This window comes from Sturnus vulgaris, chromosome 11 (assembly GCF_052056855.1).
Source record: "Sturnus vulgaris isolate bStuVul1 chromosome 11, bStuVul1.hap1, whole genome shotgun sequence".
NCBI classification, from domain to species: Eukaryota; Metazoa; Chordata; class Aves; order Passeriformes; family Sturnidae; genus Sturnus; species Sturnus vulgaris.
Genome location: NC_142253.1, coordinates 17,132,387 through 18,183,280, shown reverse-complemented (window position 1 = coordinate 18,183,280; position 1,050,894 = coordinate 17,132,387). Strand labels below are relative to the sequence as shown.

Genomic DNA, 1,050,894 nt, shown 5'->3' with positions numbered 1-1,050,894 from the left:
CAGCTTTAAAATGCGAGCAGCGTTTTCCCAGGCAGCACAAAGGGGGAGGAAAGCTCTCCCCAGATGGATTTAATTGCTCCCTCTGCTCCCTGGCCTCGCTTTGTCCCCAGAGCTGAAGGAACTTTATGGCAAAGACAATAATTCCTGGTGTGGAGATGCAGGTGCCACAGGAGGATGGGGAAGGTGGAGAATTTTCTGTCGTGTGCCTGGTCCCACAGACAGCATGAAATGAGATCTCTGTTGTATCTGTCACCCTGCAAGTTCAGGATTTAAGCTCCACCTTCCTCCTGGCTGAATTTTTCTGTTTGCTGATTCCTTAACAGTTTTGTGCCTTGAGGATTTTGAGGTTTTCAAAAAAAAAAAGAGCTGGACTTCTCCAAGGCACGTGGATTCCAGGCTAGTGGCTGTGCTGCAGATAAATTTATTTAATTAAAAGAGGAAAAGAAGGTGCTGGAGACCTTTGTAAATAAAGAGCTTTTGAAGGGGAAGAAAGAAAGATTTTAGCTCCTGGGTTAGGAGCTTTCCAATCTGAATTTCATCACCTCGGGAGGCTGAGCCTTGCTTTGCCTCCTTCCTCTTTATTCAGTGTATTGAAGATATTTAATAAATTTCAGCATTCTTTTCTTCAGGTTAAGCTTTCTGTAGGGTTTTATTTTGGTGCTGCATATCAAACCAAACTCTGTAGGCACTCCTCCTTCTCCAAAGCTCATCATTTTGATGCAGTATTTTGGCTGCAGAGTTCTCCTGGGTTTGATGGGTGTATTTTGCTTGGCAGTTGTAGGAGCCATATGGAGCCCTGCTGAAAGCTGAGACAGGCTCGAGACTTGGGGAGATACTGGGAAAAAAATGAAAATCTGACACAGCTGCTACTTCTACTTGGAAATTGGAGAGAATTTCTTACATGGCACTGAACCTCGAATCTACATGGCAGTAGTGAATTAATTGAACTGGAATATATTGAAATTTATATTTCAATGTATGGTGGAGCACTGCATTTCCAGTTCCTCTGGTCAAAGGTTGTTTCAATTCTTTCTGTGTGAGCTTCATTCATTATAACTTCATTTATTATAACTTCATGGCAATCTTCAGTATTTTACTCCAAGCAATGACAGAATTAGTATTTGCTTTAGACAATGGTACAATGTGGAGAGTGTTGGTTAACAGTGCTTTTTACTTATTTATAGTAAATTTATTTCCTCTTCCTCTTCTGTTTTTTTTTCCTTTTTTTAAGTATTTCTGGCTCAGAAAAAAATGCTGAATCCCAAAGACTCTTTATTAACACGTAGTTCCTTTTATATTTATCTGTTCCACCCCTCTCTTCTCTGGAAATAAAATTCTCTGTTCCACAATAAGGTCCAGTGTGAGCTTAGAGCAAAACTCTGATGATGTTAAAAGCATTAAAGAAATTTAAAAAGGAGGTGTTTGGGTCTGAGGGACAGAAAAACAAAGTGGTGATGCTTTGGGATTTCCTGTCGCTGGTTGTTGGTATCTCCTGCCCCCTCATTTTCTTTGAATCTTCCTGAAAATTGGGCAGACATGAATGGTATATCTGAATAATGCATATAATCAAAATAAACTGAGAGAATTACGGTTCTGTAGTGTTTGCAGCTACTGAAAGACACTAAAACCCCATTTTTATTTGGGTAAAAACTCACCCACATTTGTAGGATTTCACACTTCCCACCAGCAAGATTGCTTCTGTTGCATGTTGGTGCTGTTATTTTGCACATATATCAAAACAACAATTGCCACGTGTCCTCTAATGTTATGGATATTAAATATTTTTGGTCTTCTGTAGTAATCTAGTGTATGGAATAATTACAGAGAATTCAGAGTTATGGGTTAGGGCTTAACCTTCCAAATTTACTCTTTCATTTTGAGAAGATAAGTGAAATATTCGACTTGTGAGAGTAAGGAAGCAACTCTAGCAAAGCTCTAATAACTTCTGAAAATAAATATGTGCATGTGTGTTATATGGAATAGAAATGGAGTATCTGTGATCTGTAGCTGAGAGCCAAAGGTGATCACAGGGATGATTGATTTTGCCACTTCAGAGGGTGATTATTCCTCTGAGGAAGAGGATATGGGGCATGGATAGATCAGAGATTAGGGAAAATTCCTGAAGGAGCTGATAAAGAGGAGCTGCTTTGAACAGATATTTGTGTTTTTCATGTTTGGACACATTGGGGCTTAAGAAAGAGGGAATTGTGAATGTTACCTGTGGAAAGGAGGGAATAAATGGGAATATTCATATGCACATCCAGGGAATGATCCTGCTGATGGGGGCATGTCTGTGATGTGTGCATCACATATAAAAATCAGTTTTTATTTTAGATAACACTCAGAATGACTGGGATGTAGGGAGCTGGTTCCTATTTTTCTCTCTGTTGCCATGCTTGCTTTCCCATTTATTAGCAGAAGGAATGATGGTTGTCTCTCTTGTGGACACTTGAACGTGACACCTGGAGAATTTAAGCGATTTTAAGAGAATTTAAGAGATAAGCACTTCCCCCTTACTTATTTTGTGTCATTAATTTATTTCTTCTGCTCCCTGGAGTTCTCTTTCTCCATTCTTCATGCTCATCATTAAAAGCTCCCACTCTATTTTTTTGCCTTTATATTTTTTTAAAATGGAAAGTATGGAGCAAATTCTAAATGGCCTGCATTGTCTAACAACAGAAAATTTTCCCTTCTTTTCGTGTTTCACTGTAATTTTTGTAGCTGTTTTCCTTCACACTCAGTATTTTTAAAATGAGCACTTTGAGAGGCACCTTGGTGAACTTTCCAGCCCTCCCCATGTACAGCTGCATGTATTGACCAGAACATTTAAATGATGTATTTTGGCACATTCCAGTGAGCCCTGACCCTGGAATTTTTGTGTTTTCTGAAATCAGGATGGCCAAGGAAGGTGTCATCCTTCAGCTCCAGAGTAAGGATGAAAAGTTCACCTTGTCTTGGTCTGAATCCTTCCTGCTCTGAGTGGGAGTGTGCAGTAGAAAATGACATTTATTAACAAAAGTACAATGTCAAATGAATTTTTTTTCCCCATTAAAACCGACTTTTCCCATCCCAAGGAGCTGAACCATCCCATCATGGTGTGTCCATGGTATTTCTGAAAGTGGTTTTTAGTCCAATGCATTCCTTCATCTCTTTTCAGTTCAATTTCACCCCGATCTTGAGGATAATAAAGATGATACATGTTAATTATGCACATAAAAAGTAACGTGTCTTACTTTAATTAGTTAAGTGATCAGAAGCAGCAATATAAAAATATACAGTCTATATTTACCAAGCTGCTTTACTTAGAAAAAAGCCCAAAAAACCCCCACAAGCTGGTGCTGAAAGACACCCAACACAAATTAGTTTATTTCCATGAAATAATTTTACTTGTAAATCCACTGCTATTGCTTCCTTTTCAGATTTATTTCCTGGCTACTTATTTCTCCTTGATTAAAATATATCCTGATTAATGCTGAACTGAAAGGCTTTGACTGTTCAAGAGCTGACATTGCAATGAGTTTTTCAACTTGCAAAATTGCCTGGAGGGGATCTGCTCCTTCAGATTGTGTTTTTTTCCCCCCCATGGTAGCCTGATTAGAATATCCAAACGCATCTTTCCTCATGCACAGGCTCTCCTGCTCACTTAAAAAAAAAAATAAAATAAAATTAGAATGATTATTCATCAAGGTGCACAAAATAGAAATATTTATGTGTCATGCAAGAGCATGGGAAATGTGTGTTCTGCTTCTCCCACTGAAGAATTCTATGGCTCTGGCCCTGCCAAAATCCATGTCCCTCATTTTCCAAGCTCAGCTCTGCCTGGTGAAGCAGACAGGATCACCTGGAGTGCATCAGCTTGGAGCAAGTGAGGGGATTAAAAACCCCAAAGCCTCAGATTCCAGAATTTACTGCCATAGAAAATGCTAACCAGCAGGGATTTATTTACAGTGGTGTCAAGGAGACAATATTGAGGCTCTTTTCTTAAGAAATGTGTAAGTAAATAAATAGAAACTCGATGCAGAATGTAAATTAGGGATCAAATATACAATTTATTGGGTGCTACACGGATTGAACTTGGTGAATTTAATCTCTGCAGCACTGGATATCAGGCAGGTCCTAAACAGTGTGTGTCTTTCAGAGCATTAATGAACAAATTATTTATTTACCAGAAGATGTTTGGGAATGTTTCTCTTGGCAATCCTGCTGTGTTGTAAGCCAATATATTCAAACATCTGCAGCCCCTTCCTGTTCTGGGGAAAGGTTTTTAATTCCTCTTGCTTGGGTCTCTCTTTAAGAAGAGTCATTATGCCCCATCACAATAAGAGCATTAAGACAAAGGAGATTTACAACATTTCTAATTATTGAACTTTACTAGAGAATAAAGCAGCAGGAAATAATTTCCTAATAACTGGCTTTCACCAGCTCTGCATTAAAGCTTAATGAGGTGATCCTTTACCTGAAACCACTCAGTTTTTAGCTCAGGATAATCCTGAATTGAAACTGGATTCCACCAGCAGCTCCTGCCTCCCTTGATCTTTTTTAGGAGGCATTGGTTTGGGGAAAGTTGTTATTTTTGGGTGAAAGGACATAAATGTATGGAATTAATGGAGCTTGGACAGAAAACATCACCTGAGAATCTGCACCTTTATATTTAATTATCACAGTGATGTTTAATTCTGTTTGTCTGAAGCAGGCTCTTGCCTTTCTAAAGGAAAATTCACCTTGCTCTGCTTTGCTGTCACTGGCAGTGAATGCAGATTTCCACCCTGGCAGGGAATTTTGGGCAGCTGCTTCTGCCTGGGCAGAGCTGTGTGGCTGGGAATGGCTTTGGGCTTCCAAAACTGACCCCTCAATCCCAAGAGCTGGAGATTCAGTGTCTTGTGCAAATTCCTGAGTTGTGTCAGGGGTTTGCTTTTTGTTGTTTGTTGTTTAATTTTGGATTCTTTTTTGCATTTTGTGTGGTGTTTTTTTTTCTTGTTTAGTTTTTAAAGGTCACTTCGTTCACCTGGCCAATCGTTTCCCCAAAGGAAATGTAAATTTGAGCAGCAATTGAAACATATTCTGGGTGTCTCAGGCTGGACCAGCAAAGCTCTTCTCGTTCCTTCCAGAAATGGGGGAAGGCTTGTTTGGCTGCAGAGTACATGAGGGGAAGGTGTGAAAAGGAGTTAAAACCAGGAATTTCATTGTTATAAATGATGGGATCTTGAGTTTTGTTACATCAGATGCCCCTTTTGTAAGTTAATATTGAGAAGTGAGAACAAAAAGTGACCAGGAGTTGAAGGGATGTTATCCCAGAGAGTGTCAGCTCTGAAATTTGCTTGTGACGTGCTCATTTGAGCTGTTTTGGAAACTTTTCACTGATTTATTAACAAGCAATTTATTCACAGAATTATCCATTTATTAGCAAACTGAGAGATGCCTCACAGCAAGTGCAGAATTACCTGTAAAAATTGGATTCACACAAGAAGAGGAAGGAAATGCATCTTAGAAATGGCTGGGATTATTTCATAAATTGGAATAAACAGCCATCGTGGTGAGGCAGTCCTGCCCAGTGAGTGACATGGTGGAATATTGGTGTCTAAGAATAAGCAAGTGCCTTTTTTAAAAGAACGTTATTCTTACTGAAAAACAATTTTAAAGTAGTTATAAAAAAGTTTGGAGTTGGAATATAAGGCCCTAATATTTTTATTTGTTGGATAGGCAAAGGTTAGGAAAACGAGTGATGGGTTAGGGTGGTTATGTTTCCATGTGCAGGACATCCTGGTGGTGCTGTCAGAGGCTGCTGTGTGCCACAAGAGCTGGAATTGCTGCTCTGCTTAAACCCATCCCCAGCAGGGTCACAGGGAGCCCTGACTGATACCCCACCATGTCAGCAGAGTGAAAGTTAACTTCCTTCATTCCAGAATAATAAATTAAAAAAATATATATTAATAATAATAAGACCAGAAGTCAAAGTTTCAACGAATCTGCTTTCCTGGAGCATGAAGGAGTGCCTCTGGAGCCCTGGCAGGTTCTTCTTCTTTGCTGCTGCTTTCTGTGCCCAGTCACTGGGAGGGTGAGGGGTGGTTTGGAGCTCAATTTTTCCATCCTTTTCCTCTCCCCATCAGCAGAGGATCATCAGCCTCCAGGTTAGTGCAGTTCCTGCTCCTTCTTGCAGGAAAACATCTCTGAAGAAGCAGTTAATTCCCTCCCATTCATTATTTTATTGAGGAATTATGGGGGACACCTTGCTTTGAGGCAGGTAGGGACAGACCTGGACCTTGAGGACATCTCCTCCTCTCCTAGAAGGGGGCTCAGTGTCCTTTTAATTCATCCCCCTCAAATGAAATTCTCAAATGAACATTTCCATTTAAATTAGAGGAGGATATGAACAAGGTGGATTTCAGTAGAATTGACAAAACTGAGTAGTAGCTCTCTATCTCTAATTTTTTTCCTGGTTTTAGGACTAATCTAACTCTTAATATGGGAGGCCTGGATTGTGCTTCTCTTTCTGTTTCAGGATGTTTCAGCCAGCATCTCCAGAGGCTCCCTGGCTCTGCTCTCCTGTGCAAACTCTCCCACTTTGCATGGACCATGCAGCTCCTGGTCACAGGAGCCTCAGGGACAGGACACCCTTTTGGCAGACTCTGCCTTCATCAGGGATCTGATTATTTTTTATCCTCTTGGTGCTGGAAAGTTCCTCTGCAGGGCTGTGGGTAGGAAGGTATTGCTGTTTCATTTTCCTCTCCCTTCCTCATCCTTGGCTTCCTGGACCTGTCCCAGTGAGTGTCACTGGAGTCCTTTCCTCAAAGGCAGAGGTGACCCAGCAGCAGCCAAGAATTGAGTGAATTTTGCCTCCATTTCAGCTGTTTTTTGGGGCTGAATGCTTCACGAAGAGCATCTGATGATCTCTTGATAATCAAGTCTATTGGTGAGCAGTGCTTGGCTGCAGGAGCTGCTGCTGCCTGGTTGGATAAGCACTGCTTTCAGTCTGGAGGAGACTAGAACTAAAAGTGGCAATTAAATAATAATTATCAAACATTACCTTTCTGGATGATATCTGCCTGGCTTGCTTCCAGAAAAATACATTTTCTGTAGGTGCATTCACTGTGTACAGAACCACCCTTTGGGGATCACTCTTGCAGAGAAAACTGGGGCAAGCAGGCAGGAGAAGAGGCAAAAGGCTGAATGCTAGCCCAATAATAATTTTGAAGCGTGTTCCAAGTCCCTGTAGAGCAGTCTGTAGGTATTTAGGAGCTGTTTTGTCAGTAGCACCTGTACTATTCATGGATAATACCTGTATTCGTGAAAACAATTCATGGATATTCTGAATATGCAGAACGAGAAGTCTCTGCTCCATGGGAGCTGGACACCAAAAAAACCTTATTTTAAAATAAAAAGGACCTGATTCAGGTCCCCCATGTGCTGAGGGAGCAGAGGTGCCTGGAGTGCTTGGTACCAGTGTGTCCCAGTTTGTTCTGGCACACCCCTGCTCTGACCTCCCCTGCAGTCTCACCATCACCACCTCCAGCACCTCCACTGCTGCTTCAGCTGCACTCCCAAAATGCCTCAAAATAAATGGCAGCAACATCCTCAGTTAGGGTGACTCCAAAAAACCCCCCAAAATCCAGGCAAACACCTTTAAAAATCAATACCCAGCAGCTGGCACTGAGCAAAGCACTGGGGATCTCTGCTGTGGTTTCCACTTTGCTCTTTTCCTTTGGGAACACTTGATGGGAAATTGCTGCACGGCTTCCATCCACAAAAGCTGCTGTATTTTCCTCCAAGTGTGTTATTTCCTCAGCCCATTTGTTTCCCTGAGTGCACACATCACTCCTGGCAGGGAGATGCTCTGAGCAGCTCTGCCAGCCTGGCCCTGCCCAGGGGGGAATGATCCCCCCTCAGAGCAATGCTCTCCAACAAATCTGAGCTTCTCACCAGGAACAACTCCTTCCTGGAGACTGATTTTCATAGGGCACAGTATTAAACGGGCTGAAATCAGGATTTGATTCCACAAAAGTTCACTCCTTGGCCTTTTCCAGGTGAGGTCTCAGGGCTGAGGCAGGGATTGCTGCTGTTCACTCATGCTGCTGTTGTGATTTAAACATGAAAACAACCCCCCTGTATCCAAATGTGTCACGCTTCTGAAGATATCTAACTAGTTTTGATCTTTTTAAAGTCAAATCCAGCTTTTAAAATCTCATATCCTCCCAACAAATGGTGCTTTTGGGGAAGAGTTGCTGTCGAGGAAAGCAAAATATGAGCTAGAAAATGAACAGGGAAAAGACCTTCAGGAAGGATTAGCCTTGCAACTAATTTTGTCCTTCAGATATTTTCTTCTTCGTTTCCATTTCCAATTAATAGTTATGAATCAGGAGTTTTTCATCTTGCATACTATACTAAGCCATCCTCTGGCTAATATATTTGTAGCCTGCTGTTTTGTCTCCTTTTTTTTTCCAGTTATTTTTTTTCTGATGGAGATCCATGCTTCTGTTGCTGGGAAGAATCTTGCTCTCCTGTATATGTTCATTTTATGTGTTTTATATCTTCTGTCTGAAATGTCTTTTGATCATCACAAACCTCTTTGAACCCATCTGGGCAGTGAACTTTTGGTTCAGAGCTGATCCTGGCCCACAGTATCATCCAGAGCTCACTGTTTATTCTTTATTTCAATTATCAGACTCTACACAAGGAGTCATTCAGCACATCCATGCCGTGTATTAAAGTTGTTTAAATGTCTTGTGGTACCTTGAGTGAGGCAATCACAAACCAGTCTGTGATTTACCTTTCTCAGGCCCCAAGTTTATCCTCTCTGTTAGTCAGCCTCTCCTAAAATGTGTTATCACCTGAGGAGCTCCTGCCCCTTGTAGGGTTAATGGGCTCAGCTTGGATGTGGATAACATCAATAATTAGCAAGGATATTAACACAGATGTCAGCACTGCACAAAGGATGACTCGGATTTTTAAAAACTCGAATGTGGTGTGAGGGAGAAAAAACAAGAAAATGACAAATACTTTGGTCTTTATGCTCAATGGAACAACGTGACCATAGAGAAAGAAAAAAGTTCCTCCCTATTCACAAGAAAATGACAAATACTTTGGTCTTTATGCTCAATGGAACAACGTGATCATAGAGAAAGAAAAAAGTTCCTCCCTATTCCTGTCTTGTTTATGGGGCAGAGCTAATGAAAGCTGCATCCCCTCACCACACCCCCAGAAGGAGACTTCCTGAAAATATGATTTCCAGGAGTTCATGTCAGAGTCTGAAGTTCTTGGAAGATTGTTTTCCCTTGCAGCAAAGCTTTTGGGAGTGATTCATCAGATCAAGGTATTTTTTGGATGCATGGAGGCAGGTGCAGCTGAAGGCAGAGTCACTTTGGTGTGTATTTACAGGTCTCCTGTTACAGATGTGCTCTGTGTCCATCCAGCCTCGCCTCTGGAACAGAGAAATCCCAGCCCTGGCACTGCCCTGGGTGCAATTTGCACACGCTGGAGATGATGAGGATTCAGAGGGCTCAGAACGCTGATAGCATCAGCCCTGGTGCAGCCCTGACACAGCAGCCCCGTGACGGATGGCTCCAGGAGCAGCAGAAAATGCCTCGTCCAGAGCTCTTAACGTGAGCCTCTCCTTGCTGCTCCTCCAGCCCCTGACGGAGTGGTGGCTCTGAAAGCCATCGTGGCTGGCCCTGCAGCAGTGTGCTGATCGGGGGCCTTTTGGGGAGGTTTATTTGTGCCCATTCTGAGCACACAGCAGCAGGGCTGTGCAATGTGACACATCCCATTAGGCTGAGCCCTGCACGCAACGGGCTGAGCAGAGCTGCTGCAGTGATGCTAATCCTTTGGGAAGGTGCAGGGCTCTGATGGGAACACCACTCTAGGGAAATGTTCTCAGCTCAGTGGTGCAACAGATAGGCTGTGCTGTGCTACAGACAAAATTCACAGCTGCTGCCTTTGGTGCTGCCTGGACTGGGACAAGAAGAAGTGGTGGCAGAACTGCCCAAGTGTGGAAAAGCATTTCTCCTAAAGGGTTGACTTCCAGGTCTGGAGAAAAGGGCTGCAGCACTTTAGCTGGGGCTTAAATCAGCTTCATTTTAGCTGTGATTTGTGATTCCAGAGCAGGACAGGAGGGGCTCCCTAATGATCTAAATATTGGTGTGAGAATCCAGCACAAGGAAGGAGGAAGGTGTTTTCCTCGGTATGAAGTTTCTACTCTAATTTCTGTCATGCTCTCCCAATAAATTGTGCCAACAAAAAGCACAACTGAAAGCTCAGCAAGTTCTTTTTTTTTTTTTTTTTTTTTTTTTTGTGCTTGGTAGTACAGAGGTAAAAGAATCCCAAATTGAGAGCTGTGCTGTAGACATCAAGGTGAACAAGATCCAGAGGTGTCCAGAAGCATGCTAAGGGAGATGTCCAGGGCAGTGAAAAGGGAGAGTCCAGGGCAGTGAAAAGGGAGATGTGCATTTTTCAGCTGCATTCCTGCTGAGGCTGTGGCTGCCAGCCCTGGGATGAGCAGATCCTGCTCTGTGACACACCATGGATGTGCTGCCATGGGAACATCACTGGCACAATCAGGGGTGCACAAAACCAGACCGTGGTCCCAAAAAGAAGAAAAAGCAGTGCCTGTAGGATGTGCTGTTTGCCATACAGAGCACCCAAAATCTCTGGAATGCAGCGCATCCCACCTGTTGCACTCAGATTCTTTCTTGGCATTCTGTGGGGTCTGTGTGGCACCTCCTTTCCTCCAACAAACTCAGTGGTTCTGAGTAAGGTGAAGAAAACACCTTGCTGGGCCTGCAGAGAGGCTGTCTGGATTTTATTCCTCTCTTAAAAAGCAAAATAGAGGACAAAGTGATTTAGAAATTGTGGACCTTCTGTAGAATAGGAAAGATTTTGTGTTTTTCAGTGGGATTAGTGGGGGTGGTTTAGTGTCTGAGGGACATGGGCCATGAGCTGATGATATTAATTTCAGGTTTATTCACTGCTGACCAGGTTCTCTCTATGGTTTGGCAATGCAGATGTGCTGTAGGACTCAGAAGAGCCACATGGGACAGGAGCCTGCATGTTCTGAGTTGTAAGGAAATATTTTGGCCACATGTCCCCTCTCAAGTGCTGGGGCTGCTGCAGCAGAACTCAAACCCCTGCACTTCCCACTGCAAAGCTGGGCCACTGCACTATGGCAGAAAAAAACCCAACTAACAGCAAATCTCAGTAAAAATCCTTCTTCCCTGCCCCCCTTCCCCAAAATCCCCAACTGCTACAATAGAAAAAGCCAGGACTTTTGTGGGTTTAAACACCTGAGGCTCTCCTTTTACTGCTCCTCAGGTAAGGGAGAGGTGGGCAGTGTTCCTTTCTTCTGGTGTAAAATGTCACAAGAGCTACAACAGTGTGAAAAGCAGGAAATCAAACATGCAACCTGGAAATAATCGGACCCCTCAAATATTTCAGCTCTAAATTGAAATTGAGTGGCTGCAAGCTGCAGTTGGTTATTTTTAGATTGCTTTGATGGTTTGATGATTTAAAGTCCCATCACTGCCTCCAGTATTTATCCCAGCAATCTATTTTAAATTTGATCAGAGACTGCAATCCTCCAGAGTTTGTTCTTGTGTTATTTAGGAGTTGGCTGGTGAGGCAAGAGGCTGCCCAGATTTCAGTGTTCAGCACCAGTGTATGCCATGCAAAGAGGAATTTTGGATAAATCCCTCCCTGATTCCTCACTTTCACCTGTTGCATTATTCAGGGGATACCTGTGAGAGCAGGAAAGCTTCAGTGATGGGAGAGTAAAAGCAGAAGGGCTGCTCTGGCTGCAGCACAATCAAAGGCTGAAAAAAGATGGAATGAACGGGGAAAGGTAGGGAAGGAAAATCCAGCAGAGCTTGGGAGAACTCCTGAAGTTACAAAAGGTGTGCCAGGCCTTCATGGTAATGCCAGGGCTCCTCTCTGTGGCCTTCTGAGGAGGCCAGCAGTGATTTATCAACCTTGATACTCAGATGAAGGGTATATCAAAAATAGCGTAGCAATTTCCAGCTCTCATTGCCAATGACTTGAGAATCAACCCTTAGATTCTTCTTAAAATCACAAAATTATAAAATCACAACTGACCAAGTTAAAGCAGAGGACTTTTCCTAGTCCTTGCTGGGCTCTCCTGAAGGGAAGAGGCACACGGGGAACTGACTGAGTTTCAGGGCTGACTTTGATTTAATAAACTTAATTTTATAAAAGAGAAAACAGGGAAGTCTTGCTGCTGGTGGGAGCTTTGGGTTCCTGTTTGACCAAAGGACCAGGCTGAATGGTGTTTATTATTGATGGGCAATCAGTGCACAGAACTTGTTTGTACACAAGCCAATGTGAAATAATTTTTCAGTTCATTATTAAATTCATTATTATTCATTATCAAGATTCATTATTAAATTTTCCTGTATATGTATGAAACACAACAGAGCTGTAATAATTGTGAACTCCACCAACAGATTTTCTTTGATTTGTTTTGTTGTTGTTTTTTTTGTTGGGGGTTTGGAACCCGAAGATCTTTGAGGTTCCTTCCAAAATCATTCTGTGACTCCACAAAAATCCCATAAAATCATTTACTCCCACAGTTATTCTGCTAGAAATAACCATCAAGTTCATGACATTTTCCTGCTGCAAGACTGTCACAGGCAGCTCCTTTTGTCCAAAGCTGCCATCCCGAGGTCAGCCTTTCCAATCTGCCACTACTCCAAAATTGCCATTTTTGTCATTTATACCTGCTGAAGCTGTGCTCCAGCTGGAAGCAGCTGCTCCAATTTTTCCTTTATATATTTTATGGCCACTAAAGAGTTGACTTCTGCCACGGGCTTGACTGGGGACAAATTTGTATTTCACTGCTTTGCAATAGCTGAAAAATGTACAAGGGAAGATTTGTGCTGGGCCAGTGAGAAAATCCAGTGAAATAAATATTTAAGGAAGCATTTATCAGATGAGTTTAATGCTGGATTTTACATAGGCTGGAAAACTAGGAAAATATCCAAGACCAGAAGGGATTGTTTATGTTCCAAGTGTAAGTTCAGGTATGCTAATGTCTGTATGAGCAGTAGGATTTGTTAAAAAAGGATGGAAGAGCTTTTTTTTTTTTTTTTTGCTTTAAGCCTTTTGGCTGCAGAAGATTAGGATTAGAGAGGGTCAATGGCTCTGACTTAATTTTTGGTGTTCAGGGAACCAAGAATTGCCTTTTTTTTTTTTTTTTAATTATGGGTGGGAGCAGGTTGGTGGGAAGAGGACAGATTTTCAGGTTTTAGTACAGTGAAGGCTATTCAGAAGCAAGTTGGGGTTTGATTGAGAAATCCCAGAGGTGGAGAACATTTTCTCTTCATTTTCTCTTCCATTCCTTGTTGTGTTTAATCTGTTCAGCAGCACCCAGGAATTTCTTTAGCCTAATGACAAGAACACTTTTCTTGGGTGGGTGCCTCTAGCAGAATTTGTTTCCAGCTTCCTCAAGTGCTTTCCACACTCAAAGGTCTGCAATAAAGGATGAAATGTGGCCTTCTGTTTTCTTTTTCACACCACATAAGAAGTTAATGTTGAATGAAATAAGTTCTTTCCAGTTAAAGAGAGAAAAGACAAAATTTAATGTAATTTATTGGTTTAATTGGAACATGTATTTAATTGGAACATATAAAAAATATTTAAGCTTTTTTGTCTCATTAAGCAACTTAGTTTGGATTTTATATCCGAAAGGTTTTTCAGTTTTGCTGTTTAATGAAGGAAACAAAATATGACATCCTTTGGAAAGAAAAGAAAAAATGTTTGCACTCTGCAACTTTATATATCCATAAATAGAAAGGGTAAAAATATATATAATATGAAAAGGGTAAAAGTATAGAATATGAAAAGGGTAAAAATAGAGAATATGAGAGCCAAGTGCTGCGTGAGGAAAGCCGGGCGTGGCTGTGCTGCCTAAGGGAGAGAGCAGCTCCTTGCCCACCTTCACCCATCCCCTCCCAACAGAGCCCTGAGATCCGAGATGGAGTCGAGGCCTCCCTATTCCCCTCCCTGCTGCCTCTCTGTCTGTGGGGTCAGGACTCCATGGCTGCAGCAGGTGATTGTTGAATTTCCAGGCACACTCTGGGTTTCTCGGGAGCCAAAGGCGCCCCTTGCCCACGGGGCCGTGGGGCTGGTGTGGAATGGGGCTCTGGGGCCGTGTGTGCTGCCCCCAGCACGTCCCTGATGCTGAGGTCATGATTTGGGTGACATGTGAGGTCATGATTTGGGTGACATCGGGGGGTGTTGCTAAGGAACAGGCAGCAGCTTGCAGCCCACATTTGTCCCTCGATTTCGCGCGTCGGATCCGTCCTGACGCGTTCGTGTTCCACACTCGGCTCGGGGTTTGTTCTGGGTGGGTTTCCCACAGGCAGGAATTGTCCAGCTCATCAAACCCAGCCCTTTGGGACGGGGTGGACTCCAGCAAAGCTTTGTGGGTTGAGATCCCAGCACAGACTGTGGGGAAAGGAAACAAAATAAAGCACTGTGGAAAGAGAAGATGGAGAAATGAAGTGATAGGAAGGACTAGAGAATGTACCCACCGAATCCTCTCTTGGATAACATCCCAGCTGGTCCCACAGACACCTCTTTTGAAAACACATATTTATTTAAAGCTGCATAGTATTTGTCCTCCTCCACACAGAGCAGGCTAAAAATGTCCTTTAAATTGTGCCAGGCATAAGCGGAAAATGAGATTCATGACTGCATGCCCTACATTCTGCATTCAGCTTTGTTTGGAATTGTATATTCTCCCCATTATTAGTCCTTTCTGTTGAATTCCACATGAACGTCAGGCAGTAGTTCATAAATGTTAATTAAACTTTACTATTCACCAGTGGGGAATAATTCTTGTTTGATAGGCAGGAGCACAAAGTGGATGAGTATGACCTGTGTAGGTGGGGGACCAATAAACAGAATGCACTTTCCCTGGTGGTTTTGGGGTTTGAATTAGCTCTGCCAAGCCCAAGAGAATGTCAGGGACCTCTTCCCACAGTGTCTGAGGTCTGTGTGACCATGGCCACATAAAATTGACCTCTTCAGAACACCCAGCTGAGGTCAAGCTGCCTTTCCCAGCTGCAGCCCCAAATTTCTAATTAATTTTCCCTGCCTTGATGTGCTAATTTCAAGCACGTGGAGTGAGGGTTGCCTGAGCTCTGAAAAACATGACAGGCAGCAATTTTTTTCTCCCCAGATCTCAATCTAAGGAGGCAGGAGGGGGCTGTAAGCTCTGCAGGGTGCCCAGGGCAGGAAGCACCAGCGAGATCAGTGTTTGCCATGTCCCACAAGAGCCAGGGCTGGTGAGCAGCCACCCCAAACCCCCAAACCCCACCTGGCTCCTCCAGCTCAGCCCCTCTTGTTACACCCTCAGGAGCAATGCCAGCTGAATTTTCATGTGTAAACACCACAAAATGCAGTTGTTTGGGAGAAGTGTCCATGGTTTGGATTTTCTCTTGCTCTGCCTTGAGGCAGCTTCTCCCCCCTTTATGAATCTTTGCACAGCAGCACTCTGCAGGCATTTCTGCTCCCAACAAACGTTCCTTTCCAATGGGGATTTGCTTTTTGCTCCCACTTGGAGTCAATAAAATGCATCCATGTGCTTTATACTCACAGTGGCTTCCTTCTCTTTACCCCACTGAGGGCACTGCACCAGTGCAGCTGCATCACTCCACAGCTCACCCAGCTGCAGATTATTAAATCTGGGGCTTTGGGTAACTAGCAGTTTCACTTTTTTCTTTTCCAAGAAACCTGCTGCAGTCCCACATCTTCCTTATCAAATCAACCAGGGTTCATCAGCCAGCCAGAATGGAATATTTGGTTCCCAGGTTACATCAAATCCTTCTGGGGTGGTGTTAAAATCTAGCAGGGCAATATAATCCTCTTTTTTAGCCTTCTGAATATCCCTCTTTCTCAGAAGGTTTCTCATTGTTCCATTCCATCTTTGTTCCAAGCAGATGGTTTGCTCCTTTCACGTATTCTGCATTCTTAGTTAAATTCTAATTATTGTCTCTCTCCCCAAATGCCTCATACTTTGTGTGCTGACAAGCACACATTTGTGTTATCCCAGAAGTGATTTTAATTCTGTTTCTTCACAGCCAGTGTTAAATTCAGTCTGTACAATTAATGTTGTACAGAGAATAAAGCTCTGTCTGGGCTTCTTAAAGTCACTGTGTGTACTTGCAAAAATACCTGAGAAATCACAGCACCTCTGCTGCCCAACAGTATCAGGATTTTCTACTAAAATAAGGAGCAGGTTTAAAAAAAATCATAAACCCTAAGGCTTTGGAAGCTGATGGGTAGAGTTTCAGAAGGTCACTGCTCAAGTGTTGATGGATTTTGTGAAATTCCAGCTTCTCACATCATGTGCCTAATTAGGAGATTGGAGGCTTTTGGAAAATGAAGGCCACAAAGTTCAGTCTCCTCCAGAAGCAGCAAAAAGAGCAGAATTAGGATGCTGAGAAGAGACCTGCAGGCTTCAATTAAAGAGCCCTGAAAATCCCTGTGTGTCTTGAAGGGCTGCGTGGGGGGAGCAAGGTCAGGCTGGAGCAGCAAGGGAGGGAAAAGGCTGAAAGGGAGACCACAGGAAATGCTCTCCAAGGGCTGGAAAATAATACAGGACTGAAAGGACATTGCCAGAGGAAATGAGGGAATGTCAGGGAATGATTTGCAGCAAGTGGAGGAGGAGCAGACTGACCCCATGCTGGTAACTGGAGTTGTTCACAATGCTGGCCCGAAACACATCTGGCTTTATCTCCCAACAGAAAAGGCAGCAAAGGGGTTAAAAGGAAAAGCCAATTTTCACAGATTAAATCAAATCTAACTTTTCTTAAGTATGCTCCAACATTTTCCAAGAAAGAGGTGAAAGAGTGAAGAAGAAAGTTATTTTCTTCTCGTGCTGATCATGCAATCCCCAGAGGAAAGGACAATTCCAGAGAGCCAACAGTTGTGGGAGCATAAAGCTGGGTGTGGTGGGAATTTGTCCATGTAGAGCATTTGGACATCACCTCACTGGAGACCTGAAAATATTGAAATATCTGCATTGGTTCCAGAGCAAGAACAGAGAGAAATGTAAATATGCAGAAATATCCAGTGTTGGTATCATCACTGGCACGGCTTGGTGGCACTGATCCTCAAAATGACTTTGTGTCTCTGCAGAGGAGCCAGATCCCAAATCCCACTCCTGAGATTTCCCTTGGAGTGTGGGAACCTGTCTACATACTCTGCTTTTTAAAAATTTATTTATTTGCTTTTATTTTATCTGCAGCCTAAAAGCTCTTCTTGAATTATTTTCATGTTAATTTGAAAATAGTGTAGCAAAACCAGGTTATGAGCAAGGCTTCCTCTGAACTATATGTCCATATAAGAATGGAAGGTGATTCATTTCCAGGTGAAAATAAATGAGAAATGAATGATTTAATTGATTAAATAAAATAAAATTAAATTCCCTCTATTGGGAAAGGGGAATTTAATGCAGTGAGGCAGCTGGAAAATAATCAGTGCATGGTGCTCATTTGGCCTCACAAATCATTGGGTACCATTTAATTCTTTGGATATTTTTGGAAAGAAATCTAAAACACCTACTATAATATATATACAATATATAATAAATAATAGAGAATATATAACATATATGATATAACATCTAACATATAATATTGAAAAAACGTATTGGTTTTTTGCTTAATGAGCAATTATGACCAGGTGATGTTTTGTGGTCTCTTGCCATTTTAATTTGGGAAAACCCAAGAATTCATGCCATGAAAAATGGCAAAATGTGGGAGCTGGTGGCAGATGACAAGGCAGCCTTTGCTTGGGAAGAAAAGGGGCAGTGAGCTGAAACTGAGGGACCCAAACACCTTCCACAGCCCAGAATGTTTGTAGATCATTTTTCCCCTCACCTTTGGCACTGACATAGGGTGATGGAGGGAAATAAATTCCATATTTTCATGACTCAGCTGAGGAACTGATTGAAAGCAGATTTTTAAAACGATATACAGTGAGTAACAATATTATTTAATGTTGAAAAATCATAATTATAACCATTTGTGGGGGAAAAAGAATCATATCAGAACTCCAAAGGCTCACCTGTAGCAGCACTTTCCAAGGTGAAGCAACAATCAATTATCAGGAGCAATTAAGTGAGGAATAAAGCATGGAATTATCTGGGTGTGGTCACTGGAAATCTGCTCTGTCAGGGCAGGCTGAACTTTGCTGTTCCCTGACTGCAGCTCACGTGGATTTCCACCTTAATAAACCCAGAACTCACCACAGATACAGGCAGACATCAAAATGCCTTTGTGAGGAATTGCTGCAGGAAAATCTCCAGTATTACAGGAAATAAGTGTATTGTATATGCCAGGACTTGACAGAGTCCAAAACTATCCAGGAAAGAGATGGAAATAGCCTGAGACATGTCTGGGATGATGTGGAATTTGGGAGAACAAGTCAAAGGAGCTGATTGAAAGAATCTGTCTGTTAAATAACACTGATGGAAGAAAAACCCACTGGGTTTGTAGGGCATGGCTGGGACTGGACAGCAGAACCTTCAGCCCTGCAGGAATTCCCAAAGGAATGAGCTTAAATGAGGAGATTTTAAAAGTCCTTTTCTGTCTTTATAAGCATTTTTAGAGGAGAAATTGTCTTTACTGGTTCTTGAGGATCTGTCTGGGGTTTAATTTTGGTTTGGAGACTTAAGAGAGAGAAGTGAATAACCCAACCCTCACTGAGTAGCTGCACCACAAGCACTTCCACTTCTGCATTTTACTAGAAAAATAAGGGTGTTTTTTTTCTTTTTTTTAATTAGAAGGTTTTTTAATGAGTTTTTGGTTTTTTTAGGTTTTTTTTTGCTATGAGGTTCACCCTTACCTTTAAAAACTTCTTTTATTCCAGTCTTAAAGAAGGCTTTACACGTACAAAATGAGCATTTTTCTTTATTCTGACTCTGTTGGGCAAAACCTGAACAAAACCACTTTTTCTTCTCCCTAAAATCCTTGCTTCCCTTAAATCAATATCGATTAAATAACTTTATTGTGTCAGCTTTATGAGCTTTCTATAGAAGGGGATCACATATTAACAGTGTGATTTGGAGTTGTTGTGTGTGAACCAAACCCAATCATTATTTATTTAACTACTGGTGAGCTTTGCACTTGGGTTTTCCAGCATCAAGGAAATCTTATTGACTGAGAATGACTTTGAGTTGTTTAAATTTACCTAAGCTGCCAATTCTGGCAGCAGCTAATAATTCAGAGCTGCTGTAAATCAGTTATTTTAGGCTTTATTGATTTGTACCTGTAAGCAAGCATTCAGTTATTCGAGTTATTTCCCCAAACTGATTTCCAAGCTTTTCAATATATTTTGCTGATTTGTTCTGTCAGTTCAATCCCTTAAAACTTTGGAATGAAGGCATCTATACCTACCTAGGAGCTTTAGTTTTATTCGTGTTCCTCTTTTTTTTGTGGAGAGGAAAAGAGAGATAAACTAATTCAAATAGAATTAGGGAAATTTGCTTGACTGGTGACCAGAACAAAACGGAACCAAATTTTTTTTTCAATCACTTCATTAGAATTTCTTTTCCCTGTGCTTCGACATTGGTTTCCCACTTTCTCTTCTCAGTGTTCACACCACGAGGTGATGACAGGATGACAAGCAGGAAGTTGTGTGCTGCAGAGAGAGGTCACTTGGGCAAGTGAGTCAAACATGGGCTGCCAAAACCCTGATGGAGGCACGGAGGGAACATTAGGTTAATGAGGCCATCAGGAGTCCAGAGGAAATCTGGAGGAAGAACAGTCCTGATGCTGCAATTACCTCCCAGGGTTTCAATTCCCTTCCACAGCCTCAGCCAGGGCTGCTGAGTGTAAATGAGGATGAGTGTGAATGATCTGAGTGTAAATGATGATCTGAGTGTAAATGATGAGGAGTGTAAACGATGATCTGAGTGTAAATATGATCCCAGTGTAAATGATGATGAGTGTAAATGAGTGTAAATGATGATGAGTGTAAATGAGTGTAAATGAGGATGAGTGTAAATGATCCGAGTGTAAATGCTGATCCGAGTGTAAATGCTGATTATCAGGGCTCTGGGGCTGTAGGGGACTCATGTTTGAGGCTGAGGATGGCTGCAAAGCTGGTGGTGCTCCCCTGCAGAAATAAATGTCACTGAGGGAAGGCTGAGTGACCTCTCCAGAAGGGTGAGGAGCAATGGAAAGTGAGGCTTGGCCCTTGGTACAAACTGGAATATTCCAGTGGCCCTAAAAGGACCCTGCCTGTTTCCCCATCGCCCTGATAATCATCATTTACACTCGGATCAGCATTTACACTCATCATCATTTACACTATCCTTACTCTCTCTCTCTCTCCTTTTCTAGAGCAGTAACCACACACAGGGAGTGGATTGAATTATTAAGGTTATTAAAACTATTAAATTTTGCAATTTAAAATTATCATGTCTCTCTCCTGACATGAAGGAGATGCAGTCTTGCAGCTCTGGATGTGTTACAGAGCTGATTCTTGCACTCAAGCTGGGAAATGCTGCTGCTCCAAAGGGAGCTGCCCTGATCCTGTGAGGGGATTTAAAATCCAACTCTGCAAAGGGAACTGAGCACAGAGTCCTCTGGAGAAATAAACTTTCTGGAGATTCCTGTCTGATGCTCCTGTCCCAGCATGGCTAAAATTGTTTTTTTCAGGATCTGACCTGTCTGATGCTCCTGTAGAAACCTCTAAAAGTCTGAATTGCCTGCAGGGAGTTGCCCTCTGTAAAACAGTGACATAAATCCTGTCCTCCCTTCCCTAAATTAGGAAAAGCATGGAAGATGGAGCCCAATTTATTATCTCCACTTCATTAGTGCAGCCTGTGTTGTCCCAGCACACACCTGGGGGCTGCCTGGAGTGGAGGAGGAGTTGGCTGATGTCAGTCTGCCAGCAGGATTTCCCCTGCTCCCACAGCTTTAGCATCAGTGCAGGAAGGAGCCGGGTGTCCTCTCTCCTGCCAGCCCCACCAGCTTTGGGAAGCAACTTAAAGAATGAAATAAAGCCCAAACATCTGATCTGGCACAACCCTGTGATAGAAATTTATCACCATGATGACTTTTATTCACTGGCTCAGAAAGAAATCCGCTGGTAAAATCACTTTTAATGTTTTAATCTTCTTTTTTATTTATTTTTTTTATTTTTTTTTGAGAGGAAGTGCCCAGTTAGCAGCATTCCCCAGCACTGCTGTGTTTGCAGCTGGACCAAGGCACGCACAGCAGTGCCATGTAGCTCCAGGTTGTTTTCTGGGGTCATGGGACAAGGACATGGATCTATTTGAAGATGAGAACTTAACACTTTCCTAACTCCTCTGGAAGAATTAAACCAGCCCTTAAGAGGGGCAGGTTGGAGTTCTATTTAATGTGTGTTAATCATCAGTGAATATTATGCTCTCGATGTAAAGGCTGCTCTTGCACAGAGGAAGTTTAGGAAAGTGAAGTGATTTATGAGGAATAACGTTTGCATTAGCAGTTTGATGTTATAACTCAAGCAATCCATCAGATTTTACTTTGGTCCATTTATTTTGTACTTGCCTTGCCCAAGGCCTTGTTTCTCATTGCAATAAAAGGTCAACTCCCAGCACTGTGCTAAGCAAGAGCAGTGCAGAAGAGAGTTCAAAGACAAGGTAACACACAAACCAGAAGAATCCAGGCAAGAGTTGATATTTAAAATCCATGTATTTGAAATAGAAATACACATAAAATCAATACTTAGGAATAAATCTGTCCTGGCTTTTAAAATCATCTGCCTACAGCTTGCATTTGGTGTGTCACTTTGGGGACAGCAGCTGCTTTGAAAGCCACGTGTACACATCAGTGTCACATCATCATCATCATCTGTCAGGTACCACAGATCCTCCTGAAACTTCAGAGGCTGCAAGAATCCTCTGTGAGCCCAAAAATCCTTCCTTAAAGCCGAGCTGGGCACAGGGGTGGCATCAGCCTGTCACAGTGTCCTGTACCCACGGTGATGGCATGTGAGCACTGCTCAAAATGAACCCGTGGGAATGGAAACCAAAACGGAACCAAATGGAAAAGCAGAGTTTGTGTGCACAGGAAGATCAGGCAGCAATCCTGGTTTTGTAGTGAAAATGCTCATCAGGATTATTGCTGCTGCCAGGTGAGACTGAGCCTGAGAGGAATTAAAATTCAAATAAGGCTTAAGAGGAAGAGAATGTGGAGAGGGATGTGGAGGAAGAGGTGGAGGAAATGTTTTATTTTGCACTGCTGGTGCACTGGAGCTGTGTGTGGCCACCAGAAGAGCTGTGGCTGTGGTTTCTGGACACGAGGGACAATGGTTGTGTCACATCTGCTTGATTTGCAAAAGATTTTGTGCCAAATTAAATCAGAGCTTGCTGCAGCAGCAAGAGCTCATTTTCACCTGTTGGTGCAGCTGCCACCTTCCCAATAAATGTCTTTGCAGGGCAGCAGAGGCAGTTTTTGTTCACTTGTGGGTTTTTTTCCTCTTCCAGTGGCTGGGTAAGTGTCAGGGGCAGGGCAGAGGTCAGAAGGAATGAAATGTTGTCAAGCCTGGCTTTGCTGGAGCTGCTCCTGTTTGCTGGGTGCCCAGCCCTTGCTGTCCCAGAGTGTCCCCTCAAAGTGGCACCTGCCACTTCCTTCATGTCTCCTGGGCTGGAGTGAGACTGCACAGCCCTTCTCTGGCAGCCTTGAAGGGTTCAAACCAGGGCACGTTTAGACATCAAAAGGAAAATAAAAAAGGTGCCTCTGGATTGTAGCTCCCTGGAGAATGGCTCTCCTCTGCACCCTGCCTCACTTCCATAGTGCCACTGTGGATTTAGATTTGCTTTTTCAACTCTAAATACATCAACTACTGACAATGCCTGGTGCACATTTAACAACAGAAATCTATGAATTAAATTGCAAATTAATGCATATTGACATATGAGTCCTTTGTGTCAGCCAATTCTTGGTTTCCAGTTGCTGTCTAAACAGTAAATATATATTTATCTAAATATAAACCCCACAACTTCTTGGCTTTATCATTCAATCCATTATACAGATAAAATCCTCATCTGAGAGAATCAGAGGGAGAAACTGAAATTAGCTGATCAATGAATGGGGATAAGTGGAGAAAAAAACTGGTGTGGAGCTCACAGGAGAACATGGCAAGTGTCAAAAGAGGCAATCATGGTATTTACTGACAAATGAAATAATTAACACTAAAAACTTGGTGGATATTTCTGTGCAGAAAAGGGTTGGGTTGAATTTCCGTTCTACAGTTCTCTGGTTTGCATATTAAGGCATAATTGCTGCTCGTGATTAGTTATGTTTTGTTAAATTTTGGAACAGTAGCACTACTAAAAAACTATTGATTTCACCCACTTTGGAGCATTTCAAGTTGTTCAAGTTTGGAAAGCAGCATCCCACCAAGAGATCCAGATCTGCACAGAGGGGGTTTTAATCGACCAGCTGAACATCACAGTACACTAAAATACACAATATTTAGGCTGGAAATTAGTTATCTAAATATTTTTCAGGTCAATACCAAACAAAATCAGGAGTCACACAGTATTTGAGGTAAGAAGGGACTTTTTTAAGTGGCAGCCCTAGAGAACAGCTGGCCTCACCTTGGACATGCTCAGGCAATAAGGGATAGACTGTAGTTTCAAATATTTACAGTAAAAGCCATTAAAGAAGGAAGAAAGTGCTGGAATAATCTACTCTGGGACTAATTCCTGGTGCCTGGGAGCTCCTGTGGTGCTCCAGGTCTGAACCTGCCAGCTGGGAGCATCAGTGGAGCTGAACTCGGGGTACACAGCAGAATATCAGTGTTTTTAGGGGCTGAACATGTCCTGATACAAACTGCATCAGTGGGATGTGACCTTTTTATGGGAAATGCCATCCTGTGCCAACGACTGCTGCCACCCCAAGTGGCATCAGGGGATGGAAGGACAACTCCAGCCCCACCACCCAGCCCTGGCTGGGCTCCCACAGCTCTCCCTGGGACACTGGAGCTCGAATTCAAAATGCTGTCTGCAGAGAAAACACCTCCAAGCTTGGAGCTTGCCTTGATTGTGCCCGTGTTTCGTTTTCCCCTTATGCTGAAAATCTGCTCAGCACCTCCCAGGCATCCTCGTTTCCTTTGCCCTGGAATGAGAGCCCAGGGAAGCTGGGAGCTGGAAGAGGGGCTTGGAAACCCCTCTGCCAGAGGCCAGGGAGTGTTTAGGCTGCTAATTGTCTTGGCCAACATTCCAGGCTTTAATTAATTTTAGCCCATTTTCACCTCCCCTGTTATTTCTGGGCAGCACCTGTAGGCAGCATTTGTTGGGAGATTTTAAAAATGTTTTTCTGTCTGCATTCATTGCTTGGCAGTCCCTAAGAGATGAGAGATGCCTTTTTAATACAGAAATATAAAAACACACACACTTTCTCACCCCCTGCCCTGTGCAGTGCACTAAACCCATTAATGAGTGCAGCAGCCTCGAAGAATAAGATGAAGAGCAAAGGCTTGGAGGAAGCTGAGGAAAACCCTCCCCACGTGCAATATCCACCCGGTTTTGTTCAAGTCAATGGAATAATTCCATGGCAGCACAGATTTCCTTGATGATATGATGCAATTAAGGTGAAATAGATGCATTTAAAGAGAGTTAACCTCTGGTTTCTGAGGAATGGAAAGAGAATTCAAATATCTGCCTGCTGGAGCTGCACGGAGTTTCTCTAGGGCAGGAATTCCCTGGAGTGCAGCCCCTCACACCCCTGCCCTGGGGGCTCCTGCAGCTTTGCAGCTGCTGCTTGCAGAGGTGGAAATGCAGATGTGGGGTTTGGGGGCACAATTCTCCTCCTGTGCCTTTTGGGCTATGGATTGTTGGCCACAGGGACTCTCAGCTTCCATCACACATCCCAGATTTTGGGCACCAGAGTTGCTTTGCTAAGAACATGTGGTTAAACCAGACTGACAGAACAGAGCAGAGAAACAAATTCCAGATTTAAGTCAAGGTGCTTTCCTTCATTTTTTTTTGGAATGGAATCCAGGATAGAAGATGCTTTCTGCCTTGCCTTCTTTCCCGTGTAAAATGTGTGTGCAGGGCTGGGGGCGGTGTCACAGCCCTGCTGGGTCCTTTGGGAGGATTTATTGATTTATTTCTGATGGGATTCTCACTAAGGATGTGCTCTTATACACAGGTCTTGTGGGAATGCCTTCACCTCTGGAATTTAGCAGCTGCTTTGCCTTCTAATTTTTTTTCAGTGTTGCATGACACATAAGAAAGTGGCTGAAGAAGTCAATGGGGATTTCTTCCCCCATTAAAAAAATCCCAAACCCAGTCATAAAATTATCTTTACCCCAAAGCCTAGGTATACTTAATAAATGATGCAAAACTATTTAAAAAATCTCAGTATATACCTCAAGAAATTTAACCTTAAAATAAGACTAACCTATAATGTAAGTTATATATTACAAAAGATAAAACAACAAAAAATGAGCTAACAAAAATAAATTTTGTGAAAACAAAACAAAACAAAACAAAGATAAACAGAACTGTGTCAATATCCAATCATCAACCCAACCATCAAATGTACTATTTCTCCTGTCCTAACCCCACATCTTACTAAAATAAAAACCACCTAAAAATATTAAAAACCAAGCAATACTAATTAATAAGATTTATATTTATTATAAAATAATTTACTAATAAATTAAATACAAACATGATGCAAATAATATAAAATAAAACCTAAAAATTATGTTGAATCTGACCAAAATAAACTTCACAGCCCTTACAGTGCTGCACTTTACATGAATAACTGAAAACAAATATTAATAAGAAACCAATATTTTGAGTAGCAGTGACCAGCACTGTCCCTATGAGAACTGGTGAGAGGTCTGAGTGAGGAAGAAGTGTCTCTGAAATTTGATTCGAGAGCATAGTTCAGACAGATATTCATATTTTGTTATGCTGATATAGGTGGCAGTTTTAAGAAAACTCAAAATCTGCTTTCTTATGTATTTCTCAGTTCTGCCAACCTAAAGCCACTAATCCTCTCATCACCTTAAATGAGCTCTGAAGGTTTCTTCATCATTGAAACCCTTTGGAAACTTTTAAGGAGCATTCTGAGCAGGCTGCACCAAGCACTGCACCCCTGTTTTCCTGTGAAAACACCTTTTTTCCCCTGCAAACATCCATTTTTTAGCACGAGGCTCTCAGAACTGAATGCCTCTCTCGTTTCTCTCCGGTGAGATTGATGCTCCCCCTTCCCTGGATGAGCAGGGAGGCCCAGCAGAGTTGTCCTGAAGAACAATAACCACGACAGAATTCAATGTTTCTCTGGCTCTGCAGGCTGAGACTGCTCTGTCAGCAAGGCTCTCAGTCTGGTTATGGAAATGTCAACTTTCAATCAATAAAATAAGAGTAAGACCTGCTGATCTTTGGAAAAGAAGGAAATAAAAACCAAATCAGACTGTACTGAACTAAGTGAAGGTATTTGTGTTGGATCTCATGTAAATGCCTGCAGGCTGAGCCCACCATCCACAGCTGAGAACAAAATATATTCATTTTATGACTGTGGGCAAACCACCCTGAATCTGTCCCTGCTTCTTTCCCCCGTTGTTTGTTGTGCAGAAATGGAAGTGATGATCCAGCCCCAGCTGGGAATTCTCTGCACAACCTCATTTTCTGTTCCTGGATTTGTGTTTGCAGTGCTGTGGATCAATACAAGGTGATATTTCCCCTGGTTGGATGTGACAATGCCACCAGTGTCACATCGGTGTCACAAGCCACGAACCTGTCCTGTCACACAGGGTTTGGGTATGAATGGACCAAGAAATCTCAGGGAATGCTGAAGGTCTCATGGAGTGGAAGTGCAGGGAACAGACCTGGGCTTGGGGCTTGGTTTGGGGGAATTTTGGACTGAGAAGGACCCTGCGAGGCAAAGTGATGTTGGGAGAGGTGAACCCCTGATATCTTCAACCCCAAAATCACTCACAGGTCCCTGCTGATGCATTTAGAGAGAAGATTTGACCTGGTGACCAGCTGCTGTCCCTTCATACCTTTGGAGGTTCTTACTTTAGGACTGGGGAGATTTGATAATTGTAGGAAGGGTCAGGGGGATGGAAATGTGCCATGGCCATGCCAGGGAATGTGGGAGTGTGGGCAGTGGTTGGTTCTGGAATCCACATCAGTGATTCTGGCCCTGGTGGTGGCACAGACACCAGGCTGGAAGCACTGGGGCAGTGGCACAATCCCTGCTCTGCCCTCTCCTGCTCTTTTTTTGGGAAGTCATTCCCAGCCAAAATCCAGTATTTCATTCAGCCATGGCTGCCTCACCTTGAAATTCCAGAAGATTTGAAAATCTCATAATTTCTTTAGAAAATTGCAGCTTGAATTAGATAAATTTGTCTTTGGGTCTTTGTTTCAGGAGATGCTCAGTTGGCTTCATTCTGAAATGAAATATTTGCTTATTTTGCATATTTTTTTTCTTTTTCTTATTTTTTTTTTTTTTTGGCAAAAACCTGCCACCAAGTTTGACTTTTTAACAGATTGTTTGGATGGCAAATATGTATTATCTGATGGAAATGGAGCAGCTGCTGTAGCAGCCCAAGTCAATCTCTCCGCTGACCAATTTGAATAAAGGAGGGAAGCAAAGGACTCCTTGTGTTTTACTGATGGTAAAATGAGGCTCAGAGCCAGAGCCATGCTCCAGCCTGGGGTCTGAGAAAAGGAAAAGTGTTCTGCTGGAGGGATCAGCACTGGTGAGAAGCAAAGCACAGAAATATATTGCATTTTGTGGTACTTTTAAAGGAAGCTTGGAACTGTGGTGGTTTCCAGGAAATCCTGAGGGTTGGGAGTGAGGTGTGGACCTAAAAATTGGGAATCAGTATTGCTAAAGGAAAGCAGAGCAGTGCAATTGGTCTTTTTCTAAACAAATATATCTCTACATATGAAGTTGTAAACTTATTTTTTTTTTCCAGCTGTAGTCCTGTGAGATTCCCCTCGAATAATTGGATTACACAGGAATAGAGGAGCATATAAAGAGGTTAACGTTGAATTTGCTGAACAGCTTAAGTGAATTGTATTTTTTATTATTTCTTTAGGATGTTCATAGTCTGTGTGGGTGGATAACAGGAGAGAGAGAGAGAGTTCAGGCAGCACTACGACCTTGCATTAGGAATAAAATGCAGCCTGGAGGAGTTCTGCTTTATGGTCAAATTTTAAAGCCTTTGATAATAAGAGAAGTAAAGAAAATGGATTTGCCATTGCTGCAGAATGCACAAAGCTCTGTGTCTAGAACCTGTCCTAGATTATTGTGTGCAGGATTTGCTGTAGCAGCAGCCTCCTGTGGGAGCCCTTCGTGCAGAGGGAGCTCAGCAGGAAGGGATCTGCTCTGGGAGCTCTCTGCTGTCTGGGGTTTTCTCAGTGCCCATCCCGAGTGTGCTCGGGTTTCCCGAGGTCTGTGCTGCTCTGCAGAGAGCAGAAAAGAGATTTAATGTGCTGTGAAAGGCCCTGAGCATGGCAGGGAAGGGAGGGAGAGCAGCAAAAAGTTTACACTCCCGACTTGTCAGCATAATTTTGCCCCTGCAGGATCTTTTTTTTTTTTGGGGGGGGGGGATGCAGGGCATGTGAGACAGAAATGTTGCCTGGCAACTGGAGGGGAGCTACCTGTGCAGGGAAAGAGAAAGGAGAGGGAATAGATGTGACCCTTATTGCTCCTTTCAGGACTGAGCCAGGAAATCTTTTCCTGAAGCTCTTTTTTTCTTCTGCATTTCTTTCCCCAAACAAGTGACTTCTCTCTCTCTCTATATATATATATAGGCAGGATGCACCCATCTGATGAGTTGTTGTGATAAAGGAGGTTGGACATCTGGAAATCATAAAATTTTAGAGTTCCCAGAGTGAATAAAATGCAAGAGTGCACTGGAGGAAACTCAGGTTGCTGGAATGGAAAAGGTTTAGGCTGCTTGGGCTGAACTCTGCAAAGTCTGGAATGAATTGGGGTAACAAAGGGAGGAGATCCCTCCCATCAGGGAGTGGCATGATGCACTCAGGTATTAGAGGAGATGGAATCCCATACTAAGAGTCAGGACTGGGTCTGGGTTTCAGGGAATTATCTTCATCACTCTCTTCTGGTTTGTGTCCAGTACCAAAGAGAAGGGTGGTGTCACCCTGCCAGATTCTGTGGGCACAGCAAAAAATCTGGCTCACTTCTTAGGAATTTTAGGGGGAAAGCCAGGGAAAGTATCTGTTCCAGGCTCTTTGTTTGCAGATAACTTTAACTGTAGAACCACAGCTGAGACCATCCAAACCACACTTGGAGCATAAAATTCCCCTTACCTCAACTTTTATTCTACAGGTGTAAGCAGAAATAATAGGTGAAAGTTGGCTTCTGATTGCACACAACATCACTGGTTGCTTGTAAAGCTCTGCAGAAATAGCTCTAAAATGGATTTTTACCAGCAGGCTCTATGAGCAGTGAGTCCATGAAGCACAGCTGTTTGAAATTCGTGTCTTTTTGGAATGCAGGAGCTGAAATTCAGGTGCTCTCCTGCAAGAGGCAGGAGCAGGAGGTGGGAGAGGAGGCTGCCCAGAGGATTGATTTGCATGCAGGACACTGGGTGCTGACAGAGCTTGGGAGAGAGCAGTGAACAGATTAACAATTGCCCGTGCTTCAGCCCCACTTCTTCTTTGCTTGCTAGGAAGTGTCAGAATAATTTTTTTTTTTTCCCAGAGAGTCTGGAATAGTCCCGTGATTGCACAGATGAGCTGCACGTGATTTTCATGGAATCATAGGAGGGTTTGGGTTGGAAGGGACCCCAAAGCCCATCCAGTGCCAGCCCTGCCATGGCAGGGACACCTCCCACTGTCCCAGGCTGCTCCAATCCCAGTGTCCAGCCTGGCCTTGGGCACTGCCAGGGATCCAGGGGCAGCCACAGCTGCTCTGGGCACCCTGTGCCAGCCCTGCCCACCCTCACAGGGAACAATTCCTGCCCAATATCCCATCTAACCTTAATCTCTTTCAGTCTGAACCTATTCCCACTTTTCCTGTCCCTCCATCCCTTGGGAATTGTCTCTCTCCATGGTTCCTGCAGCCCCTTCAGGCCCTGCACACACTGAATCACAGGTCAGTGACCCCAAAGCTTCTCCTGTCCAGGTGAACAATCCCAGCCCTCCCAGCCTTTCCTCCCAGCAGAGCTGCTCCATCCCTGGGATCATCCTGGAGCCTCCTCTGGGCTCTCTCCAGCAGCTCCAGCTCCTTCCAGGGCTGGAATTTGTCTTCACACGTGGAAAGCCCTGTGCTGCCTTTTGTGAGAATCTTGGAAGGGCTCTCAATGGAGAGGCCAGTGCCTGTGTTTGGGTGGATTACCCCAAAATTGGTCAAAATCCATACCAAAACTTTTCAAAGGAAATAATTTTGTACTTCACATCCTGAGAAGACAACGACTGGAGCTGCCCGCATTGTTTATTTTTGTTTTGTTTTGGGGATTTTTTTGCGTGTGGAGGAGGGAGGGAACTGGAATTCCAAGACTTTAGAGAACGTCCAGCAACTGCAGGGAAAGGAAGATTAGGATGATGTCCTGCTGCCCTCTAAATTCAGGTTTGGAGGCAGCCTGAGCTCTGCTTTGGTGCTGGACAGGAGCAGGGTGGGAGGTGAGGAACTCCTTCCCCTCCAAAGCTTTCCCTTTCCAGGGAGAGCAGCAGGGCAGCATCTCACCAGGAGCCAAAGCCAAGACATTTCCCCCTCTCCCTCACACAGCTTTTCCCTACAGGCTGATTTTTGAAACCAGGGAATTCTCACTGATGGGAACCATTTGATTTGGGAATTGCCAAAGGGGAAAGCACAATGGTGTTGGGTTCTTTCCTGGAATTTTGGTACAATTTAAGGATTCAGGAGGAGACCAAACAGATGTTTGGGAGGGAAGGCAGAAGAGAGGGAGGTGGACAAGGACAGGAACTGCCCAGATTTGGGTTGGCACTTTGGGTTCACTGCCTGCCTTGGAGCCCTGAGCTCAGGCAGGGTTGGAGTTTTGGGAAGCAAGGATTTGTGTGCAGAATGTGATACCTGGGAGAGGCTCCCAGAGCTGAGGCCAGGCCAGGCTAAGAGAATAAAGTGGGGATTTATTGGAGCCTTCCATAGGCACAGCTTGGGCAGGCAGAGCCTCCCAGAGGCTGCACCCAGGGGGGACAATGGTCACGAGTTTATCACACAATTATAAGTTTGGTCCATTTACATATCAGGGCTTAATCCTCCAATTACAGTGCAGGTCATGAAGTCATTTACCCCCAGTTTGCTCCCCTCAAATTCACTTTTGTTTGTATTCTGTGGGGCCTGAGGCAGTGAGGTGTCCTTGAGTTTCCTGGAGAGGAATTGTGTGTGAATAAAATGTGAAGACAGGAACTAACAGGCAATGGAGTTCAGAGTTATGCACTAGAGCAGTACAGGAACTGAAACACATAAAAGCTAAAATCCTAAGGCATGGAATGGACCAGGGGCTGGCTGTACCCAGCTGCTGGTCCTGCAGGGCTTTACCTGAGTGTTTCTCTTTGCCCTCTGACAGATTCCTGCCCCAACCCCCTTATCCCAACATAAACCAGGCACAGCACCTGCAGAGGGCACAGAGCCACTGACTCTGGGCCATGTGAAAGCTGTGACATGACATCCAATGTCATTAACGTCTCAAGTTGCAAACCTCGCTTGTTAAGATTTTTTTTCTGCCAGATTTACATATAAACAATTTAGATTTAAACTCAGCCAGTGCATTTTCAGAAGTAACTCCAGTAAATCACTTTAATCCCCAGCGTGCTCTGTTAAATAGAGTTGTTGTTAAAGCTGAAGTTGATATCATTAAAAGATTTAGCTGAATGATGTCATACTCTGCTTTATCCAAAGTGCCTTTTGCAGTTTAAATAATTAAGCACCAAAAATTTTTCTCAGAGGGCATCCTGAATCCGAGACTACCCAGACACATCCTGTTTTTCTCCAGGTTTTGGGATTGTTTGTCTGCAGTTAAATACTTTAACAGAGCAAGCCCTCGCTGGTACTATTTTATTTGGTTTTTTGGGTTTTTTTTTGTTTTTTTTTTTTGTTTCCCTCCTTTCTTTTGACCTTGGTGTGTCCTTAATCTTTGCTGGCAACGCTGCTGGATTGCTTGGAGGCTCGTCTGAGCAAAGAACCTCGTGTGTGTGTGATGTCAGCTCCATGCCAGAAGGCTTGGAAGGTGAAGAACACTTAGATTTTCCTCTGAAAGGCTTTCTGAAAAATACGCTTTTGTGACAACAAAAATTTCTGTCGCTGGGTTTTGGATTTTGTTGACACGGGAAGGAGGAAATCAGCAGCAAAATGGGAATGGGGGAGAAAAGATTGTAAGGAAATATTTGTAATTACTCTTCAAAGTATTTATGATTTACTTAGCAGAAGAGGTTATAAAACACAAAAGGCTTGTGATTAAAAATAATAAAAAAGAAAGATGAAAGGAGATGCAGTAAGAAGCTGCAAGTGTTGTTCTTTGAGATTAAGTTGGCTGATCAAATAAGGAGCTAAAAAGTCTGATCTGCTCTGTTCATAAATCTGTCTTGGATTAATTAAATCTGCCATTTATTTATTTTATATACATGTCACATTGCCATATTAAGGTTTCTGCCTAAAACAAAAGGGTTGCCAACAAAAACAGAACAATTTGGTTTAAAATCAAAGACATGAGCACAAGCTGAAGATCAGAAGGTTTTATAAATTCCACGTGTGGCTGCCTGATCCCAGCATCCTGGAATTTCTCATCCCTGGGCAGGGCCCATCTTCTCCTGGAGCTTTCTGAGAACATTTTAGGAAATTTCACTTTAGTTTAGAAGGTTGTGCTATTTAATTTGGTCTCTATGGTCTCTGCTAAGCTTCTATGAAACAACCAAATTATTTTCCTCTCATCATCCAGACAAATTGTGGTGATGAGGAAACCCGAATTTGTGCTGAACTCTGTGGAGTTGCCTCATCGTGAGCAAGCCCAGAGATGAGTGTGAGGCAGAATTCTGGTGTTGGGGCTTTACAGAGCAGCAACCTGAGCAGAAAATCAATGTTTTATCTCCACTTGTGCTGCCCTGGATAAACAAACACAGCCTGTCTGATGTGGGGAAAGGGAAGAGTCCTTTCAAGAGTCCTGAGCTGCAGGTGCCAGGTGATGCTTTGTGAAGTTATTGTCCATGAATTTTATTCCACAGTCTGGCTTCAATGGAAATGCACTTTGTCCTGGGCAAATATTCCCAATCATGGGGAAGTATTTGTGAAAGAAATGAATGTTAAATATAAAAACAGTGGAATTTGGACAAAGTCTGAAGAACCACGTGCTTTCCTTTCTGTGCCCGTGCACCAGGTCACCAGAAACTGAATTTTCAATGGGAAATTACTGCAAGTTACAGGGAAGTGACCCAGAGGAGTCTTAGACTTCCCTTGCTTGGTTTGTGTTTCATTAGGAGTTTAAAGTTCTCAGATTTTCATAGAGCTCATGAACATTTCAAAGTAATCTGTGCCTTCCTGTGGATGAATGTGAGTTTGAAGCCAAGATTTATTACAGAGAGGGGGAAATTAATGGAATTCATCACTTCAGCAGTTTCAGGGGGTAGTGAAGCCACTGCCACTACAAAAATGCAAGTTTATATAAAAAAAGGTGTTTTCTGTGAGAGGAAATGGTGTTTTCTGTTTCCCTCCCTGCCCTCCACACAGATTGTGACTTTCATTTGGTGCATCTGAGAAAAGCTGCAGCACAAATCTTGTGGGAGGTGCCTTTAAACCTGTCCAGTCCCAAATCCAGAGGTGCTGCTGGAGCTGACTGCAGGACCTGCCTCAGCAGGTTCCTCCTCTCCTGCTCCCAGCGAGGCAGAAAGGGCTGGGGGAGCTGATACTGGACTGACAGAGAAAATATCTGAATATCCCAGGAAATATCCCCGGTCAAAGCACAATTCTCTGCTCTCCTGAAGAGCCTGGGATGAGTGCAGCTGCCTATAGCAAGGAGAAATCAGGAGAAAATGGAAATTCTTCACCTTTTGGGCTCATTTTCAACTCCAGGACAGAGCTGATGGAGGCACACACTCCAAGGAAGCTTTTGTGGGGTTTGGTTTTCATCTCCAGCTGCTTCCCAAGACCTCCAATTTGTCCCAGCTGCAAAGCTCATATGACAGGGTGATTATCTTGATTGGTAGGCAAAACAAGAAGGCTCTGAGACAGACTAATGAAGTCAATTGTGCTGCTGCAAGGGCCAGTGGAGCACACTTTGTGGGAAATAGATTCACTCAGCTTCTGCAGAATATGTGAAAAAAATCAATATTTTCCTAAATTCCACATCCTCCAGATTATTCTGAACTTTAATCATGTTTAGAGCCATGATACATTTTGAAATAAGAAGTTCCAGGCACTCTTCATTTTCCAGTAGGGAGGAAGATTCTGGTCCCTTGCTCACTGCATTTTGAGGAAAGGGATTTTCCCTGTGTGTCCTTCAGGGTGTGAGCTGGGGAGGGAGTCCCAAAGCAGAATTCATTCCCCAGGGAATTCCACACCTCTGCAGTGCTGGCCTTGGTCTGCAGCTGGGCAGTGATGGAGCTGCTGCCCTGTAAATCCTGTTTATGGCTGAATGGGATTCCTACCCTGAATACCCAGCCCAGAGGGTGCTGCTGGAACAATTGAAACCCCAATGGTCTCATTCAAGGGTCAGTAGCAGCCTAGAGGGAGGTGATGATTTCTTCTACTTCACTCTAGGATTAATTTGTGGTCATTTTTAATATTTGCTAACATGTTTTTACATTTTTATTTCCCTTCTTCTCTGAACTGCAGCTCCACAATTCATCTGAATTTACTACACTTGGGGCCTTCCACATATTTTAAATGGCTTTTTTTTGTTTTGTCCCTCTCAAGGTCTGCATTTCTCAATATTGATGAGCTGTTTATTGCCTTGGAGGTCCCCTGTGGCCCAGATTTTACCATCCCATGTGTGCATTCCTCCTCCCGTGGCTGCAGTTCTCACTGCTGCACCAGGCCTGTGTTTCTCTGCGTTTTATTTTTGCATTACAGTCATTAAAAAGTTCATTTCACACAGAATTACTGCTGTGACTATAAAACTATGTTTGTAGCACACCAAGATAACAGAAATAAACCAGATTATCCATAGATAACTGGTCATTTAGAGAAATTGCTGTCACAGCTAAACCAAGTAAAACAAACTGTGGGCAGGTCAGGAGAAGTTCAGGCTGAGCAGCCCCGAGGTTCTGCAAACCCTGCATGAAACTGATGGCTTGTTACTAACACAGAAATTCCAAAAAATTCCAGTTCCTAAGTTCCAGTTCTTCCTGCTGGTGAAGATGATCATGTTTTACACAGAACTTCTATTAGTGCCTAATATTTTTTTTCCTCTGCCTTTATTTTAGTCAGAGTCAGGATTGAAGCATGAGAGACAGGAATTTCGTGTTCAGACTCAGTTGTTTATTAATTTTTATCTATAGTACAGTGAGTTCTACAGCACTTCTAGCTAACATGCTAAAAGTGGAAAATTTTGATAGATCTCACTAGTTACAAGATTTTTTAAAGGCAAACAGTCCAATTAAAAGCTGATATTTATATTGTTTATACTTTTGACCCAATGAGCAAACACCTGTGACTCTCAGTGCAGCACCTTTTATCCAACCAAAAACTACTGCCTGAAACCAAGAAGGAGGAGGAACAAGAAGGAAGAAAAGGACAATGCCCTAGAATGTCTATTTTTTGTCCCATAGCCATTACTATATCCTAAAACCCCAAATTCCAAACCCTTCACCCTGTGATATTACACACTTCTAACTCCACACAGTGATCCCAACTCCATCACTCAATTCTGGAATCCTTCTCCAAGGGCTCAGGTCAAAAGCAGTGTTCCCCAGGGGTCAGTGCCTGACAGCACAGAAAGATCAAAACTCCCAGGGTTCAGGGATCCAACAAACTTCCAGTGTGTTTTCCCAATTTCCTTCCAAATCAGGGTTTTTGGACACTGAGTTTGCCTGCACACCCCCCTCTCACCCCTCATTTGTACAGATGTTTTTTAGGGGTGTCACCACTCAGACTACATCCACCAGTGTGGGGTTTTATAACAAGGAATTCCAAACTCCTGTAGATGTCCAAACTGGAATCGTTCGAGGCAAACCCTGTGAAAAATCTGCAGGTGGGAAGATGGATGGAGAAAACATCCAAGGCAATCTTTAACTGTTCACAAATCAACCCCAAACCACACGGCCTGGTCTCAAGGAACAAGTTCTTTATAGGGATGAGTAGCTTTGCTCAGTGCTGTCACAGCCAGGAGGATCCTGGAGCAGATTTCCCTCCTCCTCCTCCCTGATTTTCTGTTTCTCAGGAGGCTTTGGAAGAGCTGGTGCTCCCCTGTGTTTGGGTTTTGCTGTCATCACCTGCCCACACAGCAGATCCTCTGCAGTCAGCACAGAAAACACTCTTACCCTGCGAGGGGGAATTTCTGGATGGAATTCCTGCTCCCTGTTTAGCACAGGTGAAATTTTCCAGGTTTAAAGAGAGAAGTTTTTTTTACAAGCTGTTAAATTCAGCCCTGCCTCCCTCTCTGCACTCTGTAGCTGCATTTTTCCCCTTTCCTCTGAGCTGTTTTGTATCCCAGAATGACGTGGTGCTCTGTTAGAAAGCTCTTGGAATTAAAAATATGCTTTTTAAATTAAAAATTTCATAATTCTCCTCATCACTAAGCAGACAGAAAAATCAGAAAATCACTAAGGTTGAAAAAGACTTCCAAGAACCTTCAAACCAACACCATGGTGCAAAGTGCTACATATATTAATTTTTCTACATTTCCAGGGATGGTGACTCCACCACCTCCAAAGGCAACCTATCCTAATAAATACCTGAACAATTTGATTTTATGGAAATAGATTTTTAACTTTGAAATGAGGATGTGTATCAAAAACATGTTTATCTGTGATTCTTCAAGGGAAAAGAAAGTAAAGGTTCTTTTTAGCCATTAATAAATATTTTAAAAAGTAAAAAGTATGTCATCTGCAATAATTTATTCAGAATATTTTTGTTCTAATTAATTTCTCAAGTGTTGGGAAATATTTGCATAAGGAAATCTTTGTAGTTTTGACTCCTTTAAAAAGTAAAATCAGCCATTCATGATGTAATAATTAGTGAGAAGTACAAAGTGATCTAATAGCCATTCTTCTGCATCAAACTGGCTTTCATTTTTAATCATAAATGCTGCCATTCTTAGCTCTGGAATAATTACAATTTCCATCGAGCTGCCTAGGGGATGTGCTCAGCCCTGGGAGAAGGAAAACAGGTCACTCCTTTGTTCTTTTTCTCAAAAACCCCAAACTTTTCCAGCCATGGTGGGAAAGGTGTTGAGAACCTCATCCCATAAACACAGCCACGCTTCTCCCTGAGCTTCTGGCATTGCTGCTCTGCCTTCTGTGCCAAATGTGGGCCTGGAGAGCCTCAGGAAATAAAACCATAAAGATCTGTCCCTTTAGTGTGTCATTAGGAAATGCTTATTACTCTTAAATCAGCTCATTACAGCCCCTTAAGTCCAGCAGGTGCCCCCAGGTTAAAAATCAGCCCAGCAGTTCCTGCAGCAGTTTTATTTTGCATGTTGTGTGTAGAATAATCGGGCTGCAGAATCAAAATTCATTGCTGAATTTAGGGGCCGGGTGTTGGTGCTGGTGCCTTTTTGGGGTTCCCTACAGAGGGCAGACAGAATGAAGCAATAAAAGAAGTTCTATTTATTGTTCTGTTTATTGAAGACCCTTCAGGTACATTTGGGGCAGACAAAGCCCCCCAGGGCTGCACCCAAAATGGACCCTGGGTCAGGGGTTTGCACACTTTGATAAGTTTGGTCCATTTGCACATTGGGGTTAATCTCCCAATTCCAGCTCCAGGTCATGAAGTCATTTACCCCGAGTTTGCTCCCCCCAATTCACTTTTGTTTCCATCTCTGGGCCCTGGGGCAGTGAGGGGTCCTTGATTGCCAGGCTGGAGAGGAATTGTTGTGTGTGAGCAGAATGGGAAAGCAGCAGCTGACACTGTGTGTGGAGTTTAGAGTTCTACACTAAAGACCTGCAGGATTGCAAATACACGAAAAATAGAAAAGCTGAAATCCTAAAGCATCAGTGCCTTTTTGCTAAAGTCTGCTGGGCAGTTTGAGTGGCTAAATGAATCGGTGCTTTTGCAGAAAAACCTGATGCTCCTTTCAGAGTGATGGAAGGAAAAAGGAGCTGGTTTGAGTCATCACAGCCACCAGTGATGTCTCTGGAAAGGACATTCCCTTGAAAGTGGGAGGTGTGCAGTAATACTGAGTGTTTGCCACATACTGGTGGCATAAATCCCGTGGATTTAAAAACATTTCATGGAGGAATGTGTGTGAAAATGATTTCTTGTCTGAAAGAACAGGATTCAAAGTCTAGGGAATATCCCTGTGAAAAACAGAACTGGAAGCTGGACCTGGTGGGGTTTACCTTTTAAAAGATGCTGAGCACCTTCTGTGTTGAAGCTTTTCTTTCCTTGTCCATTAGGATGTGGGAATGTCCATTAGTTGGTGGGAATGTCACCTGCACCTGTCCTCACCCAGACTGAGATGTCCCCCCTGCCATGGGCACTGCAGAATTTGGATTTGTTATTCACAGATAAACAGAGCTTGGTGAGGGAACCTTTTGGCCGAGGTAAAACACCAAGTCCTGCTGACAGACACAGGCTTTGTGTCTGTGCAGGGTTGAGGGAATGAGAGCTTGGCTTAGCCAAGACCCCTGGGCTGCTCCATTGGCAGTGGGAAATAAGGAAATAAGCCAGGGAAATAAGGAAATAAGCCAAGGAAATGAGTCCTTGAGCAGATAAAGACAACGACCTTACAAGTGGTGGACTTGTAACTCTAACAAGAGTTAAAACACAACTGATTGAGCTCTGATGCAATCATACAACCTGCAGTTTGCCACCCTTTAAAAGCCATCAGGACGTTCCCAGGGCGCTGTGAGGGCAGTGTGTGGCCAGAGCTGGGAATGGGGTGAGCTGAAATGGGGAATGTTGTCCCTCTGCCCGAGCTGAGGCTGCTCATCCCTGGGATGCAGGAGAGGAGCACGGGGTGCTCCCACCTGGCTCCCAGCAGATGGACTCACCAGGGACCCAAAGGGAGGTGAATTTTCCTCCTCTTTTGCCTCCCCTCTCTCCCATCAGTCCCTAAAAGAATGTCCCTGGCTGGTTTGAAGGCTTAGGCAGTTGTGGCATTTGTACTTGCCCTGACAAAAAGCTGGGCAGCGCAGAGCGGAGCGGGAACATCGTTGTGACAGCCCAGTGAGTTTTACACTCCCAAACTTTCCTGGTTAATGTACCATGGGCTCTGGCCTGCTCCTGCCTCCCTGGGCTCACTCCTGGCCCCGGGAAATGCTGGCACACGTGCCCTGGGATGGATCCTGGATCAGCTGGGATCACCCAGAGGGAATTGGAATGGGAATGGGAACAGGATTTTTCTGACACCCCCTTTGCCAGGGGAAATCTGCATAGGGATGATGAGGGAAAAGTGGCCTTTGCAGGAGTGGTAAAATGCTAGAAAAAGACACAATGAAAAGGTTGGAGTGCTCCTTGGGAAAAATGGGATTTCCAACCCTTTGACAGTGGTGTGGTGGTGATGTTCTCTTATTTGCATTTTTGTGCTAATGAAAGCTGCTAATGAGCTACACTACTCCTACAGCAGTGACTTATCTAGGAGAATTTGGAATGAAATGTTTCCTGAAAAGCCAGCAGTAAATAAAAATAACCCCCCATCCATGAGTCCCAGTTTCATAATCTCGGAGAATCAAAGTTCATGAGATAAAGAGAAATCAAAGCAGAGCGTGGAAGCACAAAACAAGAGTGCCAGAAACCCCTGGAGAGGAGTGTGGCTTACAAAGGAAAAAGATGAGCCAAACCTACAACAGATCATTAAATATTGAATGGTAAGTAACACAGAGCATGTAAAGAACAAAGAAAAAAGCTTTTCTGAGCATATTTGAGCAAGTTTTCTGTGAAAGTGAGAATCTTAAAAGTGACACACACAATGTTTCACGCTGACACCTGAATGTCTTTGAGTGATGGAGCCGAGCAAAATTCCCCTTCTCCACCAGCACAAGGCCAGTGGATTGGTTCCTTGATGTTCTCCTGATTTGTTTTATTGTGCCATAAATTGCTTATAAGCTGGCATTTTATGATTTCATTGCAGATATTCAAACCTATGTATTTTTTTCCCCTCAAAACCCCCACAGCAGTCCCATAAAATAATGTGTAAAGAGAGTAAGAAATGAGAGCAAGTCCTGTGAGGGTCCGAGGGAGCTGGGAAAGGGGCTCAGGCTGGAGCAAAGGGGATCAGGGGGAATTTCTGGCTCTGCACAACTCCCTGACAGGAGGGGACAGCCAGGGGGGTTCCAGGAGGAGAGGGAATGGCCTCAGGTTGTGCCAGGTTGGACATCAGGACAATTTCTCCACAAAAGGATGGTTGAGTTGGGCAAGAACAGGAATCTCTTCTCTGGCTCATTCCCAGCTTGCATTTCCTTATCCCAGCTGGGCTGGGGGTGGCTGGGAGCAGCTGTGGGAGCTCAGAGCCTGCAGTGGGAAGTGCACTGGAACTCATTTCCCCCCAGCACCACAGGAGCAGTGAGGCAGGATGGATTTTAATGCACATCCAAGTCCAAATGTGTAGGTTTGAAGCGGATCCTGACAGGCAAGTTCTGTCACGATACAGGGTGCTCAGAACAGGAGGAACCAGGCTGGGAAAGGTCACCCTCAGCCCCTCAGAGTGAGGCTGGATCTGGGGAAAAGCATCAGGAAAGGTCATGTGCTGCTGCTGTGTGACAGCTGGGGAAGAGCAGGTTAAAAATTGCTGAGCTCTGTCACTTCCAGGCAAAGTTTGTTGCCTGCAGTGTGAGTCGGTGTTTCTCCCCAGTGTTTTGATTAATTATTTTGGTCATTCATTCAGTGAAGTGTTTGCAGTGCAGTGCGGTGAACTGAAATGACCTAGAAATAATTCCCTAACACAACCTGACGCTCTGGCTTATATTCAGGGAGAGATTTCTTGTGTTACTCACGGGGGCATCTTCCTCAAAGCTCCTCAGCCATCCCAGGAACGCTGGTGCCCTTCCTGCAGGACCAAACAGCTTCATATCCACCAGGTGATGTTTAGTGGCTTCCTGCCCCAGCACTGGAGTGTGCTGCCACAGAATTTTTGCCCGTGGAGCTTTGGAGGAGCCCTGTGGGACCTGCCCAGGGGCTGAGCCCCGGCAGCAGGAACTGCAGCTGATTTTTGGGAATCAGCCCTGGGTTTTGGGAATCAGCAGCTCCTCAGGCACAACCAGGGGTTGGGGGAGCTGCTGTTTGTGGGGTCTGGTTAGGGTTTTATCAGGGTCACTGCCCTGCAGGAGCTGTAGTTCATTTTTGGTGACTTTCCATCCACTGGAAGCACTGGGATGCAGCAGCAGCTCTGGGTCTGCACGTGGTGTGGCCAGTAAATTATAGTGCCAGTGGGGCCTGGGAAATCTTTTCCTAGACTAAACTGAGCCTTCAAGTCTTCCTTTTTTGTGTTAAACATTTTTAGATGTTCCCAGGTTGTTCTAGAATAATTAAAAGGAACAGGAACTGCATGATGTAAGGGAATAAGGCAGCGACTTGTTCCATTCAGTTTTATTCCCCTTCCAGCACTAAGTGGGCCCCCAGTTTGGTAAAGTGCACAGGAAGCTCCAGACTCCAATTGAACATGTACATTTTGGCTATTTTCTACCCTCTGTTGCTTTGTTTGTGGCCACCTCTCATCTGCTGATCCCCAGAGGCACGGCAGGCAGATCTTGCAGCCTGATTAAAGCACCATTGCTGGCAAAACACATTAATTTCTGTCCTGGTGACAATGCCTGATCCATCCTGCTCTTCTCTTAGGCACTGCTGGACACATTTAGCACCAGCATGTACTTATGACTCACAAATAACTCACAGGATTACTTCAGCCTGCTTGAGATTCCAAAATAATCACTCAGGATTTGCCACTCAGTTGAATGTGAGACCGTTCACAAACCCGGGGGGAAAAGTGATCAGATATGAAGCTGCAAAATCACGGAATTGTGGAATCACAGGATGGTTTGGGTTGGAAAGGACCTTAAAGATTGTCCCATGGTCAGGGACACCTTCCACTACCCCAGGATGCTCCAAGCCCAGCCTGGCCTTGGACACTTCCAGGGATCCAGGGGCAGCCACAGCTTCTCTGGACACCCTGTGCCAGGGCTGGAATTCCTTCCCAATATCCCACCTAACCCTGCCCTCTGTCAGTGGGAAGCCATTCCCTGTGTCCTGTCACTCCAGCCTCTCATAGATAGCCTAAAAATTCTCTCCCACCATTCCATACACTTCAAAAATAAGGTTAAAAAAAATAAATTAAAAAATAATGACAAATCCTGAATGAAAGTGCTGGTGTAGTGCATGGTCAGAAGGAAGAACAAACCACAACAATACAACTGTAAAAGTTACCCAGGTTTCTGTGAAAACAGAGGGATTTGCCCATTCTCCATCAGCAGGAAAGAGTGATGTAATATTGACTGGCCTCAGACTGTAAAGGCAGAATGAGAAGTGGCAATACTTGGACCTTCTTGGACCTTGGAGCTTCTTAAGAATACCAAGCTCTGTAGAGGGATAAATATTTTGTTTCACATTGCCCATTTGTGCTTTAATATTTTTAAAATTTTATTTTATTTTTTTTAACTTCACCGGAAGAAGAGAGGAAGTAATTTAGATAGCAGGAAAAAAAAAAAGGTATGTGGGCAAATCCCCTCCTCCCACCTCATTTTTACTGGGTTCATTTCAAACACCCTGAGCAGGGCAAGAAGCTGGGAAAGAAGAACGAGGGGAGAGTAAAAAGAGCCTTTGGGATGTTAAAAGCTGGTGCCTTCCTTCCTGAGCAGTGAGAGCGGGTAATTGTGGTGCTTTGGCAGAGCCAAGGAGGGGCTGGCAGCTGCTGCAGCTCCAGCTGATCCCTTCAGGCTGCTGGGAATGAGGATTTGTTGTTGCCGTGTCTGTCCGTGGGTGTCTGTCCGTGCTGTGCAGCCTCTCCTGCCTCCTGTTCCTGGGAGTGGAGCCCATCCATCCTGGAGGGAAAGGCATCAGGAGGTGGATGTCCAAACGCTTTATGCAGCCCCTTTTTGCTGGTGCCTGCTGGGCAGAGCCCTGTGCCATGGGATCACCCTGCCTTGGGGCTCCAGCCCCTGAGAACCAGCCAGCAGTGGGGGCTGAGCACTCCTAATAGTTAATTGCAATGCTATTGTGGCCCGAGCAGAACAAAACAGAAATAATCAGGCTTAAAACAAACAAAAAAAAACAACCCAAAAGCAACACAGTGTTATTTTAGAATAAAAGCACATGCAGCTGAACTAATACTCCTGACGAGCAAGGACATGGATTTCTCCCAGGGCATCCTGCAGTCCTGTAGGGGAGAAGTGACCTTATTTGCATTTTTCTTGTTGAATTGCCTTTGGGATTTCTGCAGCACGGCAAGAGCAAATTCCTCCAGGAGAACATGGAAATATCACGGCACTAACGCAATATCCTCCAAGGAGCTTCCTGCTCCTCAGCCCCTGCTGCCCCCCTGGCCTGCCAGCACCCCCAGCCAGCAGCGACAGCCCCAGCCTCTTCCTTCCCCATTTCCCTCTGTATTCCCAAAATTGCTGCTTCCCCTTCTCCAGAACAATCTGGGACCTGCCCTGGCCGCCGTGCCCTCGCCGTGCGCTCCTGCTGAAGGTCAGCACTTGGCACTCGAAGCCTGTGTTTCCAGACGCCTCTTGGGAGCGTTTTCCATCCTAATCAGGTCCTCTAAATCACTCAGGCTCTTCCCAGCATGAAGTCCTGCTCCAGTTTCGCAGGCAGATAATTAATTCCCGAGCCCAGGAGCGGCGGTGCAGCTGCGCCGTGAATTCTTCTCCGCGTCTTGTCCGCATCTTCTCACCCTGCCAGGGCAGCTGGCACAGGAGCTGCGAGCTCTGGAGCCGTGGATCACCTCCCCATGGAGTGCCCAGCATCGGGAGAGCTCCTAAATCAGGGAGTGCTGCAGCTCGCACCCCAAAGCAGCAGCAGAAGTGCACCCGAGGACCGTCCAAAGCATTCCAAAAATCCATATTTTTTTTTTTTTTTTCCTTCTCCCAGAGCTCGCCCTGCCATCTTGCCACAGCAGAATGGAAGCAGCAGGATGCCAGGAAGGGCTATTAACTGGCACCTCTTCAGCTCCCCGTATAATGTATGCACATACTAATTACATTGTAGGAATAGCATGGATTAATTATACACATCACAAGTGGGATACAGCGTTTTGGTGTTTAAAGGATATTTTTAATATAAATGGCACATTTGGAACTTGAAAATAGCACAGATTGGGTTTGTCCAATGAAAGACTGCAAAATTCTGAATTTAATGTATAATATAACCTTTATTCTTTTTCCTCTAAACTCTTGGAAACTTACATAACAATCGTGCTTTAATTATGACACCGTTTATAGACATTTAAAATGCATCTTAATTTATAAATATTTTACATTTGGTCCATAGAACAGGTTGCAATTTACTAAATAATACTGTACTCTTTTAAACAGGCTCTGTATATATTTTTGAATATGTATATATTACATATATATTTTTATATAGAGATAGATTTGCTTGGTGTTGGATATTTCCTTATTGCAAAAAGCATATATGATCATACAATAATCTTTCTTTTTCAGGGCAAGTACTACAAAAAAGATACAGCTATTCACAGTTTACACACAGTAGTTCTACAACACTAGTTTGTGCTATGTGATAACGTTTGTACAGCTTTTTGCTAAAGAGCAGGTCTGTCAAACATCTGTCATAATTGTTTACAATCAAACATTAAATACTGCATTTTTCTTAGAACAACATGGGACTCGGTTACATTAAACAATAAAGAGAAAGTTGGAGTTTTTATCCTTAGTCTAATGAAATTCACAAGTATGATGTATCATGTGTGATGTCTGTGTAGGATGTGGGGGTTCCTCTAAATCCCAAAGACTTACAAGACGTTTGCATCTCAGCTATGGCCGTTTAGGATGGAGCTTAGATCTCGTAGTATTTTACATTTGACCTAGGTATGAAACAGTTTAGAACCTATCCGACATACTCTGAGAGTTTAGGATGTAGTTTGAAATACATGTGTATTATATATATATATTATTTCTACATAATGTGCTTGACATTCTGAGAATAATACCTTATTGCAAGAACATGTTTGTCACCTTCAGACGAGAACAACGAAAAACCCAACATTCACAGGTAACATTTTTTTTTTTCCACGTAGTAGTTCTACATAAATTGTGCTATCTAACATTGTACGGTGCACAAAAAAAGTTTGCTGAAAAGCATGTTTTCATTGCACAGTTCTGTCACAGTCATTTACAATCAAACATCACCCTCCCAAAAAAGAAAAAAAAAGAAAAAAAAAAGAAAAAAAAAAAAAAGCCTCCGTGCCTGTCTTATAGCTGCCAAACGAGAAATGCCAAGCGGGGCTCCCGCTGCATTCCCCACACAGGGAAAACTTCCAGGGGCTGGCCAGGGATTGCTGTGGCATCAGAGAACTCTCCCTCGTGCCCCCAGCACCAGCCAGCCCCTGGAAATGGAAATCCCACTGCTCTCAAAGTGCTGACCATGCGGGGTTTGTGCTTGGGAACTGGGGAAGTTCTGTAGCAGGATCAATCGAGCCCGAAATTGGGACTTACAAGGAGAAGCTTCAATCTTTTCTGTTTTGGTTTCTATTTCGGTGGCAATGCAATAATAGTAGAGTGATAACAGCATGATGAAAGCTCAGGGAGTCTGAGCTTGAATGGCAAATACTTTGTATTTTACTCCTGGGAATCTTTAAGAGCTCTTGGCTATTACTCTGCTAAAAAAGTTAAAAGTTGTATTCCTGCCTCTAACGTTGCTTCTTGCTTCTTTTATAAGAAGCAAGATATGTATTTTTAAAGAAATGTATGACCTTGTTTGAAAGTCACCCTGAAAGGCTGAGCATAGCCAGTGTGTTTGGCCTGGGCTGCTCTGCCACAAAAAACTCAATTTTTGCACTAGGAATGTTTATAAAGGCTGTGCCTGCTGTTAATTGAAGGAAGAGACTCTTCCCCCCTCAAATGGCCTCAGCTGGAGCAAATTTTAAGGGCAGACTTTTGCACTGGAAATCACTTGTTTACAAAATACTCCGTTCTTTTTGTACAAAACAACTCCAAACTTAATTTTACTCCTGCAAAGTCAGAAATAACAGTCTTGGGATTCAGCGGTAAGAAATAGTGATCAACTACTAAAAATCAGCAGCACAAAACTTCAAATAGTCGTGCTAAAAGGTAGATTAAAAAGGTCCTGGCACATCAATTTACAAATTCCAAGGTATGCAACTATCATTGTGAAAGGATAAAAACATTAACAGTCTGTGGATTGCTGGAGAACACAAAAACACTGTCAAACATCTGAGCTCGCGACGGCTGGATCGAACCCATGGCGATTCCCTCGGAGTGGAGATGACCTTGGTGCTTTTTTTTTCTTTTTTTTTTTTTTTTAAATGTGTATTTTCTTTTTTTTTTTGCCACTAGAGGTAGGTAATTATATTCTCAGACGTGAATTTGTGGTCATATTCAACCATATTTTTTGTTTTTCTGGAGGAGGAGTGGTTCTCGGATGAGAGGAGTTTAGATGTAGGCTTCTTTGTTGGCAGAGTTGCTCTGTTGGGCCTGGTCTGGCCCGTTCTCAGGGTGGGTGATGTCTTCACTGGGCTGAATCATCACCTGGATGCGCTGTTCAAAGGACAACAATAAATGTGAGGCAGCCAAAAAAACTCTTTCTAGGCTTACTCTTAAAAAAAAAAAAATTAAAGACAATTCTTTACAACAACCTATCTTCCCAGGGACCAGCAGTGAGCCATTTCCACTAAACAGAATTCCAGCTCTGTCCTGGACGTGGCAGGAGCTTCCCTGGGGACAAGGAATGAGGAGAGGCTGTGCTGTGAGCCCAGGGTCCAGCACAGGGCTGCAGTGGGCAGCAGGGCTGGTGCCAGAGTGATGAGCATCTCCCCAGCAGAGCTGAGAGCTCCTCCCAGGACAAAACAGCTGGAACACTTTTGTATTTTAGAGTGGTTTATTCCTATTCTGTCTTTCCTCGTCCTTTTGTCCTCTCTGGTCCTTCAGCTTCTCTGCCCAGCTCACATTTATGTCTCAAAAGAAATCCCAGTTTGGCTCCTCAGGGCCTCTCACTGCTGCAGCTCCTCCCATCACTTAATCATCACTGCTCAGTGCTTCCAAAAATGAGACCCTAATCCACAACGAGGCTGAGATGAGGAACTTTTACCGTGGTCTCCCACAACCCTGCTGCATTTTAGGGCAACAGTTCTCCTTTGGCACCTAAAAGTTTCCATAAGACTAAGGGAAATCTATTCAACATGTAAGAGCTAAGAACAGGAAACAGGGGAAACAAAAAAAAAAATCAAAATCCAGTTTGTTCTTTTTTTTTTTTTTTTGCAGACTTCTTTGAAGCCTCACTGAGTCCTTCAAAATTTGCTGAAGACAAATATTTGGATCAAGATCCGAGTATTTCATGAGACATCACTCGTCAATTCTGCTTAAGATCACCCAGCCCTTTGCAAAGATGGCTCTGTCAGCTGATTTTAGAATATTCCAGAAGTTCTGACAAATTCCTTTTGACAGTCTTTGGCTCCCACAGTCAGAGTGTTTCAGTAGCTGGGCTGGAGAACTGGCTGTGATGTACAGGAGGAGCTGGAGAGGGAAAACTGAGGATCCACCCGGATTAAAAAAAGGAGGTGTGGTGATTGTAGGTGCTTCCTGAACAGTGTGTGGGGCAATAATGTATTAATCAGTATTTCCCACTCCTTTAGCAGCACATCTCTGAGGGCCTCAGAACTGAAATAGAAACTGCCTGAAATAAAAACTGCCTGAAAAAACCCCAGACTCTCTTCCATGAGAAGTGTTACCTCCTTTTAAAAAATGGGATGAGCAATCAGGGAGAGGCTGAGAGCAAGGAGAGAAAAGCCCCAAATGTTCTCCCCGAAACAGAAATCCCTTCAATAAAAGCTAAAGGGAAGTGCTCCCCAGACATTTCGTGTCCTCCCTGCCAGCTGCAGCAGAGCAGGGCAGGTGTGGCTGGGAGCAGGTGAAGAGCAGGAGCTCAAGCCTTGGGGCCATCAGGGAGATGCAGGGCAGGGTCACTGAGCAGATTCCTGCAGACCCAGAGTTGTGTGGATTAGTCCCCGGCTTTGATCCCAGCTCCCCAGAGCACCCCATGGCCGTGTGTCTCATATTCATCAGGACCAATTCCCATGTTTTACAAACTGCTCCTCTGTTGTCGAGGTGTGGGGAGCTGGAGTGCCAAGTGTCTGCAGCTGCCAGAGCAGAGATGAGGAGCCTGTGGAAGGTGGGAATTGTGTTCAGCAGCAGATGGCTCAGACACTCTCTTGTCTTTTGGCCGCCACTTTTATGTATTTTTAGCTCAAAGCAAAATAACTGAGGGGGAAATAGATGTCAGAAAAGAAGTGCCCAGCACTCTTTGATTGCACAGGTCCCAGGGGGGTGGGGACAGGCAGACTTACCTGTTTTAGGGAGCCTTTCAGGGTTAGGAACATGTATGCCATGTAGCCAGGTATCAGCACCATAGAGGACAGGGCCATGAACCAGCCGACCCCCTGGCCCCATTTTGGGAACACGTAGCTCCCCATTGTCAGTGGGGTCATCTGCACAGCACTGAAGATGAACACTCCCTGCAAAAAGCAGAAGGGAGGGTTTGGGGTGAGGTTCCCACAGTGTTCTGGCTTCAAGAGTTTTTATGCAGCTTCCCAAGATGCCTCTTACCAAAAGGAATGTTCCATGTTAACACTGTGTTTTCACTTATAAAGCTGCACCTCAGGTAATCCAGGTGTGCTCTGGTACCACTAAATTCCTTGGATAACCTGCACAGAGCCAGAGGGAAGGGGCTGCTGGGATCCTGGGAATGCCTGTGGGCATGTACGTGGTGCCACTGAGCAGCAGCACCCACGCAGTGCTTTGGGATGTTCTCCAGTGATGCCCTGCAGCCATGGAATTCCATAGGCTGTTCCCGGGAAAATCTCCCATCCTGGCCTGACTCAGATGTCTAAACCAGCCAGGAAAAGCTGCTCAAGTGAACCAGGAGAGAGGGAGGCTCGTTCTGGTGCCAGGCTGAGTCCTTGTGCAGGGCAGATTCCCAGAGGAGGATGCAGAGGCAGATTTTTATCCCTGCTCTGAGCTGGGCTGGGCAGCACATTCTGCTGAGGACTTGCCAAATCTGGCCAGTTTTACAATGCTGGCCATCCTCCTCCTGTGCCACTAAAACAAAATGTGTTTCTTACACCTTCCTGAATGCTTGTTTCTACAGAAATCTGGGAAGGGATGACTCGAGGACCCCTCAATGAACACATTTCTGTGTCTCTTTAGTGCTCCTCGTTTGCTTTTGTCTGGTTAAATGCTGGCTCATGTGTAACAGTGGCTGCTTGATTAGTTTGTTACATCACAGCTGGGTTCAGTGTATGTGCTGTAAATTTACATTTCTTTGCTTATTACTTCACAAGGTGCTGAATGGGATTAACTGGGTAAAGTTTAGAATCAAGAAAAGGCTGTCCTGTGGTTTCCAGTACAGGTTTCTTGCAGAGTTAGCCAGAAAACCCACAGCAATGTAGTATAAAATAATTAATATATCCCATGAGGGAAGAACACAAGTATAGAACCCTGCTCTGTCACCAGCAGTGCCTGTGGAGGAACTCAGTTTACAAAATGCTGGTATTTTTGTCTATGTGGAAAATGTAGATTTTAGATTGCTAAATCCTATTTTAGAATACAAAAAAAAAAACAAAAAAGAAAAAAAAAAAGTCAAAAGTTTTTCCTTACAGTTTTCTAACTCTGCCAATCCATTTCCAGAGGTCTAATAAAAACCTTGGCTTCTCTTTTTGTGGCAGAAGCTTCCCCTAATGCCCAATAAGCTTTTTGCTTATTGCCTTCAATGGGATTGCACACATCCTTAAAAAAAGAGTGAGGGCAGAACTAATGTGAACCTGTGGGGGTGGGAATGACAGGGCTGCAGCACCCAGGCCACTCATTTACATCCTTTCAAGCAGAGAATAAAAGTTTGTTCCTTACTGCCACAATGATAGGAGTGAAAAAGGACCAGCAGAGCTTCCACCAGATGCAGGGTCTGTATCCCACCATCTCTTGGATGTTGTCATAAAATCTATTAACACCTGCACATAGAAATAAGAAACAGCACAGAAACATATCAGGTAATGGAGTTGACTGGAAGCTCAAGGGTTCTGAGAGACATTGTGATAAATTATGATTATATTTGGAAGCTCTACAAAGATCTCAAGATAACTTTTCCTCTGTCTGGATGAGAAAAAGTGTGCCAGCTCCAAAGCACCAAAAATCACTTGTTCTCACTCTTCCACATCATAATTAATTAAATAGAGACCAGCAAACTTATTCCCGTGCAAAATGAGGAAGTTGTACACGGGAAGGTCAGATGCAAGAAACACCCTGGATTGATTTCAACCCTAGGTCATATTAGGATGAGAAATTTGGGGTGTATTTTACAATTATAAAACCCCCCAACCCCTCCTAGCATGAGCCAGCTTTGTTCCAGTGCACTCCATGCACGGGCACCATGCAGGGTCTGAAATCAGAGAGACCCTCCTGCCACTGCTGCTCTGCACCAGCTCCCCAAAGCTGGGTCTGCCACATATTTATGGCTTTGATTTCTTCGTGGGCAGAGCCTGGAGCTGATAATTCCAAGGTGTGGTTCAAGCCCTGTATGAACCATCCACTTAAGCTCCTTGCTGGGTCCCTCCCAGCTCAGAATATTCTGTGATTTCTGGGATAATTTTGGTGTATTTTTCCATTTGCTGGGTTCACCAGCAGTGCCTCTCCCCTGTCCAATGCTGCTCCATCCTCTCAATCTAGCAGGAGAGCTCCAGTTCTCCAGCTCAGGAGCAGCTGGAGTGCCCAGGTGAGGATGGGGGCAGCTCCTCAGAGGAGCTGACACAGCTCTGAGGTCAAAAACACCCTGTGACAATATCTCATTAATCCTTAGAGGCAGAGACTGCCAGTCTAGCATTCTGGATATTTCAAGGTGATTATTCCCTAATTGACCAAGGAGCCTGACTCACTGCAGGACCCCGGAGTGAGAGAATTTCTGGAAAAACCAAATATTACAAATCCCAAGAGCCCTGAGGCAATATGTACCCAACACCTCTGAAGATCCAGGCTTTCCAAGGGATGGGACAGGAAAAGAGATGAAATATCACCTTGTGAATATTCCTGAAACATTTCACAGCTCCCAGACCTCTAGGTAAGGTGTTTAAAAGGCAGCAGCACCTCCCACAAGCCAACTTTGAATTATCCTTTCAGTGCCACCCCCAGCAGGTGCACACTCAACCACAGATCAGAGGATGAATTATCCTCGGGGTGTGTAAAGCTTAGGGGAAAATGCAAACAGGCTGTTTACCATAGCACCAGGATATCGAGATGCACTCAAAGAATACAAGGAACAAGAGACTCATTCCACTGGCAGAGTAGTAGTCAAAAAGCTTAAACACATAGATTCCACCCTAAAACAGAAAAGAAAGTATTAAAAATAGAGCAAGGCCTCCAGCTTCAAAATGTAAGGTACAAACTAACAGTGGTGGACAGGTTAGGGGCCTATTAAGGGAAACTGAACAATAAATCCTTTTAAGGCTTGAAGTCAATCCTGACAAAATTAAGATTGCTGCTGCATAAACAGAAAAGTTTAGTTCTGCTTTTTTAGTTCTGTTTGATAATTAATCATAATTGAATCATAATTTCCCTCAAAGGGTTTGCAAAGTCAACATCTCCAGCTGCCACTTTTTGGGCTGTAAGAGGATGGGGATGTGCATTTTGCTGTCCCCTGATCCCTGCAGGGGACACCCAGGTGATGCCTTTTTGGGCTCCCTACAAACAGAGGGCAGACAGAATGAAGCAATAAAATCAGTTCTATTTATTGTTCTGTTTATTGAAGACCCTTCAGGTACATTTGGGGCAGACAAAGCCCCCCAGGGCTGCACCCAAAATGGACCCTGGGTCAGGGGTTTGCACACTTTGATAAGTTTGGTCCATTTGCACATTGGGGTTAATCTCCCAATTCCAGCTCCAGGTCATGAAGTCATTTACCCCGAGTTTGCTCCCCCCAATTCACTTTTGTTTCCATCTCTGGGCCCTGAGGCAGTGAGGGGTCCTTGATTGCCAGGCTGGAGAGGAATTGTTGTGTGTGAGCAGAATGGGAAAGCAGCAGCTGACACTGTGTGTGGAGTTTAGAGTTCTACACTAAAGACCTGCAGGATTGCAAATACATGGAAAACAGAAAAGCTAAATATATAAAAGCTAAAATCCTAATACAAATAAATCAAATATAAATAAAAAGATCAAAGCTGAACTCCTAAAGCATTGCAGGGAGCACAGGGCACTCTGCACTGAAGCCTCCAAACTCCTGCGTGGCGCCAATCCCTGCCTGTGGCTGGCAGCGATTCCTGGCTGGACTGGGCAAGGGAGAGTGCTGGTGGCAGACCCAGGTGCCCCAGGTGCCCCAGGTGCCCATGGCAGTACCTGAGTGATGTTGGACAGCCCTATGACGTAGGACACGATGCACACCACGGCGATGAAGAGCTCGCGGCGGTTGCGCAGCAGCTTGGGGAACTCATCCACCAGGGCAGTGATGAAACCTTCCACGGTGCAGAACTGCAGGGAAAGGCACACAGAGCACAGTGCAGAGCCCTGCCAGGCCAGCACGGCCTTTGGGGGAGCAGTTCGTGCTTGCACTGGCCTAAGGCTGCAGCTGTCCAACGAGAAGTGAAAATTCACTTGACTGCAGTGGAAGCTCTGCTCTTGAGCATCCTTGTTTCTGTCTAAAGAGATCTGTGCAGAAAGATTGCCAGCTCGAGGAACGCTCAAAATTCTAAGCTATGCACTGTTGCTTTTGCTCTGTGAACAGGAACTGCTCTTTTTTTCTAACAAAGATGATAAACCTACAGTTGAGGGCTTTGATCCCTCAATCCTAAAAAATAAACTTCTTTTTTTATGTGATTTACTCACATACAAGAAAGCCAACACTCAGAGAAAGTCTAACCAGATTGGTGCTTCAAGCAGAAGGTTAAAGATTCTCATATGATTCTCATATATAATAAATCAAATATTCTGTTATTTGTATCCCCAGAAAACATTTTTGTCGAGGCCGTGTCCTCCAAATGGAAATCATGGCCACACTCCAGAATCCTTCTGTGTCTATATATTCAGATAAATGCTATCATTATGCTGGCTGAAATAGTGAAAACCAGAAGGTAAGTAAAGTTTTATTAATTTTCAGCAGAGCAAGTAGATTTCAACCAATGGTTACAGCTCTTGTAAATTACCGTGTATGAAATGTTTCAGTGACAGACAGAAATGCAGAAAGCATGACAGCCTGTAGATATATATTCTTTTTAATACTATTAGACCACCTTCCTCAGCTGTTAGTTGCCTGGAGACAAGTGCTTTCAAGAATATTTTTGACCCAATTAATTTCACAGCAGTTTCCCCCCAGACTGAGCAATGGGTTTTAATGTCAAGCCTGAAGCTCACTGAAAAACAAAGAAATAGAAAGTGTAAATTTTCCTCCTTCTTTCATCTGCCAGGATAAAAATGCCCTCTTGGTCTTTTTGTGTTCACAGACTGAAGTCAGCTTAGATTTATAGAAAATGATGGATTTTCTGTCCTGCAAGACTGGTCCAGTGCTAAGGCAGTAAATCCCTTATTCCTTTATGTGCTGGGAGGGCTGTGCCAGGAACTGGGAGGTGCTAGTTTGCCAACTGCAGCTGGTTGCAAGTGAATTAACACATCTGCCTAGGATTGGTGTCATAAAAATGATCCAACAGTTCACCAGCCCTGACCAAGCCCTCCAAATATTCCTTGCAAAATAAGCAGGGTGCTCTCCTGAGTGCTGCCACTGGGGTTGTTCTCTCTATTAAAATTAGCGCTGATTAACAAAAGGTTTTGTTGGACATCGTTATTTCTAAAGGGTTTTCTCTTGTGCTGTGTGCTTTTTTATTTATGTCACAATCAACATTTCTAGTGATTCCATGTCTTAATTATGCAATAGTTTAATCTAGGCAGAGAATGTCTTGGATTTGCAAAACCCCAGGCTTGAGCCTCCTCATCCATCTCCAGTTGTCAGACACCACCCAGAGCTTAGGTAAAGCCTGAACCAATACATTTGTGATCCTTTCCCTTGGGAAGTGATTTCAGAACACATCAAACCACAGAATATCCTCAGTAATGATCCCATTGCCCACTGAATTAACTCCAGATATTAAAATGAAATGTGTGCTGAGTTTTTCACTCCAGTGGTGAGTTCTGGAGCTGCCTTTCACAAATACCTGTGGCATCTAAATCTTGTAAAATACATCCCAGCGTTTTCTACACAGCTGAATATTGCATAGGTATTTTTAATATTGTGATTTAACAGGAGGTGTTTCAAGGGTAAGCTCCTTTTTGCCTCCAGAATAAATTTGCTGCCTGTTTTTCACGTGCTTTCAACAGTTCATGAAAGAGCAAAAGTGTCTAAGCATCAATATTTTACTCAGTCTTTCCTCAGTGCCTCCTACTCTTTATGTGATTATTCCAGGGACCATCCTGCCCCACTTCCAGCTGGCAGTGGAGAGCACAGGGAGAGCCCAACCCCGTTCCAACCAGTGGCACAAAATGTGCATTTTGATTTGTTTTCACCCCGGTTTTACCTGACTGTCAATGCCAAGCATGAGCAGCATGGAGAAGAAGAGTATTGCCCACAGAGGGGAGATGGGCAACTGTGTCACTGCCTCTGGGTAAGCCAGGAATGCCAGTCCAGGGCCTGGGGGAGGAACAGAGACACAGCATCAGTGGGCAGGGCTGGGGCTGGCACTCTGCTCCTGCTGAGCTTTGTTTGGTGCCTCTGGACAGCCCCTGAGCAGGGATTTCAGCTCTTCACTCTTCTCTGACCACGAGGGCACTGCAAGGACCTGGCTTCCAAAATGAACCAGCCAAAAAATCACCACCAAAAAAACCACCCCCAAGACCCCCCAAAGCCAACCAACCAGAATAATGAATGCAGTTCAAGTTCAGAAGCTGCTCCTGAGACCCCCCTTGGCACAGCCAAGGCAGGAATGTTATCCTGGGCTAGGCTTACATCTCCAGGCACTGCTCAGCTCTCTCCCCTCAAGCAGGTTTGGACAGCTGCAATCTCTGCTTTGCACCGTGCAGAAGAGAAACAGACACAGCTCAGAAATGGAGAACACACTTTCCAGCATTTCCAGTATTCCCATTTGCTGTCCCATTCCATTCACTCACTCAAAATACACATTTTAAGAAACTCCATAGCTGTGGACAGCCAAACTGTTTAATTTTTCTTCTTGCTAACTGCTGATGGGGGGCAGAGAGTTGGGAGGAGAATATAAATTCCTATTTAAAAGGAGGGTTTTTTTGTTCTCATGGCATAAATGGATGTCAGAGTCAGAGAAAAACTAGCAGATTTAATAAACACAGAAATAAAGCTCATGTGCTTCACCTAAGCAGTGCCTCTGATTTTTCAGTTTCCATTAAAAGTCTGGCAGTGACAAGTGCTTGGTCACAGCTCCCAAACCAGTGGAGCAAGGGTGACATCAACACCTGGATTGTCAAAGCCTAATGAGGATTTGGAAGCAATTAACTGCTAACAAGAGCAGATATGATTGGAAACCAGTTCAGAAAGCATTCCAAATAGCAGTGCCAGAAGCAAGATTAACTTCAGACAAATATGTTAATTTTACTCTGCTCTGCATTCCACAGAAATGCAGCTACACCTTTTAACAATATTATTTGTTTTATAAGGCTGTATAAAAGATGGCAGAACAACCCCTCATGGTGGTAAATACTGGCACCAGCCTCCGAGCTTGCTAGGAGAAATAGAAGCCTTAATTAAAGGGTCAAATTTTCAAATATCCTTTGCAATTAGTGGTCATAGGCGTCTCTCAGAGGTCTGTTATCAAATGTACTTAACACGATGTAAAAATATTGTTGTGTTTGCAGGTGTAGCCTTTATACAACTCTATCTGTATCAAAGACATAAATCCAAAAAGCTTATTTCACACACCACTGCCTTTCCAGAGCAGCTTTTAATAACAGTGCCTGCCATCATCATTTTGCACCTAATCTCCTTGTATGTGTAATTTATTGAAGATTATTTTTAGGGCTTAAATTCTCTCCTTTTCCAACTGAGGAGATATTTCAGTGGGTTGTGTTTGCTAACACAGCCATCCAGATTTTGTCCACCAGTGAGTTCCAAGCAAGCTTTGAGTTATGAGATCCCTCCCTGTGGCCAGAACTGCTAAGTGAGTATCTGGTGCACCAGCTGGGTTAGGGCAGCCATCTGCTCTGCTGCTTTAAGCTTTTTCAGCTGGAAGACAGACAAGAAACTGCAAGGAATAAAAGAATCCTCCCATGGACATCTCCTTGCCCTGAATAAAACATCTTTCATGTGAAATAGGTGTAGGTGTGAATGGGTGAGAAATGGATCTGCCTCAAAGGGCTTAACCTCAAGAAACGGGAAAAGGAGTTAAAACCCAACTGAACCGGAAAATGTTAGCTTAAAAACCACCCCATCATGACCAGCACTCCTCCTGCTGTGCCTGGAGTGGGCTGGGACAACACTTTTCCTTCTGCCATGGGGAGACCGAGGGGACAGGGAGCTGAGGAGCTGTGAGGATTTCGAGCAGTTGCACGAACAACCTACAGGCAAAACAATAACTGATGGACAGCTTAGAGGAAAAGAGATCAGGTACCTGATGCTGCAACATCTGCAATTGGCCTCTTTGTGACATTGGCCATGAATCCCACAATGGAGAAGATGACAAAGCCAGCAAACATGCTCGTGCATGAGTTTATGCAGCACACTATGATGGAGTCCCTGAAACAAAGGGAAGGGGCTTTAAGCAGCTGGAAAAGCAAATTTATTATTATTTTTTTTTAATTATTATTTTTTCTTTTATTTTGTCCTGAGGAAAGATTTCACAATTTAGGTTTCACGATCTAGGATTTCATGATTTAGGATTTCACAGTCTCCATTTCATGCTGGGGAAATGTCTCCCACTGGTGTAAATGCAGTTACACATCTCACCCCCAGCCAGATAGAACAACTAATATTCAATATTAAAATTTATTTCAATTATCTGTACACAGAGACAGAGCCCAGCTCCAGCTGAGACAGGCAAGTGCCACTGCAATATGTGCAGTCATCTGCTTACCTGTAAACATTATTGTGGAAAGGGTTGTAACTTCCAAGGGCAATCAGTGAACCAAGACCCAAACCATAGGAGAAGAAAATCTGTGTGGCAGCATCCAGCCAAACCTGATTGCAGGAAACAATTTTTAAAAAAATCTGTTTCTGCACTTGAGGAGCAGGTCATATGTCTGAAAGGGGAACAGTGAGGAATGAAACTTTTGTTTACCGGGGGGAATATTTACCTCAGAGTCTGAAAGCTTACTGAAGTTGGGAGTTATATAGAATAAAATGCCTTCCTTTGCTCCAGGCAGTGTTACACCACGGAAGAACAAGATAAGCAGCATAACATAGGGATAAGTAGCAGAGAAATATACCACCTGATGTGAAGAAACAAGACAGTGTAAGTGTGCAAGGAAGAATGATCAAAAATATTGCTCCCTGAAAAATACTCTAGCAGCAACTGAGGCTCTTAAAATTGAGGCATTTTTCAATGAAAAAGCTTGGGAAGTGCCTACAGCAAAATCCCCTAAACTCCAGGTCTAAAGGCAGGTGGCTGTTGCCTATTTTACTGCAAAGAGTGGATATTTTCACACTTTTTTTTTTTGGTATTTAACACGAGGAAGTCCCAAAATCACAAGGATCATGGCACCAGGATCCTGCTCATAAAACATCTGGCAGTTTCTTTTCCCACTCTCTCCTGCTGTATATTACAGGCTCCTACAGTCTTGCCTTTTCTGAGGTCCCTTTCTGAAGTCAGACTCAGCTCTCTTTTTGCCCTCTCTGTCCCTTGGAGACAGGAGAGAGGCTCTGGTTTGCTCTGAGCTCAGCTGAGCCCTGTTCAGCACAGTGTGAGGTGGGTCACAGTTATAACCTCTTGTCCAAAGCCAACGATCCTTTCCTTCAGTGTGAGGAAATCCCAGTGCTCTGCACCGGAGCTGAGCTCTTCTAACCCAGCCCTTCAGCTGACACCAAACCCCGTTGCTGTGGCTTTTCATTTCCCTGGGATTTGTCCTGACAGGGAAAGGCATGAGCCAATGTCAGATGTGGCTGCCCCTTCATTCACAAAGGTCTCTCAATAATGTAATTTCCTTTCATTGATTAGTAAATCCCAATTTCCACTGAGACCCCAAGAAGCACAGTGTGAAATCCTATGAAAGGGCCTCAAATGTTTCTCACTCACATGAGGGAAGGTGGGAGCAGCTCTTCCCTACACCTCCTCACATACCCAGGTCCAGCAAGAGCTGTGCAATAAATGTACAATTCCTACTGAAACCAAACCACTTCACCCTCACTCTATTGCTGCCCTGGAATATTCATCCCAGGAACAAGCAGGAATATTTTTAGCTGATTTTATACCTGGCCAAGCCAAGAGGTCTGTAAGTGAAGTATCTATGGCTGTGGTCTGACCCAGCTACAGAGGAGCCAGCTCTCTAAAACATGGGGCTGTATCAATTCAAAAAACCACAAATTAAATATTTCCCAGAGCTCTGATAGCCAAACTGCCCCCAGTGCCTCTTACCTCAAGAATTTTCAGAATATTTGAGCAAAATGGGCATTTTTAATTGAAAGATATTTACAGTACTTTTTAATCTTACCTTTCCAGTCCAGCCTACCCCCTTCCAGATACAAAAATACACCAGAATCCAGGCGATGGCCAGGGTGATTGCCAGTGGCCATCGGATTTGCCCGGGCTTTTCCAAGCCGTCGGTCATTTGGTGCATGTTGCGTCTGCAAGGAGCCAACAGAACGGGGCATTTGGCAAGGAATTCACAGGGTGGGATGGGAAGGGTGACAAGGTGGGCCTGGACCATGCCCGGGAAGGAGGGAGGAAAAGGATGAGCTTACTCCCAGAACTCCACCACGGCACTTGTCATGTTGGTGGTGTTTGCTAAGGTGTAGTTGGAGAAGCAGCGCTCCGTGTTCCAGGGGTTCTCACAGTGTTTCCAAGGAAGGGTCTGGTGGAGGAAGGGAACCACAAACCTCAAGTCAAACACTTTTAAAGCAAGAATTACCTCAAGTATCTCTTTCTTTGCTAGAACTGACAGCTGAGTGCAGAACTAAAGCACCTGGAGCTCTGCAGACATTGATCTCCCCAGGGATAATTGAAAAGTTATTTCAATTCCTATCAGTTGTGGGAGGCAGGTGTGGAAATATTCCTTCTTTTCTTGAACCTAGCAGCCCAAACGCTCTGGATTCAATACTCTCACCATGAGATTCTATTAAAGCAGCAGGAACGACCTCCTGGAGGTCCTGGTACCTCTTGTTGCACAAGAGACAATAAAATTGGCATGGTTATTGATCAGAGATTTTCATTTTCCCCTCAGGTCAGGGGATAACTAGAAAAGATAAAATTTCTCTTTGCTACGTGCATGTTCTGCATGTGTCCATCCCATCTCTCAGAAGTTCTGAGGAGCAGAACCTGTTTCCCATGGTGTCCATTAGAATGGGCCTCATTTACAGATAATTTATAGATCCTTCTGATGGCAATTGTTGGAAAATCCTGTCACAGAACTGTTGTATCAGGGCACTGTGTGCTTTATGCACAGGGATAAGAGGCTTCAAGGGAATTAGAAGTCAATATTCATTGAACATGGGCCACAAGAAACACTTCCAGACTCTGCCTGACCTTTCACATCAATAACAATTCTGAGGACAACAAAGCAGAAATGGTCATGTCACTCCCAGACAGTAATTAATGCAAATTTGATCAAGGCAATATTCTTTAAAGCCAAGAACAAGCAAGCATGAGCAAAATTTATAGAAGAGACAATTGAACAATGATGCATTAATTATATGCAACTTATGTAAGAATGCTTCCTCAGATGGCCAAGCCCCACAAATCAGACAAGACTTACTCAGCTGATGAATCACCCTTGAGGGGGAAAAAAAGGCAGCTAAAAATAAAGTAAACAGGAAAGAAAACAAAGCAAAAATAACAGCAATGAATGGAAGTTCAGAGCTAATAAAATCACAGACCTTCCATTCCATGGGGGTTTCTTTAATAAACCCCTCCATCACTAAACCACATTGCAATGATACTACTTCCCAAAAAACTCATGTTTGTGTGGCTTCTACTGGAGAAATAAAATAATTAATTGTACACTAGAATTGTTCTTGGGAGAGTGACTGGCCTGTAAGCTCAGTTTTCTTTCTAAATTTCTTGTGGAGAGAAAAAAAAAGGGGGGATTTTTACAAAATAGTTGGGTTTTTTCAGTAAGAATGGATTATCCCACAGATTTCTGTGTGTGCTATGTTAATCTCACACATCTACACCGAGGCAGATTAGTGATGTATAAATATTTTACTTGGCTTTACATCCAAGAAATAATTCCCCATCCCCTGTGACACACACTTACAGTGGTAAAGGAATTATACAGGTAGTATATGGCCCACGAAATAATCACAATGTAGTAAATATTTAGCCAAAAGGACAGGACTGCAGCAGCCAGCCCCACACCTGGAAGGAAAACAAAGAGAAATAAAACAAGAGAAGAGCTCAGTTCAGGGCAAACCCATCACATGGGGCAGGCAGCACGTGGGAAATGCTGCAGGAGTGAGCAGTGCCAAGTGCCATTCCACAAAGGGGGATTTGGGGGATGGCTCAGCCACCCACGAGCTCACTGCCAGCCTTCAGCTCTCTCTGTGGTGCACTCCCACCTCAGAGCTCCCAGGAAAAAGAGGGAAATCAGCTCCTTGTCTGGAGCAGCAGCCCCCAGAGCCCGTGGCAGATGCACACACAGTGAGGATGTGTTCCAGGGCACTCAGGACACGCAGCAGAGTGCCTGGTGCTCAGGCTGACTAAAGGAATGGCAGGGTTCCATCGTGAGGATGTCTTCTGCTCCACACGGGCACTCCAGGGCTGTTCTAAACTCTTCAGGACAGCTGTTCCATGACCCTGAGCAGGAGGGAGTGCTCACAATAATCAGGATAATGCAAAGCAAGGTTCTACCAACCCCTACCAAAAACTCTTCTCTGTGAGAAACAATTTCATCTCTCCGCGTTTTCCCAATGCAAAACCTCCCAGAGCAAAATTCAATCTCAACAAACTCTCAGCTCACCCTGTGCTAATTGCCAGCCCTACTGTGTGAGGTAATTTGGAACAGCACAGCAGCTCTGCTGGGCCAGGACTCAGCTCAGCAGCTCGGAAGTGTCAGAGGATTTGGGATGAGAAGGGAGCAAAGAATCGTTTGAGAGGTGTGTGGGTCTGTGCAGAATGGGGATTAAAACCCTGGGGTTCTGGTAATCAAACCTCAAAGTGTGGAGTGAGTTTGTCTTGAGGAATTCAGCATGAATTCCTGGCTTTTCAATTTCAATTTAAAAAGCAGTTGATACCAATCTCTGTGAGCTCAGAAAAATTTACCAAAGTTTACCAAATTGCTGTGAACCGTTCCAAACCTGCTCAGACAACTACTGCTGGATATGCTATTTTTAAGTCTTTACACATTTCTTCAAAAAACCCCAAGAGTTTTTGAAGTTCAAAAATAAGTTTGTTGCAACTCTAATGCCTAAATCCTACTATTTTTAATGGAAAACAAAAAAAAAAATCCCAACATGTTTCAAAGTCATCAGTTACACCTCAGAAAATCAGTGTTTTCTCTAGAAAAATCATGGTTTAAATATAAATGAAAGGCACCAAGAAACATCCTTGCCGTGGCACTTTGTGAAACTTCTGCAGTTTGGAAACAAATGAGGAATAATTGGAATCCATACTGCACCTTTGAACATTGGAGCAAGCTTCCACACTCCAAGGCCTCCTATAGATGTATACTGACCAAGGGAACACTCCAAAAGGAACAGTGGCACTCCAGCAAAAATTAAAGTAAGGAAATAGGGAATCAGGAATGCACCTAAAAAGAAAGTCCAAAAAAAGTCAGTTAGGGTGGGGAAAAACACAACTGAATTTCCAGTTTCCATTTCTGTTGTATATGAAAAGAAACCCACAGGATTTTTTATTTTTCTCTCAGATGTAACATTTCAGAAATGCTAGTGGAAATCACATGTGCACTTCTGAGCCAGCACCTCAAGTGGTGAAAATAAAGGGAGAAACATAACTCCTCATCATTTAAATGTTTTCTGTTGAAGTAAAAAGCTGAAATCCAAAAGCCTGTGGACTTTGTGGCCTTCACCTCTCATGGAGAGCACAAAGGCTTTAACCAGCCCTGGCTGCTTTCCAGCCTTTTATGGGGAGCTCACAGTCAGCTACAAACCCCATGAAATCCTCTCAAAACTCAGCCCAAAAAAGAGGGATCTGCAGGGTTGGGTGGAGGGCAACGTGCTTTAGTTCTGCTCTGATACTTTATGGTCTTTTAAGTGCAGCTGGCAGATAGGAGTGAGAATAAACTTCAGGGCAGAGCTCAAAGCAGAGCTCCACACTCCAAAATGGCTCTGAACATCCTGGGAAAGTGGAAAGCAATAAAACCCAAACAGCAAAACAAAACAAAACCCAAAAACCAAGCCAAAACAACAACACCAACAAAACCCCCCAAACCCAAAAGAAAACGACAACCAAACAAAAATAAACAAACAAAAGCCAAACAAAACCCCCCAAAACCACACACAACCAACCAAAAAAAAAACCCAAACACAGAAAACATCACAGCAAACAGTCAAAAAAACCAAAAAACAAACCAAACCAACAATAAAACCCCAAAACAAAACAACCCCTCCAAAAAAGCCCCCTAACCCCCCACAGTCAACAAACAAAATAACAAAAAAACCCCTCAAAACAACAACAAAACCCAAAAAATCCAAAACAAAACAAAAACAAAAAAAAACCCCAAAAGACTCCATAGCAAACAAACAAATGAAAAACCAAAACCCCCAAACAACACAACAACAAAACCCAAAAGACCCAAAATAAAAAATTAAAAAAACCCACCAAAACCACCACAGGAAATAAACAAAAAAAAAAAAAAAATCACAAAACAACCCTCCCAATAGACCAAGCCAAACCAACCAGCCACTCAAAAAAAAAAAAAAAAAAAAAAAAAAAAAAAAAAAAAAAAAAAAAACCCACCAAACGAAAAAACCCTAAAAAAATAAAAATTCCTGCAACTCCCCCAAAACACCAACAAAAAAATCCCCAACCAAAACCAACGATGTGTATGAAAAATCTATTCAAACCAGGTTTTGATTAGTTGGCACACACAAACGTACCTCCACCGTTCTTGCCACACAGGTAGGGGAATCTCCACACATTCCCTAAGCCAATGGCATAACCTACACAGGACATAAGAAAGTCAAATTTCCCTTTCCAGGTGTCTCGGTCGGGAAGGTCCGCCTTCTTCTTCTGCACTTTTACTACCAAGGTTTTGGGCTTGTCGTTGGTGATGGAGGCGTCGACCTCGGTGGAGATCTGTCCGTCGGCCACCTTGGTGCCGTTGGTGGCCATGTCTCTGGGCTTGGCTGGCGAGGCTCTGGCGGCGGCCGGGCGGGAGATTTCAGCACCAGTCCACGTGGACAGCAGCTTTGCGGCTCGTGGCGATCCACCCGCGAGTGGGAGCGATGGCGAGGGCAGCGCCGGTGCCCGGGGCCGGGACACGGAGCCTCAGCGCGCTCCGGAGCCACCTGCGCGACACGGCGACACTCACACTCGAGCCTCCACATCTACCTCTCGTGCTTTCCACATTCTGCATGGTGCATAACGCTAAACTTCATCTCGAGTGTTACAAGTTCTCCTCACAGCTCAGCCAAAACTCCTTTTCCAGCCCCAGAACCAAGGACACGCTACAGCTCCAGCCCCAAAAAGTGCAAACAGCAGCGAATTGAGGAGAGAATCTGGGAGGGTGGGACTGCAGAACCTGGAGCTGGGATTGGACAATGAACCCTGCGGGAATTACTGCGCCGGGACAAACTCAGGCGCTCTCTGTATTCTGGTGTTGAAGTTTGCAGTTTATTTCGTAGGGTGTGGGTTTATATGAGACCCTGCTGGGAACTGCAGCCACAGCTCAGAGCACGATGGAAAAAGAGAGATAGAGCGAGAGTAGGAGGAAAGAGCGAAAAAAAAGTAAGAACATAAGAAAGAGATTTTCCCCTTTACAATACATTAAATCTTCTTCTATGTTGAATATTCTAATTTCCACTAACCAATCTAATACAAGATACAAATTCCCTAACATTTGCATGCAACCTATAGGAATCACTATATTACCATGTTTTACTGCTTTTATTATCTCTAAATTTTATCTGGGACCTTCCTGCCATGCCTAGGGAGGATGTCTGTTTGCTTCTTGGTACTGGCAGCATCTACCATTATCTAAACCAAGGCGCCTCCAGGCATTCAGTTGCTTTCAGTCGAAAATTTATTTAGCTTATATTTTCCATATTCTCAAAGTCTTTTGCTAGGCACTCATATTTATAAGGTTTCCCTAATTCATCCTTCCCAAGAGAACCCCAATGTGGGAATCGAGCCAAACTTATAAAAGTGTGAGAACTCCTGACCCAGGGTCCATCTCGGGTGTAGCCATGGCCGGGCTCTTGCACTGCCCAAGGTGAATCCCTCGAAGGGCTTTTAATAAATCCCTGCTTTATTCCTTTAACTCTGTCCAGCCTCTGCTCTAGGGAGCCTCTCCAGGCACCAAGACACTCACAGCAACCCAAGGCCTCATGGAACCCCTGGGCTCTGCCCTAGGGGTTTGTTCTGGACTCAACAGGAACAGGGGAGAATTCCTACAAAACAGGCTCCAAGATCCACTGATTACAATTTTCCCTATAGATCTCCTATGAGGCTACAGAAAAAAGATTTTTAAAAAAATCAAGGAATACCAGTTGCCACGTTTAACAGTGGATCAATACTGAGTTTAGAATGTTTATAATTAATCCAAAACAATCTCTGAGACCCACTTACTATATTTTGTCCCTATGGATTAATTACAAGTTTACAGAAAAAAGAATTTAAAAAAAACCCTGAAGGAATAGCAGTTGCCACCTTTAATCGTGGATTTAGAGAGTTCCCTATTAATACAAAACAATCTCTAAGACCCATTTATTGTATTTTCTCCTATAGATCTCTTATGAGTCTACAGAAAAAAGAATTTTTAAAAAATTCAAGAAATAGCAGTTGCCACGTTTAATAGTGGAATAATAGAGTTTAGAATGTTGACAATTAATCCAAAACAATCTCTGAGACCCACTTATTATATTTTGTCCCTATAGATCACTTACAAGTCTACAAAGAATTAAAAAAACCCTAAGAAATAGCTGTTCCCACCTTTAAGAGTGGATTAATACTAAATTTAGAATGTTTGCTATTAACCAGAACAATCTGAGACCCACTGATTATATTTCATCCCTATAGATCTCTTATGAATCCACAGAAAGAATTTAAAAAAACAGAAACAAAAACAAAAACAAGTAACAGCAATTGCCACTGTTAATAGTGGATTTAGAGAGTTCACTATTAATACAAAACCATCTCCAAGATCCACTTCTCATGTTTTGTCCCTATAAATCTCTTATGTGTCCACAAAAAGAATTAAAAAAACTAAAAAACAAAAACAAAAGCAAAACAAAACAAAAAAAAAACCCAAGAAATAGAAGTTGCCACACTTAAGTGAGTTTAGAATATTCACTATTAATCCAAAACAATCCCCAAGACCCACTGATTATAATTTTTCCTATAGACCTCCAATGATTCTACAGAAAGAATTTAAAAAAATAAAACAGCACCATTAATAGTGGATTTAGAGTGTTCACTATGAACCAAAACAATCTCCAAGACCCACTTATTATTTTTTTCCTATAGATCTCCTATGAGTCTACTGAGAAAAGAATTTAAAAAAACCCCAAGAAATAGCAGTTATCACCTTTTATAGCAGATTAATACTGAATTAAGAACATTCACTATTAATCCAAAACAATCTCCAACACCCACTTCTTATATTTTGTCCCTATGAATTTCTTATGGGTCTACAGAAAGAATTAAAAAATAATTAAGAAGTAGCACTTGCCACTGTTAATAGTGGGTTAACAGTAAATTTTGAAAGTTCATTATTAATCCAAAACAATCTCCAAGGCACACTGATTACATTTGGTCCCTATGGATCACTTACAAGTCTACAAAAAGAATAAAAAAACCTTCAAGTAATAGCAGTTGCCACCTTTAATAATGGATGACTAGTGAATTTAGAAAGTTCAGTATTAATCCAAAACCATCTCCAAGACCACTCATTATCCTTTTCCCTAGAGATCTCTTATGAGTCTACACAAAAAAGAATTCAAGAAATACCAACCAAGAAATAGAAGCTGCCACCTTCATTAGTGGATTAATACCAAATTTAATGTTCTCTATTAATTAAAACAATCTCTGACCCACTGATTATATTTTGTCCCTATAGATCTATGAATCTACAGAAAGAATTTTAAAAAGTAAATCAAGGAATTGCAGTTGCCACCATTAATAGCAGATTCATATCTCATAGTAAATTTAGACAGTTCTCTTATCTAAAACACCTTTCCCTAAAATGCTCCCAAAGGAATTAAACAATAAACCAGATCAAGCAACGGGACTTAATCCTGGGTGGTGATGTCAAGTTTTACACTGGTTATAATTAGCTGCTAATGGAAGGCAAATGTTTCATGAAATTTAAATTCTAAGCACGGTAAGATGAGAACCTGCAATGATCACTCCTCATTTCTGTTCCCAACCATTCGTGGACCTTTTAAAACACCTCTGCTGTTGTTAGGCACACTTTCAAAACCCAAATAAAAGAATAATCGAGGAAGCCAATATGGATTATGAGAAATGACCTGGGGTATTTTAGTCAACTCTGAAGTGCCTGCAGCTCCCCAAACTTCCACAGCTCTGCTTCAGCTGAAAAAAACACACTGAAATAATGCTTTCCATGTGTCCTGTGACCCCCCACAATCCATTTATTGTCGGTTTTCTCTTGATAACCCCTTTTGGCCACATGTCAGCCCAGTGCTCAGACCAGAGGCTGCAAGCCGTGAAACGCTGGCCAGGGTGAAGAGGCTGCACCTTGTGCTGGTAACACTGGCCACGAGGTCAGGCTGACATCCACAATCATTTAATCACAGAGTTTTGTAAGGGAGGATTGAGGTTATTAGCCATTCACTTCTACTTGAAAATTACGAGAAAATAAACATAAAAAATACGTAAAGGCTGTGTTTTTCTTTGAATTCTCATTTCTGATCACTGCATTATTATTAAGCCTCACCCAACTATTAAAAAGAAAGCTTTTGGTTGGAAGCTGTAGAAGAATCAGCTGTAGGTGTGGTTGGGGTGAGGAGAGAACGAGGTTGGTGCTTGTAACCTTCCTTCCTCCCTGTTCCACTTCGGGATGGGGCTCAGAGAGGGAAAATCCATCTCTGCATCCTCACAAGTCCCGTGTGCAGGTACCTCCCTTTTTCAAAACCCAGTTTTCCACATTCCCAAGCCTGCCCAATTCCCTGTCCCAAGCCCCACCGTTCCCAGCTGCGCTCGGTATTCCAGGCACTGCATTTCCCGATGCAGGAGGAAATTGGGATCACGGTGGTGGCAAAAGGGGGCTCCTCTTGTGAGACCCCCCGGCACTGGGAGCTGCCCAGACCCAGTGCCGTGCATGGGTGCAGCCCCAGATGTGCAGTTTGTCAGCCCCATCCCCAGATGTGCAGTTTGTCAGCCCCATCCCCAGATGTGCAGTTTGTCAGCTCCATCTGCTGCTCAGCAGCCTCAACTGAACGTGGCTCCTTTCAGCCAGCACAGCCTGGGTGAAAAAAAAACCCACCAGGGTGTCCTGGGACTCTACAAACAGTCCTGCAACAGGTTAGATTTGTTGTTGTTGCTGCAATTCCTGTTTGGGTTGGGCTTTGTCACCAGCAGAGTTTACAAGTATTGGAAGAGGCTGAATGTGTTGAGGATGAGTGGAAAAAAAAAACCCAAACCAACATAAAACCCCCGTGCAATAACCCAACACTGCATGGAGAGATCTGCATGGACATCTCTTGTTTGGTTCACAACGAGGGAGAAGTTCCAGCTCCCAGGGGTCTGACCTGAGTCAGAACTGAGCAACCAAGCCAGGAGGAACAGGGATTGGGAGAACAGGGATTGAGAGAACAGGGATTGGGAGAACAGGGATGGGGAGGAACAGGGATGGGGGGGAGCAGGGATTCAGCCCCTCAGGTCTCCAGACAGGCTCTGCAGGTGAGCCCTGGCCATGGAGCCCATCCTGTTGCTCCAGCCCTCCCAGGCTCTGCAGAGCTCTGCTGGGTTTAAAGCCTCTGCTGACTGCAGAGAGAAACTCAGCCCAGTTTAAACAAGACTCCATGACAAAGACAAAGCAGAGGGTTAGTTAGGAAATTTTCAGGAATAAAGCAAGGAACCTCCTGGAGGAATGAGGCCAGACGTGTTTCAGCAGGTCTGTAATGCTGAGACTTCTCAAGACAGCCCAGCATGTTTGTGTCAAAGGTGAGGGGTGGCTGGAAGGCAGCTTGGGGCTTTTTAATATAAAAGACATTGGAAACAGTGGTTCAGACAATCACCTGGGGACGTGCTGCAATTTATGATACAACACAACCACTGCACACACCACAAGTACCCCAAACCTTGCCAGCAGCACACCCAGAGGCTCCTTTTGAGAGGATGGAGGTGGGGATTGATCAGATTGCTTTTGTGCTGCCCTACCACTTCTGGTGCCATTAGTCCAGGTTTTACTGGCCTTGGCATCAGTGCATGGACATTTGTGTATTTATGGTCATACAGCACATCAGCATCAGACAATGAACAAAGTCTTCAATTCCACAGTTTGGAAAGCAGGGGTTTTTTCAGACTATGAAAAGCAGCTTTTCCCAAGCCTAAGAAATAATGATAAGAAATTACAGCAAGAGAAGTGGAGTCTCACCTCCAATCCACACTTTCCATAAACTGCAGTGCTTTATGACTTACAAAAACCTAGAAGAACTGGCAGTGCAGCAGCAAAGATCCAAGGTACACGCTCTCTAATCAGATTAGGCACTATCCCACAGCACTGGGATTTAAATTTCAAATTGCTCTGACATGGAATGGGACAGAAAGACACTTATGTAAGTTCTGTGGGCTGGCCTGAGCAGGAGGAAATACAAATTGCAGCTGTCAGGCAGCAGAGCAGGTACAGCCCTCGCTCTCCAGCGCTGGCTTTGCAGGAAGGAGATGGAGAAATCCATCAAACAGCTCAGTCTTTGCTCCCCCATCCCTTCACACCAACCCCGAGTGTGCTAGGAAGGGCACAGCAGCTTCCCACCACATTCCTCAGGGCACAAAGGAGCCTCCTTGACTTCAGTTACTAGGGCTGCTGAGCCAAGGGCTGCCAGCCCTCTGCAGCAGGACCTCGGATCCCAGCTGGTTGTCCCGCAGCACCAGCAGCCTGGGCAAGAATGGCCTGGGAGAGCCAAGCTCACATAGCAGCCAAGGGCATGGGCACTACCAGGGAAACTGCAACAAAGGCACGGCCCCTGCACAACAGCATTCTTCTCTCTCCTGGGCTGCACAAAATTGGATGGGAGGAGCTGAGCTCATGGAACTGAACAGCAATATTGCTGTCATCTTTCACAAGTTTTCTTGCTTGTGGCAGCAAAAAGCAGGGAAATCTCTGTTAGTGCGTGGCCAGTTGTGCAAACATTTCTGCTCAGGATCAGGCCAGGAAGTGCAGCAGTCGAAGGAAATGCATCAGATGCACTCTCCAGACTGTGGTGCCTAAAGTAGGACGTGGAAACTGATTTTTAACAAGTCTGTATGAATGTTAGCATTGAGAAAAGCAGAATTCTCCATTTTGGAAACTTCTGAAGAGCAGAGATCCACTTCTGGAAATGCCAGCTCATTGGTTTCAAAGACACCTGCAAAACATCACCTCACCAAACTCCAAAGAGTACAAATTTGTGAAATAACCAGAACTGCAGACTTAAACCTGGGAAAGCCTTGTCTCTTCTGGCACAGCTTTTTAATCCAGTTATGCTGACAGAAAAGGCACCAGAAACTCAAAATCAGATCCCTGTGCAGACCTGTGCCCCAAGCCCTGCAGAAAGGAACCTAACAGGGCAGGTCAGTGACTCAGTGTCACAGGCAAAAATGCTGGTGATGGGTGGCCAAATATTCATCAGAAAGGAGAAGGCACCACCATGGTTTGAGCAGCAGAGAAAGCTCTTCTCAATTAATTCTCTACTGATCAAACCCCCAGCAGTTCCAAGGCATCTTTGCCCTTCTTCACACAGGACACACTAAAACAGGAAAGGCTCCAGTCTGAGGCAGATGTCACAGGCCAGAAAGGGGCATTGGGACAACTTGGACAAGGTTTGCCATTCTCATATAAATTATAACCTGTTCTATTGCCTGCTGCTTCTGCAAGCTTAGGTTCCAGATTAATTAATATTATTTCATAATAATTGTTTCATTTATTTTATGTGACCATGCAAGTCTCTGCACAGTTCAAGCTGGATGGCAGAACCGAGCTCTATCCAGCAAATATTTTTATTTAAACAAATTCTACATTGACATGGAGAATCCACTCCCACCTGAGCCCAGTTCCTTGGTGCCATCTGATGCCACAAAGAGCAGCACAAGGAGGACAAAGAGGGAGGATCTGGCTCAGTTGGAGCCTGGCAGAGGGGAGCCCATGCTCAGGTTTCACTTCTTGCCAACTCTCCTGATCTCTGTGGCTGAGCTCCCCACTGGGGTGGTGTTAAATCACACCCCATCCTTCCCAGGCTGATGGGCTGCACTTCCTTTATAGCCTGGTCCCTAAATCCTCCAAACAGCATTTTCCCCAGGCAGCCAGAGAAACCCAAATGAGCCCTGGACTGGAGGAAGGGGCCAGTTCTGAGGTCAGGGTGGAAAATGAGGTGGAAGCAATGCAGGGACCCCTTGGCAGCAGCTGGAGGCTCCTTCTGCCACAGCAGGGGCTGATCCAGCTGCAGGGGCTGATCCAGCTGCTGGGGCTGATCCAGAGCCAGCACTGAGGGGACAATTCCTGAAGAAATTCCTGCTGTGGGGACCCCCAGGTCAGAGGAGTCAGGCAGGAGGGAAGTTGAGACTTGGAGCATCAACTTTTCCAAGAAAGGAGCCACTGGAGTGGGGAGACAGCTGGGGTCAAACAATGGGTGAGCCAAAGCCTGGAAAGGAGCAGCAGAAGAGGCCAATGGATTTCCATCTCTCCCTCCTTCCCCACAAGTGCCTGGCACAATGTGGGCAGAAAACACAGGAATATGTTGAGAGACACAGAACTGTCATGGAACGATTGAGGTTGGAAAAGCCCTGTAAGATCCTGCCAAGCCCACCACACACCTCTGTCCCCAGGTGCCACATCTGCACATCTTTTAAATCCCTCCAGGAATGGTGATTCAGCCACTCTCCTGGGCAGCCTCTTCCAGTGCAGGACAACCGTTTTGGTTAAGAAATTTTTCCAAGTCTCCAATCTAAATCTGCCCTGCACACTTGGAGGAGTTCCCTCTCCTCCTGTCCCTGTTCCCTGGGAGCACATCCCAAATCCCCCCTGGCTGTCCCCTCCTGTCAGAGCCAGAAATTGTCCCTGATCCCCTTTTCTCCAGCCTGAGCCCCTTTCCCAGCTCCTCTCCTGCTCTCCAGCCCCTTCCAAGCTCTGTTCCCTTCCCTGGACACCTCCAGCCCCCCCAGCTCCTTCTTGGAGTGTGGGGCCAGAGCTGCCCCAGGGTTTGGGGTGGTGCCTGAGCAGTGCCAGCACAGGGGACAATCCCTGCCCTGCTCCTGTGGCCTCTCTGTTTCTGAGCCAGCCCAGGGGCCATTGGCCTCTGCCCACCTGGGCACCCCTGGGCTGGTGTCCAGCTGCTGTCCCTGCACCCCCAGGACCTTTCCTGCCAAAAACAATTTCCCTTCAGGCTCTAAGACACGTCATGAAAGCTCATCTGCTTACTCCCAGTTCTAGCCACCCCTAAGGAAACAAATTTCCCCTCCAACCACACAGCAGAGCCTGCATGTGAAGGGAAGAAAGAAAATAGTTTCCTAAAAATAGCCTGTCTCCTTAAAGGGTACCTATAGCACTTATAGTCTGTCATGGGATGCACAAATGGCCACCAGAATCCAAGGAAATTGTGAGGATGTCATATTTAACTATGGCTTGGAAACAGGCCCACCACCACCAGGAAGGAAAAGCAGCTGCTTTGTTGTTTTCCAATCTTCACCTGCAAGGATAACTCAGCACTCCAGAAATGAAGAGCAAACCCAAAAGCCACAAAGTGTGACCAGAACTGTCCACATTTCTGTGGCATACAGAGATTCCTGGGGAGGCACCTGTGCAATTTAGAGCCCAAAGAGCAGATATTTAGTCTCCAAATCCAGCTTCAGCTCAGTGATGAGATTTATAATTTTCTGTAGCTCTCCTGGCATGAAATTCCCTCTTGATGTAAAGATACAAAGGTCTAACCTGCAGAGAGAGCTTGTCTCTTACACAGTGTTGCTATCAAGGATACATCCTGGTTAGATCCTTAAATAAATATTAATCACTTAATTAATCCTTGAAAAAAAAAACCCAAAATTTCATATTTCTAAAGAATTTACTAGCAAATGTGTAGTTGTGCAATTATAAGGGATTCTGTAATTAGTCTGAAAAAATCACAGTAAAATTAAAGAAAAAAAACCCACATCAAATTAGAGAAAAGAGAAACAAAAAAGAAATCCAAGATACAAAATCATGAAAAGTGCTGGCCACGTAGCCCATAGCAAGGTTATTTCTGAAAGACAATGGATTGTGTTATTTTTGTTAACATCAGGGTCAGGATACAGCAAAACACTCAAACCACGTGTGCAAAATGATCCTGACCATCTTGGCAACCTGCATGAGGCTCATTCCAAAATCTACAATATTTTCTTGTAAACATGTAGTGATAGTCCTTTCCTGATCTGGTAAGTTTTGTTTTTTTTTTTTAAATAGACAATAGATGCTGGAAGGAGAAGCTTTTTCCACTCATCATGGAATTATATCAAAACTAACTGATAATCAGTCCCTTACAAAGATTTTACAGTAATTAACATCAGTTCCTAATCAATCCCAGGAGCTCTAACAAGGCTGGGGGTGGTCATAAACTATTTTGAGTGTGTTTTTCCTCAGCTCACATTAGCACCATCTGCTTCTACTACTTTATATTTACACACCACAATATTTTGGGCCCAACTTCAGATAGAATTCTAGCAATTCACAAGAGAACCAAATGGCTCTGGGGTACCTGCTTGCTTTGGTGACTCTCACCTTCTGGAATGGTGTTTCCTTTGCAATAAACTCTTTGTCACAATTTCTATCTTTAGCTTCTAGACTGATTAAATATAATAATCAATAAAAATGAATATAATAGAAGTTAATAAGTATAATAAAATATAATAATCACCATCTACTGCAACCACACATTCACTTCTAGCTCCCACACAGTAAATAAGATGTGCTTTAGAAAAGCAAGGACAGCATTCCCATATTTATTTAGACTCCTGATTATACTCCCATCCATCTGAAGTTTAATGGAGCAGGGTGATAATACAAGTTACTGCTGCATAAAAATGGGTTTGCTCGTTGTTCATTACATTGATTGGGTGTTATTCTTTAGCTCTTATTGGTGTTAATTTTTGTTGTGCATTCCCCAAGTCCTTCCCTGGGAGCCCAGACTGGTTTGGAGGGTAGAAAATGCAACACAGAGAGGCTCAGAAAAGGACATAAGTGGTGCCTAGAAAATGCAGCATCTGGGATCAGGGAGAGGCTCAGAAAAGGACACAATGGCACCAGGCAGCATTGGGGTTGATGTTACAGCAGGTTCCATTATCCCTCTGCTGACACCCAGGAAATAACCCAACATTCCCAGTCCTCCTTGGCCACAGAAACAAAGCCAAAGCCAAATTTAGTGGAGCAATGGATTTACTGCCCTGTGCTGAGCTGCAGAAATCAAAGGTTCTCACTCATAGCTGTTGGATCTCAGAAATCTGGAGTTTTTGAGCTTTCTGTGCTTCCAGGCACAGACCCCCTGGAAAACACTGCTCTGGACCTGAAAACTTGGAGAAGGCTTGGAAATATGAATAATGAGTTAGTAAATATGAATAATGAGTTAGAAATCACCAATGTGCACTGGGTCAGATGTGTGTGTTTTCACTGAGTGATGGGTTTTAAATCTGAGGTTTTTGTAATATAGTGATGGATATAGGAGAAGATGGAGAATTTTGGGTGGTGTCTTTCTTCTTGTTCATCTTCTTCTCTTCCTTCTTCACAGAACTCAGGCAGTGACCTTTGGTTGGTCAGTCAATGTCACTCTAAGGGTTGTGAGAATCTATTATTGGGTCAAATGGATAAATAATGTAGGTGTTAAACTTTTATTGGTGTGTTTAGCTTTAAAAGGCCTTGAAGGCTCAGCTGGGGCCATTTTTCCCACTTCTAGCAAGGAGCTGGAGGTGCTGTCACACTTTCTGTAATTCTTTGATAAGAATCCAGGTCTGAACACGAGAATTGTCCCAGTCGTGTCTCCATTAATCCTGGCTCAGAGGGAAAACAGAGACTGCTGACAAACCACAACGAGTGGTGCAAAGCCCAGCTTAGACCCCACACACACAGGTACCACCAACCACAAGATTTGCTTCCCTTCTCCCTTCCCCTTGCCTGGGAGGAGTTGAGGGTGGTAAAGAGCCCACCCAGCCCTTTCCCCTGCTGCTCTGCACCTTTGATTTTTGGGTGTTTTTGGAGTGGGTGCCCCGGGGAGCTGCTGTGGGCAGGAGTTGGGCAGTTCTGACTTCCTGCCTTAGGGGCACAAAGCCCGTCCTTGGAGACACACCAATGCAGGAAGCCAGCACAGAAAAAGGGAGCAGCAAGTACTCAGAAAGGCAAAGTAATTTGCCCAAGCAGGAGGCTGGAGCAGAATTTAGAGCAGAGTTTCTTTGCGTGCCAGTGCAATGCCTGAACCTTCAATAATGCTGCTACACTCTCCTCACGGCCCCTTTTCATCTCCAGCATGTACAAATGACTAAGTATGAAAGACTTTTTGCCTTGTGGAAGCAAATAAAAGCAAACAAAAGCCCATAAAAGCTCCAGCAAGGATCACGGTCTCTGGGGGAAAATAAATAAAAATCTCAGTGTAAGTAATTGGGGGTGGTGTTTGTAATTTAATTTTTACCAATCTCTGAGCTCTGTGCCATTTCTCTTCCCGAAGAAGAGGATGCCCTGGCACGCCAGAGCCAGATTTGCTGGCAGGCAGCGTTCCATGAGGGAACAGAAATGGAGAAGGTGGTCCTGCTGCCCCAAACCCTGCAGCCCTGGGCACCCAGCACGGGGGGGTCACCCGTGGTTTTGGAAGCTGTGAGAACCAACACGCTGCCAAAATCATCTGGAGGTGCCACATCCCCCATGTCAAATATTTCCTTTGCTGAGAACATGATGTGAAAACATGACATCAAATGCTGTGTCTGCCTTCTGTGTGTGCTGCTCGAGTCCCCCAGGATTTTGGTTTGTTTGAGGACTGGAGGCAGCTCCCATCTGTTGCTGTGTCATTTTGTTAAAGTGTCATTGTTTTGGGTGAGAGTAGGTAGAACCACATGTCAGAATGCAGCAGAGGGAACATCACTGCAGCCCGAATTTCTCATATTTAAGGGAAACATTGAGAATTGATCAGCAGCCTGTGAGTGGCTCCTGGCTTGTGTCAGAGCCCAACGTCGATGGGGAGCAGCAGCCGAGGCAACACTGAATGCTTTGACCAAGATTCCAAGGCCAAAATTCACAGAACCTGACCCAAACTCCCAGATTTTCATCAAATGCTTGGTTTTCCTCAACCTTTAATTTTCCATATAGCTCCCAGTGCCCAACCAGGCTGAATTTAGACCCGGCACTGTCTTAAAATGGATCTCTGATCTGAAAAGGCTGTTGGCTCTTAGTGCTTAAAAAGGGGCATCTTCACCTTTGTGGGGGTGAGGTGCAGAGAGACAAAATTTTAAAAGTGTGTACAATTCTCTTTATTAGATTTAAACACATTACCCGAGATTCAATTTCATGCTTAAGAATGAAGCCATAAGGAGAAGAAAAACATTTCTGTAAAGCTGTGCTGAAGAAAAACTAGAGCTTTGAAGATCAATTCAAACTCAAGTGGAGCTTCAAAACGATTGATAAAACCAACAGCATCTGGGCCACAAAAATACAACATTTTTGTTCTGGATGTCTCCCTTGTGCTTCTCCTGCCACTTACAGTGAGTGCTTCAGATTTTGGGGATGTTTGAGTTACTCTTAAACCTGAGAAGGCTGCCTGAAAGTGCCAGGGCTGAGTTATTGTTCAGGGGATGACATCTCGGCACATCTGAGAACAGATTTTGTCTGTGTGACTGGGCAAGTCACCCTGGGTGACATCGGGAGGGGGAAGGTGTCTGCAGCTCCCAGACCCACCCACCAGGCAGGATCCACAGGGCTCCAGCATCAGAGTGAGGGCTGGAAATGCATTCTGACAAACAGAGCTGAATTAGCTATCTCCTTTTTTTTTCTGACGTTGGCTGTGCCACCTTCGTGCAAGTCGAGTTTCTTTCAGTTTCTATCATTTTATTGTAATTATTTCTTTCCCCCCACAACTCCCACAAAAGTCCTTCTCCAATTTTAGCCCAACTCAAGGCCTGCCCTTCCCCAAGCCTGGTGGAGAGGGGGCAGCTCTGGCAGATGCTGTTCCCTGGTTTACAAAGGCTCTCCACTGACAACAGCAGCTGCCAACACTGCTAAGCCAAAGCATTCTAATTTTGGGGCTTCCTCTACGTTTTAGCTCCTGGCTTCTTTTAAAGCCCTCTTCTCTGAATAAGAAAAGATTTTACATTTGTGATTCTTACATGCAGTTATCATACAGAGCAAAGCAAACAAAAAAATGCTGCAGGCACATGCACATGTTAATGCAGTTAAGAATCTTGGCAGGAGAAATTGGAAAAATCAGACCATTTTGGAGGGGGTGCAGTAGAGAGAAGAAAAGCCCTGAATCTGAGGTTACCCTTTTCAGATATAGCTCCAAGCTAAAGCCACATTTTCTATCTGTTCTGTTTTCTTTGATCCTCAAACTTCAATCCAAACCTTCAGGTTTAAATGGGATTTCAGTCTGAACTAAAAGCAGTTTAAATGGAAACAAGAAATTCTTCCCCCCTCACCCCTCCTGCCAAACCAGGAGTTTGAAGCTGCAATATCGAGGTGCTCTGCAAATCTATAAAACTTTCTGGCTTGAAGTGATAAGGACAAACAATCAGGGCACTCACTCTGAAGGTAGGAGATAAATAGAACAACTTGTTTTCTTTACAGTTGAAAAAATATACATATAAAAATAATAAAAAGCTTAAGGGAAATTGGAGCATTCTGAAGTGGTCAAAAGCAGTCCTTGCTGGTTTTGGCTGATGGCTCAATTGCAGGGCAATGCCAGCAGGGCAAGGCTTCACGCCTGTCCCAGAGCATTTCCAGCCTCCCCTGAAGACAAGCACCGGGGTCAGAGTCTGTTCTGAAAGGCTGGCACGGCTCTGAACCGGACACAAACGCGTTTGGGGGATTTGGGAGCCGTGAATCCCAGCCCTAATTCCCGTGACAAGGACCCAGCAGCACCTCAGCTCAACTTCCTGGAACGAATTGGCCTTTAAGAGATGCAAACCTCGTGAATGCCCAGAGCTCATGGCAGGAAATCTCTGCTGGGCTTTGGGGCTCACATTTGGATTTGTCAGGTGACACCTGAGGTCTGGGAGCAGCCCCTGCTCACATTTCCCTGCATCTGTCTGCAAAGTCAAGCCCTGGGTGAAGGGACTTGGGATCCCTTCCTGGAGGCATCCTTTGCTCCAGGGCAGTCATATCTGTGCTCTGGCATTTTATTTATAAGGTTAAAAGTGCACCTGAGTGGTTTTTACCTGACTACTGTGATGTTAAAATAGGTTTATTTTGAATATATGGAAGTATCATACAAAGATTTCCAGTGTGGAGGACATGCATTGAAAACCATCACTAGAATTTTGGTTTTACCTGTCTGGAGCTTTCAAAGAAGCTTTTCTGCTTTGGTCAAAATAAATATCTTGAACAACCTCCTCAGGCATGCCTTGAGTATCCACTAACAACTCTCCTCACTATTTACAAATATCTGCCTCTCACAGCAAGTCAGGTATTTCAGATATAAAACAAAACATCCACTTTACTCACTGCAGGGTAAACATGGGGAAATACTCCTTCCAATTCCTATCTGTTACAGGTACTGAATTCCTACAAACAGCCCTTCTTTCCACCATGGGGCTCATGCTTTCCTCATCAAAGAATACTGCAAACTGATGGTGGAAATACAACAATAAATCAATAGCTGATGTTTTACTTGCCCCATGCCTTTTGTTCTGAAACATTTGGGGGCTTATTTTTTCCTACTCTAACAAGCATCAAGCCAAATGCAATAATGAAGGAGTAACAATTTCCTGCCTCAAGAAGGAATTGATTTGTGGGTTTGTTTTTTTTTTTTTATTTATTTTCAGCAAACTTACCAGCAGTGCCACTGCTCAGAGAAGCAGCTGAAAGGGTGACGAAGGCACCCAGCACCAAATGCTGTTTTCTGCCATGGCTCAAAGCCTGCTGCTCTTACCAAACACACAGAGAAGCTTCACACCATCGGGTCAACTCAGGGCTTCCAGGGGAGCTCAAGACAATCTGGAAGCAAAGGTTAATTCTGCAACCTGAGAGCCACTGGCAACATCTGGGACAACTGCCCCTGGTCTGTGTCCCAGAAGTGCTTGGAGTTCTGGAACTGCTCTGTCAGGGATGCTGAGATCACCCTGGGACAGAATTAACGGGGCTAATTGATCAGGGTTTCAATCAGCGAGCAGGAGAAGCAGAAAAGCTGCAGGTCCCATCTGGAACAGGTGACTTGGGTAAGTTCAGTGCCAGGTGTGCTCCTGCCCAGGGCCAGGTAAATGTTCTGAGGACAGCAGAGGTTCTGGGGAGCCTTGCTGGTGACATGGCAGGGCTTGTCCAAAGTGTTAAATCCTCCCTTTGAGCCCACTGATCATCTCTGCTCTAAGGGGACAGCTGCTCATTCAAAGGCAGAAGTTAAATTATTTATTCGCAGACACTATAAAACACATTTTCTTTGATCTCTAGGGCATATTTTTCAGTATAAAGCCTTAGGAGGCAAACACTTTTCTCGAGGAGGCAAGGAGGGAGTTATCTTCTCCCTCACCATTTGTTTGAATAATCAACCATCTGAGGAAAAATATGACACAGGAGAGGTGTCATTTTTTTTTCCCCTGGAGGAGATTAGGTTAAGCTTGCATTTTTTTCCAAAGGTACACAGTTCATCAGCAAGAAGTTTAAGGAGGAAAAATGTGTTTTCATATCAGGTAGGAGTGCACACAGTGCTTGCCTTGCTCTCAAAATGGATGAGTCTGCTGCTATCTGCAGGACTGACAGCTTTATTTTCATCTGCCTGCCCTGATAGAGCATATCAGGAAACATTTTTCCAGATCCACACTTGAGGATTTGAACATTCATACTGATACCACTTTAATCTCACTTGACTTTATAGAAAAAAAAAGCGCCCAACCTAGTTATATGCATTTAGTTACATCAGATAAAATCTCATTTGCTGCAGCAAATAATTTGGCTTGGTGTTCCCCTCCACCCTTTTTTTTTGGGGGGGGGAGAACTGCTTTTTCTCCCCCTCAGACTTTCACAGCCTTCCAATGGCAAGGTTTGTGGCACTTGCCAAGGGTGAAGGAATCTAATTTGCTAATCCAATCATCATTTGCAAATTAATGACTGTGAGCACATAGAAAACCAACATTAAAAGATCTGAAACAGCAGCTATGGTGGGGAATACATTCTCAGAGTAAACAAAACCACCTTGCAACTGCAGCATTTAAAGCCTGAGCATATTTCTGGTTCAGGAATTCAGTCTCTTCCTGGACAGCAGCTCTATTATTAATGAAATTAGCAGTAATAAAAACACAGCTCAAACCTTCTCCCACAGCTGGGCTTCTCCAAGAACTCCAGCTGGACTGACTTTTGGGTTAAGGCAGCACAACAGGAAGAGTAATAAACCCCCTTCTTCTCAATCAGTGCTTCAGATTCACCCAAGAAATGACATTTCTTTGTGTTTATCTCTAAAATTCTTCAAGCTCCCTAAATTCCAACTCATAGTAAAGGACACATGTATGAAAATAAACAAAAAGCTCAATGTGACCCAACAGCAACATTCAGTTCTCTCTATTGACGTTGCTTTGGGCCAGACCTGCAGTTGATAATCAGTAAAAATTCACTTTCCTGAAGCACATCTGGAATTCCTGCCTTTAACCACCTGTCAAATCTGCCTGTGACCCTGAGCTGGCAGAGAGGATCCTCCCTGGAAAAAAAGGATCCCCCATGGAGCACACTCCTGCCATTCAGGTGCTGCAAATGACCCATCATCTCAGGGAGTCCAAATTAGATTATTGTGCCAGAGTTTCTCCAGTGGAGATGTGAGAAGAGAGCCCTCAGGCCAGCACAGATGCAATAATAAATTCATTTCTTTGAGAAAACAGCCTGGAAACGGGTGTTTGTTTGGACAATCAGGGAAATGTGTCCTCTCAGCTGCTTTTGGATAATAGATGAGGAATGTTATTTATCAGCAGGCATCCAGTGATACTGAGGATGGATTAGCAGCTATTCCTGTGCTGGCACACTGTAGTACATGTTCTCCATGCTTTTCCCATCATGGGTTTCACTTTTCCCCACCACAGGGGGTCCTTGGGATCGATGCATTCCCCATCCAGCAGCATCTCAGGACTTCCCAGACAACCTTTCCAAGCAGGAGAGGAATTCCAGGTAAATCCATGGAGCAGATCCTAGACAAACACGTGTTTTCACACTGGAACAAATGAGGGAGGTATTGATCTCGCATGGTGCCTGTGAGTTCTTTCAGCAGCAGCAATTCCTTCCTGCCAGGAAGTTACACAGAGCAGCTTTCAGAGAGCAAAAATCAATCGAGGAACGTTTGTCTGTTTTACAGCAAAGGCAAAAAAACTAAAAGAAAGGTGAAATGGCCACAATTATCTAACAGGAGCTGATTAAGCTGGAACAGGAACCTGGTCCTCTTCAGGAAGAGCAGGTCTGGCTCTAGAGCACAAAGTTTTCCACAATTCCACTAAGTTTTCCCTGGCCAACAGGCTCTGGAGGATCGGGTGGCTGCAAACACCTCCAGGGACAAACACCTCCTCTTCCTGCACAGAGCTCCCGTGGAGGGGAACATCCAGCTTTCCAAAGGCCACCATGAACTCCAAAAGGGAAGCTGGCACAATGCCTGTCCCCCTCCCCGCTCAAAATCCGAGTGCAATTTGCAGCATCCAAAGGATTTGTTTCACCAATTCCCACGTTTTGGAGCCAGCATTTCAGCAGCAATTGGGTATCCAGATCCTTGGGGAGATTTCAGCATCTGAAGACTGACTAGTTTGATCAAAAGAGGGGCAGACTAGAAATAAGCCAAAAACCGAACCAGTGCAGAGAATAAAGCTGGAAGGACATTGCTAATCCCAGCTCCAGTACAGGATTCAAATGCAAAGCAAAAAGAGCCTCCATTTATTATCAACCACCATTTCTGCTTTTCTACATTTTATTTTACGGATTTGGTTGAAAATCCTTCATGGTAGACCGAAGGCAGGGTGGTCACCACTTCCAATTCTTCACAAAAACCCCAGAGTGCAGGTGGGAAGAGGCCAGGTAGCACAGAACCAGCAGCAAGCAGGGCATTCCAGCAGGCAGGCAGTTAAAGAGGCTCAGAAAATGCCAGCTCAGCTGCCACACACAGCTGAGCTGTTGAACAAGCTCATCAAATTCCCACTGGAGCATTTCCAGTGGCCCAGCTGACTTGCTGAGCTCGGGGGATTCGCTGGGCTGTGCTGGCACAGGGAATTTCAGCCCCTTGTGCAGGGCCACAGCCCGTGGCATCTGCTCCCTCCATCACCAGCTGCCTCTTTGTCACGGCAGGGCTGTGGTGGGACACAATTTCCTGGTGGAATGGGGGCAGCCAGCTGGAAAATGCCAGGGCAGGAGCCCTCGGAGCCCAGGGAAGGGAGCCTGGCCAGGCTGCAGGGAGCAGGCAAAGCCCAGGCTCTGCTCAGGGATGGTTGGGACACTCTTGGTGAGGACATCCCTGCTCCCATTCCTCACCTGCCACAGCACAAAGGGGGAAAGAGAGGGCACTCTGCCAAAGGCAAAATAAACACCCCCCTAACCTCAGGAGCTGTGACTATGGACCACACTTCTGATCTAAAAAATCCATCTCGTGCTCTCTTTCTCAGGCCTCAAGTATCTGAAATGTCTCTGAATTACACTTCTCCTAAGGGCAGGCCGCTTTTCCAAGAAGTATTCCACACAAGAAAGAGAAATATGACTATTTTTCTTTATTTTTCTTCTCTCTTCTGTCCCTTTTGCCATGCAGAAATGGCAGATTTTTGGATGCCAGGCTCTGACATACTTACTGAGGATCAAAAATTAAGGTGAGCACCACACTGTGTCACAGATCTCAGCTACCAAAATAAAATATTTGGGGGACTAAAACCCTTCAAACCCTGAAAATCCCAGCCTGTTCTTAATCCCAAACAGACCTGCTTGCTCTCTGTTGAAAATGTAGCTCCTGGGTTGGTTTTGACTGTACTTCACAAGCCTGACAAGTGTTCCACACATTTTGTGCCACTTCTTAAATGTCTCCATTCACTTGCTGGTGGGACCAGCTTGTTTGGAAAGGATTGCTCAGACCCAGAAATGGGAATTCTTTGCTGCCCTCTGATAAGGCAGCAGACAGCCCCAGCTCAAAACATTTTTCAATTTCATTATAAAACTAAACAAGTGAAAAACCAAGCGAAATTTCCTTTTCCTAATGGGCTTTATATTTAACCTTCAATTATATTAACTGTGCCATAAAAGTGGATGTGCTACTGTAATTATACACTCCAAAAAGGCTGCTCAAAATCTGAAGTGATTGTATTGTTTCATTACCTCGCTGCTTTAGAATATTTTCTTTTCCAAACATCTCCTACCCTCAGTCCAGGGGAAATGTTAAAGGTGACAGGATCTCTCAGAGCCCTGATTATCCATCAGAAAATTGCACTTTCAGGTCCTACAAAGCCAAGAGGAGCTGAATTGCCTGCAACTGCAATTCCAGCCACTGCAAATCATATACAGCTCTCCCATGAAAGCATTAAAGAGCTAAGACTTAATTAGCATCCCTGATTAAATAGCAATTCATCCAGCCATTATATCTTCCAGTTAGGCAGCACAGTGCTCTGGAAAAGCAGAGAAGGAAGTAAAAAAAATAAAAATCCACACACGCTCTTCCTCTCAATCAAAAAATTCACCTCCACTCACTTTCTCCAAACTTTATCCTGGGAAATGTTCATTATTTACGATGCAGAGGCCACTGCCAGGCACACTTTGAGGGCTCCCAGGCAGAGTTTCCCTCTGCAACCTCGGCCTGTGTGAGAGACCAGAGAGCCCCTGAGGAGCCCTGGCAAAGGCAGGCACCAAAACAGCTCAGGGGCAGCAGCAAGGACAGAATCCCACAGGAGTCACATTCCAGCAGCCTGGGAGGGAATGGGGCTCTCCCAGCACAGAAACCCCACGGAGATGAGAAAAGCCTCCAGAGCAGGCACTGCTGAAACTCTGCTCCTGCTCTCCCCTGCTTCCCCTTCCCAATTCCCAACACAGCACGGGAGGAGAGGATGAACATCCTGGGGCAGCTGGGGTGGAAATTCTTCACCCCCCCGTGCTGCTGGGCAATGAAGGGATGGAAAAAGGGGAGCAGAGCAATACTGGGAGGCAGAGACACATCCAGAGACCCCCCTCTGTGCTGGGATAGCACAGCCAGGGGTGACTTTATGCTTTAAGAGCTGTTTTGAGGTGGAGGAAATGCCTTGGATTATGAATTTCCGCTTCTGAATATAATTATTCACCTGTTGGGTCTGCCCCCAAGGTGCTGCCCTGTCCCTGCTTCTTGCTGGATTTGGGAAGATCTCCAAACAAAGAGCATCTGTTGCATTTTTAACCAAGTGGATAATGCAGCACAAAAACCAAACTCCTTCTCCCCAGCCAGCTCCCAGCCTGGCCATGCTCTCCAGGCTGCAAGGATCGTTCCAGCCCCTTGTGAATCTCATTTCATGAAGCCAAGCAGGAAAAATGTACAAGAAGCAATGATGAAACAACAGCAACAAAGAAGTAAGGAAAGGGAGCAAAAGTAAATTTGCACCAGACAAATTTGCAATTTCCATCGTGGAACAACATTTTATCAGGATTAACAACACTGATCCTCCACTACAGCAGAGTCTCAGTTTTCAGATCAGGAGGAGAGATGATTTGGGCTTTTAATGATAAGGCACAGGGTCAAGAACTGCTTTGGGGTACTACCACACTGCTCCAGGAGAGCACATTGGGATTTTGGTAGTTTATCTCTCAGACAAGTGGAGAATTGCACTGCAGCAATATTCCCTTCCCTCAGCCAAACTGGACATCTTAGATACATGAAATAAGTCTGTGATGAAGAGAAATAAACTGTCACATGACCAGACTCCAGTAAATTAGCCAGCCAGACAGAACAATGACAGATGAGATATAAGAGGAGAGGGAGTTGCTGTATTTAGTGTTTGAAATGTCATTTGGATGCTGCTCACTGCTAATGTGCCCCCTGGGCCTTGCAAAGTCCTGCTCCATTGGCCTTCAGAAAGCCAGAGGTCAAATTTACATGGAATAATCTGAACCCTTGCTCATATTTGAACATTCCCTGCTTCCTGCTACAAACATTCTCCAGTAAGTTTCAGGAAAAATGTGTTCTCTGGAGCACAGTCCCTCACATGCACCACACTCCTGTGCTGCCTCTGGCATCCCTCATTTCTGCCTTTAGTCCCACTCCACACTATTCCCTTTCCAGAGATCTTGGAGCAGCATCCCTTCCATGGAACTGAAGGAAACTCCTTTTTCCATCACTCCTAAATCTTATCCAGGTATTTGATGTCAATACTCAAGGCACTGTTGGCTCCCTGGTGCTCCACAACCTCACCAGCCCCGTTCACCTCTGCCTGCTTTCTCCAGCTTAGCCACTGGCTCCTGCTGAGGGCACAACCAAGATTTCTGGATTTTCACAGCCCCAAAGAACTCAAAGCCGTCACTGAACACACAAAATAACTCAGAGATGAGTGTGGAGCAGTTTCAGCTGTCTGCACTGTAATACATGACCGCTCAATTGGGGAAAAGCTTGGAACAACATATGGTCCAAATTACCTCTGTCCTCCTGCAACCAATGCTTTTCTTTTCCATGTACAATTTATCTGTGCTGCTTGGCAGCTCAGCTGGCTCCCCTTCTTCTCCTGAGGAACACAACCACATGCAGATGCTATTTATACACCAGGCAAATTATTTCTGCAACCCTATTTTCCCAATAAAACCGGCCTCGTGTCCCATCCAAAAGGTGAGAGTCGTGATCTGTGACTGTGAAAGATGCCTTGGCACTTTCTGAAAAGTAAATCCAGAGTCCTGGCAAGGTGTCAGCTTTGCAATTGCATTCTGTGGCCCTGTGGTAGCTCTTTCCTAACAAACAGCTGATGAATTCCACCCCAGGTGTGACTGGGAGTCGGTCCCAGGTAGCTGTTAAACCAAACTTCATAATGAGCACCATGACCACAAGCCTTCCTTTCCTCATGGATCTGTCCTTACAGGTATTTTCATGCTCTTTTTCAGCTCCCACAATCCCTTCACAATAGCTGGGCTCAATAGGAATCACAGGAGGAAATCTCTTCCTGGCTTTCTCTTTGAAATGCTGCTCACAAAGCCAGGGGAATACAAATGGCACACGAAACCTCACTTCCCTCACTCCCTCCAGCAGCAGCTTGGGAGTGTTCAGCTACTTCCCATTTAAAACTTTCCAAGCCTTGGCTGAAGGGAGAGTCCCACACGGGTGCCAGTGCCAAATACTGACAAACAGATCTGAAGGGGAGTGAAATGTGTTTTGGAATAATTTGTTTCCCTTTGCACTGGTTTTCTAAGGTGCATTGTCGTATTTAGGAGCAAAAGTAAACGAAAAAAAAATTGGATTTGCAAAAAGCCAGTTGCAAAACAGCTTCTTCTAGGTAAGAAAAAAAATCCCATCACACATGAAAACTGCTACAGAAATCCCCACAAATACCAAATATCTTTCTATCCTATATCTTAGGGTCCATTTAACTCATACAATTTGAAAATGAGCACAACATTCTATCAAAAGCACTAAAAAAACCAACCAGAAACCCAAACCCAGCATGATTATGAGGCACCATATTTATTGTACACCAATGGAATATCAGCTTATCAATGTCCACAAAAAAAAAAAACAAAAACAAACGGGGGAATTCTGTAGCCCAGCTCTGCAAGCTCAGCCAGAATGTGGAAGAGAAGAGGTGTTTGGAGCATCTCCTCTTCTGTCACCACCCCCAGGCTGAACACTTGTCACAGTGCCATGTGCTGCCAGGTACCCAGCAATTGCAAAGCAGAGAGCTGGATGCTCAGTAACCCTCCTGAACTAATTTTTCTCACTCTCTGGGAACAATTTTCTAGGCCATCTATCTGGGAATGTCACCTTCCTAATGGGAAGCAAATAACTGCTGCCTCCTCCAGCTCCAGGAGAACACAGCTGAGCTTTACTCTTCTTTTTATTAACAACCTACAGCAGTGATGGCACAGGAAAAATGTGTTTTATTCAAGACTTTAATCAACACTTGATGAGAATTATGTGCTTTGCTTCTTTAAATGTAGCTCTGTGGCTTTTTTTTCTTTATACTGAAATGGAAAAGTTTTGCTTTAAACTGGTGAGATTGACTGAAATTGAGGTAACAGCCTAGAAGTTTAACATAGATGAAGAGCAGGAGGAAAACTTTGAGCCATGCTTCCATGAGAAACTTGGCAGGGAGGAGATGGTTCCATTATTGGAAATGTCTTTTTATTTGCCTCACTACAGGTGCTTCCATTAAAAAAAAGTAAAACATAAAAAAAGCTGAGATGTTCCCAGCTGGTTCAAGCTTTTACAGCAATTGAGAGAACCCCAGTGAACTTTTCTGGGTCCTGTGACTGGGAACACTGAGAGAAATATTCAAAATGTGATCTGGTTTTGATGAATTTTTAAGATAAGACGAAAAAGATAATATTTAATACCAACATTTCTGAAAAAAAAAAAAAAAAAAAAAGCTGAGCCTAATGCCCAGAGCACCGAGCAGCACTGCCCTGAGAGAGCTACAGGAACAGGGAATAGAGAAGAAAATTCCCTTCCACTCCCTCCACTATCCCCGAGAGAAGGAAGGAGAGAAGTGGGGAGCAGGCAGAATATTAGATATATTTATACATTCCTTACCTGGCACAGAGAATCCCAAGGCAGCTCCTCATTCACAAGAGGTGTCACAGCTTTGAGCCCAAACCACCCCTGTGCCCCATCAACCACGAGCTCACAGAACCCTGCACTGCCTCCTTTCCCAAATTATTTTCCTATTCACCAATTAGAGACAATTCCCCAGGGGCTCATGCAGCTCCTGAGCAGCAGCAGCAGAGCTCGGGAAGCTTCCCTGGCCCCTTTGTCCCCGGATTTCCAGCTGGAGCACCGTGGTGTCCCAGAGCTGCTGTGTTTCTGCAGCAGCAGCAAACGTTGCTGAGGCAGTGCCCTGGGAGCCCTTCCCTCTGCACTCCGGACGAGGCTCCCGAGGCTGGGCAGCCAAATTCTGCTTGTGAGAGCCGAAATGAGGGATGCAGGACTTCAGGGTGCTCTTTAAAATGCTGTTCATTGTATCCAGATGATGCAGAAATTCACGGGTCATGGGTGACAGAGCCCAGCCCACAGCCTGTCACCTCAGCTCGGGGTTTGTGTGAACCCTCTCTGGTTCTGGTTACAATGCACGATGTACTTTTTGGTTTAGAGCATTTTAAAACAGAACAACCAATCAATACTTTCATTAGTCCTTACAGCCTATCATAACGACCAATTAGTAGTTACTAATGCTACTAATTAGTAGTACTAATATTACTATGTTCATGTTACTATTTTTCAATCACAAAAAGTTAGTATGTTGCAGTTTAAGCTAGAAGTTGTTTTTTAGTTTTCTTCTAGAAATTTTTGAGACTTTTTCTTTCTACTTGCAACATTGGCGTTTATATTTGCCTGTGAAAATCTTTTTGCTTGGTAAAAACATCTTTTGTTTAAAGTGAATTTATCCTTTGCTCTAAGTCATAAAAACCTTTTTCAACTCGTTTTACTCTTTAGCTTCTTAGTAATCTAGTAAAACTAGCTCAGCAATTCTTTTATATCAAAGCTTACTATTATTTTTATTCCTTCTTCAAATTTTACATTTAAAGATTTTTCTGTCATACATACATACATATCTGTGAAACCTTCTTGTTAAATCCTTATTTTTCCCAACAGCTTGTCCAGGGTGTCACAAGTCCCAGGGGAGGGGAGGCCCCCAGGAACAGGGGGAACAGCCCAGGGGGGGTTGGGGGAACAGGAACTTTGTTTGGGATCACAGCATTAACCTTGGCAAGGTGAAGCGTTCCAAAAGCTCAGGACTGTCCCAAACCAACAAATATATCCATATATTCCCTATATAATAGCATGGGTTTTGTTTGCTGAGGGGGGAGCAGATACTACTCCAGTGCTCTAAGTGAACAGGCACAGTGCCAAGGCTATCAATGGAATTCTGTCTGCTTGTGCTGCTGGGAAGTTCTGCTCTTTGCACAGCATTCACTGAGGTGTAAAATGAGCACTTCATGTTACTTGCTTGGACTCATTTCAAAAGCAATTGCTGCACCTGTTCATACCAAGGCATAAAGTTCTTTTATTTTTTACCAGAGGCCAATGCCACAAAACCTGGATTGAAATAATAACACTGTCTTTTATATTACTCCACGTTTCTTTATTCTTTACTAATCACCTCCTTTCCAAAATGCATTTTCCCTCAAAGAAATCAAAATAAAAATCGGTTTCTGCCTATTAGACAGCAAGCAATTCCTTGGCTCTCCAGAAGAACAGAAATCTTTCTGTATTGCACAATATTGAGTTCAAACAACACATCCCAGCTCCCCTGGAGCTTCATCTTCCAGGCATTAACCAGGCCATGGGGACTCCTCCAGAATAATGCACATTATAGTTAATTCCATAGCCTCTGAGTGCAATAAAATAACAAAACAAGTGCGTTTTCTCCACAGAAAAATCTCAGTTCTTATCTGCATGGCACAGACTGAGTGAAGAGTTCTCCCCTGTGACTGAGCTCTAAGCCAAGCTAAAGCAGCAGTGGACCTACTCCAAATATCCTGCCAGACTGCATGGATTGTGCTCTGGAAGGCAATGAATATCCTCAGCCTCCACTGGGAGCCCCTGGTACTTGGAAGGAAAAGGGAATTTCACCAAAGGGAGAGAATTTTAACCCAAACAAACAAACAGCACACCGTGGTATAAAGTTATTACAGCAAGGAGAGAAATCTTCTGTAGCTACAAACATTTGTGTGCTTGGATGAAGAAGAGAAAGTGAGAGATGTGCATAATTTGTTGATTTATTGCCATTTGTCTATAAGCCAGTCAAATGCAGACAAACAGCCAAACCCAGCTCCTGGATGAGCCTGATGGTCTCCAGAGGCTCTTCCCAAGTTTCCTGTGAAGTGCACCATGAATTTTGGAGATGTCCATCACCTCTAAAGGTGGCCCAGAGATCCTGGGGGAAGCCAGGCCCATGGAGGAGGCTGCTGTGATGAAGCTTTCCTTCAGGGAAGGCAGAATAAATCCTCCTGCCTTTACTGATTGATATATTTGCTTGTTTATTTATTTATTTTAAATAGAGCAAATAGGCCCCAAATACTGTTTCTTCTTGGTGTAAACATTGGCTGAAGTGCCTCCCAGCAGCAGAGGCTGCATTCAGATATCTCCAATTTTGCAATTCCATCATTCCCATCTTCAAACCACAGGACCTTTATGTTTTGTTACCAACACAAATATGAAACTCTCCCAATAATCCTGAAGGGATAACAACACTCAGGGCAAAGCTGGCACGTTGCTTGAGGAGGCAAAACCTGGTCACACTCCAGCAGGGCCAATGCTGTTTGCAGATTTTTATGGTGCTCTGTTTCCTCAGGTTTGTTCAGGATAAGAAAACTTGTGCAATTCACAGCAATTCATTGCCTACCTCAATGAGAGGCAAGGAGGAAGCTGAGGAAAATTGGGTTCTCTTGAGCTATGGAAGCACTTGTGGGTGTCAAGTGGTAAAATTAAATAGAGAGAAAAAAATAACTGTGGGAGCATTATTGTTTTAAAACACTACATGGGCAATGGGAACGTCACATAACAAATATTTGTATGTAATTCAGAATGTGTTGATAAAAGATCACCATTGGATTATATGAAATAGTGTGGCTGAATGTTTCAAAAATACACACGTGTGCATTTCAGTGGGATTGAGGTGTCTGTCTTCCTTAGACTCCCAAGAAAAATTAAAAACCCTATGCTGAGTGATTAATGCCTAGTTTGGGTCAGAAATACCAGGTTTAATTATGTTTTGGTCCAATGGCTGGCTCAGTCTGGGGAGGGAAAGACGTGGATGGGGCAGGAGAGAGGTTCCAGCTGCCAACCACATCCACAAACAGCAACAGCATTTTTAGGATCCATCAGAGCAGAGCTTGAAGCCTTGTATTGGCCAAGAAATTCCCATTAGCTGCTGCACACCTCCCATCGTTCAATGATCAATACACAGCCGTGTGCCCAACGCTCCCGTTTTCACTGTGCCCCCATCCTGCAGCTCCTCCTGGGGCTCCTCACGGCAGATGACAAAGTGGCAGCTCCCAGCTCCCCTCCCTGTACATGCCAATCTGAGATCGCACAAGGCAGGGCAGGCTCGTGTTCTATCACATGTCAGGAGCCAGAAACAACAGCCTGGAGGGCGCCTCTCCCCCCTCCACCCCTGTAAACAAAGGAACTCTTATCCCTGGAGTAGGAGATCTCGCAGGAAAGCTGTGAATCCTGGCTGCTACATGGCACAGAGAACTGCTGCTCCTGCTAAGCAAAGCTCCTACAAACAAACCCTGGTGCTGCTGGAGATGTTTATTTGCAAGGCAGGTTAGACAGCCTCACTCACAATCCCTTCTGTGTGTGGCAGAGTGATTCCAGTGATGCAATTTCACTCTGGTTTTAAGGAAGCTGCCACCGTTACACAAATAAAATATAGAGCCTTGTGTTAAATTGGATGGAGGTTATTTTAATTTCTGTTCCAGAACTGGAAACATTTTGTGGAAGCAGCAGGGACATTAAGTAGCTGGGACTGAATTAAAACTGTAAGAAGAATAAATGGAAGCAGCATTCTTTTGTGATTCCCATCCTCCAGAGAGAACAATAACCAATTCAGCTTTTCTGGGGAAAATAAGGACCCTCCCACACAAAAAGTCACAGCAGCCCAGCTGCCACCCAGTCCACATTTTATGCTCCCCATCACCATCTAAAAGCACAGAACTGCATTGTCCACTGCTGGAAGAGGATCCAGGCCAGTGGAGCTATGGCTTTCTGCAAAGATCCCATTTCTCTCTCTTCCAGCTGCCCAAATTCCACTCCAAGAGCTTCCTCTCATTTCCAGCAGCTGTTTGCAAACCCTCCATCGTGAAGGCAGGAAAACCATGGAGAAAAACCTGCTGTACAGCAAACATTCCAGCTCAGAATAAAGCTCAGAACAACCTCTTGCCATCAATTCATACACAAAGACGGAAAATGCCTTTAAAAATAATAAATAGAAAAAGCAGTGTGATCCTAACCAGCCCAGCCCAGCAGAAAAGACAAGGGGATGTGGCAAATCCACAACTGGCTTCCCATAGAAACCATCCCAGATCATCATGGATGACACAAGCCCAGCAGAATGGATGGAAATCTCCTTCCAGCAGCCCAAATTGCAGCAGCCCTTCTCTGCAGGAGTGCATGAATGCAGCCCTGATGAGCAAATCAAGCTGCAGACAGACATTTCTTTTATTTCCACACATGACATTAGCTGCCACACGTGCGGGTGCTAATTGCTCGTGTCCCAGTGCTGCTCCTTAGACACCAATTCTTAGGGGTTTTGCTCTTTGCCTGGTTCGTTTGGGGATTTTTAGATGGTCAAAGCATTCTGCAGAATGTTTTTTGCTTGTTTATTATGCTCCTAATCCAGAAGCAAGCAGTGAGCAGGCAGAGGTGCTGCAAGCTGAGCTTGTTCCCTGCTGCTCTTCAAACTCTTCAGCTGCAAACTCCTCTCCTGGACACAGCTCCCAGTCCCTGCACCTGCTGGGGAGAGCTGGATTGCACGGAGCACCACTCCTTGTTACCCAAAATTAGCAGACCAAGTGGAATAAAATGGTGCACGAGGGCAAAAAAATGCCCAGGCTTTAACTCCTTGGCCATCCTTTAATCCCAAAGGATGCGAGAGGGAGCAGCCACTCCTTCAGGACCAAGCTGCAAATATTTCTGCACTGCTGCAAAACCTCCTGTGAGCAGCCAAGGCAGGCAGGGAGGGTGGCCTTGATGGTTCCCATCTGCTTCCCAGGGAGGATAATTCTGCTAATGCCCTCATCGAGGCCACGTCTTTGAAGAGTTTATTATTTCCATGTGTTCCTGTCTCAGCCTTCAGTCTCCACACCTTGGTCACCCCCAGGGACAAACGTGCCCAGGAATCAGCCCACTGTTATTCTGCTTGCTTTACTATCTGCTCATCATCACCAGTGTGGTGCTCAGATTGTCTGCATGGATGGAGGAAACAGCTCATTTTGACTCAAATTAATGAATCCCCACAATAGGTTGTGGCCAAAATGAAGCTACACCAGCTTTGGAGGGAGTCTGAATGAAAGAATTCAAACAACATCTGTTGTAAAAAAGCAGATTATTGCCCTGCCCCTCCATCTCACCTCTAACATCAGCACATCTATAAATGAAAATAATTCACTTGTGGCCAAAACACACCTGGATTTTAACCACCAAGCACTCACATATTCACCTGCCGTGCCTCAAGCCCCTCTCAGAATCCTTTTTTTAGCCTCTTGAAGCAAAGCCCAACACAAGCAGCTCTGTCCTTGCAATGCAATTCTGTTGAGGTTTTCTACAACGCAAAAAATAGTGGCCAAAGGAAAATTTAGTGGCCTCATGACAGGAAAAACAACCCCTTGAAGGGTTTGCTCAGCAAGTGTGTGTTCCTTGGAAATAAAACAGTTTTTGTGGTGCCCAGAAGACAAGGCAGTAAGTTCTTATATAAAGAACAAAAGGAACTAAATGGGGTTGCCTTTCTAGCACTGTCAGTGCTGGCACTGATGTGAGCTGCACATAATAGTTCATGTGATTTTTTTTTTAATAGACTTAAAAAATTATCTAGGAAATTTTGGAATATATTTGAATGCCTATATAAGCATTTTCCAGGTACACATTTGTCCATTACTAAACCACTTTGGCTGACACACAGGCTCTTGTAAAATAAAAGACATTCTTGGAGAATTTTTGTTTGAACCTTCCTCTTCCCCAAGATATTACCTCCATCAGCTGCTCATTTATTTGTATGTAATCTGCATAAAGACAGGAGCAGGCTATCATGCTGAAGCTCAATTTTCAATATGAAAAGGTATAAAGCTGTAATAAATCCCACCAGTCACAGTTCAGCTCCCTTCTGTGGGAGGCATCACACTGAGACAAAATCCAAATGTTCCACGGCCAAATGTTCCAAATTGCTTTCGAACTCTGTCCTTGAGCACCTCCAATTCTTTATTATTTCCATCAAACCCAATTTCCACTGGGACTACCCCAGCAGTTTATCATCACTCTATAAACCTGTCAAGTCCCTTGGAGACCCCTGGCAACAGCTTTTGTCACTCCAGTGCCTCCTTGGAAACTTTCGTTGTGTAAAAGCAAAATCATCCTCGTGCTCAGTGCAAATTGATATCCTCAGAGGGGCTGAATGCAGATGTGGGAGAACAACCTTCCCAGGGAAGCACAGCCATCCATCTCCTCCTCCAGCCAGCCATGAACATGAAATCCTGCCACGTGTCCATGCACTGGCAGGAAAAGCTGCTGTGAGCACTAGGAATGGGAATTCTGAGTGCTAAACCACAGCCTGACCCCTTTGCTGGTGTTTGAGATCCAGCAAAACCCTCCCTGTGCTCCTCAGGGGAGGGCCAGGATGCCAGGACCAAATTCACAACCATGACAAACTCCTGTGGGTCTGTTCAAGCCTTGCCCTTTCCAAGGTATACCCTTGGCTCCCTTTTTCCCACAGAAATATTCCTTTTATTGCCCTCTCAACACCACAGGCTGATCACTGGGACAATATCGTGCTCAAACCAGCAAGCAGAGCTTTTGTGGGTTTGGGGAGGGGGCAGCAGCCACATCTTTTATCACACCTGCTCTCCTCAAACTTGGCCAGCCACGGGGAGTTAATTTAGCTTCTAATCCCATCTTTAGTGCAGTGAACAAGGTGGAATTACAGAATGTTGTGCACCACCCCCCAGCCATCAGCAGCAGCTCTCAGGGTCAGAGATGCTCAGCCAAGAGAGGTCAGCTGGGGGGTCAGGAAGGTGAGCACTGGGACACTGGATGGTTTTCCATGGAACAGCAGCACCAGACTCCCTGCCTTTCACATGGCTTTGGTATTAATGCCCTCAAAATTTAATTTCAGAAAAATGGAAGCTGAGCAGATATCATAATGTAAACACACTTCCTGATTTTATCAAATTTAACACAATTTGGCACCCAAAATTCCTGGGTGCAGAGCAATAGGCTGACAGACATCAACCCCATAAAAGCCCATAAAAGCCCATAAAAGCCCATAAAACCCCACAGGCACACTGCCAGGCTGTGTGTGTGGTTATAGACATTTCTGCTTGTCCCCATACCTAAAGCTGAGCTTAAGGATGCTGCTAGTCCTGGACTAGCCCAGATAGCCCAAGGACAAGCTGTGACAAGCAATGTCTGTGCCACTGCTGCAGGCTGGCTCAGAGCCAATGTCAGTGTCAATGTTGGTGACATTGTCACCTCGTTTTGGTGACAAACCACTCCCAGCCGGGTCACAGCACAGGCCAGAGCAAAAGCTCCAGTTTGCTCACTCTGAACTTCATAACCCCAGAAATCATCTCCCAGCACTGCCAGGTGAGGACAGGAGGCTCCCTGACACTGGAGGAGGGGACAGTGTGGAGTACACTCATTGTCACACACACAGGGGATGGTGGGCTGGGGATTTGTACATTTACAGGCATTTTTTGACATTTACAGGCTGATCCCTGCCAGCTGGCAGAAATCCCAATGCTCCTGTGCACAGCAGCTGCACATGGAGGGGTGGATCTCAGGACACGTGAGGAATGCTCCTCCACCAGCCAGGTTTCACTCAGGCAGAAGTCTTACTGATATTAAAGCCATGCCTAACGTCCAAGCTCATTCATTAGTTCACTTCCTAAATCCAAAACATACTTTGTTTCTGAAAAAGACTATGATTTCCACCTGCAAAATTATTACATAAACTCAGAAAACATTAAAGCATTACAAAAAAAACCCCCCAAAATCCTGACCAAAATGTCTTTAATTAGACATACCAAAATCCACTAGTGTGTTTAGGTGCTCTGAAATATAACTTTCTGTACATTATAGAGCAGGGGTCCTGGTTATCAAAAGGTGTCTTAGATGATATCCCAGTTTGTCCTGGCTGTACAAAAATCCCAGAAGTCCAGAGGAGACGATCCTGTACAACCAGGCTTTGGAATTGGCAATCAAACTGGGAACTCTGCTGGGATGTGGTGGCAGGATTTAAACCCAAACTGAATGTCTCTCTGAGCACCACATCGGACATGACCTGGACTGAAGAACAAAGTCACACAAACCTGCAAATCGTGCCCAGAGGGCACAACAGCCCAGAATTTCTAAATCCGTCCTCCCAGACACATTTCTGACAAATAACACCTTAGATACTTTTAAAGTTCACCATCTCTGCCTCAAGATAAGCATCTTATTAGAGCTGCCACAGAAAACCTCTCTAATTCACATTTCCTAAAGGTCCAGCACTTTTGAGGCTGATCCAGACAACACCAGGAGGTCAAAACAGCACAAGGCAGGTATGAAAGAATTCAGATAACTTCCCAAAACCTGCTAAGCTCAGTAATTACACAACATTTTCTCTAACAGGGGCCAGTTGCCAGCAATCCTGCTGAAGGCAAGCAAGAGTCACCCTTCCCGGGGGGGAAACATGAGAAGGACAGGAATTTAATTTGCATTACCTCATCTGCACAATCCTCCCGAGCAAGTGGCCCCAGCTGCCTCTTGCCAAGTAGATAAAGCACTGAGAAAGTTTTGCTGGCTTTTGTCACTGAGGATCTGGGCTAGAGGAGCAATAATTAGAGTTTCTTTGTCATTTCAGGAGCCAGAACTTCAGGCTGCAAAATTGCAGCAGAACCAGTCCTGCTTTGTCCATTTCTATGCAAGAATCCCAACCTCACCTAAAAAACAGAACCGAGTGTGATCCTGCTCACAGAGAATCCTCCAAGTTAAAACCTTCATGTTTTACCTTGCCCCAAATTAAAACCTTCATGTTTTACCTTGCCCCAGCTTGGCAAAATGGCCAACACTGCCATAATAATAATGTTTGGCTGCCAGTGAGTTGATGTTTCTTAATTCTTCTTCTATTTTCCACAGCTCTGCCACTGATTAGACTCGTCCTGGGACAAAAATGAACTTTCCTGTGCTACCAAGAGGAGCAATAAAGGGATACAGAGGGGAACTGTGACCCTGTGCAGGTGTCCAGGTGATAACCACCACAAGAGACGTCACACAGGTGAGGGTTCAGCTTCCTGGGGTGTTTTATTGTCACTTTAAGTCACCTGGAGCGCCTCAGTTCCAACTCTTCACTAACTCCAGCTCAGCACCCAGGACTTTGTGAGCTCCACAAGCAAAGGCTGTGACCCTGATGATTCTCCCCAGGAATTCCTGCATTCCTTCTTCTCCCACCCCGTGCAAAAGGCAGCTCTGCTCACAGGAGGAAATTCTGCCTGGCCCCAGCCCAGCTGATGAGCTGCTCTGCCTTGCCAGGTGGAGCTCCCAAGGAATCCAGGAAATCTCAAATCAATATTCAGCACAGATCCCTGCACCACAGCACTTACATTATCTTGTGTGGCACATGCACCGTTCCCATGGCAACCAGCATCCTTCATCCAGCTCCATTATTTCTGCTGTTTGAGGCTCTCAGAGTCTCTGGTGCCCCAGCCACGGCTCAGAGCTACTTTGTGCTAATCAGCCTCAAGAACAGATACAAGGAGAAAAGAAGAAAATGCAGCAAAGTCTGGTTTTTCTAATCTATCAGCGACATGGAAAGCAAGAAGTGGCCTGGGAAATGCAGCTCCAGCAGCTGAGGGGAAGGGACTCTTATGTAACCACTTTCATTAGGCGAGACTAACGTGCTGCAAATCCACCCCAGCCTTTTAATTCCACACATTTCACAGCCTGCTCGGCCACTTTGTTCACCAGGAACAGCTTTGTAAGAGGTGTTAGCAAATCAAATCTCCCTGCACATCTATTGTAACATTAATGCCTCTATAATTGATATCACACAGGTCTTTATTTTGACAAAGGGCTCAGCTTGTAAGCACCAGCAGCACAGTCCAGGAAAATAATTTGATTTTGACCTTTTTATGATGTCTGCTATTAAAATTTTAAAGGGCTATTATCAAAATCTATAATCTTTATAGTGTAATCTATATTTGCTTGATATAAACTGTCCCTAGATACCTTAAGCAAGCTCTATCAATAACACCATTTCTTTTTCTTTTTCTTTTTTTTGGGGGGGGGGGGGGCATTTAAGCATTTCCACATCAAAGCATTACAGCAACCTCATTATGCTCTGCACAGCTTAATACAAAGTTTCTCTTAGTCACCAACCAGGGAATTTCAGGCAGAAAATAAATAACCTCACTTATTAAAGCAACCCTTGACAAATCATCCCTAAGTTGCCAGCCCGGGGTTTATCCCTGGGAAATACACATGGGTCAGTAGGAACACACACAAATGCTTTGAAGTTGGAGGGCTTGAAAGCTCCTAAAAAGAGATGTTGAAATACATAAACGAGGCACTATGCCAGAAAATGTGACAAAGGAGACTGGCAGGCTGCTGAATTAAGCTGAGCTTAATTGTGCTCAGCACCTGTTGGGAAGAGCAGGAATTCTCTGAGTGTCCTGAGCAGCATCTCTGACAGCCACGTTCCCTGCCAGGGCAGCTCTGGGGTCTTCTGGAGGTGAGCAAGGTCACAGACAAGTTCAACCATCCCCACTGGGAGCAGGGAGATGGAGGGAAGCAGCTGTGCCCCTCTCACCACCCCCATCCCTCCAGAGCATCCAGGCAGCCCCAAAGCCCAATTTCCTGGATTCAAACAGTGCAGGAACGGGGCTGGCTGAGGTGGGAGCCATCCTCCTTTCCTCTCCAGCCCCAAAGCAAACATTCCAGCACAAGCAGAGTCCAGGAGGGGTCCTGGCAGCTCCTGCTCTTCCAGCCTGGAGAGCTGACACCGTGCTCTGAACACAATTTTCAAACAGAAGCGATAAACACGGAAAATAAGACCCCAAAAAAGCCCTTTTGCCACTGGCTCATGAATGTGTCAAGCACTGAGGGGTAGCAAATGCAAGAGGAGTGGGGTGTGCAGCTGCTGCCAGGGCTGGTGTCTGGGCTCCCAGAGCTTTGTGCCTGCCCAGCAGCCAGGCTGAGCCCCTGCCTCCCCAACCCCAGGGCTGCTGCTGCTGCTGCTGCCTGAGCTCAGCTCAGGACAGCACAGAAAGCACAGAAAACCATCACCCCCATGCCAGCACGGAGCTTCCATGAGATTTCCGTGGTTTCACGCTGGAGGTGAAGCCCTGGGACAGGTTTGGAATTGTGCTCATGCTCCACAGCCAGCGAAATCGATGGAATTAAATTCAGGCCATTTGTACCATTTAAGCCCACAGAGAAGCTTAGCATATTTAATCATATAGCTTCCTTCCATTAAATAATTTGCCAGAGGAAAAGGCATGGAATTTTCCATCCCCACTTTCCCTTTGGAACATGCATCACTCATGTGCATGGCTCCATTTTTCCTGCTCATGGGATGGAGAAACTCTGCTGATGACCCAGGAATGCTTGAACTGCTCTCCCTTTTTGTGTGCTCCAACCCAGGGGTGGCTCTTTCCTTCCAGGCTCTGTGTCACCCTCCTGGACATGAGCAGCAAGGGATGCTAAAATGGGAATAAAATGGGATTGGGAGGTGAAGGGAGCAGCACATGCAGCTGAGGAAGATGACATTGTGTTACCCTGGAGCCCATCTGCTGAGCCAGAGAGGCTCTAGCACACAAGAGCAGCAGGATCCTTGAGGAATGATTTTTTTTTTCAGAGATGTTCAAACCCCGTTCAAATAATCCCAGTTAATTTTAATTTCGGAAGGTTAGATAGTCCTCAGAATTTTCTCTAATTGCATATTCCTCAGAATAGACTCCTCTGGTTGCTCTGTAATCAAATCATAATTAAAGCATCTGTGTCGTTTTATCCAACCCTTCCTGCTATTTGTAGCATTTACAGAAGGCAACAAAGATGCAGAATGCAAAATTTCCAGCACCGAGGCTGGGCAGCAGCAGTGCAATAATGGGGATTTGTGTCTGAGTGTCTCCTTAGGCTTTGGCTGGCCTTTAAAAACAACTGAGGAGGAGAAGAGCACCAAACAGTGCCCCCCTTGTTGTGGCCACGACTGGAGGCTGTGGTTTATTCCTGGGATCCTTGTTTTAATCCAGCTGCCCTGGGCAGACAGGACTGGGGGAGGCAGAGGGGGCTGGAATTCAGGGAGGTGTCAAACAGCAGCATCACCTGGGCAGGGGACAGGAATTTCTCTTTGGGCACCTCTTTGTGGCAGCTGTCAGATGAGTCTCCACTCATCCAGGGAAAAAAAAAAAGAATCTCCAGATGAGTCTCCACTGATTTCCAGCCAGGAAAAAAACCCAAACTAAAACAACCAACAGCAAAGCGATTCCCTGAGCTTTGTCACAGAATTCAGAGTAACTAATTGGATTATTGGTGGTGCCCTTTGCCTTCCACAGCATCTCAAAAGTCATATTTCAGATGAAAAGTGTTTCCATAAACCTTTCACCCACTGCTGTGAAGTGATGAAAACACTTTCTCTTTGGGGAAAGAGTTTGCAGTTTGAGTTTTGTCTGCTTTGCTTTAGAAAGACAGGGGAAAAAAATCATAATTCCTTACACAAGCAGAGTTCAGGAACAGACTGGGGTAATTTCCCTAGGAATTTGTAGTTCGTATTAAAAGGAATCCATTGATTGGCAAATGAAAACATCTATTTCTCAAAAGAAAATTTTGTGATGTATTTAGGCACCACTACCATGGCTTTTTCCTCCATCCTAGATTTTAGTCCTGTTACACAATTTTGTAATGCTCAGCTCTGTTGGCATCACTTGATAAACTCCTGAATACAACTGGTATAGAAAGTACTGATTTTTCATTGTATGCTTTCCACTGTAACATCATTCTAATGAAACATTAAAAGAATTGTTATTTTGCACGGAAAATATTCCATTTACACAGAGGTTACTCTAAGCACTTCAGACTAAAATCAGCTCTGAGTTTGCTCTCAACATCACTTTCCTTCTGAAATAAAACTCACAGATAAAGATCAAAACTGAAATCAAATCAAAATTTGCTTAACAATTCACTGTAGGAATCATTTTTAAGTAACTTCTATTTTTGGACAATAAATCCTTTCAGAACTGGCTTTGAGTGGAAAAGAAATTTTGGAAAAATTGATAGCTCAGGTTGCTTAAGTCTTAAATATAATTTTCATAACTATTGGATAATGTTGGCTACGATATCTGGGGTGATTTTATTCGTTTCAGGGGGTGTTTTATTTCATTGGGATTGCTGCAGATCACTGGGATTGCTGCAGATCACTGAGCTTATTAATTATTTTACTTCTAGTTTATAAGGGACAAAGCCTGTCCATGTTCTGTCAGATTTTTCTCCACCAATAAAGAAGATCCAGCTGTAGATGAATTCACTTATCACACTACACACTTCAAATATGCAGCTGCCAGTCTTGCCCTGATAAAAGGCTCACACAAGCAGTCTGTGAAGCTGTTACACATATTATTTTCCCCCTAAAGATCTCAATTAAAAAAGCAAAAAAGCAAATCCCATGATGCAGTTGGTGTCTCGTCCTGTCCCCACGCAGAGCTGAGGACGGGAGCAGAAGTTGGCTCTCCTCACCCTGACACTCACAGGGCTGGAAGCAGGGGGACAAAACCTCCCCGTCAGGTTCTGCAGCAGATTGATTGCGGTTTAAAATCCTCAGGACCGACTTTCTCATCGCTCCTGGCACAAGCAGAGGCTGAGCTGCCTGGGCTGAGCTTTGCTGAGCCCGTGTATGTGTGTGTGATGTGTCCTGCCGTGAGCACAGCCCTGTCCCCTCTGCCACCTGCTCACAGGGCTCAGGGATGCTGCAGCATCTCCGCTGCCCTGCCAGCTCTGGGGGGGCTCTGAGGTGCTCTGCTTTATGTAACCAAACGTGTCACCACATCCACAGCACAGCCCTGCAAATGTCACCGCTGACCCTCGAACGTGCATTTGGAAGGCACAGATTTGTCCCCGAGTCCAAACTCATTTCTCGTCTCCAACGTTCAAGGCAGGCATGAGTTAGAAGAAATCATGGTAAGTAAAAAAATCCTAAGATAACTTGAAAAGAAAGTGTCACCAAGGATTCTCTTCAGAGATAATATTTTTTTTCCAAATCACTTGTTCGTAGTTGAGTCATCCCAGAGAGAATCTAAAGCTTGTGGAAATTTGTCACTGTGTGTGGTATGAGGAGTGCAGAACTCTTACAGATTATTTAGAAATTTCCCTTTTGCATCTGGAGCTTGGATTGCACTTACAGGGTGAATAGATTCAAACACACAGCCAAAAACATCCTCCCCCACCACCTTCCCACTCGTTCCCACTCCTCACGTTCAATTACTACTCTGTTAGACTTAATAGTGCCATCAACACTGCAGCTCCCGAGCAGGAATAAAATCAGCAATCAGTGCCTTCAGTAAATACATTAACACCAACTCATCCTCGCTAACAAATCATTGTTTACTTCTGAAATATGTTTTAGCAACCCACGATATTCATCAGGCAAGCGAGACTGAGCTGTGCAGCCTCTGAACGTTCTGAGACAGGCTCAGCTTTTCACTTCACCAAACAGAACCACACGTTCCACAAAACAAATGGAAATGGCTTCGCTTCTCCCTTTTCCACGTGTGAAGCAGGAAGGGTTGCACACCTAAAATATACACTGCCCTGACTGGGATCTTTGAAACTCTCTGTCTGTGGAGGAATTCACCATCACAAAGCTGTTGAGGAGGAAAACACCTAAAATTCACGCAGACCACACTCAGCTGGAGACACACAATAAAAACCAGCTGTAAAAACCAGCAGTCCCTGCTGATCATCCACAAATGACACCACTTATGCCTTTAACCTCAGAAGAAAACAAACCCATCGTTCTGTACACATCCCACACACTCTCAAGATTTAAAACTCTTACAAGGAGTTCCCTGCCATGGCAGTGTTGCTATTAAAATCCTTCAAACTTACCAATTATGTTGCCTAATTAGAAAGATAAATAACTTCTGAGCTGTCTTCAGTACCATTCAATACCATTCTTAGCATGGCAATTCCTGACAGATTTCATGCATTTACCATTAGAAGTGCGATTTATTTTGGCAGCTGAAACAGCTCCTGTTTTCTCTGTGCCCCCTGCAGCACCCCCAGCATTCACTCACACACATTAAGTGACTTGATCCTCTTTGAAACCCGAGCCACTTTCACACCTGCACGCGAATTTAGTAAGTCCGAGTTTTAAATCACTGCCCTCCATATCCAGAACTCCACATTTGAAACACAAGCTGCCAAGTTCCTCAGCTTTTGAAAAGACCAGAAGCAGCCACTGTCCCTTTAATGTTCCACCTCGTCTCCAAAAGAAACGTCTTTTTACTAGAGCTCAGTGTGATTCATTGGAATTTGCCAGGCAGGTCAGGAAATCCCCCGAAGCAGAGGAAGAATATTAAAAAGATGGGACATGTATATCAAATCTCATTACTGTTCTCTTCTGAGAATCAATCAGGTGAAAGGATGTGATGATGTCATAATGACATCATTGACTTTGAGATTAGCAATTCAGAGCTACTTAGCAACCAAAGCTGTCCAATACAGAAGTAAGAGATCCAGTGGAAGATGTCATCATCTGACCCACTTACTGCAAGATAAATATTTGTCAATCCTGGTTTCGAGACTTTATAAGAGATGCAAAAACTTAAGAACAGCCTTGTTTCAAGTGCAGAATATTTGAAATAAACCTCTGAACCTTTTCCATGAATGTCCAAGCGTATTCTTCACCCCATAACAGCTCATATCCATGTTCCCTCTCAGTCATCTTCTTCCTCACCTTCCCATAAATCTAAACCCTAAAAACGCACAAAGAAAAACCTTGTGCTAAACAGACTTTATTATTTTAAGAACTACTAGCACTATCAGAAACCCAAACGTCGTATAGTCAAGGGAGACTAATATAATTGCATCAAAATGCAAGCTTAGAAAGCGTGCTTATTTCATTAAAGTAAGCTGAAAATATCCAGTTGATGAGGTCCGGTATCCGTCAGAAATTCCAACCAAAATAAAAAAGAAAAAGCTTTGTGCATGGAAAAAGAATTGGTCACGCTACTTCTGTGGCTATTTCTGGGACCTGAAAGGGTTTGATGCCCGGAATCTATGGCTGACCTGATTTTCTTTAAAGTTCACTCGTCTCCGTTGAAAACACAGTTTCGAACGAGTTCTAAAGCAACCGAGCGAAGCTCTCAGATGCACTGAAATTATAACTAAAGCTTTAAATCCATTACCAACCAGCCAGAAACGGAGCACTGGGCTGACACTTGGCGTTCCTGCAGCCGCGCTCCGCCACGGGCGAGCGGAGCATCGGGACGCGCTTGAGGAGCGATCGAAAGAAAATGAACCACTCCGCCTTCTGCAAATAACTTTTATTATCGGGGCCAAGCCGGTCCAGCTTTGCACGGCGCCCAGAGCCCCGCGCTGCCGGGAGCGCCCGCGGACCCCCGAGACCCCCGAGCCCCGCACCGCGGGCTCCGCCGCCGGCACGGAGCGCACCGAGCCCGGCGGAGGCTCCGGGAGCCCGGCGGAGGCTCCGGGAATCCGGCACGGCCACCCGAGCCCCCGAGCGCCGGCTCAGCGCCTCCCCGAGCTCCCACAGCCGGCAACAGGCGGCTGCTCCCGGCACCGCTCCGGCCGCTCCGCTCCCCGCGGGGCTCCGAGGAGACACCGGCTCAGCCTCCATCCCCCGGGGGCTGCCCTCTCTGCGCCTCGGCAGCATCCCGCTCATCCCCGCATCCCGCACATCCCTGCATCCCGCACATCCCTGCATCCCGCACATCCCTGCATCCCGTATATCCTTGTATTCCGTACATCCCTGCATCCCGCACATTTCTACATCCCGCACATCCCTGCATCCCGCACATTCCTGCATCCCACAGCATCCCTACGTCCCGCACTTTCCTACATCCCATACATCCCTGCATCCCGCACATCCCTACGTCCCTCACACCCCTGCATCCCGTATATCCTTGTATTCCGTACATACCCCTACATCCCGCACATCCCTACATCCCGTACCTCCCTGCATCCCCTTCATCCCAGCATCCCATATATCCCTGCATCCCGCTCATCCCTACATTCCACTCATCCCTGCATCTCTCAGCGTCCCGGGCGCGCGTTTCCCCCTCGGGGCTCGGGGCCGGGCTGGGCTCCGCGGTCCAAGGCGCACAGCCTACCTGCCGCCGCGGCCGAGGAGGACGAGGAGGAGGAGGAGGAGGAGGAGGAGGAAGAAGAGCTGGAGGTGCCGCTGCCGCTGCCGCCGCCGCCGCCCGTCCCGAGCCACCGGCGCTGCCCTCCCCGAGCGATATTAATGTTCATTTAAAGCTCGGCGCCCGCCGCTCCGCCGCGCCCTCCCCGCACGGCAGCGCCCGCTCGGGCTGGGGGCCGGGCCCGCACCGCCCCTGCCCGCCCCCGGACCGCCCCTCGGCACCGATGGGTCCCCTTGGGGATGGCAGAGCCCCCTCGGCACCGATGGGTCCCCTCGGGGATGGCAGAGCCCCCCCCGGATCGATGGGTCCCGTCGGGGCTGATGGATCCCGCTCCGGGCTGATGGATCCCCTCGGGATCAGCAGACCCTCCTTGGGGCTGATGGATCCCCTTGGGGCCAGCAGATGGATGCTTTCGGGTTGATGGATGCTTTCGGGGCTGGCCAATGCCCCTGGCGCCCGGCGGGTCCCCTCGGGGCCGGTGGCAGGCAGAGCCCCGTGCCGCAGGGTCAGGTGGCACCTGTGACCAGCTCTGCCCTTTCCCCTCATCCTCCTCCGGGCTGGCTCCAGGATGGTGCTGGGCAGAGCCAACCCAGGGATCTGTTGCCCTCAGCTGCTTCCCTCCAGGCCCCAGTGAGCCAAAGTTGACCAGAAAATTTGAGAATGGCAACCCTGGAGGCTGAGAGCTCTCTGGCTGGGTCTGGGTCACGAGTGTGGAATTGATTTCAAACAGGAATGCTCAGAACTGTGTTTTGAATGTGCGGAGACACAGATGTGTTCCCAAGCCTCCTCAAAAGTGTGGCCAGGATGGTCTCGTTTCTGGGGTCCTGCTCAGTTTGGTGCTCCCTCAGTAAGATCCAAGTCAGACAGGGACAGGTGGGGTCACCTGAGCCACCCCAAGGAAGGCCCAGCCCAGGCACCCGGGGAAGGTGAAGAGCAGGGAGAGGAAACGTGGAACTGAGCAGGAATGTCACAGCAGCCCAGAGGACAGACCCCAGGGAACACCTGCTGGAGGGTGAGCACGATGGCTTCTCTTGCAGCAGGATTAAAGCAGCCACCACAGGGATGGAATCAGTCTTGTCTAGTGCTGTGCCTCACTGCATGAAAACACAGCTTGGAGAGTGAGGTAACACAATGTTGGTGTTCAAATGCACCAAATCAGTAACAAAACAACAGGAACTGCACTGTCAAACACATGTTGAGGGTCTGGCCTCCTTCTTTCCATCCCCAACAGGCCTGAAGGGTTTTTTTACTTTTATTTACCCCATCAATGGATCATGAACTCATTCCAGATGTTCATTTTCTCAATGTCTACATTGCTCAGTGTGAATTTAAGGATGACATGTGAACCAATGTGATAATCACACAGCAATAGGAACATCAGCACTGATGTTTTTTAAGACACAAAGATCAGGAGGATACATCCCATAAAACGGGCTAATTACCATTTCCAAACCCAGCTAATTGTGCAGAGGTCGCCAGATTGCTCAAAATCTTCAATGACTTGCTCACAAGTTTTAATGGAGAAAACATATCAGCAGAGTTTAACTCTGTTGCCCATTAATTACAAGGAGTATTTATGCTGAGAATAATAATTGGATTGCCCTGTAATCCACCATAATAATCAGGAATTTTCTTTGCCCATGTGGCTTGAAAAGGTAATAGCTAATGATACTTGAGCTGATTTCTACAGCAGCAATGAGTAACTCCTACCATTACTTCAGGGTTATAGGTTTTGCCACTGATTAACACTTGATTAGGTCTTGTCTTCATCATAGTGCCATTGTCCTTGCATTGTGGTTAAGGATTGGTGCTGATTGACTCAGCTTTTTTAAAATACAGGATATATTCAGCTGCTCAGACCTGCTCTCAGAGCAGCACAATTTGACTCTTCATTTTCCCTTGAGGCTGGATCTGGAACAGGAGAGGTGCCTTTCTCTGGGCTTGGACTGCCATGAGCTCTGGTGACACTGCAGTGGGGCTGGCTGGCTTCTGCCTCTGTGACAATCTGCTGTGGATAGGTGAAAACGAATGGAAAAGGTCAAAACTATTGGAAAAGGTCAAAACTTCTTGACCTGGGCACTGGCAGCCATGGGCAGAACCACTTCTCACATTTTTGATGCAATGCTTGAGCCTAGATGTATCTATACCAGAAAGCTCCAGTTCTGCAGAACAAACCGACAATAAGAGAATTAATTCTATGAGGGAATTAAGGGAATAAACTGCACTTAGAGCCACTAAAGTTCAGACCAAAATCCCCAAAACCCTCACACAGTGGGTCCCAAATTCTCCTGGCCAGTGCTGTGAACTGCATTTCAGCACTGCACCTGTATTGAGACGTTAGATTTCAAGTTCACCTGAATTCATCGTGGTCTGATCCCTGCATAAGAAGTTTGAAAATCTAAAATAATCCTGTTGTTCTGGTATTAGAGAACAAGTCTTAGGAGAAGGAGCTGAGGGAGCTGGGGTGGTTTAGTCTGGAGAAAAGGAGGCTCAGGAGAGATCTTGCCTCTCTCTACAACTTCCTGGATATAGGGACATGGAAGTCAGTCTTCTTTCCAAATAACAAGGGATAGGACAAGAGGATACAGCCCCAAGTTGTGCCAGGGGGAATTTGGAAAGGAAGAAATCTGTGCTGTGTTTTGGAGGCAGTGCCATAACCTCTCTCTCAGCCTTACCTGTGATTAGAGCTGTGCTATGCTCCAGTGGGAAGATCTGTTTGAGCTTGGAAGCCACACTGCAGTTCATTGACTTGAGAAATATCTGCAGCTCTTCCATCCTAACTCAGAGATTTGGGGGCTTGGAGAAGTGTCCAAGCTACCTTTAAACCTACAGCCACGAGGCCAAGGCATGGATTTCAGCACAGGCTTGTGCTGCTCTTGGTACCTACAGGTGGAACCCTGTCTGTCCCCTGAATATCCTGATTTGAATTCCTTTGTGTGCTGCAGAGATCCTTAAAAATATCTGAAAGGAGCTCCTGTTGCAAGCAGCTCTTGTGAGGGAGGAAAACTCCGGTTTCCCCCGAGTTTCCCCCAGATTATTTATAAATGTGCCAGGCTTCTCCTGCTGTGTTGGCAAGCTGGTGACTCAGAAGCACAAATCTCTGGGAATCTGCTGGGTGGAGGCAGGCCTGGCTCCTGGGGGCTGTGGCTGGGTGCTGGCTCCCCTGGGGGATATTTTGGGGTGATTTTGGGGTGGCATCAGCCTGGCTGGAGATGCTAATGAGAGAGAGAGGGGAGTCTGGAGCATCCCACTGCCAGTTCAGTGCACAAACCTCACATTCCACATGGGACAGGGCTGTTCACAGGAGCAGGAATTCAGTGTCACCTGGCACGAAAAGTTAGCCAGCCACTGCCTTAGCAATCTAAGGGAAAATTGAGGGCTCGAGGGCTGAATCCCTACACATCTTTTCAGTTGAAAAATGAGTGTAAAGTGGGAGCTGCTCCCTGCAGGCCTGAAGGAAGACAGCAGTGGTGCTGACAGGCACAGAGCAGCTCAGCACTGGCTCTGGCAGGTGTAAAAACTATTGCTGCCTCTGTCTGCAGCACTTATCATGCTGCTGAACCCCCCAGCTCCAGTGCTGAACTTGTGATGCTGTTCTGGATGACACACGAACAGGCTGGTGCTTTGATCAGTCCATTTGTCAGCCCCTTAAAAAACTCACAGTGACATCTTTTATCCCAAAAGGTAGCTGCTTTTTCTGCCAAAAGGAAAACACATCCTTGTGGTCAGTGTTGGTTCTTTCTTGGTTTTGCTTTTTGTTGTGTTGACATTGCTGCTTTTGATGTCTGGAGATCAGACAGACATTTACTCAGAGCAGATAAAGATCATGCCCTGAATAATGGACCGGATTCAAGCAGTAACAATTAGCCTTTGCTGCTGATAATTTGCTAAATTGTCAAGGCTTGTGGCCATTGTGGGTTGGAAGTCCTCAGATCTGAGCTCAATGAGGTCATGGGCAGCCTGGCCTTGGGTAAAGGATGTCACCCCACAGGTGTGACACTGCTGGCTGAGCAGAGAGGAGCTTGTAGGGAAGCTTGGAAAGGGATCCAGTGAATCCCAAAGTCCTGCTCAGCATTTTTCATGCAAGGCCCTGTACATGCTGTCTGTACAGCACTGCACTCACACACTTTCCATCTGAGAAATAATTGCCAAACATTCCTGTTGAGTTTTCCAGAGTCTTTATTCCGTGCCCTTCTCCTTGCACAGAGAGCACACGTGTGCTCAGGACAGCAGGTCCAATCTTTCCAGTCTTCCTCCAGGAAGTTCTCTCATGGAAGGGGCTGCATTGCAGAGGTTAAAGAGCACCCACCCCCATTTGAACTTGCAATTAGGCACAGCATTTGGCCAGCTTTTATCAAGAGCTCTCGGAGCCTTTGATGAAATATGCTATTATGATTGTAATTTGCTCCTAATTATCTGTTGATTAAAGCCAGCAGGAATGTGTGTCACTATCTCCAGCTCCCAGTTCTCGGGGTCAGGCAGCAATGAAATCTTTCTGCTGCTTTGGGACAGTTGGGTTTGATGGGGAAATATTTCAGCTGTCACAATTGAATCGGTGCTGCTTACCCCGTCTATGAAGGTTTATTGCCATCACCTCCCCTCGTGGGGCTGGGACACAGCAAGAACAGGAGCTGCATTGAGGCTGGGGTGCAGAAAGGGACAGAGCCAGAGGAGATAACAAGGAAAGAACTGAGCTGTTTTCTAGCACAGGTTACCCAAACCCCCCAGGCAGTGCTGTGCAGATCTCTGTGGCTAACATCTCCACCAGCAGCACCCTCTGTGCTTATTTTGCCTTTGGGAGGAGCAAAGGCAGCCTCTGCAAGCTTGGCCGGTTTGGAGCCTGATCCAAAGTACCCCGAACTCAGTGGGAAAAGTTTCTCGTTGACTTTGACAATGGTGTTTGGAGCAGGTCCCTGGTGATGACAGCGCTGGAGCCCAGCCACAGTGACTCTGTCAGAGCTATGATTTGGCCTTGAGGGATGATGAGAAATAATCGAATGGTTATTACAGCACTTATTTCTGCATTTCTATAGCATTAAAAGGCATTCATAAGGCTTTGTTGTATTTTTACATCTCAAAGAAAGAAAGTTGGCTTGGATTGGGTTTTAAAAAATAGCTTACATCTGTCTTGGCTCCACAGAGCAGTTATTGGACTTTGATAACATCTGGAAGGGATATAAAAGTTGCACACAAGGAGGGGGATAAGTATAGCAGGGACAAAAGACTTGAACCTCTCATCAGAGCACTGAGCCAAGGGAGAGAAGGGACTAAAGAGGCCTTGTGTGGCTGAGGAAGTGGCAAAAGCCAGCTCCAGCAGGGACAATGGCTGGGAAAGCTGCTGCCAGGGCCAGCCTTTCCTGTTGTCCAAAAAAGTTTTCAAAATTTCCTCCTCCAACACTCTCTGCTTCCAAGCAGCCCCTTGCATTCAGCCTGGTTCTGCAGTTCATTGATGCAGTGGGGAGATTATGTTTTAAATGCAGTTAACATTATTTTCATCCTGCAAACCATGTCGGATTAATTTGGGACAAGCTGTGTTTGTTTTTATTTTTTCCCCTCCTGCCAGAACAGTGTGCTGGGCACTTTCTGGAAGCCAGAGGACCTTGCTGTCTAGGAAGATGTCACACAGAGGTGGCCGCAGCCACATGTCCCAGTGCCACACAGATTCTGGGGAGAAAATCTTAAAAAAATCTATAAAATTTGTTTATAGCAGGAAAGCAGAAAACTCTTCATGGACACAGGGAGAATTCTCTCCTCAAAGTCATGGGAAGAAGAGGACAGTTCCACAAAGGGTTTGTTTTTTTTTTTTACCCCTTAATTCCTTCTTAGGTTATCAGTGAACAGCACGAAGGGATCAGTGACACCTCAGACCTTTCTGCACACCAAACATGTAATTTGAAATACACAATTTCCTGATTGCAGGATTCTTCTGCCAGGATTTGGGCTTGTGCAGACCCTTCTTTATTATTTTTTCCAAAATCTTTCAAAAACAACTGTTTCAGAGACTGAAAACCAGAGAAACCCAAAGGGCTTTGTACTCAAGTCATTGATTATTGTCCTCTGGGGGTTTATTGGATCTCATCCGTGGGAAATGGGCTCAGGAATGCACCGAGTCAATGGAGTGAGTTCTTTTGTACCATTTAATTGAATCTCATCAGCATTTCCTCCTGGTTGTGCAACTGATAGCAAGCTGTGTTCAGGCACTGTGATTTTCTGAGGAGAAACTTAAACTTTATTAATAAATAATTTATTTATTTTGAAATATATATATTTCTTGGTGTGAATGAGGTTTGCTTTCTTGATCATGCAGAGGGGAAATAAAGCATTAAACCCCTGGAAGGATGACTGCAGAAGCACCAGATCCATCCTCCACCTGCTCTTGAACAGGTTTAAGGATGCAAGAAGCAATATTTTTATTTTATTTTTATTCCCTCTGTCAAGGAGCTTGAAAGCAAATCTGTCCCCACTCCTGTAACTCTTCTCTGCATCCAAGTTTATGGTGCTCCTTGGAGATGAACGTGGTGTTTGTTCAATGCATGACTGACAAATCTGCCTCCAGATTTCACAACTCAAGGAGTTGGATATCACCACAAAAAACCAAAAACCAAAAATCAAAAACCCATAAAACTAACACAACAACAACAACAAAACAAAACAAAACAAAGCAAAAAAGATATTTAGTTTTTCTCTCAAAGCATCAATGCATTTTATTTTTTTTTTAAGGTACAGCAAGGCAGGTGATGCAAAGGATTATAAAGTTTAAATAGAAGAGTTTCCATCAAACCAGGAAGGAGTATCCCCAAGTACCTGTCTGAGCACAGGGATTGATTTTCTGAGACAAAGGCATTTCTAGGGATTAAATCCAAGGGGCTGTGGCACTGTTAGGGGGAGTTTTGTGAATAAGAGAAATGAGAAGGAACATTTCTGTCCCCAAGTCAGAGGAGATCTCTAGAAAGTGTCAGATATCTGAAACCAGGACAATAAATCCTGGTTTCAGGGGCTCTCCGTGGGGTCTCTGTTATTCAGCCAAACAAAACTCAGATCCTTCTCCACAAAGAATTGAGGTAATGTCATCCCCACTTATCTTCTAACGAGCTCCCAGCTTTATTTTATTTTAATCACTCATATCACAAATATTTAACATCCCTTGGAAAAGTCCAGTCTGTGCCAATCTCTTTTTCCCCAAAACCCACACGGGCTGTGCTGTGTGAACTTGTTGATGTGCAGAACTGAGTAACACTCAAAGCAATGCTAGACACTCAGAGGAACGCTAAAAATGCTAAAAATACCCTCAGTTATCAACCAAACACACCAATATATCTGTTTGGGAAGAGATTAGAAACCATCAGAGATTTAGTTCAATTGGAATTACCAGGACAAAGCCTTGCCCAGTGGAAGTTCTGCCATCATCTTGTGGTAACTGGATTCCCTCATCCATGTGTCAGCCTCAATGTCAGCTCAAAAACACAAATATTAAAATATTAGCAATGATTTTGTATGCAGAGCCATTTAATGGACTTATTGCCATTTTAGGAGCCTGCCAGCATTTTGTATTTTCTGCTGGCACTGTGACTGCACTCAGTGGTGTGTTTGCAATGTCTGTTCAGGATAGTTAGGCAAATTCATTAGTTCAAGCTCAGTAGTGCAATATTTCCAATATTTTGATGTTTCTTTTTATTACTCCGTCTCTAGTGTGGTTTTTCCTCCAGTAGGATGTGCAAACAACTTTGAAAGTCACCTGCAGGCTCTGGATTGCCAGCACCCTCCTGTTCCAGTGGTGCTGTGCCCTAAAGTTTGGCAGCAAATCCCTTAAAATCACCTCAGTGCCGTGGGGTTTGTGTCTGAATTCATTTGGCTTTTTCCCCCAAGGCAATAAACACAGAAAGCAATGGGGACCAGGTCCCTGGGTGGCTGCAGTGCCCTGGGAGTGCTGTGCTTCAGAAAAAAACCAAACCAGATCCAGGTGCTGCAGTAAAAGTGGTTTTTGTTCTTCCTTTCATAAGAAGAAGAACATTAAGCCCCGATGTTCTGGCCTTATTCCACCTCATTCTGCCTGCCCCAGGTTTTCTCTGCAGCTGGGACTGCTCCCCATGTCCTGCTTTTGGCTCAGACAGGTTCATTTTCTTCACAGTTCCTGGTATGAGGCTCATTTTTGGACTTGTGGCCAAACTTTGACAACACAGGGATGTTCAGATCACTGAGAACAGCACTTTTATATTCTCACATCAAAGCCTTCTGTGCTTTGGAGCCACCAGGAAGGAAACTGGGGGTGCAGGAGAAACTGGGAGGGTGCAGAGCCAGGACAGCTGATCTCAGTTTTCCAGAGGGATATTCCATGTCCTAGGGCATCAGGCTCAGCAATAAAAGCCAGAGAAAAGGAGGAGATGGAGTGGGAAATGTTCAGGGCTGTGGTATTTCCCTTCCCAATAAAAATCATGCAAGACAGAGTTTGGCTTTCCTGGGAATGGCCAAACATCTGGAATGCTGGGAGTGAACTCCTTGTCCTGCTTTTTTGTGCACTCAGCTGCAGTTTCACCTCTGAAATCATCTTCATCTCAACCTTATTCTCACTTTGCTGCCTTGATCCCAGGCTGCAGGATGGGAATGCCACAGCAAAGCCACGATTCCAAGTGAGGACTCTGTGGATTCTGATGCCTTTTTGGGCTCCCTACAAACAGAGGGCAGACAGAATGAAGGCAATCAAAGCAGTTCTATTTATTGTTCTGTTTATTGAAGACCCTTCAGGTACATTTGGGGCAGACAAAGCCCCCCAGGGCTGCACCCAAAATGGACCCTGGGTCAGGGGTTTGCACACTTTGATAAGTTTGGTCCATTTGCACATTGGGGTTAATCTCCCAATTCCAGCTCCAGGTCATGAAGTCATTTACCCCGAGTTTGCTCCCCCCAATTCACTTTTGTTTCCATCTCTGGGCCCTGAGGCAGTGAGGGGTCCTTGATTGCCAGGCTGGAGAGGAATTGTTGTGTGTGAGCAGAATGGGAAAGCAGCAGCTGACACTGTGTGTGGAGTTTAGAGTTCTACACTAAAGACCTGCAGGATTGCAAATACACGAAAAACAGAAAAGCTGAAATCCTCAGGCATCATTCCCACTGACACTCAGGAAGTCACTGCTTAATTTGGAGTAAATATGAGCTCCAAGGGGGATTTGTGCTGTGTTTTTTCCTCTCCCACACGTGTGATTTCTGTGTCAGGAAGTCCCACAAGCAGGAGCACACAAAGCAGGGATAAGAGCAGGCGCTGCCACTTGGTGCAGCTTCTGAGAGTGGCTGCTCAGCCACCACCACTTTGAGTTTGAGGTTCATGTGAGCAACATCTACAAGGGAGGAAGTGAACTCCAGCAGCTGGAAATATATTTTGATTGCACTCTGATTAATTTCCTGGGGAGAGGGTGAGATGCTCTCGTTTTACAAAAACGTGGCACAGTATTTTTTGTCCTCCTCTGAAGTTTTCCAAGCTGTATCCTTGCAAAGACATTGAAGTCCTCCACAATGGGTTTTCAGTTTCAGTTTACTTTGGGATTAACTCGAACCCCAAAAATGGGATATCTGTAGACGTTTTATGACCATTCTAATGATCTCTTTCCTACTGGCCATGGGTGTCTGATAAAGGGGAGCCCCTTTGAAAAAGCAGTTCTAAAATCAATTTTAGGTAGAACAACAGGAGGGAGAGGGCAAAAGCAATTAAGCAGCTACTAGAGAATTGATTTTCACTCGGATAATAAACAAGTATTCTGTACTTCTCTGCTGAGTTGTGTTCTACTGATGATGGTGATTGTATGGTCCAATAGCACAGTGTCACATATTTTGCTGTCTGTATAAAGTTATTAAAAAATAATTTCATGTGTTGGAAACCCCCCAAACAAACACCACATGTGCACACACTCAGGAATACATATCCCAGCAGGAGTTAATGTTAAAAGCACACTGACAGCTAGCACTGCTTTTCTATGGATGGTAAAAAAAAAAAAAAATCAATTTTTAAAAGTCTCTTCAATCCTTACCCTGTAATTTCCTGCTCTCCACACACTCCAGCCCTGTAGCAGAGAGAGAAAAGCAGCAGCAGCAGCTTGGAAAAGGAAATTTCTATTCCCCAGCACCATGTCATCACTGCCCCATCCTAACATGGGAAGAAGAGGTGCAGCAAGAGCAGGAGTGGCACAGATGGGTGAGGAATCTTTCCAAAGTGACACCCTGAGCTCGTTCCAGGACTTCTGACTGGGATTTGCAGACAGAAATGTTTGTGTCTGTGCCTGTGCAGACTTCCTGGAGCATGAGCCATGTGACAGCCACAAACTGGCTCTGCACAACCAGGTGTAACCCTGCCCGAGGCTGGAAACCCTGTAAAACCTGGTTTAAGCAGCCTCAAAACACTTCCACACTCACCCAAAACTTTTTGAGTATTTTCTCTGGCCTTCATTGTCAATACAGCTCCCTTAGCCTCATCCACCACAGCCAGAGTTGGAGTTCAAACACGTAAAATATAGATTTGATGGGGTATCCCAGCCGCTGAGTGTGTGGGGAAAGAAATGTCTTAAGGACCAGAGAAGCCATGAAAAAATGCCATGAATTTCAGCACAAACACCATCAGAGCAGCCAGCTTTCCCCAGGCCTGTTTCATCATTCTCCCTTCACACACAGCAGCTCCTACTCACAGCTGTGACCCCTCCTCTGCCGTTATTAACAATTCTGAAGTGTTTTAAAAATCACCAAACTGCGTTCCTACAACCCCAAATATTCATTAACTCCACCCTGCAGGCTGTTCCTGCCCTGTGGGCTGCCCAGCATGGATGGTGTGGATTGTATGGGTTAGACAGCAGGGATTGAAGAGCCCTGGGGCTGGAAATTCCAGGAAGTTTCCAGGGGTGGCACTTCCAGCAGTCTCAGCCATCCACTGACTGGTCCCAGACCATCCAGGAATGCTCTGGTAGCTGATTTCTCCAGCTCATGGCAATTCCATGGCACGGGACACGCTGGGGATGCTCCATTTCAGTATTTAATTCCAGCAGCTTCTCCACTTGCTTAAATCACACTTGATGGAGTTCCCCCTTAAAACTCCTTACTCCATTCTACAAACCAATTTAATCACTAATGGGCATTTATTCCAGTTCTTGCCAGGGAAGCATCAGTGGAGCAGTAGCTGTAATGCAAACTGAATTTGTTAGTGAGATAGGGAAGCTAAGATTGCTGAAATGTGTGATTTCAAGTGCCTGTCCTCAATAAATGGGAAAAGGATTTCTCTCTGGGAAATGCTGAATAGCAGTGCTCTGGAAACCTGGTTCCAGTCTCTCAAACTGAGCAGCCAGAATTACCAAGTTCTTCTGAAAAGATATCCCCATGTCATTTCAGAAAGGGCCAAAAAGGCTTGGTATCTTTGTTTTCTGTCTTTTTAAATAAGGACTTCCCAAAAGTTTGGATGCAAAGTGGTTTTTAGGAATTATTTGAGGAAAACGGAGCACACCTTATTAAAATTTGTTTTCAGATGGAAAATAGAAATGTTTTCACCACACTAAGAGATTGCTGGTGTAAAGATAATTTTTGCCTTGCTCTGATAAGAACATTTAAAATAAAAGCCCTGTAGGTAAGAGATAAAGTTGAAAAAAACAAAACTGATAACATTAATTAGCTATTCATGTAAAGAAAAAGGACACAGAACTTGAACACAAAAATATGCTTGAGATTCCAAATTGTTTTCCACTTTTTATGAGGTGGCATAAAATCCTCATGAGACTGGTTTGTTTGAAGACTGATGACTGAGATAAAAATGAGCAATGTAATTCTGGGTTTGAAAGTCAAAGAGTTTGGGATTGATCCTATCCCTCAGAGAGATAAACACCATCCATCTTACACTGCAATTGTTTGTATCCTTACCAGTGGGCAGGAACACACAAAAGTCTTGGAAACCCAAAGCTGGAACTTCAAAAGATTTGTGATTTCCTTGGGAGGGTGAGGGAAGGGAATGCAGGCAGCACAGCTGTTTCTGCAAATGCCTTCCTGCTTCGTAAAAAAATGATTCAAACACAAATTACATTTATATAATATATATATAAACTATAGCTCCTGCTGTCCAGTGATGTTTGGAGTTCAGAATCATCTCAAACCTTCTTGTTTTGATGGTATTTTAATTCTCTGCTGACTTTCTTCCATTCTCCTGCTTGTCTCTGCTTTCATCAGCCATAAAAAATGGCCTGGCAAATGCATTCTGAGGAGGTTAAATGTTGTCAAGCACCTGCTCCTCTTGGTTAATGTCTGCAGGAGTTTATTCCCACCTCCTAAAAACGCTCTGCAGTGTGTGATGGATGGTGTCTAACACCAGCTGTCAACAAATCTCATCCCATAACACAGTAAATATTACTCACCCTCCCCTAAAATGAAATAAATTAACCAGCTTCCCGTTTTCCTGAGGCGAACTGGGAACCTAACTCTGCTTTTTGTGGGAAGCAGGATCAGGAGGATCAGCAGGATCAGGAGGATTCTGTGGCAGTGCTGCTTTGGACAAGAGTTTTTCACAGCTCATTTTATTGTCCTGTGGCCTCAGAGGTGGCAGCAGCAGCCAGGGAATGTCACTCCAAGTGAGAGTGGCTGCAGTGCTGCTGCCCTGGAGCTCTGCTGGGAGAGCTCAGACTCCAAATTCCCCGTCCTGGCCTGAGTTTGCTGCTCTCAGCAATGGGAACCAGCAGCTGCCTGCATTTTACTGCTGGACTGGTCTCACCGAGGTGTCATTAGGAGAACACACAGGGGTGAAGGAAACACTTCCCTACCTGCCAGCATCTCCTGGAAAATCTGCCAGGACAGAGGTGGTGGCAGCTTCTTAAACAAGGAGCAGCAAATCATCATCATCATGTTGTATGTGAGAGGTGCCAGTGAGGAGCTCTTTATTCCACGTGGGTTTTAGATTATTAACGTTTTTAAAACGTGGGGTTTATATTATTAACTGTGAGCTCTGGAGGTGAATCTGAGGAAGGTGAGAGGTGCAGCTGCCCTGGAAACCTTGGCAAATATCAGCAGCCTTTGGTAGCCAGTCAATATTCCTGCTCGTGGTTGAGACTTTTTTTTTGTGTGCTACACTACTCCAGGGTCCAGCAGGATTCGTGATAGCAAAAATCAAAGCAATTTTTAAAGTTATTTCCATCTATAATTATTTTGTAGGAAGTATCCTGAGCTCACCCCAGATTAAGGAGTCGTTTCAGATGAAACTCCAAGTTTTATTAATGGAACTTTCATTTGATAAAAGAAATAACCCAGTTTTAGCAAAAAGCTGCTGAATGCTCTTCCCTTAAAGAAAATTGTCTTGAGGCTGGGTCCATTCAGGAGCTCTGTGTGTGGAAAGAAAGAACACCACTAAACCAGAGTCCCCTGCAATGCTGGTGCTCTGCTTCACCTCTTTTTATATTGCCATCATATGGATTGGTTTCCTTTAGCCAGGGAATTTGGAACTGCAGATATTCAGCTGTTAAAAATATTTCAGTTTCCCCTTTGGTGACCTCAGCAGCTGCACACACAAATGCACTCATACGTGCACGTGTGATGAAAAAACAAATGTGAGAACGTGGTAGTTTTTTTAAAAAAATAATATCAAGGTTGAGAGGGTTTTTTTTTTTTTTTACTGGATGTCAGAAGTTTGTGAATTCCTCTCCAGATGTCTCAGCACTTGGAGGCAATGATATAAATAAGGTAAGGGATGTTTGATATGGAGTCAATGGCTGGAAGAGCAGACTGCAAGAACAGTACCAGGAAAAAACCCAAGAAATGCTAATCTGAGGGCTGTGAGCAAAAGCACAGGAATATTTAAATTCAGCACCACTGTAGTAAGAGAACCCATGTGGAGAAGGAGAGGCAGAATCACAAGATTTAACACTCAAGAGCAGTTCTGGGGTCCTGCCAGGCTCTGGAGACAATAGCAATCATCAGCTTCCCAGTGGAGATGTTCTAAAGATGGAAAGGTCACGTTGGTGCTCGTGGTGCCTCTCACATCTGCACAGATGCTCTGGAAGCTGCCCTGGCACCCTGACAGCATTCCTGGAGCTCAGCAGAAGTGCCCAGGAGCATGGAAGCACTCGGATATTTGGGAAGATGATGTTCTGATTGCTCTCAGTTCTGGAAGTGATGCTTGTTCACTCCCCACTCAGCATCTCCTGGGAAAGCAGTGAAATTAGATAACAAAAACAGGCTAAAGAAATATAATTTTTAATGCTGGCTTCTTGCAGGGCTGCTGAAGACACCCTGGTTTAGGTTTGGGGAGATACATGAAATTACTTTCTGCTGCGACAAATTCGAAATGCTGAAATCAAAATTGGAATTTTTCAGAGCTGTTTTAGAAGGCTAGATAGGCATCTGCTATTCAAATTAATGGAATTATTTAAAGCAGGTTCTATAGCTGTGTGTCTTGGAAGCTTTTCATAGATCTCACAGATAAGAAAGTTAGCAGTGCTTCATCCTTCTCTTTGAGTGTGCAACCAAGCATTTAATGGTCTGTCATTTCAAATTCATTGCAAAACATAATTTTTAATCTAACGTGTAAACTACTCCTCGGTAGTGTGAGCTGGATCCTTTTGTAAAAGGGAAATATTTGGACTTTACTTCAAGCAAGGCAGGTTTGGGGATAGTTTGCTTTCAAAAGGACACATTCCCTAAGATCTTTTGGAGCTGTCAGTTAAATGGTTTTGGTTCTCTCCAGTCCCAAGGGAGCAGAATGTGGGTTCTGTACATGCAGAAAGGTGATGAGGCTCCTCACAGGCACTGAGGCTTCTCAGGGTGAATCTTTGAGATTTGTGAGATTCAGAATGAACAACTGCAGGTGAGATAACACAGAACAAGTGAAAACCCCACCTGCTCCAGCTGGATGTTCATCCTCATTGGTCCTGATATTTAAAAGAAAGAAAATTTGAGTGAATATTTTCTGTTACTGTCGTTTTCCTGAGGAAATAGGTGCAGCCTGGAGCCCTGTAATATAAGCTTTGGGATAAGAGGATTGCTTGTCTGTACATTACTGGGGCTGGAAATGCAGTTCTAAGCTCTAAGTAATGAGATATTAGAAATCCTATTAGGAACCCTATGGTTAAACATTAAACAGGAGTCCCATGGTACCACTGAGCACACAGCTGCTACAGAGCCACTGAGGCAATTTCAGTGGCAAAGCCATCTCCAAGCTCGCTGGCAACTGAAACAATCAGGAACAAATTTGGGAGTTAAACCACTGAACTCTGAGAGGAAAGGCAGGTGAGGCTGCTCAGTGGATCAGACACAGGGTGAGGGATGTTCACCACAGAGGAAAGGAAAAGCTGTTTTAATGTTGTTTTTGGGAATCCCTTTGCACGGCAGTCAGGGCTGCACTTCCCCCTCAATGGTGAACAAGGTCCAGCCCCTCTCCTCCTCTGGAGAAGGAGATTTCAGCTTTTCTGTATTTCATGTATTTGCAATCCTGCAGTTCTTTAGTGTAGAACTCTAAACTCCACACACAGTGTCAGCTGCTGCTTTCCCATTCTGCTCACACACAACAATTCCTCTCCAGCCTGGCAATCAAGGACCCCTCACTGCCCCAGGGCCCAGAGATGGAAACAAAAGTGAATTGGGGGGAGCAAACTCGGGGTAAATGACTTCATGACCTGGAGCTGGAATTGGGAGATTAACCCCAATGTGCAAATGGACCAAACTTATCAAAGTGTGCAAACCCCTGACCCAGGGTCCATTTTGGGTGCAGCCCTGGGGGGCTTTGTCTGCCCCAAATGTACCTGAAGGGTCTTCAATAAACAGAACAATAAATAGAACTGCTTTGATTGCCTTCATTCTGCCTGCCCTCTACTTTTAGGTAGTCCCAAAAAGTCATCAAAGGGAGTTCCCATCAGTGATTCCAGGAACCTGCTGGGCTGTTCCTACCCTGCCGTGTGTCCCTCCAAGGGACACTGGGCAGAAATCCCCCACAGGGATCAGGGTGTGAGGTGAGGCTGCTCCTGCAGAGTGTCCCTGGGACAGAGTGTCCCTTTGTCTGACAGCAAACCCCACGGCAATGTCACCTCACCTGTCTCGCCCTCCCTCACTCCTGATCCTTGCTGGTTCCTCATCCATCCCTGACACAGAGATGCCACCACGTTCTCCTGTCCCCTGCCTGTCCTTCCCCCATCCTTCCATCCCAACACTGCAGCCACGGCAGCCACAGAAAATACAGAAATACAGAAAATACAGTTTTACTCTGGAATGTCTTGGTACACGGACATGCTTTTCATTTTCTGCCCTCCTTCATGTGAGAGAAAACTCTGCTGTTCGTGGTAGAATGGAAATGTTTCCCTAAATCCAACAACTGTCTCCAGACTCACCTCCTTTTCCAAATGTAGCCTCTTGCTGTCAGTATTGTCCTGTGGCTCTTCAACAAAATGCACACTTCTATTTTAAATGAATAAACCTAATAATCTTCAATTTCCTTAGACTGTCACAGCCAATGAATAACTTGCTGCCAAGCTGGGGGTAACACTAGAATTATTTGGTGCTGTATGGGATGAGCAGGAGCAGCTGACAGAAGGAGAGCTGGTTTTGTTCCCGATGACTTTTTGGAATTCAGTTCTAGGCAGTGTTAAAATTTAACAGGAATTGCCTGGATCTCTGGTGCAGGTGGAGAGAAAAGTGTGCAAGGTTTTGATGTCTGAGATTGAGCATAAAAAAGGGTCAGGAAGAGCAAACAGATTTAACAGAGATCCCTGCCCTGGCTGGGATCCCAGGAAATTCAGGAAAAATAAACATAAATCTTTTCTAAGTATGGAGAGCAACCCAACAGAAACTGGGAAGTGCCCTAAGTTTGGACTTTTTTAATGTTTAGCATAAATTCTCTGAGCATTCCCTGATCACAGTTGGTGACTGGATTGTGCTCAAAGGTATGGGACTCCAAATTCAGGTGTAGATGCAAAAAATTGCCAGTTGACTCTTATAAAACCATTTTTCTCAGCCCTGCTTGTTACAGGACCTTAGGTTTTATGTGATGCCTCTGCTGGATCTGTTTTTATTCTTCTTTCTGAGCCTTTTCCAACCAGTTTTGGTTTCTGACAAATAAAAGTTGTTATCACCGGGCTTTACCAACATTTATGTATTATTTTGGAACACTGATAATTTCTCCTAAATTGAATTGTTATTCAGAATATGAAAGTCAGTGCCTGCTGAGAGAGTTTGACAAAACCAGGTATATTTTTCTTGAGTGATGTTTAGATAAAAGGGGTTCTAACATGTTGAAATGTAACTTTCTTACAGAAATATCCCATTTTTATTATTTATTGCAGCAGAAGAGGCCTGAATAAGGTAAGGCATGCTGGGAGACCTAATATCTTTTATTAGGCCAGATGATCCATCTGGAAAGGAGTCAAAACTGTTTCTGTTTCAGGCCTGAAGCAGGAGCTGCATGCTCCAAACTCTGCTGTTTACCAATAAGAGCAGCTGGTACAATAAAAATTATTGCCATTTCCTCCTTCCTTACCTGCCTCCATTTTTTATTTCACAGTTTTCAATGTGCTCCTTTGGATTTTTTATTACTTTTTGTTGAAATTAGAAGAGAAGAGGCTTTTTAAAGGGCCAGATTCAGGATAGGATTTAAAAATGGGAAGATTTTGTTCCATTTAGAAGCAGAGCTGGAGTGTTGAAATCTCACAGTCCATCAGAGCAGAGAATCCAAGTCCTGCTCTTTTGCCCTCAATACCTGACTTCTCAGTGGGACAATCCCTAATTCTGTCTTTTCTGCATCTTTACCAAGAATTATGTGCAGGCTGATGGTGCAGGCTTTAGGGAACAGTCTTGGTGAGAAGAGCTGAGGCCAGCAGCAGGGATTTGGGATGGGATGAGCCTCCTTCTCCTGGAAGGGATGATCCAGGAGGAGCAGAGCAGCCCCAGGTGAGCACCAGGACAGCAAGGTGGACACTCAAGCCCTGCAGGCTCTTTCCTGCCAAGGTTTTCTCTCCCAGGTACCGATTTGGGTCAAAAGAACACATCCATAGCATTGCCCATAAAAATCCAGTCTGGCCCTTGGGTGGAGAACACGAGGATGGAGGAAAAGTGGACACAGGCCCTGCAGGCTCTATCCCCCCCAAAGTTTTCTCTCCCAGGTGCTCCTTTTGGTCACCTTTGGGGCCATCTCTAGTAGTCCCCATAAAAATCCAGTCTGGCCCTTGGGTGAAGAACACAAAGATGGAGGAAAAGTGGACACTCAGGCCCTGCAGGCTCTTTCCTCCCAAAGTTTTCTCTCCCAGGTACCAATTTGGGTCAGAAGAACACATCCATAGCATTGCCCATAAAAATCCAGTCTGGCCCTTGGGTGGAGAACACGAGGATGGAGGGAATTGGAGCAAGTTTCAGCAGAGTAGAGCAGAGCTCTCAGGGCTGTTTGCTCTGCTCAGAATGCTTCCATCAGCTCTCCTCCCAGGACTGGGACACGCTGTGTGCTGGGGGTGCTGGGCTGGGAGAGGAGCAGGGAAATCAGAGGATGCTTTTGCCCTGGCAGGGGGCTGTTTGTGCACTGCTGGGATGAGAAAAACCCTATTTTCTTCGTGGCAGGGTGCTGCTTGTGTAGTGAGCCGAGGGCCTGGCCATGGGGAGAGCAGGGGCTGAGCAGCCCCAGCTGCCAGGGAACTTTGTTGTTCTTCCCATCCTCGGAGCTGAAGCATGGAGAGAGGCAGCCTAACCTTTTGTTCCAGCTGCATTTTTCACATTTCATGTTGCTTTGTGGTATGTTGAGTGAACTCCTGACATCTGGAGTCCCAGCAGTGCCTGGCCCCCGAGCACAGTTTCCATTACAAGCCAGACCCCCCTCTTTGCCTTTTTATTTGCACAATAACACAACATTTATTTGCACAACAACACAACACCCTGGCTCTGCATCCCTCTGTGCAGTGGCTGGCTCCCAGAAAACCACAGACACTCCACATTCCACCTGGTTCTCTGCTCCTTTGCTGCATCCTGCCATTTGCAGGGTGGATTGACTGTTACCAACTATTTTCTGCCTATTCAAGAACTTTGTTTAGAAATTACTCTAATGTATAAGGCTGGAGAGAAAGCCTCCAGGAAGGGATTTCTATTTTGCTTCCTTTGCATTGGTATCCCATTCCTTTAGCTTGATCCAGTTAAATTTTGTCACCCTGCACTGCCCAGGTTGGGAAACTGAGGCACCGAGGAGTTAAGGAGACATGGAAAAGTCTACACCCCTGTTAGGGTTCACATTCTGATCCTTAAATCCATTTCTCATTTCCCAAGGACATCAGGTGACATTAGAGTTCTGGTTTGACAGGAATGGCAGAATCAGCATCTCCTTACAGGAGTTCTCCAGCAAATCTAATATTAATTCTTCCTTGTTATGGCTAGAAACTGAGAGCAAAGCAGTTTTGTCAAGTGAGAAGATGTGGAATTTTGATTTGTGGGGTTTGTTGTGTCTTTGCTGAATGGTGTGAGGCAGACAAGGATTTGGGACTGAGTTCCTCCTGCCCATCAATGCCCCTGGAATCACCAAGTTTCTGCTGCCTTGGCACTGGCACACAGAGGTGCCTGACATGTCCATCCCTTGCAGAGAGCATAAAATCAGATTTTAGTGATAACCCCACCACCTGACTGCCCTCAGCATGGACAGCAGGAGCTGCTTGTGGGACTGGGCAATCCACACAGATTAAATTATCCCCTCTAATTACAGGGCAGAAATTCAGAGGCTGGGCAGTGGGATTGTCCCAGAGGCAGGCAGAGCAAGGCACAGCACACAGGAGAAAATAGAAAATGTGCTCTGAGCATGCAGCCCTTGTACCCAGCCAGGAGCACTGCAGATACAGAGCCCTTCAAAACATAAACCACTCTGCATGTTCCCCCACAAATGCAGCTGATGAAATCTCACGGCTTCTTTCTTTTCCTCCTTTTTTTTCCTCCCCCTACAGCTGCATTTTGTGAATAGTCCCGAATTCTGTTTTGTCACTTGCACTGTGCTCTCCCAATTAGAACCACAGAATCATTTAGGGTGGAAAAGACTCCTTAAGATTGTCGTGTCCAAATATTAACCCAGCACTGCCAAGTCCACAAATCCCTGTCCCCGAGTGCCACATCTGCACATCTTTCAAACCCCTCCAGGGATGGTGACTCAAATACTGCCCTGGGCAGCCTCTGCCAGTGCTTGACAACCTTTGCAGTGAAGAATTTTTTCCAATATCCAATTTAAGTCTCTCCTGGGGCCACTTGAAGCTGTTTTTTCTTATTTCATCCCATGCTCCCTGGGAGCAGAGCCTGATCCCCCTGGCTGTCCCCTCCTGTCAGAGCCAGAAATTGCCCCTGATCCCCTTTTCTCCAGGCTGAGCCCCTTTCCCAGCTCCTCTCCTGTTCTCCAGCCCCTTCCCAGCTCTGTTCCCTTCCCTGGACACCTCCAGCCCCCCCAGCTCCTTCTTGTGAGGGTCCCCAAACTGACCCTGGGATTTGGGGTGGTGCCTCCCCAGTGCCCAACACAGGGACTGCTATCAAACACCACTCCTGGTAACTCTGAGATTTTCTCTCTTTAAATACACTTGAGTGGTTAAAAAACCCAAAACCTTTTCCTGTGTGTCAGGCAGCACAGGGGTTACCTGGTGATTTCAACAGTTTGACCATGGACTAGTTGAGAATTTTCTTTTTTTAAACCCAGCAGACCAAGAAATAGTGAGAATCACCTCAGTGAAATCTAAAAGTCGCCAGGAGTTTGTCATCACAGTCCCTCTGGTGCTATAAATTTAATAGACTTTTCTGACCAGAGCATAATTCAATCCAGCAGGATTCCCACATTTGATTGGTGGAATGAAAGATGTGAAAAGAGGTTCTGGCCTCAGTGTCTGACACACTACACTCTTCCATGGCTACTCCATAAAAACCACAAGGAGATTAAAAGAATTCTTATGTTATTCAACCAAATTTTCAAAATAGGTAATAACTTCTGAGGTTTTCTGTGTTTCATTTCTGTTGGTAGTGGAATAGCTAAACCCAGAAATTACATTATGTTTCATTGCATTTCTTTTATATTGAGTTTTGGGTTCTTGCCATTCTTTTTCTCTTGAGAAAAGTCACCATATTTTCCCTCCCTACTGAAATTCAGGTGAGCAAAGAGCAGCTCATTATTCTTTGGCAGATAAAGAGCTGCCCTTTATCCCCATATGCTAGGCTTTTACCTACAGAATTGCACTCCCAAATTTTTGGGAAATTAAACCCCAAATGCAGTTGAGGACACTCTTTGCCAACAGAAGGATATTTTATATCCTCAGTCCATTTTTGTGCCTATTGGTTATGAGCTGCTCCTATCACAGATTTACCAGACAGATGTACCCACTCAGTTGTGTCTGCAGAAACAGAAAAACCCAAATAAAAAAGAAATAAAAAAATTTAAAAAAAAAAAAAAAAATCAAGGCTGGAGTGTTAGCCCTGATTTTGCTAACTGAAACAACAACTGCAACCCCAAATTTTCCCCCTAATTGCATCATTATAATTTGTAATTATTCTGAAATTGCATCTCCAAGTGATTGGAGGTGGAATCCTGTCTGGCTTTGTGGGATGACGAGTTACACACACACAATTTTCCTGAAGTGATGACAGATGGCAAACAAATGAGGGATAAAGTAACCTGCTCCACACCAGGAAATGCAGCATTTAAATTCCCATCTGGAATGCCTTTCCAGTCAAGTGCTCTGCTGCCCTTTGGCCGTGGATTGGTGTCCCCAAGCCCCCCGGTGTCACTTTGGGTCCCTGAGCTCTCCTTGGCTGCTCAGGAGGCTCCAATTTCACCTCTCCCAGGGGTTCATGGCCTGGGGCTGGGGCACATCCTGATTTTTGTAGTGCAGGAAACTGGAAAAGAGCAGCTCTCCTCAAAGCAGCCCTGATTCTGTCACCACATCTGGATTTTGGTGCTCACCAGGATTCCAAGAGTTCCTGTTCCCTCCAGCCAAAGGAATTTAGGTGCACTTTAAAACCATTTAAATCCTGGTTAGAGAAACCATTTTAATCCTGGCTAGATAAATAATATAAATCCTGGTTAGATTTTTCACAAATCCATGATCCACATTCGAATTTTGGTGCTCCCTGGGATGCCATGATTTGCTGTTCCCTTCATTGTAGGGAATTTAGGTGCACATTAAAATAATTTAAATCCTGGTTAGATTTCTCACAAATCCACATTTGAATTTTGGCTCTCCCTGGGATTCCATGATTTGCTGTTTCCTTCACTGAAAGACATTTAGGAGCCCATTAAAATAATTTAAATCCTGGTTAGATTTCTCACAAATCCATTATTTTCTCTGCAAATCCAGCTATCACCTCTATGGGCCTTGCATTTTGCTCCAAAGTGCCTCCTGGAAACCATGGATGGTCACACATCACCTGCTCAGGGGTTCTGAAATGTGCCAGTGGTAATGTGTAAAAAAAAAAAATGAAAATAACCACACACACACACAGTTTTTAGAGGAAATTCCAAGTATTTCTAGAGAGATTTTTTCAAAATATTGTCCTGGGACAGCCTCTCATTATCACTACCAATATTCAGGGCTTTGTTTCCATAGATTCCCCACTTTAAAATGCTGGTTTATATATCAAAAATAATATTTATTCCATGTAGTATATTCCATTTTGTTACTGCAGTACGCTCAGGCTTCTTCCTCCCATTTTTTCCACAACAATGGTGACATTCCTTATGATTTATGCTGGCTTCAGGGCTGATTATTTAGGAAAAATTCCATCTGTAATGTGTGGCAGGACCCTCATGTGCACAGAGCACAGCCCAGCTAAGCCTGGCTCAGCCTGACGTTGCTGCACTGAAATTACAAAAAATAAGAACAGCAGACTAAAATCATTTAAAACCCACCAGCAAAACTCCCAAATCCACTGGCACATAGCTTGAAAAAAAAAGTGATTAATACTTGTTTTGCTTTAATTAGTTTTGGATTGTGTTTATATTGAGATTTACTGAGAGAGATAGTTGCTTTTGTTATTGTCATATTTTCTGCAGAACAGTAAAAATTACTGAATAATCCCCTCAAATAGGTCTGTTAGGAACTTTGTGTCTACATTAAATTACAAACACACAAAGTTCTTCTAGACTAATTCTTTTAGCTTTTGAAATGGAGTTTAGTAATTTCATATCTAAGATTTTACCATTAGTATCACATGGTCAGTCAGCATTATATCTAGAAATATAACAATTGTCCCCTTGATGCAGGTTTTTGGCACAACTGGACCTTTATTTAGGTATTTTACATGTTTTCATGAAGGATTTTGTGACTTCCAGGCTCTCCTTGGTGTTCCTGCTGCAGTTACCTGTGGGATTGTTTTCCTGGCAAGGAAAGGTGAGAACACACCTCACTTTAGGAGAGCTTTAGGACTGTCCCTAAAAAGAGACAATTTACACTCATCTCTAATTAATTCCAGGACTAGCCAAGAGTATCAGCCCCTCCTGGTTCTGCTGGCTGTTTTTCCCTAGTTTAGGGCTGTCTAAAATTATCCTGTTTATATTTTTGTCTTATTTTACCTCCCCTTTCCCACACAGCTGTCCCTGGTGAGGGACACAGCTGTATTGTCTTTGCAGAACAGAATTCCCCAGGGCCAGATCTTTCCCACATTGCCTATCTTTAATCCTCCTATATTTCATTTGAAGATGAATAAATAAACAGAACATACCAGATAATATCAACAGAATCGTTCAACCTGCTGGACAATTCTCTTTTGGGACAAAGCTGTCATTTTTCCATGGGGCTGCTCTGAGGGACATAAAGCTCCCCTTCTATATCCATTTCTGGAGCATCATTTGTGAATATCAAAGCACTGCTAATGACTGTGGTTTAGATTCAGTTAAATTCACCATTTTCAGGGAAATTTAGAGCATTGGAGCTCTGTGCTGTCTTTAATGAGAAACTTTCTGAGAATTGATGCTTGAAGGTGAATGTGGCTCTCAGTGTGGAGACAGCAAAAAAAGCTATTCACAAATTTATTTAGACACTGGGTGTCCAGAGCTGGAATTCTCTTCTAGGACCTGCTTTGCCAGCCCAGCTCTCTCTCCCTGTTCAAAGGAGAAGATTTTTCCTCCTAAAAATGAACTAAATGGTGAAAACAGGACACTGACACTCAGGGGTGTTCCCTTCACCTACATCCTTCATTTATTTTCCATTACTATCACAGGAGATGGTGTGAAACTCTTGTAGTGAAGGGAAATTATTTTTCTCTGTCTAAAGATTTGGGAGAACCTTCCAAACAGCCTCTTAAAACATATTCTACCCTTGAATCTGAATTTTGGACCCTGTTGTTGTGCTGTAAGGAGCCAGCTGCTGACATAAATCCATGTTCAGGCCTTCCAGTGGGTCTCAGAAAAACCTAAAAGTTAAATAAAGCACATTTCCACTGAAATCACAAACTCATCCCACCACAGGAATAAATATTAGATGAATTTAAGATCAGAGATTTTGTAGCTGCAGCTGAGGCTTCCTGTGCTGTGCAAGTGCAGAGCCTGGGTGACCTCCAAACCATGGAAATGAGGGAGCACAGTTAACCCTTCACACACAGGGAATGTTTCCATCCACTGCTCCTCCACAGGGCTTTTGCTGCCCCTGAAAGCTGTGCCTGCACTGCCTGGGGGATACAGGAGCAGCACTGAGTTCAAATTTATCAGGGGCAGGAGGTGCCCAGCCAGGCACAGAGAAGAAAGTACAAATGCTCCTCTTTTTAAAGCTGTGGTTTTGGAACTTGCAGCAGCAAGGCCTCTGTAAGTCTAAGTGAGGACTGTGACCCAAAGATATTATTTTTGATAGCTTTTCAATCTCCTTGCTGTTATTTTCCTTGGTTGCCCTTTGCTTGCATTCTGGGGATGCTTTTTTGCTGCCCCAGCTGACCTCCACACCCATGGGGATTTTCTTGTTGTGCCATCCTTCTCTGATTTTTTTTCCAAGGTTTTCCAGGTCTTAGTCTATGACTTGTTCTTGTGTGGAGACCAAATCATATTTTTCACCATTGTCACACTTGTTGTCTACATTAACACATGAGTTTCATCATGGGCAGATGAACTTCATTTTTCAGTCACACCTTCAAGTCACAGATGTGCAGATAGTGAGAATCAGACACAAAACCTAATCAGAACTTAAACAGTGAGGGCAAGAACTCAAAGAGCTGCCTGTCCACAATGTTCCACAGCTTTTCATCAGACAACAACCAGGATTAACCCAGCCTGAGCATTTGATCCAGTCACTTCAGAGCTGGACCTTCCAACTCAGAATATTCTGTGATTCCCTGTTATGATTAAAAAAAAAAAAAAAAAAAAAAAAAGACAAATGCCACATTAAAGACCTTCCATGTCCTTTTTTTTTTTTTCCCAGCATATAAAAGCAATAATTTTAAAACCAGACATATCAGTGTCTGAGCTCATTATTTGTTGAAGAACAGAAATGAATTCGCTGTGGTAATTCAAAACCTCAAGGCAATGAGGTTATGAATTGACAAGGAAAATGAGCCTGGCTCACCAAATTCTTCAGGCTCTGAAAGCAAAGCCTGTAAGCTCAGGGTAAGATCAGAGCTGGCCATTGATTTCTGCCCTGGGAGATGCCAGAGATCCCAGCAATGAGTGCTGCATCACCTGCACTGCAGTTTTGCTGGCTCCTGGAGAAATTCCAGTACTATTGTTGGGTCCCTGAACCCTGGGGGGGTTTTGAGCTTTCTGTGCTTTCTGGCACTGAGCCCCAGGAGAACACTGCTTTTCACCTGAGCCCTTGGAGAAGGCTCCAAATTTGAGTGATGGAGTTAAAATCACGGGTGTGGAGTTAAATAAAAGTGTGTGATTTCACATGGTGAAGGGTTTGAAATTTGAGGTTTTATAGGATAGTAATAGGTATGGGACAAGATGGAGGATTTTGGGTGGTGTCTCTGTTCTGTGTTCCTCTCCATGGGTTTCAGGCAGTAGTTTCTGCTTGGTCACTCAGTGTCACACTGAGGGTCATGGGAATCTAGTGGGTTAAAAGTATAAAAAATATAGGTGTTAATTCTCTATTGGACTGTTTGGCTTTAAGAGACCTTGTAGTAGCTGGATCTTTCTCCATTTTACTCACTTCTAGCTGGTGGCTGGAAGTGCTGCTAAACCTTCTGTACTTTTGGTAAAATTTAATAAACATCCAAGCCCAAAGATGAGAAAATCAGTTTCCTTTGTGTATTTTTTAATCCTGGCTCTGAGTGAAGACAGACGAGACTGCAGAAAAATCACTGATTAAATGGTGCAAACACCCCTCACCATTACATTTTCTGCTTTTGCTTCCAGCCCCAGCAGATTGAAGCTCTCCCTGCCTTTCCTTTCCTGCATGGGTGGCAAGGATCAGCCAGGCAGTTTTCCTCAAAGCTCCCCTGATTGCAGGAAGGTTTCAGTCCAGCTGCAATACATTGAATACATCTCAAAGATAACCCAGCCATTTCTCCAAAGGAGCTTGAGGCATGGGCAGAATGTGGGATGCTGGGGAGTGAATGATCATAGCCAGGCTGGTTTTTGATGTTGTCAGTGAGAGTCAGTGTGTCAGGGGCTGTCTGAGTGCCTGTGGCACCCCTGGGAGATCACCCAGCACAGAATGCTTCTCCTCCTTGCTGAGCTCCTCTCTGAAAGCTGCAGCCCTGCTGATCCCTTCCCTTTGTTTCATTCTCCTCACAGGCACAGCTGAGCCTTAGAGCAGCACACTTTATAAAAAGGGGAAGATTTTTTAAAAAAGCAGCAAAATGTGTAAAAATCTCCAAGGGGCTAATTTAGAATGACACCAGGAGTGAGGAGGGGCAGAGCCATAGGAGCAGAGCTGGGTGTGTGGAGCCCTCCGAGCTGCCCAGAGGGGCAGCACAGACACAGCCAGGCTGGGGCTGGGAGTGTGGCACACACTGAGCTGAGCAAACGGGCACAGAGGGAAGGGGGAAATCTGTGAGCAGCAGAGCACAGAGGTGTCCTGAGGCTGCTCCAGCCCATCCCTGCCCTGCTCTCTCTGCTGTGGGCTGGGTTCTGCCACCCTCACAGAAGAAAAATCCCCTATAATTCCATTCAACCCCGTTTTGTGCAACACATTCTCCTCTTTCTAGCACAGCTGGGGGGCACCATTAACAAAACTCCCTCCAAAGTGGGCCAGACTGCAGGGAAATGAGCCAGGCTTTGCATTCAGGCTCATCTAGCTCTGGTGTGACTTAAGGACTTCAGGAAGAAAAACTTCTATCATTTATTTATTTTGCATTCTTCATCAGGGTTAAATAATTTTCTCCTTTCTTTTTCCTCCCCTCCCCTTCCCTGCCCCCAAATTGACTCATCCATCACTAGAATCAATATGAATGCAAAGATTTTTGGTGGATTTGTTGTCATGGAAACCACTTCTCCTCTCTGATATTCCCTTACAGGCTTTCCAGACCTCCTCTCGCCTCTAAATTACCATTCTGCCCTACATTCCCAACACACTGGGCTTGAATTCCACGTTGTGAGCTCCTTTTGGAAACAAACTGGGCACAAGCACAACAAAACCAACTGGAGAAACAGGAGAGGAACCATTCCCTGCTGGAATGAGCACCAGGGATGGTCCCGAAATGGCTGCAGAGGAAAGGGATGCTGCAATCCCCCTCCCTGCAGGACCTGTGTGAGACAGGATTTCTGTTCCAATTCTCTCTCTGGAGCTGCCAGAGAAAGGCTCATTTTGTGATCAAGGCAGCAAGGCATGAAATGAGGCTCTGGACCAGTTAGAATTACTCACATAAATAAAGTTTGCAGGGTTTAATCTTGTGAGTTGCTCTCTCTGTTTCCACTCAGCACAGACTTGTGTCTTGAAGAAAACTTGGTTTTTCTCCTGCCATGGCTGCACAGACACGAAGGTGATCCCTGCACATCCTGCCAGGTGTGCTGGGAGCCTGGGATGCTGCAGGAGGCACCAGGAGCAGGTAGAAAGCTTTGTAGAAATATTAAATATTAAATATCAGGGGGCTCAGCCTGTCATTCCTCCTGCATCCACAACCCACTGTCAAGTCCCCAAGCAAACTGCACATTCCATTAGGGGAAAATACAAAACTCTCACATTTTTAGTAAGTTTTTATGCTAATTTAGAAGTTATGTTGGAGCAAGTTTTCCTAGAAAGCCCAAGAAGTTTTATGGCACGTGGTTCCTATTTAAAGCGACTGCAATCTGTGCTTTTAACATGGATAAATGTAAAAAAAAACCCAAAAAACTCATTAAGAAACCACCATCTGAGCAAGGTGATTAAAGAGGGGATGGAGAAACAGAACCCCAAAAATGTACATTTTTGTACATTCCCAAGTTTATTATGGAGGGGCTGGCAGAAAGCCTCAGTGTGACAGGAGCTGGGGAGGGAATTTGATTTTTAGGTTCCCTTTGCTCTGCCCTGTTCTCTAGACAGTTGCTTTCACTCAACATAATTTGCTCTTGGTTGCCATCCATTGACATCACCAATATTTTAATAAAAAGGATTTAAAGTGTCCCAAAATGCTCTATAAAGGTGCTGCATGAAGCACTGTGAATGTGAAGAGGTCCTGTCTTCTCACAGAGTCTGCAAGGAATTTCTGATTTATTACCTGCCCTGCTCAGCAAAGTCTGGATTAGGTCAAACTGGGTTTTTTTTGGTTCTGGGAAGGTAATTTTTTTTTTTTTTTTGGTGGTTTTGGGTTTTTTTTTTGAGCACCCTTTACAAATCTAACTAAATCTTCTAACTGAAACATCTTGAAAAGAAAAAGTCCAAATGAAATTTTACAACATTGACAGAATTCAGTTCCTCTGACCCCTGGAAGAAAAAATAATCTACTTTTCCCAATTTGACAAGCAACTTTAGGCTGAGCAGGGCACTCCCAAGCAGATCTGATGGAAAAAGTCTTGCCTGCCAATAGCTCAGTAGTTAAAATCAGAAGCCTTTACAGGCCTGCTCATCCTCTGAATGGAGGAAGAAACAAAATGCATTTAGCAATCAGAAAACTACAGTCGTTTCTATGCATAAAAATACGAGTTTTAAACATTTAAAGCCAAGAATTCTTTTTTTTTTTTTTTCTTTTAAATTAACGAGACCTTCAGTTCAAATTCTGCCTTTCTGTTGGAAGCTTTTCTCTTTCCATGTCCACCTGTTGGGGATTTGTTTATTCTTGTTCAGTGCTTCTAAATTCATTTATTGGATCAGGTCAGGTGCTGAAAGAGAAGGGGTTTGGTTCTTTTACTCTTTCATTGTGTAGTGAATATAAAGAGTGGACAAATCACCACACTTGCACTTTTCCCTACATTTGTCTATTAATTGACCTGTGAAAGCATGGATCATCCTGAAAAGAAAATAAATTAGGGAAAAAAAGTCTCCTAGGAAGGAGGGGGAAAAAAAAAAGATGGCAGCAAATGCAAAAAGATAATTCTCCAAATAGAAGACAAAGTCTGTTCCAGTTATTTTTGTAAGGGGTTGATTGCAATTTGCATCCTGCTCAACCAGCATCTGCCATCAGCAGTGCTCTGTAGTCTTTTCTCTCTCTCTTTTTTTTTTTTTTTTTTTTTGTATTTTGCCTGTGAATGTGGCTTGATGACATTTCCTTCCCAAATCCTTGCACAGTGATCACCCCCCCTTCTCCTTAGACCTGAACATATCTTGCCCCAAGGTACAGGTGATTTGCAGCTTTTATTTCTACCACATCCTATTTATGGCCCAGGGGGCTCCCATGGAGCCCTTGGGGTGAGCTGGATTGAATTTTATTGGAAAATTGGATTCCCCAGGGAATACATCTGGGATTTGGGAGCTGTGTGATGCAGAGAATGAAAGAAAGAAAACAGATGGGGAGTGAGAGGGGAAAACCAACCCCTGTGAATTCCACACCTTCCTTCCCCAGAGGTGCACCTGGAGAACAAAGCACTGCTGGAGGGAGGACAAGCCTCCAAAAACGCCTCCAAAAACGCCTCCAAACCCTTCCTGCTGGAGGGGCCCCCGTTCCTTGGGGCTGCAGGAGTCCCCACATGGCTCACAGGAGCCAGGTTTGCATTCCCCATTCCCTGGGGACAGGCAGCATCCCTCCCCAGAGGCTGGAGCTGCCAGGGAAGTGCCTCTGAGCAGGGCAAACAAGGACAGAGCAGCAGCACATCTGACGTTCCTGTGCAGTTTGTGTTTTTAACTCTTCTTGCTTTCACGGAGTAATTCGATCCAGATGTTGGTTTTGTTTATCCCTCTTGCCTTTGAGTCTTGCTCAGGGAGTTTTGATGAGTGACAGAGGGAAATTCATCTTTCAGCAGCCATTAACCAGAGGGAACCTACAATTCCTTTCCCTCACAGCTTGGGGGTCCAACCTGCACCTTCCCTTGCTCTGAGGCCAAAGAATTCTCTCTAAAAAGCACTGAGAAACCCTACAGATTTATCTTGAGGATGATATTCCTGGGAATGGAATATTCCTGGGATATTCCTGGTAATGCCCAGTGCCTGGAAATTGCTGGGAGAATAGAAACCCACCCAGGCAGGGGGAGGCAGCAGCTGCTGGGTCAGTGAGAGAGGAGCAGCTGAATGACAGAACTGGGGATGGATTTAGGGAGATGCTGCTCACAGGTGGGTCAGTGCTCACAAGTTGCCAGGGAAAGGCAGTGAGCACAGCCCTGATAAGCAGGACATGGCACAGAACTAAGCCCAACCTTTCACAGCCAGCGAGTAACATCACTGTTTGTGTTTCATTACACTGCAAATATGAACAAACCCCATGTCCTGCCCATTAAATGCACTCTGCTGGTGGGCTGGAGCTGCTTTGCTCAGAACAGAGTAGGAGATAAAAAAGGGGGGGCAATAATCAGTGTTAGAAAGAATGATGGTGCTGTGACAGCAGGGATTTTGCTAACATAAGCAGCATAATATGTCAAAAAAAAAAAAAAAAAGCAGAATTCTGCCTGCAGTTCAGCTAACTACAAGCATGTGTAGCTGTAAATTTGATTTAACTATGGCAAGTCAACTGCTCAGCTTCAGGTAGCTGGGGTTTGGAATGTTAAACAGCACAGCAAAGATGTTATGGGCAGGGGCAGGAGCAAAAGAACACCACAAATTGCAGCCTGGTGGGAAAGGAAGGAGTTTAAGGTGTGAATTTTCTGTTAGCACTGATGGGACTCTTGCACCTCGTTCTGTACACACTGAACCAGTACAGCTGAAGAAAGGAATACTGTTTGTAATTGGGTTTTCCCCATAAAATTGAAAAGTAAAAGAGAAGCAGAAAAAAAAGCAAACAGAATGTTTTTGCATTTCTCTCATGACACAGAAGCAGCATTTATTGAAAGGCACAGAAGACAAAGATCCAGGATTCCAAACACTAACACAGAAAATCCATAGTCCCAGAGAGCCAGGTCTGTGCAGAAACAGCCCCAAACCACCTCGAGAAGCAGCTCCAAGAGGCCTTCTGGGAGAATTTATTTCCAACTGCATTTCAGTTCAATTATGCAGCCAAAGTCTCTCCCACTTGTCAACTCTGGTTTCAACCCAGCTGTGAACGGGATTGGTAAAGAAATAATTGCAGCAGAGCAATTGTGCCCTGAGCAATGGCTGGGATGTGCCAGCCCAGACATGGAGAGCACTGCAATAATCACTGGTTCATGCAGCTGAACAGCTCTGGCCACAGAAATGCCCTGAGTGTCTCACAGGATTCTGCTCCAAGCCCTGGGTGAGGCTGAGTTGGGCACAGCCCTGTGCCAGGGGTGGGATGTGCCTGCTTGGCATGGGGGGGTGATCTCTGGGGGTTTCCTTTGTGGTTCCATCCGTGATTTCCATATGTGATGCCACTCTCCCCAGCACATCTGATGGTCCCAGTGATGCCTTAGGGTTTTATATTTTTAAATTTTAATATCTTTTTATATATTTGTACGCTTTATCTTTTATATTTTGCAGTTCCTGTGCTGCATTAGTGCATAACTCTAAAATAGAGTGTTACAACTCCACACTCTAACATAGAGTTATAACTCCATTTGGAGCATTATTTACTGTCTTCACGTTTTATTCTGACACAACAATTCCTCTCCAGGAATCTCAAGGACACCTCACTGCCTCAGGCCCCACAGAATACAAACAAAAATGAATTTGGGGGAGCAAACTGGGGGTAAATGACTTCATGACCTGCAGTGTAATTGGAGGATTAAGCCCTGATATGTAAATGGACCAAACTTATAATTGTGTGATAAACTCGTGACCATTGTCCCCCCTGGGTGCAGCCTCTGGGAGGCTCTGCCTGCCCAAGCTGTGCCTATGGAAGGCTCCAATAAATCCCCACTTTATTCTCTTAGCCTGGCCTGGCCCCTGCTCTGGGGAGCCTCTCCCAGGCAGCCCCTGCACCCTGCTCAGCACGGGGTGAATGTGCCACTCCGTGCCATCCCCGTTAGATGTGACTTTAACTAGTGTGAGCAGCTTAATATGCTGATGGTTAATGAGCCATTCAGGGAGATCCAGCTTTCTGCTTTGTTGGCTTCATGAATTAATCTCCATTCCTTAAAGCTCCTCCTTGGCTTTGGAGGCTGCTGGATCCCAGGAGAGGCTCTGGAGGGCCACTGGGGCTTCAAACTGCAGCCCAGCCATAGGTGGGGACGTGTGGATTGCTGACCAGATCACATCCATCAAATACCAGAAAATAAACCTGCTCACTGAACCAGCTCTCTCCATAGAAAACACTGGGAATTGTTCTATAAGCCTCTCTAAGTTTCAAATTGGTACAGGACTCTTTCAGGTGGCTCTTTTCCTTTATTTTCTCCTTCATCTCTCCTTTATTAATTCCATTCCTTTTTTTCCCATTTAACTTTTTTTTTTTTTTTTTTCCAGTGGAAACAAACAAACAAATACTCAAATACTTCAAATACTCGTTTGTTCAGAGAAATCAAATGCTGGAAAAGTGTTGGGTATGGCAGAGCCCAGAAACCCCACCCAGGTGAATGTGAGCCCTGCACAGTGAAGGGAGGGAAAGCAGAAAATCCTCACACGGGGTCAGACTTTTGGAGAAGGTTCCAATGAGCAACTGAGATGCTGAACAAACCCATGGAAACACAGAGCTACAAAGAGCAGGATTTTGGATTAATTAGCCCATGTCCCAAACCACCCAAAATCCCAGAGTTTCTCTCTCAAAGGAATCCACAATTAATCCCTGGTTGTCCTGGGGAAGGGAATGGTCTCCTGGAGGATGTGGAGCCTCCCAGATATCTCAGGCACCATTTACCTGAGCAGCCAGAGCTGCAGGGCCTTGGAGCCACTCACACCAAAGCTGGTGAAGGAATCAGTCATTCCAGTCCCATCACACATTAAATCAGAGGCTATTCCAGTTATTTAGAAAATAAACTGAATATGATTGGAATGCAGTTGTGGTAAGTTTTGTTTAAATCATGGAGAGCTTTTAATATTTTTTTTCCCATGGCTGAGAGACAAATTTATTTATCAGGCAGAATTTTCCAGTCAGAAAACATGTGCATCTCTACATGCAGATGCACACAGGCCTGCCCACATTTACATGGATTTATCCATGAGACATTCATGCAAAACACTTGCCAGAAACATCAGAAATGGATTTGAGTATGCAAAACCCCGAGCATCCGCTGCAATTACTGAGTGTCTGCGACTTCCTCTGCCTTCCAGAGGGGAATAAAGACATTCAGCAGCTGCATGGAGGATGCAGCCACTGCCACCACTGCACAGAGCTCTGAGAAATGCTCACATCTCACAGTTTCTGCTTAGAGTGGTGAGAAAATCAATTCCAGACCGAAAGGGCTGGAGGCAAAGGGATAAGATGAAATGTGACTGACAGAGAGACAGCATCCAGTAATGCTCAGCCAAGTGAAAAGGCAGAAGAACACAGGAATAGTAAAACCTCTCCATTTTTTTGTTTTAATTGGGAGGGGACTTAACAGGCAGTTCTAGTGCTCCAGGCAGCCCCTGGAAATGTTAACTGTGCTCTGTTCTGAGGCAAAACATGCAGAACACACACAGGGCTCTTTGCCTCCAACACTGTGCCACGGGAAAATGAGACTGTGATTTCCTGTGACATTGGGATGAAATGAGGTTGTCAAATCAAGTCAAAGTGAGGTGGTGAGGAAATTTTCCTCTGCTCTCTGGTGCCAAGGTGTTTTTTTCAGTCAGTGTCCTGTGCCTTTGCTTCTCACTGGATTTTGCTCTGATATTTGTGTTCTCTACACACACAGATACAAATACAAAACAGCCTCTGGAGTGGGAAAGACAAGGCTTTTCTCCTCAATCCACTCCATGCTCTGGAAAGGAATTCAAATTATTGAATTCAAAATATTGAACCCCGAGATTTTGGCTTTATAATCTCAGATGTTCAGCTTGGCTTCTGTCCCCACAGCTTCAGTCCCCCCTCCCAGGGAGCACCTTGAGAGCAACATCCTCTGTGGGCTGTGAGAGATTGCAGGGATTAATGAACACGAAAATGTCGGGCTGAAATAACCCCATAATTACAAACCATTGCTACTGCAAGAGTCAAACTGATGCTTTTGAAAATCGTGCAGCACGGAATGGGAAATCTCATTTTTGGGGGCTTTTTTCCTTCTCTGGTCCTTCCAGCATTTTGAAGAGACTGAGGGGAAGGAGCAGGTGACAGACACCTAATGAGTGGTAGGAAATGTCAAGCTGAAGGAGAAGACACCCTCCAAGGCAGCAAATCTGTCCTTTGGAGCTGTTTTATCACAGAAATCCCACACATCCTGACCAAAGCCAGCTCAATTTGTTTATTTATTCATTTATTTATTTGGGAGGTTGATCACATTTGTTTGTGGTGATTTTAGAGAGGAAAGGCAACTTCTCCTTCCTGTCCATGGCAAAGAAATTGTCTCCTCAGTAGCACCTGGCTTTTCTGGGAGTTTCCTGCCCTGTGTGATCCCTGAGCCATCTCCATTCCTGTGCAGATGGGAGAGCCTCAACAACACAGGGAAGAATTAGGAAAGTTTAAGCATTACAAATGCAAGATGGGGAGAGCTGGAAGCAGAGCCAGAACAGCTCAGAAGCAGGAGAGAGAGCTTGGATTGCAAATCCTGCTCACTTTCCCAGTGGAATCAGTGGAGTTTACAAAGGAAATGCTTCCTAGGGAGTGGATTTTTACCAAAATCTTCCCTGTGTGGAGATTAATTCCATGTTCTGAGGATCATGTGGTGAGGCCATCACACCACCCATGTGCTCCAAACCACAATGTCTGACTGGCATCAGCCACTCAGGAGATTTTCTGTCCTGTCTGTGGCCAGCAAGGCAGGACTGCAGAGTTCCCGTGTCCCCACAGGGCTCAGTGGCTCTTGCTTTGCCACACACTGGTCCCGCTCTGCCTCTGGAGAGCCCCTCTGCCCTGGACTCGTGTGCATGGTGGTCCTGGAAGGATGGGAGCAGTTGGAAATGCCAGGGCAAGCTCTTGGTTAATAGCCTGGAACACCAGGGTGTTTAGAAGAAATCCAGCAGACATTTCCTAGGTCAAAGCAAAGATAGGAGAAGTGGAAACATGGAAGGAAAAGCTTCATTTAGATGCAGTAAGGTGCCTTTGGAAACCTAAAAGTGGCTTTTCGTTTTTTATGTCAGGCTCTGAGTGAGTCTCTGACCACCCCTGAATTGTCCCTGCCTGGTTTTGTGCTGCCAGCCCAGCTGGGCTGGGGAGATGTCCTGGTGTGTTCTGAGCTGTTCCTATCTGGGAGCACTGCACAAGTGGAGCTGTACAAATCTCAGTCCTCCTCCAGGGGTTTGTCCTTCCAGCAGTGAGGAGAGAGCCACTGTTGGGGTGCAGATTAATGAGATGTTAATGGAGCAGTGGGTGAATTCCAGTGTCAGTGCTGTGGGGGTTGAGCTGAGCAGTTCACTTCACAAAAGAGCTGTACAAATGTGGAGTGCTCTGAGCTGAAGCGAAAGCTGAAATAAAAAGTTTTGCTCAGCCAGGAGAGCATCATTAAATAACCATATTTTGTGATATAGGCAGGCTGGGAAGAAAGGAGTCCTGCTCTCTGCTCTGCACTGCCAGGATTTCACAGGCACAAAGACAAAGGGTGGGGTGAACAAAGTGCAAGTGTGGCTCTAAAAGACAGAGTGGGGCAGCAGAATATATCAGAATATCACACCACTTTTTAAAGCAGTTATCACTTCATTACATGTGGAGAGAGCTGAAAAGCATTTGAGAGAGTCAGAGAGTTACCTCTGGAAAAAACTGCAGGACTTGACTGACAACTCACTTCTTACAACTGCTGCACTGCCTGGACATCAAACTGCACAAGTTCCATCAATCCATGAGAAAATCGGGTAACTCCATGGGCACTGTCACTTTGGCAGTCCCCACAGTGCCACAGTGAAAGCTGAAATGAGGAATACTCTGGGTACAAAAGGCAGGGGAAAGTTTTATTTCTTAGAACTCTTGTGGGGGGGCTTTGGTGATGGGGACAAGATGCTCCTCACATCTGGGACCTGATGGCACCCTGAGACTGCTGCTTCTTTATCTGCTTCAGTCTGACTGTGCAGCACTGACATTCGCAAGGATTTAAAGGGCTCAAAACAACCTGGCCAGGCTCTACCTTGGTTTCCTTTTCAGAGGTAGAGAGCTGTTAATGAGTTGTGACCTTCCCAGCCCAAAACCAGCCCAGAAAAAAAAAAAAAAACAAACCACAAAAAACCCCCCAACTCCCTGCAGCTTTTTAAAGTTTATTTTTAAGGGAGATGATAATAAAATTATAGACTGGTTTGGGCCACTCAGGGACACGTTCCACTGTCCCAGGCTGCTCCCAGCCCCAGTGTCCAGCCTGGCCTTGGGCACTGCCAGGGATCCAGGGGCAGCCACAGCTGCTCTGGGCACCCTGTGCCAGGGCCTGACCACCCTGACGTAAAGAATTTCTCCCCGATATCTGGTCTAAATCTGCCCTATTATTCCATGAAATATCAGAGTTCTGCAAGAACCATGGAATAGGGTTTGGCCCAAAGAAAGGAATGGATGTAGAGGTAATGGCATTTGAGGTGATGGCATCACCTTCTGTGTCATGGCACAAGTGACTGACTCTTGTCCCTTGAGCCCTGGGAATGCACCAGTGCCACCAGTGCCACCCCAAGGGGCACAGCCCCTGCTTTGCTGACCCAGGGCCACCAAACCCCCCCAGAGCTGTCCCTGGCTGCAGGGACAGGGGCATGGCAGCGTTTGACTGCGATTTCTGTGCAGCACAGCTCAGTGACCTCCCTCAGTGTGGGCACAGGGGACAGCAGGGGAGGGCAGGGAGGTCACCCTTCCCTGGGGGACACCTTTCCTGGGGCTGGATCCTCTCCATCCTCCAGGAAAAACGCCCGTGGGGTTGTGTGCACATGGGGCACGCACAGCTGGAGCCACAGCAAGGACAAATGTCTGTGAGAGAAGACAAACAGAGAATAAAGCTGGATTAAAGTGCAATGACACCACACGGAGCTAATCACCCTCTGCAGCTGCTGGGGCTTGGAAAGCAACCAAGGGAAAGGCTTTTCAGAGGTTTTACTTCTGGCATTTCTCTCCTCTAACACTAACCTGCTTCTGAAAGGAGGCCCCCACTTTGTGTCAATCACCAGGAAAAAAATAGGCCTGAGAGTGCTCTGTGCAGAGCAGGTAGCTCATTTCCATGCAGAATCAATATAATTGCAAATGGAATCGTTGCTGCCGAAGGTAGCTGGGTTTAATTGTGTGTATACATGCAGAAATATGTGTGGGCTCGGCAAAACGCTCACAGGGCTCAGTGTGACCTCTGAATTCATCGAGAGCCTCTCTGTGAACAGCAGCCTGTGTCAGACTGTGTCAACCTTTCCCCTCAGTCACCCACGGACCCAGCTAGCCCAGGGCCACTGCTGTCACGAGTGGGCTGCCCTGGGGACACCCGGGAGCCAAGGTGCAGCCAGGGCACTCAGCCCTCCTGGCTGCTCCCAGCGCCCGGGAAAAGCCAAAGGATGAGGAGGAGCCCTTGGATTCCCTAACAGGATTTATTGGGGAGGAGGAGGGAGAACACCAAACGCATCGGAGAGGAACCCAAAAAGACAAGGACGAGCGGTACAGCGACTTAAATAGGGGCCCTCCCCCAAGGGAGGGTACAAAGGGACAGCCAAGCAGGGAAAGCGATGGGCGTAACATGAGGTGGGGCTGCAGAGACACAGAACCAATGGGGGATACCAAAGGCGGGGATTCATACAATAAAACCAATCATGAACAGAGCCAGGGATACTTGACACAGAACTTTCTGGAATAAAGGGAGGGGCCAAGAGGGATGGGCATCTTGTGGGGCAGGGTTTAGGGTGAGGGACAGGGAACGTTCTGGATAAAGGGGAGGGGTTTGGGGTGACGGACAAGGGTAGACGCGGGAAGGGGAAAAACCATTTTACAATCACAAAGGGGTGTAACAGGGAAAAACCATTGCAACATGAACATATTACAACCAAACAATATTTAAATAAAACAACGGCCACAACATCTCCCCCTTTTCTTTTTTAAAGGGGGGTGGGAGAGATGGAGCCCTCGTCTGAGGTGGGCCTGTCCTCTTCTTCCATGTATGCTGGAGGATCTTCATCTCCTAGATTCCATTCTGGATCAGGCCTCACCTCAGCACGGTTTACTCTGGGGGAACGGGAGATGCTGTGGACTATTATGGTTTTGAAAATGGAGGGCTCAGTGTGACCTCTGGAATTCATCAAGAGCCTCTCTGTGAACAGCAGCTGTGTCAGACCTAACCACAGACACACGCCCCAAATATCCTCCTGTGTCACACCAAAGATCCCTCCAGCCCTGTGGGTATTTCATACAGATGTGCCAAACTGTACAGAATTTAGGTGTCTTGATTTTAGGTACCTTGAACTGAAGGTTGATGAATCCTCACTGACCAAATGTCAGCTTTGTATGAAACTCTGTGAATTCTGTGAATTCCCATGGCCCATTTGTGGATCCGTAAGGAATGCTGCACAGCTTGTTCAGCTTCCCACAGCACAAATGCTACTGGAGGGTTATGAACTGTGAGTTCTCACCCCCTTTTTTGTCCCATCTGCCACTTTCCAGCCTTGGGACAATTACTCAGCACCATCAAAAGCCTCTGAAGCCATCCTGGTTATTCAAGGTGAACATATTTTACTGATCACTGCTCTAAGAACCCTCCAGTGGGGACAACTCCTTAAACCAAACAATTCCCTACAAGCCCTGTAAGAAGGACTTTGGGAGCAGGAAGTGCCTCTGTAGTGAACAACAGGGGTGCTTCAGCTTTTCTGTAATTTTACATTTAACCATAAACTGTAGGAGGAATTAATCAGCAAGAGCTGCTCCATCAAAGACAAGACAGCTCTGTCCACCACACTGGGCACCAAAATCTGCTTTGGATTGAAAGACAGGTGTCTGCTAAGGAAGGCAGGAGCCCCTCTTGAAATGGAAAATGTAAACCCCCCCTCCCTCTGAATTATTATAGTTTTGAAATTAAGGGGCTCTCAGGCAAAGCTAAGGGAATAGGAATAATAGGTTTTTTACTAGGAAAATTAGGAAAAAATATAGAGCAATAAAAAAACCAAACCAAACCAACCAAACAAACAAACAAAAAAACCCAAACAAAACAACCCCCCCAAAAAAAAACAAAAAAAAACCCTCCAAAAACAAACAAAAAAGGCCACAACAACAACAAAAAACACCCCCTCCAAAAAAAAAACAAACCAGACAAAAAACCCCCACCAACAAAATCAAAAAACCCCAACACTGACACAGTCAGAATCCAACCTGACAGCTGTCACTCAGTGTTGGTAGCAGCCTGATTAAATGGTGGCTGCATCCTCCTGGAGTGACAGATGTGGTTCGTTTGAAGCAATAACCCTATAAAAAGTGCAATTTTCCTCTGAAAATCCAGTAGAAAAAGGCTGCTCTGATGTTCCAAATCTCAGATTTTATCTAGGTAGGGAATGCTTGGCTCCTCCCCCTGAATAAAGCATCTCACAGTGAGATGATATAATTATTTCAGTCATGCAGTAAAACTCAATAGCCCATTAATGAAAAACATCTCTCTAGACAAAAAAAAAGTCATAAAAGAGATAAAAAAACCTGCCCCACCCAGTTTTAGCAGCTGGCCCATTAACAGAAGCTATCCCTCTGAAAGTTATGAGGGATAAGTCACAAAAGAAATGAAGAGCACTGCCCCACCTAGTTTCAACAAACAGTGATAAAATACATCCCTTTAATCACATATTGCATGGCAGCCTAACCCAGCTGCTGCTCAGCCTCAGTCCTGGACAATGTTCACTCTGCTCCTAAAGGGGCAGAGACATCCCCACACCCCTGATCCCCACCTCGTGCCTGAGGATGCAGCCAGAACCCACAGGAGTGAGAGTGGGGATGCCTTAGGCAGGTCACAGAAAATCTCTAGCTTTTCATGTTTGAAACACTTTGGTTTCCTTGGTTTTATTTTCTTTGAAGTGGATTGTGCTCTGAAATTTCCTAACAGAGCACTGCAGCACTCCTCCTGAACTTTCCTAAGATATTTTCCTAATCCTCCAGAGGGGATGCTTCACCTTTCCACCCCTCTTCCTCTGTGTTTTAAAGGGAAAACTTGATGTAATTAAGACCTTTTATTTGTGAAATTATAATTGCAACCCTCAAATCGATTAACAATAAGGAAAATCACACAATACTTTGCAGTTTTGGGTCTGTGGTTATGTTGTGCCTAAAGCTGAGGATGAAGAGCCATTCAAGAGAGAATTGGTGCAAAACAGCCCTGACTTTGCTCTGTGTTTGCCCCTAGTTAATTTGAAGAGTTTTTTAGAAAACAAATCATGCAATTGCAGGGGTCATGTTCATCCCAGTTTTGTAGCTGGAGTTGCAAATAATTTTACAGAGTTCTTACACTGCAATCCAAGGGAGGGGATTGGTGTTCAGGACTGGACTCACACGTTGCTGAGTGGATTTTAGTGGGCAGAGAATGGTGGAAGCTGCCCATGGCCAGTGTGGGAAACTGAAAGGAAAACAGAAACAGCAGCAACAACTCCTCAGAACTTAAAGCAGGCATTTAACAGTTAATTGTGTACAATATTTGTGAATTGGGGTTCACAAATATTAATTCTAAACCTGTAGAGCCATTTACACCAGGTGTAGGCTTTGCTCAGGAGTTCATTCCTGGGCTCACTGTCAGCCTCACACAAGGATTGCATGCATGAGCCCACATTCCTGCCTAGATCTATAACTAGAAATGCTTTAAAAGTTTCTATAATTTTTTTTTTTTTCTACTGGCCATGGACCTATGGCTGTGTGGCAGGCTCAGAGGAAGGCTGGACGTACTTGAGACATGGGTGAACTTTGATTTTTAGGGCTCAGATTGTGGGTTTGACTGAGACACCACACTGGGAAATGAGTAAGAGCAAAATTCCTGCAGTCCACTCTGGCAGCACTGCCCTCATCACATTCCCAAAACATCCCCCATGGAATACAACCACTGGCTCTGGTGGATTCCAGTAATATCCCTTAAAATTCCATGGAGGAGAGCAAAGACTTCACTGCCAGCTGAGCTCTCTGCTTGTATTTAACATCCAAAAATGATAGAAAGTCTATTTACTACAGAAAAAGGAGAGGGAGTCTATCTGCTCTCATCAAACATATTTATTGATTGACAAATATATAAATTGAAAATCAAGATTTAATTTAGCCAGAGGAGCACCAAGTGCACATTTTCAATGCATGAGAAATGCTGGTATAAATCAAACTTAGAACTGAAACCTGCTATTACTTGAAAATAACTGTCCAATATCTCTTTGATCTACAGGCAAGGAGCAGAAAGAAATAAATGTGCCTCTGAGGAATCAGGACAGCCCTAATTATTTTCTTGTAAAGGGTGTATTTCATTGCAGTGCAAGCAACACATTCAATAAAACAAAGAAATGCAATCATTCAGTGCTCACTGAATTTATTTATTTATTTATTTTGGACTTACAGGAAGCATTTTGCACAACATTATGGTAGGCTTTGGTTTCTCAGGTTACCTGTGTAGTCTCTTGAGTTAAACACTTATTAGTGTGGAAAACTGTCCAGAAAACATCAGACAATGCCTCTGAATACAAATCAATTCATAAATATGCAGGTGGTGCCTCAATGTGACACTTGGCTTGTCTGAGGAACACTGATAGACTTAAAAAAAAAAAAAATATAAACTCCATCGAGTGTGAACACAATTTAATTTAATTTAATAATTTTTGTGCTGAAGGCAAAACTAAGAATTTTGGGGGTTTGTAATGTTTCAACTCACAGATAAAACAGAATATGCATAGCTTGACGTGAACAGGGTCAAGGGCAAATATTTGGGGGGAAAATCAAGATCAGGGCAAGGAGCAGAGTTAATGATGTTGCCACAGTCAGAAGAAGGAGGGAAAAAAAATAGAAGAAAAAAGGAAAAAAAAGAAAGAACAAAAAACCACCAGGTAAGGGGGAAAACAGAACGGATTGGGGGTCTCACTTTGGTCTGATTCATTTAGAAATAGTGAGGAAAATGGATTTTTTTCCCTGGAGCTGAATGGGTGACTCCTCCCAGGACAGAGTGCTGTGCACATGGAGTGGTCAGTGCTGATCCCCATGGATCACAGCCTGAGTGTGAGGAAAAACAACTTCAGGAAAGGGAGGGAAAATGGAATTGCACTGCACTTTTCATTATTTTCCAGAAATTAATGGACCAAAACCATATTTAGGAACCAAATCTCCCTCGAGCTCAACTTCTCTCCCTTGTATCCACTTTATTGTCCAATACACTCCCACAAGAAATAATTTTCAATGTTTCACATCTACAAAATCGCTTTGGAAGCATCAAAAATGACATTTTCCTGGTCAAGCCTTATTGAACATCTGAGCCAGATTCTTAATTTAGTCTTGGTGGATTATTTTTATGCTCAAAGATTTTTTTACCCTTCTCAATCTACTGCCAGCTCTATAATTCCTTAATTGTCTTCATTTCATCTTGGCAGTCACTGCAGGACCACGGTGAGATGCAGACCTGTTGGGAAGGAAATAAGCAGAGAAATGTTCTTCCCTGCTCCAGAACACAACTGAAACCTGCTCTGCAGAGAAGAACACACAGAAGATACAGATTTAAATCACATTATTTGGCTTCAAATAGGATATTTTACCCCCAAATGAGCGTCCACAGAAGGCCCCAGACTTGTGGAATCACTATGCAACTCAAACACAGGAACAGGCACATTGAGGAAATTGATTTTCCTTATCTGTGCTATTATGAAATTAAAAAAAAAACCTCAATCACCACCAGGAAACATCTTATACTCTCAGTGCAGTTTTGTAGAGTTGCAGAGAATTGAGTGCTAAATGACCTGGGTTTCTATTTCCTGGCATTTTCTGTAGAAAACTGGGGGCTAAATTACTCAAGTTTCTATTTCCTGGCATTTTCTGTAAAAAATTGGGGGCTAAATTACTCAAGTTTCTATTTCCTGGCATTTTCTGCAGAAAATTGGGGGTTAAATGACCTGGGTTTCTATTTCTTGGCATCTTCTGTGCCTGTCTCTGAACACTGGTGTCACTTTATCCTCACCCTGACCTTGTCCCAGTGCTCAGCAGGGCCCCAGTGAGGTGAGTTCAGCTGGTTTGGGGTCATTATGTTGCATTTTTTCCCAACCTGGGAACGAAACTCAAGGTAATTTTGGCAAGGAGGTGATATAAGAGTGGATCTTTAACTGCAGGACTTCAGGGGCAGTTATGGAAAGATGCCCACAAAAGCCCATCCCCACAGGGATGAGTATATTTTTATAGGTTTTAGCAAATTAGGAAATTAGGAAAATTTTAGGAAATTAGCATAATTAGAGTAATTGATAAAAAGCACCAATTAGGAGGATGAGTGGTGATTTAATTTCTCCCCATGTTGAGACCCTTCTCTGGAGCTTCTTTTCTTGCTATTAGTTGTACTTTCTTTGTGAAAATGTATTTTGAAGAGTTGTTTTTTGTTTGGTTCCCAAGATGGCATAGGGGCTTTGTATTTCCTGGGGCTTGGAGTTCTGGAATTTGTTTTGGTTTTTTTGCTTAGGGAAAGGCCATGGAAAATTACTGGGAAAATTAGCTCCTAATACAATAGGCTACAGAGCTACAAATATATGTGCAAAGAATACAGGGAAGATGTTAAAAAATGGCATAAATGGCACCAGGCTCACACAGAAATCACAAACAGCATCACCAAAGGCATCCCGAGACCTGAGGGTGGCTCCTGATGGCAAAGAGTGATGGATAAATTTCCTCCTCATTAATTTCCATGTCTGTGTTTGGCAAAGAGAAAGCAGGAATTCAATACTTCAGCCTCTGAGCACATCCATTTAAACTCCTGGGAATGACTTGGTGTTTGGACTTTGCACTTGGTGTTTGCAGCTGGAATTTCAGATGAAGGGAAGGAAGGAAGGATCTTCTCCCTGTGCTGTGTTTGGGTGGTTTGGTGCTAAACTGAGCCCAGTGATGCTTCTCTCTCACCTGTTTGTTTGGTGGTGTCACAAATGGGTTTTGGTGTCTGTTGTGTTGAGTTTTACCTTGTAAAAACTTGAGATTTACCAATTAGAAGACACAGCAGTTAACAGTGCTGGTTCCCATCTCTGAAACACAAGGAGATATTTTAGGGAGAAATTGGGAGTGAATCTGAATGTTCAGGTGTTGCCATAAAATCAGTGATACACCTGGAGGAGGGTGTTAAACACGGGGGTGCAGAATTTCCTGTGGCACTGCTGGATCAGGTCTTGTTCTCATGCCTGAGGGGATCTGAGAGGGAATTAATCCTCTTCCCCTCAGATAATTTCCTGTGCAACACCTCAAACCCAGGCCAGGTGGGTGTGTAACACCCAGAAGGTGTCTGAGGTGAAATCTGGAAATGCAGATGTGAAAGGACAGGGATGCATTTCCTTTCTGACCTCAGCCCACCTCAACACTTCCCTCAAACACCAGGGGGTCGTTCAGCAGTGTCACATCCCATTATGCAGCTTCTTCACTCTGGGACATATCCACTGGCATTCCTTCTCTTTTTGTATCTGGTTCAAAATCTCAGCAAAAAAAGGATATTGAGAATTAATGCACAGGCAAGTGTAGGTAAAAAAAATTACAGAAGAACCTTAAAAAGCAAAATAAAGCTGGAAGTTTTTCACAGCTGATAAGACAGAGTTTTCCTTTTGCAATCATTTAAATCTAAGTGAGAAAAGGTTTCATATACACTGCTCTCAGCCCAGGTGACCAGAAAGCTTCCACAGATAAAAGCATAAGGCTTTCACACTACATTGCAGGAGTATCTGAATTTCTTTTTCCCTCAATACATTTCCTATTGATTCAATCAAGTTGCCCACCATCCTATTTTTGACCCTGTAAATACTGCTTTGAGAGCAAATATGCACTTGACCTCTAAATCATATGGCAGTGAAGAATGTTTTAACTTTTGTTTTTGTCAGGGGCCATAAAAACTTTGGAAAGTCATGGAATTATCTATTAAAAATATGAATTAGCTTATGTGAATATTAAGCCTCTTCCATCCTCTAGAGTGACCAAGCCATCCTCATTTGTGGAAGTTAGTGCTGAATTATGAGAGAAGTCAACCTTCAGAGCTGCTGGCAATGTAGAAATAATTATCCCAGCCAAAACTATTTATTGGGAGCCATGAGCCAGAGGAATAAGTGTTGATTCATTTATTTATTTTTAGGAGACACACAACATGAAAAACATCCTGATTCCACCCCAGGGCAAACCTTTCCCTCGAGTGGAGCAGCACAGGAAGGTATCCAAGGGGAGAACAAAATAAACAGAGCCAGCCAAGAGAAGGCTCCTTTGTGCTGCCCCTCCTTTATTTCAGAGCCAGCCAGCCCAGGAGACTTTGCTCCCTTATCTGCAGCAGCCTCTCACCAGGCAGAACTCTGGCTAAATGTGTTTTTTGGCAGGAGAAAACCAACCCTGCTCTTTGCAAAGCCAGACACCAAGCTTAGAAAAGCTCTCGAGGGTTTGGACCAGCCAGGCTGCTCACACAGTGACACAATCCTCTTTTTTTTTGGCCCAGTCACAAAAATAAAACACATCTCAGCACCAAATTCCAGGGTGGCTTCAGCTCCCACCAGCTCACTGCACTCAGAGCCATCCCAGATTTATGGTCAAGGGATTCCAGGGCTGGGGGAGTGTGGGCAGCACAAAGGGGCAGCTGGAATGAACCACAGGGAATTCCAGTGCTCAAATGCACCTGAAGGACTTTTCATTGCTTGTCTCAGGAGCACACTTCCAAGTTTTGTCTGTTTTTTCCTTTATAAAATCATGTCTTTGAAAATGTTCCCCTGGACAGGGCTCTGCTCTCTCCATGGCAGAGCAGCTTTGATATTTTTTCCATCCACCGTGGGGGAGTATCTGGGATTTTCACAGTGCAGACATGGCAGATGGCATTGGACATGGGACTGTGCAATAAACAGAGCACTGCAGAGATTTGTGCCATCCAAAACCTGCCCAGGATATTTTGGTATCACAGTTCCCAGTAAACTGGAAGGGAATTGCAGGAATGAACACTGGCAGCCCAAATCACACACCACAACCAAAAAATATCTCCCCAAAAGGCACAGAATGGAATCAAACACTCTGGGAGAAGTTTTTTCTGAACTGAGGGATGACTTTTTCAGTGAGCCCTGCCTCAGACAGTGCACTGAGATAAAAATTGTTATTTCCAATACAATATATTATCTAGCAGTGTATTTACATAGAAGACTTCATTGCACTGCCCCAGCAATTGTTTTCTCACACATAACTCCTGTATAAATGAAACTACATAAAGATTATGGAAATATGGGTGAGAAAGTGAGAGCTATGAGATTTTTGGAGTTTCTTTTCAAACCATATTGCTGTTTGTTGAAGAAGAATTAATTTTGGTTAATAGGTAATAAAAAAAGAACAAAAAAAAATAAATTATTGCAGAAATCACTTTGGAAGCAAAACTTGGGCAAAACTCCTGAGACTATATTTTTTATTTTTGTTTCTATTTTTATTTCCATTTTTATTTTTATTCCCTTGGAGAACTGCCATTATAGTGTACATTTTGTGGATGTACATGTGCTCAAGGGAGGGCAGAGACAGCACAGGAAATACACATTTTTTTCACTTTAAAACCTTTAGAAACTGCAAGCAGCAGCTGGGTAATGCCTAGAAAAACCTTTTACTTTCTTAAATCCAAAGCAATAAAGAAATAGTCCATAAAGGTGGCCAAAGATGATAGCTTAGTAATTTCTTAGGGTTATTTTTAGGATGTAAAATTGAGACATTTTACAGAAAGACTCTAATGGAGAGTTTCATTTCATTTGCAGTCCTGCTGGCTTGTTATCTGAGGAGAAACAAAACCTCAGACGTGTAGCTTAGCTCTTCTAATAAAGCTAAAAATTTGAGACCTGAAGGCCACCACAGCAGAAAGGTTTTAATTTCATTATTAGATACAAATCCAAATGCAATTTCTTTGGATACAGCTGTTTCAGGGAGAACCAAGCATGACAAGAGAATGGCTTTGTTAAAGGCTTTAATTAAGAAGGCAGAGCGTGAAAGAGAAGAATGGAGAGAGGATTTTGCTGAGTTCTCCTGAAAAGGAGGGGTAGAAGCTACACAACCTCCACAAAATGATCAAAACCACCCTTCTGGTGCAGCCCAAGCTGAAATGCCAGAGCAAGAAGCCCTGGAAGAGTTTGGGACACAGCAGCAGCAGCAGGAAAATTCCAGTGACCACCCCAGAGCAGCTGAACCATCAGAACCCTTCACAGCTCTGTAAAATAAGAATTCCCTCCTCATGCTGTGGTAATCAGCAACAAAATGCCAAATTATCTGCCAAAATAACATGAAGAGGTGCAAAGGAATGTGAAATAGGCAGTGCTGGGTCTGAATAAGGCTCTGGGAAGCCCAGTGTCCACTCCTTCTGCTTAAGAGCAAATTTACCTGCAGAAAAGTTGTCCCACTTGCCCCTTCAGGAGCACAGGCTTGGTTTTCACACCTGTATTTCAAAGAGCTTAGATTGATGTCTTAGGACATTGTGGGAAAACCAAACCAAACCCTTTTCAGAGAACTGTTTCAGTTCCAAAATCATGAGCTATTTTCCTTCCAGTCACCACCTCCCTGCCCTGCTCTTGCAGCTCCTCCACCCCAAAGCACAGGAACCCAGAATTCCCCGATTAACAACCTGCCTGTGCCCCCACCCCAAAGCACAGGAACCCAGAATTCCCCGATTAACAACCTGCCTGTGCCCCCACCCCAAAGCACAGGAACCCAGAATTCCCCGATTAACAACCTGCCTGTGCCCCCACCCCAAAGCACAGGAACCCAGAATTCCCTGATTAACCCCCTGCCTGTACCCCAGCTCCTTGTAAATCCATCAGTGTGGAATTCCAGTGGTTCTGGATCTCCTTTCACCACCAGCACACAGATAATTAACCTCCAGGCTAGCAAAGGACCCACTTTTATTCGGTTTTCCCCACAAAAGCTGTTTGGAGCACAATTTAACACAGCAAACATCTCAACCTGCTGTGTATCACCTCCTAAACAATCAGCCTGGTGGATCCTGCCCCTCCTCTGAGGGATGATGAAGAACACAAAGGGAGCCTTCATCTGCCGTGGTTAAAAAGCTTTTGGGATGAGGATTAATTAGCACGTTGAGCACACATCTGGGGACGAGCAAGTGAGCTGCAAAAATCACAAAGAAATTTCTCTGTGCTGGCCTCCTCTCGGCTTTTCAAAAAAAATCTCACACCAGTGAATTCACTGAGAGTTTAACCACTGACCAATAATTTCTCAGGGGAATGTCCCTTTTTAATTATCTAAAAAAGGGAACTGACCTCCTTTAGTGTCTGCTGCAATTTGCTCTCTCAAAGAACAATTCCTGTTGATGAAACCTAAACCAGAACAATTCAAACCCCAGGAACTGCTCAGGTTCTGCTGAAAGCTGGATGTAAAACTGACAGCAAGAGCAATTATATTTGTTTATTCATATCTGACAACCAATCACGAGCTCAGAGATCTTTTTCAGACCCAAAATTTTGTCAGGATGGAGAAAAGTTCTCCTGTTTGTAGATTCATGTCCCAATAAAAAAAACAAAACCTCTGTCCTCTATAAAGATTGTGCTCAGAGGCAGCCCAAGCACTAACAAGTGTTGTTAGAACTTAATTGCATCACATAGCAGAGAAATTTTAGCTCAAAATAATATCTTTGAATTGTACACAGAATAGAAAGACTTTTTTTTTCTTAATGTTTGGATCCCACCAAACTTGGTTCTTAATTCCAAGCTTGGTGAAAATAGCACCAAGAAAAAAAAAGACACTGATGTGAGTCAGGTTTTGGGTTTGGAGAAAAATAAGTTTTTCTGTTGGTCTCTGATCTTTACCATAATTTAGATTCTGTGGAATTAGAGCAGAATTGTGCAGCTTGACACAAGGATGAGCCTGGGTTCAGGAAGCCTTGCCTCTCTTCCTTACATTTAATATTTTAGCCAGCCCACACTGTTGTACAATGGAGGGATGCAGTTGTGTTTTCTGCACCAGAGGGTTTTCTCACCTATTCCCAAGTTCTATTGCAGGATATATTTAGCTATAACTGCACTAGAAACAAGAAATACTCCTACTTTTGGAATTTACTTAGTTTTCCTCCCACACTGATGTGAGGAGGAATTACAGAGTTTGATCTGTGACTGAGGGCACATCCAGAGGTGACACAGCTGATGGCAAGTGACACTGCTGAGGACAAGGGCAGTGTGCAAACCCACACATTTCTGTCCCTCTGCTTCACCTCAGAAATATTTTATCAAGTAAAATAAACTTTCAACAGCAGAAACAACATTAAGAAATAGAGTTTAAGGGCTTAGCTTCCTTTACAAAGGTCTTCCAAGCTACCACCTCCTCAAATAAAATGTGCACCACAGATATTGATGTTTAATATTTATTTAGCACGTGCATTGTGTTCTTTTTACCAGTCTGGAAAACTTGTGACTGTAGGATGGAAAGAAAAACATTTGAAATCACTCACAGCACTTATTTATCCACAGAAATTATCCCCATTTAATCTCAGAGCAGGAATACCAACAAAGAAGAGACTCCAGCTGTGAGTATGGGCATGGAAAAATGACTGAGCTGCCAGAGAATGGGGTGGTGGAACAGAGAACCCTGTGGGGTTGTTGACGTGCTGAAATGCACACAGAGCCTGTTGTCCTTTCTCTCTTTAGCTGAATTATTCCTCTGATATTTTGCTGAATTATTCCTCTGATATTTTGCTGCACTCCCCAAAACCCTTTAAAAGCAGGAGCATTGCTGGGATCTGGCAGATGAGAATAGAATCACGAGCAACACTCAGTGAGGGTGGGCAGGAACAGAAGAATCCCATTGTCTAATTATTAAATCTATTCACCAGGCTGGGGAAAGGTGTCAGAACGCTCAGGAGAATTCATCCCAACAGCAGTGCTGCCTTTAGGGAGATGCTCCAAGGACTGGGGAGAGACAACAAAATGGGAATCACAGCTGGGGGTGGGGGACAGTCCATTTAGGGTCCCCAATTCTGTCCCCAGCTCTTTCTCCCAACAGGGCTTCTCACCTGCCTGGGTGGGAGCAGCTGCAAAGGGTCAGGAGAGGCCTCAGGAAAGGGAATATTGGAGAATGGAGATCCCAACCTGTATCAGGGAGAAAGTCAGTGCAGCCAGAGCTTTGTGTGGCTTTTCATGGAAGGAGGAGGAATTCCATGGATTCCTGGCAGTGGGGGTGAGTTTTTGCCAGCAAAGAGATGAAAATGCTGGGGTTGAGCAGCAGCCAGCAGGGATCTCCTCCATTCACTCCGAGCCTTCCCTGGCCTCGTGCTGCACCCTGAGTTCTGCATTGCATTTCTGGAATGATTCTGGAAGCCCCTCTGCAGGAGCCAGGGGATTACATGGGAATCTCAGCTTCCATCAAAGACCTGACATCAATTTTTCTAATCATGCTAATTGCAATTTCAAAAATGTGAAGGCAACGTCTTTAGAAATTGCATCCTCAAAAAGTCCAGCAGTATTTTTAAAATTACCAACATCAAATTTTTGAGAGGCACATTTTGAGAATTCACGATTTTGAAATTCAAATAGTGATGCTCTTTTGCTGGATCACCCCATCTGACACGACCTATTTTATTTTTTGTTCTATGTCGAAATTTTAATTTGACCAATAAAATAGAAATTAATGAATTTATTTTCATTTTGAAAAGAGTTTCATGCCTGTAAACGCACCCATGATACTTTAAAAAATGAAGTTAAATATAAGTCAAAGCCCCTTTTATCTATTATGATCTCTTATGCAATGTGTTATAGACTAGCTACATTCAATGTGTTAAATTATTTTTTTTCCACTTACACAATATCCAGATACAGAAATCAGAACTCCTGGTATTTCTCAGATACAGAATCTGAATTCAGATTCACACAGAAGAAATAAAAAGAGGCAGCCAGGAGAGAGCAGATACTGACTCAAGAGAACATTCCTTGAATATTAACCATAATTTTGAATAATGTCTTTACAGTCTTCCAAAATTTTGTTTGCTGTTCCTCAGTGCAAATATTTACAGAAATAACAGAAGGATCTGCTGGGAACAGCACAAAATATTCCCAGCATGGTGCTGCAGGAGCAGTAGGAACTTCCTCAAAGCATTTTTGTGTGTACCTCCAGCTAAAGACAGAGTGTTTACACTGCAAACAGCCTCGTGGAGCATTTCAGAGAAAATTCATCCTCTCAAGGAAATGCAGAAGGAATTCTCAGCTGAGCCTCCAACAAGCAGGGAAATGTCTTTATTTGTGTGTGCTCTGGAGAGCATCCTGTGCTGGACCAATGGATAATCCAGGGATGTCAATTAGACACATCTTGGAATACTCAAAAATCCAAAATGCAGAATTTCCATGTTCCTGACATGCATGGAAATGAGCAGAAAAACAACAATTCAGAGAAGATTAAAATGCCACACAGAAGAGCAGGAATTCTGCAGGTCTGCTGGTGATGGGAAACTCCCTGTGCAATTTCATGGGTGAATTCTTGTCTTTTGGGGCTGCAGGCTTTGGGGTTCTTGCTGTGGCCAATGGGGATAGGCCTTAAAGCTGAAACTTAAGGAAAGTCCAAGATCTAAACACAAAAAAGGCTTCTTAATAATTCCACTTTTAAAACCCTGTCAGAGACATTGCAGTTACCAAATTTAGTGATTTTTTTTTTCTGTTTCCATTCTTGCCTTCCCCACCAGCTATTCCAGTTAAGAAATGGATCCTTTATCAGCTTTCCATGTGTGCCCTAAATAAGTTTGGTCCTCCTGGTGTTGGAAGCAATTTGGCTGGAAACTTTTCCTGCTTTTCTGGGAGCTGCTGGAACCATCCAGCACAGCACATGGCCCACTGCTGAAAGGATTTTAGTGGAAAGAATGGAGAAAATGGGCAAAATATGAAATATTTTAGAATCAAGCTTATAACAAATAAATAATAATTATAATAAAGTCATAAATTTATGATAAATTTACAATAAATAGTATTTTTAATACAATCAATAGTATTTTAAAATAAAATGTCCCTTGATATAACAAGCAACTCCTCTGCATCTCCTTCCAAGTGGTGACCAAGCTGCCTTGACAAACATCATCTTCTCTTTGATTTATGCTGATCTCCCCCTCGACATGGAGAAATCCTCATTCCTCCTTCCTTTCTTTCCTTTCACTCAATCCCAACTCAAAGGAGACAATTTCGTTTTTATCTTTAGTTTAATTCCTGTCTTAGCACCCAAATGATACCGAGCTGGTGGAGTTGTACAATTTGAAGCTGGCCTGGGGTTTCCTGATTTCACAAAAAAACCCCAAACCAAACATCCTGGGCTCAAAACTCCACAAGTTATGAACAATTTGAGGCAGACCCATTTCATTTTTTCAGTCACAGCTGTCTCACTCTGCCCTTCTTTTTCTGACTGGCACAGAAAATGTTCCTGCATCTCTGTTTAAAAAATGTGATTTTTGTATTGGGATTCCAAAGCACAAAATGCACAAACCCCCTGATTTTGGGGGTTTTTTTCCCCCACTTTCCAACCCAATACAAAGTTGCTGCTGGGAAAACTCAGTAACTTTTGCTTCCTCTGCCTCACTTCACCTTTAATAGGTGCAAACCTTATTAATGACTAACAACTCACAGCAAGGGGCTGTGGCCACAGACAATTCAGCAGCTCAGTTTGCCATGGTTGTTATGAATAAAAATTTTTTAGAAAGACATTAGAAATCTCTTTCAGGTTACAAAGTCAAGCACCAAACAAAGAGGAAGAGCTGGAATTAAAACTTGCCTGCAAAACCTTAATTTGGCCCTTTCATGCACAAGTATTATGATATAGACTTTAATTACATGAACACAGCCTATTTTTTCCACATCTAAATGCATAGATGTGCAAATTCTCAAGCAGTTGACTTGATTACAAGGATGCATAATATAAAAGTTCAATAGTCTATTGATATTTAGTCAGATTGCAGAAATTCCACATATTCATGGCAGCAGCTGACTATACTGGGAGACTATGCCAAGAGCTGAACAAATGAAATCAGATTACTGCAAATGACAAGGAACAAATAGCCAGGAAAAAAAAAATAGAATAGTAGGGCCACAGGAAGAAAAACAAAAAAAAACCAAAAAAACCACCCCAGCATGGTGAACAGTAGACAACTGAATTAAGTTCAGCTGAAACAAAGCAAGAATTCTAAAGCAGCCCACAAATAATATTTAGTCTTTCCTCTGGTCCCAGGAAAACAGAGTAATCAGCACAGAGCCACTTGATATTGGCTAAGTCCAGAGACTAAGCCATGAAAATAGGGTCAAAGTAGAGGTTTGAAATACACACAAAATATTCGAGCCGACATCTTGGCCTGTAGGTCTTCTTCTGGCTGCAGAAAAAAAATAGAAAAAGGTTAATTTGAAGGTTAGAACTAACCTTGTTCTGGATTTTTTTTTTCCCCAGAGCCCAAAGCAGAGCTCATGGCCAACATGTCACCTCGAATATCCTTTACTGTCTCGACTGTGAGTTTTCTATTAACCTTTTCTCTGAAGTTTGCCAGTCAGGATGCCAGTGCTCTGCAGGTTTTGCTGCAGTGTGAAGAAGCTTGGCTTGATCTTCTTTTAATCACTGGCCAAGCATGCCCAGAGCCTGGCAAATGTTGGTGGCAACGTTTTTGCACCTCAGAGAGCATAAACCAGGGCAGAGCTGGGCTCATAGCTCTGCAAACAAAAGCCAAGGAGGCAAAGGCTTCATTATTCATGGATTTATTTCTCTTGTGATATCTGAGGGACACACTTGGAGATACAGGAACATTTTCATGCTCTTTTCCTACATGCACATTATGATGCTCAGTAATTAATGCCTGGTCCTCTCGAGGTTTGCTGGAGCAAAGTTCAGACCTCAACACCTGGCCTGGTAAATTCTACACACTGCATATATTCTGTGGATATTCAGATAAGATTGAATAGTCAATCCAATTTTCAGCAAAAACACATTTTCCTTTAATACATCCTTTCTTGTTTCTTTTTTATTTTTTGCTACTCTAATTCCTCAGCTGATTCTCTTCAGTCCTGGTCACATCCCTTTCAATAAACAATAATCAAGGGATTATTCAATTGATTCAATAATTTTATCAATAAATAATTTTTAATCAATTCAATTGATGCAATAATCAAGGGATATTCAGAGCTAATTCCAAGCTAAAGCTGGTCCGAACAACAGGTTTACTCACAGGGAAGTCTAGAGAGGTTTTCAGTATCTTCTTTAAGGTTCTTTCTGTGCTGATAGCTTTGGTGATGTGAGGGTATGGCAGAACTTTTTTTATTTTCATTTCCACACACAACTTCCCACATCCCACCTCACTCAGCCCTGATACCCAGAGCAGAGCATCCCATTGGAAAAGCCTGTGTCACTGAACCTTTTCCTAGGCTTTTCCGGGGCATTTTACACCCCTGTGGCATCAGGATTGCAGCAGCACTCACCTCTGGTGGCAGGGGTGAAAATACAAAATGCAGTGCAGCCTGCGTGGGTGCATTGATGTTGGGGTGTCTGCCTGCCTCTTCTTGAGCAAAACGTGGGATATTCAGCTTTTAGTTCAAATTACTGAGCTGAGCCTGCTGCTAATTTCTCTGTTACATGAGGAGAATTTCACGTTGCAGATCCTTCTCAGGGCTCACAGGCTGGGGTGTACAAATATAGTGCACAGGGAGGAAAAGCTGCAGGGAAAAGCTGTCAAAAGCAGTGCCAGTGCCCTGGTACAGCAGAGCCAGGCACAGGGAATGCCCAGGGCATCGCTGGGCTCCATGTGCTGCAAGGGGATTTTATCTGGGGCAATTAAAGCCAGGAAGAAAAGGGATGAAGGTCAGGAAAGAGCCAGCAAATCTTGCTACCTAACCACGTTCCTGTTTGGCACAGAAATTGTTCCTGGCTGTGCTCGTGGAGCTCAGGTTTCTCTGGTTTGAAATGGGGTGTTTTGGGAAGAGCAGCACAAATCCAGGCACACCAAATGTGTGTGTGTGTGTGTCTTATCAAAGAAAAAAATTCTTTGTGGGTGACAGAGCAAGAGCAGAAATCATCAATTTAGCTGTGCTGGAGAAGAGTCAGGCTGGTGACACAGACACAGGGCTGGATCTGCTCCATCAGCAGTCTGACAGGCACAGCTTTACAGCCCCTGCAAGGATCTTTATTTATTCCTTTCTCTAGAGATGGGATGGCTGCAGGCTGGTGTAACAAAGCTCGGGGCTTATTTCTGACATGTTTCCCTCAGCTGAGCCTTCCCTCCTCCCAGAGAGATCCAGAATTCCATGGACAGCTCTGACTCAGTCTGGAGCAATCCCGTGTTCTCCTGGGATGGCTGGTGGCACTAAAGTCTCATTCAAGATGCCCAGGAGCCAGCTGGCCGTGGAGCTGTGCCACAGCCCCTTGGCAAAGCCATGCCAGGCTCCCTCCAGCCCAAAGAGTGAGCTAAGGAACTCCAGGTGCTCCTGCTGCTTTCCCTCAAAAGCAAGGAATGGAGTCTGAAATCACTTTGGATTTCATGGAGTCAGAAATCACTTTGAATTCCTGGAGTCAGAAATCACTTTGGATGTCATGGAGTCAGAAATCACTTTGGATTCATTCTTGGGTTGGTGTTTGAGAGGGGACTCTGTGTCCAGCCCTGCAGGGATTTTGGGTCCATGACTTGCCAGGCAGGGAACAAAAAGTTCCTTATTCCATCAGGAAAAGCTCTGTCTCTGCAGAGGAAGAGATTGCAGCTCCTATTCACTGGAGCAATGATTTCTAATCTCATTTCAAAGACCTGGAGTTAAAAGGATGAAGAAGAAAATATCTCAAGTATTCCCACATGCTCTTTCTTGTCACCTATAATTCAAATCCTCTGTCCTGCCTGTGGGTTCCAGACCACACCACAGGTACCCAAAGGCTGCCACACAATCTATTTTTCTATATTGCAGCAGGAATTTTATTACTCTGCCAAGACAAGACTTCCCAGAGCTTTCCTAACTGAGAATGACATTTTTATGGGATTAACAGTTGCAATAAAACTCACCCCAGCTCTAAAACTCAGTTAAGAACAAGCATGAACGAGATGTGACAAAAAGAAAATATGAGATATTAAAAAGATGAAGAAAACTTCAACTTCAGCCTCCCACAGCTCCATGAAACGCTGAGAGCCATGTGATACTCAGTGTCCTGTCCCACCACACCTGTTGGGCAGGTTTTTTAACACATCACCTCTGATTTCCATCCCAATCCAATCCTTGGAGGGTCTCAGAGCCAACATCAGGGGTTGCCTAGCGACAGCACCGAGCCTGGTGGGATCATCCTGCTGCTCATTTCTGCACTGATATTTTGGTTCCCAAGGATGCTTTGGAATAATAAAGGACACTAATAACCCCCATTTTCTTAATTAATGCTTTTGCTGGTGTGAAAGTCACTGCCTTCCCAAAAATCAAACTATTTGTCAGCTCTCTCAGGGAATTTGGGAGCAGCACATGGCACTGGGTCCAGCAAAAGAACCACAGGTTTCAAACAAACAGCATCTGGAGATCTCTACATCCACACAAAACTCACCATTTGCCCTGAATTATTGCTGGGTGTGACTTCTGAGCCCTGAAAAAAAGCATTTCAGGTTGAGGAGATGACTCCAGCACCACCTCAGCTCAGTGAAGGTCTTTTTAATTAATTCTATTCCACTCTTGCAGCAGTGGAAGGCCCAGGAGCTGTTTATTATCTACAAATAGATTACTTTAAATCCAGACCAAAGGCTAAGGCAGCAATGATTTTTGTCTTTAAGAAACCAGAATAATACTCTTGGGCTAAGTGGCAAATTCCTGTTCCATCCTGCCCAGCCCTAAGGCATTACCAGCTCCAAGATACAAATAAAAAGCCCTCAGTGATCGAGGACAGGACTTTATTCCCATTTGTTTCTGCTGATCTGAACAGAGAAGCCATAGCTGTTAATACAATAAATATTTTTCTTCTATTAATATTAAAATGTAAAATTTGAACAAGAAAATCCCATGGCTCTTAAATCCCACGGCCAGCACAGTAAGACTCAATGAGACAGAGAATTTATAGACCTGCAAATAAATCAGCAAGGTGTGAAGTACATCCTAGAAATGACTCAGCCTGTGTTTGGGGAAATTTTTAGGATTTCATCCCGTGGTGGCTGCTCAGATAAGAGGCAGTTTCAGTTCTGGAGTTGGAGGATTCTTCTTCCAGAAGGCTGAAATGTGCTGCTGTGCAGCTCACTCCAGACAGGATTTTTAAGCCCCTGCTTTGTGAAGCCTCTGGCCCTGAGCAGGCCCTGGGACAGCAGGGCAGAGAGGGGCTGGGAGCTGGGATCTGAGGAGGGTGAGGGACAGCAGGGCTCCTGCCAGCACCATGGGCCACGGGCAGGCCTGGTCACATTCTTTGTGCTCGCTTTCACATCATGTTCACGTTATTTGTACTCCTGTCGTGTGCAGTTCTGGGTGAATGCCAAACTCCTGAGCCCAGACTAAAGCCTAGACTAAAGCCCAAACCTTGCCCAGGTGCTCCTGTACAAGCTGGTATCAGACTTCAAGGGTATTCCATACCAAAACCCCCCAAAGACCCTGCCCACACTGGATTTGCAGTAGCACTGATGGGAGCATCCCAAGTTTGATGGGAAGCAGAATTCCCCTAATTCCACATGGGAATGAATTAATTCTCACTGAAAGTGCCTGTCCATCCGTGCCCTTACACCTGAATTTCAGTCTTTGTGATCTGCAGGGCTCTCCACACACAGATTTTCTCCTCGAATTCAACTTTTCCTCTCTCCCTCTGCTGTGGCTGCCAGGAAACTGCAATGGGACCTCAACTGGCTTTGGGGAAGGCTTCAACCTTCATCCCAAAGAAACCAGCTGGCACCATTCCCTCTATTTTCATGGCAGAGGCAGCTCTCTCTACCCAGTGAATCCCAAGCAGAACGAGCCGTTTGACAATTATCATTTTGAACAAATATTTCCAGCTCCGCGCAAAACACCGTGGCACAAAAAAAAGCAAACTTTCAATAAACAGAAAATAGATGATTGTTCTCAAATGACAGCTTTCATGCTGTTTATCCCAAAGGATCCTCAGAGCTTATGGAGTATGAAATAAATTTGCCACTGGTTAAAAATGTAAATTCTTTAAATACATAAAACCCTAATGAAAAGGCTTGTAACATTTCCCTTTTCCTGATTCCCACTTTTCTCTTTTTATCTTCCTAGAAGAAGACGTTGATTATAATTACAGTGGAGACTAAAATGTAGGCTTGATTTTGTGTTTAAAAAAAATTCGGGAAGTAAAAGGAGCTCTTGGTGTGATTGGGTGTGTGCATGTGCTTCCACACATGCATGTGTGCCTGAATTGTGTCATGGCATTACAAAATACATAAAAGAACTGATAAATTTCATATTTAAATGCACGTAATTTGTGGGGAGCACACAGAAGAGAGGCTCTGCTGATGGAGATGAGAGAGAAAAGCTGCTCTGAGCTTCCAGCTCCTCTTTAGTGCTTGTAAAATGCACGGGGATGCAGAAGGCAGGGGCTGACACTGCTGTCCTTGGGCACAGTGGGGATGGAGGGAACAGATCCCTGGGTTATGGAAGAGCTCCAGTCTTGGTCTGGAGTTTGCAACCAAATCCTCCTCTGCTTCATTATTTTTTAGTGAAAACAGCACAGGCACAAGAACCCCCCCAACAGCGAGTTGTTTGTATTTTTAGTGAAGTGCCTTGCAAACGCTGTTTTTTTTTCTAAAAATAATACTATTTTTACAATCAAATAAACAAACAAACAGTGGGGAAAAAATGTACCATCACCTTCCTTTAGTTGTGACAGAGAGAGAAGTACAAAAGGAGCTCTAATGTTCATGTGGGCTTTAATTCAGATTCAAATTGTGCTTTATGTAAAATTTAGGCATTCTTCACATTTTATAAGTTCTTCATGAGGGAACTTTGACTTACGTGGTTGTCTAAATTTGCTCTGAGCATGAAGCTCACGCTGACTCTGGGACTAATTCAGGCAACCAAAGTAAACCTCAGTCAGGTTTCACCCCAGGGTCGTGCCAGGGGAAACCAAACTGCTTGAAAATGCAAACCCACAGTCACGTTTCTGTGCTGGATAAGGCACTTTTCATAGCATTGTTCAATGATATGAAACTCATTCAATTTTCCATTGCATTATTGACACAGGAGTTGGGAAAAGTGTAAAATAGTCAGAAGCAAACTAAAATATTCATTGCCCACTTCACATTTTTCTGTGTCCCTTTTTTATTAGGACTGGAAATGCTGAAAAGTTTTTTGTTTTTCTCTCTAAGTGATTTATTTATATGAAGAATAAGAAGGAAAGGTTTTTCAGAGAAACAGATATTCCCAATATCCTACTAATACTATTTCATGGATTGAAACTAGTGGGAAATTGCCATGAAAGAGCTATTGCAAAGCTACAGCAATTCTAGGGCTGGGATTTCCAAAGGCCTTGTTCCAGCTTTGACTACTTTGAGCCCACAAAAGGATTCCAGAGTTTCCCCTGACTAGAAATTCTCAACATCTTCCTTCTGTATTGGTTTTCTTCTGTCAAAACACAACAGTGCAGCTTTTCCCTCTGGGAGAAATGAGATTTAATTCCTGTAAATGCAGCACCTCTCATCACTTGGCTCTTCTCTCCTTGGCCACATATTTTCAGAAACCTTTTTGTAGTTCATTGTCTCAAGCCCTCTGTTCCCTTCTCTCACCACTTGAACTTCACCATGTGCAAAGCTGCCTTGAGGGCACGAGGAGAAATGAGTGTCAAAACCCCCCAAGATGCATTTCCTCAATGATGAAGATGAAGATAAATCAGTTCTCAGATATTTTCAGATGAATTCCTGGCTGGAGAATCTGGGAGGATGCGACTTTCCAGCCGTGCCTCTGGGCTCTGCTGGGAGCAGTGGATGTGGAGTTTCTCAGGCTCCTTCTCTTCCCACATCTCATTGTTCCTGTGCCAAAATAAAAGAAGCAGAGATGTATTTTTAGAGTAGGTTGTTCCAGCTAAATCCATCCATCATCCTCTGAAGTTATTGTACGTGGGTGAACCTTCTCTTTTCATTCCAAACTGGGCTACATTTTACAAAGACCAGTTGCAATTCAGGCAGGGACCAGCAGCTCTGACAGTTCAGAGGGGATCTGTGAATCCATGGATCCATCCTGCCCTTGGGTCTGCTGCAGACTGGAGGATGGAAAGCTGGGAAAGGTCCTGGGGGTGCAGGGACAGCAGCTGGACACCAGCCCAGGGGTGCCCAGGTGGGCAGAGGCCAATTGCCCCTGGGCTGGCTCAGAAACAGAGAGGCCACAGGAGCAGGGCAGGGATTGTCCCCTGTGCTGGCTCTGCTCAGGCACCACCCCAAACCCTGGGGCAGCTCTGGCCCCACACTCCAAGAAGGAGGTGGGGGGGCTGGAGGTGTCCAGGGAAGGAAACAGAGCTGGGAAGGGGCTGGAGAACAGGAGAGGAGCTGGGAAAGGGGCTCAGGCTGGAGAAAAGGGGATCAGGGGCAATTTCTGGCTCTGCACAACTCCCTGACAGGAGGGGATGTAGCAAAGTGGAAGTTGATCTCTCTCAGGGAAGAAGAGGCAGGACAAGAAATGGCCTCAAGTTGCACCAGGGGAGGTTGAGGTTGGATATTGGGAAACATTTCTTCACTGAAAGGTGGTCAGACATTGGAAGGGGCTGCCCACGGCAGCGCTGGAATCACAATCCCTGGAAATTTTCAAAAGACTCTTGGGCATGGAACTTGTGGCCATGGTTTGGTGGTGCTGGATTAATGATTGGATTCAGCCCTCAAGGTCTTTCCCACCCCTGCCCATTCCATGATTCCATTCCCCAGCACATCCCTGGAGCTGCACACAGGATCCTTCAGAGATCCTAAATGACCCGATTTGCCCTTCCAGTTTCTATTGTGGACTCACAGGAAAGAAGCAAAGGGAACTTTGCACGCTGCTGCTGCTGCTTGGAAGTCTCTGCACGATGGATTTGTCCAAGTTATTTCTGTTAAAGGCAGCTATAAATAACCTGCATAATGCCTCAAGGGTGTTACGGAATTATTGGGAGTTTTGCCTGATTAGAAGAAATAAGAAGTAAAAATCTCTGAGGAAGGAGTGCAGGATTTTACACAGCAATAAAGAACAGAAAATGAAGGGCCATATATCTATTTGTGGGCTTAAAAATTGAGAATACACTCAAGTATTTTGCTCAGCTGGAGATAATTTGGGAAATAATGCTGGTCCTTATTTATCCAATACAAAAATGGCCACAAGATGTCTTATCTCACACCACGTGTGAGTTTCATCAGAACTTTTAATTGCTATCAAACAATTTGTTTCAGTGCTCTCACCAAAGCCTCACTTATTCAGTATGTTTGGGTTTCACTTTTCTTTTCATGCCCAGGATCCAGAAGCAATTCCTCAGGAGCTGTCTAGAGAAAAAAGAAAAGGCAGTTTTAAGGTAGAGAATAAACTGCCAAAGATTGGTTTTGGGCACTGCCAGGGATCCAGGGGCAGCCACAGCTGCTCTGGGCACCCTGTGCCAGGGCCTCAACACCCTCACAGGGAAGAGTTTTGTCCTAATATTTAATCTAGACCCACTCTGTCAGTTTGAAACCATTCTCCCTTATCCTGTCACTACAGGCCCTTGGAAATATTACAAAAATGCACTAAGGAAGGCTCTGTTTCTCCTGGAGCCATCATTTTGCTCCAGTTGGTTGTCCCCATCCTTCCCAATGTTTTTTTATGGATTCATTGATAGATGTGAGTGTCCATCTCCTCGCTCTCAGGTGAGATCTCTTTGGAAATCCGAATTGCAGGTGAAACAAGAATGCTCCCATGGTCCTTAGGCTGCCACATTCACTGATGGTTTATTTGGTGAACAGAAATTTAGGGCCAGATTCGTGTCTCTGAAAACCTCTTTACATTTCTTTTTCCTCAGAACAGAGTTAAAGCTCCTCACATTCCTCCTTTTTCACCTGAGTGGTGTTGCAGAGTGATTTCAGTCTGTGATAACAGGATTAGATGAATGTCACTCATTTCCACAAACCCCCAGTCCTTAATTCTCCATTGCTGCAAAGTCAGTGCAGTGGGAGAAGCTTTTATCACCTGGGGTTGTGAGCTGCTGCTCTGCTTGGAATGTCAATGATACTGGATTTTGGGAAGGTGGCTCCCTACTGGAATAGTTTCCAAAGAGGGTCTTGCACTCCTGTGCCAGAAGCTCGGGAATTTGGCTGAGCTGAAAAGCTTTCTGATAAAACCCAGCTTTTCATTAACTCCTGTAAATGAGGATTCTCAGGAGGAGCTGACCTGCTGCCCTCTGGAGACCCCGACCCAAACCTGTGCCTTGCATGGATATTTGATGAGATTATCCATCCCTGAGCTGTCCTGCAAAGACAGACTCCAGCTCGGTCACTGGTGCAGGACCATGCCACGTTGTCATGGAAAATGTGGTGGTTTTAATATGGCCCAAAAATGCTACAATTTATAGTTAATCCAAGCCAACCAAGAGCATCAGTGACATAAAAGATTCTGATCTCTAGATTTACTCAGTTTGCTGAGGTGACCATTGTTTAACCACGGCCCAGTGAACATTTTTCTGTATAAATTTGAACAGTTTAATCACCCATCAACACCACAAGTAAGAATTCTCCTATTTTGTCTGACTCAAGGCCAGAGTTCAGGAGCTGAGGGACGAGTGAGCACCGAGTTCACCTTCCCAGCCTCCAGAATTGCCCAAGAAATGCCTGGAGAGAACAAACTCCACAACCAGCAGCATCCCCTGAACCCAAAACTTGGAACATTGATGAATACATGAAATATCTCATTTCCAGAGAAGAGGGGTTTGGTTTCAGTATGAGAACCTCCAGAAAGCTGCCCAAGGACACAGCCAGCAGCTTCTCCCAGTGCTCCCAGTCCCTTGGGAGCTCAGCACCTGCTGCCCAGCAGCTGGGGAGGCAGTTTGGGAGCAGGCACTCTCTCCTTGCAGACCTGTCACAGCCCCAGGCACCGAGTGCAAATAATCCTCTGCACAAAGGCACGGCGTTGATGTAAGAAGATTATACATTTCCAGAAATAAATCTGCTTCAACACTTCTCTAATCTATAGTTAGGGGATGCTCAGTGTATAATTTTCCTCACAACCACTGGATACTTAATGCAACAACTGATCAGGCCAGAGCTGTTTCTAGGTCAGAGACACAGTTTGGGGAAAGCTTTGCAGTGAATTCATCTCTTGGTCAGCAGTTGTTCTTCTTGCTTCCACAGCTCAGGCTTGGCTGCAGGAGGGCTTTGTCCTACTTGAGAAACTCCCAATAATCTCAAAAATTATTCCTAAACACACTTTGTGTGGATCTCCATGTTAGATATTGACTGATTTAATGTAAGAATGATCTCACTGTGCATCACTCTTTGAAGATATATTTCAATTTACTGTGAGAAATACCTGGCTTGTGGTGGGCAGAGGCCACGGGCTTTTATGGGAAGCTACTGGAATATTTACTATGAGAAGGGCAGAAACCTCTCAAGTATTGCCAGTGAAAACTGCAGGTAACATCTGGGATTTAAGCACCAACACAAATAAAATTATATTAAAGAAGTGATGGCACTCAGGCCAATACACAGGCTCAGACAAGTGGAAAGCCAAAATACCTTGGGTCATTAGACAAGTGACCTTTCCCTGCTCAAACACCCTTTTACCTGAACAAAATGTACACATCATCTGAAAGGAGACTGGCTAAACATCTTTTACTATTAATTTACTATTTTTTCACTATTTGTTGCCAATTTTGAATGGTTGGGTGTGCTCAGACATGCAGACATTTCACCAGGTCAGCACTCAGGCAGTGAGACGAGCCTAAAGGAACAATTGCCAGCAGAATTCAAAAATTCAAATTACAGGGTGGTAAGGGCTTCAGACAGCGAGCAGAAATCAAGTGAGCATCTCAATTTTTCCACCATGCACAGTGAGTCAGGGCTTGGGAGGCTTTCACTTTAGAAGTGTTAGAAGAGGGCAAGAGGTGGCCACAATCTCTCAAGAGAAGTTGCTGTAATTTGAAGTGTTCAATAGGATTCCAACACCACCAAGTGCTTTCCCAAAAACAATATTTGTGCTCTGCAAGAGCTCAGTGTGCTGCCTGTTATTGCCAGCCTCTCACTGATAAGAGCTGCAGGAAATCTTTATCTAAACCCACAGATAACCGGACACTTGTAATGCAGAAATGAAAAAATCAGGCAGTCAAGGTCTAATCTTGCCTGACTTTGAGTTTAGACTGAAAACCCCTCACATTTACTGAGCTGTGTCTCCCATCAGTGACAGCACAATTAGATGTGAGCAAACCACAAAAGGAAAAAAAAAAAATCAGCCCAAACCTTCCACCTGTGCCTAAGCTTTGAGTGATATCCAGAAAGATTTTTAAAGGATGACTTTTTTTTTTCCATAGGTGTACACGTCAAGGACCTAAAAATAGGTTACCTCTGCTCCTAATACTGATAATTTTCTGCTTTTATGAAATGGGACATCCAAACACAACAGGGCTGTGCTGGGGTAGGTTTGAACTAACTCAGAAGTGTTCCAGAATTTTTCTTATCAGAGGCTGCAGAGGCTTTGATTCCTGGGAACATCCCAGAGGATGGATGAGCTCTGGGCAGCCTGGTGTGCTGGAAGGTGTCCCTGCCCATGGCAGAAATGACCTTTAGAGCCCCTTCCCACCCAATCCAGGCATTCTTGTGCACAACAGGCTCTGGGGCTGGGGATCTGCCCAGATTTCTGCCATTATAATGCGAATTTAATTGTGAAAACTCCCAATCTGCATGAGTTTAAATAGGTACAAGAAATCAAAAATCTTTTGACCACATCAGGTTGAGGGCAAAATTTGCAGCTCCACCTGTATCCAGGAGAGCTCTTACAAACCCTCCACAATAATTCACTGCAGATACCAAATGAAACTCAGCCCACAAAAACCATCTCCCCACTTTAAGAGCTCTGCTGAATTAAGCAGGAATATTCCCATGAAATCTCTTAAGCAGATTTTCCTGAAGTCACCAGAAACTTTTCACAGGAAAGGCTTTTTCTGGACCACTCACCAATTGCAAATTTCCTTTTTGGATGTGTCCATCTGGATTTCTGGGGGTTATGAAACTGCCCAGGTGCAGCAGGACAGGTGCTGCCTGCAGAGCCACCCTGGGAGCACAGAGCAGCCTCACCTGCCTGGGAGCCTTTGCCCCAACCCTGCTTTTGTGTGGAATCCCAGCCCAGGGCGTGTTTATATGAACTGCAAACCTGTTTAGGTGGAGCTGGGGGGATTTAAGGTTTGGTGTGACATTCACACACCAGAGTTGAGGAGGCCAAGCTTTAGGAAAGCCTCTCACGTTCCTTCTGCACCCACAATCAACCACAGCAGGTCCCATAAAAAAAAATCCCAGACTCTGTAAGGTTTTTGCATGGCAAGAATGCCAAAATAATGTAAGGAGTTGATCCCTTTCCTAAAAGGACTTCCAGAAAGGGATTTCATTGCTACCTCAGGCACGTGAGTGATGAACTGGAGCCAGCTGTGCTTTGTAAAACTCGCAGTAAAATGCACCAACAATCAGCCAGTGTAATCAAGCTCCTAATCAACCAAAATAGCTTCAAATGCACCACCACTACCTGCTGGAAATCAGTTTTTGTTTTATTTGTATTGCTGTTTTATTCAAACCTTGGGGCGATGCAGTGAAAGAAAGACAGAAGCAGACAGGGAGTTGCCAAAGCAAGGCCAGGTATAAATGTATTTATGGCTAAATGAGGCCAACACTGCTTAGGGAATCAAACAAGGCACCCCTATGGTGTTATAACAATTAATAATCCAATACAAAAAAGGAAAAAAAATTCACTGTGTCATCGTTGCATCACAAGAACTTCTGTTTCCCACCCCACCGCCCCAGCAGTTAAAAAGAGTGTCAGGGAACCCCAAAAAAGCATCACTGCTGTTGGACTCCTTTCAGAGGAGTTTGCAGCAATCTTTGATCCCTCCAGGCTCAATTTTGGGGCAGAAGGTGGAGCCTCATCAAAGCCCCCAGTCCCAGAGCACATTTCCTCTCTGGCTCTGCTCTCTGCAGCCTTTTCTCACCACAAGCCTGGATTTGAAACTGAGCTGAGCACACCCAGCCCTTCTCCAGGGGTGGAAATGGGGTTTTGGCTGTGGCCACACCGACCCAGGGAGCCTCTGTAAGGGGCACCTCATGGCCATGAGTTGGCACAACCCAAAAATAAGAAATAAAATGTGTGGGAATATTTTCAGAATAACAGGCACGTCCCCTCTTTGATGACAGCCCTCACACATGAACAGAAAGAGAGAAGAATTGGGTTGTTTTTTATTTCCTGGGAAGGAGGTCTGTGCATCTTGCATTTTGTATTAATGAGCCTTTGGAAACATCCAAGGGCTGCGTTTTTCTGCCCATTTAAATGAACATTTAAAGAGGCACACGGGGGAAATGAAGGCCCTTCCCTGACACTTGTTTAAAGGGCTGAGCTATTTATGTGTCACCAGGGAGGCATTCATTGATTTCCCAGAGATGAGCTGGATAATAGAATTCAGAGATTTTCACTTGGAGTCACTGAGTCAAGTGCAGGTCATTAATGACACGAAAGAATCACCCCTTGGAGCTGTCTGACACTGCTCATCTCACCCCAGCTTGGATCTCCTCTCCCACAAGAGCCCCAAATTACAATTTCTAGGGTGATCCCTCTGAGGTTTCCACTGCCATCAAAATTCCAGAGGACCATCCACCAGGAAATCGCTTCCTGCTTGCCATAGCCCTCCACAGCAGGGCTCGAGTTAAAAGAGAAACTTGTGTGGCTCAGTCAATTAATTATGTAATTAAAATTTTGTACAGTGCCCTGACATCCCATTCTATTGTAATATATGGGGAAATGATCCAGCTCGCCACAGAACTTACATTTTGAACAGCATTTACTGGATTTTCCAGCTATCTGTATCTGCTATTAAACATCTTTTAGGAGTAATTAGCGAGTCCATTTAGATTTTCAGCACTGTCTGCAGCCTCTGTGCAATTATTTCAACACCTTTTGTCACACTGGGAGTAAAAGGATGTGGAAGAGGGAGGGAGAGCCAGCCCAGGCTGTGTGGCAGTGAACGTGAGCAGTGGTTTATAAAAGTTACTCAGGGTGGGAAGGGCAGGAGAATCACAGCAACTCTGCTCAGCAGAGGTCAAGATGTCACACCTGGAGAATTGAAAATGTATTATCCAAGTTATTCCTGCAGCAGTCCATGAATGGAGAGGCTCCTCTGGTGCCCTTAAAGCTTCTCCACGCTCCCAAGCACCTGAAAGGATGATTCTCTAACTCTCTTAGGAGCACCCATCCTCAATTTATAATTTTTGGCTGATTTGTGGCTCAAGTTCTCTGTGCAGCAATTCAGCCCCGTTGCTTGTCCTCAGGAGAGTCACTTCTCTACAGAGACATTTTATATTTGAAGTTTGTAATGGGCACCTTGCATGGGCTCTGAGCTAAATTAACTTTTGCCTTCTTGTCACTCTTTGTTGAGGACAAGGTTAGATTTTAATGATTTTTGATTTGAACACCCGACTTCCACACTGCTCAGAAACTCTCAAACATGTAAGGAAATGGGACAGAAAAAGTCAGAGTTGACATTTTCCTTCTTTCTACACCTCAAACAACCCCTGCAGCACAGTGAGGCTCTAGAAAGAAATCATGAAACATAAAAAACCCAAAATGAAATCTGGGATGCTTTTGCCTGATATAATGTTTGAATTACCCACGGGTTCCACATGGGAGCTTATGAATTATTTCACTCCCCTTTTGCTGAGGAGCCTGGAGTTTAAGATGCCCTGATTTACAATGTAAAGATTTGGGTTGCCAAAGCACTTTGAGCTTTGTTAGAGTGACATCCAGTGGCATTGAAAGTTTTCTTGCTCGTGGCAGCATAAACCAGAAATCTCTATTTGAGCAGTAGCAGCTGTGCAAACATTTCTGCTCAGGATCAGGTCAGTGACCAGCACAGGAGAAGCAAATGCAAAAGCTGAACTCTCCACGTTGAAGTAGGACATGGAAATTCATAATATAGTTATATAAATTACCTGCTGGTGTTGAGAAAAGCAGAACTCTCCGCTTGATTATGGAATTAATGGAAATTTCTGAAGAGCAGGATCTGGCAATCCCAGCTCATTGAGTTCAGACACCTTTAAAACATCCCCTCACCAAACCCCATTAATGCAATAACCACACACTCTGCTGGGACCTGCAGCCAAACCTGGGAAAACCTTCTCTCTTCTGGCACAGCTTTTTAATCCAGCTGACAGAAAAGGCATCAGAACCACAAAATCAGATCCCTGTGCACATCCTGCTCCAAGTACTGCAAAAAGGAACCCACCTCAATTAATTCTTTAATGGTCCAAAGACCAACAGAGAGATGAAACACTTCACACAGGACACACTAAAACAGGAAAGGCTCCAGTCTGAGGCAGAAAGGGGCATTGGGACAAGGTTTGCCATTCTGATATGAATTATAACCTGTTCTATTGCCTGCTGCTTCTTCTGCTGCCTTAGGTTCCAGATTCATTCATTGTTTCATTTATTTTATGTGACCTTGCAAGTCTCTGCACAGTTCAAGCTGGATGGCAGAACCGAGCTCTATCCAGCAAATATTTTTATTTAAACAAATTCTGCATTGACATGGAGAATCCACTCCCATCTGAGCCCTTGGTGCCATCTGATGCCACAAAGAGCAGCACAAGGAGGACAAAGAGGGAGGATCTGGCTCAGTTGGAGCCTGGCAGAGGGGAGCCCATGCTCAGGTTTCACTTCTTGCCAACTCTCCTGATCTCTGTGGCTGAGCTCCCCACTGGGGTGGTGTTAAATCACACCCCATCCTTCCCAGCCTGATGGGCTGCACTTCCTTTATAGCCTGGTCCCTAAATCCTCCAAACAGCATTTTCCCCAGGCAGCCAGAGAAACCCAAATGAGCCCTGGACTGGAGGAAGGGGCCAGTTCTGAGGTCAGGGTGGAAAATGAGGTGGAAGCAATGCAGGGACCCCTTGGCAGCAGCTGGAGGCTCCTTCTGCCACAGCAGGGGCTGATCCAGCTGCAGGGGCTGATCCAACTCCAGGGGCTGATCCAGCTGCAGGGGCTGATCCAACTCCAGGGGCTGATCCAGCTGCTGGGGCTGATCCAGAGCCACCACTGAGGGGACAATTCCTGCTGGGGAGGGGACAGACAGGGTCAGTGCCAGGCCAGAGGAAATTTGGTGTTTTGAGCACCAACTTTTCCAAGAAAGGAGCCACTGGAGTGGAGAATCAGAGCTGAGGTCAAATGGGTGAGACAAAACCTGGAAATTAGCAGCAGAACAGGCCAGTGGATTTCCCCTCCTTCCTTTCCCACACAGCTCTTGGCAAAACAGGGAGGAAATATAGAAAAGGTATTGAGAGATGGCAGAGCTATCACAGAATCATTTAAGTTGGAAATGCCCCCTAAGACTGAGCCCAGCACTGTTGGCACATCCAGCTACAAGTGACAGCAGAATTTAGGCTCAGCCTCCATCAATCTGCTGGGATGAACAAGAAAATAAAATATTTCTGGTTTAACAGTTACAGGACACTGTCCTCCAGCTGGTGCTTCAGACACTCTTTGTCCTGCAAGTTTAATGGTGCTGAAGAGCCAAAAGTACAACACAAACACAGCTTAACATCCAACACAAAAGTTGCTTCAAAAGACAAAATTGCTGGAGCAATTTCAAACATTTTTCCGAAGCAAATGTTGCTCAGACAGACAAATCTGGTTCTGACATGCTCCCCAAAAATAGCCATGTCAGACTCAGAATTTACATCTACATAAAGAAGGTTAATGAACCAGGCAAATTGTACTGCACAGGAAACAAATGCCAAATATTGCTCTTAGCTTTTTCTTGTGAGTCAGTGGCTGCTCTGGGAATGGGGGCACTGAAATAAATAGTACCACATCCTCAGTGCACTTGGAACATTCCAAAATGCCATGGAGCTGTCAGTCTGCATGTCAGAATGGATGTGCAAGCTTGTCAGGAGAAAAGCAGGGCGAATTTGGGGCTTGAAATAGTCACCAGCTACTATGGTTTATTAGGAGTAATGGAAGCAAGGCCACCTCAGGATTGTAAATCAGGCTCTTTGTGCAGAACTGTGCTGTAGTAATTAACTTTTCGTGTGAAATCATAAGAGATACCTATTTATTCCTGTCTGAAAAAGAAATACTGTAGTCAGAAGTGACAAGACAACTAGACTTGGAAGCATTGACAAGGTTTGGGAAAAGAAGGGGTTTGAGAAAGCAGAATTTTGACTGATATTGACAGAAACTCAGCAATGCAGCTCCTTTGCAGGATCCCAGAATTCCCAGGGCAAACCCTGAGGGTCCAAGCTGGGGGGTTTCAAGGAATTCCCATAAATTAGAGCTGAAAGGCCTCGATGGACCAAAGGACCAAGTCCTGAATGGGAAACCTCCCAGTAAGCAGTAACTGAAGCCTCAGTGGGAATTATTCCTCTTTTCCTCCTTCTAGCCATGTCCTGGCCCATCTCAGGGGGTTTTTCTCTCTCACACATCTGCTTTCCAGCTGTGGTACAAAGCATTCATAGAGATAGGGAAAGCTTTGCTTAAAATGCAAGAACAAACACAATTAAATACAAATTGCACTTTGTTCTTATTTTCCTTTGCCTGCTGGTTTCCACCTGCACCTCATCACCTCACACCTGGATACAAAACTGTCTACAAGTGTTAATTACACCCACTTCTAATTAAACAGGAGGTTTGTTTCAACTATTAATGCTCTGACTTCCAGATATTCAGTGAGGAACCTCAGGCCCAGGATGGGCTGACAATGGGGACATTTTAGTTGTGCAGACTGGATGTTGTGTGATGTTCTTCAGAAATATTGGGCAGGATTCAGATAAAAGAGCAAGAAAACAAGGGAGGAACAAAAAAAAAAAGAAGTTAAATTTAAATTTGACTTTCTAGGTTCATGTAACCTGATCAGTGCAACATGAAATGTATGGGAGTGGCCTTTCCCACAGGATGCTTTGTCATCATTTTCCCTCACACCACACATTATTACCCATAATTTAAACATCTATCCCAGTCTCAGTGGCAGCTCAGCTTCAGCCTGAAGCTTTATGGATATTGAAGGAAGAATTTTCATAATATCTTCTTGTAAAGACTCGCTGCATTCTTTGCATCACGATTCAGATCCAAGGAAACCTCTCCTGACCCTCTGTGTTCAGCTCTGGGGACAAACAGATTTTGTGTTGGCATGTGCTGCCACCTAATGATATGGAAACCAAGACTTTGGAAGAAAAAAACCTCAGAATTGCATTTAAAAAAACAAAAACAAAAAAACAACAACAAAAAGAAAAGCAGCTGCAGAAGGGATTTGTAAATTTGATCATCTGGAACAGGGAAGGATTGGGTGGGAGGTGGGAACTGGATCCAAACCCAGCTTCAGACTGCTTCTAACCAAAAGGTGTCCCCAGAGCACCACAGAAATTCTGTGCAGAGGTTTTTCTGGAGCACCTGCAGCCCGGGGCTGAGGTTACCCTGCAGCTTTTCTCTCTCCCACAGCAGCACAGGAACCTTCCCCAGGGAGCTGCTGCCCCTGCACAGGGCACACAGCACTTCCTACAGAGACTTCCTACAATTTCTGGTCTGAAATATGGAACTGACAGCTGGGAAAATCAGATTTTTGAGTCAGATTTCACTCACTTATATCCTCGAGAAGAAGATATAATCTGTCTCAGATAATCCCATGTAAATGCAGAGTGGTGGGTGCTGCAGGAAGCAGAATTCCAGTGTGCAGTTCCCTGAGTTCGAGGGTTCCTCAGTTCTATCAGCTCATGAAATATCCACTTTTATGTATTAGTAACAAACCCAGAGAAGCAGAAACTCATTTCCTGCCCCCAGTGCTGCCTCTTCCCTCCATCCTGCCTGCAGATTCCTTCCCAAAACAGAGCTAACAACACAGCTTCCCACAGATGGGAAAATGTCATACAAAAACCCCCAAGCTCTGTTAAAATATAGGTAAATTGAACTCCTTCAGCTGAATAGATAAAAATTTATTTTACCTTGCTACAACAACTCAAAGGACACTTAACAAACCAGCAATGCACAATAGGATTAGTGCAGACTAACACTGCATTCCCAAAAAAAAACCACACTTGGCTTTGTCAATATCTGCTGAAAAAACTCCTTTAATTCCAACAATTTTAAACCACTTTACTTGAATTAGACAAGTAATTAAGATTTTTTTAATTAGCAAGAGCACTGTAACACACAGAGCAAGCTTACAATTCAACCTGCAGGGATGGGGTGGATAAAACAGGGGTTTGAGGAGGCTCAGCTTGCCAAGGGTGGGAATAATTGAGGAAGAACTTGTACATTCTGTGAATCTCAAACCTGCAAAAAATCTGCCAATTCGGATCACAAAAAGGCCTCTGAGAAAACCCAGAAACACCTGAAAAATCCACAAACTCAGAAGTAACAACACTGGAAAACTGGTTGAAAAATAAAGCTGCCACCCCTCCTTGCTGTGTGCTCAAGGAAAAGAGAGCACAGCTCTCCCACAGGATCTCCTTCCAGCTTCTTCCCAAAAATCCAGCCTCTTCCCAAAAATCCAGCTTCTTCCTGCCTTCTCTCCCTATCACTTCACTCTCCTTCCCCAGTCATGGTCATCATGTGCAGCCAAATTCTTTTAATTAATCCAATTAGCTAATAGCCCTTTCCCCTTCTGCTCCAGGAGCAGAGGCTGCACTGGCAGCTGAAGATGTTGAAGGGAAAGGACAAAAGTGGTGCCTGCAGGAGCTGGGAGAGGAACAATCTGTGCCCCAAGAACCCAAAAAGTTTCCTGTGAAGTCTCAGGAAAGAGCTTTGCAAACAGGCAGAGACTTTTAAATATAACCTGGGCTGGTTTGGTAGAAATAATATCTTAAAATAAGCAGGGAAAAGTAAAAGCTGATTTAAGTGTCACTTGTACCACACCACGTTTTTATCCCTGCAAACAGCACACAGAGGTTCCTTGTTCCTGTTTTATCTTGATGGCCTATTCTGCTCTTATTTCTGTTTTCTGAGCTGGTCCTGAGTTCTTTGGCTTGTGATTTCTTTCCTGCATTTCAACCCAGGCAACAAAGCTGATTTCACTGGGGAAAAAAAAACAAAAACAAAAAACCAAACCACTGAAACCAGGCAAGCTGATAAAGCCCAAAATAACCCCCGGTCAGGTTTCTGCTGGAGTTTATATATTTGTTCTTCAAAGGTGATGTGGGGACAGGCTGGGGGGATACCCAGGTGTCTCCAGAGCAGGCAGAGCTCAGCTCCTGCTGCTCCACAGAGGGCTGTGAGCACAAACACAGCCCTGTCACAAGTGAATAACCCACAGAAAACCTGGTTTTGTCAGGAAAAGTAATCCACAAACACCGGAGGTTTATGTCCAAAAAGGAGGCAGAGGAGTCTTGTAACTTTATTTGAATAAAGGGAGAGGCCATGGGCATTTCCCATGGGGTCTCTCAGATTTTTGGATGACACAACCTCCTTTGTATCCTGATTTCCTGGCCCTCTGTCTTTCCCCATGGGCTGAGGTACCTGAGACGTCCAGAATCCCCAAATCACCTAATACAGATGTGTACCCCCCTTTCTATTTTCCTATGGAATTTCTCCCATTACTTCTTTCACCTCTCAGGATCCTGCCTTACCCACAGTTTGTTTGTGAAGACAGATCCTTCTCATTCCTTTCACTGATTAGTGGAATCTTTCCCACTGTTTCTTTCATCTCTAGCTTTATTTACCAGCAGACCCCAGTTTGCTTGTAAGGACAAATCTCTCTCATTCCTTTCCCTCTGAGTGCTGCTGAAGGCACAAAGGGCCATGGCTTGGCTGTGCCCCGTGTGGGATCCCAGAACCCTGGGGGGGTTTGAGCTTTCTGTGCTTTCTGGCACTGAGCCCCAGGAGAACACTGCTTTTCACCTGAGCCCTTGGAGAAGGCTCCAAATTTGAGTGATGGAGTTAAAATCACGGGTGTGGAGTTAAATAAAAGTGTGTGATTTCACATGGTGAAGGGTTTGAAATTTGAGGTTTTTATAGGATAGTAATAGGTATGGGACAAGATGGAGGATTTTGGGTGGTGTCTCTTTTCTGTGTTCCTCTCCATGGTTTCAGGCAGTAGTTTCTGCTTGGTCACTCAGTGTCACACTGAGGGTCATGGGAATCTAGTGGGTTAAAAGTATAAATAACACAGGTGTCAATTCTCTATTGGACTGTTTGGCTTTAAGAGGCCTTGTAGTAGCTGGATCTTTCTCCATTTTACTCACTTCTACCTGGTGCTAGAAGTGCTGCTGAACTTTCTGTACTTTTTGACAAGATTTAATAAACAACCAAGCCCAAAGATGAGAAAATCAGTTTCCTTTGTGTGTTTTTTAATCCTGGCTCTGAGTGAAGACAGAAGAGACTGAGACAAATCACTGATTAAGTGGTGCAAACCCCCACCACTGTTACACCCCTGTTCCCTGCCCTGCTGGGCTCCATCCCTGCCCTCCCATGTCCCAGCCAGGGCAGTGACACCAGAGCTGAGCAGAGCACGGCCAGGTCTCACGTCACTGCTGCTGCCAAACTTAGCCTGGCCCTGGAGGTGCCTGCCCAAACAGCTGCTCTTTGCTCTTTGAGCATGGCATGCCTCAGTTGCAGACAGTTTCCAGCCCTTTGGGAAGAGGGCAGGGATGATTCATCCTTGAGCATCCTTGGCAGCCCCGGCTCTCAGCCTTCCTCAGAAGATGTTTCACAAGAATATTGAAGCAAAGCTGCTGTGCCTCTTGCAGAGTGGAAGGGAGAGGGGATTGAGGGGCTGGATTCACCAGCACACCCCAATATTCTGTCATTAACCACTGCTAGCAAGGAATTCTTGACTATCCTTAGGCTTCTCTTCTTGTTTAATTGGAATACCCCAAGGACTCCCTAATTGTAAAAACCATGGAGCTCATCAGAGTCTGGAAGGAGCCTCTCCATCAGCTGATAGCAACATCCTGGGACAAACAGGGGCCTGGCTGTGGCTTCTGGCACAGAGTGAAACAGCACAGAAGCACCCAGGAGTGGCACAGTCAGAGAGGAGTGGAAAGGTTTTGTCAAATCCATAACATGTTTTCCTTATTAGAGCCAAGCTTGGGTAGTCAAGATGAGAAAGAGCCTTTAAGAAAAGAATTTAATTTCCTGTGTTGCAGGCTGCTGTATAAGAGGGTGCCTCAGGGGAGCAGAACTTTTCATGAGTGTGTTGTGGATTAGAGCAAGAATTTCTCCCTATACGTGGGCCAGAGGTATAGGAAAGGATCACTGAAGAATTTGGGCTGGAAGGACCCTTAAATCTCACCCAGCTCCACCCCCTGCCATGGCAGGGACACCTTCCACTGTCCCAGGCTGCTCCCAGCCCTGTCCAGCCTGGCCTTGGGCACTGCCAGGGATCCAGGGGCAGCCACAGCTGCTCTGGGAATTCCAGCCCAGCCAGGAATTCCTTCCCAATATCCCATCCAGCCCTGCCCTCTGGCACTGGGAGCCATTCCCTGTGTCCTGTCCCCCCATCCCTTGTCCCCAGTCCCTCTCCAGCTCTCCTGGAGCCCCTGCAGGCTCTCCAGGGGCTCTGAGCTCTCCCTGGAGCCTTCTCCTCTCCAGGTGAGCACCCCCAGCCTGGCTCCAAAGCTGCTCTTTCATCACTTTTGTGGCCTCCTTTTGACTTATTCCAACAGCTCCACATCCTTTTTTATGCTGGTGGCCCCCGAGCTGAGCACTCCAGGCACCCAGAAGAACATAAAAGCATCAAATCAGGGCACAAGAGACCTTAGGGGGGACAGAGCACTGGCTGGGAGTGAGGCTGTGGCTGGGAGGGTATTTCAATTCAGCAGCTGCAAGATGCAATTCCCCTCCCTGGGGCATCTCCCTCCAGCACCAGCTTCTGTCTGGGCAGGGAGCTGGAGGCACTGGGAGCTTGGCTTGGGCAGGGTTTTCATCCCCAGCAGGTCCTGAAGCCACTCCCTGCATGGCTCTGACACTGCCAGTGACACACAGGGGCCCCAGAAAAAACAGCCAGGAGTGTGAGGGAAGGGGCAGCAGCAGCAAAGTGGTGGCTGTTCTACATTTATATCTATTTCTATTTCTATTTCTATTTCTATTTCTATTTCTATTTCTATTTAATATATTTCTTCTATTTATGTTTACTTATGCTTTATATTTTTACCTATATTTATATTTTATATAGATATTTAGATATTTATATTTCATAACAGTGACATGAAGTCGTGACCCCAGGGAACCTGAGTTTCTCTGAGCCACAGATTTGCTGCATGACCTCAAACAAGTTTTGTTAAACCTCCTCTTGTTTCTCAGTTCCCCACTTCACATCAAGGGACATTTGTCCCCTCTACCAGGGTAGCTGTGATTATTTAATTCATTAGGGGAGTGCCATGTAAAGTACATCAATATAAACTAAAATACACAGAATGGGGTTTGCCCATTTCCTTTAATTTTTGAGAACAGAGTAAGTAGACGAAATCTTGTGCCCTTCAAAACCAAACAGAATCTTTCTTTGTGTAAAATGTTACATAAACCTTAGAGGTTGTTCATTTTTATTGTATTATTTTAATAATTCTGCAAATATTTCAGAAAAGGGCAGTTTGTTCCTACTGCATAAAAAAATCATCACCACAGAGCTGGGTTTTTTACATTTCCCCCTCATATAATTTCAAAAAAAACCCCCCAAACACAATAAAGAAATTTACCCTCCCACTTCCCTCCCCACAAAAAGAAAAAAAAAAATCTGTTGTTTTTTTTTTAAAATCAGTAAGGTGTTAAAGAAGTCAGATATTAGGAGCACACAGAGCACAGCACATCAGTAACACTGGGGAGGCTTTAGACCACGCCAAGCCCTGCACAGAGCACAGTGAAATGTTCACAGCAGCAGCTCCTGACCCAGCACAGCCTTCCTGGAGGGGCTGGCACAGGCACAGAGCCCAGGGGAGCTGCACAAGCCCCAGGACTCCTGCTTGTCCACAGCAGCGTTTATCCTCAGCCCAATGATGCCTTAGGATTTAACTTTTAGAGTTTTCAATTCCTGTTCTACACTGGGGCATAACTCTAAACTCCATTGCCTGTTAGTTACTGTCTTCAGGTTTTATTCTGACACAACAATTCCTCTCCAGGAATCTCAAGGACACCTCACTGCCTCAGGCCCCACAGAATACAAACAAAAGTGAATTTGGGGGAGCAAACTGGGGGTAAATGACTTCATGACTGCCCTGATATGTAAATGGACCAAACTTATAATTGTGTGATAAACTCGTGACCATTGTCCCCCCTGGGTGCAGCCTCTGGGAGGCTCTGCCTGCCCAAGCTGTGCCTATGGAAGGCTCCAATAAATCCCCACTTTATTCTCTTAGCCTTGTCTGCTCTCTGATCTATGGAGCCTCTCCCAGGCAGCAGCAGTCTCCTGTCCCATCTGGGGTGCCAAAATCCCCGAGGCATCACCAAGGGCTGCCATGGCCTGTGTGGGGTCACTGTGTGCCCATGGATGGCCCAGGAGCAGGGGCTGCACCTCGTGGATCCTCAGGATCCTGATTGTGCAGGGAATGGCACTGAAACCCAGACCAGGCACAACCTAAACGTCCTCAGGAGTCTTAAAATCAGGGCTAAGCACAACCTAAGGGTTCTCAGGAGTCTGAAATCAGGGCCAAGCACAACCTAAAGGTCCTCAGGAGTCTTAAAATTAGGGCCAAGGACAACCTAAAAGTCCTCAGGTGTCTGAAATCAGGGCTAAGCACATCCTAAAGGTTCTTAGGATCCCTGAAATCTGGGCCAAGCACAACCTAAAGGTTCTCAGGAGTCTGAAATCAGGGCCAAGCACAACCTAAAGGTTCTCAGGAGTCTGAAATCAGGGCTAAGCACAACCTAAGTTGCATCTCCCTGATCATAAAATACCCTCACATTCTCCCTGGCAGGGACAATAACCTCCCCATGGGTGGCTTTGGGGCCTTGGTTCTTCAGTCTGGGTGAGTGGAGAGAAAGCCCAGGAAGGGACACTGGGTCACAAACGTTGCTGACTTGTTGGGACTTCCAAAAATGTGAATTCCTAGATTTTGGAGTGTCAATGTCAATTCAGTTTCTTCATTGCATATAAATCAATGGTTTCAGTTCTGGGAACATTTCTCTCACAGTATCATTTTCCCATGGGAGTGAGTTTTGGCTCCCTCTGAGGGAGGCACAAAATGATGGTTCTGTGCCTTCCTAAATCCAGTTTCTTCCAAATGTCCTACCCCAAGCACCTCACATTGGAAACAGCCAAATAAGACTTAGAGGATTTGAAGTCCTCTGCTAGGCCTCCACCTTGCCACACGCAAAAGAAACCTCTACAAATAAGATAAAGTAAAAATGAAATGGCTCTATTAGATTTAATGAAGTGACTTGAGACAAAGCAGTATCATAAAAATGCTTTTTTTAAGAAGTAACAGCAAGAGCTCAGAGAAGTGCTGACCGCAGGTACAGTTTTCAATATTAAGATGGATTTAGTGATTTCTAGGGAAATATTTCCTTGGTTGAAGGTCAGGAGCCATTCCTGTTGGTGACAACTCCAGGTGCTGTGTCTGAGCTCCAGTGGGTTGGAGTTGCAGAGAAGGCAGCAGGTTTTATGACATTTCTTCTGGGCTGTTTCTTGTCTCTCCCTCCAAATCCTGTGCAGTGCAGGATGCTGTTCCTCCACAGGCTTCTTACACAACCATCAAATAACAAAAACAGGCCAAGAAAAAGTTGTCCAGAACAAATTATAGTGTTTGGAGTATTATCAGGTGAAAAACCCACATCCTGAGACAGAGTTTAGGAGTTTTGATACTGGGCCATCTGCACACCTCCTGGAACAACCATCCAGCAGCTGGATCCACGTACAAAACCAGCTTTAAACCCAGGGAGTCAGTCCAGACCAAAGCCTGATGTGGCAAACCCAGCCCTGCTCCCTCTGAGCCCCTTCCCTCAGCACACAGCAATGACCTCCTGGCAGCCCTGCACACATAAAGGACCCTGCCCAACCCTGTGCTACAGAAATGCCTGCTCTGACTGCAGCCAGCCCTCCATGCCATGCACAGCCTGACCTGAGGGGCCTGGAGAGGAGCTTGGAGAGGAACCAGAACGCCCTGAGCTGGAAGGACCATCCAGTCCAGCTCCTGGTCGTGCACAGGAGAGCCCAGACCCCAGCCTGTGCCAGCAGAGCAGCTGTGCCATGTGCCATGTTCCATGTGCCATGTTCCATGTGCCATGTGCCATGTGCCATGTTCCATGTGCCACATGCCACGTGCCATGTTCCATGTGCCACATGCCATGTGCCATGTTCCATGTTCCATGTGCCATGTGCCATGTGCCATGTTCCATGTTCCATGTGCCATGTGCCATGTGCCATGTGCCATGATCCATGTGCCATGTGCCATGATCCATGTGCCATGTGCCATGTGCCATGTGCCATGATCCATGTGCCATGTGCCATGTGCCATGTGCCATGTGCCATGATCCATGTGCCATGTGCCATGTGCCATGTGCCATGTTCCATGTGCCATGTGCCATGTGCCATGTTCCATGTTCCATGTGCCATGTGCCATGTGCCATGTGCCATGATCCATGTGCCATGTGCCATGTGCCATGTGCCATGTGCCATGTGCCATGTGCCATGTGCCATGTGCCATGATCCATGTGCCATGTGCCATGTGCTGCACGTTGGCATTGCAGGATCCTGGGCTCCTCTGGAGGGGAATGACTTGTACAGACAGAGCCCTACACCTGCTCTTTCCCCCTCAGAACACCTGCAGCTCTATGAAATAACCTTCCTGTCCTGTTGGAGGAGCACACACTAACACAGGTCACTCCAGGGAGTGGGAAGTGCCAGCCAAAATTCGGGAGGGAAATGGAAAGGTGTGGGAGGTCTCCTGAGGAGCACATCCTCTCCGAGACCAGGAACTTACAGCAGCAAAATTCAGAGCCCTTCAGAACCAGCCTCTGTCCAATCTCCAGGAAAACAGGGGCTCAGGATGGGCCCATTCCACATTCCCAGCCCTGTTGAAGCCAGTGGAGGGTGAAGGGAAGGAGGTGGGAGCAGCTGAGGCGTCACCAAACTCGCCCTGAAAGGAGATTTCTTCCCAAGCAAACCACAGGACAGGCTGGTCCCCTTTATATACACACATGGACAGCTGAAATGGTCTGAAATGCTTACAGGTTAGAAGGTCTATACAACATTACACCTGCCACAAATCAAAGTAGAAAAGTTTTACAGCACATTATACAGGTCCCTCTAAAGTCTAAAAAAAAAAAAAAAACATTGACTGGAATCACCATATTACAAGAAGTCATCACTAACAGACCATATAATACTATTTCTTTTTCTTTTACAGAATCATTATGGATAGAGTAATTTAAAAAAATCACTTTTTAAACAAGTATACAATTTTCACTTTAAAATTAACTGGTTAATAAAATTCTGTGCAAAACAAGCCAGCCTCTATAATTAAGTGATTTTATTTATTTCTTTATACAAAAAAAAAAAAATAAAACAACAAAAAAGAGTTCTTTCAGAAATGTGTCTCCTTTTCTGTGATGGTGGAAATGGTGCCATCTCCTTTCAGTTTGGCATCGCAGTCATTTATTGCTGCAATGTAGGCTCCTCCTCCGAGCTTGCCCCGCATTTTCAGGTCTGAGCTAGGTGTAATCAACTTCCTGAATTTCTAGAAAATTGGAGAAATTGGAAATCATTACGGTTTTTTCTCGGTCACAGACACACCTCTCTTTAACAGATCCATTATAAAATGTCTGCTTCTCATTTATTTCCCTGTTGTGGGCACATCCTCAGACCTGCAGGCTGCACAATTCTGGAAAAATCCCACCAGACCAAAAAGGCAAAGCTCAAACCAAAGTGAATTTTTATGCTGATTTAATCATCCCCTTTCACAAAGACACTCAGCACTGTGTCTGTTCTACAGGTACATTTTGTTTCTCATTTTATCATCAATGATGCCCACTGGAAAAAAGCAAATAAACCAGAGACAGCAAAGGTGTCTTGAGCTGTGAGAAACAAAAATATACTTTCTCTTTTCTAGCACTGACATCCAGAGCAAGGTTGCTGCTCACAGCAGGGAGCTGGCTCCCCCAGCAGCTGCCAGCTGTGATTAAAACAATCCTCTTGTCATCCTGGCAGGGAAAAGATAACGACCTGTCTGCAGTGCTGCAGCTCCAGCAAAGCCTGCTCACCTGCAGGGACAGGTGGGGCTGGTGTATTGAGGAAATATTTAATGTTTAGATTTGTGCAAACGTCCTTTTTTGACTCTCTGAGACAACTAAATCATGGACAATTCACTTTTAGTTTATATACCCAGTAAAGATTTCCTAAGAAGTCTCCAGGCTGTTTTTAATCAGCTGAATGGAGTCTTTGCAATATGGACAAAATGAGGCTTTTCTGCAATGCTGAAATCCCAAATGGCTGAGTAAGATTTGTATTTTTGTTTCTTCCACTGTTGCTTCCTTCACTGCATTTCTTTGGAGCTCCCACAGAAATGAGCCACATTCCAAGCTTAAATTTCATAATAACCTCAGCCTAGACCTGAGCTAACCTGGCACCAAATGTCAGAAAATTTCACTGAATCTCTTTATTTGCCTGAGTTTCTCATTCAGAAAACCGAAATTAGGAAAACTGTCCAGAAAATGGGAATGTGGGCAACCTAGCTCCTGGAGAAAATCCTGACAGTGTGAACAAAAACCATGGGAAAAGGCAGCTGACCTGAGGGAATGGCTGGTACAAACCTTGAGGGATTTGGGTGAAGTTACAGACATTTAAAACTACAAATTGTGCTGGACAGAGCACCTTAAATCAATAGTTTTGATTAGTTTCCCACTGCAAAAAAAACCAAGAGGATTTCAGAATGAACCAGAGAAAGCCCAGAATTCTCCTTCCACTGGCGACTGAGAGCCCTAAGGCAGGGAACAGGGATGTGGCACTGCTGCTGTGATTAAAGGATGCAGGTGAGGGCTCCCAGCCCCTTCCCAGCTCTTTTTCCAGCATCACTGATCTGCAGATATCTCTCACCTCCATGAAGGTGCCTTCTGTCTTCCAGAGCTTGATGCAGATCCACAGAGGGATGCAGACCATGGAGGACAGTGCCATCATCCACCCGATGCCATAGCCCCAGTCAGGGTAGATGTACACATTGTTGTACTTCAGGGGCTTGTATTTCACCAGGAAAAAGATGAAGATGCCCTGAAACAAGCAGAGATATAGATTATTATATTATATTTGGGCAAAGTCTGCATGGGTAACAAGGATTTGGCTGAGTGTTGAGGCCAGGCCAGGCTCCCTGAGGAGGGAGAGAAGAGGGAAGCTCCTCACTCAGAGAAAAAACCCACCAGCAACATCCTCTTTTCTGTACAGCTTAAATAACACATGTCAGAGACTCCTGCAGAAACGAGCAACCTTTCAAGTTTAATCCTATTTGCCTCTTGATGACAATAAACCCTGCACTTTGATGGCAAACAGCACCTGGGCAGGAGAGATTAAGTTTTGCTACAGTGAACCAGCTGAGATTAAGTAACACGAGCTGGGCTCTTTCCAACCTGTCAGAATGAAAAAGGAAAGCCAAAATTTTTGAAGTTGCTTTAATCCAATGTGTGTATCTGCAGTTTTGCAGGCCAATGCTTTCATCCTGCCAAAAGCCCTGAAAAATCTGTCTAAATTTCTAATCAAGCAGCTTGGACCATTTCAATGTATGAAATAGAGAAGAGCTACCATGTAATTTTCTCCAAAGTGGTGAAACGAGTGCACAAGAGCAAATGGTACAGAGATAAATTCAGATTTGGTGCAAATGAGCCAGAAATTTTCCTAAATTTGCAAATGAGAACCTGGATCTCGAGGTACCCCAGCTCCTGTGGTTTGCTGTTCCATCATTGGAGTCTTACACAGCTGGAAGAGGTGTTGGCATCTAAAACTCAATTTCAAGGGCGTTCAGATCATGCTGCTTTTGGAACTTTGTCCCTGGGACACTGCCACAGGTCTGCAGAGCTGGCACCAGCTTCCTTCCCCTCCTTCACCCCTGTGGGACTGGCTTTTGGCCTCTCCTACTACTTTTAAAAGATGTCTTGTGTCCTTTGGAAAATGTCCACTCGCCCAAAGAGAGAGGAGAAAGGAGGAGAAGGGAGGAGAAAGGAAGAGAAGAGAGGAGAAAGGAGGAGAAGGGAGGAGAAGGGAGGAGAAAGGAGGAGAAAGGAGGAGAATGGAGGAGAAAGGAGGAGAAGGGAGGAGAAAGGAGAAGAAAGGAGGAGAAAGGAGGAGAAAGGAGCAAAGGACCCAGCACAAGCCTGGAGGGTCTCGAGCTGTGTGTTGGCACACAGGGTGCAATAACTACAGGGAAAAACATCCCTCTTGTTCTGGCAAATGTTCATTTAGGGCCCTGGCATTATTTTTGCTCCTATGTTTGTACATACTAAGATTTTTCACAGAATATTTAACGACTTTTACAGATCCTACAGAGTGGGCTTTTATTTGAAATACATGCTACACCTCATCAGGCGTTTTTTCTCAACTACTAGCAGCAGCAAAATTTTTAAAAAACATGTAGAGCACCCCCTCTTTATATCCAAAACAAGTTATTTTGGACAGTCTGTACTTACTGCACAAATACCTGGAGTTAGGACCATCCAGCACCACTTAATCAACGACACAGGTTTGTACCCAATCATGTCTTCAATGTTCTCATAAAAGCGATTGCTGCCTGCCCAAAAGACAAAGGAAAAGCAGATATAGAGTGCACCTGGAAGGGGTTGTCCAGGTCAGGATTTAGAGCAGTGGAGAGAAAGCACAGACAGAGCTGGGAAGGCTGAAGCTGCTCCTCTTTTCCCTGGAAAACTCCTCCCTGCCATCTGCCCATGCTTGTGGCAGGGGTTGATATAAAATTCCTGCTGCTATAAAACTTCTGGGGCTATAAAACATTTGTTTCATACAGATCATTTTATCTCTTCTCAGAGAGGGAGATCTGATTAGTGTGGCACAAGCTGTCACAAAAATATTAACATTTCATTTAGTCCTACTCTCCTTTTTCCTCCACACCTTGAGTTTTGCTTTCCTTCAAAGCATGTCTAAACCTAATATATTCTGCTTACTTGGTTTATTCTCTTCGTTGTAGAATCAGGTTGTAAACAACCCCAGCCTAAGAGTATCTATTTTATAAATAAATATAATTATATAGATGTTACAAGCTCATGTGTGAACCCAAGGATAGCTGGGCACGTGTGGTCTGCAGTTCTGTGTTGCTTTACAAAGTGAAATTATCCAGAGTGTGCATCTTTGTGGAGAAAAAGGCATTTATGACTTTTTTGGGGAGGCATGGGACTGTGGAGGGTCCCATCCATAAGGGTACAAGGTTTTCTCTTTTCTTTTATGCAAATAGGAAACTTGGATAAGAAAACAGATCAGTTTTTATCACTCACCATACACCCAGCCTATGCAGACACACTCAAATATGGCAACAAAGAGCAGGCACATCCCACTGGCTGCATAGGAGTCAAAGAGCTGAAAGACATACATCCCACCCTGGAAGAGAAAATAGGGAAGGGAAAAAAAAAACCTTAGGATGGCACCAGTGGGGATATTTCATAGCAAATCTGTTTTAATTACACTGTCAAGCTGTTGGCTCCCTGGCAATCTTCCTGCTCGAGTTGGTTCTTTCTTGAAAAAAGAATATTCATTTCTTGAGGTTTTTTTACTCTGCACTTCCTTTGGGGTGTTAAATCTGGAGTGAAGTAAATTTGGTTTTTTTCCAAAAATTCTCTCCCACTGCCCTGTTTTTCCCTCGGTTTTCACATCAAGCTGTAGATATTCCCAAGAGCTTCTGGCCTCCAGATCCTGGTTCTGTGTCTGTGTTATTAATATGTAAAATAATTAGTGAAAATGTGGTGAAAGAAGGTAAAATCTGTAGCTATCAAAATCCCTCTCTGATGGTGTAGGGACCACAAAATGAGTAAAGTGACCTAAAAAGTGTGAATGCAGCTCACAGACTTTAAGGCATATGACTGAAACAAGTCTTTATTATTTGCCACAAAGAAAAAGAAATAAGGATCATCCAATCAAGAACATTATGGTTAAAATAATAAGAATAAGAATGATTTACAGGTAAATATAAAGTATATATGTATATAAAATATCTGTTCAATGCATTATTTCACACAGAGCATCATATCTCTTATCAGAGAGGGAGATTTGATTAGTCTAATTAAATATTCATGTTCCAAGTTCCAGATTAGTCCAAGTAGGAAGGGACAAAAAGTTTTGCTCAGAGATTGGCTGCACTGATTGACATGGCCTGGTGATCTGGAAACCAAAGATGGTTTAATTTTCTCTTTTCACTTTATTTAATTTTCTTTATTTTTCTTTCCCTACAAAATGTGGTTGTTCCTGCCCAGGGTAAGCAAGCAGAAACCACGGTCAGTGTGTGTGGTTGGCTGGTGCAAAGCAGGGGGAATTTCCTTGGCAGTGCTGTGTATTTTCCATTAAAACATTTCTTGGGCTCAGCTGATAAAGCAAAGCCACTCTTCCCATGTCAGATGTTACACAGGAGCCGAGAACAATCTCTCAAGCATTGTGCTGTCACATTCCTGACAGGGAAATTTGTCTGTGGCAAAGATTCTGTAGCTGTGGAAAGGGCTTTTAACCCTTTAAGTGAGGCAGAAATAAGATGCACAGCTACAAGGTTGTCTGTCATGACAGGAAGAAAGAGCCAAGTTTATTCACAAACACACTTGGTTTTATAGCAGGACTGCAACTCCAAGAGTAAAGAAAAGGTGATTGGTTCAGAGAGAAGACACCCCATGGCCAGGGCCTGGGCACACACCACAACAGGGGTTTGATTTTGTTATTAATTCCTTTTTATTTTGACCAAATTATCACCCTGGGAGAAATTCTCCCTAGCCTTGAGCTGGACCAGCTGATGGGCTGGGAACAGAGCTGAGAAGCTCCAGCCTGGAATATTATTCAGGCTGTAATTTTCTTCCTTTCTCAATGTGTCCCACAGATTCCTGTGCTTTATGTGCTGTGGTTATGCAGACCAGCTCCCCTGCTGAAGCAGGCAGCTCTCACCTCAGTTAACATGATGAGGCCCAGGAAATAGGACACGATGGAGAGGCCGAGGATGAGCAGCTCCCTCCTGTAGCCCCTGCGGAACACCTTGGGGTACATGTCCACCACAGCTGTCACGATGCTTTCCACACACACAAACTGCAACAAAGCACAGCAAACACCCAGTGAAATCTGTCTCCTCTGCTGCTGGGGCTGGGATTTGCCACCTAACACTTGAAATATCCTCCTGTTTTCAGCACACAGGATCTCTGGGCATGCTCGGACTGGGAGGAACATCTCCAAATGTAAAAGTCCAAAGTTATGGATTTCCACCAAATTCAAACAGTTGGATTCTCTAATATTATCCCAGACTGCATCTGCCCTGTAGCAGGTGGATTCAATGAAAATGAAACCTTCCAAATGTGGCTTGAATGGGAATTAAAAAATGTACAAACCCTCCATGAGATCAAGTCACTCCAGGAACTTTTGCCAGTTTTGCCATGCATCCTCCAACCTGCCAAAGGAGCAGCAGGGTTTGGGAGAAGTTCTCTCCATTTACCAAAAGAGAGAAGTTCCCTAGAGCTCTTCAGTGCCCAAGCCAGGTACTTCTAACAAAGATGGGCAGGAACATGTTCAGTGTCTTTAAACATCAAAAAAAAGCAAAAGACCTGAGCTTCTGATTCAGAGCTCTGGAGCAAGGTTTCTAAAATTAATACCCCAAAATAGACATTGGAATAGTGAAGAGCAGAATCCAGGAACTGCTCACTTAAAAAAAAACCAAAAAAACAAAAAAACCCAGACTTTTAAGAACCTGTTAGATCATTAAAAAGAGCAGTTATTAAAAGAATTAAATTTAATGACTGAAAATGTCATGCAGAACAAGCACTGCTGAGCTTTAAAATAAAAAACTTTCTGAACCCAGTCATGCCAAGGGCTGAGCTGCATGCTAAAAATCCCAGGCACTTCACATTTTTCTTCAAGCAGTTTTTGCAATTTTTACAGTCACACAGGGACAATGACTTCAGTGCTGCCCCTTTGCTGCAGGATATGACTACACATTCCTTGCTATGGTATCTTGCAGTAAAAATACACCATAGAAAATTACATTATCACTATCTGATATTCAGCTTCAAATTTCACTGCAAAGTGCTTTAAAAATGGGCTGGTATTTTACTGAAGCGTGAATTTCAATCAGCCCTGTTGAAGTTCAGACTGATTTCCATGTTAATAATGAAAACTGGAGCCAGGCTGAACCAGCCTTTGCAGTGAATCATGAAGGAATATCCAGCATCACGACTAAGATTTGAAATAGCAGAGAATTAAGTTAGGGTTCAGTGTTTCATCAGGCTGATGCTGTTTAGATATTATTTCCACCTGTTGGGGAGGCTAAAAAAAAATCATAGAAATGGGTTTTGCTTCATACCTGACTGTCCAAGCCCAGGAAGATGAGCATCATGAAGAACAGAGCTGCCCACAGAGGAGACAGAGGCATCATGGTGACAGCTTTAGGGTAAGCAATGAATGCAAGTCCTGGTCCTGGGAAGGAATAAAGAAAGGAAAAGTTGATACTTGTGTGGGAGTGTGAGATGGAGTTCAGCTCCTCCAGAGCAGCCTGAGCTGTGGGAGAACAGCATTGCTGACACCCAAAGTGTGGCTCAGGCTGAGCAGGGCTCACTCTGCATCACTTATCAGACTCTTTTATCTGGACACACTCATTTTCTCACTTTCCCTCTTCTGCTCCCTTCCCCATACCCCTGTGGAAGCTGAGTGAGCTGACAGCAGTGTGGATGCTCAGCTGCTGGTCAGGGTCAGCCACCACAACCTGATTCTTCTGTCATGGCAGGTAAGAGGAACTGAACCCAGGGCTGAACACCTTGACAAACTCTACATCCCTCATAGTCTGAACAACTGGTGCTGAGGCTTAGCAGGAGTGGCACAACCCTGCCTGCATCCTGGCCAGAGGATGCTCAGCTTCTGTTCAGACTTCCCAGAGCTTTCTGTTCCCCTTTTTTTCTGTGTGGATGTGCAGCACTACAAACATCTCTGAATAAATCATAGTGTGTGCTCCTGTGATTGCCTTATATAACTTAGGAACATATCCTGGAGTCTTTATTTTTTTCCTAACCTGGTGCAAGGCAAAAGTTGGTTCCCATCCTGCTCTGATTTTGGGTGTTGCTGCTGCTGTTGCAGTGTAACATTGGCTACAAATTTAGAGAAATCTTCAAAATACAACATTTGATTACTCCTCAGATCTGCTAAGACACCTTCTCACCTTGCTCATATTTTCCTGTTTTAATTTACCAGCTGCTTTTTCAGAAGTCAGCCAGCTTTGAAAGCAGGGGCACAAAGGCCCTCCCCCAGACAATAAAGGAGAACTCTGTGCTGCTGCTGCTGCTGCAAAGACTTCAGCTCAGACCTGTCACACTCTGCTGCTTCTTCATTTAAAGCAGCATTTACAAGCTCCTATAATGAAGTGCAAGACAGTTGTATTGAGGGATTTAGGAGAAGATAAATATTTTCCATGAGAGCATCAGTGAAACCCTGCTTGTTTTGCAGTTTTCCTGAGATTAACTCCATGAGAGTAATTTCTCTTCCTTGACAGGAATTGCATTGCATTGGGGTTTTTTTTTCTGTTATTTTTCTTCTGCTTGAGGGTGCTACAGCCACAAAAGTGTGGAGTAACTTCCATTGGATGCACAGCTCCAGTGGTGGTTGTGGATGGTTAATTTTTCAATAATCTGGGCCTGTGTGCCTGTCTGGCTTCTCATTTTAACAGCTTTTTTTCTTTAATATCCTATTTCTTTTTTCTTTATTTTTTTTTCCAGAGGGAACAAATATTTGTGGATTTTAGTCTGTCTCATTGAAAGTAGGTGGAATGCAGATGAGGATTAACACAACTGAGTTTGTCTCTGCTAAACAACATTCTGGATGCCCAGCTGCAGTAATTTTGTGTAGCAAGGGCTCCTTGAATTCATGAATTTGGTTCTATGCACAGCAACATTCATATTTCTCACACACAAATATCTGGCCACAAAAATAGTTCAGAACTCTTCCTGCAGCAGTTGTTCCATTGAATCATCTCATCCACAGGCCATGGCACAGACTGTGAACTCTGACCACATCCTCTGGGCATTTTTTTGTTAACTCAGAAATCTGCTTTTGGAACTTACCTGATTCTGCAACTTCTGCAATGGGCACGCCTTGTTCATAAGCCATAAATCCAAGAACTGAAAAGATAGCAAAACCAGCAACAAAGCTTGTGCCACTGTTCAAGCAGCAGAGCATGATGCAGTCTCTGAAAATATAAATAAAAAACACTGCAGTTGATCTCCAGAGCTGGGGATTCTTTCATCCACTGTGCCAGAGGATTGACAGAACCCTGGGCTGCAGGAATGGAAAGCAAGTTGTTCATTAACAGTAAGGTCCCAACTCAAATTATTCCTGAGAGCAACCAGGAATTAGCACGTGCAGGAGGACACCATCAGAATATCAGAATCAGAATTCCTTGCTCGTGTTTTAACTGCTGGAGTTGCAAACCTGTTGCAAGTCACTTGCTGTTTTCCAGTAAAATCTTTAAAAAACATGTACAACTATGTAAAACATGTAGTAATTCTTAAGAACAATTTCTCCATAATAATTATTCTAATAAATTCCAGAGAGTGTGAACTCATTAATAAACTCTATAAAAATGGTAACATTTGTTTCCTGGGTGGGGAAATCCTGTGGTCAGATCTCAGCTCCTTCTATCCCCGTTAAAGAACATTGGCAAAATATATCCATGCAAAATAGAGCTGCAGCTGGGTTTCTAGACATATTTAAGAGGCTGTGGGAATGAAAAGCACCGTACATAATCTGGAAGTGTGTGCATGCCTAAAAAAAGTGTGTAAAAAGAGGCAAAGGCAGTGCAGGGACAGAGATCTCTCAGACAAACACATCCCACACTTCAAACCACGGCAAGGAAAGGCCAAGGTGAAGAAGGATTTCTTTGCCCAGACTGGAAACGTCACAAGAGTAAATCACTTTAAAGAAAGGGAAGATCCTGTTGCAGAAAGGTGTGATTTCCCCCAGAGGAAGGGAAATATTGTTCCTGCTGCTCTGAGAGCTCTCCAGGCGTGACAGATGATGAGGCTGTGATGATTTATGCTGACAGTCACTCCTTGAAGACTGTTTGCCACGAGAGACAGCTGTGTACTTGAGAAAGTAATAATCTAACCCAGATGTCTGAGGTAAATTAGGGCTCTAACCCACAGAAACACGAGCCTGGAGCTGTCTCGAGCCATCCCTTAATCTGCTTTTTCCCCATCCCACTGTGGCTCTGAAGCAAATTTTTGTGCAAGTTATCAATAAGAAGAAAGGATCTTGTAAAATCCAGCAAGTTCTGAATTCACAGCTTCAATAATTCAGTAAAGAATCACATCTTTGTCACAGATTTGCCTTGAGAATCAGAGACAATTCCTACTTCAAAGTCCTGGCAATTATTCCCTCAACATTTCTCTGCTAATCTCCCTGCCTTGCCGTTTGTCTCATTCAGTTATTTTTATCCTGTAACATCATCTCATCGATTTTTGGAGCTCAAAGTGAGGCGAGCACTTCCAGCACCTTGTTCCCTCACTGAAGAGCCCAGCAGTGTCTCCCACATCTGCCCAAAGCTCTTCTGACACCCCCGGGACCCACCTGAGCCCCAGGGACACACATTCCCCAGCCAGGGAGCACCTTGGCATTCCTGAGCTGCAAAGGCAAGGATCAGCCCAGCCTCTGGGCCATGGGAGGCTTGGGCTCCCTCTCATCACCTCAGCTATGCTTCATTTCAACTATTGGTTTGGGAAGGTTTTATTGTTTTCACAGCAATTTCAGAGTAAAAACAATCTCTGTGGCACACCATCTACAAATTGCTAATAGATGCCCAGCAATGAAAAAGAATGAATATTCCCATTTGTAATGGACACTCAGACAGGGACAAGTGCAGTGATGTTCACACTTTTTGCATGCCTGGACTCTAACTCTGCTCATTTGCAGTGAAATACTTGCTGAAAATACAATTCTAACCCTTATTTATTGACTTTTCATATGAAATTCTCTTCATAATTATGCCCAGCCAGGTCAGTTCTACATTTTGGACGTTTTAAAGTAAAATATCAATCCACAATAAAGGACTGAAGAGCACAGAGGCCTTTGTGCTTTGCAGAGATACAAAACAATGAAAAATCAGCCCTTTCCTGACCTTCTCAGTGAATTTCAGCTCTAAAGAGCTCTGGAGGGACTCTCACCCCACCTCTCTCACCTCAGGAGCTGGTGAGTTCAACACTGAGAAATTAAAACTGAGTGTGACGAAACCCTGTCTATAGGAGAGGTCAGCAAGATGAATTTTATAATCCTTTGAGGGGGAAAAAGAGAGATCCTGCTTTGGGGGGATGCAGCCAGATGATGGGCACAGGCTGTTTTCTTCAGATAAGATTTGGTTTCGATAATTCCCTGCTTCAAATGCAGTCTGAAAGAGATATTTCCTACTGAGGAAGGGCTGGAGCCCCTGGCAGGATCTGCTGCTCCCTCCTCCAGCAGGGACAGAGCCCAGCTGGACAATCCCACAGAACCAGAGGATCCCAGGGATCTCCACTCTCAGGGAAGTCTGGCAAACCACAGCACCACGGTACAAATTATCTGCAGGATAAGAACTCATTTCTCCAAGGAAATGAGAAAAAGGGGATTTTCATCCCCTCCAGCCAGTGAGGTTCCTGTTCTTTTCAGACACCACCACCTCAGCTGAATGGGTTCATCCCCAGGGAGGCAGTCACAGCTTTTTGGGGACCCTCATAAAAATATAACCTCCTAAAAATATAACCTTGAAAAAATACAACCTCGTAAAAATATAACCTCCAGCTGCCCTTCCCTTGGCTTTGCAGAAGTTCTACCACCCCCTCAGCTCCTGGTTTTTATCCCATAGGCAGAAGTAACCTGTAGTTCAGGGTTTGCTTTTTTCTTCTATGGGAAGGAAAACTGGAAGGAGGATCTGGATCCATTGATTGTGAAACCAATGAGTTTTAAAACACAAGTGCTCAGGAACCATTGGAAGGGCAACATGAATTTTTTATGTGCACCCTTGGCAGGAGGACATCAGAGCCTGACTGAAGCTCAGACTGATTTCAAGTGAAAGGAAAACTTCAAATTTTTATGAAAACTTCACATTCTTCCAATTTAAACTCCTGCCAATCACCTGAATAATTCAAGATGTGCATCACTTCTCCTCTCCCTGCCTGACAGGCAGGACACTTCTGAAAATTCATCCTGCCTTCCTTAAGGAGCTTCTCTGAGCCCACAGAGCCCCTGGCACCCCTTCCCTGCATTTATGGATTCCTCAAGACCCAACTGAGAAATTCCCATTTATCTTTTCCTCCCAGACTAAAAACTTGACAAAGGACAAATTTTCAGGTCATAAAAGTTTTGTCCATGTGTGAAATCACTCCTTTATCTCCTGCTCCACAGGGGGAACGGGGGAGCTGATCCTGGGCTTGTACCTGGGGATGGATTTGGGATTCTGAGCTGGGCAAAAATCAGAGGGAGCATCATCATCCCTGTGGGGAAACACTGCCTGCCAGGGCTTGCAGCTTCTCAGAGGAGTCACTTGGGACACAAACTCTGGGGCATCCAGGGAGGAGCTGGTTTTGTGGTTTTTTCAGTGAAAGATACGTAAGGATGATAAAAACTCATTTCCTGTTCAAAGACACGAAGTGACTTTTGCAATTCATTTACCACGTTAATGAATTAAATCAGGTCTAAATCTTAAATTCACAAGGCCCACATGCAGTTCAGACTTTCCCATTTCCCACTGAAACACCCCTTGCCATTATTTTCCACTGCAATTTTCTCTTAGGGGGAAAAAATGGAATAAAACAGAGCAGAAAATAACAATGTTATGATCAGACTGTGGGGATTGCAGAAGGAAAACCCCCAGCTTGATTTCATTTTTTTTAAAGTTGTAACAGTTTTTAGTTAATTTTTTTTAAGGTTTAACTTTTTAAAGTTTTTTAAAGGTTTCATTTTTTTAAAGTTTTAAAGTTTTTTAAAGCTGGTTAGAATACAAAATAGTGGTTTTCACATCAGAGCTCAGTTTATGTCTTGCCCTGCCCAGCTTGGCCAAGTTCTGCTCTTCACATCTGTCCTACCCCTTCTCTCAGACTCGTTAAAAATCACACATCAGGACCCATCAACATCTGTTTCTAAGCTGGGAAATTTGGGAAATGTGAAGGGAACTGTGGAGCCTGGATGGAGTAAAAGGTGCTCAGCTGCAGCATCCTGGATGTTCAGGAGCTTCAGAGCAGAGTTTCACCAGCTGAGCTCCAGGGTGAGGGGGAAGGAAGGAAAATTCCATAAGCACACACATCCAAACTCCTGATTTTTCTAAAAGAATAAACACCTCAGGAAAAGCATTCCTGCACTCCTCGAGGCACTGACAATTTCTAGCTGGGATACAACTGGAAAGAAATAGGAATCAAGCTGAATAAGAGAGGAAAGGAGTGGTGCCTTTGCTAAAGCATCACTTGTGCTAATTAGGGAAAAGGTTCATTACCAGCAGCTCTGGAGGTTGTGGGACTCACACCACTTTCTGCAGCAAAACATTTTGTCTTGCTAAGACATGGAAAGAAGGAGCATTTCCTAAAACTTTCTCCTAAACTATGGAAGTAAAAATGTAATTTAGATTTTTTTAAAAAGTGGTTTGTTTGGGGTTCTTTTGCTTTTGGACTGTGTTATTTCCTTTATAGAAAAATGAAATTTTAATTCTCTGTCTGGAGATCATAATGGAGTCGCTACAACCAAACTGTCCCTGTAGGAATTTTAGGAAAACTAATTCAATAAGCATGGATTCCAGAAGAAAAGAGCAGTGCTCATATTGCTGCCCATGCCAGTAACGTGGAATGGGGGCTCTGAGTAAATCATATCCTTTGGGCATTGACTCAGGACAGATTAAAACCTCCTGAAGTCATTGGTAATTCCCTCCTTGGGAATATGGAGGTAAGCCACGAAATGCTCCCCATACCCCAGGGTTGGGGCTTGCAAACTTCCCAAAAAATGGGGAAAAGTGGCAGTCAGAGCACAGACCAAACTGAGGTGATTTTTAATGGCAATTTTCGGTAGTACTTTTAAAAAGCAGCGTAAGTAATGCACAGACATTCGATTATACCTGCCTGAAATCCTGTATTTTTACATGAAATTTGTATCTCTGTGTGTACTGAGGGGTTGTAGAAGGCTCAGATTTGACCAAAAAAAGGGTGAAAACACCACAATTTGGAGCAGAGTTCCTCTGGAGCAGCTCCAAGAAACACTCCAGATCTCTGCCCTACAAAACCCTGTGTGTGTGCTTATGGTTCTCCACGGAGGAAAGGAAAGGGAAGTGATTCCAAAAGCCAGCCCAAGGGCAGAGCTGCAGCGTGGGAGGTGTTACCTGTAGCAGTTGTTGTTGTAGTTGTTGTAGCTCCCCAGGGCTGTCAGGCAGCCCAGGCAGATGGCGTAGGAGAAGAAGATCTGTGTGCCAGCATCCACCCACACCTGGGGACACAGAACAGCGAGAGCTTCACAAAAGCAGCCAGGAGAAATCACCCTCCCCGAAAACATGGGCTGCAGGTCTGCACAGGCGGCTCTGCAGGGTAAGAGGCTCTGGCAAAGCTTTTACAAATCACAACTTTACAAAAAAAATGTGCTGGGAGGGAAATTCCCCTCCCCATCCCAGATGGTCTTTACAGGCTCAGCCTAAAGTAGAAAGGGAGATAGAATTCCTAGAGAAGAACCTCACCCATTAAATTCATTAATTGTTTTTAGATAGTTTTAGTATCACCTGCATTTATCTCACTCCCACTGGACAGTTATTTATTAACATTTAAAAATTTAACGTGAATAAATGCTCTAAAGACAAAATTCCTAGATAATACATCAATTAAGCTGGGAAAGAAGGGATAACTTCTCCAGGGAAAGAATGTTTTTAGCAAAATGTAATGGATCCAACAGGTACAAAAGTACAGTTCTGGTCGCTGTCCAATCAACAAGTAAAAGTTCTGTAGAGCTTAACGAGTCAGTAGCTTTCTAATGTCATTGTGGGAACATTTATATCCTGAAGTGATGCAAACAATTTTAAATCAGAGAAAAGGAAGCGTGAGTTAACACAGTGAGATTCTTCTCCTCAGAGCAACCTCAGAACATTAATGAGCAGGTTCATTTTACTTTAAAAGTACTGCAACAAAGCAATTTATTTCACTTGACCAGTGTGGATGTGTTCCCACTGGAGCTGGAGGTACCCTTGAAGTGCTGGTTTTAAATGGGAGTGATATGGAGAGCCCAAACCCACACAGCAATCCAATAAAATCCTGCTCCTGTTTCCCTGGGATAAACGATCTCTTTAAGTCCTTTGTTAAAGCAGAGCAACCAAAACACCAAACCCTGAGTGATAATCAGAGAGGGAACACAGGGAATGATTTCAGGACTAATAACAGCCATCAAATCCTCCTAAACACACAGAGGGGATGTGTTTGTTTTACATCTGATCAAGTGAGACCTTGCTCTTTGGAGCTGTTGAGTGTTTCTGTTTAGAAATAACATTAAGATCACCTTTGATTTACATCAGAGGCTTAAAGGGTTGCATTGCTGTCACGCTGAATAAGACACAGCTGGCAGAGCTTCACCACTGCTGAGGAAAAGCTGCACACACGGAGGCTTTTGACAGACAGGCTCTTTAACAGGACTGGAAGCTCCCAAAAAGCTGTGAGGAGCGTGGGTCAGCTGAAAATGCACCGTCTGCTGGGGCCCAGACAAAAGCTGGGAAACTGGAAACTGGATCAACACATGGATCCTTCCCTTCCTGTCCTCCCACAGCTGCAGGGCAGAGCACTCCGAGGAGCACAGCCCTCCCTGCTGGCATAGGAATGATTATCCCAGCCCTGCTGGAAGTGGGGACACAGGAGAACTGTGCTGGGAGGGTGTGGAAGGGGCAAACAGCTGGTCTGGAGCCAGAGTTAACTGATAAGGTTTACTCCTGAAAGGAATTTGATCAAGGCCATTGGTATGGACACCGAGGAGAAGAAGATGAGCAAGAAGAATCCTGCAGCTGGGAAAAGTATTTCTTGAAAAGTTTTGTGAAAAACAGTGGTGGTGACTGCTTTGCACCAATGAACAAAGTGTAAACTTTGTAGAGTGTATAATAGACAGCGTGCTGCTGTAATAAACAGAAATTAGCCTTCTGAAATGTAGTGTGTCTATTTGTGTTTTATGTCTGCCCCAACAGGGACAGAAGGGACAGAAGGGAGCAGCTCCAGAGCTGCTGGAGCAGAGAGCACAGCCCTCTGGAACTCCTGTGCCCAGACAGGAAAGCAGATCAACTCTGGCCACAAGTGATGCTGTTTCCTTCAAAGGAAACAAAGACTGTCACATCCTACAGGGATTCAGCCGAAAAAGTGACAAACACTCTATAAGAAACATCTTCTGCAAGGAAACATTCACATATCCTGGAAAACTGGAACCAGACTGAAGAGTGTTTTTGTTGCACTCCATGACATCAGTCTAGAAATTCCCTCAGAACTTAGGGCTGATGTTTAAATAGGAATGGAGAAGCAATTTTATTTGCTGAATGGAATAATAATGGAATGGAATAATACACAGCTTCTTTTGGGTTGTATACTCAGAGGACAAGTAACATTTAATCTGTTCAGGTTTCTAAAATGACAAAAAGTGATCAGCAGAGTGGCAAACAGGAACATAAATTCAGAAGCCATAGGTAGATTTTCTGTGGCTGAAAAAACCCGAGAGCTGGACTAACCCTGGTATGTATTGCCAGACACACCAACACTTTAAACCTTGAAGGTGACATTTCAGATCAGCTCTCCATCTCCTTGCCCCAACAGCCAGGGACCATCTGACATTCAGCCTCAGACTGCAGCACTCAGGTCATGGCTGGAGAATTTGGGGAGGTCTCAAATTGTTTATTAGTCTATGTCACCCCAGCCTGGCCATTCACAAAGGCCACCTCAGGGGAAGTTGTTCTCATTCCAACCTGTCATGGGCACAGATGGGCTCTTGAAGACACCAATCCCAAATCCAGGGGCAATCCAGGGTTTGTGGCTCATGGGCACAAAACCATTATGGGATATTTCTGAGAGTGCTGAGCCTCTTTCCAGGCAGAACAATGACATTCTGAAGGGCAGGGACACAGAGGCAAACTTGGGGCAGCAGCTGGGACAGGAGAGGACATTTTTCTGAAAGGTGACACAGCTTTTCTGCCTTTTCTGACCTTTTCTGCCATGACTCCAGACCAGAGGAAAGGACTTTACTCATGCACCAGAGAACGCCCTGTTGGTGCTTTATGAACTTTGGACCTTGAAAACCCTTAGGTTAGCAATAATTAATTCAATTTAGCATTCACAAATTTGGGATTGGAATTGTTTTATAGCTTCTATCAGCTCCTACCTTGAAGGATGGAACCAGACTCTTTTAGCTTTTTTGATCTCACATAAAAAGCTTCCATGCTGAAGCACGATTAAAATTGAAGCACAAAAATTTTGATAACTAACCCTAATATTTGGAAAATCGCAATTTCAAAGGACAGAACCTTACAAAACAATAAACAGCAGCATTCTCTACAAAAACCAGAAAGTGCTGCTCTGCAACATCCAGCTCTCAAATCTGGCAATGCCCCCGTTTTAATCTGTCTGGGTAACCTCAATTTGGCCTTCTTGTGGCAGGTCTAGGACACAATCTCCATTTCCATGGGTGTTTTCTCTGCCCAGGGAGATGAATTGAGCTGGCCAAACACAGGATGCTGCTGTCTGGAGGATGCCCTGCCTCCTTTGTAGCTCAGGCAATGAAAGCAGGGTGAGGAAGGAAGAAGGGGGATGTGCTGTAGTGCAGACAACAAAACCCTGCTCTGGAGAATTAAGTTCTTTTCATGTCCCTGCCATAAAGTTTCTGTGGGATGTTATGTCCATAAATCACTTCAAGCAACCTTTTCTCATATGTTCCTTGACTTGGCTATCCCTTAATGGGGGTCCAAAGCAAAGGACAAAGTTACTGAGCACTCACTGCTGCAGATAAAGTGAAATAAAGTCACTTCTTGAACAACTAAAAAACCCCCACTGCTTAACAAACCAACCTCAGACTGAAAACCTCCAGAAGAGTGACAGGCCCTCATTTTAGTCTCAATGCAAATGTCTTTCTGTCAGTAAGATGGGGTCATGCCATACACTGAAAATAAAATAAATGAGGTGTCTGAAGCATAGGGCCAGTGCAGAAATAAGTCCCTTTGCAGGGCTATTTTTTTGTGATGATCAAGCCTTAGGCAGTGAATTTAGAGGGCCAAGCAAGGAGTGAGAGGGTTAAAACAAAATCATGCACAACTGTCCTGAGATGAGCTCAGTGCCTGAACAAAGCAGAGACCTCGGGGACACCCTGTGGGATGTGTTGATGTGGATTATTTCCATCATGCATGGAATAAAAAATACTGGTGCTCACCTGAAGGAATATCTCAGACTCCAGGGGCTCCTCTAACCCTGTACCTTCCCTTTGCTTTCTGTGCTCTCTGGACATATTTTGAATAAGCTGCAGTGCAGCTGTTATGGAATCTTCCTGTGGCTGCAGGAACATCTCCCAGGACACTCTGACTTTAACTGGCCCTTCCTCCATGACAAACAGATGAAAAACTCAAAATTTTGTTTGTAGTTGTGTAAAAAAAAGTTGTGTAAAATTGTTCCACGTGTGGGGAACATGGGAAAATCAGGCAGTTATTTTCAGTCTGATCATCCCAAAATATAGTCAGGGCTTTTACAAAAATAAAATATATTCTGTTGTCACCTGAGAAGGTTCATTTTACAGCCCAGGGGTTGATGTGCAGCTTCTCTCGTGAGGGTAAAGCAGCACACAGGTCCCCCCTTCTCTTTAGGCAGCATTCTAAATTTCATTTCACAGGTTTCTCAGTGGCACCAGGTCCTTGTGACACTGCTCAGGTGACATCTGGGGTTCCAGTGTAATGGCTGAGCCGAGGGAGCTGCCACATCCAGGGGTCTCCATATAAACAGGAACAATAATGGAGCACCAGGAGGATTCTCCCAGTAAATAAAATTAATATCTTGGTTTTCTGTGTGTCCCTGGCCTTTCCTACAGCCCACACAGCTCTGGTTGCTTCCTTGAGAATTCCTGTCAAAATCAAAGGCATCCATTTCCCATTGAAGCCCAAGCACTGGCTGGAATCTGTAACATCATAAATACCAACTTCTTTTTTTTTTTTTTCTCATTCTTAACAGTGAGGTTGAACACCAAAGCTCAAAGCAGCCTTAATTCCAGAGTGTTAATGACAGTCCCATCATGAAGCACTGCCTGAGAATATGGGAGAGCTCACAGACCCATTAAAACCTCTGCTTGCTCTTTAAAACGTGATGTTCCAAATGCTGACAGTCATTTATTTCCCATTTTGTTATCAGAGAACGAGCAATCACTCCAGATTTTCTTTTAATTTAAATTATTCATTACTTTTTGATGAATCTCAGCAGTTGTTTGTATTTTAAAAGGCAGTTTGCCTTTGGTTTCAAATTAGAATTTTAAAAATAAAGCCGTGTCTGTCAGGAGATAATAAATGAAATTTCAAGGTTAGGGCATAGAATAATTGCAGCATTTTATCACAAATGCCTGAATAAAACAACCTGTTACCAGACAGGTTTAGGTGTGACAGGACTGGAGGAAATAATCAAAATGTCAGGTCTTGACCCTGGGGTAACACCTCCACTTAGAGTGACCCCATCAGACATGGGACAATTAGCAGCAGGTTTAATTACAAGCACTAACAGAAGCTTGTGGAGAATCAAAGGGTTTCAAAAGTACCTGCCAGACCTCTCCCTAACAAAGGCTTCCTTCTTCTCCTCTGGAATGGGGGAGAGGTTCTGGGAGTGCTGCCTTTGGCAGCTCCAAGCCCTGCTGGAAGAGCTCAGAATAATTTCTGACATAAACGATAGGAAACCCTCAAAATAAATAAATAAAAAAAAAAGCAGTTTCTAACAGCTTTGGGAAAAAGCCAAAGTCCCAGTTTCACCTGTGCTTTCATCTCCAGTATCCTGGGAAGTTATTTTCTATCAGTGGGTCATTCAAGATGCTTTCAGTGCCCAGCTGGAGCACCTGCCTGGGAGGAGCTGGGATTGGAAACCAGGGGAAATTTCTGTTTTCACCCCACAGAAAACATGAGGTGCTCGTGCTGTGAACCTTCCCAAAAATTCAGGGTTCACTCACATGGAGAAACAGACCCCACCAGGGTGTTCTGACCTTGCTGAAGTTCCCCACACAGAGAGCTTTAAGATTTTCTATTTACAGCACTCCCTTTTCCAGTCTTAGGTCCCAGGTCTATCTAATAAAGGACAATTTTATTCCCAAGATGAACTTTTGGTGACACCAGGGAAGTAAGAATTATTCTGCTGTAATGTGCAATGAAAAGAACCATTCCCTAAATTACATTTTATTACACTCTTCTGCTCCAAATCCCATCTTTATGTATATATAAATGTATTTCCAAGAATAATACTAAAATACGTAGTAGTGGAGGACTGAGCATTTTACCTCTGATGTTATTCCAATAAAGTGATTTTTTTTTTTTCTGGTTTTTCATTATAAAGAACATTCAAGCACATCACAGCCTCCTCTGTTGGGCCTGGTGTGGCAGCAGGGGGGAGCGTGGATGGGAAATTGGCAGCACACACTGGGAGGGAGGCACCACATCTACACCTGGCTGCTGCTTTTAACACTTCCCGTGTTCCTCAAGCTGAAAAATGTCATATATTCACATGAAAGCCCCCCACAAAGGCAGGCAGAGATGCAGTTTGGGCATTTTCAGTGCAGGATGTTTTGTGAAATGGATGGAGAAGAGGCTGGGGCACCACATCTGCCCGGCCACGCTGTCACCTTCAGATTCTGCACCGAGTACAAAACACAATTCACAAATCCCTGTGCAGAGAAGGAAAAGAAAATGAGCCAGCCTGCATTTACTCTCTAGTCACTCTCTTGCAATCAAGTGAAATTTTTTCTTAAATAGCAGCGAACACAGAAATCAGCTGAGTGTCTGGGCTGTGCAGCTGCCAAAATACAGAATTCAGAGGTCAAGGTTCTGTTCTATTTGCAAAACAACCCAAACACTTGGAGGATGCAGACGTTCAGAGGGAATAAATCCATTCCTTGCACGCATCCTGCTGTTCCCTGACTAGCAGGACACTGATTAGCTCTCATTCCTATCAATCCTGCAGGCAAAATCGAACAGGGAGCAATAAACTTTATTATCTTCATTTTCCCACATTGTCAACACAGTTGTTGTACTTGTGTAGTTTTTCGTATTTGACTAAAAAAATAGTCAAATATGAGAATTTGACTATAAAATAGTCTTGGTATATGTTTAGTTTTTTTAAAAAAACAACTACAAATCCTCTGAACACAGATAATTTAAAAGACATTTTGTGCTTAAAAATCAGACAAAAGAAATTATTTCATAAAATTAAGCCAGTTAATCCCTGGGATCCCAATGAAAACCTTTTTGCTAAGTACAAAAATACATTTTTCCACTTGGAACTAGAATCTTGGAACACCCAGAGAGTAAACCAGACTGCAATAACACAATTTGAAAACAGAATATTACTTCAGCTACGGACACAGGCTAAATCTCAGAAAATTTTTAGGATGTTCTTCACAATAAACGACTCTGGATGTCGCTGCCTCAACAAATACAATCTCTGATCCAACTTACTTCTGATATATTTATTTTCCAATGAATATAGCCTTTTAAAAGTCAGCTTTCAATGCCTTTTATCCTCTCGGCATTTATTGAACCTCTGCTAGGAGTGTGAATGTAGAAAAATAAGGCTATAAATCAGACTATCCACTGAAGATGTGCCTCGGGCTGCTTGAAGTGGCAGCGCTTGTGACAGCCATTGATGTAAAAGTGTTTGGTGAGATGCTGGCCAAGTGAAGCTCAGCTCCTCCAGGCTCCTCCAGATGGCAAGAATAGCACAAAAATATCCCTCAGTTATCTCCAAGCAGCCTCAGCTCCAAGGAGTTGTGGCTGAGGGCAAAGCTGGGGTGCCTGGCTGGAGAAAATAAAGGAAAAATCCCACTGGATCCAAGCAGCCTGGCACCAACCATGTTACCTAAAATAAATAAGCTTTTTAGCCCCTGCCCCCTGTCCCCAGATGCCTTCTTGGAGGAAAAAAAAAAAATAAATGTATCTCTCCCAACTCAGTGGGAAAAGCCATTAAATGGGGAGCTAAACCCAAACAAAATATGAACTGTGCATTGTGGGGAAGCAGCAACAAAAATGGTGCTTTTTGGATGCAGGAGCGAGTTTGTGGCTGAAGTTTACTACCCAGGGCTTTCTAAACAACACGGCTTCTGAAAGCAGAGCCTTCATTAGAGCAGGAAAACACCACTTAAACGGCCAGGCAGAAAATGGCTGAATTAAGCTCTTTTTCTCTCTCTTTAATGGTAGTGATTCTCAAAAGATTCAAAGTAGGTTAGGGGAAGAATAAAACAGCTATGTTTCTAGTGTCTACCTGACAACAGCTTTTGTAGGGGTGAATAATTACATGAAAATCACTTCCTTTCCACCTCTCTTTGGGATTTCTGTGGGTTGCTAGGCAGTCTCTCTGCTACCTTCTGCTAATGTCACTTCCAGAGGGCTGAATACAGTAAATTCATTGGGAGAATGGAAACTCGGGAGAAGAAGGACCTAAATACTCGGAGTTTTGTTTATTCATTGCTGCCTTTGGAGCCCAGCACTATAGCTGGGATCACTTTACAGGTATTGAAATGCTAATTTCCCGGGGGCTCTTTCCAGCCAAGTACCACCCAGTTAAAATGGGACAGGACCTTCCTCCATACTGGAGCCACACCAGTCGCATGTTCCTGTGGCAGCATCCAAGGTGGAAAACCAAGTGCTGGAGCAAAGCAGGCTGAGGATCCTTCAGGGACCTACAGGAGCAATTCTGGTCCTCCCTCTCACTGCTGTTCATGAGTAAAATGTTCCTTCACTCCTTAAGCCAAAGTTTAGGGCTAACTTGGCTGCCTTGGTGTGATTCCAAGAGGAGCAGCCACAAGGTGCAGTTGTACATCCCTGAGTAAATCATGAGGATGTTCACGGAGAGGAGGGGGCAGGAAATCCTGGCACAGGGTGCCCAGAGCAGCTGTGGCTGCCCCTGCATCCCTGGCAGTGCCCAAGGCCAGGCTGGACACTGGGGCTGGAGCACCTGGGACAGTGGGAGGTGTCCCTGCCATGGCAGGGGTGGCACTGGGTGATCTGTAAGATCCTTCCCAACCCAAACCACTCTGTGCTTGTGCATAGGTTAAAAATAGAAATGAACTTTATGCAAATATCCCTCTCCACTGCAGAGTGCTGGCTGAGAAAGCTGCAATGCTCCCTGCAGAGAGCAGGGATGGGGGGCTGTGGGAAGGGCAGCAGCCAGACCCAGAGCAGGGCTCTGAGAGTTCTGGAAGTGTCTTTGATTTCCAGTTTCAGTCTCCCGAGCCTCTGCTTCTCTTTGATTCTGGCCTTATCTGCTTTCATCCTCAAAGTTCCCTCACTCAGCCTGGCACAACAGGACACAGGGAAATCCAGAGCCTTTGAATTCACTTCCCTGTCAGCATTTTCTGAGGACAGCATTCAAAGCCTTTGAAATACGTATCAGCTTTCCATTCATTCCGCTCTGGAGCATGTGGAAGGAAATACCTGGCAGTATAAGGTACACAGAATATCCCAGAGATATTATTCATATAAAATCATTTATATCCTTATGATAACATGGGTTTTTGGGAGGGAAAAAATAGTATCTGGATCAATTTTGTGTCTGAGTGATAGGAAACAAAAATTGTCTTCAGTGCTTAACTTTGAGAAACTGGCAAGATGGAAATATTTTTGGAAAGGTATTGATATTTAATCACAGTATCTCCTTTTAAAAGGTATCAATAAGAGGCAAAGCATTAAATCCCAATATCTCTTGGGAGCAGCACCTCTTTCTTTACTTATTTCTTTTAAGTGCAAAGGTTCAGGGCAGGAGGATGCTCTGTAAAGTTCTTGTGGGCTGTTCTTGGGTATGGAAAACCATCCCATGCTCTGGGAAGGTGAAATCCCTGATTGCTGAGCATCCCCTTGGTGTGCTGGAGAGCCCTTTTGCTTTAAAAACATCAACTTTTTTTTCTCCTACTTTTTTACTATATCATGCTTCAGGCATTTAGAAATAAAAGAATTTCATTTCCATTCCGTGTATGATATGGAAAAGTAAAAAGAATAACCATCCTTTTCTTTCTCTTTTCATATTCCATGTATTTCCATGTATATTTCATATATTTTCAGTGTTTCAGAGACACCAGAATTTACCAGGTCTTTTAGGCATCCTGTTAATATCATTTCCTATAAATGATAAATAAAGATGCTCAATTTTTAAAAATAAATGCAGGAAGTGCAGTCAACTAATTCTTAAAATGAGGGTGTTGATTAGAGTTCCACTTTACTGAGACACTACCAACAAGTGCTCTCAGGATGAGAGCTCTGACAGCTCCCACATCCCCAGAATGCACTCACAGGGGTTTCAAAATATTGACACTAAATTCAGCTGAGGCATTGATGGGAGAGGTGACTCTGAGTCATTCCTGCACTGCTCTGAATCCAAACCAAGATGGTTTTAAGGTGTTTTTTTCTTCAAATATTCTGTTTGTGTTACATTTGCCAGAAAGCAAATGGGCTCTGGGGTGAGTTTGGATTTGAGGTTTTCAGGGGGGGGACACAGGAGATTTAGCAAAGGCAGTGAGGTTCCATCTCCTCCCACCAAATTGATGGCTTCAAAATATCCAATTTTTATTACAGTTTTGCTCAATTGTAATATCCCAGTGACAAAAGCCCTTCTTGAGTGGCTTTTTTGTTAATTCCTCTTACTCTCTCTGGTGTCTGCTTCAGCCTGAGGAACACTGGAGATGCCAAACACAACATCCAGCACTGATATTTGAAATATTTTGCAAAGGGGAAACGTTTTGGTTATGATGATTATTCAAAGATTGCACTCACAAATGAAGAGGGAGATATACTTGGGTTATATAACATCGGGTGAAATGTTATTTAATCTAATTTCTTTAAAAATAATAATTCTCAAGGATTCTTTTTAAGCCACCTGAAGAATATTTACCTATAAACTGAACTGCTAACGAAGGATCTAGAAAGAACAGCTCAAAACCAGAAGAAAACAGAGTTAGAGAAGCATGAACATAGTTTGATCTTAAATTCTTCCTGTTATTGAAAACAGCCTCAACCTTATATAAACATCTGGCACCAGAAGATCCTCCCAGAGGATTCTGAACCCAGAGTGGGTTCAGTTGATGTTGGGAAAACAGAAGTGCTTTGCACCCACCAAAATCATTGTTTTTTCCCCAAAACACTGATTCCCTCCCTTCAGAGGAGCCTGTTTCCTCTCTGTTTCTTATATGAGGAATGAAAACCACTCCGTTGGGGTTTTTCCTGCTTTTCAGGAATCCCCAGTGATTCTCAGTGAGCCCTGAAGATCCCAGACCACTTCAAAGTCCTGCAGGTTCTACTCGAGCTCCATATTTCACCTCAAACATCTTTAATGTCAAATTCACCACATGCAAATGTCTCTGTGTAAGGCAAACTTACATCTAGCACTGAGCACTTCTAAAAATTAAAGAAAAGGATGGTCAGAAAAGAATCTGCTGCCTCACTACTGAATGCTTAAAAATTTTGCATTTTTGCATTTCAAACAGGTGAAGCTTCTGTGATGTTAGGGCACAAAATTCAAAGGAAATTTTCCCATCAATTTCCAGGAGCCTGGATTTTACCTTGCTAGATATTGCAGAATTGGAATTCATGAAAACAAGAAATGCAAGTAAAAGACTCCTTTATCAGCTTCTTTTGCTTGCAGGAATATATCTTAAGCTAAATTAAACATGTGAATACTACTCTAATGTAGTATTTGGCAAATTATGGGCTTGAAAGCACAATATGCAGAGTAAAAATTAAAAAAAAAAATCTCATGCCCTACATTATAAAGACCTTAAAATTGAGCTGGGTTGGCATAATCAAATGTATGCTATAAATACTCATCTAAATAAAAAAAACAGCCTGTAGGGATATATTTAAATTTTCTAAGCAGTAAATCAAAGTTTGTCTCACCAGAGCTTAACTCTGTTCATTAGAGCTTTGTTCCCCCCAGAAATCCCTTAGAGGACAAAACAATTCCCTGACTGCCAAAGGAACCCTGAAGGTGGCACTGGGGTATTAGGCCAGTTGGAGAAAACAGGGAAAAATAAACTTAAACAGAGACTGTCCCCTTGGATAAACTGTCACAGAGACAGAGAATTTCCCTGCTGAGATCCCTGCACGACCTCAGGTCACCCGAGGTGTTAATTGTGACTTAGGGTATGCAACAAACACCTCTTAACTCCTGAAAAAAAAAGAACTGTCTTCAACTGGACAGTTTTGTCAAGGGATATCTGAGAGTGCTTTGGTTTTGCATACCAATAATCCAGTTTTTTTCCTGCAGTGAGCTCTAACAACTCCACTTAATTCCCTGGATGAGGATGTGATGGATCCAACTCCTTGGATTGAGAGGATGTGGCAAGACCAGCCCTGGATTGTGGGAACAGCTCTCCTGAAATGTGCCCTTCATGGTTATACTTTTTTTTCTTGTTTGTTTGTTCTCACATGTTCTACAGCAGCAGCTCCAGCACTAAAGGCTGTTTGGAGCAGTAAAAATTTTATTCCCGTTTTCTCAGATCAGATCCCTCCCTCAGTCATTCCTCATAGGGCTTGAAGGAGCTGGGGTTGTTTAGCCTGGAGAAAAGGAGACTCAGGGGTGACCTTGTCACTCTCTACAGCTCCTGAGAGGTGCCTGTGTCAGGTGGGGCTTGACCTCTGAACAGGCAGCACTGACAGAACCAGAGGACACAGTCTTACCTGTGCCAAGGGAAATACAGGTTGGACATTAGGAAAAAGGGTGACAAAGTGCTGGAATGGTCTGCTGGGGAGGTGGTGGAGTCACCATCCCTGGATGTGTTTAAAAACAGACTGGATGTGACACCGGGTGCCCTGGTGTGGAGTTCAGGTGTTGGGCTGGCTTGGACTCAATGATCTTGGAGGTCTCTTCCAACCTGGTGGTTCTGTGATTCCTCTGTGGTGGGGAAGATGCCATTGATGCTGAGCTATGTTTGTCCTGCCTGCAGTTTCTGCTCACACACCTCTGCTGTCAGAGCCTGCAGGCAGCAGGTGATGGTGAGGAAATCTCTGTGTCCCCTGTCTCCATGGAGAGCACTCCCAGAGCACAGCTCCCAGCTCCAGCTGCCACCAAAAGCCCAAACCTGAGGGTGAACAGAGCTGGATTTGGCAGCCTGGCCCTGCCCAGAGGGCAAGAACAGATTTCCCCTTCTCAGCTACCCTGGCACAGTGCCCTGGGTGGGCACCTCCAGCTGCTGGAATGGTGCCACTGGCAGCTGCATTCCAAAAATTAAGAAAGCAATGGAGTTTCTATAGCACTACCAGTGCAGAATTCACCTCTCTCTCTCTCCACAGCCTGTGCCTTCTGTGCCTTCTATACTTGGAATTGAAACCCGGACAGAAGCTGCTGGTAAAGCTTAGAAACTGCAAACAAAAAAGATAAACGCCCCCCAAGAGAGATTATTGTTCCTAAGGGGTTTTTTTAAGTGGTCAGCAACCACGTGGTTGAAGGTGAAGGAGGCCTGGTTTTATATTCAAAAACACTTTGGAAAAAATCTGTCACTAAAAGCTCTTTAGAAACTTCAGCAACTGTGGTTTAAGAAAGTCACTGCTGGAAAAATCTCTAGGGAACAAGCTCCTGGAAGGTCCTCGGGGACTGGTGACCATGAGCCAGCAGTGTGCCCTGCAGAAAAGACCAGGAAAGACCTGAGCTGAGGATGAGGAAGAGTTACCAGCACCCCTTTCCTCTGCCAAACACCACAAATTCAGTGCTGGCATCCCAAACCATGAGAAAACAGAGTTTTACCAGAGCCCTGTGAAGGGCTACAGATATGGTTGAGGGAGTGCTGCATCCTGAAAAACGTGAAAAGTTTGAGAGGCTGAGAGAGCTGGGACTGCACAGGTTAGAGGAGAGAAGACTTGGGATTCTTGAGTACAAATAAAAGTGTATAAATCAATACCTGGTGGGAGGGAGTAAAGGACAGGGAATCAGTGTCCTCTCAGAGGTGCTGATAGAAGGACAAGAGGCACAAACTGAAACACAGCAAATCCCATTTAAATGTAAGAAAAACTTTTGGAGAGAGTAGTAAAACCCTGGAAAAGGGTGCCCAGAGAGAATTTGTGGAGTCACCATCCTTGGAGAGCTCAGAACCTGACTGGACACGATCTCTGGTGGGGTTTGCAGTGCTGGGTTCAGGGTTCTTTTCCACCCCAAGTGATCCTGGGGTTGTTCTGGTGGAACCTGCTTTGGGGGATTCTATTCAAACAGGAATTTTCTGACCTGCTGCCATTCTCTTCACTTTAATTTACACTTTATTTTACAGCAGGGACACAGACACTGCCCCAGCAGGGTGGACAGCCCAGGACAGGGAACCTCCCAGTGAAAGCTGGGCAGAAACCAGCCAGAACCCCAAGTTAAATCTGGACTCTTGTGTTTAACAGTTCACAATTGGCCCATCCGTAATTAATTGAATTAATTGATACTTTCAGCCTCCCACATCCTCCAGCAGCGAGTTCCACCATTTAGTCATTCATTGTGTGAAAAAGCACATTCTGTTGTATTTTTCTAAACCCACTCCATCTCCATTTTTATAGACTTTTGCCAAAGCCAAGGCAGGGTTCCAGGAGGACCTCCTGAGTTCCTGGCTGAGTGCCACCCAAACAGGGAATGGTGCCTTGGCTGTGCAACCAGGAGGGCTGAGCACCATTCCAGGTCTGACAGTGTGTAAAAGCTTTTTTTCCTTTTTTTTTTTTTTTTTTTTTTTTTTTGCCTTTGCACAGAAAAAAAACCACCAGTGACTGTTGGGTGTAGAGTGCCCTACACTGCTCTATAATGAGTATCACAAATAAATGCAAATCTCTGAACAGCCACTCCAAATACTCAGTTTTCACCAAAACCATGGCTAAGCTTCCAGTTATTATCCACTAAGTCACTCTATGAAATTTGATTCATTTAAAAAACCCAATTTATTGCCCAAAGACCAAAAGGAAAAAGGGAAAATGTTTTTAATTTAACGGAAATGTCTCTAGAAAATCCCTCAACTAAAGCCAGTGTTTAATAAACCCATTAAAAAGGCCAAGTGACAGCTTCTGACCCACCACAGCCCAACACAAAGGAAAATTTAATTGAAGGCAGCATGGATCTCATGCTGCCCACAGAACAGTCGAAATATTGCCCTTCACAAGCAGAATGAAAACTGAGTGCTTAGGCAGAACAAATACTAAAGACACAATTAAAAGTTAATTATCTTTTCTAAAGTAACCTCAAAACAGAGAAATGAAATCTGGGGCAACACATTGCTTCAAATATTGGTAGTGACAATATGGGTCAACAATCCAAAAGGACGGACAAGGAAGAATTTAATTTTATTCCACTTTAATCCCATTTCAGTCACCCAGCCTTCCTCAAAGCTACTGATGTGGATAATACCATGCTAACTCAGCAAAAACTGGCCCAGAAAACGATGAACTCCATAAAGTTAACCTAGAGCATTCACCACTTCATTAAAACATCGTTTTTCATTTGAGAACTATCATTTTCTGTGTAATAAGATTTAATAGAATGGAAGGGTTTGAAATTACTATCAAGACATGGAAATAAAACCTTTTTTTTTTTCACTTTAGCTGCAAGGGATACTCACTTAGCTATAAAAACATAACAAAACCATGTTCAGCCAGTGCAGAGGTCACACACTGTCCTTTTTTTATTGTTGCCAAAACCAGATGTTTGGGCAAAGATTACAGCAACAAATCCCAATTTTAATCTGGGCAGTTAAAATGCATCCCAATTCCAATGGCTGGAGCACGATGCCATGGGAGTGCTCCCCACAGGTAAATTCTCTCTCCATTGTCCCACAGGGAGTCTGGGGGTCCCAGTGGGTCAGGGACACCTCGAGGAGCAGCCAGAGGTGCAAAACCAATAAATGTCTGCAAACACCCCTGAAGGGTGGATGGATGTGTCCCCTCTGAGCACAGCAATCCCAAAAGAGTTCCACCATCACTCAGAGCAGATCCAGGGAGCAAAGGCAGGAATCCACCTCAGCACCAAACCCTCAGCAGATCAATTCTGAGGCAGCACAAGCAGTGAATCGCTTCAGAATCATTGCAGAGACACTGAAATGTACTCACAAAACCTTATACATTTATTTACTGCAGCCTCAAAGACTCCAAAGTCACAAACACAAACTCTGCTTCTTTTTTTCCTGTAGCCTCATCCTCGAATTCCACCAATAATAAAGCATTGAACAAGCTGTAATTAACTTTGGCATTGTACAGAACTGTAGAATAATTAAATCAGTTTTAAATTCACCTCTGCCCATGCTCCCAGCCCTTTTGGTGGGAATTCCACAAGCACAGCTCCCGAGGCTGTGGGAGCACAGTCCCCAGGAAGGAATTTGGGGTGGCACCTGAGGACAAACAGGGGTTTTGTGGCTGGATGAGACAGCAGGGCAGCCCTGCAGAGATGATAACTCGGGGTGGCCCAAGGGCCTCTGCCTCAGAGTTAATTGCTGGTGAATGGTGGCTGGAATTTGCTTGGAACCAAACCAAGAGCTTGGCACCCACCCAGGATTATGTGCCAAGAACCTCCGAGATTACTCCAGCAAGCTCAGAGCAACAATTTGTCCAATCAATCTCTGATTTTAAGAATTAATTTTTTTTTTTTTTAAAGAGGCATTTGGGATTTGTGGTTTTTCTCAGTTGCAAGGCACTGAGAGTCCCCCTGACAGTGTAGGGAATTTCACATTCCCTGCTAAGGAGCTACTGACAGCACCCAAGCAGAAAAATCAGAATGAGCTCCCCAGATAATTTTTATAAATAAATACCAGGAGGGATCAGAAAAGACAAAGCAATAAAGCAAATTTGGTTTAGACCTTCAGGCATAAGCTTGTGTTCTCTTTCCTGTGACAGATCTGTCTGTGTGAAGGGAATTATGAAAACAAACAAAGCACTGCTCATGTCCTGGGCTGTTTTTAAAGGCTTATCTGAAGTGTTCCAAGAGCTGACTTAGGGGTGGTTCCAACCCCAAACCATCCTTGGGGCAGTGTCTGTCCCTCAGAATCACTCCTTGCATCTTCTCCCTCCATATGAAGGACCTTTGGCTTCTGTCTGCTCCCTCCAACCTCCAGCACAGAATGGAAAAAGACAGAAAGGGACCCTGGTTTGGCTTCTTTCTTTCTTTCTTTCTTTCTTTCTTTCTTTCTTTCTTTCTTTCTTTCTTTCTTTCTTTCTCATTCCCACTTGCTGCCAGCTCACTCAGGGTTGCCTTCTTCAGCTCAATATTTTGGGAATATGCCCTCATCTCTTACTTTAACTTGTATATGTATGACCATGGAACTAAAGTAAAAATTTAAGCCATAAAATTAAATAAATAAAAAAACCTAAAAACCAACCAACCAAAGCAGCAAACAAAAAACCCCAAACCAAACAAAACCAAAAGAGCAAGCCAAACCCAACAAACCAACCAAAAAACCCCACCTAAACTATTTAAAAACCTAAACAACTTAAAAATCTGCAGGTAAATGGAGTTCTAGAAATACAAAAATATATTTACCAGCAATATACCTGTACTGAAAATCATTGTCTGCTCCGTGTCAAGAAAGTCAATTAAGCCCTGTGTTATTTCATTTCTGCCTGACTGACCCCAGCTGGGTGCTCTGGCTCTGGGGCTCCCCAGGAGCAGGGCACAGAGGAATTTCTGGGACTGATGGTTTACAGGAACCAAAGCTCACTTCCAAGACACCTTTCCCTTCTCATGCTGGAAGGACAAGCCCTGTTCAATAATGTGACCATGGACCACCTCACCTACTTTGTTGTGAAGATCAAATTACCAAACAGAAAATGTAAATTTGTAATCCCTCCTCCTCTGCCACGTTTTCTGCCTTCATAACCAGTAACTCACTGAGGGCTGCTTCCCCCACTCGATTTTTTGGTGCTGCCATCATTTCCCACCTCTGTTGTGCTCCCCTTCATGGCTGGATTAACAAATTCCCTGAGCCCCCCCAGGCTGGAAAGCACCAGGAGCTTTTTGTGAGCATCCCTCAGAGCGCCCATGTTGTTTTATTATTTTACACAGAGGTTTTTAGAGCATTTTAAAAGCCTGAGTTGTTTTCAGAGTGGCAGGAGCCGTGTACCCAACCAGTGAATTTTTAGTAAACAAGCCACTCAACACTCACTGGAATTCTGCTGTGAGCCTGGGCGTTTGTCAAGAGAGCTGGGCAGTGGAAAACCTTGCATTTGTGCCACAGAGCTGGCAGAAACAGAAAGTAAAACTCAGATCAAGACAAAAAAAATGCTAGGATAAAAAAAAATGCCATTTAGAAGCCGTGTTCAGGACCTTGCTTCTTGACATTTGGGCCTACTGAAAGTACTGACATTGATCAAATGTTTAATTTTGCAGATGAATGAAGCTGTAATTTATAATTTCATTTGCAAATTGGTGCGAAACATAAAAGCATTTGGCCAAAAACTGGAAGGTTATTTTGAGAAGCCAAACGTTGTTGCCTCATTTTTAAATGAAGCATTTACTTTTTAATTCCTAAAGGATATATTGTTTCAAAATGCAATAATAGGTAAGAATAAAGAATTCAAGCTCTGGTGTATGTGAAATATTTTCTGTTTGTTTTGCTAAAATATCAGTGTGCAAACAGAACTTGAGTGCAGAATCACCAAGAACCAGATCCCATTGCCCATTTTTTAGGGGTTCAGCTGCACTTTTTGATTCAAATAATCTCTGGAACTGACCACAAACAAATGAGAAATCAGTGAACCCTTACCCCAAGCTGCACCAATATCTGCAGATTTCCTGCCAAATTTATAACACATTTTCTCAATGCATTTCACATTTCATTCCCTCTCAGCTTGTGACACCCAAAATTTTCTTCTCTTTTCCTTATTTGCAGACCCCAATTGCAGCAGCAGTGAGGGGCTGGCCCTGGTGGGACAAAGCCAATTTTATTATCTCTGTTCCCCAGGGGCATCAAGAGCTGTTCCTGCAGCCAGGATTCTGAGGAAAATTCTGGGAAAAGCTCAGTTTATTGAGCCTCAGTTTTTAAAGCAGCTGCCAATAAAAATCCACGTGGGAAAATCTGTTTGCATGGGGAGACTGCACACAGCTAAGGAAGGTTTTCCTTAAAATATTCATGATCTTTATAGGAATTCCTGTATTACAAAGTTTTCTGAGATTTGATGTTAACACATGGAAATTTCTCTCTTTAAAGACTCATTTCAGAGGGAAGAATATGAAGTCACAGAATGCACCACAGCCAAATGTGACATTAGGAAAATATTGATTTCCCATCCTGTCATTTATCCTCATGAGCCAATTCTGGTGATGTAACATCAGTGGGAATATTGAGTGTGTATTTTATCAAGCAGAAGGGAGAAACAACTGTGCAATGGGAGGTAAAGAACTAAAATTGGAACAATAACCCAACAAATAATTCAACAGCCTACACCAACCCCACACCAGCACAGGGGAGTTCCTTTATCCATAGGGAAGGAAGAGGCAGCAAAGCAGTAAATCCCATATTTAAGCACAAATGGCACACAGATTGTAGTGGATACCAAAATCATGGCAGTAAATCCTGAGGGAGCACCTTTCCAGCCTCACCCCAAGCCCAGAGCCTGGCACCTGTCCCAGGACAGCTTTGGGGCTGCACACTCTGCTTTCCAGCAGATGTTTGCCCAGCCTTCTTTCTGTTGGGTTATTTTGAGAGTTCAGCTCTTAACTCCAGTTCTGGGGTGGAAATGAAAGTAGTTTCAGAAATGCCAAGGGAAATACGAAGCATTTTTTTACACAGGTCTCAGACAGAATAATCTTTAGGAGCACTCAACTTTTTAAAGAGCAAATTCCAGATTTTCTGCAATAAGCACATCATTCCACTAGTGTAGCAATCTTATCTTTTCCTTTTTTCTCTCATACCTCTGGAATAAAGGGATTAAGAAGAATCCTACAAGCAATTCTTAAAATAGCTCTATATTTCCTGTGCCTCTATTTATAAAGCATCATAAACCCACTTGTATCACAGAAATAACATGGGATATTCATTTGCTTCACTTACTGACTCCCCCCACTGTGTGCAAGCTCCCTTCTTATTATTTCCTCATTAATATCCATCTGTCACTTCGCATTTTATTTTACCAATTCTGAATTCCATCTGAAATATGTGCTTTTAACAACAGCTTTTCTCTGCTGGAAGACTGGACTTCTAAAGTAGCTGACAGAGTGAAGTCATTGATATTATTTATAATCCTTTAAATGTTCCCATTTAGGCAAAAAAAAAACCCCACTCTTTAAGTTTCTCTTGTATTTCTTTCCAGGTTCCATTATGAAAGCAGTGGGAAATCTCTGGCTGTCATGCCCAAACTCTGAGTTAATGTGTGGATCCCTGTCTCCCTCCAGTGGCAACTGCACCAGCCTTAAAATCTGATATTGAAGTGCAATTAAAGCCTCTCTGAAACTCAAATGATGCCTCTCCACTGCCAAGGTTGCTAAGGGGTTGCAGGGACAGCTGGAGGAGATTCCATATGGCCCAGAAATCCCAGAGAAATCCCAAAATGAGCTCATTCTTTCAACAAGTCTCTCCTCAGTGCCCAAACCTGCTCAGCTTGCTGCAGCTTGTGTAAAAAGGGCAAGAAACACAGGGAGAAACCATGGGGGGAAGGAGGCAAATTATTTGTTCAGGGCTTGAAATAACACCCCAGAGCCATAACTGGAGTTCAGAAAGCACATTTGAACATAAAATTAACAGTCACGACATTATGCTGTTGAATAAATAAACCAGAGTTGGCTGGTGAGCCATGAAAAGGTGAGTTATGTGCACTGACACACCCCGAAAGTCTGGAATTGTATGGAATTTATTGGAAAGTTTGGAAGTGCATGGAATTTATTGGAGAGTTTGGAAGTGTATGGAATTTACTGGAGAGTTTGGAAGTGCATGGAATTTATTGGAGAGTTTGGAAGTGCATGGAACTTAGACTGAGCCTTTTCCACAGAATACTTAAATTTACCCAAAACCTTTCCACTTAACTTTTGCACTTAAATATTCCCAAAGCATTTGCACAGTATAAAAGCTGTTGTGGTGAGCAAATGCTGAGCTGCTCCAGGCATCACAGTTATTTTTTTGCCCCAGGAGGAGCCTCTGGGAGTTGCATCCCATCCTTTTGGAATGTGTGTTCCCAACCAGATTCCTGCCAGAGAATGGGAGCAGTGAAAATGCAATGTGCTCCCAGGCTGGCCCTTCAGGGGTGATTTGGGAAAAATGGGAAATCCAATCCACGAGGGATTTCTGGCCTTGTTCAACACCTCTGCCCTTGCACTGCATTTGGGATTGGTTGCTCTCCCTACTCTTTAAAGCCACAGAATCTGTAGTGCAAAATCTGCAGGATATGTTAAATGAAATAATTCCTCATTGGGGAGGAATTATTTGTAGGAAAAATATCTCGAAGCATCACACTGGGCTGTATCCTTTAATTTAATTCCTTACAATTTCAAACCTCAGTAATTTGTAATGATTGTGCAAAGAGCAGACCTGGAGAAGAATTAATTATTTTCCCAGTTTAAATTTGAAAAGTTTGGGTAGGAGATTCCTACTTAACAGCAGCACAAGAGCCTCACCTGCAGCAGCAAGGCTTTTTCCTTTCCCTGAGAGAAAAGTTTGAAATTTAGATTATTGCTTGTTCAAAGGTTCAGATAAAGGGGCAGTTGTAGTTATACAGATAATAAATTTGGCTGAGGATTTTCATCCTTGCAGCCTCTGTATGGATAGCTGACTCTCACTCTTGTTTTAATTTACTGCAACTCACCCCTGGTTCAGACTGTGAATACCAGCTGAGGGAAACAATCCAGAGAATGGGAAGAAAATGGGAGAAAAAGAGTAAATTCTACACCCTTAGCAGAACTGCACGAGTGTGATAGGAGCTGGACATCATCCTCCTTTCATTGCTACTGTTTTTTCCCAGTAATTTCTTTTTTTTTTTTTTAATTGTTTCCTAAACTCTTATAAAAGTCAAAAATGCAGTAAATCACTGAGGGGTTTACTAACTTATTGGTGCCAGAATTCTGCTAAGATTCAGGATGTTTGACCTGTCTCTGAAGCATTTTTCCAAGTGCTGTCCTTAAGTATTGAAGTATCCCATGGAGCAGTTTCTCATTCCATTGCAAGTTTTTTATTCAGGGAATCATGGAATCATTAAAGTTGGAAAAGACCTCTAAGGTTGTCACTTGTCACATTTCAAAAAAATAAAAATATCCAAAAATTCTCCTGGATTCAGAGATAATTTCATTGCCAACATCTGAAAATTCCAAGGTTTCTATTGTAAGGATCAGCAGGTTTAACTGCAGGACAGATCTGAAATCCACTGCTCAGCAACCTGGATTTTCTGAGCATGAAAGCACCCACAAATGAAACCCCAATTTCTTTTACAACCTTTTATTTTTTAGAGAAAGCAGAGCCCTAACATTTATATTTGAATGCAGCAGTTTGCTCTACTCTCAGAGGCAGAAAAGAGGATTTTCCTCTGCCTTAGAAAAAAGGCTTCACTGGCCTCGAGGTGGCGATAGGATTGTGGATTCCAGGGCTGCAAATCCTAAAATTGAATCAATTTGCATTATTTCCTCTTCCTAGAGCAACTCAGCCTCCCTAACTCTTGGAAATCAAAAAGTTAAGGGAAGAGACATTCCCAAATGCTTCTGCAGTTTGGGTTTTCAGATCAGGATTTAAGGAAATATCACCTCCACACGGATTCAGTATTCCCAAACTTCTCTCACTTGTATGTATATTGTAATTAGACTAATTGGAAAGCAATTGTTTGCAGTTTGGGTGAGCAGCATCTTTTTAAAAGAATATTGTTATTTATGTGCTGAAACAGATTAGTATCATGTTAAGGAGGGAAAACCCCCCACTATAAACTCACATTAATACAGAAACTAAGGAAATGTAATGGAAAATTACAATTTCCAGGGGGATAAAACCGATATGTGCATTTATTTTAGAGTGACTTTCTACCAGAAAAAAGTGTTTTCTCTGAAAGAGATGTTCTAACATTCTCTTTTTCTCTACAACCACACATGAAAACAGCCTAAATGCCACACAGGAAAAAGCATTTTTTGATCCAGAGGACAATGTAAGGGAGAGAGAGATGTTAGAAGTATAAATCTAGCCAGAGTAAGTGGGTTTGCAGGTTAAGCTGATGCTCATTGCTGTGATTGCTGTGCACTCATGTGTTGGTACCCATTTTCAACAAGGAAAATCCAGTGGGCTTCAAGCCAATCACCAAACCTCAATGCCAAGGAAATTTATGGGAAAAGTCCTTCTGGAAGCCATTTCCCAGTTGTCACCTGCACATCACAGCTGCCTAAAAGTGAATTCTCCTGCTGAGCTCCCAAAGAATTGCAGAAACGTTTCTGCCACCACAAATCTTATTGCAATGTTAACATTTTCCCATTGCAAACAAAAGAGCTGAGAAACCTAAAACCAATTTACCTGTCATGGCTATGCTTTGCCTGTACCTGATTAATTTGGCTTTTTTCCTCAAGCTCAACATTCCCATCAGAGTTTATCAGAGATGAGGTACAACCTGTGTTATTTCCACAGAGAAATGGAAATTTGTCCGAGATTTTGGAAATCAGCTGTTCAGGGGAGTGTGCAATTGTGGCTGTGTTGATAGATGCTCTTGTGCATATGTTCATTAAAACAATTCACAGCTTTAAAATTAAAAACAACAAAAAAAAAACCCCAAAAACCAGCAACTTGACCAATTTTTAGCATACAAACACGCAGCAAACAAGAAAGCTTTATCCTTATTTTCCTCCCCTTTTTAACAAGCTGCTGTTACAGCAGGGGTTAAATTGCTGTGATTTTCCATAAGATTATCCACACTGTTACTTCCTGACCCATCAAACTGCTACATCTGCTACTCCCTAAACTTCTTCCAGGCATGAATGTTTGCAAAATCCTCTTACAAAGAGCCAAATGTTTTGCCCAGAAAGGCTTAGTGAGCACCACACACAAGTAACAATCACATATTGAGTGCCTTAAATCTGTCCAGGGACAAGCAGAACCATATTCTGAGTCAGGCTTGCACACAAACCCCATAACAATCCCATTAACTTGCTGAAGCACTGCTTTTGTGGGAGTTATAACTCAGCAAAGATCCCTTATTTAAGCTATAAACAGCACCTGTATCTCCCAGATTAGGGCACAGGGATATATTTCAAGCCAATTTGAGCATGAAGATTATTGAGACCTTTTTGTTGATGAAGGAAAACACTTCTGAGGCTTAAATAGAGCTCCAGACTGTTCCAGCTTCCACTGATGCAAAACAAAGTGATTGCTATGAGCTCTACCCATGCTCAGGACAAAAAATGGCATTTTCAGAGTGAGAGGATTGGGTCTGCTGGAGAGATAGAATATAAAAATGAAATGGAGACCACTGCCCTTGGAAGCTGAGGGGAGCTGCAAAGATGAATAGCTGCTCACAAAGCTCTAACCCACCATGGAATGCAAATTGCACAAAGACAAAAGAGTCCAGAACTTCAAATTGAAGTGAGCCTTGAAGAGAAACTTGATTTATTTAATCCCCAGTAAACGTGGCTGGCTGTGGGGCTAAAATACCTCTCTCCTAATGCAGACCCAGCACCCTCCCTGAAATATAACTGAAACAGGCCTGCAACTGAAGAGGAAACAAATTCTGCTGGTACACATGATTTATGCTTTGGCATTAGGGATAAATCCACTGAAATGAGTAAACATGGAAACTGGAAGCACAAATCTCCAGGTAGTTTCAGTTGTGCTCCTTGGCAAAAAGGAGTCAATTTGACAAGAACAATTTGACTTGAACCAATGGACAAGAGGTTTATGGGGTGGGGGAGGTTATCCTAATATTTGTGGGTTTGAACATTAAATTCTACATTTCCATAAAATGGAGAATGCCTTTATATCCATCTTATTACCACTATAAGTCGCACTAAAGCTGAACCCAAGGCTATTTGTAAAATAAAACCAGTTATGTCAAATTCTAGCCTGGAGAACTAAGCTTCCTCTCTTTCCTCAGAAGTGACTAGAGATTGCACCCATTAGCCTGAAAGCTTTCTTCAAGTATTGAATTAATTTTTCCCAACAACATATTTCAGTTTTGGAGGAATGACATTTTTTTTCAACACAAAAATAATTCTCTAAATCCAATGAATACTACAATTCAATTACCTGCATTGGTGTTCACCACCACTGTTTGTTATGACACATTTTACACATTTTATTTCAGCTTCTTTCTACTAAAAGGTGTTTAAAATACAACTGAAGGACAAGAACACGTCAGTGAAAGTCTCCCTGAGCCTGAGGAGTATTTGGCTCTTTAAAGCATTCCCAAAAGGAATTCCAGCCCCACACGTGTGGGACAGACAGACACACCCCAGTGCCTCCAGCACTTTGTGCTTCCCAGGCTGCTCCCACCAACCCATGGGCTCTGCAAATTGTCTTGGCAACGATAATTTCTTTACAAGTGGCACCACGATAGTAAATAGGCATATAAACCCTCCTTGGAGCTGCCAATAATGTCCCTAAAGCTGGCAATAATGTCCTTTAAGCTGGCAATAATGTCCCTTAAGCTGGCGTGCCCTCCCTCAATGGCAAACACAGCAAGGGTGTCAGTGGCACGTGGGAAATCCACAGGCAGGGCAAAATCCTGTTAAGAGCCTCTGGAAAAGCAGTGGGCAAGGGAAGGAACCAGTTCTTAAAGAGCAGGACTGAGCCCTGTTCGTGCAAGGAGTTCAGTTCTCCTGGGGGGAAAGGGTGGGAGAATTGGGATTGTTCAGCCTGGAGAGGAGAAGCTTTGGGGTCACTGAACTGTGGCCCTGCAGGGCCTGAAGAGGTTACAGGGAAAATCCAGAGAGGCTCTTTCCAAGGGATGGAGTGACAGGACAAAAGGAAATGGTTCCACATTGCCAGAGGGCAGGGATGGATGGGATATTGGGCAGGAATTGTTCCCTGGCAGGGTGGGCAGGGCTGGCACAGGGTGCCCAGAGCAGCTGTGGCTGCCCCTGGATCCCTGGCAGTGCCAAGGCCAGGCTGGACACTGGGGTTGGAGCAGCCTGGGACAGTGGGAGGTGTCCCTGCCATGGCAGGGTGGCACTGGGTGATCTGTAGGGTCCCTCCCAACCCCAACCATTCCATAAATCCACACAGACTCTGCAAGGGGGGCAGAGCCCAGGGAGTGGCACAGGAGCAGAGCAGCCAGAGCAGGGCTGGGGAAGGCAGGGGCACCTGCAGCTCCACCCCACACCCAGGGCACAGACTGCAGCTCAGACTGGGCTGAACAAAGTGATGCCACCCACAACCACAGCAGTGTCCTGGCACCTGGAGCCAGCCTGGATTGCTGGATTCACTGCACTCTGAGCCTGCTGGAAGGTGCAGACAAATACCTGGGAGTGTGCCAGAGAATGCTGGTGTTCCCTCTGTCCCAGGGCTCATTTCTCAGGTGACCTGAGGCCACCTCTGCTGAAGGTGCAGCTGGAATTCTGCAGCCAGCACTGGCACCACTTCCACAGCTCTTTCACTTCCCACCCGTGCTGACACATAGCACGAACATTGTTAATTTTCATCTAAAATTTTCAATCTTGTACAAAAATGGTTTTTGTTCTTTTTTGATTTTGTTTGTTTGTTCGGTAGGTTGGTTTTTTGGTGTTTTGTTTTTTTTTCCTGTAGAAATATTACTTGTTTAAAGCAAACATTTACAGGTATTTCAGGTGCCCCAAGAAAATTACCTGAAGGAGTTCCTGTATTGTCCTTTGTATCAAAATACATGAACAAAAAGATCAAAATACATGTTTAAAATAAGCAGAGATTAAAAAAAAAATATGCTCTGACACCTCTTTAGTAAGCAGATTAAAAAAATTCATTTTGACAAATATTCCCAAATTCCTTTCTGCATCCTTCTCAGGATCCATTTAATCATGTAATAGCCTCAGGAGAAACACTGTGTAATGTCTTTTACAGTGCCAAAGCAGATCAGTAAAATGCTGTCTGCAACCTGTCAGGTTCTATAGAGATTTTGTCATTTCCCCCTTCAATATCACACAGATGATGGACAATACTGTTTTATTGCAATCCTCTGTCACTCGAAATAATAATAAAAAACCAACTTAATCCATTATTTCCATGTTCTGCTTTACATTGGAAACAACAAAACAGGCAGATTTCCTGGTCTGAGCACTTCATTCCTCCTCAGTTCATATTCTGCTATAAAGACAGCAATTATCTGAATGGGCAATTTCTCTGTTGATTCTGCATGAGATTTAGCTTTGGAGCGAGCAAAGAACCAAAAATTGGCCAAATACCAGTTAAATTTGTCCCCATCGAACTGGTGGCAATGCTCTTGTCCATCAGTGGCAGAAGCACCAACAGCAACTGGCTCTGAAAATCCTCATTTATCAACCAAGGTACTTCCCAATTTAAAAAATGATCTGTCCCAACACACAACATGGCTTCACAGCCCTATCCCCAATCCCACATCTGCAATGAGGAGCAGCTCCCCTGCAGTCTGCTGTGTTCAGGTTTCCAGGGCAAGGAGCTCTTGCCGTTTTTCCCAAAGCAGCCCCAGGTCCTACCTGTGGGTCAGAGAGGCGGGAGATGTCGGGGTAAAGGTAGAACTTGATGCCCTCGGAAGCGCCGGGTAACGTCACGCCCCGGATCAGGAGGATCATCAGCATGATGTAGGGGAACGTGGCTGTCACATACACAACCTGCGGGAGAAAACAGACAGCACAAAGGGATTTTCTTCCAGCTGCAGCCAAAACACCTTGATTTCACATCCTCGGCAGGTAAAGTGCATTGCATGCCTTTGTGCAGGGGATTTTTGTCCTCCAGCTGTGGAGAGGCTAAGAGCTGGCCTGAGCCAGAGAGGGTTAATGAATAAGGGTCATTTCTGAAAGGTATTCTACCAAGGACGTTGGCTTGGAGATCAAGAAGAGAAGAAGGACATAAGCAGAAGAAAACCTCCAGCTGGGAAATGTATTTTTAGCAAAGTCTTGTGAGAAACAGAAGTGGAGATGGGTTTTACACCAATGAACGTTGTGTTGATCTGGTGTAACCAATGGACAAAGTGTAAAGTTTGCAGAGTGTATAAAAGACAGCGTGCTGCTGTGACAAACAGAAATTAGCCTTCTGAAATGTAGTGTGTCTATTTGATTGTCACACCCACCTCTACAACGACATCCAACCATATTCTCAACTCTGGAGGTTTTGGGGGAGAGGTCAGCACGTTTTTATAGAGATTGGGAAGTTCTCTCTAAGTGTATGATTTCCAAACACAGGTACTCATGATAGCAAGGAATTAATTTTATATATTTTAACAATACAAGCAATGGCTTCTCAGTCACCCCGGGATTACTAAACTGATTTCTCTTCAGACTGCTCTGCCTGCATGTCTGGGTTTCAGGAATAAGCATTTCATCAAGCCCAAAGGTTAAATTTTATCCATATTTCCTTGGGATTTGATAGAGAGCCTTTATCTTATAAAGAACCTTCAAAAGAACCCCAGCAATTTCTGTTTTCACATACATGGCCACACTTTTTTTTCTCCCAGAAATCAGTTTGTTTTCTGCACGGGGAGCAACAGGAAACCTGCAAGAAGTCACATTTTCCAAAGGAAAAATGGAGCAGAATTGGTCCTGTTTCACAATCCCAACCCTGAGAGCAGCACATGGCTACTCAAACTCAGAGAAGGATTAAATGATAAATTCCATGGCACTATCAATATTTTCTTCATGTGACAACCACCTCTGTACAAATTTAACTCTCCTTAATTGCTGATGGCCATTTCCACCTGTGAGATGTTACTCTTACACCTGTCTTGCACCAGTAAAAATTAGTTAAGCTGCAAGAATGGAAAAAGTCATTTAGTGAAAAATACAACCTCAAAAATTATGCATTTTAACCTCAGGAGTCCAATATCTGTCTCCTATGTAAATGAAAGGGATACATCAAAGAACAGACCTGTGAAAAGATTCTCAGACATATTTTTTTAATTAATGAGCTGAAATTGGATTTTCAGACTATTTAACCCCAAACATTAAATGATCTCATATGCCTCATCAGGTACCCTCAAAGATGGAGGAACTTGAATTTCCCAGGAAATGGAGATCACCATTCTGTTTGGGACCTATAGGTCCCAGAAGCCTGAGCTGATGAATTCCTAGGTCAGTACAATGCAAAATGGGAACTTTTATCCCAGTGCTTACATTTGTTGACTGTCAGTGGGAATGCAAACTGCCATGACTGGCTGAGTTGAAATAGACCTTGTCTTTCCACATTTGGGTTTCAAATATAAAAATGATCAGCAGCTAATGAGAATTAAAAAATAAACACATGGGATGGACACGGTCCTGCCCTGAGCATTAAATTAGCTGGAAAGGATGAAGTAGCCAGCTAATGGTTTTCATTTATTTACTTCTGTGCCAGCAATTTTTTTCCTCCTTGTTTTAAATCAAAAGTTGCATTGAACAGAGGGTAATCAGCAGTGAAGGCCTTGCACCTGAATATCTGTAATATTTCCTTGCATTTCCTTCCTTCCCTGCACTGCTGTGCAGCACATCCACGGCATTCTGCACATCCCACAGTGCCTGGAACGCTCTGCCTGAGCAAACGCTGTGATCTGGCAGAGGCAGATTCCTCCCCACCTTGTTTTGGGAGGATTTCCTCTCTCATCTGCATCAAGGAAAAGCCAAACCCATTCATCCCTGCAGCCAGGAGAGGCCAGGTACAGCATCTGTGCAATCCCACAGCTGCAAGGGCTGCAACCACAACCTCTAATGAACTTTTTGGCCATCAGGGCAGCTCTGCCCCAGCTTTAGAGGAACAAGGGCTCTCCCTGCTCTCTGGCTGCCACGCAGAAAGGGAATAAAAATAAAGCTCAGTATTTCTAGCAATAAACACCAATGCAGAGATCCAGAACCTCAGTGAGAGGGAAACCAAGGGAGCAGGGCTGGCAAAGGTGGAAAGATCCCCACTGACACTGCTGAGAATTGATCACACACCTCCCGAGGCTGGAAAGCTCCTCTTTCACCTCAACAGGTGAGTGCACTGTGCAGGGACACAGCCACTCATTCCCATTTTCTGCCCCTCCCCAGGAGCTCCCGAGGTGAGGCAGGATGGGGGATTTAGGAACCAGTGCCATTATTAGCATCATCATCACATCTGTCGGGCATTAAAAGTTTCCAGAATTGTTTTCTTTTCTTTCAACACATCGAACCTCTCTGAATATCAATGTGAACACAACTGTTTCTAATTACACCACATCCTGTTTTAATTGACTTTAATTGCTTAGTATGTTAATTTGCATCCCAATGCTCAAAATGCTTTTTTTAAACCCTTGTCAGAGCCATGCCAATGTTTAAGCAGTTGGAAACAAAATAAAAATTTCTGGCAGGCGAGTTTTTGCACCAAGTTCTCTTACAATGTGGTTGAAAGAAAAATTTACAATGCTATTTAGACATTCAAGTAGGTGGAAATGCAACTCTGAAGTATACTTGGGTTCTTTACTGAAAGTACCTTGGAACCAAAGATCCTGAGAATGGATATTTTATTGACTGCCACAAGCTTTAAGTATCAAAGAATAGGAAATAAGTTGAGTACCAAGTACTGGAAATGTAAATACCAAAACCTTAAAGAAGCTTTGATGTCACTCAGGGTTGATATACAGATATTGAGGTACCTATGAAATGATTTCCTGAGTGAGGCACCATAAAGATTTTGAGATCTGAGCTAGATTTCAGTTTCATCTTTTCACACCTAAATATCTTATTAGCACAAATTTGTGCCTGTGTTCCAATTGTCTCTGGGACTGTTGAACTCCTTGTCCTGAACAAAAAGGTGTTTTTCTGAACACTCCAGGCAGATCATACTGCAGGGTGAGAGGGATCTGCCCTGTGAGAATTAGAAATTCAGGATAACCCTGTAGAGAATAAGAAGGAAGATTTCCATGCACTGAACTGAGACCAACCCATGGAAATCTCCAAGCCCCAAATCAGATTTCTCTGGCCAAAGCTCCTACAGAACAAACCATCCTGAGCTTCACACATTCCTCACAGCAGCATGAGGCAGAGAACCTTCCTGCTTTGCTTGGTTCTTGCTGAAAACACACAACCAGAATTCCTGAACAAAATATCCCCTGGAGGCTGAAAACACACAACCAGAGTTCCTGAACAAAATATCACCTGGAGGCCAGCAAGCTGATGGAATGCTTCCCTGCAATCTGCAGTGTTTGAGCTTGTTTGCACTGCAATGAAACAACTGCATTTTATAAATGGGATAAAATTTATCTTGATGCTTCAGGAAATTACTGGTTTGTCAATCCCTGTCCCCGAAGTCCTCTATGGCTCCACTGGGCTGTAAACACGGGGAATATCAATGCAGCAATTGCCAGAGATTTGCCAGAACTCACTATTAAAGTGTTAATGGAAAATCAGACCTGCCCCCATGCTCTGCTCATCTTGTTTTCATGGAGTGTTTTAATGCTGGTGTCATTTATATTATTTATTTGTTTGTTTGTTTGTTTATTTGAAACCATGACCATGGAGAGCCAGAGTGAAACCCCCAACTGTGCCCACACTGCACTACACTCCTGTGTGGAGAAACTGCTCAGGAACCAAAATTTCACCAAGTGATGTGAGAGGGAAAAGAGTCATTTTTATCCAGGAGGACATATTGGCACAAATACAGAAATATAATTATCATACCCCTGCCTGGCAGCTCTGCTGCCTGAGTCAACACACCCAGGAACCACTAATTTGGGCAGGATTTACATCAAAATTTTTAAAATTGTCCCATAAGCCACAGTCAAACCAGAGTTGACCTCACTGATATTTGCCAGTTTCACAAATTCTGACTTCCTAGATGATTCCAGCAGATGATAAACATGATAAAAGATTTTCTTTTTCAACTGTCCTGGGAGAGTGTAAAATATTCCATGCAGCACTGTTTGGAGAAAAAAAAGCTTTTGTTCATCTGACTCTACACCATCTATGGAGCTACGAGTGACAACTGAAAAGGGAGATTTTCCACCTTAATTGGATTTACAAGAAAAATGATGGAAATTGGTATAAAACAGTATAAAGGAATGACAGCAGATTCACAAGGTTTTTAAAAGCATGTCAAAAGGGGGAAAACATTTGAGGTCCACCAACATTTTAAATTTCATATGAAGAGAAATAAATTAAAGCAAAATCCCAAGAGAACACCAGGTAAGTGGATTTGTATAATTGGCATGAGGGGAGGTGGTTAGAATCAGCAAAATGGCTGATTAGAAAAAAAGATTTTTTTTCTATTTTCTATTTTCTCTGTTTTATTCAGCATCTTCTTATAATTTTTTTTTTTTAATCCACAGAGGGAATTTTGCTCCAGAATAATTCTAGTAAACCATCCTTAACTAGATTGCCTGTGAACTGCAGAATTCCTTCTAAGTTACCACTGAATCATGTGTGAGTGCAGAGAGCTTCACTCTGAGCAGGAATAAATTCAAAACCAAACAGCTAAGAAAATTTAATGAGATCTGAGGGCTGGGAAATAAGTAGCAAAGAGGAAAAAATTCACTGGGAATAAAAATTCAACGAGATGAGCCAGAAAAGAGGGGCCAGGAGAGGACACTCAGTGAAGAACCTGAGTGATCACAGGAAGTGCAAGATTCCCCATGAAATAAAAATTGCAGAAAGGAATGATTCCAGCACCTCATCTCACTGAGGACATTGCTGGGACACAGAAAAATCCCTACCTGGCAGAGCTGTGCAAGTCCCAGTGGTTTTCCACATGGTGGTGAAGGCAATAAATAAATAAATGAAAGTCTGAGCCCTGCTGGAATGGTTTCCTTCACAGTGAAATGGAAACTTCACTCCAAAATTCATTGAGTCAATTAAAAAAGAACCAAAAAGACCCTACAAAATATTCTGTTTAATTTTGATTTGGCATTCTTTTAACTGAATGGGTGGAAGGGAGATCTCTCTTGAATGAAAAATGCTTTATCAAGACAAAGTTGTTATTTAGAAGCCTTAATCCCATGTTTAAAATGGGTGAAAAAACCTATTTTCCATATTTTTTGCAGCACGAATTATTCTTTACATTGGGTCTGATTTTATACACTTTTGAGCACTTCCCCCATTCCATTTCAAATCTTCTATGTTCAAAAAGCTGCTTGCCTGTAGTGAAAAGTTCCAAAAGAAAGAGAAGTTGTGGTGCAAGGCTGAATCAAAAGTGCTCTATTAGAAAGGGAGGGATGCAGCTAAAATTGGAAAACAATGAGAAAGCACCGAGGGCAGACAATATCCAGGCACAGCAGCAGCTCCTTTTCCCAGCTGAACTGAGGGAACAATTCACTTCCACTTGTGCCCATAAATATTCCTTAAGCAGCAGCAAGTTTTCTAAATCTGTGTTATTTCCCAGCTCCTTGCAGCAGCTGGGTTTGTTTCCAGCTCACCCAGGAGCATTAAAATCAAAATCTGGTTTCTTTTTGCTAAAATTGCTCTTCAGGCTTGGTGGTTCTTTTGATGAGGTCTACAGACCTGCTGCTTAATTAAAAAAAAAAAATAAAAAATTAATTGTACTGTCTAGAGTTAATAAAGATAGATTTCCTTGTATTTGTGTAAAAATTCTCTAATTAGCAGATCCTGCCTCTAAATATTCATTTGCAAGAATATCAAGAACAGAATATGCAGACATATCCAAAAATCCCACTCATGGAGATCAGAACACACAGAAGGAACCCACAGAAAATGTAGAAACAGTGAATTTTATCCCATTATTGCAATCATTTATGTGAGCTCCTGCATTTAAACACTATAATAAATTAAATTAAGAATAAATAAGCAATAATGGCAAGAACAGAATATGCAGACATATCCAAAAATCCCACTCATGGAGAACAGAACACACAGAAGGAACCCATAGAAAATGCAGAAACAGTGAATTTTATCCCATTATTGCAATAATGTATGTGAGCTGCTGCATCTAAACTCTATAATGAATTAAATGAAAAATGAATAAATAATAATGGCAAATACGCTTATTAATAATAAATTATTGAGAATAAATAAATAAATAAATAAATAATGGCAAATGCAGATAACCAGATTAATTCTTGATACATGCACAGCTTAATAATGAATTAATTAGTGACACATAATATGCCAACAGCTTCTAAAAAAAGGGGGAGTGATTATAAATTATGGGCTGGATCCCAAAAAAATGACTTTAAGTCACAGTTCTTTTTATTTCAAGGATTCATTCCAGCCTGAATAGGCCTTGGTCAAGTTCATAGAACCAAATTCACAGTAAAATTTACACACTGTACAAATCAGTGCAGACTTTTTGACTGCTCTGAAGTGTTTTTAAATGTTCACAAATGAGTCCACACTAAACAAGGATCAGCCTGAACTAAAAACTGAGCAACTACTGGAAATGTTTCTTTAATGTTATTACATTTTGGCTGGCATTAAATGCCAAAAAGAAAAGCATTTCTCCATTTCATAGATCAATACCCATAGTAAATACAGCTCAGGAGCTCAGTGCCTCCTCCCAGTGCTTCCTCAATCTCCAAAATTACATTTTCCACACTCAGCATTAATCCTTCACTTCCCACCTGTTCCTAGAGGATTATGGTGATGGAAGAAGTGAAGGCTGCCACAACCCTCACCACCACCACCACCCCAAAGAAGTGCTCTCCCTTTGCAGCAAAGTGTGTTCCTCCTGCTGCTAATGTGCTGTGAGCACGCTGCTCCTGCAGAAACCCCAACAGCTGTAACACAGCGTGCCCAAAATAACTCTGGGAGGCAGGGCAAGGTCTGTGTGGAATTTCTCAAAGGCAGAAATTGCAGAAAACCTTGAGCAAAACGAGCACTGCAATTTTGGCAAGCAGGCACAGCCCTCCCAGTGCAAATACAAAAGCAGATTTCCAATGTTAAAATCATGATATTGCTGTCCCTGGCACCTGGAATGTGTTTGTTGGAGATTTTTCTTGAAAAGCAGTGGAAGTTTTGGGGTTTGGTGGGGTTTTTACCCTGAAAACACGATTGATTGAAGTTTATACTAATAGTAGTGATAAACCAGTGAACTAACAGCACCCTATTTAACAATAATTTGATTTTTTGTTTGACATTCAAAGGCACAAAGAACAAGAGCTGCCCTCTGCTTGTGGGAAGGGAGAGGAAGACTGATGGGGAGGAAGAAAATTTCAGCATCTGGGCTGAGCTCATCACTGCAAGCCAAGTGTTTATGTAGAACTCCCATCAAGGAGGGAATCTGCAGAGCCACAAATACCTCAGAATTAAAGACTCCTATTTAATCAAGTAAAAGTCAACTTTAAAAATCAGTCAGGAAGAGTTTTAAATATAAATTAGGACTAATTAATCAACTGAGGGTTGGTTTTTTTGTTTGGTTTTTTTTTTTTCATTTTGTAAAGGTCTTTAAAATGTACAAGCTTTTATAAAGCAAAGCTGTTCCTTTCCAGAACCTTCTAGGATTTTCAGACCTCTCAATGCTATCTAGTTTCCCCAGGTAATATGAGTTACACATATTTCCAGAAGTTTGCATTTTGCTTAAAAAAATGTGTATAATGGGATGACTATTCCTCATAGCAACCCCATTTCTGTGAAAATAATTCAGAATTATCCCACAGTAGCATCTGGATTTCCAGTTGTGTAATTGATTTTTCATGTGCAGAAATAGGGGTTCACTAAGGCACTACATGAATTAGAATTTTTACTTTTTCTAGGCAGACTTTCCAATTCTCACTCCTCAGGTCCTGACCCATCCTAAAAATGTTTAACCTTTGAGCAGATAGAGATGCAAAGTTCACAATAGGGCAGGAGGTGATTTTTCCTGTCACTCCAAAATGTGTAAGATCTTAAATGTGCATTGGAATGGACTCAAAATTTTCGGTTTCAAAACCAAAAGTCAAAAAATATTCAGCTCCTTCTCCTGATTCAGGGTTTGTTTGCCCTCTGGCTTATTGGAGAACATGAAACTGGGTTTCCTGGAGGAGTGCTGTCCTCATGGAATTATTAGATTGCATAAATGATTCATTTCAGTGAAACATTTCCCAGTAAAAATCAGGATTTATCAGAGCATTCCTTATCATCTCCAGCTTAGATTCCTGCTTGATTTTCCTCACTTTAAAAAAAACCCAACAAACTCAAACAAACAAAAACAACACAAAAATGCACACCCAAATGAACATCAGATTTAAAAAAAAAAAAAAAGCTGGATGCAGCCTGGGGAGTGGGAGCAATGCTATAGGATTACATACAGCAAAAGGATTATAGGGCAGGTTTTCCAGAACTCTGTGCAGGTGGCCTCAAAAGGTAAAAGCTGGAAAAGGTCAGGGTGTCAGCCAGACTCTGCTGTCACCTTGCAGTGACAAAAAGGTGAGGAGAGAATTAGGAATTAGGAACTGTAGCCAGCATTTGAGATGTCACCAAATAAATGCATGATATTTCAAATAATTGCAAATATTAAAAATATAAAATGTTCATTCAATGGTAATAAGAATTTTTGCACCAAAACTAAGCATATGTGTGACTTTCTTTAAAAATGATTCTATCAATCCTCCAAGCACTCCAGCAGGTTTGTTAGTGGCCTTCTCAAAATCTGTCAGTCAGTTCTGCAGTTTTCTGGGCACTACATCTTGTGCAGTAAATTCTGGGGAAAAAAAGATTTGTAAACTGTCAGGCAAAGATATCCTATAGCACACCCAGACCTCTCTATTTTTTTGGTGATTTTTTTTAATCATGAAACTGAAGGAAATGGGTCAGACCTCACTGGGTCTGGGGCTGCAGCTTCCTCAGGAGGGGCAGGAGAGGAGCAGCTCCAATCTCTGGGACAGGGACAGGAGCCAGGGAAGGGCTGGAATTGTGTCAGGGGAGGCTCAGGTTGGGTCTCAGGGCGAGGTTCTACCCCAGAGGGGGCTGGCACTGCCCAGGCTCCCCAGGGAATGGGCACGGCCCCGAGGCTGCAGAGCCCCAGGAGAGTTTGGACAATGTTTGGGAGGGATTGTTGGGGTGTCTGCAGGGATGGGAATTGAACTGGATGGTCCTCGATGATTCCACTGTCTTGTCCCTTCCAACCAAAAGCATTCTGTGATTCTATTGGGACGTTCAGGACTTTTTCAGGAGAATAAAGAGCTCACATTTACATGGGAAGAGGTGTGTTTGTGTGCCCCAATTCCTGTCAGCCACTGAGGACCACGAGCCCTCATCTCCATGGTGACAGCTGAGCGATGGATGCACCACCAAGCATTTGCAATACTACTGGTGCATCAAGTATAATAACAAAGGTATAATAAACAGCCTCACCAGCCACACTGACAAACGTCCCCATCATCCTGACCCTCATTGTCCACACTGCCCTTCCCTGGGGCTGCTCCACCCCTCCTAATGCAGTTAGTCACACCTTGACTGAGGCTTCATTGCTCTGTAACTTCCCTCTAAGCAGCCTCTTACTGTAGCTGCTAAATCACCTCAAGGCTGATTTGTAGGACACCGATCTGACACTGCTGCAATTAATTTGTGGGTTTGAGCAGATTTTCAGGTGAGAAGAAAAGGTGACATGATGCATAGAAAAAATGAGAGGGATCACACGATAAAAACCTTGGGCTGGAAGACAAGGTGACTGAGGAGGATGTGACTGCCACAGATTTATTTTTCTCTCCTAGGGCCATGCTTTGATGTCTCAGCCGTCCCTTCATGCCCTCAGCTCAGCAGAGATCCCTGAGTGGCTGCTCTGTGGATGTCCAGGGTCCCTCCCTGGGGAGCAGAGACCTTTCCCTGTGCTCATCCCACACTTGGAACACTGAGATTCCAACTTCAGCAAGGCACTCCAGGAACAAGGGACACACGAACCAAAGCACAAAAATCCTCACTGACCTCGACCACTGAAATTCTCTCAAATATATTTTACACCCACAGGAAAGAACCTAGAATTTTAATTACAGTTAATTAAGAGCAGTGCCTTACACTTTCTACAACACAACTATCTACTAATTGTCTAAAGTGTCTACTTTCCATGACACAATCAAGCTTACACAGGATGTTTTGAGTTTCTTCCTTTCTTTTCTGAAGCACACAAGTGTTTTTTTTTCCAGCAGCAGGAGTGAATAGCAGGTGCACAGCAGCCAACTCCCTCCTGGGGCTGTGTTTTAGTTACCAGCCCAGCACCAGCAGCTGCCTGGAGCTGCCTTTGTTGCTCCTGAGGCAATTTATTTCATTAAAGCTTTGCCATTCCTGGGAGTGAGTTTGGATCCGAGCCACAGGAGCTGACACTGGGGTGGGATGCAGGGCTCAAGTTTGTAAATCTCACAAGAACAGCCTTGTAAACAAAACTTGTACTACAAAGACATCTTCACATTGTAGATAAAGGCAGAAATCTGGACTTTGCTGGCTGCAGAAAGCAGAGACTGCCTTCCCACTGGCAGGAATTTGGTTTAATATAACCCTGGCATACAGGCTCGTGGGGATGGATACCCAAAATTGCAATTAAGGAGCCAGTCTTGAAGCTGGAGGGACTGGCAGGAGCTGAGGTCAAACAGCCTGTGTGAGAATAGGGGATTGTAGCTATTCTGCTTCATGGGAAGAAATATGAAATTGGAGCAGCATTAGGAAAGTCAGAGCTGTAAAAGTTTGTGTATCTGAACTGAGGGACCCTTTATGTTCCTGCAGAAGAAAAGGTGCAAATAATATTCCAAATACACATAGCAAAACTCAAGAAAAGCAATATTCATTGCCATTTCCGTGCAGAAATTCTGTGCACACACACAGACCAGGACGTGGCAAGCACAAAATTTTGGGGAAGGCAGCTTTGGAAACCCCTCAGTTGTAAATCCCAGCCAGCAGCAGGGCCATGCACACGAAGGGATGATGTTTTAGCCCTGACACGTGCATCTACAATGATAACAAACAGGAAATGTTGTATTTGGACATCCTGCTGGATGCTCTGCTGCAGGGAATGCTTCTCTGATTACAGGGAGGGGAGGAGGAGAATGGGTGAGGAAGGGCAGGTTCTAGGAGAGAAGTGAAGCATGGAGAGATCACACAGGAATAAATGCCTGGAACTCTCACATTTCTAAAGTCTCCTTGGTGGGTCAGTGTAATTTTGATCACGAGCTAAAAGTTCCTGGTAACCTCGATGGCCAAAATAACCTTTATTTGTTACCTTTAGCCAATCAGTGCATTTTCCCCACACAGATTGCTGTTAATCTGTGCCTTTGGGCTTTCCCTTCAATTTTGCAGCAAATTTTCCCTGCACTGCCACAGCAGCTATCACAGCTGCTTTCCACCCTCTGCTCCTCCCTACCCCTTCTGATTTTTCATACTTTCACAGACCAGGAGATTTCTCTGCCCAAAACCTCTCTCTCTCTCACACCTGTATGTGCCCTGAGCTGTCCCTCAGTGCTCTGGAACGCTTTTTACTCTCTTCAGCATTGGACCAAGGCTTAGATCCGCCCTAAATATTCACATAAAAGTGGTTTTCCCCCCTAAGGTGCAGCTGGGAAGGACTGAAATCCTGAAGACAGGATTTTGATGAAGTTTCCTATATGATCCCTTCCCCAGCTGTCAAACAGAAGATCAGGAAAACCACTGAGAAGCACAAAAATCTGTTTTGTTTTGTTTTGTTTTTTTTTTAACAAACCCGAGGTGTCCTTAAATGCTCAGAGCACAGGAGAGTGGAAAAAAAAAAAATAGTTTTGAAACCTCACACAGAGGAGGCGGAGAGCAGGAACTCTGCATGCATCTCATGAATGTTCTACTTTCCCCCTTTGAATGCAGAGATCAGCCTTGGCCAGAGTTAAAGCCTCACCATGAAGGGCCATTCTTTGCTGTTACTTCAGCCTCAAACAAAAGACACTTCAGGAGATACAATCATTGCTGCCCAGTTCCTTTTCCTGGGCTCCTACAATGGGCCCTAGTTCTTTCTTTCATTTTTTTTTTTCTTTCTTTCCACACATCTTTCTCTTATTTTTTTTTTTTTGTTTCTGTCCTTTTGCTCCTTCTTTCTGCCTCATTGAATCCATTAAGGCCTTTAGATGGCCTGCTATTGAGAAATAAATTTTATTTGGGACTAGTGACTGAGTCTCACTCTGCTGGCAAGCAAGGCTTAACTCCTGAGGGGAGGGAAAATGATGGCTAAAATATATGAAAAACCCACCTCAGAGTCTGGGCTCTCCAAGCACACTGGATACCTTGCAGTGTCTTGCTCCTCAAGGAAAAGGAACAACCTAATGCCAGAAATTCTCCCACTTCTCTCATGCATTCATCTTGACACACTGAGCTCTCTTTCTGCTTGTATTTTCCAGCAGAGCAATAAATTCTCTTCTTTTAGGTCCATTTCCAGTGATTTGTGCACTACTGGAAATTATGAGATCTCCAGAGAAGCTGAGAGAGGTGCTCAATTAACACAAAATTAGCCCCAGTCAGAAATACAAGCACTGTTCAGACCTGCTCATGGTGAGGGGGTTATTTCAAAGCCTCATTCAAACCAAGAGAGCTGAAATTCACCTCAGAACCAGGACAAAAAAACCTTGGGAAGGAAAGATTAAACTTTCAGAGTTCTGAGAGTGACATGAATCATCCACAAAACAGAAAGAAATACGAGCAGGAAGGGCAGGGGGTGCAAAAATAATAAATGATGTCTGGATAATGAAGTTTTCTGGGGATGCACAGTGAAACATCCATGAACCATCCCCTGCTGCCTTGCCCTGCAAATGCAGGTGGAGGAGGGAGCAGAACCCTAAAAACAGAGCTAAGGGGGGAATATTTGGAGTTCAACAGTGAGAGGTGACACCACAGTCAGCCAGTAAGGCCTGGGAGCTCCCATTTTGCATTTTAAATTGTTCACAAAAACAATTCTGGGCATTTTCTTCAAGAGCAAAATGAAAAATAAATTATAAACAAATGTTAACTACAGTTGCAGCTTTATTTTATGTATTTATTTTAGTAGTGCATAGTCTAGAGTTTAATTTGTTGCAATAAACTCCCAACAGGTCAGGTGTCTATGTTATATTGAATTATTCAGAACTGCAGCCTGGGACAAGTGGTCCTCAAAGCATCATAAAATGAAAATAAACCAAGCTCTCTACCTTTAGTTAGACCTTGTTGAAGTGGGAGTGTGAATTAAGGATATTTAAGTACATTTCCTTGGCCACCTCATTTATTCATTATAAATGGTCCAGTTTGCAGTGACTGGGCAGAAAATCTGTGATTAACAATAATGTCAAAATCCCTTTTCAGAACAATTTTTTTTTCTGTTATTGTTAATAGGATTCTATGTCAAGATGTCCCAGCAAACAGGCTGTACCTGTTCTCTTTCATCTCTGGTTTTTTTTTGACAGGTATAATTAATACAGATTTCCAGAAATTTCCTGACACTTAACTGGCCCTTCACTGCCTTCAGCTCAGCAAATCAAAGTGATCAATGGCACTAATTAACGAGTGAGCAACAGTGCAGCATTGCAAAGGACAGCAGCTGTGCAGCTGGAAGATGCATTTCAGAGAATCACAGAATAATTAAGTCTGTAAAAGACCAACCCTTAACCCAGCTCTGCCACAGCCACCCCTGTCCCCAAGTGCCACCTCCACGTGTCCTTTGAGCACTTCCAGGGATGTCATTAGACCCTGGGAGCCTCTTCCTGTGCCTGATCACCTTTTCAGGCAAGAAATGTTTCCTAACATCCAACCTAAACCTGCTGCAGCCTGAGGCCAGCTCCTCTCACCCTGTCCTTTGTTCCCTGGGAGCAGAGCCTGACCCCACCTGGCTGCACCCTAATAATAACAATAATAATAGTAATAATTTGATAATTTGAGGGAGCAATAGGATCCTCCATGAGCCACCTTTTCTCCAGGTTGGACATCCTCAGTTCCCTCAGCAAATTCATTTTAAACTCCTCAGGCTGATCACTGCTTTAAATGCACTCAGCAGCCTTTACAGGACTCTGGGCTAAGTTTTGTATGGAAAGGTTACATTAAATGCTCAAACCAGGAAATATCTGGGGGTCTGAATGGAATCTAATTAATTTTCCTAAATGCAACTTTTAGAGAACATTACAGGTTAAGGCAATAGGCACAATTGCAGGAAAAAGAGAAAAAAAATCAGCAGCAAAAGAGTGAAAAGAGAAATGATGCCCTCATTAGCACATATTCAACCCCAATCCTGCTTCTTGTGGTAGCTACAGAAGCAGAGTTGCTCCTTTGAGAAAAAAAAATAAAATAATTCTCTGCTTTGCTCTGGTGTTTGTAACTTTTCCTGTGGGGTTGTGGTAGAAAGTGCAACACTTTAATGAATAATAAAGGTGACAAGAATGATATCAGAGCCCCTCACCCTTTTATGTTTGTATTTAACCACACCACCAAGAAACCTTGCAGGTCATTTCTGAGGGTTTACAATGATGACTGCAAACTGAACACAGCCCTTCCAGACATGCAGTGGGTATCCAGTGACAAATCAGGGGAAAAGCCACAAAGGAGATCCTGTGCAATCATGAATCTGTTCTTTCAGATTTTGACTCACAGGACTATTTAATCAAGTATCTCAGCTCATGTTTATGGAGAGAGAGAGAAGCTCCATCAGAGCTTTTGCTCATGGAGCACAACAAAACCTCCCAGCAGAGCTCTCTGGGCTATGGTCAACAGAGCAGCTGTGAGTGGAAAGGGTAAAAAGTGACAGCCAGAGCCACAAAATTATCAAAAACTTGAGGAGAGGGGTAAAAAGTGACAGCCAGAGCCACAAAATTATCAAAAGCTTGAGGAGAGGGGTAAAAAGTGACAGCCAGAGCCACAAAATTATCAAAAGCTTGATGAGAGCATGCAAGACATTTGCAAATTTGATTATGATCTGAAAAACCAAGCAGATGTATTTTAGAGCAACAGCTTTTTTAGTTGTGACATCTCTGCCTCTTGGCTCTGGGTCTACAACATCCCTGCTCCCACCTCTCACCATCACCCTCTGCATTTATGAGCCTCTGCTCCTGAGGCAGCTCCAAAATAGATCAAAATATAGCAAAATAAATCAAAATACATCAAAATAAATCAAATTGAGAGGCAGCTTAAATTCAACAGCTTCTAACATCAGCATGAAGTGCAACTTCAGGGAACTGAGCACAAAGAGAAGGAAAGTGTCCAAATATTCCGAAGTCAGAATCAGATGGAATAATATTCAGTGATTATGGTATGTAGAGCAGTTGCAGAAAATGTTGAAGAATGGATTCCTGTGAGATTTTTCTCTCTTGCAGCTGGTTCTGCACAATGAGAAGAATTTCTCATCACTTATTAACCAGTAACTAGTGGAGAAGTAAAAATCACTGTGCAAGAACTATTGGAGCTTAGCTCTGGCAAAAGAATATTTTCATGATGTTAACAAGAACTCGTACAAAAAGACCCAAAATATGAGAATTGGTCTCAGTGTTCCTGCAATCTGTGTGATATTCTAATGCTCAATAAAATCCTAGAGGAAGAATATTCTTTTAACACTTCACATCAGAAAATGCTGGCTTGGTGTTGAGTCATAACATGACAAAAACTTCATCTTCAGTTTAATTAATGTGCTGTGGGTGGGGTAAAATGTTCTAATACCAATAAATTAAAAATTATACAAAAACTGTGAGGGGATTTTAATACTTTTGATTCAACTTTTTCCTCATCTACAGCACAAAAAGCTGAAGCACATCAATGCTGATTAGCTCTTATTTCCACTCAAGATGTCCAGGCAGGAAAGCTGGGTTATTTTTTTTAACTTGAGTCTACTAATTTAGATTATTGATCCAAAAGTCTTTTCAAATCAATAATTGGAGATACTCAAACCCATGCTCTGCAGTCACACAGATGATATAAAAAAATGGGCTTTGATTTGGGCTGGATAGCAGAAACGTAACAAGTTAATAAAAAAGAAATCATTTATTAAAAAATATTGTAGTGAAGCAACATGTAGGAAATAATTGATTAATGAGTCATATCACGAGGGGAATTGGGCACTGGGAGAGACATGAGCAGTCCCTGTCCTTGGAGGTTTTTAAGGTGCAGCCAAACACCAAGACAGCAGCTCCAGGTTCAGTGCTGAACTTCTCCAACCCAGAAATTTCACCTGAGACATTCCCAGGTCCCTCCCAACTTTTGCAATTCCAGAAATCCAAGTCCCTGCCAGGGTTTCAGACCAGGAATAGCAGCACAAGAAAGGGATGTGTTGATGTGTTGACCCAATAATTAAGGAAGAGCAGGAAAGAAGATTGAAAATGCTTTTCTGTAATTTGAATCCAGCAGGCTCCTCCCTTCAAAAGGAATTGGGCAGAAGGTGCAGCAAGACACGACTGAGCTCAGGGGAATGCTTTGTTTGCAAAAACTCCCATGAAAATAAAAACTAAAAAGGAAAATATTAGGGTTTCTGCCTTCAGCAATTCATTTAGGAAAAATATATTGGCCACTACTGGTGTTGCTCTCTCAAAGTTTAAAGTACAAGGACATTCAGTTAAATTAATAAATGGATAATCAGGATCAATAAAAGAATAGATTCCCTTCTTCCTGAAGATTTCATTAATGAAATAGGAAGATAAAAAAATGAGGAAGACTCAGCAGCTCTATGTACATAATAGAAAAACTCAGAATTTTCATAAACCAGAAATCAAAAAAATTTTGGAAAAATCACATACTGAACCAAACTTAATGATCAGAGACTGGAATGATCATTTAAATGCTTAAAAAATTAACTTTCTTCAGTGTTCTAGGTAGTTCTTACCTCATCTTTGGAAGCATTTGACCTCAACTACTGAAAACTCTTCTCCATGAGATGGAGATCAGATATCACCAAGCAAGTTTCAAAATACAGATGAAATTATGGTAACACTGCATTGGCACGTTTTTCTCCGTGTGATTTTGAGTTTCTCATTGAAAGACCCTGCATTTTTCATTTTTGCAACATTTAAAATGTGAAAGCTGGCACACAAATATCTTTGGATCTAAGACTGGATAATTCAGGGCAAGAAAACTTGAATAATTAAGGACAAGAACCTCTGAAAGGGCACAAATCTATTTCACCTGAAAGCTGCCAGAATGGCCTGGATTTATTCTGCTATTTCACATCTGTTGAAATGGAAAATGGAAATGCTTTGTGAGAAAGTGATGAATTTCAAGAACAGTAATGGAAAAGTTGGGAACATCCTGTTAACAGTGTAATAAGCACTTCCTCTGGAGTTAAACTTTATGTTAGTCTTAATATATTTAATATCCTGAAATATCAAATATTCATGATCTGTGGGAGTGCTGGTTGGAGAATGATGGGGTTATTTTATAACAGCTTTTAAGGCTTGGATTCTTTTTCCACCATACATTAGAATGCAGAGTAAAAAAAGAGGAAAAGAGTGAACCAACATCCTGAATATTTCACAAAGCACAAGGCTGTGGAGAGCAGGTCCCTCCTCACCTTCTCCATCTCACCTCTGTTTTCCCTGTCCTCTTTCTCTCCACTAGAGAGAAATTTGTCTCACAGACACCTCCTTTTGAAAAAGTTGCAAAGGTGATAAAACTTAAAGAAGTTTTTTGCTTTGAATAAATGCAATTTTTCATTGAAATTATTCAATCCAATTAAAGTATGTAATAAATTTAACAGACAGTTATATTATTATAATTTAAAAACCCAGAAGTCAATTTTAAATGTTTCCTGGAAATGAGCATATAATAAATTCAATTTAGTGGGAAGGCTTATGGATGTGCTTGAATATGAATTTTAGAAATGGCACTAGATTTGAAATGGAAACTTCAGCCCAGAAATCTGCTGCATCATTTATATTTCAGAACATTTAATCTGTCTATAGCATGAGTGCTAACACCTTTTTAAGCTGGGAATATTGTTGCTCTGGGAAGGCAGTGCCATGGCCCAGATTTCCAGAGATTAGGCTGGAAAAAGTGGCAAGTGGAAGAATATTGAATAAACAGTAAATCAGTATATTAACAAATTAATAAACAGTACATGTATGCCCAGGGAAACAACCTGCAGCACAGGACCAGAGCTGGAAAAAGAAATTATCAATTTTGGGTGGGACAGATCCTTACTGAGAGCCTCTGGAAATGCAGATTCATGGATACCACAGGGTCCCCTGAGAAATGTGGGAATTTACCAGTCCTGAGGAATTCCTCAGGATTCTGGAAACAGAACAGCTGCTCAAACTGATTTCAATGGTGCAAATATATCACGAGTCTGCCTCTTACAGAACTCTCATCTAAATGTTTTAAGCTTGAGACCTATAAAGCTGAATATTGGCTATTAATTCCCTTTTCTTCCCACTTTGGTTGCAGGACTAGAAGTTATTAAGACTAGAAGTTGTAAAGTTTATTACCCCATTTCATGTGTCCAAGACAGGCTGTTCTTTTCTAGGCTGACCTCATCAGAGAGGTGGTTATCAAAATCACACTGAAATGAAATCAATTTATTCCACCTACCTAAAGCTGAGGGTTTAGCTAAGCTATCAGAAAAAGAAAAAAAAAAGAAGTTCAGACAGGTTATCTACCTTCAAAGCACAAGATCTGTTTCTGGGGAAATGGTATAAACTAAAAGAATGGAAGAACAATCAAATCCTGGATGTAAACTTCAGAAATGTAAAAATAAATCCTTTTTAAAGTCCCTTCAGCCCCTTCTGAGCCCAGGGCTGCTCCCAGGGCTTTGTGTGAGTGCACACACGAGCAGCCACGGAGTCTTCCCTGCACCCCTGAGGCAATTAAACCACGCTGGCATACATTTCCATCCTCAGCCATTCCTTCTGATGGAGAAAAAAAAAAATCATTTTTGCTCAGTTTCAGTTCCTCCCTGCCAGCTGCAGCCCCTCAGCCAACTCCAAAGGGCTCCTCATTCCTCCCTCTGGCATTTTCCCCTCCCCTAACCTACCCCGTGCCCATCCCTGGGCAGCATTTCTCAATTTCCCTGCAGTGACTCGAGGAAATCTCTGTGTGGAAATACAGGACAGGGAAATGCAGCAGCAAATCGAGTGGCACAGCTGGCAAACACACCCAGGACCAGCCACAGGGAGCAGCCAAAATGTTGAAATATTGACGGTATCAGAGATGTGTGCAGTTGAGATAGCTGAAAAATTTCACTCTGGGGTTTTCTGAATTTCAGAAAATCCAGTACATTTCAAAGATTTCGTTTATAAACAGAGGCCGCTAAAACAGAAACAAACAAACAAAAAAAAACCCCAACCCAACCACAACCCAAACTACGCAAGAAACAACTGAAAATTAAAAGTTTCAATGCACCAATTTTGTTCCTGGTTTCCTTTAGTTCCAGCATGAGGAACCAGGGCTTTTTTTAGATCCTCCCTCCAGACCAGTGGCTCTTTTCCTGTCTCAGTGCAGTTGATTATTTACAGATTCCACTCAGAATTATTCAGATTATTCAGAGATTCTATTCAGTGGCTGACACCACTCCGGGGGCAGCTTCTCCCTCATCCCATGGCTCCCTCTCCCTGCTCCCAGTCAAAAAAGTGCTAAATATTTTTCTTTTTCCCCATAATATGCCTATCTTGCTACTTCTCTGAGTGCTTTCATTATTTCTGCTCTTCGTATTCAATCTGTATTTCTAAATTATCTTTTCATTTGCATCAAAACTCTCCGTGGCTCTTTTGTGGGACTGAGAATTTTGACTTCTGACAATTTGGGGCAAAATCTAAATTTTGCAGAATTTGTGCACAGAAGTCAACCCAACCTGCCAGTAAAGCTCATTGCTAAATTAACAAAAATAAACCAAAACCACCCAGCCTCACCTAAGAGACTTAGGAGAAAAGCAAATCACGAAACCAAAAGGAACAAAAAAAAATGCAAACAACTCTTAATTCCAATTAATTTTGCTCTTTATACACCCCTCGAGGGTAGGAATTCTCCCGTTCTGATGGCAATGAATACGAATGGCAGCAGAGGATTTCAGCCTCACCTTTCCAGTGGATTTGGTGCCTTTCCAGATGCAGAAATAACAAATAGTCCAGGCAGCCAGGAGGCACAGGGCGAGCTCCCAGCGCAGGTTCCCAATGTGCTCGATCCCATCGGAAATGGCCAGAACCCTGCGTCTTCCATGGGAAAAAAAACAGGAGAAAAAAATGATAATATTGAGCTAAAACAGCACTGCATGTGAAATACGGGGATAAAAATGAATTCAGTATTAAAAAAAAAAATTATAATTTTGAGCTAAACCAGTACTACGTGTGAAATAGTGGGATAAAAATGAATTCAGTACAAAAAAAAAATATAATTTTGAGCTGAAACAGCACTACGTGTGAAATACTGGGATTAAACCAAATTAATCACAAAAAAAAATTCATTATATTAAGCTAACACAGCACTACATATGAAATACTGAGAAAAAAGTGAATTCAGTACAAAAAAAATTATAATTTTGAGCTAAAACAGGATTGCATGTGAAATACGGGGATAAAACTAAATTAATTACCCAAAAAATTATAATTTTGAGCTAAACCAGCACTACATATGAAATACTGAGAAAAAACTGAATTCAGTAAAAAGAAATTATAATTTTGAGCTAAAAGAGCATTACATATGAAATACTGGGATAAAAATGAATTCAGTATTAAAAAAAATTATAATTTTGAGCTAAACCAGCACTACATGTTAAATACTGGGATAAAAATGAATTCAGTAATTAAAAAAAATTATAATTTTGAGCTAAACCAGTACTACGTGTGAAATAGTGGGATAAAAATGAATTCAGTACAAAAAAATTTATAATTTTGAGCTAAACCAGCACTACATGTTAAATACTGGGATAAAAATGAATTCAGTATTAAAAAAAATTATAATATTGAGCTAAAACAGCACTGCATGTGAAATACGGGGATAAAAATGAATTCAGTACAAAAAAAATTATAATTTTGAGCTAAAAGAGCACTACATGTGAAATACTGAGAAAAAACTGAATTCAGTACCAAAAAAATGATAATATTGAGCTAAACCAGCACTACATGTGAAATACTGGGATAAAAATGAATTCAGTATTAAAAGAAATTATAATTTTGAACTAAACCAGCATTACATATGAAATACTGGGATAAAAATAAATTCAGTACCAAAAGAAAATTATAATATCGAGCTAAAACAGCATTGCATGTGAAATACTGGGATAAAACTGAATTAATTACAAAAAAAAGATTATAACATTGCAGAAAAACAGCATTACATATGAAACACTGGAATAAAATTAAATTAGTTATTAAAAAAAAGGTGGTGGTATTAGGAAAAAATAGCATTACATATGAAAACGAGGATAAAACTGAATTAATTACAAAAATAATTGTAATATTGAGCTAAAACACCACTACATATGAAATACTGGCATAAACTGAATTAATTACAAAGAAAAGATGATAATATTGAAGAAAACAGAATTATAGATGAAAAACCAGGATAAAATTGAATTAATTGCAAAAAAAAAAAAAAATAATATTGGGCTAAAACAGCACTACATATGAAATCAGGATAAAACTGAATTAATTATGAAAAAAATATTACAGAAAATCAGCATTATATGTGAAATACTGGATAAAACTGAATTAATTGCAAAAAAATGATAATAATGAAGAAAAAAGCATTACTTGGGGGGTTAAAATCGAATTAATTTGATTCAAGGCCTCCTCATTACTTAGTAATGAAAATATTCTGTGCTAAGGTGGAAAGGAACACAAAAGAAAAAAAGCCAGAATATTCTCAGTATTTTGTATCTGGTTATAAATGAACAAATTTTTCCCCTTTTCAGATCAGCGACAAAAATTTTAATTTTAGAACAACTTTTCCTTAAAGTCAAACAAAAAGAAATTATTTGATTGAGTTAGCAACACATATGAGCCAAAAATAAAACACTTCCTAAATAAACGGTTTTTTCAATTTGATTTTCCCCCCTTAAAAAAAATTCCAACCTTTATTTTCACCTGTGAACCTTAATTTTAATGAATTTCCTTTTGTAACTGGAACTATAACATTAAAATATTTCTTTTCAAAACCTCAACATTTTGCAGCAACTCAAAGCAGCAGATGCACAGATAAAAACTTTCACATAAATGTTTTTAACACTCAACCTCAAATAAACCATCCTGAGCAGAGATTTCTTTGAAAACTGTATTTCAAATTAATATAAATTAGAAATTATTACAACCTATAACAATTATAAATTATTATAAGTTATTACAACTCCACATTGTGAGTAGAAATGAATTCATGGATTCTCACTGGTTTCAATTGATTATATAATTAATGTCTACATAGGTTATACACATAATTTAATTACAATTTAGTAGAAAGGTTAAGTATTAAATTTAAACCAAGCAAACTACAGTTAAATACATAAAATAATTCTTCCTCTTGTATTTGGTTCACTTATTGTCCCAGGCAATAAATTCAGGGATATAAAGTCTGATCTTGTAATTCCAGCCAATAAAACATAATAGTTAAACGGTATAGAATATTTAGATGAAAAATAGAATATTGACATGAAATAGAAATATTTAAATGAAATAAAATGAAATTTTAAAAATGAAAAAAAAGGAGGAATCTGCTCTGTCTCATGCAGCAGGTGAGGATGGAGGGAAATCCCTGTAGTGGAGGGAGTGGGAGGCTGGAGATGCCAACAGAGGGAAAATGGAAATATTGAAGGAAATATTGAACCACGCCCAGGTTTTCCACATTTCACACCTCCAGAGCTGCAGCTGCTGCTCCTGAGGGATGCAGCCACTCATAAAATGTGTGTTTAAAATTTCCTCTTTAGCTAGGGAGTAACAGAATTAACAGGGTAAAGAAAAATCACAATTAAAACCCCGAACCCCAAAATTTATCTCCATATTTCCCAATTAATAAAGACAGATCTTCCCAGTCAAAAAAAAAAAAAAAAAAGGGGGGGGGGCAGGAAGTCAACACAAACTTTTTGAGCATTATCTGCTGAAATTAAAATTGCTGCCACTTCATCCATGTTTGCTCTCCATCCAGGAATTGGTTTTTATTCTTGAAATTCTTTATTCTTCAAGTCGTTATTCTTTAAATCTTTATTCTTTAAATCTTTATTCTTCAAATCTACGAGCAGCTCATTTGGGAGAGAAGTGATCCAGCATGGAGCACCCTCAGTTTGCCAAGAGCTGCCAAGTGCCTGGAGTTCTGTCATCAAAATGCACCCAAAAGGAGAGAGGAGGCTTTTAATGAAGGGTTATTTTAATCAAGAAGAGGAAGGACATAATTGATACCTGCAAACAACATCACTGAGGCATAATTACACAGAGAGGTGATGAAATACAGCGTTGAAATTCCAGTTCTTCTAAGCTGTTCGACAAATGAATGTGGAATTTTATCTAGGATGAAGTCCACCGTCCTTGCAAATTCTCATTCAAAACCCAAATGAAATCTTTGAATTCATAGATCACCCAGAAGAGGAATTAATTGCAAGTGAAGCAGGACAAAAATTGGCATAATATGATAAAAAAAGGAATAAGTAATATAGGGCAATAAATAATAAAATGCCTATTAAAATAGTACATTTTTAAGATGAAAACTGAGACAATATTTACGTCTGGGCAACAATAATAGTGAAATGGATACCTTTTTCATTTTGATATATTTTCACTGTAAAATAATAATGAAAAAAGTTCCTTATGTTTTAATCAAACCGGGGGTTATATGACTATTTGAATTTATTTATGTACATGTGAACCGGGGGCTTTATGACTATTTGGATTTATTTACGTGTGAACCTAAACATGAGTAAGGTTCCTTTTCCAAAATGAGATTCCGAGTCACATCAATCCCTACGCTGTTCTTCCCTACCCACAAAACAACTTCAGCAATAAATGTTCTCTCTCTCGTGACTGAAATATTTCACACACCAAAAGACGCCTTTGCCTCAAGAACATCAATTTTAATGAAGGCTCGAGATGAAGACTTTTAAAAGCAACCAATTCCTGGGAGCACAAACAGCTCAGAGTTTTCTGGATGCTCTGGGGAGTCCCAAAGAGCAGAGCCACCTCCTTTCCCCACCCAGGACTCCGGGATACTTTTGTCAAGCGTCATACAAAGCAAATGGCAAATTAATGGGCTCGCCACAATTAATTATCCCTGCGGGTCCTATTGAAAACAGACACGTGGTGCCAATCAACGGGAACTGTCAGCACCATAATGAGGATTTAATTACCCTGAAGTGCTGTAAATAGGTTTGGCTTCCCTTTGTTCTGCTGGAACAAAGGGTTGGTGTTTCCCTCAGAAAGGGAGCAGCAACAAGTCCAGAAATGGTAATTAAAGTAGAATATAAAATATAGGCAAAGGGTGGGTGCGAGGAGGGCAAAGCCCTGCCCAGAGGCCAGCAGGGAAATCCCTCAAGCTGTCCCCAAAGCCACACCTCAGTCCTGCTGCTGGAACCGTGTGAGGAGGGAGCAATCAGAACATGAAATTCTTCTCACAACGCTTCAGTTCAGTCCTATCTACCCCTATTCTTTTATTATTCGACTGAAATAAGAGGAAAATGGGACACGTTTATATATGATTGTCCCCCGTGTGTGAGAAGTGAGGTTGATATTCAGGGGTCAGATCACAGCTCTGCAGCTTCTGTCTAAAAGCTGCCATGACCTCGCATAAAGCACTGACAACAACAAAAAATGTTCTGTGAATTCCTCCAGGCCTTCCTCCTCCTCCCTTACCTATCAGAGCCCTGCACTCCCTCGTTCTCCTCAAGTCTTCATGCACAGCACACAGAAACAAGCAGTAAAACCAGCACTGAATGTGCTCCTCTCTGGTCTAAAAAACATTTGAGGAAAAGTTCTACAGTGAGTCTATAGCTCAGCTGCTTCACATCACACTTGGGTGAAAAGAAATAAAGAATTTTATCCTGTACATCGAGACTTGTTAAAGCTGAGCATCTCTAAAAACCCCTTAAATGAGAAATAACTGGTATTTCTTGAGAAATACAGAAATATCTTGACTCTTTCTCATTAGAATTCACTGCTGCCACTTCTTTATTTGAATAAATGATTATCAACAACATTCCTTGATAGATAACAGTCCAAGAGCCTGGGAGACCACTGTAGCTGGCAGTACAACTGCAGGTAACCATTTGCATTACTCCAGAACATCAAATCCCTGCTTGGTACAAGCCAGTTTAAACAGAATTTGCTGGCAACAACTTCAGGCTGTGTGAAACTTCGCTGTGAGAAAGAGTTGTCCTGCACTGAAGACACAAATTATTCATTACTGCTGGATCTCATTGAAACCAGAAATTGATGGGAGTTTGAAAGTGTTTATTGTAGGCATTGAGCTTGTTTTGCTGTTGTAGCTGTTTGAGGGGGGTGTTGTTTTGTTGTATAAAAATACTCAGCACTTCAGCCCCTGAACCCACCCAGAGCCTGGGAGAGAGGCCAAGGGATTTGGTGGCATTTGAGCTTCTTGAAGAGAATATTGAGGGAAACAAACTCCACTACATTGGGGGGGAGTTTGGAATCCAAGGTTAATTCAAACCAGGGCAAGGTTTTAATTCAGTAGTAGCAAAGTGTTAATTCTCCACAGCATATCTTACTTGTAATTAGAATATTAAACCCCAGCCAAGGTGGATTTGTGGTATCTCCCACTGTGCTTGAAGGTCTCATTACCTCTGAACACACACATCTAAATTGGCTAAATGTTAGTGAAGACTGTTACATTTCTTCCTGTAAATAACACAGAATAGAAGTGGCAAAAGATCCAGGAATCTAATGAATAAAAGATAAATTTGGGTGGAATAATAGGGCACATCTCCAAAGGGTGGCTGTCACAAATGCTGAGGTTTGGTCACAAGGGTCTGTGCAGTTGGGCTGAACAAAACCATGACAAAATTACTCCAGTGTAGATTAATTCTACTTCGAGTAACAAATACTGTAAGCCTGGCTTAAATCTCACTTGAATCTAAATATAAATGTGGATCAGAAAGAAAATAAAAATGGATAGTCAGGAACATATAAAGATAGATTTCAGCATATTTTCAGTACACATAAAATAACAAACACATTATTAGCAATTAGACAATACAATTAGAAGCAATTAGACCCCCTGCAAGGACCTTGTGCTCCCCACATGCCAGGGACACCCCTTTGCCAAGGGTCACCTCTGTCCCTTCCATTCCCATCACTGCACGAGCAACATTTACACACAATTCACACAGATAACATCCCCCTGGGAGATGGTTTTGACAAGCATTAGATACCTACTGAAAATGGGACTGATTTGTGTGGGAAAGCACCAAAACACATTTCAGTTTGGTGCCTCAGTGCACGGAGAGGAAGAAGGGCCCCCCTGTTGGAATTGCTGGAGAGGGAAATGTTATGAGATAATTGCAAAGCAACCTTTCCACACAAATTTGAAAACAAACACATTCTGAAAGCTTACACACTATTTATTGGCTATGGGAACACTGGATTTTCCTGGGAAAGTGTCTTGAGTAAAGTTTGAGGAGCTGGACCAGGCTCTTGAATAGAAAGAGGATTAACAGCTGCCAACACGTTGTTGAAAGGAATGTCCTGGGGTGCTTCATGAGTTATTTCGTGATTTCAGAAGCTGAAGAACAGCTCCAACCTATTCGAAGAAGGTCCCTTCATGTTCCCACTTTGATTTGGAGCAGTTTCCAAGATACTTGGCTTTAAAAACCCCAAACAAACAGCACCCAAACAGAGGAGCCTCTTGAGGTGCCTTGTCCATGGGCATGTGTCCAGCCAGGATCTCAGGGGGCAAAATTCCCTTTTTCCCTGGGCCAGGCCCTGCCCTCTGAGCATTCTGAGGGGCTGAAAGGACAACAAAACCATGGCACTGAGCAGTGGCCCTGTACAGAGCCCTTTCTTAGTTTATATTTTGTGCACTTTTATCCCTGCAGTTGTCAAAGCCAGCCCATATTTACCTTGTGAACTCATCACTGAGCTCCTCTTTAAAACACATAACACACCTGAGGGCCAGTGCTGCACAAATTCCCCATCAGGTTAGGAGAAAAGGATTGAGATCTTTGAGACATCCTCTATTTCTGTGAGAAAGTGAATTCAAGTTTCTATCTAAAGAATTTCCTTAAATCACATCTTTCTTCCTCTTGCACTTTATGCAATGAACATTCATTTGTTTCTGTGAAAATTTGTTGGTTTGAATATTTCACACCCAAATGCATTCAGGTATCCTGTGCAAATACCCAGTTTCTGACTCAGAAACTCGAGCAGATATTACTGAATCCTGAAAATTGTAGGATTGCAATTCCATGCAGCAGAATCCTCTGTGGATGCTTGAAGAGCCAGGAGATTTCCCATGCCAAAATACCTGTCAGGAAGATGAAACATTTCCCTTTGGCTGTCTAATGTGAGCTAATTGCTGCCTAATTTGGGAGAGGCAGATCTATGCATCCAGACTGCATAACTCCAAGGTGGAAAAGAAACAGCTGAGAAGGAACAAGTTGTTTTGAGAGAACTAGAGAACACGAGATATTAAAGATTTGAGATATTCTCCACTGCTTTATCTACTTATATGATAACTTGGGAAAATGATACTGATAAACTTTAAAAATCTATGCTGAATGCTAAATATAAAACTGTGAAACCAAAAGATTGGCAGCTAACTTTGTGAAATTCTCCGATTTTTTTACTTAAGATAAACACATTTCATATAGATCAAGGTAAAAAGAAAACTTATCCTTCAATAAAATGAACCTAAAAAGACTGTTGTTAATTCTTCAGTCAATTTATTACTGCATTTCTCGTGCTGGTTTGCAAGATTTCTCTTCTCTGCTGTGGTTTGTTATCTTTACAATGAAAATGTAAAGAATGGTGCAATATTGTCTTAGAGAACAGGTCGAGAACATTCTATGTCCTGGAAATATCAAAGCTGGGAAACATTTTTCAACTTTAACACTTAAATATTCTCTTCAATACATTACAGGACTGTAAAGGAGAACTGTCAAATTAGAGACTTTTTGAGTCTCATTGCATAAACAAAAAGTAACAGTTAAAAGATCACACACCTCTGATGAGGGACTTGAGCAAAAATGTGTTGGAGACCTCTCCCTTTTCCAGGAAGGGAGCACATATTTGGGCTGTGATAACCTTTGAGAGTTATAGCCCCAGAGTAGCACAGAATCACAGAATGGGTTGGGTTGGAAGGGACCTTAAAAATCACCATGTTCCACTCCCTGGTCTAGGCAGGGACATTTTCCATTATCCCAGGCTGCTCCCAGCCCTGTGAGCCTGGCCTTGGGCACTGCCAGGGATCCAGGGGCAGCCACAGCTGCTCTGGGCACCCTGTGCCAGCCCTGCCCACCCTCACAGGGAACAATTCCTGCCCAATATCCCATCTAACCCTAATATCTTTCAGTCTGAACCTATTCCCACTTTTCCTGTCCCTCCATCCCTTGGGAATTGTCTCTCTCCATGGTTCCTGCAGCCCCTTCAGGCCCTGCACACACTGAATCACAGTTCAGTGACCCCAAAGCTTCTCCTGTCCAGGTGAACAATCCCAGCCCTCCCAGCCTTTCCTCCCAGCAGAGCTGCTCCATCCCTGGGATCATCCTGGAGCCTCCTCTGGGCTCTCTCCAGCAGCTCCAGCTCCTCCCTGTGCTGGTCCCCAGGGCACACACTGAATCAGTGTCACAATGCAGCAGGACACAACCCAGGCTGCATTTACTTGGTCCTGACCTTTCTTCCATCCAAACTCTACCATGTGGATTAGCAGGAGAGGGGGAGAAGCAGAGACACTCTGGGCACTGCTTGGCCCTGCTTCGTCTTGCTGCCCTGAGGAACTTGGTGACATGATGGTGACATGGGCAGGAGTGGCACAGTGACAGCATGGACACCCTGTAGAGAGCAAATACCTGACACAGAAAATGCCAGGAAAAGGGAAAAGGGAAAGGGAAAAGGGAAAAGGGAAAAGGGAAAGGAATTACTCCTTTCAGACTTTCTTTCCCCCTCTAGAATCTGATATTTGGGAAACTAAACACGGGCTGGTTGTGCCAGGTGTTTTCCCAGGGCAGCAATATGGTAATCACTGAAACACCTCCAGAACAAGCACAGCTACAACTGCGAAATTAAACAAATCCCAGTGGATTTTTTGCAGATTTAGTCACTAAAAGTGTTTAAAATCAAGAGAGAGAGTCTGGATGCCAGACTCTCCCTGCAAGTCAGCATGAGCTGGCACTTTGGCTTTTCTGGAATATTCAGAACAAGAGCTACAGGCTCTGTGTCCAAAGCTCTCTTTTGAAGGTTTCATGGAAACTCTAAAATAGGAAATACACCCAGAGGTTTCTAAAAGAGCTAAAAGTGGTCATTGACAGATATTGCTGGATGGCCACTTGTGCTCCCCAACCATAGAGCTCAAGGACTAGGAAGAAGTAGTCCAGCTTTTAGAAGATAATCCATGGGTTACAGATGGAGAGAAATTTATTGGAAATTCTTTAAAGTTAAATTATTTAATTCTTCATTGCAGGATATCCACTTGATTCCATACTTGGCTTGTTTCTCAAAGCAGCAGACAGACAATTCCCAGTGGTCACATTAGCAGGAGTCCCTCAGCTACATTATTCTGAAATATTTACCTCTTCCAGCAGATCCCCAGTGAATTACACTTAACAGATTGAATCATTCCTGGCTGAGCCACATTTGCTGCTATCCAGCCTGGTTCCTTCTCCTCAAATTCCTGCTAGGGTTCAATGTTGTTCCATTCATTATCCATTGCTATGCACATCCAATTTAAAAGTGAAATTAGGTTTTCCTCTGCAGATTTTTCTCTGAAATTTCTAATAAAGCTTGCAAAAAAATGAAAATAATGACACATTTCTTGTGTCATCCCCTGTGTCATTAAGGTTATTTGATTGCTAGTGTGTATATATCTATTATTTTTCATTTTTTACACGTGTGTGTCTATGTATCTCTCACACAGAACATCCCATTCCTGACCTATTTTCCTCACCCCTCTTTCCCTGAAGTCATGGCAACTTCTCTAACCAACCCCAAGGGTTTAATCCTGTTAAATCACTTTTTGTGCTGTTCCACTCACCTCTGCTTTACAGTCTTTTTTCTCAATATATCCAATGACTCTTTCAGGATTTTTTTTTGTAATTTTCCCTCTTCTCCTCTCTGAAGAAGTCATCCAGCAACAAAAATCTCCCTTTCTATTCACCTTGAGTGGTATAAATTAGCTCAGCACACAGCACCAGCTGTGAACTGAAAGCACCCAGAAGAAATGAAGTCAAGCTGATGCCTCTCAGAATTTGTGTGCAGCCTTTTAAAAAAACGGTACAGTTATACTTAGCTTTTCACTACTAATTAACTGTTCATCAAATGAGAGCTACTGAGCACAAAATATTGAGAATTACTGCCTGATCTTGTAAAACAGGCCTTCAAAAGTGAGGGTTTGGCTAAAAATTCATGTAACAAATGAATGGTGATAGGCTCTCATCTCTTCCTCACAGAACAGGCCAAAAGAAAACCATTACCTGAATGGTAAAAAATTTTTAATTTTAAAAAATTCCTCTGCCTACATATTTCTTGTCTCACTTGCCTTGGACTAAACTCTAGTCACAAAAAAACCCCTAAAACATGAAAAGGACCAGGGGCACAAGGAGTAAAGAATAATTTACAGCCCAAAAGGGAAAAAAGAAAGCTGCAAATGGACAGGAGCTATTTTGGGAGGTCTCAATGCTTTGTCCAAATTTGCAGCTCCTGGGTCTTCATAAAACATCCCTCTGCTGCAGCACTTGCAAATTACAGAATTATTAATTAAATCCAGATTAATTCTACTGGCTCAATCTTTCATTTATGAACTAAAACCCATGGACATCAGATATGAAATAATGAAAGAAGAGCTGTAGAAAGGATTTGGGGGAGGTATCAGTTATTTCCTTTACACCCAGAGGACAGCAGTGCTCCTATGCTGTTCCAAGGCTGCACTGATGGATGTTCTGAAGCCTTTCCAGGAATTCCAGTGCAATATTTAATGACTTTCCTCAGGAATTCCTCCTGACACAGCAAAGCTATTTTGCTGCCATATAAGAATATAGTGCAAAACAGCAATTTTTTTTTTTAATGAAGTATGGTCGTTTTGTTTTTCCAGCCTGTGCTCACTGTAAATTTTGCACAGTGAAGACACCTCTCCTTTGAGCATTTAATTCAATTTGAAATCCCAAGCAGCCACTCTCTCTGTTAACACCCTGAATCTACAAAGCCTTATTTGGAAATACTCTTTAAATAAATGTCTAAATATTTAATTTTTCTTATGATTATATTTTTTCAAGTGCCAAAAATAGACAGAGGCTTGATGAATTGTATGGAAAACCATCCTTTACACAGTATCCATGCTGAGATAACCAAAACCCAGAGGAATGTGATTCCTGCTAAGTGATGTTTTCAGTTACTTGTGCATCTCTAAAACCCCTCTCACCAAAGCCCTTCACATTCCCAATTCCAAGACAGGGAATAAATGTAATGGACACATTCCTGGACAGCTGGAAATAAAAGTCTCTTATTTACTTGGATATTTAAGGGATTGCAGAGGTAAGAAAAAATATGCCCTGGAAGAGCTCCATGTGGTTTGTTGGCACATCCAGGCTTGCACATCTCCTTCCTGTGGTCAACCAGTCAAGAAAATAATTCCTGGGGTGGGAAATTTTGTCAAACTTGGATGGGACATTTCAGCTTGTCCCATGAGGAGCTACTGCAGGGGAATAACTGATTTCAGGCAGTAAATGGCACCAGAAGTATCCTAATTTCACTTTTCTAGCTTTAAAATTTTGTGTAGAGGCTTCCCACTTTAATTTTTCTAGATCTAAAAGTTTGTGTAGGTACTTCCTATTTTCATTTTTTTAGATTTAAAAGTTTGTGTAGACATTTCCCACTTTAATTTTTCTAGATTTAAAATATTGTGTAGACACTTCCTACTCTCACTTTTCTGGGTTTAAATGTTTGTGTAGATATTTCCCATTTTCATTTTTCTAGATTTAAAATATTGTGTAGACACTTCCTACTCTCACTTTTCTGGGTTTAAATGTTTGTGTAGATATTTCCCATTTTCATTTTTCTAGATTTAAAATATTGTGTAGACACTTCCTACTCTCACTTTTCTAGAAGATTTAAAAGTTTGTGTAGATATTTGTAGGAGGCTGTACATAGCAACTCAGGAAAAAGGGGATGAGCTGATTTTATAATGGCACAAAACCAGATATAGCTGAAAGGGGGCCTTTCAATGGAGGGGATTTGTACATAAATTAAAAAAAAAAAACATTAAAATCCCACACACAACAAACCCAGCAAACCAAAAAATTATGAGAAACCCCCTGTTAAAGGCAGTTTTCTTCACTCCTGGTTATTTTGGCCGTGCTGCTCGTGGGCCAAGCCCATCCTGGCACAACTGAGGTTCTGCTATTTTAGATCTTTCACTTTAATTTCACCTCTTCAAGAAAAAGAAAATGTGCTTCTCTCATGTAATTCTTCCCCTACAACAGCAAAAGTGCATATATAGATGTACAAGTCTGTAAACCCACGTTCCTGCATTAACTGGAATAATGAAAATGCCCTTATTGCTACAAATAAAAAAAGATTTACCATCTTTCAGCAAAATTGGATATCTAAGCCAGCAGTTCTAAAGATCATAGTTTTTAAGCACCTCTCTCCATTTCTGTGCATATTTACCTACCACTAGTAGCAATAATAGCATTTCTAGAACTTTAAAATTTGTGCAATTAAAGGATATTTTAAGTAGATCATGTATGAGTTTTGCTACAAAAAATTCATTTCTGGTTTTGACACCGCTGCAAGCCAAAACTTGACTGTATTTTAACAGGAACCAACCAAATGCTACAAATTCCCAAAGCAGTAGAAAGCCAGGAGAATTTGCAAACTTGAAGGTCATTTTTGCACCATCCATTGAGAAAGTGTTATGTACAACAAGAAGTGGAAAAAATCAAAAACCGTGGAAATTCTTCCACCTGGCTTAGGGTCCAGCCTTCAATACAGGAGGAATTGGCAGCATTTTGGCAGAAAATGTAAAAATCAAAAACTGTGGAAGTTCTTCCACCTGGCTTAGTGTCCAGCCCTCAGTGCAGGAAAAACTGGCAGCTTTTTGGCACAGTCCCATTTGCTTTTTTCAGCCGAAGTCAGGCAAAGTCAGTGCTCTTGAGGGGGAGCTCACAAAGCTCCAAGCAAAAAGCAATTTTCACATTATGAGCTGGGCAGCCAGAGGAGAGTCTGGCACCTCTGAATGTCCTACAAGACACCCCCAAAGGGGCTGGCTGGGGGTGCTGCTGGATCCCCCGGGCACTGAGCAGGAGCAGGCTCAGCTCAGCCCTGACTTTTCAGTGTGCTGGGGATTAACCACAGTGTGACTCCTGCACTCGTTTGTAGCCTGAATGAAACAGGAAAAACCTCTTTTATGACTTTGCAAGGCAAGGGTTTGTGCCTTTTCCTTTTTGCTGAGAACAGCCCCTTTTCTTTTTGCCCAGACAAAACCAATGCTTTTTTCTCACTAGGCTTTACTTGGAAAGGCTGGGGATGTGTCACCCCCTCCAGAGAGTGACAGGCCAACAAGCAGACCTCCTTTAACTGAGCACCAAGTTGTTGCTACACAGCCAATAAAAAAGCTATTGAGGTGGAATCGGCCACAAAACCATGTCTGGTTGTGTCCAGCTCCCTTCCCAGGGCACGGAAAGCTCCAAATCCTGCCCATGGTGACAGGCTGGAGCAGCAGGCAGAGGAGCACACGGGCATAGCTGCAGCCCCCACACCTGCCTGGCAAACTCCTGTCCTAGGGAAGCAGAAAAATGATGGAGCAGAGCATGTCCCCTCTGTTTCCTAGGCTGCAAACACACCCTCACCTACAGCCATTATCAGTAATTAGCAGCTACTACGAACTATTTAAAGTTTGGACACTAAAAAGTCTATGTGCCACACATTGAAACTGTGATTATTATTTTTTCCCTAGAAAATCCCTAAACAAACTATACCATTGGGATGAGGGAAAGGCCATAAATGGGGGAAAACAGGTCAAGTCTCTGAATGCTGGCACTAGTATGAAGGGAAACGTGGAAATTCAGGCTCTTGTCTGCCCTTTGGAACACAGCAGCAGAGAGTTCGAGGAACAAAAAGTGAATTTTTATCAGTTTAGCTGCTTCCCTTAGAGACTGTACACACAGAATGTGGAACTTCTCAAGGCTGTGGCTTGCAAGGCCTTTTTGAGCAAGAAATCCCTTAATCTCCTAATTTTGATCAGTTGTCAGTGCTGTCTGCTTGCTCAAATGAAGTCTTAAAACACCAACAGGCATAGATATTTCTAAGCAGAAAAAGCAGAAAAGAGTGTCCAAGCTGCCAGATTTTGCTGCACCTCCAGTAGGATCAGCCCATTTTCCCTGTGTAGCTACAAGGAAGTGGTTATCTATTACAGTCTCAGAAAAATATTTAAAGTTTTGAACTTTCATGAGGTTATTTGGAGGGTACCAGAAAGAAAACAGCACCTAAGACCTGCTGCAGGATTTCTCTGTGAATCTTTTTTTGGTTGGTTTGTTTGTTTTAACAAAGAAACAATCCATGCAAGACAAAATTTAAACTTTCACCCTCTGTGTGAGGCAGCTGTGAAAGCAGGGAGAGAAGGATGAATAGTCAGAAGTCACGTTCCTGCTGAGGGAGCAGGGGAACAGCATCCTCTGGGCACACTGGGGAAGAGGAGCTGGAAAAGCTTCCTGGCACTGCCAGGTGTCCTCTGGCACCTCAGCTCACGGGTCAGTCCCTGCCTGCCTTGAGCCACGGCTTCAGGAGCTGCCAAGGCTGCAGAAGCAGCAAAAGCTGCAAATATTTCAGCAGAAAGGCTGGAGCTTTGGTTTGCAATCCTTAAGCCAGCTGAGGATTTGGATTTACTTCCAGTCATGAGTAAGGGCTGAGCCTTACAGCCTAGTTAGTGGAAAAGACAACAGCACCAGGTAAAAGAGAAAAAATTCCTTTGCAAAGCCAGAAATAAAGATGTTTTGGGCCTGGTGTATTCATTTACACACTTAAACCCAAATCCAACTTGTCCCCCCTGCTCCCAGCCTCTGCTGGCACTGAGAGAATGGAAATCTTGTGTGAAACAGCAACCTGAACCTCCCAGTATGAGGAACTCTCAGATGGGAGCACTGGGCTTGAGAGCAACTGCAAAGCACTGGGGAATTCCTGAGTCTCTTCTTGTTAGGCTGGGTTTAGTTAAAACCATCTGAGGAGATTGTGCTGACTCTAAAAGGCTGTGGAAGGAAAGCTGCAGCATCAGCCTGACACTTTACAAATGCAGGATTGAGCCCCACATGTAAACAAGCTCACTCACAAAAAGCAAACACGATCTCTGTGCACAATAATTACCACTCTAATCCACAGATTAGCTCATCAGCCAAAAAAAAAAAAAAAAAAAATCCCACAAAACCCCAATTTTTTTTCCCCCACAGCCAACCCTTCACACAATAAATTGGCTTTATGTGGCCACAACTTAGAGGAATTTCAGTGGCAGCCTTGGCAGTGCAGGGAGCAAAGTGGGAAGGTTCTGAAGGGCTGTTCTGAAGAAATCTGAAGCCTCCCCCTTCCCTACTCCAGGAACTCGCCTCTTTACTATTTGTTTCCACAAGTTTACACTGAGTTTATGGCTCCTGGCAGCAGAATTTACAAAATAATAAAGCAGCAACAGGAAAACACCACCTCTGGCTGAGGAAATAACATTGCTGGTGACAGTTATCTCCAGACAAATTAACTCTGCTAGTAAGATTTACTTTGTGTTAACTGCTCTGCCGTCTGCTCTTTATACAGAAAGACCCTGCTGTGCTTTTGTGTCTGATATTTAAGACAAATAATTTAATTATTATCTTAATTCCAATGAGTTATTTCAAGGCAAAAATCAAATCTTGATTTTTAATAAGGCTCGTTCTTCCACTTTGAAACTAGTTTTTTTATTATTATTTATTTTGAAGCCATGCAACGCCATAAACTAAATTTCAAACAAGGCAAACACCTTCCTTAGCAGGAAGAGAGTACATTTATTTTCCATGTGCAAAACTATGCAGCTCCAGTTTTGCTTGGACAGAAAAAGTAGATAAGTTTAATATCTTAAGTTATTTTGGCCAGCAAACTCTTAGTATTGCAAAAATTTTGTCTGTGACACAATAAAGAAAGACGTTTGAAATAAATAATAGATTATGTAATTTACCTTTTTAATTTTTTTTTAATTTGATGTTTGTGATTTTAAAAGGTTTGGAATGTGTATTTTCAACTTTTTATAGCCAAGACTGTAAAACCAGATAGAGAAAAGGCTGAATCTGATTATCCCTTCTGGTTTCATAATTTATTCCTGATTTAGCCAAAATCAGGTAGGGAAATATGCCCCAAAATTGAAGGCTTTTAAACCCACTGCAACTTGATTGCAAGTTGAGCTTACACAATCTTGTTTAGCTTCATTTCCAGAGATTTCGGAGAAGGGATGTGCTTAAAATGGATTTGTATGTGCTTCAAAATAACACCAACACAGGAATTCAGGCAATCCAGAGATGAGCACTAACACAAAACCCACAAAACCATAGAAATATGAGAGAATAAAACTTTGTGCCCTCCACAGAATTGAGAATAAACATTTCCTACTTCTCTGGATAACTGGAGTTACCATCAGCAGCCAAGCTGGGAATATTGCTGAAAAGCCATATAAATGCAGGGGGTAAATTGGCTAATACTTGAGAAAATATGTTGTTCATTTATTCTACTAAGACTTAATTCTCGTTAGCCCAAAGCACCATAAGAGATTTCTGCTAAAATAAAATGTAATTGTAGCATTAAGAGATGCCACCTGAGAAAGTCTTGTTTATTCTGAAACATTTGAATAAATAGATTTCGATTTAAGATGTAAGGTGCCCAGATTATTGAAAATTTTAACAGAAAATAAAATTTCAGCTTTACCCAGAGAGTCCCTGTGTCTCTCATATTGTTCAGGTTTAGTTTAGTTGAGGGAAGGAGCATTTTACTTTTATAGAAAATCTGCTGAAACAACACATGAAGCCTGAGTTTACTGATGTAGCAAGAAAAAGAGATTCAGGCAGACCACAGCATGTCCTAAGATTCATGGAAATTATGTCAATGTAGAGCTCTCCCTTCAAGGAATTTTAATTCCTGGCTCTTTAAAGTGCAGCTGCCCTGAACACAAAACAACCTCAGAATAAGGCTCTGTCTTAAAAATAAAATTAATGGGTCCTCAAGAAATTGTAGTAACCCAGAATTGTGTAACAGGCTTTGAATTGTGAAGTCACTCAGAATTCAAAGTAACATTCCATTTCTCTGATTGGTTTAACACACACTACACCCTGCAAGGAACAAATGAGAGGTTACACTGCACTGATTAAATATTTATAGTCAGAAAAAAGATGTCACCACAAAAGCAGATCATCTTTTGCAAACATCTGATTTTCTTCCCTTAGTCTGACTAGAAATCAGAGTCAGGGGGACAGGAGAGAGTTAAACTCTCCTGTTATTCTGGCTGAATAACTAACACTTACACAGTCCTTTAAAAAATAATGAGATCCAGAAGCCAGAGTATTTAGTTAGCTGAAACAAGGATGAGGATACAGCTCTCAAACTCCTAAGGGAAGAAACATTTGGGGGGAAAAAAAAAAAAAAGTGGGGGGGAGGGAAAAAGGAATATTGTAAATCATCTTCTTTCTTTCACCTTTGCCTCCTCATTAGTATGGGTTGGAGGCTCTTTCCTCCAGCAGCAGGAGCCAAGCTCCCGAGCAAGTGGCACACTTTGTTCTATGTCCTTTCAGGATATGGAATTCCTTTCCTTGTATCCCCTAAAAAAAAAAAGAGTTAAAAACTCTCCTTCTGACTGTGGCTGGATAGGAAAATTTCCAGCTGAACTCACATCCTTAAGTGCTATAGGGTTACGAGGTGTAAAGCATCGAATCATTGCAAGGTAATGAATAGTCTGATCAAATAAAAAGTTTTTGTGCACTTACTCCCAGAATTCCATCACTGGAGAAGTGGCATTCTGTAAAGAGACTTGGCTGCAGTTGCTCATGTTAAGTTTTTGAAATTCCACACAGTTTTCTAGGAAAGAACAAAAAAAAAAAAAAAAAAAAAGAGTTTGCTATGTTGACATGCAAGCACAGTTCTTGTTCGTGTCCCAGTTTGTGCACCTTGGAAAGCCCCCGTTCTACCCCACATTTTCTGGGTGGGGTTCAAGGGTTTCTGGGTGCACTGAATGCCACAGCTGCTACTCCTGCAACACCAGGTTATGATAACCCAGAAAAACATCCATCAGGGCTCTCCCACAACACTTCCCAAAGGCACAGGGCCAAAAAATCACCTCAGGCAGAAGAAAGAAACGTTGAGAAACTGAGCATTGGGAATTACAACGTGCCCCTACTGCAGCTGCTGGTGCCATGGTTTATGGCTACAAACAGCTCATGGAACATGGCCAGCCATAAACTCCCACTAGGGCAAGTGGATATTTCCCCTGGCTCATCATGATTATTATTATTATTATTATTATCTCTAACACAAAGGCCAAAGCAGCTCAGCATTGTGCAGAGTTTGAGCAGTGACAATGCTGGCCAAGCTCCTCTGCAGGGCTGCCAGAGTTGATAGCAAAGCTTTCCACATCCACTGGGACCAAAATTACCTCTCTGACTGAAAATAAGATTTCAGACAGCTTTAGGTGTGCTCAGAGAACACAACAAATGGCCAATTAGTGAAAACTATGAAAGGCAATATAATGGATACTTGATTTGAAATTGGACTGTATATACAGGATAAATGCTAAAACTTCAGGAATGTGGGAACAAGGGCACTGGGATGAGATCCTCCCCATGGATGTTGGGGATCTACAGACTCAATAAGCAGAGAATGACAGATATAAATATCAATGAGAGGACAGATGCAGAGCCCTACCCCACAAACCCTTCTGAATGCACACCTCATCCTTCATGCAGGAGGCTGCTTTACATGCAGCAAGGATTATTTATGAGACTAAATTTCCAGAAGTAGCTTGATGAACATTATCCCTCAACATCTGGCATTTAAAAGAGCAAATCCAGAGATTCACATTTAATATTTTTCCCTCTCCATTCAAACTCCTCCTGATTTCATTAGAGTGAAAGAGCAAGATTGCAACCTGTCATCAGGTCATTCTCTGCTGCAGAATTCACTCACTGTGTTCACAGAGAATAGATATGATTGCAAATGAGAGTCTTGGGATTTAGCCAGAAGATCTTACAGAATTAACAAATCCATAGTCTTTTTCTGCTGACATTCTATTCTAGAGGAGTAAATGCTTTACAATGACCTAACTCAAAAAGGTCCAAGGCAGTTTCACTCCAGATTTCCTTTCTCTTGCTGTAGTGGGATGAGATTGGCCCATTTCCACAGACTTTGCTACACCAATAGCTTTATTCAGGACATTTCAATATATGAATCAATCACTTGGCAGGATTTCTATAGTGGGGATCTCTGCTGAGGTCATACCTGTATTCCATTCGTGGCCACAGGAAGCCCAGGGAAGCTCTGTAGTAAAGCAGTTGAACAAATAGAAGATAGCCCATGCTAAAATGATGATGTAATATACATTTAGGTGTGCCTCTATAACTTGGGTAGCATAGCCAATGCCTGGAGGAGCAAAAGAAGAAGTGAGATACAAGACTTCTGCTTTTCAGGCTGTATGTAATTTAAAAACAAAAGCTTACTCCTAAGTACATCTTCAATTTTGATTGCATTCAATTTGAAGTAAAATGAAATAAATGGTTTCTCTTGCAGTAGAACACAGAACTGTTACCTTCAAAGAGAGGGCAAACTTTCCTCCAGCATGTGATGCCTCCTTCACTTGTAAACTGTCCCAAGGCTGTCTCCAAGAAAAATACTGGTATTCCACAGCAAATAAAGAAGACCACGTAGGGGATGAGGAAAGCACCTGCAGGTGAATATTGAGAGGTGTTGGTTACAATGAGCAGGGCTCCTCAGCAGCACAGTGACGATTTTCCCAGCAAAGGAAGGATCAGCTGTGAGGCACCAGTGCAGTGCAGGAAAGGTTTATACTCCTGCCCCAAATATCCAAAGTGAACCTGTAAGCCAGGGCCAGGGACTAAAACAGACCAGATCAAAGTTCCTCAGCATAAAGTCAGCTCAGGAGTCTCTGAAACACAGAAAAGATCCCAGCCATGCTCAGCTCAGCACCATGTCAGTCTGCTCCACCTTCCTTGCTTTTCCAGGGGTGAGGAAACATTACAGATATTAAATCTGAGAAATCCTTTTTGTGTTATTTATATGAGCCTGATGATAAGGATTGTGAAAAGGCAATGAGCAAACAAACTTCAGAACTACTTATAAGGACAGGGAAGCAGGGCCTGGCCTTATCAGCCAGAAATATTGATGTGAAATTCCAGGAAAATAACAAAGCATCAGTATTTTTGTTGGATGCTGACAGTAAATTCCAACACAAGTAGTGAAGCACAGCAAAGCCCAAACACAGCACACCCAAATCCTGCAACAGCTGAGCTGCTTCAGTCACCTTGGTTAGAAGGTTGACACAACTACATCCACCTGCTCTGACTGGCAGTTCTTTCATCACCAGGAGTCTCTTCCCTCAGCCAGGAAATTTGCCTAGAGATGAATGCCAGGTGTCTCTCCAGCAATCCATAGGGATTCCATAAATAATGGAATACTTGCATGGCTTCTCTGGACAATTTACTGGCCAGTAGCAAATCCAGCTTGGCCCTCTCATACACACAATCAGTGGGAGTTTAACATGGCAACCTGTGGAAATCCAAACTATCAACTTGGACTCTTTTTCCAACACTGTATTCCAAGAAATACCTAATTCTAAACACACAAAGAAATTCATTTTCATCACAACCTGAACATCCACAACCTAAAATTATGGATGATTATTCCTACACTCCCTGTTATGACTTGGAGTAGGTGCCAGAGAGGTCACACCTTCACAAGTTCCAAACTACAACTTGTAGATTTGTTCTTTAAAAAGCAATTTATTTCACAACTAGCTCAGATATTTACCACTGTCTTCCCCTAGCACACACCGAAGGGTTGGATGTATCAGTTTTAAGCACTAAAAACAAACTCTGCTCTAATTCCAGCAGGGGGTTACAAAGCCACAGGTCATAGACTGAGCCTTCATTGACTAAAACTGGTCAATGGCAAATATCCCATGGTGCCAGGACACGACCAATTAAATCACATTCTATTCTTAAGGAATACAGTGTTGATTAAATATGATATTTAAGTAATCACTTTTTCATCAAATCACCCAAAACCAATGAATAAAATATTTTCTACCTTGTGTTACAGCTTTAAAAATGATAGCATCACCTTTTGACAAGTTGGCACACACCTACAAACGGGCACCTAAAGGTGGCTATAGGACCCAGAAAATTACACACCAAAAATACATTCCTGTCATTTCCTCTGCCAAAAGTTTTCTGGGAGCACTTTGACCATCAAGAAAGGGTTGAGAATATGATGTGCAGCGTGTTAATATTCAGGATTTGGTAGCAGCATTCTCTAAAGAGCTGAACTCTCGTTACCTAAGTTTGGCCAAAATACAGAGACATAAACAAAGGAACTTCCAATGATAAACACAACTTGCAGTGCAGGACTTGTTTTATAGAAACAGCACACGAAACGGGCTAAAAAACCACCCCTGAGTTCAGATAAGGAGGGACAAGGAATGGAAATTTGGCACAGCAAACAAACCCATCAAAAAGCAGATCAGTGCTTATCACAGCCCTGAACATCCTATTTTTCTTCCAGCCTCTGTGTTTACAGTGCCATTGACTCAGGCCTTAAGTGGGGAGAATGTTGAACCCAGTCCACAGAATTCTAAACTGAGTTTGTAATTTACTTTTCTTTCTTAATTGCTGCCCAAGTCACAGCTGATGTGCTTATTCTCAACTGTCATTTATCTTATACAGTTTATAGTTGGCTATAACCAATACATGCCACATGTTATACTCCTGCAGAAGTCGAGCCTGCTCTTTTCTCTCTCAAATAACATTCATATTTTATATTTATTAGGGCTTGCTCTCTTCTTTGAGTAACCTGCAGTTTTATATCTTCCCCTACCTTGCTGCAGGAATTGGGAAGTACCGAGGGGAAAAAAAGAGCATTGAGGTATAAAAAATTTAAAGAAAATATATTGAGTCTTTGTGGCATTATTAGAAAAAATTATATTCATCCTCTCCAAAGTAGACTGTTGTGACAAATAAAGTGCTGCCTTCGTTTCTGTGTCAGACAAACTTAGTTAAGTATGCCAGGGTGTGTATTCACATGCAGAAGACAGCGTGTGCTACTATAACAGAACACTGGCTTCTCCTGCATGTAAAATGCTACTGAAAAAAAACATGTCCATTTACTAACGCAACAGAAACTTGTAAAAATAAACCACACAGTGTTTGGAGGGAAGGAAAGAGAAACACAACGATTTTTCTTAGTTGTCAGATGTTTAATGCTTCCCTGTCTGCACATGCACTGAAATCCTGACCACGTATCTCTTACTAGTGCAATAAATCACTGCAAGGCATTCTTAACTCTTTCATTCCCGTGCTTAATTCCCATGGAAATCCACACGTGATACCATCTTACCTCCTCCATTCTTGTAGCAAAGATATGGGAATCTCCAGACGTTTCCCAACCCAATAATCTCCCCTGCCACAGAAAGCACAAATTCAACCTTATTATTCCAGTGGCCTCTTTCATGAACTTTCTTATCATTGCTGTGGACGAGGTTGGTGCTTGAGGCTTCTGGGTCCAAAGCGTCTTCTGGCTTGCCATTAATTATAGGAATAGTCTTTTCAGCTGTCATGACTTTTCAGCCTAGTGGAGAACAAAAGAAAAACACACAGGTGTGTTAAGACACTTGCTGGTACTGATCTTCAACGACTGAAATCTCCCAGGCTGGCATTGGCTTCTTGTTACCCATGGAAATCTGCGGGTGAGAATGAGGGAGGCAACTCCACAAGGCTGGAAAAGTTATAAAGCAGGGGGAAAAGGAAAAGAAAGGGGTGGGGGAAGAGAGAAGGTTCTGTGCAGAAGAAGGAGTTATTCCAAGTGGATACAGGTAACTTCCCAGCAGAGAGGGAAGCCTTTCAAAAATCCCTCCCCAGGCAAGGATCCCAGCCCGACTGACCTACCAGAGGACAGGCATCTGCTGCCCGTCCACCTGAGCCCGGGCGCGCTCGGGGATGTGCAGAAGGGCTGGGATGGCCGTGGCCTGCCCGGAGGAGCGGGGGAGCTCCGGGATTACTCACCCAGGGCTGTGCCCGTGCCTGGCGCCGGGGACAGGGGCCGGGCTGCGCTCAGCGCTGCCTGCGGGCGGATGCTGCGGCTCCGGGAGCGCGGGCAGGGCACGGCCGGCCGGGGAGGAGGCGCTGGGGATCCCGGGGAGCCGGGGAGCCTCGTCGTGCCCTGCCGCTGCTGGCGGCCCGGCGTGCCTTGTAGGATGCTCCCCGCGCTCTGGAGCCGGAATTTGCAAATGCTCAGCCCTCCCCGGAGCGATGGTTTAACACCCGCCTCCCCCCTCCGCCCACCTCAGGCTGTCCCGCCAGCTCCCCCCTCCTCCTCTTCCTCCTCCTCCTCCTCCTCCTCCTTCTCCTCCACCCAGCATCGCCACCGAGCATCAGCACGGATCATCCATCCCCAGGCTGCGCTCCCCGCCCCGCGGGCAGGGCCGAGCCCGGCAGGTTGGCAGCCGCGTTCCGCATGCCCGGCGGATCCTGGGCACGCCTGGGTGCCCGCATTGCCCGCCTGGGTGTCCCCATGCCCCACTGGGTGCCCGCATTGCCCGCCTGGGTGTCCCCATGCCCTCCTGGGTGCCCGCATTGCCCGGCTGCGTACCTGCATCGCCCGGCGGATCCCAGCCCCGCTCCGCGGCCGCCGGACAGGGCTGGGTGTCCCCATTGCCCGCCTGGGTGTTCCCATGCCCAGCTGCTTGCCCACATTGCCCACCTGGATGTCGCCATTGTCCGGCTGGGTGTCCCCATTGCTAACCTGTCTGTCCCCATGCCCACCTGGATGTCCCCATTTCCCGGTTGTGTTTCCCCATGCCCACCTGTCTGTCCCCATGCCCACCTGGGTGTCCCCATGCTGCGGGCGGGGCGCGGGCACAGCCCCACACCTGCGGCGCTCCCGGGCTGGTGCAGCCCCGCGAGTTAAAAAAAGGAACCCGCCGGGAACAGATGACACAAACTTCAGCTGGAAAGGGCGGCAGGGGGAGCCGGGGGACAGACGGGATGAAAAAATAAACGGAGGGGGAACATTTGGGAAGTGTGGAAACAATGTGGGCGCTTTCGAGTTCCAGCAGGGAAATGCAGCAGCAGCCCATGTGGGAATTGCTAGCTGGGGCTTGGCTTCAGACTCAGGCTGAAAAAGAGGCGAAAATAGGGGAAAATTATTACAAATGGTTTTGTTTCAAGTTGCATGAAATATTTCGAATAGAGATTTTTTTTCTATCTAACCCTCTCCCTTTTTAATTTTTTTTTTGTAGGTCAGTCATTTTCATCCTAAGTTTCCAAACCCCAATTAAATACCTCTTCTTTCTTCATCTCTGCAGCTTCTCCTTGGCAAATGGCAGCACCCAAGCCAGGCTCTTGCTTCAAATCTTCCCTCAGCTCCACACTCTGCTGCAGTTATGATCAGCAAGGCTTTGCTCTGCAACTCCAGGGGATGCACTTTGGAACTCACAGGCTCCTAAATCCAGGATTCTCTGCTGGAAATGTCCCAGAGACAGTCAGATCTTCTTCCATGGCAATCCTCTGCCTCTCACCCTCCAGCTCCAAGGACTTCTCCCACTGCCTGGCCACCTGTTAGCAGTGCTGTGGAAGACAATGGAAAGATGCCCATGGATAGATTGGAAATTAACTTGAGCTGACTTTGTACCCGGCTTGTACATTACACATTGGAGCTTCTGCTGTGCTTAAAGTTTTCAGGATTTCATTTCAGTGATGTCTGTCACAAGAGTGGGTGCTGGGGCCTCACCCTGTCAACCCTCTGTCACATCAACCCTTGCACCTAACAGGTGCAGGATGAGCCTCTCTCTGTTCTTGATGCCAGCTTTTATACTTTTAGTCAGACCTATCTTGGGAAAGGAAATCTGCCAGTGGTAAAACTGAAAAGAATGCAAAATTCTTGTATTTTATTTTTTTTAAGTATCCTCACCACAGATATTACCAGAGCTAGGTTTGATTTTGGGTGGTGCATTTGTGGTTTTTGTTTTTAATGCAGCTGGTATTCATTAATTGAGGATGGAATAGATCAATTTTTCCCAAGCTGACTTTGCACAAACTAAACTCCACTTGGAAGGTTTTTTTGTTGATTTATTTTTGCCTCCTTCTTCATCTTGTTTTCAGCAGGGATCAAAACAGACCCTGTTTTTCTGCCTCCCAGCCAGGCCTAGCAGGCTCAACAGGATACACTTGAACATCAAAGCTGACAGTAAATTCTCATTTTATTCCTGAGAGTAATTCTAAAAATGGAAGGAAGCTGAGGGACAGTAAACATTGGATGATTGAATAGAGAGGAGAGACCAACCTTCATCAAGTAGATTGATGATCCCAAATTGAAGGGCCTGCTGCAAGGGACAGCCTGCAGGCACATGCTGAAGGTGTTTATTTGCTGATTTATTCAGTATTTGAAATTACTAATTCCTGGTGTCAAGTGTTTTACTCACTGCTGTATTCCTGCACCAATTCCCATTCAGTCTCCTACCAGCTGAAGTGTTTATGGAAGCAATTGCTGGCTGCTAATCCTTGTGAACACTTCCCAGTGTCTGCAACAAAAATGACACATTTTAGAGCAGGCTGAGAACCTTTTTTTTTTTTTTTTTTTTAAATTCTGATGGAGCCTTTGCTATTGCAATGAGGGGAATTCCCTGGATTACAGGCCAGGTCTCAGTTTGTGCTCTCACTTTGTCTCTGGTGCTCCTCTCAAGAATTCCTGCCTGTTCCTCTCAGCCTTTTGGGAGACCCTGCACAAGTTTCCTGGCCATGCTTTTCAGGCCTCACATTAAAATGACGTGCCCTAAAAAGCAATTCAAGTTCTGCTTTATTCAGGTTTATCTCCACACTCCCAAGGAATCCTTTACAACTCTGTGCAGAAAGTACAGGGGTGGGGGTGGAAATCAGATGTTTCTGCTCACCACAGAATGGTGCTGTGAAGTACCAAATGTTCCAAGGCTACATTTATTTAGATTTATAAACTAAAATTAATCAAGAGAAGCCATTCATACCTAGAGTAACTTGGGAAACAATCTCCAAGAAAAATCCACGTCCACAGGATTCTGCCAGGCTGCCAAAATTAATGTCAGCTAAATTCATGGGATATAACTTTGGAAATTAAAAACCGGGGTTGGCTCATTTCTTTCCCTTATTGTAACTCTGAATTTCTGTGTTGTTTCTGCAATACAAAATCCTCTGACAATATAATTGGGAGTGAGGGAGGGGGGGAGAGGGAACAACAATCCTCTCCAGATTTAAAACCTTCAGTTTAGATTTGCTATAAGCAAAATCTGCACAAGCCTTCTATAAAGATTTCATAAAGTTGGACTCTTTGTGGGTAAATAGCTACACAAAAGCAAAGAAATACAATCAGAATTTCAGCAGTGATAACAATCTGACAATATTTTGGATCAAAAGCCTAAAATCACAAAGCCATTTGTGAACAAGACCAACACATTTAACTGTTCTATTAGAGGCTAACTTCAATCAAATATCGGCTGATTTGTGCCTAATCAGTTTTCTGTAAAGGGAAAAAAATTTCTTTGTTGCAGATAATTTTAAGTAAAGCACCACCTGATTGTTTGGCTTCTATTTAGAAAGGCTTAACCCCTATCATTGTAGATATCTCTCCATGCAATTTATTGCCTCACAATGGGTGAGATGCTGAGTTTTGGGTTGAGGAGAGCTGCAAAAATCACTTTTCCATCTATTGATGTTGCCCTTCCCTTGTTCCCTGCTGTCAGTCTGAGACCTGTATTTTGTTACCTGCATTTTATCTTCCACACCCTCTTCTAGACAGGAGTGGGTGACAATATTCCACTGCAGAGGATCTCTGCTGCAGACTTTTGCTGATCTCCTGGAAAAGGTGGCACAAATTAGAGTTTCCTTGAGTTAATTCATCCATTCCCACTGTGCTTTAGGGACACACCCCTCTGCTAATGGGTAATGGTACCTTGAGTTTGTTAAACTTTAATTTTATGTACAGACAACACTTGGAGAGAACTTCCAATCCTGGATTATCCACAACTCCCAAGAGTTAGCAGTCACCCATCCAACTGTAGAAAACAGTAAATAAATGACAGTACTAAATGAGAAGACATCTTTGGAATGTTTTAATGGGACTTAAAAGTGAGACCAAATAAAATAAATACCAAAGAGACCTGAGAAGAATTTGATGTAGAACACCAAAACTGTCTATGGTCAATCATTCTTCCAGATTAGAAGCTGAATTTGCAGTCTTCAGGCAATAATATATAATATATAATAAATATATAATATATAATATATAATTAATATATAATATTATATAGGTATAATCAGCATGCCTAACTAATAGTTGCTGGGAGCTGCTCCAGCCTGGAAAAGGAATGAACTGTGAGGAGAGTTTGTGCTCAGCTCCTCTGGATGTATTTTCAACTATATGAAAATATTTTCTGTTATTAAAGGTACTCAGTGAACAATGTCAGAATTTAATGCAGATTGCAGAAGCTCTCTGCAGGCATATAAAATCTTTTATCTTATCCCAGACACTCTTTCTTCCCTCTTGCAAAGTAGGGTTAGGGGTTGCTTTGTGCACTGGGTGATCCAGATCAGTATGGGAAGATTATTGGGAATTACACAAGGAATTCAATTTTAAGGAATTTAATAACTCTCACACCTCTGATAGGAGGAAGCATTTCCCCCCACCCTCAGGTAGGGGTCCAGTGCCCTTCCATTCTACAGGCAGCCCACTGAGCTTTGGGTTAATCCTAGAATTTCACAAAACCAAGTTGCCTTTAGGTTGAGTCTATAGCACAGCAATTAAAAAAATTAAATTCCAGTTTATAGATGAAGATGATCATTCCATACTGTGAAGTGTCAGCTCAGCAGTAAAAATGGGGTCAAGAGGGAGGGAGGACGATGATTTGAGTGATGGCATTTGTCCTCCCAAATATCCCATGGGATGAAGTCCTGCCCTCCTGGAAATGGCTGAACATCCACCTGCTGCTGGGAAATAGGGAATTCACTCTCTCTTTGGCTTTGTTTTACACGTTCAACTGTCTCTATCTCAGCCCCTGGGCTTTCCCATCCCATGAGTTTTCCCACTTTTCCCTCTCTGATTCTCTACTCTCCCAATAGGGGAACCTGTGCAATATTCAGGTTCAGTGAGGGGTGGCAGCAACACTGCACACTGTGCCAAGTGTTGCTCTAAAATACATTAAAATCAAAAGCAAGTTACCATTAGAAACACAATCATGGGTGGGAAGGAGGGAGAATTTGGTTCTGTGCCAGATGTGAAATAGGAAAAAGCTCCAAACCACAATGAATTAAGATAATTTTTCTCCCCAGTGTAAAATAATAAGAAATATATATGACCCCCTAAAATTTCAATTTAATCACATTTCATTTTTGAACTAGAGTGGAACAGTAATATATGGCTTCAAAATTTAAAAAGAGGTCCCATATTTTCAGAACATTTCCTTTATTGAAGTCTTTTTGGCTGAAGCTACATGTCAGTAAAGCAAAGTAATTGCCTGGAAAATATTGATTAGCTCTTGTCAAACAGCCCCTTTGCTATTGAGAATTTCCATTTCAGCACTGTCAGCACTGATCAGTGGCCCAGGAGTTGAACTGGTGTGTGTGAGCTTCTCCAAACAGCCCCAGTACAGCCCCACTGAGCCACTGCAACTGCTCTGCCACGGGAATTCATTGACAACTTGGACTAACTCAGCAAACAATCCTTTCCTGAGCTGCCTGCTGGCACATTGCTAATTAACAATTAATTGCCTTCCACAAGACTCCTGCAGAGCAGATGATGTGATACTGCAGATGTTTCAGCCAACTTGCATTTCTGTGCAGTGTTGCAAAGGGCCCAAAGATTTCTTTTACTCTTTTGCTTTTTGTAATGGTATTTTTAATCAGACATATATTCCTTTTGTTATTTTTTAAAAATATGTTGCAGTACTTTAATACTGAAACTCCTCTTACTAAAATACTTTCTTTCCAGCTGTGAATCATCAATTGTTGTTGACACCTGTAGGTTTATAAGTTGAAAATTGGGTCAAAATAGAACTTAGCTGGCTGACCAGGAGAAAAAAATCTTGGATAATAAATTCAGGAAAACAAATTATTGTGAAACTCTACCCAACTATGCCCAGCAAAAGCAACATCTCTGCTTCAAGAGCCAAAAGAGAAAATACTCCCCAATTTTATTACATCCACTCACTAAAAATGCATGGACTTGTGTGTCTTTCCCAGCTAAAAGAGGGAATATTTTATTGTAGACTCTAATCCATTGGGAAGGCAAATGAAGACACAAAGGCACCAGATTATCCAGAATTTCATCTCTGCTGGACAGCTGTTTTCCCCAATGACTCCTTGAAGGTGAACAAAGAAACTCAGTGAGAGAAGAACCCTGCAGCAACAAGGCAAACATCACACTGAGGTGCACAGAGCTGGGCCTGGAGGGACAAAGACCAGCAGGGAGATCCTGACTTTGCTGGCACACATTCCAGGAGCCTGACAATGGGTATGGTGGGAGGGCAGGAGGAGATGTGGGAATTGCTGCTGTACTCCTCTAGAGCTGGATGAACAATTCAGGCACAGAGGACAAAAATAGAATGCTGAAAGTGGGAAAAGCTTCCCTGGAAATTTTCAGAAAGCTCTGAGTTGATTTTAGGTTCTTCTCCCAGAGGATGCTGGGCACTGCCCAGGCTCCCCAGGGAATGGTGACACTCCCAAGGCTGCCAGAGCCCCAGGAGTGTTTGGACAGCACTCCCAGGGATGCTCAGGGTGGGATTGTTGTGGGGTCTGGGCAGGGACAGGAATTGGACTGGATGATCCTTAGGGGTCCCGTCCAACTTGGGATATGATTATTTTTATGTCTCAGGATATTTCTGACCATTCCTACTCCCTCTCATCTCAGTTCCTCTCCTATCCACAGGAAAACTGAAACTGATCCTACAGAGTTTGACTGTGTTGTAAAGAAAAGCTTAAAATACACTTGCCTCAAATCCTTTTCCAAGTGTTTGGCATTGAGAAGAATCACCAAACTACCAGAAACATGGAGTCTAATCCATGGAAAACTGAATCCAGGAGAGGAGAAGGAATTTTGCTGGAGGAGGTCATTTTATGTATGATTTTTGCCAAAGGCCTGTTTTTGACTCCCTCAACAGCCTGATGTTTGTAGGGTGAGTTACAGGTAATAAATCAGGCAGAGAGGAGACATCCCATATTTCCTGAGACATGGAGTTCTGGCTTCACAGCAGCAGCAAAAAGAAGTTGGGCTCGTTTCTTTTTGCAGTCTGTAATAAGGAAGGCAGTAGTAGAAATAATCAGTTGAGATTCTGGGCTCCCACCATGTTTTAATTTAAGCACAACGTCTGTTGAATGGAATTCCCAAAGGAGCACCTATTTCTTTAATTATTTCTCTAAAATTTACTTGCAATTTATTTTATAAGAAAAATTCCCTATGCTGAGGAAGGCTAGGCATCAACTAAAAAAAATACAAAACCACAATTTCTTTCAAAGTTTAACTTTCTCTGAATATTGTTCTAGCCATCATTTCCTCATGACTCGAAGTGTAGTTAACTAAAACAGGAAGAACACACAAAGATCTCCTTATTCAATGTCACTTTTACTTGTCCCACCGGGAAAGGAAGACTTTGCTGATGGAGTCAAGGCAAATAAAGCTCCTCTAAAATGTCAGAGCATGAGTGACAGTGACACATCCACAAATATCACATCTTTAACAGCCCTGGTATCACAACCATACAATTTTTGGGAGCATCTTTGTATGTTTTGCAGCCAACTTCTCCACCTGCCCCTTGTGATTAAATATCATTTAAGAGTAGAAAAATTGCACCCAGAAGAGGAAAATTTCTTCAGCAGAGGTGTCCATAATCACAACCTTTTAACTTTATGCTGCAAATAAACACAATAAAATTTTCCACCAGTGCATCATTTACAAAACTTTCAGCTTATTCAGTCTGAAATTAATTTCTAAAGAAATGAACTTTGCCATAAACTTTGCACAGACCTGGGGCCTAAAGGTCAAGTTTTCAGGAGCTAAATTACTGAGGTGGCCTTTTCTGCTGAAGAGGGGCAGAATATGGCACTTGATTCATTGCTTGCAGTTCAAAAGGGGTTTGTGCACCTTAGACATTGCTTGTTTGGATGATTAAAGTAGCTGAGACTAAGGAGATGTGGCTTTATATCTGCAAGTGCTTTTATCTTTGCAGAAAATTACTAACTTTACATGCAGAAAAAAAGAAAATCTGTAATCCACATAGTAATAGAAATAAAGGTTTAAAATCAGGCAAGGTTTTCTTCTGAGGTTTGTTTTTAAACCAAGCAGGGAAGGTGTGGAGCAGGCAGCTCTTAGTGCAATTAATTTTGGGTCCTTGTTAGTAATGATAAGAAAGTATTAAATTTCAGATGATAAGAAAACATTACATTGCAGCTGCTTGTGTTACATGGATTTTTGATTCTAACTTGATGCCTATTTTAAGTCTCTTTAAGCTTATTAAGAGTTTCTCAGTTGAGCCCTGGGTTTTACAAGAGCCTTGAACCAGGAGCAGAACAAAGTGTCCCTCTCCTCCAGCTGAGCTTGTCATCCCTTGGACACACAGGGATGGTTCAGCTGCTTCCAGTAAAGACAGAACTTACAGGTGCAAGACCTGATTTTATACAGAGAGACTTTACAAAGCAGCTTCTTTCTCCTGTGCTGTTTTATACTCAAAGAAATAACAATTTATGTTCTTTTGCTGCATGGCCAATAAATCAGCAACAGACCTCACGTGTTAAACATGGATTTTGTGATCTGTAACACAAATCATTCTCCACCAAATATTTCCATACTCTGAAACGTTTCTGCACACTGAAATGCACAGTGCTGGGGTTTGTGCACTGACCTTTCAGCAGGGCTGTGGTTGTGTCACAGCACACTGACCCATGGAAGGCAGCACCATCCCTCAGCAGGGCAGACTGAAGTTTGTGTTGATTCACGAGGGGGAATCACGGAATTGTGGAATATTCTGGGCTGGAAGGGACCCACAGGGATCATTGGGACCCACAGGGATCATGGGGTCCAACCCCAGCACAGAAACCCCAACAACCCCACCCTGAGCATCCCTGGAGCTGTGTCCAAACTGTCCCGGGGCTCTGCAGCCTCGGGGCTGTGCCCGTTCCCTGGGGAGCCTGGGCAGTGCAAGCCCCCTCTGGCTGAGGGAAGAACCTTTCCCTCATCTCCACCCTAAACCTGCCCTGGCACAGCTCCAGCCCCTACAACTCTTTGTTCACCCTTTATACTCTCGTGCATGCAGAATGTTTTAAACACGGGGCCCTCCGTGATTTCTTGAATTGTTTCAGCGCCCCTTTGCTAACAGCATCCTGAAGTCCTGAGTCCCTTTTTCTATTTGCAAATCAGAATCCTGGCCAGACACAGAAAACAAGCCATCTATGAGTCCATTTGATTAAAACAAAATTTGGCTGCTGCCTAATGGCTTGCTCAGGAAGCGTTTGGGTTGCATTAAAATGAAGAGGCCAAAGCAAGTTCCTGAGCTGCATTCAAAATCCAATGGTAAAGGTCAAAATACCAGAGTGAATGGCACCTCATCTGTGGAACAGCTTTCAGGAGCTCTTTTTACCACCTTCAACATTTACCACTCTATTCTTAGCTGAAGCAAATGTAAATTACAACTTCTTATTGAAACAAATGAGATATTCAAGAAAATTTCTTTGAGGAAACTGGAATAGTTAAATGCAATAACCTTAAGACACACTTGAGTGCTGTAATTAATCTTATTTTCCCATAAGTAGTTTAATCTTAATGAAGATTGTTGTTTTACAGGCTATTACTCTAACATAGATATTGTTATTACCCTTTGTCAGGTGCACTAAGGTATCTGAAACTCTGTCCAAATTACCACTTCAACTCTACAAATATCACCCTATTCCAATGCTAGGCTGAAAATAAATTCTCACTCTGCATCTACAACTGTGAAGAATCTAAAATAATTCATAGTGCTAAATATATATTATCAAATTTGGGGGGGGAAAAATGTATTTAAGCTTTCCATGTTCCAAGTCCTAATTTAATTTTTTTAGAATAAATGAAGGCCTCTTTCACCAATGTTTGTTTAAAAAGGGTTACATTATGGTGTATTTTACTTAGAGTTGGTTTTTTCACATCTTCCCCTTATGTTTGCAGGCTTTAAGATTACCAAATGATTCCTCATCAATTGTTCCTGAGCCTGTGATACCCCTCTGCAAATCCTTTATAGCAGGGCCTTAATCAAATGGAAGGATTTCCACACAATTGTAGCAAATTCATCTTCTTGTTTTATTTAAGGACTTGGGGAGGTGGAGTGTTTAAAAAGCAGCTCCTGGTAAAATTTCCTTTCAATAACAATAATGGGCTTTCTTTTCTCATTGGTGCATCCCTAAAGGATGGAAAAATGAGTCCCTGCAAACTCCAGCCCAGTCCTGAATACAACACTGAAAATTAAATAGCAATAGTAGGGCATTTTAAAATATTCCTAAGACTTTATAGAATACTTCAATCCCTTTTATAGAAGGCAAGCCTTATTTTCCTGGGATTTTCTACAGCAAGACATCAAAACCCTTGCACACCTAAAACTCTCCTGGTAAATTAAGGCTCATTTTCCTTCTGCTTTGAATAAATTTTTCTCAAAGCTTTTGGGTTTTTTTCAAAGTAATAACTTGCAAGATTTTTCAGTTCACAGTTTTGAACTAAATGGTTTGAATGGAATAGTCCAGCTGGATTGCCCTGTCAGCATTTTATCTTTATTTCTGTTAATGACTCTCTAAACCAATTTTTATTATTGGTTTGCAAGGCAGAATTACCTGAATGTAATCAGATACAGCTTTTCCATTAACTGAAATATGTCTCTGGGCCATAAAGAGCTCTCTGCGGTTTTACAACATTCTTTTAATTTATTATTTAACATATTTAATGTTATTTAATGCATTATTTAATATTTTGATATACAAATTAATGTTATTTAACATATTACATAACATGAGAATAACTTTGCTTAGAATCTATAACAATTTTATAGGCCATTTTTAACTCTAGCATTGTAATTTTGACATTATTGTTCAAGTTGCATCTTGCATTTAGTTCCTTCACTCTAGATTACCTTAAAATATATTCACAAATGCAACAAAAAAAGAAAAAAAAATTAAAAATCCCTACTTTTAGATATGATTAATGACTGAAAGTTTCCTGTCCACGGCACAGGGTAAGAAAATGTAATTTTGAAGGTCCTTTCCAACCCAAACCATTCTGAAATGCTCTGAAAATCGGCCTCCCATTCTTACTGTCCTTTTTATTGGTATTGACTGATTTTCTAATTCGTGTTCCAAATCAGGCTGTGTTTGCTCCACTTCTGCAAGAAACAGGTAACTATTTATAAGGAGTATTTCTGATTTTCTATCTTGTTCCACACTGTTTCTACAGGTGCTTTCTAAAGACTGTAAAAACGCCATAAACAGCAAAGGTTCCTTGCTAAGGAATGGATTTCCTCCATTTATTTCTGTCATTAACTTGGAAGAACTGTGCCTAATTGCTGCAAGGAGGGATCCACGGAGCTGAACAAAATCTTGGCACTTCAGAAAGAACCCGAGCCAAGCTTGTGTGTTTTCCTGAGCAGCTCTGAACTCTGCCCAGATGTGCTGTGATCCAATAAACTCCTGAGGGGATCACTGCAAACAGAACATTCCGGGTCACCAGAGGCCTCACTGCACTGCCTGGAGCTGTTTTCACAGCACTGCTTGGATTCTAGCAAATCAACTGATTAAAAACCTCACCTAGATAGAAATAAATGTAGATACAAAATTCTTAATTCATCAGGGAAGATGTGCAGCAGTGGGTCCGTGAGAGGTGCAGCAGCAAGGAGGAGAGAGAAATCTCCCAGGAATTTTTTATTTAGGGGGACCATGGGTGCCCCAAGGTTACACCAAGGAGGACAGAGAAATCCCCCAGGAATTTTTTATCTGGGGGGACCATGAGTGCCCCAATGTTACATCCCTGTTTTGTTAAGCTTGGTTCAATCTCCCACTGACTCCAGGAACAGCTTAGAAATTTTTTTGTATGACTACTCCCCCAAAGGATTCAGATCTATGATTTATAGCTGAGTCTTCATGGCATGACTTATTTTTAAAAGAAAAGCCTGCTGTTGTCACCTTGTCCTGTGTCAGCAGAACAGAAGGGTACCAAGCTTTTAAAATGTGATCAGCAGCAGTGAATTTGAGCACACAGCTATAAAACCTGCTCCTGTCTCCCTGGAACCTGCTTGCTGCAGCTCTGACAGGTATCCCAGACTGCTGGAGATGCACAAACTCCCCTGAACTTGCAGCTATTGAAGGAGAGACCTTTCCAAGGAGCAGCTTTCCTCCACTGCCTCCCACCCTCCAGTGGGCTCTCTATTTTCTACAAAATGGGTTTCTCAGCAGGAGCTGCTTGACAACAAAATGGGCCCTTGGCTCAGGCACTCGATGTTGTCAGAGCTGAATATCTGCCTGGAACAGGACTTGATACTCCTTAAAATAAGTTCATTAACTGTTTGACCTTTTCTACTTCCTAGGAAGATAAAAGTATCAATGCAAAGCCAAAGCACGGCCCTGGACCACCTAGGATGCTGTGCCATGGTTTATAAGCAGGGACGTGGGTGAGAGCAGAGCCCAGGCTGCCCGGAGAGCACAGGGCTCCAGTGAAACCAGCTAAAAGTCATTAACATTCTCCAAGACTTTGCTGGGAGCTTCAGTGCCTCGGAAATGTGGTGTCTGCCGAGCCAGGGCACAGACAGTCCCTGTGCCCAAACATCCCCCCCTCGTGCTGGATTCCCCAGCTGCCAAGTTGCCTCTGTGTTTATCACTTTTACAAGTGAACAAAATGACTGGGAAGCAGCAATAATTCTGCTCGTGCTCCAATAATGCACGTTTTGTCGCTGCTGTTAATCTCGGTGACAGGGTAAACTGAGCAACTGCAAATCCGGGGATTCCATTAACTACAGGGCAATGATGGCAGTAATTATGTTCATAATAACATCACACTTCCACATCCAATTACGTCACTGGTATATGAACAAAAAGGTACCAAAAATTATTTTCACCCTGACTGCTTTCTTGAATTATTTTCCAAGGGATTTTCATGAAGACCATTATGAATTTGTCAACAACCTCAGCAACCAAATGACTGTGTGGGCTTGTTCTATATAAATCCCATCTTTCCTCTGCCTGCTCATTATCAGTATTCCCCAAAACATCAGCAACTGCAGCCTCAGGCCTCCGAGGCCTAACCCATGCTTAGCTTCGAGCATTTAAGAATTCCAAATAAGCACCATCTCTTAACAACCTAAATCCAAAATTGTGGTTTTACACAATGATTACACACAGACGTAACCAGTTCTGGCCACCCACAGATCCTCTTTAGCCTCTGGAACCACTCTGCTAAAACAAACCGAAAATGAGTTTTTACTGGTGGCAAATCTGTGTCATTTTGATCTCATTTCCAGTTGAAGAAGAGATTGTTTTCATCCTGTACCAAGTCTGCATGATTAAACATTTACACAGTTCCAGAGAGACTTCAGAATAACTTCTTCCAGCATCAACAAATCAAGGTTTTGGCTGAGTGTCAGTTTAAATGACAATTGAGAAGATCCTGGAATTAAAAATGACAATTGAAAGGATCCTGGAGTTTAAAATAGTTTGGATACAAATATTAGAGTTGTAATAGACACTGATTAAGCACAATCCTGTAGCCTAAAGTCATTGATCTACCTATGGCAAATTTGTGTTGTGCAAATAGTGTTGATAAAAAAAGGAAACTTTTTTTTTAAATCCACAATGCTATTTCAAATTGCATTTCAAATTGATTTCAAATGCAATTATACAGAGAGCAGTTAGGAATTGGGGTCTGGACTTTACCTTGTAAAATGAATTTGAGAAGAGGCCATCTGGGTAAAGCTGGAGTCTCCTAAAGCACTTTCATCTCTAATGCAAGGAGAGTTCTGTAGCACAAAACACCAGCTGTGGGGTGGTACAGTACCAATACAATAAAATATCAGCAAACAAAACCAGGAGAACTTGCCTGTGCTTAAAAATAAATAATTAGAGAGATCCTAACTCTACTCCCAGATTTTGTATATAAAAATTCCAAAATCAACTTTAATCTAAATTAAAAGGAAGAACAGACAGGAATTCAGCAGCACTGTCAAAACTGGGAGTCTTGGTGCCATCCCTGGGTTTGAGTGCAAAGGGAGGGGTGAGAGCAGGTGATCAAACCTGTGCCTCTGGATTAATTCAGTGATTTAATTCAGGAGTGGTGGTCTGACCCCAGCTGGCAGATCTAAATTGCTGTATTACCTTGATAAACTCCATTTGCATGCCAAAGAAATCATCTGTTTCTTCACAAATGTCTCCTCTACTCTCAGAAAATATATTTTTATGAACAGATTTAAACTGACTTCATGATATTGTGGTTTATGGGTAAAAAAATACAGCTATTCTACCTCTAGAAGGCTGCAATATATTCTTTCCATCAGAAGAGGAAACAGGCAGAACAAAGTTACTTCTCAAGCAGAAAATTGCTAGATGAAAAATGCCAAGCAAAGCCAAAACTCCAAACATGACATGTATATCAAACATTGCTCATAAATGTCACCTGATGGGAGGATAGGGATTCATATCCTCTACTAATTTTGTCTATTTATCTTTCAGTGGAAGCATCCTGTCTTCATCTGCTCTGGAAAACAAAAAAGGTTGAAGTTGTTATACAAAAAAGATGTTAATTCTTATAATACCAGCCAGGATATGTGATTGCTTTTATTGCCACACACACCAGACTGAGCAGTCAGTGCTTTGGAGCCCCTTTTTTGCACTTTGAAAAGGGACATTCCTGCTCTGTCATAGGGGGCTTGCCCAGTAAAGGGGCAAAACCAGCAGTAATTCTCAATAAAAATTAAAAAAAATATTGAAAACTACAATGTGACAGATTCATTTGGCTTTATCCTTCAGAAAATGTCAATTTCTCCCTGGCAAAATAAGAAGAAAAAAAGAATTTTGTTTCCTGTAATCACTGGAACATGTTGAGTGCTCATCCTGCTAATGCTGAGCAGGACTTGGGGGACATTTTCTTTCTAAATCCACACATTTGCTGTTATACTCTCAGCCCATTTATTGTATATTTGAGTAGCTTGCTGAGGTTTACAAGTAATTATTCCTTGGCCCAAACTCTATCCAGCTCAATTCTCCATAGGACAATAAGGGACTATTTTTGGTCAATAAAAACAATTTGATCTGTTTATAATTTCATTGCATGGTCCCATTTATCTCCTTACATCACAGTCAAGATAATTTGTGACTGGTGCAATTGGTTTGATTATTTTGGTAAAAGTCTTCTGAGTTATCAAAACTCATTTTCCCACAGCACAATTATTTGAAATCCACAGGAATCTAATACATGCAGATTTTTTAATGTCTATGTTATATATTTTTAATATATATACTAAAAAAGTAGCAATATGTGAATAAAATATCTCAAAGAAGAAATGGAATTTGCTTTTTTTTGCCTTTTTCAAACATGATTGAATGCAACAATTGTTGAGTGAGGACTCACTGGGTTTTGTGACTACTAGGGCACAGATTTTCTACACACTTGGTGAAGAAATTACAGCAAAATAAACTGCTTAGAAAAGTTTAGCTGAGGTATAATAAAGGCAGTTAAGTTTTATGGTTTGGCTGATGAACTCCTCATGAAAGATAAGGACCCTTGGCCTCCTAGGACAGATTTCAGTCTACATCAGCACACAAACTGCAAGAGAGACTTTTAATAATTCATCTGTAATTTCACATCACTGCAGAAATATTTCTAAATGCTGTTGCTGTCCACAAAGAAAAATGTTATAATCACCCTCGTGATGTCCTTTGCAGGTTATAATTTTCCTTGCAGCCAATAAATAATGGCTGTAATAGGCAGTAGGTGATGGGAAGGCAGAGAGAGGTTTCCTTGTATTTATTTATAGCATTATTTAGACAATGGTTAGAGCAAGTTAAGAAAAGATAACTTGGTAAGGCAGCACCCCATCACAGATAAACATTTTGGGGAGAAAGGATGTGGGAAATCATGTTCAACTTCAAAAAAAAAAAAAAACCACTGAATGGGGTGGCACTGCTGAGCTTTAATGAGTTAAAAACTCCACTATTGATTGCTTTGGAAACCCATCATATTCCACTGCAGTAGCAGCAGAAAATCTGTGGGTGGAGGTGCAATATCAACTGTGATCAAAGAGAATAGCCACCACAAAAATCCCAGGCTATTATAAATCAAAGCCTAATGTTGGCACAATGGAGGAGCCTCGTTTCACCTATTTAGAGCATCTATATGTTGCTCTAAAATATTCAGCACATTCTGATTTTACCTGCAGCTTGTGCTGTGAATCTCAAATAATCCTGACCTCAATCTGGGCTAGAGTGAGCAGCTTTCATCTTCTGTATTTTAATTGCTTCTTAAAAAAAACGAAAATTTTTTTTCTTTTCCTTTTTTAAAGAGCTCTTTTTTTAAAGAGCTTCTTCCCTCTCTGTTTTTTTCCCTGAAGGTGCTGGTACTCATTTAAGAGTCCACTGTTACAATAACAACTACAATGTCTTTCAGATTTCATTTACAGGATTTTAGTTTGGATGTGAGCATTTTGCTTAATTATTTTGTGAGTTGTTTTCCTTGTGCCCAGGGAAGAGCAGGGTTGGCTTGTGGGAATTACTCTGTGGTAATACTCAGTGTACAGACCCAGGTTCTCAGAATTTATCTAACATTTCTTTTCTAGTTTTGGCCTACAGTAATATTTGGAAATTATCTAAGCCACTACACAGATATATTCATATTTTCCTTGTGGCTCCTGTGTGGGTCTTTGAGCACCAGCACCCCAAATCAAAGGATTCTCCAAAGGTAAAAATAAAGGGTAAAGATCATCATGGAACTAGAAATCAACACTTTTTAAATATGGACTGTGAAAAGAAATGCTACATTTCATATGAATCTTCTCTGGAAGAGCAAAGCAGTACAAAACCATTTGAAAAACAATTTTTGTATACCCACAGACAGGAGAAAATTCATAACTAAAGTTACCCACATTATGGAAAACTCCACATCTGCTGGCCTTATGGGAAAAGTACATGTATCTAGCACAAAAAAGATATCTTCCAACATTCCTTGTTGAATAATCTGATCTTTGAATGTGGGAATCAAGAGCTGCAGCCTTAAAAAAAAAATTAAAAATTAAGAATCTTCAGGGAAACACAAAAGTTTGTGAGAGGGTACGTTCACTATAAGAAGTGAATTATTACTTAGCCTTGGTACACATGACCAGACTGTAGAAACATCAAATCCCAGTGAGTCAATTAAGCTTTGTTACTTCTCCATAATTAAAAAGCACGTGGGTAGAAACTTGTATTACCAAAGATTATTCGAAGACTGTGTCTGGTAGACACACACAAAATTACTCAAAGTTAAAAAAAAAATACATTAGCATTGTTCCTAACTTTTAGAATTTTTTGGTCCCAGTCTGGCCAACACTTTGTTTTATGGGCATGAGACATGTGAAGTAATCTATATTACATGTACTCATTTAATTAAAAACTAATTGAGTCACAGAGTTAAAAAATACCTGTTACAACCAGAAATACCTTAAAGGAAATGGTCTGAAGCTAAAAAAATTATTCATTGCCAAGGTCCTAGAGCTATATTCACCTTTAATTTTTTTCCTTCCCCATATGATTCTCCTTTCTTAAAAGGAGAAATGGAGTATCTTTACAGTGATCTAGTGCATCCTGCTGCCCGTTCTTGTGCTAGGTCTTGGCCAAGCACTGCTAGCTACCTGGTGGAGTTATTTTTAGGAGCTGAACACATCCCCAAAGTCTGTTCTGCAGTGGCAGAGCCAGGCCCAGGTGTCACACGGAGCCTGGATGCGTTCCTGACGCCTGTGGGCAGCGATCCAGCCGTGACGGTGCAGAGCAGGCACGGAGCAGCAGGGCTGCAGGGAGCGCTGAGAAAATGCTCCAGGCAGCCACAAAACATGCTGGAGACAGGAAAATGCTGGAATGGCTTCCTTTGTGCTCATCCCTGTACTCCTTACTGAAAAAGAAAGAAAGGAAAATATTGGAATGGCTTCCTTTGCGCTCATCCCCGTACTTCTTACTGAGAAAGGAAGAATGGGAATGCACTACTAGGAGTTTAATTTCTGGGATAAAAGCAGAGAAGCTTAATGGGGCTGATTAGAGGAACAGAAGCTCACAGACACTTTGTCCTCTGAGCAGGAAGAGCACTGCTCATCCAGAGGGCAGCCACCATCACTGCAAGGCATTAAAACCAAACAAAAAATCCCCTTGTGAGGCCTTGCTCTCATGTTATAGGTCAGGCACTCATGGTGGGCCCCACAGTGCAAGCCTCGGTTCCCAAGAAGCAAAACTACTTCAAGTACAACACAAACACCTGAGGGAATCAACCTGACCAGTACTTCAGGTCAGGCAACCCTCACAAAATATAGGTTGTATCCCAGCCCTAAACCTTGGGAGGCATTTGTTCAAGTTGTGGTGACCCCAGAAAAAAGTTCCAAAGAGTTATGGGATTGCCCATATGAATACCTCATACATATTCCTAACCCTCATTTCCCAGTTAATTATCTCCACTCCCAAATCCAGAATGTTCTCCCTTCCTTGTGTTCCTATTGGCCCTCAGTTGGTGCAATGTTCCACCCCACCTACCCCACTGGACCCTACTTTCCCTTATCCCACCTCTGCACCACTTTCCCCTATACCCGTTGGACCCTACCTCAACTCCACTCCTCTCCTACCCCATATTTATACCCTGGACCTCCCTTCATCTTGGTCTTTGACCACGGCTCCTAAAGAGACCTTGTCCCCTTGGATGTTGTATTTGGATTTTTGGGCCTTGTCCCACATTTACTTTCATTATTATTAAAGTGTTTTATGTTGCTAAGTCGTGGTCGTTGTGGACGCTCTTCTTTTATTTTTGCCACTTTTTCCCTAATATCCATGAACCCTAAAAAGGATTGTCAGGGCCCACCCTCGACCCCAATAAACACCTTTGAGTGCTGCCAGCAGGACACCAACTATATCAGAGTGTCCTGAGTGGGAAGGAACCCCCAAAGACCATCCAGTTCAATTCCCATCCCTGCAGACACCCCAACAATCCCTCCCAAACATTGTCCAAACTCTCCTGGGGCTCTGCAGCCTCGGGGCCGTGCCCATTCCCTGGGACCCTGGGCAGTGCCAGCCCCCTCTGGGGTAGAACCTCGCCCTGAGACCCAACCTGAGCCTCTCCTGACACAATTCCAGGTCATTCCAAATCCCTGGTCAGCACACCATGGTCAGCACACCATGGTCAGTGTCTGCTCCTCCTCTTCCCCTCCCGAGGAAGCTGCAGGTCCCTGAGGCCTCCCCTCAGTCTCCTCTGGATGAACTGCCCAGCGCCCTCGGCCGCCCCTCACACCTTCCCCTCACAGCCTGCTGCCATCTTCCTGTCCCTCCTTTGGACACTCTCCCATACTTTAATATTCTTTTCATATTTTGGCACCCAAAACTTGACACAGTACTCAAGGTGAGGCTGCCCCAGCCCAGAGCAGAACAGGACAATCCCTCCCTGGCCTGGCCAGCCATGCTGGGCCTGCTGCCCTCAGGACACCGATGGCTGCCAGGACACACTGCTAGAGCCTCGAGGGAAATATTTACACCTATCTAATTCACAGATTCCTGCTCATAATCCTCCTCTGGGACCTGTGGTCAGTCACCTTTCTCCCTCACCCTTGGGATTCTTGGTTCAGATGTCAGTCCTGTTACGAGCATTGGAAGCCCTGGGATGAAGGCTGTTGTAGGAGTGACGGAGGTCAGGACGGTCGGGACTGACGCAGAGATCTCTAAGCCAGGTGTTGGAATCTGTGCTTTATTGCCAAGGCACAGCCACAGCTCGGAGCAGGCTGTGAGAGCAGGAGGGCAAGAGAAAGAAGAGTAAAGAAAGAAGTAAGAGAACAAAGAGTAAGAGAGCAAGGTGTACGAGGTAAAAAAAGAGAGAGAGGTTCCCGTTATAATACAATAAATCTTCTTCTGTGTTGAATATTTGAATTTTCACTAACCAATCTAATACAAGATACAAATCTTATAGCATTTACATACAGCCTATAAGAATCATTACATTACCATACTGTGTTACACTTTAAAAACTACTCTTTGGACCTTTTCTGCTCAGCTAGCAGGGTCTTCTCTGACCCTTGGACCTGTCTGCAGGCAGAGGGGATTGTTCAGTCAAGGGGGGATTACTTTCAGCTGGCCATGCTATTGTTTTCTAGTTGTTCAGTAACTGAGGTTTGGTATCTCAAAGATGGCTTTCATTTCAATCTCGCTTATAGTTTCCATATTCTCAAAATCTTTTGCCAAGCAATCATATTTATGAGGTTTTCCAGTTTCATCTTCCCCAACAGGCTGTGCTCCAGACTCACAGTTGCTTTTGGGGAGGAATCTTCTCTTCCCAGCACAAGGTCAGGCTGCCCTAGAGGGTGCAAAATCCTACAAACATCCAGCCAGTGCCACTCTCTCCAAAAGGCAAACTGGAAGGGTATCAAAGCCATATGTGTTGTGGCAAGATGAAAGGAAGTCTAATTTAGTATAAAATGTTGATCTTTGGCAATAGTTAATCTCGACATTAATAAATATGAAGAGGAATTGTTCGACTGCCTGTCCTGTCTGCAATCCTGGTAGTCTTAGATGAGATGCTCTGGAATTGCATCTTTATGGAAATGATCCTGATAGAACTGCTGGTGTGAACTTGTGAAGAAATTATTCACAGCAAACATTACATTAACTGCTATAACCACATAAAAAGGATTAGTACAGCAGTACCAGTCTACCTTTCTTGAGCCTTGAAATTCAAGTATCTTCAGTACAAATATGTGAATGAAGCACAAGATTACAGGTTACCTCTGTATCCTCCACTCCACAAAACCACACCAACAATTTCTGGCCACATATTCACAATTAATAAGAATTAAAATTTTGTTAATATAGTGAATTTCAGTGTGGTGATATAGGCAATTTTTTTTTTCAGTCAACGGGTATTAAAAAGTGCATTTCCTATTAATGAACTGCAAAATAGAGGCTTCCAAACTCAAAAAAGCTGTGGCTCTTTTACATTCTAGCATTTGATCTTCCATTTATTTTCAAGGAATTTATAAACACATACTATTTTAGCTTTTATACCTCAGAGCTTGTTTGAAGGCAGTAATTTGGTTTAAAAGCACTGGGGCAGTGATTGACTCCTGTCAATCACACGAGCACAGGCAGTGCTGCAGGATGAGAGAGGAGCAAGTCTCCAGAGGGCAGAGCTGAGACTGTGAGGATGATCAGACTGAAGGGCTTGCTGCTGTTTCCCTGATTTTAGCTTTGCAATCCCCTGAAACAGATGAAACATTTGCCCTTGGAAGCAAAGCAGAGTAAGTAATGAAGTATTAACGAGGTAGTAAAAGCAGGAAGGTAAATTGCAGACTCATTTAAGAAGCCAAGCTACAGAGAAGGGAAGTGCTATCCCATTCCTAGAGCTGCCAAAGAGTAACAGGCAAGATGTTCAACAAAAATTCCTTTTCTGACTGCCCTCCAGATTAGGGTGGTCTACTCTGTGTGCTCCAGAAATACTTCCTCTGCTCACCTCTGGCTCCAGGTCACTTGCTCACCCAGCACAGTGGCCTGAGTGTTAAAAATAAACCAAACTTAAAGTTAAAAATCAAACCACTATGTTTCCAAATCCCTGTGGTTTTTGTTAAGTGGCTATGATATTTAAATCGCAATTAATGGCCTATTGATTATAAAGCCTTGCTGGACAGGGTTATATCCCAATTTATAACTAAGAAATGAAGGCCAAACCACTAGTCAGAGGTCCTGTGCATAACTGAGTGATCAGAGTCTCTCGAATTCTAAAAATGTTGTGGAGAACAAAAGATCTCTCACTCACAGAAAGATAGGCAGCTCTTGGCAGTCCTCACCATCATTTGTGGCAGCAGTAGAATCCCAGCAACCATGCTTGGAAAACCACGTGCTGAATTTAGTGAGAAGTTCCAGCATTATTTAAAACTACTATGAAAATGGAAGGGTTTATCAGCCACATTTGTATGTGCAATGAAACCTCAGTGGGTGTTCCTAGAAAAGGCTGATTTTCCCTGAACTTTAGAAACATAAAACACCCAGAATAACCTCCATCCTTCTTTTGATTTTTCATGGGGTACCAGCCTAGGAGATTCAGCATTTTCAGTTCTCAGACTGGAGAGTGGAGGCCCATTGTTTATCTAGTCAGACCAGGATCCCTGTTTGGTTTGGATGAATTGCATTATGATTATAATCAGAATTTGGGGTTGGTTCATAGATAGAAAACACAGGCAAAAGCTTTTGTTCAGCAGTAAGTGCTGGTAATTAAGTATCACCCATTCTTCCCTTTATTTGGCAAAACTACACACAGAATATAAATTAAAATTCCCAAAGTAGCCACCGTGGAATTCAATTCTCCCCCTTCAAACAAGGTGACCTAATTTGACTCATCTCAGTTTTACTTTAATCTCCACAGTGCAACCAGACCCATCCAGAAAATGGGGCAGGACATCTGGTAACACAGGGACATGTATGAAATCCAAACTCATTACAGATGTTCACATTTGTCTTTTGTAGCTGGATTAGGAAGGAGTTTCCTTACACAACCCATAAAAGTTGTTTGCTGGTGAAGATAAAGATGCCCGAGGAGCTGATTGACAAGTGTGAACTGAGAGGGGCTTTTGGAAGACATTGTTGATGTATTTGGTGTAAAGACAACAGAAAGGGAAAGTTGGATTATGCTGAAAGCTTGCCAGGAAAATCCTCACCTCGGGTCCCTGGGAACGAGAGGAGACTCCTCTTATTGAGGCAATGCTTCCCCAGCCCCAAATCCCTGCCCCATTTCCAGGGAGCAGGCTTAGGAAGCAAAAGATTTCCTTGTTCCGGCTATGCAGGTACATGTATTTATTTACGGTAAAGTTCTCTCCTGGCTCATTTGTCCTTCTGTCCTCAGAGGGGCCTTGGCAACACTTCCCTGAGCATGGCTGGGTGGGAGCTGCTCCCCGGGGCTTGTGTGAGCCTGAAAAGAGAGACACAGCTCCCAACCTCAGCTTTTATCTCCTCCTTACACTGGTTTTTAAGCACAAGTGCTGTGGATTAGGGATAACAAGGAGCTGTCCCTGTGCTCCCATCCCACGGTCCCCTCTGGTGCTCCATTTTCAGGTGTCTGATTGCAATTACACCAATTAACCTCAGGAAAAGATAAAGGCTTGATGAGGCTGGGAGATAATTTTTCTGAAGCCACAATGTAAAGGTGTGACTTTGGTAGTCTCTTGTACTGTGCTCTTGGAATTTACCAGCCCTACAGCAAAGGAGTTTTGAGCTCTAGGGCAGACAAACAATGGATCTTGGTGGAACAAGCCCTTTAAAAAGCTTCTCAGTGCAACCTTTTCTTGCTGTAGTCCTTATTAAATATACCCTGTGTATTAAATACATAAATGTAACCCATGCCCTGCCTTCATGGGCATTCCTGCAACACACTCCTTTTTTCCAAAAGATACCTTGAAAAACATGTGCAACCCCTCTGGCACTGGCTGCTGTTCCTGGCTAGCTCCCCATAGCACTCCCAAGCTGTTGGTTTAGGAGCAGCCCAGGAACAGCCCTGGAAAGTCCAGAGCATCCAGGAAACACGGGATGGAGATCTGGGCAGGGGAGTGGGGCTCATTCCTGAGGGTGGCACTTGTTTTACCAGCTGAGAAAGGCAGAAGTCTAAACTGGGAATAGAAAAGGGACAATTATCCAAATGTTACCACCAACCGCTAAAACCAGCTGCTACTGATGTTGTCAGTATGGGAAGCATATTTAACACAAATCCATTGAGCTGAGTGCAAAGCTGGTTTGACTTAGGGGTTTTTCTGTTTTTGGTCTGGGTTTTTTGGGGGGGATTGTTTTGTTTTTTGTGAGGTTTTTTTGTTTGTTTGATTGATTGATTTGGGGTTGACTTTTTTTGTTTTGTTTTTTGGATTGTTTGGGTTTGAAGTTCCTAGAGAAGCACATCTGTACCAGCACAAGTACAGGCTCCCTCTGGTGGCTCGTTTCCATAAATGACAGGTTTTTTCCCCAAAAAACCATTCTGTGCAGTCCAACCAGTTGGAGTTGGCCGGATGAGGTGGAACCTATTTGAGAGCACGTAGGTTCAGGACACTCTAAGGTTTTTTGTAAAGCACTGAACAATTAATTCTCTTATTATGAGTAAAGACTTGGGGGATATACAAGCTCTTTGTTGTTGCTAGGCAGGCTGTGAAAGAATAGAGAAATCTTCATTTTTAAAAATAAAAACCTATTAAAACAAGTATATTAACTGTGAAACAGTCTAATTTTATTTAATAATGCTTAAAATTATTAATTCCACCCCCGCTTTATTTGAAAAATTACCATCCTTGTAATTACTTCAAAGTTGATAGTTGCTAGATTTTGGGGGTACAGGAATAGAATGAGGCTTAGAATAGATTGAAAGACTTTAAAAGAAACAAACCAGAAGCACAAACACTTGGAAGAACTGATATTGGACATGTACATGTCTTTTAGCTCACCGAGATATCAAAATTAAAAAAACAAAACACATCCCACCTTAAAAAATAAAAAGCCAAAGGCCCTGTGATTGTATAATCAACATCATTGCTCAGCTTGCAGCACTTGCACTCGGCTATTCAGCCTTGATCCCATGTGGTCCTACCCAAGACCTACCAGATTTTGACTGAAGTAGTTAAAATTTCATATGTGCCTAAATATAGCCTGCCAGTCAGGAAATGCTGCATGGATGGAACCTTCCAGCAGGTCAGGAGCAGGAATAGGTAACCCAAGCACATCCAGAACATTTTCCACCAGGCTGGAGCTTAGTCTGGTCGTGTCTGACAGCTGCTGGGGCTGTACCTGCAGTGAGGAGGAAATGCTTTCTGTTCATGCCTCTCAATGTTGTGTTATTGGTATAAACTCATCAGAGCTTCTGCAAAATCCAGGAGAATTTTGATAGCTCCTAATTCTGCCTGTAAATATTTTGGCTGCAGCAGAACAAACTGGGTTTGAATAAGCTTCAACAATTTTTTATTGCTTCAAGTTTTGACCTCACCAAATTTTATCCTAAAGGATTTGTCAGAGTCTCCACAGGGAATGATTCCTAGTTCTGAGGTAGCCCTTTGTGAAGCATAAACCCTTCTTCAGTTTAATAGAGTTTTTAATAGAGTTACAAACTTGGGAGTTATTCCAGGATTGGTCCTCTTGTCCCCTTTCCCTTAAAACCTGTCGGAATTGTCAGAAGGGTACTAAAGACAATTGTGCCTTTAAGAAATGTTCTTCTGTCACTTTGTTTTATATTTTAGGCCAATCTCTCCAGAATCCTTACCTAACCTTTACAGTGCTGGAGAAAGGGGAGGGGAAAAAAAGGTTGCTAGGATACTTGCAAAAAGGCAAATTAGCTGCACTAGAAATAAAACAAAAGGATTAAAAATCTCTAACCTTTTGAGTTAAACACCCAGTTCCAGCAACTGCCAAAATTTCATGGTCCTTCTTTTTGTAACAAAGGAATGCAGAATGTCATAGAGCCCCAATTTCACAGGCATACAGGATTTTAAAGCATTGCCTCAGTGCATTAAGTTTAAGATATGATGAACTCTATGGTAAGTTTTTCCTACTGTTTGCAGAAAATTTGATAATTATTTATAAATTTATATATTTCTCTTTCTGTCCATGTTTGGCAGTGGAACTTTGGAGTTTTAGATATTCCCTAACACACTGAGCTCAGCTGAGCAGAGCTGACTCCCTAAAACCAGGTACAATCTCAGGCTTCAAGGAAAGACTTACTTTTGGACAGAGCTGTGGAGTTCTCATTTTATATCACTTTAGTTCTACTGAACTTTTCTCCATTTATAGCTTTGGCAGAAAAGAATCCACAAGAAAAGTAAAGCTGAAGATGGAGATTCTTTCCCTTCATTAAATATGCACCACTGATTGAAACACTTGCAAGAAATCAACCCTTGCATATTTTACTTCATCTTAAGTGTAGTAAAATTTCTGCTTATTTCAAGAAAATCTCATTTTACATATTCAAATCCACTGCAGCAGTGAGCTCCAATTGCCACTCCCTGCATTAACTCTGAGGCAGAGCCAGCATTCATGGAAAGCTGTTGGGATTATCAAAGCACATCATTTTCAGGGCTCTCTGTTCCACTGAGCTGAGCAGGTTCTGATCAGATCCAGGCAAAGGATGAAGCCATCATTGCTCTGGCCCCTCCAGAATTTGGATGCAGTTGTGATTTGTAGGCCAGCAAGCACATCTGCATTGATGACTCTTTCTTCTTCCCTTTTGGCCTGAATAATGCCTGAAGCAAAACCCCTGTGTCCATGGCAGATTCTCAGGAACACTCCACAGCTGGGGCACCTTTGGTGTTTCAGCCCAGAGAGATTCTACACGATATTTACCTCGAGATATTAAGAGGAAATGCAAAGCAGAGGAGCGTTAAGCTTGAGGAAACCAACATTCCTGATGAAAATGGAGCAGGATTTGTGTGGTTACTGAGCTGCAAAGAGAGAGAAAGGACAGCAACACACACGGAGCTCTTTGGGGAAAAAAGGCCAATTTATTGTACAGACAGCCTGGATTTAAAGTGTGTTAGTGCAGCCAGGACAGGACAGGAGCTCATTGGACAATTGGGAAAAACATCCTTGGGACAGCACCTCAGGATGTGTCCCACGGGAAAGACACCAGGGGTTAATGTTGGTGATGAATTCCACTCTGTTTGTCACCATGTTCTCACCCTGGGAGACTCCTCCCTAACTGAAGCTGCAGTCAGCTTGTCAGCCTGGGAATGGAGCTGAGAGTCAGAAGAAATCCAGGCCTGAAAAGAATTTCCAAGCTGGAATTCCCCAGCTCTGTGAATGTGTGTGTCCACAGATTTGCTCCTTGCTCAGTCCCAGATGGGATGAGCTGGCCTGGGTGTAGGATTGAGGGAGGGCAGTCCTGCAGGTGCAATGGAAGGCACCTCTGCCTCTTCACATTGTCAGAGGCTGTCAGAATTATCTTTCCCTGCACAGCCAGTGAGAACTTTTAAAACTTTCAGTGAGGTAGAACGCTGCCAGTTCCATAATCAATTCCCATGGCTCTGCCATTCCCATGTCTGATGCCAGCAAGGATTGGTCCTGCACCCCTTCTGATGCCACATAAGTCACAGATGGAAGGTTTGGGTTTCCTTACTTACAGGAGGAGCTGGAGATCATTATATTGCTCTGGCTTGACCATTTCCTTTCTCCAGCTGAGTCAATGCATAATATTCCAGACAAGAAAATGTATACCAGGAGCCTTCCCTTGATGTATTTTCTCATTTATCTCTTTGACCCTTTTAAACCATGGATTTTCCTTCCTCTTCTTCCTCTCACCCTAATGTGTCACAAGAATTTTCAGGTTTGTTTTTTAAGTTGTTTTGTTGGGGTTTTTTTTAATAAAAAATAAAAAAGTATAATCTTTGCATGCATAAATGGAACTGGAGTATTGACAATCTGAGATGGCAAATTGGGCAAGAATCCGAATGCAGCTGCATAAAGAGAGAAAACAGCAAATTGGAATGGAAACACATTTGGATAATTACAAACTTGCCAAATCAGGAAATGTAAATCTCCCTTAAAAAAAAATAAAGGAAAAAATTTAATACTGTTGTGTTTCTGCAGTGCTTACTGAATTAAAAATGTGGAGGCTGTGCTATTACAAAGCTCAAGATTTACAAAGGAAAATGAGTTGTAGGAATTAAGGATTACTGAGATCTAACAGGTCTTTTTAAAAGAACTCCAAAAGAGCAGATCCAGGGCATTCCACAGGCACATTACTTCCAAAGGAATAGGAAGCAAAACCCCCAAGGAAAGAGCATCAGCAGCCAGAGCTCTGCCCAGAGCAGCCACAGGAGGCAAGAACAGCCCCAGAGTTGGTCCCAGGCTCAGCCAGAAAACCAGGGCTGCACACAAGCCATGGAATCCTGCACTCAAAGGATCCCAGAATAAGCCATGGAATTCTCCACTCAAAAGATCCCAGAATAAACCATGGAATCCTGCACTCAAAGGATCCCAAATCGTAGAGGTTGGAAAAGAGCTCCAAGGTGGAGTCCCAGCTGTGCCCAGTCTCTTGTCCCCAGCCCAGAGCTCTGAGTGCCACATCCAGGAATTCCTTGGACTCTCCAGGGATGGGCACTCCAAACCTCCCTGGGCACTTCCAAGGCCTGAGCCCCCTTTCCATGGGGAAATTCCTGCTGCTGTCCCTCCGGGCCCAGCCTGAGGCTGTTCCCTCTGCTCCTGTCCCTGTTCCCTGGGAGCACATCCCAAATCTCCCCTGGCTGTGCCCTCCTGTCAGGGAGTTGTGCAGAGCCAGAAATTGCCCCTGATCCCCTTTGCTCCAGGCTGAGCCCCTTTCCAGCTCCCTCAGCCCCCCACAGGCTGACCCCCTGCCCCTTCCTCAGGGTCACCTTTCTCAGGAACTCAACAATCTTAGGAAAAATATTAAGGCAATTTAGAAACTATTAGGTATAAAACAAAACTTAATTAATTTTTCTATTCTAAAATCCATTAAATGTCTTTTTTTTTCCTTTTTTAATTTTAAAGGGGGCAGATATGGTGCAAGATGGCAGTTCCTGGAATACTTTGTTTAATATTTTTCTGTGGTGATCCTCATTTCATTGACCATGCTTTTGAGAGGGCATGAAATAGAATAAATATTCTTTACAGGATAAGTAAACTTTTAATATGCCAGACTTTTTTTGGGGGGGGAGAGGCGTTTAATATTAATAATTCAAGCCATCACAGTACTTGATTAAGCCTCTAGGAATTTTAAATTATTTGTTAGGTAGCTGGAGTACTCCTTCAGAATATCTATTTCTGTTTAAGAATCTTAAGATTCAAATGACTGGTGTTTCTCTTGTTCACTCAAAAACATTGAAAGATGAATTTATTTGCTTTTATTCAAGCATATAGAAACCTGCTGGAGAAAAGAAAAAAAGTGAAAATATAGTAGGCATGGGCATAGATAAACTTTTTAGTAATAACTTGTGTTTGGTCGAAAAAAAAAATCAAAATTGGGCGTGTCTTGGGGTAAACAAAAAAAAAAGGCATTTATAGTGTGAATCTTTCTCCAGAACTGAATTCCTGATATTACAGCTTTATGATGATTACAGTGAAATGCAACAGAATAGATAAAAGTGAAATAATTTCTGGGAGGATCCAGCACTTTGCATTTCAGTGTAAATGAGACAATTAGAAACCTAATAGGAAACATAACTTAGGGACGCCTTTGCTGGTTTTGTTAGTTTTTTTTTCCTGTTGAAATTCCTCCAGTTTTTAATCACCCTCTAAATCTTCTCCAAGCAGGGTAATTAGTGAGGGCACTGAACCCTAAGGGAGGCAGGCTGCAGTCACACATATCCAGAGGGATAATCATTCCCATTGATTATTTTCTGTGCTACCCTTGATTTCAATGCTGCACCATTGTCTTAATCCACATTTAAGTTTAATAGAAAATGACAAATTGAACTAATTTGCACCTAAATAGCTTTTCAGTACTGCTTTTTCATTTCCCAAAAATGTGCAGCACAGGTATTAAGTCTCACTTAGCTTTCAAAGCACAACCCAGGAGTTGTAAACACCTTGGTGAGAAAACTCTGGCAGGTGAATAATGTGAGTACATCCTCCCACAGGAAAGGCATTTGCAGGGTGCTGAAAGTCTGGTGGTTCACACTCCAGCTTGGAAAGTAAAAATTGGGCTCCTCTTAGGAGCTGCTATTTTGTACAACCCGTGCAGAAATGCTGCATTAAAGCACTTCAAAATATGGGGCAGTGATCCCACAACTCTGCACTATAAAGAGTTTTTCTGCTGTAATCAGAATGGGATGCAAATCAACTCTTTGGTGGTAATTTTTGAAGTTTCAGGTTTTATTGGCTGATACTTTTTTAAGACATGTTAATAAAACATTTTTGCTTTTTCCAGTCATGTGCTGCACAGCCAAGAGTGACAGGAGGAAGGGGGAATGCCTGCTGGGATTTCAGAATTTATAGCATCATTTTAGAAAATATAATGTTCTCTGACAGAGACAACTCTGTCAATTCCTACTGGACAAATTCCTACTAAGCTGATACCTTCCCATTCCCCAGACACAGCTAAATTATTAAATATAGCTTAAATATATAAATAAACATATTTCTATAACATCTGTGGAACAGGGGAAGTATTAATACTGATCTGGTCTCAGTGTTTCACGTTTCCAGCAGGAATTAATTCCATTTTAATTCCATTTACAAGTTGGTATGAGAGCTTTGCAAAGGTCTGAACAAGTCATTTAACACTGAAATGTTTTCAGGGGTTTCTTCTTCAGGGATGGAAAGTTTCTTTTTTTCTTCTACAGCCAAACAGGAGTTTTCTGTACTTTTTTCCTTGAAACAGGAGGGCTGCAAAATGCAAATGCCATCAAGCTGTCACCTCAGTCCCTGCTCCATGTGGATTGCACATCCTGTCCACTTCCAGCAGGGATGAAATCTGCACACTGAGGAGTCTGTTCAACCCTGCCCTTGGGTTGTTGTGACCCCCAGCACCTGCCAAGGTTTGGTTCCCCCTGCTCCCAATCCCTCTCCTGAATTCCCCTGGCAGGTTCATCACAGGACAAGTTGCTCAATTCCTCCTTGCTAAAATGTCCCACTGGTGGGATGTTCTCATTATAACCACACAACAGGGCCAGAATAAATGCATTAATACCTCGACATCTCTCTTGTTTAGGAGATGGAGCTATGCAAGCAAAATATAAAATAAATATTTCAGAGGGGCAGTTAAGAGGCAGAGTGTGTAAGACATGAAACTTCCGTTGAGTTCCTTCCAGAGACTTTTAAAAACATCCTTCTTCCTCTAACAACATATTTAACTTGTTCCTCCCCTCTGTGTTTGTTGGGGATTTTGCATAATGCAGTGTCACTAGAAACTTTCTGTCTAGCTGAATTAAGAACCACCAAAAGTCTCTCTAGAATGGAGTTCCTGAGTGAAACTGAAAGGACTAAGTGGCTGAATAACTTTTTTAATTAAAAAAAAAAAAAAAAAAAAAAAGAGGATATGGCCAGTTGCTTTGGAAAAAAAGGCCATTCACTTGCCAGAGGACTTGGAGATCTCCAGACCACCCAGAAGGCAGGGACCCTGCCAAATCAAAACCCCAAGGACATCATGCAGAAAGGGCTGCAGTTGGCTCCCAGGACTATTGGGATTTTACCTTTTATACTTCAGTGTTAAGAGCCATAAAGGAGATCTTGTAGCTGAAACTTTGTATTTTATCATTAATAAGTCCCACCTGTCTGAAAAATGGGTAAGAGCAGAAGCAGAGATGAGGTGCTCACTGGGAAAATCAGATTAGCAGCTGAATGGGATTGGGAATGGCAGGAAGGCCGAGTTTTCCTTGCCCTACACAGCACCCAGGGGTGCTGCAGCAGGTGGAAGAAGAGACCACAAGGACAGAAACTTTTGTACCAAACAGGGACATCACTGGTGCCACTCAGTGAATTTTGGGAGCTGGCTCATGAAGTCACCCAGAGTTGAGACTTCTGCTTGGGGTTTTGCATTTGTCACCCCTGAACTTCCATCTCTACCATTGCTCTGTCTCTAATTCCCTTAAACACAAATAAAGCAAAGCAAATGATGAGTATTTGTCAAGCTTTAGAGACATCTGTTGTGAAACCAATTGTACAGTTAATAAATGGAGGAGTAGCACTGTCAGGAATGTTGCAGGGTCAATATGGTGGCAGTGGTTGTTCTGGGAATGTCTTCAGAGTTCCCATTCTGCTAAAATCAATATTAAATTGAAGAATATTAGAGTGATGCCTTGCTGGGGCTCCCTACAAACAGAAGCCAGACAGAATGAAGCAATAAAATCAGTTCTATTTATTGTTCTGTTTATTGAAGACCCTTCAGGTACATTTGGGGCAGACAAAGCCCCCCAGGGCTGCACCCAAAATGGACCCTGGGTCAGGGGTTTGCACACTTTGATAAGTTTGGTCCATTTGCACATTGGGGTTAATCTCCCAATTCCAGCTCCAGGTCATGAAGTCATTTACCCCGAGTTTGCTCCCCCCAATTCACTTTTGTTTCCATCTCTGGGCCCTGGGGCAGTGAGGGGTCCTTGATTGCCAGGCTGGAGAGGAATTGTTGTGTGTGAGCAGAATGGGAAAGCAGCAGCTGACACTGTGTGTGGAGTTTAGAGTTCTACACTAAAGACCTGCAGGATTGCAAATACATGGAAAACAGAAAAGCTGAAATCCTCAGGCATCAGAGCATAGCTCACACTTGCACTTTAAGACGTGATAATCAGATAGAAACTCTGTAACATTTATAAATGAGCATTCCATTCTCACGAGCTCGTTTCCAAAGAGCATTGGTAAATGATGTTTGAGTTTGCATGGATAGGTAATGCAGCCTGCCCTGGTGTGCCATGGAAGCAGAGCCTGGCGTTCCTGAGCTGGGGTTGTGTAACAGCACCTGCCCAGCAGCACCAACCTGCCAAAAACCAGGGACAGCTCATGGCACGTGCCTGAATGTTCATTATTTCAATTTGTGTTGGAATAAGAGCAGTAACTAGTGATGGCAATACCACAAAAACGCAATTTTAGTGATTTGTAGGCGCTGGTGATAACTCAGATTTACAAATTCTTTTATTATACTTGAAAAATGAAACTGCACATGAACTGGAGGCACAATAAGGTCATGGCAGGGAAATTCACTGCTCTGATGGATGTGACTCCACCTCCTGCACAGCACCTCACTCAATCACATCAGGAGCCAGCCCAGGCATCCACTGAGACAAAATTATAATTCCTCCCAAAAATATTCCTGGAAGTTTTCCAAGAGAGAAAACATTCCTCCTTCAAGTTTGTTATTTGAATGTTCTATTTATATAGTGAAGTGTTAAAATAATTCAATTTTTTGGCCAGACTATGATAATCTCTTGTGACAACCTAAGTGGGTAGCACAGCCATACTTTTTTATTTCCTGGTAATTATTTGAGTTCTAGACCAGCTTTCAGGAAAAAAAAAATCCTATTACAGTGTAGAAATGGAGGTGTAAGAGAGGTAGAACTTCAGGAATTTGTCACATGTGGGGTAATATGTCACTGGCAAGTTGTGCTTTTATTTGACTGCGGGGTTTTTGCAGGCCCAAATTTAGATTTTCATTAATAAGTCAATAAATTTCTTTTCTTCAGGAGTAAGTTCCAGTATAATATTTCTGAATGCAGAGAAAACCTGACCACTCCCAAAAACCAAGGAGGAGGGAAAGATTAAACCTCTGTGTGAAGTTGATAGGAAATAATTTTTTAAAATATTTTTTAAACCATATTTTGGGGGAGGGGGTAATATTTTTTCAAGTACATACATAATTTTTCTTTTTTTACAATATTTGATGAGTTGACTTGTCAAGCTTATTTTTTTGCTAGGCCTGATCCTAAACTATTCATTTTAGTCCGAGCATTCAGTAGAATAATCACTGAATAAAATAGAGAAATGTTTTCCCAATATTTTTGTAAGATATACCATGAGCAAAAGGAACATTTTGTGGACGAAAGATATTCATAAATTGAGGCAGATTTGTACCATTGCAGAGAAGGTCCTAAATGTGGGCCCTTGTATTTCACACAGTGGAGCTCTGCAGGACTTTGAGGAGACTGAGCAGTCCAATGAATGAAAAGATTGTAAATTATTGTCAAATTATTCATTTTTTTTTATACAGAGGTGTTAAAGAGAGGGTCCCAAGAGTTCCTACACCACATAAGGACTTGTAGTTTTTGGTTGGGATAATACATCCAGAAAATAAAATTTCATCCTTAAAGACATCTCTGTTATCTCATGGTGCACATGAGGCTTTCAGCTGGATAATATGAATATTTGAGGGATATGGAATATTTAATATTCCTCTATTGCAGCCACAAAGTTAACGTTTGTCACAGCAACGTTGATTCTGTCTCTTGTGCCTGTTTTCTTCACAAGATCACAGAATAATCAGGCTTTTTCTTATTTTTTCTTACTCTATTCCAAGATGATTTAGAGCAAAAATCTGCTCTCTCCTTCACTTTGAAAAGGCAATAAAGCTCATTTGGATGTTCATTGTGCACAGGTGTAAAACTCCATCAGAAATTAGGAAAGGTTTTCTTCACAGCATCAGGAGGTTGGAATAATTTAGAGAAAAAAATTATATTGCAGAAATGACTTGCACAAAGCATACTTTACTTCAAAATATATTAAATTGCCTTTATAGATGCAAGTACTAATTCCAGTGTTATTTAGTGCAAAACCAGGTGCTTTGGGTAGGACTAGGAAAAAAAACAAGTCACTTAGCTCTAATTGCTGAATATTCTTCTTGAACACTCAATTTAAAAAGCCCAAAAGACCAAACTGTTATTTGAAAACTGAAAACATTTGATTATTCAACTGGATAAATTATCTTAGACTGAGACAAGGCTGGAATGAACTGCAGATATTACTAAAGCTCCCTGAGAGCAGGCTACGACCATTCCATTAACTGAATTGTTGTGCTACTCATTCTCAACAATCCATTTCATTTGCCTTTTCTTTCCACTTGATGTAGTGGAGATCACAGCCCTCCAACATGTGCAATTTAAGTTTTCAGTGCTGATGACAAGTTGAAATTGAAAGTAGTTTTGTAAAATTACGAGTGTCAGTGCAGGCAGAACAGAACAATGTAATTAACTGCAGAGCAAGTCATTAAAGAGAGAGAAGAAATGAAACTGCAAATCAGCTGCAAAGGCAGACTCTGAACTTTTGGCATCACAAATTGCTAATTCATTATCAGCATTGTTGTTATCAACCCTCTGAAATATTTGGCGACCTTTAATTTTAGAAATGGAACTTTGGGGAGTTTGAGAAACTCAGAAAACCACTAAAACTGTGCCTTTTCTTTTTTGCTTAATTGAAGCAGAGTCATATAGATCAGGATTTCTATTTAAACACAGCAGCAGTGCCCTTCAGACAATCAGTTTTGTGGGACCACTGCATAAATTCACAGAAGGCCTTTACAAACTGCAAGAAGCAAATCCATAAATATAGTGGGGAAGTATTTCGAGCCATCACAGGCAGAAATTTTTTAACCAGAATCTGCAATTGCTTCTAAAGTAATGAGTATGTAATGCTAGAGCAGTAATTATTATTTTTTAATTTCTGGAAATGAACAGACAGAAAGCAGACAAAACCAAACCATTTGGTTCCTCATTTGAAAAAAAGAAAAAAATTAAAACTATTGGGTTTGGCCATAGATAGTTCAAGTCAATAAAATGCTTTGGAAGGATGGGAAATAAGGACACCAAGGGAATTATGGGCTCATTTCTCAGTGTTTACAGAATTTGCCAAGGACGGTTGCAAACCTCCCTGCCTCGGGAAATAAAATCAAGCTAGAAGTCATAAAGTTACAGAACTGCACTTTGTACAGACAAACAGTTGCTGCATTTGGGACCAAAAATCAGACAAATTTCACCTCCCAGGAGGAAGTCCAGCCAGAAATGCTGTGAGGAGTTTCTGCCTTAGCTGTGTCCAGGACAGTGATAAATGTTTATCCAATGTGAGACCATTCCAGCAGAGACTTCAGAGCTTTCTCCATGAGCAGAAAATTGGGAATTCCAGCATCTGCAAGAGGATCCCATGGTGATGGACTTGCAGAATGCACATTTATGATTATTATCCTTACTCCTCTCTCAGTCAGGAATTCTGGGATTTTGTTATCAGGAGGATTTGTACAGCCTGCTATTTTAACTGACATTTATTAGGAAATTTGAGTCTGAAAAGAGTATTAGAATAAATCTTATTTTCTTGCAAATATTCCCATTCCCTCTATTAGTTACTGGGGACAGGAAGAAAAACACTCAGAATTTCCCTCAATTACTTTAATCCTGGTCTATATTTTATCTATAAAACTCTTCCCTTTGTATCCAGCTGGAGAGCAAATATTTTAAGGCCCAAGGAAGAGCTGAACAAGAAAAAAATTCAAGAAAAATAGTAATTATCTGTCAAGTAAAACAAAGTTTTCTCAGGAGCTCCTTCTTAATTTCTTCATTATGATCCAAGCAGATGAAATGGCAACTTTAAGAGTTAGGAAAGAGTGACAACAACAGCAACACCACCATGAGCCAGGGACAAAGAAACCTTGACCTCAATCTTATGTTGTTTTTTATTTTTTAATGTATTTTTTTTTTACCTGTCTGTTGTTTACATTAAAATATATAATTATTTTTATATTATTTATAGTCCCTCTTTGGGCTATTTTTAAAGTCCCATCTACCTCTGTTGAGCAATGAAAAACAAGTGTGATTCAAGAGAGCTCCAACAGAGGTCTTATTCTTTAGGGAAATCAGATTGAGTGTGGACTTGAATAAATTCAGGTTGCAGCTCGAGCAGCCTGTGGGTGTCTGTGAATGGCTCATTTTGTATTCCAGACACACTGGGAGCTACAAATGCCAACCACCAGAGCTGCACTGCACAGATCAGGCTCTTTCTCCATCTTAAAGCAACCACTTCCTTTCTGAAAACGCACTAAAAAATCCTCTGAGGGCACAGGGCTTTAATCTGGGAATTTTTCCTCATCTAATGTTGGCGTGTTTTGTGATTTCACCTCCAAAGGCGAGGCTGTAAACAAGGAAAAGCAGCAGCTCAGGAGCAGAGCTGAAATGGGGGAGAAGAATTGGAATTTGTCTGTTTTGGCAGATAAGAGCTCGCTGCTGTGATCTGTCATTTGGGTAATTTTCCCCTTCAAAGTGGGAACTGAAATTCATTTTGCTGAGATTTCCTTTGACTCTCTGCATGCAGGGAGGCTGAGTTTCCCCACAGGACAAAGTGTGAGTTCTTTCACTCCACCTTCATCAAGCCCCCCCCGCTCTGCCCAGCACCTGCACTCACTCACACACCAGGCAAATTCAGGCAGCAAACCTGGGCTGGGTTTCAGAACAAAAGAAGCAAATTCACCCTGATTTATCTGTGCACTGAGCATGCTCCTCCTGCACTGGGCATCCCGTGGCTCCTTGTTTCCAAGGAAACAACCGTGATGCTGAGCACATCCTCTCCTATCAAGAACTGCAGGAGGGTTTGGGGATTTTTTTTTTTTTTTCGCCCCCTCTGAGAATTTTTTGAAGACATCAATCTGAAATAATTTGCTGCACTTGATTGGCATTGATTTCTATTTACAAATATGTAATTCTTCCCAGGAGTAGAGGAGATTATCTAAACCTACTCTGAAATGAACTGCAGGAAATACATGGCACGGGCAAATTCATTTAATTATATTTGGGATGGGATTGCTGCAGTTTACAGGGGAATGGAGATGTTACACAATTGTGATCCCTAGATGGGGCTTTTACTTTGATTCTTGGGAGGCATAATTTTCATTATTGCTGATTTGCCATTAAAAAAAAAAAAATTAGAGATTGACAGAGCAGCTGCTTCCTGTGATCGTGCCTGGAGCACCTGGAAAACACTGAGGAAAACAAGGGGGAAATGGGGAAAAATGGGCACAAATCTGAAAGTGTGGCACACCTGAGGGAAATGGTGCTTCTGCCTGTCTGTGGATTGGTAAAATAAAGAAAAAAAAGGATTTACAGGAGCTACAGAAAACCCTTCAGTACAATGATAAGGGATTCCTGAAGGATGCTCTTACCCTTCTACTTAGTGGTCTGGACTTTTGCACCCAGGACAGTTTTTATGGCATCAAAATTTGTTAAATAGGACTGGAGAACTGCAGTAGTTTGGTTTCCAACTTGAATCCACACTCTAAGTTAGGAACTGCAAGTTTTCATTGCTTTCTTTCTTTGTGTGAACAACATTAGTACAATAAATGACATTATTAAATCCCCCACATAGTATCAAATTAAATTCTAATTAAAGTGAAGAAATCCACTGAAACAGAAAGAGGAAGTTCAAATAACCCTTATTAAATCTATAAATCCAAAATGATACAAATTTAGGCAATTTCTAATGTCTATTTTTGGGAGCTTTTGTAAGAGGGTTCAGAGCTATGCAGACATTAATTTTTATTAATGAAAACAAACATTCAGGAGATCACCAAAGCACCAAGAAAGCACACAGGAATTTTTCTGTGCCAAAGCAGGCAGAAACTCCAGGGATTTTAAGAGGCTGAGCTGGTTCTGTTTGGTCACTTAATGAAAGGAACATGATTTCCTCTGCCATGATAAAAATCCAGCAAGACATTACAGAGTTTGTAGTTAAAATCTGCCAGGCCACCAAGAGAATTTCCAGGTTCTTGGAGACCACACTGTGCTTATTTCCAGTGGGAAAGCTGATAACTTTAGTGGCCAATATTAACTGTCCCCTATTAACAGGCAGGAAAAAAGAGAATTGGGTTTGTGCTCTAGGAAGGGACATTGAAGTGCCAGGATTGAAGCAGGTAATTTCATCTAAACACGTGTAATTTGTTGTGCTGAGGAAAGAGAATCAGCATTCAATGAGGCAATTTATTTACATCCTTCTGTCCTGAGAAAAGAATCCCTCACCAAGCCTTTGTGGTGTCATAAAATCTTCCCCAGAAAAACCTCTTTCTTTACTGTGTTGTGTTCAAAAGCACAGAAATAGTCACATGTTCCTCAAAAGGAATATATATTCTTTCTATTCCTTTTGGAAAATATCTCTGTGGAGGTTTCCAGACAAAAATATTACTCCAGTTTCAATCAACTGGTTTTACTGGAGGTTGGAAGGGAGCCTCAAAAACGAGCCCTAGCAGTAAGGACTCCCTGAAATCCAATTTACCTATAAAATACTTCATGAAAAAAAATTCTTCATGAATGGAAATGGAAATTAAAATTAAGAGCGTTTTTTCTAGTAGAAACTATCAACAGATTGTTTGATCAGACTCCAGACTGGAAAGCAAATGGGGAATTTCTATGGATTTTACAGAAATTAAGGATGTTTGAAGGCCAAGCCCAAGGCCATGGTGAGTTCCAGACTCTTCATTGTTACTCTGTTAGAAAGGGTAGAGTTGATGAGCTTTTACTCTGAATTCTTTCTTATGCAATTCTCTATTAAAATGGAATTAAAAGAGACCAGAATTACTATTTACATTTATATCACACATATTTAATTGAAAGAGGATTTTTTTTTTTTATGCAGCAGCATGAAAAGCAGAAATCCCTTCAAAGTTTGAAACTCTTTTCCAGCTTTTTTTTCTTCTTAAAAATTCAAAAACTGATACTTGCAAGTTGAAACCTCCACAGGAAACCTTGGGGAGTTTAGGATAAATTATTTCTGCTCAAAATTGATTTGGGGGGAAAAATTTAAACATTTCTTTATTTGTCCCTGCACAGTGCAATATAAAAAAAAAAATTTCTTTTAGAAGATCTCATGAGTGGATGTAACACAGTAAAAAGAAAACTTGAGAAATTAAAAATCCCTTCCTCCTGGGACTTATATTTTGTTTTGGCTTCCACCTTCTGATATCCAAGTGTACTTAAATTTAGAAGGAATAAAATATCCTGAGTATTGTAATCAAAGATGTTCCTTATTAACCAACAAGCAAAGAAATGTTGCAAAAATCAACATTTTAAAACAGAGCATCTGATCTTAGAAGCTCTGTTCTACTTGTACCTTTCAAAGCTCTAAAAGCCAAACCCCTAATTTTTCCAGACTTAAAAATGATCACTCTTTCAAGATTTTTGTAACAGCTAGATCTAAATCTGGACATGACCAGCTTCATTTTAAATGAAAGCTCTATGGGGAAAGCCCAGGAATATAAATCTCTTTGTATTCCAAATAATTTCAGAAACCAAGGAGAAGGTTTTGCTCTGGGATTGCTTTTGAAGCATCTGGAGTAAACATTACTGGATTAATTTATTGGAGTAAAGCTGAAAGGTTGTACTTTTTCTGAACCCTATATATGCCTTCAAACCCTAAATTACCTTTTTAAATTTGGAAAACTCTGCTTTTGACAGAAAATGCCAAAGAATTAAAAAGAGCAGACTTAGGATGTTCTCTTGAAATCTGATGAGGGCAGAGGCCGAGCTCTCAGGCAGAGGAACTTGCACAGAGCCCTTTGCTGATGGCAATTAGCACAAATCATTGAGGTGGCTCCTGCCCAAAATTTCAGCAGCACCTGGGCAGCAAGACTTGGCTTCAGAGGTGTTATCCAGGATGAAATAGATTCACCTGGGAAGTCGCTGATTTATTTAGAACCTTTTTCAAGCCTATTTCCAGCACAACTTTGCAAAGCTGGGGCTTTGGTTGAGTGCCTCTCATTAGACTTTGTGATGGTCTAGGGTGACACTATGTGGCTAATCCGAGCACTGAAGGATCAATTGCAAGTCAGCTCTTGGAATCGTTTGGGAAGAAACTGATCTCACCTCCTGAATAAAATCCTGAGCAGGAAAATGTGGAGCTTCTCAGGTTTTTGGAGCGTGTCACATGGAGTGGTGAGCATGTCTGAACTGTTGTTCTCGACTTAAACCTGCACAGAGAATCACCTGACATAAAACAGGAATGATCACACTGGAAATGCCTTCACTCTGCCTCAAAAAGGACAGGAGAGCTTGGCTATGGGATAGAAAGAGAAAAATGATTTATGGGATTTCTTTGTCAGGGTCTTATCTGCCACCAGCTGTGTTTTCCTAAGGGTGCTAAGGGACAAAGAGCAGGCCATGCTCACAATCCATCACCTTGATCTCTCTCCTGTTAGCTTGGAGCTCGTTTCAGTTCCCTCCTCTGGCCCCATCACTGCTTCTGTCTCACCCACCCACGTGGATGTGCACACTCACAATTCATTGTGCAAACAACACCAGAGCTCCCCATTTCCATGGATTCTCCTTTATCCCTACAGTTCATGGCTGGCCTCACACAGGTTTGGGGGACAGTTTATTTCAGCTCATACATCTTGAAGGAAACGTAGCTCAGAATTCCACAAATTTCAACACAGCTTCACCAATTCTACCCTTAACCCTTTACATAATAAATCCAAAGTCATCCACTTGTGAACTCAAGGAAAAATCCCTTTATAGGAGTCAGTGGTGGATGCAGCCATAACTTCTCATACTGCTAATACACCAGTTCTCATTTTAAATTTTCCAGCATGCACCCAGCTGGGAAAAACAGCCCCAGTGTGCCACCCTGTGCAGCAGCCTCCAGGTGAGGGGCTCAGCCCGACAGAAACCACCACTCTGGATTGCATTACCATGCTCTGAGAGCATCTTGGGCTGTCCTTCAGCTGCAACTCCATTTTCACTTGTAAAACTTGGGCTAGAAGAGTTGGAGGCTGTTACAATGTGCAGGTCTCATCTATTGCAGCAATGAACCAGGGATTTCATAATTAGTTCAAGCACTTTTGTATCATCTCTACATAATTAGATCTTGCTCTTGACTTAAACTCTGAGTGAGGCTATTTTAGCAGTGTTTACCCTGACATTTCTCCAAAGGCCTGCCCTGGTCCCAGTTTGCAGCAGTGTTTCCCTCAGAACTAACGTGAGTCTGGCTGGATTTAGGGACCATCCTAAAGCAGATTGTCTCCTTGGCTGCTCTGGAAGCACAGCAGGAGCAAACCTATTTGTACTTCTGGGAAAGGTCCTCCTGTGGTGTCCCTTCACAGCTGTTTGGTATTCCAGCCTTTGCCACAGCCACATGTGCAGTTTGGGCTCACAATTCCAGTCCCACTTCTTAAGTGCATCCATCCTTCCTGCAGAGCCATGGAAGTTTTGCTGGTTAAGGACCACCAGAGACATCGATGCTCACAGCAGATTCCAGCCCCTTCCTGAGCTATCACTGCTGCTCTTGGAATTTCTATCCCAAAAGATGACTTTTACAGCAGAACTGGCCTTTTCCAAACAATTTCTTTATTCAAAGGGAATTGCTACAGTTACTTTGCTAGACACTTTCCTTTGCATTTATTATATAGTAAAGACCAACCTGACAATTTTGGTTTTCCCTCACTTGAATTTTAACAGTAACCCATTAATTTTCCTAAATGCCTTCATGGGTATATCACTGTTGAGACAGAAGTGTCTCAGTGGGTTTTCCACTGGCAGGATGCTGCAGTGTCCCTCTGTTCCCTTGTCACAATGGTTTGAGCAAACAGAGCAGCCCGACTGCCCCTTTAAAGGGCTGAAATCAGAAGTGTGGTGTTAAACAAAGCTGTCATCATCTGCATAAATTGGGGGTAGATTTCAAAGTCTGCGTTTAAAACTACGACAAGAAAATGCAATTAAAAGATCAGAAGGGATTTAATCTGTTTAAATGATTAGAAATTAATTCAGACCTGCTGGAAGGTGCTGTTCCCCTGCTTGAACAGGGCTCAGAAGAGCTCCCAGTCTGAGTTTAGCCCTGCATTTAAAAAATACGTGAAGAATTGAGTTCTTGTACCTGGGGCTCTGATTATAAAACCCAATTTACAGTTTGAATTCCTGCACACTCTGCAAGCCCATAAAGAATTCTCTACTCCAGCTCCCCAAACTCCTGGGTACACCCTCCTTGTCAAGCCTCTGAGTGTTCTTGTGTCCTTTGCCCTGTGAATTCAGCAGGGGAGTGACAGAATTCCCCCTCTGGGGTGGGGTTTGTGATGTGTGGGATGCTCCTCTGTGCTTCCAGCAGATCGAGTGCTCCTGCACAACGCTGTGAATTCCACACAGGAGCTGCTGGATCTGGAAAAGCCTCCCCTTTTATCTCAGTGGAAAAAGAAAATTATTGGCTGAACTGCTACCCTTAACCTGAATGATTTCATTAATCTTTGTGAGAAAAAGTTTTAAGTATTATTTCTTAAAGATTTAATATTATATTACTCGGTCATTAGACTATCATGAACCTTTTCTGCAGCCACACTGAAGCCAAGTGGAAAAGAAGAACCCTAAAAAAAGAAACAAAATCAAAGAATTTGGATCACCACGTGCATTGCTATTGACCATGGTTTGGGTTTTTAATAAAAACCTCCTGAATAAGGCCATAATCTACTGATAGGATTTTTGGTTGTCCTACTTTGATAAACCAAAATCAAAATTCCACTAACAGCAGTTTAAAAAAAAAAATAAAATAAAACAAAAGCCACCCCAACAAAAAGAGGTAATAGAAAAAGAAAAGAAGGAAAAGTGATCAGAAAGCAAAAGCAAGTCTTAGAAACAGCTCTTCCTTTTGATCAGAACAACTTCACATGGAAGAGTCTGCTTCAAAGCTCAGCAGTTTTCTGGGAATTATTGAAGCTCGAGGAGAGTGTTTCAAGTGATAATCTGCTCTTTTCGTGGTGTGCACTGCACAAAATGGCCCAAATGAGATTCAGTTCTAATGTCACAGGTCTTTCATAGCTGCATTTTAATCTCTGCTGAGGGCACCCAGGATGGCTGAATGAACAGCATTTCTATTCGAGAGAAATAAAAATTCAGTTTGAAGATGAGCTTTAGATAATTTGTGCATTTCTTCTCCACCCAGAAGTGCTGCTGTGGGGGAAGGAGCAGGAATGGGGTGTCAGGGTGCTCATTAACCCCTCAGAGGGACACACAGTGGTGGCACTTTGGTAACAGAGCCATGCAATATGGGCTGGAGTGCTGGGGAATTGAATAACCCCTTAGCATTTCAGCTTTTCTGTTTTCCATGTATTTGCAATCCTGCAGTTCTTTAGTGTAGAACTCTAAACTCCACACACAGTGTCAGCTGCTGCTTTCCCATTCTGCTCACACACAACAATTCCTCTCCAGCCTGGCAATCAAGGACCCCTCACTGCCCCAGGACCCAGAGATGGAAACAAAAGTGAATTGGGGGGAGCAAACTCGGGGTAAATGACTTCATGACCTGGAGCTGGAATTGGGAGATTAACCCCAATGTGCAAATGGACCAAACTTATCAAAGTGTGCAAACCCCTGACCCAGGGTCCATTTTGGGTGCAGCCCTGGGGGGCTTTGTCTGCCCCAAATGTACCTGAAGGGTCTTCAATAAACAGAACAATAAATAGAACTGCTTTGATTGCCTTCATTCTGTCTGCCCTCTGTTTTAGATAGTCCAGATAAGGCATCAGGATCCTCACTGATTTCACACTTTTGCCCTCTGTTGTTATTCTGAACCTGTTCTTCCAAGCTGGGATGCCTTAGCTCCATTTGAAGGAGAATTTCTCCCAGCCTGGACCACTGGCATGGTGACAAATGTCCTGTCCCCTCACTGGTGCCACCATCAGGGGCTGCACCCTCAGCATGAAGTGAGTCAGGGGAATCACCACAGTGACCATCGCACACAAAGCCTTCAGCACTCAGCCTGGGCTGGGCAGGATTCAAACCAAAGCAGCTGCTGATGGTTCAAATTCCCTCACTGTGGCACTGCTCCTGCACTGCTGCAGAATGTTTCCCTCCTGTGACCCTCAGATCCAAACACAGCCTCTCTGTGATGTTAGAGCAATCCAAATCTGATGTCTGAAGGATGCTGCTCTGATTCAAATTCTTCCAGTGCCCCTCCTGTCATCCCTCTGCAGCAAATGTTTCTCTGCAGATGTGCCACCGAGGTTAATGGCCACGGCACAGAGCTGACAGCTTTACAAGCCTCTTGTCACACTGCTCGTGTACAAGATCAGTTTTTCCAGTCCAGAGCCTCTGAGGGTTTGTCAGAGACTGGCAGGACAAGAACAGATCACCATTGCTTCTGAAATGTGACATTGCTATTTATTTTTTGTTCAGCTTTCCATATCAAACAGCACATCTGTGTACTCTGGCTGGAAATCAGCTCTTTTTCATTCAGAAACCTGGTCCTGGCATTTCCCCGTGTCTGCATCCAAAACATACAAACCTGTGCCAACAATTTGTTGCATTTCTATGGCATCATCTCAATCTTTAATGCCACAAGAAGCACATAAAAATGAGTTGCATATTTTCTTTCTTTCAGTATTATAATCTGAGGAACACATTGAAAAATCTAACACATAAATTACCCCAAAATATAATAAGACAAGGAACTGTAATTAAAAAGTATCACTGCAATGAGAAATCCACTATGAGGAGATCCTAAAAAAAAAACCCAAATCCCCCTCAAACCTCCCTTAAATCTAAACCAACACATTATTGTCCTTTCTCTGTATGAACAGATTTGAAAATATTTCACATCAATCCTAAAAACCCCTACTGCTTTCATTGTCAGGGACAGATTAAGCACAAGAATGAGCAAAAGGAGTCTGATGAGATCAGGTTTTTTCAGTGACTTTTAAGATGTATCAGAAGAATCTTTGAAATCTGAGATTCATTTCCACTGTGGGTAATCAATATCTGAATTCTGCCTCCCTGTTTAGACAGCAGTAAATCATTAATGTTAATTCATGCCTTGCTTATACTCCAGGATTATTTTTAATCACTGACCCTGGCTACCTATCAGTGGGGAGAGCCTAAAATACCAAACATCTCCAAAATTAAAGTGCAAATCCACAGTTCCTGTGCTCCCTTTCCTGGCCTTGTTTTCTATTACATAACACCCATGGACACTGATAGGAAATTAAGGATGATAAATAGGAAAACCTGGGGGAACTCAGAGCAGGGAAGAGGTAACTCCTGAAATCAAAGCTATTTGTGCTCTGTCAGTTGAAATGAGAAGCAAAGATTAACTGAGATACCAACAGCTACAGAGCACTGCATTAACTTTGGAACACTGGAATTTTTCATTATTTATGGAAATGTTTTCAATTACAGTCTCTAGTGCAATTTCAAACCAGCAGATTAGAAGCAAAAAACAACATCAATAACTGGAATAATATTCCAAAGAACTGAGATAATGTTTGAAGATCCAGACTAGGAGGTTGCAAACACCTCTCATTGCAATCAAAGGTAATCATGATTTTGGGATGAGAGAAGAAAAGCAGGATTTCCCCACGGGGGCTTTGCTGCATTCTTCTGCCCATAAAACCCAAAATTTTACCAGGAAGTTTCCTAAACTCTCTAATGGCAAACAGCAGAATAAAGGGGGGAAAAAAAAAAAAAAAAAAGGGCAAGGATGTTCCAGATTATAAATCCCAGCAGGGTGGGTGAGGGATGCAGCAACCAACCCTCACTATTCCCCCAAAAACTCCATTAGCAACACCCTGCAGGACACAACAGCTGAGCAGAAGGGAATCACTCCCCTGAGCTCCCCAGGAAATAAAATATTCCCTCCCTTCACTCCCTGCTCCTCTCCCCCACTTTACCTTGTCAGCAATGCAGGCTGAGCTGCTCACAGCCCTCACCTGCTGCAGCCCCCCAGCCTGACCTTGCATTTCCCCCACGCTCCTTAGAGATGCAAATTAGATAAATCTGTCACAGTGAGCAGAAACGCTGCAGCTCCCAGCTTTGGATTTAATTGCTTACATACATTACAGTTTCTGGGTACCTTTAAGAAATTCCCTTTTGGCCCCTGCTGTTTCCTCTGTCTGCCCAGCAGTCCCCTCATCACAAGATTTCAAACACTTTTGTGCTTTTTTGGCTTAGCCTGGAATTGAGCTTCAGCTACTCAAGTCTTGAAAACATTTTTAAATTGTGTCACCTACAGTTTTCTTTAAATAATAGAATCTTTTCCTGTGTTGAAATTACTTGATAGGTGTTTCAGTATTTGACTTTTCTGCCACTCTGACACCATTTAGTTGCAGCCTCAGGAGAAAAAGCAGTATTTTTAAAAGCTGCTACCATTGCAAAAGGCAAGATTTCTTATCTTTTCCTTTCCACATTGCCTGCAAAGTCTCGATATCAGAAGTAGCTGTTTTCTGGGCCCAGGATAATCCAGTAGTTATTTTCTTAAAGCCAGCCAGATTTTTTCCTACTTTGACAGCATTTATGGAATGATATTCTGTGGAGCTAATTTACAAGGAGAGATCATTCAGGATGTTTAAGTATCTCCCTGTTTTCCCTACTAAATCTCAAATTGCTGGGGAACCTAAATAATGTTTTTGGTTGATTTTTTTTTTACTAAATCTATGATTTGTAAAATGTAACTTGTGCACGAACTACTGAAGAAAGGGAACTCAAATTGTGACCACAGCTTTGTCCCATTTCAGGATTCAATGACACAACCAAACGCTTCAGTGTGGTGAGACTTCAGAGGTTCTGCATTGATAAAGAAATTAAATTAATTCTTGATTATAGGTAGCAAAGCTTTCCTCTGCTGTGAGGTGATTCAGGGCTGTCCCAGCCATTCTTTTCAGTGTCTGCTGTTTGGAAGGATGGCAAATTTCCACCAGGCTCACCATTAGCATATGGATGCTCTGCCAGTGGCAGATCATAGACCAGCCTCCAAATTTTCAGGAACAAAATGTCCCGGCAGGAACACTGAGGAGACAAAATGCTTTGGCATTATTGGGGAGTGCTTGTGTCCTGATACATGAAAATGAAAAGAAAGGCAATTGAATCATCCCTGCAGTGTGCTCAGCCAAAGTGGGTTTTCTCTGTGTTTTCTCACCCAGTGAAAATGCAATTTATATCCAAGAGTTGTGGGATACAGGAGGCTGTGGGGTTTAATACAAGGAAAGAAATCAGAAGGAATATTTCACTGTGGCCACTTTTGTCACCTCAGGCTTACAGAAAACAGCACAGAAAATGTAATAGAGAACCACTGAAACCATCCAAATCCCTCACCCCACAGACAGCAGGATAATGAAACCAGCTAGAAGGGACTTTGTTTCCTGGTAGTAGAATAAAACCTCCAGAAAGGTCCCTATGGCACCAGAAGCAGCTTCCCAAGGAACAGGCAGAGCTCGGTGTCACCAGCCTGGCTCGCTGTCCCTTCCAGGAAGGGCGATGGGTTTGTCACACCCAGGGATCCCTCCTGCTCTGCAGCAGCCACCCAGCACCTATCTGTGCCTCTGCAGCTTTGCCTCTGAAACCAAAATCCTCTCTGATAGGTGACAAAACACAAAGTGCAGAGCACTGAATGCTCTGCTGGGGAGCTCTGGAGGTATCTGTTCAATCCCCTTCTTTTGTAGGCTTGGTAGAACAGACATTTTACTCTGAATTAATTATGGCTTCATTCCCTAATCAGGCACCACTCCTCACAGTGACACCAGGCCTGGAACTGGAGGAGAAAGACACTGAAATCCCCCAGCAACATCCCAAACAGACAAACAGTGGAAAACCAGATGTCTCAGGCCAGCAGCTCCAGTGCTCTTCCCAGCCACGATGGTTTTGGGGGAACAGCCAAGTTCCACCTTGGTCCTGCATGGTCACAGGGCCATGCAGCACTGCTGGGATTCATTTGGGTTCATTTGGGACAGGAAGGTTTCTATTCCATTCCCTTCCTTCCCACAGAGCACTATTTATGTGCACTGTGCCATCTCCTATAACTCCTGGAATCTTTGTCTTCTAGAAAATAATTCCAGACATGATTCAAATTAAAAATTGTAATTAACTCTCCTTATGCAAAGAAGCATGAGACAGCTTTCCCATTTGACGTGCTATGGTGAGAAAGTATGAGTAACTCATTCCTGTGATTTATCATCCCATAATTCTAATTAAATTTTCTTTAATAATTTTAGATAATTATTTTAAATGCCTCTTTTGAAACTCGAAGCTGGAATAATTTTAAATAACTCACTGATGAAAGCATTAGGAGGCTTCATAAATCCATGTGTCACCTTCTCTGGAGACATTCCAGACCCACTTGGATGTGTCCCTGTGCCACCTGCCCCAGATGACCCTGCCTTGGTGGGGGTTGGACTGGGTGACCTCCAGAGGTCCCTTCCAACCCTGGCTGCTCTGGATTCTGAGATAAAAAGCCATCTTTAGCAGGTGCCAAATGCTCTCTGAAACTTTCCAAGAAAGCTGCATAACTCATTTTTCTAATTTTCATAATCTTGTAAGAGCTGTTTGCCATGCACCAAGAATGGTGATTTTATACCAGCTCAACTCCTACAGATTCTCAAATGCCCACACACAAGGGGTAGAGGGAGATGCTTTGTAATTTGCTGGAAAAATCAACCAAATCCATCAGAGAGAGAAGTGAAGTACATGCCCTTCCTTGGAATTTAGCACTTCACTTATTACCAGGCAAACGTGGGCTCCCAGATAGACAGAAAAACAGAAAATCAGTTTGTTTGATCATATGGGAGAGGATGTTATTGTAAATATTTCCTTGGGTTTGTGTTTTTCAACAGTCTGCCCTGTTTAATAAATGAGCTGTTTAATCATACTTCTCTTCAGTTCCCATCAGGTGAGATCATAACATGCCTGTTAAAACCTGCTTGTAAAAAGAAAAACAGGATCAGACACTTCCCTATTTTTCCCAGTACCTCCTATAGCAGTGTGCTGGTGACCAAACCCGAGCATTCCCTACACGGATTTTATAAAATGAGAAAAATGGATTTGTATTTATAGCCCAGGGTGATGCACACGTGGACCCTTGTGCAGATTGGAGCCAGGAATACATTTTATTATGTAGTTTTTACTACTATTATTAATAATAATAATAATATTACGTTCCACCCTGCCAATGTCTCACACAGCTGCAGGAATACAAACTCAAATGGCAAATACCCAGTGCTTACCTTTTGTGGTTCCTCAAAAGCCACTCTAAAAACGCTGGGATACCAAAAGGGGGAAGGGTTGAGCCCTGGTGCTTCCCCTGTGCCCACATTTGCTGGCCCAGGGAGAAGCAGCAGCACAGGGGGTGCTGGCACAGGAGAGCAGCAGGTACACAGGGATGCTGGAGGCCACCTGCTCACAGCTGCTCTGGGAATCTCTTAGACTCCACTGGACAACCCTTCAGACAGGGAATACTCTTGGATTGGAACTCAGCGCCAGATCAAGCCAGTTACAAGCAATTACAACTCCATTTCAATTCAGTATAGAGCAAATTATAAAGGCACCTGCATTTTCTTCCTCTTTCTCCCTCATTTCCCCTTTTTGCCTCTCCTTTCACCATTTCCCCCTTTCTTTATCAGCAAATCACCACCTGGTTTTCTCACAGAGGTCAAAATGTTTACCCTCATGGTCATGGCATAAAACAGCTAAAAACTCCCAGCATTCCTATTTTGAATCAGGGTATCAGCCCTGCTTGTCCCTCATGGAGTAAAAGCTTCAAATATGTGCCTTTCTGAAGCCTCAGTTTGCTGCACAGAACAGCAATTTAGTGCTGTGGGGAATTTCATTCTTGCTTTTTTTCCCAATTTGCACCTACAACTCACATCCATCCCGTGCTCAGAAGTATTTCACAAACTCCCCTGAAAAAGTAAAGCTCCTAAAATACATCTCCGAGGCTCCAGCATTCCCAGAGTGTTTAAAACACACTGAACAACAGCAGAATTTTTTCTTCCCAACACCTCCTCCCAGACACTTTGCAGAGATGAAGGGTCCTGCCAAAAGCACTTGGACTGAGGCTGAAAATAAACTTATGTGTGGAAGGAGGAGGTAAATGAGTGACAGAGAATTAAAGTAAAAATATCTTCTGATTATTACCTACCCCGAGCTCCCAAAATCAAAGCAGAAAACAGTTTCATTCCAAAGTAGCTGTAAAGTTCCATTACTCCAAGAGATCTGCTGTCTAAATAATTGTTTTCTGTAGGGGTTTTGTTGAATTCACTGTGTTGAGTACATTTTTATTTGTTGGTAACTTTCCTCACAGTGTAGAACTATTTCATTTTGGCCTCTATCAAGTATAACTTCTGATAGAGAATTGGTGACTAAAAGTTTGAAATCAAGATGAGAAAAGAGAAAAATCTGCAGTTTGAAGCATTTTACCTTTACAAATGAGATTATCTGACAGTGACTCACCTCACACCTGGCCAGCTTGGCTAACTCCTAAAGCAACAATATTGTGTGAGCACAGCTGCATTGCAGTCCATGAACAACTGCATCAGTCTAAGCTGGAAAAAAAGGGAAGGAACTTTTCTGGACTCAGGGCTTGAGCACTGGAAGGAGAATTCCCTCCTTCTTCCCTAGGTCTTAAGTGGCAGGATGAGTTCTGGAATGAACTCCCCAGTTCTAGGAAGATTCAAAGTTCGTTTTTCTGACCGTGACAGAGGGAGAAAGAGCTGAAAAAAATCAGTGTAAGTGCAGAGCTGCCATCCATGACAGGAACAGCTCGGAGAGCTGCTGGTCTTAGGGCCAAGATTAAACTGCTTGTTTCCTGAGCAAATTCACTTCATCATTTGACTTCTCTGTGCACTCATTCCAGCGATTTCCCTGCAGCATTCCCTGGAGCCTTCCCTCCTCCATCTCCTGGCCCAGCCAGGCAGGAGTTACAGCCCTGGGGGCTGCTCAGCCCCTGGGCAAGGAAAGCAAACTCTGCCTGGGGAGCAGGGTCCTCACTGCCAATCCAGATTTACATCCTCCTGCACATCCGAATATCCCAGTGGGAATCCACAGCTGCATCTAGTGACTGCAGGTGAGAATAAAGAAAGCTGTTACATTCAGACCATTATTGTTCATGCTGCTTTGTGAATTTATTTCTTTAAATTTTCCACTTGTGCTCCTGCCAAGAGAGATCTATTAGACAGAAAGCAGCAAGAGTAAATCTTTATCATTTTGTTTCAAACTATAAAATAATTTACATCACATATTTTACTTACTTTTGTCTTTTTTGTTTGTTTTTTTTTTGAAACCACAAACATTCCAGCATCACACTGTAGGAATAAGAATAACAATAGAAAGCATAACCTTTTGCATAGTATTAAATGAACAGACAGAGTAAGTTCTTTATTTACAATTATTGTCTAGATAAAAAAATTCATAAAAACAGATGAATGAACATATATTAATAACCCCTAGTGGGATGGATTGCCAATGTACCACTGTATTGTTGTCCACAAATCTCATGCTGCTAAGTACAGTACGTAGAGAGCGAGCATTTATATATTGCAGGGAATTTTAACAAACTGATCATTTTGGTTTTTGATCCATTGTTCCCATCACAGAGAGGTCAAGCAATAAAAGAAAGGAATTGTGATGCACGACTTGTAGTTGAAAGGTCATAGCTATTCTGCTTTAAAAAAAAAAAAAAAGTCTATCATTTATCATATACATAAAGCACAGTCTCTGCTCACAAAAGCCCAAGTTTTCTATGCATCTCAGTTTATATATGTTTTACTATATATACACAGAATGCAGTGTTCGTTTTCTTAACAGTTTTCAAGTCTGCGAATGGTACCTTAGGGAGGGGTACTCCTACAGGAAAAAAAACTTTAAAATTAAAAAAAAAAAAAAAGAAAAAAATGGAACCGAGAAAAAAACATGAAGAGTGTTTGAAAACAAAAAGGCAAACAGTCAGTGTGTTAAGATGCTGAAAAGAAACTGTTCCAGTATTAATAGCTTCTGTAGATGTTCAAGTCCAAAGCTAGAGGCTTCCCTGTGAATAGACAGACTTTAGTCTTCTGACAGAGAGCCCATCCGTGGTGTACGGGGGAGCACGGTCCCGGCTGGCTGCCCAGCCCTGCTCCTGGCAGCCAGCTACCACAGCCAGGGGGGCTGCAGGTGCCTCTGCTCACCTGGGCACCCTGCTGGGCTCCGCCTGGAGCACCGAGCTGAGCCTAAAGCAGGCAGCTCCTACCCCAGAGTCCGGCAGCTGGCAGGGGAAGCTGCTTCGAGCTTTACCTGGCTGAGAGTCCTGATGCACCCTGGAAACATCTGCGTTCAGTTCTGCAGTTTGGCCATGAGTCTAAGCTTGGTTTGGAGAGTTCTGGCTTGGTTAAGCTGCTGTGACTGCAGAGATGCACCACTGTTATGGAGCCAACTTTAAGACAACCAGAAAAACACCTTTAACAACTCAATTGATCGAGATGGTTGGAGGGTGTTTTGTTCCAACACGCCTGGCATAATCGATTGTGTAATTCCAAATGTCTTTTGCACTGTACAGTTATGGAAAAAATCATATGCTGAAAAGTCTCCAAGCAAACTTTATATTAAATACAAAAATTATTTATGAAAAATCTGTGATCCACAAAGTGCTTAGCATTCAAGTGGTTGACATAGCAATTGTATAAGCTCATAATTTTTACGTTTTTAGGGCTGTTACCATCTTGAAAAATGTTTTTCACCTTCCGTACTGCAGGTTTTCAAAGCAGCTTTCTTGGTAGAAAGCTCAAGGTAAAATGATGTATTACTGTGTTACTACAGGAACACAAGCTTGGTTAAAAAAATAAAATCACACAAAGCACATCTCAATACACAATTAATAAAGATTCGTTCAGTCCTAGTAGTGCAGAAATTATATTTTTCTTTAAAAAAAAATCAAAGCAACAACCTACAGTGATTTTCATCCAAAATGCCAACAGCCCATACTTTGTAAATAATAAGGAAATAAATGCCTAAAGTACTAATTGAAAAGGATTAACACAGTATATCACAAGATTTTAACATTTGTTTTATCTCCATATAGACAAACCAAATATAACTTATTTTAAATTATAAACTCATTTAATGTTTTTCTAAAAATAGTTTTTGAAGCCATTGCTGTATGTCTAAAGAATGAAATAGCCTCCATTATTGTACGTTGCACCAAAACGAGTTCAAGCAGATTATCAGAGGGAAGGAAGGAAGGAAAAAAAAAAAAGGAGAGAACCTGATCATTTTGATTTTTATTTGAAACAAAGGAAGCCTGGTTTACCTCCCTGTATATAGGATCACAATGCTACATCCAATGTGTTATATTTTGGCTTCTTTTGTTATTTACTAGCAGTATCTACATTATTAACAAAAAAAACCCCAAAGAACAAGGAAAAAAAAAAAAAAAGAAATCAGGCAGAAATCAGAACACGGTTGTAATAAAATATCCAGGGTGCGAGAGTACAGACATTTTCAATGAGCTGAGCTGAGCCATTTTTATACTACTTCGGCAGGAAGTGCTTTCTTAACCCTACAAATAGTTAAGGATATTATCTACAGGTTTGTAAACAAATTACATTCTTTTTTAGGACATAAATAAGTTAAAATAGTCAGAGCAATTTGAGCAGAAACAAGGCAACATGCCAACAAAGAAACTTTATATATATATAACTATATATATATAGATAGATATATACATATATATAATTAATTATCTATATACTTATATGTATATATCTCTATATATAGTCTCATAAATGTTTAAGTTCCTCTGTCCAACTGGTGCAAATCTACTGTGCAAGATAAGCTTTGCAACTTCAAAAAAGTTATTTAAATTAATCTATACAATTGAGTCCATGCCACACAAGCATTTCAAAAACTCACAGACCAGTGAATTGGATAAATAGCCTCAGAAAGAAGTCCTCTGCAGTTCCTGCTTAAGGAGGAAAAAAACAAACAAACAAACAAACAAAAAAAAACCAAAAAGGAAATAAAAACAAACAAAAAGAGAGAAAGAAGGGCCAGCAGTGTACAGTACATTCATGCAGGAGGATTTTTTTTTGTTTTTATTTTTCTGAAAGGGAACGGGGGTATGTAAATCAGCCATTCATTCTTTCCCCAAAACCATTGTGATCAACAATTCATTCACTTGTCTCAGAGTGAATAAGAGTTCAAACAGCTTTTCAGCCAGCAATGTTTTTAATATATATATTTATATATCTCGGTTGCTGTGGGGTTTCTTATTTTATTTTACTTTAACTTTTTATATTTCTTTTTTTTTTTTTTTTTTTTTTTTTTGCAGTGACCTTTTCAGCTAAAGTGATGTCTCCAGGCTATGTATTGGGCTTCCTGGACTAGAAGAGGTAGCTGATTTACTTGTATCAGTTGTAAGATTGATTCCACTGTCGATAGCACTGTTGTTCTTGTTCAGCGAGGACGGTGGACTCGAGTTTTTCTTGAGAGCAGGGTCTTCTTCTAGGTCTGTGTCATCAATGAGTGGGATGTGGGGCTGGGAATCTTCTATCCTAAATTCAGGATGAGTCATAAAGTTGTGAATAGAGGTTCTAGATTCTGGTTTTTCTAAACCTTCATAGAGAGAGCTACGGAATGCCTTCACGACGCGGATCTGGGGGGAGAAAAGGAAAGGGCTGTCAGAGGGCACCTCCCCAGCCAGCAGCAGGGCAGAGAACACTTGGTGAAAAATGTAGCACATGGTTAGGGCAGTGCAGGCAGCTGGAGTCCAAAGTCTCTGGATGTTATATGCATAAACGAGTGGCTCAGTTATGTGCATTTTGTATGTCTGTACCAACTGCAATATTAAAATAAATCAAAGTTTAAAGCCATCAAAGAACTGATGGGGAGGAGTGGTTAAAGAAAGCCAAGGTCCACTCGTGTGGTACATCCCTAGTAAAAGACAAGCCATGTTAATTGTAATGCAAATGTCAAACCATGCATGTTGATAGTTTTTTTTGCAGTGAGTAAGTAGAAAGGCTTTTTTTTTTTTTTAATTAAAAAGTCTCTTTTGTATTGTTGTTAAAAAAACCATTACACATAACATATCACACTTCACAAACAGAAAAGCACGGAACACGGACACGGTTGGATGGGTACGTATGAGACACACACAGGAGCCAAGTGTAAAAACTAGAATATCAATGTTTTAAAGCAAAATCTAAATGGATGCAGCCAAGAGCACAAAAAGCCAAGCAGACAAAGTACTAAGCGTAATCATGCTACCACAGGGGAAAAAAAAAAAAAAATCACAGTTACCACATAAACAGAGATAACTTGCACACAACAACTACACTTGGAAGCCTGGATAATGTGAACATAGTATAGTTGAACCAAGTTTTATTTGTCCTTCATGCAGATGTGAGGTAAACACTCGAGTATAGACCCACTGTTCTAGCCATTCAGCTTGTTCATAAATAGAAGAACATGTAAATAAAATAATGGATTGGTTGTTGGGTTGAATTGAGTCCCATTGTTAACAGCGAGCTGTTTGGATTTGGTGTTTCAGTCGTGCAGTTAAATGCTGACAGCCACACGATTTATGCCATTTATGCAGTCTTTAAAGCAGGTCAGTGACCTGTGCCAGGGGCCACCTAATGCCAGAAACCACCTGGCAGTAAGAACAGAGGTGAAAATCAACTCAAGACTCAGCCCAGCGATTCTCAGGGATGGTGCCCAGCATTTGCCCAGTAGGAAATGGGAGGAGCAGAGTAAGGAGCAGGGACACTATGTCCTCTGTGGGTGGGCAAAGGGAGGGATGCTCTCTACGTCCCAGGGACCTACCAGTTCTCAAAAGAAGTGAAGGGTTGTGCTGGGTTACTGCTGAAAAAAACAGAACTTTTTGGAAGGGGGTGGAGGGGCAGAGAGGAAAAAACGGAATGGCAAAACGTGATCTGTTGGCAAATGTTTCATGACTAAGTATGAGTTCTATCCCTCTACTTCCATGTAGTCCATGAGAGAACCTTGAGCATTTCTCAGGGGGGAGACTAAAACACAGGCAGAGGCAGAAAAGGTGCAAGCAGGTACTGTGAAAGCTTCTCCACGCACATTTGAAATGGTTTGGTGGTTGGCATGTGGATCTTTTTACATGTAAATATGCTGCACATTGTTGGTTGGCCTGATACACCACTGCTTTGGAAAGCTTTCATTCCTCTTTGCCTTGGCAGACTGCACTTCAGTAATGGCACAGGGCCACAGGGTTCCAGCTGTGGGGTCCAGCTGATCCCGTGCTTGGAGCTGGCCAAGTTGTACAGAATTTCAGCACATTTGAGGAAGAGGCTGACTTGGGTTGTTGTTTTTGTTTTTTGTTTTTTTTCTTTGAACTCAGTTTATGCTCTCTGAATTTGGATATTCATCACCAGCTGAAGTCCTGCCACGTTCAGATCCTTTGGTCAGCCCAAATTCTCTCCCTTCCCTTCACAGATACATTTGGTAACAGCAGGGCACAGTACAAAAAGTAGTTCATGTGACTGCTCATGCTCCAGGTAAGAGGATTGGAGTGGTACAGAACAGCTCAGCCAGACCCTGGGCTGCGAGAACATTTTAGGTTGGCAGAGGTGCAAGAGAGAGATTGTCTTGCACAATAAAATCCACAAATCAATTTCGAATCGGTTTTACCCACTGCAATCACACAGTGTACCTAAGAGAGCTCCTGGAAATAAAAGCCAGGGGTTTATGAGAGCTGAATCTGAGCTGTGTGAGGGCTCTGTAGAGTCAAGAGAGGGGGGTAAGAGATTCCTCTGCATTGCTAAAGACAAAAAAGGTAACAAATTCCTTCTCTATCTATGCCCTCCAAGCTTGTCTTTTAAAGTGCAGAGTAATTAGTCTAAATGATGAAAAAAACTGTATGATTGTTGAGGCAGCCTTAAAACCACGTTCCCATACTGCCCTATTTTAAATCAGGAAACTTTTTGTACTGGGGGTACTTTAGAGTATGGGCTGATGAGGTGACATTTCTGCAAACCTCCCCATTATTTCGGCTTTTTAAGCACAAATTCCAGTCACCTCCTCAGCTGCAGCTGGATGCTACAGCTTATCAATTAACACGATAATTTCATTAGCTTGGAAACAGCCACTTCTTATAGCATAGGCTTCAGTTCTATTTATCAGCTGGATTCTTTATAGCAAAGGTAAATTTTTACATAAACAAAAGAGTTTGATATTATCCTGAACAGATCCAGCAGAATCCAAAGAAAGGAAAGCTTTTCTTCATCAACAAACTGTATTTAAGTTTCCATGGTTTAGCAAGGGTGAAACTGATCTCAATTTGTGAGCTCCACATCCCACCTAGGGAAACATTTATATTGCTTTAATACCAACATTTGGCACCTCATTTGGATTTAATTCCCAGCCTCTAGTCAATCCAGGGAAAGCTTTGTGTTTGACAGGCAAACGTGCCTGCCACGACCTGGATCTGGGGCTCTGCAGTGCCTCTGGAATTAATTAATTAATGAGCCATTGCAGGGGAGCACTGCAATAATTATTTTTAGCTTCATGATCTGAAAATAAAACTGCAGCCTCTCACTTTGGGTGAAGGTGTGTGGCAACATTTTTGGCCAGGACTGTTTGGGTCTTGCAAGAACATTGAGGTGTTTCTAGAATGGCTTCCACCTGTTCACATTGGTTGGTTCTGGAAATGTCAGCTTAGAATTGCTTCAGCTCTGCTGACACCTAAGGTAGTTCATCTTCTGAAGGCAATGGTAATGGAAGGGCCAAACTTGACAAGTCCCTAAGGCTGACAATAAATCAAATTAGATTTCTAAATAGTTTTCCTCACAAGGGAGCTGTAGAAACCTCTATCTTCACTTAAAATTTCTCTATGGAGATGTATATTAGTTTTGCATTAATTTTTCGCTTTTGAGGAAACTCCCCTCTCTACTTAAAATGTTGCACGTTTAGCTTGGCAACCAGAAGAAAACTTTAATTCTTTTTTTAATGTCACACATCATTCTGTGACAGAATTTCTGCATTACAATAAAATTCAAAATCACTTCCAAAGTCTGTCCCCCCAATGGATCAAATTATTGCTTGCAGGGACAAAACTTAGTGGAAGCAAAGGCAGAGGGTTTTTTGAATATAAAGGTGGCATTTTAATTTCTCTACCATAATACTACAGTATTTAATCTACCTATTATAGCTGATCCAACTCCCAGATTTAAAAATATTTATATTTACCCTGAGTTACATGGCCCAACAGCTACAAATTCTTTTAACACACGCTTAAATTCAAGATTCAAGAGGTAATAGTTGGTGTAAAAACGTTTCGGGGCTCTGCTGAAACAAAGCTCAGCCAGGTTTTTTTTGAAGATAAAATAAAGCAGATGTACTTGGGATGTTGTTATGGCTGTAAAAGCATGGAAAAGCAGGGACATCCATGATGGATAGAGCCTGGGAAGTGTTGGTTTAGTATGAACTATGTAGAGTTCATGTAATGGTGTTTCTTTATGAGACTGACAATGCCAAGGGAAGACAAACAGTGAGATACAGCTCCCTTTTCTCACAGTAATGGAGACAACAGAAAAAAATGAACTGCTTTTAACAAAAGACTGCGGGGACAACACTTCAGGACATTTTTGACATTGCTATAAGTTTCCACTTCTTTCTTCTCTGGAGCTGTAACAGAAAAAAACTTCAGCTTCATCCCACCTTGAAAGTCAGATTTATTATACTGCATCAGGCAAGAAAAAAAAAAAAACAAAAACAAAAACAAAAAAAAAAAAAGGAAATAGAATTTCAGATACTACAAATTTTTTCCCCATCAGAAGAAAAAGGTGATATTGAGAATGTCAGTCCTAAATACAAGCATCTAGGCAAAATCTCCCAAGCCTTGTAAGCACCAAAGCTGTGTTCTGGTTGGTAGTGTGTGGGCTTATACTCGAATGTTTACCTGGCTTCATCTAAGCCAAGTATCTGGAGTTTGGTTCACATTCATTTCAGGCTCAAGGTTAAAGACTCACAACCTCTTTTTATTTCACTCTCTCCTGCTGAACCCTTTTGTCCAATGTTCTCTAGCCCTCTGGGAAAACAAACACATTTAATATTCAGACAGTAGAGAGTAGGGCACTGCAACAGCAAATAAATTCAATACTGAAAGGTCAGTAAGGTGATTAGTATAAAATTGTAAACAAGAGGTCAATTTTGCAAAGAGATGCCAACTCTTAGGTGTAACTGAGACTACTCTAGGTCAAGACTAAACTGTACAAAGGTAAAGGAGTTTGGACAAGGACTATTGCAAATGGAAAGCTTTGAAATAGAAAACATCTTCAGGATATTGATATTTCTTTTTGAATCCTCCCAGTTTTAGGTGAGTAAAATCAGAGTAGGTTTCCACAGGAGATGCTGCATGAATTGGGGTCACCTGTAAATGTTGTGCCTTGTATGTTCTGGGGAGTAGGATGCAGAAGTTGAGCAAATTCAAATATAAAGTTAAAAAAAAGTGTATAAAAATTAGAATTTCTAGTTTTCTGCTTTAACAAGTGAAATAGATGCATAACATTATCTGTGCTACTCTCTTCCCACATAAAGATGCAGCAAATCCTGCAAGTGCTGCTCAAAATTCAAACCATGGGCAGCAAGGAAAGCAGAGCACCCACACAGCCTGATTCTCATTCCACAAAAGGTTGAATTCCACTGGATTTTAGAGTAAATGGGCAGAGCCTGTGCAGGGCTTCCACTTTCCACAGCAGGATCACTGCAAAATTATGGAGTTTGACGTTTTTGTATCAGATTTCAATAAATCACACAAGCCTTTAAAAGAACCTGTTTGTGCTTTAGGATCTAAGCCTTCCTGCCATGGCACATCTCCACTTGAGGGCTTGGGTTTATGTTTGGGCTCTAAATCTGCTTCATTACACTTCAGGGAGGAGTTCCAAGAGTTGAGTTTGATTTTTTGCACATCCCAGGAGGGTTTTGTCAAACCTTGGTTCTAGGCTTTACTGTGGAACCCCAGTCTCTGGTTCCATGGTGTAACTTTCATAAATATAATTTTAGCTGTGGGTTTTATTTAATTTCTGTTTGTTCCATTTCTTCCTTTGATGGCTGTACCTTCCTGTACAGAAAATGCCCACTGGGCTTGGTCTGTGATCTGAATGTAGATCCATACTGGGCAGCAATCTTTGCCTCAGTTTTTATTAAAGTAGATGATTTCTTTAAAAGAAATTTATTCTCATTTTTCTTTATGAAAAATTCCATTCAAACAAGACTTTATTTTAAGTTTTAGCTCTGAATTCTGAATTATTTCCTTCACAGAAATTTTGCTATGTAAATATTTAAAAGTTCTTCATACACAACAGATTGCAAACAGTTAAATGAAATCTTTAAGATGATCTCTTGGGAAATGAGAGCCACTGGAATGGAGCTTGAGTGCCCCACGTTGGTGTGACACAATTTGCAGATGCTGGTGGCCTCGTGCCCTGGGTGACACCTCACCCTGCAAATAAATGACAGCTCCTGTCCTTGTGCCACCCCCAGCCAACGCTGAACGTCCAAGCCTGCTCCCTACACATCCTGGCACATCTCAGAATGCAAGGACTCTTTACTCACAGGGCAATGGGAAAGGTTTGCTTGCTGTGCACATGAAGCCCCAGCTGTGGCCGTGGCCCCTCCAGGAATGGAGGCTGAGCACAAATCCAGCCTTAAGGGTGCTGTGCTCTGCTCCTGCATGGACACTCTGCTTAAAAACCAACAACCAATCAACCAGACAAAAATAATAAGCCAAAAAACCCTTCTGAGATCTGTATGATGGACAAATACCTCTGAGACCATTCGGTGATTGATTGGTGAGGTTTGAACTGCTGCTAGAAAATTTGGAGTCATAACTCTCACCATACAAGTGGGTCACTTGAGGCCACTGTTGCTGGGTTCATGTAGTAAAAAGTTTCAAGTGATTCCATTAAATATTCACTTCTAAAAACCTCTGACAAGACAGTTCTCATGAGAACCAAGGAGAAGGAACTCTGGGAGGTCTCCTTTTGCTGGGGTTTGGTTTGTTTCTTGTTTCCCTAATGCTCCCTAAACTTAAAAATTAGAATATTTTCTGAAAGAGAGATTTTTTTTTTTTTTGAGGGACCTGCAGTTCCTGACTGCTTGCACTTGGGAAGAGTATGAGCTCCATATGAGAATGAGAGGAAGAGCAAGTAAAAAGGAATATTAAAGGTGTGTCCTTCTTGGAAAAATCTGAAACAGTGTTCTTTTGCAGGGGTTACCTATTGCTAACATAAACATCTGAGAACCAGGAATACACAGAGTGGGATAAAGACTTGGTTACTTTGTGTACAGTTAGATATTCTCACCCTCTATATAACTAAAAAATTTAATGGTAAAAGCTTTAATCACATGGTAGATTTTAGGCAAAATTTAATTTTTGGTGTTACTAATTCTGAGCTTCAAAAGGAAAAAAATGATGCTCCACTGCCCCAAGGTTCTGGGCTTCCCCCCCCTAAATAAAGCATAGAAAGAAAGACATATAAAACACAAACCTACCAAAGGTTGTATCTGAACCCACCCTCAAATCTACAGTGGCAGAGTTTTCTAATGATAGAAATTTGTGTGTGTAAATCTGTGTCTGAGAAGGTCTGAGACCACCTTGCTTCACTTCCCCATATTTTCATTTTCTGTAGCTTAAAGGCTTACATATTAAACAGCTTCACATATTTAGTGTGCATTTAAATGAATTTCCTAATTTTATCAGAATATACAAAATGCCAGGTTTTAATTTGCAGGAATTTTTACTCTGCTTATTTAAAGCTGCAACATCTTTCAAAACAGATAAGGGACTCACAGACCTCACTGTTATCCATCAAAGGTGACATCCAGAAATTTCTAATTTGTTATTGGTAAAAACACCCTGATAGCTCACTAAAGAAACTTTAGTATTTTATTAAACATTCCCTTGTACAAGCTGCTTTTAATTAAGGATTTTCACATCTCTGAATGGGCCATATTTGTAAATAGCTGCTAATTACAGGTAATAACTTGCTAATCTGTTTCACAAACCATTGTAGGAGTGGATGCATTCCACAGGCAGATTTCTCTTTTAGCAAGCACTGAGCTTTGAATCAAACATTATTTTGCCCAAAAATACTAGAAAAACATTCAATTAAAAAAAAAAAATCAAAAATGTTACTATAAACCTGCAGGAGACATCTCACAGATTGGGAAGGTGTCACAATGAACTTTATATTAAAAAGCAACACAATTAGTAAAGAGCTTCATAAATGCTCTGTTAAATTAGACTGACATATTAATAGAGCATCACGTGATTCCTATTTTTTTAATTAAGTATTAATTGATACTGGACCTTCTCCATTTTGGGCACCCAAAATGACACCTGAAATATCCCAATTGTTGCAACATCCTGAGCAAGTTTCAAGAACTAGACCCTGTTTTCCTCCCTATACTCTCAAGGTTTTCTCTTGATACTCTCCATGATATATTTATATGTATGTTTAACGATCCTGAAGACTGGGAAAGGCTTCAAAATCAGAAGTAAAATTATCTCATTTTTCCTTCCCACCCCATAGGAAGAAGAAAATGGGTTTGGGCTGTCCTGAGCAGCTCAGAGGAAAGCAGCCAGTCCTGTGTGCCCACACACATTTTAAGCACAGAGCTGAAATGCAGCCCTAGGTGAGCATTTAGCAACTGGGATTTCCTCAAAAAAATTCCAACTCACAAAAATTTCTCCCATTTCTATGACATTGGATTAGGAAAGGTTTTCCTTTTGCTCTTGAATATGAGCAACCCACTGTAAATAAAAACCATTTAAAAATAAAAACCATGGGGGTTTTACCTGATGAGGTTTTTTCACTGCCATTGCTAAATTTGTGTTTTTGCATGAATAAATCAAAACTTTCCCTAAGTGTTATAGTTTCTGATTTAATACCAGCAGACATTCTGCTGTGGTAATAAACAGTCCAGAATAACCACTTGAAAATCCCAATCTCTAATTGCCCTCTGCCATAGAGATCCTTATCTCTGAGAAGTTTAACAAATCAATCACCTGGCTTTTATTTTATAAAACAAATATATCTTTTATTTTATAAAATAGAATATATAAATTTATGTAAAATATAAAATATGTTATAGCCACTGAAGAAATGTGGTTATAACCATAAGCAGCTCTGGACACCTGTTGTATTTCTCCAAATGAAAGGTGACAAAGGCTGAAGCAGATTCTGCTTTTCCCTATTCATTAACTTCAGCCCATAAACGAGTGAGGCCCTTGTCAAAACACAAGAACATCCAATTCTCGTTTCTTTGCTGCAGTGGATAGTAGAGAGGGAAGATAAATTGTCTATTCAAATTTTATTAGATCTTTCCTCCCAGAGTGCTGGCTACAGCACATTAAGGAAACATTTACCACAGCACAACGAGCTGCTCCCAGTTTCCTACTCAAATGGAGAAATTCTATCCCAGGCAGTCATTCCCTGGATTAAAAGTTGCTTTGGAATTTGGGGGTTTGTACCCTGCTCAGTGTGGAAATGAGGGAACCTGGGCTCAGGAACCTCCATGACTTCACTTCCCCTGATCCTGCTGCTGCCCTGGAATAACTGGGGCTCTTGAGATGAAAGTTCTCATGCCACACTTCCCAAGACAAAAATAGGAAAATATAGAAAAATCTCCAAGAAGTAATTGCCAATGCTGGAACCAAAATAGCTTTAGCAAAAATAAAGTTTCTCCTTTAAAACCAACAAAACTTCTGGTGCTGTGCTCTGCTGTTGCATGAAAACACTTTAAAAACCAACCAACCAATCCACCAGACATGAAAAAAGAAAAAAAAAACCCTTCAGAGATGTGTCTGATGGACAAATACTTCTGAGACTATTTTGTGATTGTTTGATAAGATTTTAATTGCTGGTATAAAACTCCTGTCTGAATGTTTGGTGTGCAAATACTGAGGGGGTTTGCACTCAAACAGAATGGAAAGGTCAAGCTTCCTTTTTTCTGCAGGAGCTCTGGAATTTGATGCCCATCTCTGTTTGCCTTCCCTGGCTCTGTTGGCCAGACAGATGAGAGCAGTTTCTTCTCTGTTTGGCCAACTACTAAAACTTTTATAAGGAATATAAACCAATTATCTTCTGAAGTGTGGGACAAGCTTGTAAACTGAGTTTTACACATTTAAATATTCTTTTAATGCTGTAATAAAAAATAGCTACTCATAGTCCTGAATAAATAAAACTCTAGAAACAGAGTTAGATTTTTCTGAGCAATTTTTCTGTTACTGAACCAGCTCTTCCTTATCAGCTGTCTCAAAGATTTTTCATTCATTTCAGTATCTCTTCACTGGATATTTTGCAGCTAAAACCAAGCTGTGTCAGGATTTTAGGGTTCAGAAATCTGTTTCTTCTAAGGAATTTGTTACCACACCAATTTTGTTGTTTCAACACTGTCCTTTAACTTGTCAATGTCCCTCCTGCTTCAACGCTTACCTGCCAGTGAATTTAGAGATAATAAATCTACACCTAAATAAGACAGAGATAACAAACCTAAATCTAAATAAGGTAGAGAGAATAAATCTAAATAAGAGATAATAAATCTAAAACTAAATAAGAGAAAGAGAATAAACTTAAATAGGTATTTCATCTTTCATGTAAAGTTTAAGCCTGGCATCATAAACCTGATTCCCTGCTTCTTGTTCCTTCCTTTCCATGTCTTTCCTGGAAAAGTTACAGAGTCTTCCTGGTGAAAAGCTCTGGAATCATTAAAAATCATTAAAGCTCTAGAATCATGTACACTGCATTTTATAAACAGTAGGAAATATACCCAACGAGGCAGAGAGCTCTCAAATAAAACCGAAATCTCCTCCCAATGAAAAGAAATTGCTGTGGTGACTGAGAGTCAGCAAAGAGGGGAGGAGAGAGCAACCCCTGGGGAGCATCTACTGTACACAGAGTAATCAATCATGTGCCAGGCTCGGGGGCTGGCTGGAGTGGGAGCGGGGCAGAGGGGCTGGCTCTGAGGCCACTGTGGCTAAGTTGGCATCTCTGAGGGTCGGGTGCAGTAAGAATTCACACTCACGCCCAGCCGCAGCAGCAGAGGTGCTGGTAGGAGAGGAAAGAGCATTGGATAACGATACGTGACTAGGGCTAGAAATATTGGTTACATCCTGGGTCTGGCTTGTGACGGAGGACTGTCTCCTGAGAGCCCCCTGAAAGGAAGTGCCACTCTTGAAAGTATTGACTACTTCGATCTGTAACGGAGGAAAGAACGAGACAAGTTGCTTAAAGTATGGACACAGTTGCATAACTGACAGGAATCATCATGAAAAAAAACAACAAATCGACCGTGCACACGCTTCTGCTTGCCTTGGAATCAAGGTGTTCCTTCTCAGTGATTTTAGAAATTATTCAAATTCTCTGGCTGGGTAAAATGAGGCAGCTCCGTAGGAGGCAGTGGAGCTGCATCACTTTAAACAGTAGAAAATTTGAAATGACAGTTTTAGCGAAGTTTAAACCATTTTATTTAGAGGTAAATCAAATCAGGTGGAATACTTGATATAACTAATCTCCACTCTTTTTTTCCTACCGAGATTAAAATTATGTCTCTCCAGGGGGAGAAAAATTCAGTCACTCAATTGGAATCTGGGGAAGGGGGACGGGAATGACACTCAACCAAAACAGAAAAACTTTAAAATTCAATATATGACTCCATTTTGTCTACAAACCCAGGGCTGTCAGTACACTAGTTTGACAAAATAAATCTTCCAATATTTTAGATGACTTTTTCTGTAATGAAAGTTTGTATAAATTTAGCTTAATGATAAAGAATCTTGGAGTTTTATAACTGGAGATTTAAGATATTAATATTTTATCTTTATACAGAACACTTAAAATCACTTGGAAAATGACATGGAACTGGATTGACTCTTACAGCAAACAACATGACAATTTTCTGCTTGTTTTCATATGCCTGCTGTACTCCCTGTTTGACAGATCTATCTTCCTTTCACTCCCCACCACAGTGGAGGAGTTAAAAACAGAGCTGAGTATTTCAAGGCATCCTTTGGCACCGCTATAAACTCATTAAAAACAGGCTTTGGGTACAGAGGGAAAGCCAGGGATTGGCAGGAGTAAACCCCACAGATCCCTACACCCCAAAATGTCCTCTCTGTTGCATCAGTGCAACCCCAGCAGACAAAGCAGCAGAATATGCCTGGGAGGAATTCAACCAACTACTTGTTTGAGTAACCCACTGTTACCAGCTCATGCAACCCACATTTCTGGAGATTCCCAGCCTAGAAGGAGGTAAATTGGTGGTATTTTTATCCATTTAAACAGCATAAATTTTGGTGCAAACCCTGCTAAATTTTCCAAGTGGGAAGCACTAGAATGAATTTATGATTTTGTGCTGTGGTCAGACTCGGGAATAAACCAATTTATAGGGCTGCAACTTTAATAATATGGATGTTTTCCCTCTCTTAACCTTTTTCTGGCCATCATTGTTTACTTTCCTGCATTTTTTGATGGGAATAATCAACCACAGCCAGCTGGAAAAAGGATCCCAGGTTACTGCTGTACAATTACCACAGTGAATTTTCCTCCACAAACCCAAGGGGCTGATTTGTTCTGTGTGAGCCCTGGTACCATTTCACTGCACACAGCCAGGGCTGGGCAGTCTCAGCAGTGCCCACAGCATTGGAGAGTTTTGGTTTTGGCAGCAGAATTACATGTCCAGTGCAAATGTCACATAATCAAAGGACAATGTGAGGTGAGTTTGCACGTGGGATAGGGGACGAGGGGATCTTCAGCTCAGGGTCATGGAAAAACCACATGGCTCAAACCACTGAATTAAATACTCACCTGAAACACTCTATAAAAGTAGAATTAAATACAGATCTTGGATTGCCAGGGTCTAACCCAGGTGAAGAGCACTCTTCAAAAGAGACCATTCAAAAAAGACTCGAAAGGCCCTAAGTGAGGGCATGGAATGTGTATTTGTGTGATAAACCCTGAGCCAAAGGGCTTTTCTAGATGTGCAAAAGCCTTCCTAACAAACTGAAAGCCTTTGGTGCAAGAGTGAAAAGATGAGGGGAGATCTGCATTTAATGGTTTCTTCAGAGAAGAAGAATTAGAGCCATGCAATTTGCTTTTCTCCTGAAAAAAGGAATTCCAGCTCTTCGTGGATATAATTCCTGGTGGGAGGATGCCAACCTCTCCAGAATCCTAAGAGCTGAACACACAGCTCTGACTGAAGCCAAGAAAGAAGAGAAGAACTTGTTCCAAAAGTTTATCTTCTCCAAGCAGAAAATAACCAAGAAGAGCTCATGGAAACAAATAGTGCATTTCGAATTCAGATGGAACCTTTTCATGACAAAGGAATGCATTTGTTTAGAACAAGCTGGTAAGGAAGAGAAAGGAAACAAAAATTCATAAGTTTAAACAAATTTCCAACATAATATAGGATGCAATTATGTTTTCATTATAGGCCTTCAGGTAGAGAAAAAATGCTGTCCTACATTTGAAGCTTATCCATAAGGCTGACATTTTTCCCACCTGTCTCATGTTTCTCTCTCTTCCATACTCTAGAAGATCCAATTTTTTAGGTGTGCACAGCTAATAAAAATATGTGACTAGCAATTTAAGAAAAAAATAAAAATCTGATAGTAGCAGGCTAGTCCTGGCAGAACAGAATTTTTTTCCTGATTTTTAACACAGAACAGATTTTCAGAAATATTTCTGTTGCCGTTAATGTAAGATCCAGGTATCATTCCCCTAATCTCCAAACAGGATATTAATTTAAAAATTTAAAAAAAAAATAAAAAGCCACCTTTCTGTATGAAATAATCAGTTCCCCTTCCATTTACACAGGGCTACCGTGATGTTTTCTATATGAAAAGCTACATGGAAACCATAAAATGAGGTGCTGGCTTTTTGCCCAGCTTCAGAACTTCTTGCCAGGAGTGACTTTCACTGCTGGAAGGTTTGAGTTGTTCAAGAGAACATTTGAACATTTGAACGTTCAAGAGCAAAGTTTTCATGTTTTCTACAAGAAAAATGAAGGGTGAAAAATGCAGTCCAGCACCACATTGTGGTTTTTAGTATCAGAAGAGAAACAACCTTCAAGTAGCAGTTACCCTCTCACCTGGATTTTTTTTTTTCAGCTTTTCCTTTTATTCTCAGAACACTTCAGACAGTTGTTCCCATCTGATGCAGATAAAGCAAACTGAATTTCAGGATGAATGAAGCAGAAGAGGAAAGAATCAGGCTGGGGGTGTAAAATCCTGACAAACTTGAGAAGTTTTTGAATCTCCTCGCTTCAGAACATTTCTATTCTCAAATGTGAGGCAACTAGAGAAACTTTCAATATACAACTAGAAGAGGTGAGATGCATATTTTTTTTCCTGTTTTTTACTCAGATTGTGCAGTTTGGCCTGAAGATGAACTTGGTGAACTCCCCAAAGGCTGTCAGGCATTCCAAGAGAGCATGATCAATCCTGTCTTCCTTCAGAATGAAGGATTTGTGAGAATAGCAACAAAAACTTGGCAAAAAATGCAGAAAACTGTTGGAAATTCCTGTCTCTATGCAATTTCACACCCCTTTTAGACCCTCCTCAAACTTGCATATCTAAGAGAAATCATTTTTGAAGCTTCAGCCCTCAGTGGCCATCTGAGAGAGGTTTCCAGGAAGGAAACACATCTATTCAGAGAAGGGGAACACACATGCATTCTGAGATTCCCTATTGCATATTTATCAGACAACAAAATATCTAAATGGACAAAAGGAGGCTGAAAAGAGCATCAGAAGTTGATAGTCTCTGGCTTAACTATGTGCATTTTTCATACACTTCTCTTTCAAGTAAATTTATGCATGTCCTCACAGAAACAGAAAAATCCTGATGGAAAACTTTCCTCTGGGTTGAACCCTCTGTTTGAGAGAGGATGTAGACAAAAAAAAAAATCTCTTTAACACTGCAAATTTTGTCAGTTTGGAGGGGTTTGGATGGCAGCACTCTAAGGAAGATGTGTTGGTTACCTGCAAACAACCCCCAGCCTGTTGGAGGTTCTCTGTTTCAGCAGTGAAGTTTTACTGGCAGCTGTGGCCACCTGTCCAATAGTGACTGAAGAGAAAATAAGGGCAAATAATTCAATTTACAGCTGGTGGAAACTGGTGGTGTTGGGACTGAATGACCAAGCTGGTCCTGAGCCCAGAGTTCCATCCTAGTCTGCCATCCTCAGAGATAAAAAATGAGGGGATGTTCTACCTTCTTCCACATCTCCAGGAGTGCATTAGACAGCAGAGGATTCCTGCAAATCCTCCCAGGGATGCTAAAGACATCCCAGTCTTCTTCCAGGAGCTCTTCTTTTGTTGGCCTCCTGAGGAATGTGCTATAAGGGAATGAATCCACCTGGATGGGCCCCACAGCAGGGATCAAATTTGGCCTAAGTCCATCACTCTCCACTGCACACCTGGGCAGTGCTTTGGAATCTGTTGGTTTTTTGGTTTTTTTTAATCTTCATTATCATTCCACAGATGTGAAATGGATGCAAAAACAAAAAAGTCATTGAGTAAATAAAATGAGAAGAAAAATCACAGTGGAGGGAGACATCCTACAAGAGGTGCTTCTACAACTAAGAGCAGAAAGGAAACCAAGATGGATGTTAGCAAAGAGATATCATTAATGTTCATTTGGGTTTAAGCAGTGTAAAAGAATCATTTCTCTGTGAATTAAGTGGACAAAGAGTTGCAGAACTAAAAGCTACCTCTCAGACTAAGAAGAGAACTGCAAGGATGTAATTTGCTTTGTGTTACTTGAAGTCGTTTACACTCACCCCAACCAGAAAGACATCGTGACAGAAGTGCCAACAGGCAACACTCCTCCTACAGGCACCAGGGAGAAAACAATGCACATTAAAGCTCATCTGGCCCTGAAGATCACCAGTACCTGGGCACCTGTTTGTCACAACTGAAATTTGAATTTTCTCTAGTGATGAGTGCTCATGACTCAATGGAGTCAAGACACACAAGCTCAAAGCTGAAGATCCGTATTTAATCTCTTACCACAGAAGCCTGGGAATTCCCCAGCTCTTAATCTCTCTGCCACCAGTTTCTGCCCTCTTTATTTATGCTCTGCAGATGCAGCCAAATGACCTCACTGCCCTAATTTGACTTCTTTCCATCATTTTTTAATAAACTCATGGCTGCATCTTCCCCCCTCCCAAAAAAAAAAAAAAAGTATCAATTTGCAGATGTGAAAAAGCAGAATGTGCTGTTTATCTTGGATGAAGACAAAAACCCCAAATCTTCTGAGACAAAATTGTTCTTTAGAAGATTCTTTCAAGAAAAAAAGATCTTTTTCTTAATTATTCACCTCTTTTTCTTGTCAGGCTCATGTAAAACACACACATCTGATGTGGTGATGTCTGTTCTCTGCTGCAAGCTGGCAGAAATACTTGATCTTAGAAAGATCAAGCAGAGCACACCTGAGTGCAATGAAACACTTCACTGCAATGGAAAAGGCAAAATACTTCACATGATTTTCTTCAGCACTCCAGGATAAATTTCACAGCTCCTTAACCTGCACTATATTTAGCACCATGATTCAGTGCAAAGGTCTGGTATATTAAAAAATGCCATGGATTTTTGTGCTTGGCAAAAGTTGGGGAGAGATATTTCTCAAGAATTGTTCCTAGTAGCCAACTCTTACACCTCAATATTTAATGGCAGCTTAAATCCTACTAAAATCCAGAACCACATTTTTCATTACCTAATAGGAAAGAAAATCAATCCCTTTTAATCGTGATTGATGTGTGGCAGTGCCAGAACTGAACAGATTTCTTTTTTTTAATCAAATTCTACATCATACTTCAGACTCAATTTCAATTATTCTGTTAGTGCAGCAATGGCAGCAACAATGTATTTTTTTTCTTTTTAGCAAATCAAAGAATACATTTTAGAAAGCTTTCAGAACACTCTGCGAGCTGACGTTGGCCAAGCAGCACAATCTTATGAGCTGTCATCACTCCAGGAGAAAAAGAACATCCAGTCATGATATTCTCAAATCACAGATTCCTGCTTTTACATTTTAGCATTTTATATCTTTCCAGTTTATCTCTTCTGCTGCACACACCCCCTTTGCTCAGTTCCCCTATTTTGTTTTTCACGTTTTTCCTTCAAGAACAATTAACCAGTGCCATCCTCCACACACACAAACACTCCTTGGCTTTCCTGTTAATATTATTTCTCCTTCATCTCACATGAATCATTTCTTTGGCTGTTTTTGGACCTTGTGGGCATTTATTTTTAACATACCTGGGTTTGGATTCTGTTGAGCCCTCGGAACCAGAGGATTTGTCCACGTCGGAGTTCTCTCTCTGCATGATCTATTTCTTCAACATCTTCATTGAGTTCTTCCTCAGGGACCTCCTCCTTCTCAGTGAGCCTCCCTGCCTCCTTTAAAAACTTTAGCCTACTTGTTGGGATGGTTGCAATGACCTAAAATTATAAAAAAATACTGAAAACATAAGCCTCATTCAAGAGCAACAGCAGAACAATCTGCTAATTACAAAAGAGCAATCATATTTTAGTCAGATCTATCAAGGTGAGCTAAGTCTGTTCCTAACAGCACTTTGCACTTGGACAACTCCATTTTTGTCCCAAAAAGCTTTAATTTACTGTGTAAACAATTAGCATGACTTGCACCACTAAACCAAAATGTGGAGCAGGTTCAAGGCTGGGAAAAGTCTTATCAATAAAACAAATAGAAGATAAAACAAGATGGAAATATTCCAATGCCATTATGTAAAGAAAACTTAACCAGATTGATAGCTCTGCAATTAGAGTTTGGGTATTTCTAATGACTTATGGTAATGGGAGGTGAAAATCCACTGTAGCTCATGCTGATAAATCTTCTCACCCTCCCTTGGTTCATGGATTCAGCTTCCCTTTGTTCCAGCAGCTGAAATGCATTTCTGGCATTTATCAAAATTGAGTTTTCTGAAAAGTTGGATCTGATTGTTGGATTTCTCATGGGGCTCTCTCTCACTCTGTGTCCTTATTACAATAAATTCTGATTAAATTAACCTCTCTTCTTATTCTGTTTGCCCAGACAAGTGGTCCTTGGAAGCAATTAAGAGAGGAGAAAAATCTTTAAAAATTGCAGATACTGTAGCTGGACAATTATTTTAAATCCATTTCAGTATTACCCTGTTGGGCAGTCAATTTCTCTTTGTTCTGATTCCTTGCATAAAACCAGGAGCAAATCATGGCAATTTAAACAAGACATTACCTGGAACATACTGAATGCTTCAAGTAAATCTACAAAACAAATTATTGGACCCACTTAGCAAAAAACTGCTGCAATTTTCTCTTTTTTGTCTTCATTTCAGCAGTGAGCTAGCACAACTGTGAAGCTCAGATGTCTGAAAAATGAAGAAAGAACCAAGACAGCTGCAGGAAAATTGGTGAGGAGAGACTTTTTAATTTTTTTTTTTTTTTGTAAACTGGAATGGATGCAGTGAAGACACATGGAAAGGTTCTGGATATTTTCATGGTGAAAGCAAACCTTTGAGTTTGCTGAGGGTCTCCTTGAACTCCACAGGACCAGTTTTTATTACACTGTTTTTAAAGATAGATTGAAGAAAAAGAAAATACAGTTTCTACACTATTATAAAACCTTTTTAAAGGGAGATTGAAAAACAAGATGTGAGCCTGGAAAATTAATGGTGTGACATGAACAAAGACAGAAGAGGAGAGAAAAAGAAAGGGTAAATTCTCATCCATTAAATACTTACTGAAAGTCCTTCAGCCTCCCAGCTTTCAAACTACAGTGACAGAGAAACTACTGGAAACTCTGGGATCTGATGAAAGTGATGGTGATAAAGGATTTTTAAGCTGATATTCATTAAAATAAGTGTATTGGGTCAGGATTGTGTGTGACAGAATGTTCCTCTCTTGCAGCACCTCAGCCAGGCTGATGAGACTCTGCTCTAATTCTTTTCTTAAGGTGTTCACATGGCTTTTTTGATTATTCATTTATTTTCTCTGTCTGCCAACACCCAGCCAGTGCAGGACACAGACTCAATAAATGCAGATTAAAGAAGCAAATATTATTCCCAGAAAAATGAGCACAGTTTGTATAAGTGATCAGTAATTCTGGGAATGGGATATGGAAGACTTTAAACGAGCTTGGTTTTCAGAAGAGATGGGAGCTGTTAGAAAACTGGCCCTCAAAGAATCTCAAAGTGCCTTCCTGGAAACTTCTCCCTAAATTCCTTTCAGAAGTGTCTGCTTTGACACCAAAACTTGGAAATCTCGATTGCTTTCCATGGCTCACAAGAACAGCAGGTTCAGGATGTGGATTTTAAAAAAAAATAAATAAATAAAATTTTGTTTTGTGCTGAATTAGAATGAGTCACAGCAGCACAGAAAAGGCTGAGGCAGAAGAGAAGCATCACTGCTAAAGGAAAAGAATTCTCTCTCACTGAAAAACTCCATGAAGACAGACCTTTACAGACTGTAAATCATGGAAAAAAATTTTCTTTTTTAGAGTCCTTTTTATTTTTCTGATCACTAAATATTGACTACAAGACAGATTTTTCTTCCCCCCTCTGTATTTGCTTTCTTCTCAGTGATAAAACTGGGGAGGTGTTCCAACAGTAGTTTTAATTTAATGTCTAAGATCTCACAATAAACCTGGGGCAAATAAAGTGAAAAAAAATGCTAATATTAGTATTAGTTCTTGATGGTTATGTATAAGCCACGGAGAACAAAATTTAGAAGCCAAAAAATTGACCAAAGGCTGTGGGAAATTTTCACAGCTGAATGAAACACTTTGGATTCTTCTCCCTCTCCCTGCTTGACTTCCCCTTTCTCCAAAAGTTGATATATTTTCCAAACAGTTGGAAAAACACCCAAAAAATCCTTCCTTTCTGAGATTATCAAATTGATTTTAGGTCTTCCTCCTGCAAGGCCTTAAGTCAAATCCCAACCTCAAGTAATAATTACAGCAGAATCCTCTAATCGTGGTGGTTTTCAGCCAGATATGCATTAAAGGCTGTTCTGATTCTGAGCTTATTTCTAAGGAAAAATGAGACAAAACCGCCAAAAAAAGTTGTTTTTTTTTTTTTCCTCAGAAGTCAGGTTTGAAAGCAAGCATTTATTCACTACAGGTCCAGCAGAACTCAGTTGCAGTGGGCAATTTCTTGACTCTTCATAGAGGCAAACTGTGGATCTACAAATCCCTTTACATCTGAGAGAAAAAAATGTAACTTCACTTTTTCTTTACTGCACCAGGTGGCAACAACTTAAATACCCTGTCAATGCATTTAGAGGTGAAAAAATATTAATAACTTTGGAACCTGTGTTTGCACATAAAAGAATAATGTTGAATGTTAACAATACTGATTGTGTCTGCATATCACTTCCAGAGAGTCAATCCCAATCTATTTAATATCATCTCACTGACATTTGTTTCTTCATCAATATATAATTATCTATTAGCCAATGATCACAGGGGATATAGCAGAAATTGAAAAGGACACGTTAATTTAACTGCCATTTTCTACAATTGTTGAAGGCAAAAAATTTATTTTTTTTCATTCCCTCTTCCATCCTTCACACACAGAATGGGGATGGGGAATCACTGCAGGAAGATTTTAAGGGCACTGGAATTTTCCCTATGACAGTGGCCAGAATGGCAATTTCAGCAAGGGAACTGAAACTTCATTTCAGCTCCAAAACTTTGCCACATCCTACAGGAGGAATTCTGTCCCAAGGAAGGTCACAGTGCATTTGCCTTTGCTGCATTTTTTTATGACTAAAGGACTTGAGTTGTGATTCAACATCTTTCATAAAAAAGCCTAACTGAAGATGGCCCTGATGACAGCACACCCTGCTAGATAGGAAAGATGTCAAAATTAACAAAAAAACCCAAAGGAACAAAGGGATGAATTATCCTTATTAATAAATCTCTCCTTGAAGCTCTCTAAGAGCACCTTGGGTTTCAGTGAGGGCTGCAATGGGCACTGAGAGAGAGCAAGGAAATAAGAGGAATATTAACAATATCACACCTTTGAATGTGCAGCTTCCTGAATGCTTACCTGACCCCACACCAGCTCTCCTAATCCAATAAATACACACCACATCCACTGGTCCAGCTGCAGGGGAGAGCAGCTGAATGGCTTTCCTCCAAACTGGACAATTACTATCTACAAAGAGAACACAGAGGAAAAGGGGTCAGTTTTTCAGAAGGAGAAGGCAACAAAACAAAAACAAATAAAACCAGATTAAAAAAAAAAAAGCTGCAGAATTTTGGTCCCCAAAGAAACCTCATCAAACCCCACAAACTTCTGCATCCCCAATTAAACATGAGAAAAAGCCAGGCCATACCAGCTCAGACTAAAGTTCCTCAGCCTCATATTTAACAGTGGCCAGATATGAATGGTCAGGAAGGAAGAACAGGACAGGCTCCATGTGCTCTCCCAGCTCCTGAGTATTCTAAACTGGGGATTTATTGACCCTGATCCAGTTTATTTTGGGATGTCCATTGCAAGAGAGACTTTTCTTTCTGAGTAACACTTTATTTTGTATTTACACATGTGCATCATAGAGAGAGAGGCTACAAAACTCGAGATCTGTTGGAGGAAGAGGGTGGGAGAACCCCACACCTCCAGCAGGATAACACACAGCCTGAGAAGGTTTTGCTAAATGAAAATCAGATAGTATTGATATTTCTTGTTAATAGTGCTGCTGCAAAATCAGGGTCCTGAAATCACATCCAGAGGTTTAAATTGTCCAAGTTTTAAACTCATGATTTTGAATTAGCTGTTGAAGGCCACCACTGAAGTTCTGCTCCTATCACTTCTGCCCTTCCTCCAACACTGAGTTTATTGAGGAGTTTCCCTTTTCCAATCACTGTAGCCCAAGTTCAAACTGCTCTTTCCTCCCCCTCCCAGGAGAAAAGTGCCAATAGTGAGGTGCCAATGCAGAGCTGAGCAATAATGACAAGAGAAAAACAGATTTCTAAATGAGAATATCAAATAGCATCAAGTACAGGATGGATGCAAGCAAAAAAAATGGATGCAGAAGCAGAAGGAATTCTTACAGAAGAAAAATTTTGGAAAAGTGTGTATTACTGTGATTATGTTCACTTGTGATGGGACAGCAAACTCAGGAGAGGAACATGAGGAATCCCAATCCAGGGGCATGATTGCTGGGAATACTGAGCAGCACTGGGCAGTGGCATTGAACAGAAGAACTGTTCAACATCAGCTATTTGAAGGTAAATTTGTCTTTTCATGGGGTAATAAAGAATTGTAAAATGCTTTGTTGCTATGCTATTAAACAATTTCTTATTTAAAAACTAGTTACAATATCAACAATGGCTGTTATTACCGTACATGCTAAGATTAATTTAAGAATTAACTCAGTTATAAGGATCAAAATTTCAGTTTTATTAGTATGGCTACATAACATTTTCCATTATTAACACTTATATTGATTGAGAAAATACATGAAACCAGGTGCTTTACTATTAAATGGGTCTCCTGCAGGACACAGATATAAAATTTAAAAAAAAAAAAAAAAAAAAGAAAACACAAAGAAGAAAAGCCCCAAACAGCTTAGTGTGGATTTTTGATGAACAGTAACTGATTTGATGTCTTATGTTTTAGCTTTCATATTTTCCAGACTCTGGACTGCATTGGTGTGGGACTCTGAATTTCATATCAAGTGTTACAAGTTCTCCTCACAGCTCAGCCAAAATTCCTTTTCCAGCCCCAGAACCAAGGACACGCTGCAGCTCCAGCCCCAAAAAGTGCAAACAGCAGAGAACTGAGGAGAGAATCTGGGAGGGTGGGACTGCAGAACCTGGAGCTGGGATTGGACAATGAACCCCAATGTGGGAATGGAGCCAAACTTATAAAAGTGTGAGAACTCCTGAGCCAGGGTCCATCTCGGGTGTAGCCATGGCCGGGCTCTTGCACTGCCCAAGGTGAATCCCTTGAAGGGCTTTTAATAAATCCCTGCTTTATTCCTTTAACTCTGTCCAGCCTCTGCTCTAGGGAGCCTCTCCAGGCATCACCTTCCTGCCCAGAGCATTACCTGAATAGCAAATGTACCCAGGACAATAGTGCAAAAAATGGGATTTCTGAAGATGCCATCGAAGACGTTCCTCTCGCCGTGGATTTTGCGGGCGTTGATCTCGTTGAAGAGCTGCATCATGACAAAGGTGTTGAAGATGATGGTGTAGTGCTCAGAAGGAGGGGAGTGAAGCGGGGCATTCCTCCCACTGTCAATCTTAAACATTTTCTCACCTAGGTGTAAGATAAAAAAGAAAAGTTTCCTCTAGAATGAAGCAAACCAATTCATATTCCCCTTGTTTTCTTTACCCTGCTGCCTTCTCTGCTTTAACAGCCTTCTAGGTAAAACTTTTCTTGCACCAATGAGCAAAATACATCTCAAGTGAGCAGGAAGCTTTTCCAGCACTGCCTCCTATCTAACAACTCTACACCTACACTGGCATTGTCAGTCCTACTCTTACCTACCCAAGCAGGAATTACTGTCAGCACTCAATTCTTTCAAGTGTAATAAAATCTTAAGCTCATTGCCAGTGTGTTTGAATTCTCTACAGTGCTTGGAAGCCACCCCTCTTCATCAGGTTTTACCCGTTTACCAATCCAGTAACTTCTGCCAAGCATTGAAAGACATCAGTGATAAAAACCACAGACATTCCTGATTTTAAATAGATTTGGAGTTGATCAGCAGCAGGCACTGCTGTTTCATTCGAGAATTTGGCTTTCACTCATTGATCTGACCAATCAAAAAGCAAGATACAACCCATGGTGAGTAACTGTAAAAATGTGGTGAGTCTTGAAAAAATAAAGTTTTTTTTGTTATTATTCCACAGTCTGACAGGATAAGACAGTGAATTCTGGATTTCTGATGTCTCAAAGACATTTACTGCATGTTCAAACATAATGTATTTCTAAAAATAAAAAAACAGATAAAAACTTGATGTGCTGGTCACTGAAGAAACCTCCTACAAAAAAAAAAAGGAAGTATTATTTGATTAAAATAGAAATAATTCTCATTAATTTGAAATTTAATTATGGAAGCACTGAGTTTTGCACATTATGGCACTGCAAAGCTGAGCCCTTAGAAAGGAAAAGGATATTTCCAAGGCTTATCAGAAAATTGTCTGGGATGTGTGCTTCAAAATATGCAGGAGTTTTCCAAAGACACACAGGAGCAATCAGAAGAGGGGGGAAAGCCTGGTTTGCTTTCATCTGGCTCAGTATAAAGTCTTTTCAACCATAAAACTCATCAAAAAGCCATTCTAACTCCCCATAAAGTTCACAGAAGCTCTTGGTCCAAGATTCATATCACATGAATTACCAAGAGTTTCTTCACTTGTTTCAGAGAACCTGAAAATCCAATTTCCTAATGCAGACATTCTCAAAATTCCCTGTAAATCTAACATTAGAGGCCACCTCTCTTCAGAAACCTGGCAATTCTTTTGGTTTAATTCCACTGTGAACAGATCATCACCTCCTCTTGAGCATCCCAAATAAGCCCAGATGGCCATAAAGTGGACAAGGCTTTCACAACGGAGCTCAGAAATCTCCTAAAAACTATAAATTTACATTTGCAGCTTATCTGGAAGTCTGTATATAAGGACAAAAAAAAGCCCCTGAAAGACAATACACGTGATTTAACAGCAACTACAAAGTGACAAGAAGGCAGTACCCAACTGAAAAAATCATCTGTCCTTTGAGAGGGTTCAGTTATTATTGTGGAGCAATAGAATCTATTTTTAGCTCCTACTATTCCCTGCAGCAAGAAACATTTCTCCTCCTCCCCTCCTCTCTCCAAAATACAACCTATAAAAAGCATCCATTGCCAGCAAGGCCTGAAGAAGAATGCAGTAATCCAATAAATTAGACTTCTTGCCCCCTTTTAATCTCCATTCCAGAAATTAAATGTCAAAGCAGAGTGTTATTTGTATCACTTAATGCTGATTACTTACTTTCCATACCACTTAAGATCAACATTATTTCTGGACTGTGGACAACATTTTGCTCTCGGTAAAATGGATCTTGATTTTTTCTGTGGTTTGTTTTGTTGGTTTTTAAAATTTGTTTTTATGTCCCTACTCACCACGACAAGTCACACAATGAAATTTTGGTATAGGAGCAGCAGGGTGGAGACTCCTATTACAACATAACCTCCTACACTGTGCTTTGATAGAAACTTTTGCCAAACTTTGCAGGTTTGCCAAAGCCCAAACCTGTATTTTATGAGGGGAAAAAACTCAATGAGGCCATTCCCAAGGTAACAATATTTGGAAAGTGACTACAAGACGACACCTGCTCTGCTTCCATCCCATCACCCAGTGTTGGGAAGGATGAGGGTTTAACAGAGGAGTTTTGGAGATACACAGAAAGTTCTATAGGAATAAAAGTAAGTTTTAATATAGAAGGAAAGAATTGCTGAGCCAGTCTTACTGGGTAACTAGAAGGCAAAGAGTAAGAAAGTTGGAAGGGGCTTTTATGGCTTAGGGCAAAGGATAAATCCATCTTAAACAAATGATGTTTTTACCAAACAAAAGAATTTTCACAGGCAAACAAGAATGCCAATGTTGCAAGTAGAGAAAAAATTTTAGAAAATTCCACTGCAGAACAAGTCCTAAAGTTTAACATGTAACTACTAACTCTGATAATTAGCTAGTCACTAACATAATATGATAATTTTAGCAGTTTTAATGGGTTGTATGTAAATGTAAAAGACATTGTGTATAATGTTAACTGGCAGCCATGTATTAAGATGCTCTGTAATAAAAAGTATATAATGCATTGTAACCAAAACGAAAGAGGCTTCAGGACAGCAGCTCTATGCTCAGCCACGACCCCCAGCTGCTGTAACCTCGTGTATGCAATAAACAGCATTTTAAAAGCTGCCTGAAGCCTCCATCAGGCTCTTACACCCCAGGATAACGAAACAACAAACGCACATCAATTCATTGTATTTAAAGCATTTCAACCCTTTGGCCGCACAGCCCAGCTGTCTGTGAGCTGAGCCCGAGTCGGGGGGAGCCTCTCACCGACAAAGAGCAGGGTGAAGATGAGGGTGAGCTGGTAGACGGCGTGGCCCAGGATGTTCTTCATCATGGTGCGGGAGATGAGCGGTTTGTTCCTCCCGTAGGGTTTGCGCAGCAGCAGAGCCTCGGTCGGCGGCTCCGTGGCCAGCGCCAGCGAGGCGAACGTGTCCATGATCAGGTTCACCCACAGCATCTGCACGGCCTTCAGGGGAGAGTCCTGACGGGCAAAAACAGGGGTTTGTGTTTCCCAGGAAAAGCCACACCTCGAGGTCGTTTTTCCCATAGGACTCAGATATGCCCCCACTGAGCTACCAGCTACTGGATCCCAGAAATCTGGAGTTTTTAAGCACAGACCCCCTAGAAAACACTGCTTTGAACCTGAAGCCCTAAAAACGGCTTCTAGATATAAGTAGTAAAGTAGAAATCACAAGTGTGCAGTTGTTGGAGTCAATAAATCAGAAGCCTCTCTGAATTCTTCAGAGAAATTGAATTAAAGCCTTTGGATGAAGTGAAGTATGTTAAGCCACTCACACAAAGTAGAGGAATAAGTTTAAGTTTTAGTATAAGCAAGCAAGTAAGTAAGTAGAATGGGTTTTAAGTGCTTTTAGTAAGTAAAAGGTCTTAGATACCAGTGTCGAAGTTCGAGTTCTAGTGAAGGTTGAAAAACATAATCTTAGATACTAGGAGTTCCATGCAGGCTCCCAGAACATAGTTTTAGACATAATATTGCTTACATTTTTCAGATAGAACAAGATAGACCAATATACACAGTTTATACATAGCCTGGTGTGATAAGTAACTAGAATTCCAATAGGTTAAGAAGTATTGGCCTGAGTTTGTGTCTCAGCTTGTTGGGAAGTTTCTGTATAAGAACATGCATTAGGGAGAGCTGGTGCTTTTTGCCATTTGCTTTGTTTCTGCTTCTATTTGAAACTTCATACCAAAACTTAGCATGGACTTTAGTGCCTGTGACTTTTGCTTTTGAGACTGATGTGCTTCTGCAATAAACAACTTTATAGCAGCCATGAGCTGCTTGGCTCATTGAAGAAAACAACCCAAGTTGGGTGCTTAAGAGCACCCAGAGGTTTAACCTCACATGCAGTGATTTAAAAATGTGTACTTTCACAAGGTAATAAGTTTTAAATTTAAAGTATTTATAGCATAGTAATAAGTATAAAGCAAAATGGAAAATTTTAAGCATTGTCTCTTTCTTTGTTCATCTTCCTTCTTCTTCCTTCTTCATGGTTTTCAAGTAGTAGTTTCTAGTTAGTCAGTCACTCTAAGGGTCATAAAAATCTAGTTATTAAGTCAAAAGTATAAGTGTTAATTCTCTATTAAACTGTTTAGCCTTAAAAGAGCTTGTAACAGTTGTCTCTGCAGCCATTTTTCCTCACTTCTAGCAAAGAGCTAGAAGTGCTGTCATACTTTCTGATAAAACATAATAAATATCCAAACCCAAACACAAAAAAACTGCTTCAACCGTGTTTCTGTTAATCCTAGCTCTAAGAAAACAAACGAAACTCATTAACAAGGCACTAATTATGTAGTGCAAAGCCCCTACACCACAGCCCACAGGAGCCTTCTTCTGTTCCTTCTGCAGGACCAGGAGCACAATGAGCTGAGCAGAGGGAAATGATGTCCCTGCAGGCATTTAACCAGCACCATCTGCAACCACAAAACTCACACCATGCACGACAGTAACTCTGTGTAACACCTATTGCAATGCTCTGCATTCCTTATGCATCGTGCTCGCATTTCCAGCTGCATTTAGATATAACTAGAGAATCCAAGTTTCTCTCCTGGAAGAAAAATTATATTGAAACAGAACAATAAAATGTCACTTTAAAAGTAAGATTGCTTTTATACTAAAACCTACCTGTCTTTTTTTTTTTTTTTCAGAGACAGCTTGAAATTCTTGAAAATTTATGTAACAGTTACAGTGATGTCTTGATACATCACGCTTAAATAAGATGTTTAACAGTAGTGACATAATAAAAAAAGAGCCTGATATTTTGATAATAAAAATAATCTGAAACTTATTAAACTTTCAAATGTGCAAAAGCAAGCCAACCTATTATTTTACTAGTAAAAGGAAAGCACATTTGGAACTATGGAAATGGAATGGAAAACCCCACATATTGGTATTTGATGCAGGCTGTGGTTTTTGAAGCAGCTCTCCAGTCACTAGAAGGAGCTCTTTCCTCACACAATCCCATAAAGTCTGTGGTCATAATACAGAGGACTTGAGGTCATGTTTAAAAACCCCAAATTAAATAAAGCAAAGTTACACAGATCTCAGGAGACTGCTGGACAACTCTTAGGAAGTTTTGATGTGTAACTCACTGGGGCAGCTGTAAGGACAGATGTTTCAAGGAGCCAGTGGAGGAAAAACAAACAAAAAAAACCCCAAACTGCTGTACCTTTAGACTCTGTATAAAACAGGCAGCATTTGCAAGGTCTGCTTCCTGCTCCAAACTGACCAGTTTTATGAGGGGAAAAAGAATCACCAAAGTAACAAGGCATCGACATGACAAATTTCATCAGGAAATTGAGTTACTCTGCTGTGTGAAAGCTGGAAGAGGGAAAACTATTTTTATGTATTTCATTACCATGGTGCTGCAGCAGTAAAACAAAAAGAAAAAAAAAGTAGAAGGCAGGATACAAACCAAAGCAAAGCAAAGAAACTCCCTGAGAACTCTGCCTGTTTCTTCAAAGGGTTAAATATTCATTTCTAATGAAATACCATAAAAGAACAAGGACCAACATGCATTCAGTGTCCCAAAGACTGATAGAAAATAAGGGTAAGTGCTTTGGTCTCTTGAGCATCTGGTTTAGATTCCAACTCTCCCTTGAGACAAAATATTATTTCCCCTTAAAAACAATTTTTAACACACTTACACAGATTTTGATGTATTTAATTAACAACAACAAAAAAAAAAACAACAAACAACAAAACTTTTGGCTTATTCAAAGGGATGGAGAAAAGTAACCTCCTGTTTCTAAGTCTTGCAGGTTGGGTTCATGGTGGCAAGGAGGACAATTAGCATTAATTGATTCTTGAGCTCTTGGTTATGGGTTGCATTAACTGTGCTTATCTGGAGAGCTCAGCTCATTCAATTGAAATGCAGCTGCAGAAACAGGAAATGCTTTGTCTTTAGAGGTGGCTAAAAAACTAAAAGTGATCAGGACAAACTTCATCCCAAATCGAGACCTCATTCCTTTTTATTAACACTAATGGCTCCAACAAAGAGAGCACTTAAGTAAACAGCAATTTGTGGCTGGGGCTCACAGACCCTCAATGGGACACAAGTAAAAAGGAAAACATCTTTTCTGCTGAAGAATTTTCCTTGTCATGTTTTTGCCTGTCTTATTAATAAGTTGGAGCAGCGTTCTCTGCTTTGATCTAGTTACAATTACCCAATTTCCACTTCACATGCTGACTTCTCTGTCAATAAAACCAAATTTCCCTGTTGCATTTAATAGATAGAGTCAGAGATTCAGGTGTCTCTCAGAGCCTGCCATATTCCCAGCAGAATGGAAAAGGCAGGTTATTTCAGTCTCTAAATCACACAACTGTAATTGGCAGTCATCAGTTTTGGCAACAACATGTTCTCACCATTTCACACTGCCAATCACCTTGGGTGGCTGTGGTGCCCCTAATAATTATCTATTATTGGCAGTGCTGCACTGCTCAGTCGAGTGTGAGAGCTCATTCCAGGCTGAAGCCAAAACATTAAATACACATTAGTCTGGGCAGGCAGTGGAATGAAATTTCCACTGCAACTCTATCTGATTTCTGATTAGTTGGTGGAAACTGAGGAAAATATATATCAGCTAAGGAGCTTAGGCTTCCACTGCAGATTTTAGTCACTTATGCAAGTGGGATGCAAATCAGCCTTCTTTTCTGTGTGTTTTAGCCAGAGAGCAGCCAACTGACCAGCCAATAACTCTTAATCCCCTCCCTGAAAACTTTGGGCATGTGAAGCACCCAAAATCACCACTTATTCATCAAATTCCTTTCACTTGACCTTGGAATAGGTTAGCCTTGGCCTAGAGGTAAAAGGAAAATGTCCCTTAAATCAAGTGATGTTACACTTCATCTTGGAAACACTTAAAAGTACAAATCGCCAAAGGCTGGAAATAAACTACAAATCTTTTGTGACATGCAGAGCCTCACAAATTTTAGAGCTTGTTACTTTTGATTTAGATGACAAGCTGCAAGAGAACAAAAAGGTATTTTCACCTTTACCTCTTTACTCCCATATGCCACAGAACACATGCCGGGATTCATAAAAAATGAGCATTTCTGGGAGTTACCTTTCTATACGTTAATGCAAAAAAAGTCACTGTGCTGCTAGATCACACTGTCTGCTAATTGTATGGAAGTGGCATCCTCAATTCCATCCCAATGCCTTGACAAAACAATGCTAAACAGTGCAGACTTTGATTTTATATTACAGCTTTTTCAAGTTTGCCAGTGCTATTATTTTAGAATTTGCCAAGTACAGTTCTGCAGTAAAACATTATAACCACGTAAATTACTGCCTTATACATGTAAGTATAGATCATCCTCATTTTTTTGAACAAGACCTGTAAAAACAATCAGTGATTCATGCAGCAGTTCATTGCTACAGTGCCTTTTAATTAACATTTAATTTTCCAAACATAATGTCCTATGGAGTCACTGTTTTCAGCTCCTAATGTCTGCTAAAACATTAAGTCCCTCTCAAAGTGCAAGAATAATAATTTGAATGTAAAATGTTAAAACACAGCCTTTGTCTTCCCTTTTTTCAGTGCAACCTTTCTGAAGAGTCCAATTGCCTCAACAGTTGGAGCCACAGCCCGAACCTGGCACGGAGAGAAACCCGCTTGCTCCATTGCTCCAGTAAAAAACTGTTCCCATTTGACTGAGCTGCATTTTAAATAATCTTCATTTTGCTCCTAGCCAGATCACTTTGGGCAGCTCCAAAGGGAATGAGCTGATATCCTCTGGGTGCTGTGGGTTTGCTGGGGCAGGGAGTGGGGTGAGCCCATACAGAGCTCTATAGGACACCCAGAGATGTGCAGCAGTGACTCACTGCAGGCACAAACCTCACAAGAATCGTGGGCAGAGCTCCAAAGAACCACCCTCACTGACTGAATCAATCAGGGGCTCTGCAAAACTGTTATTCAGAGAATGAAGTCAGAACATAAAAGTTTGTAGCTCATAAATCCGCTGGAAAAACAAGTGATGGGTTTAAGCTGAGGCAGTGGCTGCAGAAGGGGAAGGACAATTCTACACAAACTGGTCACACTAAAAGTGTGCAATGGGCACCACAGGGAAGGCAGCAAGAGGAAACTGAATTAGATTAATTAAAAATAAGTTGAACGAGCCCAGCTCAGCTGCACTGAGCCACACAAACCTCTCTGGGAGTAACCAGAGGTGTGAACTCCCTGGGGGTTTGTGCACACACAGACACTGAGCTAAAACCACCCCTGCACCCAAACTGAGGGCTCCTGAGTCACCTTCCCACCAGGGACTTCTCCAAGCTCTGTCTTCCTGCATGACCCAGATCCCAGAGCTCCTTACGTAATTACAGACTCACAACACAGAAGTTCATTATTAGCTGCAAATTCAGATCTTGTGGCTCATAGATGGAGCTGCTGCAAACTGAAACAGGGCCCCGTGTAAGTGAGATCCCTTGGAGGGGTGGCTGTGGCAGCAGCTGTGCTAAGCTTGTCAGCAGGTGACACTGGATCTGTAATTCTTGTGCTGCTCAGAATATGATTGCTGTCACCTTAACATGACTTCGTGCTGGGAGCCAGGGGAGACAAGAGAAACAACCATTTGCCTTGGTCTGTGCATAGCAAGTTCTTTGACAGCCCACTGTTTGTCCTGCATAAGCTTTATCTGGCACTGGAGCAGCACAGAGGGTCACTTGTTCACATCACTATCTACTGAAACAGCAAACCAGGACAAAACAAAAATCAGAGATATGGCAGATATTCTCCAACTGTGCTACCTCCTTGAAGCAGGCATTGGGTAGATGAAAAATAAAACTATATTTGCTTAAAATTAACAGAATTAAATAAACAGCAGTTCCCTGAAGTGTAATTGGCAAGATCCCTCACTTCATTAATCTATTTGAGGAAAAAAGCAGCAGATTATTAAAATGTCCACTAATGGTCCCAGGTTCTGCCTAATGTTTTTCTTAAGCCTCTCCATAGGCCTCCCAAGGTGCTCTGGACCAAACAAATCATCTCCTGGGTGGGCAATGCACTCTCTAGGTACCCCCAGGAGGGCTGGCTTCACTCCCACCACACTCACAGAGTCATTAATTAATTCATTAATACAGAATTGCTGTGGTTTCACTTGGAGTCCTGCAGGGAGATGACCACATCCTCATATTTACATGTACACCAGAGCAACTGCAGGATCAAGACTGAATAAAATTAAGCCCATTAAGTTGCAAAGCACAAGCCAAGTGTTAAAAAAAGATTAGTCCAAGCAAAGATTTTATTATCTTTGTACTTTCTTTAAGCACAAACCAAAAAGAGTGGGTGAGTGTAAAGGCAGCTTCATCCTGAAGCATCCCAATGTGCTGGTTTCAAACAGGTCATTTGAGAGGTGGCATGAGAAAGAACAGAACAAGTGTTATTACCTACAGAGAATTTTTCTCATTCTAAATATGAAATGTCACCAAAAGAACAGCCTGTGTAATGCTCATTAACCCAAATATTAATGATGGACTGAAACTATATTCTGTGTGTCAGAGAAAGCCAAACTGAGCACCTAAATCAGAGGAAAACTCAGTCCAGTGTGGACTTCCTTCATGCTCATTTTGAAGGTCACAGTAAGCTGTGCTGCCTTTTGGAAACGATAGATTTAAGCTCTGTTTGTTAAGGACTGAAACATTTCAGTCAAAATCTGTCAGCCAGACCTATGCACAGCTCTGCAGATTTGGATGTACATGTGTGCACCTAGACTGTTGCAGGCAAGATTTCTCTGGTAGAGTCCTGCACTTTGTGCTGGAGCTATTTTCATAGCAACCAGAGGGTACAGCATGTTCCCAAGTGCAATTTTTAGCAAAGCTTTCAAGCCAAACAGAATGTCCTTTGGCTGGCTGGAGTCAAAGCCTAACACAATAATGTGCATTTGTGAGGCAAAATCCTCCTTGAATGAGACAGAACCGGGAGCAGCTCGAGATTATTCACACTGAGTGTAAACAGTGGCAAAGGACAGCACTGCTGCCTTTCTGCTTCCATTTCCACTTCAGCTTCTCCCACACCTTTCCTCTGGGTTTGCATCCTGACTGCCAAATTAAGGAATTGCACCAGAATCTGCTTGCAAAGCAGCCCAGGAGTTCCAGGGGGTGCCCACTAAAACCTGAGAGCAGGGACAACATGCCCAGGGATGGTCTCACAGACCCCTGGGGCAAGAGAAATGCATTGGGCCTGATCCAAATCCTTCCAGAAGCCAAAGGAATGATACAAAGGATGAAAAAAGCTCCAGAATTAAAAAGGGGAATATGCTTGTACTGATAATGCACTTCACATTCACTTAGACTCAATTTAAACTAGTCCTTGCACTGATCCAGCAATATTTAACTTCTTCAGGCATAAAAAATTATTTGGTTAACAAATAGAATGAATTTCCCTTTGTGTTTTCACAAAACAACTGAAGAAATGCTGAGCATTGACCAAGAAATTTCACCTTAAACAAATGTTTATAGTCAGACACTAAAATAGTCAATAAAATCAGTTCCAGTGATGGTGCTGTCACCACTCTGCTGTCACCCCCTTGTTCTGACTGGTTTTGTACCACCCAGAGTTTCAGTCCTTATTCCTGTGTTACCAGCAACAATCATTTCACAGCTGGACATTTTCTCAAGATCCTGGCAAATATTTCCAAAGGGAAATTCATCCAACTTTGCTGCAGCACCAGGAATTTTGTCCCTCAGCACAGGCTCAGTGGTGACAAGAAGGGACCTCCAAGGCCTCTGAATGTCAGCCAGGGCGCAGGAGAAGTCTGACCTCGTGGGTTTGTCAAGGTACCTGGGTTTCTGGTTGCAAGGATCAATTCCATGATTCCAGTGTAAGTTTAGCCTGGAGCACAGCTGATGACTTATTCATTGCTTTGCTCAGGTGTGCCTGGGCTGAAATGTACCTGCTGAAACAGGTATGGGCATCTGGGTGATGCACCATGAGGGAAGCATCAGCTTTCCCACACTGCATCCCAATCCAGGGAGGCATTTTGTGACAGCACCTGTCTGCAGCATCTAAAATATACATTATTTTAGGACTGACAGCACGAAAAAGCACATTTTTTTATTTTCTCATTGAAACAAAAACCTTACACTGTACTGCATATATCCTGTTTACTGTCTAGAGGAAAAAAATATTTTTATTGCCCTAAAATTTCTCGAGGAAAAAATATGCTTGCTTTGAGATATGCTTCTTGCAAATGACCTGGACATGTTGCATGTGCACCAGGATTGCAGTGAGGGATTCATGGAGTGGAAGAGAGATCAGATCAACTCTGTGTGTCATTTAATTGGTCTGTCATCTGCATCTGGAATTAAAAATAACTGCCTGAAAGCAGTAAAATAATTTTATCAGGCAAAAAGATTAGGGTTACTTCCATGTGTCAGCACTGTTGTCTTGAAAATAACCTCATTCCAATAATGCATAAAAACGAGGTACTTATTAGTGAAGTATTCTGAGAGGAAAAGGCAAATTCATATAACGTCCTCCTTTCCCAGTCCATGGTGCTTTCTGTTGGACCATCACAGGCTCAAGGATGACAACACTGAGGGAGGCAAAAAAGCTCCTAAAAGCGAGTTCCTCTGGGAAAAAAGTCAGATTAATCCAGCCTGATGTCAGCAGCTCTTGCCTGGAATGCTCAGGAGAATTCCCAAATGTTTTGATGCCATGACAATTTTTTCCCTTTTCTTTTATATATCTTTATGTATTCTGAGAGCTCTTAGCATACATACCTGTAATTCCTGAAGTCTGATCACTTAGCACAGTCCTGATATTCTATTAAGCCACAAAACCAGACATCCTAAAGGCCTCAGAGTTAGAGGCCAGAAAACCTTATACTAACTTGAAAAACCAAGGTCCCCTCTAAAATACTACCTGTAAACTTAGATTAAGCTCATCCTGGAAAAAATACTTCAAAATAAAAAGGTATCACACTATTCATTCCAGCATCTCACTGGGGCATCTTTGTTAGACAAGCTCATTTGCAAGGTCCATAAAATTGTAGACACAATCTATCGTGTGCACACATTTCAGCGTGCTCCACCTTGGTGGAGTGTTACACCATAAAAATCCTTATTAAATACCAAGGTAAGAACCTTTAACTGTGTCCAGCTCTTTATTTTAGGACCAAGGAAGTGTTGCAGTTATGTCGAGACAGACATGGCTGGTATCACCACCAGTCCTTTAGCTGCAAACTCTTCGTGTCTTCTTCTCTTAACAAACTTCTCTCAAGCAACTCTCACTCCTTCTTTCATAAACCTCTCTCAGGTAACTCTGACTCCTTTTCTTACAGGCAGCTCCACATAGCTCTGACTCCTTTCACTCTGCATGACTGGCTAACCCCCAGCTGTCCCTTTCCCAGCCACCCTGCCCTGACTGTCCCTCACACAGCATCTTCTTACCTTGTCTGTCCCTTGCACAACCACGTGTCCCTTCCTCCTCACAGCACAGCCAGCAGATTCCTCCTCTTACTCCAGCAGACCCTCAGCCTCAAGATCCAACTCAAACTGCAAATGGTGCCAACTAACCCGCTCTTTTATATCCCCCAAGCTGATTGACCAGGCACAGATATTTCCACTCCTTGGTAATCAGTTCAGCTGCAAGTCACTGGGAAAGACTCCCTCCTGCCCTGTGCTTTTAGCCCAGCCCTGCACAGGGAACAGGCCTCAGTTTACCTGTGTGCCAAGCACGAGCCAAATGCAAGGCCCCATCCACGGAGAGCGACCGGATCGCGACAGGATCCCGGCAAGATTTCGGCAGGAATTGGGCAGGAGTTGGGCAGGAATTGGGCAGGAATTGAGCAGGAATTGGGCAGGAGTTGGGCAGGAATTGGGCAAGAGTTGGGCAGGAATTGAGCAGGAATTAGGCAGGAATTGCTCACCTGGGTGATGCAGGCGCCGGTGAAGGCCACGATGACGGCCACGATGTTGACGGTGAGCTGGAACTGCAGGAATTTGGAGATGCTGTCGTAGACGTTGCGGCCCCACATGACGGCCTTGACGATGCTGCTGAAGTTGTCGTCTGTCAGGATGATGTCCGAGGCCTCCTTGGCCACGTCCGTGCCAGCAATGCCCTGGGGAAAGGGGTTGGGAATGAGATTCCCTGCTGGGCAGCACAAATCTGCACAGTCAGTTTTATATTTCCTGGGATTTCGCTAACTCGGCCTGGTTTTGGAGTGAAACAGGCCACAGGAAAGGGAATTGATAGAGAGCAGAGGAATTCATGTGGTGATGGCTCTGAGTGTGTTATCAGATTAAAGACTGCTGATCATCAGAGTTACTTTTGTCATTGATGATGTTCTTTTGTTATCCATGAACAGAATTGGTAACAAAAATGAGAATTAAATGTCTTTATACATAGTCAGAGTACACATGGAAGACACCTTTCCAATTAGTGGTGGATTTTACCACAGCAAAAGAGAACTCCAGTGTTGGGAAGAAAAAGTTCATTTTTCTGTATGGGCACAGGATTCTGCATAAATCCAATAACTAATTTGACAAAATCCTGAAGAAATATGAAAACAAGCAATGCCAGTGAATCCAAGTGAATTAAAGAATTCTGAGTCAACATAACTCGTTCCCACCAATATATTCCTGCACCAACAAGTAATAACTAAGCAACTTCACATTTAATGAATGGAAAAGCTCTTTCAGCAAATTCATAATGGCACAAACATCAAGATTATACCATTGCAAAGCCAACATCAGCTTTTTTGAGTGCTGGTCCATCGTTGGTTCCATCCCCAGTCACAGCTACCACCTGCCTCTGTTCCACCTGTGTGCTGTCAATAATACCTGCAAAAAATGTAAATATAGGTGTGTGTTTACAGACATTTAAGGGCAGTAATTAGCAAGATAAAATGTCCCTGTAAAAAAGCAGGGTCTGTATAATACAGATTGGATAACACCACACAGGTTTACAGAGATTTAAAAGGCAGATCTGTAAGGAAAATAATGATGAAAGCACCACTACCCACTACTAAACATCACCATTAGAATTTACGTGGAAAGTTCTGATCCTGCATCATCAACACATCAGCAAAACCTGTACAGGCTTCAAAGGGCATGAGAGCAGCTCATTCTGTCCTTTTGTCAGATTCCTGGTATTTAGTGTTTTATGTCACAGCCCAGCACTGATCAAACATCAATGGATAGGATTTACCAAAAACTTAAGTTCGTGTTTAGGACTCTCCTAAACTGAGACCCAGCTGTAATATCAGCTTTACTACGAGGCCTTCTTAACCTAAGGATGACAAAAGTCATTGATGAATTTTCTTTAGCTGTAGAATTTTTGCAGCCGTGTTCAATTCTGCCAAACAATGATTAAGGAGATGTAAACTAATTCTTTACATTCTGGGCATTTTAATAAATAGATATAATAAGATAATTTCTACTTTCATTTTGAGATCATTTGGGAGAAATAAAAAACACTTTTCACTTGGTGAATCAAGTTTTTCACACAACAAGGCTGCAGGGAATTACTTTCCACTTATGCAGATAGGGAAAGTCAGGAAAATAATAAAGAATTTTTCAGAGGCTACAGAAGCAGCCCAGGTTTTTATAGGATGAAGATAATTCACCACTCATGTTTCTATTTCCATGTCAAGGTTCCTTAGAGTATGAGTCCAGAACACAGGATTGTTTGTAGGATACAAGAACACCTTTCCATATTGATAACTATGGGGAGGAACATGACAGAATTCCTTTTGCTAACACATTTTGCACAAAGTCGTTACCTCCAAAAACAATTATCCAAACCTACCCAGTGAGAAAAGCTTTCATTCTGCTCTGAAAAAAAAAAAAAAAATCCCTCCCATATCAGATAACCAAGGAGAAATAGGAAATTGCAGATTACAGAGCAATAGCTGCCTCTTGGCAAGGTTCAGGCTTATCAGGCACCAGAAGATTGCAGTGCCCTGTGCAAGCAGTTAGTGCCCTGTATTTTCAGACTTATGAAAATGAGAAAAAAAGCCTTATTCACTTTCCACTGGTAGGATGATCTCAGAAAAATGGCAATTATTCTGATAAGATCTTACAATTAGAGCTTTCGGTTTGTTGGGGTGATTTGCCTTTGGAATTACTAAATAAACAGGAGCATCATATGTCAGTACTGTTAAAAGCATTTACTTGGTCTTGTTATTAACACATCCTTTGATGTCAAATTAATAGTTTAAGCTTCTGGAAAATAAAGTCATTAAAATCTTTGGCTCATTAAGGTATTAACTGCCCCAAAGAGGTCGATAGTGTCCGCTCACAACTGGGTTCCAAGCGGGAGCAAAACCCAAATGAAGTTGAAGAGGCTCGAATAAATGATCTCCTACTAGAGATAAATGGATATAAACTGTGACTGTGTTGATGGCTGTGCCACCAACTGCCCTCCATCAGCCAATTCCTGTGTGCTGCCAAGTCATTCACAAGGTTTAGGAGACACTTTTATCCCAAAAACCACCTAACTCTGCAACCAGGATGACCCAGCACTGCCCAGAGCACAGACCTGAATACAGCCGTGGAAAACCAGACATGAAAAGGTCTCAGGTGTCATCAGCACCTGAGCCCCAGATCTCCCTGCAGTGCCCACTGGGAGTGACACAGGAAACACGTGGAATTCTGGGGATGGATTGCAGTGCACCCATGGGAGAGAGAAGGACTTTGCAAAACTCCTGTCTGCACGTCAGACAAACTTCTAACATGGAGCAGCAGCAATTATTAGGGATCCAGAGGATTTATCACAGCTCTACTGACACTCCCTGACTTGTGCCTGCTCCTTTTAATCTGTTCCTCCTCCCTGCTTCCTCACATTGCTGAATGTTTGCCTTCTTTCCAGCCTCCTTCCAAACACATTCAGGTTTGTTTTTAATATTCTGTTAATGGCTGTGATAAGATTTCACCCCAAGAATTTTCTTCATTACTGAGAGTTGTGCACAGACAAAATTCACAGTGTGAGGAGACCAGAGAGAAGAAGGATGCTTGGGAAGGGCTCTCCCTGTGCAGTCCTGAGCTGTGGGGATCAGGGGCAAATGTGACTGAGGGCATGAGCTGACAGGCTGCCAGTAAAGACAACATTCCTTGGCCTTTGCACTCAATCCAAGGGGCTGAAAAGAAGCTCCAGTATTAATTAATCACATCTAACAAACAGGAAATTTCTTCCAACTGTACAGCTTCACTCCAGTTGAATGCTTAAATACAGAATTCTAATAAAAACAGGTTTTCACAGGGAATTCTACTCTCAGCAAAGCTTCCTGCCAAAACAGCCTTTGCTCTTTCATTGGCTCTTCCCTCATGTTGAGCTGCTTGGCCATGACTTCCTCTGCCAGAAAGAATTTCTTTCAGCAGTCCTGGGAGCACACCTAGAGCAGAACATGACAGTGTGCTCCACACAGGGATCCTGCTGATGTGGCAGGAATTTGGGCAGGAATTTATCCTCCAGCTTGCATAAGACACAAGTTTCTCAGAGCAAGCAGCTTGTGTCAGATGAGGGCAAAGATCAGATTTAAAACAACCATGCAGAGCTGTCAAGAAGGGTTCTAAATGCATTAGCCTGCTATAAAAAGTAGAAAATACGAGATACAAAACTGAAATATATCCTACATCTCCCACCTTCCTCCCATTTAACACTAAGCAAGCATTAAATCAAATCCACTCAGGGTAAAAATTTAGGGAATATCAACCAACAATGTCTCTTCTGCAGCCATGGCTCAGCTCAAACCCACCCCAGGCAGCCCCAGGTTCTCCCTTTGTCACAGCACAGATGCTGCTCTATTTAAACAATCCTTGTTTGTCACCCTTAGAGTTGCATCAGTAAGAAGCTCCTGGGAGAAAGAAAATTCAGGTTTAGAGATTTCTTTCTGTCACAACTCTTAAAAGAGGCAGGAAAATGCAGCCCCAGCTAAGGATTTCAGAGCTGAAGCCCAGTTCAGGGTTAGAGAGGCAGGGAAGCTGATCCTCCCCCAGGCTCACACAGATTTGTGTTTCTTTGACAAGCTAAACATAGGTACAGACATGTATTTTCATAAACACGTCCTCTTCAAGTTAGTTTTTAATACTTCCAAACTTCTGGAAGCTCCTTCTTAATAGAACAAGAATTTGCAAAGTCTGTCTGAAGGAGAAAGCTCAAATTTATTTCAGTTACATGCTTGGGCACCTGCCTGGATAGAAATGTAAGGGTTAATATAAAAATGTTCTAGATGACATTACAGACAGCATTGGGATTTAAGTGAAATTCCTTCCCAAAGTTCAGGGTATCAAGAAATACAATTTTCTGTATTTTTATTATTCTACCCATCTCGTGGCTTTCCACATTAATGAGATTATGAACATACTACTATGCCACGCAATAATAATTGAAATATTTTAGTAATTAAGAGTAATTTCTAAAAATCTTTTCTTCCTAAAGTTCCCTTTCTGTTTGATAACAAATTAGCCCTACATAAGAATACTTGTTTTTAATGTCACCAAAAAAATAATTCCAGTCTAATTTAAATATATTGGGAGGCACCACTTCTTCAATTGGTAAACGGAATATTTCTTTGATCTTTCATATACCTTCTGATTATATTCCCCATCCATGTTAAAAAGCTGTTTCCCACAGTGTTTTTAAAAGATAAACTGACAATTTTGATTTATTTTAGCAATAACACTGTAACCTCACATCAGTATAAATGATACGTGGTTTTATTTATTTTGAAATAGAGTTAAAATATGAAATAAAATCAACAAGTGTCTTAAAACCCACCCCAGGTTGTATTTCAGTGAGATTTTGGTTTCACTGAAGCACTTTGTGATGATAAAGCATTCTGATGGGTGTTTTTCCAATCTACCCGTACTTCAAAGCCATAAATATTTGACTGCAAGTGTGTGCCCAGGCTGAAATGCTGAACCATGCCTTTCTCTGGTCCCTGAGCAGCACTGAAAACAAAAGTGAAAAATAAAAATGATCCTTTTGCTGGGTGGGATTGTGCTATGTTAAGGAGAAAAAAAAGATTCCCTCCAGCAGCTGTATGTCATTAAAAATTAAATATAAAAAAAAGTTTATTTTCTGATGTGTGTTTTTAGCCTAGAGCAGATAGAATACATCAAAGGGGAGAAAATCCTCTCAATCCCTCAAGTGTGTGAGAAAAACATAACATTTTAACAAGAGGCCCAAAACTAGTGAACATTTAAATAGTTTCTTGTAACTTTTAATGGCCCTTGGAGTATTACCAGCCAAAAGATTCCATCATGATTTCCACAGACTCATTCTTGAACTTTGTTAAGACACTTAATTGCTCTCTCGACCTTGTCACATTTTTGAAACATTAATTGTGGTACTTGCATGTGGCATTCGGTGAGAGTAAATATCTTTTGGGCTGTCAAAGTGCGTGTGCTACAAACCATCAACAGTTTGTTGTTCCTTTTTTCTCCAGCTCTCTATTGATTTCAATTTCCCTGGCAAACGTTTCCTTCTCCTCTTGAGGGAAAATCCTGAATGATTCAGACGAGCAGTCCTGAGGGACTTGGCTAATCCACCTAATGAAACACAAATTGTTGTGTTTCTGAAACAAATCAGCTGTTGGGCTGAGCAAGGGCTGTTCTCTGAGAGCTGGAGCACAGGGTTTGAGATGCCCTGCTGAGGAGAACTTCAGCTGACCTTGTGCAGGTCTAACACTGACCCATGGAGATAAAAATGCTCTCCAAACCTCTCCAATCCTGAACAAACCCCTGCTGGAAAACTGTTTTGGAGCACACCTCCCCCAGAAATGTATATTATTTATTAATTGCACATAGGTACTGCCATACTAAGAAATTGTGCACATTATAAAAGGGTGGGATGGAGATGATACATTTTGTCTCCAGCTGTCCCATCCAGCACCATGCCAGAGGTCCCTGGAATGATCCATGTTTCCACCTGGTCTCAAGCCCAAAGGACCCAACAGATGCAATATTCAAATTCACAATGGAACTTCTGCTCTAAAGTCATGTAGGCATTTTTTAAAATTGCATGATGCTCAAAAGCCTTTGTAATCAGTCATGTATGGAATCACAGAAATGAAACCTAAAGGATTTCCTCCCTAAATGTGGATTATTATTGGAGTAGTCAACCAGCTGTAAACAGGTAAGTGATCAGCTGGATCTGAGCCTGAACTTTAGCTGCTCCAAGAATTGCTAAAATGGGCTCTCCAGATTTTCCAGGGCCCTAGCAAAAGACTCCAGCTCTTTCTTCATCAGGAAGTCAGAACACAGCAATCTGCTGATGGGGCTTCCACCTGAACATGGCCAAAAATGAGGCTATTCCTGCATAAGACATCAAGTCATCCAAAGAAAAAAGTAAATTGCAAACAATGGGAGCATTCCATCTGCAGGCAGTGTGGTGAGAGAATGGAGTTTGTGTGATGCAGTTCCTATAGGACAGATTCTAAAAATACAGGAATCTAAAGGAAGCCCATGCAAATGACACAATTAGATGAGCCTATAGGAAAAATGGATTTGGCTGAAAATCTCCATCTCCACTGGGCAGCTCCCAGTTCCACCATCCCAATAACTGCTGTTGTGACAGGAAAAGGGGTTTTTTTCTTGGAATAGTCTTTAAGATAAGTGTAGGAGAAGAGATGCACTGGAGTGAGTGGATTCACTCTGAATGAGATTCCTCTTGTTTCCTTCATAAAGCAGTACAGGCAAAGATAAAAAAATCTATGTCCCTTCTTGTTTATATCTTGTTTCCCAGCAATATTTGCTTTCTGCCCAGAAAATGCACATTTTCCCTTCCCAGCTCAAGCCTCATTCCAATTAAAAGTCACAATGCAAATATGAGATTGCCTAAATCCACTTGCCAGGCATCTTATTGGTATTTCTCTTTTTCCTGCCAAGGAGTTTCCTATTATTTTCCATGTCAAGGCTGAGGTAGAACACAAACACAAGAGTGCAAGAAAACTTCCTTGTGCGGTGTGGGGATGTGCAGTTAAGATGACAACTCAGGTGGATTTGTAACAGTGAAATCAAAGCAGATGCTGTGCTTCAACACCTTTATCGTTGATTTCCACCCCCACAAGAGCAGTTTGCACCCACCTTTCACCAGAGTGTGTTTGTCCGTGGGGGAAGAGCGAGCAAGCACCCGGAGCTTTGGCCAGATTTTGTCAATCCGCTCCTGCTCGATCTGCAGGGGGAGAGCACAAAAAAAAAAAAAAGAACCCAAACAGTAAAACCACGGGCCTGTGATGAGCAGAATTTATATCAGAAAATTCCCCTCATTGCTCAAACATGCAGCTTTTCTCCACAAGCACAGAAAAATTCCAGCAGCCATGGATGCTGCAAGTGCAGACAAGGCTGGTACTAACAGGGCTCAGCTCCTGCCTAACACAGGTAAATTTTTCCACAATACCTAACCAGCCTTTTTTATCCTCTTTAAGGATAATTCCAGCCAGAATCATCACCCTGCATAAAGGCTGTTGGAGTTTCTCAAAGCTGATCAAACCTGTTTGTGAGTTTGTTGTTTTACTCCACGTGAGAACCCAAATCATTTATTACCAATAATGGCAGGATTTTCTTGTGTAGCAACAGGAACAAAGCCAAACCTGTTGCATTTATTAACATTCCCAGGATTCCACCTATCAGTGCAGGGAGCAAATAACTGTGTCCACTCATTTATGATGGACTCAAGAGCCAGCATAGAATTTACTTTTTTAGAACTGTGTGTGAGCTCCATCTTTGATGAGGAGTTAAAAATCTTCCAAAGGATAGATTTTTTTAATGCAAATCATTGCTGTGAGTACATTAGAGGAAGTGGAATAAATTAAAGACATGAGAGGAGCTGGTTCTCAGTACAGATTGCATTTTTAGGAGCAAAATTGCTGTTGAGTTCCTTCACCTCCTTGCCATCACCCTGCTTTAAAGGGCTTAGTTTTGATTTCTTGTGGAATAGTGCAGTGGTTCGAAAAACTGCAGAATTAGTCCAGCACTAAGCTTATCCTGGAAGAGGAAAGACTGGAATTTCACCACTGTTTCGAATTGCAAAAATGTAGTGGGAGAAATAAAAAAGGGATTTTTCCAAGCAGTCTTTACCATTATGAGGCACACAGCAGCGCAGGAGAACATTTCGGTGTTTTCAATGTTTTTATTTACCTCTCCCTTCTCATTTCGGATCCTCCTGTTGAACTCCTTCCCCTCGAGGCACAGGAAGTCCTCTCCCGGGTGGATGATGCCACACTTGATGGCGATGGCACGGGCAGTGTTGATGTTGTCCCCGGTGACCATACGCACGGTGATCCCGGCCCGCTGGCACTTCCGGATGGCTTCTGGCACCTGCAGGTGATGCCTCGGGATTTTAGCTTTTATATTTGTCAATAATCCCTGTTCTGCAAGTCCTATACTGCATCCTACACTCTCATTGCACATGCATAACTCTAAACTCCATGTGGAGCGTTAGTTAGTTCCTGTCTTCACATTCTGCTCACACACAACAATTCCTCCCCAGGAATCTCAAGGACACCTCACTGCCTCAGGCCCCAAAAATGAATTTGGGGGAGCAAACTGGGGGTAAATGACTTCATGACCTGCAGTGTAATTGGAGGATTAAGCCCTGATATGTAAATGGACCAAACTTATAATTGTGTGATAAACTCGTGACCATTGTCCCCCCTGGGTGCAGCCTCTGGGAGGCTCTGCCTGCCCAAGCTGTGCCTATGGAAGGCTCCAATAAATCCCCACTTTATTCTCCTGGATCAGAGGTAAAACACAAGGCAGGTGTTCCCATCCAGGAAAGTTTCAGGCCAAGAAGTGTCTGAAGCAGAAAGAGGAATCAGATGTGTTTTATCATTACTTGACTGCTGTGGAGTTGGGGTCACTCCACAGGCAAGGCAAATCTTGGATCAAGAAGCACAAAAAATATCTTTTAGATCAAAAATTTCTTTTTTGAATATCTTTTAGTTCCAAAAACTTTTCTCCTGGCTTGAATAAAAATGAGTGCTCTGCAGCTTTTTTGACCTTTAGTAAACTTGAACATAACTACTCAACTCGTGTAAATATGGAGAATACAAACATTTTGTACAAAAAATTATTTTACTTCAGATCCAAACTTTCCTTTCAACAAAATCTTAGAAGTTATTGTGATTCAGCACTACTTAATTCATTCTTATCAACAGGTGGAATTCCTAAACACAGGAGCTTAAAATTAGTATTTTAAGTGTTTGAAAATCATAAAAATGAAACCTGATTTTACTCATGCCTTTTTCTGCATGAGATAAACTTCTGCTGCACAGGAAATGTATCAGGGAGAGAGGATTCAGGGTACAACAGGGGCTGTGAGATTCATGTAGGGGCTCCATTCTCACTTGGCATCATACACATCTTATTAAAAGAAAAATACAAAACAGGAAAGATTTCAGGATTGAAAGAAAAGATTGATTCCTAAGAATTAAATAAAGCTGTTTTAATGCAGGTATTTCTGTAAATGAAGGCTGCAGAAAGGTTTCATGTCTGTAGCTCAATTTCAGATGGGGGATAAAATTCTGTTCCCTTAAATTACGTCCTAATTAATGATAATTTCTAAGTAAATATCACTAATTAATTCAGTCTCATTACATCTTTGCATCATTTTGCATTATTCTTATGAAAGCATTTTTTCTTCAAGAGAAAAATAGCAATATTATTTAAAGTGGGAGAATAAGGAAGGTGTTCAACATATCCAGAACAGCCTGGATGTTGTTCTCCCACTTCCCTAAATTCTCTATTTACCTACAAGAGTCTAGAGCACCCCAGGAGTCATCATGAAGGCTGAAGCCCTTCACAGAGCTACAGGGAAGTGAAGTGTCCTACTCAGAAGATGACAATGCACAATTATTAAAATATATTTTAAAAACTCACAACTATTTAAGAAAAGGTATCAAAATGGATATTAGTGTCTGTATTCAGTGCACCTGGCTGATCACAACCTCCAGCACAGATATAAATGTGTTGTGAGACTCAGTGCCAGTTTGAGGGGGTTCATCTCATCCAATAGTGCAGAAAATGCTGAGAAAAGGAGACACCATCTCCAACATTACACTGCTAATTTTATGCATTTTTAGATACTTTAATTTCCTCTGTAGCCACAAGCAGGGGACACTGCTGAGGGCATTAATGATTTGCCCTGAGCCAGTGTGACAAATATTGGGCTTTGAGGGATTTCCTGGGGCCAGGAAGGCTCTGGGTGTGCACTGAAAACCTGAAACCCCTACACCACACCACAGATCATGGTTCCCCCAATCTGGAGTGATTTCACACCATGCTTGTGAATATTCATTAAAGGCAGTTTGTGGAGCTCCTTTTTTCCAAAATGCCTCCCTAAACCAATGCCTCAGTGAGGACCAGAGCAGCACTTTTCCCAGGATTCCCAGGAAAATCCTTCCACCCTCAGAGGGTGACCACAGGACATGCTGTTTGCAGGACTCTGTCACACAGAGGTACAAAATCAAGGGCAGAATTCAGGGACAGAGCTTTGTCTTGCCATTTCTTCACCTCTGACTGGAAATATTTTCCCCACAAATTGTACACCCTGGAAAAATCATTTAGACCTAAAGCCTTTTAGTGATGTGAAATAGGTTTCTGTAGGGGAATGTATGATCAGGTTAAATCTGTTCCTTAAGCAAATGGCCCCTGATCTCCCCAGTTTCCACATTCATAATCCTGCCTAAATCCCATTTGTCAATTGGAAATGCTTTTGGTACCCACTGGAGCTGTGGTGACCCTCGTGCACAGGACAGGACAGATATAGATGGAAATCTGCAAAACCAGCCCAGTGGATTGACCATGAAGGAGAAAAATAAATTACAGTACAAGCAGCAAAAAAGGGTTATTCCCATGAAGTGTCAGTCCTATTAAACAAGGTCAGGGGAGGACAGCCCCAGTTGCAAACACGTCTCAAACTCACATCTAACTGGAGAAATCATTCTGTTTTCCTCTCCTGTCATTTTCTGGACAGCTGGTGGGTGGTATCTGATTTAATAGTGTGTACAGTAATTACAGTTAAAATATTGTTCATATTTTTTTGATTGCTGTAAGGGAGAGAGAGTGTTGGCAGACTGAGTGGGCAGAGGAAGCAGATATTTTCCATCAGTTTTGCAGAGCTTACGTACACATTTCACAGTTTTTTGGTTCATTTTCCCTCTGCAAAGCAAAACTTCCAATGCAAGCACGCATGAACAAAGGAATCCAATGCAGGAATATCTTTCCCAATCAGGTGACAAATAAATAGGAGATATTTGGAAGGGATTTACATTTGTCTCTCAGAAATAACAGACTGGAGGCGGTTTTTGGCAAATCAGTGTGAGCCAGTTCAGGCTCATTAAAATCAAGCCAGAAAGAGTGTCAGGATCAACAGAGAATCTCTGCAGGAGAAGGGCATCACTCTGCTTGCTCTCTTCCTGTGTATTTATCAAAGAAAAATAAAAAACACGCCCACAAAATATAAATATCAAGCAAGTAGTTCAGTGCCTGCTAAATCCAGCAGCTGCTGATGACTAAGCTGGTGTCTGAATTAACCTGGGAATATGGAAAAGCCATGGGTGGTGGGCATTCCAGAGAAAACTGGCATGTCCGACATCAGTTGGACGTCAGTGTTAAATAACTCATTCAAATTGTTCTTTTTAGTGTGTGGGGAAGAGGTGAGTGCCAGAAATCTCCCTGAGTATCCCAAGAATATCCCTGGAAGCAGGAGGGAGGAAGGACTCCTCCAAAACAGCTGGAATTCCCATCCATGCAATCACTCCTTGGCTGCACAGGAGCTCCCTGCCCAGCAGCCTTGGGGCAGCCCAACACCACCTCAGGGAAAAGGAAAATCCTGAGCCTTCCCCAGGAAACACAGAAATGCAGCTGAAGGGAAGCTAAAGGCTGCCAGGATGAGGACATTTTTTTAATTGGAATTACCTGGTCTATCACCTCCATCTGAATAAATCCTGACACTCGTGAATACTGAGAACATGGATAAAACAGCACTTCTAGTAACATTTCCAGATTTTGTATTCTTTTTTTTTTTTCCCTCTACAAAAAGCACTTTGAAAATGCATAAACTCCAGTGGGGAGTCGATTTAATGAACAGATTCCATTTTGGCAAAATATTCCCTATAACTGCTCAACAATTTGCATCAGCAATGGGAATTTCACATATGCACATTGTAATACTCCAACCAAGTCAGATATTCCAAACCCAGAGAGTTTTCTGAACTTTATGTTTTTCTCCTGGCTCAGGGTTTATTGGTTCATTTCTTTTCCCTAAGGTACTGCTTCTTATAATGTGCAGAGTAGTAATAATTTAAACATTGGTTTAAATATTTTCATGATGTTATTGCTACTCCAAAACAGTCAAAAGGGACAAGGTGGATAAAAATCAAAACCACAAGTCCCAAATCTCCAAAATTTGCTAAAATTCTGAAATTACAAATATTTTATTGTGTGTCTTGCACTAAAGTAGAAATGTTCCTGCATGTTCTGGTGTTAACCTACAAGAAATTCAATACAATATTCAAATGTTTATTTAGAAATGTTTTCCTGCCTTCATCTCTTTGATTCTTTACACAGAAGTCAGATTTGCCCTCTATTTTTAGCAGAATTATTCACTTTTACCTCAAGCTCCCAAGAAATGATTCCCTGCAAGATAAGAGCAGTTTTCTTGTAAAACACCGTCCTAATAATCACATGAAAGGAGAGTTTGCAGCTATTTTCCATAATAACTGCAAATCCCACTGCTCCCCAATCCCTCAGTCTGTCACACCACACGGAACCTGACTTAAAGCTTTTTTCTAACGTGGATGATTTAATTTAGGAGAGGATTGATTCACACTTCCAGTGGCCGCCAACAAAATATTTCTGAAAATATCTATATTTTCTGCAAAATGTCCATATATGTGAGCTGGAGCATTAAAGGAACACTGCAGACAGACCTCCTAAAGGACATTTTCCAACATTTTGACAGCATTGCAATGTCAGGCATGGGGACAGATGGATTAGCAGCAAGAGACCATCTGATGGCAGATAAAGTGGATGCTGTTTATCTGCTCTTTGTGCAGATAAGGAGTTTATCATCCAGTTGTCACCTAAGCAAGATTTACTTTATATTTTAACCTTCATATTGAGGGAAAAAAAAAAAAAATCCATTCTAAGGCAAGGCACAGTTGTGCCATTGGTACCTGGGGTTGTGTAGTGTTAGTTCCAAAGTTACTGTCACCATTTCTAAACCCTAACATGGAATTAGTAACTCTCCATTAATTTTCAAGCACCAAATAGAGAGATCAGAATTCTCTAACTCAACCCTTTTTATTTCTGTAGGAATATAATTTACAAGTGTAGAAGCAGAGATGTTCTTCCCATGTGCACACCTACTACTGATTTACTTAGGAGAGTTGAGCTGAAGTTTTACATGTTTGTACAAGCCATGTAAATGTGATATCCATGACAACTGCAGCCTTTCCTTGTTCAATACAACATTAAAAACAAGTTTTCCTGAGTAGTCACCAGGTACAACGTTAAGTAAAATGACAACTATTACAATAAATGGCAAAACTCCAGTTTCTCTGGAAACTGCCATTATAATCACAGCAATTTTAATCACTGCACTTGTCTTCTCTACTTTCAGAGTTGCATATCACTGCACTGCTTAAAGGAAAATTCTTTAACATGTGGGAGCATTACAAAACCTCTGCTGATCAAGTTGGTCCTGCAGTGCTAAAGCCCTATATTACTTTATTTAAATATCAGCTGACTGATAGTTGAATTTTATCACTTTAATTATTTGGATTTTATCAAGTCAAATCCATTTCTAAAGCTAGTTTTCAGCTTCATTTGACAGAGATAATTTAAAAAAATGAGATAAAACTTGTAAGAAACCTACCATTCAGGTTATATCCAGTTTTATATAAGATAAAAATTGGATGTACCTCTGGCCTTACTGGGTCTTCAATGCCAACGACACAGATGCAGGTCAGGTCAGACAAGATGTCGTTCTCGTTGTCCCAGTCGGGCTCGGGGCTGCTGGGGAAGTCTCTGAAAGCCACACAGATGGTTCTCAGCCCATCACAGGCCATGGGCTCAATCACTTTCTTCACCATCTCGTCCCTGTCACGGGGCCTGAAGATCCGAGGTTCCCCAGCTGCGTTGAGGATCCTGGAACACCTGGTTTGGGCAAGGAAAAGAGAATAAAACTGAGTGTGATGCCTTAGCATTTCAGCTTTTCTATTTTTCATGTATTTGCAATCCTGCAGGTCTTTAGTGTAGAACTCTAAACTCCACACACAGTGTCAGCTGCTGCTTTCCCATTCTGCTCACACACAACAATTCCTCTCCAGCCTGGCAATCAAGGACCCCTCACTGCCTCAGGGCCCAGAGATGGAAACAAAAGTGAATTGGGGGGAGCAAACTCGGGGTAAATGACTTCATGACCTGGAGCTGGAATTGGGAGATTAACCCCAATGTGCAAATGGACCAAACTTATCAAAGTGTGCAAACCCCTGACCCAGGGTCCATTTTGGGTGCAGCCCTGGGGGGCTTTGTCTGCCCCAAATGTACCTGAAGGGTCTTCAATAAATAGAACAATAAATAGAACTGCTTTTATTGCCTTCATTCTGTCTGCCCTCCGTTTGTAGGGAGCCCAAAAAGGTATCAAGTGTGCATCTACATGACTGCCAAAATATTTCCTGTATAAGCTCATGCTTCCCTTTTCTGATGTCAGGTTTTAAGTTTTTGCTGTAAATTTCTAGAAGATTCACTACCGAAATATCAGAGAGAATTTGTAAATTTTTGCACAGACACCAAGAGCCCTTCACATGTTATCTTCTCAAGAACCAGTGAGCTGACAGCTCACAGGGAAATTGAAAAGTGCTTCTTTTCCAAATGAGTTGAACGTAAGGAATCCATTCGTAAATTACCAAAAGCAGACGCAATTCTTTGGTAAGAAAAACACGCCCGTTTCCCAGAAGCACTTATAACAATTTCAAAACGTTTGTGGTGCAGGCAGCAAACCCCCAAGGCCAGAATTCCCAGGCATGAGTGTGGGGGTGCTGTGCATTTGGCAGCACAGGCCGTGGATCAGAGCTCTTACTTCTTGAGGACGATCTCGGAGGCGCCTTTGCTGTACATGCGGAAGCTGCCGTCGGGCAGTTTGATCACCGTGCTCATGGATTTCCTGACCGAGTTGAAGGTGTAAACTTTGTAGAGCTTCTCCTCGGGGATGAGGCTCCTCACGGGCTCGTAATCCTGCTTCAGGTCCAGCACAAACCCCAAGAGGCCACACTCTGTCTTATTGCCCACCTGGCGAGGCAGCCCGCCCTCTTTTTCTGGTGGCTGGAGAGAGGAAGAAAAAGTTGGAGATTAACTTCACAATTCCTAAATTACAGGACACAGTTTCATATCTGAGCTGTGCAGCCACGAGTCTTCCAGTTTTTAAAAGCAAGGTAAAAATTCCACCTGAAGCATCCCTCACAACAAGAAACATTTCTTTACACAATATTTGCCACGTTTGGTCTCTTGTGTTCCCTTTTTCCTAAATTAGCCATTGGCAGCTTGTGATGGTTGGGCAATCCATTAAAGAGGAAATAACTTTCCTTAGGCTGAAAACCAAGCAATTCTCACTTGTCACAGACACAGGATCTCCTTTCTCTCTTGCTCAGAATTCCATTGGTTTGCTGATTTTCACAGCTTAAAAAGTGACTTAAAGAAAGCTCTATCTTTTTTTTTTCCCTGCCAGGCATTTTTTCTATAAAAATAAATCTCCATCCAACCATAACAACAAATCTTAGTGAAAAAAATCTATAAAATAGTAGTTCTGGGTCTAAATGTACCCATTTCTTGAATGACTTTAGTCTGCTGCTTCAGACAAATAAATTCAATGTATGTTAGAGAAAATGGAGTAGGATGAACACTGTGCAACTTCTACCAGTTCTCAGTCCTTCTGAAGGAGAGAAGGAAGGACAAGGAAGACTTTAAATTCCCTTTCAAAATAGAAATAAACAGTTCATTTACAAACTTTCTTGAAAGTGTTGTACACACCAAACAAAATATTCCTGTGCCAAGACCTCAGACTTCAAGTGGCCAAAGTGTGAACAATAAACCATTGATAACTGACATTTTCTTATCTCAGCAGAATTAGGGAAGTGTTCCTTGAGTAATTGCTAAATTCCCCTTATGGGAATAAAAGTAGGAAATCATCTCACAGCTTGAATTTGCACTGAAAACAGATTTTGATTGGCTCAAGCCAAGACTCTAAGTCATCATTTTCAATGGGAGTTAAACATTTACCTCACATTCTGCAGGATTAGGACTGCAGGACTGTATTCAGAACCCACATTTAATTTCACTTTAAAATCCAGTTTACTTCAGAAATGGGATTCCTAAGAGATGGAATTTCCTGCATTGGCCCTCAGTGGGATGAGGGCACAGAAAGAGAATGATTAAAGCTGCAAATCAGCTGTCCTACTAGATTTGAATTCTTGCAACAAGTATGGCCACAGAAAGGGAAAAGGGGACTTTTAAATAAGCAGTAGTAATTAATTATCCCAGAAAACCACTGATTACAGCTGGTTTTAAAAACGAAAGTCAGATCGATGATAACAGACTGGTCTAGAACTGAAGTAAACAAATAAATATTATTTTTCCAAAAGAATTATCTCCCTACCAGCAGAAAGATTGATACCTGGTGACATGTAGATTAATGTCTTTTTTTTTTTTTTCAGAGAGAAGCAGCTATGATGAACAACACAGAATAACCCAAAAATCTCTGTCTGAAAGTGATTTATCCTTCCAAAAAGGATTCTAACATCTTTCTTTTATGTGAACCATCATTTTTCCTGACTAATATGGGTCACTCTGGTGTTGCTATGACATTTTAACATCACTCCAGGGTCACTGTAAAACAATGACATTCAGAAAAAAATGCCAGTGTGATACATTGATTTTATTACCTGCTATAACAACTTGTCCTGCTATAACCTCATTATATTGTGATGTAACTTCCCTCTGGATTCTCAAATTCACTTAGGATTCCCTAATTCAAAATGCAAGTGCTCATAGTGAGGCATATCTGGAATTCAGTGGACGTGAAAATCTCAGGAGTCAAAAAAATACCTTTTAAAATCCAGTTTTGTTTCCTTAGATAAGCTTTGTTTTCCTGGCACTGCAGGCACAGGGCTCCTGAAATCTGCCAGGAACTTCAGGTTTCTCAAAGCAACAGAGGAACCAACTTCAGTGCCTGGGTAGTGATGGCTGCTAGGGAAGATCCATTCCTCTGGGCATATTAAATCCAACTCTACTCATTTTAGATCTAAATCCTTATTTATGCTTCTCTTTGCCACTGAACTCAGTGAAAATTATCATTGAATTAAATGGGAATGTGATCAGGCCAGTGGAACACTCCTGGAACCCAAAGGAAGCCAAAGTTTTCCATCAAAGTCAGACAATCCTAGACAATAATTAATTTAGAGATACGTTTTCATCATGCCCTGATGTCAAGAAAATAAAAACCTGCCCACATTTCTCAATAGAAAAACGCCTAAATATCAGAGTCCTTCCAAAATTACCTTTATTTCAACAAAAAGTAGATCACGCTCCCCTGTCCCTACTGCAGCCCAAAAATAGATTTCTTTCAGGGAACATCTTTTGAATGCAAATACGTAAGCAAGGAGGGGAAAAAAAATACCCGTGAAAAGAAAAGGAACAGACACTTCGGAAAGGTTTCAAAATCTAACAAGTGGCCACCTCCCTGCAGAGCAGCTGCTGCCTCCATATTCTTTGTGCATTACATTAGGGGCAAGCATATGGTGCTGAGAGCTGGCACAGAGCACTTCCTTCCCTGCACTGTTCCAGCTCCAAATCTATATGCCAGGAGCAGCCTCCTTGCAGATTGTTCTTGACAATCCCTTGCAGAAGCTGCTGCCTCTGAAACTTCCTGCTGGGCTGGAGCTAAATTTATTTCTCGCTGAATTCTGCGGTTCATGGCACCTGGAAAACAAGGACAGCCCGATGGGGTCACTCTGGAAGGATTCTCTGGGAACAGCTTCAGTGGCTCCTCAGAGGATGGAATTGATCCTTAGCATTTCAGCTTTTCTATTTTTCGTGTATTTGCAATCCTGCAGGTCTTTAGTGTAGAACTCTAAACTCCACACACAGTGTCAGCTGCTGCTTTCCCATTCTGCTCACACACAACAATTCCTCTCCAGCCTGGCAATCAAGGACCCCTCACTGCCCCAGGGCCCAGAGATGGAAACAAAAGTGAACTGGGGGGAGCAAACTCGGGGTAAATGACTTCATGACCTGGAGCTGGAATTGGGAGATTAACCCCAATGTGCAAATGGACCAAACTTATCAAAGTGTGCAAACCCCTGACCCAGGGTCCATTTTGGGTGCAGCCCTGGGGGGCTTTGTCTGCCCCAAATGTACCTGAAGGGTCTTCAATAAACAGAACAATAAATAGAACTGATTTTATTGCCTTCATTCTGTCTGCCCTCTGTTTGTAGGGAGCCCAAAAAGGCACCAGAACCTTTGGAAGAGGGAAGGGGGAGAGGCTTTGAGCTGAGATTTACCACGGGGAGCTCCAGCAAAGACCTTCTGCTCCCCAAAGTCCCCTGCAATCTGTTCCATCACCTGCTTGGAAGGGACTGAGCCAGGACCTTCCCTCAGTCATGACCCTTGCAAAACTGTTTTCAAACATTTCTCCCGAGCCTTTGGATTCTTTACCCACAGCATTTCAATGGTGAGCAGCTACTCACAAATGGAACCCCCAGGCAGATGTTTAAAGAGTCGTGGTTACACCCAGCAGATAGAAATAGGTTTCTAGGTCAATGTACAGCTGCATTACCAAGGCTTAAAAACACCAATCCAAAGCCAGTATTGACCTGATACCGAGTTTGGATTGCAAAGGGAATTTTCAGAATTGCTTCACTGGGAAATGATTGACTAATAAAAGGTTTTTAGAAGAAAGGTAACATTCTGGGCATGACTTAAAGAGGTGCTCCAGCTTCTAAAATTAGATTAGGAAATAATTCCCATTTTTGCCATAACTCCTTACTAAACCTCCCTTTCCTCACTGCCCCTTCTGATGTGAGAAAGGACTCTGCAAGAAGAGCCAAGTAGTCCTAAATTAAAATGTCAGGATTTCCCACATTACCTGAAGTCTTCATTTGTTGTATGTAACTCTCCTGTGTTCTACAGGTTGAACTACTCCTTTAGAATAACAATGACATTAAATATTCTAATTTATGAACATGAAAAATGAGCTTTGCTAGAATACTACATCACTATTGAGCGTTCTCTTTCAACCCAGCATCACAACAGGAAAACAGAGGGAAACAAAAACTTTTTAAAATTAAATTGTGAAAGATTTCCACTTCATACTCTAATTACTCAAACAAAACACAAAATGGACCAGAATGCACAGGAATTTTCTCTGTATAATTAAGCATATTATACGTAAAATTTAAAATAACCAAGAAAGATTAATGCTGTTCAAACCATGATATATTTTTATTTTTTAAATTCCTAATACTGCAAAAAGAACTAGTAAAGAACTGTGGCCCTATCAGAGATATTCCCTTGCTACATAATTGTAATCAATATTTTAATGTAAGACATCTAAGGCAAGATTAAAACATCCTAATTTATAACCAAATGTTTCAGCTTTTTGCAGATCCAGCTTCCTTCGACTGACTTCAAGCTAAAACAACAGATTTAGAAATGCCTGTTTATCTCAGAGAAAAGCTGCAAAATGAAAGGGGTGAGTCTTTTTTAGCCAAGGATTAAGAACTGAAAACTTTACTCAACTAAAGAAAGTTTCCTAATGCAAAATGGGAAATGGTTCCAGAAGCTCTGTTGGCAATAGGAAAGCAGGGAAATACCAACCCTCAGCTGCTTTAGTTTGTGTTTGGAATTTCTCTGGGATCCTGGAGCCACAGCAATGGTTTAATCCCAGCTGCAAACCAGAGATGGAGCCTCCTGCTCACTCCCCTTCCCCCTGAGATGGGATGGGGATGAAAATCAGAAATATATCAACCCCTGGACTGAGATAAGAACAGATTCCCTACAAACACCTGGCAGCAGCTGTGCACCCTTAAAATGCTGGGAATTTATTTCCACAAGGTCTCTATGTAGGAACAAAAATCAGCTTTTTTATCTGTGCAGACTCTGAGCTTTGCAGCCTCGAGGGCAGACCTGGAATAATATCATTGCTCACAGTTTGTCCTTGCAGGGTTTGGAAGTTTCAGGGGTGTTTCCACGCTAATGGTGAACAAGTTGCCAGTGTTCTCCACAGAGCAGGATGATTTTGGTACCACTCAGCTGCTTGCCAGCTCAGAACCAGCACTGCAAGGTACAGGCTGCTGAAATCCAGTTAAAATAAAGTCAAAAGTCACCTTGAATTGGGGTCAGCAGAAGGGATTGGAGAAGAGCAGCTCTGAGCTTGGGGCTGGTTGTGTAACCTCTCTGGCACCAGCACACCCAGGACTTTCATTCTGCCCTGAGCCCCCTCGCTGCATTTAAAGCCCAACATTTCAAACTTTAAAGCTTTGAGGGTTTTTACTTACTCTTTAGCACAGTGCTGAGTAGATTAACATCAGTGTTCCCATTCACTTATATTTACCTGTTCATCAGAAAGTGAATTTATCTCCTTTTAATCTTCAAAAGATTAAAAAAAACTTTTACACTGAGGTGATACAGATCTCTCCCTCCACTTCATTTCAATTCCCAAGAACTGGAGGTCCACAACCCTTAAGGAGAGCGAGCCTCTGAATCCCTGACTTGGATCAGTTTGCACCATTTTTTGGGTCCAATGATTGCACAGCCATAATTTCAAGCCCTGTGGCTCATACATTTGGAAATTAGCTCTAAACCAGACAACAAAAAATGCTTGGAAACCCTTTAGCAGATGCTTTACATGCCCTGGTACCTGAGATTGGATATATTTCCCAAATATTATTGGATTTGTTACATGTGGTACATAATGGTGTTACACAGCACTTGCACAGAAGACAGAAAAATATTAAATATATTAAATATTAAATGTTTTTAGAAGTGTTAATACAGGTTTTCTAAAATAAAATCATTATAGGCTAAAACAAGAACTTTGACTGTGAAGAGCTTCTGTCAGAGAAGAGGGAAAAAAAAAAGGCAACATTCACCTCTGCCAGTGCCACGTATTTTCAGAGAGAAAGAATCAAACAGAAGGTGATGGGAGAAGGAAAAGTGGTTTTTTCTAATTCCCCCTGTATTAGCAGCTCTCTCCCTTTTCCCCTCCCATATTTCCTGCATGATTTAGACACAGAAACATCTCTGTAGCAGACAGAAGGACACGGAGCTGTTGTATCAGCAGAAAGTCTGAATTCAAAATTGGAGGGAGGAACTGGATCAAGAGAAAAAATTGGGTTTTACTGATTGTATCAGTAATCCAGCACATCAGCAGCATTCCTGGGCATCAAACAGGACTGAACCAAAGGAGAATGCAGAGAGGTAAATAATAAATAATCACACACATAAATAAATAGCTAAAATTTCACCTAAATAAACAGCAAAAATTTCACTAGGGCTGCCCTTCATTGATGTCTCCCATATTTCTAATCTGAAAACACAAGAAAATGGGATATAGAAGCTAATTCCTTCCACAAAACCTCAAGATCCACAGGAGTTCCTTCTCTTGGGAAAATGGCACTGAACAAATCACCTCAAGTTCTCACTATTTACTTCAGGCACCAGCAGCCACCACCAAATTCTCTCAAAAGCAAGGCAATTTATCCCAAATCCTGGCTGACAGGTAAGGAATTGCCAGCTCATTCCACATCTACACAACCTAAAATGAAAGCACAATGAATGAACCACTCCCAAAGGATGTCCAATCTGAAGACTGGAATCAAAAATGTAAACCAGATTATTTCATAACAACAAAGTTACACATTAAGAGGTTGCTCTAGTGGCTGGTGAGGCTCCTGATTTACCCCATGTTGAATATGCCTCATGGTTATTAAACCTACTTAAATTTAAATTTTAATGCCCAAACTTTCTAGGAAAAGGGTAGCAGGAATTTTTGTCTCATTCTTGTCTCAGTTCCTGTGTGCAGCAGGCAGAAGGAGGGAATTATCCAGGTACAACTGGCACAATCAGCTCTCCACGACAGCTGGAGAACATTCAAAGCTTCCTGCCTCAGATTAGCTGGGATGCAGGGTAATTATTTCGGTTTTGGGAGGATAATTATTTAATGGTTTTCCCTATGCTGTGGCTCTGCATCATTCCCCTGCTGGTGCTCGAGGTGGGGACGAGTTTGGTCAGCTATAAACTGATATAAAAATGGTGATTTCAGCATCTTGCCTGCAAGTCCAGCAAGGCAGTCCTGGCCTGAAAGGGGCCAGCTGGAATTGTGCCATGGACCAGGGTGACATTTCCCAGCAGCAAAGCTGAGGGAGCAGTGCTGGTGTGGCTCAGTGAACCTGGGCTCGTGCTCCTTCCAGCTCCCAGAACAGGACAGGGAAAAAAAGGGACACAGCCCATGGATTCCCCCACGAGGGACTCTGAAAAAAGGGAAAATCAGGCATGAAGAACAGACTGAGAGCCTGGTGTGACAGCCCCCAATTCCCCTGACTTTGAATCTCAACTATTTTTACATTCACGGGGAGTTTTTAATAAAAAAACATTAATTTTAATAGCAAATCATTTCTCCTCTTAATTTGAAGGATGTATCTGCCTTTGATTCGCTTTAAAAAAAAAAAAAGGCAAAAAATACTGCCACAAACATGAAAATTGTTGATTCTTCTCACTGGTTTAAGATCACTATGTCAGGTTTGCACACAATTTTTGAAAAATTAGAAAGTTGCTCAGTGCTGTGTCCAGTGGGATTTTGAATATCTGCAGAGAGGGAGACTCCACAACTTCCATGAGCAACCTGTGCCAGTGTTTGACCATCCTCACCAATAATTCAAACAAAATTTCCTATTTCTTTCAGCTTCACAACCGGATAAGAAGAGGGATAGCTCTAACAGAAGTAGTTAACAAAGCTAAATTTAACCCCATTTATCTATGAGCAAGGTTTTCTGATTTCAAACTATAACTTATACAACTGATAACTTTTAAAAATTAAGAATATCTCTTCATAAGTTCTTGCACATGTAATAAGTAAGGAATCAAACACTGGCAGAGAAGTTACATTTGTACATCACAGTTCAGCAGTGACTCCATAATCTAAAGATATGAATTATTCCTCTCCATCTCCTAACCCTTTCTGATTCCCTAATTTGAACTTTTTGCTTTTGTAATAAATAGCCTGCATTCCAAGACAAAAATAATTAAAGCAGAAGGCTGGAAGTCTTTTAATTTAAAAAATACAACTCGTTTTGAAAAATCTCTCCATTCCAAATGACAATAATTCATGGCTGGATTTAGCCACGGGTGCATTAATGCACCACACCACAGTGCCAATAATGAACTCTGCCTTATTATGAAACTACTGATTAATTCTTAGTTATCATTAGGATCCTCCAGCCTTGGTGTTTCCAGATGAGATTGAACTGAATTTTACTGGCACAGATTTTTCTCCACATTTCCCTCAGAGGAGTCTTGGCATATTTATTGCACCATAAGACATTATTCATCTGTATTTAGGCACCTTCCTATTATTATTGATCAAACCCATTCCTACACTCCCATAAAACGAGCCATGTCATGACAATTTAGCTCTAAATTTGGAATATTCCCTATCCTCTTTCCAGATATGGCCACTAAAAATCTGCCCTCTTGTCCTTTTGTACAGCCCCAGGGAAGGGACAATTGTTGGATTTATTCTGGTGCCATCCCAGCTTTAAGTGCAAGGAGAGCTGTTGAAAAGTAACCTATATAATCAAAGTAATTAGACCTAGCAATTGTTATAAACTTGCTTTAATCAACAACTAATTGACTTTAAATATAGTCTGAGTACAAGGATTCTGTTTGAGTTTGCTAGAAAGAAAACCTCAGCATTTCCCCCATTACCAATATCAGCAGAGCCCAGACCAGAGTGACAAAGGCACAATTCCTAAACCAAACTGGCAAAAATTAAGATCAGATTAAGAGATTTTATAAATTTCTCTTCCCAAATTGTCACGAGCAACAACCAAGCTGAGCCTTTTTCATTTCAAAAGAGAAATTGCACTTAATGGCAGGGCTGTAATTGGTGCCACCTCAATGGCTCCTTGGGTTAGAGCTGTTAAACTCAGGTTTTACTGTAGCCTGTTGGGCCTGGACTGGCTCTGTGAGAGCTGCAGACACAGAAAACAGGACAGAAAGTGCCTGGGCTGGAGCCCATCAAGGAGGAACAATCCAGTTCCAAGGCAATGTCCCCAGTTTAAAAATCATATTTCCAAATTACACCCAGCTCTGGGATTTACATTTTTAATGTTGCCTTAAAGCATCAGCCTTGGGGCTGAAACCTCACCTTTTAGGTTTTTTTCTTCATTCTAAGCAGCACCTGTACCTTTGGAAAATGTCCTTGGAGCCACTCTACTACACACTTCAGTCATTTATCACCAGATTTTCCCCTCACATCTCAATCCTTTCTCCCACCAAGCCAACAGTGATATTCAATGATAGTGACCATGTGATCCTCAAACTCCTCACCACTTATTAACTACTTAACTCTTGTAATCAGAATTAATCACATTTTTTTAAAAACACCTCCACTGGAAGCCTGAAGTGCCTCTCATGCTTGTTTTTGGCCTGGCCATCGTGCACAAATTTGAAAGTGTGAAACCCATCCCCTATTCCATTATATCTACATATACCCTCTCTCACTTCTATTTGTATTGCCTCCTCTGTGCTTTTTTTCACTAATTAGAAGTGGAAAAACCAATCAACTAAACATCCCCTTGCACAAAAATCCACCAAAACCCAGTCCTACCATCTGAAAAATACTAACTGTGATAATAACCATAATGTGCAAGAATTTAATCACGCGTTAAATAACAGAAAATGCATGACCTTTACAGATGTGCATCAAAAACCTGAATTTCCATAAAAGAAAGAGAATTTACAGGTGGCTGATCTGTCCATCCAGTTTTCACATGCAGAAAACTTATCAATACTCTGGGAATTGTCTGTTTTTCTATTAAATAGAGCCAGATAGGAAAACTAAATTTCTAGAAAGGCCAAACCAAAGCAAAGATTAATCTTAATACTTGCTGCCTTTCTGGTGGCACCACAACTCCAAACAATTTGTACAGTCAAAGGAGCTAAATTTAGTGAGTGCAGAGCAAATCTAGCCACATGAAAAAAGGAAGTTTTTTTCACTTGATTGAACTCCTGATTATAGCCCATCATAATTACAGATCTCTGCTAATAGTACTCATTTCCAGAGTAAAGGAGAAGGTTCTTCAAGCACCCATCTCCAGAGGAGTCTAAAAACACCAAGAGCAGATATTTCACTGCTGATACAAATTGTGCTCCTCTTTACCAGCACGTATCAGCTGCAACTATTTTTAAATTGCTTTTGGCTTGTTCCATTTGGGCTTTGGGAGGCAAATGGATGAGCTCAAGTGGATATAATCTGTCAGAGCGATGCTTAGCTAATATATTTTCTCAGAGGGATTTTTTTCTTCTTTTTTGTATGATTGGTGGGATAATGTTTGGGATGCATTCTAATTTCAGTCCTCTGGCCAGGCCCTCTCCTTGTCAGGACAGCAGGAATGATGCCTTGGCTGGCCAGAGCAGCAGACAGAGGCTGCAGCCAATTTGTGCCTGATTATTCATTCAGGAGGAAACGGGACAGCAGTGATGGAGAGTTGGAACATCCTGTGCTTCTTTAGAGAAAAATCCTCCCACAAAAAAATCTTGTTTCTCACCTCTTCCAAATGCACAGCCCCTCTCACACCAGCACTGAGCACTGCCAGCCTTTGGAGTGAGGGGAAATGGAAGGGGATGGGATAAATGGAAATGACAGGGAAAAAAAAACAAACAGTGGTGGAAAAAATCTGCAGTGGAGCTGTTTAACATGCTCAAGACTTTCCTTAGGTGCTGTGGCCAATGAGCCACATCTTCTGCCCAGTCTCATCCAGAATTTCCCAAGGACAAGGTGTCCCAATGTCCCCACAAGGAGCCAGCCTCACTCTGCTGCTCTGTGTGTTTGCAAAGGTAATGCAGGCTCACAGATTTATTCCATTTATCCCATTCCACTCATTCCATTTGTTAAAGCAGGCTCACTCTATTTATTCCATTTATGTTTAACTTTTATAATTTCTAGAAGGTTCTTTTCCATGCAAGGTGTTTGCACAGCAGCTCTGTCATTTTTTCAGTGATGCTGAGGGACTGGATGGCTTTGACTGAGTTAAAACAATCCAAGAGCCTTTCCTTTGAAAATTTCCTGTTGCCTCTGCAAGGCTCCAGCTGGGAAAAGGATTTTGTGGGACACATCTCCTGCCCTGAGAATCTGCATCCATCACATCACCTGCCTTTGAGGAGCCAGAGCTCCCCATGGTAACAATTCTCCAGGATCCCACCCAACCTGCAGGTTTGTGTCCCAAAAACACCTCTAAAAGCAGAAAGGCCCAGGATTTTTGGACAAATTGTATCCCAAATCCGTTGTATCACACACAAGATGAGAAAACTGGAAGCTTGACAGAAAAATGGGCTCTACCAAATTGAAGCATAGATTTTGCTTATCATATAATACCAATTATTATCATTTAATACCAATTGTTGAAGTTATCTGTGACTCAAAAAGAATGTACAATTTGGCTTATATTAAAAGCAAATTCATAGATCTTGGGATGTGCAAGGTCAGTCACAAAGAAGAGCAATGAAAGTCAAATTAAAGACTTTCTCAAGTCTGCAAATAACTCCTGCCATTTATGGCTCTGAAATCAACACATTTTCTGTCATAGACTTTATTCCTGATCCAGTGTGCTTCAGATCTTGTACCATTTGCAGTTCTTTGGTGACTGGGGACTGTTTTTTTTTCCCCAGAGGAATAAACCACATTGGAGCCGTGAGAGTAAAAAAGAAAACATACTAAAACTACATTGTAAATAAAATATATATTTACACAATATAAATCTGAAAGGAAATTAATTTCCTATTTCATGATGAGGTGATTCACTCACCACATTGATTTCTAATCAGCCTGTTTGTGCACCTTATAAAACCACCCCATTTTCTGTGAAATTGGTATTAAATCATCACATTGGAAGGTATTACCTTCCTGCTTCTGTGACTGAGAGCACAAAGAAAACCCACATTAAAACAAAATGTGCCTGAAGTAATTGGTTTACACCAAGTCATGTAAAAACAAAAGCTCCCATCAGGAAAACATGCTCCCTGAGAATATTCCCTGCAAAGTGTTCACCACATCCCCAGCAGCACCTCAGTCAGCCCCAGGCTCTGATGGCTCCACCTCGGCAGGGTGCCAGAGGCAGCAAAAGGAGCCCAACACCCTCAAATCATTCACTGTGACAACACAGCTTTTAAAAAAGGAAAAAAAGTCCTAAAATGCTCAGACAAGAAGCAATATTTATAAACCCTGGTGAAAACACTGTGGAGTACATTGCAGGAAACAATGATTTCTAATTTTTTGGGAAAAGCTTGAAATTATCCCCACAAGTGAATCTTCTCATGCAGGACAAGATTTGTGCAGAATTATAACATAATAATGAACAGAACAATGAACATAAAAATGAACAAATAAGGACAGAATAATGAACATAAGATAACTAACATAAAAGAAAATTCTATGCAAGGCAATAGGAAAAACATTTGTTGCATCATAACAAGTTCAAAATCTGATTTACTCATTTTCATACCAGAAAAAGAAAAAAAAACAAACCCAAAGTATAAAGTGATATTATAATAACAAAAAAACTTCCAAGTGATTTTAGACTGACTAAAACCTTGCAGTGAATGTTGATTCCAGCAGGAATTAATGGAATCTGCATGTCCCAAACTGAAGGCAAAGGAGGGCAGGATGAAGGAGATGTTTGTTACCATGGATTCTGTCACTGGAGGAAATGTGACACAACAAGGATGGCGAAATGTGACGAAAATGAAGAAAGAGAAGTGAAACTTTTAGTTACTATGGGAATAACTTGTCAAGCAGGATTATTTATTTATCCATCTCCTTTTCCTCTGTCCATTGGTTGCTGGGGCAGCACAGTCAGCCCTTTGTGGGCAGAAATTAAGGATGAAGGGAGGGAGCTGCTGGTGCCCAGTGCAGCCACAATTCCAGCTCAGCGGGGAGGGGTGAGCTCTGTCCCAGCACATTTATCCCACATCCTCTGCCTCCAACACCTGTGCTCCTCTGCACGGAACCTCCCCTTTCCTCTGGCAACCAGGCCACCAAATCCCATAGCCCTGGCTACATGGCCCTGCTCCCAAATCCCCTCTCTGCTCCCACATCCCACCTCTCTGCTCCCAAATCCCCCCTTCTGCTCCCAAATCCCCCTCTCTGCTCCCAAATCCCCCCTCTCTGCTCCCAAATCCCCCTCTCTGCTCCCAAATCCCACCTCTCTGCTCCCAAATCCCCCCTCTGCTCCCAAATCCCCCCCTTCTGCTCCCAAATCCCCCCCTTCTGCTCCCAAATCCCCCCTTCTCTGCTCCCAAATCCCCCCTCTCTGCTCCCAAATCCCCCCTCTCTGCTCCCAAATCCCCCCTTCTGCTCCTAAATCCCCCCATTCTGCCCCTAAATCCCCCCCTTCTGCTCCCAAATCCCCTCTTCCCTGGCAGCTGACTTCATTCTACTCCTCAAAACTCACAAAAAAACCGAGATTTTATTAAAACTCGGCTTTTTTTGGCACAGCAAACCCTCAGGCCAAGGGCAGGAAGGGCAGGATGGGATAAGGGCTTGAGCCAGGCTTTACAAATCCAGCCTTGCCTAAACACAGTTATTTCAATTATTAAGTCAGCTGCTAATTCAGGGAGAAAATTTGGTTTTGTACCTCTCATTCTCCTCAACTCCAATGGCAAGTGCTGCGTGAAGATCATTACTTTCTGCTAATTACCACTCCTAGAAACACAGACAATTAACTACATCATCCATTATCCTTAATAATTATTATTTACACAGTAAATAAGATGGACACTCTAGGTTGGGTTTTTGCCCTGCCTAATTTATCCTGAGAAAATGCTTACCAAGGGTTTTATAGAAAGTTTTAAATATGTTGGGGGGGATTTTTTGGGTGATGATTGTCTTGCTTATATTTAGAAAGATGCTCTGGCCTGAGTTGTCTGTTCCCATCCATAATTTATAGCTGCTTACACACTTGTGTAACACTGGGAACAAAATATAAAAAAGCAGGTTAAGATAAAAATTTACCTAAAATAGCAGTTGTTTCACCTAGGAAATAAAACCTCTTACAAAACACACAAAATTTATTCATCAGTTCAATCAATTTTCAATCTAATCAACAAAATTTTTCATTTTAAATGGCTGAAATGCACCACTTAGCTGGAGATACAGACAATATTTTAATGCTGTCACCTGAGCTCTTCAAAAAGAAGAGCACAGGCAGTTTTCACAAATTTCCAGTGCCAAATTAATGTGCTGAAAGCAGCCAATAAATGTCTTGCAGCACTATCCAGAAGTTGTTTGATTCCTGGGATGCCTTTCCTGATCTAAATCCACCCTCCTGGTGCCACCCTGAAAATCACACAGGGTATCAGAGGCAGGAAAAGAAGCCAAACACACTCCAATCATTCACTGTGCCAACATATTTTCTTTAAAAAAAAAGAAAAAATATGGAAAAAAGGGGAAGAAAAAAGGTCCTAAAATGCTCAGACAACAAGGAGCAATATTTATAAATCCAGATGAAAATACTGTGGAGCACCTTGCAGGAAACAGTGATTTTTAAAGCCTGAACTTTTGGGAAGAGCTGGAGGTTATCCCCAAAATCTGTTAAGCAGATTTTTCCTCTGTGTTTCTCCTGGTATCCCATATTTAATAACTCATTGCACCCCAAAGGCTGCAGGATCCAAACTGTAAAATCTGGAGCAGTTTCAGGAGTTCCTCCAAATTCCCTTGGTCTTTTTCAGACAGGGAACAAAATGAGGATCCTTAAATTTCTCTACCAGTTCCTCCCAGTACATTTTTGTGAGCCATTTTCTGGGTGATTTAATTGCACAAGGAGAGGATTTTAGGACTCCAAATGTATTCCACAGTGCAGGAAGGTGATTCCAGCCTGTTTCTCCTTCCTCATCCAAAACCAGTGGCACCAACAAGGAGCTGCTCCAGTGCCACTACAAGGGCTAAGATGAAAAAATGAGGATTTGTTACTGTTTACTGATTTCCTGTATTATTATATGAGGATAAAACCTTCGACAGACCTATCCTTCCATAAAATACTGTTAAATAGCACTTCTCCTCCTCACCAGCCTTAAAACACAAACTCTGAAGTCGTGACAGAGTGTCTGAAGGGACAATTTACTTTTGAGCAGTGCTTGAGGAAAGAAAGCAGAGATAAACAAACATTCTGAAGGATGAATTGTCACCAAGATTCCCTCAAGGCCCTCGGTACCAACACTGGCACTGCAAAGCTCCCTGTGGACAGAGCCTGGATTTTGGAGCACACATGGTGCAGATAAACAGGATCAACCACACTGTAAATAGAGGAGCACAGAGTGGAGAGCTCAAACAAACTCTTGTGCTGCCAATTCTCAATGAGCCCTTTCCTTTCTTCTCCCCTTTTCCCTTTCCTCTCCTTTCCCCTTTCCTTTCTTCTCCCCTTTTCCCTTTCCTTTCCCCTTTCCTTTCTTCCCCTTTTTCCTTTTTTCCTTTCCCCTTTCCTTTCTTCCCGTTTCCTTTTTTCCTTTCCCCTTTCCTTTCTTCCCCTGTTTCCTTTTTTCCTTTCCCCTTTCCTTTCTTCTCCCTTTTCTGCCTTCCCCTTTCCTTTCTTCCCCTGTTTCCTTTTTTCCTTTCCCCTTTCTTCCCCTTTTTCCTTTTTCTCCTTTTCCCTTTCCTTTCTTCCCCTTTTTCCTTTTTCTCCTTTTCCCTTTCTTCCCCTTTTTCCTTTTTCTCCTTTTCCCTTTCCTTTCTTCCCCTTTTTTCTTTTTCTCCTTTTCCCTTTCCTTTCCCCTTTCCTCTTTCCTTTTCTTTCCTTTTTACTTTTCCTTTTCTTTCCTTTTCCCTTTCCTTTTTCCTTTCCCCTTTCCTTTTTCCTTTCCCCTTTCCTCTTTCCTCTTTCCTTTTCTTTCCTTTTCCCTTTCCTTTTTACTTTTCCTTTTCTTTCCTTTTCCCTTTCCTTTTTCCTCACCTTTTTCCTTCCTTCTTTTTCCTTTCCTATTTTCCCTTTTCCCCCCGGTTTGCCCTGCAGCTCTGCTTTTGGGGTCCTCACTCCTTTTCCCATCATTTCTTTTGCTCCCAAAGCTCTGGCACAGGCAGCTCAGCCTGGACTGACCACTGGCCCACCTGATAAATGATAAATGACTGATAAATGATAAATGACTGATCTCTTCCAAAGATTTCACATCAACAGCTGGAGCTGCCACCTGTGCCTTGATGTCAGTGGCAGGGAAATACAGGAGGAATAAACAGGATTTAAGCAGTGCCAGTTAATCTGTTGTCATTTAAATTATCAGAAATGAAAGCTTTCCTCAACCTATACTTACTAATTTTTTTACCACTTCTCTGCCCGTTTCTGTCCTCATATTTTGTGTCTGGAGGGGTCTTTTAAAGTCTTTATTTTGACTGATTTTTAGCAGCAATGGGGGAACTAAGCTGGATGAAATAAGAGATGGCTTGAACCTTCAAGTGCAGAAAAAAAAAATGGGAAAATCATCTGTACTTTAACACAAGAAACAAAGGGCTTGGGAATAGGTTCTAAGCAAACCATACCTGAGAGTAAAAATATCTTTGCAATTCCATACGCCAAAATAACTCACAAAGGCATTTTGGAGGTCAAAAGCTGTTTTCTTATGGCACTCCTTGGAATAAAAAAGGGAATTCTAGTGACAGATAACAGCAGTTTCATTTAGCAGAGTGCCCTTGGCAGAATGCTCTGCTGCTGTAGCCTCAGGCCACAGAAATTCCCTGATTTTTTGTTGATAGGTGTGGACTGATCTCATCTGTTGGGGCTTGAGCTTTTGTAAAAATGAAATTAAAAAACCTTTCCTAAACACTCAGGGTTTCCTTCTTCCTTTCCATTTGCAAAGCAAAACTTAAAATAAATACACAGACACAATTTAAAAAAATAAATATATCTATAACTCAAGGTAGCCAGATAAAGGAAAGGTCTGTTCTCTGTCAGAAGAGCATTAGGGAGCCACAAGCAACCACAGTTTAAAAAGTGACATTTCAATTGTCCTTCCAGTGGCTAATAACTTTACAGATTAATGTGGGGAAATGTATGGAAAAATCCATAAACATACCTACTACACCTCAAGTTTTGAGATTATTTGGTAAGAAACTTCCAAATATCCATATTCCCCAAAACAGTTTAAAGATTTTTTTTTTTTTTTAAGAAGACCTTTCTATATTGAAATTGTTGGAATTATGAATGGCAAAAGGAAATGGCAGGAATTTTCTGTTGGCTAAATAATATATGTATGTAATTATTGAGACCATTTTTTAATCTGACTAAACAAATTTTTTAAAATTCAAGATTAATTCAAGTATTTGATGAATAAAATTCAATCTTTGAATAAAAAAATAAATAAATCTCAAAGAAAGAAGCGTATTCTGCACTTTGCACACCTTCTCAAAGGCTGCTCCTGACAGGAACATTGTGTCTCCCAACAATCAGAGAGCTCTTCTTGCTTGGGATGCAAATATATTCTCCCAAATTAAAAGAACTTTCACCAAGCTACCACATCCATGCTCCCACTACCAGCAATGGATTTGCATCAATTCTTGCAGAGCAGCTGTTGTGCTAAAATCTTATTTTCTATCCATTCACCATTTCCCTTTTGTAGAATGTCATTGTTTCTTTTGGCTTCTCTCTATTATGGGTGTCTGATATATTATTATCTACCTGCCCTGCCTTTCAGCTGCAATAAAATTGTCTGTACTCTTTGTGTTTTATTCCATTTTCTCCTTTAGGTTTTATCCAACAACAGCCTTTTTGTCCCAAAAGCTTTCCCAGCTCACATTCATAACTTGATGAATATTTACCAACATACAGACCAACATATTTTTTATTTTCTTTCCTCTGGGAAAAGGGAGTGAATGTTTTGTGCTTTTCTGTGACATCTCTTCCTTTGCTTCAAGGTTTGCCACCACATCCTGCCACACTCTGTGCAAATGCACCAAACCACAGCCAGAACAGCACTAAAAACTCCTCCTGGAATTCCAGATATTCACCCAGCACAGGCAAAAGGAGCCTTTAATCCCTCAGCATCCATCAAGCAGCAAATAAAAAGTCGGTGCTAGATGCTCACAGTAACAGCTCCAGCTGGGACTTTTCCACTGGTGCTGAAAATCCCTCATCTAAACCCTAATTGTGGTGTCTTCTTAATCAGGCACATCACACCCAGCCAGCAGGAATCACACCCAGCCAGGAAATGAAAAGAAGAAAAACTTTTCTAATTAAAACTGGAATTATGAAAGCGAGAGCCGCACAGAGAAGTTCAAATCCGCGGTTTTGGTGTTTGGAGTCTCTGTTTCATCACTGCTCCTTGATGTCCAAGATCAATCTGCTCCAGCTCCAAGTGCCATCAAAGCATTCCCAAAATGCAGATTTTGCTCTCAGAGTGAGAGTTTTTGCAGTCCCCAGCACAGCTCACAGGCAAAAATGTACTAAGGCTGATTTTATTTCCATGTGGAAACAGGAATAATGAGCAGAAAGGTTTGCTGGAGAACAGCTTCACACAAACAGCAGAAAAGTTGTTCTGAAGCTAAAGGGATGCAAAATCAGCTCACCCAGCAACTTAATCTTGGAAAGCAGTAAAAAGAGCTATATTTAATGATGCTATTGTTCAGTTGGAATAATTTGTGTTTAATTTCTCAGGGAAATTCAAATCTTTTATGCCAAGCACTGATATTATTCCCTTTTTATATTTTTATCAATGGTTCAATTGCCCCTTAATCAAAAGACAATGCAAGAGGGAATATTTCTCATTCAGCAGAGCATCTTGACTAATTTTATGGTCCCATATGTGATCCCTCTGAACAGAAGTTCACACAAAGAGCAATTTACAGCACACACGTAGCTGGAGAGCTAAAAATAGAATATGCAAAACTCAGTCTTGGCAGCAGAACCCTTACAATGCCCTTTGGGTTTCAGCTGATATTCACAATTTGATTAAACATGCTCAAAGAATGAGTGCACGAGCGTGCATTCCCTATTAGCAGGAAGGAAAATAATTCTGTATATTTATCCTGGAAACAACTCCCTCAGGTATTTTTTTACTGCATTTATTTGAGATGCAAAACGGGCTATGGAACAATATCTTGTGTCTCAAAGTTCAGCTTCATCTTGTTATAAACTGTGAATAAAATGAAATCCCCTGAGGTTGGAGCTGTGGCTCTCGTGCAGTCCAGACTGCAAAGCTTTAGCTCATAAACCTAAAAGATCACCGTTAATTTTGAACAGATAAGTTCCAGCAGTCACTGATCTGCATCCAGAGGATTTCACCCCTTTATCAGTTTAGAATCAGCCCCTGTGCAAAGCTAAAAAAGCACTGAAATGGTGAAATATTGACTCTTTTAAATAGGCACAGAGAACTAATTCCAAAAGGAGCAATGAAACCAAGTTGGAGTAAGGAAAAAAAATAAAAATTATATTAAGACCATTTTAGAGCTAGTATTGACCAGAAATGTTTCTGTAAACCACAAGAAAAAGACAGATTATTAAACCTAATGTTGCAGATGGGGAAAGTCTGGTGATTTCCCATTTGCTCTGGGATTCAGGGGGGTGATCTGGTGTGGAAGCTGAGCAGAAACACTTTGGTACCAGCTTTGATCTCAAAATGAACAGCAAAATATAAAACTCTGTCTAAGCCTCTGCCAGTCACACCTGGCTGAAAACCCAACCAATTCCCTGGGAATGAGGAGAATTCTGCTGGCACTGGGAACATTCTCCCAAAGCCTCCCCTAAGTCACACTCCATGCCTTGTCTCCCTCCTGGGTATTCAGGGTTTTTCATTCTCCAGGAGGAAGCACCTAAGCTGACTAAGGCTGTAACAACATTTAAATAACCAAGGAGTATTTTCCTCTCCCCAGCAATCAAATCTTACATTGATTTGTGAGAGCAGGAATCACCCAGCAACAGCAAACTGCTCTTGCTGCTTTAGAAGAGCACAAAGGAAATTAAAGGAGCTGCTGCCATAAAATATCCACTCTGAGTTACCACACAGTATTTGTTTTCTCTGATTGTGTTTTAAAAGACCTCTTTCAAAACAAACATGAAGTACATGCTTGACTTTATTCTGCAGCTCAGCACAGACCTATAAAAAGGACAATACATATATTCATAAACCAAAAAGAAAAAAAATCTATTTGTTCAGCAACGTTAACATTCAGCTTGACCTTTCAAAGAACAAATCTATTGGAATTGCAAAAATTTTCAGCCTCTTAATTAGCTCTGTACAGAAGAATCCAATGCCACAAGCAAACAGGGTATTTCCATTCTGGCCTCCTGTACAGAGTGAATAAAATACTTCAGGATGTAACTCACTCGAAATCAGAATGAATACAAGTCATTAACCTTGTTTATTTAACCAATCCAATTTGTGCTCTTGGAGCATTAATTGAAATTTCTTAGACACACAAAGATAATTTTGCACATCTGAAGGCTGAGTGAATACCAGATGTGTTACCACACATTTGTGTTCCCAAATTTATTTGCACCACAACGGGGCCACCCCAATCTAATGACAGCAGGAGTTTTTTAAATGTCTCATGGTCTTGTACTCTTAAACAAATCCCTGTCCTTGAAAAAAAACCCAATAAAATATGCAGCTTTTAGAGCACCTGTTCTCATTTTGAGGATGTCAACAGTCATGTTGAATTCATTATGAAGTTCATTATGAAGCTAATGCTTTGTAATCAACAACAAGACGTTAAGGAATTAACACTTCTCAAAAATGAAAATAAACAAAAATTACACCTCCTTCTGCCAGGCCTCACTTAACTGCCCAGAGCAGAGCCCAGGTACTCACCAGGATTTTGGTGGTGTAAGCACTGTTGATAGCAATGGCATTGACCAGCAGCTCCATGGTTTTGGCAGGGATGGAGTCGGGCTCGGGGATCTCCTTGTAGTGCACGTCGCCCACGTATGCCTGCACCACCGTCATGCGGTTGGTGGTCAGCGTGCCCGTCTTGTCCGAGCAGATGGCCGTGGCGTTGCCCATGGTCTCACAGGCGTCCAGGTGCCTCACCAGGTTGTTGTCCCTCATCATTTTCTGGGGGGAAAAGGCACCAAAAGCCGGGTAAGGAACCCTTTGTGGTCGGCGTGGCCGAAGCGACGCACGGCCGGGCTCGCTGGGCAGGACGCGACGCTCCCCAGGCCACGGCTTTGGTGGGGGGCAACAACCCCAACCCCAGTTACAGACAACCGAGCTTTATCCCTGAGATAAACTAAAAGAGTTGCAGCATTTTGCTGCAGTAGCTTTGCATCTTAAGGAATAGCTGGAACTGCAAAGATGAACCAGAGATAACGGCGTTTTTTTAAACATTATCGTTACAGCAAACGTTTGGGGTTTTTTCTTAACACTGCTTTTTCTTAATACTTGCTTAACACTTTTCTTAACACTGATAATATGCCAGGATATTATCTGGCAGCACGCAGATGGACCACACATTTTGGGGAATGGGAAAGAAAAAGCATGTCAGAGGAAGGACATCAGGAGAATGAGAAAACGTTTTTAAAGCAGCTACATTCTTTCTTAGCAAAACCCCATTTTGAGACTTTCTTCTTTTTCCTAATAGTTGTGGTATTTGGCTACATAGAAGACAAGAGGTTCCTTCCTAAACTTTTCTTTAACTTCCTAAGTTACTTTGTTTACATGTCAAATGGAAATAAACTTTACACCATCCTCATGTAAGATTCTCAAAATGTTTAAATCATCTGATTAAACTGTTCAAGCAATCCCCAAGTCCAGGATGTCAATCCTCTTTAATTTCCTAATAGAACCACTTACACTGACTTCAAAGAACTGCAACTACATTTAAGAAAAGTACATGAAAGCTTCAGTGAAACTCTTAATTTCTTTGAGAACCTCCAATTTCTCTGAGAAGTGTTCCTGACAACTTCAAATCCTTGTCAAAACTTTGTACAATTGCACGAGGAAATTTGAATACAAAATTATTTTATATCAAAAGACTGGACTATTTTCAGAGCACATTCTGCTCAATAAATTCCTCCTTCCTTGGAAATTAAGTAGGTTTTTCTACTGCTTGATATTCCTGCACTGTGCAGTTTTAAGGAGGTACGTTGGAAGATGTATTTGCATTTTTGTTAGAAATACTTTCAATATAAGTTTTCTTTAAAGCAATTTCATGAACATTTTGAGCACATAATTTTCAGACCATTTTTCATCCCATCTGATAAAACCTGAGAAGCAACTCAGCAGAGAACTCAAGCAAACAGAACTTTTCTCCCTGAATTATTTTGAATGTCTCTTACCTTCACAGAATAAGCCAGAGAAATAGTGACAGCAAGTGGGAGTCCCTCAGGAACAGCAACCACGAGCACAGTAACACCAATAATGAAGAATTTAACAAAATACTGAACGTAGACAGGAGTGCACTCAGGCAACCACTGCTTCTTGTTGACCACAAAGGTGTCAATGGCAAAATACAGTACCAAGATGATGACAGTGATGGCAGACATCACCAGACCTGGGAGGAGAAATCACCAGTTACCATAAACCCAAACACCACTGAGAACACGAGCAATTAGAAATTGGGGTTTGACAGGTAATTATTTCTTTCTTTGTGACATTTTTCACCGGTACCAATAACAATGATAAACTGTACAATGAAGAAAAAAACGTTGCCATACTATATTTACAGCAATCATACATTCCAGTGCACCAGAAATTCTAGGGAATTCATTTTGAAGCACTTACTGCTGCCTTTAAAGCTTCCCAGGCAGTGCAGGAGTTCTGCTGTCACTTAAGCTAAGTTTATTCAATTTGGCACATTACTTTGCCTGGTACAACATTTATCCGTCCTTTTAACCCCCACCTTTTACAAATTACTTGTCTATCCATATTTAAACACCTTTCTTCTAAATCAGGATGTCTTTAGAGGCTTGAGCAAAGGAGTCTCCCATAGTTTATGCTGCTGTATAAAATACTGTAGAAAAGCCCTACAGATGTGTCTGGGTGAATAGAAAGAGGCAATAATGCAGAATTACCCACAGGACATCTTTTCACTGGGTGTGTTTAAATGTGACTAATACTGCTGTTTCCAAAGTGTCCCTTTTCAAAGGAACATCTGCAGAGTGTGTTTTTTCATGAGCAGAGGTTCCAAAGAGACAGAGACACCAATAAATATTCCACAGAATTGACAAAATATCCCAAGCATTCCATCCACTCTCCCCATGGCACAGACTGCTGGGATAGCAGTCCTGCTCCACAGTTGTGTCCCTGGGTTTGAGTACACAAATAAAATTTCCATTATAGCCTCAGCTTTGCCTTGCTCTGAGCAGCCCTGTCTGGCAGGTTTGTGTGCAGCATTTAAACCTGCATTTTGGAATAAATTAATTTTTCCCTAATGAGATCACACAGTAGAAGGAGAATGCTGTGAATTTCATGTCTTGATTGCAGTTTTAAAAAAAATTGGTAAAGCTGAAGGATGCTAAGGTTGACAGGAAACAGATGAGTCAGGGAGATCATTCTGTGCCAGAGGATAAAGGAAAACCCATTAAAATATTGTACAGGCAAATACTCCTGACAACACAAGACATCCCTATAGATTGCTCAAAGCCAAAGAAAAACCAAATGAGGCAATGATTAATTAATTTAATTCCCGTTCCTTGCCACATTCTGGTCAGAAATCTCTACACAATTACTTTAAGGGTAATGTTCACGTGCCTGCCAAAATCCCAAAGAGGGCAGAAGTCGAGGCAGTGCAGAAAGATATTTAATCCAAGGAATTAATCATCAGGGCAAACAAAGGAGAGAAGCTGGAGGAATATGAACTGGGGCAAGGCATTAAATTGGATATCAGGGGTGATTATCCCAGCCCCTGTTCAGGCAAAGGGAATTGGCATCAGGGGGTTATGGCATCAGCTCCTGTGCTCAACTTTAAAAGGGATGGGAAGGGGAAAAACCAGACTGGGGATGAAGGCTGAGGGAGGAAGAACAGAAGCACAAGGATCTTGCAGGGCTTCAAGCAAGGAGCTGAGATCAAAATCTCTTTAACACCATGAGAAAAAACAAACCTAAGGAACTTTAGGCCCTTGTGGAAGATTTCCACTCTCTACCTACATGTTGGAAAAGTGCTGCTTCCAGCACCAGATGGTTCTGGATACAGGAGTCAGAAGATGTGTCATGCTTGGGGAGAAGGCAGGAACACGGATATTTGGGGAGAATAGAATGATTTCAGAATCCATGAGAGGGAAATACCGTGTGAGTGGTATTTTGAGATGGTATTAGAGATTCTGAAACTGTGTACTCCCAAGTTCTGAGGGGAGAGGAAATTAAATACATAATTACTGCACTCGGGAATATTAACTCTGAGAAAAGCTGCATTTCATTTTGATTCAAATATTCATTACAATCCAAGTTGCCCAAAGCTCCTTGACAGTCAAAGCTGATTTTTGGAAGAATAAAAGATCTTCAGCACCACATACTCTCCTCAGAACAGCTTTGTGATGACCCAATTCCAAATTTTGCAGTAAAAAAGGGCGTGTCCCCTTTCAGAACCATTTGCTCTTTGCCTCCTGTGACCCAGAGGGCTTTGGCGTCACCCAGCCATACCTGCTTTGCCAATCTGCACTGCCAGCTTGGTCAGCTTTCCCTGAAGGACGGATTTTTCTTTCTTGTGCATGTTGGATTTCTTCTTGTCCTTGTCGTCTCCCTCTCCCCCTTCTGCGCTCTTCAGGGGCTGCATCTCCATGGCAGCAGCCCCGTCCTGCTGCTTGGCTGATAATCAGAACAAAACTGTTACTCCAGAGCTTCATCCCTCCCTTTTCTCCATGCTCATCCTCTCTGGATGCAGCCAGCATCACAGGGGCTGGCTGGCACCGTCTGTGCCAGGACACCCTGGGCTCCTGTGCCACCAGTGGGGCCCTGCAGGGCACAGCTGTGCCACCACATCCCTCGGGACACCGGGGCATTTGGGCAGGAAAACCATTGGATTGGGTTTATCCCTCGTTCTTACCCCCACCCACGACACCCTGGGCCATACACATTTATGTCACTGAATGTCTTGCAGGTGACTTGGCAGGTGACAGCATCAGCACTGCAGGATTCCCTGGAACAGCAGAGCTCAGGTGCTCTGACACATCCGTGTTTCTGTGAATTTTGGGATGTCTCTTAGAATGCAACACCCCCTCATAACCATATTTCCAGTGCAAACATTCTGAAGGCAATGTGGCTGCACGGATGGCCCATGTGTCACCTCCCTGGGCTGCAGGGGCACCTCGGTGACCAGGACACCTCACTCTGCCATCAAGTGTTCCAGAAAATCCCTGGGTTATAAAACTTCCCCAGCATTCCGTGACGGAGTAACTCAACCCTCGGGTCTGGTGGTGGTGGCATCACCATTCCCCAAAAAAACCACACAGGGGCTCAGGGCTGATCCCTCCTTTCCTGCCAGAATGCCAACCCAAGGAAGCTTTATTTTATGTGTTTCTGAGAGGCAAAGACATTGCAGTGGATATATGTGCATGTGTCTGGCTTGTACTGAGCACAATAAATAAAATAGGATGAGATGAAACAGCTTTGCTTTCGTGAAGAGATTGTACAAGACCATGCTTGTTTGACCTGGAAATCTAATTTATCTACCTAGCCTGAATGCTTATTATTTAATAGCATTTTATGTGGCACTTCTGTACCATGAACCACTGAGTTTCTCTATCCAGTTTCTGAGCCATCACCTTGGCAATGTTCAATATTATCAGAGAAGAGAAGATTATCGTTTCATTTGGTATAACCCAAAGAATTCTTGATAGCTGTGTCTTATAATGAAAAGGGAAAGCAAAATATTGATTCCAATTTCTCCCTGACATTGTATATTAAATAAGAAACTTCTATGAGTCTCAATCTTCCTGTTGTTTATCCTTATAAAAGGCTTTTACACTGCTAGATAACACCTTGGCTTAAAGGTTTCCTTTTTTTATTGCCTTGCCTTTTGCCTGCAAATGAAGAGATGTCCAGACAATGCCATCAGACACCAGAGATGATGAGACATAAAAAAAAACTGGGCTGGAAAATCACTAACAGTACATAGGATACACAACTGACACAGGAAAAATTAATTCAAATGAGCTTTGTGAGACGAAAGCAACATCTATAAATGGTTCATTTAAAACACTCCTCTCCTAAATGCCTGCAGCTTGTGGAAGTTTCATTCTCTCTGCTGGGTTTGTGGCTGGGGTTGGTTGTTTGGGGTTGTTTTGGACATTGTGCATGAACAAGAAGGGCCAGTCTCACACACAGGCACAGAGGACAGGCTCTCACTGCACTTGGGGACAGGACTGAACTACATGCTAACAATACAATCCACAACCTCCTGAATAGGAAAGAGCATTACCTTTGTTCTGGTTGTTCTCCATATTCCCATCCTGCATCTTGCCTAAATGATGAAAAATTCCAACAGACAACAGACAGTAAACAACCTTCAGCCGAGACAGAACACGAAAAATGGGATTTTCTATCAATGGAGACAAAAGCCATGAGCACATCACGGGCACCTCCCCTGCCCTCACACCTGCACTCACTGAGGGGCCAACCCAGCTGGGCACATCCAAGGAATTCCAGCCAAGCCCAGGGCTGGTACACCTTCAATCAGAAATATCAGCACTTTTTTTTGAGGTATCTGCATAAATTTGCAGAGGGGGAAACTAATAAAGTGGATCTGGTGGAAAGATGAATTGGAATAATATTCCTGAGCTGGTGTTTCACAGGGTTGGGACTTAAAAACTCTGGCACAGACCAGTATAGAGTATGACTTTCTTAATGTATTCCAGAATTAAATTAATCATGTTACCAAATTGAGAAAAAATAGAAACGATAGTGTAAATAAATAGAAATAAATAAATAAATAAATATGCACATCAGCTCTTTAAATTTCATCTTCCTCACTTGGTTGTACTTTTCAGCAAATTTCTTTTGGAAATACAAGTGCCAAGTGACCTAAATTCAGATTTATCCTGAACACAGATTTACCAAGTGCCTCTTTAATTTCCAGCTTGACATTTTATCCACAAACAGTTTTACCACAGCAAGGTCCTTATTCTTTTGTGCCTTTTTTTAACTGGAAATGTCATTTGAAAGTGTGTATGAGATAAAAATAGCAAAATGGACAAATCACATAGAAAACTTTGGTATCCAGAATAGCAACTAATTATTTTCTAATGTATTCAAAATTTCTTGGTGGGATCCCTTATGAAACTTTCACAGTAATTATATGAATTTATGGCAAAGACTTCAACAAATATTATTTCAGAATGGATGACAGTGTCTTTTGGTAGTTATATAAAATAATAAATAAAAAATAATGCTAAGGAAAATTAAGTTAAAACACTATTACAGGATTGTGGACACATTCTAATAAGAAATATCATCAGAATTTATTCAAAAATGTGCCAGCAGGTACATCTTGTTCCTCTGACTGCTATGTGGATTCACTTTTTCACTCTGCTGTGAATAAATAATAACAAAATGGAAAAGCTAAGATGCATCTCTTGCCTGTTGGTTTTTGCACTAAGTGGGAGAGCAAAAGTGACCAACTCAGTCCTGTGTTTGTCAGGAATCAGAAACAGGTCCCAGAGTCACCCTGGGACATTCCAAAGGCCAGAAGCAGAGCCAGGGACAGGACATGACCTGAAATCAGCTCAGAGCTCAGGTGAATTACTGCAGCACACCACTGGCCATTAGCTGCTTGGCCATATTTCCAATCCTATTGCCACCCTGGCAATAACAGGACTTTTAAAAATCCAGAATCCACCTTCCAGAGCTTTACACTTTGCACTAGAGATGAATCCATGAAGCTGAGCAAAACCAAGCTCATTTTCCCAGTGAAATTCCCTAGAAAACCTTTGCCTGTGGGGCACAGTTGGACTCAATACCTGCCTGGTGGCTGTTTTTCTTAGAAGGGCTTTTAATAAAGTTACTGGAAGACATAAAATATCTCTGGAGATTGGGATTTCTGGCTGGAGCATGCAGCCTTCCCTAAGAACTGGAAGGCATTAATTTAGAGCAGGCAGTCTGCTCCATTTCCTGCTCTAGAGATCCTTTTGCTGAGTGCAATTCCAAACCTTGGATGGCAAAAAATTGAACGATTTTCAACTTTCAAAAAAGATAAAAATCACCAGCAAAACCCAAACGTGACTGTCCCAACTGGCAAACACATCATAGAGATTATTTTCCTTTGTAAATCAAAACATGTACTTTTAGGACATGTATTTGCTATTTAATGGCATAATTATCATAATAAATTACACTAACAATTGACTGGCTACCTGAAAATAGCAGTACACAACACAAACAATCATTAACAACAGTTTAAACTCAGGTATTTAAAAAAATACATTCTCAATATTCCTAATTATTGCATTCAGGTTATTGAGTGGGGGAAGTCATCACAGGGAGTTACAGTTCAGTTATTTAGACAGAATAACAGAGAAAAGGTAATTTGGGTAATCAAGATGAAGAAAAGGAAGCTGAAAACGATTTATATCCTCCTGTGCCAAATAATTTTCAGGCTGCACTTTGCTATAAAATATGAACAAGGAAATGAAGGCAGAAAGAAAGGTGATAGAATCACCACTGCTGAGAGATCCTTCCTCCTTCCAGGTACAAATACATCCTTTGCTCCTGGGTGCATTGTTTAGAATCATCAAAAGGATGAGTATTTGTCAATATTTTGCTAGTAAAATGTGAAATAATTCTTTTAAAATATAATATTTTTTAACATAATTCTGAAAATATTTTCTTCTTTTCTGTTTGGAATAATAAATAAAATAAATGTTGTTTGGGCTGGAGAAATCCAGCTGAGTTTATCACTTTTCTAAGAAAGGATGAAAAATCTGAAAATTTAGAATAGCATTTCTAACACCACCTGCATTCTGCAGCTGATTGGAAAGTTCTGAATTTAAATATAAATATTTTTCACATGCTTTTGCCTCGCTACAATTCCTATATTTTGGAAAGGACTCGTGGCACTTTCACGGACTAAATTCTTCCTATAAAAGTCACAGACTTGACCAAATAAAATTCCCAAGAAAAGCCTCCTCTTTACCTGCTGCAGCCCTGGAGGAAGAGCCAAGGACACAGAATAACAAAGTCCTAGCACTATTTTGGAAATTATTTCCCTCATTTGGAAATTATTTCTAAATTGGAAAAAGTTCTTGGAATCAACCAAAGAAAATAATGGAATTTTGTTCCAAGTGCTGAGAGGGAACCACTCTATTAAAAAGGAAGTTTTAGATAATCCTTCTATGCATTCAATAAGTAATTTCAGAAATATATTAAAATGTAAATAAAATGTATTAAAATAGAAAAATAATATTTTTTAAGTTCAAACTGCAAATTGCTTTGCAGGAGCTGAAGTAGCTCAGTACCTACACAGGGATTGGCTGTAGATGTAAAATATTCCAGCAGAGATTTCTCTCAGTCTGGTAAGACATTTCTATATTTTTTATATTTTCTGAACACACATTTAAGTAGCAAATTCTCTAGGTTACAAATGCTAAAAAAATCTCAACAACCCACCCTGGAAATCCTGATTTAGGAAGGTGGCAGTGCTCTACTGGAAGGAAATCAAATTTGGGGTAATTTGAGCTACTAGAAGGAAATCAAATTTGGGGTAAACAAGCTGTAAACAGTGATTGCTGCTTCCCTGATTTTCATTTTTTAAAATTACCTTTACTAAATATAATACTTTGGAATGAGATGAATTTTCCTGAATTACTACCTTTCTGCAAAATTGCCTTAACTGGCAACCTTTCAAAAACTGAACATATTGTCCATAGCTCTGACAATGAGATCAGCAACAATTCTCTATTTTGATCTCAACTCCTGAAAATCAATGGAATTTATGAGAGTTCCTTTTGTACAGCACATAACACACAGGCTGGGTCACAAAGTAAATGAATTTATCACTACAGGCTCACTGGCTGAAAGAAAACCACCTTTTTTCTTTTGTGTCAATTCTGTATTGACAATTAAGAATAAAAATACTTTATCTAAAATGTAATTGGTTGATTTTCAACCAAAAACATTTCCTAAACTTGCTACTTATTCAAATATATAATTATTTTTTCTTATTTTAAGGTATTTTCTTCACAAGGGTATTAGACTTTAGGTAAAATTCTTGTTTCAATTCAGGAAGAATTTTCAGATTTTAAGAAAATATTCATTTTATCCAGACCAAAGGAGTATATAGATGAATTTAGGCTCCTTGCTTTGTAATTTATCCTCTCCCTCCTTTCTCCCCTCCAAACCATATCTACATTTTAAGTGTTTAACTCACCACCAATGCTAAGTGAGAAATCATCAGAAATCTGGCATTGGCCATTTCCCAGCTAACTGAGACCTGGGTCTGCCTGTGTGAGTTCCCCTCTGAGCAGCTGGATTGTGGAAAGCCTCTCCAGGACCAGAATTACTGAACTGCCTCATCTCAGAGGAGCTAAAATCCAAAACTTCCTTAACTGCACCAAAAATCCACTCCACACTGCAAAGCCCCGAGTTTGTGTGTCTCAGCTCCAGGATAAACACGGCCACTAACTCTGTTCCCGACTGGAGAGAGGATGATGGAAAATCACATCCCTAATTCCGACACTGATCTAATATCCCCTGGAAGTCAATTTCCTCATTAAGCTCAGCATTAAGGCCAAGCCCAGCAGGGATTGAGCAGGCAGCCCCGGGCTGAGCACCAGCAGAGAGGGGCTGAGCTCTGCTCCCAGCCCTCCTCTGCAGCTGCCAGGGATGAGCTGAGGATCCAGGGGGATGCAGGGGAGTTTGTTTGTTCCTTGTACACTCACCGAAATGGAATTATCACAGAATCACAGAATGGTTTGAGTTAAAATAACCCTCAAAGCCCATCCAGTGCCACCCCTGCCATGGCAGGGACACCTCCCACTGTCCCAGGCTGCTCCAGCCCCAGTGTCCAGTCTGGCCTTGGGCACTGCCAGGGATCCAGGGGCAGCCACAGCTGCTCTGGGCCAGGAGCTCAGCACCCTCACAGTGATGCAGAATAAAACACTGATAATTCATTCCCTGGTTCTTGGTCTCTACAGAATCTGGAAGCAGGATGATGGAGGTCCCTGCCATGCAAGGAGATGTAGGGATTGTAAATCTTAGTTTTCCAGAATGGGTTTTAAATCTGCTTATATGTTTCTTTTAAAAATTTTGAAAATAGGCTCAAATATTTCCTGTGTCACTGTTTTAAATAAGATCCTCCAGCAGTAAATCCTGGCCCTTGTTTAGCACTTGATATTGCTGTAAGAAACTCTCATTTCACATGTGAAATGCAACCTGCATGGAAAAAAAATCTTCTTTCACCAACATGATGAAAAGTAGAATGACTACTTGGTATTTTTGGCACTGCACAGGAGGAAAAGGTTGCTTGGTAAATAAAGGCTCATGTATCTGATTAGCAGCAAAATACAGCTGATGCCTACACTAATATTGACCTATTCAATCCCATTTAATGCTGGAATTTGACTGTTAGGAGAGACACTGAAATATCTGTGTGCTAACCAGCGAGGTCAGGAGCTGTACTGGGACACCATCAAAACTGCCTGCAGGAATGGTTTGGTTTGGGGTTAGTTAGGACATCACTGAGGGCTCACACCAATGTCCACAAAACTCCTCAGTCCCCACTGAAACACACGCTGAAAACAGCAGAAGTTTTTCCTAACACAGCGTTGGGTTGAAGTGGAGGCAGATCCCTGAGCCCAGCCCTCTCTCAGAACTGTGTGAAAAATTGTGAGAGTGAAAAAGAGGAGAAGCAGAGAGAGAATCCCTTTGTCATGGTGCTCCTCTCCAGACCTAGGCCGGACAATGAAACTTTATAACAAAACTTCAGGTGAATCCACCCACAGGTTTTGAAAGTGGCCTGACTTATCTGCTCCTTTAACTGCACTTTTGATGGCAAATAGATCACGATTCCAAACTCTGCCAGGCTGAATTCAGTGGGAATAAAGCTGCAGCATCCCTGGGCCCCTCTGGCAGGCTGAATTCAGAGGGAATAAAGCTGCAGCATCCCTGGACCCCTCTGCCAGGCTGGATTCAGTGGGAATAAAGCTGCAGCATCCCTGGACCCCTCTGGCAGGCTGAATTCAGTGGGAATAAAGCTGCAGCATCCCTGGGCCCTCTCTCAGGCTGAATTCAGAGGGAATAAAGCTGCAGCATCCCTGGGCCCCTCTGCCAGGCTGGATTCAGTGGGAATAAAGCTGCAGCATCCCTGGACCCCTCTGGCAGGCTCCTGCAGAGCGTGTGGAGCAGGATCTCTCAGAGTGCAGTCACACACACACAACATCTGTGCGGGTCAGCCAGGGGAGAGGCAGTTTGACACAGTCAGGAGAGAAATCCATCAAATCAGACAAGCCGGGGGTTGTGACGTACCATTGACTAAGCTGGCATTTGCATTATCAGTGGCATTTGCACCTGCTGCACCATCTGTGGCTGGAGGAGGGTGGGAGGAGGGATGGGAAGAATCTACTGAGCAATAATGGATTAAAAAAAAAAAAAAAACAACACAACAACAACAACAAAAAACAAGAAACAAACAAAAAAAAAACACAGAAAGAAAACAACAAATAATGAATAAATAATAACAACAACGCGAGCGAACGCACGTGACAGAGCGAAAAGCCTTCGTGGCTTTGTTTGCTCCCAAAATCAAAGAGCTCGAAATTAATTAACACAAATTTCCAAAGCAACGTGGCATTGGGAAGGTGTCACAAAGTAAGCTGAAAACTCAAATAATAACAACAACAATAATAATAATAAAAGATAAATAAATATGAAACACGTTTAGCAAAGTTAAAGGAGTAGGTGAGAACTGTACACAGTCCTGTGTATATTGCTTTAGTCCTTTTATGTCTTACTTTTTACACTTTAATGGAATTTATGCATTTTTTTAGGTGGTTGAAATATTTCCTTTGGAGTTAATTTACACAATGCATGGGTAGCTTTAAAATTTGCATTTAAAAATGCATTGTATCTCTATCTGTACCTACTTCTACATAGTAAAAGGGTAAAAACATATTATTTAAACATTTTATGTTTGAAATAATTTTGCACTTTATGATTTATCATCACTGATGCATCCCAGTCTAACAGGGCTCAATCCATGTCCTGCCATCACACAGGAAAAATACACATTGAGCTGAGTGGAAACATGGAATTTTCCTGTATTTTATGTGGAAAAGGCAAATATAATCTTGAGGAGAATAATGGGTTGTTTTAAATCCAGATAATGGACATTACATATTTCCTGGTTTGTGGTGACATGAAAGAAGAACCAGAAAAGAAAATCCTCTTTTTCTTTTCAGCAATTACCCATATATTGGAGAAAACTGGACAAGAAATCTTTCCTAACTGGAACGTGAAAAGCTTGAAAAATGTTTTATCATTTCACTATGTTTTTAATAGTAAAGTTCAATAAAATTAGTCTCTGCAAATAATAGATAAATTTATTTTGTTTTGTTTCTGGTGGTTAATTGCTCACAATAGAACCAAGTCCTGCCATGAATCCTCTCCTACAGGGATTCTTTCCTGCTGCACTGGGTTGGTACTGCAGAAGAATGGGCTGATTTTATTTACAAATGGCAAATTGGGAGAAGAAAATAAACAGCTCCCAGGATTTAAAAACACACCCTGTGCAACTGCGTTCAGGAAAATTTCAATTGCAAATTTGATTACTGTGGTGGCAACGACTTAAACTGTTTTGGTGACTCGTGCTTGTTCTTTATTCCGTTTGGATCCCCACCCCAACCAGCACAGCGTGAGCTGCTAACAGCAAATCAACTATTCCACCTTAAATACTTTGCAATTTGCTTCTGGAAAATAACTGATTATTCCAGCTGAACGGGGAAGATTTGCAACACCAACAATGCCTGCACACCAAAAGATTTGGCACCAGCAATCTTGTTGATTTGAAATCATTCTTTAATTTCAGCTTGACTGATTCAAAGGTGATTATTTCAATCAGCAGTTCCCCCCTGATTTGCACATTGGATGGGTACAATTCTTACTCTACCTGGAAGCTTCTGTTCCTCCTCCTGTTTCACACCTGCATGATGATTTTTAAAGTGTTAATGAAAATAAAAGCACACACCCACACAGACTGAAAGGGGCAGGGTTTCTGAGAACTGCAGGTTTAGGTACCAGAGGTTTAAATTTGAGTTGGTTCCTCCATCTGCCACCAGCATCAGAAAATGTGGAGGAATTCTCTCTATTCTGGATTTTCTATATTATAGCTATTTCTACAGAGCCATATTCAATGAAATTCCGTGTCTGCATCCTAATTCTACCACACCTGTGTAAGGATCTCTGGATAAGTTACAGCCACAGTGTGGGGAAAACTCCCTGATTTCTCTTCTCCTGCCTTTCCAGGCTCTCCCCAGTGAAAGCTGAGAGCTCCAGCAGTGTGCTGAGCTCAGCCTAGGGAGGCCAGCCCAGTTCAGCCCAGCACGGGGCTGAAGCTGCAGACCTCACAAAGGCTCTGAAGGACAGCAAGAACAAACTCCGAGGTGCTGCTCTGAACTACTGTGGCATAAAAGAGTTTTGCTTTGTGAAGTTCCAGGCTCCCTCCTTTCAGTTCTCCTGGAGCTCCCCAAGCCTGGCAGCTACTGTGCATTTCTGTGCAGAAATGAAATGATAAACATTTCATTTAGTAAGCAGGGATTTCCTCAAAGCAGCAGGGAGTCAAAGGCAGTCACTTGTTGAACATAGTCAGAAATGGAAATGGTAAGTCCTGAAAACCATTTGAATTTGGCCTTCCTATCTGCAGCTTCATAGAAAATGATGGAAACAAAAAATGGTGGAATCATATTGCTTATCAGATAGCAAATTAAATGTACACTAAAGCTTTAACTGCTTTTTTTATTAATAGTGAAAATCTCTAGAAGAGCAGAAATGTCTGAAAAAAACTGCATTAATTGGCCCTTAATTATGTCTGAAAGACAAATATTCTTAGGACGGACTTGGAATGAAATTGTGGAAGCAGAACAATTTACATGACTGTGTGAAGAAAAACTGGAAAGGACAGACATTAAATCACATTTCTGCTTAGTCTGCAGCCCATAAATTAGCAAATGCTTATGACATCACACTGTAATAAGGTGAAAAGTCTAAAGAGGCTTCTTGATTTCATTAACTGATACAGGACATGAAAGTAAAACTGTCTGCTAACATTTACTGCTACATTCTTGGCTTGTACTATTCTTAGCTCAACCTTTACACCTGAAGAAATTAAAATGCCTCTCAAGTCAGTCACTGACATTAAACAACCAGGCTAGCAAAGAGCCACAGCTTATCTTTATTTTAGTCCTGGAGCTCCAAGACAGATGCTATTTCCATGGCCAAGGGGTTTTTTTCCTGGGGAAAAAATAATAAATTGATAGAAAAGCACAAAATCTTAGCAATTGTAGGTGAGCATGGATTCATGTTGAGAAGCCACAGCACCTGGAGCATGCCCAGGTATTCCCTGGCATTTCAGTATGGACTGAATGGGAGCCTGCAATTCCACACTGGAAAAACATCTTGTTATCCAATGGATTTATTGGTTAACAGCTTCTGCTGTTTTTCTGTGTGACATGTGATGATAAAAATGTGTCATTAAAAAAAAAAAAAAAAAAAAAAAAAAAGGCAGATTGAAAAATCGCATTTATTTCTCAAGAGTGGAGGAGAGCTCTGGCTGCACAAAGCCCAAGAGCTTCCTTTGGAGAGTCCTGGTGCTGGGAGATTTACCTTTCTTGTCTTTCTTCTCCTCCTCTTCTCCCCCAGCTCCCAGCAGAGTGAAGATGATGCCAGTCTGAGAATTCACCCCCACAGCAGTCACCAGCATCCGCCCAGAGCCTTCCATGACATGGGTGCCTGAAAAGGTTACACAGAGCTAAAATAAATGTAAAAAATGATGCAAGGCTTTCCTGACCTTTTTTCTGCCTTTTTTGTCAGCCTTCTTTATTTCTCTCTCTCTCTGAGAGATATTTGTTATGCTTTATAAACCTATATTGAGGGAAATATTAGCACATAACCAAAATAAACCCTGTTGTGTGTTATTCTCAACCAAGAATTGATGTTTCAGCACAAACCTCAGGCAGCACATCCATCACCATCAGATTCTCTTTTTAAAGGAAATATTGTCATTAGCCAAGTTTATCATTTCAGCAAAACATCACAAATACACAAATTAGGTAAGACACCCCAAAAAAAAACACCCCAAAAAGAAATTCCATTCAAACCTAAAGATCAGAAAAGAGCTTTAAAAGCCAGCAGAGACTTGGTTGGTTCAGTCAGAAAAGAAGAGCTCTGAAACCGTCCTCAGAAATTTATCAGAGCCTCCTCTAAGATGTGTCACTATTCCCAAATACCCTTTCATTAAGACCATGCTATTTGTATCCCTGTTTTGTTCTGGGGGAATCTTCTGAATTGGACGACAAAGGTGGATAAAAATATCCTCCAAAAAAGTGGCATTCACTCCTACACCCCCAGAGCAGCTTCCCAGGAACACAGGTGTCACTGGCTGGGTTTTTGGGGTCCCTTTGGGATCCCTGAGGCTGCTCCTGCAGCCCTCAGTGACAGAGCACGTTCCCCAGCCTTGCCCAGATGGAATTTTGGCTCATGGGGAGCTCTCAGACCAGCAGGGAAAAGAAACCAGCACATGCAGAGAGGCACAAATCCATGGTTTATTCTATGAAGGCATCCTATTTATCATATACCAACGGCTATTGTTTTACAGGGGGTTTTATAACTTTTGAGGGTTTTACAATTTTCACCAATTACCAAGTGAATTCTACTTTCTGACCAATCCCTGAGGGATTTCACATTCAAAGCTGGCCTATGGATACTAAAAGAAAATGAACCACTAATATTGAAGATAGATAAGAGGGTCTTCCAAGGGGGGGGAAGCTAAATTCCTTTTGTATTCGTCATTTCACAGCCATTTCTTATCTCTAAGCTATAATTTTCCAAGGAGCTTGTTCTGAGGATGCAAAGAAACTTTCTTCTGTGTTTTCTGCTCCCTCCACAAACAGGCACCAGCACAGCTCCAGCTGAGCTCTGCACACCTGGATGGGGCAGGGCAGGAGCCCCCAGGGGGATGGGGATGGGGCAGGACAGGAGCCCCCAGGGGATGGGGCAGGGCAGGAGCCCCCAGGGGGATGAGGATGGGGAAGGGCAGGAGCCCCCAGGGGGATGGGGATGGGGCAGGACAGGAGCCCCCAGGGGATGGGGATGGGGCAGGACAGGAGCCCCCAGGGGATGGGGCAGGACAGGAGCCCCCAGGGGATGGGGCAGGGCAGGAGCCCCCAGGGGGATGAGGATGGGGAAGGGCAGGAGCCCCCAGGGGGATGGGGATGGGGCAGGACAGGAGCCCCCAGGGGATGGGGATGGGCAGGACAGGAGCCCCCAGGGGATGGGGATGGGGCAGATTTTACCTGACAGCAGCATCGGGTCCTTGTCCACCGACTTGCGGACCTGGTCGGACTCTCCAGTCAAAGAGCTCTCATCGATTTTGAGATCATTTCCTTGAATAAATATCCCATCAGCAGGTAGAAGGTCACCTGTGGGCAGAACATGGCAGTGGAAAAGCACCATGAGATGGCTTTTGTAATTGCATGATGAGTTTTGTTATAAAATCACAATTAGTTGCATTAAAAGGTGGAATGGAAGCAGAAGGGAAGGAATTACTCTGGATTCTGTCCACATGAGCCACAGCATTGCACTCCTGCAAGGAAAGGCCTTTTATTGCAAACATTTGCTGCTGAATGCTATTCCAGAATCCAGATGTATCACATTTAACACACCATGGACATCCCCATCGTGGGGGTTTGACAGGGAAGTGCTCTCCACATCACCTGAGGGTTTCTCCGTCAGATTTCATAAGAATTAACAGCAGCTAATTAACAGCTGAGCTGCCCTTTCCCCTTCCCCCCTCAGGCAGTCCTTAGGTAAGTCCAGGAGAAATGTGATGGCTGATGGAAGAGGGATCTTGCTGGAATTACCAACTCCCTCCAGAGGACACAGAGCTCCTGCAGGAGCCTTTCACTCCACTGGAGCACAGGGCTTTCCCTATGGCATGGAATGCTCAGGCACCTGATCTGCACCATCAGTCTGGACCAGTCTGCATCTGAAGCAACCAGTGAGGTGATCACAGAGGCCCAATTCCCTTCTGCACAACATTTAAAAATACTTTCTCTTATTTCTAACTGGACAGAAACAAAAATCTGAATCATGTAATCCTCCATGATAGAGAATTACCTTTGTATGAACAGTCCTGGTGAGTGGAAGAAGTTCACACCAATTAAATTGATTTCCTAGTGCAGGTTATTAGGTTTTCCTCTTGCCCTGACAGCTCAGTGTCACCTTGCCATGGCCAACACTGACTCTGATACCACATAAACCTGACATAACCCTGCCTTTCCAGCGAAGCCTGCCCATCCAGCAGGGAAGGGCCAGCAGAGCACAGGTTCTGGAGGTGCTGCACTCACCATATTTGACCTGTGCAATGTCCCCCACCACGATCTCGGCCACGGGGATCTGGATGACCTGTCCCCCTCGCACCACGGTGAACTTCTGCTCCTGCTCGATGCGGCTCTGCAGCCCGCGGAACTGCTTCTCCTTGCTCCAGTCGTTGAAGGCAGTGACCAGCACGACGCAGATGACAGACAGGAGGATGGCAGCACCTTCAATCCAGCCAGCTTCGGCCTCCCCCTCATCCTCAGCTCCCCCTGTCGCAGTCCCACACCCTGCAGGGATGGGAAGGATCGGCTTAGGGAAGGTCGGGTGCAGCACAAGAAATAAAATTTGCCGTGATGTGACAAGGTGAGGCAATGGAGCTGCTGCTTTGCCAAGCCCTGCCTGCTAATGAGAGTGAAGGAAAAGGACAAGTAAAGAGAAAGGAAATAAATGGACAGAAATCATGGTCCTTTTAATTTTTCTGCAGAGGAACCCATCCTTGGTGAACCCGGACTGAACAAATGGAAAGAGAGAGCTCCAATTCTGTTATGTGATAGAGGACTCAGAGCTTCACCTGAGCCACCAAAACCTGCAGGATAAGAACAAAAATAACACTGAAAGTGACAGGAAGGACCAAAACCAATGAATGACATTAATCAATGCAAAGCAATGGCATTAAATTAACATTAACACCCTGCCAGATTAAATGAAGCAATTTTAACACAATTTTAAAAACCATTTTCAACACCATTTCTAAATGTTCTCAACTAAACACACTTATAGGGAACATTTGCTTAAAAAATACTGGGTTAAACTGAGTTTATCAGCATTTCAACTTGATAATGAATGCATTAAGGAACACTGAGTAAAAACAATTCCCTGATATTAATTCATCAGTCTTCCCTACAGAGAAATAGAGTGGGATGCTTCTAGAACTGCAAGTACAAGAATTATTCCTGCCACAAGCAAAACAGTATTAAGAGAATCACTCTATTCTGAGCTGTTAATTCTGAATTGCTTTATATACATCTGCTAATGACTTATTTCAAAGTTGGATGCAATTAAAATTTAAACAGACTTCCTAGGTAAAATTCACCAAAGCAAAGTGACATACTTCTCCTTGTTACTGAAAGAGCACCTGGGAGAAATGCTGGACAGCCAAGGACACATTCCAGAGTCACAAGGCAGAGAAATCCCAAGTGATGGGAGAGAGCAGAGCCCAGCAGAGCCTCCTCTCCTGAGGGACCTGACAGGAATCTTTGCCATGTCCCATGAGGAATGGGAGCAGGCAGGAATGTGACATCACTTCTCCACCTGCCCCAGGTACCCGGGGGTCACAACTTCACCTCCACCTCTGACTGAAGCTCGATTTTGTTTAAATCATCACCTGTCACTAGAGGGAATTAACAACCAATGTGATTTCTAGTTTTAATTTGCAAACAGGAGCATCATAATCCATTAACCAGCTGAGTAATTACTCCTGCCTGTGAACAACAACAAAACTACCAGAAGTCAAAGGAAGAAAGATGAGCCTGAACGGCCACTAAGAGAGGAAGGAAATGAAAAGAAATGGAGTTTTTAGCCAAGTTCTCTGTAGTTTACACTGAGATTTCCAAGGCTGCTCCCAAGGCAGGGATGTCCTTCCCCTGCTGGCCCTGAACCTGAACCTTCAGCACAAGAACCTCACTAAAAGCACTCAAGGAAGAAATTCAGAAACTTTCTAAGTTCAGAACCTTCAGCTGCTCAGCACCAGCCACAAATGCAGCTCAGAAAACAACCCTGCAACTTCCTCCTGCAGCTGAATGGGATTTTGGGAAGGACTAATGAATTTTGCTCTGTTTAACCTTAATCTTCTTAATTAGGCTGTGTTAGATTTTTTAGATTCCTTTTCCAAATCAGCACATTCACTTTTGTCTTGATTGTTTTAAATGGTTTCCTAGTGCAAGTAATTCTGTTTCAGCAGACATAACACCAGAATTCACTCTCCTTTTTTCATTAGATATGACTAAGAATTAAATATGATGAATATTCTGATTTTTTTAACAGCAAACCTCTTCTTCTATTTCTACAAAATTTCTATTTCTACAAAAGAAACATGGCCTGGTTTAGCCACAGTCAAACACTCATTTTATTTCCTTTTCAGATGGCTGAAAATTAGTCCAGCTTGTACAAAATCATAAATTGCTGCTGCAGAGTAATATTTCCAAGACCCTTTAGTTTAAAAAAAAAAAAAAAAAAGAAACCTTGATTAAGCAAAATCAGGAAAAGAAATAAATCTATTCCTTGACTTGAGCAGTGAGGTTAATTGGTTAATTTTGTGTTTGTGTTGTCAGAACTGATCTCCATGTTCACACAAATGGTACCATGGAGCATGCAAATAATACAAAATATCATTAACATAAAAGGAATTACCTATAGATTAAGCACAATCAAATAAAATAATTCACTTCTTCAGCTGAAAAATTTGCTTTATTCCAGCTGAAAAATTGTTTGTAAGAACAAAGAAAGAAAATTTGAAGGAAACAGATTGAACTTAGATAGAGCTCTTGGAAAGTGTCCCTAAATCTGACAAGCTTCCACACTGAATAAAAAATCATGTTTATGACTTAAAATCATGAGACAATCCCCCACAACCCAATTTTAAATGCATTTAATACAACAAAACAACAACATTTTAAATGCATTTAATTTTTTTTCCTGTTCCTTTCATCTGACAATGACAAATTCAGCTGGAACAGAGGCGTTTGAAGGGAAAAAGGAATTTTAGGAGTAGAGAAATTAATTGCTAGACCTCATCAAAACCTGAAGTCTTTTAGAGGGATGGAGGAAATTCTGAGTTGATTTTTGGATTTTTGAGTGGCTAATGGTTGAGATTCTTTGTGGGCTCTCTAAAACCCCAGGAGATGCCCAGGTCCAGGTTATGGGACACACTGAGAAGTCAATCAGACCATCAGAAATTCCCAACATTTTCCTTTGTGTTTTACACTCCACAGAAAGGAGATGGGATAAAAGTGCTACATAAATTAATGCAAAATGCTCTTTTTATAGGAATAAACTCTAGCAAAAAACTACCTGCTTCTTACAAAAGCAAGATTTCCAAGCAGATTTTTTAAATATATGAAAAGCAGGATTTTAAAATGCAACCTCTGCCTTTTACAAGATGACCCATCTGTCTGGAAACATTTTCTTGAACTATGTGAATTTTTTTGAATTATCTTGAAACTGTTTCAGAGGTGTTCCTTTTAATAAGAAAAAAAAGAAAGGAAACCTGAATCTCCATTGGTTTCAGTCTGCCTAATGTTTTCTTACGTACTTAAGGAAAAACAATTGTGTTTTTAATTCTTTTCTCTGCTGTTATGGTTTTCTAGAAATTATAGAATGACTTATATGTATTTACAGGAAGAAACTTTATGTATTTATAGGGGGGAAAGACACAAACTTCTTAACTCTATATTTAGATAATCTGTCCTTATTGCAGTGCAGAGGGACCCAGTGTTGACCTTACAGATAAGGAAAAAATAAGAAAGATTAATAAAATACATAGAACACATCACATTAATACACCTAAGTAGCAAAATTGAGTTTAAAGCATCTAATATTTATTTTAAGTGTTCGTATAAGCTTGAAAAATCCATGTTGAGATATAAGATTGCTGAGAGCACGTGGCTCTCAATGCTACCCAAAAATATGCCTGAGATTATTGAAATGCACAGAGTGAAAAGCATCACAAAAGAGTTGTTAATATGCAGATGTGATTTGTGGCAGGGTTTTATTCCAAGACAGCGAATTGTGATGTTCTCATCTTAAATTACATTTAACAGAGGCCCTGTCTGTCAGAAAATCCAAATCCAGGGAGGTGAAGAAGTTTGAAACATGGAGCTCATTTCTACCACAGCTCTGGACGTGTCATGGCCAAAGTCTCACAGCACAGAAAACGGGCAGGGCTTGAATCTGAGATGCTGAAAATCTGCAGGACAAGAGCTGGGACTCCTTTGGCACAGAAAAAGCAGATGGAGCCCTAAAATGGATCAATTTATCCCAAAAGGAACACCCAGGTGAGCTGGAACTGCCCAGGAGAGGGAGAACCTGGCAGCACAGCCTCAAAGAATGCTCAGAAACACAAAAGGGGACCAAGGTGACTTTTGTGCCCATAAAATATCTGAAAGGGCTTTACCAGAACCTTGTGGGAGGAGAACAGAACTTTAAAAGATTAAAACTGGGCCAGAAATTGATCAGCAAAGCTGCTGAAAAAGTTTTCTACAGAGGGGAGATGAAAAGAAGGAAAAAATCCAAAGGAAAGGAGGGTTGAGGAAGGAAAGAACAGGAAAGTTCTGCCACCCATCCCATGCAGTGAGCCCAGCTGAAGTGGCTGGATTTCCATCTCAGCAGGGACTGGGGGGCTCCAAACCTGCCCAGAAGCCCCAGAAAATCCAAAACTGCCCTGAGAAACCTACCCTGCATGAAGAGAATTTAATTATATGGAACGGCTTAGAAGGGGGAAAAAAAGAAGAAGAAGAAGAAGAAAGGCATAGGGTATTAAAGGGAAAGTTAGAAAAAATTTGAATGTGCTTGTGGTGAAAGGGGAAGGGGAAGAAGGAGAGGAGGAGACACAAGGACAGGTTAAAGCACTTCAGGAACAGTGAGCAAGAGGCATCACGAGGTAATAAATCTGGCTGTTATTAATCATTTCAGCTTAGTGAAAGCTAGAAAGCAAGAAAGAGAAATAATAGGAAAAGTCCACAAAAAGCCAGACAGCATCACCTGACAGCTTGCCAGGCTCATGTCCTGTTGGATCTGGGATTTTTATACACCATTTCAATATTCATTTCTCGTGATATCAACCAAATCTGGGCAGACACAGGAGGAAGCACAAGGGCTCAGTGCAGCTAAAAGAATATCTGCTTAAAATTTCCAACAGTTACCAGGAGATTCTTAAAGCTGCTTTGAATAACATAATGATTATAATTACAAACTATACGGTCCTGAGCTGCAGCCTGGTAATTTTTATATCAGAAAAAGTACATTTTTAAAAATCTGGGAACATCTGTATTCCTAAATCCCAACCTACAGCACATACCTCTCAGCTACTCATTTCAACCTACACACTGCTATTTTTAAGCTGAGAATACCTTGTGGCATTTAAATTCCCTAGGAAAATCTCCTCACACCCCCAGAGGTAATTTTTTTAGTCAGTCAAACTGGTTTTGTCATCAGAAAGACAACAGTTCCCCTGATAAAAACTTTTTATTGAGTCGCTTTCTCTAAAGACATTTTTCCCCTCGCTGCAGCTCCAGCGCTGATGTTATTAAAGCAAATTGAGCAGCTCCAAGTTACAGCTTTGTCATCAGCAGAGCCGGGCTCTGCTTCCCAGCACCACCACTGATGATTCCTGCTTTACAAACGTACTGAGCTGTGCAAGAAAAGGAACAACAACCCAAAAATTATGCCATAAAAACCATCAATTCCCCTCCTTAACAAGGCTTTTAAAGCTGTAGCAGACACTGCAGCGTTTCTTTCTGCAGATTCCTCCTTGTGTGGTGTCTTTTGCTACACAATCAGTCCCAGGAGCGATTGCCACCACCATTCCTGCCCCAAATCCTCCAGTGCGTGGGGATGCATCAGCAGATGTTGAATCCCTTCCCAGGAGGGCAGAGCAGGAGGCACAGCTGGCTCAGGAAGAGGGGCAGAGGTTACTGGATTTTCAATGATTTCTGCCTTTCTCTCACTCCCTCCGAGGCTTTAGCCAGCCCTGACAAACATTTCCAAGTTTCCTGCAGGAATCAGAGCTCTCCAAACCCACACTCCATCCTGCCCCACCGAAGGGATTTATGAGTGTGACAAAATTACCCCACAAACTCTGAGGTTCAGGGGCTCTGTTCATTCACCAGAAGTAAATCTGGACACGTATTTGAAGCCAATATTAGAATTCCTTGCTTTGTGATCCATCAGTTTGTTATGTAAGGGCTCCAGGGGGGCAGGGAGGGGAAGCAAAGAGCTGCTGTCCCTGTGGGTTTGTTATGTAACTGTCAGCTCCACAGCCTGCTATTAAATATTTACACTTTTTTGGCATCTATATGCAAGGAAACAAATCTGGGGGCCCTGCAAGCAGATATAGATAGATAGAGATAGATAGATAGAGATACAGATATAGATATATAGATTATATAGATATAGATATAGATATAGATATAGATATAGATATAGATATAGATATAGATATAGATATAGATATAGATATAGATATAGATATAGATATAGATATAGATATAGATATAGATAGATAGAGATGATAAAGATATAGATAGATATAGATAGATTAGATATAGATACATTCACACATTCCTCAGCCTGATCACAAGCATTTATGAGCTCAGGAATGTTAATTGAAATATTCCCCCCACTTCAGGGGATGGGATGTGTCAAGCAAGATTCTTTTGGAAATGCATTTTGGAGAGATCAGACAAAGGGATGGCTTCTCACTCCATCAAAGGTCCAAGCAACTATTTCTACAATGTTTAAATTCAATTTTGTTTCCTCTTGTTGCCACAGAAAAAAAGAGAGAAAGGCAAAAAGGGAATTTTCATTGCAAGTCCTGCTCTTAGGGACTGCAAGAGAAAAACCTTAACTTTGGGTTGTTGTAGCTTCACTTGCACTGCTCTGAGCTAGAGATGTCTGGTAAATACAACCTCACATTCCAAAGGTAAAACATGGGCTCCAAATGCAGGAATCAGACCTTGACGAGTTGTTCTGTGTTTATTAACAAGGATTCAAGTGCAGTTATTCAACCACTTGATTTACAGAGTCACATCCTAGCCCAGTCCTACTTGCAGAATTAATATTTCTGGAGGATCTCCTCCCGGAAAATATGTGAGAAGATTTTTTTCTGCCCTCCCAAAGTTCTAAATCTCATTCCCTCTGTGCCCAGCCGAGAGCTGAGTGGTGCCTGGCACCCTGGCCATGTGTGATGAGCAATATCCCAAAGTTCTGTCACAGATCTGCACATCCCTCACCAAGGAAAGGCATCTGGGGGCCCAGCACAGACTTTAGAAAGCAGATGTAGGTCACCTTGCACTAGGAAATAATTCTTTAATCTGCAGGTCCCACACGACAAAAAGTTCACATTTTGCACTTTACAGGCTCTCAGTGGGCTCTTACTGACCCCAGCTTGGGGCTCAAACTTCTGTCATCCCAAAGCTGCCCTGGTGTGGGGAACCCCACAGAGCAGAGAGGGTGATGCAGTGGGGCAACACCAGATTGTAATAAATAAAAACCAATATAAAATAAATGGAAATTAAAAACTCCACATTGCAATAAAAATATCAATTGACTCAAAAACCCCCAAGCAGTGCTGGATGAGCAGGACCTCATTTGTTCTCTCATTCCAAAGGTGATGAGTTCAAAACAGGGGAAAGAGAAAGTCTCAAAGACAGCCAGACTGACTGGATATTCAGCCAGGAAAGCAGGAAATTAAGAATCAAGGATTTTATAATGGGAGGCTTCAGAAAAGATAATTTCTACTAATAAATTTTCATGCAATCTCAATCTAGAAGCAGGTATTTGTAAGCATTTTAGAACATGGTAAAAATCAAGATGGGCACATTCTAAAATGACCAGTGGAATATATCTTCATCAGAACACCTAGAAAGGAGCAAATTCATTCACTTAAATATCAGCAGCCCAGAAGGAATTTGCAGAACAAGTGTTTTGACACAATGTTTACCCCATAACAATAAACAACTATAAACAGCTTCACAGACATTACAAAATAAAATAAAATTAATTAATTAATTAAAATAAATAATCATTCTTCTTTAAAATTCTGTATCTAAGAATTATTTGAGGGATTAATTGTGAGCCAAAATTACAGGACAATATATTCCATAGTGCAAGGAAGGTTGTGCTGGGATCATTGTAACAGTGACTTTCTCTCAAAAAGAAAGAGCTCTTAGTATGTCCTGCAATTATTCCATAAAGAAATATTATTATTCAACTCTCTGTGTAGAAAGAGTGAAAAAAAATCAAATATAAAAAATACATTTGTCAGTAACAAGTGATTCTGATCTTGCATTTTCATTTTCTGCATTTTCATTTCCTTGTAGACATTCAATGATAAAATGTGGATATTCAAGATATAAAAATAGAGCTACAAAATTCTTCAAATTTAAGTCACTGTTCCAAGAAAGCAGAACAGGTACACGTGGTCTTAACCTTAAATAGTTTTGCTCAGTTTAGGCTCTTTCTCTGAGGGTTTTTAATGGAAAAAAGTTGGAAGACTTGAGCTCAGTTCCAGTGCAGAATAAAAATACATTGAGAAATTTGGTTTAGCAGCCAGCCTTGATACCCCCAGAAACTCTACCTGGAGGTAACCTGGTTAATTTAACTCTACCAGAAAAGTGTTTTAAGTTCAGACTTCATCAAAAACCAATTTACAGCAATGAAGAACACATAGCACAAATAAGGGATCCTCTTCAGATTAGGTTGTTTAAGAGTCATAATGATGAAAAAAATCAATGGAAAACACAAACTCAGTTTGCAAGATGCATGGACTAAATTGAATTAGCAACCTAGGGAACTGTGATCCCAGAGGTCTGGATGGAACATTAATAAATGTCACTGGTTAATTCAGAGTAAAAGGAGGGAAATAAATCCCTTTTTTTTTCTCATGATCACATGCTGCAAGACCACATTTAGAATAGGCTATTGTGCCAATGCAAACAAATCATTAGGAATAAAACCAATTAGAAATTAGAATTTCTGTTAGCTTGATATTAGCAGGGAAGTGGCTGTCCATATGTTGACATTTACTCACTTGGAAAACTTTAATTAAGTTTGATTTAGAATTCTAACCTTGCTATTAAAAAAAAAATGGCAGAGGGAACACTGCAGCTCCTGGGATAAAGTTGTCTTATTAAATATGTATGGATCAAGTAAAAAAAATACATATAATGTTGGGAAAATCTGCTAAGTTTGGAGCTGCAGCTAAGCAGCCATGTCAGAGATAAAGCTGCAGTTGGGTTCTAACAGGAATAATACTCCAATTTCTCATGGAGCAATCCCTGACAACTCCTGGTGCCTTAGCATTTCAGCTTTTCTATTTTTCATGTATCTGCAATCCTGCAGTTCTTTAGTGTAGAACTCTAAACTCCACACACAGTGTCAGCTGCTGCTTTCCCATTCTGCTCACACACAACAATTCCTCTCCAGCCTGGCAATCAAGGACCCCTCACTGCCCCAGGGCCCAGAGATGGAAACAAAAGTGAACTGGGGGGAGCAAACTCGGGGTAAATGACTTCATGACCTGGAGCTGGAATTGGGAGATTAACCCCAATGTGCAAATGGACCAAACTTATCAAAGTGTGCAAACCCCTGACCCAGGGTCCATTTTGGGTGCAGCCCTGGGGGGCTTTGTCTGCCCCAAATGTACCTGAAGGGCCTTCAATAAACAGAACAATAAATAGAACAATAAATAGAACTGCTTTTATTGCTTCATTCTGCCTGCCCTCTGTTTGTAGGGAGCCCAAAAAGCATCCCTTGGGAAATGCAGCTGGAAGCAGAGAAGGCTCTGAGCACTTCCTCAGCTCCCACTCAGATCACTGAGCCCCAGGAAACACAGAAACTCGGGCAAAGAAAGAAATGTTTCCCAAAAAGCAGCTCTCATTGGGGCACTCAGCTTTAAATAGAGCCCTGAAAAACATTTCACATTGACAGAGAACAACAAATAGCTCATAAATACACGATCAGATGAGAGCTGTCTGTCCTGTGCTTATCCACAGAGCCTCTTCCCTTTCTGTCTGAAGCACAGGGATGAAAAGAGCAAATCACTGAGGAAGGGTTTTGGGGTGGCATCTGCCTCAGTAATGGATGCTTGTGCTGTTCCATCCCTCTTTGACTGTGTTCTGATAGAAATAAAATGTGCTGGCTTCCAAAAATATTCTCCTCCTTTTGTTTTTTGATGCTTTCAAACAAGATATTCTAACAGAGAGGTTTTAACAGCAATCCTACCAAAAAAAAAATTTGCAAAAACAAAATTGAAAGAAGGTTGACTTTGCCTGGAAATCTTGACAGATGTTTCACTGGAGCTTCAAAAACCCCAGGAGGAGCAGGGGGTGGAGTGGTGATGCACGACCACACTCACACAAACATTTATCTGAAACCTTCCCAGGTGATTGCAGGTGCTTTGGTTGTGTTCTGTGCTAGCAGAAGCCTTTTCCAAAGTCTGACACACTTCACACACCCAGACCATTTAGAGAGAAATTGCCAATTTTTTCCACCCTGCAGAGAGAGGTTATTGAGAAAAGGTGATTGATTTAACAGGTCCTTAAAGAGTCATTCAGAGTTTTCAGAGGTTCAGAGCTGGAAAGGCACTGATAAAGGAAATTTGCAATTGAGGAGCTTAAACAAAAAAAAAAACCAACCCAAACTTCAATCCCAGAAAATTCAAGGAGTGCCCTTGGAGCCAGTCCTGGAGCACCTGGGCTCTGGTGATGCTGTCCCTGCCTCACTCGGGAGAAGGGGAAAACCTGGCCAAAGGAAACAGGGAAGATTTGTAGAGCTCAGCCACAAAATCCCCTCATAAAGTGCAGTGTTTATTGCTTTCATTCCAGCTCTCATCTCCATCCCTTCGTGCTGGAAAGCTTTAAGGGCTGAGGAATCAGCTCAGGAAAGGATTAAAATTCTCTCATAATGTCTTACAGCAGAATGCATCAAAAAGTTCTCCCAATATTAGCATGGCCCTATAAAAGCATTTTACAGTGCAGATCTCTGTGCTAGACAAACACGTCCTGGACTGTGGTTTACAGTTTAATTTCACCCCAAAGGATGGGATGAAATCTCCCCTGAATGTACATCCAAAAACACCTTCAGTGTGAACCCCACTGGGGACAGACAGGAGATGGGATTTCTGACGCAAATTCTCAACTAAAATGTTCACATGGATATATCCAAAGCTGCAGGAAATTAGGATAATCTCTATTTAGAATGTACACTCTATATTTTCTGCATATTAATTATCCCCACTAAACTGAAACAAGAGGAGCAGCATCTCCTGCAGAGAAAAAGCAGAACTTGTGCAAAACAGAAATTAATTGAAATTACTTATTTAAATGCTATTTTTCTAATAGGACAGATATATGTGCATATATATACATACATTAAAATATTCATATATGCAAAGTGCCTTCCTGTTCAAAAAGGTATTTCTGGCTTGTTTCTGTGCTTAAACTTTTTTTTTTCCAGGTAATAATTTTTTATTCTAATTCAAGCCCACCAACAATGAGGAACTGTAAGCACAGGCAGACTTTGGGATGTAACACAGTTTGTCTCAACTTCAACTGCAAAATAACCCAAGAACCTGATACAGAAATATTTCATTTTAAAAAATTCACATCATAAAGATTCTGCAAATTTGAATACTAATTGGTATCCTAAAGCTGCCAAATTAAAAATTATTTTTAAATCATGATGAGATAAGAAAAAAGTCAATATTCCTGTATTTTATTTTCTATTATTTTATTTCATAAACTATTAACTTTTGACAATAAAGATATTTTCTGAGCTTTTGGGTTCCCATTGATTTGAGGAAATTTTGAGTTGTTTTTTTTTTTTTTTTTTTCAAAAACCAGGAAAATATTTTTAAGGTAATATTTTGGCTCCCTTTGTCAGCTTCAGTGCAATATTTGCATTTTCTGTACTACTGCCATGCTGCTCACATTTCAAATTCCCACTGAAAGGAATTCCCATTTGTGGGTAAGTCTCCACAAACAGCTATTCCCTGGTATTTATCATCAGGCTGTCTTCAAGCAGACAAATTATGGTTGGAAATAAAACACCATAAATGGGTCTTTACATCCTCACCAAACACAAAATGCAGCTTTGTGTTTAAATTCTTACAAGAGATACCCTGGTTACACACCAGGAATTAAAGTTTGGTGCAGGGACACTCAGATTATCCAGGGAATTTGGAGGATTTCCATCAGTGGAATTTTTTAAAGATAAGTTTGATATCTGGATCTCAGAAACCTGAGTTTTTGAGCTTTCTGTGCTTTCTGGCACTGAGCCCCAGGAGAACACTGCTTTTCACCTGAGCCCTTGGAGAAGGCTCCAAATTTGAGTGATGGAGTTAAAATCACGGGTGTGGAGTTAAATAAAAGTGTGTGATTTCACATGGTGAAGGGTTTTAAATTTGAGGTTTTTATAGGATAGTAATAGGTATGGGACAAGATGGAGGATTTTGGGTGGTGTCTCTGTTCTGTGTTCCTCTCCATGGTTTCAGGCAGTAGTTTCTGGAACACCACCCCATTACAAATGCCTGCCAGGAAGGGTTGAAGTATTGGTGGTGCTTTTGAGTTTGGGATGGATAAATCCCCTCCAGCATCCCCTCAGGTTGGGTTTGCTCATCATGCCCTGCCTTAGGCTGGTGTTGCCAGGCTGGGATTAGCCAGGCCAGGCTGCAGTGCTGTCTGATTTATCACCCAGCATTCCTCCTGCCATCATTCCTAATTCAGGGAATGTTGGGGAGCTCTGGGCAAACCCAGCCTGGCTGCCCTGGGGTCAGGACCATGCCCAGGTGAGCCCTGGCACCCCTGATCAACCCCACAGGGGCCGGGACCTCCCCAGATCCCCAGATCCAGCCAGAAAACCCCACGTTTATCCCTCTCCAGCCCCACCTGGCTGACAGGCGCTGGGGCAGCTGCTGAGGCACTGCCTGGGCTCCAGGCTCTCTCCAGGAGCATCGTCCCAAGCAGGGAGGCAAAGCCCCAGGAGAGGCTCTGCAGGCTGGGTCTGAGCCCTGGCTGCTCCCATTCCCCACAGGATGCTCCCATCACCCCACATCACTCAGGGCTCTCACCCGTGGAGGAGCCCCCAACCTGAATTTGTGCTTTCTTTTGAAAATCAAACAAAAGCAAAAATGTTTCAGGAATTCAGTGGTGTCTCCAGGGAGTGGTGACCCATCTTCTCCCCGGTCTCTTCCCATCCTTGGACTGGTGACAGTGAGAGCTGAGACACAGCACACACACCCCGAGCTGTCCTGCTCTCTCCTGGATATTTACACCCTGCTTTGAAATTATATTTAGATCAGTAATTAAAAAATCAAATTCCCACAAGAACTGAATTTCTTTAGCCAAGCAGACCGGGGTGATGTCTCCAGAAGCCATATGCTGCTTCACCTCATCCACGCTTTGGGAGGAAGGAGGTTGAATGGGGGGTTCTGGCAGAACAAGCTGTTTTGAAAAGGGCAAATACTTCTGTTTCTCCTATTTCCCAGGCTGCCAACTGCTTCGTCCCCTTTGTGCTCACAGACTGTTTAGACTGGTTTAAAAAATCCTTCGGGAATCTCACAGTTTGATTTCTATGATGAATGAGAAGAGAATTTGAGCGTGTGCAACGACTCTTCTTAAAAGTTGTGCTTTGCTAACTCTGAACAACAATCTATGCTTTTGAGATTAATCTATTTTTTATTTAAAAATGTTATTTTCTAATAGCTCAGTCCATCTTGAGAATGCTCCTCCCTGGGCAGCACAATAAAACCCTCTGGTGCAGGGACAGCTGGGTCAGTGTGATTTGTTTAGCAGCAAAGATGATGAAGGATTCCTATTAGGACACATCAGCTTTTAAGGCCGTGTGGCCCTGATATCCCCTGATATCTATGATTTTCCATGGATTCCTTATTGCTCAGTGCCTGGAGAACATTATGTAACACTCTCTGTGCAGACTTAGAGAACGAGACAAACACATCAGGAGCTGGAAGATGAAACCACTTGTTTCCAGCACCTGCAGCAAAGTTCTGCAAATATTTTCAGTTCTTGTTGGGGATAGTTTGCTTTGTACTGGCACAGGCCATGAAAAGGGATGAAATTTAGGCTTCAAAACACTGCAAAGTGTTAAAATGAATGAATTTTGGCTCACTTTCTTTCGAAAAGGCTTCATATTTTCTCCAATACGTTTTGTTTAATGGAGAGGACTTGAAGAGATTACAGATTTTCAGTGTCCCAAAATTTTACTGGGAGACACTGGTTAAAGTGCACACACACACGAACTGTGGAGTCAGTTTTTCAACTCGATCTTGGCTTCATAACTGGGAGGGCTGGCAAAAGACTTGCAGTTGTTTATTTCTATGTCCTGCTATGATTTTAGGAGGGTTGCAAAATAACATTAACGTTGGCCTTACAAACTAGATTTTTGTGCTGCCTGTGTTTGTGCATTTTTAATGCAATCTACATTACCACATGTAAAATGCTCTTAAAAAAAAATTAAGATGTAAAGCTGCCACAAAAGACTAGAGAATTAACTTTGTTCAGCTGACTCATTTCTGACATTTCTGAGTTTTTCACTCATTAATCAAATTGATTATCTGCATACTAATGAAACTCAGAGTGGCAGATTTTTAGAGACAGGGACATACATGCAACATTTTCCTGTGGAAAATGTCCTGGGATCTTGAATGGGCCCTGCAAGAACCTCAGGATGGAAAAGTCTGGCAAAGGATTTACAAAATGGATGTGCTTCATTATGCATTCAACAGCCCTCCTGAATTAAAATGCTAGGGGAAATGTAGGCTGGGCTGAAAAGGTAAAAAATTGATAAATGCTGCATTAAAACATTGAGTTTCTATTCAATTGTGCCTCACTAGGAAGCAAACGAACCGAATTCCTCAGAGGATGGCACCAGACCTTCATGTGGCTATTTATCTCAGGTTACTATTAATTCACTTTAATTAAATTTGGTTCAAGTTCCTCTGCAATCAGTGCCTTCCCTTTTTTGAGCCATCCCCTGGGCCATTTCAGCCAGGGGGCACAGGAGAATTCCCTGTGGCAGTGAACTCTGGAGCCCGTGCTCGTTTCTACTCCCGAATCCACACAAACCGCGACAAAGCCAAACCCAACAACCCCGACCCGTGTGCTCTTGGCAGGAGCTGAACGCTCTCCCCAGAGGATGTCACAGCTCCCAGTGCCATTTCCCAGAGCAGATGAGGTGGCAGAGGCCCTGCAGAGCCAATCGTGCCATGGCTGGTGGAGCCAAGGGTCACCTCCTGCCCCGGTGACACCTGCGCCGCTCCCGAGCCAAGCCACGGAGCACGCACCATTCCATTTCCAGGCTCCCCCACCAGGCATCTGCTGTGCTTGTACAATCTAAGAACAAGATGATTTCATCACAGGGATGGAAGGTTTCTAAAATCCCCGGGGAAAAAAAAAAATATATCCACCAGACCCTGTTTCCTGAGACATGACGCTTCTTGGAAAGGGAATAGAAGAAGTTTTTTGATTGGGCAATAAGTGTGAGAAAGGAAAAATGTTGCTGGGAGAGTGAGAAGAAAATTGTTGAGAATTGGATACAGAAGGAGTGAGAAATTCCAAATATCACCCACCTGAAATTACTGAAATGAGTGCAGCTCTGCCACAATTATTGGCAAAGAAAGCGAAGGGAAGAAAATCACAGTTTAAAAACTAGGGGAAAAGAAGAGAAGAATTTTATCCAATCTATGGTCAAGCAGTCCTGACACATATGGCAACACAGAATGGACCTTTTCCTGCCTGTTTCACCTTCCCTGAAACCCTGGCATTCCCTTCAGCAGCCTAAAGCAGGAAAACCACAAACTGACCTAAGGAAAGGTGAGAGCTGGAACCACAACCTGACACAGCCACAACAACAACATCTTGAAGTGTTTTGAGGGAGCAATGGCTCCATCTCATGTTATTCCAATGGGTTTTAATTTTTTTTTAGGAAAACCCGCACTGAGTGCTGGAGGGTTGGGACAGACATCACATCTTTGGAACAGGACATTGCAGTTGAGCCCAGCACACACTCATTATTGCAGGTGTTCTGCTCCAGCAGAATTCCAAGGTAGGGAATTTGCATGGAGAAGAATTAGACTGTCCAAATTGATGGGAAATTTTTTTTTTTTAACATACATCAGTACAAACTGCACAGAAATTCAAGGTAGCTGGTGTTACATTCAGTATTGTCACTCCTAACTAAGAAAAAGAAGCTTGTTGCCAATCGCTCTGTATTTTTTCATAGGTTGATATTGTTTTTTATAGTATTTTTTCTAATATCAATAAAATTTTTACTTTTTTTCACTTTCTCCCAGAGACACCCATACTAACAGCTGGTCAAATCTTCCTCACTGTACCTCATTTCCAAAGAGATCTCAAAGACATGAAATGCCAAAGACACATCTCGAGCTGTACTCCATAGGACTCTGGGAGAAGGTGGGAACAGCACAGCACTTCCAACCCCACACAAGAGATCTGGACAAGGAGATGGGGAACTTGTTTGTTTGGCTTTGGGATTTTTCTCCTCCTCTGACTGATTTTTACAGAGTTTTTTAATCTAAAGAGCCCTTGGCTTCTGCAGGGAGGACCTTTCCTGCTGCCTGGTGGCTGTGGCTCTGCTGCAGGTCAGCTCTTGCCTTTCCCTGGTGTCCATCCCATCCGTGCAGGGATTTGCCATTCCCACAACTCCTGTGCCACGAGGGCTCAGCACAGGAACAGGGTAAGGCAGAATCCTCACAGGAGCTGTAGAGCAGCTGCAGCTTCTCTCCAGTTTCTGGATGTCCTTTCTGGCTTAAATCTCCAGCTTGAGTCCCCACTGAGCAATGTGGCACGTTATAAAAATGATAAGAAAACACCTGAGTGGTGAACCCCATGGAATAAAGTCTCTTTTAGGTCATGAGAGGCCAGCAGGAACCCCAGCTCCAGCTCTGGGCAGCAGCAGCATCATAAAACCACCAACATCTCAATGCAAGTGGCTTGGGAGGCCCAGATTTCAGGGGACCGTGTCCTGTTCCTGTATTTTTCCAACTTGCTGTATGAGTAAGGGGAAGAGTAACCCAGCCAAAGCCCTGCAGAGCAGCATTGAGCAATGCAACTGATCATTTAACTTTGTTTTCAATCCAGACTTCTGCCTTGGGAATTTTAACAGAAGATGCCTGAACCAAAAAGACTTTTCCTTTTTATTCCACCTTTAAGCTGCAAAAAGCTGTAAGCTGGAAAATAGATGTCCTGCCTGGGGCTTCCTGGTAAACACTGGGATGTTAAAACATCTTACCCCAGGCTGCCTTCTCCCCTCTTTGCAATCCAGAAGGAAAGAGAACTCAAGGAAGAGCAGATAAAATGTTAGTTACACTCCTGTAAACAGCAGATGATTGTCAGGGCTTGACATCAGCAGTTTTTGCAAGAGGATAATAAGATCCACATGTGATACTGGGGCTGAAGATAGAAACAAGGAGGAGGACTCGAGGGGGCTCAGAAATTGCTGCTGAAGGTGTCTGCAGAAAGCTCTGGGAATTTTTGACCAGTTCACATGGATAGAGATGGGGGAGGCACCAAAGCAGCAGAATCCTGCTGGGAGACTGGGGGAAAAGAGCTGCAAAATGCCATTAGGGCATTTCTGCCACAAGTGACTGCTCCAGCAGAGCTCCGAGAGAAAAGAGTGAGGAAACACCACAGCAAACCAGCCAAACTAACAAAAAAATCCCTAAAAAACCCACAAACAACAACAACACCCCACCAAAACCAACAAAACACCAGGCAGAGGAGAGGATTCTTGCATTTCTGCAGCCACAATAAAACAGATATTTGGGGATGGCCAAGAGCAGCCCTGCCATCTCCCATTCCCTTGCTGCATCTGTGAGTCCAGCACTCTTTCCTGAAGGATGTCCTGATTCCTCAAGCAGTGCAGTGCTCTGAGTCCAGTGCTTGCTCTCATGGAGGAGCTCCTTCTACTCATACACAGCCTTTAAAAACAGGGCAGGGCATTTCTTTACTAAGTGTACAGAAAAATCATTTCACCATACACTGATATACAAACATGTCCATTTTAGTCCTGGACAACCTCTTATCTACATTACAAAAAAAAAATATTAAAATGAAGCCAGGACCTCACACATTGATCAAATCCTCTGAGGTATCTTAGAGCCCCTACTCTGCATGGCAGAGAACACTGTAATCCACAAATCCCGGGCATAGAAGGGTTTTTTTCTGAGGAACAAAATATTTTATTGTCTATTTACAATGTATTTAGTGATATATTTATAAAATAAATCTTTATTTACAAATTTTATTATTTGCCCCGGCCACACCCCTGTGTGATCCTCACTGTAGTAGAGGCCACACCTGCACTGGGAATTTTCTCTCAAGATGCATTTGCTAAAATGCAGTAATGAGAGCAGCAATTGCCACGGGGCTGACAATAATTTATGCAGAAGATCTCAATGGCCTGTCAGGTGGTGGAAGGGAATGCAAAGCAGATCATCCAAACTCCTGAGAACAACACTCTTGAAACCTCCACTCGTGCCAAGGAATATGGAAAGGAAGAACTGGAGTGGCTTCTGGAGAAGCAATAAAAGTGCACTTTAATCCAGGGATTCCTCTAGATCAGATCCCCTGATTGCAGCAGAAATGGAAATCATGTTCTCCAGACTCACCCAGGTCTGAAATGAGGATGTGAGCACTCACATCCCTGAGGCTGCACCCTCACACAAGGCTCCTGAAGCAGTTCATGCACTCCAATATTTACTGGATGTGTGGATTTTATCCTGAATTTCTCCTTCAAAAGCCTCAGGAGAAATATATTTTGCGCTTCTAAATGCTAATTCTGTCACAGCATCAAAAGTTATGAGTGGGTTTCAAGAGTCAGGAGAAGAGTTACAGTGATTTTCAACTTGTATTAACCAGTAATGCCATTGCTAGATACAAGTTTAGGATGTGTGAAAGGCAGATATAAATATATTAAATAAAGGCAGATAAATGCTCAGTTAGAGACACGAGTGGTGTTTCCCTGACATTGAATTCTAAAATCTCTTGTTTCCATGTTATTATCCTTTAATCCTCCAAAGCAAGACTGTCACTTTTAGGGGGTGACAACTTTTCAAGTTACTCCAAGCAAGAAGTTGACAAGTTCAGAATATTGGCAGTGATGATTGAACAAATCAGTCTGGAAAGAACAGTGCTGTTAACTCCTTTTCAAAATGAAAATGTATTTCATTTGGAAAAACAAAAGAAAAAATTAGAATTTAAAAGAGAAGGCAAGATCAAGAATAGGGAAGAAAATGTGCCAGCTCTATTTTCTAGCCCCTGGCTGGACTTTCATAAGTAAATATATTGTTTTCAAGGGAAAAGAAACCACATAAAAGTTGCAAATAAGTGTATATTTCAATGAAATTTTCATTCTGGGGAGAGTCGGGAAAATAAAATACTGAAGACAAACCCATTAAAATCCATTTCAAGTGGGATTACTCCCCACTTCACCAAGGCAAAATCAAGCTCAATAAGTCAATTTTCCAGTGTTTAGGACTTTTTAAAAAAAGTCATCTACCAATAAATTAAAGCTACCTTTGGCAGCAATTTATGATATACTAATTTTAAAATTGAAATAAATTGTTTATACAACTGAATGTATTTTTTAAAAAAGTGGAAGACCTTTACAATGTGTTCCAAAAACTGGATTACAAGATATTCACTTATTTGATTTTCTTCTTGTGCAAACCAGGGCAAAACCTTTCAGGAAAGCAATTCTTAAAGCAGGGAAAACAGTGACTATTGAATAAAATGCTGTCTGTGGGAAAACACAAACACATTTTCCCAGGCTGTGCTGCTGAGCTTTCCAGACTGCCTCAGAATCTCAGCTGGCTCCTGTCTTCCCATGGGAAAAGAAACATTTTAAATGCAGGATCGAAATAATAAGAATAACAATTTGAAAAAGAAAGAAACAAACCACCCCTGCCTGATGACACATCTCCCCTCTTCCTAAACGCTGGAGAAATCACGCTTTCAAAATTCCTTCCCTCCAAAATAAAATAAAATAAAATAAAATAAAGTAATATGCACATTTAATCTAAGATAAATCCTAATTTTGTAAAGAATCTCTCATGGTTTATAATGTCCCCGAGGTATCCCACCAGTTACGTGAGGTAATTCCAATAAACAACATTTTCTTCAGCTAAAAAAAAAAAAATAAATTACTCCTTTATCTTTTCGTGCCTACATCGAGCACCTGCTGAATCAATAGCCACAAATTCAAAATTCAGTGAGAAAGCAACGAAATATTCCCAATAATTTATCAAGGAATGGCAGAATCCCCAGCAGGACCCAAGGGCTACGTGCTGATTGTGCTGCTGAATGGGGAGGGAAGGGAAGGAGGAAGGGGCTGCAAGGAAAGCAGCCAAAGGAAACTGCAGCAAATGTAAAAAGCATTTCAGGGCTATATTTAGAGGAAGACATTCTTCCTACATTTGCCAAGCTGCTCACGTCATTTCACACAGCATGTTTGATCCAGCTTTAGAAGTCTAGGAGGGAGCAGGAGAGGGGGGGGAGGAAAAAAATCTGGATCAGCTGCCAGAAATGGAAATCTTGCATTTATGGAGAGGAACAAATATTTTAAGCATGTGAATTTCAAGAGTGCTTTCCAAAGTGATGGGGGGGGGGGGAAGGGGAAGAAGGAGGAGGGCAGGCAGGGTGGTAAAACTTCCTGCAGCCAGAATTCTGCAGAATATGGAGAATATTTATCAGTAACAGCACTTTGCTCCAATACTCCCTTTGGAGCCAGGCTCACAAGCCTGAGCTGCACCACTAAAAATACTGAAATGTGTGAATCTCACTGAGTTCAAGCCTCCCTCTGGTGTAAACTGGAGCCTCGTCCGTGCTCCTGCAATGGCATCCAGCAGTTACATAAGCAATTACATCTTTCTCATCCATAATACGTGATAAACAACCACAAGGGATGAATCAAACACACTCCAAATGCAGGCTCAGAGGTGAAAACTCTATCAAATACACTCCAGTTTCACAAGAACGTTATGATTTTCCTTTAACTCACGTCATGAAGTTCAGGATTTGCATAAAGAAACGTCAAGATGAAAAGAAAAATATGTCAGGAGCAGATGTAATGGGATCAGGAACAAACCACGTGGAAATTTCCTGTTAGTGACCTTCTGGAGGGTGGTGATGGAATTGATTTGAGATTTAGGACACGCTTTGCTTAAACTGAGATGACTTCTGTGAAAAGTTTTTACCTTCATTCCCTTCTCCAGGTGGCTGATAAAACGAAAGCCCCAAAGATATGATGGCTGCAATTTCCAAGATTATAAGAGTCACATCCTGCAATGCTTCCCAAACTAGCTGTATGAATGTTTTTGGCTTCTTTGGAGGTATAAAATTTTTTCCAAAAATAAGCTTTCTTTTTTCTAGGTCTGCAGCAGTGCCAGCTAATCCTGTAAAGAAAACAAAATAAAATAAAATCAGGTGAAATCGCCATGAAATAGAAAATGCATTCCTATACATTACTTCTCCAAGAAAAATTCCAAGCTGTAGCACCTATGGCATATTAACAAACATAAATATGGCACTTAAATTGTGGTTTTGCAAGAGGATTTGTCCTAATATTCCGGACAGAATTCTCATGAGCTCCATTCAGCACTAATTCTTGCCAGTTTTAATCATTAAAAAGTCTTTGAATTCAGAGGTTTATATTAATAAGACCTATGTATATACATATACACAAGCAATGACTTCTGAAAATAGATCCTAAAGCACAAAGAAATTATTTTTGGGATGAAGCTGGAACAGGTGATGGAAGCTTTTGGTAATACCTGTAGCAGATCACACAAATCTTTGTTCTGAATGCAAAGGATAAATCAATAAAGCCTCTCTTGTGCTACTTCAAAGCAACCTCAGGCTGCAAATGGACTTCAGCACATCCCTGGAACGAGCTGCATCACGTTTTTGTCACGGGAAAAAGGCAAAGTGACAAGTTAAATATGCACAGGAAGGCAAAAGGAAACAATATGGCTCCATGTATTTTACATGATGCTTCAATTGAAGAGCATTTCAATTTAAGGACACAGGATAACAATGGGTGGTTGTGCTGAACAATCCACTGGGGTGGTTTTTTCCCCTCCTTTTTAATTATATTAAAGGATGCACGACTGGTGCCTTTCCAGAAAAACAAAACAAAAACCAAAACAAAAACCCAAAACAAACAAACAAAAAATTACTTGCAAGCATCATCAGGGTAAAATAACTGAGCCCAAATATCCCTCTGAGCAGCATAAAAAACTGCAAGAAGTGTTCCACATTTCTGCCAAACAATGCCTGATATCACAGGATTGGTAAGATTGGAAAAGCCCTTTAGGATTATCAAGTCCAGCACTCCCAATCCCACCAGCAGCCCCTGTCCCCAAATGCCACATCCACACCTTTTAAATCCCTCCCGGGGTGGTGGCTCCAGCACTTCCCTGCACAGCCTGTTCCAGTGCTGGCCAGCCCTTCCCATGCAGAAATGTTTCCTAATATCCAATTTACAGCTCCCTTGGTGCACCTGAGGCTGTTTCCTCCTGTCTTGTTTAGAGAAGAGACCAACCCAGCTGGAACATCTACAGAACTTCAGGTTTTGAATGTGATCAGCAACATAAAGTTATTTATGAGAGGAGGAGACTCAGGGGTGACTTTATCACTCTCTACAGCTCCTGAGAGGTGTCTGTGCTCAGGTGGGGCTTGGCCTCTGAACAGGCAGCACTGACAGAACCAGAGGACACAGTCTTACCTGTGCCAAGGGAAATACAGGTTGGATATTAGGAAAAAGGGTGACAAAGTGCTGGAATGGTCTGCTGGGGAGGTGGTGGAGTCACCATCCCTGGATGTGTTTAAAAACAGACTGGATGTGGCACTGGGTGCCAGGGTGTGGAGTTCAGGTGTTGGGCTGGCTTGGACTCAAGGATCTTGGAGGTCTCTTCCAACCTGGTGATTCTGTTATTTATAATTATTTATGATGATCCATCCTTGCATGACCCCGGGAGAGCCCCAGAGCTGACTTTGGAGGAACAGAAAGGTGTGAGGAGGAACCACCAGCCCCACACTGAGGATTCCTGGGCTCGGGTGGCTCAGGGCAAATCCCTGCCTCCCCCAAAGCATGTGGGACACCTCGGCAGTGGGGAACATGGCCTGCAAGAGAGAGGGGATGCTGAGAGTCCCCAGCCTGTGCCTGGCTCCCCCAGCCCCTCCCTGGGGAGGAAAGCGATGCCGGATCAGTGATCCCCACTGCAGGCACATCCTGACTCACCTTTCCCTCCAGGTGTCTCCTTACAGCTGCTGGGCAGCTCCTGGCTCTTGGTTAACTCATCAAAGTTTCATTTCCCCTTCAGCTGCTGAGAAACACGAGCCCCTCCTGCAGACCAGGGCTGCTGGTGTTATTATTAATTACCTCGGTTAATTTGCAGGGCCTCGTGCTCAGTGACACTGGGACAGACGGGTTCCAGCATCACCCTCCAGCATCCCAGCTCCTCTGAGAGCTCCCAGGCAGCTTCCAAGACAGGGAAAATCTTTTCCCCTGTGCCACAGGAATTGCTGCCTTTTTTTCCCCCCCCAGAGGTTTGGGGAACACAGGTGAGGCATCAACCTCCAGCACCAACCAAACCAGGGCACTCTGAGCTGCACCAGAGGGCTGCCAAAAGGGTTTGCACTAAAAATCAGAGAATCATGGGATCGTTAAGGTTGGAAAAGACCTCTAAGATCATTGAATCCAACTTTTAATCCAATACTGCCAAGTCCCCCATGGCCCCAGGCACATCTGCATGTTTTTGAATTATTCCAGGGATGGTGACTCCATCATTCCCCTGGGAGCCTCTTCCAGTGCTTGACAACCCTTCCATGGAGAACTTTTTCCTAATATTCAGTCTAAACCTCTCCTGGAACACCCCAGGCCATTTCCTGATCCCCCTGGCTGTCCCCTCCTGTCAGGGAGTTGTGCAGAGCCAGAAATTCCCCCTGATCCCCTTTTCTCCAGCCTGAGCCCCTTTCCCAGCCCCTCCTGATGGGACTTTTACAAAAGGCATCCACAATTTACATCATGCCCCCAAAACCACTCAACCTCACACATGAAGAGGAAATTCCATGGGCACCGTTGACAGGGAATTGGGGCAGAAATTTTTATGCAATGCAGCTTCAGGCAGCAGCACAAAAATCTGGAAGGAAAAACTCAAAGGATGGAAGGAACAGCCATGTGAACCATGCCTGTTTTCCAAGGCAGAACATTTGTGCTCAGTGGTGGGGCAGCTCCAGCAGCTCAGCACGGGACTGGAGCTCTCCAGCCCAGCAGGGATGGGACAGCACAGGGAAAACTGCAGGGATTTTCAATAATCCCAATCTCATTTACAGGGACGTGCTGCATTCCTGAGTTTGGAATGATGCCCTGTACCCCCCTGCCAGCAGGGAACACAAAGCACAGCTCCTGTCCCAGCTCCTGTCCCATGTTTTTGGTGTGTAAAATACACCTGAGGAGCCTCCAAAGCCAAGGAGAGGCTGGAAATTCAAGAGCTGCTTTTTGTCTAAGATAAAATTTGTCCATTTAGACACCATAAGGCTGAGGAACAGAGTGTCTAAAGTCTTGGTCATCCTTATTTTCCTGACTATAGTCCATGTAATGCTGGAATTCAGACATCAGTCATTCAGACTCTTCCATTTTTGTTAATATCATTTTCTTTAAGAACCACAAAGGTAAATTATGCAGATGATTTTATTCTTTTCTCTAAGTCTTGGTGAAATTACTTACCCACTCAGTCTCATCTAAAAACCAGAGTATATTCATCTTTAATAATGAGATTTATTTCCTTGTAAATCATTTAGAAATCCTGGAAAATGACATCCAGTGTCCAGTTCAAACCAAAAGTTTTCCCTTCTCCTGTGACCCAGCCATCACTCAGAATCCTGTCTAGCAAAATTTTGGGGCTTTTTTTAACTCCCACTGAAAGGCAGAAATGAACAAACTCTTCAAACAAGGGAGAGAAAGAGAAAGGAAAGGAGACAACAGAGAAACGTGATGATATTGGATTTTAAGAGTTCTGCAGAGATAAGGTCAGAAAGGGCAAAGTGCATGGAAATGACAAAGATGTGGGGAAATGGGGCTGAGCCTCTGAGGCAAGGCAAGAAGTTCCCCATAAACTCTCAGAATGCACAAGCAGGTACAAGAGGAGCCCTCCTTATCTTCCCCAAGTCAGCTGCTCTCCTCAGAAAAGTCATTTGCATTATTCCTGGGGGTTCTGCGAGCGAGGCTGGGCTGCCCAGATGGCACAGCCAGCAGAGAGCACAGCCAGGCCAGCACAGGACATCTGAGCCTGCACTGCCTCTGCTGCTGCTCCACTCTGCATTGTTGGCTTTTTATCGTGGTAAACACACCGGCTTCATCTCCTGAATTTTACTGTTTTATTTCTCCCCCGAGTCCTGTGACAACAGTGAAAGAGCACTGCAGATGAGGGCAATTTAAAACATCATTTCTGTGCGAGGATATAAAACATCCAAGGATGTGGAGAAGAACCAACAGGGACTAAAAAACATGAATGGAAATAGCAGCTCAGTAGGACTTCAGATTTCTCACATTCCCAGCACATCTTCTTCTTCTTCTTCATCCCCCCATCTTCTGCTCTGTGTGGCAATAGAAGTCACAGACTGGCTGGGTTTAGGTCCATTTCTCCACACAAGTATGAATATTTTATTTAAGTGCTTTTCCAGGTCAAAGCTGTGCAGTACAACTTTGCTTGACCCGAGTGTTTAGAAACAGATGTGCAGATTTGGGTTAAATTTACACACAAATATTGCACATGAGTTTAGGAAATACTGTGAAAATTTACTGATGCTTCCAGCACTTGAGTGATTTCTTAAGGCTTCATTTTCCAAAAGTTTTCACCAAAATTTGTGCGAGAATGAAAGCAACTGCATAGAAAACATTTTCTACAGTGTCGTGCAGTGTATTAAATTCATTTATGATTTAATCTGGCATTGTTGCCTTTTTGGAGGGAGAAAAAGAACACAAAACTGGAGAAATGCCACTTAATGAATTTTCTCTGTTCCTTATCTACATCTGCCAGTTCCTGCACACTGAATATAAAGCTATTTTTTCAATTAATGCCTGGAAAAATGTATTTCTCTGACAGTCATCTCTACTGCAACCAAATGGAGCATGACAAACACAGAATGATTCTGATGCTGCAAAAATAGCAAAAAAGCACAGCACTACTAACAAAACAATGGGAAAAAAACACCATAAAACTTTTAAGAGAATGTTTGAAATTGGCTCAAAATTAGGAGCTGAAGGATGAAGAATTTACATTTGCATTAATTGAACAAATAAAGCAGTCGTTGCTTATTAAATTCCTTCTGTCCTTTTTCCTGATGCAGCCAGAAAAGGAGATAAGAATTTCGAATAGCAAAGCCTATAAATGATGGTATTTTAAAAATCAAATGTGAGATTTGTTCAGCACAGAAATGAAAGGATTCTAGGGTTGGTGTGGAAATGAAGGGAGAGACAACCATTTTGGTTAGAGATCATTAAAAATTAGATATGACACACCTGAGTTCTTCCTATGAGAACCAAGACCTGGGTTTTATCTCTGAAGCCCAAATCCCCCTGGCCTCAAACTCTCTTCTCCCACGATGAGCACTCCCACCATGACAGAAATTAAAAAATACAACACCCCAAAGAATCAGCTGGACAGTTATTTCATTTTCTTTGCCTGGTTTCACCCATTCCATGTATTTCCCATGGAGCTCCCTGCCACTCCTGCTGCTCCATCACAATTCAGGAGACCCTGCCCCAGGCCCAGGGGCTCATGGAGCTCTTGCAGACTCTCACATCCTCCTGATGAACATGAATTAGAAACATCAGCTCGGCTGCTGCTGGGGTAACCAGGACAATTCAAGTCCCACACAATATTTTTAGTGGGATTTGACTCTCTGCCTTTGGGAGCAGAGTTTTGCTCAGCTTTTCCCTCTCCAACAAGCAAGAAATAGCTCAGCTTTTTTTCTTCCATTTCCTCAGCAGCAATCTAAGCAGCATCATCTCTGTAACAGTGACTGAAAGAGCTGGAAATGTCACATTTTCAATTCAAATGAAGAGCTTGGAACCAACAGATTCAGTTCCTCAGGTCTGCCTTCGAAAACTGCCCCAGTGTGGCTGGGGAAGGCAAGGGGACACTCCCAGGAAACTGTGATCACTGTTATGGTTTGGATCAAATGCTAAGGAAGGTCTGGTTTGTCCCTAAGGTTTAATGATGTCACGGCTGTGATGTAATCCAGCATCAGCCTCCCTTAGGTCAGGAATTCTTCATGACCCTTGCTTATCTAAGGAAAACAAACACGTGGAATACCAGAAAAGCACAGGTTGCATTAAACTGACACAGGAGGATTGGTTTCCCAAAGATGGGAAACACAAAGTGAAATATTCACCCCTGGAATGGATTCCTCTGTGACCTCCCAGTTTAACCGAGATTTTCCACGCAGTACATCGAAATTCTGATCAGGTCATATTAAAATAAAGTCAGTTGAGAGAATGCTGCCCATCAATAAGAGACAATTTAATGAGAGCACCTTCTAATTCCAGCAAGGTGAATTGGAATTTCACTATTGAATGAACCTCAACAAATAATAATTTCTTTCTAATCTCAGGATTACAAAGCTGTCTCTAAGTGTAATGAATCTCATTACCCTTTTTCATTAATATCTCTTGAATACTTTCTTTTACATAAAGGTTAAGAAATACATCCAAAAATGAAAAGCCTTTGGCATCACAGTCATCTAAGCACGTGTCCTGTAAGCTCTGTGCTGCTGCTGGGACTATCCCTGGCAGCAGAACCTGCAGGACTCAGATCCTCCTGGTCCCAAACCCTTTACAGCCACATCCAGACAGCCAACACAGAGAAAAGAGGGCACAGAAACAGGAAATTAATTACCTCCCTCTCCACTTCCTCATTAATCATCCTCACTCTTCACATCTGGCAGCAACAGTGGCCCAGGCACCCTGTCCTGTCCTCTGAGCTCTGCCACCCCTCAGTGTCCCAAATCCAACGACCTGACTCCAAAACCCCTCCCAGAAACCTTCCCTCCGACAGGGTGCAGCCCAAGCTGTCACTGAAGTCACACCAAGTATGCAAATCCCTCTCGAATTCCGTGACCTTTCAAGAAATAAAGGAACTGAAGAGCTTAACAACTGTTCTTACAGACTGATTGTCTAATGCAAATGTTAGGAACAGGTACAGAACAACTTGCACTTCTGCCACGAATTCCCATCTCTCCATCTGTAGAAATTCTAGAAAACTTCATCTCAATTTGGTGAGGCAGGGAAAGGCTGAGGTTCCTGCCCCAGAGAGGCTGGAGGCATTTCAGGGGAGTGAATTCACATCATCTGATTCACATTTATACCAGGCAGGGTTTGTTACTGCCCAGGAGCACTGAATGCTCCATGACATCTCTAATTCCCTTCCCCATCCAGCCATTTGGGCTTTTATTTCTTCCTTCATCTTTTAATTCCTTTTTAAAGTAGAATTGCCCTGAAATGAAGCCACTGAGCAGGAACAAACAGTTTACATAATATGAGTAACAACAGCAGCACCAGAAATGGTTCTTGGTAGTGGCTGAAAACAGCCCCCAAAAAAGCCACTCATGTGAAAGACGTGCCACGATTTCATAATAATCTAATGACTGGACTTATGTGCAGCACATGAACACGAGCCAGGACTGGGGCAACACATGAGACATCAAATATTAAAGGCAAGACATGTACTGTAGCAGATGACTAATGGTTTTCTGGCCTAAACAGAGAGCAAGGAGCTTTCTGCAAAGGCTGATAAAGCACTCAGTGAGAGCTCAAGGTCCGGGATGAAGAAAGAGGAAGCAGAATTTTATTTTTTTTTTACAAATGTTCTGCTGTCAGTGGGAGTGTGGCTGCTGAGAGGGAAGAGAATTATCCCACCAGAAATCATTTCTTCAGCTCTTACTCCATCTGATAATCATGAAACCATCCACACATGTCTCACCTTGGTACCCCAGGCTCCCAGAAACATTTTCATTTTGCTCTATCATGATATATAGTACCAAGTACAATAAAACCATTAGATTCAGGGCAAGGGTTGTAATAAGTACTAATAATCTAGAATAAACACTAATAATCTAGAATAAATACTCATCATCACAGCCATCACTAACTAGATGATAAAATGCCAATAAAAAAATCCTTTTTGCATTAGATATGTAAATACGAGAGCGGTGACAGCACAGATTTCACCCAGCACTACGAGACAATTAAAGTAAAGGTTAAGGGAGGGTTTGGCAGCCAAGGCAAACAACCCCAAGGCAGTGGGAGAGCCCACAGGCACCAGATACTGCAGGTTTGCTCAGCATCACAGACCCCCAGCCTCTGAATGCTGCTGGGGCTTTCAGGGAGGGATAGAGACACAATGAGGGAATGGGAGGTTTTCTTTCCCCCAGTCCCACTTTCCAAGTACTCAAAACCTTGAGTATGAATTCTTCAAACTGATTTTTTGTTTATTAAAAACAAGCCAGATTTACCACAGAAGGTAATGTTAGGATTTAAAGTGGACCATACAAATGCCCTCTGCACATTTTATATTACCTACAAAATTCTGATTTCCTACTGAAACACAGATGTGTCATGTGGGACCAGTTCAATGATGTTGACTGAGAGTATGAAGGAAATAGTATCAAAAATGTGGGGCTACAGTGCTGAATCATAATAATAGAATTGTTCCAGATAATATGGAATCTTAATATTTGAATTCAATCTACATCCCTGGGTCCATCTTGAGACACATTAAGTGGTTGTTCTGGCTTGGAAAGCACTAACACATAAATCAGGTCATGGCAAGGAGCAACCATGGAAGTTTAACAGAGGAGATCCAAGGTGCTTGTCAAGAAAACAATCACAGAATGAATGACATCATAATGTCAAAGTGGAAAGCCTTCCTTAATTAACACATCTTCATAACCTCTTATCATTGCTCTTACTGGATAATACAAAAGAAATAAAAATCACCCCTTTCACAAAAATCACCAGTGGCAATTTCAGGGGAAAAAAAAAAGACCCTAAAATCCATGTGTGAGTCCCTGCTCCCCCAGCACAAGTGGGAAGTGCTGCTGCCAGAGGCACTGTGCCTGTCAGTGTGGATCCAGCACAGCCTGGGGATGCACGGCTCCCAGGGGAAGCATTTCCATCGGGCACACTCCCCAGGGAGCACTGGCTGTGTGGCACAGGGGAGGCACAGCTCACTCCTCCAGCCCTGCAGAGCTGCAGCCATCAGGTGCCAGCACCCCTGTTGGGTCCCTGAACCCTGGGGGGCTTTTGAGCTTTCTGTGCTTTCTGGCACTGAGCCCCAGGAGAACACTGCTTTTCACCTGAGCCCTTGGAGAAGGCTCCAAATTTGAGTGATGGAGTTAAAATCACGGGTGTGGAGTTAAATAAAAGTGTGTGATTTCACATGGTGAAGGGTTTTAAATTTGAGGTTTTATAGGATAGTAATAGGTATGGGACAAGATGGAGGATTTTGGGTGGTGTCTCTGTTCTGTGTTCCTCTCCATGGTTTCAGGCAGTAGTTTCTGGTTGGTCACTCAGTGTCACACTGAGGGTCATGGGAATCTAGTTATTGGGTTAAAAATATAAATAATATAGGTGTTAATTCTCTATTGGACTCTTTGGCTTTAAGAGACCTTGTAGCTAACTAGATTCATCTCAATTTTTCTCACTTCTAGCTGGTGGCTGGAAGTGCTGCTAAACTTTCTGTACTTTTAATAAAATTTAATAAACCACCAAGCCCGAACAGGAGAAAATCAGTTTCCTTTGTGTGTTTTTTAATTCTGGCTCTGAGTGAAGACAAACGAGACTCCAGACAAACCACTGATTAAGTGGTGCAAAACTGCACCACCTTTCCACACCCCCTGGGAGAGCAGGGAATGCCACAGGGGCTGTGCTCAGGTCCTGGCAGAGCCAGAGAGGAGAAGGATGGAGCCACATGTCCCTGTGTGAGCAGGACACTGAGCCTGGCGACTCCAGCTCCTGGGTGACCCCACAGAAACCCACAGTCACACAGCTGGCACAACCCTGAAAAAACCTCTGGTTTCTCTCCTGCCTTGTCACAGCAGTGACTTCACATCACTCGAGTTTTGCAAGTACAGAATTGTGTTCAGAGGCTGTTGGTGCCACTGGAATGTCCCAGGAGCTGTGGCCAGGTGACCAATTCCATACAGCTGAGGGTACCATGGAGAGCCTCAGCTGCCCTCTCACACCAGAAGGTGCTTTCAGGGTGATGTGGCCTAAATTGCTAAAGACATCCCATGATTTTGTGTGCCCACTCAGGGTGACACTCCTGGCAGTCAGAAAACAACCAAGGAATAAAGGAATAAAAGACATGAACCTGGGAAAGCACGGCCTGAGGGAGGGAGACATTCTGCAAGACACATCAGACAGACTTTTAAATCCAGAATGAGGCTCTTGGGCAGTATTGTGAAGGTCTCTTTTTCAGGGAGGGGAAAGAATCTCTCCTGTTATTATTTGTCACTGCAATCACCACAGTTTCTGTGGCATCAGCAGTTCTGAGGGTCTGGAGCTCATATTTATTTGCTGAAGCTTACTGAAAAGGTTAAAAGTAACACAGCATAACAAGAGATGCTCTGACAACAACAGCATGGGAAGAGGGGGCTTCTGGTGAGGCCAGGCATGTGTGGGTTAAGTAGTTAATTCCTCACAGGGTGCTTTAGTCTTTAACATAAAAACACAAAACAGAAAAATAAAATTATATTCCAATGGGACACATCTTTGTGAGGTCTGTAAGGAAGTTGAAATGAAATATCAAAATCCACTTTGCCCAGGCTGCTTCCTTGGCATGATTCTTTCCCAACTCGCTTAGAAAAAAACAACAAATAAACCAAACTGCATTTTCCTGAGGTGTTACCTCCAAGTGCTGCTGCTTGGCAGCTCTTAATGCCTCTGTCAGTGCCACCCAGTGCTCCTGTGAGAGCGTCACTGTGTCACCTACACAGGGCTGGGCTCTCCAGCTCTGCAGGCTGAGCATTCCCTGCTGGGCATCCAGCAGAGGGGGAGCCAAAAAAAGAGTGAGAATGCTGAAAAGACCCAGGGCTGTGATCATGATGGCATCTGCAAGCAGTGCTCAGCACTGCTGTCACTCCTGCAGGCACAGTGATTTCCCTCTGAGCACACTGCCCAGCCTGGCAGGTGCTTTTGGAGCATCCAAGGGATGAACTCCCAGAGCCCAGGAGCAATCACAGCAATGAGATGAGACCTGAGAGCACTCCCAGGAGCAATCACAGCAATGAGATGAGACCTGAGAGCACTCCCAGCACTCCCAGTGCTTCCTCTGTGACCCTGCACCCTCTCAGCCCATTGTCTCATGGCACTGTGTGTGGATCAGCTCCCAATTTCCATCCCATGGGAGAGCAGGGGCCAGGCTCCAGCAGCACCCTGGACATGCTCAGGTGAAACTCAGCCTAAGGGACTCACCTGTTGTGAGCTCTGCATCTGTTCTGGGATATCTGTCCCCTAATCACCACCATGGATTGACTCCTGGAGTGCAGTTCTGCCTCTGCATTCAGAGACCTCTCCCCAGGATGAAGCAATGAATGAATGACTGGGCTGGAAGGCAAATGAGATGGGTGGCACAATATAAACACAGGGAATTGCTGTGCAAGGGAATGGTTGCAAGCCATGAATGGATTAAATGAGTTCTCATTGGAGACCTTTTCACTAAAAACCTAAACTTCCCCAAGTACAAGGAAGGTTAATTAATAACTCTTGAGGTTAATTGGGGTGCATTAAGACAATACAATATTTGTTTACTCAGTGAAGCTGCCAAAGGATGGTTGTTAATGAGAACTTGGTGTTTCTACTACGATACAAAATAATACTTTGTTTTCTGCTGATGTGTCTAACACAAATGTGTAAATATTTATACACCCTTCAGATCGTGGGCCTTTCCTGCAGACTTAAATGCAGCCTTAGAGGAAGAAGAGAAGTGGAAGAGGCTGTAAAATTCCATCCATTGATGCCAACATGAGCTCTCCTACCGTGGCCAGCCCAAATCTGAACACAGATGTGCACTCAAAGCTGGCAGTCACTGGGCACTGATAATTCAGGCAGGCAAACAAGCTCCCTCTTGCCCCATTTTCCAGATTAAATGGAGAAAAGATGCAAGCAGAGCCTCAGGACTTTCATGTCTTGTGGTAATGAGTTCACTCAGTGCACAAAAGGAGTGCAGGTGTCCCAGAGCAGGGCATTCACCATGAGCAGCAGTGTTTTACCCGGGATATGGCCCCACTGGAACCAATAGAATGTTATTATTCCAAAGAGCTCTCAGCCTTATTTAAAACTAATAGAAATACCAGGGAAAGTGACAATGTTTTCTCGACTCCTGCTTCATTTTTGAGTGATGAGAAAACACGAGCTGTGACCAAATCAATCCCAAGATGTACTGAGGGATAGAGCATTATTTTATTCCTATACCCCCATGCAGCAGAACTCCACCAGGAGCACAACACCCACAGACATCTCCCAATTTAGCACCAAAAAAAAAAAAGCCCAAAAGAATAGATTCTCTCTTCCATGAAGCACAAATTGTCAATCACCTTGATTAGCCCTCCACACAATTAACAGAATCTGAATGCACTAATCACTACTGAACTTCTCCAAGTTGTTTTCTAGGGCAAATCAAAGATTAAATTAAATTATAAAGTCAGCCAAGAGCTCCATGGATTTTTTTATGGCCATCAAATTGGGCCCACTTCAAGTCCTTCCAGTTCACAGTCACAACAAAAGCAAAAGTGGGAAACACTTGTGGGGTACAAAAGATGGAGTTCCAGCAATCCAAAAAACCCCTGAAAATCACTGAGCTCCAGAGGAATTCCATTCGAGGTGGCCAAAGTGGGAAAATGTCTCTGTTCAAATCTCTTCAATTTTTTTAGTCACAATATCTTTGTGTTTGTGCTCTTTACCTTAAGAATGACCTTTTCCTCCATTTTAATTTTCTGCTCTGTGGTTTGAGAAATTAAAAATGTTATGTGTCCTTTGGCCAGTGCACATTGAGGATTTGAGGATGCAGTTCTGATCAAAGCCCTGGCAGAAGCGTCCTCACATTGCAAATGTTTGAATTTGTGATATTTGTGAAATTGTGAAATACTGTGAAATTTGTGAAATATTGTGAAATTTGTTGAATTTTGTTATAGACATCAGCAGAAATCAAAATATTGTATTTTATCATAGTAGAAGCACCAAACTCCTATAAAGAGACATCCTTGGACAGCTTCACTCAATAAACAAATATTGCATTGTCTTAATGCCTGCCAAATAACCTCAACAGTTATTAATTTATTAATTAATTATTTAACCTTTGGGAAGTTTAGGTTTTTAGTGAAAAGGTCTCCAATGAGAACTCATTTAATCCATTCATGGCTTGCAACCATTCCCTTGCACAGCAATTCCCTGTGTTTATATTGTGCCACCCATCTCATTTGACTTTCAGCCCATTCATTCATTCATTCATCACACAATAATTTACATTGTTAAATTAGAAACAAATTCTTGCAAGTAAAAACAAACAAAAAGCAAAAAAAACAAGAAGCAAAACAGTGAATAATAATAATAAAAAATAAAAAGTGAATAATTAAAAAAAAAGGCAACTAAACCAAACATTCTTATTTCACCAAAAGAGAGCAGAATTTCAAGCACTTAATAATTTTATCATGTAACACAGAGGCATAGATTTAGGTAACAGCCACTTAAAGAATTAATTACATTCTTTACACCAAAAGAGATGGAAAAATGAAGTTATCCCAGTTATGCTCACCCCAAGGAAAGGAACACTTAAAACATTTTATGAACTTAACATAGAATTGTTCACTTGTCTCATTAGTAACTTAATTGGAAATTCTATTTTGATTTTCTGTAGGAGAGTAGGTTTTGCTCTGCTCTGTTCCTTGACTTGTCAGGTTATTTTTTCTTGTGCGGTTCCTGCCTCTCACAAAATATTTTGGGGAAAGTCAGTCCAAATTCACAATCCAAAATCTTATGCAAATTACTACGAGCCAACTGCTGTACAAACATTAGGAAACAGAAGTCTCCCCAAGTCCCTTTCAATGGCTGCTGAACACAGCAGGATCAGACACTTTCTATTTTTATTGAAGCTCAGGTTTCCAAGTTGGTAGAATAGAAGACATTGGAATGAGCCTTTCTGAAATAGCAAAAAAAAAAAAAAAAAAAGATTCCGTGCCTAAGAAATAATGCTTTGGGAAACTGGCAATCTTCCTAAAACCCAAAATGTTCCAGAAGCACAGCCTATGATTCAAAGGCACTTTGTCATCTGTACAGTTTTGCTTATAGCTGCATTGCAGCATTCTCTTCAGGACTGCTCCCTGCTCTTGGAGGATAAAATGACCCAAGTGCCTCCTCTGTTCCATCATTATTCATTAATGAAGAGCCTGGGCCTGCAGGATTGGCATTGCAGGAGCAGGAGGCTTCATTAGCACATCCCTTCAGCACCACACACATGAACACCAGGCACGAGGCAAGGAGAGCAGACACAATTCCAGTGGGTGCTCCAGCAGCATTCAGAGGCTGTTATCAGTTTAAATGGCTCTGATAACGCTGTTCTATTAAGAAATCCTCCTGAAGAATGCACAAAGTGCAGAGATCTTGAACCAACAGGGCTGAGGATGAAGTCATTGCTTTCAGCCAGACATCTTGAACATGCATCTGTTTTCTCCAGGTTATGTAAATGATGCAGAGAGGAGCTGAATGCTGAAACACTCAGGGTGCTCAAAGGCAGACTTTGTGTGTGTGTGTGTGTGTGTGTGTTGCCTAATTCCAATATCCATTTTGTTGAACACATTTATGTTTTTCTCTGCCTCCCCATGCACCTTCAGTGCCTACTGTTCTCCCCAAAGACCACCTGAAGAGATCTCCCCTCCCTTCCTTTTCCATGTTTCTCAATTTCCCCTTCATTTTCTCTTTCCCTTTCATTTTTCTTCATTATGTCAGAGAAACTGATAAATGCCAGGCAGCTCTTCCTCCTTCCCTCTGAGCTCACCCTCTCCTTCTTAATCCCTGCACTCTGTCCTCTGAGGCCACAGCTCTGATCTAACCTCACACACCTCTTTGGGAGAGATTTTCACTTATTTGCCCCTTTTAATCAAGCAGCAGGAGCACAAGGTAAGCAAAATTTTGGGAGGTCAGCATGGAGCAATATCCATATCCTGTCAGGAGTGTCTTCAAAGACAACCATGAGTACCACACACTCTGCAGGCTTATTTCTTCTTCAACAAACAAAAGCCTCCCAACATTCCTAACATTGTAAGACTTTGAGAATCTTAGCAAAAATCTTCCATTCATTTAATGATTACAAAAACCAGCAGACAACAGAAAAATTCAGAAGTAATTACGTGAGCCTATTAATAGCAAGTGCCAATAAGTTTCCATTTCTGTGCCCCTCATTAGAAAAATGAACAATTTCTGGTATTGTGGAAACAGGCTTGCAGAACATAAAAAGACTCTAACAACATTAATCTTTTAGCTTCCTGAGCTTTGTCTGTGCCACAGCCTTTATTTGCAATCAAGCTTAGTGCACATGAAGTTCAGTGCCTGATCCAGCCCAGGCTGGGTAATTCAAGCTCCTTTTCACTGACCTACCAAACTCTGACCTGTTGGACCTGGCTGGTAAAAGTGAGAAGGGATTACAATTTCATTCAGATCATGATATCTGAGCAATTCATTCAACAAGGGGACCAATTATGTCTGATCCCCTCACCTTTCCCCCTGCTTCTGGGCTGGACTGATTTGCCAGGATGAGGTAATCCTGAGTCAGGGTGAATTTGATCACAGTGACCTGAGATGAAAAGTGTTGGATCTTGAAAATGGTCTCTAATTCATCCAGTTTGTTCAGCTGTTATAGACTGATGCCATGAAAGCAGAGGTTCTTTGCCTGGAGATAAATATCCAGCACATTTATTTATTTATTTACACACAGTCAGGATGATGCACACGAGACCATCATGTGCCCTGACAAAAACAGGGAATGTTTCACAGTGCTTCCCTGGTGCTCTAGTGTATAAAACCATTGCATCTATATAACACGACATCCTCTGTCACAGGCTGAAGGCAACAGATGATCCATTAACTCATGCAAAACCATCAGTCCAGTCCACCTAATACCCTGTTCTCTTGTTAACACAAAATTAATTAATAGCCATGTTCTATAACCAAACACAGCCACTAATGCAGTCAGCATCTAACCAGAACCAACAGAGAGCAAATTCCTCCACAGATGATGCTTGGCACGCTGCTGGATTCCGTGGCTGTCTCACAGAAAGGCTTTGCTCTGCCTGCTGCAGCACTGGCCACTTGATGCCTCTGACTTCACCATGCCCAGAGCTCACCAACCCTCCTCATCCCAATCCCGGGAGGAAGGATGGCAAAGCCCCAGGAGCCCGGGGTGCAGCCCCAGCAGGGCCCTGTCCCTGTCCCACAGGCTGGCACCCAGAGCTGGCACCCAGCTGCACCCATCCCTGCTGCCAGCAGGGATTTCCAGCTGCAGGGAGGATGCAGATGCCTCCAGGAGCAGATTACTTTATCAACACCTAATTTAGAGCTTGATCCCACCCCGAGGGCAGCAGCAGTTTTGCTGCAGGGAAAGCAGAGGGCTCGGAGCCCAGGGATGCTGCCCAGCACCAGCTCTGGCTCAGAGGTGACCCTTTCCCAGCAGAGCTGCCTCTCCTCCCCAAAAGAGCCACACTCTGCACTTCTCAGGGCTGACACATCACAGAAACCAGATGCAATTGCCCAGTTATAAATCCTGCTGAAAATCTCCTTACACATTAAAAAGCAGCAATGCCAGGCTGAGGCAGCTATTAAGCTCCATGTCAGCTCCCCCCTTGGAAATTCCTTACAATATGCCTTTAAAACATCTCTCTGGGCTCTGGCACTCTGCTTTGCTTGGCCACACGCTGTCCCCCTGCCCCTGAACGCAGGCTGCAGCTGCTGTGCTTTATGTAACCCTGCTTGCTGCAACGTCACAGGACCTAAATCCAACATTTCCACACAGAAACGTTTGGCTTTTGTTGATTTTGAGTGAGTAGCTCCTTCAAGCCATATTCCTTGAGGCTGGAAAGCCCAGAACTGGTCCTGAATCCTGGCTCTATCAAGCTGCTGCCTCCAACACCCTTGGCTTGCCCTTGAAGAGGCTTTCTGCAGCCATGACTCACTGCTACAGCACAGAGCCAGCCCAGCCAGGCAGTTCAGCAAGGAGGGACATTTCCATGAGAGAGGGACAGCAGGGACCTGCCTGGGGCAGGGGGAGGGACCGCTGAGCACCCACATCAGGGCTCTTGCTGTTTAAAAACAAGAAAAGAGGCACCTACTGTTCCATTTTCCTGGCTCCAAAGGTGCATTCTGGAGTCGCAGTTTCATTCAGCTGCAGGAAATAAAATGGTGCAGCCAAGCTTTGGCCTTGCAAGCAACCACTTAAAGGGGGGGAAAGTGCCCAGCAGGAAGGATTTGAATCATAGAAGTATTGGGAGAAAATAAGAAATGGCAAACAGGCAGGTAATGAAGCTGTTTGCAGCCAACTTTGATTTTCAAAGCCCACATCACTGGATATTTGCCCTTCAGAACAAAACTCCTTTAACACTCCATGTATTTCTGGAAACTTCGAGGTATAATTTTCCTAATGGCATAAAATAGAGCCCCAAGTGTTCTGGTGCTGCAACAGACCAAGAGGATTTTTTGTTAATAGTAGAATTCTGTCTGGAAATTGCCTTTGGATAGATGAAACAAGCTGCCCAAAAGCTGCAATTCCAGGAAGGGTAACACAGGATGATTTCTGGAACATATTTATTTACCTGAAAACCATGTGTGGTCATTAGGCTGCTTGTTTCCCAATAAATATGAATAATCTGTGATCTGTGGGATATCATCTGAGCTTCCCTTATTCTCCCCCTCTCCTATGCCCACTCAGTGCTTACAAATTGTGATGAGACATCACTGCACTCTCTGGCACAGTAGGGATTTGAATTCTGATTGAAGACCAGCAAAACACAAACATATGGAAAAATGGAGCCATTTACATCTCAATCTGGCATATTCCATGCTGTATACAACTAATTATGGATCTCTGAGCTCATTAATTTTCCCTGGAATTCCCATGCAGTGGTGGCACCGAAGCCAAGTGTGAGATGCCCTATGGCCAGTCCCAAGCCAGGCAGGCAGGATTCCAGATGTATTTCCCAGCACAGCCACACAAACAGCTGTGCTGACACTGGGAGCTGGAGAGAGCGACAACAGCCCCAACCTGGAGCATCCAAAGTGCTAAAAAACCATTTAACACCCCCAGCGCTTCCCCAAAGAGTGCAGAGCACAGGCACCCACCTAATGCAGGAGCAGGGCTGCGAAAATTCCCGAAATCCAAAGGATTCCTGTGCAGCAGTGCAGGGGCAAGCAGAGCTTCACATGTTAATGGTCTCCACAAAAGGCAGTGATGGTCAAAAGGTTGTGTTTATCCTCGTAGCAAGGATTGTTTATCCTCACAGCAAATGCAGCCACACTCCCGGGCTTTTTACAGCTCCAGTGTTTGCATAACATAATGCTCAAGCCATTAACAGCAGAATCCTTCTTGACCCTTGCATGCCCAGGTATTGCCAGTGTTTGGCCTCTCATTAATCCCAGGAAGTTTTATTCCTGGAGAAAAGAGAAGAAGTTAATCCAACGTGGATTACAGACAGTTGGTGCAATACGTGTCACGCCATAGATCACAAGTGTTTGCTCTTGCTCAGCTCGCACGTATCTGTCACATAATTGTGCCTTTATGTAAACAGAGACCGAGAGAATGTACACAAAGCACATCCACAAAGGTAGGAACCGTGTCAGGAACACCACAGGGATGATGCAAGGGAAGGGGCGAGCTGGCAATGTGAACCCTGACGAGAAACATGAAACACAAACTCTGCTGCACGTTCAAAACATAAAACCCACATAAGTGCATTTAACTTCTTCTTTTTCTTTTTTTTTTTCAATTATTCTTGCACCAAAAAAATATGATCTCTTTGCAACAAGGGATCAGTCTGATGGAAACCCATCTCCAGAGAATGGAGCTGCCCTGTGGGGCTCACACAGGTCTAAATCAGCTTTTCCAGAGCCGAGATTCCATGGCTCCCTGTCAGCACAGGGATTTCATGGAGAAATCCAAAGCAGGCTATTCCCAATTAACAGGCACGCACAAGGAGGGCACTGCAGTGGGCTTTTGAAAACTCTCATTTCTAATGTGCAACACAAAATCAGGGATGAGTAAAGGCACTGTTTTCATGGCCAGGCTGGATCCAGTTTGTCACTTCTGTCGTGGAAGGAAAGGATTTCAGAAAATTAAATGGATCCTAACTTCCAGTCACTTCTAAAATTACAGAGTTGAAAGATCACATTACAGGTCGTTCATTTTAGATCTTCTCATACCATAAATTTCCAGATCTGGAAAAAACATTAGTCCTCTAGGAATAAGTACAAAAGCATTATCTCTAAATACCATCAAAAAATAAATAACCACTGACTTGTGGATCTGAAGCTGAGAAATCAACAGATATGCAGACAGGGATTTAAGCAATTGTGGGAGGATTTTTAATGTTGTAGGGGGTTTGTATTAATTTCAGTCTTGCTGTAAATCTTACTGCAGTGATAATGAAGATTTCTAATGACTGATGTTTTGCTGGTTGCTCTTGCCCACAGCTCACACTCATTCTTATGGCAAGAAACAAAATGTTGCAAAAGCAACTGAAAGTATTTTTTTTCCTTGAAAAAACTATAAATAACCTGGCCTGACAATAATTTTCTTTTATTATCAACAAACTAACAAAATACTTGAATCTCAAGCATTCTTTGCAGTTTGCAATATAGAAAAAAACACCAGAAAATACCATGAGCATGCTTATATTTAGACTTCATACTCTCACACACAAAAAGTCACAATCTGATCTCAACCACAGGAGAGCAAACAGGCTCCTCTTATTGATGCTCCCCAGTTGTTCATTTTTTCACCCCCTTAGCTGTTTTCAAAAGTTCTGTGTCCTACCTGAAGGGAGCCCACAGGAAAGATGGAGAGGGGCTTTTTACAAGAGTCACAGGATAAAGAGGAATGGATTCCCACGAAATGGAGAGTGGGTTTAGATGGGAAATTGGGAAGAAATTCCTCCCTGTGAGGGTGGGCAGGGCTGGCACAGGGTGCCCAGAGCAGCTGTGGCTGCCCCTGGATCCCTGGTAGTGCCAAGGCCAGGCTGGACACTGGGGCTGGAGCAGCCTGGGACAGTGGGAGGTGGCACTGGATGGGCTTTCCAAGCCAAACCTTCTGGGATTCCTTAATTACCTTTCTTTTTAGTTAACTATTATAAGCTGGTGTTTTAATTCCCAATTTCTAGCAGACTAATTTAAATTCAAGTATGATCTTGAAGTTAACTTCCATTTAGCTTCAAGTACGATCTGCTCTGAAGCCAGGATTTTTCAGTGCTACTTCAATCATAACCTTAGAGATCCCAATAAAAACAACTTTGGGAAGCACAAACTGTACTTACAACTTACTAAATTGTCCTGCATGACTAAGCTGATTTCTAAATAATGACCATTCACTCTTTTTTCAATAAAAATAATTACAGGGTTGTATAAAAATGTTTATATAGGCAAGGCAAAAAGCTGCAACTGACAAGTAAATTATTCATCTATTCTAACTACACTGCTTACAAAAATTGGCTCAAAAAATTAAAATAAAAAAACGGTTTCTAACAAAAAACCCTGAGAAGCACTTGAAAGTTAAAAGAGTTGTGGTGTAAAGTTCACTCCTAATCTTTCTTACCACTCAGTTTTGGTCCCAGTGCCTGGGAAGATTTCTGTAAGATGTTGTAACTCGTCTCACATGGGATTTTAAAAGTTGTAGCACCAGGGAAAAAAAAGCCATTTCCTAAGATGTTACAAGTTGAACATAACAGTGAAATCCTGTAGAGCCCAGAAAGGAGGATGCTGAGTCTGCACAGAGGGACAACCAACACACAAACACTGCAATCCTGGAGTGCAGAGAACAACTGACTTAGCCCTGTCACCTAAACCCATGGGCAAGGGGCCTCAAGAACACAACAAATCAAAAATAACAATGAGAACCACCTAATGTTTGTCCTTAGCTCGTTTGGTGCAGGCAATGAAAAGGATTTGAAATATTTTTGTCAGAACTCCGACTGATATTGGCTTTTCCTTCCCTTCCAGCACTAACTGTGGGAATCAAACCTAGCAGAAAGGAAGGCCAAGTTCTCTAGTGCCTGAACACTGATAAATGTCAGAGAAGTCTGGAAACTGGGGGTCAGATTTCTCAGAATATGTTACACCAGGTGTTACTGCCACAAAATTTCCCAGAAATCCAGGATGTAGCAAAAGAGCAAAAACGCAAGACTCCTGCATAGAATCATTTGGGATCCTTGGAGCAGACAGGTGTGGTGAAAGGAAAAAGACAGGAAATACAAATAAATGAATAAACCCACATTATTTATAATGGAAAATAAATACCATCTAACAGGTTTAAGTTCCCATATAGATGTTATTTAGACAAGATGTTTTATCAGCCAATTTGAGTTCAACTTCTCCATTGAAAACACAAGATATAAGCAGCTGATTTACACTCTTGGGTTTCCAAGCCAAGGATGAACACCTGAGTGCAGGTGAAGAGGAGCCAGTGGAGGTGCAAAGCCAGAGATTCCCACGAGGGTGCTCGAGGCACACAGGAAGAGGGGACTGTGCTGGAGCAGAGGCAGGTGCCCTTCACAGCACCCAAAAAAGGGCAGGGAAACCCTGGTAGATCTCCTGGGGTTGAATCAGCATCCCTGGAGTTGCCTGAGCTCCCTCCTCGTTTCCAAAACACCCTCCAGCACTTGCACTTTAAAGGCTTTTATCGTTATTAAAGATATTCCTGGATATTCATCCCCTTCATTCAACCCCCAGCAGCTGATGGAAGGGTGGAAGATGATCCCTGAATACAGAAGCAGGTAAGTTACACCTGCTTCCCAGAGTGACAGGAATACTCTCCAGAGCTGCTGCAGCCCCAGCAGAGCAGGCAGAGGCTGGTTTTGACACATTGTCTTGGCTCATGCAAGTTCCATTTGATGTTTCATAATCCCAAGAGTGCTGAAAACTCAGTGAAAAACACATTCCTCCTCCTACAGATCTGTCTCATCCAGCAGGCACCTCCTCTGCACAGAAAATTGATCCCCAAGAGAAGGGAATGATGGATGGCTTAAAAAGGGTGGCAGGAGGGATGGCCAGAGCCAAGGACACCAGTGTGCCCATTCTCTGGGTCACTGTGGTCACCTCTCTGGGATTGCTCAGCATTAATCTTGGCACACTCCCAACCAATCATTTCAACTGCACTGGTTATAATTAGTGACAAATAACTCGCAAATAATGAGAGAGAGAGAGAGCTCGTCACCAGCACTCCCTGCTCTCAGGACTGCCAGGAGAGGTAAATCACACGGCACATATGGATAGATACTCAGACTTCCAAACCCAAAAGCCTCCCAAAACCAGACAGAAGTTCTCAAACGATGCAAACCTGACCTTTCTGCACACATCTGTTTATATTCCCACAAACATAAACTGGGGAGAAAACCCCAAGCCATTGGGGTGTATCACATACAGCAGTGACAGGGCAATGTTTGCTCAACTGAAAATAACACACATTTATGTAAGTGTATAAAATGCTTTTATACTGAGAGCCAGACTGGATTCCCAGGTTAAGAGGCACAGCTGATGGGAAATGTGCAGAATGCCAAAATGTGGGGAAGTCTGAGAGTTCCACACCTGGAGCTGAGGTGGGGAGGCGGGGAAGTGGCTCCAACTGGGACCCTTCAAACACCCCCACATCCTTTTGAAAGGGATGCAAAAGGATAGGAACAACTTAGGGTGAAAGGAATTCCTCAGCTGAACCTGATGCCTTGCTTTTCCAGCCTCTGGAGATAGGAGCCCAAGGCTAAGCACAGCCTGTGGAAGTTAAAGCAGGTCACTGCTGGGGGAGAACATTACCAGCTCCAACCTCTATAAAAACCAACATCCTGAGCATTTATCTCATGGAAACCAGCAATTCCCAAGGCTTTTCCTGCAGGGAAGGTGACAATCAGGTGGCAATCTCTGGATTCTGGTGGCAGGAGGCAGCAGATGGGATGGGAGCAGTGGGATGGGAGCTGCCAGTGTCTCCATGGGCCGGATAACGTTACCTGCACCGGGGGCTGGTAAACGGAGACACGGCTGCAACCTGAGCTCCTGGAAATTTCTGCTGCTGCCTTCAGTTGCCCAGGTTTTGCTGGAGAAGAAAACTTGGGCACAGCCATTTCCTGGGCCACCATTTCATAGGTGTTTGCTGCATCCCTTCAAATCCCAGCGAAATTGGAGGAAACAGCGCGCGAGTATTCAAAGCTTCAGGTGGTTTTTAAAGGTGATTCCACGGTAAGGAATTTGTGGGAGATGTAAGGATGGAGAGGATTGCTCTGCCAGCAGCACTCCCAGCGAAGGACTGGCAGTTTGCAGAAGAGATCTTGAGGAGAATCCGTGCAGTTTTAATTCCTTCCAGCGGAGGCCAGTGGTTTACAACAGAAGGAATTGGCTGGCTGCCTTTCATCTGGAATTGCGTTTCCCACGGTGCCAGTGCAGGGAACGCACCTTGCCCAGGTTTTCCATGAGCTAAGGATGGAAAGCCCCAGCCTGGCCTCTACCTGTGTTGCTCCAAACACCAAATTTGGCTTTAAAATTCCCCTGGAGTTCCCAAACGATCCCTGCAAGGGCGAGCTGATGTCAAAACCCCAATTTATCATCACATTCCTAAGCAGGGACAACTGGAACCAGTATGCAGAATGCTGAAATATTTTAAGAACTTTTTTTAGAACTATTTGTAGGATTCAGGATGTGTTCATTTAACTGTACAACACAGATTTTCTGGCTGAGACTGCACCTCTATAAAGGCTTGATTTCCACAGGGAAAAATCTCTTATGTAATATTTAATATTTGAAATAAAATGCTGAGAAGGCACGTATCTTAATTATTTAGCTTCTGACACATACCCTGCCTTTAAAAATTCAGCGTCTGACTGCAGATCTGAAAGACTTCCCTATAAATAAGTTATCTTCTCTGAAGCTGTAACAAATTTCAAAAAGTATTGCAATGGTTCTTATCTGATCAGAGGAAGCACAGGACTATTAAAATGTAAAAAAACTCACGTATTTGAATATTATTTTAAAGCAGAAATCCATTCCACGTTGCTGGAATTCTACAAAAAAGGCTCAGGGAGAGCAGCTTGAACAGAAGTAAATTAATTTCCCTGTTCCCAAGTACTTTTTGTCCAACAAGTCAAGCACGAGATTGAAGAAGTAGTTACAGTTTCTCTTATCTACAACAGACCTGTTTCTGCTGCAAATATCTTCTAAATGGAAAGCATTCTAAATTAATTAAACAAACCTCAAGAGACGGTAAACTAATTATTCTGGGCATACATAAGATGCTGTTGAGTTAATCTCTATGAACACAAGTGAGTTAAGTTTGTATTGACATATTGGGCCAAATTTATTGTCAGAGAAATTAACTTCAGGGGAGTTAAGCCAAGAGCGAATTTTTCCTCATTAAGGAGAAATAGGTCTATTGTCTGAAGTGTGAGGACTTAGAGCCTCTTGGGAAAATCATATTTCACTTCAGTTCTATAAGTGATGAACTCTTGCAAAGAGTTGTGCTTCAAAATGCACAGAATTCTGTTTAACCACCTCCGAGCTGGGCTCTCACATGGGACCTCTTTCATGTGAGCCCTGACCTGAGCATTGGGGATGCAAAGTGTTCTGCTAAGCTGTGGAAATAATTATCCCTGAAGCGTCCCTGCAGCACTCAAAGTGCTTGTACAAGCAGGAGGCACAACCCTCATACCTAAATTTAACACTAAGTTCGTTTAGTTACCACGAAATGTCTTTGCTGTCTACACTTAACCTAAGTGAGATATTTTTGAATGAACAACTCAGAGAAATTTTCATCTACTGCAATTTTTCCTGTTTTAAAAATAACCATTCACCTAAATTTTATAACGACTGTGCTCTACACAGGGGCCATAGAATGGCATGTATTAATATTTAAATTATTTTGTGCAGTGGAGCAGAACTCAAGGAAGTAATTGCTAACACTAATTAAGAAATAGACACAGTAAGGACCCAAACTGGCACGAAGATCATGTCTCAAGATGAGCAGTGCGAGCCTCACCTGCTCAGGAGATGGTCCCCAAACTCCTTCAGTTCTAAATGGTCACCTGAGGTGACCCCAGAGTCCTTCCCTGTGCTAATGGGACAAATCCCATCACATGTGGCAGGACAGCATTCCCAGCATCCTGGGGGACCCTGTCCCATCCTTACTGATCCTTAGCATCACCCTTCCTGCCAATCAATGGGGTTTTTTTGAGCTTTCCATCTTCACAGTTCAGCAATACGATTCAGCACTGGGTACTAAAGGTAAAACAGGATTCTTGTTTAATTTATCATCCTCTCTTTCCACCAACCCCTGGCTCACACAAGCATCCCAAAGAGAAATCTCTTTTCAGCATGGCCAAGAGAAACTCGAGAAGTGCCCGAGGGTGGAGTGAAGCAGGCTTTGGATGAGGCTGGAACTATTCAGAAACATTTGTGAGAACTGGCACAGCTCCACAGAACCCAGGGAACTCCCTCGACACAAAGCAGAGGCCTCCAAGTGCCCTGAACACTTTCTGAAGTGTTAATAGTTCACCTCTTCTCCTTGTGGCAGTCATTCTGGAGACGTCTGTACTAAGTGCTATTAGTGCTGTCACCTCGACTTGGTTTTCAAGAGTCCTTCCCTCAACGTGAGACAGAAAAATTAACCAGAGCTCAGCCTGACCTGGGTGATGGGGGCACACAGCAATCAGCACCCTGCATGTCCCAGAAGCAGCAGGAGAGAGGAGAGCTCGGGCAGGGAGGTTCATCCCACTGCCCTTGGGGTCACAGCCTGGCACCTGCACCTCCTCTGGCCCCACACTTCCTGAGCTCCACTTCACAGCAGGGCAAACATCAAGTTTCAATTTTATTTAGACTTTCTCACCGTTATTTTGGCAAAGGCAGCCTGAGCGTGGCTTTAAATACCTCTGGAAAAAAAAACCACGTTAAATTACATTAGGGAAACATCCCAAATTACTAGTTTTAAAATCAAAACCCCCAGTGCAGAGTATTATGGTGATGACTGAGAAAATTGCTATAAAAGCCAGGAGGTTGTTTTCTTAGCAATACCAAGAGGATCTTTCCCATTGTTCTGCCAAGACTCACAGCAGTGCCAGAAATATTCAGTTTTCCTGAGGTTCATCACTGCACTACAGCTGCTGCTTCAGCCACAGAATTGTGGCAGCCTCCTGGAGAGTCTTAATTAAATAAAAGGCAATTTTAGAGGGTGGGGAGAGCATCACTGCTATTTGGATATCAATTGACACAAAGCTATATTTGCTCTTTGATTATGTTTTATAAATGGCATTCAAATCAAAAGCAAAATTATTGCTGAATGATTCCATTTAAATTGTTTGTCACCAGAATTTAGGCTGAGGTGGTCACTAATTTAGATTATTTTTCAGCACATTTCCTCCAGGAAAGAGTAAATCCCCAAACTTCAAGCGTGGGGTCCTTTTATTCTTGGATGAGTATCTGATGTTACCCCATTCTCCAGTGCTGCTCCCACTAGGGGATGAAGCACAGTGCCATTTTCCTGGGATGGCACAGAGGAGGAATTGGAAGATGGTGCCCATTTTCCTGGGATGGCACAGAGGAGGAATTGGAAGATGTGCCCATTTTCCTGGGATGGCACAGAGGAGGAATTGGAAGATGTGCCCATTTTCCTGGGATGGCACAGAGGAGGAATTGGAAGATGTGCCCATTTTCCTGGGATGGCACAGAGGAGGAATTGGAAGATGTGCCCATTTTCCTGGGGTGCCATGGAGGAGGAACTGGAAGATCCTTCTGCTCACGAGGAGGAAGTGAGGCCCAAGGGAAGGGCAGCTCTCACCCAAGAAGCAGCAGTGCCCCCATTAGAGTTTTATTAAGCAAAATATTCCCAATTATAAATGGCTGTGAGCACCAGGACTGAAACCTTTCCCCATGTCTGATGTGTCAGAGCTCCAAGTGCCAGTTGACTGTACAAAATGACAACTATCCAGGCTCATCCCTTGCAACAACTGGCATCTGCTCTGGAGTCGTTTGAGTTGGTTTGAATGGCACTAATTAGGAGTAGTTACACATAAATGACATCCCAAAGACTTGACACAATAAACATTGCTATCTAGTGCCATTCATTTGCTCTCCCCATTCAAGCACACACAGTATTTACGATAATTTCCATGTTCACTGCCACCTTTATCCCACAAATAAGGTCAGGAGACAGACAAACAACAAATATGGGAAGCACCACATGGATGTTGAATACATAATAAGTTATCAACTGCTCTTTAAAGCATGTGGGCCGGGATTTGGATTGCATCTGGAAGGTGGATGAAAAGGCTATCTCCTTGTTTGACCTTGCAGAGAAGCATTAGGATTCCTCACAACCACCAGGCAGCTTTATAAACACTATCAGAATTCCCTATGTCCCTCTGCTCTGCAGGCAGAGAACAGCACTAGTGAAAAATAAAGATATTTCTATTGTCTCATGGCTACAGACTGCTAGGAAAGATGATGGACGTACCAAGAAACTTCTCAATTTTCCTTTTGCTGACTAAAATCCTCTGTTTCTGCCTCAGGAAAAGGCAGCAACCACCAAGTGATTTTCTTTGATTTCCATCACCCTACATTTTTAGCATCCCACTGTCTGCTTTAGACTTACAGCTTTTCTTTATCCCCACTTCATTGCACATGTCTTCAACGCCTCATACAAACTCTCTCACAGCCATAGTGGCACAATGTTATTTTCAAGCACATTTAAATAGTGCTGCTGATTAAATAACTCGTCACTAATGTGATTCCAGGAATCCAGAGCATCTCCTAAGGTGTAACCTTTACCACTAATTGCAAATATAGAACAGAAAATTAAGTCAGACTGACAGAATTAAATCAGGAGCTTTCAATGCAATGTCAAATTTCTGACAAACTGCATACTACCAAAGAACAAACTATTTCCCAAGTGATGACAAATTTAAATTTTCTTAATGATGTTTTGGGGCATCACGTTTTGTGTACAGCTTTGTAGAAGATGGAAGGAGAAGAATCCCAGTGGATTTAGAACAGAATGCTCATCAAAGGCTACTGGGACCTGTCAGGTTCTGAATCCCTTCCACCACCTTTGAAAACCTGGCATGTGCAGCTTCATTTCCATTGTTTCAGATCTCGGGCAATAAATGGAGACTTTTTTTCCCCCAACTACTCCCATTCCCAGCTTTACATGAGCACACACTTGCAACAGCCTGACAGGGAGGCTTTGGAGTCTTCCTTTGCTGGAATCACAGCATAAAAGCCAAACTCTCTGTGCACTGAGCAGCGTCAGCACAGAACAAAGGAGGATGAATAGAGACTTGATTGGTGTCCCCGCTCGTATCACAGAGCAGGGGAGGCTCAAACAAAACCTCCACAGACCAACCATTGCTCAGGCACTAATTAATTCTTTTCCAGAGCAGAGCCAGTTAACTCACAGCCTTCTTTTTACTTAACAGCCTGTTTAACTCTCCCTGTGGATGATCCAACTCCAGCTGAACTATCTGAGCACACACAGCTTTCCTGGAGGTGCTCGAAATGACAAAAATGCTCAAAACCTTTCTGAGGGTGTCCCAAGGTGTGTCCAAGGCACTGCAGAGGGATGGGCTGTGCCTGAGAGATTCCAGAGGTTCCCAAGGACAACCCCATGGCTTTGGGAACCTGTCATGGTTCTGTCCCACAAATGCCACCCTGCCTGCAGCACAAAGACCCGTGGGAGGGTTTGACAAAACCCAGTGTCCCCCTGCCTTTCACCAGGGCACAAAATGGTGCTCTCGACTCTTTTACTCACATCAGCTCTTTAAAAAGGTGTTTAATCCATTTTCACCAAAACTGTGTAACCTGCAGAGTACCAAACTTATGAAATCTCAAGAGGAAAGATGTTCAGTGTAAAGATTGTCCTGTCATACACCATGAGATGAAGCCCACTTTTACAAACTCAGCACTATACAAATGCCTATCAGGCCATACAGACATTCCCAAAACCAGACAGGTACTTGGGCTCCTGCCTCAACACTGGTGCCAGAACTTCAGCATGTTTTACCAAAGCAGGAGTCAAAGCAGGCTAAAAATTATGCAACATTCTTTTTCATTCAACTCGATGATTATATAATCAGATGCTTTTCAATATCCCAGCAGTATCTCTGTGCACGGGGCCCTGAAAAAGATATTCTCAGTCCATCCCTGCCCACAGCAGCTGCCTATTCTTTCTTTCCATTAAAAGACCAGTCTGGAGCAAATGGATCTGTCTTTTCCCCTCAAGGTTCTCTGTTTTGACAAAGCAGTGCCATTCCCCAGGCACAGCTCCCCAAGACTATGAAAATCATTATTTCATTAAAGCAGCTGCTGGGATGAGAACTAATAACTAGGTTATTTCCTTTTTTAACTTGTTACCTTAAAAGTTCTCTCATCTAACCAACTAGAAAGTTATTTATCACAAATGCACAAATTATGTCTGAGATTTGTAAGGATATTCTTAGTAACAGCATTATATTTTAGGAAAGAGTGGGTCAACTCAGAGTTTTATGTCTGCATTCACCAATCTGTTCGGAAGATGGAAATTTTTTTAAGAAATTCTTTTATTCACTACATCACTTTTAGCAGCCTAACTCTTAGGAATGACATTAAGATAAATTAATTTCAAAATCCTTTGCTTTCATTTGAGACGGCCAAAGGAGCAAGTGAATCAAGAAGCAGTTGCAGCACACAACAGGATGCAAAGGTTAAGGAAATAGAGCCAAGTGTCAAGGACGAGGTAAAAGAGTTACTCACTCCTTTTTATCACTAGGAAATGTGTAGAAGCTCCAGAAAAATCTTTGGAACTGTGAAATAGGAGCTATTTGGAGGATTCATTTGCACAGCAACCCGCTCATACCTAGATGTTATCCCATCAAACCTGCTCCATACCTGCTCTGTGGTGCAATCAGCACTTTATTCCCTGACAGGAGGTTGTGAATCAGTTAAGAGCCAGAACATTGTGTTCCACGTTGATTATTCACCCACACAAATGCAATAAATGCTAAAGAATATCCAAATGCAAGTGTGAATGACCACATTTCACTCTGGCACGAATTTTTTTAATTGCACTTCAAATTGTGAAAGTGCTGTTCTAAAAAGCAGAATAAAAGCACCAGGCTTGAGGTTAAGTTGTAGACAAGACCCCAAACTCTTCAGAGCAATTTCCATATGGACACACAATGTCCTGCACTGCTTTTCAGACCAGTCCATCCACAGCACACACACACACCTACAAAATGGTTGTTTTTCCAGCAGTTGCTAGTTACTCTGATTAACCCCTAACTCATTGTCTTTCTTTGTGCCCTGGAAAAATCAAATTCGAAGTAAAAATAAGTAGAAACTCAGAGCAAAGCACGTCTGTGATCAGCCCCAACACTTCCAGGCACAAGAATCCTTCTTAAACTTTTTCCTAGCAGCACTTTGCTGGGTTGGGCTTTCATGGTTGGTTTTTGGGGGGGTTCTTTTGTCTTTTCAAACGGGATCTCTGGAGTTAGAATGGCTATAACCACCACACAAGTGTTTCCCTGGAGGCCTTGGAGAGAAGTCCTGACTCCTGCACACAACACCTCCTTCCTATTCCTAAAAGCAGCTGGATTTCCATGGCCAAGCTTTCCTCACTGGTGGTCAGGCACCTCTGCTCTGGAACCTCGTGGATGTGTTCAGCTGTGAATTGTGCTTGGAACACCCTCATCCTTCTGCATCCTGCACTCACAACAGGGAACGAGGCACTGACCTTGCCACTGCACTGAATAAACTCTAAATATAGCTGGATTTCTAAGTATTCCAATGTTCTTTCACCAGTTAACTGTTAACTCATGACAACAGGCAAGTTTTGTCCCGAGGCAGGCATTTTTTCTTTGTTGTCCTCTTGTTCCAGGTTAGAATAAAATTGGTAAAGAGTCAAGATGACATTCAGGTTGTTTCTCGAGGCAAGTGCTTGATGACTTCAGGGGGGGAAGGCAAAATGCACCCAGGACTAGTGATGTACCAACAGCTTTGATTCTGTGAGTCAGATCTTATTTATCACTGCCTGGGCCTGGGCTTTGGTTTTGTAAGTCACCACAGAGGTGGTGTTGGGCTGTTTGAACTCACATGTATGGATGTTTCTGTGGAAAGATCTGCAGAACAGGTTGGGTCTCCAAAATCCTAATGGAGAAAGAAGGAAGGAGGGAGAGCTGAGGAATCCTCCTTAGCAGAGCCCTGCACAGGAGTGTCCAGGGGAGCTTTGCACATATTCAGTCCCATATATCAGCACAGGATTTACCAAGCACTGGTGTGACTGTACAGGAACAGCTGCTGCTGAAAGGAGAAAACATCAACATCATTCCCCCTCCCTTGACCTTGTCAGTAGATTTAGAAAAACCTCAGCTCTGCTTTAAGAAATTTCTAATATTTTCTCCTCTGTTGGAAAAGTTTAGAGACATTAAAATATTTTTTTTTCTCTTGTCTTCACCCTTCAGCTGTTGCAGAGCACACCTGAAATGCTGTGAACACTGGGGGAATCCAGATTTAAATAGTGGCCAGCCTTGGACATAAGAACTATGTGGGGAAAAAATCCATCTCCTTCACCTTTTTGCAGCATTTAATTGTCCTCAACAAACAGCTCTTCTTTGAGGCTCAGCTGTACCACATTTTCCCTCACCAGTATCCATGAAAGCCCTGTTAGGAAACACCTCCTCAAGCAATGCCCAACACCTGCTGGAGCCTTTGCTGCTGCTGGGGATAGGATTTGTCCATGCTCACCTGCACTTCAGCTTCCTTTTGGGAACTCTGCTTTGGTGCTGTTCATTCAGCATTGCCTGGAGATGAAGCTGGTTTGGATGAAGACTTCAGCAGCAAGAGAGAATTCCCTGTTTGCTGCATGCAGGCACCTTCCCTTCCCCTGTCAGATGCCTTGGAGCACATGGATATTCACCCAGGATGCTCCACACAGGACACCTGAGCTGCCTTCCCTGCCCTAGTCCAGCTATTTATAGCAAGGGACTCAAGGTGAATGGAATGGATGCCCAGGTATTCCAGATTCTCCCAGCCTGGGAAGGAGTCCCAGGTTTGTGCTGGCCCAAGGCACAGATCCCTCAGCATTCCCCAAATACCCTGAGCTGTGAAGAGCAGCATCTGGCCCCAACAGAGCCTGGCCCCACACACTCCCTATTTGATCTGAAAAGTGTCCTTTAACACCTCAGCAAAAAATGCTGAAAGGATTTTAAATTACCATGTCCTAGAATATTAAAATTCCACAAAAAGAATCCCCTCAGGAAATGTTGTGCTGCCTGCTCAGTACTGATGTCTCAGAATTTCCATTTCTCATGATTCAGGATTACAACTGGAATTCTCTATTATTTTAGCCCACATGTTAGTATCAGCATGGGGGCACTAAAAGTACCAGATCAGAGGTTGCTTTAAAATGAGGATTTATGGAGGGCTATAAATCAAAAGATATAACAAGGAAATTTAATAAAGATAACATTGTTATGTCAAATGCAACATGGATTCTAATACACAAAGAGCAATTGTTTTTCCACACAAAAAGCTCTCAGCAAGAATTTTGCACACAGTGTGAAGCTAAGAATTACTGGAATCATAATAAGTTGTTCTTGGAAATTAATTTAACAAATAATCTTTTTTATTATGAAGCCTACAAAAGATAAATACCCATTTACTGAAACAGAATCTTTAACTTCATTCACCTTTGTACCACATTGTTGGCATTTGCTTTGCCTCTTGTCTATAAACAACGAGGATTTGGGGAATACATCACAGAATAAAAGAATATTAGTACAGGATTCATCAGAATTTCATCTCACACATGTGTACAGAATTAAAACTTTAAAGCAAAATCAAGTGCCAGAACAGGAACTGCCATCAGATCCTGTCTCAGTTTGTTGGTAACTATGATGATGCTGAATATGTGATGGAAAAAAAATCACTTTTCCTGTAGATACCATGGCTAATAATAATAATAATTAATAATAATACACAAGGCTTCTATTCCCCAGTAATTTCCAATACTGCTAAGGGGGCTTCTTGAAAGTAATTCCATATTTTGTAGTAAAATGTAAACCTATGGATCTCTTTTTTACTGAGCAACAGAAATGTTTGTGTGAAAGAAGGCAACATTTATGTCTCATATCCTAACAGATGAATGGCTTCCTTTCTTCAATGAAAAATTTCTACTTTCCCTCCAAAACCATCCATGATCTGTGTTTAAGACATGAACAGAAACTTTTCCACATAAATTACTGCAAATGCTGATGTCCCCAAATCAAATATTATTGGAGGAATAGAACCTGACTGAAAAACAGCAAAATGCTCAAACAAAGCAGCTGTGGACAGCCTTGAGAGGCACTAAAATGCTGTTCCCACACGAGACCCCAGATTCCAGAGCATCCCTGTGGTACCACACACTGCACACAATGCCATCCCAGTTTCAAGAAGTAACAAGCTACAGTCGGTGGATATTCTGAAAAGACTTTACAAAAATCCAATTTTTTGCCTTGCAGGAGAGCCCTGCAGCTTCCTCAGGTGGATTCAGGGGGAGTTGTCCTGGACATTCCCAACCATCCTGCAGTAGCATTGACGTTCTGCATGCCAAGGACACCTCGTGCCCAACCCAGCCTCCTAAATTAATAAAGGCACCATTTTCTTCAAGCAACTTTTTCATCAAAAAATTCTGGGAACAGACACCTCAGCCCTCTCAGGTGCTCTTATCCATAATTCACCATCCCAGATTCCAGCTCACAGAATATTTGCAGGGAAAACCACAACTTGGCACAGTCTTTGTACAAGACAAGTGACAGAAGATGGGGGCACCACATCAGGGGCAATTCTGGCTGAGCAGAAGCAGAAGGTGGAGAAAAAACCAGGACATTTAAACATGAAGATCTGAAACTCAGTACACCTCTCTTCATAAAAACATCATTTACAATTCCAGCAACTAATCAGTTACTTGGAATAAAGAAGAAAGTGAAGCTGCTTGGAGTTTTGAAACAACAGATGAAAAACATCATTTCAAATACGATCTGATCTTTTCAAATAGGATCAAATATGAGCAAAACAGTCAAAATACAAGATTCTTCTTCCAGGAAAGTCTCTTGGGAGTAATTCCCAATCACCACATTGCTGAGTTTGTAACAACCAGCATCTATGAAAGCTGGAAAACTTTAATGTTTTCCAGCACTTCTCTTATTCCCTACCAAGCCACAAAGTAAAAATGACAACATCTTGGAAAGGGATGCCATACAGATCATCTGCTCATGCAGATGTGTAATTTGACCATTTTTCCTTTGAAGTCTTTTCAGATACAAAGCCTCAGACCAGTCCCACACAGCTGGTGTGACTCTGAGAACGAATTCCCAAAGGCCTGGAGGTGTAGTGGATGTTTCCAGACCTCAGCACCACAACTGCCCCATCCCTGCTGATCCCATGAGATGAAAATCCCACCTGTAAATGGCAGGAAGGTCCCTTTGCTGTGTGTGACAGCAGAAACTGCCATGCACTGAGCCAGGCTTGCTGCTCCCCAGCACAGCAGGGCACAGCTGCCCGAGCTGGGCTCACACCAGTCTGGGAACTGGGCTCACTCCAGTTTGGGGACTGGGGTCACTCAAACCAATTTGGGGACTGGCCTCACTCAAACCATTTTGGGGACTGGGGTCACTCAAACCAGTCTGGGAACTGGGCTCACTCCAGTTTGGGGACTGAGTTCACACCAGTTTGGGGACTGGGGTCACTCCAGTTTGGGGACTGAGTTCACACCAGTTTGGGGACTGGGCTCACTCCAGTTTGGGGACTGAGTTCACACCAGTTTGGGGACTGGGCTCACTCAAACCAGTTTGGGGACTGGGGTCACTCCAGTTTGGGAACTGAGTTTACACCAGTTGGGGACTGGGCTCACTCAAACCAGTTTGGGGACTGGGGTCACTCACACCAGTTTGGGAACTGGGGTCACACCAGTTTGGGGACTGGGTTCACTCACACCAGTCTGGGAACTGGGGTCACTCACACCAGTTTGGGGACTGGGCTCACTCCAGTTTGGGGACTGGGGTCACTCCAGTTTGGGGACTGAGTTTACACCAGTTGGGGACTGGGCTCACTCCAGGGATCCGTGGTGCTCTGCAGCTGCAATCCCATCACTCACATGTGGGATGCTGTGGGTTTTCTAAACGAGCCTGGCTCCCATTTACAGCTCAGTAATTGCCCATGGAAACGAGACAGTTCCAGGCAGCCAGAATTTGGTTATTCAGGAATGCAGCTCCCCTGAGTTGAGTTAGGTGATTTATGAAAGAAGTGAACGATTTTGATATTTTTTGGTTTATTTTTGTATATATATTTTTTGGAACTTCAGTAGGTTGGATTTGTAGAATGGTTTTTTGAGGGGTTTTTTTATGTTTGTGATTATTTTTTGAGGTAGGACTGTTGTTTGATTTTGTGGTTTATTAAGAGGAGGGTTTTTTTGTTAATTGTGCTAATGTGAGGTTTGTATTTGGATTTTTAGCATAGAGGTTTTTTTAATTTAGTGACAGGGGTTTTTTTATTTGACTTTTTATAGCATGAATTAAGATTGTTATGGAAACATATTTGTAGTTAAAAAGTACTAAATTGAAATTATTGAAGGTGTTTTTAAATAGCTGTTTGAATATGGAGAGTTTAAATTTTTTTATTGTTAGTTTTAGGTTTTTAATTATGTTGTATGTTAGGGGTGTTTATTTGGGATTTGTATTTTTTTTATAATTGATTGATATGGTTATTGTGTTGATGTTATGTTGAAATCTTTTTTTTTTAATTTTATTCTAACTACTAAGTATGTTTTACTTACTTACTATTCAGTAATGAGATCTCCCTCACTGGAATTCAAACCCTACCTGTGCTTGATCCTCCTCAAACACGAGATTTGTGAGTTACTGCCCAGCTCTACACTAGCCAGGCTTTGAAATTCAGCTGCAGGAAGCCCTAAAGGCCACTCAGATGTGATCAGATTTACAGCACACATTCCAAACTCTTCCTTACCAAGTTCTCACCTGATGATTGATGCAGGTTTACATATTTTAAATCCCCAGTTGTCAGTTTAACTCTTTTACAGTTTACAGCTGGTCCAGGATTTGTTTTGTGGTCTATTATAAAATCTCTAACTCTTGTTCTAATTCCCTTCAGCATTTTTTTTTTATTTTAATTGCAGGAGCATCTCCAATATTTCCATGACACAAAAGCTCATTCAGAACCTTGCTCCAGGAAGCTGCTGTGTGTCAGAGTGAAAAACACAACAGCCAAAGTGAAATATATTCCCTTCTGTGTAGAGCACCTCGAGCTTACGAAGTACAAGCACTTAAATTAGAAGCAAGTGCTACTTTATAAAATCAGGGCAATATTTCCAGCATTTGAAATGTACATTGCTGTCTCTGGTTTGGCAGAGACAATCTCTGCACTGTTCAAAACTAAATTCATTATTAGAACTGAGCACGATAAGATTGAAAATGAAATCCACCTCTGCCTTTCTCTGCAAACATGAGTTTTTGTAGGCAATTCCTTCAAACATGGAATTCCCCAAATGAGGTTAGTTTTGTCAACACAAAATTTAGTCTTCTAAATAGCCCAAATTCTTTAGAACAGCTGTGGTTCATGTTTTTCCATTGAAGAAAATAGTTTGGTAATCCACTGTTGTCTGTCCTATGAACTATATCCTGCCTTTCTTCCCCTTCTGCAAGCTTTGAAAAAATAAAAATATCTTCCAGGTTTTTAGCCAGTTGGAAATGGTAACAGGGTTCATGGATTGATCACCTCATTTTTTTTACATACCTTTTAATAAAATTTCTTTTCAGTTTTGGTTCCCAGAAGTTCTTAAGCACTTCAATAATTTCCTTTTTCAAAAGTATTATTGCTATTGTAGATTCTGGGGGGTTTTTTTGCCAGAAAACGGGTGGAAAGAGATGAGTAACTGCAATCAAATCCACTTTAAAATGTTCCTTTTCAGAGTTAGATACTATAAAAAACATCATATATACAACATTAAGAGCACCCTAAGTGTTTACAGAAGATATTCTGAGAGAAAGATTAAATTTTCATTCTATCTAAACATAAACACCTGGGTAGAAGAAAAAAAAAAATGTGCATCTATTTTGGGACATCAGAAGTCAGACTGGAAGCAAGAGAGAATTTTCGAGGCTGTTTGGCAGCACATTAAATTGCAGCGAGTAGAACATGCAAAATGAAGTCAACGTGACACAGAGGAAAGGCTTTTTACCCCTGCCAGGCATCATTTTTGATACAATTAACCCACACCTACAAATTTTCCTCTAAGCCTGCTGCTTTAGCACTCCCATTTAGGCAAATAAATACTTTGCTTAGAATTGTTTTATTAGAATAAGTGAAATAAAGTTGTCAGCTCTTCAGGTGATGGCAAGATGTTATTTATCAGTTGCTGCTTGATTTAGGGAAAGATCAAATCTTGGAGTATTTCTGTAGACTGAAACTTCTGTATTTCAAAAGGATTAGGAGGAAACTCCAAGCACACCTCCCAAAACAAGGAGTATGAGCAGCAGACTCCAGCTGGAAATTGCAACAGATTTCCAGCTGAAAAGTAGATTCAAGTTAATTAATTCTGTCATAACTTCAAGCAATAGAAACAGAGCTGTTCATGAAGGACCAGGCCTCCTTGGTTCTTTTATTTAACAATTAACCCTCCTGGAAAAGGAAACTCTCATCCCCAGGGAGCCCCTGGCGCCTTGGGCCCAGCGCTGTTGTACAAAGGAGTTAATTGGAATAAAAATTGGGCACGACTGCTGCCAGGTCAGAGCAGTGCTGGCTACTGGGTTGAAGTCTGTCCTCTCTTCAGGACCCTGCTGTCCTAACCCAGGCCATGGCTACAAACCCAGGGGCAAACCTGCATGTTCCACTGGCTCTGCCTGGGAACGCAATTTTGCCTTAAATGTTACACCAAAAAAACCCCCAAAATAAAGGCAAAAACTCCCAAACCAAGCCAAGCCCCAACAATTCTATGAATTCCACCTGCAGCAGAGAAGACCATGCAGTGCTGGGGGCTCTTTCTGCACAAACTGCTTTAACCCCATGAACCCCAGCAGGAACCCAGCCTGGCGCCAGGTGGATTTTGCCATTCCTGCCGAGATCTCCCACGAGCTGCAGAACAGCACCGTGGCCTTTGCTGACGGGGAGGAATGCATTAATTAATTAATTAATTAATTAACTAATTCTGCGTGCCAGCTCACCTTACTCTCACACCCTGACTCGATATGGAGCCCAAAGCTCACTCTGCAGAGACAGGCCCCTCTCATTAATTAGCGCTGCTCACAGCTCCCGTTAACGAGTTGTTATAATAAAGGTTGTTGTAATATAACGAGTTGCTGAATAAACCAGTGCTCGGTTCTCCAGTGAGGAAACTCTGTCCTGAGCCTCACAATTATCTGGTCCTGGCTCCTGCCAATTGTGCAAATGTTCACACAGCTCCTGCTGATTAGAAACGTGCCTGACCCCTTGGATTATCCACACATTTCACTTTCACTTCCTTTCCTGCTTCCCCAGCCTTTATGACCTTTCCAGGGTACTACAGGCTGGGGTGTTTTTAAACATTTTTGGCTACTTTTAAATTATATTTTTTCCTTTCAGTTTATCTATTTTTGAGGATTGAGTAGAATCAGGCTTTTGTGATGTGGCAAAAGCAGGAGCATTGCTGTAAACTTGGATTTGTGAAGAAGTCCTGGGCCAATGCCCTGTTGACCAGCAGAAAAAGCTTCCTTGGCTTTACACACTCAACTCAGCACAATTAATTAAGGTTCTAAAAATTGCCATTCCAGAGTTCCTCCCAGTTCTCAAACCAAAATTACCTTGAGCACTTTTCAAAAAGTCTTAAGTAAGGAGCAGTTGATTTTAAATAAAGATATTTAAACAGAAGAGTATCTGCTAATATTATACCTTATCACTTTCAATCTTTTCCTATGAAAACCAATTATCATGATATGAAAGTATTTTAACTAATTTTTTTTAATAATTACGTTTTGATTTCTTAGACTGGATATATTATTGCAGTTGACCAAAGAGTCAAAGCACCAAAATCCATTAATTTTAACAATATTATGAAAGTTTATCGCTTAAAAAGACTTTGTCATAAATCCTAAATGTTAAATTAATAATATCTTTTCTGGAAAGTATTGAAAACTCTTGTGATATGCCCAAAAGTCAAAAATTTAAATTATCTTGCTTAAGGAAGAAATAGAAATTTCCTCTTTGAGGTGAATAAAATAAGGGTTAGGTCAGGGGACAGAATGAAACAAAACCCAATTCTTGCATGTCTGGAAATGCGAACACAAGTAGCCAATCTTCCCTGTCATTTAAAATACTGAGTTTCAGCCTGTAACTTTTACATTTAATTATCTCACCCAGTGAAAACAGGCAAATGTTTTCAAAATTAATCTCTTATATAAATACTTCTCTTGACAGCCTTTCCAGCAAAGAGCAACCCAAATTTTTTTTCAAATATTCAGAAATAAAATCTGATCTAATTTTAAATGGTACGAAAATCTCTGTGCAATTTCGGATAGAGGGGTTTTTTAACATCTTTTTCAAGCCACAAGCCCAATTTGAAGATCATTGCTGGCCTTAAAATAGTTTCAGCTGGAAACTGGTACATCCATTTACAGAAGACCATCCAGTTCCATGCTCAATGCACCTAGCTTGTAATTATCAACTTTAATATCTCAGACAGATTTATTTAAAGTCATCCTGAACTATTTGCCTTGAACAGGCACCACTGAATCTGCTGCCAAGAACCAATGTAGCCACAATCACCCATTTGTACCAGGGATATTCGACTGATCCCCACCATCCTGCAGATAAGGGAGAGACAAAAGGGCCAAGTTCAAACAGCAACAATGGGGCAGAGCAGATAAAGGAGATGAATTCTGCCAAAAGGGCCAAGTTCAAACAGAAAAAATGGTGCAGAGCAGATAAAGGAGATGAATTCTGCCAAAAGTGCCAAGTTCAAACAGGACAAATGCTCAGCACGACCTGATCAATACTTGAAAGCACAGGGTCACCTTCAAAGATTTTGGATTGTTAGAGAAAGTGAAGCTACCTGAGGCCACAAGGGTGATTTCACAACCATTTCAAAATCAGAGATATTTAAGACCATCAGGAAGCAGAAAAATGCAAAAAAAATAAAACACCAAACCACCAAACTAATATAGAGCAAAAAACAAATGAGCAATAAATAAAGGAAATGTGTATCTGCAAAGAAATTGCAATCAAAGGACAATGGAAGAAAGTGAAAAAAAACTGGACCGAGAATAGTTTGGTCTGAAATCACAACAGAACAGAATTTTGGTATTTGTTTTTTCAGGTTGCCTATAAGCATAAACTCAGACATAAAAGAGTCCACAAGAGGGAACATTATACTGAATTTTAAATGTGGAAAATGCAGATATTCATAACAGGGCAGCTAAGTCACTTCAGTTTATCAGGGAAACCTTCTATCATTGCTGACCACTCACACCAGCACCTGCAATTCAACAGCACAAGAAAAATATGGATAATGTGCTTGATGAAGAAATATTTCCTAGGCATTACATAGCTTGAGATTTTTTTGTTGTTCCTTTCAGCCACCACCAGTCCTTGCAATCCATCAAGGTTACAACATTCCTGGGCAGTCCCAGGCAGCTAAGATGTGCTGTCAATTTTTAACAATAGAATGAACTTGTGCAAAACATTTCAAAATTAAAATAGGCTTAAGCCTATTCCCCTCCTTCTACCCCCCAAATTTAAATGAAGTTGGTAAAAACTTCTCTTAAAGATCCCTGAATCTTTTAAGGAAGAATTAAGCAAGACTGAGGAAGCTCCCCAAACAAAATTCAGGACTTCTAAGAAACAATGCAAGTTAAGAGGCTCAAAATAAAGGTAAGAGAGGAGGAAAGTCTCTGTAAATCACAATGAAATAGTGATTAATGAGAAATCCAGGGGACGGCAAACCGGGTCCCAGATTCAGGGCATTAATTCCAAATCCCTCATTTAAAAGAGAGTTTGCTGTTCCAACAGGAGCATGTCTGGACACAAGAGATGCCAGAGGCTTGCATTGTCCAGGGAAGGATGCCAGCAGTGCCCCTGCACCCGGAGCAGCAGCTGGAAGTGACTCCAGAGCAGGGCTGGTGTCCCCACAGGGACATCTGCCACCCACAGAGAGGTGAGGTGTCCCTCACAGCAGCTGCTGAGCGTGGGGACAATTGACAGGAGAGAGCAGAAGAACAGACACAAAGCTTTCCCCATCCAGGGAATGGCGTGGATTGCCATCCCACAGCAAGTCCCACCCGATTTTTGTCTGTAATTTTAAGCTGTGAGTCGCAGAGACATTCGTGTCAGCATCAATATTTTGGGAAAAGTGGGGCAGCAAAAAGAACTGCCAGCATCTCATGGCAAAACATGCCACACTGATAGCCTTGTTAAACAGGATTAACATCAGGAATTAAAAATAACATCTAGGTTTGGTAAAGAAAAAAGAAAAAAAACTACTGATTTTACCTTAAGAGTCCCCATCTATTGCAAACGCTAAAACAAAGTTATTTTAAAATCTTTTCAAACTCTGCAAATCTCTTCCTATGCCCACTCTGCCGGGCTGAAGGCACAAATTCTGTTTCTTCAAAGCCATTTATTAAATATCCAACCCAAACCAGCTCACTCAGCTTGCACGTGGTATTTTGGAGCAGTGGTGCACACACACATTAACGAGCTGGGTGCATTTGTCCTCTTCTGAGGGGTCACTTCAAAACACCGAATAAGACAATTTGAGCTTAATCTGATATTTCTGCCATCTGATATTTCCTATGGAAGCAAATGAACTCAGCTGTGCTGTGGCATTAAACACAACCAAACCAGCTCACTGAAGGAAACACGACTGACCTGGGCCACTTCCTCAGCTAAAACTGCTCCAATTCTCTGCTAACACAGCAAATTGTGCACATCCCTCAGTGGGGAAAAAAAACAAAACCACGGGTTTGGGTGGAAAAGAGAGAAGAGAGAAAACACCAGTAGTTCAGAAAAGAATGGTCATTCATTTAAAACTCACTTCTGAGGGCTCATGTTCTGGGTTTTACCTCGAGGGCTGCAGCACGGGAGGTTTCATGTTTATAAACAAGTAAAGCAGCAGGAGGTTTAACACAACCACTGAAACTTCCTTGGGAACAAACCCAGCACTATATTGCTAGAATTTCCCTAGCTATCTGTAAATTTAAAAAACTCATTTGTAGAGTCCTTCAACACCTGGAGCTTGGAATCATCAGATGGACAAGGCATCAAAAATAAGCAGATTTATCATCCTAGGGCCAGCTACAACTCTCGTGTAACAGCCTCACATAGCATTGAATCGTTGGAAATTATATAACTCTAACTAATTTTTAATTTAGTTGTTTTAATTAATTGCAAGTAGTGCCCACTTTTAGCCAGCATTAGTTAGGTTTCTTCACAGACTTGTTGCAGATTTCCAGCCTGGAAAGCTGGAGAAAAAGGTGATAAAAAGACTAAAGGATGGGGACCAAATTAGCATAAAGAGGAAAATATCAATAACCAATAGAGGACAGAATATTAACTAATGAAGAGAATCATGTCACTTAGAACCAATGAATATCACTTTTCTTAAAATGCATAAATTAGTGAAAAAGTTTTGTGTCAGCATTGGTGTGGGGGCTGGAACTTTGTCAGCCACTCAGCTCTGGGCCAAGATTGAAGTAATGCCTTGCTAACACTAAAAATACAGTGTTAGGGAGGGTTCTTTTTCCCCATTTGGGGAGGATTTTGGTACCATCATCGCTCCTGTTTGACACACCTATGCCCCTGATAACCACCCACAATTTACCACCATGGTCCCCTCAGATGATTGTACCTGAAGCCTGGAAAGCAAATTGTTCTGAACACTTCACTGGGCACCTGCTCCACACCCCCAGGTGAGCTCTGTCACACTGTCCCTGCAGTGCCCCACACACCCAAAAACTCACTGGCTTGAGAAAACAATGGAACAAAGGAGCTCTGAGCACGGGAGAATGCACAAAGCCAGCAGCATACCTGAACACTTCCAGAATTTTCCAAGTTTACACCATATTTCTGCAGGAAACAACAGGGGGATTTAATGTATTTTGAATTTTTTTTCTCTCAGTAAAAGCTCAACAATTTGAGTAGTGAAAAATCACAGGTTCTGACCCAGCCAGCCTCTTCACTCTTTGAATTCATTATCACAAACAAGGAGACATTTTCTCCTGGGTTTCTGTGGGCTGAAAGTCACCTGTAACACTACAGTTCAGGGACAGGCAGAGATTCTGGCTCGGGATGTCAAGCTGGATGACCTCTGGTATCCATGGAAAACCACCCAACAGCCATGACCCCACAAAGCAGAATGGCAAAGCAGAATGGTGATGTCATGCAGCAATTCCTATTACTGTAGGATTTTTTAATGAAGGTAAAACAACTTCAAGGTGTAATTAAAGAGTGAGCAAAAGCAAACTAGAAAAGAGAAAACAGAGTATCTCAGGAAAGAATGATCATTCCTTCAAAATTGAGCTCCTGTGCCTGGGAAAGGGAGGGGGCCAACACATGACTAAATGGAGGAAAACCCAAGGAAACCCACAGGGTCCCCAATTGTCCCCCAAGCTGCCAAACTGAGGCAAACACTTGAGACTGCCAGGAAAACTGCAAAAAATCCAAGTGGATTTGCTATATATTGTTTAAAGAAAGAATTAACTGAGATGCCCAGAATAATGCTAAGATTTTAACTGCACAGTTGCCCTGCAATTCCACAGCATTCCCATATATTTTTCTTCCACTTTAATGCTGCCACAGTCCTGAACAAACAGCACTCAGCTTGTAACATCCAAGGAGCTGTGCCCTCACTCACAGAGGCAAAGTGAAATCCTGCTGCAGTTCATGGGGCACTCACTGCATGCTCTGACAATATTCTCCTCTCTTATTCTGCACCTCTTTGAAGGACAAACTCACCTTTTGAAGCACACCTGTACACGAGTGGGCTATTCCCTCTTTTCCCTCATCTCCAGTGCTAATCAGAGAAGAGAATCATGACAGCTTTTGAACTACTCCATAAATTTGGTCGGTTTTCCTCCCCAATACTCATTTTTTCAGACTTTTTGTACCTCAGAGGACTGTACCTACCTAAGGTGCCCTCACACTGAAATAGACTGTTCCTCTGTGGAAAGTGCTGGGGAGGAGAGATTGACACAAAATGCAAAAGGAATAATCAAAGGAGCAGCACAGCCTGTGGAAGCTCAGGTTTGTGAGTCTTAGCAGAACTGACTCAGCTCACAATCCACACAGGAAAAGAGTATCTGCAGTCCCTGAAGAATTTCATTTGAAAGCAAAGAGGAAACAAGGGCTAGTAAATGCTATTGTTACAGAAATAGCAGCTACATACACCCAGAGATTTCTATTACACAACTGAAATCCTCTGCATTTAATAGAATCCGTGGCTGCTTTGCCAAGTTCTGGACTGGCAATTAGGATGGGACATTGAAATGCATTGTTTTACCAGCTCCAAGGCAAGGACAAGGAATGGGATTTTTAATGAGCATTCAGAAAGGGCTTCTTCCTTCTTTAAAAGTGAAAAAGGAAGTTACTATACTGGGCTGAAGGCTGTGCCAGGGAATGTCAGCTATTATCTGTGAAACAGGTTCCTTATGTCTGAGGTAATCAGCAGCTTTGCAGGATGTTGGGGAGGCTGCTTTCTCCTTACACCTTGCAGGATCTCAAGCACAGTTTCCAGAACACCTACACAGATGTGAAAAAAAAATCAACTCCTGGAGGTAGAGGAGAAATAATTTCTAGAGATATTCGAAGGCAAGTCAGAAACTATGAGTGTACCACATGAAAGGAAGTTAGCACAGAGGGAGTGCAGATATGTTTGTCTTGGAAGCACACTGAGCTGACTGCAGAAATACATCTTTGGCTTTATTTTCCACTCACCTTTATAAATAACAGGCATGTCAAAAACCAACCTCTGACTTCTTGGAAAACAAATGGAAACAGTAAATTTGAACAGTCTAGATTTGAAGGGTGAGTAGTGATTGCAAAAGGGACAGGAGGCAGGAAATCATTACAGCACCTAAAGCTGTTCTTATCCCAGGTCTGTTGATATAAATTATCTTTAAAAGAAAAATGACTATTTAATCATGGTAATTCCTCTTGCAGGTCTGCTGAGTTTAGACTTGCATAGTGAAGCCACTGCTTCGTTTTATTAAAAAAAAAATAGTACAATCCTCTCTCATGAAAACACAGAAATGCAATGCTGAATGAAAGAAAAACAAAATTCAACATTTCATTATTGTGAGGAATCGCATTATCATCACCTGTCCAATCCACAGATGATCCTTACAAAGACTTTAGCAGCAAAATTTCCCAATTTCCATGGTTAGCTGGAAGCAGCATCACTGCTAGCAGTGGCACTTGGTAAAATGTCTGGGAACACCTAACAGAGATTCAAGTAATTGTTTTATCTCTGCATTTTCAGGTGACATTTTAAAGGGAGCAGGTTTTTGCACTCCTGTAAGGACAGCTGAGACAAGGAATTAAGAGCTGTGTTCTTGCAGCAGGACCAGTCCCACCAGGACAAAGCCACTGCATGGCAACTCTTCACTTTCACAGGGCACCGACAAAAATCAGGCAAAAACCCTCCTCTGTCTCTGATACACTGCAAAGGCAAAGCTTAATTCCATCAAGGGCACACTGGCTCCATCGATTGGATTATTCATTTGGTGTAATGGACTTTGCTTTCTTCCTGCAGCCTTCTCAAAACAAGAACAGAATGAAGATAAATCAGCTCTCACTCAAGGCTGGCAGTCTATAGATATTTATGGATTTCTGAGCCCTGCAATACAACAGAGGGGAGGCTTTCCCCAAGGATGTTTTCCTCTGCAGTCCTGTTACCCTCCCAGCAGCTCCCCAGCACAGGGACACACCAGGGAAAGGCTGCAGCCACCCCTCCCTCCAGGCCTTTCTTTTCCATCACTGATCCAAGCTCCAGCTTTGCCTTCCCCAGCACAGGAGCCTCTTGGACAGCACAGCCCAGAATGATCCCTGTTTGATCCTCCAAGCAAAGCCCTAATTGCCATTTTCCAAGGGAGCACCAGCAACGTAATCCCAGTTTGCCATTGGGACAGCTGACGTAGCTGCCATGGAACACAAAGATCACTCCCTCCAGCGTTGCACCGTGCCCATTATGCTGCAGGCCTGGCCTCATCTTTTTCTCACACAATGAATGAGCTGATTATGCCAACAAACTCGAGCCACTAGTCCTAAGAATGAGATTGCAGGTTTATCAACTGCCCCATATAATGACAACACTTTCCATCACTTATTAATGCAGCAGAAAGGGGTTGACTCACGGTATTGCATCACTGCATTCAGATCAAGGAGAAACCTGGGGCACAACACGTTATGGAGAGTGTTGACCTGCAATAATCTCTTTGCAAAGAGGGAAAGAATAACAGAAAGTTGCTGGGCCAGGTTTTCCTTTGACTTACAACACATTGTAGTTCTAATTGAGTTGTAAACTACAATGAACAAACAGTAGTCCTGTGCAGCAGAGGTACAGAAAAATTCCACACCCATTTATTAATCTGTTCATTTAAATCTGGGGTACAAGAGCAGAATGTATCCCTGTGGTCAGTACACCCTGCCTGCATGTATTTAATGTCTTACAGGGAAAAAGAGACTTCAGCTTGCATGAAAATAGCCTCCTCTCTAGTGTTGCACCTGCTGAGGTAAGATAATCATTGAGAGGAAGATGATGTCCTGGGTAATCACATAAATAAATCAGCACTGACCCCAGAAAATCTCTGATGCTGCCTAATAGGAAAAGCAGAAGGCACTCACTCACTTTCTGCTTTTCCTGGCCTTACTTTAAAGCACTGCCTGTAAACCAGAGAGAACCTTTTTGCAAGCCATTTAGGATTCTCAAAGGAACAGGTATCTTTTTTTTTTTTTAAAGCTTTATGGGGAAAATGCATCATGCAATATCTCTCTAGTTCTCCACAAGTAACTGAAGAAAGCCAAAGTAAATCAGCAAGTGGCACAACATGCAAGAGCCCAGAAACAAAACGAGCAATGAAATTGGACTTATCACAGAGAAAAATCTGAGCCATTCATTTGAGATGCTTATGTTTGGGTAACCTTTGGAAGAATGTGTGCTGTTTCATTACACAAACAATGGAAATATTAGATAAGGAAAAGAAGCACCATTGCCAAGAAAGCTCCAGGCACCCCTTCCAAGTCATGAAACATGGAGATGTGACTGTATGGAAATATAACATGCTGCCTGCAGCAGGAGTGTCAAACCTACAGAGCCATTCCTGCCAAGCCCAGTGGGTCCCAGGAGTGCAGGTCAGGAGCCCCTGGAGCAGCACATCTGCCTGGCCCTGGCCCATGGACTCACTGGGACACAGGAGCCAAATTCAACCTCCCAAAGGCCAAGCCTTACAGCTGGGCCAGGCCTGTAGGGCAGCACTGAGACAGCCCCGTGTGCCAAAGCAAACCTCCACGAGTTATTCACACACAAACATGTCACCCCAGCCTTCCCCAGCTGTTCCAGCCCTGCAGGGGTCCCTGTGACCACGGAGCTCCGTGTGACAATGGTGCTCCGTGTGACAATGGGGCTCCGTGTGACAATGGGGCTCCGTGTGACAATGGTGCTCCGTGTGACAATGGGGCTCCGTGTGACAATGGTGCTCCATGTGGCTGGGGACAGGCCAGCCCTTCCCCACAGAGCAGGGCTGCCAAGAGCCACCAGTGATGGCTGCAGGGCTTTTCCCAATGGAGAGAAGGGGCAGGAGGAGTCCCGGGGCCGGTGGGGAGGGAGGGTGCAGAAGGGAAGCCCCTGTGCACACTCTGTGCTGCCCACTCCTCCCACAGACACAGGGACAGCTCCAGCTCCCCCAGAGATAAAGGTAGAGAATTATGGAATTATTTGGGTGGGAAAGGAGCTTTAAAGGCTGCCCAGCCCATCCCCTGCAGGGAGCAGGGACATCTGCAGCTAGGTCAGGCTGCTCAGAGCCCCCTCCAACCTGGTGTGAAATATTTCCAGGGGTGGGACATCTCCCACATCTGTGGGCAGCCTGATCCAGTGTTTCACCACCCCCATTGTATGAAAATCCCTTCTTATATCCAATCTATATAAATCCTCCTTCAGTTTAAATCCATTACCCCTTCTCCTACCATAACCTGCTAAAATATTTTTCCTTAACTTTCTTACAGGCCTCCAGCAAATACTGGGAGACCGTCATGGCCTTTTTCTGGGGTCTTCTCTTCCCCAGGGAGAGCAAACCCAGCTGGATACACACGAGGGGTTCTGAAACTGCAATTCCCAAATGGAGGAGCATCCAGGCCCCCTTCCCTCCTTCCTTTGGCAAGCACAGGTCCCTGGGAGCTGCTGGGGCACTTGGGGGCAGCCAGTGCCCACGGATGGAACCACAGGAAAATGTCCAAGTTCCCCAAGCTCTCAGGCACTCTTGGCACTGCACAAACACCCAGTGAAATATGAGTTTAAAGTTCATCCCTGGGGGTTTTCCCATGAGAGGCAGGACAAACCCCCAGGGGCCTTGGCCCTGACCACGCTGAGGGGTTTGTTCATGGCCAGGGCTGCTCTCATTGTTCAAACCAAACCTTGTGTGTGGGGACAACATGGACAAATAAGGGCTGGATGTGTGCTGGGAGCTTGGCTGCTGGCCTGGGGCTGACAAATGGGCCTGAGCTCCAGGAGATGTTCTGACGCCACAAATAAGGACAAGGAATTAGGTGAGGCAGTGTGGTGACCCGAGAGAGGATGAGCAGCTCTAAGATGCTGCTTTGAAGGTTTCCAAAGTTCAACTTCAGCTCAACGGCACAAAGAAACTCTTAAAAGCTGCTTCAGAGGGCTGGCAACATTCCTATTTCAGGAAATTATAAAATCAATCAAAAATTGTCCATCCTAATCTTGACTGTAAAATAATGTAAGGAGATCTTGATCTTATGGATAATATTTAATGGTTTAATATATGATCGAGTGCATTCTTTTATCAATGAAAATGATGCTATCTCCAATTTCTTTACATTCATGGTCTATTTTGACAGCGTGTTAAAATAAAGCTCACTCTCTGACAATCACAGAACCAATTATTCTACATTTCTATTTTAAACTTCTATTTGTCTGAATCAAGTATTTTTCATTCCTTTCCCAATTTCCTGTCCAAATTCTTCCCATCTCTGAAGCTGACTGAACACGGTGGTGCACCTGACTGCAATTCAGTGTGAACCAGCAAGAGCAGCTTCCAAACAGACTATTAAGTTATTAAAGGTGCATTTTTATAGAAGCAAGTGTGAGGAACCAAAACTAAGGAGTATTAAAAGCAGCTGGTTAATTTTGTTGCATTCAATCTTTCTTCATCTTTTACCTCACTGTTCAAATTGTGAAAGGCTTTTTAGATTGCAATAATGAAAAATAAACACACCTCCCCAGCTGCTCTAATCGATTCTCAGTCCATATCCTCCACAAAACAAACAAACATGCATTTGAAAAGAGAGAGAACTTCTCTGGCAGCTCAACTAAGGGCGGTTGTTATGATTAAAAAGAAATAAAAATAGTAGAAATATTATCAGTTAACTGTTAATTGATATTGTGTCTTTCCATGAAATCTTTTCCTGTTATCCTGAGACCTACAGCCAGAAAAACAAAAACAAAACAAAAAAATAAATAAATAAAACCAAAAATAAGTTCTCCCCCAGTGCATTCTACTAACCTATTTCTACATGTAACACCTCCTGAAGCCTGTTTGAGGTGTGGTTGCACAGATATCACCATGGAAAGGTTTTTCCTTCATCTAAAAATTTTAAAAAGCTTCACTGTACTGTGGCAGGGCATGGCCCCAAGGCTGCCAGAGCTCCAGGAACTTTTGGACAACACTCCCATGGATGCACAGGGTGGGATTGTTGGGCTGGATCCCTTCCCACTCAGGGTACTCCATCACTCTAAGTGCAGTGAATTCTTCACTTTTTACACGCTCTGGAAATCATGGCATCCAAGTACTTTAAGCAAGAAATCTGGGAAGTTAATTCACTGACATACTCCTATTAGAAATGAACATTTTTATAAGGGGAAAGTAGATGAAAAAGTTGCTGTAAATTGGTGGGTACTGTATAAAATTGTGGGTATATATAGTTAAGTATTGGAGAGAGTGGATTCCAGTCTCATTTGGTATTCATTCTCATTTGGTAACTCATCCCATTTTACCAGCTGTCCTTTATAAGGTATCACTGATGCTCCAGTGGGCCCCAGAGACTCCAATTGCATGGAAAATTATACAACTGTCAGCACAGCTCTGCCCAAGGGGGGATTCAGCATTGTTTTGCAAAGTGACAGGGCTAGATCCTGCCTATATGTGGTATTGCTGGGATAATGAAAGTGAAACTAATCTGAACATAAATATTTTTAGAGCAAATTCAAGTCGACATATATGTGGGGTTTTTTTTTTTTTGGTATAAATTATTTCCATAGATTTTGGGGAGGTTCTTTTTATGAGGACTTAAACGGGAGATTTTCTTTGTAATATAATCACTTTAAGGCAGGAAATCCCTCAGGCATAAATGAGAGCTGGGTTCTCCACTGCATCTATAGCTAAAGGAGCAATCAAAGCAAATTTAAAGGAGAGACTGAAGTCTCGTAACCCATAATAATATTATTAATTCATTCAGCATGCAAATATTATTCTACTCAACATTCAGCAGACTTCTCCAGCTCCATGCTGAATTGAGACAGGAGTTCACAGGGAAATGAAGCTCACAGCAGTGTCAGTGACATCTGAGTTACAAATATGACATCTTAACTTGAGAAGTCCAAGGCCTTTAAAACCATTTCAAACAGCACTTCTAAGTGTGATTGATCCTACCAATCCCTAGGTGGGACATCAAATATTAACATGGGAAATTAATTGAGTCAGCTCTGAGCTCATGACTACTTCTTCTTTTCTAAATAAACCAGTAAATTCGGGTCAGGCCACATTTTACCAAATTATCACATCCCTGCTGCCAGGAAACATTTTGTTCCACTGCTCTGGTAACTGTTTCAGCACTTAGCCCACAGAATTACAAGGACTTTATGGAAGAGTTTATGAGGCAGGGAAGAACCAAGTTCTACAGTCAGGTTCCTTTCACTGTTTCACAGTCGCTCAGGACTCCTGCTCAGCCATTTGGTTCCTTCAAAGAAGTGCCCTGCAATAATTCTAATTTCATTCTTCCCATAAAACTATGTGAGATGTGCAACACACCAAAGTCTGAAAAACAAAGGAAGCTCAGTGAACTGTGCTTCACCAAAAATGATGCCTAGTTGGAAAAGTGATTTTCAGGTACTGTGGCAAATTGTGTTTTTTCATAAAGGTATTCAATGAGGAATCCATAGTTTGCTGCAGATACCGAAAGATAAAACTGAGTATGTCAATAATTAATCTTCTAATCATATCTGCTTGATATTAGAACTCCATTTCCAAGTAAGAAATGATTCTTTCTTTCCTCTAAGAATAGTCATGTCTCCAAGAATATCCTCTTCGCTGAGCTTGGAATCAAGAAAAACAATGGCTTGGCACTTAGAACTAAATATAAACTTTTATTTGCCATGAGCCTTTAAAGTTTCTCGTTATGGATACTTTCTCTCCAGTGAAAATTTCCAGAGTCTGACAGGACATATTTCAGAGAATTTTTCCAAGCAAAACAATTACAAAGAAGATGTAAGCTCCGTTTGACTGGGAACTCCTATTATGTGATCTACTTGAAAATTAAAACCCAGCAGAACCTTCACAATTCCAAGGCTATGCTGATTGCCATTTGAAGCTGGAAAGGTTTTTCCCTAATGCACAAGTGATGAAGTGCACGTAATGCTTGGAGGAAAGTTACCTTATCTGCAGTATCAGATATAGATTACTGCTGGAGTCAGCGTGCCACGCTGCTGGATCCATACACTCTGTCCCCATATGAGGAATTGAGTTTCCCTGATGTCATAAATTGAACACATAACGCAATTAACATCTCCTTTGAAGTTCACATTGACCAGGTAACCACTACAATGAGCTGGCAAAACTTGACTGAAGTCACCGCCCTGAGCTCGGCTCAGAGACTTCAGCTCTGACTTGCTGCAAACGTGGAATTCTTCAAGCTGAGACATTGACAGAGGCTCCTTTGGGACCCTCAGCTGGGGTAATTCATGGCATCACACTACAATTGGCATGTTTATGATCACACCAATAATTCCAGACTTTGAGGCATTTAAACACTGGAGGTAACTAAATGATTAACTTTAGAAAGAAGAGAATGGAACAAAGCCAAGACTTCTATCTTCTTGAAAAAGAAAAGAACTTAAAATGAACATCTTGGCTACATTACAAGACTGCAGAAATATTATAGACTGAAAGACTGTGTAATTTCCAAAAGTGTTAATACTCCTTGGAGATAAAAATAGTGACAAAAATAGAATTCTTAGAATGAAACAGAATTTTACTTGCACTTAAAGAGAAAGAAAATTGTATGAGGAGAGGGAGACATTGCACAATTGTCAATGCTTTATGGGGAGATATTTGGTTTGAGCATTGAAAACCAGACTAACAAATGATCAGGTAGAATTCTCTAAAAACACTTAGGAAAATAGATTCTGGAAAATTATGAATGGTATTATTAAACATAAGAAAGTAAGTAGCTTAATTTTACACACAACAGAAGGGCAACTAATAAAAACATTGATACAATCACAGATTGATGATCTCAGCAAAATTATCTATGGTAATATAATAAGTGAAGATTAGCAACCTATATATAAATATAAAAAAAATATATTGATCTACACAGTAACATAATGTGCATCTCAAAAGGTCATTTCATACTCTCAAGATGTCCAAGTACCTAGAAGCTGTTTTGAAGCAACTGTTTTTACACCTTCTTCCCCCCAGGAGCACAGAGGTTCAAGTCTCTTTGCAATGCCTAAAACATGTGCTGATTTTTTGTGTCATTTTAAGGAAGAATAAATGCATTTAGCTGTTAAAACAAGAAGCACTCCTTCCACTCTCGTGCCAGCTTTAGCTATAGCTGGACTGGTTTACCTGCTTTCTTAGAAGACTCTTGTTTTATTATTGTAGGGAATAATGGCAGCACCATGAGAATTCTGTTCGGGTTGGAATCAAAACCTCTTTTTTCACTGTCTGGAGGGCATTTACACCAAGTCCCCTAATTGAAGCGAAGTGAGAAGTGCTTACCTTCTGTTGGTGATGTCTTCAGATGTCTGCAGAGCCCCTCTGTTTCCCCATAAGTCTCTTTAATTTTTACTACTGCTTCTGTCCCTCGGAGTTCCATGAGGGAGCGCAGTTCCTGCAGAGTGCACCCAAACTCTCCTGCATGGTTGGCCTCATTTCTTTGGTTCTTGGAATAAAAATCGCTATTTGTCATGTCACCCATCGTGGCTTGGTTATATTGCTCCACTCGTTGCAGTTGATACAATCTTAAAACTGTTTAAAAATCGAAGGAGAGGAATCTTGAATTCCAAAGTGAGAAATTAAAAAGAATCCCGCGAGTGTCCGGCGAGCGGCTGGAGGATGCTCGTGGCGTGGAGGGTGTCCCTGACTGGCTGGAGGTCACAGAACGGCTGCTCTCAAGGCTGCAGACCAGCTCCACTCCATTCACCATTTCCCATTATGCTGCACCCAAGCTGTGGAATCTACATGGTCATTTCTTCCTCTGGACCTTTGGGAGCAAGCAGAAAGGACTCATTACACGGCGGGACGGAGGGATGTCAGGGGGATTCTGGCATCCCGGAGGAGCTGCAGCTTGGCAGCATCCAGCCCAGGAGAACACCAGCTCTGCCTTAGGTAAAGCTCTCCACGGCTGGAGCACCAATGGCAGCGCTGCTCCAGTGCCAAGAGCAGTTAAATAAGATGAGTCATGAATATTAATTAGTGAGCGATTAGCCCGGCGTGCAGGATGCACCCCAGTACGTGCTCTGCTCCATACAGCCAGCCGGGCTGTCCTCTGCCCAGAACAAAGGCTCCCTGATAAGGCTCCCAGGCTAAAAACGGGTTAAACACCACCAGCTTTCATCGTGGTTAAAGCAAAACTGTTTTTATAGCACAAGGGCGGTGAAACTTCGGGAAAAACTGTAGAGCCACCATGAAAAATGCAGAATATATTTAAATGCATTACATCCTGCAGCCGTGCCTTTGTGCGAGTGAGCAGAGCACGAGTGCAGTGGGATGTGTGGGGTGGGATGGGATGGGATGGGATGGGATGGGATGGGATGGGATGGGATGGGATGGGATGGGATGGGATGGGATGGGATGGGATGGGATGGGATGGGATGGGATGGGATGGGATGGGATGGGATGGGATGGGATGGGATGGGATGGGATGGGATGGGATGGGATGGGATGGGATGGGATGGGATGGGATGGGATGGGATGGGATGTCTGTGTGAGGAGTCCTTTCCCCTGAGCCAAGCCACCAGCAGGCACTGACACACACAGGATGCTGCTGGGCTTTCTCTTTTTACTTCTTTTTCCCCTTTTTTATTTTCTTTTTATGTGCAGGGTTGAACAAGTCCCGTTTGGACCATCTGGGAGACAGTTGATTGCTTGCTAAAGCCAGCCTTTAAAACCTGTTTCCCCTTCCCATATTCTAATGAACTTGGTTTAAATACTGCTGAAACCAGCTATTATATTTGGCACGCAGAGTTTTAACAGAGATTAAAGGTTTCTCTTTTTTTCTTTTCCAAGCGGGTTAGTGTGAGTGCACTGTCTAATCTAGAGGTCTCAGAATCGTTTTCATAATAAAAAGGATCTCTCAAAGGGCACCCCAGCAGCCTAATGACTGACCAACCTGTCACAGGCAAAGGGCACATGTTGAACTTTCTAGGCACAGCAATCCCCAGTGGAAGTTATATATAAATGCCCAGATAGAGCACATCAAGAGGAGCCCAATGCATTTCAAGTCCTGGTTTTATACTGGTGCAATAATTTTAATCTCTCACCCAGCTACAGTTGATATAACACGTAGGGTTAGCTATTTCCATGCTCTAAGGATATTACCATTGCTCTGCAGTGACAAAGATCAGCCTGTGTGAGTGCTAATTTGGAGTTACCTCGCTCAATTAAAAAAACTGGAACTCTACCAGCCCTTTTCTTTACAGCTTCAAACCTCAACATTCCTTTGATTTCCGCGGAGGAAAAAATTAAAAAAAAAATATATATAATTAAAAACAAAAAACAGAAAGGAAGTGCAAGTTTCACTATGATATTACAAAAACTTCAAAATTGCAGACCAAAATTTAAATACCAGCCAACTGCTGGTACTTTCTCCCACCCATCCTATTTACTGATGTATCTTCTAGTGCTAAGAACTTCTGCCACCCTCAATTTCACATGTTGCTTTTCACATTCACGAGATAAGAATTTCGGCACCAAATGTTTCTACAGCAAACAACAAATAGAAAACTAGAAGTAGCAATTTAAAAGGGCCTTTATTTACTAAACAAGAGATGGTGAACCATGCTCAGCTCTCCATGCAATCCATCCCCAGGTAATCCCCTACATACAGCAGGAAGAAAAGGCCTTACTCACACTATTGCTTCCTCTTGTTTGTAAACAGGATGGATCAGTATTCTGAACAGAAATAGCATCAGCCTGCAGCATTATTTGGGGAAAAAAAATTGCAGGCCAGAAATGTCACAGATGCCCAATCAAACAGGCTCCATCCCGGGAGGCAGCGGATGGCCAGGGCTCCTCCTTCCTACCAGCAGCATCCCAGGCCCTGCCTGCTGTCAGCCACAGCAAAATGCAGATGGAGATCTGACTGCCAGGAAGACTCTGAGCCGACAGTAATAATGATAACAAATAGCTGAAATAACAGGCTGCTCTTTACTTCCAGTGGTTAAAAAAAAAAAATAATAATAATTGTTCCTAAGCGCAGTTCACGGTTTCGAGAGTTGGGCATCTCAAACAGCCAGGATTTTAAGAAAAAAAGAAGATGAAAAAAATGTTGCTCTAATAAAAAAATGTTTTCAAACATTGCTTCAAAATAATAAAATTGTTCTTAAACTGTTCCATAACACAACAGAGAAAAGACAGTTTTGAGTATTTTCTGAAGAGAACCACCTACCAATTTCATTTCTGATGCAAAGGGCACTAAACACAGCATCAAAGACATTTTCTCCCTGATCTTTCTGTGGGAAGTGTCCACTCCTCTCAATCAAAGCATCTCTTTAGGCTCCCTGTGCTATCAGTATAAATTAATATATTTTCTTCTATTCTTAGAAATTCATTGTCATTTGTCTGCCATAGCAAGACAGTGCTGTTGCTTTTCAGCATGAGTCATTTGCCTGCTTAATTTTTAATTTCACCTCCGATTAAATACTAACCAATAAACAACAAATATGAAGTTTACACTTCCTTCAGAGCTTCAAAACCAAATCACTGGCAGCGTGTGCTGCTCATGACTCACCTAATGCTGTGCCACCAGGGAAACACCACCTCACGTTTCTGAGAGGCAGATGGTGAAAGGCAGCAGGCACAGAGCGTGACTGACATTATTCCCTGCTAATGCAGCTCCCTAATCCCTTGGAACAGGCTCCATCCCATCCCAGCATCTCTCCTAGCAAAAGCCCAGGCCCCTCACCAGGCTGCCAGGACTGACATGCAACCACTTCATCCCTCCTAAGTGGTGAATATTGAATATTTCTTCACCAAAAGCTGAGGATTAGAAAAGCTGTGGCCAGCACGTGGCAATATTCCCATTGTGGGGTTTTGCATCTCCAAAATACATCCAGTGGGGAAATTAAGTCTCATCCACAAGAAACCCCATAATTACACTGGGTTTGGGTGGGAATTTTTGTTTGCTGTTTTTTTGGGTGGAGGTGAGGGAATGGACTATTTTACAAAAAACTCACAATATTGATATTTTCAAGATGTAGATATGTTCTATGTGAACTACCAAGAAATTCTGATTAAAGGAAGTGATACTGGCACATTTTTCAATCAAAATTATCTCGTATCCTAATGACCCAATGAATAAAGTGAACTGGATTTATGCTGTGGGTTCTGCTTTCATTGCTCTATCCACGGTGGGTTTAATTCATGGCTGGAACATAAAGAGGCACCAAGCCCTGAGAGCACAGCTTCCCACACCATCCTAGAACAGGGTCACCTCCTCCTCCACGAGGCAGATTTGGTCTCATCATTCTCTGAGAGAAAACTTATAGGGAAAATGTCCCTCCTCCTCAGACACATTCTACAAAAGAGAAATAAAAACTCAGGTGAATGCATTTCACACACAACGTTAGTTGGTTTATCCAGACAAAAGCAGTCACTTTTAACAAAGGTTATTTGGTTTTACTTACTCTTCCCATTGTTTCTAAAGTAGAAAACTGAGTAAAAGAAGTCCCAAAGTGCAGTTTGAAAACAACAGACTGCTGTGGAGCTGAGATAAAGTCACAGCCCGCTTAGAAACAACTCAGGTAACAAAAGGCTTCACACACAGAACACCTGAGTAAAACACCGTCCTTATTTTCCTCATTCAAAAGTCAGAAGATCAGTCTGTCCCTTGCTCTGGAATCTTGTCCAAGATAGATTTTTGTTGTACAAATACAATATAAACTCGAGCTGGCTGTTTGCTTGGGTTTCTTTTCCAGAGTTGCTGTGTCTGGGGGAAGAGGCTTCCAGTCCTGTAGAGCCCAAGTCAAATATTTTTCATCTCCTAGCTGCTTAGAGGAAATGCATGCCAATTAAAACAGAAGCAATTTGGATGAGCTAACTGCAGGCCTGCTGGGAAAACTATTCTTTGATTTCCCTAATCAGGAAAAGTCTCATCTTGGAAGCTTGTAAATATTTTCACAGTGTGTTAGAATGTAGATATCATCCCCAAGTATTCTGACAGCTGATTTCATTCGGGCTTCTACTGGCAGCAAAGTTAGCAGCAATGTAATGAACCAGATTTCACCAGAGCAGAATCCCAAGGCTTGCATTTCACAGTCCTTAAGTCTGGACAAATAATGGAGTCACAATCAGTCAAAAAAAAAAAAAAAAAAAAAAAGGATTTATTCTTAGTTTGACTGTTTTCTCTAAACTGGCACCTGAGATTATGACAACTCTGATTTCAGTCTGCTGGTGGAGAACCTGTTTGAATTACAGGTTAAAGGGTGATCCCCTCTCAACCAGGACAGAGACCAGCAAAGCCCAGGCTCTGCTCACTGCTCATGCAGCTGGAAGGTGGCACACACAGCTGCTTCTCCAGGAATTAAACCCAGGGAATCAGCAGTTCCCAGCCTTCCATAGGGACCATCACTGCCCCACCTGGACTTTACTTGGCTGTAGATAAAATTCCAGCTGAGCCCTATAGAGAACCCCCAAGTAAGGAGGGGGAAAGCAGGGAAGTGTCACATTTTAGGGAGTACAAGGTGCACAACCAGATTCATCTGTATTCACTGGTAACATTCCTTAATAAAGCACGACTGGGAGCAGATTTCTGGGAGTTTTCCCTTGAGTCTGAGCAAAACCATCTGAGATGTTTTGAGACTACAGCTCCTTGAAATCTGTGCTAGGAGCAGCAGGGCAACAACTGATTGCAGAGGATGAAAATCTCACAGCAGACCTCTGCAAGGGGAGAAGAGTTGAGAAGGAAAACCATAACCTTCTCTGTAGAGGCCTCCAGATGTGTGAAATAAATCAAGTGTGGCCCAGCTGTGGCATCTTTTCATGCCAAAGCAAAAACTTCCATCCATTTGTGAGCACAATCTTCATGGAGCAGAATGAGGAATGGATTCTCTATCCAGCAGCCAACAAAGCTGATTAAATTCACCCAATGATGCATAAACTCACACTCTCTTTAAAAAAAAAAAACAAAAAACAACTCACACCGAAGCTCAATTATCAGGAATGCACAAGATGCAGAAGGAACTAAGGAAAAACACCATCTGAATAAAAGCAGGTTGGCACCTTACAAAGTGTGAAATTTTTGTTTCATACCAGGAAGCCAAAAGAAGATAAAGAAAGAGAAACTGAACTTTGTCACTGAAGTGTTCTCTGAAAATATTCCCGACTTCATCCCTACATTTCTTCATGAACTTCAAGTTGCCTTAAGTTAATCTGCCCACCTATAAAGAAGCTGCCCCATCCCTGGAAGTGCCCAAGGCCAGGTTGGATGAGGCTTGGAGCAGCCTGGGCTAGTGGAAGGAGCTGGAATGAAATGGTCATCAGGGTCATTTCCAACCCAAACCAGTCTGTGATTCTGTGATAATTCATTCATGATGAGCACACACAGACGAGACATCCATTCAGTTGTTGTTTTCAGCCAGAAATGTATTTCCCCTGATAATGGGATGACATTAAGACAAGCAAGTTGAAGTATTATTTTTAAAATATTACAAAACGAAAACATTAAAAAAAAAATCACAGGCAACTACCTGTTATAATCCCTTCACAACTGTTTCAGTATTTCAGCATGAACCTGACCCTCCTATCAGTACCAGTTTTGTTATCAGGTAGGATAAATAAAAAGGATTCTATGACACTGTTGAATATTTGAGGGCAACAAAAGCCTAGTCACAAAAGAACTTTTTATTAGAAAGACAAAGAATATCAATAACTTCAGTTCTACAATGAGCGTATTTCTTAGGACTTCTAGCAAACAGAATCTTGCACAAATTGGCTGATTTTTCTCTTTTCCATGTTGCACTAGTGTAATGAGGGCAGTGAATTCCAGCCCCTGCTGCAGTGCACAGTTATCCAGCCTACATCTGATCCTGCTTTCCTCTGCTCCTCGTGGAAATGGCTCCAGCAAAGCCAAATGAACTCCTGACAGCAACAAAAGTGCTTTAAAGGAATCAATTCAGGCCCATTAAATAATGAAATGACTCCATCAGTGACTTCAGGGGAACTGCAGCAGGTCCTGCAGATGAAAACCTTCCTCCCCTGATGCCAGAGCCTCATCTCAGCCCTGGAAAAAGAGATTTTCCCAGTAAAGGCTGTCCTAGCCACCAGTTTTCAGGACTCACTCTCACACCCTGCTGGTGCTAGCATGAATTTATGATGTTTTGTTTCCAGGGCTCAAATGAAAGGTTATTTTTCAGCAGCCATTTATTCTGTCAAGGCTCCAATTCCCCACTGCAAAGTAGGTTTGGGGTTTCTTTCATCCACTGCCTTCCTACACACCACATATTCCCACTCTTTGGGGATGTAACTTCTGGCACTGAAAAGACCCATTCTACACCTTTACAAGCTTTAGAAAACTCATGTTTTCAGGTAGAATTGATTTTATACAGCACAGCTGTTGCAAGGAGTGCCAACTTCCAAATTGTGTTATCAATTTAATCAAAAACACATCTGGGGAAAAACCTAAGGATATTCAGACTTCAGACACTTAGATAGCATTAAATAAAGCAGATGTGAAAAAAAAAAATCTAAATTAAATGCTCTAAAAGCATTAGGTGATCAGGTAAGGAATATATCCCAGCACGGATTCCTGCATCACTTCCAGAGTTGAGGGGGAGCCTTTTTTACAGCAGAAAACACCCAAAAGATGTGCTACACTGATGCTACATCACACAGGGATGTTGGAGAGCAGCTCCCCACCATCATCTCCAGGGCAAAATATTCAAAATTTCTTCCTTGGGCTGAGGTGCCTTTCCTTTTCCCCCCAAAATTAAAGTTCTATCCAGTCATTGCAGGTTCGACCCAGGGGACAGGATGAAAAATCCTATGAAAGAAAAGAGCCCAAACACACCAAGCCATAATTCAGATATTTACTTTGCTTCAGTAAAAGCAAATTATTGGCACATAAACACTAAAAAGATGAGTCATTCTACATCTGTCATTCATCTGTGTGTTTTACAGACCACCAGATTTCTTAAATCTAGAATTTGAGTTACCATGTGACCTTTAGCTGATTACCAGCTCAGTGCACACAATTTCAGGGAGTTCCAGGAGTCTGGGTGCCTAAAATACTTGATTATATCTAATTTTATCAGAAATTTCTCCAGAACATCTTAATAAAAAAATAGATTTTCCAGCTCCTTCCAACAAATATGATCTGAGGCTTGACAGAGACTGATTAAAGCTGACAGTCCTGCTGCACCCCACCTAAAATTTCTGGGCTTTTGTTCAGCCTCTGTTAAGACTGGACACTGAATTTGGTTCCTAATTATTACTTTTTAAAGTCCATTACTAATAATATCATTATAAAAATATTAAATAGCCTCTCCAATCTTCATATCTTGAGACTAACCCAAATATTTAATACTTTGGTGGAAATTGCAGTTTCTCCTGATTGGTCACATCCATCTCGACCTCTTTTCACATTGGTTACTCAGATTTTTTTTAATGGTATTTTACAGGCGGTTTCAATCCTAAAAATTGAGATTAATGAAGAAGATCTTACCTATATCTGAACAACCTACCAGGCTTTTAATCAATAAATTGCAATTTCATTTCATGATTCCTCTGCCACAGTGCTCTGTGCTCCCAGCTCTACCCTGAGGGCTGCATCAACCCACAGCTGGTTTGAGAGTTGTGAAATGGGAGCTGAAATATTTCCAGTCCTGGATAGGACTTTCTCATAAGAGCAATCTCAAAGACTTAAAGGAGGCCTGGACTTTATTACTTTTTAAATAAACTAGAGATAAATTGAAGGTTTTTTTTAGTTTTCTTAGAAGCACAAGGTTGGCAAAGTGCAGTGGAAGTACACTTGTTAATGTGAAATATAATTTTGATGGATTGCTTCTATTAACAAGTTGACAGGTATCATGTTTTCCATAAACATGGATCCATGGAATAGCAGAGAGAATAAAAACCTGAGGAAATCCATAACTGGCCAGCTGTAGAGAAATTCATTTTGTCATGATCTGAGCTCTGGGGGTTAAAGCACCTTTCCAATTTTAACATCCACGCTATCGTAGCATGATCAGTGTTGACACCCATATCCCTGAGAAAGAAGCTCAAATTTCTACACAACAACCCAAGGGAGACCATTAAGGGAGAAGAAAAAGAAAAAAAAAAAAAACAAAAAAAACAACAAAACCCTGGCCTTGTTCTGCTGTTTTGTCTGTCCTTCTGTCAGCATCTATCACAAAAATCACCCAGCCATCAGCAGGGAGAAGGAAAAGGACTGACTGGCTACTGGTGTCTACAAAAGTCTAGAAAATCAGAGCAGATTTAACAGACCTTTAGCCAAAAGAGAGGAGAGCACAGCACAGCCATGCAGAAATGGAATCAGATTGCTGTTTTTAGCCAAAAATGCCATCATTTCAGTGTTATACATACACAGTCTTTTATCTGTGAGAGGCTTCAAGACTGATTGCAGAAAAATCCAATTTTCCAGGAGTTACTCTGATTTTTCAGGTGTGTGATTGCTCAGCAGGTGAAATGCTGAGCATCAAACAAATCATAAGAAACAGCTGGTCAGGAGGGGGAAAAAAGGAAAAAAAGAAGAAAAAAAGAAGAAAAAAAAGGAAAAAAAAGGAAAAAAACAAACTAAACCAACTTCCACTCCAGGCTCAATTTGCAGACCTCTCTTCTGCCACCTTGGTTTCACTGTCAGAGGCATTTTATTATAATATTAATTAAAGATATAAAGACATGAAGCCAATACTGAAGCTTTTAGTGCAGCACCATTGGTTGTTAATGAGATCCAGAAAATGGAGCTTCCATGCAAAATAAGTGCAAGCAGAAAAGTAAAAGAGGAAGAACACAAAATATAAAAGTAAATCATTTGGTTGTTTAAAAAACCCCATACATAGTTATTTAATGGCTGAATAGAAATACATACAAGTGGAATTGGAAGAGGCACATTTTTCACTTGCACCATTCCCATAAAGGGTGAAAAAGCAAACTGCAGGCTATAATCTGCTTTTCTGAACGTATCTCTACATTTTCTTATTGTTAAGAGTGAAAAGAACTTTTGCATCTTTTTCTTAAAAAATAATTAAAGAAAAATATCTTACATAAGGCTGGGTTGTTTCATTCTTGGGATGGGATGCAGTTCTCTAAAATAAGAATAGAGAGACCAAATTATAACTAACAGGGACCATCTCAGAGAGATTTTTGTTGTCACCTGCACATTTGATAGCAGGAGATCATTTTAGTTAACTAAGGGCATAATCCCAAGCCTGTCTTGTTGTGTGGCTGCAATTACAGAGCATTCCTACCTATCTCACCTATTTATCAGGATTAAAAAGCAGCACATAAAAGTATAAAAAATTTTTAAATCAAGCTTTACTAGGTTATAAACTGCTAAAAATAAACTACCAGTAGTTTACCACCACCAGTACACAGAGCAGCGTTCAGCTCCTATAAAACCTGGCATCTCTTTGAATCTCCTTTATGCCACTGAACTCTCAGATCATCACCATGCAAGGACCAGAGGTAAAGAAAAATAACTTTTTAGCCTTGCTCTATCTTATGGAAAATAAGTTATGTGGGAGAAGAAAAAGGCTTTTTCCCCTTCAAAAGATAAATTTGCTTCAAGCATATTCTCGGGGGTTTTTTGCTTAAAAAAAAAATCCATGTCACAGCTTTATAAATTTTTTTCTTTTATAAACCAACTCATCTTTGCTACTAAAGAGAGATCCAAACCTGGCCAGCTTTGAACTCCAGCTCCACATGCAAACATCCTCAGCCACGAGCTTGCAGGCAAGAGAAAGTCAGAACAAGAAATTGCAACCGAAGTGATGATTTGGGCAGAATTTCTTTGTGGTTTTTGCAGAGAGTGGAAGAGAGAGAGAGAGAGAGAGAGAGAGCATCCACCTGGTCTGTCCCCAGCTGAAATGAAAGCCAAGAGCCCCCAGCCCTCCCAGCTGGCTGGGTCCTCTCACCTGCCAGGAAAAGCACAGCTCATTCTGATTCCCTTCAGCCAGGGGAGGAGAAGGGAAGCCCTTGGATAGGATGGAACCCAACAGCCCCCATCGCCTTTTTAATCACTAAGAAAATCCAACAGAAACATGTTTTCTCCCCAGTGCTTTAGCAGATGTGCCCTGTAAGGCAGGAGGAGCAGAGCTGCTGGAGAGGTGAGGCTGCACCATGAAAAATCCGTGTGAAAGGAGCAGAGGGAAAAATCTATCCCTGCAGGACTCGGGTGTACAATGGGAATTGTCAGCCAAGGTCACTGCTCAGAAAGAGAGCAGCCAAAAAGGAGGTTTTAAATCTCAGTGGGCATTAGCTGAAAGACACACAGCGATGTTCTGCAGAGGTTTTAAATAGGACATGCACAAAGGATTCCAAGGAGATGGCTATCAGGCAGCCCTATCAAAATACCACATTTTTTTCCCCGGGTTATTGTCATCCACGGACAATCACGAAATCATTTTGGAACAGAAATGATGAACTACAACTTGACAGAAATCCCAGCCAGGCCCTGCATAAATACCTCACCAGAATGGCTTTGCCAACTCCACGTGAGGGGGGTGAGGAACATTTGAGAGCCCCCAAGCAGGAGGAAGGAGGGTGAGGGCTGTGCCCAGGAGCTGCCAGGGACACTGGCAGAGGGCACTGGGCACCGTGGGGCTCCAGCTCCTGTCCCTGGCACCAGCTCACACCACCTGGCCATGGCAAGGCACTGTGGGGACAGGCATATGCAGACAGAACTGGCACATTAATGCTAAAAACCAGCTCATTAGAGCTAAACATCCAACAGGAAGAATAAAAAAATGTAAAAAAAAAAAAAAAAAAAAAATAAAGAGCTTGGGAAGAGAAATTTCCAAAGCTAAGTGTTCTCTACATTCAGCTTGAGGGAAAGCATCAATTTTAGCAGAGGGAAAATAAAATAAAAAACCCATTCTTCCCTCAAAAACGTATATGAGTACAGACATTACTCTCTTTCTGCTTCACAGAAGCAACGTTTGGAAAACTACTTAACCTTTCTATTTTTATCTGGGTGCATTCAAATTACCAATAATGTACAACATGCTGTAACAAAACCACTGATGTAGGGTATAATTTTCCCTCAAGCACATTATCCTAGCTGGTGGCTCAGAAAAATAAGCTGATAAAACAGCAGCAGACATCAATTGATGGATAAAAAGCGATCACAGCCATGTAGAATGTTGCTGCCCAACCTTAAAATCATACAATTAGCCAAAAAATACAAGCTGTAGGACAGGACATACCAATAACCATGCATTAGCTGCGGGGTCATCTCCAAAATCCTCCTACAAACACATTTTTAAGCAGACCAGCAGATTATCGCCTCATAATTTAGCTATTAAGGCACAGATTTATTTTAAAGCCATCATCATGCCTGGTACTTTTATTAAATATCTTCTTCCCTGTCAAGTTCAATCGGGATCTCATCCTAACCATGATGAGCTTTTAATTTTCTGTGCTATTAATAGCAACTTAAAAATAAAATGTTCTCTTTTGAAGCTATAAAGCTGTAACTTTCTTTAGGAGCTGCAAGGGGGAAGAGAGATTAATCTTCCTACTCTGCATCTCTTAAGCTACATTAGTTATCTGCATATATGGGAAAAAAACCCAGGAGAACAAGGAAGAAACAGGAATTTTTCTCTTCATATAACCCCCTGTAAGGATTTCACATGGCTGCAGCACAGAAATGAAGAATTACCAATACACAAGGAATAAATAATTTAATTACCAGGTAGGCTCTGAATCCTTCTCAGTGACTCTCGTGCCCATCATCAAGAGATAACAGATTAATGAATGACATAATTAGCTGCAGGTTGCACACACTCCTGTCCAGCAAGGCCCTTCAGCAGGTACTCAAATTTCAGCCCAATTGGGGTCCTCATTAATTGCCCAGCAAATAAAGAAGGATGGGAAGGTGGGGAGGAGTCTCATGGCACTCTGTGACCATCTGACACATGGATCAGATGCTCCCAGCTGCTCTTCCTCAGCTGCCTCCACCCAGCAAGGGCAGAAGGGAAGGCACAAACTTCTTCCAAGCTCTCTCTGGGTCTCTAGGAACGAAATGAATGCAAAGAGCTGCACGCTCCCTTTCAGCATCCAGGAATGACACAAGTAAAATCAAGGCTCCCATCACAATCACAGAGCCCCAGCAGCTGCAGAAAAGCCTGGAGAAGACTCCAGGGAGAGCTCAGAGCCCCTTCCAGAGCCTAAAGGGGCTCCAGGAGAGCTGGGGAGGGACTGGGGACAAGGGATGGAGGGACAGGACACAGGGAATGGCCTTAAGCTGGAGGAGGGCAGATTTCTATTGGATATTGGGCAGGAATTGTTCCCTGGCAGGGTGGGGATTCTCCCTGGCACAGGGTGCCCAGAGCAGCTGTGGCTGCCCCTGGATCCCTGGCAGTGCCCAAGGCCAGGCTGGACACTGGGGCTGGGAGCAGCCTGGGACACTGGGAGGTGTCCCTGCCATGGCAGGGGTGGAATTAAATGGTCTTTAATGTCCCTTTCCACCCAAATCATTCTGGATTTGATGGTTCCACGACCTTGGCACACAAGTGAGGCTCTGGGCTGCTTTGAGATGCATTTTCTGTAACTGCCTCGATGCCTGTGACCTTTCTTTTAGGATATGGGCCTTGCCACAGCTACTGAAGCCTATCTTTATCTAAAGATTGGAACGCTGAAGTGTGTTTTAATGAGGGATAAACTGAGACCATCTGGATGTCTCAGCTGCTACAGAGCATGATTGTTTGCTGATTTTAACCATGGCTCTTGCAGAGAACATAGACCTGTGTTGCACAAAGTGCACGAGCTCAGCTTGATTTCTCCTCGTAATCAAATGTGTTGATCTGAAATCTATTTCCAGCAAATTACTTGTCTGTTTTGGGAACAGCTCCCTCCTCATCTCTTCAGCACGGTGATGGGGATGAGCACAGACAATTGAGTTAAAAGGTGTTTTTGTGAGGGGCTGACAGTGAGTGTTCCCAGTGAAATCTTCCATTTTGGAACATGACCACCATTGACTCACAAGCTACATACCAGGTGCCAACTCATATTAAAATCTGGAATTTTATTTTCTTTTCTTTTTTTTTTTTTTTTTTACTTCAGGGGTTTCAGTGATTTTTTTTGTTGTTGTTGGGTTTGTTGGTTTTGGTTTGTTTTTTTCTTGACCAAGATTTGTTGTGAAAAATTGGTAATTAATTGGTCCCATTTGGATGGTGGTGGCATGAGGACAATCTGCATTTCTTCATGAACATGTTTCAATGTTAAACGTTCTGAATACTGGATAACCATATTGCAATCAAGCAAAAGAAACTGCGAAAATAATTCTGCATTAATTATTAGATTATTGTCTAGACAGCTGAGATTTCTGTTCAATTCTCAAATTAAATATAACCAATAGAGGAATGAACCCAAATTTCCCATGTTCCCACTGATTTTTTCCATGTCAGAGGGCTACAGGCACTGGAAACACTCCAAATTCTAAAACCTTCAGCAAACTTCACAACCACTTTTCCAGAGGCCTGGCTTTGGAGTGAGTGTGTGATGACTTCCACCCAAACACCTCAGCCAACAGGCACCATTAGCAATTTGAGATTAGAACATTGTTCAAATTAGTTTAAGTGCTGTTAATTATGCATTCACCAGGAATGACACCTGTGACTTCAAATTCCAAGCAGATCTGAAAATTAAAAGAGTAAAAGCAACAAGTGTTCTTGTAAGAAGAGCTACTCCAGGGATGCTGAGATCATAAGTAATTTAGAATATTTTAGCATGGTTTTTTCACCCTCTTAAAATCTAAATAAAGTTTCTGAAAAATAAATTGCTATCTGTTGCTTTAACCTCTCAAAAAGTGGTTCAACACAGAATGTTCTGGCTTTTGACTATAAGGGGATTATTTGAAAATGAAAAATTATCCTGTGTTCTTTTTCTATCAGAGTATCAATAAATGCCTGAAAGGGAATTTCTGGAAGAGGTATCTTGAGATGCTTGGGAGAAATATCCCCAAAACACCAAGATAAGCTGACTGCTCCCATTTATTAAACTCCATCTGGTACCAGGGAACATTGCTTTGTTGATTTGTTGGGCTCAAAACTCTTTCAGGAACAACACATAAATACCTACAAAATTTTCAGTTGGCTGCTTTTTTGATTCCCACCTCTAAACCCAAATAGTTTTGATAATTTGTATTCTTCTTGTCACCCATCAGCAATGGCCATCCCACACATGTTGGAAAGCCACATCCTTCCCTCTGGGGCCCACAGATATTTCACAACAAAAGGATTCCCAAAGAAATGCACTCTGGCTTTAGAGATGTGGAGGCATCCAGTGGACCAATAAAATTAAACCTGTGCCTCTACAGGCAGAAGCAGTAACAAGGAATTAACAAATTCTCCAAAGATCCAGGTTAGTGCTGAACATGCCTAAAATAGCCAAAGTTATTAACCATAATATTATTAACCTGTAATATTATTGGTCACATCTGTGGCTTGGTGTGTTCAAGATGTACCTACCAAGTTTTAAAATGAGTTTTAAACACTGGGATTCCCATGATTAATCTGTTTGAATCAAACCCCCTGCATTGCCATAACACCTGAAACGTGCAAGTAAACAAAAGACAAATCCAGTTGTTTCCAAGGTTTTCACACCCATCAACTCCTACATATTTCCTAGAGAAGCAAACTCACACCTCCTGCAACAGCTTTGGTTTTCTTTGTTATGTTTTGTGGACCCATCTGAAATAATTTAGATGTCAGAGAATTGAAATTACCATACTTCTAATAATTTTAAGCAATCTCCCAATCTGTTTTTTTTTTAATCAGAAATCTTACAGAGAGAGCACTCCCACAACAATCTCCAGAATAAAAGGGGGTTGTCAATTCTTTGCATGTTTAACTACAACCCCCAAAAAATAAAAATACAAGCTTATCTCAGAAAATTAAGCAAGATGGATCAAAGCAGAGCCCACGTCTCTGATTTGCATGCACCTAACCCACATGCTATCACAAAATGCAGATCCAGCCCACTCCTGATGGCAGTGAGCAACTCCACCAGGTTGGGGATTAAAAAACAAGATCCCATCTCTTGCTTCAGCCTGTCTCAATCTGGTGCTCCCCATGGAAATCAATGCAGGTTTTTTAGCATTTTAAATCAAGACAACTTTTGTTCACATATGTTCCTGTGATTATTGTTTTGCCTTCTTTGAAAATGAACAGAAAACACTTCCTCAGACGTGTTCCTTAATAACCTTATGTTTATCTTACTTTTTGTCACTTCTTGCAAGAACAAAACTTCCCAAGTTCTTGTACAGCCATTTTAAAAAGAACTTAAATCCCCACAGTCGAAAATGATCTGTGGAAATAGAGTGAGTGGAACAGACCCTTCCCATCCCTGTAACAGCAACTCCAGCGACCTTGAGGAAAACAGACAAATAGGAAAAACACAGAGCTGTCACCTAAACCTCTTTAACTCCTTCTGGAAGCTGCAGCTGCCCAGTGTCACCCTGGGACTGCCAGGAGCACGGACACCTCATTTGGAGAGGCTGGTGCCTTCTTGGGACTGCCTAAAAACAGAGGCCAGACAGAACTCAGAGAATAAAAAGCAGTTATATTTATTAGAGGGCCTTCAGGTACATTTTGGGCAGACAAAGCCCCCCAGGGCTGCACCCAAAATGGACCCTGGGTCAGGGGTTTGCACACTTTCATAAGTTTGGTCCATTTGCACATTGGGGTTAATCTCCCAATTCCAGCTCCAGGTCATGAAGTCATTTACCCCGAGTTTGCTCCCCCCAGTTCACTTTTGTTTCCATCTCTGGGCCCTGGGGCAGTGAGGGGTCCTTGATTGCCAGGCTGGAGAGGAATTGTGTGTGAGCAGAATGGGAAAGCAGCAGCTGACACTGTGTGTGGAGTTTAGAGTTCTACACTAAAGAACTGCAGGATTGCCAATACACGAAAAATAGAAAAGCTGAAATGCTGAGGAATCATTAGGAATGCCATTCTAATGGAATGGAACCATTCTGGTGGCCCTGTGTGCTCAGGCTGTGCCTTTCCATGCCAGTCAGGAGGCAGTGACACAGGCAAAGCTCTGTGTGTGTGTTTGCTCCTGTTCAGCTGCTGCTCTGCTTGACCTGATCTGCCACTGGTGAGTGCACAGGAAGCGCAGTGCACAGTTTATTTGCTGAATCTGTTTACCCCACTGTCAGTCAAGATGTAGAACGATGCTTAAACAGGCAACAGTCAGATTAATAGAATTGAGGCTGCAGCTCGGAGCAGCCAGGGAGCCGTGCTGGAATCACAAAGCGCTTATTCTCTTATGATTAAAACCTCCCCAGGGCTGTATCAGTGTAAAGACACACCAGATCAGGGATGCACAGGAGCCAGGGGACCAAGGGATGGGAGCATTTCCTTTTGGGAACAGCTCACCAGCTTGAGAGGAAGAAACATGAATCACACGGAGATAAGTTGCCATTTTAATTGCATAAGGAACACTGGTGGATTTGTCATTCCCTGTGACAGAGTTTTCTCCCCAGAGTCACATTCTGAGCACAGCTCTGCTGCTATTGTGTAAGACGTTTCATGCACCAGGGTGACAGCCCAGCACACAGATGCAGAGAGCCTCGTAAACAGCCTGTTTGCATTGACTCCAGGGATAGATGTCTCTCTGCTCCTCCACAACAGAGCAGGAAGACCCTGTCCAAACACACACAAAAAAAGGAGCAAATCAGTGGCTGAAAAGGAGCTCGAGTCCTCAGCACCATCAGACTGACTGAAAACCACACATTTCTTTGTGCTGGCATTGCTATTTCCAGCACAGGGGAAAACAGACAGGCGGCTTGCAGGTGGCATCCTCCTGCAGGGACCAACACTGCTGGCACAGATGGCACAGGAAAAAGGGGAGTGGTGGTGGTGGTGGTGGTAAATCCATTTGCTGAAGTCTTCAGGACCCTCTGCACTTAAATTCTTTAGTACCTCAGCACTACAAATGGCAGAGTTGGAAGGACAGGTCCTGACTCACAAGCTGTCAGGGGAATAACACAGAGAGGTTGTGGTGGTGGCAGAGGGCTCCTCAAGGCCTGACACCACAGCTCTGGCCATGTCTGGGAGCAGAACGTCCCCAGGGAGAAGTGCTGTGCTGCAGCTGGAGCTGCACCACACCAGCATCCCACAGCTGCCAACCACTGACTCGGTGTCACCGTGGGTGCAGTGATTTCAGTGACATTTGCCCTAGAAATGAGCCCTCCAACTCCAACCAAAGCACACAGGAGCCACCAGTGGCACAGCACACAGGAACTATTTCTGTATCTGTGCAGAGCTGATCTTTGCCTTTTCTCTAGCCTAGATTTTGATTTCCCTTAAGTGATCAGTGTTGGCCTAATTCTACTCCCATTTACATCACTTGAAGCTTTACCATCAACTTCAAAAGAAAATGGATTTAACCCAATATAGTTCATTTTGATAAATTCTCCTTTAAGAGAGAAGGACCTCTGCTTCTCCAGCAGAGGATAAGATGGTGTATTTTTACACCAGGCTTCAGAGCCAGATGACTTTGCTGTGCCCTACATTCACATTTTGGGTTTGAGCAGCACTGCAGCAGCTCTGCCAGCCGTGGCTCTGGCTGTGTCTCAGCTCTGTTTGCAGAGCAGCTCTGGAGCCCAGGCAGGAGATTTCTCTCAGAGAAAACAGAGCAGAATCCCTGCTGCAGGCTCACACTCAGCACACACAGCTCAGGAACAATCAGAGGGCTCTGGAAAGCTTCCAGTTCCAGCAGGAGCACTTTGGGGCCAAAGGCTCAGACTAAATCCAGTCAGACACGAGACCTGCACAGACCCAGGGCCTCAGCACTGGCTGCTCCCTGCTATTGATCTGCCTCTAATGCACCAAATGCCTTGAAAACTCCACTTCTACCTCTTATCTCTAGCATCTTTTTATTTCCCATGCCTTCCTCAATAATTCACACAGCATTACTGGTCTTCACAACCTTCTGTGTCTTATCCCCCGATTCTTATTTCAATTGCATAAATTTGGATTCAGTGTTTTTGGATTATAGCCTTGGAGCTATGCTTTCCTCTCACAGGGGCCTGACTCCAATTGTTAAAAATTCTCTCCCAGAATGAACCTTCCAAGACACGTTAGACATGGGATCATTTGTTTAACATTGCATTAACCAGCAACTTCCTAGCAAGAAAACTTTCCTTGTAAGGTTCTGTAACAGGTTATCTGACCCATTAGGCATAAGAACTTTAATCCAATTTAGGCACCAGCAAATCCACCATCAGAATAAAATACTGAAAAGGAACACTACGAAAACAACCCTTCAAATAAGGCTCAAAATTCAAAATCAGAGCACTTGTCTAGCAGGAACAGCAGAGGTTTAGGTTTTCAGCTTTTACAGAAGGAAGGACTGTTGCAAAAGGTACCTCTGCAAACACTGCAAAGGCAGGGAAAGGAGCAATTTCTTCACAGAAAAGGTGATTAAATATTGGAAGGGGCTGCCCAGGGTGGTGGTGGAGTCACCATCCCTGGAGATGTTTAAGGAAAAACTGGATGTGGCACTTGGTGCCATGGTCTGGTTGACAAGGTGGTGATCAGTGATCAGTGATGATCTCAGAGGACTTTTACAACCTAAATGTGCCTGTTAATTCTAAAATATTAGAAAACATTTTATCAGAGCACATGTAAGAATGCATCACAGATACTGAGCAGGAAGAGAAGACACATACTGTGGTAAATAATGTTCAATTATTGCAGCCTTTATCCAGCTGGAATCCCCTTTAACAATTATATCCTAAAATTGTTGGAACCCCTCTGTCTGCAGGAGTATCTCACTCTGCCTTTATACACCACGATTTATTTGCATTATTTCCCCCCCACACACTCCAAGATGAGGACAGAACCCTCCTGACTGTCAGATTTTTGCCCCAGAATCAAGGTGTTCTGTGGCCACCCTCACCTGGGCTGGCTCATCTGCTCCTGCTCTCCCTGATTTGTTTCTGCTCTCCCTGATCATCTTCTGCCCTCCCTGCCCATCCTGTCCCCCAAGTCCTCTCAGGGATAAAGTGACATCTCTAAGGCCACAGAATGATGGTGACACTTCCCCCAGCAATTTTCCTTTTACCCAGAGAGGGGGGTAGCACTTTCCAACCATTTTTCATCCTTGTAACCTCAATGAGCCCACCCTGCATTGCAGAAGTGACACCTTACATTCATTGAGCACGTTTTATAAAACTCATTTTCCTCTTTACTCACACCTTCCCCTCAGACACAGGCCTTTATAGAGATAATTATCAGATGTATTATTTACTATTTTATGGTGCAGGAAGAACTCACCCAAAGGAAGGTGACACTTGCAGGAAGGATGCTTTAACAAGAGACATTAATTAGCAACTGCTGTAATAACACCACAGCAACAAGTGTCAAACCTCCCTACATGGACTCCAGCAGTCAAGATTAAGTTAACATTTTTTCCTTGTTACTCTGGCTTTTATATAATTTCACACCATAAATGGAAAAGTCATCGAGAAATTTGGGGCAGGTCATTTATCACGGCTGAAAGCAACTCCACAAAAATGTCTGAAATGGAAGAATTTCTGTAACATTTTCTGAATTCCCTGCACAGGACAAGACTGTGCTGCTTTCACTTCTCCTGTTTCTGCACTTTGCTCTTACCTGTATGAATTCTACTTGCTGGAATCAATTAAAGCAACAGAAGATCACAAATCCATCATGGAAAGATATAAAAACATTGTAAAGAATGGCCAGTAACAGCCCATAATAGCAGCTAAGCATGAGCTGCCATTGCAAATCAGTGCTGCAGGACTGCCAGAGGACTCAGTGACTCCACAGCACAACTCTCACAGAGGTCCCATCAGACTAAAAGTTGTCCCTGACTCACAAAAACACAGGCTCAGACTTCCCTGCATTTCTACTTGGAAAACCAACTTCTAATCAAACAGCTCTCTTCTGGTTTTGGGGTTGGTTTTTTCCCCAGTATTCCTAAGAAAACCATAGGATGATTTAGGTTGGAAAGGATCTTTGAAGGTCATCTAACCCAACTCAGTGCCAACTTCAAATGTGGAACAGCTTGCTCAGGGTCATGCCCAGCTGAGCTCTGAATGTCCCCAGGGATGGAGATTCCCACCCTGTCTGGGCCACTGTTCCCATGTTGGAACATCCTCCTGGTGAGAAATCTATTTATATTTGACCAGAATTCCCCTTTCTGGAATTACAGCTTTTACCTCAAATCCTTTTGCTGTGCACCTCGGAGACGAGTCTGGATTTTCCTTCTTTTATGACTTGCAGTGGGTAAGAGAAGAAAGGAATAAAACCACATGCACCTCTTCTCCTGGCCAAGGAACACTGACACTGCCAAGCCTCTCCCTGTGTGCCATGGGCTCCCACCTTGGTGCCCTGCTCTGGACTCCCTCCAGCCACCAGTATCTCTCTGTACTGGGCAGACTGGTCACGACTCTCCAGAAGCAATATCACAAGTTTGAAATAGAGCAAGGAAGTTAAAAAGAGTGGAGAGGACAATTATTAACGAGTGCAATAATTGTCCCACCTTGAGCCCACATCTTGGCCCAGGTATCTCTGATAAAGCTGTTAAGCTGCACCTGCCATTCCAAAGTGCTTTCCCTGAGCCCACAACGTCACCATTCACCCAGAGCTGCTGAGAGCAAAGGAAGAGCTGGGATGAACTTTGCCAAAGTCCCTGGGAAAAGAACTTTATTTTCAGAATCAAGAATAAGTCTTCATAACCGGCACTGGAGGGGAGAAAAAAGTTTCCATACCATGAAGGCCATCCATTTAATCAAAACACTAATCCTAGAGCGAATTTTCTGAAAACATTTGAACCTCAAGGTCAAAAGTTGCAAATACAGATTAAATACATATCCATATCTTATATACAGGATTAGCCACACAAAAGAGATTGTTTTGAAACTTGTTATCCTTCAGTCCACAAACAATTGGAATTAAGGGACTTGAAAAATCAGCAAAGGAGTTTGATACATTTACAAATCTCCATTCACAGTGCTATCAAGATACACTTGCTAAAAAAATTAATTCTGATTATCAGGGGGAAAGAAATTGTTTGCTTGCTTTAGCAGGTTGCATAATTCTCAAACATACTTAGAGCAATATTAAATTCTGCTATATTGGAAGTTTTACATTATACAAGATAATGCAATACCTAAAACTGAACACGACCATTTAGAATCAAAGTAAGGCAGTGGCAGATTATTAATCACCTCTGCCTTTGTTTCATAAACACAATTTGAAAAATGAGAAAATTAAAATATGCCTTTGGTAAAGGCATATACCGAGAAACAAAAGCAAATCAGAGCAGAATACCGAGATTAACAACTCAACCAGCTTCCTAAAGGCCAAAATTTATCCAGAGTGGCTCTGCTGGGGGAAAGGTGAAGCAGGGATTGTGGTGGAAAAACAAAGGGCTAAAACAATCTGCATTTCAGTGGGGCCACAATGTCAATAAAGAGAGAACTTGTGCATGAAGGCTGTGGCTGTGATGTATAATCAAAATAAAATCAGCACACATGCAGAAAAAGCAACAGGGAGGCAGCTGGCAGCACAGGTAACAAGTGGTGGCACCTCTTGGAGTGGATTTTAATTTAGCCCTGGAATGTCCTCCAGCATCCCCTGGTGCCCAGCTCCATCCAGCAGCCTGGCACATGTGGGATGTGGAAAAGGGGAGGCTCTGCTGTCACACCTCGTGTCAGGAGAGACAGGCAAGCAGCAAAACTGGAGAAAGGAGGAGACAGGAAAGTGGCTGAAGAGCGAGAGATGCGTTTGAGCCCTTTCCAAATATCTGCAACCCGAGGGAGGAGACAGGGAAGGAGTGGGATGGATCAGGTGAAAGGAAAGCTGCCAACACTGCTCTGCAGCACTGATTTCTCAGGTTCTCCTGGGTCAGAAACAAACATCCTCATTTCTGCTCCCAGATTTATTCTACTGCCAGACTGACCAGGAGCAGAGCACTCTGGTGTCTGCCCAGCACTGACACAGCCTGGTGCTCACAGGAAAGGAGGGCAGGGAAGCTCAGAGCAGTGCTCTTCCAAAGGCAAAGTCAATTAAAACTGGATTTGGGGAACTTAAAACCACCCCAAGTTTCAGAAATAAAGGCTGAACAGCTTCCTAAGGTACTCTGAAGCACATTTTCTGGTAGATGAATATGGATTTTGCAACACTCACAAATCCCATTAGCAGCAAGGAGAGCCGTAGGACTCAGTCCACACGATGCATTACCACTGAAGTGATCCCTATTTAATTACTAAAGAAAACACAAACTCCTTTCAGTTGATTTTTACAGTGTTAAATAGCTCACGAATTGTTGCACAGATGCTTTCCCTGGCATGCATCAGGTCCAACACTTGAGCAAAGTCATTCCTTCACCTCAGCTGAAACCTGGGCCCTCGGTGATCAGCAGCTGCTGAGAAGTGACATTTCCCTTGATCCCTACAAAAACTGTGGCCATTCTTTGGGAGTTTGACATCTTCACTTAAAAAAAACCAAGCAGTTAGAGCTCCTTCATGTTCTATTTCATGGTTCCAGCAGTTTTCTTAACCTTGAGAAAATTTGGCACCATCATTCTAATTATGAGAAGTGGGAGTACATGAAATCTTTCCAACAAGAGAGAAACTGAGCTGGCAGGTGCATGAAATTCTATCCTGCAAAATGACAGAAGGGGAAGTAATGGGACACTAGACCTGTCACTTACCCAGGTAAGTGCTGTAAATAAAAAACTACATTCTTTTAAGCTCATTCAGCTCTTGATAAATTGACACCAAGTATGGATATTGTTACAAAATACAGCTGGGGTAACTCAAATTGTTTATTTACAAAACCAGTTGTCACTATAACACAAAGACAAGCAGTGTGTGTGTGTGTGTGTGTTTGTGATACATTTAAAGCCCCAAAGCCCAGGAAGGAAAGTCTGCCATGTGTCCTGACACAGCATCATACATGAAAAATGTATGATGCACTTTCCTGCTGAGCTCACACATTGGGTTACAGCCCCATGGGAGGATGTAAATACCTCACTGGACCTTCTCATCTCCAGGACAACTGCCCTGGAACCCAACATGCACAAGTCCCAGATGCCATAAAGGCTGTGGAGCCATCACTCCCTCAAATTCGGAGAAAAGTGAAGGAGTTTATATTTTAACAATTTCCTGTTAAAGCCCTCAAGTTTATTAAAGTCTCTGTGCTAAAAATCTTAGAAAGCTGTCATTCCAATAAAAGACACCATTGCACAGGTTTCCTCAAGCACAGGAAAGCACAGGGAGATCCAGGAAGGCTCTCACAGACATTGCAGTTTCAGAGGGGCAGAACTGAGCTGGCAGTGATCTCTTCCCTAGCAGAAACCTTTGGAGAGCCGTGCAATCACAGATTTCCTCACACACATTTAAAAGCAGACTCAGTCCCTCCTGCACCTTCCTCTGTGTTGTACTTGGCTAACCCCTTACATAATCCCAGGACTTCCTTATTTTAAAGCACATATAAAATAGTCTGAGTTCAAGCACAGAGATAACAAAGTCGTCAAACAAATCTGAACGCTTCCAAAACCTACTTTTCTCTTTTGACAACTGTCTGAGAACAGAGAGTGCAGAGAGCTGTTCCTCCTTTAAATTTAGCTTCAGCCTCTGTGAAAATTCCTCCCAATGCTCCAGCATTTGCTGCCTGGTCTTTCCATTCAAGTGGAACGGGGCAATGAACCCGATTTTGCTGACCCATTCCCATGGCTGTGAGATTACAGAAGGGAAAAAGCGAACACGTGTCTGAACAGAAAACCCAATATTTGATTTTTTTTTTTTTTTTTTTTTTTTTTTTTTTTTGCTTCTAAGCTGTTGTACGTGTGCAGCAGTGGGGCAGCTGCTGCTGCACCTCTGTTTGTCACATCCCTGTGTGCCAGGAAAGGAGCTGGTGCTGGTCCTGTGCCCCCAGAGCCACGTGAGCTCTGGAGCTGCTCAGATGTCTGCCTGACATGGGATTGCTCTGAAATTAGAACATTGCCCCATTTTCAATAAAGCCTCCAAGATTCCAGGGTTGTCCCTGTTAGCAAGGGATGTCCTTGAAAACGAGGACAGCTGATAACCTTAAAGAAGGAGGGTAATTAGTCACAGCCCTGCAACCTTTTCTCCTAAAGAAACAGTGATAAAAGTAAACTCCTATTAGAATATCATTAAATGCATTATTATGCAATACTGGTTACATAACCATGCTTTACCAACTCGGGGTATTTTCAGGCAGAATTCAGTTTCACAGACTTGCCCACACAGAAAGGTTTTTAAAAGTATGAATTGTATCTCTGGAAGGGATGAAAAAAGCTCAGGTAAACTGATGAATGGCAGATTGGCTGCCAATATTTCACATCCAACTTGAACCCTTTAAAAAAAAAATAAAAAAAGTCTTCTTAAGAATCCCTTCTCAGCTAATTCCTTCCAGAGAAGTGATAAAATTCATAGAAGCATTTGCAAATCCAAATATATCACCCTATCCAGAAATTCAGTACCATTTGAATTACAGCTAAAAATTCACTGTGAATCCATGCAAGAATCAAGGATAAGTAAAATTAGACTACATTAAGCATGACAACTTGAAAAATGTTGCTGCATTTCATCAAAATTAATATTGTCATCTATTTTCCTCTATCCCCGCTTCCAATAACAAGCAGGATTAGTGATGCATTCTATGTTTTACTAAAATATTTCATCTAATTTTACTCATTTAACAGCTTTAGTTAGTTCAGAAATGTTCCAACCTCCAGAATAAATACCTGAATATTGTTCTCATTGGTGCCTAAGCTCAAGTTAAATAAAATTCACAGCTATTATAAAGCCTAAAAGAAAAGAATGAAACAGAAGTGCATGTGAAATTCCAACAAGGCAAAAGCTGGTGCTGAATGGATTTTTAAAAGATCAGGTTTAAAAAGAAAGGATGTACATTTTCAGCACAGAAATCTAAGCATTATTATTATTTAAAGTTCATTAGTAAGCTGCTTATTTTCTTTCCAAACGTTTCCTTGCAATATCAGCCATTTACTGCTATCTGTGAAATTCACCCCAAAACATTGCATTTGTAATGGGCTACAGTGACAATCGTTAAAGAGAAAATAAACAGCTGATGAATATTTCAGGTACAACCCCATCTCTAGGTAATAAATCCCGCAAAAACCCTCATAGTTACAGTTTTCTTTCACATGCATGGCTCCATTCTAATGAATCATTTCTACTCCCAGACTTCCCGAAAGTCAAACGCAGGGGACATTTTCAAAGCAATTATCATTTGCCTTCTGGCTGTGCGAACTAATAATGGACATTCTCCCTCTCTCACAAACCCACATTTTCTGCCTCGTGGCTCAGCTTCCCACTCAGTGCTCAGTGCAGGCAGCCCAGGATGGTCCTGCCGGGCAGCAGAGCACGGGGCTGTGCCCAGCCTGGGGATGCTGCAGCCCAGGACAGCCCTGCTGGGCAGCAGAGCACAGGGATGTGCTGTACCCGGGATGCTGCAGCCCAGGACAGCCCTGCTGGGCAGCAGAGCACGGGGCTGTGCCGAGCAGAGCGGGTCGTGCCCTACCTGGGGATGCTGCAGCCCTGGCGCGGGTCCCGGAGGCGGCAGGAGCGGTGCAGGTGAGCGCAGCGCTGGCCATGGGATGAGTGAGGAGCTCCCCAGCGCCAGCCAGGGCTGTGGCGACAGGGACACACCTTTCCTGTTCTCTCCACCCCCTGGGATCCCTGAATCCCTGCTCCCGTCCCCGGGAAGGGAGGCAGCAGCTCTGCGCTGCGGAGCGCACCGGGAGGCGATGCTTTCTGTCACTGACAAACCCCGAGCGACAAATGGCATTTCTGCCGTGTCCCAGGCGGGGAAATTCCAGCTGGCCCCGCCAGAATTCACCGGTCTGCAAGAGAAGGCAGCGAGGAAGGTGGATCCCTGTGCTCCTAATTCCCTAATGCAGCCTAAGCCCAGCCTGGGCTGGGCGCGCTCCTTGGTGCACACATTTGTTGGGGTGCAGGGACGGGACAGCTCCTCACACACCCAAAAAATGGAACATGAGCACAACCCAGCACAGCCAGAGCTCAGAAACACTTCAGGCACAAATAAGGACTTTTCAAAACCCCTCTTAGGAAATGCTGCTGGAAAGGCAGAGAGTGTCAGAGTTCCAGCCAGCACCTTTTACCTTTTGAGTTATTCATTGAAGTTATTTTGAGTTATTTATATGCTGAAAGATAAACCCAGCAGCAAAGGAACCAAACCCAGAGCACCTGGCTCGTTATGCGCTGTGGGAATATTTGGGAAAAAGAGAGGCAGATCCCATTTATTAAATGGGATCGAGCAGAGGATGAAACAATCCCAACCTCCCTCCACTGAGCCCTCAACCCCTAAAACATCCCAAAAGAGGGGGGGCAGCAAAGCCAGAGCTCCAATTTTCAGCCTCTCTGCCCAGGTTTGGACACCAGGGTAGTTCCATATATTGAACTACTATTCTCAATTTTAGAGGAAATAAAGGAAAGGAAATGAGAGCTCCTACTAGCTCCATTTTTTTAAAATGTCCACACAAAAATAAGTGGGATGAGCGGGAAAATCCACGTTAAAAAACAAACCAACATCTTTATGGAAGATATATATACACACACTAAGTTCCTATTATTATTATTAATTATTATCCTCAGGCACTTTCTCACAGGTAAACATTTTCTCCCATCAATAAATGACAGAATTGTCATTAGAAAAAGATAATGATGATAAAATATCCAAAAGTAAGAAAGTTTAGTGCTGCTTTTTTAACTATTGTCTCATTTTCTCACGAAACATTATATTTTAATGGTTCAAATTATGTTTATCACTGTGGAAATTACTTCTGTGGAATTGCACTATGGAAATTAACTTCTGATTCCTTTAAATCGCAGGTCTTTGTATCTGTAAAGAGTAACATTTTCTCCTAAAAGAAGTATAAGGACTTTTAATGGAGTTCTAGAATAATTATACTGTGATATTTAAAAATAAGCACTTTCAGACTTACCTGAGAAAATCAAATTTTGTGATTTAATGCATGTTTGACTGGACAGAATTTTAAAAGGGTATTTCACACATACAGACCCTCCAGGTGAAGAAACCAACAGTCCCAGATCTTTAAATTTTGGGACTGCAAAAAGAGACTCCAAAAATACTAGAGATGGTTTCACCCAACTATTAAAATAAGTGGTTAAAACCTAGGTAGTTATGACATTTTAAAATAGTGCAGGAACAAAATATGGCATTAAGCTGTTAGAAAAGTACTTTTGTGGCATGCAAATGTCTCAAGGTAAAACCAAATCACACCTTAACAGGAAAGCAGCATGTGCAACCTCCACAAAATATTTTTCTTAAGCAGTGAGAAGCAACTCCTGTAGGTGAGAGGACTCATTTCTTAAGTGGAAGTGATAAAGATGATTGAGACCTATTTGTCATGTATTTAAAAATAATTTTTATCCATATTCTGCGTCCAAACAAGAGTCTGAGAAAGAAAGCACTGAAACCGTGCCGAGCTGCTGGGTTTCAGGTTGGTGTAAAGGCCAGGGCTGGAGCCACTCTGCCTTCCCCGGGAATAATGAGAGCCCGGAGCTGGCAGGGAGGGGAACAACAGCGGCTGCTCCCACACGGGCACCAGGTCAAAACCACTTCAAAGCAGGCTCTGCTTTTATTTGTGACACAAGTAAACACGTCTGGTGTCGTTCCCTTTTTCCACAAGGCAAATGGTCACGGGCAGCCGCTCCCAACCTGAGCGGGGCAGGCTAAATTTAACAATTAAAGGAATTTATTTCCCTTACCTTCGTGATACTTTCCATTCTGAATAGCTCTGAAGTTGTTTTAATCCGAATTTACAAAGAAAAAAAAAGTTGATTGGGGTGGAGAGTGTTTAAAAATTGCAAAAACCAAAGGAGAGAAGTTAGAAAAAGGACATTCAAGATATTACTTTGGGAAAGTCACTTTTGCCTCTGCTCTGAAATTTGCATGAAGCTCAGGGTAACTGAACGTTATCACCACATTATATTATATAATTGTCTTTTTTAGGCAGATATATACACATTTTCCTGTACATAAATGTAACTTCCTGGCCTAGATAACTCTGCAAACAGATAAAATATTGTTTCTTAACCAGGTAGTTTGGAGGAAATCTCTAACAGCAAAACCAGATTTTAATTTTTTTGAGAGTTATATGTAAGATAAGAGACAAGAAATCTGTATCAAATGATTTTATCAAGGCAAAGGCACAAGGATAAAGGAGTGAGTGGAATTTCAAGGAATGAATAAGGAGGACTGGAGATAATGGAATTTATGTGTGGGAATGAAGAACAAATTAAGTAACAATTTCGGCAAACAATGAAATGGAAAAGGGTAATAGGAAAACTAGGCCAACATTTACCTGGTTTTCCATATATTTAGCAATGTCATCTCAAATTCAAGAATACAGCAGCTCATTTAAAAGAAACTACTATTTTTAAACAAAAACTGTCTACCAAAAGTTTGAAATTAAAAAAAAAAAAAAAGATCCAATCAATACAATCGTATCCATTACAGTTTCAGGGGTGACTTTTACATCAAATCTTTTCACCTTTGGAGCAATTCTGGTGGCACCAATTGTACGTATGTATGAAAAAGGTGTAAGAGATAGGAATTCTGACAAAAGGTGTAAAAACTATGAATTCTGACAAAAAGAGTAGGAGCTCTGAATTCTGACCAAAGCTATGAAGTGAGAACCCCACGTGCCAGCCCGAACCCTCATCCCCCAATAACCCAGGCTCTGCTGCACCCCAATATTCCACCAGCTCCCCTGAAACACGAGCTCCAAAACCCACGAGTGTGCAGGAAATGCAGCCTCACCTGCAGAAAGGTGAGGACAAGCCCAAGTGCACAGATTGCAGAGATTGCACACATTACACAGATTGCACAGATTGCACAGATTGCACAGATTGCTGTGTTGCTGCTGCAGCACCCAGCCACCCCACCCAGCACATTCTGCAGACACACAGGGCTCTGAGCACTAATATTTGATGAAGGTGTCACCTTACTGTCCCCAAAGGAGAAGTGCAAGCAGCCCTGGTGTCTCCAGATTTTGGAGGTAATTGCACAAACCTGTCACAGGGTGCCGACCATCACTGTCATACAAACTCAGGAACAAATACAGATGTGAGAGCTCCACATTTTAATGCAGGCTGGATGTATTTCACATCACAAACGATGACTCCAAATCCCCACGGCAAGCTGGATGAGCTTTAAGGTCCCTCCCAACCCAAACCATTCTGGAATGTGTCACAGGAACACAAGGCAAGGGGAGAATGGTTTTGCTTAGCCATAACCTGAGGTGAATAAGCAAAACAAAACTATTTTGTTCCACTGACTTCTAAATATTTATCAACAGGAACCCAAAATTTGATTCTTGTTATATTTTATCAACCTGCACACGTTCCTTTTATCTGCACTCTTGTCCAATGTCCATGCCACTGTTTGGTTTGTGTCCCATCAAACATTTCCTCAAGTAATGTTTTTTATCTAATGTCATCCAAATGCATCTGTCATGACAAACATTGCTGCAACGTAAGACCAGAGTTCTTGACTGAGAAGAAAGTCCTAAAACTGTTTTCTACTTTCTAAAGCTCTGGAAATTTATTTTTTTTTCCAGAAGAACCAATCTTTTCAAGAAATTCATCTGCTTTTTAAGGTGGGTAGAACAGCAGAAGTCCAAGCTGCAAAACCCCTTTCAACCTCAGTAAAATCATCATTTAATCCCATGCTGTGTTACATCTCGTGCAGCAAGAGAACAGGATTTAAAGATTGTATTTGTGCACTTTTGGGGCTGTTCTCACAGTCCCAGTCCATCCCCCACCACGCTTTTTCCATAATTATGACAATGAAAATATACAAACTATAATAAGCATGTCCCAAATGTTTGACCAAAACATAAACATTGCTTTAAAAATATCCTCATCCCATTTCAGAAGGACGACTAATCCCAGATAACAAACCTTTCCCAGATAGAATGAAATGGGAATTTCCCATAATTTTCACATTAAATTTGCCATACTCTGATCCCAGCTGTAGATCCAGCACCACGTGGACACGTTGGATGTGTGAGGCATGGAGTGGGATTATTGGGATGTCCTGGACTCCCTGATCCCTGTGGGTGCCCCCCAACTCAGGATATCCCATATATCCATAAGGATTTGTACACCAGGAAATGCAGAGTGAGGCTCCATTCCCATTGTTACCTGGAAAGGCTGGCCTGGAACAGAGACTAAACAAAGCAAAAGGAATAAAATAGGAATTTATTGAAAGGATACATCTTGGGCAGTGCAAGAGCCTGGCTGGGGCTACACCCAAGTTGAATCCAAGATGGATTCTGGTCATGAGTTTTACACTTTTATAAGTTTTGGTTCCTCTTCATACTGGGGTTAATTGTCAAGAAACCTCAACAGCAGCTACTGACTGCCCAGTTATGCAGTTAAATCAACATGGAAAAGATCCTGAACCCTTTGACATCTGCTTTGCTTTGGGGATGAAGGGCCAGTTCCATTATAAGACCAAAATCTTGCTCTTTTTAATAAAAAAAAAAAACCACACACACGGAATAAAAAATCTAAGACAAATTTTTAATGAATCATTCAGCAAAAGAGAATTTTCAGCTGGTTCTAGCACTGGTAATCACAGCCCTCAACAAATGTCATTTCTAGGAAAGTGTGTTTCCCAGTGATCTGAGTGCTGCAATAGTTCTGTTTAAAATATTTATATTTAATTGCTCAGGGAGCCTAAGGCTGCTCAGCCTTTAGCAAGGGCAGCACAGCCCCAGCTCTCACCTGCCCCTGCATGGAAGTTTTGCCCTCAGTTTTACCAGATCAGGTAAAACCAGCACCTGAGTGTCCCTACTATGGACCTTTATATTTTACAGATTGAGGGTGACTGCTGGTTAATTAATCACTGTGCTTCTCTGAAAGTCACTGAAATCATTAAATAAAAGTCATCTAAATCAAAATGTCTCTCTTTTTTTTTTTTTTTTTTTGTCCTCAGAGCACCAAGAGCTACAGAGATCCCAAAGAGCACTCTGCCTTCACAGACTGCTTCCCTGAATTCCTGGAGCAGGAATAAAAGCCTCTTGCATAACCCCCATCAGGGCAAAGCACTTTCTGAAATGAAATGAAACCTGCAGAATGCTCCTTTCAGACCACTAAAACACACACACACACACACACACACAGAGATTTTTCAGAAGACGATGCAGGAACACAAAGGAACAATTTGCCCTTACCCCAATGACCAAACCTCTCAGGTTATAAAAGCACACAGTGATAGAGGCATTGCTTCCTAAACTAATGAATATTTCGTGCAGACAAACAGGCATCCAGGCACTGCTTCAGCCCTGTGCCACAAATGCTGAAATCCCAGAATATTTCTCCAGAGCCACTTTGCAAAGCATTCCTTGTAAACAAGAAGTGAGCTGAGAGGGAGGGAATGGATTGGGGGATGATATTCTGCCCCAGTGACACATTAATGCAAAGCAGGGGGAGGAGAGATGGATTTTTCCTTCCTTGCCAGGGTCTTATCTTGCATCCAACCATTCAGCTGGAAGATGGGAGCTGCTCAGCAGCTTGAAAATTGGAATTTTATTGGTCCAGGAGAAGAGAAAGTATAAATATAAATATATACAAACACAGAATTAAAACATTAGCCCTGCTAAGGATTGAACAGTGCAAAGAAAAGTCACTGCCCATTTCTGTCTGAAGATGAAAAACCACTTTAAAACCCCCCCAATCACTTCTGGCAGCAATTCCCACCCAGCTGGGGCTCAGGAACAAGCAGGGCGTGTAATAAACTTTCAGTAGTTGCATTCTGAACAAATGAGTTCATTTTCACTTCACCAGGTGGAATTCAGAAATTCTCAAGACAACCATTTGTTGTCGAGATTCGAGATTAATATGAAAACCAATCACTCCATATTAAAAATTCAATATGTTAATAATAATAATGCAGTTTATTTTGCTTCTATTTATCCTCTCAGATTAAATTTAATCCGTGTTTGTATTGGTTGCCTGAGCATCTGAGCAAAAAAAAAAAAATCTAGAATTAGGAAATAAAATGCTGACCACTGTGATTTTAAAATAATCTTGAAAATCTCAAAATAATCTGTTTCCAGTAGAAAAAGAAAAATGTTGATACTTACAAAGCATTAAAATATTACAAAAACACAAGCTAACAATCATCAAAAATAGCCTTCACTTTTCGTCCAGCATTTTATACTTTTGTGAAAATGATTTTTAGAATAGCTAAGATAAGATGTCACAAAATTGAAGTGCTGCATTTAGCTTGGACACTGGAAAATCAAAAAAGTAGAAGTTTCAACACTACCAAAAATGCTTAAACATAAATATCTGTAAATATCTTAAACTTCATAAAGAAAGTATTATGGGTGACTTTGATAAGGAAAACTTCTGCAAGCATCAGTGAACTGTATTCATGTGTTTTTCCATTTAATCTTATGCACAAAAAAGGACAAAAATAAGGAGTGGTCCTACAGAACAAGAAAATCTATTTCTAAATATATTTTTCTGTTTGAATCACAGTCTCAACACGAGAAGCAGTTCAGGCCATTCATCCAGGTCTGTATCACTTCCACAGAGACAAAATAACCAAAATTCTCTTAGGATGACCCCAAAGAACCCTCTGCACAATTCCAAGGGTCAGGATGGGTTTTGCTTCATTGAAAGAACATTTTAGAAAGAGAAACAAATTTAAAATGTTCTGAGATCTCCTACGGTTACCCTAGGAGAGAAAAACTTCATTTTTCAAACTCTTGGGTTTGTCATGGCAAAAATAACCTTCACTAAAACAACACCAAAAAAAAAAAACTCCCAACACATGACTTGAGATTTGGTTACTTGGTCATGGGACAAATTTCTGGGTCTGATCATAGGACTCTCAATTTCTTACTTGGGCTTTGGACCAGCAATTTGCTCTTGATTTAGAAGGAAAACAAACCCAGAGTGTTCTCTGTTGCACCCTCAGCGAAGTGGGAACGTTCACACCTCAGCTTTGTGGCAGAGCTGAAATTCGAACTTTCTCAGTTCACTCCTCACTGACACGTGCCAGTGCCACGGGAGCTTTTCCCAACACCAAACTTGTGCCTACACTGCTTTCAAAAACACCCTGAAAATTGTCATATTGGACCCTTCTCATTCTATACTGCCAGGAAGAAAAGAGACAGCAAAGGTGAATCTGTCACTTCCCACTGTAGCATGAAAAATCATGGATTTGGCCATCTGGAAGTTCTGGCTGAAAAAAAAAAAATTGGGTGCTCTTGGGGTGTCATGTTATAAGCTATAAGTTTATATACAATATAATAAAAATTAATTATATAAGCTTAATTTTATATATATATATATATATATATATATATATATATATATATATATATATATATATAATGAATTATATAAGCTGCATTTTTCAGGAAAATAGAAGTTTTGAAAAACTGTTAGTGTGACAAATCATCCAAAGAAAGATTAAATGGCCAAGTCACCATTTGTACCCCTTCAATCTCACCCATGGGAAGCATGGAAATTTTGGGTTCAAGTCACTATTTACTCTCATTTGTTTTTTGGTTAGACTCTGCCAGGAGCTGTAAAAACACTGCCTTTGCAGGCAGAAAAATTACACTTTTCTGGGGGTAAATGAAACAACATCCTGAACTTCACAAATTGTTTCCACTGCAAACTTAAAACCAGTGAAGATGCTCACTGGAATTTTTGGCAAGAACAGTTGCAGAGTTGTTCCAGAGACTGACTTCAAGTTCTTTTGTTCCAGTTCTAAAACTTTTTAAATATGGGTCTAAACAAATTCAGATCCCCAAGTCATCCTCTTTGGGAAAAGAGCAGATTCACTTTTCCAGACCACTTTGATTCCAAGGTTGTGGGGGAGTGTGGGACTGCTTGGTTTGGGGTCTTTTCAGACCTGGCACAAGATTCTCCTTAAACAACAAAACAATTGTAAAAGGAATTCCAGTGGCCCATTTAAAATGTTGAAATGTTGACAGCCGGCTACTCCAGACTTACTCAGAGTAGGAAAAATATTCCTGTGGTCTTTATTGCATCCCTCACCTGTGTTATGAACAGGTTATAGCATTGTAACCACATGGTCACTTAGCTTTTAGAAATAAAATAATAATTCAGATTACAAAATCAGTTTATTCCTGAAAACCGATGAGAAACCAGGTGACAATATTTATTTGATAAACAGACAGCCCAGGAAGTGTTAGTCCCTTGGAATACTCCTGCATTTCCATATCAGTTATCATTGGTCCTTACCTTGAGAGCACAGACCTTCAGAGCTCCTCACCACACTGGGATGGTCCAAATTCGCTTTTCCGGAATTACTATTCCTGAATAACAGCAATGATCTGAATTTGTTTCAGAATAAGAATGCCTGGTTCACACTAAGCTCCAAGTTTTTTGAGAACAGTTATTTTCATTGAAATGCATTCTCAGCATTAACTGAAACCATTTTGCATTTATTTGCTCTGGTTTAAAATATTTCCCTGCTATTTCTCCTTTCTGCTTGCTTCTGCCCATCTTCTTGATGGAGATCTGCAAACACATCAGGCACGAGGATCTCACTGCAGAAATGTCAAGCTCTTGGATGTTGTTGAAGCAGAATAAACACGATGGCTTTTCTCTCCTCTTAAACATTGTAGGTACCAGGCCAGTTCTGCTTCTGCATTTTCCAGTGCTTGGCTGGCTTTTCTCAGACAGAGAGACTGCTGCCCATCACACAGTGACTGCAGGAATTGAATTTGCCCTGGCTGCTCTGCAAGGAAATGGTTCAAAAGCCGCAGCAGAAAGTTGTTCCTGCTGTTCAGAGCTCCCTGTGACAGGCAGGGTGACAGGGGAGGTGCCTGCAGTGGCACCAGGGATGAGTGCTCCTCCCTCACACCCCTGCCCCTTCTGCCCTGGCATCTCCCAGCTGAGCCACTGCACATCTCCAAAGCCATGGGGGTGGAGGCTGCTGGAGGATGGGGATGGTGCCATCCCTCCTCCTTCTCCTCCTCCTCCTCCTCCTCCTCCTCCTCCTCCTCCTCCTCCTCCTCCTTCTCCTTCTCCTTCTCCTTCTCCTTCTCCTTCTCCTTCTCCTTCTCCTTCTCCTTCTCCTTCTCCTTCTCCTTCTCCTTCTCCTTCTCCTTCTCCTCCTCCTCCTCCTCAGGAGCAGCCCTTGCAGTGAGTCAGGATGAGCTGACAGATTTTCAGGTGTCACCAGGGGCCGTGTCCCTGCCCTGCAGAGTGACCCTGGGGCTGACCTCGGGGGCACGCAGGAGTTGCCATCAGCTATTTAAAGCTCACTACAATATCAATGGCAAGCTCAAAGGAGCTGCCAAGGCCACTTAATCCGCAGTGCTGCAAGCACACCTTCCAAACCCACGGCGTGTTTATCTCCATCCAACTTCAGCCAAGCTTTTTCTTCTCCTCTGAGGAATCTTTGCAGTTATTGCTCAGTTAACTCGAAAGCTGTTCAGCTGTTCAACAGCACCGCACCTCTTCATTTCCCCCTCTTTAATGGTCCCTTCACTCCCCACATCAGAAGGAATTCCCAATAAACACTGCTGTAATCTGTTTACTCCATCCTGCTTATCCAGTTTAGGCTGTACTAAGCATCCCTAGCAGCTTAGACCTTCTTTATGTAATAGGGCCGTGCACACAGACCCAGAGCTGCTCCTCCACAACTCATCCCTTTTCAGCCCCCTTTTAAGAAATTGATTTTAAAATTCCTCTATGTAGGCACTCACCTTCCAGATATTTACCATTGAGAGAGTTCTTGCAGGAAGAAATATAAAACATGGATTTTATAGCTATTTCTGTAACTTAAGCATAGCATTGAGCTTTGATCCTCCTTTGAAAGGAGGATTGCTAATAAGAAAATGAAGGTACAATAATAGATCTTGTCTCTGGCTGGAAAAGCCATTCAGGCACCCTTGTTTATTATTCCAGGGAAACTGTAGCCACAGACACTTCAAGGAATTGTAGCCACTACTCAGAGAAATGGATTTACTGAAAGAACAAGCAAATAGATTTACTAAACCTCTCTCACACAGCGTTTTGGTGCTTTACAACACCCACATGGGGGTCATTGATGGGTAAAAAACCACCCTGACCTCTGCACTCCCCTGTACTACACTGTGGCTGCATCCATTTCTTAAATTCAAGGTGTTTGGGGTTTTTTCCTGTGAATAACACTGCTGCACATCAAAGCAGCAGATTGCTCTGGCTCCAGGAAGGCCCAGCTGTGGCCTTTCAATATAAAAACATGGTTTAAAAATGAGGGACTTTTAATCAAGTCCTGTAGCAACAGGACAAGGGGCAATGGTTTTAAACTGAAAGTGGGAATTTTTAATTGGATATGAGGAAGGAATTGTTCCCTGGGAGGCTGGACAGGCCCTGGCACAGGGTGCCCAGAGCAGCTGTGGCTGCCCCTGGATCCCTGGCAGTGCCCAAGGCCAGGCTGGACACTGGGGCTGGAGCAGCCTGGGACAGTGGGAGCTGTCCCTGCCATGGCAGGGGGTAGACCAGGATGAGATTTAAGGTCTCTCCCAATCCAAATCATTCTATGACTCCACCTCTTATATGAACTCTGTGACAACATCTTCATACAGAGAATGGGGGGGGGGGGGGGGGGGGGGGGGGGGGAAGTTAAACAAACCAATCAAATAAAATTAAAATATATTTTGGAAAAATTGAAGTTGAAATCGTGGCCAGACTCAGACCGTTCCAGCTAGAAGCCAAAAGAAGAGAAGTACGAGTGTTAAACCATCTACTTAAACCTGACATTATACATCCATAGGTGCAGGAAAGTAACCACAGTACAAAGTTACAGCATGGCTGCTGTTCCTTCACCAGGAAATGCTGACTTGAGCAATCATTTAAGAAGAGAACAGAAATCTCTCCAGAGAAACAGAGCTGAAGACTGAAACCTATATCAACCCTGATAAATTACACCAGTCTTTGCAGAAACATCCCACCAATGAGCCTGCAAAGGCAACAGAGAGTGTTTGGGAGGGAAAGGTCAGTAATTCCAAATCCAATCACACTGATCTGGCAAACAATTCTGTTGCTGAATGCTTTAAAAATATTGGTCTCAGAACAGCTGCAGTGCAACAGCTTTGGATGGGCAGACAGGTCACAGCTTTATTTTTTTTTTTTTCCACTATCTCTCCTGCTGCCACTTTGACCTTTGTTTGCAATCAGAAAAGGACAGAATTTAAACCCAGACTGGTGGCAGCCCAATAAAATCTGATCTCTTTAGCCCTCTTCTCTACATAAAATCTGCAAGGAGCTCATTGTGTATTTTTAGTCTCTTTAATAAAATATCGGACAACAGATCCTAAAAGTTTTTAAATGTTATTATTAATTCCATTTCCACCAGGCAATCTGGGCTGAAATTTGGAAGTAGCAATGTCTGACTTGAGGGAGAAGCTCAGAAAAGAAGCTGGGAAGGGAATTTAGTGAGCTAGGCAGAGAAATAATCCATCATATTGTCAGGAGTTAGCTGAAACCTTTCAAGCACACACCGCAAAGTGGAACCGTGGAGAAAGGGCACAAATGGAAGAACATTCCCAAGGAAATCAATAGGCACGAGCAGGACATCCATTTCCCACCCTGTGCTGATTTTTGTTGCACAGAACAAGACATCAGAAAGAGCTTATTTCCCTCCAGTCATGTTTCTCACACAAAGCTGGGGAGTTTCCAAGGGTTCCTTCCCTGCCTCTCCCCCTCAGCTGCACCAAGACCTGACTGGCAGGACCACAAAGATTTGGGATCAATCCAGGCCAAAAGCAAACCTCAGGAGTCAGGGATGGAAGCTGACAAATGGGAATGGGTTTTGTTCTTAGGACAAGGTCTCTCAAGAGAAAAGTTTGGCAGACCCTGAAGCAAACCTGGGATAATTTGAAATCTTCACCAGAGCTGCTGCAAGAGGCAGGAACCAAGGGATGAGACAGCAAGGAGGAGAGGGAGCAGCTGAGTCTGCAGTGCTGATCTCCACAGGAATGCCTTTATTCCATATGTTGGGGGTGGAATTTATGTTCCTCACACCATCCATCCTCTGCACTCCTTACCCTGCTGTCCAGCGCCCATTTGTGCTCTGAATGTCCCGATGAGCAGCTCTCTGTCAGCTCTGCACACAAGCCCAGGATCAGTGCTCAGACCCTGCTCAGGAGCTGAGCTGGCCCTCGTGGTGCCCATTTTCCCTGGAAGTGCTGCAGGTGGGACACGCTGGTGCAGGCAGCAAGCCCCAGAGGGGAGGGATGTGCTGGCACAAGGATGAGGCATTGTGCTGCCAAACAGAGCTGCAGCCTCCCATTACAGAGCCAGGGAGATGCTCGATGCACTGAAAATCAGAGTCTCCAGTCCCAACCACGCTGCCCTTCCCCTGACCTTACAACGAGCACAGCAGCACCAGGCTGGTCCAAAGGCAGGGACCTCGTGGCAAGTTCTGCCAGGAGCAGTTTTGTAAATTAATCTCACACTTACCAGCCCTTAAAGGTCTATTTTCAGTGCTGTAGCTCCACTTATTCAGCAAAACTATTTTGAAAGGCAAATACCCCACAGTAGAAAGGTGTGTGAAGAGTACTACAGCTCTAAACCAATGCAGATGATCTGGAGATCATTCACCCCTCAAAACAATTCCCCCAAAGTGTCACTGTTAACAAGACTATTTACCAACCTTATTATTCTTAAGGCTTTTCTGTCCCACTTGCAGACAGGATATTTTTCACCATGTGACTTAAAACAGAGTTTATGCCTACAGGTCTGGTCTTCCAGTTGGACCAAGTGCATTCATAATTTATCACTCAAATCTGAGAAAAACATTTCAAACCTTTAGGTCAGGCAGAGGAGAAGAGGACTACACCTCACTCACAGTTTATTGCTGGTGTATTTGCTATTTTAGACAGAGAAAACTGAGTACATTTTTCTGTACTACTTGAGCAGTGAACTCTCCACAGGTGCACAGGAAAAGGATAAAATATTCCTGTGACTACACTGAGACTTAAATCAAACACTTTGCTACGGCCGCTGCACCTTGATTTCAGAGCTCAACTTCCACTGAGTGAGAGATTGCTACAGGCAAAACCTTAAAAAGGCTATTATTGGCAGAAAACATCATATAAGGATTGTACTAAATATTAAGTAAGGGTCTCTAAACACAAAATCTTTTGATTTTCCACGCTATTGTTTTACAAACTGACTCTTCACTTGCCGTGAGCACAGGTCTGAGCAGAACTGCACCACGCTCAAGCACAGCAGCTCTTTGGTTCCTGTCACTTATTCAAACCAAGTCCATTCATTGAAGTGACTCCCAGTTAGATCTCCCCTGTATATCAATAAACACACAGAGTAAATTCAGCACAAAGTGGGAGGTACAGGCAAATGTTGCAGTCAGTTATTTCTCTGAATGCTCCAGGTTAATGAAATCAAGCAGACATTTACAGAAATCATATCATTCAGGGGCTTTAGGAACTTATTACTCGCAGTTGTAATCCATTTTCCTAATCCAGTGATTGGTATTGAGCAATAAAACATTTTGGTCATCTGCTGCAAAAATGTTTCATAAGTGATTATTTTATTTGCTGATACCATAATAATTGAAGTAATGCACAGTCAAATTAAATTATTTGGGGCCTAGCAAAACCAGCATCGTTTGGGATGTTATCCATTTTTAACCAGGGCACTCTGATATCCGTGCTATGAAGCCGGGTCTGAAAGCACTGTACACTTCTGCATTTAGCACAGACTGTCTGTAAGAATTCCAGGAGATTTTCTGCAACACAGTGCTGACATTTCAGCACAGAAGATGCTTGGGTTTTATTATTGATACACTGGCAAAAATAGAGGTTATGCTCACAAAGCAAATTTCCTTCTCCATCACTTGATCTGAAGCCTTTTCCTTGCAGCCCAACCTGCTCTCCCCAGCACAGGAGGATTTTCTAACATCCCCCCTTCCCCTGACAAAATCCCAAATTCATTTTCATCAACTTCATGGAGGGGAGGGAACTCACAAGTGTTTAGGTGTGACAACTGTCCTGAATATTTGAATCCCTCTCTGGGTCTGATGAGAAGGAACACAAGTCATTAGCACGGATACTGATGGAAAAGCATCTCAGAGGCTCCTCCAAGCAATTTCAGAAGCTGCTTCTCTTGTGAAACATCTTGTTTAGCCACATGTTTATGTGAAATAACAGCTCTGTCAAACCAGCACACTGACAATAAACCACAGATAAAAATACAAAAGAAACAGAACTACTATTGAAATGCTCTGAATGCTTCTCTCATGAGTTGAAAGACAATGATGTGATTGCTAACAGGCAAACTCTGGTTGTAGCTTCAGCAAGTTAATTTAAGCCAAACAGCTCCTTTAGCTTCGGTTTCAATGGACAAGACTCTGCTTAGCTGCAATTTGGAGCACTCTGTTATCTTGTCTAGATTTTGCAGACTGGTTTACCCATCCCTAATGAATGATGTATTTGCCTAATTAGCCTTTAACCCTTCACTGAGAACATACCTGGTGTGAGGTAATGAAAAATCTACAATATCAGAACCCCAACCAAACCCTCTGCATCACCTGCTCCTTCCCCCACCGACTTCCATGGTGTTCAGAAGCTCCAACTGTTTTCAGCTCCTGCTCAAAAGGAATACATAAAATTTAAAACAAAAACAAAAAAATCACTGCTCATCAAGACTAAACAAAGGAGGAAAATTGCTGAGCAGCAGCTGTCACCAAGTAGGAACTGAGAGGAGAAACCACCAAGACCTTTTTGAGTCTCCTTCTTTAAGAAAATCCCTCTTTTCTCTCAAAGCTGTTTTTTCAGCCTTTTAAACTCCAAATAACTGCATGACAATTTATCACTATACTGTCATCTACAAGTCCTTCCCGGGGGACTCTGTCAAAGGTTTGCATCACAAAAATCTCTGCAAGCTGCCTTGAGAGCCCCTCCTGGCCCCTTGCTGCACTCCAATGCAGACACGAAACCACTGCAGGTGTGGACACAACACCTGGGCCTGAACTCCTCCTCCCCAGGCTCCAAAATAAATTCAGGTGGCAGCACTGAAGTCAATTTGGAGCAAATTCTGCTGTTTATAAACTCATTTCTGTCTATTAAAAAAAAAAACCCAGCACAAAAATGGTGCCTGGTGGATTTACATCACTTTGCTAAACAAGCTTTTGCTTATTAATTCATTCTGTTTTAGCTGCTTAATGTTTAAATCAACTTCCAATAAATCACTCACACCCCAAGGCTGGTCAGGTAATTCAGAAAGCATTCCTTTAAAAACCCCAAAGCTTTTATACATATTTATAAATATAAATACACACACAGTCAAGAAATGTTTGGGGGATGTTAAGAGTGCAAAACTCAGTGCTCAAAGTTGCCCAAGAAACGTTATTCAATATTCTCTTGTAAATTACCTGTGCTCAAACCATGATAAGGTATTGCCCATACTTGTCCAAGCTTCTCATTTTCAAAAATATCAGCTTACATAAATAAATAGTTCTTAAAAAAAAAAAAATTAGCTTTATAGAATTCCTAGTTCTACATTCTGATACATCTGGGTTTTCCCTTTTCTCTGTCATCTACTGGCCATACAGAACTTGGATTGGCTTGGATTTTGACAACTTTCCCGTATTTTAAAATTCAATTTCTAGTTAAATCTTCATAAGAACGAGAAAGAGATTTTTTGGAAAGGAAAATAAAGAGAAAAATAAAGCACGAGATGAAATGTGACACTGGAAGAATGTGTATTACCACTTTGCTTGAGCTCCTAAGAACTGTCTGAGTTAACTGAAGCAGAACATAAATAAAATCAAGGTCAAAGAAAAGGAAAAAAAAATCATCTGGTATCCCTGTAATAATCTACATTCTCAAAGGCTCTAGTCTGAATTTGCATGAAATTAAATGTCTCATCTGGAGAATGGTCCAATAGTCCATTATTATTTGCCCAGTTGGTTTTCCACAGGCTTTTTCCACAGCTGAAATACACGTGGTAGTGATCTTTTTTTGTCCAGAAAATACCGTTGAAAAGTAACTTTAAAAAGGTATCTGATAGCCAGCTCATGTATGTTTTAAAAATAATTAGAAATTTTTTGTCTTTCCTAGGAATATATTATGTATATCCAACCATTCAGAAAAGGGTAAAAGCCAAGAGCAAACACATGAAAAGGCTTGGATGGATTTCAAACTCTGTGTGCAGCTTTGGAACATGTTCACATGCAGAGAAGAACATATCCAAATTATTTCTCACAGTTCCACTTTACCAAAAAATAAAGTTTCAATTAGTTTAAAGGGAAAAGTGAGCATAAGGAGTCCTTCAGCAGGTGAAACAAAGAGTTCAACAGAACAGAAACTCCTAAAATTCCCAGTTCATCTCAGGGTGGAGGCTCCATTTATTCCCTAGGCACAAACACTTCATTCCCTCCCTCAGTACCCAAAATCTGGTGGCTCTGTGTTTGATCCCATCTCTCTTCACCCCACAGGATCCAGCCCCTTCCTAATTCCTGATACCCATTTACAGGCAGGATTTATTTAATATACAGACTGCAGGTGTCACACACACACAGACTTCTCAAAAGCAGCAGAGTGGGGCTGGTAACAATATTCAAATAGGCCCAGTCACTCAAAATCAAGTCACAAAACTTGAATCATTCCATGGAAAAGCTGCAATGAAAGGCAATGGAGTCCATGAACAGTGAAAGACATGACAAGAGCTTTTTGGAAGCACATGAAATGAACTCCAGCTGAGCTGGTTCTCTTTAATTTAGAGATAAACCTAAAATACAGAGTTATTTCCCTCTCTCTCCATCATCCAGTCTCTTTAACGTGAATTTTTTTATGGATAACCTGCAAATCTGTCACTCAGAATAATTTTGGCTCTTTTTGTCAAGATGTACTGAACATATCTATGTCCAATGCCTCACCTAGTGTAGCTGCACTACAAAGATAATTGAGATTAAATAAAAATAATTTCGGTTAAAACTCTGGAAAACAGATATGATTGAAAAAGCAATGGCATAACAAACAGTTCGTAAATGATACATGAAAATAAAGGGTGCAATTCTTTAGATAGACCTAATTAAAAATTCATATAAAAATAAGCAATTCTAATAAATTCAGGTTTGGGAGTTTTTTTCTTTAACCTCTGATTAATTTACTGGTCATGATCCTAATTACCATGTAGGACACTGCCAAGTGCTGTCAATGATATCTATTCCTTTGTAGCACACGTTACTGCTCAAAATCTGAGATATCTCAGAATGAATGAAGGTTTTGGGCAGGCCACAGGGTTAATGGGATCTCTTAAGAAAAATATTCTGACTCAGCTTATTATTAGGATTTCCACTTTTACTCAGCTTTGGGAACATTTTCTCCAGAACAGGATGCAACTGTTTAGGTTGGAAAAGCCCTTGGAGGTCATCAAATCCAAGAGTTATCCCCACCTATCCATGTCCCCAAGTGCCACATCTGGATGCTTTTTGGAAATGACCAGGAATGGTGACTCCACCATTTCCCTGGGCAGTTGTCCAGCCTGACCACTCTTTTAGTGATTTTTTTTTTTTTCCCCCAAATCTCCAATCTAAACCTCCCAGCCTGAGGCTGTTCCCTCTGCTCCTGTCCCTGTTCCCTGGGAGCACATCCCAAATCCCCCCTGGCTGTCCCCTCCTGTCAGAGCCAGGAATTGCCCCTGATCCCCTTTGCTCCAGGCTGAGCCCCTTTCCCAGCTCCTCTCCTGTTCTCCAGCCCCTTCCCAGCTCTGTTCCCTTCCCTGGACACCTCCAGCCCCCCCAGCTCCTTCTTGGAGTGTGGGGCCAGAGCTGCCCCAGGGTTTGGGGTGGTGCCTGAGCAGTGCCAGCACAGGGGACAATCCCTGCCCTGCTCCTGTGACCTCTCTGTTTCTGAGCCAGCCCAGGGGCCATTGGCCTCTGCCCACCTGGGCACCCCTGGGCTGGTGTCCAGCTGCTGTCCCTGCACCCCCAGGACCTTTCCCAGCTGCTCATCCCCAGCCTGGAGCTGCACAGATTGGTGTGACCCCAGTGCAGGTGACCCCACTGGTGACCCCAGTGATCCCACACTTGGACTTGCTGTCCATGGATCCAGGCTGTTCCCATCCCTCTGCAGAGCTCCCTGCCCTCCAGCACACCTGCATCCCCCTGGACAGCAAGCAGGGACAATCACACTGTGCCCAGGTTTATATTCAATAGTTCCCTCCAGAACAATCTGCTGATGACACCTCTCAGTCCCAGCACCAGGAGTTCCAGCTCCCAGCACCACCATGGCACAATCCCAGTCTGACACTAATCCTGACATTCCTTCTGCTGGGCTTTACCCCTGTGATCCCAGTAAAGGCACCAGGCAACCCCAGTGGCTCTGTCAGAATCCCTGCAGGAACCTCCCCAAGCCCCAAAAACGCAGTCAAAAATATTCTTTTTAAAATATTCTGCACAACTCTGGCAAACCATTCTACAGCATCATACCAGGCCACTTCCCCTTGATTAGAAACATTTGCTCAATTTTGAGTTGCAAGTACATTACCTTGTGTCAGGGAATTATTCGAGCACACAGATTTTAATGAAAAAATTAACATTTTGTGTATAGGATAGTCTTTAATGTTCTAGACCAAGATGTCAGTCTGAATCCTAGGCAGCACCACACTTTCCATGCCTTAATTATTCAAATATCAAATCCTTGTCATGTTGTAAAAAACAGCTCTTTGAGAAGAATCATTTTGAAATGAAAAATATATTGACTATGTGTAATGGTGACTAAACCACTAAAGGTCAGATTCTATTTTGTCTATTAAAAAATACCGAGATTTATCAGCCTTTTTTATTTGTAAGCAATGTTTAGAAGGTCTGAATATGCAAAAATCTGTTCTTGCAGCTAACAGGCAGTTGATGGATAGGATCTCATCATGTCCAGAACAACAGGTATGGTGATAAAGGCTGGAATGCATCCAGGAGTTTGGCAGCAAGAGAACGATTACAGTCCACAGGAGAAGAGTCAAAATATTGTTTTGACAATTTACATTAAATTATGCTCTCACATTTCTTTCTCTGCAGCTAGAGGCACTACCAAAAAATACCAAACTTATTATGCCAAATTTTTGCTTTGCAAGAATTGTCAAAATCTAGTAAGTGCTATCTGCAGAAAATCCTTTTCATTTAATGTTCTTTATACATTTCCCATTCAGCTCACCTCTCCCATTGGCCCCAGGCTGAGGGGCACATGCCTGTCACCATAATTTGGGGACAAGTACTTGGTTATTCGTGATATTTCCAAAATGCAGGACTGTTGAATATTTCACTTGCAAAATATCTTCGTGCAGCTCTAGAACCACTCCCTGCTGCATTCTCCTACTGAAATTATCTCTCCTTTCCTCTTCTTTCCTCTCACCATCCCTGCAAACTTTCTCAAGGACATCCTGAAAATGTGGAGCAGCCCTAATGCAGCAGTGCTCTCCCCATCCTCAGGAACCTTCCTTAATCCAGGGCTGCACATTTCATTAGGGAAGTGGCAATTTACTTGGATTTCAGCTGGACCTGCTTGCATTTAGAACCACCAGGAGCATTTTTGTCATATGTTATGTGACAAAATTCCCAGCCAGGAGCTCTCGTTTGTGACAGAAGATGGAACAACAGCATCCTACATTTCCTCACCTTCTTCCTGGCTGCTTTGCATTTTGAAGGACAAATCCATCCATTCCAGCCCTGCCATTCTGTCTCAGTGAATTGGGAGCTGCCCACCAGCCCTGCCCTGCCCATGGCACCCCTTCTCCTGCCAGGTCCTTGCAGGGAAGAGCTCGGGAGCAGCTCTGGGCATCCTGGTGGGTCACAGCATCCTTGCCCTGCTCTTGCTGGCACTGCTTGGCACAGCAGCTCTGAGCCACAGCAGGAACTCACTGGCACTGCCACGGGCTGTGCCATCAGGTATGGGAATGCTTTAGAGAAAAATGGACATGCAGTGAACAAGGCAGGAAAAGGATATCAATGCTTTCATGAGCCTGTAGCTTTGTCCTTGAAAGAGAGATAAGAGCTGCAGCCTAACAAGAAAATATGGGGTGAGACAAAAAGAACTAAAGGTGAGAGGGGAATGCCAAGGAAAAGTAGAAAAGTCTGCATGTTTGCCTCGTGCAAGAAGGCTTCTGCCAACGATAAGTTGCATGGTCATGTGTAGGGGGAGAGAAATTCTATATTAGGGTTAGAAGAGAACAATAAAATGGCACTTGCTCGATTCATATTGAACTGTGCAGGGTCCAGCTCTTTATCTGCTCAATCAGAGGCTGTCAAACCCAGCCCTGCACGGCCACAGCAAAGCCACCTGCCACCAAAAACCCCTCTGGGCATCACCTCCTTGCCTCTGCACCCTCCCCAAATACTCCGGAATCTGCAGTGCTCCCAAAGCTCCACTCCATTGTTGCTACACACAGCAAATGCTCACTTCAACCACTGGGAAAAGCGATGTTCAACTATTCCCAGAAAAATCTAAGTGTGGTAGGAAAAGCAGAATTTTTACCCAAAGTATCAATTTCAGCGATTATATTATGAAAATAAATCTTACCTGTAAGATTTTTTTTTCAACGTTTCTATAAAACCTTCATAAATAAATTGGTCAATATTAAAACCAGAAAAAAGATGCAGATTTATTTCACTTCTCTTGTTCTGTCCTATCTTCAATATATTAGATGAAAACCAAGTTCTTGGTAATTTCACATCTAGTTTACTTAGAAATGAAGTATTTTTGAAAAGCACTGTTAACCATTTCCAGCCCCTGAAGTCATTGGGCAGGTCAGTTCTGCAAACTGCACACAGTGATTTAATGAACATGAAGAAAGAACTGCATTTAAGCCTATTTCTGGAAAATGGCTTTTGATTGTGGTTTTTAGACTGAACACAGGGTGGACTGAAATTATATTTCAGCTTCGTGAACATCATATGAACCATTTAACAAGAATTCTTCAAACTTATTGCCACTTTTTTTTTTTTTTTAAATACTCTTTTTGTCCAATAAGATGATAGATAAAGCACATTTCCAATGGCACAGTGACATACTGAGGGGGTTGAAATGCTCCCAGTTCTGAGAATCAGTTCTGCAGTAAAACATCCCTTCCATCCATGAGCAGGAATGTGCTCACCATCCAGACCGGCTGGGCAATGCTTGCAGCACCACAGTTTCTGCATCCATTATCCCTGGGGAAATATATAGATTTCTAATCATCTATTGCTTCCTTCTGAACAATACATAAGGGATCTATGAAAAGGATTGTTCAGGCACGCCATCAGTCAGAGAGCTTTAGAGACAAATATTGGGTTCTGAAAAAGCATTTTTACACTACTTGGACACTCACAAATGCAATCACTCCCTCCTGCCAACTCTCAGATTATTATGTAATATACCCAAGCTTTTACATTTATTCAGTATACACAACTGTGGTTCAATTTGGCACATTTTTGGTTTTTAAATATGAATAAGAATGCTTCAAAGAATAAAATGGAGTTGGGAAATATTTATACAAGAAGCTGAGTAGGGATTAAAATTGCTTGGCTTCAAAAGTAAAATTAGATGATGTTTAATTTAGTTTATTTATGAAGTTGTATTTGTTCAACTTAAATACGTAATCTCCTCTGAGAGAGTTCAGCTTTACAAAATGATAATCTGCTCCTATATTTCTATTAGTTGTGATTTATTCTGATTCATTCCTTTGTTCAAAAATGCTAATGAAAGCAGATGATGCCGAAGAAGATCCACAAGCAACAACCAATACATCCATCAGTCTGAAAAGCAGGGAGAGACTGCTCCACACAGTCAGGCAAGAAATCCCAGACAAAAGATTTCTAGGGAGACTCTGGCTGTGCAGAAAGCCAAGCACAGGCTGAACCAGCACAGCCTTAATTCTCACAACTCATCTCCAGAAGTTCTGCAAAGACACACAGCAAATTCCCCTCCCTCCTCTGGGTATACATTGGAGAGAGAGGAATGCTAAAAATCAACTTTGCTGGGCTGTGATGGGGAGGAAAATCAAAGTGGGAGGAATTTTTCCTCCCTTTCCAGGGAGGAAAAGCTGCCCAAAGCTCTGGGGACATGGGGATGGCATGGGGGGTGAAGGGCAGATTGCCAGCAGCTCTGTCACTCTGGATGTGCTCTGAGAAGGCACCAAAGAGATTTTCCCATCAGACACCCAGGTCTGGAGTGGTTTATTTGGCTGTCACCAGTCGCTGATGTGTTTATTCCACTCCTTGGGGAAGAGCCTCGTGGTGCTGGGGTGTCTGCACGGTGGGACCAGAGAGCTGGGCCATAAAACCCTTCTTCCATCCTACAGCTGCACCCAGAAACTCCCACAGAAACACCCCTGGGGCTTGCCAGGGTCAAGACCTGCTTGCAGACAAAAGAATTTGCCACTGATAACAGGGATCCTCGGAAATACCTTAATTATGACGAGATTTTTCCCGTTCTCCACATGGATTCAAAAATCTCCAAACCACTGCCACTGGTCTACATCCTTTTTTGTTACAAGGCTATTTCTTATGGGCACACATGGAATATCCCACATTCTGCATTTCCCATGGGACCTGGTGGATGTTCAATTTAAGTCACGCAATAATATTGTTTGAGGGGATAATAAATAACAACAGGTTTGAGGGGATTCCCTATTTCTGTATTCGATTTGCTTTGCTCTCCTCACAAAGAGGTGAAAACAAGTAGGATCTGCTCCTTCTTCCTTCCTGAGCTAAAAACAGCTGCATGGAGGAGCCCTTATGGCCATCACCAGAGATGTTTGGTGCTTCATGATTTAATGGAGCACGTGGTTCATCCCCTGGTCTGCTCAATCCTTTGCAGGAATGAACTCCAGAGCTCCCAAGAAGAGATTTTTATCTCAAGTAATCACAGGCATTCCTGTATTTGTTTTCTTACTGCTGTGGTGGAACTTGGGTGCTGTAAAAAAAGCAGAGTCATGGGAGAGAAAGTCAAATCCATACAAAATTTTGAATTAAGTAAGGCCTCGAGCTTTGAGGCTTTGTGCTCACTACAGAACAAACACAAAAGCCAGACCAACATGGAAATGTGCTGCTGCTCCTGAGGGTAACTCCTGAATAGAAATATTGGCAGCTGGGAGGAAAGTTTCTGGAGAACCAGCTGTGAGGTCAGACAAGAATTACTGAGGAAGGGAGTGGATCTGTGTGTGGGAGGCAGTACAAAATTGGTATTGTTTTCAAGTGAACCACTGCGAGATTAACTTTGAATGGAATTAAAGTCCACAGTAAGCCAAGGAGCACGAAGGATTTGAGAGGAACTGCTTTCTGTTCGGCTGCTTTTAGGGATGCAGACATGCACATGTGTGTGCACATACACAGACAGGGATTTTCCTCTCCACGTGCAAGGATTGATCCCTTCCCTCATCCAGCAATGGGCAGAACTCTTCCCAAGCTGCCCAGGGAAATGTGCCCTCCTTCAGGAACCCCTGCACTCCCCGGGTCATGGTGAGCACTTCCAGCACTGCCATCCCTGCGTGATTTGCTGCCACTGCCATAGCCCCGGGTCATGCTGTGCCTAAAGGCAGCAGGGGGAGTTCACAGGATGGGATAAACCCGGCACAGAGGCTTTCCAGAGGATCCCAGGCCCTAATCCTCTTTATTCCCAGTGCCCACAACAGCACTGAGCTCACCAGGACTGGCTCCCACTATATAAAGTGCCCTCTTTAAAAGGAATATGGCTGGATGTTTCCAGTTACTCAAACATTTGCTCTTTCACAGCATTCTAATTCAGGTTTACTTTAAATATTGCAATTATTCCTCTCTCAGGGTTTGGCAATTAAAGCACTGCTACTTACCTGATTGATACTAAGAACTTTAACATGTCCTGTATCTGCAGCTTTCATCTGCTCCAGATAAGGTAAAGGAGGGGAACAAGGTTGCCTTAGAAGGAAGCTGGACCCAACTAAGAAATTGCCTGTTCCTTTTCTCTAACAAGTGGGGAAAAAAATCCCCAAAAATACTTTCCTAGCAACATTTTTCAAGATCCCTTCCTAATCCAAAAGCAGATATGTAAATGAGGCTTGTATGTTAAGACCTAGTGCACTTAATTTTAATTCTTAAAAAGGTTCAAGAGAAACATCACTTTAGATGTCTTCTATTTTCCCTTTCATTCCTTCCCATCCTCAGTTCTGGTACCAGAACCATGTTTTCAGATTAAAACTTCCAAGTGTATTTCTAAACTAGAAAAAGGAGGACAAGGGCAGGGAAGAGGACACTTAATTTATTTTCTTTTCACATTAGAGTTACAGGGAACCTTAATGATATACCAAGCTATAAACCCTGTAGCTGGCACTGTATTAATCATCTGTCTACATGAGAACTCAGATAAATATATAATCCTATTTCTGCATTGCAGATTTTATATGTGCCTTCCTCAGATTGCTGCTTCTTTTTTTCGTTATTTTGTAAACATTGCTGGAAGGGAGGATCCATCCCAAGGTAGGGAATGGCATTCTAACTGTACTTGCTTCAACTGAACAGCCACATTAAGATTTATAAGAAGATAATAGGCAGCAATTCAAGCTTTGCAGCAGAGAGTCGCTTTTTTTTTGACAGTCTGAGCACAGTTTGTCTCTCTCAACACATTCTCCCTTCTCCAAGGTCAAGTCTGTTGCCAGCCACAGGCAGCAGCTGGCCCACCCAGGCTACCCCCAGCTTGGGGGACAAGCCAGGTCCCACCTGCATATCCAAAACACTTCATTTTAGACAGGCTCCAGTGTCCCTGTCCATGTCACCTCTTGTAGTGTCACATATTCCTGGGAAAATACATATTCTTCTTTTTTGTCTTCCCACTTCAGCCCAAGCATGCAAATAGATCCAACCTCTCCACGTTCTGTACCTATCTCTAATATTCAGGCACCACACAGGACAGATGGAGATAGGCAGTCCTATTTTAGATGAACCAAAACAAGGCTTAAAACCAAATAAACCAAAGATTCTGCAAACAGTGGTGCAAACTCACCAACACAGTGCCCCGGGGACAACAGCTCCCCACAGACACTCAGCATAAAACATCACCTCAAAACCCCTGTGCCCTGAAGGGCAGCTCTTGATGCTGCAGTGGAAGTACCAGGGCAGTCCTTCCTCATCCTTCCAGGTCAGCCCAAGGCACCCAGGGCACCCCTCAGCCTTTCCCCTCCATGCCAGGAGCTCTGTCCTGCCTGATGCAGAGTGGGCAGGAGAGAGGCACCCAAGGGACATGAAAATTACCTGCAGAACCAAGAGCTTGTCCCCAAGAAAGCTGAGAGGTGTCTCGCCTCTCATTCCTCCTGTAATGCTCCTGCTCCAACAGTTTGTTTTCCTGGCATTTTCAGCCATCTTATTCAGCACTGCTGATTTAGCACTACCATTTTATCCTGCAGTTCTCTGCATAACAATCACCATTACAGAGACAACCAGCCCTACCATAATGCAAATGTCCTCCATGGGTACTGCAACAATTTGCATTGCATCTCAGGAGCAGTCTGCAATTCTTCTTGGAATTTCCCAGGTTAGCTCAACTACTCATAAATAGGTATTGCTTCAAGCACTGGGGGAGGGAGGGTGACAATCTCGTGTCATTGTGATAAACACCACGAAATCATCATTTCATTGTAATTGCATTTCACTGGTCCCTTAATATCAAACATCATTTGGAGGTATTTTTAGAACAACGTGCGAAATGTTCATTACAATGCAAGCAGAGGGAAGGGACATGGGAAGGGTGCAGTGCAAATTGAACAGCTGTCCTCAGCCAGGACAGCAGCTTCTTCTCCAGCTGACTTACAGAGGACACAGATCAATGCTGCCTCCTGACTTTTGGGATTGCACATTTCCCAAGGAGACTGGAAGGGTTTATTGGGAACGCTGTTCCCTTCTAATTACCTGTGTGACACAAGGTGTCCCACTGTGAAAGACAAGTCAGGCCGGTGGCAGAGCAGTTTATTGTGCTTCATCAGCACCCACCGGGGGGGTGTCAAGGTGAGTGAGATGCTGAGCATCATTGCAATGAATCCATCCAGCCCCAAGACGAACAGTGCAAGTGCCAAAGAGCCACCAGCCCTCTGAGGAGTGTCACTCTTCCCTCAAGGCCCCCTGAAAGCTGCTGAGCAGAGAGGGTGGATGGCAGGACCTGAGCTTGGGAGGCTGAGGCAGCCAAGGGAACGGGGATGGAGATCCCCCCGCTGCAGTGACAGGTGACAGATGGCTTCAGTGCAGAGTGCAGCAATCCCAGAGTGTGTGTGAGGCTGTAAAGATGTCCCAGGCTGCTCCACTCTCCTGCATGAGCTGCTCCTTGCTGCTTCCAGCTTCACTGGGTTGGCTGCAGGTTTTGAGAATACCTGGACTAAAAAGAGTGGAGTGTGGGATCAGTGCAGAGGGATGAGACAGCACCACCAAAGGGACTGATCATGGCAGGGGCTCTGCCCAGATCCCAGACTGGGGATTGGAAAACTGAGGCCCCTTGAGCACCAGAAGGAAGACAAGTATGAACAAAGAAGTGGTCTCTGAGAAAATGAGGGTATCCAGGATAAAAAACAGTGGAGATTGCACAGAAGACCAAGGGGCGTTTGGAAAGACAAGTAAAGGGAGATTCTGGAATTCTGAAAAGCATGGAGGCAGAAGCCAGGGGGATGCCTAGGACAGGCAGTGTGTGAGATCAAGTAGGGTAAAAGCCCAAAACTTGTTGGATCTCAAATAAACTCCGTCACCCAATCCCAGTGTGGGCTGTCATTCCCTGCCTCACCTGTGACAGCTGGTGGGAATTGTCATATGAGACATCAGCTGGGGGATACAGGAGGAGGAATCCCAAATCCCATTTAAAATGCTGCATCTCATCCTAAACTGCAGGCCAAAGTCTACACGGATTTACATTGTGGAGCACAATCCAAACCAAAGCACAGAAGATCACTTGCCAGACTAAGACAGCTCTTGTCTGAGTGAAACTCTCCTCAGATGGGAGTGTACATGAGGAGTGTCATTCTCTCCAAATGCCCAACTCATTTCCAGAGGTCAGGAGCTGGGAAGGTCAGCGAACTGGACAGGCGAGGACTGCAGAAATAACTCTTTGCCCAACATCTCACAGATAAGCATCTTCCCTATCCTGTTTCCTCATTCTGTGCAACAGATTTTTCAGCAAGATCCAAATCAGATTGGACTAAATCTCATTTTATTTTTAATTCATTTCATATGGTTTTATTTTTAACTCACTTTAATTGAAATGAAATTATCAATTGAAATTACTTCATCAGCTGTGAGTCTTCATTCTTTAATATATAAAATAAGCTCTTAGTAAATTTGAATCACTGATTTTCCTGTTTCATCCTCAAACCCTGGGATGCTGATGCAATGCATTGGGTATTCAATACTGCAAATTCCACACTCCCAACCATAAACGTATTCAGGATATTGACCAATTTTTGGCATCTTTTAATAACACTTCAATTCTGGGCTGAATCTTGAAATTGCAGTTCCAGCTCTAATCCTCTCCTTCCAAGGGATTTCGTTCGATGCAATAGCCAAGTGTTTTATTAATGGCCTGGATGAAGGAATGGAGCATCCTGAGCAAGGGCACAGACTGACTGGGAAAATGGGGAGGTTGTGGTTGTGCCACCAGATGGATGAGCTGCCTCTCTGAGGGAGCAGGAGGCCAAGAGGAATCCTGGGGTGGCCAACAAAGGGAAAGGCAAGCCCGTGCCCCTGAGGCAGGACAGGCTGGGGGCCAGCTGGCTGGGAAGCAGCTCTGCAGAAAAGGCCCTGGGGTTGGACCCAAAGCTGAGCAGGAGCCAGCAGCGTGTCCTCACAGCTCAGGGCTGCCTCCCTTCCAGCAGCACTGCTGGGACATCCCAGGGCTCCCACCTGGGCTGGGCTCCCACCTGGGCTGGGCTCCCACCTGGGCTGGGCTCCCAGGACAAAGGGGACCTGAACCCCCCGAGAGAGCCCTCCAAAGGCATGCAGAGGTGAGGAGAGGACTGGAGCACCTGACACACGGGCAGGAGGTTCAGAAAACTGGGACTGCCCAGCCCAGAGAGCAGAAGGCTCAGGGGGACTTTATCAATGAACAGCTGGTGGGAGAAAGGGAGGAAGATGGAGCCAGACTCTTCTCAATGGTGTCTGGTGAAAGGCAAAAAGGCAAGGAGAGCAAAGGTAGAAAATTCCATTTAAAGGTCAAAAGCTGGCACAGGTGCCCCAGAGAGGTTGTGAATTCTCCATCCTTGGGGATACTGAAAACCTGACTGGACACTGCCCTGCTTTGGTGACTCCATTTGGGGCAGGAGGGGCTGGGCTGGACCATCTCCAGAGGTACTTGCCAACCTCGACTCTTCTGTGCCTCTGAAATCAGCTGCCTTCCCCAGCCATTTCACCTTCACCGTGCGGGCAAAGGAGACAAAAGGTTAAAAATGCACAAACTCTTCCACAGAAATCCCAGTTTTACTGCTGGTCCTCTTCTAGCTTTTCCCATTAACTGTTTCTAAGATTCTCTGAGAGCCTGGTGCACAGTCCTCAGATGATTTAACTCTGCCATGAATATTTTAAAAACGAGGGGAAACATGTTACCAGCAGGGTGAACTCGTTCATACACGGGGTGGTAGAAGGGAAGTATTTAGTAACTTGGTTACCATTTCCCAACTCTGCCAACTCTGCTACCTAAGCAGGAATTCCACATCCCTTCAGAGGCTCCATATTTCACTCATCTGCAGCGTTCAGAGGGAACACGTCCTGCCTTCTACAGAGCTGACAGCCTCTTGAATTTATTAAAATATGCCTCATTCCCGACCCTTTTCTCGTACATTGGTTCTTTAACTGCAAATCTCCAGGTTTAATGCAAAAACCAAGGTTATTTATCAAAAATACAACAGTAAAACCACGCTTTTTACCTAGACATGAGCAAAACCAGTAAAACTTGAGCCAAAAACCCTTCAGCTCTTAAAATTGTGCCGTATGCTTACATTTCCTACGAGAGGGCACCAAACTTTCAAATAAAGACGACGATAAAATGCTGTTGACCCTCTCCGTTGCTTTACGGATGGAATGAAAGCCTATACGTTTATATAACCTCCACAACGCCCTTTATTTATCTCTCTTGGCACATGAAAAAGCACCCAGCACGCGGAGCATAACCTACCTAGAGAGAAAGGCTGTTCTCTTACGCAACTGCTCCACTAAGGATGGGTTACCTTGGAGCAGGGCAGGGCAGCCGGGCCGGGATGGAGCATCCCTGCTGGGGCTGCCAGGGCCAGCCCGGACTGCAGGGGCTGCGGAGGCTCCGGAGATATCCCGGCACACACGGCCGGAGCTGTGCCGGCACCGCCAGGGATGCTCCATTCCGAGCGGAGTCATCGCTCCCCGCCTGCCCCGGCACGGGCATCCCACACGGGGGCTGCATGAAGCTTCAGCATCCTGTTTTAATGCCTAAATCGGACAAAAACACCTCTCGAATCCTTAGCTCGCTTGCTCCTTTTTTTTTTTTTTTTTTTTTTTTTAAGCCCCTTTTTCAACCGGCACGTTAAAATTAATCAGAAATGTGTGATTTTAATCATGGGGGAGGGGGGGAGGTTGACATTTGGTCAGATAATGTACAATCTGAACGTAATTAATCAGAGCAGTACTCGCAAAATTCCAGGGAATTACATCCTTCATTGTGTCTCCTTGAAAACAGAATGAAAAAAGCTGGCAAAAGGCATCTTATTCTCTACCAGGTTTCCCAGTCAGGTTAGTCAAAGGAACCACTTTCTTCCCTTCAGAACATGATTTTAGATGCAAGCTGTAAAAGTATTTCCATTTCTTAAGGGAGGTGGGGTCCATTTAGAGAACCCCCACTGCTGGAGTCCTACTGCAGTGCAATGGGCTCCCAGTGAGTGGGAGAGGGAGTTACAAGGTCAAGACTTCTACATTTATTCCAAAATGTAACAAGGAATTACTACGTACACAACCGGCATTTGACAATGTGAACCGCAGGATGAAAATTAAAAATACAAAAAAAAAAAAAAAAAAAAAAAAAAAAAAAAAAAGAAAGAAAGAAAAAAAACCACTTTTAACATTTTCATATGTTAGCAGGATGTATGCTCACAGTTGCTGTATTCAGACAGGAAGATACATATATATTTAGCAGGATTCAAAAAATGTTGCATCCCTAATCCAACAGCACTGAGAAAGATAAGCTGTACATTTCAAATGCTGGGGGAAGACGAAAGGGAAAAAGAAAATCTTTCCAAGCTGTTTCCTAGATACACGGTATGAAATTTAAAAGGAAAAAAAGCACTCACAAAAGTGACTTCATGGCAGCTCTTAGAAGAACAGTACGATACCTAGTTCATCATTACCATGTCTTCTGCAGCCTGGAATCCTGCTGGGAAGCATGAAACTCTTCCAAGCTGTTCCAATATACATGCATGTAACCTTTTTATATATGCAGAAAGCATGAGGAGCATCATGCAGTTTTGATTTGCAGCAGAGAAGAAAATTGACCTTTCCCGTGAAAATGAATGTATATTTAGCATTAATGCGGGCCAAAATCAATTCTCTAGAGAAATGAAGGCACATACACAAAAAGGATGAAAAGGCGGCACACAGAGACAAAAAATAAAGAAAAGGGAAAAACCTTCATGCTGCATTGCCCTACACAACTTATCTACAAGCCTCATTTTATCTGCAAACTTACTCATTTTACCAGCACTACGGGGAAAATATGAACCACCTCTTCACAGGTAGCAATTTGGATTAAAATGAGAGGAGCATGAACAAAGTAAAAGCTGTCTGTGATCAAAGACCTGCTGGATACCCGAGTCAAACAGTTATTCCAGAGCAAGGTACAAGAGCCAGTCATGCATATGGATGACCTCTCACAAATTAAATGCTAATCAGGAATGCATCTCAGCAGTAAAAAACACATGTGGACTATGAAGTCGATCTGTAATCCCTTTTCTAAGCAAATACCAGCAAAAAAAAAAAAAAAGCCCTCGTTATCAATTTCATACCACAATTATCTAACATCAACCTCAGATCCCAGCAATAAAAGCGCAATTTTCCCACATCAAACGCGCCAGCTCTCCTCCAGACATCCCAACTTGTGCAATATCCCTGCAATCCAACAGAAAGCAGTCGGGGGGTCAGAGGAGCAGGAACCCGGAGGAGCAGGCATCTCTCGGGGTGCAAAGGGAACCGGTTTCTCCCGAAAGCAGAGCCCTTCCCTCCAGCACTCACCTTGCAGCAGGGATGGGGAGCAGGGCGCTAAGCATCTGCTGGAGGCTGCCCCGGAGCCCCAGGGCTGCCCACAGCCATGGCCTGGGCAGCGCTGGGCACCCGGCTCGGAGGGGACAACCTAAAGCCAGGGACTGGCGAGCCGGGGGCTGGGGCTGCTGCCCGGAGCCGTGCCGGGCACAGGAGCTGCCAGCGCCGCAGGCGCGGATCAAACGCACACAAATCTCCCTTTACATAATCGGAAATGACTGCCGGGATCTTGGGTGCTCTCTCTTAAAGCCTTGGCTGCCTCGTGAACGGCCAAAAAAGCTTCGCCGTGCAGCGCTCGGTGGGTTGGGAGCTGATTCTTCTTTTGATGGAATTAATAAATAAATAAATGAATAAAAATGAAAGTCTATCTGTCAGAGATCTTAATTATTATACCATACACCTTCAGGAAAGCCTTTCCCCGTCTTGCCACAGGAAACATCATGCACTGTTAAAAGGAGTTATAGAAAATTCCCGGTTTCTTCCACATTATTTTCTAGTCCATCTCAATACAAAGGCAACGTCTGGGGTTTTTAACCTGCGTGCCCTTTACTTTCACACAAACGCATTGAAAAACTATAAACAGCTCTATAAAGGAACCCAGCTGAGGATTACAGATTTTCCCAAGAAATAGCTTTGCCTATCGTAAGAGAACATTAAAGTTAGAGAAATACAACAGTCAAATTGTACTGCTCACATTTTAATGAAATGTGAGCTTCTGAAAGAAAAAAAAAATAAAAAAGGCACATCCGATTCTTACCAGCAATGATAAAAGCAAAATCCCATCCACGTGTTTTCCCTCATCACTAAAGAACTCATTTAATCAAAATCAAGCCCATACGTTTCAAAAACAACAAGATCATGCTGAATTCTCAACCTACCGAAGCCCAGCAAACGCTTTCTGATGCAAGAGAGCCTTTTAGCGATGCAGTTTCTCTTTGACCTCACAGAATAATCTACACGAGTCGCAGCATTACCTTTGCAGAGATTCCCAGGGCACGAACCAAACCCTAATGCATCACTCAGCCCCAGTCCCCACACCATCTTCCCATCAGCTCTCGCCTTCCCCGGCAGCAAAACGCCAAATAAACGAGCTCAGAACGGAAAGCGGAACGACTTTATTATTATTATTATTATTATTATTATTGTTATTATTATCATCATCATTATTACGATTATTATTAGCATTATCACCACCGCCATCACCAGCACCGCCACCATGATTGCTGTCATGCTGTGGATGTCGCTACTTACTGGGCTAAGCCATCCTCCCCGGCGCAGCAGCCTGCTCCCGGGCTAGCGGGCGGAGGGCTCGGGGCTCGGCATGGGCGCGGAGCCGCGCTGCGCACCGACCGTACCACGGCGGAGCGCCGGGGAGGCGGCCAGCATCCCCGCACGGCCGGGGGACACGCCACGCCGCACGGAGGGGCTGGCGACAGCGGGGACACCGCGGCAAGGAACGGCCACAGCTGGGGGGTGTGGGGGGGGGAGGAGGGGGAGGGGTGGGGGGAATAAAAGAAAAAAATACAACGGGGAAAAAAAAAAAAATAATGGGAAAAAAAAAATGGACTGAACCACCATGTTTGTTGTTTGCGATTTTTTTAATGCTTCCCCTGGGATAATGACAAAAACGGAAGATGGCAAGCGACCAGGAATATGCCACTTACTGAGAAACGGGAGAAACCTTCAAGGACAAGGGCTGTCAAGTGCTATCAGTGCCGGCGGAGGAGGAGAGGGGGGGATGCGAGGCTGAGCAGCAGCAGCCGGGGCGCGGGCAGCGGCGCATCCCCGGAGCAGGCGCAGGATGCGGCGGGGCCGGAGCCCGCAGTGCCCGGCCGGGCTCGGGCTGTGCCCCCGCTGCTAATTACTCCAGCAGCACCCTCCGCAAAGAGCCGGGCCCTGCTCGTTCTGTTTGTGGAAGAACAATGGGGATCCGAAGGAAAAATCGTGGGGGGGGAGATATAAATAAATAAATAAATAAATAAATAAATAAATAAATAAATAAATAAAATGCAGCCTCGCAGCAGCGCTCTGGGGTTTGCGTCGCGTTTGTGTCCCTGCCATGCCTGCCAGAAATCCAAAACCGTGCAAGGAGGGACAGCGAAATATCCCGGTTTAATCTGATCTGGTCACATCGGCATGTGCTGTAAAACCACACACACACGCACATGCCAGAGCAGCTCTCTGCCCTTCTCTTCCTCTTCCCTTCAGCCCTGCACTTTGGGCAATCGCTGCATTTTTTTAATTCCACAGCTTCTCACCGTCCATTCTGAGTTTTTATGTATCTGCTATTTTGAATTATCAGCACATACAGCATTCGGAAATGTAAAAGGCTTTTCCCATGGAATATGGTGTTACGGCAGTGCAAAACAAACCCAAATACCAAAAACAAGACAGAGACATCAGTCCTTTGAAAAGCAGAACATTTTCTGTGTAATAGTTTATTTTTTCAAAGGAAACTGCAATCAGTACATGTACCACGTCCAAACTACAACTTCAACTTCCCTACCTCAAACCATTCAATCCTGAGAGTGACTGAACACAAGAAAATACCTCTATTTTAGGGGGGAAGAACGTGTAAAACAGTACAGATAAAAGTTGGGATGTGTTCTGTAGCATCCTAGGGCAGCAGTGGCTCGTGGCTTGCCTGTGCCTTGGCCAGGGTGGGCAGGAGCACACCTCCCTGAGCAATAATAGGAGTAGCTGTGCTGATGCTCTGTCATCCTGCCTTACTCGCTGCTCAGAATATCAATTCAGCCAGTTAAACCAAAAGTCTGCACTGCACCAAAATGGAAGCTATTAAAAAAAAAAAAAAAAAAAAAAAGTGCTGGGATCATTGATCAGGAGTTTTATCTATGCTGATCAATTTTTTCTTAACGAAGTAAAATGTAAATCAGGACTAGGATCAATGCAGAATTTTCTCATGTGAGACTGCCTTGATCATTAGGAAGCTACAGGCAATTACATGCATGCCAGGACACCAGATGCAGTGACTTTGGGTTATAATAAGCAGAGAGACGTGTCCCCTTTTCAGAACAAGTTTTCAGTACAAACTGCAGCTGTGAGGAGTTTGCAGTGCAGCTCGAACTGAATCCCAGCACTGAACAGAGCAGTGCTCGAGTTAAATGTCTTGTGCTGAGGTCCCAGACCCATAAATGTTGATGACCTCTACTGCTCTGTCAGAAAAGCAGGAAGATACCGAGACATCTGCAATTATCTGGCTACTGACATTCTCCTTTTTTGGTAGAAATTTTAAAGATAATTTGAAAACCAAGAGAAGGGTGATTGACACAGTACCAAAATACATTAAAGAAGACTTTTTTCTTATACTGTCTTTTCTGAAAGAAGAGAGGAATAGCTTAAAGAAATTCCACCCAGCATAAAAATCTCGTTCCACACATTTGGCTGTTGCCAGTTTGATGAGTGCTGCTCTCAAAGACTTTCTGTCATACTACAGAAACTTCAGGCCAGAGGCAGAATCATAAGGTCTATATCAGAAAAACTCTAATTCTTATTTTTAAATAACAGACTAGGCAAGGCAATAAGAGGAGCTGAAAAATAAAAAAAAAACAAAAATGTTCAAAAGGGAATGAAAACCTTAGTCTGAACATTTCATTACATACCAAATCCGACCAACTTTGCCCATGAATATTCCCAGTGCTCCCTCACCACAGGTCTCTGAGGCACCAGAGCACGTGGGGAGATGGACAAGCCAGGAGGATTTTTGGAGGTTTGTTTGGAGCCTGCTCACTGGGCTGTGTTAGTTCTACCTCCACCACTGCCATCCTGCAGCCAAGGCCAAGCATTAATGCTCATCTCCATCCCAGAGGATGCACATTCTGAGCTCCCAAGCCTTGGATTCGTGCACCAAGCTGGAGCCTGCCCTGGGAGTGCATCAAGGATAAAGAGGCAACCTTGTGTTTGCCCTCATTTAAAGCTCCCCTGAGAAAACTCTTCAGAAATGGCCCAAAGCTGAGCCCCAGCACTGCTGAGGCAGGGCCAGGAGTTCTCTGGCTCCAGGCTGACACCTGCTCACTGCCCTCCAAGTTACAAACCACCATCCCAGGGAATAGCTGCTACCCAGAGCAGGCACCCTCCAACCAGAGCTGCAAACAGCAATTCCACCCTCAGAAATGGGCCAGCTGGTAAACAGCACCTCTAGGAGCACTCCCAGCTCAGAATTTAAAGGGTTGGGGGTTTATTATTATTACTTTTTGGACACAACTGTGAAAATATTGACATTTTCCAACCTGTCTTCCAGCACGTGCAGTTCAAAGTGGCTGCAACGTTGGCTGGTGCTTTTTTGAGATATTTCATCATCAAATTTAATAGCAAAGCCCTGCAAAGCAAGACAGCATCTGAAATGAGGGTTTGTCAGCACATCTTCATGCCTATTAAAGCATCCAGCAGCATGTTATTTAGCTCTGACAGAAAAACAATTTAACACCTTAACTTGGGGGCAAGGAGCGGAAATGGAGCAGAAAAATGGAAAGATGCTCTTTGGGACCAAGTTTAAAAAACACAACAACGCTTACGGGATATAGAAGGAATGAGACTTCAGCTGTTGAGCTTGAACTGCAACTTGAAAAAAATTATTTCCCCGGTAAAACTTCAACTGCCAGTTTATATTCGGAGGCAAAAGAGCCTACCGAATTTCTTTGGAGAAAATTTTAATTCCATATGTACTGGTGATAGACATCACAAACACATTTCAAGGTCTTTATGAGATAATTAATGACAGGAAACACTGGAATAAAATTTTAATTCCTCTTTCAGCATCTTGGGGACCAAGACCTCCTTTCCAGTGAGGTTGTCTGACCAGAGGAATGGCATTGGAAAGCAGATTTCTAATATTTTCCTAATCACAACCCAGATACTTAAACTAGAGCAGCAGACTGGCAGCCTTTCATATTTTTTAAACCTCATTTGCTACGTTTTTATAAACAAGAATTAAATCTGTTTTCAGATTCGGAGTGTCTCCAGTTTGGGAACACAGAGCAGTAATATTTCTGCAAGGAAACAGCTTGAGCTCCCAAACTGCACAAACATGTTGTCATCCTGGGAAGCAACACGACCTAATAAAAGGAGTGGAGGAGAGGGACCTCAGAACAGTCACACTCAAGGACTTGCCCTGCTGTTTCCTGACTGGGAGATGTTAGTAGGTCACTTGATCCCACTGTGCTTCAATTTCCCTAACTATAAAATCAGTGTGTTCCCGAGTTTAAATTACAGCGCTTCAGAGCTGGCTGCTTGCTTAACCCTTCCGTGCCCTTGGGGGAAGGTGTTGGGCACACCTGGCTGTGCTGGGGCAAGTTCTGGAGCTGATCCAGGCACAGGGCTCGGACTGGGAGAGCCCCAGAGCTCCCATCCAAGCCCAACCATTCGCTGTGTGATTTAAACCTCGAGAGCTCGTGGTTGCCTGGAACTCTTTATTTTATCTGCTACATTTATTTTCCTGTACAAATTTCCACTTGCTCTGACTGATAAATTATTGCAGCTCCAAGCAGCTCATTTCCTTGACCAGCATCCCAACTTTCTCAAAATCTGAAAGGAAAACTACCAGCCAGCCAGCACTGCAGATCCCCCCTCTCCTTCAATCTCCACTATGTGATATCTACAAATACCCCAATTTTTCTTCTTTCACCATCTAAAAGCCATGCCCACAAAGAGCAGATGCCTGCAAGGCTGAGCTGCCATTGCTGTCCCCTCCTTGCCATAGATTTAAAGCTCAGAAAACAAAACCAGGATCACCCAAAAAAAACCCTGAGGAAGAAGGATTAATTATCCTGAGCTTCCCAGTAAAGCTTAAGTTAACCTGGCTCACTGCCACAGCCTAAGCACAGCAATGACACAGAAGCATCTTAGCAGCCTCCTCCAAAGGGATCTGCCCTGGCCAGAGTGAGGACCTGCTACATCTGACACAGCTAAACCTGAGTCCTCTGCTGAAATCAGCTTCTCAGCAGACTAAGCTGGGCCTAAGAATACAAAACCTGTCCTTCACCAGCACTCACCCTCTTTTTGGCTTAAAGGCACAACCTGCCATCTCACATGTAGGGGAGGAAATATTTGTTGACGCTCAGAAGAAATCTCAGACCAACCAATGGAGTGACCTGACAAGAGCTTTGAAGAGCAGCCTTGGGAAGGTGCCACAACTTGTGGGAACTGTGGATAGGCAGCAAAGGAATTCCCCCTTCATTCCATGGGCATTTAAACCCCATGAAATGCCAGTTCTCACAACAGAATCTGTTTACTTAATATAGTACAGTGATACTGGGAGGGAGATTCAAGATTCACAAGTCCTTTGTGGTTTCCACCACAGGAATTCCTTTCCCTGTGTTCTGGAAGGGAATGCTACTCTCCCCCTGCAGTCTCATATCACTGGTCCTGATGGAGATTAGAAATTTCATCCAAAGTCATTTAAACTCAAATTGTAGGCTTGTACCATTTAAAGGGGTCACATCAGCTCATATCAAACTGCAGATTTCAGACAATCTGACTTTGAAGGATGTTTGGAAATAGGGGTGAAACTTTGCACAAGTAGATGGGTTACATGGACTCATCCCTCTATTGCATCAAAGTTATTCTCCCAGAAAAAAACAGAGTTTGGAATCAGAATTTTGGTTCAGTACCTTCTTCTGATATCACTACTGTCAAATATTACCACAATGTTCTAAAAGTTGTTTTTCCTTCTTATTTGCTAAACTTCTGCACAGAAAACTGCTTATCTTCCATTTGAAAAGAATATCCCGAGCAAGATGCATTTGAAGGAGCATCCTTAGCCATGAAATCGTGTATGGCTGTGACATGGACATGAACCTCATGTACCCCCTTTACACAGCCAGGTCACACCATGACCTTGGACTGCACCTTAAAACAGAAACCCACCATTGTTCTATTTAAACTGCTCAAACATTCCAGTCATATTTCAGATTAGACAGTGAGAAGTAATAGCAGAGAATTAAATTACAAATATGGACTGTTATTCATATTATTAAGAAAATGCATGTTCCTTTGAGAACTTCAAGCTTTCATTCATCAATATACAGACTATTCCTACAAACCTGGATCTCCTGACTATAAATCTCATTATGCTGACACAGTAACTCCCATTGTAGACTTTTTGTCAAATGGCTCCAAATGGAAGCCTGGATCAGCCTTATTTATTACTCTAATAAAGGCAAATTATTAACATCAAGGGGAACAACAGTGAGACAAGGTTCAATCACTCTCAACAATTCAAATGGGAGAACAGAATTTTAACAAACTATGAAAAAAGGACTTTTGATGTCTCAGCAAACAATCCAACTCTGATACACGTTTCCTAGTTATTAATCACCTGCAGTGATTGCCTCCTGTGGAGGAGAGGGTTTTCCCACTATAATGAGATAAAAGGCTATGTTTAGCTTAGTGGGCAAAGCAATCTGACCTGTTAAGCTTTGGTAAGCCCTGGGTATCTGTGCCTTGCTGATCACCCTGCCTGAGAACGTGGGCCACAGGCAGCCTGGAGCTCCATCCTGGCAATGTCGGGGCCACCTCCTCCAGAGGGTGTCCCCAAAACCCAGAGCCTCATCCTGGGAATCTCAGGGCCACCCTGGAGCCACCTGCTCCAGAGGGTGTCCCCAGAGCCCAGCAGCAGGGGCTGTCCTCACAAAGCCATGCAGCTCCTGGTGCTCCTCTGGGTGGAAGCAGCACCTGGAGCTCGCCTGTCACACAAATCATGGAGAACCTTGGCTGTTCTTCCCTGTGCCACCACCTGCAGCTCAGCCAAGCTGGTCACTCAGTGCTGCTGATGTCACCCGGGCTGGCAGTGCCACCCTGTCACTGTGGGAACTCACACTGCTCCCAGAGCCTGGAAGGGCTCACTGGTGCTGGCTGGAACACACTGGTACAGCCCAAAATGTTCCACACCACTCCTGCCCTTCCCTGCACGGCAGCTTTGACAGAATGGCTCCACTTCAGCCAAAACCGACAAAAAAATGTGTGAACTTCAAGAAATCAGTCCCTTCAATCCCACTGGAACATCTGGGAATAACTCACAAAAGCCAGCCCAAGGGTTTAAGCAACTATAGAGTCAAACCTGACCTGAAATTATCACAACGTTTATGGCTTTCAGATGTATTCTCCTATAAGAACTCAGAATTTGTATTCACAATTACATCTAGATTTGAAATAAATGTACAAATTCTTCAGCAAAGAATGGGCTTTACAATAAAAAAGCTTCAAGAATTATTGTCATAGAAAATTTACTTGGAGATGTAACATATAATTTGCACAAAAATACTTATTCACGTTATTAAATATTAAACTAAATACAAGACCCAAATGTTATTGGAATAAATATAGTCAGTATAGGAAATAAAAATATACTCTAAATGAAAATTAGGTGGGTGTCAGGCTTGGCTTCCAGATTGAGCCATGTCCTGAATATCCCTGAGCTGTTCCTTAACCCCAGATGCAACACTGTGAAACAACAGTTATGAAAATTTTGCCAAAATTTCAGAACTTTTTGAAGCAACTGAGCTTAGGCCTTGCCAAAACATTATTGTAGAGTAAAAGAGTCTGTCCAGCATAGAAGAGTGAACACGTGAACAAAAATGTTATTAGAGAAAAAACCCCACCAATATCTAGTCTGGAATAATCTCAATTCCAAACAAAATTGACACATTTTATAGTATTTTCCTTGGCTAAATAACTCTTCAAACTGTCCATTATTTTAAAATTGTCCTTCACCAACAACACTGATGGGCTGGAGGTTCCTCACTAAGAGGAAAGGTTCCAGTGCTTCAGGAAGTTAAAAAAAGAAAGAAAAAGAAAAACCACACAAAAAAAAACCCAAACAAACAAAAAAAACCAACAAAAAACCCAACTCATTTTGTTTGGTCAGAAATGTGTGAAGAAAGGATTTAGGGGCAAACAATGCACAGTAGTACCTCTCCTATCCCCCATAAAGGAGCCAGGAAATACAAGAACCAAAAGACCAAGGAGAAGGAACCCAAACCAGTCCTTAGTTCACAGAATATCCTGGGAGGGACCCACAAGGAACACTGAGCCCAACTCCTGGGTCCCAGCCAGGCTGAACCTAGCAGGGAGCACAGCCTGGGAGGTTTGAATGATCTCCTGATTACATTTCGTGTGATTTATTGAGTGCACTTTTACCTCCCTTTCTTCGGAGCCAGAATTGTTCTTTTCTGCACCAGCAACAATTTGTTTTAGGCACCGAGAACAGGACGTGGCATTGTGCAGGGGAAATAAAAGTCTGGTTATTTATTTCAGTGTGGGTCATTTGTCAGCTCACATCCCAAATCCAGCCAAATTCCCCTCCCCAGGGACCACCAGGAAATGCTCCAGGACCAGCAGGCAAATCCCAGAGCCCAGAACTCAAAGCCTCATGCAGAACTTTTCCACCTGGACAACCAACACCACCATCCCCCTTTTGCAGGGTTAATTCACAGACATGATCTCTGAGCAAGGATTTTGCTCCAAATAAATCTTTTGGATGTCTTAATGTCCAGTAATAAAGCAGCAGATTATAGTGATAAAATCCCAGCAGCCTCCTCCTGTCTGAGGCTGGCAGAAACCTCCCTGCCCTCACCTGATCAACCACACGCATCCTCATCTCCATAAACAGAAATAATGGGTGACAATAATTAAAAAAAAAAAAAGTAATTTACTAGTAAATAAATACAAAAGCCTCGCTGGGAGGTTGAGAAAATAAATCTGCAAAGTTTGCTTAAATAACTCCAAAAAAGGGAAGATAAGAGGGAGACTTTGAAGTGCTTGTAAACCAGTAAATCAGTAAAAGCCAGGAGAGCATAATTTCTTTTTTTCTCCTCTTTAAAGTGTTACAAGGTGATTTATGCATTGGCTGATAATTTAAGCCCATTAGGAATTCATCTGCCATTTCAGCTCAGTAATTTTGAAAGTGTCCAGCACCATCAGATAAGTCGAAATTCTACTTTAATCCACATTTCCACTTGGAATTCCCATATTCGGAAGGATTCCTTAATTTCTTTATACAAATAATCTTTTTTTTTTTTCTGTAACACAACACAGTCCTACAAAGATCAACTTCATACCTCTGTTATGTATCTTGGAGTTTTGCTCTCTAAGTCAGACATTCCAGTCTCTAAAAATACACAGCTTTTATTTTCAAAAGCCCAGGGAAAAGAAGATAATCAGTAATGCATATACTTGTATACATATATAATATATACAGGGAAATTCCTAACCTTGAAGGGAATTGTGTGCTAAGACCCATATTTCTTGAACACTGCTGCCAGTGCTCAAAGCTGTTACTTGACCTTGAGGATAAAAATAAATTGTGCAGTCCTGCATCGTGTCCTCGGCTTAGTTCACTAAAGGCATCTAAATGTTCTGTGCTTACATACCATAAAACAGTTAAACACAGATATTCCATATTAATTATATTTAATACTCCTAACTTCGATTTGTGGAGAGGAAAATTGGGTTTCCTGGGAGCTGCTGCAGCTTCCAAACATCCTCTAATTCACAAGCACCAGAGATGCTCACAGTGTTATATTTAGATAAAGTAGTGATGAGAACCCTCAGCACATTATTTGCAAAATTAAATCCCACTGAGGTTTTTTTCCTCTTGCCATTTCATTAATTCGAGCTCAGGAGCAACAATGGAAGATCATAATATGTGTAAGAGATAAAATAATAAAATGTATAATGAAACATCATTCGGAATTTGCTGTTTTCTACTTTTAAAAGAACAGAATTTTTGGTAATTTCTGTGCCTGGGAGAGAAGAAGACTTACAGAGAATTTTCCCCAAACTGCTGAGATGTCTGCTAGCACTGATTTCCAAGTAATTAATTCTCTTAAGAAACATCTGAATGCCAAGCTCAGCTATCCTTTAAAAAGGCAATGGTTTCTCAGGGAAACATTTTAGAGAAGCTGTCCATTATCTGCACGACTTATTGGTGGCTTGCTTCTTTTTCCTCTGCCTTCACCCAGAGTCAGGATTGAAGCATAAGAGATGGATTTTCTTGTTTGGACTTGGTTGTTTATTAATTCTTATCTAAAGTACAGAGAATTCTGCAGCACTTGTAGCTAACAAGCCAAAAGTGAGAAAATGGAGCTGTATCTAGCTAGTTAAAAGGTCCTTTAAGGCCTAACTGTCCAATTAAAAGCTAACTTCTATATTATTTATACTTTTGACCCAATGACCAAACACCTGTGACCTGCACTGCAGTGCCTCCTATCCAACCCAAAGCTACTGCCTGAAACCAAGAAGAAGGAGGAGCAAGAAGGAAGAAAAGGACAATGCCCCAGAACCTCCATCTTGTCCCATACCTATTATTATATCCTGAAACCCCAAATTCCAAACCCTTCACCCTGTGATATTACACACTTCTAATTCCACACAGTGATCCCAACTCCATAACTGAAATCTGGAATCCTTCTCCAAGGGCTCAGGTCAAAAGCAGTGTTCCCCAGGGGTCAGTGCCTGACAGCACAGAAAGACCAAAACTCCCAGGCTGTTCCAACAGCTGTCAGCCTTCGATTCCCTGTTTTACAGAAATTCCCTTCAGGAATGATCCCCTTGGTGCCACCTGAGGTGTCCCCTGTTGGTGCTGCCCTGGGGACCCCAGGGATGCCCAGGATGTTCCTCTGTTCCTCTCCAGGAGCCTGTTCCCGTTCAGGGCACTCAGGCACAGCACCTGCAGTTCCAGAGGCAATTCCATCACAGGAAGGAAATGCAGTGGGCACTGCCTGGCCTGCCTGGCAAAATCCACAGGGACTGGACCCAGTGCTGGACATGGCCACAGCTCACTGTTCATTAACAGAGCCCTGCACGTGTCCAGAGAAACTTTTGGTCCTTTTGGATGTCACAAAATCCCTTTCATTGCTGAACCAGCATCCTGCCCATACACAAAACCCCAAAACACGGATCCCACAGCACATCTGCAGCCAACCCCTCACTAATGTCACTTGAAATCCTGCCACTGACACCAGCAGAGCCCTCCCCAGAGTCTAGAAGAGTTTCATTCCAACAACAACAGCAAAAAAATGATCATTTGTTATCAGGGGAATTAAAAAGCACCATCTCCTTTGTCTAGCCTCTAAAATAGTTGGGAAAGAATCTTTGGGATGCCTCTTCTTCCTCCCTACAGGATTATAAAAAAAAAAAAATCTGACAAAACAGAACTTTATTTTACACCATTGGCTTTCTCTCAGTCTAAGTTAAATATAATTACTCAGAAATTAAGTCATCACACCATTAAGAACAGAAGAAGTTAATTTCACTTAGAGGACATAAATTTGATGGGTGTGAAAGGAGATCCTTCTAAACCAGCTGAGGAAAGAAACTCAGTGAATGCCCTGGAAGGAAGGATGGCCAGAGTTTATGAAGGACCTTCAGTATGGTGTTTAAGGATCCCCTGGAAAAGCATGAATTGTACAAATCAGAGATATAACAGCATTCAAGAGTCTACACCAGGATATTTAATTTATACAGCTTTTGGATCCTGTGTTTCCTGGAAGGCAAAAATAATAATAAATGCTGAAATCACTGTCTGTAAAGAGCAAGATTACCTCACTTGTAAGAAAATCTGGCTTCTTTTCTCCTGGTTTACAAGAAAACCTAAACACATGGTTTATTTGGGCACCATGAATAGGGAAAGTGATTGCACTGGTGTTCCAGCAGTGAAAGACTCTGGGTGTGTTTGCAGAATCAGCACGAGAGCAGCAAGGCAGGGATTTCAATCTCTAGGAAGGGAATGTTTAACCAGTACAAGGCAATGAACGTTTTTCTGGCACATTTTTCTATCCCTTACACAACCAATCCAAGTAATTCTTTTAAAACACCATTAGTGACTTGTGCATCCAGCAAGAGGAACTAAAAAATTTGCTGTTGGACACAGCAAAACCAGCATCCAGTTAAAGTAATACAATTTTACAAAGATTTAGTGATAACCTTAAATAGCTCTGGAATTTCATTATATAAGGGCTTGAAACCTCAAGATTTAAAGTGAACTTAGAAACTTCATTCTCAAACCAATAGCCCATCTTTTATAAATATGGCACCTAATGAAACCAGGCATGAATTTTAGTTTATACTGAGCAAACAGTGGGATATTGAGCACTTCTCTGGAGATAATGTAACAGTGAGATTCAGATCCTTTATCCCTCCTTCTCTCTCCCCATACTTCAGCTGTAAATAACCAATCCCACATTTACAGGCTCTAACGTGATCCCTGTGGAGATCTCTCTCAGATCTCCTACACACACCTTACATAAAGCATTGCCTCTCCATCACCACACAATCAGCTCAAGCTCCACAAGACTCCAGGGATGTATATTTAGCTGGAAGAGAATGGGAGTTAGCACAGCTTATGTTCAGTTATATCATCCTGGAAAATCGTGGAGTGAAGAGCTGAGCTCCACACTGCCCCACTTCTGTGATCACTTCTCAAGCACTGAGAAGCCAACTTTGAGACCCCTGCAGACTTCTCCTCACCCTGGCACTGACCCCTGTGGTGGCACTGCCTGGCACCAAGGTCTGGGCCAGCCCCTCCAATTCCCAGCCCAGCTCCACTCCTCCTACCTCAAGACACTTTCTGGGAATGCCACCTGGAAGAACGTGCTTCCTCTCCATGCAGCTGAACCATTGACTGAGGCTCTTCTGAGCTCTACACTTGCATAAAAACCGGGAATTCTCCCAGGGAGGAGTTCACTCTGCCCAGCAGTTGGGGTGGGGGAGAGGAGCCCCTTGTTCTGCCAGGGTCCCCTTGGGTAGCACAGACACTTCGTGGCTGCAGCAAACGCAGCCAAAGCCACAAACAAGCCCTGATGACAGAAGAGATTTCAAATAGAGGGTGACCATGCTGCAACAGGATTAGCTCAGGCCTAGGAAGATCCAGGCTTAATTTCAAGATCCATCTCAAATTCTCCCAAGTGATTTAATTTCACCATGTCCGCTTCCTAAATATACCCACGATAGATCATCCCCCAAATGTGCAGCAGGGACAAGCAGAAGATTGCTAAATACTCAGATAAACTCTCAGTATTGAGGGCCTGGCATAGGCAGATAAAATCTGCTGGGTAAATACAAATAAATATTAAGTAGCCAAATCACTGGGGAATTTATTGCAATCTATTACATTGCAGCAAAAATTCAGAGGAGTAAATTCAATATTCCATGTTTTACTGAACATAACACAGAGCTGAGGAGGACTACAGACTTTTTCCTGTGAGATCTTAAAAATATGGAATACTTTCTCTTATTTTCATGGATTAGAAAATCCTCAAAACTGTTCAGGGGACCTTTCTCCCAGTTTCTAACCTACAGAAATTCTGGTCAAATCTCAGAACATTGACTTATCAAGCATAAAAGTCAACACAAGACCGAGATCTGAAGGAATCCCAGCCCCAGCTCTTCTGGCTGAGCTCAGGAAGCAGCTCCTCTTTTTCTGTCTTACCTTCCACACCCATATTCTTTATTCCTTAAGATTACCCCTGTTAATTTAATTGTACTTCCAGATCTCTTCAGATATAAAACTGAATTCCTGCTTCCTCAGCTTTCAACTTGGATACCTTATAAAAACCCCAAACCAAATAACAAAAACCCATCAGCCTTCAGAACACACACACCTTTTTGTGTGACATGGATGCAAAGCTTCTGCATGCCCTGAACAACAGCTGGAGCAGCTCCTCCAATCCCCACATACAGAATGATTCAGGTTGGAAAAGACCTTTAAGAGCAGCCCATAAAACCCTGCAGCATTAGGGTTTGGTTTTTTTTTTGCTAATAGTGTCCTCGAAGAGCTCCTGGTGACAAGCACTCTCTGAAGAGCTTGTTTTATCCCTCTGCCCAATGTTTAAATCTGAACACCTGCAGCAATGCTGCCAGCCCTGCTTTCTGCAGGGAACAACTCCCAAACTTCCTTCCCTTATCCACGAGCCCTGGCAGAGGGACCTCTCCCTCTGCACCTCCAAATCATTCCACAAACCCCAAATCCCAGTGCAGCACCTGCATCTCTGCCCCAGGGCTCACTGGCCTCTCTGGAGGAGCTGCCCACCACCAAGGACTGGTGGTCCCCATAACAGCAAGGTCCAGCAGGATGAAGGGGAAAACAGGGATCCTGCTGCAGGGACAGCAGCAGGCAGAGGCACAGCCCGCACACAGGCACCTACTGACATTAGCAGTGCCACAGCTGGAAAAGCTCTGCTCCAAAAACATGAAATCCTCCAGGAAAAGTGAGTGGGACAAATCTCTCAAGCATTCTGCCATGGGAATGGCTGAAATGCCATTGCCCAGGCTGCTGGTGTCACTGTATTTGAATTTGCAGCCTAAGGAACACAGCCTTTCATTTATTAGGGTGAATTATCCAAACACAACATCTCACAATTCTGGCTGCAGGAGCCTGCTTAAAGCAGAAATAAACAGAAGCAGAGAATCTTAATCCCAGTCATTTGCTTCAAAGGAATGCTAAAGTGTTCAAGAAACAACTGGATGTGGTACTCAGAGCCAAGGTCTGGCTGACAAGCTGGTGTTCCAAGTTTGGGCTCCGTGATCTTGGAGGTCTTTTCCAACCTTAATGATCCTGTGATTCTAAACAGGAAGCAAAGACCAACATAAAAGCTTTCAGAACTATTGCAGTGCAGACTTCATCAGGAAGATCCAGACTGAGTGCTTAGCTAGCATGGCTGGAAATTAAAAAAAAAAAAAAAGAGATGGGGAAGAAAATCCTCCTCCTTCTGCTCCCTGCACTTTCCCAATGTGGCAGCATGTCCTAGTTCCCAAAAGCTCATTCAATTGTCTCTCTTTCAGCTCTGTAAACACAGTTGAAATCAGAGAACGCTGCTATTCTTCCTGTCCTACAAAAGCAGGCATTACTGTTACAGGTGTGTTTTGCTTGGAATGTTTTTGTTCACTTTTTTCCATTGTGATCCATCCTTTCTCGTCCTGGGTATCCTCACTGCATACATGACATTACACAGGTAGTGTCCAAGGGTATCTCAACTGTGGAATAAGTAAATGGAATTTTTCCTCATTAATCTGCACTTGTCTGGTTTTGTCAGTCCTGCCTGGTAAAGGACACCAAATTCGTGCCCTTACAGGGAGCTGTGAGTGGCTCTTGCCAGGCAGCTGGCAAAAAACTGATAAGGGCCCAATTAGCCAAAGCTTCTCACAGGTGTCGATGCATTACACACCATAAAGAAAAGCAGGAAAAAAAATTGTTTAGCGGTTCAAGGTCCCATTTGATTAGGATTTGGTTTTATTGTTACTTGGATTGCAGTTTCCCTGGCTGGGATTTCCTGCCTGTCTCCCAGCACCTGTTTCCCCAGGGAAGCTCCCTGGGTGTGCAGAGGAGCCTCAGAGCCCCATCCACAGCTCCTGAGCCCGGGTGAAACTGGGTCAGCACCAAAGCTCTGCTGAGGAGGAATCTCATCCTGCATCTCATTTCTCTCCTTGAAGCAGCAACCAAATCAGGGCATTATTTTCCATCTCCCATCCTGGATGGCTGCGGTAATTTGGATTTTCTTCTCCTTAGCTGAGCAAGCGTGAGGGAGGAGGAGGAGGAGGAGGAAAAGGTACTAATCTCTTTAGAAAGCAGCACTTGACACCCAGTGTGTAGGTGATAATGAGCACTTCTAGGGAGCTGACATAATAGCGAGCATTTACAGGAGGGAAACTTTGCTATGAGAGGAGCCAAGGTCCGCTGAAGAGATTAATTCATGATTTCTCTTCCCTCACACCGTCAAAAAAGCCCCAACACGATTAACTCTAAAGCGATGCTACAGTTGTTCAAACATCCACAACGAGAAATGACAGAGGTACCTCAGCCCACTCGGGTGCCTGGAAAATAAGCTACAGTCCACCTTAATTAATTCTCCAGAAAGATTGAAAATGTCACCTATTAGATTAAAACCAGAAGGAAAGAATGCACATTTTTCCATGCAGAAAGGAAAAAAAAAAAATATAAACCCAACTCAATTAAGTGTGGCAAATAGCAAAATAAACAGGAAGCAAATCTTAAATGAATCACAAGATGAACATTCCCCAGCTCCCCACACATCTCTCTCCGATGTAATTAAGCTAAAACTGTCCTTACAGAAGGAAAAAAAGATGCTATGGCTTTATTTACATATAAAGAATTATTCAGCTGTAAACAGAACTCACACACACAGGAGTTAATGGAGAAATCATCAACACAGCTATGGACTACACTTAGATCTCCTCTTCAGGTGCCAGAGAGCAATTACAGACTTCCACACCTCGGGAATTCTTAAATATTCCCCTCTTTATCAGGACTGACCTGTGCCACTCCTATTTCAAATACACTGAAGCCAAGTACACAAATACAATACACTCTCAGGTTGGAGCTTGGGGATTTCAACCTCTATCAAAGCATATTTGCACAAAGTGTGTCTGAGCCACAGTACAAAACTAAAAATTAACCAGGCACATGTAACTTTATAGAGGCTACCATAAAATGCCACCAAAGGCACAGAGATACTGCCTGAACCATGGCCTCTTTGGAAATCCACAAATGTTTGCTGGAGAATTGGACACGTCTCGCCACAGCAAATCTCAGTTTACCACTAAAAATCCCAATGCAAGACTTGTTTGGGGGCAAAATTTCCACCTACTCCTGCAGATTTTCCTGTCCAAACACTGCTTTGCCCCAGACACTGGCCTCCATTCCCTACTCCCAACTTGAACATCTAAGTTTTAATTGTACAATGGTGTTATTTGGCACATGAGGAATGAGGTTAAGTGGTAAATTATTACTTTATCTTTGTGACATGAATTAGGCCTAGACACAAAGGTGCCGAAGGTAATTATCACATTAGATGAAGCCTGGCCAGAATCACCAAGTTAACTCTGCACAGCTCTGCTGTGTGGAGCTGAGTGTTTGCTCCTTCTCTGGACTCTCTGAACACACACATTTCCCACTCAGAGGTGACAAATAAACCTCAGCAGCCAAATTAATGTCTCTGTGCTCCCTTATCCAAGAACGATCTCACGATAGGAAAAACTGTTAATTTTTGTTTCATTTCATCTTTCTGCTTGGATATGGATTCTGCAGCTTCTTTTCAACGCTCTTTGACAACACAAACTGTGCAATATTTCACTTTGGAAGTCAAGCATCTCTTAGAGGCAGAATGGAGCACACCCAAGCAGATCCAGGAGCTGCACCACATCCCCCTGTCAGTGCAGCCTCTCCCTCCCCATGTGGGACTGGAGCTCGTTTTCACCTCAGAGAAATCCATTTCAGAGACCTGGATTTACAGAAATTCCATTTCTGTCTTCCTGAAGCTCAGCTTTTCTTTGTTTCTGCTCTTTTTTCCTTCCCCAGCTAGCTCTCTGCAGGGTTAACTGCAGGAAAGTGATGCTTGAGGAGAAGGGAATGGGATCCTTTTTCTGCTTTTGTCAACAAATATTCCTTCATCCATCCTGATTTCAACTCCTACTCCACTGGGCCACTATCACTGCCCAAGCAAAGCGTGCTGGTATTCCATCAGCTCCAGGAATAAGAAAATCCCAACTGGAAACCAGCTGGTGCAACAGCTCAAATGCAAATTTAAGTTCACAAAGACACACAAGTTTTGATTTTGCTTTCTGCAATAATGACTCCTGTTAAAAAAAATTAAAGCAGAATGGGAGAAATTATGAACAGCTAAAGAGCTGAAGCTTTTCCTTTTAATGCAAATGTAGCTGAAAGTGCATTAACCACAGAACATTCATTGGGTAATAATCCCAATGCTAAAATTACCTGTGACCACATGGAACGTGTGCTGTCCCTGGGAAGGATGGAGCACAACTGCTACATTATGGAGTTTTAACAGAATCAGCTCCATCCTAGTTTTTACAGAATGAAACTCTTCTCTAAGTGCTTTTCCTTCAGCTTTAGGTGTTGGATAGGCTGTTCCCACCATGGGCTCCTGGAAGCTCCAGCAGGACTTGGACCAGCTCAGTGCAGGAGCCAGAGCAGGGCAGGACTGGGCCCATGGAGCTGAAACCAAAAAGGCCAAACCCCAGATTTCCATCAGCTGAAACCTCACAAGGGTCAATAATCCCCCTCCACAGGGAGGTAATTATGCCATGGATGATGATTCCTCCCTGACCACAAAGTGTCTCTGATTTCAGGCTCTTAAACTCAATTGAAGTGTCCCAGTGGAGATCATTTATGTGCAGTGAGCATGTTCACTGTGCAAAAATCAAACATAAATCACTTCTGCTCAGGAAACTCCATGGTGTGCACAAAATGAGAATTTTCTGTATCCCTCAGAAGTTACAGCCTCTTTTTGCAGTTACTTCTCACAATAGCAAACACATAGTCACAACTGCAAAGTTAATCTTTAATGAAGCTGTGTGCTCCCAGTTATTAATATGTTCCTCTCAGCATCTTATGTACCATGTACCCATAACCACCATATGGATCAGTGAAAAACAAACAAACAAACCCAAACCAAAACAGGTTGGCTGCAAACTCCAGAGTGGTTTTCATCAGGGCCGTGAAAATGGTAGAAAATTTCCCTAAATTCCACTCTAAAAATCCCATTTTTAAATCGCCACATTAATCAGTGACAGTGAAGCAGTTTCCCAAATCCATTTTGGTTAAAATCAGAGCAGTTAAGCTGTCACAGAGATTTTGGGGAGCAGCCAGGAGGACTGGAGGTGCTGTGGCTGTTTTTCCAAGGGCAGCTATGAAGGTGCTCTCTCCCAGAGGTGCCTGGGGAGCCCAATCCCAATCCCAGTGCCCTGAAATGGGGCTCAGTGCTCTGAGCAGCTCCTCCCAACAGGGAACATCAATAATTTGACATCTGGACCCCACAGACTCGGTCACTGTGAGATTTGTGATGCATTTTGGGTAGATCCTGGATCCAGAATTCCGTGAATGCTGCTTCCTTTTGCCACTGAACAGACTGGAGGCAAAGGATTTTCAGGTGACAGAGCAGAGAGCAGGAAAAAAAGGATGAGTTTTTAAAGCTTCTCCTGTGTTTGACTTTGGGTTGGTCAAAGTTAAACTGCTTTAATGAATTCAAGAACATTATATTTTGTATACACATCTTGTAAAAGAGCAGCCTGCACAAATTCCCAGACACTGGAATTAATCTGTCATCTTGCAAGGTCACCATCACCAGGGAGCAGCTCTGGCAAAATGATGGCTGATGGAAAGGCAGAGTGAGTAACTAAATCAATGACTCAATATTGCTCTCTAGGAAATGATATTCTGGGTTGGCTGATACCCTGCTGTGAGATATCTCTTCAGCAGGGAACAAGGTCAGGAATAATATTGCACTAACCAGGAGCAAACAAACATGGAGATCTGGCATTGTAGATGGGAAAAATTCACTAAAAATGGTTTTCCTACATCACTCACTAATTATTACTCATAATTAAAGTTTATAAATATTTCCTCATACCACATGCCTCTGAGTCCCAATCTTTTCCAGTATGCATCTTCCATTCTAAAAATATTTTCTGTTTTACCACTCAGCCATCAGCTGAATCCTTCCCCTAATCCTTTCCAGGTATAAAATTAAAATCAAAAGTAAAAATGAAATTTCCACAAAGGCCCAAGAGCCCTTCTGCAATGAGCTGTGCTGACATGTGGATTGCCAAACCACATTAGGACATTTTTGACCTTTTGCACTTTCAGATCAGTTGCAGTAAAGATATCAGGCATTTTGCAATAGGAGCTCTCCCCAAAGAGAGTTTGCACCAAGACTTGCTTCTAGGAAAATTTCCTTCTATTGCAGAATATGAGAAGAAGACTACCCTAGGAAAAGGTAAAAAAATCACAAAAATGAAATTTAACGATCTATTAGAAGGAGCTGTTAAGTCCTGGATGGCAGAATTACTCCAGATATATAAACGATTATATGGTAAATAATGTCTTGTCTGTGAAAATTCACACAACCAGACAACTCCAGCACCAAACAATTTCCAGTCTAATGTACACCACCACCTTATAAGTTCATTTAACAAACAACTAAAGGTAGAAAATTAGCAGAATAGTCCCAGGGAATGCACTTAAGACATGGAAAGAATCATTAAGGTCTCGTGGCACAGTCGTTTTTCTTCATTTTAAGTTGATTTGGTTCCCTGTCCTCAATTTGAAGGAGGATTAACAGGTGTGATGTTTAATAAAGTTCTATAAATACTGTGGATTGCACTGCCTTAGAACTCCATGGGACTGTAAAATTACTGGGAAGAATTCCTTGGATTTATTAAAACTTTATTAGGAGAAAACCTTTCTTTTACACCAATCCAGGACTTCTGTGGGCATAGCTCATTTATTGGTGGTAAAGCTGAGCACAAAGTTGCTCCTCAATGACCAGTCCCTGCTTTCCCCACAGCAAACCTTAATCCCTGTCCCCCCCAAACTCTGAAGAGCTGAAACTTCCTTGGATCCAGGTGGAAATCCCCACTCAGAGCACAGGAGCACACCAAGAACGAGTCAGGAATTCTCACAGGGTGGAGAAGACAAGGTTATTCCCCTCCCTCTCTGTTCACCTTTCAATATTTTGTCAGAACACAGATTTCCCACACCAAACATGTCCCAAATGGAAGGAGAGCTGTGAAAAGAATTGGATTATGAGAAGTACAAGAGGAAACATTTCTGACAGGATTTCTGCACAGACTTGGAATCCCATCTGCTCACAAAACAGGTGAATATTCATCACTAACTGGTCAAACTGGGCAAGTGTAACATCTCAGGACTTTTGCCTGTGTTTAGTTACAGCTCCAGCCTATAAACAAAGAAAAAAAACCACTTCCAGCCTATAAACAAAACCAAACCAAAAAAAGATATCCACACTGCAGAGAGATAAACCCCCCCTACCCTTAAACTATATTATTCACAGCTTGCATGAAAAATATGATTAAGATTGTATTTTTATACATGATTCCTTCCTGCATTGAGAAATATGGATTATTTCTCATTAATCAACAAGAACCAAGCCCAGTGTAACAGAAGTTACATTTACAGAAGTGAATTCACTGCTCATTCAAAGCTGAAATAAACGTTTTTCAATACACTACTGCATTTTGATTGTATATGAGCAAAAGCCCATTTTGTTTCTGTACTTTAGAAATACTCATATCAATATTGCCACAGGATTTCATTTGCTCATAATACTGAATTTTACACACTACAGAACAGACTGCCAGCAACTTCCTGCCAGGAGCCACAGCCATGCAAATGACACGACTGTTACCCAGTGCAAAAGTTTTTTTTTGGTTTTTTTTTAAATCCCATTTTATAAAAAATCTGACTCCTCTCTTTGGAAAGTGACCTTCTCTGGTTATCTTGGAGAGCTCTAGTGACAGAGCTGTGTTCTCCCTTCCTTCTCCATCCCTCCCAAGCAGTGGCAAACAGCCCCAAGCTCCTTTTGGGAGCAGATCCTTCTGCCTCAATGTGTGAGAACATGAGCAGAGCTTCTCTCCTGCAGTTTTAATTTCATTTCAGCTGCTTTGGCTGATTTTCTCTTCAGGCTCTGCAAACATCTGTGACTTAAAGCCAAGTGTGACTTTGGATGCTGCCCACAGGATCTCCTCCATTTCCCACCATTCCTCATCCCTGGGATCCTGCCTTGTTTTTTCCCTGCTGTATTTTTAAAGCATATTCTTCCCAAAGAGATCCCAGTGACAGTCTCCTGCTCAAGTGTTATGGATTTTCATTTAAATTGCTAGGTGGAGGAGGGATACAAACTCCCATTTTCCCATCCATTTCATGTGAAGCTGCATCCAAGATGATGTGAGTACCCCCAAAATAGCTGCTCAAAATGAATCATTCAAACCAGTTTCCAGCTCCTAACAGACAAGGACTGAGCCACCATCAGAAGAACTTAAAATGTCATATAATGGGAGAGTGTTTTGTGAGCACAACAAGCATTTCGTAAGCAAAGTGAAAAATAAAAATCGAAATTACCTGCTTTTTAAACGTGTAGTATGAGAATTATCTGTTTTACTCAAATTTGACCACAGAAATAACAAAAGTCTCATCACTTACAAAATTTATGGAAAAACAACACCATCACAAGGGTCAAGGCTTCTGCAGCAAAATCAAAGGATTCCAAGGAGCCTCCAGATGGGAAACAACTGAAGCTTTTCACAGGTTTCAATCTCGCTGTACCTTGGGGCTGCTGCTGAGCTCCAGCAGTGCATGTATGAACAGGCACACCAGCCCCCTGTGTATTCACACACACACTGCTGCAAAAAAATCCACTGCTTTAAAGCCCTTTTTATATCCTCAATATTCAAAGTGTAATGATGATTTGGAGGGGTTTCTGTTGCTGCCAGTTTTCTTTCAGATACAGATTGCAATAAAATTTTTTTTTCAGGTTCTCCTTTTTAAAATTTTACACTTTACCCATCCACATCTTACCAAAATTAATTTAAACTCCATGAAGACAAGATAGAAAATTCTCTGATCCTTAATAATTTCGTGTTTGAACTCTTGCAGTCTCCTCTTTTAGCCTTTGCAATCCCAATTTGCTACCCTTTAGTCTCAATCACTAAAACAGTTGGGCTGGGTCTGTAATTTGAATGCCTTAGGTTGGTTTTTTTCTTCTTCTCTCTTTTTTTTCCTTCTTTTCTTTCTTTCTTTCTTTCTGAGAAATGGGCTGTTGAGCTGGAGCACTCACCCTTTGTTCTGACAAGACCTCACTGAGTGCCCATTCCCCAGATTTCCCAAAAATCACACCCTGCTCTGCTCTGTTCACACAAAGCAGCCCCACTACCCTGCAATATCCACCAACCAACCTCTCCCCACAATCCCCTGAATCATCTCCACAAAGGACCCACTCTGGTGGTCCCAAGCTCTGGTCCAGAAGCCACTTCTGAGCCAGGAAATCTCTCAGGAGCTGGATATGGAAAAAGAAAATTCCTTGTTAAATTCTCACCATAAAGAAAGAAGGAACTGCTAGTTCTCCTCAGAAACTGTACATTGCTAATTTTCAAGAATGCTATTTGATTTAGGAAAAATTAAAAGAAGCTTATGAGAAAATGAGGATTCAGCTGCTCCCCGAGTCTCACATGCTCCATGACCAGTCATCCCCCAGGAATCCCAGTGAGGGGAGAAATGCTGGCATGCCAAAAAGAAAAGAGTTTAATTGGGATGGGCACTGATTTAATTTCCATTTCTGAGCTGTTTCTCCAGCACCACTGACAGAGACATTCACAGGTGAGAACCCCCTGCTCCAGCAGGACTGGGCACTCTGGGACCTGTGGGATGATGGGGAAAGGAAGGATTCCTCAGCAGGGCGGTTTGGAAAAAAAAAAAAACCAAACCAACCAAGCAACCTACAACAACAGAAATCAACCCAAAACAAAACCCCAAAGGAAACAACCAACCAAACTGAAAGGCCATCAGCCAGAGCAGCCCAGAAGGTGACAGAAGGACCTGGGAGAAGTGGTGACAGGGACACCCATTGGGGTCCTCCTTACAGCTTTCCCAGCAGTGCCAGGGATCATTCCAGGCTTTTAGGGTTCTCCTGTCTGACACAAATTTCTCCAGACTAACACGGACTCATCTCCCTCCAAGCTGGAATTTATACCCAGGGGCTTGGTAAGATTAGCAAGTGTAAAATATAAATGCCAATAAAGATTATAGGCAATGATTCTTCTCCTTTTCCCCTCAGCATTCCCGCTGGGCAGTGCTTTCCCAGCAGGATCAGCTGGATCACTGCATCCCAGACACAGCAGCAGCTTCAGCTACGGCACCACTGCAGCTCTGAGCACAGCTCCCAGCAGCTGCTGCAGCAGAGCTCAGCAAAAGAAACAAAACCTTTCCTCCCTTCTCCTCCTACAGCGTTTGAGCCACACATCTGCAGTTGCCAAGTCCTCTTTTTGATGCTGGAAATTTACATTTGCCTTCGTATACACACATGCTCCTTTTATCACGCTCTGATAAACTCAGTTTTTATTCTCATCCCAGATGATGCTGGTGGAGAGAAGAAACTACCTGCTATAGAGGAGAGGCTGGGCAGATGTTCCTGCAATTAAAAGTGTGGGGTTTTTAAACTGAGTCCAGAAAAGCTCATTTAATGGACAAAAACAAATCCGTGTTTGCATTTATAAAGCCAGGAGCTCGTGTAATTTATGCTCTCTTCTGTCTGGGTCTGGGCAGAAGGATTCACAGGCACATCATTCCCAGATTTTATAGTGAGTGGCAAACCTCTGCTAAACGTTGTCATTTATAAAGAGATACTTAAAATTATAACAGATTCTGAAACAGAGGTGTAAAGTTGCTGCAAATAAGATGAAGAAAATGTTCACCAAATTCAGACTAAAAAGTCATGATCTCTGCTATATTCCAGCACAATTCACATAAGTCACTGATCCCAGCCTTGACATTTCCAGTGCTCATTCACTTTAAGGAAAGAGGGGGAAAAAAACACAACCACAAATCCCAAATAAATCCTACAGAGCCCAGCCTTCCACCACATTCTCTCACACTGGATTCAGCATCAGTTCAGAGCAGGGCTGGTACCAGAACTGGCACTAAATGATCTGGGCCAACAGGAGCTGGAAGCAGCAATTTTCATATCTATCAAATAATCAAGTTTTGCAGGACAAGTGATGATGATGTGTAAAAATTCCATAGCAGCTAATCAAAGATAAAACTTGAGGAAGCAGCAAAAAGCTCATAATGAAGAAATATATTCCACCACAGGTGGCAGGAAATTGTAGCTACTGATAACAAGCGTTATGGGGCTCTGGCAAAGAAAGAAAATCAGCATAAACATGAAGGCAAAGTAGTGATAGCACCAATAAAAAAAAAGCCTCACAGCACTCTCCAGAAAACTATCATGAGAATCAAGTGAGAAGTAATAAATTTGCATTTTCTGTAAGACCTTGCATTTAAATATATTCTTAAATACTTTGTGAGTTTCAGGAGCTGGCTGCAGACCATGTGTTGCTGGAGAACATAAAAAGCAAAGCATCACTTCACTGAGCACTGAAGCAGCAACATCTGCAGGGAGAGATTATGGGGAAATCTAAAACGAGATTCAGGAACAAGTTGCTCAATCCATCCAAATGGTGCAAATGATGGAGAAGCCAAAGAATTCAAAACCCGTGCCTTGGAATATGACAGGGACAAGTAAGGGACAAAGCAGGAGCCTGAAGCCAGGGCCAAGGTGGTGGCAGAAGGTGCCATCCTGGAGCAGTCACAAACTCCTCTCCAGCTGTGTTTGAGGGAATGGCACACGGGAAGGGCATGGATCACAGAACCCTGCAAAATCTGGGACTATCAAATACCCATTCAGGATAGGTTTTAATGTCCCTGGCTTAGATGAATTCTCCAGAGGCAAAATGGATTGCAGTGGGAAATGAGTGGCTCAGCAAAGTGAAAGCAAAGAGAGGATTCAGCCACTGTAAGAGAACACAATTCCTGAAGCCAAGGGATTTCTGACAGCCATGACCAAGAGCAGGAAAACACACACCTTAAAGCTGCTGAACAGGGTCTGTGAGCTCAGAGCACACTCTAAAAAGGACCAGGTGAAAAAGGAACTTGTGTTTTGTCTAAAAGGACTCAGACTGATCTCAGCAAGGAGCTGCACTTGCAGGGTAAACTGGAAAAGAGAAGAAAGAACACCAAAGTCAAGGAGAGTCTTCCCAGCGGCCAGGAAAGCAATAAAATCAGCTGGGGGGGAAAAAAAATCCCCTATCCAGACTCTGCTGGATATATGCAGTTCAGTTTCTCCCTTAAAAAGAGAAATTTAACATGGAAATGCCTGAGAAAGTGGGGTCATGTAAGGAAAAATTCACTTTTCCATGGGATCAAAAGACTGAAACTATGCAAAAAGGAAATGCTTCTCTCTGCCTTTCAGGGGTGGATTTGTACAATGGAGAATGCTCGGAGTGTCAGGCAAGGCTTGGCACATATCCTTTGAAGAATGTGAATAAAGACAAATGTTAACACACTCCTTTGTGAGATTTGGTTTCTACATATTAGCATTTGAATTGTACTCAGCCCTCTGTGTGTCACATTAAGAAAATTCTCATTTCTGTGCTCTGCATTAGGAGAAACCAGCAGAAATCTGGGCTCCAGGAAGAGCCAGAAGCCAGTAAAAATGCAGGAACACACCTCCAAAGGCTGCACCATCAAAGAGGCTGCCAAGGAAAACCCTCGAGCAGCAAACACCAATTTCCCTTCACGGGGGGCATTAATTGATCACAAATAATTCACGGATATCACCAAGGATTGCTCCGAGGGCAGGAGGAATTTCTCATTTCCAGCTGCTCCCTTTGTCTTTGCTCAGAGAGGGAAATGTGGCCAAGAGCACCTACAAGGAGCTCCCATTGTGCCTACAGAGGTGGCCAGTGCAGAAATTCTAAAAAATGGGTTTTTTTCCAAAAAATTACTGAGCAACACCCCAGAGAAACACTCAGAACATACAATCAACCATTTCCTGGCAATCCTCAAAGCAGCTCTTTTGGTGACAGTGAAGCAAATCCATCAAATAAGCAGGAAAAAAAAATACCCCAACATGCAAAACTAAAATATATATTAAAAAAAACTATAATAAAATTAATATTATAAAAATATTTTCATTATTACTATGAGCTCTTATCTTTTGAGTTCTATTGAATATTTCCAAAGATTTTTAAATCAGAAAAGTGTATCAAAAGCAGTAAGAAAGAAAAAAAATCATAACAGTAACTAGAGTATTAAAATCTGATTTAAAAAATAAAATCTTTAAAAAATAAAAATAAATTAAAACTATTACAAATTATTAAATTTTTAAAAATGTGATTTAAAAATAAAATTTTCTTTGAATGTGCAAGAAAATTCCATGGAAATTTTACTTCCTGGACATGACAAGAGTTATCCTGCCTGGCTCCCACAGCCACACAGAAGTCAAACCAGGAGCAGGCTGTGATTTATATTCATTTATAAACTGATATAAATCAAATACATTTCCTCCTGTCCCTCGAGCAGGCACTGAAGTCTCACCTGACTCTTCCTCCCTGACATCACTCAATTCCTTGCAATCCTGGGGAGCACAAACTCTCTTCTCTCTGCCAGAGAGGAAGAGGAAAAGCAGCTCCTGACACTGAGGGTTTTGGCCTTTTTTAGCAGCCAGGTCACACCAAGACAGGTGAGAATTGCTTAAATCCCAAGGTAACACTCATTAATTAGAAAATTAACTGACATTATGTATTAACTTCATGTTAATCCGTTCAAGAGATGGTTTGGACCAAACACACAATACAGAGTTCAGCAGGAGCACATTCAATTTTTTCAGGGTTTTTTTTTTATCCTCATTTTATTCCATTAAGATTCCACTTATGGATTCCATTCCATTTATTCCATTTAAGATTTTCACTATTTTTTTTCTCTCTTGTGCTTCCACATTGTATTTTAATCTATTGCTCAGGAGTCTGATGGGATGTTTAGGCAATAGAACACATGGAGAGGTTTGCACAGCCATGCTGGACAACCTCACAGGGCCACAGTTCCCATCACCTTTAAAACAGGGATAAAATTCCATATTTTTCTAATGCACTTCAAGATCTACTGATGAGAACTCCATGCAAGAACTCCTGTCAGCTGTTGCCCTCACTGAGTATGGTTATGTTGGAATATTACCCTTCCTGACCTCTGAAAATAACATAAAATTGAAATGAAGCAGTAATTGTATGATTATAAAATGTCACTAACATCAGACAGCAAGAAAAGACTATTAAATTAAAGGAAGTTTGCTCTTCAGAGGAAGAAGAGTTCAGCTTCATTGACAGATATTTACATATTTAATTTATTTGTGCAAAGAGAAGGTGAATGAAAAGGTTTTGTAGGTACAGATCTGCTCTGCTTCTCCTCCCTCTGAAGGAGCATCATCCCATTCACACGTGCCAGAAAATGGAACGGGCTCTTCTTGCCCTCCAATGCTACAAAAGTGGCAGAGAAATGAAAGAAATGAAGAAAGAGAAATGGATGCTGGGGCTGTCTGTGACATCACACCTGCAAACCAGATTTTGCTGACATCTCTCGTTGTTTGGGGTGAGCTGGTGGATAATTTGTGCTGGGAATTGCAGTGAAGTGAGGCTGGGAGCCCCCATGCTTTGCTGTTTTCCTCCAGTGGAGGTGGCAGAAGTGACAAAAGCTGTTTGCCAAAGGTTATCCCACTTCTGGAAAAGCCCAGAATTCCAGTGGCTTCCCAGTGCCCTGCATATACAGGCCAGGAGGGGAAAGCAGGTGCAGCTAAACAATATAAAACCATTTCTCCAGCTTCCCATCCCCAGGTCCAGCTGGCATTTCAGTGCTGAGCAGCACAGAAACAACAGCACAGCCCGAAGTATCTCCTTAATAACTCCAATAAATCACAGGCGTGACAAAACCAAACCAGGAAGGATTTCACATGGGAACATCTTTAGGAGAAGACAAAACCAGCAGCTGCCTTTGAGAAAAAATAATCCTTGTGGGCTCCTGGGCTCAGCAGCCACATTCCCAGAGCATTCCCAGAACATTCCCAGAGCATTCCAAGAGCATTCCCAGAGCATTCCCAGAACATTCCCAGAGCATTCCCAGAACATTCCCAGAACACTCCCAGAGCATTCCCAGAGCAGTGGGGCCTCCCAGTTCTTGTCTAAAGCTCCTGCCAAGCTCTGACCACAGCAGGTGCTTTGTGTTCATCAGTGCAAACAGCAACACCTTCCATGTGTGCAGCCTCAGCTCTGCTTGGGAGGGAAGTTAGGCACACAGGAATCCAGGGATTCAGCCCATTTTATCCTGGAATGGGATGGGAGAGCCTGAAGGCCAGAGGAATTTTTGTTTTGGGGGGGGTTACAATTTTTTTATCTCTACAAGCTCACTGCATTGTGTGGTTGTGCCTGGCAGCTTGCCTTCCACAACAGGAATTGAAACTATTATACTGAGAAATGGAGAAAATTACAGTATTTCAAACTCTGCTTATTTCTCTAAAGAAAAAAAAAAAAAAAAAAGGACAAAAACCTCAGGAGGCTTTTCTTTTTTAATAGCTGAATGACTAAGAAAGTTCCCTCTCTAGTAAGTCTGTCTTCGCTTTTCAGTCTCTTACAGACATTTAAATGTCTGACAAATAGATTATAGACTACTTGTTTTAAGAGTTTGGGGGGGAAATGAAGCTCAAATCTGTAGTACTTTGAAAGACAAGCACAATATTTGGTGTGCACAGCTTGTGGCACCCATTAAAAGCTTCATTAAAGCCCCAGTGACAAACTGCTGCTGTCAGGGACAAGTGATGCTGAGCACTCTGCAATACTCGATGGTGCAGTTGCCCACACGGTCATGATGACCATGTTTTCGTTCTGCTCCATCCTGAAAAAAAATACAGGCACCTCCTGGAACGTTTTGATACGAGTTGGGTCAGTTTTAGCTACAAGAGCCCATCAAACATTTACATGGAGGTGACAACTATGGGCACACTCACCACCCCAGTGCAAGAGCATCTGCAAGTCACCAGTGGAAAAAGAGAGCAAACCTTTGAGTAATTCCTCCCCACATTTACATTGTGTAACATTGTGAATGCATTAAAGCTCTGCAAGTGCCACTTTGTATAATAGAATTATTTTTATAAACTTCCTAACACAACAGTTGTTATTTCAGGTTTTTCAATATACAATATAGAAAAATTAATCAAAAACAAGTTTGTGCAGTACTCTGCATAGCAGCTACACAGAACATAGAGCTCTGATCTATGGAGAGTTTCCTTCATTCCCTACAGAAAACCAGCAAAGTCTTTTAATCTGAGTTATTCATTCCTTTGTGCTTCTCCTATTGAGCTTTAATTCTGTTCCATACTCATCACAGGAGAGGGAGAGTTCTGTGAACAGACACCCAAAGCAACAGGGTGCTCTTGTTATCTTACTGTTTCCCACGTTTGCTTGTTGAAAAAAGAGTGTGATTCTCTTTCTTCCCTAATAACCTGCTAACTAATCTCAATATTTCCGGAATATATTTATTGTTGTCATAAAGCAAATTTGCTCAGACATCTCCTTGCAATCATAAAAATCAGTACCAAGCTTCTACTTCTCTCTACAAAATTCTATTTCACAGTTAATACTTACTAATTTTTCTTTATTGGTTCTACTATTTCATAAGCCCAAAACTTACTTGCTATTTTCCCTTTTATCTCTAATAGTTTGAATATTATACCTCATTTTCCCTCCTTGGTTAATGAACCTTCAGCAACAAGAGAGGTAACAAATGAAAACACAGATTGTACATGCATTGGATCACCACTTGCAAGTTACTAGAATCACTTGCTATTCAAGAGAAAATTCAGGATAAATACCAGCTTTTCCTTCCACTTACAAAGTAATGGAATTTTTATACAATCAGTGGTAGTTGGGCATTTTAACAGGATTTTAACAGGATTATGAAGTTCAGCCAGCCCAGCCTGCCTGGCTTTCAGTGCAGTTATAGCTAAAGAAGAGTTTGAGATAATGTGGTGCTGCCCCATACCTGATAGCACTGGCTGCATTCCTGCTCATCTAAGTGGAACATCCTGTAAGTGTATGGCTTCCAAAATTTAATAATTCAACCCCCCCACCACCTGGTTACAGAAATTAAAGTCTCATCACTGCTAATGCAGAGCATTTTCACACAAGTGAAAAAGGATAAATAAGATTCACACCACATCAAACACGATGACAAACGTATCAGCACTCCACCTGGATCTAACAATTTTCTTAAGTTGTGCTTATAAAACCTAGCTCACGATACAGATCAAAAAAATAATTAAGCCATGCACTATTACTGCTGGAGCTTTCATTTCTGCATCCCCACACTTGCATTCCAGACTATAACTGATATTTTACCTGAGAAATTCTAGTTTGTGAGTAAAATTGAGGGTTTGCCTTATGAAGAGCACATTTATAATTGTGGGAAAAAAACCTGCCTAAATTATTTAGTCCAAAATCCCAGGGTGTGGGGGCTGTGGGAGGATGCAGGATTCTGCCAGAGGTACCTGTGTGCACAGGTGCCATCTCCTCCTGCAGCACTTCCATGCTGGGATTCAGCATCTCCTCACACAACCCACCAGCAGTGCACTCCAGAACAGCTTTGTCACATTCCCTGACCCCACATTTCACATCACACAACGTAAAGAGACAGCAGATTGATCTTCCTGACCGAGGGAATCTCTCCTCAATAATGTAAAACCACACCATGTGGAAAAAATCTCTGGTAGTAGTGTGGTAAAGTGATAGAGCACTTCTGTGTCCTTGGCTGGCATCACCAAGCCAAAATTTAAGATTGTCTTTATCAATAAAAGTCAATTCTTCAAGAATTTTCCAGAGTTTCTATGAAGTTACAACAGTAGATTTTTTTAATTTGAGGGAGGAAAAGAAAAAGAAAGAACTTACAGTTGTCTCTTGTAAAAACGAGCGAGTGCTTCACAAACGGGGCTCTGAGTCACATAACCAGCTGGGTCTCCTCGTGTTGCCTAATCAATCTTGATTTCAAAACTGGAAGAAAGAAAGAAGATAATTAGACTTGACAAACCCCAGAGAATTAAGCAAATTAATAGAACAAACAAGGATTGATCTAAAGGATGCCCCACAGGAGAAACAGATTCAAGAGCAAACATCCAGTGTCATAAATAGTTAGGGACATTTTCCAGTAATACAAAGTGATTAAAAAGTTCCAACTCTGTGACCAAAGATGTGAATTAAAAGCTTGAAAACACAGGCCTCAGTCCCAATGACATCTCTTCTTACTCATTTATCAGAGCTGTAGCCCTCTGCCCTCTCATATTTGTAAATAAATGTGATTTTTAATGTTTTTGGAGACGTGTGTGTTGTGACTGAGAGGGAAAGGCGGGTAGAGAAGAGAGGGGAGACATTCCCGTGGTTTTCCTTGCATGACATAACTTGGAAGGGAATAATTGAGAGGTCTGAAGGTCAGCACAGCGATGTCATGGTGAATAAGTGACATTCTGCCTGGTCTCATAAATGATGCTCAGCAGGGTGCAGGCAATGACAGCTCTGCAAGGAGAGCCCTTCCTTGGATGGGACGTTCCATGTGGGAACACATCCCCAGCACCCCGTAAGGACAGACAAAAACAAATCCATTTGTCACGTTTTGGTATGAAAAGGGAACCCTTGTGCTCCAGCACGATGTCATTTTTTGATGCAAGGCACAGAATTACACTCAGCTCCTCTCGTGTCAGACCTCAGCATATGGCACAGCCAGAGGGGACACTCCTGGGAGAGCAAACATCCACTCTGACTTGTAAGTTCCAGCTAATGATCAATTCATCACACCCCTCAGTAAATCATGTTTGGATTCAGCTTGCAAAAACTGGATTGTTTAAGGCCCTTTGAACACCATGTGAAAACATCTTTCATTATAAATGAGGATTTCCCTGCAGACACCAGTAGGACCACGTCTGCTTCATCTTGGATTAGCAGAAAGGAGTGAGCTTCCCACTAAGAGTCAGCTCTGCCAGGCTGTGCACGTCGTGGCCTTTATTCAGTCTCCACCTTGTGCCCAAATGAACATTTAAACTATCCAAACACACTGCAGTTCCATATTGCTGGCATTTGTAGGACTTGTTTTGTGTATAGCAACATCCCTGAAATATTCCAACTCAGGTCAGTTCAGTTTGGATCATTTATCTGGGACTTCCAGGACATGGACACCATTCCTCTGTAAACTACATTTCGAATATCTTGTGAAGGTTCATGCAGAACACAGTGTCCAGGACCACACAATAACTCCAGACTTGCTCTTTCCTCGTGTCTGTGGAAACCAGTAGGAGCTGGGGGATGAAAAGATGGAGCAGCCCAGGGGAAAGGACTTGGAGGTGCTGGTGCATGAGAGGCTGGACATGCTCCAGCCGTGTGTGCTGGGACCCCAAACCCCCTGCCCTGGGCTGGCCCCCAGCACGGGCAGCAGACCAAGGGAGGGGATTGTGCCCCTGTGCTCAGGTGAGACCCCACCTGCAGAGCTGCCCCAGCCCTGGGGACCAGCACAGGGAGGAGCTGGAGCTGCTGGAGAGAGCCCAGAGGAGGCTCCAGGATGATCCCAGGGATGGAGCAGCTCTGCTGGGAGGAAAGGCTGGGAGGGCTGGGATTGTTCACCTGGACAGGAGAAGCTTTGGGGTCACTGAACTGTGATTCAGTGTGTGCAGGGCCTGAAGGGGCTGCAGGAACCATGGAGAGAGACAATTCCCAAGGGATGGAGGGACAGGAAAAGTGGGAATAGGTTCAGACTGAAAGAGTTTAGGGTTAGATGGGATATTGGGCAGGAATTGTTCCCTGTGAGGGTGGGCAGGGCTGGCACAGGGTGCCCAGAGCAGCTGTGGCTGCCCCTGGATCCCTGGCAGTGCCCAAGGCCAGGCTGGACATTGGGGCTGGAGCAGCCTGGGATAATGGAAGGTGTCCCTGCCATGGCAGGGGTGGATTGGGATGATCTTTAAGGTCCCTTCCAACCCCAGCCAGCTTCTGTGACATTTAATGCCAAGGGATGCACAGCCTGGCACTGCCCCAACACAGGCACTGCCACTGAAGGAAGAACTCACTGAACCTGCCTGCTTAAAACAGGAACCTATGCAGGATCCAGTCTGAAATTCCAGCCTCAAGGCCTTGTCTATGAAAATACGACTTTTGGAACAGGTTTCTAACCAAATATTTATTATCAGGCTGTACCACCAGGTGGCAAGATTGCAAAAATAAAGGGATTTTAAAAATTGTTCCTATAACCCGTTCAGTCAGGGCTGCTTCAAGGACCCCTTGCTGGGCCATGGGGACTGCTTTGGGAGGACTTGGGTGAGTATTTAACATGTACCCACATGGGTCTGTAAAATAAAGTATTTTAACTTTTCTCTGTCACTCTCCATGTAGTCAACAGTCAAATGGAACACAAGAATCCCAGAACATGAAAAAGGAAATTGTGGCCACCAGCTGCACTTCTTTGAAGAACTTGGTTTTCCCAGTTTTCCTCCTGCTCCCTCTTTCCCTGAAAACTAGTTTAATGTTTTCAAAAGAGCCTAAAGCCTGACATGACTGCAGGGAGCCACATAATAAATGGGAATACAACTCAAAAAGATTAATAAAATAACTTTGCAAAGGGAGAGCAAAGACTTTACACAGAGTGTCCTTAAAATCATTTGGGTATTTTTTTCCCATATATTTTCATTTCTCAGGTTATATCCCAATTATGTATAAACCAAGACACAGGGCAGTTATAAGTTCTACCTAAAGTTATGCTATTGACACCTGAGCTCAGTTTAAAGGGCTGAATTTTATAATATATTATTTTACAGCCCATTTTAATTCAAAATTTAGGCAAAATATAAATCTCCAGTAACAACTTGGAAAACTCTCTTTCTAATGCCTTGGCCCTAGATCACAAAGGACACCATGTGAGCACCCAGTCCACATGATGTGATTTATTTACATCTACACACACACAGAGAGATACATGGCTAAATAACAGGATAATAAAATATTAATAAAGCTAATACAGGTAACCAGACCAAGCTGGTGAGAAACTCTACCTGACCCTGAGATATGCAACACAAAAAAAACCCAATGATTCCAGAAATAGTTTAGGGACTTTTTCCTTCCATTTGTATCACTGCACCTGCTCCATAACACACAGCTACACTTCATAGATGCTTAAAATATTGTCATTATCCCTGGAGCTAGAAGAAATTAGGTAGGTGTAAAATAATCAGAATGTCAAGCACATTAAATGTCAAGCATAAATAAGAACCAAAATTGGAATCTCTCAAAGATGCTGGTACTCCCACAGTTGGGCAAAAAGTGTTAACTTCAATAACTGCCACCATTTGGGACTTGTATTATTACACAAACCACAGAATTCTCTGCCTTAATGGCAGAGAATCAGCTTAATCAGCTTGAAAGATGATTTGGCATAAGAAAGCAGAGGTAAATGTTATCCAAAACATCAAGAAAACTTCCTGTCCCAAAATAGATTTTTTTATTTGAGACTCTTCAATACAAAACACTCCAGGGTATTGAAATTAAAAAGAGAAATAAAATCTCCAAAAGACTTTGCAGGAGAAGGGAGGGATGAGTAATACACGAGCCTGTGTTACGTGAGATGGCACCAAAAATATAAACTGCAAAATAAACTGCCAAGTTATGTTCCTTCAACCAATAAAACAAAATAACTTGTTCAATCAACTTTTAATTCCATAATCCAATCATGATGGAAATTAAAATCAAGCACTCTTTCCCCAGTGAATATACACTAACTAAATATTTTAAAGTGAAGATTCCTAAAAACTTAATTAGATTGGAAACTCTTTCAAGAGAGATTTGCTTTCATCTAAGTTCATACCATCCCAGCATAGAGTCAAGTCCAGAAATCAGAAAACTGTAGTGTTAATTAACATTTAAGCTCGAAAAAAATATATTAAAACCCCCAAAGCACATTATGCCATGCTCAGGGAGTAACACCTGAAATGTCCAATGAAATCCACACGAGTGTTTTGGAGGGATTTTTTGTCCGGAATCAGCATCTCCTTTTCTTTCCACATCACCTATTTAAGTTTCTATCTGAAGCACACAACCAAAGCAGCATTACAGCAGATTCAGAGCTTGGGAATGGCTTTGCTTAGAGGGTTTCAGCTGAGAAATTCCCTGGGAAAAGTCTGTGACCCTGGAGAAACCGTGACCCCATCCCAGAGATGTCTGCATGGCCAGAACACGCCACAAAATGCTGAGAATTTATTTAGATATTGATGTGGAAGAGAGTCAAACTCTTGGACAGAGGCAGGATGGAAACTTTTCTCATCTCTGCTCATCCTTCCAGCCATGGGGCAAGAGCTCTTCTCTTTCTGGGAAGAGCTGGAACAGCATCACTGGATTGACATTGAGCACTTGGCCCCAGCCAGAGCCTCTGTCAGCCCAGGGGAGCAGAGACACTGATCTGATGTGCTGCAAGCAAGCACCAAGGTTAGAAAAGCCCCATGGAACCGTGCTCCTGAGGAGCAAAAACATTCCAGGGAGATGAACTTTAATCTTCCTTTAAGGCTCCAGAAAACCCCCTGCACGTCACACCTCCACCAGCATTTACTGCGCTGCCTGGCAGGTTCTTAGAGCCTAAAAGAAAACACTCAAACTCACCAACTTATCCAATTTTACAATGAGTTGATAGAATTAGGGCAAGACAGATTTACTCCCCTGCTTTAAGGAATGAAAACTCTCTGCATTGTTTAGGACCACCATGCCAGCTTAAGCCTCTGCTTCAAATTCCAAACCAGCAAGAAAATACAAAGTATTACAGTATTAATAACTGGGGTTTAAATAGCCAACAAAGCCTTTAATGCATTCTTCTTTCTCTTATGACATAGTAAGAAAATAGAAAAAAAACCCCCAAAATTTTATATATAAAATGATAGGTGAGCACACTTCCTTGAGATCTTCATGAAAATAACATTTTGTCTTCCTAGACAGTACTGTGATCCAGCCACAGACTCAGGCAACTGAAGTACGTGTTCACATTAAAAAAATAAAATAAAATCCTCTTCATGTTCAAGAGCACTCTCTAAAGCACTTACTCTATAAAAAGAAATCTGAGAGAGTGCATACACCTGATTTATTTCAGGAACCAAACAAAAATAACAAGAGTGTCACCTATCCTTTATTAGGAATAACAGAACTTCCCATGGACTGACCTTGCTGCTAAAAACCCTGCACAGCAAAACCTGACAGCTAAGAACATATAAAACTCTCCATCTGGGCAGAAACTTGGGGGGAAAAATGCAAAGGAGTGTTGCATGGAAAAGCAAGATTAAAAAGAAATACAGGAGGAGGAGGAGGACTTGGGGAAAAATAAATCTGTCAGGTATCAAATATATAAAATCCAAACTATTAAACCCAGGAAAACAAAGATGTTTTAAACCTTGAGTCCACATTTTGGGTTTCAGTAACGATTTTATAAAAATAAGTTTGTGTGTACCATGCAATGAGCAAACTTGGTCTAGAAGAAGCTGCTGTACAGAGGCAGCAGCTGCCACTGAACAGGAGACAGGGAATATTAATGCAGTGCAGACAACTGGAGCATCAGAGACAGGTGGGAGGGTCATTATTTTCTCTTTTTTAAAGTTTATAGCAGATATAGGAGCAATACAGATAAGCTATATTGGCACCTATACCAGGAAAATAGAAATAAATTATTGTACCTAGTGATAAACACATAAATAAATGTATTTTATGGATTTAAAAAAGGAGGAAAGTTTTCCTTTTTGGTAAAGGGAAGTCATGGCTTATGACCTGCTGTGTGCACATGGATGAGGGAAAATCCATAGATTTAAATCTATTAAAAACCAATAGATATTTGTAGGCTTTCCAAATTGTCTCCCACAAAGGGAGTCACATGAAAACTAAGCCACTATGAGATAATACAGAAGGCCTTTGCTTTTCAGGAAGATCTGGTGAAAATATGGGAACCAGAGCTGAGTTCTCCCTGCAGTGGACACTGCAGAGCTCTCCAGAAAATGTGAAATGGAAAAGGGAACAGCAGCAGAGCCAAGGAAAGGGACAATGTTCTTCCTGGAAAGTGAGGAGAACAGTGAAAGGACCTTTCCAGCTGCAACTGGGCATTAAGGCAGGAGATGAACTTCACCACAAGTCCCCATAATACAATAAACACCTGAAAAAACAAACCCTAAATTTACTGCTCAAAGAGGGGAGCTCTGAGCTGATCCCCTCCCCAGAGGAGTGAGGCTGGGATAAAACTGTGACATAAAACATGGGATAACATCCCTGCCATTAGCACACAACCACCCAGCAAAAAAGAGCCAAATATTTGTCACCTCTCCTATGGAGACAGCCTGGAGAAGGCTCCAGGGAGAGCTCAGTGCCTGAAGGGGATCCAGGAGAGCTGCAGAGGGACTGGGGACAAGGGAATGGCTTCAAACTGACAGAGGGCAAAGTTAAACTGGGTATTGGGAAAGAATTCCTGGTATGAGGGTGTTGAGGCCCTGGCACAGGGTGCCCAGAGCAGCTGTGGCTGCCCCTGGATCCCTGGCAGTGCCCAAGGCCAGGCTGGACAGGGCTGGGAGCAGCCTGGGACAGTGGGAGGGGTCCCTGCCAGGGCAGAGTGGAGTGAGGTGATCTTTAAGGTCCCTCCCGACCCAAACCATTCCTAATCCACAATCCACTGCCTGTAGGTTGGTCAGAAATCTCTTGTTGATGAAGCAATATTTTTTCAATCAAGTGGACAGGCAATGCTGTCAGCTAAACAATCATCTGCACTAAATTTCCCAGAAAACTGAGGTGTGAGACACCCAGCTCCAGGAAGCATTGCTTGCCAAGCAGATCTTCCTCAGAGACATGATTTACAGGATAAACAAAATGCAGTGTCGTGTTGGAAAGTAATGGAGGTTACCTCAAACCTGTCAAAATTCACAACTTCAACCTCCCCTAAAGTATTGCAACTGCTTTACCATAGGAAAAAGGTGGGAAAGAGTCCAAATGAGTACTGCAACCTTTCCAAAAAACACAATGTGAACTCAAATAAGGATCATTCTATCAAATTCCCCAGTAGAGGCTCCACAGTGAGAAGTGCTTATGGATTGACTTACACATAAAGCAGTGAATGATGGTTTATCTATTGAGGGAGCTTTGCCCCAGTGGTTTATAGAACATCAGTCCCTAGGTATAATTACAGCTATATAATCAATCAGGGACTGCATGTTGTTTTACTTTCTGTTTGGAATCACATCCAAGACATTTAAAATTGTACTCCAGTTACAGCTTTAAAAAATCTGCTGTATGGTCTCATCAGAGAAGTTTCAGAAGGATGCTATTAATAAGTATTGAGACAAATACAAAGAATGGCAAAAAAGCAGAAGTGTGAAAAATATTTCCCATTAACATGTGCATATGGTTTCATTCAAAACAAATTTTCTTGCAAGAAACATGTTTATATAACAATATTAAGTTGTTACATTACCAAACTGGCTGTAAGTTTATAATGGGGCCATTTTGATTTAGGCACCATAAAAATTTCAGCTGGAAGGCAAAAATTTCAAATATATATGGAAATAATGGAAGTAAAGTCCTGGAGGAAAACTATTTGAGAGAAAAATGATAAAGACAAAAAACCAAAACCTAACTGTTGTTTCTGAGCTCCTAATGGATGCCAAAAGCCCAAGGAAGGAGGAGGGAGATTGGGATTCGGCCTCTACCTTGCACAAAGATGTGTAAGACAGTTCCATAATCTTGCCAGTGCAGTTAATCTTAAATTCTTTATGCAAACTTGCAGTTTTAAGTGATTTTAAGAAGCCCATCAAGCAGCAGGGGCCACCTGTCCCCAGGCATTGCTTGAGCACCCAAGTCCTTGTCAATATTACCAAAGCACCACTTGAATATCCAGCTGCAACAGGATTTTTAAGCGATTATTTTAAGCTCCATGCTTGGATGAAATAAACAATTTGTACAGAAGGTTCTGTTGTAAATGTCAATTTTTTTTCTTGGCATTTACTTGCATTTGGGATCTGGATTAGCCTTCACGCTCGGCAGGACTGCAGCGGAACTGATACGTGATAATGCTAAAAATGGAATAATGCTAAAAATGGAATCGTGCAGGAATTTCTATGTATGAGCTTTAACAGGTGAGACTTACCCAAGGAAATTACCCAAACTCTGAGTTTAACACTTCTCACTGCACCAAAGGAGGGACCAACACAGGCCTGTGATGAGTCTCTCAGTGCTGAGAAAGCTGGGAGTTATTTCTGATGGAGGAACAAAACCAGCCAGAGCAGGCAGGAAAAAAATGGGCTGGATGGATGGGGAGCCCTGGCACAGGGTGCCCAGAGCAGCTGATCCCTGGCACTGCCCAAGGCCAGGCTGGACAGGGCTTGGAGCACCTGGGACAGTGGGAGGTGTCCCTGCCATGGCAGGGCTGGCACTGGAGGGGCTTTGGGGTCCCTGCCAAGCCAGGGAAGCTCAGGGGTTTGAAAAGGCTCAGACAGGCAAACCCCAGAACCACGTGCTGGTGTTTAAAGCCCTGCCCTGAGGTGAAACCCAGCCTTGTACCAGTGTAATTCTGGAATTTATGGCAATTAAGGAAAGAGCAGGCAATGGCTCGGTAGCAGGAATGTTCTTGGAGCTGTGAATTGGAGGAAGCACCATGGCACAGCTCAGGGCACAGTGACACTCATCGTTTGGGAGGCAGGGGTGCTGCACATTGGAAGAAAAGTAAAAAAGAGAAAACTCTTCAGGAGGAAAAGTTGATGCATGAGCCCTCCCAGCAGGTGTTCAGTGCTGGGAGAAAGACAGGTGCTCTCAGCATTGTCTTCTACCACAGGTAAATCAGATTGCAAGAGTACTTTTCATTATTTTCATAGATTGAGAGGATAAATATGAAACCAGTGTAACAAGTTGTTACTCTGGGAAACAAAAGGGGTACATTTGTCAGCAGCTATATGTGTACATCATCATTTCAAGTGACACATTAAACATGGATTATTATGCTGGGAAGGAGCAGCACCATCCATATTGAAGCCTTCCAGGAGGGTGTCTGAGTAACTGCAATCAAAAAAATCATAAGGAAAAGTCCAAACCCATTATATTCAGTATTTATACTTGTTTATGACATGAAATATTTTCTCTTTGCCCTCTGTTTTGAAAATATCAGATGCAACGCTTTTTGCTTCTTATCTAGCAAATACATAAGAATAAAAATAGATAAGATAAATCCCCCAATAGCACCCAGAGCAGCCAAAGAAAGAGGACAGACTCTCCATATATATTAGAACAAGCAGGCACTGAGTTCAAAATTCATCTCCCTCCAACTCCAGCCAAGTTGACTGAAAATGCCACTTGGAGGAGGGAGTCCCACACGACTTGATTTGCTCTGTGGATTGCAGGAAGTGTTTGACACCTTTCCCTGGAAAAGCAGGGCACTGTCCCAGCCCTGAGCAGCAGCATCCTCCCAAAGAGCAGAGAGCTCACTCATCCTCCCAAAGTTACACAGAGTCACCATGGCTGTGGTGCTTTTCCAGGCTTTGTCACCCTGAGTGTCAACACATCCTGGACACTGCAGCACCAGTAGTGTGCAAATAAACGTGACAGATGAGTTTAAAAGGTTCTCTGCAAAGCTTTGTTGAGACCAAGGCAGTTTTCATTGTCTCCTCCCTCTTTACAGCCATTTCTGTGTGCTCTGCAGCCCTTCTTTCCTGCACACAATTACCCAAAGTCACCAATAAAGCACAAACTGCTCACTGAGCTGCTGCAGATTGCTAAATGATGGCCTTGCACAAAGCTCATCAGCCTGACTTGGATATTGTAATCACCAATAATAATTTAGATATTTCATGCAAAATGCCATCCTATTCCCCTCTTAGAATTACCAACCTTCAAAATCGCCTTCCTGAACCCATCTGAATCAGTCAGAAATAACGAGTTCATTTCTTTCCAATTAATTCAACCTGGCTTAGGAAAAAAAGGAAGATTTTATTTGCCTCTGAAACAGTGGCAGTTCCAGATTTCTAGTACTTGAAAGTGTCTCTGTACAAGCAATAATACTTGCCCTAATGTCTATTCCTTTAAAATTAGCACCAAAAAACAGCTTCCATATCCTGCAGGATTTCCTTATCTGCTTAACTCCTCAAGGGTTTGCTGTAAATGAGGCAAAGAACTCTAATAATGGGGCACATGAAAAAATAACCCTCCTGACCTTGTTCCAGGAGGAAGAGATTTTCCAAAGGTAATGCAAGGTGCCAAAAGGCACACTGAGAGCAGCAGTGTGAGGGGTCCCAGTTGCCCCAGGCAGGACACAGCCCAGGGCTGTGCTCAGAGGCAGCTCTACCTGCAGGGAGCAGACACAAGATGCCCAAACCATCAGGTGAAGTTTATCCCCAGCACATGGAACATGCCCTTGCTCCAGCAAGAGCAGTCACAGCCTGTGGCTTTTCCCTGTCCCTTGCAGCTTCCTGGGACGTCACAGCTGCTTGGCCAACTCTGAGTGGGCACAGAGATTCCTGGGTTGATCACTTCAGCGTGGCTGAGTGCAGGGGCAGCACCAGACACCAGCTCAGGGTGGCACAAAGTGTGACCATGACGGGCACTCCAGTGGTGATGGGCACTCCAAGGTGTCCATCCCTGTCACTGCAGGATATCGAGTCTCCAACAGCCAATCCCAAAAGCAGCTCAAGGACTCACTCCTGATCCTTGGAACAACCCCATTTTTTTACAGAGGAAGTTTTGACTGGGAGTTGTCAGGCCAAGATTTCTCTGCAAAGGATTTATAGTTAGAAAGAAAAGACAGGGAGGTCATTGCTGGAACCCTGAACCCTGGGAGTTTTGAGCTTTCTGTGCTTTCTGGCACTGACCCCTGGAGAACACTGCTTTTGACCTGAGCCCTTGGAGAAGGAATCCAGAATTGAGTGATGGAGTTGGAATCACTGCATGGAGTTGGAATAGAAGTGTGTAATATCACAGGGTGAAGGGTTTGGAATTTGGGGTTTTAGGATATAGTAATGGCTATGGGACAAGATGGAGCTTCTGGGGCATTGGCTTCTTCTTCCTTCTTGGTTTCAGGCAGTAGCTTTTGGTTGAATAGAAGGCACTGCAGTGCAGGTCACAGGTGTTTGGTCATTGGGTCAAAAGTATAAATAATATAGAAGTTAGCTTTTAATTGGACAGTTAGGCCTTAAAGGACCTTGTAACGAGCAAGATACACCAACATTTTCTCACTTTTGGCTTGTTAGCTACAAGTGCTGTAGAACTCTCTGTACTTTAGATAAGAATTAATAAACAACTGAGTCCAAACACAAAAATCCTGTCTCTCATGCTTCAATCCTGACTCTGGCTGAAGGCAGAGGAAAAAAGAAGATAGCCACTATATGGTCATGAAGAAATTCTTCTCTGGTGAAGGTACCCAGACACCAAGCAGCCATTTGGGTAGCAGAGAAAAAAATTGATTAAAAATTAAATTGAAATGAAATTGAAATTGTTCCCTGTGAGGGTGGGCAGGCCCTGGCACAGGGTGCCCAGAGCAGCTGTGGCTGCCCCTGGATCCCTGGAAATGCCCAAGGCCAGGCTGGACAGGGCTTGGAGCAGCCTGGGACAGTGGAAGGTGTCCCTGCCCCATTCTAGCATTCTGTGATTCTATAAACTCCCCTCCTGAGCAGGAACATCTCAATGCCAAGATTTGCCTTAGGAACAAAAATTCTGTTCGCTAGCAACCTTCTCTCATCACCATTTATTGTCCCTAACTCCATTCTGCTCTCAAAGTTGGGAGCCAGAGAAGATGGATTTCACATAAGAGTGAAAGCTGGAATGGAAATAGCCCTTTATAAGTGATGGATCTGCATTACACCCTGAAAATTCTTCCTGGAAAATGACAGACAGCTACAGCTACAGTCTGAGGCATTGGATGGATTGTGTGAATGCTGCCAAAGCACAGAGAACTCAAAAGGTCGGCACAAAGACCTAAAAGGAAGATGAGGAGGCAATCACATTACTCCTCAATTTTCAACAAAATGAGAATTTCTCAAGTACATATGATGCATTAATAATTTCCAACAAAGATTATGCAAATGCTCAGGAAAACAGGTCTAGTAATAAAAACCACTTTGCCCTTCAGACCATTAAAGCAACCAAACACTGGAGCCCTCCTTCACTGCTGCCCACAAGGAGCCTGGGGCTCAGCCTTGCTGGCAGAACTGTGTGCAGTTAGTCCTCACTGCTTAAACCCTGCTTAAACCCTGCTCAAACCCTGCTTAAACCCTGCTCAAACCCTGCTTAAACCCTGCCCAGCCAAACAGGGCCCAGCAGCTCGTGCTGGCAGCTCTCACCATGCAGAGCCAGGAGTCAGGCTCTGTCCTAACCCCAACACTCACCTGAAGAGCAACCTCAAACATTCAGAATTTTGTTCAGAAGATTGTCTTAAAATCTTTGTTAAACTAACTTAATGCAAGGATTATTTTTTATAGTGGTCCTAATTATCCGTTATCAAGGTCCTAGAGAATTATTTCAAACAATTGTACAAATACAAGCATAGCTTATTTAAAACCAGAACAAAATTGACCAAATATTCCCATCTAATTGCAAGTGGCAGAGATAACCATCATAGAAAGAAAGCAATGCTTGGTTTGCTTATCAGGAAATAAAGCAACTCACCAAACATGTGAAAACACAAAAAAATGTGCTGGGAATGATACGAAAAAAATTATCTTAATTGAAAAATGATGGCTTGTCTGAGTTTTATTTTCTTTGCATCTTTTAAAAGAAAATTCAGACAGCTTTGCACTCCCATTGAATCTAAATATAATTGCAGTACATCATGATGGTTCTCACAGCAGAGATGACATATCAGTGGCAAGCAGGCCCTGATGTGGATGAGGATAATGGGCAAGACAGAAGGGGAAGAACAGAGCTCTGCCCTGCACAGCATTTTTCATGCACACTGTACATCCCCACAATCAAACACCACAGTCACCTTGCTGAATAATGAATAGCAGAATGAAAAGAAGATTAAGGAGCAGCAAGCAAGGGAGAGAAGATTCAAGCTGACATTTGCAATGAGAGGAAGTCACCAAGAGGTTCCCAGTGGCTGCTCCAGATGGCTGCAGCTATTTTGGCCACACTACCTGGCCAGGACAGAGCTGCAGTGAGGTAAGCAGAAGGGGACAGGAAGAAGGAAAGGAACAAAGGGAAAAAAACAAGCACTGAAAATGGGATTTGAAGCCTGCAGGCCGCCTCATTCTGGATCTTGTGAATAAGAGAAAGTCACAAAATGAAATAGTAACTCACAGTGACCATTTAGGAAAAGGAAACCAATTACCACTTGGAATTAGACACAGAAATTTCTTTTGGCCACTGTATGGATTCATTATCTCTCCCATGCCTGGCTTTCTATAAACATAATTAAATTGACTATTTCTTATGAGTAAATCTTACATGTGCTTTAGGCCACATAAAGTGTCTTGCCATCTAATTGTATTTTTCATCTCTACTTTCCCCCATTGACCTCCCTTACAAAACTGGGAAGAAAGGAAAAGCCCTTCTGTATAGATTCATCTTTTTTTTTGTTTGTTTGCCTTAAGGTCCAATGCATATTCTAGCTGTCAAAAGTGATTTCCCTGCTCACTGAGCAAATATCCTCAACAAGGATTTTCTTTTTTTTCCCTTACTATTAAACAATGATTTTACAGACACAGGTAATAGAAATGCAGGCAGGTCGGAGTGCATCAAAGATTTATCTCTGGGCAGGAAGTCAAGTTTCATTAAATATAAAAATGAAGTTTATGTAAGTGGAACACAGGGTTGTTGTGAGTTGGCTTTGGGACATAGGTGACAAAGTTGCAGCAAAATGATGAAAAACATCACAAAAGCCAGTAAGAACCTCACATGACCCCAAGCCTGTACAGTAGGTTGGTTCCACTTCCAGAAGACTCTTTTAAACAATATAGCAAAATATATTTAAAGACCTGAAACTGGATTGAGTCTTACAAATCTTATGTACTTTATAGCACTGGGCATAAGATGAGAAATAAACCACAAAGTAAAAAAAAAAAAAAATGCAAAGCAAGTTTAGAAGTGGTGTAAATCAGGTTTGTGTCTGCTAGCAAGGTGTGAGCTGAGTGCCAGTGCAGCCAGAGCCAGGGATTTGTGTCCAGAGTGCCCAGCTCCATCTCAGCACAGCCTGAGGCTTTTCCCCAGGGCTCTGCTTGGGGGCCTGAGTGGAAATGATCCCGGGGGTCTCACAAACCTGCTGGAGCCCAAACACAGCCTGGCATTAAAAACAGGGTGAAGCCTTGGGTAGCTCCTGCCAGAGGTCTCCTGGTGAGCAGGCTGATGGTGGAACAGCATCCACTGAGCTGACAAACCCAGCACATCAGAGTTGTAAATTATCTGAGCAGATAACAAGGAACAGAGGATCACTGCAGAGGTGAAACTGAGCTGGAGGATATTCCTATAAATGCAGCCAGGAGAAGCACAGTCACGTTTTCATTTAGGAATTCAAACACCCGTGGCCTTCAGTAGCCCTTAGGAAGCCAGTACTGGATACTGGAGGTATTTAGGTCCAAATAAGCACTGATTACCACTTCCAAAAATTCCTGTATTTCTTATTCTACACACCAGGTATCAGCATCTGATGTAGCTGAACTCCATTTCTCATCACAGTGTGGGGTCCCCACTGCAAAACCCCCCCTAAACTTAATGGGTTTTACAAATGCTAAATGTACATGAAAGTTAATCAAGAGAGAGGTCTTTACAAAATGTCTAAAGCTTCTTTAAAACCATTGCAATGTCTTAACAGCTGTTGTGAGTGAACTGCTAAATAGAAATAAAATTCAAGCAAGATCAGATACCAGGAAGGATTATATTCCCTAAAAAGGTCGAATGGAAAACTCAGAAATATTTCAGGCAACCATTTCCATGTTCATTAAACACCACGACAAAATAAACCAGAATATGGAAAGCAAAGCATCAGGAGAATTCAGGAAATTGAAGATGGAACAACATAAAGACAAACTTGTCAAGCAACAGATGTTTCCCTCACATGAACACACCTAAAAACTCTGTGACATGACACAATTTGGAAAATGCCTGGATGTCAAAAGATACCAATAAGGAGGAAATTGGGTGTTTGTTTAATGGATAGAAGAGAAATGCAGCCAATGCCATCCCATCATTAGAAAATAATGGTGTAAATACAAGAACAAGGAAAGCACACACCAAACATGGATAATTCATGGCTGCTGCAAGTGTGTCAGAAATGTGAGTATTAAAACATGGTTTTCTGTTTCTTTAATGAATTTAAAATAATTAATCCATAAATAAAAGCCTGAGGTGGTTTTGTTGGGTTTTTTTAATTAAGTCATGTATTTGGGTTAAACAATTTTAAATACAAAACAAAATCAAATCAAGTTTGTCAAAAGAATTATAAGATATCTGTGTTAAATACTGAAAAATAACAAGGCTTCACATTTTCATTATTATCAAAAAATATTAAGTAGAAACTACAGAAGAAAATTAAGTTTCTCCCTGACAGACAAAAGTATTATTAGGATAATTAAAGGAATCCAAATTTGAACAGAAAACCAGTTTTTGCAATTAAAGGCCAGTACTCTAGAGCCCATGGATAAGAGAAGATCTGAAATAAGAAAAAATCCAAGAGAATACAAGGTCCAAGCTTTCAATGTAAAAACAAGTAAAAGTCTGATTTCCAATACTGTCGGGATTTTCTGATTATTAGGAAGGCAAAACCAAGTAAAAGTCTGATTTCCAATACTGCCAGGATTTTCGGGTTATTAGGAAAAGCTGCAGACCTTCCATGGCTCTTGCCCCTGAGGACACACAGCTCTGCACTCTGCTGCAGCAGCAGCAAGAGAGTTCAAATAAATTAAGTCAAGCTAAGTGAAAAGTTCAGCCAGACAAGAATGCCAGTAATGAGGAGCCAGGGAGAAGGGACCATGAATGGGGAATGGTTACACAACACACAGGAAGAAATCAAGAAAGCCCCTCTGTGCCTGGCTGAGCTAATGAAGCCTCGCTCCTTCTCCGCTGTCTAATCGGATGCAAGATTGAAATGGAGCTTTTTTTCCCCAAATTAGTGACATCTCAGGAGATGTGATTCCCCAGCAGCTCTTTGGTATTCAGCAGGGATCATCAGCCTTTTTCTCAGGGTTTCTTTCCCCTCAGCCTGGTCATCTGCTTTTCCTGCTGGCAGGAGCTCCCTGTTCTGTCCCTACCTGCCAGAGAGACTCGCACTGGCCCAAGGATCCAAGAACTATTGGAGTGTGGGGAAAAGGGATGGATGCAGAGACACACCAAGAGATTTGATGTGAATGTTTCCAAGGGGAGCTGCTGCCAAATCCTTGCAGCTCCTCCTCAGTCACTTCAGCTCCTGCTTCGCATTTCCCCCTCTCCTACCCCCACTCAGGAGCACCAGGCTGGGAGAAGGAATCTGGGTTTTGGGAATGAATCACCTTCTCAACGCTTCTCTTCATGAGACTCCTTCCTCTTTGGAAACTCAGCAAGAAATCATACATATGCAACAGAAAACTCAACCAAATCGATTTATTTTAAGCCCAGAAAAAGGGAATTAAAAGACAAATACTTTGCACGAGTTAAAACCGAGCCATTTGCTGATTATTAGCAATGAGGACAAAGAAGGCAAATGGTCACAACGAACCTGTCAAGGCTTCCCAGCACCTCCTCATGAGGAAAGCTACCCTACTTTCCAGAGCAGTTTTCCTCAGACTCATCACTTTCTGCTAACAGATGGGAAGCTGAAGATAGAAAGAGGCATAGTTTATGCCTAGCACCAAGGGGAGGCAAAAAAAATTATCTCAGCAGGAGATTCTTTTAAAAAAAAAAAAAAAAAATCAGCAACTGTCCTCCTCAGAAACTAGGGAAGGGGAAGTGTTGAAGACAAAGGATCACAGACTTTTCCTGGTGCTGCCGATGTTCTGAATGCCAAACCAAGCTCCTCCAGCCTCTTCTGCTCTCCTTGATCCTTTTCCTAAATGTCCATCAGTGCTAACATCAGAGCAGAAGGAGATTAAAAAGGTCCTTCAGAAGTCTCACATAAAGAGTTCTATGATCAAAAAAGCTTCCTCATACTCTAAAAATTGCAAATAAGTTGTTTTTTTTTCTGTAAAACCCAGAACATTTCAGCTGCTCCTTAATCCTGAGTGCCTATTTGGATTCATTTCTTCACCAAGGAATCAGGATTTCCCTAACTCAGAGATGGCAAAACATACTGCAATGATCCAGCAGCAGGGCAAATCCTGGGATGCACATGGAAATATTGTGCAGTGAAATGCTGGGATGTACATTAAAAGAGACTCTCTGATGCAGATTGGAGTTTATAATTTGCCATTGAGACCTACAGATTTCCTGAAATTGTGACGACACAGTAAAAACGTCACTGGTCTTAAGTCACGTAACATTTTCTTCCTTTCCACCACTATGGACATGTGAGGATATTTATCAGTAGTGGTGTTAAAAAGGAAAAAAACCTCAAACACAATTCCCACAACAAATTAGGTTGAACTAAACACCTTTAAATTGTGATACTTTCATACTCAAGGGGGAAAGAAGACCTTCTACTAATTCAGCAGGCTTACCTAGTGCTGGAAAGGACAAAGTGCTAACGATTTTTAGCATCATTTGTCATCATTTTCTGGATGTCAGCACACACTGCACTTACATTTGCATGTGTTTGTGTATGCATGTGTGTCCTTTTGTGTGGTTACATAAAAATGCACACACATTTTGGGGACAGTGTCACCAGCAGCATTAACACCACATTGTCCACGCACAACTTTCAATTCCCACTGGAACCTAAATCAAGGAATTTGGGAGCAATTCTTTATTTTTCCTGACAGAGATTTACCAACTAAACTGAGTAGATAAGGGCTGGTTTGCTGCATTCATTGAGTAACACAAGCCTTGCCCAAACCCTCAGCACCTCAGGGTACAGGGAACAGCATTTGTGATCACAATACTGATTTTAGATGGTTTTTTAAGATTTCTCCCCTGTGAAGATGGGCAGTCCCTGGCACAGGGTGCCCAGAGCAGCTGTGGCTGTCCCTGGATCCCTGGAAATGTCCAAGGCCAGGCTGGACACTGGGGCTGGGAGCAGCCTGGGACAGTGGGAGGTGTCCCTGTCCACTGTAGGATGTGGAATAAGATGATCTTTAAGGTCCTTCCAACCCAAACCATCCTGTTATTTCTCTTTAGTTCCAATTTCAAGAGCCAGCTGAGAGAATTCAGGGATTTGAAAAAAATTATTGTGTGTATAGTTCTTCAAGGGAAAAGCTTCCATTTCTGTCTTCCCTAAAAGAAAAGAGGTCACCAGAATCAGGGTGAGAACGTTTCCAAGGATGTTTGCCTTTGACAGGGCAATGGAATTGCATGAGTGATTCTTACACAGGAGTGTGAAGATAATAATCAGGCTCTAGGAAGGCTGAAATTCACAGGAGGTCTATACACACACATATAAACCCTGAGATAATGAAAGATAAAGGCTGAGTGAAAGTATCAATATCTCTGTTATTTCTGAACAGATACCAGGTGCTTAATAGAAAAACTGAATACAAAGTCATCCACAAAACCAGAAGTAAACCAAAATGGTTTTTGTTTATTAGAGACATTAGAATATCATCAACTAATTAAGTGCATCTTCACCCCTTTGGGAAGGTAACTGCAGCCTCTGCAGACTTCAGAAATCTACATGGACTTGGATGAAATATGGAAAATGGAACTTGAGCTGCCTCTTTAAATGCCAAGTGATTGTAGGAGGGTACTTTTTACTCTTTTTTTTTTCAATCCATAATGTGACCATGGAAGAAACTGCACCACAAGTTCCCTGCCATGGGCATCAAGCTGGGTTTATCTTGGAATTTCATTAAACCATCAATTGAGACAAGCACTGACTGAACAAAGCAAAGAGAGGTATTTACCTACAAGCAGTGCAACAGATTGAGTTGCCACTAATTACAGATATTAAATAATGCAGACTAGTCTACAATGTGTTTTTGTGAGCTTCTATTTTTGTGGGAGTTCAATTCTGTGCCATTCTTATAGACTGTTTTGCAGTGTCACCATAAAGAAAATTTAAACCAGTTTCTCTCATTTCCCTAAATCTTTCTGACTAGCCTGATATATTCCTTGATTTATAAAGTCTGTGGTTATTTACAGATTTGCCCTCCATCATTCTGAAATGAATTTTCCTTGAACGTTCGTTTCCTGGCTGAAATCTAAGAGAAAGTAATACAAGGAGAATTTCAAGGGTAACCTTGACTATGAAATAGGTTAGGGAGCCTTCAGTTCAGAGGATCCTTGTTCAGAAACTACTACAGGTGGCAGAGTGATGAAAACAGTGAAAGAATTCTGGACAGGTCGTCACGAAAATGCTGGAAGATGAGACTCAGGATCCTGAGCATCCTCAGAGTGAAGACAGGCCTCTCATGCCAGATTTCCTTTGATTGCCCCAAAAGTCTCTGATTTCAGACTGCCACTATCACACCCTTTGATTACAATCATTTGCTGAGAGGCTGGAATTTCCCCAGAAATGTTTCTAGACACAGTCACGTTCCCTTGGCACACAATGAGCTGTTGACAAAAGTGATTATTAATGGGGAATTGATCTGCTCAATTATGAGAGAAGCTGCTGCAAACACCACCAGAGCCTCGCCCTGTGTGCTCCCTGTGTGCCCCAGGGCTGGCACAGGTGCCAGGACACAGCACAGCTCCACAACCCCAACCTTCCTTAGGAGAGCTGACCAAAAAAACCTGTGCCTTCCCTTTTTACTCCAGTTCACTTATTGCTCACTCAAAACAGGCCCCACAGCTGCAGGTGTTCCATTTTCACTTGTTAAAAACAGGGATGGGCACCACACAGATTTTTCCTCTTTCAAACCAACCCTCAGTGAGTGCCAACTCACTCTGCCTGGGTGGCAGGACTGTGACAGACACTGGTGGTCAGGCTCCAGCAGCATCATGATTAGATTTACAAAATTATTCATCTTAAAAAAAAAAAAAAAAGCCTGAAGTGGTTTCATGTGACCAAAAAAGGATGCTTGATATGCAGATTTTGTTTCATTTGTGATTAAATGAAAATTGAACACTCTTAAGGTGGGAGTTGGGAGATAAACTTATCCTGAGTTACCAGCAACACCAACCTAAGATGATTTCACATAAAGCTTGAGGAAATTAAAAGATTTAAATATTGAAAACAAACAAAAGAAAAAAGAAGAAAAATTCTCTTATTAGCTAGTCTGCCATACCTTATGTTACAGTGCTTAGTTTATATGTTATCAAAACAGAGGTAATTAGGTTGGCATTCAGTACATAAAAGCTGCTGAAATTTTCATTTGCAGAGATGTTTAACTATCATTTTCTTCACACTTTGAAAGTGAATATAGACAGTCTGCTTAATGTCCTCTTATGTAACATGCACCAAATGCAACAGAAAGTAATATGGAATAAAACATATCTAGGCAATTTCAATTTTACTTGTATTTCATCCATAACACATTTAACCTTTGACAAGAAGAAAGGTAATAAGAATAAAAGTCATCAATTTGAAATAGCATTTTTTGGTTCTAATCCTTAAGCTATGAAAGGAAGTCAAAGTTTCCATGGAACCAAAAAACTACTACCAAAAACCAGAAAAATAATTTTCAAATAATAAATCCTGAGCAACAGACTTTTTAGCTGCTAGGAGGTGAAAAAATACTGCTGCCAAGTGACTAAAATAAGCATTCAATCCTCTAGCAGTCTGAAGTATAACAGATTTCACTACAATATCAAAGTGCACTCAGGTACATGAAATACATGACACACAGGACATCCACAACCACATAAGAAAGATTTTTAAATTTACAGTCCCAATAAGAAACCTCCTTTTTCATGTCCTTGATAGAAAGGGCAGATATATGGAACTGCTGCTCTCTGCAGCTTGGCCATTCCCAAGAGGGAGAAAAAAACAGGATATTGGGAAGTGCTGGTTGGAGTTCTGGTGAGAAGCCTTTTTGCCTTTAATGCACTGACCCTGCATCACCAGAGGCAGATGCAAACTCCTAACACCTCTATTTCCTTAAAGAAATGAGAATATTCAATATTGCTATGCAATAAAAAGGCTTTTTCCACTACTAAACGTGTGTGTCCAGTTATGGGGATTGCAGCACAAACCATAAAAACATCCAGCAGGTCTGGCTGCTTTTCCTGGGCTGGGAAATTTGCTTTTCTGTCAGGAAGGTGGGTGCCCATGTCACCAGGACACACTAAAGGGGAGCCACAGCAAACCTCCACACTGATATTCCTGTACAGCATCATCCCCACCTGGATCTTCTTAACTCAAAGCTTGTCATGGAAAAATGGATGTTCTTTAGGAATGATGCAAAAAGAGCCATTTTTTACCCATTTCTACACTGATTAAATACCTGCATTGCCCAAAGCACTTTAATATATGCCTGCCTACTGCCTTCAAGATGCTTTAATAGATTTACCACCAGCTATCATACCTGGATTTTCCTTATTTTAATTACCAGCCTCAAAACCAAACTATCACAAAATAGCTGTTGGACCTGTCACAGCCTGAACACAGCAAGAACTAAATGCCATGTTTTCAGCTAGTCAGAAAATTCTTTTTTTAATAGAGATGATCATACCAGAAGACATCATCAGCTTTCACAATTCAAAATTCCTTTGTGTTGGTTGCAGCATATTACATGGCAAAACAAGTGGGGATAAGTATAAAAAAAAAATTATATATATAAGGACATAGATATGAGTTAGGTCTGGAATAGAGTAGCCAAGGAAAATTCAGGAAGACACAGAAACAAAAAAAAGCCCAAGTATCTGTTAATTTACTATTATTTTACACACTCTCCTTCCAGGTTATCCAGTCTGAAAAGTAAGGTGGCCTCAGGACCCACTTCCAAAGCTGTCACAGACTAAAAAGCACTTGACAGCTGACAATTTACTGTCACTAACTTTAAAAATATCACATGGATCAGCTCCAAGAAAGGCACCATGACCCACTATAAGAATGCAAAAGGAGACATGAAAAAAAAAATCTAAATTCTCTTAAAATATAGCCCAAAGTTCCTTACTCTATACAATTTTAAAAAATTGCTTCTTAATTTTTTTCTCCTTACATTTGTTTCTTCTTTTCTTTCTTGGCATTGGATATTCAAGAATCACAAAGAAGAAAAGAAAAAATATAAAACGAAAAGAAAAGAAAACACAGTCATGATTTTGAAAGCCAACTGAATGATATTTGCAATCACACTTGCAATATTCATTTGCCGTGCTGGATCTCCCAGCACTTGGATCTTAACACCACTACTGGTCCATGCAGGCATCTGCAGAGAGCATTTTGAAAAGAGCACTTATTTGGTTCTGTCTGTTGCCTCAGGATGGAGAAGGCAGGCTGGCAGTGATAATTCCATTAGAAAAACCAAACTCCTTCATGTGAAAACCTAATTTTTGTCTCTCAAATCTTGAAAACTTATCCAAAAAAGAAGTTGAAGCTTGCATTAAATGCTGTTGCTCATCTCAAGGGCTGCCATGCACAAGCTCATTTGCCAATCCCCACTCAGGGAGGGGGCAATGCAATTCCAGACGTGCCAAAACAACATTTTCTTGCACTCCTAAGAGTGGTGGCCAACACATTTGGGCCAGCTCCCTTCCCTGTGTGACTGGCAAGGAAGGACCTGGTTGAGCTGTAATTACTCCTGGCAGCAGGAGTTGCCTCCTCCTCCTCCTCCTCTCCCCAGCTTTTGGAGAACCAATTCATTTCTTTCCAATCGTTGGGGCCATAAAAGTGAATTCCAAGTGTCCCACCTCCTATTTTATATCCATTGTTCACATGCAGGGATGCTGTTGTGGAACAAAACCCTGACTCCTGTCAAGGACCTATGGCTGAGTCACAAGGCACAGGAAGAGGCTTTGGAGGGACTGCTTTGTCCCTGGGCCGTTCCTACAAGTATTTATGGCAAAAGCAAGCTGCTAAAATGGTAATGGAAAAGGAAGGAATTTAATGTGGGACATAACCTAGGCAGTGCTATAACCACGCTGTAAAAATTTCAGCAGGAACCTTTTCTGTGCAGACATTTCCAGGAGCCTTTTTTTGGTTCAGATTTTTGCTCCAGCTGAAATATCAGACACATAAAACATCGAGACAACTCCACCACCAAAAGCATAATTAGAGATTTGGAAGAAGAGCTTCATCACTTGTCCATTTAATTCTCTCTCCTGGCTCCAAGAGCGGCAGGACCAAATGCCTTGGAGCAAAAATGCTCCAAATAAGAGGAATCAGAGCAGTGTGCAATCTGGTAAAACCCTTTCCCATGGAAAGGTTCCCTGAACTCCTCTCTAGCTCTTCTTATAGAATATAAATAAGCCAAACTTTAATTACTGTAAGCTTTCCACATACTAATGGAATATAAGGAGATTTAAAGAAATTTGGAAAGCAGCAATTTACTTTGGAGTAATGTAATTTTACTTAATTGCTTCTAATTAAAATTATTCTACAAATGTAAAACAAAAATGTCTATTAATTCTCTGCATAAACTAAATTTAGGTATCAACTGAGTAGCTTATTCACAGTATTTACTATAATTACTGCAAGACTTTTGTAACTTTGATGATTTAAAAGTTTGGAGGCTTGATACCAAATAATGGTTTCTGCTGCATAAAGCAAAATAATCTTTCAAACTCCCAGTGCCTTTGTACTTTGACTGTGACTCACTAAATTTACATTTTGTCAAAGTACATGTAGGAGTAAAAGCACTTATGCATTATCAAGAAATATGACATTATAATCCCATGAAGTTACTACTTATAGAAAAAAATAAAACTGCTCCCATTCTCTTCCACACCTAAGTGTAAAGTGAATACCTTCCATTAACTTTACTTTGGATTAACTTTAGAAAGAAAAAGGACACTTAATATTTTTGCATATATTTTAAACTTCACTTGTAACACAAAGTTTTAAAATCATCCATGAAATATAAAAATTGGAAATATCTTTCCATAGAGGTTAACTCATCTGAAAATAATTGTTGTATTTTAAACTATCCTGTGATTTGTGTCAAATCTGACAAAAAGTTGCAGCCAAAGTTGGGGTGGAAAATTAAACCAAAAAAAAGTGAGTCCATTCTGCAAAGTTTGATATTTTAGAAACAGACCAAGTCAAGTCCAAAGACAGTTATTTTTAAAAATTTCTTCTCTTTTATCTTCCTTATTCTCCCTCTTTATGTTTTTGCTACCTAGTTTTTCATTCGGTTCTTCAAACAGCCCAACAAACCCAAATGCAACAGGGCCAATGTGCCATTTTGTGGTGAAATTTGCTAACTTGAGTAAAAGAGGTACCAAAAGCCATTTTCTTCCCCAAATTCTTTAATATCCCAAAGTCAGTGCATCACGAGAGAGCCATGGCTGATTTATTCCGTGGGACATTGTGTTACCACGGGGTTCAGCCACCCTATGGAGCTCACCCCACTGAACACTGAGCATGGACCCCCAACAACAAACAGGGAATCAGGAGGACACAACCACGCTCACAGCTCCTCTTTCTATTGGGAATCATGGAATGGTTGGGGTTGGAAGAGACCTTAAAGCCCATCCAGTGCCACCCTGCCATGGCAGGGACACCTCCCACTGTCCCAGGCTGCTCCAAATCCCAAATGTCCAACCTGGCCTTGGGCACTGCCAGGGATCCAGGGGCAGCCACAGCAAATCTGGGCACCCTGTGCCAGGGCCTCACAGGTGTGATAATTAATAAAAGATTCGTGTTAATCACAAAAGCATTGGGGCTTGTATAAACCAGAATAGTAAGCTCTGAAGTGAAGCATGGACACTAGATAAAGGCAATTCTATGATAAAATCATTCTGTTTAAAATCACCTTGTTATGTTATATTATGTTATGTTATGTTTTCCAAATAAGTTGTACCGGCTACCAGCTTGCAAAATCAGATTTCCCAATAGCTCTTCCTGCCTTTGTCTGATCAATGCTGCCTATCTCAAGGACCACACTTCCAGAACTTCTCTGGTGGTTGTCTACAAGGACCAGATGACTATCTGTGACTGATTATCACCCAAAGGCTTTGTAAATTTGTGTAAGGATGTTTATTCAACCACCACTGCTTACCTGGCAAAATTATGACAGCAAAAAAACCCCAAACATCATTGATGACAACGAGAAACCACAGTCTAAGAAGAGGCTGCAAACCAAGGTTCGGTGGGGTGTGGAGTGGGCAGTGACCCCTCACGTTCCCCAGCGCGCTGCTTGCTCTGTCTATATCAAATCAAACAACCTAAATTTTGCTGAATATCGAGACTTTTGTCTCTCATTTATAGAGAGGAGAAGAAGAATGGGAAGAATTTCATCCTAATATCCAACCTAGATTTTCCTTCTTTCAATTTGTACCCATTACTCCCTGTCCTGTCACTCCAGTTCCTGACAAAAAGCCCCTCTGCAGTTCCCCGTAGCCCCTTCAGACCCTGGAAAGTGCTGAGATGTCCACACAGCCTTCTCTTCTCCAGGCTGAACAGCCCCAACTCTCCCAGCCTGTCTCCTTAGGGGAGGTGCTCCAGCCCTCTTATCAACATCCTGCCTTCCCCTGGACTCGCTCCAACAGCTTTTATGGTGCAGGAACCATTTGAAGACACTTTCAGAACCTGGCAAACCACGGAATGTGGAAATCCAGACCCTGGTTTTGTTTTTAAACTTGGGTTGGAGGAGGAGAAAACATATTTCTGCAAGCCAACAATTTTGGCACCGTGTTACCATTATTTTCCTCCAAAAAAACCCAGTTCCAAGATCCTCCTAAAGAAGTCACAGAGTGCCACCTTTGGGCTCAGCCGTGTCACAGAAACATCTGTGCAGTGCAGGGTCAGCATTTCACCATTTCAGCAGGGTGGAATCTCTCCATCCGTGCAAGGGCATTTCCCTCTGCCTAATGAACTTCATTACCTCCAAATTACCACCGAAGCCCAGAGTGAGATCGCTGATGTCATGGCAAAACAACAAGCAAAACAAAATTAAATTGTAGTGGCAGCAGCACCCAGGAAACAATTTCTCACAGTAATTTACTTCTCACATCACTGTGTGGCCCTGACTGTATCCCTTCACTGCCTGCATGCCATGGGAAGCAGATGGTTACACTTTTTTAACCCCAAAAACAGGCTCTTAATTAAGAAAAAATCGGGGAAAATAAGCTTTAATAAACAAATGGGTTACATGAATACAAAATGCAGAGGGCATGTTTAAAAACTGGCCAGGATCAAAAGCAGGAATAATGAGTTAAATTGCAAAAAGAGATTAAAAATGTCTGTTTTGAATATCTGAAAACAAAAACCTTGGAAATGCACTGTTCCAGGGAAAAGTCTGGAGTGGAAGGAAAAGATTCCCAATGCAACTTGAAGTTTTTTTCTTAAATTCAGCAATTCACTAACAAATCAACATTAAAGCCTTAATCCCCAGGGCATTGTAAAAGCACTTTTGCAGCATTAGTAATAGGCCATTTAATTCCCCCACTTTATTTCTAATTTCTAATTAGGTTTTAATTCATGATATATCTTATCCTCTCATTGTGATAGCCTGTATTCTTAAGGAAATGGGAATTTATCTTTCTAAGCTAAAAGTTTTTACAGTCAGGATTGCTGGATCATGGTGTTCCATCTGCTTGTTTGCCATCTCCCTCAAACTATCCTAAAATAAATCCAAGTGTTTATTATTGAAATATCCTGTTTTTCCCTTATCTGCTTATGCTGCTCAGCTGGCATTTTGGAAATGTAAGAATTGGTGACATTCCATGTATCACCACCTCAAACCACATTAAAAAGTCCTCTGTACCAGGAGCCTTGTCTTAAAATAATCTTGAAGAGCTTCACCATGGGACATGGAATAAACACCTGGTCCCACTGCATGTCACCCAGACAAGGGATGGTGCCAGGGGCTCCTTGTCCTGCTTGGACTTCTCCTACCTGTGGATTGCTGCACTACTTCACTCTCTAAAAGTTTCTAGAGGACAGCTGCTTCTATTGTCAAAACAAAAAAAAAAATAAACAAGAAACCCACCCCCAATAAACCAAAAACCCATCCCCAAATCAGCTGCTTTTCCTTGTGATCCTTACTCCATTTTCTCCTGCCCCTGGTAGAAGGTGATCAGCATGGTACATCCAAGATTTCCTTGTGATCTTACACAGAACAGAAGAACTGGAATTAGGGTAGAGCTAGAGGTGGAGTGGAAGAGAGCAAGGGAAGAGTTGTGGTGAACTGGAGTTGGAGCAGAGCAGAACTGGAGCAGAACTGAATCCCTGCACCTGCAATGCAGCACATCCCAGCCCTCCTGCTCAGCAGCAGCAGCAGCAGCAGCAATCTGCTGAGGGTGAGAGGGACCAGCTGCACCTCGGGGATTGCTCCTGCACCCACAAATTCTGCCCCTGGAGAAGCATTTCAGGACCCTCCCAAATGCCTGTGCTGGGGACAGGAGTGAGATCCTGGGGAATGCTGTTCCTCTGGTTCTTTTTCAGCTGGAAGGCTGAGTTTGTATCTGATGCCCAGCAGATTTTCCTGTCGTGGTTCAGTTTAATTTGTTTGGTTCTAAATAGCAGCATATGATAGAGTTGGGGGGAAAAAAGAAAAAAAATCCAGGAGAATTTGTCTCCCTGACGTACAGCAGAGCCTGGGAGGGGCTGCCAGGTGATCCCACACTCAGATCCTCACCCAAGGCTGAAAAGTGAAAAGCGCTGCTGCACTGCAGGGGTTGCATTTCCAGCCCTCCCAAACCCTCAGAGCAACACAAGCAGCCGAAATCAGCCCAGCTCCCTCCGTTTGGATTGTCTGAAGGAGCAGCACGCATGGCTCATGCTAGGACAGGCTGGTTTTCTTTAGTGTGCTGATCTCATTATAAGCAAATACAAGGGCAATCTAATTTTATCGGCCACAACACAAAGAGCGTGTTTAAATTTTAACATCCAGCCAAAACCTCTTCTGCTTATAATTTGAGTCTCAACTTATACAGCATGTTCATTGCCATAAACAATCTGCAAAATGGGCAGAAAACAAACTCCCCCCTTGTAATCTGCCATCAGGAAACCCCAAAGAAATAAACTTTGGCATCTCAGCTTTGCCTTCGCTTTGCTCTCAAGGCTTTGGAAAGAACAGCTGAGAAGTTTTCCTTCCAAACAAACTGAAGGCTTTAAACAAACCAAAGAATTCTTCCAGATGTTTTTCTTTCAAGCATACCTTAATAAACGACCCTGAAAAAAGAAAACTTCAAGGTAGATAAATAGTGTCTTGGAGGATAAAGAATTAGGAAAGGGCTCTAATTATTAGAAAATTTTACTCATCTTTCATCTCAATTGATTTTGTCCACCTAATCAGTAAAATCAGCAATAGCAACTTGACTTTCTTCTTTGTGAAAGGAAATAAAATACTATTTTAAAATATGAGATAATTTCAATTTAATAAATACTACATGTGCAGATAATGGGATTTCCATGAAAAATTCAAAAAGCATTGCTCTTCATCATTAAATTCAAGTTAATCAGCATATTCTGCTGCAGATTCAATTAAAAACCAATATTCTAAATTTATTACTCACTTGTAAATATCAATTCAGTTTCCAAGCAAAACAATATGAATCTGCAGTAAACAGCTCAATCATTCTGGAAGTTGTCTAAACACCAACCCCAATAGCAACAGAGAAAATAAACACAAGAAAAACCACACACTAGCAGCTTCTCCAAAATCCAGGATATGTGGTACAACATATTGTACCTTAACAAACCAAGAGAAGTGACAAAAAGCAGTGATAACCAACAGGAACGAAGGCTGCTATTGGGTTATCAAATGTTATAAATTATTGTTTTAAACAGATGCCCATTTTGAAAGCCATATGGGAGATGGGAAGGGTCTGTCAGAGCACAATCCTGATGGGAATCTCCTAATGAAACCCGACAGAAAACCAAACCAACAGATTGACAGCCAGCAATGGCAGATGCCTCATTTCCTTTGGAAAAGCAGCCTGAAAGGAAGGGCTCACTATCAACAACCACAACATCCCTTGCAGTGATGGTCACAGCACCCACAAAAATCAGCACAATGACATTTGATGGGAAAACAATGAATGCAGAGAGCAGAACCCCTGGAGGATCCATGGGGATGGATCCAGGAGGAGCTTCTGTCCAACAGCTCCGGGGGGAGTTCCCTCCTGGGACACAGGGACACAGGAACAAAGCACGGGGATGGGGATGGAACGAAGGCAGGCAGGTAAAACCTGAGCAGCTTAGTCCTGGCTTTTCAAATCCAAGCCCAGCAGCTGCTCTGAAACTCCAGCCACAGGGACAGCCAGGTTTGGCCAAGCTGGAGAAAAGCAGGAGCCGAGGGAAGGATGGAGAAAAGCAGGAGCTGAGGGAACATTGGAGAAAAGCAGGAGGTGAGGGAAGGATGGAGAAGCAGGAGCTGAGGGAAGGATGGAGAAGCAGGAGCTGAGGGAACACTGGAGAAAGCAGGAGCTGAGGGAACACCGAGCTCCACAGCCTGAGACCCTCAGGACCATCAGGAATGCCATTTCCAGGAGTGCCCTAAGTGGTCACAGACTCCACTTTAATGTTTCCCTCTCCTCTCCCATAAGTTCCTGTTCATTATTTTCATATTTTCTCTTTGGCATATAGGAACAGGATAATACCAAGTTTGAACTAAATTTCTCCATGACTATAAAAATATATTTGATTAAACAGATGTCAGCAAAATTTTATGGAGTGAAAATTGAGTAACAGATGGTGAGGTCTGTGGAGTTCAAAGAGGCTGTATTTTATTAAATAGGAAATTTGAGGAAAAGAATTATTTTGCTGGAAATATTGATGTAGTGTTTAGGCAAACGTAAAAGCATTCTTACTTGATAGAAAACAGTAAGTTTAAAAAAAAAATTAAAATAGATGTATTCATACCATGAACCTCAGACCATTAAAAAAGGGGAATTAATTCTACCTTCTTTTTACTGACTACAGCACAACATCAAGGTTCTCAAAGAAATATAATGGGGAAGAAAAAAACGCAGCTACTAAACCAAAAATAATAATGACCTTGATTAAGCATCCTGAGCAAAATACATCCTTTGTGTGATACACAAACTACTGTGAAAACAAGTTTGAAGTACAAGACCATGGAATAATAAACAGTTATACCAAACTTCTATTATAAGCATTAAACAAAATTGCAAATAATGGCTTATGTGCTATGGGAAATGAGACAGAAGGATTATAACTCCTGTCTGCCATTAATGTATCACCCCTATTCCAGCTTTACTACTTGGAATGCTAGAAGAACATTGCCACCAGTGGAACATAGACAGAGAGTCAATGAAATGAAAAGAACATCATAAATGTAATTATTATTGCACAATATGATTTCTCTCCCTATTCCTATGGATCTCAAGTCTTTTTGTCAAGCTGATAATTTAAACATTTTATTACATCATTGGGAAAAAAATTCAAAGGGCAGAAGTAGTTTCAAATTCATGACCAGGCTTCTTCTGCATCAAAGAGAAAGCTCCAGTACCCTGTGGAATAGCACTCAGTGAGCTGCCTCAGATGTCCAGGGGGAAGAATTGGAGAAATCCAATCATTCCAGAGCATTTAACCATGCTGAGAGCTGCCTGTTGTCCAAACAAGGCTTGTGTTGGCTCTGGGGGCTCCTGAGCTGACAGAGCCTCTCTCACCTGCCAGAGGCACCAATCCCTGTGGCCAGAGCTGCACCAACACAGGCCAGCTCCATCAGAGAGCTCTGCTCAGCCCCTCCCAAAAACCTGCGGGGAGCTGCTCAGCTCAGCCAGCACAGCTCAGGCTTTGCTTTGACTCCCCTGGGTCAGAGCTGGGAGTGCTGATGTCGCCAGGAATGAAACCATCACAGACATAACAGAGATTGCTGAGCTGGTGTCTTCATCTCTCAGAGCCATTTCCCATCAGGTGTCTAACTGTGCTGTCAGGGCTCCTGATGTGGAAGCTGCTCCATCCTCACACGGAGAAATGCTGCTTGTTTTCTCACAGGGTTGCACACTGAGAAATGCTGCTTGTTTTCTCACAGACTGGTGCAATGAACTGAACTCCCCCCCAGACTGTGAATGCAGAAACAGAGCTTACAACTCACCATTATTTATGGTTTATTAACTAATTATGTCTTATTAGTGGGTTTAAACTCAACACCAGCACCACAAGAAACACCTCCCCACAAAGACTGTATTTTAGGAGAGAAACAGTCAGATAACGTTTGACAGAGTGATAAAAGAACCAACTAATTCAAGCCTCCACAAAGCAAAATACCCTCCTCGAGTTTGCACTTCAGGGTTTTGTACAAGCACGAGCTCTTCAGGAGCAATGTTTAGCTTTACAACTCATCCATCATTCCTTCCTCTCTATTGATCCATTTATCAGTCACATCCAGGTATTTTGGACTGCTTCAGAGGCTCCAAATAAACACAGGAAATTGTTCTTGGGTTTATATCGATACCAGAGTAATTTAGATCACGTTTAGCACAGCCCTCAAGCCTTCCCAAGGAATAACTGATTGGATTCAAGCACGCTGAAAGCACATATATGTTGTCTGAATTATTTCCACATGCCTTCAGACCCAGAAATCCTGTATTTAAACAAGCAGAAAAAGGAAACATTGGAGGTGGGTGTTAATTACTCCTATTTACAGGCTTTTTAGCAGTTTCCCATATTGGTTTAAACAGAAGCTGTATCTTATTTTCAGTAATTCAAAAATCAAGGCAAGAGACAGAAATTCAACAGAAAAATCAGAGATTACTTTTCCAGAATATAAAAGAAAATGCAGCTTACACATCTCAGGCATCAGCTTTTAGATCTATCCTTTATCTTCCTAAGGCAAATATGATGATCAATCTTTAAAAATTCCTGAAATATTCACCCAAAAAACCTCCTCTTAATCTTCAGCTGTTCAAGGATTCTGCAGTTTTCAAAAGAACTCTTAAGCACAGGACATTTTGGGGTTTGAAGCATTCAGTGTTAAGGGCATGAAAAATATCACTCAAAATGTTTAAAAGGGATTTCAAAGCTTGACCCAAGTTGATAACCTTGGTTAAGATTTTCATTTCTGGATATTTAAGATAAAACTGCTGAGGACTTACAGAGAGGAGAAACAAGTTTCACAGCAGCATTTTAAGTTGTGATAAAACTCCTAAATATAAATGCCCAAAGCCAATGTGCCAGAATGTTCATTGGGTATTTTTTAAAGGAAGGCACAAGGAATGATCTTAAACCTATATTTAAGCTCTACACAAGAGGCAGTTCAATATTTAGAGAGATCTGAAGGAAGCCTTGTTTTCTTCAGATCATCTTTCTTCAGCTTTGGAGGAAGAAGTGCTAATTTCCATTCTTCCCCATTTTCTGATATGCTTTAGGATTCATGGTGGATGTGGGAAAAGAAATTATTTGACCTCTTGAACAGAAGGCAAAGGGGAAGTGGGAGGGTCATGTCTGGAGAGAGATCTCTGCCCCCTAAAAATACTCAAAACACTGTCACTGTTATGGGGCCTCAGGCCAATTTCCCAGGGCCAAACCTGGCAGCTGCCAGAGAGGTTTATTGTGAAATGAAACAAGGAAGAGTATTCTTGGCATAATCTTATAGAACCTCTTCTTATTCTTGCAGTGAAAGGCAGGAAAAGTCCATCTGATGATCCATCAGATCATTTACAGATGGAGTCAGAAAAACAAAAAATTTGTGTCAATATGAGCAACACTCCCCAAACTGGATGAACTCGATTAGAAATAAAAACAGCTTGTTGAAATCATCATTCTAGGATGCTTTTAAATACCTCTAACATAATTGTTACCATACTGCAAAGAAGTTCCTTAGGAGCTGCCTATTGATCCCTCACACTGACAAGTTACTGTTCAGATAAAATTTCATACCCACTGTTGGTACTTTCACAGAGAATGCTGAACACGTTTTTAAAAATTATTTTGTGCACAGGAGGCTGCTCCGTGCCCTGGGAATGCCAGTGGATCCCTGAGGGTGACACTCCCTGAGGCACAGAGGTGACAAGGACACAAGGAGGGAAATGTCTCCCCAAGCACAGCCTTGCACCCAAGGCCTCTTCAATGCAAGCTGAAAGCAAACTGCTCCAGCTGATAATTAAAAAATAGAAACCAAACAGTTAAGGCCTGTCTGATTAATTGCTCTACTTAGCTAATTTGATAAGCCCTCCATCAGTTTTCCATGCCTCCTTCATTGGCTTGATCTACTTTGTAAATTAATCTAATTATGAACACCTGCAATCCAAAGCCCCATCTCTGCAGAAGTTCCACATCTCTTATTTATAGACAGCAGTTCCTAAAGGTCAGCTCCGAGCCCCATCCTGCCAAAAAAAGCCTTTTTGGGCTCTGAGGAAGGGACACAGCAAGGGGAATATGCAGTGGAGGAACCTCTCCTGCCTCAGCAACAGAAACTGTGCTCTACAAGAAAAATCAAATAAAAATTGACAGCAGACAAAGGTGACAAACGAGTCCAGGTCACCACAGTCCCCACAGGCACACACCAGGAGGGGAACGATGATGGCAGCTCCAATTCAGGGTGCCAAGGGATGTCCAGAGAAACCAGGGACTGCACAAAGGAAGTGCCTTGGCTTTAAACCACACCCCAGGAACCTGATCCACCTGTTCATAACAGTTCAGCATCACCTGGAGCCAGTGCATGGTAGATAATAAAAGATTAACTGTGTGTTGATGGTGTAGATGTGTGGTTTACCCTTGATTCCCTGAAAAGCCATTTCTAGTGGCACCAGCTCTCCACACAGGACACAACTCTGCCAAGAGAATCCAGTCACAAAACTTGTGCTGCACTATTTTCAAAAGTATGGTAACTGATTTTAAACCAATTGCACTGATAGTTTTAATTGATCTCTGTGATTGATGCTTCATCCTCATTAATTATTGTGAATATAAATTCGAAACAAAAGGAAGCTCCAAGCAGTTTTATCTGGCTATAAAGATTTCTTGCCATTGGATTTGCAATTCCTCTTCACAAATTATTTTGTGGGCAGAATTTTTAATACTCTGTTTTAATCATAATTTTCTTCCTCTCAACATCATAAAATGATTTTTTTCCATCAAAATCAGAAAAAGTTACAGTTCAATTCATCTGGGGGTTTGTGCTAGCCTTGATAAAATGTATTTTTAAAAGACAAACAATAACACAGTCAGATTTGCCTGACTCAAAAGCAATTTGCATTAGTAAAATTTAACTGTAAGCCCTTGAGATGAAAACAGTTTATTGTATTTGGTATAAAAAATATTTTAGCTGAGCAATGCCAAGCTTGGGGCCTTCTGCAGTAATTGTGGCAAGACAAATTAGGAAGCTGTGCTTCAGAGAACATCTGCAGAGCTTGCAGGGGATCCCTGCTGGATGGACCCCAAAATGAAGGACACTCCTATCCTACCTCAAAATACTGGTCTAATATTTTAAACCTGAGAATATGAGGAAGTCAGGTTATTAATGGAACCATTAACTGTCTCTGTGGGGCTCCCAGATTCATTAAATTCAGAGTCAGTGCTAGATCCTCACAGCCTTTGCAAACCTCCAGCAAGCACCTGCAGAACTGCTCCAAATATCACCATGTTGTACAGCACACTGAGGAAAAAACTCATGCATTACACAGAAAAGCTGCTAGAAAGTCAGAAAAGTACAGGAAACAACACCAAAAAAAAATTTTAAAAAATGGGAAATAAAGAAATGTTGGCATTAAAAGGCCTGACAGATGTTAAGCTTTTGTTCTTGCATCATGTCTCGCTGCAGAGCGCTGAGTAATTAAATGTGATGTGCAAATGAGCAAGGGCTTGTCCTTGTCACACCCTCAAAGCTGCCCAGAACCCTTCAGCACAAGGAAAAGCACTGCCCTGGGAAGGGGGATCATTACTGAAACTCCAGTGGATACCCAGGGGTGGAACACTTTCCTCCAGGGAGCTGCAGCACATTTCTGACTCAGAAATGCTCAGCTGATCGTGTCTATTGATACCCAAAGAGCTTAATAAGGCAGATTTCCAATGGCTGACTCAACTGGGGTGAACTATGGAAGAAGATTAAAAATCTGTGTCCCTTAAAGCCTTGGCCACTCCTCTGACATCCCTAATCCCATCAGCCAGGGAAAGCTGTTTATTAACTTCTCAGAGGTGGAGGTCATCAAGAAGCTCAAACATCCTGAAGCAGCCAAGGGAGAACTCAGAAGAAAAAAAAAAAAGAAAAATGGAGAAAAAAAAGAAAAAAGTAACAGTGGAACCACAAGAGGATTACCTACTTCAAGTCAAAAGCATGAGGGAAAATAATCCATTGTAAAATAGGTATCAGTATACCCAGAAACACAGAAATGGTTTGCTACTTAACCCCTCAAAAAAAAAAAAAAAAAAAAAAAAAAAAACAAAAAAAAAAAAAAAAAAACAAAAAAAAAAAAAAAACAACCACGGTAGGAAACCATAAACCATGTGATAAATGTGAGGCTTAATCCCAAAAGCTGGTTTATTTTCATACCATAATAAAAGGGGTAATTTGCTAATATTTGGAGGAGAAGGGAAAGAGAAGGAACACGTTCTGTTGAGGAGCAGCACAGGGGCTTCTTCTGCCTATACCAAATGAGTTTGTGAAATATATTTAACTCAGTTATTTTAAGAAGTGCCAAAAAGTTGGCAACCACAGAGAATTCCTAAGCAGAGCTAAAGAGCCTGAGGACTTGGAACCAGGACAAAACAGGATTCACTGGACCCAGGCTGGGCATTTTGTGCTGCTGTCTGAAGAAATCAGTGGCATCAGAATTCCTGCCAGTCCCCACTGAGGAGATCTACAAACTACAGAACTGGCCCCACCCTACTCTGCCTGCAATTTTGACCATGACCACTGAAATTTTGAGGCCATTATCAGATCCTTTACAGGTTCTTAAAACTCATTTTGCACCAGATGTTGTAGAAAACTGGAGATTTGTCAACAATTCAGGAAAAAACAAAGACTAAGCTCGTGTCCATGTGTTTATGATGATTTCAAATGATTGATTGCTAAAATAACATGATATCCCCTTGACAGAATAATCCCTGGAATGGCAATGTAGATAAAAGGAGGAAATCAGGCTCACCATGAACATAGCCCACCAGGAAATGAGACCTTCGTGTCACAGCATGCAAGACCTGATAAAAACAAAGGAAAAACCAGTTCATATTTTGGAAATTTAAATTATGAATGTAAAATCAAAGAAAAAGGCAGTTCAATCACTGAAAAGCAGCTGGTTTCATTTAAATCCAAATGGGTTTATTGCACAATTAATGAAATTAAGCTCATCTCTTCTGTGTTATTCCAGAACAGAAAATTTAGAAGTGACTCTTAAAAAAAATGAAGTCCTACACACCTTCAACAAATAAAATATAACACACCTTCCAATAGAACTGAAGCACTAAATATTGCCTAATTCCAGAGAAATCAAACTACTAATGCACACAAAAGCTATCATACTCCTTGCCAATTATAATTATTTTGTAGTAGCATTCAAGTCTACAAATATTCAACTGATGACCTCAATTTGACTTAGAATCAAATATCTTGAAGGGGAAGTGTTTACTAAATAAATACATGCATGAATCTGGGCACATGAAAGTTTTCTTCTCCTCCTTTTGGAGGTGCAAACAAACACCTCCTCCAAGAACTACATCAGAACAAACACACGGGTGTCACAAATCTAATGCCGGGACAACATTTTCAACAAAGGATCTATTTCAACCCCTTCTGGGGGTGATTTTAAGTGAGCAGAGTCAGAATCCTGAGCGCAGCCCATCCATCAGGACACAGCTTGCCAAGTAATCAGTCAAACACAGCCCCTGAGCTGCCCAGGGAACAGCTCCTAAACCAGCAGATTGATGTGGGAGCACAGCAGTGCCCTCCAAAAGCTTCAGGACACAGGGATTCAACAGCAATTCCCCTCCTAACTCCTCAAAGCACTTCAGAGCATCACAGAGGGATGCACGAACAGAATGGATGTGGTGCTGTTAAAAGCCAAAAAGAAATTCCTGGAGTCGCCAGGTTCTGCTGCACAACTGCTCAGTCGGAAATTAAAAGGACAACACGACTTCTTTGGGACACAAAGATGAGTTAGAGACGTGACACATCATGAATTGAAATGAAATCTGGCCAAAAAGAAAAAAAAAAGGGGGGGGGGAACCTTAACCCACTTGATTGAAGCGCCATGTAAGCACTACAAGGGATAAAAATACCTCTCTGCCATCCCAAGCTGACAGAAGTTCTTGCAGGAGTTCCAAGCCAAACATCTTGTTCCACCACCTGGGCTACCAACATCCCTTTAGCACATTTATTCCAGAGATTCCCCATTGAGGGAATGCATGCAAACAGCTGAAATCCAGAGCTCTCTCACGCTGAACATCACACAGTGCCAGAGCTGAGCAAAAAGCAAGTCCATCTTCTCCAGGAGGTGACAATGCAATGTCACCAGCCCCGAAAACCAGCAGGTAACTCCAGGAATCAAAGAGCAAACAAGGAGACACAGCAGGGGGAAGCAGCCAAATGCCAGAGCTTTGGGGTACAGCAAGGCAGAAGCAGAGGGGCTGGAACTGGAGCAAAGCCAAAGAAATGAGTGAGGAGGGGACTCCCAGCAGGACCGATGCCGGCAGGGATGGAACACTTGGCTCTGTCCTAAATCCCACTTCCAGCACTTCCTCTTGGAGGCCTAAGCTGTAAAAACTGTTTGAGCCCAGCAGTAAAAGCGTGTCCTTAAACCTCCTGCCTCCCTTTGCCTCAGCAGTAAAGTTGTCCCACTTCTGTGAGATTGATTTTGAGTATAAATTCAGAGGATAACATAAAAGTGCTCAAACACTGGGGTGATAAATTAAAATAAATGTCTCATCGGTATTCTCACTATATTTCTCTGACTCTATAAAGACTCAACATTTTCAGCCTGGGAAGGATAACAAAACTAGAGTCCAGGAGTAATCAATGCTAATTTTAAAATGCATTTTTACTTTAATCAGGAATTACTTAAACCTCGGCCAGATCAATATTTATTTATTCTTTCATCTGGCTTTCCCAGAGTTTTAGAAAATTATAGTTGTCAAAGGTACTGCATAGTGCTGTAAAATTCCCTGTGAAGGAGTTTGATGTAAGAAAGTCAGTCACTCATGAAAAAAATTAAAGTCGTACAAAATTTATAGTTAAATAAAAACCTTTGTGCTTCATTCATTTCCCTAAATAGCTTAAACCCGGGCTGGAGCAGAAATTCAGTGTGCCTGTAAATCAGTCATTTGCTGTAGCTGCCTAAAAATATGAATAACCATAAAGAAATGGATCATCAAAGAATTTGCTAGAAAGAAAATATTCTTAGTGATTTTTAACACTGGTTTTGATGAGGGAAAGGTTTCACCTTTCCAAAGTGAAAGTGGAATTATAACAAAATAGATGAGTTCCCATTTATCCAATATCCAAAAACCTGGATGTCACAGAGGTGGCAATGGTGGCTCCTCATCAACAAACCCAGTTCCTGTGAAAAGGAAAATAAATTCTCCTTGGGGTATAAGGGCATGGGGGAAACTTGATTAAGTATTACAAGAACCTTCTAAAAAGGGAGGGAAATAAAAGGATCATTTCTTCTGTCAGTAAACTCTGGGATGCTCAGCTGCTGCCAAACATCCTGGGACCTTTTTATTTACTTTAAAAATAAATTCACAGATACTTCTCTTGATATTTGGGGCTGCTGAAGTGGTTTACAAAGCAAGGCAGGGCAGTTCCAGCCTCTCCCAGCCCAGAGCTGCACAACCCATCACCACTTCTCACAAGTGAGACAAGAACAGAACTACAATAGCTCCAAGTTGAATCTGATGGCGATTGTTAGCTCTTATTTTTTAAATGCTGATGGACCAACGTCCAGCAAGTATTTTATCACCTCTTAAAAACCCCAGGTGTAATGCTGCAGTTAAACGTTTCAAGTCAATTTTGTGCTGCTGAAAGGGTATCATTTCCCCAGGATTCCGTGGCAATTAGGAGCAGCACTCAGTAGGGCTATTTTTAGCAAGTGCACCTCATTCACACATTTCACAGTTCTGCTCAGGGATCACTGATCTATATGCATGACTGCAGTGATAAAATCTGGCAACACTCTTTAATAACTGTTTAAATGTTCTAGGCGTGTTTCGAGCAACGTACAATTATTCCAACACCTAAAAAGAGCTTTTCCACTTGCAGGATTTTCCACTACTCAGTATGTGCACCCTTGCAGTCGGATAGTTAAGATTTTCCATTATTTCCTTTCTTTGATTTACACCTTTTCAGCCAGTGGACAAAGAAGGTGTCCCTGCCCATGGAAGGGGGCTGGAACTGGATGGTCTTAAAGGTCCCTTTCAACCCAAACTATTCTGATTACAAAAAATGGGATTTGCAAAGGCTGCAATGAGAGATTCTTATCCCAATTCATGAGGATACAGCTGAAAAATACGTCGTTCATCAGCATATATTTATATAAATATTGAGAACGATCACCGTAAGATCTTCAGGATTTTGTTAAATTTTAGTGAGCATCAGTATTTGGCATGACACTGAACAAAGCCAAAATTAAAACTGTAGCTCGGTCAGGTTTGTGTTTTTCAATTTACAACAAATCCCAGTAACATGTTCACTGCATCACCACTGATGATTTCTTTCTGCTTTCTAAATGTCCTCAAATGCTGCTGCTGAACAAAACAAATTGAATTTATTCAAATTAGCATGGATGGAGATCTTGAATCCAGCACAGCACTTGTGTTAATATAAAAGGTGGCAGAGCTTTGGGATAAATAAAAGTCAGCTGTGTTAGGACATCTCCAGGAGGAGAAGTGTCCTGCTGGTCATGCATCCATCCTCAAAACCCTGCTCCACTTGGCTCTGGCATCCCAGGACAAAGTTTACTAATGTTTGAAGATGGAATAAGTGTGGCATTGGCAAACAGCCCATCATGAACTGTCCAGCTGCAATTCAAGCTGGTGGAGAAATGAAATCACAACAGCTGAAAGCCAGAGATGAGATAACAGGAGAGAAACCACAGTGATACTTGGGAAATGCATCAGAAATGATGCATGGAAGGAAGAGAAATCCCTGCTTTTTAATTAAATGGTCATTTTGAGGGCTTTGCCTTCCCCTAAACCCCCTGCAATAGCAGTACAGATCTCTATTACACCTTCAGCTGCTCCCACCTTTCATAAATGCAGCATTATTCCAAGTTTAGCTCCCAGTGAGAAATACATTTCATTCTCCCTATAATTCCCCAGGATCTCAGTATCAGTAATTACAGCACTCCAAAACAAACCTGACAGCCACGGTGGCAGCTCTGTTTGTCAGACAGACAGGCAGCAAAGGCTCTCAGTGGCTGTGCCACATCCACTGTCAGCTCTCATCGGGCTGAGAGCTGAAAATCTGCAGCTGATGGCTTCCCTGGCTCCAGCAAACGAGTCAAGGATGTTCTTCTGACTTCCAGTCAAGTCCTCACTGGAAATGGGAGCTGCAAACACTGCCCCACAGCACTCAGATTTGGAAGCATGCAAAACTGGTACTTCTTTTAGTAAACTTACTGACATTGAAATAAAAAAGTGACATGCCAGGCACCTTGAGTCACTCTTGGAAAGAGAGAAAAAGGGTTCTAGAAAAGGTTGTAGGCACCAAACAGACAAGACAGCTTTTCTGCTTGGTCATGTAAGTTCTGGATGTTATTTAAAATCATCCCATGTGCTCTGTTGGCAGACCTGAGGTCACTGATGCCTTCCCTTCCTCGATGACCTGAGCTGGTGGGGATGAGAGATCAGCAGAGCTGCAGACAAAAGTGCTCCTGTGCAATGGCCCAGCACATCTGGCAGTGCCTCTGTCACACAGGAGTCCTGACTGACACATCACAATGTGCTGGGGACTTGCTCTGGGGAGGTCTGGTCAATTAAAGTGTCACTCTGAGGGAGGAAAGGAGCAAAAAAAATTTGGGAATGGGTTTTAGCTTGGGGTTTTCTGTTGGATGGGGTTTTCCCCTCTTTCTGTACTTCCTTACCTTATCTTTATTGTAGAAGTGCAGAGTTTGAATGATAAAAAAAGGTACTCACCACCTAAGAAACGTCACTGACTTCAATCCTTAAGTATTTAATACAACAACTATACTTATGTTAATTTAATGTAAAATACATGAATGAGCAACTCAACCAAAATCATAGAATAGATCCAGACAAATTGGGTTCAAATTTCTTTAGGTGCAGAGTGATTTAGATGTTGATCTGCACTGTCTTTGGTATGGTTAGTGGCTTAAGACATGCTGGTTAATCTATTTTATCCTAAGGCCATCTATTATAGATTTAAGACAGGAAAAACAAACATGTAAGGGTCTTTCAGACAATAAACATTTTGCTCCCTAGAGGTATTCAGCTTCAAACTAAATAATGAAACAGGGATTTAAGATTTTAAGTGCTGGAATCAAAGATGTGCATTTCATAAGACTCTGGGTGATGTCCAGCCTTCATTTGTCTGCACACTGCTCATATCCCAGGAGATGGGAATTCTGTTCTTCTGAAATTGTTCTGGTTATAAGAAAATTCAGTAGCTCAAAAGGCACAGTAATAGCTTTCCTTCAGTCATATTAGACACATATTTTCTAAATATTCCCTTTTATTTCTAACAAATGGGGAAGGATTTGTAGCAGAACTTGAATATCAAAGAATATGATACAATTACCACCCATCTTATCTGCAAACAACTCCTTCACAGTTTGTATTTACCAGCACCTCACAAACTACAGTTATTACCAATTCCTTTAATAATTTGGCTTTCTGATTCTGGGGGATTATCTGGGCCAGAAGAATCCTCAGATAATAACTCTGAGATGTTACAGAAATATACAGCTGTATTCAATATAGATGCATCAGTGTTTTCTCCCAGACATCAGTTCAGGGATCCAATAATACTTTTGGACAGTTTAAGGATATGCAATAAACACCCCATAAAAACTGTTTCAAAACAAAATAATCTTATAAAATCTGAGAAAACATAAATCATGTTTGAAAAACAGGGGGGGTTATTAGGAAAAAACACTTCTTTTCCTATATCTGAAAACACAAGTCAAGAACTGACAAAATGCTGCTTTTCTGGCATTGCCAGGTAGGGATCCCTCAGTGCTGTCCCTGCAGAGTCCCAGGGAATGGGAATTCTGTGCCCTGCTTCAGGAATGGCAGTGCCACCAAGCCTCCAGCACCACGGCAGAGGCTCCTGGTGGGGGATGAGCAAAACCACAAAGCCAAGAACTGGATTTAGCCAAAAATACAAGTTGTTCACTTGTCCCAGTAAGTGACAGGTTTAGTGAGCACAGCAACCAACAGGTATTTGCTTTTAGGCAGCATTTTGAAATGAAGGTGGCTCTGGGAAGGAGGAGTCCATCATTCTCCCTCAGTGGTCTTAAACTCAGCAGCCAGGAACTCTTCCATTATCCCAACCCTGTGCAAAGCTCTTTCATCTCATTTATAATCCCTCAACATCTTCCCACAAAGCAGAGTCCAAATACCCTTTCCGCTGTAGCCATTATTAAATAGCAAAGTTCCTCCCACCTTCCTCCCTGTACCTCTTGCCATTGGTACTGCTGAGCTTTAATTCCTCAATTTTCTAATTAACCTGGCCCCATTCTCTCCTTAATATATGCAAATGTACTACAAGAAATTTCAAAGCACTGAACAAAACTTGATATCAATTTCTATTTAGATATCTCTGCAGAAGCTCTGGAAATCTCAGCCTCCTCTCTGTGATTCTGCTAAAAAAAAAATCCATGTAAGTGGTCACAGAAATGTGCATTGTATGAATGCATTCTTTTAATTTATTCATGAAGAAATTTTTTTAAAGGCTGCTCGGTGACAGAGGATTTAACACAGTGTTATGCAATAACTGGTTCAACAGCTTCCCCCACCATGTACTTTTCTCTGCATGTAAATTTTTTGAAGTTATTTCTAAGGCAATAACTCGATATCAAAAGTTTAATTTCAGAGTGTGACAGATGACAAATATCTTCTCCCTATTTAAGTGCTCCCCCCACAGTGCTATTCTAGTCTGTGCAGAATATAAATGGCCGACTGAAGGCAAAAGGAAAAAAAAAGCCAAAAGCATTTTTCAAGGTTTTTCATTAAAATCCATGTTTAAGAGAGAATTAATGAGAGGGAAAGAAGTTATCCTCCCTGAATGATGCTGATCAAAGTACATTTCTTCAGAAGCTTCCAAGATTTGCTGAGCAATATATCACTCGTGTCCCCTCCCAAGGAAAAAAAAAAAAGTTATGTATTGAAAATTTAGGTTAGCTACAGTTTACTGTAAACACATTTATGACACTGCAGCAAAGGACTGCTGCCATGTACACAGGAAGAAAAATTCCTGCAACATTCTTCCAGTGAAAAGGACTGCACCGAGTTTAACACCACAGTTCAGTGTGTGCTTAGGTGCTGAACTTGGCCACATCTCAAAAGCCTGCAGAGCTGCAAGGCTTCGAGGAAGAAAGAGGAATCAGCCTGAAATGAACCCCGAGGTGTGTAGTGAGGCTGGTAACCCTTTCAGTAATGCAGAGAGAGAGCTTTTAACTCCTGCCCCAGCACAAGTTCACACAGCCCTCGGTGATGTTGCCTGGAAAGGCTGACCTGGAACAGAGACTAAACAAAGCAAAAGGAATAAAATAGGAATTTATTGAAAGGATACATCTTGGGCAGTGCAAGAGCCTGGCTGGGGCTACACCCAACTTGAATCCAAGATGGATTCTGGTCATGAGTTTTACACTTTTATAAGTTTTGGTTCCTCTACGTATTGGGCTCAATTATCCAGTCACAGCCCCAGGTTAGGAATCTCAGCCCCCTGCTTTTCCCTGTTCCCTCACTGTTGTTTCTGCTTTTTGGGTACCAGTTGTCCTTGATTCTCTAGCTAGAAAGGAATTGTTTTGTCCAACTACCATGTGAAGTTTCAGATTTACACACTAAGCAGCAGAGATTCTGAAAAATATAAAAGCCAAAACCCAAGGCATCAGCAACTCCAACTGCATGGGCTATGCCATCAGGGAGCTGGGGTTGTGCTGGTCCTTTTTCAGGTATTAAAAAAAAAAGATTTTCTTTCCTGTCCTTCTTTCTGGTCCTTCATCACTGGGAACGCCCTCAGGTGATGCACACAGGAAAATAACTTAATTCAAGAGAAAAATCTCCCTGAAGCCGTGTTTGCTTTGAGTCAAGCCCAAAAAGAAGAAGGGCTCTGGTTGTGTTCCCACCTCGTTGTGCTGGGTAGCATCCTGCACTGGAAAGGTCACCCGTGGGCAAGGCCTGCCAAAGGCTGACCTACAGCTCAGCTAAACACCCTCTCACAGGAAAAAAGCTATAAAAACACACATTACAGCAGTCTGCCAGGCAGGCAGATCCCAGCCATAGCCATGAGCATCTCACTGGGAATTCAGAGAATGAGCAGCATCCCCAGCACTTCCCTCAAAGCTTTAATGCTTCTGCTTTTTCCTTTATCCATATCCTTCCTTCAGGAGTGCATCCAAACATCCTGGATGTGAGAGAGGCTTTAACACCTCCCTGGTCACACAGCTGTGGTTAAACTGCTTTTCTGACAAGGTTTTACCTGCAAATTCATTCATTGTCTCTATTGAGGTCTTCCAAAGTATGGTGACAGCACTACCAGGGGAGGTGATTTATGCAAAGATGCTTTCCAACATTTTCCCAAACTAAGTTCACTGTAGTTATGATGGTTTCCCCATCACTTATAGTAAGCACACACATCAATTATTCATTATAAATTGTTATCAATTACACATGTTATAACTTGAACTATTGCAAGGTATCTTGCCAGTATAGTCCAGTTAGTTACACAAAGTTTTAAAAAAAGGTTAATTTAAATTCTCTCTGATTAAATAACACACTGAAATGATTTCCATGGTGCATCCAGAAGGGGTTCAAGGTGAATTCCTTTGATTCAAAAGCAATCAGGACATTTTTTCAATTCAAATATCATGAGATGCCAGTGAAAAAACTTCCTGGTGGTTGACAGGTGACTCCACTCCTAAACTATTCCTTCCACCTTCAGTAGATGGACCTAGGAAAAAATGCTTACAAAAGCTGTTTGGAAAAATATGAGTTTATTAGTGGGATTTTAAGTGGTGTCAAACTATCCCCTGCAAGATTGTCATGAAAGAATTCCCTGGAGCACGCCAGCAAAGCCTCTCTTTACAGAGCAGGTGATCAGAACCTCTCTGAAGGCAAAGCCGGGCTTTTTCAGCACAGTGTGAAGGAGAAGCATTTTAAACCATTCCTTAGCTCCCCCCTTCCCCTGCACATCTTTCCCCCACACCATTGTCACCAAAAGGCAGCGCTGCCATCTCCCCGGGCTGCGGCAGGAAGCCACCCACACACGGATCCAGAAAAGCTCAGCCTGGATAAGCCGGGCTCTCCTGGCCAGCCCTGCTGTGACGTCCCCACTCTTCCCACGGTGGTGGCACTGGCAGGATGTCCCTCTGGGGACCCTGCAGCTGTCACCGGTGGCTCCTGGCCACCCTGGGGCTGCTGCCAGCCCCCTGAGCCCTGGCATGCAGGAGCAGGGTGGCTGCAGCACCTTCCAGCCCAGTCCAGCTCCCCCCCGGCTGTCCCCAAAGCACACCCTGCTCTCTGCAGGTGTCCCCAACAAAAGTAGGACAGGTGTGCTGCTCCCCTCGGATGGGGGGCTTGCTGCACTGCAAAAGGAGAGCGAAATGGGGAAAAAGCCAAATTTATTCCTCAGGGTAGTAGCACAAAAGATGATTGTGCTACCTTAGCTTCCCCAAAATCACCTTATCTCAAGACACCCATCAGTCACTGCTATTCTCACAACCATTAGGACATATTTGAGCTTGAATTTCTCTGACAAGGGGTTTTTACCTCTGTAAAATGTCTCAGTTTAAAAGAAAAGTTCCCTTACTATGGATTAGGAAAAAAACCCCCACACACAAAAAAACCAACAACAAACAACTCCACCACAAAAGCACAAACAGAAAAGCACAAAACTGCTCAAGTTCTTTAAGGGAAAACCATAAGTACAAATTGCCATGGCAAAAAGACACAAAATTTGTAATATTTTCAATCTTAGCAGACTTTCATAATCAGTCACCACTATTTTCAAAACCATTAGAAGACATTTCAGCTTAAATTTCCTATGACAAGAGTTTTTTTAACTTTGTAGAACATCTTGATATTAAAAAAAAAAAAAAGTTCCCTATTGTGGATTAGAGATTCTTGGTTTTACTGACTGTCTTTCTGTGCAGAGGAATCAACACCAGTATTCCTTACTATGGATTAGAGATCTTGGGGTTTTGTCAATGTCTTTCTGTGCAGAGAAAACTCGAATTTAGGCTACACAGCAGCACAAACCATTGTTCAAGATAATTTCCAACCACATGAACAAGTGCTTGAGGAAATACAGGCATAAAATGATCCTGTTTTAAATGTTCTAACTCTGTGATGTATTTGTCCTCTTGTTCTCATAAAGTGTGCATGTTGACAAGAGAAAATTGGAAGAGAGATCATTCACTGCCAAGAGACCCCCAGAGGGCTGCACAGAGACCCCAAAGAGACCCTAAAGGGTGCAGAGAGACCCCAGGAGGATGCCCAGAGACCCCAGGAGGATGCCCAGAGACCCCAGGGGGATGCACAGAGACCCCAGGGGGATGCACAGAGAACCCAGGGGGATGCACAGAGACCCCAGGGGGATGCTTTTCCAGGCAGCTGTAACACCACTGCAAGCTATGGCTGAAAAAAACCACACAGCTTTTGTTCACTTCCAGCAAAAGGCATGAACTATTCTGTAACTCCCTTCTCATTTCCATCTGGGAACTGGGAAATATCTCCATGCATCATCCTTTAGATGGGAGCAGTCTCAGCAAATAAAAGGTGCCCAAGAGCAGGATGCTGCTGGTGGATTCTGCTCCCACAGCCAGGGCACACAAGAACAGCATTCAACAGCCACGATCTGTCCTCACACAACAAGTTCAGATAAGCAGCAGGATGGAATCATAGAGAGGCTTGGGTTGGAAATGACCTTAAAAAATTACCAAGTTCCAACAAGTCCCACCCCCTGCCATGGCAGGGACACCTCCCACTGTCCCAGGCTGCTCCCAACCCCAGTGTCCAGCCTGGCCTTGGGCACTGCCAGGGATCCAGGGGCAGCCACAGCTGCTCTGGGCACCCTGTGCCAGCCCTGCCCACCCTGCCAGGGAACAATTCCTGCCCAAAATCCCACCCAGCCCTGCCCTCTGGCAGTGGGAAGCCTTTCCCTGTGTCCTGTCCCTCCATCCCTTGTAAAAAGTCTCTCTCCATCGTTCTTGTGGGCTCCTCCAGGTACTGGAAGAGCCCATTTAGGTCTCCTGGCAGCTTCTCTGTTTGCCTTCAGGGTACAACTTTAAAAAAAAAAAAATTAAAAAACTACAAACCACAAACAGAAAAGCATAAACTGCTCAAGTTGTTTAAGAGAAAACCATAAGTACAAATTGCCATGGCAAAAAGCAAAAAATTTTTAGTATTGTCAATCTTAGCAGACTTTCATTATTTCTTGTTCCCATAGTAGTAAATCCCACTCCCAAACAGTACCTCCTATATTGTATTGAGTGCTAAGGGCTCCAAAGAACATATTCCCCCAAATATTTCTCATATGAATAGCACATTATATTTACTATTTGATACATTTATAGAGGCACACTAAATATACACTTATGAAAAACGCTGGATTTATTTCCAGCATATAAAAGTCTTGCATCCATAGGGGACCAAGCTAATCATGGTCTATTCAACCATTGGACTCAAAACATTTCTGTCAGACAGTTTGATTATTTCCCACTGAGAACACATGGCTGCTGTCTCCAGATAAATCTCTAACAGGAGTTTAAGGAATAAAAGGGTTAACAGGACCCAGGTATTCTGACACAAAGTCATATTTCTTCACCAGTCCTATTTCCACAGACCAAAAGAATATATCAAATTTCCCACCAGAGTCACACATAACAGAATGCTCCACATTTCAAAGCAAGAATGCATTAACTTAAAATTTCTCTATTCCCATTTTAGGTACTTACATGTTCAGCCTAATAGTGGATATTTTGTCTTGCTACACTCCACCCTCACTTCTTACTCTCTCTGCTTGAGACTGAGCTTCACTCACAAATGGACAAAATGGCCAGTTTTTGGATGAGCAGGGGAGGTGGTGATTGTTTGGGGTTTTTAAGGAAGTCCATTTTCAACTGTCTCAAAATGACCATTTCAAATCACCAACAAGACTTACAGCAGCCTTGGTCTTTATCTTTTCATTTCCTTGCTTTTATTCCCCTTAAACTAGCAAAAATAAAAAGCTTTCAGGGATTTCCAGAGTGACCCATACTCATCGCTGCCAAATGGAAAATGTGTATTTTATTGTAATATCCTATAACCAGGATGCTGTTGCAAAGGAATACTCTGTATGAAGCAGACATTTTCCCTCAGAAGTGAAAAAATGATTCCTTCCTTAGTTTTTAAATGAAAACTTCTTCCTTACAGTCTATGTATTAATTTGTGTAATGTAATAATAAATGTTGCCTCCTCAGACAGCTTTTCTGGAGCATCTGAAAATGCTTTTTATCATTCACTACGATATGTTGTGCTTTTAGAACCAATGTAAATATAACATAACCAACCCCAAGCCCCAGGTTTTCCTGCCAGTGGAACAGGGGAGCTGTGACAGGGGACCAGGACACAAAAGCTCTGGCTCGAGTGGCAGCACAGCTTCCTCAACACCTGATGTTTGTGACAAGAGCTGTTCACTGAGACAGCGCAGAAATAAATAGTCTGACTCGTCTAGACATGGAGATTTGGGATAAGAAACCAACAGGACTGATAGAATTGTTGGAAACTTTTCCAAGGTCACCGAATGCACTGCCGTGTTCACCAGTGACCCGTGTGTCCCCAAGTGCCACATCCACACGGCTCCTGAGCTCAGGATGAGCCAGCCACAGCCCTGCCAGCCTGTCCCAATGCCTGACCGCCCTTTCAGTGAAGAAATATTCCCCAATATCCAATAGAAACCTCCCCTGGTGCAATGTGAGGACATTTCCTCTTGTTCTATCACCTGTGATTGGGGAGAAGAGACCGAGCCCACCTGGCTGGAAGCTCCTGCGGGGACTTGCAGAAGGAATCTGTCACTTGTCACGGCAAGACTTGAACGCTGCACACAAAGACAGAGCAGGGAATCTCAGAGCAGCAAAGTGTTCTCCAAGCCAGTAATTTCTAATTCTATAGGACACAGATCAATACACCTCAGCTTTCCGAGCTGATTGGCCGGAGTTATTGTTCCTGCTGCACCTTTAGCGCGCAGCAGAGAGGTTTAAATCAAAGCCAGGGAACAAAGGAGGCTGATGTGGCCCTGGGGAGGCAGGGAGGAGATGCAGGCTCTGCTCAGCACCACAATGGAGCAATCAGCCCCTAGAGCACACAGACAGCGGGCTACTCACCTCAACACTGACTGCTGGGGCTGCACAAGGGGATTTATTAGGTAGTGAAGACGACAAAGGAATGGGGAGACCACCTGGAATGTCAGAATTCCTTTTGGAATACCAGCATTTGCATGCATCGCTGGGCTCACACACAGAGGAACAAAGCCTGGCTGGTCTGCACACAGCCCAAAGACAAAGTCGCAGCACAAGCTCCTGGGAAAAGTTGCTGAACAGGGAAAGGGAAATGGCAAAATTAAACATTATCTTAGACAATCTGGGCTGAATATTGTTAAAATCTTCTTTCAGCATTACAATCACTTGCTCCTTTTTTTTTTTTTTTTTTGGTTTTCATTTCAATGGCCGCTTGCAAATCTCACTGAAGTGTAATAAAAATCATAGTGCCTCGTGAACATAAACTAATAAAAAGGCTACCATTTATTATATTACTTCAGTGAAACAAGAAATGGAAACTCTAATGTAGCCCATCTGTCTAAATGGTAATGAGCCCATGCAAAACTCATTGCAGGGTCAGAATTCAACATTTCCCTTTGGATCATTCAGTGCAAACAAAGTTCATGTCAGCTCTGGATCCAACAGCAGAAAGAGGCAAAATGAGCTGCAGCTCCCAAGATTTTATTATGCTGATCAGATATTTCTCAGGGTTTGAAGCCTCTTCAGTGTACAATTTGATTTCACACAATCAGAATTTGGACTGGAACGTGTCTGCAGCTCTTGTTTCTCAGAATGCTGCTCCACCTGCCTGCAGAGTTTCTCCCAAGGCACACGGGCTTGACTCTGCTGGGAATATTGTGGCACTCAAGACTTGTGTTGACTTGAAAATCGAAGCACAGAGCTTCTGCAGAGCATTTTATGTCTTTATAAAGCTTTTCTAAACCTAAATGTACATTCAAACATGTAGTTTACTAACACTAGTTGGAAGCTTTTTAGAAATAAAAATAGTAATTTTTGAGTTCTGAAGATTTGATTGCCAAAGCTGAATGATCAGGGCACAGTAACTACCTAGGTGCTTATCTTAACACAGCTGACAGAGATCCAAGCAGCTCCAGTTAAACAAAACAAAAAAGAAGAAAGAAAACCAAGTAGACAATTTACATCATCTTCCTTTAAAAAAAATAACAAACAACAACAAAAGGCAAAAAAACCCCTTACTTATTTTCCTATACCACTTGACTATGAACTGATTTTGAAACTCAGCTCCAACAGGCAGGTTTACAGAGCCTGGAAGCAAACTGAATATTATTTGTTTTCCTTTGCAGGGCTGCAGGACCAGCATCCAGAGCAGAGCTAAGCTTTGGCTCAGGTTTCTTTGATCCTGGAAAACCAGGTTCTGCCAAAACTGTTCAAACAGCCCTGCAGGCTTAGGGCTGAGCAAGGGAGGCTCATCCATATTCAGCAGAGCCGAAGGTTCTGGTGCTGGGAGCTCAGAGCAGACCTTCACAGATGCTTTCATGGCCCACACCTCTTGTGATGCCACCACCCACACTGGGCTCGCATGGCAATCACCAGCATATCAATGTGTGATCAATTAATTTATGAGTATTTAATATGCAAAGGAAAGGTCAGCTAATTCCCTCACTGAGATTAAGAGACTTTTTCCATTAGTGGCAGATACAGGTACATCTGTGGTCCTGCAGCTCAAACATAACATTTTAAGCCCATAGGCACAGACATCTACTAAAACTGCTCACAGGAAGATGATTTATCTTTTCACACTCACTTCCCACTAATTTTGTTACTGACATACCAGTAATTACTGTTTCTAAATGCCTTCCCTACCTTCTTCAATTTTAATTATACTGTGTCAGCACATAAAAATGTACAAACCATGCAGAAGACAAAGATGCATTTCCTACAGAGGCTCCAGAGCTTCCAAAAGAAGGAATACAAGAGCAAGGCCCCAGTAGGCAGAAGTCACCAGCTTTGCCTAGGGAGTCCCAGGCAGGGATAAAAATAAACTTGAAGTTTTGAAGGGCTGAAATAGAGGGCAAAAAAAGAACTGCACAAGATGTTTTCTGGCTCTTAGTTGCCATTCTTCTGAGACTCATTTCTTCTTGAGAAAGGGCCAAAGAAAAGGTTTGCTTGTCACACCAAATAATCCAAAAACAAGGCTCCCAGTCAGCTTTTAAAAGCTTTTTCTGTCCTGTCCCCTCCAGCACTTCTAACACATCTGTATTACCTCCCAGGGCCCATTCCAATAGCAGTACATCAATAATTACAGAGGAAGCAACTTTTCCTTGCAGACCACTTTCCTGAAGAGAAACACATCGGTTAAGGGTTTATCCCACATCCAGCTCCAACCACTCCTGCACTGCTGAAGGAGCAGGGGAGATGTGCAGGTACTGTGATCTGCCATGGCTCATAAATCAGTGCAGAACCATCTCCCTGTGAGGAGCTCCTTACATGAAATTATGCCTGAGAGGGATTCTGCTGGATCAATAATGATTTGTCTTTAAAAGTAAGCTGAGGTCAGAGAGCCAGAGTCCCGAGGAAGATGGAATGCCACGATTCAACTTTCTCAGCTGTGGTTAAGTTCATAAAAAGCTTCTCAATCAGACTCTCAGCTGCTCCCCACCTCCAGGAAACAACATGACAAGCCAGGGACTCTGACAGGGCCTTTTTGGGAGCCCCTTTTCCCTCTGCCTGTTAAATAAGGTTGCCTTCCAGTTCCCAGCTATTAAGAATTCATTCCTCTTCTCGTGTGAGAGGGAATTACCTAATTCATCACAGCTCAGCCTTACTCTCATAATAGCACCTACAATCAGGGCATGTGTCTGTAATACCTCCTCAGCAAGTTATCTTCTCCTCCTAACCCTCACAGCCTCAAGGGAAAAGCTGTGAAAAGAAAGAGCTGGAAGCTGGATCCAAAAGGGAACTAAAATCCCACTGGGCAAGGCACAAAACCTGAGCCAGGTTTTACCTCATTTCTCTGCTCCCCATCAAGAGCCCCAGTCCTGTTTTAAGGACACAGACTCCCCAGGGACAGGGACCAGGATACTTCAAGAGACAAGATCCAGCAGGAAAACACACGAGTGTCTGTATCTGCAGTCCCTTCTCAGATCTCAGGAACTTCTTTTTTAGAAGGATTTGCAAAGCCTTCCACACCTGAGGGAATGTTCCTCAGACTAATTTATCACATAAAAGGAGCAAGACCTCACCTACTGCCTTCAGCCCCTGCTATTGCAGCTCCCACAGCTTTGTTATCTTCCATTTATCTGGAAGATAAATGACATTGTTCTTACTGAAGCAAGGCTGATACATGAAAGACAGAACTCCTGCAATGATGTTTCTCGTGCCATCCACCTGATGGAGGGTATAATCCAATGGATCTATATTTTACAAATAAAAACCAAAACTGGTTCTTCTGCTTCTCTCTACTTTACATTCTTCCATGTCTCACTAAAGAGCTTTTTTACCATGGAGATCTCTGATGGACATCTGCCCATCACAAAGCAACACTTAGAGGCAAAGTGAAATTTCCTGCTTTGCCCACCAGTGGCATTTAGAACTTACACTGTTCATTATTTATTTTATAAAAGATTCCTGAGGAAAGAAGGTAAATATTTTAGTCTAATGCAATTTAACATAATTTTCAAATTCTTCTGGTATGGTAACTTGTTGGCTGTGTTACTTACACACTAATTGAGGACACATCAATTCCTTAAGAGGTTATACCAAAAATATCTTGGTGGGAGACCTTCTGTCATCTAATGAAGAAAAAAACTTTTTTTTTTTTTTTAAGTGCCACAATCACCTTTTGAAATATAAAATAAACCCTTGTCTCATTAGGAGTGTACTGTACAACAACAATTTAAAAGCCAACTTCCAGTTTCCTACCTTAGGTCTTACAACAAGGAAAATTTAAGTATTTCTCGAGGCTTGGAGATAATTCAGGAAATGTTTTAGACCAGCATCATTTTTGGAAGGGTTTTAGCAGCTAAGATTTGAATAAAGTATCAATTAAACTTTTCTCTATCACACTTCAAAATATGCAGAACCCAGCTCCTGGCCTGACTTCACAAGCATCCCAACAGGGATGTGCAGGTATCCCAGTACAGGCTCTAGAAATGAAGCTGGTGCTGCCTTCGAAAAAGTGCATTTTCCCTGCCAGGTTTCAGCAGTGACACACAGGAAGTCAAAGGCTTTTGCTGGAGGGTTTTGCTCCACAACAAATCAAAGCAAGCAGGCCCCAGCTCTCATCTCCCCCAGCACCCTGCAAATGCAGCTCCATTAACATTCAACACTCTTGAGCTCAGAAAAGGAGAATTTTGTATAAGTATTAATTATGCAAATTAAATAAGTATATGCTTTTAAATATATCTAATGTATGGAAATGACCCACAGTTATAACTTCACTTGAATTATTGTCTATTAATAGAGAACTGCTGTTGCTGCAGGTACAGCCTGTGGGGTGACATCTTCATTGTGGCCAACATTTTCAACAAAGTGAAAGGAGGAAGAAAGGGCACACAGGAGCAAGAACTTTTTTCTTTGCTAGTTTGGCATCAAACCTGAGATAAAATGAGCTGAAATCTGTGAACTATTGACCAACACTTGCACAAGTAGCTGTGATAAATACAGATAGAAATATTTTCTAGGCATCATCCTGGAGCACATTGTTGGCTTTAGGCATCTGATTCATACATTTGACCTGCAACTTCAGTCCCACCAAGATGAATCTGCTGCAGCTCTGATGGTGCTCTGGCAAAATCCTACTGAGAAGGAGAAGAAAGGGGGTGGTGGAATGGAGAAAGGAAAGGACTGAATAGTTGAACACTTTTTATGAGAGAAATGGGAGATTCAGATCATAAACACCTTATTCTGTTGAGAATTCAGCTAAAGGCACTGCAAGTGGCTTTATTATCCAATGACTGGTATTTTCCAGTCTCTAACCAGACCTGGGCAGAACAAAATCTATGATGAGAGAACATAACTAAACTCAAGAAATATATAATTGAGGAAATAATTCATGTTTTTGCCTTAAACCCTTTATTGGCTCTGAAATAATTTTAACATTAAAACCAAAACAAAATACTTTTAGTGACTCAAACTAGAAACCCTTTCTAGAACACATAAATTGATTAATCCATCATACTGCCATTTAAAAAAACATAATGGAAACACCAAAAAATCCGGTTTAAAATCTTGTTTTTAAATTGCTAATGGGACAGCTACTTTTATTTACATCCAACTTTCAGGAATGGGTTAATTATAAAACAAAAATGCAAGCATATATAGAGAAACATCTGCTTGGGGTGACTTCATTACTACCAGCCTGTGCTGGCTGTGTAAGGCTGTGCCACAAGTGTCACATTTTTGGCATTTCTTGCCATGCCAAGCACACTGTTCAGCAGGATTGCATGAACATTTCCTGACTGTGCTGACAAACTCTCTGCTACCAGGACACCACACTTGGTGGGTGGAAAGCAAATTTTTTTCCTTCACACTCTTCTGGTGATAAAGGCCAAAATGATTTTTTTTTTTTAATTCCCTTCTGTTTCTCCAGCACCATCATTCCTGAACTTCATGGTCCTGCCAGCATCCTTTCTCTTCTGAGTTTGCCAGCAGCTTCCTCTCCATGAGCAACATCCCTCTCACTGCAGCAACTGCCACAGCTCAGGGAAGTTGGATCAGCCAAAATCATTTGACAGCAGAAAGAGATACCTCATTTGTTGGATGGAGATGTGCTGTGCTGAACATCACAAGGCCTTTGATGATCTTCTCCATCTAAAAGCACAGTCTGGGGGAGAAGAGTTTCTCATCCATGAATAAGATGATAACTCATTGCTGTAACCTGTTTCTTATTTTTCAAACAGTGCTTTCTGCTGAATAAATGAGTGCTGTTTCTTAAATGTTAATGTTTCTTCTCTTCCAAAAAATGTAGTGAGGAAAAAAAAACACCTTACTTTACTCAGGGGGAGAAAAAAGAGCCCAGTGCCCTAAAGCAGATTTGAATTCTTGTTGATTATAAATGTCACAATACCTTGGCTGTTACACAACTGCTAGGAAAATGAAATGGCAATGCTGTGGGATTACTCACATGGAACAACCAATCCCATACTTTCTGAGGGAAAATATTAAACTTAGTTGTAAGCTAAATAAAAGTGTGTTTTGAGGAAATAGTGCACCTATATAAGAGCAGGAGTGAAGAGACACTGTTGGAGATGAGTATTTGTGTGGATTTCACTCTGGTTCAGATTTGCTTTTAAATCAGTTAGGCTTCCAGATGGGCCTATGAAATATGAGACTTGTCATTCCCATGGACCATCAGGACAGCATCTGGGAGAAGGAATGCCAGGCACTAAATGGCTGTGGCAAAGAAACCTCCTGAGCAGGACAGTCCCAGCAAAGAGCAGGGGGAGGTGAACTTGAAGCCTTTTGTCATTGTTCTCAGTGCTCTGTCTCTGACATGGATTGCTAAATCTTTGCATCCCCACAGGGACTAAAACTGGTGTTCCCTGTCTTCTCCAAGCCATGGGGTTTAAGGCTCACCTGAGCTAAATGATTTCAGGCAGCTCTGATTCCAATGGCCCCAGCCCCTCTCCAGCTGTGACAGTTGGGATAATTGACTTCCAAAGCAGAATGGAACAGCACAGTAATGTAAGCCAAATCTCTCAGTAGCCAAAAAATCAGCTACTAAACTGCTGTCAACATACAGCAATAACCAGCCCAGCTGTGCACAGACACCGAGTTATTGGGCTGGCCAAGAATTTTTCAGTTTGAATTTTGCCATGACGACAAGCCCTGTATGGAACAACAAATGACAGGCAGGCCCTTCTGACCCCACTCATTTTTTTTAGTTTCAATGAGGCAAGATAAAAAGTTGGGCCGTGCCTTCCACACATGCACACACACAAGCCACCCTTCTTCCAAAAGAGCTGCAGGTATCTGCCCCAGCAGGAGCCACGGCTGGTGCTGCACAGGAGGTGGTGGAGAACTACCCAGGGGTTGCCTTCAGTTTATGCACATGGCTGTCAATGTTTGGTGATGGCACAGAAAAACTGGGATAGGACAGCACAAAACTACAGTGGAAACAAAATTGGGCTTTTTTTTGCTTTTATCCTTAAGGGTCTGATGGAAGGCTCCTTGAGAAGAACAGAGCTGCATCCACCCTCCTCAGCACCAACCACAAATTCCAGTTTGAACTTCTGCTGAAGGTTATTTTGCCAGAAAAAGCAATGGGCTCGCCTTGTTTGGTTTGCTTTTGTTTGGTTTGAGGCTTAAGTCAATATGGTCTGCAAATAGCACAGCAGAGAAATTAAAGAGTTCTAAAGGAAAAGGAAAGCTCTGTTTCACTGTTTTAAAAAGCCAATAGCATTCAATGCTCTGACTTCATCTCAAGGTTCCTCGAGATATCTGTGAAATAACAGGGCACAAGGGCTGAGGCTGACAGATCAGATCCACCTTGAAGTATTATTAAGCTCCAAGGAGCTGCCTCAACAAAGGCATTTTCTAAATGAGTACAGCCATTCCACTGATGCAGGGTATCAGATCATATAGAGAGCGTTACACACTTCAAAGGAAAAAGCCTTCATGTTTCCTCTTATTATAATAATAATTATTGCTTTTCTTGTAAGGCATTTGGAAGCTACAGATATCTGTGAAATTTCAAACCTGCCTGCTAACACAGAGGTGCTCTACAGCAGAGAGGTAAAAGCAGTTCTAAGAGAGAGGTCCTAGAGCAACCACCTGTTTTATGAGAGCTCTTCAAGGATTTATCATCTCTGCTGGTTTTTTCCCTGGGTTAAAACATCAATGTTACATCTGCACTACAGATGCACAACACACTTCAGTTTTAAAGGAAATGAAAACTGATGGAAATTGCTTTTAAACTGTTCTCAAATTGACTTAACTGAATTCACCAAGGCTTTTAAACAAGACCAACAAAACAAACAAAAAAAAAAAAAAAAAAAAAAAAAAAATAACCCAAACAAAAGCAACAAAAAGGCTGATTCACCAGGAAAGGTATTTCCAAATCAAGCACCACTGAAGTATGTTCAGGACACTCACATCATTTTTTCATTCAGACTCCACTCTTTTTCAAAATGCATAACCAGGTCTAATATTCAAGCACTTCTATAACCACTGTGAAGAAGCTGGTAAAGTCTAATTTGCTAAAATGAAATAGAAAAAGGAATCGAGTAAAACATTGAAAGAAACAGTCACAAACAGAATTACAACTGCTGGAACATGCAATAATGAAGGAAAGTAACAGGCTGACAGCACTGCAGAATTTAGAAAAAGCAATTAAATCCTAAGTACTAAACTCTCTTTACATCTCTTGGGATGCTCTGCAATTTCTGTTCAACAATATCAACAATAACTACACCCAAGATAAAGGTTCATTATCTGAGTTCTACAGCCAGGCACATGTATTTGGTACCTGCATTGTGACATGTTCCTGTGCCTGTTTCCATATACAAAAACCTGAAAGAAACAAGACTGTACAATATTTTCACATAAATGAACCTCTGCACCCAGTAAAACTATTACTTCAAGTGCTAAAAAACCTTGGAATTCCTAATGTCTAAAGCACTGAAAAGTTTAGAAGCTTAAAAATGTCCATGTAACCATAAAAGTTTTCCTAAAACCTCTCAGCTTCTTGCTTTACTCAGAGCAGGTCACATTCACCCTTGTCTGTCTCTTTATTTTAAAAAAGCCAAACAAAAGCCATTAAAGGAGCACCTTCCAGCTGGGACTTTTCCAGTGACAACATCAAATATTCAGAGCAATAATGCTCATTTTGATACGTTGATGGCGTAAAATCAAGTAAAAATAGCAGAAGGTGCTGGACGCTCTGAGCAGTGAGTGTTTGGAAAGTTTACCCAAAATTTTCCAGAAACACATCACTCCAGGATAAAAGGGTGTTTCTGCACAAATACCAACGAGTTTGGGTTCTCTGAACCAAGTTTCTGTATGGTAGAATGGCATTGGCAAAGGACATAACTCTAGTCCACGATTCTGGCTTTGGAACCTTTTCATGGAGTTAACCCCCCTGCAAAATAATGAATTATGAATAACTGGGATTGATGCTACTTTTATGCACTTCAGTCACACACTCTGCAAGTAATAAGGTGAAGTTATTGTGATTCAGGGCCAAGAATGGAGCAGTCACCTGCCCACTGCCTTGTGTCACTGCCAGTGGCCTCACAGGTCACTCCTGCTCCAGCCACCCAAACCAAAGCTGTGCATGTGACTGAATAATATGGGACAAAAAATTAACATAACTCAGCTAAGTCAGCCCTGAGAGCACAAGTGTTGTCACTCCCCTCCCTCGTTTATTGACAGGATTTACAAAAGAAGAAATAAAAATATTATTTAGCAAGAAATTCTGAAAAACAGAAGACAGATATTGCAAAACTTCCCATAGGAGTGGAAATCAAAGTAGTTTTTGAAATACATGACAATCAAGGCTTGGTTTCTAAGAGTCACCAGTGGCTCCTGGACACTGCTGGCTTTTCAAGAGGATCAGGAATGGCAGGGTGGAAGCACAGGAGGCTCAGGCTTTGGGGGGTCCTGTTGGGAAGCAGGGAGCCCTGTCCTGACACCTCCAGCCCAAGCTGGCAGGCTGGGAGCACAGCAATGTGTGCCACTGGCAAGCCAGGCTGAGGCAGCAGGAAACAAGCAGTTCCCAAAGGTCTGCTTTATTGCTGCTTCAAAAGGATACATCTCCACAAACACTTGGGACTGCAATGAATCTGAATTTTTCAGCCAAAAATGTTTTGTCACAAGTCTCCACCATTCCTGCCACCAAATTAAAAACCATTAAAAGAATGAATTTGTTGTGCAATTCTGGCCAGCTGGATTCTTCCTCTGCAGCTATTGCAGAATTCTTACATGACCCAGAGCCAACAAAATTTTTCTCTTATGCTCACGGATCACGTGCTGTGCATTTTGTACCCAACCTGCAGGAAGCTGCCAGATGAAGCTCCCAGCTACAACTGCAAGGAGGGTGTTGGAGTCCAGACCAGAAAAAGTTCTGTCAATACATAAAAACTTCTCAAAGGGCTGACAGCATTGCAAGTTAATGCTCTTGACAAGGTGATGCTGTTCTGCATTGTGAGTCATAAAAACATCAGATTCTCTTTCTTAGCTACCTCATGATTAATAGATTAAGAGAAGGGTACTGTCACTGACCTACTGACATCTCAGCACAGCAGCCCTGGTTCCCTGGCTTTGATGTTGCACAACACCCACACAACAGAGCCACATCAAAACACATTCTTTCTAAAATAAAAAATTACAGCCTCAGATACCCTCCCCAGACCATGCTCGAGAAAGTGTTACTGCAAATTCCAATAATTATCCCTTGCTGCTAAAAGAAACCAGGTCGTTTCAGAAACAAATGAATTACTTTCACTAATTTCACCATTGATTAGGTTGTTGCAGGAAGAGTCAATGCAGGCATGGCTGTACCTGCTGCAGCCATGGAAATAGCTCAGCTGCTCACTCACTCTCCAAAGACTGATTTTGTGCCAAGCTCAGGCTAGCAGAGTGTTTCCATATTGTGCATTTTACACAAATCAAGTTTCACAGAAGGTCCTCCTAAACAGAGACTAAACATGGTCTCACTGCTCCTCCCCAGCCTCCTCTCATGCACCACCCAACCAGGAGCACAGAGAAACACACGGAGTAATTATTGGAAGAAAAACTTAATCCACCCCATCCCAAACTATTTACTTCAGTCTCTAATAGCTTTTCCATTAGGGAAGGGATGTCAAGTGGGATATAAACCATTATGACATATAACAGCTCGGTGGAACAAGGATTTGAAAAGATTAGTCTTGATTCTGGCAGGAGTGAAGTATCAGAGTAATTAGTGATTATTGGGGAAATTGGTGTCAGTGAGACCCCACCTGGAGCTCTGTGTCCACCCCTGGGGCTCCAAACAAAAGCAGGGCATGGATGTGGCCACAGAGATGCTCAAGGAGCTGGAGCTCCTCTGGAGCCAGGCTGGGAGAGGAGGAGGAAGGAGAGGAGAAGAAAAAGAGAAGAAGAGAAGGCTCCAGGGGAGCTCAGAGCCCCTGGAGAGCTTAAAGGGCCTCCAGGAGAGCTGGAGAGGGACTGGGGACAAGGGATGGAGGGACAGCACACAGGGAATGGCTCCCACTGCCAGAGGGCAGGGCTGGGTGGGATTTTGGGCAGGAATTGTTCCCTGGCAGGGTGGGCAGGTCCTGGCACAGGGTGCCCAGAGCAGCTGTGGCTGCCCCTGGATCCCTGGCAGTGCCCAAGGCCAGGCTGGGCACTGGGGCTGGGAGCAGCCTGGGACAGTGGGAGGTGTCCCTGCCATGGCAGGGGGGGATTGGGATGAGCTTTAGATCCAAACTATTCTAGGATTGCTAACTTCAACTGGAAGCTACTGTGGAGGCACAAAACTGCACCACATTTGAAAACAAAGATCCTTTCTCTCTTTGTAGGAATTAAATGGATCTCCCACTTGAAGCAAATATGATTTATTAAAGCATTCAATATTTGGGATAGCATTTATGCTCTCACCTTATACATAATATTGACATTCCAATAAGACAACTGAAAGCAACAATAAAACAGAAACACAACTGCATTCACTTATCTGTACTAACAGAACAGAAAACTAATGTTGCCATCCCTGACACTCCATAATGTAATTTTTTAGTGTATTCTTTTGGTTTTAAATTAATGATAATGCTTCCTTTCAGGAAAATCTCCCCATATAGAAAATGGGATTTTACAAAGATTTTCAGATTCTAATTTACATACAGTTACAATAATAGACAAATTTGCCTTTAACAGGAATAATCAAAAATGCATCAGTGTGATATCTGGGACCTGTAGGTTCCAAATACAGCTGGGGATACTGAACAGAGTATTTGACTCCTCCCTTAGAACAAGACAGGGCATTTTGATGTACCTGCAGTTCTTTTGAAGTGGCCAAGACAAAAAGACACAGCAGTGGCTGAAGAGCTCAGTACCCTGCTCCAATACCTGCTCCAGATTCTGCTCACAAACCAGAAGCTCCTCATTGATGCTCCATCACACAACTTTTGCAACCAAGGGGTTCCTACCCTTAAAAGACCTTTCAACTTTCCCTTCTTCCCAAACTAAGGTGGTCTGAAATACCAAGGAAAACAGTTTTTATAAAATGGAAATTACTCTCAGAAAAATATATTTATTGAAACTCTTTGAAACCCACATTTTCTGTAACCAAACATCCTTTGGAGAATGTTTTGACATTTGAGCAACAGCTGCAAGCAGGGAAGATGTGAGGGTTTCATTCTGGACTGCAGTGTCTGGGGGGAGCACTGGGCAACATTAGGAACTGGATTTTACACAGATCCTATTGTGAGTGCTCATTCCCCAGCAATTTGGGCTCCCTGCTTCCTTCCTGGCCTCCCAAAGCCAGCATTGCCATAAGGAAGAAATGAAGAAGGGGGTGGTACTCAATCAGGATGTTTTTCCATGAAAAGAGTAACAATAGAGCTATTTTTTACTTTTATTCGTTTAATAAAATGTTGGTAGTTAAGAGAAATAAATAATCAAAAACAACCACCTTCAGGAACATTTTAGATGAGTTAGGAACAGCTACTCTCCTTCTGCTCACTTCATCCCAATAGTAAAATTACAGATCCTGTCTCAGGAAACTAACACTGTTTGGAATATTTCCTTTCACCAACTCAAGACTTGCAGACAATACAATAACAATTATATTGAACTTTTCTCTTTTTATAATTTGATGAGAAAGAAAACAAGATTGTGGACTAAAGCACAGCAGAAATAGGACTGTGGATGCAGCTGTGTTGTGCTGCTCACGTTGCTGTGTCCCCCCCCAGTGCTGCAGCACCCCTGGCCCAGGGAATGGCTCTGCCCTGCTCCACAAGATCTCCCAGTTTTTCAGTGATTGACTGGCTCATTTTGTCTCTGCAGACAGGAGTGATTCCCTGTTTCTCAGAGCTATTGAGACAAGATGTCACAATATCCTGGGAGTCCCATAAATACTGGTGCAAATACCACAAAACACAGAGTGCTAACACACTTCCCCTCTAGGGTCTCCCAAAGGATCCAGCTCTGTGTTGGAGAATTCCCTAAGGAATTTGTTGCAGTTTTCTGCAGAACTCTACTGTAGGAAATTTTCTCTAAATTATTGAGGTGCATCCAGCTTCCTGAAAGAAAAGGATTGAGCTGGAGACAAATTCCCATCCATTGTGGACCAGGCTTAACCTCAATGAGATCCAGCCCTTCTTCTAAGTCAGAACCCAGATACAATTCTCTTGTTTTAAAGGCAATCATTAGCCCCTCAACAAATATATTCCACTCATTTTTGCTTTGACAGAAGTCAGAACCATTTGAGTGCCTCCTGCCAGCAGGTCTGCCTGAAGCCATTGCTTTTTGTGTGGGTTTTAAAACATAAATGTCCTCTTTGTCTCCCCAGACCTACTGAATAACCATTCTTTTGGAAGTTTTTGAATTTGTTCAGAAGCTTGACTTTATGTGGAAAAGGTGTTATGAAGAGGTCTCTTACCTAAATGAAGCACTCATTGGACCAAGCTTATCTGCAGACCCATTTTATGTACATTTTATGTACGTGGGCTGTTGCACAAACTGCCCCAAACGCTTCTAGGATCCAGTGGTGCTGAAAATAGTTGTGTCACTTTGTACATTTTTCACATTTCAGGTTGATTCTTAAGCTACTTCCAAAACCATAGTTTCATATTATGTAATAGCCCCTTTTTGAGACTTTTAATGTTTATATCTACAGTACAGAAAAAGAAAAAAAAAAAAAGCTCATTTTTCAGATCATCTTTTTAATGTCTTTGGCTTCACACACTTTAAATGCTCAAAGTACAGCGTGGAGGAAAGCTTAGAGAAAGTGCAGCCCTGCCATGGCCAGGAATGTACAGGATTAAGACAAGCAGTGCTAAATCATGCTTGCCAATATGTTTCCAGGGGAAACAGCTCTGAACAAACTTGACTCAACCTTCAGCAGTTCTGCTGTAAAACGAGGTCCCTCCAAAGACAAAGGACAAGCTTTAAAAGCAGCTGAGACAGTCACCTCTAAAAACAGCAACTCAGCGTTCATAACTGACCTTCTTAGAATTGTCTTATAAATCCTTTTGCCTCTGGATGCCAAAAATCTTTGGATTCAACACCTAAGGGTACCTGCTGTCAAGGAAGAAATACCAACAGCTTTATGAAGTGCAGTGTTAAAAGAGAATTCTCTGAATATCTTCTAAAATTTCAGAGCAGTGAGTAAACAACCTTCTCTTACTGCTTGAAAATCCAAGCTACAATCCCTGAATTTGAATATATTACAGTCACTGACTCCATAAGAAGATTATAAACAATTAGAATCCTTAGAATCTATTTCACCTAACTAGTATTTGTTTAGCTTGAGACAGAAAGGCAGCAGCACACCACATGCAAAGCATGATCTGCAGGGAGAGGAAGTATCTTTTGTGAGAAGAAATTATATACTTTGGAATAAAGGGTACAAGTATTTTTTTCCTTTCAGCTACTGATGAGACATGCAATTATAATATCAGTGGGGATTTTTTTTTTCCCCCTCAAAGGGGAAAGCAATCAATGGTTTTCCAACCAGATCAAAGTAGGGTTTGTGATATATCTAATCTTAGTGTTCAGCTTCCCCAATAAGAGACAGGGAAGAAAATATAATTTATGAAAAGAGAGCAGAAGAGGTCAATTCGACACCATATTTCTGTGAACTGCACTCAGAGCACTCCCAGCTCAGCACAACCCATGGAAAGGGTTAATAGCAGTTCTGAAGTGCTAGCAGATAAATTTTAAGCCATCCAGCGGGGTTTTATCCAGCAGTATTAATAACAAATATACAAAATATATATTACCCACAATGAACAGCAGTTTCTAATGTTCCTGCATTTCAAAAGAACAGGGAAGAAATTGTTTGGGATAATAAGCTAAGCCTTCACAGTTAAATCTAAGATTTGTGGGAGAAGCATTAGCTACTGTACAAAACTGGAGAAGGCTATAAACAAAAACCAGCATATGCCAATTAATCTTGCAGCATGACGACATAGTGCTAAAATCAGACTACTAAGATACAAGTGTAGGCAGAGAAATAATTTGTCTTCTGTTCAGAGGTTTTTTTTTTCCTTGGGGGAGGGAAAAAGGAGATAGAGATGTAAGAGCCCAAATAGAAATAAAAAAAAAATATCTTCCCATGCCCTTTTTCATCCAAGGTTGGAAGTATCCCACAATCTTCAAAATAAGTAGAATCTGCTAGTACAAGCTAAATTTAGTTGCATATGTTTTTCACAACATATGCAAGTACCACTTCCCCCTTCCTCCTGGGGGCACACACTTTGCTAAGCCGTGGTGCACTCATTAATCCACGCTCACCACAAAATTTGGGAGGAATATTCCATCACAGGAACAGAGAATCCACCCGTGATTAAGCCTTGGACAACATTCTCAAACCAAGAAAGCCAAAATCTCTCTCCTCACTGTCCCCTGCCCGTAACTTTCCCACCCTGGTGGAAATCAGGGTCAGACAAATACACAGCTGTTATCACTGAGACAAAGCACACACACACCACAAGCCCCTTCTCTCTTTGCAGGATGATTTCTGTGCAATTCCACTTCTCACTTGGGATCAACAGTTTTCCTATTCCATCACTGAATAGACAGAATTAGTATTTATGACTGATATTTGCTTTCTGCCTTCCAAAGATAACAACAACACAATTATTCATTCTCCCCTCTTTTCCAGGATGTTGTTCACCACCTTTTTCTAAATAAGAAACTTGAATTCTACCTGTAAAATATTTCAAATGCATTAATTAACATTACTAGAATTACAACAACACTAACTTCTCTCTCTCTGACTTCTATATCTCCTTACCTCTTTATGATTTCCTGTTCTTGTCCTCAGTGTTAATGAAACAAAGCAAAGTTTCACCTTCTGAAAACCCTTCAGTGCCTGTGTCTCACTACAGCTCCAACTGTCTCAAGGTTTCAGTGCAGCATCACCTTCCCAGGGAAATGCTGACACAACCAAAGGCAGGCAAGTATAATTCCTTCCAAAAAAACCCTTCAATGGACAGTGGGGGTTGAACTTGGTAACACCATCGTGAGTAAGAAATCAATTCACACCAAAAGTGACTTTCAGAACTACTCAAGAAAGCAGTAATTTCACATCACAGTCCCACTGCTGTCACTGAAAAACCAGCTTTATTATGTTTCAATCATGTTTTTGCAAGATAATAATGAAAAAAGAAGTAAATCAAAAGTAGGGAAGTGGCAGCAGACATCCTTACCATTGTCAAGCCCTACTGGTTAAATTTGAGGGACTCTTTAGTAAATACAAAATAGAAGTGGTATTTAATTAATACTAATTTTAACCAATATTCAACATAATAGTCATTAGTGGCATCATACATGGAAAGAGCATTTGAGCAGACGAGACCCTAATCCTTACTGATGCTTCAAAATGTTGCTTGTAACAACATTTCTGCCCTGAAGAGAGCAGAAGCATGCAAGCAGTGACACCATGGAAGCCCCCAAGGCTCCCCATGCTGCAGGCAGAGCAGCAGCCGGCAGGGAGGGAGCCCCTCCTGACACCGATTCTACCCCAGACCTGCGATCCCGTGCTCAGGAAAGAACATCACTGCTAGTGCTTTATGAAGGGCCAGTATTTAATGCTGTAGAGCAGAGGTGGAGCCGTTTTCCTGTCATTATCCAAGCTGGAGGAGTGCATTTGTTCTGCTTGTAAAGTCTGCAAATAGCAGAATAATTCTGCTGTGCCTCATCCATAGGTACAATACTCGTATCACAGCTTTCACAGCAAGGTTGGCACAAATCTCTGCATGTCCCTTTAGGTCAGTCCGTGGTGTTTCTTCCCCTGGATTCTTGATCTCAACTCACAGGCCAAGAGACCAGAAAAAGTAAAATAAAACATGAGGGCACATTCAAGTTTCCAGGCTTGGCTCAATCTCTCAGCCTTTTAAGCAAAGCTGATACAAGCTCACATTTTATCCACATGTTCTCCCCTTCCTAAAGATCCTTTCCCATTCTCTTTCACACATTCACTGGAAGTGAAAAAATGTTATTAATGACTTCTGAACGTTCCCAGTCAGACCAGGTTTCTCTGACTGCACATAAGTGCCCTATAGATTTACAGAATTATTTAGGATGGAACAGGCTGTTTCCATCTCCCTGCAGTGAGCCAAGGAACGAGGTTAATGTGCAAAATGTACCTGGGAGAGTGGGGAAAACAGGTAATGCAGAAAAAGCAACATTTCTGCTGCCTCTGTGGCTCATACAACATATTAACCAGGAGAAAATTAACAATGTCTAAATACCAATTTCTAATTGAACTCTGCAAATTCAGTGGAGTTGAATTTTACAAATGTACAGTTTGGGGAAAATGACCATGATCAAATGCTGTCTCAAAGTGTCTCAGACACAAACCCTCCTTAGTTAGCCACAAGTGAAAAACAAACTCATTCCTGCCAATAATGCTCATTAAAACCTGCAGATCTGAGCCAACAGGAGCCTCCAAGCATCATTGTAATTAAAAGTACATTTTCACCCCAAATCCAGCAAATAAGACTACTAAATTTGTGCCCTTTCTGTCCTAATAAGAAAAAAAAAATCCAAGTAGGAAACTACAAGAAATCAATAAAAAGACCATGCAAGTCTTGAGGAAATATCAGCAATATTGCAGCCTAAGCTGTTTGGTTTTGTTTTTCTTTTAATTTAGATGACTGCAAAATCTTTGTTTTGAGAATAGCATGGTACAGAGTCTGGCTTAAATACAACACGTGTAACCCGAAAGCTGAGATGAATTTTTACTTAGCATAACCAACAAATATACTGCAAAATCCCTAAAAAACAATTCTTAAAATAGCCCCGTTGGGAAATTTTCTTTCAACTTTAGATTTTATTTGCAGGCAAAATTTTATCTGCAGATAAGAAGGTACTTTTAAATTTTTGTGGGTTTTGGTGTCTGATGTTTATAGGTCTCAGACACTGGAAGAGAAGAAGTATCAGGAAATTTTTGAGGCCAATATTGACTCAAATGAGTCAATGGATTTCTTTGGAAAGAGGTTGCTCAGACTTCTTTCCAAAAGAGAGTTTGGGAATTGTGGGAAAAGAGAAACCTCCCCAAACAAAGAGAGTTCAAGAATAGCCATAAGTATTTTGCTGTGAATAAAGGAAAAATAATCTATGAGTATATACACATACAAAATATTTAGACCATGTGTACACAAGCACCCATAAACAGCAATAACCAAAGCTTCAGGAAAGAAAGTAAAAGTTTTGTCTCAGAAAGGATGAGCTGAAAAATAAAACTGCAATAGCCATTCACCTGCATATTTTATGAAACCATTCCCAAAAAGTCTCTTTTTTTAGTTTTCTCTTCTAGCTAAGAAAGTCACACCAAAGTTAATCCTGGGCTGAACGAAAGAAAACTCTAAACACTAAGATAATCATTGCAATTGCTTTCAGAGAACTACAAGGGAGAGCAGTAAAGTCTTTCAATATTCCCAAAAAGGTCAGAAAAATCTGAAAAGGAACACCCAGAATAGCTGCTTCCACTATTATTAGTTTTAATCAAAACAGGGGGGTTTTAAGGCCATTTGTACTAGGGCAAGTTCAAATGGGAACTTTTATGGGACAGCAAATGTTTGAGAACATTCATTTTGAATAATGCTGACCACACACATCCAGCCCTGGGTTTTTTTTCAATACTAATTTATTTCAATAATAAATATTATAGTTAAGAAATAGTAACATCATTAACTAAGAGTAAATAAAACCCACACACACACCAGAAAGATTTTGACAGAATAGACAATTTTTACTGTTCTTACAATGACAGGAGTGAGGTGAAAACCAAAGGAATTGTGAATTTCCCATCCCCTTTAGCTGAGCAGCAGATTGCTGATGTTTTCTCACAGAGAAATGAAAAGTTGTGTAAAGCAAGGAGACACTGCCTAAATCTGCCTTGCTTCAGAAGCACCTCAGAAAAGCTTCCAGCTTCCCTCAGAGAATGTAGATGATAAAGAGCAATAGACATTATTTATATAAAATTACAGATAAACATTTAAAAACAACTGTAAATTTGCTTACTGAGTGACCTATCACTGTTTATCAATTATTTTTGTTTCCCTCTTCCATCAGCCTTCTTGGCAATTTATTTCTGACAAAGTCTTTAGGAGGATTGGGACACTAACAGGAACAGGTGATAACTTACATGGTGAACCTCTCCCAAAATGGAATTCAGCCTGAAAGATCCCACACACCCCTTGATTATTACTGGGGAAAATGCCTCCTCCCAGAACACACACACACATCAACACATTTCTGCCTCACAGGACCAGTGCACATCACACATATGGAAGGGATTTATTCCTTTCTGATACTCATTGGCATAATGTACATTTAAATAGCTCTGAGATTGCTGGCAATTCCTGTTTGTGTCCACAGTAAACCCAGAACACTGATTTTATTTTTAATTTTTCTTCATTTGGTTCATTGGTTGGGGTTTTTTCAAACTGTTACCCTCCACCCTTGCCAGACACCAAACGCTGAATATTTCCCTGAGCTCTCTCCTTTGAAAAGCACTGAAAATTCCAAATGGAGAAAAAACCCTATAAATATAAAAGAGTTCAAGATTGCTGCCTCAGAGAATTCCAAAGGACAAAGGCAATCCACTCACAGAAATGCATTTCTCATATTTATTTTAACTACTGCAAAGGGACAGTAGCACATTTTATTTATGCAGGTTGAACTCTCAGCTCCTAGCACTGAACCATGTAAAAAACATAAATAGAGCTGAAATTGAGTCCTCCACGTTTCAAGCATTGGTTTTTCTCACTGCTTAATATTCTGCATGGGTGAAGGTCAAGCAGAGCACTCGAGAAACCATTGTGTGCAGGATTTGTACAAGAATCTGCTGGGAACTATTTCGGGTTTTACAAAAGCCTCGGGAGCCAAAGGCCACCAGGCAGCTCTCGCCCCTCAGGAACGCAGAGATATTGAGAGAATGACAATCAATCTGTCCCACCTGTCCACCCCCAACACCGAGGGAACATTTCCACACGGCTGTGGTGCTTTCTTCACATTCCTAAGTTTGTCTTAATAAGAATTTTCTATTTGTTAACGTTTTACCAATCATCACTTTTGTCACCGCTCCAAAGTGAAACCCCCAAGATTAATCCCAAATACTGGGGGCTCGTTTGCTCTCTCCTCCTTCCTGTGCTTTTCTCCACAAGTCCCTCTGCTCTAGAGGCAGCACGCGAGCAGGATTGTGTTTAATTTAACAACATCTCTGAAAACAGATTTTTCACTTTGTCCTAAAGCACAACATGCAAAGGCAAGAGGCCAAGTCACAGTCACATGAGAGATTTTAAATGTGAAAGTAGTAAACATAAGGGTAAGTTGAAATAAATAGTTTACTTTGGGTCGTTAAGCTGTCTAATTAATTTTTGTTTGACATTATTAGTATATAGCAGCAAGCAGCCATTTAAGCAGCTGCTTAAACACAGATCATACAAATATATGAGTGTAGGCTAATGGAAAGAATGGCATATTTATTTAGATTAAACATTCCTGAATGATTTAAATAAAAAAATGCTCAGATCACGAGAAGTGTGTGGCTTTCTGAAACATGCTGCAGAAAAACCTGGCTTTGCTGCTTTGCATGAGGGAGAGCAGCAAATGGAACGTGGTGAGTCCAACCAAGATTGTGAACTTGTTAGAAGCTGTTAACAGACCTCATTTGAAAAGACTTACATTAAAAATAATTCCTCAGCTTGCTCCTTTTTTTAAGTACATAACCTCTTTTTATTACTCAGACTAATTTTCATCACCAAAAGGCGTTGCAGTTTGCTTTGATGCTGTGTAATGCTGCTTCTTTCTGTTAAGTGGTACATAATTATATTCCTCCCCTTCCCCCAACAGAGATCATAAATTCCTCATCTCCTGACAGCTTCAAACAATTCAGCTTCAAAATATGCAGGTGAGGCAGATGGGTTAGAAGTCATGTGAAGTTGTTAAAGCTTTCAGATGACAGAAGGGGTCTGAGTGTTATTTAGTGCTTAACTCCCAAGCTCTGAAGCTCTGAGCACAGTGTCAGAGCCACCTTTGGTTATTCCAATACCTGGAGTCAATCCACTTAAATGTGAGGCAGCAGCAGCACTCAATCCTCTGACCCTTCAGTGCAGCAGCAGAGCCTCAGCAGTGTGAACAGACTCACAGGAACTTCACATGGATTTGCTGTCTCATCATGTTGGCTCATTTTGAGTTTTCAAAGTAAAATAATACAACTGTTGGATGCAACAGCACTTCCCAAAGCTGCAAAGAACATTCTGGGTCTGGGTAAAATCCAGAGCATGCCTGAGGGTTTCCCATTATGCCCATGCAGACTTTACAAGAAGGAGCCCAGTGCCCACATGTGTGGGTACCAGTCTGGACACAGGGGACAGATGGGTCCCCTTCCCCAGGGGACATCCCCTCCCTTTTCCCTCAAAGCCCTCCTCCAAAAGGATGGCAGCCAAAGGGGGCATTCAGGCAGTGCAAGGTGAGGTTTGCTCACCTGGAAAAGCCAACAGGCTGGGAGGAGCCCGAGTCCTTCCCAGAGTTTGGAGCTGTGCCCTGGTCCCAATCCCAATCCCAATCCCAATCCCAATCCCAATCCCAATCCCAATCCCAATCCCGCCCATCCCCCAGACCCCCAAGTGCAGCTCCACTCTCACCTCTGCCCCACCATCACCCACTGAAATCTTCCTCACAAACTTCCCTGGTGATGACTTTTCCTGCTCTGCTTCTTGGAGCACAGGGAACAACTGACCACCATCCTCTTTTCAGAATCCTTTAAATAAAGAATCATGTTCCCAGCTGATGGTTTTCCAGTTCTCAGGGTTTTCTTCCTCACAGAGCACTTTCTCAAAATAGTTTATTTCTCCCTTATCTGCTCTACTCACCACAATTTCTCCTTTGCTTTAACTTCTCTTTGGCATATTTTAAAGTGCTCAAATTAGAAGCTAAGTGGGTCTCTATGAGCTCTGAGGGTGAACTCAGAGCTGGTGCATATTACAGAGATAACCCCAAACATCCCAGATTAAAAAAATCTGTAAAACACAATGCTATCATGTTCAAAGTCTGCTCTAATCCTACACCCTACTCGAACCCCAATTCCTTCCCACCTACTAAGTTAGCTCTTATTTTAGGTTTTTACTTGTAACAGTAAATAATACATTTTCCTTTTTATTTGTTCTTCAATGCTTTTGATTCATTCCACACCTTTTTGTACATATCAGCTTTGATTTCTGCAAAATACTTCTGAAATGCATGTATCCTGAAAGCACTAAATTTTGCATGTGTGTTTCTATCCTAGTGCCAACCTGTTAATAAAAAAATTACACATAAGAACCAGGCCCTGAAGATATTCTTGAGAGACCCATTCCAACGAGGGAATGAATGCCTGGGAACTCTGAATATTTTTCTAAACTGGCTGTTTCTCTGAAAATGTTTAGTTGTTTTGCAGTCATTTTGCCTAAATCAGATTTTTCTTCTAAAAACGTCCTAGCAGACCATGTCAAATGCCCTCCTGAAGCCACATTTGTGTGTCTCCCCTTTTTTGGTTTCCTTTTCAGACCCCTACAGGAGGTGGGTTCTCAGTAAAACCTGACCACTCTTTAATGAAATCTGTTCTCTATGCCCTGTCAAATTCATTTTTTAAAAAATCTCTTCTGAATCTTTCCAAATACCCAGTTAGGCCCTCTTTACCCTCCTACAAAGCAAAGTAATATTGCTTCCCACCCACCCACACCATCCAGCTCTCTGGGAATTCTTCCTCCTAACAAATCCTCTGTGTCAAAAGGCAGTAAATCATACACTGCTTTAAAGAATTCCTTAAATAGCAAAGAACGTGTTCTCGCTGTGCCTGACCAAGTTGAATTCATCTAAATCACCTAAATATTTTCTAGCATGTTCTTACCTTCAGGCATGCAGTACTATTTTGAAATTGCATAAAGCATCTGATTCTAGATAATCCTTTCTGGATTGATTAAGGAAAAAGGATATTCCATGCTTCAGCTCTGTCCAAATCATCTGCTCTTTTCTTACACTCACTAGAAGAAAGAGACACCTCTTTCTCCATGGGCCTAAAGATAGCAATCACTCTGGTTTGACCAGACAGTGCCCATGGAAAAAAAAATCCCAATTATCATCTCCAGCCTTTTTAATTGGAGCACAGTTTTCTCAAGTTAATTAACAGCTTGTAGGGAACCAAAACTGTTGAACCTAATTTTGAAGCAAATCACTATAACTCAGAACAACACACCCTCAGTTAAGTGCCTCTAATATGTTAATTTTGCCTTTTGGCAAACATTGTCTACAGCTATTTACACTACATTGACTGTATGAGATTTCAGTTTCTCCTTTTGACAAGCTGAAACACACAGAGTTTCTAAAAATATCTAATTTATTTTCTTGAGGCTCTTACAGTAATCTCCTATCAGGTCCTAAGGGAAATGGCCCCCAGCAACCCGTGTGAAAAAAAACCTTTACTCAGATATTTTTTAAAGTATCTTGAATTTATAAAGCCAAGACAGAAATGTCATGATTAACACAGGTTATACATGGCCAACAGCAAGAGAATTTATTTTTCCTGAAATTTTCACAAGCTGAAAATTCAAGGACCTATGTATTGAAATTAATAAAGTTAATACTGTCAAAGTTCAGGAAGGCTTGGAATTACTTAGAGTGATGGGTCAGAACAATTCATAATCTGGTTTCACTAGCTCGTATCACTATTCTGCTAAAAAAAAAAAGACAAAAACACAGACAAAACACTTAAAATTATGCAGATGGTATTTACAGACCTTTTAATACCACAGAACTTATTCTTTGCTCAGACAAACTGCCCAAGACACAAATTCCAGGCGAGAGCACCATTGCAACACAGTTAATTCATTTACAAAAGCCTCTCTAAGTGGAGCTGTCAGGAAGCTCCAGATCCACGCTCTAAACTTTCCCATCCCAGGGATGGAGCTGCAGCTATTCAAGCAATGTTTGGCACTTCAAACAATTTCTTATCAGAGACAAAAATCAGAGATGTCTGTTTCCTGCCTGCCTTTTGCACACATGCATCTGACTTCTGAATTTACAGCCTGGAGCCCTCTATCACTTGTACTTCAGTTACAAATCATTTCCTAAATACTACAGAATATTTTGAAATCCAGGCAACTCAACTTTATCTTAAGTCTCTCAGATCCTCCCCACTGCAAGGAAGGCTGGAGTCTCGTTCTCAGCAAAGCCAGAACCGGCTGGAAATTCACCTCTTTTAACAAAAACAGACAATTCAGATCATTATTTTTAAATTAGCAGTTAATCTAAGGCAAACCGCCCTGTCACTGGCAGTGCAGTGTCATCCCCCCAATTCACATTACACACAAAGCACCTCTCCCAGGATCATCCTCTGCTGTGACATTAATTTGGTTCCAAAGGATTGGAGCTCAGTTCCAAAGTCCAAGAGCCTCTTCCATGCTGTTTAATACTTAAAACACCAGGGTCCACCCAGTTTTGGAAGCTGTATTAAAATGAATAGTATTTGTTATTTATATCAAGTTTGGTACCCTGTCTTTAGGTGGTTTGAATATCCACTCAACTATTCTTTGCTGGTTTCTTTGCTAAGGAATGAAACAGCTACAGTAACTAATCTTCAGTTTATCTGCACTGAATATAACACATCATTGTAAAAAGTCTTTTAAAATGTGCAATTAAAAAAATAATAATAATTTTTAAAATCCAACCTTGCCAGCATGTTTTTCATTTGTTCCAGAATTCATTCCAACTTCTATGCACTAATAATGCATTCCCTGCACAGCAAAAAGTGATGTCCAACCTCAGCAGACTTTTTAAGAGGACAACTTTAAATTTGGAATCAAACTAACACTTAGCATTTAGTCAGACAAGAAAATCTCTTTTCAAAAGCATTATAAATCTCTTAGAGCATTTTAGTTTGTGCAGCTGGATTTCTATGAGAAAGAAATTTATTATTCATTATCAAGTTAGATTATAATATATATAATTTGAATTACATTAAATTCCTCCCAATGTAAAATGGTTTAAAAAGAGTATTTATCTAGAGTACACAAAGGAATAATCCATGGATTAATTCATGTTCTATGTGCCTTTTCTGGTCCCTTCTGGGTGGATACAGAAGCTGGTTTTAACCAATGAGTGGCAAGAGAGTCTCACAGAGAAAAATCCATTTGCTTAAGCTTCATGTTCTGGAATATGGAGTTTAAAAACCATTTCTGCCATATATTGGTAAGGATGCTGCTGTGGAACCACTCGGGAGTTCTTGGTCTCTGCCTCATGGGGAGATTTGCACAAACACAGGGCAGGCAGTGATGTCCAGGTGTTGTGGCAGCTGGTGCTGAGCTCAGGAGCCCCTGCTCCCTTCTGCGCAGTGACAGAGGGGTGTCCTGTGCCAGCAGTGGGCTTTATCCAGGGTCAAAAGTGAAAACCCAGTGGGAAGAGCCACAGTTCCACACGGTGACACTACAGAGGCTGAAAACAGAAACCCAAGCCATCATCACCACGGAGATGCAGGGACAGGGATTAGCTCAGTGAGCCCGAGGACACGGGGCAGGCACAATGAAATTGTGGTTCTCACAACTTTGCTCCTCTCCATCAATCATCATTTTCAGCTGCATAAAATCCCCAGAAGCACATAAAATATTTTAGGAGTCTCTCTTCCAGACTGTCAGAAACAAGAGGAGAAAAGAGAAATGCCTCTAAACAGATTTTCAGGATAAAAACCATCTAATACATGATTGACTACAAACTATAACACTTTATGATCTTCCCCTACAGCTTCCCAGCAGGAGCTGTGATAATGCTGTTCCCTTTTGAACATCACTGGGTTGGAACCTCAGAGCATGCAGCTGCAAGGCTTGGAAATACAAATCCAGGCTGTGCCATCCTTCCAGCCCTGCTCCAAGGGATTGCAGTACTCAGCACCCACATCTTGGTGAGGACAGAAATTCTTTCCCCTGGCCTTGAGGGCTGAGCAGCCACGACACTCCCAGGTTCTCAATAAAGGTTCTGTGTGTGTGCTTATCAGTTTGGTGTGGAGTTTATAACTTACAGGATAAGATTCCTGAATCCCGAGATAAACTGGAAAAGGAAAACACAGAGCAAACAGGAAATAAAGCTCATGGTTTCAACGGGAGCCTCAACAAATGGGACATTCCCTTTGAACAGGAATCCACTGGAAATTAAACAAGTGGTTCAATACATGGAAACACGGGACAAAATTAATAAAGAAGATCAAAATCAATGAAGAAAATCATTGAGAAGACCAAGTCTGACAATGAAGCCTCACGGTTCTCTTTGGTGAAGATCTGGAGGACTGCGATTCTACTGATTATTTTAATGTCTTGAGATTAATTAAAAAAAACTGAAAACGCTATTCTTACTAAATCTGAGCTGAAGCAAAAAAGAGACAGGAGAGAGGTAATGAGGGATCCTGGCCAGATCCCTACAAGCAGTTTGGACACAGCCCTGCCAGGTGGGCTCAGGACCTGCAAACACCCTCTGGCACGTGGGACTTCACTTGAGCTTAACCCCGACACGCTCAAAACCATTTTAAAATTTCAGAATGGTATTGAGATAAGCACAGACACAGAAAATACAGTCAGAAGACACCCTCAGCTCCCCCAAAAATAATTAATACACCTTCTGATGATGATTGCAAGTGATTTAAAATGGACAACAAAAAGTCATAAACTTGCAGGTACAGAACTGTCTCCAAAGAGAGCCAGTGCTGTGCCAAACTGTGAAACATTATATTTGTTTAGGACTTGGGTCAGAAGGTCTTTTAACACCTTCATCTATGTTCCAGTGTTGTTCAAATATGAATAGACTGTCATTGTAAGACACAATTTTCCCCATTTTATGCAAATAAAGAGATCAGTGAAATCTGATACAGAAAACTTGAGAAAAATGGGCTCCCCTGTGGCTGAACACAGGATTTGGTGCCCAAGGACAGGCATCCCAATATTTACACCTTCAGTCATTTAACAGCTGAGCATCAGGGAGAGATTTAAAGTTACAGACTGGAGAAAAAGGGAACACTCAAAATCTAATTTTGCCATATATAAGCACTTGAAAAGCAAACCCTGCTCCCGAAAGTCCAGCCAGAAATGTGCAGGAGAAACCAAGCTAGGCAGCCCAAGTTGTTCATTTAATAGCTCAGGTGTTTAAACTCACTCTGATGGTCAGTGCAAGGTGCAAACTGACTTCACAGAGCAGATTTCACTTCACTATAATGTGGCGAAACTCAAAGATAAAATTGGATACTGTTAGAAAAATAATCTTAAAACCTGAGGAAGAAAAAGCTAAAAAGTCTTCTTTTCTTACAAAGTAAATGTGTTCTTTTTTCCTCCTGAACTGGCCAAGTTCAGGCTGGATTCCAGTTTTCTTCAGGTGCAGCACACGGAGAGCACAGACAGCCCAGAGTATTTCAGATTAATTCCCAATGCTCCTGCATTTGCCAGCAAAGCCAAGTGAGTGGCAGCAGATGATGAGCAGTTAAAGGGTGAGGCAGGAGCAGGGATCACTTTGCACACATCCTGACAGCATCAAAGCATCAGGTGCAAACCTACACAAACACAAATTACACACAGAGCCTGACACTACAGTCAAACTGGAGGCAAATAAATATTTGACAATTTGAAATGACAGGCTGTGAAACAGAAAAGCATCTGAACCAAATGCAGCAAAGGCCCTCTAATTTCATTGATAATGAAGGACGGAAAAGCACTATTTAAATTAAAGGAGGCAGATATGGTTGCCACAACTTAAATCCTGCAACCCTAATCCTTGCCAGAAGGTTGGCAAAAAAATTCTACATTTGTGATTTTCTGGATAAAATATTTCTGGCCTTTTACCCTGAAATATTTCAGTTCAGCATCACCTAATTCCAAACATTTTCAAAGCCCACAGTCTGCTTGTCCCAGCATGCAGTGACTTGAGCTTGGGATGGGAAATGGGTTCTGGCAAAAGCCAGAGGGGGAAGGAGCACGAGGTGCCTTTACTTTATTTTCAGTACTTGAAAATAAGTGAGCCAAGCAGAACTCCAAGCACAGAAGTTTGCTGTTATCTCTTGGTTGTGGGGGTCAGATCACCTATAAAATCCACAATGATACCAGTGCTTGAGTTGAGGTTATAAAATCCCACACGGATCAAGCACTAAACACACATTTGGGAAGGGTGAGGAAGATTACAGGCACTGTTCTCATACTTTAAGAGAATTTGTTAATGCACCAAAGGTAAGTCAGTACTATGGAAATCTTAGCAAAATACAGTGCCAAGAATTAAAGTTCATTAAATGATAGGAGATTTTTCAGAAGCCCAGGAAAATAATGCCCCAAAATAGTTGATTTTAATGAACCACACTGAATCCCAGACATATTCTCTTCAGCACCATCCCCATTTCAATCCCTCTAAAATGGTGGGAAACTTTCACATCACAAGCTGAAATATTAGAGAATTATTGAACTAACACACATTAAACAAACGGATCCCTAAAGCACAGTCTGGGTGAAAAAGCTCTTTTTTCCTCCAGAGTAATTGGAAATACAAGCAAAGAGACACCAATTATGTGCTTGTCAGCACCTCTCTAGTCAGAGGCATCATTCCCCATTGTTCACAGAAGGAAAATCACCAGCAACACCTGTAACCCTGTCACTGCTCATTCTGTCAAATCCCAGCGAATATTCCCCCAGCATTCCAGAAACACCAGGCTCCTTCCAAGAATTACAGAGTAATGGCAAGTCACTGATGTTCTGTGGAATGAAAAATAATTTCCAAAAGGCAAATAGGAAAAAAATGTGACAGAAAAAAGCATCAAGAGCTTTCACATCATCCTCTGCTTCCTATTTAGTATTCATCACATCCCAGGACCTAAATGCCTATCAGAGATATGCACATGAAATTAGAACCTCCAATTAACACTTCATACCTAAGTAAAGCCAGCACACAAAATGCATTTTCATCTGTAAAAGGGGAGGAAAACTTACTTTCATACTGATGAAGAGGAGGTTGCAGCATCCTCCATATCCAAAAAATCTCATCTGAATTGTAACACAGAATTAAAATATTCTGTGGAAAGGAATTTAAGCTTCCTTTATTGAGTTTTAAATAAAATAGCTGGGAAATATGCCAAATCTTTAAAATATCTCCCAATGTAAGAATATGGGGCAAAACCAGACAGAAAAAAAAAATTCTTTTTAAAAATACTACTTTACAATCCTTTAAGAAAAGATTGGTGAAATTAATTTTATCTGATGGAGCATGTTTTGCAGATACTTGATTTAGATGCTCTCAATTAATAAAAAAATTATTTATGCAATTAGTTCTTAAGCACTTAAGGAAGATAAACTGAAGAATTCTCAGCAAGGCAAATTCTGCAGACTGGAGGTGGCCAATCAGATTCCAGGTGCAAGGCTCAAACCCAAAGAGGAAAATCCAAAATGTTCACAAAAGTCACATTCCTCTGCACTGTTCTAAACATTATTTAAGTCTCGTTGAATCTGAAGCAATCCAAGAGAGCAGTTAGATATTAAGAAAAAAAGAGTCAAACCAAAGCAGCCCAGAACAATGAATAGCCCTAAAAATCAAAAAGTCCTACCTGATGAAACCAAAGAGTATCAGAGGAATTTGGAAGAACATACTGCATCTATTCCTGACTGCTTTAAAATTAAAGACTCAAATTATATTTGAAAGGTATTTTCAGATTGGAAATATTTCACCAATATTCTCCATGCACATCACCCCAGTGCACACTAAAACTCAACACTGCTCACTGTACCATGGGCACTGTGTAAAATCACAGGTTCCTTTCCTGCTCCCCAGAATTCCAATCCCACAGGAAATCAAGGAAGAGCATTCAATAACAATTAAGACAATTAAAATCCATAAATGTCTTCATGTTAGTGAACTTACTGTGTTTTGGGCACTGAGAAATCAGGAGTGATGGCACAGGGCTGGATTTAATGCCCAACAGGGGAATATGTTCCCATGGCTGTACAGTCCCCAGAGCAACAAGAACCACTATTTATCAAAAAATCTCACTTCTGCCCCCTCACTCAAACTTGGAAAGGAAATAAAGAACTTTTTAAAATAAAATAAAAATTTTATCACAACTTTTATAGCTAGTAAGAAAATAAAAGATATCTGGTTTGGGTATTTGGGCTTTTAAGCACCTTGTCTGTGAGGAAACAAAGATTCCTTCGGGTAGTTTTGTACCAGGTTGGTTTCTAAGTGGCTGAGGCACAACTTCTTACTCATTGTGGAATCAGCTTTTCAATTCTTTGCCTTCAGTAAGCTCCCAACAGCTCCACTTGGTTCCCATACCCTCTATCTCTTCCTTTAAAATGGAAATCACCTTGGAATTTTATTTCTGACAAAGGCAGGATCATCTCCACATGCAAACAGAATCATTATTAAATACAAGATCCTGGCTGTTCACATAGGAATGCATCTTTAGCTCTCATTTTCCAAGCTTAATGAGCTATTCAAGATTTTACCAGAGAAAGGGAATTCTGGTTTAAATCTTAGAGTCCTTCTCCTTTTAGCATCCCTCAGTGACAAATCTCTTCTGCACTTCCATGTGTTCCTGAGCATGTTTAACTCAGAGGATTCCCAGTCTGGAGCTGGGACTCCTTGTGACCTCTGCCCCTTCACTAGAAAATGTCCAGCTCACCTGGCTCACTGAATTTACCTCTGTGATCCTTAACAAACCAAGTCATCCTGGTTATCCCAGCTCGGAGTGAGCGGCAGGAGGGGAACGCCTTAAAGAATTGTCAGTGTCTGCAATGTCCCACTTTAAATTCCTCCTCTGGCCTTTGCAGAGCTGGCATTGCACTTCAGCCCTTGTCCCCAAGCCTTAAGGACACTTTCCATGGGATGAGTCAGGCAAACATTTCCCTGGGGGCAGCACGCTGGAAGCAGGAGCTGAGAAAGCATTAAAAGATTTCACACTCCAAGTCTCCAAAGAGCACATCCTGAGCATCTGAGTTGGAGACAACTTGGCTAAAATTATATCAAAAGTTCAGGCTTAGAATTAAAATGGGTGCAATAAATGGCTGCCTTCATGCCAAGTAGCTCCTTCTAACCACAATAAATCTGCCATTATTTTCATTTTATGCTTTAATGGAGAAGAAGCTGAGCCCTGTCACGCCCAGCTCCGTGCCAGAGCTCAAACAGGTGTTTCTCCAGTGGCAATGGCTCATCAGTCCCCACTCCAGGAAAGACAGCAACTTATAACATTTAGCTGAAGGCTGAAATCCCTCCACACTCCAGGAGGTCAAATTAAAGTCAGTCATTTGTACAAATCATGCAGCAGGCAGCCAGTGGCTGCGTGTTAATTAAAATGAATGGCTGTGTGGGCAGGGCGGGCAGAGCCCGAGCAGCTGAGCACAGGAGGCAGCACAGCGTGTCCCCTGCACTGCCACAAAGGGACACAGCAGCAGGGCAGCCCTCGAGGGAGGCAGGACGGCAGGAAAAGCAATGTTCAGTCACACTCAGCCTTCAGAGAACACCTAAACCCCAGCAGCAGCAGGCTCAGCCCAGGCAGGCTGGTGACCTCTGGCACTGCCACCCAGTCTGTGCTGGGGAACGAGTGCAGCCTTGAGTAATTCCCGGGTGTAGTTTGCATGGCAAGGCGTGAAAAAAACCACCATATAACTGGTATGTAGGAATATATGTAGAATTAATGCTAATTTTTATAACTATGCAACGTGTGGTTAGGGGATAAACCAGCTGCACACCTTGGCAGCTGCTGCAGGGTTGACATCATCCTGTTTCTCAGGTGTTTTAGCAAGAGCTCCATCTCCCTAAAACTCAGTGGGAAGTGCTGCAGGACACCATCTAGGGTCAAGGTAACATCCTATTTTTGTTCAAGCCAGACCTTCTTGGTGGTTTTGCCACCAGCTCTGGGGCTGGGTGAGAACACTCCCAGGTGACAGGGACAGTGGCAGTGCCATCACTGGTCACTGACCTTGTTTCTGGGAGCCCCATATTGCCATTTGGGGTTTAATGGTCAGCTTTCACTGGATTTTGTGCAGGGCTATGAGCTGCTGGCTCTTTGAAGTCTCTGCTACAGGAGAAGGGCCAGACATGGATGGGGTCACACGAGGGAGAGCCAAGCAATTCTGAACGTTTAGTGAGAAACAGAGACTCTCACTGGGCAATTTTTATTGGCCAAACTCATTTTATCATGGAATGGCTTGGGTTGGAAGAGACCTTAAAAACCATCTCATTCCACCCCCTGCCATGGGCAGGGATAATTCCCACTATCCCAGGGTCTTCCAAACCCCAGTGTCCAGCCTGGCCTTGGGCACTGCCAGGGATCCAGGGGCAGCCACAGCTGCTCTGGGCACCCTGTGCCAGGGAGAATCCCCACCCTCCCAGGGAACAATTCCATCCCAATATCCCATCTAAACCTATTCCCTGCCAGGGTGAAGCCATTCCTCTCTTTCCTGTCACTCTTGTAAAAAGTCCCTCTCTGTCTTTCTTGTTGGCTCCTTCAGGCACTGCAAGGCCACAATTTGGTCAACCCAAAGCTTCTCTCCTCCAGCCTGAACAAAGCCAATTCTTGTCTTACTTTGAACTAAGCAGTAAAATCACCATTAAATTAAATAAATAAAACAAGAAGAAACACAAGGGATTCATTCTTCTCCTAGCTTATTGCAGTATACAGGCACTGCTTGCACACAGCCATCTGTCAAGCCTCAGAGAACAATCTTTGGGCTTAACATGGTCCACCCAAAGATAAGTTTAATTATGACAGAATAAATCAAGCTTATCTGTTAAAGGGGGGAAAAAAATATATCAGAAAAAGTTATTTTTTCCTACTGAAAAAATAGCTCTGGATAGATAAATCAACTGCACAGCTCTGCAACCTCCTCCACCTCGACTGCAGTGTTGGCAGCAGGCTAAAGGTTCTCAGCTCAAGCAGCAGATTCTGTCACTGCAAAGCTTGCTTTGATTTTGATCATGAAAAGAAGTTTGATACAACGGTCAGTGAAAGGGCAGCATTACCATATTACAACAACTCCAGCCACATTTCTCCCTCTCGACAGAAATAAACACAAATCTTGCTTCACATCTCCGATTTAGCTATGGCAAGTTTTCATGTTCTGCATTCTTTACTTGCATCCACCAAGGGCTCAGGCGTATCAGGAAGACTCAAGATGTCAAAAAGCAGGAGTTTTTCTAAGGAGAATATCATAAGACATCTAAAAGCCTTACAGAAAAATGCATCTTTGTTTATTTCTTCCACATTTAAAGCAATAAAACAAAGCAACCAACCACATTCGTCTCTATGTAACCCTTAACCTTGATGAATAATTCCCATTTCAGAAATAAATAGGAAAAAAAAGAGTTAAAAGATTGCCTGATCACCTAATAATTGTCTCTGTAAATTCCTACCAGTGTGGCAGCATGATCCCAGTGATGTTCATTAATGTCAAACACAGGCCTGGGAGCACAAGTGCAGGGTAAGGAAAAATTAAATCCATTTAGTACTGCTGTGCATATTTTGATGAATGTTTTTAAAGAAGCTAAACAGTGCAGAGGTCAGTCAGAAATAAACAGAACATTAAGTAAATAACCTCTTAAAATAATAAGATAGATGAATTTATTAAAAATAAATTTTAAAATAGATGCCTTTTCTGACTACTGCACTTGCTTTCCCTGGCAAAGGAAATGGGAATAATTAATGGATTTGGCTGCTTCTCTCCAGGGACAAAGATAATCAATGTGTGGGGGAAGGCCTTTATCTAGCACAGAGATAGTGCTGGAACAGCAGAAGGAAGAGGGGGGAGAGGTGTTGGAGATCTTTTCCTGGCACACCTTCAGAGCTGCTTATCAGCTCTTACTGCTCAAACCAACTCAGCTCCAGGTATCTGAGCTGCTCAAACATTGCCAATGAAAATACTCTTTCTTTTCTGGACCAGAATGAAAGGGGGTGTCCCCGTTGTTATTACAATAAGCAAAACCTCAGAATTAATCCAGAAGCAATAAACAGACTCCTTGTTCCTTTCTGGCAAATGCAGCTCTTGAAACCAAGGACTTGTTTTTTTTTGTTTTTGGGGTTTTTTTTGTTCATGTATTACTGGAAGGTGTTCCTGCCTGCCCATGGCAGGGGGCTGGAAGCAGATGATCTTTTCTGCTCCCTTCCAACCCAAACCACTCCATGATTCTGTGCAGTTACAGTAAGAGTGCAATCATTGCCTGACAGCACAAACTGCAGGTTTATCAGAATTAAATGGGTTTGGGTTTTAGTTATTTATTTCACAATAGCTCGGCTCATTATCTACTCCACAGCTGAGTAGTTCTTGAAACACAAACCTCCTTTTCAGAGTACAAGAGATGCAAGTTAATTCATCCCCACAGGGAGTGAGCAGTGACTGAAACCTCCAACCTTCCCAGCTCTTCCAGAGCCCCAAATTCTGCACAAACACCTCTAGCAGTGATCACTGAAGAAACCTAATTCTCAACACTTCTGCCAATGGTTTCCACCTAAGATTAAAACTCTCTTCATTTTCTGCAACAAACAGTGACTATTTATATTTTTTTCCAAAAAGCTTCATGACTTAGGATTAAATAAAATAATTCTATCAGCACAAAATGAGCTCAAAACTCACCCTTTGTGTTTGTGATTCTCTAGCAGAAAAAGAGGAAAATAAAAGAAGGTGGTGAGGTTTTTAATACATTCCTAGATCATCACATGGCATTGCTCAAAATAGCATGAGTTAAAAACCTCTGAGAACACACAGGAACTCACAGCTTTCCCAAAGTCGTTTTAGGAAAAATTAAAATACCTTGAAAGGAATCAGATCCTCCAGGAACGTAGAGACCTCCTTCCTTGGAGGAGGACAGAATTCAGCTTATTAAAATCACTTTACAAGTGGCCTGGAACCCAACCAGAAGAGCTACAAGTGGCTGAACAAACACTCCCATAAGGAGCCTCGATTTTCTCAGGAAGTTAAACACTGCTGATCTCCTTTCCAAGTTACCATCTAGTTCTCCTTTGTGAGGTGGGTGGGGGGAGTCGAGTGTGACAGTATTTCATCTATCACCAGAAATAATCTGTATTCCCACTGTCAATCACACGGTGCTGGTTAACTCATTCTTTCAAATCAGCACAAACGGAAAAGCTGCTCAAAAAAAAAAAATCTAGTCCTACTGGTTTGTCAGAAATATGGTGACTTAGAATAATGTGGAAAAGAAAACAGACACATGATCTGACTGATGTAAACAAGTGTTTACTCAGGAAAGGTCAAGTCCTCACCTCATACAATTATGAGAACCAGCAGCAGCTGAAAGTACAACAAAATTCTGAAAAATAAAACAAAATGGGAAGAGAGGTTGTTCTCTGGTGCTTAGTCTATGTCACAGGGTAAATTCTGCAAAAAACAAGCAGAAAGCAAACAGAAGTGTTCAGTGAAACCTTCTTAATCAATCCAAATATACAGAAATTATCCTTGTGATCTCCCTTTTGTCTGGCCCCCATTCCATACCGAACATTTTGCTTCTCAGTCTTATTTCAGAAGCATGTGAGAAAATCTCTTCATTTTCTTAAGGTGCAGTTGATAATTTAATTAAACCTATTGTCTCCAACTCTTTCAGAAGCAGATAAATTATTTAGCACAAGGCAGCTAAAAATCCAAGTTTAGTTCAACATTTATTCTTGAAGTATATCAGAACTACATGCTCAAATCTCCCTGTTCTTCCAGTGAATGTTTCAGCAATTAAATTCCTAATTACACCTACTTTTCTCTCTTTTTTGAAGTAATTAGAACAAGAGGAAAATATCCTAAATAAAATAAAACTTCAAGTCTAGATCTCGACATGAATAAATTGGTTCATTTGGGGCTAGAGAGAAAATTGATTTCTGACCAACATAAGGATGAGTTCTGGACAGGAATGTCAAACCATCCTCATAAAATTTCTCCTGATTATACCAAGCAGTGTGCAATAGTGAATATGATTTTTATTCCCCAAACACACGTGGCTTTAATGTCCCCCTCTCTGCTCCTTCTTCCCCTTTCCCACATGGAATTCTCTCAGGATCCAGCACAGGGTCAAGGTTAAAATAAATGGCCTGGGCTCATACAGGTATTGAGCACAGTGGGCACCCCAAAGAGGTCACACCCCTGCACTGCAAAGCCAAAGGAATCACCAAGTGTCCATCGGTGCAGACTCTGCTCTCTGAGCAAATCTGAATGTGTACTGCATAAAATCTGAACAAGGATCTACTACACCTTACACCCCCAGCCCAATCTAAATCAAGTCATTGGGAAGCATTCCCTTCCAAGGACTGAAATCATCTGCATTTCATGGCTGGCTCAGTCATCATTAAGTGTTTTATGAAACCTGGAAGTGCAGGAACAAAGTTCAGCTCAAACAACCATTCATCTTCTCAAACTGGGTGAATATTCCACTGAACCAGCAGTGCTCAAATCTCATTGCTGCATTCACTGAGCACTAAAACACCAAAGAGAAGCTGCAGTTCCCAGATTCCAGTCTCATTTTCCATACCCATCATAACCCAGGAAATGCACACACACACACACACACACAATAAGAACAGGAGAGGACACAGAACCACTGGAGTTCAGTGGCTGCAGGACATCCCTGGGCAGGATAACTGGGAGGGCATCAGGCACATCCCAGCACATCCTCTGGGCTTTTGGGGCAAGATTTAATATACACACCATGAAAAAGTAAACTCTCTCAGCAGACTAAACAACTCATGTGAAGCTCTCCCCTGGCAAAAATTCCACATCAAACTAAAAAAAATTTTTATACATTTCAGTTCGAATGAAAGCACAAAAAAATTAAGTATTAAATATTAAATGCTGAAGTCAGGAAAATTAGTAGCAAAATGCAAAGCCATTTCCAGAGTAAAAAAATCACTACCACTCCCCCCTTTAATTTTTATTTCTCCCTGTTTTCATGCCATCTCTGGCTTTTCAACAGACATTTCATGTCACATTTTAAACAATATACTTAGGCTGACATTTAGTTTTGTGAAAACTGAAATAATCAGTTGTTGGCTATTGAAAATAAACTACTATGTTGGAGTTTATTACCACATTTGGAAATAACTATATATGGCCTTTGGTTAACATCCAGCAGATATTCCAGTACCATCAACCCCCCTCTTTGAATCTCCAATGCTTTTCTGCTGCCTTGTGTCTCATCCTGATACTGCAGAAAGTTTGACAAAATAAAGCAAATAAAGAAATCCCTCCTCATCCCTAATCTCCAGGTTTATTTCACTAAAAGACTACTATAGTTTGGATCAAAGAAATTACTATGAGAAGTCTTTAAATATTCCTTTCCCCACCCCCCCCTTTACATTTCCAAGACTCTGAGTCTGTTAAATCAAATTATTTGTCAGCCTTCAGCCATTCACATGTGAACATCAACCTCATCCAATGGGAAGAACCAAAGTCAGTCACACTTATGGATATTTCACCTTTCCAAGAGAATCAGAGATTAGACATTAATGGAACAGGTGTCAGCAGCACAAATATTAGCTGGCATTTACTAAGACATCACAAATTATTTGTCCAGCTTGCCAGAGAGCTCCTGTAATCTACCACAACACCCCCAAAGACCTGAGCATTAGAAGATCAGCAGCAAAAAAAAAAAAAATACAAAATACAAACGAATCTACAAAATACTCATATGTTTGTGCCATGCCAAATGTCAGTCCTACACCTTGGCAAACAGTTTGGCTCTAATCCAACAAAGCATTTAATTATATGAGACAATCTATTGCTAAGCATGACTTCAGCTCCTGGGTGGAACATTTGGAATCATGCAGGGCACTTCCATAAATATATATTTTTAGTGCTTGCTTTTTAATTTCCAGGAATAATTAAGCAGTTGACTTAAAAAAAAAATAAATTTAGAAATGCACTATTATTAATATAATTATTTCTTCCAAAGACAAGTTCAGGATGTGCAAAGCTTTGTGATCCACAGGCAGGTTTTGAGTGAGTATTAGGTGATTGGATTTAGGGGTTTTTATGGTTATTTTTCCTCCCCACAAAATAATTCCCAATTCCACACAGCCAGTAAGACACATCTTTCAACTCAAATTTTCAAAAGCCGAATCTATTTCAGTACAATTTTATTCAAAGTGTCAGTGGCTACAGGTACTTCTTTGGAAAGCTCTCCTACTGCATTAAATTTCCTGGGAAAATTTCCATCTTAAGGCTGAGAAAAGCTCAGCAGAGCAGCCCACCTCTCTCTATATATACACACCTCTCCAGAGCCCAGCAGAAATCAAGACAACTTTCAAGTCAGGATGCAGAAGCCTGTGCTATATGCAGGTCTTCCTTGCTGCCTTCTGCATGCAAATGTTCTGGCTATTCTCTTTTAATATTTTCAGTTACCATCTGACCTATTATTCTGACAGCTAAGCAAAAGGCTGAAGGACCAACAACAGCAAAAAAAAAAAACAAAAAAACCAAACCCACAAAACAAAGGGAAAAAAACCAAAACAAAACAATGTCTCCTGTGCTGTTAGCAAAGGTTCTCTTGGTATTTCACTGTCTCTTCTGCTCTACATATAAACAATTCCAGGGTTCTGCTCTGCTGAAGCTTTCACCAATCATTATTATAGCACTGTTTAAATAACAATTCTGCCTTTACAACAAAGCATAAGTATCATTATTTTATATATATAAGCCCTATCATAAGAAAGATAAAAACCTCCATGGTTTTCTATTAAGTGTAACTCCAAATAAAACAAATTTTTACCTATTTATTTATGTCTGTATATATAAAGGCACATTCCCATGTCAAGGTTTCAGAATGTTTCTTTCCAAAGGCACACCTGGAGGAGCCACACACACAAAATACACAGGCAGGAATATTCCAGTAGGCCAATACCCATTCCCTTGGGGGTGCAGCCCCAGATCTCTTCTGGTTTGGGGTTTTTTTAACCTCTTTCACTGACAATGTTTCAGGCACCATCTTGCTTCATAATGAAGACCTGAATTGCAGACAAAGCAAAAGCAGTAAAGCAGAACAAACAGCTTTGATTATCTTCTTCAAATATTGTTATGTTGGCACCAAAGTGTTTGGCTCTCACAGTGCCTTTTTTTATTGTTGGAAACATGAATGGGTTCAGAGGAACAGCAGCACAATGAGGACAATTCAGTACCTTTTTCACAGAGAGACAAATGCATTGTCAGAGCAAACATTGCTTTCTACATCCACCAGTGCAGAGGTCGGAGAGGAGCCCTCACTGCAGACACTTCCCAAGCCCAAAGCAGCAACCACAATTATTCTTCCAACAAGAAAACAGCTGAAAAGAAAAAAAAAAAAACAAAAAAAAAGGCCTTTGCCTATATATATGTATGTATACACAGACAAAATGATGTTGTCTCCTGAATATTTATTCTGTCAGCACACGCAGTTTAAAACAACAATCCCATAAAACAGCAGGCATTTGCTTTTCTGGCTGAGATGAATCCAACAAAAGCAGGAAAAAAACTTCTCCATTTAAAAAATACTACACAACTGGTACCATTAAATTGGTTTATTCGAAGTCTTTGAGGGATTAACTGGGAAGGAAGTACCAGGCCAAAATTCACAGGAACATGATAAACATGTTCATTGCATTTTACATTCTGCTGCCGCTCATTTAGTCAAGAATGCAAAAGGAAAAAAATTCTATTTGACTAGGGCATTACATCTAAATAAAAAAAAAAATCAAATTTTAAAGGTGTTTTCTCTCATGACCAGCTTTCCTTTGTGAAGTGTGTGCCAGTTTAATCCTACCAGTTTGCCTCATCAACTTTCTAAAATAATTTTCCTCCTTACTCAAGAAGAGCTCTCTGAGGATCACACATTCCCCGCAGCGCCCCTGAAATAGAGCCTTGCCATTCCATCTGAGGAGAAAACCCAGAATATCAACGATCCAATCTCCACACACCCAAACTGCAAAGGAAAAACAAACACTTGGTTTGCAGCACTGTGATCCAAGGGGAAAGGGAGAGCTTGGCACAGCATGAAAGGGATCCAGACCATCTCTTGCCACTCAAAATCTTTGGGCAAGTGAGGTGAGGACGTTTTGTGAAAATATTTGGTGTGTTAATGTTCATTTCAGGAATGGGCAGGTGACAATTAATTATGTGACACCTGGAGCAAGGTGTGCAGTGAGAGAGGAGCTAAGGGAACACAGGGGAGGGGAAATGGCAGACAGGGCTGTGCTAACCATTCACCTGGAGCTCCTCTCCTGCTCTACAGCCAGAATGCTGCTTCCCAAAATAAAAACACAACCCCCAGCATAACAAACCTTCATCGTGTTCATCTGCCATCCTCACACTTCGGGCCAGAGAGAAGTTCAGATACAATATTCAGTGAGACACAGGATCCAGCTCAGCCTGCACTAATCCCAGGTGTCTGTCTTTAAGTCCCCTTTAAGGATTTATCTATGCTCACTGAGGAAGAAAAGAAGCATCCATGCAGCACAATTATCTGAAATATCAGTTACCATCCCAAAACGTACTACTACTGAAACTTGACATTTCCAGGAAGGAAATTGCTTAACTAAAATTGTTCAGCTGAAATACATCCACTGTCAATACAACAAGTTCTGTGCTCTGGGAAGATGCCAGTTCAATTCAATCATACACTGCTCCACTGCTGCAAGAGGTTTTTTTATTTTCCATGGGGAACAGGAAATAAATAACCTGAAAGCTCATCCTTAAAATGCTGGTGGAATTCCTGTATCTAGTTCCAAGACTATGAGCTCTGTCCCATCTCACTAGTCCTGACTCCACTGTTGGAAATACCATTTGTTAGAGACATTTGACAGAGCATTATTCACCTACATTTATATTTTAACTTCCACTATGCTTTATAAAAAGAATAAGTAAATTTTGACAAGGGATGAGATGGCACATCTATTGATCCAACACACACGTCCACTCCCCTTCAGTCTTTTCCATTCATAAGGAATCTTTTCTATTCTCAATATTTTTACAAGTGAGCTTCACAAAGAGAGATTTTAAACCATTGCCTTGTCATGCTTTATGCACACTTTTAGAGATTTTTCTGTACATAATATTCCTTTCTACAAGGGATTTTGAAGAAATGGGGTTTTTTCCTACATGGAATAGTAAAAGCAGATGACTCAGTCAAATTCTAATACACGAAGTCAGAGAGTAAAACATTTTGAGCTTTGTATTCTGATAATGAGTACTGGGAGCTGGGCAAAACAAAATGCTGGAAGTTACAGCCAGAAATAGCAAAACTCTAAGCAAGAAATGTGATCCAACTTCTCCAGTGACACAATACTCCACGTGTAAACCAGCTGGAAATTTACTGCCTTGTGATTTGGAATCCAAGGAGTTCCCACCACAGCAGACTTTGGCTTTTTCATCCCATTGACAACACCATGGCTAAACAGTCACCAAACACAAAGGACAAGCAAAGATTGGCCCTCCCAAAGTTTGTGTCAGAACAGCTTTTTAACCACACACACCAAAGATTTAAAACTTTGGAACATAAGGGAAAGGTGAACATTTCTATTCAAATGTCCAAACTCCCAAGAATATTCATTATTCCATGAGAGAAATAGAAGCAATAAAGAAGTGGAAATTAGGTAAACAATGCACAGGCTTCAGGCAATTACCTCTCCAGAATGAGTTAGCTGCATCTATTATATTTTATCTTAATATGCATTTTCTTCCAGCAGTTCCTAACTCCACTCAATGTCAAAGCTTTCTCAGTATCTCAACCAAGAACCACAAGAAAAATATGCACATTACTACAAGTATTTCTCTGTTCATTCTCTAAACAACATGGCCAGGTGCAGTCTGTGAAACATTTCAACACGCTGAGCCCTTCCCTTAAATGTTCATCTCCCACTGCCTACCTCAGCACCAAATTGTCCACAGAAAAATCATCCCACAGTTGCTAGCAGCCTTTCATAGCAGGTATTACCATCTTAAAAAATCTTGTAGGGGAAAAAAAAAACAAACTAACAACAAATAAAGAAAGAATAAAATATTTACAAAGGTATCTTTTCACTCCTGTGAATTTTTAATCACTGAATAATAATGCAGGTCTTAAAAAGCATTGCCTGATAAATGATCGCTGCCCACTACAGAGACTCTCAAGTGTCACATCTGTTAAAATTTCATGGAGGCAGAAACTTTAATGATGTCTGAAAAATATCTATTTTTAAACACCAAGATTAAATGGAAAAAGAAAAAAAATAACGAAATAATTTGGGAAAAAGGCACGTTCAGAAGAGTGGATAAAATCCAAAGCCTCAATAAGTGAGTATTACAAAAGAACTGATGGAAATGTCCATTTGTGCCTTACAACTACAACAAAAATCCCATCCTGCAGCACAGCAGCAGCAGAATTCCTGCATGCAGGGGCTGCTGGCGTCAGTTCCTGCTGCAGAACCCGCGGGAGCACTGCCTGTCCACAGGGACAGCCTTCCCTGAGGGATGTCTTTGCCTCAGCCACTCCTGCACTAAAAATGAAATCAAGGACTTTGGCATGGATGGTGACAGGCTGGGAAAGCTGGGGGTGCTCACCTGGACAGGAGAAGGCTCCAGGGAGAGCTCAGAGCCCCTGGGGAGTTGGAGAGGGACTGGGGACAAGGGATGGAGGGACAGCACACAGGGAATGGCACCCACTGCCAGAGGGCAGGGATGGATGGGGTATTGGGCAGGAATTGTTCCCTGGCAGGGTGGGCAGGGGCTAGGAGGGAATTCCCAGAGCAGCTGTGGCTGCCCCTGGATCCCTGGCAGTGCCCAAGGCCGGGTAGAACAGGGCTTGGAGCAGCCTGGGATGGTGGAAGGTGTCCCTGCCCAGGGCAGGAGAGGATTGGGATGAGCTTTGGGATCCTTTCCCAGGGTAGGAGAGGATTGGGATGAGATTTGGGGTCCTTTCCCAGGGCAGGAGGGGATTGGGATGAGCTCTGGGGTCCCTGTCCAGGGCAGGAGAGGATTGGGATGAGATTTGGGGTCCTTTTCCAGGGTAGGAGAGGATTGGGATGAGCTCTGGGGTCCCTGCTGAGCCAGAGCAGTCCATGACACTGAGGCCAAGCAGAAGGGTTGTGACCCCAGCACCTCAACAGCAACAAATTCACTCTGCACATCCTGCCTGGAGACCCCTCTGTGCCTCTCACACAAACACCTTCCATTATCCCCAGTCCTGTGACCACATCTCACCACCACTAAATAATGCCACACAGCTCTCTCCACTCCCTTCACCAAAGCCTGGCTTGGGGTGGTTTTTTTTTCCATTAAAGCCAAGGACTTGTCTCAGACTGCCAGTGTTTAACACCATTTTATAGATACAATACATTACAACACTTTACAAGGAAGGCACTCCCAGATACAGCACAGTTCTTTATTTTCCTCTCCAAATTAACTATCTTTCATGGCTTCATAAACTCTTCTGATAGAAGCACAGCCTAAGCAAATGACTCCTCACCCCAACATAACAAAATTAATTCTCTAGCTCAAGGCAAAGGAAAACAAAATAATTATAGAAATCAAATTGCTAAAAAAAGTAACTTAACTGCCAAAATCAGCTTCTGTTATAAGGTTTTAATAACTACCATCTTTTCCAAATGAACATATTTGTAAAACATGAGAATTAACTTGGCAAATCAGAAAAATAAAGTGAGAAAAGACAGTAAATGATTATTAACAGAAAAACCTCTTCAGAAAAAACAAATCAAAACATTGCTCTGCAACACCACTTACAGAGTTTGCATAAATCCTCTATACCTTAGTATTAAACATTATGTGTATTTTTATGAGAAAACTGGGGTTTAGAATTAAACTTTGAACAATTTTCCTTTGGAGAAAATGCAACAATGAAAGGAAAAATAAAACAAAACTGTAAACATTTTAAGAGAGATGACATAAACACACAACACTGTTTTCCTAATTAGTTGTTACCTTTGTTGCAAATGAGTATCACAGAAAATATTATTAAAAAATAACCAGGTTTATCAAAAGCAAGTCTAGTGAGATGCCTATCAAGTACCTGTGACCTGATAAGGAATTTAAGAAAAAACAACATAACAGCCATAAAACAAACTCAACCCAATCTCAGAATAGCAAAGTAAAATAATGGTTACAAAAATAAATCTTTAAATGCTCTTAAAAATTACAAGACATTAACAATATGCTCCATCATTTCAGCAAAACACTAAAACGCTCCTTGGGAAATGTTCTGCATTCTAAATTAAGTCTGCAGATCCCAGGGATTATTTTATTTTGTGTTTGCCTCTGAGGTCACGTACAGTTTTGCTGTGAGTTATTTTCCTCCAGAACCTATAAGGCTGAAGCACCTCAAACTTTCTGACCTTGAAATACAAACATCTGCAATCAAACACAGAAAACCTTATTAAAGTGGGCAGCAGAAACCATGGAATTAAATTGTAGAAATTTATCTAAAATCATAGGAATGACATTAAATAGAAATTCCTAAATTCATTTCTTTTGTGCTTTACCTGCACATAGGAACCATAATGTGTCTATGCCAGCAAATGGAACTTGTTGTTTTGCCCTGGTTTATATCCACTGACTACTCCCAAGTTTGCTCTGTCCTGCTTGTTTCTCTTTTGACAGCCCTTATTGCCTTTTTAAAGGGAAAACTTTTCCTCTCTCATGATTCCTGCTGCATTATTGTGCTGGGACTCCCAGTGCCAGGAGCACTGCCAGGCACCAGCACCACACCTGCCCTTCTCAGCAGGACCAGGGGCAGAGGTGGATTCCACATTTCCACACCCACTGGGTGTGAGAACCATCTCCTCCAACACCAGTGGGACAAGGGAGGATGCCCTTCCTCACTGGCTTTGTACACAAGCTTCAAGGAAGGAAAATAGGAGAGAAGAAAGTGTTTTGTTTGTCACACAAAGCACAACAGTTCTAGCTTAAGTCCAAGCACAGGATTCTAACTGGATAACATAAGAACAAAAAAAAAAAGCTTTGAAACACTTTTGGATTCATTCAGAGTGGGCAAAAAAAGTTTAATAAAGAATATTGTTACAATTATCCCTTCAAATGTGGAATTGAAAATATATCTGGGGACCACCTGGCAACACAAAATCCATGGATAGAAACACATTTGAATTTCATTTCCTCCCTCCAACTTCAACAGGTGGAGCTCAAAAGCAATGGCAAAGCCCAGGAGAGGAATGCTTCTCCCCCACCTGCTCTTACCCTGAGGTCAATGCACCTGCCAGAGCCACCGACAAAATCTGCACCTTGAAAGCAGCCAGTGCCATCAAACACAAACACAGCAGGTGACAGACAGGAAAACAACCAGAAAAATGCTTTTCCAGCAAGTCCCAAACACATCCTCAGTGCAGGACAAGGGTGTCTATTAGTGTTTATTTTTTTGTTTGTTTGTTTTTAGTTAGAGTTGAGATTGAATATGAGAGACAAAGTTTTGTGTTTGGATTTGGTTGTTTATTAAGTTTTATTTATAGTATAGTGAGTGTTACAGTATTTTTAGTAAGCAAGCTAAAAATGACAAAAAGGAGCTGTATCTTGCTCGTTACAAGACCTTTTAAGGCCTAATTATCCAATTAAAAACTAACATCTACATTATTTTTACTTTTGACCCAATGACCAAACACCCATGACCCGCAGTGAGGTACTTTCTATCTAAGCAAAAAATACTGCCTGAAACCAAGAAGAAGGAACAAGAAGGAAGAAGAGCCAACACTCCAGAAGCTCCATCTTGTCCCATAGCCATTACTATATCCTAAAACCCCAAATTCCAAACCCTTCACCCTGTGATATTACACACTTCTATTCCAACTCCATACCAGTGATTTTAACTCCATCACTCAATTTTGGAATCCTTCTCCAAGGGCTCAGGTGAAAAGCAGTGTTCTCCAGGGGTCAGTGCCTGACAGCACAGAAAGCTCAGAACTCCCAGGCTGTTCCAGCAGGTGTCCAAGCCATGCTCTGCAGGTAACCTGTGCATCTCCCCCAGCTCTGGAAGGCAGGCAGGGCTCTGCAGGCTGTGCCCCAGCTGCTCCTGGTCCCTCCTGCAGCCCCAGGACACAACCCAAGCCCTCCTGCCCTGCCTGCAAGGACAGCACAGGGAGCTGAGGCAGAGGAAGGAGCCCTTCAGCTCCCTCCCTTCACAGCCACTCGGGAACCAACACAAGAGTGGGGCACCAAGGGAGCTGCTTGGCTTGTTCTGCTGTCCATGCAGGCTGAACAAGCACTGGCCCCATCCCTGTTTGCTCTCAGCTGACAGGCTGCCCCTCTCCAGGATTTACTGCTGGAAATAAGCAGATCCCAGCCACAAAGCTGCTTCCTCATCCTCCCACAGCATCATCTTGGGGCTGTTGCCAAGCAGGAACCGAGGCTCTGGTTACCCTCACCCCGCTCCTTCCTTCCCCCAGGGCTGTTGGCACAGGGCACTGCAGCTCCAGAGAGTTTCTCCAGCAGAGCCACACCGTGCACGGGGGCTGTCCTCAGGTGACAGCCAGGATTTACTGAGAACAAGCCAAAGGTACCCCAGGAGCTGCCATCCCTTGAGGGAGCCACCTCCTCCTGCCAGGGGCAGCTGAGACCCAAGAGCCCAGGCTCTGCCCATCACCCACACTCAGCACCCCACTCCCAGGCAGGGGGACAGCCCAGCAGCCAGCCTGGAGCCTGGAAGTGTTTTTCGTCCAGCTGTATTGGCATGAATTCCCAGGCTTGGTAGCAAGGGGACTGCAGGGGCTCAGTGGGAGAGGGCTGGGGGTGCCCTGTGCCAGCCACTCCAGACCCTCCATGGGCCAAGGCTGAGCCAAAAGGAGGAGTCCACGGTGCCCTGGAACAGTCAGAGGAGCCTGAGCTGCTCCCATCTGAGCAATGGCAGTCACTGGAGAATGGCTCAGTGACAGCACAGAGCTGCTGACACACCTGGAGGGGCTGCAGCATCCAAGAAATGACTGAGGATGAGGGAGCAGGGGCAGAGTGAGGAACAAGGAGCAGCAGAAACTGATCCCAACCACAGAGACAGTGAGGGGAGTTCCGTGCTGAAACTGAGCCTGGCAAAGGGGATGAAAGGGGTTTTCCTTAAGTGTTTCAATGCTTGCCATGTTTCCCAACCAGTAATCAAATGTTTCAGATCAAGTTTGATTCCCTGACTTCAGCCCATTCTGCCCAGAGCAGTGAGTGATGAACAGAGTGGTGAGTGATCTCCCTGTCTTTATTTTGAACCATGAGATTTCTGACCCCAGTTCTTCTCATTTTCTGCCCCATCCCACTGTGGGGAAGGTGTGAGCAAGAAGCTGTGTGAGTGCTTTGCCCTTGGCTGGAGCCAACCCATCAACCAGGGCAGACTGTCAAGGACTCTGTGGTCACTTCATCTGCCCTAATCCATAGCAGCACCATCTCCATCATTAACAGAGTGGAATTTTAATTACATGTCCTAGCCTGGAAAGCACCAAAGACACGAATAAAGCCCAGCTGTGGTTGGCTTGTTACAAAAATAGCTGTTCAGACAGCACAAACCCCATTCTCAAACTGCCAGAGACAATTCTGTACTGGTTGGGAACTCTCTTCCCAAGTGCATGTGCCACTCACGTTCTCTTCCAACACGATTCAAGTGTTGTTTACCTTAACCCATAACAACGAATCCTACTTGGAGGATTTAAAACTTTTGCCTTTAACATCTTCAGCTCAAAGCTTTCAGAGAATCACAGAGCAGTCAGGGTTGGAAGGGACCATCCAGTCCAACCCTCCTGCCAAGGCAGGGTCACCTAGAGCAGCTTTCAAGCAAGGCCACCAGCTTTGCAAACTGTCACATCTCCCCACTCAGTTGCTTTACCTCTGAATAGCATTAAAAAAAAAAAAAAAGCCAAGTCCTTTGCTCAAGGAGATCACAGCACTGCAGTTAGCATTCTTCAATTTTAAATTTTCATTAAAGAATCTGTATTACTCATGAGCCTATGCAATATTCTAATCATCCTGTATTACCTTTTTCCATTAAGGAGTCAGTAAATTCAGAGCACAAGATCTTTTTCCTTCTCTCAACAGCCAGCAGGGACAGAAATACATCTCCTGCACATCTGTCTTGTAGGTTTTTATCTACAGACCAACACCATAAGGATAAATCATTTCTGAGCAAGTCCAGGAAGTTCTTTTTCCAGTATCTTGCTGGAAATTTTTCCCTGAAAATTCATCAAGGATAGATGACATAAAGCATGTCATCAAGACTACATTTTACCTGCATTTAACCTTGTCCAAATTTAACTGTGGCCAGCTTAGCAGAGTGTCCAGCCATGAACACAGAGACCACAGTTCAGCTTTTTTGCTGATAAATGGAAATTGCAAACTTATATATAAAGTATACAGTCAACCTTGGAACTTGAATGCAAAATGGTTTCATACATCTTTGTTTCTGACTTTGCAAGTCCTAACCTTCCTCATATTTGCCATCAACTTTTCCAAAGAGCAAACAACCAAAAGCAAACCACTTTGCTGTGTCAGCACAGCCTCAGCTGGAGGGTGAAGATTCAATTCACAGAAAGACAATGGATGTGTGATAACAGAAAAAAAAATTGGTTCGATAATTTTTGTTTGTCTTAATTTTAAGAAAGCATCCATGAAAACTACTCAGAGAAAGAATCAGCCTCCAGAAGTAATAATCTTGTTTTATTTATAGTCAAGGTCATGGGAAATCTGTCCTGAAACATAAAAAAAATACAACTTCCCAGATTAGTTTTGGTATGGGAATTCAAAGAATGAACAGCTATGGGAAAGTTTAAATTCTCATCAAATACACCTGTTCAAAATGGTTTGTACTTTCTGTCACTCATTAAGCAGAGAGCACAAAGGCAATTGTAATTGCTGGAGCACCCAGGACTAATTATTGTGGTAACCCAGTGTTTACTAAAAGCATGAGCATCTGTAATGTTTACAGACTAGAGTCTGTGATCATGGGTAATTACTGTATGATTAAGAAATTATTTGAATTGTTATATTGGACAAGGAAAAATATATAAAATTACTTTATTAGATTAATTAATAAAAGCAATCACTAAACCTTTGTTAAATACCCCATATATAGAAGTCTGCTGTACATGCTAGTGAATTAATCCTATTTAGCAGCACCTCTTCCTAAAAAATAAAACACTCGTGGCAAGAGGATGCCTTTTTTCTGTACTTACTGCTCTGTTAGGTGCTTGCATAACAAAACTCATCCTCTGTCACTTGTTTAAACAGTTTAAAAAGCTGTTTGTTCTGAGCACTGCACCACAAACAAAGCCCCACGGAACCCAGCCTGAGCCCCAGCACAGCTCTGACCTCGAGCAAAGCTCCTGTCTCACGCTGTGTTTTCCATGCCCAGGCTCTCCCTGCTGCCCTGCTCGTCTCCCCTTGGTGCCATAAGTGCAGGGAGAAGTTTTGTGTGCTCAGTTCCAGCTCACAGCCACAGCCCCTGACTCCAGACAGGACTGCACAGAAATGCCACCAGACCCGAGCCCTCTACACCTCAGAGCTTTGGATGCCCTCGAAGAAACAGCACCTTACTGAAGGATCACGCTTGTTCTTACATTTCCCTTTGATAAATGCATGCCTTTGGGGTTGATCCTTTCAGGAAAATCAATGAGGATCTGAATGTCAGCAGTAAATCCCAGAGTGGCACATTCCCCGAGGCACCCAAGCCACAGGCTCACCACTTCTGGAGGCAGCTTTGTGCCAGCCCTTGCTCAGTCTGTGACCAGAGCCCCAGACATAAAATATTCATTTAAAACAGCAGAGGTGACATCAGCACATGCTCTGCTGGCCCCTCGTGTCCTACACCACGAGCGAGGGGAGTAAGGAAACCTTTGCATTTCTGTCAAGCAGAATCATTCTGGTCTCTGCAACACCTTCAATCATCCACTCTGCTCCTGCTGCACGAGCTCAGCACCCCTGGGTGACAATGCCAAGCTCTGTCACAGGCACCCACCTGCACCCAGTGCCTCAGGAAGGAATCCCCCTGGAGCTGACTGCCATAAGACTGGATTTTTTTTTTTTTCCTCTCCAGAAATGCTGCAATTATCCTTGTCAACACTGCAGGCAGGTGAGGTTAGGTGCCAGGTGCCTGCCAGCTGGAATGCAGCCTGGAATGCAGCACCTATGCTCCCAACTGCTCTCTATCTCTGCCATCACATTCTCAGAGACACAGGTTTGGGCCCCCAAAAGTCAATAACTCTTCTAGAAAAGTACATTCATTAACCAGTGTGAGGATCTGCAGCAGCACTCGGGGACACACCAATACCTGCCTGCATCTCTTATTTCTGTCATTATTAGGGTTTCTAGCTACCCTTTCTATCCCATTTCCTTACCTTTTCAACAATAATAATGCTTTCATTTGACTGAGTGCATACCACTCTCTGTTCATATAAATGCTATTTACCTGTAAATTCTCAAATACAGATATATTGCATGCACATTCAATTCAACCAGGCTTAAGTGGCCCTCTAGGAACTGCTGTCATGATGATCAAATTTCCATTTCCATTTGCCACCAAGTAAAATCACTATTATTTTATTGTGCCTAGAGTTAGCCAGATTCAGGGAGCACTGGGGTTTTTCATTGAATTGGTTGGTTGGGGTTTCTTTTTTTTTTGTTTGATTTAGGGTTTTTTGGGGGGTGGTTGATATTTAGGGTTGAGGGGCGTTGACTTTGTTTTGAATTCTTTCTTGTTTGGTTTTTAATGATGGATTTCCTTAAAAGAAAATGTGGTTATTTAAAGCACCCAGATAAACTCCATTTCCCTGCACAAAAACTGTGGACAGAGCAGTTCTCTGCTCCTTTCTGCCCCATCACCAGATTTCCCAGTTTACTTTCTGCTTCCCTTCCTGCACACAGAGCTTCAGCAAAGCCCAAAATCCAGCCTTTGACATCAGCACTCTTCTCAGACAAGGAGGGAGTGCAATTTATAAAGGCAGCCCAGACTCCAGAGCATATTTCAAAGCAAATGTCACGCTCTTGAACAGTAACTGCATTTACTGCACTTGTTTCCTTGCCATCTCAGTAGCTGTAAGAAGCATTGCTTCACTCAGTAAAAGCACACACTCGACCCCAAACCTCTTCTCTTTAAGATATATTATATCAAACCCAAAACCATACAAAACTATTTCATTACTCAAGCTAGAAGTTTCACAGTTGTGCTTTTTTTAGACAACTATAATAAAAAAATTACTTACAAGTTTATAATTTCAGGATCTTTAGGAAAAGGAAATAAGAATACTGCATCTCAGAGATATGAATGAACAGTGGAGTTGGTACACTACATGCTCACCTGGCAATCTGGCCAGGACCAGCACATTCCAGACTTTGTCTCTAACACTCTCCAGGTGAGCAGTAGAACCCAAACCCACCTGAAAAAAGTTCTGATCACTTCACTTGAAGAGAAGTGTGCACATGAATCAATTAAACATTTTCTAAGCACACAGAGCTGAAGGGCTCCCACACTTTGTTACTTCAATGTTCAGGCTGGCAGATTCAGAGGTCACTGCAGCTCCTGATACTTTATCAGTTTCACAGGAGACTGACACCAAACTGAACATTCATTTTCATCAGTTGCTCCTATTTACAGCATAAGAAATTCACATAAACTGCTCCTCCTTAACAATACTTATTTGGTCTTATCAACAAGGGAGCCCGAGTAGCAAATGTTGTAATGTGAGTGCTCATGAATTTCCTCTTTGTCACTCCTACCATCCAGTGAGCTGAATTCCTGATTTCTATCGCCACTTTTCCTATACACCTTCATCATTTCTGTCCTTCACACTGCTGGAATGCTACAAGAGGCAAAGGATTTCTCTGGTTCTTGCAGCTGGTTCAGGACAGTTCACTGAGCAAAACCTCTTATCACCTCCTGCTCTCTGCTGCTCACACCACAGGGGACTGCACAGAGCCCGTGGATTTTCTGTCATCAGCAAAGTCAAGCCTCCTCCTGCTGACACACAGAAAGCTTCCTCAGCTTCTGCAACGGACTAGAAATTACCTACAGAAGTACCTGTGTTACAAAACGAGGCAAGCAGAAACACGACTGAGATGAATGCAAAGCCCCTCTCAGGCTAGCCAAGCCTTTAGGCTCAAAATCAGGAGGAACAGATCCATTTTTTCTTGAATTAAATGAATGGGAAGGATATCCAGTGGTGCACTGCAGCAAAGAACAGCCCCCTGTCAGCTCACACAGGTAGGCTGAATTTTGGACATGAATGCCTTTAAAACACAACATTTTGTGAACTCCAGATTGAGATTTCCTAAGGACATGATCTGGGACAACACTTGTCTCACATTAACACACCCATGTCCAGTCTGATCTTCCTTTCTAGAGAGCTGTTTTATCTATGTACAGAAAGCCTTTAGAAGAACACACTTCTTTTTGCTTAAAGTATTCTAAAAATATTACTTCCTAATGAGGATCCCATTTGCATGACAAATTCTCTGTGCAGTGTCAGAAACATCTTGAAATTAAGATGTCATGCTTACAGGAATTATTCTGCACAGAGATGAGTTCTCACCAAACTTTCCTCCTGACAAGTTAATTTCATTTTCCTCATCATGTGCTTTGACAGCAAGATAAGGGAATCAAATCCTTTCCCTGGTGAGAACCCTTTGCTCCTACATTAATTGGAACCAAGGAGTATCATCCACTTGAATTCATCTCTACTTTTCTGGCCAAATATTTAAAATCAATCATTTACTAAGCTAACAGTACATATGTCTCCCATGCTTTCCACTGTAATTCTTGCAGGAGGAAATGCAACCATTGAGGGAAAACATTAATAAAACCACTTTAATAAAAGGTTTTTCCTACCTTTACACTATAGATTTAAATTAAAAGAGCATAAAACCATCAAGGCTTTAAAATTGGAGATAAATGAGATGAACCTCTCATTTAAAAACAAAATTGGAAAAAGAAGTACAATGTGTGATGTGAACACTTTTAAAGCTGGGGTTAACAAGTGAAAGTTTTTCAGCCTGTGGTTTGATCCCTCTGCTTGCTGTGACTGAGCAGAGGTTTCCCTGCTGGATGTTTTCTGGATGGCCTGGAGCAGGAAGCAACTCCTGAGTTTGCTTTGTCACAAGACAGAAGATTTGTTCCTAGGTCTGTCTCTCAGTGCATGTACATGAGTTTCTTTGTGTTCTGCAGATAGGTAGAGAATATTGGCTTCAGGATTTTTAATTTTTTTTTTCCCAATTTTGTTCTTAAATGAGAGGTGGGACTCAAGCCACAGGCTGAAGAGCTTTCACCTGTTAAGCCCAGCTTTAAAAGTGTTCACATCATACACGGTGCTTTCCTGGCATGGGAGGAGGAGCCCTGCAGGTATTCCAACATCCCTGTGCCCCTGGCAGGAGCAGGAGCTCTCAGTCACGCTTCCCTGGAAAAAGCTGCCTCTGGATCCTCACACGACGTGACAAAAGCTCGATGGAGCAAATAAAAGACATTTCTTCCTCTACTGGAGTCTGAGAATATGTGAGAGCTGTGCACCAGAAAGCTCAGACCCTGTACACTTCTTTTCTCTCCTCAGCCTGGAAACTTTGGGAATTGATGGTGAAGTCATGAAGGAAACTTTAAATAGACTCTGTTTTCCACCATCACCAGGCTCACTTTCTCAGATTTTATCTGCTTCAGTTTCCCACTCAAATCTTATATTAGATTTTTTTTCCTCTTTTTTCTCCACCTCCAAGCTTTTCCATTTTCTAACATAATACTGAATAAATGTTTTATAGCCAAAGAGGATTTCTACCTGTTATGTAACTCACATTTTTGGAGGCATCTTCCCATCTCATTTTTACTGATAGAGCCTCCAGTGAAACCAGGAGCTGTACTGATGTAAGCAGAGTGTGCCTAAACTTAAACAAACAGCTCTGTTTGTGCCACATTAAAAATGCTAAATGGGGTGAAATTTCACTTCATCAACATGCATATGGGGCTGACAATATTGAAGAAGATATTAACAGATGTATATAAACATTAACAAAATGATTAATTGTCACATAATGAGGCAGCAATTTAAGCGTGCTGAGCAGATGCATCCCAGCTAAAGTGGAAAGAACAGCCACATTCTAATTCTGAACCAGGCTGGGCTTCAGATGCTTCCAGAGCCAAAGGAATTTTTGAACAGCCTCCTCTAAAAAGTGCTCTGATCTTGGGCAATAATATCTGTCCAAAAGCTAAAAGCTCGCTCTTTAGCTCTGGCTACAACTTTAAAAAAAATTTAAAAGTAATTCCACCTTCTTCTGGCCACTCACTTGTCTGTTTACACCATAATGCTGGATATAGCAGGAAGGTCCCTTAATTATAAAATAATGTCTATGTTCCTCAATTTACAATCAAGTCAAAAATTCTGTGTAGCAGAGACTTCAAGCCAGGCCAGCAGCAGTGGGTACAGAAACAGAGCAAGCTGAGAGCAAATAAATTATTTTCTCCCTCAACATAAGAAACACACACTGTTTTATCCCAATAGGATATTTCATTTCAGAACGACAGTTTTTGACAAATAATATCTTAGATTTTAAAAAAATTTAAAATTAGTTGTGGTTTGTTTTCACACATTTTAGTTAGGAATTAATAATGTAGTGATGTACCCTGATTGTTAATATTTGGGGGGAAAAACACATTTAGAAGATCAGTTTTAAGTTTGATACAATATTACAGATTTTGAACATTTTTTTGTTCAAAATTTTGAACAATATTACAAAGAACACAGGTGTTACTGCCATCATCTCCTCTCAAGGTGTGCCCTGAATGTGGAATTTTTAAAGAAATGCAAATAAGACTCCATGTAACGCTATTAAGTTGTAATTGGATTTAATATGATCAGCTGCTTTCACTTGCAGTTTTATGCTGGAAAAGAAACGTTCTGTGTTTACTCAGTCACTTGAACCCGTTCAAGGAGACCGTGTAACAATCAGAACGGTCCCGGTTCTTCCTTCCGTGTGGTGTTAGATAAATGGCAGTGCTGGGCAGCACAAATTTGGGGTTTCAACACAACATTGAGACAGAATTCTGGGGTTTGCATTCTCAAAAAAGAGTGAGAAGCTCTTTGCTCAGGACTTTATTACACACCAGGAAAAGCGGGTGTCTGGAAATTTGGGAGATTATGGACACAAAACACCATTAAGATGGTGCCAGAAAGATTTATAAACGGCGCAGGAGGGACCTTGAAACGTCTCCTTCAATTGTGGCTCCTGGGAAAGCTCCCAAACCCCCGAGGCCACAGCTCCGCCAGCCGGGCTTGGGGAGCGCTTGTGCTGCGGGGGAACCCCGACCCACAGAGGGGCAGACACCGGAGGGAGCGGGGAGAACCGGGAGAGGGGAACGGGAGATGGAGAACGGAGAGGGGATAACGGAGAGGGAGGGAACGGGGAAGAGAAGGAAACGGGGAGATGGAGAACGGAGAGAGGGGAGCGGGGAGGGGAACGGGGTGAGAAGGAAACGGGGACATGGATAACGGAGAGAGAGAGGAGCGGGGAACGGGGAGATGGATAAAGGAGCGAAAAGGGAGCGGGAAACAGAGAGAAGGGAACGGGGAGATGGAGAACGGAGAGAGAAGGGAGCAGGGAATAGGGAGATGGATAAAGGAGAGAGGGGAGGGGAACGGGGAGATGGATAAAGGAGCGGGAAACCGAGCAGGAAACGCGAGGATAACGGGAGCGAGAAACGGAGAGAGAAGGGAGCGGGGAACGTGGAGATGGATAAAGGAACGGAAAACGCGGGGATAAGGGAGCCGGGAGAACGCGGCTGTGCACGGCTGCCAAAGCCGGCACCCGAACGGCCCCGCAGCACCGGGAGGGCGGGGAGGCCCCGCCACGCCGCGGTACCCGGAGGAGCGGCGGGATGGAGCAGCCCAGGGGAACCGGGGGTCGGCACCGGACCCGGGGGGGTTCGGGTCGGGACCGGGGGCTCCTCTGCCCGCCCCGCGCCCCCTGGCGGCCGCGGCCGGTGCAGCCCCGGGTCCGGTCCCGACCCCCGGGACCCTGGAGCATCCCCGGGCGGCCACGGGAACAGCCCCGGGCAGAAGGAGCTCGCCATCACCCCCACGGGCAGCTGAGCTCGCCTGGGCTCCGCCCGCACTGCCCCAAAGCCAGCGGCACTGGAGCAGCAGCTGAGCTTGGATTTGCTGCGCTCTCAATGACTCCACGCTGTGAGCAATAAGAACACAGCTGCTGCAGCCCTCCGAGGAGCCGCATACAGGAAACGCAGAGAGCCCCGGCAGCACTGGGAAAAAATAATAATAAAAAAATCACAGCACACAGTACGGGAGGCTGAGGCTGCTGACAGAGCCTTATCTTCATTTATCCTGAGCAGATCGCATTATCAGCTCCTGAATGAATTCTCTGCAAGAGAGGGAGGTTTAACATCCAGTCTTTTGTCCTGGATCTTAAATCCCCCTTTTTAACAATAATAGCCCCAAAGACATATTCCTTCTGTCTTAAATAGATGTCAAGTCAAGAGTTGAAGTTTGAATACAGTCTTCAATAAAGGATAATTCAGAATTGAAGATAAGGCTGAGGGAAGTGTTCAGTGCCTCCCTTGTGAGTGCCCTATCACAACCCAAGGACTTTCTTGAGAAAAATGCCATTAAATGGAGAAGGGGAGTGAGACACGTTGGCACTCACACATACGGATACACATAAGGACGATACTTGGCTGAAGAAAGAGCGTCTAAGAGTTCAGAAAAGCCGGTGATCAAGCTCAGGGACAAACCTGTTTCTATCCCTGGGTTAAAGGAATGACAAACACGCACGAACAACAAGAGTGTGATCACCCAGTGCACTCGTTCTCTTTTGGCCATTGACAAGTGATGGTGAGCACAGAAACAAGACTGGAGTATCATTAACAGGGACTTGGAGCCTCTGTTTGGCTAAGACAAACACTTTCTTGAAGCCTCAAAAAAAGAAGCCCAAGTTTCTGTATTAGTTTCCCACTGCAGAAAGAGGATGTCCGGAGTCTCTCAGCAAACACGAGCATGGAAACAAACCAGACATTGTCGATGGCCTGAGCCAAAGTAAGCACTGGGTGGGGTGGCACCAGTCTCTCACTCGGGCTGGGGTTTTTTTCTTGTAAAGGGAGAATTTTTCAAATAACTTTGAGCATCTCTCAATAACGATTTGCAATCAAATGAGCGTTGAGACTGCCTGTGCTGCAACACAAATTAGAGCTGCACAGTTGAGCACAGATCTGATAATCTCAGCTCGCTCCTGCTGCCACAGCCTTTGCATCTTGCGTCAGCACGAGCAGAGTGAGCTTACATTTGTCTAGAGATGCATCGGGGGATTTTTGGGTGCTGGCTTGGGCAGGACAGGCTAAAGCCACGGAGCAGAGCCAGCCCAGCACTCCAGCTCCAAGGCTGACAGCTGGACACAGCCTCTGCCTAGAAAATCAGTGTCCAGGGTATCTGTCAGTCTCAAATATGAAAACAAGTTCGGTGGCATAGCTCTGTGCATGTGTGTGTAAAAATTCCTTTGGTGCATGCCATGATATCAGCTGGTGCTGCTTTCTCATTTCTCATTATTACCACGGGTTTGACTATTCTGTACTGACAACTGCATGGAAATCAACCTCCCACCTCAGCAAGGATGGGGTTTGCAGCTGGTTTGATCGTTTATAAACAATCACTGGTGCTGAAGATCAAGACAGATTTTACCTCTTCAAACACCTTTTGGATTGTGTCCATGGAGAGCCAGGCAGTAATGGTTGATAAAAGGACTGATGTGCAAATGTGCAATAAAATCCCATTGACTCTTCACAGAAAGAGCTAAATATCATTTATAAGCTAGGGAGTGCTTAGTGTAAACTCGACTGTCCACCCTCTCCTGCTCACCCTGTACCTTTTGCAGGCATCATAAAAACACTGGAAATGCAGCAAATTCAGTGCTTTGATCCCTGGCAGCACAAGAATTAGAATTTCCCACATTAGGAAGAACACTGAGGGGGAAGTCCCAAATTAGACAAAGTCAGAAAAGTTGGTACATTATCACTACTGAGCAAAATGCAACAAAAATTCTGGCTAGTCATGTGTATAAGGCTGGTACCAAAGAACTGGAAGCTCATACAAATGACACTTTGGTCCTTTTTTGGAGTTTTGTTCTAAGAGAAGTAAAACTGCACAATACTAAAATTTTTGATCCAAAATAGAAAGTTTAAAAGGACAGGTTATAGGTAAAAGTCAAAAAGAAACATTTAAACATCTTTCAGAGCTACAGAAATGAATTTTTTAATCTTCTTTCTTGTTCTAGTCTGCTTCTATGAGAAAAAAAATTCTAAGCAAGAAGTGTTTCACAGACTATACTCCCAAGAGTTAAATTTTGCTGGCTTTTTGTTGGGTTTGGGGTTCTTTTTAAGGCCAACCACATGCTCTATTTAGTTTTGCCTTCCCACTCACACACAACACTTTAAGATTTACAAGTTACAGAGATACCAACTGCTTTCATAAAATTTAATCCTTCTCCTGACAGATCTCGCTGCTCCTGAACCTCCAGCCACTGCAGTTACCATAAAGCCACTGCAGTCAGGTTCCTCACACGCCTTGGAGTCCAGCACAGAGCACAGAAAAGGTCACTTTGAGTGTTTCAGGAGCAAAACAAAGCCAGGAGGTGATGTAAGCCCTGGCGAGGGAAGCTTTGCCCACGCACGTGTCTGGTCTCTGTTCCACACAGGATTTGGGGACTCACTGAGACATTCCAGAAGCAGCAGCCAGAAATTCCCAGTGTGCCCCAGAAAAGGCTGCTGCAAAGTGGCACACAGGTGCTTGGGCAGAAAATTCTGCTCTTCACAAAGTTTTAGGGGTGCTGTACAGGAAGCTGAGGTGTTGAAGTAATACATTTGTGAAGATCACTTCTCGGTGTAAAAGCTGTTCAAGCCCTGCCTTTTCCAATCCCATACTCCCCACAGCCAGAGCAGCTTTCCTGGAGGTTTGTAGGGCAGCTCACACACCCTGAAAATCCCACATGTGGGGAAAAGGAACACAAGAGGAAGAGAAAGGAGTCAAGACAGAAAAAGGCTTTGCTTGCGTTTGTGTTCCAAGGAAAACTCCTGAAGTATTCATTCAGCTTTCCAGAATTTACACCAACAGGCAACTTGGAGTTATCCTTGTGAAGTGTGGGTTAACTTTAGGATAGAGGACATGTTGTAAAGTCAAATGAAATTATGCTCATTTACACCAAAAGTGAAATAAAATGTGCTATTTTAGGGTTTTTTAAGAAAATATTTGGTTAAACTGATTTATAATGATGCCCTAAAAGACAGCATAAAATAACAACCCACCACTTTTGTCACCTACAGTATCCATTTAAATTATTTCACACAAATAAAAGCACCAGAAAATACCTGCAGCAGCCCTAGCTTAGAGGGGTTTGAGACATCCATAACCATGCAAAGTAAAAAATATTTACTTTTTTTCAGACAAGGCTCCTGCATTATGTATGCCCAGCAGAAATACCTTAGCCTGGAATCAATTGAAACCATCCATCTGGAGCAAACAAGAAAATTAAGCACTTGAGGAAAAAAAACTTCACAGCTTACCACCCTCAACCCAGGGAGCCTAAACCTTATTTTACACAATAATTCTCAAGTATTAATGTTGTCCAGTAGCATTCTATAAGAGCAACTAATCTCCTTAACTGAAACCCACTGACTGGAAACACTGAATATACTGTGGGAACAGTCTGAAGTGACAGCACTGCTGCCACAGGAGAACAATGGCAGTCCCATAAAACATTCTGTGAGCAGAGAGCTGGACAGGAACAGCAGGGACTGCACCAAAATGAGAATAAAAAAAGGTGAGTCTCAGGAATTTTAACATCTCCACTGGGTCTACCTCCTCACTGCTGGCCTTCCCATCCCTTGGGAAATGGAACATGGCATCTCCTGCACATCCTTCTTTCATCTTCTTCACAGCTCCAAGTTCTGCCAATTCTTTTGAAGTTGCCACTATTGCCCACAAATTCTGCTGGATGTAAATGATTCTGAGCTCAGCACAGAGGCTGCTGCTCAGCTTCTGTCCCTGCTGGGTACCAAGACCTTTTCTCCAGCAGCACTCTGAGAGCCACTAGAAATAGGAGAAAGGGAACCAATGGGAGAGGGAAAAGCAGCCTGGGTGAAATTCTGAGCCAGTTCAACTCAACTGTGATTGATTTAAATCACTAGTGAGTGAAAGCAACAAGCCGAGTTTCCTGTTCTAGATCACTCAGTGAAACAAAATCTTCTTTTACCATGTAGATTTGAAGAATTTTAGACTGTTTTGATTTTTCATGACAGTTCCTTGCCTCAGAAGCCAGCTAGGAACAATTGGTGGTAATTGCTTGTTCCTGTATTGGTGCAGTGAGCTCCCACCATTAAACACGTGGCCTGCCAAACACTGTCTCAATGGGTTTGTGCTGTTTTCTCAAAAGTTATTTTTCCATGTTCTGAGCAGTTAATCCTGTGATATACCCCAGCAGCCCACCAGGTTGGTTTCTCCTGGCTATGACAACTAATATTCCTGTTCTAGGGAATTAAAGGCAAATCCTCACCAGGCACAGATACTCTCTGCTTGAGTGCCCTGGCTGACATCTGTGTGGGCTGAAAATGTTTGCTGCTCTCCAACCATGTCCTGTTTGCTCTCTGAAAGGACATCCCAGGAGCATTTCCAGAGGAGTACATACAGCTGCACTCCTGCTCTACCTGCACCTCTCTTCCCTCTGCTCATATTGCTGGCCAGGCTTCACTTTAAATCTACTGCACAGAAAACCTGTTAATTTACAATATCTTAATTACTGCTCCTTTTTATTAGCATTCTCAGTTTTCAAATAATAGGGTCAGTTGAGAGCACAGCATAGCCCTGCTGCTGGCCTGAGAGACAAATTAAACCTAATTTGACTTGTGCCTTCCCTCCAGAGCAGCGAGGAGCTCAGGTTTGGACTCTCAAAACCCCCACCTGTGCCTCTCTCGAGTTCAGCATCACTTCTTCACTACAAAATAAAAGGCTGGAACTTCTGGCTCTCACCCTTATACAAAACACTGCAGTCCCATTTGTTCTTTGTGGGAAGAGTAAGGAAAAATTCAATGTTTGTAAGGTTTGAAAAAGTTTCACATCGATCGTGTGAAATCCATCTGAATAGATGTGATTAAACTCACAGCTGATGGCACATGGCCTGGGGTCAGCACTGTGGGATCAATGCAAATAAACCTTTCCTGCCTCTAGAAATCAGTCATATCTACCCAAATAGAAAAATGTTCAAGGCAGAGCCACCAAGTGATTTACAGCTGGTGGCATTACTTCATTTAAATAAAACATTCATTTAACTTCACAACAGTGATTCTTTTAAGCTGAACTTGCTTTTCTGTAAAAATTATTAACCAGAGAAAACATTTTCCCCCTTCAACCATACTGCCTCAATTCACTTTTTTATTTCTATTTTGTTTCTGGAAAAAAAAAATTCTCCTATAGACTTAGAAAAAAACTGTATCAGCAAAATACCAGTTAGCAGGTAATGACAGGAGAAGAACTCAAGAGGAACATTAACTTTCACTGTTTCTGAGAGTAGGTTTCAGAAGACATTATCTTCCATCTGCTATGGTGTTACCTTAGCACCAGAGACAAGGCAAGACAACAGATTATTCAGATTATTATGAATAACTAGAAAACTGCAAGAAGCTGAGTATAGGACTTTCATAGAATTTAGGAGAGGGTGGTACAATACTCCAGGAAAAAAAAATCACATTCCCATCAGAATATTATTTCTTCCACATTAATGAGCACGGATAAAAAGTTTCCAAGTTGAATCCTTGGTAGTGCAAGTGAAAATTGGATTTGGGGGCAGGAAAAGGCACACAGGGACTTTTGTCACATTGGAAGTGGCCCAAAGGCCAAGTAGAAGCTGAAAGGCAAAGGAAAGGAATGGTTATGACTTGTGTCCCTGCCTGCCAGAGGATGCCAGGCTCTGAGGGAAGAGCACCTGGGAAGAATTCAGTGCTGGGATCACCATTCCTCACCCAGGGGTTAAAACAGAGCCTGACTTCTGGGACAGCGAGCCCTGCATTTTCTCCTGTTTCTTCTGAACCCAGTCTGAGACAAGTTTGACCAGAATGCTCTTCAGTCACTCTCAGTGTGAGCCAGGAACATAAACACAAAACAGCTCCACTCTCAGTTCCAGAGACAAGAGACCAAGGACCGAGTGTGCACTGCAGAACCTTTACACCCACAGCATCTGCAAACCTCAGTGCTGCCATGCACTCATTTCATCTCAGAAAGGTTCTGAGAGGGGAAGGAGGCAGCACACAAACCCTACACAGGCAGCACAGGTTATGCTGCAGAAAATTCAAGTGCAGAGAAGGGAACAAAATGCCTGTTCTGGCACCTGTAACACTGACCCCATGTTTCACCCGAGCTCTGACCCTTGAGTGCCTTCAACAATGGCCACAAGCCTCAGCACACAGGCAGTGCAGGCAGCACCAGCAAAATCCTCTTTCTGAAAAAGCCTTTGCATGAGAAATTTGCCACTTGAACTCCCTCAGACTTCTACTATACCTGCCTGCATTATCTAGACCAGTTCCAATAGGAGTGACAATCTGTACTGAGCAATCTGGAGGTGCAGCATTACCCCAGGAAACAGAATGGGGGGGGGGGGGGTTTATGCCTCCTTTGAATAAGCTGAAGCAGTAAACTTTATTCTAGACAAGCCCCAGGTTTATAAAAACACCAAGAAAAACTACGGAGCGAGCTGTTAACACAAAACACTGCTGCAGTCCAAAGGCACAGAGCACTCCTTTGGAGAATGGAGCAGTGGAGAGGAGCTGAGCCCCAGGAAATGCACGATATCCTTCACTCCTTCTTGTGCACAGCATAACAAACACAGAGCACTCTGCTGATCCAGCCTTCCACACTCTCTGTGCACGGGCACAATTATTCAAAGAGGTCTGCAGGAAAATGACAGAAGGGGCTGTGCAGTTCCCATATACAAACGAATAAATCTCATTCTCTCCAGCCACTCTCCCCAGGACCAGACTTTTTAAACTCATCTTTGCTACGGCAGCTCTTAATTTTCCCCGTGCTTTGTCACTCCCTTGTGAAGCTCCAGCAGCGACACACGCTGCACCTGGTGTTACAGCACACAAATCAACACACATCCCCCTAAATAAGAAAATAACAACTCACTGTTTAAAGAAAACACACGTGCAGCCAAAGTAGGAGAGTATTTTCCATATTCCCACTCCAGCCCTCTTGCAATAATTGTATTTCACGTACTGCAAAAACCTAAGGAAATTGAGCTCCTTATCTATGAAAACTACTGTACTTCTTTTCTCAAAGATTTGTCTCCAACAACAACCAAACGTCACATGAGTGAAAGTCTGAATGATATTGCACTCATGTGATTCTGTTTCTATGCAGGCTAAACCTCTCTTTTCTGTTTTGCATGACTCCACAAGCTTTTTTGAGATTTAAGAACTAATCCTATTTCACCAAAACATTTTTGTTTGCCTCAGATCCAGTTCCCCCCTCTCTCCTTCACTGGCAGTGAAATTTTGGATTCTTTTCAGTTTGCAGGCAGAGGAATATGGGGGAATACATTTACATTTGTCAAGAACTTTTGGAGAATAAGTAAAGGACGCTGGTTAAAGCTCTTATGAGAATTTTAGGTCTTTAAATCTGTCTCGTAGCCGCTGTGCTTTGGAGATGAGGCACTTCACTCAGTGTGGCACATTAGGGGAGGCTTCTTTTCAATACTTACCAAAACCAAGTGTATCAGCATTTATTGAGCAAGCACTCACTGCCCACCACACACTTGGGATTTTTCTGACAGATTCCACTTCCACTGTTTGACTGTGGGGTTTGGGAAGATTCTACAACTCCTCTACACTTCCCTTACAATCCTGTTGCTCCATTCTTTGTAATTACCTTCCAACACAGAGGCAATGACAGCATTGTTTTGCCATAGCATTTTCTAGGTATCTGATATTTTTCTATCTGATAGAGCTGGTAGTCATTCCTCCTCTCTGTTAGGCCTAGAGGTGTCTGGAAAATATTTCCTGAAAGAAATTCTAATTCAACCTTCTGGATAAGTCAGTTATCCTTTGCTGTTCTTCTGTGATAGCTCAAATTTGAAAAAAATAAAAATCCTTTTTCATTTGGGTCTTGGTGTAAAACATACCTGCAGAGTCTGGAGGTACCAGCAAAACTCTGGTCTCATTTCTCCCATGTATGACTGGGAGACAAAGTTATTGTAAAAAAACCCTGACAGACAATATTGATCATCTGCAGCAGTTAGTCTGTGGGCTTCAAGGAGTGTGGAGAATTCTCAGCAGAACTTTCTCTATATAATTCAAACTATTTTTCGTTTCTTTCATATTTGGAGACCTTGAGCAGATCCAAGGATGAATCATTCTTAGAGTTGCAGCTACATTACAAGACTGTGGCAATCAGTGATGCCATTTCAGTGATTTACACAGGCAATTCTTCTCCAGAAGGAATGAGGAGAGGAAAAGTGCTGTGATGAGCTCATTGCACAGCAGAAGATTTTAATGAAAGGAAAAGAACGAGAAGCCCAGGCTGAGCCAGGAATATGCCCAGATGAATATGCAAATGAGAAACTTGTGGGCAGACATTTTCTCTTGAGTTTTTGACAAATAGTATCTGGCCTGTGAAAAGCCTGCCTAAGAGCAATGGTAGGCAGGGCTGTGGGAGAGCCTGGAGATCAAAGTAGGAAGATTTTGCATTTAGAAGCAGGAATGATGATCAACATTAACAGATGAGCATTAACATACACAGGAGTCTCCAGAGCAAATGACAGAAATGTCCCTGAGCACCACGGTCACTGCTGCACAAGAGGAGCCTGAAGCTCTGTCCTGCACCTCTCCTCATCCTCTACTACTGAAATTTAACTTCACCAACTCTTCATTAAGTATTTCTTCCAAAGTTAAGCAATTTTAATCCAAGTCTGCAACGACAGAATTTCTAACTACAGTAAAATTAAAAAAAAATAAATAAAAACAATTTTAAAAAAAGCTTTAAGGCACTTCTCAGATAAAAGCACATATGTTGCTTTTCCTATACACGTCATAAATAGCACATACAGCTACTGCAATAACCAGTTGGTGGGAAATGCCCTGGATGAAGAAACAGCTGCACTTATTTCAGGTGAAAGCCCCTGCCACAGAGCACAGGTCTGCTCTAATCTGAATTATAGATGTGTGCTTTTCTTGATGAACCTAAAAATAAGGCACACTTTAGACTTCAAATCCATTTAGACAATTAGAATATGAGCAAACAAACAGAGTCATCTTAGATTTTGCTCCTTTCACTGCTTAGGGAAGGGGTTACCCATATCACTTATCATCAGCAAATGGGCTGAGTTTTCTTGAGAAGTCCAACTGCAGTCGACTGAAAACCTCAGCACAGAGCACGTCACCCCTCCAAATGACTTTCACTTAGCACAGGAATATTTTGCAGAAGTCAGTGGGATCAGTGATAATACAGCCAGCAGGAAAAATTAGGATTGTCTTGGAGAGAGCTGGGCACTGCAGGAGCAGGGAAAAGAGGTCATGACTAAAACCAATCCTGTTAAAGTCATATTTGACCAAGAGGCTAATCTGGGAAAAATGTGAGACCAAAAGTTTCAGAATGTAAAAGATCCCGTTTTGAAATCCAATTGAAATGCTCCTTCTTTGAAATTTAACGTTTCATGTTAAAATCTTTTATACTGTTAAGCTCTCATTTCAAAATTCACCTAAATTCAAGGAAATCTGGAAAACATTTAGTTTTAATTGAGCTGGCAAATATTTTAGGCTGAAAAGCAAAGCCTTACACAGTGTTTTGCCAACAATCCCATAATTGTTGTTTCACTTCAATTCCGGTTTTGTTTCTTTCAAAATTTTGTTTCAGTCACTATGAATATGAAAGCAGAAAAATTTACCAACTTTATCTGAGGGATAATTCACAGAGATTTCAGTCCAGTGTGGAATGCAAGTCTGCTCCTCATAGCTGGGTAAAATCATCCACTGAGATCCTGCAGGGCCCCACACAATTAACACAGGAACACAGCCAGCAGCTGGTACCTGTGCTGGCAGGCAGAGCTGACAGGAATATGAACAGGAATATAAACAGGAATATAAAGGAATATTAACAGGTAGACAGGTGAAAATATATTCTAGGACTCAGGTGCATTCACCTTCTCAAACCCAAAAGTTCAGCAGGGGTAACTAAAGCAAAAGTAATTTCATTATTAAGAACTGCCCTTCCTAGGTATTTATAGTAGTGAAAGGACAAAATATAAAGATTTCTGCTTCCAAGATCCTATTGAGGAATCCAGAGAAAGAAAGAAGCTAAAGAAGGGGAAAGAAAATAACCAATATTGCTGTAAGTTTGCTTGGTATAGAGAGCTCTGAGCTCTTCTACAGACTCCTCCTTCCTCAACAATTAGCATTTGTACTTTGGTTCCTTTGTGCATAGTTTGGAATGCTGAAGAGAATTAATATTTCAGCAAGGCTAAAAGGTTGCACAGCCTGCAGTCTCTTACTCACCTAGGGCAGGGGCAGTCCCAGAGGGCAGGAGTTCCACCAAGAGCCTCCAGCCCACGAGGGGAAGGGCCACTTCCAAGCATGAGAAAGCAGCTCAGCCATTATTCATTTTTATTGCAGTGGTACTCATGCACCACATAAATATTATTTCTGTCTCAGTAGTCTCTTGCTCAACCTACAGGATGCCAATTAGTGATCACTTTCTAATCTTATTTTTAGTTCTCTGCTTTAAACATCTATTTACTGGTAAACTGCCCAAGGTCCCTTTACCCACTGAATGGGCCAGACATGGCATTTCATAAGAGCTATATGATGTTTATTCTTTCTGTTAATAGCTCTGAAACAAAAAATGTGAAACCCTAAAACAGACAAAAAACCAGAAATCTAGATGCACATATACGAAAGTCTATGTCCACATGCAAATAATAAATATGCACAATATTTCTACAGTGTCTAGGCAAGATAACATTTTTAATCATGGTGCTGTATATATAAATGCCAAACATTTAGCAAGATGCAATGGTGACACACAATCTCATACAAAACAAAGTATTTAAATGCCAAGAAAGTGTAATGTATTTCTAATTTTCTCAGTCACTTCTATTATGTTTCTGTGCTCAGACAGGAAACTACATCTTCCAGAAACACACTTAGCCTACTGCCCCTAAACAAACCAAAAGAAGAAAACATTGCTTTTGTGCCCCAGGACACAAAAAACAGGAAAATTATTTGCTAATTATTTGGTAATTAGGTAATACTGAGGACAGCATGTGTGTGTTTATGTGCATGCACACATTCACCATTTACCCCAAGTGGTAATTAAATTATTTCGTGTTTGTGTGCACACACAGACTTGTCTTGGCCAAATCAAAGAGCCCTGAAAACCAGATCAAACAGGACAGGAAAATCAGCTAAGAACAAGACCAAATGCACCAGGTTTTAGGCTTTCCTAAATCTGTCATGGTTGAAAAGTTTGCAATTAATACTTGGTAACTTCAAACAGCACAGTCCTGTCTTGCCAGCTGTAATTCATAAGGCCTTTGAGTCGTTTGAACATTTTCACAGAGGTTTATCCCCTCTGCTCATACAAGTCATTATTCTTCTCATTCACATCATTTCCTTGAAAACTTGGCATTTCTAAATTTGCCCACGATGCCGTGAAACATTTTGAATCATTGACATGGGGTTAAGAAGGGGACTGGAGCAGCACTAAACCAAACTGAGGCTGCAATCTCTGCTAAAAGGCACCGACAGATTTACAGCAACCCCTAAAGCTCTGCTGTGCTGGGACTGCTTGTACTTCAGAGCCAGTTACTCTTACCCAGAAAATGAATTTGAGAGTCAACACACACCATCAAGTGACTCCATGGAGAATTCTTGTGTCTGTCTTCAAACCCATTTATTTATACAGCAATTAAACGTCTCTATAATTACATTTTATAAATGTTTATAGCTCATCTTGCCAAACAGCTACATAAAGAGGAACTATACTGAAAATTAAAGGTACTTAATGCACGCTAAACAGCAGAAGTTGAAAGGAAAGTTTATTTTTTGCAAGAACTGGTAAGGAAGGAGAAACAGGCTGTCCATCTGTACAGACTCAGAGATCAGGTCACCGTTAGAAATAAGATGTATGGAAAATTCTGTTTACATATTCAATAGCTTGGAATTGCATTCAGCCCTAATTGCCACGTTCCTACCCTACTGTTGTTTAATGACTGTTTTCTTCTCTGCTTCTTTCTGGGAGCTACAAAAGATCACATCAACAGGAGGGTGGGCAAAAGAAGAACAACATACTGAAGGTTCCTAAAATACATTTGTAATTAAAATGTGATTTTGACACACACTATTAATGTGTCTGCCCAACAATATCACTGTTCTTGGTAACAGCACTTATTTTACCCACTGTATACTTTATATACTAACTATCTGTCAAAGTCAACATTTATTCATATTACTTTTAATTTCTCTAATGCAATAACATGCCAGTAGATTGTTAATTTATGCTGCATATTGACCTTCAGTTGGTCCACTGATGGTTGTGGGAGAGTTTATAAACCACCAGATTAGAAAAAAAAACACTTCTGCTGAAGAAAAGCACTGATTTATCAGAGGTGCCAAAGCACATAAACAATGAGGAGATAGCAAGCATGCCCACCCAATTCAAAGGCCTTTAGGAATGTGCCTTTATCTGGGTTTTGCCTGCAGCCCCCGGAACACTGAAGAATGGGAAACCATACTTGGAGTAAGTCTGGACACACGGACAGGAGAGCAGCTGCAGTGCACACAATTCAGCCCTGCACAACTTCAGTTAAATGGGAGAAAGAAAACCCAGCACAAAAATAGCTGCAGATAAACCTCTGCCACTCCCCTGTGCTCCTCTGAGGGTTTTTTGTGGAGTTTTAGGCATGATGGCCAGAGAAGGTTCAGCCTCATCAGCTGCCTCTTCCCCTTGTTCTCCTCAGAATTCACTCACGTCAACAGCTCAATAAAGACATTTTCAAAAGATTCTCAACATCTATGACCTTATTTTTCTTTTTTTCCAGCTCTAGGAGTAATTGGGCTATCTTCTATCTGAGCAGAGATTTAAAACAGAAAAACAACAACTAAGAAAATTTTCCATCACCGACTTTCCCTTGGTGAGGCATCTCAGCCTGCCCTGGCCTGGCTGCCTCAGGTAAATACTCAGCTCCTGTGGTCTATTCAATCCCAGCTTTCTAAACACTTATTTTTTTTCCAGTTTCCAGTGCTGCAAGTCAGGGGCAGTGAAGCTGGATGCTGAGGGATGCAGACACTGAAAATACTCTTCCCCACCTGGGAGTAACTGCAGACTCAGCCAAGGATTTCCCTGCACACTCCTTTGAAAGAGCCCTGGGAACACAATTCCTTTTTTTTCTGCCTTCATCCACTTCACACAGCCTTCAGAGCTGAAACTTCTGCCAGTCAAACACACCCAGTGCACTGAACTCTGCAGAGATCCTTGTCATGGATCAGACAAGAACAAGAACAGCCAGAATTCACCCAGGCTCTGCTGAACCACGAGCTCAGGTGGGATCCCAAGGCTGCCCAGAAAATGGACACTACAGAGTATCCTGACCTGGGACCTTCTCATTTTATACCCTTGTTGGTCCCTAAAAAGTTATTTTTAAAAGGTGAATCCTCTGAAAGTTTAAGCCTGCAGTTAGAGTCACTGTTTGGAGGATTTATTCTAACACAGTTTCTGCTTGCCATAATCACACTGAAATTCCCTGTAACATAGCTGATGAGAATGTTTTATTCATGGGGCTTCAATACTAAGTTTGAGATTATCTAACAGAACTTGGGATTTTAATTCCTATAGAAAAGAGCTCTCTTTTTTTCCTTTTTAAATACAGGAAAATGCTGAATCCTCCTACTTGATTTCTGTCACTGTTCTAGTACAACAGCACCACAGGACACACCAAGGATTCGATTTAATATGCAGTTTCCTCATTTTCAGCTACTTTTCTCAAGTTCATTAAATGATTCTGTGTCTGTAAACCTGCTGGCACCTGGATACTCCACCTTCCTGCACTTCCTGCCCCAGTGAGTTTAAATGCTATTTTACACTCTCAATTGAACATTAAAAGGGCAATGATACACACTAGGAATTTCATGCAGCTGTATTAATGCTGACTGCTGTAGCAGAGAACTGGCTTCCAAAGCAGCCCCAGAATTGTCTTGTAAAGACATTATTACCAAGAAATTGGAAAAAAAATCCTAATCTGGTCACTTCTTATAAAAATGAGGAAAAAGGAAGAAAAATTGACATTATTTTTCTTTTTAAATCAACATCTGAGGCATTTCAAAATATTTTTCTATGCAATTATAAAGGATTTTTTTTCAAAGAAAATCAAAGGGGGAAAAAAAAGTGGTTTTGCAGTATTATCTGATTCCAGGAAGTACAACTTACAAGAAAACATCACATATGATGGAGATGATGCAGAGAAAATCTTGTGCCAGAAACAGAAAATTAATCCATTTAGTAATCTCTGTGTGTCATCAGGGCCAAATACTCATCTATAAAAAGCACTTTTTGGTGCCTCATTGGCTCCAGAACTCCAGCACCATCCTCACTGAATCTGGTGTCTTCTAAGATCACATCTCCAGCCTGCAGCCTGCCTTGCTGCTATTTATAGCTGCTCAGGGTTTCACAAATATTTATAGATAGGAAGTGCTTCACAGAGGTTCCTTGGAATTCCTACTTCAACACACACAGAAAGTTATTTGCCAGAAAGCCAAGACATTTTTATGCATATTAAGAAGCAAATTAAGAAGTATATATTTAATGTATGATGTATTTAAATATAAGTCGTGACCTTATAATGATCTCACAAAACTACTCATATAAATAACGAATGTTATTTATATCAATGGTTATTTAACAACAACAGTGTTGTGTTATTTCTATGAATCCAGCAAAAATTACCACTTTGATTTAAAGATTAGCTGGACTAATTCCTACCAACCCCGGTGGTGCTAAAAAAGCATCTTGGACAACAAAATGGGGCAAAAAAATATTAAAGAGAGAGAAAAAAAACCAACTTGAAAATACACTGAGTTTCTCAGACCAAGCTCTTGTGAGCACTGTCAGTGAACCTTCAACATCTCTGAGGCTGCTGAGTGAGGATGAGAAAACTGAACACAAAAAGCTGCCATCAATGCCACCCTCCTAAAGCATGAGCCCAGCACAGGCACAGGAGCTGCAATGTGAACATGGCCAAAGGAAACCTGCCTTCCACATCCAGGAAAAATTGGTGTTAAAAGTACATATTATATTATTGGCTTTTCACAAATATTAAAATGAATGCTATATGTATAAACGTTGGGAAACTTTGCTGAATTAATATAATTTCTTTTAGTTCTGTTATTAACAAAACTTAGAAATAGTAGTGTGATAAATATGTATTTTTTGGACTATAACATGGTGATGCAAAAAGCTTTTGTTCATGTAACTAACTCAGAGAATGGTAAAAAGATAATCAGAAAATTCTTCACATTCTTGGATTATCCTATCTGGATGAAGATAGGGGTGGTGAATACCAAAACTCCAGGGAAAGAATTAATAAATCAGGGAGTAGGCACAGGATAGTGCCACAAAAGAAAAAAAAGTTGATTTACAGGTTGGAGAGGGATGATTTTGAATAATATATAAAGGTCTGTGAATATGCAACATGTTGATGCATTTAACAAAGTGTTTTCTGAGTTAGTGGGTGCTTTTAGCTGAATATCAAGCACCAGGCCATTATAACCTTTTACTTTATTGTTTGGCTTTTATTGTCTTTTATTAAACCTTTTAAAATCTACCAGGAAAGTGAACCTCGTTTTTCACAATGGGAAATGAGCAAATAAATTGCTCTCAGTTGACAAATACATTTTTCCTTCCCCAGAACTCTCTTTCCTTCCTATTCCTATGCACAGCCCTGTGTGTGTGCATCTCCATATTCCCTTGTAGGGCAGAAAGGAAGGATGGAGGGAAAAGCCACAGCCCTGGATTTGGGGAGGGGGAGAAGTCACAACCCAGCTTCCAGGTCATCACTGCCTTGCAGGCTGATCACCCACCTCTAATCTGCTGCACAATGCAATTTGATTGCAATTTCCCAAGGGGCTGGAGGAAGGGAGAGAGGAGAAGATACCCAGGTGATGAAGCCCTGCTTAGGTTAAAGGCTGCTGGAAGCTTTCTGCAGAAAAAATGCACAGAAGGCACTGCAAAGGAATTAACGACTGGGCATGTTCCCCCAGTGCTGTTTCTTTTATTAAATATTTTTGTTAATTAAATAAGCATGATCATTTTGTGCAACTTTGTTCACAGTACCCCCCAGCACATGCAAAACTGTGTCTTTGAAAAATGGGGGTTTTTTACTATAAGGAACAGAAGGCAATTCCATTTCCTGGATAATTTTTCTTGATAAAAATTAGAAATATTTTTGTATTGAAAATTAGTAATGGTACTTTATATATAGCTTCAAATATTTTCCCTTCTTCTGGAGGCAAGACTTAAAGGCCTCTGGCACCACCATTGACCAAAGAATGAAAGAATTTATTTGCCATGCAGCTTTAACCAAACAGCTCTGGAACATTTAATTAAAAATGCTGCAGCTCCTTTCAGCCAAGAGGAAGCCTGACAAAGAGTTAGACTTTGCAGAACTCCTTTGCTTCATTGCATGGACATTTCAACATTAGACCATCAAATACTCCATCAGTTTATTTCCACTCTAATCCCTCATTTCCCTGGCAATATCCTACTGGAAGTTACTCCCTCTGCATATTTCACAAAGACCAACTCATTAGTTTCTTGTCCACCAACCTGCTTAATTACATCCCATAGAGCAACTCCATTACTTTTATCAGAACTTTTGTGTCATTCTAGAGCCTGATTTTGGTATTTTGATCCCTGGTACAGCAAGTGCCACTCACACAGTATGAAGCTCCCAAAGATAAACCCATTTTGTGTAACTGAGAGTGCCAAGTGCAGCCCATGGGCTCAGAGCCTGTCCTGACACTGGCCAGGATTTGTGACCTTTGAACCAGCCCAAAATGGCCCTTCCTCTAAGCTCCATCTGCTCCATCAAACACAATGTAAAGCATACAAGGGACTTCCACTCAAATATTTACAGAGGGGTGTTTTTAATTATACAATTGAAAAAATTTCAACTATTACACTGGGGAGATTTACATGAGCTTATTATGACTTTATAGACTTGATCTGGTTTAAATTATGAAAGCCTTTTATAACTTCCTACATAAGGATCCAGATTAGAATTTCTTTAATCAGCTCAAATGTATAACATTTGAATTAACCATTCTTACAGTGTGCTTTTCCTGGTAGAGATTTAAAGCACCCCCACAAAACAGGTACACAGGTTTGCCCAACAGAGAAACAGTGAAGTAAACAAAGCCCCAGCACTGTGACTGACAGATAATTAGCACCAGGTATGACTTGGGCTCTACAGATTTCTTTTTAAACATAATTCTTCAATTCTTCAAAGAATTTTTGAATGTGGTCTTCTAGACCCACTTGACACATATGTGTGTATTTATATATATATATATATATATATATATATACACCAAATCATCATGGTAACTTTCATCAAAACATCAGAATATTTTTCAGTCAAACCTTTGCTTTATCAAAAGTCCAATCATTCATTAGTTCGACCAGACTCCCATTGGAAAGAAAATTTTTAAGAATTATCCCAGCTGTGAAGGTGACTGATAACCAATATTCTGAAAGGCATTTGGGGAATCTTGGGCTGATTAACTTTGAGTGATGTGAGATGTGAAAGCTGTGCTGTCAGTCAGAGCAGGGACTCAGGGCAGCTTTCTCAAAAGCCAATCTGTACCTCGGAATCCCTGATGAGGGACTGACACAGTGAAGTTTCCATCTCAGTGGAAATGTAAGTTTTACAACCTTCATATTCCTACAAATGAAAAAAAAATTCTGTTTCGCTGTGTATGTCCATGCTGTAAAAAAACAGGATATATTGTATTTTCATTATTTTCGCCTGATTGAGACACAGTTTTTAATTCTCACTTTCTGATGGATCCAGCCAGCCACAACAACCACTATGGAATTTATGAGGAGCCTTTCCAGAGACAACATGACTAAAAATAGCTGTCAGTAGCCAGGATCCCTGTAGAATAGTTATATAGTGGGCAATACTTTGAAAAACTGAAACGGTAAACTAGACTTCATTATAAGAAAAGAGATGGTATTTTCTGAGAACTTAGGCCTTTGTAAGAGATCTTATGTAGAAAAGTCTAAAACTGAGACCCAAATGGGTTTTAGATGTACTTGAAGACTCCTTGAGAATGTTAACAGGGATACAGGGATGGAGAAGCTCATGCCCTGAACTCCTGAGTGCAGATGCTGATGTCAGGAGGAAAATCCTCACTGTGGTAGTTTTACAAAGAAAATGGAAATTCACTTCAGTGGCTAATACAGGTCCTACTATCACAAAAGCTGCAGTTATCATTAAGCTGATCAGTTCACAAACAACACAAGAACACAATTGTTGAAATATCAGAACTCAATTGCTCTGCAATGCTTTCATGCCCAGCAGTTCTCCGAGTTAATTGTCAGCGCATGGTGTCAGAAATTTCCTATAAAACACTGCCCACAGAGGCTCCCAGCACTCCAGGGGGCTGTGGAGGAAATCTCCCTGCTCTGGGGTCTGTCCGTGTCCACACAGCCCCTAATTCCACCAGGCACTCGGGGCTGATGTGTAACGCTTTATTCCAGCAGAATTCAAGCGCACATGTAAGTGCTTTGTTGAACACGGAGGGATTTAGGCATGTGCTTAAGTACTTCACTGAACTGGGACCAGGCTATTTATAGCAAGCTTTTTGTTCCGGTTTTATTGTTCAACACTTAAAGTCATCCTATGGCTTTTCCTTCTGTATACCCTCCCCTCACACAGCAAAACCGTTTAGGGCTGCAATCTCCTTCCAGAAGACAGGTTTAAAATAAGAATGGATATTATAAGCTCCACCAATTACATAATTTTTTTTTTCATCGTATTTACACAGAAATATGGAGGGAAAAAAAAAGAAAGGCTGAATGGTAGGTAAGTCATGAAGCCAAAAGTTGTATGTAATGACAGGACGAAAAATCCCATCCCACCTCAGCCCCAGCACTGAAGCACTCACAAAGGAACCAAACACTAATGTGAGCACCCACAAGTGTTCATTCCAACTTCCCCAAGTGTCCTTTGCAATCCTCTGCTCCACGGAGAAATTGAGGCAGAGTCATGTCTGAGGCACGATTTTATTGAATTGAAAAGCCATCAGTGCTGAACAGCCCTTGCTGCTGCAGAGGCAGACTGCTAACAGGCACTGAGTGGTGTTGTGAGGAGACAAAAATACTTCAAATGACTTCCAGTTCAACACCAGCACCTGTGTTTTCACTCAGAAAAATGTATCTCTCTACTGCAGAGGCATCTGGACCTATCAGCTCATCTTTCAGTGTTAACATGTTTTCATCAATCCTTGTTTTGATTAATTAATGTCTTTTCACAGATAACGGTATAACAAAAAATCCACATCTCCCCGGAAATCTCACAACATTCCATCTGCTTTTTAAAAACACTGTTGTTGCTGTTTTACAGATTTTACGCTCCGCATAAAGATGCACCGGGGTGTTCTGTTTCCTGTATTTGTGCACAGATTGCCCAAAGACAGCGCTGCCCCTCTGGGATGCTCGGGAATCCGGCTGGAGAAACGCGGCAGGTCCAGCTGCCATCCCGAAATGAAAACAGCTGGGAACGGCTTCCAGCCGGACAGACAGCAAATGTCAGGGTGCCCGGGAATGGCAGAGGTTTACAGGGAAAGGGAAGAGAGGAGCGGAGAGGAGAGGAGCGAGCCAGCAGCGGCTGTGCCAGGGAGGGGGATACAGGGATGGGAGGGATGGAGAGGAGGGGGATACAGGGATGGGAGGGGGTGCAGGGATGGGCAGGGGGCTGCAGAAATGGGGCAGGGGGCTGCGGGAATGGGCAAGCGGCTGGAGGGATGGGAGGGGGCTGCAGGGATGAGATGGGGGCTGCAGGGAGGGCAGGGATTGAGAGGAGGGGGACGCAGGGAGGGCAGGGGGCTGCAGGAAGGGCAGGAATTGCAGGGATTGCAGGGATGCAGGGCCGTGCAATGCAGAGCCCGTGCTGCACAGCAGGAACAGCATTTCCCACGTCCCAAGGAAATCCACCAGTGAGCTCTGCCTGTGGAAATCCTGCACACAGAAAGCTGCTCTGCCTGATTCCTCCCGTGCTCAGGGAGACGGGATCTTATACATCCCTATAAATACTGGCACATGAACAGCATCAAAGAAGGCTCCAGCATCCATTTCTTTCTCCTGTAATTCGTGACTTTCAGTTCTGACTGCCAAGATGCATTGAAAGGGGCAAAATCATCCCTCAAAAGCACATTATGTCATCAGAGTGCCCAATAACCCAAAGCCACTAAAATCACAGAGACAAGCTTTTCACCATTTTCAGGAGGTACTGAATTGGACTGCAATAACCTTCAGCTGAATTATTAATGGTAACTTGTAAGCCATTATCATGGAAAGATCTCTATTAGTCGCCAATTTACAGTGTTATTTTCAAAAACATCCAACTTAGGGATGCACAAATCCCATTGACAAGCCAACAGGACTTAAAATTCCATTTGGCTTCCATTCCTCCCCTTTTTAAAAATCCTACCCTTAATACATTAAACCTTCCTACTGCACTATCCATAACTTATTTGACAATCAGGCCATAAATGTTACTTGACAAGAAGACAGCCCTTGGTGCTAAGTCTACAAATTCTCTCCCTAGAGCTGGATGAAATTTTAACAATAGGGCATTCTGTTCTAGGCAGGTTCTTCTACTTGAAATGCAAAGGTTCTCAGAAAGGTGTCCTCAAGAAGAACAGCAAAAAAACGGATATTTTCAAGTACAGAAGAGACTTGGTTGGTTGTGTATATGTAGAACATACCACACTTCACTGCTACATAAATAAATGGCTTTAATGCTCTTATTGAATAGCATTACAAATATCTTGCACATACAAACAGAGCTTTGCACTTACAGCAGCATTTTCTATCCAAAATTCCCAGCAGCTTTACAAGTAGTGATTAATTAACCCTTGAAAGGGGCAGGTTACGTGCTTAATTATAAATCCAAAGCAACAGCCCACAAGGACAAGCAATGTGTGTGAAGGCACAAAATGTCCCCTAACAAAGCAGGTAACAACACACAATTTGTTCTCCCAGCCCATGCCACAGCTCTCACATAGCTGTCATTTTTTTAGTCTTTCCTTGAGGAGGAAACAGGGGATATCATGGAGCTGGAGCTGTGCTAACAGCAGAAAGGTAGGAGCATGGAAGCATTACTAAAGCTGCAGCTGTATTTTATTCTGATTAATGGGAAAGCATTGGCTGGGATCTTAAGGGCAGCAATATATTTCAAGTAAGCATTATCACAAGTCAAGAGAACTCGCCAGTAACACTTTGAAAGGAAGATGTGAAGGAAACACAAAAAAGAAGTGGAATTCAGGGCAGCAACTTCTGCAAACTCAGCCAGAATGATTTGTAACATCTCTTAAAGACAGGATCGAGGAATTCAGGAAAACTGACAATTACCAAGAAGAGTGTATAAAATAATGCAAAATATTATCTCAGTGCAGGGGAATATAGGAAACACTGGAAGAGACTTGCACTCAGAATCTTCAAAGGATTTGACTATCAGAAGAAATTGTACAAAAGGTGAAACAAGAACATTTAACAAAGAACAAGAATTAGAATGGCACAAATGGCTCCGTTCTGATCCAGATGAGCCAACACACAAAAGGATCAACAACTAATGAGGGATATAAAAAGGCAATAGGAAAAGGATCTATAAATACAGCAGAAGTAAGTGGGAGAAAAAGATAAGCAGAGGTTCTAGTATTTTAATGGGAAAGGAGAGAAAATAACAGATGGCAAAGAGAAAGCTGAAGCATTCAGTACTTCCTTCATATTCTTTTATGTCTCCATCTAAAGGATAATGAAAAGCAAAAATGTTTCTAAAGTGATTTTCACGGAGAAGACAGGACTAGAGGCCTGAAGAAAAGAAAGAACAGGCAAAAAAGTATCAAAAGAAGCCAGACACGCTCAGTCTGCTGGAGGATGATGAAGTTCACCGCAGAGTACTTAAGGAATTACCTAAAGCCATCCCCAAACATTAGCTATTATATTCAATAATGCACAAAGGGAGGGGAGAGTTCCCAAAGGACACTGGAGAGGCAGAAACAGAGCTCAGCTTCAAAAGGAGAACAAGGCTAAACTGAAGAAACTGCAAACCCAACCAGCTCCATTCTATACCACAGGACACTGGCACAAGTTAAAGCACCACAGAAGTACCTCAAGGATTAAGTGCCTGAAAATAATCCGAATGTCAAAGCAATGAAATTTCCTTTTTGGTGTGGTAGCTGGGCTACTACAAAAGGAAAGCCCAGTAACAGCAGTTCAGAGTGGCTAGTAAGGCTTTCTGTCACTGGCCAGAGTGACTTTTTCATGGGGTGGAAGGACTGATATGAAATTGCAGTTTAGTGGGTGCCCTTTCTTTTAAAATAAACATCAAAAACCAAACAACCACCCAAATTAAAAGCGATTACTAAAACTCACTGTCAATGGAAGGCAGCTCACAACTCACTGTACACTAAAATGGCAGGAGAGGAAAATGTTTGTGAGGTGAGCAGGTAGGGTTCGTGTCACCTCCAGCACACAGGCAAACAAGACCAAAATTCACACTAAAACTTAAAGCATTGAAGAACTTGTTGAAAAGTGAAGTGCAATAAGCAGAACAAGTGCAAATCTGGACATGAAGAAAAACATTAAATAGAGATCAGCTGAGTTCTGCTGGAAGGGATCTAAAAGCCACCGTTGACTACAAGTGAAAAATAGTATAATGGTATTTTTAAAAAGGCATATTTCATGCCAGGATGTCTAACGGGACTGCCACTCAGACAATAACCTTTCCATTTTTCTCCACTGTCCAAAAACTTGCAGAACATGAGCGGAAAAGAAAAATCACAAGAAAATTCACAGTAAATGCAGCTCTGTCTTGTCATCCTATTTAGCTGGGGAGCAATAAATGTCAGCAGTGCCAAGGGGAAATATGAGGGGAGCACTGTTGGGTCACACAAAAAGCAGTGTAATAGTGTATGTTTGGAGGGAACACACCCATTAACAGCAACCTTCACAGGCCATAATGGCATTTTTGTGTTCCTACTGCTCCGGAATTCTGCAGCACTTGACACACAACCACCAGGGCTACTGTATATAACACATTAATTTTTCAGAGTATTTAACCTTTCAAGAAGAATCATTCTACATCTTCCAGATTGATTCTTGTGGCATTTTCAAGCTTAACTAAAAAATGGGCCTAGTTTTTGTCAGGGCTTTAGGACACTTTCTATAATTAAGAAAAACCTCACAATGTGAAATAGATCTCTACCAGGTAAAATTTTGACATTTTGTATTCATGTAATTACTTTCTACTGTTTATAGGCCAAAACTCATGCCAAGCTTCTATTTTCACTTCACATAAACTGATTTAAAGCTTGTAAAATACTTCACACATTAGAAAAATGCTGGTGAAGGTGCAGACTTTGTAGACTAAAGTGATGCATTAATGCTGCATTTGAACCTAAGACCACAAGTTCAGTGCAGCAAAGCCGTTGTAAATAGACCTAATAATGCCACCAATTAGTTTTAAATAATGAAATTTCTTCTCCAAACTTCCATTTTGCTTTTCCTGTAACTGTAGGCCAGCACCTAAAAATGCACATATCCATTTTCTCAGATGGCAAAGAATGTAAATCTTAATTTTTCTGGAGTAATTGCTTTAAGCCTCAGCAATTAAAGAAAAAGAAAATCTGCAAAGAAATCTGATAATAGCAAAGAATATTTTTCTGCTTGATTACCATAAATCTCCTCATTCATACTTCTGCTTAAAAAAAATCTGAAATGCCTGTTGGAATACTTTCTAGGAACCCATCAACCTATTGGAAGTTTTCAGTATGGATTACAGAGAACATTCCCTGAAAACAAAATTCCTATTATTTCAATCCTCTTGAACAATATTAACCTCTTTAAACAATAACAGTACTAAAAGGCTTAAAATACCAAGACATTACCTGGGTCTCAAAAAATGGAATGCTGGATCATCTAAAACATGGCCCTGTTTTGTCTGCTGTGCTGAATGCAATCACACCTTCCAGGATGGCAGATTTCCCATCAGTGGGAATAACTTCCCTAATGAAGAATGGCTATTCAGTAAGCAGGACAGAATATACAGGATCAGCAAATACTTTCAAGGTGACTTCTTCTGCACAGGAAAGCAATCCAGAGGCTTGGAATCTCCTGCTCATAGGGAGATAACAAAAGGAATGTGCTGGGCATTAGGCTCACTGATAAACCATCAAGAGAAATCCTGTTCACCAGAAAACTCCTGAGTCCTAAAGCATTTCATGAAGAGATGCATCTGGAGTGGGCAGCAACTGCAATATCTTTGAGCAATCTGCATCCCTGATGGATGATTTTAGAGTAGGTAGAATTTTTATAAGTTCAATACAAGTTCTTTGAGCCTTGTTAATAAATCAATCAGGCTAAAGGCAATTCCCCAAACACTGTGGAATTAATGATTTATCAATCTTAGAAATAGAAGTGCTGAATAGAGACAGCTGCATTATTCTGGCTTCACAACACACAAAATGTTTTCAAATGTTTGAAATGTGCATCCAAGGTCACTCTGCTGTGGAGTGTGAGAAGGAAATGTGATTCAGCCTTGCAGCTCCAAATCCCATCCCTTCAAGGATTAATATCAATCCTGGCTGGATGTGCAAGCCCTGCACATGGATGGTGGCAATTTCTTTGTTCACATGCAAGGCACACATCATCCCACTGCAGGCAGGAGGACCTCGGAGCACCAATGCAATCAGGCAGGTCTGGTTCTGAAAAACCCCACTGGTGTGACTTTTTAAAGGCATTCCACACACAGGGAATGAGCCCACTGTGCAGACAGAGGTTCCTGTATTATGGCAGCTGGACAGCCCAGCACACAACCCCTGTGCTGCTGCTGCTCTCTCACTCAGCTTCAGCACCTCAGCACTGCCTTCCCAAGCCTTTGGCACCCCAAACGTGGCAACCTGGGGAAGCTGAGCAGTTCTTGGGATGTGAATAGGAAAGGAGTGATGGAGAGGCTGTAAATCCTGCCAGCAGTGCAAGCCTTTGGATCAGAGCAGAGAAAGGCTGGAAGCAGATAAATAAGCATCCACAAGAGAATTGCTCTGGAGGCTCTGAGGGCACCGACCTGAGCAGGCTCTTCAGAAATGCCTTTTCTGCACAATTAAAGGTGTGCAATGAACCCTCCAGAACACACTTCCTACTGCACTAATTAAAGATGTAGCAACCTCTGCCTCCTAGAAATATTTGAAGCTTTGTTGGTTTACATTCCAGTGTATGGAGGGCATCCTGCAGCACACCAGTTATTTTATTTAGATGTTACAAAATATTCAAGATTTCTGAGCATAACTTTCAAAATAGGTGAAAACACAGCCTTTTACATAATGGCCCTTAGATACAAGCCCATGCTGGTGGATATGGGATCATCAGTAACATGGCAGTTACACATCCCATAGGGAATGCTGTCACACATCACACAGATGGATACTTTATCACATAAAATGGAAGTCTGAAATATTTCACTACTAAATAACTCCAGTTATGAAGATGGAACTTTTCTCAAAGTAGGCTTTGGCAATAAATAAGCTGTTCTGATTTAACTGATAATTCTGTAGCATGAATATACTGAGACCAACCTGGATCTCAGCCACTGTGACACTCATTGCTGTCACCTCTGTCATCCTATTACATGCAAATATTTCTTGTTCATTCTTACTCTTACTTTCTCAAATATTTCGTATTTTTCTTTTCAGATAATTAAAATTATTTATCCTTTTTCATTTGCCACTTCCATTCATAAAATAATCTGCATTTCTATTTATCTTACTTTTTACAAACCTTTTCCTTCAAAGGACAACTCAAGTTCCACTCTGAACTTTGCAAATTGCAGCCATTTACTGCACAGTGTACATGAAATGTAAAGCTGTTTGGAAACTGCATTCTTATGTCTGACACACACGTTCCAAGGATAAGCTTCACCAGAAGTTTGAACTTTGTTCAGATGTTTGTTTTAAAAGATTTCAGCAGTCACACAATTTTGTTTAAATGTAAACACTCGCTCTGCTCCCAATTATCTCCTCTGCTATCATCTCCCATCAGCCTCCCACTAAAACAATCATTTATCTCTTGTACAATTACTCTGCTTTTTCCTCATGGTCAATGCAAATGAGTTTTTCCCAACTGCAGTCCTGAACCTATCCTTGGGCTACAATGCAAGTTTTAGAGTGTTTTGAGGATCAGAATTTCCTTTTTAATCTCATTTGATACACTTTAAACTGCCTACAATACTCAGAATACGCAGGTTTTGATGATGTAGGTAAACTCCAAGCACTTAGAGGATTATCAATGTTCAGACAAGCAGTCCAACTTTCCAGACACATCACTGAAGCTTCTGTGGTTACCTGGAGTTTCTGTGGTAAATACCTTTATTCTTGGCTAACCAAGGATAAGGAACCAAACAAATGCACCAAGTTTGACTCAGCCAGCTCCAAAAAGGCACCAAACTCTGTCAGAGGTGCCCTGTGGTGCCTGGTACGTGACATGGGACATGGTGGAGACTCTGAAACAGTGCCAAAGGCCAGGAGAGGAGCTCTGAGGCATCTTCAACACCACCAAACACCTTTTTGGAGAAAACAAACCAAACCAAACCCAACCCAACCCCCTGGCTATGACAATGCTCCATTCAGCTTCCTCCAAACCAAATCCATCGAGGTGACAGCTTCACAGGACACCATATAAACATCTCTGTTATCTCCCCATGGAGCTTGTCAAAAACAATTAAAATGTACTTAGCATAACCAGGAAATAGACAATTGAATGGCTAAAAGATATGGTTGGGATAGAGAGACATGCCAGGCATTTGGATCAATACCACATTCAATAGCCTGGATAACCAAGAGGTTGTGGTCCTGGATTTACAGCATGGCAGCAAAGGACAGGGCTGGTAATGGTATCAAACAGGAATTCAAGGTAACAGAATACTCTGTATTCATTCCATTAAGTGTTAAAGTGACTGTGTTAATATTGACACTAAACTGAACATTTAATCCATATTCTTTTGCTTTAGGAAGAGCTTGTAGCAATGCTCACTTTGAAAATGGAGCTTAATGCCAGATCATGAAGTCATTGCAGAGAACACTGAGCTGGTTTCTTAGCACGATACCACAGGCAAACCACTTTTCACAGAAAAGTCATGAAAATGCTGAATCCTGTTTGAGTCAGCACATGAAAATTAATCACGTGCTGGTGAGGGGACAGGATCAGAAACAAAGTGCTGCAGAGAACATGACAGTGTGCGTGCAGACCCGCTCAAAGAGCTGCTTACATAACTCAGGGCTCGCAGTATCTACCAGCCACACTCAGTATTCCTTAAAAGAATCCCTTTTACTGCTGGGAGTTGAGTTACAGCACTATCAACTTTCACACTGTTTAAAAACTTACATTTTAGCTTATTATGGGAGCAGTTAGGTCCTACTCTACACCATTGCTTTCAGCTTGCCTATCTTCCCAGCACCTTATCTTGGTACCCATGCTTCTCAAATAGCACTTTACTACAAAATACGCTTTAATTAAAAAGAAAGTTTAAAAAGTATTAGCACAGAGTCAGTTTGGTGTAACGTGATAAAACTGCACAATAAGATGGGGGGGGGGAAATCACAAGCAAAAAGAATCAGCAAGAAATACACAGAAAGGAGTAAACTTTTGGACGGTTTAATTCATCAAACGAGAGGTTTTCTCCACCTACAATACAGGAAGCCTTTCAAAGATACAGAACGGAAGACAGTGCCCCTCCTTACACGTTTCTAGTACAGTCTCCAAATCAAGATTTTAGGAGAAGAGCCCATTTGTTCAGTGACGGTAGGAAAGCACATCTTGACGACATCCAATGCCAAGGAGGTGGCGACCGTGGCTACAGCGGCCACCTCAGCCGGCATCCAGGGGCACCCGGGTGGCGACTGCGTGACCGGGCAAAGTTACCTCCCGCCGCATTCTCCTCGGGCTGGGAGGCGCTCGGAACGCTCCGCTGGAGTGCTGCGAGGCTTTGCAAACTACTGCTCGTGAAACATTTAAATCCCCCCCGCCCTCCGTGGAAAAGGAGAAAAATAAAAATAAAGCGGCCAGCCCGGGCGCAGCAGCGCGGAGCGGCACCGGGGACACGGCGGGGACACGGCGGGGACGGCTTCCCCTCCATCAGCCTGCCAGGGAGCAGGGCTGGGCGACAGCCTCCTGTGGCTCTCCCAAATCCCTATTTCCAGGAGGAGCGGCACCTCCCGGAGCCCGGGGCCGCTGGGGCTCCCTCCGGGCCGGTGCCTCGGGCGCATCGCGGGGCTCCGCCGCCCCCTCGCAGCCCCGGCCGGGGCAGAGCGCGGCCACCGCCGCCTCCCGACCCGCTGCCGGCTCCCAGAGCGCTCCGGGCTGCAGCCGGACCGAGAGCAGAGGCTTCCCGCAGCAGCGCGGCCGCTGCCGCCGATCCCGCCCGCATCCCCCGCCCGAGCGCATCCTCCGGCCGCATCCCCGGGACGGGCTCGGCCCCGGCTGCGCCCCCGCCGCCCCCCTCAAGGTCACCGCGGAGCCCCGGGGGTCGCCGCTGCCGCTCCTACCTGGGCCGAGCGGAGCCGCCGCTGTCCCTGGCCGGGGGCTCGGGCCGCGCTCGGCGCCTCCTCCTGCGCCGGGGCCGCTGCGCTGCGAGGCGGCGGCTCCGTCAGACTTAGCGGGGAAGCCCTGGGGGGGCGGGCAGCGCCTCTCCCCACCCCGCGAGGTGCCGGAGCCGAGCCCAGCAGAGCCTCCCCCGGCGGGGCTGGGGCTCCCCTCAGCGGGGAGAGGCTGCGCCGCGCCCCGCTCGGCTCCGCACGGCTCCCTCGGGCTCCCTCCGGGCTCCCTCCGGGATGCGCGGCGCTGCCGGAGCCGTGCGGAGGCTCCGCGCAGGTGAGCGCGGCTCTGGGGCTCAGCCGCGTCTGTTCAGCACCGAGCGTTTCACACCACCGCCTTTCTTTGGCCTTTTTGTTTGTTTGTTTTTTTAAACGGTCGCCGGTTTTCTGCCAGACTTCTGCAAAAATCCCTAGGGGAAAGCCTGATGCGGGTTCTGAGAGATGGAGAGTCCTGCCCTGGGACACAGCACCTGGGGAAGTACAAAAAATGGAATTACGATGTGCAGGTGATGTGAGAAACAGCACTCCAGATTTAGAACATTAGTAATAAAACCCCACCCCGTGACTTAGATTTGAAGATACTACTTTTGTACTAAAGAGGATGGCATTTTTGAAATGTTGCCAGAGTAGTTAATGCCGGGTATTTAGCCAACACGTTCTGGTTTTACACATAGGCTTAAGTTAGATTTCATAATAGTTCTCTTGTGCCACATAATCTTTTCACCCTGAGAGTTAAAACCAGTTACTAAATGTCTCCAAAGCTGAACGGAGTCAGAGGGGATTTTGAAGAGCAGAAAAGTATATTTGGTATTTGGGGTGGGGATTTGTGTGGTGTAAAGGATGCACACACATCACACAATGCCTGTGGACTCCTACAGAGAACAACACCAGCTTTTTCCTTGGAAAACTGGAAGTATTCCACTGCTTTTTATTGGTGAATAGCAGCACTGCCCAGCCCTGGTTGTTTGACAGATGATACACCGTTAATTATATTCTGATTACTATCTTGGCTTCTTCCTTAACACCATTTAAATTCCAGTTTTAACCTTATCTCAGCAAAGACTAAAGGAAAAAGTAGGACAGCCAACAATGAAAGCACAAATCCCTCCACATCTTTTAAAACTATTTCTAACTTATTGAAACACAGGAGAAGATGTTACATTATATTTGTAGAGCTTTCAGGCAAGCTTGTTAACAAAATCCAGACTTGTGGGTCTCACCAAGTTCAGTTTCCAGCTTTAGAAGAAAAATCAGGAACCTGTAAGTATTCTGCAAATATCTAGATTGGTTTTCTCATTTGATCTTAAACCACATGCTTACTGTCAAGCGAGGGTGAACAAGGGTGCTTTCCCCTGCTACATTCCCCTGGGTCGTGAGGAAGATCAAACCAACTGAGAAAAACTTATCAAGAATAGCAGCACTTTTTGTTTTGACAATGCTTGGAAAGATGGCAGAGAAAGCCTGAATGAAAAGTTTACAAAAATAATCATGCAAACATTAGGTAAATGTGGTGCTATTTTCAGCTTGTGCTTATTAATCATTTAAAGCAGATGATTGGAGTGCCATTTGAAAAGCATTAGATGTGCATCCTTACTAGCTGCCTGCAAATGCATTTCACTGGTAATTCTGTGCTGCACAAAAACCTCACATCCTCCAGACTGTTTTCACAAAAATACTCAACTCCACACACAGCTAGACCTGTTAAATACCGAGGCTCACAGTGCAGAGCCCAGGGCTTACATCTCACACACAAGGACACTCTCAGTCTTGTGATTCCTCACATCAGAACATGCTCAGCAGGTCAGCTACTGCAGCCGGAATTAATGACACCAGAGCAGCACAAATTACTGCTTTCCTTGCTCGCTCTCCATCTTCACGTGTTTAGCCCCTACAAGTGATTTTGTCACTCACGGTGAAACAGCAGAAGTGTCTGGCTGTTTATCACTTGTGATAACAATGAATGACAGAGTGGATTTCTTCATTTTAAGATCTGCCTATGAAAATCTCTCCCCATGCAGGCAGTGAAGTAGAATTTCGTACATTTCTGTCAACTTTAGAAGCTGTCCCCATATTTTTGTAGAGTACGTGACAGGGATCTCAGCACGTCTTTTCTGTTACTACAGCATTTCTAGGAACTCAACCCTTTGCATACAAGTTTTAAAGATATTTAAAGTGTGATGCTAACAGTAACAACATCAACTAATGACTAAATTTAACACTTCTTAATCTATTTTAGAGATTAGGACCATTTGTGTTATATTTTTCCCTGAATTCATTGCAACTTCTCTCACCTAAGGTGGTATTTAGAGATTCCTTTAGATTCTTCCTCATTTTCCTGCTTAAGGGAGGAATATGTGCATAGTGGGGGTCATCTTTACCAAAAAAATGTAAAGGAGCAGAGATTGTGTAATCACTAAACTCTGGCACTATGCTTGCTCCCAGTTTGAATAACCTAATAGTGACTTATCCTTCTCAGACAGTTCTTCTCAAGTTTTAGCTTCACATAATTTTCACAACCTGGAGCTTAATTTCCACACTAACAAAACAGGAGAGAATTTTCAAGGAAATTTCAGAAAGGAAGTGATAATGGGTGCCAGTTCAGCAGCTCAGATTTTGGCTGTAGTACGTTAGAATGGAACAACTATTTGTACTTCAGCCTCTTTTAGGAAATTTCTAAAAATAGACGTGTGTGTGAAAGGACACAACTGTGAGATCATATATAAAATCCATCATCCATCCTTATGCACTCACAGAGTTTATCTTGGAACCGCTGCTGGTGCCAAGTGATGACACAGAATGAAAGTGAAGAATACTTAATCTGCCAAAAATGCAGCAGTTTGTGGATCTGGAAAGCCAAGTGCAATTCTGAAAGCTTTGCCACAGAGGTGGCACCAGGAGTGGTTACCCAGCACCACGGAGCTGTGTGAAACACCAGCAGCAGGGAGGACATTTGGGGTGCCCATCCTGGACTCCCAGCCACCGAGTCCAACCCTTTTCTACCAAACTGGGACATTTCAGCACCAGAATGCTCAGACCCAGCTGTAGTTTCTATTGAGGAAAAACTCCCATGGTATCAAATGCCACCAAACCGTGGCACAAGTCCAGCATCTGATAGAGCAGAAAACATATCCCTGTGAATCACCAGTGAGATCTCCTGCAGTAATTTCACACCCTCACACCAGCCTGCCAGGGAAAAGCCAACCAGCCCTAAATATCTGCTGGTTTTAAGAGCAAAAGTAATGCCAGACCAAGGCTGTGGCAGTAAAACACTCTGTGATACTGCCACGATGTCTAATAGCAATCAGCATGAGGAAATTGATTTTTGCATTTAATATTTCAGCATTGTATGCACTACAGGAGAAGGTAACAAAAGCCTGCCCTCTGCTTTGTTTTGAAAAAATACAGGTCGACCAGAGGATTCTTAGGTATATTGGGATATTCTGGAAACATCATTTTGCTGTTCTAATTCAGTGTCAAAGCAAAAATAACGAAGTTCAAAGGGCACATGTTGAGCTTGCTGTGGCCCAGCTTCAGCCACACAAAACAGAGAGGGAATTCCACTTCCAGCTGATGTTCAGCAGCTCCACAGGTCAGACACAAAGTTCCCGTGCTGCTGGTACTGCTGACCCTGGCTAGAAATAAATTGACTAAAAGTTACCAATTGATTTCTCTATCAATTCTGACAAATATCAAAACAAATCTGGTGCTTCCCCCACAGAAAGTATTCTCAAGCTGTAATTTGTTGAATGTGACATAAAATTGATAATCTTGCAACCAAAAGCACTTTGTCAGGAACAGCCTAAAAGGCCATTTTCTCCCACATTAAAACTCAATGGATGGAGGTGTCCACAACACCTTTATTCTAAAAAAAATTTTAAATGAAATTAAAAACCCCTACCAGTCAACCTGAAGCCACCACAACAAAAAAGTCAGAAGGATATGGTGAATAGAGACAACATAATATTACAATTCTATGTTTTCCTAGAGGGCCACAAGTCAGTTTTGCCAGATGCATGATCTGACTTGATTTGTCATCATCTGCTAATTATATGTATATCAAAGGAGGCAGAAGAACTTTTTTTGACCCCTGAACTCCTTAGCAGCCACAAAGTTCTTTCACATACACAGGGTAAATTGTGTAAAAGAGCTTTTTGCAATATCCAAACCTTTTTGCAACACACCAAGACAATCCTCTTAAGTTATGCAGCAAGAATGCTTTAAAAAATACCCAAATTTTCTATACCACCCATCCCACAGATTATTGTGAAAATGCTCAAGTGGACCCAGTGTTGGATAAAAAAAACTCTGAAAACATTCTGAGAACCAAAAGATGGTGAATTACCAAATATTAAGTCACATCACTGTTATTCTACAGTTAAGAAAAGACAACTTCTTTTCTTTTTCAAAAGTTGTATAATAATCACTAATAATCTCAAACATGGTCCTCTCCTTTTGATTTTTCAACTCTTTTCTTTACTTTGTTTTCCAAGAAAAATCTTAATAGATTGAAATAGGCACCAGTTTGCAAAATTAGTGCAAGTACCAGAGATCCTGAATGTGCCAGAGCATTAAATCCTTGGACATGGGATGCAGGGCATTTCAGAAACAAGAGTAAAATTAAATTTAAAAAAAAAACAAAACAAAAACAAAAACAAACAAAAACAGTGAAAAAACCCCAGCAGCTAAAGGTCAGTACTGGAAAGCCAGCTGAGTATTGGCAAATTTGTGTCAACGTTCCTATAAATTTAAAAGTCAGTCCTTGCTTTCTACAGCAGCTTCCCAAGGGGAAGCAGAATAATTGATTTGAATGCTAGCTGTCATCAGTGGTTTCAGCAGAAATTCCCTGAAAAAGTACTACACAAAAATACCTAAAAGAAAATATTTATCAACAACATAGAATTCATGTTGCAAATTTAGCAGGGTAAACCAAACCTAGATTTGGTCCCAGTGGTCATTTTATAAATCCCAGATTTCACTTGCTGCTGTTTGAGTAAGAATAATTCACTTGCTTTGAGAATAACAATATTTTGCAGTATCTTCTTTGGGCTCGAGGTTGTAAATTACAATCTTCCTATTTTTTTAAGCCCACTTACCTTTCATAATTCAAGTCTTAATTAACACCAGCACCAGGACAAGGCAAATCTGCCAACATGCATTTGAAGTGATTGCTTTAAGTCATAGATGCCAGGAAAAACAATCAGGAAGCCCTTGGATGCACTCAGGAGACCCATGTCACTGCAAAAGGAAGTTAACAATGCTGTTAGGCTGCTCTGCAATCCATCAACAGTGAAATCTGCTTTTTCATTTCTCCAGCTTCTGGCCAAAACTGCTGTGAATGAACCCAGTGCTTATTTCTCACTGCATTTTATAAATAATCACCTTGGAGCTGCTCACAACCACTGCAAGTGAGCCCTGAGGTGAGATGAACACAAACATTCCTGTCAGACTCGGGTACCTCCCAGCCAAACACTCCCAAATTAATCCCACAATTACCCAGCACTCCCAAATTAATCCCACAATCACCTGAGTCCTGATGGGCTGAGCTGCCCCAGGGCTTGATGAGGTTTAACTCGTGTTGAACAGCACCAGAGAGGCTCTTCATGGCTCACACCTGGCATTTGTGTGGCCTCACCTGCAGCCTTCAGCTCTGAAAAGAGTGGGCTCTATATTTATATTTCTATTTTTTATATTTCTATTTTTTATATTTATAGTCTTGCTCATAGACATAAAACAATGAAAAGAGAAATAAGCACACCCCGATGGCAATTCCAGATCCCCTCTCCCACCTCTCCATTATCTGGAGAGGGAATTTAAGGTGCCTACACACCTAAATTATGCACTTAAAGATTAATTAAGAATTAACCTCTGATATTGTTTTATAATTAAATCCATATATCTGTCTAATGATCCTGGGCATATATTATAGTGATGAGTGCAAACAGCAGAAAGGAAAAAATGTGCATGTGGATTACATTAGAGAGGGATGAATTACAAACCTTTTCTTATTTTTCATTCAACCTTCTGTATTCTTAGAGCATTTCAGCAATGTTGATTTATATTGATCTAAAACTTTTGGACAAAAATCTACTCCCACTTAAAAGCTACTTGCTTTTATTTCCTCACCTGATAAATGCTGATTCTTTCTTATTTCTATAAATACTAAAATTGTCATTTAAAGCTTTAAACCTGAACTTTGTCAACAACAATACACTGACAAAGTGCATCCAAACCACAGTTTTTCTCTCTGTATAACTTTCTACACAAGTTTCAATTAACCCTGGATAAACATTGGGATGAATTTTATTTTATTTGCTCTTCTGGAGTATGAGTTTCTGCAGACTTATTGATCTTGAAAATGCTCCCTTATCTTTAGTGTTTCCCAGGGGTAGTTGGATCAAAATTGCCTTGGGAATGTGTTGACACAGAATGCTAATGCATTGTACCAAAACATTCCCCCAGCCCCTGAAGTTTTGAGATTTAATTACCTCTTAGAGATGGTTTGAACTTTTTGCTACATGTAAGTGAAATCCCAAGAAAAGCAAGTTCTTGGGAGAAGAGTTGTTCTCTTCCAATGGGATTTGAATGGTTTAGGCTTCTCTGCAAATGCTCCTGTCCTGCTGGGCTGCTCTTGCTCCCAGGCTGATGCACACTCTGTCCTCACTCACAAACACTTCCTCATGAGGCAAATATCATTTTTATATATCATATTACAATTCAAAACTCTCACCAAAATAAACAATTTTTGATTAAATAGAAGAAATTACAAAAAAAAAATAAAATCCAATGTCCCATCTTTCCTGAATGTGGGAACCACAGGGGTTCCTCCTCACAGCCAGCTGTCCTAGTTCTGCATGGAGAGCCTGGATCTCAGCAGCAGCAGCAGCAGTGAACTGGGATGTGCTGGGAAACAAAGGCTGGAACATTTGAAAAGCTCGTGGTGGGTGGGTGGGCTGCCAGTCCTCCTGTGAGCACCTGCCAGAACAGTTCTGGGATGATTGCTCAGACTAAAAAGTCCCTGGGTCTTCCAGAAACCATCCCCTTTGCAGTTCCATTATTTGTTTTTGCCTGGAATGACCAGGTTGGGATAAGAACCATCACTTCCTCCCCAGCAGCTCTGGTTACTCCAGACTTTTTCCTTTCTCTCTCTGGGAGAGTTCTTTGCACAGGGTGAGGTCCCAAAGATGGACTGTGCTGTTCCCAGAGGAAGGAGGCAGCCAGGCCTTGGTCCTGGAAATTAAGTTATCTCTGTTTCCTCTTTCAGTTCCCTCCTGTCTCTGGTTTATTTCTTGGTTAAACCAATGCTCACAATTAGTTGTGTCTGCATTTAGTCTCCAACAGCTGGCAAAATTGAAAATACACATTTGAGTCAGCATGAGGGGAGCTTCAGTAAGGAAAGTCCAGGAATTTCTGCACTAAGGCAAATGTTCGAGGTTTAGAAGGGGCAGCAAATCAACTCACAGAGAGCAGAGCAACACCTGCCCAGAGTTTACAACCACCCTGTAAGCTGCCTATAGGCACAGAGGACAGGCTTAAGGGTATATTGAGTTATTTAAGATCAAAGAAAGCAAACACAGGTATGAAGATACAACATTTTTAAAAAGGTTGTTTTATTATACAAGAGTAAACCCACACCAGAAAACAACCAAAAACAAGACAAACAAAAAAACCACAGGAAATCTTCATCTACTCCTTAAAACTTCTCAGAGACTACATACACACGTTACTTACTTTAAATGGGATGCACTGACATACATTAATCAGTCTCTACTAAAACAATAATTATTCCTGTTCTAAGGGGGTGTTGGGGTAGATGTACTTAGCACAGATTAATATTCCTTTAATTATGGAATTTACCAGGATCTGTGAGTTGGCAGGGCTGGTGGTTTCTCAGTGCTAGGCACACATGACAAAGCTTCACCAGTCTCTCAGCTTTCCCCCCCCTCCTTTTCATTTATCATATGGTTACATAAAAACAGCAGGAAAATGAATTATGCATGTTTTTTAGCACACTGAAAAGTTAATGAAAAGTTAAATACAACTTAGGTGTGTGATTGCACAAAGCACTTATGTGACCTTGCTAAGCTTGAACAGGCACTCTAAGATTAGCCTGGCATGTATTTCAAGTGTATGAAAAATACAAAATCGGTTCTTAAAACACTAGTACAGACTGTTTCATGCCTAAATCCTGATTATGTGCAGTGCATTTATAGGAAATGACTCAACTTTAAAGTGTGCAAAGACAAGTAAACTCTCCTTCCTCATGGCAAAGTGGTGCTCGTGTATTCAGATGCTCCTCGCCAAGCTGCAGCCTCCAATAAATCCTGTTCTGCACTGGGAGGAACAAAGACTCTGCAAAGGTTTCCAGGTACCAATTTTTGTTGTAAAGGCTGTGAAATATTGCAGCATTTCATAGCTGAGCAAATGGGAGGGAGGGGACAGAAGGAGGTGAAAAGGGGAAGGAAATCCCAGCCCTTTGACCCTTTTCAGGCTGAGGGTTTGCACACAAACCTGAGGGCTCTCCAGCTCCCTTTGCCTTTCCATCATTTGTTACATCTCATTTTAATTTTAGGTCTTACCAACCACAGGGCAAAGCAAGAAGTGAATAGAGGATAGAACAAACTCCCATCCTTCCAGCACCACAAAAAGAGAAAGTTTTATTCCATGCTTTATTCCCTGCTCTTGTGTAGCAGTGGAGAACATCACAGTGCAAGATCTGACAAACCATGAACCAACACTCCACACCCACAAGGAACACCATGGTAAGAGTTGCTTCTGTTCATCCATTTGTGAAAGAGGCAATCGTTTCAGGAGCTGAAAAAAATCACATTCCTCTTTAGCAATACCTGAAAAAATACTGCATTTGTGATACTAAAGAGTTACTTCAGTAATTGAGCTCTTGGACAATGTTTTACCCTCAGCTGACAGAAGCAGATCAGCTTTAAGTTTTCCTTACAAATTTATTCACACAGTGAGAGGATGAAGGATGTTAGATGGTTGTTTCCCAAAATGGTAAATACAGGTAAGCAGTGGGAAGTGATTTTGAATACCATTCCTATACTGGGGAAAACAGACTATGGAAGAGAAAACCATACATGACACTCAGACAAGTGCACATGTACCAGTAACCACAGCTCTCAAATCCTTCACCTTTAATCATTAATTTTAAAATATTTTTAATTTGTGTAACTATTAATTTTCCTTGACTTAATGTCTCCTCACCTACACAGTCTTTTTGTTTGTACACATTACTGTGTTTTGCTGCATTATTACAGAGCTCCTGATTTCCAAAGAATAAACTCGTGGTTAAGTTATGTAGGTCTGACCAACAGTTATAAAAATGTATTCCCCCAAATGCACTTCTTTGTATCACACTCTATTTTTGCCATGTCTGAATTAATATAACACATTGCATCTTTTCCATGGTTTTACTGCTAGGGAATAATATATTTTTTCAAAGTGATTATTCCATGCAAGAAAAGGCTTTAAACTGGCAATACTTTAGGCATGTTATTACAAAGGTGTACAAAACCTGTTTGATATTATTGCCCTGTGGAAATTACTTTGGCCTCTTGCAACTCTTAATACCTTAAAAAGCAGCAGTTAAAAAGAGACAACTTTGCAATAAAGAGACTCCATGTACTCAGTGTTTGGTGCCCTTATCTTCCCTTTCTCTTTATTATATACACTTGAATGTAAATCTTTCACTTTGCCACCACTTCATTCCTTTTCTCTTCCCTCTCCTATTGTGATGGAAATTATTTAAGAATTCACCTGCTGCCACTGATTCCTGGGTCAGTTTCTCTGTTGCTGTTTTGACATCATCTAACAAAGATTAATTTGGATACAGGCTCTGAATGGCAGCTCTGGGAGGATCCAGCAGCCAGAGCCTGCACTCTGCTCCTGAGCTAAGGAAAAACAGGACAAGTCTCACAGGCTTAGAGTTCCTGTGTTCACTTCTAAGAATGCAAACCTACAGAATAATCAGCATATTTCTTTGCCTGAAAAGAATCCTGGGTTTGGATTTTCTCCCTTCAATATAATTAATGAGTTTATCAACTTTTTCTCTAGAGATCACAAAAGAAATCTGAAAGCGGGAATTGCCTTAGGACAGACCAAGAACCTGATCTTCAAGGAGTCACTTTAATGTTTAAAAATATAAATACACATTATTGTCAGCTGCAGAATGCCTTTCTGGCAAACAGCAAAGTAAAATAAGTACCAGCCTTAAGAAGTTCCAGGTGTGTTACTGATGGTTGGGAGAAAAAAAAAGTTGTTAAGGCTGGAGCCTCTGGCAGCAGTGACAGTGTTTGTTTGTGCCCCTCTGGCAGCAGTGACAGTGTTTGTGCCCCTCTGGCAGCAGTGACAATGTTTGTGCCTCTCTGGCAGCACACACAAGTCCTGCTTGGCAAATGTAGCTGTGAGTGAGAATCCCTGGAGTCCATACACAAGAAATTGGAATGGAAAAGCAGGAATGAAAATCCACTGTGCCAGAACCAGCTCAAAGAACAACATTCCCACGTGCAGCCAGCCCAGGGAAACAAGGAGCAGGGAAACAACGCTTTGGCATCCTCAGGGCTGGGCTGTGCAGCCTCGGGTTAGCACATCCACCAAACCTACCCAATACAGGCCTGTGCATCCACCTAGAGAGCAGCTGAAAACAGAGTTTCACACAACAACCCAAGTCAAACTAAACATTTGACAATTTTGTGCAGCTCTCTTTGGCTGAGACTGCTCTCGTTCTTCCAGTGAGCCGTTTGTGTCTTGTACTTGATGGTACCGACAGCAAAATGAGATTTGGACACAGACCATTAAGTCTCTATTTGCAGTATCTCTTTGTAGGTTTTTCCATTTTTAAAATGATGGATGTTACTTGTTCTTTGCTGTTTTCCTCGGGGGGAGGAAGGCATCTCTTTGGAATAAGTACAGCCTGAAATAGTCAGTGTTTTTTGCCTAATATACACAAGTGCTAAAAGCTGATGCCTTCGGATTTCAGCTTTTCTATTTTTCATGTATTTGCAATCCTGCAGTTCTTTAGTGTAGAACTCTAAACTCCACACACAGTGTCAGCTGCTGCTTTCCCATTCTGCTCACACACAACAATTCCTCTCCAGCCTGGCAATCAAGGACCCCTCACTGCCCCAGGGCCCAGAGATGGAAACAAAAGTGAATTGGGGGGAGCAAACTCGGGGTAAATGACTTCATGACCTGGAGCTGGAATTGGGAGATTAACCCCAATGTGCAAATGGACCAAACTTATCAAAGTGTGCAAACCCCTGACCCAGGGTCCATTTTGGGTGCAGCCCTGGGGGGCTTTGTCTGCCCCAAATGTACCTGAAGGGCCTTCAATAAACAGAACAATAAATAGAACTGCTTTGATTGCCTTCATTCTGCCTGCCCTCTGTTTGTAGGGAGCCCAAAAGGGCATCAAAGCAAAAGCACAAGTTTGCAGGGCAGTGGCTCAGCCAAGGAGGGGAAGAGGTTCAAGGCCTTCTGTAAAAGTGAGATTCAGAACTCTGTATTATAAAATTCAGGCAGTCAAGCAGCAAACAGAGGTTAGGAAAGAATCCAAGAGCTGCCCATCAATACAGCTGGAACAAGTCAATACAGATGTGCTGGTACCATGGCACCAGTGCTTACCCCCCACACCACGGCTGTGCCAGACACACTGCATGGCTGCTTTGGGACTTTTTTCCTCAGAGATACTCAATTTATCCTTAATTTAATTTTAAGTGGAGGAAATAGAAACACCTGTGGCTGTTTACCAGCTCATCTCTTCTGTTAGTATTGAACTGTGAGTTTATGTCCCTGATAGGAGGGCAAAGCAGCAGAGAAAGGCATTTTTTACAAAGACCATTAAAAAAGGGGAACCTGAGACACATTTCTAAATAATTTGCAGAATGAAGATCAGGAGTAAGCTCCTACCAAGGCCACAAACTAATAGCATGATCCAGGGATTTCCAGTATAAGGTAAATGTTCCAGTTTGGATTTGTCCCCTCCACTGCCCTTTGGGGCAAGTAGTCATCACACAGAGAAATAAATATAACTTGTGTTGTTCTAGGGTTTAAATCCCCTTTCTGTGCCTTTGTTTCTGTCATTTTGATTCCTCTTACAGAGCTGGTCTAAGTTAGATGGTGTTTAACACCAAGTCAATGACAGCACCTTGAAAGTACCCAAATATTGCCAGCAAAATCCATCTGTGTATCTGGCTTGTACATCCAGTAACTGATAAGGATGCCACAGAGGTGTTCAGACATCAATGTGATCACCACGTTATGGTAGATATCCACACAAAACCACATTTTAGAACTAACAACCAGCTTCTTTCTTTGTATCCAGTAATTTTTATGGGTGAGCTAATGACAAGCTGAAATTTGTCAGGAATTTTTTTTTTTTTTGCAAATCCATCGTTTCCTTAAGTGACAAAATAAATTCTAAAAGTGAGTCAGAAAAATCCTGTCACTTTCCCAGGCCACCCATCCTAGGGACAGACTAATTCTTAGGCAGCTTCCCCTCGTGTGGCCTCAATTCCCATCCCATTTCACTGCAAGCCTCTTGAAAACTTGTCCATTACTATTCTCTTTGCAATTAGTATTTATTTATTGGAACACTCATCACATCTCACCCTCAGTCTTCCCTGCTGTAGACCAAACATGCCAACTCTTTCAATCTTTCCCCACAAGACATCTTTGCCAGATCTTATTCCTGATTCTCCTCACGGGCCTCCCTCCAAATTGTCAGCATCTTCCTCCTCACAGGGTTCCCGAAATTGGACACAGGGCTGCAGGAGGAGCCTTATCAGTAACTGAGTGGAAAGATTACTTCATCATCTCCCAGACAATCCTGTTTATGCAGCACAGCACTTGCTTTTTTTGGTACCTTGTGCTCTTTGGCAAGAATATGGAATTATTAGTCCTTGTTTAATTACTAATCCGTGGCAACTCTCTTTGCTGTAAAGCTCTTGGTTTCCAAGAACCTGAGCCTGGGTTTTGGCTCGTTCAGCTGACACACTGAGCAACTCTTCTTTTTCATCTTACAAACACTGTCTTCAGGAATATTCAGGATCCTTCATCCTTGTTTAGATTGTATCACCAGCAAGATTTGCAGTCTAAGATCTCAATCTTTCCACATTGCCTCATCTCCTCCCACTTGCACTGCCTGGCACACGACATCCATAAGCAGTGAAGTCCCAAAGGTCCCAAGATTTTGGGGTTGCCAGCACAATAATCACAGAACACACGTGCTAAGTCTACATTTTGATAGTCTTCACCTTTGCAAAACTGCTGACTTGAAAACTAAAGAAAATTTGTCCTTCAGGCAGACCACAAATGATATTCCATAGCAGCACCCTCTGCACAACTGTCCAGTTGTCATACATGATCAAACACAGCAAATATTAAGTGCCAGGGTACATTTTGCTTGTCTGCAATAATTCAACTGTTTTCACTGTTTTCAACTATTTAAAACTGTTTTGAACACTAAAGACAACTAGAACAAACTGCAGAATTAGGACAGTGTTTACAGAACTCCCAAGAAAGTCTTAAAAATCAAGTGTCTTTAGGAAAAATTTTAATTCTATCTATGAGGAACTTTAGAAGTCTTCTGAGGAGCTTTGTGACCCCCTAATTAGAACTTTGTACAGACAGAGACTGGAAATTAACTGAAATACCCAGACATACTGAAATAGCAACCTTCCCCCCCCCTCAATTACATAAAAGCTATAATTATATTTGTTACATAAACATTTTAACTGGGGAAAACATTAGATAATTGAAGACAGTCCCTCCCTCCGACCCCAGTTCCCCACCACTCACAGCACAGCAAGAGTAAATTTAACTCTCAGCAAAGTTGTGTTCCCAGTGCAAAGCTGCTCCTGTGCATGGATGGTGCTGTGCTGCTCATGCTGGGGAAGAAAGATGTGAAAGGAAACGATCTGAGGCTATTTTGCAGGTCACCTTTTGTAATGCAGTTGCAGACAGTGTATTTTCAATCTGTTTAATCAGTGTCAAGAGTCCAGCCTTGTAGGAAATCAGATAAAGAGCAAGAAATTATTTAACAGACTGAATAATTGCTTTGTGCTTAGCCAGTAATGACGAGGATGCTGAACTCCACATCTGCTGGCACAAATCAGAAAGATTCTGAGCAGCAAAAGGGCTGAAAGGTTGATCAGCTGCCACTCAACTCATTGCAGGATGAGGAGAAACCTGTTTGTTTTTTCTCTCCTAAAAACCATTCTTTTCTCTGGAAGTTACTTGCAGAAGGACACCTAGAGTTGCTGGTTTTCCCTGCATGCAGGCAGGACAGAAATGCAGTTCTGGCTGGGGGAGGCAGTGAGGTGACTGGGCTGGAGCCAGCCTGGCCCACGCTCAGAGCCATGGGTGCTGAGCAATGGCAGGGGACAATCCTGCTGCTACCCTGTCACAGGACTTGGCTGGTTTAGCTCAGCCAAGCCCGAGGATTTCCTCTGTCCCCTGCCCTGCTCAGTGCCAGGCCCTCTCCTTCCAAGGGTCCCAGTTAGGATGAATTACAGAATCCCAACCTGGTGGGACAGAGCAAATCACTTGGAGCTCAAACCAGCTCTGAGATTCAGCAGGGAGGGACACAACTCTGGGCATGTGTGGTGGGACATGTCTCCATTTTGCTGAGCTCCAGCACTGTGATTTTTGGATACAACAATGGATCTGGTTTGTGTCAGTACCTTCTGCTCCCCAGCAGCACAAAGCTGGCTCAGCAGCCCAGCTCCTGCACACATTCCAGGCAGAAGGAGAGCTGGATTGCCACCAGGTGAGAGGCAACAACATCAGGATTCGAGGATCCAAACTCCTCCAGGTACAGCAAATGCTGTGACACAGCTCTGGGAGTGCCCTGTCGTGGTTTCTCTATGCAGCACTGGTCTGGGACCTCATTTGTGTAACAAGCTATTTAAGAGGGAAGCTAATTGAAGTATATAAATCCTCAAGAATATCATATCAAGCCAAGAGACTATTATTAGCCCAACCTAGATAATGTTATAGAAGTGCATTAAAAAACCTCAATAAAAAAATTACTAGGAAACATTCCCCACTTCAAGATCCCAAGAGATAAATTCTCTCATGCAATGATTAGATATTATCCAGAATATTAAAAAAGGCATACTAAAAATGGATGTGGAGAAAGAAGGTAGAGACAGCACAAGTTCACCCAAATGGGTCACAGCCTGTTCCCAACATTCACTGCTTTGGAGGTAAGAGATCAGAGCCATCTAACAGTGGCACCTGCAAGGAAAATTAAACTATAATTCTGCCACAAAATTGTATTTTTTTAATTACATGCTATTTATGTAAATGTTGATGTAAAGTTAATGGACCCAGAGGCATTTCCAGCAGTGTCCTCTGATCAACTCTGGTCTCGTTCTTCCATTACCTGTCCTAAGTATATTGACTTTTTCCCTCTGCCAGTTTCTGCTGATATTACCAGACAGAAAGAGCATCTATGGGCATTTCCATCCTTGTGATGTGAGCAGGCTGGAGCACACCTGGGTTTCTATTCCAGTCATCACAACCCATGAGCAATATGCTGAGGTGGAGAAAAAGCTGAGAGACTAAAAGCAACCAAGTTTAAAAGACAAAACAAAACAAAACCAACTACATATACACAAGAAAAAGGAAAGGAGAAAAAGGAAGAGTGGAGTGTGTACAGCGAAGAAAGGAGAGTAAGATGAAACAGGAAAAAATGCTAAATCCCAAATAACTCTTTAAAAATGCAAGCAATGTTATGACCTTAGACTGGGTCATTAAGAATGAGGTTAGGTTGCAATCATTGCAGTACCATCTCCCTTAATTCTCCATCAATAATAAAGCAAAGTTACTTTAGGTACAGGAATCTTGCTTTCACAGAAAATGAAACCTGGACATTTTTAATGTGACAAAGAAATCCCACAAACCAATACAAATTGGATTTCCATGTCACTATGTCAGTAAAAACCAGCTGACTTCCAGGTAAAAGTAGAGGGCAATGCCCAGTACTCATTAACCTGAACAGGCCAGTGATTCAGGAGGCACAGCCATTTTTAATACTGATAAAAATAATTTTCTGTAAGCTGAGTGCCAGGAAGTTGGATCACTTCAAAGGAGTCCTTACAATTTTGGTCCAGTCCACTACTGCACAGGAGTTACACAGAACAGCTATTTATAGTTATTCCAACTAATAGAGAGTTATCATGAACAAGTTCTGGTTTTTGTTCACAGTGTCAAGATGAAAACCACAGAGCAATGGACAAACATGCTCAGCAGGTCTCTGCTCTGCCAGCTGCTGCTCACTGATCCCTGTTTGCAGTGATGTCCTGTGGCTCTCAGCAGTGCAGCAGCTCCTGTCCAGCACGGGGTGAGGGCAGCCAAGGCTCACACTGACCAACACCCAGGGGTGCTTCAACCTCCAGGTGAAACCTCAGCACTGCCAAAGGTGGGCTCTTGCTTCCCCTGCCAGCAGGTACACAAGTGAACACTGAAACACTGACAAGTTGTATTGGGTATTACAAAAACTACAACCCCAGCTATTTTCAGTCTGAAACTGCTTCTGCATTAGAACAACTCTCCCCCAAACCCCTGAAGAAACCAAACCCCAAACCTGTCAGCACCACAATCCAAACAGCCACTGATATTCAGCATTGTTACATCCCAGGTGTCTCTGGCTGCTCCTGATCCATATGGAGCTCGAAGAGGTATTTTCTTCAGAAATCCTAAGGAAGCAAAGTACTCTAAACTCAGGGAAGCAAGAGTTTGGAGATGATGCAAATTTATTGTTCCAAGTGTTGAAATTTGGGAGTATTTGAAATAAACAGCCACACACTTGATGAAAACCCAGCGAGTACAAATGAACGAGTCTGGATAACCCTTAAATAAGTTACAAAGCTGTTGTGGGATGCTGGATATATATCACAGAGCCTTGTAGGTAAGCCATGGGTTAGAAAAGATGCCCTCTGCACAAAGGACAGGCAGAGAAAAGCATCACTGAGGTACAAGTCCCATTTCTCTCAGGCAAATTACTGCATAGATATCTAAGGTTTCTGAACAGCTTTTACAGCATATTAAGATAACATAATGAAAATACATTGTATTTGAAACCAAAGAGCAGCATATTAGACATGCACTGGTAGAAAACATCCTGTGTGCCACTAGAGATGTTAAAGGTACCATACACAACTTGGATGTTCATCTAAAAGCATCATAATTTCCTTTGACTTCATTTTCTGCAGAATAAAGTCTACATGGTCATAAATCTGGAGTTCTCAACATTCAGCTGTGGTGGGTATGACATGAACATAGAGGGTCTTCATGTTCAGGTTCTTCATAGAAACATCCTTTGTGACCTCTGAATGAAGGAAAGAAGAGAGAAACAACAGAGTTAGTGCTCTTGCTTACAGGGAGAACTATGAATTTTTTTTTTTATTTGCTTTATTCACACATTTTTTCTGGTTCCACCACAGTGGGACTGGGACAGGAACTGCTCAACTTGAAATTCCCTCCTGTTAAACCCCAGGGTATGGAAGGCAGGGTCACCACGTGTCAGGAGTGTCCTGCAAGAGCAGGAGAGGCTGTTTTATGCTCCAAAGTAGAAATTTTTGTGTGTCTACATCAGCCCACAGGCTCTCACTTTCACATCTTGATAGAGCAGCACCTAGTTCAGAAAACTCTCTAACACCATGATATGAAGTCAGTATGAACAGTACAACACAATGAACTGAAAACCAGAGTCTCTCATAAACACTTCATATGTAAAGCAAGGATTGCACCAGTACCTGCTGAAAAACTACTACTGGAATCTTGCTGAGTATGCCTGAAGAATTTCTTGCCACACAAGATAATTCCCTAAGTCTTCTCATAGCTACATGCACAGAGTTTGGAATAGGAATGGGACAAAGTCCCAACAAACCTCTGAAGGACAGAGCACACTTCCAACAGGCTGATTCAGGGGGTGTAATTACTCAAGAAGCACAAACACAGAGTAATCCCACTTGTGTCTAGGGAAAGTCAAAGCTTGCAGAAGCTGGAAATCTTTCACTATTACATTGTGAAATGTGAATTTTTTCCCCAAGATGCCTGGTGCTTGCTGACTTTGCTTCCAGCACCCACCAGCTGTAGCAAACTGCCCCACTGAGAGCAGTGTTTGGAATACTGGGAAGTACAGCCTAGGAACAAAAGTCAGCCCAGTAACAAACACTCCAGTGGCCTCTTCACTAAGGAAGTTCAGAGTGATAAGAAACTTGGCAGGTGTAACCACAGAACACTGGTGAAACTCAGATTAACAAGGATTGGGGTCACGGTGTCACTCTGCACCCCGGAACCCCTGCAGACAGCCCCAGCAAATACAAGGTAATATAAAGGTCTGGCACCAGCGTTAGCACAAAGCACACATTAACAACACCCACACTGCCTGGGGGCTCTCAGGAGGAGCCTTTTGCAGTGTCCTGCCCCATGTTGCTTTGAAAAATACTTCATTTTTAGACTAAACACACAGAATCCACACTGATTTTTAAAGCTATCTGTTTATTGGAGGACTGAGAAGTCCTCATGGACCACAGTGTTTTTCAGGAGTTCTCTTCCATTGTAATACTCCTCTTTAAGCAGCTGAATATCCATCCACAGAGCTAGAAGAGTGGAGCTATAATCCAATCCAGCAATTAGAGCTTTATTCCCTCAATAACCTTCCTTCCCAGGAACGTGTTCCATCAGGATGTAAAAAAGTCTGCTCTGCAGAAGCAGACTGTGAATTTGAGTATCCAAGTCTCTTATTAAATATTTATTTTTAAGATCCTGAAAAATGAGGAACTTACATGAACCTATTTCCAACAGTATTTATCACAACAATTAGTTTTAAAAACTGGAAATTTGATTTATCAACAGACTGTAGGGACACCCTCCTCTCTGTGCCAATTGCTCCATGGAAGGGTTTTGCAGAGAGCAGTGAAGTGCTCCCATCATCCCCAGTGTGGATCAATCAGGGACCTGGAACCTGTGTCTCTCCAGCTCAGGAATAGGCAACACTCACCACTTGGACATTTATTTGTGGAATGTTTTCCAGCATTACAAAGGAGGAGTCAAAACCACGTTTGTTTCTGAAAAACTGCCGAGTTTCTGTGCAATAGACAGCAGATGCCCAACTGCCTGGGCCCACAACACTTACAAAAATAACCTTTTCAAAACCAATAACTCATTTTCCACCAAGTGATTGTTTTTCCTTTTTATAGAAAGGGCACCAACCTTCCAATTCATGGGTTGTTTTCATCAAACGTTTCAAACAGTTAACAGCAAATACATTTTTATTTTTGGAATAAACCACAAAAAACCTACTCAAGAGACTGAACTTTGTTGTTCTGAAGGTAAGACCTTGAACAGATTGATCAGAAGATGAATAGGGGATTACAAAGCTGCAACAATATAGATAAACATTAATTGACCTAATGTTTTCTAGAGGCATCAAAGTGTTTCATATGCAGTACTTACTCATCATACAAAAAAGAGATGTGAAGATAAAATACAGCTATGCCAGTGTTTAAACTTAAAAAATGTTATTCAAGGAGGTGAATGCTGAGAATTAAATCTGAGATAGCAGAAGTGTGGTACAAGGCATTAGCTGCATAAATAAACCTCTGGGACCAAGCTCTCTGTGTTATGAGTTCAAAAGAGACCAAATCAGTTGTTTTGGCCTTGGAGGAGTTATCAAATCTGATCTTTCACATTACTGTGAACTGTCACTTTATACACTTTCATTAAAGTTTAAACAGTTCTAGAGAATCCATACTACAAATGTTATAGTGATTTAACCCATTTCCCTTTCAGGTGAAGGCATCTTAAAAATCCTCACTTTAACTGAGTCTTAAAGGCTGTTTTGCCTGTACATTTTCCTGTCCTGCCAGTTCCTTGCCTCTTTCAAAGCTCTGCAGTTTCCTACAGTGGTTATTTCAGTGTCTGAACAGAATCATCTGGTGCTGTACCAGTGACAGGAACCAAAGAGGGACTGTGCCTAACATCCCTTGCTCCTGAGTGCCTGAATCCCTGAATCCCCAGGTGGGCAAGGCTGAACACAAAAATACCTTTTGCTTTGTGCAAACCAAGTGTGGATCATCTTCTTATCCCTTATCCTTATCCCTTGTGCTGAAACATTCCAGGCTCCAGTTGTCTGTTAACATCACTCAGCATATTATTTCTGGCATTTGCTCAAACTATCACCAGAAAGTTTCATCAGCATCTGAGACCCATTTGAGTAACAAAAATGGCTTTTGAATAAACGTCATATGAAGTAAAAAAAAAATTTTTAAAACCCCAAATAGCCAAAAATCCACAACAAAAATCCCCCATCACACCTTGCTCAGATTCCAACCTATCCCACCTGAATCCTTGTGGACACCTGAGTGCTCCCAGTTCTCAGCAGCTGCTCTAGAGCTGCCCCTTCCTGCCCTCCCCACTGACAGCACCTCCTGAAATGGGCAGATTGAGCAGATGTCCAACTTCTGGACAGGTAATGTGTGATGAGCCAAAAAATGTCATGGATCCCTCCCAAACAGCTCAAACCACAACACTGTGACACACTGCAGACAGAAACCTTGGCATCATTTCATTCAGAGAGGTGAATTCTCCTGAACACAGGAATCCCTGTTTGGAGTTGTTTGTGTTTTCACCATGTAGTTTCCAATCCATTCTCTCTGCCAAATGAAGTCCCAAATCACTCTGGTCCAACTTCTCAGCACCACAGGTGGCTCCAGCTTCAGTCACACCTTCCTCATGAATCAGAGATTTTTGTTTCCCATCTGTCAGTGGTTTTGGGGGTTCTTTAGCATTTCAGACCTGTGAACAGGTGCTGAAGCTTCCTGCTTCCCAGGTATCCCAAATGGCTGTGCCCTACCGAGTCTGACCTACCCACACTGCTCTAACAAGAGCTCCAACACGCTTTTCCACCCACTCCAATTCTCCAAGACAATACAAAAATATGAATGTTACAAGTTTGAACAGATTCTTCCAATATTCCTACTGTAGACTCATTTCCAGGAGGGGATTCAGTGTTCAGTCACTCAGCAGGGCACTGTCACTCCCATTGCTGACTGACCTTTACTGCAGGAGGAAAAAGCTTTTACACAACTTGCCTTGGCCACCTCATGAAGGGAATGCATTGCAGCTTAGAACTTCTAAATCTGTATGTTTGCTTAAAGGATTTTACTATGCTAATATTGAATTACTGGGCATAATTACAAACCAGTGTGTGAATAGTGTGGATTTAGTCATTAAACTGGATCTCAGGTAATAGGAGCAGCTCCTAAACAACAAAGTCCAAGGAACTTGAGACAAGCAAACCAAAGGTTTGTGCTTACCTTGAGTTAGTGCTTCATCCAGGAACAACTTTAGCCTCCTGCTTCTGAGGCCAAAAACTTTTGCTGTCTCATGCAGAAGACCTTTGTAGGTTAATCCATTCTGACCAACAGGGTTTTCCATTAGAAGAGTTCCCACTGTTCCTTTCTGGCATTCTGGACAAGACAAAACAGCTGAGTCACTATTGGTAAGAAATGAAATTACTTCATTTATCTGGGTAAATTCAAATTTAGCATTTCTTCTTCCATTTCATCTCTGTTTCTTCATAGTACTGAGAGACAAAGTAGCAATAACAACCTACAGATACTCAGTAAGCTCATGAATTATAGAGTCAGAAGTGTAAGTTATGACTGACAGCTTGACCAACAGAAAACTTCTTTACATGGGTCAACAGGATAACACAGAATCTGGGAAACATTAAATATTTCAACAGGACATAGAAACCACTACATGCAGAAGCTCACCAAGCACCTGCTGATGATCAAATCCCCTGTAAAAACCACATTTTTGGCTCCTGCAAGTTCTCAGTAGTGTCAGAAAGGGCTCATACCAGGGCACAGGGTAAGAGCAAGTCACTAAAACAACTCAGCTGCTCCCACGTGAGCTTTCAGAGTGCCAGATTAGCAGCTGGGAAAAAGAATTACACAAAGACATACCTATACCCCAGACCAGGTGAATAATACAATTCATTTAGATTTTAAACAGCACTAAGAAATGTTTCACAGGCTGTTTCCAACATCCTGGTAAAGAGCTGGCTCTTCATTCAAACTTGGTCTCTTTTAGACTCAGCTTTTTACAATAAGCTGCACAGGGTGAGCTGATGGTCAGAAACACAGAAACAATGCCCAGGGGCTCATTTTAACTGCTGCCCCTTATCTCAAACTGGCTCTCCTTTTTCTCTTAAGAGAAGAGGGAGAAAAGCTAAGTATAAATATTGTTTTTATCAGAAAGTACACACTAGGAAAAAAATTAACAAAATCACCATGTACCAATGGAAACCTACACCTGTGCACCAGCAAGTGCAAACTTGCATGACAGCAAGGGGCAGCTCACATACCTTGTGGCTTTGCATTGGTCAGCTGCAGGTTGATGTACTGGCAGAGCAGGGCACTGGGGGAGCTGGGCAGGGCTGGGGCTGACCCTGCTGTCACATGCAGAGTCTTCCCACTGAGGCCCAGCAGGTCTGTCTGGTTTATGAGCTCTGCAACACAAAGTGACAGCAGTCAGGCCACCCCAGGAGCTGACGAGGAGGCTGTCTCACTCCTGACCCCATTGCAGCAGTGTCCCCTCTCTCACAATCCTGTCCCCAAGAAAAAGCTTCTCTGTTGGAAAAATTGAATTTGTACAGAAATAATTTGTTTTTATAATAACACAAAGAGGGTCCTTCATTTGCTGTGGAAATAAGCTCCTATATAACATTTCTTATGCACATAGTGACTTATGCAATAAAAATATTTAGCTAACTTCAAATAAGCAAGAAATTATTCACCCAAGCCAATCATTCCTATCTCATTACATGAAGAGCTGTGATCTTTGCATGCACCCAGACTCCCCTGGCCAAAGCAGCAGGGCAATATGTTACTATGCAACATCAGGATAATTATTCATATTAAATATATTAAACTCTAGAGAAAACAAACCAAAAAAATTCATGAATAAAGCCCTTGCACAACCATCTGTGTATAATGCCACCACAGCTCATGAGCCAGCACATGACTCCAGCCAGGCTGATGGAGAGGATGGGGGAAGACCAGACCCAAACCAGGATCCCTGTCTCCAAGGATATCAGAAGCAATCCCTGGAAGTGCTGGGAGAAGCTGATGAGGTTTCTGTGACAAAAATGAATTCTGCAGCACTGCCTGAACCTTGAGGTCAAACAGAGCCACTGCTGGGCACAGTATTAAAGACACACAGGAACAACATCATTCTCTGCTGCAAAGAGCTCCAGAGATCAAATCCAGGGAGAACTGATGCATTTAATTTCTTGTCTGACTGTGTGTTCCTGTACACATGGAACAGGCACACTTGTCAGCTCCAGCCAACAGGTTTGCATTCCACAGCAGCCCTATTCACATGTCACAGAGCCTAAGATGTACAAAGCTCATCTCTCAGTTCACCTGAAAGAATCTCAAGGGGAATAATTTATAAATTAATACATTTTGTAGGTTTATAAACTTACAAATAAAAAAATCCCCTAAACTGACCACCCAGCCCCCCAAAAAAGCCCCAAACCATCAAAAACCTAACCCCACAAAAAGGGGAACAGCAATCATAAGCTACAAGCTCTCACAATTCTGTCAAGTGCCACAGAATAGAGCTGGATGCACTGGGGAGCATTTACAAGATTGCTCAAGGAAGCAAAAAGACCTCAGGCTGCATCTAAGATTCCAAAATGTCTATTTTAAATATCAACTTTTATATATTTGTATATAAATTTATAATAGTTTAAAGAAAAAAAAACAAACCAAAAGCCAAACACTGCTCTGGCCTGTCTGAGGAGTCAGGTTCATGCTCAAGCAAAAGAAGGGGATTTGCTTTAGGTTTTATTTTCAGGAAAGCAAGAAAACAATTAAATTAACAAGCGGAGAGGAATTACCAAGATTTCACCCAATGGGAGGGGGCCAGGGACAGTTTCTTCCTAAACCTGCACAATTTCAGGCCTTGGGAAGAGAGAGCACAGGGGAGCAGGGGGTGACAGAGCTGGGAACACTTGGCCCCAGTAACTCCCAGTTTGCCATTCCCCAGCTGGCAGCATCCCTGAGGATCCATGCAGGGCAAGGGAGCAGGAGCTGCAGGAATGGGGGTTTGCCCAATTAACAAATTAGCATCTGGCATTCCAGAAGCACTGACATTTTCCCAGGGAAGAGCTCAGGCACAGTGCTGTTAGAGAAGTCTGTTCTCAGAACCCTCACATAGCAAGAAAAAATGGATTATTTTTTCATATATATCAAGCAGGCAAGCAGGTATTACAAGTGCTCATCAAAATCACTTTAAAAGTCAGTTCTCCCTACAGCTGGGGTTTAAGTGGCAATGCTCTCCCCTAAGGTACTTTACAGCCTCAGAGCCTTTTTAAAATTGAAGATTAAAAAAAAAAAATCAGCCATCTGAAAATCATAGAGATGAAACAAGACACGGATCAAAAAGTTTGTAGGGAGATTTCTGCCCCACCTTCCTTTCCCCTCCCTTTTTCTTTAAGCCCTACATGATCTACAGATGCATTTCTTCCCACAAACATATTGAAAGTGTTTCACATCAATATTTTTTAATATGGGCTACTTCCATGCAAGCTGAGTGCAAGTCTACAAGCATCCCAAACAAGAAGTTTAGTTTTCAGCAATCTAGAGGGAAAAAAAGACACAGACAGCTTTTTTAACCAACTGACTTGAGCCCAGCTTCTTCCCTTTGATTTTAATTCATTTTTATGTAGAAAAGGACAAAATCGATTTTCAGTTTCTGAAGGTCAGTACAAGTCCCAGGGCCTTGTTTGGGGATTGTGCAGTTCCTCAAAATACCCAACACACTCTTGAGGAGGAAATGTTTATCCCATTATTCCAATGTTGCACTGAAAAACAGGGACAGGATCCATCTGAACCTTCCTTAATACAAGAACTGCCTGATCCTGTGCATGGCACAACCCTAAGGAAACCTTCATTACAGTTAGAAAACAAGATAATAAATTACTGCAAGTAAAGTGGACAGCCCTAGAAACCACAGGAAGGCAATGAGGAGCCAGAAATATGGTTTTACTGGGTCCCAATTTTATTAACACTCATGGGAACTATTCAGAAATTACTTGTCTGGAGTGCACAACCTTTCTCTGCAATTCCTCTTGGACACAGCAGCTGATTCCAACCCCTGCTCACCCACAGAGGCCTTGCAATCACCATGAGACTTCACCTGAGGTTACCCACACCAAGGCTGGGCAGAAAAAGCAGATGGATTGGATCCTAAGCAAACATTGGAGTTCTGGTTCTATTCTCTGACACCTTTCAGGACTGTTTTCCTGGTACATGCCTTGAACTGTGATTCCCCCAGGGAGCCACATCTGCTGATCAATATTTGTCTGACATGTGATAAACTGTAACAAAAGCCAATTTGATAATCTGATCTTTCCAAGGGAATTTCCATATGGTTAATAAGTGAGCAGGAAAAATACCCTTCTCTGCCCAGACCACTGAAAGGTGAAAATCAGCATGGCAAGATGGAAGTCCCAGAATTATTCCTAAGGAGCAAAAGAGGGAAGGGGGAAGGAGGGGACCTTTGTTACTACAGCTAGAGGAAGAGGGAAGGTTTCAACTTTCTCCACCACTTCCTTTAGGACTTTGCCATTACTGGATTTGTGCTGCATCTTTTTATCCTATAAATGGCAGAAAAAAACCCTCAATTACAGAGTCAAACCCCTTATAAACTTAATGAGATGGAAGTTTCCCAACTCTTCTGGGCCTTTTGCAGGTCACCTCTTTCTATCTGTGATCACAATGATCAATACAAGTCCAGACTCCTCTCTGCAGGCACAGACCACACTGTTATCCCTCCTACTTGGAAAAGGATTTCAAGGAACATAATTTCCTCCTTCAAAACACAACTGGAACTTGAGGAAGATACTGGAGGATTTCCTCTAAATCCCCTTTGACTGAAAGCAAGGATTAATCCTTTGACAGGACTGTTCAGCTGAGCTGAGCACAACCTGGAAGATTTATCACAGTGAGCTAATGGATGACACCAGATGGGAAACCCCCAAAATCCTCCTAGAAATACTCCCAGGACAGGACAAGTAAGGAAACCAAGGACTGAAATGGCAACAGTGACACACAGACTATTTCTTTATGGATGTCACTGTTGGAGATGAACTGGTGATCCTCAGCAGCCCTGGGGGCACCCCAAAACAGCCAATTCAAGTACCTCCCCCTCAGATGTGCTTCAGTAATATTTCCATGAAAAAAAAATACTAAGAAAAGGTTTTGTAGCCATCCAATTACCATTTTTATAGAGTTTGGGGTGGTTTTTTTTACATTCTTGTGCCTTAACAAAGTTTAAGCTGCAAATATATTCAATAGGCTTTTCTAAAAAAAAAAAAAAATAAGAAATGCAGAGCTCCTCAAGGTTCTCCAGGGTAGAAAGGCAACATTTTTCTTCTAGAGATCACAGTTTGCATTCAGCTTAAGTTTCTCACCCTGCCTACTGAGGAATTAGGGAAAAGAAAGCAGGGAAAGGCTGATGGCAGCTCGCCATCGAGATCCAGCATAGCCTGGGCCCAGTGGAAAGACTGAAATAAATCACATTTTGTCCTGATGAGAACTGCAATGGAAGCAAGATAACAGATGTTCCCAAAAGCTGCTGTTAAATGGTGCTCATGTTGATGTGACTATAAACACAGTCTCATAAGCTAAGTACTATAAAATGGAATATTTCCTTACCCATTTTCTTGTCAATTTGATATAGCTAGCTAGATAGATATAAATTACACAGTAAATAATTATACAGCAAATGACTCCTAGAAAGACTTTCAATTTTCCTTGTCATACTCCATTTACCTGTGTTTCCATTAAAAAATGTCAGTTTGGAATTTTTAAGACCAAAAATGCACGAGACAGCATCTACAAGTCCAGTGAAGTTCAAGGTATTATCTCCTTTTGGATTTTCCAGCAGCAACACACCATCTAAAACCAAAATTAAGAAATTAAAATGCAGTTTGGAAGCAATAGCCAAGTTCTAATGATTTTCTAATGACACTAATTACTTCCAGTGAGTTTCTAAGCCAATTTAAAACTGGCAACACTGCATCTTCCCAAATTATTTTAGTGGGAAAGGAGAAAGAAAACAGAGAAATGGACTGATGTGTTCTTCAGATTTATGGTGTAGAAGTCATATTTGCTTTTATTAACAAGGCAGTCCCATTTGTATGTTACTAAAGTACAACCCAGTATTAGATTGGTTAAATCTAATCTGACTGTGCCCTCTGAGAGGGTCACCAGCTTTTCCAGCTGGATTCATTCTCACTCAGGGAGCAGCTCTGTGACCACATCCAACAAGGCACACTTATTTCAATACATAAACTGTCAGTACATGCAAGGAAAAAACTCCCCAAGTGCATTTCGTTTTCTCTCTTTTTAACTCATCCTTGGAACAACATCACTGCAGCCAAGTCCATTGCCCAAGACACAGTCAGGCTATTCTCTAGTTCAAGTACTCTTTTCATCTCTCTACTTCATAGCTGAGCTTTTCAAACCAGCTCCTCTACATCCAGGCCTCACCTTCTGCACAGTGCTACAGCAGGAATTACAAATTCTCAAGCACAGCCCTAAATCCAGAGAGTGCACCCCCCACAAAGATACTCACACACAAACTCTCCCTGGAGCAGGAGTAACAACTCCTGTGCTCACAGGAGTCTTTCCCCCAGAAGAAATCATGGACAGGTATGGCTTTGCTTTCAATAAACTTATTTTCAATAACTATTTAAAGCTCCTATTGGAAGGGAGGCTGCACGATCTTTCAATTGAATTCAGGCTCCAGCATTCACACCTTTTCCAAACTCCCTTACACCAGGCCTGACAAATCAAGCTGGGGATGTTCATTCCTACCTTGCTCTGTGCCATTGACACAAACTTTGAGGTTGACGTAGGCACAGGCTGGGCCAACAGACTGACACACCCCCCCTCTGACCAGTGTGATTTCCAGCTCTGATCCCTTCAGCTGGGGAGAGAGAGAGAGACATCAGCATTAGTTCAATATTGCTTTATTAAACAAACACAGCAAAATATTTTCCTTCAATAAACAACATTAAGATCTTGCCTTGTTATACTAAATGTGATTTACCATAAAATAGGATTTTTTCTCACATCTTCCTTCAGTGACAGTGCTTCAGACATGAATCTGCCTGTACCAGATGTCAGGAAATCAGGGAATAAACAGCCTGATTTTCACAAGTGATGAGCAGTGATGACACCCTCCCAGAATACAATCCCAAAGAAAATCTGCCTGAGAGAAACACTCTTCCAGAGAAATTCAGAGTACTGACCAGCACCCTGCTCTCAGTCACTGCCTGGAGAAACCTCCACTATTCCTGGGGGACCACTGAGAACCCCCGGGGTCACAGCTGTCTCAGTACCACCAGCCTTTGAGTATGTCCCCAGAAGTGACCCTGTCAGACCTGGAAATCCAGTATGGACCTTCCAAAAAAGATGCAGAAATCACCCATATGAACAATTGGTACTAAAAGACCCTTTAAACAATTTTGTTTTGTAAATTTAGAGATGGTCTTTGGCAAGAGACAGTCCAAAGGATGACAGACAAATTTGGAAGTGCCATTCTTTTCTGAAGTCCTATTACAAAGTAGGGAAAAACACTTATGCAGCATTAAATGCCATTCTGTGTTTATCCATTTCATCAGCAATTCAAAACTCATTTTTTAAGTACCTGCTTCTCTGCCCCAATAGTTTCTGAGAAAGTGCTTTTTTTGTTGTTGTTGTGGCTTGGAGCAAGTCATTGGAAAAGGAGCTCAGAATTAAAGCCTTATATCAAAAATCGATCCAGGATAATTTCCCACAAGTAATGATTTGAATTTAATCACAATAAATGTAAAAAGGACAGAGTGCATTTCATTTTTGTTCCAGTCCTTGCATATATTCAACATCAAGCAGAATCCCGTTACTCCTCTGAGTAACTTCCAGAAATTTGGTGCAATGATCCTGTCACAGCTGACTTCACTTACACACTCACATGAAAAGATTTCTCAAGAAGGGCTTTCTCATGTCACTGTTCTCGATGTGACAAAGGAGTTGCAGCAGAACAGAGTCAAGCACCTGCCCTAAGCAATCCATCTCTGCAGGCCCAGCAACAGAGACTTCCAAGGAGCACTTGACAGTTGCACTGAAATCTCAGTCATCTGTTTCTCTCTGCAACATTTATTTTCAAGTCTAAGTGTGTGACAAACAGTTCAGAGGCACAGCAAGCCCATAAGCTCAGAAAAGGCTGCAGCAGGCACAGGGCACCTCCACAAGGAGCTTCTCTGGGGTGGCTGTCCCTACACATGGCAGAGGGTGGAACTACATGATCTTCAAGGTCCCCTCCCAAACCCAACCCATTCTATGATTCTGTGATTGAGACTCCTTAAAATAAAATAATAATCAACAAGTGCATTATTTCTGCTCTTCTGTGCCTCCATTTCCCACACACAGACTGCACCCCTTCAGCACTTGCAGCATCTCACAGAATCCTGGAGTGGCTTGGTTGGAAGTTTACCTTGGAAGTGACCATCTCATTCCTCTCTTCCTGCTGTGGACAGGGACACCTTCCACTGTCCCAGGCTGCTCCAAGCCCTGTCCAACCTGGCCTTGGGCACTGCCAGGGATCCAGGGGCAGCCACAGCTGCTCTGGGCACCCTGTGCCAGGGCCTGCCCACCCACACAGGGAACAATTCCTGCCCAATATCCCATCTATCCCTGCCCTTGGCAGTGGGAAGCCTTTCCCTGTGTCCTGTCCCTCCATCCCTTGCCTCAAGTCCCTCTCCAGCCCCTTTGGGCACCAGAAGGGGCTCTGAGCTCTCCCTGGAGCCTTCTCTTCTCCAGAGAGAAGAAGAAGTCCAATTCCCTGCTCACGGTTTTGTTTGAAACAAACAAACACAACAAACCCTCCCTGCCAAGGTCTCCAGGTGGCAGGAGGCCCTCTCAGCTGGATGCCCATGATGAGACAACTGCATTTCTCTAAACTGAGCTATCAACAGCCCCACAGAACTGCCTGGCAGAACAGTGTCATTTAGTGAAGATTTCTGTAGATTTTCTCTGTCTGAAAGTCAGCATTTGTGCAAAGGCATGGCCTACCTACAAACCTCTCCCAGGGTCACACAGCAGCTCATCATCTCCACAGCTGAAAGAACTGCCTGGTATTTGCTGACATCCAGATGACAGCCATCAGTTCTATCCATAAAAACCAGGTCAGGTGCCTGCTGTCAGGGCAGGACTTTGTCTCTATACACACAGCATTATTTACAACTAAACCAATACACTCATCTTTCCACTGCAATGGTTTTCCTCACTAAAATATACTAAATTAGATTTAGGTAAGAGTAAAATAAGCATGGATGGGGGAACCATACTTGCACAGGCACTAAAGTTTTCATGGAAAGCAACAGTGACCAGCACTAAAGCTCAGGTACAGGTGACCTGAGGCAGGCAATCAGAAGGTGCTTCCCAGCACTGTATTTCCAGCTGCTTTTACATTCCAATTCAGATTTGATTTTGACTTTGCATCAAACTGTCCATCAGAAGTATCAAATAAGCACTTAGAAGAAACATAAAGATTTTCAGTGATTTCTCAGCCACAGTACTTAGTGTTTTCCCCCTGTTTGTCACTAGATGAAACTGATAGTTTTGAAAAAAGGCCAAGCAGGGCTTTGTTTCAAATCTGTACAACTTCAGAAGTGTCATTAATAACTATAAAACATTTCCCTTACACACAAGATTAAGATGGATGAAATGAGCCCTTTCCTTTCAGCTATTCCCTGCCTTCCCAGCACCCTGTAAATCAAATTTCAAGTCTGGCAGATCCTATACTCTTGTGTGAATTAATCTTTGTGGTTCAGCAGGACATTTACATTGAAGAATAGTTCATTCTTGGTTCTGCTTGTAAAGTATTTTGGATAGAGTAAGCTTCAGTAAAACCATGACAAAACTATCATCAAATATGTCAGAAGAAGCAATCAAAGAAAGCAACAGAAATTGCTGCTGATTTGAACTGTGAAGCTACACTTTTACAACAGACACTTCAGCAACACAGGGCAGAGGAAAAAACATCCTTAAATATTAAACGAGTTGGTCTTAAGCCAAATTTAGCCTCAAAGGAGTAGTTCTAATACAAAAGTCTATTAATCTAAAAAATCAGAGCAACATTTTGGCTGTTCAAACAACACACTAATCCAAGTCCAAACAACTGTGAATTAAGTTTAGACAAACAACTCCCTCAGTTATTTACTTTGGTATCCAAGCAGCTTGATTTTCAAAAACACCACGCATACAGAACCCAACTCTTTTCTTTTATAAAACAGAAAAGACTAATACAGAATTTTATGAATAGAAAACAATACCTGCTCTATCCCACAAATAAATATTGACACCATTATTCTTTAACTGGAGCAGCTTTTGGGTTAAAAGCAAGTAAGATGAACCATGCAAGCAGTGCTTTTCCTCCTTACCTGTGCTGTTTCCTGGATGAGAACTTCCTTTGAGGTAGGCACCGGGTAAGGCTTCAGGTCTGCCTTTATTGTGGCAAAAATGAACTCGGCATGATTCTGGATGACAGTGTCCAGGTACTCCCCCTCTGGCAGGGCCCTGTAGTACACTGTGATCTCATCTGTGGGGACCAGGTTCCTCTGCAGGACACACAGACACACCATTACTGACAGCAGGATCACAAACCAAGACAGGAATACTTGTCCAGTAAAAAAAAAAAAAAATTATATATATATTTATCAAGTTGTTAAAAGCTTCCAAAAAAGACTTAGAAAAAAATCCTTCTGCAAAAACACTAAGAATCTTAAAACATGGGAATATAGGCAAGATTCAGTATATTGATATTCGTTATAGTTGAAATAAACTAGGGCCTTATGTCATTACAGAAATAAATTTAAGTAAATCATCCAGTAACACATGGGAGAATTTTCATGGCTACATTCCTTCCTGGTTAGATTTTATACAGAAATAAATCCTCTTAAGTTTTATATATGTAGAAAACATTAAAATATATAAATCTACATAGGTGAGTATATGAATCCATATATAAAATCTACACAGATTTTTTTAAAATACATATAATGTAAAATATATCTATTTTGGTAAAAAATTGTCATTTTTCAGTCTTATGCTGAAGACAGGTCCTTTCCAATCCAGACTTTTCTATGAATCTAGGATTTATGCAGCCTTAAATGCACAGATATGTTTTTCAAAATAACATGTCCCACGAACATTTTCTCTACACATCCTTTAGAGCTGTTGGAAGGGGATCCAATCAGAAAGTCATACATGAGTAGTGAATGATACAGGGGGCTTCATGTTTAATTAAAAAGGCAGTCTCTGCTGCATGTTGCCCAGACTGCTGAAAAGGAAATGAAAATGTTTTGTGCCACCCCATGACTGCTCACCTTCTTGCGAAGCTTCTGGATGCGATTGATCACTTCCCGGGCAACTCCTTCATCCACCATGGACTGGTCTGGGGTCACATCCAGCAGCACCAAAACCTGAGCAAACACACAGAACACTGATGAACTGGTGACAAGCTGGAAACAAGGTGGAAGTAACACTCTCAGGAGCTCAGGATGCTTTTAGAGAGCTCCTCACATACACAATGGTGGAGAGAGCATTGAACAGCTCCAGGATTCATTCTGGAATGTGCTGAACTACCTGAACTAACAAACCCAAGCTTTTACCTCACCATTTTCTTATTTTTTCCTGAGGAACTCTTCCCTTTATCAAAAAAGAGAAGAAAAGAAATAAGCAATGAAATACCTGAGCATCAGAGTGTGCCTCGAACTGGGCAGATCCCTCTGTCATCTGATACATGAGACGGAGATCTTCCCCATGGAGTTCATGTCCTTCCACAACAATGCTGCCTGCAGGGTTGGCACATGGAGAGCATCTCTTATCATCCAAGTAAAACTCCCAGTTTTAAATTCAGAAAGCTTTAACCAAGCATCAGACTTCAAACACGTGCAATGCAGTCAAACAGCAGTTAAGCACTAGTAAGCATGACTGAATTATCCCACATCCCCATTTTTCACACAAGCACTTCTCCAGGCAGCAGAACTCACTAAAACACAGGCACTTCAGCAACTGTTTGTGTGGAACCATCTGAATGGAATAAAACTTAAAAATAACCTGTATACTCCACCAACTCGAAATTTCCATTTAAGCAGCTTGCTATACATATATAGCTGCAAAATTCACGCCCACTTGTAACTCTGGAATCGAAGGAATGCTTTTAGAATAAAAGCTACTGCACAAATACTCTGCTCCAATCTGATTCAGTCTCACTGAAAGCTTATTCTCTATTTCATCTTGGCTTTACAGTAGCACTTAAAATCAGAGAACATCCTGAGTGGGAAGGGACCCACAGGGATCACAGGTACACTCCAACAATCCCACCCTGTGCATTGCTGGGAGTGTTGTCCAAACACTCCTGAAGTTCTGGCAGCCTTGGGGCTGTGCCCATCCCCTGGGATGCTGGACACCCTCTGGGGGAAGAACCTTTTCCTCTTATCAACCCTAAACCTCCTCTGACAGGAAGGAACAGTTTAACATGTGATAATTGATAAAGGATTCGTGTTAATCACAAAAACATTGGGGTTTGTATAAACCAGAATAGTAAGCTCTGAAGTGAAGCATGGACACTAGATAAAGGCAATTCTATGATAAAATCATTCTGTTTAAAATCACCTTGTTATGTTATATTATGTTATGTTATGTTTTCCAAATAAGTTGTACCGGCTACCAGCTTGCAAAATCAGACTTCCCAATAGCTCTTCCTGCCTTTGTCTGATCAATGCTGCCTATCTCAAGGACCACACTTCCAGAACTTCTCTGGTGGTTGTCTACAAGGACCAGATGACTATCTGTGACTGATTATCACCCAAAGGCTTTGTAAATTTGTGTAAGGATGTTTATTCAACCACCACCGCTTATGACAACAAAACCCCAAACATTATTGATTACAACGAGAAACCACAGTCTAAGAAGAGGCTGCAAACCAAGGTTCGGTGGGGTGTGGAGTGGGCAGTGACCCCTCACGTTCCCCAGCGCGCTGCTTGCTCTGTCTATATCAAATCAAACAACCTAAATTTTGCTGAATATCGAGACTTTTGTCTCTCATTCATAACAAACAGAACAGTTTAAGATCAGTGTTTGTGGCCATTTCTAATTTACTGTCAGAAAAACACTGCAAATAAAAACCCTCCATTTTCTCCTTGTAACAGCTGAATAGAGATAATCAGAGGCAGCAGGCCTGAAGCTCCCCAGAGGAGGATACCCTGCCATCCTTGAGGCTGCGTCCCAGTACAGACCTGTCTCCTGGAACCTCTCCAGCTGCTCGCTGCTCAGCTCCTTGATGGCAGCCATGACGGGTTTGAAGGCGCCCTTGAGGCGCCGGCCCAGCACGGTGTGCTCGGGCTCGGCCCTCAGGCGCACGCCGTACCTGGCCTTGTCCGCGGACAGCGTCAGCGCCCGCACGTTCAGCTCCTGCGGGGACACACAGCACAGCACACGGCTCAGCAATGCCATGGGGAAGGTGCAACGGCAACGTGAAAGGCTGGTACTGAGGTGTCTCTGTGCACCAAGCTCCGGAGAGCAAACAAACTCAACCCTGAACCCACCTTCAGCACAGAGCCCAGCCTCAGCCTCCAGGTAGCAGCTCTGTGTTATTAACTGGCAGCTCTCACCTCAAACCGGCCCCCAACTCAACAGCCTTTTTTATTTCCCCCTCACAAGTGCCTGAAGAGCTAAACCCATTCCTGTGGAGGCCCATGGCCCTGTCCTGGAGGGATGGCCCTTGAATGGGCTGTAATTTGCTTATCTCAGCCTTCCTAGAGAGATGCCCCTTAGGTGGGCACATCCTCCCCAAAGGCTTCAGTGATCCCACCATGCCCTAGTACCCACTGTAATCCTTTGTAACCCATCGGTCTTTCCCCCTTGGTACCACCCTTGCTTTCCCCCATAAAAACCCCAGCCAAGCTCTCAAGGGAGAGCCCCCTTCATGGAGCTGCTGGATAATAAAGGAATCTCTGTGGAATCCCCACACCACGCTCCTGTCTCTCTCTGTCCCTGTGTCAGCCTGGGACAGCCTCGAAAGCAAAGCTGGAATCACTGAGTTGACCACCTGTGGCCATGGCCATGGCTTGCTGAGGTTTATCTGGCTGCCAGAGACCCCCTTAGAAGGCTGTCCCTTGGGGGACCCTCTCCCCGGGAAGGCACTGGCATTCCAGGTTGGAGCATCAGACCTCCACGGACCCCCCCAGCCACCTACACATTTCCTCTGTGTGCAGTGCTGGAGCCAACGGCCTGGCAGAGTCAGGAGGGAAAATTCTGCTGGAACAGCCCTTTCAGTCCACAGCGAGCCAGGAAACCATATCCAATTTTATGGTTATGTAGGTTGTACAAAACGGCTCACTTTGTCTCCTTCTTACCTGTTCATTCCAGCTCCTCACTGCACAGAAAACCACCTTGCTCAGAAATGCTTCTGGCCTTGCCCTGCAGTCAAAACAGCTTTATAAAAACTGCATGGACTTCAGGAGGAGCCCCAGACACTGCAGGAATGTGTGTGCCCATTTTTCTCAGTTACATGTGCAGATTTTGTCCCATATCTGAAGGGAACATAGTGGTGCTGTGGGAAGCTTTACAAACAACTGATTGAGAGGAAAATGTTGTTTTCATATGAGGAAAGACCACGACTGGAACTCTCTGGAGAGAAGAAAGCTGAAGGGGGATACGACTGGGGTTGGGAAACACGAGGCACAGACCTGTATGTACATTTTAGTGCCATCCAGCAGGTTCTGTCTGCCAGGCTGCCCAATACTTGAAGCATTTGGTGTTTAATGCCCACTGGATGGTGGTGAGGGAGCTCCCATTACCATCCTACAGCATCACCAGGTGCACTTGGCAAACAAGCTGCTCCAAGGCATTCAGGAAGCAGAAGTAAATGGCAGCATCAGCATGACAGGACTAGCAAGTAGCCCAACATTTGGATTGAGAAATAATGCTTAAATACAACCTCTGAGCTGGAGCCTAATTCCCTAGGAAGTGCTACTGACATGAGGAGCCAAGAACACAACTGAATCTAATTTTATTTAATACATCTTTTAGGAAATCTAATCAAAATTACACACTTCAGAAATTCAGTTTCAATGGGGTGCTGCTGGAAATGAGCCCACGAGTTGTAAATGACAACCTCGTGGGGGAAAAGAAATAATAATTCAAAAAATAGCACAAATTGAAAGATGACTTTGGGCCCGATTAGATAAATCACAGAGAAGCCAACTCCATCAGGACAAGTTTTCTGTACTAATTAGATTAGGAAATCATTCTTTTGTACACGTTATTCATTTAAAAACCCAGAATGAGTCTTAGAAAAACAGGCAAATCTGTATCTCAGGTCTGTTTACATCAGTCTCAGGGCTTTGACTTAAAATAATTCTTAATTTTATCTTCCTAATTACTCAAAATTAGCTCTCTAACACATCTTTCAAGTCTCATGTGGGCATACTGAGGCAACCAGCCCTTCCCATGACCAGCTGGAAGAGCTGTACTTGGAATGCCTGAACATACAGGAGCCTTTAGCTGGTGCCATGTGCCCCAGCTATGCCCATTCCTCAGGACAGTGACAGAAATGTCAGAAATGCTGTGCTTCAGCTGGGCTGGGCTCTCCAAGCAGGCAGCCTAAAAAGGTAAGTAAGTACTCATTATGTAATAGTGTAAGAAATGAAAAACTGCTGTGCCCCCCAGCCACAGCTCCTGTGTCACATAATTGAGCCCTGTCACAGGCTCGGTCCCTGGCTTTGATGGAGAAGTCAATTTTCTGTTTTACAGCAGCCCTACACAGGGCTGGGGGCTGGAGGGAACACAAAGGTTGGATGAAAACAAGATTCTGACTGTGCACAGAGTCAAATTTACTCAGAGAAAACCTTTCCCTGGAAGCAGCTGGGAAGAGAAGTCCTGACCCAGGCTTGTAAAAGGCCTCAAACAGAAATGAATAAAATGCAACTGTGTCCAGTTGCTAAAAGCCTTCTGGGTTTTTTTCACTTTGTGAGCTTGGCTATTTTTACATGACAACTCTATAATCTGGAAAGTTCTAATATTAAAATCCATTTATTTAAATGACTTGCTGTGTTCTGAAGATGAGAGAGCAGCACTGCAGATCAAAGACTACAGCTCTTTCTACAAAAGCCATGAATGAAATTTCTGAAGAATTGACAAGTATATTTTTTCCAATTCTTTTGTCAGCAACTACACGAAATTAAATGGTGTAATTCTCCTTATCCATTACCTCTGGCATCTGCAAATTTACTCCTGGCAATCACTGAAGGCTCTAAAGCTCTGAATAGGCAGGAGGTTGATGAACAAAGCTGCAAATGCAGCCCAAGCAATGCTGCCCAGCCTGGCTGTAATCACTGACCTCTTTAGCTCTGCACCATCCAGTAAACAACAGGATTGATTGCCATGCAGTACAATAAAACACACACTAAGCTCCAGCAGCAGCTTGTTGAATTTTAAGACACATAATAAAACCAGGACAATAGACAGTACTTTGTGTTTGTGCTTCCACAAAGGCATCTGGGTTTGTTTTAACTCATGTCTCCAGAAGAGACACTTTTGTCTGCAGCAGCAATGGAATACAAATCAAAACATACTAATGTACAATTATGTAATAATTTAAAAATTGTTAGCTTCTTTTGTTATCTTTCATTAGCTGTAGAAGTTGACAACAAATTTCAGCAGCTACTCTTTTGGAAATAATCTGAGGAAACAAAACTCATCTCCCTTAAAACTGGATTCTGTAAAATTAACAAATCCATTTTTCAGATCCAAAAAAATGGGACAGACATTAGCCTAAATTTCACAGAATTCTGCTGTTGAAGAGACTCAGATATTGAAATTATTATAATTAATAATAACAGCAATCCTGAAGTAAGGGATCATAACTGCCAAGTCTAAGAGCAATAACCAATAAGCTAACATGACAGAAATGCTTTACAGTCCCACTTGCAAATCAATTACTGTTTTTTAAATTAAAATTCCTCTAGTGGACAATTCTTAAGCATTTAACTCCCACAGTAACAAAAAGCAAGCAGCATTCAGCACTGATGTAGAGGTCCTGTGCACTGAGTTGTGACTTCCTGAGCCAGTGCTCATTCCCCCAGCAGAATTTTTAGAGACTTTCCACAGACTTATATTTAGGCTTGGGGAAAGCTCATGTTGCTGCAATTATATAACAAAAGTTTCAGAGGTCCCCCTGTGCTTCATCTCCTGAATTCCCTGACACCAAGACAAGTGAGGTGAGCTGATTCTCCCTGGTAAGATGCACATTTGTGTTCTCTTTGTCAAGGTAAAGCAAGTGACCTTGACAATGGCAACTTCAACCACAACATGATGGCATATTTTAAGCATGTGAGCAGATCTGCTCTTACAGATACCTCACTGAAGGGAAGAAAGAATCCTTAAGCTGCCAAGAACAGGCACAGGATGAGGGCCATGCCACTTCTACACAACCCCCTCAGATGCTATACTGCCAGTGTTTAGTGAACAGAACAAGAATTTTGTGTCACTGACCCCTGAAGATGGGGGGCTTTAGAAAATGCAAACGGGTCAGATTCTAACAGCCTCTCAGTCCAGTGTGGTTAGTTTGTACGATTAAGTATTTCTCAACACTCAACTGACTTTGGCACATCACCCACTGATATCCCCTTTCATTACAGCTCTCCTGGAAATTCATTTCACCTGTGACTTCTTAATATGCTCAACAGGGAAGGTTGTTCAGGTAACCAAGAGACACAATCCCCTTAAACACGATGTTCTTACCTCGAGTACGTACTTCTCTAAAGCCCTGATATTTTCCAGAGCCTCTGGATCCTGGTGGATAACTACTACTTCTTTCAAAGGATACTGGGGGGGAAAAAAAACCAAAACAGAAACTTAACTATTCAGTTTCCCCAGGTTTATCCCAAAGTTACAGAGGTGTTACACATTCCCAAGATATGACAGGAGATGTGAGGAGCTCTAACCTTAACTGGGATGGTTTTTCTGTCTCTGATCACTCGTCCCAGCTCAATCACAGACTGCAAACAAGAAACGGCACTTTCAATTTTTTTGTCGATGAGATCCTCCCTAGATTAGAAAGGAAACATTACAATTGCTTCATTTTCATCACATCTCTTTGAGCAGATTGAAAACATTTGACCCCCTTCTCTGACATTTCCTGCAACAGACTCAATTATGCCCTGGTTGGTGCAATTTGAAAAATGAACAAACAGGTTTCTCCTCTCTCTTTGTGGAGAAGATGAGGAGGAAATAACTTGCTGAAAACAAACAGCAGAGCTATTTTTACATCTTTTGTTAGCACCTCTCACAAGGTGCAGAGGATTGAGTCATACAACCTATTCTAGTAATAGCCAATAAAAAGTACAATTTACATTAATAATATCATAAGAAGATGCAGAAAGATATTATAAATAGGGTACTTACAGCAATAATGAATTCCCTGTAACAACAATTCACGGGATCTCGATTTATCTTCTTCTCCAGAATTGCAGATATTTGAGCTTGACGTTTTAGAGTTTTAAAAATCTTTCCTTAATAATTTTAACACCCTTCCATTTTGAGGCAAGGTAGGGTTTGGGGGTTTTTGGTTTTTTTGCCTTTTGGCGTTTTTTGGGGGTGAACTGGGGAGAGGATTTGGGATGAGCTTTTGGTCTTTTTTTTGGTTTTTTTTTTGAGGCAATTGATATTGACATCTTGTTTCAAATGTACAAGCAGTGAGATTTTCTGAAAATGTGTTTTTCCTGATTTATTGAGTAGAAGCACTAATTGGGCAGCTCCTTTAAAACCACTCAGGTATCAAAGCAAGAGCAGATGTATTGGTTAAAAAGAAAGATATGAATAAAATGAACAGATACTTGCTGTAATCTAAGGAGCAGAAGTACTGGAATGAAAACCACAACTCCAGTAAGGACTGGCCAGAAAAATAGAGGTGGTGAAACAAAACTTACAACTGAAATATGCCCATTGCAGCATTAAGGCTTTGAGTTGGTTCTACCTCTTTTGAAACTTTTGCTCTTCCAAAAGCCAGTCTCTAGCTCCAACAATTTGGAAACACAGAAGATACAAAATGGAATATTTTACTCCCAGAAAGTTTCATACAGGATTACGTGACAGTATTTCAATATCACTGAACAACATTGCAGAGCCACAACACGAGAGTGTTTTTCAAAGACTGAATGCAAATCCACAAAATTTAATGCAACCCATCTGTTCAAACACTGAGCAACCAAGCACAACCTCGGTGGGGTTTTACCACAGGTGTTGAGTCAAGCTGAGCTGTGAAAGTGGCCAAGTCCTTCAGCTTTATCTGCACTCACCATACTGGTAAAGTGGTATTTTCTGTAGCTGCATCCAAACATCTCTACCTATTAATTGACAATATTTTCCTTATCCTGAATGAGAAAACTTTCAAAGTAAATGCAGTGACGTGCTTTGCAACTCCAAGTGAAATTTCAACTTCAACAATACTCTGCATTTGAAAAGGCTTTTTTTCTATGGGACAAGGGAACAACTGACACACAGGAGATCCAATAAATTCCACAGACTAGTAACAGACAAAAACCCAAACAAAATGCAAAACATAGAAAAGTGGTGCAAGCCTCAAATACATCCGAGATTTGCATGATGCAGCAGCAAGTCAGCACTAACTGCAGTCAGGAGTGACTAAGCCACTTTTAAATGCCTGTGCTAAGCCCATGCCTGAACTGAGTCCCTGCAAACAGCTCCCCATCCTTCTCTGTCTCCCTTCTACAGCAGCCCCAACCTATTCCTGGCAGCTCCCTGATGAGGGTGGCATTCCTTGATTACATATTCTTCACAGCACTTGCCCAGGGAACTGAAAATCAGCACCATCATTATGTCAATCTCCAGCTCCCTGTTGCAGTAACTCTCACTATTAAAGCTCTCACAAAGACCATCCACCCTCCTCAAAGCATGCAGCAGCCATAAAAAGATACACCATTAGAGAAGGTTTAAATTTTTAAACTGTGAAGTATCAAGGTCAGGTCCCCCGTCCTTGAAGGTTTCCACACTGAGCTGCAATGCTGAAAGGAAATTTTTTTCTTATTTTCAGATACCCAGAGCATACAGTGCTGCAGGAACTTAATCCACTGCAATACCAGTGATCCCTGTGATCCTTTCACAGGGCCTTTCACTGTCAGGCACTACAGCTTTGAGCCAACACACAGTCTGAGGAGTAAAAAAGGACATGCCTACCCACCATAAGAAAATATTATGAATTGGAAACATGCATTCCTCCTAATTGCTATCCTTCCTATCTCCAGTCCTTTAAGCTAACACAAATCTACTGCCTAAATATGGAGGGAAAATTCCCAGCTAAAATTGAGGGTGGAGTGTGAAGTGTACTGCAAGGGAAATAGTCTCCTACAGCAAAGAGACTAAAATTCATCAGATCTTAATCAAAATATAAACATTCTGTGCTCATAGAAAAAAACGTGTTCACTAGCATCCTGAAGTTTTTTCAGAGATAAAGTAATATTTACATTATTAAAGCATTTTGGCTTCTTGTTATGCAGTTTTAAACACAAGTGAGAGAGCACTCTTCTGTGAAATAATAATTTTTAACCCCCCCCCCCAAACTTCCAAACCCAAAAATGAACAAAAATCTCCCAACAAACAAACAAACAAATCCCAAATTTGCCAGCTAAGAGCTGCCTCTTACCTGACTTGGGGGAGCATGAGGTAGTGGATGCTCTCAGTGTTCTTCTCCTGGACCGAGGCTGGATCAATGAGTGTTTTCAGATTCTGGTACATCAGCTCAGTGATAAATGGAGTATATGGTGCCTGTAAGGTTGCATTCAATCACCAGCTTTCTTTTATTGCTTGTACATTATGAATCAGTAATACCATGAATTACATAAGGATAGTTCAGCAAAAACAATGCTTACACAGTGTCTGCAACTGGGATGTTATTCAAAATGCAGACTGAAATAAATAATGGAATTCACACTACTTATTTACCTGATACAGGCCTTCTTTTTATTACCATGGGGCAGATAAACAAATAAAAGGAAAAAATGGAAAATGAACTGTGCTACACAAAGATGCTTTTACATTAACTGCTTTAAAGTGTTATTGAGAGTGGGGTGTAATTCCCTTACCATGAGTCTGCACATGGAGAACAAGACACTAAACAGAGTTTCCAAGGCCATAATGCAGTCCTCAGTCCCATTCTCACCCTAAATGAAGAATTCACCAAGAAAAAAAAGAGATTTTAGGATCAGGAAATGCACTTCAATAGGCTTCAAAAGTTTCCCATGTTAATACAATACACTTGTTTTCCAAATGGTATAAACTTTGGTCAATTCCACTGAGCAAGTGCAACAGAATTATGGGGCATTTTGGTTGGTTTTTCCCACAAAGCAGAGAGGAGAGAAAACAGTTTAATTTTGTGCCACTCTCAGGCACAGAGTGACAGCATTTAAAGCCAAGATCTTGGTGTGGAGCTGCCATGAATCCCATTAGCAGGGAGTGCCAGGACTTTGTTGCCAGGGCAGGAGGGCAGCAGCTGATCCCTACCTTGAGTCTCCTGCGGTTCATTCTGACGTACCAGTTGGTCAGAACATCCACAAACTTCACCAGCCGAGGCACCACCGTGTACAGCCTGTAAGCTGCAAGGGAAAACGGGTCCTGCAGGTAAAATCTGCCCTCTGCAAGCTCCTCACTTACAAACCACATCATCACTTACAGCCCTGCTGCTAAACATAGCTAAAAGCTCCAAAAAGTGGCTAAATATTGATCATTTTACAACTGTATTTTGAATATGCACAGCAGCACTCTCATGCTCAAGACAAACACATTCCCCCCTCCCAAATTGTTTCCCTAATCCCATGCAAACAGACATTATGGGAGCCTTATGCTTTTATCTGACTGGTAAAGAGGATAGTGGATAAGAGACTATTAATGGCAGGGGATTGGGCAAATCCTCCATTTGCACATGCTGCAAACACAGCCGAGGCACTGCAAGTTAAACAGAAACTATTGCAGAACCAGAAAATAAAATTTTCTTAATTACTGCCAACACTTCCCCCTTTTGTTCAGCAGATTTAAAATGAGACACCTACTTCAACCAAGTCTTCCCGAATTAATTACAGTTTTTCACTATTTTTCTAAGTAACAGAGCAAGCTAAAATGTGAAGTAGAAGCAAGGCTGATGAAGTAAGAAATAAACAGAGCTGCATTTTCAAGTTCTGTGTAACTGAAATCATGGAAAACTGTCAGCACCAAGGTCATCACCAACATCACTACGCAACAGGAAAACAAATTTCAGCTGTTCCTGAGAAAACTGGGGGGATAAGGGAGATGGACTTTACACAGGACTCAATTTTCTAAGGGAAAAACTTGTATTTAACTTCTCTAAAAGCCAAGAGCTTCTTGAGCTCCATTCTGAAGCAGTTTCATTAATCAAGCAGCTACTGAGTAAAATGGATCTTGGCTTTAAACGCTCCACCACTCTTTTCACTGTGTTTTGTAAAGCAGAAGTGTTCTAAAGGCACAGAACTGGGATTTAAACCTAAAAAGGAAATGCCCAGAAGATTCACACCATGGTGGGGAACACATTATTTATGGGGGAATTTGTATTCCTAAAAAATCCTACTCTTTCCTCCAGCTATGTATTATTTAGTTAGGAGACTTGTCATAAACAAATTTTAAAATAATAAAAAATCACGCCCTTCAGGGACAGTGTATCTTTAACAAGAAATACAGTATTAGTCTGGAAAAATGCATTTTTGTCCTCAATAGCTGCAACCAAATTGTAAAATTTGCTTTTTTGTGACTCAGGAAAAAGCCACAGATGTACACAGAGACACTGCACGCTTCATTTCAGTCATCAGGAGAAAAGATGTTTTACTAAAATAAGTGCTTGTATTGGTCAATTTAATAGAAAATAAAAGCCTAATACGGCTTATTGATTTTTAATACAGAATTTTAACACCCCTGAAACATCAGATTTCAACACAATGCAACTTGTGCCACTTTCCATGAATATTGGGAGTGGGGCTGGGTGTCCTTTTCTCCAGCTGGAAGGCAAAGCTCTCCCCATGCAGCACCAACAGAGGGCTGCTCCCCCTCTCTGCAGTCTCCCCAGGCTCTCTCAAGCACCCCAGGGCTGGAGAGGGCACAGGCTCAGCACATTCAGGTGAGGTCAATCCCACACTGACCCCACCTGGGCTGGCACTGCCACCTCTCCAAGCACCAGGAGAAACTGGGGCAGAATTACCATAAGTTGGACTTAATGGAAACATTTTTCCAGAGGCAGGAGATGAGTGTAAAATTCAGCTCCACTCTAAAAGACATTGGATGAAATGGAAGAAGCAGAGCCCAGCTGCAGCATTTTCCTGGTCAGTGGGGTCTCCTCAGCACTGCCAGTTTCAAACCTGTGTGTTCTTACACCCCATGACCTCCAGCTGCAGGAATTTCTATTTTTATTTATCTCCTTTATCAAGCATTTGACAGTATCAGTCACCATTATAATCTTCCCTTGTCTCTTCCTGACATTTTTCCTACTTGAAGTGATATGAAGTAAAAACCTTTTAAAGAAAAAAAAAATAGAAATAAATCCCAAAATAGGTATGTGAAAGAGATTAGAGTATCATGTCACAGTACATAAATTCACTGCATCTCATTAAGATCTGCTTGACTGAATCCAGAGTTTATGCAGAAAAAGAAAGTGAAAAATTCTGTTCATTAATCCTCTCCAAATGAGACTGCCACTCATTGGATGAACAACACCATTTCATACCAACACTACTACCTTGGAAGTCTTGACACTCATTTTCCAGTAGGAACTCTTCTCCTGCTTGGAAAGATCTTCTCACTTTGTAAAGATGGTCACTGACACATCCCTTTTTGTCACCTTCATCTTCCTCTCAGAAACCAGATAATTCAAGTTTCTACCCTCATATTCACCTTCCTACAGATATTTCTGTTTAAACCACACACTGATCCAAGATTCCAGGTTCACAACTCACAAATGAATTTTCTGCTGTCCCTCAGAGTATTTTGCTCTTTAGATGCAGCACATAAATTTGCATAGGTTCTGCTTATTTCTGCTTGGCAACACATGAAACTCAATACAAACCACCATCAAATTTCAAGGAAAACAACTTTCAGGAAGAAGCCACATTTTGATCAATGAGAGCCAGATTTTATCATATTGCTAGGTTGGGTAGCTTGAGGATTCTTTCTTCCTTTAATGAAATGTTTTTAGATGAGCTCACATGAATTCTGTTCATACCAAATGCCCTGGGTTAGCTGTCACAGCAAGATAAACTCACTGTCCTGGTCTTGGTGAGAGTGACCATCACAGCAGTCACAGGGAGGAAAGCAAGAAATGAGTGCAGTGCAGGACTGTCCTGTGTCCTCATGAACTCACATCTGGCATTTAGCTATTTCCTCATTTTCTGTTATCCCACTTCACACCTTCCTTCCCAAGCCTAAGGCTTCTAAATTTTTTTAAAATTACTTAAAATCACAGGCTTTGAGGGGGTTATTTGTTTATTCATGAACAGGAGTGGCAATGGCCAAAGCTATCTTCTTTTCAGTATCTGGGCTTCCAGAGCCCTCAAATGCACCAAAACCTCTTCAAATCCCACAGTGACTTTATCTGCAACTTTATCAGGGGGTTCTTGCAGCAACTCCCCTTTGCAGTTAAGAGCCCCAATGTAATGTGAGCATCAAGAGGTATGGGATGATGAAAAAGACAACATGCAGGAAAAAAAACCCTGGACAATATCTTTTTACAGCTATCCTAATACCATCCATTCTGCTGCACACACTCCCACAGCATTATTCCAAAGAAACTGTCTCTGTGAAACTATACCAGGGAAAAATTTATTGCCACTCTTCATGTCCCTCTCAAAATGATTTTATTCAGCTGACTTGAGCACTGCCCATTTTATCCCTTTTTTAACAGCTTCTCCAAATTCTATTTGGCTTCCTTTTCACTGCTGTCTTTTAGTGACTAATAAAATATTATTAATTGCTCCAAGCACTGCAGCAGACGTCGTTACAGCAACAAGCTCCATCACTGAGCTCACAGGATTAGCTGGGACAAAAAAAGCCTCATCACTTTTTGAAATCTCATGAACAAGCATAGCAAAATCTGACTTAACACCCATGAAAGAAACATTCCATGGATTATGGTAGCTGGTTAAAGATTTCCTTCCTTTTATCAAAGTCTCTCATGGAATTTGGGAATCTCTGTATGGAAAAGCAAGTTCTGCAATCAAACATGAAACACCCCCAGACCCCCTGAGCAAAAATGCATACCTGCCATTTCAGCTTTGAAGAACTGGATGAGGGACTGGGTGAAAGAAAGAATCCATTTATCCATGATGTTATTGCTCTCCTTAACTGTGTTCTCATTGTAAAGGAATTCTCTTCCCTCATCCTATCATCAAAACACAAAGCACATTTCCAAGTCATCAGGGTATATAATCAAACCTCTATATCCAATTACCTGTCAGCCACCACTATTTTGGCATCTTCCCTGGGTTACACTGGTTTCCTACCAGCAAACATTAAATTCCAGACACAGGTATGTATAAAGAAGGAGCTGTGGAAAAACGTGTCTCTCACTGCTGCCTCACCACAACCTTTAACTGCACAGGAGGCCAGTGATTTGGGGCTGTTAAAGCAGATAAAAAGCAGAACCGATCTTTTCTTGTGTGCAGGGTGAATCCCAGCCTCCAGACAAAGGGCAGGATCCTTGAATTCACAGAGCTCCTTCATCCAGGAGGATCTGAGGCATTTCTAAGGAATTTACAATGCAGATGGATTCTATTAGGGGAGCAGGACTAGAAACAAGACCATGACTTTTTAAAGAACATGTGACAATTTCAACGTATTAAAACACAGATGAATGTAGCAACCTGAAAAAAACAAGTGGAGCTTTTAGCATCCAACATGCACACAGTGCATTTTTGCTGCTTTCCAGAGCACTGATGTTTGCAGCCATCTGAGAAATGGCATCACTTTGCTGGTTCTGCAGGGCCTTGCAAGCAAGACCATGTCTGTGCCTGCTCTGACTCTTTCCCACATCCTTACAACAGGTTGGAAACAGGTTTTGGGGGTTTTTTTGTTTTTTTTTTATTTACAAACAGTATTTTAACAGCTGATTTTAAAAGCCTTTAGAACTTTCTCTTCCCTCAGAGTCCAGATGAAAATATCTGTTTGGATTATTCAGCCCAGAAACTACTGATCCACTTTCACAGTACAAAGGAGAAGATTCATAGGAAAGAAATGCAGGAGAGGAGCAATCCCAGTGTGAGGTCAGCAGTCATTAACCAACTACAATTCAAGGGAGAATTACAATAAGCATTAAATCATTATTATACCTGATCCAGGACACTGGGATTTTACTTCCTTTCTTGCAGGAAGCAGAACACAATGAAGAAGTTGCTTAAACCTGTGCATGAAATCTAATATAAGCATTATCACCTCCAATAGCACATTCTTTTGCCTAATATGGTGCATAGGAAGGATTTTGCTATTTAGAAAGAAAAAAAATCCATCTACTGAATTGCCAAACCTATCTCCTTAAGCACCTGGATTTTCCACTGGAGTCTTCCATCCCCAAGCTGACATTGCAAGATTTAATGGGATCACAGCAAAAAGCTATAAAGTTCACTTTAGACAATTCAAAGGTCTCACAGGATAAACAAGTGTATTTTGGGGGTAACATCTAAGTTTGTCTGATGCATGCTGTCTCAGGATCCTAAAAAAAAATCTTGTTAAATATTAGGATCTGGAGTTAGCAAATCTTCCCCAAAGAGGTTGCTAAAACAGATACACCCAATTGTTTAAGTCAGCTGTTTCCTGTACTGATTTCTGAATTCAGAAAAGCTGCCTTTATTGATTCAAATACAGCTCTCCAGAGTGACCAGGCTGCCACTGTAACTGCACATGTAGCACAAAGTTTGGACTTTTCATTTAGGTCCCACTCTCCCATAAAAGTCTGAACTAAACGTGCTGTCATTAATTTCAGCTGAAAGATTAAAATTGGTTTCAACAGAAACTATACAATATACACATCAAATCTTCAATTTTAATGAAAAATTACTATAAGAAATTTTAATCTTGCTTTCACACTGGAAGTGTAGAAACTCCTGTCACTCATCCAGCATTTTTAGTAGACTTCAAATGTAATCTACAAGTCGAAGGCATTATTGCTTTTGTGATTTGCCTTTCTTGCCATTCCATTTCTCAATCTTTTTTCTAAGTTGCATTTAAATATAACTTTAAAAAAAATTACTGTCATGTTACAGAAGACAATCTCCTTGCTATGGCTAATGTATTCAGGACTGAGTATTCCCAAGTTAAGCATTTTAATGCAGATTCATAATTAAAGTTCCTGCAATGAGTTAGCTTGAGAAACTGTCACAGCAGCCACTACTGAAAATAACTTTCCTGAGTGATTTGCAGTTATGCTCATGATCAGTGTGTGTGTGGTGCTGAGCACTGATCTCAGAGCAGAGGAGCTGGCAGCCCAAGTGACAGATTCCCATGGGACAGATGCTCCTGGGCAGGAGCTGTGCTGGCCACACCACACAGAGGAGCAGCAAAGAAAAAGCAGCAGCACTAAAGCAGAAACTGCTGCCTCCAGCTGCTCTGGAAACACCACCAGGAAAACCCATCCAGGTTTAGCAGGGACATGTCAGAAGGAGCCCCTCCAACACACCTGGCTTTAACTGGTGTTCCCAGGGGCTGGGGAGCAGCAAGTAATTGCTCAGTGTGTCCTGACCCCACAAACACCAGGTCTGGACCTCCAATTTCACAAGCCTTGATGCAGCAGCATCCCACAGATGTTAAATAAAAGGGACTCAACAGCACTCTAATCTGAGAAATGAGAGCTGTCACGTCTTGGCAGTCTCCCACCTTCCTCTCCTTCTTTCTATTTAATAAGTTTGGCCAAGAAGAGAAAGATGCAGTGATTACAACTTCATAAAGCAAGGTACAAAACAGCAAAAACCAAATTAAAAGCAAATATAATATACAACCTGATCTTAGACCAAGGAGGTAAAGATCAGATGACCTCCAGAGTCCAGACCTCCCTTTTAATCTGAATTTCCCTGCAATGCTGATTCCCTCTAACCCTGAAGAAGCAGAAAATCCCTTGCCCTCAGTCCCCCAGCCGTGTACCTTGTGCTGCAGGATCTGCACGTTCTGCACCAGGAAGCGATAGGCGTTGTACCAGGGCAGGAACACATCCTTCAGGATATCCCTCACTCCCTCCTCCTTAAACCTCAGGTTTTCTGCTCTTACCACGGGAGAATTGATCAGGTACAACCTGCAGAATAAGAGCATGATACTTCAGAGCTTAAAACTGCACATACTGATAGGGTTTCACTCTAAAAACTCCAAAGATGACTGCATTGGAGGCATGTAACAAACTGAACATAAAACCATTTACTTGCATCTGCTACAGGAGTTATTCTAAGATGCAGCATACAGAATTTGAATTGAAATTTTCATTTTTACTCTAGAAGTTAACTGAAGTGCTAACACATGTTCAGATGCTATCACAGTATAAAACAAGCAGAGGTTGCATGGTTCATCTTTAGGATGGCACTTACTGTTTTTGTAATATTTTGAATTCCTTAACCACTACTCAGTACCTTTCTACTCAGTCTTGTTCATCTCTCAAATATGAAAAGCTTTGGCAGAACTAAGGAGCAAAACAAACCACCAAATCCAAGGGAAAGAGCAGAAATCAACGTTTTCAAGAAAGGCCCAAAAGGGAATAAAGGATGTGCCTCCTCCAACACAAATGTGCCTCAGCTCTGAGGGACCAAAGCAGAGGACCCAGGTGACACCAGCGACTTATACAAGGGACAGAAATGTCCCTCAGCTTCTTTGATGTCTCTGAGTTTAAAAAAAAACCAAAAAACTTTATGCTTTATCCCTCCTTTTTCCCCAAATAAACATTCTGTCTTCAGAAATACACTAGAATCTATCAAGTTAACTCAAAGAGAAACCAGGCCTTACTCAGGTCTCAAAAAACCTGAATACAAACTTGATTTAGATACACTTCATTTAATTTTCCAAATATGAAAACCAAACCAAACATTTTTTCATTTTAAAGATTGTGGCAGTTTTCAATCCAAATTTATTAACCCATTTTCTCACATTTTTAAGCTTTTAAAATCATGATTCTAAACTAATTTAACTTTACAGGCACTTCCTTTAGGAGGTTTTAAAATCTTAATGGGGTTTGACACAGCACATTCAAAAATACCAGACCATAAATTCTTCAGGAGAGATGGCTTCTTGCATTAAAACTAATAGATAAAAATAGAGCTTTCAGAATAAACAGACAGAATGCAGCACAGAAATGGGCTTTTTTCTGTACTGGATTTAAAATATATATTTTTTTTAAACACAGATTCATAGAATGGCTTGGCTGGGAATGGACCCCAAAGATCACCCAAGTGAATTCACACCTGAATTCAAATTATAAATTTACAGAAGTACAGAACAATTAATGGCAATGAACTAGTAAGTCATTAAATGAAACTAGAATTTAAGTCTATCCTTAAACCACACCTTCCTTCTATGACAATTATTTATGTGCCACATTTTGGTGGTGTTGTAGTATTGTTTTCTGGGGCTTTTTTTTTGTTTCTTTTAATAAAGCAGCCTTACCCTGCCTTACAATATGCAACTGTTAAAAGAAGAGCAATTTCCTCAATTATTCCAATTCAAAGACATTTATTCTATGGGAAGAGGAATAAGGCACACAAGAAAACAAGAGTGCCATCAGTTTAGTTCCAGCCATTCAGTTACCCACTGGGCAGAAAATAAAACCTTCCTCAGATCAAGCCAGTGTTACTGAGTTTGCTGACAATACATGAGAAAATAAAGTAAATCATATTCTCTTCCCCCCTCTAAAGCAGCAGTTTGTTGCATTATTTCTTCTGCATTTGAAGACCAGCTTGAGAGGAGGATGTAACTCCTCACCTGTAACAGCAATGCTCAGGCAGGACAGAGCAAGGCAAAGGCCTGGGAGTGCCATGATCAGCAAATTCTGACACAGCTCAGCCTGGACAGGTCCCCAGCCCAGCTCTCAGCAATATTGAAATGTAACTGTTCTGGCCCTTCTTACAGATTTCACTCAAGATTCAAATTTCATGAAGCTTCAAGTTGGGTTGTTAAATTTACTGTGCTGTTATTTCTGCTGTTTGCCCCTTCTATTCAATTCCATATTCATTTCACCAACTTATATCTCTATTTTCTGCTGATCTATTTATCAAGCTACTGCTGAGAATCCTTCAAAGCTGGAGTTAGAATATACATATATATTTGTGTACTGCAAAAGCTAAAGTAACTCTGCAGGGAAACAGTGCCAAGGAAAAAACCTCAGTTGTAGCTTTTGCTATAAACAGAGAACATCAAGCACCTCAGAAAAGGCAGAGAACTGAATTGCAGAGCTCCTTCCAGAAATGAGCCCAGGCTGCAATGCTTTTTACTCTCTGTGTGGGTGTAGGTATAAATAAATGTGACATTAAAGAATGAGTACACTGGCAGAAAAATGAATTAGCTTCTTAGAAATTAAAAAAAAAAAAAAAAAAAAAAAACATGAATAATGGAAGTGTAACTTCTGGTGTTCCAGGTTTTTTTGGTTTGTTTATAAAAAAGGCAGGGGTTTTTGCTGGGTTTTTTTTTTTTTTTGCAACAGACACATCACCTGTGATTTTAAAATCTCCAGTATGATTAACCCCAACCCTTCCAGCTCTTCTTATTGCAGTTACCCTGCTAACACACCTTGTTTATTTGTAAAGTGCAACCTTGATTAAATTTAAGCACTTCACCCAACTCTCCACTGTAAACATGTACTAGGTATTTTAAATGCTAAAACTTGAAACAATTAGAACTTCACATTGATTATTTTAAATTATCTAGAAGCCACAACCATCTTCCCCAAATAAACGTTCAGCTTCTATTCAGCCCATCAGTTCTGTGTGCAGCTGTAACACACAATGTGTTGAAGGGTTTCTTATATACCCAGGAATTACAGGGCTCTAGAGAAATGCCCAAGTAGGGCATTCCTGCACTTATTAAAATGTCTTTTATGTACCTTTACCTCAAGGTACCACTTGATGCATGTAGTAAGTGCACCAAGCCAGAGCACCAAGTGACTGTGTAATTACCTCATATCTTCCTGTAATTTTAATGAACCACTTGAACTGTGTTTAATCTCTGTTGGACCAGGACAATTTATCTACACACATTAGGCTGCTCCACTCCTGCTCTTCTGGTAACATTGCTATTAGGTGCAAATTATGTACTTACATTCAGAAAAGCAAAGTATTTTCTCTTTATAAAATGTACAGTGCAAACAGGAAACAAATGTTTTGTATATTATGCATAGACCCTTCTCTAACCAATGATTTAACAGTGACCTTGTAGTGTTGTTATCAAATATTTTATTCACATTTTCACTGGATCAGCTCAGACTATCAGTGCTGGAAGCAGCAGGTCCCTTGGGCTTTAGGGAGGGAGAAATGCACTGCATCCATTGCCAGTTCTTTGGAGTCATCCACTCTGGCAGCTACTTCTGTCACAGTGGTCTAGAACCTTCTAAAATTAACTTTCTTCCTGCTGTTAATGGTCAACCCCCCCCAAGAAGCCTCTTGGTGTGGATCTGCCATGAGCAGGGAGCCAACACATCCCACTGAACAGCCAAAGAAATCCTACCTGAGTGCATCAGCTCCATAACTGTTCACAATGTGCATCGGATCAGGATAATTCTTCTTCCTTTTGCTCATTTTTTGGCCATCACTAGAAAATATCAGAATGTAGGCAACAATTCCCAGAACTCTTGTAATACATGGATAAAGAAAAAAGGCCCTTCAAACCCAGCTCAATTTTTCTGTCCTAGTGGCACAAACATAATGATATATATCTATATATTAGCACATCATTTCTGTAGGACTGTTGAATCTACAAAAACAACAGAAAAAAACCCAAAACCCAACCCAAGAAGCTCCCAAGTTAAATTCTAAGGAAATCTGTCCTTCTTACTCAAGCTGAAAAAAGATGCATTTGTTTGGAATCAATCCCTCCAGCCCACTGGCAAAGCTTCATTCGAAAATAAAGGGAAACTAATATAAATAACTTTAAATTACATCTAAAACTACATTTATCATCTCCCTTACTTGGCATAAAAGGTATAATTTCATTCCTATTCTTGTTACTCATTTTCTCTCTCAAGGCAGGACTAATCCTGCTGGAATGAACCCAGTGCAGCAGATGCTGGGATGTGTGAGCCTCTCACTCTCAGATTCCTCTTATCTCCTGCAGCACTGATATCACCCCTGCAAGTCTTAACAGCTCCCAAGTCCATTTCACATTCCATTTACAATTTGCAGGTCTTATCTGAAACATTCTTTGACTGAAAACCCGCTCAGGAAGGAGCTGATTGACACCAACCTGGCAAGGACAAGGCCATTCACAATGACATTCTTGAAGGGAGGCTTCCCAAAAAGAGCAGTGGACAGCACCAACAAAGTGTAGAACCTGAAACAAGAGACAACATAAAGGGGGCTTTAGAAATACACCAAGCTAAAGCCTGCACATCTTCATTACAGAATAAATGCTTCATTATGCTGCTTTCCTCAGCAAAGATAAATTTTAAGTCTGGGGAACATTTAGGTGGCAAAGAATCAGAAGAAAAGCTTATTGAAAGTAGATCTTCCTATTTGAAGCATAACCTGCTGTTTGCTCAGCTGGGATATGCTAGTCCAGAAAGGCAGAAAAATTCTAATAGGAAGCATGTAAAGATCATGAGGAAGAAAACTACAGCATTTTCCCTCTTTAGTACAAAAAAGGGAATTCTGCCCCTGAACAAGTTGGCTATTTGCTCACTGCAAACCTGTGAGCACGGGATGACTCAGGACCAGCACACATTTATGTGCTTATGGGTTAATTGTGTATTCTTCAGCTTGACAGACAATGGAACATAGAATAAAAACATAAAAGCAAGTTCTCAAGAATGGGAGAAGCCTCTTTCCAATCCTGCTGAAGGTTCGATTGGAAGGAGGTCGAGTTGCCTGCTTAAATCAGCCATCACCAGGAAATAAGAGAATGTTCCCACAACCAAGGGCAGCAGTGGTTCCTTCCCATTCTATTTGATGTGTTTACAAGCACTATAAACTGGGACACTCTGGAAATCAGTGCTGCAGCAAGCACAGGCACCTATTGTTCACAGGCTGATATATGATTATATCTGGGAAATTAAGTGGAAGTGCAGGATGATGTGATAATTTCACACTCAGGAGCCAGAGCCTTCACCAAAGGAGGGATGTGTGAGCTGCTGGAACTGTACTGTTGGTAATTACTTTTAAGAAAGTAACTGGAGGGTGGGCCACAGCTTTCCTGGTTCAAAACAGGCATCACACTGACAACTGCTTAGCAACCTTCAAATAGAAGGTGATTATAAAAAAAGCTATAATAAGGCACAGGAGGTTATGTCTCAGAACTATGTATTTGCATGAAGATTTAGTGGAGAAACGCTTCAGTGAGGGGACAAAAAAAAATGTCATCTGCATGTTCCAAAGTTGTTTTTATCAAAAAGCAGCCTATAACTGCAAAAACATTATTCTGACACTTGAGGGTCCTCTGCAGAGGTTGCTGTGTGATTTACTGACTTCCATGATAACTCTGATGCTTATCTCAGACAGGCCCTTAACTCTCAAAACCACCTCAACTCACACTGCAGGATACAAATTCTCTTTATTAAACTACAGTTTAAATTCATTAAGTTTAACCAATATTCCTCCACCTGCACACAAACATTTGCATTCAAAATCCCTGTCTTGATTTTCAACTTTCTTAAGAAAACCCCTAATCACAAATATCTGACTATTTACTCAGGTGACTGACACCTCAAGCCTACAGGGCTGACAGTTTATTACAAACACAGTTTTTCCTCTGTACTTACTAAAAAGTTCCTGCACTTTCTGCAAAGTGGTCAGAAATTCTCCTAATAGAGCACCTGAATTTGCAGGTAAAAAGCCCAAAGCAGAACCAGCTAGGAGAGATTTCAATATTGTTTAGGAATTCCTAGTTCCCTGTATTAGGAAAACTGTAGAAAGACTGTGGGCACTGAAAAAATGCATCCATGGAGACATCACAAATTTTATGTTCGAATTGTCAAACCCAAAGAGCCTCAGCATGAGGTGCCTTAGTTGGTGACAGCTTCAAGACTGTCTCTGAAAACCTGTGATCCACATATTCTGATGGAACTCTTCTGATTCTTCTTCAGGTTGTGCTCTTAAAAATTCACACTGAATATTTTAAAGCAGTGTCTTTCTGCACCTTATTTTTGAAATATCTTGTCCACAGACACATTTGTTTCCTGAAAACTTCCTCAATTTCTCTGCTGCTTCAGCTTCCATTCACCAAATCTCAAACTGTTTCTAGGTGTCCTTGCAGATAAAGAGCTGTCAGTCAAACAACAGCAAAAAATCCATAACAGGGACAGAAATTCACTCCTTTGCTCTACTTTCCACCTAGGAGAAAACAGGGAGGGAATCTTTCCTCATTTTTTTCTTGAACAACTGTGGGTAAACTCATGATCCTGGGGTTTATGCCAAACCTTCCAGCTGTGAATTCCCTGTGTGCCACCACATTCTGACCATGGCCATAAACTTTGCTACATTTCCCTGTACAGAGGCAGAGCCTTTCCTGCCACTCTGCCTGGACTGCCAGTCTTGCAACCCAGCTACTCCAAGAGTCCTGTGGCTTTAACAAATATAATTCAGCTGCTCCTCTAGCCATGCAGAAAGTCATCAAAAATATCACTTTCCTGGACAATCACCTTTGTCACATTAATTTTCCCTTTGTCTCCCTTGATTTTTTTCTCCTCTTGTGTGGAGTGAACCAGAAGCCACCAGTCCTGCACCTCCTGAGCCTTTCCCCATCCCCAGTCCTCACTTCACAGCAGCTGCAGTCTCTGACCTGACACAGAACCAATCTCCATTCTCAATCTTCACACTTTGGACAGGACGTGCCAAATACAAATCACATCCTGTGCTCTCAACACTTCAGAACTCACCTGCTCACTGTTCTCTTAGAGCTCACATCTTAGTTCCTTCTGTCTCTCACAAATCTCCCAACACTTGCTGGTAGCAAAGCCCCAGCTCATTTACAACCTGGGAAAGGTGGGAGCAGCAGGAATTGAGGCACTGTTTTGATTTCCCACCTCAAACAGGTGAAACACACCTGGCTTTGGGTAAGACTCCCACGAACTCTTATGCTGATGTTAAGAACAAAAAGCAATCTGCTCCAGACTGAAAAGGGAAAAGCCTCCTCTTGCACCCTATGGTACACAAGTCTGAAGGCTCACACCAAATGTCTTCATCCAAAGATCTTCCATTAAATAGAACAAAGCATTGCTTTCTAATTTTTTCAAGATAAAAAGAATAAAGAGGGAAAATTAAGATTTTAATTCTCCTTTTGCTACCCAACAGTACTTAGTTGTATACTCAGGTATTAGATAATTTTTTGTATCACAATTAAGAGGTTGAAAAGTGAAGACATTTCACTACAATCATGAAATTTAGTTGTATTTGGCATTCTGTCTGCTTTTGTTGCTTGGTTTGTTGGGGAGTAGAGGAGTGGGCAAAGGGAAGTGCCAACTGTATTCCAGAGGAATTTATTTAGCTCTAATACCTCAGGTACTAGATGGAAACGTTCTGCTTGGACACAGTCAAACTCACTAATCCAGAAAACACAAAAAAATTCATCTTAATCTGTCAATTTTCACAGTCAACCTCAAACTTCAGACATGGACTAAACACTTTGCAATGCTAAAACTAAAACTGTATCTAGGCATACAAGTATGTATGAGAACATTAACCACAGAAAATCAGAAAATGCTTCACCAATGACTGAAAAGGATTTATCCAGAGTTAAAGAAGCAGATGTATTTTACAGCTAAAAACTTCGACTTTTTTGTAAACTATACAATCATAACAACATAAGGTTTGATTTAATTTTTTTTCTGTACTCACATAAACCCAAAACTCAAATTTAATCATAGGTAAAAATTACCAGGATATACACTGGCTTAAAATCCTCAACACATTGACTTCCATTTCAGCTGCTCTGTCTCAGTAGATAACTCAAGTTTTGTGATCACTCAGCTGCTGAGGTTTTTCCTTACCAGGCCAAAGATGTGCCCTATTACCTAATGATGTCTTCCATAAAAGCTGGGACGTTTTCTTGCTAATATTGTATTTCTACAACAACTTTTTTTGTCACCAAGCTTTAGACTAACTTGTGCTTTAGCTTAAAAAACTAATTATACACTTATCTATACAGAAACAGTCAAATTATCTAAAGACAGAAGTATTGAAGTAAATACGTTATTGTCCTGGTTTAGGGCAAATTTGGGAGAAAACTTCCCAATGGGGTCCCTGTAGGAAACAGATTCAAGCAATCCCTCCCCCAACTGATTTGGGGAAACATTTCCTTGGAGAGAAGTGGAAAAAAACTGTTTATTTAACAGGTAAAGCACTCCCCAGCACAAAAATGAACAATACTAAACAGTAAAACCTCTCTCTGCTCTGAAGAGATGACAGATTGAGCAGAGTCCCTTCCATGGGTTGAGCCTGGCTCACTCAGGCTGTTCTCAGTCCCTCCAGTGCTGGGAAATGTCACAGCCCAGGTGTGCCACAGGTGTGAGCTCCCGGTGCTCCCCTGGGTTTTCAGTCCAGAGCAGAAAGAATTACAAGAAAAAGGAAAAACCCCACAGTCCAGGGAACTTCTCTGCCCCAGCTAGCCAGAAACTATCCAAGAGCAAAGGAGAGCTCTGTGCTGCTGCCCACTGCAGACAGCCCAGGCTGTGTGAAGGATGTGGGGCACCAAGTGCAGTCTCTGGTAACAAACTCTGCTCCTCTGCTCTGTTCCTTCACTCCTGGAACCAGGTTTAAAGCTGCAGAACTCAACATTCAACACCAACAGAACAGACGACTGGGGATATACAAACACCATAAAGCCACCCCAAAACGCCGTTAAATAAATACACGAATTATTAAAGCAGACAGCAAAGCACTGAGGTGTCAGACACAGGGCGATAACCTGACACGATAAAGGGCAGCAAATTACCATCCCCGCGTCTGGTCGATGCCCTCGGCGATGAAGTCAGCAGGGAAGGCGTCCTCGAGCTCCCTCCTGTTGTGGAAGGGGTAGTGTACCTGGGCGTAGGGCATGCTGCCGCTCTCGAACCAGCAATCGAACACCTCGGGCACGCGGCGCAGGGAGCCCTTCCCGCAGCGGGACGGGATGCTCAGATCGTCGATGCTGCGGGTGAGCACGGAGAAAAGTTTGTTATCAAGTCGCACACATCTATAGGTAGAGCAGAAAGATCTTTGAATGGAGAAGCTGAAGAAGGAATAGAAACTTAGCAAGTTTTGATATAGAAGAAAAGAACTGCTGAGCCTGTCTTAGTGGATAACTAAGAAGCAAAGGCTATGTTAGTATGTGAGTTGGAAGGGGCTTTTATGGCTCAGAGCAAAGGATAAATCCACTTCAAACAAAAGATGTTTTTACCAAGCAGAAAGATTTTCACAGGCAAACAAGAATGCCAATGTTGCAAGTAGAAAAAAGGTCTCAGAATTTTCCACTGCGAGAAAACTGAAAAACAACTTCTAGCCTAAACTGTAACATACGAACTTCTTGTCATTGGAAAATAGTAACTTGAATATGGTAATGCTAGTAGTTGTGATAGGCTATAGGTAACAGTAAAGGTATTGATTGGTTGTCATGTAATAAAAGAAAAGTACATAATGCATTGTAACCAGAACTGGAGTGGCTTCAGACCAGCCTACAGCTGTGCTCCAGGCTCTTGTCACCCATGACCCGTGAATTGCTGCATCATCTGGATACAATAAACAGCATCTCAAGAGCCATCTGGAGTCCTGCATCCCTCCTTTTGGCTCTTACAGCTGTGGGACAAACCCAGCAACCCCAAACAAAACGTTAGGAGAAATGACGGCATATTAGGATGACAGCAGTTTTGGCTTTCATTTTACTGACTCTTCATAAAGCGTTTCCTTTGACAATCTCTGACATTTTTGTATTAACAGTGTTCAGCAAGTGTTTTTCAACAGAAAAAAGAAAAATTTTATGTGTTAATCACAAGTCCTGATGCAACTTTTCTGTTCCCTACATCTGTTTCCCAGGGTTTGGGCAAAAAACCCCCAAGGTTTTTTTATCTGCTTATCTATTTCTAATACTCAGTGAAGAGTCTCTGTGACCCACCTTTCTCGATGCAGATCTGTGACTTTCACTCCAGACAGCTCCTCCAGTTCTGCTATTGAGCCAATACAAACCACCTGTAGGAGAAATTTTAAAAATTTAGCCAGTTATTTGCACACAGTAGCTATTTTTTTTATATATCAGACAGGAGATTTGCAGTATCTCTTGTAGTAGTTGATAGAGCTGAAAAAAACATTAAAATTTTGTATAATTTCCTCAAATGATGTCAGAGACCACTGCCCTGATTTAATACAATTCATGTTACAAGAACTGGAGACTTAGAAGCAGTAACATCTTCGCAGGTTATTAAAAAATGTGGGATTTTGGGGGGGGGGAAAGGGAGGGGCTTCTCCAAACCAGATACAACCAAAAACCTCTGAAAATTCAATGACTGACTTTACACCAATAGAGTTTCAGATCCCAGGTTCCTCCCTTAAAGTAAGCAGCTCATTATCCATGAGTGTTCCATCCCAGGTGCACTAAACTGTACATGTTAAAGGCTTTTTATTTAAACAAAGTGTAACAGCTACCAAAGGGGTTGCTAAGAAAGACTTTTCTTGCTTTTGTTGCATCAACACACTATTATGAAAAATGCAGATTTCCACACCAGTCTTGCACTGACATCATGAAACAACGATTCTGAAAAACTGTATCAGCAGAAAAGCAAAGCTGTCTTTGCTTCAGGTTTTACTCAAATTGAGCCTTCCCAGAACCCTGTGGCCTCTCTCATCTGGCAGGCATCACGAGCTGCAGTACAAGGCTGGATTTTGGAGATGCTATCCCACATGCCATCTTTCTCATTTAGAACTGCCATGGAAAAACCCCAGGTTTTGACAGATCTGACAGGGAAGGAGTTAAATGTAGCACCATAAAGAAGCTCTAAATAGGCCAGACATTTTTCACATAAAATAACTTTATAAGTTGCTCTTAAATACACAAAATCAGAGCACTGCTCAATTCCTATAGCTAGTCTTAAACATATGCATATGTATACACATGGAAATTGTGACTAACTGGAAGGTTTTGGTACATTTAATTCCAAAAAACTGTCATGAATTACAGAGAAGAGAGAAACTCGGTCTGATTTGGGTTTTAAGACACGATTTTCCCAGTCTGATTCAAGTGCTGATCTGCATTACTAATCACCATCTTCTATTGTTAAAGTACTTTGAAAATGTAATGTTTTCATTGCTTATCTGTCTTTTTGGTTTTTTCTGTGGGAAGTGAGGCAGGACAGTGATTCCAGCAGCCAGGTACAACAGCCTGCAGAATGCACACAAACTGCACCAGGGAATTGATCCCAGGTAAAAATACATCTTCATCAGCCAACAGTTTTTAACCCAGATCTGTTCTTCATTCATGTGGCCCCAGAAGTAAACACACAGGCTCAAGTGAGCAGCACCAGGTGCTTAGTTCAGCACTGCTGGAGGAGGAAAAGGTATTAATAGAGAAATGGGTAAAAAAATGCCCTTGGATACACCAATTCCTTCACCTTCACTAACCTTTGTATTTGAGTATACTTTCACACTAAGCTCTGGAAGAAAAGCTGCTCATTATTTGGTGGTTTTTGAACAAGCACTTCAATGTTGAAGTAAAATTCTGAATACTGATGCAGAACTGCAGCCAGAAATCACTCATGGAAGAAGTAAACCCAAGTTCACATGAAAAATCCACCAATCCCCAGAGGAACAGAGATCTCTCCCCCTGAGTAAGCCTGCCTCTGTCCAAGGCAGAAGGAAGGAGCTCCTCAGTCCCAAGGGGAGCTCATTAGATACTGAAAGGCAAAGAGGAGGATGCAGCAAACAGATGCTAATCCAATTCTATCCCTCACCCCCTGGTTTCTGCAAGGAGCAGAGCAGGCTGATGGTCTCCAGTGAAAGCTGCTGCTCTGGATGCATCCCTTCAGCAGCCTGGGCCTCCACCTGCCAGGCATTTGCTGCTCCTCCATTCTATGGCTCACAGCAGCTACAAAAGCAGCTGTGGCAACATTTCACAGCAGCACAGACTGCAGTGGATAGGCTGTGTCATAACCAGGAAGCAGAGGTCAAGGTTAACCCCTGCTAACAAAACAAACATTAATCCAGGATTATCCATGTCAATAGGAGCATGAAGCCATCCAGCAGCATTCATGGATCTCCATGCTCCTGTGGCACAGTCCTGCTCAATAAAATTGTTTGTTTTTGTGGCTTTGCCATTTCAGCTCTGTTCAGTACAACTGAGGAGTAAGGAGTGCCCAGAGAAAGGAAGAAGCCTGCACAGTGTCAGCAAGATGGTCTGGGATCTCCAGAAAGCATCTCCTGAATATTGAATAGGAGAAGAAATGACTGCTCCAATCAGCCAGAAGTGGCCTTAATGCAGCCTGAAAACAGCCCAGAAATGCACCTGGAGAGGTTCCCTCACCCTCAGGAGAGCAGAGCCAGAGCCCTCTCGTCCTGCTGGGCAAGACTGAGGGCACCCAGCCCAGGGCAGGGTTACCAGGAGTGACAAGCCAGGAAATAATGAGAGAACTTCCACAGCATCACTGAATAGTGAACACTATCATCTGTATGCAAACCCTATAAAATGAGTCCATATCTGCTTTACCAACTTGGGTGTTATATTAAAAAATTTTATTATCTAATCCAAATGAGATGTGTTCCTCCATTGAGGAAAATGTTGGCATTTGAAAGCTTAAAATGATAAACTGTCTGCAAAAATGTGGCAATAAACACAAGCTTCAAAATTTAACTTCCATTATGTGTCTCTACCTGATAATTATGCTAAAAGAAAACTAAAATAAAACTGTGCAAAACCAGTTATTGATCTGTAATAAAATTCACTTTAATACCAATTAATTCACCTCACTGTATATTAAATAAGGAATTGTTATTACTTCTCCAGGATTTAATATGCAAAGCATAATTGTGTGCAACAAAGTGTTCTTCTGAGAGCAAGACATGAAGAGGCTGCTCTGCAATCCCACATGGCACCAGGCTGCAGTAACACTGGAGTCAGGCAATTCTGAGGGAATATCATTACTGGCAGAGCAGATGTCACCCAGGCTTTAAGTTCCACATCAGTTCCAGCACTATTTGTTTTTCAAGCCATATCTCACACAAACAAAAAGAGTGAATATTAAAAAACACCCTAACTTGAAATTTAGCTCAGTTCAGAAGCTGTACTCAGCTATTAAAGCACAATATTCAGACTCTGGAGCAAACAGAAATGTGTAACATCTATGGATAGAAATAATAGACCTGTTGGTATTTCTGTCATTATTCAGAACACTGAGCCCTTAGGAATATTTGCAGCTCCTTTCAAAGAAAAGGTCAATCTTCCAAGTTAGACATCATTTTGTTATTAAAAACTAACAAATCAAACCTAGAAAAGCAAAAAAAAAAAAAAATCGGTACACACAGGAATACAGATATGGGGAGATTGGACAGAAAATGAAATATTATTAGAGGCAAGGAGTGGAAGTAATGAAACCTTTACACAATCTTTTTCAGCTGTAGAATGAAATACCCAGGCACAACACTGAAAGCCTTTTTATTACCTAAAAAACATTGTTACATCAAACAAGGGACTTAGAAATGTTAGATGAATGTGTAAAAAGTGTGTATAAATTGTCAGTCTTCAAACGAAACTTTAACAGTTATAGGAGAGACAGAAGCACTTGGTTTGTTTGCCAGTAATTTACAAACACATTCACAGCACAAATAGAATCCAAATTCCAAGGCTTTCTTAGGTACTTAAATCCTAATTGCAGGGGTAGCTCCCTCCCCTCTCCCAATACCTCCCTGCCTACCAAGATTCCCAGTGAAAAGGAAATAAAAAATGCTTTATAGTGCACATCTAAGCAATGGCAAGTTCAAGATCATAAAATACTTCTCTAGCAGATGTTTTCCTACTCGAGGTCTTTCAGGTCTAAAACGAAGAGTAGAACTTTTTCAAATCAAGAGAGAGAAAAAGAAAGGCTGGGGATGCTGCCATCAGTATTTACCTTCCCTGGACATCCTGGCACTGATTACTATTTCCTACTTCCAGCATGAGGAAGGCTTATCATGCATGTCTAATGGAACTAACCCAATGCAAAAAAAAAACCCACAAAAAAAACGACTTTACCTTCAGAATGAGTTTTAAAACCATCCAAATTGTGTAAAGTGTTCACTCATGCCCTCTGCATTATGCGACCAATGCAGGGTACCTTACACAACTTGACAAAGCTCATTTCTAGCACTACCATTCAACATTTTCATCACTCCACTAGATTCATACTCTCACAATCTGCTAGAATCACATTTGTGGCACTACAAATATGTCTTCACTGTGCTGCTGTGGTGGACTTGCTTTTATGCCTTCAGCAATTCATTTGGCTTGAAGTAACCAAGCACCAGAATTTCCAAGCAGACTTAAAGGAGTTACAAAAAAAAAAAAAATATTAATATCCTCCTTGCCATTTTCTCACTGCATTTATTATTTCCTTTAGATTTGCCATCACTGCAAATTCTTCTGGGAAAGACAAGATTAATTTTAATGTAAAAACCAAGAAAAATTGCTTGCAGTTCTCAAGCAAAGAAAGCCTGTACAGGCACACAAATGCCCCCATAAATATGCACAGATCTATCACCTATTATACACATACAGACAGGTTATACAGATATGCTGTTAAAACATGTCAGTAAGACTTCAGGCTGCAGCAGCCAAAGATACACCAAAATAAACAAGCAACATGTAGAGCCAGGGTTTTTGGCAGCTGGAACCTTTGCTTTTCCTCACTCACCTCTTCCAAATCCTGGCTGACCCACAGAGGGATGGGGGTGCCCCAGTAGCGGTTCCGAGAGATGGCCCAGTCCCGGGCATCCCTCAGCCAGTTCCCAAAGCGCTTCTCCCCCACAAAATCTGGAACCCTGTGCCAAAAAAAAGAATCACAAAAGTATTACTGTATCACTGTTGGATCCCAGAACCCTGGGGGGTTTGAGCTTTCTGTGCTTTCTGGCACTGAGCCCCAGGAGAACACTGCTTTTCACCTGAGCCCTTGGAAAAGGCTCCAAATTTGAGTGATGGAGTTAAAATCACGGGTGTGGAGTTAAATAAAAGTGTGTGATTTCACATGGTGAAGGGTTTGAAATTTGAGGTTTTATAGGATAGTAATAGGAATGGGACAAGATGGAGGATTTTGGGTGGTGTCTCTTTTCTGTGTTCCTCTCCATGGTTTCAGGCAGTAGTTTCTGCTTGGTCACTCAGTGTCACACTGAGGGTCACGGGAATCTAGTTATTGGGTTAAAAGTATAAATAATATAGGTGTTAATTCTCTATTGGACTGTTTGGCTTTAAGAGACCTTGTAGTAGCTGGATCTTTCTCCATTTTGCTCACTTCTAGCAGGTAGGCAGAAGTGCTGCTGAACGCTCTGTACTTTTAATAAAATTTAATAAACAACCAAGCCCGAACATGAGAAAATCCATTTCCTTTTTGTATTTTTTAATCCTGGCTCTGAGTGAAGGCAGAAGAGACTGAGACAAACCACTAATTAAGTGGTGCAAAACACCACCACTGTTACATATCACTACGTTCCACTTAGAAGAAAGCTGGTAAGAATTGGTTATATTTGATTTTATCCCCCAAAGAAGTTCATTTCAGCACTGACTGCCTTGGAGCACATTCGTGTGACAGCACTGGCTCCTGCAAGGTCTATGAAGGTGCTGCCAAAAAACACAACACTGCATTCTCATCATCTCCAGGTAAGCTGCAGAAGTGAAAAACACCATATTTATTTTACTGTGAAGTAACTCAGGAAAACATGTGCAACATGAAATAGAATCATTAGGGATGAAACAATGGCCAAAGTCTCAGGACAGCCCATCAGTGGAGGATTATGGCTAAGGGTGATCACAATACTACTGCTTAAATTACACACAGAAAACAGAACAGCCACTGATTTGGGGTTGACTGAAATTCCCAAGATTGAAAAGCCTGGAGCAATAGCATTAAAAGGCACCCTGGATTATGTGTGGGCATCCAGGTACATGCACATTACTCAGGCTGATAGATCATTCAAAAATCCTTTCCAAGCTATTTATCATCTCACTTTGAATTACCCAGTTAAGAAACAAAACACACCCCTCAACCACAGAACCCTATCAATGCCTGCTAAAACCTCATTTTGAACACTAATGAGCACTGAGGGATGTTAAACACAAATTTTCATTGTATGGAAGTGTCTTGGAGCTCAAAGGTTAATGCCAGACCCCGATGCCCAGTTCCTGGCTGAGCTAAGTGGCCTGGTGGTTTGATTAGAACCATTAGAACCATTTTCTCCCAGGATGTAAACAAACAATTAAGTATTCATCCAAGGATTATGTGCAGATAAACAATGGGTTTCATGGCCAACAATATGCTCCCTTCATGCCTAAAGGTGCATTTGGAAAGATCAAATTCAAATGAAACTCACTCAACTTAAGGTTGCTCAGTAAGACACTGTCAGACACACAGAAGCTGTGAATGAGCAGCTCACTACAATGAAGCAGCTCTGGAACTGAGCTTTGAGAAACTCGTGGCAAGTTTTGCTGGGTTTGTTTTCCAGTCTAACTAGAAAGGCCCTTTCCAAAGTCTGAGCTGGATTAGGAGAGCCACAGTTTCCAAAGGGGGAGCAGCCAAACTACAAAGCACACAGGGTCTCCTCCACCTTTTCTTTCTGAAGCTCTTGGTCCTCTTGTCAAGTATTTCGTTTTGGAGAAGATTTTTAATCACAGATCAGTCCCAAGAGTAACCTTTAGAGGAAAAATTAAAAGGATGGCTTCACATTGAAGTAGGATTTGGCCCAGCAGCAGGAGATTTATGAAATAAGTGTGAAGGGAAAAAAAAAAAAAAGAAGCCACTCTCTTTTAAAAGTTTTACCCACGATGAAGCCATGTGGAGATCTAAAGGCTTCTTGATGCCAATGTTGTCTCAAGTGGATAAAAACTACCCTTAAAAGCCTCACTAAATATCAGTCTGCAGTTCCACAGCTTCCCTTGCTATTTCTGGAGTTACTTTCAGCTGTAAAGTTGTCTTCTGTAACACTTCTCGAACAAAAATCTAATATAAAAAAATTTTAAACAAACTCAGTGACTCATGTTTCACATGACATCTGTAGCCCTGCTTTGAAATCTAGAAACGTATACAGGCTTTCCCAAATTGGTTCAGCGTGGGACTCATTACTATGAACTTTCTGTGCTGACCTTAGGAGACCCTCTCTCCATACACAAGTGGAAACTGTACAAAGTTCATTAGCATTTGCCCAGCATTCCACTAATGTGGAAAACTTCTCTTTACATCACTCCTAAACTAGTTTCCATTTTTCAGAAGTTGTTAGACACTGATTAGCTGAAATTATTAGTCCCATTTAACATAGCTAGAGGCTGAGACAATCCCCCAATGACATTAAAATGCTAAGAGTTTCAACTCTGCCTCCTCAAAACACGCATGAAAAATTAATTTTATCCCCAAAGTGGACATTAACCACAAAAATGTATGTGGTGTGATCTCTCTCTCTCTGAGCTATGAAAGCATATAATTTACCTCTTCTGGTAAAATTGTCTGACCCTGCTGCCAGTTTTCAGTGGAACATAAAACCCAAACCATCTCCAACGAACCACATTTGCAACAATGATCTATGGCTCTTTAGAGGTGCAAGGCAGGGATGACACTGGCACAGCCACCAAATCAATGGAAAAGAGCCTGAATCTCACACATTCTGAGCCCACCACCCAAAGGAAGGGTTACTTAGAGCAGCTGGGTTTTGGCACTGCAGAGATGCTGCCCATGGGTGCTGCTGCCCAAGGGCAGACACAGCCTCCAGCTGGGATCCAGCTGGAAGAGGGATCTGCAGCAGGAACAGCCATGCCAGGCACAGCCCTTCAAGTCTGGAGCACATTTCTCTTACTTATTGTCACTAGATTTAGCTCCAGATATCTCAGTTTAACACCTCCCTACGTATCACAAGGGAAAAAAATAAAATCAGAGGCACCTTCTACTTAAATATTTGATTAGGCTGGGAAAAAAAAAAGAGTATTCTCAATGATGTTGTTACTAACCCAATGCCAGGTTAGTGCTCTTGTAGAGTTTTTCAGTTTCTTTTAATCCTACTCTTAGATATTTTCTTGGTATATTTCTCCTGTTAAATTTTCATAAAGACACCATCTTGCCACAGGCATATATTAGTTGAGGAAGTGTTTTTTTACTCTTCCATCTACACAAAGCACCTGGAAGATAAATGAAAAGCCCTCTCCCTTATGCCAGTGCACACATTTTTCATGTTTAACCCCACATCCATCACAAACCCCCTTCAGCCTGAAAGCACAAATCTCAGGCTCCTGCTGGTGACCACTGATTTTGCAGTTGGGTGTGAGCAGAGGGTGCCCAGTTCTGCCTGTTCAGAGCCCCTGGACTGGCATTGGAAAATTTCACATCTCAAGAGAAAAATCAAGCCCCAACACCCAACAGTTCCACGAGGCTGCAAGTGAAAAATCAAAGCAGCCACATCTCTCCCAAAGCCATCCTGCTTGCAGCTCCTCAAATTGAGCTGTGAGAAAGATTTTTATATTTCCCAACTGGCCTACAATTTATTTGACCTTCAAATTTCTCTGCAAAATGACACAGATAGGATTTCATACTTCTTTCTCTGACATTTAGCAAGGTTAAGGAGACTGCTGCCTCAGCAGGTCAGGGAGCTCTTGATTCATGGGTGTGGAACAGTGTTGGACAAATGCAATTTCTCCTCTTGGCACCCAGGACAGGGCACTAAATAAACTTCAGGATGCAGACACTGCAGCAGTTGGAATGTACAGGGAACTGAACTCCACAACACAAAGGAATAAATATTGTTTTGCAAAATCATAAATTAATAAGATTTGGACTCAAAGTACATCAGTTTTAACCCGTTTGAATGCTCACGTCTGTCTTACTTTCCCAACATCAAAACTCTATCACACGAGTTAGAGATAATGAAAATTATTCGTTTGCTGCAAATTTCTGTGTCCATTTTTGACTGTTTGTTCCTGGTTTTAAAGCAGTTGTGGGGTTTTGCTTAATTCATGCATTGCTAATTCCTCTGCACAGTCAACTCCCACATCCTTTCTTAGTAGCTACTCATTTTCTTAGTGTCTAAAATAAAAATTGCATTTGACAAGCCAAAAAAACCCATGAAGAGCAAAGCAAAACCCAGTCTTTTAGCACTATTTATTAACCTATTACAACAGGAACCATCTTCTTTGCCTTCCCAGTCAATGCACCACTCAGCACCCAAGTCACACAAGCAGTGTGGGCATGGATTTGAAAATAGCAATTATTGACCACCTTCAATCCCAGAGCAGGACTGCATCTGCTGGCAGCAAGCTACCATGGGCTGAACCAGTAGATTCTCAGCATCAATAAATACTCAAGGAACAGCATCAATTAAAATAAATAAATTTGCTTTCCTACTCTTGTCTCCAGAGGAAAAATGTACAGGATGCAAATAAAAAATATTCTAAATTATACATAATCCAGAAGGAAACTTATTAAAAAGATGAAGACATCTGTTCCTTTTCTGTAGATATATTTTGAAGCATATTTCTTGTGCTCATAACACAATTGCAAATACTGAACTCAGCTCCTTATTCCATCTGAGAGCTCAGATGTGCTCTGAGCTGGCTCACCGTGCCCCAGTCACAGGATGCAGGAACTGTCTCAAAGCAGCACCATCCCTCTTTTCTGTAAACACAAACAGCACTGCCAAAATAAAACACTGCCCCTGCACAAGCCTCGTGTTTTATCATCAGCTCACCATTAAAAGCTGTTCCAGATATTACATAAAGATAGTAATCCTTTCTCACTCTTCATCCTTCTCACCAGCTAATTTTATTCATTCTATTCTCTGCCAAACCACAGCATCTTTATGTCTTGGATAAGATTTACTTCATAATTGCTAATTAAAGGAGTTAAGACTACAAAGTTGATAAACAAAATACTACCTTAAGTAGTGGGAATTAGGGGACCTAATAGCAGATTAAGAACTCTAATACAGCTTTGGTTCTGAGAGGATGGTCCCAGATCAGTCCTGTCCTTTGGCAAGCTGTAACTTTTTCAGTGCCACCTGAAATCAGGAATCAGTTTTAAGTCTGGAAAACAGAAAGTTACTCTTCCAGAAGATAGCTGATCTGTATCAGCAACAGTGAAGCTGATGAAGTAGTTATTCTATGTCATGTAACTATATGTGTACAGATTTATTTAAATTCCTAGCATACCAACTGGGGGGTTTATTTCAGGTGTAGAATTTGGCTTTCTTTTTAAACATTAACCAACCCTTAGAAGACAAAGGCTTAAATTCCATTATGTTAATTTACTCTAATAACAAGCCTCCTTCAACATGCCCTCAAATTGATTTTTAATGGTTTTTAATTCAAAGAGATAAAATAAGCAACTATTCATGCCCTTTTGACACTTTAATTAGTGCCAATCTATATCATGGACCTAATTAAACATGGGAGGAGGCGGGAGGAAAGGTCAGTGTGTGCCAGGCACAATTTGCACTGCAGCAGCCTCTGCTGCTCAGCCTGGGAGAGCTGCAGGAATGCTGCAACCCCACACACCCCACACCGGGCTGGGCTACCCCCACTGCTGCATCTCCTGCTTATGGTGCAGCTGCCAGGGCCTAAATGAACTGTGCTTTCAATCATTTTCATCTCCCAATGTTTCTCTTGCCTCTTTTCTCCTGGTTCCCATGGCAACCCCCACGTTGTGGTGTGACTGCAATGCTGCAGAGCATCCCCGTCACCGCCGCTCCTGACCTCCGATGCTGGCACACATCCCGCTAAAAACCCTGCTCCATCTCCCTTCCAGGACCCAGGGCCCTGCTAATTGCTGCTAACATTGCTGATCTTATCAGCAATCCCTGCAGCAACAAGCCAGGACAAGGGAAGCTTCCACTTTCCTTCCCTCTGCACAGTTTCCTTGGGAATATTCTAAGGTTTCCTGGCACAAGGTACTTTTGTAGGGCATCAGCACTCAGGATCCATTTCAATCCACATACATCAATGCACTGGCATTCCTGTGACAGTGGCACACATTCAACACACTGCTCGTGTCACAGATTTATCAGATGCCCAAAAAAAAAAAAAAATCATGCTGGAGTTTTTTAGTGAAGTGGCATTTGGGGGGTTTATTTCATAAGCTTTTCCTTGAAGCAAAAAATAAGCTTTTGGTGACCCTTCAGTGGGACTGGGAAGGTTCCTCTGCATTCATGGCATCATCAGCAATGTCTGCACAACAGGCCCAGAGAGGAAACAGCAAAATTACGGCACAGAACACGAGCCATCAAAATCCAGTGCACAAGCCTCCAAATTCACTTCTAATCCCCAACCATGTCTGATAACAGACAGTAATAAAACCTTCTCTAAATTAGACAAACACAAGGCTAGCCCTGCAGCAATTTTTTCCATCTCCTGCTGTAGGCAATGCCATTAATTAGGATTTTTCCTCGGGAAATGTTGCCACCTAGTGACTCCACGTTGCTGTACACATCACAATCGCTACTAGAGGGAGGATCTCATTTGTATTCATGATTCCCCAGCAAGAAAAGTGTGACTGATGACTCAAAAAGAAGAGTTACAACTGCATGGTGATACTAAAGAAGAGATGAAAAAAATCTACACACACCATGCATTTAAAACTGTTCAGATGAAATGTATTAACAAACTAAGAAAATGTCCTGTGAAACTTTCTAAAAATAAATAAACAGCAAAAGAAGGAAAAAAAGACTCACAGATTTTCTTCTACTGCTCTAAAATTCTGTTATGATTCACAATTCCGTTGCCCTGCTACAGACTCAGATTCCTCATCTGAGCAGAAACGACAAGTTCAGTAAAATAAACATTTGCTTTCTATTGTGGACGGGCTGTAGAGCCCATCCCCTGCCCAGCCTCTGTTTCTGACACAAACAGCCATCATTCCTGATCACATCTCACCTTTGCACAGGTGGGACACAGTTCTGTGGTTAAAGATTAAGATGACCAGGATCAAAAGCTTCTCCAAAGCTCGATGTGCTCGACTGACACAGAAGACACCTGAGCTCACACAGGAGCTGCAGGGAGTGTGTGCAAAACTCACATTTTAACTTCACATTTTAACTCACATTTTAACTTCAGAAATGAGTTGTGGGTGGCATTTCCAGCAAGAACTAACAGCTCAAGTGATGGAAATCAGGAAAATAATACCTTCAACCATACATCAAACTCTTTATTACACCACCTGAATTCTTCAAGGGTGAGAAGATGCCAGAACAAAAGGTTTGGTTTCTTTGAAGTCCTTGACTGTCTCCCATCGCTGCTTTCTTTCCACTGATGCTCATTTTTCCACTACTCCAAGTGCTGCACATCTTAGGCAAACAATGTCAGGACTGCACAATGTCTTTAATATTTTCTAATGTTAACTTGGCAACAGTTACAGGTGAATGTTTCAGGAGTTACTGAAGGAGAACTTTAAGTGAGGCAGGTTTAAAAAAATAAGAAAAAAAAAGTTCAAAGCTGATATTTAAATACAAACTACTGAGTCTTTTCTATTAGTCTGCAAGAATAAAAATATAATATTCACTGCCAGAAGAGAATTCCAAACTATGGTAGCTCATACATTATAAACTATATGGATTTATTGCTCACAGTAACTTATAAATTTTCAATTTACACCAACTTTGAACACTGATGACAGGAATTAGCCCTAGATTGTAATTATAATCTAAAGTGGCCTGGTTTAGTCTGTGAGTGCATAAAAAATGCTCTTTCAACAAACCATTTGAGAAAACGATGGTGACAACAATTAAGGCTGAAATCCAGACAGCACCTCGGTGCTGCATCCAACTCCCCTTATCAAGAGAATAGAAAGCCAAGGTCTGACAAGCCTGGATTTTATGGCAGCCAAATCTGCCTCTCTTCATCTCAAATACAGCAGCAGTGGGTGCCTGAATGCCAAACAGGGAATAACCTTTTTAATTTCAATTTTCTTTTAAACAATCTCAGTTACACAGTAAAGAACATTCAGTGAGGGAGCTTCAATAAAAGGCTGAAGGCAGCCCCCTAAATTCATTCCAATTGTGCATTTTCATCAACATCCAACTCGAGTTAATTCCCAGACTGACTGAAATAAGGATGTGACAGAGCAGAGAGGGTTTTTTGGCTTCTGGTTTTACAAAAATGCTGGCACATTACTCATGTAACCATTACTGGAAGTGATAGTCAAATTCATTTTGAAAAATGAATATAGAGTTGCTGGTTTTAATAAATTTTGAATGACTGTGGCCTTATAAGTTGGGTAATTCACTAAAAAACTAATTAGAAATGCAATCAGGTTGCAAAGTTTGTCCAAGTATGTTTAATCTATTTCATCAGAAAGGATATCTATCAAGAGGGCAGCTATTCTTAAGGGACAATATACCTATCAGTCATTTATAGGAATAAAAAAAGCAATGCAGTCAAACCCATTTTGTAAAGGTTAATATAGTCTGAAAAGCATTTATCCCCAATTTTCTCATTTTCAGGACATGCTGAAGCCCCAGAGAATCCAAAAATAAATTTTTAAAAAGCTACATATTATTCCTGTGACACTTTCAGAGATCAAGTCTCTTCAAAAGCAGAAAAAGTAGGTTTTGGGAAGGATGGAGTTCCCAAAATTTAAATAAATTAACACTGCAGAAGGCCAGCAGTCAATGCCAACTTCAGAAGCTACAGCCCAAACAAAACTGGCATCGACTGAGAACACAGGAAGAACACACTCAAAAACACTCCCTCATTCTTTATAAAAGCTAGATTTTAAAAGTCAGCTTTTAAAAGATTAAAGATTACCCAGTATTCAAATAACTATGAAATGTCATACTGGAAATACATACTGTTTATTAATAATTCTGTGGTCATACATCTCTACTTGTAGCTGTATTCCCAACAAAAAGCTCCCCACAAACCCTAAGACCACATGGTTTTAGGAAGAATCCTGAGAAATCAGTTTTATGTTCAATTATGGAATTGTGTTTAGACTCAGGAATTGCCTAAAGGACAAATGGTGCCTTGTAATTCCAAACATTTTGAAAATTGCCAATTCGTGTCATTGCCTGCTCTTCTCAGCCAACCTTTGCAAGAGCAGCTCCAAAATTTCTTCCACTTTTATCCCCACTACTCAGCACTTACAGAAAGCACCACTGAAAACCCAAATATGTGCATGAGGCAGGGTTCAAACTGATCATTAATGGTTACTAATTAGTGTCTCCTGGATGAATGGAGGTCACTTAGCAGCTTCTTCCTGAAGCTCTGCTTCTGGAAAAGCAAACCCCATCCATTCAAGCACTTCCTTACCAGGATCATTACATTTCTTCTTCTGTTCATGTGAAAATTAAGTATGCAGGTCTACTGTCATCCCAACAGTGAAAGCATCTTGAGGCAGCTAATTAAAGCTAAGAACAAACACTTTCACCCCCTCTCCAGCTTATTTTTGCCCCAAAGGAGGATCACAGCATGTTCTGCTATGGCAAACAGAAAACAACACTTACTAATCCCTAAACTCTGCTGACACAGGCAGCCTGGGCATGTGCTGCTTGGCAAAGCCAGGCTGCTGCACTCCTGGGCAGGCTCTGTTCTGGATCACTGACTTTTCCCACAGATCCCAGGATTTACAGTGCCTATACCACATAAGCAGTTATGCAAAAGCTGCTCATGGAGAATTTAATTGCCAGCTACTGTCCATGAAAAAGTGACAGCACAAGCTGAAATTGCTCACTGAAGGTTGAGTCACCTTCTTTACAAGAGGCAACCGTGGTGGGAGAGAGGTGGAATCCCAGCTCTCCCCACATGGGAAGCCTGAATGAGGTTGTAAATTCACTCACTGGGAGGTCTCAGCCTCCCAGGCACAAGTGATTGATGAGAGGAAGGGAAATAAAAATGCAACTTATGAAACTGCAGAAGATGAGGTCCTTCTGTTACTAACACACCACAAACCCAGGACTGACTCCTTAAAAGGCCACCAGCACCAACAGTTGCCTTTTACTGCACTCAAGAATGCATTTAAGTTGTTATCTAAAGCTCATCTGCTGTTTTCTACACAAATTTCACACAAGTATTTTTCACACTCCCTATATAATGCCAAGATTTCATTTTTGCCATTAATGGAGTATTTTTTCTTTACACCTGTGTAACTGAGTTTACCTACAACAATGAGGGCAGCTGGATTGAGCTTTTTGTGGGTGTTTGGGGGGAGAGTGGCTGTGGATTTTTTCCTCAAATGCACCGATGATGAAATAATCAATCTTATCTGTAATAATTAGATTTAAAAACTCACAAGCTGTCTAAAAATTAGTTTGATTTGGAACAATATATACACAGCACTAAGGTGCCTCTATTGCTGTCTCAAGTGGAGCCTTTTGGGAAGCACATCCTTGCTTCTGCAGAATGATTCTCCTCGTGCTGAATTGTTTAGGTTTTCCACAACATGATTGGAGGGCACTTTTAATGTGTATTTCCCTGTAAATTACTAGGAAATATTCAACCTCGATGAAACTGAGATAAAACACTGTTTAGAACTGGTTCCAGTAGCATTGGCTTAAAAGGAGTGGAAATAAGAAGCAGAGTGAGCATAGGAACAGTGGAATAGCTTTGGAGAGTTCCAGCACACATCCCCTACACCCCCAGCTCCAGGGAAAGGAATAAAGCAGATTTCTGCAGGAGACATTACCAGTAGCACTGGGCATTATTCTCCATCAGCTTCTCCACCATGTGCTCCACCCTGACAAACCAGCTGGGCACAGCTTTGTAGATCAGTGGAGTATCTGACCTGTGCAGGGAAGGGAATAAAACAAACAAAAACATTTTTAAATGCTGCATTATAAATAAAGTGCTCTTTAATATTTCTTTTTGCACATGACAGTCCCCCTTCCACAGACTGAGCTTGCTGCTGCTGAGATACTATCACAGTTAAAGGTTGGGGTCTGTTTGGTTTGTTAAATTACATCAACTGTTACACTTGTGTGAGCCACTATTTTGAAATCCAGCCCTGAAAAAAATGTTACAGCCTTCAAACACAGTAATTCAAGGAATTTGTACAGCAAGAGCAATCATGAGAACGTTCAAATGATACTTGAATTTGAAATTTGTGCTCCTACATAGTACAACAATTATGAACTTCAGTAACTATTAAAATGAGTCATATTTCAGTCTTCCACATGAGCTCATTCTGCATCATTTTTATGTGTATATGAGCCTGAAAAGGAAGGAACATTATGCTGTGTTTTTACTATTTGCATTTAAAATAATAATCACAAATCATAAAGAAGTAACAGCACCCAGGGTTAACCAGAAGAAAGTTCCATTCCAAGAAGAGAGGGAAAACAAGAAATCCAGTTAAGCATATAAAAGAAGTTTTAAATATATCTTAATATATTCCTTACTTCAATTACCAATAAAAGAATATCCATACAGGAGGAGAGCAGTTTCACAACCTGGGATTGCTTAGAAATGGAAACACGATTGGTCAGAGCACAGACTGAGCAATTTCCTAAATTACTTGATAAAATCACAATCTCCAAGCATCTGACTGCAGTGTCCCAACCCAGTCTCTGATTTATCCATTCCATAATAACTGCTTAAAAACTTGAATAACTGTTCAGGCAGCACATCCTCCTAAAGGAACCTGGGATCCAACAGTGGGCACAGGTCACTGTCAGGAGCTCAGACATTTCTAATCCTTCACATCCATCCCATTATTCCATTATGAAGAGGGAGGAGAGCCCTAGAGGATAGGATCTGTCTATGGGTACAGAGGAGCAAACTACACTGAGACAAGAAGCTCATTATCCTTCAGCATCAATCCACCCCACAAGATATTTCTTAAAATATTACCTTTGTTTAAGTCACCTTGGTTCACAAAAATCACCAGCAATGATCCTGAGAAACTACTGTTATCTCCCATGTGCAGTCAGCACTACAGACAGCCAAAGTTTAATTCATTTTGTTTATATCTACAGCAAGAACACATTTGAAATCCACCAACTACTGCAGATTATGATGTAAATTAAAATTGCTACTGTGCCAGCACTTGCTAAAGGTGCACCTGCCTGATCCACAAAAGAAAGAAAATCCACAGCAAAGGTTGTTCAGACCTTAAAAGCTGAACACTCAGTGCACAAAGCCCAGAAATAAAAACCACATTGCTCCTTTTAACACTGTATTTTAAAAAAACATTTCATTTTAACTATAACCTCCATGCTTCAATGTGTTTAAGTGTTAAAATACCTATAACCTTAAAGGAATGGTGACAGCTCAAAGTAATAATCATGTAGTTGTGTCCTAGCTATTAAATGCAAACCTACTGATGGTTTGCTACAAAAATTTAAGTCCTAACAAGTAAAAAAGGGAACAGTTCAGTTCACTCCTCACACAGCACCAAGATCCCATTAAAAAAGAAAGCATTCCCCAAGCTGCAAGGTGTTTTGATTTCACTGAGTATCTTGTTTAAGATGTGTTAATGAATTGTCATTACAAGATCTTGAGTAATCAGAAACAGGGTGAACAAAAAACTGATATTAAAAATTTCTCGCATGGTCTGAACATGTTGGAAAAGGAAGGTTGGGACATTGTGGCACCCCAGCTCTGTGAGGAGACAGCAGCAGGTGGGGCTGGCTTCAGGCAGGGAGGATCCATGACAAAAGCCAAGCAGGGAAACCATTTCCCAGGCTCTCCACCCAACACTGAGGTTGTAACACCTGGTGACCACTCCCAGCACCCACAGGGCTCTGTTCCCCCCCCTGCAACAAAGGGGAGAGGGCAAAGTCTCCCTGAGTATTTTTCTTCTGGCTGTACTACCAAGCAATGCCTCAACAGGAGGCTGCAGAGAACAAAACACATCTGCCCAAGCAGTGACACTTCTCATATTTCTGCCCCTCATGACTGGTGAGAAGGTTGAGGAATCCAGATTCAGATCCAGATTGGATTTTACTGGAGAATCAAATGAGAAATACCCATTGCTGGGTTTTGTTTTCCATCAACACAAGGGGAAAACCACCTAGACAGACCTTAAAGTCTGATCCTTATAAAGCTCATGCCTAACCATTCCTCTCTGTCCCAACTGAACAAAGCTTTGCTCCCCTTACAGACAGATCCTTTAGAAGCACATCAGAAGAATCAAATCACATTAACTGTGATCTTATTCCATTTTCCTGTAATTTAGGAACCAAATGATTAATAACTGAGCCTGTGCTATGAAGCTGGTTCTTGGCTTTGTCTTCACTGGCTTGGAAAAGTCAAAGCTCCACATGTGCCAGTGGAAGAGCTTCCCAACATTTGCCAAGGAATGGCAGGCAGGAGCTGAGGGACCCTCCAGCTGTCACATCCAACAGCTGCTGAACTGCTGCCACACCACACACACTCCCCAGATCTCTGAGTTCTGACCAATACCCTCCATTTTCAGCAGATCCAATAAAGACAAATTCAACTGAAAGCTATCTACTGTGTCCTTAACCAAGCTGTTTGTTTTTCGTATTTTAAAGTTTTAGTTTTGACAGAAAATTGCTACACAGAGAAGGACCTTGATTTCATGATATGTTAAAAAAAAAAAAAAGAAAGCAAATTTCTCAACACCCCAAGGACTCAACAACTGCTTGGTTTCAGGGAAAAGCTGCAGTACATTAAGAAGAGTCTGATTTCAAAGTTTTCTTACATTAATCAAAGTAACTTATAACTATGTTCAAAGTTAAGAACTACTCTTCTACTTTTAGCATATTCCAATTATGGTTTGATTTGTGATGGCAGTGAAATGAGCTTTTCAAGTAAAATCCATTGTTCAGTTCTTCCCACTGGATAATTTGCTGCTAGGTGCTGCCTGCAACTTATCATCAATCAACAAAAATGTCAACAGAGTGGCACGATTAAGGATCTTCTACAGAATCAGCACTTCTACATCCCTGCTCTGTCTCAGAAGGCCATGACTGGATATTTGAGCTGCTACACAAAAAAAACCACAAGCATTGCTTGATTTTGGGGCTGCCATTTTTCAAAAACTCTCCCAAATCATCAAGGATGTAACACTTGAAGAGCAATTCCCTTCCTCCTCTAAGCACCTGCTAGAAATAAACCAATTCTGCTGTTCAAGAGCAAGCAAAGGTTATTTTTGCTATAAATTAAAGATAAATGTACCCTGCTAACCACTTCACCTGGCAGAGTCAGAGCCAGACAGAGAGATGAGCTTTTATCACAGTTATTTCAGTACAGGTGCTGTGTACATCAGATAAGACTTAAAATCTTCAAGCCATTTTGGATAATTAAATTAGGTATTTTATTTTAAGTGTGTCTTTGCTCATAATAAGAATTTAATACTCTACTAAAAGATTACTGAAGATTCTTTTTTTAAAATTTGATATTGTTTGGTGATTTTTTACAACAGCAATTGTGGAAATTTCAAACCAGGGAGGACACTAATAAAAACAAGCTTCATTTCTAGATTAAAGCTGTCTAGCCTGTATTCCTCAGAACCAAAATGTGTTTGTTCACTGATACTGAAGGAGAATTCCATATGGAGACTTCCCCCAGAGACATCCACCTAGGGATGTTTCCACACACTTCTTTCAAAGAAATAAGTCATCTTACAAGGTTTAAAAGAACTATATTTTAACCATTTTATTCAAAACATACAAAGCTTTAATACAAACATCTAAAGACCTTCTGTGATAGACTTCTTCTGATACAATTCAAAGGGTATCAAACAATCCTTTCCCATCACTCAGCTGCTTACAAAATGGTTAGGAGCTCTACATCAAGAAATGAGCAACACAAACTACAAAAACACACATTTAAAATCATAAATAGAAACTAAATTTCAGGACTACACCTAAATCCATCAGTTTTATGGCAAAAAAAAAAAAGAAAAATTCTTTGACTAAACTAAAACTGGAGCTCTCCTGAACTCAATCTCGGTTTGTGTTACTCGCAGTTTTGTCAGGAAAATTAAGTAAGGGAGGGGGAAAATATGGGAGAAACCTGAAGAACTTCTCTGTTAGAAAGTTCAAGAGAAAGGGAGGTGCAGGTCTGTGTGGGATCCCAGAACCCTGGGGGGTTTGAGCTTTCTGTGCTTTCTGGCACTGAGCCCCAGGAGAACACTGCTTTTCACCTGAGCCCTTGGAGAAGGCTCCAAATTTGAGTGATGGAGTTAAAATCATGGGTGTGGAGTTAAATAAAAGTGTGTGATTTCACATGGTGAAGGGTTTGAAATTTGAGGTTTTATAGGATAGTAATAGGTATGGGACAAGATGGAGGATTTTGTTTCTGTGTTCCTCTCCATGGTTTCAGGCAGCAGTTTCTGCTTGGTCACTCAGTGTCACACTGAGAGTCATGGGAATCTAGTTATTGGGTTAAAAATATAAATAATATAGGTGTTAATTCTCTACTGGACTGTTTGGCTTTAAGAGACCTTGTAGTAGCTGGATCTTGCTCTATTTTCCTTGATTCTAGCTGGTGGCCAGAAGTGCTGCCGAATGCTCTGTACTTTCGTTAAAATTTTAATAAACAACCAAGCCTGAATAAGAGAAAATCAGTTTCCTTTGTGTGTTTTTAATCCTGGCTCTGAGTGAAGGCAGAAGAGACTGAGACAAACCACTGATTAAGTGGTTCAAACTCCCACCAGTGTTGGAGGTGTGTGCTTACCTCCAGCAGAACGGGTAGCTGTGCTGGAAGGTGGTGCTGTGGATCAGCCGGCCCTTCTCCTTCAGCCATCTGATGATGTGCTTATCTGCATCCTAAAAACACATTTATACACACAGCACTCAGTAAGCTACTACAGGATTTGTCTCAGATACTAAATTTTTTTAAAAAAACTATGCATAACCCAGCATTTACACTCATACACGCAGAAAGTTTCTATCAAGTTTATACATTTCCTGCAGGGGCACTGGAAAATACTGAATTTGCAAAGTTATTTGCTCTCCAAGCCCTGTTTATTTATAGTGTCTTCTATGTGTCTCAGCTATCTGGACAAATTAAAATTTATAAATTAAAGAATCAGTCCTTTTTTACCCTTAAGTGTCTTTTCACATACACACGATTTTGTGTAAAATCCAAATTTTCTGAAGCACCAGTACAAGCCAGAAACCAGATTATTTCATATTCTAATGACTGAGTCTTCTAACTTTGAGGCAGGAAATCACATAGTGCTTTTTACCTAATATTTGAAATTCCTGATCTCACATTCCTCTAAAGTGACCAGATTTCAGAATTTGAAGCACATTTCACAATGTCTCCCTAACTGGGATTTACATGCTAAGCTGGAAGTGGAAGCTATATATTGATAATTCAAGACAATCTACTGAACATACAAGTGTCAACACAACGTTAAGGAAAAAATATACAAATATCTAACAGTGAAAAATTCATTATTAGAAGGAAATTTCCCAAGAGCCTTAAATTCAGATTTCTACCAGTAATAAGCTAAACATGGAGCCTCCAGTGCTGTCTTATTTGCCTTAATGCATAAAGCAGGAAAGAAAAACAGCTGATTGAATCCTCAACTTAATCGAAGAAGACTTTAGAATCCTGTATTGCATTTGTTTTCAGGAACATGCTTTGCTATCCAACTGTAGCAGCAGGGCTAAAAGCAATTGTTTTCTCAGGACATGGAATTTAAGAGGCACTCCCTGCTAGGGATTTGTATCTGCAGCAATGTGGAGTTTCTGTGGGCTCAATTTCCAGGGATTCTCCTGCATCTACTGGCAAATAAATTCTGCAACCCAGCCCACAAGTGGGGAAATGACTTTGAATGGATTTCTCCCTTCTAGTGGGTCATGTTACATGAACTGGCTGGGAGAAACTAAATAATGGCACCTGGGAATTCAGAGTCATCCAGAGGTGAGGGATGCCCTGGATGTGCCAGGAGACTCTGGACATGACATTTGTGTCAGGAAAAAGCACAAACAGGATACTCAGCTGCCCTCTCACTACAGATAAACAACTTTACTTGCATTTCAACTTTTTTCTCAGCTCCTGAATAAACAATTCTAACCTTGTTGCAAATGTTAAAACACATTTTCATTTATCCAGATAGCAGTCACATATTGAAAACAAGCCCACATCGGGAAAGAAAAGAAAGTTTCTGCCATATATAAAATGTATCTTGAATAAAGTAGTCGTTTACTGTCTCTAGGCCCACTGACCTTCACATACTGCCCAGCAAAGTCAGTCACTTCTGCTGTGAAGCAGCCTGATGCATCTACAGGACACACAGGCACAGAGTCCTTCTGAATGACATTAAAATCCATGCAGACTCTGTAATCGTCCTGCAAAAGAGACAAGCACCAAACTGTAAGAATACACAATACTGGGTAAAACATCCATCCCTTGAAACAGAAATTAAATATCAAACAGATAATGTGATGACTGGACAAGAACAGCAAAATACTCAGCCTTCACTAATCCCAAATACCTATGAGAAAGTCCTGTTTTATACAATTTAGTTTTATTTATGCAGAAAATTATGATTTCTTCAGACTCCTACCTAGTATAGGGGATATGTATATGTTTTTCTGTGCACATCAATGCATACACACACACATGTATTTTATGTGTCTGAGTATATACACACACTCATGCAGTGAACAGCTTCAGGCAACCATTGCATGGCAAAAGAATTGCCAACCACTCCATCCTGCTGCTGTTCCTGCCAGAGCCTGGATCTGCCCAGCTCTCCAGCCAACACACCATTTTTCAGAAAGCAGGTTGTTTTAATCAATCTAATTCTGGCATTTCACATAAGCAGTCCCATTTGCTGAATGTCTTAACAATGCAAAGCCTTTAAACCTGCATTTCTCAATCTTTTTCGGCCCATGGGCAATGCTACTGACCAAGAACCACACATGGACAACATCACAGGCTTTTTTCCTGGCCAGTCTCCACTTAAATTTTTAATTTCCTGTAGCAGTAAGAAGAAAAAAAAAAAATAGTTGCTTCAGACTTTCCTGAACATGACTGAACAATAATGGCATCGGAGAAAAGATTAATACAAAATTAGTAGGGGGATAGAAAAGATTTTACCTTCAAGTCTGAAGTCACAGTAAATCTGTATCTTATCCAGCTACAGCAATGCCTTACAGGATACAGAGCAGCTGTATTGAAGCACCCTCTCAGCCTGACCAAGGACACCCACCAGAGCCAGTGTGGAAATACACATTTACAATACAATACACATAGGCCAGTGCTCCCTGAATTCTCCTTCCCTGGCCCTAACCAGCACAGGAGAGCCAGGAGTGCCAGGGCAGGACTTCATGTCCTTTGCAGGCCCATCCTCATCCCTTCAGCTGTCCCCACCATCCCTGTGGTCCCCAGCTCCTCCAAGCCAGACCTGCTGTATTTTACAAGGATGAAACTCAAGCCCAGACAGGGAAGTTGGCTGCTTTGCACACAGAAACAACAAATCCCTGCAGCTCCAGCACTCCCAGCAGAGCATAGCCTCTTCCCCTGCCCAAAATGCAGAAAGCATCACACAATTATTCACTCTGCACTGGGTCACCCAGCTCCTGCAGCCAGGACATGACTGAGATAAGCCCCCTCTCTGCTGGCCTTTCCTCAGCTGATATTGCTGAGAGCCTGGGAGCTGTGGGCTTTAAAACACAGGCCAGATGACAGAGCTGATGTCAGCCCTGATTTGGCAGTGAGCTGTCAAAGGCTTTGAAGCAGCAGCCAGCACAGACTGTAAAGCCTGGCACACTCACAGCCCTGCAAAGGCAGCACAACAAACCTTGCCCTGGGCAGCACCTCACTCAAGAGGTGCTTCAGCTCCACTTCTGCACTGCTGCAGCCAAGGGGACACAAAGGGCTCTGCTGCTCTGCCTTTCTGCAGTCACTCTCTGCTTCTGAGCAACCTGAACATGAATGGAAGCTCTCCAGAATCAGCTGCCATTTGATTTAATGAAGATTTCCTTCAGTAACCACGAGGCAAGAATATATTCAGGCACATACAATGAATCCACAAGTGCTAAGCTTAAATAAAAGCTAAGACCGATATCAGTTTTTTCCAGGTTAGGAGTTACAGTGCTCACTCTTGTACCTCAAAATCCCTCAAAAGATTACACACAGAAGTTGTAGTACACAAAATAAGTAGAAACTGTTAAACAGCTCGTTTGTGAGAAATCAAAAGCATTTTATGTGAAATTTCAACAAAAGAACAGAAATATGAAGACAGGTACTGAAAAAAAGTGCATCAGTAACAGATCTATGAAACTTGTGTGTCACAGTCTTAGCAGGCACTAGAAGTATTGCAAATTAAAAATTTGTATGCAAATTCCAGTGTTACTAAGCTTTTTAAGTTGACTGCAGGTACATCTACATATGATGAAATGCCTGAGCACTGAATTTTAGTGTCATGTTAATCTGGAGGCACAATGAGTTTACAGCGTTTTTAATACAGGTTTGTCTTGTTCTGTGAGCTTTAATTTTGATGTCTTTTGAACTGAAATAATAGAGTGCTGTGATATGGTGTGGCAGCTTGTATTTGGCAAAGGCATCACACAAGATAATGAAACTACATCTGGAACTAAATGCAGGTGAATTTTTACTTTCAATTTTTTTGGAGAAGGATACATTGCTGAGGTATCAACAATACAGAACATGTATCAGTAAGTATGATTTTAAATAAATAATTGAAACCCTGACTTTCCAGCTTTATTTATCAAAGGGACTCACTTGCATTGATGGGAAGGAACAAAGACTCAAAGCTTGTTTGTGAAGGACTGTGCTCTATTTCTTCTCCTCTGACTGTCCTGGGCCAATTATTCATTTTCTATTCACCTTCAACTCAACAGGAAGGTGCAGAAGAGGAATTAAGCAGGAAGACAATCCTGTCTGCCACCATGAGCCATCTCCCTTCTTTCATCTAAGCCTGTCTAAAGGCCCCCATGCACTACCAACACCATTCTGCACAGAGCCTACTGTACAATAATGAAATCCTGAACTTACACCAGGACCTCTGTGAGCTTTTCTGAACAGAAATAATCTGGGGGCTGTTAAAACTGAATTACATGTACCTCAAAAAGAAGGCAGCAGCATTAAGTGCAACACAGACTGTGCACTTTCCTTCTGAAGGCAGCACAGCCCATTGACTCAGGCCCCTGTACCAAAAGTTATCTACTCAAACCTGTCTTGAGCTGGTGACTGCAAGGTTTTGTTTGTGATGCCTGTGCACTTTTTTCCTCACACAATGTTTTATGTAGTTTTTTTCTTTGTGAAGCATTTAACTGTTACTCTCAAGTTTTTTCCTAAAAAAATGTTTTACAAGTAATTGCTGATTTCCCAAGAGAGAGAAAAATATTTTTTCCTCTGTGTTTACAAAATTCAACGGGCTTATGAAAAAAATCAAATAAAAGAGGGCAGATAATCCTTGCTGTAAGAGGCCAATCAACCTTTCCAACAAGCTGTTTCCAACAAGTTTAACTGGACTGTGCAAATACATAAACCACTCTTAGAGCAGCCCAGGGAAGGAAACTTCTTTCAGAGCTCCTTTGCTGCTGGCAGCCTCTTCCTTCCCTTCCCTCCATCTCCCACAGCAAGAGCTCCTGACTCTAAACCAACTCTCTAAACCCCCCTGGAACATCCAAGATCCAGCTCCAGGGGAGAGTCTGAAGAGCAGAAGTGTGACAGGATTTATCCTCCTGAGGACACTTGACTAGCCACCAATATTTTCTTCATTAACTGCTAGCACAGCCCACTCTAATTTTCTTTATTCAGAGCTATATTAAGCTGGAACATCTTTTCATATCAACCATCATCCTGACAAGGGAAACACCACCACAATGGATGTACCCTTCAGAAAATGCAGGGAAAAAAGGATGGAAGAGGATGGGCTATTTCACATGAATACAAAGAGGCCTGTTGCTAATGCCAAGTTGCTCTGGAAATTATGACAGAGCTCGTGGTCCAGGGATTGCTAATTGCTAGGCACTGCAAGTTTTTTGAGGGCATCTTTGGATAATGGCTGAAGACAGGACACTTTACAAAAAGGACAATGAGCCTAAACTAGTGCATTTAATTCAAGTGTCTAAAAACTGAAATGATTAAATCCATGACAAATTATTCCTCTTAGCCTTAAAAAAGAACAGACTGAGGGAAGGGACAAAAAAGACAGAAAAATAAAAAGAATAGAGTGCAACAAAATCCTTTCACACCAAGGGATAAAGTCTCAGGACAAAAGCAGTGAAAGCATTTTCTCATTCTCTAAAAGCCCAGTAATGAAATTGAAAAGCTGAAGAGGGGCAGTGTGCTGAGCAGAACTGCTGCTCCCAACCAAAATTATCACTTAGCAAAGCCAGTTTTCACTGCCAGTGCCACAGATGAGCCCTTCTCCAAGCTCTAACTTCAGACTCTGAGAAAAGCTGAGATCAATGACACACAAAAACACAGTGGTGAGCTCAGTTCACACACCACAAACCAAAGTGAGGGACACAAAACATCTCCAGTCTAGCAGAGGCACTAAGTGGTAGAGCTCAGGAGAATACAAAGCTCTACCATTATTCTTACATTTTTAAGAACTAAATGGGAAGATTCTTTAGCATCAATCACCCTGAGAGAACCCCCAGGAGGAGCTGGAAAGCCAAGTAAGGTGTGCTGGCCAAAATGAACATTGCAGATGTGTAGTTCACACTTACAGCACCAAAATAGGGAGCCTGATGGACAACTCCTGTGCCTTCCTCCTCCTTCACATAACCATCCACGAGCACAGTAAAGGCACCTTTTTCTTTGCACTGAAACACAAAAATATGGGTTTATATAGATATGTATTTCCACACATAGAGCAAAACAGAGTTGTTCAGAACCTGGCAGAGCCACGAGCCACACAGAAGAGGAAAGAACTGCATCAAAAATCAGTGACACAGTAAAATGTGACATCCCTAACATGACTTAATGACTTCCCATAGCCCAGACACCTGTGTACTTCATTTAAAGAGTGTCAAGTGTGATTAGATCTCACACCTCTCCACAAGGCCTCCAAGTCAATTACTCTTCAAGCCACAGATCTTCACACAGTTCTGCTTAACAGACTGCAATCAATACACTCTGAACGTGAGGACACAACCAAGACAGGTACAGAAATTTCCCTGCACTCATATGTTGCCTGTACCTCTGATTTAAAAAAAAAAAGTTTGCTTTTATAGTCACACATTTTTATTCCCTCCAGAGAATAAGAGCATGGTAAATACCAACAGATAAAAGAGAAAATCCAGAAAAAAATTTGCTAAGAAAAGAGATGACAATTTTCAGTGTGTTCAGTATACAGATAATGAAAAATAAAGAGTTATTTACTATTCAGTAAGACAAAAATAGTAAAAAAATTACTGCAGTCACAGATGAACCAAATGTTACCAGAAAAAAAATAGGTTTGCCTTGTTCTGAAAAGAGATATTTTGAGATAAGATCTCCATTCTAAATAAAAAATTGTAGATGCCCCCATCTGCTCCTCATGAATACAGAAGGACTCACAAAATTTATCCACTCCAAACCTCAGATGCACAGTCCAATTTTCCAGACTCAGCTGTGTTTGACTTTTCTCTAGAAACATCAGACCTTGCTCTCTACAGAGGTTTTCCCACCTTTGCTGACTCATGCACACCTTTCAGAACAGAAAGTGTCACAAATCCCTTACAGGAGTTCACAACTGCCTGGCCAGCAGTGCTGTACCTCCCCTCCTTGAAAAATGCAATGAGTTTTTAATCTGATTTTTTTTAAAAACAGAAAAATTCTCTATGCACTCTCCTATTGCTACATATTCTCTTATCATCTATGATGTCAGACCTAATGCAGTACTTAAAGCTGCATCCAGATAAATCTGATACATCAGTAGATTTTTAGCAAACTCTTCAGTGGGAAACATAACATGTCTGTGATTGTTACCCAAAGTTAGTGATTTTCTTGTGAAGACAAAGCTTCTGGACTTAGGAGGTACATAACACTCACCAGACGAGAAAATGAGAGAATATTTGTTAATATGGATTTGTTAATATGAATTGAAGTTTCTCTGCAATCTGAAATCAAACTTCATCCATCATATCTATCTGTCATAATCAGAGTAAAAACTCAGTGTTTACTCTGAGATTATTTAAAACTTCAAGGAAAAAAATTAGAGAAAAATGTCAACACTGTTTTTCAAACTTTAGTTAGGATTTTAAGATATTTTAATCCAACCTGGAGTTTCTAATTAGAACCTAAGATCTTTTTATATTATCAACAAGGAATACTCAGAATGGGTTTTATTTTTGTCTTTATATCCATATCAAACACCAAAATGGTTCATCTTACCTGAATAAAATATTCAAAGAGTGGTATGTATTTCTTGCCTTTAAGAACAATACCAGGAAACCTGAGGAGAAAGATTTACAAGAATATAAATTAACAACTTGAAAACTGCTTTTTTTCCTATTTGCTTCTTCACCCCCCTGACAGAATTTGATTTGAGATGATGAAAAGAATTTCCTTAAATTTACTTCCCACCTCTGTGGTAGCTTGGACTTGGACAAAAAGCAATGTCTTTTCATGCATCTCTGCTACCACTCAACAACTTGTACCTGATGGACTTCAATCAATGTAAATTAACAAAGGAATTAAGCATTAATGACAAGCTCCTTATGGTAAAGCTGGGCAAACATCTTCTGGATAAAACACAATATTCATAATAACAAACCCCAAAGCTCAGCATGTCCAAGAGAACTAAATAATGATCCAAAACACCTGAAGTTTTATGTACAGAAGATTGTGACACAGAGTATTGCAGCCTATAAAGCTCAGAGGCTTCATTCCTTATTCTCAAACTGGAATCCAAACTCTCCACAGGCATCTCAGGGAATGATCCAACACAGACAGGAGTGGCTGAGGAACCAGCTGAGCCAGACAAGAACTGTACAGCAGAGATGGAGCCTGCAGGTCTGGCTCCCTTCAGCCTTCTGACAGCAGCTGACAAAGGCAGTGATTAGCTTGGGATTTGCAGCTCAGAACTCTCTCCTGGAAGTGCTTAAATCGTCCAATTTCAGGGGGAAAATTCAGCTAAAACATAACTTAATCTGATAGATGGGCTGGCTCTCTGACTGTGTCCCAGCTGTGGTCTCTCCCTACACTCTGTCCTTGATCTACAATTTCCAAACAATGGTCAAACCATAAAACATTTGACTCCTTCAAAGTGGGGGGCTCTTCAAAGCTGTTTCACTGCACAGGAAGGACCCGGAGCAGCATTTACTGCCAAGTTCAAGAGCACAACTCCTCAGCTCAGCACACACAATATCCTCTAGGAATAGAGGAGGTTTCTATTTTAAACCTCAGCTTTGCAGATGGTTTATATGTTTTTATATTACAAACAGCCTTAGGAATGTTTGAGGTGCTTAATCAGGATCAGATGGGAGAAAAGCATCCCAATGCTCAATCACACAGATGTGGGAATGCTCAGATACAGAATGTGAAGCATCAGAATTGGCTTAAAAAAAAAAAATGTAGTTATATTCTTATTTAACACAAGTCAGAGAAAGGGAAAGGTTGTGGATCACATTCCTGATTTTCATTTTGGGATCTGAAATACTTTGTTTGTGAAAGTCCTGAGCTTGAGGTTGAAAATTTATACAATGGTGCCTTCTCGTGACCCAAGTTAGAGTAGTAAGACTCGTTTAAAATTACTTCAGCAATCCTTCACTCTCAGGAGATCAGGAATATCTGGTTTGGATTCTTTAGAATCCAAAAAGAGAAGACAAGGGAAAATAATGTGAAGAAATGAAATGCTTAATATGCCAAAGGACTGAAATCTAACCCAAGGGGAGGGAAATGCTCAACAATCACATCCTATCTACACTGCTCAATAAAACAGGAAGACACAGGACGGCCAAAATTGGGGTAAAACACCCAGAGCAATTCATGAGAGCAAAGCAGCCAGTTCAGGGGACTTCAGACACTGAACATTTGCAATCAGACCATTCCCTGACCTCAGCCTGATGCCTGGTATGGATTAAGTTGCATCAATTTCTCCCTCAAGAGCCTGACTGCTTGAGAATTTAAAAGTGAGCTAAAGAAAGAAAAAAGTTAAGAGCAGAAGCAGTGAAGTTCATTTCTATTAACTTAGATACTCACAGATCTAAATCTTTCACAGATCCATTCAACTACCAGCTACCTTTTAATTGTCTCACATTTCACATTTGAGAAAATTAATTATTACATAACAAAAAAACTGGAGCATGACCAAAAACAGAAAAGAAACCAGCCTGAAAAGAGACCATAGCACTAATACAGAAAGAATTAAAATATACTGCTCTGCAAAGAGAATTGCTATCAGCCTTATAGATAGGCAGAGGTAAAAAAAAAAGTAAAATTTTAAAAATAATCAGAGATTGGAGGAGTGAGTGGTGGTGGTGGTGCTAGAAATACCATTAGTCAGGGGCATAAATACAACACCTGAAATGTGTATGATTGCCTTAAAGAGCAGGCTTTTCACATTTCTGATGAAGACACCATATCAAAAAAAGGCCAAAATGTTCTGTGCATTCCTGGATATAGAATGACTGCGGTCACACTGAAGTTAAATATTAAAAGAAGAATTTGGAAGCAGAAAACAACAGATCAACAAATTTAATATATGAGCTAGCTTGCTTCTTTTCTAAGCCTAAAGCAATGGTATTCAAAAATACTTAAGAAAATAAAATGGTTTTGATAGAAGGCTTAGTTTTTAGACACTCTGAACAGGTTTCAAAAGACCAAAAAGGAACAGAGTATCTGTATTTCCCAAGAGAACTGAAGCACTGATGGAACTAAAAACCACTGAGACAGGTCAAACAACCTGATTCAACTTCAGGTGATTGAGGGTTTTTTGTAAGTGAAGTGCTAAAGAACATGAAATGTGAATTTGTCAAGAACAAGCCACACAAAGCCAAATTTTTTGGGGCAGACTTACCAGCTTAGATAGCAAGCAAGCAGATCAAATTTAGTTCTTAATGTTAGTGAGAGTTTTGACACTTTATCATTCCAACAGGCACAAATAGTTGAACTGGTGGAACACCACCACTTCAAGAGAAAGTTGTTGTTAATTCAGTATCAGACCAAAGGAAAATTCCCAGTGGTGTCCTGGCAGAAGCATCCTGACACTGACACTGTTCAGTGGTTTCACTGATGACTCAGAGGGGAGGAAAAAACTCCAGAGATCAGAAGTTCAGCCAACCCTGAAGAAGGAGAGCAACTGAACATCATCTTTAGAAACTGAACACCAGCTTAAATTGGTACAGACCAAGTGACAGATTAAGAGCATTCTCATAGAGGGGGAAGGAGGGAAATCAATGCAGAAATATAAAATTATTCAACTGTCACAGTATGAGCCATCAGAATAAGAAACATCTTAAACAAACATTCCAGTTCTGTGTTTCCCTAATTTAATGATTACATGCAACTGCTTAGCTGAAATAACCTCAATTTTTTCAATTTAAAGCTTTCAACTGCTTGATAAAAAGACAAAAGCAGAAGTAACTGATGCCAGTGAAGAAAGGGTGTTATTCTCAAAAACGTTTCTAGTCTTTTTCTATTGTGGTGATACGGGGTTTTATAGGGTTTTCTGGTTTGTTTGAATAAAGTGAGCAAACACATATCGGTTGTATTTGACCTCTTTAACAGGCTGCTGGCTTATAGAAAAGGTTTAAGAAAAGCCAAGACACATATTTTGTCTACAAGAGCTACAGAATTTAATACCTGCACCCCCTGCCCAGTCTGACTTCTTAAATAATTCCTGTTTTTCCACCTAATCAAGATGAATAAGCACCCTGCAGAAAGCAATGACTGCTGCTAATTACAGAAGTAATATTTATTTGCTAAAAACAATGGGATTGTTTTGCCCATTTCTTTTTAAATCTTTACATAATGTGCAGAAGGTATTTGGAACACATCTCCAGCATTTTCTCCAACTTTCACCTTAATGTAAACACACAGGAAAGGGGTGGACTATGGAACCTTCTTTCCCCACCACAATACAAGGATCCAAGGAAATTTTTCTATTTGTAGCTTCACATACAAGACTTAATTTGTTCCAGTAAACTTCAATTCCTTTTATAGATTTTTGCAATATAAACATAGATGCAGGGAAATCTATCTTGCTAAAAACATTTCACTTCAGATCTAGAAAAACACTGAAAGCTAGCAAGTATAATAATTGATGTACTTGCCTGTCAAGTATCTGATATTCACTGTCAGATTTGTACAGTGCCACCAGCCTGGACTCCATCAAAATGTAAATCTTCCCTGTGGCTTTATCTACAATATAAAATAAAACAGGAGTTTCACAAATCTCAGTTTAGTCCCCTCATTTGCACCAATATGAAACCTTTCAATATATGTAAGATATTTTAACAATAAAACTGCCCAGAATAATCCTTTACTACTTTCCAGCTACTTCTTCCCCACACAGCCAGTTAAGGAACACTTTCCAAAGGCCAAGTTTAAACAGAAACCACAGGATGAAACCCAGGCCACTGATTTTCAGTGTGTTTTGTTGTTGCAGAGGCAGAAATACCTTGTCTATTATGGTTGAGTTCAAATTTAAAAAGCAATTGAGAAGTTTCAGTAAGTTGTAACTAAAACAGAGGGAAATAACTGGAAGATGGACAATGACTACATAAAATCAATATTATTAAGTTGTAAGGTAATGCCTGCACTTTATGCATTTCCTGAGATTTGCTATTTCAATTACATGCTTGGATTTCTTCATAAAAGAAGTATATACCAACAAACGAAGTTAGCATCAAAAAAGAGTGAAATGTTATGAAGAAAACTCATTTTCTACCCCAAATCACCCTGATTTCCAAACTTCAATGACAAATTTTATTCAGGTTGCTACCCTGCCAACTCAGGCAGTGAGCCAGAGACATCCAAACCCAACTCAGCACCTCAGACAAGTGAGGTCATTTCTGAAAATACCGAGTATTTCTTTTTAAGATGACCAAATTTATGGTAAAACTTTTGAAAACTGAAACATACTTAGTTCTCTTCAAAGAAAGAAAACCCAAACACGTGGAGTTCACTGCAAAGGCCTGCACAACTTCATGTTCAACACACAACACATTCATGTGGTTATGTTGAAACTGGAAATTCCTACTCACTTTTTTTAAAAGGGGAAGGTGTTTGTAGATGAAGGTATAATTAAAGACTACAAACACCCCCCCACCATCTTTTTCTTATTCTTTATTTCATCTATCAGCATTTTTTAAGGAATAGTCCTCTCAATTCATGTTAAATAACAAGAGCAGAGAAGTTGGAAATCATCAGTCACATCCAAGGTGGATGCCATCCTTCAAACTACCACTGGTTCAACACCAGAAAAGTTCTGTAAATTTAACATAAACCAGTTTAAAATACAAAACATAAGTACATATTCCCAGGCACTGAAGGAAGAGGTGTTCAACACTTGCCTTTCAGTTTTACATACTGCAGTTCTGGGTTAACACAAAGGGCCAGATTGCTGGGCAAGGTCCAGGGAGTTGTGGTCCAAGCAACAAGAGAAACATTTGGATCTTCCTCCAGTGGGAAACTCACAGTCACTGAAGGATCCTGAACATCCTGAAAAAACAGTTTAACATGCCATGTTCTGTAATGTAAAAGGTGAAGTGCAGCACTAAAGTCAGAATAGAGCACCAGGCACTGAGCTCCTCATTACACCAGTGCAGTCTGTCAGTACAACAAGGCCAAGGATTAAAATCTCCCATTAACAGGGAGGTTTGGGGGATTTGCTGCCAAAACACCAAAGAAAGACAAGTGCAGCTCTTTCAGGTACCTCTGATAACCCCATTTTCAAAGTTTAGAACCAATCTCAAGGGTCAGGAAAATCAGCAGTTTCTCAGATACTGCTAAATAAAGCCTTTTCCACATTTTCTTCAGCCAGGGATGAGGAAGAACAGCCATCATATAAAATGATTCATCTCTAATTAAAAAGCTGTTGTTAACAAGGGGGGGGTAATGTTTGGGGCACTTAAAAACAAGAGCATGTCAATATTTAAGAGTTAAAAAAACCTCAGGGAAGGAGACCTTTGTCAGCTACTCTACAAAAACTTCACCTTCAAATGAGTCCAAAAAATCCCCTAAAACCAAGATTTTCTTTCAGCCAAGTACAACCTTATTCAGTCACTTCACATTTCACAAACGATGAAAAGCTGCTTGTAAAAAAGCAAGTCTAATCCTGCAAACGTGAAATTTTCACTGGGAAATTCTAAATGCCAGCTCAGAGGGTGCCATGCACACCACCCCTCCATGGGTCCCAGCACGTCTCGTGCGAGGCGCTCTGCTTTGCATCCAGCATCATGGAACAGTTAATGGCATCATGGGACAGGCAGCTATTTATGTCTGAGCTGAGGGCTGCTCCAGAGGGAATTTTCTGTGAACATCTGGTGCAGTCAACAGTAAAACATAAATATTACATAAGCCATGGCCTGTGCTCAACACCAGGCAGAGATGGAGCTCTCGGCTCTGTCTGTACCAAGTGCGAGGCAGCACTGCAGGCTCCTCACTTTGCTTTCTGAAGCACCGAGCTCACCAAGGAGATAAAAACAACTGGCAAAGCATAAAAAACACCATGCAGGCCGGCAGGTAATGGCACTGTGTAGTGTTTTAGCTGCTAAAATTTCACCTGCAGACACCACTTCTTCAGTTTAATGCAATAGCAGCTGCTGCCACTGTTGACTCGGGTGTGCACTGGACACCCAACTCTGGTTCTGAACGTGCTTCTTGTGTCCTATTGCTGCTGATCTGTGTCCCAATTCTCAGAGGATCAATAAACTGCAGCCAAAAGGCTACTGTCCACTGTGAGGAAGGCAGCAGCTGCCTCACACCCAGAAATTAACGTGCCCATCAAGAATAAATCCTGTCAGCTCACAGACCCACAACTTCCAAACACCATTTCTAGCAGATGAGAAAGAGAATTTTTGCATGGAGTGGCAGAGCAGCATCCCACCCACACACACCTCTGGTTCTAGAGTAAGAAACAGCATCTAAATATTTCATTAAGACTCGAGAAAAGAGCTTTGGCTTTATGGAAAAAGAGAACATAGATACACATACACAAAAACCCTCCAAAACAATCTTTGTTCTAAAGAAAGCTCATTTATCAGAGACTGTGTGAAATGTCAGTCAATAAGGACAAGAAAAGCAATTATATCAGTTGTCAGACATTCACAAATATCAAGATCTCTTTCAAACCTCTCTTTCATAAATCACAAACTGTTTTTTCTTCAGTGTAAATACCCCTCAGCAATACTGAAAGCTCTGGTATCTCTCTGCTATCTGTGGGCTGCATTGTACTCCAAGTCTATTTAAACATTTGTTCTAAAAACACTATTTTTGGCCAAAAAACTGGCCTTTTTTAGGCAAGATGTAAAGACCAGATGTACAATCTGTGCTAGCTCTCTGTTCTCACAATGCAAGTGGAAGATTTACAATATAAAGATATGGAGGCCTGGGTCAGGATTGGAAAGGATACAAAACCTCTATCTACAAACTAATGTGGAATTTGGAAATTGGGACACAAGTTCTGCTTTCACATACACGAACATGAGTTTGTTGCAAGTGAGAAGCTGCTCTTGCTTTATCTTGTCATTCACTTTTAAAGGAACATTTTATAAACCACAGTAAACCCTGCATTATATTATGTAAAACATTTTCTGGTGTTTCCCAATCTAAATTAATGATTCTCAAAAGAACCATTATTCTACAGCTACAGAGTCTTTGACACTCTTTATGAATCTCCTCACAGAAGATTCAAACCCTACCAAAGACCCTCTTCTTTTCAGATGTGCACAGACAGGGACAACTGCAGCTCACTCCTCTGAAAATTCACCATAAAAATCCACCACTGCAATAAAACCTTGGGAGTCCAGAGAGGGAGGAATTTACCACAATAAAACAAAACGTGGATCAAGTGATCCAAACAAATACAGCAAAATATGATCAAAATTAACCCATTTACCTAGATTTTTACAACCAATTTGGAGTGTAATGACATGCTTAGGTACCACCAAGCAAAAAGTACTAAAGCTTTTCAAATCCAAACAGAAGAAAAGAGAAATCTGACTGCAGCTTACCTTGTAGTTCTGATGGGACTCAAAGTTGGACAGGGGGGTGTTGCATGCAGTTGAAAAAGGCATGACCTTAACTCCTCTATACACCAGTCCTTTGTCATAGAGCTGCTTGAAAACCCACCTGGAAGTACACAAGGAACAAGGAATAACTTGGTATTTCATATTTGTAAATAAACTGCAAAATAGGGTTTCTGCTCTAGCTGGAGTTTCTTTCTGAATGACACCTATTTTTAAAAATCCACCATAAACTAAAGACAGTATTTGCAAGTCAAAAGGCAAAGAGATAAATGATTGCAACTGCATTTCTGGCAGATTGTTAGCTTTAGCTGGTTCAAGCAGCTTGGTATTCCATGCACTGGCTACACAGCACAGAGATTAATCAGCAATATGATTTGTATTCCATCAAAACACCTTCTCAGATTTCCTGAATACAAAGATCACCTGAAATCTGAACAATTAACAATGCTGAAATCAGCCATAAGCTGGAGTGACATGGCTGCTCACTTCTCACATGATCTCAAGTTCCTGCTGCAGCAACCAGTGCTACAGCAGAGACACAGATACAGGTCAGAGCTACCTGCAACCCACCCCAAGTAAATCCTGATAATCTGAGAGCATTTTCCACAGGAGGGCACAGTTAACCATGAAAAATCACGAACTCAGCTTTATGGTGCTGCAATTTAATATTCTCCTTTGAACTCAGATCCTCTCTGAGATCACAGTCTCATACCAAGGTCTAACTGTGCTTAGGAAATCATCAGTACAGCCTGTAGCATAGCTGCATCCTTAGGTTTGCTTGAAATAATCAAGACAGCACTTAATACCACAAGTGACAAACTGAGTCAATGCTCAAGATGAATGGAAGCTGGAAGACAAACATTTCACACAACAACTCAAGGTGCCCATGTGATGGACAAACCCTGAATACTGCAGGGTTTCCTCAAGGATCATCAACATTTATCAGCCTCTCATGTCTTGCTGACTTGCACACTCAGTGGCACAGCCTGCAAGGCAGGAGAGGGCAAGCCTTAAATAATCCTGCCACCTTCAACTCACAAATCAGGGCTGCTGCACAGCCTCGTCATTTGGAATTTCACACAAAAACTGTTAAACTCTGCTGACTTGAAAAGCTCCTTTATTCAAACTATGTTTTCAAACCATCCTGATCCCTTTTCTGGGTCCCTTTGCAGATAAATAGCTCATTGCTAAGCAACCAACCCAATCCTGGCAAGCAGCACTTTCTTCTGCAGGCTGTCATTTTGAGCTTGAGAATCTGGACCTGTATTTCAGTCAGTGTCTTGTCTTCTATGTTTGATATTATCATCTTCAACAAAAAACAAAAGTAGACTACTGCACTGATTTTATCTGTGGCCCAAAATAAGAATATCAAAAAACATGCTCTGACTTGCTGACATGGAAGTCCTGTGGAGCCTTAATCAGAATAATTATTACACTGCAGATTAGGCAGCTGGAGAAAATACAGAATGTCACATGGAAAAGATGTGCAGTCCACTCAGATTCATCCATGGGCCTCCAGTAAAAATCCAAAACCCTCCTATGAGCGGTCACTAACATCAGAAAAATTATGTAACACAAAGTCTGAAACAGAAAAATCCTCTGAGACCCTCAGCAGCATCAAGTCCTGCCCCACAGGAGCCCAACCCAGGGGTCTCTCAGAACTGTGCACTCCTACAAAGGTGCCTTACCTTAACACAACTCCAAAGAAACCTTGTTCAACCAAGAAATGTCACCCACAGGCAAGATGTGGCTGCCTGACCCCCAACCCAAATCTGAAACGTAGGAGTGAGTGACTGTTTCATAGTGCAGATGTTAAGTTTATCAACTTAGACTTGTATAAATCTAGACCAGTCTTCTATAAAAATGATGCCTGAATATAGTTTTACCAACTTTCAGCGTACAAATTTGAGCTGGCTAACTGCACAAGTTTTTGTGGGAGTTAAAATAACTTTAAATGTATGCTTACCCCCTCAGAGCATAATGAATGCAGCCTGTGACAAGTGACAGCATTCCTACTGAAGGTGTTCTATTTGCCTTTCAAAAGCAGTAACTAAAACACCTATAGAAAAAGGCTCCACTTTACTTTCTATAGAACACTGCCTACTAACAGCACACAAAAACTACTCAGAGAAACACTGAATATTTAATTCAGCTGTAAATATAACTGTAAACTCAGGGAGCTGCTCAGCAAAGGTGAGCACTATGTGGAGCTGCCAAGCTTCCAATCCAGGCCGGCATCTCCCTCCTGTGGCAATCCCATCCCATTGCACAGCCCTGCCTCCAGCTGTGCACTCAGAGCAGGGATGGCCTTCACACCACATCTGTCCCCCGAGCTCCTCACAGGCCACAACGAGCACTCACTTGGAGTTTGTCACAGCCTGGCCCCTCACACAGCAGAATAAACAGAATTATCACTGAATCAACACTGCTGTTTGATGCTATAGCCCTCACTACCACTACACAAGCTCTTTTGTTATCTTAAAAAGCACCTACAGTGGTTTCCTTAACAAAAAGGGAGCTGCTGGTGTGTGACCAGCAGAGCTACAGAGATGATTCCCAAAGGGCTCCCTGCTGCAGTGCCCACCTGAAACACAGCACCTGCCAAAGATGAGATGGTTCTAAAAGTAAGTCACTTACAGGTGGAGATCATGTTTTGATTAAAAATTCATCACACCATTTTAGACAATAACCTCACAAAACGTGGGCAAGAAAGGGGCCCCAGGTTTGTAAGCCAAAATGGAAAATGCAGTGCTTTCTGAAAAAAATAATCTAAGGAAACCACAGAACTCCTTCCTAGTGACAAACAAAACATGTACTCAGAGAAGCGAGAAATCAAATCTTGTTCCTCTAAATCTGCAACATTTCTCCTCAAACATAAATAAATTTAGTTGCCTCCTTTTGGCTGTGGGAGCAGCATTCAGACCTTTACTGAAGAAAAAATGCGGTTTGGGAAAAGGTGAAATTCAAGATGTATATTTCAGCTTCTTGAGAGAATCTGGTCTCTAAAGGTGCGAGGAATGTTTAACTCCCAAAGTGATAAGAATTTGTTGTTCCTGAAGTGTCATAAGGTTCAAGCCCAGTCAATTACAAAGCCTTGCTCTCTCAAGAACTCCCAAAAAACCAGAACCTCCCTGAAACATTTGTTCATCCAAGTCACACACACAGCACACAAACACCACATGGATATAATCAAACTCCTGCAAAGGGAGCTTTTGCTTCCAAAAGATACTGAATTAATCAATGCAGCACTCCAAACACTCCTGGCATCCCACACAGCATCCAACATCTCTCACTGTGCAAAAGCAAGCTGCACTTCTCAAACACGTACATCCAGTTCACATCAAAGAGAAGGATTTGATCTTGGAGCTTCCCAACTTCTTAATGCCATTCCTTTGAGGGATTGTTTGCAATGATCAGTATCTTTAAGGGTTTTCTGAGGTTTTCAGAATTCCAGCCTTTCCAGAAAACTTGTAACTAACACTGAGATTTCTTTTCAAACACATATAAAGTGCTGTCCCCCCTTTTCTCCTCTTTAAAGAAGAACAGCAGGAACTGTAAACAGTTCTGTGGGCATTAGGACAGCAGGATCTAGAGGTCTAGGATTTCAACATACCCATGGTACTTTAGGTAAATGGACAAAATGATTGCTGTGTGATCTCACATCAGTTCATATCAAAAGGACAATTTTATAGCCTCTGTAGACCTACTAAACAAATCCAGGCACAAACAGCATGCTATGCAAGAATCCCTGTCATTTAAAAGTTCAGCAAACACTGCATCCTAACAGCACCATGGGAAGCAGAACTTCTGAGAAGAAGGTTTTCCTACAACTCATGGACAGCATTTGAAAAACAAAAGGAAATCAAAATGAAAGCAACAATCAAAAATATATGCTTGGGGGGGAAAAAAAAAGTACTCAAAAAACACTGGATGTGAATCAAAAAAAGCATAAAAACATAAAGCTAAGTGGAACATGAATTCCAACAACAAACACAATCTATCTTTAGAATAGCATCTTGGAAAGACAGCTCCTTAAGAAAGTCAGAAGTATTTCTTTGTTCCAGGGCCTAAGAATTGTGAGTAGAGAAGTTGTCAAATTCTATGTTCAACTACCACTGAAAGCTTTAAAATCCTGGCATACAGAGATCATCCTGTTCCAGGTCTACTCTCCAAGCTGTAATCTTCAGAACAGTGTGTTTGTTGAGAGATTCCAGATCAAGCCAGAAATGTAAAATACCTGTATAACAGAAAATCTGAGTACCTAAAACTAATGCTAGACTTATCCCAAAGATCATCCATAGGAGTGCAGTGTATTCCTCTTCAAAATACAGGGAAGGAGATAGAACAAGGACTAGATTGGTGAGAAGGTAACAACAAGGGGACTAGAGAACTTAATGCACAAAAGAATACAAGAATGAGGGAAAAAATAGAGGTAGCTCATAGATGGACAAACCATATTTCTTATCAGCAGTATCTCCATAGAAAATCATTAGTCATGGAATACACAGAATGCAGTGGTGATTTCTAATAGGAGAAATCTATTTCTAGAAATCGATTAGAATTTCTATTCCAAGATCTGTTGTTCTGAGATCATTGTGGTTTAGTGCTGAGTGCTGGGCCTGTCTCAGGGCAGGTCGGGTGTGAGCCCAGCTCTCCCTGGCACCTCCTCCCAGAGCTCTGTCACCAAGAGGAGCTCAGGACAGTCTCTAACAGGCTCAGCCCGCAGTTGCTCATTTGGGCACTAGATGGTGACAGGAACCTGCTCAAGCCACCCTTGAGAGCAGCAGGAGGAGAGGCCAAGCCCTGGCATCACCCCGGGAACAGCAGAGCCATCCTCTCATCCCACCCACCCTGCTCCCCCAGAGCCCAGGGAGAGCCGTCCCCACAATAAACTCACACCCAGCCCACACCTATGCCACAAGCCAGCAGTGAAGACAATCATTTAGAGTTATTCCAACTCCCAAAGGTTTCTTTCAGACCACCTCAGTAAAAAGTTTAAGCTCCCATCAAACTCCTCTCCATTTCACTGCATGTGTCTTGTGACTGTACAAAAACACGGCAAGAACACATTTCATGTTTGTGCCATGCCAGCTCAAGAACATCACTCTCATTGCACTGTTCCAGTGAAGGGCATTTTTTAACAGAGGGCAAAGCTGGCTGCAGGACAAATTGTACAGAATTAAATTAAAAAGTTCTATTTAAGTTATTTAATATGTGCAGAGTTGCCTGGATCTTAACATGTAAAACCACTGCACTACTCTTACTGACATCAACTTTCAATCCTGCCCTGAAAAATTCTGCCAGGATACCACAATTCCACCAATGAATGCTTTGTTGAAAGTCAAAATTTAGCAGGCTCAAAATTCAGTTTAGTCAGTGATCATATGACACAGCACCAAAATGCCAACAAAGTAGACACTTCCACCAGAACAATTATAAACATGAAAAATAAATGCACTCTAGCATTCTGAGCTTATTAATATTGTTTTGTAGAGATACTGTACAACAGATGTATTTGGTGTCTGGAGTCCTAAATATTTCAAATCTAAATAATTTGGATCAAATCAGCCACCACTGAAAACAACATTTATCACAAGTATTAGATGATCTCACTGAACTCAATGTCACAAAGAAATTTCAGTTGAGGCCTCTCCAGAGCTGAAGGTAGAGCTACAGACCAGGAAAAAAAAATAACCTAAACAGACTGGTTTAGCTGATTATATGACTAAAGACAAACTCCTTACCATATTTTAACCACAAAAACTACAGCTGCTATGCCCACTACCATTTTCACAGCCAGGTTTTTTTTCTGGGCCTAAAATCAGCATCAGACAGTACAAGGTAAAACCACTGGACAAGCCAATATGGTCTCCAAGGCAGTCAATGCAGAAATTAAGCTGCAGTTTCTCTTTTGTACATAGCTGGACACTAAATTTTAAAGCTTTTTTAAAGAATTTCAGAAGGATCTCAGAAAAAAATGGAATCAATTATCAATTGTGAGAGAAGCATGCTAGAACCTACAGCCTGAATGATCACTCCTGATGGACATGGAAAGGAACTTCAGTAACACCTTGTGGGTCTGATGATTGTCTGGGTAACCATCCAATTTATTTAATTTTTAGAAAATTTTGCATTACCCTGCCAAAAGCACCACTCTAACTAGAGTGACAGGGCTCTCTTTAAGCATTATCTCCTTCAGCCCTGAGACAGTCCAAGGAGACTTTCCAAAAAAAAAAAAAACAAAACAAAAACAAAAAAAAACCCAACTTTTAAAAACAGAAAATGTTTCATTACATGATTTATCAGAAACTTAACAGTATCAGGAAGCGAAAAAAGTACAAAATTAAGAGGCTGTCTGCCTACATACTTCCTAAAATCTGAATTTTCAGATCCAATATAATTTAGAGTTTGTATCAAAGCAAGCATTAGAGAAGGTAATCTCTGTAACACAGGTGAAAGACCAGAAACTGCATTTTAAAGAAGTGGTGGGAGAAACAAACCACCAAAAAAAGGCTTGGGCTGCTGAAAGAGACCCTGCAGCTAGCTCAAGGCACGTTTGGTTTTTAAGCTGCCAGTTAAACAGGATTTGAGGTGCCACTAAGTATTTTTGTAATTTACAAAATGAAGGTTTCTTGTCAGTTTTGGCTTTATAATTATGCAGGGTTTCTTCAGCTGAGCGAGTTAAACATCTGCTGCCTTCCCACCATCTTTCCAATGCTCATGGAATCTCACTGGCACTTCAGCCCTCTGCAGTGGCTTCAGGGACATCTACAAGGTCAATCCATTGCCATTACTCTATGAAACTACACAATTAAAACTAATTATAAGCTAATATTACCTAATATTCAATAATACTTTATTATGGACATAATTTGCTTTTCAATGGCTTTCTGTCAGCATATACTCTGCAAAACCTCTCCCTGAAACTCACCTTGTCATTCTATCACTCACAGCTGCCATTTCTTCACTCTGTTAAACCAACCTGATTATCCTGTAAGGTTCTCTTGTCTTTTGAAATCCCAACAGGCACCCTGAATACATTGCCAAAACACCCAAACTTTATTAAGCTCTGCACCAGGAGTCCAAGGCAGTTGTCAAACTGTGCTGCCAAGAAAAAGATAACAGCAGATTCACAGCCTCTAAATACAGGCTTGAAGAAGAGGTTTGGAGCTAAACTGAGCTTGGACAGTTTGCCCATTTACAGCTGACAGTGTGAAGAACATCAAGAATGAAGAGAAAGATCGAAATTTCCTAAACCAACCAAGGAACATATTAATAGATCTTCAGAACTGCTTTGAAGTTGACATGGAGCAGTAAGATTTCAGGGCTCCCTAAAAGCAGTGCTGGTGCACTTTATTTTGCAAAGCTCTGCTATCCTGGAGAAGGAAAAATGGGACAATTAATTCTGTCACTTGGACATCAAGTGATTTCACATCACTTTAATTACTCTGCCTGATGCAGTTCTAGTGATACATGGACCAACACATTTCCAATGAGTGAAGCCTTTTGCACTTTTCAAATGCATAAAGCAGTGCACGTTCACTTACCACACAGACTCCATGAACTCAGGGTAAAGAGTTTTGTAGTCATTTTCAAAGTCAATCCAGCGTCCTAATCTGGTAACACTGAACTGTTAAGACACACAAAAAGAGATTGAAAGGTATCTTAACAATGCATTATGATGATACAAAACCAATATTTATTCTGTAAAATAAAAGTCAGCTAGGTTTTTAAGTGCAGCATTTGTCCCATCTCAATGAAATACATCTATAAAATATTTTAGTCTGGTACTAGTTCCAAACAGTGTATTCAAACAGACAAAAATAAGCATGGTTACATACAACCAAGGTCACACAACAGGCCACTGTGATCAACATAGCAAAAATGGTAGATCACTTGGATCATTCATCAAATAGAAATGGTGGATCACTCAAGGTTCAGCCAAGGTTCAAATGCCTGAAAATTGCTTTTCATTAGAGTGGCCTCACTTCTATTTTTAAGACTACTTGTTGCAGAGACAGTGAAAACTCAGAAGACGTAGTCTATCAGCTTTCAGTGACATGAAAACATGATGTAATTTGAAGACAAAGAAATGCTGAAAGAAATTGATACATGACAAGTTATCAAACTATTCCAGGGCCAGCTGCCTTCTCTGACTACCCAGAGCCATGAGAGGGCTGCCAAAGGCACAGCAGTGACAGGTGCCAGCCCCTGTCTCAGGACAGATCATGCTCATATCCAGACACTAATGAGGAATGAGCCAGCTGTGGCATTCACTGGGCCAAGTGGGATTTCACAACCATCCAAAGCCCCAGCTCTGCAGACAGCCAAGCCAGGGACACCTGTCCTGACACTGTGACATAGCCCACACTGAATGTCACACCAGCACAGTGAACACAGAACACATTCCTTCTCTCACCTCTACATTTTCATACAACACCTGAGCTCCTGACATGGATCAGTTTCCATCCTGACCTTGAAACCACTCTGACATTCCACTAATAAGATCCATATCCTAGGACTGATTAGCACAAGGATCCACCATCATGTTTGGTCTCAGCATTGTAAGATTTTATACACCCAAGGAATCTTTTTTTTTCATAAGGCTCAAATATTTGCTAACCACTCCAGGCAGAAAATAAACACTATCTAACAGGAATGTTGGTCATTCCTTTCCTAGCATTAGTCCAAAATATTTTAATTCATTACAAGTCAAAAGATATTTAAACAAATATCATTCTATTTATTAATCATCTAAAATACACATATACATTCACAAGTTTATGAACAAAACAAAATAAAAAGTCCATTCACTACACAAAAGATCAAGTGCTTGGACTGACCAACACTGCAAAAACACCAGCTGCTGAAGCACAGCAAGTTAAAAGGGGTGGAAAATGAACCACAGATGTTCCAGGCTTAGCTGGGATAGAGTTAATTTTCTTCTTCCTAGCTGATACAGTGCTGTGTTCTGGATTTAGGATGGGAATAATGTTGTTAACCCACTGCTGGCTTAAGTGCTGCTGATTAATGCTTGCCCTAAGCAAGGAGTTCTCAGTTTCCCAGGCTGTGCCAGGCAGGAGCTGCACAAGGAGCTGGGTGGGAGAACAGCCAGGACAGCTGATCCAAACTGGCCAAAGGGACATTCCAGAGCACAGGACATTGTACCCAGCAGAGAAACTGGGGAGACTTGGCCAGGAGCTCTGAATCTCTGGGCAGAGACAGGCTGGGCATCACTCAGCAGCAAGACTGGGCATCACTTGGTTTTCCTGGCTTTTATTCCTCCTTCCCTCTCCTCTTTTACTACTATTAATATCATTAGCATCGTTATTTTATTTTGTTTCAATTAAACTGTTCTTATCTCCACTCATTGGTACTTAGCTGCAAGCTGGGGTTAAACCACCACAACAAACCAGAATGAATCTTGCTATTTTTATTTCTAAAAGCAACAAAGAATCATCAATGATGAGTTTGAAATACAACATTTCAGAGTGCAATTTGAAAAAAAACAAAAAACAAAAAAATTGTCTGCTTTTCATCTAGGCACTCACTGATGTTTAGGCCACAGTTACTCTACCCAAGGCAGCTCTGCTTTCTTCAGACACTGGCCATAACTTCAAAATGCTCCCAAGGGCAAGAGGCAAGTGATACTCAAGTAAGAAACTGCTATTTCCATGGAAAGAAATACAGCAGGACTAGAAACATGCAGAGGAGTGTGATGAAGTAGAAGAGCTTTCACACGAGGAAAAATTAAAACAGGACTGTTCTGCCAAGAAAAAATTGTTAAGATAAAGCTTTATTGGAAATCATTTGAGAGAATCACCATTTTTCAAAATTGCACACATCAACATTTTCTCTGCACTCCTGGGATGCAAAGCTGACACCAATATTCTCTGGGAAGACCAAGGGTTTACCTATACCTCTTATGACAAAACCAGCTGTGAGAATTTCTGTTCTTCCAAAAATATAAGCTGCTATCCTGCACTCTGGCAATGAAAAGACTGTGGGGAAGGAGGAGCAGAAAAGCAGTGAGGTTAATGTTAATTTTCTTTAATGACTCCATTTGAAAAACAAAGACAGATCTTTCAATTTTCTATAGAAGAGAAGGCACAAAGAAAGACAATGCTCAACATATCCATTATTTGTTCAGTGTATCTCATCAGACACTTTGAGCTCCAGGTAACCTGCAAGGAACCTCTTGGCACCACAGCAGTCTCTGTTCTGAGCCACTATGGTGCTCTTTATGTTCCCCTTTCAGGATCACAGGAGAGAAACACAGAAGCCTTAAGATATGAGATTTATGCACATAATCAGATAAAAGGATGAAGCTCACCCCACCTGGAACACATCTGCACAAACAGATTTAGAAATGCTCAGCAGAACATGGACTGAGCCTTCACTCACCTCCCACTCCTTGGCGTATCTCATGACAATGCCTCTGCACTCTTTGTTGTAAGCTTCAATCCCCATCTTTGCCACATCCTCTGGCCCTTTAATGCCTAAAGTCTTGTCAATCTCATATTCCTGGGAGCATGGGAAACAACCAAACAAAACATCCTGTTACCAAAAGCTTTCAGGATTTCCCTGGATAGTTTATTTGTGTCCTGTACATTCTAATGAAGCTCAGGGGCCTCCTTTAACCTTTTGAGATTTCATGAGATCTGCACCTGAACTAGGCTGGGATTTCAAGGGCTCACCCTGGTGTGACTGTTTCTTTAGTATCTTTTTAAAAAATGAACAAAAAGAAGGTTTCTGAAAAATGGACCAAATAAATACAGGTTCACAGCAGTGAAGAGAGTGCAGGTGACCAGTAGGAAGCTCCTGGACTCACCACACACAAAAACCAGAGAAACACATGGGACAAGAACTTCCATTTCTCTTTTAGCAACAATGCTAGGTATAAAAGCAACAGAAACACGAGTGATAAGCAGGGAACAACAGGGAAAGAGAAACCAACAGAAGTATCTGCAGGCAAATTTATGGCACATACCACAGGTAAGCCGTGGCAATCCCAGCCAAACCTTCTGTCAACATGAAAACCACTCTGATGAGCAAATCTGGTCACGATGTCTTTGATGGTTCCTGCAAGAATATGGCCATAGTGGGGGAGCCCCGTGGCAAATGGGGGGCCATCATAGAAGTTAAACCTACAACACAAAACATTCCTCATTAGAGCAAAACCTGAGCAGCAGGCTTTCAGACAGGGTGAATAGGAAAATATCCATTCCTTCCTCTTCCATGAGCAGTCAGCACAGGTGCCACGCTGGCAGTGGGACTGAAGGGAACATTCCAACTTGTTCAGTTCCTGCCACTGCCAGTTCTGCCAGGATTCCCATGGAACACCCCAGCACAGTGCTCCACAGCTCCACAATGGGAAGAGTTCTTTGCTTACCTCCCCATTTCTCTTACAAACCCACCAGGCAGGAAATTACAGGTTTATTACAACTGTTTCGACACTGCTGATTCTTCACCAAGTGAAAAATAAAGGGAAAGCAGCATTAGCCAGGCTTGCTGTTGGCAAAGGGAACAGCTGCTGTTTACAGAACCAAGGAAAAACAAAGAGTAATTACAGCCAAGCCAACCCTGCACTGCCCCACACAGCTTTTATCAGATTCTTACCTAGGTCTGTTCTTTGATTGCTTCAGGCATTCCTTGAAACAATTAAGATTTTTCCAGAGCGTCAAGATCTTCTCTTCCTCATTTGGAAAATTTATGTTTTCTGGAACTTGTTGAACCATTCTTTCCCAACAAGAATCAAGAAGAGAAAAATGCATATTGAACAGAAGTGAGAAAAAAAATAACTCCACAAATACAACTTGTATCTTTCAAATCCATATCATCAATCCAAAACTCAGTTTTCCAAAGAGCCTGATTCATTACAGGCATGGGAGCAAGCACTCCATTCTAAAAAAAGGTTAATTTTGACTGACTGGCACCAAAGTTTTAGATCAGGAAAAGAGGATTCTCCATTCATTCAACATGATTGTTCCCTTCTTTATCATGTTTTTATTTCTGTTTCCCAGAGAAAACAATCAAAGGGTAAATTATTTTTTGGTTACAGGTTTGTGTTTTTTTCCTTCAGGAAAAGCTTCCAAGTTCAAAGTGACCCTTCAGCACCAGTTTGTACCAGAGAGTTTCACTTTAAACTACTGAAGAGCAGGCTCGTTCTCACTGTACATTTATTCACGCTGTTTAGATATTTAAAAGAGCATTTTCCATCAGGCTATGCCAGCACTTTCAGATGCCCCAAAAAGCAGCCAGACTGCAGACAGCACAGGTGAAAAACACTGCAAAGATGAACATGAGTTTTATAAGTACATTAAAACTAAGCCCCCACAGGCCACTTCCATGCTGTATAAGCAACACAGGAAAGAGGAATTCTCAACATAATTAGGAACACACAACAGTTGCCTGGTTCCAAACTTGCTATGAGATGGAAAAGGGTCAGATTTCAATAAAATGCCATGGCAAGAACTAAACAAAGCTCTAGGGAACAAGGATGTTTTAAGACAGCAACTCCCTAACAGGAGAAAATTGGTTATGAAGGTTGTAATAGATAATGCTACAGAATAAAAGAGTTCTTCCACCTCTCACTTTAGTGCTGCTGCTCCTGAGCACAGGAACCACAAGTAGCTACCACAGCCCTGAGAGAATTACAAGTAACAGCACAAAGCCCGAGTCTTGTGATTTACTCAGGTTTGTAAATACTAACCATAAAGCAGCAACAAAGGCAAATGGACAAAGACAATTCTTCCAGTTACAGCTGAAGTTCCAAAACGTTTGCTTAAATGGAATACAGACCACCACAACTGCCAGCTCAAGGATTGAACCCCTCCCAAAAAAATGTGCTACAGACCAATTCCACCCCTTTTGTATTCATGACAAATCATTCTCTCCACTAATAAAGCCAAATTATCCTTTATCATTATCGTATTATTATAATTGAGAATCCCACAACCTGGTGCACAGACAACAGAGGATTTGGAGGGGAAATCAGGGGCTGACCAAGGAACACGTGGACATGGCTGGATGTATTTTAGAAAGGTAATAACCAGCCTGAGCACAATGAGTTACTCCACATACAACTTGTTCTGCCTCGAAGCACTGATTAGGCTGTGCCATTTCTCAGTGATCTGATCACAGAGACAATGGAAATGATAAAAGAATTCAGCCTTAAAGCTTTTATCTCCCACAAACCAGGTGACCTGAGGTTTAAGGATGTGCATGTTGTACTCAGCTCAAGCTCAGCCCTCCCAAATGAGTGGTAAGTGCCTAGGGTTTGGAGACTGGCCAGCTGTGAGGTGTGTAATGAAGAGAGCAGAGGCAGAGGGGGTTGGGCTGTGCCTGTGACCGGGCTGTGGAGGCTGCTCACGGATCACAGACTCCCTGCGTAAATCACAGAGTCACTGTGGGCCCATCCTCCAACTGGAGCACTGCACTGCACAGCAGCGTCCAGTAACCACAGGGCACAAATCCATCCACACTCTGCAACAGCACAACTTTATTGCATGAGAAGTAGAGGGAAAAAAATACTGTTGGGAATTAATATGCAACCATCTCTATTGGTTATTTTTTCCAAGTTACAAACCAGAATTCTAAACAGACTGACTTAAAAGGTAAAAGCACATTGGAAATCTCACCATGGCTCAACCTCAGCTGAGAGAAAAAGCCAAGATCTAACAGTAATTTTATAGACAGAGGTATGAATCTCTCTACAGCACAGAAAAATAAAAGCTCATTATAAGCAATCTAGGTATTTTAAATCACAAAATAATCAAGGACAATTGCATTACTTTGAACACAGACTGAGCAAAAACATCACAAACCATATTAGAGAAATTATACAAACACATCTAATAAAACCACACTTTCAGACAACACTTCACATTTACAGAGATCAGTAAACACAAGCAGGGTTCTCTATTCATTTTCTGCTGACCAGAAGTGTTAAAGACAACGCACCACTAAGCAAGTTTTTATTAAGTACACTCACTTTTCTAGAGGATAACAACATTCACTAGCAAAGGTGTCAAAGTTTGGAGATTGTACTACAGCAGTCTGAGACTTAAGCTGGTCTTCTTATCTACAACGAAAAAAAAAAAATGCGTTAAAACCACAAAAGTAAGTTCACGCGTGCTTTTTAAAATATTAATTTTTCAGAAGTCAATAAAAATTCAATTGAAACTCCATTATGAATGAAGTGAGCCCAAATTTGAGAAATACGGTTGTACTTTCCACACATCAGATATATGATTAAAACAAAGTGGATTTCAAGATATTAATCACTTTGTTGATGAGAAACTCTAAGCATAAAGACACAGGATGAACTAAAGGTGTAAAAAAGGTTTCTGATTTCCAGGGGTTTATGATCAGTCACTTACTCTTGTTCCAGTCACCTTCTCCCACAAACTATTCTGTAAAAGAGACCAAAGCTGCCTCCAAAAACAAGGAGCCTCCTTTGTCCACCTACAGCTGCCTTCTCCAAAGTTAAACACGGCTCTGTTTTCCATACACACCTGGCACCCCATTTTTGCTTCTTTAGGTATTGTTCCGGGGTAATATCAGTCTAAACTGTTCACCTGATAATCAAAATTCTCCCTTTCTAGAAGGGATAGAAACAACCAAGTTTAAAACAAAAGCAAGGATGGATGTGAACAGAATGCTGAAATACAGAACAAATGTTGCTTCTGAAAATCTTGTGCTAGTGTCTTATGCAAGGAATAAAACTGCAACACTAGCCCAGCTGCCCCCCTGCAAGGCCTTCCTTTAACACTGAAAAGCCAATTAAAACACTTTTAAAGCGACAAGCACCCTCATCAATTAATGTTGGCTTTAGATACAAAAATTTCACTCTATGCAAGAGCCCAGTTTTACACTGTATCTTGTGATGGCTTAAGAAATTTTTGTTGTCACCATGTTACCTTGATTAAAAATGTAACATATCATTGTGAAAAGAAGAAATCTAGGTTATCTTGAAAAAACTTTGAATTGTGTCTTTTTAATAAAAACTCAGAAACCAGTGTCAGCTGAGTTACTGAACACTGCTTTTATGTGATAACTAAATTCTACTGCCTGACAGCTGCTTTCTAAGCATGTCACCACCACACCGAATAAAAATGCTTTCTGCAGTTTCCAAAAGGCTGCCGAGGTGGGCAAGCCAAGGTCTGCTGAAAATATCAAAGTCACCGCAGCTGCAGCATTAAAAAGGGTGCATTCTTCAAACCCCATTATTAAAAGGATGCCGAAGGGAATGCTTAAGACGTTCTGCACGTAATAAGGGACCTTAAATTCTTTGTACAAAAACTAATGAAACCAAGACTTGTTAAGTATTAAGCCCTTCAATTTGGCTAACCTTTAATAAGCATCTGCTATAAGTAATCCCTAAATTGCCGAAAAGGCGAAGAATCTGTACAGCACCCAGGGAGTAAAACACACACATGAACGTGACGTTGTACACACGAAACACGAGCTAATAACGCCAAACGCCGCAGGGGAGCTGCCGGCCCGGCCGGACCCCGCTACCGCGGTGACAGCACAAGGACCACGAGCTGCCGCTTTCCCGGGACACGCTAAAGGTGCCGCCCAGCACCGGCTCTCCCGCCAAGCACCTCGACAAGCCGCTAGAGCCGCCCCACCCTCGCGTCTCGGAGCCGCCCGCCGTCCGCATGAGCCAAGCCTGGCCGGCAGGGCCGTGAGGGGGCAGCGAGGGGCCGAGGGTGCAGCCCGGGCCATGCTCCCCCCGCTCACCTCCGTCCCGCCATGATGCAATCACACCCGGCGCAGCATGGCCGGAAACACGGCCGGTTCCACGGCCAATCAGCGCGCGGCTCTCTGCGGCCGCACCAGCGAGCTTTGTAAGGCGGCGGCCCATTGGGTGGAAGCTCCCCTGGGGCGGTGCGTCACGGAGGCGCGAGGCAGCTCGGGATACTCTTCCCGCGTGCCCGCCCCGCGGCCCCTGATTGGGCGGGGCCGGGGGCGGGGCCGGGAGTTCCCCTCACGGCCATGGGGAGAACCCCTGAGGGCGCGGGGGTGACGTGAGCCCGGGACTGGCTCAGCCGCGGGCCCCGAGCCCCAACCCGGGCCGGAGCTGTGCTGCGTGTCCTGGATAACCCCATGCGGTTCTGACCCAGCGAGACCAAGACACTGGGCTTCTCCCAGTAAATGGATACCAAGGGCCTCTACCAAACTCTTCTCAGGAGCTCGATCTTATCTCCATTACAGGGGCTCTCTTAAATTTAAATCTCAATATACCAATTCTTAAGGCTGTATCTACAACAGAAGTCCTTCCTCTGGTGCTTAAAAAAAAAAAATACCACCTTGTAGATGGGTTCCCCCATGTCAAAGGAAACTTAAGTGTTTGAAAAAATATTATTGCTGGCTGGCAACCACTGAGAAATTACAAAACATTTCATAATACATAAAAAAACATCTCCTCCACTTTTCCAGTGCTGAAAAAAGCTATAAAAAGCCTTTTGAATAGACGGGAGGAAGATGGATGCTCTTCCCAGCCTGCACACCTGAACCCTGACCAGAACAGAGCATCAGATCAATAATGGCACAAACAGTTCAGCTGCCTCCAGGTAATGATTTCAAATTGCTCTAAAAACTTATTTACTAATAGAGATGCAGGTGCCAGTAAAGGTTTCAATAAAAGCTTTAGATTTTGATTTGCAGGACTGGGTACAGGATGAATTTACTGGTCTGTGCAGGACAGTGTCAGTGTGTGGATTAGAGATAATCCAGATGTGAAGGGAGGCACATTAACTGGAATCCTTGCCTGCACAAAGTAGTACAAGAGTCCTTTCTACACAAAATTTCCTACATCCTTCTAGAACAGCTATAAGAAATGCAGACTCAATCTGCACCAAACTCAGAGAAACAGAAGAGGAGACAGGAACTGAGGCCAGACTAAGCTGGGCTGACCAGCAGACAGGAGAGGCTGAGTGCGTGTGGTTGCCAGGGCAGAGTCCCCTGTACAAACACAGAGTTCTGGGATATTCTGTGTCCAGGAGGGAGGTTTGGAATGGCAGAAGTTTATTCAAGCCACACTGCTGCCTAATACATCTGTGAAAAAGCCTGTGACAACTCGGGACATGGATTCTACCACATGATGTGGCATTTCTTTATCAACACCCGATGAACTCTGAAAGCGCTGCAGCCCCCCCTGCTCTCACATTCCCTCACATCTCAGAGGCTGCAGATTTCAGACAACTTTAGACAGCTGCTGCTTGCTCCCCTGCCAACTCCTTCCATTTTGGCCTTTAGTTTGTAAACACACAGGTGATAACATCAGCTGAGTTTAAATGGAATACCATATAATTCCTGAATTGAATTTGAAACAAACACTGCTTAGAAATACTCTCTAAAGCAGTGAAACAGACAAATGTTGACAATTTGTTTTTGGCAACGTTGACTCCATAGCTAGCCCAAATCTAGACTTTTACCTCGTCTCCCCCTGTGTATTTTGTACTTCTTTGCTCTTCACTGTTAAATTGTAATAAAATGTTACCTGCCTGAGAGTTGCTGCCCTTATTAATGAACAGCTTTTACTTGGGAGCATTTGTGCAACGCTGAGATTATTTTTCATTATCAGATTGGCCGTGGGGAAGGGGTGAACACTGTCAGATTAGTTGCATACAGGGCAAAAAAAAACCCCAACCAAAACAGAGTAGAAAACAGGGGAAATTTGTAGTAGAGGGACCAAGGTCCAGCACAAGTAACTGTGGCATTCCCCAAACTACAAAAATGAATGTCTCTGCTCTCATTTTTCACTCTATACTGATGAAAAAAGCACCGATTCAGCTGGAAAAGCTAGAGAGAAGAAAAAAAAAAAAAAAGAAAAAAAAAAAAAAGCCACCGTGAAACCCCAGGAGGGGACTCCCCTGGCGTGAAGCGGCAGAGGGGAAAGGCGCGGGCACCATTTTGTGGGACCCGCGGGAAGGTCACTGTTCCTGGCGGTGGCACCGGCCGCAGCCTGGAGCTCCAGAGGAAGGGCGGCCGCGGACACTGGCACTGAGCGTCGCGGCTTTTCCAGCGCTCGGTGCCGGCCTCAGGCCACCCCTTCTGCCCCCCCGCTGCCCCCGCGGCCATTTCGCCGCCTCCCCCCCCCCCCCCCCCAGCGCCCCTCACGGGCGGCTTACGCGGTTTGCGTAGCGCCGCTGCAAGGGACGGGCGCCGTACGCGGTTTGCGTAGTGGTTTGCGTAGTGCCGCTGCAAGGGACGAGCGCCGTACGCGGTTTGCGTGGCGCCGCTGCAAGGAGCGGGCGGGCAACGGTGCTTGCGCGGGGAGCTGAGCGTAAATGGTCTTCGTGAATAGGAGATGTACAAAATGCGCCCGCTGCTCTGAGCCAAGCCAAAGCGCGCCCAAGGGGGGAAAGATTCCCAGGATAACCAGGGATAACTCGGGATAACACCAGAGGTACGAGCGCGCGGGCTGCAGTGACGCGGAGCCCTCGCGCCGCCCGGACGTAGAGGGCGAAGTTTGGCGGGGACAGGCTGGCTGAGGAGCGGCTGTGCTGCCCCGGCACCCCCCCGCGGCGCGGCAGCAGTTGGACTGCGCCGGAGGTGATAAGTAAGGCTTGCGCGGGAGCGCGCCGCCAGCGGGCGCGGGGCGGCGGGCGGTGCGCGCGCTCCCTGTGCGGTCCCTGAGGCTCGGCGCCCTCCCTTCCCTTCGCTCGCTTCGCTCCCGGGCCCTGCCTCGGCCCGCCGTGCCCGGCGCAGCGCTGACAGCCCGGCAGCGCCCGCCCGGGGAGTAGGCGAGACCATCTCCGAAGCGGCGGCTTGGAACCCGTCAAGCTGCCCCGCAGCCCGCAGCCGTTCAGCCAGGCTATGCGCTGCCAACGGGCTCCGCTCAAGAAAAAAACAGAGCGGATCGTGAAAAGGTAGAGGCGCCCGCAGAGGCCCCCGCAGGGCTCTTGGGAAGCGTTCGCTCAGCCCGGAGAGAAGGGGAGGACGCGCCGGAGAGGCGGCGGCGCAGGAACAGCGCGGCGGGGGCGTCCCGGCGGCTCGGAGCATGTGAGAGGCCGGGGGGCCGCGATGCTGCGCCGAGCGGAGTTCATCGTGTGCCCGCCCTGGGAGCCCGCCCGCGGCGAGGGGGTGCCGGGGGGCGCCTCCCCGACGCCGCTGAAGGGCGGTGAGCCCCGGCGGGGCGGCAGCCGCTCCCGCTGGCCGCCCGGGCGGCGCGGGAGGGTCCCCGGCGGGGCGCGGAAGCTGCTGGGCAGCCGTACGCACAGCCACTTCCAGCACTACCAGCACCAGCAGCTGCAGCAGCAGCACTGCCGCGCCTTCCGCCGCTGCCACCGCCCGGCGCGGCCGCGGGTGCTGCTCTCCCTGCGGCCCGTCAATGTGCTGGGCCGGCGGGCGCCGGGCATGCGGGCGCCCCGCAACACCAACCAGTTCCTGATGCGAGAGAAGTACCAGCTCATGCACCTGCGCTCGGACTCAGTGGGCACCGAGAGCGGCGGGTCGGACTGCGAGATGGACCCGCTGGACATGGACTCGTACCTGGGGGTGCTGGAGAACGCCCGCGGGGCGCTGATGGAGTGCGCGGGGGAGCCCGGACCCGCCGCTCGCTCCCCGCCCGCCCGGGCCGGGGCTGGGGCCGGAGCCGGGGGCGGTGCGGCCGCGGGCTCCCCGCAGGAGGAGAGCCAGCAGTACTTCCCCTCGGAGGACGATGTGATCGAGAGCGAGCTCTTCATGGAGAGGGACTTCGACGAATTCTGCAGCAGGATCGCCTGAGCCCCGGGCCGGGGTGGAGCAGAGCCCCGCTGGCTTGGAGCCTTTCCACCTCGGAGCGGGGGAGAGGTTTATTTATTTCTCAGCCATTCCTTTGCGTTTTTGTCAGGGGGGTTGGCTAATTTTACAAATGTGTGTGTGTAAACAGGGGGGAACCCCGGGCACCCCCCTTGTAAATAAAGTGAACTTTTCTGAAGGCGAGATTAAAGCGGATCGCACTTGATGAGTTTGGGTTTTTTTGGGAGGGGGGGGTCCGCAGGGAGAGCCAGAGCCGCCGTCGGGGGCAGTGGAGAGACCGGGAGGGAGGGAGGGCACGGGGAGTGACCGGGCAGGGGGGTGGTGACGGCCAAAGTCACGGCGGAAAAGTTTCACTCTGCCTCTCTGGCACTCGCCCCAGTCTCTCGTTCAGGACGGCAAAGCCGGTTAATGCTCGCAGGAGGCGGCCAAGGAAGCGGCCCTTGACACACGGGCACGGAGCGAGCGGCAGGAGCAGGGTTTGGGGGCGGGCAGGAGCCGGAGAGCGATAAGTCGGAACTCAGCCGCTCCGAGCGGTGCGGGGTGGGAGCCCTGCCCTGCCCGGCCCCCCCGGCTCGGCTCGGGCACGGCGGGGAAGGGAAATACCAAAGCCATTGATCGGCCCTGCAGGTCTTTATTGACTCTCCCTCGCTGGGGAATGCTGGGGGCACTTCGGCCGGAGTTCCTGCCCGAACCCCCGGGAACAGCTGCCATGGCTGCCCTGTGCTCCTGACAGCAGGATTAATCCTGTTCTACCAACAACATCAGAGGGAGAAATGTCTAGAAAGAGATTTAAATGGCCACCAGCTGAAACAACTTAGCCAGAGGCTGTTAGGATTAAGTTTGAGTACCGTGCAGGAGCAGATCTGATCACCAACTCGCTGAAAAGGGAACAAGGAGGCATCAATCCCAACTACAAAAGGTTAAAAATTACAACAGGTAACACATTCCTGGAACTTGTTGCCAGGGGAGAAGAGAGGGGCATTGTTTTAACAGGTCTGAAACAGGAGATGCAGGCCCATCTTTGGATCATTTCTCGTGGTGCCTCCTGTCACAGACCTTGTGCTTTCCCCCAGTGCAGACACGGTGAAATCAGAGTGTGCCAGGAGGACAAATGGAAGCTGTGATATTGATTTGCAGATAAAGGGGTCCCTGCCCATGGCAGGGGGTCTTTAAGGACCCTTCCAACCCAAACCAGTCTGGGGTTCTGTGGGATGTTTCTTGCAGTTACAGACACAGACAAAGGAGTTAACTGTTATCCTTACAAAGGAAATGGTATTTTAAGACAAAATATTCGAAATTTGTAGTACCTCATTTGCAATCCAATGAAAGGAAATACTCAAAGATACCATTTTCTTCATCCTTCTGAAGAGCAAAGCTGCTGAACACATTAAGACCAACATCATGTTTATTTTCTTTGGAAATATCCAAGTGGTCTATACATACAAACTTCAGTTTGTTTGATGCAAGGTTGCATTACAGCCATGCTTATTCTGAGAATTGTACTCCATGGGAAATTCAGGAGAGGCACAGGGAGAAATAAAACCTCTCACACGGGTAAATGAAACCTAAGTTTGCACCGGTTTGGTCATCAGAGAGTTTGTATTTTATTAATGAATCCAGATCTGTACTAACATGTTAAATTAATGTTTCGAATGCAGGTTTTCTTTTTTATTCCCTGACTCGTGATTTGAACAGGTATGACAAAAACTCCCTTAGGAACACTTACTTGGAACTTGGCCTTCATGCTGCTGGTGAATTTGCATCACAATACGGATGTGCTTGGACACAAGCAAAGTAAAGTAGGAGTATAAATTAATAAAAGAGCACAGGGCCATAATTACAGGTCACACAATGCCTGACAGAATTACAGAGATTTTCCACTGGGGAAGGGAGCCCTGTGTTCTTTCCACCAGAGACTTGCCATGAAAGATCCATTCCTGTGGAATCATCCAGGCACCAGCCTTGCTCCCCTCCCTGAGGGAATTCTATTATAGACCTTTCCTTGGTGTGTTACTTGTGTTACTTAGATCTGGCTTAATTATAATTTTTTTTTCCTGTTTCCTTCCTTTCTCCCTTGAATTAGGAATTTCCTGAGTGTTTGGAAAGTAATCTGCCTTGTAATGGCTGCAACCACAAATAACATCTTACTATTAAGTTTGAAAGTACTTAACAAAGCTGAAATTCAAAATATAGACAAGTTCCTCAACATCAAGGCTGGGAAAAGAAACCAAAAGCTGTTGCTGTAGATCACTGATCAACCCAGTGGCCAACAGACTTGATCAACTCAAATTTTGCAAAAACAAGTTTTATACATTCCTAGGATTTTTCCTTTATAGACACACTTCTAATACAGGTGAGCTTTACAAATTTAAGCAAATGTAATGCCCAGAACCTTATATATCAAGTCTTTACATTGCTGAATTTTTGTTAGGGGTACAGCTGGAAGTCACTTCTAAATAAATACAAATGACTGGGAAGTCCAAGGCAAACAGGAAGAAAAATTAAGACCTTTGTTACAACACAAAGTGTTCTTTTGTAACCTGTGGAAGGTATTTTTATGGCCAGTCTGGGCACAGGATGACTTAGGATTTTGTAAACTTTCCTGGAGAAAATAAAGGTTTGGTAATGCTATGAAGGAGGCAGCAGCATTTATTATTCATTATTGCCATTACAGCACACTGCTGAGCAGGTGCATTAGCAGTTTGTGGGGCTGTTTGAAGCCTCCACATGGCAGAAATGCTGCTTTTTGCTGAGGAACAGTGATGCTGCATAGTTCCTCAAAGGTCTTCAGCCGCATTCCTAGAAGAAAAATAACCATAAGTGGAAGAAAATGGCAACCTGTCACCCCTCATTTCCAACTGTCCATTTGTCATGGATCTGAGGATGTTCAATTCGACATAGGGTGATAAAAATATGTATTTTTAACTGTCTGCTGTAATAGGAGTGACCCTTTTGCTGTCATATGTTCCAATTACATTCGAATGTCTCTGGCTAATTTTTCTTAGTTCTTGCTCTTTTCCAGGCAAAAACTAATGGCTAACAAAATTCACATTAGGTGGAATTTATTTTTGCTGGGTGAGGATACCTGTTTTCACCACGCAGAAAAAAAAAACTTCAATCAAACTGGATGCAGCTCACCCCCTCTCCTGGCTGTAGTGCTGCTACATCTCACCCAGCCACAACAGGCCAGTTTTAGCTGTGAAACAAGAAAAGTAAATTATCACACAGAGAGAAGCTTCCATCTCCTGTTCAACAAACACTTTTGCATTTCATATTATCTCTTGTGTTAAGGATCCTTCTAGCCTGAAATTTTATAGTGAAAAAAGATCAACTGTTTTGTGCAATTCAGAACAAGGCAATTAGTGCAGAATAAAATTTGGATTTATGTGCCCCTCCTCCCCACGTTTCTTCAGGAAAAGAAACTCAAAGTCTGTAACAGCAGCAGATTGAAACCGAAATAAATAAACACACTGTCTAGCAGTTATTCCTAGCCAAAGTTAAAGGTCTTTTCCAGATGATGAATCCTTTATTTAATAGCAACAATTTATTCAAAAGTTGATTCAAAATAATTAAAATACCAAGCTCCAGAATAGTTCTTTTAAATATAAACCAGCAACTTCTGCCAAGAAAAAAAAAAAAAAAAGAGCTTCCTTCTGGCATGCCTGAGCACTTCAGTCAGGGTGAGGAGACTCCAACAGGGAAGTGCTGCAGAAGCTTTGTCCCACCAGTATCCCTCGAGAGCCTGGTCCAGCTGGAAACTGAGTCAGTGATCCTTGCTTCAGTAAGTGTCAAAAGCCCCAGAATATCAAGGAAAGTTTGCTGTGCTAATTTTGCTGTTTCCAAGAATTAAGTCGAGTAAAAAATGTACCAGTCATGGATCCTCGCAAGTGAGTCAGGGCAGCAATGCTGCTGCTGCCACAAACAGGGCAAAGTAGAGAATTTCCTCCTGGCTGCTACCACAGACACTTGTCCAGGCCAGCATTTCCCAGTTCTCTTGCTCCACCCCTTCTCCCTGCACAGATGAACTCTGCCATGCAGTTCCTGTCCTTATCAGCCCCCGAGCAGGAATCCTGCAGGCACAGTGCTCTGCTCCCTGAGAGCCCTTGTGCTTTGTCCAGAGAGCTGTGCTGTAAAGGTGGTGCAGTTTTGCACCACTTAATCAGTGGTTTGTCTGGAGTCTCGTTTGTCTTCACTCAGAACCAGGATTAAAAAACTACGAGGGAAACTGATTTTCTCCTGTTCGGGCTTGGTTGTTTATTAAATTTTACAAAAAGTACAGAAAGTTCAGCAGCACTTCTAGCACCAGGTAGAAGCGAGTAAAATGGAGAAAGATCCAGCTACTACAAGGTCTCTTAAAGCCAAACAGTCCAATAGAGAATTGACACCTATATTATTTATGCTTTTAACCCACTAGATTCCCATGACCCTCAGTGTGACACTGAGTGACCAACCAGAAACTACTGCCTGAAACCATGGAGAGGAACACAGAACAGAGACACCACCCAAAATCCTCCATCTTGTCCCATACCTATTACTATCCTATAAAAACCTCAAATTTAAAACCCTTCACCATGTGAAATCACACACTTTTATTTAACTCCACACCCGTGATTTTAACTCCATCACTCAAATTTGGAGCCTTCTCCAAGGGCTCAGGTGAAAAGCAGTGTTCTCCTGGGGCTCAGTGCCAGAAAGCACAGAAAGCTCAAACCCCCCAGGGTTCTGGGATCCAACACTGTGCCTGTTCCCCACCTTGGGAATCACAGAGAACATTCTTTGCCTCCTGTGTTTACACAACTCGTTGCCACAGGATCCTCAGCACAGCTTTGAATGGAGCAGGGCTGTCAGTTGAGCCCATTTACCAGATCAGTGAAAGATTCTGCTGTTCCCCTGCCAGACACAGTGAAATCATCCTTGTGACCCTCGTGCTCTCCACAGTGCCCACCCTTGACCATGGAATCTGTCAGTGGAGCAGGAAGATGGATGATCACACCCAGCTATGTGGCACCTACTTGAAGTCTCACTGTGTTTACTGTGCTGCAAATGCCCAGCAGTCTTTCTGCACAGCAAAACCAACAGAACCATGCTCAAAACCAGCTGTGTCCTCAGCATATTTCTATTCCCTCTACTCCCTCTATTCCCTCTATTCCCTAATTACAAAAAAAAACAGAGCTGGACACTCAAAAAATCAGATTTCCTTTTAGTACTGATTTTATACTCGTTGATTATTTTGGGGTACACTTTGGGGTACTTAGAAGTAAGACTCCCCCCCCCTCAGGGCTTTTTGAGGGACAACTGCCTAAATGTGTGCCATTGTAGGGGTACTTCCTCCAAGCAAGGAGACTTTGATATCCTTTGGGAATAAGCTCCCCAAGTTCACCCTGGATTTCCCCATGTACACATGCTGACTCCATCAGGTTTGTGCAATGCCTCTGGAGTTCTTGTGTTTGAGGAGCTGCTGAACAGCCAGGCTTTATCTTATCTCACCAATGGTTTTATAACCTCTCCTGCATTCCAAGTTTGTCTCTTCTCTGAACTGAAGGCTTCTGGCATAATCATCTCTTTCTCACACTGATCACCCTGGGATCCACAGAGAATTGTTGCAAGGGTTGCATCTCCTCTTGCAGACTTTCTAATCAGTCTCTCTCTGAGTCACCAATGCTGTCTAAAATTCATTATCTACAAATGCAATCTTTGTGTTTTGTCTTGTAAAATTACAGGTGACTTGTACCTGAAAATGTCTTCCTCCTAAGAAGGTCATACTTTATAACTGAGATCACTTCATTAGAATCAAAAGTTACCCAGGTGGTAAATTAGTTTTACCATAAATCAGTTGCAATGAATAAATGTTTCCCTTTTTAACATAAGAGCTGCAAATAAGATGTCTCTCAAGAAAATGCAACTAAATGCAATTCTAAATAGAGAGAATTTTGGTCCAGTATTGGGAAGGAATATTTCAAATGTTGCATGCTTGCCAGGTGAAAAACTTCTTGTGGTTAAGTGAATGTAGGTGCCCAGTTGGATTTACCATCTTTATGTAACAGCATAAAACTGGATCCATCCATTTGTAAATAAGTAAAAAGCACTTGCTTCTGAGTGGGAAAAAAAAAAGCAGGAAGGAAAATAAGATCACAGCTCTCAGGTACTCCTTATCAATACCCAGTATGGAGAGAAAACCAATTTATAAAGATTTGAGAAGCCAGAGGGGGAATGGGGAAGGGAGGGCAACACTTCCCTGTCACACTGCAGTGCTAGAGTCACCCCAGCCTCAGCTGCTGGAAGAACTGCAGTGCTGACCAGAGTTCCAGCTAAAGTTCACCCAGGAAACAGCAACCACTGAAGTCTGCTTTCCAGCAGGCTCATGGTTGTTGACTGAATTATTTTCAATGTTTTTATCACAATTCTGCATCATGAGTTCATTCCTCTCTGATCTCTGTCTGAAAACTGACTGAGAAGAGAAACTTGAACTGAGAGGTAAAGCTGGGGTTTTCTTTTGTGGGTTCTTTGATGCATAGGTTGAGCTCATACTGCATTCTTTAATGCAGAATCAGTCTGTGTATTTCCCTGTACAGAACAGAAATATCTGGTGGGACCTACCTTTGAGATCTCTACACTTGGATCCACAAATTATTATAAGGGACAGATGAAAGGACACATGGAGCAGCATGATCTCTAAGAGACAAAACCAGAAAAGAAAAAAATCAGTAATACATATTTCAAAACATCTGCACAAGTGTTATTATCCTGTAGCTTGTGTTAAATTACTTCCAGTGTTCAGCTTTATGAGCACACATAAGAAGGTGCCATCCCTACTGAAACCTGCTTTTTCCATGGATTATTTCATTATTTAGTCCTGGTCCATCTCCATCAGCACTCAGTAGCAGAGCAGCTGCATGTGCACAGGGACACCACACACAGGAGTAAAGAAACACTCTGAGTGAGTCTCACAAATACCAAGGAAATGTTGGATTTAAAAAGACTCTTTTATGCTGCTTACCTCAGTTTTCCTGCATCCCTATTTCACTGACCCATGTTACAAGATTGGCTACTATTATTATATATTCTAGATTATTATTATGTATAATATATTATTATATATTTCCAGACCTGCTTCAATCCATTTTGCAGATAAGAAAAGCCTAGTTGCACGTTTCAGACCATCAGGAAATTCTCCCTGTGCACAAGAAAACACATTTTTTCCCCTTCTGTAACCAATTACTACAAAATTCAGCAAGTATCAGATATCTACCTAAGTATATCTACATGAGAGAGCAGGGTGAAGCTCTGAGCCTTCCAGAACAGCCTCACACAGAGGTTTCCCACTTTTTTTCAGAGAGGAGCAATGAGCCAGGCACACTTGACTGTGGTTTGCCTTTGGATCTCAGACATGTACTATTTCATTATCATTAAAATCACACAAGCATGAAAGAAGCAATAAGCATGCATGGATTATTTCTTTGCTAACACTTACACGAGGAAAGTTGATCCTAAAGGGCTTGGAAAAGTAAAGCCATAGATTTACTCTACCTTTGCCACTCGGACAATGCAAGTGTTGCTGTGTTCTGATCCCTTTATAAGCCTTTATAGGATTCAGGATGTCAATCAAAATTCTATTAATTAGAAAAAAATGGAGCTGGGCACTCACAAAATCAGAAGATTTCCGTTTTACTACTGGTTTTATACTCATTGATTATTTTGGGGTACACTTGAAGAGGAAGCTTAGAAGTAAAATCCCCCCCCTTTCAGGACTTTTTTGAGGGATAACTGCCTAAATGTGTGCCATTGTAGGGGTGTAAATCCAGCGCTAAAAACTGAAGCAAGTCTTCTCACTGGTGATCAGAAGGGATTCTTTATATCTGTTTTCTGGAAATCATTTCTTCTCTTCACATTACTCCATTTGCTTTAGCATTTTCCTGCTCCAGCCTTCTCTTTTCCCTTCTGTTCCTAAAGATCCCATTTCTCCCCCTCCCTCCACATCTGTCATTGTCTTGTTCTTCTTACAGTTCCTACAGACTAAACCCTTCTCAGTGAGACTGTAAGAGAGGGTGATCATCACAACAAGAAACAGCTTCCCCTTCCCCCTGTTTGGATGTGAGGATCAAAAATAATCACAAGCCAGCCAAGTTTAAGCACACTAGAAATACGTGATTGGTGTGAGCAGGGCTCCTTCCAGCTGTGTCTGACTCCAGGAGGAAAGGACACATCTGCTTCCTACCTTTTGTCCCCTCATATCCCCCCAACATGCACATTGTTATGTTAAATGTTCCCATCAGTTTATGGATCTGTCAGCACAAACGTGGCTCATCCCTGATCAGGACAACTGATGCAATCTGGCCCCACCTCTCTTCCTGGGGCAGAGGAGGGTCTGTGTGTACATTATTTTCTCTGAACTAGTCTAAATTTAAGCCCCTGCTGTGTTCTGCTGTTTTGTGATTTAAAACACCTGATATTTCATACAGGAAACACTAGAAACTTTTAACAATTATCAAAAATATGGAACAATCCTAAAGCTGCTTAACTATCACCCATTTTCCCTCAGTTCCTTAGGTCAGGAAAGCTTTAGCACTGTCTTGCAGCATAACCTTGTGCAAGGCAGGTCTGCACTGGTGCCAGGGCAGCCTCACACCAACACTTTGGGCCTTGCTCAGCTCTGCCAAAGCGAGGCAAAGGCAGCAGGAGCTGTGTCTGCACTTGTCAGGACAGAGCCTGGCCCTGGATTCCTGCAGCTCTCCAGCCTCTGCATTGACTCCTCCAAAATTCTCTGGGGTTTGGGCAGGTTTTGGCCAGGAGGTGAGACCTTGTCCCTGTGTCTGTCAGCCAAAGCCAAGGCTATAAAACAAACACCAGTGCAGAGCTCTGCTTTGTCAAAGAATATACAACTAACTTCTGCCAGACTTTTTTTTTTCTCTTTTTAGAAATAAATCCGTACTTACATTACTCTCCCAACCCCTCAGGTTCTACTTCAACATATTTTGTATTGCTCCCACATTCAGGAAATATAAAAACTACCAAAAGAAAAAGCTTAATTGTGCAGTAGTGTAGCAGGAAAGAAAAAAAAAAGCTAGAGATTTACATTTAAGCACTTTCAGCTTCTCTGAAAAACTTCTTTAAACCAAATTCCTTGAACAAACGAGTTTTCTCCTTGATCATAGATGACTATATTGATGGCCTATCCAGTAATATTAGAATTCCAGAACAGATCTAGGCAAATCAGTTTCTGAAGCAATCTCGAATTCTGCTTATCTCTGAACTACTGCTCTGCTTTGCCTTCACAAATAAAGTATCCAAACCCAAGACAAGTTAAATGTTTCACACATGAAAACAGAACCTCTGCGAGATGTTCCTGGGATGCACAGCAGTTTGCACGACCTGGGGAGCAGAAGGGCAGAGTGGAGCAGAAGCAGCAGCTCTTGCCCCATGTCAGGTGTGCCCAGTGGTGCTGGCAGAGCGAGGCTCAGGACAGCGGGGGCAGCGCTGGATGGGTGCAGGATTTGTCCATCTGCACTCAGAGCAAATCCGTGTCCCCTCCCAGCATGGGCTAGAGCTCCATTTCAGGTCAGAATCCACTCTTACTTGTGGAAACAACCCCATCTGTGACACAAACAAAAGACCGACACAGCCTCTAATTTTAGAAGGTGGCTTGCATGGGATCTGCACGTGCTCCTGAGAGGTGACCTGGTTTTTCTGTGCTGGATCAGTGTTCCCGGAGCCGCTGGATGTTGTTTTGAAGAGTTTTAAGAGACGCTAAAGTGACACGGCACAGAGGGCAGGGGGGCACTAGGACCTGGCAGAGCTCAGGACTGGGAAGGGGCGATTTGCTCTGCCAAGAGCTGCAGCTCTGAGCCCTCCCAGCTGACCCACATCCTCCAGCCTCTGCTGGGAAAAGGGGGAAAATACCCACAGTGCTTTAACTTATGTTAAAACATAGCTTTAAAATCCAGTTAAGCACGAGCAAGAAACAGTTAAGTTCACATAGAAAAATTGGCTTCTGCTCAGAAGGAGGAGGAGTTGGCTTTCAGTAATTTTGAATGAGAAGTAAATCCAGGCTTTAGTGAAGCTTCCTGCCCGAGCCTGGCCACCTCAGGGGTCCCTCATCAGCCCAGGGTGGCTCCCAGCACCTGTCTTTAGCAGCCATGCTAAAGTCTTTAGAAATTTTAGGAATAGCATAGCATAGCATAGCATAGCATAGCATAGCATAGCATAGCATAGAATAGAATAGAATAGAATAGAATAGAATAGAATAGAATAGAATAGAATAGAATAGAATAGAATAGAATAGAATAGAATAGAATAGAATTACTATTTTAGAAATAGTCTTTTATTTCCATGGCCAGGGGGACACAGTGAGCCAGCAGTGCCCCCCAGCAATCCTCACTGCCCAGGCATAGGCACATTTTCAAGACATTACTTTTTTTGATCACTAATTTATTTGACTTGTGTAAATTCTGAAGGGATTGTCTGTGCTGCAAAAGGGGGCCAGGGGAGCCTGCACAGTGTCCCTGAGTTTGGCAAAGCCAAACTTCCAGGATGGCGTTTTTTGAGATACATGAACACCACACATTTTAGAAGAGTCCAACAGGTCCCAGAGGGCCTCTGCATTGCACATTCATAGAATCGCTGAGGTTGGAAAAGACTTCTGAGGTCAAGTCCAGCCGTTTAAGCACTGCAGACATGACCCCAGTGAAGTGCAGTTACAGACATGGGGGTCAGGAGCCTTCACACTGGGCAGGGCAGCACCAGGGCTTAGAAAAGGCTGTTCCTGCAGCTCCAGTGGAATTAAAATCCTGCCATAGGGATTCCTGCCAGGAATGCCTGTGTCACATACAGAATGCAACAGGGCTCAGTGCTATACACCATTTCACCTCCTGTCTCACTGCCTCTGCCCTCACAACAGTGTGACCAGATCTGTTAATGTTTGGAGGGTGTTTCTTCTAGAAATAACTCCTGTTACTGCTGAGCAGTGTTACCCTTTGAATACTTGCCTTGGCTCTCTCCTTCCTAAGTAACTCTGTGTTTTTCACTTTCACATCTTCATTCTCTTTTCCCTTTTTGATTTTTCAGTCATTAGCCTCTGCATCGGGTTGTTCTTTTGGTTTTCGTTTATTTTTCTTTTTTTTTCCTTCTATGCTTTTATGAGGACATGAAAGCCAATGCATGAGAGGTTTACAATAGAAATGTCTTAACAACCTGAACCTGATTTTTTGCCTCTAATTAGGTGGTGATAAAAGGCAAAGCAGGACATACACTCAGTAGGGTCTGAAGGAGGATGCTCATCAGCTGATCCACAACAGAGGAGAGTTACATTTACTGAGACCTGAGCTGTTTAACTTTCCTGAGGCACTGAGAAGTGCTCTCAGCACTAACTTTCTCTTGCCTGTTTATTTCTGAATCAGACTCACATTGTAGCCATTATTTTGACTGTCCCACTATTCAAAATCTTCCTTTCCTTGCATTAGTCTGGATTTTACTTTGAAAAAATACTTTTGGATATCAGAAAAAAAATGGCCCGGAAAAAAGGGTTAACATTTAGGAGAGCAAATATTTGAATGCTTCAGGAAGCATTTCCTTTGTGGTGAAAGAAAGAAAAGCACACAAAGAAATGAGTTTTCTGCTTGTTTCTGTGCCTTAAGGTTTATTTTCTAATTCTCCCAGTTTTCCAGGATAACAATAGCCCTAGAGGGTTCAGCAGTACAGCTCTGTCTTAGGTACACAGAAAGTCCGTTCTAGCCTTCCAGTACCTGCAAGGAGCCCACAAGGAAGATGGAAATAAACTTTACAGAGGCCTGGAGAGACAGAACAAGGGGGAATGGTTTCAGACTGACAGAAGGTGGGTTTAGATTAGATATTGGGAAGAAATACTTTCTGTGAGGGTGGTGAGGCCCTGGCACATGGTACCCAGAGAAGCTGTGGCTGCCCCTGGATCTCTGGAAGTGTCCAAGGCCAGGCTGGACAGGGCTTGGAACAACCTAAGATAGTGGAAGGTGTCCCTGCCCATGGCAGGAAGGTGGGAATGAGATGGACTTTAAGGTCCCTTCCAACCCAGGCCATTCTAGGATTTTCCAATTCTGTGCTGGCTGTGAAGAGATCCTTCATGCCAGGGAATCTCTTCAGTTCTGGAAGTCCTGCCCTTGGCCATGCTCCTGCAGCACAACCCCCAGAATAGTTTGTTCAAGAACACCACAGAGAGAAGCAGCCCTCCTTTAGCTGCATTGTTTGCACAACTGGTATTTTATAGGCACCAGAGCTGCTGCACATCTGTCACCTCTGCAGTGTCCCTGACGCAGGTGCTGGGTGTTCCCAGAGGGAAAGGCTGCACGTGTGGCACTCCTTCTCTGGGATGGGCAGCACAGCCAGCTCCTTCCAGAGACACCAGCCTGCAGCTCCTGCCTCACACAGCTCCTCTGCTCACCCTCCTGCAAATTCGGGGCTGCAGGACACAAGGGTTGTGTTTAGAAAGCAGCAGAAGGAAGATTTTGTCATTAACGCTGCAAGTGATTAGGTAACATCAAATTAGGTGGCATCAAATTCAGTGTATTGTAAGAAATCAGAATCTCGTATTTCCAGGTGTTCTGGACTGGACAGCAAAGCATGGAGTATTGCCTCTCCTCCAGGCCCCATTCAGAGAATGACAGCCAATTGTTTCCATCTCTGCACCCTGTTTTCAAACATTGGGTCTACAGTAAAAGTCATAAAAATGTCATTTGAGTGTCTCTCTCTCTCTCTCTTCACTAAGGGGTTGATATGTGTGTCTGAATATGGCCCCAGGAATCTAGAATTAATGAATATTTTACAGTCACATTTTAAGGACATGCACATAAATAAGAGGCTGGCCTGATTGATATTTGTTCAGAGCTGCTGCCATAATAGGAAACCAAGTTAATGAAAAACATCAGCAACTATAACAAAGCATTATAGTTCTGCTATGGTTTCAACAAAGCATAACTATAGCTAACAGGGGAAGGGGAACAGATAAATATAAAATGCACACAACTGTTATTGCAAACTTTCACTGTGACAAAGACAAGCACTACTTTTCCAGTCTACATTGGCAGCCTAGAACATTTTGATCTGGATTAATTTGCCCATCACTAAAAATCAAATTAATTTTTTCAGCTGTTAGTAGTTTGATCAAAATGTTAACAAACCCCTGTTAACAGATCAGTTCAGGAGGGCCCTGTAGCTCCCTGGTAGAGTAATAAAAGCCAGAATTCCAACTTGGTTAGAAATTGGAGTTGTGTGAGACAATTTCTATTACCAGTGTTGCCTCAGATGGTATTTGTGACCCTTAAATATCTCCCTTAACCTCCCCAGGCTCAGCTGGAAGGCGTGGAGGAGGTTATTTCTGAGGAACACTTTTCCAGCCTGGGATCTCTGAATGATTATTTGTGAAAGGCTTTTGTTTTACTGATAGGTTTTGATTACAGCTATTCTCACTGCAATATTTTTAGTCCATTCCAATTCACCTATGAAATAAGTTTGAAAAATGCACTCAGAATTATAATACAGTAATAAAATACAATATTGTAATTTGTAACAGAGCTAAAAAAGATTCTCAGGTGACAAAAGAAGTGGGGAATAGAGAAAACTCAATTTCCCTGCTGGAGGACTATTTTTAAGGTATTTTCCCCTCACTGACTATGGGACAGACCAGGAACCTGCTTCCTTGAACAGCCACTATAAATATGACATCACATTAATTAACCTTGTTTTTATTCCTCTGCACGAGTGACATTACAGTGGAAAGTCTAAGATAATGTGCTCATTAACTTTTCCATTCTTTGAAGCAGTAAGCTGACAAATTCAAGCAGAAGTACTTGAAATAAGCTCCATTTGTCTCATTTTTTCCTGGGTTATCTGCTCAGCATAAGAGACAACTTGTTTCCCATGCATGAAGCAACAATTCCATACCAAATAGTAACCTGAAATGTTCTCCTCTGTACCTACTTCACCCTAAAGTGGCTCATTCAATCACAGGAGGCTTTTAAGCAGATAGTGGAGCTGCAGCCATGACTAAGTGACAATAATGAGACCAGACAGCTTAAAACCTTGATATTGTTTCTGCCTCATACCCAAGCTGACACCCCACTGAGATCCTTCCACATTTGCCTCCCTTTATGATACTGCAAAAGGCACAGCTCATCAGAAACAACAACATTAATGAGATTTCTATTGGGATTGCAATACATTTTTCTGTTGGGACCATTTGGACACTACTATTTGCCTAATTATTCCTCTCCTAATTAATTCTGCTGGCAGTGGCACATCTTCAGTTACGTAAATACTCTCCTGTGTTTGTTCAATTAAGTGGAAAGATTCCTGTAACTTAATATGTTAACATTAGGATAAAAACCAGCTGCATAACCTCCACCCAATACAGAAAATCCTGGAGCTCTGTAAAGGAAAAGCCTCTCAAAGCTCCTTAGACCTCTTATTTTTTTCCCCCCTTGTAATTTTCAAAAGTATATTCCAAATATTTTTTCAATCCTTCAGAGCTGGTAAAAGGTATTAGACTACCAGTGAGTAAAAAATAGTATTTCTTTAGAGAGCTACATGGCAAAGAGCTTTACTACAACTTTACTCCACCAAATGATACCACTTAAATCTTTAAAGGTTTAAGGAGTAAGAGTTCAGCACTCTGCTACATTACCCAGCACCCACACAGAGAGCTGGGGATGACATCAAAAGTTCTGGAGTATTTTGTCTTCCTGGCTTCTATTTCAGTGGGGACAGAGAGAACTCATTTACCCAATTCCTTGGAGGAGCCAGTGTCAGTCTTGTCTCAGCAAATGGGGCCAAAATCCACTAATTGGAGACCCACAGAAAAATTTATTTTTCCCAGCAGGAAAAATAATTGTGCAAAAGGACAAACTGTCTGTGAGTGCCCACGTGGCCCATGTCAGTGTTCCCTGACTGAGCCAGCTCCTCTGCTGACAAGCCACTTGCCATCCCAAGTTTTCCTACCCAGACCACCCCTCCCACCTCCAAATTCAAGGTGCTTGCATCTTTTTAAACAATTACAAATAATGCAGAAGAACATCTTCAGTAATTCCACGTCAGTGGTTTCTGTGCTTTCTGATGTGTGCACAGCAGCCTGTTTGCTTTGGTTTATGACTCGTGATTTACATGGAAAATTGCCTTTCAGGATGTGAATGACATGCCAGCAGGTAAACACTCAGCACTACAGGCAGAATTCTCTTTTAGGAAATGACAGTCTCAAATTTAGGGACATATTTAGGGCAGCCAGAATTACACAGAGTGTTTTGAGAGACCAGCTGGTGGCTGTAATTCAGTTATACCATGGATTTGGTGTCTAAATGTTCTTTTTAAGAAAGTCTGCCATTTCAGCGTGGTAGAAGTAGAACAAGTGTTTTAACTCCAGTGGATTTTGACAGTTCTTATGATTACTGCACTTCTAAAACAAACAGCTCAGGGTATATGGACAGGCTGCTCACAATGTCTCCACTGGCACTCCCTTATCACAGACTTATTTAAGTTTCCATTTGGAAGCCATCAGCTTGGAAGGAGCTGGTTGAGGAGTATTTTAATGAGGTGCTGACTTAGAACCCAATTTTAATACTCAGAAGGAATAACAGCTGATAAGTACCAGCCTCCAAGGCTACATGACACACATTACTTTTTCAGACTATAAACAGGATTATTGAGTGTTACAAAACAGAATTAGACTTTTCATTCTCTGGGACTGTAAAATTATTTCACTGTGGATTAGCTCTAGGTTTTTCAAATATTATCAACGTTATCAATTCTATTCAAGAACTTCCAGCTGTGTTGATTAAGACAGCAATTATTAAAAAATCATGCCAATTAACCAAAGAGTCTCACAAGATAAAGATGACACTAACTTCTTTCCAAACGACACATCCCAGTTAAGACAAAACTTCTATTTAATTGTTCAGCAATGAAGTGCCTTCTATGACTTGGCATTCCTGCTTATTTGGAATTGTACAAAGAGAACTACTCTACAGTAGGTTTGGCATGGATTTGACATTAGTAAATAATATATGTTAAATATTGAATAGGGATGCAGCAGATTATACTCACAACCGAAAAAAAGAAAACCTCGGATTTTTATTGTTATGAAGCAGGAGAAAAGTTTGATAGGAGAAGGATCAGGATCCTTACAACCAGATGGCAGTGAAAATAGATGGTTCAGAATGTTCTTTGGCCTGTCTTATCCACAAAGACACAATCTTGGTAAATCTTCCTAAATCCAGGGGTAGAGGCTTCTTTCCCCCACACCTAATCTAATCCCTGGTATTCAGGACAGCAAGAGAACTTCTCTGCAGAGTTCCTTTTCACACCTTTTAACTTCTACAACCACTTTTTTCCTTTCAGTTCCTCGTGTTTGGAGCACAGCAGTTTTCCAGTGCAGTGCAGAGCACAGGCCTGTTGTCCTACAAGCCAATTTCAGCCTCTCTCCCAGAACACAAGCCCCCTCTTGAACCTCTCCCCTTCACCCAGTCCAGCACATAATCCTCCAAACACATTTCAGCAGGAATGACAAAACTCAAACTCAGCTGGAAATTTTAAATTAGAAAGCTTATGGCAAATACCTGTACACCATATTAAAATATGCACCTTTCTTGCCAGCCTCATCTGTCTGCCTGAGTTTGATTGGTGTACATCTAAATAAAATGCACTCAACTTGGATTTGATCCTCAGCTATTACTTTTAAGTAACACAGAATCATAGAAGGGGCTGGGTTGGGAAGGACCTTAAAGCCCATCCAGTGCCACCCCCTGCCATGGGCAGGGACACCTTCCACTGTCCCAGGCTGCTCCCAGCCCTGTCCAGCCTGGCCTTGAACCCTCCCAGGGATGGAGTGTTCCCAACCCCAGCTTCTCTGGGCAACCTGTGCCAGGGCCTCACCACCCTCACAGGGAAGAAGTTTTTTCTAATATCTAAAACTCCTGTCTCTCCGTTTGAAGTCATTTCCCCCATCCTGTAACTCCAGGCTTTCATAAAAATCTCTCTCCATCTTTCTTATGGGCTCCCTTCAGGTACTGGAAAGCCACAGTTCAGTCACCCTGAAGCTTCTCTTCTCCAGGCTGAAGTACATTGATTTTGTTTAAGAGTAGAAGAGTTGAGGGAGGTGGATGTGAGAAGATATTGGTATGTTTTTCTAATTATATCAGCTGATTTATTTTCTAAAGACATATCTCTATTTTTAGAAAATGTTGTCTCCCCAGTACATGCACTGGACATGTAGTCAGTGAATAAATAAATACCTGGAGTTGCTTCATTCACTACTGAGGCAGAAGAGGCAGAAACTATGCTGTAAAACCTGGAAACCACAATTCAGGTACAGTTCTCCTTCCTTAAAGGGAAAAGAAGAAAAATCATTCATCTGATGATGACCAGGAGAGAGATTGGCAATTTATGCTGGGCTTAAACCAGTAGAAAACATTCAGATATATCCTGAATTGGAGCTCCTGCTGTCCCAATCATCAAAATGAAAATGTGCATGTTCCCAGAACTGCAGTTCTTCTCCAACCCCAGAATATGTCCTGTCCTACCCCATCTCCTCTAAAGAACAGAGGACAATCAGTGGTTAAAACAGGCATGGGTAAGAATGTAGTAGCACTGCTATAAAACAAGCTTTAGCATGGTCTGGTGATAAATTTGCTGTAAAACAAGATGTAAGGATAGCCGTTGTCCTAAGAACACTGATCTAAATCTTGTACAAAGTAAAGCTGAATTAGAAAACAACATTAACCACGTGAACTTGCCTCCTGCCTCTGGCCCAGGCCCTGCCACCTCAGAGGCATCAGAAGAGCCCTGTCTCATCACTCAAAGACTCACACAAGTTAGCTCAGATCACCAATTTAAATCACAAAGCTGCTCTGGCTCACTTTGCCCGGAGCAGGACACTCAAATCACCCCTCGGGACGCCTTGCAAAAGGCACCGGTTACCAACGGGGAGAGGATTAGGAGAAATTGCAAGTCAGGGGGAACCAAACATCCAATTCCAGCTTTATGTATCAAATGAATATTTCCATAGCAACCACTGACTCAATCAGCCCGATTTTCAGGGTAGAATTGGTATTTAATAAAGAAAAGAAGCATAAAATGTTAATTTGAGTCTATTACAAAAAGGGAAATACTCAGCCTGTTTCAAGAAACTGCTGGGCCATAAATTAAGAACTATAGCAGATTAAAGTGTTAGGTTTTGTGCATTTCTTTGGGGCTATACATTCATTCATTTCTGTGGGTAAGAAATGAAGACTGAATTTTGTAGTCTACTCAAATACCTCTGCACTCAAAAATTTTAAAAAGTTGAATTTCAACTAAAACCTGTAAGAATAATTCAAAAGTAACAAGGAATTATCTTTTAAAAAAGCTCAAGCCTGATTAAGTTTGCAAACATATATTCTCCCTCATTTTTCAAGGTTTGGTACAATTATCCATCAGGAATGAATGTGCTCCATAGTGTTTAAAAATACTGCAGATTGGACTAGAGGTGACTTCCAGAGGTGCCTTCCAACCATCTTCTCTACAGCTAAAAGAGAGAGTGACTGGTCTCTATTTTATCCAGCTATTTGTTAATTAAAATACATACTAATGACAACATATCAACCAAACTCCCATTGTCACACACTTCAGTATTCTCCATTAAAACAGGTATCTTACACATTAAATTTTAAAACGCTTCAAGGTCATAGAATTTACTGGCAACCCAAGTATTACCAAACTTTACATTCCCAGAAGTACAGAAGATGAGATGAGAGCAAAGCAAACTCTACAGATGAGATTCCATGCCCAGATAATCAGATGAAGACAGGGAATCAAACTATCACAGCATCAACAAGTCTTCAGCTGAGTTTCCAGCCTTTATGTGCAGGTAAAGGAACAAGTCAGAAAAGGCAATGCAAAAAAAAAGATACAAATGAAGATCTCCCTAAGTAGCTGATAATTCAGCTGAAATGAGGCACCACTAGCAACTGTTAGGTGTTTGGTTTTGCTATCTTCCCTTTTATCAGCAGCACAAAAGTCAGCATTTCAACTGCTGCTGTATTTTCCTGTCTGAAACGCGCTTCAGAAAGGATTTCAGGGCAATGATGGCTGCTTGCTGTGTTCAGGGAGCCAGATCTAGAACAACTGGTGTTCCACAGAATCCTTGAAAGCCTCTGGAGTAAGTGGTTAATAAGCACATCCCTGAAGGCTTTCTGGGACACTTTAAAGCTTTCACATGCTGCAGAAGAGAACTTCGACTGTGAAATGGACTAAGACAGTATCTGTGGCTATCGCTGTAGGAGGGATTACCCTCTCTAGGAGTTCTCTGTGTGCTTGGAGTGTCAATGCCGCTTACATGCCACCAGTCATAAGGTTCAGTGGATCAACATCTATTCCATGTATTTGTGAAATAAGCAGCTGGAATAACCCTTTGGGATCCTGATTGCTCCTCCAACAAGAAGGCTCTCAACCTGCTGACACAAAAGATCTGCTCATTTTCAGCATTTGCAAATTTTTGGCGCAGTCACTGGGGCTGCTATCTGTGGCTTGTCACTCTGGTCTGGGATGGCAGGACAAGCAGTAAATTGACTCAGGGTCCTGTTTATAAAATAATCTCTTACCTAAATTTAAATGGGAGAAGGCTTGGTATGAAATAGTTACAGTACTTGTGATAAATGAACAAAATTACAAAAAAGTGACATTATCTTCTAAGAGGCCAAGGCTGGCAGCTTTGCTCTTTGTGCAGGACAATTTTCACTTTCTGATCTGATAATAATTAAAAAAAAAACAAACCAACAACCAAAAAAACTAGCAGAGGAATAAGATAGAAATCAAGGACTTCAGATTGCAGAGGATGGGTCAGATAATCCTAATAATTATTTTCTAGAATTAACCAATATGAAATGCTATTGAAATAAACAAGTCTCTTTTTTTCCCTTAATAGTAGAGATTAGCAAGAAGTTAAAAAAAAAAAAAAGTGAAAAGAAAGACCAAGCTGAGCATGAAAGACCACTGACAGCCTGCAGGAGACTGACACCTCAGTTTTATTTGCATTCTTAACATCTCCTCCTGCTGCCAAGGCTCTGTTTACAGCAGGAGAAGCCAGAGCCCAAGACAACTGCAGCACTGCCAGGCCCGGAGGTGAAGGCACTGCTTTGTTATAGGGGCATTCCCATGCCCGAATCCTCAGTAAAGGGAGAAAATCACCAATGGCAACAACGCTGAATAAACACAGAGCACATTTCAATGGGAGCCGAAGTGCCCAGAGGAGACAGACATTAACCACCCTCACACTCATCCTCAGGACAGTTTTGTGTCCACATTTCACAGTTCCTCCCTTGAATGTTGTTTGGTTTGTTAAAATCAGAAGCTTAAAATAACAGTGCCTAGTGTAGCTATTAAAGCCCAAAATAGCCCTCTAACAATTGCCTAATTTATTTCCCACTGTCATGTCCCAAGACTTTTATCTTAAGTCAGAACAAAAGAATTCCAGCCTCCTGCCCATGTTAGACAGAGAAAGATTTTGAAAGGCTATAAGGACAGCCATTATCTGTTGGGAGGTTATTTGTGAAGAACAGGAAGCTCGGGGGAGATGGAAAGAAGTCAAATTGCTTTCCAAGAATAAGAAGAAAAGGTTTTTAAGACCGGTATACTTTGCCATTTTATCTTTGCTTCTCTCCCAAGACAAAAGGTTTTGCATTGCGACTTTATCACAATTGGTTTTATATCTAGAAAATTAAATGTTATTGTTCTCCAAAATGATAAAGCTGCAAAATCTGCAATTAAAAAACAACACAAACAAACAAAAATAACAAAAACTAAAGTATTTGTCAATGCAACTGCAAGATACATAAAATGCTACCTGGCAGTGTCAGTTGGCTGGTTCTGCCAGGGTGCAAAGGCTTCCAAAGGACCATGGCATGCTTGAGAGATTCCTGTAGTAGATTCATCACAGTGGAGAAGTTTAACAGGACCTGAGCAAATACAGAGATCATCGTTTCAGAAATCAGATAAAGGAAACAATTCCTTCAAAGCTTTCTGCTACGGTTTCGGTTCATTATCTACCAGAAGAAAAAAATAAAACAGACCTTTAAAACAGACTACCAAACCAACGGTGAAGTTCTCAGGAATGAGTCATTTTCCCTACTGGGACTGGGCTTAAGCAGATCCCACCCTGAGAGGGAGTCTGGGAGCACAAATAGAGAAGGGGCAATTCCACGCCGTTAGGAACACGAGCTGCTCTTCCACTCTCTGTGGTCATACAGCTTGTATTTTACAGACTGGGAGGTTGGAAAGTCGTTGGTAAATTACAGTTCTAACTAACTTAGGAGATTTAGATACTGCTTCAATACAAGCTATTTTTATTACATATCCTTTACAATATAAAAACTATTGTCTTTAAAATTAAGTTTAAATCACTACTCCAATATAAAAGAAACTTTTTAGAAAGCACTTTATCCCCCGGAGCTCAAATAAGGTTATATAAACAGACATGCATGTGTTAGCATACAGAATCTAAGAAGCCTTTTGTCTCAGCTATTGTCTAATTTTTTTTTTTTGGTGTAAAATTCTGACACATTTGGTAGGTGCCAACAGGTTGAGTAATCCAACATGCAACTCTCTTTTCACTACCTACCATTACCTTCACAGCATGAAGACTGGTTTTTGTCAAAATAAATGAGGCTATTCCATATGACAACACATTTTCCCCCACTAACTCCGATAGCTGTAACCTGAAAACAGGGCCGGGGGAAAGTTAATTGCCAGGTTAACCCCAAAAATTTTTAATTTGTTTAGAATTTAAAACAGTGACTGCACCACATAATCTTGTTTTTTATGTTTTGTTCTCCCTCCTCTTCTTGTCAATACAAAACATATGCCATGCATACTTAGAACGTGGTAAATCAGTTAAATCAGAGAACACGGCAGCATCCAAGCATCCACAATTACTGCACTGAGACATAAATGGATCACTATTTATCAGACACTTTGCTTATGCAAAGTAGGTATTGCAAATCACACAGATGAGGAGCGTGTACAGAAAATATCTAGGAGATAAAAATCTATGTGGATTTATGACAGAAAACATGCTTTTAACCTAAAAAAAAATCAAACCCCACAGCTGCCTTTGAGAAACTACAGCATGTCAAATTCATCTTCGCTTTCACTTAGATCATCTCTCTTGGAAAGGCTGTAGATGTTGGGGGTTTTTTTCCTTCAAATTTAAGCTTTTTCTAAAGCTGGGCTAGGAAAAAAATGAGACTGCACATGTACATGTTTGACTAGAATTCCCTAGAAGAAACAACTTCATGTGAGAAGCTTGTGAAGATGTTCAAAGCAATGGCTTCCCTGCTTCCTGTGTCTTTTCCCCCCACCGTGACTGCACTGCATTTACTTGTATTAACAGCACAGATGAGAGCCAAGATAAGAAAAGGAAATTTAAAAGCTGTGATGTTTCATATACCATTAGTCAAAGTGCCACGTGCAAACCCAAGCTAACAGCCCTCTACTAGATTAAGGGAAACTAAAATAAAATCTTGCACAGCGGATGTCAGGTATGTCAGGAGTCAGGATGCCAGGAGTGAACGTATTTGTGAAAACTACTGTAGAACAGGTACTGCACAGGAGTGACAAAGATTCCTTCCCGGGGACATTGCAGCAGGGAGAAGGTTGCAGACACTTGAATTTGGTTTTCAGGTACTGTGCAGATTGTGGGCATCCGACCCAAGGGCACAGCTCCCACACACATATACTTTGGAACATCTAAGCATGGGAATGAGTGCTCTGGCTTGCTAAAGAACTCAGTGTTCAGTGGCTTGCAGTGCAGGGTGTTCTTAGAATAAACTCAGAAATAAACCAAAATTAGGCCCTTTATGGCTTTGGGGCTTAGTGTTTCTTGGGGTTTGTTTTGTTCTTTGGAGGGCAGATTTTTAAAGATGTGTAGAGAAATTCTAGTGGCAAGCACTTTACATTATTAGACCATGCTAGTTGTCTTACCACTGAGCACAAGGGAAAAATAATTATTTTTTTCTGGAATTGTTGGTGATTCAAGATGTGACAACACAAGTATTGTAGCCCTACAAAAACGGTATGTATGGACATTCAGGTGAAAAAAAACCCCACAAATATTCTATTTATAAAAATGAATGGTAAGTTCAATATTTGCACACTTGTTTTTACAAAATCAAAGGGGCAAAGGACTAACTTTCAACTGATACTCCACATCCTTAAACAGAAAATATTACCAAAGGACAAATATAATGCTGACCATTAAACAAAATAAAGGTTCCACCTTTTTTCAGATAAGCCCTGGAAACATGACACGTAATCAATCTCTCAGTGAGCTTATTCTGGACTCCTCATTCCCCAAGGGTGCCATGGTCTGTTGTGTGCCCACAGGTCAGTGTCCTCACCTGCCTCCCAGCCTGGCAGCTGAGCAACAGGGCTTCTGGCTTTGGGTAAGGCAATGTTTGAAACACAGATGAAAACAAGACTGCAGAATATGAAATACCAAAAATTTAAATTCAGGAATTTGTCAGACACAGCATGTCAAGTTATTGAGCAGCACAAAGGGTTCTGTGTTTAAGAACCTGTCTTGAAAGAGACACCATGCGTGTCTTACCTGGAACTTAGCTGCTGGTACTGTCACCAAAGCAGACACTGCCTGCTACCATACTGTCAAACAAACTTGAGAGTTGGGCTGCAGATGGAAGGAGAGGTGAACAATTAAAAAATTGCCTAGCAAATGAGAATTTAATTTAGACAATTTTTTTGCCTTTTCCTCTGTTCAAAAACATAGAGTAATAGAGAGGAGATTCAGAAATCCCTTTCTTCCATCATGGTATTATCCAGTGCCTCCAGCTGTTTGAGATATCTGGAAGGTGGGGCCAGAGTTCAGATCCTCAGCTTTTGTGACTTCCATTCACTCCTCAACCTCAACTCCTGCCCATTCCTTGGGGTGCCAGGCTGCCTGGCAATATCCTCACTCCAAACCCAGCCTCCTCACTGACACTTCTGATGGTGCAGCCACAGCTCAGTACCAGCTGATGCAGCTCTCCAGCTCTTCAGTCTCGCTCTCCAGCCCCATTAATCAAAATGGATATTGGCAAACTGCAGTAAATGCCAATGAAATTTCTTCAGTGTCTCCTAAGTCTTCTTGAAAACTATGTACACGGAAATTCAGACGTTTCACTCAGCTGCACTGCACAGCTGACACTGCCACATAGTTTTTCAGAAAGACAAAGGAAAACAAAATACAGAACCTTCTCCTGGCACATACAGGTCACAACTAAATGATTGAACAGAAAATATTTGGTTTAATAAAGTTCTACTGCATAAACTGAAGCGAAAACTTCAGGACATCACCTTATGCAGGGGGGAGAGGGAAGAGCATATTAAAAATAAAAGCAAGGAAGTGGCACAAATGCTTCCACTGCACCGAGCATCCCTGCGATTGGTCGGGGGAGGTGTTGCTGCATTAACTCTGCCTGCTCCTGCCCCACAGAGTAAGCCCTGCTCCCTGCCAGGCTGAAGCACAGCATGGCAAGCTGTCCCCAATTACTATCCCTGATGGCCATCCTCCTTCAAGCTAAGAACAGTGACAAGTTTGCCCGAGGTCCTAAAACTCCCTCAAATTGAGCTGTGTGCAGGCAGAAAATTGTAGTCTACAAACGTTTCATGCTAAGCCTAGTGAACTTGTGTTCTGTAACTTCTGGTTTCCAAAGCAACAGAACATGGTTCAAATCCCTGCTGGGGTATTGTCCGATAAAAATCCCTTTCAAGTGCGTCATCACTGTAAGAAGGAAAGCAGGGAAACAAAAGTGAGGCAATTTCAAAAGGTACTAAACTGAAGGCAGAAAGTTAATGAAACCCTCTCCTCAAAGAAAATAAGCCTTGGGTTTACAACTAAAATACCTTTACAGGGGGTTATTTTAGATTTTTAAATAAGAAAAAAAGAGTTTTTGCTTTGTGTGTTGCCATGTGTTAAAATCAGCACAGACAAAACTGTACCTGAGTGTCTAAAAGTCTTACCTGTCCCAGGAGTAACTCTTTGAATTGGAAATCAAAGGTGTGCCCTAGCTTGAGGAAAAGTGCTGCAAAAATACCTGCTGCTTTAAGATATGAAATGGAAAAGCTAACATCCTACGTCTTCAGCTCCTGCTTTAATGCAAAGCAATGTTGAATTTGGAACAAACCCCAGAAACTTAATAAAATTAACAACTTTAATGTCCCGACAACTGATAGGCTGGTGCAAGCCCTGAAGGGCCCATGGGATCCAGTAATACACTTTGATCATAAAAAGGAGTATTAAAGTCAATGATCCCAAATAACGGGCCAAGCTACTGAGAAAATTCCCTACATATAATTAAAAAGACTGAGTTAATAAGGGTGTTGCATTAATTCAGGTCCATCAATAAAACAACTGTAACAGCTTTAGGTGTCATCTTCAAAACCAGTATTCATGTGGAATGTTCAGCAGAAAGTCGTACTTAAAGAGCCAGCATTAAAATTCGATTTATTTGTGGTGAATGGGAAATTTCTTCTGCAACTACAAAAAGTAACTGGCCAAGAAGTCACAAGTTCTTCATCACAGGAGTCACTTACATGTGGAAATTACAAGAAATGCGTTTTTTGGGGAATTGCAACAATACACCAGAAGTATATAATAAATAATTGCATGTACAAACAAGTTATGAATAAAACTGAATTCTGCAGTTCTGGTTTGAAGAGTATTCTCACTTCTCAGTCACATCACAAAGTTTTATTCCTAAGCAAAGACGCAGTAAAATTACTAGAGCAGCCAAGCTAGGGCCAGATTTGACTGCGTCAAGTTTTAGAAGCCTCTTGGGAAGCCTGGACACTTGCTCAGTTTGTGAATCTGCTCCAACCTCTGTGTTTCTATTTGGGTACTGTTGTACTCAGTCCAGCTGGATTAAAGCTAACTACAGAGATGCCTTCTGAACATAGCAAAGCCATAGCCTCAGGCTCTCTGGACCTGTAAAGAACATGTCCTCACTCCGGAGCTGAACAAGCTATTTTTGGATTTCACAAAATGGATGTCAACAGACCTGCTGTAATCAAACACTGGTTAAAAACAGCACCCATCTTCAGCAAAGAGAAGACTCGTGATGGCTTCCTAAAACGCTGTGCTGCCCTAGTCAGTTTTCCAAAGGTTCTTCATGCACCAAGCTCTCTGGGAAAGGGCAGAGTGTGCACATGGCAGAGTGACATTAGATAAGAAAGGAGAAGAAAACAGTATTACATAACAGAGAGCTGGTTTTTGAATCTGGAAGCAACTGCTCTCTCATTTCCCCAGGAAGAACAGGAAGAAAGGCTGGACAAAGCCTTTCACACCCACCCACTTACACTGCAAGGTCTGCAAGCCTTGTCTAGAAGCATACGGTGCCAGGGTGACACACAGCACAGTGCCTGTCCCACGCTCCACACAGTGGCAGTGTGGCACTCACAACCAATGTGACAGTGCAGCTCTAGTGTGACACACAAAACACTGTGACAGAGCTGGGACATGGAGCAGGGTGGGGGGGTCTCTGTGTGTGGCTGACACATGCCAGCTGAGGTGTAGAAAAACACAGCAGTCGGTGTAAACAACTCAGTTCTTTATCCTGTGTGCATGCAGACCTTGGACCCGAACAGTTGGCTGAAAGGCAGGGGCATTGCTTTACCCCCAAAATGGTGTGGGCATGATGCAGATGTGCAGGACTGGCTGCCTGGAATGCAGAGCTTAGGCACAGAAAGTCAAAGCTCGATAAGCACACCTCTGCCAAAAAATGCCAGGAAAAGGCAGAATGAGGGGGGTAACATTAAAGGCCATGTTCGCTATGGCTGCCTCACCTCCCCCCATCCAGCCCGGGCCACACAACACAGACTGCCATGGGGAGGAGCTAGGGTCGCCCTGAGGAAAACCGGCCATGGAGGGGGCAAGGGCTGCCACTCCCCCTCAGGGAAAGCCGCCATGGAGCGGGGCTGGGGCTGCCACTCCCCCTCAGGGAAAGCCGCCATGGAGCAGGGCTGGGGCTGCCACCCCTCAGAGAAAGCTGCCATGGAGAGGGGCTGGGGCTGCTACCCCTCAGGGAAAGCCGCCATGGAGCAGGGTTGGGGCTGAGGCTCCAAAGGGAAAGCCGCCATGGAGCGGGGTTGGGGCTGAGGCTCCACAGGGAAATCCGCCATGGAGCAGGGTTGGGGCTGAGGCTCCAAAGGGAAAGCCGCCATGGAGCGGGGTTGGGGCTGAGGCTCCACAGGGAAATCCGCCATGGAGCAGGGTTGGGGCTGAGGCTCCAAAGGGAAAGCCGCCATGGAGCGGGGTTGGGGCTGAGGCTCCACAGGGAAATCCGCCATGGAGCAGGGTTGGGGCTGAGACTCCACAGGGAAATCCGCCATGGAGCAGGGTTGGGGCTGAGGCTCCAAAGGGAAAGCCGCCATGGAGCGGGGTTGGGGCTGAGGCTCCACAGGGAAATCCGCCATGGAGCGGGGTTGGGGCTGAGGCTCCACAGGGAAAGCCGCCATGGAGCGGGGTTGGGGCTGAGACTCCACAGGGAAATCCGCCATGGAGCGGGGTTGGGGCTGCCACCCCTCAGGGAGAGCTGCCATGGAGCGAGACTGGGGCTGCCACCCCTCGGAGAAAGTGGCCCTGGCAGCCACCTCCAGAAGTTTTGATGTATTTTCTTCTTGGTATAATGCCCCAAAGATCAATTTAACATCTTTGCAAACAAGTAAGGCATGTAAGGGTATTTAAATTTGAGTCTGACCTAATTATCAAAGACAAAGCCTGTTACCTCTAAACTTACCTTTTCATGGTTGCCAAACAATATGTGAAAACAATAGAGAACTTTTCTTATATCTGACTTCAAACATCCGTAATGCAAAATTCACTCTGAAGATAGGAAAAAAGAAAACAATGAAAATAGGACATAGGCCATCCTCCCAAGGCACAGAGAAGAAAACAAAAACTAGAGAACGTTAGAAAAAATAGTTTTTCTTCTTAGTCTTCTCAATATTTCCTCTTTGAACTTTTTTTGTCTTACTTGACCCTCTCAAAACAAGGCACATTACAGCCTTATTGTCTCAGTGGTATATTTCACCAATCACTGACTTGGCATTTAAGGTCTGGTTTCTTGGAAATACACAACAAGGGATACTCTGTGGAAGACAGGAGATTACTGTGAGCATTAGCAGAGGCGAATAGTCAGGAATCCAGACACTTGTGCAACTAACACACCTGAGCTTCCTATCTTTCTGTGAGAGAAAGATTTGGCTAAAGCCTAGGAAACAGCGCAGGGGAGACCAAAACCGTCCCTTGAGACACTTTCTGGAAGGGCTGCAAGGACCCTGCCTTTCTTTGGAACAGAGATTGTCATGATGCATAGTGTTGGCTGTTTTGCCCTAGGTGCCGCCTCTATTCCAGAAGAACTTTCATCCACTTCATCATTTGTCTGCCCCTTCAGTTCCAGGGTCTCAAATCTGCTCTGTAAGATACTAAACATGTAACTCAACCGCAAGTTTTTACAATAAGGAAGTTAGCATGTCTTTAACGAGGTTTTTTTAGGACAAGATACCACACAGGAACCCAGAACAGTTTTCCAACACTGCTGTTTCATCTGGGCTCTTGATGCACAATGCCCAGCGCTTGCACTACACTATCTTTTCGTGTGTTCTGGTGACCAGGACCATCCCATGGTCAGGCCCAAGGTAATTTTGGTGCCAAAGTCTTGTTGCCTGCAAACATCACACTCTTTTTTATCCAGCTGGAGCTGATTTCAGTGTATTTGCTGAGTTGACTTTATTAGTGTTTTCCTTCTCTTGGCAGTTCTATCAGATGTCCTTATGGCCCCCAACTTCTGCATCCTTTGTCCACTAACAGTGGGCATCCTTCTTCCCAAGCTTTGTCAGCCTCTCTCTCGGTCTGAGATCACTGAAACGTGCCCAGCTCTGAGCCTTAGAAAGATAATTCTAGCAATGCTATAAATGAGAATCAAAGGACTTTATATTCAGCAAAATTTAGATTGTTTTATTTGATATAGACAGAGCAAGCAGCGCTGGGGAACGTGAGGGGTCACCGCCCACTCCACACCCCACCGAACCCCGGCCCGTAGTCTCTTCTTATATTAATTATGGTTTCCTGCCGTATTCAATAATTTTTGGTTTTTTGCTGTTATAATTTTACCAGGTAAGCAGTGGTGGTCGAATAAACATCCTTACACAAATTCCCAAAGCCTCCAGCGATAGTCAGTTTCACAGATAACCATCTAGTCCTTGTAGACAACCACCACTGAAATTCTGGAAATGTGGTCCTTGAAAAAGGCAGCATTGATCAGACAAAGGCAGGAAGGGCTACCGGGAAGACTGATTTTGCAAGCTGGTAAAAGATGCAATTAATCTGGAAAACATAACAAAACATAATATAACATAATGTAACATAATATAACAAAATATAACATAATATTATATAACATAATATGAAGTAATATAACAGGGTGATTTAAAACAGAAGGAATTTATCATATCATTTCCTTTATCTAGTGTACATGCTTCGGTTCAGAGCTTAGTATACTGGTTTATAGAAACCCCAATACTTTTGTAATTAACACGAATCTTCTATCAATTATCACAAGCAACAACTACTATGCTTTTCCTAACACCGGCACATCACTTCGAGATTGCAGACTGCAATGCGCGTCACAGGTTAAATGTCTCTCCTTGTTGATCAGGCTTGAAAGTGTGTAAAGCTCAAGCATTAAAGGACATCCTTTCCTCAGGAAAGGTGACCTGCGGCACGGTTTGCCACAGGTCCGCGCCCGCGCCCTCGCGAGCGCCAGAGCGTCCCCGGCGCCATTGCAAGGCTCGGGGCTCTCCCTTGTGGGCCAGAGCCGCCATGACAGCGCGGGCGCTGCGCGGCGGAGCTTGGAGGGCGGGAAGGCCCCGGGGGGTCCCTGCCCAGAGCAGCTGGCGCTGTTCCCTCAGCGCCTTCCCGCCGCGCTCCTGGCAGCCGGGCAGACGTTCTCGGGCTCGGGGAGAAGCGAGCGGCCGCTGCTGGCTCCCAGCGTACAGATCTGGCTGCTGGCCCGGGCTGCGATGCCACAGCCGCCCTGCGGCGTGGCACTGCCAGGGCCCCCCGGCAGAGCCGGGCCGGCAGTGCCAACACCTGAGGGAAGCCCTGCCGTGGCACCGCCGGGGCCCTTCCTGCCCCGGGGCCGCCAGCAGGAGCCACGGCTGCGACCTCCGACACAGCGGCACTGCTTGGCCGCCTGCAGCAGATCGAGACAGTGACACCACAAGAGAGCAAAATGCTACAAACGCCTGATGGAAAACACCGGAGCGAAACCATCGGATTGAAAGGAAAATGAAGGCGTGCCCAAGCACAAAGGCATGAAAGGGAGGACTGAGAAGACACTGAAACTTAATCCTAGCAGTAATCGCAACTATGTCAGGGGAAACGTGATGGTGAATAAACCTACTAACTGTTTTGACATTAAAAAGGGCCACCTTAATAATTTCGCGAGTATGTTAACCTCTTCAAAAGCTGTCAGGTATTCCTTTGTCCAGTCCAAACAATTTAATAGCAGGATTTGCTGCAGTTGTCCCTCAAATACCCCACATAAAGAGAGATGAGTGCTTCGATTCCAGGGAAGCCATGTGTTAATAAAAGGAGTCTGCTGTTCTGTGCAGGCATCAATGCTGATCCCTGATCCCAGATAGGTGCATGATTCCTGGAGGGATTTTTTAGTAAGGGGCTCTTGCAAAGGAGGTGTTTTCTGCTGGTAAGCTGGTACAAACACCTTCCTTTTAATAGTAAAGACCAAGGGGACAGAGGCAATGGAAACCAGGCAGGAGCAGCTCTGCGGGGCTCTTAGCCTGCAGCATCAGCCCCAAGGGCTGCTCCGTCCCTGCCTGCCTGATGGGCAGGGCTGGAGGCGACCGAGGGCACAAAAGGCAACGCTGGGCTCAGGCCGTGTGTCAGTGCGACCTGACGGCGGGAGGAGAAGGCCGAGCAGGGACGCGGCTGCCCAAGGACCCGAGGGATCCAGAGGAGACAGCAGCGTTCCTCAAGGCCACAACGAGAGGAGGAGGCGGACAGGAGCAGGGCTCACGCAGGGCTGACCAGGGAGTTGTGCCCTCGTGCCTCTGGGACTGTTCTGCAAAATCCCCACACTCCTCTTTCTCCCCCACAGAGAGTGGATGAGTGTTGGAGTGTGAAAAGACAGAAAGAACGGAATGCAGGGGTTCAACTACAAACCTTTAAAGGAATTAAAGTAGATTAAGCCACACAACATGAAATAGAGGTGTGAGGTTTAGTTTTAAGCAACTAGAACTATTATTAAGTTGAATAGATATAAAGTAGACATAGAAATCTTCGTTTTAAGTAAGTAAGAATATATTTTAAGTGCCTTAAAAATTAAATGCCTTAGAATTTAGTGTGAAAAACAGCCTGCAGTGAGAGCTCAAAAACGAAAACAAGCTTCAAAAACAAGCTGCAGTGAGAGCTCAAAACCATAGTTGTAGACACTAGTGTAGAAAACAATTTTCAAAAAGAAACTGCAGTGAGACCTTAAAAATACAGCTTTAGACAGAATAAAAACATAGTAAGCATATTGCTTACATTCATTAGATAGAACCGATAGTCTCTATGTGCAAATCATACGTAAAATTTCATATTGTACAGGGAGAATTCTAATAGGTTTAGAAGAAATGCATCAGACTCATGTTTTTAGCTCATTGGGTAATTTGTAAATAAGAATCCATGTGTTGGAGTGAGAGCTCTCTCGCTCTCTCTTCCTCCACCACCATCATCATCACTACCACCATGTGAAAGAAGAACAAGAAGAAGAAGAAAAGAAGGCCAGGGGGCATCTGCTTCTTGAGACTCTGGACCAGGCCACAGCTTCTACCTCTTGCACCAGAGAGCTACTTCTGCTTTAAGTGGGACTTTGGAAAGCTTTAATAAACACCTTGAGTTCTTTCACAGGGACACTCTGCTGATCAGTCCCATGTGTGAAAAGATGCAGGAGAGCCCTGATGCCTGGGAGCCAGGTGAGGGCAAAGCAGCCCTCCCACAGTCTGGCCCAGGGGCTCTTGGGGCTGCCAGCGTGGGGCCCAGAGCAGAGGCAGGGAGAGGCAGGAGCTGCTCAGCCATGGGAGCCTCTCAGGCTGGGAGCCTCCTTCCTCCCCAGGCAGGGCCCAGCTGGGCCAGGGCGCAGCTCTTGGGGCAGCCGTGCCCACCGTGGCCCCTGCTCTGCAAGGCCTGCAGCCCTGCCCATCAGGCAGGCGGGGCCAGAGCGGCCCTTGGGGCCCATGCTGCAGGCTAAGAGCCCTGCAGAGGTGCTCATGGCCCGTGCCGTTGGCTCTGTCCCCTGCAGCATGCATGCTGTGTCACCGCACACAGGCTGACCCATGTGCTCCCCCAGGCCCTGGCAACTGCCCCTGTGCTGCTCCTGCCCTGCCCAGGGCACCCACGGGCGCTGCTCGGGCCTGGCAGTGACCAGAACCAGCTGGGACGGTGACAGCTCTGCTGCTCTGGGCGCGGCCAGCACGCAAAGCAGCCGCGTGCCCCTGGGCCGGGGCAGCGTCCCGGTCGGCCTTGGCACAGCCCGTGCGCTCCTGGAGGGCTGGGGGCACTGCTCCGGCCTGGCCTGGGGGGCCCTTGACATTCCTGATTCCCCTGACAGCCCCCAGGCAGGAGCCAGAGCTCAATGGCCCCAGCCTGGCTGCACAGTCAGGGCTGGAGCCTTCCCGTGGCTGCCCAGAACCCGACACCATCAGCCCCAGCTCGGAAACACTGCCTCTCCTGGGCCTGCCGCTATGTTTCCCTCTTAGATCCTTGAATGGATTATAAAAATAGCTTTGACATCTTCTTCAAGGAACACACATGACAAGCTTCTAATCGCTTAAATGTTTATTAGTATGCTTTCGCTTTCGTTTTGGCATCCTTATGCTTCCTTCAGCATTCTGGTCAATCATAAAAATCTAACATCTTCTTAGGAGAAGTTTCTGAATCCGCTATTAGGAGAAGTCTCTAAATTCACTGTCTTGCTTAAACACTTCCTTTACATATCGTTAAGTAGCTGCTCCTGTAACATACAGAGATGTAGTGGTTTACCTGAGTTGACATCACAACATGATGTTATGCAAAATAATAGATGAAAAACCTTATATTCCCTCGTAATTACAGAGTTTCAGGCTCGTCTGACGGACCTGAATTCATTTTGCATGCACTTTCATGGCCGTGCTCCCTCCCCATGCTCAGCTTTCAGCCACAGTTACCTGGGAACTGACCTTACATACTCACCTCAAGCAATAATCTACATCTGTCTTCCCAACGCTATATTCTTCACTAAGCTCTACAGATCTACAAAATATCTTTGGGTCCTCTGCACAAAACAAAGAAGCAAGGAATAAGGTTAAACACTGCTGATTATGCTGCTGCTTCCAGCACACGTGTACGAACAACACAGCAATAAAGTCAGATATTTTCTTCACATCCTTCCTATTCTCTTGCCCCCCACCACGCATTGGCTCCAACAGCAATGCTCTGTACTGCAGCCTGGTGTCCTGAGAAACATGAAAGGCAGCAGCAGTTCTCCTGAACCTGCTGAAATTTAAATTGCAGTGGAATATCAGCTCTTGCATTAAAAGCTCAGCACCAGGATCCCACATCTTCCCCCACAACTGATGCCTGCTGAGGAATGAGATCTCCATTTTAATTCCCTGTCTAAAGCAGATTGACTGGAAGAGTGCAGGGCAGTAACTGTATGAACACAGCAATGCATTTCATCAGAGGCATCTAATAAGTCTCAAGAACATCATTTCAGCCTGTCTTAAGATGATATTCCACACAATGTAACAAGCAATTGTTTTGGTGGCCTGTGGAAGTTTTTGGGACTGCGTATGTTTCCTTTTGTTGTTGTTGTCTTTGTTTTGAAATACAAAAGTCACTGGATTCAGAAGAGAAAACCCCACATTTATAAGCACGAAAACCACACGGACCTATGTGGCTGACAAGAGCACTCAGCGTTCCTAATGGTAACACCAGAAAGACAGGAAAAATGTAGAGATGTCATACATACCTGAAAGGATCCAAAATGTCTAGGTAACCTGTCAAGTGACTATTTTTTTGTAATCTCTCGAAGTCCAGCTATCTATTAGGCAATTACCTAAAAAAAAAGAAAGCCAGAAAGCTGCTCAGCCTTTATTTTACCAGGTCTTTCTCCCAGGATTCTACCACAACTTCGACCACAAGGAAGGATGGCAAATTTGGACTCCAAAACATTCCTAATCAGGCAGCATTTTTCATCCTCCACGCTGAATTCCAGTAAGAGTTTAAAAGGAAAAAAAATACAAAAGATGGTGAGAAAGTTCTACTGTAATTCCTAGGTGTTCACCACCTATGGAAGGGAAGGAAACTAGAATTTTCTCGTATGGTAAAGAAAGAAACCTAGACAAGTACAAAGGGATTGTAGCATCCTAAAAGGTGCTGTCAAATTCCATGAGCACGAGTTAGAGCTGTAGTGCTTCAGAGCAATGGTATCCATTGAAAAGCTTGATCCCATAGGAACCAAATAGAGTCTTCTAGTAAAAAAAAACCCTTTGTAAAAGAAAACTGACTGTGCCTTTGCCTTTTGGCAAAAATCACTTTGAACTTGGTCAAACCAAAACGACCCAGTTCATTTCTTGTGCTCAACTTCTCTCTTTCCATGTTGCACTTCACACCAAGTGGGCTGCTGGGAGGTTTCACCCTGTGCAGCTCAAATGGTTTTCCAAGATGACTGTCATTGCTCAGAGGTGTGCAATGTCACTTTCCCATCCCCTGAGTGCTGCTGGTAATATTCCCACAGCATCCAACTGCTACAGGCAAGTAGACAACAAATACAAATGGAACTTGCATTTCTTGGTCCTTTTCAATTCCTGACGTCTCAGGCTCTTCATCAGCCTCAAAACGGCTCTCTTGGAAATGTCCATCCTCTTGCCATGTGACTTTTCCCGGTTTTATTGTTCCAAGTAGGTAAGGCTCTGCAATAACAGCACCAAAAAAGAAAAAAAAGCCCAAAGCAGGTTATCTCTCTACTTGCCAGGAAAACTTCCTCCTTTCTAGTGAAATACTTCCACTGGAGAAGACAGATTTAGGAAGGACACAATCTTCTCCTCCCACATTCTCTGAGCTGTATCTCTGCTCCAGTATTTTACACTTTGTTCTACGGTTCCCTTATGTATTCTTTAACATTTCACATTGCATTCAGAAGACACTGAATACCTCCTGAATTCAGCAGGAGTGTGGGGGGCTTGTTGCTCTGGGTGGTTGCATTGGGGTTTTTAGTATTTTGGAAAACTTCACATGTTGTTTGTTTCTATCTTACGCGACGGTGACTGGATTCAATATTCTTTCATCTTCATTTCATAAGTGTCTCATTTTATCTCAGGTGAGCACACCCCAATGGTCATGTGTCATTCTGTTTCCATTTTCTCAAGGTCCAAGCATAGAATTCAGTAACAAATAGAATGCTCATGGATCTTGGGGTCAACTCCAGGATTTTGCTCCTCCCTACACATTAACACACCTTTACTTTAAAATCTTCTTGGGTTCTATGAAACTTGATATGACTGGTGTGTCACCTTTTCCCTGTTTGAGAAATGTAGGGGATGACAACAAGCTTTCCCACCACTCTGAAAAAAACCCAAAACCTTCTCAAAGCGTGCCTTTCAAAATTCCTGAGATGCAACCATGAGTTACTTCTCATTCGTCTACCACAGCCACGGCAAGTAGAATTGAGGATCAAAAGGTTTCTGCCTAATTACTGCCTTCTGCTGCTGAAAATCCCCTGGATCCTGCCCTTCTTTACACCACATTGCTCTACAGTGCCTGCCAGAAGCTCTTTCTTAGCAATGGCACTGTTAGAAGGGTTCTGCTGTTACCTTCTTTGGCGCCCGGCTCCTCGGTGTCCCTAAAGAAGGAAAACATGAAAGCACTCGACTCCTGAGCCAGGCTGCTCACAGGCAAAGGTCCCAAATGGTCATCTGGGGCAGAGTCCTGCGCATCCTCTTTGTCCCAGGCTATTTCCACAGTCTTGTCCGGTTTGTTCTTTGAAGGTCCAAGCAAGTCGTTTAAAACAGCAGCAATATCATCATTGATTTCTTCAGAAAGTTAAGGCAGTGTCTCACTCTCTTCTTTCTTCTTCCTTTTGGCTTTACTGAAATGAGATTGGCCAAGGATAGCAACACAGCACACGTCCTTCCCAAAGACAGTTTCCCTAAGAGCAGCCTCGCTCTTCATGTCTCCCTAAACACATCCAAGTCAATTAAGGAGTTATTCACATTCAAGGGAAAGCAGAGGGGAAACATCTGAGGTTGGAGTCTAAAGGCAGGAAGCAGCGTCCTTTATAATTAGCCACATCCTTCAGTGGCTTGTTACTTAATACATGGGAACATAGAAATCAAGGTACTTAGCACAGACTTCTTTCCCGCCAATAGAAATGTCGAGAGCTAACAGGGTTTTCTCAGAGCCCTGCAAATCTCAAATGCCTGAATTGACCGTTCTCACCTTCACTTACGGCAGCGAACAGACAGACTAGAAAGAAGAGATGACACTACATGCTGCTGTTTGTGGTCCAAGTTGAGGCCCGACGTCGCTGGCGGGAGCGGTTGCACCTGCGCGACGTCCCCGACGGTGTCCCCCTGCGCCTGGGCCTGTCAGCCCTTGCTGCTCTTCTCCTGCTCCTGTCCTGGTGACTCCTGGACCGGACGGGTCCATTCGAGGCCTGACGTGGCAGGCGGGAGCGGCTGCGTCTGGGGGACGTCCCTGATGGTGTCACTGTTCGCCTGGGCCTCTGGGCCCTCGATGTTGTCCTGGGGCTCCTGTCACGGCGACTCCTGGACCGGACAGGCGGACTCTGGGCCCGACGTGGCAGGCGGGAGCGGCTGGGCCTGGGTGACGTCCCTGACGTCCCTGATGGTGTCACTGTTCGCCTGGGCCTCTGGGCCCTCGATGTTGTCCTGGGGCTCCTGTCACGGCGACTCCTGGACCGGACAGGCGGACTCTGGGCCCGACGTGGCAGGCGGGAGCGGCTGTGTCCGGGCAATTCCCGTGATGATGCCCCTCTTTGCCTGGGCCTCTCAGCCCTTGGCTTTGTCCTGCTGCTCCTGGCACGGCGGCTCCTTGAGCGGACGGGTCGGTTTGGGGCCTGACCTTGCTGGCGAGAGCGGTTCCGCCTGCGGTCAGGCCCAGCACGTCTGGAATGGACCCTGTCCTCAGGGCCTGTGGAGCTGCTGTATGTTGGCCTGAATGTTCTTGGGCTGTTGGTGTCTGGGGAGGAAGGTGGCAGCAACTGCTGCTCTGCTGCGCACTGGCGGCTCCTGCACGTGTGGTTCTCTGGAGACTGGGGAGCCAGACCCGATGGCACTGGGCTGTGGGAGCTGGGGCTGATGGCCCCTGATTCTGGGGAGCCATGAGAAGGCTCCAGTCCTGGCTGACTGCTCAGGCTGGGGCCATTCAGCTCCGGCTCATCCCTGGAGGCTGTAAGGGCACGCAGGAATGTCAGAAGCCCCCCAGGCCCAAGGCAGGCCAGGCCAGAGCTGCACCCCCAGCTCTCCAGAAGCAGACAGGCTCTGCCAAGCCCACCCTGGGCACCACCTCCCCACCCCAGGAACACCCAGGTGCTTTTCCACATACCTGTGCCGAGACCAGCACAGCTGTCACACTCCCAGCTTTCTATGCAGTTTGTCAGGCCAGAGCAGCGCCTGTGGGTGCCCTCAGCAGCACAGGAGGAGCAGAGGAGCAGTTCCCAGGGCCTGGGGAAGCAAATGGGTACATGGCTCTGAAGACAAAATGCCCACAGCACAGGATTGTCCAGCCAAGCTCTTCTGGTTCTTTCCGCGCAGAGCCCTTGCTGACACAATGCGCTGATTCTCTGCAGAGCCTCGCGTGGAGCTTCCCAACTTACCCCTCTTCCTCTGCCTCTTCCCTGCCTCCTGGGTAAAGGCATTCCCGGGCATTGCACTGGCTGTGCCTCTCTCCTAGATCTGCAAAGGCGTCGTTGTCCTCCCATGTTGGCTGTCTGAAGGAGAAATGAAAAGCTGATGAGTTGCTACTGCCCTGCCCTCTTGGAGGTAACAGGGTGTCCCCGCCCTTCCTCCAGTGCTTTTCCAAGTCATCCATGAAGCTGAAGTCCAGACTCATGGGTCTGTCCAGGGCCAGGTGTGCTGGGGCAGGGCCTGACACAGCACTGCACTTGCGGCCTCCTGTCTTGTGGGCCAGGGAGAAGGACACAAACCTGAGAGGAACTCGGATGCCCATGACGAACATTTGGACAAGGAATTCCTGACGGTCTCTGCACAGGGGGCACTGGAAGGATAAAAGGCCAGCACGCATGGCCTGTCCCTGCAGGGCAAACAGAAGCAGTGTGAGCGAGGCCCTGCTGCTGCTGAGCACCTGCTGTGCCCCGGGGCTGAGGCCACGGCTCCTACCTGGATGCAGTCCCTATGGAACCAGGCCCTTGTGCACGCTGGGCACACCAGTGTTCCATAGGACATTCCATCCTCCACAGGCTCCATGCAGATGGGGCATTCAGTGCCTGGCTCTGGAGTCGCCTGCACGTCCTGCTCTGGACGGTGCTCAGAGCAGTAGGACCTGGGGCAAAGGGATGGGCAAAATGAGAAATGCTGGATCCCTCACCACGGGTGGCCAGAAGTGAGGAGGACGTACCTGTGTGGACTAATGTACAGATTGACACAGCCGCCCTCCTTGGCACAGGGCAGGTGGAACCATCTGCCGCAGTTTTCCTCGCAGCACAAGATGGTGGCCCCGCTCTGGCCACAGACACAGCAGTGCTGGAAAGAGCCAAGCAGCCTCATCAGTGGCAGCCTCGGGGCCTCCCCAGGCAGCCCCACGGCTGCGGGCAGGGCACAGGATGGGGCAGCTGCTGGGTCTCAGCCCACAGGGCTGCCTGCTGCAGGAGGCTCCTGTGCCAGAGCCTGCGTGGAGCTGCTGGGAGCCAGGCTTTGTCCCACAGCTGGCTGGAAGGGCCGGCCTTTCTCTCCTGGTGTCTGGGTTAAGCTCAGACAAACCTCGCCTGGCACAAATCTCCCTGCTCTTTTGTCAGGCTCTCACCTCCTTTGCCGCCCGCCTGACTGCAAGTTGGATATCTCGAGGGAGAAAGCCCATGAGTCCAACACGTTCATTATCTTGTCGAGAAAGCAGAGTAGCAAAATACTGCAGAAAAGGGAATGAGCAGATAAGGAGAGAGTGGCAGGGACCTCCCATTGCAGAGCTGGAGACAGATCCCAGAGCATCTCACCAGGCAGAACACGTGGGCACAGAGCCCGAACTTCTCCAGTTTCTTGCCACAGATGTCCGGGTCAGCCTGTGTGCGGTGACACAGCATGCATGCTGCAGGGGACAGAGCCAATGGCACGGGCCATGAGCACCTCTGCAGGGCTCTTAGCCTGCAGCATGGGCCCCAAGGGCCGCTCTGGCCCCGCCTGCCTGATGGGCAGGGCTGCAGGCCTTGCAGAGCAGGGGCCACGGTGGGCACGGCTGCCCCAAGAGCTGCGCCCTGGCCCAGCTGGGCCCCGCCTGGGGAGGAAGGAGGCTCCCAGCCTGAGAGGCTCCCATGGCTGAGCAGCTCCTGCCTCTCCCTGCCTCTGCTCTGGGCCCCACGCTGGCTGCCCCAGGAGCCCCTGGGCCAGACTGTGGGAGGGTTGCTGTACCCTCACCTGGCTCCTTGGAATCAGGGCCCTCCTGCTGCCTGCTGGACATGGTTCAGGTCAGCAGTGAGTCCTTGTGCAGGAACTGCACAGTCTTATCCTTGTGCTCGTCCTCTCTCTGTGGGGGAGAAAGAAGAGTGTGGGGAGTTTACAGAACAGGCCCAGAGGCACGAGGGCACAACTCCCTGGTCAGCCCTGCGTGAGCCCTGCTCCTGTCCGCCTCCTCCTCTCGTTGTGGCCTTGAGGAACGCTGCTGTCTCCTCTGGATCCCTCGGGTCCTTGGGCAGCCGCGTCCCTGCTCGGCCTTCTCCTCCCGCCGTCAGGTCACACTGACACACGGCCTGAGCCCAGCGTTGCCTTTTGTGCCCTTGGTCGCACAGGTCACAATGGCCACAGTGACATCACAATCGTGCACCCACAATCGGGTCAGGCGTGGCCCCAGCTCCTTGGCAACCACTTATTTCAGCCCCCTTGGGAGCCCAGGTTCCGAGATGGCTGCGGGCTTTTGGTCAGAAGGGAACCAGGGCAGGGAGTCCTGCAGCAAGAGCTGTTCAAGCACTGCCGCTCCAGGGCTCCGGTCCCGGCCAAGGGAAATCTCTGCTCCTGCCGCTGGCAGTCAGTTGCCCAGAGAGCTTGTGTGGAGTCTCTTGCACTGGAAAAATTTCAAATCCGGCTCTAGGTGATCTGATGTTCTCCTCAAGACCTGCCTGGAGTAATCTCCGATCAACTTGAATTGATGCAGATGCTGATCACCGTTGGGAATGGGAGATAAAGCTGGAGACCACCACTGCTGCCTCCCAACCTCAATTTTCCTGTCATCCTATGAACTAACAACTTTGACACTTCATATTAAATGAAAAAATTGGTATTCATCTCCTGAGAAACGTCATCTTTTGAACTGACTCAATGGAGACCCAGAGAATTCAATTGGGTTTTTCTGTGTATGTCTGACTGGAGAGCTTGCAACAGTCCTCCACTCACAAGTCAAACGCAGCAGCAGGATGCTTTTCCCACAGTAAAGGGACTTTGCCAGTTTGCTCCGTGCTCTCCTACTGGCAAATACACTGGAAAACAATCAAGAAGAGAAGCACAAACAGTTCTTGTAGACTTTTCTCATTTCTGTCATTGCAAACATGCTTCTGGAAGTCTAGAATCATTGACTTCTAGAACAGTCAGTGGTATCCCTGGGGAACAGGGCTAGGGCTGACAAGAAGGGACACCCTGCACCTGCCGGATGCTGGGGCAGCAGGAGTTCATCCATTTTCCTGTCTCCATGGGAGAGCCACCTTGGGTGGAAAACAATGCCTTCACTGAACTAGGAGGGAGGCACAGCTGGTGCAATGCCAGGGAGTGCCTTTAGTCAGGAGGCAGGGAGGAGGCAGAGGAAGAGGGGTAAGCTGGGGAGCTGCAGCTGGGGCTCTGCAGGGAACCCATTTCTCAGCAAGGGCTCAAAGCAGAAGGAGCCAGAAGAGCTTGGCCAGACAATCCCGAGCTGTGGACACTTTGTCCTCAGCTCCAGGAACCCGTTTGCAAGTCCAGGCCGTGGGAACTGCTCCAGTGTTGCTCTCATAAGTGACACATAGACACAGAGCTAGCTACCCGCTCCTTCCCAAGCCTGTTCAGCACTGGACAGCAGGACACAGGAAAATGTTCTCTTCACTACACGATCTAATTATTGAAAGTCCTCCAAAGAAGCAACTCACATTCAAAGGATACACACAAAATCCCCCAAACCATGGTAGCAACCTTGAAATGACACAAGAAACATCTGCCTATTCAGAAACACAGGCTAAGTCTTTTGGCCAATACTTTATCCTATTAGATCCCTGAAAGGATTTCAAAAGTAACAGTGTTTGGGAACTTCTTCATTAAACAAACAGGAAATGCTGCTGATCTCTAAAAGAAGATTTATTAGTTTGTTTTCACGTTCCTTTCGGCAACCTTATACTTCCTTTACCATTAGGGAAAATAAAGAAAATCTAATCTAAATCTAAAATCTGTAATTCTTAGGAGAAGTTTAAGAAGTTTAAGAATTCACTGTTTGTCTCAAAGACCCAGTTGAGGGTACAGCAGCCCTCCCACAGCCTGGCCCAGGGGCTCCTGGGGCAGCCAGCGTGGGGCCCAGAGCAGAGGCAGGGAGAGGCAGGAGCTGCTCAGCCATGGGAGCCTCTCAGGCTGGGAGCCTCCTTCCTCCCCAGACGGGGCCCAGCTGGGCCAGGGCGCAGCTCTTGGGGCAGCCGTGCCCACCGTGGCCCCTGCTCTGCAAGGCCTGCAGCCCTGCCCATCAGGCAGGCGGGGCCAGAGCGGCCCTTGGGGCCCATGCTGCAGGCTAAGAGCCCTGCAGAGGTGCTCATGGCCCGTGCCATTGGCTCTGTCCCCTGCAGCATGCATGCTGTGTCACCGCACACAGGCTGACCCATGTGCTCCCCCAGGCCCTGGCAACTGCTCCTGTGCTGCTCCTGCCCTGCCCAGGGCACCCACGGGCGCTGCTCGGGCCTGGCAGTGACCAGAACCAGCTGGGACGGTGACAGCTCTGCTGCTCTGGGCGCGGCCAGCACGCAAAGCAGCCGCGTGCCCCTGGGCCGGGGCAGCGTCCCGGTCGGCCTTGGCACAGCCCGTGCGCTCCTGGAGGGCTGGGGGCACTGCTCCGGCCTGGCCTGGGGGGCCCTTGACATTCCTGATTCCCCTGACAGCCCCCAGGCAGGAGCCAGAGCTCAATGGCCCCAGCCTGGCTGCACAGTCAGGGCTGGAGCCTTCCCGTGGCTGCCCAGAACCCGACACCATCAGCCCCAGCTCGGAAACACTGCCTCTCCTGGGCCTGCCGCTATGTTTCCCTCTTAGATCCTTGAATGGATTATAAAAATAGCTTTGACATCTTCTTCAAGGAACACACATGACAAGCTTCTAATCGCTTAAATGTTTATTAGTATGCTTTCGCTTTCGTTTTGGCATCCTTATGCTTCCTTCAGCATTCTGGTCAATCATAAAAATCTAACATCTTCTTAGGAGAAGTTTCTGAATCCACTATTAGGAGAAGTCTCTAAATTCACTGTCTTGCTTAAACACTTCCTTTACATATCGTTAAGTAGCTGCTCCTGTAACATACAGAGATGTAGTGGTTTACCTGAGTTGACATCACAACATGATGTTATGCAAAATAATAGATGAAAAACCTTATATTCCCTCGTAATTACAGAGTTTCAGGCTCGTCTGACGGACCTGAATTCATTTTGCATGCACTTTCATGGCCGTGCTCCCTCCCCATGCTCAGCTTTCAGCCACAGTTACCTGGGAACTGACCTTACATACTCACCTCAAGCAATAATCTACATCTGTCTTCCCAACGCTATATTCTTCACTAAGCTCTACAGATCTACAAAATATCTTTGGGTCCTCTGCACAAAACAAAGAAGCAAGGAATAAGGTTAAACACTGCTGATTATGCTGCTGCTTCCAGCACACGTGTACGAACAACACAGCAATAAAGTCAGATATTTTCTTCACATCCTTCCTATTCTCTTGCCCCCCACCACGCATTGGCTCCAACAGCAATGCTCTGTACTGCAGCCTGGTGTCCTGAGAAACATGAAAGGCAGCAGCAGTTCTCCTGAACCTGCTGAAATTTAAATTGCAGTGGAATATCAGCTCTTGCATTAAAAGCTCAGCACCAGGATCCCACATCTTCCCCCACAACTGATGCCTGCTGAGGAATGAGATCTCCATTTTAATTCCCTGTCTAAAGCAGATTGACTGGAAGAGTGCAGGGCAGTAACTGTATGAACACAGCAATGCATTTCATCAGAGGCATCTAATAAGTCTCAAGAACATCATTTCAGCCTGTCTTAAGATGATATTCCACACAATGTAACAAGCAATTGTTTTGGTGGCCTGTGGAAGTTTTTGGGACTGCGTATGTTTCCTTTTGTTGTTGTTGTCTTTGTTTTGAAATACAAAAGTCACTGGATTCAGAAGAGAAAACCCCACATTTATAAGCACGAAAACCACACGGACCTATGTGGCTGACAAGAGCACTCAGCGTTCCTAATGGTAACACCAGAAAGACAGGAAAAATGTAGAGATGTCATACATACCTGAAAGGATCCAAAATGTCTAGGTAACCTGTCAAGTGACTATTTTTTTGTAATCTCTCGAAGTCCAGCTATCTATTAGGCAATTACCTAAAAAAAAAGAAAGCCAGAAAGCTGCTCAGCCTTTATTTTACCAGGTCTTTCTCCCAGGATTCTACCACAACTTCGACCACAAGGAAGGATGGCAAATTTGGACTCCAAAACATTCCTAATCAGGCAGCATTTTTCATCCTCCACGCTGAATTCCAGTAAGAGTTTAAAAGGAAAAAAAATACAAAAGATGGTGAGAAAGTTCTACTGTAATTCCTAGGTGTTCACCACCTATGGAAGGGAAGGAAACTAGAATTTTCTCGTATGGTAAAGAAAGAAACCTAGACAAGTACAAAGGGATTGTAGCATCCTAAAAGGTGCTGTCAAATTCCATGAGCACGAGTTAGAGCTGTAGTGCTTCAGAGCAATGGTATCCATTGAAAAGCTTGATCCCATAGGAACCAAATAGAGTCTTCTAGTAAAAAAAAACCCTTTGTAAAAGAAAACTGACTGTGCCTTTGCCTTTTGGCAAAAATCACTTTGAACTTGGTCAAACCAAAACGACCCAGTTCATTTCTTGTGCTCAACTTCTCTCTTTCCATGTTGCACTTCACACCAAGTGGGCTGCTGGGAGGTTTCACCCTGTGCAGCTCAAATGGTTTTCCAAGATGACTGTCATTGCTCAGAGGTGTGCAATGTCACTTTCCCATCCCCTGAGTGCTGCTGGTAATATTCCCACAGCATCCAACTGCTACAGGCAAGTAGACAACAAATACAAATGGAACTTGCATTTCTTGGTCCTTTTCAATTCCTGACGTCTCAGGCTCTTCATCAGCCTCAAAACGGCTCTCTTGGAAATGTCCATCCTCTTGCCATGTGACTTTTCCCGGTTTTATTGTTCCAAGTAGATAAGGCTCTGCAATAACAGCACCAAAAAAGAAAAAAAAGCCCAAAGCAGGTTATCTCTCTACTTGCCAGGAAAACTTCCTCCTTTCTAGTGAAATACTTCCACTGGAGAAGACAGATTTAGGAAGGACACAATCTTCTCCTCCCACATTCTCTGAGCTGTATCTCTGCTCCAGTATTTTACACTTTGTTCTACGGTTCCCTTATGTATTCTTTAACATTTCACATTGCATTCAGAAGACACTGAATACCTCCTGAATTCAGCAGGAGTGTGGGGGGCTTGTTGCTCTGGGTGGTTGCATTGGGGTTTTTAGTATTTTGGAAAACTTCACATGTTGTTTGTTTCTATCTTACGTGACGGTGACTGGATTCAATATTCTTTCATCTTCATTTCATAAGTGTCTCATTTTATCTCAGGTGAGCACACCCCAATGGTCATGTGTCATTCTGATTCCATTTTCTCAAGGTCCAAGCATAGAATTCAGTAACAAATAGAATGCTCATGGATCTTGGGGTCAACTCCAGGATTTTGCTCCTCCCTACACATTAACACACCTTTTCTTTAAAATCTTCTTGGGTTCTATGAAACTTGATATGACTGGTGTGTCACCTTTTCCCTGTTTGAGAAATGTAGGGGATGACAACAAGCTTTCCCACCACTCTGAAAAAGCCCCAAAACCTTCTCAGAGCGTGCCTTTCAAAATTCCTGAGATGCAACCATGAGTTACTTCTCATTCGTCTACCACAGCCACGGCAAGTAGAATTGAGGATCAAAAGGTTTCTGCCTAATTACTGCCTTCTGCTGCTGAAAATCCCCTGGATCCTGCCCTTCTTTACACCACATTGCTCTACAGTGCCTGCCAGAAGCTCTTTCTTAGCAATGGCACTGTTAGAAGGGTTCTGCTGTTACCTTCTTTGGCGCCCGGCTCCTCGGTGTCCCTAAAGAAGGAAAACATGAAAGCACTCGACTCCTGAGCCAGGCTGCTCACAGGCAAAGGTCCCAAATGGTCATCTGGGGCAGAGTCCTGCGCATCCTCTGTGTCCCAGGCTATTTCCACAGTCTTGTCCGGTTTGTTCTTTGAAGGTCCAAGCAAGTCGTTTAAAACAGCAGCAATATCATCATTGATTTCTTCAGAAAGTTAAGGCAGTGTCTCACTCTCTTCTTTCTTCTTCCTTTTGGCTTTACTGAAATGAGATTGGCCAAGGATAGCAACACAGCACACGTCCTTCCCAAAGACAGTTTCCCTAAGAGCAGCCTCACTCTTCATGTCTCCCTAAACACATCCAAGTCAATTAAGGAGTTATTCACATTCAAGGGAAAGCAGAGGGGAAACATCTGAGGTTGGAGTCTAAAGGCAGGAAGCAGCGTCCTTTATAATTAGCCACATCCTTCAGTGGCTTGTTACTTAATACATGGGAACATAGAAATCAAGGTACTTAGCACAGACTTCTTTCCCGCCAATAGAAATGTCGAGAGCTAACAGGGTTTTCTCAGAGCCCTGCAAATCTCAAATGCCTGAATTGACCGTTCTCACCTTCACTTACGGCAGCGAACAGACAGACTAGAAAGAAGAGATGACACTACATGCTGCTGTTTGTGGTCCAAGTTGAGGCCCGACGTCGCTGGCGGGAGCGGTTGCTCCTGCGCGACGTCCCCGACGGTGTCCCCCTGCGCCTGGGCCTGTCAGCCCTTGCTGCTCTTCTCCTGCTCCTGTCCTGGTGACTCCTGGACCGGACGGGTCCATTCGAGGCCTGACGTGGCAGGCGGGAGCGGCTGCGTCTGGGGGACGTCCCTGATGGTGTCACTGTTCGCCTGGGCCTCTGGGCCCTCGATGTTGTCCTGGGGCTCCTGTCACGGTGACTCCTGGACCGGACAGGCGGACTCTGGGCTGGACGTGGCAGGCGGGAGCAGCTGGGCCTGGGTGACGTCCCTGACGTCCCTGATGGTGTCACTGTTCGCCTGGGCCTCTGGACCCTTGATGCTCTCCTGGTCCTCCTGTCCTGGCAACTCCTGGACCGGACAGGCGGACTCTGGGCCCGACGTGGCAGGCGGGAGCGGCTGCGTCCGGGCAATTCCCGTGATGATGCCCCTCTTTGCCTGGGCCTCTCAGCCCTTGGCTTTGTCCTGCTGCTCCTGGCACGGCGGCTCCTTGAGCGGACGGGTCGATTTGGGGCCTGACCTTGCTGGCGAGAGCGGTTCCGCCTGCGGTCAGGCCCAGCACGTCTGGAATGGACCCTGTCCTCAGGGCCTGTGGAGCTGCTGTATGTTGGCCTGAATGTTCTTGGGCTGTTGGTGTCTGGGGAGGAAGGTGGCAGCAACTGCTGCTCTGCTGCGCATCGGCAGCTCCTGCACGTGTGGTTCTCTGGAGATTGAGGAGCCAGATCCGATGGCACTGGGCTGTGGGAGCTGGGGCTGATGGCCCCTGATTCTGGGGAGCCATGAGAAGGCTCCAGTCCTGGCTGACTGCTCAGGCTGGGGCCATTCAGCTCCGGCTCATCCCTGGAGGCTGTAAGGGCACGCAGGAATGTCAGAAGCCCCCCAGGCCCAAGGCAGGCCAGGCCAGAGCTGCACCGCCAGCTCTCCAGGAGCAGACAGGCTCTGCCAAGCCCAGCCTGGGCACCACCTCCCCCCACCCCAGGAACACCCAGGTGCTTTTCCACATACCTGTGCCGAGACCAGCACAGCTGTCACACTCCCAGCTTTCTATGCAGTTTGTCAGGCCAGAGCAGCGCCTGTGGGTGCCCTCAGCAGCACAGGAGGAGCAGAGGAGCAGTTCCCAGGGCCTGGGAAAGCAAATGGGTACATGGCTCTGAAGACAAAATGCCCACAGCACAGGATTGTCCAGCCAAGCTCTTCTGGTTCTTTCCGCGCAGAGCCCTTGCTGACACAATGCGCTGATTCTCTGCAGAGCCTCGCGTGGAGCTTCCCAACTTACCCCTCTTCCTCTGCCTCTTCCCTGCCTCCTGGGTAAAGGCATTCCCGGGCATTGCACTGGCTGTGCCTCTCTCCTAGATCTGCAAAGGCGTCGTTGTCCTCCCATGTTGGCAGTCTGAAGGAGAAATGAAAAGCTGATGAGTTGCTACTGCCCTGCCCTCTTGGAGGTAACAGGGTGTCCCCGCCCTTCCTCCAGTGCTTTTCCAAGTCATCCATGAAGCTGAAGCCCATGCTCGTGGGTCTGTCCAGGGCCAGGTGTGCTGGGGCAGGGCCTGACACAGCACTGCACTTGCGGCCTCCTGTCTTGTGGGCCGGGGAGAAGGACACAAACCTGAGAGGAACTCGGATCCCCATCATGAACATTTGGACAAGGAATTCCTGACGGTCTCTGCACAGGGGGCACTGGAAGGATAAAAGGCCAGCACGCATGGCCTGTCCCTGCAGGGCAAACAGAAGCAGTGTGAGCGAGGCCCTGCTGCTGCTGAGCACCTGCTGAGCTCTGGGGCTGAGGCCATGGCTCCTACCTGGATGCAGTCCCTGTGGAACCAGGCCCTTGTGCACGCTGGGCACACCAGTGTTCCATAGGACATTCCGTCCTCCACAGGCTCCATGCAGATGGGGCATTCAGTGCCTGGCTCTGGAGTCGCCTGCACGTCCTGCTCTGGACGGTGCTCAGAGCAGTAGGACCTGGGGGCAAAGGGATGGGCAAAATGAGAAATGCTGGATCCCTCACCACGGGTGGCCAGAAGTGAGGAGGACGTACCTGTGTGGACTAATGTACTGATTGACACAGCCGCCCTCCTTGGCACAGGGCAGGTGGAACCATCTGCCGCAGTTTTCCTTGCAGCACAAGATGGTGGCCCCGCTCTGGCCACAGACACAGCAGTGCTGGAAAGAGCCAAGCAGCCTCATCAGTGGCAGCCTCGGGGCCTCCCCAGGCAGCCCCACGGCTGCGGGCAGGGCACAGGATGGGGCAGCTGCTGGGTCTCAGCCCACAGGGCTGCCTGCTGCAGGAGGCTCCTGTGCCAGAGCCTGCGTGGAGCTGCTGGGAGCCAGGCTTTGTCCCACAGCTGGCTGGAAGGGCCGGACTTTCTCTCCTGGTGTCTGGGTTAAGCTCAGACAAACCTCGCCTGGCACAAATCTCCCTGCTCTTTTGTCAGGCTCTCACCTCCTTTGCCGCCCGCCTGACTGCAAGTTGGATATCTCGAGGGAGAAAGCCCATGAGTCCAACACGTTTCTTGCCTTGTTGAAGAATTAGAGTAGCAAAATACTGCAGAAAAGGGAATGAGCAGATAAGGAGAGAGTGGCAGGGACCTCCCATTGCAGAGCTGGAGACAGATCCCAGAGCATCTCACCAGGCAGAACACGTGGGCACAGAGCCCGAACTTCTCCAGTTTCTTGCCACAGATGTCCGGGTCAGCCTGTGTGCGGTGACACAGCATGCATGCTGCAGGGGACAGAGCCAATGGCACGGGCCATGAGCACCTCTGCAGGGCTCTTAGCCTGCAGCATGGGCCCCAAGGGCCGCTCTGGCCCCGCCTGCCTGATGGGCAGGGCTGCAGGCCTTGCAGAGCAGGGGCCACGGTGGGCACGGCTGCCCCAAGAGCTGCGCCCTGGCCCAGCTGGGCCCCGCCTGGGGAGGAAGGAGGCTCCCAGCCTGAGAGGCTCCCATGGCTGAGCAGCTCCTGCCTCTCCCTGCCTCTGCTCTGGGCCCCACGCTGGCTGCCCCAGGAGCCCCTGGGCCAGACTGTGGGAGGGTTGCTGTACCCTCACCTGGCTCCTTGGCATCAGGGCCCTCCTGCTTCCTGCTGGACATGGTTCGGGTCAGCAGTGAGTCCTTGTGCAGGAACTGCACAGTCTTATCCTTGTGCTCGTCCTCTCTCTGTGGGGGAGAAAGAAGAATGTGGGGAGTTTACAGAACAGGCCCAGAGGCACGAGGGCACGACTCCCTGGTCAGCCCTGCGTGAGCCCTGCTCCTGTCCGCCTCCTCCTCTCGTTGTGGCCTTGAGGAACGCTGCTGTCTCCTCTGGATCCCTCGGGTCCTTGGGCAGCCGCGTCCCTGCTCGGCCTTCTCCTCCCGCCGTCAGGTCGCACTGACACACGGCCTGAGCCCAGCGTTGCCTTTTGTGCCCTTGGTCGCACAGGTCACAATGGCCACAGTGACATCACAATCGTGCACCCACAATCGGGTCAGGCGTGGCCCCAGCTCCTTGGCAACCACTTATTTCAGCCCCCTTGGGAGCCCAGGTTCCGAGATGGCTGCGGGCTTTTGGTCAGAAGGGAACCAGGACAGGGAGTCCTGCAGCAAGAGCTGTTCAAGCACTGCCGCTCCAGGGCTCCGGTCCCGGCCAAGGGAAATCTCTGCTCCTGCCGCTGGCAGTCAGTTGCCCAGAGAGCTTGTGTGGAGTCTCTTGCACTGGAAAAATTTCAAATCCGGCTCTAGGTGATCTGATGTTTTCCTCAAGACCTGCCTGGAGTAATCTCCGATCAACTTGAATTGATGCAGATGCTGATCACCGTTGGGAACGGGAGATAAAGCTGGAGACCACCACTGCTGCCTCCCAACCTCAATTTTCCTGTCATCCTATGAACTAACAACTTTGGCACTTCATATTAAATGAAAAAATTGGTATTAATCTCCTGAGAAACGTCATCTTTTAAACTGACTCAGTGGAAACCCAGAGAATTCAATTGGGTTTTTCTGTGTATGTCTGACTGGAGAGCTTGCAACAGTCCTCCACTCACAAGTCAAACGCAGCAGCAGGATGCTTTTCCCACAGTAAAGGGACTTTGCCAGTTTGCTCCGTGCTCTCCTACTGGCAAATACACTGGAAAACAATCAAGAAGAGAAGCACAAACAGTTCTTGTAGACTTTTCTCATTTCTGTCATTGCAAACATGCTTCTGGAAGTCTAGAATCATTGACTTCTAGAACAGTCAGTGGTATCCCTGGGGAACAGGGCTAGGGCTGACAAGAAGGGACACCCTGCACCTGCCGGATGCTGGGGCAGCAGGAGTTCATCCATTTTCCTGTCTCCATGGGAGAGCCACCTTGGGTGGAAAACAATGCCTTCACTGAACTAGGAGGGAGGCACAGCTGGTGCAATGCCAGGGAGTGCCTTTAGTCAGGAGGCAGGGAGGAGGCAGAGGAAGAGGGGTAAGCTGGGGAGCTGCAGCTGGGGCTCTGCAGGGAACCCATTTCTCAGCAAGGGCTCAAAGCAGAAGGAGCCAGAAGAGCTTGGCCAGACAATCCCGAGCTGTGGACACTTTGTCCTCAGCTCCAGGAACCCGTTTGCAAGTCCAGGCCGTGGGAACTGCTCCAGTGTTGCTCTCATAAGTGACACATAGACACAGAGCTACCCGCTCCTTCCCAAGCCTGTTCAGCACTGGACAGCAGGACACAGGAAAATGTTCTCTTCACTACACGATCTAATTATTGAAAGTCCTCCAAAGAAGCAACTCACATTCAAAGGATACACACAAAATCCCCCAAACCATGGTAGCAACCTTGAAATGACACAAGAAACATCTGCCTATTCAGAAACACAGGCTAAGTCTTTTGGCCAATACTTTATCCTATTAGATCCCTGAAAGGATTTCAAAAGTAACAGTGTTTGGGAACTTCTTCATGGAACAAACAGGAAATGCTGCTGATCTCTAAAAGAAGATTTATTAGTTTGTTTTCACGTTCCTTTCGGCAACCTTATACTTCCTTTACCATTAGGGAAAATAAAGAAAATCTAATCTAAATCTAAAATCTGTAATTCTTAGGAGAAGTTTAAGAATTCACTGTTTGTCTCAAAGACCCAGTTGAGGGCAAAGCAGCCCTCCAACAGCCTGGCCCAGGGGCTCCTGGGGCAGCCAGCGTGGGGCCCAGAGCAGAGGCAGGGAGAGGCAGGAGCTGCTCAGCCATGGGAGCCTCTCAGGCTGGGAGCCTCCTTCCTCCCCAGGCGGGGCCCAGCTGGGCCAGGGCGCAGCTCTTGGGGCAGCCGTGCCCACCGTGGCCCCTGCTCTGCAAGGCCTGCAGCCCTGCCCATCAGGCAGGCGGGGCCAGAGCGGCCCTTGGGGCCCATGCTGCAGGCTAAGAGCCCTGCAGAGGTGCTCATGGCCCGTGCCGTTGGCTCTGTCCCCTGCAGCATGCATGCTGTGTCACCGCACACAGGCTGACCCATGTGCTCCCCCAGGCCCTGGCAACTGCTCCTGTGCTGCTCCTGCCCTGCCCAGGGCACCCACGGGCGCTGCTCGGGCCTGGCAGTGACCAGAACCAGCTGGGACGGTGACAGCTCTGCTGCTCTGGGCGCGGCCAGCACGCAAAGCAGCCGCGTGCCCCTGGGCCGGGGCAGCGTCCCGGTCGGCCTTGGCACAGCCCGTGCGCTCCTGGAGGGCTGGGGGCTCTGCTCCGGCCTGGCCTGGGGGGCCCTTGACATTCCTGATTCCCCTGACAGCCCCCAGGCAGGAGCCAGAGCTCAATGGCCCCAGCCTGGCTGCACAGTCAGGGCTGGAGCCTTCCCGTGGCTGCCCAGAACCCGACACCATCAGCCCCAGCTCGGAAACACTGCCTCTCCTGGGCCTGCCGCTATGTTTCCCTCTTAGATCCTTGAATGGATTATAAAAATAGCTTTGACATCTTCTTCAAGGAACACACATGACAAGCTTCTAATCGCTTAAATGTTTATTAGTATGCTTTCGCTTTCGTTTTGGCATCCTTATGCTTCCTTCAGCATTCTGGTCAATCATAAAAATCTAACATCTTCTTAGGAGAAGTTTCTGAATCCACTATTAGGAGAAGTCTCTAAATTCACTGTCTTGCTTAAACACTTCCTTTACATATCGTTAAGTAGCTGCTCCTGTAACATACAGAGATGTAGTGGTTTACCTGAGTTGACATCACAACATGATGTTATGCAAAATAATAGATGAAAAACCTTATATTCCCTCGTAATTACAGAGTTTCAGGCTCGTCTGACGGACCTGAATTCATTTTGCATGCACTTTCATGGCCGTGCTCCCTCCCCATGCTCAGCTTTCAGCCACAGTTACCTGGGAACTGACCTTACATACTCACCTCAAGCAATAATCTACATCTGTCTTCCCAACGCTATATTCTTCACTAAGCTCTACAGATCTACAAAATATCTTTGGGTCCTCTGCACAAAACAAAGAAGCAAGGAATAAGGTTAAACACTGCTGATTATGCTGCTGCTTCCAGCACACGTGTACGAACAACACAGCAATAAAGTCAGATATTTTCTTCACATCCTTCCTATTCTCTTGCCCCCCACCACGCATTGGCTCCAACAGCAATGCTCTGTACTGCAGCCTGGTGTCCTGAGAAACATGAAAGGCAGCAGCAGTTCTCCTGAACCTGCTGAAATTTAAATTGCAGTGGAATATCAGCTCTTGCATTAAAAGCTCAGCACCAGGATCCCACATCTTCCCCCACAACTGATGCCTGCTGAGGAATGAGATCTCCATTTTAATTCCCTGTCTAAAGCAGATTGACTGGAAGAGTGCAGGGCAGTAACTGTATGAACACAGCAATGCATTTCATCAGAGGCATCTAATAAGTCTCAAGAACATTATTTCAGCCTGTCTTAAGATGATATTCCACACAATGTAACAAGCAATTGTTTTGGTGGCCTGTGGAAGTTTTTGGGACTGCGTATGTTTCCTTTTGTTGTTGTTGTCTTTGTTTTTAAATACAAAAGTCACTGGATTCAGAAGAGAAAACCCCACATTTATAAGCACGAAAACCACACGGACCTATGTGGCTGACAAGAGCACTCAGCGTTCCTAATGGTAACACCAGAAAGACAGGAAAAATGTAGAGATGTCATACATACCTGAAAGGATCCAAAATGTCTAGGTAACCTGTCAAGTGACTATTTTTTTGTAATCTCTCGAAGTCCAGCTATCTATTAGGCAATTACCTAAAAAAAAAGAAAGCCAGAAAGCTGCTCAGCCTTTATTTTACCAGGTCTTTCTCCCAGGATTCTACCACAACTTCGACCACAAGGAAGGATGGCAAATTTGGACTCCAAAACATTCCTAATCAGGCAGCATTTTTCATCCTCCACGCTGAATTCCAGTCAGAGTTTAAAAGGAAAAAAAAATACAAAAGATGGTGAGAAAGTTCTATTGTAATTCCTAGGTGTTCACCACCTATGGAAGGGAAGGAAACTAGAATTTTCTCGTATGGTAAAGAAAGAAACCTAGACAAGTACAAAGGGATTGTAGCATCCTAAAAGGTGCTGTCAAATTCCATGAGCACGAGTTAGAGCTGTAGTGCTTCAGAGCAATGGTATCCATTGAAAAGCTTGATCCCATAGGAACCAAATAGAGTCTTCTAGTAAAAAAAAACCCTTTGTAAAAGAAAACTGACTGTGCCTTTGCCTTTTGGCAAAAATCACTTTGAACTTGGTCAAACCAAAACGACCCAGTTCATTTCTTGTGCTCAACTTCTCTCTTTCCATGTTGCACTTCACACCAAGTGGGCTGCTGGGAGGTTTCACCCTGTGCAGCTCAAATGGTTTTCCAAGATGACTGTCATTGCTCAGAGGTGTGCAATGTCACTTTCCCATCCCCTGAGTGCTGCTGGTAATATTCCCACAGCATCCAACTGCTACAGGCAAGTAGACAACAAATACAAATGGAACTTGCATTTCTTGGTCCTTTTCAATTCCTGACGTCTCAGGCTCTTCATCAGCCTCAAAACGGCTCTCTTGGAAATGTCCATCCTCTTGCCATGTGACTTTTCCCGGTTTTATTGTTCCAAGTAGATAAGGCTCTGCAATAACAGCACCAAAAAAGAAAAAAAAGCCCAAAGCAGGTTATCTCTCTACTTGCCAGGAAAACTTCCTCCTTTCTAGTGAAATACTTCCACTGGAGAAGACAGATTTAGGAAGGACACAATCTTCTCCTCCCACATTCTCTGAGCTGTATCTCTGCTCCAGTATTTTACACTTTGTTCTACGGTTCCCTTATGTATTCTTTAACATTTCACATTGCATTCAGAAGACACTGAATACCTCCTGAATTCAGCAGGAGTGTGGGGGGCTTGTTGCTCTGGGTGGTTGCATTGGGGTTTTTAGTATTTTGGAAAACTTCACATGTTGTTTGTTTCTATCTTACGTGACAGTGACTGGATTCAATATTCTTTCATCTTCATTTCATAAGTGTCTCATTTTATCTCAGGTGAGCACACCCCAATGGTCATGTGTCATTCTGATTCCATTTTCTCAAGGTCCAAGCATAGAATTCAGTAACAAATAGAATGCTCATGGATCTTGGGGTCAACTCCAGGATTTTGCTCCTCCCTACACATTAACACACCTTTTCTTTAAAATCTTCTTGGGTTCTATGAAACTTGATATGACTGGTGTGTCACCTTTTCCCTGTTTGAGAAATGTAGGGGATGACAACAAGCTTTCCCACCACTCTGAAAAAGCCCCAAAACCTTCTCAGAGCGTGCCTTTCAAAATTCCTGAGATGCAACCATGAGTTACTTCTCATTCGTCTACCACAGCCACGGCAAGTAGAATTGAGGATCAAAAGGTTTCTGCCTAATTACTGCCTTCTGCTGCTGAAAATCCCCTGGATCCTGCCCTTCTTTACACCACATTGCTCTACAGTGCCTGCCAGAAGCTCTTTCTTAGCAATGGCACTGTTAGAAGGGTTCTGCTGTTACCTTCTTTGGCGCCCGGCTCCTCGGTGTCCCTAAAGAAGGAAAACATGAAAGCACTCGACTCCTGAGCCAGGCTGCTCACAGGCAGAGGTCCCAAATGGTCATCTGGGGCAGAGTCCTGCGCATCCTCTGTGTCCCAGGCTATTTCCACAGTCTTGTCCGGTTTGTTCTTTGAAGGTCCAAGCAAGTCGTTTAAAACAGCAGCAATATCATCATTGATTTCTTCAGAAAGTTAAGGCAGTGTCTCACTCTCTTCTTTCTTCTTCCTTTTGGCTTTACTGAAATGAGATTGGCCAAGGATAGCAACACAGCACACGTCCTTCCCAAAGACAGTTTCCCTAAGAGCAGCCTCGCTCTTCATGTCTCCCTAAACACATCCAAGTCAATTAAGGAGTTATTCACATTCAAGGGAAAGCAGAGGGGAAACATCTGAGGTTGGAGTCTAAAGGCAGGAAGCAGCGTCCTTTATAATTAGCCACATCCTTCAGTGGCTTGTTACTTAATACATGGGAACATAGAAATCAAGGTACTTAGCACAGACTTCTTTCCCGCCAATAGAAATGTCGAGAGCTAACAGGGTTTTCTCAGAGCCCTGCAAATCTCAAATGCCTGAATTGACCGTTCTCACCTTCACTTACGGCAGCGAACAGACAGACTAGAAAGAAGAGATGACACTACATGCTGCTGTTTGTGGTCCAAGTTGAGGCCCGACGTCGCTAGCGGGAGCGGTTGCTCCTGCGCGACGTCCCCGACGGTGTCCCCCTGCGCCTGGGCCTGTCAGCCCTTGCTGCTCTTCTCCTGCTCCTGTCCTGGTGACTCCTGGACCGGACGGGTCCATTCGAGGCCTGACGTGGCAGGCGGGAGCGGCTGCGTCTGGGGGACGTCCCTGATGGTGTCACTGTTCGCCTGGGCCTCTGGGCCCTCGATGTTGTCCTGGGGCTCCTGTCACGGTGACTCCTGGACCGGACAGGCGGACTCTGGGCTGGACGTGGCAGGCGGGAGCGGCTGGGCCTGGGTGACGTCCCTGACGTCCCTGATGGTGTCACTGTTCGCCTGGGCCTCTGGACCCTTGATGCTCTCCTGGTCCTCCTGTCCTGGCAACTCCTGGACCGGACAGGCGGACTCTGGGCCCAACGTGGCAGGCGGGAGCGGCTGCGTCCGGGCAATTCCCGTGATGATGCCCCTCTTTGCCTGGGCCTCTCAGCCCTTGGCTTTGTCCTGCTGCTCCTGGCACGGCGGCTCCTTGAGCGGACGGGTCGGTTTGGGGCCTGACCTTGCTGGCGAGAGCGGTTCCGCCTGCGGTCAGGCCCAGCACGTCTGGAATGGACCCTGTCCTCAGGGCCTGTGGAGCTGCTGTATGTTGGCCCGGATGTTCTTGGGCTGTTGGTGTCTGGGGAGGAAGGTGGCAGCAACTGCTGCTCTGCTGCGCACTGGCGGCTCCTGCACGTGTGGTTCTCTGGAGACTGGGGAGCCAGACCCGATGGCACTGGGCTGTGGGAGCTGGGGCTGATGGCCCCTGATTCTGGGGAGCCATGAGAAGGCTCCAGTCCTGGCTGACTGCTCAGGCTGGGGCCATTCAGCTCCGGCTCATCCCTGGAGGCTGTAAGGGCACGCAGGAATGTCAGAAGCCCCCCAGGCCCAAGGCAGGCCAGGCCAGAGCTGCACCGCCAGCTCTCCAGGAGCAGACAGGCTCTGCCAAGCCCACCCTGGGCACCACCTCCCCCCACCCCAGGAACACCCAGGTGCTTTTCCACATACCTGTGCCAAGACGAGTACAGTTATCACACTCCCAGCTTTCTATGCAGTTTGTCAGGCCAGAGCAGCGCCTGTGGGTGCCCTCAGCAGCACAGGAGGAGCAGAGGAGCAGTTCCCAGGGCCTGGGGAAGCAAATGGGTACATGGCTCTGAAGACAAAATGCCCACAGCACAGGATTGTCCAGCCAAGCTCTTCTGGTTCTTTCCGCGCAGAGCCCTTGCTGACACAATGCGCTGATTCTCTGCAGAGCCTCGCGTGGAGCTTCCCAACTTACCCCTCTTCCTCTGCCTCTTCCCTGCCTCCTGGGTAAAGGCATTCCCGGGCATTGCACTGGCTGTGCCTCTCTCCTAGATCTGCAAAGGCGTCGTTGTCCTCCCATGTTGGCAGTCTGAAGGAGAAATGAAAAGCTGATGAGTTGCTACTGCCCTGCCCTCTTGGAGGTAACAGGGTGTCCCCGCCCTTCCTCCAGTGCTTTTCCAAGTCATCCATGAAGCTGAAGTCCAGACTCATGGGTCTGTCTAGGGCCAGGTGTGCTGGGGCAGGGCCTGACACAGCACTGCACTTGCAGCCTCCTGTCTTGTGGGCCAGGGAGAAGGACACAAACCTGAGAGGAACTCGGATGCCCATGACGAACATTTGGACAAGGAATTCCTCACCGTCTCTGCACAGGGGGCACTGGAAGGATAAAAGGCCAGCACGCATGGCCTGTCCCTGCAGGGCAAACAGAAGCAGTGTGAGCGAGGCCCTGCTGCTGCTGAGCACCTGCTGAGCTCTGGGGCTGAGGCCATGGCTCCTACCTGGATGCAGTCCCTGTGGAACCAGGCCCTTGTGCACACTGGGCACACCAGTGTTCCATAGGACATTCCGTCCTCCACAGGCTCCATGCAGATGGGGCATTCAGTGCCTGGCTCTGGAGTCGCCTGCACGTCCTGCTCTGGACGGTGCTCAGAGCAGTAGGACCTGGGGGCAAAGGGATGGGCAAAATGAGAAATGCTGGATCCCTCACCACGGGTGGCCAGAAGTGAGGAGGACGCACCTGTATGGTGTAATGTACTGATTGACACAGCCGCCCTCCTTGGCACAGGGCAGGTGGAACCATCTGCCGCAGTTTTCCTCGCAGCACAAGATGGTGGCCCCGCTCTGGCCACAGACACAGCAGTGCTGGAAAGAGCCAAGCAGCCTCACCAGCGGCAGCCTCGGGGCCTCCCCAGGCAGCCCCACGGCTGCGGGCAGGGCACAGGATGGGGCAGCTGCTGGGTCTCAGCCCACAGGGCTGCCTGCTGCAGGAGGCTCCTGTGCCAGAGCCTGCGTGGAGCTGCTGGGAGCCAGGCTTTGTCCCACAGCTGGCTGGAAGGGCCGGCCTTTCTCTCCTGGTGTCTGGGTTAAGCTCAGACAAACCTCGCCTGGCACAAATCTCCCTGCTCTTTTGTCAGGCTCTCACCTCCTGTGTCGACCGCCTGATTGCAAAGTGGATATCTCGAGGGAGAAAGCCCATGAGTCCAACACGTTCATTATTTTGTCGAGGAAGCAGTGTGGCAAAATACTGCAGAAAAGGGAATGAGCAGATAAGGAGAGAGTGGCAGGGACCTCCCATTGCAGTGCTGGAGACAGATCCCAGAGCATCTCACCAGGCAGAACACGTGGGCACAGAGCCCGAACTTCTCCAGTTTGTTGCCACAGATGTCCGGGTCAGCCTCTATGCAGTGACACAGCATGCATACTGCAGGGGACAGAGCCAACGGCACGGGCCATGAGCACCTCTGCAGGGCTCTTAGCCTGCAGCATGGGCCCCAAGGGCCGCTCTGGCCCCGCCTGCCTGATGGGCAGGGCTGCAGGCCTTGCAGAGCAGGGGCCACGGTGGGCACGGCTGCCCCAAGAGCTGCGCCCTGGCCCAGCTGGGCCCCGCCTGGGGAGGAAGGAGGCTCCCAGCCTGAGAGGCTCCCATGGCTGAGCAGCTCCTGCCTCCCCCTGCCTCTGCTCTGGGCCCCACGCTGGCTGCCCCAGGAGCCCCTGGGCCAGGCTATGGGTGGGCAGCTTTGCCCTCACCTGGCTCCCAGGCATCAGGGCTCTCCTGTGTCCTGTCAGACATGGTACTGGTCAGGAGTGAGTCCCTTTGCAGGAACGCCACAGTTCTCCCAGCTGATTTTCCTGTCTCTGTGGGGGAGAAAGAAGAGTGTGGGGAATTTGCAGAACAGGCCCAGAGGCACGAGGGCACGACTCCCTGGTCAGCCCTGCGTGAGCCCTGCTCCTGTCCGCCTCCTCCTCTCGTTGTGGCCTTGAGGAACGCTGCTGTCTCCTCTGGATCCCTCGGGTCCTTGGGCAGCCGCGTCCCTGCTCGGCCTTCTCCTCCCGCCGTCAGGTCGCACTGACACACGGCCTGAGCCCAGCGTTGCCTTTTGTGCCCTTGGTCGCACAGGTCACAATGGCCACAGTGACATCACAATCGTGCACCCACAATCGGGTCAGGCGTGGCCCCAGCTCCTTGGCAACCACTTATTTCAGCCCCCTTGGGAGCCCAGGTTCCGAGATGGCTGCGGGCTTTTGGTCAGAAGGGAACCAGGACAGGGAGTCCTGCAGCAAGAGCTGTTCAAGCACTGCCGCTCCAGGGCTCCGGTCCCGGCCAAGGGAAATCTCTGCTCCTGCCGCTGGCAGTCAGTTGCCCAGAGAGCTTGTGTGGAGTCTCTTGCACTGGAAAAATTTCAAATCCGGCTCTAGGTGATCTGATGTTTTCCTCAAGACCTGCCTGGAGTAATCTCCGATCAACTTGAATTGATGCAGATGCTGATCACCGTTGGGAACGGGAGATAAAGCTGGAGACCACCACTGCTGCCTCCCAGCCTCAACTTTCTTGTCATCCTATGAACTAACAACTTTGACACTTCATATTAAATGAAAAAATTAGTATTATGTTTTTGAGAAACATCATCTTTTAAACTGACTCATTGGAAACCCAGAGAATTCAATGGGGGATTTCTGTGTATGTCTGACTGGAGAGCTTGCAACAGTCCTCCACTCACAAGTCAAATGCAGCAGCAGGATGCTTTTCACGCAGTAAAGGGACTTTGCCAGTTTGCTCCATGCTTGCCCACTAGAAATACTTTGGAAAACAATCAAGAGGGTTCTTGTAGACTTTTCTCATTCCTGTCTTTGCAAACATGCTCGTTGAAGTCCAGATCATTGACTTCTAGAACAGTCAGTGGTATCCCTGGGGAACAGGGCTAGGGCTGACAAGCAGGGACACCGTGCACCTGCCTGATGCTGGCTAATCAGGAGTTCTTCCTTTTTTCTGTCTCCATGGGAGAGACACCTCCCTGCAATACAGTGCCTTTACTGAATGAGGAGGGAGGCACAGCTGGTGCAATGCCAAGGAACCTGCAGTTTTGGGTCAAACACAGAAGGGCCCGAAGGGGTGTGCTTAACTGGGGGCGGATCCGAGGGCAGGGATTTAACCATAAACTGGGATTAGGAATATGCAGCAAACTGCAACCAAGCAGGGGAGAGAATTTGGGAACATTCTGGAAGCACAACTTGGTATGGGCAGGCCTGTTAGCTCCTCCACTCCCATGGCTCCTCTCTTTTCCAACCTTGCTCCCTCCTAGTCTCTCTACCTACAGGCCAGATTCCCGTGGCCTTAGGTTGCTGCCTTCAGTGTCAGAAGGTGAGACCGTCCCACCGTCCATCCCAGTCAGCTCCATTCCCACAGCATACTAAACAATTTTGTTGCCTTGTAACTACAAAGCTTCGAGCTCTTCTAGAGGCCTTCGCCTGTGCAACTTCCTTAGGTCCCTCTCTGCTCAACCCTCGAGCCTGTCCAGGTCTCACTGAAGGGCAGCACAGCCTCGTGGTGCATCAGCCCCTGCTCCCAGTCCTGTCCCAGCAGCAAACGTGCTGAGGGAGCGCTCCGTCCCTCCTGCCACGTCACTGGGGAATAAGGCAAACGAGGCCGGCCCCAGCACAGCCCCCTGAGGTCACAACCCTCAGAGTTTGGAGCTGCACTGCCCACTTCTCTAGCCCACTCTCATGCAGCTGCCTCAGGAGCACGTTATGGGAGGCAGAGTCAAAGGCTTGCTGAAGTGCCAGCCACCCACAGCCACGGCTGTCCCCTCACAGACCCAGCCACTCACTGCAGCTCAGGTGGCTACGAGATTGCTCAAGCCTGGATTTCCCTTCCTGTTATTCCGCAGGCTTAGAGATGACATGCAGGAGGAGCTGTTCTGGCACTCTTCTGGGCATGGAGGTGAGGCCGATGGGCCTGCAGTTTCCTGGCTCTTCTTGCTGCCCTTTTGGAAGACTGCAGTGACGCTGCCTTTTCTCCACTGCTCAGGCTTCTCTCCCTGGGCATCGCCTTCCATGACCTGCTGGCAGAGAGAGGGCCCTGCGCCAGGGGCAGGGGCAGAGATTTCCCTTGTCTGCAAAAGGGAGTGCTGGGCTCAGGCCGCGTGTCAGTGCGACCTGACAACGCGTGGAGAAGGCAACGATTTCAGTGTATTTGCTGAGGTGGCTTTAGTAGTGTTTTCCTTCTCTTGGAGTTCTATCAGATGTCCTTATGGCCCCCAACTTCTGCATCCTTTGTCCACTAACAGTGGGCATCCTTCTTCCCAAGCTTTGTCAGCTTCCAGCTTGCAGGCTGCAATGCATGTGCCAGGTTAAATGTCTCTCCTTGTTCATCAGGCTTGAAAGGGTGTAAAGCTGAAGCATTAAAGGACTTCCTTGTTACAAAGGAGTTGGTGTTTGGATTGAGATTCTAAGTTACAAGTAATACAAAGTAATTTAGAATTGTTAAAGAGTTGCTGTTACAAATTGTTAAAGAGTTGTTCTTATGAAGTTATGTGTCGTTAAGCAGTTAATATAAGTAGTCAATACAATGTAGTTAAGAACGGTTAAAGAATTGTTACAGAGCAATGTTTTGTTAAATGAATAGTCATGTGAAAATTGTTGTTAGACTGTTACAGACAGGTTGTAAGTAGACAGTTGCCGCAGCGTGAGTGTGTGGCCACTAGGTGGGAGACCAACGGGAGCTCAATTGGTTCAATGGAAGGCACATTCTAGAATATGACATCATGGGGTGAGGACATCAGCTCGCTGTGTAACTGGAGGGCGAACCGACCTATAAAATCCCAGAATTCCAGAATGATTGGCCAGAAATGCACCTTGTTAGTGTGATAATTGATGAAAGATTCGTGTTAATCACAAAAGCATTGGGGCTTGTATAAACCAGAATAGTAAGCTCTGAAGTGAAGCATGGACACTAGATAAAGGCAATTCTATGATAAAATCATTCTGTTTAAAATCACCTTGTTATGTTATATTATGTTATGTTATGTTTTCCAAATAAGTTGTACCGGCTACCAGCTTGCAAAATCAGACTTCCCAATAGCTCTTCCTGCCTTTGTCTGATCAATGCTGCCTATCTCAAGGACCACACTTCCAGAACTTCTCTGGTGGTTGTCTACAAGGACCAGATGACTATCTGTGACTGATTATAGCCCGGAGGCTTTGTGAATTTGTGTAAGGATGTTTATTCAACCACCACTGCTTACCTGGCAAAATTATGACAGCAAAAAAACCCCAAACATCATTGATGACAACGAGAAACCACAGTCTAAGAAGAGGCTGCAAACCAAGGTTCGGTGGGGTGTGGAGTGGGCAGTGACCCCTCACGTTCCCCAGCGCGCTGCTTGCTCTGTCTATATCAAATCAAACAACCTAAATTTTGCTGAATATCGAGACTTTTGCCTCTCATTTATAACATTAGGGACGAACCAGCGGTCCAGAAGGAAACCAAGCACGGAGAGGATTGAAAAACTCAGCAATCCACGAGACAACGGGGGCAAAAAGACTGGGCCCGGTGCCCGCACCTGCTCCTCCTGCGGAAACTCGGTTCCAAGGAGCGCCCAGTGCGTCAATGTGTGACACTCGAACTGTTGGTTGTTGTTGTTATTGTTTCTCTGGCTTGTCGTGTGGGGCTCGGGCTTATCCCGAGTCCCCGTTCTCAGTTGCTAATTTTTAAATAAACGAGTTAACCTTCGCTAGGTTGCCGGCCACATTTATTTCATCCTTTCCTCAGGAAAGGTGACCTGCGGCACGGTTTGCCACAGGTCCGCGCCCGCGCCCTCGCGAGCGCCAGAGCGTCCCCGGCGCCATTGCAAGGCTCGGGGCTCTCCCTTGTGGGCCAGAGCCGCCATGACAGCGCGGGCGCTGCGCGGCGGAGCTTGGAGGGCGGGAAGGCCCCGGGGGGTCCCTGCCCAGAGCAGCTGGCGCTGTTCCCTCAGCGCCTTCCCGCCGCGCTCCTGGCAGCCGGGCAGACGTTCTCGGGCTCGGGGAGAAGCGAGCGGCCGCTGCTGGCTCCCAGCGTACAGATCTGGCTGCTGGCCCGGGCTGCGATGCCACAGCCGCCCTGCGGCGTGGCACTGCCAGGGCCCCCCGGCAGAGCCGGGCCGGCAGTGCCAACACCTGAGGGAAGCCCTGCCGTGGCACCGCCGGGGCCCTTCCTGCCCCGGGGCCGCCAGCAGGAGCCACGGCTGCGACCTCCGACACAGCGGCACTGCTTGGCCGCCTGCAGCAGATCGAGACAGTGACACCACAAGAGAGCAAAATGCTACAAACGCCTGATGGAAAACACCAGAGCGAAACCATCGGATTGAAAGGAAAATGAAGGCGTGCCCAAGCACAAAGGCATGAAAGGGAGGACTGAGAAGACACTGAACCTTAATCCTAGCAGTAATCGCAACTATGTCAGGGGAAACGTGATGGTGAAAAAAACTACTAACTGTTTTGACATTAAAAAGGGCCACCTTAATAATTTCGCGAGTATGTTAACCTCTTCAAAAGCTGTCAGGTATTCCTTTGTCCAGTCCAAACAATTTAATAGCGGGATTTGCTGCAGTTGTCCCTCAAATACCCCACATAAAGAGAGATGAGTGCTTCGATTCCAGGGAAGCCATGTGTTAATAAAAGGAGTCTGCTGTTCTGTGCAGGCATCAATGCTGATCCCTGATCCCAGATAGATGCATGATTCCTGGAGGGGGGATTTTTTAGTAAGGGGCTCTTGCAAAGGAGGTGTTTTCTGCTGGTAAGCTGGTACAAACACCTTCCTTTTAATAGTAAAAACCAAGGGGACAGAGGCAATGGAACCAGGCAGGAGCAGCTCTGCGGGGCTCTTAGCCTGCAGCATCAGCCCCAAGGGCTGCTCCGTCCCTGCCTGCCTGCCTGATGGGCAGGGCTGGAGGCGACCAAGGGCACAAAAGGCAACGCTGGGCTCAGGCCGTGTGTCAGTGCGACCTGACGGCGGGAGGAGAAGGCCGAGCAGGGACGCGGCTGCCCAAGGACCCGAGGGATCCAGAGGAGACAGCAGCGTTCCTCAAGGCCACAACGAGAGGAGGAGGCGGACAGGAGCAGGGCTCACGCAGGGCTGACCAGGGAGTTGTGCCCTCGTGCCTCTGGGACTGTTCTGCAAACTCCCCACACTCTTCTTTCTCCCAAGGAGAGAGTGGATGAGTGTTGGAGTGTGAAAAGACAGAAAGAACGGAATGCAGGGGTTCAACTACAAACCTTTAAAGGAATTAAAGTAGATTAAGCCACACAACATGAAATAGAGGTGTGAGGTTTAGTTTTAAGCAACTAGAACTATTATTAAGTTGAATAGATATAAAGTAAACATAGAAATCTTCGTTTTAAGTAAGTAAGAATATATTTTAAGCGCCTTAAAAAGTAAATGCCTTAGAATTTAGTGTGAAAAACAGCCTGCAGTGAGACCTTAAAAATACAGCTTTAGACAGAATAAAAACATAGTAAGCATATTGCTTACATTCATTAGATAGAACCGATAGTCTCTATGTGCAAATCATACATAAACTTTCATATTACAGAGGGAGAATAGGTTTAGAAGAAATGCATCAGATTCGTGGGTTTAGCTCATTGGGTAATTTGTAAATAAGAATCCATGTGTTGGAGTGAGAGCTCTCTCGCTCTCTCTTCCTCCACCACCATCATCATCACTACCACCATGTGAAAGAAGAACAAGAACAAGAAGAAGAAGAAAAGAAGGCCAGGGGGCATCTGCTTCTTGAGACTCTGGACCAGGCCACAGCTTCTACCTCTTGCACCAGAGAGCTACTTCTGCTTTAAGTGGGACTTTAGAAAGCTTTAATACACACCTTATTGCCTTGGACTCTTTGCCTTTTCAGACTGATGTGCTATTGCAATAAACAACTTTAGAGCAACGAACAAGTATTCTGCTCTTTTGAAGATTACAACCTAAAAGAATCCCAACAGATGAGCACCTGGAGAAGACTGTGGAGTTCTTTCACAGGGACACTCTGCTGATCAGTCCCATGTGTGAAAGGATGCAGGAGAGCCCTGATGCCTGGGAGCCAGGTGAGGGCAAAGCAGCCCTCCCACAGTCTGGCCCAGGGGCTCTTGGGGCAGCCAGCGTGGGGCCCAGAGCAGAGGCAGGGAGAGGCAGGAGCTGCTCAGCCATGGGAGCCTCTCAGGCTGGGAGCCTCCTTCCTCCCCAGGCAGGGCCCAGCTGGGCCAGGGCGCAGCTCTTGGGGCAGCCGTGCCCACCGTGGCCCCTGCTCTGCAAGGCCTGCAGCCCTGCCCATCAGGCAGGCGGGGCCAGAGCGGCCCTTGGGGCCCATGCTGCAGGCTAAGAGCCCTGCAGAGGTGCTCATGGCCCGTGCCATTGGCTCTGTCCCCTGCAGCATGCATGCTGTGTCACCGCACACAGGCTGACCCATGTGCTCCCCCAGGCCCTGGCAACTGCTCCTGTGCTGCTCCTGCCCTGCCCAGGGCACCCACGGGCGCTGCTCGGGCCTGGCAGTGACCAGAACCAGCTGGGACGGTGACAGCTCTGCTGCTCTGGGCGCGGCCAGCACGCAAAGCAGCCGCGTGCCCCTGGGCCGGGGCAGCGTCCCGGTCGGCCTTGGCACAGCCCGTGCGCTCCTGGAGGGCTGGGGGCACTGCTCCGGCCTGGCCTGGGGGGCCCTTGACATTCCTGATTCCCCTGACAGCCCCCAGGCAGGAGCCAGAGCTCAATGGCCCCAGCCTGGCTGCACAGTCAGGGCTGGAGCCTTCCCGTGGCTGCCCAGAACCCGACACCATCAGCCCCAGCTCGGAAACACTGCCTTTCCTGGGCCTGCCGCTATGTTTCCCTCTTAGATCCTTGAATGGATTTTGCAACTAACATTTTTTGGCAACTTCTTCAAGGAACAAACCAGAAATACTGCAGATCTCTAAAAGAAAATTTATTGTTTAGCTCTCACTTTTCTTTTGGCATCCTTGTGCTTCTTCTGACATTCCTAAAAATTGTGAAAATCCAACATAGTATTAGAAGTCTCTAAATTCACTGTTTCTTTCAAACAAACACTTTACATATAGTAAGTAGCTGCTCCTGTAACATACAGAGATGTAGTGGTTTACCTGAGTTGACATCACAACATGATGTTATGCACATCAGTATACTAAAGAACCTTTGTGCCTTGGTAATTAAAAAGTTTCAGGCTCGTCTGACGGACCTGAATTCATTTTGCATGCACTTTCATGGCCGTGCTCCCTCCCCATGCTCAGCTTTCAGCCACAGTTACCTGGGAACTGACATTACATACTCACCTCAAGCAATAATCTTCGTCTGTCTTCCCAATCCTCTTTTTCTTCACTAAGCTCTGTTGATCTACAAAATAACTTTGGGCCTTCTGCACAAAACAAAGAAGCAAGGAATAAGGTTAAACACTGCTGATTATGCTGCTGCTTCCAGCACACGTGTACGAACAACACAGCAATAAAGTCAGATATTTTCTTCACATCCTTCCTATTCTCTTGCCCCCCACCACGCATTGGCTCCAACAGCAATGCTCTGTACTGCAGCCTGGTGTCCTGAGAAACATGAAAGGCAGCAGCAGTTCTCCTGAACCTGCTGAAATTTAAATTGCAGTGGAATATCAGCTCTTGCATTAAAAGCTCAGCACCAGGATCCCACATCTTCCCCCACAACTGATGCCTGCTGAGGAATGAGATCTCCATTTGAACACACTCTCTAAATCAGATAGGTTGAATGACTGCAGTATACTAGGATCATATATACGCCTGAAAGGATGCAAAATGTCTAGGTAACCTGTCAAGTGACTATTTTTTGCACGGTCTGAAAGTTCAGATATCTATTAGGTAATTATCTGAAAGATAAGAAAGCCAGAAAGCTGCTCAGCTTTTATTTTACCAGGTCTTTCTCACAGGATTCTACCACAACTTTGACCTCATGGAAGGATGGCAAATTTGGACTCCAAAACATTCCTAATCAGGCAGCATTTTTCATCCTCCTCACGGAATTCTGTTAAGAGTTTAAAAGGAAAAAAAAATACAAAAGATGGTGAATAAGTTCTCTCATACCTCTCAGGCGTTCATCATCTTTGGAGAAGAAGAAAAGTCTAGGACTTTCTGTGTGTGGTAAGGAAAGAAACCTAGACAAACACAAAGAGATTTTAGCATCCAAAAGGTGCTGTCAAATTCCATAAGCACGAGTTAGAGCTGTAATGCTTCAGAGCAATGGTATCCATTAAAAAGCATTATCCCATAGGAACCAAATAGAGTCTTCTAATAAAAAAAGCACCCTTTGTAAAAGAAAACTGACTGTGCCTTTGCCTTTTGGCAAAAATCACTTTGAACTTGGTCAAACCAAAACGACCCAGTTCATTTCTTGTGCTCAACTTCTCTCTTTCCATGTTGCACTTCACACCAAGTGGGCTGCTGGGAGGTTTCACCCTGTGCAGCTCAAATGGTTTTCCAAGATGACTGTCATTGCTCAGAGGTGTGCAATGTCACTTTCCCATCCCCTGAGTGCTGCTGGTAATATTCCCACAGCATCCAACTGCTACAGGCAAGTAGACAACAAATACAAATGGAACTTGCATTTCTTGGTCCTTTTCAATTCCTGACGTCTCAGGCTCTTCATCATCACCCTCAGAACTGCTGTCGTGGAAACGTGGATCCTCTTGCCATGTGACTTTTCCCGGTTTTATTGTTCCAAGTAGGTAAGGCTCTGCAATAACAGCACCAAAAAAGAAAAAAAGCCAAAACAAGATTATTCCTCTAGTTGTTAGTAAAACTTCCTAATTCAAGTCAAATTGTTACACTGGAGAAGACAGTTTTAAGAAGGACAGAATCTTCTCCTTCCAGATTTTCTCAGCCAAATATCTGCTCCAGTATTTTTCACTTTTTTCTAGGGATATCTTATGCATTCTGCTTTTACCTTGTTTGATGCCCAACTCCTCTGTGTCTGCAAAGAAGGAAAACTTGAAAGCACTCGACTCCTGAGGTACGTTGTTCTCAGGCAAAAATCCCAAATGGTCATCTGGCGCAGAGTCCTGCGCATCCTCTTTGTCCCAGGCTATTTCCACAGTCTTGTCCGGTTTGTTCTTTGAAGGTCCAAACAAGTCTTTTAAATCAGCAGCAATATCATAATAGATTTCTTCAGACACTTGAGGCAGGGTCTCACTCTCTTCTTTCTTCTTCTTTTTGGCTTTACTGAAATGAGATTGGTCAAGGATAGCAACACAGCACACGTCCTTCCCAAAGACAGTTTCCCTAAGAGCAGCCTCGCTCTTCATGTCTCCCTAAACACATCCAAGTCAATTAAGGAGTTATTCACATTCAAGGGTAAGAAGTGAGAAACATCTGAGGAGTCTAAAGGCAGGAACCAGTGTCCTTTATAATAAGCCACATTCTTCAGTGACTTTTCACTTAATACAAGGTAACATAGAAATCAATGTACTTAGCACAGATTTCTTATGCTTTTCCCATAGACCTTCAAATCTCATCCTGAACTGACCTTTCGCACCTTCAGTGAGGATAAAAAATGGCATGCAGAAAAAAGATGGGCTAGAAAGGAAAAATGACACTACATGCTGGTTTTAGTAGTAACAATTCCTAGTATATCTTGATTTTAGCAACCACAGAGAGGACTAAATTGAAATCAGTGCAATCTGCATAGTTTCAAACTCTAGTCTGTTGCTATAACCATCTTTCCACAGGCAGAAACACCACAATTGTATGTACCAAGCTGTAATATTACCTCTCCTTTTCTGTAGCACTTGGTTTCCTTTCAAAAACTGCATGGTCCTCTCTTGTTGGATCATAACGGAGCGCATTAATATCTCTTTAAAATAGAAAGGAAAAGGAACACCATTTACATTCTAAATGCCAAACTTAAAGCTACCTCAAACTTTCACTGTCAGACCAAAATTCACATTGGTTTCTTTACCAAAAAGCTCCAAATCGATCTAAGATTTAACGGGCAGTTAGGCAGCACCCTCTAGTCAGTGTCTGGGTCAGGAAACATACAAGCAGAAGTGGATTAAATCAAACTGTGATGTTTCAGATAAAATATAGCCCTCACTTGTGTGTTATGCAGTGAGTTCATATGTGCATCTGATAATCTCCTGAGGATCTACATAAATACAGCTATCCACACAAATGTAGATATAGTTCTTCTAGTACTAAACACTGCATAAATTCAAATAGTCCAAAGGAGCAAAAAACCCAAAACAACACAACAAGAACCATTTATGCCCATCTTCCAAAATTCAAAGATTTCAAGTTCTTTCAGCTTCCTTTCTAAAAAGCCTTAGCCTTCCTAAACCTCCTTCTTTACTGATAGCATGTGATTCATACTTGAATTTCTTCACACTGATGGATGTTTTATTTGGCTTGGGCTGCTCCAGGTTGATATTCAGAAGGCTTCCCAGTATTTGCAGATTTTTCTTTTTCTCTGCAGCAAGCTCCTCTTCTTCATCTGCCTTCAGGCTGCTTGTCTCTACTAAGGAAAAAATAAATACATTGTTTTCTCTGCTAAGTCTGTAATGTGGGATGCATAACATTTACTACAGTAGTAGATGAGCTCACATCTATGAACATGTAATTTCCTTTATCTTGAAGCTACTTAAAGGTTTTCTGCCTTGCACTGTAGAAAACCTTTCATTACAAATGTCACAGACATCTATTTCATGGCAAAGTCAGAGCATGTATTATGGTTACTGCGCTGCAAAGAGAGAGAAAGGACAGCAACACACACGGACCTCTTTGGGGAAAAAAGGCCAATTTATTGTACAGACAGCTCGTATTTAAAGTGTGTTACGTGCAGCTAGGACAGGACAGTAGTTCAGTGGACAATTGGGAAAAAACATCCTTGGGACAGTACCCACGGGAAAGACACCAGGTGTTAATCTTTATTATGAATTCCACTCTGTTTTTCACCATGCTATCAGCCTGGGAGACTTCCTCCCTAACTGAAGCTGCAGTCAGCTTGTCAGCCTGGGAAATGGACCTGAGAGTCAGAAGAAATCCAGGCCTGAAAAGAATTTCCAAGCTGTAATTTCCTAGCTCTCTAAATGTGTGTTCCCTGCCTACATCACACAACTGTGCAACTCCCCTGCCACCGACAGATGCTCTATACAAGATCCCAGTAAAGTGAGAAAGGCTGTTGAAAGGCTCTATGGCTACCAGTAACCAGGAAATGTGATCAGCTTTACCTTCTTCCTCACTGTCACTCTCAAGGAATCGAGCATCCATGCGGAACCTTTCATCAGTGCCGAAGCGGGACTGCAGCTGCAGGAGCTGAACAAAGGAAACAGAGGCCATTAAGCACTGGAGAAAAAAATCATTCAGTAACTTTTTTTTTTACTGTAACAATGGCAACATAGTCTTTACCTTTAGCTTTTGATGCCTTTTCCAGTAATTTCTTTGAATACAAAGATGACAATGTCAGAGAAATTCCTCCCACTCCCCACCACACATTATGTCCTTCCTTTAGTGGAATTCTATTTTAAGTTCATAAAAATCATATTCAGCAAGAATGAAAAGATACAGATTATGTTCTTCTGAAGTGGTGTTATGGACACCTAGAGGAAAACTAAATTACAGTAATGGCTTCACTCACTTTTTCACCAGCTTTGCCTTCAAACTGGGGCTTAATTTTGAATCGCTCATCGTCCGTATCCTCTTGCTCATCCTCGCTGCTATCAAACAGTCTGCCTGAAGTCTTGGGAGCTGATTTATCCTGTTACACAAACAAAAAAGAAGAGAAAAGCAGCTGTTTACGTAAGCTTGAGAATGTACATCAGTACTAACTTTGTTCATGTGCTCTCCAGTTTAGCTGAAAAAGTAGATTTCTTGCACAACCAGCTCCCTTCCTGATCCATGTGCTTCAAATCTTACCTTGTCCCCACACCTCATACAATTCTGCTTTACAGTTATGACTACTCAGTTTTACCATAGGCAAAATACCTATGAAAGAGAAACTCAGGTGTTACAATATGAGATAGTTTGGTATAAAAATCCAACTTTCTGATTACGGCATACTGATTTTTTCCCAGTAACACTTACTTCTCCATGCATATTTCCCAAACTTGCATCTTTTTTCAACATCTCATTCACTTCAACTTCGTCTTCCACATCAGAATCAAATATGATGTGTTTGTGTTTTCTTGCTGGCTGCTTATCCTAGGAAAGAGTCAACTGTCAAGTCAACACACCAAATACCTGCTGCAGTCAGACATGACTATCTGAAAGACATTTCCATGACACAAAACGAGGAATCTGCTATCCTCTTGCAACTCCACAGGTATTCCAGGGAGGAGGTATGCAGCATTTTGAATACTCTCAAAAGAAAACTGGCAAAGTAATCAGAAATTCCAGACTATGATTTTAAAACATCTTACTCCACCTGTATTAATTACCCTCTCCTTTAATAATCCTCTACTGTGGATTATTCAGGTAGAAGTTGTAATTACCAGATTTGAAAGAGCTCCTTGAATGAGTTTCTTCTGTAATTCCCTCTCTCTGTGTCTCTCTTCCAGAGCTGCCAGCCTTCTCTGGTTGTCCAGAATCTGCTTCTCTATTGTACTGGGCTCCTTTGAGGCAGTAGCATAAAGACAAAGCTCCTTATCTTCCAGAAGGCTTGTGTTCTCATTCCCACCTTTATTACCTTCACAGTCTGGATTTTTTTTACTTGCATTCCTCTTTAATGTTTTGCAAAGAAGTTTTGGGCTCTTCAGCTGCCGTTTAACGTGTTCCTGGGCCCCTGCAGCATCACTGTCCATGTGACTGCTCCCATCACCCTGATCAGTAATGGCAGCAGCAGCTCCGTGCTCTGAATTTTGGTCTTGCAGAGAACTCACACTTTTGTTCTTCCCTTGTAAATGAGGCCCAGAACCAGGCTGAAGTCTCTGACCTGCTGAGGAGGCAGCAGCTGACAGTTCATCATGCTGCTCACAAGGCACTTTGTGTCTTTTTTTGCTGCTGACTTCAAGCGAACACAAGGGATGGTTCTTTGGCTGATTTTTAGGTGACTCCTCCCCACAATAAGATGTAGAAGCTTCAAGTCCCAAACTTTCTACAGACTTTTTCTTTAACCCAGTGCTGTCCTTACTTAACTCTTTTACACAGAGAGACCCCATTCCTCTGAAGGGCTGATATTTCAAATGTGAATTACTTTGTCCCTTGGAGCTTTCCTCAGCAGCATCCTCCTCCCCTGCTAAAATATCAGCCAGCACATCTTCAGGACAGATAGGGGCTTTTTTAACTGCCGGGTGAAATTTAGAAAGTTTCGGTTTATTTACAGTATTATCTTTGGGATTATCTTCAATGCTGGACTGGCAAGGACTCTGTTCACTGCCTGACCCCTCTGCAGGTGTCCCAGTGTTTTCTGTAGCCAACGCTTTTAAGTCATCCAAGGTAAGGTCTAAGCGGTAACAGTTTTGCATCATAGACTCATAATCAGAGCTGATTTCAGACTCCCCTTTCTCAGACTCTGAACAAGAGCTGTCACTATCACGTGTCTCTGTTGTACTGTTGGCTGCTGTACTCTGCAAGGCAGCAATTCTGGATTTTTTAATTTTCCCTTTTCTTTCAATGTGTTCTTCTTTTAAATCGCGAGTTTTCTGTGAGAAGCCATTTACCAAACCACTTTTCCTTTTAGCTAACATTTCTTTATTTTTCACCTTCCCGTGTTTAGAATCTTCTGGAGTTTTACTTTCAGCAATAATTTCATCTGTATCTGCTGAATCATAACCATTATCACACTCCACATTCTCTTTCTCTTTGTTACTTCCTTTGATCGCTTTCTTCACAGCATCCGAATTGCTTAAGGACCAGTGGCTACTGTATTTTAATTCAAAATTATCCCCAACAATTTCCAAGTGCTCACTTTCAGTCTCAACATTTTCAGCTTTCTGTCTTTCTGTCTCTTTCTTTACCATTGCTCTGATCTCCTCTTCAGAATCAATGTCACTGTCAGATACACTGGTATTATTTTTGGCTGTAACTCCATTAGCATTGCTTTGATCCAATAATAAACCTCTCCCTGATATTTTCCCATCCAGTCTCCTTGCTGAAGGCAACTCTGACTCCTCCCTAGGTTTGGATTTTACTCTTTGGCCGAGCTGTGGTGAGCCTGTGTGTTTTGGATGTGATGGGCACCCAGAGGACAGAGCTGCTCCATTCAGGGCCTCACTGCTGAGCTGCCTCCGTTTCTCCGGGGGTTTCCTCATCCCAGGGAATTCCCCTCGCCGCTTCCTGCTCGCATTGTCATCTCCCCCTTCCAGGTTCCAGGTGAGCTGGGATACAGGAGCTGCATGTGCCAGGTCTGCCTCCAGCTTCCTCAGGTTATGGCAATACTTCGAGGGGTCATATTTCACCACCTAAGTCCGAGTTAAGGATTTTAACAACCTCAATTCTTTCAGCAGACTCAGGGCTTTATGAACAGGCTGAATTCTGCAGGAAAGGACAGCAAAGAATCCTTTTTCATGTCATGACCACAAGCCTTTAAACAACTGAGTGCAGTGTAAAAGAACTATTCAAGTCACACAAGCTTACTGCAGGATTTACTTGGGGGAATTCAGTAAATTAAACCTGACAGAGGAGTAAAAATTAGGACTATGAAGCAACTGTTTTTCCATATAACAAAAGAAGGAAGGGAATTGTGTTCAAAGCCAAACAATCAGAAAAGGATATTTTATTTTTTTGTTGATTCCTGAGGTGCAGGATAGGCAAGACTCTGCCAAATTTTCCAACAACCCATTTCTAAAAGAAAAGAAAAATAATCAGCGTTAAAAAAAACCAAAACAGAGAATGAAAGTAACTCTAGAATAAAACAAATGTTTATTCTTGAATAAAAAACATTAATAAAAAACCACATGTGACTAATTTTTTTACCTTTATTCTCTCTAGTGAGCCCTACCATGCACTTGGCCAGCCTCCTTCTCAAAAACAAAACAAACTAAAGCCAACCAAAAAACTAAATTTCAACAACCTACAAATAAAGAGTGATAATAAATAACTAAATTTCTTTACAAGTGCTGTTTTTAATACAGCGTTTCTGGTTTATGAATTAACAGTGGTACCTATAAAGACAGGATCACTATTATTTTGCTCTTTTCCCCCTTTTCACAAAAAAATTTAAAAATCCCTCCAAAACCATTCTGTGCTTAGCAAACAATTTTGAAAACTTGGTAGTAAATATAAATTTTGTTGTCTAAATTTGCATGTCGAGTGACTTTATTCTTACTTGTGTAAGCATGTGCAGACCCTGGATCCTGTGCTGAAGCACAACCCAGTGTGTACATATGTACCCAGTGGTACATAGAAATGTCACACATTCCCTTTACAAGCTTTTAGGGTGACTCAACCATATTCCCAATATAAATGAGGAACAAAGCATTTCCTTATTTCACACAAGAGTGGTCTGTATGATCATGAGTATTTCCAGTCATTGCAAAGAATGACAGGAGCCTTCTCCATGTCTACACATGAAGTATTTCCTCAGAGCACTTTTCACAGGTTAGACTGTCACTCTTAATAATTTTCTTTACATAAAGCATAAATTTGGCATGAATTTAGATGCAATGAGCTTGCTTTTTATAGTCTTATTTCTCTTATACATCTACCTCATCATACCTTATGATCTGGCACCTCTGTACCTGGCACTGCTCTCATGTGGAAATCCACAACTCCCGTCTTTTTCAGTGATTCCAACAGACACATTTGGTCATTCCTCTGTGGTTTTTCTTTCTGCAGCTTTGCTTCCTCCCTCTCCGTGGCCAGCCTGCACCAGAATGTACATCACACACGGAAAAAGGTGTACCCAGGTGCAGAATTGGAGCTGGCAGTGATCCCCCCACAGAACAGCAACCACTCACTACTCAGGGAATTAACACCCTTAACCTTGAGGGAACAACGATGCAAAACGTGTTATAGCATCAAACATAAATCAACAGTCCACAGAGTCTACAAAAACTGAAACAGCAAGAGCATACAAGATGAAAGTATAGCCATAATATTATCAGATAAGCAGAAAAAAGGTAGTTTTAGCAACAACATACATTTGAAAAGATTGGTTTCTACCTGTGCAAAAAGCTTTCTTTGGCCAATTCAATTTGCAGTGTTCCCCCTTTCCATTTGGTTTTATTTAAAATTGATATGCCTGCAAAACAAAGAAATGGGAAATGAGTATTTTTTACATGAAAAAAAGCACATCACAGACTTCACTAGGCCTCCTTCTATGATAGCCTGAGGTTCCCTCAGCATGACCTTATACTTGATTGCTCACTTGGATTAAGATTCTATCTGAAAAGGTCAATATCCAAATCTTACACCAGAAGATTTACATCCAAAACTGAAGTTCTCACTTCAGAAGTGCATAATGGCAGCATTCCCCAGATCCAGAGGCACATTGCAAAAGGAGCTTTACATCAGCTCTTGCTCTAGGTTTCCTCTCACATAATTCCATTTCAGTGTTTCATATATCTCATGAAAGCATTTGAAGCACAATTCCTTTTCATAAAAGGCTTAGAACAAACAAACAGGGTGCCCAGAGAAGCTGTAGCTGCCCCTGGATCCCTGGAAGTGTCCCAGGCCAGGCTGGACAGGGCTTGGAGCAGTATGGGTCAGTGGAAGGAGCCCCTGCCATGGCAGGGGGGTGCAATGAGATGATCATTAAGGCCCCTTCCAAGCCAGACCACCAGACCATTCTATGAGTCTCTGAAACTCACAAATCACCTACTTCAGTCACAAGCAATCTTTTCGATCTGCTCACAGCAATTTCTGAAAACTTCAGCAGAGCAGCTTCCATAAAACTGCAGCTTAAAACAAAATAAATCAACCTGACAAGAGAATGAAAGAGGCTCTACCATGACCACAACTGAATGTGACAATATCAGCAATGTAACTTGGCTCAAAAACATAACTAAGCAAAGAAAAAAAGATAAAAAAAGACTACTTACACTTTCTCAGATCTGCATCAGAAATGTTGACACTGATGTAAGCAAAAGTTTTCGTAGGATTCCCTGATCAATGACAAACAATAAGTTACACTCTATGTAGTTTCATAATTTCTTTTAAAACTGAAGTGTCTCTAAAGCAAGAATTCCATTTCACACTCGAAATAGAAAAGCAAATAACATTTAAAAGATGAAAGAAAACTGTTACCCTGATCATCTTTTCTGGTAATAATCTCTGCCTCCGAAACACGCCCAAATTTGCCAAATCTTTCTTCCAGCTCAGCCTTGGAAACCGTATGGCCAAGCCCTCCAACATACAAACGTTTGGCAACCTGTTCCTTCTCCATGCTGCGAAGTCAAGGTGTCACACCCAGAACACACACGCTGTTCCTCTGCAAGGAGACAAAACAGTTCAATGACACTCACGGAAATGAATGTGGTTAGAATAACGCATTAGGGACAAATCAGCGCATTAAAAAGCCACGAAGAACCTTATGAGCAGAGCACTTCTTTGATCTGCAGCACGCTCTGTTCCTGCGCAGCGACAGCAAACCCCGCGCTGCTGCAGGAAACTAAGGTTCAGGTGTTGGGCTTTTTTTAAAACCATGAACCATGAAACTGTATGCGCGAGAAAAAGCGCAAATAGCTCTTTACAATATAACCCAAGAAGAACATGGAGGGAACGCGAGCCGCCCACAGCCAAACCCTCTCCTCGCGTGAGATGTCGAGGGACCCCCGCGCTGAGGGGCCCCGGCCCCGCCACTCGCGGAGATGCCCCCGACCCGGCCTCACCGCCGCCATGTGCGGACCTCGCAGCGCAACCACCTTACCTTCCCCCTCGCAACTCTTCCCAGCCCTCACTCGAGAAAAAGGGTTCCGCCTCCTGGTGCCGCTGGATTCTGATCGGCTGCTCGCCTCTGCGAAGGTTCCTGTTTCCGGCCGGTCAAATGTGCTGGGAACACGAGGGCTGGGTGCTGTGACAGCGGACGCTTTGAACGTGACTAACCAGGAAGAAAAGCGACGGTGTTTTCCGGAAGACGTGAACAGAAATTAAGGTAAACAATGGAACAGCGACAAAACAAGGCTTTTTTTCCTTTCATTTATAAGAAAGAATTAGGGGATTATCTCCCAGAAGCTCTGTTGTTCGACACGGACGGGAAGGAAGGCGCTGCCAGCTCCCCCCGTTCAGGCAGCAACGGTGGTAGCGCCTGAGTTGGCGCGCGGTTCGAAAAGCGCGGGGCGCGAGCGCCGGGTCTGAGCGCTCCCTTCCCCTCAGCACCCTCAGAGCCGGCCCCGAGCGCTCACTGCCCTCCCTTCAGCACCGGCCCCGAGCGCTCACTGCCCTCCTTTCAGAGCCGGCCCCGAGCGCTCACTGCCCTCCCTTCAGCGCCGACCCGGAGCGCTCACTGCCCTCCTTTCAGCGCCGGCCCCGAGCGCTCACTGCCCTCCCCTCAGCCCCGGCTCCCTCCGCTCCCCTCTCAGGGCCCGGTGTCCGCGGCTGTGGCGGCTGCCGAGGCTTCCAGCGTTCCCCATCGCGCTGTTTGCACACTCGCTCCGGCCCTGGGCACCTCTGTCACCTGCGAGCCTCGGCGCCGATCAGCACCGGCTCCTCGGACGAGTCGCGATTTCAGCATCGCCCTGCGAGGTCTGAAGGTCCGCAGGGAAGCAGCCGGCACGGAGCGCACCGGTTCTGTTCTCACAACGCTCCAAAGCGCTTCCTAGCTCCTCTTGTGGCAGCATAAAGTCAAATACTTGGGGGTATAAACGGGCAGGTACGTAGAAGTGTGAAAGATGTGCTGTCAATGCACAAATATTTATAAATATCCATACATATGATTTATAGGAGAAGTGATTGTAAAGGCTTTGTTTTACTTGATTAAAAAGTAGGGTTTTTTTCTAGATATAAAATCTTTGAAGTCGTAATTAGCGTTTGAGTCTTCTGCAGCCTAGTGAAATCCTTGAGTTTAAGTTGCTGTAAGTAGTTTATGTCTTCTATTGCTGCTGTTAAAAGAGGGATCAGCTTACCTGGGGTAACGTTCTGCCTGGTGTAATGTTTTTCTTTTTCACACCATACTCTTTGTTATGTTTGACCATGACTTTCTTCACTGTGTCCAGTTCAAATAAAGCTGGTGATGACTGGATGATTATTTAATTGCATAATAAACTTCCTTTATTCACTAAGCAAGTTTTTAATGCAAAGCATGCTTTTGATGTTGTTTTCTTACGTGTGTTATAGAGGCACTGTGTCCTATGAAATAAGTTTAAAAAATCCTATTTCCCCCTCATCCCCTTTTACTGAACGATGTAAGTGTGGAACTTGCACATAGAGTAGGGGTGGTTTAAAAACACACAAAACTAAATGTTGGGTTTTTCCTGGCCAAAAATATTAGCACATTAGTTTTGAGCTGCATATTATCTTCCACCGACTTCTGAATGTGTTGTACCTCGGCTGAACATCAGATAATTATTTTTCCTAAAAACTGAGGTTTATTTTTTAAATTTTTGGTGAAACATCCTTATGATTTGTGTCTCTTTACTGCTGTTTACTCTGAAGGCAGATTGTGCTAGGATCAGCTGTGCCTTGTCTGCCCAGGTGAGTCCTTAGGTCAATTGGTCAAAGCTGGATTCCATTTTTATATCTGATTGCAGTTGGTTTTTACCTGTGGAGCAGCTTGTTGTTCTATTACACCAAGTGTAAAACAGCTGGGTGTGCTCCTCAAATAATGACTAATTAAAAAGGTTTTTAAAGCCTTTGATTCCATTAGTTCCCTGATTTAACTTCTGTCTCTGGAGGCTGTGCAGTGCTCTGTATCTTAAAACAATTCCTGATGTTATATTTGTGTTTTTAAAAAATGGATGCCTTGTTTGTTCCTGAGAAAAATCCTTATTTTGTTTTATGTAGTAACAGTGAATCTGAGAAATGGACGAGAGCATTTTTCAACCTTATGAAGATGAAATCCAGGCACTGGAAGAAGAAATTAGGCTGTTGACAGAGAAGTATGAAGCTATCCGACAAGAATCTACCTTCTTTTCTGATGAGGAGGTCCTAAAGGCAATGTATGCCCTTTTTTTTCATTTGTTAGATTAATAGAATTTCCTTGTCAAAATTGTTTGGGATAAGCTTTTGCCTCTATGGTAGAACTCTTCTTATATCAGTAAATGTAAGCTCTGTGGATGAAATAAGTCACTTAAATGAGTAAAGGCATCTTAGCTCCCTTTTCTTGCATGTTTTTGCACATTTCTCAAAATGGACACTTGCACCTCCAGACTGGGAATAAAAGCTGTGTCAGTGAATGGAAAGAATTTATGTAAATTAGAATAGTTTACTGTTTCCAGCAATGTGATCTAACTGAAACTTCACTCCTTGCAAACTGATTTGGGTCTGAAAAGCATATGATCCCATTACCAATGCTTTTATATAATGATATTGCTGTACTGGCATGTTATGTCTGGGTATTTTACCCTTTTGATTTTATTTTTTTTCTGTTCTAGAAAATCATTCCAAAGAGAAACTCAGGAAGAAACCAAGGGATCTGAATCTCTATCAGACCTGAAAGCTCAGCTTGAAAGTCTAGAGACAGATCTCTTATTTTTAATGAAATTTACTGGGTTTCATTTCACAAGTCATTCCAAGAAAACAGTGGAAAAAAGTAAGTAGTTTTGTGTCCTTTACTGAGCATACTGGTTGCAGTTCATCTGCAAGCCTCTGTTCTAATTCACTGTTAGCAGAAAGAGAATTACTTTGAAATACAGTAAGATTTGGTTCATTGACAAAATAGTTTCTGATTTAAATATTGTCGTTTTCCTTAATGGCAAAGTGACAGACTACTATTGTGCTTTGCATAGGGGGAAAGTGGAGTGAGTTGTTGGAGTTTTTTAACATGTTAAACTTCTTTACATGAGGAATGGTAACAGGTGGTACTTTAAAGATGACTAAGGGAAGAAATGCAGTGGTCATTGAATAGGAGTGTCATTGATTTTTTTGCTAACTTGTTTTTATAACAGCTGGAAACAGGACGGTGGAGAAGCACAGATTATCAGGGAAATGTCACTCCCTGTCTTTCCAACTGGAATTCCAGCTTCTTGAAATGCAGGTAAGGGTCAATGTATGTTTAAAAAAAAAACCAAACAAAAAACAACTACTAAACAAAACATCAAATGGACAAATGTCAGCTCTTTCTTTTCCAGCTGAAACTTTCAACTGTTTAATCAGTGGGTTCTTTTGGCTCTTTAACATCTGGATTCAACTTTGGAATTCTGTGTGCATCCAAGCAAGTTCTGAAGGTCAGGTTTAGTGTTCAGCCACAAAGTGGTTACCCTAGAATTACTCAAGTTGGAAAAGACTCTCAAGACCAAGTCCAGCTGTTAACCCAGTACTGCCAAGTCAAGGGGCCTCATCTTGAGCCAGCACAGCTTTCATCCCACACAACACATTCTATAGTCACTTATCTTATTCTGGAAATTCAAAGGTGCTAAATGTTACCTCTCTGGAAGAAACTGAGGTTTCTTTGTTTGTTTTTTTCCTTTAGTTATACTTGTGTGGGATTGGTTAATGTGAGTAGTCATTGCAGCACTGCCACAAGTTACACCAATGATTGCAGATTTTCTAGGAGGGAGCTCTTTCATAGGACTCTATTCTTAGCACAGAATTCACGATGCTAAGCAGAGGAAAACAGCTTTTACCCCAATTTCCAATAGTTTCTTTCTAATACTGTTGTACTTTGTAATGGTATTTCTGACATCAGGAAACCTTGATTTTTTCAGCTCAGCTTTAAAGTTGTTTGGTTTTTTTTTTTTAATTTGATGAAATGAGACTGAGAGTGAACAATAAAGATATCCTTTCTGTTCTTTAGAAAGCCATGTTATGAATCTGGGAATTGAATATTTAGATAGCCACACATGGATTTTATCCTTTGAAATTGTAAGAGTTCAGCTGAATGAGCAACCTCTGAAGTCCTTTTGTGACTTGAAACTTGTGGTCTTCATGATGCCTCTTTACATTTGCTTGTATAAAACTCCACTTAGAATGTTTCTCTCTCAGCTGCATCTCCTGCATGATGACATCTTTTGGTGTCAGAGGGGTTACTGGGTGTTGAATTAATGCCAGTGGCATTGGTGCTTAAAGCCATTGCACCACTGAGCGGCAGCACTTGGCTGCCTAACGCCTCAAATTTGGGCTGCTTTAAATGCTGATGAGATAGGGAATACCAGGGGTATAGATACTTAAAAATCCACACTTCAGCTGTAAAAGTATAATTTGGAGCTAATTTTTGCATGAATTTTTTTGCTTGCTAGAAGTCGTAGTATTCAAAATAACCTGTGTTGACATTAGCATGGACAAGGTAGTGCAGTTATAACCAGTTTCACCTGTCTTGAGGAGTAAAAGGTGACAGCTGCTTTTGGGAAGTGCCCAGCAGGTAACAGGTCTGTTGGTATGCAGCAAAGATCAGGAATGGTTTTTTCACACTGTCAACTTGTAGCTATTTATTCTTACAGTGAAGTCACAATATAGTTAACTCAGCTCCACAGTATTAGGTATTAGGAGGACCTGAGCTTGAAAATCAGCCAAAACAAGTCTAAGCCTTTTGGGAAAGCAATAATTTAAAAAGAGCTTCTTTCTTGCCCAGAGCTTTCCTTTTAAATCTTTTTATTTGGCCCAACAGTGTCATTTTGACATGTTAGTAACCCCCCCATTGGCAACCCAGTCCCTTCAGAAGGTGGCAGGTTAGCTTGTGACTGCTGACAGCTTCTCCACAACTCCATCCCCCTGTTGAACCTCGTACTCTAAACCTAAAATGATTTTTTCTGCTGTTATTTAGTACATGCACTGATCTCTGTAGTGCCTTGCTTTGCTTTTCCCATCTTGAGGGATGGCAGTGTTAGCAGGGCTCTGTCCAAGCAGTACAGGGACTGCTGAGATGTGTGTGCACTCCTCTCTTGCCATTCCCATTTGCTTGTAGTGACTTGGTATAAGAAGTTCAAAGTGAGGCATTTCCTATGGTCTTCAAACCATGATTTGAAGCTTTTTCATTCACTGTTATCTAATCCATTGCTTCGGTGTGTTCAAGAACCCATAGAAAAAGGAATTAACTTCTTTTGTGGTTTCATTTCTACTCTGACCACCTTTTTTTTATTCTTTAACAGCTTATTAGTTAACTTAGAATAATTTTATTATCCTGCACATATTTCTGAGTAACAGTGATGTAAAAAAGGACAATATTTTGAGACAAAACTATAGGGTTTAAAATTAAAAAACCAGTCCAAACTAACAGATAAAACCTTATTTGTAAGTTTGCTGGTATATGTGGCAGCTAAAAGTTGTGTTGGAAAATGAGAAGAATCTTAAAGGAGTGGAATTGATGTAAAAGGAAGTCATGAACCTTCCTTTTAACACATATATTCTCTATGCTGACAAACTCAGGTATTATTGCAAAAGCCTTGTGTGGATAATAGTGTATTCTTGAAATGAAAGAAACTGTATACACACACACACACAAACTGTAGTTTAAAAAATGCTATTCTAAGGATTATAGTACTTAGCAGCATTTATATCTACTTTTTTTCTATTTTTTAATGTGCAAGTAGACACATGTTTTGGAAATTTCTCTGGCAAGGAGAAACATTTTGTTGTTACTTCTCCAATCTAGAACAATGAGAAGGTGTCTGCTGTTGTTAGTGATCTCAGCATTATAATGGAATCCAGAGAAGATTCAAATGTGAGCAAGTTTTTGTCAAGGTAAGATGGAAATTTTTGCTCAAGACAAGTTTTTGTGTGGGATATGGGATACTAAAGGCAGTTCTGAGTTTTCGTGTACATTGCTGGCAGCCAATGTCTTTATGTGATGTGTCCTTAGCTCTACCTAAGCATTTCCCATCCTTTATCTGTATCCTGGAGAGAAGATGAAAGGCATGTGGTTTTTAAGATCTGGAAGGACTGTCACAAATTCATGTTAAACAGAGCCAGGTTTTGCATTACAGTGTGTTTTAGCTGTTTGAAGAGAAATGTAGCATGGTAATCTCAGCTATTGCATTTTAATTAATATAATTGTTCTTCAGATTTGTGTGTGAGCTGCAGAGGTGAAGTGTGGGTAATGCCTAAAGTGCACATCCAGAACCCCTCTCCAGTGTTTGCCTGTTTCTGATTCTCAGCTCTCCATTCCATTCCTCTTATTGGCATCAGGATTTATTTCACTGATATCTTAGAAAATGTAATTTAAAAACATGGAATAGTGTACTGGTGCAATGGCTTAAGACAATTAACATACTAAAACTTAAATGTATGAATGCTGGTTTTTATTATTTTCTGGAGTATGCCAGCTTCTTGTGGTAACATGATGAGTAAATGATTGAATTATTTCTTTGCAGTATTCCACTGAATTCTGCTAGCAAGCTGTTCTGAGAACAAATCCATTATCACTGAGTAGTTGATTTAATTCTTTTTTTTAAAGTTGTTTCTTTTATTTTCTATTATTTTTCAATCTTGGGGAGGGAGAGGAAGGGCCAACAGATGGGTGAAGAGAGAGGTCTATTGAGTTATCTCAGGGTTCAGTAGTCTCTACTGAAACTGATTTATTTACTTAGAGGCTTTGAGAATTCCATATAAATCCACTAAAGCTTGTGGTGTCACTGGGAAGAACAGTTGACTGCTCTCAAGAAGTGGGATTTAGAAGAGGAAATTGCCCTGTTTTATTCATGAGTATTTTATGACAGCAGAAGTGTATTGGAACTTAATAGTCACAGTGGAAAGAAATGTGTTGAAGTAGTGGCAGACTTTATTTCATCTTGGCTGGAGCACTGCTGTCTTGTCCCTGTCTCTTCTCCTTTTTCACCCTGTGCCAGTATTCATAAACACAACTTTTCATGAATGACAGAAGATGTCAACAAAGCAAGTGGTGCCTTCTCCTGAGCCTCCCTTTGCCTGTGCCACCTCTTGGCCTTGTGTCTGTAGATACCCTTGCAGCCACCTGGCCAATAGGATCAGTGGGGTCAGTAAGCTGAGAAATACTTTTGAGGGTGGGATACAACCCAACCTTGTTCCACCACAACACCTTCAAATTTAATTTTTCCCTGTGTACCTTGTTCTGGGCACGGTGTGTGCTGCCAGTGTGAGGCAGTGAGTGCTTTGGCAGTGCCTGTTTGAGAGCACCCCCTGTTCCATTGCCTGAGTCTGTCATCTCCCTTCAGGGTCTGTTTTCTCAGTCCCCGTGTTGGGCTCCTCCTCATTTCTTTTTCCAAGTTCTAATCCCCTCATGTCCAGTTTCAGACTTTTCCCAACCAGCTTTTGTTCTTTAGTCTGCTCCTAAAATTCCTACCTCTTTCCTCCTTTTCCCTCTGTTCCTGACCAGCTGAATCTGGTCTCCTGCTGTTTTGTTCCTTTTCAGCCTCCCTACCAGTTTATTTTCTTCTTTTGCTTCCTTGGCCTATTCTTGCCAAATCCATTGTCTACTTCTGTTCTGTTTTATCTCCTGGCTGGAATTTTTTATCTCCTCAGTTTTCTAATTTTTTTTTTGCTTTGTTTTTTTTTCAAAATACGTGTCAGAAAACGGTCTTTAAGAGCAGCAGAGTTAAAAACTTGGCATTCAGTTCCTGCTTTGGAAGAAAATAGGGGCATGCTAGAACATTTGAGCAATATCTTTTTAAATGAAGCAAAATTCAGCAGTCTGCAGGTACTGCTGCAAAATATATGTGGTACATCTCTATAAAAGAATTGTACATTTTTTTAGAAGTGCATGTATTTTAATATAATTTCTTACACATTTTGTGACAGTAACAGATGTATGCAAATTAAATCACAGTATTTAGTTGTCTTTTTTTGGATTTCATTCGTGTCCCCTTTGCACCAGTTAACACTTGTTATATTTTACTAGTGTTGAGAACCATAACATCCAAAAAAAACCTCTTTGTCAGTGCTTTTTTCTTTTTTGACTTGACACTCCATTATTTGTAGGGGGAGTTAACCTTTGCATGGATTACTTAGGCAAATAGAGATTTTAAACAGTATGAAAATTGCTCTTGCTTTTTACTAACTAGTTAGAATCTGTAGGTCAGAGTGCAGGATTTAGGAAATACACATTATATTAAATTCTGCATGGGCAAGGTCTCTTGCAAATGGAGGGAAGCAGGAATTCTACCCCCAGCTTTTGAGTTGTGCTTTGGTTTTCTAGGCTAATGTAGGAAGTCTTGCATTCTGCAGTGGCTTAAAATAGATTTTCTCCCTTAAAACATATAAAGAAACACATTAAAGGAGTCTCAGGTACTTTTACAACAATTTCTTATATATTATTTCTTCTACATTCTGTATTTTGTTGAGATTTTGTGAAAGTGAAAGGGTGTTTGGATGAAGAGCCTATGATTTTAACTTGACAGAGTTACTCTCTGCCTGAATATCCTTTTAGCTGGTTTTGGATGACTTCTCTGTAACATGGATATTGGCACTGGAGACAGGTGTTTCCTGCCCCAAGTGGATTTTTGCAATGCTAAATTCTTTCAAAATAAAAAAGATACTTGAATTTTACCATTCATTCTCTTATTACCTTGTTATTTTCTACCAATTTTTCTTGATATTTTAGCATTTGGTGTAGTTGACTTCAGCAGGAGGAATTAGGCTAATTTGGGCTAATTAGGAATTACTATTTATGGGTAGATTTGATGATGTGAGCACGCAGTGAATTCTTACAGTGCTCTTGTGCAGTCTCTTACTCCTTTGCCAGTATGGATTTACATACAGCTGTTCTTGCCAAGAGATTCCCCCTTTCTAAACACTGAGTTCAGCTTTCTATCTTGAATTTAGCTGTGCTATGTGAGGAAAGTACCTCCTCAGATATATTACTTGAGTAACTTTTATACATTTTGAAACTGGTTCTTTGAACTTCTACCCAAAACCTTTTCCTTCTGTTGATGAGCCAGCCTTGAAAATTTTCATCTGCTGCATCACATAAAAATGATTTTGAGGCAAAAAGAGAAAATAAACTAAAAACAATGCTAAAACAAGGTCACAATGTTCATGATAGTATTTTAAATAGCATAAACATGGATATTTATAAAAATTGCCAAGTTCTTCAAAAAGAATTTCAAGCGTGCAGTTTTGTAACAAAGCTTTGTGTTGCCCTGTTCCACGAGTGGAGACTGAAACAGCCCAGTTTGTGCAGTTTGTGTGGAATCTGTTCTCCAGGCATGGAGATGTGGGTAGTTGTTACCAAGGCTCCCTAATTCCTATAGAATGTGTCGATTTTGACATGTACAGTTCAGAGTTGTGGTTAAAACCAGCTCCCAGACCAGTGCTAATGAGCTATTGTAAATCAGTGTGGCTGTGTCCTTCCAGGGACTCACTTTTCCCAGTGCTGCCAGCATTTTTTTCATCTTGGTCTGATTTTCTTGGCAGCAGTGACTACTGTGGTAACTTCCTTTAGTGATGCTGTTCTTTCCAGGCTAGGATAAAACTTGTTTGGCTTTTCTTTCACATTTTCAATATCTGAATGACCTTAATGTATTTTTTTTCCAGTTTCTTTGTGTAACATTTTAAGGTTTGCTGTTCCTGTATATTAAATAGAGCTGAATTGGAGGCACATGACTGACTTGGTAATCCACTGTGTTGCAGCCATTCTGTGAATGCCTCAAGTCTCTGCTCTCAGCTGTTCTGAAAATAAAAAAATAATGGCTAATCTCAAACAGAAAAGATTACTCAAAGTCAAATTTACATTGGAATTTAAATACCCTCACTTCCTGAAATATTCCCAAATATCAGTCAGGTATCTTCCTCAGTCAGGTTTTGTAAACTTGTAAAATCCTGTATTAGTAACTTAAATATTTGTACTTCCAAAACAGTGCTTGCCAGGTGTGTTTTGATGATGGCTAATAGTTTGTGGCTTTGTATCAACAACGACATGAAGCCTTTCACCCTTTTGGTTAAATAATCATGTTACTTCAAGTATTTTGACATGTGGTTTTTGTGGAGTTTTGCATCCTTTCCATCTTTCCATTCCATTTCTTTAATGAAAACTTCATCCTCCTTATGAGCTTTTTCCCCTCCTTTCCCCAACAATCCTGAATGTGAGGTTGGCTGACAGTTTGTCACCTTCTGTTGTGTCTTTTCCTTTCTCCATCCTGATCCTTTCTAGAAATCTGAAAAATGAATGTTTATATCTATCTTTCCCTCCCACTCTCCTCACAGCGTAAGAAGGAACATGGAGCAGGTCCAGAGGAGAGCAAGGAAGATGTTCAGAGGGCTGGAGCTCCTCTGCTCTGGAGACAAGATTCCATCAAGATTTAATTGTCTAATAAAAGTTTTGGTTTAGATGCCCTGTGTGATCAGGCCTCTCCTTTCCTACTGAAGCTGCAAGGTTAATCTTGAAAAGCTGAATGTCATGTATACAGGGGCAGGTAACATGTCATGTACAGTTAGTTGGTTAGGACAAAGATTTGGGGAATATTTGAAGGTTAGTGATGCAATTTGGCAAATCCTTGTTTTGGAGGTTCAGGTTTTAATATGTAACATGTTAGAATTTATTTAGAAAATTAGCTGAGCAAAAATAAAATCAAATTAAGATTTTGTAAGTGACTATGTTGTTCCCACATTTTACACATAAGACTACCACTAGAAACACTGGTTTAGGAATGTGTTCTTCAGCTTCCTTTTCAATCATTGCACTGCAGCTGTTTTTCAGCTTTGTCATTCTTATTTTGGGTAATTTCTACTTCGTATTCAAACAATACTAATCAATTTTTTAAAGTGTGAATTTTAGGCTATAGGATTGATACATCTGATTAGGACTGGGTTAAAGAATATATTTTTGTTTTATAGCACTGAAGAACGTGGAGATCTTCTGACATTTTTCAGAAGCCTTTCAACCTATGCTGAGTGGTATGAACATCGTAGACACACCTTCCTGCATTTCAAGGTAGTGTCTATAAAGCCTTTATTTCTTAGTACAATACTTATTGCTTTAAGAAGTTTATTAAGACAGAGCACTGGAGGTGAAACTGGCTCTTTAGCAGAATACGGGATCTTAATTTTATATGTGATGGTGAAAAGAATATGAGCTAAAAATTTGTGCTGTGCTCAAGAGGCAATTGAGCAGCAATTGTTGTGTTCCTTTTGGGTGGAGGAAAATAACTGTGCCTTTCTGTGCAGGAGCAAGACAGTTTGCTTTGGTACTATATTCTATTTTGATTTTTTTTAAAAAAGGAAAAAGAAGAAATTAAAGGAAAATAACACTTGTATTCTTTGGCATGTTAATGTTGACTTTGAAGGATTACCTCTGTTTTTCTTGAAGATGTGTCAGCATGTGTTTGGGTGACAGCACTTTCAGTTCTGGAGTGTTTGACTTGTATGATGAATAAACTGTTCCTCCTAACTGGAACATAGTATTTGAGCTTAGTTTTAAGTTATCAGTATTTAGCTTGTTTGCTTGGCCTTTGTGCTGGTTTTAGGATAAACAACTAATTCTTGGAGTCAAAATACTATAGTCTTACAGACACAAAACAACTTACATGATGCTTTATGTCAAGAGAAGGATGTTTAGCTGCTTAATTGTTTGTGGTTTCTTGGCTGGGTTTTATGTACCTCAATAATTTACTGTCATTGAACTCAACACCATCTTTACTTTTCAGCTGTAGTATCAAGTGGGAACTGCATCATTTCCTATTTTTCAGTCTATTAGGCTTTTGAGTTCTGTGCCAGATTAATAAATTTCTATTATCCAATCAACCAGAATAGAAAAAAGATTTCTCTTTTCTGATAATACTAAAAAAATTCCAGTCCTCACCTGAGCAATTAACTGGCATTGCCTAATCCTGCTGGCTTTTGTGTAAGGGCTTTTCACTAAACCCTTCATAGAAAAGGTAGAACACCAAGAGATTTAGGGCTCTGTAATTGGTTTTTCCAGCTTCCCTTGATGCTTTCTGATCCTTAAATCAGCAGTGACTGTGGTTTCTGGGACAGTGATTCAGTGAATTGTTGTAAATATTTCTCATTTTAAAATATAATAAAATGAAAAAATAGAAAAAGGGTTTGGAGACAATTTTCAAATTGTTGTTGTATAAGCAGTTTTTAAAAGTATTTCTTCAGATGTTGAGTATAAACAAGGAAATTATCTATTAATTGGTAAAAGATGTGTGAAGATAATTCACTGAAGATGTTACCAGTTTATCAGCATTATCATCAGGTGTTCTTACTAAAGGTAATTTTATTTCCATCATCAAAGACAAGGATCAAGTTGAAAGTCAAACCAGTTTGGGAGAATATTTACCAAATATGACTGACTGTGTGCTTATGAAGAGTATTTTAGGCCTTATTTTTGTTAGCATTGTTAATTGTTTCATTTCAAAACAGAAGACTTTCTCAGGTAAGAGAATTAATAAAAGGGTTCAAAGATCAAATCTGACAATTCAAATAACTAGATTGCCAAGGAGAACATCTATTTGTAATTTAATGGTTTTAGTCATTTGTGGTAAAGCAGTTAGACATATGTTGTTATTATATGCATAAAACCAACTCAAGAGTCTATCCTGTTAATATTAACGCTTACATAACATTAAAAATGAGTCTGTAATCTTGGTATTTTTTTTCCCCTTACCTGCTCTCTAGACTCTCCCCTGTTTTGGAGATAAAAATGTTGAGGGGGGAGTCTTGAGTTTATAGCTTTTCTATTAATCTGTTTATTTTTAAAAGAAAATTGCCAAGGCTTCTATGTAGAAATAAAATAGTTTCTGATACTTTCTTCAGAATGTAGTGTTAAAACACCAAAGGTAGTTTATTTTTTCTTTTCTGATTTGATACTTGAGAAGAAAGGGGAAATGTAGAAGTGGATGAGTACTTCAAGGAATATGGAATGCTTTGAGATTAATGGCAATTCAAGGTCATTTCAAAATAGGTTTTGAAGGAGCAAATGGAGTGTTCCCCCAGTATTCTGTAGGTCAGGTCTTGCTATTGTCACAATAATTATGTCTGTAAAATGGATTTACATCTGAAACAATTTTCTAAGCTTAGTCTGCTGTGAACAATGAATCATGTTGTCAAGGCTGGATGAGCAGGTGTTTGAAGCTGGTACTGATAAACAAGAACAAAAATTCAAGTTTTATTGGAAATACAGAAGAGAAATGAGTGACAGGAAAAAACAGAACGGTTTACATTCAGCTCGATATTAGTACTGGTCACACAAATAGGAGGTGGAAATCCTCCCTACTGAAGCCTTTTTTTACTCACGTTTTGATTAACTTGCTGTGAATGGGGAAATTGAAGTCAAAACACATCAGAGACCTCGGTGCCTGCATGAGGCATTCAGAAGGTACTACTTGTCTACTTTGGTTTGCTCACAAAGTATTCAGAGCATTAATACTGGTGTTACTGATTGATAATTAGTATGTTTCAGAAATATATACAACATTTTGATGTAAAATCAGTCATGTGGTAGTGGGTAGGTCTTAGAATATTTAAGTGTGTATGTATTACAAAAATATGCATTTGTGCATACACACTTTTGGTGATATTTACTAATTCTGTTAATACTGGAAAGAGTTTTAGTAACAACGATTTAGGATGAGAAGAAGATCAGAGGCTGCTGCTTATGTAACATTATTACACTTACAGCTGTGTTTTTTCCATCTTAAGCGTTTATCACAAGAGACATGCGAGAACTGATAGGTTAAATTTTTTCCAAATAGAAATTTGGCTTAACATTGGAATGTATTGTTACATGCTTTGAAGTTGTTTTTTATGTTTTGCTAAAAACCTGGGGACATCAAAGTTTTATGATTTATGTGGAAGAATGAAAACCAAGTATTGCTGCCGGACTTGGTTTTGTTCTCAATTAAGACAATGGAATTTCCTTCTTGTTACACTAAATAACTTAAAATGGAAAATACTGGGGATTGCTGTTTTTCTTGGGTAATGGGTTCAGGGCAAAAATATGTGTTCAGAATTAAGTGGACATCAATTCCCCAAAGCAGAAGCAAAACAAATCAAGACTTAGCTAAATAAGATAAATAAAACTAATACAAAATATATTGTAAAATCAATATTCTAGATGTAGTGATACATCATCATGCATTTGATGCTTAACTATTTCTACAAATTAGGCATCTATACTAGCTTCAAAATTAGTACAAAGTTGATGTTGTAATAGTTACTAGCACACCTTTGGCATCAATTTGTCTGGAGGCTTTACACCCATGGTAGGTATTTGAGGGGGAAAACTCTGTCAGAAATGTGCTCTTGTGGAATTAAAAACATTGTGCCCTTTATCAATGATGGCCAGTTTTAGATGAACTGAGTGTCAAGGCCTGCACATGTCAATTTGTGTTTTTAACACACTACATAGGTTCAAGTAGTTGAGTGAATTACTTGAAGTTACCTCTGTTTTCAGATTAATGATGGAATTAACTTTTCTTTTTAATTTCAAAATTTGATTTGATCTTTCCCCAATGATCAGAGGTATTGTTGTAGAAGGGTAATTCTTTCTTTGCTCTGACATCTGGATGAAATCATACTTATTTCCAGGTAAATGCATGAATTCAGCTTTGCTCTTAACTATAATGTCACATTTCCTGTAAGGAGAACCTGTGGAACCAAGGTTTGGTCTACATCATTAGTTAATAACAAAAATATTTGAGTTTATTATGCTGTACTTAGACCATTGTTTTAAAATGGGAAACTGGTGTTGCAAAAACAGCTCTTGTGAGAACAGCTCAGCAAAACATATATATTTCACTTAAAAATACATTGTGTAAAAATAAAACATATGTTATTTTCAAAGCAAAATAGTAGAAGGAAATGTAAAACATCTTTGCAAAGTTCCAGTTGCTATGTTGCTTGGTGTACTAAACCTAAATAGGAGTTATTCTCATTTACCACAAATCAAGGTTTTAATGAAACTTTAACAAATTTAAGCTTTGAGAAGTTCTGTTTCTAAACAAAACTTTTTCTCATATGCATCTTCATCCAATACACCTTTGAAGGTCAACCAGAAAGATTTCATTTCAGATTAAAGGAGTCGGATTGGAATCCAGAAGTATTTTTCCTCTTTAGCTTGCTCAAAGAAAATTTTGCATTTCTCTGAAAGTAAGATGTGGTGAGTGCTGGTAAAGAGTGAGAATAAGCAGTTTTGTGTGATATTTTTTTTTTTTTTACCTAAAGAGTAAGTGGTGAAATAAAAGTTGAGATGATGTGTGTACATATACATATATTTTTACACTTTCATTAACAGAAAAGATTCTGAAAGCATGAGGGACACGGTAACTACTCAAGTGACTGGTTTGAAATGGTTATTTCAGAGGAGAACGGTGCAACATAGCAGAAGGTCCTGGGTATGCAGGGAAAAGAGCATTAGTAAGGGAAAGGATATGAACTTGTAAACAGAGGGAGAAGTGACCCTTGTTACATGCCTGGGCCTGGCATGTGGAATGGCATGAGCAGTGCTAGTAGTAGGTTCCCACGGGCAGCATCCTCAGGCAGGAGAAGGCATTGACGTGCTTGGCCAGGACGATGGGGTTGCCCTCCATCCTTATCTCATCCATGCTCGTGCGGATGTAGCGCGTGTTGTTGGACTTGCAGAACGTGTCATCCGTGATGGTGGTGATGTTGTTGTACTGCAAACCAAAATGGTTTTATAAGTAAATGCACACATGTATTGTTGATACAAGAGGATAGCTTTTTTTATTTCCTATCCCTGATGTGCAGAAACCAATAATAAATCCTTGCATGGCAATTAGCAGCTTCTCAACTTCTGGATGGTTGTGGCCATACACATTGTAACTTGTTTTATTCAGAGGTGCAGTGGAAAACTATAGTGGGAACTGTTTTAAAACAGAACAAGTTTGATTTGAAGTGTGTCACACCCAAGGTGTTAGCTAAGAGAATGTGAAGGAAATCCTTTGGGAATACCTGGAGGTGAAGAATGCGCAGACTCTCCGGTAAGTTCAGGGGAACAGATTCCAGTGCGTTGTGTCCTAAGTAGAGGTAGGCCAAATTAGTGAGCTTCTGTTAAACAGAAAGAGAGGTTACTGATGCTGGTATTACTTGAGGTTAAGTAACTATACCTGTTTATAAAAACATTAGTAATTTTTTCTGATCACATAGCCTGTAAACTGATGTAACAAAAGCCATTCTTTTGCTGTGAATGTTGAATTATGCTATATCAAGAAATTTATAGAACAGACCTGAGTTTGGGAAATTTGTCAGCATGTTGGTTATAAAAGGTGAAACCACTATAAAGTACTCCAAATATATATTGTTTATTAGTATTTCTTTAGTCCTCAAAACTATACTTGAGCCATCAATTTTTGAGTATTTTTTCTTTACATGTTAGAGAGAAAGCAAGCAGGTGAGATATTTCATAGAAAATTCTTTTCTACATGGAGGACATGATCGAGTAAGTGCACAAATGACTGATATTCTAGAGCACCTTAAAAGCAAAAGCTGGAAAGCTGCTTCATCATAGTTTGTTTCTTAGATTACAGAAAATACAGAAACATCATTTGGTGGCAGACTGAATAGTCTGGTTACTAATTTAGTTTATTTTGGTTACCTAAATTATTGGGTTTTTCCTTACCTTGAAAGCATTTGCTTTGATTCCTCTGCTCTTGATTCTGTTTTGGTTTGCATTAAATGTTGTTAGTTTGGGAGGTAGAACAGGAAGCTTTACAAGTCGATTTTCAGCAAGAGAAAGTTCTTCCAACAGCAGAAGCTTTGAAAAGGCTCCATCTTCTATTTCTTCTATCCTATTTCCACTAAAATCAATTCTTCTCAAGGTAGCTTTATACAAAAGAAATTAAAATCTAAGTATTGACTTTTTAATTACATGGCATGTGAAATTCGTATATATGCTAAATGTTAAACTATTGGCTGCAGCATCAAAATTGTTATCTACAAATGCAAATACTATTAAAATTGGGTAAAATTGACATCTGGATTTTTTTTTTCCTGGTCTTAAATTGAAAAAATAAAAAAGGGAAATACTCTGGATCCTTCTTTTTGTCTTGGAGATTAAATGATTTCAGATATTGATAGAATTTGTCATGCTGTGGAGTGAGATAGCTGGCAGAGCTGTCCCTGGAGCATCTGAAGGAAAAACAATGCCAGGTCATTTAACACTGGCTGGGATGCAGAGCTGAATTTTATTTTTAGCAATCTGCTTTTTGCCTGATTGTTTGGGTGTATTAAGATATTTACAGGGTGCAAAATGCATTTCCATTTTGCCTTTCCATTTCGTATTCTAGAACAGAGATGGAAATTGGGTTGCCACTTACTAATGTCAGCGAAGTCTGAGGCTGCAATCCTTTTGATCTTGTTGAAGCGAGCGTACAGATAAGCGGTTTCCTTGGGCAGGGGGGGCACGGCCTCGATGTCGATCTCCTCGCAGTACACGGAGCCGCTCAGGCACACGCACAGCAAACACGTGGGCAGGTCTGCCAGCAAGGGTTGAGCACACAGGTACAACTTACTCAGCTTGGTTACTCAAAATAGAATTTTATCTAGTGTCTTTTGAGATTCCCCATTGTTAGGTTTTTAAAAAATTCTGTTTGCGTCAAGTTCTGAGAAAATTTTAATGTTCTCAACTGTTTGGGGTTTTTTGTTCTTTTTATTATGTGTGATTTCCCCGTGTCTAATCTCTGTTCTTACCTGAGCATGTGAATGCTGTTAATTGGCCTGAATTCAGTTTAAATCTTTAGCTGACTAAGAGTATGGTGAATGTGACAACTAAAAGTTTGTGACCATGTTAAACATCACATTCAGAACCAAACCCACACGGAAGAACACCTGGCAGTGCATGGATTTGCTACTGTAAGTGCATTGGAGCATTTCTGGCAGGTCACACAATATCCTGTGTTGTTCCTAGCTACTATTTTGTCTAAACCTTTTGATTAAAAATTCCAGCAATTATGTTTAAAATATTATATATGGTTTAGGTTGGAAGGGACATTAAAGATCATCTCATTCCAGCCCCCTGCTAGAGACAGGGACACTTTCACTAGACCAGGTTGCTCAGAGCCTTATGGACAATCTGTATCAGTTTTATATTTGAGATTTTTACAGCTGTTGTTTTAAGCAGAGAGAGAAACATTTTGTGATGTAGTTTGAGACCTTTGTGGCTTGTCCTGTTCCTCATGGACAGTAGTTAAATATCAGTAACTTCTGATTTGCTTTAATCTTTTCTGCCAGCAATACTCAAATATATATAATGAATGTGGCTTTGAATCCAGTTTCAGCACCACTGCTGTATCTTGTGCTGTGTTTTCTATACTTTGAGACTTTTGATTGGCTTCCACCCTGGAGTGAATTAGTGCAGACAGCAGGGTCATTCCATGGCGTAGTTGTCACTACACAGCAGAACAGGACCCTCTACAACCAGTGAGGAGTTACAAAAGCAGTTGGCCAATACTGGGAAGCCAATCCAGTACATGTAACAGTAATTCTTTTTCTTACAGCAGCACTGCAGAGAACAGAATGAAGATTTTTGAGGTTTAGCTTTGTGAATATCATCATTTTTAGGTTGCACCCCGTTTGGTGTTTTGGTTTGTTGGCTTTTTTTAATTTAATGGCTTGTTTTCATATGTTTGTGTAGGAAATGGAAAAAGTCGAACAATGTTGTCACTGTTAAAAAGGCAATAGTTTTTATGCTTGTCTGTCTAGAAGGTCTGATATTCTTGGAGGCTTGCTCAGTTTTTGATGGGGTCTTGTTGACAGGGGCTGTTTGGCAATAATTAACCTTGAATTACCACTTTGGTGGAGATTGATAGTCCACTGGTCTTGCTGAATCATTAGTTATTTTTGGAAGTTTAGATCAGACACACAAAATAAGTCTCTTTTTCTCACTGCTCTGTTTGGCAGAGAAACTTTGTCCCTCTCATGGGTAGAGAACACTGGGGCTTGTTAGGAGAAATCTGGACAATGTACCCAGAGCCAGTAGGAAGCTTTGGCAAATGAAGAATGCTCCAGATGTATTTTAAACATTGACCTTCCTGATCATCAGATGTACACTTTGAGAATAACCAATTGTTCAAATAAATCTGTTGAATTAATTAAAGCACATCATATTTCATCAGCACTTGGTTAAACTGTGGAACTTAGTGGGGGATGTATTTTGTTTTCCTTCGTTGTCTTGCCTAACTTATTTAACTTGGGTACATCTCAATGGCAAATATGACTGGGCAAGTCTGTGGAGAGGCTTACAAACTGTGCTTTGTGTATTCAGTTTACCTGAGGATTCTTCAAATTTTTCAGCCTGCTCCATCAGAAGTTAGAAGGCTTTTCACAGAAGATATGAAAGACATTCATAAATGAAAAGATTAATTCTGTAGCCTTTGTCATCCTTTCCACATCAGATTTGTACATTAAAATATATTCTCTTGGATATCTTCAACATCACAATGTTCTTATCAGTTAACTTACTTGTGTCCTTTGTTGGTGGGACATCGAGTTGCCTGTCATCACTTTGCAGCATTAGGGAAGTGTCAAGAGAAATGTTTGTTCCATCCTTTGTGAGAGAGCAATTGTCATTTTAAAACACAAACCACAGACAAAAACCACAGAGCATTACAAGGATCTGAAATAACATCTTAAAGTGAGCTTCCTACAATATACCTCTTTAAGGCACTTAATTTTTAAAATGCTTTTATAGATTGGATGACTAATGTGATGTATTGTCACTTTTAAATATGAACTATTCACTTTGAAAGACAAGAAGGGAAGGTGCTGCCAGTGCTCTTTAGGAAACTCCAGTTCTTCAGGAAAGGACAGTAGACACAAAATAGAAAATACAGTCTATATGGTGGGAAGGAATATGTAAGTGGTGGGTATTTACAATAGAGTTTCAAAGATTAAGATTTTCCATACAATGCAAAACTCAATAGGGTTCTTGTGAGTATATTTTGTTGTTGTCTTACCCAAATAATCTCAGTAAAATGACAGATGTCCTTGTATTTAAAGCTATTCAGAATTCCTCCTGGAGATAGTCATTGCATCTTTTCAATTGCAGGAGAACTTAGTTTATAAACACATTCCTTGCAGGTATTGGCTGAAATTGAGTAATTTGTTTCTGTGATCTACATGTAAGTCTGTTTTAAGGTGTGGGCTACTAACAGAAAGGGCCTCTTGTGATGCAGAGAACAGTAGTCAGGTTTTCATTGGAGACTGGGGGAATTTTAGAGAATTGCCTATTATTAACTCTATTTACAGTATAGATACAGTGACTTATACTGTGATTTGCATGCATTTAAGTTAAGGGGATTTCAGTTTGACTGTGGAAGTCGGTTTTGTTTTGCATCATTCATTTGGATTTTTTTTTTAATGGGGAATATTTGTAGGACAGAACAAGCCAATATCTTCTTTGGTGTGCGTGGCTATTGGAAACACATGCAGGAAAGAGCATTGTGTGATGTGGAAGATGTTTTGCTTTAAACATGCTCAAGGATCGGGCCCTAGCAGGATCCAAGTGCTCTGTTGGAGAGCTGCTTGCACTCTGGGCGTGCTGACAAATGAACCCCTTTTAGTTTTCTTAATCTCCCCACTCTCCCCTGCTTCAGGCACACAGGTGGTTCATCTGCAAGTGCAGTGTGCAAGTAAGAGCTTTCAAGCTCCCTCTGATACTGTGTTTTATTTGGTATTTAGTTGCTTGCTTATACTTTACTGTGGGAATTTTTGTATTCTGCAAAATAAACCCCTCAGGCTTGACACAAAGCCTGAGAAACAAGTATCTTGGCCAGCCTCTGTCATTTTGACCCCTTTTTAGCCTGTGAATCATCCGTCCCTTGGCTCTTCCCTGCGTCTGCCTCTGCAGGCTCTGGCTCTGGTTTGGGCTAGCTTGGTTTGTCCTAGTGAGGTTTTAGGTTCTCAGTAGGATTCTGGCAGCAATTTGGCTGTGCTGGGTGGAGGGAAGCTGAGGATGTCAGCTCAGCAGCTACGCTCTGACAGAAAATCTCACAGAAGCTTTCTGCAGGAGTTAGCTCCCAAAGATAGGTTGATTAGGCACATGAAGATGTGGACCTTGAGGTATCTGTGCCCGTAGAGACTTCTGACTGCATGGACTGCTCATGGAACAAGTGGACTTGTATGGTTGCAGCTGGTTTGGCTCCTGAGGGACATTTGATAACACTTGCTGGCACAGCTTATCTGTCCCAGGTGAAGATTTCTAGCACAGTCTGCTACTTGAGCCATCAAAGTAGTTTTTGATGGGACTTCTTAGCAGAATGCAATGTATTGCTAATCTCTGCCAGTGGGAAATGTCACAAAAATTAAAACTGGTAATTTGCAGAATACCATTGAATTCCTAGAATTAAAAAGTATTTGCTAATCAGCCAAAATTCCTAACTATGGAGTATCAGTGCAGAAGATTGTTTGGATTATAACCAAGTTCATTACTTGCATATGTAAGGAATGCATGGAAGGAATATTGGCCTACTCACATACTTAAATTCCACCTGCCTCTTGCACTTTACTGCACAGACACATTAACACTTAACATCTAAATGCTCCAACCATCTTACAAATTTCTGCAAAATAATTTATTCATCTTATAACACAAAGATCTGGTGGTTTATAGTCAATGAAATTAGTCCAGATGTGAGACAGTATCTAATTGAGTGGATCTGTTCTTCTGAGGAACTTATTATTTTGTGTTTTAATTTAAATTGTTCAAATTTTTATTCAAGACTGGTGTGGCTGTGGTTTCAAATAATCATCATAATAAATTTCTTCTGATGTTTTTACTTAAAGTCTTTTTTCTAACTGTGTGCTCAAGCATACAGTAAGGAGTTAAATTTGTATGCAAGATAGATTTCTGACTGGGCATGCTTGAGGAAACATTTGGCACATAGTTCAGTTCCAGTTAACACTTGGAATATTTGGGGAGTAAAACTGGTGCAATAAATGAATAGAAGATCTGTTTGTGCACCCCATGATTTAAACTGGGAACACTGGCACTTGTGTCGATGTAGTTGTTGCACATAAGGAGCTCATTTGTTATTTTGCAATGAAAACATGTCAATGGAGAACTGACCTGATGGAAATAATGACCAACTACATTCCTAGAATTATCCTAAGCAGAACTGTTGGCCTTCAGAAGACCTCCAGCTTATAGCACTGCCAGGAGGAGTTTGATTTGTCTGTGGCACATCCATTGGCACCATTTCCATGTAGGTATACTCCTTGTTCCTTTACTGAAGCAGCAGCAATCTTCTGCAAGCAATTTATTAATGAGTGTCATCTGATGCTGTGCCTAGCTGGTTAAAGTTAGCAGGTTTAGTATTTTTTAAAAATGTACTTCTGAGTGGATAGTCACTGATTAGTTAGAAGTCATTTATATAGTCTCTTTTTCATGGTTTTATAGAAATATGTTACTTCATCACTGTGGCAGATATCAGATTTCAAAATACATTTTTTTGCTATAAATATGTAACTGATTGTTTTAGCCTACAGTGGAAAGCTGTAATTTAAGTAGAATTGGGAAATATTAAAAAGGTATATGAAAGTGATTTTTCTGTATTTGGACTGCAATTTTTTACTTACTATCTTTTGCTGTTTTATTTTTCTTGCTTATTGGACTGAGTTACTGTAATAAGTACAGTTAATATTAACGAAAACCTGCTTGAGCTTTTCATACTGGGCTGTTACCACTTGGTTTGGATTTGTGGTATTTTCCTTGGCACCTACTCCTGGGACAATTGCTGCTGGTTTTTTCTCCCTGATCAGTGTTGTATCTCCTTCTCTATTGATGTGTACTGGTTAGTGAATGGGGATGTGAGGTTTGTAACTGTCCCTGGCACTTCACTAAATTCTCCCATGGCTTTGTGTCTTCTGCTTTTGTATTGAAATTCAGAAGCAGGAATGTGGAGCACCCAGCACAAACATTCTGTTTGGAGATGTTGGTGAGTGCACTGAAATGTGGGGGATATTCTCTTTATTAAGACCCTCAAAGTGTTAATGTGTAAGTGGCTCCTCCAGCACTGAACATTCAATAGAAGTTTGGGACGGCTGAACTGTTGAGCTGTAAAAAATCCAAACCACCCACCCCTGAAAAACTGAGGCAAGAAACTTGATAGTTTGGCAAGTCCAAAGAGGAACTGTGGTTTATACTGGCAGATTATTTCAATAAAAAAGAGGGGTTCTAATTATGACTTTGGTAGTAAAAAAAAAATAAAGATCATCACCTTCCTTGTTTGTAAGCAAACTCACTGAGTTAATACAACATAGTTCAAACTGTTGAACTAATAATTAATCCTGTTCTTGAAACACTTATGATTGCAGGCACATAAGAACAGCAGAATTAAAATGATGCTTTAGCCTTATTTGTGCAAGCTTGCCTTCTGTGGCTTACTCAGCCTGTAGCAAGAGTAATATTTTTGTGGTTTTAGTTTGAGTGGCTTTCCCTATGTCTGAACCCATTGTATGTTTCCCTGTTATTTTAGGACTTTTCCATAAAACTCACATGCATGCACATAACACCTATTTCACATAACACTTATTTTAGTTTAAGATATTAAAAAGAAAATATAAATAAAATACCTTTCTTATATCCTTGGATTGTATTTCATAATCTTGTTGGGTCAGGCTTCCCATGGAAACATCTGTATCATACTCATAAAACTGTAGTGATTCTTGCTGTAGAGGTGGTGCTGGATTTACCAAAGGTACAAACACAAACAAAAAAAAAGTAGCCTCCAAAGTCTCCATTGTTGCCCAGAACAATGTATGTGGCTTTCAGTGAGCTGGTGAAGATCTGCTCGTGCCTGGACTCTGGAGAACACTTTCTTTGGGGCTGGAAATGAAAATGCAATCCGTCAAAACAATATTTAAAGCCTAGAGGACTTGTTGGCAGTGGTTTGTAACACATAAGGAACATGGAACAACTTTTAACTCTTGATATCCTTTAATTAGACTCTAACTTTATAAAACCTGTTCTTAACATTAGAAGAAACTGGGAAATAATAAACTTTTTCCAACTAACAAGGAACATATTCTCTTAATTGCATTTGCTTGTTTCCCAGTTTGTTGTTTTTGTTAAAAGCAAGACAATTTTGTTAATATTAAATATTTGGCATATATATAAATGAACTAATTAAAAATGTGGGGTTCAAATGCATTTTCCTTTATTGTCAAAATAAGGATTTTCAAACCAAATGCTCTATACCTATAGCCTCTCATTGTCTTTTACTTTACATTTGAGACTAAACAAGAGAAGACAATACCCTCAGAGTATTATACAGGTTGGGCACTTTTCAGGCAGGAAAGGGGAAGAGGCTGCAAACATGATCTTTGAAAGATTACAAATATGCATGCAATATTTTAAAAAAATAAATCTTTGCACAGCACTTTTCTCCTCTTTGCTGTAGTTTTATTTAAGCTCTAAGTTAATCTACTTTTAGGAAAATGTCCACCTACCTTTTTAGCAGATTCCAAGCTGTTCACTGAGAAACCAGATATCCTTATCTATTGTTACTCTTTTGTCAATGTACTTTAGGTTCAAGTTATGCATTACATCCAAATTGTTGAAATGAATGCTCTCTCAAAGTTTGACAGTCTGAAGAGTGCTTTCCATGGGGTAAAAACACTTTGCCAGCATTCTCTCCCAGGGTGAGAGGTAATATCCTGGAGGAGGGGGTTGTACTTTGCACAACATTTGCAAATGCTAAGCCCGTGTAGCTCATCCTACTTCTGGTGTTCTTGTTAAAATGGCAGCTTTCTGCTTTGTGGTGACTCGCTCTTTATATTTGCTAAGGCTTTTTCTGTAAATCAAATATTAATTGTGCAAACTGGAGGACTCTAATAAAGCATGTGTTATCCATTTTGTGAAATGCCTCAGCCTTGAGACAAAGCAGCTGCTTTCTGAGACAGAGGTAGAGCCAAAACACACGTCTGTTGTATTAGTCACATTTTGTGAATAGTAAAATGTTTTATTACAAGTTGTATATGTTTAGAGAAGTTTCACCTACCTATGAAATGGAAACTTTTCAGTCTGAAGAATTCTGGAAAAATATTCTTTGGAATTTCTTTTGTTTGTGTGGAGATTTTTAGACACTGATTGTCTAAATGCCTCATTAATTGACTTATTAGACAGTTTATTGAAAAATGGGTTTCACAAAAAGTACTTGCTTTGAATAAAGTCCTGTTTCAGTTCAATAGATAACTCAGTGAATGCTGTCCAGGTGTAGAATTTCCATCTGAACTATGAGCAGCAGTTTTCTGAATTTGTAATGCATTTCTTCCTCCCCCATCCTTTTCCTCATTATGAATTTTTGGCAGTCAGCACAAATGGGAGACAGATGACCAACTTTGAAAGTTTATAGAGTAGCTTTCTCAAGTCTTTAAAAAGTATGTAGCAATAAAATCTAGTGGGAATATATCCAGATTTACATTTCTCTTTTATTGTCATACCTTTCTTTTTTTTTTTTTTTCTTAGAGTAATACTGGTGATAAACTGTGGACCTTCTGGTTAAGTTATCTTTTAAATGCTGCCTGGTTTAGCAGCCAAATGTCTGTAGGAAATCTGCAGAGTGACTATGGCCAGTTGCTGTCTAAAATATTTTTGGGTTTATAATACTGCCAGATTCTGAACTCGTTTGGATTTTATAAAAATGTTCATAGCTTAGTTCATATGCAAATTTAATAATGTGATAGTTTGGACTTGAAGCTTGCTCTGGGATAATGCTATGATGATAAACTGGAGATGTGAAGGGAAGAGGCTCAGTAATAATGGAAATTGGGCCCTGAATCCCATTGCATGCTGCTCTGCTGGAACAATAAGGACACCAGGAGTTTGGGAGTGGTTAAATTGCAGTGTCAGTACCACCTTAGCATCCCTCCTGCCTTCGTGTATGTCTGGGAAGTAATGACACAGCTCTGCTTTGTACTTATCCTTTCCAGCTGCCACCCCTCTGCCAAACATCCACATTAGGATTTCCTCTGTCTCTGGGGCATCCAGATGTTTCCAGTGCTTGAATGTAATCAAAGAATAACTATTCTAAGGAAAAAAAAATACTAAGTATTGAAGCTGAAAGCAAGGTATAAAGGTATAAAATATTTAATATATGTGTTATAGTCTTATGATAATTTATTTTGTAAGTACTGACATCTTAGATTTCACAGCTACATAGAATGTCTTAGGAACAGCTTTCTTTCCTTACATATGACAACCTTAAAAATGAGGGAAAACTACTAAATAAATGGGGCCTTTAATATGCAGGAACTCCTCATTCAAGGAAACACTTGAGAAGAGGCTCTGAATTTTTAGACAACTTCAGGAACAGCTTCTGCACAAAACGTGAAAGTCTGTGTTCATCAGGGTCACCAGATTTATCACAAAAAGGTTGTTGTGTGTGTACTCACTATAACAGGGGCCCCTCTCAGAAGCTCATGAATACTTCCTTGCAAATACATTCAGAGGGAGATGTCAAGTAGTTCATTTGGTGTGATGTCACCAAGGAGGAGCTTACAGTGCCAAATTAAGTAGTAACCTTTTCCTATAGCTTGTCTGCATTGTCGTGAAAGAATAAAGTGTATCAGCAAATAGTGTCAGATAAACCCAGTTTTTATCTGAACATGTACCAGATGCTCAGATCAGCACAAGGATGGGGATGGTACGAGTGGCTGCAAACAAGGAAGGGGAGTATTGCTTCCTTCAGCTGCTTCATTCCTGCTCAGAGTGACTAAAAATAACCACAATATCCAAATCATGTGAGGTGAAATAGGTGGTTCTTATGCATTGGCAGTAGGGGAGCTGACAGGAAATACCCTGGCAAGCAAGGAGTGCTTTCTAGGCACTGTTAGTGCTTGGAAATTGGATGTCTGAGTGTCTGTTGCTTGGACTCTGGTTACAAGGATCGATGTACTTGGAAGGTGGTTTCTCTTCTGGAAACTCCAGCCTGTTGTGTTGTTAACGTGTTGAGCTCTAGGTTTTGAAGAGGGCCTTGATAATGTTCATGGTATGTTTTCTGATTTCCCCATGATATCTCGTTTGCACTGACTGATTTCCCCACAAAATACTTTCAGCTGGACTGTTAAGCTTTTAAAAAGGTTTTTTCCTAATTTTGTTGACATGGAATTGTGGCTTAAATTTGAACAGTAGTTATTTCCCTGTAATTTTGAAAGGCTATAAAGTGTAGCTGAAGGTGCAAATTAATCACAAGACTTCTTTTCTTGTAGTGGATAGAACCTAAGTCAGATGAATGGGATTGGATTTTAGTCTCTGAATTTTGCTGTCAGAAAAACTTTGGGTGAAAAGGGTTGCATACGGAGTAGGTGTAAAATTTATTGCCCAGGGTTGTCTTCTGTCATGCTAGACAGTGAAGAATAAAGAGCTTTTAGGAGAGAAAAAATGAGAAGCTTGGATGAGTGTGGATGGCAGAGGTAGGAAAAACATAGGAGAGCAAGACAGAAATGAGGGTAACTATCCAAACTATACACATTGCTGACTAAATCTTCAGCATCTGGGCAAGAATCTAGTTTATATATTAATAAAGAAGGTGGGTAGAATTTCCTCTGTGCAAGTCAGGTTGGAAATGACTTCTCCAAGGTGCCTGTAGGAATTACATGGGGGTAGGGGCTGGCACTGCCTATATAAAGACTTCTGGTTGTGCAACAAGTGGCAGAACACTGGAAAAAGAAAAATGGGGAGGAAAAAACATAGGGCCTTACCTCTGGGGTGCAGGGGTTAATGAGGCCATGAGGCAGTGCTAGGGAGAGTCCCATAAAGTTGCTATCAAGATATTCCTTATGAAATAAACCAAAGCTGAGATTCTTTTTAATCACTCAGGTTTGTTCTATATTTAGACAGAGAAAGTGTATTTTGCAGCTGTTTAAAGACTTTGTCTTTCATCTTGTATCATAGTCTCTAGAGGATGATATTGGAAACTTCTGTCATTTCTGAGTTTTACTGTTTATAAGTGTTCTTGGAAAAAAGTACCATGGATTATTGCTCAGCTGACCTGTGCTGATGGTGGGTGCTGGGAATCACTAATACAGAGTGCTCAAAGTCGGTGTCTTCTCGTGGCCAGACATCTGTGTGGGACAGAATGAGATGAGAATAAATTAGGAAAGCTTTTAAAGATACCTGGGCACAATGCTGGATTTTCTTTTGTGTGAGATATTTCTGTTTCATGTGGAAAGTAACATATTGGAGGTTCCTTGGCATAGCTCTTGTGTGGAGTGTGATTGGAACACCTCACAGTGTTGACCAGCTGCTCTGCATTGGAGTCGTTATAATAGAAAAGATTTTATTGAGGAAAAGACAATTACTGCACCAGCCTGATAACATGTACCTAATAATCTGCAAGCAGTGAGAGATTTACTGTTAAAGAGGGGAAAAGCATTAAGTGAGGTTAGAACTGGACTCAATGGTTCTATTTTTGTTTTCTCCTTTTGCAACCTAAAAGAAATAACTTTTTGGAATGGTTCTCTACACATGTTTTTTTTTCAAACACAGGCCTTTTCTGCTTGATGTTTGTGGGATTAGTTCTACTTTCTAAAACTACTTTTATCTCTTTGCTGCTGCATAAATGTGGGATTTGAAACTTCTCAGACTCCTTCTTTCCCTTCTGTTTTTTGTTGAGGTCCTGACAGAGGGTGTAAAAATAGTTTCAAGGCAATTTAACACCAGTAATGATGATGGGGTTGCATTTATTCTGGGAGCTAAAAGTATTGCAGAGGGAGGAGAGAGCAATCTCCTGGTTCTTCACTGGTTTGAGAACTAAGGTGGGGCTATAGAAGAGTCATTTTGTAAAACAAAGTCAAGTCCAACTCAGCATCCTTAAGGGATGGAGGAGGGTTCAGAGGTAGTATTAAATGTAAACTAAATGTCATCATGTCCTAGAGAGAAAATTTAGAACATTCTTCAAGATTCAGAATCACTAAAGAAATAGTTATGCATAAACACCTCCAGATTTTTATGAAAAGTTGCAACTATTTCCAAGGCTCAGTGAATGTAATTAATTTAGGTCACTGTTAGGGCCACCAGCTGCAAAATGGAGACAGCTGAAAAATGACCTACTGATTGTATGAACATCCTTCCATATGTTTCTGATTTATAATCAGAATTTTTTAAGGCTGAAGACATTACCTTTATTTCTTGCATTTCTGGAAATGAAAAACTCCTTTTATTGGCTACTGTGTTATAAATGAATAAAGCACATTGCAAAAATCATGCATAATATTAAACAGAAATCAAACTATGGTTAACAAATAGAAATGATAACCAGAGTAACAGTGCTATTTACCCAGAGCCCTCTGTCAAACACATGTTCTCTTGAACTTTGCTGTGTGACATCAGTTATATCCTGAAACAAAAGCCAACCTACTGCAATTTATTATAATTTCTTAGAATTCCTTCCAAAATTGGCATTACTTCCTTATGACAATACCATCATTTGTTGAGAGCTGTTACTATGTCCACAGGGACATTTGAGTCAGGGCTCCAAGAATCATTGGCCTTATCCATATTTTACTTCAGTGTTCCAGGCATCTGTTCCTTGTGTTGTTCATAGCATCTGCTTTCCTCTCTGTGTTCATGGCTCATCTTCACATTTATATTTTCCTTGTGCTGTACTTTTAGAATAGGGAAAGGTCGATTTTTTTTTCTCTGTAGATGATTAATTAATTAATTAATTACAAGATTGTTTCTATTTATTTTCCTTTTAAATGAATTAGGTTGTTAGATATATGAATTTTGGGCAAAATAGTTAAAAACATTAAAAATGCTTGTATTTGTGGAATTCCATAAGTTTCAATAGTGTATACACAAACTGGCTTGTAGCTGAATAGTTCATACTCTTGGAGCAGTACTGGAAAATGATTGCGAAATCTCTTCAATCTGTATTTTTTTTGGTTAAAAATATAGTATGTTCCCCTTTTCAGGTAGGAAATGCCTATGCTTATAGCTCACAATGATCAGGTTGGGCAAAGAAGGAAATGGATTTGTATTGTGAAATGTGAATGTGTTAAACTAAATCAGAAAATGTGAACTGTAAAACATCTGTTTTCTATAAAGGAGCCTCTGCCCTCATCCACATAACTTTTATTATCAGAGTACTGAAGCAAAATGTAAAAAATATTTATTGGGAAAAAGCAAAATACATTCCCACTTTTTTGGGCTAAAGGAAGAAATATAGACAGTTGGATTAAACTACTCTTATTTATCTTTCTTTTGATTTTTATAATAACTTCTTATGACCAGCACTTTACCTGAATTGCTCATGGAGATGCAGAGTTAAAACCCAGCTCAAGCTTTGTTTCTGTATTTTCTGACTGTGCTGTAAACAAACTGAAAATACCAGTTCTGAAAGTACCAGAGCAAATATGTTTTACAGTGTATCAAGGCAGTAGAAGTGAGGAGCAGTACCAGCATGGGTCAGGATAGTGAGAACATAGAACTTGATGTGGAATTAATTAATAAAGATTAGTGAACAATATCCCGTGTCCAGCAATGCCCATAAACAGATGCTTTGGGAAGACAGAATAGAGCAATCACATATGATCCTTGTCTCTAGCCTGTCTCCAGCTGTTTGCAGCACTTTTGTACCTACTGTGTTTTGTTTAGCAACCTTTAATGCATCTCTTCCAAGGAACATAATTACTGTTCCAGTCTTTTCTCAACACAGTGTCTAAAGCTGCTGCTGCAGCCACGGTGTCCTCAGGCACATGGGACATGAGAGCTTCGTTTGGTGGCTCCTTCCCTTCTACTGGAGCAATCAATCCCTCGACCCTTGCTGTCAATGTAACTAATAATTTTGTGGGTATCTTCTGTATCCCCCCAAGCCATTTCTTTGCTGAGCCCTAGTGCATTCCATGTTGTTGATATAGAAGCCAATCCTTACCTTTGGTGACCTTTCTCTAATCCTTTTCCAATCATGCCCTGTATAATTACACCAGTTACCTGAGGCTTTGGAAATCAATACTGCACTTAATGTCTGAGTGAGCCACAGATTTATGGCAGTGTCCTGATGTCTCTTGTTTTCCATTTGTCTCTAGTTACTCCCTACATTTGAGCTTCCTTTTTATGACTCCTGAGTGCTGAGCCAGTGTTTTCACTGAACACCTAAGGCTACTGAGACACTCCTGAGTCTTGCTCTGAGTGATGTTGGTGAGGTCATCCTTCGTTAGTTTTAATGTGGAACTAAGATCATCATTTCCATGGACATCACTTCTCATTTAACAGTGATGAGCTCCATTGGCTGTTTTAGCATCCTGAGAACTTTTGCAGCCCTTCTTTAGCAACACTTAGCAGTCATTGTTGGCATCTCACTTCTCAGCCTGGTTTGTCTATCTCTTGCTAGCATTTTAAATGGAATGAATTCCAGCACAGGCCCTTTGCAAAGTTCCCACCAGTGAGATCCCCTCCATAGTAAGAATTGACCATTTATTCTTAGGCTGTTTCTCATATTTTATTTGATTTTTATTTGTGATGTTGCCTGCTAATCTGTGGCAACTGAATTTCCTTAAAAACCTTTAGGAGTTTTTGTAGGTTGTTTGGATCAGGATCTCCCTTTTCCACATCCTTCATGACTCCCTCAGAGAACTCCAACATATTCACAAGGCAAAAACATAATGACTTTTACAGAACACATCCCCTATGTTCCCACAGCAAATTGCACTCAGCTAGATATCCATTAATCCAGTACTTTATTATAAATTCTCATTTCTCTGAGGCTACCAAGTCTATACTTCCCTGTGCACTGTAAAAGCCTTTCTGGAATAAGTGTCCTATGTGCTACTGATGATATGAGAATATTAATTGAAAGAAAAGTCAGTTAAAATAGTTCTGCTTGTAATACAAATTTCATGTTCCACCTGAATGAATAAAGTGTAATAAGAGAGCTCTGAAGTTCTCAAAAATTTCCAGTTTGACTTTGAGAAATGCATATAGCATCAATATTTTGACTTCTATTTTAAAACTAAAGCTAAGCTTTGTTTCTTAAATGTCTTTAAAAAGCAGAAAGCTTGTGATAAAAGATGTAATATTCATACTATGGCAAAATAGTGTTTAGTGTTATTTTATTTTTAAAGCTGAGCAAGCTTTTCAAAAAAGCCTCTTATTTTAGATTTGCATTTTTTGCACCATTCACTTAAAATCTGAAATAGCTGAAAGGCTCCCGAAGGTTAATATACTACATGTATATATTAATAAAGAAATGAAGTTATAGATATATTTAAATTCTTGTATATACTGTACATAAATGATATTGAGTGTTTAAATGAAGGAATGAATACATGCATGTGTTCCTTATTCAGAAACCCAGAGATGTTTGCAGGTGATAAACGTTAATAAGGTTTTTTAAAAAAGCAGACAAATTCTGTAGCACTGGATTTGTGGGGTGACTATAAAACAGTTTGCTATGAATACTGGATCTGTTCAGAATGCAGATAAGAAAAAGGGGAAGGAGAGAGGAGGAGATTTCTCGAGTTAGTTGGCTGAAGATCCACAAATTAATAACAGTAGAATAAATGTTGTACCCACAAATTTTTAAAACCAGTTGTCCTTAAAGACTACATATATTCTTAAAGTTTATATTAATAGCTTTACAATAAATCTCTTTCTCTTAAAAAGAAGTCATTAAGTATTTTCATTTTCTTAATATTTCAGTTGATACATCACTAACCATAAGAAGGTGGGCCTAAAAAATTAACTGAAATTCTAAGAGGAAAAAATGAGACCTGCCTAACTTCTTAAATTCTAATAGAAATCTGATTACATTGTACTTAAAGTGCAGGACAACTAAAAACACTACATAAAATTATGCAAAGTTGGTAGTATGATATATGGATCCATCACTTGCAAACATTTTATTTTGCTGTTATTTAAGCTCTATCAGGGAAAAAGTGCTGAAAAATAAAGAAGTGATTTTAAAAAAGGCAATAAAGTGCTCTATAGTGTTATCTTCCCCTGTAGTTATCTGGATCTGTTCCTAGGTATAAGATATAACAAACGTTTGTATAGTTCAAAGTTCTCTTCAGGTTACTTAAAGCAATGTTGAGTCTACTTTGAAGCAGAATACAGCTAATTGGTATTAGCTGTGCAGAGGGATAGTCTAAATTAATAGTTTAAAAAATCTGCAATGTTATTCTTTCTTCCTGTTCTGCTTGATGAATGCTAAATGCAAAGATTACATTACATTTCTATGTGTCTTCTAAAATAACATGGGCTGAAGCATAGGGAAAATATAAATGCTAATGGTTTGGTTGTGTTAATGAACGTGCTTTTCCCTAGATCCCAGCAGCTTGCTGAAAGATTCTTTTTTGCCTGTGTTAGTAATAAGCTGAAATCTCCTTTATAAGATTGTGATAGTTAAAGGACAGCCAAAGAAGTGAATATTATAGTACAGCTTGTCAGGACACTTGAAACATAATATGGGGAAGGTTTGAAGCTCCATATTTGATGTCCTCATCCAATTAGAAATTGGGAGATGTGGAGAAACCTTGTAGAAATACTTTGTAATCTCAATCTCTTGTCCTTTTCTCTAGAGCATCTCTTGGCTTCTGCTCTCAGCAGTAGGATGTAGAGCTGGATGGATTTTTGGCCTTAATCACCTGTTCCTATTGAATTATGACACTGATTTGTGTTTTAGTAATTTTGCAATTGGGTCACTTTAGAACAGAGAAGCTTTTCAGGTCAATTTTCTTTCACTTTGTCTGCTCACCCAAAGGTGAGCCCATCATCAACACAGGTTCTGTGTCAGACCTTTATCTAATGCTCAGTTGAGTGCTCTTTGTTCCTACACCAATAATAGGACATTTACCTACTTTAAACTCTTATCTCCACAGATGCATCTTGAGTATCCCAAACTGCTCAGTTGTTCTAGGATAGATATGAATAACCCAGACTAATGAAAAGTTTCCACATATACTTATTAACAGTGATTACTTCAGTGATAGTAAGGTTGAAAGTAGCTGTCTTCTGCTTCATGATCTTCTTCAGTTTCTTGATTGAGCGTTTCTTGATTGTCTTCTGCTTCCTGGAATTCCTCTGGTGTTAGAAAGCGGCGGAACACTGGTGTTCTGAGCTCGGTTGGCCTGCTGACAGTGACATTTTGCTCTCCATAATAAATGGTTCTGATGAGAGGGAAGCAGAAGAAGGCATAGGTGCTGATGGGGCTCGTGAGCTTGTTCTGATCCACCCGTATGTAGGTTAACTGCTTGATGTTCAGTGGGTCCAGGGTTGGACACATCACAGTAACATTGATGGCTGTGAGAGAGGGGAAAATATTCATTAAAATGCAGCAAGTGGTTATGGTTTAGACTATTGCAAAAGTGAAACTTATGTTTTGATATTTAAAATTGAAAATGTTTTTGTGGTGTACAGTAATATAACCCTTCTCTATGTTTTAAATCAGTTTTGTAAATGACAATAGTACCAGTTTGGGGGCTTGCAAAATACAAGGTTTCGAGGTAAGGAATTTGTAATAACTGTTTTATGTGAATGAAGTATTTTCGTAATTCCTTTTCTCTGTATATTTTTATCAGTTGCCAAATCAAAAGCAATCTTCAAAAAGATTTTAGCTGTTACATGAAAAACTGGTATTAACTTTTACAAAGAACTGTGAATTTGAGGAAAGCTTCAAAAATTAAATCCTTCTCTAATTTCAAATTGGTCTCAAATGACTGAGAATGTATTTATATTGCATCCCAAGAATATAGGATGATATTCTCCCCACACTCCTCCCACAACCAATGCCAAAATCCACTAAGTTTATTGCTTTTTATGACGTTTAACCATCAACCTACTTTCAATTTCATTGTCTTCGATGTACAAATGCTGCAAACTTCTTGGAATATAGAACACTTCCTTCAGTTTGTTATGTCCAAGATTAAGTTCTAGAAGGTTGGGTAGATTAAAGGTGTTTTGTGGAATGTTCTGCAGGTTATTGTAGGACATTCTTATAGCAATGATTTGGGGAAGTCTGGTGAAATAGTTTTCTGGAATATAAGAAATGGAGTTATTTTCAAGAGAAAGATGCCGAAGTGATGGTGGCAGGTCAGGAGGCATTGTCTGTAATTTGTTGTTGCATAAGTTGAGCTGCATTAAATTTTTCATGTTTGAAAAGGGTTTTTCTTTGAATACTGAGTCATCAAGTAAGTTATTGCAAAGGTCAAGCATGGTCATGTTGGGCAGTCCTTGCAATGCATTTCCAGGTAAGCGGGAAATTTTATTGAAACCAAGGAGGAGCCTCTCTAGAGAGCTGGGCAGAGGGAATGGAAATTCTTCTAATTCATTATGTTGTAAATGAAGTTGCACTAAGTTCGAAAGTTTGGCAAAAACACCATGATCAATCATATGGAATTTAATATTGTTGTAGCTGAGGTTAATTTCCCTTACAAAGGTAACATTGGTGAATGGTCCTGCAGGCACAGCTTCAATGTTGTTGTTTTGCAGATAAAGTTGTTGGACATGACTGGGGATATTTGGTATTGCCTTGAGTTGCCGGTGGTCACAGTACATGGATAAGGGAAAAGCTGGTGGACAAAAACATTCTTTGGCACACTCAACTGGAAAAGGAACATGAGGAACTTCAGCTTGGGTATTTGGGTTAAAATAATATGGAACTTGATGATCTGACTCCCCACCATATTCATCCTCAAAATCATAATCTTCATACTGACAAAGAACCAAAGCAGCCCAGAGGAGGTGGAGGATTGACAGGTGACTCAGAATCCCCATATTTAAATTTATATGTTATGACCTGTTGATGAGAAGAAACATTAAGTTTTGGATAGTTATAAAGTAAATAGCAAAAAAGTTTTAAGAAGCAGCAGTATATAATGAAGTAAGTAGAATAATGCCTTTTTTTGGCAACTCTGTCTGTGGCATTACTAGGAAACGCAAGTTTTGATCTGCACTTTCCATGTAAAAAACATAAACAAATTTACTGTCCTTGAAGTAAACAGAGGTTTTCTGGTCTGACTACAGACAAGGAACAACTTTCCACTTCTGCTGTACTTGGTACTGAAGGGTACCATAACAGGATTGTTTCTATAAAGAGAACATTAAAATAGATTCCTTGGAAACATTGTATATTATGTAAAATAGAAGTTTATGGGGCTTTGAAAATTGTACGTTCTGTGACATTTTGTGTTGTTTTTCTGTTTTCCACAAAACACAACTGATTTACTACTGTGTTAATGATGAAATAATGTGATTTTTCTGTTCCCATCATTTATTTAAAGCTAGTACAATTTAACCAATGTGCACTGCACATGGTATAAAATCTTTAGTGGTAACTTTTCTTTGTAGTATTCTTCTGCTTCTGTAATAACCATATGATCTTTATAGATGTGAACCAATTTACCTTCCAAGTACCCTTCTGACGTGAAACCCTGATGCTGTAAAAGGCAAATAATTTTGCAGGTCAAATTTCTGATGCTCAAAGCTGGTCTAACATTTTACAGTACTTTATGCAGCTAAAGGAACCTTGTAATTTGTCAGAATGAGAGTCGTTAATCATGTCAAGTGAATCATGTTTAATTTAAGGAGCAATGAGTCAAAATGTTACATTGCAGGTCAAACTACAGAAGTAATGGAAAAATTTAAGAGACTTTGCTCAGTATAGTACAAGAACCCTGAAGCAGAGAGAGAAAAGCAGTTATTCTCGTTTTTTTTCATATATGTTTTGTAGCCAAGGGACTCTGTGAGTATTTGTTTACTGAACACTATCTGTAACAAAGGAGATGAGACAAGTGGTCATTTCTGATGATTCCTAGTGGTGATTACCTAATGCGTGATGTATTCTATGAACTGAACAGGAAAGAGAGAATTCTAAGGAGAAAAGTAGTAACAAACTCTTGGAATTTGAAATATCTTTGTAATTGTGCTGTGTGACACAGAGCCTGTGTGTGCCAGGGGCTGGGTGTCACCATGTGGCATTGCCTAATCTGCATATCTAACTTCGCATTTGAATGTAGTCAAGTTTCCTAACTGATGAAAACCTGAAAATCGGGTTTGTCTGGAGTCAGGAACTCCACTCCAGGTAGGTCCTTAGCAAAGCCAGGGACTCCATATCCCTGCAGCACTGTGGGATGTCTGGGCTAATTAATCAATTAGCAGGGACACATCCAGAGCTGCATAAATGCACTGTGCTGGGTTGAGAAGCAATTCTGTGCTTCAGAAGGAATTCATATTTCACATTTCAGGCAATGTATATCAGAATATCCTCTAATCAGTCCAGTTGGTGTCTATCTAAAATCTGTTTCCAACTTCCACGACTGCCCTCTGGTTTTGTGGAGCAGATCCCAGTCTGTCCCCGTTGCCTATTTCATACTTTGTTTCCTTTTGATTTCTCTCTCTTCAGTTGCAGTCCAGAACTTGAGCTTCACCTTCTGGTTCTATTCTCTCAGCACTTCTACTCCATGTCACAACATTTCTAATTAATTATTTTTGTTCTCAGTGCCACAATTGTCCTTAAAAATCAGGAGGGACAACTCAGGAAAATCTCCTCACTTTGGCATAAGGCCTTTATGGGATCGATCTACTTGCTATGTGGACAATGTGAAGAGAATTCCCATCATGTCAGATGAAATGATAAATAGAAGTAATATGTACCAAAGTCTCCCACAGGTTTTATGGAGAGAGAGGAGCTGGTTTTGGGGAGACATTTTGATACTTTGGCTGTAGCTGAGTATCTTACCAGTAGAATAGTAACTGTCCTGCCAGGCTTGCAGGTTGTGTCTCAAAGCACTGAGACACTGACACCTCTTCATGAAATATCTCTAAGAATCCAACTAGCTTTAAAACACTCATGTCAGGTGAAACTTGATAACAGGAAATGCAGGTCAGATGTGCACAATATGATAAAACACATAAATACAAAGCTGAAAAACAATAGAAAATCTTAAAAGCTTGATTCTCTACCATCTTTAATGAAGTCAGAGCTCAGTAACTGTATTTGTAAGCAGTTTATTTGCTGAAAGCTATATATTATATAACATGCATGAATCATTCTTCATTGAAAAATAATACAATCAGTTCATTTTATTCCTGCTTACCAAGAAAACTTACTCTTTGGAAGTCGGAGAAGTTCTGGTTGTAGAGGGCAGCGAATTCTTGTGCTGGTGAAATCATCTGAGACATAGCCTACCCCAGCTGGAGGAACAAAAGGTCTGTCTAAGCCATATTTTGTGGTAAGGAGCCTTGCAGGAAGGCAACACAAAATAACAGCCTTGGCCCCTCTTCTGATTTGCCAGTAAAATTAAAAAAACTGCTTTGTGCCACATCATCACTTGCTGTAGATGCTGTGTCATAAGGCTGTGAAGCAATTCCTCCTTTTGTTCAAATCTCTCCAAGACAATTGGCAGGATTCTTTCAGTTACCAACTCCCATTTACAAAAAAAAAGAGAATAATACTTCAAAAATGATTACAGAGGTTATTAGTTCATAGTGCGGGTTCAGCTGCAGTGATTCAGTTCTTCTTTGTATTCTGAGGATGAAGTTAAGAAACAGTGAAAAAATTACCCTTACCAAAATCAAGGGGAAGCATGTACTATAAATAAGCTCTTATAAACATCTTCCTTGTCTATGTCCAATCTTCTTCCTGCAAAGGATTTGTTCCATAACTGTGCTGTTGGTGTGGGGGTGTTAAAGTTCAGCATTCACAGTAACATTCCAACATCTTTTTTGTTAAGTTGTATAGAAAGAGCATAAATGTTGTGAAAAGTGTAAGTATGAAACATAAACCATTTTACTTAAGAAAAATATTGCTTAGGTTTTAAGAGGAATTAAAGAAAGAAGGTACAGTTATCTGCCTTTGTTGCTATATGATATCTGTGATATACGCAGAAAATGGAGAAAATGGACAATTTTTTTGGTATTATTTATCCAAAGCATTTAATTCTGCTTTTGGCTTAGTAAAAAAATTATTTTATTTCAAAATCCATTCACAAGGAAGAATCTGGTTCTTAAAAAAGCCTTAGAAGAATCATAATATTTTAAAAAATGCAGCAACAAGTTTACTTCTTGTGTCTTTGAGCTTCATGAAGCTGACGATTTGCTCAACCTTCTCAAGTTTCTTCTCTAATACTGAGGACAAGAATATGGTTAAGGAGATAAATAATACATAACTAACATTCAGGATGTAAAGAAAAGCATCAGAAGTCATGACCAAAGGACTTTTTTTTTCATATTGTAGGAGTTGGCAATACTGGAAATAAACTTAAGTAGTCATGTATTTATGTAGGGAATGCAGAATACAAGGGAGAGGTTGCAAGAGAGAAATTAAAACTCCATAGTCCTTGATTAATGGTCCTACAAATAGTTGAACAGCTACATTGTACCACTAAATCAAAACCAGTAATTTTTTTTTAAGTAATTAATAGAATACATACACAGTGAGAGATGAAAAAAGCCCCACCAAGTTTGTTATGACCAGTTAGTAAAATGTTACTGGCTGCCACAAAGTATGGTTATTTTTTTTAGCACAAGACAAAGGACATGGCACATATTTTTGGAAGCTTTGTTCTAGTAACAATTGTAACTAAAACATAGATTTTATCCAAAGATAAAAATTAAAGTTCCAATTTCATACCTGATATTTTTCTATTGTTTTCTACTACTGATTGTGTCCCAAAGTCTCTTAAGCACTTAGGAGATCTAAAATCTCATGGTGAATTTAAAAATCCATGGTGGCAGGACAGAAGAGTCTGTCCTTTGAAAAATTGTGGTAAAGTTCTTGATTTGAAGCATATTGAGCTGCAGAGGCTGATGCAGCTCTAGCCATGGAATATATTAAGACTCAGTTCCTGTTTTATTGCAAGAGTTGTTTTGGAGACAAACAAGTCTATACTTTGTGATCTTGGTCAAATTGTGTGGTTTGATCTTCATTTTCATTTGTGGTGTGGTAGGAATTTCCTTACAAGGCAGATAATGAGAGGATTAAATTTAGTATCCTTCATGTAAGACTTCTTGTTTCAAAAGCTCTGAAAATTTATTGAATTTTCAGCATGTTTTTTCAGTTTTAAGAATGCTTTGGAAGGAATTATTTTTAATGTTGATTTGGGATTTTTCTTTTTTTATCATTTTATTTATGCAGTTGTGATGCAAAGTGGGATGTATGTTAAGCAAGAAGTCTGAGTTGGCTTCAAGCTATTTTATTTTCTTTAGCTAAACTTGGATGGATCCTTTTTATCAATTAAAATCTTTGGAATTTCACCATCCATTAACTACATTCAACTTCTGAGACTTGTCAGCTTTTTCAATTTTGTTTCTGAGCTGAAATCACAAGAAAGGCTGTTCTATTATTTTATCAATTTAGAGGGGTTTAGCTAGTTGAGTATGGTCTACTGAACACATTTAAAATTTCCAAATTTTAGTGCAAATATTCTTGGGATAAAGTAGAAAATATCACCAGTGGCCTTGAGGTGAGTGGAACTGAGACTGGCCCTGATAAAAAGTTATAAATATTTTAAATTAATTGGCCTTTTCCTTATATTCACTGTCTTACTATAAAAGATTCTTGGGTTTCTTTGTGTTTGGTGGGTTTTTCTTGGTGAGTTCTTTTTTCTTTTCCCTCCAAAATTTATGCTGGTCCATATGAAGTATAAAGGAAAAAAAGAAAAGTGCATTTTGTTTATAGAGGGTTTAGGGAACTCAAATGAAGCCAAGCTAGGGAACTTAGACCTGAGGATTGTGTTGGAAGCTTGATCTTAATAGAATTGCAAAGGTCTTGCTCTGGCCCTGCTATCAGATGTCTGAAAAAAAGAGCTCAAGATTTAAAAATCCTCAGTTGACAACTTTGAAGGAATTCCGTGTTTTAGATAAGAATTGGTGATGTTTGTTCCTATGAGTGAGGGCACAGTAAAAAAGGGAGTGCAGAGTCAAACCCAACGAGGAGCTGTGAAGGTTGTAATTTGGTTGCTCAGAGAGCCTGTGGGTAGGAAACAGCTGTAGGCAATGGCACTGAGGCTGGGCTGCACTGTAGGCACAGAAGCTCTTGGCATCCCAATTTTCAGGTCAGCCACCTGCAGCCTCTGTGAATTCCGTGTATGATCTGCAAAGATCCTTCTTACCTGTGCTTGCCATCGACAGAGCTGCCCGAATATTGGGACGAATATTTATTTCTCCTGTGCCAGAACTCCTCTGGAAATTCACTGACTGCAGTGTAGAGCTCAGTGAGTTGAGAGCTGAAGGTCTTGTTCTTGCAGAAGCTCCAGCCCAGCCCTCACCCTCAGTGACTTTGGTGGTATTCTGCTCTTCATGGAATGGAAAATCATTCCAGGAGCCTGTCCCTGTGGGAACGTGTGTTTTTAAAGGTTATGGAAAAGGGGCCACCAAATCATATCAACAGAGCTGAGACAAGGCCTAAACTGTTTAGAAAAGCAAAGAAGGACAGAGCTGTGCCCCGTGTGGGGCTTTCTGTTGCCTCTGACCTGAACCTTGTTGTGTGGTCCCTATTTATTTCCCATTTAGTAGGTGGTATTACAAGATCAAAACTCTGGCAATCCACATCTTGTGCAGCCTGTTTTCAATGTTTTACTTTGTTTTGCTAAGAGCTCCTGGGAAGAACATGTTGAGCAACTGAAAAACAGTTGAGCTTATTGACCTTGTAGCATGGGAATTAATATAATCTCATAGGAAATTACTGAGTAACTTCTACTAATGAACAGTAATACACTGAATTTTTAGGGCTGAATTCACTAGAAGCAATACATTAGGAAGCTCTGATCTCATTAGATGATTGGTTACACTTGTGCATGAACATGTGCAAGGAACAATTGGTACTGCAAAAGCAAAGTATCAAGTTTCCTGGCATGTTCAAATTTATAATATGTGAGGGTTTTTGTATGACAATATCAATTTATGGTAGTGGATAATTGACTTTGAAGGACTGACCGAAGAGGAGGGATGTAACATTTTTCTGAATATATAGCTGTGTTAGAAATCTTAGAAGGATTTAATACTGTATTGAGAGAGGTTACTTTTTAAAAAATAGATGGATTTTACTTTCTACAGTAGAGGCATCTAAATAGTCCTCATCATGTAGTGTTTCTACTAACACAGTAACAAGTAGTCATAAACAATTTATACTGGAATAATAAAACAAGTTGACAATTGATGTAAGCAGTATTATCTGTAACAAATAGTGTCTGGTTACTCTAAAATACCCTGAATTGTATGAAATTCTAAATCTCTGCTGAGGGGAGTCACTGTTGGTCAGCTGACACTTGTGTTTTTAGTAATTGAATATCTTGTTTAATAAATATGCTTTGCATTATACTTTGTGTTTTTATACAGCCTGCTTTGGTTGTTCCAAGATAGATGACTTTGGGCTGTGTTTTCCTCCCATGTGGAGTTCTGGGAATAGTTGTCTGGTTTTGCAACCACTGTTTACTGGTGCAGGTATATTCATTTTCTTGAGGCAGCATTTGCACTTGGATCTCAAACTTTAACAGAGTTGTTAGTTTGCCCGATTTGTGTCTTATATAAAATTATATAAATGACCACAGTATATGACAGGTGTCTTGCACTCACTAATAAACATTGTAAATAAAAAAACACAGTGTTTAGGAAGGGAGGAAAGTGAGGAAGGTAATGGAGCTGAGTGTCTATTCCAAAGCAGGCACTTCTCATTTATTTTGAGCAGAACTGCTGACTTCAGTGCCCTAAACTAGTAGATGTCTAAAAGAGATTGTGAGTTCTACCGTAATAATTTATTTTAATACCTTATTCATTAGCTTGTTTCATTCATTTATAGCTAAGGACTTCTTGCAATTTTGGTTAAAGAATTAGAAAATGTGCTTGCAGCTTCAGGTTGTTCTCAGGTTTGTATCCAGTCTGAAAATCATATGTTTATAAGCTTTTTAGGCACTTCCAGGCAAAAATAGAGTAGTTGTGTAAGTTATTTGCCAAAGCATTCCTGAATGATCATGAATAGGAAAATGTTTTGCATTAGCAGAAATTTTCCCCTTGTACGTGATGGAAAGTGCTTCCTATTTACTCTTTTAAGGGTGTTTAGGAGTGATGGTCTGATTCTACAATAACTACAGAATGTGTTTCTTTTCTTAAATACCTATTGTTCTAGAAATATTCAAACAAATACAACTGTCCAGCCTGGTGGTGCCGAGGATTTTTCCAGGCAGCCTCTCCTCTCTCTCCTGTGGTCTAGAAACTGAACATTGGCCTTAAAATGGTTCTGAATTTTTATGATCCCTTCTTTCTTAAAGAGGATAAATCCTTTCCTTTTAACACCAACCTTGTAATGCTGGCACCACATTGCCTTTATGGCCTGCAGTGCAGTTCTACAGCCAGAATCTGTGACTTGGAAGCTTTCACAGAAACACCAGGTGTTATTACACATCATTCTGTGCCCTGGCATATTGTCTTATAAGGAAAGATATAATCTCTCTACCCTTTATTTCCTTCTGTTACTCTCCATTTTTATCTCCATTTTGTTAGGACTTTCTTTAATATTAATGCTCCCTTGGAAGCAATGTTCGTGCCTGACATATAAAATAAATGTGTCTTTTGATTTATAGGCATTAATCAAATCAAAAGGGTTTCTCTGTAGTTTGAATAATTTGTGATTCACAGCTCCTCCTTGGCAGAGCTCAGGGGGGTCTTATTTGGATCCAGTCACTCTGGCTGGAAGTTGTTTCTTCTATTACCTGTTCTGTGAAGACTTGAGCAAGGCTTACACTTAAACCAGCACTCAGAGAATCACAGAATAGTAAAAGCTCATCGAGTTCCATCCCCTGCCATGGCCAAGGACACCTTCCACTATCCCAGGTTGCTTCAAACCTTGTCCAACCTGGCCTTGGACACTGCCAGGGATGGGGCAGCCACAGCTTCTCTTTCTATTTCATTGAGAGGAAAAGTTGATCTGGGCTTTGCAATCCGCCCCCTGGTAATCTGGCAAGAGTGTCCCTGTTCTGTCTTGCTTCTGACCCCTTCTCTTGCCTTGTCCTATTGCTTTTTGAAGAGTGGAGTAAATGCCTCAAGCTGTTTGTAGCCAAAATCTAAACATCCATAACGTTTTTGTTCTTAAAAATAAATTATTTTTAAAATATTAACTGGATCTTAGTGAGGGGTTGGCATGAAATCAGTGCTTTGAGTGATTAAACTTTAATAGAACTGAGCTGATAGTGGTAGCTCCCTTTTAAAATGTCAGTTTTAATGCAAGACAGCTGCCCAGATCTCCCTCCACATCTTTGCCAAACACTTGGCTTAATGCTGAAACTTCCAAAGAAGTCTGTGTGTTGTGAAGGCAGCCCCAGAATGGGGACTGGGGTAGTTCTTTTGACCTGCTAATGACTGAATTAGATACTGGGTTTAGCCATGGTCACATGTGTGAGTGGAAAGGTACATTTTAGAAAGACACAACAGTGACTTTACGAGGCAGTTGCACATCTGACAGATGTGTTTTCCATGCTCACATTTTCTCCTCTTCTCAGGTTCCTGTGCATTCTGATTTTGGGAGGGAACTGTTCAAGTGGGAAGCATACATTACCCTTTCTGTCCTAAGCACCAGGCACTAGAAGCAGTATGAATCCATAAAACACAGTGTTGCTAAGGCAAAGCATTCCTAAAACAGCAGTAATGAAATATTGCCTTACACATGTGAGCTCCAATGGAACGCGCTCAAGGAAAACAGCACCAAGAGTTGTAGTTAGTTTATGGTAAGAAACATTTTATATTTTTAAAATACTCACTTTGTTTGTGGCTTTATCATAAATAATGATACAGGGCTTTTATATAGGGTAATTACATTTTTCTTCCATCTATTAGAAGGAGGCATTAAGAAGGATATTGAAGATTTGAGTTTAGATCAGACTTAGTTTCTACTTTTCTGAAATAAATGATTGTGGGTTTGTAAATGCTAATTGTTAAGTGTGGTCCTGACAGGAAAATCAAGGGATCTCTTGACATGTTGGTTAAGAAGATGCTTTTGAGGTCTGAGTGTGATAATGGTAGTGTGAGGTTTGAAGTGTTTGTTCCATATGGAATCATGACAGATTTTATCTTCATATCAAATATCTCAGATTTACAAGCCACTGTACAGGAGTATAGTTTGTCAGAGAGATCATTAACTGCCCAGGTTAGGTAGGTGTTTGCATGGAAAATGGCTTCTAAAAGCACCTTGATTCTTTAATCTCAGAATTCATCCCTATTACAGGATGGCTCTGCTGGTTCATATTAAAGGATGGCATTATGCAGTCAGGGAATATGGGAGTAAAATACTCTACTTTTGTATTGACGTTTAGTTTTGCTGTATTTCTGAAAGTTATTTGGCTTTCTTTTTCTATGTTAGTAATTTTTTTAATGGAGTTAAATCAAAAGTCTTTTTCCTTGTAAAAATTAGTATCTGAGGAAATATAGCAGTAATATTTATTTACAGGAGGGTAACATCTAAATAGAAATGGAATTTATTAGCTTAAAATATATATGAAAACTATGCATTCCAAAATGCTGAGTAAGCTTTCCTGAAGTTATTAATTTTTAGGTATTAATCACTAAATTTTTCTTAGGCAAGTAATAATTAAGCTGCATCACAGTATTGCTGATGGAGAAATTAGTATAGAAGTTGCTTTTATTGTTCTTGCAGAATCCTAGATTATTCTATCACTTCTTTAATCTGGGCATCTTCTCACGAGGTTAATACAAAAGTGGTTTCTTCATGTTAAAAATTAGGCCCATTTTACTGACTTGTGACTCCCTCATTCAGTCTATTCCTTGTTTCACCCTGGAGAATAGAAAGAAGATAGAGATTGACAGAAGGATAATAATGGTGACTGGATGTTCTTGGTGGCCTAAAAAAGATACAAATTTTGGTAAAATAGTATCTTTTAAAATGGCAGGCCAGTTTTTCACAAATGAATTTAGGTGTTCTGTGAAGAGTGTTTCTGGAAGAAAAATAATTTCATTGGTCTTTATGTCTAAACAGCTTTTGGAAATAACACCAGCTGAAGAAATAAGAGGCAAGTCCATGCTTGTGTCTGTGACTTGCTCCCTCTCTGTCCCTCTGGAAATTTTCCATCCTCTGGCAGCCTGTCAGCTTGAGATTTTTTCCATTCTTAGCAGAGACTGTAACTCCATAACAGTTCCTGCAAATGTAATTGTGAGGAGAAGCTGTTCCTTTCAATGTTGCTGCGTGATTCTGATGGAAACCTTGTGCAGGTGATGGGTAGCACACGTGGGATGAGCTGGCTGTGTGACTCTTCTCGAGGGGCTGTCTGTGCATGGGTTTATTCTGGTGCATCCAGGCTTGTTAAATTCCCTGCTGCTGCACAGGGAGGCTGGGGCAAGGCTTGGCTGCCTGTGGAAATGTGTGAGATTCTCATCAAAACTGACTCCTCAGTGCTGCTGTGCCAGAAATCTCATCGTGGTCACATTTCCTTTGGACAGGGATTTGAGACAGGAAAGTGTTGATGCATAGGAAAACCTGGCTGTGTGGGGTTCCCACTGCAACCACAGCAGCACAGTGGTTAAATCCAGAGCCTGACTGTTCACTTGGGTAGGAATGTTCATATTTTATACAAAAAACTGCAGCAAAGGCTGGCTGTTGGCAGCATGTTCCATTGAGCCAGTCTTTTACTGGCTCACATGGGCTTTGAAAAACATCCCAACTTGCTTCAAAATATTGATTAGATTTGGAGGTCTCTTAAATATCATGCAAGTCTTTGTTTTTGTTTATTTCATACATAACCTTGTCTTCCATCTCATGTGATTCATTGAGTATGGAGGGTAAATCTTGCATTTATCTTAGCAGATAATTTAGACCATGGTATGTGATACGTGGCATTTGGAATTCGAGTCAGATTTTCATTTACTCCAGAACTTTTCCATATGTTTCCTATTAGCAGCTTTGTTCTCAAATCTCTAGTCTCCCCAGAAAGGAGGGAAAAAGTTCCAACACAAGCCCAAGAAGCAATGTTAAATTCTAAGCATAGAGACTGAGGAAAAAAAATAGCCTTTAGAACACAATTTCATTATTTTTAGTTTAGTACTGCTTTTATTATCATGCTGCTGTTAAATTCTCATCAAAATGAAATGAAATGAAAATATTAATGTTTATTTTGTCAGTTGTAGTGTACCATAGTTTTTCTGGATAAACAGTGCAATATTTTAACTGGCAATTGAATGAATATGGAATGAGTATCTTCAAGAGATAACAGCAATTGCTTTTTAGGACATGGGTAAATGCTTTTTGAATTTACATTAAATTATTCTAAAGTTGCTTAACAGTGAACTCGTATCAGATTTTCTATGCACAGCCTGGTTTAGGTAGGTGAGATATTTTGCTGCTTTAGTAAATAGATATGAAGGGTTAAAAATTTGCACATCTTAGTTTATATTTTTCAACTGCTCTGGTCTGAGTCATTTCACTCACTTTTGGGAAATGCAGGTACAGGAATTCCTACTGGGATTCTCATGAAACATTTTGGAAATTTTCATTATGTTTAAAATAGCCAAACTTTCCCTTCTAAATGTTTATTAAAAAAGAACCTTTTATCTTTGTCACTTATTTCACTAGGTATCTTTTAATCCTTATTACCAATTATAACCAATTTTGACACAGGATAGAGAGAAATATTTGTTATTAACTTGTGAAAAAGAGCAGCTGGGCAGAGGAAAGTGCTCCAGAGAGGTCCTTCAGCTGGGGAAGGGACAGTTCCAAATCCTGCTTAGTAGCAGCTGGAAGGCAGGAGAGGGCAGAGCTGTGAGTGAGCCCTTGGCACACAGCTGGCTCTGGCCTTTGGCAGCACAGAGGTGCTGTAGTGTGAGGAAAAGAGCAGCTGGAAGGACCTGAGGCTTGCACAACTCAAATCCATAGGAATCCAAGCTTCTGGAGCTTCTTAGCTCTTGGAATAACTTAGTGACAACAACACTGGGAATGAAGAGTTGTCCTTATCCCTTTAAAGCAGCCCAGGGTACTCTGAGCCATCCTTCCACAAGGACACATTGCTGGCTCATGTTCACTTTGCCCACCAGGACCCAGAGATCCTTTCCTGCAAATCTGCTTTCCAGTCAGCCACCAGTGCATGGGGTTATCCCTCACCAGGTAAAAGATTTTGGGCTTCCCTCAGCTGAACTGCACTGAACTGAGCTCCTGTTGGCCATCGAGAGTCACATATCTGTCAGCAGGGAACTTGAGGGTGATCTGCCCTGTCAATAATGTCAATAATGGAGATGGGAACAGGCAGGAGCCAGCACTGATCCCTGGGGTACAGTGGCAGTTCCTGGCCTCCAGCTGGAGTTCACTACATGGCCTCTCTGTGCTTGCTGCTTTCCAGCCCATTTTCAGTCCACTGGCTGCTCATCCAGCCCAAGCTTCATTGTGCTTTTAGGAATTTGCAACTCTTTGTTCTTAAGATCAGGCAGTGAGATCCAAATAGCTGTGCTTTTTCTTTGTCCAGCTGTCCTCTTCTCCTTCCTGACACCTCTAGCCAGTTTGTCTGATAGACTGAATTCCTGCAGGTTTCATTCTGGGCAGAGCAGAATGAACTATTAGTACTGGAAAAAGGAAATAAAATAAACACTTCTTCACTTACTTTAACTCAGTCTAGCAGCAGAAAGCACCCAGGTCATATGAAAGAAAATGTGTTTTATTGAAGGTATGTTTTGATTTACATTGTGTATGTTTACCACAGCTGATGGGAAAAGTTAAAATAATGATTTAGTAGTTTCTTATATTCTTTAAACTTTTTGTATCTTATAAAGTTTGCTGCTCTTTGTCTACTAATGCTGCAATATTCTTTGTATTGCTATGTTTGAAGTACTGCATTAGGTAGCTTGATATTGGGAAAAGAGGTGGGGAGAAGACTTGGAAAAAATGAAAGTATTCCATCCTTTGGTGATTTAATGGTGTAGAACAGGATACAGAACGCAGGGTTTAGCAGCACTTAGAGTACTTTAGTACTCCAACAGGCCTTTCTGCTTAATCAGTGTTTGTGACTTTTACTGGGCTCTTCCTGTGCTCTAACAGTCTTTATCATTTATTCTTTAGAGTGATTTTTCCTTCTATTTGTAGCAACAGGCTGCCACCCTCTGGTACAATTTGTTAACTGTTGTGTAAGGACCTGGCAGATTTTCAGAAGAGAGAAGCCCTTTAAAGTTTGAAAATCTTAGATGGAATAAATATTAATTTTTTTTATTAGGCAAATGTAGATACTTGTACAAGGAATAAGTAATGAGAAGACTCTTCAAAAGATTTATATCAAGTTTCTCTTTCTCCCTCTTTCCTTTTCTTGTAACATTTGTAGAGAATGTAAAGGTGGAGTTGATTTCTTGACAGATTTTCTTCCCATCTGCTGATACTGAAATGCCTTGTTCTGTGGGAAGATCACGGAATGCCAGTGTGTTATCATCAGTTAATTACTATTCTGCTAATTGCATTACTGTCCATGTTCAGAAACCATTGTTGAAATTGCATAAAGTGCATTTTATATCATAATGTTTGTGTGCCACTGACACATCCACCTGGGTCTTTGTGAAAGCATGCTAAAGACACAAGGTGTGGAAATTATTAGTTTTATTACCACAAATGCCAGCTGAAGAATGATATCTGAAAATAGCAGAGGGTCACTGAGCATTGAGCTCTCATTAGCCGTGCAGGCACAGGGCAGGGTGATTACCAGAGGGCTCTGGGGAGTGCAGTGACCCGAGCAGGCAAACAGGGGCACAGCAGTTCACACGGGCAGGGCTGCAGGTTTCCTCCTGCTAGTACGGTTCTTTATCTGTTGTCTCTGTTGACTGATTCGTTTCTGTGGTTTTGTTAGTAATGTTTTTTTTCCACAGTCAAAAACTGCAGTTAGTAATAGTAGAACCATCCTAAAAGGATGTGTCTGAGCAGACCCATTTCTGTGCAGAGTGTTTGAGTTCAGCAGTGGCTCCAAGGGCATTGCAGGTGAAGCCTGCCTGCAGTGTGAACAGCTGAATTATCTCCTTTCACTAGTGGCTGAGCATAGGGAGCAAGTTGACAGACTAAGAAGCATTAGGGAAAGTGAAAGGGAAATAGGTTGGTGGAGTTCTGCCCTTCCATCCTTGAGGGAGGGCCACCAGGAGCCAGAGGACTCCCAAACCTCCCACTGTCAGGCAATAGGAGGACACCTGGTGGATGAAGGGGAGTGGAAATGAGTGCAAACCTAAGCAATTGATAAAATCATTTGGAAATTACTTATTCAGAGTGAGGGTAGAGGTAGTTTCTTTAAAAGTAGTGCTGCAATTTCTTCTGTGAATGTTTTATGTATCCATGGGTGCTGACTGGAGAACGAGTTTCTCAGTCTGGGTGCATGGCCAGAGGAAAGAGTGAGAAGGCAAAAGGGTTTTTAAGGCTCTGGAAGGATAAGATCAAGACTATATGGTCTTCTATTTCTTTATTTTTACAAAGCTTTCTCATTATAGTGGGAATTCAATAGCAGACTTAAAATTTGGTGAAAGGCAAGTACCTGTAAAGAATTAGAGAGCACGAGGATGCAGTTCCTGTTTTCCATTGCATTAACCCCAATTAGGTAAGGAATTGTTTGCATTCTCTGTTGTGTTTCCTTTTAAACCTTAGCAGTGAATTAGTGTAGAATAATGTACTACACAACATTGTGAGTTTGTTCTTTCAGTTAAGCTACAGAATTAGAATCAGCTTTTCTGCTGGTGTTGACATTTCTGAAATGATATAACTAATATAGCAGGAATGTTTATGAATGCATGTAAATCAACTGTAATGTTTTTTCTGTTATCTATTGTATTTACTAACATTGCATAGGGTTATGAGTTGTTTATGGTACTGTAAGGCAGGGGAGTCTGTCCTTAAGGGAGTGTTGGTATTTCCTAGGAAATACACTCCTTAGAAACATCTCGAGGGGCCAGGAATAGAAAGATGTTTGGTCATCAACAGATTTCAGGTTTTGTGTTCTGTTTAGTCTTTTGTTTTTATTCTGCTTTGAAGTGTGTTACAGAATTTCTATTTGCAAATACTGTTCTTCAGTAAAAGCCTCCCCTGGTTCTGCTCTGCCTCCTCTCTTCACATAGGTTTGTGTCTTGGCAGCAGAGTAACAAATTATTAACTGCCAGGAGATCAAGCAGATGAAAAGCACTCAGATATTAGACTGGATGCTTATTGCACAGGGTACTTAGGAAGGCTGAGAGACTGGGATTGATTGAGCTCTTTGTAGTATTTTCTTCTACGAGTCTGTGCCATCTCCCAAAGTCTTGGATTTTTAACTTTGTACAAACCAGCAGTGATAAATGACCTGTAAGCTCTGTAGATTTGGAAAAAGGAGCACTAGAGGGAGTGTCTAGGGAAGAGTCACAAAGGTGCTGGGTTATAACCTCAGAACATTTTGACATGAGCTATCATATAATGAAGTATACACATGCAGGTATTCTGTACGTTTATTTAATTTATTTTGAATCCCAATAGCAAATATACACTAAATAGATATCTAAAAATATCCATTTTATACAGTACTGTCAGTATTGAGAGTTCTGTGTGCTGCCCTGCACAGGAAGGGCAGGGCAGGCGAGTTCCAGCTGCTTTTTTTTTTTGTAATTGTAAGGTACTTTCATTAAGGAGGTGTCCTTAACCCGTGTGATGTCAAAATATAAAGAGGAAAAGAATAAAGTGAAAAACACGATTACAGTTGTTATAGGTAAAAGAAAAATGTTTGTGCTGGCCTAAAGGGAGTTTAATAGTCATTCCTATTAAGCTTGAAGCATATGATAAATCTTGAATCCTACTTTTAATATTCAGACTGCATCCAATTCTGTCAATAGCAAAATACTGAAGGACATTTTCCTGTTAAGGTTGCAAGGAAAAATTGCCAATAGCTTTAAAAGACTTTTTGTCTGTTCTTGATATGAAACTTGCCTTTATCTCACTTAAAAGATTGTAAGAATACATTCTAGCTTAGAGACAACTACCTGATAGTATTGTAGCTTTTTATTGCATCTTTGCTCATTACCAAAAATGGCACAAGTCTGGTAATTTTTGGTTTTGCAACTTTTCCCTCAACATGTTCTGGAAGAGAAGCTAGGTCACTTTTTCCTAACTGTGGATAAAGTCACTTCCACGTGATTTTTAGGATTTATTTGAAAGAAAGAATATGTCCAAACTGTGTGATTTAAGGAAGGTATTTAACATCTATGATAGGAAACATCAAATACAGTTTCCAGTTCCACTTCTAAGAGTCCTTCTGTAAGATATAAAGACTTTTGTTTAAATTATTCAAATGTAGGTTGAACATTGTCAAATAATACAATGGATCCTACTTAACATATTGTTTCTAATTAATTACCTCTGAAATAGCAAATACTTTGTAAACGGTTAAATAGCATAAAATCAGCATTTTCCTGCAAATTTCAAGTATTGTAAAACTGATTTGGACAAGTTGTTTTTTGAAACAACCAACTTGGGTCTCACTTGAGGAAATTCCCAAGCTGAACACTGTTCCTGGCTAAAATGCAGCGGAAGGTTGAAGGCTGGACCTCCCAGTACTTGACAGGGTTGTTGAAGAGGCTGATGCCGCTGTACAGAGCTTTCTTCTTCCTTCGTCCTGTTGGACAGAAATCATTCACTCCCAGTTTGGCAATATGGTTGGAATGAAGGAACACGACCTGCAGCAATAGGAACAGAAAATACAGGAGTTGGAATGAAAATGGGGGGGAAAATATTCCTTAGTGTGTAGGTGACTGAGGTTTGCTACAACATCAGTTCCATGCAGACCCTGAGAGTAACAAGAGCTTAAAATTTGTGTTAAATCTTTAAAAAAAGTCTTTCTCCTGCCCTAGTCTCTCCCACAAAGAAAAGTCATATGGCATTTTGTCAGTGAGTTTTTAGAATAATTGGACTCTATTCTGAGGAGACTTGATTCTAAAATGCAATTTTATAGTCTCTTGTAGTAAGAATTATAATGATACAGTATTATATTCTCATTTTCTGGAAATATTTTTTCAGTGTAGCATTTTGTTGTCCTTTTTTTCCCTTTCCTAGGAAGTGTTCCTGCAGCTTGATTTTGTTTATTTCTTTATTAAGCTTTTATGATTTCAGGCTCTCCTAGTAGGAGAGTCATTAGAAAAATATATGTATCAGTTAACTGTGCTTTTTGGTTGTGACCTAATCAACGTGGCAGTGGGAAAGTCAAACAGCTCAGAACTCCCAGAGCTGACTGATAAGTTCAGTGTATGACCTGCAGGTATTTCAGTTCAGGTAATCCAGGAGGAACTTTCTTCAGCTTGTTTTTTTCCAGGTGGATTTCACGTATACTTGGGATGTTGGCAAAACTTCCATTTTCCACTTCTTTGATTTTATTATTGCCAAGGCCTAGCCTAGAAATAATACAAGGAAATTTAATTACAGACTAATTGAGATTCACAACAGCATTGAAGAGCTTTTTTTTTTAAGATTGAAATACTCAGGAGTAAACGCAGAGGGAGAAAAGAACTGGGGGAAGATGATGAAATCTTACCTTTGATAGGAAAATGTCACCATTGACCTAACATGATTTAAACTTCACTTAAAGAAGATTGCCTCACAGCATTTATTAGTTATCTGATATAAGCAATTATTCAATTTTGCCTGCATTTTTTGTAATTATAGTGGCAAATGTTTAAATTGTAAACATCAAGCTACTTGTGAAATAAATAATATCATTTTACCGAGTAGTACAGCTGCAAAGTGTAGTCACTGTAATAAGTTGTAATAAATAGCCAAATACCAAGTCTTGTCTAGAAAGGTGTTTTTAATGTATAGCTTATTTTTAAAATATAAAGTTTTTTAACTAAGCAGGGCTACCTTCTATCCTGTTTCCAGATTTTCCTTATACTTTTTATTATAAGGCTTCAGCCTGCTTTGCTCAGAAGGTGATTCAGAAGCTGGAGCCATAGTTCATTCAGAATTGCTCTCTCTGCCCATCCTGCCCTTTTTCTCCATTCTTTCCTGATTTCTTCAGAAACGGAATTTGGTACCTAAAGGGAGTTCAGTAATTTCTGTTACCAAATTCAGAGTTGCTCAGCCATTCAGAGTTCTTAACTGAGCTTTACAGAGGGAACTTCCTTCTTTCCTATTTCAGTGATACATTCCTCAGAAACACACTTTTTTTTAAACTTCATTGCATTTGAAAGCATTTACCAAGTTGTTTCCTTTACCAGCTGCTGTATTTATGACAATAAATTTATAAGAATTAGAAAAACTTAGGATGGTTATATTTTATTCTTATCCTACTTTTCTGTTGCAGACTGTTGGCGAAATATGCAATACCAAGACTAATGTGGAGGTTTCGGTGTGTGTTTGGGATTTAAAATTTGATCTTATTTAGAGCAATTCTTACTAAAGCACCTATAATTTTTATTCTCTTTTCTCTCATTAAAAAGAGAAGTATTAAATAAAAGATCTTGCTGGGCATGACATTTTAACAAATAAAGGGATTCAGCTTGGGAATTTTACCTTTGAAGGTCTTTGTAACGGTTAAAATCCTCAAGTTCGATTCCTGTGATCTTATTGTCATCTAAGTGAAGCTCCAGAAGACTGGAGGGCAAATCTGATGAAAAAAATGCACAGTGTGAAAAAAACAAGTCAATTTTTTTTTTGAACATTTATTATGTTCCAAAAAATCTTCTTTTCTTTGTGTTTAGAATTGGGTGAAGAATCTTGGGGAGGTTGTCTGCATCAAAGAAATTGGTTTTACATATAAGCATGTTAATGAAGAAAATCACCAATATAATTTGGTTTAAAAATTATGACTATAAAAAAAACTTAAGCTGTGGAAGGACATGCTAATTAAGAGATATAAGAGTTCCAAAATTTGGTAATTTCTCTGGCTTCCTTTATAACAACTCTCCATGGTAACTTTGTCAAAGATGTTAATCCTGTGTTTTGTGCATTTATAGAGTCTGTAGTCAAAGCCTGTGGAACCAGAGACAGTTTTTTGAAAAGCTGTAATTTTTTTCTAGATGATGTAGCAGTTGTACTGTCACAGCTGCTAAGATGTGACTGGGAGAAAAACTTTTGGAGTACTCTAAGCAAAATTATGGTATTTGATAGCTCCTTCCCATGCCAGAATGTTTTCTCTTGCACTTCCAAAAATTCCAAATCCAGACTGCCAGCGAATGGACCGGGAGGTGGCGAATGTTTCCACAACATCCTCTTGGTGAGGGCAAGGAAAGCTCAGTCCCAGCCAGAATTTGTTTGCTGCTGCTGAGCTCGGTTTTCCCAGCCTCTGTCTAGATGGCAGCCGAGCCTAAGCAATTCCTGCTGCTCTCATTGCCCTGGGATTGAAGGGATGTGGCTGCTTCCCAACCTGCCTTTATTCCACTTGCAATAAAGTTTGTTTGCTTGGGCTTTGTTCCAGTTTGCATTCCAGCTCTCAGTTCTGGGTGCCTGAGTGACAATTATCCAGAGGGAAGGCCACCCACCTGTCCACTGCACGTTTTTAGTACCTTGTATAAGCTGCATTTTTTTAAACATTTGTGCCATTGTAGCATTTGCAGAGAGAAGCATCTACAAACTCAATTTGTGTTTGTGGTGAATGAGTTCACCATGAAATCCTGATTGGTTTGGTTTGTTTATGTATCTGACACCATGTTTTGGACCTCATGCTGTGTGTCTTTATAGGAGATTATTATTATTATTGGATTAATTTTATATTGGGTTTTTTTTTGTGCTAAGTGACAGGAGCTGATGCTAGATTCTTTTGAGTTTGTTTTGGTTTTTTTGTGTTAGGAAGTATTACCATAGGCAGACAGAGGCTTTCTAACCTTAAATTTATCTGAACAATTGGGGTGAGTTGGTTTTGATTATTGTTGGGACTTTTTTTAGTGTTCTCTTGTACAAGGATCCTTCTGTATATGTATATGTACACATATACATACATATATATATATATACATACAGGAAGAGATTAATAAGAAACAAGTTCTTTATCTGAATGATCAGAAATAAATACATACAGGGGCCAACATTTAGTTTTCCCGTGGGTTAAAGCACAGAATAGAGTGTTTTGCTTTTTTTCCTTCCTTTTTCTCTTAGCTGGTAGTTTTGAGCAGTTGGAAATCATGAGAATTGGGTTCAATACCACACTGACCTGCAGAAAATGCAGGTGGACTCTTGTACTGAGCTCTTTTATGCTACATTTGTGTGTGTGGAGGTCAGTGATTTGTCAAATTAGCGTTTTAATTTATTTTTACCTCCAAGTTACAAGGTTGGGATTTTTTAATATGAAAAAGTGCTTTGATTTTGTAGTATTTATGGTGAATTTAATTAAATATTTAAAAATTAAGCTTTACTTAGCAAAACTACATTGAACATTGTATTTGAGGTGCAATGTGACTTGAAATATTAAAAATTAAGTTTAGAAACTTTGGAGTTGCATTTTAAATCCATAAAGGAAGTGGGAATTCCACATCCCTTATGACCCTCATCAAATATTGGGAAGTTTATCCTTTCTCTGTGAGGATTTTTGAGAGGCTGATGTGTGAAAGATGTGAAATGACATCAAATTATGAGTTTCTTTGTATTGTTCCTCCTGAGACAAAGGTCTGGCTGTTCTGTGAGAGGAGTGGGTGAGCTGACAGGGAGAAGGTGGGAGAGGGAACCTGTGTGCACTGTTTGTGCATGAACTCTCCTGGGATGAGGAATTGGATACTGAGTTCAAAAAGTAAAGGTAGGAGGTGGTTTGGTAGTAATGAGAATACAAAACAATTGATGAATTTAATAATCTTTCAGATGTTAAAGCATTTTATTAAGGAGTATTCTGGTATAAGTAAATTAGAAAAGGGAAAGCATACCTACCTTTAGGAATTGAAGTTAACTTTGCCTCTGCAATTCGTATGTGGTAGATATTTACCCCTTCAAAAGCCCCTGGCTCTATTCCATCATTGTTAAGAGGATTTGCACTCATTTCTGCCCAGGGGAAAAAAAACAAAAAGCATTTATGGCATAGGAATTTTGTATAGGTTAGACTAAGTTATAAAGAGCTGATTTAAATTTATGTATGATTTCTGATATTTCAAGCACTCATCAATGTTTAGCCCTGATTATTCTGAAGTGTCACAGCTCTCAGTGAATTAAGGCTGTGTTACTTGGCTTGCAGGATTACCCACAACTTGACCTTTGTAGCAACTTCACATAGAAACTAAATTGTGGAGGGTATTCCCACAGCATGGATATCTCTTTGAGAGGAAATTGTGCCTTGGGGAAATGTTTGAATGGAAATTATGTCTAATATGTTCCATTTTTGGTAAAGACAATTTCTGTTCTACTTAATTAGACTTACCTAAAACATGTAGAGACTTCATTCCTTTAAATACATCCTTGGGGATTTTTTTAACCTTATTAGCATGAATTCTGAGTTCTGCCAGAGTTTTGGGTAGATTTGTTGGAATCTCTGTCAGTTGGTTGTGAGACAAATAAAGTCGTCGTAGCCTCTTTGTTGATTCAAAGGCTTTGGGATGGATCTTGTATATTTTATTGTTGTTCAAAGCCAGGGCCTGTGAGAGGTGGAAAGAGCAATAGAGAGCTTTCTTTATCCAGAACTGTTATGACTAAGAATTTGAAGTCATGGATTTGATATGTAATTCAGCAATTAAGTATTTAAAATATTTTCTTTTTCCATCCTACCAAACTTCAGCACTTTGTAGATGCTTTGGGCATTTCAGTTGATTGTAAAAAACAAAGAACATGAAAGCTGGAGCATTAATCAGAAGGTAGAGCTGACAAGGTACCAATGGATCATGAGAATTGGCAAAACAATAGATTTGTATTCAGATATTTTGTGGCATTGTATGGGGTTATATATTTCATTGCTATTGCTCCTTAATGCAGACAAATTCTCAAAACTCAGAATCTCATCTTTTATTTCAACATAATGCTGCACAATACAAGTGAAGTTTTTAATCTGAGTTTCTTAGATATTAGTATCTGTATATGACACATTAATTTGTTTTATTTGTCATTTCCAGCTCCTGTGAATTTCAGTCTCTCTCTTCTGTACAGTATACAAGTCATTTCAGACAGCTTTTTCCCTCATTGCTATGTGTTATCAGAGAACTTGTAATGAGTTATTACAGACAACAAAACACACACTATGAAATGATTTTGCATGTCAAATCACATCTCTGCATTTACATACTTAAACTATTCGATTCTGTTACTTTTTTATTTCTCAAAGTCATCTTCTCTCAGGAATTGTGCGGGGGAAAAAAGTAGAGCAAACAAGAATTATTTTTTTCCCAGAAAAAATGAGGTTAGCTCAAGGAAATAAACAGGAAATGCTCCTTCCTAATCTAAGTTGCCATCTGTGCCTTTGCTAAGCAGACTCCAGGACTGAGCCAAGTTGTACAAAGTAAACTTTGCTCTCAGTGAAAATGTTGTTCAGCCTTGCCACAAATGAACTGAGGAGAAAAAGCAAAGCAGCTCAGTGTCCTCAGCTATCACGTAATTAAGTGGTGACTCTGGTCTGTAATGTGGTGATTGCTGATGGATTCCAGTGGCTTTCTCAGTCACTGGAGATAAGCGACTCTTAGATCTTTTACACACAATATAAACCACAGTTTGTGCATTTACCCTTTGCTTGCTGCTAAGACCATTCTGCATCCAGACATGAGACAAGAGAATAGGAAATGCTTTGTTGCCAACTCTGAATTTATATAGTTCCTGTTTTTGCTGCCCTGTCTTAGACCATAATAATTAACAAGCTCATTCATAAAAACTTTGATCTGGTAAATTTTGAGATCGTGCTCAGAAGCCACATATGACTGAAAGGATTTGTTTTATAGAATCACAGAATGATTTTGGGTTGGAAGGGACCTTAAAGACCATCCAGTGCCACCCCCTGCCATGGGCAGGGACACCTTCCACTATCCCAGGCTGCTCCCAGCCCTGTCCAACCTGGCCTTGGGCACTGCCAGGGATCCAGGGGCAGCCCCAGCTTCTCTGGGCACCCTGTGCCAGGGCCTGCCCATGCTCTCAGGGAAGAGCTTCTTCCTGATGTGTTAAGAATGGTCCTTATGTTTGTTTATTGTGTTTTGTGTCTTTCTGATGGAGAATAGAATGTAATTAATTTGCTATAAGTTATGGAACAGATTTGGGTTTTAGAGAGAAAATTTTTTAATTGTCACTATTTGTTAGTGGAACTAGATCTGGATACTGGATCTAGGGTGACATCCAATAGAAACAAATATTCTAAAGTAGATTTAATCTACTTCCCGTCCTCTGAGACTCTCATTTCCTTTCATCATAAAAAGGGATTACTGTGTACTGTAAACATCTAGATTTATCAGTTACCAGTGATATTTGTTTCAAAGCCTGTCTCTACATGCATAATTGAGCATGGCAACAAATTAGGAGTAAAGCCCCAGACTTTTCCAGTAATTTAATGTTTCTCTGTTTTCTGTTCAGGTCAGTTGGATTTGTAGGATTGGCTTCAGTGCTGCATGTGTTAGCTGTATGTTCTCAGAAAATATCATTGCAGTTCTCCTGTGAGGTTAAATTCTTTCTGCTATTTTCCAGCTAAGCAGATAAAAAGGACCACTTGCCTTGCAGCCTTTAAAATGTAGGGAATGTTTCTGTACATGCTAAGAACTGAAAAATCTTGAGAATCTTTTTTGTTAGATGTATATGGAACGTTTTCTGGATGTTGTAGAAAGTAGTTCTTACAACTCAAAGGTATTTGCTTCTTACTATGTGGGAGCACTCAAATATGCAGGCATTAGACTATTTTTATCCATATTATTGGAGAAGGAAATACAACTTGTATTTTTAAAGTATCTAAATATTTCAGATTGCTAACTAAGATTTCAAACTTGGGAAATAGCAAGCTTACATAAAGTGATGTGAGTCCTCGGAGATCGTTTTCCTTGACCTCTTTGATTTTATTGTTTTGAAGGTCGATCATACGAGTGTCTGGTGGGATGTTACGAGGAATTGATGTCAAACCTGTTTTGTGTGACATAAGCAGAAACATTATGTGCTGCATAGAAGTCCAAAGAAATTAACTGCCAAACATCAAAACACAATAAGATTGTTGATGAAGATAGTGGGAAAGAAAATATGAACAGCTGTAAAGCAAAGGGTAGAAAGGAATTTTTGATAGTGGGAAAAACTAATGATGTAAGAATGTACCAGAAATGTGTGCATAGTTTTAGGAGGAACTGCTTCTGCTCTTGACTATGAAAGCTTAATGGGGACTGCTCATTGTGGACTCTTTGCATCTGTGAAATAATCCTCAGAGCACAGGTTGCCCTACAAGGCAACTGTTTAGTCCTGGAGAAAGGATCCCTCAGGAATGCAGGGTGGTGGTCCCCTGTTGAGGAGCAGGGCTGTGGATTCAGGGGTCTCTGCTCAGTGCTCCTTTCTGCCTCTGCTCTGCCCTGTCCATGGCACTGGGGTGGCTGCTGAGGGTTCATTCAAGTCATGCTGGGGCTGAGAAACCTTGGTGTGGGCACAGGAGGGTCCCAGTGCCAGCACTTCAGTACCAGTACTGTAGATCATTAACATAAATCAGTACCAGTACTGTAGACCATTAACATAAATCAGTACAAGTTTACTGTTCAGTTACAAACTCACTGCAGTTCAGGCCATCTGAGATGCTGAATCAGCAAAGACTCACCAGGTACAGTAACTTTCTTTTGAGTGAAATGCTGATGCATGAAAAGCTAAATGTTGTCCAATTTATTAAGTTATTTTGTAATGAATAGATTGCAGTTATCTAAAGATGCAGTCTGTTAATGTGGGATTTTTCTCTGTATGAACTCATGTAAAGTGGTTTGAAATCTGTATATCAGATACATTAACCACAGTTTGTTGCTGTCACCAAAGGTTTTTGATTCCTTAATAATAACACATTTTAAAAACCCCAGCAGTTTATGTATGGACAATGTTTCTGAGACACAAGGAGTCCAGGATGAAGTTTAGGAAGGTGGCAGGGCTGTGATGAGAACAAATGCCATTGTCACTGTGCTAGTGGTGGGAGCACAGTCCTTTGATTGCCTTGAATCATAGGAAAATTTCAGTGAGCACTAATTCAAATTGGCACAATTAGTAAGGAATTCAATTCTAGGGACTGGGATGTGCCTGCAGCACTGACAGGAGCACATTTGCCTTTGGCTAAACTGTTAGCAGGGATGCTCACTTTGGTGGAAGTTAAGCTGAGGGAATACTTTGCATCCCATTTATGTGCCCGCATAATAATTCATCCTTTAAAAGACAAATTCTCCAAAGGAGAATCCAGTGGAGAACAGACACACAAATTCATTCTTACCTAGGTCAGAGCAATGGACAACTCTCACATAGCACTGGCATCCAAAGGGGCATGTTGGGAACAGATCAAAAGGAATTAGTGGTAGAATGGGTTCAGTGGTTGGAAATAGAGAATTGTCATCATCGTCATCATCATCGTCGTCTTCCATATCTTGAAGCATCATATTCTTGAGTGTAAAATATGAAGGACCAGTGAGGGATTTGGCAGAGCACAAAGCCAAGAAGAGAAGGAGTGTGTATTCTTTCATATCTTCTTAATCAGGATAACCAATCTTGGATAGTGAACAAAAGAACAAACACCAGAATCAGTGAATAGGGAACAGCAAATGAAGCTATTGAACTGTTTACTTCACTCACTGCCACACTGTCTGGTCCTGAAAAATAATCTGTTGTGAGTATTGAGGTTTAATTAGTATATGAAGAATATAAAAAAAAAATCTTTTAAATCTTAATAAACTGCACACAGTATTAACTTAAAATTCATTAACCATTAATGTAATATCAAAGTATTTTAGTTTAGTTTACAAATAATATCATCATTTGCTTCAAACTTTGACGTGGAATTTTTGTAGTAAACTTTACCAGAACTTGAAATATGATTTATTTTATTTGTTCTCAATGAAAAAATATTTTTAGTGGGATACATTGGCATATGTGCATTGCTTATGAAATTGAGAAGGACTTGATTAGCAGTGCATAAAATGCACTCATCAGGATACTTCCTAAACATTCAGTATTCTACTCCCTAAACACTTTAATTAAACTCTTCCTAGTCTAATCTGAAGTTTTCAGTCCTGACACAGCTTTTCCCATGTTCCAGTCATTTGTTTATTATTGCCATTTATAGACGTTCACCTCTGCATGCAAACACATGTCACAGAATTGTAGAATCCCAGAACACTTTGGGTTGGAAGGGACCTTAAAGATGGCAGGGACACCTCCCACTGTCCCAGGCTACTCCCAGCCCCAGTGTCCAGCCTGGCCTTGGGCACTGCCAGGGATCCAGGGGCAGCCACAGCTGCTCTGGGCACCCTGTGCCAGCCCTGCCCACCCTGCCATGGAACAATTCCTTCCCAAAATCCCATCTAAACTTATTCCCTGCCAGTGTAAAGCCATTCCCCCCCTGGCCTGTCCTGTCACTCCAGGCTCTTGTAAGAAGTCCCTCTCTGTCTTTCTTGTTGGCTCCTTCAGGCACTGGAAGGCCACAATTTGGTCACTCCAAAACTTCTTTTTTCCAGGCTGAACAAATCAAATTCTCTCTTGACTTCTGTTTGAGGGGGACTCTTTTCTCTGAGAAGGACTTGCATGTTAGAAATCCATGTCAGTGGAAATCAGTGACTTAAATTACATCCAGAAGAAAAGCTGAAATCTGGTCGTTTTGTGTGTGAATTTTTCAATAAGCATAGGTTGGGACTTTTCTGTTTGGTGGTTTGTTTCTTTTCCTTGCTCCTACAAAACTAGGTGCAGAGGAGAATGAAGATAGTAAGAATTGCCATAGAGTGCAGCAAACTCTGGGAAAATGGTGTGGATTCAGCCCTCAGCTCGACATTGTTTCCCTCCAAAGCCCAGTTCCAGAAATCATTTGGAAAAAAAATGTACTCCACAAACCAAGAGGGGCTGCAGGAAATTTTATTGTGCATGTCCTGTTTATAAAAATGTTTCTATTTAGACTATCATACGCCTGTTTAAGGAAACATTAAATGGGTCTCAATTCTTGTTTGATCACCTAATTAAATGTTTGCTGATCTGTTTGGAGATGAAAAATGCTTTTATGTAGGTATTTTGTCATTGGTCCTCCACTGCAGGAAAAGGAGTGCTCTGGTTTGTACTGGGGTTTGATTTGGCTTATTCAAAATGAGATTTTGTTTGTACTACTTTTTTCTGTGGTACAAGCCATTTTGATGTTTATTGGAGGGGTTCATAACAATATTAAATGCAAATATCCTGCATACCTTGCTGCTCCTCTATCTGTGTCTGTTTCAGGGAGTTTAAAAAGAAGAAAGCTAACAGTGTTCAGATAACATAAAAAGAATGCAGAGACTTCTTTCCCCCACATATATGCCTGAAACCAGAATCACAAAGTACATTGTATCTTGTAGGTAAACAACATATAGCTAAATTTAATATTTCCTGTAATATTTCAGTTGCATGCCCGTTTGGGTGTAGGACATGTACTTTTACTGACATAGCAATCTCTTGAAAAAATCTTCATATGTTCATATTTTTTCCATATGTTTTCCTTTGTGTTCAAAATAATCTTCTCTTGCAATGCTCCTAGAAAGAATTTTGTGGTTGTTCTTGCAATCCTTTACACTGTCTGTCCTTGAAAGACTCTTTGAATATAAACAGTGCTGGGAAGAAGGTGTGGAACCTCTGTTTTTTTGGAGAGAATTGTTATCATCTCTGGCTGTGCACCTTTGGAATACTTGGCCTTTTCAGTTTTCTAGTTCAGCTTCAGAAAAAGGCCAAAATCTTCACTACTTTAGTCATGCCATCAATTAGGAGATGAGGATTGGAAGCCTTTCAGACTTCTAAGTTCTCCTTGTTCTTGGACAGTGCTTTAATGGCTGGGCTGTCACACATGGGCTCTCAGGCTCTCTGTTCTTCCCTGGCAGTTTAGGTCCTAAGTGACACGGTGCCCTGTGATGAGACCTTCCATTTCCATATGTAGGATATCAAGTGTGATGATGTCTTGGGACGTGGACTTTCCAAGTTTTACTGGAAATACTGTTTTTTTTCCAGTTTTACTGGATCTAAAAGTTATACTTGCATGTATGTTCCTAAAAGATTTTTTGGATCTGGTTCTAGGAAGTTCTCTTATGAAACAGCTTAAAAATCTGTTCCCACACTTTGCATCTGTAGCAAATGGATTGTATATTTCCTTTCATGTAGCCAAAAAATTAGGATTTCAAAGTATTAAAAGATGGAGGCTGTGACTGGAGTAGTGGCCAATTTGAACTCTTGAAAAACATGTGTTGCTCACAAAGTTCTAGAAAAGTAGTGTTGAAATGTGTCCCTGATGACATATATTGATTCTGTGAGTTAAATCTCTTGAGAACAAATCCCTTTATGTAAAGAATTGTGATTTTTCCATTTTAAAGAAAAGTCCTTGTTTCATCTTCCCATTTTGCCCTTAGGAAATCGTTATTGGCTTTGTAGTTAGGAATGATCATTAAGGTGATGGTTCTTTCCTGCCCGAGGTTTTGAGTTTCCCAGTAAATACATACTGGTATGACTCTGTAAAAATGCTCTGACTCTGCAGCTCTTCTCAAAGAACTTACATAAAGTTTCTGCTTGCTCAAATTTCAAGAATAAGAGAATTAAAAGAAAGCCTAAAATCCGAGATCCTAGTGATCTTTCTGAAATGACTTTCATGAAGATTTTATGAAATACTGTTTCAGAAGGTATAGGCACAGCTGTGCTAATGGTCCCTTGCTGCCTCTTGAGCCTGACTGTGCTCCCAGGTGCTCTTTGGTGCCAGCTCTTCTTTCCCTCAGGCTGTTTACTGAGCTGGTTGAACTCACTACACCAGTACAAAACTAATGTGGGCAACAAAAAAACTCATCCTATTCTTTACAAGTGAAGAAACGGAGTCAGTTTGGAGGACCAGAACCAGCACAAAAGAATGGATGGGAACAGCCTGGTTGGCAGGGCTGGAACTTTAAATGGAAAGAGAAGGAAGGAAGAGCATGGAAGAGCATTCCTGACATATTCAAGCCGTTAGGCAGGCTTAAATGCTCTGTTAAATAATCCCCCCCGAGCAGCTGGTTGTCACTTGGACAAAGCCTGGCTTTGTCCATTCTTGTTTTAACAGACGAGAACATTGAGAATGAGGTTGACAAAAGAGTGTGGTGATTCCAAGTTCCATTGTACTTTCTTTATATCAGTCCTTGTTATCCTTCAGCACAAGAGGTTTTTGAGGAGCACCTTCTTCCTGGAACCTGAGCCACCCCGAGGTGAGGTGGCTGAATGTGGAGAGTGCACTTCACGTGCAGAGATGTCCAAGGTGTTTTCCTGAGGGGTGTAACTGTCCAAAAATGACTGCACTGGTTGTTTGGGACACACTTATCCTCACTAATGTGGGCATCTGTACCCAAACTCATATTGCCAAACAACACATGGCATCCAGGCACTTTTTATGCTATTAGTTATAATTTATAAATCATTAAATACAGGTGATGTCACAGTATAATATGATTAAAACCCTTTAGATTTTATACGGAAAATTCCCATATTTCTGTGATGTGCAAATTCTAAACATGAGTTATGGGAAGAAAACCCCTTTCAGTGAGAACAAAAGCTGTGTTTTTACTGTGGGATGAGTGCATAAAGAGACTCAACAACAAATAACTCTGAATTGCTTGGCAGCTGCAAACCAGTTCAGCAATGTGGACTTTGTTGTCTTATCAGTTATGGTACTGAAGGAGTTAATACATAAAGTTTTTAAGTCTTAAAAATACTCTACATTATATTTAGAAATCACTTCTGATTACTGGTGCACAGAGACAAATTTCCCATGGCATTGTCTCTGAGAAGGAAATGTTTAAATGACCCGGTGGTGGTCTTTGCAGAGGCAAAGAAAAGTCCCTGTGTTCATTAATAACATAAGTCATTGCTCTGTGCACAGATTTTGTCCAAAGAAAGGCAAGACCTTAACTGTTTTGAAATCTATATTTAAAAATAGTTCTGGTTCTATTAGTCATTGTCCCATTCCAGAAATAAAAAGAGTTTATGTTTAACTCTTTATATGCTCTATTAATTTACTTAAATTGCTGAAGAAAAACAGGAGGAAAGTTTTTTGTGAATAAGATTACTGTAGAAATGTTTGTTGTCAAAAATAGTCCAATATTGAAGTTGAGCAGTAATAATTAAGAGGATGTTTACAAAATAAGTTGTGTTTACAGAGTATTTACTTTTTATGTAGAGCTGCTTGACTCTTGTTACTGAATGATCTATGAGCATTTTTAGGTTGTAGTTCATCTACAGTTCATTCTTTCCTGGCTTGTTTTTAATTACTTTGCTGATATGTACTTAAAAAATCTCACCAAATTGAATACCAAATTATAGAAAGTTAACACCGAGTTGTTATTGTAAGAGATGCTGTTATAGTTGAGTAGATTTTAATAGATGGTTATAACTGAGAATTAGTGTTATGGTCAATTATAATATTTTTCTGACAAGTCTTTGATAGTTAAATAATTCACCATAGCTCTATTTGTTTTTCAGCTCACATGTAGTAAATACAGAAGTATTTCAGCCACAAGTAAATTTTCAAATGTTCAATTTAAAATAGTGGCATTTCTAATTCTAAATTATCTGATATTATTAATCTACACATAGTGACTGACAACCTCAACTCTTTACTGCTATTTATATAGATTAGGTATTCAAACTGGACATACCTTGCAGGTTTGGAAGTTCTTCTGGAAGCACTGGGATAATCCACCTAAGATCCTTATGTCCAGTTATTTCATATTACAAAAAAATAAGGAAAAAGCAAGTTAGAGTGAATTCTATGAAATGAAAAGCATATATAAAGAAAAATCCACTTCCAAGCTTCTTGATCCTTCTGGCACCGTGGGTGATACCAGAGTAAAGTGCTGCTTCAGATTAGCCCATCTTTGTACTGAAGAATGATATTAAGGCGACTTGTTACCACTCATATGTTTTTCATCACTGCCTGTATTAGAGCCAAAACTTCTGGCTTAACTCTAGACGTCTAGTGGAAGACTTCATAAAACCTGTAGTTCAATAATAGTTGACATCAGGCCATTGGAAGTACAGTGAGGTCCATTTCAGGTCATTCTTGCTGTGGAATCCCACTTATTTATGATTTCACTAGCCATTATTCTTTTAAATGTGTGACTTGAATAAAGCTATAAAACTTCAGCCAGTGGCAGACTAAACCAGTAGCCTGCAGTGACCTGCAAGCTGCCAAACCTTTCTAAAGTTAGAAAATTAGGACTTTATTGTGTAGCTATGTATAAATTGTAGCTCTGCTTTCAGGAGGCAGCAATCTGTCTGGGGACCATGGTTCAAGAATGTAGACTGTAGATCAGATTTTTAATCAGTATATCTAATTTCTGTCTCATGCGTGTGGGAAATAAAGGAGATCTATTTATTAAAACAGAGACAATATTTGCAGTATTCTGGGATTGAAGCTGTGGGTTTAAAACCAAATCTTTGAGAATGTTCCCTGTTACAAAGTTTGTACTGATGAGCACATCACAATATTTAGAAACTGGGTTATTCTTTGTTTACTTTTCATAGGCCTCTGTTTATGTAAACTTCAAAATTGTTTAATTAATGGAGTGTACCTAAAGCAAGTTTCATAGTCAGGGAAGCACTTTGTCTTTAATTTTACAATACATTATACCCAGTTCCGTGCACATCTGACTTCATCTGTTTCTTTAATTAGCTCCTTTCTATGTTAGAAGTCGGGCTTTGGAAAAAAAAGTCTGAAAATGTTGCTTGGGATTTTTTTTTTTTTTATTATTCATGTAACGTGCTGTTTGCAAAATGCCTGTACAAGTTGCATAATAGTTATTTTGTCTACTGTTACTTTCTTAAGGAAGAAAAGGATTCTATGCCAAAAATTAAAACTTGAGTGCTGTGATATCAACCAAGACTTGTGTTACCTGCAGCATTGCTTTTGATGTGTTCCAGTTCCAGTAGCACAGATGGATGATGATAAAGAGTCTCCCTATCACTTTTCCCAAGGAATAAAATTACAATTTCAAAAGCAATCACATTCCCACAGAAAAATCTAAAGGATGATCTTAAGCTTTTTTGAAATCTCAAATTGCATATATCTGCTTTCTCTTGCTTGCTTGTAGAAACCAAAGCTTCCTAAGCAAACACTCCCCTGTGTTTTGAATAGCTTGGTTTGGATGGGTTTACTTGAGGAAATTAGTATTAAATTGCTGTTTTAAAAAGCCCTCCAACACTTTCTTGGCTGTTTAATAGAAGAGAGCAGGGCCTGAGGGTTGTGATATAAATGTACTGGTTTCTTTTTTCACTTTGTTCAGTAGCAAAATGTTGAATCAGCAGTTTCAGCTCACTCTGGTTTTGCAGCAAACTATTCTTGAGGTTTAGTAACGTCTCAATTTTGGATGAATACTCAGGGTTTTTGTTATTATTTTCTCTTTTTAGTTGATTCCCGTGGTAGGAACACATTCCTATGTGTATAAAGTTTGTCATAGCCAATTACATAATGAAGGTGACACACAAAGTGGTAGTATCTGGAAAAAATAGAACAATCTCACCTTAAAGTGGATTATCCATCAGTTTTGTCCATTATATTGTATCTGTTGGGCAGAAATAAATATAGCTCACATGCTGTTCTTGTAATGCAATTGTTTAATATCTCATGCCATGGATCCAGTATTTTGATGTGAATATAATTGCAATCTAGGATAAAATACCCAGAAATCACCTTTTGAGGTCTCTTGAATGTTAAATTCTTAACTTTACATGTTACTCTGGACAGCAGTACTTCAGACTTAACAAGTGGCTCTCAGTCCACTTTATGAGCCTGTTCTTTTAAACATTTGCAGCACGTTTTCAATGTCTCGGGTTTTTAATGCATTATGTTGGGGGCTTCATGAAGAGAGTCTCAGATAGTAGTCTGAGGGTATTTTCTTTGTAAGCAAATGTTGGTATATTTTCCAAAGAAACATTATGTGCTTAAATAACTAATAGGTTATATAAGGTCAGACTGTTTGCTCAGAACTTTTCAGTGATCTGTTTCCACCAATGAGACAATTGGTTGGAAATTAGAATTCTGTCTTGCCTTAAAATACTTATGTAATGTTTATGAGTAATGGTGATAGATTTTTGAGCAAATAATAGAAGTATATCCAACACATGTGTGGTTCAGAATACTGTCTCACTATGGTGAAATATGCAGATGAAAAAGAATTTGAATGGTGTTATATATTTGAAATTATCTCATCAGTGATATAAACTGCTACCTTTGATTTCTTTCTTGAAAATTACTGTATTTTGTATTATTTGATATGTCTGAGAGAGCAAACATGCACTGCCATGTGTGGCTCACGCTTCCATTGCAATCTCTCTTTTAAGCCAGTCTTGTATACATTTGTTATTCTAAAGCAAACTAAATACTTTTTCATTTTCTAGCCCTGTTTATAAATGTGGTTTACATAATGTGATGAATCTAACATCAACTGCACAAAGCTGCCTTGGAGCCTGCCCATCACATTTTAATAACATGACATATTCCTTTCGTGCTCACAACCCGTCCATGTGTGGCGTGGTCACATATTTTGGTTTTAGCTAAATTTTGGCTCCCCTCAGGCTGGACTACACCATTTAACCAGCTGAGTATACAAAATCTGCCCTTCAGTTTTTTGTAGTTCAGTTTGATTCTTCAGTATCTATATATAAATATATTAAACATATTTTTTTTTATCATCATGCGTGAATCAACTTTTGTTTGTTAATAGTTTTTAGCATGTTTTTGGCAGCTGACTTAAAAACTGCATCAAAATACAGTTTCCTTTGCAGTCAAAGTCCTCAGTCCCTGATGTTTGTTAGCAACACAGTAATATTGCAGGGCGGGTCATTACTTGGAATATTGAGAGCTTGTGTACAAAAAGAGCCATAAAGTCAAGTGTACGTGTTCCAAACATCCATGGGATTGTCAGGCTCATCACGGCTTTTGTGGATGCGAGGATGTGGTGACCTGGAGTGACTAGAGAGGCAAAACATCACCTGAAGGGTGAACATGAAGGGTTTTTCACTCTTGCAGGCAGTTTCTGTTGTCTCTGGAGCATCACTTAACTTTCTTCTCTGTCAGGCTACAACGTAATACGAATTCTTCATTGTGGGAACGCCAAGTTCAGAAGCTCCCACCTGGCTTATTCCCACCTTGATGCTCTTCTCCTTGGTGCAGTGGAAAGGTTTGTGCACCAAACTGGATCAGGAAACTGCTTTGCCTGATCATTGAAGGTCTTGAAATCAGTTCTGGTGTGTGTATGTGTCAGTTGTCAGTCGTGCTTGTGATGCTGCTCACAGGTTTGGGTAATGTGACACGGCATTTTTATGGAATATGGGTATTTATCTGCCTTAGAGACATTAGAAACACCAGACATTCTTTCATGGAAAATCAAACAGTAGTTAAAATCAAAAACTCTGCAACCAGTGCCAAACTACTGAATCACTCCAACAATAAGTTCTAAAGGAAAATTTTCTGTTGTGGAATACAAGCTGAACTGAGAACAACATTTCCTCAGAGTATCAAGCATTTACTCTGCCCAAGTTCAACAATGCCCTAAAAAACCCCCAAATCTCGATCACCTGTAAATGCTGAGTTTCCCACATTTTCCTTTTTGTTTTACCAAAGAGGATGAATTAATATGGAATGTAAATGAGTGCATGTTCTCAGACAGCCTTTGGGTAGAATCCTGTTGTTCAGAACATAAAGGCAACGTTTAAAGCAGTGACTGTCATCAAGTTCCAGTGTGTTGTTAGTTTTAAGAAGAAAGAAATGTGGCCATCTAGTCCAGAAAAAAAATTAATGCATATTAGAGTGAAAAGATAATCTCATTTAATTTGGAATTATTTTTTCTTAACTTTACTAATCAACAAAATTATTTTATATTAATTAAAAATCCAAAGACCCAAAAGAAGATGACTTTGACTCAGTTTGTGATTGACTGTTAGAAGTGGAAGCAGTGAATATTACATTCCTGAGATAGTAATTGACTACAATTTGCTCTTCTTTGTCTAATGAAGAACCTGGGTCTGTAAATGTTTGCATGTACTTTGAGCACATCTGTTTTGTAGATGGAAAAAGTAACAAGGTCTCTGGGAAGATCTCCAAACTCAATTTGTTTGCAAGTTTTGAAACATAAAATTTTTTAAACACAATTTGAAACACAATTTTTCACTTTGAAATAGTAGAAATGAAAGCATTTCTCTCATTACTAATCATTAGTATTATTACTAATAATAAGGAAGGTATACTCTGATTCAAAAAGTTATTTCCCTGTCATATTAACTCACTCAGCCTGTGTTCAGATGTGTGTTTTTATCTGTGGGAATTTTCTGGGAGGGCTTCATTTGTTTCTCATCAACACAAAAGCAGTAAATCTGTCATGCAGGGTTGGGTCTAGTTCTAAATACTCCCAAGAAATTGGGAGCCTTCTGAAAAAGTCTGATTTACTTTTAGCTAATGACTACTGCTACAGTTTTAGTATTGCTTTCTCATAATTATGCCACTTTTAAATTGTAGGTACTATGTAATCTATATTATGTTCAAGTGTGCATATTTAAAAAGACAGTTTCCTTTAATCACTTCTATACCATAAAGTGTTTTGTTGATTTTTACCCCTTTCAGCTATAGGGGAAAATCACAAATAAGTCCTATCGCTCTATTTTTTTAATGAAAAAAAATAGGAAGATAAAGACTCTTAAATTAGGCCAAAAGACCAAAAGAAACTAGCAGAGAAGGATTGTCAGACAGATGTCCTAATACACTGTTCCCAAAGGTATTTGTTTGCAAATACAGGAGTATGTTAGTGAAGAAGCTTGGTACCATGGATGGGTCTGCACTGCTTTTTGTCAGAGACAGAAATCCATTGCATGACAGAAGCTCCTTTTACCACTCAGTGGAAATATTTATGTAAATTGAAGGAAAACATATGTCATAATTGCATATTAACTTGTGGTGTGGAAAAGGAGATCTTTTTTGTAGAGCAATTTGTAAAGTAGAGGGTATTATTTTCTTCTTGAACACTTGTGTTCTACAAAGGATGATTTCCATTCGGTTTTACCACAGTAGAACAAAGTAACTTGCTAATGAATAACTTTTATTTTGTTTAACAAGCAAATTGTATCTTAATTTCATATAATCACAGAATGGTTTGGGCTTCAAAGGATCTTAAAGATCATCCAGTTCCAACCCCCAGCCATGGGCATTTCTCAGCATTTAATTCATACTGTGACTATACTTCTGCTTCATGGTTATTAGAATTTCCATTTTTTTCCAATTAATGGATAAGATGTACATCTCCTCACATAAAACCAGAGGATGTTCTTTGCTCAGGTAGGAAAGAAATTAAATTCAGCTAAACTGGGAATTAATTACTGCTTCTATCATTTAAGGTTTTAACAGAGGCTCTCAAAATAGCCTTCAAAATAAATACAGAATACAGGCAATACAGATTAATTTGAACTTATATATTGTCAAGAAAGGGAGTAATTTTTTTGATGTTTTTAATGCTAAAACTAGACCAACACTAACGAAATCAGTGGGTGGCAGGTTCAAAACAGAAGGAAATATTTCATGAAGCATTTATGGTTCAGCTGAGGAAATGTGCAAGAAAGTGAAGAGGATTTTAATGTTTCATATAGACCCAAAAAGTAATTGGTCTAATTGAAAGAGGAAAAGTCTTGCTTCCTGAGTTCTTTGTAATGAGAGCCAAAGTGAGCTGGAAAAAAGGGAGAAAGAGTTTTCCCTGGAAGACTTGCAGTGAATAACCTAAGTCCAGAACCATCCTGCATTAGAGGGAAGCCATAGATGTTTATACAGAACTGTCAGTGAAAGGGGGTTGAGAACCACAAAATGTTCCCAAGGGCTGTCATTCCCTGTCAGTTTTTAAGGAACAGAATTTGTGAGGCCAGAGGATGAAAGGTAATGGCACAGCCAACTTTCAGGAGCTTGGAGAAATTGCTGTGAAAAAAATAAGTACATTTTAATCCTTTTTCCTAATTTTAGTCCTTTAAAAATACCATTACATAACTCACTTAGAAGATTCTTGTCTTTGTTGATAGTGTTGTTGAAGATGTAATATTTCCACAGCTGTGTTCAGTATTACTCCTTTGAGAAAAATATCTGTCTTGTGGAAAAAGTAAGTCAGCTTTTATGCATTACTATCATATGAAAAATTCTCACAGAGAAACATAGATTTGTTTCAATAATATTGCATGGAAAACCTACAGATTTCTGTGTATATATTCCTAATAGTGCACACTTGGAATGAAAGTTCTTTACACTGAATTAACAGAACTGCTTCAAAGTACTTTGTAGGAAACAGTGTGTGATGAGCTGGTCTGAATAAGTCACTTTATCGAAGATACATTAATATAAATAACAGCCTAAAACAGAAGTAATGAATCAGAAGTTTGCTTCAATAACTGTGTGGAAATCTGCATCCCGTACAAAGAATTAAACACCAAATAAATGGAAATTTGACCAAACTACAGTAATTGTTTACTCAGTGGTTGTAGGAAGTTCCTTACATAACAGACTATTAGAGAAGAAATTTCAAGGTAGATGGTTTTTAAGATGAACTTTTAAAATAATCCAACTCTGAATGCTTTAATTAACTTTAATCCTTAAATCCTTAGGAAAAAAAGAGCTATTTATTGAATGGAGCCAGGATGGCTCAAGCAGTCTGGAAGAACATTGTCTGGGGGGGATTCTCTCAATTTGAGTATTTGTTCACTTGTAGAGACTGCAGAGAATGTCTGTGTGCACTGTGGCTGGCAAAGCCATAGGAGTGGACATGAGGCCCTGGGCAGGAACATTGCTGGCCTTTATGGGGAAAGTGAATAGTACAGCCTCTGTAACTCCCAAATACCAGGTGATTTTTTGAGTCCAGCCTAAAAGTTGTTGGACCTTATCACAAATAATCAGGCATTTCCCCCAACTGCCTTGCTCCTAATAGCCAGAATAGTTTTGCATAATTTATGCTCTCGTAGAAAAGAAATAAATGTTTATAAAGGAAGTTGCAGTCTGGAGAAGAGACTTTGTTCCTTTTTCTTGACATTAATATGGTCTTCAAATTAGCTGTAAAGCACATTTCCCAAGCTGAAAAAATGGCAGTTTCTAAATACAGAGTTTTGAATGCCCCAGATAAACCTTATTGCCCATAGAATCACAAGTAAAAATAAGTAAAAATTGCTGACTTTAGTCACCAGGACAGTTGATTTTGGGGGTAGCCCTCTGGATTCCCACAGAGAGGCATCAATGAAGGACAGACCTGTAGGAAATACAGATCAAACTGTGCTGCTGGTTTTAGTGAGGGACTGAAATGGGATGCACATGGCAAGAGGTGAAGTTGCCCTCAGCCCCCAGCCTGTTCAAATGAGATTTCCCTTTGTATACTGTATTATTATTATTATTATTATTATCCTGTATTACCCTGCAATGCCTCACTGTGGGAATTTTTACCAGGCATTACTGCAGAGCTGAGGCAGTCACGTGCTGCTCCAAGGAACTCCAGAGCAATGACCAGATTGTGTGTTGGGAAACTTTATGAGCTGTTCACAGGCTGATAAAGTCAGTGAATACTTCAGGAAACGTGGAGGATTCTGTCCAGCAGCAGTTAGGCAGGATGAGGAAGGCTGAGGCCAGGCTCAATGGGAAATGCATAACCAGAAGTGTCCTGGACCAGGTCAGAGCCCAGCTAGGCCAGTCCCCCAGCTTTGACAGTGACATTTCTACAGAGAAAAGGCATTGCTGTTTCTTTGCTTCCACTTTCCTTGAAGCAAAGTAAAGCTGTAGTTTTGGGACAGATGTTTCATTTAGTTTTGAGTTTCACCCTGAGGTAGTTTGGCTTTTTTTTCTGTCATTCCCAAGGGAATGGCTGGGGCTGTGTCAGGGGAGGTTTAGGTTGGATATCAGGAAGGTGGGTGGTGGGGCACTGACCAGGCTCCCCAGGGAATGGTCACAGCCCCAAGAGCTCCAGGAACGTTTGGACAACACTCCCAGGCACTGGGTGGGATTGTTGGGGTGTCTGTGCAGGGCCAGGGCTTGGATCAGTGGTCCCCATGGATTCCTTCCAACTCAGAATATTCTGTGATCCTTTTAAGACTGGTCAAACATTGTCCAGCTGAGAGAAGCACATTTACCATGTGAAAAAGTTGACACCATAGTGGTAATGAATCAGTTGGTTTACTTTTGCTTTACTAACTGGAGTATTTCAGTATCTTAAAAGGGCTGTTAATTTGTCATTAATTGGTTTCTGGTGTGGTCAAAATGCTCTGTGCAGTACTCAGTACTCTGCAAGTTCTTTCAGAGATGCACAATGGTGCAGAATGTGTTCTTAAAGGTAATTTAGTGTTCCAGTAACTCTTCCATCATGTAGAATGGAAGATTTTTATGAAGAGTTCTGCTTGATATTCTCTCTTCACTTCTTAAACTGAAAAGGAAAGAAGAGTGCTGTGTCTTTATAGGTCTCTTCTGATGGAATTTTAATGTAGAACAGAGTGTCTTTTAGCAAGGAACATTGCATCTGTAATGAGGCTTCATAACCTGGTTATTGGGAAAATTAAACACTATATTTCCATTGAATTTCATTATAGCAGTTGTAAGAAAATTGTTCAAATTATGCTTGTAGGCATTTGAGTATAGCTGCTTGGTACCTGAATTGGTATAAAACTTAGGAGTGGGTTGTTAATTTATTGGGAAAATAAAAAGCTAGATTCATTTTGATCATATGATTGTTTCTTGATGTGGAAAAGGAGATCTGTTTAATACATTTTAGAGGTTTTTAAGTGACGTCTTCGCTACTTTTAGATGGAAAAAGTGTTCCAACATTTTTCCACAATACTTTGGGGCCTTGAGACTGAACAGAAGTTGTTGACATCTTTAAATCAGAGCTCTTATTTCACATGTCTGCTGTTTTTTCCCCATTTTAAATGGTCTTCAGTGTGCCAAGAGAGTAAAATTAAAGCCTTGAAATAGAGTTTGGGATTCAGTAGTAACTAACTATAAGAGAGGGGTCATGTTACTAAAGATACAATAAAAGCAGGGATCTCTTTTGTTCATTAGGAAACAGAAATGTGTGTCTGCTGAGCAAGTCCAACATTATATTATATATCTTTTTGCATTTTGCATGGATCTTTGTACCTTTTTCACTTTACAAGAAGACAGTGAGACTTATGCAGGGTTCCTTCCAAATGAGGGTTGCTTACATGGTTCACTAAACCTTTAAATGCTTCCTGCAGCCAAAACCAGCTTTAAAGGCAATGTCTTTAAAAACATTCACTATTTCCAAAGGGTTGGCTTCACCTCTGTGGTTGGGATGTTCTACAAGGTGGTCATGGTGTGGTTCTGACCCCTTAGAGCACTGATTTTACCTGAAGTTTGGTCTTCCAAAACCTGGTGTGTGACTTCAGCAAGCAGAGGTGGTGTAGAAGTTGTAACAGATGTTGGTACCTCACATCCTGTGTTGTTTTGACACTGGTTGGTTGAGGCTGTAAATCCAAAGCAGGTCCCTGGGGTTATGCTTCCAACTGAGGAGAGATTTTGAAGCTTCCTGAGGAACCTTCCAGAACACCAGAAATTGTTTTGGTCTGCAAACCCACAGTAGGCAGCAGACTTGTTCTCAGCAAACTGCTTCATGCAGAAAGTTATCAGGGTTATTGTGCAAAATTATTTTGGTAGTATTTACTTGTAATTTTACTACTTTTCTGTCTGTAGACTTGTCTGAAAGTTGTATACATTGGAATATAAACATAGTACTTAAATTAGAAAATGTTTTCTCAGGAGAGTTTCCAGCAGTTAACTCTGGTATTACCACACAACACAAATCATAAACTGTTTATTTTCTTGTTGTAATGTAACTGTTTATAAAGATGTGACTTGAGAGATCTTAAAAGTTCATTGATTTCTTTCAGTAAAAGCACAAATTTTCGGTAGAGAAATGTTAACATTCTATTTCCTAGTTCTGATAGTTATTTTCTTGTAGCATGCTAAGGGGTTTTTGCAGTAAGTGCAAGCATGATAGTTATTTCAGAATCGAAATTCAGAAATTATATCGACCACTCTCTGTAGTGTTACTGTAATAGTGAATTAACTCAGTGAAATTCACTTTGTCATGGGCAAATAGAAAGCAAGTGCTCACACAGCAACTCCTTTTTGGGGCAAAAGTTGAGTGATTTGTAGCTTTGTTGTGGAGGGATCTCCATTAAATTGAAATGGAAAATGGAGAAGGGTAGATAGTATGAACTCAACATTTTGGGGGTCTCAGAGATTCTAATAGCCTCAACTCAAGGGCATTAATAATGACAATCTCATTTTTGGAGGTATTTGATGCCTTTTTTTTTCTGAGGTTTTTTTTTCCTAAGAAAGCTCTTTTACCTTGCTTAGAGAAAACATTGCCTCTAATTGTTCCTTCAAATTCAGAAAGCTACCCAAGCTTCCATTGAAACAACATTATTTTATTGGAGACTTTTGCAGTTTTTATCATATTATCAGAAGTGCCTGTCCCTGGCTCAAGCAGATCCTCAAAGTTCCATCATTATTTACTCAGTAAAAACAGTGATGTCTTTTATACCTTTTGTATTGATTTGGTGATAACCACAGGATGTCTTCTGCTACATTTCAGTTTATAATGAGATTTAGCAAAACTTGTCAAAATTCTGATGTGAGATACTTGAGCCAACAGCACAAGTCAGAACTTAGAAATCTAACAGAAATTCTGAAGCCCCAAAAATCTTCTTACATTGTGGTTCTGGAATTGCTGTGCCTATTGAATCCTAACCTCTCCTATTCTGGTCTCTTACTGACTGTAAAATATCTTTCCCTCTTCTAGTTTCAGCATTCACACCTTGTATTCAGATCTGTTTACTTTGCATTTGTCTCTGGCTGGGTTACTGAAAACATGAAAATCAGGGGTTTGCTGCTCTCTGATATGATTAAAAACTTCTGATGGGACATCTCTGCAGTCTTAGAAACTTGCAGCTGGTTCACTCTTGAATTTCTCTGTGAATAGAAGTCGGCTGCATCTGTGTGTGTGGAGCAGGGGAAATGAGAACGCTGCTGTGCATGTCCCAGATCCGATTGCCTGGCAGAACTGTCAGGATTGGCTTAGCAGGATCTCCCTCAAAGCACTTCTCACCAGGGACTCGCCATGAAGGCTCTCCCAGGATTTTTATCTGTATATGTGCTATTTCATAAGGCTTCTGAGTCTGATAACACTTAGCAGAACTGTTATTCCATTCTCAATCCAATGGCCTTCTCAAAGTACATTCATTTCCAATGTATTCCTGCAAAAATTAATTATTTGCTCAGATACATTTTAGAGAATAAACTAACTATAGTGGTTTTGTGTTGAGTTTTATAACAAAGCCCATTGCAGTTCCAGTATAATTGGTAATTTTGAAGAGTGGATTTGAGCTGCTTCCATCTGACATATGGAAATGTTGTGCAAGTTTAATTGCCCGTGGATTTCTGAAGTGAGCAAGCACCCATTTGCTGCATACAACAACAAACACATTCCCTTGGCTTCTTTCTCCTGCTTGTTTTTCTGCCTCTGCTACTGTTGTGTTCCATTTCAAAAGCATTTTCCCTTCAGTCTGTCTCACAACTGGGGCATTTCTTTGGTGTTGTAACTACTTCAGGTCCTTCCATTGCTGAGGGTTTCTCATAGGAACAACTTCCACAGTGTAATGTCAGGCAGGCTTGATACTCATTGTATTAAACTCCCAAAGGAATCATCTTAGTCAAATAACTTGCATTAAATTCACTTTTATGGTATCTCAATAGTGAAAAAGCACATCTTGGAGAAAAACTGTGTTAATGATCACAATAAATCTCAATTCATCTGTATTTTAATGGTGTTATCCCCTGCAAATCCAGTGGAGAATTTCTTGTGGGTCTTATGAGTCTGAAAGTTTGATAAGAGAAGAATTCTACTTGAATGAAAATACTTGCAGCAATATGTGGTGTTGTGCTTAAATTCATTATAAGACTACACATCCTGTACAGCATAAAAATCTAACAAACTATGGTACAAATGAATGGAATCTATTACTATGACTTTAAAAATCATTTTTAAAAATTAAAATATACTTTGTTTAAAAAAAAAAGGCATCCAGATAGAAATTAATTGCTCATTCCTCTAGGTCATCAGAATCTGTGTTTGAATACAGGAAGCTTTTAAGGTCATCTAAAACAAACAAGCAATTTAACTTTTTTTCTTAAAATTTCACTTGGAAGAGAGCTTAACACTGCAAAATGTTTGGTAGAAAATCCAGTCCTTTGTGTGTTTTAAGAAATTTGATTCCTGCATTGCTAGAATGTTCATAGCTCAAGGAATTTTATGTACAATTTTTACAGTTGATGGTACCACTTAAAATATTTTAAATTCAGTTAATCAAATAAGACAGGACCAACTGAGGGTTTAGTTATATTCTTAAATCCTAAATCTGATCTTACAGAGGGTGTGCCTGGGGGCACTGTTTCACCTGTTGTATTTAAGTAGAATAATGTTAATAGAAATAAAAATAGATGTCATAATCTTAAGCTTCAATTTTTACATTTAATGGTTTTATAATGAAACAATATGAAGAAACACACTGATGCCTTACTTCAGTATATAATATACAGTATCATAGTTATGGTAGTAGGAAGGGTTTAAATCAGAAGTAAACAGAGTAGAGAGAATAAATAAAGCTGCATTTCTAGAGATGGGGGTTGCAATGCAGAACTGGGAGTTTTATTTGGTTTTCTGTGGTTTAAGAACAACACTGCAATAGGATCTTATGCACGAAAAGGAATGTGGGGAGAGCTGCCTGGTGTTGATGTAGTTGTTTTCAAGGTGAACATGTTCCAAGTGGGAATCTTCATTCTCCTCCTCACTGTGGTCATGCTCATCCTCGTGGTTGGTGTGAGTCCTGCAGATGCGTTCTGGGGGCACTGTCCTGTGAGGAATCATGGTATTATTATTCCAGAAAACTCCTAACTTCTTCATTTAGTTTAGATATTTGAACTTAATCGGTACACTAAGTGTTCTCAATTACATATTTACTGAGGATTTTCAAAAGCCATTCTTTTAAACGTTCTCTCCTTGCATTGTTTTCTCATTTATATCACATTCTGAGTTTTCCTGAGGAAAGTATTGCCACGCGTTGCTGAATGAAAGCTTTGTCTGACACGTGGGAATTCTCTCTTGGTCATTCCTTTGCTTTACAAAACAGCACAGAGAGCCTGGATCGCACATGTGGCTCCACAGCTGGAACCTGCTCACCAGGTGACTCCAGCTGCTGACTCCTCCCATTGTTTTGTTATCACTTTGGGCTCTGCTCCAGGAGCAGAAAAACTGGTGATGAGCATTTTCAGTAACTGTGAGGAAGAGTGAAATCTCACTTTTTACCATATTAAGAAATACTGCAGAAGAAAACTCAGGATTCAGCTCCTCCTTCGGATTTTTTTTTTTAACAAATATTTACTTAAAAATAAGAAATTCCTAAAGCAAAGCATGTCTTATTTATTTTAATGTCATTAACGTAACAAAGAGCTTGGAAATTACCTTATTTTATTATTGTTCAGTCTTAGAAAACGTAGTTTTCTCATTTCATCAATCCCAAAGGGTACAACCTTCAATTCATTGTGATCCAAAAAAAGCTCCCTCAGGGAGTGGTAAGCTCCAAAAAACGACACTGAGTCGATGCCATCGTCGGTGAGTTTGTTAAAGGACAGGTAGAGATACTCCAGCCCCGGCCTCATGTGGCCAAACACATAGCCTGGAATTCTTTCAATCTGATTTCCTATAAGTACCAGATGGAGCAAAGATTTTGGCAGATAGGAGGGAACATGATATAACTTATTATAAGAGAGATCGATTGACTCCAAGTTCCTGCATTAAATGAGAAAAGAAAAAAAAAAAGGCTGAAACCCCTCTGAGCTCCTGCCCCGGCAGTGCTGTGTTCTGTACAAGGCTCTGCTTCACCACAGAATGACATTTCCAAGGGAAATTTGTTTCTGTTAATGGAGCAGAATGCAGTTTTGTGGAACATGGTCATGCATAATTACTCTGGGAATTGAAGGAATGAAGTCATGAATTACAAATCAAGCGCAATGATTCTGTTGATGGGAAGAGATCTTCAGTAATGAAGGGGGGGTGTGAGGCTGAAAGGGGAATCCCAAGGGACTAATTTGGGATTCCTGCAATAATGAGTTCCACTGAAGAACTGGAACAACTTTGGGGTTTCTGTCATTATCCCATTAACAGGGAGTTTTAAGCTTTGTTCTGAAGCCCATTTGAAATGGAATTGTGTGAATGGATCAGTCCCACGTGCTGCACTTGCAGGGATGAGATGCTGTCAGTAGTAACAGTGGTTGTTTGCAGCTCAAGGAATTGATAAATTCAGGAATCAAGGGGTAGGGCTGCAGCTGCCAGGGGTGGCCAGGTACCCTGCTCAGCTTGGCAAATTATTTAGCAAGAACATCAAAAGTTCTCTCATCTCCTGCTACTCACATTCTCATTGCTCACTCTGCTTCTATTCTACTCTTAGACAATGCAGCTGCACAGTCTTCCCTACATCTTATTTACTTTTATAATTTTTAATCCAATGGGAAATAAGGCTAGGACAGTATTAAATTATTTTAAAATTACCTTTGAGATAATTATGTATCAATACTAAATTACCATTTAATTGTATATAGTATTTTTTATAATTAATATTCATTTTTGAATGGGTGGGCAGAAAAAAATATTGACTTTTATGTTAATATGGTACAGATTTGAGGTAAAAGATCTTTCTCTTTGACAGCTGAATATCTTCTAGATTATACAATTAGACAAAGGAAATTTAGAAAAATTTGCGAAGGAAAACAAAGCATAATTACAACTCTAAGTTAAAAGTAAGGAAGTGCAAATATTTATTTGATTATCTGACTCACTGAAAACAGAGAAAAATAAAATAAATGTATTTTAAATGTCTGGTACTTACTCTTGGTTTATCCAAGCCAAAGGTGCAATCCTATGCTCTTCTAATTTGTTATGCTTTAGCCCAATGATGTTGATGTTTCTGGTATGGTTAAAGCAAATTTCTGACACTTCTTCAATTTGATTATGTTCAAGATATAACTCCTGTAAGTGCATTTAGGAAGAAAATTTGTGAGATCAGAATAGGCTGGATTTTCCCATTGCAAATTCCAAATGGAGCAATTACCCATCCCCAGTATTACCTGGTCTGTCTTTAATTCTGAATCTGAACCAGAGGCAGTTTGTAGCTGGAGTGGGACTTTCATTCAGAAACACAATTTTTCAAAGCAATTGTTCTGTTTTCTCATTTGTGAGAATAGAGATTGCTTTGAAAGGGCAAATAGAAGGAATTACATCTTTCTGGGTGTTTGTTGGGGGGGTTCTTGGTGTTAGTATTTATTTTGGTTATTTTGTTTTCTTTTTACCTCAAGAGTGGCAGGAAGACCTTGTGGGATAATTCTAAATTTATTTCTTCCCAGTCGCAAATAAGACAGACTTTTCAGAGGATAAAAGGCCAAAGGACTGACATTTGCTTCACTAAGTTTATTTCCTTCTAATTCCAGAGTCACCAAGTTCTTTAAATCTAAGGAGAAAAAGTTTCCTTTCAGTTAATTAATGCCCTCTTATATCTTGTTAAAATACACGTTCATAATTTAACAGCCTTAAACGTTACCCAGATCATTTCACAGCAATGAAAAAATAAAATGAAGTGATTTTATTATCTCATAATCATGGAATTATATTGTTTATACGTTTGTAGAGCTTTAGAGATTGACCACAGCTTTATTTACATTTTCCTCTCCCAGTCCAAATGGAAAGGGCAGCAGCTGATCCAGTTTAGATGGGACCCTTTTGGCAGGAGAGGAAAGGAAGCAAAAAAGTCCATCAAATTCTGACATGGATGGTACCCTTTCCTTTTTCTTTCTTCTATTAGCCTGTGTTTAAACTGGCTTAAAATGATCATGGTTGACTCCAATTATATTCTCTATTATTTCTCATGGACATCAAATTCTGTTCACTTCCATGCAATTTTAAAAGAACTAAAATGGTTTTAGCACACATAAAGCCATCAGGTTAAAGGTGGGGGTAGTGTCCTCAAAATGCTTCAAATTCACCTCCACTTAGTGACCTTAACTATAAACTGCTTTGAGAGACGAGCAGTTGCATAAGGGAAAATATAATTTTAAAATACTTTGTCATGCAAATCTTTCAGCTTTTGTTGCCTTTTGAAAACAAAACACTTTAAAGCTAGCAATTATTTTTCAATGTCAAACCAGGTGCATTTGGTTCAACATTCAGCTTTTCAAATTTATTTTTAGCTTTTCATATGATTGATACTAGTTTTTTAAATACCTTTTAAGCCATCTTCATCAATGGCATGAAGTTGGTTGTCATTTATTTTTATTTCTTCCAAAGTTGATGGCAATTCAGAGGGAATAACTACCAGCATATTTCCATCCAAATACAAACGTTTCAGCTTTTTCAGGATCTTATCACAGGGATGAAAAAGAGCACTTAGATTATCAAGGTGCAAAATATCCAGTTAAATATCCAGTTCATATTTTCTTAAACACACACTTTGTAAGGTTTTTTAGCAGCAGTGCCATAGTACCCAGTGTTTTGAATTAAAAAGTACTTTTTCTCCTGTCAGTCTAATTAATAGGTTACTTTCTGCTAAATATTAACAGAAGTGCCAGTTAATGTCACATGTAATTGGAAGAGCTTCCCCACAGTTCTGCTGCAGTTCCCCAGGATCATTGTTTGCATTCCTGCTGCTCTGTGTGAATCATGGAAGTATTGCCTCACTACACTGTGCACTATTTAGGGCTTCAAAGTACATGCATTTAGAAATTATGTTCTTATCCTCTTCATTTGTGAGCAAACTGATGATTTTCTGTAGGTCAGCAAATTTGCTCAGGCAGAAGGAGAGCAGATTTCAGGAACTGAGGATTTTTATGCTTAACCAGCTTAAAAATTGGTATGAAAAAATCATATCTTAAAATTAAGTGTTGCTTACTTATACAAGGTGCAAAGTGGTTTACATCCATAAACTAAAAAGCAAAAAACATTCTTGTAAGCAATAATTGTTGGGAGGGTAGCAGAAGAGTTAGGCTTTCTTACTTTGAATGCTTTGGGACCTATGCCAGGAGAGGTAATGTTATTTTTACTCAGATCAATCCATTCCAAATTAGGTATCCCATTGAATGCTTCATCTGAGATAGTTGTGATGCTATTTCCTAGGACAGAAGGTAAGAAAAAAGTTTGAGTTATAAATACAGTCTGCACCTGAGGTGTGTAATATTGCACCTAGAAAATATATTACAAAAGTAGCATTATGGACAGTAATTTTGTGTAGATATCTTCATCTTAGTGTTTAAACCCTGGCATGCAAATCTAATGTTTTTCATTTCTTGTTTTAAAGGCTTAGCTGTAAAATTATTTCTAAAACTTTTCTATGTTAAGGAATGACAAAGCATTAACAGTGCTGTTGACTGCATTTGAGGGTGGATGATGTTACAGAAGTCATCAAAGTAGACACATTAATTACCTGTAAGGTCTAAACTTGTTAGGTCTGGATCTGAGATGGGAGGTATTTGTGTAAGTTTGGCATTAATGCAGCTTACTGTGGTGGCCGAGGTGGAACACCCAGATGGCAAAGGAGGAGCTTCTATGGGTGGAACAGGAATTGGGAAATGAGATGGAATTCTGAAAGCACCATCATCTTCATCACTTTCATACTGCACATCTCCTGCAGCTCCTGTTCTGGGCACAGGGAGCCTCTCTCTGCGGCGCCCTTTGTGCCTCTGGCGATTCTTTTTGCCTTTCCTTTTTCTTTTCTTGTCCCCTTTTCTGTGACCCTCCTTGTCTCTAATGTCTGTCACTTCTGTTGGAGGCAGCTCATCCTTTTCCACTTGAGTTCGTGCTGATGGCAGAACATTGGTGGTGTCCAGGTCCTTGGGGTCTGGGGAATCACCAGACAACTCACTGCTGTCATCCAGGGAGGTTATACTGGAGTCCAACGAGGAGGCTAATGAGGGAAAAAACCCAAAGCAACACAAAAGAGTCAGAGGAAACGAAAATATTAGTAAGCACTGTTTCCTATATACAGTAAAAAGTATGACTATAGAATATTCATGCTCTTAGAATACGATTCAAATAATAAAAATGTGGTCTTAAATTGCAGCTTGAGAAAAGAGACACTTGACTGAGAAATGATTGAGGCAACCATACAGAATAGTTTGTACACAGCTACGATTCCTGACAGGTCCAGACAAAAAGATGGAAAAATTAACATAGCCTTCATTAGCCTCCTTTTTGACTTACTATTAATTATGGTTTTTGTGTTGATGGAGGTGTCTAAAGAGGAAAAATAATGTGTCTGGGAGTGGGAGGTAATTTGGAAAAAATTCACAAAGGTCAAGACTTGTTCTCCTCCAGAAGGGATTGTCAGGGGAGGAGTTGGCTGCAGGTGGGGAATCTCACCAGGGAAATGCATTAACTCCATTACCAAAATGCAGTTTTTACTTCCATAATAGGACAATTCTAATAAAAGGAGTTGAAATGTCTCAGTCAACATGACTTTTACAGTTCTACAGTGAACTCCTATGATGTCTCATCTCAGAGTGTCACATGCACATACACACGAGGATAACTATTTCTTACAGTAAGAAGAGATTGAGTTCAGTACTTTGCAGATATAAAATATTGGGAGTGTGGGAAGGAAAAGAAGGAAATCACATCTCATATTTATCTCCTTCATTCCTTTTCTTTTTAAAGGTACTGATTTTATTTAGATTATTGTGAAAAAACAAGATTGTAGTTCTATGGCTTCTCTTGTGAATTGACTTTCTTCTCTTGATTTACACCAAACTGCTGCATGTTTTTGCACTCCTAATGAAGATTTACCACTCTGTATGTCTAATACATCAAGAATGGCCAGTACTTATTGATTGATCCTTTGTAAATGGACGTGGGATAGAAAATATGTTATTTCTTTGTAAATTTACAAGGTTCATTGCAAAGTGTAAAGGTAGGGGGGAAGCAGAAAGGGAAAGTAAAAAAAGAAGTACAATTATCTTTACTATTACATATTTAGCATCATCTTTTCTTTAAATGTTGTATCAAACTCATCTGATAGTACTTGGAGAATCTGAAGTCAACTTGAGCAGAAGCTCTGAAGAGCTGCATTTATCCTGGAATTCAGGATAATATGTACCTTGTAACTCATGAAATGCAGTGTTTATGTAAGGTTTTAAATGAGGCAGTTTCTAAACAGTAAATCTGTGGTGTCCCATACCAGTCTCAGAACACACTGGGCAGCATTCTCCTGCAGGAGTGATGGTCTGGGAACATTTCAGAGGGGGACACATGGTTGTGTCACAGATCACCTCTCCCTTGGAGCACAGACAGGTGACACAGGGCTTGGGAGACCACACAGCTTTGTCAAACATGATCATCCCGTTAGCTGTGCACTGCCCCTTCTTCCCTGGGAACAGAAAATGGGAAATTGCAGTTAAACAGCTTAAAGTAAACCAATCAGTGTTCATTTCAAACTTTGGAAAGAAACACTGCTATTTTGTTCTCATTTTGAAAATACGTAAAATGCACCCTGTTCAAAGGATCTTATCGTTATTCCTTACTTTTCATAGCTGTATTTTCTTCACCTTATTAGTAATCTCCATTTATGCAAAACTTGAATATTTTTTCCAGACCTTCTTCTATTCCTCTCTTGTGCACTAGAGATCTTTTCTAATATCTTGCACATTAAATGAGAAAGTTTCATTAAGGCCCTGCAGAACTGTGAGGGTAACAATATTCAGTTTATAGTGACAGTTCATAGACTTGGTGGAAGTAAAGTCCATTCTGGGATGACTGATGAGATGGCAAAAATCTCCCCTTCCCTGTAACTTGCTTTATCTGAAAAAAAAAAAAAAAAACAAAACCAAAACCAAAACAAAACAAAAAACCTCTTTGCTAGAAAAGCAGCAATCTAGAAAAACTTCTGCTGTTAAATACTCTGTCTCTCAAGTTTCTGGACATGTATCTATAAAAGACTGAAAAAGAAATATAATTTTGCAAGCTCTAGTCAGATATTCAGTAGGCAAGTGATTTGCAGAGCACAGAGACTTGGGAAGGAAATTAATCCCAGTGTCCTTTTGCTTCCAGTGGTGGAGTTTAGCTCAGCAGAATCTTCCCTGGGCAGTTTTCACCCAGACTCCAGGATAAACAATGCACTTTAGCATTATGGTTTTTTTATTTTTGGTCTTTTGAGATAAGGAAAACCAAGGTTGAGATTTCTTCATCCCATGGAAATATTCCTATTTTTGTGTGTACCTCTAAATCTTGTTGAGAAGCTGGACTTCCTCACATCTTCCTTTCCCTCTTTCTAATCAACTTAAGAATGCATTGCTGAAGTGTTGTTTTGAGATGAAAACCCATTTCCAAATTAACTTCTCTTCATATAAAGAAAAAGAAATTTCTTCTTTTCCTATTCAATTTGACTTCATCCTTCAGACGAAAATTAATATGGAGGAAAAATCTTATCTCACCTGAATCTGCATGCTAAGAGACTTTCACTTGTGGTGCACAAATTGTCCTTGGAGGGATTCTTTGCAGGGTCTGTTTTCCCACACTCAGCCCTGCCCCATGCCTGTGTGTTTAGTTTTAATAAGAGTATTCAGGATAGCCTCTAAATAACCTTGTAAGACTATTGCAAATATTTGGTTTCAAATGTCTCTGAGATTAATATTTGTCTCAAAAATGAGGCATTTTGCAAAGTCTTTCAAGGTAGTCCTACTTCATAACAAAGGTTCTTCCTCTGTCCTTCTGCTTAAAGACCACTGGATATCAATCTGTTTTCTACAATAAAAATTAATTATCAGAATCATCCAGTTTGGACGATCCTCTATATTCTACATGTTTTTAAAAATACTTTAATTTAAATTGCTCATAGGACAGAAAAGGGAAGAAATTAAAGTTTTGAATAGTTGCATCTTGTTTTTTCAAAGTTCTGGGACATCTCTGCCTCATTTCAGCTGCATAAAGTTGTGCTCTAAGCAGCTCCAACCATGTCAACTGGAGGAGGAGAGGAATTGGCCCAGGCCAAGTGTTAGTTGGCTTTAAGTCCCTTGTCATTCCACCCAGGTATCTGCAATCCAGCTGTTTGCTGGATCCTGACTTTGGGGTTTATGTGCTTGCCAGTACACCACAATATTCCTTTTAAATAATCTCCAAAAGAAACATAAAAAGAATCCTGCACTTTCTCATGTTAAACAATAAAACATCAGCTGTTCCAGAGGAGCATAATCTGGCCTGAGAAGGAAATTCTTGTGTGCTTCCTAAAATTCTTTCTTTTGTTTTAGCTACTAGAGCGTATCAGAAGTGGGTGCAAATCTTGTCTGAATAAGCATAAAGATATGAGTTATCAGGCTTGGCCTCTGCAGGCTTCTTTAACAAATGATCCTTTTTTTTTTTTTCTGTGTACATGAGAGGTACATAAAAGGCAGGAGCAGTGTGTGCTCAAAGACAAAGGTTTTATCCTTTTGGTGCATTGCAGAAGTGCTGTCTGGCTCTGTTGGGATTCCCAGAACCCCTGTGAGACACAAAAAGGATGTGCTCCTCAAATTCCCTGACCACTGAGTCACTTCAGCTTGGTGGTGTGAGCAGGGAGTGGGGGGTGAGAGATCAGAAATGTGCAGCAGTGAACATCCTACTCTGCTCTACCTAATGGACAACTGCAAATCATCTCCTGCTGTGGCCAACTGTTTGATTTAAATGTTCACATTATTCTAATCTGGAGGAATTAGATATGTCTGGTCACTGTTAAACCTCCATTCAGCTGTTTATTTTCATCCTGCATATATCTGTAAATCCGGGTGTTTTGGTTTTTTTTTTTTTAGTCTACTAAGAGCAAAACAAGTAGCTAAGAGAATGGAAATTAATGTTTGGATTGCATTTTCTTCTACTCTGAAGCATGATTAATAATAGTGTTCTATTATTTAATAGACTCTGTTTTTTCCAAATCTGACATTAACTTGAAAAAATTTTGAACTTTAAAAGCTAGACTAAAAAATACCTTGTGGTTCCAGTCTTTGGCAAACGAGCATAGGACTTTTAACCTTTGGAAATATGGTGTAAATTCAGCATGAAGTTCCAAACAAAATGAGTTCAGTGGTTTTAGCTCAGCTTTTGGATGCAAGTCCAGATAGAAAGAAACAAGCGGGGCGGGGAGGGGGAAGAGCTGTGTATTATTTCAGCATGACTGATGGTCCTGACAGAAACTCTGGAATATCTTACATGAAGTGTATGCTACTTACACGGTATTTTCCTCTGTTTAATTTTAAAAATATTTTTAAATTAAAGGTTTGACATTAGTAATGTGTATAATATTGTAATACACACTGGAAATGCCATAGTCCAAAGTTTTGCTAGTTTTCCTATTCAAACCCCTTAGTTTATTTAATTTGAAATGGTACAGCCTTTCTGAAGCAAGGACTCACAACAAACAGTAATTGTGGAGAAAACGTGGCTGATTTCTGCTTGGCCATTTGAGGTCTCTTAACCCAGTGGTCACATCTGTTGTGTGACACTGAAAGGCTTAAATTCTTGCTCATAAAAATAGATTATTATCATTTTATATAGAATATAGTAATCAGGGCATTCTTTTTTTCCCCATATTCATTAAACTGCATATGAAGATTTTACTTAGTGTATGGTCTCCTGATGGAGGAATGGGAATATCCGTGGCCATAAAATACATTACTACAGCAAAGTGAAAACCTCTGGGTCACCAAAAAGGCAAGTTTTATATAAATCATATTATTGAACTTCTATTAAATAAATCTGGATTCTCAATATAGATGAAGCATAGGAGTGGTCTTGTGTTGAACAAATAGGATTTTTTTCTCTTTTAATTCCGTTTTCCATCATAAGGGTCTTGTTTATAGTGTAACTTCCATATTGCAGCTACAATCAAGTGTTATTAAGTTATTTACAAAATCAAGAATTATTCCTGAAAGTTTGCATGTATAGTTTGCTTTTCAAAAATGCAACCCATAAAGTAAAAATAAAAACAAAAACTTGAATCTATTTTAATTAACACTACTGTTATTGGTGTTGAGGCCTCAGTGAAATGTTAATTGACTTAGGAGATATATTGAGCAATAAATTTTTCAAAATGGCCTTAAATTTTGCTACACGTTGGAAGTTATGAAAATACTCCAACAGAAGAAATAATGCAGAAAACTTGCAGGAAATATTGCCGTTACCTGGCTAAACAGGTTTCAATCAAAAAGCCTCGTAATGCCAACCACAAAATGACTGCAAAAGGCTGCAGGTATGTGTGGAAGCAGAGCTAAAATAAAGCTTTAATGAGTTTCTATTCTGAAATGAAAGGTCAGCTCCCCCCAAGCAGCAGAGGGGCTCTGTTCTCACCTGGTAGGACACTGTAGGTGCTCTCGTGTTCCCCCAGCCCCACCAGGGAGTCAAACACTCCCATCACGCTGTCATCGATGTTGATGAGGGGGATCCTGGGCTCCATCCCTGGCGCCCTGGGGCTCCTGTGCCCTGCCCAGGGGCTCCTCCCCAGCGCCCTGTGCTGCATCCTCCTCCTGTGCCTCCTGCCAGCAGCTGGGCACAGCTCAGTGCACAGCGACAGCAGCAGGGAATAGCACACCAGGGATGGTGCCTGCATGGTCTATGGGTCCCGCCGAGAGTCCTGGAATGGGAAAAGAGAGCGAAATCAGCCACCTGCAGAGCTTTTAGCACCGTGTCAGTCACACACGGCTCTTTCCAAGGCAGGTGAACCAATCCATGGTAGGCCAGTATAGCCGAGCTTCCCCTTGGAAGGAAATTGCCCTCTGAGAGCTCCAGTGACAAATTTGATTTTAGTGATTCTCAACAGTCACAGTCAAACAGGAACAGGTGCTGGTTTGTGTTTGGGGTTGCATTTGAAGAGGTGGTTTAGATTTGCAGTGCCAGGAGGCATTGGCAGTTCAGTAATTTCAGTAATTGTTGCTGCTTTCAGCGAGGGACTTCCTGAGAGTTCTGTAAAATGTGTCTGTCTTTGGGTTTTTTCTTCTTTCTTCTTTTTTCGTTTGTTTCTTTGGGTTTTTGTTTGTTTCCTTTTGATTTCTAGTATTTCTTTACAGAGTGTTGTAACTTCTGAGTGCAGGAATCGAAAAGTAACAGAAAAACGCCCAATTCATTTGTGATGTGCTGCCCTAAGTGCTTTTGGGTGGGCATTTCTGTGCAAGCTGGTTTTTCGCTGTCAATGAAGAGATGTTGCTTTTCCATCCATCTCTGGCCATCCTCTTCTCTAACAGGAGCAGCTTCATTCTGCAGAGGGAAATTTGTGCTATTTGTGACATCTCACAACTGCTTTTCCAGTGGAAGTTTTTATTAAGTGCTGGCTCTAGTAAAGTCGATCTTGAATGGGTTGTGTTCTGCATTTACTTATTAAAAAATTCAAAATAATTGAGCCTTCTCATGCTTGTGACAGAAAAATGACATGTGCTGTCACCAATAGGTGGCATTCCAAAACAGAGCAGTCAGGATTCAGGAGCATGCACAGGAAGGATATCCAGCAGTGGATTGCTGTACCAATGTGAAGATAAGACCCTGCATGGCCAAGGTCACTGATGATTTGTCAGAGCTCTGTTGCATAATTCTTTCAAAAAGGAAATGCTGCTGTCCCATGGCCTGTTTTAAGTGAGACAGCAGAGATAGAAGATGTTTGTGTTCTTGAGAGAGTGAGAATTAGTGAAGAACTTGGAGCTCTTGGGCTTTTTGGCCAAGACAAGGCTTAGAGCGTGGCCATGAGGAAGTTGTGAGGGGATTAAAAAATGCTTTTTCTTAATGTTCATCAGTCTGGCCTTACAGGTCATCTTTCACTTTGGAGTTAATCTTACTGTAATTAGATTGTGTAAATATTGGACAGTATTATTTCAGGAACTTGAACTGTGGTTTTGCCTGAATTAGATTTTGTTAAAAAGCTTGTTCATCTTGGTATTTTCTGATTTATAGAACAGGTCAAGTTTTTGGTACAAGTAGCCTGACTGTTCCTTAACATAAGGCATGTGATTGACTGCATGTTTTTCATGCTTTCCACATCATAATTCTCATATATGTTTTTATTCTCATGTTTTAAAATGGGAAGTTGTCAGTAAATAAGCTTAAGAGTATACATTTTACTTCTTTTTAGTATTGTTGTTTCTATGTTCGACTATTTTAATTTTAAAATGTTACTGCAAATTTAGACATTAATTTGCAGAATTTGAAGTTAATGTTTTTATTTCTATATGAAGGGAATTTGAGCTGCAAGTGTCTAAACAAATCCTCACAGCATCTCCTGGAATGGCAGGTTTTCAAATGAATCCAAACTTTAGTTTGCTGCTTTCTGCCCCTCAGAAATCACTTATTCCAAAATGCTAAATGGACTCTATAGCTTTTTATTTACAGCACTTACAGTTAACATCTCAGATAGATGCAGAAGCTTACCCTCTGCACTGAAAATGCCTGTTCTTGTTGGAAAGTGCTCATTTCTGAGTGCCTCAGGACAAATGAGCCAAAGGCTTTGGTGTCTGACTTGCTTGGTAATGAGTGGCTGTAAAATTACACAGGAAACTTCTGTTCCACAAGCTGGACTGAAACACACTGAGAGCCCTCAGGGAAAACTGCATGTACAAAGGAAAGGCTTGGCCATGTGTGTTTATTCTGTCGAGTTTCTGGCATCTTAATTATGGTCCCATTTTTCTGGGATACTCTATAATAACACCATAGCTGTGCAGTTACAATGCTGCTACATTACACTTGGGCTTTTTTAACATTTAACCATTTCTTCCTGTGACCAGAGGCACATAATGGCATGACTGAAATGCTTTTCCATTCTCCAAATATTTTAAAAGTCAGGAAAAATATAGGGTGAATTATATTACATTAACTGTACAAAATATATTTTGCTAGGAACTTAAAGTAAAATTCTATAGTAAATCAAATTATTTTAAAGTGAAAATTGGTTTCATGAAATAATTTACAAATATAAATTTTTAAAAATCAGAAACAAAACAACAGAAAACACCCCACACCCCCAAAAAAGTCTTTATAAATGAATCCTGTTCATATATGTGAGTTTATATGCTACTTTTTAAAACAAATTAAACTCTTCAGCACTGAGAACTTAATATTGCTACTTTCAACCAAACAGTGTTCTTTGCATGCAAGACACTGGGCTGCTGAGTTCCTTTCCTTGGCTTAGTTAACAAGTGCTGCCTCACACTTTAAGGCCCAAATTGAAAGGCCTTGGGTGCTTTGGGCCTTTCCTGCCCCTGTCTGGGATTCTCAGGTTATCTCTCAGGAGGCTGCATTTTGTATTGGGCCAGCCAACTTTTAATTTGGGGAAAATTCAGCCTATTCAATTGATTACTTTTATAATAAATCATTGCGTAGTGAAATAAAATTATAGCTAGCCAGTGTAATGAAAATATTAACCGTTTGTGTTGCCAGATAGTCTCAGTGGCTGCTTTGCTTTTTTCATTTTACCTATAAATATTTAGATCAGGCACAAGTGAAAGCATCTTTATAACCTTTACTTTTTAATATGTTGAATAATTTATCTGTATCTTCAGTATCTGTCAGTTTGCTATTCTGTTAACAGAAACAGTTAATTTTTAAAAGGAGAGACCCTTTAGAAATTACCAGAGTATCAGAATTTATTAAATAATCGATCTTTATCAATTCAGTCAAAATTCAAACACATTTCTAATGATTTCCCTTGACACACAGGGGTTAAAGTGCTTTACCAAGATTTTTCACTCTCCTTTTTAAATGCATTGCACAGAAATGAGTTACATTTATTCACAGCAGCCAGAGCAGTTGCACTTCGCTTTAGTTTAAGTTGGATGTGCATGGCAAACATTCAGACAGAACAAAAAGCAGCTCAATGGGCATTGCACACTTTATCTAGAAAAGCATTTCTGTTCAGTATTGCTAAATATAGCCCACGTTATTTCATTTCAAATATTACATATTTGCAAAGTTAACATGAAGTTTAAGCCATTCAACACCATGCTTTAAGCAGTAATTTAAAATGTAAAACATTTTACCTTGTAATCTAACCTAACAGCAGATTCTGCTTGCTGTCATTTAGTCTCCCGTTGCAAATGAAACAAAATCTCAGTGATATCTTTAAAACAAACAGAGAAACTGTAGGGATTGTTGAAACATGTGAGATGATTCCTTAGTTAAGTCTGAAATAGCTTCTTCCCCTGGGGAGCCAGGGCTGAGTTCTGTGTGCAGAGCTCAGCTCTGCTGGTGCTTGGAGCTCTGAGCCTCGCTTGGGCAAATGAGGAGCAGCACAATGCTTCGGTCCCGAGGCTGACAAGGCACAGCTGGAAATCCTTTTCCAGTGCTTACAGTCACATAAGGAACAAGGAAATGGAGTGTTTTCAAAAGAAACAAAAAAAATGTGTATTTTATTCCGTGCTGGTTTATGTATTTAGAAGTTTCGTTTCCAAGACTTTAATGTAGATTTATTTAAAATAATAAGATCTAACGCACTTTGGCAGATGTAGCCTTAACATAAAAACATTTATTAAAATTAGAAGTTTTTTTCTAATTCATGTTTTCCTAATCCCCTCCTGCATTTAAAGCCTGTCATCTATAAGCAGCAAACCTTTTTGTTGAAGTTTTAGCATTGAAAGTTTTTCTTTTGTCCATTTTCAGCGATGATTTCATTGCAAGTTGTAGCTTATGCATGGAAAATAAAACGACCGAAGCATTTTCCCTTCATTTTTTTCTCTTTGTAAGGCTAATTACGTCCTGAAACATGATCCTGAAGCTCAGCTCTGCAGAAGCTGCAGGGAAGTTGGTGATGCAGAGAGGAGAAGGGAGGGAGTGAAGGGTACATTACCACAAGTCCCGTGTGTGCCAGCACAGCCTCTTCCTGCATCCCCAGCTCGCTGCCGAGTGCCCGGCTGGGCGATGGGATGGGTCTGCTGAGCTTCAAAAGGGCAAATTCACCTGGGACACCGAGCTGTCTGAGTTCTGCTGACATTAAAAATCTGTCTGTGCTTGAACTCACACTCAGGAATATTTAGACAGATAATCATGGAATGGTGTAACCATTGAGTTAACCATAATTGTTAACTGGTGTGTGGTGCGAAGATACTGGGATGGATACATTGTCCCTTAAAATAGGCATTCAGTTCCTACTGTGCTCTGCTTTGCAAAGGCAAAAGAAGAAATAGTAAACTTTGATTATTTACCTGGAGCTTTCTGAAAGGAATGGAGACAGTCACTTAACAAATGGAGTGAAAATCTGGATGGAAGGAATCTTAAAGTTTGTCCCATTCCACCCCTCTGCTCTGGGCAGGGGCTCCTTCCACTGTCCCAGGCAGCTCCAACCCCATCCAGCCTGGCCTGGGGCACTGCCAGGGATCCAGGGGCAGCCACAGCTGCTCTGGGCACCCTGTGAATTTCTTCCCAACATCCCGTCTAACCCTGCCCTCCTTCAGCTTAAGGCCTTCTCCCCTTGTCCTGTCCCTCCATCCCTTGTCCCCAGTCTGTCTCCAGCTCTCTGGGAGCCCCTTCAGGCTCTGGAAAGGGCTCTAAGGTGTCCCCAAAGCCTTCTCCAGGCTGAATGGCCCCAAGTCTCTCAACCTGCCTTCATTAGTGAGGTGTACATTCAGACACACCTTAAGAGATCCTTCAGTCAACTTTTAGAGGGTTCAGGATTTTCACTCTGTGTCTGTGAGGCCCTTGCTTATCTTCTCAACTTGTATTAAGGAAGAGGTAAAGATAACCTGAGGGATCTGCAAAGGCACAGGTCCCTCTTCATGAAAATGGCATTGCACCCTCCTGCAATGAGCAGTGACACTTGAAAATTGCAGGAGCTGTTAAATAGTGACCCGTGACTGCCTGATATCGAGAAGGTTTAGGATTTTTAATTGGAAAAAATTGTGTCTGAGAATGGAAATCATCTGTTGCCTTTCAGTAAGATTTAAATCTGTGTAAGATTAATAATTAGATTGGCTTTAATATTGTTATTTACATTGACATTTTCTACATAAACTTGCCTGTCATAATAACTAAAGAAAAAATGCTGTATATTCTGCTAAAAGTTTAGACTAGGATGACAAATTATTTCAGACACACGGTTCAGGTCGTTTCTGTGTGAGTGCAAACACTGCTGTGTCCTCAGGAATCTAATATTGACTGTTTTTATGGGAGTAGTTCATCCAAGAGCACAGAGCAAGCTGCCAATCTCTGCTTCATCTGCAAGTGTGTTCTGCCTGTCCATCTCATGGCCAGTTGTTGGGATGAGTTGTGCAATGGGAATGTTTTGGTCTGTTAAGATGCCTCAATGTGGAATTGTGTCCTTTGAGGAGAGAAGAGGCAGACTAAACAGCAGTGACTAATAATTAGAATAACTTTTTATTATTTTTTATCTTGGGACAAACTGCCACAGTTGATTTGTGTCTTGAGCTAGAGCCCATAGGAAGTGAGAAATGGCTCTGGAAGGCTGGAACCTCTGGCATGGATTCTTCTCTTTTCCTCTCATAAGAACTATTAGTATACAATAATACTGTTGTTTTCCTTTTTATGAATTTTGCTTCTTTCTGTGGGAGATAGTGAATGTTTCTCCTCCCTCCACTACTGTGTCCCTGTTCTAAACCTCAGAGGAGGATAAATTAATGTATGTTAACATAAGAGAATCAGTGATGCTGAGAAGAGCTTATAGGTTTCCATCTTCTGTCTGAAGGGCCACTCAAATACGTGGAGGATGGTGAAACAGGAGGAAAAACTTCTGTTTCTCAAAAAGCCTTCAAGGTGCTTGCAGCATAATATCTTTGTCATCAAAGAAAGCCAAGAGGCTGAAGGAATAGAAGGAGGATATCTTGAAAATAACAATCATTAAGCCAACTTAAGAAGTATAGAAAGTATAAAGAGTACAGAGTATAGAAAGAGGAGCTGAAATAACTGTTTATGGTCACAGCATACAGCGACCATGAAACTCAGTTCTGTGTCATTCCTTTTAGGAATGGAATCTTTTATCTGCATCATGGGCAGAGCAAGCAGGGTGAGAGCAGGAATAACTTCACTGAGCCAGTGGATGGCAGGTGTAGCCTGGCTTGGCTGAGCAGAGCAAATCCAAGTGAGCACTGAAGAGTTCACTTGAGCCAGGCACTGATCATTTCCTGGTCATTTCCTGGTCATTCCATTGCTGGAATTGCCTCCCAGCCTTTGGTGTGGGTGCACCCAGGAGCTCGGGCAGCTCAGCGAGTCCAACCTGCTGCTGGGAGCAGGGCAAGGCTGGGCCAGAGCAGGGCCTTGTCCTCTGGTTTTGGAAGGCAGCAAGGACAGAGGCAACTCCTCTTGGCTGCCCAGATCTCATCATTTACTTTGCCTTCTATTCCTTTATTCCTTTTCCTCCCCTTTCACCCTCACAAGCTCTTTTCTCAACCATTTCAAAATGTGCAGCCTGCCAAGGTTTGCAGCTACCCTGCTGACTCCATTTTGCACACTTTGTGTCTTTATTTAATAATTACAATCTGATGGTCCTATCATTTTTCCTTAAGCATCAAAGAAAAACTCATACTCCCCATCCTCCCTTTTTAACTCTGCAATATTCTGCCTTTGCATGTTACAGCCTGGTTAGGGGCACCACAGGGCAGTGGCCACCTGCAGATACAGGATTTTCCTTTGCTTATCTCTGTCCTGAAACCCTTTGTGATATCTCCCTCATGGTGCCACAGGTGAGCAGTAGGCACATGCAGACCTCTGATAATTTTATATGCTTGCAAAATATCCATTTACTTGTGAGTAATGAGGGAAATAATAAAGCTCTGTACCATGTCTCACCTGGTACCAAGACCACATTCTATAGCTCTAAAGGTTCCACAGTCATCCTTATTTTCAGTAGCCTTCTCTCACATCATATAATCACTGTATCATTAATAGATATGTTGCTTATGCCTCTTGGCTTGCTGTGTTATTTACAGAAGGGTTGTGTTGAAGTTGGATCTGCTGTTTAATTAAAATACTGATCAAAATATTATTTCCGTGAGTCAAAAAAACACATCCAGATTCAGGAATGTGGGGTTATTTCTGCTTTGTTCTAGGATTGGAATGAAAAGAGACAATACTGAAAATTGCAGCAGTAGTTTTTTAACCTTCCAATGAAATACAGGAACAGAATGACTTTTTCATATTGCTTTACTCTTAGTTGTTATGGTGAATCCATGCAGTTGCTGGCTGGTTTTGATCAGAGACAAAGATGGAATCCTAAACTTTGCAGTTACTCATGTGGTTTGGTTTTTTTTTTAAATCAAACACACAAGTTTATAGTTGGAAAAAGGTAGCAATGGGGAAAAAATTCGTTAACTGTTAAAGTCAGCAGAAAACACGAGATGGGGAATTTGGGATTGGCAGTACACTGCATTTCTGAAACCTGTACCAGTTACTGCATTCCTTCTGTAATCAGTGGTCACGGATATCCTTATGGAAAAAATATAGGAAAAGACAAAATACTGCTGGTAAACCTTGAGATATTAAACATAGATTTTCCTCACATGTTTCAAAATGTGAACAATACATTGCAAAAAGCACGGGGTATACGTTGTTATGTGGGAATAAACCTAAAATTGCAATATGAGATGTGTGCTCCTGGGAGCTTACATTTTAAAAGCCTCATTTTCAATTGTAATTGCATCCCAATTCCAGTTCTTTACTGCAGTGAATAGAATATTAATACTCATTAGTATAACTTTCTGAGGACTTTAATTACTGCCACAACTTGTTGCCTCTTGGTTCGGTTTCTGTTCAATCCCACAACTTCAGTTTTAATTTGTGGTGTGTTTTTCTCACATTAGATCTAAAATATAATGGCAGTGACCATTTTAGACTGAGTCATTTGTAAAGCCTTTCTTCAGAGCTACCTGACATTCAAGCTTTCACATATTGTCTCTGTATTCATCAGTGAAGAAATTTAGTGGAATCTTTATTATATCATTACCTAGAGCTGTTCCCTGTGATGGTCCAAATCAAGGAGCCCACCTACCTTAAATAAATACAGCTTTAAACCCCTGGCCATTGTAAGGAAATGTGGAAGATTTCCCCTGTCCTCCTGCCTTTCTGTCAAATAATATCACTTCTTTTTTGGGGTTCAAATGGGTGACACTTCCCTGTGTATTGGGCATTTCTATTTCAGCTATTTGCTGAGTCATGTTTTTCCAAAATACTCAGCACATCTTGTGTGTGTCTGAAATAGCTCAAAGAGCTCAGCCTGGGGCTTGGTTTCTCTCCTGTGCCAATATTGAGCGTTTTTACTCATCAATAGAACTTGGAGGCCTCCAATTTTTTTCTAAAATAATTGTGTTTTGCAGCCGTTGTGCAGTTTCTAACATGAGCCATAAGCCTCCTGTAGGTTTTCATTGGTGTCATTGCTTCTCATACCCAGTTCCATTTCTTCAAAAGGCAGCTACATCCCACCAGAGCAAAGGGACAACATTTCTCTTAAATAAAGCTTGGGCTTTAATGTACAGATAGAAAACTGTGTGTTTTAAAAAACTGTATCTAGAAATATATAATTTATTTATAGGAAATACTGAAAAAATACAGAAAAGTCTGCATTTTAAATATATTAATTATAGAAAATAAGAATATGTAATTATTCTAATGGTCTTTCTCTATCTGTTTGCTCTTTTCATCTGGTTTCCATTTTCTTGGTCATGCTTGGTTGGTCCATTTCCATATAAAACACCATGTACTTCTCTAAAAAGTGAATGCATCTTTTTTTAAGCTTCTCTTGTGCACTGTTGCCATCTCAGACTATCAGAACTGACATGTGAAAATTCAGCTTGATCTTACAGATAAAACTGGTGGTTTCAGATGTCAGCAGGAGATGGGCTTGGGTTCCTGTGACTTGCTGCTGATACCCCTGTTGTTTGGGTCCTCACATGTTTTCCCCTTGGTTTTAAATTTAAGCAGGAATTAGTAACAGGATGCCTCTCCACTGAGAGACTGTCTCAGGAAGGAGATGTAAACTGAGGACACAAATATTTTGAAGCATTTTAGTCAAAACGAAGGATTTGTTGGGAACTGGGACAAGAAGACACTTTGAGGACAATAACAAAGTTTGCTTGTGGTTTCCTTTTAGATTTAAAAATTAGTTGTCTTTGCCTGTTGATTCATGTTTTTCCCATTACAAACAGTAGCATCAAATCTTTTCTTTGGGTGAATTAGTGGACAATGGCAAAAATTATTTGTGCAGCAGTTCTGCAGCTACCAGTGAGAGTGTGTGTGTGTATGTACAGATATCTAATTCCTAAATTTAACTGTTAATACCATATTGGTATTTTTGAGTATCACATTTCTAGAGATTTATAATTCCACAGTGCACAGAATTCAGAATTGACTACAAGTTGAAAACACCCATGAAGTGATTAATTATGTTTGCTTTATGATCTGACTGGCATTTGTGGCCAAACTTTGGCAACTCCAATCAAACAGGAGTTGGGTATCTCCTGACACTGCAGCACACTTCCCCCTGTGTCATCTTCCAGGAGGGAAATGTTAAAAACAAAAAAATCTCTGGACTGGTTATGTTTTTGTGGATGGCTCTGTGTATGGTTTATAAACATGTCTTGTTGAAGGAGAACATTGGTCTGGTTTGGGTTTTTCCCAGGATTAGATAGACTTTGCCAATTTACATTTTTATGATGATTTCTCTCTGTTCTTCACATTAAATGCTGAGTGTTCCCTTTCCTTTGGGATCTGGAGGAATCATCAAATGACTGGAGAGCAAGAAGAGTTATTTCTGAAACACTGAGTTTTGTTTTCATGATCCAAGATGAGGAGAAGTTTGGGGCTGGGGACAGAGATGAGTTCCCTTGTGATTCCTGTTATGTCAACAAATCCCACGTGCTAGACAGTCCCAGCTTCCCTCTTGGACTGTCCCTGTGGAAATGCTTGCACAGGCTTTGATATCAATGATCCCTGTGGGTCCCTTCCAATTCCGGATATTCTATTTTTCTATGATTTATTTGCTACTTTTTCTGTATTTCATGGCCTTTACTTCTATTACACAATGTGACTTGTCCAAGGTGGAATGAACTGATTTTGTTTCAGCAAGTTGGGACGTTTTATAAGGTCCATTCACAGCGAGTACTTTGGTAACTGAGTGCTATGGAATTTTTGTCTCATGGGAATTAGCAGGAAAGATCCTGTGAGTTAATAAGGATTGAACTGTTAGACAATAATTCTGAATTCACTGGGATATGCTAGAGATCAGAAATGTGATTTGGAGATCTAGGAGCTGTGCAGCTACAATTAGAATTCTTTTAAGATGTTTTAGGAGGCACAAATATGTGCACAGTCTAGACAGTGCTACTTCTGCACTGGCAGGGGCAGCTGCAAGAAATGCTAATGCTGAGTCCAAAACAGGGAAGGGGAAAAAATAGGAAAAGCCAAAGGTGAGGAATATGCTGGAGGCATCCAGAAGAAGAAGAAGAGTCATCCAGAGGTTTTTCTATAGTGGAAAATTAATATTGAAGTAACCCAGAACTCCATTTTAAATAACACTATGGTGCTTGCCTTTCTGCTTGAGTTTTTCCATGGGGTTGTCTGTATATCCTATAGTTCCTGCTGTGGGACTCAGTCTGGGTTTGGGAATGGAACCTGAGTGTTACAGCCTCATTTTTTATATCAGCTGGGGGTAACTCCATGTTGAAATTCTGGGTATGGAAATCTTCCTTTTGTTTGTTGCTTTAATTTCCTTTTTCTTGAGCTATTTTTACTCGAGAGGGTTGAGGGCTCCTTCCTCAGATCCATCTGTGTGAAAGGCTGGGAAAGGTTGGTGCTCCAGGATCCAGGCTGCAGCAGGCATTATTCCACAGCTTTTAGGGCAAATCTCCTGCTTCATACACAAGGAAAACTTTAAATATTCACCACATTTGCACACAGGAATGTTTGGGTCACTTTACTTCCTTTGAGCTTTAAAAACACAAAAGATCTAAAGTATTGCTTGGGAAACTAATGAAGGAAAAAGAGAAGGTTTTGGTATTAACTGCTTTCCTTTCAACTGGGATTCTACCAGAATAAAACACATTGTTACCAACAGTTTTGAAATGTTTCTTCAAGGCCAGCAACTGAAATTCAAATTATGAAACGCTTCAAATTTGCATTGAAACTGAGTGAAATGCACTGGCAGCTGCTGTTGGTATTATCAGTGCTCTTTGTGTTGTTGCAGTACCTAAGCAATGAAATAAATATTTATCCACACACATCACACAACATTCCTGAGCAGTGCAACTCTGGCCTTTATAAACCAAATAAAGTGGAGCATAAGGAGATGTTTTTGCCTGGCAGATGCCTGTGATTTCTCCTGGATACACTAAAGAATTTTCCTTGCTGCCCTAAATTCTTTTCTACTCGCCAGTACACAGATATTTGAGTCAAAATCCAATTTGTTGTGAGAGATTTGGTCAAAAGTACAGCACGGTTTGCACACATACAGTGCTACAGGTTTTCAGTGTGCCTTATTTTTGCTTCTATTTTGTTTTTTTGGGGAGGTTTTGCAGCTTTTTTGTGGAAGTCGTTGAGTAGATGAAAGTCTGGGGATAGTTGACCAATTTTGCAAGCCTGTTATTTACTAGTGGATTGACAGCTTTACACTCTCACACGTACAATAATTATAAATTGGTGAATCTCTTCTTGCAGATGTTTGTGTCTTCTCAAGAATATTTCCTGTGTCCCTCTTGTTTGTGCTAAGGATGTGTTTGGAAATCTGAAATGTCGTGTTGTTGACAGCCAGATCTAAAGGACTGTATTTGGGTATGACATGAAAAGAATTCAATGGGTTTAAAGCTTTCCAGCTTTTCAGCTGGACCCATTCCTGCTCTTGTTGATAGCAACAGGCACTTCAGCACTGCATGTTAATATTTACTTTCACATAAGCAGCTGATAAATGTAAATAACCAGACAAATGAAAGCTACTGGGTGGGAAATTTCTGTGGAGTCTTTCCAAAATGTAGTGTTTTGTAGAACCATTAAAAGAGGATGGATGTCTTGTGGGAAAGATTTCAGTGTATCCACAGTATATGTGCTGTAGAAAATATAGATCTATAGGTAAAGCTTCACCTTTTACCTCATGCAGGTGTTAAACCTTTTTGTAAAGCTCAGGAAGGATAATAGAAATCCTGCAGAGGTATTTGTGACATAGCTGTGCATGTTTAAGGAAAAATCTGATCCTTCTGGAGGCTGGGTGAGTGATTATTGTACACATTCAGGAGAAGTTGTGCTGTGAACTTTGCCTTTCATCACTGGTATCAAATCTGGGTGGAGCTAAAACTGGAGTCCAGCTTTATCTGAGTGCAAGTGCCACAGGAGATTTTTGGGTTGTTTTGTGCCAGCCCAGGTTCCTCCTTTGTGCCTGGTGTGCAGTGAAGGGCACAGCTGTTCCTTAGGGCACCAACGGGACAGGCACAGGCAGATGGGACAGATTTTGGCCAAACCCCCCTCTGCTGTGGGACAGTTTGCTCTAAGTGATAGATTGACCTCTCCATCCATTTAGATCTCTTGGTGAGAAATGAAAATGCTATTTTGTATGTTCCACGTGGGTCTGTGGACATACCTGTCTTGAGCAGGTAAGATACATTTGCCCACATAGAAGCAAATAACTCTTCAGACCTTCAAGAAATATTAAAAACCACAGCAATAAATGAGCATAAGCTGAGTACCTTGTCTTAAAAACTTTTTTTTAATTATACTTTTTAAAAAGTAAATGTCTCACCTTGAGCTAATTTAGATGAACTAGATGTTCTTCATTTTGTCCTATGGTTTATTTTTTAAATTAATCTGCCTACTTGGGAAAAAACTAACATAGCATTAGAGCCAAGTCATTAACTAAATTCAGATGCTTTTATTTATATGATGTTTAAATTGTGCTGTCTGGATGAGCTTGCTAATGTAAACTGTACAAAAGCAAGTTGGGCCACATTTGATAATCAACTTTTCTGTGGTATTTCAAATCCAAGTTGCCTTCTGCAATTCCGGATCCTTTTATTAAGACATCAAAAAGACTTAGAGAGAATCTTGCAGCAACTTTTATACAGAAAAAAAATACAGATCTATGAGGTATTTTGCTTCTGTTATAATGGAAGAAAACACAAACGTGGCCTAATTTCTCTCCTCAAAATGCCTTTCCTGCAGTTGGCTTCCTTCAGATTATTGAAAATTTGGCTCACAATTCTTTCTTCCCAAGTTGTTGATATTTCATGCTGCTATGCAATATGACATCTTTTTTCCTTCCATAATGTTTCATCTCTGTATTGTTCTTGGCTGCTCATTATCTCTTGCTAAATTAGACATCTCTGGTGGCTTCCACATGGTGCCATATGTAAAGTTTATCATCAAGAAATATTTAATTATACCTTGCTGCAGAGAGAGGGCAGGGGACTCAAAATACAATAGAATGAAAACTGATATGTCAGTAAAGTTGTGGAGGAAGAGCAGAACTGCTGAGCTCTGCTGGTTTTCTGGGTATTTCCACCAAAATAAATGTCATGGGGCAGTGTCAGTGCTCTCCCACAGCATCCCAGTGAGTGCCTGTCCCTGTGCCAGGGGCTGGCTCCACAGCCAGCTCTGTGTTAAGACATTGTATTTTAAAAGTTGAATAAAATGCCAAAATCCAAGAATTTGAAGCTAGAAAAATGTGAGGCTTAAAACGTTCATAAACTAGTGGAGATCTTTTACCTTGGCAATTTTAAAGAGAAATACTGGAGAGAAGATTTGTCTCTTGCCCAGCAAGGAAGAAGGGAAGAAAAAGCATCTGCAGCCTCTGTGTTCCCTGTTTATGATCTACCCCTTCCTGTTCTTCCTGAGGTTTCGTGTTCATCTAATTTTGTTTTTCCTCACAAAAATAAACCTCCAGTATGTATTTTAATTTATTCCCAGTCTGCTGTAATTAAGTTGCAGATAAACACATGGTTGCCATATGACAAAGTGATATTGAAAGGAAATGAGACAGAATTTTGTGTACTCGGGCCTTGGTTATGCTGGGTTGGCTCTTCTGTAGACCTACAGCCTAGATCCAATTAGGAAAATTCAAAAATTATGGAAAATTATTGGTCACATTGTGAGCATAGTGATAAACTGAATCATGTAGGCTCATGGTTGAGTCAAGCATGAAAAATAATAATGTTATGGAAATATGGAAGGAGGAAAATAAGTGGCAATGGAAATAGAGCAAGGGCCAAAAAAGAGAAGCTGTAATCAAGGGAGGAGAAAAGGAAAGAACAAAGCAGAGAGATTTCCCTGGCAGTGAGCAAAGGCCACTGGATTTGGGGCTGGTGGTCAGTGGTTTCAGGTACTTGTGCAGACCATTGACTGATCTACAAGAGGTAACTGCAAATGGAATCTTAGCAAAAGGATCAATGGCTCAAGTCACAGATCTGGGCTGATAAAAAGGGCAGGTCTGAAACCAGGTGGGTGCAGAGCACTTTTTATCCAAGTAACCAACCAGCTGTGCCTGTGCTGCACGAGGGAACCAGGTATGGGAGAGATTCTGGTAAATGTTTGCATTCAAGCTGTTATTTATAGAATCCCAGGATGGCAGGGGTTGGAAGGGACCTTCAAAGATCATCTCATCCCACTATCCCAGGTTGCTCCAAGCCCCATCCAGCTGGGCCTAGAACACATCCAGGGATCCAGGGGCAGCCACAGCTTCTCTGGGCACTCTGTGCCAGGGCCTCCCCACCCTCACTGGGAACAATTCCTTCCCAATATCCCATCCATCCCTGGTAGCATATTCCCTATCAGTGGGAAGCTGTTCCCTGTTCTGTCACTCCTTGCCATTGTCAGACTTTCTTACAGGCACTCAAATCTGCTCCCAAAATTCTCCTTTCCTCGTCTAAAAAGTGAGACTTGAGTCTGGTTGTGTCACTTGTGATTTTAATTTTAAAAGCAGAGGACTGAGCCTGACTGAGCATGGGGAGTGGGCTGGGACTGCCACGGGGACAAAACCACTTTATCATTTTAGACAAAACCACTTTGTCCTTGTGCTCTTCTCGACCTTGGTTCTGCTGGCGCCAGAGGTTTGGGTGATTGGCATCACAGGGATCACCAGCAGGACTGGTTTGCTTGAGGAACTTTCCCTCAAGATGGGAGCTGTATTTATTCTGAGACTTAATTACGAGTGGTGAAGCTTCATAAATCCATTCTGAAAATACAGTGTTTCTATGGGGTGTAGTTTAGTTGAAGGGTGAAAGTGCATTATTACCTGTTCTTTGCTTACACTTCCTTTAGTTGCACAAAATGAGAAACTTCCACTTTCTAAATGTGCCTTTATTGCTTTAGTGAAATTAATTTTTAAAATTACTGGTGTTATGTCAGTGTTAGGATTTAAAGTCTTGGTGCTCCCAACTGTGTGTGATTTCAGTGAGTGATAATGTAGCCTTAGCTGAGCAAACCATACAGAGAAATCATCCAAATCAGAGCCCAAATGGAGCCTCCTGGGCAGATTTAGAGATTGCTTTTCCCTATTGAGGAGCTCGTGGTACCATAACTTTATACACATCCTTCTTCCAGAACAGCAAATTCAGAATTAGCAGTCAAAGGGAGCTGTTGTTCCAGCTGGGAGCAATTGTGTGTTTTCTTGCTAAGTGGGACAGAAGCAAATCTACCTGTTTTTATTTGGCATCTACCTTGCCAATTCTGCTTTTCAATTGTAGCTACAGCTCTTAAGCTGAACACATTTATAATTTCCTTAGCAGAGATTTCATGTGCAGAAAATTGCAGTGCAGCTTTAAACAGCTGCAGAATAATATATTTTGTTGAGAAATAGCTGCTACAAGTGGGATTGCTCTGTGTGTGTGTGTAAAATCTGTCATGGGAGCAGGGGAAAGCTGTGCATTCCATCATCACAGTCCCTTTGTGGTTTGAGACTATTCCTGTTTGAGACAAAAGTTCCCATAAGATTCCCTGACTGGACTCCTGAAGGAGCTGGAAAAACGATTTCCATCTAGGAGTAATAATAGCTTGGACTTTTGGTTTTGATCATAGGCTGACATTTAAAAGTCATCTGAGGAAAGATATTTCTTGATTAAAGTCAGGTTTTGCTTAATGCAGCTGTAGCTGATCCTTCCCATCTGCTATCACGTCCTTGATGGAGTCTCTTTCCCTTGCCTTGGGTCTGGTTTACGAGATCCCTCAGGAGTTCCTGACTTTCCCAAGAGACCTTTCAGTGGCTCAGCTCATTCTGTTACTCCAGTTTTATTGCTCAGCTCTTCTTTTCCTCAAGGAAAACTTGGAAAGTTGCTCAGCAGAGAAGATGAGGTGGTAATGTGGTACCCACCGAGTGTTTGGAATTGGGGATCTGTCCATGCTCACCCTGTGCCTGGTTGTTCAATCACCTGCCAGATCCTCACATTTAACTGTGGGATTCAGAACCTGTATTTTCTGTGTGGAATATAAGAGGGAGATGGTGTGACTGCATTTCCCAGAGTTCATTCCTGGAATTGTCGGTGTTTAAGGTTGCTGTTTGATCCCGGCTGTGGTAGCTTTGCTTCCTGCTCCCACCGAGTGTTGGTGGAAGGTGGGAATGGCAGCCGGGATCCTCGCACGGATCCGGGCCGGGGCTGCCTCAGGCCCTGCCAGGGCTTGGCTTTTAGCAAACAGAGATGTAGGTATTTGTGGTTTGGCTTTTTGTGTGTTTTGTGGATAGCTAAAATATGACCTTTCCCGCTGAAAAACTGGATTTTATCCCAAATCCTCTGAATTTCACACAGGATTGGCTTCTCACAGCATTCAGGTTGGCTGCCAGAGTCCCGGCACTGAGGGAAGGCACAGAACGGCCCTCGCTCTGTGCAGAACTCACCGGGGCTCCCTCGCCCAGGTACAGGGAAGCTTTTCCCACAAAATCATTCACTGGGATTTCCTTGAGTTGCCCCTGGCTTCCATAGAACATAAATACCCCCCCAGCTTGGGGAACATGTCATGGCAGCTGTACAGGGACTCTTGAGACAGCCCTGGGAGCATTTCGGTGTTTTGGCAATTGTAACTCTTATCTGGTTCCTCTGCTCTATTTTCCCAAATGTCTGGGGATGGGCAGATGAAGTGTGACTCGGTGTTTAGCTATGGGATCCCCTGTAAATGAGGAGTGCAGGAGCTGAGTTCCAGGCAGAAGTGAATCCTGCATTTCCAGTACCTACAGCCTGGAGCTAAAGGATCTCTCGATCCTCCCAGGCATCTGACACCAGGCAAGGGGAGGCTCCTAGTGGAAATCAGGCATGGGTTATTGAGAAGGAAAGCCTGGAAAACTTGTTTTGTTATCAGAAGTGCATAATTCCACAGGGAGTAAAGCTGGAAGAGGATCCCTGCTCTGCTGCATGAGTGACCTTTGATCAGCCACACTTCCAACACTGTAACTGCCCTGCTCAGCGTCCTCCCTTCTGTGTCTGTGTTCCCAGGATAGAACATGGTTGTTATCCTCACAATAAATACAGTACTGGATACTGGGTAGAAATTAGAATGAGCAAATTCCATGTGTTTTATATCATTTGGCATCCTGCATCCCCTTCAGTTTGTCAGAAATTCCTAAACCAGAGCAAGGTCACATCTGGTAGCAATTTTGCTCTGCCAGATGAGGCGTAATCCCATAAAACCAAACTCATTTTCTCCATGCTGCTCAAAGCTGAGTTTTCCTGCTCCTTTTCCATAAGACCTGCTGCTTGTACTGGGAGCTCTGTGGAATGATTCAGGCTGGGAGACTTTTCACACTTTATAAACTGCAAGGTTTGGAACACAGCTTTGTGTCCAGCATACGAGGCAGGACAAGAGGGCACAGCCCTGGAGTCTGTGGCTCCATTCTGTTTCCTTTTCCAGCAGCACATCCCTGCAGGATGCTGTTCCTTGGTGCTGAGTGTCTGTGCATCCCCTCATTCTCTGGGTTACCTGCAGGATCCATACAGAGCTTTCAGTTCTTTTACGTGCTTTTAAAATAGCTCTAAAGTTCCGAGGCTTTCACGAGACACATCAAACACATCAGAGGGACTAACAGAGTAATGGAGCAACCATCAACCTTTGCACATTGTAGTAACTCAAAATAATTCCCAGAAACATGGAATTTTACTAGGAGCCAGTATTTTTTTGTTTCATCATGTTGCTGTTGTCCCATATTTTGCTAACATTGGTTATTTTTGGTATTTCATTGCTTTAATTACTCTTTCAAAGCCTTGTGTGGAGTTTGGTGTCCATCTCAAACCAGAGTGCACCAGTGATGTACTCACAGAGGTGGGGGGGGGGGGTCACACTGTGATGTATTGTAAGGTGTTATTAAATCCAATTAACAAACTTAGTTAAAATTAAAATATTCTTTCAAGATTTCCTGGGTTTTATGTTAGGATCTCTAAAAAAAAGAAAGCAACAGGTCAGAATTTCAGAGAGTGAGTAATGTTACTCTTAACTTAGTGCAATCCACTGTGACTAAGGAACACTGGGTAGGAATCACCTTATGTGCTGTGATTTTTATAAATCAATTGAACCTTTTTATCCACAGGCCAAGTATCCTGACATTGTGACCCTTCCAGAAGGACTGTGGGGAGATTTTATAATTCTAAGGAGCCCCAAAGTTTCTGGGTAAGCCAATAAATGCATTTCTGTACTTACACAGGTGAGGGATTGCACGGGCAGGGCAGCAGCCTTGTGCTGCAGCCCTGGGTTCCTTCTGTGGCAGGAGGTGCAGGGATCTCAGTCCCATCCCAGCAAAGCCAAGTTCCTTGCTGTCTTGCCATTAAAAAACAGAAAGAAAAAGAGCATTTACTGTGCAATGGAAGCAAAGCAACTGTGGCTATACTTTTCCATTGTTTTAGATGGAAATCAATTAGATGAAGGAATTATTACCTACAAGGCAAATGGGATTTGTTTGGCCTCCCCCTTCCAGCACAGAGAGAGATGTTCCAGTACATTTGGGACTTTCAGCAGAGAAAAAAATTCCTTACAGTTAAATATAAGATGGTGTAACTATCACTGTGAGGAATTCTGTAAGGGCAATGAAAAGTAATTGTTTTGTGACTGGATCAGAGAGTTCCCTTCTCCTGTTACACCTTGCTTTAACATGCTTTAATTTACATGGAAATAAGGCTCAGCTCCCTTCATTATGTTTGAGTGCAGAACTACCAAACAAACCCTGATAGATGATGCTGCTTCATTCAGCCAAACTTGCTCTTGAAAACTAAGTGCTTTAACTCAGGGATGCAGGAATGAATTGTTCTTAGCCTGTCCCAGATAGGGAAGAAGTTGCTTTATTTTACAGTTTCTCTTCTGGTACCAGGTGCCAATTCCATTATCCTCATTCCCTCTCACCCACATGAAACACAGGAATATAAAAGTTATTGCAGTGGCTTGGTAGAAAAGAGACTGGCATAGAAATTCGTTTGCAAAATCCCAGAACAAGCTGTGCACAAATTCCCAAAGGCTTTATAAAAATGAAGTGGCAAAAGGCTGACAAATCACATTGGAAGGAAACTCTTAGATGGGTTGAACACCACTGAGAAAGGGACCTTCCTCCTCACAGTGACTCAGTGTAAGAGCAGCTTTGGCTTAGGAAAGCCTTACCTCCACTAAGGGATTTGAGGGTTGGAGGGAACAAAGGGAGCTGTAAAGCAGCAGCTCTGCTGTGGATGCTGTTCTGGACTCAGCTCCTGCCTCACCATTCCCTTGGGATGGTGCAGTGATCTCGTGCCACTGTGAAAGCTGGGAATCATGACTGGCCTTGCACAACCAACACCACTATTCCTGAAGAAGTAACAATTTTGTTAAGCTTTATTCTAATTAAAACCAAAGAACTGCAGGAATGTGAGCTTTGGACAGATGTCTACCTGCCATTAGTCTAAAAAGGCCATGAATAGCAGAGTAGCCCTTATTCCAAACCCAGCACATCACCATTTATACAAACACTTCTGAAACAAGTTTCCTGTTCTCAGCACCTGATCCTGAACAGATATTACCTGAGGGGTGGAGCCAGGGGACACTTAGTGCCCTCCTTTGCTTTCCTCTCACTTTGACTGCACTGTGCAAATCTGGATGTAGCCAGAATCTTTCCTTGTTGTTGGACTGATGCATTCCTGGTTCCTGAATCCAGAGATGGTTTGTTGCATTCACGTGAGGTGAATTTTGTTGCAGAGCATGAGTTTGAACCTCGTGTCTGCTGCAATTTCTGCTTTGAAGGAACCTCAAAGACAGCACCTGGTTAACCTGAACTGCCTTTGCTACAGGTTTGAATTGATGATTGTCTGGAAGATCCATCTTGATGAAGAAGGGACCACTACACCTGTCCTGGACCTGCTGCCCAAAGTACCAGAACAAGGTAACCTCAGTCACTTCAGGGACTGTTCCTGAGCTGCCAGACCCTGGTTTTGGCCATGGAACTCCAACTCCCAGAGCCCAACCAGACAAACCCACCCCAATTCAGCAGCAGCTACACTTTACCTCCTGTGTAATCTCCAAGGGCTCACAAACTCTGCAGGCATCCTGCTTTACTCACCTGCTGTCAGCACTGCTGCAGCTCTTGGAAAATAACCTGCACTGCTGTGTTTCTCCTGCAGTCCTGGAGCAGAGGATGACGAGTGTGGAGAACATCCCTGGCAGCTTCCGGAGCGCGCTGCGGCTCTTCGGGATCGAGGCAGCCATCGAGAACCTGATCAAAGTGCTGGGCTCAGAAAAATGAAAGCCAGCATTGCTTACACCAGGTAGCAATTTCAAAAGTAGTTTTAATTAAGATATTGTGTTACACAGTCTGCAATTTTATTGAATATAAACATTAAGTTATTTTCCATTTAGAAACCATACTCATAAAACATGCTATCTGTACAATTATGGCACGTTATATATAAATTGTCATGACATGAAAATAAATACAGCCATTTAAATACAAAAATGCCAAATAAAATAGTTACATGTACAGAGTGATTTCATTATAAATTCATCTTTCTGAATCATCAATGTACCAGAGTGGTTTATCTTCTTAACATTTCTAGATACCTGGAAATTGTTAAAAGATCATGCACTGTCAAAATCAAGTCCATAAAAATCCAATTCATTTCACAGCTCTGTAAAAGTACAGTGATTTTAAAATGACAAGAGAACAGTAAGAGACTCCTAGAACAAAGAGTTAAACAGCTTTCTTATTAAATTAGGGTGGAAAAAGACAATTTGAAGATTTCAGACATACAATGCTAAAAAACACAAAGGTAACTGTATGAAGTAACTTTGTTCCACAATGTGAGTGTTGAGACAGCATTAATCTAACCCAGAGAGGCCCATGACACCCCCGGGAATAGGTGAGCAAGTCACCTCCTGCCCACTGCAGCACTTCCTTTGCACTTCTGACTCCCAGGAGGAAATTCTGGTACACATTACTAAAGCATCACCTTTTACACATTCATCCCTGAAGAAACAAAACAGATCAGACCAATGTCCTGCCTCTCCCTTCAATTCCATCTGACGAGCCCATCTGGGAACTCTCAGTGTTGCCAGGAGTTCCTGCTCTGCACTAGCACTGCACCCCAACCAAACTGATGTGACTGGAGTCAGGTACTTCTCAGCTGGGGAGCAACAGTTCCTGGAACCAAGAGCCCAAAGCCACCAGCTCTGGGCTCTCATGTGACAGGAAGAGCCCTCCTTTCCAAGGCCAGAGCTGCTGGAGCCCCCAGCAGCACAACCCCACACTCCATGCAGCAAAAGGTGGAGAATCTGAACTAAAGCAACCGTATGTTTCTAGTCCCATAAATGTAATAATCCACTCTTTGATCACTGAAATGCTCTCCCCCTGTTCCGGTAGGTTGGGAAAAACTGACAGACCAGAGCCTGGTTTCTGTCAGACTGGACAGCTGAACAACACCAGAGATTGGGTTTTGATGAATGGCAACTCTGTCTTGTTAGATAAGGCAGGCTCATTTCAAGTTTAGAATCCAGTACACAGGCAAAATTCATTCCTACTTCTCCACTGACATGGAACTGGTTGAGCTGGTTTTGTGTAACCTTTAGTTCATCTTTAGCTCTCTCCTCCTTTCCTGAAAACAAAACTGTTTGCTCAGCACAGACACTGCTGTCAGCATATGAAATGTGTGTGAAATTACAGCATAAAAACCTGGAAAGTAGCTGTGCAGGGTCCTTCCTTCCTCCTATTTCTAATGGCTGGAGGGTTTCTGGATTTATAAGTAGCTGTCTCTCTCCGGGTTTTCTTTGGGAAGAAGGGGTTATTCCTGCTGTCAACTGCCAGCTCATTGCACTGTTGTAGTCTCACATGCCAGGCCCTGCCCCAGAAGGGCTCCTGGCACTGGATGCCAGCACTGCCAGCCAGCTCAGATCTCTGGCACAGGGACAGTCGTGGCTCTGTGTTTCACATTTCTTCCTTAAGTGGTGCCAAGGTACAGAGGCTCTTATTTTTGAATTTCAGGTAAAGTGGAACAATTCAGAGGTTACACTGAGGTCCCAATATAAATCTGTTTTTAGGAGTTAAGCTACATGACCCTGAACACAGTTACTGGTAAGCACAGGCTGTGTCCAGGTAGGAGCTGTTCACTGGGGCTGGAGCAGCATCTCTGCACCACTCAGGGGGTGTAATCCTTGAGGGAAAAGGAGCTGCAGCTTTTATCATTGTACCCTCAGGTTTGGACATACCTTTCACTTCCACTCAGACTCTCACCCAAGGATGGCTTTACTGCAGCACCTCCCCAGCCTTCAGCTGCACAGAGCACTGCTCATATGCAGCACTGACACAAGCTCATGCTGGCATGAGACTGACCCACTGCAGCTGCAGGGGAGAAAATGGGATTCTGTCACCTTTTTCCTGTGTCATTTAAAGCAGGAGAGTCTGAAAACAGCTGCTCATGCTACGCAGTGTGTGGGGCATCAGTATAATAGTGCCAATGTCTGACACTATCTGAAAGACCTGAAATTATCTGTAAAACTCAGAACATATTCTTCTTAGAGCTCAATTTAAATTAGACAAGAGCAAGCCGTGGTTTCACCTCCAATAGCAGCATATAAGGTACAGAGACAATAAAAACCAGCATGGCAGGTGAGTTAAGTAAGCCCAACTATCATGTAAAACTCCAGGTTGCTTACCTTAACCCTTTGCACTTTGTCTCAGAAGCTTTAGGTAGATACAAGGTGATCACACAACTTCTGGAGGCAGCATGGTGTTCCTAGTCCATGCATTAGTACTTAAATGTTCTGCAGTGCCAAGGCAGTTCCACAGATCAGCCACTGCATGGTTGTATTTTCAGTGGATTAATGCTAAAGTGTTGTATAGGGTTTACCAGAGCATTCCCTCCTTTAGTAGGGATGAGGGAGACTAGCACAGGCTCCAAGACAATTCTCTTGTTAGTAATTAGGCTTTCTATGTTAGTGCAATACATCAGGAAACCTTTAATTCTGTGCTTTTTCAATTCTAAGGAAGTAGACTTTTCATATTAATTTGATCTGTCCTCTAGTTCCAAGGTATGGCACGTTACCTGTTCTGTCACATTAAATACATTCATTAAGGTTATCTAGCAAACACTTGGCTTAGTGCTATCCCAGGTCTCTGAGAAGGCATTACCCATTAGAAATCATTTCATAAAGCAAAAACATTCACAGCTGAAAAATGCACTGAACACAATAGAAAAGAAAAAAAAATCACCATAACTGTATTCCAATAATCTTTCTCTTCCTCATGTGTTTGAATAAAAATAACCTTAAGGGAATGGTTACACTTTATGGAGAACTAATGTGCAGTCTTCATTCTCCTTGAAGAGGTTGGACATAACTGGGTCCTCTTTGGCCTGTACATTCTTCAGGTAATAGTTGACTATTTCACCATCGAGTTTGTACTGGTGGGGGATGCTTTCATAGGGCTTCAGGTCCAGGTCCAGCACAGAAACAGAGAAGGTAAATCTGGATTTGGATGTCAGTACCACAGGTCTTTGCTCAGAGCTGGAAAATAAAACCACATTGCACATCTGAGTCACTGAAACCAGTATTTTTAATTTATGTGTCCCTTTACAGAAGTGACTCTAATGTTTATCTTAGAACTTCTGTGGGAGCCCAAGAAAATAAACTGCAGCTAATGTAGCACTTAGGAAACTACAGCTCCAGCTTTACCAGTCCTGATGGGACCTTGCTGGCACCTCTTCCAGTCATTTTCCTTTCAGCTTCCACACAGCTGAAGTCAAACATTACTCTCACTTACTGTATTTAGTAAATCTAAGCTAGGTTTCTAGGTGGTGCATACAAAGCAACAGCCTTATTAACCAGCAAAAGCAGAAAAGAGACTGCAACTCCTACTTAAGTTCACGGTAATAAAACATTTAGTATGCTGTCCAAGCATGCTGAGGGATGGAGGAGTTCTGAAGTCAGCCATTGCACAAGTCATGTCCATCACTCACACTTCACTGGAGGACTGCAGGATAAATGCAGAAAGCAGCATTCTCTAAAAATAAAAGGGCTCTGGTGAAGCAAAGCCCCCTGCAGAAGAAGAGATTAGCACTGCTGACACAAGCCAAAAGGGATAATATTGTGAGGCAAAGCCTCCTGCCTGACAGCCAAAGCTGTCACCTCTTGATCATTGCCTTGGTTTTACTCTAACTAGGCCATTAAAGGCAACTTAGCCTTAAAACTCTCTCCTATGAGAACACCAAGGCAGAAAAATTGTACCTAGTCAAAATCATCCAGAGCTACTATGAACAATCAATTCGAAGTTTAAGAAGGAAATAAATATAAAACTTTGATCCTCTTGGTCAACTTAAAACTCTTCAGGAGTTGGTTGCAAATTACTTAAAACAGAACTTACTAAAATGTTCACAGCCAAATATTTGGGCACACCACCCCCCACACATCCCACACTTTAATGTGATTGAATTGCGTGAACAGTACAAACATCCCAATTTCCAAACAACTGCAGCCATTCCAAAGCAGGAACAGGCAGCTCTTACCATTCATCTTGCAGGCAGGGGGAAAGGGCAATCATGATGGAGCAGTCTTTAGCAGTCATTGCTATTCTGTACTGCTGCACCTATACAACAGAAAACAACACACATTTTCTCTTAGATTGGTGTTTACCTGAGTAAAACATCCTGTTCCTTACAAAAAGCAGCACTGCTCTCCCTGTATTGGTATGTTGGCACTTTAAGAGCTGGAAATTCTCTCTGTAACAGAAGGTTGGCAGGAACAGGTGCTTTTGCAGCATCCTGTGTAAGAATCATGTTTATTTCCTACAGATCAAATTCCTGACAACAGTTCCTGCAAATGCTTCCTCAGTCTAGAAAGCAAATAAACAGTTTCATTTTTCTCTCAAGAACTGGTGCTACAAGCTTGTTTTTAACTGCTTCTGCTATAAAGGTGCACCCTGACACAATGAAGAACTGCACAGACCCCGACAAGCCAGCAGTGCTGCCCCCATCCATTATCTAGCCCTTTCAGTGAGACAGAGGTTAATTAACACTGACAAAACAACCAACCTCCAGAGGCTGAGCAGTACCTTTGTTAATGCAAATGCCACTGTCCCATCATCTTCCAGGGAAAGGTCCAGCAGCTTCTCGTAAAACACTTCATTGTAAGGTCCATCTATCTGTAATGTACTTCTAAATAAATGTAAAAAGAAGATTTACAGACAGCCAAAATGATGTGCTGGTTTTCAGTGTGATCTTTCCTCAGCAGCCCAGACACACAGATGAGAACAATCTAACAATAACATTGATAAACATGTCCAAGTATTAACCCACTGCCAACCAACCTCCCAACAAGTCCCTGTTATTCTCAAATCACTCAAGATTTGCTGCTTCTTAGGATCTGAGTTGTGTGGGGTTTTATAAACATGAATCATTCTTAATCCACTGCCATCTCTGTATCACTGCAAAAATTATGTGGCTTTTGCAAAAAATAAGTAAGTTTCAAAATTTGTAGCAGTCTGCAGGAGCGCCAGAAGCCTTCCTGAAAATACATATACAAAAATATATAATATTATATTGATGTCTATTTTTATATATCTTATTTTGTACATAAGAAGTATAAACTGGGGGCAAAGACATATCTGGCAGGGCCCTGCTCCAACACCGTGTGCTAATGGGGGGGTGTCCTGGGCTCCTTCCTTCCACCTTTGAACAGCTGAGCCCCTGCTGAGAGCTGAACCCCCCCAGTGGGGTTTGTCCCACACAAACCCTCCCCAGATCAAAGAACACATTTTCCAGTGCTCTGTTTCCTGTGTAACTGCACAAGCAGCAGCAGCTCCTGAGTGAAGCCAGAGTGCCCTCGTGTGAGCACAGGGGAGGAACAGCACCCCAGTGGAGGCTGCTTGGAGCAATTGTTATTACACTAATAAGCCTTATTTGAGAAAAAAAAACACAGCAGCTTGCATTGATCATTGCAGAACATCATTATCCCTGCAGACATTCCCAGCTCTGCAAGTACTGGGGACAGGAGAAACCACCCATTTCACTGTACCTTTCTGCAGTACTCAACCACCAGTGTTAAGAGAGTGTTCCTCTCTCTTAGCCTGTTGTGAACTTTCCATGTCATTACTTAAAAATTCAGGCCAAAGTGACTAACATCAGCTGGAAGATCAGTTAGAAATTCAGAATATGCACTGCCATGAAGGAAGGTTGTACAACAGAACAGAGTGTGTGCACAGAGCCCATCCTGCCTGCAGTCCTGGTTACTCAGGACTGGAAAGAAAACCATCAAGTCTTACCTCTCTTCAGGAAATTCCTCCAAGTACTGTTCAACTCTACTGTACAAAGGATAGAGTCCTTCAATATCCAGCATGTCAAGCATCTGAGCCTGAAGGGTTTTATAAAGGAGACAACCCCTCGGTAAACCAGAGCTTTCCAATTTATGTTTACCTAGAAGAAAATGCATTCTAAAATAAGGCAGAGACAAGTCTTAGCTTCAATTTGCCTTAATTATACGTGCTTGTTTAAAAATCCAAATACTTTTAGTCCAGTCACAGGTAGGGGGAAACCTCAAAACACTTCAGTTTCCAAACAAAAGTGCAGGGTGCAGGTACTGACCTGCACATTTAAACAGCTCATCTTGGACTGCAGAATAAAACACCTGGTATTCAACTCTACAAACTACCTAAAAAAAAAACAAACACCAAAACACACCCACATCCACTGCAATCTACTCATTTTGAGTTCACAGGAGAAATTTCTCATCTGAGTTTGAAGCCACCACAAATTCATTTTGAACAATATCAACTGCTGACAGAAAGTAACTTAGCATTTCAGCTCTGGTGTCTTTTTCATACAATATCAAGAATTGTATTTGCTATAACCTCTCTAAGACAGCTCTTTCTCCAGCACTAGAAGAAATCATGGGCAGTGAAAAAGGTCTTCCTCAAAAACAGTAAGAAATGTGCTGTAATTAGGATAACTGGCAGCATCTTGAATAATTAGAGCTTTACAGAACTGATGCACTGAGGAACTAACACCATTTACAGTTTTCCAACTCTTTTCCCTCTCGTACTCAGACCTCTCTTTACCAGGAGAAAGAAAAGAACGAGCTGTGCCCTGGTGAGGGCTGACAGGAGCAGCAGGGAAAGGCAAAGTACAGGTACTGTACTAAACCAACCAAAACAGCCCAACTTCATCACATACAACATAAAAATTCCCCACTCATTTGGAATACCTATGATTGTTATCAGCTCAAACTGCTATTTTCTTCCATTTTTCCTCTACCACCTCCTGAATTTATTTTTACCCCTGTCATTAGATACAGTGCTGTAAGTGCTCACTACAACATCACATTATATTAACAACAATTATCTGGCAGCTACACAGTTCAGAACTCTTTTTAAATGCCACCAGAATTCCTGTTTCCATTCTCACATCAGTATTTAGAACCAAGAGACAAAGATCTGAATTGTTACATCAGACAAGGCTCTGAGAAACCTGCCCATGGCGGGGGGCTGGACTAAGTGGCCTGTAAAGATCCCTTCCAACCCACACCATTCTGGGATTCCATGAGCAGTAAATTCTGGACAGTTCTTACAGTATTATCCCTTACCATTTCTTACTAGCTCCTTATTAAAAGCACTTGCTTCACAGTAGCTTCTCCCTTGTGAAATGGGAACTGTCTTCATGTCGCCTGCCCTGCAGGTGTCAGTGCTACTCAGTAGCGCCATGGTTATCACGTGGATTAATTCCTTAACAATTGTCCTTGTGCAGTGGGGGCCGCTGACCAGCCCGTTGGAAGGGAAAAAGAAAGGTTTTAAGTGACGAGCAAGTTCGTTCCAGTCAGAGACACAGTCCTGGTCATCCTTACAGCCATAAATTAGTTCCCCATTCTGCAAAAAGGAGAAAAAGAAATCTTTAGGCACATCAGGAAGTCAAGTTATTCATATTGAGCTACTCAGAGAATCGGGTTTAATATTTTAAGCATAGAAAAGTGTTATTACCTTAACAATCAGACACACAACATTCCCAATTTCTTAAAGATTTGTCCTCTTAAGTCTAATCAGAATCTGCAGGTAAAAAACCTCTGAATGAAAACCAAAACCACTGTTTAAATCAAGTGCTACTTTCCCAACTTAATGACCTGTAGGGAACCAGAACAATAGGGGTGAATGATACTTGGCACATTTTCCTATTGCTTCTTTCTGGATAATGTCAGGAGTGAAAAAGCAGAGTGTGAAACATCCTTCTTTTACCAGCCCAGAACGGCAAAGGGAAGGCTGTGAAAGGGAACAGAAAAGGTGTGACAGCTACCTGGACTAGTACAAAAAGAGGGCAGCTCATAGAAGTTTAAGTAATTCAAATAGTTGATTTAATATTGGAAATAAATTGAAAGAATCTTGTTTCCTAGAATTAATCTGAAAATCTCCACAAATAATCAGTTATTGCTTTATATTTTTCCTACATGAGTGTCATGGAATTCCATTTTTTCCTTTCTCAGTGAGGCCTGCTGTGCTTTGGGCCTGTGTCAGTGCTCTAATAGGAATCTAAAACAAAGTATTTGCAGCCACATGCCAAGTTCTCCATTTTCTTCTTCCTGAAGCAGCACATAAAGTTTTAAAACTTTGGTCATTTATGATTCCTTTTCCATTAATTGTTCCTCTGTGATTCTCTCCCACTAATTCATTCCCCAGGGAATGGTCACAGCCCCAAGGCTGCCAGAGCTTCAGGAGCATTTGGAAAATGCTCTCAGCCACAGGGTGGGATTGTTGAGGTGCCAGTGCAGGGCCAGGACTTTGACAATCCCCATGGGTCCTTCTAATTCAGGATATTGAGTCTGTGAATTCTGGGAAATTATTATTTCTCTGTCCTCACCTAAGAAATCTAACTAAGAACTTTCCCATTTCCTTCTCTTGATGGGGTCCAACAGTGCTGGTCTGATTAGGTAGGTTTGAAGGAAGATCGTGACTGTTTAGATGCTCAAGTCAAATTATTTAAAATCCAAGGCAAAAAAAGCAAGCAGAGATTGAACTGTTTACCTTAAATATTTTCAAGTTGTTCTGTGCCTCCTGTAATAAGCTCTTCAAAGCAAAGTGCATTCTTTGTTTATTTCTAGGGAAAACAAAATAAAGCCAAGAATGTTTCATCAAAGCCTTTGGATGTTCACACCTGGTGTGAGCATGTGCACTGAGCACATTACTCACACTGTGAGATCACTGCAAAGGCAAAGTGAACTTCAGCTCTGAGTACACTAAATAGCTCTTGGGTGCAATGCTATGCTGCAAAAGGCAGCTCTGATTGCTGAGATAGGTGTGAAGGGGGAGATAGCACCAGATATAATCACTGTAAAGGTCCAGACAAGCCAGCATTGATCATCCATAATACTTCAGTGAAAGGTAAAGTAATCCAAGCAAGAAATCTGTAATGCAGATTTTTTTTTGGGGAGAGGTGTGGGCAAAACCACAGAATTCTTACCCTGAGAAGAGATCCAATGGGCAGTATTTACTTGGTCGCTTCCATTTTCCATTGGCTACCTGTGGAAAACCCAGAGCACTGCTGTTACCCACTCTACCTGCAACTGCTGCTCTCCCTTTTAACAGCCAGGTCTGTGGCTCTGACATCCTGCCCTCAGAGGTCAGGACATTTAAACCACTTTGAACACAAAATTCATGACCACCGTGGGTGTTCCCAGCCATTTTTAACTCAAGTCACTCAAACTGCATTCAGAAGGGAGAAAGGTCACATTAAATCCCAGGGAGTCACAGTCACACCATTGCAGAGTCACAGCATACACGAGTCCATGAGCTCCATGCCTGTTACATGCTGTTTGTTGTAAGTCACAGAATGCACTTGTGAGCTGATCTGGGAAGGAAGTTCCACATCAGAGTTGACCCTGTCACAGCATTCATAGTCCCCAAAGGCTGATATTGTATTTGTTTGCTTCCAGCTTCCCACAGAACTTGTTCCATTTCTTACTAAACAAATTCACACCCAGAGACTCAGCTGTGTACCCTCCTACCAGCTTTAGTCATATCAGAGATTTGAGCAAGTTTCAACAGGAAAGCAAGCCTGGAACAGCAAATAAAGCACAGTACAGCCAAAGGAAAGCAGGGTGACTTAATAATTACCTTTAGATGCTGATGCATACAGTAACGACACACCTTGTGCTTTATCTCCTGTGAAACATGGCTGGAAAAAGGAATGAAGCCACACTTTGGCTAGAACAAACAAAAGAAAATCGTAAATACAAATGTCTCTCTCTGTAGAAATATAAATGCACATAATATGCAAATCTTTCCAGTTAAAGGAATGTTTTTAAAAGTTGTTTTTTTTTTTTAATTAATCGTTTAAAAGCTGAATTACTCTCTATTATTTTAAAAGATAAAGACCCGTGGCCTACAGAAAAGCACAGTAACACCTGGGAGTTCCCAAGTTTCAAAAGATTGGGAACTGGAAGAGGGAGGGGCTGTTTCCTCCTAAGGGTCACAGTGAAAGCAGTGAGCTCCGCCTTCCCCCACTGCTGCATTCCTTGAGAACTGCTGGGGCAGGGGCAGTTAAAGAATGCAAACAAACCCCTTTGCCCTGAGGCTCTGTCCCCTGCCCACCTTGATCTCGATGCAGAGGATGGGCCGGTGCTCAGCGAAGCGGAAGGGCTGCAGCCGCGTCAGGTTGGGAAGGCACATCGCGTAACCGCTCAGCGTGTCCATGTCCTTGTCACAGCGACACTCTGGGACAGCAGGGGACAAACAGCACCAACAGGGAAATTAGCTCTGGGGTGTTTGTTCATTCTGGAGCCGTCTCCCTCACCAGGTGGGGCGTGGGAACCAGCGTGGAAGGACAGGACACGCGGTTTAGCCAATTAAGCACTTGCACAGAGTTGCCCTCCCCATTATTAACGCCTGGTTTCAGTTTCCTCAAAACTGTCCCAGGCACAGGAGTATCCCAAGAGCTGCTGTTAATGGCCAGCTCCCAGCTCATCCCAAGAAAGGTGAGGCCTGAAACAGCAAGGAAATGGATTGGCCAACAACAGGTAAAGCGACTCAATGTATTTATTCACAGATGTGATCTCCCCGTTGCTTACTATGCATGACCTACCATCCCTCAGCTGAGTCAAAAGGATTTGAAAACTGGCAGGAATATCATAAACTTAAGAGGCATTCTGCATAAAAATCCTTTGAATAACCTCTTTCCACGTGCATCCTTTGGGGGACAGGTCTGTGAGATTGTAGTTCAAAGTTAACAAGAGCACACACCCCCAGATTTGCAAGTACCTGTTACTAAACAGACACAGAGGACACGTTTCTGTTACAGTTTCCACTGCTGAGAAAAATGCCCACTCTGAAAAATATATTGCAATAGACAAAATAAATCTGAGAAACCAAAGGCTCAGGCACCAGCCTGTCATGCCATACTGCCTCACCAGGATGAGCAAGAAGCCTTCTGTCTCCAACAAAATGTTGAGGTTTGTTTTCTTTTTCCAAATTTAAGCAAAAGTACATCCTTCACACCTTCACAGCTGAAAGCCACTTGCCAAATCAGAAAGGCACAGAAATCTGAAGTATTGGAGAAGCTCCTTTGCATGTTACACAGGCTTATGAGAAGGGTAACATTGAAAAAAAATCCTTGAGGTTTAAAAAAAATTCCTGTTGAAAATGAACAGTGAGATTCACTGTTGTGAAGCACCTGGACACTTCCCCACAACCACATTTCAATCTCCAGCAGCTGTGGACACACAAAGTTTAACTTTGAGAAATAAAACTAAATTCTATCATTCACTTCCACCAGAGTATCGCTGATTTTCTAACTTGTATTAGATCCTATTAACTGGATCTCGGAACTGCTTCTCAAACAGTGAGGAAAAATCAAAAACAGTGTCCTATGCTCACTATATGTAAATTAATTCCTTTTTTTCCTGGATCAAAAGCATCACAGCACTTGACTATGGTCCTTTGATTTAACTCTGCATTTATCTTCAAGGAGTTTTGCTAAAGCAGGAGTTTCTGGCCATTCTCAGGAACATAAGACACCACGAGGGCCAATCTCTTTGCCTTTTTTAGAGCTATCACACACTACTTCTAATTCCAGAACACAATCCATTTTTTCCACAACAAATTTTCAACTTATCATTGTCTAAATATTAAAAATAATTTTCTTATATTCTGTAGTGTGATGCTTTTTTTTTTACTTTAGAACAAAGGAAAATGCTTTAAAGCTTGAGGAAGCCCCTTTTAATCCCATCCCTGGCACTTACCTGGCCTCTCTGGCTGGATTTTCAAACAGAGCTGTCTTACAAAGTCTAAAGGCAGTTGAATAATTTCCTATTGAGGGAAAAATAAAGAAAACATTTTAATGCAAAAATTAATACCCAGCTTGGGAGTCTTGAAATGGAACAGCAAAGTTCAGTGGGTTACACAAAGTACACTGAAGTATGCAGTCAGCAGCTTCTCCCTCTGAATCACTGTCTGTGAACACCTGTACCTGCCATCACAGGCAACACCTGTTCTTCTATAAAAACCAAGGACTAATTTAAATAAATGCATCACAAAGAGCATTTTCAGTGCAAGTTTAATGTGTGTGAAGGAACCTGCATCATTTTGTCCTTTCCACAAATGAAAAAGTCCCATGTCTCATCCCACCCTTCTGAGGCAGAACTGTGTAACTCAAGTTCCAGGTGAAGCTATAACTTTTTCACTTATCTTGTTCACTTACCACATCAGATAAGTGAACAAGATCTGGCTGCCCTGAAGAACAAAGGAAGGGAAAAGATGATCTCTGACTGCATAGAAACCTCAACAATTTATATGAACCAGGTTTCTCCCCTTGTTTTGCAGTTAGTCTAAAAATCTCTCTCACACACACCCCCCTCTTGCCTTGGGCAGAGCAAAGAAATGACCACACTTCTCATCAGTAGCTTGAAATAGCCAAACCACTGAGTACAATCAGCACAGAGCAGGATCCAAATGCATCCAAATGCTTCTTGTGTGTATCTTGCAAAACCCTGTTAGTTCCTCAGTGTTCCCCCAAACACTGTTTACAATGCCTAATGGCTACAATTTATTTTAAGAACAAATCATTTACCCCATGGTGAACGTAGTTCTCCCCAAAGAACTGCTTCATCACATGTTTTCCAAAGTCTACAATGTTTTGCAGATGGTGTAGTATTTCCTCTGGAGTCTGGAAGACAGAAATGTAGTAATTGAACTCAGAAATGATGGTAACACTCCAGAACACACACATATCCTGGTCAGTTATTTAACAAATAACTTAATTGCTGAGCTTGGCAGGTCAGTGTACACTGAAGTCAAACAGACACCTCAAGAGTGCTAAATTTGTTTCTCTACTGCCACCTTAGGGGCTGAGACAAACAGAAAAATGGTCAGAAAAGATTATTCTTCTTCAGTTTCAGAGGAAAAAGCAGAAAGTGACAAAGGTGGAAGAAAGGGAGATTGCTCAAGACTTACTCTGACCATTATTCTTAAAACAGTTCAGAGATCTCCAGCAGTCAAAAGAGGTGCCCAAGAGCTGCAGTGCAGAAGAGACTTGGAGTGTTACAAAACACATCATGGAGATTAGGAAGAGAATGCCTGCAAAGACTGAGCCATATTCCAAACCTCGGCATGAACAGGTACAGAACTTGCCATCTGTCCCAAATTCTGCCTCTAACAGTGAAAAATCTTACTCTAATGTGATATTCTGTAATTTCATAAAGAAACACCAAGGTCTTCTACAAGACAAGATGGCAAGAGCTAGAAAGGAAGCTCCATGAGTACTGGAAGCAGGACAGGGACAACTGCTCAGCCAGACTTGGACACACTCCTGCTCATTGAGGGAGCAAAGGAGCAATATCCCATTCCCAGCACTCCAGCACACTCTGCTTCTCTGCAACGTATTTTACTGTTGCAACAGACAACCTCAAAGCTACTGTGTCCTTTATGTAACACACAAAATCCCTCTTAAAACCTCACAATAAAATTAAGTGGAAGAAAAGAAAGTGAAACACCTGGGTACATGTTAGCAAATCAAAGAGGAAAAACAAGAGCAGAGTAAGAGGAAATAAATGCTAGAGGACAACACGCAGACACCGACATAGCCTAGAGAAAGGAGGAAAGACCACATCCAGCACTAATCACAAATAACAACACAGCCCCTTCTTTAACTTATACAAATCCTGAATGGTGAGAAGGAGCATTACATCATCTCATCAGTAACAGAAATCTCAGCTATTTCCCATTTACAGATGGTTCTGACCTGGTTTGCTGATGTACACAGCACCCACAGGTTTGTGTTTTGTTTGGGTGGGGTTTTTTAACATACATACACAGACTCACAGACTGAGAAATAAGCATTTCGTAAAAATTTACTCCTGCCACTTTCACTACATGGAAAGATTCACCAGTTAAAAAGGCCAATACAGCTGTAAAATTATAAATCAAGCTTAAAACATCTTTTAAGAGCAAGTATATTTGATATATCTATGTGAAACAAAAACCAGGCTACTTGAGGATCACCTTTTAATATCAAAAACCACTAAGATTAAAAGCTTTTGAAGGACACATCATTACTGCCAGCTCATTCAGAAAAACTCAAATAGGCTTTATACAATCATTTTTTTAAATTCTTTCATAAAAAAGATCATATACTAAAATAGCAATATGCAATTAAAAGCACTCCATGAGGCCTGACACTTGACTTTCTATTCAAGCAATGCAAGCACTGCACTTACATTATTGAGTATTTTTCAATCATAACAATAAGGTTAGAATTCACAATAATACCACCTTGTTCAACTACTGGATTATCTAATCCCAAATTCATAATTAAACAGACAATTAAAAATACAAAGCAGCATCCAGACTTCAACTTTCCCAAAGGAGTTAAGCAGAAGAGACTCAGACCTATTTGTTCACATCTCAATTTCAGTGTGTGTATTACTAGAAAATATTTTGCTTGAACTGATTCCTTCAGCATTGTTTACCTTGGATGACCTGTGATGTCATACACAGACCCAGAACACTTCAGACTAACTCATTTTGCTTAAGTCAGGAATACAGATTACTCAAAAAAAAACAACAAAAAAACCATTTTCCTTGTCATTGTTGCTATGTGCAAGTTTCTCTGATTCTCTGGGATTTGTTTACTGATCTGATGATAAAATATTTATTCTGTTCTGCTCCAAGAAAAAAATGGTCCTTTAAAAAAAAAAAAAAATCAATCACCAGAATAAGTAAATATATTCAAATTACAAAACCTTCTATTTAGAGGGAATTGTGTATCACAAAGTCCACACACTCCCAATGCAAGGCAAATGCAGGACACTGGAGCCAGCTCTCCTCAAAATGCAACACTGGAACGTGCATGGCCAGCCTCATTGCTGTGGTGGGTAACTGAAAAGTCACTTCCTGCCTTCTTTTGTGACTTTCTCAGACTTTGTTGCATAGTAATTGTTTTTTAAAAATTGGCAATCTCTTCGAACTTAAAAACAAAAAATAAAAAGGAAAAGAGGTTCAGAACTCAGTGTTCTGTTTTCTTAAATAAACTGCAACAGACTGACTTTTTACATAAAGTTGTGGTCTAGTCCTCTCCTGCTATAATAAAAATTGAGATAAGCTCTGTTTCCTTTCTTGGGATCCACTGGACACATCACTGTTCTTGTTAACACTAAACATTATTATCTTGGGCTACTACAGAAGCACAAGATACATTTTTGAAATCTTGCTGATATAAGCAGCTCAAAAACCAACTTGAATCATACTTTGGTTTTACCAGACCTTTTTTCAAGTTAAATAGTAGCAGAAAGACCATCAAGTAACTCATACATATGCTGTGTTCACTAATTTTGCCTTCCTCTACTTTAGCAAGTTCTCCCTTGTTAAACTGAATGTTTTTCACATTCATCTTTGGGATTTAAAACAATAAAATGCCCTTTCTAGACGTTTACTTCACATTCAGCCTTGTTTCTTTTTTCCTAAAATTAAGCACACACACACACCAGTTCTCAGTAGAGCACGAATGTTTTTTATATTCCCCCCATCAGAACAACCTGTCACTGTGCCTCACAAAGCCGTGGTTCAGGAGCTGCTGTAAACTCAAGCCATTCCTTGTATCTCTCAGGTAACACACCCCAAAGACTCCTCTCAAGGTTGAGGAAATGAAAGAATTTGAATCTTGTGCTCTCTTTTCTTATTTTTCTTCCTTGGAACACTGTGTTTATGCTCCACCTTTGGTTTTTGATCATTTTTTATTCCTGTTAAAAAAAATCTGAAGTAACTCACTTCAGCTCCTTCTCAAGCAGGAAAAACCTTATTGTACCATTGAAGAAACTGGGAGATTGTGTCCTGCCATGTTTGCTTTTTAACACACAGGACACTAAAATCACTCATTGACAAAGGCTATTGTGTGTCTGTGAACATTTCATGTTTTTCTTCAGATTCCATTGCTTTTTAGCTGCTGAACAGCTGCTCAACAGCAGACCTTGACCATGACACCAGTTCTGCGTGGCTCCTGTTCTGTCCCACCTGGCTACAGCCAGGAAAATTCCTTTCTTCCTCAGCATCCCTGAGCTGTGCCACATTTACACTGTGCCACAGGTGCCCTTACAGAAAGCTCTGCCCTCTGACACTTGGCAGCCTTTCACCCTGCCCCACACAGAGCTCTTGGTATCAGCACTCACATCACCCCAGTTACATAAGACAACCTCAGATTTCCTCCTGTTGCAAAAGCCCCTGAAATACAGGCACATTTCAAAACATCCATTTGTTCTTACTCCTGCCAGTCACAGCTCTTTCACAGGTGTCTTGTTTCTCCTCATGCTGGCTATTAGTTTACCCAAGGGCATTCAGCAACAGGACATGTCTAAATCTTACCTTATTCTGGTTGGGGGGGGACTTCAGAAACCGCAGCACCACACAGCGCTGGAGGAAAATGGGAAAGAACAAAGTTTCATTAGCATTCATCAACAGCACCATTGTCTGATTCCCCCATCTACCTCTCTGAGAAATAAGGGGAGGGGAGTGGAAAAAAAACAAACCAGGAAAGCACACTTTAGATGGTTATTTCACTCAACTTCAAATCCACCAGCTGAAATCAAACACAGCAATGTCTGCTGCCAGCTCTGCCATCAGTTTAACGAGGGAGCCACTCTGGCCACTGCATTTCCAGTCACCAAGTGCACCAGGGAAATGCTCCCTTGGCTTACAGCACTGCTCTGAAAGTCTGGGAAAGCTCATATGGAACCAAAAACACCCCCACCCTGGCATTTGTGCACCAAAGCTCCCCAAAAGAGACACAAGGCCCACTCCACTTACACAATCAGCACAGCATTACAAATTACTAAGGAAACATTTACAGTTACCAGCAGCAGCTACACAGCTGAACTTAACACTAAACTAAAGCCTGCTACTTATAAACTCCTGCAGAATGCATACATAACACAGGAACAAATATAGCAGGCTTCCAAATATTTTACCTTAAAAACATAGAAAAACTCACTATTTTTGTAACTTTTATTATTTTTATCAGTTTTGTAACAATTCAAAAAGCTTGAGACTTTATATATTAAAATTAAAGTCTGACATGGTGTTAAGGAACCTGCAGCCTTAAAAGGCAACACCTCGGTCTGCCTCTGGTCCTCCAGAATATCTGATCCCAGAGATATTTACTTCCACTGATGTAGCTCAGCTTATTCAGGTACAATGGGGATATCAACAACTGGGCACCACAGAAGGTAGAGGCTCTGTTTTCCAGAGCTCTCTTAGCCAGTCTGCCTCCATCTGGGTCTTTCCAAGACACACCAAAAAGGATCATATTCCATTTAAAGCACTACCACAGAAGTATGCTCAGATTCTCTGACAAAGAAAATGCAGACAAAATGTCCTAGTTGCACTTCAGGTTTATGAAATCCAAGCTTTTCCCCTTCCAAATTATTTGCCTTTAAATAATTTCATATAGCATGACAGCACCAGTTCTATTCCATGTTTCAGAGCCAAAAGCTGTTTCTGCACAGGATGAGGGAGAGAGTTGCAGATATCTTTAATTACTAACATGAAGAGAAAGAGGAAACAAGAAAAACTAATGACAATGTGCCATCCAAAACAATAACAAAACTAGGTCCAAGTCCAGACATTGCCACTGAAACCCAGACAAGGCCCCTAAAAGGTCTCACGTCACCATAAATCTCCTTGTTCACCCACATCTGGAAAACACTCTCACATAAAAGAGTACTTTGCTGTTAATTTGATTTGTCCTGCAAGATGAGTGTCCCAACAGAAGAGGAGATAGCACCAGAGTGGTAATTACAGCTGCCTGGATTTGACAGGACTCCTGGTGACACTCCCTCTCTCATTATACCCCACACATGGGTAACAGAGCCCAGGCCTGATGAGCCTGCAGCTCTGGGTGCAATGTGTTATTCTTACAGGGTTTCAACCATTTGGATCTCCTGCTTTAATTATTCATGAGTAAGTGGATCAGTGATGGAGTGATCTGATTATCACTTCTAATCCATTCAGAAACATGATTCTGTAATCTTTCAAGGCTAGTGTAGATACCTATCTTTTAATCAGCTCCCTGCCAAGATTCCAACCAGTGCTCTGGAAAACCTGATTTGCTCTCGCAGGACTCAGGACAGTATTTGTTCATCAGCAAGTCATTTCTGATTTGGCAAAATGACCAAATTTACATATAGCAAAAGAAGAATGTGTTGCTGGTCTAAAGATGTCAAAAGGAAACACAGCACTGTTCAAACTAAACTTTCCAGATGCACTTAAACCAGCCAGCCCACACTACATTTTAGTGAGACTATTAGATGATTAGAGGAAATTAAAAAAAAATTAAAAAATCAACAGACAAACAAAAACCCACCCCAAAACCAAACCTCAAAAAAAACCCCCTCAAAACACTTCTTTCCTATTTTGAGGCAAATTTCCAGCTAGAAGCTGGATCCATGTCTTTGTGCATTTCAATACCAGTTCCACAGCACCAAGGTTAACCCATCAGATATCACAGATGCCAACTGCTTCAGAAGTATCACCACCAAAAATATTGGCCCACATTTTTCATGCTATTTCATTTCTGATTCACTTAGCTGATTCTTTACTTGGAAATATTGTGGGTGGTTGTTGCCACGAGGTTTTTTGTCAGTTATCTTAAAATGCCTTCATTTTTTTTTTATATTTACAGATTGAACTCCAAGTATGTGCCATACCTATCTGTATGCACGAGAATGGCCCAAATCCCAAAGGGAACAGATCTCTGAAAAGGTTGTCAGTACTCCTTAACACTTTGAGAATCAAATCAACTAGACCCTAAATTTCCCTAATGCTCCCGAAATTTCCTTCTCCACAACCAGTGGAAGTGCTTACAGAAGTGCAGAGCACCAGTTGCATCAAGGCACTGTCACCATCAGAGTATTTAGTTAGCTGGGTAACAGTCCCAGAGATATAAAAAGATGAAAAAAGCAGGCTGCAAGCAGAAGGGAAAAAAAGAAACAGTGCATGGATGTAGGCAAAAGTAACACATAAAACATTAAAAGGCTTCATATCTTTTGATATAAGATAAACTAGAAAAATAATGAATTCAAAGGAAGAATTCTCTACAACTTTTTTAAATCTCTGCATATATTCGGTCTCCATTTAGTGACAAAAGACTAAAAATAACCAACCCATCAGAACATCACACAGGACTGCTCTTACTCTCAAATAAGGAATTTAAGGACAAGTCTCACAGGAGAGCAGAGCAGCTTGATGGCAGATAACAACGTTCTTCGAGGCTCCAGGACCATACTAGGGCTACAACAACAACCATTTCCAATTGTTATGGAAAACTGAAAACAAACACTAGCAACAAGGATACCAAAACTTGCGGCTCTGAAAACACATCCACAAGCGCTGGGAGGGTGATGTAACCAGAAGTGTTCAGGAGGAGCTCGATCCCAACTCACAGAGTTTGGAGCCTGCAGTTTACAGCCCCACCAAGAAAGGCAAACACTTCTTTAGCACCCCATCAGCAAACAATTGTTTGGGTTAGAGCAGAACAAAGTTAAGGATTGCCAATAGAGAAGGAGCTGTGGGAGGAGCTGTGAAAACACTCAAAATCGGTGACATCACAGAACCAGCAGGATGTGCACACCCACAGCTCTTGTCCTCGTGTGTCCTGGGAAAAAACAGTGTCCTTGGCTTGCTCCCCAAAAGCTTACCTGTAAGAATTTTTATTCTCCGGAGCAGTTACTACAGCTATTACATTAATCTTACTCAATAAAATCCAAAAAATAAAGTAATCCTTGGTAGCTCGGCCAAAATATGATTGGCATCAATCCAGGTACTTTGGATTAGGCAGCAGCATTATGAAACCAGGATAAAAGCTTACATTTGCTTCTTTACAGCTTGGTGTTTGATATTGACCTTATTCTATGACCTCATTGTCATAAATTGCAGGGCTGCTGAACTGGAGAGCTTATAGAAGTTAAACGCAACTGGGGCAAATCTATCATCTTGATATTCCCCTTCAGGGAACAACCTCGTTTGCATCATGGAGATTTTTTTTCAGGTCTCTTGCTACGTTAGTAACAAAAATCTAGATAAGAGTTGGTAGCAGTGAAAGAAATAGGAAAAATTAAAATTAGCTCAACTGCTGGTAAAAATGCTTAGATACATAGAAAGATGTGTATTTTCCCTCTGCTCTTAACCACCTCTGCTCAGGCGGGTTTAAAATAAGTTTCTGTATAAAAGTACAAAGAATTAGCCTGTCCAAACACAAAGCCTGGGAAACATCAGCTTCTCCTGTTCCAAATAAGCAGGTTCACGTCATTTGTTATTACTCTATTATTATTCTAAGCAGCACACATTAACTGCTTTTGTCTGGAGGCAAAGCACTACTCTGCCATCTCCTTCCACAACTGGAAAAAGATTCTCATCTCGTTGTGCTCACATAGGCAAGACCGACTGGTAGAGAACAAGACTCTGAGAAGCAACTTTTTAAGTCCCAAAAGGAACTCCACCCCTCTTTCCACACCCATCATTTCCCTCACTCCACACCACCTCATAAATTCTGGCATCCAAAAACTCACCAGTATTTTTGCAGGCCCTATCTGCAATTTTACATTACAAAGTTACCTACCTATTGCTTTAAAAGGCACACATTACAGAAACAGAGTAAGAAACCCCATCTTTCTTTCAAAGTTGTGCATATAAAAGTCACAAGTTTCCAATTGTAAACATGAGGTGAAACACTCTCAAAGACTGGTAACAAATCTCTACAATTCTTACTCTGCTATTTTTTTGCAACCAATTTCACACACCACCACCAATCACTGCCAAAGGAGATGAAGATACAAAGTCAAATACTTTTAGAGAAAATAGTGTCTGTAAAGGCTGTGAATTTCTTTACAACTGGTTATTTAATTCACTGTTTTGCTGACCCTGAAAGAGCCACCAAGAACTTATCAAACACAGCTCTAAGGGTGCCAGACCTACGACTGTGGTTATTCAGTGCTATCTAATCATTGTGGGTTTACAGCAACCTGCAGCAATGACACATACAGAAAATACATAAATACATCCTAACTTTCAGTCCAAGGGAGGGAGACAAACTGAACACAGTTATATGCAAATACTGATCATTCACAGTTCCAAGAGTACTCAACATGAACTATGGAATTGTTTAGCTGATATTAAGCTATTCCTGCAGTAGCACGCTGCAGCTGCGTGCAGGATTTGTCAACTAAAATAATGCTTCTGACTTTTTTTATTCCAAATCTACATCCCATAACACCTTCAATTCCAATTCTAGTTTGAGGGATTTGAACAGAAAACAATGGTTTTCTATTCAGAAAGTGCAATTTCTGGGAAGGAGAAAAATGGACAAAGAAGTGTTATCTTCACATCTCAGAAAAGACAGTGACAGGGAGAATTCTTCCTTCTGAGAAATGATAGAACTCTGTGAAAACATGCCCACCACACTGCACAGACACTTCAGCCAAAGCTTACCTTCATGATACTCAACACAAAACATTTTTAAAGGTCTCCACATCCAGGGTCAGTGTGCTGTGCAATGTGAGAGATGGAAACAAACTAAGTGCTAGAAAATTTTGCAGCTTTTGAATGAAATGCACTGATAATATAATACACAATTGTTTTCCAACTCGGTTTTGTTCTCCATAAGGTGGATAAGATCACACAAAACAAAGTGAGGAAAGCTACATTTCCTGCCAGTATGAAGGAAGTTTAGCAATTGCTCACACATAGTGCAAAGAAGCATTCAGAAATCGCAACAATACTCTTTTATTTAGCACAGGAGTCCTTGAAGAACAATGGTTTTATTTCTTAACATGAATAAAGGATTTCTGGCATGGCATCTGGCTTGACACCATTCAATATGGCAAACCATTATTTGAAAGCAAATCCCCCATGATACCTGTTTTCTTTAGCACAGAGCTTACAGCTTGCATCAGACTTCAGGTGCTCATTCCAATTTATTTTTTTCCTGCTTGGTTATGATCTTGCTTCCCATGAGAGTCAAGCACTACCTCAAGTTTCACTTTATAGCTAAGCTTCTATAACTTCACAATACACAGATGGTACCAATTTCAAGAGAATTTAATGATTGCACTCTGCAAGAGTGAGAAGGAAATGTTTGCCTTTCAGCCAAACCAGCTAATCAGAGTACCTGAAATGATATCAAGTGATACACCCACTGGTACGAGGTGGAAACACATACCAGAGAGAACAGGATGAATAAACCCATTGATGCCTGGCCCTCAGTGTGCATTAGCACTGTCTGGCTAGCACAGCACACAGCCCTGACATCCTTGCTGTGCAACACAAGGAGAAAATGGTCCTTAACATTCAAAAGCTCATCAAATACCTCGTGCATCTGTCAAACAGGTGAGTGGTATCAATCAGAACATAAAAATATATCCTAAGCTTCCTCCCTTTAAGCTGCCCTAAAGCCCCCTCTATCAGCAACAAACACTTCCCAGCACTAAGCTGCCAAGTCATCTGACGTTATGCTGGGGAAACAAAGTATTCCAAGAAATTATTAATGGGAGGGGGGGAGGAAATAGTCAAAACAGTAAGAGGGATTAGAATGAAGTTCAATAATTAAATGAATAGTTAGAACAAGAGAATAATTCCCAGCATCCAGAACAACTCAGCCAGAAGGCACCTAAGCAAGCCTTGTGCTCTTGTAGAATCCAGTGACTCAGTTCCTTCCCAAGTAAAAGCAGGTCAGGGAGGGCAGTTCAAGGAGGTCAGAACACCTCCTTGACATTTTATTTCATGTCACAGAGAAATCCACTGAGGCAAAAGGAATACCCACTGAAAAGCTGGGAAGGAGGAAGAACCAAAAGAGTGAATAAAGTAGGCTCTTAGAATGAGCACTCCTACACAGCCTTGGGTCAGCCAGGCTGCTTTACCCAAAACAACCAACCCATGGCCCCTGTCAGCTGAGGGCAGATACAGCAGCAGCACAGAAAAGGCACAGAAACTCCATCACTGCATTACAAGCACTTGTAACAGACACAAAAATAAAGATAACAACTTGATCTCAACTGCAAAAGGAAACATTCATGTTTGAGCTAGCACCGAACCCAACCAAAAAAATAAAAAGGATCATTTTTAGTCAAGGCTAATGACCTTCTGAGCTTGACTGCAAAACTGAAGTTTGTTTTACATTTTCACTGGATATAGCCTTCAGCATTCTCAAAAGTCAGGCAAAAGAGAAAAAAATAGACCCAAAGTAGAGTTTGAATTTCCAAAGAAGGTCACCAAAGTCTGCTCCAACACTCATTATTAGCAAAAGACAGCACCTCTGAATCAAGTGTTGTGCAGGGAGGAGAGAGGCATTGCTGCTGCTGCAGTTAAATGAGCACTGTCATGTGAGATTAGTGTTAGACCACAGAGCTTCTGTCTCCCATGTCCATCCACACACACGCTGTGTTTTCCCATCTGCATCTATAAAACTTAAGGCACCCATGTAAGAAAAGTTTTAATTGCTGCCTTTCTGCTCTCCCTCCTCTACATCCAGCCCTGCTACCCAGTGCCACCTTCCTTTTCACGTCATGGAAGACACTACACTGCTCTGCATTCAGAGCATCCCTTCAGTGCAAACCACTGAAAACACAAGAAAAATTTAAATTCAACTACTGCTACAATATGGAATTGAAATCCCAATACAGAATTAAAATTCCTTGATGTTGCCTCAACCTAATCACTTGGGAGAAGTGTGTGTCAATAAAAAGCTTGACAGCTAATTCTCAGCACTGGAAGCTCTTCCAACTTTTAATTCTTTGTTTATAGTAAAATTTTTGTAGACTGTACTCAAGTAGAGTTAGTTCAATTAATTATGGCATCAACAGTTACACTTGTATCTGTTTAGCCAAATAACTAAATATAAACAAATGCAAAACTGTCTTTTTTTATCATCCACTGACCATAGGTGTGTATCTAAATATTAATTAGCCAAGGTCGATGCAAGGAATCCTACAGTTTAATACAGGTGTCACAAAAGCTCCCAAGTTCCAACTCAAACTGGTGATTGCCCTCTGTTCCTAAAAACTTCATTGTTCACAGCAAGACAGGCATCTCTTCCTTTTTTTTCCACTGATGACACACCCTGATCACATACTTGCCTTTTTCAACTGGTTTTCATAGCTGCTTCAGTCAATGTGGGCAGAAGCTCCTCTACTTGTTTACAGTAAGTAAATAAAATTTAAAAAATCAAAATCAATGACAGCTAAGATAGGAGGACTATTACCTTTATCATCAAGCTGTCTCCCTGTCCTTTTGTCTAAGTAGGCAAAAGGTGTGCAGGTGTGGGGGTTTTGTTAAACTATGTTTAGAGTTAGACACTCCTGACATATGCACCCACCCAAAAAAAACAATGCTGGAGAGGCCAGGTCAAAGATATGCCCTATGAAATTAAAAATAAAATTTACAAAAACAACCAGACACCCATACACAAAAAAACAGAAGGGGCAGAAAATAGAGAATCAGATGTAGAACTCCTCCCTGCATTATACGATTGCCAAAACCATCAGAAGCAGGAATTAGCACAGGTTTGGAATGTAAATACAAGAATCTCATCAAGGAGACAAAAATGTTTAAGTTCAAGTCTTGCCAAAACTATGCCTTTCCCATTAGTCAAATTAAAATTCAACAAACACAAGTTACATTTTACCTTTTCTGGTAATATCTTTCTGTAAAAGAACCAAAAGACCAGAATGTGGCCATATACTAAATCAGAGCAATATTCAGAGAAGGCCATTATTAATAAACTATTGTATTTATAACCACAAGAACAGCAAAATTTCCCTAATTGAAGATTCTTTAATACAGGAATAAGCAGCCTGTTCTATATTTCCATGAAATCAAGACATTAATAGATACTAATAAAAAAAACCATCAGAACATAACTGAACAGAAAACAGAACACAATTGAAAAAAACATTTCCTTTATAGTCAGGGATCTGGAATTTCTCAGGAAAAACTTAGAAGTTTTGGGGGCAGTGTTTAACAGAAACACAAACAGAGCACAAAACAGATTCAGGCAACTCCACACAGAAAAATAACAGAAGAAACAGGCCACACAAGTTTTGGGACTTGTACAAAATGAATCATCAGAAAAAGCACCTTAAGAAGATTCTCTCAACGAGACAGCAATTAATGATCAGCATCGTCCCTTTCTACCAAACAAGACCAGAGAGAAGCTGCAGATAACTAAGTCATTCCAACCAGAAGCTTTCTACTCTTTCAGCAACACCCTTTGTCTAAACATACAATCCTGTCCTCTCCTCAAGTAAGTTTATTACAACAGAACTGAACTTGTCTTTATTCTTATAAACAAAACAATCAACCAGCCACAGGAAAACTATTTCATAATGCAAAGGCACTATGAGGAACAATTATCTACCCTGATTTGACACAAAGCCCCTTCTCACAGACTTATTTCAAAATCCCAAACCAAATCCCTCTCCTCTCTATGCAGACAGCGATTTTCTGCACGTGCTTTGCAGCCACCATAATGCAGGTCCCAGCAGAAGCAGCTACAGATGCAGTGAAAACAGAGGCTGCTGCGAAAACACGAGATTCCCCTTCTCTCCCTGCACCTCTGCTCACAGTCCCCTGTGCAGTCAGCACAAGGATTGGGAAAGAAGCTTCTAAAGCAGCACTGGGACATCCTCCATCTTTACCACAGATCTTGAAGGGAAAATAAAAACCACAGAGAAGAGATATATTATTTGTTTACTACAGGCACCAATTCTGAGAACCTTCTGCAAGCTTGATTACCTGGCTTGACTCCCTCATCCAGACTCCTTAGCTACACTTCATTTACCTTCTCCATCCCCCCTCCTTTCCCTTTTCCTACTTGTAAGCTCACAGATCCTTGCTCTGGAGATGGTTTATGCATTTACTAATTAAGTCCTGTACCAAAAGGCAAATATATCTGCTGGAGCTGCAAACATTCCAAGACATGAAGTAGATGAATACTAATAAATAATCCAGGCATCTGAAGCCATAAACCACAAACTTTTGCAAGCACATGCCAAGGTTGTTCTAGACACCTCACTGAATAAAAATGAAGCTGGGGGAAAAAAACTCCTATTTTCAACTTCCCCATACTCACCCTGAAACACAAGTTTAATGTTCAAATACATTTCAAAATTAGGCTTTTAGTTACCACAATATCCCAACAGACAAGAAGTAAAACAGAGGCCAGGAGGAACGTACATATTTCATGTCATAAAGCAACTGCTGCAGACTACAAGCACACATTTCAACAGCAGAAGGAAATCCAAGTTATTATTCCTAGAGTTGCTTACACTACTTTCTACAAACATCTACTGAAGCCTTTTGAAATGAAGTGTTAAGTGTCTCACAAGAGCAAACAACAGATTAAAGTGCAGAACTCCAAAGGAAGATTTCCAGCTCACTTCAGAAAAATTAAGGATCTGTGCCGCAGAAAGACATAAGAGCTTACAGGAGATAACTGTTCTGCAGCAGTTCATCTGAACCCTCTTTACTGCTCATGAGTAGGGAGGAGGAGGGAAAGCAGTGCTTAGCTCTCTTTTTAAATCTGAAGCCAAATTTGAAGCAGAAGGAGCAACTCTCCACTAAAAACTCTAGGAAAAAGAAGCCTCCTTTCTAAACCACCTGGCTGGCTGTGATGGTGCTTGGTTCGGGGTTTGTGGAGCTGTGTCTGTATCTGCCCTGCAGCACAAATGTCTCACTAACACCTCAGAGTCACCAGCTGTATTTCACACTAGAATCGTGAGGTAGGAATGTTGTCTGATCATTCTAACACTTCAGCAGGCTGCAAGACAACACAAAGGCCTTTCAACCACAATTCAGTTTCAATCTGAATGAATTCATTCACAGCTTCAATAAAAACCAAAAGGAAAAGCTTGATCACCAGAGAAATTTGTACCATAGTTCTGGAACTTTAGATTCTCCAGAACCGAAACTTTAAAAATTCATGAAAGCAGAAGTTTGAGTACTCATCAAGCAAGCAAGCAAGCACAGAGCTCCAGTGATAACAATGAAAATTGGAAATGCTCAGCAGGCATTCCATCTTTATTCACCGGATCACTGTCTAAATGATGCCAAACTAATTAAAGTAACTCTATAAGACTACCACTGTAAGAAGAGACGTGTTGAGTAGCCCATGCCGTGCCTCAGGATCCTTATCCTGCTCCGGAGGGAAAAGAACAGAGATGCACTTGCAGTGATTTCAGCACACAGCAAGACTCCTGTCACTGTTACATCCTGCAGGATTAATAACCAGCAAGTGGAAAAAGCACTGACAGCACTTTCATGGAAACAACGGAGCACGTTCCATAGGATGCCAGCATGCCAGTGCCAGACAAAGCTTTGTCTGGACGCACTGGAAAAGCGGCTGCGTGTCGCCTGCGTCCAGGGCTTATCAGCTCAGTGCCAGCAGAGCTGTTTGTTGGGCATGCGACTTTTCCATGACCAACTTTTCAATTTGGAACTGTACTGGAATAACAATGCGTTACATTCATGTCTTAAAGGGCAACCTACAGGGAATAAGCAGAGTCGTGAACCCAGGAGAGCACCCTGTGATGACACAGGCCTTATAGGCCTTACTGTCCATCCCCAACCCAGCCACAGCCCTCACAGGCAGGAACTGGAGTGTCCAGCCAGGCTGCCCACCCCAGCCCACACATCCCGACCTTGCACAGGGCTGTTATCAGGGCTCTGAGGAGCAGTGCAGAGAGCAGGAGTTCAAACACAACACCCCAGACCTCATCTCGTGAGAGGCAAAGCAGCTCATGTCCTCTTCTCCAAAAGGATAGGGAGTCACTTTTTTGTTGAAGTTCAAAAAACAAAACTTTTCAAATTTTCCAAAAGCAAGGAAGAGAGGCTTAGACTTAGAGAGGTAGGGACCAGCTTTCTCTCCACATTTCAAACCACTACACATCAGAAAATGGAAACAATATGCACTGTTCCAATCTGGCCTCTCACTTGTATCTGAGCATCCATTCATGTCTCTCCCACCACCCAAATCCCTATCCCTTCCTCTGGCGCTGCTGCACAAAAAACAAGAACTGGGAAGCTACAGAATGAAGGGAGAACAGTTAGAATGTCTTAGCTGTGCTACTGATCCGTTCACACAAACCTGAGAATAACTTAACACCAGATCACGAGGACGATGATTAATGGTGCAAGTATGTCCTGTTGTAAGAGGTACAAAGTTACAATTAATATCTAAATAGCATTTACAGGCATCAACTTTAACAGACTTTGTCACCAGTAGACACAAAGATCCAAAATGTAAACTTTACTGTTTCAAAGTTGTCTATGAAGGAAAAATTGTATCTATTTCACTTTCACTCTATCTTAAAAGTTTTAGCATCTTGTTAAAAAGAGAACTGGCATGCTCAGCAGCTATTCTGAGTCACTGGCTGACTTCCTCACTTTCCACATCTTTAAAGATAATCACAATTACATCACTAATAAGCCATTATTTATCCTGATTCCCATCATCCGGTGACTGAGTAGTTTCTACACTGCCTTTTTCAAAGCTAGAATGTGACAGGAAACAAAATCATACTCACTCTTCTTGCACCAAAAATTGCTTTTAAATAATATTTGATATAAAAAAAAAGGAAGGAGGGAAAGCCAGAGCCAAAGAAGTGCCCCTCCTAAAGTTTGGAGAGCAACACAAGATTTCTAGCACTTTCTCAGGCTTAATATTTGTTAATATTTTACATCTAATTCATACTTATAATACATAAAACAGACATTAAAAGAATACAGTATTTTCAGTCATTCATTTGGACATAATTTTTAAAGATTGTTCTCACAATTTAACTCTTATTATAGATCTTTTTCCACAAAAATTCTATATTTCATGATTCTGGCTTTGCTGAGTTTTGATCTATGAATCATCAAGCACATTCTGTGGCAAATCTATGTCAATTAAAATAGGAATACGTCTGTAGAGCACAAAAACAGCCACAGGCACTTTTAAAAAAAAGAATACACTCCTTCAAGGGGCATGTATCCCAATATATTAAGTAAATAATGTATATGCAAGGGGAGCACGACTACACTATCAGCTTGTCAGAGTCTGCTTTGATTCAGCTTCGTTTAATCATTACTGCTTCAAGTGCTGAATCTATTCTACAGGAATTTATTAATAAAATGCACCTCCATCGCCCCGTGCCCCCATCACCCCAAAAAACTCCAGACTAAAAGGAAAAAAAAAAGAATCAACAAAACACAAAACCGGACCAACAGGTAGATGGGAGAATGGGGATGAAGTGACCGCCGGGGTCACATCACACCAGCTGTGGCAAAGCCAAAAACCTAAATTAGATTTGAGAGCCCGGCCCAGCACTGCAGCGAGTGCTCAAACTCCTCACAGAGCCAGAGTCGGTGACAAAGGGAAAAACATGCCTTCATCAGCTCGCTTTCTCCTGTCACATCACCCACACCCGGGAATGATGATGGAAAAGGTGAATTTTGAGCACTTTTCCTCACAGCTCCCATCTTCAGGCGGCAGCTGCCTGGCCATCGGCTGTTCTCCCTCCCATCCTTACTGGCCGTGACGGAGGACCCGGGGAAACGCCCGCTCATCTTCCCCACGGGACGGGCCCGACCTCCCCGGGATAGAAAACTCCTCGGGAAAGAAAGCAGCGAGGGCGGGCGGCGGGGCCGAGCGGCCGCTCCCGCCGGGCCGACCCCTCACGCGGGCCCGGGCTGGGGCTCCCCCGTACCTGGCAGTGTGAGACGACGAGGCTCTGGTTGCCTTCCCCGTGGTACTTCCATTCATTCTCATCCATCTTCTCCACTTCCATGCCCGGCCCGGGCCGCGCGGAGGGCAGGAGCAGCCGCCGGCCCCGCCGCCTCACGCCGCCACCATCGCGGCTGCGCCGCCCGCCCTCAGCCACGGGAAGTCCCGCCCGCCGCGGGCGCCATCTTGGAGCCGGGCGGCGCCGGCGCCGCCGCCATGGCGGGGCCGGGCAGCGGGGCCGGGCAGCGGGGCCGGGCAGCGGGGCCGGGCAGCGGGGTTCCCCCAGGCAACGCCCGGGCAGAACCGGCGGGGCAAAAACATCTTCTGCCTCCGGGAACGGCAGCTCAGAGGAGGGGATGGCCCCGCTCTGCTCTGCAACGGCCTCACCTCGAGTCTTGTGCGTGGTTTTGGGCACCACACGATAAAGAAAGGGATTAAGCTGTTAGAGAGCATCCAAATGAGGCCATGAGAAAGCAGAATGATCGGGAGGGAAAGGCTTATGAGGAGGAGCTGAGGGCACTTGGTTTGTTCAGCCTTTAGAAAAGGAGACTGGGGGGAGATCTCATCTTTGTCAGGAACCCACCCAGAGTGGGATCGGGCACTGGACCGGCTCCCCTCGGTCACAGCCCCCAGGCTGACAGAGCTCATGGAGACTTTGGACAATGCTCTTAGGGACAGGGTGGGATTTTGGGGTGTCCAGAGCTGGACTCTGGTCCTGATGGGTCCCTTCCAACTCAGTGTGTTCTACAGTATGGGGTGCCCATATAAAGTACTCAGTGTGAGGAAGATGAGCTCACTGCACAGAGTCACAGAAACAATTGGGCTGGAAAAGACCTCCAAGACCATCAAGTCCAGCTTACAACCAGTCACCACCTTGTAAACCCAACACTAAGTGCCACATCCAGTCTTTCCTTAAACACCTCCAGTTACTCCAGTGACTCCACCATCTACCTGGACACTCCCAATGTCTTTTCAGCTACAGTTCCCAGCTACGCTGGTTTGAATTTTATAGATGTTTTCTCTTGCAGTCAAGTTCAATTAGCCTTGTGCTCCAGTACACCAGGTCATTCACATACCCAATGTTACAAGCAGAAAGATTAACATCTCTGTAACATTCTTTAAAAATTAAACATTAAGCTGTTTTCCCAAGTATGAATATACATATACATGATTTAAAATATACAGAAAACAATCTAAATATTCAAACTCCCTATCACAAACACAGGATTAAATTCTAGAACCCTTAATCCAGTAATTTTTATGACTATGAGTTTTGACCACAAGCAGTGAAACTTACCCTTCAATGACCACTTTAAAACAGTCCCTAAGGGCTCTCTAAAATCCCCCCTTTTCTTTCCTGCTTCCTCACAAAGCTCTTGATGACAGGGGCCAGGCTGACACAAAAAGAGGTAATTAACACTCGAAAGCTTTCCTCTGTATAATGAACATTTGTATAATTTGGATAGTACCCAAACTTGACTCTCTATTGCAGATTTTCAAAAGAAAGTCAAAGCAAAGTAAACCGTGCTTTTTTTACAGAGAGAGAAGATGCACCTAGAAGGCTGAAAATAAAACTTGCATAAATCTGCAATGAGTCATTGATCTTTTTTATTTAATGTGTGTGGTATAACTTAAACACATCATCGAATTTCACTAAACTTTTAAAAAATGGGGGTTAAACAAAATATGTGATAAAATATTGACTGCTAATCACTTTTCCTTTTTTATCATACTTATACATGCCTACATAAATAAGGAATTCTTGCTCCTTTGACCGTTTCATAAAGATTAAAATAATGACAGTGATTTATTTAAAGTAGGTTTCTGTCATCTGTGTTTGCAAAGTTTCTCTATATTGTGTTACTAGAAATGCATATCTAAAATATGAGAATTAACTATTATTAACTATATACTATTCTGACTTTTAAGTGTGTTATAAAGAAGTTTCAGTCAGGACTGTAAGATTGTGCTATTTATGGTACACTCATTTAAAAATAACTGTACTTCAGTGAAATAGCATTTGAACACTTATTAGGCTTACATAGAGATATAGGGAAATAATGTCCATGTATCTTGCAATGGCAAAACTAATTTGTCTCGATTTTAAAAGGAACTCTAGCATAGCACG

General features: G+C 42.3%; 14 protein-coding genes, 4 long non-coding RNA genes and 1 other non-coding gene across 51 annotated transcripts; 2 read left to right on the top strand and 17 right to left on the bottom strand.

Annotated features, from left to right (window-relative positions):
* Positions 1-44,392: 44,392 nt before the first annotated feature.
* SLC6A1 (solute carrier family 6 member 1) lies at positions 44,393-105,288 on the bottom strand. 2 transcript variants are annotated; one of them, XM_088171686.1, is made up of 15 exons: positions 105,068-105,288; positions 63,435-63,845; positions 61,994-62,125; positions 60,635-60,735; positions 59,124-59,233; positions 58,874-59,006; positions 57,521-57,655; positions 57,301-57,404; positions 56,839-56,963; positions 54,781-54,893; positions 52,616-52,747; positions 51,501-51,603; positions 50,141-50,241; positions 48,583-48,750; positions 44,393-46,777 (listed from the first exon to the last, which is right to left on the bottom strand). In XM_088171686.1, exons 2-15 carry the CDS (start codon positions 63,667-63,669, stop codon positions 46,673-46,675), a joined length of 1,797 nt encoding a protein of 598 aa, XP_088027812.1. In that variant the 5' UTR covers positions 63,670-63,845; positions 105,068-105,288; the 3' UTR covers positions 44,393-46,672. The 2 variants fall into 2 exon arrangements, with proteins under 2 accessions (XP_088027812.1, XP_088027811.1); XM_088171685.1 differs by lacking the exon at positions 105,068-105,288 and adding an exon at positions 87,564-88,076.
* Positions 105,289-183,962: 78,674 nt separating this feature from the next.
* Positions 183,963-272,089, bottom strand: SLC6A11 (solute carrier family 6 member 11). 3 transcript variants are annotated; one of them, XM_088171682.1, is made up of 15 exons: positions 271,995-272,089; positions 270,510-270,740; positions 267,688-267,822; positions 267,381-267,521; positions 265,874-265,964; positions 247,826-247,958; positions 227,491-227,625; positions 200,112-200,215; positions 194,845-194,969; positions 193,098-193,210; positions 191,696-191,833; positions 190,051-190,153; positions 189,235-189,335; positions 187,658-187,828; positions 183,963-186,302 (listed from the first exon to the last, which is right to left on the bottom strand). In XM_088171682.1, the coding sequence occupies exons 2-15, from the start codon at positions 270,727-270,729 to the stop codon at positions 186,150-186,152; spliced, it is 1,863 nt and encodes a 620-aa protein (XP_088027808.1). In that variant the 5' UTR covers positions 270,730-270,740; positions 271,995-272,089; the 3' UTR covers positions 183,963-186,149. The 3 variants fall into 3 exon arrangements, with proteins under 3 accessions (XP_088027808.1, XP_014725242.1, XP_088027810.1); XM_014869756.2 differs by lacking the exon at positions 271,995-272,089 and adding an exon at positions 271,175-271,534; XM_088171684.1 differs by lacking the exon at positions 271,995-272,089 and adding an exon at positions 270,843-270,861.
* LOC148222514 (uncharacterized) lies at positions 270,773-275,233 on the top strand. 3 transcript variants are annotated; one of them, XR_015806106.1, is made up of 2 exons: positions 270,773-270,858; positions 272,476-275,233. It is a non-coding gene; the product is annotated as an uncharacterized LOC148222514 (long non-coding RNA). The 3 variants fall into 3 exon arrangements; XR_015806107.1 differs by lacking the exon at positions 270,773-270,858 and adding an exon at positions 270,895-270,984; XR_015806105.1 differs by lacking the exon at positions 270,773-270,858 and adding an exon at positions 271,524-271,606.
* Positions 275,234-325,768: 50,535 nt separating this feature from the next.
* Positions 325,769-714,656, bottom strand: ATP2B2 (ATPase plasma membrane Ca2+ transporting 2). 24 transcript variants are annotated; one of them, XM_014869755.2, is made up of 26 exons: positions 714,548-714,630; positions 616,286-616,337; positions 580,055-580,156; positions 489,780-490,263; positions 436,463-436,660; positions 415,485-415,742; positions 414,432-414,557; positions 412,744-412,869; positions 409,393-409,485; positions 403,355-403,396; positions 401,578-401,742; positions 399,276-399,490; positions 397,810-398,052; positions 376,832-377,073; positions 375,672-375,906; positions 369,886-370,065; positions 368,833-368,920; positions 362,480-362,586; positions 361,674-361,865; positions 351,554-351,767; positions 348,556-348,767; positions 346,554-346,661; positions 342,766-342,948; positions 336,535-336,706; positions 330,480-330,535; positions 325,997-326,134 (listed from the first exon to the last, which is right to left on the bottom strand). In XM_014869755.2, the coding sequence occupies exons 4-25, from the start codon at positions 489,976-489,978 to the stop codon at positions 330,528-330,530; spliced, it is 3,606 nt and encodes a 1,201-aa protein (XP_014725241.2). In that variant the 5' UTR covers positions 489,979-490,263; positions 580,055-580,156; positions 616,286-616,337; positions 714,548-714,630; the 3' UTR covers positions 325,997-326,134; positions 330,480-330,527. The 24 variants fall into 24 exon arrangements, with proteins under 24 accessions (XP_088027804.1, XP_088027807.1, XP_088027806.1 ...); XM_088171678.1 differs by lacking the exon at positions 409,393-409,485 and having other exon boundaries at positions 325,769-326,134; positions 714,548-714,647; XM_088171681.1 differs by lacking the exon at positions 330,480-330,535 and having other exon boundaries at positions 325,769-326,134; positions 336,620-336,706.
* A 16,693-nt stretch (positions 714,657-731,349) lies between these two features.
* On the bottom strand, positions 731,350-825,917 carry IARS1 (isoleucyl-tRNA synthetase 1). Of its 2 annotated transcripts, XM_014869752.2 has the most exons (35): positions 825,858-825,917; positions 824,104-824,193; positions 821,730-821,849; positions 821,101-821,257; positions 820,515-820,634; positions 817,658-817,740; positions 810,096-810,213; positions 807,435-807,582; positions 806,193-806,280; positions 802,312-802,372; positions 800,664-800,759; positions 796,182-796,304; positions 794,680-794,771; positions 789,722-789,820; positions 778,775-778,901; positions 774,016-774,089; positions 772,861-773,055; positions 768,181-768,267; positions 767,446-767,529; positions 763,891-764,038; positions 761,020-761,140; positions 757,267-757,358; positions 756,849-756,926; positions 756,410-756,531; positions 753,693-753,795; positions 753,490-753,573; positions 748,983-749,157; positions 747,433-747,536; positions 747,069-747,164; positions 746,124-746,300; positions 742,516-742,627; positions 741,469-741,594; positions 736,992-737,135; positions 735,937-736,089; positions 731,350-731,942 (listed from the first exon to the last, which is right to left on the bottom strand). In XM_014869752.2, the coding sequence occupies exons 3-35, from the start codon at positions 821,846-821,848 to the stop codon at positions 731,860-731,862; spliced, it is 3,789 nt and encodes a 1,262-aa protein (XP_014725238.2). In that variant the 5' UTR covers position 821,849; positions 824,104-824,193; positions 825,858-825,917; the 3' UTR covers positions 731,350-731,859. The 2 variants fall into 2 exon arrangements, with proteins under 2 accessions (XP_014725238.2, XP_014725235.2); XM_014869749.2 differs by lacking the exon at positions 731,350-731,942 and having other exon boundaries at positions 735,729-736,089.
* Positions 823,447-823,578, bottom strand: LOC148222513 (small nucleolar RNA SNORA84). Its single transcript, XR_015806152.1, has one exon. It is a non-coding gene; the product is annotated as a small nucleolar RNA SNORA84 (small nucleolar RNA).
* Positions 825,918-831,296: 5,379 nt separating the features above from the next.
* On the bottom strand, positions 831,297-851,041 carry LOC106849157 (uncharacterized). The gene is made up of 4 exons (XR_015805927.1): positions 850,922-851,041; positions 850,696-850,807; positions 836,460-836,534; positions 831,297-833,058 (listed from the first exon to the last, which is right to left on the bottom strand). It is a non-coding gene; the product is annotated as an uncharacterized LOC106849157 (long non-coding RNA).
* A 15,384-nt stretch (positions 851,042-866,425) lies between these two features.
* LOC148222512 (E3 ubiquitin-protein ligase PHF7-like) lies at positions 866,426-869,592 on the bottom strand. Its single transcript, XM_088171773.1, has 10 exons — positions 869,550-869,592; positions 869,132-869,223; positions 868,945-869,046; positions 868,540-868,664; positions 868,302-868,464; positions 868,105-868,215; positions 867,779-867,888; positions 867,508-867,626; positions 866,964-867,351; positions 866,426-866,819 (listed from the first exon to the last, which is right to left on the bottom strand). Exons 1-10 carry the CDS (start codon positions 869,590-869,592, stop codon positions 866,426-866,428), a joined length of 1,647 nt encoding a protein of 548 aa, XP_088027899.1.
* Positions 869,593-872,478: 2,886 nt separating this feature from the next.
* Positions 872,479-873,852, bottom strand: LOC148222511 (uncharacterized). Its single transcript, XR_015805926.1, has 3 exons — positions 873,632-873,852; positions 872,854-872,935; positions 872,479-872,635 (listed from the first exon to the last, which is right to left on the bottom strand). It is a non-coding gene; the product is annotated as an uncharacterized LOC148222511 (long non-coding RNA).
* Positions 873,853-875,569: 1,717 nt separating this feature from the next.
* Positions 875,570-879,315, bottom strand: LOC148222510 (E3 ubiquitin-protein ligase PHF7-like). The gene is made up of 11 exons (XM_088171195.1): positions 879,273-879,315; positions 878,855-878,946; positions 878,668-878,769; positions 878,263-878,387; positions 878,024-878,186; positions 877,831-877,937; positions 877,501-877,614; positions 877,230-877,348; positions 876,518-877,071; positions 876,100-876,385; positions 875,570-875,749 (listed from the first exon to the last, which is right to left on the bottom strand). The coding sequence occupies exons 1-10, from the start codon at positions 879,313-879,315 to the stop codon at positions 876,146-876,148; spliced, it is 1,659 nt and encodes a 552-aa protein (XP_088027321.1). The 3' UTR covers positions 875,570-875,749; positions 876,100-876,145.
* A 2,873-nt stretch (positions 879,316-882,188) lies between these two features.
* On the bottom strand, positions 882,189-884,485 carry LOC148222509 (uncharacterized). Its single transcript, XR_015805925.1, has 3 exons — positions 883,342-884,485; positions 882,564-882,645; positions 882,189-882,345 (listed from the first exon to the last, which is right to left on the bottom strand). It is a non-coding gene; the product is annotated as an uncharacterized LOC148222509 (long non-coding RNA).
* Positions 884,486-885,856: 1,371 nt separating this feature from the next.
* LOC148222508 (uncharacterized) lies at positions 885,857-889,026 on the bottom strand. Its single transcript, XM_088171772.1, is given in 9 exon segments — positions 885,857-886,782; positions 886,941-887,059; positions 887,212-887,325; positions 887,542-887,648; positions 887,735-887,897; positions 887,974-888,098; positions 888,379-888,480; positions 888,566-888,657; positions 888,984-889,026. Coding segments are annotated over 9 exon segments (1,791 nt in total).
* Positions 889,027-896,161: 7,135 nt separating this feature from the next.
* NOL8 (nucleolar protein 8) lies at positions 896,162-907,053 on the bottom strand. 2 transcript variants are annotated; one of them, XM_088171655.1, is made up of 17 exons: positions 907,033-907,053; positions 906,411-906,594; positions 906,206-906,268; positions 905,328-905,406; positions 904,881-905,028; positions 903,939-904,007; positions 901,718-903,625; positions 901,311-901,427; positions 900,865-900,984; positions 900,458-900,542; positions 899,601-899,745; positions 899,002-899,085; positions 898,180-898,454; positions 897,840-897,969; positions 897,321-897,391; positions 896,547-896,629; positions 896,162-896,236 (listed from the first exon to the last, which is right to left on the bottom strand). In XM_088171655.1, exons 2-17 carry the CDS (start codon positions 906,547-906,549, stop codon positions 896,183-896,185), a joined length of 3,570 nt encoding a protein of 1,189 aa, XP_088027781.1. In that variant the 5' UTR covers positions 906,550-906,594; positions 907,033-907,053; the 3' UTR covers positions 896,162-896,182. The 2 variants fall into 2 exon arrangements, with proteins under 2 accessions (XP_088027781.1, XP_088027780.1); XM_088171654.1 differs by having other exon boundaries at positions 906,995-907,047.
* Positions 907,054-907,130: 77 nt separating this feature from the next.
* CENPP (centromere protein P) lies at positions 907,131-1,019,064 on the top strand. Of its 2 annotated transcripts, none has more exons than XM_088171656.1 (9): positions 907,131-907,257; positions 909,105-909,259; positions 909,695-909,852; positions 910,208-910,296; positions 912,850-912,938; positions 918,003-918,099; positions 1,016,642-1,016,721; positions 1,018,359-1,018,450; positions 1,018,689-1,019,064. In XM_088171656.1, the coding sequence occupies exons 2-9, from the start codon at positions 909,123-909,125 to the stop codon at positions 1,018,808-1,018,810; spliced, it is 864 nt and encodes a 287-aa protein (XP_088027782.1). In that variant the 5' UTR covers positions 907,131-907,257; positions 909,105-909,122; the 3' UTR covers positions 1,018,811-1,019,064. The 2 variants fall into 2 exon arrangements, with proteins under 2 accessions (XP_088027782.1, XP_014725231.1); XM_014869745.2 differs by having other exon boundaries at positions 907,216-907,974.
* On the bottom strand, positions 920,248-930,913 carry OGN (osteoglycin). The gene is made up of 6 exons (XM_014869744.2): positions 930,699-930,913; positions 926,589-926,673; positions 924,446-924,604; positions 923,749-923,951; positions 923,082-923,177; positions 920,248-922,786 (listed from the first exon to the last, which is right to left on the bottom strand). The coding sequence occupies exons 1-6, from the start codon at positions 930,864-930,866 to the stop codon at positions 922,616-922,618; spliced, it is 882 nt and encodes a 293-aa protein (XP_014725230.2). The 5' UTR covers positions 930,867-930,913; the 3' UTR covers positions 920,248-922,615.
* On the bottom strand, positions 936,284-945,592 carry OMD (osteomodulin). Of its 2 annotated transcripts, none has more exons than XM_014869741.2 (3): positions 945,159-945,592; positions 941,904-942,859; positions 936,284-941,364 (listed from the first exon to the last, which is right to left on the bottom strand). In XM_014869741.2, the coding sequence occupies exons 2-3, from the start codon at positions 942,835-942,837 to the stop codon at positions 941,045-941,047; spliced, it is 1,254 nt and encodes a 417-aa protein (XP_014725227.2). In that variant the 5' UTR covers positions 942,838-942,859; positions 945,159-945,592; the 3' UTR covers positions 936,284-941,044. The 2 variants fall into 2 exon arrangements, with proteins under 2 accessions (XP_014725227.2, XP_014725228.2); XM_014869742.2 differs by having other exon boundaries at positions 945,172-945,567.
* ASPN (asporin) lies at positions 958,479-974,025 on the bottom strand. The gene is made up of 8 exons (XM_014869743.2): positions 973,750-974,025; positions 968,349-968,619; positions 966,912-967,024; positions 964,365-964,578; positions 963,881-963,991; positions 961,538-961,631; positions 960,282-960,420; positions 958,479-959,709 (listed from the first exon to the last, which is right to left on the bottom strand). Exons 2-8 carry the CDS (start codon positions 968,593-968,595, stop codon positions 959,512-959,514), a joined length of 1,116 nt encoding a protein of 371 aa, XP_014725229.2. The 5' UTR covers positions 968,596-968,619; positions 973,750-974,025; the 3' UTR covers positions 958,479-959,511.
* On the bottom strand, positions 986,624-1,001,433 carry ECM2 (extracellular matrix protein 2). The gene is made up of 10 exons (XM_014869737.2): positions 1,001,193-1,001,433; positions 997,525-997,807; positions 993,389-993,577; positions 991,640-992,119; positions 991,213-991,328; positions 990,445-990,580; positions 989,517-989,674; positions 989,057-989,196; positions 987,634-987,960; positions 986,624-987,025 (listed from the first exon to the last, which is right to left on the bottom strand). Exons 2-10 carry the CDS (start codon positions 997,781-997,783, stop codon positions 986,821-986,823), a joined length of 2,010 nt encoding a protein of 669 aa, XP_014725223.2. The 5' UTR covers positions 997,784-997,807; positions 1,001,193-1,001,433; the 3' UTR covers positions 986,624-986,820.
* Positions 1,018,836-1,048,911, bottom strand: IPPK (inositol-pentakisphosphate 2-kinase). The gene is made up of 13 exons (XM_014869739.2): positions 1,048,750-1,048,911; positions 1,035,380-1,035,427; positions 1,031,595-1,031,690; positions 1,030,768-1,030,834; positions 1,029,122-1,029,243; positions 1,028,645-1,028,734; positions 1,027,992-1,028,050; positions 1,027,556-1,027,628; positions 1,026,130-1,026,409; positions 1,024,814-1,024,964; positions 1,023,605-1,023,707; positions 1,023,060-1,023,139; positions 1,018,836-1,022,061 (listed from the first exon to the last, which is right to left on the bottom strand). Exons 1-13 carry the CDS (start codon positions 1,048,828-1,048,830, stop codon positions 1,021,836-1,021,838), a joined length of 1,476 nt encoding a protein of 491 aa, XP_014725225.1. The 5' UTR covers positions 1,048,831-1,048,911; the 3' UTR covers positions 1,018,836-1,021,835.
* Between the last annotated feature and the right edge of the window lie 1,983 nt (positions 1,048,912-1,050,894).

Coding starts and splice junctions, on each gene's coding strand:
- ASPN (XM_014869743.2), bottom strand. CDS start 968,595: ATGAAAGAATACACACTCCTTCTCTTCTTGGCTTTGTGCTCTGCCAAA. Junction 960,421..961,537: donor CGTTACAAAGACCTTCAAAG/GTAAAATTCCCA, acceptor TATTATTTCTAG/GCTAGGCCTTGGCAATAATA. Junction 959,710..960,281: donor CTGAACTGAAATACCTGCAG/GTCATACACTGA, acceptor CTATTGCTGCAG/GTCGTGTTCCTTCATTCCAA.
- OMD (XM_014869741.2), bottom strand. CDS start 942,837: ATGGGGATTCTGAGTCACCTGTCAATCCTCCACCTCCTCTGGGCTGCT. Junction 941,365..941,903: donor CGAAGACAATGAAATTGAAA/GTAGGTTGATGG, acceptor CCTCTCTCACAG/CCATCAATGTTACTGTGATG.
- SLC6A11 (XM_088171682.1), bottom strand. CDS start 270,729: ATGACAGCTGAAAAGACTATTCCTATAATTAATGGCAAGCCAGAAGAC. Junction 191,834..193,097: donor TCCTGGGCTTGGACAGTCAG/GTATGAAGCAAA, acceptor GCTTTGTTGCAG/TTTGTGTGTGTGGAAAGCAT. Junction 190,154..191,695: donor GCCTCATCATGTTAACTGAG/GTGAGAGCTGCC, acceptor TTTCTCTTCCAG/GGTGGGATGTATGTCTTTCA.
- LOC148222510 (XM_088171195.1), bottom strand. CDS start 879,315: ATGTCCAGCAGGAAGCAGGAGGGCCCTGATGCCAAGGAGCCAG. Junction 878,388..878,667: donor TCAGGCGGGCGGCAAAGGAG/GTGAGAGCCTGA, acceptor GGCTCTTTCCAG/CACTGCTGTGTCTGTGGCCA. Junction 877,615..877,830: donor GGGATCCGAGTTCCTCTCAG/GTTTGTGTCCTT, acceptor TTTCTCCTTCAG/ACTGCCAACATGGGAGGACA.
- CENPP (XM_088171656.1), top strand. CDS start 909,123: ATGGACGAGAGCATTTTTCAACCTTATGAAGATGAAATCCAGGCACTG. Junction 910,297..912,849: donor TCCAGCTTCTTGAAATGCAG/GTAAGGGTCAAT, acceptor TCTCCAATCTAG/AACAATGAGAAGGTGTCTGC. Junction 918,100..1,016,641: donor ACACCTTCCTGCATTTCAAG/GTAGTGTCTATA, acceptor TTTTATCCACAG/GCCAAGTATCCTGACATTGT.
- IARS1 (XM_014869749.2), bottom strand. CDS start 821,848: ATGGTTCAACAAGTTCCAGAAAACATAAATTTTCCAAATGAGGAAGAG. Junction 789,821..794,679: donor AGCTACCCGTTCTGCTGGAG/GTAAGCACACAC, acceptor TTCCCTGCACAG/GTCAGATACTCCACTGATCT. Junction 753,574..753,692: donor GAAAAACCATCCCAGTTAAG/GTTAGAGCTCCT, acceptor TTTCCCCCCCAG/TATCCTTTGAAAGAAGTAGT.
- IPPK (XM_014869739.2), bottom strand. CDS start 1,048,830: ATGGAAGTGGAGAAGATGGATGAGAATGAATGGAAGTACCACGGGGAA. Junction 1,027,629..1,027,991: donor CCATTGGATCTCTTCTCAGG/GTAAGAATTCTG, acceptor TGTTTTCCCTAG/AAATAAACAAAGAATGCACT. Junction 1,024,965..1,026,129: donor TAAGGAGCTAGTAAGAAATG/GTAAGGGATAAT, acceptor ATTTTCTTCTAG/GTAAACATAAATTGGAAAGC.
- ATP2B2 (XM_088171681.1), bottom strand. CDS start 489,978: ATGGGTGACATGACAAATAGCGATTTTTATTCCAAGAACCAAAGAAAT. Junction 375,907..376,831: donor TCCGAGATCGTCCTCAAGAA/GTAAGAGCTCTG, acceptor TGCCCAAACCAG/GTGTTCCAGGATCCTCAACG. Junction 348,768..351,553: donor CTTCACCCTGCTCTTTGTCG/GTGAGAGGCTCC, acceptor TCTTACACCTAG/GTGAGAAAATGTTTAAGATT.
- ECM2 (XM_014869737.2), bottom strand. CDS start 997,783: ATGCAGGCACCATCCCTGGTGTGCTATTCCCTGCTGCTGTCGCTGTGC. Junction 993,578..997,524: donor CACCTACAGTGTCCTACCAG/GTGAGAACAGAG, acceptor TTCTGTTCCCAG/GGAAGAAGGGGCAGTGCACA. Junction 992,120..993,388: donor CCCAGTGTGTTCTGAGACTG/GTATGGGACACC, acceptor TTCCCTCATTAG/CCTCCTCGTTGGACTCCAGT.
- NOL8 (XM_088171655.1), bottom strand. CDS start 906,549: ATGGAGAAGGAACAGGTTGCCAAACGTTTGTATGTTGGAGGGCTTGGC. Junction 897,392..897,839: donor ATTGAAAAGGACCAAGAAAT/GCAAGTTCCATT, acceptor GTGTTTGTCTAG/GTTTCTTTCCTTACCACACA. Junction 896,630..897,320: donor AGATGATGAACGCCTGAGAG/GTATGAGAGAAC, acceptor TGTTTTGTGCAG/AAGGCCCAAAGTTATTTTGT.
- LOC148222512 (XM_088171773.1), bottom strand. CDS start 869,592: ATGTCCAGCAGGCAGCAGGAGGGCCCTGATTCCAAGGAGCCAG. Junction 868,465..868,539: donor CTGTACATTAGTCCACACAG/GTACGTCCTCCT, acceptor CCTTTGCCCCAG/GTCCTACTGCTCTGAGCACC. Junction 867,889..868,104: donor TCCGAGTTCCTCTCAGGTTT/GTGTCCTTCTCC, acceptor TCCTTCAGACAG/CCAACATGGGAGGACAACGA.
- OGN (XM_014869744.2), bottom strand. CDS start 930,866: ATGGAGACTTTGGAGGCTACTTTTTTTTTGTTTGTGTTTGTACCTTTG. Junction 926,674..930,698: donor AATCCAAGGATATAAGAAAG/GTATTTTATTTA, acceptor TCTCTCACAAAG/GATGGAACAAACATTTCTCT. Junction 923,952..924,445: donor CTCAGACTTCGCTGACATTA/GTAAGTGGCAAC, acceptor TTTTGTATAAAG/CTACCTTGAGAAGAATTGAT.
- SLC6A1 (XM_088171686.1), bottom strand. CDS start 63,669: ATGGCCACCAACGGCACCAAGGTGGCCGACGGACAGATCTCCACCGAG. Junction 60,736..61,993: donor GCTTGCTCCAATGTTCAAAG/GTGCAGTATGGA, acceptor TTTTCCTTCCAG/GTGTGGGGCTGGCTGCTGCA. Junction 57,656..58,873: donor GGGTAGGCTGGACTGGAAAG/GTAAGATTAAAA, acceptor TCTTCACATCAG/GTGGTATATTTCTCTGCTAC.